Here is a 1150680-nt window from a genome sequence, read left to right as displayed (position 1 = left end):
TACATAAAATCTAATTTAAATATATTGATAAATACAGTGAAAAGTAAATTTCCCATCCTGTCCCCCAGCCACTCAATTTCCTTGAGTGGAGACACCTCCATGGTTACCAGTTTCTTTTGGATTTTTCCAGGAACTTTCCTCTGTCTAAAAAGGTGGAAGGGGAAAAAACTGTAACAGTTCCAGGTTAAGAAATACTCTTTATTACCAATACATAGGAGTTACTACAAAACTCCTTGAGTTCTGTAGGTGTAGGGCCGGCATTTGTATCCCTGGTTTACAGATGAATAATGAATACTTCTAGCTGTTGTCCTTGGGCAAATTACGTTACTGTTTGTGTTTCCTTACCTGTAACGTGGATGGTAATAGTAGCTATCTCATGGAGTTGCTGTGCAGATTACCTGAGCTAATGCATGTAAAGCATTTAGAACTGGCCTGGTGCTTGGTGATCGTTGTGCTGGGATTGTGGAGCTCCGAGGGCTTCTTGCTTCCCAGGCTCCTACTGCATTCTGCCTCCTCAAATCAATGCCTAACATTGAAACTACTCAATCGAAGGCAATTCCATGTCATTGTCAACAGGCATCAGCTATTTAGGACACAAATATGCCTCTGTCTGCTCTGCCAGGTTGGGGACCAGGGGAACCTTGCTGGAGTGAGCAGCCACCTGTCCTCTGTCATTCCCACTCAGCAAATACCGGCCCCACCTTCTGGATAGTACCCCAAGCAGCCTGGAAGCTGAGATTGTGGGTGAAATCATCAGTGGGTGGTCCAGATAGTCCCAGTGTAGCCTTACTGTGGTGGGTGGTGGGGGGGCTAAGTCAGAGATGAGGGAACACAGTGACAGCTCTGGGGAAGGATGGGTGAGATGCAAACTCAGAAGACAGGGTCTCACTTACCTGAGGTCAGACTTACTGGGGCAATCAAGTGAAAGTTCTGGAGGGCCCCTTCCCCCCATAACTCCCAAATCCTACACACACCACTCCATTTCTCAACGTATTTGTTTTTAAGGAGATTTTTCTCTAAGAGGGAGGGGCTGTGTCACCCCCCCCCCAGGACTCCCCCCCCCCACGCCAATGGCAGTGTCAAGGTGCCAACAGCATGCCTATGAGGAGGGACATGGGCACCCACTTCTTCAGACCCATAAAGACAATAACAGCTCATGCTGTTAGGGGTCAGTGGAGCACAGGGATAGAAAATGTGGATTTGGGGGGGGGTACCGGGGGGGCTCAATTAATTGGGCATCTGACTCTTGATTTTGGCTCAGGTCATGATCTCATGGTCTGTAGGATCAAGCCCCATGTCGGGCTCTGTGCTGACAATAGAGCCTGCTTGGGATTTGGGGCTTCTTTCTCTCCTGTGTGCTCTCAATCTCTCTCTCTCTCTTAAATAGATAAACTTTAAAAAAAAATGTGGATTTTGGAGTTGGATAAACCTATATTTACATCTCCATCATTTCTATTATTGGCATAGTGGAGACTGGTTTCTAGCAAATCTTTGTTTTGATCCATACTCTCAAGTCACCTCCTAAATTTCCTCACCTGGGAGACTAGAGTGATGATTTAGGGCAGTGCTTCTCATGCATCGGGATCACCTACAACATTCATAACACAGATTACTGGGCACCATCGTGAGAGTTTCTGATTCAGTAATGTAGGTGCTGCTTAAAAATATTAATTTTAAACAGTTTCTTAGGTGATGCTGATGCTGTTGATCTCGGAACTGTACATTGAGAACCAATGACCAAGGTGATGGTATTTATGAAGTCTTATCTTGGTATCTTTGGTAGCTGGCATAGTGACTAAAAAATAATAAGTGAAAAATTGCGTTTTTTTTAAATATTAAAAAAATCTATCTAATGTTCAGTAAATCTTAGCTTTTCTCTAGGTCTAGATTACAATTATAAATTCCATTCTTCATCCTAATTAAAAATTTACTGTTGTCTACATCCCCTGATTGCATATATACTAAAAAATAATGTAACATTAATTTTTAAAAAATCTGTCATTTCTGTGACTTTGGATAAGTGGATTATTCACTCCAAGCCTCTAATTTCTTGTAAAATGGGAATGATTTATTAAGTGAGAAAATAATACTCACCTGATGGGATTGGTACATGAATTAAATGAGATGGTGTTTTTAGTTAAATGGTAACTATTATGGGGAGGAGAGAGGCTATTTACATTGGTAGATGTGTTGGGCTAAACTTCTTAAAAGTGTTCAGTGAGAGATAGGATGAGGACAGATTTATAGGGCCAAGGGTCTGGTTTGTGTCACTTTATGTACTGAGACTCTCAATGGGCTAATCTGCAGCAGCAGGCATCCTGGAATTAGGGGGAGTTGACAAAGAACAAGAAAAAACTTGTTGGAAAAAGATGGAAGGCTTAAGAACATTTTAAGTCTATTTGTGCTGATTTTTTGGTAAAGAATGTACTCACTGTGTCTCTAGCTCTGGAGTTAATACACAATTCACTGTTCAGTACATAGTTATCTGTTTTCTGTTATTTCACTTAGGCTATAAATTCCTCTAAGGACAGGAATTAATATTCTCAATTTAAATATTACTAAAAAGAGCAAGAGAGGTTAACAGACTGTCTACATTTAAATCTCTTAGCTATGTGTCGTTTAGCAAAATGTGGTTTTAACTTGCAATTATTTCCCTGAAGATGTTTATGTCAGCATCTTTTCATAAGTTTATCAACCACTTGGATATCTGTTTTTGTGTGAAGTGCCTGTTAAGTGCTTTGCTTATTTTTACATTGGGTTACTATCTTTTCTTTATTCATTTGTAGGATGGTTTACATATAGATAGATATTTTGGGATCAAGTTCTTTGTTGCACTGTAAAGAGAAGAAAATATCTTCTCCCATTCTGGGGTCTGCCTTTTCATTCTTTTATTGTTGGTCTTTTTGTGAACAAAAATTACCAATTTTAATAAAGTTTAATTATCTGCTTTTGTGTCCTTTAAAAGAAACCTTTCCCTGCCCCTAGTCATGAAGATTCTCTCCTGTTATTTTTTCTTTCCTTGTTATTTTAGTTTTTACATTTAGGTCTGGAATTGATTTTTGTGTAGCTGTTAGGGAAAAGATTTTTAAAGGATGAGTCAAAGGGTGCCTGGGTGGCTCAGTCAGTTGAGCGTCCAACTCTTGGTTTCGGCTCAGAAACCACATTCTATCTCACATTTTGTGGGTTCGAGCCCTGCATCGGGCTCTACACTGACAGTACTGAGTCTGCTTGGGATTCTCCTCTCTCTCACTCTGCCCCCCCCCCCACTCTCTCTCTGTCTCTCTCAAAGTGAATAAACAAACTTAAAAAAAATTAAAGGATGAGTCAAAATCTGAAGCTATAAATGAAAGTATTGATTGATTCAAATACACAAAAATTTAAAAATTAATTGTAATGATGGCTTGTAACTGTACTTTTTGTTTTCTACATGATAAGAAATTAATACATTTAAAGAAAAAACAATTTCTATGTAAAAGCTAGTATTATCCTAACTTTGGTTTGTGACTGCAAATCTTGCTTTCTACATAATTTAAGAAACTAGTGCATTTAAAATATTTATTTATGTTTTTTGGCATACAATATATAAAGATGTACTTTTGTGGCAAAAACAACTGAAAAGAGATGGAGACAAAGCTGTAAAGGAGCAGATTTTTTGTAATATTATTGAAGTTAAGCTGGTATAAATTCAAATTAGAGTGTTATAACTTTAGGATGTTTAATGTAATCCTGATGGTAACCATAAAGAAAATAGTTATAGAGTATACATAAAAGGAAATGAGAAATGAATTTAAACAATTCACTACAAAAAAAAAAAATCAACCATACACAAAACAAGACAGTAATGCTGGAAATGAGGGACAAAATAGCTATTATAAGGCATATAGAAAATGAATAGCACAATGACAGACGTAAGGCTCTCCTTATTGGTAATTACTTTAAATGTAAATGGATTAAACTTCCCAACCAAAAAACAGAGATTATATCCCATCCAATGAGAAAAGAACTTCTTTGATTTTTCCCAAGGGTCGTCAGACATACTCCACTAAATATGTCCAACTGGACAAAAGCAGTGTTGTTGTTTTTTTTTTTTTTTTTTTTTTTAAGGGGGTGGGTACTGCATAGGGAGAAAAGCTCTACATGTGCATTTCTTCTTGTTTGAGATTCACAAATTCCCTTTATATAATGGTCTATCAATGTGCTGTACTTCGTGTATGAACATAAAAATATCAAAGGTGAACTTTGGAATTAATCTAGTTATGTCCTCCAGAGAGAACAGAAATAGGTTAAAGAGAGATAATTACATAGAAGTGGTTTAATAAACAGTTTAGTATCATACCTGATTCACTCTTCCTCAGGTCATGGAAGTGACTTTCTGAAGATGGGGCTGAATGAAATATGGCCAATCAATTTATTCCCAAAGATCAGACCTTGGCCTTGGTTTAGTTGAAGTCATATGCATATGTCCATCCATATTGTATACCAATGGAGTTGAATCTTAGTTTTAACATGACTTAAATGTAAGCCTTGAAACAGTGCAGCCTTGGAAAGGGCAGTATATCAACCAATAGTCAAGACACCTGGGTTCCAGTACCAGCTCTGCCAACAGGTTTTGTGACTTTGGGTAAGATCATAATAATTATTGAGCAGTTGTTAGGCTTTGAGAAACTGAACTAGGTATTTTATCATATTAAATCTTAATAGCCACTTTGTAAATCAAATAATACATTTACTTTGTACAGGTGAGGAAATTAAAACTCTGAGAAGCTGATTAACAATAGCCAAGATCACTCAGCTGGTAAATGACAAAACTAGGGTTTGACACAAGCTTTTCTCTACACTAAAGTATTTCCATCATTTAATCTTTTGAGTCTTAGTTTATTTCTTTGTAGATGTGAAGCTCTGTATCCTTTGTAAATTTGATGTTTTTTGATTTCAGTGTAGATATTTAAATGTAATATTCTGTTCTTGTTTTATTAGTAGTATCCATTTTATGACTGTTGGTAGATTTTTTTCTTAGTTTGTATTATCTCTATTGAAAATTTACTTCAGTCAGATTTATTAAATTATGAAATCTTTATTTGGGTTGGCTTAACATTCCGTAGCATCATGGTTTAATTTTACATTTGTTATATTTGTAAAAGAAAGTTAAATATTACAGAATTTGACTCCTGCAGTCAAAAACTACAAGTACCTTTTGTTGAAAATAGAGATGAAAGCAACTTCTATCCCCTCCAGCGGGAGATACCTAGTTATGTCCTCCAGAGAGGATGTTCCTCAGAAGGATGTTCCTCATATTTGTTCGCCCAAAGGGTAGGGGAATAGAAGCACCTACAATCATTTGCCAAACTCCTCCTCACTTTCGCTATCACTTTGGTCTGGTGCCTAAAGATAAAATTGTTATTGTGTATATGGGGACAAAAAAGGCATATTTATAGATAGATAAAAACAAATGATCCAAGTCTATTATATCAACACTATATCTCACTGGAGATCCAAAGACACAAGGAAATTGAAAGTGGGACAATAGAATAACATATTACATGCAAATAGTAACCAAAAAAGAGCAGGTGTGGATATACTAATATCAGGCAAAATAGATTATAAACCAAAAAAGGTTATAAGAGACAAATAAGGACATTATATATTACACAAAGTTCAACATAGCAAGAAGTTTAATGCAAATAGTTACATACTCTGTGACAGACCAAAATATATGAAGCAAAAACTGATAGAATTGAAGGGAGAAATGCACGGTTTTACAGTAAAAGCTGAAGGCTTCTATAACCTACTCACAATAACGTATAGAACAACCAGACAGAAGATAAGTAGGGAAATAGAAGACTTAACACAATAAAACTATTAAATCTAACAGACATATATAGACCACTCTACCTAACAACAGAAATCACATTTTTTCTCTCAAGTGCCCATGGAACATTTTCTAGGATAGACTATATATTAGGTCACAAATTAAGTCTCAATAGATTTTAAAATATAAATTTTAAAAGTATCTCCTCCAACAGCAATGAGATGAAGTTAGAAGTGAATAAAAAAAGGAAAGCTGGAAAATTCACAAAAAAAACTAAGCCACACACTTTTAAACAAACAATAAATAAAAACAAAAATCATGAGGGATATGAGAAAATCTTAGAGATGAACAAAAATGAAACATAACATACCAAAACTCATAGGATTCAATGAAAGTGCTACCAAGGGGGGAATTTATAATTATAAATGCTTACATTCAAAAGAGAGATCTCAGATCAACAACATAATTTTCAACTTAAGGAAATAGAAAAAGAATAATAAACTAAAACCAAAGATAACAGAAGGAAGGAAATAATAAAGATTAAAACAGAGATAAATGAAATAGAGGATAGAAAAGCAATAGAGAAGATTAGTGAAACCAAAAGTTGGTTCTTCAAAAGATCAACAAAATTGCCAAACCTTTAGCTGGATGGACTAAGAAGAAAAGTCAAGACTCAAATTACTAAATGAGAAATGAAGGTGGGACATTATTACCAATTTTATAGAAATAAAAGGATTATGAGACAATACTATGAACAATTGTATGCCAAAGTTGGATAACCTATATGAAATGGACAAGTTCCTAGAAACACACAACATACCAAGACTAAATCACAAAGTAATAGAAAATTGGAATAGACCTATAACTAGTAAGAAGATTGAATCAGTATTCAGAGATCTTCAAACAAAGAAAACCTCTGGACCTGATGGCTTTACAGGGGAATGCTACCAAGAAGTACTAATACAATCCTTCTCAAACTTTTCTAAAAAACTGAAGAGGAGGGAACACTTCCTCATTTTTGTGATGTCAGCATTACCTGATACAGGATAGCCAAACAAAGACACTACAAGAAAACTACAGTCTAATATTCCTGATGAACATAGGTGCAAAAACCTCAACAAAATATTAGCAAACAGAATTCTGTAGCATATTAAAAGGTTATACACCATGACTAAGTGGGATTTATTACTGGAATGCAAGGATGGTTCAACATATGGAAATTGATGAATATAATTCACCACATCAACATGCAGGGGGTAAAACACATTATCATCTCAATTGATGCAGAAAAAGTATTTGATAAAATTTAGCACATTTCACACTTTCATGATAAACACTCAACAAACTAGGGATAGAAGGAAACTATCTCAACATAGTAAGAATCATAGAATAAAATGCATAGTAAACATTATATTCAATGATGAAAGACTTTCCCTGTAAAATCAGGATCAAGGCTTTCACCACTTGTATTCAAAACACGACTAGAAGGGGCGCCTGGGTGGCTCTGTCAGTTAAGTGTTGGACTTGGGCTCAGGTTATGATCTCACGGTATATGGGTTCGAGCCCTGTGTCCAGCTCTGTGCTGACAACATGGAGGCCGCTTGGGATTCTCTCTCTCTGCTTCTCTCTCTCTGCCATTCCCCTATTCACGCTGTCTCTTTCTCTCTCAAAATAAATAAATAAACTTAAAAAATTGAAAAACAACAACAGAATACAACTGTTGGGGCACCTGGCTGGTTCAGTTGGAAGAACATGTAGCTCTTGATCTCAGGGTCATGAGTTTGAGCCCCCACTGGTGTAGAGATTACTAAAAAATTTCCAACAAGAAATAAGGGGTGCCTGGGTGGCTCAGTTGGTTAAGCATCCAACTCTTAGTTTTGGCTGGGGTCATGATCTCATGGTTCATGTGATCAAGCCCCACATCAGGCTGCTGCATGCTGACAGCACAGAACCTGCTTGGGATTCTCTCCCTCTCTCTTTGCCCTTCCCCTGCTTTTGTTATCTCTCTCTCTCAAAAATAAATAAACTTAAAAAAAAAGAAATAAAAGGCATCCAAAGTGAAAAAGAAGTAAAATATCTCTGTTTGCAGATAATATGACTTTATATGTAGAAAACTCTAAAGATTCCACACACAAAAAAACCTGTTAGAATAAATCATGAATTCAACAAAGTAGCAGAATCAAAGTCAACACATGAAAATAATTTGCATTTCTATACACAAACAATGAACAATCTGAAGACAAATTATAAAAACAATTCCATTTACAGTAGCATCAAAATGAATAAAATACTTAGGAATTAACTTAACCAAGGAGGTGAAAGACTTGTACAATGAAAACTAGAAAGCATTGCAGAAGACACAAATGGAAATAGATTCTATGTTCATGGATTGGAAGGCAATATTGTTAAAATGTCAATGCTACCCAAAATGATCTGTAGATTCAATGCCTATTAAAATCCCAATGATGTTTTTCACAGAAATAGGAAAACCCATCTTAAAATTTGTATGGAATTTCAAGTGACCCTGTATAGCCAAAACGATACTGAAGAAGAAGAAAAACACTGGAGGACTTCTACTTCCTGATTTCAAAACTTAGTTCAAAGATACAGTAATAAAAACAGAGTGGTATTGGCATAAAGCAGACATATAGACCCATAGAATAGAATAGAGAGCCCAGAATTAAACCCTTATGTATATGGCCAAATGATTCTTGACAAGGACTCCAAGACCATTAAATGGGTAAAAAACAGTCTTTTCAACAAATGGTACTGGGAAAACTGTATATCCACGTGCAAAATAATGAAGGTGGACCCTTACCCAACACCACATACAAAAATTAACTAAAAATTTCTCAAAGACCTAAATGTAAGACCAAAAACAATAAAACTCTTAGAAGAAAACATAAGACAAAAGCTTCACAACATTGTATTTGGCAGTGATTTCCTGACTATAACACAAAAGGAAAAATAGACAAATTGGACTCCGTGAAAATTTTTAGTAATTTGTGCATCAAAACACAACTATCAACATGCCCTTGTTGTGATGAGTACTGGGTGTTGGACGAAACTGTTGAATCACTATATTGTACACCTGAAACTAATATTACACTGTATGTTAACTGGAATTTAAATAAAAACTTAAAAAAAAGACACTATCAACACAGTAAAAAGACAACCCACAGAATGGGAGAAAATATTGGTAAATCATATATCTGATAAGACAATTATAGCTAAGATATATAAAGAACTATTACAATTCAATAATAAAAAAGCAACCCAATTAAAAAATAGGCAAAGGATCTGAGTAGATGTTTCACCAACGATGTGCAAATGGCCAATGACCATGTGAAAAGATGTTCAACATCGCTAAACATTAGGGAAATGCAAATCAAAACTGCAGTGAGATACCACCTCATACTCAGTAGGATGGCCACTACCCAAAAGACGGGAAACAATAAGTGCTGGTGAGGATGTAGAGACATTGGAAACCTCGTGCACTGTTGATGGGAATGTAAAAGGTAAAGCTGCTATGGAAAACAGTATGACAGTTCCTCAAAAAATTAAAAATAGAATTACCATATGGCCCAGCAATTCCACTTCTTGGTTTTTACCCAAAAGAATTGACAGCAGGGTCTGGAAGAGATATTTGTACACCCATGTTCACAGAAGCATTATTCACAATAGCTAAAACATGGAAGCAACCTGTGTCCATCAGTGGTTGAATGGATTAGCAAAATGTGGTATACACACACAATGGAATATTATTCAGCCTTAAAAAGGAAAGAAATTCTGCCATACACTATAACATGGATGACACTTGAGGACAATATACTCAGTAAAGTAAGCACAGAATGACAAATACTATATGATTCTGTTCATATGAAGTACATGTTCAAAATCATAAAGACAATGTATAATGGTGGTTTCCAGGAGAGGGTGAAGGGGAGTACAGGGAGTTACCATCTAATGGGTAAAGAGTTTCAGTTATACAAGATGAAGAGTCATGGGGATTGATAGGGATGATGGTTCTACAACCATGTGAATGAATTTAATACCTCTGGACTTCACACTTAAAGATGGTAATACAACAACAGAAAAAAGTGGGAAAAAAGACAATGGAGACGTCTCTTCAATGTATTGAGAGAGATTATCCACCTAGAAGTTTATATCCTATAATTTGGATAACTATAATTATATATCATAATACTAAATATAAACATAAAGTGACAATTTTATGTCATTTAACATATTAAACTATTATTCAAGAGAGAGGTAAAAATGGAAGCATTTTCAGACATACAAAGACCAAGAGAGTTTGCTACCCAAAGACCCTTCTTTATAAGAGACATGTTAAAGAGTAGATTAGCAAGAAAAAACAAAACTCAAAAGGCACACACAAAAAAGCATAGAGGTTTTTTAATCTGTCAATAAATTTTCATGAACTATTAATTATTAAGAAAAATGTTTTTAAATTACAAAATTAAAATTTCAACAGCAATAATAAAATTGGGCATATTAAACAATGGGCCTGTTAAAAGGTTATTGTCATGATCAGGAGAAGAATTAAAAATATTGACTAATTTTATTTGTTAGTAGCAAAAATAATAGTTAAGATTGTATATTAAAAATTCATGGACAAAGACTAAAAGAACAGAAATACAATACATGCTTTGAAACCAGCAAAGGGTTTATTTTATTTTTTAAAGATTAGAAATTGATTTTTATTTTTTTTAAAGTTCATTTATTTATTTTGAGAGAGAGAGAGAGAGAGAGAAGGGGAGGGGCAGAGAGAGAGGAAGAGAGAATCCCAAGCACTGTCAGTGCAGAGCCCCAAGCAGGACTCGAACTCACAAACTGTGAGATCATGACCTGAGCGGAGATCAAGAGTCAGACGTTTAACTGACTGAACCACCCAGGTGCCCCCAAAACAGCAAAGGGTCTTAAAAGGGGAGCAGTGTGGATGTGGAAATTTTTATCATTTTTCTAGAAGGTAATAAAGGAGACAAATTTTTTAAAAAAGAACCGTAAACAGAAAATACAAAGAGATTGGAGAAAAAAAGTCCAAATCAAATAGCGTTCACACAACATGAAAGAGAACCTTACCCTATGTTTAACTGAGATGAGTGTTTCTAAACCAGAAAGAGATGGTAGGTCAGGATAGCTTTCCTAACTCATGGTTCTTGAATTTGCTCTTTAAGATGTTTTAGTGAAGAGCTATATATATATGAAAATACTATTCTCACGATCTCTGCCTGAAGAATCTACTGGGGGGCGCCTGGGTGGCACAGTCGGTTAAGCGTCCGACTTCAGCCAGGTCACGATCTCGCGGTCCGTGAGTTCGAGCCCCGCGTCGGGCTCTGGGCTGATGGCTCAGAGCCTGGAGCCTGTTTCCGATTCTGTGTCTCCCTCTCTCTCTGCCCCTCCCCCGTTCATGCTCTGTCTCTCTCTGTCCCAAAAATAAATAAACGTTGAAAAAAAAAATTAAAAAAAAAAAAAAGAATCTACTGGAAAAAAAACTTCAGACAACCAAAAATGACAGGACAGAAAACAGCATAAAGGATAGTGGCAATGATCATCAGTGGTCCTTATTATCACAAACCTGAATCTGATCAAGTCTTTAGATCTAACTGCCAAGTCACAGGAAATACAGTGACCAGAGCAATATGTTTAAACACCACAGGGATGCAATCACAAAATCCAGAGTACAGAGAGAGAGAGGGAGAGGGAGGGGGCATAGAGAGAGAGAATCCCACACCTAACAGTGCAGAGCCTGACGTGTGGCTCGATCCCTCAAACCATGAGATCATGACCTGAGCTGACCCAAGAGTCAGATGCTTAACCGACTGAGCCACCTAGGCGCCCCACTATCTATCTTCATCAATAAATAAATCGTAAGAAAAAAAAAGATGAAGAGAGAACCTATAAGTTAACAGTCATAAGAGACATATTAACCATTGCAATTATTAGACCTTATTAGGAGTCAAAGAAACTGTATAAATATTTATGAGGTAATTGAGGAAATTTGAATACTGTAAATTGAATGACATGAAAGATTATTGTTTTATTTTTTTAGGGATGGTAATGGTATATTTAAATTTTTTTTTAATGTTTATTTAAAGAGACAGAAAGAGGGGCGCCTGGGTGGCGCAGTCGGTTAAGCGTCCGACTTCAGCCAGGTCACGATCTCACGGTCCGTGAGTTCGAGCCCCGCGTCGGGCTCTGGGCTGATGGCTCAGAGCCTGGAGCCTGTTTCCGATTCTGTGTCTCCCTCTCTCTCTGCCCCTCCCCCGTTCATGCTCTGTCTCTCTCTGTCCCAAAATAAATAAATGTTGAAAAAAAAATTAAAAAAAAAAAAAAAAAAGAGACAGAAAGAGACAAAGCATGAGCATGGGAGGGGCAGAGAGAGGGGGAGACACAGAATCTGAAGCAGCTCCAGGCTCTGAGCTGTCAGCACAGAGCTGGACGTGGGGCTGGAACTCATAAACCGCGAGATCATGACCGGAGCCAAAGTTGGACACTTAACCCACTGAGCCACCCAGGTGCCCCTGTAACGGCATATTTTTAAGGTATGTTAGTGATAATTCTTTAGGTTGTATATAATAAGTCCTTATGTTTTAGAAAAACCTGCTACACTATTTACACATGAAAATATATGGCATCAGAATTTGCTTCAAAGCAATCTGGGATGGGTGATTGGCCAACACATGGTTGGCAATGAGTTGAAAATTGTTGAAACTGGCTGATGAGTGTATGGAGTTTCATTATAGTAGTTTTCCTTCTTTTGTTTATATTTAAAAATTTCTGTAACAAAAAGCTACAATAAAAATAAAGACTAGCAATAAATGGATTGTGTTCAACATAAGTATGTAGGAAAAAAACAATAGGGGAAAAAGCTAAAGAAAATAGAGGGAAAATTCAGATAAGAACAAAAAGTAATGAAATAGAAAAAAAAGATGGGGCGCCTGGGTGGCGCAGTCGGTTAAGCGTCCGACTTCAGCCGGGTCACGATCTCGCGGTCCGTGAGTTCGAGCCCCGCATCGGGCTCTGGGCTGATGGCTCAGAGCCTGGAGCCTGTTTCTGATTCTGTGTCTCCCTCTCTCTCTGCCCCTCCCCCGTTCATGCTCTGTCTCTCTCTGTCCCAAAAATAAATAAACGTTGAAAAAAAAATTAAAAAATAATAAAAAATAAAAAATATAAAAAAAAAAGACAAGAAAAAAAAGATACAGTTAATAGAAAAAGATGGTACAGTTGAGAAGATCAACAAAATCCAAAATGGTTCTTTGGAAGAGATAATAAAATAAACAAACCACTATGAAGATTTATCAAGAGTAAAAAGAGAAAAGGTATAATAAAAATTATTTGGAATGATGACAGAGTAGGCTGGAAATAAAATAGAGATTATTCCATTCAAGACAAAAATCATAAACCAATTATCCTATGATGCTAAAGTGCTAAGATGTTAAGTCAAATCTTAGCAATTTGAATGTGGTCATTTATATAAAAATAATCATAATCAAGTAGGGTTTGTTCTGAAAAGGTAAGGAATTTCCACATCATAAAATCTCTTAAGGAATATACCATATTAACAGGCTTTCGGGTTGCGCTGCCAGGTGTCCAAGAGGTTCTCTGAGTTCCCACTCAAGTACATCTGCAATTCAAAATGCCGCACCCATCCCCCCAAACTCAGCCCTCCAACCCTAGTAACTCCCAAGTCTTTTCTGAGGTGGACGTTGGAGGGGAACAAGTTGGTTGAATTGTCTTAGAATTGCTTGCAGATATTGTACCCAAAACTGCAGAAAAATTTTGTGCATGTGTACAGGAGACAAAGGTATTGGACCCACCACTGGGAAACCTCTCCATTTTGAAGGATGCCCTTTCCATCAGATTATTAAGAAATTTATGATTCAGGGTGGAGACTTCTCAAATCAAAATGTGACAGGTTGAGAAAGTATTTACGGTGAAAAATTTGAGGATGAAAATTTTTATTATAAACATGATCAGGAAGATTTATCGAGCATGGCAAATGCAGGTTGCAAATACAAATGGTTCTCAGTTCTTTATCACAACAGTTTCCCTCTCCTCATTTGGATGGGAAACATGTGATACTTGGCCAAGTAATTAAAGGAATGGGTGTGGCAAGGATACTGGAAAATGTAGAAGTGAAAGGTGTAAAACCTGCCAAATTGTGTGTTATTGCAGAATGCAAAGAATTGAAGGAAGGGGATGATTGGAGCATATCTCCAAAAGATGGTTCTAATGACAGTCATCCAGGTTTCCCTGAGGATGCAGATATAGATTTAAAAGATATAGATAAAATGTTACTAATAACAGAAGACTTAAAAATATTGGAAATACTTTTCTTCAAATCCAAGAACTGGGAGATGGCCATTAAAAAAATATATGAAAGTTTTAAGATATGTGGAAGGTTCAAAGACTTATTGAGAAAGCAAATAGATTGAAGCTGCACCGACAGCTTTAAGCTGCGAGCTGAATATTGGTGCTTGTAAACTGAAGATGTCAAGTTGGCAGGGAGCAATTGGCAGTTGTTTGGAGGCTCTTGAAATAGACCCATCAAATACCAAATCATGGTACTATAGAGCTCAGGGATGGCAAGGATTAAAAGAATAGATCGAGCATTGGCTGATCTTTTTGTTTTTGTTTTTAATATTTATTTATTTATTTATTTATTTATTTAATTTTTTTTTCAACGTTTATTTATTTTTGGGACAGAGAGAGACAGAGCATGAACGGGGGAGGGGCAGAGAGAGAGGGAGACACAGAATCAGAAACAGGCTCCAGGCTCTGAGCCATCAGCCCAAAGCCCGACGCGGGGCTCGAACTCACGGACCGCGAGATCGTGACCTGGCTGAAGTCGGACGCTTAACCGACTGCGCCACCCAGGCGCCCCTTTATTTATTTATTTTTGAGAGAGGGAGAGAGACAGACCACAAGCAAGGTAGGGGCAGAGAGAGAGGGAGATACAGAACCCATGTGAAGTAGGCTCCAGGCTCTGAGCTATCAGCACAGTGCCTGATGTGGGGCTTGAACTCATGGACCATGAGATTTTACCTGAGCTGAAGTTGGATGCTTAATCGATTGAGCCACCCAGGTGCCCCAAGCATTGACTGATCTTAAGAAAGCTCAGGAAATAGCACTGGAAAATAAAGCTATCCAGGCAGAACTGTTGAAAGCCAAAGAAAAGATAAAGGCACAGAAAGATAGGGAGAAGGCAGCATATGCAAAAATGCCTAATAAAGAATTCAGCTTACTTAAATATTATGCATTGATTGTATAAAGACAATAAGAAATTTTAAGATTTTTCTCTGTTACAGATGATCCTTGATGTGTTTCCTTTGATACTTCAGTTTCCCAATGTTTACAGATTAGGAATACTGAAAAGGGTTCAATCTTATTAAAACAAAGTTTCACACACACATACACACAAAAGGAATACACCATATTAACAGATTAAAGAAAAATACATAACATTCTTCATAGATGCAGAAGGAGCATTTGATCAATTTTCTACAATCATTTAAAAATGTAAAGTTTTAGTAAACTTAAGGGTAAAAGGTTGTCATCAAAGTGGTATTGCATATAAACAGGTTGAAGAAAAAACTATAATGATCTTATAGGTCTAGAAAATTTTTTTAATAAAATTCAACATGAATTCATTTAAAAATTATACCTTTTACCAAACTAAAGGGTAAAAACCTACTGCAAAGATCATATTTAGAAATGAGACTGCAGAAGCAGTGCCAATTAAAGTCAGGAATAAGACATATATATCCACTACCATAGAGTCTATTTATCATTGTACTGGCAATCTTAGCCAATGCAATAAGACGCAAAAAGAAAGATATAAGAATTAGAAAGGGAGAGACCAAACTACTCTTATTTGTAGACAATATGATTATCTACAGAGAAAGTTGATGCAAATCCACAGAGAAAGTTGGAAACATGATCAGTATATAAGAATTGGTAAAGGTAAATATTATTAGTGAATATAGTTGAAAATATATCTCACTTGTAACTGCCTCATAAACTATAAGATACATAGGAATAAACTTAAGAGATGTGCAAAATGTTTAAAGAGAAAGTTAGTATTGAAGGACATGAAATAAGACTTGAATATATGGAGAGGAAGACTCAATGTCAAAAGATGACAATTCTTCTCCAAATTATCTTAAAGTGAAATGAGAATGTTTAAAATTTATGGAATTGTACAACTTGACAAATTGATTCAAAAAACTGTATAAGGAAGCACCAAGAATATCTAAGACAGTATGAATAAAATGAACAAGATGAAAGAACTCGCCTTACCCAATAGCAACACTTCTTATAAAGCTGGAGTGATAAACACGGTGTGATATCGGTATAGGGATAGATGAATGGGCCAGTGGAACAGAATGGAGAGCCCTGACCCTATAACAACCTTCCAAGTATAAACATGGCTGCTTCACTTCTACTTTTCACATCTCATGCAAATTTCTCCTATGGCCAACTCCAGCCCAGTACCATACAGGAAAGGGAATTCTAGGAAGTAGGATTCCAACTTAGCTAAGTTGGCACAGTACAAAGCCACCACAGCCCACCCTTTGTCAACTTGGCATCCATAAATACCCGTTTTCACTACACTTAACTTTGAAATGAAGTTTAAAAGCCAACGATAGCCAAATTGTGCCTCTACTTAACATGATGCATCTATCCCTTGCACAATGAAAGCCTATCAGATAATTGGTTAACCATATGGAGAAATAAAAAGTACATTCTTAATGCTCCCCGCCAAAAGAGGATATAAAGTCTCTTTATTCATAGTTCAGTGTTGTTCATTTCTCTTATAGCTGAGTCACATTTCTCCTGTGATATCCTGTAAATTAATTACTGACAAATAATGTTAAAAACTTATTCAGACAGTAGAGGAATGGGGAGGGGAAGGAAATTTTTTTATTAAAACACAAAAATATTTACATTGAAATAAGAAGAAAAGTTTCATCCTCATTTCTGCAGCTGATTGTGTTGTTTTAGCTGGTATTTATAAATCCTCTTCCACTTCCCATTACATATTCTCTTCTCGGTGAGGTGACCTCTGTTTCTGGTCTGGACTATTAACACTTCTTCCCGTATTGGGTTGTAGCAGTTTTTCCATTGACATTAATCACAGGAAATGGGAATGCCAAGAGGCTCCCCATTCTCCCCTTTGGAAGTCAAGACTAGTCATCCCAGACAATACAATAAACTTCTTTTTTGCCTGTTGATTCACTGGCAAGAGAAGTTCAAAGTAGCCGGGGCCAGACTCAACATCCAGTTTAGTGCAACCACTGCTGTGTTCTCTGTGGGAATATTTCTCTTTTGGGAACTAATACTTTTTTTTTTTTTTTAATTTTTTTTAATGTTTATTTTTGAGACAGAGAGAGACAGAGCATGAATGCGGGAGGGTCAGAGAGGGAGACACGGGATCTGAAGCAGGCTCCAGGCTCCCAGCTGTCAGCACAAAGCCCAACGCGGGGCTCGAACTCACAGACCGTGAGATCATGACCTGAGGCGGAGTCGGAAGCTCAACCCACTGAGCCACTCAGGGGCCCCCGGGAACGAATACTTTTAGATCAGCAGAACTCCATGTTTCAGAGACAGAAAGCAACATTTTTGCTAGAGAAGCACTGTGTGTTTTATTGAGGGAAGCTGTTCTCATTTCTAACCTCTGCTTCTTGATCCACGAACCACTGCTTTGGGAGAAACGGCAGTATACATCAGTTGCTGATTTAGAGAACATCTTGCATCCTGAAGGACATTACCTAAGCCCTGCAAGGTGTTGCCACACAGGTAGTTCCGTAACTGAGTCTTGAAAAGGCCATTCTATTGTTCTCTCAGGCCAGCTGCTTCAGGATACATGGTAAGACCAGTAGATTCCATAAGCTTGAGCCTGTTGCCACTCTTCTTGAATGTAAAAGAAATTCTTCCGTCAGCTGTAGAAAATTTCAGGTCCCTTACATTGACCTTGAGATGGGAATTTAGAGCCCCAACTCATCATATTCTTTCCCCAAGTTCTTCAGGGCATTTTAACAATCCACCAATCTTATCCTAATTATATTCAAGCAACTACTTGGTCAATCAAAGCACTGACTTCTATAGGCACCAAATTACAATTGTCTACAGGTGATCATTTTTCTCCCATTCTGTGACATGGAGTACTAGTGATCCCTATACCCCTGGTAGCCCTCGGTAATCCTTGGCAAGGGTCATTTATGCCTTTAAATCTAATTAGATCACAGAATCAATGGATAATCTGGCAGGCAGTGGGGAAGGAAAGATGGATGTGAAATGGGGGAGCAAGGACAAATTGGAACCCAGGAAGAAGAGCAAGAATGAGCTAGAAACTGCTTCAGTCTCACACCGCCTCTAAGCCTCTAACTTTGTTAATTCAGGTGACCTGCAGAAGAATCTGGTCCTTTGTTTTAGAACTAAATCCACAACTAGCCCAGGAGTTGGGGGAAACTGTAGAGGCTGTGATGGGAAATAAAGGAGCTTTGTGCCCATCTGCTTTCTCCCATTTCCCCCACCAGCAAGGTGAGCCAGCAAATCTGTCATAATGCATGAGCCACCACAGGGCCTGCCTTCCACAGTGTAAACATGACAGCTGCTACTTCACTTCTGTTGCCAATCTGTAGCATGCAGATTTCTCCTGTGGCCAGCCCTAGCCCAGAACCACGCAGGGAAGGAAATTCTGGGAAACGTAGTCCTAGCTTAGCCAAGTTGACACAATATAAAGCCACTACACTATGTATAAAAGGGTTTAAAACATATATAACTTAAGCCATAAATATGTGGTATGAGTATAAAGACATTCTTGAGCATGAAAAATATAACTAAGGGTGAGCTCTGGGGAGGAGGAAGGGAACAGGAGTAGGGAGGGCACACTGGCCATCAATTTTCTGTAATCTTTTGTCTCTTAAAACAAAACAACTGTAGTAAATATGTTTGATGCAGTACATGGTGGTGGACATAATGATATTCTTTTTTTAAATCTATACTTGCCTATAGGTGTGAAACGTAGAGAGGAGGAAAAGGAGGGGGAAAATGGTAATAATAGTTGCTGATAGTTACTGATCACTTAGGCTTTGCACTTGGGTTATGCCACTTAGGTAGAGAATGGGTTTCTTTCTCTGGATTGTGGGAAGAAGCACAGCTGTAGACACAAACATTTTGACCCCTTGTCAGGATCCCAGAGCTCCTGGGGACCTGGAAAGATGGAGATGTGTTATGGGGGAGCCCCTCTGCTGCCCTTACTCCCAACATCCTTGAGAATTCTTGTCCCTTTTCTCCTTTTGCCCTCTCTTGTGCAGGGTCTCTCCATCTCTCTTGCTCTCTCAACTTTCCAAAGTTTTTGCGTCCAGAAGAAAGGTGCTAAGTGGGGGCAAGTGCAGGTCTTGGGAGCTACAATGCAGGGCACACACACATCAGGCCTTAAGTCAAGCCCAGCCCACAGGATGAGAGGGCCTGAGGCTACTGTGGGGAAGCCACACACCTCCTCCCCCCTGCCCGGCTGTCTCAGCTCCAACCCACACCTGTTCCTCCCCTCATCTACTCCTCCCGCCTCCCCTTGCACCTGACAGGCCAAGAGCAAACAAGGTTGTTGTTTGTTCCTCTCTTCAGGCAATGCACAGTCACACAGGGAGGCACCATATATGCTGGCAACACACATTGCACTTTGCAGTTACCTACTGTTTCCTAACTTTTTTGTGTGTATGCTGCTTTTAAGACTTTCTCTGAAATCCTATGCTCTTCAATTAGACTGAAGTCAACAAACATCTGTTTGTTTGAGGCCTATTTTATGTGCGGGGTTAATGAGGGGTACAAAGGAATGAAGAACACAGTTTCTTCCCATCGGGAACTCACAATCTCATGACGGGGGAGATTCTATGGGAGTATGAAGTGCAGAGAGTATAACTTCAGAGAATCAGGAAGGCTCCTTAGAGGAAGCTCTCCTCTGCAGACAACCTTCAAAGAGAGGAAAGCCTATGAAGGGAAGGAGTGGGTGAGATTAGGCAGAAAGAAAATGCTGTGAGAGAAGAGAGAGGGGCTAGTTAGTATGGGCCCCTTGGGGGACTGTCAGCTGTAAGGATGGGCAAGGACAGAGGGAAGAAGGGGGAATGATCAGAGAAGAACAACCCTCGTGCAATGACGGTAGTTTGTGTTCTACCCACTTAGAGTACTTTAGAGCTGATTGGGCCGTTGGCAAACTAGCCAAAGCCCTTTCTTGTACTAGAAGGGAAGGACATTGAGGCCCAACTAAATGGGGAGTGATTTGCACAAAAGGCAAAACTGGGTCCAGGATTCAGCTTCCAGATCACAGCATCCAGATAAAATCAGCACTTTATTTGTCTTTTTATCCATCAGCCGTGCCTGACACAGTGTCTAGCACGTAGTAGGCACAAACCTATTTGCTGAAGTGAATTCTGTTTCTCCAGTTTCAGAATTCTGTTTCTCCAGAAACTTATTCCTCCAGTTTGTGAAGAAATGGACAAGAAAGAGGGATGGTCCTCTACCCAACCCTGTTATACCACAGGCACCATGCAGGGTGCATATTGATGCTATCTTCTTGATCCCCACAGTCTTGCTGTTATTCCCACTTCACAGACAAGGAAACTGCATCTGGAGAGCTAGGTGGTTTGTTTACAGCTAGTGAAGTGTCTGAATTCAAATCCAGGTCCATCTGACTCTAAATTCCATGACGAGGGTGTCAGAGGAAATGGTTGGAATTGAGTTTCATTGAATTGATTTCTACTCCATGCCCACAGCTCTTGGGGCAGGATTTTTTTCCTTTGGGGTAAATGGGGGAAGAGCATTGTAGTAGAAGAGTATGTGTGAGAGAGGGTGAACCCTTTTAGGGACTACCTTGCTTTAACTGCTCATAACTGACAACACCAAACAAAGGTGTCGGCTCTTTTTTTAAGGTCGCTGCCCTGCAGTCTTTAGTTCCTCTCTGCATCAGGGGCATTCAAACCCCATCTGAGGATCCAGAAACTCAGAGATATTGACAAAATGGAAAGACATAAAAAGAATTGGATTATGGCATATGTGACCTCTCCAAGTGTCTTATAATCAGATGGAGTTGGAGAGGGCAGAGGATGGGAGAACCATCTAGAAAGAGGTTTCTGTGTTTAGAAGAAAGGAAAATAGAGATAGTGGTGGTGATGGTGTGTGAGTGTGTGTTGCAGGTAAGTGTTGGGTGGTGTTGGGCAGGGGAGAACAGATCTGTCACAGGCTCTGGGTACCAGCCCAGACCTCTCCTCATCCCCCAGGCAGGTTTCTGGGGTTCTCACCAAGCCTTTGCCACTCCCTACTAAAGCTAGGGATGTTGAGTCAAGGGTTGGGGAAAGGTTGGAAGAGAACTGAGTGGGAAGGAGCACTGAAAGTCCCAGGGAAGCTCATTTTCCAGGCCAGGTGCAGAGGCTGGGCCTTGCTGCCAGCTGGAGGTCTAGGAGTGGGGCGGGGGCTCTGGCTGCCTGTTTGTTCAGCACTGAACTGAGATTCCTGTTAGGAAATGCCCTTGTTTGTGCCCAGACTGATTTGTTTGCTGTTCACACTTACATGGAGAGCTGCTCCTTGGAGTCCTGGCTTCAAACATAGAGGTAGGCGTGGGAAGGGGAACATGGTTGGAACCCAGAGCCTACAGGGTCCAGAGAATAACCTGGGAAAACGAATGTCTACAGAATGTGAGGAGAGGGAGGGCTGGACCTCACTGGAAGCTCAGCCCTGACTTCTTTCTTTCCAGAGAAGAGCCATGTGGGGCTTGCCCAAAGAGGAGTCCCGGCTCAGGGATCATTTGGAGTTTGGCTTCCTCACTCCCCGTGGGAACTGTCTGGTGGGGAGCAAAACATCTTAATGCAAGTTCCACCTTGGGATGCTGATTTAGTTGGTCTGGGGTGTGGCCAGGGCATCAGGACTTATAAAACCTTCCCAGGTGATTCCAACTGTGCAGCCAAGGTGAGAACCACTGTTCCAGAGTCTACAAGCTTCTCAAACCTTCACATGCATGTGAATCACTGTGGGATCTTGTTAAATTGTAGATCTGCATCAGTAGGCCTGGGTTGGCTCCTTAGCATCTGCGTTTCTAACAGACTCCAGGGTGATGCTAGTGCTGCTGGCCTAGGGACCATACTTTGAATGGCAAGGCTCTCTACCCGCTTTGGACTTCTCATTCCAATTGCCCCCATTGCTCAGAAGGAAGGAGGTAGAACCATGAACCCCAAAGCTTCCTGCACCTGTTCACCTGGCCCATCTTTTCCCACTACCTTACTTGGTAAGTAAGCAACAGACCTCACAGACACTGGCCAAGGCCAGTCATTCTCAGAGTCTCCATGGACCAAACAGATCCCTGACCCTACCTGAGACAAACCAATTCAACTAGCTCCAGTTGGGAGTATAGCAGAGGGCAGGAGGAAAAGCAACAGGCACAGCCTTCTCTGTCCTCTTGGGAAAGTAGGCCCGATGGGCATACAGGACACAAACATTCTATGGTAGGGTATGGTTCTAAGGATGGCTGTAATAATATTTTCCTCCCATATAATCTGTTACAAAGAGGCCTTGTCACTTCCCCAGCCACTCTTCTTGGATCTAGGCTAGACCCATGACTTGTTTTAGTCTGTAGAATGTAGAGAAAGTGGCACTGTGTAACTTCTAAGGCTGGGCCTAATGATCTGAAGTTTTCCCTTTGACATTCAGGATGCTCACTCTCAGGATCCAGTTTCCATTTAAGAAGCCCAAGCTAGTCACGTGGAGAGTTTGAGAGAGGTCCCAGACTTCCAGCCAACCCTTCACCAGAAGACGCTGACCTGGGGGAAGGCAGAGGAGGCAAGGATAGGACCCTGTTTGCTTTCCCTTTTCCCTGGGAAGGCAGTGTGGTGGAGCAAAAGAAGAATGGTCTCAGAAGTCAGACAGACCTAGGCTTACATTAGGCGTGTGCACAGTCACATAGTGAGAGTTTGGGGAGACTCACACCTCTTCATCTGTCCCCATCTTGCTCCCCTTGCAGCTTTTCCCATCCCAGAAAATGGCAACTTCATCCCTTTAGCTGTTCAGGCCAAAAAACTCAGGGTTCCTTGGATCCAGCCTTTCTCTCATCCTCATATCCAGTCCATCAGCATAATTCTTATAAAGCCCTACCTTCCAAATATAGCCAGAATCAGACTTCATCCAGCCACTTCCACTGCTACCACAGGGGGGCTGAGCCTCTTGTCTGTTGTTGGGATCACTACAAGAGCTACCTATCTGTGTCTTTGCTCCCATCCTTGCCCCTTTCCAGTCTCCAGCCCAGCAGCCAGGGTAGTTTTGGTAAATGGGCTTAGAGCAGGTCACTTCTTTGCTAAGTATCCTCCAATGACTTCCCAAGTCATCCCAGGTAGAGACTGACAAGGCCCTCGAGAGCTCTTCTCTCTCTAATCTCATCCACTACTATTCAGCACCCCTCATCCCATATGTACGCACACACTCTGCTCTAGCCACACTGGTCTTCTGGCTTTCCCTTGACCAAATCAATACTTCTTTACAAATAAGGAACACAAGACTCAGAAAGGAGGGTAAGCCACCTATCAAGGTGATACAGCTAGTACATGGCTGAAGAGAGGGACACTCCTTCCTGCCTCCAAGCTCCTCTGGCTCTGACCTTACATTGTCCACCCTTCCTGAGGGAACTCATAGCCTCAGCCTGGGGGGTGGGGATGCTTCTGGAGCTTTTCTGGGCTGGTGTTTCTCTGCTGGCTGGGATGACATTTGAACTTGGTGCTGGGGAGGATCCTGTGTGCTCACTGCCTGGGTAGGCTCTGCCCAGAAACAGAACAGGTGGGCTCATGATGCTGGCCACTGGCCTGTGTGTGCAGAACCCAGAATCAGGCCTGCACCTGCTCTGGGGCTCAAGGTTCCTGGGAGGAAGGACCCGGTTTTCTCAAGTCTCTGGAAAGCTCCTCGTACAATGCCCTGGAGAATTTAAGCCCTCTGTTCCAGCAGTGGTTTGTAGAGTTCTCGACTTGCTGTCAGGAAACCTGGGCTCTGGTCTGGCCCTGTACCTAACTTGCTGTGTGACAAGATGCAGGAAAGTCACTTAGGCCCCTTGCAAAGTGAGGTGATAGCCTCAAGGGGGTGCTGATTCCATTTATGGAGGCACCATTTTGCTTTTTAAATGCCTATCCCTTCTGAGCACGGTCCCAGCGAGGCCACGAGAATGCTCCTGGACGCGAGAGGTGGAGGGTGCCTAGAACGGGCAGATTGAAGGGCAGGGCCTACGGCAAGTGTCTCTCGCGGCAGGCAGCAGGGGGCGCGCGCAGACCGTGTGATGCGGAAGGCGGCAAGGCCCCTTACGTAGGAGCCTAAGAGGATCAGTTTGGCCTGTAGACCCCTCAGAAGCTCCAGGACATGAAGCCTGAGTCGAGGAGGAGGGGCGCAGCGCTGTGTCCGGAGGGCAGTAGAGCACAGGCGGGAGAAAGGATGCGGTGAGGGCGCCGACCACCGCTGCTCTCACTGCTCTGGGGCTGGTTGTGGTCAACACTTTCTCACTGCGGGGGGAGAAACAAGCACCCCCCACCTCCCAGGCGAGAGAATGTAACTGCAGGAAATACCCAAATGTCAAAACGAAAAATATCTCATTTTTCATCTGATTCCTCTCCCGACCCTGGGGGGGGGGGGCGGTGAGGGGCAAGGGAAACGACCCTCCCTCCTACGCAGTCCCAGCTGGGAGGTGGCAGCGTGTAGTACATAGGGGACCCATTTTCCTGCTCCCACACCACAATCCTGGCCAGCCTCAAATGTCCAAGGCCCTTCTGTCCTGGCAGTATAGGTTCTTTTCTGATTCCAAAACTAATATATTCATGTTGCATAAAAATAAAGCGATACTGAAATTACCATTAAAATGAAAGCCTTCCCATAATCCCCTAGCAAAATAACCACCGTGAGCGTCATTTTTCAGGTTTATTTCTATTCTGTACATACACTAACATAAATATTTATTACAATGATTTTTACAAAAATCATTGACTCAAACTGTAACTCAAACTGTTCTTTAACTTGCTTCATTTTTCACTTAGCGTTCACTTATGTCGGTATATATATAGTTGCACCTCACTTTTAATAAGTGGTTGTGCAGCATGCTTGATATGCCTGAGGCAGCCAGCCGCTGATAGGCCTTACTTTGGTTTTCCATGTCCCCTCAGGACAAGCATCCCTACTGGCACTGTGTTCCCTGCAAGTTACTATTTAGGAGAGATACTTTTTTTTTTTTTAATTAAAATTTTTTTTTAAGTTTATTTATCTTGAGAGAGACACAGAGCGAGCAGGGAAGGGGCAGAGAGAGAGAGGAAGAGAGAGAATCTCAAGTGGGTTCCACACTGTCAGTGCGGAGCCCGATGTGGGGCTTGAACTCACCAACCGTGAGATCATGACCTGAGCCGAAACCACAAGTTGGAGGCTTAACCGACTGAGCCACCCAGGCACCCCCTATTTAGGAGAAATTCTTAAAAGTTCACTTTCTGGGATAAGAGATCGGCTCATTTGAATATTGGCTGATGTTGCTATGCTGCACTCCACAAGCTGAATGCCTGGACAGTATGTTCACCCACAGTGAGGGCAAGTTCCTGGTGGGTTTAGCCACAACCTCTCTGTAGGTGAGGCTGGAATCCCTCCACTCGTGGAACTGGTAGTTGCCTGACCTGGTCACTTCTGGAGGTTCCAGCAGCTCACCAAGGAACTTAGGGGAGGGTGAAAAGGAAGGGGGCACACAGGTCAGGGAACTGGATTTGTTTGTTCAATTCAGAAATGTCAATGTATGGGAAAGGACTTCATTACCTACAAAAAGAGCAGTGATAAAGCACTGGTTTTATCTCCCAAGGTGGAGGCTGGGGGGGTGGGTGGGGGGGCGGGGCAGAGGAGCCAGTCCTCTGTGTGAGGCACCAGTGAGGGTCCCTGGGAGGGAAACTGTATCACTCTTGAGGGAAAGGCACAGGTGCCTTAGGGACCAGCCCACTACTTTTTCAAGCTCCAGCATCTGTCTGGAGGTGGAGGGAAAGTCTATCCCTGGCCAAACCTCCCAGCTCCAACAGAACATATAGCCTTTTTTTTTTTTTTTAAATTTTTTTTTCAACGTTTATTTATTTTTGGGACAGAGAGAGACAGAGCATGAACGGGGGAGGGGCAGAGAGAGAGGGAGACACAGAATCGGAAACATAGCCTGTCTTTAAAGAAGACAGATGGCTAAGGTCCCTCCCAGAGGGATCCCAAGACCAAATCAGGTGCTAAACTGGTTCAAAAAGCCTCTGAGCTGCAGAAATCCTGGAGGGCTTTCTGGAGGAAAAGGTTGGCAGCTATTTGTGCCTTCGTGAACGGGCAAGATTTGGAACCGCTGAGAATCCTGAGCAAAGGCGTTTGTAGAAGCGATCAGTCTGTTCAGGGAACAGGAAGGAGCAGGGATTGAGGGTGAGTTGGGTGGGCAGGGCAGAGGAGCTCTAGCTAGGGATGTGGGAGAAGCTGGAGTGGGGTTATCCCACAGAAGCAAGAAGAGGATTTGCTCAGGAGTTTTAGATTGTCCTTCCAACCTCTGGGGCCCTGGAAGATCTGGCTTAAGACTCTGGACATGTCCCCTGGGGCTGCTGGAAGCCTGTCAAAGGCTTGCTTCCCTGAGCAGCCCAGGACTCAGAGCTTGGGCGGCGGTCAACGCCAAGCAGCGCAGTCCCCTGGACACCAGGAGGCGCCATGCCCCGCTGGGCTGGCTCGGGGTGCTCCGCCCCGGGGACCGCTGGTGCGGCCGAAAATCTGCGGCCTACCACTCTCGTCTTCATATCTCCACTCTTGGCTCTTTTTCCTTCCCCAAACCCAACTAGGGGTTCCTCGCGCCAGCCGGCAGACGGTGAACTAGGGGTGCGGGGAGAGGGGAGGTTTAGAACCAGCCCTGGAAGGCGAGTCAACGAGGGTCCGAGGGACTAGAGGAGACCATGCCTGGGTTTCCCCCACTCGCCTTCCCTCTTCCCGTTCCTCCCCCCTTTCCCTGCCTCGTAACCCCTCTCCAGCCCTGCTCTCTCTCCCGCCCCCCTCTCTCTCTCCTTCTCGCACCTTGACCTTTTGTACCAAGCCAATTTTTATGGGAGTTCGTGCTCCACGTGTAAGCTTATTAAGGAAAGGGTGCAAAATTCTTAACATTGGAAGGGAGAAAAAATTGCTTTGCTCTTCCGCCTGGTGCCTGTCTCCTTGGAGCGGCCCCCACCTGCTGGCGGGCCCGGGCGGCCAAGCCTCCCCAGGGGCGCGCTCAGAGCCCCACCACCCCGGCGGGGGAGGGGGCCCCGGCCTCCCCCGCCACCCAGCCTCTCGCAGCAGAGTCGCGGCCTGGCCGGCACTGCCGCGGGCAGAATCGAGGACGGGGGATTGAGGCGGCCGCTGCGTGTTTGCCCAGTGTCCGCCCCCGCCGCCGCCGGCCCTAATCTCCGATACACTTGCGAGTTGGTTTCCTGCCCCGGGGCCCCGGCTTCCCGAGCAAACAGGCCGAGCGCGGCGCTGCATCCGAAATGTGGCATTTGAGCCGCACCGCGGGAGGAAAGCCGGAGCGCGGCCTGTGGGGGTAATTGCCCTTCTCCGCCCCTAATCCTCCCTCCCTGCCCCTCCCGCCGGCTGCGGCCCATTGATTAGCGCGGAAGGCTAGCGCTCAGCCCAGCCCCGGGAGGGGAGACCCGCTCCACACCCTGCGCCTAGAATGCAGTCACGACCCTCTCCCCGTCCTTCACTCCTCTGATCCCCCGGCCCCTCTCCAGCCGGACTTGGAGGCGGAGAATGTCCCTGGAAAGGGCATTGAGGTTGCCTGGGGAAAGATGGGTGGAGGGAGGAGGGGAACACTTGTCCAGGCACACCCCAGGCCGAGGGAAGTGAGACCCTCAGAACACGCTGTACTAAGCAAGGTCAGGGAGGGGTTGCAGAGGATCCACAGGGGCCCGGCTGGACTTGACATCCTGAGAGCCCCGGTATGGAGCTGGGGGTTGGGAGGTCCCTGTGTACTCAAACCACCAGTGCTTCGGCAGTGGCCAGGGCCTGCTTCCTATGGTCTGCCCAGAGGGCCCTAGGCCTCGTGGAGGCCTCATTCAGTCATTCATTCACTGAGGGAGGTGGAGTGCAGAGCCCCAAGTGCTTCCAGTGGGAAATAGACATGGCCCCTTCTACAAGTCCTTAATGAGAGAGGTCAGTGCCGGGGAAGAGAGAAATAGAGTAATATGAGAGCCTTTGTGGGCAGAGGAACTGAGCGATGGCCTCACAGGGACAAGACTTACCAGCTGGGGTGAGTTTTCTTCCCTCTCACTTCCAGACCTCCAGCATGCACCCTTTCCTCTCCCAGAACAGCCACCCTAGGCCAAGAAAAATGAGGCTTGACCTTCTGAGCGACCTCCCTGGGCCTAAGCTGACAGCTCAAAGCTTGGCTTCTCTGTGTAGGGGCAAGTCTTGTTGCTGCAGTCCTTAAGGGTGCCGGGAGCAGGACCTTGGAGCAGAGGCCTCCTCCAACACCCTGAGGCCCAGGGAAGGAAAGCTAGGGCTGGGGGCAGAGGCTGGGGTAGGGTAAGCATAGGGCTGCAGAAATAGAATGTACAAGCAGAGATGTAGGAGAGAAAACAGGCTAAAAGGACTGGACAGAGACCTAGAACCTCATGCCTAGGTGCCTCCCCTCCCCACACCCTTGCACAGGGCCAGGACTAGGGTGAGGTAAGAAGGGCACAAATTTAAGGAGGCACTCCCTCTCAAGGTCATGCCAATGCAGGCCAATGCAGGGTCAGCACCTGAGAGAGAGTGCCTCCTTGCCTCACCTTGGTCTCATGCCTGCCCTCATTGTCCTAAGTGAGCCCTCCCCTGGCCAAAGGGAGCTCCAGTTACTGCCCATGACCTGCTGATTTGCCTCATAGCCTGAGGCACATCAGGCACATCACCCTGACGTTATCTTCACTATTCACTTGGTTGGTACTGACTGTCTCCCAGCTGGGATGGTGCTGCCCAAGGCAGTGACCACATCCCTCGAAGTCCGTGCCTACGTAGACAGTGAGTGCTAAATGTAGCTGATGAATGAATAAATGCCCCCAGAATCTTCCACCCTCCTCACCCCAAGTGTGAATTTTTCCCTCTAGACATGGCCAGCTGCAGCGGCCACCCCGGGGTTGCTTGCTTTACCTTGAACTCCATTTAATCCTCAGGCCTTCTGCCTGAGCGTGAATTTGCACATCTGGTATGTGTTTGTTCTCACATCCTCTGATATTAAGCGCTGCTGCTCTCTCCAGTCAGACACTGACTCCCCAAGGACAGAGCCCAAGTCTGGCCTGGAATTCCTTATCTGGCCTGCAGCACTCAGCCCAGGGTGACCCTCAGTATGTGCTATATGCTGAACCCCGGGGCATCTGAAGCCTGGACAAGTCCTAACCCCTTATTTGTGGTTGAGGAGAGGGTGATCCGGGTCACATGTCTCTGCAGTGACAGAGCTGACCTAAAGCCAGAGTCCCGCGTCTCAGAAGCAGTGGAATCTCCTCCTCACGTTTAGTAATTGCATCAGGCAAATTATGAGGGCACAACACCGCCTTATGCATGTGGGCGTGGGCTGGTGGGGGCTTCTCAGCTTTCTCATATCATACCAGGTGCATGGCCACCAGCTCCAGTGAATGTGACAGAGCACGTGCGAATGGGTGGGCGTGTATGCGATGTCTGCTGGGGGTGTGTGTGTGTGTCTGGTGTCTGCTGTGAATGGATGTGTGTGTGCCTGGGGAGGTGTGTGTATGTGGTGTCAGTGGAGGGTGTGTGTGGATTCCGTTGGGCATGAGTGTAGGTTGGTAGTGGTGGTGGGGGGGGTGTTGGCTGTGTGTGTCTGCTGAGTGTGGGCGTGTAATGTAGTATCTCTTGGGTTCTGTCTGTGTGTTTGTAGTGTTTGCTGAGGGTGAGGGTGAGTGGTATCTGTGGGGTGTGTGTGCAGTGCTGGCTGGGATGTATGTGTGTAATGTCTGCTCTGTGTGCATGTAGGTGGCTGTCGTGCCTGCGGGCTGTATTATGATGCTGCCTTCCGGAAACTTCTGTGTAAAATGCCTAATGACATCCCCAGATCAGTTACCCTATGCCTGGGCTGGCTAGGGAGACATGCACAGAGGGTCTGGGAGTCCAGTGTCTCGGGAGGTCAGGAAGCTGAAAGACAGCAGTAACTATTGTGACCAGGGTGCATGGAAACCCAGACGGGGACAGGTGCTGGCTGCAGTAAGTGGACAGAGGCAGTGCCAGGAGGCCTGAAATCCTATTGAATACAGATGGCAAGGCCCCATGCACCACACAGATCCCAGGGCAGGGAAGGGGACTGGACACGTCAAGTCTGGATCTGAATCCAGGCAACACTTTCAGTCTCAGGATGATTTAGAAGGAGAGGAGTGCTGGGGAAGGCTGAGCTGAGATGGTTGGGGCAGGTGGGTTAGAAAAGTAAGCCAGCTCTTGGGGCGCCTGGGTGGCTCAGTCGGTTAAGCGGCTGACTTCGGCTCAGGTCATGATCTCACGGTTCATGAGTTTGAGCCCCGCGTTGGGCTCTGTGCTGACAGCTCAGAGCCTGGAGCCTGTTTCAGATTCTGTGTCTCCCTCTCTCTCTCTGATCCTCCCCCATTCATGCTCTGTCTCTCTCTGTCTCAAAAGTAAATAAACGTTAAAAAAAATTAAAAAAAAAAAAAAAAGAAAAGAAAAGTAAGCCAGCTCGCTCTGGATGGCTAGCCCCATTGGCATCTTTCTGGGCAGAGGCAGCTCCATATTCTACAGGGCACAGGACTCAGTGAAGAAAGAAAGAGTTGGATTTCAGCCCCACTGCCCACCTGGCCCTTGTGCAGTGTATGACCTGCCAGACTGTACACAGTGGCCCTGGGTCTTGGCCTGCGAACCTGCAAGTTCTGCTTCTTCTGAAGCAGAAAAGAGGATGTCCTCCTCAGGCTTTGGAGGAGAGGAAGGCCTGACTGACTGGGGTGGGGATAGCTTTGGAGCAGGATAGCTGGAGGCCTATTGGCTGGGCATCCTCTCTCCCGGGCTGGCCTTCACAGTGAAGGCAGGGCAGAAGGGACTAGCAGTCTAGAAGCTTATTGTTCCACAGAGTGCCAGAATAACCACTTATTGCCCACAGAAGAGCTATGACAGGGAAGAGACTACAAAAAAAATAGAAAGAGGGCGGACCGAAAAGAGCAAGGAGTCTGATAGAGGAGAGGAGAGAAGCCTCCAAACAGTAACCTGAGTCACCAAGATGACCCAGAACTAGATTTGTAACCTCCTTTCTGGTCTCAGTTTTGTCATCTGATTCTGGGAGTTGGAATAAAATGATTTTAAGGTTCTTTCTCCCATGGCTCTAACCACAGACAGAACTGGCCCGGCCTTGGGCTGCCCCAGATGAAGGTCACGCTAGTTCCTGTCCCCATTCACAGGGACATGGCGCGGGGGTGGGGTGGCGGTGGGAGTGGGGAGTAAGGATGGCTCAGTGCAGTCCATCCCCAGGCTGAAAACCCAGCCCAGAGTCCCATCTTGCTGTCTGAAACACCATGTTCATGTGTGAGCAAAGACTTGAAAGGACCGTTATAGACTTTTAGCTCCAAGGAAGGCCGTGTCTTTCTAACTCAATCCTAGAATTAAATTTGGAGGTCACATCTGTAGACTTTCAAGGCTGAGATTCTGGGAAATTCCAGCCAGACTCCAGAGCTGATGTGAGTGGCTTATGACCATTTTTTTGGTTCCTGGGGCCTAGAGGACAGAGAAGGACAAGAGGCAGAGAATTCGGGCCTTTGGAGGTCATGAGAAGGTGGAGGTGGAGGACCATCCGGCTGCTTCAGTGCTGAGGAGGGAGGAGGGGGTGATGAGCAAGATTTTTCACCCCTTCAGTAAAACAAACAAAAAAATTATTTCTCCTATTTCCTTCTCTGAGATTAATGATAAACTGTCCCCTAAAAGAAAATGATAAAGACTCTAATTTTACTTGGAGGCTTAGAAATGCCATTTCTACGCAAAACAGGGAGCCCATAATCAGACTCGAGCGGGGCAGAGCTTTGATAGAAAATGTTTTCCTCTCTCCCTCTATTTCTTCCCCTCCTTTCCCTCGCAAAGCAAGATGCCCGACAGCTAAGAACAATGCTCAATAAAGTGAAATAATATTTTAGTCAAAATAGGCCGAGACTGCTCCCAGCCAACTGTAAATTAGCATTTTGAGGGCAAATATGCAGACAATTTGAGATAATGAAGCCTGATTATTCAATCCAATGAATGTTAACTAGGGAGCAGAGGCTCCAGTGCCTTATCTCACTCCCTTCGATTTATTTTTTTTAATCGTTTCACATTTGAACTCTTTATTTGTTTCTGTTTTATGCGCCCCCTCCTTCACACACACACACACATGCGCGTGCACACACACACTCCCTCCCTTCTTCCTCTCCTGCGCTTCTGTCTAGGCTGCTGAAGAGGACCATGGGAAATGGTCAGTCTGTCCACCTAGGTTCCCCGCCTGGCCTTCTGATCAGCTCAGCAAGCCCCACGGAGCACCCATTATATGCATGACCATTTGTGGAGTCGGAGGGGGTGGAGGGAGAGTCAGAGGGGGTGGAGAGGAGTCAGAGGGAGTCAGATGTGCACTAAACAGATGGATGACACAGGCCCTGCTTCTCAGAGCTTACAGCAGGGCTGGGTACAGAATGTGGGGAAGTCACAGAGGTTTATAAAGGAATATTCCTGGTGTGTGTGAGGTGTGGGAATCGAGGAGGCAGGGGGTAGACATGAGATCGGAAACAACAGGAGGAATTCCTTTTAAGGCCTTCAACCCACCTTCCCTGAAAGGTCCCAAGGGAGCTTTGTACACTCCCCCCCCTCCCCCTTCCTCAGGAGTTATGTGTGGAAATCTTTCTTAAATTATTCTTCATTCCAGGCAAGACTAAATTCATAGTTTGCAGGGACCAGTGCAAAATGAAAATGCAGGGCCCCTGGTTAAAAAATTATTGAGGGGCACCTGGGTGGCTCAGTCAGTTAAGCATCTGACCAGCTCAGGTCATGGTCTCATGATTCATGAGATTGAGTCCTGCATCAGATCCTCTGATGTCTTTGGATCCTCTGTCTCCCTCTCTCTTTTCCCCTCCCCTGTGCGCGCTCTCTCTCTCTCTCAGAAATAAATCAACATTAAAAAAAAATTATTGAGAATTCCCAGACGGTGATGGCAGAGCACTAAACCAAGCATGGGGGGCTTCTTCTGACCATGGGGCCTGGGCAACCATGCAGGACATATACCCATGCTGCTGGCCCTGGCTCTAGGAGCAATGGGTGGATGTAATCTAAGAAGGCTTTCTGGAGGAGGAATAAGGCAGGACCCCCCGCCCCCTTCCCGCCAGCTGTCAGCACAGCTATGTTTCCACCTGGCAGTGGCTGTTCTCCAGCCCAGAAGTGATGTTTACTTGGTGGTGGAGAGAACAGCTTCCAACTGGGTGAGGGATCCCCCATGCTCTGGTGCTCACCTGAGCCTCAGCTTCCTCTTTTGGCCTTGGCCCTGCTCTTTGCCTCATCAGTGCCTGCCTCCCATTCCTGCCCCTTTTCCCATGGGCTCTTGCCCCCGTGCCAGGCCTGTAGTTCCCCTTCCCTCTGTGCCCAGTGAGTACATATGGTGTATGCAGCAGGAAAGCTCCTTCCAATCATGGCTTCACCCCTTCTCTGCCCTCCTTCTCAGCATGCCCACTCCCCACCACACCCCCAGCTCGCAGCAGGCCATGTTCACCATGCCCAAACCCCTCAGTGTGTCTGCTCGTGCCAGGATCCTCACCTGGAAGCTCTTCCTTCAGCCCCCTCCCACCCACGCCCATCTACTCTGTTCCCATGCCTCTCTTCACACCCAGCCAAAAGGGCTTTGGTGTCAAGCAGCCTGCTTCTGTGCCCTGCTCTGCCCTTTACCTGCATGTGCTCTTGGGCGCATTATTTCTGAGCCTTGGTTCCCTGTGAGTAAGTGGGGATGTACTAAATAAACCCTGTCTCCTGAGGTAGGTGGAACAATGGAATGAGCCGGTACAGGGGGCAGCCCTCTTAAACGTACATATGTTAGCTTACCACTCTGGGAAGCCAGAGGGGGAGCTGCCCTCTCAGAACTGCTGTGCCGTTTGGCGTCCCCAACATGTATTGAGTCCCACGGTCTTGCACCGTTTCTTCCACCTGGTGGAGCTTTCCCCAAATGGGGTGGTGGACACTGAGGGCGGGCTCCTTCAACCTCCCTGCCATCTCCTTTTTGCCTGGAGGTGTTGGAAAATGAAAAACTACATTTCCCAGAACCCCTTGCAGCTAGGGTTCTAGAAGTGAATAGGATTCCACCAGTCGGTTATACCTTGAAATCTGGAAGGTAGACGTGAGCCCGAGGCCGTTTCCGGCCTCTCGGCCTCTCGTTGTTTCTGGCCCTTTGTTTGTTTGTTTTCTGCAGATTCATTCTCTAGCTTCTCCGTGTCATGAGGCAATGACAGTGGTGACAATGTCAGTAGTCACTCAATTCTGATTTTGTGATCTCTGTATTGCAGATACAATGGTTTTAAACCCATAGTTCAAGGGATGGTTTCAGAGGTGGTGGTGCCGCTGAGGTCAGTTCAGAATTCTTCTGGAAATTATTCCTGGATGTTCAGGTTGGAAACCTCTATACTGGCCCCTCCAACAATTTTGAAAGTACTTGATTCTCTGTATTAAATATCTCCTTGGTTAACATGCCCAGAGGGGTTTTCTCTGCAGAGCCTTGCACAGGTGCCAGCAAACCAGGCCTTCTCTTTCATCTAGACACCTGCAGCACAGCACCTAACGTAGGTCTCCTTCTCCTAACGAAAGCTTCTTCATACCAGCAGACCTGGCACCGTGATCGGCCTCTGAGCTGCCCAGCTCATGTGCTGGTCACTGCCTGTTTGCACTGGCATTCATTTCCTGCCCTTCCCCTGCACTATTCTGCATGCAGGGAGCCACTCCTGCAAATTACATTTCTCGGGCCACTCTGTCCACTGGTTTCCTGTTGCATTCAACTAATGTAAGGCACTGGAAGGCAGAAAGAGGGAACAGGCCAGATTATTTCTTGTCTTCGCTCTCCCTTTGCTAACAGTGGCATCTATTCTGTGCTTCCAATCCCGACAAAGGCCTCCGGCTCCCAGCTGTTGGCCCCTCCAGAGTTGTAGCTCTGACCTGGCAGTCCCAGCTCTGGGCTCCGGGGGACGCCCTCTCCTCCACTGTCCAGCTCCAGGGGCAGTAGCAGCTTCTTGCAATTATTAATCTTGAAGTTGCCTCACCTTCCCATTTTCAGCTCTTCCAACACTCCTGTTACTGGGTTCTCAAATTAAATTCCCTCCGGAGTGAGCCACCTGGTGTGAGTGGGTTTCCTGATGCCGCATTCCTCAAACTGGCAGGTAGCAGGGCCCTGAGCCACATCTTCCATCTTCACGGACACAGTCTGTCTACGAGGTCTGCCCGGCCAGCCTGCCCTGCAGGGGAAACGTCTGGGCAGAGTCCTTCGGGGTCCGGTTCGCCCGCTGAGGAGTGGGGGGCTGGGGAGGAGCCAGGGTGAATGGCAGCTTTCGCCAACACCTCACTCTTCTCTTCTCGACATGTTTACTCACAGGCTGTCTGGAAAGTGAGAATCCTCCCTAATGGATGTTTCACCCAATTAAATAATTAACTCAGAGTGTTGCTAAGCATCCTCAGCAAATGTCTCCCCGTCCTGGAGGCTTCCTCATGCCAGGCCGTGGCTGCTGCCAGCCAGGGCCTGGCCTGTACTGACAAAGAAAAGGCTGGTGGGAGGAGCCAGGAAGCTGGGGGTGGGAGTGCGGTGCCCCCAAAGTTTCCAGGCAGAGATGAGGGAGATGAGTGCCCTGGGGAGAGAAGGCCAGGAGGGGCGCTTAGAATAGGGAGGCTGAGGCTCATAGGAGGGGCAGTAGACCACGGACTAAGGTGCCTACAGGGGAGAGGCTAAGGTTCGTTCATACTGTGGAATATCACTCAGTCCTTAAAAGAAATGAAATAAGTTTACATGGCATGGACATCAAAAGATCTCCAAGATATCATGAATTAAAAAAAAAATGCAGGCACCATGCATTAAATGCAGTTTAATTTAGTATAAGTAACAACTAATGTGCACTTGAATGCATGTACCTGCACATCTATGAAAGAGTGCCAGAAGGAGGCACGCCCAACTGCCCCCGGGGGAGACCCTCGTGCCTGCGAGTGGGGTGAGGAGAGGTGACTGTCCTCCTGTGGCTCTCTGCACGTCTGGAATGCTCGACTCTTACAACTGGAATGTGTTCTATCACTTCTATAATTAAACAAAAAAATATATAGTGAAGAATACTGTTAGAAATTAAAAAAAAAAATAGCTGTGTTAAAAAACTGGCACAGAGCAGGATGTAGGAGTTATGATAAATGAAGAAAATAGATTCTTAACCCCAGGGAATCTAGATTCTTGAATCAGTATTTTCCAATCATTTTGGCCTCATGTCATAGCAAGAAGTAGATTTTCGGCAGATCCCAGCACACGTATATATTTGAAACAGAAATTCCACAAAATGATGTTTCTATTTGGTACATATCCTGCACCCTAGTATTTTCTATTCTTTTCTAATTTTCCTTTGAAAATGCTAGTTGTGATCCTCCAAATAGGTTTCATGAGTATTAATGGGTCCCAAGCTACAGTTTGGAAGACACTGCCTAAACTGGGGGGTCTCTTAGGAAAGTCTTGGCCACCAGGCACCCCTTCCCCTCATGGAGAGATTTTCTTACTTGGCATGACCACAGGATGGCAGCTCTGGCTGCATCTGCTACCAGCGCACAGGTCTGTCTTTGAACCATTATGAACCAGAATCAATCCTTTATGAACCAGAACTGAACCATCGCCTACTAATCATGAAAGAAAGAAAGAAAGAAAGAAAGAAAGAAAGAAAGAAAGAAGGGAGGGAAGAAGAGAGAGAGAGAGAGAATCAAAAACATTCCACAAGAGTGAGACCTCCTCCCCTGAGGTAGGCTACTCTTTTTTTTTTTTTTATTATTTTTAAAGATTTAACATTTATTTATTTTTGAGAGACAGAGACAGAGCGTGAGCAGGGGAGGGGCAGAGACACAGGGAGACGCAGAATCTGAAGCAGGCTCCAGGCTCTGAGCTGTCAGCCCAGAGCCCTACGCAGGGCTCAAACCCATGAACCATGAGATCATGACCTGAGCTGAAGTCAGACTTAACAAACTGGTGCCCTCAGGTGCCCTGAGGTAGCCCAGTCCTAAAGGTGGAAACCAAATTCTACCCAAATTCAAAACCCAAGTCCTCACTGCTAGCTGTGTGGCGTTGGGCAAGTTTCTTAACCTCTCTACATCTCAGTGTTTCTTCATCTGTAAAACGGGCATAGATAAAAATACTTCCTTCCCTCAAGGAGTTGTAAAGATCACCACAGTGCCAATGGTCAGTAAGTGTAAGCTATTACTATTATACTGCTTTCCCTCCTGATTGCTCCTGCTGTGAAGGTGGGGCGGGTGGGCCAGGGGGAAGTGCTTTAGAGGTCAATTGACTGCAGAAATGAATGAAATCCGGGAGAGCCCATTTCCACCCTCTCCCCTCGGCCAGCTCTGCGGGCTGAAGCGGTGGGGGTGAGGGGAGATGGAGTGTGGCGGGCTCTGATGGGGCTGATAAGCCATGACTCCCATTCCCTTGTGACCGCGCCCTGGGGCTTGACCACTGCTCCTGACTCCCCGCTCCTACACCCGCCCAGAGCCAAGCCTATCTCGGCGCGATCACGGGCACCCAAGCCAGGACTCGCCCCTCCTCACCCCCCCCCCCCCCGCACCCGCCGCACTCTGACCCCGAGGGGGGGGGTGAGGGACAGACACCCAAGATCTACCTCTAAACGGCTCACTTCACCCTTTTCCTGGTGGTCCAAACACCCCAGCGAAGGTGGGGCGCCGCCTCTGGCCCCCCTGTGTACCTCGGTTCCTCCCCTCCACCAGGTGCGTGGCTCAGGTCAGCCTCCCTCCTCCCCTCTCCAGCCCAGCGAAAGGCTCCTTAATACCCGGCTCCTGAAAGCCCTTTCCCTGGCCTGGCTCCCGTGCACACCCCCAGCCAGGCCTAGCTCAACCATCACTGGACCCTGAAGCCTTCAACTGGGTGGTCTTCTGAATATTAGGGCACGGTGTTTTCAACTTAGAAACTTGAAAACAGCATCCGAAAGTCTTAAAAGTAACCTTCAGGATGGCTATGTTTCTTCTTTTGGAATTACCTCAGCTGAGACAAAGAACAAAAGGGTAGAACAAATCCAGTGTAAGGTAAATTGACACTTCTGGGTATGCGGTTTCGAGGTTTGACAAATGCAGAGAGCCTGTAACCACCACCGAAGCCAAGATGTAGAATATTCCCATCACCCTCCAAAATGTCCTCCTTCTGTCTCCTTTTACTCAGCCTCCCCTCCACCCAACCCAACAACCACTCCTTTGTACTTCTTCCCTGTAGTTTTCCCTTTTCCAGAAATGTCTGGAAATAGAATGCTAGAGCATGTAGCCTTTTAAGTCTGTCTTCTTTCACTCAGCACGATGCGTTGGAGGTTCACTCATGTTGTTGCATGTATTAATAGTTTGTTCCTTTTCACTGCTAAGCAGTATTCTCCTGTATGGGTGTACCACAGTTTGCATATCCCTTACAAGTTAACGGATATTTGGACAGTTTCTGGGTTGGGGCTATGATTTAAAAAGCTGCTATTTGTACATTGGTACAGGTTTTTGCAAGAGCATAAGTTTTCACATGTCCTGGGTAAATACCTAAGAGTGGGATTGCTAGGTCATATGCAAATTATTTAAAAGGAAAGAAAGAGAGCAAATCTCCTTCCCAGGCTTTTGGCTCTCCAGGCAACTGCCATTACCTTTTTCTTTGTATTTTTCCAAAGATGTGGGGGGCGGGGGGAGAGGGAAAGAGAGAGAGAACATATAATGTTAAAAAAAATGGGATGCCTGGGTGGCTCAGTTGGTTGAGCATCAACTTCAGATCAGGTCATGATCCATAGTTGTGAGTTCGAGTCCCACATTTGGCTCACTGCTGTTGACATGGAGCCTGCTCTCTCTGCACCTCCCAGCCCATGCTCTGTCTCTCAAAAATAAATAAACATTTAAAAACACACACGCACACAACAAAAAACCCCCCACAAATATCAGATAATGCACATATTTTGCTTTTGTTGCCTTTTTCATTCAATGGATCTTGAAGGTTATTCCCTCTTAATTCATATACTTCTGTCTCACTCTTTCCCATAGCTCCATGGTAGTCCATATATGGAGGTACCATGCCTTATTTATTGATTTCTAATTTTTTTGAACTTGTTGTAATGAACATCCCTGTATATGTTTCATGTGCCAGTGTTGAGCACAACTATGGGATAAGTCACAGGTGGAGTTCCTACGAGAATAATATACACCCTCATCACTGGTTGCTCCTCTCCTTCCCTCCTCCTCTGACCATAGCCCCCACCACACCAGTGAAACTGCCCTCACCAAGGCCACCACTGGCCCTACATCCCTCGTCCTCCTGGATGCTCTGAGGCAGGCAATGTTGCAGACCCTGCCCTTCTGTTTGAAATATTCCTTTCAGGGGCTTCTGGTCTCTCTTGGTTCCCCACATCTCTCATAGTCTCTTCTCCCTTTCCCCTTCCCCCCAGCCATTCTGCAGACCCTCAGCAGGATCCACTCAGCTCTCTCCTGTCCTCCACATCTTCAGTCACACTTGCTTTCAGGTAGCTCTCATTTTATGTCCATAGTTCTGACCTTTGTTCTCAGCTGTAGTCAACTTCCTGCCCACCCTGTGAGACTGACACCCTAAACCTAACACCGCATCTCTATACCCTCCAAAGCTTGTCCTCACCTGCTTGCTCTGGCTTTATTTATGGGTCTGCTATGCTGCCAGGAAACTGGGAGACTTTGTGTCCCCCTCTCATGCACAGACATGTACTGTATCTGCTCACTCTCCCATTAATCAGTCACCAAAAGTTGCCTTTCTCATGGTTCTTCCTCTTCTAATCCTAGGATCAATCACCCTGGGGCTCTGCTTCCCATAACAATGTGCCAGGCCCTGTGCAAGAATTACCAATCAAATGTACACCTCACACAGCCTTATAAGAAAGATTCTTGGGGCGCCTAGGTGGCTCAGTTGGTTAAGTATCCAACTCTTGATTTTGGCTCAGGTCATGATCTCAAGGTCGTGGGATCAAGCCCCACATCAGGCTTTCCTCTGAGCATGGAGCCTGCTTAAGATTCTCTCTCCCTCTCCCTCTGCCCCCTCCCCTGCTCACACACTGTCTCTTAAAATACATAAATAAACTTAAAAAAAAAAAAAGATTGTCATTTAAAGCTCAGATTCAGTAACACATCTAGGAAGTGGTGGACCCAGGGTCCCAAGCAGTCTGGTGCCTGTGCTTGTGACTACACTGTTGTGCCCCCTTACTCACTGAGATTGTCTTAGTCTAGACGGCTGGCCTCCAGACCTTACCAAGTCCAACTGACACTTAACTCATAGATCGATCTTCCCAAGATATTGCTCTAATTACACCACAGCTCTGATCAAATACCTTCCCTGCCTCCAAGTAGAGCCCTGATGTCAGGCTTGCCATTCAAGGCCCTCCATGCACTGGGCCCAACCTGTGCATCTCACCCACCCACCATGTGCACCTGAGTCTCCAGCTGTTCTGATGTGTCTTCTCATTCCCACATGTCCTTCTTGGCTCACACATTCCTTGCTGGGGGTGCCATCACCCTCATCTCAACAGGAGCAAATCTATCCCCTCCTTTATGGCTTAGCTAAATGCCACTTCCCCCAAAGTTCCCCACACCACAGAGAAAGTACTGCCTTAGAAAGGGAATACCTCAACTCTTGCCCCCAGACTTCTCTCCTCTTCACCATGAATCCAACCTCTGCTCCTGCTCCAACTGGTCCTGTCTTCCCAGAGATCTCATTTTAGAAATTAAGCTGGACTGAAACCAGTTTGGCCCAAATCAAGCTGAACAGCATAGCTATTTGGTGAAAATAATAATAATATTCTAGAGTCATTTAAAATTCAATTTATTTATTTTTGGATAAAGAATAGACTTACATTGTTAAAAATTTTAAAGATAAAAGGGGTACAAAGTAAAATCTTTCCCCTTTCCGTCTCCCAGCCACTAGTTCTTTTCCTCACAGGAAACAAGTATTATTAGTATCTTGTGTATTTTCTCAGACATATTGTATGGTGGGCTTTTAAAAATGTCCAAAAATTCTTTGATTATCCCTCCCTTGAGCATGGGCTGGGCTTAGTGAGTTGCTTGTGGTGTTGTAGACTTCTAAGACTAGGGCATCAGAGGCATTGCAGCCTCCCCCTTCCTGTGCTCTCCTACAGGACATTCAAGCAGCTCTCTGGGGAGATAAGGAACTGGGGCCCCCTGCCAACAGCCACGAGAGGAAGCCATCCTGGAAGCAGAGCCTCCAGCCTCAGACAAGCCTTCAGATAATCACAGTGCCCACTGACATTTGACCACAGCCTCGTAAGACACCATGAGCCAAAACCTCCCTGCTGAGCTGCTCCCAAATTTCTGGCCCACAGAAAGTGTGACATAACACAATTGAGTCTTGTTGTTCACAGCAGTTGGTTCTATAAAGTCACCAAGAACACTGACTTCTCGAATACTGAACCGTTGCTCTTAGGGTAAATACGCGGTTAGGTTCCTGTTAGCCTCTGGTCACATTTCCAACTGATCAATATGTAGCCTTGTTTCATGTGTATTTCTGTTTAAGAATACTGTATTTAATATATATTGTTGATTCATTAACATTGAACTCATGGCCAACTGCACCAGAACTCGTGTCTGAACAAAGGTTATATAATGCACGTTTTCTCCGTAAGCTTTCTTGTGCTAAAGAACACTAGACAGCATGGAAGCCCTGCACTGGGGGGCCATTTTAAGCTGTGAAATCACCAACAGAAAGTATAGAAAAACATGGCACTACACAGACATGAGAGCTGAAACAAGAAGGCGGAGCATCACCTTGTTCAGTCTCAGCTGGGAATGTGTGTATAGGGCAACCTAAAATTTTCCTTGCTCTGCACCTGTCTGCAAATGACCTTGAAAGCACTTCAAGTATTGATTTTGGGCTTACAAATTAATTTTAGCGAGTAAGTTCGCAAATACAGAATACATGAATAATGAGGATTCACTGTAAATATCTGTTGTTTTAGACCACTAAGAATTGGGGTAATTTGCTCTGCAGCAGGAGCTATAAAGAACACATATCCTAATATGCATGCTATGATCCCACTTCTTGCAGAATAATGATACATGCATAGGAAAGGATTGGGGACCAAGAGTACCAGTATAAGTGACTTCGGGTGCGTGGAATTATGGGTGTTTTCTAAAGTGCCTTTGTTTGATGGTGTATTCTGATTTTTCCTGAAATAACTGTGTATTGTTTTATGATAAGAAACCATAACAAAACATTTAAATATATATTGTTAGGGGCGCCTGGGTGGCGCAGTCGGTTGGGCGTCCGACTTCAGCCAGGTCACGATCTCGCGGTCCGTGAGTTCGAGCCCCGCGTCAGGCTCTGGGCTGATGGCTCAGAGCCTGGAGCCTGTTTCCGATTCTGTGTCTCCCTCTCTCTCTGCCCCTCCCCCATTCATGCTCTGTCTCTCTCTGTCCCAAAAATAAATAAACGTTGAAAAAAAAATTTAAATATATATTGTTAGAGGTTGTGTTTGTTCCAATTAGTTGCCTATCATTGGGCAATTATTTTTGCAGTAAATCCCATATTGGGAGACATTTATTTGACCTAACCAATCCCTTTTTGGATATTTAAGTACTATCATCCCTTCTCAAAACGGATTACCTCTGGTCACATTGTTTGGGGCCACATGTTATACTACCTCCTCTTTCACCCCTGTTGTCCTTTATCTTCAACCTCCACCCCTTGATCCCTTTCCAGACCTTGCTTTGGTCTTTTCCATGAAAACAAGCAACCCTCTTATTTCCCCAGTAATGTGTACATTCACAGCTTCTTCCCCTTCCTCATCCCCAAACCCTCAGTCCACTGTAGTACTCCTCTTCCTGGCACCATTCAGCAAAACTGTTCCCCCAGTCTCCTTGTAGCTAAGTCTAACAGACCCTTCTTGGGGCCTTTATTACCCTGGGACTTCCTGCTGCTGGCCCCTGCCTCCTTCTTTTGGGTTTCCACACACTTTCTCCCTTTTTCCCTGTCTGCCTGCTCCTCTGTGGCTCCTTCAGAGCCAATGCTCTTGGGCCTGCTCTCTCCTTGGCCCTCTTCCCTCCTCGTTCTACACCCCTCTCTGGGGAACACACTCACCCCTTGGCTTCGGTTATGTCTGTATGTGAGGGGCTCCCACCAGGTCCCATCAGCTGTCTGATGTTGGGCCTGAGCTCTGGCCTGTATGTCAGCTGTCCTCTGGGCCTCTCACTTGGAGGTCTCAGATTCACTACACTGGGCTTGTCCGCACAGGGCCCGTCATCTCCCTCCCCTAGTCTCTCCAGTCTCTTCTCCTCTGTCCCCATTTCAGTTTCTCATGTGAGGACTTAGGAGTCACTTCCCCCTCTTCCTCAACCTCCACACAGTGCCTGGCACTCAGGACACTCAATTAATATTAATGACTTTAATCAACCCCAAGCCTAGTTGATTCCACCTTCTGAATGACGGGAGAAGCTGTTGGCCTCCCTCCACCATCTTCTTTTGTCTGTTGTTTCTCTGTTTCTCCCTGACGCTATGGGACCTATCTCAGAGGCAGCAGAGCTGTGATCCCAGGGCACCTTACTTAACAAGATGCTATGGGAGAATGAAATCCAGCCTGCTCTCAGGGCACCAAGCTGTGGGACCTGGCAAGGGTTTACCCTCACACTTCCCGAGCCCCGCCCTCCTCCATCCAGGGGGAAGGGGTGCCTTTTAAGCTGCGTATCCTCAGGGCTGCATCAGAAGGGACACTTCTTTCTACACGCTGAAAAGCGAGATGAGATCCGTCCATGCCCAGCGTCTAGTCCAGCAGGCTGCATGCCCACCTTACCTTTGCTTGGCACCGGCACCGCTGGCTGAGCCCAGGAGAAAAGGGGCTTCTGCCTTCCGGGAGGTCCCATCGGGCTGCGAGCCAGGATAGGAGGGAGGAACTGCGAAGAAAAGGGGTGGAGGGGGGGTGTGCATGGTGGAAATGTGGGGGCAGTGGGATGGCCAGGGTCTAGAAGAGGAGGGGATGACTAATTTCCTCGCCGCTTGCTGACTTCCTGAAAGGGCAGCCTTGCTGATAGGGGCAAAACGACCTTATTCAGCGGAAACACTGGAGTCCAAGCCCTGTTCAGGCCAGCCACTGTGGGAGCGCGGCCACAGGAAGGAACTGTAGTTCTTCAAATCGCCAGCAGAGGGAGACCTGAGTTCGCCTCTGCTCCGTGCGGGGCGGGGTATGTGTGGTAGGCTCCGATGGGAAGGTTCGCCTATGGTACAGAATGTGGGGAGCAAGTATGAGGGAGAAATGAGCTGCCTTTCACGCTTCTCTCCTGTATGCCACCCCAAACTCAGGAATACAGGTGGGGAGAGGTGTGGTGGTACTCAGAGAAAGTGAGTGGGGTTTGAACCTGTGGAATGTGAGGTCCTGACGGATATCCGATGGGAGACGCGTACTGGGCAACTAGTATACAGTTCTGGAGCTATGGGGAAGACGGGAGGGGGGGCGGTTAAACATGCAGATTTGGGGTCATGTTGCAATAGTGCAATGTCTGAAGTAGCTGAGATTGCATAGGGAGCATGAGCACGAGGCAAGCCAAAGGCAGAGGACTGGGGAGCATCAGTATCTTTTTAAGGGGCTGGGAAGAGAGAGGGTGGGCATATCAGCGAAGTTGTAGAATAACCAAGAGAGAGTGTGGTGGATGACAAGGGATGAGAGAATTTTAAAGTAGATGAGTGTCCCCATTGCCAGCCCTCTAAAGAAGAGACTTTGGGGACCCCTGGGTGGCTCAGTCAGTTGAGCATCCAACTTCAGCTCAGGTCATGATCTCAGAGTTCATGAGTTCGAACCCTGCATTGGGCTCACTATGGTCAGTGCAGAGCCTGCTTTGGATGCTGTCTCCCCTCTCTCTGCCCTTTCCCCACTCATGAGTGCATGTGCACGCTCTCTCTCTCTCTCTCTCTGTCTCTCCCAAAAATAAGTAAAACATTAAAAAAGGGGGGGGCACCTGAGTGGCTCAGTCTGTTAAGCGTCTGACTCTGATTTTGGCTCAGGTCATGATCTCACAGTTTGTGGGTTTGAGCCCTGCATCAGGCTCTGTGCTGACAGTGCAGAGCCTGCTTGGGATTCTCTCTCTGCCTCTCTCTCTCACACACACACAAAATAGATACACTTAAAAAAATAAAATAAATAAAAAAGACTTTGCCAGCCTGGTCCCAGGATCTGTATAATGTATGGTCCAGAGGGTGGGAAAAGAGAGATAAAATCAAGAGGCTGGAGAGAAGATGGGGCCCTTAGCTAGAGAGGTAAGTACTTAATAGAAACAATACATTAAAAAACAAACACACAAACACAAAAAAACACGAAAAACCCTCCTTAACAAAAGGAAACTCCCAGGAATCAAGAACAAACTTCATGGTAAAATATTGAAGTCATTCCTATAACATGTAAGACCAAGACAAAAATGTGCTTTATTGCTGTCATTATTCAACATTGTAGTGTAGATCCTACTTTGACAAGAAGACACAAAGAAAGTACAATTTTTGGAAAGGAAGAAACCAGAATATCATTATTTGCAGATGTTGTTATGTACCCAGAAAAGAGGGATACCTGAAAAATTATTATAACTAACAAGAGAATTAAGTGGCCAATACAAGATCAACATACAAGAATCAACAGTTCTTTTACATACCGACAGTAAGTGATTAAAAAACATAAAGGTTGGGGTGCCTGGGTGGCTCAGTCAGTTAAGCATCTGACATGATTTCATGAGTTTGTGAGTTCAAGCCCTGCTTTGGGCTCTCTGCTGTCAGCACAGAGCCCACTTTGGATCCTCTGTCCCCTTCTGTCTCTGCCTCTCCCCTGCTTGCACACATTCTCTCTCTCTCTCTCTTTCTAAAAAATAAACAAACATTCAAAAACAAAACAAAACAAACCATGAAGATCAAAATATACCATTTCTAGTAGTGACTAGAAACTATAAAACACTGTACCTATACACTTAACAGTAGTTAAAATGGTAAATTTTATGTTATGTATATTTTGCACAATAAAAACAAAAAAAAAATACAATACCTAGGATTTCCTTTTTTTAAAAAGTGCACCACCCATATAAAGAAAACTCTAAAGCATTGCTTAAAAGAAAAGAAGAGGGGCGCCTGGGTGGCTCATCGGTTGAGCATCAGACTTTGGCTCAGGTCATGATCTCACAGTTGGTGGGTTTGAGTCCTGCATTGGGCTCTGTGCTAACGGCTCAGGGCCTGGAGCCTGCTTCAGATTCTGTGTCTTCCTCTCTCTGTCCCTCCCCCACTCACACTCTGTCTCTCGCTCTCAAAAATAAACATTAAAAAAAAGTTTAAAAAAATAAATAAAAAAAGAAAAGAAATGTGAAATAAATGGAGAGACATACCATGTTCCCAGATGCCATTATTGTTTGTTATTTTAATTCTGTTTTTACATGAATTAGACATTACTAGAATCATTTTATACAGGCAACAATACCTGCTTGTTTACCGATTTCTTTGCTCACCATTCCTTCTTGAATCTCTGATTTTCCTTCTAGGATTTTTCCCCTTCTTCCTGAAAGAACATTCTTTAGCAGTCCCTTAATACAGGTTTATTAGTGCTAAACGTCAGTTTTTGTTTATTTAGATACGTCCCTAATTCACATCATTCTTCAAAGACAGTTTTGCTGAATATATAATTCAATCCTGGCAGTTACTTCCTTTTAATCCTTTAGTACATTATTTTGCTATTTTCTGTATTCCACTCTTGCTGTTGAGAAATCTTTGTCAGCTTAATCGTTGTTTACTTGTAGGTGATATGACTTTCCTTTCTGATTGCCTTAAAAAATTTTTTTATGGAAAATTTCAAACATACCCCAAAGTAGAGAGAAGAGTTTAATGAACTTCCACATTCCCAACACCTGGCATCAACAGTTAAGGATATTTTGTCAATAGTGTTTCCTCTATTCTGCCTCCCCTTCCCTGAGGCATTTTGTTTTGTTTTTGTTGGAGTATTTAAAGCAAATTCCATGGGTGCCTGGCTGGCTCAGTCAGTAGAACATGTGACTCTTGATCTCAGGGCCTTGAGTTCAAGCACCTTGTTAGGTGTAGAGCTTACTTAAAAAAAAAAAGAAGTTAAAAAAGAGCAAATTCCAGATATACATAAGGATTAGATTGTGTTGTTGATAACTCAGGATTTTTTGCTTTATTTTATTTTTGCTAATCTCTTAATATCATCTAATTCCTCATGCATGTTCAAATTTCTCTGGTTGTCTCAAAAAGGTCTTTTTACAGTTGGTTTGTTTGACTCAGCATCCAGAGTCCACATCATGCATTTGGTTGATATGGCTATTAAGTCTCTTTTCATCTATCACAGCCCCACTCCACCTCCTTTTTTATGCCATTCATGTCTTGATTAAAAATAGGCCATTTGTCTTGTGGAATATCCACAATCAGGATTTGTCTGATTGCTTCCTCATGGTGTCATCTCACTTGTTCCTCTAGCTCCTGTATTTCCCATAAATTGGTAGTTCACTCTAGAGAGTTGATTAGATTTAGGTTATTTTGGCAAAATGCTGTCGTAGATGGCATTCCAGTTGCATTATGCTAAGAAGCATAATTGTGTTTGGTTATTGCACTTTGATGTTAAATGCATCCATTACTGAATTAGAGGGCACAAAATGGTTATTTCCTCCTAATTCTATCATTCCTTCTCCATTTATTAGTTGGAATTAATCTATTAGAAAATTTTCGTCAACTACTTGATTGAAATGCACTTGATGTCATATCAAGGTAACTAATGAAGGGTATGTGTGTGAGATTATCAAATTATGGAAGTTTGTGTATTTAATGTGCTCAATAAAATACAGTCATTATTATTTTAGATGCTGAGATTATCCCATCTTTAGTCCTTTCAGTTTGGCTCCTGTAACCTTTTGGCATTACTCTGGTAGTCATTGACAACTTTATTACTTTATGAGTCAATGAAATCTCCTAGGTCCATCTTGTATATTTCCTGCCTCAGATACGGAATCAGCCATTTTTCCAGGGAATGCTGGTTCCTTTTAGTGAGAATGATATTTAGAGAACAAACTTTGGTTGTTAAGGGTGCTTATTGCTACCAGGTTGTCATTTCTACAGAGGACAGAGCTGGAAAATACCTATTACTTAGAAAGAAAAGGAAATAGTGAGTTCATATCTATGTTTCCAATTCAATTTTAAGATTACAAAGGTTTTCAACTGAACTTTTTTTTTTTTTTAAACATTTATTTATTTTTGAGACAGAGACAGAGCATGAGTGGGGGAGGGTCAGAGAGAGGGAGACACAGAATCTGAAACAGGCTCCAGGCTCTGAGCTGTCAGCACAGAGCCCGACGCGGGGCTCGAACTCACAGACCGTGAGATCATGACCTGAGCCGAAGTCGGCCGCCCAACCGACTGAGCCACCCAGGCGCCCCTCAACTGAACTTTTAAAAACTTTAATCTCTGGCTGCTTTTACAACTCTGTCTTTAGTATTCTTCAGTTTCCTTATAAGCATCTGGGGTGGATTTCTTTTTATTTATTCTGCTTGCTATCATATGGTGCATCCTGTGTTTTGAGTTCATATATTTAATCAGTTCTGGAATACTCTTCCTTTTCCTCTTCACATATTGCTTCTCCTACATTCTTTCCATAATGTCTTCCTGTGATTTCTCTCTTTTTTTAATGCTCATTTATTTAATTTATTTTTGAGAGAGAGAGAGAGAGAGAGAGAGAGAGAGAGAGAGAGAGAGAAAACGTGCAAGCAGGGGAGGGGCAGAGAGAGAGAGAGAATCCAAAGCAGGTTCCAGGCTCCAAGCTGTCAGAGGAGAGCCCAATGACTTGGGGCTCTAACGCAAGAACTGTGTGAATGTGACCTGAGCTTAAGTCAGACACTTAACCGACTGAGCCACTCAGGTGACCCTGTCTTATGATTTCTTTCTTTTTTTTAATGTTTATTTTTGAGAGAGAGAGACAGAGCATGAGCAGGGGACGGGCAGAGAGAGAGGAAGACACAGAATCTGAACGGGCTCTGAGCTGTCAGCACAGAGCCCAACATGGGGCTCGAACTCATGAACCATCAGTTCATGACCTGAGCTGAAGTCTGATACTTAACCAACTGAGCTACCCAGGCACACCCTGTGATTTCAGTTAGACAAATGACAGGTCCTTTCATTCCGTACACCATAAGTCTTATATCCTCTGTCACAATATTCTTCACCTGTTTCTCTTTGCTGTGTTTTAAGTAATTCCTTCAACAATTTCTTCATGATTTCTCTTTTCAGCTGTGTCTAATCTGTGTTTTTTAATATTCAGTGTACTCAGTGAGGTGCTTTTATTGTGGTATTGTTTATCGAAAAACTGGGGTAAGATTACGTTTCATCATTAGCTGAACACCTAAGTAAATTATTCTATATACATAAAATGAATACTACGAAGTCACTTACATGATATTTATAAAATTTCAAAATGCATAAACAAAAAACAACAAAAGAGGGATTGCTCTAGACTAAGAGAAATTTAAGAAACACAATTACCAAATGCAGTATGTGAGTCCTAATGCAAATAGACCAACTATAAAAAAAAAAGACATTTTGAGACAACTGGGGAAATTTGAATATGACCTACTATTACAGAAATCCAAGGAATTATTGTTAAATGTGATAATGACATTACATCTTTGTAAGAAAACATTGACATATTTTAGAGATGCATTAAGTGTAGAATTCATTTAAAATACTTCAGTAGCAGCACACACACACACACACACACACACACAAGGAAAAGATGAAGTAAGTTTGACAAAGGTTTGATAATTGTTGAATGTGGGTAATACTCATATGGGAATTCATTAAACTGTTCTCCCCACTCTTTGGGTGTATTTGAAATTGTCCAAGAAACAGTCCTAGTCAATATATATGGAGGCAAATAAATAGAAACAGGCCTTGAAGAGCTCCAGGCAATCTGTTAATAATAGTTACCTATGGTGCAGGAGAAAGCTAGGTAGGGTGGGGGCTAAGGCGGAGTTTTACTCTTTATATACATCAGTATGGTTTGCTTTCTTCTTTTTTTCTGGTACGATGAGAATATACTTACATGTTACTTCCGTAAATTCCCTGTTAAGAAGGAAGTTGTCTGCATTGTCAATTGCCTCGGAGAGGCCAAGGCAGGACTGCAGAGTCCACTCAATTTGGCAACCAGAGGTTATTGATGACTTTAAGAAGAGCTGCTGGTGGGGTGGATGGCAGGCTGCAGGGATGAGGGGACGCCAGCATCGAGGTGGGAAGCTCACCTATGAAAAGCATCAGAAGGGCAAGGAAGACAGCGGATAGGAGCAGGTGAGTAAAGTTTCCAGTAAGACAGAGTTTGGGAGCAAAGACATCTGCCTGAGCCAGGTGTGAGGGATGAGATATGGTCCTGAACGGGAAAACAGGAAACTAGAAACAGAGTCTGAAGGATCAGGAACAGGTTGAGAAAGGTAGATGGGTCAGGGTGATTTGTTCAGGAAGCATCCTGTGAATATCATTCCAGGGCATTAGTGGCTCATTTCTCTGAGTGTGTGTGATGGCTGGGGTGGGGGCTGAAAGCATTGGGGCCTGACTATGGAGCAGGGTCATTGACATTGAATGGTGACCCTTGTTTAGGACGGGTGCAGGGGAGATTCAGGGGCCGGGTTGAGAGAGCTGTCAGAAATGGGTGAAGTGATGCCTCTTAGAATCCAGTTGAACAAGGAAGGGAATGAGGAAGGAAGTCACCTGATACCATACCTGGCACATAGTAGATGCTCAACCAATACTTGCTGACTGTTTTCAAGGGATTAGAAGCCTCAATAAGATTGAAGAGCAAGTGTTGTGAGACTAAGCGTGTAGGGGCTGGAGGAACAGGAGGTTGTGGTCACAAAGTGGTGTATTGAGAGGTTATGGTATCAACACTGGGATGGTTTTGGTCATGACCAAAGCTCGGCTATGGCTTGATGGAGTGGACAAGGTCTGTTTAGGAAATCACAGAACAGTGAGGATTTATGAGTGTTAGAAGATCTTAAGAACTGAAGTGCCCTCCCCTTCCTACCAGGTCTCAGCTTTTCTACACTTCTGTCTCTGGCTTTCCTATGTGTTGGTCTTTGATCGCATGTTCTCCTTTGTCTGTGCTTTCACTCACCCTTCAGTTAACTTCCTGGCTGAGTCGGAGCCCATCTGAGCTTCTGGGCACCCCTCAGGCGGTTACAACACATCAGTAGTGCTCTTCCATCCGCCTCAGGATCTGCTGTCGCCTGACTCCTAGATCTCGTGCCTGTGCACAGGCTATTCCTCACGTCCTGGAGTTTCCTGTGATCATGTGAACACCTGTTTGTCTGCTCATAGAGAAAGGGGCCATTTACAGTTAGAATGATTCGGTGTTTTATGGTTGTTCACACCCTGTGACTTGCCAAAACATTTTCATAAGCACCATTTTTTCTGCTGCTCACATTATCTCAGGAAGTTAAAATGATAAAGGAAATATTAACAGAGGGAGTCTGGTGGTGGGGCTTGGCACATAACTATGGAGACCCTGTAGGTCAGAGTCTGAGCTTTAGATTTGCTGGGCCAGACACTTGAATTTCGTGGGGTCCCCAAAGTGAGCAGTCTCACCAGGACCGATTCACACCGGCCAAACTGATAAGAGATTGATATACAAGCCAGATCTAAACTTTTATTTACAGTAAGGGATATATTTTTCTTTTTTAGGGGCGCCTGGGTGGCGCAGTCGGTTAAGCGTCCGACTTCAGCCAGGTCACGATCTCGCGGTCCGTGAGTTCCAGCCCCGCGTCGGGCTCTGGGCTGATGGCTCAGAGCCTGGAGCCTGTTTCCGATTCTGTGTCTCCCTCTCTCTCTGCCCCTCCCCCGTTCATGCTCTGTCCCTCTCTGTCCCAAAAATAAATAAACGTTGAAAAAAAAATTAAAAAATGTCTATTTATTTATTTTGAGAGAGAGAGAGAGAGAGCCTGTGCGAGAGAGAGAGTTGGGAGGGACACAGAGAGAGGGAGACAGAGAATCCCAAGTAGGCTTCATGCTGCAAGCGAAGAGCCCAATGCAGGGCTTGATCCCACAAATCGTGAGATCTTGACCTGTGCTGAAATCAAGAGCCAGATGCTTAACTGACTGAGCCACCCATGCACCACCAGAGTATATTCTTCAAAAGGTGCCTCCTATATCTATAATCCTTCCCCAAGAGATCTCATCCAGGTTCGTGGCTTGAAAAGCCACAGATGCCCTGATGACTCCCAAATATGTATCTCTAGGTCCAGTCTATTCTTTTCCTTACCTATCCAATGGTCTAGTTTACCTCTCCTTTGACTAATAGACATCTCTTGACTGTTCCAATTCTGCCAAGATGAGAATTCACTTGGGCTGCTGGCCTCCTCCCCAAACTAAACATAGGAGGAATTATAGAGAGCAGTATGAAATCCAGGAAATAGCAACAACAAAGAAGAAATGCCTGGGGAGCTAAAAGCCTCTTTAGAACAAAATTGCACGTGCATGCGTGCGTGCGTGCGTGTGTGCGTGTGTGTAGAGTAGTTGCAGCCTGAGGCAGAGGTGACAGTAATCATAAGGATAAAAGAAAAGTAATGGACTTTCTGTTCTTGCCTCTCCCACACCTTTGCATCAGACAGACATTGCCTCTCTCTGTAGAACTGCAGAGGCAGTGGCTCAGGCCACTGGTCAGTGTGTCCATGGGAGTGAACTCAGAACAGCATGAAAGCCCTGTCAGGGTCAAGAGTAGATAAATTAGGGGAACAACTGTCTTTGAGTGTATCCTCACTCCTTTACTCTTTGCCCTCCAAATCCCCAGGCTGGCCCTTCCAATTGGGAAAGGCAGCTTCCTTCCAGCCCGGGGGGGAGGGGAGGAATAAAACCAAGACCCCAAGGAGTTTGGGGCCAGGTGAAGACAAGCAGACGTGATGCCATGTGATTGTGTGGTGCCTGGGGTGCCCCGCTAGAGATCGGAGTCCCTGTTCTCTCCTTGAATTTAATAGGCTAACAGACACTGAGTGGCCTTCTGTCCCTCCCCAAAAGGCTGTATGGAGCAGAGTAGGGAATACCCTCAGGGAATATAGTCTCACAAGCCTAAGTAGTGGTACACTCAAGGCATAAAATTAAACCAAAAGAAAAGCAAAATGCATCACATGTAACATCAGAAGAAACAGGAGGACAGAAGCAGGAGAATTAGTACAGATGGACCAGGGATTTCAAATCAGCTCTACAAATATACAAAAGTAATATTAGCACTATAAAGCAAAAACCAGAAAAAGTTTAGAAGAGCCAAATGAAAATATTAGGTAAGAAAAAGATACTAGTTGAAATAAAGAGCACAATAAGTGAGATATATAACCGATGAAAAATAAATTAATTAGAGAATATCATTTTGAGAAACACTCCAAAAAGCACTCATTAAAGAATGAGGAGATAGGGGCACCTGGGTGGCTCAGTCGGTTAAGTGTCCGACTTCAGCTCAGGTCATGATCTCATGGTTCATGGGTTTGAGCCTCTCATTGGGCTCTGTGCTGACAACTCAGAGCCTGGAGCCTGCTTCAGATTCTGTGTCTCCCTCTCTCTGCCCCTCCCCTGCTTACACTCTGTCCCTTTCTAAAATAAATAAAAAATAAAAATAATAAAAAAAAGAATGAGGAGATAAAAAAAATAAAATTGGGAGATCAGGAAGGTAGAAGTTAATGCCCACATCTATAACAGGAATTCAGAAGGAAAAAATGAAAATGCATAGAAGAATATATTTGAAGAAATAATAGACACACATTTTCCAGGTTTGAAAAGAATGAATGGCTTCAGATTGGAAGGGCTACAGAGTGGAAAATAAAAGAGAGAAGGGAAAACCCACACAAGATACCAGATGGTAAAATCTAAAAATACCAAAGAGAAAACTTGAAAAGTATTAGACCGACATTAGATCTCTCCGTTGCAACACTGGGTGTAAGAAGATAGTGGAATAATATTTCTTAAGTACCAGAAGAAAATAATTTTGAACTTGGAGTTTTATATCCAGCCAGGTTGTCATTCAAACGTGAAAAAAATTCTCAGGCAACAAGGTCTCAGAATGCTTCTCATAAAAAGAGCCACATGAGAAAACATCTCTGGAGTGCCAGAAAACAAGGATGCGTGAAAAGGTAAATGGAATGATTCCAAATGGTTTATCCTAATATATAAAGCAAGTTGTTTACAAAATGTTAACAATTATTAAATATAGGTGGAGGGATATATTGATATTTATTGAATTTACTTTTCTAGAAGTTTGGAAATCTTCATAACAAAAAATGTTTAAAACATTTTGGAGGCAATACGCAAATATGAAGAGATACAAATCCAGGAGACTTTGCAAGAAATAGAGTAAGAGTGATTTGATACATTGGTGAAATATCTGTTGTCTGAACAACAACAACGAGAACAACAAACCTAAGACTGAAAAAAGGAAAAAGAGGAAGTATACCCATAATAGTCCCAAATTAATATTCTAGACAATACTAAATTGATAGTAGATTGGAAGTAGATAGAAATTTGGGAAATGCCTAAGTACTTGGAAATTAAACAATACATTCTTTAAAAAATTTTTATTTATTTGTTCATTCATTCATTCATTCATTCATTTATTTTACATCCAAGTTAGTTAGCATATAGTGCAACAATTTCAGTAGATTCCTTAATGCCCCTTATTCTTTTAGCCCATCCCCCTCCACAACCCTCTGTTTGTTCTGTATATTTAGGAGTGTCTTATAAACAACACATTTTGATATAATCCATGGTTCAAAGAAAAAATCACAAGGAAAATTATTTTTGAACTGAATAAAAAAGAAAACTTGGGGTGCCTAGATGGCTCTGTCGGCTAGGCATCCGACTCTTGATTTCAGCTCAGGTCATGATCTCAGGGTTCATGGGTTCAGGCTCTGTGTTGGGCTCCATGCTGACAGTGCAAAACCTGCTTGGAATTCTCTCTCCTCCTCTCTCTCTGACTCTCCCCTGCTTGCTCTCTCTCTATCTCAAAAATAATAAAAACATTAAAAAAAAGAAAATTCGACGTATCAAAATTTATGGGATGCAGCAAAAGCAGTGCTTTTAGGGAAAGGTATAGCTTTAAACACCTATATTAGAAAAGAAAAAATGGTCTCATATCAATAACTTAAGCTTCCACATTAATAACCTGGAGAAAAGGAGCCAACTGAGTCCAAAGCAAGCAGAAGGTAGAAAATAATATAGATTAAAGTGTAAACAAATGAAATAGAAAACAGAAAAACAACAGAGACAAAAATCAATAAAAAAAAAGTTAGGTTTTTTGGAAAAGATTAACAAAATTGACATATCTTTAGTTAGGCTGACCAAAATTTAAAAAAAAAAGGAAAAAGAAAAAGAAAAAATATGAATTGCAAAATCACGACTGATTCTACAGAAATAAAAAGAATATAAAGGAATACTACAAATTCAATAACCTGGTTGAAATGGACAAGTTCCTAGCAAGATATGGATTATGAAAATTGATTCAAGAATATAAAATCTGAATAGTAAAAAAGTAAAAAGTAAAAAGTAAAAAAAAAGATATCCACATTGGAAAGGAAGTAAAAGTGTATTCACAGATGACATGGTCCTGTATATACAAATTCCTAAGAAATTCCCAAAAACCTATTCTTAACATGGCAACACTGCCCAAATTGATGTACAAATTTAATGTAATCCCTATCCAAGTCCCAGCTGCCTTCTTTGTAGATATTGACAAACTAATTCTATCATCAAAGTGGAAATGCAAAGGATCCAGAATAGCCAAAAAATTTTTGAAAAAGAATAAAGTTGAAGGACTCAGACTTTCTGATTGCAAAACTTACTACAAAACTATAGTAATCAAAACAATGTGGTACCAATAGTAAGATGGACATATAGACCGATGGCCTTGAATTGAGAGTCAGAAATAAGACTTCACATGTAAGGTCAATTTACTTTTGGCGAAGGTGCCAAGGAAATTCAATGGGAAAAAGATATTCTATACAACTGTTGGCAAGGATGTGGAGAAACTGGATCCCTCATACATTCCCAACAGGAGTGTAAAATGGTACAGCCACTTTGGAGAGCAGTTTGGCAGTTTCTTAAAAAGTTAAAAATAAACCTACCCTTCAACCCAGAAATTCCATTCCTAACTATCTACTGAGAGAAATGAAAACATGTCCACACAAAGATTTGTACATGAATATTCGTAGCAGCATTATGCATAATAGCTAAAACCAGGAAACAATCCAAACGCCTATCAACAGGTTAATGGATAAACCGAATGTGGTGTATTCACACTGGAAGACTGCTCAGCAATTAAAAGGAATAATTACTGATAACTGATACACACATGACATAGATGAACCTCAAAAACATTGTAGACACAAAAGACTGTATCTTGTATGATCCCATTTATGTGAACTATACAGAAAAGGCAAATTTATACATGTAGAAGTAGGTCAGTGGTTGCCTGGGCTAGATCTGGGAATAGGGACTGACTGCAAATGAGCACTGCAAGGGAACTTTTTGGGGTGATGAAAATGTTCTAAATTTGGATCGTTGCGATAGTTGCACAGCTCTATACATTTACTAAAAATAATTGAATTGTACACTTACAATGGATGAATATGTTATTTTATGGTATTTACATTAAACTTCAATAAAGTTGTTAAAAAAAAGAATTATAGGTTCAGGGACCAAAGTATTGGGGTAATTGAGGGATATTTTATTCTAGCTGGAGAAAAATCTCTGATAGGCTCAATTCTGAGGGCTATATCCAACTACATACCTGTGATGGGATGAATAATGGCTCCAAAGATATTCAGGTCCTAATCCCTGGAACCTGTGAGTATAATCTCAAACGGCAAAAGGGACTTTGCACATGTGATTCACTTAAGGGTCTTGAAATGGGAAGGTTATTCTGGATTATCCAGTTAGTCGGGCCCTGCAGTTAATCACAGATGCCCTTGTAAGTAGGAGACAGCGGGAGATTTGACACAGTGATAAGAGATGAGAATGTGGACTCGAGGAGCGGAGGAAGGGGTCATGAGCCACAGAATGCAGACTGCCTCCAGAAGCTAGGAAATGAGAAGAAGCAGATTCTCCCCCAGAGCCTCCAAAAGGAATGCGGACCTGGTGACGCCCTGACTTCAGCCCAGTAAAATTGATGTCAGACTTCTGGCCTCCAGAACAGTAAGGGAATACACCTGTGCTGCTTCAGGTCACCAAGTTGGTGGCAATTTGTTACAGTGCCATAGGAAATGAATATAATATCCAACCTCAAACAGATTTGGTATGCATTTTATAAATTTTGAATTAGTTGCAAATACATAAAAACTTGTAAATTTCACATTATAATCTAGATTTATGTGGGCTTTTTAAATTTTTTTTTATTTTTTATTTATTTATTTTTTTTCAATGTTTATTTATTTTTGGGACAGAGAGAGACAGAGCATGAACGGGGGAGGGGCAGAGAGAGAGGGAGACACAGAATCGGAAACAGGCTCCAGGCTCCGAGCCATCAGCCCAGAGCCTGACACGGGGCTCGAACTCACGGACCGCGAGATCGTGACCTGGCTGAAGTCGGACGCTTAACTGACTGCGCCACCCAGGCGCCCCTATGTGGGCTTTTTTTAAATGGGAAAATTAGGCAGCATAGGTCTTCCCCATCAATATGATAATAATTGGCCAGAACTGAGTCATGCTCCATCAGCTTTGTGGTCTTCCTGTGGCCTGCTTATTCTCTATGTATGCCTGCCTCCTGTAGGCAGATGGGAGTTTGTGCCTCCTACTTTACTTTATTTACTTATTTATTTTAGAGAGAAAGGGGGTGTGTGAGCAGGGGAAAGGGGCACAGGGAGACAGAGTCTTAATCAGGCTCCATGCCCAGCGCGGAGGGTGACATAGGACTCGATCTCACAACTGTGAGATCATGACCTGAGCCCCAAATCAAGAGTCAGAGGCTTAACCCACTGAGCCACCCAGGCTCCCCTGTGTCTCCTACTTTAGAATGGTTACTGGGGCACCTGGGTGGCTTAGTCAGTTAAGTGTCCGACTTCTGCAGAGGTCATGATCTCGAGGTTCGTGAGTTTGAGCCCTGTCTGGGGCTCTGTGCTGACAGCTCAGAGCCTGGAGCCTGCTTCGGATTCTGTGTCTCCTCTTTCTGCCCCTGCCCTACTCGTACTGTCTCTCCTTCCCTCTCTCAAAAATAAAAATGAACATTAAAAAAATTAATATAGAATGGTTGCCATAGCTTTCTGCATCTGAAGACACGGCCCTGAATGTGGCATCTTCCTCACTAGCATGGATTATAACTATCTTCTTTTTGAGAGGGTCAAAGAGGAAAGAGGGGTCACTCATAAAGCTGCCTAATTAGTTCATCCTGTGTCATGTAAGGGTTCTGCTGACTAAAGAGCTCTTGCTTGCATTATCAGATTTGTCTGTCAAGCTTCTGGCCTTTGTAGAATATTTGGGGGCGGGGAGTCTCTCATGTTCACATTTTGCTTGTTTTTTCCATTTTACCGTGTTCTGATCCATTACCTCCTGGGGTTCCAGGACCACTACCTTCTCTTGAAAGGTGCTGTCAGCATCTTGGAGGCCTCAGAAGAGAGGCAGGAGGGGGCCATTGGGAAAGCCATCCTTGAGTCTGAGGTGTGAACACAGACCGTGCAATGATTTGCATCAGCACAGGTGAAAGGTCCGCAGACTTCGCCAAAATCTTGGGGTGAACTATGAGGCACAAAAGAGAAGTCTTAAAAAAGTAGGTATGAGAAAATGCTCCAGCATTCAAGATCAAGTGCCTCCACTTCAGTTCTTGTCTGGGCACTCTCTCTCTCCTATCCTTCAACTCCCTCCACCCGGAAGCCCTTTTTCAGGTCAGATGCCACCATGGTTGGTCTTTCCACACTCTGACCAATCCCCTTGTGGAAAGACTCACAGTTTTGTTTTTTTGCTTTTTATTGATTTTATGTTTTAATTTTACATCCAAATTAGTTAGCATATAGTGCAACAATGATTTCAGGAGTAGATTCCTTAGTGCCCCTTACCCATTTAGCTCATCCACCCTCCCACAACCCCTCCAGCAACCCTCTGTTTGTTCTCTATATTTAAGAGTCTCTTATGTTTTGTGTCCCTCCCCGTTTTTATACTCTTTTTGCTTCCCATCCCTTATGTTCATCTGTTCTGTGTCTTAAAGTCCTCGTATGAGTGAAGTCATATGATATTTGTCTTTCTCTGACTGACTAATTTCGTTTAGCATAATACCCTCTAGTTCCATCCACATAGTTGCAAATGGCAAGATTTCTTTCTGATTGTTGAGTAATAGTCCATTGTATATATATACCACATTTTCTTTATCCATTCATCCATTGATGGACATTTGGGCTCTTTCCACACTTTGGCTATTGTTGATAGTGCTGCTATAAACGTGGGGGTGCATGTGTCCCTTCGAAACAACATATCTGTATCCCTTGGATAAATACCTAGTAGTGCAATTGCTGGGTCGTAGGGTAGTTCTATTTTTAATTTTTTGAGGAACCGCCATACTGTTTTCCAGAGTGGCTGCACCAGTTTGCATTCCCACCAGCAGTGCAAAAGAGATCCTGTTTCTCCGCATCCTTGCCAACATCTGTTGTTGCCTGCATTGTTATGTTAGCCATTCTGACAGGTGTGAGGTGGTATCTCCTTGTGGTTTTGATTTGTATTTCCCTGATGATGAATGATGCTGAGCATTTTTTCATGTGATGGTTGGCCATCTGGATGTCTTTGGAGAAGTGTCTATTCATGTCTTTTGCCCATGTCTTCACTGGATTATTTGTTTTTTGGGTGTTGAGTTTGCTAAGTTCTTTATAGATTTTGGATACTGACCCTTTATCTGATATGTCATTTGCAAATATCTTCTCCTGTTTTGTCGGTTGCCTTTTAGTTTTGCTGATTGTTTCCTTTGCTGTGCAGAAGAAGACACACACACACACACACACACACACACACACACACACAAATATTCCATGCAACTGGATAGGAAGAGCAAATATTGTTAAAATGTCGATACTACCCAAAGCAACCTACATATTCAGTTCAGTCCCTATCAGAATAACACCAGCATTCTTCACAGAGCTAGAACAAACAATCCTAAAATTTGTATGGAAGCAGAAAAGACCCCGGATAGCCAAAGCAATCTTGAAAAAGAAAACCAAAGCAGGAGGCATCACAATCCCAGACATCAAGCTATTCTACAAAGCTGTGATCATCAAGACAGTATGGTACTGGCACAAGAACAGACACTTAGATCAATGGAACAGAATAAAGAACCCAGAAATGGACCCACAAACGTATGACCAACTAATCTTTGACAAAGCAGGAAAGAATATCCAGTGGAATAAAGACAGTCTCTTTAGCAAGTGGTGCTGGGAAAACTGGACGGCGACATGCAGAAGAGTGAACCTGGACCTCTTTCTTACACCATACACAGAAATAAACTCAGAACGATGAAAGACCAAAATGCGAGATAGGAAGCCATCAAAATCCTCAAGGAGAAAGCAGGCAAAAACCTCTTTGACCTTGGCTGCAGCAACTTCTTACTCAACACGTCTCCAGGGGCCAGGGAAACAAAAGCAAAAATGAACTATTGGTACCTCATCAAAATAGAAAGACTCACAGTTTTCCAGACACCCGCTCACTTGCTGCCCCCGCCCCCACTGGAGGACACCACCTCTCTGGCCAGTGCACCTCCCAGAGTCTGGATTCTTCAGTCTGGATTGGAGCCTATGCACAGCCTCATGAAACAGTTTCACGGAAGTGCTTCAGCAATGCCTGTGGAGGCCTCTCAGTGGTCTCCATTCTCAAGAGGAAATTCGTCTCAGGTTCTTTTGGCTACTTTTCTGGCCTTCCTCCCAATTTCCTGTGGGTAATGGCTTTGACCAGGGTATACTCACCCCCTTGCCCAAAATAAGACTGCAGGGACTGCCCGCTCTGAATATTATTCGTTAAAAAGAAACATTTTCCTCACCCATAAATAGGTTTGCAATGCCCTTAGTAGAAAATTACAGATCTTTAGAGTGGCCCACAGATCCTGAATCGGTAGCTTCTTTCCATCTTGCCATCCCACTCAGTGCTCAGGCCACACCAGCGTTAAAACTCATAACGGCATAAATCTCCCAGCTATCCCCTGTCTTGGACCTTTGTACAAACCCTTCCCTCTTTATGCAAACTGTTCTGGGCTCCTTTTCCATTCCTCATCTTTCTGTGGTCTCACCTAAAGTAATTTCCTCAGGGAAACCTTCCCTGACCTCCCAACTGGAAGGAAGTTCCTCTATATTTCCTGTAGAACCCCAAACACAGACACCCATAATCCTTCACTCTCCCCTGACAGCACTTACTGTCACTTGAAGTTTTATATTTTTGGGGTTTTGTATTTACTGTCTCCCTCAGGAGAGTTCCTCTCATGAGAGGAGCTTCTTGAGAGGCTGTGTCTGTCGGTCCCACATTTGTTGAATCCATAAATGAATGAAAGGGAACCATTTACAAAGACACTCTCAACCTCAGCCATCCCCAACGATTTAAAATATGCAGAGCTGGGGCGCCTGGGTGGCGCAGTCGGTTAAGCGTCCGACTTCAGCCAGGTCACGATCTCGCGGTCCGTGAGTTCCAGCCCCGCGTCGGGCTCTGGGCTGATGGCTCAGAGCCTGGAGCCTGTTTCCGATTCTGTGTCTCCCTCTCTCTCTGCCCCTCCCCCGTTCATGCTCTGTCTCTCTCTGTCCCAAAAATAAATAAACGTTGAAAAAAAAATTAAAAAAAAATATGCAGAGCTTCTCACTCTTTTGGACCTTTGTATTTAAAATAAGATACACCCAATGATGTATCTTGATAGTTTGCCTAACCAAAAGGCCCAAGACTTAAGTGTTTTTCTCAAAATAAATGTGAAATCAGCAAAGATGATGACTAAGAACATAAACTCTCATGCATGGAGACCAGCTCCTTCCGGTTGGGAAGGTCCGAATCCTCTGGGATGCTGAGACCATGGTCCCTGCAGAGGAAAGCTTTCCTCAGTACAAGGCCCAGTGTGGGGAGGCTGGCTCTGAGAGGGGAAAAGCCAAGCCCATAGCTCCCCTTTCCTCAGTGGCCCACACAGCTCCTGGCCTTCTCTGATGTGCTATGACCTCTTCATCTCTGTTAATGGAAATTTAGGCTCCACCCCAAGTGGTTTGCTGTTTTAAATCCCCTGGAACTGAACATCCTTCTACAAAGATCTTTGAACACTGTGTGAAGATTTCCACAGGGTAAACTCGTAGAAATGGGATTGCCAGATTAAAGGGATGACCCATTTAAAATTGTTGGTATATACTGCTGAATTGATCTTCAAAAAGGCTGTGCCAGTTCATATTCACACCAAGGGTGTCCCCTTTGCCCAGCCCCCCCACCCTGCATACCACTGTTGTGCTAATTTGCAATTTTAAACTAGTAGTAAGGTTAAGCATTTTTCATGTTTAATTGCCCTTTGTATTTGCCGTGAACTGTTTATTCAAATTCTTTGAGCAATTCAGGTAGAGCCCTAATATAAAAAATATACTCCTATATTTTATTCTGTTACTTGAGTGAGGTTTTTATGTCCATATCTTTAATCTATCGGGAATGATTTTTTTATGCGTTGGAACTCTAACTCTGTGTTTAATATTTATTGCTATTATTATTGTTATTAATTTTAGAGAGAGAGGGCATGTGCGTGTGTTGGGGAGAGGAGCAGAGGGAGAGAGAATCTTAAGCAGGCTCCACACTTAGTGTGGAGCTCCAGGGGGCTTGATCCAACGACCCTGGGATCGTGACCTAAGCTGAAATCAAGAGTTGGATGTTCTACCAACCGAGCCATCCAGGTGCCCCACTATTTTTTTTTTAAGTGTTTTGTTTGTTTGTTTATAAGTAACTTCTACACCCAACGTGGGGCTTGAACTCACAACCCTGAGATCAAGAGTTGCATGCTCTCCTGACTGCAACCTGCACTCCAGCCAGGTGCCCCTATTACTGTTCTTTTTTAAAGATGGAGGTTAAAGTTGCCTTTTCCCTACATATTTGAAATACCATCTTTATCATAGGTTAAATTCTTATGCAAGTGAAAGACTGTTTCCAGACTCCACTCTGTTTCTGCTGACTGTTTGCCGAATTCTGGCTTCACCCCACATTGTCTGAATCATTGCAGCTTTGTAACACATGCCTGGTACCCAGTAGGCACTCAACAAATATTTGTCACTCTATATTCTACTCTTTTGAATATACTTGAGAATCAATGATGTCAAGTTATTTTAAAACCCACTGAGATTTGCCTTTCCCAAACTCCTTGAGCAACTTTGTTTTAGGTGTATCTTTTATTGCTATCATATTTTTGCATTTTTAAACCATATCTGAAAGTATTTTCTTTGAGTTGGCAAGATTCCACCATTCAGTTATTGTTATACAGATTGATAGATTTACTCTTACCATCTTTTATAATTTCAGATTGTTTTTTAATACTCCCTTGCTGCTTTCCATCATTTGTTTCCTGGTCTGTTTTCTTCATTGTTTCTCCCCACTTCCAGCAATTTGAAAAATGTTTAACTTTTAAATATTAATCTTTATCTTTTTACTTTTAAATAAATATCCTACAGCCTGTATTACTGCAAAGTCACTCCTCTCAGAAACCAAGAGAGCAAGCAGACAAAAAACAGAGATAGTGAAGATCTAAAAACGCAACTAATATGTTTGCTGTATTAGATATAATGGAACTCCACACCCAAGAGAGAATTCATATTCTTTTTGAGCACAAGAAGAACATTTGCATTGGCTATAAAAGGAGCTATAATAAATTTCACAGAATCAATAACACACAGATCATGTCATCTGCCCACAATGCACTAAAATCATAAATTAATAACAAAGGTAAGGCTTAAAAGCACATGCCTCTTGTAATTTTGCTTGCTCCACTACCCCCTCAGAACTTTTGCACCCGCCCCTCCCTCCTGGATTACTAGATGACTCTGGGAAACGAAATCCTCACTCTACACAGTAATTCAGGTTCAGTTCTCCTTGAAAACTCAGCTCCCAGACCAACGTTCTTCATCTGGAACTCCTCAGGTATCCGACAGAAACAAAAGGGTCATCTTCCAATTTACCAGGCAGGATTTGCCCTCCTAACCGTCTGATTTGGGCTCAGGTCATGATCTCATGGTTCCTGGATTCAAGCCCCGTGTCAGGCTCTCTGCTCTCAGCACAGAGCCCTTTTCAGATCCTCTGTCCTCCTCTCTCTCTGCCCCTCCCCTCCCTCTCAAAAATAAATAAACAAACAAACAAAAAAAAAAAAAAAAAAAAAAAAAAGGGGCGCCTGGGTGGCGCAGTCGGTTAAGCGTCCGACTTCAACCAGGTCACGATCTCGCGGTCCGTGAGTTCCAGCCCCGCGTCGGGCTCTGGGCTGATGGCTCAGAGCCTGGAGCCTGTTTCCGATTCTGTGTCTCCCTCTCTCTCTGCCCCTCCCCCGTTCATGCTCTGTCTCTCTCTGTCCCAAAAATAAATAAAAAACGTTGAAAAATAAATAAATAAACATTTAAAAATAATTATGAAGTCATGGATTTAAATATATTTAATATATTTCAATCCATTGATTATTATCCTTGGCCATGCTCTATTTGTTGCACCTTTGGCCCGTGGAAGCCTCTCAAGTTGGCTTCTGAGTCCTTTCTGACAATCCTAGTAGGTCTTTGATGGCTTTCTTCCAATATGGCATCTGGGAAGCAGGCAAGAGGCAGATGCCCTCTGTAGCCTGCAGGTTTGGTGAGAGCACCTCTGCTTAGTCCCATCTTTGAAGAGGAAACACTGTACCCTCTAGGTTTCTGGTTAGAGCCTTGAGGGGTTCAGCAAGAGAGGGACTACAGAAGAGGGAGCCGCTGGAGGTGGGGAAAATGATGAGTACAACTTTTTGTTTTTAAGTTTATTCATTTATCTTGAGATAGAGAGAACCGGTGGGGGAGAGGCCGAGAGAGATGGGGACAGAGGATCCAAAACGGGCCCTATGCTGACAGCAAAAAGCCCGATGTGTGCAGGGCTTGACTCACGAACCGTGAGATCATGACCTGAGCCGAAGTTGAATGCTTAACTGACTGAGCCACCCAGGCACCTCGATGAGTGCAGCTTTTAACTTTGTTGTGGGCTGAATTGTGTTCCTCACAAATTCCTATGTTGAAAACCTTATTCCCAGTACCTCAGATTGTATTTGGAGATAGGGCCTTACATAGGTAAGTAAGGTAAAATGCAAGCATATGGATGGGTCCGTCCTCCATAACCCAAAGTGACTGATGTTCTTTATAAGAATAAAAGATTATGGACAACTGAGTGGCTCAGTCGGTTAAGTGTCCCATTTCAGCTCAGGTCATGATCTAATGGTTCTTGCGTTCGAGCCCCACATCAAGCCTATACTGTCAGTGCAGAGCTTGCTTGGGATTCTCTCTCTCTCTCTCTCTGCCCCTCTCCCACTTGTGCTCACTGTCTTTCTCTCTCTTTCTCTCAAAATAAATAAACTTGAAAAAAAAAAAAAAAGAACAGAAGATTAGGACACAGACAACACAGAGACCAAGGGACAGTCATGTGAGAATTCAGCAAGAAGACGGCCACCTGCAAGGCAAGAAGAGAGGCCTCAGAAGAAACCAACTTAACAGCACCTTGATCTTGGACTTCTAGCCTCCAGAACTGTGAAAAAATAAATTTGTGTGGTTTGAGCCACCCAGCCAGTGGTATTTTGTTATGGCAGCCTTAGCAAACTCCTAAGAACCTGTTGAGTTTGAAGCATCCACGGATGTTGCTTCGCAGTTGTAAGTGTGGATCTGGGGTTCAGGAAAGAAGACAGCTGGAAGCAGACCTGTGGGAATTGCGAACATATACAGGGTGGATCAAACCACGTATATAAGGGTGAATCTCCAGGGAGAATCTGACGAGTGAAATGAGGAGAGGGCTCAGAAATAAACCAATGTTAAGAAATGGGGGAAGAGAAGCCCTTGAAGGAGACCCAGAGACAGCGGGTCGAGGGATAGGCAGGAGCAAAAGTGTGGAAGAATGGAGTCTGAGGCAGAGAGTGGAGTTGAGGGAGTTTGGAGAAGGCAGTGGTTAACTACTCAATGCCAAAGAGAGGTCAAGTAAGATAAAGACTGAAGAAAGGCCGTGGGGTTTTACAATTATGAGTGGGTGGGGGCATGGAGAGCCCAGGCTGCAGTGGTTTGGGGTGTGACTGGAGAAGGGGATAAGGACTAGGAGGATAAACCATCTTCAGCAAATCTGATGGAAAGCAGGACATGGTGTAGGCTGACAGCGAGAAGCAGCTTGATATTTTCTCTGTTTTTCTTGGGAGGGACTTGAACACATTCATATTATGACAGGAAGGAGCCAGTGGATGAGAAATACCAAAATGAAGGAGGAGATGGAAACCTGGAGTGCCCCAAAGCAAAGAGAGGGAAATTAAGCACATAGGAATACCTCTTCCTCTGAGATGGGAGAAATGTAAGTGGTGATTAGTTTGTAGGTTTTAGGGTGGGAATCTGGGAATCAATATTCATGCACAACTTTTTATGTAGACACATGTTTTCATTTCTTTTGGATATATTTCTGTATATTTCTATTCCAATGAAATTGCTGGGTCATACGGTAACTGCCATATTTAACAATTTGAGGAACTGCCAAACTGTTTTGAAAAGCGGCTGCACCCTTTTACATTCCCACCAGCAATGTATGAATGAGGGCTTCAATGTTTCCACACCCAGTGGGTTTCAGGTGGTGTCTCATTGTGGTTTTGATTTACATTTCCTAATGACTAATGTTTTTTATTTCTTTTCATGTGCATATTGGCCATTTGTCTATCTTCTTTAGGGAATATCTATTCAAATCATTTGAAAAAATGTTTTTAAAATGATTTTTTTAATGTTTATTTTTGAGAGAGAGAGAGAGAGAGAGAGAGAGAGAGAGACAAAACTTGAGTGGGGGAGGGGCAGAGAGAGAGAGAGAGAGACAGAATCTGAAGCAGGCTCCAGGCAATCAGGCTCTATATGGGGCTCGAACCCACGGACTGCAAGATCATGACCTGAGCCAAAGTTGGACGCTCAATCGACTGAGCCACCCAGGCCCCTCTCATTTGCCCCTTTTAGAGTTGGATTATCTTTCTATTGCTGAGTTGTAAGAGTTCTTTATATATTCTGCATACCAGTCTCTTATCAGATGTATGATTTACAAATATTTTCTCCCATCCTGCAAGTTGTCTTTTCACTTTCTTAAGGGTCTTCTTTGAAGCACAAAAACTTTTAGCTTTGATGAAGTCTAGTTTATCTATTTTTTCTTTGGTTGCTTGTGCTTTTGGTGTTCTAAGAAAGCTTTGCCTAATCCAAGTCATGAAGATTTACTCCCTTTTCATCTGAGAGTTTTATTGTTTTAGCACTTCCATTTAGTCTATAATCTATTTTGAGTTAATTTTTGTGTATGGTGTAAGGAAGGGGTACAATTAATTCTTTTGCATGTGAATATCTAGCTGTTCCAACACATTTGTTGAAAAGGTTCACTGAATGCTCTTGGCACCTCTGTTGAAAAATCAATTGGCCATAAATATATGGGTTTCTTTCTGGATTCCCAATTCTTCCACTGATCTATATGTCTATCCTTATGCCAGTATCATACTGTCCTGATTTGTAGATAAGTTTTGAAGTTGGGAAGTAGGAGTCCCCTAAATTTGTCCTTTTTCAAGAATTATTTGGCTCTTCTGGGTCCCTCCCATTTCCATATGATTTTAAAGACCAGCTTGTCAATTTCTGCAAAAATAACGGGATTTTGTTGGAAAATGTGTTGTCTATAGATCAATTTGAGGAGTATTGTCGTCTTAACAATATTGTCTTCTATCCAAGAACATGGAACATCTTTCCATTTATTTAGGTCTTTGTTAATTTCTTTCAGTGATGTTTTGTAGCTTCCAGTGTACAACTTTTATACTTCATTAAGTTCATTTCTTGGTATTTTGTTTAATTTTTTGAAGGCTTTTCTAAATGACATTGACCATAACAACTTCTTAAAAAAATTTTTTTAGTGTTTATTCATTTTTGAGAGAAAGAAAAATAGAGTGGGAGCAGGGGAGGGACAGAGAGAGGGAGACACAGAATCCAAAGCAGGCTCCAGGGTCTGAGCTGTCAGCACAGAGCCCAATGCGGGGCTCAAACCCATGAACTGCGAGATCATGACCTGAGCCAAAGTTGGATGCTCAACCGACTAAGCCACCCAGGCAACCCTATATTTTATTTTTTGATGCTTTTACAAATGGAATTGTTCTTCATTTTTCTTTTCAATTGTTTATTACTAGTGTGCAGAAATACAATTGATTTTAGTATTTTGAACCTGTATCCTGTAGCCTTGCTGAACCCATTTGTTAGTTCTAATAGTCTCTTAGTGGATTCCTTTGGATTTTCTATTTATAAGATCACGTCATCTGCAAACAGATAATTTTACCCTTCCTTTCCAATCTGGATTACTTTTATTTATTTTTCTTGCCAAATTGCCCTCGCTTGAACCTCCAGCACAATGTTGAATAGTAGTGGAGAGAGGACATCCTTGTCTTACTCCAAATTTTAGGGAGTATACCATGATTTTAAATAGCTATTGCTTGTAATGATACTAATTTTTCTCATAACAATTTCTCTTACAATTCCAAAAAGAATTAGCACTTATGTGGATGAATACACAGGCGAGAATAGCAACAAAATCTTTGAAAAAAAGTAATGAGTGAAGATTTGCTCTTCTGTTGTAGTAAGGCTTTAAAAAGGCAACAATAATTAAAACAGAATGGCACTGGCAACAAGATAGAAACCTCAGCAGAATAGAAAACAAAGTTCAGGCTCTGTCTACAGTATATATAAGAATGTATACTAGAAAACCAATGGCAAGAGGATAGTGTTTTGCAATAAGTACTGGGAAGAGCGGGCGGCTGTTGGGGGAGAGAGAGTTAGATTTCCAAACCTTTCACTAAAATAGTATATAGAATTTAAAGATGATGAAAGAACAAAGAAAAAGCCAAACAACTTAAAAGCTAGAAAAAATATGAGTGGATATTATTGGACCTGTGAGTGTGGAAGAACTTAACCTTGAGACAATGGAAGAAATTCAAGGATTTGACAACATAACCTCTTTGGTCAAACTGATTTGCAAAATATATAAAAGACAAAGTGTTATTCTTAATAAAGTGCTAATGTAAATTAATAAGAAATTAAGGCTTCAAAGAAAAATGAGCATGGAAAATAGACAATTCAGAGAATAGACAACTCAGTAAAAGAGGAAATATAAATGACTAATAATGAAAAATAAAGTTCAATCTCATTGGCAATCGAAGAAATGCAAATGAAACAAGGAAATACAAACGTTTGCTTTCAGCAAAGATTTCTAAGATGATAATACTTATCCCTGCTTAGTGTGTGTTAAGACGGCTCTCGTATTAACCCTATGAGGTGACTTCTATTATTAGGCTCATTTAATAGATGTGGAAACTGAGACTCAGTGGGGTTTAGTAACTTTCTCAAGCTTATAATGCCACTGACTGGTGGCACTAGAATTTGAACCTGGGCTGTGTGACTCTACTATGGTGAGGGGCCTAGAAAACAGATGTGGGAAAGGGGAGGTGAAGAACAAGGGGAAATGTAGACTGAAGAGCCAGGCAAAGATATTTGAAGTACCTATGTGGAAGGGCGAATGGGCTTTTATGGTATTGCAGAACGAAGCAACAAGTTGAAATTACACAAAGGACCACTTTTTTTTTTTTTAATTTTTTTTTTCAATGTTTATTTATTTTTGGTACAGAGAGAGACAGAGCATGAACGGGGGAGGGGCAGAGAGAGAGGGAGACACAGAATCAGAAACAGGCTCCAGGCTCTGAGCCATCAGCCCAGAGCCCAACGCGGGGCTCGAACTCACGGACCGCGAGATCGTGACCTGGCTGAAGTCGGACGCTTAACCGACTGCGCCACCCAGGCGCCCCAGGACCACTTTTTTATAGCAAGAACTATCCCCTAACGGACTAGAGAGGCCCAGGAAGGCATGAGCACACCCAACCCCAGGGGAGGTAGGGGAAGCCAGAGGGTCCTTGGTCTAACCCTCATGGCAGGCTGCAGGGGATGGGGATGTTGGTGGCCTCATTTTGTAGAGGAGGACACATATCTCTAGGTAGTCAAGACCTCAGTGTCTTCAGAGTTTCTGCTCTTTTCTCATCCACAGATAACTAAAAGACCCGGCCCTTTCCTCCTAGGGCCAACTGACCTGCAGGGGAGCCCTGCCTGGCTTCACTGCCCTCCTATAGCTGCAGTCCCAGGCCAACAGGAAGCCTGAGCTTGCCAAACTGCGTGGGCCAGGGCAGGAGGAAGGAGAGAGGGAGTAGTCCATCTGAGTTCTGTTTTGTCCTTTCTTGCAGCCTTGCTACTCCATGGGGGGGGGGGCAGTCTAGTTGTGTTAGAGAACTAGGAAACAGGTTAAACAGAACCATTAAAGAAGGGTGACTAATGTATGTTAGTTGCAGTTTGGTAAAGATGTCTTCATTTGCAAAGCCCTTGGGGAATCCATTCTTAAAGTTGGGGCTTCGTCCTGAGTGCAACCTTGGTTAAGTCTCTTAACGTTTTTATAGCTCAATTTCTTCATCTGTAAAATGGGTATGACAACACTTCCTGCTTTATCAACTCCGAATTATGTAGTGCTTATATGACCAACAAGCTAGTGTGAGAGCAGAGTGCCACAGGCAGTAGTCCCTCAGACCTGAGTTCAAGCCCATTCTCTGCAATTTTCCAGTTAGATACGTGGAGAAAATTACCCAAGCTCTCTCTCCACTTTGGTTTCTTCATCAGTGAAAATGAAGGTGGCAACAGCACCTGCCTTAAACGGTTGTCTTCAGGGGTAAATGAGATAATACATGTAAAGTAAATGGTAGAACCAGGGCTCCAACGCCCACTCCAAAGCTACACTACAGCTGCCTCACAGGCATAATGCAAACACATCAACAACAGAGTGTAGAGAAAAGCTTGGATAGAAACACAACAAATGGTTAACAATGTTTATTTCTGGGTGGGGAGATTATGACCTATTTGTATTTCCTTTATTTTCTTTTGCATTTTCCAAGTTATGTTTATAACCAGAAGAAAAGCTGTATATGATTTTCAGATGCCTTGAGATCATCTGTGATGGTCTCCACTGCATTAAAATCTTTCACAATATTTTCTCACGCAATCTTCTCAGCAACTGCTTGAAGTAGGCATCATTATCCTCATTTTCTAGATGAGTAAATGAGGCTGATAGAGGTTAGAGAGCTGGTTTAATCTTCAGATCTTATTGCCGTGAAGTGGCAGAAAGCCAAGACCCACAGGCAGATCTGGCTGCTTCAAAGATAGGTGCTATCCACAGGGATGTTGGACCATGGGGCTCAGTGCCCAGGACTCCTCCACCCCAGTCTTCAGAATGCAGGGATAAGGTGGCAGGCTGTCAGGATCAGGCCTGTGGTGCGTGTGTTCCCATGGATCCCCAGTGCCTGGTGTACTGGTTCTCTATATCCATATTGTGGTGGAGAACGTGGCCGGCAGAGTTGGGATTTTGGCATCCTTCTCTCATAGCACAGGATGTCAAGGGGTACTGTGGAGAGTCTTCCCAAGAAGAAATACAGGTTTCCGCCATAAAAGTAGCCAGCCAGAGGAACTAAAAATAGGTTATCACATAAGATTGAGGGAGGGAAATGGTGGTGAGATACATTATCTGTCACAGCAGGAAGACAATAGATAATGGCCCTGATAAATCCATCTATGTAAGCATTTTATGTAGAGAGATGGAGGTACCCACCAGGCTTGAAAACACAAATGGCTGTAAGTGAGTTTTCTTTGGATCCAGCCGTGGAGAGGGAATCTTTCGCTTTTCATCATAAGCGCTTCTGTCCTATTTGATTTTCTTTAGGTGTATGTGTTACATTTTATTTAAAAATTAGGATTTTATTTTATTTTTTTATTTTTTTTTAAATTTTTTTTTTCAACGTTTTATTTATTTTTGGGACAGAGGGAGACAGAGCATGAACGGGGGAGGGGCAGAGAGAGAGGGAGACACAGAGTCGGAAACAGGCTCCAGGCTCTGAGCCATCAGCCCAGAGCCCGACGCGGGGCTGGAACTCACGGACCGCGAGATCGTGACCTGGCTGAAGTCGGACGCTTAACCGACTGCGCCACCCAGGCGCCCCTAAAAATTAGGATTTTAAAAAGTACAGGCTGTGGGGTCATCTGTGTGGATTCAAATTCCACCTTTGCCAGTTATGGATCGTGGGCAGTTTAGCCTCTCTAAGCTGAAATTTTACCTTCTGGAAAATAGGAATAAAACTCATACTCATCCAGAAGGTTGCTCTGAGGATAAAATGAGGTAATGCATATAAAGTACATGGACCGGCACTGGCCGAAATGCAGCATCTATAATTACTAACCATTGTTATCATTATTAATAATAAGCCAAGCATTCAAATCATACGCCTGGGCTTTACACACAGGCACGTAGTAGGCACTTAATGGGTGGAAGTAATTGTTTAAAACTCCCATCAGAGCCTATAATTTCCGTCAACCAGTGACGCAGGAGCTCCAGCTGAAATATTGATGTCGTTACTTATTTATTCATCACGCTGCTTCCCACCGCAGTGTCCGCTAAGGGCGAGCCCAGCTCTCCCGCCTGCCGCGGCGCGGTCTCGTTTCATCAGTAGGTCCCCGAAGCGCGCGGAGGTCCGAAGCCGGGGCAGCTCACCGGCTTCCAGCTCGCTGTCGCGGGCCAGTCACGTGCCAGAGCGGGACTCACTTCTGGTTTCACGCAGCATCTTCCCTGGCAGGGACCGGCTGGAGGAGGGTTGGAGCGCGGCTCGAGACGGAGCGGGCAGCGGGGTCCCGCCCCACCCCCACTTGCCCGCGCCAAGAGGATGGCCATTCCAGGAGGGGCGGGCCGGGGCAGTTGCAGGGCAGGGCTTTCGGAGCAGGAACATCTTGAAGAAAGATTTGGGATTGGCCGGGAGACGCGGAGCGGGCTTTTCATACCGGGCAGAGGGTGCCGCGCTCCCGCAAGCGAGGCGGGGTTCCGCGGGTGCCCTCAGGCCGGGGCGGGGCCAATGCCGGAGCCCCGCCCACCCTTCTGCAGTGGCCGCACGCCCCACCCCTTGGTGCCCATGGGCCCCTCCAGCTCCGGTCGGGTCTGCGGAGGCCAGCGCCCGGGCGCGACAGCCAGTGCCCCCGCTGCGCTGCCGCACCGCCGCGCGGGTCTGGGTCGCGGGGCGGGGCAGGGCGAGAGGCGGGGCGCTGACGTCGTGGCGCGGCCGGCGGCCGGGGAGGCGGGGAGGCGGGGAGGCGGCTGCCGGCTCGGCCCAGCCCAGCCCGCAGCTGCGGCGGCCCGGTGGTGGCGGCGGCGGCGCTCGGAGCCGGCTCCTGACCGCCCTCCGCCCGCTGCCTGGTTCCTCTCACGGTCTCCGTGTCTGCTCCCGCTTTTGCCGGCCCTCGTCCGCTGTCGCCTGCCCCGCCATGGCCCTGGTGCGGGACGCCGAGCCGGCGGCTGGGCCCTCCCGCTGGCTACCCACGCACGTCCAGGTGACTGTGCTGCGGGCCCGCGGGCTGCGGGGCAAGAGCTCGGGAGCGGGCAGTACTAGCGACGCGTACACGGTGATCCAGGTGGGCCGTGAGAAGTACAGCACGTCGGTGGTGGAGAAGACGCCGGGCTGCCCGGAGTGGCGCGAGGAGTGCTCCTTCGAGCTGCCGCCTGGTGCCCTGGACGGCCTGCTGCGGGCGCAGGAGGCCGACGCGGGCCCGGCGCCCTGGGCCGCGGGCTCCGCTGCAGCCTGTGAGCTGGTGCTCACCACCATGCACCGCTCCCTCATCGGCGTCGACAAGTTCCTGGGCCAGGCCACGGTGGCGCTGGACGAGGTCTTCGGCGCAGGCCGCGCCCAGCACACGCAGTGAGTGAGGGGCGCCGAGAGCGCGGAAACGGTTAAAGGCCTCGCTGGGCGGGGCTGGCGGGGGAGCGGGACCCCGAACCTCGGCCAGGGCTGTGCGCCCTTTGCCGCGCGCTCAAGGGCATAAACCGCTTCTTTGCGTTTTGGGTCCCCTTCCGATCGATCCCCTTCCTTGCGACGTTCAATGCTTGGCTGCTGGTGTGTCCTTGGGTAGCCTAGGGGGGAGGTATGATTGGTGGCCTAGCCTTAGGAGTAGATTGCCCGGTAAAGTTCGGAGTGGGATCCAGAGGCCCTTGCACCATGGGAACCTCAAGAAGGAAAATCTTGGGGCCATTCTTAGGGCCTCTGGGCCTGTCTCCCTTTCCTGGAAGGGGAGGGGCACTGCAGGCGCTTGCCCCAAGCCAGGCCCGCAGGGTAGTGGAGAGGCCCACGGCCTCGCCCTGTGGGGGAAGGAAAGGTGCAGTGTTCTGCTTGACGGCTAGATTGACCCGAGATGCCCCACCAAATCTGGAAAATGCAGAGGGCATCTGCTTCTTGCCTGGTATTTGGATGGCCTCTGGAACCCTGCCCCTCTGTGTCCCTGTTCTGAAAACAGGAGAACCTCTTAATTAAAGGAAGGAAACCCTTCAGGCAGCCTTCAAATGTCCTGCCTGTCCTGCTTGAGGTGAAGGCAGCGTCACAGTTAGTGCACAGCAGGAGATCATCTCCCAGCCACTTCCACCTAGAAGGGCCTGTGTGTTTTTTAATCATTTATTTTGGCAGTGTTTAACCTTCCCTGTGTTAAGATCAAGGCTTCAGACTTGGAGCCCCATTTCCTGTTTGGACTTGGGCAGGATCTGAAAGCCAGTCCCTAGGGCTGAGCACCTGCTGTGGATCATTCAAGGGGTTAACTGGGGTGACACCTCCCCTGGACCCCAGGGACCCTGGATGAGGAGGGTAAAGGGATAGGGGCAGGGGTGTGCCCTAGGTGGGGCCAGGTGCTGAAAAGGTTTGCCCACCTGGAATGGCATCTAACTGAGTAAATCTAGGAAACCTTGTTGGAGCAGGCGCAGACCCATATGAGAGCAGGATTTGGTTAGAAAGGATCTGACCTTGAATGTTTTTCAAAACGTGTGGAGGAAAGGGCCTTCATGGCTCTGTGGCCTGGAATGGGAAGCTGGGTAGCATAGGGCAGGTTCAGGGCAGGGCTGTGACCTGACTCCATCTCCCCCCTCCCCTGGCCTTCTCCTCTCCTTTTCTCTGAGTTGCTGCTGTTTGGTTGCTGGGTGTGGAATCATGTGGTATAGTTTGGCCCTTGTTTTGTTTTTTTCCTCCGCTTTTCTGTCCTCTCCTTCCTTTCTGGCTGAGGGAGGCTGTGGGGGTGGGGCAGAAAGCTCTCCTCTGGATCTCTTAGCCCTTTCTTTTCCTGAAGAGGCTTCTGTCCCCAAATTCATTCCACCCCTTTCTTTCCTGGTCCTTCAGCCTCCACCACTCAGCTAATCTGACCAGACTAGTACATGATACCCCTGGTATACAGGGGGAGACAGAAAGTCTCTAGGCTTGTGGGGAGAGGCCTCTGTGAAGTCCGTGACTTGGGGTGGGGGGAGCTTTGATCTTTTTCAATTTCTGCTCTTGATTTCTTCTTGGTCTTTGGTTCTTCCTGAGCTGTCTGTGCTTGTAGGCCCAGGTGGGCCTGCCTGTTTGCAGCCAAGGACAGTCTCTCTTGGTGAATTTGACTTGCCACCCCTTGATCTGAAGGGAGCCTTAATTTATTTTATAGAAGCCCTCTTTCTCACCAGGATCTTTCTGCACCTACCAGCTGCTTTTCCTCTGTTGCATTGACCTGGGTTATTTATAGAACCTGGAGGGGGCAGAAAGGAGAGGGGCCCTCCTGGTGGGACGAGGAAAAGTCTGTGAAATCTGCCTGATCTTCCAGTAAGCTGGACCTAACAGCATGCCTACTGACAGAGGGTGAGAGCTGCTGCTCCCAACTCTGGTCCCCACCTCCCACCTCTGCTTTAATGGCCACTCCTGGTTGCATATCCTGGGAGCACCCTGGCGTGAGCTGTTAAGACAGTGAGTCTGCACATTTCCCAGTGGAGAGAGGGCAAGATGGAGAGGACCAGGGTGTAGCCTCCTCAGCTTTGAATAAAGGTGGAGAACACCATCCACTCTAACTCCAGGAGCCAGTCAGTTGTAGTGGTCTCGTGGAAGGTAGATAGCAGCTCTGTGTCACCAAGACAGAACCTGACTGGGGAAGGGCAGCCTCATAGTTATGATGATGGGGCTGTGGAGTTGCAAGAAACAGATTCTAGTCTCAAACTTGCCACCTTGTGGCAAGTCAAATAAACTCTTGGTGCCTCAGTTTTCTCATCCGTCCAATGGGGCTATTACAAGATTGATGTGAGGCATGAAATGAGAGTGCAGGTAAAGCATCTAGATGTGGTTGCTGGTCAGTGAAGAGCAATGATAGTGGAGGGAGGTTGTTGGTAACAGTGTCTGGGTGATGTCCCTGCCCTGTAAAAAACTTTCTCATGTGATGGGGGGAAACAATACAGAACTTAGAAGAGCCTGAGCCTGGGAAAACCCTAGGACCGTGGGTGGCAGAGTGCATCCAGGAGTATGAGAGTGCCTGATGAAATAGGCTGACCCCTTGCAGTCCTTCATTCTCTTTGCTGCTCCAGGTTTGAGAACTAGGGCTGGGCTTGGGAGGCCTCTTGCAGTGCTGTAGCTCGGCTCGGATCAGCTTGTAGCATCCCCCAGCAGCCTGGGCTGGAGCTGCCCCTGCCCTGTCGGGGAGGCTGGACAGCCCAGTGTTTAAGAACCTGGAGACTGGGGTTTCACTCCTAGTTCTGTGACTTCCTAGCAGGCGAGTTTCTTAACCCGTCTCCTCATTTCTGCAAAGGTCAGAATAATAATTATGGAATCGCAACGTTAAATAAGACAGTGTCTGTAAAAGCTTTGGTGTAGTTGCTGACCTAGAGCAAGGCTTCAAAGTATGGGTGTTGTGGTTACGCTGAGGACCCTGCCTTGTGGGATGATGGTGATGATGGTGACTGGTGCGAGGTGCCTTTACGGCTCCTGAAGCTCCTTTGTCAAGGGGTGCTCTTTGAGGTGAGGGATTTCACTGGAGGCTTCCAAATAATTGAAGAGGAAGTCCTCAAAACATAATTTAACGTAATACAGGAGGAAACTGATTATAGCTGTCTCCCCCCAGTAAAGCCATATATGCATCATCACAAGTCTGAAAATCCTGAGATGTTTCTCCACTATTTCCTCTCTGGTTTTTATCTCTGTACCCTTCCTGGTACTACTCTCCAGTGGGTGCTGTGTGTGGAGTAAAAGAGTCCCTGCTGTAAAGAACCCCTCCCCACCCATCCTGGGCCTATTAGATTGATGGTTAGAGCCTGGCCCCTTGGGAAGGCTGAGTCTGGGTTTAATTTGGGTCGGGACCAGTTTGGTTTTTTTTATCCCAAAGAATAGAACTGTTGGGACCATGGACAGGCTGCTAACTGTGGCACCCTGATAGGTTCTGTTGCATCTGGTCAGACCCGTGCCACTGATTTTATGGAGGGCCTTGTGGAGGCCTGTGGCCCAGGACCGCTTAGGTTTGAGACTACAGTATTCTGCCTGGCTGGGCATGGAGACCTGAGATCCCCTTGAGAGTGGTGGGGTTGGGGGCACTGCGAGATGCACCTGAGGGAAAATGCAGCCTGCTGGCCTAGGTTGGGCTGGTGTTTGAGGGCTTCCATTCATCTCTTAGCCTCCAGACAGCCTGTGCATTCCTGTGCCCGTGACCCCGCAGCCTTCTCTCCACCAGTTTCCAGATGTGACTTCTCCTCAGGAAGTAGCTGAGGCCATGAGGGTCCTTGGTTTTGGCTCCTGCTCCAACCCCAGACCTGTGGAGCTGCTGGGGAAGTCTGCTTTGGCTGTGGGGGGTGGAGGGGTAGGGTCTGGCTCCCACTCCCTGAGTTACGGGTAGTTTTTATTTGGGGTTGCTTGAGCAGCAGTGCTGGGGCAGAGGGGAGGGGTAGGAAGTGACTCCTCCGTCCGACTGGGCGGCTCCTGGCTGGCACAGCAGCTTCCCCTTCCCTCTGCATCTGGCCCTGGGTGGGAACCCCGTCTCTGCCCTGTTCTCCTCTCCGAAGCCAGCCGGGGACAGGCATAACTCAGCAGCTCCTCCACTCCAGGCAACCGGAGGGCTCTCCCTTTCCACTGATGGGGGCCTTCGGCTGCACTTGTTATGGTTGCTCCCCTGGTGCCACGACGCTCTTGCCAAAGCTAAATGACTAGCCGCCTGGCCTTGTCCAGATTTTCCCTGCCCTTCCTATCCTGTGCCGGGACAGATCATTAACACAATGACAGGAGCTCTCCGGGCTCTCTGCGAGTCAGTTTGCTATGTTTTTCCTTGTACAGGGCCAGTCCTCTGCAAAATTGTGTAGTCATGAAGAAGCGTTGGCCCTTTTCACAGCCAAGTGATAAAAATCAGTCTACAATGTGGGTCCTTTATATAGCTGGCTGTGCTGCCAGTGAAGGGTCTAACGGCTTTGCTCTTGGTGAGCTGCCCGAGGACCCCTTAGGTTATTTCTTCCCTCAGGAAGGATGGCAGCCAGTGAGAAGAGCTGCACTTGGACAGCCCAGTGTTGGTCGGTTGGTCGGGCTGAGGCCTGGGTGTGGGGCTGGGCCCAGGCCTCTCCTTAGTGAAGGGCAAGCCAGCAGGGACTCCTCAGGTTCCATTCCCAGGAGGCAGCACTTCTAGGAGCTGCACGAGGGAAGGGCTTTGTCATGGGCCACCTCAACCTTCAGCTGACCCAGGGGTTGGGGTGTGGCGGGGAGGGGAAGCACAGCCCTTGATCATGGAGTTGCAATGTCAGAGCTCGAAGAGTGCTTCGATGAGGGGGCTGAGGCTGGGGAGGGGAGCAACTCCGACTCAGCTACTCAGCCGCCAGTGGGGGGTGGGGCTCTGCTGGTCTCTGTTAGGCCCTGGCAGCCCGCAGAGCCTTAGGATTTCGGGCCAACGAAGAGAAGGCATTTGGGGCCCTGTGTGCATCCCAGGGGGTTTTAGTGTGAGAGGGACATTGCTGCTAGGATAGGGTAGGGGGCCTTGGGGCTTATCTATGGGCCTGGAGGAGCAGTCTCATCCACAGGCTTTTCTGGAGTGTCTGGACACTGGGTGGGGTGGAGGGGCTCAGAGGAGGGGAGGGCACGGATATCCCAGCCTGAATGCCGGGAAGGTAATGGCTTTGTTAGGAGGATGAACCCCATATTTTTGGAGAAAGGACCATAGGCAAGTGCTGTGTTTTCAGGCCTTGCCAGGGAGCACTGGAGATGTTCGGAGCATACAGAGCTGCTGGGCTCGGCTGTGGTCAGGGACACCTCCTTGAGGAAGAGACGAACACTGAAGACCTGTGAGGTCCACCTTGGCAGCATGTAGCAGTCTGTTTCAGGGGGCTGTTATTGCCTTGTTAGGGAGGCATATCATTTACTAAGCCATTTCTTTGTGCTGCCACTGTCCTATGGGCTTGACTTACTGTAGCTCACAGGAGCCCCTTGAGGTATAGGTATTGTTACTCTGTTTAACAAATGGAGAAACTGAGGCACAGAGAGGTGAAGTAACTTCTTTTTTTTCGCTTAAAATTTTTTTTTTAATGTTTATTTTTATTTTTTATTTTCTTTAAAACATTTTTTTAACGTTTTTTATTTATTTTTGAGACAGAGAGAGACAGAGCATGAACAGGGGAGGGGCAGATAGAGAGGGAGACACAGAATCAGAAGCAGGCTCCAGGCTCTGAGCCATCAGCCCAGAGCCTGACGCGGGGCTCGAACTCACAGACCGTGAGATCATGACCTGAGCTGAAGTCGGATGCTTAACCGACTGAGCCACCCAGGCACCCCTTTAGTGTTTATTTTTGAGAGAGCTCATGAGCTTGCATGAGCGGGGGAGGGGCAGAGAGAGAGAGAGGGAGATAGAGGATTTGAAGACTCTTGTGCTGACAGCCCAATGCAGGGCTTGAACTGATGAACCGTGAGATCATGACCTGAGCCAAAGTTGGACGCTTAGCCAACTAAGCCACCCAGGCACCCTGAAATGACTTTTCTAAAGGCACACATACATGGCAGGGTCAGAATTTGCACCCAGGCACCCTAGCTTCAGATTCTGTGCTCTTCATCACCACTCTATACCGTCCCCCTCAGTTTTCCCCCATTTCTTTCATGATTTGGTTCTGCATAGGACGGGGGTTCTGCTGCTGCCCTCCTGAAGGTTTCTCTCTCCTCCGCAGGGCCAGTCTCTGGGGCTCTGTCAGCATGGCCTGCTTCTCTTGTGTGAGGCCTTGGCTGATTGGGGCGTGTGTGATCTGCAGCTCCAAATCCAGTCATGTCTGTCTCAGGGGCTGGAGGTGTTGTGTGGGACTTTGGGAGGGAGGATATCAGTGTCACCAGAGTGTCTCTCAGGAGCTTGGGGGAGCCTGGGAAGCTCTGCCTTGGCCCTGGACACCCCAGCCCTGGAGAGATTTGCTCCCATTGGCTTGTGCAGTAGTAGAGCAGAGCTTGGGAGCATCACCAGATATAAGACTTCCTGACCTTTCTCAAGAATCACGTGCTTGTTTTGCTGTGACAGAACACTCTGAGCCATCCAGTGCCTCACAGTGATGCAGTCGTTTGCTTTTTTTTTGTTTTTTTTTTCTTTTGTTCAATATTTAGGAAGCAATTACTAGGCAACCGCTGTGCCTAGGTCAGGGCTTTGGAGAAAACAAGAGAAAGAAATGTATAGCCCTTTCCCTAGAAGGGCAAAAATGTGTTTGAAACAAGACTTACCCAGGAAGGATAATTAACCTACAAAGCAGCATACACACATGTGAGAGAAGGAAGGGGTCAGGAGAAGGGTGAATTCAGCAGGGTTGGAGTGATCAGGGTGGCTTTCTGGGGGAGGCAGGTCCTTGAATGATAGCTGAGGCTGTGATGGAGGCTGGGTGAGTTTTTGGGAGGGAGACTTCCCTTCCTGAAGGGAAAGTGAGTGTTCTGGGGCTGGGCCAGGAGAGGGGAGCCAATCTTAGTTTCCTCCGTGCCTCTCTTAGCAAAACAGCTTGACTTTATATTTATTTATCTATTATTATTTTAATATAGTGGTATTATTTAACATTTTGTTTTATTTTGTGTTTTTTTTTTTAAAGTTTATTTATTTTGAGAGAGAGAGACCACACGTGCTCATGTGGGTGGGGGGCAGAGAGAGAGGGTGAGAGAGAATCCCAAGCGGGCTCCACGCTGTGCCTGCTGTGGGGCTTGTCTCACAAATCATGACCTGAACTGAAATCAATTGTCGATGCTTAACTGACTAAGGCACCCAGGTGCCCCATTATTATCATTTCTTTGAGTAGTTTACTTGGTTCAAATTCTGAAGGTACAGAAGGTGTGCCATGAAAAAATCTCCTTTGCCCTGACCTTAAATCATCCAGCTCCTGTCTTCAGAGGCATGTGTATTGCCAGTTCTTGGGTAACTTTTCAAAGTTATTCTATGCATTTAATGTTTGTCTGCACAAATACAGCGTTCTCCACACACAGGTTTTACCTATGCTCAGACTGACCATCCCACACAGGATGTTTATTTGTCATCTCCACCTATGGTGCGTCTGAACTGGGACCCTGACAGAGGGGACAGACACTGCTTAGCTTTGTCCCCTATGACCCAACACTCCTATGTTGGGTGAATATGGGGTTAGGATCAAACTGGAGAGGGGGTGTGGTTAAGTAGAATTTCTTCCTAGTCCCCAACCCCCATTTGACCAAGACCATCTGAGAGAGGTCATCTTGCTGGTTCTCTCCTTCCTCCTGGACAGAGGCATCACTGGGGGGTCCTGGGCCACCTTGCTCCTAGGGGCTGATGACGGCTTATAAAAGGCCCTTGATAGACAGTGAACCCAAATCTTTATGTGTGGTTTGGCCTACTTTTCAGAGTGCTTTCCTGGCATCATCTCATTTCATTCTTCCCTGTGGGCAGACAAGGTGACCCCCATTTTTACAGATGTGGAGACTGCCGTCTCAGGAGGTAAAATGACTTGTCCAAGGTCACATGACTTGTTAGTGGCAGCCAGATCTCTGACTTGCAAGCCCAGTGCTTTTTCCCCTACCTCGTGCTTTTGGCTGTACACACTTCCTGCTGCTGTTGGGGTGGTTAGACTCGTCTCTGGGCATTTTTATGGCTTTTCCTCTGCCAAGTGAGCATAGTCGCTGGCCAGTCTGAGGCAAGCTGACAGTGACAGGCCTCTGGAGCCTGCAGCAGTAGGGGGCACTAGCTGAGATGTTTGTGCCTAGGAGGGAAGCTGGACCTGGCTGGGCTCTGAGGTGAGTTGAGCAAGCCATGTCCACGGAGGCTGGGGCGTCTCTTGAAGTGACGGTTCTGGGCTCTGAGGACTATTGGTTCTAGAGTGGGTGATAAGAATCATCCTGTGGCCGAAAAGAGGCAATATCCTGCCCCAGGACTGCGTCTGGCTTACAGTCTTGCTGTAGATAGCAAATCAAAGGGTGGGTTTGATTGTGGGCGTGGGGAGCCAGAAGATGGGCCTGAGGGCCCTGCACACGTCATTGTATCTGATAGTATGTGAGGAAGAATGCTTGTGTGGGGTTTTGGAGAGGAGGAAGGGCATCCCATGCAGGAGACTGTGGGGAGGAGGTTTTCCAGCTTCCCTCCAGCTCCCTGAGTAATGACAGTCTTAGTTGGCACCCCTCCCGCCCCTAACTGGCTTTTCTTATTGCTCCCTTTTACAGAGGTGAAATGATTGGTTTAAAGCCACTTAGTAGATCCAGAACTAGAACCTGGATCTCCTTCCTGTCTTCCTGCTATGACCTTAAAATAATTTTTTTTCAACTTATTTTTGGGACTAGCTGAGTCCTTGCCAATTCCATCTCATTTATCCAGCAAGTATTGGAAAGTGTTCCAAATACCAGGCCCCATCCCTGGGTTTGGGGGTAAAAGGTAAGTAGCAGTCCCTGCTGTCATTAAGTACTGAGAGTGCAGGGTGGAGGCACCCTACTGCTAGGGGAGGAAAGGAGGCCCTAGAGGGAGGGCACTCCTAGCCCCTCCCATTGCTCCTGTCCTAGTTTAGGAAATTATTATTTTTTTTTTTTCCTTCTGTTCTGGACTGTTAGCATAGCTGCTGCTGCCTTTTTATAAACCAGAATGGCAGTTTATTAATTTACGATGAGAAGTAACCGCTGAGGCGTACGGAGTTGCTTGGGTCAGCCCAGCCATGGGACCTGCCCTGGGTTGTGTCAGCTTCCTGCCTGTCGCCCCTGCCTTGTCTCTGTGCTGTCCTTGTCCCTGCTGTCCCACGCTTTTCCTACAGCACAGCATCCATCAGGCTGGGTCCTTGTTTTGTACCCCATAGCGCTCTTCAGGGCCCGGAATAAAGTCACAGCCCTTAAGTGCAGTGTTGGAGGCGGTCTCCTACCTACCCCAAAGCCCCTTTCTGCTTGTCTTTAGCTGTCACCACCCTCCCGAAATCATCGTAGTACTCCCCTTTAACTTTCCTATGCAGCTTGTGCACTTTCGTGGTGTTGACCACGTTCCTGATTTATGTGGCTATCTTATTTCCCCACCAAGATGTGAGCTGCTTGAGGACTCTCCCTTCTTGTTCCTGGCACATACTTGGGAAATGTTGGGAGGTCTAGCTGAGGCCTCCTATGTCTGGGTGAGAGCCCTGTGCCTCTAAGAGGGATGGTGTTGGGGGCACCTGGGTGGCTCAGTTGGTTAAGTGTCCAGCTTCAGCTCAGGTCATGATCTTGCAGTTCATGAGTTCAAGCCCCATACCGGGCTCTGTGCTGACAGTGCAGAGCCTGGATCCTGCTTTGGATTCTGTGTCTCCCTCTTTCTCTCTGCCCTTCCCCCAGTCTCTCTCTCAAAAATAAATAAACATTAAAAAAAATTAAGAGGGACGGTGTTGGCATTGAGTGCCGGGATCCCACATGCCAGGCCCTGTGCTGAGGTTTGGCCATGAGTGGGCAGGGCTGAGCTCACAGGTCCGCACAAGGCTCAGAGACCAGGAGCAGGGCTCAGTCATAGCATAAGGAAAAAAGCCTGTGTCCTGGCCTCTGGGGTTTAATGGAAATGCACTGTTAGTCCCAAATGGGACCAGAAGGACAGTGTAAATGAATCCGTGCTCCCTAACATAACCATAATGCCCTTATCACACACAAAATCAACAGTTCCTTAATAATCATCCAGTATCAGAGTCCATATTCAAATTTCTCTGATATCAGAACTCTTTCTTCCTAGGTGGTTTGCTGAGTCAGGATCAGATAGGACTCCCATCCTATGCCTGGTTAGACCTCCCAGTGTGACTGTCCCTCCCCCTCTATCTCAGACCCTTGCCTGATAGAACTGGGTCTCTTGTTCTTGAGGCTGACACTGTGTCCGTGGCTGAGGAGCTCCTCATGTTGCCCTTCACCTCGGTTCTCCAGCCCCTGAGCACTAGTTGTTGAGTCTGGAAGGCCTGGTCCCCATGCCCCACCTGCTGAAAGGAGTCCTTCCACGTGGGGTGGCTGATGCGGGTGCCTGGCCTCGCTGTCAAGGTCTCTCTGTCAGTGAGGCCCAGCTTGAGCAGTGGGTCCTGTTAGTCCGACCCAGCCACCGTGGTTCCCCATCACAGTGTCATCCAGTGGGTTTAGCATTCGTGGATGAGCACCACCTCTGTCCCCAGCTCTGCCTTTTCTTCTGCACCTTTCAGGAATCTGGCATAAGGAAGAGCTTTCCCTCTCAACTCTGGGGTCACTCTCCATAGGAATAGCAGGAATGGCAATTCTTGGCCATTATTTTTCAAGTAGTGATGGCTTTCAAATTAAAAATCCACCCTGCCCCATGACAGTGTGCATGATCCTAGTTATTTACACATCAGGGGGTTCCTGCCAAAGCAGAGATGACAGGGCCTCATGAACCTGGGGATGGTGGAGACAAGGCGACTCGTGTCTGGGGCTGCAACTCTCTCCAGGGCAAATGATTTACTCTGTACGACATCGCTCGAAATGGCTGATGGCTGGCTTGGAGTAGGAATATGGGGGCAGATAATGTTAAGGATAGATATTTTTGTATTTTCTCCTGCAGTTTTCTCCAACATTTACTTTCTGGGTTGCAAATCCTCTCCACTCAGAGCCCTGTAGCCCCCATTTGTACTAACTCTCTACATGGGGAGAGTGAAGTCAGGAAAGGAGAGCTGGCTCAGTATATCTTTCTCTCCTTTGTGCTGGCTCCTCACTTTCCCTTCTGGAACATTCTCCAGCCAGTACATCAGGCCTTTTCGCTTCATTTGCCTCAGAGGGTGGGGTTCGATTCCTGCCACTGTCAGCTTTGCAAGACCCCTCATTCCCAGCCTGGTGGTAGCTGTTCGGTAGCCTGAAGTGAGGCCTGTCTCTGCTGAGGTGGCATCCATAGTCACAAGAGAGAAACTGCATACCTGGTGGGTTATAGCTGTAGCAAAGAAAGGTCAGGTGAGGAGCAACCCTCCAGGAAGTTAGAGATTGTGGTATTGGGGCATGATCAAAACAAGCTTGCCTGCTCCCTAGCTAGCAGGTGCATTTGGCTGTTTTTGTTTTTCTGGAGTCACCTTCACTGGCGTGCAGGGTATTGAGGGTTAGGCTGAGCACTGTAGCGTGACGCTGGAGAGACTCAAGGCCTTGAGCCAGCTTCTGGCCCCTGGCCAGGCCCTCCCATGCCCCTGGGTGGGAAATGGGGAGCAGTGCCTGTCCTCTGCTTTGAGATCTCAGCCTGGGTGTTGTGTAGTGGGGCAGGAGGGAAAGACCTGCTTTTTTGCTGCCTTTGCTCCCTCCCTACTCTAGAGCAGGTGTTCTGAGTCCTTTTGGTCCCATGGACCCCTTTGGTATCTGGTGAAGCCTGTAGACCCCTTTTCAGAACAACCCCTTCAACTGGATAGAATATAAAGTACACCAATGATATTGAAGTACATTTATCAATATGTGGAAACATTTGTTAAAGTAACATGTCTGTTATCACTATATTAAATGATGCAGTCCAGTGGTTGTCTAATAGCTTTAAAGTTCAGGGGGCACTTGGGTGGCTCAGTCGGTTAAGCGTCCGACTTTGGCTCAGGTCGTGATCTTGCAGTCCATGGGTTCGAGCCTCGCATCGGGCTCTGTGCTGACAGCTCGGAGCCTGGAGCCTGCTTTGGATTCTGTGTCTCCCTCTCTCTCTGCCCCTCTCCCACTTGCACTGTCTCTCGATCTCTCAAAAAATAAATAAACTTTAAAAAAGTTAAAGTTCAGAGTAGTGATGGATATCAACCATATTGTAACATCTGCCACAACTGTAATGGGATGTGAAAATGTCTGGTTTCTCTTGGTAACACACTTACGGGTACTGACTGCTACTATATACCATTACTGTTGGCAAAAACTCATCATTGGCAGAAATACTAAGTTTCAGTTAGAGGTTAGGGGAAAGAAAGATGTAACTTGTCTTCCATCTAACACATAACCCTGCCCTAGAGAAATAAGGGGTGACTTTGGATTCCTTGGTTGGGCAGGGACATGGGGACATGGGTCTCTGTGTGTTGGTTGTACTTGCAGACAGGGGCAGTCTAGTGCAGTGATCAAGGTCAGGGTCTCTGGAGTCAGGGAGCTTGAGTTCACGTCCTGGCTCTCCTACTTACTGAAAAGAACCGTGTGGGGAGGGAGCCTGGGTGGCTCAGTCGGTTAAGCGTCTGACTTCGGCTCAGGTCATGATCTCGCGGTCCGTGAGTTCAAGCCCCGCATCGGGCTCTGTGCTGATTTCTCAGAGCCTGGAGCCTGCTTCGGATTCTGTGTCTCCCTCTCTCTCTGCCCCTCCCCCGTTCATGCTCTGTCTCTCTCTGTCTCAAAAATAAATAAACGTTAAAAAAAAAATTAAAAAAAAAAAAAAAAGAACCGTGTGACTTAACTCATTGGACTTCTCTGTGCCTCCGTGTCTGCATCTGCAAAAACACGTGAGCTGACGCTCGTCTGGCATTTCTCCTGTGCCAGGCCCCATTCTCTGAGTGCTCCACAGATAGCCCACTTGACGTTCCTAGTTGTCTTGTGAGGAGAGCGGGTTGGATATCCGTTACCCCCACATTATAGGTAGGTATGGAAACTGAGGTGTAGAAAGATTAAGTGACCTGTCCCGGGTGGTGGGGCTGGGGCTTAAACCAGGTAGCCTGGCTCCACAGGCCGTGCTTGTAGCCACCCTCGAGGTCTGCCCCCCACACCCACCTCACAGGGCTGTTAAGAGGATTAGTAAGGTATCATGGGAGTGTTGAGTGCATAGTATGGTGCCCAGCACACAATAAGTGATAAAGGAGAGGTGTAGCTATCAATGGTGATAAGATTAGTGTCCTAATGATGGGCTAGAATGTGGTCAACACCCAACCTCCCTCACCTTCACCGACCTCCATTCACTGGGTTGGGCACTTCCCAGATCTAGCCCAGTGCTTTCTCTCCCAAGGAAGTGAATGAGATTCTTCACTCAGAAATGGGGGGTAAGGCTGTCAGGATTAAAGAAGGCCCCTTTTTGGAACTGTCCCCTTTAAGCCTGGCACCTGTGGCTCCTGCCCTTGGAGGGCTCCTATTGGGGATGGGAGGCAGGGAGCACTCCCTTGCTTTCCAGGAGCTCCTGGTCTCATGGGTAAGACCCATGGGTTTGTAATGAGAGAAACGTTACACAATTATTCAATTGTGAATGGGGACAGATAAGTTCCAAAGTCAAATCCTAGATTAATTTGTTCATTCACTGAACAAATATTTAGAAGTCTGCTGTTTTTAAGTGCGGGGGATGCAGAGATGAACGGAATACAGTTGCTGCCTATAGAGCAGGGGAGGACAGATGTCTCATCATTGTACTGTGTAGGACACACACATATGCACACACGCACACACATACACACACACACACACACACACCCGCACGTGGGATGTCCAGTAGTACTAAGTACACTGAAGAAACAGAATAAGGCATGTACCCTGGGGGTACTAGGGAAGACTGAGGAGGTGCCGATGAACGGACACCTGATGTGAGTGAGGGAACTGTGGCCTGACGATCTGGGAGGATCAAGGGCAGTGGCCTTGGGCTCAGGGACATCAAGAAGGTGAGTGTGGGATGAGTGGTGCAGAGCGTCAGAGGAGCCAGGACCCAAAGATGGGACCTTTCTACCATTCTGAGGAGCAGGGTGTTTTGTGCCTATTTGCCGGTGGAGCAGGGATGGTAGGGAGTTGTCCTGTCCAGCGGGGAGATCGTGGTGGACTGGACTGCAGGGTGACAGTGGTGACACGGGTAGAATTCTGGATATAGTTTGCACATAGAACCAGCAGAGTTCAAAGTTTAGAGGTGGGGTGCGAGGTGGGGGAGAAGAGACAAAGATGGTCCTGGGTTTGGGGACTGAACAAATGATATGTGGGGGCTAACTGGGGCACCATTATTTGAGTCATAAGCTGCATTTGGGGCTGATAAGAACTGACGATGAGTCAGGTGTGCCTGGGCCTGTGTGTCACAGCCCTTACTGCCCCCGGTCTCTGACAGGACCTGCCCTGACCTGGGCATGTGTGAGTTGGACATCAGCCCTAGGTTGGCTCACACCAGTTATGGTGTGTCGCAGCTGTTAGCCCAGCAGCATTCCCTGATAAATAGGTGGAGAGCTGGGTACCGCGGGCGGGGAAGCCCCACCGACAGGAGTAACTAAGGTCGTAATCTTGGGAACAGGTGAGGCAACTAGCCCCCTACCCCTTCCATCCCACCTTTGTCCTCTGTCCCTGGGGTGTGGGGGGAGGCAGGGCAAGAGGCTGAGTGCCAAGTCCTAAGTCCAAGCTGGCCCTGCTGAACTTTTGTCAGCCTGAGGGAGCTTGTGGGAGGTCTGGCTGATGAGCAAGGGGCCTTGAAGGCTTCTCCATGGTTCTGTCCTCCCAGGAATTCTGGACTCTGATGGCCATTGGGGGAGGCTGGGCTGCCCTCAGATAGGGTTTTAATGGCCTGCAGACAAGACAAAGCCCCAAGGTTCCCTCAGTGACCATTCCAGGGTGTCAGAATCCCGACATCCTCCTGGGATTGTGCCAGCATCTGTGGTAAACGTCCGGGAATTTTCCAGCCTCTGTCGCTGGACAAGGTGTCCAGAGGCCTGAGTGTTTGCATTCAGCTTTATGAGAAATGTTACATCTTAAAGGTCAAGGGCGTGGGCTGAGAGTTCAGCATCCTCATGTTCAGGTTCCAATCCATTGCTTACCCGCTGTGTGACTCAGGCAAGTGACAAACCTTCTCTGTGGGTTAGTTTCCTCAACTACAGAATGGAGAAAATGGACCCTGCTTCCTGGACTGTGTGGGTAGTAAAGGAGGTACAGAACCTTGGACATGAGCGTGCCGCACGTCTCCCCCTCTCACGTGTGGTCCACAGCAGCATGGGCATCCCCCGGAAGCTGGGTGGAAATGGAGCCTCTCAGACGTCCATGGCCTCAGATCTGCATTTTAACCAGACCCAGTGATCCTTTTGCACTTTGCAGTTCGGGAAGCGCTGATGTATGTTACTCCTGAAGCGCAGCATCGTAGCTGTGCATCTCTCTTCAGGGACAAGGAGTTTCCTCTTACTCTTCCTTCTCGTCGGTGCCCATCATGGGTTGGTCGCAGACACACCTGGGGACAAGTCCCAGATAATGATCGTCACTGTCAAACCCTCGTCTCCTGCGTGTGTGCTGCCTGGGCCTTGGAGACTTCAGATGCCCCACCCACCTTGACCCTCACACTGTCTGAGAGTAAATGGGAAGCATTGGCTCTGCACTGACCAGGGGTCCAAGAGGGTGGCTCCCACTGGATGTCTGAGGACACGGAGGTTTAGGGAAGTAACCTGGTAAGTGGTGGGGGCCAGGGTGTGCACTCAGGATGCAGAGCCCAGCTCTTAGCCACCATGCTTTGCTGCCATGGGCATCCAGATGAGAGCTCCAAGCAAGGGGTGGGTGGAGCAAGAGGGAAAAGAGAGGGAGTGGAGGCAGGGAATCACTGAGAGCTTGTAACATCTCAGAATTTACTGCCATGCGCTATTTATTTACTTTGTAGCTGTGTACCCTGGGGGTTACTCAGTAAGTATCTGCAGGGAACCCAGTCCTGCTAGGGAGACCTTGAGCACCCAGAATATGACAGGACTAGGTAGCTGTGGAGCAGACTGCAAACAGATCTGGTTGTGGAGTGAGTTTGGTTCAGAGTGCCTGTGCCTGGTCAGAAAGAGGAAGAATTGGGCTGGCCCAGGATGGTGGCAGCTGCGAGATCTTCCTAGAGGAGGTGGGACTGGAGCTGGGCCACAGGACCCTGTAGGCACATTCCCCGTGGGAACCCCGCTTTGTGGGGATGAGATGCCCAGTGGGATCTGCTGCGTGTGGGGCTCTGTAAAGAGAGTCTCCATCGTTTCACTGAGGGATCATCAGCCCGTGTCGGCAATGTCTGTGGCCTTCTAGCCTCCAGTGGACCGTGTGCCACAGGGTCTGGCAGGTCTGGGATTTTCTAGGGGCCATCTGGATAGGCAGGAGGAGGAAGCAGAAGCAAGGGGTCGAGGAGAGGGATGTGGGCTTTGTCTGGGAGCTGGTGGTTATGTGGCCTTGCCATCCCAGCTGGTGTGGGTCATACTCTTTGGAGAAGGCCTGCTCTGGTTGAGTCCCAGGACACCCAAGGTGCCTGGCAGGGTCCAGTTCAGTCCTGCCTTGGACTGGTAGGGAGGTAGATGGGTGACAGTGGCTGGGGTCCAGAGGCAGCCTCACTCTGCTCTGGATGGGGGAGTCTCAGAAAATGGTAAGGAAAGTTTTTCCTCTTCACTCCTGGCCTTCCTGAAAAGCAGGTCAGAGACAGACAAGCAGACAGACAGACACAGACCCAAATTCCCTGGGGAAGAGCAGGAGAAGCAGAGGTGACCTTATGTGGGGGTAGGGAAGGGCAGGGAACAAGGATCCTTTAGGCAGAGGACCTAAGCCTCCCTGTGGTCTAATGATGCAAGCTCCCTTCATCTGAGGGGTGGGAGGGGAGAGGCCAGCAGCCTGTTCTGTGGCTCAAGCAACTGAGGAGATAAGATAGGAACAAGTGTTTTCTTTGGTCTCTTTTTCCTATTGTGACAGTAATATATATATATATATATATATATATATATATATATATATATTCCTTATAAAAAATTCAAACCGGACAAAAATACTCAATGGAGGCGGTCATTGTTCCCTGCAGCCTCACCCCCCCACAGATAGCTACTGTTCATCCTGCGATGTGTGGAGTGTGACCAGCTGGGACTGAGGGCCCCTGACCTTTATGCCCCAGCAAAGGATGTCTGTACTTGCCGATTCCAGTTACTCAGAGCTAGTGGGTTTGGGGTGGAGTCCACACAGTTCTCTTTTTCTCCACCTCCCAGGATCTTCTGTGCTAGATAGGGCCTGGTCTAGGTTTGGAGAAAGTGACTAGGGCCCGGCCTTTAAAGAGTCGGAGTGTCAGGCTCAGGGTGGGCACTGGCTTGAGAAAGTAGGGGCGTGAGGATGTCGATGCAAGCTGGTTTGTTTTTCTAGTAACCCTCCCCTCTTGCCCCCAGACACATCCTCTCACACATGCCTTTGATCTCTCAGCTCTGTCTCTTCTCCCCACACTTCTCCCTCCTCCTCCTGCCCCTGCATACTGTGAGAGCATGCAGACGTGCATGCACACTTTGAGCAGGGTCCTCTGTCCTGCCTGCCTGTGCCACCGTCTGCCCTGACGCAGCCTGCCCGGTGGATGGTTTAGGAGGGAAAACCAGCGGCCCTGGCTCACTGCACTCAGGCCATTGCGTGGGTCACCTAGGACAGGACAGGCGCGTAGCTCATAATGGGCACACAAGGGTGCAGTCATGATGGACTCTCCCAAAGGGGTGCAACTGCACGTGGCCTGGGAAGATGTTTTTTCATACAGAAGATGCCCCACTCCCAACCCGTTTATGTCTGTGAGAAGCTGAGAAGCTCGGGGAGCTGGTGCCTTGGGGTAGGCAGATCTCAGGGTTAGGGGTGACCACCATTGCACTGACTGAGGCATGTGGGGGAGTTGTAGGGTGTGTGGTTGTGTATGTGTGTGGTGTGGGAGGGGTGTGTGGGGTGCAGTGTTGGGGGTGGTGGTGGTGGTGGGTGGGAGGGTGGGTAGTATGGGGTATATGTGGGCGTAGTATATGTATGTACTGCGGGACTTTGAGCCCTTCAGTGACCAATCTGACCATCTCTACCAGGTCTCATTGTACCTTCATGCTTGATTGGCTGGGTCTAGAATCCTAGGCTGGAAAACTTTTCCCTCAGAATTCTGAAGGCATGATTCCATATGTACCCAGTGTTGCTAGTGAAGATCCAATGTTACTCTAATTCCTGAACATATTAACCTGTCTTCCCTATTTGGAAGCTCCCAGGGTCTCCTTTATTTTAATTTAATTTTATTTTATTTTATTTTATTTTATTTTATTTTATTTTAATTTTATTTATTTTAGACAGAGAAAACGTGTGTGTGTGCACGAGTAGGGGAGAGGGGCAGAGGGAGAGAGACAGAGAATCTTCAGCAGGCTCCACCCTCAGCACAGAGCCTGATGCAGGGCTTGATCCCACGACCCTGGGATCATGACCTGAGCTGAAATCAAGAGTCAGACTCTCAACCTACTGAGCCACCCAGCCCCTGGGCTCTCCTTTTTATACCTGGTATTCTGAAACCTCACAGTGAGACCTGTTGGCTGGGTCTTTCTTTATTCATTGTGCTACGTGCTTATGGGCCCCTGTGTGCTGACGCTCATGTCCTTCAGGTCGGAAAAACTTTCTTGTGTTATTTCTCGCACTTTGTGCTCTCTGTTCCCTCCCTCTCCCCCCTCTCCTTTTTTAAATGTATACAGTTTTGTTTTTTTTTTAAAGAACAGTTTTTGATTTACAGAAAAACAAATGGACGGTACAGGCAGTTCACATACACTCCGTAACTCTGATCCCCATCCCGTTCCCCATTTCCTCTAACATCTCACATTAGTGTGGTACATTTGTTAAAACTGATGAACCAGTATCAATATAATATTATTAACTAGAGCCTGTAGTTTACGTTAGAGGTCACTCTCTGTATTTTAGATTCTGCGGGTACTGACAAATACATAATGACATGTGTTTACCATTACAGTATCACACAGAACAGTTTCACTGCCCTAAAAATTCCCTGTGAGTTGTTGACTTTCAGCTTGTTCAGCCTTTTTCCTGTCTTGTGGATTGGAGAGAGGCCTCCCAAGCCCTTCACACATGGAAGAAGACTCCCTCATCTTTCTTGACTCTCCAGTTACTTGGTGGTGAAACTCCTTGACTGACCTCCAATCATCGCCTCATCTTTGTTCTACTTTCTGGGAGATTTCCCCCAACTTATCTGGAGCACATCCTCTGAGGGTTGTGTTTAGCTCTTCTATGCTAGGGAGGTTAGACATTCTGGGTGTTGGTGTGAGAAAGGGGGCCAATTTTTAGTCACTCCTGTTTTCAGCCCTGCACCTGACACCATCTTGGCGTCCCTACGTCCAGAACCTTTCTGGTTCAGTTCCTCTGCAGAATCTCTCTGCTCACATCTGTAGGAGATGGGACGGGGTATGGCCCGCTGAGCAGAATGGGAGAGGGACCTGGGTGGACCTCCGGGCAGACTCCTCGGAGTGCGAGTGGTCGGGAGGAGGATTTGGGCAGCAGAGGAAGAGCTCCGTGCACAGCGCTCCCCTGTAGGGCGGGCTCCACCCACCCTGTGCAGTCCTCATGTGTGTGAGGGGTCTCTCTGGGAGTGTGTGGTGGGCAGAACATGGGCTTTGGAGAGGTGAAAACCTGGCTCTCGGTCTCCTCTGTCCTTCCTGGCTGCTTGTTCTTGGACGAGTTACTTTACTGCTGAGCCTTGACCTCCTGATGTGTAAAATCAGGGTGGCGGCCCCCACCCCCTAGGCGTGTTGTAAGGTGTGAGTGAGTGTCAGACGAAAACCCTTGTACTCCATTGTGGCACACACACGATGCTCAGCAGATGCGAGTGTTCCTTCCCTTCCCTGGGTCTCTTGAGGTCTCCTTGAGGCCACTTTATGCCATAGTGTGCCCCCCCCCCCCCCCCCCCCCCCCCGTCTTGCAGAGGTATTCCTGGTGGGGCTCGGATGAGTCAGTAAGTGACTGAGGTAGGGGTGCCTGTGTACATGTGTTCCTGGCCCTGGGCCTCTGGATGAGCTGTTTTTTCCTGGGCTCACTAGTGGCTCGGAGCAGAGCTTTGGCCGGGCCGGGACTAGCCAGAGGAGATGATGTAAACAGGGAAAAATGTGAGTAGGTCTGTCTATACCAGGGGCCTGGAGGGTTAAGAGACCTCTCCACACCCAGTCTCATCCCTCTGGGCCTCAGAGTTGCAGATGTAGGCAGGGAGGGGGAAGAGGGGGGATCTCCGAGCTTCAGGGAAGGGGGATGGGAGGGTGGCATGGAGTGGTAACCACTGCCCTGCCCAGTAGCACCCAGGAGATTCCCCTACACAGGATGTGGTTTCCTTCATCATGGAAAAGCTGTAGATAGTTTCTCAGCTCTGCCTGTGGCTGGGAAGGCTGGGCCTGTGCATCAGGGCAGGAGCCTGTTGGGGGGGGGGGGGGGCGGGCTCCTTGTGCTGTGACCACAGCTGCCTCCCACCCCCTTCCCGCAGGTGGTACAAGCTGCACTCCAAGGCGGGCAAGAAGGAGAAGGAACGTGGAGAGATCCAGGTCACCATCCAGTTCACTCGCAACAACTTGAGCGCCAGCATGTTTGACCTGTCTATGAAGGACAAGCCGCGGTCCCCTTTCAGCAAGATCAAGGACAAGATGAAGGGCAAGAAGAAGTATGAGCTGGAATCTGCCTCTGCCATCCTCCCAAGCAGCGCCCTGGAGGACCCTGAGCTGGGCAGCCTGGGCAAGATGGGCAAGGCCAAAGGCTTCTTCCTGCGCAACAAGCTACGCAAGTCCTCTCTGACGCAGTCTAACACCTCGCTGGGCTCGGACAGCACCCTGTCCTCGGCCAGCGGGAGCCTGGCCTACCAGGGCCCGGGCGCCGAGCTCCTCACACGCTCGCCCAGCCGTAGCAGCTGGCTGTCCACCGAAGGGGGTGAGTGAGGGCTGAGCGCCCCGGGGCGGGGGGTGGGGAACAGGGGGACAAGGAGGGTGGTGGGGGAAGGCCCCCCGCCAGGAACCAGGGCTTCTCTTCCTGCTGCCAACCCCATGGGGTGCTTCCTTTTCAGGCAGGGACGCTATCCAGTCTCCCAAGTTGCTCACTCACAAAAGGACCTACAGTGATGAGGCCAGCCAGATGCGAGCGGCTCCACCCCGATCCCTTCTGGACCTCCAGGGCCACCTGGAAGCTGCCTCCCGCTCCTCGCTCTGTGTCAATGGGAGCCACATTTACAACGAGGAGCCCCAGGCCCCCCTGCGGCACCGCAGCTCCATCTCGGGCCCATTCCCACCCTCCAGCTCCCTGCACAATGTGTCTTCCCGGCCTGCTGAGGAGGGGACTCGGCCCGCAGATGACTCCGGGGGCAGAGGCAGCCGCAGCACCAGCAGCTCAGAGGTGCTGCCCGGACAGGAGGAGCTGAGCTCTCAGGCCAAAGTGTTGGCCACTGGAGCCAACCGCTCTGGAGAGGAAGAGGGGGCCCGGCTCCCAGAGGGAAAGCCAGTACAGGTTGCCACACCCATGGTGGCCTCCTCCGAGGCTGTGGCCGAGAAGGAAGGAGCCCGGAAGGAGGAGCGGAAGCCCCGGATGGGCCTCTTCCACCACCACCACCAGGGGCTGAGTCGGAGCGAGTTGGGGCGCCGTGGCTCTCTGGGGGAGAAGGGGGGTCCCACGCTGGGGGCCTCCCCCCACCACTCATCCAGCGGGGAGGAAAAGGCCAAGAGTAGCTGGTTTGGCTTCAGAGAAGCCAAGGAACCGACTCAGAAACCCAGGTACGTCCTTGGCAAAACCAGCTTTACTCCTCGGGAAGGATGCTGGGGTATTTGCAGCCTGGACCCTGGGGCAGGGAGAATGGAGCAGATGGGGCCCTTGGGCAGGCTGCTGGGGCTCTGGCTTTGCATGGTTGAGTTGGGGGAGGGTGCTGTTTCCCTAAGCCAGGGCTCGGTGTTGGCACGTGGACACAGGTGAGTTGCAAGGGCACAGCGCTTTGGGGGCCCTGCGGATTGAGGAGTCCAGTCTCCTGCTCATGGGTCTTGCTTCTGAGTTGGCACGCCTACCCCCTGAGGGAGGGGGAGAAGGGAAGAAAAGCAGGAAAGGCTATTTGTGTGAATTCTTTGCTTTCCAACTTCTACCTCTTGCCCTTTGGCCTCAAGGCCAGGAAGCCTTGGCAGGTGGAGAGGCAGGACGGGGCCTGTACCTCATACCCTCCACCTCCATCCCAGCTGTTCCCTGTTGGCTCTGTGACCTCTTCCCCCTGAGCGATGGGAGCCAAGTCGTTGATGCCCCCCTCCTCTTTTCGTACACTCACCGCCCCCCCCCCCCCCCGCCCCAGTTATGCTCCTGGGCTGGCAAGGGGCTGTGGACAACTCCCTTAAAATCTGTGACCTACCTTCTGTCCTTGAAGACTGTTAGGGCTCTGGCCCTCACTGTCATCCTTGGTCTTGGGGTATGGCAAGTGCTGATGGCTGTTCTGTTGTGAATGTGCCAAGTCCCACCCATGAGAGCGATGCGGGAGTCCTTGAGCTCAGGCTCTGGCAGAGCTCTCAGAAGGGTTCTGGTACTAATTAGGATTCTGTACCTGGTTCCACTGTGGGGACTGGTTTCCCACACATCCAAGGAATTCTCTGACACCAGCTTGATGTCCTACAATTCAACTCAATTCTGACACTATTTACCCAGAGATAACATCAGACCCCGCATAGGCTCAGTCCTACAGGACTGACCTACAGAATTGACTCCCCCTCCCCCCCCCCCCCCCCCGCCCACTTCGGATGCCTGTCACAATTCCAGGTTGTCACCTGTGCTACTGACCAACCAGCTGTAGATCAGAGGTTCCAGTGACCATCTCCCTGCCCCCTTCCTTGGGTTTGGTTATTTTGCTAGAGTGGCTCACAGAACTCGGAAACACTTTGCTTACTAGATCGCTCTTTTATTATAAATGGCTATAACTCAGGAACAGCCTGATGGAAGAGATACATAGGACAAGGTAGGAAAGGGCGCAGGGCTTCCATGCCCTCTCCCAGCATGCCACACCCCCAGCATCTCCACATGTTCACTGGCCCCTGAAACTCTCAAACCCCATTCTTTGGAGTTTTTATGGAGACTTCATCACACAAGCGCTTATAATTAAATCATTGGCCGCTGGTGATCAACTCAACTTCCAGCTCCTTTCTCCTCTGCAGAAATGAGGGTGAGACTGAAAGTTCCACCCTTCTGTTCATGGTTGGTTCCGCTGGCAACCAGCCTCCATCCTTAGGGGCTTTTTAAGAGTCACCTCATCCACACAAACCCAGTTATGGTAGAAAGGGGCTTGTTATGAATAACATTTCATTTTATGGCTCTGAAGCATTTCAGGAACTGCAGACAAGAGACCAAATATTAAAAGATGCTCTTATCGCTTAGGAAATTTCAAGGGTTTTGGAAGCTATGAGCCAGAAACTGTGGATGAAGACCACATATATATGAGAAATATACGATTGGTCATTCAGATGACCAAATCGCCCACCCTGGCCCTTTGACTACTCCTTACCCTGACCATCGGAGGCTGCTGCATTGTCCAACAGGGTGTAGGGAGGGCCACCAGGCCTAGGTCCTGGGAGCAGATGTCCCCCCCTTCACAAGGGGGCAGGCCCTGGACAGGCAGTGTCTGTGGCAGCTCCAGACAGTGTGGTCAGGCCGCTGTTTCTGCCCTCAGTGAGCCTGCCCCTCCCCTGTCCACAGGTCTGTGGGCAGGAGGTGGGGTGTGAAGGCTGGGCACAGTGAGGAAGGGTTGAGAGTGGGCCCTACAGCCATTCCCCAGCAGAAGGGAGAGGACTCCTGCAGTCCTGGTTTTTCTCTTTCCCGGTGGAATTTGAGTCCACGGAGAAGGGCAGGGAGAGGGCTCAGGCCTGGCTGCCTGGCAGCCCCCGGGATGCCTCACACATGGACGGGCGGGTGTTGGAGCAGTCCCTGGGTGATGCTGCCCTCTGCGTCCCCTGCTATAGGTATATCAGCTTCTGTCCCCGCTGCCCAGCCCCTACTCACCAGAGCCCAGGGGAACTGCTGGCCACCTGCAGTGGAGGGAAGATAAGGAAAAAGGGTATGGGCCTGTCTCAGAAGCCCAGGCTGAGCCTATAGCCCTGTGACAACTTAGAGATATTTATGGGTGGTAGTCTGGAAGGTGGTGGCAGGAGACCTGGGCAGGGCGTTTGCTGGGAGGAGCGAGGGTGCCTGGGTCAGATGGAACACAGACCATGGGCTCAGTGCTATTGTCTGTGGGGTATCTCAGGGCCTTTTCCAGGGCAGACAATTGCTCATGAGGTCATTTCTGCTCATGTGCCCAGGCTTTGGGCTCAGACCCCTGCAGGCCATGACTTTGATGTTGTCATCACTCCTGCTTATAGCCTATTTTCCTAATCCTGGGTCTCTATGTCTCCCAGTGGCCCTTCAGAGTCCAGAGAAGTTGGCTCACTTATAGACATGAGGAAGCTGAGGTTTGTGCCCTTCTCCTTGAATTCTGAGCTTGTCCTCACCAGGATGGAGGCCATCTAGGCATTTCTGCCCTTTGGAGACTCATTTGAGGGCATAGGCCACCAGAGCTGGCCCTGTGGCCTTGCATCCAGGCTGGGTGGGGTGGGAGGGCTGTTTTTTGGGTCAAGTGGCCTAATCTGGACAGGTGTGAAACCTGGACAGTGAGTCCGTCGGCATCACCCTGGCCCTGGGCCTTGACAGAGCCGGGAAGGTGGTCTGGAAGAAATGAGTGTTGGCACTTGCCCAGAGGGCTTGCTCTGGGCTTTTGAGGAGAGAATGAGGTCAGATACCCAGAACTGGAGTGACCAAAGGTAGCTGCAGGCCCCCAGTGGGGCTCCAGAGTCTGTCTACAGGCTCAGAGGTTCGGGGCACCTGTGCCCCCCGGGGCTACCATTGCAGATTGCTGGGTGTTCCTCACTGGGAAGGGCAGCAGCGCCCTCTAGTGCTCCCACGCGGCACTGGTGCCCCAGGGAGAGGCCGGAAGCAGTACGAGTCGGATGTGCAGTCTCCAGAAAAAAAGCTGTTGCTGTTGGAGAAGCCAGTGGCTGGAAGAAAAGGAACAAGGGTATGAAGGGCTGAGAAGATGGTCCTCCTTTTCCTCCTGGCCTGGCTCTCGCCTGCTAGGCCCATGGCTGTCACACTAGGCCCCTACCAGTGTGTGTGCCTGGGGGCCGATGATAGTTGAGACTCAGCCCTGCTCACCAGCCCCGTGGTTGCCGTGCGTCTTGGGCTGCAGCAAGAGCTCCTTACTGTGTGTTTGAGGACTGTCAGGAGTGTTCAACACAAGCGTGTTCAACCCACCAGAGCCAAACAGGGTTGTCTTTGTATCTATCCCTCTCTGATCATTTAGAGTATAAGCTCCCTGTGGGCAGGCCACCCCGGAGCTCGCCCGCCAGGGCCCCTTCACACTAATCGTAGAACCCTGTGTACAATAGGGGATCAAGTGCTGGATGCAGATTTTTTATTTTTATTTTTTTTTCAATATATGAAATTTATTGTCACATTGGTTTCCATACAACACCCAGTGCTCATCCCAAAAGGTGCCCTCCTCAATACCCATCACCCACCCTCCCCTGGATGCAGAGTTTTTAAATTGGGGTCAGTGTGGTACAACATGGGAGCAAGTGTATTGTGGTGGCCTTTGGTGGTCTGTGCATCTGTCCCGGCCCCTCACCGGGAGTAGTGACACCGAGGTCCCGATGAGCTTAGAGTGTGCAGTGGCTGCCGAAAGCTGAGCGCCTCAGTGGCAGTCCCGGTGGGGTAAATGAAGGACATGATGTGTGTCCAGTGACCTAGAGTTAGTGTGGCCGTCCATCCTGTTTGTGGCTATTTTCCTGGTATGGTTAATATTGCCCTTTTACTGTATTAAAAACATTCTGGTTTGGAAGATAAATTATGTGGTCTCCCCACTTACAGCTTCCTAGGCCCCTCTTTGTCACCCCATTGTGCTCAGGTGATGGGAGAGGATACATACGCCCCATCTATTGGACACCTTTCCTGGGCATCAGGCATCAGTCTCAGGAGGGTGCCAGGAGATCGTGCCTTAGGAGGGATGGCTAAAGGGCTTGTTGGCTGGGCGTGTATGCCTCGAAGGCTGGCTTTGACCTTTTGGGGGACTGCCTGGTGGAGAGCCTTTGCAGATCCGCATGCCACCTCTGGGACCAGTGTGTGGAAATAGCAAGGACACACGGCTCATCTCAGCCTAAGGAAGGGCTGTCCACCAGTGAAACTGACCTCCAGCTACAGAGGTGGCCTGGTGATGCAGTAAGTTGCCCAGCAACGGCAACGTTTAAGTAGAGGGGCTGTTAGAGAGAAGGGGGGGATGTCAGCATTAAGGGGCGGGTTCCACCAGTTGTCCTAAGGTTCCTGCAGGCCCTAAAGCTTTATTCCCTCAGATTACTGGGGCAGAGACATTTGGACCTCTGATTTCTTTCCCCAACTTTGTTCCTAGAAGAGAAGACAAGTCAGCATATGTTGAAGTCCCCTCTGCGTGGTGCGGGCTGGCACCGTGGGTTCTGGCCTCAGAGCATAACCTGGGGAGATAACCACATGTGGGGGTGCGTCTGGTCTGTGCCAGACACAGTGGCAGGGAGAGGAAATTCTAAAGTGAGAACCCTCAGAGTGTGCATCTGGGGTGGAGCAAGGGTAAGGGAGAGGCGGGGGGGGGGAAGGGGAGGGGGTGTTACTGGGTGGGAGGGTTGGATGGGATGTTCTCACAGGTGCCGCCAACTCTTGGGAGCCTGCTGGGCCTGGCACTAGGAGTCCCATCCTCTAGGGAGAGCCCTTTGCTGGTTCCATACCAACGGGTTTGTGTGTACCTCTGGGGAGCCAGTGGGGGAGGGTGCTAGCCTAGCCTGGGGCTCTGGACCTCCTGCTCTGCCGTCTCCTGCCCTGCGGTTCTGACTGCCAGCCAGACTGCGATGAGACCACAGGGGTGAGTGGGGCCAGGCCAAAGCTGAGGGGACTGCAGAGCTAAGCTAGGTGCTACTTAATGTTGATGGAGCTCTCTTCCTTCAGACCCCTCTGGTCACTTGTCACAAAGGGGACTGGAGAGAGAGGTGGCTCAGAGTAGCTCTGTTCCTGAGTGCTGACTCCTGCTGGCACAGTTGGACTGTGTCTGGTATGGGTGCTCCAGCTGGGGGGCAGGCTGAGGGCAGAGCCTTGACCCACATGGTGGTACGTTGCTCTCTGTGGTCCCCTAGGTAGGCACCTGCCTGGGGCCTGCTTGGAATGGAGAAGGGACATTTGTGGGGCTTGGGACTCTGGGCCCAGGATTTGCCCTCTTTTGGTATCTTCACCATGTCAGGACCACAGAGGTAGAGCAGTGCTGGGAAGCCTGGTGGGTTGGGAGTCGATGGGACTCTCTTACCCTCTACCCCACACCCAGTCTCTAGGTGATAGTATGAGGCCAAGAAGCCACACTTGGATGGGAAGTTAGTATAGGGCAAAAGAATAAGGAGAGTCTCTGGAAGCCGGATTCTTAAGAGAAACCCAGAGTTTTGGACCTGGCCCTGACAGTGTGGCTGGGATCACAGACTCACAGACTGTCTTGCGAAGCCCACCTTTGCTGCTGGTTGAACTGGATTCTTTCCCGTTGCTTGCTCCCCGTGTTTGTGGACAAGCCGGCCCTGCCTCTGCCCAGCTCTGTCTGGGCCCTGGGTTCCCAGAAGAATCCTGGTGAACTCCAGACTAAACGGCTTCCTTCCATAGGTGCCCCTCCCACCCCAACCTGCATTCCATACGAGCTGGCCGGTGAAACCTGGCTTCTGCTCCCCAACCACACCACCCCCTGCCCCTGTGCCTGCCCCCAGTGTTTCCCTGGGGGAAACAGCAGCTTGAGTGGAGAAGATGGAGACATAGGAGTTCCCGGGATGATCACCTGGGCAGGGGCCAAGGAATGGGTGTCTTGGGGCTTAGACTGGGGGCTGGAAGATGGGACCCAGGCAGTAGGCGAAGCCAGCAAGGTCTGGGCCTGTTAGGTGGGCTCAGCTGCCAGGCAGCTGTAAACCACTGTCAGAGTCCTGAAAACTGGGGTGTGGGCCCCCCCTTTTTACCTGCACTGCCGTTCTGGTTTTCCGTCTCCTGGGCTGTCCTGGAGAAGCCAAGAACTCAAGTGTCAGAATCTGCCCCAGCCCACACCCCTACAGTCATCTGTGCACCATAGGTAAGGTGCAGGTGCAGGGGGTGCTCCCTCCTGGAGAGGACCCTGGAGCGGACACCCGGAGGCCAGCAAGTGTTCGCCGGTGTCCGTGGGAGTGGAGGTTCACTGCCACAGGATGGATTTCCCAGGGGAGCCGGTGATCTCTCTGTGTGGGGGACCCCAGAGGGCCCCTGGTGACACTCAAGAGTTGCTGCTACTGCCGCCTTCCAGTCTTTGTCTCCTGAGCAGGGCTGCTCTCAAGGCTGGCCTGTGAGTGCCCTTGGTGATGGGCACCCTCTGCAGGGTGCTGGGCCATGTGGATGCCTGACAGCAGACATCCTCAGTGATGTCTTGCTGTCCATCCGGGCAGGTTATGGACCTCCCTCCCCCCCCCCCCCCCCCCAAGAAACGAGAGGGGTGGGTTCTTTTTTATTGACATCTTATCATGCCTTGATGACTGCCCCATCATTACCTCCTATTTCTGCAAGAGGTCAGCAGAACACATCTGCTTCAGCGGTCTGAATTCCAGGCGTCCCGCTGGGTTCTATTAGCACAGGCTTTACTTTACCCAGCCTGATCGCTAAGCCTGGCCTTTCTCTGGTCTCCTCATCCCCTCCAAGCACCTGGTATTTCTTTCCTCTCTCAGTCCTTAAAGGGATATAGGGTGCTTTCTGATTGGTTCTGTAGGCATAAGTCTGGTGTTGAGTAGAAACTTCAGCATATGGACCAGTGAAGAACACTTGGTTTTGGCTGGAATCCTGTCTGTAAAACGGGATTATTATTGCTCTCTGGGGTTGGCATGAGGTTTAAATGAGCTCTGTCCAGCATCTTCCTCCTTGGGCAGCACCTAATAATGTACCTGTTAGAGTCTTCCCTTTGTCCCCTGGCTCACATACCTGAACCCAGGTACCAGGCATGTGGTACCTTGCCCAAGGCAGGTGGGGGGCAGGCGCGTGGTATTCAGCAGGGGCGTTTCCAGTCTTGGCATTAACCAGGAGGCTCACGGTTTTGTCTCCCTCCACAGCCTGGACGTGTCTCCTCAGGTAGAACCTGACCCAGCTGCTCTTCCTCACCACCTCCCCTGCTCCCCCTGTGCTACGGCCCCCCCCACTCCTGCTCCCACCGCTGCTCCCATGCTAAGCACTAACCTTTTTGCAGCCGCCTCCCCCGCTGCTGCCACTGCTGCTGCTGCCTCCGCCGCCCCTGAAGCCACCCCATCTGGATTCTTGGGTCTCACCAACCCGTTCCTCACCTCCATGCAGAGCAACCCTTTCTTCGAGGAACTCATAGCCGACATAGCACTAAACTCTCCTTCACCTGCTCCCTCTCTCCCCAGTGCCTCGAGGGCCAGCCCCACCCCCCTGGCCTCCCCTGGGAAAGCCCCGCCTGAGTGGGACGACACCTTCAACGTCTTTGCTGCCAGCAGGCTGCGTCCAGAGGCCAGGAGCAAGATCCTGGCCCCTGCAGGAGTGGGGCTGGAGGTGACTGGGCTGCAAGACCAAGGCCGTGGGGCCATGACAATGAAGGCAGCTGAGCCCCGGGGGGACCCTGGGGGAGGAGGAAGAGGTGGGAGCAGCGTGTGGCTGGAGCCCAGGGTTCCTCTGGACTTGGGACTGGACCGCCAGAGCAAGAGCACGGCTGACCTGGGGCCCCTTGGGTCGATAGGGGCCGGCCTGCCCTCTACGTCAGCCCAGCTGCACCCGAGAGCCTCAGACTCTGAAGCAGACAGGGAGCCACCAGCCCCAGGAGGGGAAGCAGGGCAGAGTCCAGCAGACAGTGCGACGTCTCTGTTTAGCTCCCCAGAAGTGATCAGTGTGTGGGAAAGACTGCCTGGCCCAGACGACGCCCCTGAGGGCCAGGACGAGGCCTCCCAAGGCGAAGGCCAGCTTTTGCATGAGCTCAATACAGTGGAAGATTCATGGCCTTGGGATGTGGTCACCATTTCTCCTGCAGCTGAAATGTCTTCACCGGTCCTGCGGGGAGAGTCTGATGAGCTGCCTCCTCCCCAGATGCAGCCAGAGTCACCAGAAGCTGTGAGCCCCAAGGGGAGTGAGGGGCCTCCCCCACTGGAGCTGGAGCCAGAGCCTGAGCCAGAGCCCAAACCTGAGCAGGTGTTGGACAAGGAACTGCAGCCCAGCAGGCCACCTCCCAAGCCACCACGCCTCTTCACACCCTCAGATTCTCAGGAGGAGGAGGAGGCGGCCACGGCAGCTGCTGCAGGGGGGCTGAGAAGCAGGGGGGCAGAGACTGGAGGTGAAGACGACCTCCCAAGCATGCTGGTTGCTGGGCCACAGGAGGCCAAGGAGGAGGGCGAGGCCCCTGGGTCGGAGTCTGACAGCCATTCTTCCAGAACCCTGCTGGGTGGGCCAGGCCTGGAAGACGTAGTGGAGGGTGCCAGCCCTCCTGTGTCTGGGCCCTACTTATCCCTGCCCACTAGCTGCCCTGAGGGTCCTGCCCCCATACCCCATTACTCAAAGAGCTTGGCTCCTCAGAGTCAGCAGATCCGGGAGGCTCCAGAGAAAGGAGGGAGCCCTGAGGGTCCTGAGGCCCAGAGCCAAGGACCAGTGGGAGAGGGGCTTGGGCCCTTGCCAGGCAGCTCCCAACACACTGACCTCTGGGCGTCAGAGGAGGATGCCTTGAACCCCTTTTTGTCTCAGGGGAACCAAGACCCCCCCAGTCTCCCGTCCACATCCCCTCCAGGGTCCAGGGAATCTTCCATCCTCTCTGGTCCAGAAGAGCTGCCCACGCCCCCAGAGCCTGCTTTTCCACCGCCCCCTCTCCCGTCCTGGGCCGGCCACCGCCACGGGGAGCCCAGCCCTCCATGCTCTCCTCTGCCTGGAGCTCGGCCCCTGACTTCTTCCTCCCCACCCCCTGGGGAGCCAGCCTCCTCCCCTGGGGGCTCCCCTGCCCCACTTGGGGAGGACCACGCTGCAACCACCCCAGCCTCCCCGCTTGTGCTTCTGCCCTTGGAGACACGACCAGCTGAGGAGCCACAGCCCAGTGCCAGGTGAGCGGTGAGCTGCCACCCTGAGAATACACTGCAGGAGGAGATGGGTGGAGGGAGGCAAAGCAGCCCAGGGGCTAGGATGTTCACATTCCAGCCTCAGTCCTTCCAGGGGCAGATGAAGGGCTCCTTTACCCTGAAGCAGGGGAGGCTTTGAAGAAAGGAGCCCTTCTGTGGTACCTGCTCTGAAGCTGTCTCCTCCTTGGATCCTCGGGCAAGCAGAGGTGCAGGGGGTGAAGAATGGAGTGGGGAGAGCCAGTGTGGGCTGGCAGGGGAAGGGGGATGAGAGTTCAGGCATTCAGCTGCAAGGGAAGCTGGGTACTTGTCAAATGGGGGCCACATCCTCTGCAGCAGGCCCAGGGGAACAGGCTGTGGGAGGCAGAGAACCAGAGGAGGGACCGATACAGAGGTCCGTCGGAGAGAAAGCCCAAGAGCTATTTAGAGGACAGAAGAAAAACAAAAATACTCCCTCACTCAGAAGAAAGGGTCTGTAGCCCCTTCAGGTGCCTCATTGGTTTGCATCTGTGCCTTTTCAGGGGGTGGTCCTGATGTGCTTAGGACTGTGCTGAGTGGACACTGGGTGCCTGTGTGACTGTGGTCACCGTGGCATTGGCCTGTTTGGGGAAGAATGATGAGGCTGTGACCTCACCAGGTTGACTGGTGCAGGGTGACCAGAGCTGAGGTCTGGAGACACAGATCACTTGGGGTCAATGGGGAGCAGTGAAGTCCATAAGGATGCTAGTGCTCTAGGAGCCCTGAGTGAAGAAGTGGAGGGAGTAGAGGAGGCTGCTTTTTCTGCTGAACACAGCAGGGTGAGAGTCTTGAGGAGCAGGACGGGCTCCTGGACTAGGCCCCCAGCCTGCTGGCTCATACATTTAGTCTTCCGAATTCACTGAGCATCCACTGTGTGTGAGACACTAAACAGAGATCAAAGATATGCCCGGAGAGTTCCCAATCCAGTGAGCAAGACAGAAATGCACCCAGGAAGAGCTGGCCTGTGGGGCCCATGCTGATGAAGGAGAAGTGGGAGGGAAGGAATCTGGGCTACCCTTGACTGCTGTTCCAGTGGTAGGTGGTGAGGGAGAGGGGGTGGTTACAGCTTCCTTGCTCTGATGACAGTGTCCTTACCTGGCCCTGCTGTATTCCAGCCTCACTTCTAATTATACTCACTACCTTTAGGAAGCTTCAGGGCTGGCTTCATGTCGAACTCAGCATGTTCCTTACATCATGAAGTAGATGGGCCAAGTAGAGCTATCCCCACTTCTCAGATGAGGAAATGGGAGTCCTTGAGAGCTATGGGGTCCAGGGTCCCTCTGATGTGTGGGGGCAACCAGATTGAGAGCCCAGGACCCATTCAGGGTTTCTTTATGCCACCCCTCCCCAGGCACAGCCCATAGGTAGCATTAGAGCAGCTTTTAAGTTCCCATCCCTAATGTAAACTCTTAGGTGGGAAGAGATAGGTTGTTTACTGCTATCTGCCCCCTGCCTGGCCTCTCTACCACTCTTCCCAGGTTGTGAGACTGAATCCATGGCCCTATCCTGAGTAGCAGAGTTGACTTCTCTGGGTCTGGGCACTCCTTCCTCCAATGCAGCTCAGGGCCTTGGGCTAAGCCATTTTGCTTCCTACTGCTGAACATCCAAATTCTGGGGGCAGGTTAGTTGATTTGAGGGCCTGCTGCTTGCAGTTTGCATACCTGTCACAGGTACAGGGTGCTGGGGGATCCCAGAGCAGGGTCACTTTAGTCAGCTTGGGGGAATCAGGAAAGTTGCCCAGAGGAAGTGGCCTTGCGTAGCTTTGAAACATGAATAGGAGTTAGTAGGCCAGCAGGTGAAGGGCCAGTGTTCCAGACAGAGGGACAGCTTTTATAAGAGCCTGCAGGTGAGAAAGAGCACATTTCCCGGGGTGTCGGCAGTGTGTGGGGAAGTAGAGACCCATCAGGAAAGGGCAGGGCCCATTCGTGTTAGAGATTGTGTTTTCTTATCTGATCTAGAACGGTAAAGGCTGTTTAAGCGTTGGAGAGGCTGAGCTAGCTCACAGTCCCATAGCAGTACAGGGCATGGTTGGAGGTGGGCAAGACTCCCTTGGAGGACATGAGTTAGCAGTTGTAGCCGGAGGAAGTTTAGCTAGCACTGGCTCGGAGAGGAGGGGATGGGGTGAGAGAAGATGAGAGGGAGCAGGGCTTGATTTTTGTTAGTCTTGGAGCTGAGTGGAGGTGGGATGGGGTGGGGGAGGAATCAGAGGGATTCCCAGGTGTCTGATTGGAGCCACCCACTGCTGGGAAGGACACAGAAAAGGACAGACAGGACAGACGTGGAAGGGAGTGTGATGCACCTGAACTGGCCCCGGTGTGGAGTGAGCCAGCCTCCAACTGTATGTGAGCCGGAGCTCAGGGGTGAGGTCTGGGCTGGAGCTGGACATTAGGGGTCGTGGGAGCCAAGGTGAGGAGGGGAGAGATCCAAGGGCAGACTAGCAGTTAAGACTGAGGAGGAGACCGTCAGAGGTCAGAAAACCAGATGGAGGTCTTGGAGGGAAATGAGGGAGAGCAAGCCAAAGGAAGGAGTGGTCCAAGTGTGAACTCCACAGAGAGGTCAGTGAGTTGAGAACTGAGGGGTTGGTGGACTCAGCAGGAGCACTTGTGATGGGCCGGCGGGGCCAACAGCCCATTCTGATGGGTTGAGGAGTCACGAAAGGTAAGAACTTGCAGAGACAAAATGCAGTGTGCATGCTCTGGTGGGGCTGGGGGAGGAGGAAGGGGAGGTGGGGCATGACTCCTGTGGAAACAGAGTCAAGGGAGGCCTGTGTAAATGCTGAAGGGAAGCAACCAGTAGAGAGAGGCGGGCAGCCAAGTGTTCTAGTTTGGCCAGGTCTTTCCTGGTTTGAGCACCCAAAGTCCCTCACCCTGGGAATCCTTAGTCCTGGGAAAATTGGGAAACTGGGAGAGTTGGTCAGATCCCTAGAGAAAGGTTACAGTATGGAAGAGGCGGGGAGGATGGGGCGGGGGGGCCCTGGCAAAGACTGGCTGTAGGTGCAGAGAATGCTGTGGGCTGGCCTCTGCCATCCCTGTGAAGGGGCAGGTCTTCTGAGGGAGTAAAATGGAGAGGGCACAGGCAGTGAGGGAGGAGGAGGGGAGAGTTGCTGAGGAGTGCAGGGTGCAGCCGCCCCAAGGCTCTGGCTGTGTAGGGGACAGCCACCACCACGTGGTGGTTTGTGTCCAGCAGACCCGCTGGCCCCCCAGAGAAGGTGGCCCCGTGTTTTCGCTGCACTGCCCATCCCTCCTCATAAGGCATCTCCTTTCTGTGTCTGCAGCCCCCACCCTGTGAAGCCCCTCAGTGCTGCCCCTGTGGAGGGCAGCCCCGACAGGAAGCAGCCTCGCTCCAGTCTGAGCACAGCTCTGAGCAGTGGGCTGGAGAAGCTCAAGACCGTCACATCGGGCAGCGTGCAGCCTGTGGCTCCAGCCCCCCACGTTGGCCAGACTGTGGACGCCAAGCGGCTGAAGGTGAGGCCCGGTAGGATGCCAGGGTGCGTCAGACCGGATGTGTGGTGCCATGGAGAGAGGTCAGGAGCAGGGTGCTGGGCAGGGTGGAGCAAAGAGTGGGCCTGGTCCCCCACGCCAGAGCCCTGAAGCCAGTCAGGCTGTCTCTCGCACTGGAGACAGAGGCCGCTCCAGGGGCCTGTAGGAGTGAAACCCGGGTGTTGGTGGGTGGACAGGCAGGTAGGCCTGAGGCTGCCCTGCTCATTCTCATTCCTGGCCTCAGGACTCGGGTGTGCTGGACCAGTCGGCCAAGTACTACCACCTGACCCACGACGAGCTCATCGGCCTGCTCTTGCAGCGGGAACGGGAGCTGAGCCAGCGGGACGAGCATGTGCAGGAGCTGGAGAGCTACATTGACCGGCTGCTGGTGCGGATCATGGAGACCTCACCCACACTGCTGCAGATCCCCCCTGGCCCCCCAAAGTAGCCTTCCTCCCCCTGCCCCTGGGAGGGTCAGCGTGGACCCACTGCCCAAACAGGGCTTGCGCTGCCCTCCTTCCCGCTGAACTCACTCTCACCTGGGCAGGCTGCTGTCTGTCCTCTGTTGTCACTCCTTGCTCCTCTTCCCTTCTGCCTCCGTGGGGCTGCTGGAAGGGGGACCCTTTGGACTCCCATTGGAGGCATCAGGTTCCATGTACAACTTGTGTGTTTTGGGGAGCCCTCAGTCGTTCCCACCTGCCTATTTCCATATCCCTTAGTTTTAGGGGCTCCAGGGAATTGGAACAAAGAATTTAGTACTCGAGGGGGAGCAGGGGTGAGCTGCAATTTGATGTGGCATCTGGGACATACTTTATTACCCCACAACAATGGTCTGTCATTTTGTCCAAGGCTAAACCCTTGTCCTCCTCATTTGTCTTCAGCCCCTGGAGGGCTCCTAGCATTACTGGGGCTGGGGCTGTGGCAGGAACCAAGTTGCCCATTTTGGAGTTATGGGCAACTGGAGTCTCATGTCTGTTCCCTTGAGAGCAAGGAGCCTGTATGGTCTGGTCTCACCTCTGCTGTGTTCTGATTTTCGTGTGTTTCCAGCTGTTTGCAGAACGAGTGCCATGTGGATGGATGGGGATGATGTGTGTTCTCCAGGCCCCGCGCCCTGCCCTCCTCTTCTGATCTGTCCATTGAGTGTCATGTGTGAATGTATGGAGAGCTGGGGCAAGTGTGGGGAGAGCACCTCCTCACCTGCCTCCAAGCTGTGGGCCCCTCCAGGCCTCAGGGCTTTGGGCTGCTTGTGTTTGGGGATCAAGCCTCCATCTTTGTTTTTGTTGCCTGTCCAGATGCCAAAACTCTGTGCTGCGGCAGGGTTTGCACTTTTGGAAACCAATTAAAATGTGCCTTTTGTGGGTGGGGTCAAGAGCCTCTGGATGCAGACCTCTCTCTCTCTGTTTGGTGTCCCCCTCCCTCCCTGTTGAGCACATGGGGCTGGATCTGTCAGAGCCCTGGACATGGGAGAGGAGGATGGTGAGACTCGCTGCACCCTGTGCCCCTCCCCCAGAGTTCAGTTAAGGGTCTGGCGAAGCTGCCACTGCTCCTTTAACTTTCCTGCCACCTTCTCTTCCTCCCTCAACCCCATTTGCGGAGGGTCCTGGGATAAAAACTACATTCTGGAAGTGGGAGGTCCCACTCTGCCCATACTTAGGAAAAAAGCCTTTGTTGCTCTCCTCTCCATCCACTGGCTGCTCTCCCAGCCTGTCCCTTCTGCCCCATGGCCTTGCCTGGCTTGGCTGCAGTGCACTTTGAAATGAAGTGTCTGTCTTTTGGCCCAGCCCTGGTTAGCTTGCAGAAAACATGGCCGGCTTCCCATGGCATCTACAGGGAACCTTTAGTGGCTCGCGTGCCCTGATTTAGCAAAAGTTTTGGGGTAAGAAGGTACTGAAGGAGGACACTTTTGGCCCAGGGAGGAGGTGAGAGCTCGTCTGGAATTACCTCTTCTTCCTGAGAGAGCCTATGGGATCTTTCCGACAGCCTTGGAAGGACGTGTGCTCTGTGGGTGATGTCTTCTGCCAGGATGAAGCAGAGGAGCCCCGACACATGGGGGAAAGCCCCTGTAATGTTATCTACCTTAAGGATCACTCATCAAAGCTGAGGAAGTGTCCCCAGGTGTCCAGATCTTGGGTCATGGTTTTTTTGGGGGTCAGTGGGGGTTGGGTAGGTATCTCTTCTGGGGGAAGGGGAGCACTCCTCTACTATGTATTCTTCCGGGCTCTATTCATTACCAGCCCTGACCCTGATCTTCCACTCATCCTTGATTGTGGGCCTCCAAAATGCCCAGGGCAAGGATGTCTTCAGAAGAGCTTTGAGTTGAAGCCCAAGGTTCTTGTTGGATGTTTCTGCTCCTGGCCACGACTTGGAGAGTTGCAGGTGGGGTGGGCAGAGAGCAGGCACAGTTCTGCTTTGCTGTTTGTCTTCCTAGTTGTAACTCCTGTTTATAAAGAGCTTGTTCTTCATGTTTTGAGCACTTTATGAAGAATAAAAAGTTCATATACTGCAGGTGGCTCTATTGTGTTCCTGTTTTGACAAACGTATGAAGGAGGCTTCCTGGGGGAAAAGGCGGGTAATGGGGTTTTGAATGCCACTGCCCCCATCTTAACATCAGGGGCAGCAGCACAGCATTGACAGGTGGCATGGACTCAGTCTTTTCTTTGCCGAGATACCCACATTTATTGAGCACTGTGGGGGAATACAGAGGGTAAAAGACTTGATTCTTAATGTGCAACCACGTAGTCTAGTAGCAAATGATACAAATCCAAGATACAAATGGTTCTTCATAGCTAGCTAGAATCTCTCTCTAGCTTTAGGAATCATCTGTTTCTTTGTGGGTTTTGTTGGTGGATGAGGAACTGGCTGCTACAAATCATGCATTGTCCAGAAAGACATGAGCAGGCATGAGCCAATACTGCACTTCACTTTGAGACTAGGGAGACCCAAAGTGGGATTCCCTAGGATCAAAACTATTTCTACTTCCCTCTTGGGTAGCTTCCTTCCCTTCCTGCCAGCCTGACACACTGACCAGATAATTCATCTGGGAATCTTCTACTCCGTTCTGCACAAGTGTGTTTATTATCCTTGCTTGCATCCTGTTCTACGATATGCAGCACTCCTTCTTACCTAACGTCCTTGTAGTGCTTAATAAACATTACTGAACCCCACTCCCCACTCCCACTTCTCTTCCTGCCTGGGAATTAGGCTGAGGAGGATCTTCCTTAGTTGGGCAAAGGAAGTGGAAGCCGCCAGGGCTCTGAAGCTCCAACTATTTAATTCACACAGTCAATACATATTTGAGTCCCTGTTGGTAGTCCTCCCAAGCCTGGCACTGAGGACTCAGCAGTGAATCAAAAGGTCATACTTCCTGTCTCATGGACCTAACTAACAGTGGGAACCACATAGGCAAAGCCGTAAATAATTAAAAGTGCGAGGGCTGCAAGGGAGAAGTGCTGGATACTAATAGGAGCATATAGCGGATTTTGTGGAAGTAGGGTGATGGATCGGGAAATGCGATGTTTAGGCTGAGGTCAGGAGAGCCAGAGTCAGGCAAAGACAAAAAAGTTAAGAGTTTTCTGGGTACAGAATGTTCAAGGGTCAGAGGTGGGAAGCACCCCAGCATGTTCCTGTACTCAGTGTCAGGATGGCTGGAGAGCACAAGGGGAGGGGCAGGGTGGCGGCAGAAGAAACTGCATGAAGTCTCCGCAGTGCAAGTCTTTGTAGGAAGCCTTTCGAGATTAACCCGGAGCCTTTGCGCATCTGGTCCCGGGTCGGACCCGCGAGTAGGGCTCTTTCGGACTAGAGCTCCGGGAGCGACGCCCTCCGCAGCAAGTGAAACTTCTAGGGGCAGGTAACCAGCGAGGGGGAGCCCTGTGGCCCCCTATCGGGACCTTCGAGTCGTACACGCACGCTTTTCCCATATTGCCTAGCCCTTCAGACCTGGCAGCAGGAACGGAGATCGGGTTTGAGTCAGTTCAACTCTCCGCAGTCTAGGGTTGGCAAGCGCCGTGACTAGAAAAACTACACTCCCCACAATCCCTTGCGCCCCCGGCTCGCTGCGGTTGCTTATGGCCAATCGGGAGAAGCAGCTGTGGCGGGGGCCGAGGAGGGACATTTTAAAAGGGCCGGAGATTGCAGGCGTCAGTGGTCATGGCGGATACAGCGACTACAGCATCGGCGGCGGCGGCTAGTGCCGCTAACACCTCGACCGATGCACCTCCTTTCCAGCTGGGCAAACCTCGCTTCCAGCAGGTGAGGACGGAGCTATGGTCTGAAGGTCGGCGGGTGGCACAGGGAGGGCGGCACACTCCTCTCCAAAATCCCCTTTAGTCCTGGGGTCTTCCGACCCGCGGCCACTGGGGAGCCTGCAGCTACTGCCTCGGGGACCTCGACCACAGCCATCCCTTTCCCATTGGCGAGCAGAGTGGGCGAGGACTCCCACTTTGGCTCCCTATTGGCCGCCGGTGCCGTCACTCCTCGGTTGCCCGCGCCCTCCAGCCTTTCCCGCCCGAGGCGCTCTGTGATTGGCCACTGACAGTCGCGGCCAGGAATCCGGGCGCCCCGGGTCCGAGCGGCTTCTGCAGGGTCGCTTTGAGCTGTGCAGCCAGCCACTCGCGGCGGAAAGTTCGAGCCCGGCTCTGGATGACAAGTTGGCGTGGCGGAGATGCCTTCTAACTTTCCCTGGGTGGGGATGACGTTCTTTCCGAGATGCTGGCGGAGCCCCTGGGCAGTGTCTGACCCTGCGGTCATGCTGCCAGCCCTTGACCCCAAGCCAGGTCCGCTGTGCTCGATGGTTTAGGGCCACGGGCCGAGGGGTCCCCGCGACCTGGCGACCCCTTTCCCCTCCAGTGGGGGATTCGCTGATGCGAGTCGGCCGGCTGGTGCCCTGCCGGGGATGGAAGGAGGACGTGCGGGGAGAGCCGGGTGCGGAGGAAACGCTGTGTCATCCCCTGGGGCCGCGGGCTGTTGGAAGAGTCCGCGTCCCTGGGAGCCCGCTTCAGCTCCTCCCCCGGAGCGACCTCCGAGGAAGGTCTCTGGGACCCGGGCCCTGGCGCCGCCGAGGGCTCGGCTCTTTGGACCCGGTCGGGCTCTTCGGAGCATGGTGACAGTGGCCTTTTTACCCGGGGACTCCCGACAGGGCGTGACTAACTCGTCCTCGGCCACGGAGATGGGGATCGAACCCATAGCCTGGACGTGCGACCAGTGCTGAAGGCTTGGAGGGGCCGTTGCCACGCTGCGGGCCGCCTCGTACCCTCCTTCCTCCACTGCCTCCAGCCAGCGCGGAGGAAGTGGACTTTATTAGGAAAAGGGCAAAGAGGCTCGGCTGAAGTGAACTGGGTTTGCCTTGGGTGGGGGGCAGCGGAGGCGGACAGAAAGAAGTTTGCAGGAAGAAAGGAAATTGTACAAGGTCGGTGAGGTGGTGGATTTTTTGTGTGTGTTTTGTGGGGTTTTTTTGTTTTGTTTTGTTTTGTTTTGTTTTTTTGGTGGTAGTGGTTGTGTGGGAGAGGGACTGGTTCCTGCAAAGTGGTGCACCGAGCTTCACTGATACTTAAGGAATTAAGCCCCTGAGCCTTCTGAAAACAATGCCCTCACTGTTTTAAAACAGGACTTTCATTCCTTAAAAAAAATTAAGCCATCTCAACATGTAGGTGTCAGAGCAAGACTGGCATCTTCCTGCCAGTGTAGGGTGCTGTCTAGGAGGAGACTGTCAGGGGTGCCTCTCCCAGAACTTGAATGACCCTTCTTTTGGCTGGCCCCCTTTCCCAGCCCTCCACACACGTACCACTCATCCTTTAAGGATCAGCTAGGCCTCCTACTCTGGAAACACTTCCTCTCTTCTTCCATATATTACCCCTGGTGGGACCAGGTCACTGACTCTTTCCTGACCCCCCTTTTTGGCCACCCCAAGTGGGATCCTCTTAGGTTAGCCTTTAGTGACAGTCTGTCTGTGTTGCTCTAATACTTGTTCTTCTCACCCCTTGTGTACATCTTTTGAGAGAAGGGGCTGGTCTTGCCCTCCTTTGTCTCTGTCTTACCCCGAGGTGGGGCTAGACACATGGTGATGTGCTGAATAAAGACTTGTGGGTTGTCTTTTTCGGGGACCTGTTCTGGGACATGCAGTCACACAACACACAGTTATTGAGAACTTCCCAGTGGCTTTAATGACTGAGCCCTTTGCTGTGATCACCACTGGAGCCATATATGCACATTTGAAATTACTCCAGTCATTGCTGGTATCTGTTTTTGGCACTGCTCTTGAGGGCAATAAAAGTGTTTGTTGTATTTGCTTTGGCAGCAGCCCTCCTCCAGCGTAGTGACTTGCATAAAGTATAGTACAAGTGATTGTCCATGTTAAGGAACTTCCCACCGTTGCCCATGCCCCCTCCTGCTCCTTCCACACCACTCCCTGCTGTGTAAGCAGCCCAACCTGCCACCCAGTTGACTCCCAAGAGACCTGCGAGTCCCCTGCATACTTCCCTTCCCCTCACCCTCTAAACACAACCAGAGGCCCAGTGTTCTCGTCTCTTGAAACAGCTCTCAAATTCACCGGATTCCCTGCTGGAATCCTGGATCAAGCTGCCATTATCTATCTCCTGAGCCACTGTGGAAGCCTAACAGGTCTCCCTGCTTGCACCCTGGCCCCCTTCCAATCCCATCCTTCTTTCACTTGGCAGCCTCAACAACGCAGGTCTGATCAGGTGACTCCCTCCCCTCCCCCCACCACACACTTAAACACTCTCCAGTGGCTTCCCCTCCTTCTGAAATAAAGACCTCCCTTTTGAAGAGGCCCCAAAAGCCCACATGGCCCACCCATGCTGACTTCTTCTTCCTGAAATCAGACTCCCTCCTTCCCCCTCTCTCCTATCACACTGGCTGCTTTCAGCCACTTGAACTCTGAGTGGTTCATAATCCGGTGCCCAATTCCCAGAGCCCACGCCACAGACACCACCCTCAGTCCCCAACTAGTCTCATCGCTTTCTTCAAGACTGGGTGCAGGGAGTTCTCTTCTTACTCCCTAGAGTCGCCTCAGGACCCTTCTTTCCATCCTTCAAAGTTCTCTGTGCAGGAGGGCTGGGGAATAAAGGACACTGACCAGTGTCAGAGGGTGAAGAGAGATGGCTTGCCCTGCTGGGCTTTGGTCTGTGACCATCTTTCTTCCCATAAGATGATAACAGCCAAGCATCGTTCCAGGCTTTTGGCATATTGGCTTATTTAATTTTCACAACAACTCCGTGAGACAGATAGGTGAGGAAGCTACCACACACACAGATTAACTCACTTCCCAGGCAGTCTGGTTCCAGAGTCCTTGTTTGTTGGCTTATTGTTAACATTTTTTTTTTAGTGTTTATTTATTTTTGAAAGAAAGAGAGAGTAAGGGAGGGGCAGAGAGAGAGAGGGAGACCGAGGATCTGAAGCAGGTTCTGGGCTCTGAGCTGTCAGCACAGAGCCCGATGTGAGGCTCAAACCCACTAACTGTGAGATCATGACCTGAACCGAAGTCAGATGCTGAAGCAACTGAGCCACCCAGGTACCTCTTATTGTCAACCTTTTTATTAAGGTTTTCAGACTTTCAAAAGTGGAGACAGTCGTCAAAGAGCCCACCCATCACTGAGCTTCAACAATTGCCACTGTGAGGCTAGCCTCATTTCATGTATATGCCCCCAATCCCAACCAATGAATTATTAAAAAAAAAATTTTTTTTTTACATTTATTTATTTTTGAGAAACAGAGTGAGACAAAGCATGAGCGGGGGAGGGGCAGAGAGAGAAGGAGACACAGAATCTGAAGCAGGCTCCAGGCTCTGAGCAAGCGGTCAGCACAGAGCCTGATTCGGGGCTCGAACCCACAAACTGTGAGATCGTGACCTGAGCTAAAGTCGGACGCTCAACTGACTGAGCCACCCAGGTTCCCCCAATGAATTATTTTAAAGCAATGCCCAGACAACCCATCATTGCATTGTACCAGCTAGTAGATAGCTATAAAAAATAAGGACTTAAAAAAATGTTTATTTATTTACTTTTGAGAGAGAGAAAGAGCAGTGAAGAGCCTGATGTGGGGTTTGATCTCATGACCATGAAATCAAGAGTCAAATGCTTAACTGACTGAGCCACCCAGCCATCCCAGGACTTTTTCTAAATAATTTTTTTTTTACTTCAGAATAATTTTTTTTCCCATTAAATAAAGCTTTGGGTATTTCATGATCCCAGTTTTATTTATTTATTTTTAATTAATAATTAATTTTTAAATTTATATCCAAGTTAGTTAGCATATAGTGCAACAATGATTTCAGGAGTAGATTCCTTAATGCCCTTTACCCATTTAGCCCTTACCCCAACCCCTCCAGCAGCCCTCTGTTCTCTATATTTAAGAGTCTCTTATGTTTTGTTCCCCTCCTTGTTTTTATATTATTTTTGATTCCCTTCCCTTATGTCCATCTGTTTTGTATCTTAAAGTCCTCATATGAATGAGGTCATATGATATTTGTCTTTCTCCAACTAATTTTGCTTAGCATAGTACCCTCTAGTTCCATCCACGTAATTGCAAATAACAAGATTTCATTCTTGATTGCTGAGTAATACTCCATTGTATGTATATACCACATCTTCTTTATCCATTCATCTGTCAATGGACCTTTGGGCTCTTTCCATACTTTGGCTATTGTTGGTTGTAGTGCTGCTATAAACATTGGGGTGCATGTGCCCCTTCGAAACAACACACCTGTATCCTTTGGATAAGTCCCTAGTAGTGCAATTCCTGGGTTGTAGGGTAGTTCTACTTTTAATTTTTTGAGGAACCTCCATACCGTTTTCCAGAGGGGCTGCACCAGTTTCTTCAGAATATTTGTAGATTTATGGAAGTCAAAAAGCACAGAATTCCGGTATAACTCTCACCTGGTTTCCCCTAATGTTATCATCTCATGGTACAGTTGACAACTGACCATGGTACAATTGTCAAAACTGAGTGTTGGAACGTTACTATTAACTATACTCCCAGACTTTATTGGATCTCACTATTTTTTACACTAATATTCCTTTTTCTGTTCCAGGATCCAATCCATGATCCCACATTACATTTAGTTTTCATGTCTCCTTAGCCTCCTCTGGTCTATGACAGCTTCTCAGACTTTCCTTGTTTTTGATGACCTTGGCAGCTTTGAGGAGTACTGGTCAGGTATTTTGTAGACTGTCTCTCAATTTGCTGTCTCTCATGGCTAGACTGAAGTTATGCATTTTGGGGGAAGAATATCACAGATGTGAAGTGCTTTCTTTCTCACATGGTATCTATCAGAGGGTTGTTTTTTTTTTTTTTTTTTTTTTAACATAACCACAATACCATTAACACACCTAAAATTATTGTTTCTTAACATCTTCAAACCAGTTACTATTTGTCTTAGTCTGTTTGGGCTGTTATAACAAAATACCATAGATTGGGTAGCATACAAACAATATAAATGTACTTTTCACTGTTCTGGAAGCTGGAAGTTCAAGATCAAGGTGCTGGCAAACTGATGAAAGCCAGTTTTCTGGTTCATAGATAGCAGCACTTTGTAGTTGCAGCACTGCATGACATAAGGGTAGAGAGATCTTCATGGGGTCTCTTTTATAAGGGCACTAATCTCATTCATGAGGGTTCTGCCCTCATTACCTCAGTATCTCTCAAAGGCCCACCACCTAATACCATCACTTAACCTCACACTGGAGGTTAAGCTTCAACATATGACTTTTGAGGGGACACAATATTGCACTATTCACATTTCTGTGATTATCACATCATGTTTTAAATAATTGATTTGTCTGAATCAGGAACATACATATATGTTCCATACATTATATTACATTATATTTGACTGATAAGCCTCTTCTAATCTATTGGTTCTCCTTCTCTCTTTTTTTTTTTTTTTTTTTCCCATTTGTTGAAGAAACTAGATTGTTTGCCTTGTAGAGTCCCTCATTCTGAATATGGCTGATGGCTGATCTGTGGTATTATTTAACATGTTCTTCTGTCCCCTGTTGTTCCTATAAACTTGAAGTCCGTGCTTTAACCACTGCGCCATATTGCTTGGTGAAGGGGAGAAAGATAATAGGATGGCTCCTGGGGAAGCTCTATGACCTGACTGTGCTCTCTTTCCTCCTCCTTTTCTGCTCATTTCCTCTTCTGAAGTTGTTTTTTCTTTTCTTCGGGCCCAGACACCATTTTGGCAAGTCAGGTCCTAGGACAGGGAGCTAACATATGTGCTTCTTCCCATTTGCGTTTCAGTCTATCCAGATCCAGAAATAAGTTGTGTTTTGTTTTTAAAGTTCCTTTTACTCTTTGCCTGAGTCATTTACCTAGCTGACTGGGGGTGTGAGTGTGCTGTGTTTGTGCATGGGAAATCCAGAAATCCACTGAGGCAGCAGAGCAGATGGGTTGCACGAGGCTCCCTCGGGGGAGGAGGAGCTGGCTGGACAGGAAAGTGCACTCTTCACTTCTAGGAAGAAAGCTGTGTGTGGGCTGAGAGTTGGAAGGCAGTAGGGAGATTTCTTATGGAGTTTGCCTGAACTCAAGTTCCAGGATGAAAATGCCTTGCAGGTAGATATGTTTTAATTGTTTACATCCTATAGGCTGGAGAGTGACTGTTTCCGAGGCTGGTCCTGGAGCTGGTTTGTGCTGTGGACAAGGTCAACACCTTCTAGTCCAGTGGCTCTCAATCCCTGCTGCACATTTGAACCACCTGGGCAGGGTTTTAAATGGACACCAATGCCTGGAGCCCACCCCAGCCAAGAGAATTTGAATCCCTGAGTGGAAGACCTTGTTTGGGGATACCCAGGTCGTGCAGCCTGGCTGAGGACTACTGAGCTGGCCCAGCCTTTTTGCCTTTGGGCTATAGGTTCAGTGCGTATTTTATTCCTGATCTGGAAGAGCCCTGACTTAGAGGTCTGGGTATAGAAGGACAGTCAGTTTCTTTCAGGCCTTGGCCCTCAGCTGCTGCTCCCTAGCCGCCTCTCCCCAGGGGGTGTAGAGGTGAGACTGTCTGTGCTGCAGGTCCTGCTGAGAATGAGATGACTCACCTCTCTTGGGAAGGGAAAGAGAAGGAATCACTGGGCTGACTCATTCTTCCGGTAAAGAAAAAGGAATTGAAAAGCATCCACGATTGATTGGGTAAAGATGGGGGCTGAATTTTGGAGGGGAGAGGAAGCCCATACATTTAAAACTTTTGAGAAAATAAAAATTAACTCAGACAGAGAAAGTAAAACCCTTTGTTGCCATTTTTCAGTCTGGAGAGGACAGACATATAAGCCCCCTCTCTACAAAGAATCAGTGTTTCTCACAAGGCTTTAAAGTTTCCCAATGACTTACTTCTTTGAACACTACTCTTCCATACTCGCTGAGAAATCGCATTCTCCAAGATCATAGATGGCCAGAAACTTTGCTGTTTAAAATAATGTCAGTAGGAATGAAACATCCACCTCTTGATAGGTGGGTCGAACTCACTTTGACTTAGAGAACTAACCCAAGTGCCATAGTTTCTGGACATAGCATTCCATATTTATCTTGATTTTATGGTTTCTAAGGAAACAAGATCCAGTGCCCATTTCTGGACCCTTTACCTCATAGCTGTGCTTTGCTTTGAGCCTATTAAAGCACCACGTCATTTAAATTTTACTCTACCTTTCTCCAGAATTCTGTACTAACCCTATTTTCCCCTTTGTTTGGTGACATGCCCCATGGTTCCTCTGCTGTGTGGCCTCTCCCTCGTTGCAGTGAGTCAGTAGATGTGACTTTGTCAGACTGTGTGTTTGTCCCTGGGGGTCTTAGGCTGATTGGATTAGTACATTGTCATCTGTGCTTGCTTTATAACTCAGAACTCCTTTCCTGAATCTCAGGCCTATCTTTCCAGTGTTTATTGAAATTACATCTGGAAGGCCCTTTAAGTATTTCAAACTCACATGACCAATACAGAACTTTTATCTTCCCCTCCACTAAGTCGGTATGCTTCTTGTTTTCCTTGTCCTGGTTAATAAGCATTAGTATCTAACTAGAAATCAAGGCATTATCCATATTCTGTTCTTCTTCATTCCCCAGGTCAGTCAGCCAGCCCCTTGTTCTACCCCAGGACCCAGCACAGTGCTGGACACATAGTAAGTCCTGAGTAGCTATTTGGTGAATGAATGAATAAAACCACAAGTCTGGTAGTTGCTTTTCTTTTAATTTTTTTCAACGTTTATTTATTTTTGGGACAGAGAGAGACAGAGCATGAGTGGGGGAGGGGCAGAGAGAGAGGGAGACACAGAATCAGAAACAGGCTCCAGGCTCTGAGCTATCAGCCCAGAGCCCAACACGGGGCTCGAACTCACGGACCGCGAGATCGTGACCTGGCTGAAGTCGGACGCTTAACCGACTGCGCCACCCAGGCGCCCCGCTTTTCTTTTAATTTTTAAAAAATTCTACTAGATGATACGTTTGCTTAGGTCTTGGGATGGATCTATATCTCTGTTTGCCTTGCACTTCTCAGCTTGGTTATTTGCACATAGTAGGTATTTAATGTATATAGATTGGATAAATACAATAATATAGCTAGTTCCCCAGGTAACTAAAGTGATTATTTTTTCAAATTTAATTTTATTTATTTTGAGAGAGAGAGAGAACAAGAGAGCGCACACAGGGGAAGGGGGGAGCAGAGAGATAGCAAGAGAGAGAATCCCACACAGTCTCTATATTGCCAGCCCAGTTTGGGGCTTGATCTCACAATCATGAGATCAGACCTGAGCTGAAATCAAGAGTTGGATGCTCAACTGCCTGAGCCACCCAGGTGCCCCTACAGTGATTATTTTATTTTTTTATTTTTATTTTTTTTTTTTTCAACATTTATTTACTTTTGGGACAGAGAGAGACAGAGCATGAACGGGGGAGGGGCAGAGAGAGAGGGAGACACAGAATCAGAAACAGGCTCCAGACTCTGAGCCATCAGCCCAGAGCCTGACGCGGGGCTCGAACTCATGGACCACGAGATCGTGACCTGGCTGAAGTCGGACGCTTAACCGACTGCGCCACCCAGGCGCCCCCTACACTGATTATTTTAAAAAAATTATCAGAACATTCCAGTCAAACCCTATCTGTTCTTGGCCTTGCCCTCTTTTTTCTGAAATGTCTTTTATCACACTTCAGTCCCTCCTTTGGGACCTTCAGTCCCGTGGTGCAGTTTCTGACTCTGGCCTTCATGCGTCAGGACCCTTGCTGATACCCTTCTCTGCTTGGTAAACTCGGCTGTCCACCCATTCCAGAGCCTCTGGGAAACCTCCTTGACTCATGAGGGAGAAATCATCTGTGTCCCCACTGTACTTATAATGCTTCATTTAAGCTCTGGTCACAGTATTTTGTATTTATTTGTTTACTTGTGTTTCTTGATGGACTCGGCTTCTTGAATGCTTATCCAAGAAGTGTTCCCTGAGCCCAACTCAGAAGAGGGTGTAGATATCCATGGAGCAAAATGTTTTTCCTGGGACTTTCTCTTAGTGGCTGTGTGGAGAGTGACACAGGGGACCAGCAGGGCTAGGACAGGGTGAAGACAGTGCCAGACCACAGGGCAGTCAGAAGCTAGACGTCTTCACCCACCATCTTCAAGAGGTTGCTTTACTCAGGCCCATCTTCCAGGCTCTCACCTCTGCCCCTGCTGCTCCTCTCCCTTCCTTGAGCCACCATCTGCCATACGTTTGTCCCTTTCAAGTCCTCTCCCTTCAGAGCCCTGCCTGGGCTCCATTCTCTCCAGGCAACCTCCAGGCCATAGACTGCTCACCTGCCCACTCATTCATTCTTGTGACAGGTGTGTTGCTGGAGCCCCTTCTAGGTATGAATCACGAGACCAGGAGCCAAGGAGGATGAGGAGACGGAAAGAACAGCCAACAGCCCACCTCCTTCAGGAGCTTATAATCAAGTAATATATTAGATAGTATTTTAAATTAAATATATGTTTTTATTTTATTATTTTTTAATTTTTAAAGGTTATTTATTTATTTTGAGAGAGACAGAGACAGCATGAATGGGGGAGAGGCACAGAGAGAGGGAGAGAGAGAGAATCTCAAGCAGGCTCTGCACTGCCAGCATGCGCCCAGTTCAGGGCTCAAACTCATGAAACCGTGAGATCACGGCCTGAGCCGAAACCGAGAGTCAGACGCTTAACCGACTGAATTAAATATATATTTTAAAAATAGAATATTACTTTTATGTATTATATATATAATGCTGATTTTTTTTTCATTTTAAAAAGAAATAAAAACCATCCATATTCCTATTACTCAGAGCCAATCTCTGTTAACGTTTTAATGTATTTTCATCTAACTTAAAATAATTCTCTACTTTTTATTTTGAAGTAGTTTGTATTACAGAAAAGTCGCAATAAGAATAAAGAACTTTCAGGGGTGCCTTGGTGGCTCAGTTGGTTGAGCTTCTGATTTCGGCTCAGGTCATGATCTCATGGTTCGTGGGTTCAAGCCCCGCATCGGGGTCTGTGCTGATAGCTCGGAGCCTGGAGGTTGCTTTCGATTCTGTGTGTGTCCCTCTCTCTGCCCCTCTGCCGCACATGCTCTGTCTCTCTCTCTCCCAAAAATAAACATTAAAAACATTTAAAAAAAAAGAATAAAGAACTTTCCTATACTCTTTGCCTAGATCCACCAGTTTTCAACAATTTGCCACACTTCCTTTTTTATTCTTTTTATCTGCGGATGATCATAAAGTCTGGAAACATAGCAAATATGCATGATATCACCAAAGACATTTTCAGTCTGTAAAGAAAATAAAAGTATCTACATTTCCAGATTGTATTGCCACCTTCTCTACTTACACATGCTATTGTTTCTCAGCCGTTCGAGAGTAGCTTATATTCATTTGTCTCCCTACTACTTAGTGTAACATAAGAATGAGGGCATTCTCTTACATTTCTGTCTTAGTTCATTCAGTCTGCTGTAACAAAAATACCATAGACTGGGTGGCTTGTAAACAACAGAAATTAATTTCTCACAGTTCTGGAGGCTAGAAGTCTAAGCTCAAGGCACTGGCAGATTCGTCGTCTGGTGACAGCTTGAGCCCTGGTTCATAGACAGCCATCGTCCGTGTTCTTGCATGGCAGAAGGGGCGAGGGGGCCCTCTGAGGTCTCTTCTATAAGAGCACTAATGTCATTCGTGTCAAAAGGCCCCACCTCAAAATTCCATCACATTAGGTGTTAGGTTAAGATAGGAATTAGGGGAGGGACACAAACATCCAGTGTTTAGCAATAACCTCAAGTGTAGTTATTACATTTACAAATTTAAGATGGATATAATACCTTTATTAACCTATGATCCCTGTGCCAATTTTGTCAGTTCTCTCAGTAACGTCCTTGAGGACATTTTTCTGTGATTCAGTCCAGAATCACATATTACATTTAGGTGTCTTGTCTCTTCAGTGTCCTTTCACGTGGACCAGGTCCTCAGTCTTTCTTTGTCTTTATGACATGGACATATTTGATGAACAAGCCTGGTTATTTTATGGCATGCTGCTCAGTTTGGGTTTGTCTGATGTCTCCTTATGATTAGGTTCAATCCCTCCAGAATACTATTTGAATGACACTGTGAACTTCTCAGGGTATCACATCTAGAGGCACACAATGTCCATCTGCCCCTCATTGGTCCCTTTAACACATCCCCATCATTTTGTGGGCTGGCACTTCATTACTTTCTGACACAACAAGATGTACAGGTTCATCTTATGCCTTTCCTTCCCCGGCCCTGGAATCAGTCACTTCTGTACGGAACCCTGGTTTGTTTTAGTAGATCAGGGTCTGGATGTCATTCTGTCTCTTTGTTATCCACTTACTGTCCATCTAGCTCTATTTATCTCCTTGGCTTTTTTCTTTTTAAAGTTTATTTATTTACTTAGAAAAAGCAGGTGAGTGGGAGAGGGGCAGAGAGCGAGGGAGAGAGAGAGAGAGAGAGAGAGAGAGAGAGAGAGGGAATCCCAAACAAGCTCCATGCTGTCAACACAGAACCCGCCGGAGGGCTCAATTGCACGAACCGTGAGATCATGACCTGAGCAGAAATCAACAGTCAGATGCTTATCCAATTGAGCCATTGAGATGCCCCGTATCTCCTTATTTTTTTGAGTTGGAATTATCCTGTTTGTATGCATTCCACAAAATCAGAAGCCTATTTTCATGTCATAAATGTCCAAGAACATTTCAAATGGCTGTAGAGTGTTCAATCATGTGATAGGACTGTTATTTGCTCACCATCCACCTTTGCAAATACTGCAGCGGTGAGCACCCTCAGCATTCACATCTTACCGCACCTCTGAACGTCTCTGTTTCCTGAGACTAGATACTTAGAGGGGAAATTTTGCCAGGACAACAGTGTGAGCATTATGTACAAGTGGGGAAAATGGTTGAGACCATTTGAGTTATAAGAGGTCCGAGAAGCAACCGTTTTAGTTAGGGACAGTGCTGAAGCTTGACCTGCTCTGTGAACTGCAGTGCCTCAGTGGGGGTGGATGTAGGAGGTGGAGAGGGTCCTCCATGCAGGGGGCGTCACAGCGAGCAGAGAGATGGAGGCAGCATGGGGCCTGGTGTGCGCAGGGGACTTTCAGGGGACTATTGCAGGACTTTATTAGGAAGGGTAAGGAGCAGGAGGTGGCTATAGGATCTGGTGTCCTAATGAGCAAGGGGAGGGAGGGAGGGAGTGTGGAGGTATCTGCTTCCTTCACCATGCAGAGGACGGTGCTGGGGGAGCGGTGAGGCTCCAGTGCAGATTTGGGGTAGAGCCTGGAGTGTAGTGAGGCACCAACCCCCGGTATTTGTGGCTTCCCCTTTGTCCTCCAGCTTGGCATCTTCTCACCTCCCATTGAGCTTGGCTTTTTCCCTAAGGCAGAGGGCCCAGGAGCAGTGGTGCCTGTTGCCTGGTTTCCTTTCATTGTGCGCTAATGCCTGTGGCCTGCTTTGCACAAAGCCCTGCTTTTCTGGGGCCCCTGCTCTGGGGTGAGGCCAGGGCAGGCAGGCCCTGTCCTGAGCCTCACAGCAGCTCCAGGGCTATGGGTATAGGAGGGCGTGAGGGGAGTGAGCTGGGCACTTTCATGCCTGAGCTTTGCCCGTGGAGAGATTTCCTCGGGGACAGAGCCTGAGCTGGACCTTGGAGAGGGACCCTCCTTCACTGGAGACGTCCAGAGCAAGGCAGGGAGGCTGTGGTGGACAGGGAAGGCCAGGAGAGGGCTCGGCCCAGGTCTCACCTTTAGCCTGTGTGCTCATGGGTGCTTGGGAGCAGTGGGAAGCTGGGAGTGGATCTCAGGGAATTCGGGGAAGTGAGAGGAAAATGCGAGGCATTTTTGAAGAGCAGCTGAGACAGTCATTGAGTGTCTTAATGGTCTTTATGGGTTGACTTTAGAAAGACTTCAGACCTGGGAGGCCCTCAGGTCACTCATTGGCACTCATCACATGGGGAGTCCTGGGGACTGTGGGACCCCAATAATAAGTATAGGCTGTGGGGTGTGGTCCATGGGGTTTAGAGGATGATCTCCAGTGGCTAACCTGCTCTCCTCTCCCACCTCCTTCCCCAGACATCCTTCTATGGCCGCTTCAGGCACTTCTTGGATATCATTGATCCTCGCACACTCTTTGTTACTGAGGTAAGTCCTGGATGTCACTCTCAGTAGAGGCCCCTGGCCCCTTTAGAAGATCCATGGGTCACTTGTGTGTATGCTTTATACACATTGTCTCATTCCGTTTGCATCTTACGACGTCCCTTCAAGGTAGATATATTGCATCGTTATTATTTCCAACTCTAATAAAGTTATTACCCAGCACATAAATGACATGCTCATTAGAAAAGTTCACATGGCACAGGTGTGTTTAAATGAGAACGTATCCTTTATGTACTCTTCCTACCCAGCTCCCTCCTGCCGTAGGTAATGTCAGGTTTGTTAAGGTATAGTTTACCTTTTGCATGTGTACCATTCTGCGTTTCAACAAACAGATTCAGTCATGTATCTACCACCACCATGAAGCTGTAGGACGCTCCCAATCACCCTAAAATGTTCGCTCATGCCCGTTTGTAAAGTTGATCTCCCTCGTTCCTGCCAGCCTCTGGCAACCACTCGTCTGTTTTCTGTCTGTATTGTTTTCCTGTTTAAAATGCCATATAAATGGAATACTACAGCACGTAGCCTTGTGTGTCTGGCTTTTCCGAAGCGTAATGTTTTCGAGATTCATCCATGTTGCCGTGTGTGTATCAGTGGTTCATGACTTCTTATTGCTGAGTAGTATTCCACTGAGAGGGTGTTCCAGAATGTGTGTATCCATCCACTTGTTGATGAACACCTGGGCTGTTTCCAGCTTGGAGCTATTGTAGATTATATACTATGAGCGTTCTTTGTGTGGACGTATGTTTTCATTTCTCTTGAGTAAGTAACTAGGAATGGAGCGCTAGTTCATATGGTAAGTGTGGTAAGTGTATGTTTCTCTTCATAGGAAGCTGCCAAACCATTGTTGAGAGTGGCTCTACATTTAACATCCCATCTGCAATGTCCCAGTGGTTCCACATCCTCACCAACATGTGGTATCATCACATTTAAATTTATCGCCAAGTCTATTTTAGCCATCATATGTCTTTATAGCCTTTGTATGTGTGTAGCAATGCATGCACATATAAAAAAGCAAATATTTGTTAAGCCCTTAACTGTGAGCAGGGCAGTGTGTTAAGCAGTTTACATGCGTTAGCTCATCAGATTAACTCAAAGCATCCCTACGAGGTAGATGTTATTCTAAGTTCCATTTTACAGATGAGGAAACAGACAGAAGTTAAATCTCATGCACATGGTGCTGGCCAGTGGTGGAGCCAGTGTTTGAACCCAGGTAAGCTTGTCTCCGGAACCCTTATTCTTAGCCAGTTTGTACCCTGTTCAGGTAATAATCCCAAGATTACTCAGCTGGCAGAAGGCTTGAGCTCCCTCACCAGGGCCCCACCTATCCCGAGGAAGGTCTTGAGCCTTGAGTTGTGCACTTCTCTGCACGTCTTCTCTGTGTTGAGCATTGGATTGCTTCCGCCCTGGAGTTGATCCCTCTGGGAGGTAAAAGCCATGATGGAAAGAAGCACAAGGCCTTCTGGGCACCTGGGCTTAGAACCATCTCCAGTGGGGGATGCAGTCCAGTATCACTAAATGTGAGAATTACCCTGTTGTGTGCTTTCCAACAACATGTCAGTGAGAACAAAGGGCTCCAGTATTTTACTGGCTGACTTTACCTGCCCCTCTGGGTCTACCGCCTCGAAAGCACAGGGCTGCTATACTCTGGGCTCTGTCTGGATTCTCCTGAGGAGTAATCAGTATGACTACACAAAAATTTGGGAAATCACCAAGCTAGAGAAACTACTTACCTAGCCTAGGTGATGTGACTTTCTAGAAAGCTCCAGAATAGCACAAAACCGGATATAATTGTAACATGAATCCCAACGAAAATGCCACCTGCTTGATGGAGAAGGCTGCAGAGGCCAGTGCTTAACTCAAAGGGTAGGAGTGCTAATGATGGGTTTGAGACACATTGAGAAATGGTGGAGGACGACAGAAGGTCAGGAGGTACTTTGTGCTCCCCAGATTACCATGAGGAGGCAGGGGCTTTGGGGATAGATGGGCAGCTACAGGGCAGCATGCCAACTGTGCCAGGGGACCCACACCCTCCTTCCTCTCCAGTCTACCCTCTTCTCATTCCCAGACCATTTCATTTCCCACTCTCCTCCTGGTGCCACATCTTTCTTGCATTTTGAAAGGCCCCAATATTCCCGTACATCACTAAACCATTTTTGACCTGTTTCCCCTGTCAGCAATTCACTTGTCAAAGCTACCTATTTACTGACTGGAAAATAACCAGTACAACAGTAATTTTGGAATAGTTTTCAAAATTCACCTGTCCTCCTCCCCTCATCAAAGATTCTGAAAGGCTTCCCAGAAAGACCCACACCTCCCTCCCTGCTACATCCCAGTTGGGGACTGTTTTCCAACACTACATGCTGGCCTTTTGGAAAGTTTTTGCCCACAGAAGATCATCTTCTAAGCCCTAAAACCTCTGGAAGGGCCATGAGTGGGGTATCCAGGCCTTCACTGGCTCTAGTCCATGCAGGTTGCTTCGCAAGGCCATCTGCATGGAAGCAATGAGAAATTAGAAGCTGAGAGGAGAGTCTCTTACCTGATGCTCTCCCCCAGGAACTGTGGCACTACCAGAAGGGCCACTCTCCCCTCTGCCAAGCTCAGTCCACAGACCATGGTTCATGCCTACAGAGCACTGTTTCTCTCCCAGGGCTTTTTGCTGGTGTTCTGGCAGGGATTGTGGGGTGGTCCCAGCTGGAAGAGACCTAGACAGGTCTCTTTGCCTGTGAGAATAATAGGTTTGTGGAGACATGAGGAGGTAGTTCTGGAAGCTGGAGGTTCTTGAGGTAGAAAGATCCTGGGCAGCGTGAGCCGTCTGGTGACTTGGTTCTGAGAGGCATTCGCCGAGTCGATGGATAGACTCCTCTTGAGAGAGTTTTGCAGCGATTTGTTTGACATTTATAACTGACCAACCTTTAAAAAGATCCCAATCCTTATATGTGTGATGAGGCAGAGGATATTTTATTCACCGCAGGAAGAAGGCTGTCTTTGTCATAAGAATGTCTTGAGCAAGGCTTCAGAGGAGGAAGACGTTTGTCTGCTTGATGCAGGGGGAAGAATTGTCCTTTTTTTTTTTTTTTTTTTTAAATTTTTTTTTCAATGTTTATTTTATTTTTGGGACAGAGAGAGACAGAGCATGAACAGGGGAGGGGCAGAGAGAGAGGGAGACACAGAATCGGAAACAGGTTCCAGGCTCCGAGCCATCAGCCCAGAGCCTGACGCGGGGCTCGAACTCACGGACCGCGAGATCGTGACCTGGCTGAAGTCGGACGCTTAACCGACTGCGCCACCCAGGCGCCCCAGAATTGTCCTTTTTGATCGTGCCAAGAGAGGGGAGAGAGAAGGAAGAAGAGGGAGAAACAGTGGAAAGGAGAGTAAGCATCCGGGATGAGCTGAGAGGCCAGTGGCTGGGGCCCTCTTGAGACTGCTCATGCCTCCTGGGTTGTGAAATGTGTTGACATGGTGTACTTTTGTCCCCTCTGCCTATTCCTGGAAAGTTGTCAGTAAAGTCTGCCTGGTTCATGAAATCTCTGCAGGAGTAGATTATTTGGGAAGATCTTGAGGGGCTAGGAGTCTCTTGTCAGGGTGCAGTGTGTCCAGGATCAGATCTGAGGAAGCAAACCACCAGGAGTTGGCAGAAGCCCCACTGTTGGCTTTCCACCTAGGTCATGGAATTAGATTTAGACCTCTAAATCTAATAGCTGGCAAGGTTGTACCAGCTGACATCAGACTTACTTTTATTTATTTATTTTTAAGTTTATTTATTTTAAGAGAGACACAGAGAGAGAGAGAGAGTGCAGGCAGAGCTGAGGGGGCAGGTAGTGGGGGACAGAGGATCCAAAATAAGTTCTGTGCTGACAGCAGAAAGCTGGATGCAGGGCTCGAGCCCACGAACCGTGAGATTATGACCTAAGCTGAAATCAGACTGACTGAGCCACCCAGGCGCCCCTGAAGTTACTTTTAATTTTGGACTGAAGATGAAAGGAATTTGCTATTATGAATTAAATAATTATTTAAGGGAATGAATGGTTGATAGATTATCATCCTGAAAGACAGAGAAAACTAACTGCAATAGTGTTAATAACACAGACTCAGGACTAGTTTTGGTGTAGTAATCTGAAATCGGGGTATATTGTGGGATAGAATAGATAAGTAATTATATTGATGTTGGGAACCAGGGTTCTCACTGTGGAAGTAGGAGGATACAAATCTGGAGCAGGGGAAAGGACAAAGAACTACGTGATGTTGCACTGAATTGGAGGTATGGATATGAACTCATGACCCCCCTCCCCCACCACACACACACACATTTGTGTTTATATTTTCCAGTTTCCTGGCTCTTTTCACTGAAAGGGCCTAGAAGCAATGACACCTGGTAACAGTGAACACATTTAGCACTCAGATCTTGGTTTCTAAATACCAGTACCCACTAATAGAAATCAGGGATTCTTGGAGAGGTGGCGAAATCCACATTTGGGGCAAGAGGAGCTGGTACAGAATGTGGGAGGGTGCTCAAAGAATGGAGACACAGGAACTGGCTTGAAAGGAAACCCACCAGTCACATTTGGGAGAATTTGAACGTTAAGAAGAATACAATGGGTTATTCACCCTTCAGTTATCCACCCTTCAGTTATAACACACTGAAGAATGATAATAATGGCAATAATAATAAATGCAGGAGTCAATAATAACAACAAGAAGGAGGAGGAGAAATCCATCAGTCCACAGTCCACTAGAAGTGTGGGAGGGGGAAGCTCATCTTCACAGAAGAATGTCAGCTGATAAATGTAGTAGGAAATAGTCATTGTGTAACCCTCAATGAAATAACTGCCTCTGACCAGGATCATTAATGGATGCTGCTCGCATAGAGTAATGAGTTGTAGGCAAACAGGATAGCCGGATGTTTTCAAGTAAGTGTCACCCTGAAGATAGTTAGCAAAGAGGAAAAGTTACCTTTACTGTGAAGAGCTTAGAGGACATTGCTTTAACCAGGTGGCCAAACTTAGCATCATTAGCCATGAAAAACTGACATTATATGCCTTCTGATGTGATATGATTCTGGTAGTAATCCCTAAATACTGGAATATATGAAAGCCTAAAGAAGAAAATAAAAACAGCCCATAATCCTACCTGCCAGAAATAATCACCATTGACATTTTGGTATATGCATATGTGCAAAATTAGGATGGTTTATGTAATATGTGTATATATATATATATCTCTTTATATAGAATATATATAGAGAGAGTCATATATGATATATATGTTTACATAACATATATGTATACATAATATATACTCTTTTTTCCATGCAGCATATCATGAACATTCTTCCTTGTCATTAAATGTCATTACAAAATATATTTAATAACCACATAGTAATCCATCCTGTGGTTATTCTATAATGCACTTGATAATTTTCTCTATTGTTGACCACTTGGGTGGTTTCAAGTCTTTTGCCATTATAAGTAGTATTGCAGTATATATCCATGTACATAAATCTCCCCATATTTCTCTTCATTTTCTTTGGATAAATTCCTACAAGTGGAATTTCTGAATGGAAGACTTTTTTTTTAATGTTTAAAAAAAATCTTTATTTTGAGAGAGAGAGAGAGGGAGAGCGCATGAGCGGGGGAGGGGCAGAGAGCGAGAGAGAGAGAGAGAGAGAGAGAGAGAGAAAGAGAGACAGAGACAGAGAGAGAGAGACAGAGAGAAAATCCTAAACAGGCCCCACACTGCCAGTGCAGAGCAGTGCAGAGCCTGACTCGGGGCTCAATCTCATGAATCGTGAGATCATGACCTGAGCCGAAATTAGGAGTTGGATGCTTAACTGACTGAGCCTCCCAGGCACCCCTCTGAATGAAAGACATTTTAAGGCTTTTCATATATATTGCCAGTTTACCCTGTAGATTATACCAAGCTGTGCCAAGATCATATCAGTTTATAGTCTCAATAATAGTGAGGATATCCATTTATATTTTATTTTTTATCAACTACTTTTTAATCATAATATTTCTCTACACTTAAAAAACTTTCAGTATAATTAACATACAGCATTATATTAGTTTCAGGTGTACAATATAGTAATTCAACAATTCTGTTACTCAGTGCTCATCATAATAAGTGTACCCTTAATCTCTTTGAGGATGCCTATTTATTTAAATGCCTTCTAGACAGCATCTGATATTCTAATTTTAAAGTCTTTAATTGAAGTTTTAATAGTAAATATCCAAATGTCGCTTTTTTTTATTCAATTTTTTATTGATTATTTATAAAAATGTAAGTGTAAACATAAAGCTCGTTTATCCCTCTTTGGGATTTTTACAGAAACTGAAAGAGTGCCAAAATTTATAACATTATCTTCTACCTAAAACAGCTTTGTAAACACAGTTTTCATCCTGTTTATAAGATCTTTTTTTTTTTATTATTTTTTTAACATTTATTTATTTTTGAGACAGAGAGAGACAGAGCATGAATGCGGGAGGGTCAGAGAGAGAGGGAGACACAGAATCCGAAACAGGCTCCAGGCTCTGAGCCGTCAGCACAGAGCCCAACGCGGGGCTCGAACTCAAGGACCGCGAGATCATGCCCTGAGCCGAAGTCGGACGCTTAACCGACTGAGCCACCCAGGTGCCCCTGTTTATAAGATCTTTGATAGCTTCCCAGTGACAAGTTACTGTTTTGTTTTGTTTAAATCCAAGTTAGTTAACATGTAGTGTAATAATGATTTCAGGAGTAGAATTTAGTGATTCCTCACTTACATATAACACCCAGTGCTCATCCCAACAGGTCTCCTCCTTAGTGCCCTTCACCGCTTTAGCCCTTCCCATCCAACACCCCCTCCAGCAACCTTCAGTTTGTTCTCTGTATTTAAGAGTCTCTTATGGTTTGCCTCCCTCTCTGGTTTTATATTATTTTTAGCCAGTCAGACAAAGACAAATATCATATGATTTCACTCATATGTGGAATTTAAGAAACAAAACAAATGAACATAAGGGAAGGGAACCAAACGTCAGTACCTTTATACACTTGAAGTTCTTGCCTATCTGCATGCATTTTTGGCATACTATTACACTGAACAGTTTTTATTTGCCTTTTTCATTCATTTCCAAGTCTCTATAATTATTTATTTGTATATTTTTAAATGTTTATTTTTGAGGGTGCAAGCAGAGGAAGGGCAGAGAGAGGGGGACGGAGGGTCCAAAGTGGGCTCTGAGATGTCAGTCTGACAGCAGCGAGCCTGATGTGGGCTCAAACACACGAACCGGTGACATCATGACCTGAGCTGAAGTCAGATGCTCAACCAACCAAGTCACCCAAGTGTCTCCACAATTTTTTAAAATCAAGTTTTAAAGTCTAAATAACCGTCCCTGTTAGACCCTTAGATCTAACAGCATAGGCGGTGCTTTTCCAAGAAAAATAGTCTCAAACCTATCACTTTTCACTTCAGCTACATTTATTTTCTAGAATAAATTCCCAAGAGTAGGCTATCTAGGCTGGAGGCCACGATTGTTTCTAAAGCTCTTTGGGGTAGCTGGACGGGTTTCTTTTCTGAAGGTTTATACTTCCTGTCATGCTGCTAGAATTATATGGGTTTACCTCTCAAGGGCCCCTTGAAGGTGATCAGAGGTCAGCCACAGGGAAAGCAGAGCCCCTCCCCATATGTCCCCGGTTTCCCCTTCCCTGGGGCCTCCCTGAGGGTGGCCTGGGTCGGGGGAGCCAAGGACCAATCTCAGCACAGATGTTTAACCCTGGGGGTCCCAGGACTACTGGGAAGGAAGAGGAGAGTATAGGAAGGCTGAAGGAAGAAAAGAGAAACGCTTGGGACCCTGTCTGCCTATAAATCATTATCTTCTGCAAGTCCCAGCATTTGGGACCACGGTAAGAATGATTCAAGCAGTCTTTTGGGTGAGGGGAGAATGCGTGGCTCTCTGCCCTGGGCAGGTGCAAGACTGACCCAGGTGAGAACAATCAGACACTGAGCAATCAAGGCATGATGCGACATAAGCTGCTGCCCCCACCTCCTCCTGCTTCCCCGCCAGCCATCCCTGCTCCGTTCTCTCATGCACACCCCCCTCTGCCAGTTCATTCTCCCCTGGCCTCGGATGCTGTTTTTTTAATTTTAATTTTAATTTTAATTTTGTTTATTTATTTATTTATTTATTTCAGTTCTGCAAACTTTGGGACTTCCAAACTCTCCACTTTGCCTGAAATGCCCATTTTTCAATGCTCCAGTTTCTCTGTGTCGAGCTGGGCATGGCTTTGAGTGAGAGTAAGGAAGGACCTTCCTACCCTTGCCTGGGGTGCCCTGCCCCAGTAGGCGTCAACTTTGGGGGATGCAGGCATTGCTGTGAACTCACTGGGAGATGACTCTTCTTTCAGTTATTGTTATGAGGACAGGAGGGTCTTCCATGCTGATGTCTTTTCTTTTTAATGTTTTCATTTATTTTTGAGAGAGAGAGAGAGCAAGGGAGGGGCAGAGAGAGAGGGTACAGAGGATTTGAAGCAGGCTCTGTGCTGACAGCAGAGAGCCTGTTGTAGGGCTCGAACTCACTAACTGTGAGATCATGACCTGAGCAGATGTCGGACGCTTAACGGACTGAGCCACCCAGGTGCCCCTTCCATGCTGATATCTTGTAGAAGTGGCCCAGAACTGGGATTGAGGGATTTGAGGCTCCTAGGTGCCTCCCACCCCTATGTAACCCTGGACATGGAAATACCCTTCCTTTTCTGGCCCCAGTTATTTCAGAGGAGGGAGGTGGCCTAGATGGTTCTATGATAGATATATGCAAAGGGGTATTCTTATCTACATCCTGTGTAAACAGTGCAGTCTCTTGTAATTCTGGGATTTTGTCAAACCAGCATCACCATCGAGGGACTTTGGTCTGTGGCTTTGGAACCTGGATTCCTAACCCTGACCGTATATACCTTTCACCTCTCCCCACCAGCAACCTCAGTCACTCATTTTTGGTTAAATCCCTCTGATGTGTGGCCCCGTGTTAAGATGGACAGGGGTGAGTGGGTCCTGTGGATCTGCAAAGTACCTAAAACCAGCCCCCTGGTCCCTGCTGTGCAATTTCTGACAGACAAGGACACATAGATGCTTAAGGGGTCAGGGACCTCAGAGAGATGCAGATCAAATAAATGCACTGACCATTGAGAGGAGAGGGAGAACATTTCTGGAAGATTCATGGAGAAGATGGCTCTGAGCCTGGAAGCATAGTTGGGGATGGTCATAGACTGTTGGGGAGCAAGACTGTTCTGATAAAGTAAACAGTATGGGCAAGGCCAGGAGGTGGGAACATGCAGGCACCACCCAGACAGTGATTGATGGTCCCTTTACCAGATGTGAGGGTGAAATATTTCTGAGTGCTACTCATATCCTGATCAGGTGCTATCACTGCCACCATGTGTTTAATATATTAAATATTCTTATGATAAATATTTATGTCATTTTTGGCATCCTCTCTGTTAGCCAAGCAGGGATTACCTGCAGTCTGCATTTAGTTTGAGGGTGGGCTATGGTGCCCCCCCCCAAAAAAAAGATTAGGGTTTTTTTCCCCAAGTTTTTAAAGTTTATTTATTTTGAGAGAAAGAAAGAGAGCATGAGTGGAGGAGGGGCAGAAAACAAGAGAGAGAGAGAGAGAGAGAGAGAGAGAGAGGGAGAATCCCACACAGTCTCCGTATTGTCAGCAAAACCCAATGTGGGGCCAAACTCATGAACAGTGAAATCATGACCCGAGCCAAAACCAAGAGTCAGATGCCCAACCGACTGAGCCATCCAGGTGCCCCATGTTTTTTTTTTTCTTTTTTTTAATGTTTATTTATTTTTGAGAGAGAGAGATGACAGAGTAGGAGGGGCAGAAAGAGGGGACAGAGGATCCGAAGTGGGATCTTCGCTGACAGCAGTGAGCCCGATGTGGGTGGGGCTTGAACTCACAAACTGGAAGATCATGACCTGAGTCGAAGTCGGATGCTCAACCGACTGAGCCACCTAGGCACCCCAAGATTAATTTTGTTTTTGATAACTTATTCCCCAGCTTTCCTTTTTGTGTCCTTTCCTTCCTGGGTCCCTCGGTCCCCATTACTGTAGTACGGTCTCCTGCCCTCTCTGGCCACCACTCCATGCTTGCCCTCTTGCTTCCTTCTCCTTCCGCTTAGGGCCTTGGGGTAGGACCCTTGGAGCCAGGATTCTCCTCTGTTTAAATTCTCTGCCCTGGAGCAGACCTCCCAGGGGCCAGCGTTTCCAGAAGGACCTTCTGGAGACCACGCCCCCATCAAATACAAGGAGACAACCTCAAGGTGACACCTTCTGGCAGGTTAGCAAGAGGCAGGAAGCCAATGAGGGAGGTTGGGAAGCAACCTGGCCGTCCCTCCCCCTGGCCCAGGGCTCTAGAGAAGGGCCTGCAGCCTTACATCGGCCACTCGATGCCTTTGCATTCAGGGCCTGGCTGCCTGTTTGTTCATGGTTGAAAAGGCTTCCTGCAAAGTTCACCATGCCTCGGACCTTCAGCTTTCCCCTTCCCTCAAGTTCCCAGGGCTCTCCCGTCAAGCCTCCTGATGCATAGGGGTGAGAGGAGGGTTTAAAGCAAGGAGATACTCCTCTCATCCCTCAAATCTCCCAGATAATGGCCTCCTCTATAGTGAAGAGCCCAGCCCCCAGAACAGGCAGGCCTCAGGGATCTTGTAAGGTCCTCTTTGGCTGTCCCGCAGCAGGGCCTGGAGCCCCAACCCCTCAGCCTCTGACCGAGGGGCCTGTCTGAGGGTTAGTAAGGTCCAGCGACAGAAAAGCATGTTCTAGCTTCCTCCAGTCCTCATTTCTCAGGCTTGTCTTCAGGAACTTGGGATTTAGTTCTCCCTCAACCCATGCCAAGATCAGGGCTCTTTGGAACTTATTCTTGTGGCAGGAGGCCTCCCTTTAATGATGGTGTCAAATGAGATGGAATGTGGCCAGGTTGTTATAGGAACTCAGGAGAATCCCTGGAGTGGGAAAATAATGAGAACACGGGGCCATTCACCATTCAGCGCTGGAAAGTAGAGCATTCATTGTCCTGTGGCAGAGGCCGTGGCGTGGGAGGAAGCCGGCTTGGTGGTGGGGGGGGGGGGGGGGAGGGGGAAGGGGGGAGAGGGGGGAGAGCTTGCTGCATCACTAGGAGGCTTTCGGGGTGTTGGGGGCACAGAGCAAGGGTCTGACTAAACTCTGGGTACAAAAACTAAACTTCCCACTTTCTAGCTGTGTGACCTTAGGCAAGTTGAAACAGTCAGCATGATCCCATTTTGTTGAAAAACAAATGCTTTAAATCTAGAAGGAAAATCATCCTCACTTTTTTTTTAAACCAGCCTCGTTTCTTCAGTAGTTACCTCAGTGCTATGTTTACAAGTGATTTAAAGTGATTTTTTGTGCTTATCCATTTTTTTCTGACATTTTCTCTAAACAGCATGGATTTATTGGGGTCCCCTCCAATAAAAACCCTCACAAAGCTATCTCCACTTTGGAAACAGATTCTGGGAAGGGACTCTGGAATTTTGGTATTGATACCCATACATTTGAAAGGGGAGGGGCTGTACTTTCCAGCGGTCAGGCTGCTCCTAAGAAGTTTCCCTGGCCCCTCAATGCCCTGGGTTAGACCAGTGTTGGCCACAGAAACTTCACACATGCCTGATGGGCCGGGTGGCCTGGCTGGCTTGTCCGGGCTCCCAGTTAGTCCTGCTGGTGGCTGTTCATTTCCCACGCTATGGGACTGCCTGTCAGCTGGCTCAGCAAACACCCCACCTGCCCACTGGGTGCTCTTCCTGATGCTACATCCTGCCTTTAGACCAGGGTGCTTCTGTGGAGGTCCCTCTGCATTCCTCTGCTCAGCCAGCCTTATTCTTTTATCAACAGGAGAACAGAGGCATCTGGGTGACTCAGGCCCTGAGCCACAGACTCTTCATTTCAGCTCAGGTCATGATCCCAGGGTCGTGAGATCTAGCCCTATGTCAGGCTCTGGGCTGAGCATGGAACCTGCTTAAGATTCTCCCTCCCTCTGCCCCCTCCCCTGCTCACACTCCCAATCAAGCAAGCAAGCAAGCAAGCAAGCAAGCAAGCAAGCAAGCAAAATTATAAAAAGGAGAACAGAATAGCTTCACTGGGTTTCTTTGCCCACGCTAGACAACCCTGATGTCTGGGTGCCTCACCTGACCTTGGCATAGGCTGCCTTCCATGAATGTTATCTACTTCTTGTTAATTTTTTGAGGTACGGTATACATATGATAGAATGCACAAATCCTAAATTTATGGCTTAAAGCATTTCGACCTATGTTTATACCCATATAACCACCACTTAGATGAAGACATTGAACATTTCCATTACCTCAAAGGGGTCCCTCGTGCCTTTTCCAAGTCAACACCCTGCCCCCCCCCCAAAAGTAACATGACCTCCACCAGGTTGGTTAGATTAGCATTGCCTGTTTTTGAACTTTATACATACTCTTTGGCATCTGACTTCTTTTGCTTTTCATTATGTATCTCAGCTTTCACAAATCACCCCAAAATGTAGTGACTTCAAACAACAACACTCAATTCTTTTGCTCACTGATCTTCCATTTGGGCAGGGCTTGCAGGGGATGGTTCATCACTATTCCATGCAGTATCTGCTAGGGCAGATTGATGGGGCTCTGGAAAGTCCATTTCAAGACGGCTCATTTGCGTGGTGGGTGAGTTGATGCTGACTGTCATCTGATAGCTCAGCTGCAGCCTTGGGCCAGAGCCTCAGTTCCCATCCAGATGAGTCACTCCAGAAGCTGCTTGGGCTTCCTTATAGTATGATGGCTGAGTTCCAAGAGAATGACCATCTCAAGAGAACAAGGTCAAAGTGCAAGGCATTTTCATGACATAGCCTCAGAGGTCACATAGCCTCACCTCAGCTGTACTCTATTTGTGGCGGCAGTCACGAAGTCCTGCCCAGGATCAGCAAGAGGAAACATGGACTCTACCTCTCGATGGGGATGTGGGAATGTTCTAAAAGAGGGTGGGGAGTGGTAGATATTGGAGTGTTCATCTTTGGAAAATACGTTTTGCACTTTATTTCTGTGAGATTCATCCATGTTGTAACATGTGTTTGTAGTTTGCTTTTTACATTGCTGAGTAATATTCCATTTACCTGTCCAGTCTACTATTGACATTTGGATTATTTGCAATTTGGAGCTATTTGAATAGTGCTGCTATGAATATTCTTATATAAATATTTTGGTGGGTAAATGCTGCCTTCAATCACTGTTGCTGTCCCTTTAGCTTTTAAGATCTTACAAATGATACAATTCTATCCTTTTCCCCCCCTCCCTCTCTCCATCAGTTACTGTAGCTGTATGTTCTTAGTATGTAAATCTCTGCTGGTGTTTTTAGAATGTTGAAAAGAAATTCTATGAGGATTATATAAATACGTTCTCTTTATAAAAACTTTCAATATTGCAATTAAGACTTCTGACACCCCTTGCCAAATCTGGACCCTTTCCTCTTACCCCACAGTAACCCCTGTCACTAGTTTGCTAAGTCTCCTTCTAGAGCTTTTTTGATGCATCTACACACATGAGTATTCTCATAGAAAAATATTGTTTTCTGTGTGTGTGTGGGCTTTGTTTGTTTGGTATGATGAATGGCATCATACGGCTCTGCAATTCACTTTCTCACTCAAAAAAATATGTTGGAGATGGAATCACATGCAGATCTACTTTGCTTTTTTAAACTGCCAAATATTGTTCCATAGTATTATTATACCCCTGTCATTTAGCCACATCCCTTTGGAAGGACATTTAAAGTGTATCCTTCTTTATTGTTTGCAAGTGAAAGAGTTGCAGGAACCTTGGATCTATGCCCCTCAATGTCTGTTTTCTTTCCCCTGCAGAGACGTCTCAGAGAGGCTGTGCAGCTGCTGGAGGACTACAAGCATGGGACCCTGCGCCCAGGGGTCACCAATGAGCAGGTAACTCTACTGGAGGTGGGAGGAGAAGGAAGGGGGCAAAGTCACAACCCTTTCTCTGCATCCGGAACCAACTCTCTTCCCTTCATTATCCACTTCCACTGTTACATAGCCATGTGGACTGCTGGTTTTTTGGAGGAGACACTCAGCTCTCTCTCATACCCTGGGTCTGGGGGGAAGCACAGAGGTGATAAGACAAGAGACGCCCAAAGGCAGTAGTTTCCTGGAGCTGATGTGTACATCTCTTCCCAATTCCATGTTCAGTGACATCACAGAAGTAACTTGAAATCAGCCATGTGGGAGCATTTACACCATGGAAATTGGCAAATGCTACAAATCAGGACTTTTTTCCCCAAAGAACTAATTTTTAAATATTTACTAGCATACCACTACCCAAAAGTTCAGGTTGAGGATGGGAAAGATGGGGCAGGATAAAGGGGATTAGGCTAGGATGCTATAATTTCATTTTTTATATATCATGTAGGAATTTGAACTAGAGCTAAGTGAAAAGTTATTGGTTGTGTTTGGTTTGAGGAAAGGTAGAGGGATGCAGTGCAGGGCTGCTTTAATGATTATAGAGACTGATGGTTAACATTGCCAAAGTTTTTCTTTTTGTTTATAAACTTTATTTCAAAAACTTAAAAAAATTAATTTCACGCTTTTTTTCCCCCAAAGTAACATGTGTGCATAGTTCAAAAAGTTAAATAGTACTAAAATACCTGGAGGAAAAGTACTATGTTGTCCCATCCCTCTTCTGTTCCCATTCTTTTTCTCCAGAAGCAAATACTTTTAACTATTTCTTCACATAGAAATCTGTATGTCAAACCAGTATGCTTATCTATAGTCTTATTTTTCAACTAGTTCTTTGTATTATCTATTTATAGTAGATGAGGATTCAGCTCTCTTGTTATTTACTTTCATAAAAAACACACTTCTCTCCGCCATCCTCATTACTCTCCCAAAATAGTTATTATGGCTTTGGGGGTTTATGGATATTCAGTATTCACACTATTACAATTATACAAATACCATTTACTGTTTTTTGTTTTCTCTCTTTTGAACTTTGTATTTTACCTGGAGTTAATAATTGCCTTAGTTTTTCACATTGGCATAGTTTTCTTTATACCATCTCTACCTCTTACTACATTCTTTAGCAGCCTTTGATATTTTCAGTGCCTCCTTTCAATCTGAAGACTCCTGTCCTTCAGTTCCATTTTTTTTCCCCTGAAGTCTTCCTTTCTGGTGTCCACCTCTTCCAGCTCCAGGCCTTTCTATTGGTGTATACTTTAGTTTTGGTGGAACACCTCTTTCAGTAGCTTCCTAATATAAGAGTAAATGGGAAGAAAATCTTGAGTCCTTTTATCTCTGAAAATTGTAATTCTTCACTCAGCCTTAATTGACAATTTTGCTGCGGAGAAAATTATAGGTTGACAGACATTTTGAAGTCATTACTCTATTGTCTTCTCACTTTCAGGACAGCTGTTGGAAATCTGATACATTTCATCTCTGATTCTTTTCAAGTAACCTGTTTTCCCTTTTTGGAAATGTTTAGGATCTTCTCTTTTAAAATTTGTTATTTTGGGTTCCTAGTGGCCCTTTTCAATCTGGAGACTCCTGTCTCTCAGTTCTGGCTAATTTTCTTATGCTGTTTCCTTGATAATTTCTTCTTATTTTGGAACTCCTGTTAGCCAAATACTCGACATCTTAAACTGACACTTAAATTTTCTTATATTTTTTTCTCTTCCATTTCATCACTTTGTCCTGTGTGGCTTTGCAAGAAATTTCCTTGAGTTTATTTTCAACATATCTATTGAAATTTTAACTTCAGCTAGTATAATTTTAATTTCCAAGAGCTCTTTGACTGTTTCTTTTTAAAAATCTTCTTTTTTTTAATGTTTTTATTTATTTTGAGAGAGAGTACACATGCACACAAGCAGGGGAGGTAAGGAGAGAGAGACAGAGAGAGACAGAGAGAGAGAGAGAGAGAGAGAGAGAGAATCCCAAGCAGGCTTCATATTATCAGTGCAGAGCCCAATGCAGGGTTTGATTTCAAGAACCGTGAGATTATGACCTGAACCAAAATAAAGAGTTGGAGGCTTAACCAACTGAACCACCTCAGTACCCCTTAAATTCTTCTTAATAGAATTCTTTTCCTGTGTTGTGAGTACAGTAGCCATCTCACGTCTCTGCATTCTGGAAGACAAGTGGGGGAAGGAGGCTGGAGTCCCAATACTCACTTTGCAGACTTTTATTAATTTCCTGGCTTTGAGTCTCACTTACTCCCACCCTCTACTGTGCTGGTGTTCTCAAGTCTGGGATCACTTGGATTTAGTTTCTCCAGAAGGCTGATAAACCTATAGCATCTGGGAAACATAGGTGAGGGTGGTAAGAGTCACCTTGCTGTATGGTGAAGGCCTTGGGATCTTATTGCTTTGAGGACAGACTTTAGACCAACTCCCTGTGTTTAGTCTTATGATTAGCCCTTTTTTCCTGTGGTACCTGGTACCTTCAAGACCTGAACTTTGCTGGTGTTTTGAGAGCAATGGACTGGCTCCCTAAGCATGCCTTCCTCAGGCATTTGGGGGATGGTTTTTTCTTGTCTACTGGATAAGTTACTAAACCTCTAATTATTTTCCATCCAAAAACATGTTGCTGTCCCTCCTCTGCTGTTGTCTCTCCTTCCATTCTTTTGGTGACCCTATGAGGCACTGGCCTTGCCTTCTAACACCTTTAGGTGTAAAGCCCGTGCTGAGGCTCTGGGCTGACCTCAGGACACACTAGTACCTGGCTGGATGTTCCTGGGGTGGGTGGCTCAGCCATCAGCTCTCCCCAACCTAATTCATGTAATATGTATTTATGGAGCATCTGCAGGCCAGTTTTGATGCTGGGGCCTAGGGGAGAGAGCAAGGAAGAAAGTAGATGAAGATCTTGCTTCATGGACCCCCCGAATCTAGGCAATGATTATGAAAAACCACCATACTGTGGGACAGCAGAAGAAGGAGTAACCTGCCCAGACTGTCTGGAAGAGATTCCCACCAGAGATTTGAGGGATGAGAAGGGAATGGCCAAGAGGAGTACTAGGTAAGAGCCATCTGGGTGAGGAAACACATCATGAGTGAAGATAGCAAGCCCCCCACAGCGGAAGTCTGGGAGAATGTGCTTGACTGAGGCCCGGCCACTTGAAAGGAGGGCAAATATGTGAGCTGATGCAGCACCTTGGCCAGATGTCCTTGTGCAGGGCCCCAGGGAGTGGTGGGAGATGGGGCAATGCCTGGCTAGACAGGGTCTATCTTCAGGCATCTGTGCTGCTATCAGCAGGAAGCACAGGCTGTGATCAGATCATCCCTGAGCACAGTGCTTCCCTCTGGCATGGGCACTGAGGAGCCTGGGTGGCCTCACCTGACATCTCCTCTCTAGGCCAAAGTAATCCTCAGACCCTTGCAGTTCCTCTTGGACCTGTCAGGGGTGAGTTCAGCCCCCCAACTCTTCACCCTGCATCTGCTCCCAACCCAAGCTCCCTCTGGCTGAGGTTTGCCTCTTGGGACTCCCTCCAGCATCCAGAGTTTGGGGAGTGAGACCACATTTCTCCTCTTTACTCCCTTAGTAGCGTAAAGTTGCCTGCCCTATTTGCTGGGCCTCTTTTATTTTCCGCCCTGAAAGCCCCAGTGTGCCCCCAGAGAGCTGGGAGGAGGGGAGGTGGGGCGGGGGATCCTGGCACTAGCCATGCTTCCCAATTCTGGCTCACGTTAGTGATGCCTGCAGTGTCCATCTGATGGCTGGGTAGCACAGTGCTCTAGGTGTGAGCCTGCTGCTCAGCCCCATTAATAATCATATCCTCCCTCTACTTCCCTTTCCAGTCCTCCTGGCTCTCACAATACTTCCCTCCCTGGGCCTCATCTACAAAGCCACACCTCCTCTGGCCTCCATGGACAAGAACAGAGTGGGTGGATGATGACATATTAGCCCAGGATTTGGGAAAGCCTCAGCATTCTGCAGTTAAGGATGGTCCCCTATTCCTGGTCTAGGCTGGTCCTGCTCACAAGCCATATCTAGGCCCAGGGTGGCTCTGGATCTCAGTCTGGACAGCTGCCTCATCTGCCCCTAGGCTCTGTGCTTGCTCTGACGTCCTTTTGCAGGCGTGTGGACCAGAAGCCTGTGGCTGCCTCCTGATGCCTGCGGGCCTATCCTGATGTCACAGGCAGCGCAGGGTAACCTACTTACCAGCTTGTAAGCCTGGCCTCTTGTTATGACATCTCACCGGTGGGTACATACAAGTGGATTGCTAGTTTGTTCACACCTGATGGCCTTTGTTTGGTCTTCTGTTGGTGGGTGGCTGATAATTCCTCCAGAGACTGTTGTTAAAAGGTTGCTATTCCAGTGAAAAATTAGTCTTTAGGATAAAATAAAAATAAGTATGTATAAATTACCCTCTGGGCTTGACAAGTAGAAACTTGATGTGCTAGGAGCCCTATTAAGGACTGTAGTTATCAGTTAAACAACAAAGCCATAGGGGTGCCGTGGTGGCTCAGTCAGTTAGGCATCTGACTTTGGCTCAGGTCATGATCTCATGGTTTGTGAGTTCGAGCCCTGCAATGGGCTGTGTGCTGACAGCTCGGAGCCTGGAGTCTGCTTTGGATTCTCTGTCTCCCCCTCTCTCTCTGCCCCTCCCTCACTTGCTCCTATCTCTCTCTCTTTCTCTAAAATGAATAAACATTAAAAAAATTATTAAAAAAAAAAGCCATAGATGAGAGCAAAGCTATAAGCATAGGCAGCTGGACTAGGTTTCTGGATGTTGACTCTGTTGTGGCGCTTTATACACTGGGGTGTCGCTGCAGTGGTTTGCTGTGGATGGAGATGGGTGAGGTTAAATATGAAAGATGCCCTCTTGGTAATGAGCCGCCACTCACTTTGGCTTACCAAGTGCCAGGCATTGTGCTAAGTATTAGCACTTTACGCACATTTCAGTTAATGTTCACAGGAACCCTATTTGGTAGGTACTTGTATTAATCCCATTTTACAGGTAAGAAAACTGAGTCTCAGAGAGGTTACATTACTTACCTAAGGTCACATAGCCAGTATGTGGTGGAACAGGGATCTGACGCTGGGCCTGCTAGATCCAGTGCCCATCTTTCACCCACTTCCTGAAGGTGGATTTGGCAGGGAAGGGGGTACTCTGTGGAGTGGACTGATGTGTGCAAACATGGCAGGCAGAAGAGCTTGGCATTTGTGAAGGTCTGCAGCCCAGTTACACCTGTGCGGTTCGCACACACAGTGCAGGCCCTGGGCATCTGCTGAGCATCCTGTTTGGAGCAGTTGCTCCGGGAGGTGGGCCCGAGGGGGAGATGAGCGCTCCCTAGTTCCTGCCCTCACGCAGCCGGCTCCCAGCACAGGTGAGGTGACCACACAGAAGCAGGCGCTAGAGGCCAGGCTGGTGGCAAGACTGTGGCTGAGGCAGGTAGGAGCTCAGCAAGGAGAGAGTCCTGAGAATGCAGGGAGTGAGGAAAGGCCTCACAGAGGGGACACAGTGGTTAGTGTAGAGTGTAGACAGAGACCCACCGTGTTCACAGACAAGAGGGAGAAGTGAAGTGGAGATTGAGAGAGAGAGAGAGAGAGAGAGAGAGAGAGAGATGGGGAGGGAGTGTGGAGGAGAGAAATGAGTGGGGAGAGAAGATGAGACCAGAGAGAGGAAGCTGGAGAGGCAGTTGGGAAGTTACTTATTGCAAAAGTTTTTGCAACCCAGGTAGAGATGTGAGATGCATTGTATGGGGCAAGGGGAAGCTACTGGAAGCTCTTGAGCAAGGGAGTAGCCTGAATGTGCACTGTGGTAGCATCAGTCCCAGTGCCAGGGGGAGGGTAAGTGCCCTTAGGGAAACCAGCCTGGAAGCTACTGGAGTGGGCAGGCGTAAGGAGAGCAGGTCTCTGGGAGCCCCTGTGGGCTGCTCTTGCCCATCATTCCACATCCCCCAGGGCCTGGGGACCAGCTCACCTTGTTAATTGCCTACTCTACACCCAGCGTAACGTACTGGTTGCCCAGAGGCCCCACGAAAGGGTGGATTCTGCCTGCAACCTGCCAAGGAGAAAGGGCAGCTGGTGTAAGAGATCCTGCAAGTCTCCTCCTCTGGCAGTGTGGAAATGGGGTCAGCTGTGTTTGGGCTTTGCTGAAAATAGCAGAGAAAATATGAGAGAGTTAAAAATACTTGCACCCAAAATCTTCTCTGGGTGTCAGCAGGTTTGCCAGAAGGTGGCTGAAGGGAAGGCTTGGCTGACACCTCCCCTTCCTTACCCTAGCCTTGAGGACCCCTAGCCTCTGACTCCTGGTCAGGAGCCCACCCCTCTAGGCTGGCCACGGTTTGTCCCTTACCATTAGCGCAGGGCAGGCAAGTGGCCATCCTAGCTGAAGCATTTGCAGGATGTGCTAGGTGTGGTGCTGGGCGCTGTAGGTGCATCTCTGGGCTGGGTCGCTGCGGTGGGCTCCTGGGGGGTCCCCCTATTCTACCTGGGCCCCTCTGTCCATTCCCATCACAGCTCGCAGAGTAATCTGTGAGCACCTACATTATTTCACTTGTTCCTTGGTTCCAGAGTTTCTCAGCCTCAGTGCTTTTGGCATCTGGGGCCACATAATTCTTTGTTGTAGGGGCTGTTCTGTGCACCGTAGGATTTTTAGCAGTATCCCTGGCTTCTACCAACTAGATGCCAGTAGCCCCCCTCCCAAGTCATGACAACCAAACATTGCCAAATGTACCCCGGATGCAAAATCACACCCCCCCCCCCACCCCCCGGTGAGAACCACTTCTCTACAAACTGGGTTGTGTCCCTGCTTTCCACTCAGAGTAAAAGCCATAGTATTTAGCACAGCCTGCAAAGCCCCCTTCCTTCTGTGATCTTGTCTCCCAGTAGTCTCCCCTTATTCAGTCCACTCCAGTCACGCTGGCCTCCTTTGCTGTCCCTCACACGTGCTGGGCAGGCCCACTTCTGCCTCAGGGCCTTCGCTCTGGCTGTTCTGGCTGCCAGAACAATCTCCCACTAGATATCTGCATGACTTACTCCCTCCTTCAAGTATTTCCTCCCATGTCACCTGAATGTAAATGACCCCAGGGCACCTAGGTGGCTCAGTGTGTTGAGCATCCGACTCTGGATCTCAGCTCAGGTCTTGATCTCAGGATCATGAGTTCAAGCTTCACACTGGGCTCCACGCTGGGCGTGGAACCCACTTAAAAAAAAAAAAAAAAAAGAAAGAAAATGACCCTGCCCACCTTGTACTGCTGTGCCCTCCATCCCCACTGCATATAAGCTTCATGAAAGCTGAGATTTTCAGTATTTTTTTCATTGATGTGTTCTTAATGCCAGAGCTGTCTGTGGCTGGCACATTGTAGGTGCTCAGTAAATATTTGCTGAATAAATGAATTTTCTTTAATTTTCACAATAACCTTGAAAGTAAGTATTCATAGCCCCATATTGCAAAAGAGGACGTGGAAGTGCAGAAAGATTAAGTAAATTGCCTCAAATCACATGGCCAGCAAGCGGGAGATCTGGAGTAGACCAGGGTTTGATTCCAAGGTGTGTCCTCTTCGAGAAGCTGCACGTATACAGAAGAAGTTACTGCTGCTAAACTACCAGGGGGATGTTTTTCTCCTTTTATGGATCTGTAGGATTGAGGGGGGGTACCTTTACCCCACATAGACTTGCATATGTACATATTACCTGGGAGTAACCATGGCAACAAAATTAATGGTAAGGAATAATGGGATTGGCCCAAGTGATAAATTAGGAAGTTTTTTTTGTTTGTTTTATGGAGGCATCCTTTGCTTTACAGAAGGATCCCCTTCGGGCTCTGTTTAATTACCTTCTGGAGGTTGTTTTAAATAGGCTCTGTCTTTGCTGCCTTTAGAGGTTTGGAGAAGCAGCTTGGAGGGAGGCAGAGGGGAAGGGGAGTGAGCCAGACTGGGGGTGGTTGCTCCCTTCATCTGGGTTTTGGGTGCTGGGGTATGCCCTGCTCCACACCCAAAAGGCAAGGCTTCTCCTTCTGAGGCCCACCCTCTGCCCCTTCCCTTGGCCTCTACGCGGGGTTCTAATAGGTTCGTATGGCAGCTCGGCTGAGACACTGGCCATTTCTGAAATCAGCAAACTTCTGCATTGTTCCAGCAACCTCTTGCCCAGACTGCTTCCCCCACCCCCGCTCTGTCCTCATTGCCCAAGCTGAGAAATCAAGCAAGGTCCAAAGTCTCACGTCCACATGAGTTCCAAGGGTGCGACTGGGGCCGCACCCTTTTATGTTCTGCCAGAAGCATGGAGTGAGATGGGCTGAGCCCAGAGAAGACAAGTCATGTTAAGGATTTTATAGGTTAAAGGTTGAGGAATTCGCAGGTTAAAGTGTAGCTACTTCACAGGCTGATGAGAAGATGCCAGAGGCTCCCCATTTAAAATAAACATTAAAAAATTTTTTTTCACATTTATTTTTTTTTTGAGAGACGGATCAAGACAGAGTATGAACAGGGAAGGGGCAGAGAGAGAGGGGGGACACAGAATCTGAAGCAGGTTCCAGGCTCTGAGCTGTTGGCACAGAGCCCGATGCGGGGCTCAAACTCACGGACCATGAGATCGTGACCTGAGCTGAAGTCGGACGCTTAACTGACTAAGCTATCCAGGTGCCCCTAAAGTAAACATTTTAAAAAAGGATCTACTGGGTACAGAGTTTCAATTGGGGAGGATGAAAAGGTTCTGGAGGTGGATGGTGGTGATTTCCACATAACAATGTGAATGTGCTTAATGCCACTGACCTGCCACTTAAAAGTGGTTAAAATGGTAAATTTTTAGGTTATGTATATTTTTCCACAATAAAAAAAGATGGAAAATAGCCTAGAAGTCCACTTATAGGGTACAGTTTACAATATATGCATCCAAGGTTTCTGTTAGGAAGAGTGGTGGTGATATGGAAAGATCTCCGAAATATATAGATGCCTAAAGGGAGAGAACAGTGAACGTCGGTGTGCTAACATTTAGAAACAGGTGCATGTGGTGGTTAAGACTGGAGACTTTGGAACCAGACTGCTTGGGTTCAAATCCCAGTGCTGCTGTAAGACTCTGGGCAAGTCCCATAACCTGTCTGTGCCTCCATTTGCACATCTATAAAGTGGGGAATGTACTAGTCCCTGCCCAAGGGGCTCTTGAGGAGATTACATTAGTTAATATGTACCAAGCCCTCAGAAGGGTGTCAGACTCCTAGCACTTGTTCACTAAATGTGAATGAATGAGTGAGGATGAATGGAGGGACAAATCTGAGTTAGAGGTCGTGCGCTCTGCCTCTGAGGCTTTGGAGGTGGCTCTGAGCTTTGGCTTCCTCACCCGGGCTGTGAGCAGGTTTCTGAGTATAAGAATCAAATAATTAAAGGGAGGGAAGGTGCTCAGCCCAGCGGGGAAGCATGGAATTATGTGTGAGGCTTTGTTATCGCCTCTTATCTGTGGCACTGGCCTGCGTGGTGTGGTGGTGTCATTGCAGGGTGGGGAATATGCCTGTGTGCGCTGGGTCCCTGGCCTTGCCGCTGACGCCCCCGCTCCTGGATGGGGCAGAGGAGGCAGTCCTTGCACCTGAGGGACATGGCTGTGGCCGTGGGTTACTAGCACTGGGCTGCGCAGCTGGACTTCTGTGGGAGGGGAGCAACAGGTGCTGGCGAGGGACATCAGCCACCGGGCTGCAAGGAGGAGGTTTGGAGACCCCAGGATGATGTCAGCTGACTCTCCTCCTCTTCTCGTGCCTCAGGCACGGCAGTCACCCTGGCCACACCAGGCAGCGATCTGCTCCAGAGGCTCCTGGAGAGCGGGAGAACATGAGTCGAGAGGCCGGGTAGGCCCGGGGGCCCATCTCCATCCTGCCACCAACCCGGAGGACCCTGGCTGAGTCACTTATTCTGAGACGAGTTGCTTTGTCTGAAAATAATCTACCTACCTCACAGGCATGTTGTAGGAATAAAGACAATCGAGATGAAGTTACTTTGAAAAATAATTAAGTCCCTTAAAAATAGATTGCTCATTTGAATGACTTCTCCTCTACTTTAGGCATTCATTGAGCACGTTCCAGGGGCTGAGTGAGTATTTTAGATATGTACACCTCATTGAGACCTCTGTTTAGTCAGGGTGAGCCAAGCACCAGAACAAACAACCCCAGATTTCAGGGACTTAGGCACAAAGGTCTATTTCTCTCTCATGTCAGAGTCCAGTGCTGCTGGGGAACAAGGCACATGCCAATGTCCAGGGCCTGGCCTCCTCTGCCTCGTGGCTTTGCTGCCACTGGCCTCCACTGGATCCTCTGCGGGAGGTTGCGGGGCCAGGCCTGGTGGAGGCGTGGTGAATGTCACTTCCACCCATAGTTCATTAGCCAGCACCCCATCACATGAGCCCACCTGCCCGTGAGGGAAGCTGGAAACAGGCTTCGCTGTGTGCCCAAAGGGAAATGCAAACTGCTGGGAGCATCCAGCATGGTTCTGCCCTACTCTTACAACAACCCATTTCACTGATGGAGAAACTGAGGCACATAGGCAGAGTAATCACACATCCAGCAAGTGATTTGAACACAGTTCTAATACCTGTTCTTTGTACTGTCATTTGATGTCTTAGACCAGTGTTTTCCACCCCAGCTGTTCATCAGAATCGTGGGGAATTTTTTCTTTTCTTTTCTTTTTATAAGAGTTATATAAAGAGATCTTGCACTTTTTTTTTTTAAATAAAATTTTGGAGCGCCTGGGTGGCTCAGTCAGTTAGGCATCCAACTTCGGCTTGGGTCATAATCTCCTGGTTCATGGGTTTGAGCCCCACGTAGGGTTCTGTGCTAGCGGTGAAGAGCCTGCTTCAGATCCTTTGTCTCCCTCTCTCAAGCTCATGCTCTCTCTCCAAGAAATAAACATTTAGAATAGGATAGAAAGGGGCGCCTGGGTGGCTCAGCTGGTTGAGCTTCCGACTTCGGCTCAGGTCATGATCTCATGGTCCGTGAGTTCAAGCCCTGCGTCGGGCTCCTTGCTGACAGCTTGGAGCCTGGAGCCTGCTTTGGATTCTGTGTCTTCCTCTCTCTCTGCCCCTCCCCCGTTCATGCTCTGCCTCTCTCTGTCTCAAAAATAAATAAACATTAAAAAAAATTTAAAAAAAATAAAAAAAAAAAGAATAGGATAGAATAGATTAGAATGGAATTTTAATTTAGAATAGCTTTAGGTTTGCTGTGTGCCCAGCACTGTGGGAGATACTGGAGGAGGGCAGCAGGCATGCCCCTGCCTCTAAGAAGCTGGACCTAGAAATGGAAGATTCTGATCCTGGGTGGGGAGTATGGGGTGTCAGGAATCTGAGCACAGGGCCTGGGGTTGCACCAGAGCTGGTGCTGGGATTGGAGGCGCACTGTATGAAGCCACTTTCTGAGCAATAGAGGATCTGCCTTTTATCACTTTTTTCTTTACCTCTTTGCTGTTATGCACTGACTCACCTTCTTTGGCCAACAGTGATTTTGCATTTAGTTTTTCTCTCTTCAGTCCCCTTTATCCCTAATTATTAAAAAAAAATCTACCACTTCTAATCTTTGAGGGTCTGGAATAGCAGACAATCAAATATGTTTGAAATGTATCTAAAATAAGGATAATTAGGCTGTGAATTAAGGCTTGAGGGACTCTGCTGTGAGTAAAATGCATAAACTTTAACATATCAATCTTATGCTTCTGTTTCTGCTACCCAGTAGCCTTCTGCAGCTTAATTTATATTCCAGATGACAATGCTGCTATATAAATGAAGCGTAACTGAAGCGTTCTCTTGTAAAACTCAAATCAACTGCTGGCCACCTCCTCCCTCTCACCCCATACCTTCTTGCTCCTTTAAAAATGCCCCGCCTTTGGTTTGCCCATAAATTTTGACTATGTTTGCTTGATTTCTTTTTGAAAGGTTTATCTTATCACATTTTAACATCTCTCAAATGGGATGAGTCTGTTAATTGATGGAGGTCTTGGCATTATGTTATACTTTTATTTCTTAGTGGGACATGCTAGTGTATCTTAGGATCAGTGATGTCTTAGATTCAATGAAATACAGTATTTGTGTCATTTGAAGGAACTGGCAATTGTTCTGTCCCTCCAGCCTGTCTCCTGTGCTGTGCTGGAGAGACCTCACTGCTCATCTGAAAGCAACTTCTCTTTATAACCTTGTTATAATAACAGCAACAATAGGAAAATAATGCCCACAGCAGTCGGCAGCAATAAAGCCCTTCCTGTGTGTCCAGCGCTGCGTCAGTCACTTTTCCTATTCCTCTTTAACAATGTTGGAGGCAGAGCTATTATCCGCATTCTACAGATGAGGAAATGGAGGTTCAGCGGAAGAAGTGGCAAAGCCAGGCATCCAGGCAGTCTGTCCAGCCTTGAAAAATCTGTGTTATGCTGCCTCTAGTGATTCTGGGAGACAGTTAAAGTAACTTCATTGAAATCAGGACTCCATACCTGGCCATACCTTAGAATCAACTAGAGAATTGCTGGAAGAATTTTTCGAGTAATTTTACAGCGCAGTCAGAGCAGAGGACCCTTGGTTGAAATGATCTGCATGAGAGACCTGAGCTCTGCTGTTCTGGGCTCCCTGATGCCACAGGCCCAGGGATGCTGCCAGTCCTGGGGGTGTCAGGACAGCCTGAGCTTCTCAGGCCCTCCGAACTGGATCTCTTGGTTAAAATATGGGGCTTTGAGACTTTAAATTGATATGTGCTTTGAATTTTTGTCCTTTATGTTCTTTTCCTTTTTCTCTCCCTTCCTTCCTTGCAGCTCTGGAGTGCACAGAAAATCAAGCAGGTAATTCAATTTTGGATTCATTTCCTTCCCTCCTCTCTGCTCTCCTGGACCTTGCCCTGCGCTGTCCTGGGGAATCATGGCTGTGCTGCTCAGCCTTGCCCCTCCCATTTGTCACGTGCTGCCCTGCCGTCCCTTCTTCCCCAACACCCAGGGCCTGAGTTTCTGAATGCCAGAGCTCAGGCCCCTTGCCTTCTCCTGGGCCCCTGAGCTCCTTCCCTGTGGGCTCCTCTACAAAATCCTTCTTACATGCCCACTAAATACTAGGCACAGGGGACAGAGGACCCAGTCCCACTCACCTGCATTCAGCTTTGAGCATTAATCAGGAAAAGTCCTGTTTGCTGCCCGTGTTTTGTTTCTCTTGCCTTGAATGGTGAGAAAGGACTGACCTTCCAGTCCTCCGGGGGGAGCTCTTCTTTCCCTCCCTCCTCCTCCTCCCCACAGTCACCCTGTGCTCTGTTCCCTGCTCTTGCCAGGCTATTCTACACCCAGATACCAATGAGAAGATCTTCATGCCCTTTAGAATGTCAGGTAAGCCCCTGGGACTCTCCTGAATCTGCCCGGCCTCAGTCGCTTACCACGGTCACAGCTGCAGAAGCATCCAGATGCACCAACCTGAGGAGGGGCAGAACCCGTTACACACACACGGCCAGTTTGCACCTCCGTATTCACCTTGGCTCGACCATACATGTCTCTGGCCAGGCCTTAGAATCACCTGTGGGGCTTTAAAAAAAAATGCGCCTGTCTGCCTTTTCTTCCTGAGCAGTTGGGGTGCAGTGGAGGCCTCCACAGGTGAATCTGGGGCTCCTTTTCCTGTTATACACCACCCACCTACAGCGGCAGCCTCAGGGATGATACCTGCTTCCGGCAAGCCCTATCTTCTCTCTCACCTACCTGTGCATACTGTGCTCTTTCCTTGCAAACCACGCTCCCTTAAAGGCACTTAATCCCCAGGCTAACTCCCTGGTGTCCGATCCTGCTGTTAACCTGTACTTCAGAAGGCATGAACTGCATTAGCACTACTGTGCACACAGGGAGGGTGGATTCCCATTCTGTGGAGACCAGTGGTAGAGGGGCTGGGGTGGGAAAGTGGACATAAGATCCCTGCCCCCAGGAAGTCCCTGCCCCCAGGAAGTCCCTGCCCAGTGGTCATTAGAGGGAAGCTCTGTGTGCATGAGCTTAGTAGCCCAGAAAACACTTGCACGCATGAGGCCTGGCCTAGCATGTTTGTCCTACCTGTAGTTCCGAGAGGCCACAGGCCCTGTCCAGAGTCACACAGCAGAGGTCAGACTCCCACCAGGGTGTTGATGCCTACTGCGTGGCATTTCTCAGTGCACTGGGGCACTCTTGCAGGGTGGGTGGGAGGGCTGTTGGCTGCTGCCTTGAGAAGTCCTCAGGTGGCTGGAGAAAGAGTCTCTATCAAAAGGTGTTCTCAGCTGAGTCAGTCAGGATCCCCACCCCCAGACAGCCTGACCTCGTGTGAGTGAGAGAACAAACAACCACGTGACCTCATCGTGCTGAGGCATTGCGTGCCCACGGACCCTCCTTGCTTGGCTGTGAGGAACTCCCAGGTAGCAAAGGCCTCTGGCCGAGCATCTTGCAGCTACGGCTGTAGGTGCACCGGGCCACAGCGCGCTCTCACCTGGGGCCTGGATCCTCTTGTAATTCTCCAGTCAAACCTGAGGCCCATCTCCAGAGGAATGCGGGCAGTAGAGTGACGGTTCATGTGCAAGCACAATTATGCACAGTCAGGATGCGAACCTTTGCTTTAGATAACCCAGATAAGTGTGGTTCTCTGCTGTCCAGCCCGCCAGCTGACTGCCTGCCATAAGCTAGAGGCCAGGGACACAGGGCCGCCCACTGACAGTGGGAGGTGGAGGGCAGCAGACGGGGCCTCCGATAGTCCAGGGAAGCGAGCGGTGAGGAGACAGTGCCTGGGGCCTGCTCTACTGAGGATGTTTAGGCAGGGTAGGAGAGATTTTAAAGAGTACCCCTGGCACTTAGAGGTACACATCTCAAGTGTGTGGAGAGTTCCCCTTTCAGAACTGAAGTAAGGCTGTGTGCTAGAAAGGTAAGCTGAGAGAAGAAGGAGGACATTCTGGGGCCTTTGAAGGCAGCATGGTGTGTGTAGTGGGCGTGGGCAAGGGACACGGTGCCTCCTGGAGGAAATCATGGAAGGAACACCAACTGTAGCACCAAGTGCATGGTGTTCCCAGCGGTGGGCAGCCCTGCCCTCAGCAGAGGGCTTCTGAGTTTTGGAGTGAGAAGTATCTGGCCAAAGGGGAACAGAGAGAGGGTGGCTGGGGGACCTGGGGGAGCCCTCTATCTCGGGGAGGGCTGAGCCGGGAAAAGGCCCGGGGGCTAGAGGTGCCTCCTGCCTCGCTGACCTGAGCTCCCTCATCAGGACCATTGCCAAGACCAAGTCTAGAGGTCTCTTCTGGTGCCTCTCTTGAGGGGTGGAGTGGGATGAGGTGGGACTGTAAGACCTGACCCTTTCCTCTCCCCTCTCAGGTTACATTCCTTTTGGGACGCCAATTGTAAGTACTGCCTTCAAAGGGTTTTCTTTTCTAAAAAAGTGTTAATGTATAACTCTATATCGTAATAGAGTTATGTGATAGAGTAATATCATAAATATTTGAGATGTTGATTTAAGATTCATTCCTGGAGGGGAATTAGCAGGTAAAGTAGTATGCATGTCTTTTTAAATCTCTTGGTGTGTATTGTTGAACTTCTTTCCACAAAAGTGTGCCAATGTGCAGCTAAGACAGAGCCTCCAAGTGCATTTGTCCCTGCACGTTCCCATGCTGAGTATTGCCACTAGGACATGCTCCTTACAAAAGACTTTTCCCAAAAAGCTTAGGAAGTCAGAGAATAAGCATGCCTGCTGAAACCCAAAGTTTGAAATTAACTCAGAGTGGTGCTTGGGTGGCTCAGTAGGTTAAGTATCTGACTTTGGCTCAGGTCATGATCTCACGGTTCGTGGGTCTGAGCCTCACATTGGGCTCTGTGCCGACACTCAGAGCCCGGAGCCTGCTTCGGATCCTGTGTCTCGCTCTCTCTCGGCCCCTGCCCTGCTCACGCTCTGTCTCTCAAAAATAAATAAATGTTAAAAAAAATTAAAATTAACTCATAAAGGATTCAGTATTCTTTGTTTAGTTTTGGAATCAAGGTTAAGTTTGCTCTTTAAAAAAAAAAATATATATATATATATACATATAACACATGTATAGAAGGGTGCATTCATCATAAATGTACAGTGTGGTACGTTTTCACAAAGCAAGTACATCCAAGTAACCTGCACTTAGATTCAGAGCCTAGCAGCATCTCAGGAACCTCTCGTGTACCCCTCAGTCACTACCCCCACAGGGAATCACTTTTCTGACTTCCTTTACTATATTCCAATTTTGCCTATTACTGAATTTTATATAAAGGATATCACCAGGATGTACTTTTTTTGGTCTGTCTTCTTTCCCTCAAAATTATCTGTGGGAGTCATCCATACTGTACGGACATCCATATTGACTCACCCATATTGGTGTATGTAGTATTAATTTGTTCTTTTTTCATTGCTTTCTGTGTCATATCGCATTGTTAGAACTATATCAAAATTTACTTATCCATCCTCCTTATTTTCTGACTTCCTAAGCTTTTTGGGAAAACTCCCCTGTAAGTAGCATGTCCTGGTGACAATACTGGGGTTTGGAGTGAACAACAAACAGTGCTGCTTTGTACAAGTCTTTTAGAGGGCATTTTCCCTCACTTCTCCTGGATTATACCTACAGTGTTAAAGAGATAGCAATGAAATGCAGCGTGTAATCCTAGAGCTGGGATCGGGACCAGGGCAGGGGTATGTGTGAGATGGTATTGTGGTCTCTTGGAAACTGAACATACATTACATATGATGTGAGTCAGTAACCGTACTTGTTGGCGTTTCCTCCAAGAGAAATGAAGACATATGTCCCCACAAATTTCTGTACACAAATGTTTATAGTGGCTTTCTTCGTATTAGCCTAAAACTGAAAAATGGTAAGAATGACCAACAGATAGTATATCTATGAGTGGAAACCTGACTGGGAACAGAGTCATGGCTTAGTCTGAAAGTTTCCTATATATCTCATAGATCTCATTCCTTCTCTGTGTATTTGCAGACCCCCCTTCTGTAAAAAAGCGTTTTCCCATCTGCCTTTCCCTTTTAATGTTTTTTAAATTATCAGTAAGTATGGTGGGTGTATTTTTTGTATTTGGTTAATAACAATTTACTTCTGTCATTATTCATTTTCATATGCAGATTGTCCCAAATGTGACCAGTAGGAAACCTTTAAAGCAGTTTCTCTGTCCATTTGACAAGTCCTCTTTATCCTTTGATACTTTAGTACTTTTTGGCACAATGTATAGATACTCCAGACTCATCTTGTGATCTCTGCCCCAGTCCTGGAATCATGCATTTCTACAAACAGCTCTGATTCTCTTCAGAGAAGAATGGTATTTAGAAACCAAGATCTGAATGCTTAGGTGTGCTCACTGTTGCCGGAGCCTCATTGTTTCTAGGCCCTCTTAGCATGCATAGCTAGGAAATACCACTTCTTAAAAATGATGAGTTTATGCCAATACCTTGAATCCCAATCCAACATCTCAGAGGTCTTCCTTCCTCCCATTTCATATTTATATCCCCCTCCTCCCTGAATGAGAAGCCAACAAACATATGTGTACTCGCTTACCAAATCTTGCACACAAATGAAAGAATTTCAGAATTGCTATATCAGTACTATTCCCCAAAAGTGTATTAAGTGAAGTTCAAGATTTCTTTGAAGTTCTTTTTGTCCTTGGACTCTATCCTCCTGAGGGTGTACAGTCACAGAATTGTGGTCAAAAGTTATTTGAAGTAATGTTTTTCTTCTGTGTGGTTATTTGTTTGATATACAGTTAGGTTTATGTGTTATTGTTGGCATTCAGTTTTAGTTGCTTCTCTGTTCTTATTGATTTTTTTTAATATCTAAAATATCAACATAAGTCAAAGCTATATAAAAAGGCATGATAAACGTTCCATTCCCTGGGGCATCTGGGTGGCTCAGTTGGTTGAGCATCTATTGATTTGGGCTTAGGTGATGATCACAGGGGCGTGGCATTGAGCCCTGCATTGGGCTCTGCACTGAGCATGGAGCCTGCTTGGGATCCTCTTTCTATCTCCCTCTGCCCCTCTCCCCTGTGTGTGCTCTCTCTCTCTCTAAAATAAAATTTTTAAAAAGTTCCACTTCCCTTTTCACCTATCCTGTGTAGGTAAACAATTTTATCCGTCCTATTTCTTTTTCTAAAAATAAGCAGATACAAATATAGGTCCCATTTTTTCTTATACAAAAGGTAGCATGCTATATATACTCTTTTGCACATTGTTTTTTCCACTTAATCACATATTCTAGAAATCACGACCCATCAGTTTATACAGGTCTTCCTTGTTCTGTTTTTTTTTCTTTTTAACATTTGTTTATTTTTGAGAGAGTGCAAGGAGGGGAGGGGCAGAGAGAGGGGGACAGAGGATCCAAAGGGGGCTCTGCTGACAGCAGCAACAGCAGTGATGTGGGGCTTGAACTCACAAACTGCATGATCATGACCTGAGCTGAAGTCGGACGCTCAACCAACTGAGCCACCCAGGTGCCCCAACATTCTTTTTTTTTAAATGGCTATCTAACTGTCTATTTTGTGGAAGTGGCATAATTTATTCAGCTAATTTCCTTCATATGGACATTGAGACTACGTCCACTATATTGCTATGATGAATTATGCCAGAATGGGTAATCTTGTGCATATCATTTTGATATAGTTAGAGATATATCTTGAGGGTAAATTTCTAACTTCTGTGTAAGGACTAATTCAATAGACATTTCTGGAAACCCTAAACAAGAAAAAAGATGCAAATAAAAATATTAGGAATAAAAAGTACAATAACTGTATATACAATGGAACTTTAAAAGATCAGAATGCATTAAACAATATGGGGTAATAAATCTGAAGACCTGGAAGAAAAGGGCACATTTCGAGGAAAGCACAGCTTCCCAAAGACCACCAAGCAAGAGGAAATACGGGATATGACTAGACTATGAATAACAAGAAATTAAATCAGGTGTTTAAAATATATGCACCGGGGGCGCCTGGGTGGCGCAGTCGGTTAAGCCTCCGACTTCAGCCAGGTCATGATCTCACGGTCCGTGAGTTCGAGCCCCGCGTCCGGCTCTGGGCTGATGGCTCAGAGCCTGGAGCCTGTTTCCGATTCTGTGTCTCCCTCTCTCTCTGCCCCTCCCCCGTTCATGCTCTGTCTCTCTCTGTCCCAAAAATAAATAAAATAAACGTTGAAAAAAAAATTAAAAATAAAATTAAAAATAAAATATATGCACCAAAGAACGAACAAAACATAACCACTAGACTCCCATGATCTTCCAGATGACTACTCTTTATTTTTATTTTTATTTTTATTTGTTTAATGTTTGTTTATTTTTGAGAGAGAGAGACAGAGCACAAACAGGGAAGGGGCAGAGAGAGAGGGAGACAGAGAATCTGAAGCAGGCTTCAGGCTCCGAGCTGTCAGCACAGAGCCCGACGCGGGACTTGAACTCACAAACTGTGAGATCATGACCTGAGCCAAAGTTGGACCCTTAACCGACTGAGCCACCCAAGTGCCCCTCTGGATGACTACTCTTAAAACAATAGCCAAACTCGATTTTCATTATACTCAAGGAAGAGGATAAAAAGAAGAAATGTTCCCAGTTCATTCATGAGGCACTTTGAGACCAATACCAAAGAAGTAAATGGAAGAAAGAAAAATTGTAGGCTAATATCACTTATGAAATTACAAATAGAAGTCCAAATGAAATAACAAATTGAATCCAGCAATGCATTAAGACATGTCATAACCAATTTTTACTAAGAATGATAACATTAGGAATATATTAATAGAGTTCATCACATTAACAAATTAAAGGCGAAATGTGATAATCTCAGTACATTTAGAAAAATGATTTGGTAAAATGAAACATAAGTCCATTTATGACTTTTTTTTTAAAAGAGCAGATTAGATTCAGAAGGGAACGTTGTTAATTTATAGAGGGTCTATCCAAAAAAAAAAAAAAAATCCCAACCCCAAAGCAAGCAACATTCTTAAAGATGAAACAGATGAAGGTAAATTCTTAATGTCTGGGACAGGGTAAGAGTATCTGATATCCAACATTTTCCTGGAAGACTAGCAAATACAGTAACACATGACAAAATAAATCAGTAGTAATAGGATTGGAAAGGAAGAAACAAGAACATTCATGAGCATAGGCAAACTATTAGAACTACTATTTTTGAAGATGTCTGGATGTAAGATCAGTATATAAAACATTATTATAGGCCTTTGGACCTATAAAAAACGTCTAGAATATAATGTTTAAAAAAAGATAGTATTTACAATAGCACTTAAAACTATAAGGTACCATAGCAACATTTTTTTTTTTTTTTTGGGTAGGAAACAGTAAAACTGCTTTTATTTGAAGACAACATGATTGTGTACATACAAAATCCTAAGGAATTTTCCAAAAAGTGGCTAGAATTAATAAATAAACTTAACAAGGTAGCAGGCTACAAGGTCAATATACAAAAATCAATTATATCTCTCTATACCAGCAGCAAAAAGCCTTATACATCATTTACAATGACATAAAAGATATAAAATCTTCAAGAATAAATGCTTCAGAGGTTATACAAGATTTCTCCGCTGAAAATTACATGCGTTGCTGAGAGAAATGAAGGAAGACCTCAGTAAAGTCAGATATATACCTTGTTTGTGGATTGAGAGTCAATATTGTTAAAATGTTAATTTTCTCCAAATTGAGCCATAGATTCAACACAATCCCATCAAAATCTCAAGATCTTTGCTGTAGAAATTTACTAGTTAGCCTAAAATTTATGTGAGAATTACAAAAGACCTAGAATAAGCAAAACAATTTTTTATTTTTTTAATTTTTTAAAAATATAGTTTATTGTCAAATTGGCTGACATACAGTGTGTAAAGTGTGCTCTTGGTTTTTGGGGTGATTCCCATGGTTTATCGCTTACATACAACACCCAGTGCTCATCCCAACAAGTGCCCTCCTCTCTGCCCATTACCCATTTTCCCCTCCCACACCCCCCTATCAACCCTCAGTTTGTTCTCTGTATTTAAGAGCCTCTTATGGTTTGCCTCTCTCCCTCTCTGTTTGTAACTATTTTTTCCCCTTCCCTTTCTCCATGGTCTTCTGCTAAGTTTCTCAAGATCCACATATGAGTGAAAACATATGATATCAGTCTTTCTCTGACTAACTTATTTCACTTAGCATAATACCTTCCAGTTCCAGCTACATTGCTGCAAATGGCATGATTTCATTCTTTCTCACTGCCAAGTAGTATTCCATTGTATATATAAACCACATCTTCTTTAATTTTTTAAAAATGTTTATTTATATTTGAGAGAGAGAGACAGAGTGTGAGCAGGGCAGGGGCAGAGAGAGAGGGAGACACAGAATCCAAAGCGGGCTCCAGGCTCTGAGCTGTCAGCACAGAGCCCGATGCAGAGTTCGAACTCATGAGCTGTGAGATCATAACCTGAGCCGAAGTTGGACGCTTAACCGACTGAGCCACCCAGGTGCCCCTGAATGGACATTTTTCTAAAGAAGACCTACAGGTAGCTCACAGACACCTGAAAAGATGCTCAACATCGTGCATCATCAGGAAAATGCAAATCAAAACCATGAGAGGGGCGTTTGGGTGGCTCAGTCAGTTAAGCATCCAACTTCGGCTCAGGTCATGATCTCACAGCTCATGGGTTCGAGCCCCGCATTGGGCTCTGTGCTGACAGCTCAGAGCCTGGAGCCTGCTTCAGATTCTGTGTCTCCCTCTCTCTCTCTGCCCCTCCCCCTCTCAAAAATAAATAAACATTAAAATTTTAAAAAACATAATGAGATATCACCTTACCCCTGTCAGAATGGCTGAAACCAAAAAGATGAAATAATAAATGTTGGTGAAGATGTGGAGAGAAAGGAACCCTCGTGCACTATTGTGGGAATGTAAATAGGTGCAGCCACTATAGAAAACAGCATGAAGGTTCTCAAAAAATTAAAAATAGAAATACCATATGATCCAATGATTCCATTACGTATTTACCCAAAGAAAATGAAAACACTAATTCAAAAAGGTACGTGCACACCTATGTTTATTACAGCATTATTTACAATAGCCAAGATATAGAAACAATTCAAGGGTCCATCCTGAATGGATAGGGAAGATGTGGTATATCTCTATGTGGGACATTACTCATCGATAAAAAGGATGAGATCTTGCCATTTGTGACAACAGGGATAGACCTAGAAAGTATCATGCTAAGTGAAATAAGTTAGACAAAGAAAGACAAATACCGTATGATTTCACTTATATGTGGAATCTAAAAAAAACAACAAACAAAACAAAAAAACAAATGAGTAACCAAAAAGCAGAAGCAGACCTATAATTACAGAGAACAAACTGTTGTTAAGCCAGAGGGAAGGGGGTGGGAAGGTGGGCAAAATGGGTAAAGGGGACTGGGAGATCAGGCTTCCAGTTATGGTATGAAAAAGTTAGGGGAATAAAAGATTTAGCATAGGGAATATAGTCGATGGTACTGTAATAGCGATGCATGGTGACAGCTCTCTATTTCTCTCTCTCACACGCACACACAAAGTATCCCTGTTTCAATGAATATTGTCTTGAATTCTACTTCATCTTATATCAGTGTTTCTATTCCTGTTTTGTTTATTTGCTCTGTAAATCATTGCCCACACCTTTATATGAGTGACATTTTGTTTCTGCATTTTTTGTATTATATGTCTCTTGACAAAATGTAGCTGAGTTTTACTTCTTCACTCAGTTTGAGAAACACTGTCTTTAATTTTAATAATAAATGGAACCCATTCATATTTGTTCTGCTACTGGTTATTGTGACTACTTATCCAAGCCATCAAATAGTTTGTTGTTGGTTTATTAAGCTTTGCTATTGTTTCCACTTCCTTTCCTGATTTGTACTAGAGTGACCTTTTCAATGGTCCTTTGGTTTCTTAAGTAGTTTGGAAGGGAAACATCCTACTTTTCTCTAATTACTATTCATCTGTAATATTTTATAGAGTGGTCCTATTATATTTACCCTATATTAATAATAAATTATTCAATTAATAATTGAATAATAAATACGACCTCCTTAACCCTCCCCACATAGGAAGAGACTTTTTTTTTTTAATGTTTATTTGTTTTTGAGAGAGAGAGAGAGTGCAAGCAGTGGAGGGGAAGGGAGAGAGGAAGACACAGAATCTGAAGCAGACTCTAGGCTCCAAGCTGTGAGCATAGAGCCTGTCGTGGGGCTCAAACCCACGAACTGTGAGATCTTGAGCTGAGCCAAAGTTGGATGCTTAACTCACTGAGCCACCGAGGTGCCCTGGAAGAGACTTTTAACATACCATTTTCCTCTATTCTCTGCTTTACCATTTTACCCATACACACCTGCCAAGATTTTGGAAATAATCTGGAATCTCATCAGATTTTTGAATCTTTGCTTAATTAATACCTGTATGAAACTTCACAATTATTTAGGCTTTGTGTGTGTGTGTGTGTGTGTGTGTGTGTGTGTGTGTGTGTGTGTGCGCATTCTATGTTTGGCTAGAGCACGTCTGTGAATAATATTCAGAGTGTGTGGGCAATATACTTTTTGAGTCCTTGCATATCTGGAAATGTATTTTTTTTCTCTCTCATACATGAACAATAGTTGGCCTGATTCTCTTTTCCTTTGTAGGTAAACCTCCCCCACTCCCCTTAGGATCCTTTGGTATTTTTTCTTTTTATCTTTGGAGTTCAGAAATATCCTCAGGATTAAAAAAAAATCTTCTCTGTATATTTTATAAAATTATACAAGTAATACATGAATATGTTCTTTGGAATTCAAAAATACCACCAAGACTTTTTAAAGAATATTTTTAAAGTTATACAAGTAATACATGAATATGTTCTCTCAGCTCAGAATTCAAACAACGCAAAAAAAGTAGAAATTCCTCTGACAAGTCTCAATCCCAAATCTGCTCCTAGAAGTAACCTCTGTTAGAACTTTGATGTGAATTTTCAGGGTTTTTTCTAGGCATTTGCATATATATGAATCATCATTTAAACGTTCTTTTTTGTTTTGTATTTTTTCCATTAAAAATACAACAGTATACTTATTTGTCTACAATTAGCTTATTACATTTAGTAATTTGGCTACATAAAGATCTGCTTCATCATTCATTCATTCGTTTTTTCCTGCTGAGTAATATTCTCTCCCCCAGTGATGGACTTAGGTTGTTTCTGATTATTTGCTATTAGAAATAACAGTGCTGTGAGGCTCCTGGGTAGTTCAGTCAGTTGAACGTCCAACTCTTGATTTCAGCTCAATTCATGATCCCAGGGTTGTGGGATTGAGCCCTGCATTGGGCTCCATGCTGAGCATGGAGCCTACTTGAGATTCTCTCTCTCTCTCTCTCTCTCTCTCTCTCTCCCTCTCCCTCTCCCTCTCCCTCTCCCTCCTCCCCTGCTTACCTGCTCTCTCTCTCTTTCTAAAACAAATAAACAAACAAAAAAGAAATAACAGCACTGTGAAAAATTCTTGTGAAATTCTTCTCACCCAAGTATGAAGATTTCTCAAAGGCCCATTCTAGAAAGTGAATTTGCTGTGTAAATAGGTATACACATTTACATTTTTGATAGCTATTGCCACATTTCCCTTCAGGAAGGCTACATTTCACTACACCTTAGTAACATTGGTATTTATATTTTTAGATTTTTTTTTATGACAACCTGATGGGAGAAAGGTAGCATCTCACTATGGTTTTAGTTTTTGTTTCCCTGAATACCAAAAAGCTTGTGCTTCTTTTCATCTATGTGCTTACCATTTATATTTCCTCTTCTGTGAATTACCTGTTCACATCCTTTGTCCATTCTTCCATGGGCTGTGTTTTCCAAATTAATTTTAAGAGTTCTTTATATACTGGGTGCTAATCCTTTGAATTATATACATTGCAGATCTCTTCTTCCAGCTATTTTTTCTTCATTCTTTGGTGTCTTTGTTGTGGAAAGTTTTAAATATTGACATTTTAAAATATAACAATCTTTCCTTGGATGGGTTTTGAGTTCTGTCCCCCTCCCCTTGTCACCTTCATCTCCTTTATTAAAATTACCAGATTTGTGAGGTTTGTGTCTAGGAGTCAACTCTTGGATGTATTGATCAATTCTTCTATTTTTATCTTCTAATTTATTCATTTCTGCTTTTGTTTTTATAATATCCTTTTTCCCTCTTTCCCTTGGTTTGTTTGTGGTGTTTTAGTTTGGTTTGTTTTTTTTTTTTTTTTTACTTTTTATCTCAAATACTTTATTTATGCTCATTCTTTCTTTCTAATAAAAATTCTTGGGGCTGTGAATTTGCTTCTGAGTATATCTAATACCTAGCTGTATCTAATGTGTTTGTATACAGTGATCCATGTTTTTATTTTCTAAATAAGTTTGAAATTTCTGTTTTGACTCTTCTTTCATCAGGTAGTCAGAAGAACACATTTTGAATTGCAAGTGGTTTGTTTTTTACAAATGTGTTCTTTTCTTATTATTTTCTACTGTGTTGTATTTTCAGAGAGAATGATTCTGCCATTGGAGATGTATTGTGGTTTTCTCTGTAGCATACTATACGATTATACCAGTTAGGAATAGGACCATCTGCATATTAAAAATTTCAAAATAACAGTGGCTTAAAGAAAATAATTTATTACTCCCTCATGTCAAAGAAGTTTGGAGGTAAGTGGATCCCCATAATGCTACCAGGAACCCAGACTTCCACATTTGTGCACCATTCTCAGTGCTGGCTTCTGTCATCAGAATCCCCTCGTAGCCCAATATGGTTGTCAGAGTTCTAGCCATCCATATTAAAGAGTCAGAGTTCACATCCATATTAAAGGGAAGAGTAAAAGAATGTACTTCCCAACAGAGTCAGTTCCCTTTATGGAGACTTCTTCAATCTCTCATACAACATTTCTGTTTATATTTCATGCAGAATCTCCCAACTATAGGAATTCTGTTAGTAAGCAAGAAGAGAAGAATGGTTGATATGTAGGCAAAGAAGAATCTGCCATAATAATTTTAATAAATATTCCATCAACACTTGAGAAAGAAAGATGCATCATTTAGCAATATTGTTTCTTTGCAAACCAGAGAAGTTGAATTTGGGGCTCATTTCCCCATAAGAGGCCAACTGGATCCTCACACAATTAATGGGTGCCATCAACTAGGATGAACTAGATAACCCATGGGATACCAGCACTGTCTCTAGTTGACAAGGTGTTATTGAGGACACCCCATCAATTTCCACTCTCTTCTTCCTGCCCAAGACAAGTCAGTTGTCTCAGGGTCCCTACAGCCTTGGAGGAGGCATCCTGGGAACTTGGGTGCCGTCCACTCTTGTGTTTTTCAGGGGTTTACTGCTAAAGCAGATGCTGTGAATGTCCTATGAGGACCAATCCTCTCCCAGCCTGGAACAAGCACCCCTGTGAATAAATGTGTAGCATATGGGAATACGGTGCCCTGGCTCTGAGATCTGTATGAACACTCGATTGAGGTGAATGGGCAGCGAGAGCTGGGACATCTCCCAGCAGGCCTCAGTGGCAGCCAGAGCCAAAATGGCAATGCTCACCCAGTCCCCACTTCCTAGTCCCAAATATTCATATTCCAGGATTCAGAATAGCTGGCCCAGAGACCAGGTCCTGAAAAGAGCCACTGGATGAGGCACACCTGTAGCCTTCCATCCTGGCACTTTAACGTGGCTAAGAATTCAGAGGGCTCACTTTCTCCTTCCCTACTGGGCCACTGCCTTGCCTTGTATGGAAGGGGCACCATGGCCGTTCCGGCCTTCTACCAGAGCCTGGCTCCCTCTAGCCACATCAGCTTCCCTAAGGCCCCCACCATCACCTGGTAGCACTGAACATCTCAGCAAATGCCTGGTCTGAAGGGGAGTGAAGGTTCCAGTCCACACCTTAGGGAAGCCCCTGGTGTGATAGAATGCGTAAGAAATATATACATGCAGAAGCCACTAAAATGCTTACCAAAATAGAAATGGGGTGCTGGCAAATGTGCTAGGAACCGGGTCCCTGAGTTATGAAGGGAAGGGGTGATTAAGGCTGGCAGATGCCTCAACTGAGATGCTTCTGGAAGCAGCATCCACGCTTCCTGCCTAGGTGAGCATCCCCAGCCCTGACCCCTGTGTTGTTCCCGCCTTGCCTGAGAGTAACCCCGCCCCCACCCTGCTCGCTCTCCAGAGCTCAGGAGAAGCGAGCTGGTTTTCTCCCAGAGGCTGGTGCCAGTTTAGTCAGCAGATTTCACAGATCCACTGGCACCCGTGTAGCGTCTTATTTTAAGCTTAACATTTGAAGATGGGAACTTTTCCCCCTTTGGTGTGTGGCAAAGAGATCCCAATTTATACATAAGCATGGTGGCTAAGCCAGGGCACCAAGGCTGTTCCCCAGGCTAGTGCAGTTCATGCTACCTCTTCCTTGGGTACCTTCCCAGAAGAACCCCGCCAACCATGGTTGCTTAGAAGTGGCACTTCTGTTCCCAGGTTTCCACTAAGAGGTGTGCAGCACTGTCCTTTCCATGCACGTGCGGCTGGGGAGAGGCAGGGCCAGTATTCCGAACCCTGTGCTATTCTCTCTGCGTTTTCCCACCTGCCAGCCTGCACCCTGCACCCTTGGCTACCAGAATGTCGCAGATGCCAGCTTTCTCTTGCGGGCCCGAGCTTCTCTCAGGGGCCATTTGTGTCTCCCTCCTCACCTCTGCACTCCCCGTGATGCTGCTGTCCTCCTCTCCCCTCCCCCCGTCATTCTCAAACTCTCAAAACTCAAGGCTCCAATCTCCCATATCCAGGTGGGAGACTGAGGAGGGCAGACCGGGAGCATCTGGTCAGTGAGTCCAGTGGCCTTGGGTTACATCCAAACCAGATCTCTGTCTTGGGACATTCAGAGCTTGGATTCTATGCTCTGAACCCTGCACTGCACGTGCGCACGCGGACTTAAAAGCCTCAGAAGGTGCAGGTGTGGGTCATTTCACCTCCAGGGGGAGGAGGGGTAGACCACAGAGGGTTCATTTCACGTGAGGATTTGGCTGTGTCCCAGAGCCTTCGCGGTGTCTCCCAACCCTCCTCATCCCAGACTCTGCTTTTTCACACATTTAAATGCCAATCACAATTTCTCCCTGGCCTACGTCCGTTGTAACCCGACAGCAGTCAGTTTGGCCTGGTTCGCACCAGAGGTGTTACTCAGTTAAGCTGGAACTGACCAGTCAGGGACAAACATTCATTGGATAAACGATATTCTCTTTAACTGGTTGGGATCCTTTAAATAGCACCCCTCATGCACTGAAGTGTTACTTTTCAGATCGTTAGCCACATAAATCAGAAGATGGAGACAAAGTAGAAGGAAAAAACAGGCAAATTGTTGAGTACTGGGGCCTGTGGTAGGTCTTTCAAAAATGAAGAGGGACATTTTGGAATTGAGTGAGTCAGTGTGGAGGACACAGGTACGATGCCAGAGGACTGTCGCTTTGCCAGTGAGGACTCCCAGGTATGTGAGCAGTGAATGTCGATGGTTTCACCCGTCGGAAGCCTCTGGAAGTTCTTGAGGAAGACAGACTTTAAGCAGACAGATTCTTACCACGGAGAACCAATACTGCCAAGAAGGCAGGCAGGGTGCTGAGGGAGCGAATGACAGGGGACCTAACTCCTCTTGAGGGTCAGGGAAGTCTTCCTGAAGGAAGTGACAACTAGGCTGAAACCTGGAGGATGAGGAGGGATTAGCCAAGTAGAGAAGGGGTGGAGATGACAGGGACAGTGCTGTACCCTGTACTCATCCCCTGACTTGAGTTTCACCACCTCATTGTTTTGACACACACTGTGCTTCCTCTCTGGATTTTCTGTGCTTTTTTCTTTTAAGTTTATTTATTTATTTTGAGAGAGAGAGAGAGAGGAGGGCGAGGAGGGACAGAGAGAGAGGGAGAGAGAGAGAATCCCAGGCAGGTTCTGAACTGTCAGCGCAGAGCCTGATACAGGGCTTGAACTCGCGAAGCATGAGATCATGACCTGAGCTGAAACCAAGAGTCGGATGCTTAACTTCCTGAGCCACCCAGGTGCCCCTGGATTTTCTGTACTTATAAAACATCTTTCTCCTACTGCTCGACTCTGTTTTGCATGGCAGCAGCCTGAGGGAGTGAGGGCTGCTCAGTTCTCTCTTTCTGAGCATCGTAGGACATTGTGACCGGCGGCCTTGCTCTCCTGTCTTCATCTTCAGCCATTCGCATCCCACCTCCAGCCAAGCAGATCAGGATATTTGGGGGTGCCCCTCTCCCACATTGAGACCTTATCTCTCTGCAGAGGTTAGAATACTCTGAATGAGGAAGCCTGGAGTAAAGGTGTGAGCCAGTTGCCATCTGGGTGCCATTGGCCCCATTCTGGATTCTGTCCTGAGATGAGCCTCAGGCACAAACCCCCCATCTTCTGGCTGGCCAGGCAGCCCCAGAGTTGAGCTATTGGTCACCAGGTGGAGTGATAAGCCGGGCTGCTCAGGAACCAATCTCACTAGTGAAGGCATAATTCAAGGGCATTAGTAATGGTACGGAATTCTGAATCAGAAAGGACATCATCTGCAGCCTTCCTATGTGGCAATCCCTGTATTTAAACAGCTATTGCTACCTCCGTGCTGTGTGGCAAACATCCGCAGAATTTCTGTGGCGACCATAAGAATTTTGTTCTTAGAGGTCCGTGGTTACCTGGGGTCTAGCTGCGTTCGACTGTGCTTGACTGAGGCGGTACTACGTGCCATTGCAGGTCTGGGGTCAACCGGGAGTCAGCCAACGCAGACTGTACTTTGCTTCAAACGTCTCTCCTCCTCCTTTGATGAGGCCTCTGAGGCCTGGGCTCCAAACTGGCACACTGCCACTTCCTCCCACATGCTTTTGGCCACAGCAAGACATATATGTCCAAGCCAAGCAACGCCAAGAGCATGGAAATATATTCTTCCCGTGTCAAGGGCATGGATGCAGGGAGGAGTGAAGAATCGGGACCTAAAACTCTGATCTGCCCCTCTCTCCAAGAGCGTGCCCTCATGCCATGCAGGGTTTTAATACAAGGAGTAAGGAGGAAATGGGTGATGGTGGTCATGGTCACAGTCCATCATAGATCTTTTGCCTGGCCAAGAATTCATGTTCTTAATAATGAATTAGTAATGTTCTTCCAGTGTGTAGTGTGGACCCAGCTTTGTGCTGAGCGCTTTGGGGGACATCAGAGAGAAAAACCCTGATTCTACCTTCAGGAGCTCACTATTGAGGGATGAGGCTTGTGTTCAAGGACAAGATGGGGGCAAGATGAAGCTCGATGGTGTCATGCAGCCTGTGGAGTTCAGAGAAAGGAGAGACCGGCAAAAACTAGAAAAGGATGAGGCAGGAGGAGAGGAATGATACGGACACCTTATACCTAGTGAGCACTTGCTGCCCACCAAACCCTGGGCCGAATTCTTTCCATGCCTTGCTTCTTCTCATGGCCGTCCAGAGAGGTGCCAGGATGGTGCTCATTTAACAGAAAAAAAAAAAAAAAAAAAATGGAGGCACAAGGGCTCAAGTAACTTGTGTGTGGTCACACAGCTGGTAAATACCAGAGCCAGGATGTGAGTCCAGCTCTTCGTATGACCAGAGCCTGCATGTTAGTCACCGGGGCCTATGGCCGGCCACTTGAGGCGAAGGGGAGCAGCGAAAGTAGACAGATGTGAGAAGAAGACAGCTGCCAGGGGGCGGGAACTGTGGAGGGGACCCCAGCCGTGTTATGAACTATAAATGGGAGCAAAGACTGGATGTGCGATTTGGCCAAGGTCCTGCAGCAAGATAGGGTGGAGGCTGGGCTGGAAATTCTGGCTGCTGGCTCTCCTTCCACTTTCCCTGGTACCAGCCGCTTTCTGGGCTCTCTCCACCCGTCTGCGCGGCCACGCCTGAAGCGCTTCCCTCTTGGAAGAGGTGCAATCCACTGGCATTGAAGCCGGGTGGACTGGCTCCCTCTCTCCATCCATCTCTTTCCTCCTTTCTCCTGCCATGTTCTGGAAAGGGCAGCGTGGGGGAATGTGGGCAGGTTGCACCAGAGATATACATCTGAGAACTGAAGGAACATTTATTTTTAATTTAGACTTAAAAAGAAAAAAGGAAGTTATAAAATATCTGCTCTTGCTCCTGGGACTGTGCAGATGGTGCTGCGTGTTGCCTAATAGGGAATGGGGCTGGCACCCATGTGCTCCCGGCCCCACCAGCCTGACTGTAGGACCTGGAAAGTGGGATCGCTATTCCCCTTGCCTCAGCCTCAGATGGTTCCCGTGGGTCCGTTTGGCCAATACAGCACGGGTTTCCACTGCCTTCTAACCTCACCCTCCCCAGGTCTGCTGATTTTTCTGCCTCTTCTAATGAGACCAGTCTCTCGGCTGTTCTGCTCCTGTGAGTGTGCACACGTGTCCCCTGCCCCACGCACGCACACGCACGCACGGCTCAGCCCCATCCTACCACCTACTTCGGCAGATAGCCACAGCATGCTGACCTCTCCCTTCTTTAGGTCCTGTTCGGATGTTAGAAGTTACCGGCTTGACATGACCAAGTACCTGATTAAACCGTCTGGTCATTTTCATGTCCAGATGTTATAAAGGATATTCTCATACATTTTCCTGTTTGGTCTTTGTGCTTACTGTGGTTAGGTGCCATATATTCCTCTCTTCCTGTTTGCTCCATTGGGAGCACCACGGAACATGGTGCATAGAAGGTATTTGAAAATGGGCATGGAGTGTGACTCTTCCTTTGTGCTCAGGCGAATGAGCTGGGAAAGGAACCCCTAAAATCAGAGAGTTGGAGCCCTCAAGCCAAGAGTGAGGAGACCTTTCTGACGTTCTCTCTAGTTTGCTGTGAAGCCTTGGGCAAATCACTGAATTTCTCTAAGCCTCAGTTTCCCCATTTGCAAAATATAGAAAGCAATCTCTATTTTGTCTGCGCCCCAGCGTACTAATAAGAATCATGGTAAGTGACATAGGGGAAATTCTTAGCAAAATCAATCAATCATTCAATTTCTTTAAGAAAGCATGAGGGGTCAGAGGTGCCCAGCATGAATATCGGGCCCATGTTCCAGCAGGAGGTTGGGACAGGAGGCTGGTCGGGTTTGGCTAATAAGGTTACAAGCTCACAGGTTACAAGCTGTGTGTGTGTGTGTGTGTGTGTGTGTGTGTGTGTGTGTGTGTGTGTGTGTGTTACATAGGCCTGGGTACTATTTCAGTTTCGTTTAGGACTGTGGTTTGTTCTGGAAAAGACTTGATGTCACACAAAGACAATGCCTGCCACCAGAAAAGACAAGTGAAGGCGAAAGTGAGACAAAAGTTTAGGAATGGGAAGAAGCCAGGAGTGAAGTTTGGGCACAAAATACATGCGGTGATGGTTTGTACAATTAACAAATATGAGCTGTGGAGAGCTGGCCTGAGGTTCTTGACAGTCAGTGCAGAGAGAGACACAGTTAAATGCTTAACGTCTACAAGACAGATGCAGACCAGATGCTCAGAAGTATAAATTTCTGACCCCAAGGCCAGAAAAATTTCCCCCAGGAGGATTCATAAAGGAGATTCTGTGATGTAATGAGCAGTGAGTGTCCTGGACAATAGGTGTTTGGTAAATACAGTGAGTCCCAAGGAGCTGTACCTTATGATGCTCCTGATGGCCCAAGCTCAGTTCAGGGAGTGTAAGGGAGACTGAGGAGGGGAAGGCAACGTGGCCCATAACACACACTTGTTATGTAAACCAGCAGATTAGGGGGGATGATATGCTGAGTTCTCAACAGTGAATAACAGCTTTTACTTCTTCTTCTGGCTTTGGGAGGCAGTCAGGCATGCACGTGTGTACACACACACACACACACACACACACACACACACTGGATCACATTGTTTGTTCCCAATTTCAGGCCTCTCTAGGCTCAGCTTCCTCTCTGTGGAAGCTCTCTGGCTCCTGGCTAGAGGCTGACTAGGGTCCCCAGGGATTTTTCTCAGCCAGGCTAGGGAGGGGTGATTCCCTTTACAGGCAATGGGACTATCCCACTTGACTTCATACCTACTACTTGGAACTCAAGAGTAGAACTTTAAACCAAGGTAGGACCTCCAAGCTCAACCCCTTCACTCTATAGGTAAGAAAGCCAGAGCCCCAAAGGAGCCTGTCTTCTGCTGGAGACACTGTCGGCTGGAGATCACAGAGGCACGGGGCTGAGGTTGAGCTCCAAGCTCTCCTGATTCTCACTCCAGTGCCCTAAGCTGTTACTGCAGAGAAAAATCAAACTGGGATCTCATTCTGGGGAGAAAAATCTCATAATTCCTTATTGGAGCTATGGAATGGCTTTACATTATATAATTTTATTCAAACTGATATGGGCCAATAAATATAAATGTGTGTGTGTGTGTGTTTGCTGTCTTAAAACATTTTAATGTTTAAAACATGATTTACAAATGCTGCTGAGGATGTCTAGAATTTGATTTACTGCATAGTATTGGATGTTTATACTTGCTCCTTACAGAAATTCTTGCCAAAGAGCCATTTTATCTACAGGAATAATAAATAAGTCAATATGTGGATGGTTGTGCACATTTTTCCCATATGCATTGGTACTTGGTAGATGTTATTTTGCTCACAGGCTCTCAAAAGGTAAACTTGAAAGAGACACATGGATCCCTGAAGTCCAAAGTTTGGCCACTTGTCAAGATGAGACCGTTAATGTTGACTTAAACCAAAAAAACAAAGTCAGCAAGGCTAGCTCTTAGGTGACATTTGGGCCTTGGGAATAATGAATCCAGACCCATATAGCGGTACTCAGCCATATGTGTGTATTTGTTCATTCATTGATTCATTCACTCATTTGACAAGTATTTATTAGACATCTATGTTTCCTTCAGTAGCTTAAACATGGTGTAGATTTTCTTCATGGAGGCTCAGAGATAAAAGATCTAAATTCCCCCCGTTTGTATTTATAAAGTGCTTAAGGCCCTTGAAACGATTTTTCTCATCATATTTTAATCTGCACAAAAATCCTATTGGATGATGAGGGTGTGAAAGAGAGCTGGGTTAGCTGAGTGGAAGTAAAGATGTTCCTTCTGTTTGCTTGTTTTTATTGTCCCCCTGCCGTCAGTTATGGAAATAATACATGCCCAATGCTTAAAAGAATATAGGAATATTCAAGAAGAATGTGAAAAAGTACTGTATAACGTGACCTCCAGAGACATCTACTTGTGGGGCTATAGATTTGTTCATGAAGATACATATATGCTTATGTTTGTGTATATGGTTCTATGTGCGATGTGATGTCTTTTCTTTAACAAGAGTGGGATTGTGCTGTAATATAATTCTGCAACCTGGTCCACTTCCTTCGTGTGCCACCTCACATGGGCAGCAGTTTGTATGTACACATCAGCCACCTCGGTTTGTACAGATCCAGCTTTACTTTTGCTCATGCCTGTGTCATTTTTCCTTGCAAAAGTGTAGGATGGTCCTTTGGCTTTATTCAGTCTTTCCTCTCTTTTTCTCTCATAGGTAGTTGGTCTTCTCTTGCCCAACCAGACACTGGCATCCACTGTCTTCTGGCAGGTAACAGTCCCTGGCAACAGAGGGCCTATGAAAGGGGGCCCCACAAATGCTGGTTATGATTCCCCACCCCAGTGTCTCCCATCCAGGCCCCTGGGGGAAAGCCACCCCATTTCCCCCTCCCTGACCCAGAAGCCACTGGGAGAACCCCGGGACTTCAGATGCTGCTGAGCAGGTCCCAGCGGCCCATGCCTAGGCCATTTTATGTGACTAATTTTTGCATGAGGGGAGGATGGCTTATTTGTGGCTGCCCGCTGCTCCTTGGCTGCTTGTCCAGAGGCCTGTGACCTCGAGGCCCTCAGCAGCATTTTGGTATAAACCTCACTGAGATCTGGGGGGAAGGTGAACCCACCGCCAACCCCAAGGTAGCAAGGTGGGTGGGGGAATATCATAGACCCTGGTGTCCACTCTTAGAGCCTGGGCTATGGCTCCCTAAAAATAGTTGAAGCTCTGTGTGTGTGTGTGTCTATGCATAGAGAGCTGGGCAGGAAGAAAACCTGTCTGTCTTCAGGAAAAAATGTCAGAGTCTTCCCTGAATAAAACTCCTAACGGTGCCCGCATCAGGGCACGGCAGGTGGCGCAAGACACCGGGCTGGGATACTTTTGAAAGAGGTTCATGGCTGTCCGTAATTCCAGGGGTTACACGTCCGCTTTCGGCTCAGTAAGGAATATAGTAAGGATTAATGTGTCAGAGGCAGTGAGGCCCGTTTGGGGCAGTGAACGCCACAGTTCCGGGAGAGGTGACAGTCTCTGGATGGGGATGAACTGCCGGCATGGGCAGGACCGGTGTCCTGGTTTGGCAGCAACTGAGGGGTGTCCCAGGTTTTCAGCGCTGATGCTGGCGCCATCCCAAGCAAACTGGAACAGTCGGTCATGGACAGAACCACCCGTGAGCTGGACACAGCATCCCATTGTCTTCTTGGAGGCTGTGCCCCCGCCGGGGTCCAGGCCTGGCTCCCACGCCTCCCCTGACTTCTCCTCTCCCCCCTTGCCTTCCAGTGGCTGAACCAGAGCCACAACGCTTGTGTCAACTATGCAAACCGGAACGCTACCAAGGTGAGCCGCGCAGAACAGGCTCGGGTGACCCTCAACCTCCCTCCAGGGTGGTGTGCCACCATCGGGGGCTGCTTCCTCTGAGTTGAGCATTGTGCTTCTCCAAGCACCTTATTGAAATGGCCAGCCCTTCAGGAAGGGCCCCACTGGGGAGGGGCTGTTCAACATGAAGTGAAGAAGGCCCATGAAATGGGAATGTGCCTGAAGCAGTGAGAGAGATGAGCTCTGTTGGCGGAATCCTCCTTGGGCAACTCTTATCCCCAGATCTTGGATTAGGATGGCAACAGCCACATGGGGACTGAATTCCCCTAAAGCTTCCTCCAAACTTGCCTGGAAGCTGCCTTGGTGCCCCCAGACTGTGGGCTGTAAAGCTGAAGGGCTGCTCCTGAGGGGTGAGGGGTCTGAGGGGCCTGTCACCTCCTCCCCAAAGTCCCCTGCGCTCCTGGGACAAGCTCAGGGTGGAGGCCTGTCACCCTTCTCTTGTCCAGGAAGGGGCTGGGCCCCAGCTTCACTGGTAACGCTGTATTTCCTGCACTTCTGTCCAAAGGCAGTAAGAGAGGAGGAGGAGTCTAGGTCCCCTTGGGGGGCCTGTCAGTTTGGGGAGGAGAGGCTATGGGCATCCTCTAACCTAGGGGGGAGATGGGGTAGGGTTAGTGGCTGGGCCTTGGTGGTAGGAACTTTGGGGCCTGAAACTCTGAGGACGCCCCCCTTCCCCGTCCAAACCTTCAGTCCACATCTTGCGTGTGTGATCCACACGTGTACATCCCTGCTTGGATGGCTCTCACGTGCCTTGAACCAAACATCTCTAAAATAACAGAGCATAGTTAAAGGCAAGTTCCTCAGCTCTTTCTTAATTTTATATGTTGCAACTTGGGTTACATTTTTCCTTAGAAACATTGAGCACCCCTCGCCTATTGGCATGGAAGCCCGGTGGCCTCATGGGTTAAGGCCGGGAGAGCCAGCCAGGCACAGCCAGCCGGGACACTGCCATTTTCACCTAGACAGCCCTCCAGCTGCCCTCAGCCCACTTCCAGCACGCATCCTCCCTCCACTGGATATGCCTGCCCCAGACGTACATGACCCACATTGGCCCTTGCTGTTGTCTACCTCCAGCCAGCAGTGTCTGCCCCTGAGCTCTCTAGAACAGGGCAAAAGTGCAGTGGCCCCTTTGGCATCTCCCTGGACGTTTCTGCCCTGTATTTCCTGTATGGAGCTGTGCTGAGGGAAGCCTGGCTCCCTTTGGCTTCCAGAGGGATCTTTTCCTTCTCACCTGTTGGTGGGCGGGACTGTCTCTTGCTGGCTGGGGCTGTTTGCAAGGGTGGAGTATGGCAGCTTTGGGCACCCAGTGGGCCTAGAAATCTGTCTCTGCCTTCCAGCCTTCTCCTGCGTCCAAGTTCATCCAGGGCTACCTGGGAGCTGTCATCAGCGCCGTCTCCATTGCTGTGAGTAACTCTCTCCCCACTTCTCTGTCCCACTGCTCTGCAGCTGCCCCTCTCCCCTGCAGCTCTGGCCAGACCTGTCTGAGGTCAGGGCCAGGCAAGGATGTGGGAGACAGAGGTTTGTGTGGGTGCGCCACCAGGGCAGGCTTCCTCGGCAGACAAGAGAGTAGATTCTGGTGACACTTTACTAGAGAGACACAAACTTTAACACAGAGTGCTTGAGATTTTGGAGAGCCGGCGGGGAGGTGAGGCAGTGCCCATGAGTGATGCAAAAGGCTGTACATTTCAGCTGAGGGCAGGATGTCTGTCCCTAGTAGGGCCCCTTGCCCCAGCACCCTTGTCAGAGGAGCTCACTCTCAGTAATGTGGCTGATGCAGGAAGCAAGGGGCTCAGGAACAGCTGTAAGGCTGGCCCAAATGCTGGCTCCCCTTTGCTCTCTGCCCGAGCTCCCAGGGCACTATTGTCCTTCTCTGTGGCCTTGGTCAGGTGGTTACATGTCCAGTGCATCCTGGAGGCCCTCCACAAGACAGGAATAGTTTCATTTTAATTCCTCAGGACTTTGAGAATAGAGCAGCTATTAAGTAGGGGAGGTTTGTAAACTGGCTGTGTGAGTGTAAGGCTGGATCCCAGATGAGGGCTGAAGGCAGGTGACACAGCAGGGGCCTGGGCCAGAGCCACAGTGGAAGCAAAAGTTCCCAGGACCTTGGCTACACTGGTCCCACCCTTGAGCCCACCCTTGTGCCCCCATCTTACTCTCTAGATCCTGGCTGGGTGCTGGGTGGTCTCCTATAGCTGACTCCAGAGGGTGAAAGTCACTTCACAACTTTTGTTATTTTATTCATCACACAATAAATACATGCAATTGGTGAGAAAAAACTTACAAAATGCAAATTCAAAAACTCACGTATAATGAAAGAATTCACACATAATAATCTCTTTGCAAAACCCACTTTCCTTATCTTTCCCATGTCGTTAACTGTAATAATTGTTCACAACTATGTACTAACCCACTGTACCCTACACCATCATTCATTCCACTGCTCTGGGAAAGTAGGGATTTGGGATTGTTCTGAGATGGCTTCTTTTACTCTGCTCCCGTGTGGACCACGTCCTCTCCAAATGACCTGTTGGGGAGTGATCCCCACTTCATACCAAGATTGAGCTCCCTCCCCGACTCGTTGCCTTACCCCAAGCCAGGAGCCAGACATTGCCTAATCTATTCAGATGGCTCGCCGAGAGACTGCAAACCCCACCCTGGTGGGGTCCCCAACCCAGCAGAGACTTCATTTGGGGTCATACAAACTGGCAGGCTCTGATTCTGGGGGGCTCCTGGCAAAGGTGACGGCTCTTGTGAGAGAAGGAAAGGGACTCTGTCACCTCCTCCTTGCTCTTCATGACAAGAGGAGCTGATGGCTCTGCCCAGTTTAGCAGCTTGAAAATCCCATCTTCCTTCTTTGAGATTTAAGGGTGGAGTGGGGTGGAGCTGAGGGGAGGAAACCACTGAGCAGCCCTGACTGGGAAGGGCTTGAGCCCTATCCTGGTGGGATGTCCTCCTCCTATAAGCTTGGGGCTCCAGGCTCTCAGCATCCCCAGGCCTCACTGTCCCACCCAAGGGCCCTTTGGGCATTCCATCCCTCCCATTTCCTAGGATCTGAGCTAGCCCAGATTGTGGGGTCGGGCCTCTGACGCCCAAGCTGCTGTTCCTGGGGACTGGGGGCCCTCCAGGCTCTCAGAGCCAGGATCTTACCCTCAGGGACCGGAGGCCTCACACTGGGCTGTCACAGCCCCCAGGGGTTGCGCCTGTGCTTGGGACATCCCAGCTCCCTTCCAGAGCCCTCAAAGAGGCTTTTCCTGACCATGCGAGCCCAAACTCTTCCCACAGCCCCAAGGCCGAGAAACTTCTGGCCTTCCCACACACTCACTCAGTTACACCCCGTGTCCTGTCCTGTCATTGTTCTACTGGCTTACAAGTTAACCAGGGACAGGCCCTGTGTCTTCTCCCCCATGGAGGGGGAGTGAGCACTGCTCCATAAATAATTGTTAATTAGGTTGCTGATTGATTGCCGGCCTCAGGAGGCCCCTCTCCGCCTAGATCCACGAGTCTTAGCCGTGGCGGCGTCCCTGTGCCTGACGTCTTCACACAGTGAGGGTCTAACTCCGGCAGATGGAGCGGAGTTTCTGACTTGGAAAATCTGCAGCTTGCTTGCTTTTCTTTTGTGTGTGTAAATCACAAAACCTCCAAAGAAAGAGGCTTTATTTTATTTTCCTTTCCCTTGTTCTCTGGAACCCTGGGCCCGCGGCCTCATTAACTGATCTCTGCTTCAATTAGTGACAAATCCCCTCCCAGGGAGAACCTGTTAGGAGGAGAAGACCTGCAAACAAGTGTCACGGCCCCAGTGGTTGGCCCAGCTCTGGCATTAATTAAAACGAGTCCCTACAAGCAGGCGGCATGGATGGGGGTGCTGACAGGCTGAGGGCAAATCCCAGGGACTAAGGACAAGCTGGAGTGGAGGCTAGGCCCTGAGAGTCCAGTCTCCTCCCTGGACCTTTCCTCTCCCTCAGAAGAGCCAGAGCCCTGACCTTGGCCAGCACCCCCCTGAATCAAGGACCCCCAGTTTGCACGGCCCCCCGAATGAAGTCTCATGCTGGTTACAGGACCACCAGTGCAGGGGTAGCAGCCTTTTGGTGAACTCTCTAAATAGATTTGGCAATGTCTGGCTTCTTGCTCGAGAATAAAAAAGAAATTTTGTCTTAAGTTATTTTTGAAATCTAACAGTTTGCTGTCTTTTAACAAAGGAAGCCTCTGTCAGTCCTCACTGTATTTGAATTTGGGGGTTCATGTTGAGTATTTCTGTGGTCAGCCCCCCTCGGGCCCTGGCTACACAAGAGTGAGACCTACTCACTCCCTTCAGGGGAGTGTATACGGCAGGCAGTTGGAAGGTGCGAGGGGGTCACTCCGATTGGTATGTTGTCCTTCAAGACGAGGAGAGGGAAAGCTGAGGATATGCTGTGGTAGAACCAGAATTCTGATGAAGGTGACCCTTGGGTGTGGTGGTAAGTAGGGAAGGGGCCCTCAAGTCACACGAGGCCGACTCTTCAGGACAGACCGGAGAGAGCCGAAGGCAGGGTTGAGGGTTCCCGGTAGAGGGCACAGCATGTGGAGAGGCATTCAGGAAAAGGAGACTGTGATGGACTCCGGAAGTGATGGGGATGAGGTGGCAATGAACTGAGGAGTAGCAGAGCCGCTTGTGAAACACTGGGAGCGCCTACTCAGGAGTTAGGGGGCCACGCCGGCAGCGCTGGCTGGACTCAGGGACCTGGGGCGTTGCGGGGAGGGCGGGCAGAGTGGGCTGGAAGAGAAGTCATGGCGGGGCGGTAGGCCCAGCAGATGACCCCCATCATGGACATCAGGCCCTCGTGAGAATGGACCCGTGGCTGGAGAGGAAGGCTCAGGGCTGAAGTCCTCCATGCTGGTCAGGAGCTGTTTGGTACATGAGAGACACTTCACGCCTGGCTCTCAAACCCCTCACCTTCAGCCACGTCTTAGGTGGCTGAGCTCTTTCCCTCTTGGGGAATTGCTGTTCTCCATTCCCGAAGGGTCTGGGCCCTGAGGGGTTCTTTCTGAACAGGATACAGTGGTTGTCTGTTTACCTTTACTAGATATTGGAGTGCAAGGAGGTGTCCCAGGAGGTTCCTGGGCTGAACCCCTACCCCTCCCAGTTCCCATTGCCTACTGGGAGCTCCATGTCCCGGTATCAGAGTGGCAAATAATCACAATGGTCATAATGCCTAACACTTCTGCCAGGTACTGCTTAGGTGCCCTTCTCAGTTGTTCAGATGAGGACACTGAAGCACAGAGGTGAAACCAGTGACAGAACCAGGATTCAAACACAGGCTTAATCGTACACTATTCTGCTAATACAAAGACACCATTTTCTTCCTGTTCCCAGTTGTGGCCTAAGGTGGAGGGAAGAGCCAAACAATGTTCTTGGCTTCCAGTTTAAAGGAACTGTAGCCATGCCTCCTGGCAGATAAGTCTGCCCCTAGGTACCCTGAGAACAGTGGGGAATGGAAGAAAATTTTTGAAAGGCTCCTTAGGTGTAATGGGGTTAGACCCACTATCCAACTTCATACTTGGTTCCTGCACCTGTGTTTTCTGGCCAAAGTCGAGCCAGCGGCGTATATTTGTCCCTGGTCCAGAGGCTCCTTGTTCCGCCTCCTGCAAGAACCAAGTCTGGCTGGTTCTGTGGTGGAAGGCATACTTCAGAGTGTTCTTTGTGGTTAAGGGTGTACCTCAGGGTGTTCCCTGTGGTCCGGGGTGTACCTCAGAGTGTTCTCTTTGATCCAGGGTGTACCTCAGGGTGTTCTCTTGGTCCAGGGTGTACCTCAGGGTGTTCCCTGTGGTCCGGGGTGTACCTCAGAGTGTTCTCTTGGCCCAGAGTGTACCTCAGAGTTCTGTGGTAAAGGGTATACCTCAGGGTGTTCTCTGTGATCCAAGGTGTACCTCAGAGTGTTCCCTGTGATTCAACCTATACCTCAGAGTGTTCTCTGTGGTCAAGAATGCACCTTGAATGTTCCCTATGATCCAGGGTGTACCTTAGAGTGTTCTCTGTAGTTGAGGGTATACTTAAGGATGTTGTCTGTGATCCAGGGTGTACTTATAGCCTTGCTGTCTTTCTCTGGGCCTAATGGAGGTAGGGACCATTAGCCTGAGAATCCAAGACCAGAATGTTAACTCACTGCTTTCCTGTGATTGGCTTTCGGGTTGGAGGGCCCATTACATGGACCCTGTAGCAGAATCTGAAGTTTTCCAGAAGCCTGCAGATGGTGATGTTGGCAGTGGTGAGTCCAACGTGAATATGGGTTCTGCATCTATTCTATTCTGGGGAGGACAAGTTGTGTCCCTTCCTACGTGTAAGGGGTCTGATGTAACTGGTTTTCTAGCAGGTGGCCAACAGGTCCCTACAGGACACGGTTCAGGGATCAGGATTGGTCTCTGTTGCTGGCAAACAACCCTCTCAGAAGCAGGTGAAGCTGATTGGTCTTTCAGCCTGTGTATGACTCTGTCTCAGCCACCTTGGCCCTTTGCTCCTGAGCCTGTCACCAAGCAAGAGGCTGTCTGGGGTTGCACGACAGTTGGCCTCCACAGAGGGTCATGGGGTCCTCTTGGTTGCCAAGAGTTTATCCTACAACGAGCGCCCTCTGCTGGGCATTTTTGGCACCTCAAAGATTCTTCGACCTGCCCCGGCCCTTGCTCCACCACCTCCTAACCATCTCGTTACATTATCATCCACCACCCAAGAGTAGATCTGATTTCGGAATCTCGTGCCATCTCTCCTTTCAGGCATGCCCTCTTCTCCATTGTTCTCCAGGACCCCTTGGGTCCCCTTACAGGCTCTATTAGAGTCCACAGCTGGCTACAGGCAACCCGGTATTTCATGCCCCTGACGCTCTACTGAGCCTCCTCGTTCCTTATCTGGTTGCTTCCTACTTACCCTTCAAGTCTCAGTCAGGCATCCCCTTTCCCAGAAACCTTCACGGCCTTGGGGCCACCCCTTCCAGGCCCCTCCTCCTGGCAGAGTGACGAGCCGTCCGCTCAGGTGGACTCGGCCCTGTGTGTGCAACGTTTAGCACTGCAGAGTTGTTTGCTAGCAGTGACTGCACAAGGCAGATCTCCCTTGCGGCTCTTTTTTTCCTGCCTCAGAAATCACTCACATGATGCATTCTAGAATATTTATTAAGCACCTACTCATTTCCCCAGGCAGCAGGAATTCAGTGAGGAGTAAGGGAGACACAGGCCCTGTACCCAGTACTTAGGGCCTACTGGGAGAGAGGGATATTTAGTAAAGAGGCCACAGGTAAAAATATTTCTGTGCTATTCAGTCTTAAATAATATACATGTATCACCTTGATTCCCAACCTTTTAAGGAGGAAAATCAATATACACTTTGAGACTGTGATAGGTGCAGGGAAGGAAGAGGTCCGGGTTCTGTGAGAAACTGTAAAAGGGGAGCCCTGAGTGAAGAGGAGGGCTGTCTGACATTTAAGCTGAAAAGGGAGGAGGCCAAGGGAGGGCCGTGCTTGAAGGCCCCGAGGAGAGAGGTGGTGGGGGGAGTGAGGGAGGGAGAGGAGAGAGAGAGTTGGCTCAGGGGAAGAGCAGGGCAAAGGCAGGTGGCTGGAGCCTTGCAAGCGGGGAGGGGGGGAAGGGTGGTGTCCTGTGGGTCTCTATCTGCAGTGAGAAGCCACTGAAAGGCTAAAGCGAATTGATACCCATTTTTAGAAGATCGTTCTGGCTGCTGTGTAGGGAGCTGATGGGAGGGAGCAAGAGCAGAAGCAGGGAGCCGAGTTAGGAGGCGGGCAGTTGTCCAAGGAGAAGAGATGGGTGCTTAAGGTAAGCTACAGGAGCAGAGAGAAGTGGTTGCATTCGGGATACCCGGGAGACAGGACAGGTAGCCCTGCATGCCGAGTTGCATGTGGGGAGGGAGAGGCTCCTATCCAGGAAGACTCCTGGGTTTGGGGCAGGAGGAGCTGCTAACAGTGAGACAGGACAGGGTGTGGGTGAGGAGGAGCAAGGGAACCTTCATCCTGGGAGTGTGAAAGGGGAGCACCTGAAGCCCCTCCAGATAAAGGCATCCTGCAGGGGGTTGCAGGTTTGTGGAGGACACAGCCTGCTTGCACTGCTCAAGCCCCATCCAGCGTCTCCTCGCTGGCCTCACAGAAAGGAAGCTGCTGGTGGCCTGGGGAGGACCTTGGTGCTTAAGGAGACAGCTATCAGCCGTACAGCTCATGACGTGGGAGATCTTGTGTCACAGAGCCCCTTATCCCACCTTGGGAGATTGTCAGGAAGCCAGTCTTCTCTCTTCTGTTCCTGTCAGCTGCCTGTGGCAAATCCACTGGCCTGGGAGCCAGAGCTTGGAGAGAAGTGGCCAGAGACGGTCCGCTGCTTCCTTAGGTCATTGCTGATGTCCCATGGGATCTCCTGGGCTCTTGCTCCTCCCAGGACCCCTGTCTGCTGACCACAAGGGGAATTTGTGTGCAAAATCCACACCCTGTTTGTTTTCCTCTCTGCCAAAATGGAGCCCCTGTTTGGTTAATTTCTATTTTGTGGCTTATTTTGAGGCTGTTAAAACAGACCCTGGGGGACCCTCAGCAGTGATTGTTCCATATCTCATTATCTTTCCCAAACCCGATTATTAGCTCAGATTTTTCTGATCGCTAGCTGCTGTTCGTGATGAGTTGTGTGCCATTAATGCCAGCTGGTTCCCTTAAACAGGACCCACCATGCCAGGGAAAATGAGCTGGCATTCAGAGCCACCAGCCACTTGGCTTTTTAATTTTAATGGGCTCCACCAAATGTTTCAGGCCAAAGGGCCCCCGAGGAATCAGAACAGACGGGCTCGCAACCCTGGTCTGCAGCCCACCCTGGTTCCTTCCCAGGCTGTGGCCATCCTAGCTGCTGGGACGGTAAGGCCTGAGTTGGGGGCTGTGGCAGGAGCGGGAATAAGTGCCTGCTTGACTCTCCTTTATTTGTACTTTCCTGCTTTCGAGCTCATCATCAGTGGGTGTGCAGGGTGACCTCACCAGCTCCTAGTCTCCCCACTTTGCTGGTCCCCGGCCCCTTCCTTGGCTCAGGCATGCTGGCCATGCTCAGGAATGAGCATGTCGGGAAAACCCCAGTGGGCTTCAGGGAAAGGGCAGGCCAGAAGAGATCTGGAACCCAGGCATTGTTGTTTCTCTTCTTTCCTCCTCCCTACCCCGGACTCCCACCCAGAGTTGGGGGGACAGGATGAAACACTCACTCTGGACTGTGCCAGTCCTAGCCAGAGGGAAAAACAGCCAGCCAGGGAGGCTTGAGGGCAAGTCTGAGTGTTTGTTACAACCAGTGACCACTATTCCTTGTCCTCCCACTACACTCCAGCCCTGCCTGCCCCCAAGAGGCTGCCAGGGGAATGTCCCAGCTGCCTGCTGGCCTCCTGGAAGACTCCTCCAACACGTCCCACATCTTTCCAAAAGGATGTCGGGGGTGGAGCTGGAGTTTGAACCTAGACCTTCTGTTTGATAGCTGGGATGGGGGCGCAGGCAGGGCTGGATCAAGGGCCCTATCTTTGCTGACGGGAGCTGCCTTCCATTTATCTGGGCCCTGGCCCCAACCGTGGTCTTTTCAGGACAGCTTTTGCTATGCAAACAGCAAGTTTTAAATGGCACACTAGACATTAAAGCATGCCTCATTGAGATGGAAGCTACAGGGAAAGTAAATAGCATAGTTAAGAGCAAAGCTTTGGAATTAGCAGACCCCTGGGTTCAAATCCTAGCTTTACCTGCCCCGTAATAGCTGTGTGTCCCTGGGTAAAGTTACTTAACTACTCGGAACTTGTCTGAACTTTTTTGAATCTATAAAAAGGAGCAACATACCTATGTAATTTGTTTTTTTTTTTTAATTTTTTTTTTCAACGTTTATTTATTTTTGGGACAGAGAGAGACAGAGCATGAACGGGGGAGGGGCAGAGAGAGAGGGAGACACAGAATCGGAAACAGGCTCCAGGCTCTGAGCCATCAGCCCAGAGCCTGACGCGGGGCTCGAACTCAAGGACCGCGAGATCGTGACCTGGCTGAAGTCGGACGCTTAACCAACTGCGCCACCCAGGCGCCCCTGTAATTTATTTTTTTAATGTTTATTTATTTTTGAGGGGGGAGGGGCAGAGAGAGAGGGGGACAGAACATCTGAAGCAGACTTTGTGCGGACAGCAGAGAGCCTGATGCAGGGCTCGAACTCATGAAGCACAAGATCATGACCTGAGCTGAGCTGAAGTCAGATGCTTAACTGACTGAGCCACCCAGGTGCCCCATACCTATTTAATTTAGGTATTTCATGCGATGTGCTCAGCACCCGGCCTGGCACTTCCCCGTGCCCCTTTCCTCCTCTTCTCCGTCACCAACACCTGTGTCATCCTGTCTCCCTCCAGACTTTCCCACTCTGCACTCTGTAGGAACGTGTTCCCTGGCATTTGGGGGGAGGGGGGGGCCACAGAAATAGACAGTCACTCACTGCTGAGAGCTGGGGAGACCTGGACTTGGTGAGTTCCATCTGCGTGGCAGGGCAGCCTGGAAGCAGGGGAGCAGGGCCCACTGTAGGCTAGCAGCTCCCTGACCTGCCCTGCCGTACCAGTGAAGTGTGTCCAAGCTGCCACACATCTCCCTGCCTCCCAGCCTTCCCTTGAGCAAGTGACAGGGAAAGGACAAGGATGAGACTCTGAAGATCAGCTTGAGGCTTCAAATACAGACCAGATGCCCAAGAGCCCAAGCTGGGTTTGCCCGGGAGCATCCTGGCTCCGTGAGATCCTGGGCTACCCAGGGGCTGACAGGTTGGCACTTCCTGTCTTCCCAGGTCACCGTGCCATTCTTGCTTTGACTGCTGCAGTCACCCTGCAGCCCTGGAGGCCTTCCCAAGGCTCTGCATCTTCTCCAACAACTCAGAAGGCTGAGGCCAGAGCCAGGGCTGTGGGGGCAGGGTGGCCTGCTAGTGACCAGGTGTGCCAGAGCTGAGAGCAGGCTCCCCAGGCCCCCTTTGGCCAGGTGTCCTGCGGCAGCCACCACTGCCCCTCCTCCCAGGAAAGACCTCCAGGGCAGAGTCTGGTTCTGGCCTCAGTTTGGGGCAGCAGTGGCCTCTATACATCTGCTTCTGGTCTGGCCACATGTGTCTAGCCTTTTCTCTCTCCACGCCTGTGCTTGTGCTGTTTTCCCCACCAAAATTCTCTTTCCTCTGCCCTGCCTAACCCACCTTTCCTCCCTCCAAGAAACCCCGCTTCCAGCCTTTGCTGATCTCCATCCATTCATTTGTTGGTTCATGCATTTATTCCTCAGTCACCAGTTGATTGAACAAGAACTACATGCCATCCACTGTCCTGAATGCTGGGTACACAAACATGAAAAAGGCATGGTCCACCTCCCCTGTCCAGCTGGGACATCACATCCATGAGCCGTGAACGGAGTGGCAGGAAGGAGGGATCGGAGACATGTGAGGGAGCACCTTCCTGCCTGGGAGAGGCAACATTCCTACATGGCTTACATTTTTACATAGCTTCATTTATTTAGATCCCTTTATGCTCTAAGCTCATGCGAAACACTTTGCATACATTCTTTTTTTTTAAGTTTATTTATTTATTTTGAGAGAGAGAGAGACAGTGCGCATGCGTGTATACACGTGTAGAGGAAGGGGCAGAGAGAGGAGAGAGAGAATCCCAAACAGGCTCCATGGTCATCACAGAGCCTGATGACACAGGGCTTGATCCCACAACCGTGAGATCATGACCTGAGCTGAAATCAAGAGTCGGATGCTCAACCCCCTGAGCCACCCAGGAGGTCCTACATAAATTCTTGTAACAGCCCTGGGATGTTGTAGATATTACGGTCCCTTTTTACAGACAAGGAAACCGAGGCAGAAAAAGGTTCAGTGACTCCCACTGTTAGTGAGTCATTGGAGGTGGAGCTCAGAGGCGGGCCTTAAAGAGCAGGTGTGGACTGAGTAGAGAAGGAAGGCATTCAGGTCTCAGGGACCAGCATGGGCAAAGGCCCCAAGACCAGAAAGCTCCCATAGCATCTGGGGAGCAGTAAACTGGATTCCCGGAAGGCGAATGTGGGGTGTTGAGGGAGTGGGGAAGCTGCGTGAAGGAAATGGCACCTTTTCACACAGGTCACGGGAGGAGCGGGCCATGGTAGACATGGTGGGACCACGTGTTCTAGAAGAACAGAGGATAGCATGGGGGATGGAATAGAATGGGGAGTGCCCAAGGGGAAGGCGAGGCGGGGGCCCAGTGTCCCAGGCTGGGTGAGGGGGCTGGGGTCTACATGAAGAGGGCAGTGAGCCCAGGATGTCACCCACTGCACCCCCATCCTGCTCTCAGCTGCTCTACTTAGTTCCACAGTCACCTGTGGGCAGGTGTGTGGATCTCCTTCTCCTGAGCTCTCGAGGTTAGGCTTGTGCCTGAGCCCATAGCAGGGCCTCAGAAAAGGGGTTCCTAGAGGCTGAGGTGGGAATGAGGGTTCCCACACTTCATTTACTTGCGGATTATGTGTTCTTCTAACAGCAATCTTTCCTTTTTCCCTCCTAAAAGAGGTTGTGTGTGTGTGGGGGGGGGGGGGTACATGCATGCGTGCACGCGTGTGTGTGTGTAGCTGAGACTTTCCCCTCACCCTCTTCTTCGCGGGCTGGTTAACTGGAATGACTGGGCAGTGATGCTTTGACTAGTGACCCTGGAGCCCGGCAGCCCCAGATGACATTGAGGATTTGGGGTCTGGGGCACAACTTCAGGGGAAGACAGTGCCGTTCACTCTCTGCTCCTGCCCCAGCCTGCGCCCCCTGCCCTAGTCGGCCAGGCCGCTGCAGCATCATGAACTTTCTGTTTTCTCTTTCTCAGGTGGGCCTTAATGTCCTGGTTCAGAAAGCCAACAAGTTCACCCCAGCCACCCGTCTTCTTGTCCAGAGATTTGTGCCATTCCCTGCTGTAGGTAAGACTTGAACCTTGCAGAGGTGTGCAGGGGTGTGTGCAGGCGTGTGTGTGTCACACCTGGGTGTGTGGGGCTGCAGGGCTCTTGGGGAACTGGATGCCTTTCCAGACTTCTTCTGATATTGGGGGTCTCCTGGTGAGGGCAGCTAGAGCAAAACATGTGTAGACAGAAGTGAGGGTGACAGGGGCGCTGCTGACAAGCTCTGTGACAAGGATTCTGCTTTTAGCTCAGGGATTCTTAACCTGGGGCTCCAGTCCCCCACAGGACCAGTAGATAGAATGCAGGGGATCCTATGAACTTGGCTGGGGAAAATACCTACACTAGCCTCTAGCTGAAATTTAACATTTCCTTCCACTGGGAGTGTAGGCAGCAAACCACAGTAACAAGCAAGAGCTGTGACTTTGTCACCAATAGAAATCACGGATACTTTCACATCCCATTACAGTTGTTACAGAGGTTTTAAAATACCGTTTACGTGCCACACTGACTCAAAATTATGATATTGATTCAATCCACTGGTAGGTCTTGTTTTTTAATTCGTTAGTTAAAAAGCACACCTATGATTGTATCACAATTGAAAAAATATTTGGCAATGTATTCCAATATAATCCCTTTATTTTTTTTTTAATGTTTATTTCTTTTTTGAGAGAGAGAGAAAGAGCATGAGTAGGGGAGGGACAGAGAGAGATGGGGGACAGGGGATCTGAAGTGGGCTCTGCGCCGACAGCAGTGAGTCCCACGTACTCGTATTATTCATATTCAGGTAATTGCGGTGCGTGCGTGTGTGTAGAGGGGATTTCGCTGCCTCCAGCTAAGTCTTTGCTGGTCTTGGAGCCGCTGAGCTCACAATAGATGCCCCCGGCCAGCTCATCAAGCCCAGCCTGGCTCTTAAGAAGCCCATGCTTTGTTTGGGGAGAGGGCCCTATAGCAGAACGTTTTTAAAAACTAAAAAGAAACAACACTGAAAGAAGCACGAAGCAGTGTGTGATTAGTTGTCTAAAGAGAAGTATACGCTTGAACCATGATACCGAGTTCCCCATTTGATGCCAGAGGACAAAGATAGGGGCCGGCCCAGGAGTGGTGTCAGGTCCCGTCACCTCCCAGGTGCCAAGGCTCAGTCTGAAGAGCCCGAGTCAGACCCAGGCTCATGGTCCCAATCTCATTATTGACCTCCAGGGTTCAGCTTCCCCATCTGTAAAATGGGGGCACTGATACCTACCTTCCTGCAGCCCAGAGCTGTGGGAGGGCCAAACGAGATTACAGACCAGATTCCATTCGCAGGAAAGTGCTTTGGAGCACCTAAAGAGCCCCGTAAGAAGGTGGAAGATCATTACCTGGCAGCCCCCGCCTCCTCGTTGGCCAGAGGCTAATGAACTCCCAGGACCAACTGCCCGTCTGAGCCTCAGCTGACCCAGATAATTGCTTAGCAACTCCACACTTTTAATGAACTCCCAGCTATTTCTGGCATGGGCCACTAATGGAATAACTCTTTAGATCTGACTTTGTTAAGGGGCCTAATTGAGTGAACAAGGCTGCCGATCTTGCGTTCCTCGCTATTCTGGGCTGGAGGGTCAGATGTAGCCTCAGAAGGTGGCAGCTCTTAGCTGCACTGGACTGGATCTGGGACTCGGCCGAGATGCAATCTGTCCTTGAGCCAAGCTTCAGACAAGGACTTTGCCAGGGGCCTGTTCCAGCCTTGCTCTGCCACTCATCTTGCTGGATGACCTTGGGGGTGGTCTTAACCTCTGGGGCTCCTTCAGGAGGAGGGTCCCTGCTTTCAGGTTTGACCCTATCTGTCATGCCCACCTGAGACTTTAGGACCTGTCCCTCTTTGGGCTCCAGCCTGATTCTCCTCCTGTCTTAATCCAAGAGGAGCCTGTGGGTCCAGCCACTGTCAAATTGTCTTGAGATCCCACATATCCCTAGTCAGTTGCACAGGTTGCACACAATGCCGTTTGTAGTCCTGATAGTCCTAGTTTGCCAGGATCCAGAGAGCAGCAGATCCTTTCTGGCTGCTTCCTCAGACCTGCTGCCTGAGTCCTAGCTGAGTGCCTGCCTCCCTTCCACCCCTGGCCCCTGTCTCTCCTTGTCCGCATTGCAGGCTTCCACTTCCCTGGCCCCAATGCCCTCCCAGGCCCATCTGCAAACGGATACCTGCTAACCCCCCGGGTAGATGTTGACACGGTGGTGTGCAAGATGAACAGGCATGCCCCTCACCTGCTTTTGAACCCCTGGTCCTCTCGGGCCATCATACAGACCCTGCACTTGGCCACCCTTCACCTTGTTCTCAGGCTTAGACATCTTCTGTAAGGCTCACTGCATGCAGGCAGGGCCTGGGTCCCTCCAGGCATTCACCCTGCTTTCCATGGCGGGCTAGACCAGACTAGGCCAAGCCATCGTTAAGGCCACCAAGAAGCTTGCTCAGGATTTGCTTTACCTTGTAGAGGGTTCTTTGCCCCTTCCAACCCCTGGCCTGATGGGAGACAGGACTCACAGAGCCATAAGTGCTCACAGGAAGGAGGTTGAGGCAAGTGGAAGTGATCAGATTAAGCCCTGGCTGTTGGGATGTGTGTGGGGGCTTGGGGGTGGTGTGTAGAGCAGAAGGGGGTCTTCATGGTGAGGGAGGGTCCTGAAAGGGCCTGTGTGCCCTGTGCTCAGAGGCCATATCCCTACTCCCTCCCTCAGGGAAGGAGGCTCCCAGGAGCCGGTTGCTTCTTCCCGCTGCGCTGCCCAGTGAGTTCTGCCCTGTTCCAGCCTGCAATCTGGAAGGTTGAGAGGATACCTCTCTTCACTGGGCCCTCCATGCTGCCCAAGAGAGAGGCCTGAGACTCTGGGCACAGGACACCTCATTCCCCCACCTGACTCCACTGATTTTACCCCTCTCTGGCTTTGGACCAGACCTCACTTCAGCCCCTTCCCACTGGAACATGTGTGACAGACATTGCAGGCCTTCCCTGGGTTTGTAGAGGCTCCACAGCTCTCCACATTTCCCCCAGCATACCTCTGTGGCCTCTCACTCCCCACATTGTCTCTCTGGGAGGACCCAAGGCAGGGCGAGCCATCCCCATTTCCCAGAAGAAAAAAAATTCAGACTCTCTGAGCTGGCCACCGCCCAGGCCTTGAAGGCCCAGCCCAGGCTACTTCAAGCCCACTTGGATAACCCCTCACCCAAGCAGCCGCGAAACTGAGGCATGTGGTCCAGAGGCGCCCCCCAGGAGCACCCCACCTCCAGGTTCACCCTGGTTTTTTTTTTTTTTTTAATTTTTTTTTTTTCAACGTTTATTTATTTTTGGGACAGAGAGAGACAGAGCATGAACGGGGGAGGGGCAGAGAGAGAGGGAGACACAGAATCGGAAACAGGCTCCAGGCTCTGAGCCATCAGCCCAGAGCCTGACGCGGGGCTCGAACTCACGGACCGCGAGATCGTGACCTGGCTGAAGTCGGACGCTTAACCGACTGCGCCACCCGGGCGCCCCTCACCCTGGTTTTTTAGCTAGGGTTGTGCGTGTGTATGTGCATGCATGTGTGCTGAGCACGTGGGAAGCCCTGAGGACACTCACTGAGCCCTTCTCTCCCTCACGGTGGTTTCAGAGCCTTGCTGTGCCCCGGTCCACAGCAGCAATCATGTGGGAAATCTCGGTTTCTATTTATACATGGAGATGTTAGGAAAGACGGTGAGCCCAGGAGCATGTGTGCTGGCATCAGAATCGATTGGGGACTGGTAATTAATTTGTTTAGACCTTAATTAATTCTCCAGTTCTTTCTTATTTGTGGACTGTCACGCTTAATTGTGTTCAGGAGCTCGAGCTCGGAGCAGGCCCTCCATTAATTGATGGGTGCTGTGAGGTGGGAGTTAATGGTTTGGGGAGCTGGGCAAACAGTGTAATTAAAGGTCAGTAGAGGAGGCATTGGAAAAACAACCCCCCTCCCCCAGGTCCACCCACCAGTCTCCATGAGCAGAGTCCATTCCAGGGCAGGCAGACCCCACAAACAGCCTTCTCTTGAGGCCTTAGGCTGGGAGCTGGCAGGAGTGGCCAGTGGGAGGCATGCAAGGTCGCGGATGCCGCGAGGGGGCACTGGTGAGAGGAATGGGCACATTTCATCAGGAATGCGTGGGGCAGGGCCTTTAGCCAGGGGCCGAGAGGTGAGGATCCCCAGATGCCACCTGGCAAGCAAATCTCCGTACCGGGCTCTGCATATATGTGTGCAGGAGTCAGGGAAGGAAGCCCTGAAGGTCACCCCACCCCCACCTGCTTGACTGAATCCATACCCAGCAGGGGACAAGACCCCCATGTGGGCTTTGAGCTCCCTCAGGGGAGGCCGGAGCCTCAGCACCTGCCAGCTGACTCCTTGCACGGGGGGGGGGGGGGGGGGGGGGGGGGGGGGGGGGGGGGGGGGGGCGGGGAATAACCTTCACGTATGGGCCAAAATGCCAGCCTCATCATCCCTTTGCCGGGAAACGCCTTCTTCCTGCACTGTCTACAGCAGTCCCCTGCATTAAATGTCACAGCTGATTTCATCACCAGGAAAAAATCTCTGTGTTCACCAGGGAGTCCGTTCCTCAGGATGTCTGGGCAGTGTCTGGGAGGTCTTCTGTTCACATGTCTGCCCTCACCCCACCTCCTTGCTCCCCTTCACCCCCAGGCCACGTGGGTCTTGGTGTCCTTGATTCCTTCTTTACTATTCTTCCCTTGGTGTTCAAGCCTCCCTGCTTGCCTCGTCCGGGAGGTGGCCACGGCAATGTGCCCGAGCCCAGAGGGTTGGTCCTGACCTCCTCAGTTCCTCATCCCCTGAGGTGCACCTGTGTCAGCTGTGGCTGGGCCTCATGACGTTTGTCCCTTCCATCCAGGTCAGTGATAATGTGGTGTCCGCAGCCCTTCAGCTCCTCTGTCCTTTCCTTGACCTAGTCCCTGCCCATACTCCTTTGGAGCTGTGGCGAATCTTCAACCTCTCGTCTGCCTCGCTCACTGGTCCCAGGCCTTTGAACATGGCCCTGTTTGCCTGGAATCTCCACTTCCCATTACCTCAGCCCCCATCCTCTGCCTTCTCTTGCCTTCATTTCTCTGCTCAGACACCACCTCCACCAAGAAGCCCTCCCTGGTAGGCCCAATCAGGGCTAGACCACAGCACCCTGTGTGTGCCTGTGTGTGCCTGTGTGTGACCTGGAATTGCATGTTTTTTGTTGCTGTTGTTTTTTTTCTGAGTCTGCCTCCTTTATCAGACTGTGAGCTCCCCAAGACTCATTCATCCCCAACCCCCAGGCCCGCGCTATGCCTGGCACACAGTGTTCAGTGTGGGTTTGTTCAGTGATCAAATGAGTGCTTTGATAAAAAGTCTTTGAAATTGGGCACCCATAGTGGAGGCCCACCATAATGACATCGGTGACCACATTCTGTGGCTGCTTGGACATTTATTCTGTTTTTTTTTTTTTTCATTTTTAAAATTGTTTCTTGAATGTTCTTTTTTGTTATATAATGTTTTCACTATCCTCCACACGTTTAGTTGTCAGGCCTAGGGTGGATGACCAATGGGCCACGTTTCCAGGTCATCCGGGGCACGTTCTCCAACCTTTCTGGGTTGGATCTGGAAGGATGAGTGGGCTGGGCTGGGTGCCATAAGCACGAGCCGCCCTAGAAATGACATGGGCCCCCAGTGTGTATCAGGTTTCAAGAGGACGTGAGTAGTTAGCCTGAGGGAAGTCTCCAGTGGTGTGTCCTGGGGCTCTGTCTTCAGTCTTGTCCCCTTCAGTTATAACTGCCTTGGTCATACGTAACTGTGGGTTGCATTTAAGGAACAGGCACAGCAACTTGGCAGTGACTGTGAATTCATGGGCAAGAGGTGCAGGATCTAAGATTGCTCAAGGTGTGGCCCAGAACAAAGGAGTCTGTTTAGTTCTGGACTCCACACATCAAGAGATGCTCCACACATGATAAGCAGGAGCGCAGGATCTTCTGAAAAACTGACAGTCTGTTGTTGCAATGAGCTGCCTGACCCCTCAGTTAGAGAAGTGTCCAAGTAGCAGCCGGGCCCAAAAAGCTGTGAGGGGCTCTCACGTGTGATCAAGTCACCTGTTTCTGGGCAGTTTGCCCAGGACCTGGCATATAGTAGGCACTCAGTGAATGCTTATTGAATGAATGGCTTTCCAGTTCAGAGATTTCATAATTACTGAAATCCAGATAGCAGAGGAATCCAGAGGCAGAGAAGGTGGGAAGCACAAGGCAGGAGAGGGGGGTTATGAATGTGGGAGGAGTAAGGACTGACTGGGGTGGGCCTGGCCTGTTGAGGAAAGGGAAGGGCAGAGGGCCTTTGGGACCTTGGATGTTAGCTTAGAGTTGGACTTCATCTTATGGTTAACAGGGAACCAACCGCTGAAGAATTTCAAGCTAGGAAGCAGCTGTGATAAAAGGGAGTTTTCCAGACGAATGTGTTAGCAGGAATCTTTTATTAAGAGATCCTGAACTTGAGAGTCAGCCTACACCTATTTACAGGCCGATTTTTCAATCCCCAAATTCCCAGTCCTGAGTTTGTGACACTTTAGTGTGGGTTGTGAACCTCTTCCCAAATTCTCAAGCTATTTAAAAGAAAACTGTGTCATATAGCAATGCTTTTCAGGTGGAATATTGAGGAATATTGTGAAATCAAGCAAATATTAAGGTATCCATCCCTATTTGATAATCATCCCTCCTCTAAAGGCAGGGATGGGGCTGTCTTCTGGTGTGATTCACATGAGTGTGTGTGTATGTGTGTTTCAGGTTGTGATGTACATACGTGTCCACTAGTAAATACATAGACCATATCTGGCAGAGACATGAGAACCTGGCTAGAGTGTTGTCTCTGGGGAGGGTCAAGGGGAAGCTAAGAGTCAAGGGTTGGAAGGAGACTGGTTTTGTTATTTACCCTTCTATGAGATTTGAATTGTTCACCGTGTGCACATAATAACCCACAAAAGAGGAAAGAGACAGAGGAAGGAGAGTGGGGAAAGCTTTGTCCAATGTCAGTCTGGACCCAAATGGGAGCTCAAGTCTCCTGGCTACCACAGTCATGCTTTTTTTTTTTTTTTTTTTTTTTTTTAATAAAAATGGTTCTATTATTTTCCTGATAATACATGATTGCTTTATAAAGTTAAACAACCCTACTTCTCTCTCCAAAGTAAGTTGGTGTATATCCCTCCAAATTCGAGTAAGCCTCTAAAAATGCGGGAATCTCTACTTATTCTATCCATAATATAAATATGCATATATAAATATATATTTAATACAAATGAGATCATACCATGTATACTGTTCTGTAAACTGCATTTTAACCTCAGTAAGTTTTAGACACCTTTACAGGGCAGTCATAAAATCTCAACTTATCCTTTTTAACAACCATGATAGTACTGCACTGAACAACCTTATACTCACATGTGTCTCTGTGCCCGTGACTGGGAGCTTCTCCAGGGCAGAGGTTTTCAAACAGCCACCTGGTGGGGGGACAGGGGGCAGGAGCTTTTAAAAATGCACAGATCTGGACCCTACTTCAGATTTGGTTTCAGTGGTGCAACCAGTGTTGACAGTCACCAATCTAGAAATAGAATGGCCACGTCAGAGGGCGTGCACATACCTAGCTTTGCTAGATATTGCCAAATGAGCATACCGGCTCTTTTCTCCTACCTGCAAGGCTTAAATTTTTGTTTCCCTACATCCTCTTCAACATTTGGTGTTATCAATCTTGAAAATTTTTTGTTCATCTGAAATGGTTCTTTTCTCACTTTAATTTGCATTTTTCCAATTCCCAGGGTGATTGAGAATATTTTCTTGACTGTATTGGGCATTTGGGTTTTCAAATAGAACGGAGAGAAAAAAAGGAGATCCCTATTGCATACCATACACAAAAATAAATTCTGGATAGATTAAAGACCTAAATGTGAAAAATAAAATGTTAAGTCTTCTAGAAAAAAATATAAATGAACACTGGGGAAGGATAGGGTTTCTCAATGACACAAAAAGTATATACCAGAGGGGAAAGGATTGCTTATTTGAGTACATGTTACAGTATATGCCAGAAGACTCCATCTACAAAGTAAGAAAACAAGCCACACACTATTTGTAAGCCGTTTAACCAATGAAGATTAGTCTCCAAAACATCTAAAGATCTCCTGCCAGATTGATTTTTCTTTAGATAAAAAAAAATCTATCTTTGACTATTAATAAGATTGAGTTCATGTTCATTGAATTTTTACTATTTCTTTTATGAACTCCTACTCGAATATTTTTGGGGTGATTTCAATGACTATCTTTCTCTTAATAACTGTTAAAGCTCTTTATACATTTTATGAATGGTTTTGCCCCAAAGTACCAGACTCAAACTGGCTGAATTAATAAATGAATGTATTACTGGGGCATGTGGGTGGCTCAGTTAAGCGTCTGCCTCTTGATTTCGGCTCAGGTCATGATCTTACAGGTTTCGTGAGTCGAGCCCCACATCGGGCTCTGCACTGACAGTGTGGAGCCTGCTTGGCTCTGTCTCCCTCTCTCCCTGCCCCTCCCCTACTCGTGCTGTCTCTGTGTCTCTCAAAATAAATAAGTAGACTTAAAAAAATTTTTTTAAATTTTAATGTTTATTTTTGAGAGAGAGACAGAGTGAAAGCAGGGGAGGGGCAGAGAGAGAGGGAGACACAGAATCCGAAGCAGGCTCCAGGCTCTGAGCTGTCAGCACAGAGCCCGACGCGGGGCTCGAACTCGTGAACTGTGAGATCAGGACCTGAGCCGAAGTCGGACGCTCAACCAACTGAGCCACCCAGGTGCCCCCCCAAAATTTTTTTAAATAAAAAAAATGAATGTATTACTTCACAAAGGGCGAGTGCCGAGTGAGGCACCCATGGTCCTTGCTTCCACCTCTGTGCTCTGCCAGGGGCTTCATCTGCGGGCTAGCCCCTTTCATGTCCTAAAATGGTAACAGCAACTCCAAGCACCACATTCAGACCCACCACTGCCCAGAGGACAGGAGGCTCTCCCTGCCCCCGCTTCTTGGATGAGAGGAGACCTTTCCCAGAAGTCCCCTGCAGACATCTGTCATTGGCTAGGGTTGGCCACATGTCCCTTCCTCAATCAATCACTGGCAAGGGAAGGATTATCACAACTAGTTAAGACTAATCCTCTGGGAGTAGAATAGTTATTGGGCGTCAGTCAGCATTACCTTCTATTGATGAGTAGTAGCGGCTCTTTGTCACATAGAATACATTTTCTCAGTTTCCCGTTTCTTATAATATGATTCATAGATATTGACTGCCGTATTTCTCAATGCTCAGATGCCTCAGTTATAGGGGCATTAATGTAATAGCCTTTCCGAAGAGGAGAGGACTGTATTTTCTGTTCGTGTGGAGGAATAAACAAGCCTTCACTACACATTCAATCCAAGTCACTTTCTTCGATGTCACAGAGTTTGAGTCTGAGCCTTCCTTATTTTTTCCACTTCTCTTTTGGACATTGGTTGTTAAACACAGGGTCACGGCCACCACTGCTTTTTGTAACCCTGCTTGCAATCTTGACCCTTTTGGCCACTTTAAAACCAACAGTATGCTTTGAAAGCATGTAAAAGAATTTGCGAATTTTTTGTCTGCATTTCCTAGTTGGTTTTATACTTGTGGTTTCATTTTTTTCCTTTACTTTAAGGAGAAACTATTCCTGAAGTTAATCAGCTTCTTTAGGAAGTTCCTCACATACAGATACCGAAGTGTGGGAACGGTGAGTAGGTCGCACCGATCCCTGCTGGCTGTCAAATTTTTATGATCCACTTTAGGAAGTTTGGCAATTTCTTTCACTTTTTAGACAAGTAAAGCATGATTCTATTCTCATTGTAAAAATTCAAATGGTATTTAGAAAAACAGGGTAAAAAAAAAAAGTGGAAGTCTTTCAACAACCCCTAATTCCTAAATTTAGGTCCCTTCCCAAGGAAATCACTGTGTGAGGTGTGAACCTTCTAAAACATTACCTGTGGGTTTATGGGCACACAGTACGTGTGTACCAATTATGGGGTTTTACATATAGTAAATCATCCTGTACACAACTCGGTAGCATTTTTTCATAGAAGTTTGTTTTGGAGATCTTCCCATGTGAGTTCCCTAATGGTGGACATTTAGGTTGTTTCTAATTATTTGCTCTTACAAACAGTGCTATAATTAACATCCTTGTAAATGTCTCTTTGTGCATATGGGCAAGCATTTCTTTAGGGTAGCTATCTATGGTTTGGCAATTTCTGCTGCCTTTAATTGCATTGCCTGGTATCTGGCAGACGATCTTCTGCATGTACAATAACTTTTCATGTCCGTGCTCCATTATAGTGTAAGTTCTAAAAAGATGTTTTAGGCAACAATTAGGAATCTAAGTTTAAGTTCAAATTCTGTGCAGACTGCTCTGGGTAGCTGAGGTGACACTTGAACGAACCTCCCCACGTGGCAAAGTTCACACACGCATAGGCAGTTGTGGTGGGGAGCAGGTAAGGGTTCCTCTCCCCCACCCCGACGTCCGTTGTAAGGCCCACTGGGATTTTTAAAACATTAAAACATGGGGGAATCCATCTTAGAACCAAGGAGTTAAGATATGTTGTTTTCCCCAAATGAATAGCCCAATAGCCCATTGCTTCACCTTCGTGTTTGAATGGTCCTTTCCTGTGAGTTGATAGAACTGCTTTCCTGCAAACTCATTTCCCCTACAGGTGGGTGTGTTTCTGGACTATTAACCCCATTGATCTATGTGTCTGTTCCTGTGCTAGATCAGAGGCACACTCCCCCGTAGTCATCTTTTAGAGAACTTTTTTTGCACATTTGCCTTTCTGTCTACTGCTCTTCTTCCCCATGCTGTCCCTTTTACACAGGGTGCTTCATTAGCTGTTCACAATCTGCATGATTTTGCATCACGATGGGTCTGATGTGAGAACATCTGCAGCAGTCAAGCGCATATTTTCCTCGGGACTTGACACTGAGCTTGCCATCAGCGTGAAGCGATCTCTCCCCCTCTCTCTCCCTCTCTCCTCTCTCTTTCTCTCTCTCTCTCTCTAATCCCATGACATCTCTTAGCATAGCTTCTCCAACGTCAGTTATGCCTGAGTCTTGAATGGTGCCAATCTGAGTTGAAAATGTGCCAGCTTTCTTAACATTATCACTAACAGACTGCTTAATTAACCTGCTGATACTGTCAATAATAGATCTTGCTGGTGTGCTAGAAAGAAGACCCATGGCCTACGGTTTGGTCTCTCTTTCTCTCTCTCTCTTTTTCATTTGCTTAGGCTCTCAGTGCTCATGACTTGGGAGCTGGACTTGCCAAGAGTGGGATGGGAGGGACCAGGGAGGCTTGAAAGGAATGCGGCAGAAATGGAAGTTCTAGACGAGATCATGGAAATGAAATCACTGAAACGGTCTGGTGTTCTCATTGCTCAAAGATGAGGATGGCTAGTAACCTGTGTATACAGCGGGTGCTCAATAAATGGACCAACTGAAGATATTACAGGGCGTGTGCCAGTTGGGTAGGTAGTGAGAAGTGTGGGCGTTCTGAGGGAGGAGCCTGGGGATGCCACCATTTTAGGGTGGCTTTCAGGGTTTTCCCTTTTTTCCCATCCAGGCAGCTTAGATAAGGAGAGAGCTTTATCGTGCCCAAACTGTCCTGGCAGGGCTGTCTGAGGGGAGGGACACTGGGTTTTCACTTCTTTTCCTGCTTTATGTTTCATGCCAAGTGGTTTTGTGTTTGAACCAAAGTCCTGCTCTATCTGCCGTGGCTTCATTTTACATTTGGAAAGTGCAGCGAGCAAGCAGATGCCACCATGAGCCTGGAGCTGGTTGACCACCGCCTCCAAATACTCTTGTCTTTGTCTCCTCTGCCTGGGCACACACATGGCACGGGGCTAGAGATGTCTCAGCAGTCCCTGGCTTCCCCTAACCTGGTGGGGGAGTGGGTGCAGAAGCTGACATCTATGTGAGCTCAGCCGGTGCCCAGAGATCCCATAGAGAGGCTGAGCGCAGCACCTTTTCTAATATCTGGGGAAGGCTGGTTAGGGCGGCCGCTTCCGGTTGCAGAGTGAGCCGGTGGCTCCTGACTTCAGGCAGATGCTCCTTGCCTGGACCACATTCCTTTGGCCTTGCCTTTACCGCCGTGGTGGTGGTGGTGTAGTGGTGCCGTGACAGTGGTGTAAGGGGTTCTCAGAGGGCAGAGATAGATTCCTTTCAGGGCAGAAAACCCCAAGATCCTCTCCAGTGGTTTTGTGGGTCTCCTGGGAACTGAGGAGCCTGGTAGCCCCAGAAGTGTGAGGGGTGCAGAGTATTCCTGCCGCCACTAGAGGGCACATCACTAACACACAGGCCAGGTGTCCGCTTCCCGAGGCCACTCTGGGGACCCTTCCGGGACCTGAACCCTGAGAGGGTCCAAGGCTGGCAGGAGCTCACCTCTGGAGGTCAGGAGGGGGAGATTCAGAGCCAGGACTATAACTCAAGCCCAGCTTGCCCCAGAGCCAAGCTCCCAACTTCTCCTTTACCTCAGATTCGCCTTCCTACTACTGTCAATCTCTGGACGTGTTTAAGACAAGGGTTTCCTAATGTCAACACTACTGACATTTTTGCCCGGATACTTCTGTGCTGTGGAGGCTGTGCATTGTAGGATGTTTAGCGTACCTCTGGTCAATACCCACTAGATGACAGTAGCACCCCCCAGCCCCAGGTTGCGATAATCAGAAATGTCTCCAAAGCTCGCCAAAGGTCCACAAGATTGCCCCTGGCTGTGTAAGTCAGGTGAGCGTGCCTGCTGTGACGACAGGAGGGACCCAGTGCAGAAGAGGTCTGCCCGTGGTTACCACTGTGCCTGAGAGTCGTGTGGAAACACGAGAGCTCCTCAGAGATGGCATATGTGCTGTAAATACATGTTAAAACTGTATTTGGTCTCCTGCTTTTCTTCTCCAAAGACTGCAGAGCCTCTCGGTCTTTCCCTCTGTTTATTCCACCTCCCCACTTTATTGAAACAAGAGACTGAGGCTCAGAGACCCCCAGGGTCTCAAGCCGCCCCTCACCTGCAGAACCCCGTCCCCCAGCTGCAAGCGCCCTCACCGCCGGCTCCCCAGCCTTGGCTCGGGCACCAGGAGCATCTGTGGTCCTCCTCCCACTGCACCTGCCCACTAGGCCCTGCAGCCCTGCGGCTCCCCAAACCCTAGTGCCCCCCCACTGGAGGGAGTGGGGAAGCAGCAGGTGTTGATGCTAATCAGCGTTCACAGCCCAGAACTGCAGTCGCTCCCAGGCTCACACACTCCCCAAAATTAAACACTCATTATACAAAATTAATTGACATTAATTAGCAAAAATTAAAACTTTAAACACAGCAAGGCGCTTTTGGGGGAGGAGTGAAGCAGGCGGCCTCCACATTTGTCACCCCCCACTCCCCACCCGCCCACCACCCTCAAGTCCCCCCAGTTTTATCCCGGAACAGGGTTGGAGGAGGTCAGGCAAGGTCAGCACCACACCAGCCCTGCCCCAGGCCCAGGTCCAGCTCCACGAGTTCCAGGCGAGAGGAGCAGAGGGACACTCCTGGGGCTAGTCACCAGCTGATGGGTGGCCCCCAAATGCTGGTATCCGGTGTCTAACGGAGGAGCCAGGAACCCTCCCCTCAGCCTAGGTCTGCCATGATCTCCTAGCCAAGGGAGGGAACCCAACCATGTGAAGTGAGAAGGTTGGCCTTTAGCTCCCCCTGACCCACCCCTGCCCCCTATCCCCGAACCCGCCCATCTCCAGGGCACCCAAAGGATTAGCTCTGTCCCACTTTGCTGTGTGACCTCAGATAAGTCACCCCCCTCCCCTGAGCCTCACTGTTCCATCCATATGATGAGGGGGCGGCGCTGGGTGAGTGCTGAGGTTCCCGCCTGCTCTGGCACCTGCAGTCAGAGAAGCGGATCTCTGGGAACCCGATTCACTCTGAGGAGCAAAGGGCTGAAGGTGGGGGGCTGCCATTTCGAGAACATGCCCGGAAAGGCAGCCCGAGGGGTTGAGTTGCTGGTGGTGGAACATCAGGCACTGGTAAGGTGTCTTCAAGCCAGGGAGCCCTCCCAGAGGGGCACTCACTTCGCCTGCTTGCCAGGCCCACCCCTGAGGAAAGGAAAGTAGCTATCCCTTGATAGCTCTGCTCTCTAGCTCCTGAGCACTGCCCCCTTCCTCCTCTCATGTAGGTTATTTTCCACCTTTGCTCACCAGGCCATCAAGGGCTCCCAAATCCCTCAGCAGGCTGATGGGCAGATGGGCAGCAGAACCACACCTTCACTCACCACATTTGAATGCAGACTTGGCCCTTAACTCAGGACTGTTGCTGCTTGGGATGGGGAGGTTTGGGTGCATCCCGGTGGCTTTGCCCCACCAGCTAGAATGGCATCCTCCCCTCTTACTCCTGCCCCCCTGCTCCCCTCTCTCTCTCTCCAGCCAGTGCCAACATCTGCAACGTGGTCCTGATGCGGTACGGGGAGCTGGAGGAAGGGATCGATGTCCTGGATGGTGATGGCAACCTCGTGGGCTCCTCCAAGATTGCAGCCAGACATGTGGGTCATCCGGAGGCTCAGGGGGCCAGTGGAGAGGCCAGCGACAGGGAGAGGGTTTTGTTCCTCAGGGGCTTCTGTGCACAGTGCCTTTGCTTTGTCTTCTTGGTCTGCCTTCCTTGTCCCACCCTGCCTCCCTTCTGCATGAGCCCAGGGCTTCCAGGTCTGGCCCCAGCCATGCCTGTCCCTGAACAGTCCTTCTCTCCATCCCCCCTCTCGTCACCACTGTAAGACATCCCATCTCTTGTCCCAACCCCTCAGGACCTGGCTTCTCTGATCTGTTAATTGGAAAGGGCAGAGGAGACACCCCCCCCCCCAGAGCTTTCTTTCCCCCACCCTGGGACCTAGAGCCCTGCTCTCTGGGCTTTCAGAGCCTCCTGGGCAAGAAGAGGAAGTATGGGAGCGGGTAGTTCGTGGTTCTGTGCTAATGGGCACTTCTGCAGGTGGCACCTCCCTGGGGACCGAGTGTGGCTGAGGTGGGGCTTTGGGGAAAGAATATCTTGCTGCAAGAAGGCCATCTTTCACCTCTCATTTCATCAGCCTCACCTACTTCAGCAACTGGAATTTTTTAGAAAATTCCAGTCGGCTTGTGTATCTCCCCATGCTTTCCCAGCCTTCATCCTAGTGGTGATTAGTGGCCGGTGTTGCTCTAGCCTGAGTGATGGCATGGCAGGTCTGCTGTGAGTACCTGAGCATTCTCCTCCTCTCCAGCCACTGTCCCTTATCAGCTTTCCCGATGGGCCTCAAGCCTCACCTCCGTCAGTGAGGCCTTCTCTATAATCCTCTGAGGTGGGAAGAACCCTTTCCTTGTCCCAGCCCTCCCCTCCCCACTGGTCTCAGAGAACATGAGTGCCCATCCAAGGCTTGTGAGAGGCAGAAGGCCTGGGGGTGCCGGTGCCAGCACTGTACCCTCGGGTTTTTGTGCAGGCGCTGGGTCCCCCATCATTCCCACACCTGTTCAGAAGACTGGAGGAACCTTCTCCCAGGCCTTCCAGAGGCTGATCATGACAGACCTAGTTTCCTGGAAGACATTTTCAGCCCTGAACCTATCCATCATCTAAGGGGATTTGGCCTCAGTTTCCTACCCAACCCCATCCTCCCATGCAACCCTAGTGTTTCCCCTGATGTGCCAAGAGGGAGGCCGACTACGGTAACTCTCCTAATGATGCAAACAGCAAGGAACCCCTCGCCCTTGCTGTCTAGGGGAAGGCTCCCAGGGCTTATGAGCTGTGAGCATTCTTCAGCACTTCTCTGAGGGCCAGGAGCCCAAGCCTTGAAGGAACTCCCCACAGTGACCATCAGAGTGCAGAACTGCCTCTGAGCTGTTGCCTTCACCATGCCCTGCCTCCCCAGGAATCCCAGGGGAGCCCTCAGAGCAAGGACCCAGTTAACCCCATATGGAGACACAGCAGACACTCAGCAGAAGCATTTCCCGCTCGCAAAGCTGACCTCTCGTCACTAAGAAAGGCTCTCATCCAGAGCCAGGAAAGGCAGAATCTTTGAAATTTTTGTCTTTAGGGGGTGTCAAAAAGAAAAAAGAAGTAAATCCCAGAATTTCTGTCCTCCTTCAGCACCAAGAGCCTCACGCGGCTCAGCAGGCCCCAGCTGTTTGCTCTGGTCCTTCCAGCTCCTGCTTTGTTTTTAGAGCATCTCGAGTCCTCCATATGCTTCCTCCCCACCCCTGCTCCTGCCACCGAGGCACCTCCCCGGGCACAGGCCCCTTCCTGGGGCCGCTTCTGTGTTGCCACCCCTCCCCCACATGTGGCAGGTGACAGGTGACAGGGATCTGCTCTTTTCAAATGTGTGTGGTGGGAAGATGGGGGTGGCTTTTTTCTGTTGTTTGGAATAAGGCTTTGTGAGCAATTCCATGAATTATTCCAGCCAGCCAGATGTGCTTAGCAGCAGTACACACACCTAGAGGCTCCAGGGGAGGGGTTCACCGCCAGGTGGCTCTCCCCCACCCCCTGGGAGCTCTGCTCACCACAGCCTCTGCTTGCCCCTCAGGCCCTGCTCGAGACGGCGCTGACGCGAGTGGTCCTCCCCATGCCCATCCTGGTGCTCCCCCCGATCGTCATGTCCATGCTGGAGAAGTGAGTTGGGGCAGCCAGGAGAGAGGGGCCACCACTGGGGAGGAGGGTGCGAGAGAGGAGGAACCAGCTGGCCCAGGGCAGGGGACAGAAGTGGCTGGCAGCCCACCCTGACCGTTTGTTCAGGCACTCCTGGGCAGTGTTACTGGAATCGTGCCGTGAACATTCGGGGACTTCTATTCTGCAGGACCCTGCGCTAGGTGCTAGGAAGGATGTCCAGATGGACAACACTGGCCCTGTCCTGAGGAGCTGACAGTTCTGGGGTGTGCGTGTGTGTGTGTGCACACGTGTGTGCGTACATGTGCTCTGTTGGTGCACAGTGCAGGACTGGTTGTGAAAAGAGTCTGAGGATTGTGGTAGGAAGACTAGATTTGGGGGCAGGGCCACCCTATTCAGGCATCCACCCTGAAGCAACTCAATACCTCACTGAGCCTCAGTTTCTCGTTTATAAAATACAGATAGTACTAACCTCCCTGCCTTCTGCAGAAGCGTGTTCTGTGAACACATATTTGCCATGACAAATCTTATAAAGACATAAGGGAACACAGCAATATGAGCAACGATAGAGTGATCCTATAATTAATGAGCAGGACGTTGAATTGTGAAGACAGACATGCCGCCAGAAGGGCAGGCTGAGAGGACAAAGGGAGGAGCCAGAGCTGACCTTCACGCAGGCTTGGGCAGGCTCTGAGGATGAGTGTGAGTCTGGGAGGATGGCAAGGAGCAGGGAAGGGCTCTAAGTGGGGGCAGCAAGGTGAATACGAGTCCGGAGGTGCAGACCCCGAGCTCGCGCAAGTACGAGGGAGGCAGTGACCACTCCCACTCTCCTGGTGGCCTAGCCTAGGAGGGGGTGCCTCAGGGCATAAAGACAGGCTTGGGGACACCTGGGGCTGTAGATCAGTTTAAGGACCTTCCTATTCCCACCATTTGAATTGTAATAACAGCTAACATTTATTAAGCGTGTCCTGCGTGCCAGTCCTCTCCCAGCCAGGTCTCTGCCCCGACGCCATCTTCTCAAAGAGTCCCTCCCTGACCACCCCATCGAGGTAACAGCACCAGTACTCCCTTTTCTGTCCATTGCCTTATTTTTATTCATAGCACCTAGAGACATCGCAGACTTTATCTCACTGTCTATCATCTGTTTGGCCCACTAGAATGCAATCTCCTTGGAGGCGAGTAAACGCGTGTCATTTATTGCCCTGCACAGCATCCAGCACGGTTGCTGGCACATAGTAGATGCTTAGTGTTTGTTGAATGAATGATCTCATTTAACCGTCACAACAGTATGGTGAGGTAAGTGTAACATTTCCTTTTCACAGATGAAGAAAGCAAGGCGAAAAGAGGTTATACCATCTGCCTATAGTTCTCCAATAGGAAACGACAGAGGCAGGAGTGGCCCAGGAGCGCAGCCGCAATGCTGGCTCTTCCTCCCACTCAGGCTGCCTTGGGTCTTCAGATCACATCGCATAATCCGCATGTCTTTGGGCCTTGCCCTGCATGGAGACAGGAGAGAAGCAGATGTGGGGTCCTGGTCTCAGGAAGCCTGTATTTTGATAAAAGAGATGGCCATGACCCGTACACAAGTCAGCTGCAGGTGGGACTGGGCAGTATGTAAACGAGCCCAAGGTGACCTTGAAGGGGGCTGGGGGAGCACTATGGGTCCATCAGCAGAGAAGGCTGGTCCATAGGAGAAGGGCTGCAGCTGCGTCTGAGAGCAGGGTAGGACTTCTGTGGAAGGCAGGCTTTCTGGACAAGGTGTGGGTCTTTTGTGCGGGAAATTGAGGAGTCTAACCAGACAGAAGCAAAGTGTGCTTGTTGGGGCCAGCTGATCAGGGGCCCTGTGTCCAGCCAAGATGATCCCTTCCTCACCATGGAAGAGGGGGAGTCATGGGAGGCAACTGAGCAGGGGTGTGGCGTGTTGAGCACTAGGATTCAAGAAAATCAATCTTGTATGGGAGTTGCAAAAAGAAACAGATCCTGGGAGAGCAATGGCTTTGGTGCCCCTGGCCCTTGTGTATGTAGCTGCCTCGGGAATGGTGACCGCAAGTACACACAAGGAGACCACCAGGCAAATGAGGAAGGTAGGGCTTCAGTCTTCAAAGCTACTGAACCCCAGGCCTGGAATTTTCTGGGGAAACATCTGTGATGCCTTTCTAGTTGGTATGTGAGCTGGGTTTGCAGAAAGTGGAGTGGAGTGGAGTGATGGTTAGTGTCCCATTGGTTTGGGGATTTAAATAGCTTTGGGAAGTTGGGTGGGATTGTTCCAGTTCTGAACCTCCCGGCCTAGGATCTGCGCAGAGGCCGTGTGCCTGGCTCAGCTCAGAGTCCAAAGAAGTCTGTCAGGGAGGCGGAGACAGGGAGGCCATTTGGTTCTGGCAGCCTTGTGTTTGGTGGGTCCTTTTCTGAAGTTCCTGAGAGGGTCCCTGGGGAGGAGAAAGAGTCCAGCCCAGGATCCCTCAGCAATATCCAGACCCAGTTTGTGCCGTCAAGGACTTACTAACCTCAGATCTGTCGGGTAACCCCAGGACTGTGTGGTAGGAGGGGCCGAGCCACACAGCAGTGGCAGCCGAGGCTCCTGGGAGGTAAACGGAATCTGGGTTCCTGCTCCAGCCTGGCTAGTGGAGGAGAGAGTCCCTCGGCCGCAGTCTCCCACCCGGGGAATGCTGGCACTGCCCGCTTCACCACCTTGTGGGCTAGGAGCCTTTGTAGGGGCTCCAGCGTGCACCCTGCAGCCTTCCACACGCAGGGGTGCTAGCAGCGGGGCCTCTGCCCAGAAGGCTGGTGGGGGAGCCCAGTTGGGTGAGAGAGTCAGGACAGCCAGGGGAAGAAGACAAAAGAACACTTACAAAGCAGCCTACTTGCAAATTAATGGAGTGCAAACTAAGACTGCTCCAAGTGCTGAGGGAGTGTGCGGCGGTGGCAGGGAGGCTGCGGGGAGACAAGCTGTCGTGGGGCGGGTGTGGTGGTGCCATGGCTGGGGCCTGCTGGCTCTGCCTCTGGCCTCAGCCCCGCCTGCTTGGGAGGAGCACTCGGGGACAAGGTCCCCAGGTTTCCTGCTGGCATAAGAGAGGTGGGAGCCCAGCTTGTCCGGGTGTCCCTGTCTCTGAGACCAAAAGGGAGAGAGTCTCAAGTCTGAAGCAGAGGAGCCACCACCCCCGACACACACACCCCTCCCACACACACACCCCTTCCCCTCACTCTCCACTGCCCCTTCCCTTGGGCTGAGGGCTCACACTCCAGCTCTACCCTCCTGAGGAGGAAGATGGTCTTAGTCCCTGGGCTGGGAGATCCATCCTCCCCATAATCCCACCAACTCAGAGGCAGGTGCAATGGCTCTCTTCCCTCAGCCCTGCATCCCTAGCCCTGGAGTCCGCCTTCCAGCCAGGTGGGGTCCCAGCCGGGTAGGGGTTCAGACTACATCCTCCCCAGTGGTTCCTGAGGCCGCTCCCCAGGCTCCCTCCTTCCCGAGGCTGAGGCTCCGGGTCTTTCCTTTCTCCAGGCATTCACACACACGCACATCTCTCCATCTGCATATTTCAACTCCCCCAGCTGCCTTTCCGATCCCTCCCTGCCATTTCCCTCTCCTCCACCCCTCCCCAGTCCTGCTGTGTTCACTCTCCCTGCTCAGGGCTGGGACTTCAGGGGTTCCTGTTGGCTGAAGTCTTGGGGCTGCCTGCTTCCTGAGTCAGGAGCACAGGCTTGGGGCCTTCCGGACCCCTTTTCCAGTGCAGATTTCAGCCAGTCACCCCTGAGAGAGGAGCTGAGGTCACAGCCCCATGTGGAAGGAGGCTGTCCAGTGTCCCCGCCAGGAGTGCCCAGGGATTCAGCCCAGGGCCTGCCCCTCACCTGCCAGGGAGGGAGCTTCACTCTTTCTCCCTGTCACCCTCCAGGCCCTTGGTGACCCTCCAGTCTATGCCTCCAGGGACTGAGGTCCCAGTCACTGCCACAGGACAGGAAGGCAGCCCCGCCCTCCACAGCCTCTTCAAGGCAAGAGGCCTCCTGTGTAAGTCTGGAGAGTGAGCCCGGGTACCCCACTTCCTTGTCCTGCTGGAGAAGTTGATCTCAGTTAAAAAGATCTCAGAGCCCATTTCAGCCTTACTCCTGGCCCTTCTGTGACTCCCATGGAAGCCAGGAGGCCTTGGGCTGAGTCCATGGAGGATATGAGGCTCACCTGTCCTGCTCTTACTCCTATGAAACTGCCCTCTCTCAATTCAGTCTTAATTCAACAGCTGGACAAGTCTTGGGGTCTGGGCCAGCGGGAAGGGCTAGAGGGTAGCCCTAGGGTCCTCCCTCCTTCCTGCACTCAACAAGAACAGTAACAGCAATAATAACACAAAATCACTGAGCACTTACTGTGTCCAGGCCTTTTATTTGCATAGAATTAACAAATAAGTGGAGCTTTATTTGTGCCTTAGCAGGAACATCCTAGCCCAGGGTTTCTGTTTTAGACTCATGGAAGGTTGTTTGAAATACAGATTCCCAGGTATGATACCAACTGAATGGAGATCTTATGGGGGTAAGGGGCCCTTGGGGGTCTGCATTGTTCAGCAGTTACCGAGACACCAGAGTTTGAAAACTGTGGCTCCCAATTCTGCTGTCTGCTCAGAGCCAGGAGCTCTTGTCCCAGGAGGGGAAGGTTGGAGGCGGGGCGGGGGGGAGGCAGTTGCCTGCCCCCACAATGAAGCCTGCCTCCAGAAGGGCCTCTCACCTGCCAGTGGTCATAGCCAGCCCTGTTCCAGTAGGAGAGGGGCAAGACCCTGATTTTATCCTTTTCACACCAGGAGCCAGTCAGTCATGAGGACGCTGACACAGTTACTGAAATCAGATTTAGTGCCCACCCAACATAGTCCAATCACCCATCCTGCTGGCGCAGGGCCCCAAGCCTCCCCAAGTAGAATGCCTGGTGGTCTCCACTAAAGGGTCTGCTGGATTATACAAAATGTGAGGTTCTGATGGGCAGCAAGGAAAGGTATATTGGCCAGTGGGCATGGCCCCCTCTCCGTCTGGAGACCTTGTTTCTATCATGGAGCTGGGGCCCCAGAGCCTGGAGGGAGGGTTTTCGTACACTTCTCCTGCCCCAGAATCCCACCTCCAAAGCTTGTCATGGCAGGGGGTGGGGGGGAGGGTGCCAGCTGTGACATGCTGCAATGAGGCTGGCAAAGTGTTCTGCGGGCAGGACTTGGGGGCAGCACGGGAGCGATAGCACTCGCAGGAAGTCAAGAGTCCAGGCAGCAGCCCCGTCTGCCTCCTGCAGACTTAGCCATGGCCTTGGACAAGTCATTGCCCTTCTCTGTGGCTCTTGGATGGACGTGGACCAGGTGGTCACTGGGGTGTGTTCTGTTCCCATACGCGGAAGAGGATAATCCCCTCCCGGCTATGTGTATGTGTGTGTGTATGTGCCTGTATCCACATGTGTGTATGTGTATGTGTGCATGTGTGTGTGCGGTTTGTCTCTTTCCCTGGACCTGGCACCTACTCTGGTTTGTTCAGTGCTTCGTTATGTGCCACCTTTGAGGACCATCTTTCTCTGCTGTGTGTCTCCCCAGGGGCAGGGGCTGACAGCCTCCTCTATTGTCTCCCCCACATGTGGCCTTCTTTGCACAGAGCTGGACACATGGTGGGATGGGTGCCCCACAAGTACTCATTTACGATGGATGATTGAGAGTTCCCCCAGCAATGTCCTTCAGAGCAGAGCCTGGGGAAAAAAGTGCCGTTGGGGAAGGCTCCAAAGATAGAATTCCACCACGACTATTTAGCTATGGGTTGGCACTGGCCCAGGACCATGCTGCCTGGCCCTGGGACGCTGAGTGGGACCCCGCGTGGTGGGTAGCAGCAGCTCACCCTGTCTTCCGGTCTCATGGAGCTCCCTCCTCTCTCCCCCACAGGACGGCTCTCCTGCAGGCGCGCCCCCGGCTGCTCCTCCCTGTACAAAGCCTTGTGTGCCTGGCAGCCTTCGGCCTGGCCCTGCCGCTGGCCATCAGCCTCTTCCCGCAGATGTCAGAGGTCAGTGTGGGGAAGGTCTCGAGGGCAGGACGGGTGGGTACAGTTTTGCCATTTATTAACAAATACTTACTCAGCGCTGACTCCTTAGCCCTGAGCTAGGCACTGGGGTTAGAGCCATAAAGGAGACACATTCAGGCCCTGACCTCTCCCGAGCTGAAGGCGAAGCAGTGAGCATGACAATTAAAAAGGGACTAGCAAATGAAGGGGGAGGACTTTTAGGAGGGAAAAGTCCAGCCGGACATGGGAGGAGACAGTGCGGGGCCCCAAACCCAGCCTAAGAGGGAAGTGGCATTTCATGGGGCCTTGAGGATGAGCTGGAGTTGGCCAGGTGCAAGGGGGAAAAGGGGACATATAGGCTGCGGTCACCTGGGGTGAAGGTTCTGAGAGGAGGCAACACACAGCGCATTACAGGGGCCGAGGAAAGTCTGCATCACGAGCAGAGGGTGGGCCAGGCAAGGGGGCCCAGGGCAGGTGGAGGTGGGGACTTGGGAGCCAAAGCAGAGAAGGTAGGTGTCATCAGAAGGGCCGTGCAATGCAGGACTGCAGATTCCCAGAGCCTGGGCTGGACCTCTGGAGGAGAAGGAGCCATCAGGAGGCAGTGGGCATCCAGCAAGAGATGGTGTCGGCTTGGACCCGGCTGTTGAAAGTGGGCATCGAGAAGTGGGTCCTTTAAGAGGAAGTGAGGTCTATGAAGAACCGCATGTGGTGGGAGGGAAGGGAGCCGACGGGGTGTGCGTCCGGCTTGCTGCTTTTGAACGACCAGGCAGACGTGAGCACTATTTAACAAGATAGAGACACGAAGGGAGATGGTTTGAGGGAAGAGGGCATGTTGAGTTGGATGGACACGTGAGGTTCCAGGATCCTGTGGAATGTGCTAATGGGGGTGCCCGGTGGGAAGTCGGCTCTGGGCCTGGAATCCAGGAGAGAGGCCTGGGCTAGAGGGACGGACGTAAGGCCACCAGCATAAAAACAATGATGGAAGCCAGGGAGTGTGTGGGGAAAAGAGGCCCTGGGGAGGAGTGGCATCCACAGACCAGCAGCCAGTTTGGTAAGTTCAGAGCTAAGTGCGGTCGGGCGGGGGGGTGGGCCGCCTGCAGGGGCAGGCATTCCTGAGAAGTTGAAGTGTCCCTTGGTGTCCCAGACGATGAAGGCAAACCCTCTCCCCAGGAGTGGGCCCAGCTGAGGGGTGAGGAAATAGGGTGGCAGGGCTGACGGCTCTGTCCAGGGGCTTGGCATTAAGGGAAAACAGAAATAGACCTGCAGCTGGAATGAGATGTGGGATCGAGGGAGGCTTTGATTTGCTTATTTTTCCCTTTTTTAAATGAAAGAGATGGGAGCTTGTGTAAATACAAAAGGGAAGGTACCAGGAGAGAAGCAGAGGACCGAGGGAGGAGGAAGATGGGGAGAGCAAAGTCCATGGAGTGGGGGCGGGGCAGAGCACAGACCGGGATTCAAGGGATTTGCCTTGGCTGCGGAGAGCCTGCTCCCCACTTTAGGAGTGGGGATGGAGAGAGATGCAGTTGGGGATTGTGTTGGGGGGTAGGGAGGTTAAGGAAGTTGTTCTGATAGCTTCTGTGTCCTCCTGACCGAGCAGAGAGGATGGCGAAGGGTGGAGGAAGGGGAGGCCAGAGGTTTGAGGACTATGGAGACATTCGGAGGGAGAATGGGAAAGACAGCTGACCAAGGAAGTTAGAGAATCTGGGTGGGCAGTGCACCAGGTCTGCTGTGAGGATGCAGGTCTGTGGGCGTGGCCAGGGCCTGTCTATCTAAAGGAGCCGGGGCTGAGAGGGCCACAGGGTTCACTCCTCAGGTTTCATCTGGCTGGCTGATTCGGGGAGTCGGTAAGCCATCAGGAGGAATGGCAGGCCCCGGAATCTTAGCTGGGTGGGTGAAGATGGGCGAGTAAGCTGACCGGGGAAGGCAAGGTTTGACAGAAAGGCAGACCCAAGGGGGTCATAGAATGAATGTGGTATTTGGAGTCACTGAACTCTTGGGCAGATGGAGGCTGTGGCCACAGACTGGCACCTATGAGTTTGCAATTACAGGCCTGATCCTGCTCAGTCCTGAGAGAGGTGGGCGTTGGGGGCAGGTTCCTGGAGGGAAGCCAGAAAGGTAAAACTGAGGGGCCTGGACTGTGGGCCCTGAAGACCCAAGGTCCTAAGTAGGAGGTAGTGAGCCAGCCCCGAGCCCTGAGGTCCCAGGAGGGTGAGGACTAGAGTCACTTCCCCACACTGAGCCCCAGAGATTTAGAAGGAAACCAGAATGGGGTGGGGCTCCTGTCTTGGAGGGCCCAAGGCACACTGGGGTGGGAAGCCTGGTGTGTGATATGTGCCAGGAACACCCTCATGCCCGCAGGGCCCAGCCTTGCTGTGAAGCCGGGGATACCCCTTCCCCCATGAAAGCTGAAAAGCCATTACCTGACGTTTGGAGATTCTAAATGGAGCCAAGGGCTCCAGAAGTTCTGAAGGTGGGAGAGAGGGCACTTCTTGGTGGTCTTGGCATCCCCGTCCTGGAAGGGCTGTGCCCAGCACTCGCCAAAGTGACTGCATCTCTCTGTACAGTCAGGCTAAGTCTGCAGTTCTAGGTGAGGGTCAGAGACACTCGCAGGCACCACTGTGTTCAGAAGCTTCGGGTAGGCCTCCTATCTCTACCTGTCGCATGGGGAGCGACCTAGGGCAGAGAAGCCTCACAGGACAGAATCGGGGACTGGCCTGTTGGAAGGATTGCTCAGTTTACCATCCTTCTGGCTCTGCTGGGGAAATGGAGGCCCAGAGCAGCCCAGGGACCAGACCAACGTCACAGAAGCGAGGCGGTGATATGAGAGGAACCCCCAGAGGCCCATTCCCAGGCCATGCTGCATCTACTTGTTCTGTAGGATTTTCTCTCCTCCCTCAGCCACTTTGACTGCACTGAGGTAGTGGAGAGATGGGGGGGACCGGGGGCCACCCTACTCTGGGGGGAAGAGCCTAGGAGTGGGCCTTTGGCAGGTGTTCCTCTGGGGCAGATGATGGAGAGATGGCTGCAGTCCACCCACCCAAGCCTCTGGCTCTAGCTGCAGAAGGTGGTCTCAGTGAGCAGGTCTGCCTCACAGAGGCTCCCTGTCAAGCTTCAGGCTCCTCTCTTCCCTCATGTCTGCCTCAAACAGGCATGGAAATGGACCAAAGTCCCTCTCATTGAAACCCAAGCCTTTTTTTTTCTAGACTGGGAAGAATGTAATCATGGCATGAGAAGTCTGTTCTCTCGAGAAAGGAGGGTAGGGATGTGGTTTTCAGTGCCCCTTCCTCACCTGCATCAAGTCCACTAGGATGTAGGCAAGCCTGGGGGCTTTATGAGCTGTTTTGAGGCCAATCTGCGACCTGTGGCAGCAAGGCCATCAGCCAACTGGCTGAGAGGACCTCATTCCCTCCATCCATCCTTCCAATTAATTCTAATGAGGTACAGCTTCTGCCGTATGGGGATCATGTCTCACATCCCAGAAGCCAGTGGGATTTGCCATAATAAGTCTGGACTTGCTTGGGCTGACCCATCCTTGCCAAGAGTCACCAAGGTTGTCAACAGGAGTAATAGCTGGAACACCAATTAATTAATTAGGGGACTTGGAAATAGAGTTTAGGAACTTGTTTCTAGAATGGTTGGCCTGCAGTGATTGGTGTGGAGTTTCCAACCCACTAACCCCAGAGGTTGAGGAAAGAACTTCAATCCTCCCTTCAATCCCTGGGAGAGAGTTTTGCTGCTCATTTCAAATTAGTATTTCTGCCTATTAAAATGGTGCTAATTTTAAAATTAAAATTGCAAACAATAATAATAGCCACCATTTGCTAAGCATCTACTAGGCCTGTCAGCATGTTGGTAACTGTGCATCCCTTGTTGTATCAAGTCCTCCCAATGCCCTTCAAGTCTGAGGTATTATTGACTCTTAAGGGATGTTACCTAGAGCGTTAGCGTTAGGTGTGCACATCTCTGACTCTGGGAAGAGATTTTCGCTGGAGATGGAACCTTTGGTGCCTGGGGGGAACTGAAGCCAAGGAAGGGGTGAGGTCATTGTGGGAGGAAGGAAAGGCATCAGGAAAAGGCAGGGGCAGCCAGGAGCAGAGGGAGGACCCTGATGGAGCGCCACCATGGACCCTGAGGACAAGGTCATTTCAAGGAGGAGGGGCTCTCAGCAGAGTGAGCTACAGCAAGGGGACCTGTCAGCTGGGTGTGTAGGCAAAGCAATCTAGGAAGTGAATGATAGTCAAGTTTCTCTGTGTTCAGAGAAGCAAGCTCATGAACGGGAAACCATTCAAGAACAGTAAAGAAAGTGGCACTCCCTGGGTGTTCCATTGATAGGGGTGGGAGCCTGGAGAGGGCCAGTAGGGGGAAGGAATGCACAGGAGGGGATGCACGTAGCCCAAGGCAGAAAGGCATGGCCCTGGGTCCAGTAACTAGAGCGGCCTGCTTGGTGGGGGAGGGGAGATGGGAGACTAGGACATGACAGTCCTATGAAATAGGAGTCAATATTATTCTGTGTTTACAAAGGAGGAGACTGAGGCATGCCTTGCCCAAGGTCCAAAGGTGGTAATGGTGGCTCCATACTCACGGAAGGATTTTATGTCCCTCCTCAGCCCACATTTATATCTCTATAAAATAAGAAGGCCCAAGTCTGAGTCCCAGATGGCTCCCTGATAATGTATTATTATGAACATTCCAGCACCCTCAGCCAACCCTCCTACCCTTCATGGGGAGTCCCTGTCCATGTTCACAGGGACCCTCTGGAGTAGGTGTTTGTGCCTTTAAACTTTTTTTTTTTTTTTTTTTTTGAGAGAGAGAGAGAGAGAGAGCCTAAGAAAGCCTGTGCTCAAGAGCAGGGGACAGGCAGAGAGAGAAGAGGGAGAGAATCTTAAGTAGGCCCCACACCCAGTGCAGAGCCCTACACGGGGCTGGATCTCAGGACCATGAGATCATGACCTGAGCTGAAATCCAGAGTTGGATGCTTAAGGCTTAACCAACTGAGCCACTCAGGTGCCACCTCTTGTGCCTTTAATCTCTACCCCAGAACTGGGGGCAGGGGGAGGGTTGTTAGTAGGCCAGCAGGTAGGGCAGGGAACCTCCTTAGGAAATTGAGTGTGAGAACAGGGGGGTAAAGTCTGGCCTTCCTTCCAGACCCCAGGCCGGTCACCGTGCAGGGATTGAGTGACCCTGTGACCTGTAGATTAGGGCTGTGAGGCACTGGACAAGACTGTCTCAGTCAGGCTGTGCCCAGGCATGGACCCATCCACACCTAGATTCTGTTTCCCACCCCATAGATGCTGGGTTGCTTTTCCCTTCCTCTTGTAATTATGAGAATCATGTCATAGCCCCCTGGTATCAGACAGCCTCCATTCTGATGGGATGGGCAGAAACCCAGTGAACAACAAATGTCAGGTGGTGGTGTAGTAACATGAAAATAAAGCAGAGGACTGTGCTGGGGCTTTCCCAGAGGCAACTCAAGGTCACATGGATTGTGGAGGCCACCATGGCATGTGGGGCCTGATTTGTGATGGCCTGTCTGGCCACCCTACAGTCCTCTCTGTAGATTGGGGCTCTGGGTTCCAGCAAATGTGGTCATCTGTGTCCTCCCCCAGACACACACGTGCATAAACACACACACACACACACACACACACACACACACACACTCTGTGCCTGCGGCCCGGGTCCCTAGAGGGAGATGTCCAGGGTCCAGTCTTCATGCCCACAGCCTTTGCTGCCACAAGAGGCTGGACCAGGGGATGGTGAATGTCCCTCCAACTCTGACAGCCAGCATTCCCCACCTGGGAGAGTTTCCAATCCCATTTAATGAACCTCATGTCTCCTTGGAGCAAGAAGCAGTACCTTGGCCAAGTCCTCTCCCCGTGTCCCTGCCTGTTTCTGTCTCTCTGTCTTTGTGCCTCTCTCCCTTCCTCAATTCCTCTCCGGCTTCCGGCCACCCCCCCCCCCCCCCCCCCCGCCAACCCCATTCCCCTCGCTTTTCCCCACTATTCCCTTGGGAGCTCGGGGGCTGGGGAACAGGGCTGCACATACAAGCCGGAGCCATTGTTTGACAATCTGTTTTTGTCTTCATCTTGTTGGCAGGCGGCAGGAGAGGAGCAAAAGGTTAATGAGGCACTGTGCAGCGGGATTACTGCGTGAACGGGCGGGCGGCGGGCGGGCGAGCCAGCCGTGGTAACAGGGAACTAATTAGGAGCAGTTTAACAGGAGGAAAAAGTGAAATCTCCTCTTCACCAACTGTCAATAATTAGCTGATTTGGTGAGGTTGAAATGTGTCCACAGGAAAAGGTGGGGCTTTTCTGTGGATGAGTGAGGCATTGGGGAATAGAGGCCACTAAGAGCTCTGCCCTGTCCATAGGTGGGATTGGGGCTGGCGGTCACCCCACATCCCCCAGGCCCACCCTCCTCCAGAGGCAGAGGCTGGCATCCCTCAGCCTCAACTATCCATATGACCTTGGTCTTAACCTCAAAGACCTCAGTTTCCCCAGCCATAGGGTGGTGGAACTATGTTTCTTCATGGCTCTGCCCATTAGGATTCTGGAAGCGAAACCATTAGACCAGGCCCTTGTTCTGGAGTTTGAAGAGCTGACAGCAGGCCATGCAATCTTGAGTCAGATGCTGACCCCATCTGACCCTCAGGTGTCTTGTCTGCAGCACGAGTGTGCCCTCTGAGAGCCACCTCCGAGGGCCTGGCGTGGCTCAAGAATGCTGCCAAATGGCTAATGGGCAGAGCCTGGCCTTCCTGGGAACTTGCCTTGTGGCCCCTGGACCCTCACTTGACTCTTTTGGCCTCCCAGCAGCAATAGGGACTGGAGTGGGGGCACAGAAAAGATGGGCTATGTGCCTCTGGCTGGCTGCAGGTGAAGGAGAGAACCCTGGGCTCTTCCATAGGGCTAGGGGGGCTCTCTAAGTGTGTGTGCATCTCTTTTCCCCGCACCACATGCCAGGTGGGAGGCAAGGAGTCAGGTTCACCAGTAGCGAGCACCTGTTTGCTCTGTTGGCATGCCCTGCAGTTGCTGGTTGGTTGGCCTTTGCTCGTTGGCCTTGCCTGACAGCTCAGCAGAGGACTTCCCACCTTCCCCGGCCCCTCCAGCTTCTGCCAAACACCTTGACTGGAAGAAAAGACATCATCAGAGGCCCTCAAGGCTTTCTGCTCAGAGCCTCCCATGTCAGCCCTGCCAACCCCACCCCCACTCAGCCTACCCTCTCCTTACCTCAGCCTTAGAGGGTCCGGGGCACTAGAAGAAGGCATGTTCTGAAGAAGACTAAGGCCCTCGTCACATTCTCATACCACTCACAAACCACAAGTCACCCTGGCCCCAGAGAGTGGCTCTTAGAGGCCACATGCATGCTGTAGATGAGGTACCTGAGCATCAAGTTCAGCCACCCCCTTCTCATTCCCTACCCCCTCCCTGTCTGGGAAGAGAATATGGGTGACCCCACTGGCAGCAGAACCTCTACCACCTCTCTCCCCATCAGCAGCTCTGAGGAAAATGGTAGTTTTCACGAACCAGCTTGGCTGGAAGCTGTGACTTACCAGAAGCAAATATCTACCCCAGCTTGCCTATCTTTCCCCTCTCTTTCTCTTTTTCTTGGGAAAGCATTTGAATGCCCAACCAAGAATGGGGAAGAATTGGGAATGAGCTCAGGTCTACATTGAGGCTGTTCTAGAAATGACCGCTCCTCCAGGAAGTCCTCTCTGATGAGCCACACTAGGATCTGTCCCACCTCACATAGGTAGACTTCGGTGACATTTGTTTCCTGTGTCCCATCTACTACCTCGAGACAATAGTCCTTTCTCCCTCTTTCAACACATAAGGATGTTCCTAGGGCTGAGAAATAGAGCTCTTTATCAACACCTAATACAGAGTGTGGCTCATCTGAGCTTACCCCGGTTCCTGCTTCTCCTGCTTTTGCAGTGCTGTTATGAGGCCAGAGGCAACGTCTAGAGGGCATTGTGTCCCTCCTGAGTCCACAGACATTCACCTTCTCCCAGAGCAGGGGCCTCTTCCCTCTAATCTCAAATCCATCTCCCACTTTCCTTGGAGTTGTTTGTTTGGGGTTTTTCTCATTTACTGGTTTAATCAGTCTCTACTGAACTCCAAAGCGGGCTATTTTTGCCGTCAGAAATCTGCCGCCTCCCCGCCCGCTGCTTTCTTGGAGTTTGCCCACAGGACCCCCCAGGAGGGACGGATGGGAATGGCAAAGCCACTCAGAGCCCAGGAACGCCAACGCCACCTGTCACGTTGCCTGTTCCCCACACCCCCAGCCCAAACCTGCATGTGCACACAGGCCCACACACAAGCACACACATGAACATGCACACACATGCCCCAGTGACATCCTCCAGCAGGGCCACCTCTCAGCCTGTCCCTCCTGGTTCTTTCTAGGACCTTCTAGAAAGCCTAGCTGAATTCAGGACAGGGAGGGAGGAGGCTTGGTTGTGCAAAGCTTCCGCTGAGAGGATTAAAAGCATCAATATGTGCGAAGCATAGAACATGCCTGACCTGTGCACAAGCAAGGGCTCAGCCTTGTGAGCCATGAGGAGACACCCGTGAACAAGACTGGGCCTGGGCTCTAGGATAGCCATGGAGTCCTTCCTTCCTTATGCAGCATCACATGGATTTTCCAAGTTTTCAAAGAACTCTCTCGCCTGTTTCTTGATATTATCCTCATGTCAGTCCCAGGAAGTAGAAAATCTTCCCACCACACATATGGGGAAACTGAGGCCTTGAAGCTGAGAAGATGGAGGACAGAGAAGGATTCTGAGATTGATCCACCAGGGGGCACCCAGGAACAGTACAAAGCTCCAAAATGGGGAGGGGGTCTGAGCCTCCACTGGGTGCACATTGCACAGGGGAGATGGAAGAGTATAGACGGGATCCCTACACTTGGGGACCTTCAGTTCAGTTTGATTCAACTTCTGCCAAGGACCTACCGGCTTGAACTGGGGTGAGGTAGGGGACTGCTGTGTTCATAGATGATTAGTGAACAAATCGCCTGCAACTGGGGATGTGATGGAGATGGAAATAAATGCAAGGGGCAATGGATTTGGTTTGAGAAGATCAGGGGAGGCTTCCTGGAGGAGGCAGCCTTAGAGGATTAAGATATAGCTAGACTTGGGCCTCAAAGGCTAAACATACAGTGTACTAGAAATGGAGAGCAGCCAGTAGGTGAGAAACCTGGAGAAGGTCCCAGAAGGCTTTTAGCATCCAGCCAAGGAATCTGACATTCACTGGGAAAGCAGCGGGAGCCAAAAGCCAGCAACCATAGGCCTGACCCACAGGGTCTAGGCTCAAGCCTCAGCTGCTCTCCAGCGCTGTCCTAACACCTCTGCCCTCTAGGACACTCGGGACAGCTTCACGAAAGATGGGGCCCGGACTTGTGTGCCTAAGCAGGACCTGAGGCCTGCTCAGCCCTGAAGAGAGAGCGTGGGGTGTGCTGCCCCTTATGTGCTAGACCTGAAAGAGGCGTCAGACACACAGGGTCAGTCAGGTGCTGGCCTGGGCATTGGACCCCATGTCAATGTCAGCACCACCTGCAGATGCTCAGAAGCCCAGAACCCTGGCCAGGAGCAGGAGGCAGCTTTGAGCCATGTCACAGGGTCACACTGAACACCCCGCCCCCCCAGCCCCATGCCTTTGAAAAGGAGGCAGAAAAGCCACCAGAAGAAAGGCAAGGAGGAGGAAGTTCTTTGTAGTAGGTAAAAGCCCCTGAGAATGGGGCACAGGCCAGGGATCCAGTTTCCTGTTTGTGTCTGGGCACCTTAGCTCCAGGTTCAAATATGTAAACTATCCGCCGGCCTGGCTGCAGGTGTGTGTGCTCCCAGGCTGCAGAGGCAGCGGTGGCCCCAAATGCATTCCTGACTCGGGCCCCCCACCCATAATGAGCCGGGAGACAGAGGCAGATAGCTCAGGGTTAACCCTTCCTGCACCACCAAGGAAGACCCAGTCAGGCTGCTCTAGGGGACTGTGGGGCCAGCTGGGCCTTGGGGTGCTCAGGGGGGCTGGGGGTTTCTGGACATGATGATTCATGTTTTCTGCCTCCGACTTTCAATGCAACTAAAAGTTAGGGACTATCTGCTGTGAGGGGCAGCAGGGTCTGGCTGGGTGGGGCACCTGGATGAGGCTCTCTGGGAGCCAGGGTGCAGGTTGTACCTCAGGGTCAGGGAACAGTGGCTGGGCAGCACTCCCTTGGGCAGGGCGGGTGTGAGTCCAGCAGGCCCACGGCCTCCTGGCACCGCCAGTTCTGGGGCTTGTGGGGGACTATCAGACAGCTGATAACTTCAGCTCTCTCACTGGTCCCTGCAGCCCCCACCCTCCAGGGCTCTGGCTCCCCATCCCCTGCTAACTGGCTGTCAGGTACCTGGAGAGGTGTCTACCAGATGAAGAGAGGGAGCCAGGGGCTCTTGCCTGCCCCGTGAGGCCAGCCTGGAACTAGGTCACCCCTACTCCCTATGGCCACTTCTTGCCCAGCCCCCTTTCTCCTCATCCCATTCTCCTTGTAGGAGGCCCCTCAGAGCTTGTTGAGGTCAGAACCAAGCCCTGCCCTCGGCCCACTACCCTGGGCCATCAAGCCTTTACTGGATTGGTACTGGTGACCCCTCTTGCTGCACCCATTCCCTTCACCAGGCCTTGGCAACTCCCTCACTCCACAACCCACCCATGAACCTCTGTGGCCAACACACCATTTGATCTGCTGCCCACATGGCACATAAAGCCAGCTTCTGCTTCTTATCCATCAGCCCCCCCACCCTGAGCAGCAGGGGTGTCCCCAAAACAACAGCACAGCCCTTTGTCTCTGTCTCTGGTTGGGGCAGCAGCGGGGCACTCTGTATCTGAATCACATCCATTTACCAGCAGAGCCCTGGATGTGATAGCTGTGGACGAGACCCAGGACCCCCACACCTCAGAGAGGTGGTCTTCAAACGGCACAGGGGTCTTCCCTGCGGGGGCCTCCCGCTGAGCCCCCCAGCGGTAAAGATCCCCAATGGTCCCGACGCCCGTGAGATCCGCCATTGCCCCAGCCCCAGCCAAGGCTAGAGGAGTCTTAATGGACAGCCAGTTGAAGTGGCCCAGAATGGAAGTGAGAGTCTGTGCCCGGGGTCAGCGCTGAGTTGGGGGTAGGAAATCTGGACTCCAGAGGTCACCAAATCCCGTTGTGAAGACTGAAGCCTTTCAGCCCTCATTGGGACCACTCAGAAAGCTGTGCCTGGTATCCATGCTGCCTGGTGCCTTGGCACCCCCTGTCACTGCTTCTGCTCCTTGGGCTGGTCCCTCAAGGCTACCATCAGGGGCTTGTTCCCTTCAGCCGCCCCTCAAATTTGCCTGTTCTCCAGGCCTGGCGCCCTCCCCTTCCATCTGTCCTCCTGGGCAAGTTCCCCCACCCTGGGGCCTCCAGCTGTGTTTGCACATCCCAGGTTTGCTCTCCCACCCGGACCCCCGCCCAGAGCTCCCGACCCATGCGCTGTCTGCCTCCCTGGCCTCTCTGCCTAGGGAACTCAACATGACCAAGCCTGAGCCTGTCACCCTCCCACCCCGACCCGTCCCCCTCCCGCATTCCCTGCCTCTGAGAACGGCGTCACCAGCCACCCCGGCTCCCGAGCTAGAATTAGGAGTCATCCAACGCACAGTCATCCTCGACACCTCCCTCTCACCCCCACATGGGATTGGTCATCAACTCCTATGGGTTTCTCTTCAGAAAGGATTCAGTGCCACCCTCCTCACAGCCCCGCCGGCAGCATCATAGGGCAGGACCTGGCACCTCTCTCTTATTCCCACAGCTGCCCCCTCACTTACCCTCCGATCCATCCTCCACATCCACCGCCACCAGAGAAACATTTCTAAAATGGAGTCTGGATCATGGCCCACCCCCACTCAGAATCCTCCCGTGGCTCCCCATGGCCCACACTGACACGTTCGTGTGGCCCATAAGGGCCTGCCCATCCCAGCCCCACCTCCACGTCCTGCCGCATTCCCTACATGCCCGACGTTGCCCGCACCAAACGGGCCGTGCTGGCCCGCCAATGCTTTTCCTGCCCTCTCTTATCAAAATCCTCCATTTTATTCCCAGCCTACCTCCTCTGAGAAGTCTTTCTTCCTTATTCCTTTCATCAATACGTGGTAACCCCCACCCCCTCCCCAGTTACCATGGCACCTTGTCTCTCTGGGATCCATGTGCTTTCATAGATGACTCCTCCCCTAGACTGTGAGCTACCCAAGGGCATGGATGAGATAGACTGTGCATCTCACCTGTCCATCTCTGTGTGCCCAGCCCTGGTGTATGGAGTTGACAGCCATAAACGTCTGACGTGAGGGCTGGTTAATGTGAAATGAGAGAAAAAGCCCCGAAGGCCACTCTGTCCCCGAGCCTCTGCTCCTGAGTACCTCAACCAGCTACCCCTCCCCAGAGCCTTTCCACTGCCCGCATCTCCCCCCTGCCTCCCTTCTACCTGCTGCCCTCGGCACAGCGAGGAGCCTGGGGGACCTGAGTCAGGGACAGCCCCCGCGGGGAGGATGAGGCCTTGGTCTGCACCCAGGCCGGCACCCTCCAGGGAGCGGGTCGAGTGGGCCGTGGCCCCGGCCGTGGTCCTCCACCGTGGTGGTGAGCAGCCTCTCCGATTTTAATGCGGGCCTCGGTGCTTCAGTGAAAGCCGGCATGGGAAGTTGCTAATAATGGCACTAAAATAAAATATGCTACATCTGTTATGGGTAGCAGAACAAAATTAGCTGCTCACACCTCTGACATCCAAGATGTCTTAACTTAAAATACTCCTTGGCTTACTTTACATCATTTACTGATTATATTTAAAAGAAATACAATTTTGCAATTACTGTTCTTTCCAGTGTGATATCTGTGCATCATTTTCCTTTTATGTTTATATATTTCTCCTTCATTAGTGCAGTCTGAAGGGTGATTAGGATTCTTCAAACATTTTACAGAGGTTAAACGTTGATTAAGATTTAATTATTACTGTAAATAGCTTGGAATGACATATGGTGCAAAAGCCTGACATATGTGCATTTGAATAAATGAAGTGCTATTTCCCAGGATGCCTCAGTAGCTGTTTAACAGCTTTCCCGAAGGGTTATGTTACACCTCATGGTAAGATTGCTGGGATGTTATATTTTGTTGGTTTTTGCAGCTGAAAGCTAAGAACAGTTTTCCAGTTTTTTAAAAACATTGAATATTTTAAATACCTAAATTGTTTTGCACAAATTTTTGCTAATTTGTCTAACTAGGTTAAACATTTTCAAAAGCATTTAGATTTTTAAGCGTGGGCGCTGTGCATTGTGTCAGTGGCAGCATGGGGACGAGGGGAGCTGGTGAGGTGGAGGGGACACGGAGGCCGGCAGGGGTGGGGAGGGAAGAGGTGGCTTGAGGAGAGGGGGTGGGGAAGAGGCCTGGGCCCTGAGCCTAGCTCTTGTCTCTTTGGCCCTCTTCAGTGGCCAGAGCCTGGGTATGGGGGTACCGTGGACCACAGGGGAAGGGTTCCCCTTCCCCAGAAACTCCACTATGCCCACTGGCTCTAGTCCACACTGAACTCCCTCCTTCTTGGCCTCTGACATGCCCGGTCTGGCCATGACCGAGTTCTTTGAAGGCAGGGCTGGTCTATGGCACCTTCTGCATACTTCTCAGGGTTGCCCTGTCTTGACATACAGCAGGTACCTGGGACCAGGTTCGGCTGAATTAAGCCACAAAGGCCCGGCACTTCCTTGACTCTGCCTAGGGTGGAGATCATGCCGAGGCCCCCCTCACTGAAGTAGCACCTCCCTTTCAGGTTCCCTCAGGCATCCTTACTGGCTAAGTCCCTGGAGCTGCAGACCAACATCTGGGCTGCTGTAGAGCCTCCAGGGGGACCTTATTTCCCAGTGCCTTCTGCCTCCCTTCTTTCCATTCATTTATTCAACACTTACTGAATACCTCCTGTGCACTGGCATTGGGCCTTGAGGGTGCAGGGATGAACACGATCGCACATCACGTTTGCTGCCTTGTGGAGCCTGCAGTCTAAAGTGGAGAGGGGGAAGACGAGTGGACGACGGTCAACCTCAGAAACAAGTGATACAACTGAGATGCAAAAAGTGCCAGAAGCTGTGGGGGGGGTCCCAGGAAGTGGCCACACCCAGGCTGGAGGAGGAAAGATGTCTAAAACTGAGATGTGGAAGATAAGCCCAAGGAGGAGCCCGGCAAGGGGGGTGGAGAGAGGTGGTGACAGAGGGGCAGTTCAGGCAAAGAACCAGGGTGGGGAAAGCCCGGTATCTGAGGCATGGCAATAAGTAGGCGTGTGCGGTGCCTCCAGCCCCAGGCGCAGGGCGAGGCTAGGCAGGGGCTGAATAGCGCAGGAGTCGAGACTGTTCCCTGAGGACAGTGGGGTCATTGAGCCATTTTATGAGGACGAGAGGGGTGCCCAAACTTGTGGGTGGGAAGGCTCGCACTGTCTGAGGTGGGGGTAGACGGAGACTTGAGGGGAAGGAAGGAAAGAGGAGGTGAGGTGGTGCCAGAGCATCACTGGATGACGGTGTGGGGAGCCGGGTTGGGACAGAGGCAGATGGTGACTTCAATCCCGATTTCGATTTTAGGGTTGAGTTCAAGTGCCTGTGAGACATCCATGAAAAGGTCTAGTAGACAGCCCCTGCGTGCCCAGGACTCAGGGCAGAAACATGGCTGGAGAACCCGCAGATCTGGGGAGTCCCCGGGAGGGTGGAATCACCCCAGGGCTTGTGCAGGGAAGAGGGCCCAGCCAGACGAAGCCCCCGGTGACCCTGAGAAGTGTCCAGTGGATGTCACAAAGTGCAGGGTGGCAGTGACTTGGGAGAGAAGGATTTTTGTGGATTGTGGTGGGAACAGAAACCAGATTTGCTGTGGGTTGAAAAGTCAGTGGGAGGTGAAGAGGTGGAGAAGGCCACCTGAGACAGTGCCTTAAAGAAATTTGGTTGGGGGGGAGGAGAGAGACCAGACGGTAGCTGGAGCGTGACGTGGGGTTAACGGGACAGTTTATCAGATGAGAAGTTCTTGTCAGTGTTGAAATGCTGATGGTCGAGAGTCAGTGGACTGTGAAGGTGGGAGACAGCAGGAGAGTCTGGGAGTGGGCTCCCGGAGTAGGCATGGGGGAGATGGACCCCAGGAGGTTCTGCCTTCTGAGGGGAGGGGTGGCAGGAGGACAGGTGCGGAGCAGCGTGGACAGGTAGTTCATGGGTTTGATGGGGGGATGCCGAGGGGCTTCTTCTGTTGTCTTCTGCTTTTTCTCTGAAGTAGGAAGAAGGCTCTTCTGCTCAGGAAGAGTTGGGGGGCTGAGGGCGGAGTGACTAAGGAGGGCGGAGAAGGTTTAAGGTGGCCCCTGTGGAGAATGAGGGAAGGAGCTGACTGGGCAAAGTGTCTGGGAGGAGGCGGTTTGCTGGTCACTGTGGGGGCCCAGCAAAGTCAGGTTCAAGAGCATGGTTGAGTTCCTGTAAATCTGGGCCTCTGCCAGTCAGAACTGGAAGGACCTTTGGGCTAGAGAGTGGCTGGAGCAACAGCCCCTGGTGTCCGGGTTGGAGTGGGTGGGTGTGAAGACTGAGCTGTAGGGAGTCTGGGGCTTGAGGTCTTCGATGTCTAAAAACAGATAGGGATAGTGAGTGGGGTGCTGGAAGGATGGGGACTGTGGAGTCCAAGAAGGTTGAGTTTGGATTTCAGGAGTGTGGGTGGAGCAGCCCTGGGTGGGGACCAGGTCCAGGGTGGGTGTGGGAGTGGGTGTGGGAGTGGGTGTGTGCCACGAAGCAGACTGGGCCCCGGGAGATGAGGAAGACACAACTCGGAGGTCAGAGTGTGGGACGTTCACCTGCACGGACACACCGTCAGAGGAAGACACAAGACCTAGCCAGGAAGGGATACTGTGGCAGGAGGGCGGTAAAGGAGGATGTGTCAGTAGGCGGCAGGGGGGGAGAACTTTGGGCACCAGGGTAGTCTTAATGCTACTCCCAGCCTCCACACTCACCCATCCCCCCTCACCTTTCTTCTCTGTTCTCACTCTCTCCTCAGATCGAGACGTCCCAGTTAGAGCCTGAAATTGCCCGGGCCACGAGTAGTCGGACGGTGGTATACAACAAGGGGCTGTGAGTGGTGGCCGGCCGGCCTGGGGATGGAGTGCTATCCAGGCCGGGGAGCCGGGGGCGGGAAGGAGTCTCCCGGCTGCACCTGCAGGGAGGGGCAAGCTGATCCCACTGGTCCTGGGCCACCTGGGGGAGCACTGGACCCACAGTGGTAGGGAGACTAATCTATTCACATGTTAACATAAGGGTGAGGAATTCTGACACATTTCCTATAAGAAATAATCAAGTGCATTTCTGGGCCTTACGTGGGGTTGTCAAAACTCTACTCAGCACAATTATCTGTGAAGCTGAAAAATTGTAGAGTGCCCACGGGATAGACTTAGGATCCTTTTATACTTTGGGTTTTTTTTTTTCTTTTGTTTTTTATCTGAATCAAGTCTGAGCCTTGGCTGCAGTGGCCCTGATGGCGGCAGCGGACCAGTGGTGGCAGTAGGAATAGGCCAGGACGCTGGTAGATTCAAGACATTATGGTGGCCGGGCCCAATGGCTCCCTGAGCTGGGCTGGGGGTAGGGGAGGCAGTCTACACCTCACAGGAGGAAGCAGCTATGACTGAGGTCCTCAGGAGGTGGCCCAGGGAGTCAGAAGCACTGGAAGCCTCTGGAAGATTCTGTGGGCAGTTGACTCTGAGTGTGGCTGGCCTTCATCCATGCTACAACCTGCAGAACCAATCCCTCTGCACGAAGCCCAGTGCCTGGGGCTGGGGTCACCCTTCATGGAATCCCGATCCATTCGAGGCCCCAGCTTCAGGCAAGAAGCCCCAAGAAGGAATGATGTTTGGCTGGAATTGTGGGCCTGCACTTTGACCTCTGCAGGGTGACCCTCCTTCTAGTCACCAGGCTGGAAGCTGGGCTGTGGGGCTGAGGATGGGGCTGGAGCTGGAGCTGGACCGACCTCCATCTGGGGGGCTCTCAGGCCCCAACGCTTCCTGCTCCATCCCACTGCTTCCTGAGTGGGAGGGTCTTATGCCTGAGTGCAGAGGCAGGTTTCTAGGTACCAATCTGAGAGTCAGCATCAAGCCAGGAACTGCAGGCCCTGGCTGTGGCACCAATGGGCTGTGTGACCTTGGACAAGTCTGCTCCCCTCTCTGAGCCTCTACTCCCCATCCGGAACCAGAGGACTGGATCAGGGCGTTCCCACCGACTCTTCCAGCTAACCTCGTCTTTGCCTGTCCTGCTCAGATGCTGGTCATCCCAGGCACATCCCCAGTGTGGACACTGAACTGGGAAAGGGGCAGGCCCCTTTGGGAATGGCCTCAGGAGCTAGACCTTGACTTTCTGTATGTGAACCCACATCCTGGGAACACTTGATCTTTGCCCCTTTTCAGTTCTGAAGGAGGAGATAGTGTGGGTGGCTGGGCCTAAGTGTGGCTCCACACCCACGTGCCACCTCTCACCCTGCACCGGCCTCCGAGGCCACTTGCTGCTGGCTCCTGTCTCTTCCCATTGGCAAGCCAGGAAAAGGAGAGGCCTGCAGGGGCTCTGCAGAAGACAGCAGGACCCGAGGTGAGGGTGAACAGGGCAAACAAAGAGGAAGCATGGGCCCCATTGTACCCTTCACCTGCCCCCAGCTGGAATGGAGCCCTCAACATGCAGCCACATGGCCTCCTCACCTCCCTGGTGACTCCACCTGGGGAGAGACCTGGCTGGAGGTGAACACAGGCATGTGCAGGAAAAGACTAGTGCAGGGCAGCAAGGCTGTGGCCATGGGCAGCTCTCACCATCCTCTGTGCAGGGGTGGTTGTGGGAAGGTGGGTCTTCCACAGGCACTGGCACCATGTACCCCCTCAGAACCCCGTGCTGTCTGTGAGAACCTCCCAGCCTGGCCCTGCTATTTCTGCAGAATGCTGCCCTGAGGGCCCCCCACTCTCCTGAGGAGCAGCACCCCCCTACCAGTCAGGAAGGGGTGAACACAGAGCAGGTAGGGAGAACAGAACAGCAGAGAAAAAGGGGCAAGTATTTTTGAGCCAATCCTGCCATAATGTGACCGTGCCAATGACAGGCTGGGTGTTTCTGGGTCCCCTTTTGAAAAGCTCTCTTCAAACTCACCCTACCCCACCTCTCATTGGACCTCGTTTGTGTGCACTTTACCTTGAGACCAAAACTGCCCACCCCAGCCCCACTCCCACCCTTTCTGGAGATGTGGTAGAGATGGGGTCTCTCCGGCTCCCTCTCTGGACTGGCTGCCCTGGCCCAGCCCCACCCTAGCCCCAGCCCTGTGGCCTTGTCATCTCATAACCTACTTACTTTGTCTCCTGGATGATTTCTGGTCATGCTCCCAAATGCAACTTCAGGTGAGCTAACGGGACTCCTCCTTGGGAAAGGGGTTGGCAAAAGATCTGTATAATACAGCTCAGGGTGATGGTGACAGAGGGTCAGTGGCCGTGCTGATAAGATAAGCCCTGGCTTGGCTGTAGAAAATACCATAAGGGAAACCTTTTGGCCAATATCCATCACCCACTCTGCTGAGGCCAGAGGAAGGGAGGCCTCGTGGGCAGACTGGCTCATGACTGGGGAGGAGGCTGAGCTAGGTCCCACAGCTAGGGCGTGGCTGGTCCGGCTGTGCCAGAATCCAGGCCATACCTACAACTGGTTCTCTAGCCCTGGTGTACTGCCCCACCCCCCACCCCCGCCTTCTTCTAGTCACTTCAAACATTCTCTGAGGCTCGGGGATGTCCTTCTCCCATTCCAGAGAATAATCTGATGGTGCAGGGGCCAAAAGCCCAAGATGTCTAGACGGCTGCTGGGTCAAGGTGGCTGATAGCCCCCTTTCTACTTCCTGATTGTGAGCTGGCTTGTTTTCTGTCCTGAGCCCCTGGCCTGGGAGAAGAGTGGGGTCCTGAGAGCAGAAGGGCCAGAGGACAGGGGCAAGTGCTCTTCCAGCCCTGGGCCGGGTGTGAATGAGGCACGAGCACATATGCCTTGGCCACACCAAGGGGACTTTGCAGTGTCTTTTTAACCTTCTCAGAAAATTTCTCAATCTCTGTGATTTATGTAATACTAATGAGCTGTGGGCAATAAATGATGGATTTAAAGCATCAGGGCTTGGCTTTGTGGGTTGTGGGTGGGAGCAATAGGGGTACAGAAACACAGTGGGGACAGGCCAGGACTGCCTGAGGATTTTGTGGGAAGCCCCCCAAGGAAGGTGCAGACCCCAGGCTCCAGGAGGGGTCAGGCCATCTGGGAGGCCCAGAGGGAAGGGGAAAGGAAAGGACGGAAGAGCATGTGAGGGCAGGAAGTTGGACAGAGGGCATGGGTTGACCTTTACAGAAGGAACCCCCCCACCTTTACAGAAAAGTTGCTGAGCACTCACTAAGACCCCACTGCAAGGCACTTGAGTAGATAGGGATGTTGGTAGATCTCATACTGTTGCTATCCGGGGGACACAGAGGGGAGTGCAGGTGGGAGGGTCATTCTGGACTGCCTGGGAGCCCAGAGAGTCTTCATAGGGAGGAAAGATGTGAGCCAAGTACAAAGGTACCAATATCCACAGTGTGTGTGGCACTAGCCCCAGGAATTCTGCCCCTTCCTAACTTCCCCACAGTCCCTCGGGGCCAGGCCTCAGCCACCTCCTAATAGTTCTGGCCCCTCTTCTTCTAGGAAGCCCCAGAATCCCTGGGGAAGTGAGGCCTGAACTCTTTTCCTGGACCTCTAAGCATCTTCCACCCCTGCAGGGAGAAGCTGATGGCCTCCCATGGCAGGGGGACCATGTTGTAGAGGTGAGGTCCACGGCTGGGGTCACGTCAACCCAGGTGCCAGCCCCAGCTTGGCCCCAGCATGAGTGTTTGACTTCTAGCCAGTCACTTCCTTTATTCACCCATTAATTTGGTCAGGTGTTTATGGAGCATCTTCTCCAACAGAGCCTTGGTGTCTTTAGCTATAAAATGTCAAGAACAAGCATCACTCGCTGGGCTGGTGTAAGGACTGGAGAGACCAGGTGAGGAATGCACCCCGACTCTTCACTTTTGCCTGCCAGGTGTCAAGAGAACGGCTGCCTCCCCTTACCTGTGCACTGGGCCCCTCTAGGAGGCTTGGGGAGGGGGGGCAGGAAAGGGATGGGGGCGGGGTCTGTTCTCAAAGTGATACTTCTAGGTCATGGGGCTTCTGGTCTCTGGGGAATTTCTTTGCTAACAGCCCCACTGGCCACAGCCCCCATCCGGGCGGAAATCCTTGACTCTCAGGACAGACACAAATCCCTCCTGGGAGCTGTTTGTTGTTTTTAGCTGGTTTGGGGGCTCAGCTCCTGCCCAGCCCGGAGATCATTAACACTCCAGGAATGTGGCCTCCCTGGCCCCATCCCCACCCGCTGGCCCCTAGGGCCTCCCTCCTCCCACTCAGGCCATGATTAGAAGGAAAGTCAGAATGCTAGGGGATGAGGACAGTGATGAGTGACTCTTTCTCAAGGCCCTGGGGTACCTGGGATAATTTGAAGAATGGAGCTCCCTCAGTCTTCCAGAGCTGCTGCTGCTCCTGCCATCTCACCATACCCCTGCCGCTGATTAGCTCCTCAAACAGAAAAGTGTCAGCCACTCCCGAAAGGCCTAACCCCCATGTGCCCTTGCTTCCCTGCAGTACCAGGAGTCTCCTGGGCAGTGGCTGAAAAATGTTCATTCACTTCTCACGTCCCACTCTGAGGTAGCCGCTGGCAACCTGATCTAAGCTCAGAGCCTGACTCCTTCCTGACAAGGACATCTTCTCAACCAGAGCAAGAATCTGGGGCCCCACCTCACCCCAGTTCCCTGGGCCTTGTGGAAGGGTAAAGGGAAGGAAGGAGAAAGAGAAGGAAGACAAATGAGTGACAGAGGCACCAGGTGCCCCATGCAAATTCAGCGAGGAAATGAGGGAAGGAGGCTGCCCCTCAGCCCCCTGGCCCCCTGAGCCAGTTCTCCTCTCCACACGGAAGCATGGCAGAGCGAAGGGCAGTACAACAGGGCCCTCACTCAGTCCAGGGGTGAACCGCACGAAGCTCAGCGTTAGGGAATGGGGTGGGGCAAGACAAGATGCTGGAAATAGAAGTGGGCCAGCTGCTGCAGAGCAAGGGGCAGCTGGGAGCCACTGGAGGCTTTAAGTAGGGAAGTGGATTCATCTGGCAACAGAACGGAGTGTATGGTAGACACAGGCAAGACTGCTGGCGAGACCAGGGGAGAGTCAAGGTGAGGGAAGACGGAGCCTAGACCAGGGGGTGGGAAGGTGATGGAGAGAATGAAGAGATTCAGGATTGCTCAGCTGTAGGTGATTGGTGGTGGAGAGGGTGGCCGAGAGAAGTCAGAGATGGCCCCAGTTTCCTGGCTTAGGCAGCCGAGGACATGGATGGTGGTGCCGTTTCTCAGTTAAGGAACAGAAGGAAGAACAAATCTGCAGGCCTTCTGCTTTACAAGTTACTAGAGGTCCCTGTGAGGTACTCAAGTCGAGGTGTCGGGACAACTGGATGTGCTTGTCGGGAGCTCGGGAAGCAGGTGGAGACTAGATATGTAGCTTGGCGTGTTAGCCACTTACTGAGCACCTGAAGCTAAAGGGACCGTGGCAACCACCCAGGGGGAGTATGTGGGGTGAGAACAGGAAGACCTGGGAGAGAACCTCCAGGAACCCCCACCTCTGAGGCCTGGCCCAAGACAGGAGACTGCTAAAAAGCTCAGCCATAAGAAGGGTGTTATGGACTGAACTGTGTCCCCCCAAATTCACATGTTGAAGCCCCGATCCCCCATACCTCAGAATGCGACTGTATTCAGAGGTAGGGTCTTTAAGGAGGTTATTAAAGTAAAACGAGCTCAGGTGGGTGGGTCCTAATGCAATACGACTGGTGGCCCTATAAGAAGAGGAAGTTTGGACACAGACGAACACAAAGCCAGCCATCTTCAAGCCAAGAACAGAGGCTTCAGAAGAAACCAACCCACTTTGAGCTGGTACTCTGAGCTTAGACATCCAGCCTCCAGAACTGTGAGAAAATGTACTTCTGTTGTGTAAACTGCCCGAGCACACTAATGCCAGGGGTAAGAGGAAGATGAGGAGAGCGTGGCACCCCAGAGGACAAGAGATGAGAATGCTTCCAGTAGGAGAGGCTGTGCACATACTGAATAGGTGCTGGGAGGTGAAGGAAGACGAAGACCAAGCACGTCCTTTGGAAGGACCTGGAGAGAATAGTCTCAGTGGAGTGTGGTCAGGTCAAAAGCCAGATCTCCATGGGCTGAGAAGTGAGTATGTCTCCGACTGGCTGCCAGTATACAATTAACTTGTAAAACAAAGGATTTCCAAGAGACCAGGTTGTGAGCTGGGCATTGAGACACGACAGTGGCTGCAGCATAATGTGGGGGCGAAGGGAAGGCTTCAGAAGGCACACTGGGGCTTGCGGACATTAATGGGTGAGAGGGGAGGAGCCTAGGGAGACAGGCAAGAGGAGTGAGGTCTCCGGAGGGGGGCGGGCCGGGAGGAGAGAAGGGTCTCAGGGGTAACAGGAAGCAGGTGGAGAGGATGGGTTGGATGCAGGTAGTGTGGATCTGAGGGAGGGAGGTTGAAGGGTGAGAGACTAGCTTGCCTGGCCCCTCCAGGTATACTTTGCACCATTCTCTATCTGCTCTCTGTCTGGGAGGCCTACTCGTATGGACTTGCCATTGGGCAAGTTTGGGAGTCTCCAGCGGGAAACTGAGGATTCGAGGAGGGTGACACTGGGGGGTCGATTCCGCGGGCCTCCCCTGCATCATTGGGCCTCCCACTCACGAAGGCTGCGGCTCCTATCTGGGGCTATCTCCGTCCATCTGTCCTCTTGAGTTCTGGTAACTGCTCCTGCCCCTGCCTCTTCGGGCCCCAGGGCTGTGGGCCATCGTCATTAGCCTTGTGGCGCTACAACATCTCTTGTCAGGTGTCTAAAATTCGTGAATTGTTCCTTTATCCAACTCTCCTCAGACTGCCCCATTTGAAGGGACTACCTCTTTCTTCCTGGCCCCTGTTTGATGTGAAGGTGTTCCCTTGCAGTGTTTCTCATTTTTTTCTGGAGATGGAAATAAGGTCCTCTGTTGAGGGTAAGCAGAAGAGGTTTGGGCAGAAGGGAGACTGTTTGAGACATCCCCTGTGGAGAACGGGAGTGGATTTATCAACAGGAGTGAGGCCTCAGCTGAGGCTGGGACCTTGGACTTCAAGGGGTGCCATCCAGCACACTCGTGGGATGTCCTCACAGACGCGGCTGCAAGGGCAGGTGGGGAAACAGGTTCAGGCAAGTTTGCAGGTGCCAGGCAGGTGCAACAAGGAGCAGTGGGACCAGGGGATGTCAGAGAGACAACAGAGGGGCCCGTGGCCAGGAGCGCGTTATGAGGCCAAAGCATGGACATAGGCGACGACTGAACGAGTGAGCGGCAAGAACGTGTGGTTTGATAGGGAAGGACATCTGAAGGTGCGGTTTGAAAGAAGGGGTCACATGACTGTGGCCTCTCATAAGCCCTGAGAGTGAGTGGTGATGAGGGGAGTAGGAAATGAGGGCCTGGGGTGCCGGGTGGGTTGTTCATGGAGACCCCCAGGTCTCGGGGAGACAGGAAGACCATGAGCTGGTAACCACAGTCTGACAACTGAGGGGGTACGACTGGGACAGGCAGCAACCCCGCCCACGTGCACAGCCGCACGCCCACACACACCCACACAGTCACACTCGCGCACACACGCCCACAGCCCTCCCAGACACTCCCAGACACCCTCACATGCACTCACCCTCACACACACCCCAGACAGCAGATGGGGCGCTCGGGTAATTGGTTAAACCTGTTCCCGATGTCTGGCTCCGCATTGGCAGCGCCTGTCTGACAGGAAAGCTGGCTGGGCCTGCACCACTCAGCCTGCTGGCCTCCCCGCCCCTCCCCCTACGGGGCTGCCCGAGAGCAGGGGCTCCAGGAGAGGCCTGTGGGGGGTGGGGTGGGGGTGCCGCCTGGCTCCCTCCTGGGCAGAACCCAGTTGACGAGGTGAGGGTTCCACGTAGTCCCACGGGAAGCAGTCACAGCACCCATGAGGAGGAGCTGGTGACAACCAAGTGCAGAGATGCTGAGAGCACCAGCCATGCCGCTGCGGAGCCGTGGGGACTAATCTTGGAAAGTTCCGCGGACCGGCGGAGTGTAAAGATCATTCCCCGAAGCTGAGGCGCGTGGCTTGGGCCACAAGAGCGAAGAACCTGCGTTCCCGCTACTTAAGTCACATACAACATGGGGTTCTTACGGGCGTCATCAGTACCTCAGCCCATCTGACTCTGCAGGGCCTGGGAGACCAGCCCAGCTGAGGCGATGTGACATAGCCAGGCTCTCTCGCGGAAAGCCTGGCCAAGCAGCCCCTGTCCACCTGTCCTCACCCCTGCAGGGCCCTGATCTCCAAGAGGAAGGAGCAGTCGAGGGAGGGCCGGGAGCATCATTCCTCGGCTTCTTCTCCCCTTCCCGGCTGCATCTGTGTCTCTTCGAGAGAAACTTTGGTTTGTTCCCTGGAGAGGGCCCAAAAACTCCCAAATTAGCAAACCTGGCAAGCCGGCAGCTCAGAAAATAGTTCATCCTGATTCCATGTTTTTCAGGCTCACAGAAGCCTTTATTAATGAAGTCACAACACCAATATTTACCGTCTGCAGGGAGAGGCACAACACGGGGGGGTGGGTGGGAGTGCAGTGGGGACTCCCGGCCCGCCCCTTGCAGGCCTGGCCTAGGAAGATTGGCAGGTTTCCTTGGGTCCTTTCCAGCCCTTTATCTGGATGACAGGGGCTGCTCTGCTGTGATCCTCGTGTACCTCCTCCCCCACCAAGTGACAGAATCTTAAGAGGAACAGCTCGCCCATTCCCCTGCCCCCACCGGTGCCAAAAGGATGCCTCCCCTTCTCACCCTCACCCCACCTGTGTGGACATGCTCCCCAGAGGTTATCCACCTGCTTGGCAGTGAGAGTGTCCACCCCAAGGTGAGGACTTTCAAGATGCCAGGAATGTGTTTCCTGGCTGATGGGGTGCAGAGGGGCACTGAGATGGGAGAAAGCCCTTTGGTTTCTAGCATTGACTGGACCCAAGTGAGATGCTGACAGGCTCAGCAAAAGGACCTTCTGTGCTTGGATCCCTGCATGGGCCCCAGGCAGCAAGTCTTCAACATTGACTTCAACATTAATCAAACCCCCAACACATTCCAGGAGCCTAGAGAAGCATAAGTAAAGGCACAGCACAGGCAAAACCCATGGCTCACTGGGGGACAGGGGTGACATGGATGAGACTGAAGCCAAGGGCACCAGGAGCGAGGTAGGAGAGGTCAAGCCGGGGAAGGAAGTGGGGCAGGGGAGGGGGCTTAGGAAGGATGTGACACAGTCCTGTCTGGGCTCAAGGAAGAGAACCCTAGCCACAGCATGGAGGTCCTCCTATGAAGCGGCCTCCTCCTTGGCAATCCACATAAACCTCTTTATGTCTACCATCCCTTCCCTCTCCTCCCAACCCCCCCAGGAGCCATGTACACTGCTTCCCAAGGTAGAAGAAACCTTGGCCGTTTGTCAAGGTGGGCAAGCCTGGAAGAGAACAGGTGGGGAGATGAGTCAGCTGTGAATGTGTTGGGTTCAAGGTGCCAAGGGGGCTGGAGTGCAGCAGACGCGAGCAGCCGGCTAGGTGGCTCTGCAGCTTGGCAGAGGTTGGCTGGAGAGAGTCCAGGGAGCCAGGAGAAGTCCCAGACATGGATGCGAAGCCCCAGGCAGAGGGCACAACCAAGAGGCAGGTGGAGCAAGGAATGACCCTGCAGAGGACAGGGGTGATGAGGCACGGATGAGACTGGGGAGGGCTTGGAGAGGCGGGAGGTAAAAGTGTCAGAGGTACTGGAATAAGGCAGGGAGGGGTACGGGAATCAAGGAGGGAATGGGCAGAAGATCAGGGCGTGGATGAGGCCAGACGGGAGGCAGATGAGTTTGGCCCCAAGGGGTGGCAGTGATTGGTGACTGGTGATGGCATCAGCATCAGCATCTGGTTAGAGAGCTCACGGGAGGTGAAGAAGTGGAGACAGGTTTGGACGTTGTAAGAGAAAGGTGTTAGGAATACAGGTCTTGCTTTTAAGGATGAAGGACACGTTGATGTGTGACAGTAGGAAAGGCAAGTCGATGAGCGGAAGAGCAGGTGAACTACAGAGCTCTATTGGGTCCTTCCTTGCTGTTTCCTGGCTGGAGGCCCTGTGTCCGTGGGGACGGGTTACAGGCTCAGCCTTATGCCCCATCTCGGAAGTTTTCATCTACACAGAGGAGTTCTCCGGGGACGGGTGCGCATCCTGGTGAAGCTAGGACCCGGGGCTAGCATGGTCAACTTCTGTGAATGGTGCGCCGCCCCTCAGCTCCCAAGTCTCCCTTTTTCCTCGAGTGTCTCCTCAACTGGAGGAGCCACCAGTCTCTCAGCATGCAGAAGTATACATGTTCTCTCTCTCCAACAACCCACATGGTTGGTTTCACATGAGCGGTTTCCCACTGCTCAACAAACTTGGAAACTCCCAAGCATAGCCTCCCTTAAGACACAGAGTGGTCCTTCCCTATGTCTGGCCTCCATTTCTCTTGCTGTACAGTTGGAAGCTAGAGACCAGGGTAGAGACCACCAAGGCACTGCACAAGCTTGCTCTGCTGGTCCCCACTGGTCCCCAGAGCCGGAATCTGCCACCCAGGCTCGAAGGCTCTGGGGTTGGAGCTGGATGCCCATGTCATTAAGAGAGAGACTTTTATTATTCCCATAGGGAAGGGAGATACAAGGGGATCACTAAGAACTACAGCGGGTGCCTGGAAAATAAATTAAAACAGAAACGCATCAAAACAAACAGGAGATAAGAGAAATGGAGAATGGCTGGGAGGCTGCAGTGGCTGGCGGCCCGCCCAGGCAGGCAGGCTCTCCGAGGAGAAGGATGAGCAGTCCCAGGCCTCAGCCAGCCCATTTCTTGTCCCTCTGGCAGTGGTAGCCCCAGGCTCCAAGCCCTGTGAGGCCGTGACTCGAGGCCTCCCCGAAGCCTGGTGGGGGAGCGGCCAGAGTCCAGCTGGGCCCACCCAGGGGCCTGGCCAGCAGCGAGCAGACGCTCTGCCCTCATGGATCCGTGGCTGCCCCCCCTAGTCATTGGAGGTGACATCGATGTCCTCCCCGTTGGCCTGCTTCGTGGCGATGCGCCACCGGTTGATGTGGTGGGAGCCCTTCTTCTTCTGCTCAGACTCAGGCCCCTCTTCCTCCAGCTTCTGCCGCTTGTACTTTGTCCTCCGGTTCTGGAACCACACCTTCACCTGGGCCAGGGAGGGAGGGGCAGAGGTAAGAAACACCCAGGAGGCCCCCAGAACAGGTACTGGGGCCTCAGCACCCAGGCTGAGCTGGGAGCCAGTTGGGGAAACCAAGACCAGGGTCCTCTCCTCTGGCCAGGTGCCACCTGCTGGGTCCAGAAGACTACTCTTCCAGATGCGAATGAGGTGGGGCAGGGAGAGGACACAGTGGGCCACGAGGAGCCATTTTCCCATCCCTCTATCACAGAGGGAAGGGAGCAATCATGGAGCTGCCGAGCATCCTGTAGCCACAGCATGGCAGAAGGGAGGAACCCAGGCTCTGGAGCCCAGCAGACCTGGGTCCCTACCCATTTCTAGAGAAGAGAGAATAACTGATCCTTCACGAGGCAGAGATGAACAGTAAGTGGGAGAATATATGAAAAGCCATTGCATGAGTCCTGATGAGCTCCCTGTGGGCCTGATATGGGCCCCACCTCCCAGGGCCACCCTATGCTCTTTGCAGCACAAAGAGGCAGAGCGGACATGGCTACGTGACCAGGAGATGATGTCCACACCAAGAGCAGTGCTCACAACAGCCAGAGCATGCCTGGGGTCACGGACCCCGCCACTCAAAAGGCTCTGACTCACACACCATCTAGGTCAGTCTCTCCAGGGGACCCTGTGAGCAACGTCAGGTGGAGTTACCCCCATCCCACATCAGAAGTAGAGCTGGACAGGTGGGAAGTCTGGTCCCTCATGTGGCAACTCCTCAGGGTAGTCTGAAATCCACCAATGAGGCCTCATCCTCCTTAGACATAGCAGTGTCTGCAGCCCCACCTGGGGCAGGGCTCTAAACTTCCTGCCCCCAAAGCCTTGGCCTCTGTAGCCTATCCAAATATGGGAACAGGTCACACGGGAGAAATCACACGGGACAGAGGCGAGCTCCTCTTTAAACATAGAGGGTTCCCCACTTCTGTGTCAGGCATTGAGAGTCCTGACAAGGGGAGGGTTCAAACAGTGGACAACTATCTTCTGTGATGGGTTGCGGGGTGCTTAGAGGGAGGAGCAGGTCTGCAATGCAAAGCCTCTGCGAAGAGGCTTAGTCCCATCTCTAATCACCCCTCACTTCTCCCACCTCCCCCAGCATGTGATCAGTGTCCAGGATACAGCCTTTAACATCTTCGTGGGCGTGATCTAGGAGGGTTGTCCCAGCTTCCTGACTAGTGTTAGTGCTTGGGGACTGTGGAGAAAGTCTCACTCAGTCTGTCAGCTCCTCCTGACCATACAGTTCTTTACTTGGCCTTACAGAGCCAGGCCAGCACCCCCATCCTCAGAGCTGGTAAAGGTGAATCTGGGTGCTGATCCTTTGCTAAGTTCCTTCCCTTCTCTGGACTTAAGTCCCTCATCCATAGGAAAGAGGTTTTCAGGGGCCCCTGCAGCTCCAGGGCACCTCCTGGGCTTTTGCTCCAGAGGGTCCCTGGGGAGGTGATGCAGAGATGGCAGGGTTACAAGGCATGGATGGTTTCCTGAAAATGACAGCTCATTTAAAAAGCAAGCAGGTGCTGTCAACTGCAGCTGGGTGATCTGTGGTGTCCATGACAGTGGTGACTGGTAAGTCATGTGTGTGGAATGATGGTGAGCACCTTGGTTTTGGCAGCAGCAGTTACTGCTGAGGGGAGATCCTGGAACCCTGGGTGGGGCCAGGAGCAGTCCTCAGAAGACTACCCAGTCCAACCCCTAGTCCCTGAGAATGGCTGAGAAGCACAGGTCTTAGCCATAAAGCCAGGCAGTGGCAGCCAAAAGCAAGCAGGCCTGGCATCTGGGCGTAGGGAGCAGTTTCCTGCCCAGGACATTCTACCTTCATGCTTCCCAGACACTACCCCCTATCCCCTTCGTGGAACTCACCCAGTCCAAGGCTTCCCCTAAGAGCACACCCTTCCCAGGGTCTGCCCTACCCCTTGATTTTAGAGCACTGGTTGGGGGTGGGGGCAGCCAGCCAGAGACAGGAAGAGATGAGGTGCCTGGCCTGGTGGATGGTGTAAGAGGAGGATCTTCTTCCCTCATTTCTAGGGTAAGGTGCAAACCTGTCGCCTGCATATCTCACCCCAGGTAGACAAGGGAGAATGGTAGATGCTCTGGGTACAAGACTTCTAGATTCCATAACCACCTTTCCTTGGGTACCAGGCTGGCTAGGCCCTGGGTGGTTCTGCGTGGCAGAACTGCGTGGCAGCCAGCCTGGTCCCCACCCCCTATCGTGGAGCCCACTGACACTACACCAGCCAGTAGGTGGGTGAGCTCCTGTGCCAGGCATTTGTGTGTGACTCGGGCCTGGATGCGGGGTTGGGGCAGCATTCCTGAGAGCCCAAGGGGCTGGCCAAGGGTTAAGTGTGGGCACTGTAGCGATGGGGCAATCCGGGGAAGTCCTGGGCAACACCAGGACCTAGGGCCCTTCCTGCACCTTCTCCCTCCCACACAACTCCCAAGTCTCCTTCCAGGAAGGATGGATGGACCCAGCCTGCTACCCTCGCCTCACAACACTGGCCCAAAGAAGGAAAGTTTCCAGTGGTGGAACCCCAGGTGCAGGATATGTTTTCAGGCAAGGGCCAGCTTCCTGGCACACCCAAATGAAAGGTGATTCGGAATATTTTCTCCATGAAAATGACTGAGGTCAAGGAGGCAGATTTTTAGAAACAGGGATGCAAACTCTCTCCCTAGGCAGACTGGCTATCTTCTGAACAGCCTTAGGCTGAGTGACCAGATGCTGTTTACAAAGACTGTAATAACAGGGGGATGCTTCTGACTTCATAATATCAGTGAAAACGGCAGGATGCAGTTTGGGCACAGTGTGATCACAACCATGGAAAATAAAATCTATGCATGGGGAAAAAAAGACTAGAAGGAAATGTACCTAAAGTGAGGGTGACATTTCTTTCTTCTTTCCACTTTTCTGACTTTTCTTTAATGCATTACTGATAACAGTTAATAGTTATTTTTTACTTAGAAAAAGAAGAAGAACTGGGCTCTGAGTGTAGTATGAGACAAGAGTGACATCCCATCAACCTCTCTAACCCAGCCTCTGGGTTCACCCCAGAGCCCTTTCCTTAGAGGACAGAGGCCCTAGAAAGGCTACCAGCTCTGGGGGAGCTGTGCCTATTCTGCACCTGCCTCCCCGGAACATCTGCACATGAGCCCTCAAAGACACAGTTGGGATGTTGGCTAAAGGAATCCCTCCCCCATTTCTTTTTTTTTTTTTATTTATTATTTTTTTTTCAACGTTTTTATTTTTGGGACAGAGAAAGACAGAGCATGAATGGGGGAGGGGCAGAGAGAGAGGGAGACACAGAATCGGAAACAGGCTCCAGGCTCTGAGCCATCAGCCCAGAGCCTGACGCGGGGCTCGAACTCATGGACCACGAGATCGTGACCTGGCTGAAGTCGGACGCTTAACCGACTGCGCCACCCAGGCGCCCCATCCCTCCCCCATTTCTGAGTCTCCTGGGTTTGCAGAGAGGTTCCCTGTGGTCTCCAAAGTCCCCATCCCATTGAATGTCTCTTTTTCAGGTAAGCCGGATCCTTCCAAGATTCTCCACTTTTGCCTGAGTTACCCACCTGGGGTACTCTTCCTTAGCCTTCAAATTCCTGCTCAGATGTTCCTAGGCTGGGCCTGCCCTATTGCCCATCTGTACTTCCTTAGTACTTTTCCCTGTCGCAGCAACAGTGACCCCAGCAGTGGGTTAATTTATTTGCTTGAACCTCTGTCTCCTCATCAGGCTGTGAGAACCAGGAGAATCAAAGCAGTGTATAAGTCTACTCTAGAGTCCCAGTGGGCATGTTCCAGTCTGTTCAGCAAGCTGGGCAGAGGTGAAGCGACCTGCACTCTGCTCTTGGCAAGAGGTGCCTAGGTCAGAACTGGAAAGCTGAAGAAAATCAATGGTGGAGGGAATTGAGATCTAATCAGAAAATGGGTTTGGGAAGTGCAATTGCTGGAAAGATGGGTTTAGTTCAGTGGACACTTCTACAAGAGGGTCAACTTTTTTATTTTAATTTTTTTTAAGATTTTTAAAAGTTTTATTTATTTAAGTAATCTCTACACTGAACCCCAAGATCTAGAATTGCATGCTCTACCGACTGAGCCAGCCAGGCTCCCCCAAGAGGGTCAATTCTTAATTCTCCATGTTGTGAATTGGATTAACCACTTCTAGGGAGAATCTGGGGGAGGGAGAAAGACCTATTGTTGGGGGGCACAAGGGTCAGCACGAGTCAAACAGGACGAAGAAAGTGCTGTGGATAAATGAAGGAATGCATGCATGCATTAATGTATTAAAGGACTGATTGATGTATGTATGCATTGATGAATGAAGGTGTGTATGTATTAACGAACAAATGAGTGGACAAAGGAACTAACGCACAAGCCAACTACAGCTCCAGCCAATTGTTTCAGACTTTACTTTCGAATAACCTATTTGAATGAACCAGATTTGGACCCTTCTTTTCTACTAGTCCCCAACTTTAGTCCCTCCCAAATGGAAGTCTGTGGCTCCTGCCTGCATACTTTCAGACAAATACTTGTCCTCAAGGAGTTTGAACACCCTATCGAGATAATAGCCTTTTCCACTGGGGATCCATTTCCTACTATTTGATCATACTACTCTCACTCACAGGGTCAAGCCCAATGTCATGAAGCTCAGCCCTCACCCCACCAAACTGAGGCCAGCTCTGACTTCCCATCAACCATAGCCCTAACTCTTTCTAAACTTTCTTGTCTCCTCTTCTGTCCGACCATCCTGGATGCTTGCCCTCACTCTCAGAGAGACATCAAGATTCATCCGCCTCCGCAGGACCAGGCCCTGGAGAACCACTCCAGTCTGCCTTACCTCCCCTGCCCTGTCCTGCCTCCCACTGGACTCCTGGAACATGAATGATGCAGAAATTCTTGGAGAAGAGCCAAGACTTGAAGAAGGGATGAGTCCATCTCAGAACCAACAATACGCTAGCAACAAAGGCTTCTTGACCTTTCCCTAAAATTCAAGTCATTTGGATATTTCTTTCTCATCTGTCCCCCCCAAAACAGAGCTTTTCAGAGCAGGAAGGGGCCCCAGGAAGTCTCCTTACCATGCTCCTGGGGGAAAAACCCATAGGCGGGTAATTATACACTCCTTCCTTCTAAGACCTCCCTACCTGTTTTTGGGCCCCAAGATGGTGGCCAGACTTGTCAGCTCCCACTCCATCTTAACTCACCCACTTCAAACCCTCCCCTTCCTTCCCACCAACCTAGAATCCTATGCATCCCACTGAGCCTTCTGGGCCTGAGGTCTCCTGGGAGCCTTCCACCCATACAGGTCTCCCCTTATCTTCCTCAGTCATGGTGTGACTTCAAGGGGACTCTGGTCACTCACCCTGTGCATATCCCATAAGTGTGCATACTTTACATTTTGCTCCCACCACCAAATGAGGAATCTCCAAGGCTAAAGACTCCATTTCTACACTCCTTTCCCTCATAGCTCAAGTGAACTCAAAGCTGGAAAAGGTGAAGAAACACCTGCTGAACTGGTCAAAGCAGACACGGACCAATTGATCAGCCTGGAGCAAACAAATGCTTTCTCTCATTCCCCATAAAACTAACGTGTCACCCCACACATGCACATAAGCACCCGAGCTGCTGTCCGTGCCATGTGTATATATGATATCACCTGACCTTTGGGCATCATCTCACTGCTCATCTGTGCTCCACACTGTGGCACATACATGTTACACACACACACACACACACACACACACTCACTCACTTGCCCTCACAGCTCTGATCTGACCCAAATCCGGGTCTGTGCCACCAGACTGAAGCTTAAATGGGCCTCATTCAGTCATCGAGGTCAGACGCTGAGGCTGCACCACAGCAGTGAGGAGCAAGTAATTAGAGCCAGAGGGGAGAACTAGCCCTTTTCCCAGGACCACTCCCTCCACTTCCTGGATTGATCCACCGCCATCCCAGTACAAACACCCTCTCTCAACCAAACACACAAACCTGCCCCCAACAAAGAAGCCCAGGTTTCCCACCTGCCAACACTCCATACTAAAGCTTTGAGCATGCATACACCCCTGAGCTCTGGCTGGGTTAAGACCCACACGTTGATTTCCTTAACTCTCCCAGAAGTTTTATCCGTGAACTGGTGGAGAAAATGAGATCATGTAGATTAAAATGCAAGGGAAAGATAGAAAACAGAGGGACAGGAAGGGGTCAGTGACTGCAGAAAGCAAGGGAAATGACTGATAAAGTGAACACATGGATATGAGTACAATCAAGAGAAATTCGCCTATTCATTCGATACATGTTTATGAAGCCTCTATGCCTTGCTGGTCATTGAGCTGGACCCTACAGTATAGAGAGAAACAAGAAGGCTTGACCTCTGGCTCCCAGAGCTGGCCTGTTATTCATCAGAATCACCCAGAGAGCTGTTTTAAAAACATTTCCTGGATCCCATCCTGGAACTCCTAAGAGAATCTCCTGAATGGGGCCTGGGAATCTGTATTTTAAGATTTCTTGGTGCAATAGATCTAGCCAGTCCACAGAGTGACATTTGGACATGATAGATAATTAAACCACAGCAAAGTCCTATGTGTATTATGATATATGGGAGATGTACTGTGAGCTCTGAGAACTTGCAGGAAGCATTATATAGAAACACAGAGAAGTAGAATATAGATGAGCCAGAAACTCAGGGCTGGAAAGAACCACGGAGTTGATTTCATTAAATCTTACAGATACAGCAGACTGAGGCCCAGAATGAAGACAAAGGCAGAGCTGATGACATGACAGGTAAGCACTAGCAGATATTTGAACATGCATCTGTCAGTAGCTAACTAGATCTGCAGAGATGGAAGCTTGAGATGGATGGTAGATACACAGAAGATAGAACAGATGATAAGGAAATAATCAACAGTTGGGTAAATGAGAGCTATTATTAGGAAGATTATAATTAATAGAATATATAAATTAACTAGCTATGGAGAGGCAGTTTAATGAGAGCAGACAGAAGTGCGTGGCTAGATATAAAACAGCTATCTGTGATGGATTGGAGAGCCCTGAGAGACAAATGTAGGTACTGACAGTAGAAATAGATGGCAGGGAACTGATGAGACTGTTGCTTGACGAACAGCTGATAGCTGGAAATGACAGGTAAGTTTGCCTGATAAATACTGAAAGATGGACAATTAATCAAATATATGGCATAAGTCCAAATAATAAGTACCAGAGGGACAGAAAGCTCTGATGATGAAGGAGACTGGGTGGGGCAGAAGAAACACTGGACTAAGTCAGGAAACCCAGGTTTGGGGCTTACTGTAACACTAACCTGATACACTACTTTAAACAAAGGGAAGGAAAGGACGGGGGATGAGAATTAATATTATTTGAGTTCATATTAGGTGACTTTAATCTTTAAACAATCTATCTTCTGGATGAGAACATCACAGCTCAGAGAAGTTGAGTAACTCACCCAGGGTCACACAGATAATGAAATCCAAACTGCCTGCCTAGGGAGCTCTGCCCAGTTGGTGTCTCTTTCCCAGAATCCTCACCTGAATAGATGAGCCTCTCTAAGGAGGTTTCTCAGGCTCAAACCTCCCATAGTTCTATTGTGGTTTCTTGTTCAATATGCTAAAACCAGCTCACTTATAGATAGAATATGAGTAGACATAAGAGTTTTGATAGTGATGCTGGATATATTAGTCTCTCTGGGTTTTGTTTTAAATGTGTTTGGAACATAATGAAAATGAAAGAAACAATCATTACATTTACTAACTGACATTGTTAGGAGCAAATAGGCAGCTAGATTTGGTGTGAAAGAAAGTTAATTAAAAATCCTCTCACTGAGCTAAAAAATTGAAAGTTTAAAAGCAATGACATTATTTCAACAAGTGTTAATCTGTAGGTGGGAGGATTATAAACCATTTTGTTTTCTTACACTTATGCAATTAAAATTTAATAACTAATACTTTTTAAATGATGTTAACTATAAACACCATTCTTAAATTGACACCTTGTTTTAGACAATAATTTTAAAACACTCCCAGGAGGGAACGGGGGTATTATTTTTTTAACTTGTTTTTTTAACATCTTTCTTTAAAACATTTTAAAAACTAACTCTATCATAAGCTTTATCTCTGCTGTTAGAACAGCCCAGCTAGCAAATCTGAAAAAGCGTGGGTCCTGCAGTGGAGTCCAGAGTAATGCATTGATTAAATGGGGGCATCAGACAGATGAGACAATAGATGCCAAAATGGGACACGAGGACCGGCGGGTGATGTCCGCCAGGGGAACTGAGGAGGCAGTTAGGGTCTGAGCCCCCTTCCTATCTTCACTGCTCCAAGGAGACCCCAGGCTGCCCCCTCAAGATCCGGGACCAGGGTGGTGTATCCAGGATGCTGGCGGTGGTGTAGTAGGGGCCAGACCAGCAGGAAAGGGGAGAGGAGGATAAAAAGCGGGCAAGCATACCTCTCTCATTTGCAGATCTGGGAGCTGTCAGGGACATAAGGGAGTAAGGTCTCCCGAGGCCCATTCAGACCCTGAAATCCGCCTCCAGGGCACCAGCCAGCCCCTCCAGCAAGTCTTACTCCCAGGGACCAAGAGCTTAGGCGGTGCTTCCAGGCAGCATTTATTTATGGCGAAGTCTTTACACATAACAAACCCAAGTCTGCCTCCCTATAACTCCAATCTAGTTCTTAAAATTTTTCTTAATTATCCATTACAAAAACACTCCTGTAATGTCACCCAGTTCAAAACCCCTCCAACACCATGGAGTTTGTTCCTTTCCCCAGCTCAACGGCCCTTCCAGTGTTTGAACACAGTCCCTGACTCCCAGACTCTACTTTCGCACCATCCCCTGTCTGCGCGCCCAAACGTTTACCAGTTTTGAGAGCCCTGTCTGCGCAGAGATCAGTGCCACCCTGGGACCCCAAGCAGGGTCGGGCCCCTTCCTGGCTAATCTCCTCTGCTTCTGATGTTTACAGCCTGAGGACACGTGGGCTTTCTCCACACACCCCATCCGCCTTCGCCAGCTCTGCCCATGAAAAGCCCAAGCAGCAAAGCCAGTGTGGGAAAGGTCTGGCCATCCCACAAAACTGCGAGCACCCCCGGAAGAGTGGCGGGAGAAGGGCTGCAGTAACCACAGGACTGAGACGGCTCCAGTGGACTCAGGGGCAGCTCAGGAGTGACTGGGGCGTGGGGCTCCACGCCCTGCCTCCTCCTGATAAACTGGCACCTCCTATGGGCTTGCAGAGCAGACTGGGGAAGTGGTTTGATTCCAACCTCCTGGTGGTACTTAGTGCTTGACAGAAGTCCTGCGGCCTCCGAGAGGCTAAGCGCAGCGGGAGGGAAGGGGCTCTAAAGACTGGTTTAGCTGGAGGGCCGCGGGGTAGAGGCGGTGGTGGCTTTTGGAACTGGGTGGGACAGAGCTCCGGAGAAGGCGGGGATGAGAGTCGGGCTCCTCCTGCACCTGCCCGTCCTCCCCCCACCTCCACCTGGGCTGACCGGCCGAGCGCGGAGGCCCGCGGGGTGGTTATTACCTGCGTCTCGGAGAGGCTGAGGCTGCCGGCCAGCTGCTTCCGCTCGGCGCCCACCACGTAGTGGTTCTTCTCGAAGGCGCGCTCCAGCCGCAGGAGCTGCGAGGGCGAGAAGGCCGTGCGGATCCGCTTGGGCTTGCGAGCGAAGGGGCCGTGCAGAAGCAGCCCGTCCTGGGGCACGTCGCTCGCTGCGGCCGCGCCGCCGACGGCAACACAGCAGGTACAGACAGAGAGAAGGGGCGCCGTGAGCCGCAGCCGGGCCGCCGCCGGGCCGCCCGCGGGAGCCGGCCAACCCCGGCCCTCTGGCCCGGCTAGCAAACGCCCTCGGCGCTTCTCTACCCTCTCCAATCCTTGACTCCCCGCCCCCACTTCTCCCTTTCCCTCTCGCCGCCCCTTCCTAAAGTCCAATCCCCTGTCCTCCCCCGACACCTAGGGGGGAGAGTTAGGGTCAGAGTGCTACCCTGTCAGTCGCGGGAGGGGTGGAATAGCAGAGCTGCGGATCACTCCGTTGGGCCAGGAGGAGGGCCCAGGCCTAGTGAGGCGCCAGCCGGCCCAAATCCACAGCGCCTGGAGCAGCGGAAGAGGCCATGGGGTGGGAAAAGTCCCTTAGCTCTCTTTGTCCACTTTGCCCTGTCCTATTTCCCTCAGAAAGGCCAAGAGTAGAGACAGGGCTGGATGTCAGGAACGTGACACCCTCATGCCAAACACATTTTCAAGAACTAGAAGGTAGGTACCCAAGGCACTCTCTTTTCACACCTGTTTAAACCAGCCTTGCAGCTAAATGATTAGGCTGCTAGCCCTTTGAAAATTCTTGCCAACAGGCTCAGGCTCTACCTTGCAAGTGGTAAAAATAGGCCAGCAGCTAGGTCAACGTCCAAGCAACTCCTGAAGGTCTAAGGTCAGGCTTCTTCCTCCCCCTTCCCCACCTCTTTCCCCCAGGCCTTCTGGTAAAGCCCACTCCCCACAGGAGACTCCTACTGCTCTCCGTGGGAAAAGGCCTTGCTTCATCCCTGAATAGTCCCGTGCTGAAGAAACACGTGTATAAATATCTAGATGTCATCTTTCTCTCTAATATATATAGATATAGATATATTGGTTTCTGCATGGGCGTGTGTAAATATATGCTCCAGCCTCCCTACTGTCTTTTTCTCCCATCTACCATACAGGATTTTCAAAGAGTGTGATTGTCCCTTGGCAAATGTTGGCCATCATGGGAACTCACCTCCTACCTTCAGGAGGAGGGGCTGACACTGGGTTCAATGAGGCCGGGTGGTTAGGTCAGGAACTACAGAAGCCAAAATAAGCTTCCACCCACAGCTTCAGTCTCAATAAACCCCCCACTAGGCCTTCACACAATCTCTGGCTTGGTTGCACATGCTAACAGGCTTGAAACAGGCCCTTACATCACCCATGGATCTCATGCAGTGGCACATAACAGTCCCCCGACCCACTGACAATGCAGAGCCCTAGATGGAATGTTTTCACACAGTTAGCTGTTGAGATTTGACTGATCCAATTAATTTCTTCAGAAATGGCCACTGGTTTTACCCAATTTGACCTGTTGTTTTGTTTAAGATAGTTGTTTGGATCTCCGTTGAGATCTCCCATCTCTGGAAACACTTCTGTAAGTGAAGTAAGGTCATATAATTGAGATGTTGTTGCTAAAACTCTCCAGGTAACTGTTCATGTCCCTCTGCTGGCAGATACTGATTGGCATTACTTTCTTTGGAGGACTTGGGTCCTTGGGGTTTGGACACCTACACAGGTAAACTTTATTGCTGAGGTTTTCTGTGGAACAAGTTTGCTAGAGGGGAGATAAAGTCCCCTGACAATCACTTATCCATTTCAAGTGGCTGGATCTGTGCAGCTACAAAAGGGAGTGGGATCACATCATAGGGGGGATGGAGGGGGACAGCCTGCCCAATGGGCCCTTCAAGGTGGCAGCAGGCCGAGGGCTGTTAGGCCTGACTGAAGGCAGTTTAACTGGTAGTGGTGGAGGGGACAGATGATCAGGGGAGATGGTCTGGAAGAGAGGAATAATGAGGAGTGAAAGGAGGAGACTGATCCAAGTAGAAATAAGAATTAAAGTCTTAAGTGGGTACCAGTGTGATTAGGCCAGGGAAAGGTGGGAGAGGTGAGTGGGAAGCAAATACTTCTTGTTGATATTAAGTTGCTTCAAAACACAGCATTGTTCTGACCCTGGGTGAAGTCCCAACAGTGGTTTTTCCTCTGGACAAGTGAGCTGGAGAGGGAAAAGGCCTTGATCATCCCAGAGTTCACAGGGTTTGGCCTCAGCAGCTCAACTGACCCAGGCTAGTGAAAAGTGAGGCGGCAGCCTGGAGAGACCCTGTAGGTGGGAGTGAATGGGGTGCAGGGGTGCCTAGGGCAGTCTCTGGCTGAGAAAGCAGAACTACAGTCTGCCTCAGTGTGTGTGACTTGATGGCTGTTTTGTAATTCTGGGAGTGTGTGTGGGTCACTTGTGCGGTGAAGTTCTCTGTCTTTGTCTTTATAAACCCAAAGTGGAAGATGGAAGCAACAAGCTTCTCTCTCCTGACATACGCATGTCCCTTTGCCTCAAGTCTGGCTATTTTAGGAAAAGCTGGGTTGCTTGGTTTATTGTAACGTTCTGTTGGGGGCAGATAGCATATATATAGTATTCTGTATGTGCAGAAGCACAGGGGTCCTTCTGACCCAACCTCGAAGAAGCAAGGGGCAGGAAAATTACTCAAGATGCTGAAAAGTGATGACAGATTGGATTTCAAAAGAAGCCAGGCCTTTCCCTATAAGAAAGAGGTGGTTTAGTGCAAAACTAACCATCCTGAGAAACTGATCAATAGCTCTATGTTTCTGTAAGGACAGTGATGCCTTAGGTGCCTATGTGCCTGGTACCCTCTCATTATGGGTAGGGGGGCCTCAACAGTCCCTACCACAGCTTCAGTTCCCCCTAACTGGACCACAAGAACAGAACAAGCTTGGGGCTGGGGTGCAGTGTGGCCTGTTTCCATGCAGTAGTTCCGGCCTGTGGGAGTGGGCTGTCAGTTTCAGACAAGGATAGGTGGAAAAGTGGAGAGGGGCTGTTAGCCTTCCCTGGAGCCAGGAGGAACTGAACCCCAGCCCATTTTGCTCCGGCCTCTCACTTCAGGCCCCTCCAAGGCAATGACTGGCAATAGAGACTCCCAGGAGTGAGGTGGCTGAAGGTGGGAGCTAGGGATCCGAAGTGCCCAGGCAGACGCTGCACTCTCTTCTGGAGAGGCCCGGGCCAGCCCGGGGTTCTGGGTGGCTGGCTGGGCGGAGGAGCCCGGGGCAACAAGAAGGAGAGGCCGGCCAAACTGCGGAGATAACCTCATTCCCCCTCCTCCTGCCGGAACAAAGGCGCCCTTTGATGCACCGGCCCATTGCAAACGCCGGTCCCAGTGGGTTGGGGCTTCCCAGGCCCCCTCCTGACGCTGTTCTTGGTCTGGAAACTTCCTGAGTCCGGGTAATAACACCGAAGTGCGGCCAACTCCGCGTCTCCGCCGGCTCCTCCCCTTTAGGCCTCGAAGGCCACGGGCTTCAGGATCCTGACGCCTGATCCAGACATCCCGAGTGGGCTCTGCCTCTTCCACCTCCTGGCTCTGCCGGAAAAGCTGCTTGCCTGCGCGCGGGCCCGTGCTGCCCGAGAGCGCTGCGCACCGAGCGCAGACATGTTCCTTTTCGTTCGTGTAGGGTTTCGTTTCTTGCATTAAAACGGGGCTGAAATGAGCATCGCAGAGACCCGGTTCTCTAGAAAACGCGGCGCCGGAGGGCCTGGGACGGCTCTGCCCGCTGCCCCAAGGCCCCGTTGGGACCGCAAGGCTCACAGCCGCCGGGGCGCGCACCGGGCTGCAGCGATGAAGACCGGACCCAAAGCCGAAACGTGTCAGCGTCCGAAAAGTCCTTCAGTGTCCAACGGATTTCCGAGTTCAAAAATTCGGCCACGCATGGCTCCATCTCCGCGTCCAGACACGGTTCTTGAGAGAAAAATCCAACCGTTTTTGCAACTCGACAACGTGCCCGCCGGGACTGATGGCTCAGGGAGCGGCGGCAATTTCTGAGAAGGTTTTTCGGAGAATTCATCTGGCCTCGCTTGGCTGGGAATGCTCAGAGCTGGATCTGTCGCGAGGTGCCCCCGGCCCTCAGCGCCCCGCGCCCGCGGGGACGAGGCTAGAGGCGGGAAAGGCAGAGCGGAGGGCGTGGGGCCCCGGGTCCGAAGCCAAGGGCACAGCTGCAGAGACCATCGGATGAACAGAGACCACAGGGCTTAGGATCGGTTCTGCCCTCTCCTCTGAGTCCCTGTCTCTGCACCATCCTTCTAACCACGGGCCCCTTGTGCCCCGTTCCGACGGTTCAAAAGCAGCCGCGTCTCTCAGATCGGCCCATGGGTGCCAGGTTTTGAGACCCAGGCCAGGCCCCATGGAGTACCGAAGTGGTTTACTCAGTTTTGAATAAAACTTCATTTATAGCAGTAAACAATGATTGTAATTGACAAGTTTCATGCCCAAAGCGGCTGACACCATAGGCTTTTTTTTTTTTTTTTCTTTTTTTTGCCCCCAAGATGATTTGGGCAAATCTTTGAAATCCCAGGGGGACAAGTCTGCCCACAAAAATTCTTGTTCAAGTAATTACATTCTTTTATTTTGTGGGATCTGCTGGGTCAATATCTATTGGTCAGATGGGACTAAGCAAATTGACAAAGCAGGACCGGGAAAGCGGCTGTCGGTGAAACAGTGAAGCACCTATAGTCAAAGCTTCAAAAGATCATTTTTCTTCTGTTACCTAAATAATGGTACCAAGCATCTGGTTTACTTTGTGTAGACCGCGGTTTATCGTCAGATTAGGTTGGTAGCCGAAGCTCTCTCTAGCCATATCCTTTTCATTTGTTTCACTAAAAGCCGGGTTACCTAGCTCTGAGTCACAGAACCTCACAAGGCTGAGGTCCGGTCCCGTCCACACTAACAAAATAAAACTGGAAACTAAAGCAATTACTTCACAAATTAAGGCCATTCTTTAAAAAAAAAAAAAAGACAAGAAAAGAGAAACAAACTTTAACAAATTCAAGGAAGAAAACGAACTCCAACAAATGCAACTCTATTTCCTTCGGAAAAGTCAGATAATTGAAACGTGTGTGTGCGTGTGTAAGGCCAGTGGGGTATCTTCATTAGCAAACCCACTGCCCAGTGCAGAGATGGGAGAACAGCCTGCCTATGACCTTAAAAGTCCTCTGCCCCCGCCCCCTGCCTGGGAGGACTGCTGTCGGTCCCCCAGCAGCCGGGCGGGCTCCCAGAGTCCGCGCAGGGCGGACGAAGCCGGTTGCTGTTGCAAACCTTCCCGACCCTGCGTCTGAGAGGCACTTGTAACTTGGAGAAGTCGGGTCGAGGTTGCTGAGAAACACCCCAAGACAGTGGAACACTCCACACTGAACATTAACTCTCCAGTTTGCCCTCCCTGCTGCCCCTTCTTTCCACAGACCCGGGACACGCGGGTAGACTTTGCCCTGCTCCGACGCGCCAGCGAGGGAGGATATCTGGGAGTTGGTGGTGGATGTGTAAGCGAAGTATGGTCCCAGGTCCAGCTGGGGCGGAGGGAGAACCGTGAGCGCTGCGCTCACTGGACTGCGACTGGCTCGGCCGGGAGGGATTCTGGCAGGCCGCGGGGAGGATCAGGAGAGGCTCCAAGGATGCGCCCGGGCTTGGCGTCCGGATCTGCATCGTTTCTGGGAAAGCCTGGAGGTCCCAACCTGGCTCTCTGGAAGGGAACCCAACACCGCGGTAGCGCGAATGGATCCGCCGCGGCTCTTCCACATTCGGGGATCGGCCTCTGCCGACCCACAGCCTTCTTTCAACAACTTCTGAACAGCCCCGCGCGCCCCCGAGCCTCCCCCGCGCAACCGCAGCGTGGGCGCTGGCCGGCCGCCTAAGCGGGCACAGCATGGGCACTCACCCTGGAAGCGGTGGCCGAAGAAGCGGTTCCGCAGGACCCAGGGGTAGAAGTGCAGAGGGTCCCGGTGCTGGGCGCCGAAGAAGGAGTGCGGGGGCTGCAGCGGGGAGGCGCCCAGCTGGTGCGCCGGGTGCACGGTCAGCGCGGGGTGGTTCATTGCCTCGGGGAACACAAGCTCGGGCCCACCATAGAGCGAGCGGCCGGCGCCCGCGGCGGCGGCGGCGGCGGCGGCAGCGGGGAAGCCGCTCACGAAGGCCGCCTCGGCCGCGCCGGGGTGAGGGTAATTGAGCGCCGTGGGCCGGAGTGGCTCCTCCGAGGCGGCCGCCGCCAGGGGATGGGAGCCGGCGCCCCCGCCGCCAGTGCCCCCGCCGGTGCCGCCGTCCTTGGCTACCAAGGACTCGATGGTAAAGCCGCGTTTGGCTGTGGGCTGGAACATGGTCGCGGTCGCCAGAGCCGAGCGAGGCAGCTGGGCTCTGGGGAGCGCTCCGCGTCCTGGCGCCGCCGCCGTGCGGGGTGTGCACCCAGCCAGGCACATGCACACACACCAGCACCCCTCACCTCCCCCGCCCGCCCGCCCGCGCTCAGACCCGGCCGGCGAGCCAGGCGCGGTGAGGCGAGGGGCGTGCGAGCGAGCGAACGCGGAGTCGGGCCACGGCGCGCAGCTAGGCGCGCCGGCCTCTGGGGCCGAGCGGGCAGCTCCCGGCGCAGGCACTGGCGCGGGTTCTGTGCGAGGCTAAGAGCTGCCTCTACGGCCTGGGGGCTGAGCCCGGCCCCCTCCCTCCCGAGTCCAGCCAGGACCGACCCCCGCCCCTGGTCCTCCCAGCACTGCCCAGCTCAACCTCGGCCGCTGCTCTGCGAGGCGCGAGTTAGCCGGCACCTGCCCCGCGCTCGCCCATTGGCCGCCGCTCACCTGCCCCAAGGTGGGGGGCGGGGCGGGGCGGGGCGAGGGACGGCGGGTGGGGAAGGAGCCAGCAGTCGGAGGCAAAAAGCGGACTGGAGCCTTTGCTGGGCGATCTAGGCCTCCCCCCCCACCCCTCATCCGCCCCTTGCCACAAGCTTCTCCTCGCGTCTCTGCCCTTTAGCTGAGTCTGGCGACCGCTCCAACCACCTCAGCCCACGCGAGAGCCGAAGAAGGCGTCCGAGGGGCCTTGGGGCTTGGGAAAATCTCCAGCCCCACTTCCCGATGTGTAACTCAGTTGAACCCCCTCCAATTCATCCTGGGATGTCGTTTCAGTTCTCAGGCAACTTGGATCCGAGTGGAGGGTGGGTAGTTTTTGCCCAACAAATAGGTTCTCCGAGAACAAGCTCCCTGGCCTCCGGGACCCTCCTGCTCACCCACCATCTGTCTCTTGGGACGCGGGTCTGAAAGCCGCGCCCTCGTTCCTGAGGTTTCGCGTTTTCTGAGTGTTATGGGAGACGGCTCCAGAAAGGGGACGCCCAGTTCTTTTCACCCAGGGGCCAGGCCGGGAACAGCGCGAGAAGAGCCACCGGAGTGGTCACTTTGCAGACCTCAAGCAGCAAATCCGTGTTCGGAAGGACCTCCTTGGCCCAGCCACAGCCACCGCGGTCTGCTCGCACCGGGACGGCGGGCCTTAGCAGAGGACGATCTGCTTTTCTCGCCTTCTCTGGTCGTGGGGCTCAGGTGCAGGCGGGCCAAGCCAGGGCCTCGAGCCTTAACTTGAAGCTCGCCGAGCAGTCGACCCTGTCTCCAAGAATGCATCCCAGCCATCCCGGGAACGCAGCGGCCGCCTGGCCTCCCCTGACCCTCACCTTCCACCTGCGACCGCGGAGCAGCGGACGACTCTGCTCCGTCAGGTTTCCATTTCTTGTAATAATTCCCTGGGGGTGAGAGGGTGAAGAGAACCAGTACTCAGCAAACTTTTTCACCCGGGCCTTCCAGGCCGCAGGAAACACCGCACGGAGGCCTAGGAGGGCGCTGGGCGGTGGTGGGGAGGCTGGGACCCGGACCCTGCCAGAGCACTGCAAGGAGGGGACCGCAGCGCGTTTCGCTTCCTCGCCGTCGCCGGGGTCTGTCGGGGCGGCCCGACTGTGGCCGGGTGCGCAGATCCGGCCTAGGCCTTGCCGGCGCCCCGAGGCCAGGGGTTCCGCGTGCCGCGTGACTCTGCAGGGACTCCAGGCCGGGTCTTGGGAGTGGCCCGCCTGAGCGCCGGGAGCCCAGGTCCGGGAGAGCGCTTCGGGCGCCCCTGTCGCCACAAAGCGGGTTAAAGTCTATTTTCCACTCGACTGCGCCGAAAAGCCCCCGCGCGCCGACGCCGTTCCGGCCCCCTTGGGCGAGGTGGGGAGGGGGCGGCGAGAGGGGGGAGGTGAGGCGAGGCGACCGCACCCTGCAGCCCTTCGCGTCCCGGGCAGCCCCGGGCTGAGCGCGGCGGAGCCTCATCAGAAATGCCTGCGGCAGGAATCCTTAACGAATCCGTGGCGAGCGCCAGTGCCTCTTTTGCGACCTCTCCGGATCTTTTTGGCTCTGTACAGGTCTCTCTGTCTCTCTCCCGTTTATGTCTCAGGCTGTCTATCCCCCTCCCTGTCTCGCTGCTCCACCCTCCACCCCGACTTTTCATTTATTTCTTCCCCCTCCTCCTTTGCCCCAGCTTCAGTCCTGGAAAAGGGGAAGCTCAGCCGGGCCGAGCGGCGACCTGAGCAGGCCACACCACTAAGGGGGCAAGTGTGCGGAGCTGGGCAAGGGCACGGAACGAAGGGATTTTCGCTTTAGATAGAAGGAGATGACTGGGTATTTTGTTGGAGCAAGATCCCCGCGGGGACGCGGGTTCAGTTGGATAAGCATTGCCTGGGCCTGTGCTCTGCGGCGACAGGGGGCTGCCACGGAGAAGACAGGAGCCGGAGCAAGTTTAACCCTGCTGCGGGCCTTGCGCCCCTGGCCAGAGACGAACCCCATCTGTCTAACCGCAGGCCCTCGCCTCCTACCCCACCGTGAGGCTGGATATTGGCCGCGAACTCGCTACACTGGGCAGGTAGAGGAGCTTGGAATCTACCGGGCCATTTCTAGACTTGGCATCTACACTGGCCACATCTATTTTCATCTGCATGGTTCTGAGGATACCTGTTGTTATTAACTTGCTAGGCCTTATAATAACACCTTCCCTTGTGGACCTGGTGCTTGCGAAGTCCTTTGACATCTAGCTGTCTGTCATGAACCCCTTATTTCGGATGAAGAAACAGACTGCACAGGACCAGTGACTTGAGTCTGGTCGCAGTCTCCATTGAGCTGGGACAGGTCAGTGATCTGGCTCGGGTTTCACTCCCATTCCATCCCCACCCTGCTGCTGCAGCTAACTCCCAAGACAGGCGTTCTCTGGGTTAGGGATGGGTTGCTGGTGTGCTGGGTGTGCTGGATGATGGCAGTTCTACCTTCACCCTCCCTCCCGTTTCCCTGTTCCAAGCCTCCTTTCTCTGGCTTTCCTCTCTGGTAACTCTCTAATTTCCCTCCATCCTTCCCCTCCCTGTGTGGATATTTATCCCTAACCTGGTTTCCTCTATTTCTGCTCTTCTTAGGGCCTCTTCCTCTACTGTCGCTTTTTCTGCAGTAGGTGAAGAGAAGAACTTGTCACCCTCAGGGGGTCTCTAAGCTTGCCTCTGTGTTCTGGATCTAGTAACAACGCTCTCCACCTGGCCCCTGTCTCTTGCTGTGCCTTCTCACCTGCCCAGTCTCTGCCACGTTCTCCCACCCGCAGCTGATCATGTACATAAATGCCTCCTCTCTCCACCAGTGGACAGCAGTCCACCTTAAACCAAACCTCCTGCCCCCTCTCCCACCTCTGTTCCCCAGCCCCTCCCTTCCACCTGCCTGTCGTCCCTCCCCAGTTGCTGAGTTCTGTCCAAAGACTGATCGGTGCCTTCCTCAGGCCAGAGGGCCCTACCATCCCATATGTCTGCTTACCTTTCATTCCACACCTGCCTGCCCAGCCCCTTGGACCACCCATCCTACCTCTGGGCCCTCATCAATTTGTCTCCTCCTTCCTTCCATCTCTGGAACGACCTGGGCTCAGATTCTGACTTTTCCACTTACTGATGGTGAGAACTGGGGCCAATAATCTTGCTTCGGTTTGCACATCTGCAGAATGGGAAGCACTATATGGGACCTCTGTGAGGATGAATGAGATTAGTATGTGGTGCACAGGACCAATGTGTGACTCCAGACAGCCACTCAGTAGATGTTACTATCTCTGCCCTTGGCCATGCAGGAAGCTTGGGAACTCAGATCCTCACTCTCTCATCTTTCTCGTCCAGTCACCTGGTCTTATAGTCAAGTATTTTTCAAGTCTATATCCCGTCCATTTTTTGCTGCTTTGCCGGGTAACTTTCATTCTTCACCACTCAGTTCAACTCCCCCCAGGGAAGCACCGCCTCCACTCTGTCCTGGCATTCACCTGCAGGAGGGAGTTACCAGGGTCTGCCCCCCCACCTCCCAGGCTACACTCCCACCTCCACCCTCAGCTGGGAAGCGATGGTGTCCATCACAGCCCCCCCCCCCCCCCCCCCCCGCCCCCAGCACAGGCCAGGCAGTGTTTATCCAACAGAGCCCTCACTCTTGTGGAGTACTTGGTCTAACAACATCCCCAGCCATTTCTCTTTTACCTTTCATCCTCCTCCCTCCTCTTTAGCTTAGTTTGCCTTTGGGTCTCCCTGTCCCACAAAAAGCCTTCCGTCCTCTAGTTTCTGCTAACTTTTCTTCACCACCAAACTTTTTGAGTAAGTTTTAGTCTCTCTGCATCTGCCTCAGTTCCCTTCGACTCAATAAGCCTTTGCAACCTGGCTTCCACCCCCATCCCATTAGGGAAATGGCTTGCAAAGCTCCCAAACTTTTACCACGGTGTTATGACAATAGCAACATATGCTTACGGAGGCAATAACAATCCTAACAACCTTAAGGAGTTTTTGTGATGTTGAACGAGTTATAATCCCCACCCAATGGGCTTACATCAGTGTTCCTAGCACATAGTAAGCACTTGATAAACGTTAGCTGTTAATTTTATACAGCTTTGCTGTCTAATACGGAAGCCATGTGGCCATCGGGTGCTTAAAATGTGGATGGTCCAAATTGAAATATTCTGTAAATGTAAAATACATACCAGGTTTGGAAGGGTGAGTGTTTTGAAAAATCGAAGATATCATTAATATTTTCTGTGTTGGTTTCATGTTATAATGATAACACTGACACATTGGGGTTAAAGAAAATATATTATTATTATTTTATCTGTTTCTTTTTACTTTTTAAATGTAGTTACTAGGATGTTTAAAATTACATTTGTGGCTCCCATTATATTTCTATTGGACAGAGTTGTTATAGTAGATATAGGTAATCCAAAGGAGGGAGGGAGGGTAAATGGGTGTGCAGAAAGGGAAAACAGAGATCTTATAATTATCATAACCTACCACCTAGAAAAAAACCATCATGAAATTCTTGCAGTATATTCTTCCATATTTCTCTATATATTGCCTTCCTTTAAAAGGTGGGGAATGGGGGTGGGAGAAACATACGCAGTGTTGTAACCTGCTTCTTTATAACCAATTACAATCCTCTCTGTACCCATTAAATATTCCCCATTGTTTGTGCTGTTGACAAATTTTCAGGATTTTAAACAAAATAGTGACCTACAGCTTCATAGCTCTATCTTATTGCATCTGTATGAGTATTCCTTTTCTATATAAATTTCTAGAAGTATAATTTCCAGATATGCAGTATTAACTCTTCTGATCCATATTGCCAATTTGGCCTCTGGTAATGTACCCATTTGTTCCCCCATGTGCAGAGTTTAAGGGTTTCTTAAACTCTGATCATTCTCTGAAATGATCATCAGGATTCCTTATTTCCAAATTCCTATCTTTTTTAGTTATAATTGGCTGTGGGCTTTTTAGCATTTGACTTTTGGAAACTCTCTCATCTCTTCATTTTCCTAACAAGGTACCTGTCTGGATCTGCCGCCTCTGATCTGTTCCTCCATGGGCTCCCCTTTCTTCTCCTAACTGTGGGTGTTCACTAGGCACCATTGTCTATTCCTTCCTTCCTTCCTTCCTTCCTTTATCTCTCTCTCTCTCTCTCTCTCTCTCTCTCTCTCTCTCTCTCTCTCTAATCATCCATCATCTATCTTTATTCTACCTTTACTCCCACTGTTGCGACCAATACCTTGGTGCAATCCCTTTACGGATTTGTAACACCAACTCTTTATTTTTTCCCAGATCAAATTGCTAATTTTCAGTGCTTGTGAGGTAACCTTCCTGGGGGTCCTTAGACATTCACTGTTCCCCAGAACTGAGCTCAACATCCTCCACACCAAATCTGTCTCTCCCTGGCTCAGCCTCTTCTAATAACAGACCTCCAGGACATCTAATCTCAGTAGCTAGGAGGCATCTGTGAAACCTCCTTCTCTGCCACCGCCCTGCACATCCACTCAGTATTTGCATCCATTCCTTTCTTCCCATTCCCCCTGCTACCATTCTACTTCAGGCTTTTGGTACCTTTCCCTGGTGATTCTCTTACAATAACTATTTGTGGTCTCTCCTCTCTGCAATTCATCTGACTCAAGGCTGCCAGATTTCTAGGACACAACTCCATGTAAAAATGTTTTCACACAACTGTGGGACCCACGGAAGTGTCTTTACCTCTGTGACTCAGTTTTTCATCTGTAATCTGGAGATAATAGTACCTGGAGAGTTGTTGAGAGAACTAAAATGAGGCAGTTCGTGTATACCGCTTAGCGCATAGGCTAAGAACCCAATAAGCACTAACTGTTAGTGTCACCATTTCTAATAAAGTTCAAGCTTTTATCTTGGCATTCAAGGCCCTCCACGAGCACGTGCCTACCATTCTAACCTCCTGTCCTCTGCTCACCCATGGGTAGCCCCAACTATAGCAATATTGCCACCGCTGTGCATCCAGGAACTCCTCGCCCTCTGTGCCTCTTGTGCATGCCCTACACATTTTCCCCTCCAAACCTTGCTCAAAAACATTACAGCATGTGTCAGTCCAACTTCTGAGAGTTAGGAAATTGGCAAAAGTGCCTGAAGTAAGGGGCGCCTGGGTGGCTCAGTCGCTTAAGCGCCTGACTCTCGATTTCGGCTCGGGTCATGACCTCACAGTTCGTGGGTTTGAGGCCCATGTTGGGCTCTGCACTGACAGTAAGGAGTCTGCTTGGGAGTCTCTCTCTCCCTCTCTGTCTGCCTGTCCCCCACTCATGTTCTCTCTCTCTCTCTCAAATAAATAAACATTTAAAAAGTACATGAAGTCAACTATATAGGGTGCTAACTTTGTGAGAATTTCCTTTATTTTCTTTGCTGCTGTGTTCCCAACACCAGCACATTTGCCTGGCAATAGGTGCTCATCAAAGATTTGTTGACTGACATATGAATTCGAAAAACATAATTTAAGATTATATTTATTCTTAAACAGTACAATGATGTAAAATTTCATCACAACAGAGCACAAAAAAGAACCAGTTCATGCCCTGTGAGGTTTTGCCATGAAAGGGGAGTTAGATCTAGGCCTCACCTTGGAAGATTTCTCCTGCAGAGCCTCTGATTAATGGGAAAGGAAACCCAGACACTTTGAAGTTGAAAGCTGTCCAGTAATTGGCTAACGTCTTGAGTGGGGAGAACTATAAATGAAAACCTTCCACTGTCTCTCTATATGGTAAGATGTGTGAACTGGAGCAAATATCTCTTTCCTCTGGATCAATGGATGCCTTGTTCTTGCAAAGATGAACCAAAGACTTAATTCTTAAATGGAGCAATTAAGGAGCCCATGGCTCAGTGTCTCGGTGTTTTGCATAACAATATAAATATCTTCTCTATAATGAGATGTTATCTTTGCAGATTACTATTAATTCAAGGAAATGTTTCTTTTCAACATATGGGTCTAGGCTGCTCTGTCCCTGAAAATTCAGGCTCTTTCTTGACAGTGTGGATGTGTTCTTATTCAAATAGTTCTCCATAGAAGTGGAAAACGAAGGGAGGGGGGGCCTCTATCCTCACTTCCCACTGGTCAAAGGGTCTTGACCAGAATTGCCAAAGCCACCCTGAGCTATTTATTCTGCTGAATGCCCACTTACTCCTGTCAGATGGTTATGTAGTAGTGGATTGTCCTAGTGGGGCTCCCGGCAAGGCCTGGACGTTCTGGAATGGACATGATGACTCACAGGCATCTTGCAAGGCAGCAAAAGGGGCTAGACTGGAGGCACCTAGAGAGCAGGTGAGAGTTGGGCTGGAGCTGGGAGACAGTCCCCCTTCCCCCAAACCAGGGAGGCTGGACTCTGAGAGGAGGAAGCTAGATCCTGCTATTACACGGATGGGGCTACCAACCAGCAAATAACTGAGTCATGCAATGAAAACTAAGCTCAATGACAGGACACTTTGGCAGGTCCCTCCCGACTTGACTTGGTGTTCTGCCAGTATGCTCACCTTCCCACTTCCCTAATTGTCCATTCACACAAGTTTGTTCATGTCTGGATCTGCACAGCTTTGCAATGTTGTACATACATTTCTTCCTTTTCTTTGGTTGTTCAACAATTTGGCCGGGTCATTGGTGGATTCTTTCTTTGTAAGTTCAATCATTCAATATGATGTCATATTTGTTTCTAATAATATGGTAGACTAGATGTCCAGAGACCCAGTACAGAATGCCTAAGAATCCTTTTATCATACTTTGATTTTGTATTATAAAAATTTCCAAGCATACTTAAAAGCACACAAAATAGTATGATGAACACCCATATGCCCTGTCACCCAGATTTTATAATTATTAACATTTTTCCATTTTGCTTTATCTCTTTCCTTCAGAAGTTGTTTTTTTGTTTTTGTTTTGTGGTTTGTTTTTTGTTTTTTATTTTATTTTATTTTTTTAAGAGAGAGTGTGAGGGAGTGGGGCAGAGGGGGGAAGAGAGAGAGAATCCCAAGCAGGCTCCAAGCTCAGTGTAGAGCCCGATGCAGGACTTAGTCCTACAACCCTGGGATCATAACCTGAGCTGAAATCAAGAGTCAGACACTCAACTGACTGAGCCACCCAGACACCCTGTCCTTCTAAAGTATTTTAAAGTAAACTACAGCCATCCTAATATTTTACCTCTAAATATCTCACTATGACTCTCTATGGAGAATTCCTTTTTAAAAAAGGACTTTTTATTATGTGAAATTTCAAACATGCTTTGTAGAGAATAGTATAATGAATCTCCACATGTTTATCACTCAACTTCAATTATCAATCTTTTGCCAGTCTGAAAAACATCTGTTTGAATGATGGCAGAGCTGGCACAAAAATAAGGAAAAATCCTCAAATGCCCAGAAATTATAGAAAGCTTGAATTGAGCCAAGGAAGTGGATTCTGAAGCTGGAGTCTGTGTTGGAACAAACCCCGATTCAGTGGTGGCACAGGGCTTGGGTTTTAAAGGGCCACAAGTGAGAGGGACAGGGCACAAAGTTTGAGACAGGAAGTCAGATCAGAGACCCCTGAAAAGTGACATCTTTACTGAGTGAATGAGAAAAAACTCCACCCCCACAAAGGGAGGTGGTGGACACACGTGCCTGGCTTAGCTTTGGCTCTGTGTGGAAAGGAAAAAAAAGAAAACATATTTTCTTGAGAGTTCCTAACCATAGCCTCACTTTACTTGGATTTAGGGCCAGAAATTTTAGGAGGCCCTAAAAGATTCCAAGCTGAGAATTTAGTATCCACTGGCAGAGGCAAATAAGTATATTTATCCTCCTTTTTTAGAGGAATGTACTTGAAAGCCAAACTTCAAATACTCCCCCAGACGAAGTTCCAAGGAAGATGAACTCACAATCAAAAATCACAAAATACACGGGGATATAAACTACCGTGAGAATTAGAAGAAACTACAAACTGCAGAATCAGACCTGCAGAGACAGCATATATTAGGATTATCAGGCGTAGACTATGAAATACTTATGTTTAGTGTATTTTAAAACTAAAAAAACAGTATTAAAAAGAAACTAAAAACTACCTAGCATGGGTGTGGAAAATGGTACAACTTTGGAAAATTATTTGGCACTTTTAAATAAAGTTAAAATATACCCATTCAACCATTCTACTCCTGGGTATACACCTAAGAGAAATGAGTGTGTATGTTCACACAAAGACTGTATTCGTAATCACCAAACCTTGAAAGCCACCCAGGTGCCCCTAAAAAAGAATGGAATTTTGCAATATGTTACAAAATGGATGGACCTTGAGGACACTGTGCTAAACAAACCAATCCCCAAAAGACAAATGCTGTGTGATTCCACTTATATGATGTCCTTAGAATAGTCAAAATCCTAAAGACAGAAAAGAGAATGGTGGTTGCCAGGGGCTGTGGGGAAGGAGGGAATGGGGACTTACTGGTTAGTGGATATAGAGTTTTAGCTTTGCAAAAAGAAAAGAATCCTAGAGACGGATGGATAATGGTGATGGTTGCTTGACAATACAAATGTACTTAATCCCACTGAAATGTACATTTAAAACCCATTAAAAGGCATCTGGGTGGCTCAGTCAGTTAAGCCTCTAACTCTTGATTTTGGCTTTAGGTCATGATTTCACAGTTGGTGAGATCAAGCCCAGTGACTGGCTCTGCACTGATAGTGCACGGCCTGCTTGGGATTCTCTTTCTCCCTCTGTCTCTCTCTCTGTCCCTCCAACCCACCCCATCTTTCTCTCTCTCAGAAAAAAGTAAAGGGGCACCTGGGTGGCTCAGTCGGTTAAGCATGCGACTTCGGCTCAGGTCATGATCTCACGGCTTGTGGATTCGAGCCCTGCATTGGGCTCTGTGCTGACAGCTCAGAGCCTGGTGGCTGCTTCGGATTCTGTGTCTCCCTCTCTCTCTGCCCCTCCCCGCCCATGCTCTCGAGCGCGCCCGCGCATGCACACGCTCGCATTCTCTCTCTCTCTCTCTCTCTCTCTCTCTTAAAAATAAATAATCATTAAAAGGAGCTTATATTAAAACCTAAAAAAAAAAAAGTACGTAAATACTTAAAAAATCATTAAGATGGTAAATTTTCTGTTACATGTATTTTACCACAATAAAAAATAAGTTGAAAAGCAAGGACATATACACATAAATAAATAAACAAAACACTGACGAAAGCAAGTAGTGTGTGTCTCTTAAAATCTATTTGGCAAAATAAAAACAGCAACACCTCCTCTCCCAAATATAAATGTTGACTGTTTATAAAAACACTAAATAAAACACCAAATAAAACACTAAGCTTCCTGTATAATTTGTAGGACTAAATATTGAACAATAGTAGCACATAGATAGGGCAGACTGGTGACCAAGTTAAAGCACATTTGGATTACATAATTTTCTGAAGGAAGGCAAAGATAGTGATTCACTTTAGAGTTTGGAAATTAAGTAGGCCTGGTAAGATGTCTAGGGTCACCACCAAAGGAATAGAAACAGAGTATCACTTCAGAATTAGTAAAAGAGGAAAAAATAGAATTTTTAAAAATCTAGGATGAAGGGTGATTGAGTAACTATAAAACAGTTTCTTAATAAAAACTGTGGTCAGTGGACAGGTCTTCAACCCGTGGTATGTAGGCTCTAACGGCAGTGCATCACTAGGCAGAAAGAGCCCTGCTTTGGGACATTAATCTGGTTAGAAAGTAGCTGAGAAAACATGGAAAGTGTCATAACAAGAAGTGTTAGAGAATCTGTCATTGGCATTCTCCTCCTGGAGATGGAACACAATCACTGAGCAATTCTAAATAAATACTTAAGCCACAGGAATTTAAAAACTGATGTCAAAACAAAAGTTTGAGTTTCTGTTTTTCACAAAATTTTCTGAGAGTGTCCATCAATTATGATGCGAATAGTATTGTGAGGAGTAATCAAGTATTTTCACCATCAAGAGTTAATCAGGGTTGATAGGTTGATACAGAGAGTAACACATTTCAAAGCCGAGATTTGGTACGAGGTTTGAAATTTATGAAGGAAAGCAATAGGCCTTGTTGATCCAAAACTATCCTCAAAGTACGAAAACTTCAAGGGAATTAAAATATTCTTTTAAAACCTTTACAATCGGATTGTTGATGGATGGAACAGAGCATGATAAAAGATATTCTGTTGCCCATTCCGCTTGTTCCACTAACAAAAAATTCAGGAATGAAAGATCAATTAAAATGTGAAAAAAAAATTACTGGAAAATTTCAGAAAACCAGAAAAAGTGGGAAATGCATTTGTATTGGTGTAGTTTTGTCATAAATATCTACTTTTCAGTGTCATTGTCTTTTGTAAACTATTGCCTGATTACCTGAATCCTGATGAGGAAAGTAGAATTATCCAAAGTTGAAAACGTTTTATTTCTGGAAAAACTGTGTCTACCAAGGGAATCTCATTTGTGAGTGAGGGTAAATATTTTGAGTTGGAAATCAAAGAGAAATATAAAGAGAACTTACACCTAACTTAAATTGGTTTCTACAAATAATGCAAACTTTCTGTGAACGTTGGCCAAGTTCCTCAACTTTCAGTGCCAGTTTCCTTTTCTGAAAAATGGGAATAAATCACAGAACCTGCCGTCTAGTCAGTTGAGAGGACTCAATGAGTATATGAACGTAAAGCGCTTTGAATTGTGCCTGGAACATAGTAATCATTTAGAATTATTAATAAAATAATAAAGATGGACATTGTTCTCATAAACTACTCATGAGATACAATAAGGCAACTTATGGTGTGAGGATGCCAACTTCTTAGTCTGTACGAGGTTCCTGCAGAAAATGTCCCAAACCGTCTTCGTCAAGCAGACATTCATGGGCACCATGGGTATGGTTAAGATCACTGGGAGGCTCCTACACTGAATTATTATGAAAGCTGTTTTGAATAAAATTGCATTGCTATGTCTACACAGGAGCTTGACATAAGTGAAAGATGTAATGTTGTTGCTACAACGTTTACAGAGGATGAGCCAAGAGCTTTATACACACATTGTCATGCACGTCTTGGGGATTTAATGGTGTTGGGATTGTTGGGATATGAAAGAGTTCTGCAGTGATCTCAGTCTGTCAATTCTTTGTATGACACTATTCATGCATCTCTGGAAAGCTGGCAAATTTTCAAAACATTTGTAAACGGAGTGAAGTCATAACCTACAGGAAGCTCCAAGGTTGTTGGAAACACGTTGGCTTGTTTGTTGTGATCGAGAGACTTCTGCAGATTGTTCAAACGTGAGGAGTTGTTTCAAGCTATTCTTGAAATGTGCCGGTGGCTGGTCCAGTGAGGTCTTGGCTGACTTTGGTTTCCAAATTTGAATTCACCTTTTGCTTACAGATTTTAATAAATTTTAATTTTTTTAGTGTTTATTTTTGAGAGAGAGAGAGACAGACAGAGAGTGGCCGGGTGGGGGAGGGGGACAGAGAGAGAGGGAGACGCAGAATCTGGAGCAGGCTCAGGCTCTGAGCCGTCAGCACAGAGCCCAACACGGGGCTCGAACTCAAACCTGCGATATTGTGACCTGAGCTGAAGTCAGACGCTTAACCTACTAAGCCACCCAGTCGCCCCAAGTTTACAAATTTTGGCTAATTTTAAACAATGGGCCAAGCATTTTTTTTCCCCTAAAGAGCTTCTAATTGAAGCTACAGTGTTTTTCTCTTTGCCATCAAAGTTAGAAGCAAAATTTCATGGCTTATCATCTGAGAGAAGCGATAAATATTTCAAAGCCATTTGGGACAGAACAGAGAAATGATGCCAAAAAGTAAACCCCAAAGGTTTCAAAGTAGAAAAAAAATTGTTTGGAGGGGGAACAAAAGTTCACGGTAACTCAGGTAGTATATTTCCCCTACTTCGTCAGATAAGCAATTTATAATGTTTATCTCCAATAAATTGCAGCCATATTACTAAATTTGTGATTTCAAAAGCCAATAATAGCAGAATGAAACAAGTTTCAGAAACACTGTTTTGCGGAACAGTACATTCAATGAAGAAACAGCTAAACATGTAGAGGAACTTTCGGTGCACTTGCCTGCTGGGCCTGCGTGGCCATCCTACTGACCATCCCTGAGAGCAGTCATTATGTTCCTTGTTTCACGTTTCCCAACAGGGCATGGTCACCGAGTTCCTTGCGAAATGGGTTAATTAGGATAAAAGGACAGTTAGGAAATCCGGCCAGATGAAGGATGTAATGAGTGTGGAAGGTAGTGCAAGAGAAGACTGTCAGCCTCTTACCGGACCGTTGGAAGGTGGCCAGAGTGTAGGTGGTATCAGCTGCTGGGGAGAGGCCTGGAGGAAGACCATGAGAAAGCCCTGAGAAGTCTCGGGAGCTTGATGTTGAGGACAGGGCCTGATAATGTAGACAGACACTCATCCCCAGGAGGGCAGCTCATGTGAGCCCCAAATCCACAGCCAGAGTGCCTCAAAGACATCTGTCATCTGGCCTCATTCAGTCCTCTCTAATATACCCAGTTAGTTTGTGTCCCCGTCCCACACACCATGCCCATTCTCCCCCTGGTGTTCTTGCTTACGAGACTTCCGCCACTTAGCATGACTTCTTCCTCCCCACCAATGCCAACCCTGCACAACCTTCAAGGCTTGTTCCGGTCTCACTTCTTCCAGGCAGTCCTCCCCATCTTCCTTCCCCTAAAGATGGCCCTTTGGAGTCTTTGGACCACCACTTGCATTCATGCATTGCATTCTCGCATTCATGCACCACTTGCAGAACGCTTGCATTCATGTAACTTGGGAAAGGCATAGAGCAGGAGCCTAGGACTCTCTGGGACTACGGCACGAAAAGAACAAGGCAGCCGCTGCCCTGGGTTCCCGCACCAGAAATTCAGGCCCCCCTCACTTCCTTTTTGCCTCATTCCATGGCCCCAAAGAGAAAGGAGAGTCAGAAGGGGTTCCCTTCACCCACTCCTTGTCTGGTTTCCCAGTACTCCTCTGACGCTCAGGGAGCCTCTGGTTTCAGCTGTCCTCTCTCCCGCCTCCGCAAAGGCACAGAGACGCTTCTCCCACACAGCAGCGCACCCACTCACCCCCACCTCATCGAGGGAGACCCTCGTCTCTGCCCCACACTGCAGCAGCATCCTGGCCCACCAGCCCAGCACCTGGGAGCCAACTCTCCTTTAATGAGCACATTAGTGCTCAGGTGTAGTGAGCCCAGAATTCTCAGTAAGCTGGGGCAAGCCCCTCGTTATCCTAACGAGCCGCCTGGCAGCGCTTCTGGAGATCCTCTTCTTTCTCCAGAGATCAGACTTTGTCCCCTCCGTCGCACCAGTGGATTTGCTTTGCCCTTCCCACCCTGATGTCACCTGCAGCTCAGGCCTCAGTCTTGCTGCTCCCATTCCCTGTTTCCTGGGACCCTGGCTCCAGGCCCTGACCTGATGTCCTCAGTGCCGACACTGCGATTGGCAGTTCAGACGTGAATAACAAAAAAGGCCGGAGCCTCATGCTAAGCCAGGCTTTCTCTTGCTGCGCTGGAAGCCCCATCTCACTTCCTTCAGTGCAATTTGCTTTACTTCCAGAAGGCTTCCCTGACTACTCTAAATCTAAATCACCTGGCTCTGCCAATTCTCTCCAGAGAAGTCTGAAGCTCACAAATGATTCTATAACATGTGTTCACCTTTTGAATCTCTAGAAGACCTTTATAAATATACAGAATGGCGTGATTATACGGCGTACTTTTCCAATATTCAACAGATATTTACCGAGCACTTAATAGGCGTCAAGCATCGTACTTGGTGCTGAGGACAAAGCAGTGAGCGAGACAAACATGGTTGCCCCTGCCATGGAGCTTAGCATGGGGCATGTTGGGTGGAGCAGGACAAGCAAGCAGACATCGATGGTATAGTGTGAACGGTATTGTGTGGGTGGCAGGAGGTGTTTTGGGAGCCCATGGCAGGAGCACAGTATCAAAGATGCCAACCTTCTCTTGTTCTACGCAAACCCCCATCTTAGGAAACTCTGGCCCAAACAGACATATTTTGTACTGTGTGAACCTTCTGCCCAGTGCCCCACCACTCTACGGTTTATCAGATCAAGGATGGAAATGCAATGCACGGGGGCCAGTCCACGTCCTGGCCGGTGACCTAGAAAGGGGCTCACCCTCAGAAATGTAAATAAGAGAGGCAGAGGGAAGTTGCAATTAAATGTGGGCCTAGGCCCTGGGCACAGGGTGCGTGCACGCTGAAGTCACAAGGGTGCAAAGAAGAAGTGTGCCGGGAGACAGAGAGAGGAAGGGAGCTGACCAGCAGAGACATGTGGTGGGCCCTTGAGGGGAAGGCTGGGGGCTCCCTTTCCCACTCACCAGGTACCTCGACAGTGACCCACACAACCCCCAAACAAAGGAGACCCAATGAGGCCCTGGAGCCAGGCTTGAGCAAGGAATGGGACAGGCCGAGAGAGGCTGCCAGGGATGTGAGGATAAGGAAGATTTAGCTACCCAGAAAAGGAGAAGGAGGGTGTTTCCTGCAGGTAAGGACATTTGTCATGGTGTGAGATCTCCAGGGGACATAGGCCATATAACTGCACTCACTACAGCATGAGTAAGACAGTAGAAATTTAATAGGAATTTTAAATTTAATTTTATTTTTAACTTTTTTTCATTTTATTTATTTTAGAGAGAGAGAGAAAGTGCACAAGCAGGGGAGAGGGGCAGAGGGAGAGACAATCCCAAGCAGGCTCCGCTCTCAGCGAGGAGCCCCATGCAGAGCTTGATTCCATGACTCTGGGATCATGACCTGAGCCGAACGAAATCAAGAGTGGGACACTCAACCGACTGACTACCCAGGTACCCCCAAATTTAATAGAAATTTAAAAGAGTAGAACTACATTTGCTTGGAGCATACTAAATACATCTATCCTTCCTTCCTTGCTTCCTTCCTTCCTTCCTTCCTTCTCTGTCTTTCTTATTACTTTCTTATTACCAAGGTAATGTGCATTCACTATGGAACAATTTCAAAATACAGAAAAGGAAAAAGAGCAAAAAAAAAAACCCTTCTCAAAATCATACTACTCAGATATCATTGTTTACAAATCATACTGTTATTAATAATAGCTAATATTTGTTGAGCTCTTTCTAGTCACAACACACTGTTCTAAGACTTTCCGTGCATTATTTTATTTAATCCTCTCGACCCTGTGAGATGGGTACTCTTTTTTACTTGACCTAGCAGATGAGGAAACTGAGACACAGTTTAAGCAGGTGGCAGAATTGCAACTCGAATCCAGGCAGGTGATAACTCAAGCAATAACCAGTGTCAAAATTTATGTGTATAATATTTATGGTCTTTTTAAGAAGATCATAAAGTAACATGGACTCCTTTTTTCTTCTTTCTACAAATAGATTTTGGGAAAATTTCAAGTAACACATAGTCATAGTTTATACACTTAAAATTGTTCAAGTAATACATTTGTGCTAGAGAAAGTAAAAAGTACAAATGATTTTAAAGAGAAACACAAAAATCATTTGTAATCCTACCACCCAAAAGACCAGTGTTTACATTTAGGAGTCTATCCTCCATTCCTGGAGTGAATTTAGGATTAGGAACATAGCTACAGCTCTTAAATCGGGCAACATCATCCAGGGAGTGTTTTAATGAGCTGGGAAACCATACGAGCATTCGGCAGTTGGGTGCACACTGGAGGATGTGAGTTACGTTTGAAACCTTGAAGAACGCTTCTGTCTGATGCGAGCAAGTATGTTCCAGATGGTTGTGTTTAACGTTGCACAGAGTCTTTATAAACACCCTGGTTGCAGCGGAATGAGAATGGGGCCAGGGGTCAACAGAGCTGGCCTGTCCTCCTGAGTTGCATGGGTTGGGGGTCATTTCCTGTCTAGCCTCAGTTTCCTCATCTGTACAATGAGCTGCTACAATTCTAGGAAAGAGTGATTGCCAGCCGAGCCTCTCTTCTGGGTCATGTGCTGCATTTTAGACGATTCCTGACATAGTTCCCACCCAGCTCTGGCACGAAAGACGGGAGGACTGGTATTATGAAAGGGGCTGGGGTCAGGGAACACCAAAGGCTTAGGGACGCCCGACAAGGGTGTGAGCTCTATTTTCCTGGAGGGCTGGGCCAGCCAAGCCGATTAGGGGCCCGGAGCAGCTGTGGGCCGAGGGAGGCCGGGAGGCCGCTGGGAGTGAGGGGATTCAAACAGCTCTTTCCCACCCTCTCCCCCAGCAGCCTGCTCTGTGTAAAACTCCCAGACTCCAATCAAACCCCTTCTCTTTTCTCCTTTCATTCACCTGCCCATCTTCTCTCCTCTTCTCTCCTTTTCTATCCAAACTCATAATTAATCGCTCAAGGCAAAAGTAATGAATGTTAATTGGCCATCTGTAGGAAGACTAATTAAAATCTACCACGCTGGGGTTTCAAACATACCTATAGCAACGGAGTGAATCGGGAATGAGGCGAGGAGGGACTGAGGTAACAGCTGAAAGACTGCAAAACACCACTGGGCTTAGGTGTGAGGGAGCGAAGCCAGCGCAGGGGAGGGGCGCGAAGCCAGCGAGGGAGGGAGAGGGAGAGAGACTTGCAGATTCACCCCTACCACTTGGGGACCTGGCCTCTTGTGGCTCTTCTGTTTTGTATTTAACAAGCACATTTACACATTTTCTTCTCACTGGACGTGGCTTAAGGGGTGGCTGGAGTTTGTCAACACACAGTTATTGTCCCTCAGCCACAGGCCCGAACACACCCTTTTATCCATGACCGCCTGCACCATGTCAGAATCACCCCCAGATACGTGCACGCATCCCTGTGCCAGTGAAATCTCGCTCTCGAGAGGTAAGGTAACGCCCTGTCGCGTGTGTACCCGTGCGCACCCACGGATAAACTGAGAGCAACCCAGGGACACAATGTGTGGTTACCCACAACCACACATAATCACATGTATGCGCATCATTGTGCGCATACATGCTTTCGACATACAAACCCACCGTTTATTCAGCTATAAATGGGGACGTGCGCTCACGGTAGTTTACAGGTACACTCACATTCATCCCATTCATCACATTCGTCATAGGTATGTGCATTCAGTCACACACACAAACCCACATTGGCGTGTACACACTGTTATCTGGCAATTTTTACATCAAAACACTTACATTAAAGGTACACACACAATTATGCAAACCCCCTCCATGCATAAGCAAAGCCAAATGCTCCAGCACCTGTATGACTAATATTAACACCAAGGTGGCAAACAGTCACACACACACATGGCTGGGGCCCAGAGCAGGCCCATGTGTGGTTCATATACATCCATATATGTGCACACAGACTCTGGCCCCAGGAGAGAACACACTCCCCATAATGGCCTCTTGCCTTCCTGAAAAAACAGGGTTGGAGCCACACATACAAGGGTTTAGACCTCATCTCTTCTCTCAGAAACCCCTGCTTGAGCGACATGAACACCCACAGCTTACCTAGAACTTCTGTCCAAACTTTGGGCAGAAATGATGGTGGATCTGAGGAAAGAGGGGAATATGGGCCCGGGGGTCAGGGTGGGCTTAGATGGGGCAGGTCAACCATATGTCTGCTAGTCTGTGGGATGAGTGGCAGGGCTGTGTACTCTCTATATATTCAAAGTGTCAGTTCTGTGTGGCTGAGAAGGCCCCCCTGACTGGGCATGGCACTGTGGTAGGCCCAGGGGCTACGCCCTCCAGCCATGGGCCCTGTTTTCTCAGACTCAGAGTAAAAAGGCTGCCCTCCCTTCTGGATCGTTTCTGGGGCCTCTTCCTCAGTGCCGTAAAATGCCTTTGTGATAAGCTTGGATTAAAGCAGGGCAGAGTGCAAATACAAAAAAGAACTTCCTAGCTCATAAGGAGTGGGGGACAAAAACCTGGAAAGTGTCCCCAGGGAGAAAGAGCACATGGTTCTACCCAAGGATTGTCACAAGAAACGGTTAAGTATCCCTGCGTCCCTGGGCTTTGTGCCAACACTCTCTGCTCCTGGAGGCTCCTGGTCAGAGGTTCTCAGGCCGGAGTCAGTGCTCAAGGTGCATCCTTGGGTCTGGCCGGGAAAGCAGCTGGGAAAAGAGCAGGCCAGAGGAGGGCAATGTCCTCGGTGTCCCCAGAGGAACCTATGTGCTGGGTATATCCCTGGAAGTCAGGAATCAGCCAACAGAAGGAATTCCTGGTTAAAACAAGCAGGCTGAAAAGAATCCCTGAAGTCCCAGGAGTGACTGGTGCACATGAAGCCAGGCGCTCATCTCTGCCCCTCTAGGATCCAGAGGCCTCTGCTACTTGACATGCCCACTTGACAAATGAGGAGACCCAGCTTCTTCGATGGCCCAGGACCTCATGGCTGGGAGTGGCCAAGGCCGGCCACAGAAGCCAAGTCCAGTGGGCTATCTCCTAAAGCTGGGCATCCCTGGACCTCTGCCTGTGCAGGATGGGAAGGAAGCACAGCCTGCTTCCTAGGGTATGGACCTTCTGGAGAGCCTCTTGGGGATCTCCCTCTGCCAGGCTAAGGGCTTAGAATTCTGTGGGAGAAACAGGCATGCACATGCTCTCTCTCTCTCTCTCTCTCTCTCTCTCTCTCTCACACACACACACACACACATGCACACACACCCCTGTGACAGCTTCTACATTTGGAGCTGACAGATGTGCAAGGTAACAGCTCGGCACTGCCTGTGCAGCTGAGGCCCCAGCGTTGAATGTGGGATTATTTCCAGTAAGGCTCAGGGTGGCTCCGTGAGCACACGCCCGAGTGTGTGTGAGTGCGTGTATGCGTGTGTGTGAGTGTGTGACTTCTCTCAAACTCTCTCCCTCCATCTGAATCTGCCTTTACTATATTTTCAAATCTTTCTGTCTGTGTTCCTCCCTGTGTTGTTCCCTCTTGCTCTCGCTGTCCTGCTCACCCTACCTCAGCCTCGCTGTGCCTTGTGTCTGTTTTTGTGTCTTGGCCTGGATGCTCCAGTGAGGAGAGGAGACTTGCCTCCTCTCAACGTCTTCACTTTGCTTCCTGTCCTACCCAGGCTGGCCACAAGGATGGACTCTTAAAGGCCATTTTGTCCCAGATGATGTCCCTGCATTGTGCACAGGGCTCCTGCCCAGGGGAACGGGGTGGGCAGATCTGGGGCTATCCTGGGCCCAAGAAAACGGCCTCTCAACCTTGGTCTTCAGGCACGGCGTTCTTTTCCTCATGAGCCAGCTCATCCTGACACTCATCATTTATATGCAAATTAATATTTTAACCACTAATAGTGCAGACCCCTTTTGCCTCCCAAAATACTGCAAAAATTTCTCCCTTTCTGTATTCCCACCCCCCATCACAGACTGAACCTAGCCATGCTCTGTGCTAACCCTAAATCTGGACTCACAGTGACCCTGACCCTGGCCATATCCTTAATTCTGACTTCAGACTAGCCCCCACCCTAATCCTGACTCTGTCCCCTAAACTTCCCTTTTCTGAGCAGCTGCCTTCTTTGATCTCTGCCAAATGCCACCTGGGTTTGCAAGGTTTACAGCTCGCTTTTTAAATTAATGAATCAATTATTTTTCACAGCTCACTCTTCAATGTTTTAGTGCATGTGGGGACGCACCTAGATCCAGTGAATTGGAATCTGGGGTGAAGGAAGAGTAATGGGAAAGTGATTTTTTTAATATATCTTTTTAAGTTTATTTATCTTGAGAGAGAGCGTGCACATGCCAACGGGAGGGGGCAGAAAGACAGGGAGAGAGAGAATCCCAAGCAGGGTCTGTGCTGTCAGACTCAAACTCATGAACTGTGAGATCATGACCTGAGAGCTAAAATCAAGAGTCAGATGCTTAACTGACTGAGCCACCCAGGCACCCAGAAAGTGATTTTTTTTTTTTTAACTGCCCGGGTGATTCTGACACAGGCCAGTCCCACCCACTTCCATAATACACACTTTGGGCTTTCCTTTAGGGGTTCCAGGGAGGAATTCGAGGTGGGTTTGAACCCCCATGTAGGGATACCTGGGCTGACGGGAGTTTGTCTGCAGAGACCTAACTCCCAGGCACCATCATCACACCTGAGCTACTTCAAATGCTTCACTATACACCTGGCAGCGAGCCACTCCAGCATTCACTGGCTCGCTTGCTCGCTCTCTTTACTCATTCGTTCATTCATTCATTTCTCTCTCAACAGGGCTTCAGTGGGTTAGGTCTGAGTAAGGTCTGTGGAATATATACAGCCTTTTGAGCCTTGGGCCTTGGATCCCAGGGGTCAAGCTGGGGTTTAGAAGGGCAGGGTGGGGACAGGAAAAGCCTCTGAAGAAATGGGACCAAGACCTGAACCAGAGTATGGGCCAGATAGACTCCTGCAGTTCCAAGAGGAGGCACCAGGTCTGGGAATGGGAGCCAGGGTCCTCTCTTCCCTTGCCCCTGGGTGGGGGATGGGGGACATGGGCTAGTGGGCTAAGAGACCACTAGGCAGCTTCCAGGTTAATTAGCTGAGGAATTGCGCTGAGCCTCTGGGGTCACCTGGGGGGTGGGCCTGAGAAGTGAATCCCCTCAAAGAAAAAAAGGAACTTCTTTCTCCCGCCCTTTCTCCCCCCTCCTTTCCCCCAACCTCTGCCTGAAAATAAAAGTCCAGGACTCTCCCAGTTCACAGTAAGGGCCATTAGGGCTGAGGGAGAGTACATGATGGATGAAATGGGAGACGAAAGGCAAAGCAAGGGAGTCTTGCTGGGAAGTAACAATAATTCCAGGGTGAGAGTGAGGAGGTGGGCTATACGTTAGAAGTCTGAGGGAACATCCAGTCCTCAACCCTGCCTCTCAGCCTGTAGGCAGAAAAGCTCAGGGCTAGGGTAGAGGAGCAAGGATGGCTCCTGGGCCACCCTTGAACCCTCCCCCAGGCGGCCCCAGAGGCTCAGAGTGCACCCTCAGCTACCTTCCTGCACACTGCCTAGTGGCCGCTCCTTTAAACACCAGAGGAGAGACGCTGTGGGAGCTGGAGAGGTGTCACCCCATGACGTGTCCACTCCAGGGGCTGGAAGTGCTCTTCACCCACCTCTCTGTCACCACACGGGACCTCAATGGTGACGGAGCAAGCTGGGCACCCCGGGACACAGGGCTGTGTACATGAGTGAGAATTACTGCAAACACATGTTGGCATAGGAGGCCACGTTCGTGGGGAGATACTGTGGGTGAAGGAGGCCATACGCAGTATCCCAGGGTCATCTCCCTGAAGTGAGATGTGGGCAGATGTTAGGATGGAGCATGTCCCCAGGGAGTGGTTCTGAGTGGGGAGGGAGGGAGCAGCCAGGTCCTTCCAGGCTTGGCTGACAATGGACTCAGGCACCAGTTTGCACTGTATTCAGGGGATGAAGAACATGAATTGGGGGCTGGGGAGGATGCTCCTGAACAGCCTAGTCCCAGCTGGTCACATTCATGGACAGAGGTGCTGGATGTCCTTGGGGTGGGCCTGGAATATTCCCCTCCCCTGCCCCTCACAGGCCAGCTGCTGGCCTCCAGCTCAGGGTATTAAACACAAAACCAAAATCTGCCCAGCTCGTTCACACCAGAGACAAAGAGAAATCTTGTTTGGTTTTTGGCTAATCTGAGGCCCTGCTCAACCCTGCAGCTGGACTCTGGGCATGTGCAGACATGTATTGTGTGTGTGCTTGCATGTGCTCGTGCGTGTGGTGGCCAACGCCAGGCCATGCACTCTGGGAACACAGATGGCTGCCCCCCCTTCGGGGCTGGCAAGACAGTCTCCCTCCCCCAGCAGTGGGAGAACTGGGGAGGCTGAGTCCGGGTCAAGGAGCAAGGTCTGGGAAATCCCTGTAGTCGGAGCCCGTGAGGACTCAAGGAGGACTTAGGCCTGCCAGGGAGAGTGACCCCAGCTCCCTGGGGAGCCCTGAGAGTTCTCCATCCTAGAGTGCAGGGAGAAAGAGAGATGGGGGTTGTTTCCAAGGCTCTTAAATCCCTGGGCTCAAAGAGGACAAGTATCAGGCATGGGAGAGCCTCGCCACCTCGTGGGGACATGTGGTACTCCTCACTAAGTCCTGGCCAACCAGCCTGGTGGGAAGAGAGGGAAACAATCCTGATGGGGCAACTACACTAGGGTTGTGCTGGCGCTGACGGGTCTCACAGCCCCACAGGGGCAAGGGGCCAGGTGAGGAGATCGCCCAACCCTCACCAGACAGAAGGGGCAGCCCAGGCTGGCCTGGCCCCACCCGCAGGAAGGAATCTTAGAGCTCATCTGTTCTAAGGAAAGAGAAGCTCAGAGGGAGGAGGGCCCTGTGCAGGACCCCACATCTCTGTTACAGTGGGAAGTGAGACCAAGGGTTCCTGACTTCAAGTGTCATGCATTTTCCCATAGGTCTGGTGAGTCCAGAACAAGTGGTCCAGACTGAAGTCCAGCCCCACTGAGGTCCAAAACAGTGAGTTCTTGCTGTAGGTCAGCAAGGGGGATGGCATGTGGGCTGCAAGTGGGGCTCCAGATTGATCCGGACCTTGAGATTAAAAGGCAATACATACTATCCAAATCTATGGGTACCTACTGTGATGCTAGCACTGTGATGACCATTTACAAACATTAGGTCATTCAGTGCTCACAATGACCCTTTGAGGGAGGTACCATTTTTCAGATTAGGAAACCAAAACACAAGAGAAAACAATTTGTCCTGGATTACCAGCTGGTAAATGGCAAAACAGGGATATGAATGCAGTGCTTTTGACTCCAGTGAAGGCAAATGTTCTGCTGGGCAGAGAAAGAGCATGAGTCACTAGATCCCTCCTAGGGAAACTAGCAGGGCATTGCCAGCTCCAGCCCAGAGCCTGGGCTCCAGAGATGAGCTACTCAGGGTTCTCCTGGAGGAACTGCCTCAGTGCGCCCTCTGCTGTGCATGAAAAGGAACAAAGAGAGCTCCCTCCTACACCATCAAGTCGCAGGGCTGAGTCCTGGAGTTGGCTGGCAGGGACCATGGGCTCTCCTCCTAAATATGCGCCAGGGCGAGGGGCTGGTTGACTGGCTGTAGACTGCCACCACTGTGGAGCTCCCAGCTGCACATCCTATATCCACCGACTGGCAGAAGGATGGGTTTGGTCACACACCTAATTTCTTAGGGCTTCCCTCTCTTCAAATATTGCCTACCTCCTCCAAAGGCATGTTGGTCCCAAGCCCACCCCACTGAAGATTGGGACCATGGGCCAGATGGACTCTACCAGGAGGGGCCATGACAGCACCCTGAGGAGATGGGATCCATTCAGAAAACTGTCATGTAGGCAAAGGGTAGAATTGGGAATCCAAGAGGGCCAGGGAAGCTGGGAGTCAGGCCCTGAACCCTAAATACTCTTTGAATAGGTCCAAGATGAGGAAAGGGTAGTAAAGACTGGGTCGATATAGGTAAAAGCATGATAGAGGAACAGGCATCTGGGCATGTCTGTCTCTGAACCGAGCTTGCCACTGGGTAGTGCTCAGTGACAAGAGGCAGATACTCCCAAGACAATGCCCCTGGATATAAGGGCAACTCCCCAAGTTTGGGTTAATTGCTTTAGGGAACACCCCTGAGCCCAGCAAACCAGGAGTCAGTCATGGGCCCTGTGTCAGAGAAGGCAGGCATTAATAAAGGACAATCCACATTTTATCTGTATCTGCCTTTTACACGTACATAAACTCTCAGAAACCTCTTCCCTCCATCTGGGGGACAGATGGCAGGTTCTGGGGGGAGGAGGCATGAGAATGAAGACATGAAGTTCAACACAAGGTCCTGCTACCATGAGCACAGAGCATCCTTGTGTGTCAAACTTGCACTGTCCTCCCTCCCCTGCAGGCTGGGAATCTAACATGGACCCTCCTACTTGACATTAGCTCAGCCATGGACTGGCCATGAGACCCAACTCTTTCTCTTCAAGGCTTCGGCTTCTTGTGCTGCTTTTCCCACCCCTAAAAATCTATTCCTGGGGAGAGAGAACACCAGTAACCCTAACTTCTCTCCCCCAAGCTTCCCCTAACTCAGGGCAGTCAACACACTCCTAAGAACTAGGACTCTGGCCACCGAAGGCCCTCATGCTGGCTGGCTCTGGGGGCAGGACAGTAGACATGAGTGCTTATCTGGGTAAGGCAGGATTGGCAGTACCACTGTGGCAGGATGTGGGGGAGGCATAGGGCTCCTGGGTGTGCCTGAAAGAGGGGGAAGAAAGCCCCAGGGAGCCAAGGGCATTGGCTTATTTATCGTAGAAGTCAATGTGGGCTCCAGACTTGAATGTGTCCTTTTGCAGCAAGCTTAGCAGTTTCTGGGCTGACACCGTACAATCCACAAGCTCCCCTTTTGTCTTCAGCTCCTGCAGCCTTTTTCGCAAGTCTGGGTCCATCGAGGTCTCCCGGGCCGACTGCTGCATGTCTGTGTCCAGCGGACCTAGGGCATGAAGTGCAGGAGCTGAGGTGACATGGCTGAGGCAGGGGCCCCTGCTGTTGTGTATGGAGAGTGGTGGAGTCAGGTCTGGCCACAGGCAATACCTCATCCTGGCTGACAAGGGTGGTTAGTGTCACCAAAGGGGGTCACCAAAAAGGTCAGGGTCATTCTGTCACTATTGAGTTCCAGACTCACAAATTCCAATGCCCAGCGAACATGGTATCTCCAGACCACTATGTCTACCAGCAAGCTTATCACCTCCTGTCCAACCAGCACCTCCTCCTGCCTTTTTCATTTCTATTAATGAAGTACTCTTCTCTCAAGCTCAAAACCTCCATCCCTGTCTCCTCCCTCCCCACTCTGTTCCCACAGCCAACAAGTCAGCAAACAGGACCGTTCTGCCCCTATATATGCTGATAATCAGGCCCTTTATACTCCCCTGGTTCTCTCCCTGTTCCAACTCCTCTGTAGCCCTCTGCTAAATGCCCTGTGAGACAGGTAGCATCTTCCCTGTTTCACGTAAGGAAATGTGGTACAGGCCTGAAATTCAAACCCTAATTGTTCTCAAACTCTAGTCTCTCAGACTTTCTGCCTGCCCCCCGCCCCACTGCCCAGTCCAGGCAACTCCCAACTCCCAACTCTACTCCCTGTTCTGGCTAGCTCTCACCTCTCACTTGCTGGGAGTCTGTATTTCCCTTAAGGAGTGATGGTTAATGATTCAGGGACAATTACTCTGTGGATTCTTTCTTGGAGGGGATGGACTAGGCCCTTTGCCCACCCCTGAGGGGAACCACCCAGCCAGTTCTGGGTGACAGGGATGGTGGTAATGCCCCACCTACCTGGGGCATAGCTCAGCACCCTCACACTAGGCTCCTCTGTGGCTAGGACCCGGAACATCATGTCTCTGGCTGCCTTCCCAGCACAGTATAGTCCCCAGCCCTTGAAGGGCTGCAGAGCACAGACGGACGAGATGTTAACCACAGTCCTGATGAGGCCAGGACTGTCTGGAAAGGCCTTCAAGATGCTGGAAGTCAGGCAGAGCATGGAGGTCAAGTTCAGAGCCCAGTAGTTGTTCACTTCAGCTGGGTCAGCCAGGTCCACAAGGCCTTTGGACACGTCCCCGAGAGTGCCTGAAAACCAGACCATAGGAATCACTCTGTGCAGATGGGTCTTTCTCTTCCCCCAGCCTTCTCCAAGTTCCTCCAGACACCCCCCTCCCATCCAAACCTAGAGGAATCTCCCTAGTGCTTCTGAAGACTTCTCCCTCTTTCCGGCTCTGCAGACACACCTGGGTTGTTCACTCATCCCAAGCTGGAAACTGAAAGGGTGCATGCCCCGCTCTGGGCCTGGGGGTAGAACTCAGGCGGCCATTTGGAAAAACTGGTAATTTACTTCTGCTGGAAGACCTCATGCCCTGACTCAGGCCTCCGCCAGAGGGCGCGGAACAAGGAAAAGATCAGGAATGTTCTACAGGCATTTTGGAAAATTTGCCCTGAAACGGGAAGGGGTGGGGAGGGTAAGCCTGAACCGCACCGATGGTACCGAGTCTTCCTCCATACCTTGCTGAAACAACCAGGATTTTTAGACATCTTATCTGATTCCTAACAGTCACCTTTAAAGTTCCCTGCGGTTCGGGAAAGTGAGAAGGAGCGAGAAGAGGCAGGGGCATTAAGCACTATTGCTAGGGCTCCCCTGGGGAGTCCGCCCCTGCCGGCGGGCGTCTTACCCGCATTGTTGATGAGCAGCACCCGTTGCAACCCCTCGGGCCTGGGAAGCTCGCGCACGGCGCCGAGCAGCTGCTGCAAACTGTCTTTGACGCCCAGGTCGGCGGACACCCGCACCACGCGCAGGCCCGGCCGCTCGGCAGCCAGCTCGGCCTCCAGCTGCCGCAAGGCCTCGTCGTTGCGGGCGCTCAGGACCATCAGAGAGCCGGGCGACAACAGCCGGGCCAGGAGCGGGGCCAAGGCGCGGCCGAAGCCACGGGAGGCCCCGGTCACCACGCACACGGCGCGTCCCAGGCCGCCCTCCTGGCTTCCGACCCCCTCCATGCCTCCAAACTGCGCCAGCTCTCGCCAGACCCGAGACTGGCGGGGGGCGGGGCGGGACGGGGCGGGGCGGCCGCGGTAGGAGTAGGCGGAGGTCCGGCCGCAGAGGGGCGGGTATCGAAGGCTTCGGCTGCGATTGCTGGGCAACACTTTCCTTGGCCGCCTGCGCGGTCCCAGGGTGTGGGAAGAGGTCAAAACGAAAGGGCCGGGAAGCACGGCCCCCGCGGGGAATCCTAGTCCAGTTCTGGGCGTGGCATCATTCTCCCACCACCACCTAGTTCCCACCCCCTCGCTGCCTCGCGTTCACTTCCCCTCAGGGACGCATCCGCCTTCCAAGTTCACATCGCACCTTTTTGCGCAAGGGACTTCCTCCAGGCCAGGCCATCCTGCTCTGTGCTGGGTGTCCCTGTGAGCGGCCAGCAGAAGCCGAGTGAAGCTCATGCCAGTTTGGACTCTGGGAACTCACCGCTCTCGGGGTAACGGGACCTACCTCTGGGGGCACCACAGTGCTTCTCGGAGTATGGTAAAAACCTCTTCTCCCTTCCTAGACTCAACAACTCTGTGCACCAGCCAGTTTCCCGTCCTCTGAGATGTCTGACTCCTCCTGGTCTTACAGGTCTGTGTTACACCGATTTCTGCACCCACTCACGTTACACTTTTCCTAATAGTCAATTGCACCTACTCCCAGCTTCGGAGAGAGGACAGCACTTACCTCCATTTTGACTTCAAACTTTCTAACTGATTAAATTTTTTCTAGCTTATCTTTTAACTCAGGCAAAAGACCTAAAACCTATCCCCCTCAGGCAATAGGGACTGCCCAGCTGCCAGCCACACCCCATGTGATTGACCTCAAAGACAATGGTTGGTTTGAAGGTCACAGCCTATCTGCATGCACCCACAGACCTTTGTCCCACGTTTTCCTTATATAAGTCTTGAAATATTTTTGGTACTTTGGAGACAGTCCTCGAGGGCTTAGTCTGCTGTCTTCCCAAGTGTTGGCCTCACTGAAATAAATTTATTTCTGGTTTGACCACCACCCGTTTCTCTGCCTTTGGATTTTGTCAGCAGCAAATGGCCAAACCTGGTTTGGGACCCCTGCAGCCAGGTGTCTTGCACCCCTGCACCTCAGCTACACTTCAAGTTCACACAATCACCTAAATGTGTACTTCGAGACCCATACTTCAGAATACCCGCTTTCTGATTTTTTTTCAAGGAGAGAGGGAAGATGAGAAGGTTGGGAGACAGGTACAAATCTCCTTAACAAGACTTGAGAGTTTGGCAAGAGTGGTAAGCAACCTCTGATAATTCAGCCCAAGCCTTCACAGGGCTGTTATCTCTCTGATGATAGACAGCAAGGCTCGTGGAAAAACAAATTTTGCTTCCTTGTGTTGTGTGGGCTATATCATGCCAACACTAAAACAATTTGGGGGGAAGGTTTCTACTGGTCACCATGGGTGCCTTTACTACAACCTTTTTGTAAAACATGCAGTTCAGGGGCGCCTGGGTGACTCAGTCCATTAAGTGTCTGACTCTTGATTTCAGCTCCTGATCTCATGGCTCCTGAGATCCAGCCCTTAGTTAGGCTCTGTGCTGGCAGCTCGGGGATTCTCTCTCTCTCTCTCCCTCACTCTCTGTCCCAACCCCCTCCCTCAAAATGAGTAAATAAACCTGAAAAATTTTTTTTTTAAAATGTGCAGTTCAGGGGCTCCTGGATGGCTCAATCGGTTGAGTGTCTGACTTCAGCTCAAGTCATGATCTCATGGTTTGTGGGTTCAAGCTCCAGGTCAGGCTCTATGCTGACAGCTCAGAGCATGGAGCCTGCTTTGGATTCTGTGTCTCCCTCTCTCTCTGCCCTTCCCCACACTCGTGCTGTCTCTCAAAAATAAATAAAACATTTAAAAAAGTGCAGTTCAGACTGTATGTCACTATGGAACATACTCTAACAACAAATGAAACTTCAAAGAAACCTTAAACATCATTTAGTATATTTCTTGTTAAAATGCACAGTATTATTTTGAAACTGATGTAAATTAGGACCAAAAAAAGTAACTATGCTAATGTTGTTAGGAGCCAAGATTTCCAGTGTTAAAGAGACCAGGTATAAATTGAAGGAAGTTAAGGGAAAATCTGTAAACTTCAATTTGAATTAGAATCCAGAAAATTGTAGAATCTATTGCAATTACTTTTACTCTTATACAATAACACTAAAACCATGTTTTTCTCTTCTGGGTATGTTGGTTCTCCAGTACCTATGATTAACCTTTTTTTTTTTTTTTTTTTTTTTAACATTTATTTATTTTTGAGACAGAGAAAGACAGAGCATGAACGGGGGAGGGGCAGAGAGAGAGGGAGACACAGAATCGGAAGCAGGCTCCAGGCTCTGGGCCATCAGCCCAGAGCCCGACGCAGGGCTCGAACTCACGGACCGCAAGATCGTGACCTGAGCCGAAGTCGGACGCTCAACCGACTGAGCCACCCAGGCGCCCCTCTATGATTAACCTTTTTAAGAGGTCTTCCTGCAATAATGGCAGAGATTAGAGTATGCTCTGTGAAAAGTAATAAAAGGAAATCTCCTTTAGAATGCAGTTGGGAAGCCCTCAAGGTGAGCTCTCATGCCCTATGACTTGTCAATTACAGACCCAGGGGAAGAGGAGGACCTTGCACATGGCCACGCCTATCCCAGCAAGAGGGAAGGCCTTTTTCCTCCCCTGGCAACAGCCCAGCCAATGAGAGACTGCAACAATGCAGCCAATGAAAAGCCACTATACTTTGAACTCCCAGTTTTCACCAATGGACTTTCTGTTTATAACAGCCGAGCTTCCCCTTTCCTCTATAAAGGAACATTCCTCTCGTTGAAGGGAATTACCTGTAGTTTCTTGGGAGAGTGTGTGCTGTGGCTTGCGATTCTCTGCTATCCCCCAATAAATCCATTTTTTTGCTGTTAAAATAGCTGGCAGTTTTGTTTTGTAAGGTTAACTTACTTGGTTTGAAAGTGCTCCTTTGGCCTTTGGTCGGACTTCTTTTGGGGACTGGATTGTTCCTATTGGAACTGTGACGGTCTTTACTCTGATTCCTTCTGGAACCAAGCTGCTACTGATGAAACTGTGCTGTTTAGGAGTTTTTCCCTTTGCACCAGAGAAAAACCTAGTAATGGGATTGCAGTCATCAAAATGCTCTGAGAGTGCTGCTCCCTTCTTTGCCCTTAGTGGGACTCTGACTGGTTTTGTGTTTAAAAACTATGGTCCTTCTGCATGCACATTTATAAACTAAGTGGATTGACTTAACCAAAAGTAATTTAGAGCACCGGTGCCTGGGTGGCTCAGTCGGTTAATCGCTGAGCCTGCTTGGGATTCTCTGTCCCTCTCTCTATGCCCCTCCCCTGCTCTCTCTCAAAGATAAATAAACTAAAAAAGAAAAAAAAAAACAAAACAAAAAAAAAAAACACCACCAATGGCCATTATGGGGAACTTTTGATCTCTCCGAACTTACTCAAAGTTTTAGAAAGCTATGGGTACTTAATAGAAAAAAACAAAAACAAAACAAAACTGGGATGCCTGTTTTAAATGGTACTGATAGAGTAGACAGTTAGTTAGACATGTATTGGAGGCAAGGATGGTGATAAATAGGGTACACATTAGGAGCCTGGGGGCACAACATCCTGACTTTGTGGCTCCCAAGACCCTTCAACATCCTGGCCTTGTGGCCACCAAGACACCAAGTAACAGATCAAGAGCCACAAGTGCAGAAAGAACATGCCCTCTCCTCTTCAGCCTCTGCCCCAGAGTAACCTATAGTGTCATTGTCATGTATTTACATTGTGATTTTAACCCTGCCCCTGTGGGAGGAGATGGACAGGACAGTTCCAGCAAGAACCTTGTAGGGCCCAAAACTCGTCCTCCTAATTGGCAGGAGGAGTCCCTTAGATGGTTGGAAATGACCTCAGTTAGAGACTGACCTAGCTATGACCCATAACCTATGCAAACATAAAAAGAAAAGACGCCCCTAATCCTGGTGCAGTTGCTACCTCTGGGTCTGCTCACTGTCCCTTCTTGACAGTGTTCTGTCCTTAGTAAACTGCTTTGTGCTTGCTACCTTCCTTCAGGCTGTCGCTGAGTATGGATCCTCAAATAAATCTTTCGTGGGGAATACAAGCATTTAGGCCTCCATTCACACAATGCAGACTCTCCCACGGGTAATAATACCTTGAGACTTCCAGATATTTTCAGACCTAGCCTCTTCTAAACCTAGCTGCTTCCAGAAGGACCTGTTTGGTAACAGTCCACAGGGACAGAGTGGTTTACCTGGACTGGGAGAGAGCCTGGAAAATTCTTTTCTGAGGAAGATGATTATCTGCCTCCTCCCACTCCCCACCCCCCCCCCCCCCCGCTCCGCCAATCTTATTTCAAGCAATATTTCAGCAGTTTGTGAATAATATTTAAATGGGCAATACCACCCATAGAATTCCCTTAGTAATAGCACAGTGGTCCTGGGTGGCTCAGTCAGTTAAGTCTCTGACTTCGTCTCAGGTCGTGATCTCACAGTTTGTGAGTTCAAGCCCCATAATGGGCTCGGTGCTGACCGCTTAGAGCCTGGAACCTGCTTCAGAATCCGTGTATCCCTCTCTCTCTACCCCTCCTGCACTAGTATTCTGTCTCTGTCTCTGTCTCTCTCTCTCTCAAAAATAAAAACATTAACAATTTTTTTTTTTTTTTAAATAGTGCAACGGTTCCCAAATTTGTCTGCACATTGGTCACCAGGGAACTACAAAAACACTGATGCCTGTGTCTCATAGGCCTGGACTTAGGAATTTTTTAATAAAATTTTTGTTCAGTTTACTTAAACTAAAAAAAAACAAAAAAACAAAAAAACAATTCACCCATTTCTCCCACCCTCCATCTCTTATAATCACCATCTGTTCTCTGTATCTACACGTTTGTTTTTGTTTCTAGTTTTTGTTTTTGTTTTTTTAGATTTCACATGTAAGAGAGATCATACTGTGTTTATTTTCTGTCTGACTTATTTCACTTAGCATAATGTCCTTGAGGTCCATCAATGTTGTTTCACATGGCAAGATTTCATTCTTTTTTAATGGTTGAATATTTATCCATTCATTCATCTATGGATGTTTAGGTTGTTACCATATCTTGGCTATTGTAAATAATGTTGCAGTGAACAGGGGGGTACATGTATCTTTTCAAGTTAGTGTTTTTGTTTTCTTTAGATAAATACCCAGAAGTCGAATTGTTGGACCATATGTGGTTCTATTTTTAATTTTTTTAGGAACCCCTGTACTGTTTTCCATAGTGCCTACACCAGTTTACATTCCCATTAACAGTGCACAGGGTTTTCTTTTTTCCACATCCTCTTCTTATTAACACTTGTTATTTCTTGTCTTTTGAGTTTAGCAATTCTAACGGGTGTGAGATGATAACTCATTGTGGTTTTGATTTGCATTTCCCTGATGATTAATGATACAGAGCATCTTTTCTTGTACCTGTTGGCCATCTATATGTCTTCTTTAGAAAAATGTCTATTCAGATTCCCTGCCCATTTTTTAATCAGATTGTTTTTTTGTTGTTTTGTTTTTTGGGTGTTTTTGCTGTTGGGTTATGAGTGCTTCAGATATTTTGGATATTCACCCCTTATCAGATACATGATTTGCAACTATTTTCTCTCATTCAGTAGGTTGAGTTTTCATTTTGTCGATGATTTCCTTTGCTGTGTAGAAACTTTCAGTTTGATGCACTCCTATGTATTTTATTTTTTGTTTTTCATTTGGTTTTTAAAGTTTTTATTTTAATTCCAGTTAGTTAACATACTGTGTCATATTAGTTTCGGTGTACAATATAGTGATTCAACACTTTCATACATGACCAGGTGCTCGTCACAAGTGCACTCCATGATCCCCATCACCTATTTCAGCCAGCCCCCCACTCCCCTCCTCTCTGGTAATCATCAGTTTGTCTTCTATAATTTACAGTCTGTTTCTTGATTTGTCTCTCTCTCTCTCTCTCTCTTTTCTTCTCTTTGCTCATTTGTTTTGTTTCTTAAATTTCACACATGAGTGAAATCATATGTTATTTGTCTTTCTCTGACTTATTTGGCTTAGCATTATACTCTCTAGCTCCATCCATGTTCTTGCAAATGGCAAGATTCATTCCATTGTGTATATATACCACATCTTCTTTATCCATTCATCAATCAATGGACATTTGGGCTGCTTTCATATGTTGGCTATTGTGATAATGCTGTTATAAACGTAGGGGTGCATATATCCCTTTGAATTAGTGTTTTTGTATCCTTTGGGTAAATACCCAGTAGTGAGATTCCTGGATCACCGGGTAATTCTATTTTTTACTTTTTGAGGAACTTCTGTGCCATTTTCCACAGTGGCTGCACGAGTTTGCATCCCTATGAACAGTGAACGACATCCTTTTTCTTCACATCCTCAACAACACCTGTTGTTTCTTGTGTTGTTGAATTTAGTCATTCTTATTGGTGTGAGCTGATAGCTCATTGTGTGTTTTTTTGTTTTTTTTTTTTAACGTTTATTTATTTTTGAGACAGAGAGAGACAGAGCATGAACGGGGGAGGGTCAGAGAGAGGCAGACACCGAATCCGAAACAGGCTCCAGGCTCTGAGTGGTCAGCACAGAGCCCGACGCGGGGCTCAAATTCACGGACCGCGAGATCACAACCTGAGCCGAAGTCGGACGCTTAACCAACTGAGCCACCCAGGTGCCCCTAGCTCATTGTGGTTTTGATTTGCATCTCCCTGATGATGAATGATGTTGAGCATCTTTTCATGTGTCTGTTGGCCATCTATATGTCCTCTTTAGAGAAATGTCTGTTCACATCTTCTGTCCAGTTTTTAATTGGATTATTTGTTTTTTGGGTGTTGAGTTTTAGAAGTTCTTTGTAGGTTTTGACACTAATTCTTTATCAGATATGTCATTTGCAAGTATCTTCTCCCATTCTGTAGGCTGCCTTTTAGTTTTGTTGATTGCTTCCTTTGCTGTGTAGAAGCTTTTTAGTTTGATGTAATCCTAGTAGTTTATTTTTGCTTTTGTTTTCCCCTTGCCTCAGGAGACATCTAGAAAAAAGTTGCTATGGCCTTTGTCAAAGAGGTTACTACCTGTGTTCTCTTCTAGGATTTTTATGGTTCCAAGTCTCATATTAGGTCTTTCATCCATTTTGAATTTTTTCTCTGTATGGTGTAAGAAAGTGGTCCACTTTTATTCTTTTGCACATTGCTGTCCAGTTTTCCTAACACCATTTGTTGAAGAGACTGTCTTTTTCACATTGGATATTCTTTCCTGCTTTGTCGAAGATTAATTGACCATATAGTTGTGGGTGTAATCCTACTTGGACTGGTTTGTTTGTTTGTTTGTTTGTTTGTTTTTGCTTTTGAAAGAGGGACCTGGTTAAATACACTGTGGTACATCTACATCAATGTATAATATGCAGCCATAAAAGTGAATGAAAATTTCTGTACACACTGATGTGAAAAATTGAATGAAAAAGGCAAGGTGAAGAACAGGAAAAGAGTATATACTATGTTACTTTTTTCACAGTAAAAAGGGGGAATAAAATATATGTACTTAGGTTGTACATATTAAGTACTGTAATCCCTGATTAATTATAAAACTAGTTAACTACAGAGGATGGTGAGGGGAAGATAATCTCACATAGTGTACCTTTTGGTACACTATTCAAAATAAATAAATAAAATAGGCTATTCAAAAATAAATAAAATAGGCTCTTAAAGGAATACGTAAATGTACCAGGACAAATAGAGAAAGATTATATCAGAATTTTAATCTTTGTCGACTTGCTTGGCATTTTAACCTTCATAACATTAAACGAACTAATATTTAAGAATTTAAATATTTAAGAATTTAAATTTAAATATTAAATATTTAAGAATTTGGGGCGCCTGGGTGGCGCAGTCGGTTAAGCGTCTGACTTCAGCCAGGTCACGATCTCGCGGTCTGTGGGTTCGAGCCCCGCATCAGGCTATGGGCTGATGGCTCAGAGCCTGGAGCCTGTTTCCGATTCTGTGTCTCCCTCTCTCTCTGCCCCTCCCCCGTTCATGCTTTGTCTCTCTCTGTCCCAAAAATAAATAAACGTTGAAAAAAACCCTAAATATTAAATATTTAAGAATTTAAATTTAATTTAATTTTTGCTATTTAATTTTATTTAGATTTGAGTCTTTCAGCAAAAAGTCCCCTTTGGGAATTCTTCACATCTTGCAAGGATGACATGCAAGGAGAACATCAAGTTCGCCACCCTAAAATTTCACAAAGGAAATCTCTAAACTTACGTAAAGAACATCCATGCTGAAACAACTTTGACCCAAATGTAACAAAGAGTATAGACTATGAATAAAACAAGAAAGTTTCGGAGAAATATGAGACCTCCTAAACTCATTCTGTTGTTACTAATCAAATTGCAAAACAATAGTCTTTATAAAAATATTTCAAGAATATAGTTAGTTCCTTCTACTTTTGAGACAAAAGATTTAAACAGAAAGCTTGACAAAATTACTGCTATAGACTGCCAACTATTTTTAGTGGTAGAAGATGAGGGATTTTTGACATTTGATGAAGATATAAATTTCCTTCTATAAAATATGTTACTAGAAACAGTTTTTATAATTAAAGTCTGCTGTGTATATAAAGGTTAATGATATTATTAAATGTGCTACTTCTGTATGCTGTACCTCAGACACTTGAATATGTACAAGCAAGCATACTTTTTTTAAAAATAAGAGCATCGTACATTAAAAAAAGGGGGAGTGTTGCCTGGGTGGCTCAATTGATTAAGCGTCTGACTTCGGCTCAGGTCATTATCATTTCACAATCTGTGAGTTCGAGCCCTGCATCAGGCTCGGTGCTAACAGCTCAGAGGCTGGAGCCTACTTTAGATTCTGTGTCTCCCTCTCTCTGCTCCTCCACCACTCATTCTCTCTTTCTTTGTCTCTCTCTCTCTTTCTCTCTCTCTCTTTCAATCTCAAAAATAAATAAACATTAAAAAAATAAGCAATCTCTATCAAAATAACACAAGCATTCTTCACAGAGCTAGAACAAACAATCCTAAAATTTGTATGGAACCAGAAAAGACCCTGAATAGCCAAAGCTATCTTGAAAAAGAAAACCAAAGCTGGAGGCATTACAATCCCAGACTTCAAGCAGTATTATGAAGCTGTAATCATCAAGACAGTATGGTACTGGCACAAAAACAGACACTCAGATCAATGGAACAGAATAGAGAACCCAGAAATGGACCCACAAACGTATGGCCAACTAATCTTTGACAAAGCAGGAAAGAATATCCAATGGAATAAAGACAGTCTCTTCAGCAAATGGTGCTGGGAAAACTGGACAGCGACATGCAGCAAAATGAACCTGGACCACTGTCTTACACCATACACGAAAATAAACTCAAAATGCATGAAAGTCCTAAATGTAAATGCCATCAAAATCCTTGAGGAGAAAGCAGGCAGAAACCTCTTTGACCTTGGCCACAGCAACTTCTTACTCAACGTGTCTCTGGAGGCAAGGGAAAACAAAGCAAAAATGAACTATTGGGTGCCTGGGTGGCTTAGTAGGTTAAGCGTCCGATTTCGGATCAGGTCAAGATCTCACGGTTTGTGGGTTTGAGCCCCATGTCGGGCTCTGTGCTGACACTTAGAGCCTCAAACCTGCTTCAGATTCTGTGTCTCCCTTTCTCTCTCTACCCCTGCCCTGCTTGCACTCTGTCTCTCTCTCAAAAATAAATAAACATTAAAAAAAAAGAACTATTGGGACCTCATCAAAATAAAAAGCTGCATGACAAAGGAAACAATCAGCAAAGCTAAAAGGCAACTGACGAAATGGGAGAAATATTTGCAAATGACATATCAGATAAAGGGTTAGTATCCAAAACCCATAAAGAACTTATCAAATTCAACACCCAAAACACAAATAATCCAGTGAAGACATGGGCAAAATACATGAATAGACACTTCTCCAAAGAAGACATCCAGATGGCCAACCGACACATGAAAAAATGCTCAACATCACTCATCATCAGGGAAATACAAATCAAAACCACGATGAGACAACCACCTCAGCTCTGTCAGAATGGCTAACATTAACAACTCGGGCAACTACAGATGTTGGTGAGGATGCAGAGAGAGGATCTCTTTTGCACTGCTGGTGGGAATGCAAACTGGTGCAGCCACTCTGGAAAGCAGTACAGAGGTTCCTCAAAAAATTAAAAATAGAACTACCCTTCAACTCAGCAACTACACTACTAGGTATCTCTCCAAGGGATACAGGTGTACTGTTTCAAAGGGACACATGCACCCCAATGTTTATAGCAGCACTACTGACAATAGTCAAAGTATGGAAGGAACTCAAATGTCCATCGACAGATGAATGGATGAAGATGTGGTATATATATATACAATGGAGTATTACTCGACAATCAAAAAGAATGAAATCTTGCCATTTGCAATTAAGTGGATGGAACTAGAGGGTATTATGCTAAGCAAAATTAGAGAAAGACAAATATCATATGACTTCACTCGTATGAGGAATTTAAGATACAAAACAGATGAATATAAGGAAAGGGAAGCAAAAATAATATAAAAACAGGGAGGGGGACAAAACGTAAGAAACATATACAGAACAGAGGGTTGCTGGAGGGGTTGTGGGAGGGGAGGATGGGCTATAAATGGGTAAGGGGCATTAAGGAGTCTAATCCTGAAATCATTGTCGCACTATAGGCTAACTAACTTGAATGTAAATTAAAAAATAATTAAAAACAATTAAAATATGAAAAAATAAATATTGAAAAAATTAAAAAAAAAAGCATCGAGGATTGTTGGCAATAAACAGAGTAGACCTTTTGCATATTCCAACCAAAGTAAACTATGTGATATACAAGATACTTTGGAATTGCTTTATCCTGTACTTCCACAAGATGTTCAAACAAGGTAAAATAGCAGATTTTAACATTAAGGAAGCTGCTTGACCAAAAGAAAGCCTTGACATTTTACTTTGCAGATAACAATAGCAGCAAAGCAGGACTCTAACAACTCATAGTAGTTTGAAGATAAAGGAGTTTATTTGCTGGAAACTTCTCAAGAGGAGTGCCTGGCTGGCTCAGTTGGTAGAGCATACAACTCTTGATCTTGGGGTTGTGAGTTCAAGCCCCATGTTGCTTAAAAATAAAATCTTAAAAAAAAAATAAAAGGGACTGCTGAATTAGTAATCAACTGAGTCGTCATGTCCATAGGTGATACTTGCTGTTGGAGTGCAAATTTATAGATGAAAAAGTGCAGGGAGGAGGCTAGAATAATAAACCATGTGATGATGGATTAACATTGCCGACATCAGTATGAACTCATTTAGCTAAATATAGATCCAATGGGATAAAGAGACAAATAATTATATATATATATATATATATATATATATATATATATATATTTTTTTTTTTTTTTTTTTTTTTTTTTTTTTTTTTAAAGAGTGAGCCTGTGGGGGAGGGGGGCAGAGGGAGAGAGAGAATCTTTTTTTTTTTTTAATTCAAGTTAGTTAACCCAGTGATTCATTATTGCATAGTGCTCATCCCAACAAGTACCTTCCTTATTGTCCATCACATTAGCGCATCTCCCACCCACCTCCCCTCCAGCAACCCTCTGTCTGTTCTCTGTATTTAAGAGTCTCTTATGGTTTGCCTCTCTTTCTGTTTTTGTCTTATTTTTCCTTCCCTTACCCTATGTTCATCTGTTTTGTTTCTTAAATTCCACATATGAGTGAAATCATATGATATTTGTCTTTCTCTGGCTCACTTATTTTGCTCAGCATAATACACTCTAGTTACATCCATGTTGTTGCACATGGCAAGATTTCATTCTTTTTGACCACTGAGTAATATTCATTCCATTGTGTATACATACGACGTCATCTTTATCCATTCATCAGTTGGTGGACATTTGGGCTCCTTCCATAATTTGGCTATTGTTGATAGTGCTGCTATAAGTATTGGGGTGCATGTGCCCCTTTGAATCAGCATTTTTGTATCCTTTGGATAAAAACCTAGTAGTGCAATTGCTGAGTTGAAGGGTAGTTCTATTTTTACTTTTTTGAGGAACCTCCATACTGTTTTCCAGAATAGCTGTACCAGTTTGCGTTCCCACCGACAATGTGAAAGTGTTCCCTTTTTTCTGCATCCTTGCCAACATCTGTTGTTTCCTGAGTTGTTCATTTTAGCCATTCTGACAGGTGTGAGGTGGTATCTTGTGGTTTTTATTTGTATTTCTCTGATTGATGAGTGATGTTGTGCATCATTTCATGTCTGTTAGCCATCTGGATGTCTTCGGAAAAGTGTCTATTCATGTTTTCTGCTCATTTCTTCACTGGATTATTTTTTGGGTGTTGAGTTTGATAAGTTCTTTATAGATTTTGAATACTAACCCTTTATCCAGCTGTCATTTGCAAATATCTTCGGCCATCCCATCGGTTGCCTTTTAGTTTTGTTGATTGTTTCTTTTGCTATATAGAAGCTTTTTTATCTTGATGAGGTCCCAACAGTTCATTTTTGCTTTTGTTTCCCTTGCCTCCAGAAACATGTCTAGTAAGAAGTTGCTGCAGCTGAGGTCAAAGAGGTTGCTTCCTGTGTTCTCCTCTAGGAATTTGATGGTTTCCTGCCTCACATTTAGGTCTTTCATCCATTTTGAATTTACTTTTGTGTGTGGTGTAAGAAAGTGGTCCAGTTTCATTCTTCTGCACGTCGCTGTCCAGTTTTCCCAGCACCATTTGCTGAAGTGATGGTCTTTTTTCCATGGATCTTCTTTACTGTTTTGTCGAAGATAGGTGGCCATACATTTGTGCATCCATCTCTGGGTTCTCTATTCTGTTCCATCAATTTATGTGTCTGTCTGTTTTTGTGCCATTATCCTATTGTCTTGATGATTACAGCTATGTACTACAGCTTGAAGTCTGGGATTGTGATGCCTCCAGCTTTGGTTTTCTTTTTCAACATTACTTTGGCTATTTGGGGTCTTTTGTGGTTCCATACATTTTTTAGAATTGTTTGTTCTAGGTCTGTAAAGAATGCTGGTGTTATTTTGATAGGATTGCATTGAATGTGTAGATTTCTTTGGATATTATAGACATTTTAACAATATTTGTTCTTCCAATCTGTGCTTTTCCATTTCTTTGTGTCTTTAATTTCTTTCATAAGCTTTCTATAGTTTTCACCAAACAATCCTTTGCCTCTTTGATTAGGTTTATTCCTAGGTATCTTATGGTTTTTGGTGCAATTGTAAATGGGATCAATTCCTTGATTTCTCTTTCTGCTGCTTATTATTGGTGTATAGAAATGCAGCTGATTTCTGGATGTTGATTTTATATCCTCTGACTTTGCTAAATTCATGTATCAGTTCTAGAAGTTTTTGGTGGAGTCATTCATGTTTTCCAGCAGAGCATCATGTTGTCTGTTAAGAGTGAAAATTTGACTTCTTCCTTGCCAATTTGGATGTCTTTTATTTCTTTGTTGTTTGATCGTGGAGGCTAGGACTTCTAGTACTATGTTGAACAGCAATGGTAAGAGTGGACATCCCTGTTTTATATGTGACCTTAGGGGGAAAGCTCTCAGTTTTTCCCTATTGAGGATGATATTAGCTGTGGGTCTTTCATATATGGCCTTTATGATGTTGAGGTGTGTTGCAGACTTTGAGTCTGGAGTTCTCTCTTGTCCAGCAAGAGAGTGGATGTGGAATTGAATACAAGAGAGGCTAATGTCCAGGAGGAGACAAGACCCCTGAACAGCTTATTGAGCTCTCAAGGTTTAAAAAAAATTTTTTTTGCTTATTTATTTTCAAGAGAGAGAGAGAGAGAGAGAATGAGCAGAGGAGGGGCAGAGAAAGAGAGAGACACAGAATCTGACGCAGGTTCCAGGCTCTGAGCTGTCAGCACAGAGCCCGATGTGGGGCTCGAACTCACGGACTGCAAGATCACGACCTGAACCGAAGTCGGATACTTAACTGCCTGAGCCACCCAGGTGCCCCTCTCAAGGTTTTACATATGTGGTGAACGTGCAGAAGAAAACAATAAGATAGTGACCATTAATTTGTGTGTGTAAGAAGCAAAGGGTTTGGTGGGCAAGTGGCATTAGAAGTTGAGATTAAAGAAAAATGATATATTGGAGCCAGATGTTGGAAGGACAGTGTTTCTCTGTGGGTGATACAGCCAAGTAGCTGTTATCTCCAAAGTTTAAGATTGCTGGAGCATGCTGCCTTAAGGTTAACAAGGCACTTTTCATTAACTAACCTTGGGAACTTTTGCCCCATAGTGGCTTTCCACCTCCAACTGTCCTGGGACACTTTCATCCTGTGGAGGCATCTTCCCACCGTAAACCTTGTTTTACTTAGTGACTAACTAACCTTGGGTGCTTTCACCTGATGGTGGCTTTCCGCCTCTATGTTTTGTCTTACTTAATGACTGGCCTTGAGAGCTTTCACCCTGTGGCAGCTTTCCGCCCTAAGCCTTGTTAACCCATTGGTGTAAGCATACAGAATTCTTAAACTTATTTCCCACAGAGGTGTGTTCCTTCTATGCCTACTTTCTTGAGGGTTTTTATCAAGAAATGTTGCTGCATTTTGTCACATGCTTTTTCTGTATCTATTGAGGGGATCATGTGGTTCTTATCCTTTTACTGATGTGGTGTATCACATTGATTGATTTGCAAATATTGAACCAGCCCTGCAGCCCAGGAATATATCCCAGTTGATCATAGTGAATAATTATTTTAATATATTGTGAATTCAATTTGCTAGTATCTTGTTGAGAATTTTTGTATCCAGCTTCATCAGGGATATTGGCCTGTAATTCTCCTCCTTAGTGGGGTTTTTGGTTTTGGAATGAAGGTAATGCCGGCTTCATAGAATGAGTTTGGAAGCTTTCCTCCCATTTCTATTTTTTGGAACAGTTTGAGAAGAATAAGTATTAACTCTTCCTTAAATGTTTGGTAGAATTCCCCTGGGAAGCTCTCTGGCCCAGGACTCTTGTTTTTGGGGAGATTTTGATAACTGATTCAATTTCTTTGCTGGTTTTGGGTCTGTTCAGATTTTCTATTTCTTCCTGTTTCAATTTTGGTTGTGCATGAGTTTCTAGGAATTTGTCAGCTTCTTCCAGATTGCCCAGTTTGTTGGCATATAATTTTTCATGGTATCCTCTTTTAGTTGTATTTCTATGGTGTTGGTTGTGATCACTCACTCCTCCTTCATTCGTGATTTTACCTATTTGGGTCTTCTCTCTTTTCTTTTTGAGAAGTCTGGCTAGGGGGTTATCAATTTTGTTTATTCTTCCAAAGAGCCAGCATTTTTATTTTAATCTGTTCTACTGTGGGTTTTTTGTTTGTTTGTATATTGCTTTCTTCTGCTCTAATCTTTATTATTTCCCTTCTTCTGCTGGCTTGAGGCTTTATTTGCTGGTTCTATTCTAGCTCCTTTAGGTGTAGGGTTAGGTTGTGTATTTGGGACCTTTCTTGATTCTTGAGGTAGGCCTGCATTACAGTGTATTTTCCTCTTAGGACTGTCTTTGCTGCATCCCAAAGGGTTTGGACTGTTGCGTTTTCATTTTGATTTGCTTCCATGTGCTTTTTTTATTTCTTCTTTAATTTCATGGTTAACCCATTCATTCCTTAGTAGAATGTTCTTTAGCCTCCATGTATTTGAGGGCTTTCCAAAGTTTTTCTTGTGGTTGATTTCAAGTTTCATAGTGTTGTAATCTGAAAATATGCATGGTATGATCTTGATCTTTTTGTATCTGTTGAAGGCTGATTTGTGACCCAATAAGTGATCTATTCCGGAGAATGGTCCATGTGTACTTGAGAAGAATGTGTATTCTGCTGCTTTAGGACATAATGTTCTGAATATATCTGTTAAGTCCTTCTGGTCCAGTGTGTCATTCAAAGCCATTGTTTCTATGGGGTGTCTGGGTGGCTCAGTCAGTTAGGCATCAGACTGCAGCTCAGGTCATGATCTCATGGCTCGTGGGTTCGAGCCCCATATTGGGCTCTATGCTGACAGCTTAGAGCTTGGAGCCTGCTTCCGATTCTGTGTCTCCCTCTCTCTCTGTCCCTCCCCTGCTCACACTCTGTCTCTCTAAAAAATAAATAAACATTAAAAAATTAACAACAACAACAACAAAAACCCAAAGCCATCGTTTCCTTGTTGATTTTCTGCTTAGATATCTGTCCATTGTTGTAAGTAGGGTGTTAAAGTCCCCTACTATTATGGTATTATTATCAATTAATTTATTTATGTTTATTATTAATTGGTTTATATATTTGGGTGCTTCTAAATTGGGGGCATAAATATTTATAATTGTTAGATCTTGATGGATAGACCCCTTAATTGTGAGATAATGCTTTTCTTCATCCCATGTTAGTCTTTATTTATTTATTTTTTTAATGTTTATTTATTTAGAGAGAGAGAGAGCATGTGTGTGAGTGGGGGTGGGGCAGAGAAAGCGAGAATCCGAAGCAGGCTCCATGCCATCAGCACAGAGCCTGACGCAGGGCTCGAACTCACCAACTGTGAGATCATGACCTGAGCCAAAACTAAGAATTGTATGCTTAACTGACTGAGCCACCTAGGAGTCCTAGGCTTTGTTTTCAAATCCAGTTTGTCTGATATAAGCGTGGCTATTCTGGCTTTATTTTGCCATCCATTGGCATGATAGATGGTTCTCCATCCCCTCACTTTCAATCTGCAGGTGTCTTTAGGTCTAAAATGAATCTCTTGTAGGCAGCATATAGATGGATCTTATTTTTTTATCCATTCTGATGCCTTGTGTCTTTTTCAGAGTGATTTTTGAAAGATATGAATTTAGTGCCATTGTGTTACCTGTAGAGTTGGTGTTTCTGGTGATGTTCTCTGGTCCTTTCTAGTCTGTTGCTTTGGTCTTCTTTTTTTTTTTTTTTTTTCCTCCACTCAGTGTCCCCCTTAAAATTTCTTTCAGGGCGAGTTTAGTGATCACCAACTCCTTTCGTTCTTGTTTGTCTGGGAAACTCTTTATCTCTCCTATTCTGAATGACAGCCCTGCTGGATAAAGAATGCTTGGCTGCATATTTTGCCCATTCAGCACAGTGAATATTTCCTGCCACTCCTTTCTGGCCTGCTAGGTTTCAGTGGACAGGTCTGCTGCTAACCTTATGTGTCTACCCTTGTAGGTTATGGATCTTTTGTCCCTAGCTCCTTTCAGAATTCTCTCTTTATCTTTGTATTTTCCAAGCTTCGCTACGATATGTCATGGTGTTGACCTGTTTTTTTCATTTCTCAGGAGTTCTCTGTGCCTCTTGGGCTTGAATGCCTGTTTCCTTCCCCAGATTAAGGAAGTTCTCAGCTATAATTTGTTCAAATAAATCTTCTCCCCCTTTTTCCACTCTTCTTCTGGGACTCCTATGATATGGATATTGTTTTGCTTTATGGAATCACTAAGTTCTCTAATTCTCCCCCTTGTGATCTAATAATTTCCTTTTTCTCTTTTTTTCAGCTTCATTATTTTCCATAATTTTATCTTCTGTATCACCTAGTCTCTCCTCTGCTTCTTCAATCCTTATTGTGACTGTGTCCACTCAGTTTTGCCTCTCAGTTACAGTATTTTTTATTTCAGTCTGATTAGTTTTTAGGTCTTTGATCTCTGCAGCAAGGGTTTCTCTGGTGTCCTCTATGCTTTTTTCAAGCCCGGGTAGTAGTCTTATGACTGTTATTCTAAATTCTTGTTCAGATATGTTGCTTATGTCTGTTTTGAGCAAGTCCCTGGCTGTGATTTCCTCTTGACCTTTCTTTTAGGGACAGTTCCTCCATCTTGTCATTTTGGCTAAGTTTCTGTCTTTTGTGTGTTTAAAAAAAATTTTTTTTATGTTTATTAATTTTTGAGAGGCAGAAAGAAACAGAGTGTGAGTGGGATAGGGGCAGAGAGAGAGGGAGACGCAGAACCTAAAGCAGGCTCCAGGCTCTGAGCTGTGAGCACAGAGCCCCGTGCAGGTCTTGAACTCCCGAGCCATGAGATCGTGACCTGAGCCGAAGTCAGATGCTTAACTGACTGAGCCACCCAGGCATCCTTCTTTTGTGTGTTTTAAATGCTTGTTATGTTTCCTGAACCTGAGATTAGTGCTGTATTTAAAAGGGGTCATACACTGTCCAGGGCCTGGCACTTCAGAAAGTGTTTCTGGCATATGCTATGTGCACTCTGCTGTTGCATCTTGGCCACTCTTTGTTGCTAGTTAGTCCTCTGCAGAGCTCCTCCTTGCTTCCAGTGGGGAGTGTTTGGACCTTTAACTAGGTGTGCTTTGATTTGTTTGTTGAAGTAAGCCTGGAAAAAATAGGCAGTGGGGGGAAAGCCTGATCCCCCAAAAAAGAGAAAAGGAAAAGGAACAACAACAAAAAACAGAGAATCAAAAAATTGTAAGTCTGATTCCAAAGAAAAGAAAGGAAAAAAAAAAGAAAAAAGAAAGGAAAAGAAAAGGATAAAAAAATCTGATCCAAAAAAAAAAAAGAGAGAAAAGGAAATTAAAAAAAAAAAAAAAAAAAAAGAAACTATGAGCCTGATTCCAAAAGAAAAAAAAAGAAGAAAGAAAAAAAAGGAAAAAAAAGCAGGTCTGGTCCTATTTTCACCAGAACTGCAGGTGATGTTTTGAAGCACTTGATTTTCAGTATGCTTGGTGCATGTGGGGTGCTGTCTGTCCTGGAGGAGAGGCTCCCTGTGTTGGCTCAGAGTCAGTCTTACCCCAGTAAATAAGCATTTTCCAGGTACACAGGGGTGGGGTTTGGTGTAAGCGGGTCCTGCCTCCATTGGGGCCGCTGCGTTGCTCTCTGAAGTCCCCCTGTGTTGGTGTCAGGTGGGGAAATGGCACCCCCCCCCCCAATCTCCCAACTCTGGACTGGTGATCTCACACCCTTTGCTGTTCAGGAAGCCCTCACAGAATATCGAGGGTAGTCAGTCCACACTGTACCACAACTCTCTCGCGTTTTTTTCTTTGGCACGTGGCTGGTATTCAAAACCCAAAGTCTTAAAAGGACCAGGCAGGGAAAGAGAGAGAATCTCAAGCAGGCTCCACATTCAGCACAAAGCCCAATGCGGGGCTTGATCCTATGACCCGGGGATCATGACCTGAGCTGAAATCAAGAGTCAGACACTCAACCAGCTGAGCCACACAGGAGCCCCAAGAGGCAAATAATCATACACAGTGTGTATATACAGATATATTTCCAAGCTCTGCCCTCTGAGAGGGTCAAGAAGCAAGCACCCCAGTAGCAATGAGTGTACGCAGTGCCCAGATCTTGGTTTCTCATACCATTCTCTAATAAAAGAGCCAGGGCTTCTTGGAAAAATGGCTGATTCTAAAATCAGGTGTGAGAAATAGCCTGGAGCGTCCTGTAGTGCCTGAAAGTTAAAAAAAAAAAAAAAAAAAAAGTACTTAAAAAATGAAAATACCTAAAATGATAGGAATATGTCAGAAAGACATGGGAGGCAACTGAAGGTGATCCCAGCAGCCAAAGCAGGACAAATTGAGCAATGAAACCAAATAGTATTGGATTATAACCTATAGTATAAAGTAATTATCCATGAGTCCACATGCTATAAATAAATAAAAGAATAAATGGAGAATAGACAAATCTCCCACACAGATTCCAAATAACTTATGTAGATACCTGAAAGGAGTGTTTATGCTCCATTGTATGCTTTACCTCAAGTTGGGGGAGCATAACTCCCCACTGCTTATGTGTGGACTGTGCATAGCGAATTCTTCCAAATTGTATCGTATGTAAAGGCATAAGAAAGTGGAGAAACATGACAAAAACTACCTCAGCCTGGAAATCAAGATCAACATCAACAGTGATGAATCATGTTGATACCATGTACCCTTGATGTGATGTGATAGGAATGTCAGTTTACTCTGTGGTCTTCCTCTCCAAAACCCATAATCCCATTATAATCATGAGAAATCACAATGGAATATTCCTCAGCAATGAAAATCAGGAACAAAGTGCTAATACATGCTACAGCATAGGTGAACTTCATGAAAGTAGCCAGACACAAATAACTATGTTTTGTATGATTTTGTTTGTATAAAATTTCTAGAAAGACCAAAATAATAGAGCAAATCAATTAGGCATAGGCACGAGGGAACTATTTAGGGGTGATAGAAGTGTTCTAAAATGATCATCGTGTTTATGCTCTTCAATTTAAGTTTTTGATCTATTTTAAATTAATTTGTGTATGGTATGAGGTAACAGTCCAACTTGTTTTGTTTTGTTTTGGCCTGTGGATATCCTATTTTCTTAAAAATACTTTGCTGAGCAAATTGGCCTTTTCCTTATTGTCAAAAATTTATTGACCAGAGATGTGAAGATTTATTTCTGGGCTTTTGATTTTATTTCATTGGTCTATATGTCTATCCTAATGCCAGTACTACACTGTTTTAGTGACTGTAGCTTTGTAGTAAGTTTTTGAAATTGGGAATTGTGAGTCCTTTAACTTTGTTCTTTTTTTCTCCAAGATTGTTTTGACTTTTCAGGGCCCTTTGAAATTTAATGTGAATCTTAGGATGAGCTTTAACATTTCTGGAAAAAAAAAAGACCAAAAAATTGCCATTGGGATTTTGATAGGGATTGCATTGAATTTGCATATTTCCAATCCATGAACATGGGATATTTTTACATTTACTTAGGTCTTCTTGAATTTCTTTTAGCAATGTTTTATAGTTTTTAGTATATAAGTCTTGTGTCTCCTTAGATGACTTTATTCCTGAACATTTTTCCTTTTTGATGATATTTTATTTTATTATTTTAAAGTTTATTTATTTTTGAGAGAGAGAGACAGAGACAACATGTGTGGGAGAGGGGCAGAGAGAGAGGGAGACACAGAATCCCAAGCAGGCTCTGCACTGCCATCACAGAGCCCAATGTGGGGCCCAAACTCATGAATCGTGAGATCATGACCTGAGCAGAAACCAAAAGCCCCAGGCACCCCATTTTTGATGATATTTCAAATGGAACTGTTTTCTTAATTTTCTTTTTGGACTGTTCATTGCTAGTAAATTGAAATGCAACTGGTTTTTATGTGTTGATTTTGTATCCTGCAACTTTGCTGCTCAGTTATTAGTTATAACATTTGTGGGTGACTGTGTATGTGTGTGTGTGTGTGTGTAGAGAGAGAGAGAGAAAGGATGTTTTGTATCCACAAATAGACAATACCTATTTTTTTTAATTTATTTTTTTTTTATTATATGAAATTTATTGTCAAATTGGTTTCCATGCAACACCCAGTGCTCATCCCAAAAGGTGCCCTCCTCAATACCCATCACCCACCCTCTCCTCCCTCCCACCCCCCATCAACCCTCAGTTTGTTCTCAGTTTTTAACAGTCTCTTATGCTTTGGCTCTCTCCCACTCTAACCTCTTTTTTTTTTTTTTTTTTCTTTTTTCCTCCCCCTCCCCCATGGGTTCCTGTTAAGTTTCTCAGGATCCACATAAGAGTGAAACCATATGGTATCTGTCTTTCTCTGTACAGCTTATTTCACTTAGCATCACACTCTCCAGTTCCATCCATGTTGCTACAAAAGGCCATATTTCATTTTTTCTCATTGCCACGTAGTATTCCATTGTGTATATAAACCACAATTTCTTTATCCATTCATCAATTGATGGACATTTAGGCTCTTTCCATAATTTGGCTATTGTTGAGAGTGCTGCTATAAACATTGGGGTACAAGTGCCCCTATGCATCAGTACTCCTGTATCCCTTGGATAAATTCCTAGCAGTGCTATTGCTGGGTCATAGGGTAGGTCTATTTTTAATTTTCTGAGGAACCTCCACACTGCTTTCCAGAGCGGCTGCACCACTTTGCATTCCCACCAACAGTGCAAGAGGGTTCCCGTTTCTCCACATCCTCTCCAGCATCTATAGTCTCCTGATTTGTTCATTTTGGCCACTCTGACTGGCGTGAGGTGATACCTGAGTGTGGTTTTGATTTGTATTTCCCTGATAAGGAGCGACGTTGAACATCTTTTCATGTGCCTGTTGGCCATCCGGATGTCTTCTTTAGAGAAGTGTCTATTCATGTTTTCTGCCCATTTCTTCACTGGGTTATTTGTTTTTCGGGTGTGGAGTTTGGTGAGCTCTTTATAGATTTTGGATACCAGCCCTTTGTCCGATATGTCATTTGCAAATATCTTTTCCCATTCCGTTGGTTGCCTTTTAGTTTTGTTGGTTGTTTCCTTTGCTGTGCAGAAGCTTTTTATCTTCATAAGGTCCCAGTAATTCACTTTTGCTTTTAATTCCCTTGCCTTTGGGGATGTGTCGAGTAAGAGATTGCTACGGCTGAGGTCAGAGAGGTCTTTTCCTGCTTTCTCCTCTAAGGTTTTGATGGTTTCCTGTCTCACATTCAGGTCCTTTATCCATTTTGAGTTTATTTTTGTGAATGGTGTGAGAAAGTGGTCTAGTTTCAACCTTCTGCATGTTGCTGTCCAGTTCTCCCAGCACCATTTGTTAAAGAGACTGTCTTTTTTCCATTGGATGTTCTTTCCTGCTTTGTCAAAGATGAGTTGGCCATACGTTTGTGGGTCTAGTTCTGGGGTTTCTATTCTATTCCATTGGTCTATGTGTCTGTTTTTGTGCCAGACAATACCTATTTTTTAATGACCCAAAGAACATTTATAAAAATTCATCATGCACATAATGATCTGTATAAATCTCCAAAATTCTCTTAACATAATGTAACAAAATGAAACATAAAGCAATAAAATAATTTTCTAAAAAACCACAGGAAATTCTTAAACCACATTTTTAAATAGCTCAGTTCAAAGAAGAAATATAAATCCATGGATGAAATAATACCAGTGAGAACATGACTTTAGACACCAATTGAACTCTGCTCAGGAGAAAATTTATATTACTAAATGTTTTTTATAGAAAGCAAAAAAGACAAAAATGAACCAAGTGTTCACCTTATATATGGTAGGGATCTTTGCAAAAACCAGAAATTAATTCAGACAAAATAAAACAAAAAAAATTTTTTTTTATTCGATTCACAGCCCTGATAGAGAAATCCGAAAAACTGGTCCAAAGAGGATAGAAGCCCCAGGTGGCTCTCGGGTTGCTTTCCGAACCAGGTAACAGAAAGAAATGAATCAGCTACAGGATGAATCAGCTACAGCTGTTTTGAGTCTTATCATTTTGCTTAAGATTTAGTTGCCATGGAGAGAGTATAAAATTAGCCTAGGTCAGGTTTCGTGTCTATTTTTTAATCTAGAAAAGTGTAGAACCACCGTATTCACTGATGGCTTCACCAAACCCATAACCCATAAGGAAGGGTTAGTTCCACAGGAAAAACTGGGGTAGTTTATCAGAAGGGACGATAGATACAGAGTGGTGAAAACAAGCTGTCCATTACATACCTTTAGAAGCTAGATTTTTGCGAGGCTGTTGACTATAGCATTTATCTATAGTACCAAAAATTATGAGTGCTCAATATTAACTGAATGGTTAAATAAAACATAGCACATTTAAGATGGCCTATGATGCAGCCATTACAAATGTGTTTTGGATCAATATTTAAAGATTGAGAAATTTGCTACAGAAATATTGAATATAAACTGTGTAGAGCCTGTGAATTAAATTTATTTTATTTATTTAAAAAAAATTTTTTTTAACGTTTATTTATTTTTGAGACAGGGAGAGACAGAGCATGAACAGGAGAGGGTCAGAGAGAGGGAGACACAGAATCTGAAGCAGGCTCCAGGCTTTGAGCTGTCAGCACAGAGCCCGGCGCGGGGCTCGAACTCACAGATGGCGAGATCATGACCTGAGCTGAAGTCGGCCGCTTAACCGACTGAGTCACCCAGGTGCCCCTAAATTTAGTTTAAAAAGTTTTATTTATGCATATAACCAACACCTGAAAAGAATGCATAAAGATGTGATGTGTATGTATGTATGTATATCTACATCCTAATATCTGAATTTGTAATATGACCTTATTTGGAAAGGAGATTTTTGTGGATGTAAAAGTAATTAAATTAATGATCTTGTGATGAGATCATCCTGGATTATCCTCATAGGTCCTAAATCCAACAACCGGTGTCCTTATAAGAGGCAGAAGAGGAGAAGACGCAAACTATAGAGAAGGCCATGGCCATGTGAAAACAGAGATAAAAGAAGCCACGAGCCAAGGAATGTCTAAAGCCATCAGAAGCTGGAAGGGGTAAGAAATGAATCTCTCCTAGAGCCTTTGAAGGGAATATAGTCCTCCTGACACGTTAATTTCAGACTTTTTGCTCACCATAACTACGAGGGAATAAATCTCTGTTGTTTTAAGCCATCCAGTTTGTGGTAATTTGTTATAGCGGCCCTAGGAAACTAGTAATCTCTGTATGCTTAGATAGATGGAAAGATAGAAAAAATATATAAAATTTATTTTCCCCAAATGTCTATATTTTTCCACAACAAAGAGTATTGTTTTAAAAAGTGACTGTAGGGGCACCTGGGTGGCTCAGTCGGTTAAGCTTCCGACTCTGACTCAGGTCACGATGTCATAGTCAGTGGGTTCCAGCCCCATATCAGGCTCTGTGCTGACATAAAAAAAGAAAGAAGAAAGAAAAAGAAAGAAAGAAAGAAAGAAAGAAAGAAAGAAAGAAAGAAAGAAAGAAAGAAAGAAAGAAAGAAAGAAAGAAAGAAAAGAGCATTAGAATGTGAATATAAAGAAGGCTAGTACATTTAATGTCAGACAAAACAAAATTTAAGCAAAAAAGTTAAATGTGCCTATATTCTCACCGGCAATTCTGCAGGAGAATGCTGGTCACCGTGATTCAGGGAACGCCCTCCAGCTGTGTCTCCTGTTGGCTATTCTGAATGCCTGGCTCACATGGGGTCTTTCCACTTCCTTCAGGCACAGGTGTCCCCTTCTCCTCCAATCTGAAAGTTTGCTTTATTTCACTTTTACAAAAGACCCACATCAGCACCGACTTTTGCTAGTGGAAGGAAATCTGAAGCGGATTTTTGCCTTTAGGAACTGGTCATTGTTGTTTTGCTTTATGCCATTTCCGTTTAGGAAAGGGATTATAGGAACATTCTACTTTCAGAAAACAGGGAATCTATTCCCGTCTCCCACCTCCTTCCCTTTGCTTTGGTGTCCTGGTTCAGAAGCTGTCAGGAGGGTGGTTTGGGATTGGGTCTCTCTCCCTCCTCTGCTGCCGCCTAGGTTCCTGCCCTGTCTGACCACAGCATTCAGCGTGCTGGGTCCCCCACGTGTCAGGGAAGGGGGCATGAGACATTTACAGAGAGGGGTTATTACCGCCTTTCAAGGGCTCATAACCCATGTGGAGGGATAATGAGTAAAACCTGACAGAAACCCACTTGCACCATCCTGTGAATTTCGCTGTCTTCCTGGTGACTATTTTCCATTCTCTAAGGGCTGAGGTGGGAATTAAAGTTATTTCTTGTTGGTAGGGTGGGGATAGAGGGACGGCCTGGCAGTGAAAACACAGCCTAACTTATTTTTGGAAACCGCAGAGCAGAAGCTGTTGTCTTGGTATTCTAGTTGCCCAGTATCCCCAAGATTAGCCAACAAAGCAGGCGCCATCTAACCAGGCGGATTCTGGAAAGAGTAGCTCATTGGGGAGTCACCGCAGCGTGGAGGATCACCAGCAACAGCACCAGGACCCTAGGCAGGGGTAACGCCCGGGCTGTCCAACCACCACCAGGTGGCACCAAAGCGCAGCCGAGACCTGGAGATTCGCGTCCTACCGCCTCAGATGGGAGAAGTTGGGGATGCCGGAGAATCAGATGCTACGTGGGTGTCTTGAGAAGGGCCACGGTCCTCTGCCCCCTCCCTTGCCCCCAGGGTCAGAGCTCCCCTGAAAGGATATCCCTCCTCTAGTTAGGGATGTGAGGTCCCAACGTGGAGATTCTCTGGGAGGACAGGCAGGCACCTGGAGAGGTGTCAAGATGATCAGGACCAGAGGACCTGAGGACCTGAGTATGGGAGGTTTCACAAACGTGGCTGGGAGGGGGCCGGCGGAGTAGAAGTGGCCATGAGGTCTGGGCCAGTAGCGCGTGTGCTCAAACCGGGAAGTGAGGGAGACAGGCCACAAATCTATGTTCTGCATAGCCGTGGCAGGTGACAGGCCTGGAAGGAGAAGACCATCTATCTCAAGGGATGTCACAGCGGGCAGGAAATGGCCTCAAAACATTCGGATGACCTTCCTGGAAGGCAACAAGGGTTCCCCTTACTTAGATGTGGGAAGGAGAAATCCCTAATTGACGGAAAATCCTGAAAAAACAGGAATGCCAGAGTTTGCCTGGAAGTGGCTAATATTTGTGGGTGGTTGGTGGGTTTTATTTTTTTAATGGCCATTAGGAATAATAGGCCTCAAAAAAGAGGACAAATTTTGTAACAGAAAAATAAAGTTACATTTTGTTTTACCAAAGCTAGATCATGGCTTGTGAAATGCACATCAACTACAAATATTCATACAAATTGCACATAAGAAACCTTAATAAACTCCAAAAAGCAGAAATTATACTTAACTATATTCTGTAGCCACATTGTAACCAATAAATATTTAACACACACACACAAGAAAACCCAGCCACTTGGAAATCATAAGAGGGGAAAAAATGATTCTAAACAGCACTAAGAGTCATACAGAAATCAAAATTACAATACCAGAATCTTTAGAAAAAGAATAAGCAAGAAAACACAACATATCAACACTAAGGTATATGGACAAAGCTATGTTTTTAGATATAAACTCATAGCTTTAAATGCTTCTGTTAGCCAAGACAAAGAGAATTTAATCAACTGAATACGTCACTTAGAATTTTAGAAAAGCAACAAATCCTTAAGAAAGGAGTAAAGAAATAACTGTGGAGGTAAATTAATTAGAAAAAAGAGAAGAGAAAAAAAGTTCTTTTTTAAGAACTAATAGACAAATGCAAAATGTACATCTTTTACTTACTTGTTCTTCGGAAAGTACTTAGCCATTTGTCGGAGCAGAGGGCCCTTCCTTCCTTCCAGTTTGCCCACTGTGCCCCTCTAAGGAGAGTCACAATACACCCTCCCTCATAGGTCAGAGCCCACTCCCATAAGATCTGACACAACCTTCAAAATCTTGAAGCTCCTACACCTGCATAACTGGGACAAGATTGGGATGTTCTTGAGGATGACAGCAGGTTGGTATGAGTCATTGACCAGTTGGAAAGGGCTTACACTTATGTGTGTGTGTGTGTGTGTGCGCGCGCAAGTGTAAGGGCGTACATGGTGTGTGGATGTGTACAAGTATGATGTACAAGTGTGGGTGTGTGCGCACAAGTGTGGTATGTACATATGTGGGTATGGGTATACAGGTGCAGGAGTATGTTTTCTTTAAGAAAAAATTAAAAAAAAATTTTTTTAACGTTTTTATTTATTTTTGAGACAGGGAGAGACAGAGCATGAACAGGGGAGGGTCAGAGAGAGGGAGACACAGAATCTGAAGCAGGCTCGAGGCTCTGAGCTGTCAGCACAGAGCCCGACGCGGGGCTCGAACTCACGGACCGTGAGATCATGACCTGAGCTGGAGTCGGACGTTTAACCGACTGAGCCACCCAGGTGCCCCGAGAAAATTTTTTTAAATGTTTACTTAATTTTGAGAGAGACAGAGTGTGAGCGGGGGGGGGGGGGGGGGGGGGGGCAGAAAGAGAGGGAGAATCGGAAGCAGGCTCGAGGCTCTGAGCTGTCAGCACAGAGCCCGATGTGGGGCCTGAGGTCACGAACGGCGAGATCAAGACCTGGGCGAAAGTTGGATGTTTAACTGACTGAGCGACCCAGGTACCCCGGTTGCTTTCTTTCAATCCTAGAATTATTCTGAATTGTTGAAACCAGATGGTCTCCAAGCATCCAATCCCAACACAGAAGTCCATTTTTTATGTGTTCTACAACCACTGGTAGGCATGTATTATGAAACAAGGATTTCAATGGGTTCAAATTATGTACCCAAAACCAAAAAAGGAGCTACCGGAAAGGAACTATTTTGATTTTCTTGTCCACCTATATCAATCATCTCTAATAACAGCACCATATACCAGGGACTCAGTGCCAAACAATCATTATCTCAGTTAACATTTCATTGTGTAGGAAGTGCTATTATTTATTCCCAACAGATAGGGCTCACAGAAGGGTTAAAGTGATTTGCCCTGCATCACACAGCTATCCTAATGCTGACCCTCAGTGAGGTTTGGATGGCTCCCAAGATGCCACTTTTATCATTATTCTATAAAAAGTATTATAAGTATTTTTATCAGTATTTTGAAAGTATTTTAAGGATTTTTTTTCTCCGATGCTTTGAAAATTATTTTTTCTCCATTCTTGTTGTATGCATTTAAAAAATAATATGTATGTCTGCCTTGGTCTTTTTCAGCCCTAGATATGACCCCAACCAGGATTCCCAGTGTAACCAGAGCATGGGACACCATGTTGTGGTATGACCTCTGTGAGATGGCCACAGAATCTGAAGGTTTTTCACTTGCATAAAGTCCAGACCCCTTCTTGCCCTGTAAGAATCTGCCCAGGTGGGAAGACCTCCTTGTTCTCATAACCCTTTGGTCTCTAGTCTGGCTTCAGAATCTACTCTCCATCATTCTGCTGTCCTGCTTCTCACAAATGAGCAAATATGGCACCGACTTGCATTAAAACACCACTGTTGCTGGTACATAGTGAATTTTCTGTACTTGAGTCCTATTCAAGATACAACACATAAAACAACTACCTATGGCGTTAAAGAAATTCAGTTATTTTGAGGGGGCACCTGGATGACTCAGTTGGTTAAGCATCCAACTCTTGAGTTAGGCTGAGGTCATGATCTCCTGGTTGTGAGATCAAGCCCCATATTGGGCTTCTCACAGGGCATGGAACCTGCTTAAGCTTCTCTCTCTCTCTCTCTCTCTCTCTCTCTCTCTGTGTATGTTTCTCTCTCCCTCTCCTGTTGTTCCTCCCCTGCTCGCTCGCTCTCTCTCTCTCTCTCTCTCTCAAGAAAGAAGGAAAGAAAGAAAGAATGAAAGAAATTTGGTTATTTTTTCACAAAGTGGTTTTTTTGGAGTAGGGCACAAGAGAGCAACAGGCAGAGAGAGGAGAGGGGGAGAGAGAGAAGTGGGGCTCACCCAAAGCAGGACTTGAACTCAGGAACTATGAGATCATGACCTGAGCCAAAGCCAGATGCTTAACCAACGGAGTCATCCAGGCACCCAGTGTTTGTTTTAATTTGTGAATACTGTAAGGTGTTCCTGATTTGCCACTTTATCAGTTTTCCTCCCAAATTTTGTCATCTAATTGTGTTTTTTTAAGGTAGTCTTCTTCTTTTTTAATGTTTGTTTATTTTTGAGAGAGAGAGAGCACAAGCAGGGGAGGGGCGGGGAGGGGGTAGGATTTGAAGCGGGCTCTATGCTGACAGCAGCGAGCCAGATGTGGGGCTTGAACTCATGAACCATGAGATCATGACCTGAGTGGAAGTTAGACGCTTAACTGACTGAGCCACCCAGGTGCCCCTTGGCATCTAATCTTAAGTAAAATCCGTGGCCTCCCTAGACCTTACAAAATCTGAGCATTGGGAAAGCATCCCAAACGGGCAAAGACTAAAATTCCTAAAACTGCCTTGGCGTCACTAAGGTTTGGTAGACCTGGCTTTATCTGCCTGCAATTATCATTAGTTTCTCTGAGCTCTGGCATAAGTTTGCAGTGGTTTTTGCCTTTCCTCTTTGTTCTGTGTTTTATGGGTGCTTTCTTGGGAAGTTGGGAGAAGCTGTGTTGAGGACGGTTAGCCAGAACAGCCTTTGAAAACACCGTTGGGCTGAATCTCTGACAGTCCCGTGGAACAGCCAGATGCTGAATTTGAAGGTTCCTGGAGTGGCGCTGGGGCCAGTGGAAACCTCCCTTCTCCTTCCGTCCCTCACCTCCAGGCTCCCTTCTCCCTTCTTCGGGAAGGCAAGTGAAGCCTGGCTAGATACAAGTGTCTGTGGCCCTGGAAAAGACTCTCCTGATGGCCCCAGGAGGATAAAAGCCAGAAGGATTATCTAGACTCATTCAAAAAAAATTCTGCCCTCTTCTCTGAGTTCAGTCATGGCTGAGGGTGAGTCTCCTTGTGGCTCTTCCTCCTCCATGACGCTCTTATTGACCAGGGCTCCTCGGGGTCTGTGCTCCTGACCATGGTGTGTCACCACAGCTGGGTGAAGCCCCCACCTCACAAATGTCTTTGTTGTCACTGCAGCTACTCTCTCATGAGGTCTCAGACAGACATTTGGGAGCATTGGCCCTTGCAGTGTGAGTGAGGCAGAGAGGGTGTGACCTGCCTCAGCACCCGGAGACCCCACTCTGAAGGCTGGGGACCACCACTATGGCGGTTTCTCCCACCACCATCATCTCCCCATCGCCAGGTGTCCCAGCCCCTGACAAGCCTTTAGGGTTTTCTTCCTCTGTATTTCGCAGTTGAGGGAAATGACACCAAAGAGTTGCATTCATTTAACAGACCCCTTATGTCTGAAGGAGGAAGAGGAATGGGAATGAAGAGATGGAGATTTGGAGGGAGGAGGACGCAGGCCAAGGAGCTAGGGTGAAGGGCAGCATAGGTGGCTGCAGTTTGGGTAGTGAGGGGGGAGTGGCACAAGGTAAGGGAAGGAGTTGAGGGTCTTTATCATGATGGCAATGTAGAGCCATTCAAGGGTTTGAAACAGATTAGTGACATAATGTGATTTGTATTCTAAAAAAAATCTGTACAATGACTTGGAACAGGACAAGCACATCAGGAGGATATGGCTCTGATCTGAGTAAGGCAATGGTAGCATAGGTGTGGAGAGAAGACCTATTGAGAATCTGGGAGCGAGGAATGAAAGATGAGTTTACGACTCAAGGGTAAGGTCACACTCACCCTTCCATGCCCATGCATGCCTACATTCACACTTGTACTTCACCTTCCCCTGTCACTTGGTGCTTTGCAGAATGCATGGGTACCAGCAGATGCTCACATCCCTGCGGTTCTTTCTCTGTCAGTATCCTTGGAGGGAAAGTTTTCTCTGTCAGTCATCTTAGAAGGAGAACTTGGACACGGTGGCTTTGGATTAGGAGGTAAACATCGGACAGGAGAGCTGAGAAGAGTGAAATCCCAAGGCGCAGGTCACAGGAGCTCAACAAATCTGTGACTTCATCTCACCAGGCCCTCCCTGAGAAACTCTGGAGAAAGGGTAGCCAGCCACTCCTCTGTAGACCTAACTCCCTGGGTCCTGGTCCCTGGAGAAGCTGCACCAGAGTGCCATGGTGACAGCGGTCACGTGAGAGATGTAGGCCCCCACCTCTGCACCCCGAGGACTCCCTGTACCACAGGTAGAAGGAGGTTTGGGAACAGGACCCCTGGGCTTTCATGCAGGGCCTCTTAATTGTCTTGGGGACAGACACAGCTGAGGGATGGTGTTTCTGATTTCAGCCCTCCACAAAGGGCTAGTCTAGCCCAGCCTGGGGGGGAAGCTTAGGGGGAGCGGCTACAAGACCAAAGGGGAGGAAACACCAGAAGCCACAGAGGAAGGAACAGGTGCTGAGAGGGAGAAATGCTGCTGGCCTCCAGGCAACAATCAAAATTAAGGAAATGCTCAAATAAATGACAGGATGGGGGCATCTGGAAAGAACACAGGAACCAACCTGGGGGAGCCCTCAGTGGCCAAAGCTGGAACAATCTGACCAATACAATAAATAATGTAGTGTTGGGTTGTTACCCAAAACATAAAAATTGATGTTTGAATAAGTAAGTAAATGGGGGGAGGGGATCCTCCTTTCCCAAAAATTTCATTTATCTTATGTAGATATTCCTCCTGGGGGGTGGAGCTTCTTTGTTCCCTTTCCACACATGAGAATGAACTTAACTTAGTGACTGAACTCCAAAGAACAGAGTTTGGAAAGGCAAAAATAGTAATACTAGGGATGCCTGGGTGGCTCAGTCGGCTAAGTGTCTGACTTGGGCTCAGGTCATGATCTCACAGCTCTCTGCTCTCAGTGTGGAACCTGCTTCAGTTCCGTTTGTCTCCCTCTCTTTCTGTCCTTCCCCAGCTCATGCTTTCTCTCTGTCTCAAAAACAAAAAATACAAAAAATAGTAATATTACCATGGAGAAACTGTGTAACTTAGCCATGTGATCAAGGTAAACATCACCAGTGATGTGTAGATTTACATGCCACCTGCTATGACGCAAAGAGAAGCCACTTCACCCCTGTGGTATTCTTTCCAGAGGCTCAGAGCTCTAGTCTAGTCATGAGAAAAATGTCAGTCAAATTGAAATTGAGTGGTATCCTATGAAATACCTGACCAGTATTGCTTAAGGTATTCACACAAGGAAAGCCTGAAAAACTGTCACAGACTGGGGAAGACTCAGGGACAGGATAACTAAATGCAGTGGGATTCCCTGGATTGGATCCTGGAGGAGAAAGAGGACATTAACAGAAAAATCCAGTGAAATCCAGAGTTTATTTAGCAGAAATGTCCCAATATTTGTCTCTCAGTTTTGACAATGTATCATATATTGACCTACATAAAAAGGTAAACTGAGGTGAGCTCAAATTACCAGAAACTGGGTTTATTTGGAACAAGTGGAGGAATTGCCTTTCAGGAAATGCATGCTATAGCAAGCTACAGGCGTGTCTTCTGAGAGTTTGGGCAGACCGACTTATGGGTGAGGGGTGCAAAGAGAAGGCAGTCCAGCCAGAGTCCAAGCAGTAAGTTCGTTGGCTTGAGGATGGGGAGATGATCTTTGTGGATGTTCATTGGTCAGGACATAGTCTCAGTCTTCTGTAAATTGGGCATTTATGGGAAAACAGTCTTTCAGTTCCTAAGTTCCGTTCTTCTTTTTTTTTTTTTTTTTTTAATTTTTAAGGTTTATTCATTTTTCAGAGACAGAGAGACAGAGCGTGAGTGGGGGAGGGGCAGAGAGAGAAGGAGACACAGAATCTGAAACAGGCTCCTGGCTCTGTCAGCACAGAGCCTGATGGAGGGCCCGAACTCACAGAAGGCTTGATCATGACCTGAGCGGAAGTTGGACGCTCAACTGACTGAGCCACCCACGCGCCCCCCTAAGTTCCATTCTTCTGAGGGTGCACACATGAGATTCGCCAATGCATATCCTCCAGTTCCATTTTAGATTGGAACCCTTTCACACATGTAATGTAACATGATAACATCAGGGGAGACCGAAACTGGGTGAGGGGTGTACAGGAGCTCTCTATACTATTTTCACAATTTTTCTCGAAATCTAAAATTATTCCAAATAACAAGCTCATTAAAAATATGTATCTGGGAGATTATTGATTCAATACCAGGCGAGCTTTCTCATTTGTTCTTATGGCAACATCGTGTTTCACTGTATGGATTTATTACTTAGATCTATCTCATTTTACTGCACTTCCCTTTCTTGTGCTTCACAGATACTGTTTTTCTACAAATTAAATGTTTGTGGCAACCCTCTGTTGAGCAAGTATATCGACACCATTTTTCCCACAGTGATTGTCCACTTCATGTCTCTATGTCACATTTTGGTAATTCTCATGATAGTTCAAACTTTTTCATTGTTATATTTGTTATATGGTATGCGGTCAGAGATTACAACTCACTGGAAGCTCAGATGATGGTTTGCATTTTTTAGCCAATAAAGTATTTTTAAAATTTTTATTTATTTTTTGAGAGAGAGAGAGAGACAAAGTGTGAGTGGGGGAGGAGCAGAGAGAGAGGGTGACACAGACTCTGAAGTAGACTCCAAGCTCCCAGCTGTCAGCACAGAGCCCAATGCAGGGCTCAAACTCACAAACCACGAGACCATGACCTGAGCTGAAGTCAGACGTTCAACCGACTGAGCCACTGAGGCACCCCAGCAATAAAGTATTTTTATTTATTTATTTATTTATTTATTTATTTATTTATTTATTTATTATGAAATTTATTGTCAAATTGGTTTCCATACAACACCCACTGCTCATTCCAACAGGTGCCCTCCTCAATACCCATCACCCACCCTCCCCTCCCTCCCACCCCCCATCAACCCTCAGATTGTTCTCAGTTTTTAACAGTCTCTTATGCTTTGGCTCCCTCCCTCTCTAACCCCTTTTTTTTTTCTTCCCCTCCCCCATGGTCTTCTGTTAAGTTTCTCAGGATCCACATAAGAGTGAAAACATATGGTATCTGTTTCTCTCTGTGTGACTTATTTCACTTACATAACACTCTCCAATTCCATCCATGTTGCTACAAAAGGCCATATTTCATTCTTTCTCATTGCCACATAGTATTCCATTGTGTATATAAACCACAATTTCTTTATCCATTCATCAGTTGATGGACATTTAGGCTCTTTCCATAATTTGTCTGTTGTTGAAAGCGCTGCTATAAACATTGGGTACAAGTGCCCCTATGCATCAGCACTCCTGTATCCCTTGGATAAATTCCTAGCAGTGCTATTGCTGGGTCATAGGGTAGGTCTATTTTTAATTTTCTAAGGAACCTCCACACTGCTTTCCAGAGTGGCTGCACCACTTTGCATTCCCACCAACAGTGCAAGAGGGTTCCCGTTTCTCCACATCCTCTCCAGCATCTATAGTCTCCTGATTTGTTCATTTTGGCCACTCTGACTGGCGTGAGGTGATATCTGAGTGTGGTTTTAATTTGTATTTCCCTGATGAGGAGCAATGTTGAGCATCTTTTCATGTACCTGTTGGCCATCTGGATGTCTTCTTTTTTTTTTTTTTTCAACGTTTATTTATTTTTGGGACAGAGAGAGACAGAGCACGAACGGGGGAGGGGCAGAGAGAGAGGGAGACACAGAATCGGAAACAGGCTCCAGGCTCTGAGCCATCAGCCCAGAGCCTGACGCGGGGCTCGAACTCACGGACCGTGAGATCGTGACCTGGCTGAAGTCGGACGCTTTAACCGACTGCGCCACCCAGGCGCCCCTGGATGTCTTCTTTAGAGAAGTGTCTATTCATGTTTTCTGCCCATTTCTTCACTGGATTATTTGTTTTTTTGGTGTGGAGTTTGAGGAGTTCTTTATAGATTTTGGATACTAGCCCTTTGTCCGATATGCCATTTGCAAATATCTTTTCCCATTCCGTTGGTTGCCTTTTGGTTTTGTTGATTGTTTCCTTTGCAGTGCAGAAGCTTTTTATCTTGATGAGGTCCCAATAGTTCATTTTTGCTTTTAATTCCCTTGCCTTTGGAGATGTGTCAAGTAAGAAATTGCTGTGGCTGAGGTCAGAGAGGTTTTTTCCTGCTTTCCCCTCTAGGGTTTTGATGGTTTCCTGTCTCACATTCAGGTCCTTTATCCATTTTGAGTTTATTTTTGTGAATGGTATAAGACAGTGGTCACAATAAAGTATTTTTAAATTAAGATATAAACCTTGTTCTTTTTGACATAATTCTGTTGCACACTAATAGACTACAGTGTAGGTTAAACAACTTTTATGTGTACTGGGAAACAAAAAAATTCATTTGACTTGCTTTATTGCAATATTTGCTTTATTGCGGTGGTCTGGAACTGAACCTACAATATCTCCAAGGTATGCCTTTAATTTATTAACCATTTCTCTACTGATGGACATTTCCAGTCTTTTTGCTATTACAAACAGTGGTACATGGATGGTACCATTTACACATATGTGGGAATATCTGTAGAATAAACTTCTACTAGTGCATCTGTTGGATTACAAAATACTGGCACTTATTTTGATCAATAGTGCCAAATTGCCTTCCCTAGAGGTTGAACTAATTTATACTTATACCAGCGATGTAGGAAATGACTCTTTCCCCATTACCCTTCCAACTTTGGTTCTAATCAAACCAGTTATAGAGCCAATGCTCCCCTCCTTGGGTGTGATTAAATTATTAGAGAGCTCGCAGAACTAAGGAAACCAGTTTGCTTCTTAGGTTACCAGTTTATACAAAGGGTATCAAAGGTGCAAACGAACAGCCAGATAAAGAGGTATATCAGGGTTTGTCCAGGAGGGATCTGAACCCAGGAGCTTACATCCCTGTGTGTTTCAGGGTGCACCACCCTCCTGGCACAGGTTGCATTCTGGTTCACTACCCTGGAAGCTCTCCAAACCCCAAAGTTCAGGGATTTTTTTGGAGCCTCATTATGTAGGTGTGGCTGATTAAATCATTGACCGCTGGTAATTGAACTCAATCTGTAGCCCCTCTTCTCTCCCTAAAGGTTGAGGGTGGAGTTTAAATTTGCAATGTAGTTTGGTTTCCCTGGCAACCAGCTTCCTTCCTTAGGTTGCCTAAGGGCTTTTCAATAGTAACCTTATTAACATAAACTCCTGTGTGGTTGAAAGAGCTTGTTATGAATAACAAGACATCCATTTCACCTTTCCCACTCAGGTACTGAGGACAAAAGACCAAATATTATAACAAAAGATGATCCCATTGCTCTAATCCCTTAGGAAATTCCAAGGGTTTTGGGAGCTCTGAGCCAGGAACCATGGGTGAAGACAAAAATATATACTTATTATAGATTACAATATCATAGGTTTATAATAGTATGTGGTAGGCAGAATAGTGGCCCCCAAGGAATTCTGTGTTCTGATTCCTAGAATCTATGAACGTGTTACCTTACATGACAAAAGGGACTTTACAGATGTTAAGGATCTTGCATTGGCAGTTTGTCCAGAATGTTCTAGGTGGGCCCAATGTGAGATGACAGAAGTTGTCTCAGGAGCATGTGGACGAGGTCGCAGTTCCTTACTAAGCCCTATGGAAACATGGGTGATGTCAGTATGATTGTGACCTCAAGGGTCTGGCAGAGCAGGAGGGTGACATCACTGCCCAGGGGACCCAGTGAGCTCAGACTCTAGGGAGGCCTCCTCACAGCCCCTAAAGAGGTGGGAGCAGCAAACATGATGATGAAGAGAGCCCTAGGGGCTGAGCTGCTTTCATCAGCTGTTCAATTATTGTTCTTTTCCTTCACCCTCCTGCTGGCATAGAATTGTACCTCAGGACTGTGCAGAGAGACAGAAAGAAGGAGCACTGAGGCTCTGTACCCAAGACATGGTAGGTCGTGTGGGGTGAGCTATCAGTTGGGGCAAGCCCCTGTCCCCAAGGAGCTCATGGTACAGGTGGACAGACAGACTTGAAAACCAGTAAAACAGGGGCGCCTGGGTGGCTCAGTCGGTTGGGCGTCCAACTTCGGCTCAGGTCATGATCTCGCGGTCCGTGAGTTCGAGCCCCACGTTGGGCTCTGTGCTGACAGCTCAGAGCCTGGAGCCTGTTTCAGATTCTGTGTCTCCCTCTCTCTCTGACCTTCCCCCGTTCATGCTCTGTCTCTCTCTGTCTCAAAAATGAATAAACGTTAAAAAAAAAAATTAAAAAAAAAACCCAGTAAAAACAGTAGAAGAAAGTGTATGAGCTTTGAGGTTAGGCCTGACTCCTAACCCCAGTCTGTCACTTAGTTATTTACCATCTGACCTGGGTACATTATTTAACCACACTGGGCCTCCGTTTGTCATCATTAAAATGGAGATGGCAGGGGCGCCTGGGTGGCTCAGTCGGTTGAGTGTCTGGCTTCGGCTCAGGTCATGATCTCACAGTTCATGAGTTCGAGCCCCATGTCGGGCTCTGTGCTGACAGCATAGAGCCTGGGCTACTTTGAATTCTGTGTCTCCCTCTGTCTCTGCTCCTGCCCCGCTCATGCTCTGTCTCTCTCTCCTTCAAAAAGAAATAAAAAAACATTAAAATGGAGATGGCAATTTTTGTCTCACAGCAGGATGACTGTGAGGAGTGAATGAGAGAAATCATATCATGTTCCTAGAACCTAGCAAGTGTTTTTTTTTTTTTTTTTAAAGTTTATTTAGTTATTTTGAGAGAGAGAGAGAGAGAGACAGAGAGAGGGAGACAGAATTCCAAGCAGGCTCCGTGCTGTCAGCTCAGAGCCCAGTGTGGGGCTTGAACCCACAACCTGTGAGATCATGACCTGAGCCAAGATCAAGAGCCAGATGCTTAACCAACTGAGCCACCCAGGCCCCCCCCCCCCCCCCCCCCCCCCGGAATCCGGCAGGTATTTAATGAATGGTAGCTGTTAGTATTGCCACTGCTTCAGATCACACAGTATGACAGAAACAATGTGGGGTCATGTATTCATACAGTTGTCTCGGGAACAACATGAGTTTGAACTGTGCAGGTCCACTTATATGCGGATGTTTTTCAGTACATTTATTAGAAATGGTTTGCTGATTTGTGACAATCTGAAAAAAACTCTCAGACAAACCGTGTAATGGTTGATTTGCATTTCCCTGAAGGTAGCTCTGTGAAGAGGTCTTCAAGGTGATTTGGAAGGGGGCTGAGAAATTATACGATTCATTATACTGATGTGGATGCAGATGCAGAGAGACTTTGAATGATTTGAGTAAGGTCACTCATAAACTCGTGGCAGTGGAGGGTATGGGTGAGATGGCATGGCCAAATGGTCAGGAAATGGGCCTTGGAATCAGGTGCAATTAAGTATGAATACCAGTTTCAGCATTTACTAGCTGTGAGACTTGAGGTATTACCTAATCTCTCAGCTTTCTCATCTGTAAAATGGGATACATGATATCTACTGCAGAGGATTACTGTAAGAATTTAATGATGTATGTGAAGTGATTACTTTGTGTATTGAGACTGGTGCACAGAAAGTGCTGAATACATTTTTAACTACCAGTGCTGGAACTGAATTAAAGGCCCCCCGAGTCTTAGTTGAGTGCTTTTTTGGTCATTCCATGCTGACCTGACATTCTCTCTATTTAGCAGGCATTCAGATTAGGCAGGCTGTCTTCACTGGAGCTTTTGTACACTCCTCACTCCAGACACCCTTGTTGGTAACATATGAGATCTCTGGATTCAGTGGGGCCTCAAAAAAGCTGCTGACAGTAGCAGAAGCTAGTTTAATCACTACTATACATATCCGGTCTGCATACCAGTCTTCTTCCTGTGATGGACAAAAAGTTTTTTGCTGAGCGAGATGCTAAAATGCTGAAGGGACCGTCTGTCATGTATTTTAAGGGATCTTTAGAAATATGAAAGGCTCCATACTTTCCCTGCCCCTCCTACATCTGTCTGGGGTTGTTTAAGCATGAGTAATTAAATAAAATGAGGACAGCCAGAGATTATCTAGAAACAGACAGGTTTGGCAACTTGCTCATTTCTTGGCAAACACCAGGACTTGTAACTCATTCTCTTCAGTATTTGTTTATTTTTAAAATGTGTTTTCAGTTAATAACTACCATTTTTACTGAAAAAAAGCAATATATGCACAAAGGAAAGAATTCCAAGAGTGCATACATAATTAAAAATGATCTTTCTCTTACTTCAGCCCCCTTCCTTCCTATCCCTCTCCTGGCTACCACTACTGTTAACAGTTTCTTGGGTATCTTTTCAGGGATATTCTATGTTATATTTCATGTATATATGTAAGCATATATATAAATATTTATTCTTCTCAAAAAATAGAAAACATATTCTATATACTGTTTTCATGCTTTGCTTTTTCCCGACATGCTTTGCTCAACCCGACAATTTGGAGATAGTTTCATATCTATACAGAATACAGAGTGTTTTCTTTTTCTCTCTAATGATTGCATAATAAATAATTCATGGCATATGGCTGGAGCAGAAATGATTTATTTTTATTTATTTTTTATTTTTATTTTTTATGTCATATAATAGTTAAGTTTTCTTTATGTTTTAATAAGTTATTTAAATTCAACTTAGTTAACATGCAGTGTAGTATTGGTTTCAGTAGAAACCAGTGATTCATCACCTGCATATAACACCCAGTGCTCAAGTGGGTGTTATATGTGGCTATAACCCATATATGTGGGCCATATATGTGGTTATATATGTAACAAGTGGCTTCCATAATGCCCATCACCAATTTAACCCATCCCCTCAACCACCTCCCCTCCAGCAACCCTCAGTTTGTTCTCTGTATTTAAGAGGCTCTTATGGTTTACTTCCCTCTCTGTTTTATCTTATTTTACCTTCCCTTCCCCTATGTTCATGTGTTTTGTTTCTTAAATTCCACATATGAGTGAAATCATATGATACTTGTCTTTCTCTGACTAATACACTTAGCTTAGCATAATACACTCTAGCTCCATCCACATCATTGCAAATGGCAAGACTTCAGTCTTTTTGATTGCCAAGTAATATTCCATTGTGTGTATGTGTGTGTATCTTCTTTATCCTTCATCAGTCAATGGACATTTGAGCTCTTTCCATAATTTGGCTATTGTTGAAAGCACTGCTATAAACATTGGGTGCATGTGTGGAGCAGAAATGATTTGGCCTCAACTTCCAGTTTGGTTCTTGCATGCCTTTTTTTTGTTGTTGATGGCAAACAATTCTCCCAGCCACTTTGCTCCGAACTGTGGAGTGATACCCAAGGTCCTCCATCCCCATATTTAGTAAGTCATGCCAGTTCTACTTTTTTCCATTTATTCTCTTTCATTCTCATTGCCACCTCCCTGGATTAGGCCTTAAAATTCTTATAGCATTCAGCTATCTCCAAATTTTCTTTTCTTTTCTTTTTTAATTTTATTTTTTATTTTTTAAAATTTACATCCAAATTTGTTAGCATATAGTGCAACAATGATTTCAGGAGTAGATTCCTTAGTGGCCCTTACCCATTTAGCCCTTCCCCCCTCCCACAACCCTTCCAGCAACCCTGTGTTTGTTCTCCACATTTAAGAGTCTTTTCTATTTTGTTTCCCTCCCTGTTTTTATATTATTTTTGTTTCCCTTCCCTTGTGTTCATCTGTTTTGTTTCTTAAAGTCCTCATATGAGTGAAGTCATATGATTTTTGTCTTTCTCTGACCAATTTCACTTAGCATAATACCCTCCAGTTCTATCTACGTAGTTGCACATGGCAAGATTGCATTTTTTTTATTGCAGAGTAATACTCCATTGTATATATGTGCCACATCTTCTTTATCCATTCATCCATCAATGGACATTTGGGCTCTTTCCATATTTTGGCTGTTGTTAATAGTGCTGCTATAAACATTGGGGTGCAAGTGTCCCTTCGAAACAGCACACCTGTATCCCTTGGATAAATGCCTAGTAGTGTAATTGCTGGGTCGTAGGGTAGTTCTATTTTTATTTTTTTGAGGAACCTCCATACTGTTTTCCAGAGGGGCTGCACCAGCTTGCATTCCCATTTTTTTTAATTTTATTTTTTATTTTTTAAAATTTATCTTTTTTAAAGTTTATTTGATTTGAGAGAGAGAGAAAGAGAGAGAAAGAAGGAGAAGGGGAGGGGGAGAGAATCCCAAGCAGGCTCTGTGCTGTCAGCTCAGAGCCTAACACCGGGCTGGATCCCACCAGCCATGAGATCATGACCTGAGCCCAAATCAGGAGTCCGGCGCTTAACTGACTGAGTCGCCCAGGTACCCCTCCAAGTTTTGTCTCTGCTCATGTTGCACAATTGCTCTTGATCACATTTCCTAACATCAAGGTTCTGATTGTGTCACTCTTCTTTAAAACCTCCGGTTGGGGCGCCTGGGTGGCGCAGTCGGTTAAGCGTCCGACTTCAGCCAGGTCACGATCTCGCGGTCCGTGAGTTCGAGCCCCGCATCGGGCTCTGGGCTGATGGCTCGGACCCTGGAGCCTGTTTCCGATTCTGTGTCTCCCTCTCTCTCTGCCCCTCCCCCGTTCATGCTCTGTCTCTCTCTGTCCCAAAAATAAATAAACGTTGAAAAAAAAAAAAATAAAAAATAAAACCTCCGGTGGATTCTCATTCATTGTCTTACGTAAAAACTGAAGCAGTGATCAATAAATATGATTTTAAAATTCTAACCTGGGTAATTTATGGAATGCAAATCCCTGGATTAGGATGTTCAGAGGGTTTACACCTTTAGTCTGTATTAAAAAAAAAAAAAAGTTTACAAGTGTTCCAGATGCAGTTGGTTGTTTGACCAAGTGTAACCATCAGAGTAAGGTACACAATATCTCAGCCCAGTATTTCTCTTCAGGGTGCATTTGCAACCCCATCTTTTACTACTGCTTCTCTACACGCCAGTGTATATGAAGTTTTTGTTGGCTTTCTGGGCACTCCTAACACCTTCTAGTCACAACTTTTAAACTACCAGACCAACCTTTCTATGAACCCTTCACAGCCAGAAGTAGCCCTGAACTCGATTTACACGAGTAAGCTTAATTGGCTTACAGCCACATTCTATTTTATCTTAGTTTGGGGATTCTCCAACCCCCCCCCCCCCCCCCCCCCCCCTTTTAAAGCTTGTAAGATCGCTGCCTGCGGAAACCCATTTTGTCTTTTATTATTTGAGTGTCCAGAGCCTTGTGCACTTTTTAAAAAAAAAAATTTTTTTTTAACGTTTATTTATTTTTGAGACAGAGAGAGACAGAGCATGAACGGGGGAGGGTCAGAGAGAGAGGGAGACACAGAATCTGAAACAGGCTCCAGGCTCTGAGCGGTCAGCACAGAGCCCGGCGCGGGGCTCGAACTCATGGACCATGAGATCATGACCTGAGCCGAAGTCGGACGCTTAACCGACCAAGCCACCCAGGCGCCCCCAGAGCCTTGTGCACTTTGTAGCAAGGGCCTTAAAGAAGAAGCTGTAGAATCAGTGTCATTTCCTAACTTGATCACCATTGCACATGCGGTATCTTTAACTGTTCCTGGCTTATAGTGGGGCTTTCAACACGTATTTGTGGATTCAAAGAATAAATGAGCGGGGCTCAGGCCATCGTTGCCTAGTGAACTACAAGTCCCAGCGGGCATTGCGTGGGACGTCGGCGGACGCGGTGATGCAAGGGGGCGTGCCGAGCCCGAGGGAGGGGTCGTCCTGCGGGTAGCCGGAGGCCGGGGAGGTTCTAGAGCCTAGGGTGAGAGAGGGAACGAAAGGTGAGCGGGGCTGAAGGAGGGGACGCACTACCTGGCGCCCCCAATCTATGGAGAGGGGTAAGATGGCGGAGGCGGAGAGCCTGGAGACAGCGGCGGAGCACGAGCGGATCCTGCGAGAGATCGAGAGCACCGACACGGCCTGCATCGGGCCCACCCTCAGGTACCCCCCGGGGACCGGGGCCACCGACGGGCGGGTACGGGCTGGACGGGGGCCAGGCTCCTTCGGGGCTGTGTGTTTGGCCGGCCGCCCGCAGGGCCAGCGCCAGCCCCCCGTTTCGGGGATCCCGGCGAGCGACCTCCACCCTGGGCAAGGCGGGTCTCCACAGCCCGGACATGGGGTCCCTACTCGACCGCCGACGCCCACAGCCCAGTTACTCCGGAGGCCCCTCTTGCCTTCCTCCAGGCTGGGGCAGCCTTGGTTCTGCCTCCGAGGCCGGCCCCGAGCTGGGCGACTAGAGCGCGCCCGGCAGATGGTGGCTTTTAGCAGATCTTCCCCCTGGGGACATCACCCTTCCTCTCCGACTCAGACCCCATCCTGTCCTAGACATAAGTCCTGCTCTACGGACAAAACAGAAATTCACTCACAGTCTGATGATGGGAAATTACACTCTTGCCTCCATAAAATCACAACCACTTCTCAGAAATGAGTTTCTGAAAATCTCAGGCCTGGAAGGAAGTTTCCCTCAACCCGCGCCCCTCTCTGGGTAGCGGGTACTTGTTGAACCCTGTTAGTAAGACGACCTCTTCCAAAGGTGCAGCCTCAAGGTAGTCTCATCGCTGAGAAAAAGTTGTCACCCCTTCTGCCCAACCCCCCATACCATTACTTTGCCCTCTCACCCCCATTCTATTTGTAAATGTCAAAACAAACTCCACCTACCTCAGCTTAGTGTATTTAACAAAACTTAGGTACCACTTACTATGTACAGTGCAAGAAATTGTATTCAGCAATTTATAAGTGAAACTTATTCAAACTGCAGAACAATCCTATTAGGTACTGTTATTATCCTCATTTTACAGATGAGGCACAGAGAGGTTAAGTGACTTGCTCATGGTCACAGAGAAAATAAAGTAGAGGAGTAGTGATTCCTACTCAGGCTCTCTGGATCCAGGGTCTGCATTCTTAACCTTTTTTGTTATGTCTCAATTGGTGATTACCGTATATCTATACTTCCTGTTAATTATTCACCAGATCCAATTTCCAACCACCTTTCCCTTTCCCCTCAGTTTACTAGTGCCCTGGACCTTACTCATCTTCATCCTTCCTGTTGTACCTCCTGATCTTCATGCAGTCAGTAGACAGATAATTCTACCCACCTTGCACAGTCTTGGGGCACTACTTCAACCTTCAAAGCAGTTATTACTGACTGCTTGTTGTTTTTTTGTTTTGTTTTGTTTTGTTTTGTTTTGTTTTTTTCATAGGGAGAGTTGTCTCATGAAAGAGTGTTTGAAGGAGGGGCAGGCTGGAGACTCTACTCCTCATCTCCACCTGCACATCTTTCTTCTCCAGGGCACAATGGTAGCCTACTTCTCTCTGTGCCATCTCTGGTCATGACCATCTTTAGTAGTTTGCCTTTGTCCTTTATTGCATTGGGATCATGACCATCATACTGCTTTCTTTTCCCATTTTCTTGAGCTCTTAAGGGTGAATGATCCTTATTTCATTATCTTTACTTTTATAAAAACTGCAGACTGCTTATCAGTATTCTAAGTGTGTTATTAACGATTATTAATATTTGGTTTTTATAACACAAAATGTTACTGGAGTTACTGAGGATGCTGTTTCAGTATTTAACTAAGATATTTGGCTACTGAGCCAAGCAAAGTTCCCACTGGAGCATCTGGGATTGCTAGAGTTTTAAAGAAGGGTTCTTTATCAGAACACCATTAATATTGTCTTGAGTCGGTTGTGGTTTTCAATTGCTGTCCTTGGTTTATATGATAAGTGACTTTAATTTAGTGTTGTCAGTATAGTTTGTTGTGATTTATTATGTTAATTCTCCACTGAATCATAATGCATATTTGTTCAGCCAAATTTTGGTCTGTAACTTTCTAGTGTATTGATTCAGGATATATGCATTGGGATTAAAATACATTACCTTTTCTTCCTAAAATTCGCTTTATTATTATTACTGAATTATTTTTCCACTGGAAAGTGGCGTTTTGTGGAGGTAGGTGGATGAAGGGATCTTTTGCCCAAAGGGGACATGGTTAAAAAAAAAAAAAAGGGTTTGAGGGGCTCCTGGATGGCTCAGTTGGTTGGGCATCTGACTCCGGCTTAAGTCATGATCTCGTGGTTGGTGGGTTTGAGCCCCGCATCAGGCTCTGTACTGATGGCTCAGAGCCTAGAGACTGCTTCAGAGTCTGTGTCTCCTTCTTTCTCTGCTCCTCCCCTGATCACGCTCTTTCTCTCTTTCTCTCAAAAATAAATAAGACATTAAAAAAAAAAAGGGGGGGGGTTTGAGAGTTAAGGCACTAGCCTACCAGTTTTAGTTGCTTTTCCGGACTCCCTGGATCATTAGTAGGGGCTCTTCATTTTTGGCCTCATCCTGTCTTTGGCAGATAACCCTAAATCTTACTATCATCTGCAAACATTCAATCACTTGACATTCTGTAAATCAAGTACTAATACCCACTGTCTTTGTCTTTAGTCTACATTGTTCCTGTCCATATTCATAGAGGATGATCTCATTTTTTCCCCTTATCCCATTTACAGGCAGCAGCATGTGCAGACTTGATGTTTCAGAGCCCATGCCTTACCCTGGATGCACCTCCATCATTATTACCTCCTCTCCTTTTCCATCGCAGTCATTAAATATATTTAAGGCAGTAGGCTGTCTTCCTGAACTCTACCCTCAACTGTTAATCTCATATGCCTCTTCCCCTCATCGTAGTCCTTTCTATTTCTTACATCTTTTGAAGTAGTATTTCTAAAGCACCAGATTCTTAGCTGTTCCTGAATTAGGTTTTGTAACTGAAGAGGAACTAAGGAACAGACAATAACAGTGAATTGGTAGCAGATATAAGATAATAAGGTATAAGATTATAGCCATCCCTACAGTTCCTGCTCTTCACAAAAATCCATTTAGCTACATTGCTTAACCAGACTCTTTCCTTTGCCAACTATTACTTGTGAATCATGACTTACTTTCTTTCCCTTCTGTGATACCAAATTATTCTTCCAATCTTACTCCTTTTGGTTTGCGAAGCCAGAGTAGCTTGACTTTTTCATTTTATATTTATCCTTATTTTAATCTTGAACAGTGAATGCAATGGTAGTCAGTTTCCATATACCATAAGGGAGAGTGCCTCTCCTTTTTCATTGTATTCTGAAAGGCCCAAGCATATCTGCACATATAGAGGCTGTTGCCCAGCAAATTCTTTTGGGAAAGCAGCCATCTCTTTCTTCTCTGTCTTTATCTTAAAAATTATTTCATTAGCTGCAAGTCCTAATTTGCAGATGAGGAAAGAGGCCCATAAGATATTAGGGCCTGTCTTGCTTTTAAAATGATATTGATTCCTGCTCTGTACTGCTAATACTAAAATATTGATCAGAAATCACTCATGAACAGTAGCTCCACATTTTCATATTTCAAATCCCATCTCTATATTTCTAGTCTTCTTTCATATCACTTCATATAATATCACTTTCATATAACATTCAGGAGAAGTCATTTTCTAATTTTGCTCTTTGGATACCAGCAATTAACATTCAGTCTTTTTTTTTTTTTTTTAAAGTAGGCTTCATGGCCAGCGACCCTGAGATCAAGACTAGAGCTCAGATCAAGTTGATGCTTAACTGACTGAGCCACTCAGGGCCCCAACATTCAGTCTTAACTGCTATTTAAGATTTTGTTTTTAAGCTTTTAAATTTAACAGTGAAATATACTGCCTGTAAAAATACAGCTCTATGGAGATATAATTAATATTCCAAATAGTTCACCCATTTAAAATATACATTTCACTGGTTTTAGTATATTCACAGAACTGTATAAACATTACCACAATTTAGTTTTAGAACATTTTCATCACTTTTTTTCTTTCTTTTTCTTTTTTTTTTTTTGGTGACATAGCAAGTTTTCAGGGCACATCCATGTGGTAGCTTGTATTGGTGCTTCATTTCTGTTTATTGCTGAGTAGTATTCAGCAATACTGAATTGTATTATATGGATATACCACATTTTATTTATTCAGTTGATTGTCATTTAGGTTTCCTTTGGGGGCTGTTAGAACAATGCTTCTATGAACATAAGCGTACTAATTTTTGTGTGGACATATGTTTTTATTTCTCTTGGGCATATATCTAGGAGTAGAATTTCTGGGTCATATGATGCTCCACGTTTAACATTTTGAGGAACTGCCAAGCTCTTTTCCAAAATGTCAGCACCATTTTACATTCCCACCAGCAATTCATGAGGGTTCCAGTTTCTCCACATTCTTGTAGGCACTTGTTATGATTTTTTTTTTTTTTTTTTTTTTTTTTTTATGTTAGGATCCTAGTGGGTTTGAAGCTGCAATTCACTGTAGTTTTGATTTGCATTTCCCTAATGGCTAATCTTTTCATGTGCTTATTAGTCATTTGTTTGTATCTTCTTTGGAGAAAAGTCTATTCAGATCCTTTACTCATACTCAGTTTTTAATTGGTTTGTCTTTCTATTGTTGGATTGTAGGAGTTCTTTTATATTCTAGATATAAATCTCTTACCAGATATATGATTTGCAAATATTTTCTTACATTCTGTGAGTTGTCTTTTCATTTTCTTGATGGTATCATTTGCTGCACAGAAGTTAAATTTTTATGTAGTCCAGGGGCGCATGGGTAGCTTAGTTGGTTAAGCATCTGACTCTTGATTTTGGCCCAGGTCATGATCTCACGGTTTGGGGTTTGAGCCCTGCGTCAGACTCCATGCTGATAGTGTGGTGCCTGCTTGGGATTCTTTCTCTTTCCCTCTTTTTCTGCCCCTCTCTCCCTCATGCTCTCTCTCTGAAAATAAATAAATAAGCTTAAAAAATTACTTTGTAGTCCAGTGTATCTATTTTTTATTTTTTTCTTGTGCTTTCCTTCTAGACTGTTGCTTTATATACTTTGTTAGAAATCTATACTATTGGTCTAGGAACAATTTTTTTTTTTTAATCTTGCTTATTTAACTAAGTTGTAAATTCGGTTCTTACAGGAAACAAATTGAGTGATGTTTTCAAAAACTGTTTTGCTTAAAGTCATTTGATAATTAAATATGGGGACCTGTTTTCCTCATTTGCTACTTCTGTGCCTTTGGCCACATGGCTTTGTTTTCCATTGTCTCCCCTCCCCCATTTTCTAAGTTGTACAAAAACCAGCTAATCATAATCTTTGGTTCATGACGTGTTATCATTATTGGCACATGCGTGGACCTCTGTAAGCAGTTAATTATTTTTATGAGCAACTTACCACCCAAGTGGGCACATTTTTCTCTTCTGTTAAAATGGAGATGATACCATGTACATTGCAGGGACAGTATTTAAAAAAAAATGAGATAACGCATTTTTCACGGTACCTGCCATGTAGTAGTCACTCACATAATATGAGTCATCTTCTGCCTGTTACCTTTGAGTTTGCTATGTGGCCTTAAGTCTATTTTGGGAGTTATGTTAGTTTAGTGGCTCCTGGTCTTTTTTTTTTTTTTTTTTTTGCTTGCACTCACCTATTTGAGGGATATAATATTCATCAATAATCAATCAGACCTATCAAAATAATTATTTTGGGATGGAGTGGAGAATGGAGGAAAAGACAGGAAACAAAGTTATAAAAGCCCCTCAGGTGATTCTGATATACTCCCTCCTTGACAGTCAATGAGGAGAAAGAAATTACCTCTCATTGCTGATTGCTTATTTTTTAATAGTAGCTCCCTTTTTTTTTTTTCAACGTTTATTTATTTTTGGGACAGAGAGAGACAGAGCATGAACGGGGGAGGGGCAGAGAGAGAGGGAGACACAGAATCGGAAACAGGCTCCTGGCTCCGAGCCATCAGCCCAGAGCCCGACGCGGGGCTCGAACTCACGGACCGCGAGATCGTGACCTGGCTGAAGTCGGACGCTTTAACCGACTGCGCCACCCAGGCGCCCCAATAGTAGCTCCCTTTTAAAAGTAATATTTTTATATTTCAATTATAAATGTAATGTGATTTTTATTTCTTACTTTTTAAAAATGTAATATGATTTTTTTTTTTCCAAAGTTTATTTTTGACAGGGAGAGAGAGACAGAGCATGAGTGGGGGAGGGCAGAGAGAGGGAGACAGAATCCAAGGCAGGCTCCAGGCTCTGAGCTATCAGCACAGAGCCCCATGCGGGTCTTGAACCCACAGACCGCGAGATCATGGCCTGAGCCGAAGTCGGACGCTCAACCGACTGAGCCACCCAGGCGCCCCAAAATGTAATATGATTTTAAAAAATAAGAAACAGACAGTAAAAACTTAATCCTACCACCCTGTCTAAACTCTTAGATTTGCATATTTCTTTTTGGCTTTTTCCATATATATTTTATTACATTAGGTATTAGAAGAGTACCATCATGTTTTATCTTGGTTTTCCAGTTAATAGGTTATATACAGTTTCGTGCATTGTTATACATTATATAGCTATATTGTTTTAGTGGCTTTATTCATGAATTTACTCATTCAACAAATATTAATTGAGCAACATTTATGCACTGGATATTCTTACCACCTCTGGGGTACAGCAGAGAACAAATCCAATGAGTTCCTGCCCTTATGGACCTTACATTCTAGTGGAGCACTCACAAGAATAAACAAACAAACAGATGCATAAAGTAATGCTATTTAGTGATTAGTGTTTCACATGATGGGGTATTGTTTTCAATTAGGTGTTTAGAAAAAGTTACTGTGGCAAAGCTTTGAATAGAGTGAAGGAGCAAGCCATGTGGCTCTCCAGGAGAAGTCTTTTCCAGATGGAGGGCACAGTTGTGTGAAAGCTCTCAGGAGAAGTGTAATGGGGGGAGGCGATGGTAGGAGGTTAGTCAGGGTCCAGATCATGTAGACTAAGAGGTATAGGAGAGTTTTGAGCGGCAGAGTGACATGCTCTGAATTAGGTTAAACAAGGAACATTCTGGATGCTGTGTGGAGATGGAGTAAGAGAGGAAACAGAAATCAGTCAAGGGGTATTTGCAGTAATAACAGGCAGGAGGTGGCTGTGGCATGCAATAAGGTGTTGGAGAGAAGGTGATGAGAAGTAGGTGGATTTAAAATATATCTTGAAAGTAGAGCCAAAATGTTGGATTAGTTTTGGGTGTTAAAGAAGAGAAGAATTAAGGATGATTCCAAGGCTCTTGCTTAAGTAACTGGGTGAATGGTGGTTGCCATTTATTGATACAGGGACTAGAAGGAGAGGAACTTTATTTTTCTTCATAGCACTTAAACTACTGCCTGACACATAGGCTTCTCCACTAGAATTTATTTTCCAGGAGGGGAGAGATTTTCTTTTGTTTGCTGCTGTATCCTGGGAATCTAAAAGGGTGCCTGGCATATAGTTGGTGCTCGATAAATATTTATTGAAAGAATATGATACAAGAATTGTACCACAAACTGTTAATTATCCGGGGCTGATGAACTGATCTGTGGATTAACTGTCTTAAAAAACGTGTCTAGCCTTTTGAGAGAAAACAAAACTGCTGAAAATCTGGAAAACTTCAATTTATGAGATGTATTTATTTTTTGGAAGTACATATAATTAAAATTTTTAAAAATGTTACTTATATTTGAGAGAGAGAGATTAGGATTAGAATTATACATATGGGAGAAAGGGGATGGGTGGCATTAAGTAAATTTCATTACCATACGGAATAGGAGAATGAGTTTTTGTGGTTTCATAAAGAGAAGTTAGATTTTATTTTAATAATGTCATTGAATTGTTAAGCAAATTAGAAAAATGAAAAACTAAAAAAGCCCTCTTGTTGTCTTGATTGTCCTCTTGATAAGACAATAGTGATTTGGTTCAGTTAGCAATGGACTCTGTGTCTGATTTTATTTGGGCTAAATAAACAAAAATTTTCATTGAAGTTCTTCCAGGGGAAGGTTATTCTGATGTGTTATCTGATTAATTAGATTCAAACTACACAACATTAGTAATCAGAGAGAGAATATAAATGGGAGGATAGTCTTTGTCAGCCATTCCTTTGTTGAATATCAAGAGTTTATTGGTTGTCAGATCTCATATATAATGCTGATGAAACTGATCTCCTGGAGATACAACTTTGGAGATAAAATACAAATAGATGAGTTATCCTTATTTGTCTGGGTTTGAAATATTTTATTCAAAAGATGGAAAGAAAAGGATAAGAATCATGGACCTAATAAATATATCTTTTCTCCCATTCCCTCTGTTTCCTTATTTTACTAGTTTGTTGTTTATCCTTTTCATGTTTGTTTATTTTTGAGAGAGAGAGAGAGAGAGAGAGAGAGAGAGAGACAGTGAGACAGTGAGACAGTATCTGAAGCAGGCTCCATCCAGGCTCTGAGCCTAAGTCAAACGCTCAACCGACTGAGCCACCTAGGCGCCCCACTTTCATTGTGTTTTTAATGCAAAACTAAGCATTTATAATTTTATTTTTCCCCCTTTTATGCAATAAGTAGTGTGCTATATATACAGTTTTGCAGCTTGTTGTTTTACTCATCAGACGGTGTATCCATACCCATATGCAGAGATTTTCCTAATTTTTTTTGTTACAGCTGCATAGTATTCCATCATGTGAGTATACTGTGGTTTATTCAGCCAGTCTCCTATTTCTGTTTAGTTGGGTTATTTCTAGTCTTTTGCTAGACAAAATAATGCAGCAATCATTAACCTTGAATATTGGTCATTTCTTATTGTACTTTTCATACTTTATCTGTAGGGTAAATTCCCAGAAGAATGATCGTTGGGTAGACTGATGAGTATGTATGTAATTTGGTAGGTATTATACCTTTTAGAGGTTGGATCATTTTGTTCTCCCTCTAGCATTCTATGATATTACTCATTTCTCCATAGTTTTTTCAACAAAGTGTGCATTCGACTTGATTTTTCGCCAATTTAATAAATGATAAATGGTATTTCTGTGTAGTTATCATTTGTAGTTTATTGTGAGTGAGGCTGAACATCTCTTCATATGTTTAAAAGGCTTTTTGTATATCTTTGTGTGTGTGTGTGTGTGTGTGTGTGTGTGTATTGTCTGTCTCCTTTGCTTATTTTTCTATAAAATTGGCATTTTTCTTTGACTTAAGAGCATCAGTAAAGAACCTTTCATTGTTATGCTTTGCTTAAATACAGCAGGAGTATACAAAATGCAATGAGTTTTGGTTACTAAAACAAAGAAACCATTGTTTTTTAAGGAGTGAAAGCTTCAAACTTGCCTTTTCATTATTTTAAGTCATAAAGGTATATGAGTAAGTAGACATTTTGAAAGAGTAAAAAAAATCTATCAGGAGACTGATAATTTGAAATCAGAAGATTTTGGGGGAAATGCAGTAACATTATTAGATAAGGCTGCTTTATATACAAATAAAATTCTTAGCAAATCAGAAGTTGTCAATGTTTTAATAAGTTATTTACCTTAAACTGTGATGCATCTCTTCACATGTTTACATAATTTCCAGCATCAACACAACTAGTGTATGAATTTATTGCAAAAAGTAATTGATAAGGGCAGTTATTTAGTATGGTTTTGGAAGCAGTTTAGAAATTTAGATGACATCTATGACATAGTTTTAATTTGGAATATAATATATATGAATATTAATTAGGTCATTGAAGGAAGCAAAGATTTTCTGATTCTTTATGTCATTGAAGTTGGTAATTTGTAGCATTTGCCAATGATACAACAATTGTTTTAATCATGTGCCTTAGTGAAGCTTTCTGATGAAGGCAACTTGAATAAATAAAATCAGTGACTGGCTGATCTATGAAATGTGTGAATCGGGATTGAGATGCTGAGCAATGATGACAATGTAAATTTGCTTGGAGGAAATAGCAGAAAAGGCAGGGGTGGGACGGAAAGACTTAGTAAAAATGAGCTTAAACACTTGAGACCTGAGGTGATTAATAGGTTATTTCTTAGAGATTCGTGCTATGGCTGTGGGAAAGAAGAGTAAAGCCATTTTTGTGATGCAGTAGTATTTGCTGAAGTATTTGGAAAACAAAGATGACAGTTTGCTTGAAGTCTGACCATATTGCATGGACTTTGTTCCAGTCTTCAAGTGAAGGAGAATTCAGTGACAACATTAATGAAATATTTTAATACTTTGGCTATTTAAAAAAAAAAGATTTGTGGTGTGTATCTATAAATTTATATTACATTTTACATTTCTAGATGTCTGCAGAATGGTAAATGCTTTCCCTTAAATTGTAGGTAACTTAATACTATTTCTGTCACATCTGACTAGTCATCTTTTATTCTGGTTAATTGACAATCGACTGTTCTTTATCTCTCTTTTTTTCTGATTCTCTCCTTGACTTGTTCTAGAAAGGAATTAGCCAGTTTCTAAAAATGTACGTGATTTACAAAGTACATATAATAGATGTGGTGAGGAAATTGGGGTAAGACAAAAACAAAGGTAGGAAGAAGACTATGAAGTCAAGAGTGAGAGCAATTAAAAGATTCCTATTTGGGGGCACCTGGGTGGCTCAGCCAGTTAAGCATCCAACTTCGGCTCAGGACATGATCTCATAGTCCATGAGTTTGAGCCCCGCATCAGGCTCTGTGCTGACAGCTCAGAGCCTGGAGCCTACTTCAGATTCTGTGTCTCCCTCTGTCTCTGTCCCTCCCCTGCTCATGCCGTCTCTTTCTGTCTCTGAAAAATAAACATTAAAAAAAAAAAAAGATGCCTATTTGAAGGCCTATACATTTTGTAAAGGAGGTAGGCCATCAGTTTGGCTCTGGGCTTTCCAGCAACTAGTGCAAAAAAGAGACATGCACTGTTATTTGAGTTATGGTGTTGTAAAATTAAAAAGTAGTTACTTAAGGAGAAGCACAGCTATTCTTGGTTCTGAGTAAGACCAGAGAACTGTTTCTCCCATATGTCTTCACAAAGAAGGCCCTGTATAATGTAACTTTAATATCCATATAGTAAATGTAGCAATATGTGACAGGCTGTTTCTTATATTGTCCTTTAGTGAAAGCATATGGCATAACCAAAATACAATTTAGTAAAGGCAGATCTGCAGAGAGCCAAAAGAATTCAGTTCTCTGCTGGTCTTGGCTTAATAAAGGCACAGAGTTTTAATACCTATAGTGGAAGTTGAAAGTGCATTATCCAGCCCCCCACTTTTTTTTTTTTTGATCATTGATCACTTTCAGAAAGTTATGAGCTCTATCTCCCGTTCCTTAGTAAGATGCATATGTATCCAGTCTCCATGATTTCTGATATGGAAGAGTATATGCATTGCATGTATGTTGGTTAATTCTTCATAAATACTATTTTTAATAGTCAAGTTTTTTGATAATTAAAGAGTGTCAGTAAGTAGAAAGTTATGTATTTTTTTTTGCCCATTTTTCTGAATAATCACTTGCCTATATTAAGTACAGAGCTATATATGCTTTAGAAGTAAATAAACAAGGGGTGCCTGGGTGGCTCAGTCAGTTAAGGATCTGACTCTTGATCTCAGCTCAGGTCTTGAACTCAGGGTCGTGAGTTCAAGCCCTGCATTGGGCTCCGTGTTGGGCATGAAGCCTACTTCAAACAAACAAACAAACAAACAAACAAACAAATAAATGTAAATAAAGCAGCTGGAGGTTGGATCAGTACCTTTTTATAAAAGTTGAAGAGGCTGACGTAAGCCCCTTTATTCCTCCAGAAGAAGTACAGTGAGAGTATCCTATGATAGGGCTAAGATTCTTCCTTAGAAATAATTTAGGATGTTTTCTAGCACTGAAATAAATGCTGTTAAATCCACAATGATTTTTTACATGCTACTTTTAAAAAAATTAATGATTTTAATTAAAAAAAATTTTTTTAATGTTTATTTATTTTTGAGAGACAGAGTGTGAGTGGGTGAGGGGCATAGAGAGAGGAGGACACAGAATTTGAAGCAGGCTCCAGGCTCTGAGCTGTCAGCACATAGCCCGACACAGGGCTTGAATTCACGAGCCCTGAGTTCATGACCTGAGCTGAAGTCAGACACTTAACTGACTGAGCCACCCAGATGCCCCTTAAGTTTATTTATTTTGAGAGAGAGAGAGAGAGAGAGAGAGAGAGCATGCACGCACAGATGAGAGCAGAGGAAGGGCAGAGAGAGAGGGAGAGAGAGACAATCCCAAGCAGCCTCTGCATTGTCAGTGTGGAGCCTGATGCAGGGCGCAATCCCACGACTCTGGGATCATGACTGAGCTGAAATCAAGAGTCGGACACTTAACTGACTGAGCCACCCAGGCGCCCTAAGTCCATGATGATTTTATTTAGAACAATCTTAAATTTGATGCTAAAAATAACCAACCTGCCTTGGCTATTTAAAAAATTACCAATGAATAAAGTAACCATAGATGTTTGCCTTAAGCTATATAATTTGGAATATACTGTCTGGAAAATGTATGCATTATTAAGGAGGCTATTTACCTAGAATGTATGGAACCTACCGTTCTAGATTTATAAATTAAAAAAAATTGAGATATGTAACTCCAAGAGCACAATGATTGATAAAAAAGACATTTAAGCATGTAGTATGTATTTGTATAACTGTAATTTAGAACTTTAAAACATGCATTACCCAGTGAAATATCCAAGTTAATAAGAATTCTCACAGTGCAACCAACTAGATTACCTTAATGTGATTTTTGATGATACATGTGGCTTGGAACTCTGTTAAAATACCTGCCTGCTGTTCACAGTCTTGAAGATAATCACGTTAACATATACCTTGCACTGTAGTGAAATTACCTTCAGTCACTACTGTGGTTTGATAATCAGATTGATCAATAGATAAAAACAAAAGTAAAGTAAAAACAGTGACAATAATGAAAATTATTTTTAGAGCAGTTCTATCATTTTTTTGAGTATTTAGATGCTTCCAGTGTTTAGTATGCTAGATAAATGTTCTGTTGTATGTTAGATAAATGATAAAGACCATTTGCCAAAAATGATGATTTGGATTAAAATACAGGCTCTTTTGCTATATTTGTTTTTGATTAAAAAGCTGCGGAGTAGCACAGGCTTTTAATTTGATTGTGCTTTTGTATACTGGAACATGACAAACTCTGTGATGAAAGCACATCTTTTGGCACCATGATGTTGTCTAGTGGGGCACTGACATCTTGTGTGCGCAAGCCAGGTGTCTTTGCTTCTATTGTTCTCAATCTCTGTTTTCGAAACTTGCTTCCTTATTTTTTTCTCTTTGCTAATTGTACTTTTGTTTCTTTCCTCATATTTGTGCTTGCTTTTTTGTTTTTGTACCGCCCTTCTATTTCCTGTAATTTAGAACTTTGAAAACACACACTATTCAACGCAACATCTAAGCAGGCAAGAATCGTCACAGTGCAACTAACTTTCATTTACTGGAATAGCTCTAGTGCCAATAAACAATAGAACTCTAAAGGGATTGATATGAAATGTGATCTTATCAAGCAAAATGAATAAATAAAAACAGCAGATACTGAGCTTGACTGAATCTATGTTATGAAACACTTTTGGTTTGGAGTTTGATTTTGGGAAGGACATAACATATTAAAACAAAAAAAAAGGAAAGAAAGAAATAGGGAGCTAGCTAAGCAATTTGTTTTTGATGAGGTAAAAGAATTTCTTGACATGTGAAAGGAAGAAGGGTACAATGAAGGTCTTTTGGCATTAGACTAGCAAAAGTAAGAGGAAAATGAAATGAGAAGAACTCTTGAAATCTAAAGAAAAATAGGTTATTAGAAGCATTTTATTTTATTTATTTTTAGTGTTTATTTATATTTGAGAGAGAGAGAGAGAGACAGAGCCAGAGCGTGAGTGGGGGTGGGTCAGAGAGAGACAGGGAGACACAGAATCCCAAGCAGGCTCCAGGCTGTGAGTGCAGAGCCCAACGTGGGGCTCGAACTGAAGAACTGCATGATAATGACCTGAGCCAAAGTCGGATGCTTAACTGACTGAACCACCCAGGTGCCCCTATTAGAAACATTTTAAATGGTAGATGTGGATGTGACTATATACATTATTAGCTTTTTTAAAAATTAAACTTTTAATTTTGAGATAATGTAGATTCACATGTAGTCATTAAGAAATAATACACAGATCCCTTGTACCTTTACTCAGTTTCCTCCAGTGGTAACATCTGGCAAAACTGTAGTACACTAACTATATCATGACCAAGGTGTTGATATTATGTCTTCAAGGTTAAGTTTTAGAATACTTCCATCACTATAGAGCCCTCACATTTCCTTTTTTACTGACACAACCACTTTCTGTCTCCATCCCCTCTTTAGCCCTGGACAATCACTAATCTGTCCTCCATTTTTATAATCTTGTCATTTCAAGAATGCTATATAAATGAAATCATATAGTATATAACTTTTTGTAACTGGTGCTTCTCACTCAGTGTTAATTCCCTGGAGATTCATCCAAGCTGATGTATCTGTAGTGTGTTCTTTTTTATTGCTGAGGGGTATTCCATAGTATAGCTGTCCCACAGTTTGTTTAGTCATTCACCCAGTAAAGAAGATCTGGGTGGTTTCTAGTTTTTGACTATTAAAAGTAAAGCTGTTACAAACAATTGTGTAAAGGTTTTTGTGTGCACATAGGTTTTCATTTCTCTTGGGTATATACCTAGCTCTGGAATTGCTGGAGCATATGGTCACTCTATGTTTAACTTTTTGAAGAACTGTGAAACTTATTTTCCAAAGTGCCTGCACCATTTTACATTCCCACTAGCAGTGTGTGAGGATTTGAGTGTCTTTAGATCCTTGTTTGCATTTGGTATTGTCACTGCTTTATTTTAGCTATTCTGATAATGTGTATAGTAATATCTCATTGTGCTTTTAATTTGCATTTCCCTAATTGCTAATTATGTTGAACATCTTTTCATATGCCTGTTTGCCATGTGTATATCCACTTTGTTGAACTGCCTCTTCATTTCTTTCGCCCATCTTCGAATTAGGTATTTTTTTAATTTTTAATTTTTTTATTATTTGCAAAACTTTTAAGCGTTTATTCATTGTTGAGAGACAGAGGGAGACAGAGCGTGAGTGGGGGAGGGGCAGAGAGACAGGGAGACACAGAATCTGAAGCAGGCTCCAGGCTCTGAGCTGTCAGCACAGAGCCTGACGGGGGGCCCGAACTCAGAAGGCTTGATCATGACCTGAACTGAAAGTTGGACGTTTAACCGCCTGCGCCACCCAGGCGCTCCTAGGTATTTTTTTTAATGTTGAGTTTTGAGAATTCTTGAGATGCTAGTCTTTTGTTGGATATGTGGTTTGCAGGCAGTTTATTCCACTCTGTAGCTTGTCTTATCACCCTCTTAATAGGGTCTATTGCAGATCAGAAGTTTTTAATTTTGATGAAGTCTAATTTATCAGTTTTTCCTTGTATGGATCATGCTTTTGATGTCAATTATAACCACTCTTTGCATAGCCCTAGATCTGTTTTTTTTTCCCCCTAAAAGTTTAATAGTTTTACTAAAATGTACAGTCTATGATCCATTTTGAGTTAATTTTTGTAATTTTGTAATTTTTTGTATAAGGAGTGAGATTTACCTCAAAGATTTTTGTTTTTATTTTTGCCTATGGATGTTCAGTTGCTCTAGTATCATTTATTGAAAGGTTAGAACTATTTGTTGAAAAGGCTGTTTTTCCCCTACCAGGCTGCTTTTGCACCTTTGTCAAAAATTTCTCAGGTATATTGGTATGGGTCTTTTTCCAGGTTCTCTTTTTTTGTGTTGATCTTTGTGTCCGTCCCTCTGCCAATATCACAGTCTTGATTACTGTCTTGATATTGGATAAACTGATTCCTTCGACCTTAATCTTCTTGATTTTCAAAAGTTTTAGCTAATTTAGTTCCTTTGTTTTTCCCTGTGAAATTTAGAGTAATCTTGTCTATATCTACAAAAATATCTTGCTGAGATTTTGATAGGAATTGCATTAAACTTGTATGTCCCTTTATAGAGAATTGACATCTTTACATCACGAGTCTTCCACAAGCGTGGAAATGTCTCTCAATGTATTTAGCTTTCTTTTGACTTCTTCACATCAGCTTTATGTAGTGATTAACATTCAAAATGAGTATATGTTTTGTTAGATTTACACCTAAGTATTTTTTTTAAGTGATTGTAAATGGTATTATCTTTAAAATTTTGGTCGGTGTGTTCATTGCTAGTATATAGACATCGAATTATTTTTTATATGTTTATCTTGTATCTTTGTGACTTTGCTAAACTCACTTACTAGTGTAGGAGTTTTTTTGTAGATTCCTGGAGTTTTCTATGTAGATAGTAGTGTCATCTGCAAATAGGGACAGTTTTAGTTGTTCTTTTTTCAATCTGTATATACCTTCTCTTTCATTTTCTTTCACTGGCTAGAACTTCTAGAACTGTGCTGAATAAGATTGGCGAAAGTGGACATCTTTGCCTTTTTCCTGATGTTAGAGAGAAAGCATTCAGGTTTTCCCTCACTAAATATAACATTTTAAGGTTTTTGCCGATGCTTTTTTATCAAGCTGAGAAAGTTCCCTTCTATTCCTATTTTCTGAGAATTTTATCATGAGTGTTGAATTTTGTCCAGTGCTTTCACTGCATTGATTATATGTTCATGTGATTTTTATTCTTTACCTTAGTGGATTATATTGACTAATTTTTGGGTATTGAATGAGCCTGCCTCCCTGAAATAAACTTAGTCATTGTGTATATTTCTTTTTATATGCTGCTGAATTCTGTTTGTTGGTACAGATCTTCCTTTACTTATGATGGGGTTAAATCCTGATAAACCCGTCATAATTTGAAAATATCTTAAGTTGAAAATGCATTTAATACACCTGACCTACCTAACATCGTAGCTTAGGCTAGCCTACCTTAAACATGCTCAGAAAACTTTAGCCTACGGTTGGGCAATATCAGTTAACACACAATTTGTTTTATAATAAAGTGTTGAATATCTCATGTAGCTTTTTGAATATTGTACTGAATATGAGAAACAATGGTTGTGTGGGTGCAGAGTGGTTGTAAGTGTATTGGTTTTTTATCAGTGTGATTGGATGGCTGACCGAGAGCTGTAGCTCACTGCTTCTGCCCGGCATCCGTGGATGAGTACCGTACTGCACATCACTGGCCTGGGAAAAGATCAAAATACAAAATCTAAAGTATGGTTTCTACTGAATGCGTATTGTTTTGCACCATTGTAAAGTTGAAAAATTGTAATTCAAACCATAGTAAATTGGGAACTGTCTGTATTTCTTCGGGATTTTTGTGTTTTTGAAGGATATCGGTTTGTCGGTCTATCTATCTATCTATCTATCTATCTATCTGTCTCTTCTGGTTTTGATGATAGGGTAATACTAGCTTCATAAAATTAATTGGGAAGTGTTTCTCCCTCCTCTTCTATTTTCTGGAAGAGATTTTAGAATTGGTGTTAATTCTGCCTTAAACATTTTGTAGAATTCTCCAGTGAAACCATCGAGGCCTGGAGACTTTTATTTCGGGATATTTAAAAAAAATTTTTTTTTTTTTTAACGTTTATTTATTTTTGAGACAGAGAGAGACAGCATGAATGGGGGAGGGTCAGAGAGAGGGAGACACAGAATCCGAAACAGGCTCCAGGCTCCGAGCTGTCAGCATAGAGCCTGATGCGGGGCTCGAACTCACGGACTGCGAGACTGTGACCTGAGCTGAAGTCGGCCGCTCAACCAACTGAGCCACCCAGGCGCCCCTATTTCAGGATATTTTTAATTACAAATTCATTTTTCTTCATAGTTCTAGGGCTGTATAAATTACTATTTTGTATTGAGTGAATTGTGATAGTGTGTCATTTTCTAGGAATTGTTTATTTTGTCTGAGTTGTTAAATTTATGTTAAAAGAGTTCTATTATTTATTTTTAACGTTTTAATTTTATTTTTTGAGACACAGAGACAGAACGCTATTTGGGGAGGGGCAGAGAGGGAGGGATGCACAGAATCTGAAGCAGGCTCATGACTCTGAGCTGTCAGCACGGAACCTGATGCGGGGCTTGAACCCATGAACTGTGGATCATTACCTGAGCTGAAGTCAGATGCTTAACTGACTGGGCCACCCAGGCACTCCAAAAGGGTTCTCTTTTATTATCCTTTTGATGCTTTAAGGCCTGTAGCAATGTCTCTGGTTTCTTTCCTCATATTGGTAATTTGTATCTCTTTTTTCTTCTTTGTTACATATTTGTCAATTTTATTTATCTTTTCAAAGAACCAGATTTTTTTCATTGATTTTTTTTTTCCATTTTTCTGTTTTTAATTTTATTGATATCTACCTTTGTTTTTATTATTTCTTTCCTGGTGCTTGTCTTTTTTTTTTTTTTTTTTTTTTTTAAATGTTTATGTGTTTATTTTTGAAAGGGAGAGAACACAAATGGGAGAGGGACACAGAATCCAAAGCAGGCTCCATGCTGTCAGCACAGAGCCCGATGCGGGGCTTGAACTTACCAACCCTGATGTCATGATTCTAGCTGAAATCAAGAGTCAGATGCTTAATTGACTGAGCCATGCAGGCACCCATCCTTCCTGCTGCTTGTCTTATATTTATTTTTGCTCTTTAGGTTCTTGAGGCATAGGAGCTGTGAATTTCCCTCTCAGCATTACCTGTGTCCTGTAAATTTTGATATATTGTATTTTCATTTTCATTCAGGTTAGCATATTTTTCTTTTTTTTTTTAAGTTTATTTTTTTTATTTTTATTTTTATTTTTTTTTCAACGTTTATTTATTTTTGGGACAGAGAGAGACAGAGCATGAACGGGGGAGGGGCAGAGAGAGAGGGAGACACAGAATCCAAAGCAGGCTCCAGGCTCTGAGCCATCAGCCCAGAGCCTGACGCGGGGCTTGAACTCACGGACCGCGAGATCGTGACCTGGCTGAAGTCGGACGCTTAACCGACTGCGCCACCCAGGCGCCCCTTAAGTTTATTTTTTGAGAGAGTGGGCGAGAGGCAGAGAAAGAGGGAGAGAGTGAATCCCAGGCAGGCTCTACACTATCAGCATGTAGCCCGATGTGGGTCTCGAACCCATGAACCCTGAGATCATGACCTGAGATGAAGTTGGACACTAAACCAACTGAGCTACCCAGGTGCCCCAGTTTAGTGTGTTTTTCAATTACTCTTTAGACTTCCTGTTTGACCTATGAATTATTTAGAAGCGTGTTATTTTCTTTCTAAGGGTTTGAACATTTCTTGTTATCTCATTATTGATTTCTAGGTTGATTCCATTTTGGTTGGAGAACATACTATGTTTGATTTCAGTTCTTTTGAATTTGTTGAGTTTGTTTTATGGCCCACAGTATGGTTTTTCTTGGTATATATTCTGTGTATACTTTAAGAGAATGTGCATTCTGCTGCTGTTAGAGTGTTTTACAAATGTTGATTAGATCCCATTGGTTGGTGGTATTGTTATGTTGTATATCTTTGGTGATCATCTGTTTCTGTCAGTTGTTGAGAGTGATGTTGAAGTCTCTAAGTATAATTGTGGAATTGTCTATTTCTCCTTTGAAATATGTCATTTTTTCCCTCACATATTTAGCAGTTCTGTTGTATGGTACATACACATTTAGGATTGCTATATCTTCTTAGTGGATTGAGCATTTCATTATATAATGGTCTTCCCTTCCCTGATAATTTTCTTTGCTATGAAGTCTACTTTATCTAATGATAATTTAGTTAAAATTAATGTTTGTTTTTATTTAAATCAGAGTCTTTTTAAAGAAAAATTTTTTAAGTTTTTATTTATTTTCGAGAGAGAGAGAGAGAGAGAGAGCGTGTGCGCGCATGCTCATGCGTGGCAAGGGGGGGCAGGGGGGGAGAGAGAGAGAGAGAGAGGGAGAGAGAGACACACACACACACACACACAGAAACTGAAGCAGGCTCTAGGCTCTGAGCTGTCAGCACAGAGCCTGACGTGGTGCTTGAATCCACGAACCGTGAGATCATGACCTGAGCTGAAAGCAGATGCTTAACTTGACTGAGCCACCCAGGTGCTCCAATATTTGGACGATATATTATTTTTCGTCCTTTAACTTTTAACCTGCTTCTATCATTATATTTGAAGTGAATTTCTTATTGATAGTGTATAGTTGTGTTATGTTTTTTAATTCACTCTATCAGTCTCTGTCTGGCATATTTGGAACATTTACATTTTATGTATTACTGATATGGTAAGGCTTTAATGTTTTGTTGTTTTCTGTTTATTCTCTCCTTTTTTGTTTCTGTTTTTCATGTCTTCCTTTGAGTTACTTGAATATTTTTATAGAATTCCATTTTGATTTATCAGTAGTGTTTTTGAGTGTACCTTTTTGTAGTTTTGTAGTTTTTTTTTGGTGGCTTCTCTAGGTGATGACATTATTGATTCGTAACTTATCACAATTTACTAGTGACATTGTGTTACTAGTTTAAGTGAAGTATAGAAATCTTACCTCCCTTTTATGTCCCTTTGTCTTTCTTTATTTATACTTCTCTTAAACATTTCCTCTGTAAACATTTAGACCCATCAGTTTTTAAATTTGCTTCAAGCAGGAAACCTAATTTAGAAAACTTAACAGAAGTAAAGCCTATTGTTTTTACTCATATTTTTGTTTACTGTTTTATATTTTCTTTACTGATGTTCCAAGATTTTTTTTTTTTTTTAAATCATTTCCTTTCTGTTTAGAGCATTTCCTATAGACATTATTTTGCAGTAGGCCTGCTGGCAACAAATTCTCTTTACATGAGAATGGCTTAGCTTTCCTTCACAAGAGAATGTCTTGATTCCCCCTTTAGAATATCCTGAAGGATATATCTGCTGGGTGTAGGATACTAGTTTGACAGTTCTTTTATTTCAGCAAGTGTTGTGTGTTTTTTCTGGCCTCCATGGTTTCTGATGAGAATGTGCTATCATTTAAGTTGTGTTTCCTCTATAGGAAAGGTATCATTTTTCTATGGCTAATTATAATATTTTATCTTGGTCTTCAGTTTTCAGGAGTTTAATTATGATGTGTTTAAACTGGCATGGGTTTCTTTGGGTTTATTCTGTTTGGGATTCACTGACCTTCTTGAGTCTGTTGGTTTATGTCCCTTGCCAATTTGGACTGTTCAGTCATTATTTCTTCAAGTACTTTATTGCCCCACTTTCTTTCTATTCTCCTTCTGGGACTCTGGTGACACAGATGTTAGATCTTTTGTTACAGTCCAACAGCCCCTGAGGTTCTGTTCATTTCTTTCAGTTTTTTTTCCCCCCCACATGTTGTTCAGATAATATAATTTCTACTGTTCTGTGTTTTGGTTCACTGATTCTTTCCTCTGTTCCATCCACTCTGCTCTTGAGCCCATCCACTGAGTTGGTTTTTTCTTTTTTATTTATGTTGTTGTATTTTTCAGTTCCAAACTCTCCATTTGGTATTATTATTATTATTATTATTATTATTATTTATTTTTTTTTTTTTTGCTGAGGCTCTCAATCTTTGTGTTTCAAGTGTGTTCCTAATTGTTGTTTGAAACATTTTTATCATGACTGCTTTAAAATTTTTGTCAGATAATTATAACATCACTGTCAGCTCGGTTGGCATCTAATGACTGCCCTTTTTCATTAGTTTGACAACTTCCTGGTTCTTGGTATAAAGAATGATTTTTCATTGAAACCTGTACATTTTCATATTATGTTATGAGATTCAGGCTCTCATTTAAAAAAATTTTTTTTTAATGTTTATTTTTGAGACAGAGAGAGATAGGGCATGAACGGGGGAGGGTCAGAGACAGAGGGAGACACAGAATCTGAAGCAGACTCCAGGCTCTGAGCTGTCAGCACAGAGCCCGGCGCGGGGCTTGAACTCACAGATCGTGAGATCATGACCTGAGCCGAAGTCGGACACTTAACTGACTGAGCCACCCAGGCGCCCCCCAATTTTTTTTTTTTAACATTTATTTATTTTTGAGACAGAGAGAGACAGAGCATGAACGGGGGAGGGGCAGAGAGAGAGGGAGACACAGAATCGGAAGCAGGCTCCAGGCTCTGTGCCATCAGCCCAGAGCCTGACGCGGGGCTCGAACTCACGGACCGTGAGATCGTGACCTGAGCTGAAGTTGGACGCCTAACCGACTGAGCTCCCCTTCAGGCTCTCATTTAAACCTACTCTTTCATCTGGCTTTCTTTGACACTGCCCTGGCATGAGGATGTGTGGGTTACTGCTTCACTACTGCTAGGTGGGGGTGGATGTCCATGTTTCCCACTTGGCCTCTGTTGACACCTGAGAGGTGCTGCTAATAACTTGCAGATGGGAGTTCTGGCTCCATACATGGTCTGTGCTGACACCATGGTGTGGGAGAGAGGGTTGTAAACATTTGGTGGTGAAGAAAGCCCCAGCTCCTTTCTTGGCCTTCTCTGACACCCTGACTGGAGTGTTGAGTGCTTTCTTAATCATCTTGCAAAGGTGCAAGCCTAGACTGCCTCTCTGCCTGTGTTGGTGTGAGTGTGGCCATAGTTCTTTTCTGTGGTGTTTGTCTGGAATAGAACAGTGACTGTGAACATTTTCTGTCTTTGTAGGCTACCTCTTTTGGCTAGAGAGAGCAGGCTTTTGTTGAGACTTTTTTGCTTGTTTGTTTGCACTTGTTTGTGTTTCTGGATTGCTGCTGTCTTTAGTTTGAAGTCTGGGTTATGAGGCCAAAAAGAAAACGTAGGAAATTTACCCTTGTGTTGTTCCTTTGGTCCTGAAGTTCCAAGCCAATCTGCCTTTTTCTTTCCATCTCTCAGATTTTTTTAAAAATGCATTATTGTTTTCTTTTCTTTTCTTTTCTTTTCTTCTCTTTTATTTCATTTTATTTTAGAGAGAGAGTGTGAGCAGGGGAGAGGGGCAGAGGGAGAGAGAATCTTAAGTAGACTCCACGTTTAGTGTGGATCGATGTGGAGCTTGATCCCATGACCCTGGGATCATGACCTGAGTCCAAATCAAGAGTTGGAGGCTCAACTGAGTAAACCACTCTGGCACCCCCATCTTTCAAATTAAAAAAAATTTTTTTAATGTTTGTTTATTTTATTTATTTTTAAAAAAAAAAAATTTTTTTTTTTCAACATTTATTTATTTTTGGGACAGAGAGAGACAGAGCATGAACGGGGGAGGGGCAGAGAGAGAGGGAGACACAGAATCGGAAACAGGCTCCAGGCTCTGAGCCATCAGCCCAGAGCCTGACGCGGGGCTCGAACTCACGGACCGCGAGATCGTGACCTGGCTGAAGTCGGACGCTTAACCGACTGTGCCACCCAGGCGCCCCTAATGTTTGTTTATTTTTGAGAGAGAGAGAGAGAGAGAGAGAGAGAAAGAGCAAGCTGGGGAGGGGCAGAGAGAGAGGGAGACAGAGAATCTGAAGCAGGCTCCAGGCTCTGAGCTGTCAGCACAGAGCCTGATGCGGGGCTCTAACTCACGAACTGTGAGATCACCACCTGAGCCGAAGTTGGATGCTTAACCGACTGAGCCACCCAGGCGCCCCTTAAATGTTTGTTTTATATATAATGTTTGGAGTTTTTACTTATGCTTAGTAGGAGGAGTAGGAAAAACTACATTTGCTCCGTCTTCTAGGAAGTGGAAGTTCCATTATATGTTTATAAATTTTAATTTATTTTTTAATTTTTAAAGTTTATTTATTTATTTTGAGAGAGAAAGAAAATGCCTGAGAATGTGCAGGAGGGGTGGGGGGGGGGACAGAGAATCCCAAGTAGGCCTTGCAGTGCCAACACAGAGCCCGATGAGGGGCTCGAACTACAACCTCGAGATCATGACCTGAGCTGAAATCAAGAGTAGGACACTTAACCAACGGAGCCACCCATGTGCCCCTTGTCTTTAAATTTTCAAATTACTTTTCTTTTTATAAGTATCATGTATATTTATTAGTAAAAATAAAGTCAAGCAGTGTAGAAGAGTGAAGATGTAAAGATGACATAAATACACCAGGAAAAAAATCTGTTTCTGGGAAATAACCATCATTAACTTTAGGTGATCATCATTCCAGATCAACATCATTTCACACAAACATACAAACAGGAGGGGGAGTATAAGAAAATAATTTTCATAAAAAGTGGTTATATTATAATGTTATTTCTAATAAAAAGTATTAAATGTAATCTTAATTGAAGAAGAAATTTATGCAGTTACTGAATTTCAGGTAAATGCTTTTTTTTTTCATCACAAATGATGTTCATTTTTAAACATCTTTTCAATGTAAGGTAAAAAGGCAGTTTCTGTATTTGTAATGTAAAAACTCACATTCTAGGGGCACATTTCGGCTCAGGTCGTGATCTCGCAGTTTGTGGGATTGAGCCCCGTGTGGGGCTCTGTGCTGACAGTGTGGAGCCTGCTTGGGATTCTCTCTCCCCTTCTCTCTCTGCCCCTCCCCTGCTCGTGCATGCTCTTTCTCTCTCTCTCTCAAATAAATAAATAGACATTTCATAAAAACCCTCACCTTTGGGGCACCTGGGTGGCTCACCTGGTTAAGCATCTTGATTTTGGCTCAGGTCACGATCCCAGGGTGGTGGGATTGAGGCTCATGTCCAGCTCCACGATGAGCATGAAGCCTTCTTGAGATTCTTTCTCTCCTTCTGCCCCTCTCTCCTGCTTGTGTGTTCTCTCTCTAAAATTAAACAAAACAAAACAAAATAACACAACGCATGTTCAATTTTAGGCAATATTAATTGATTTCCCACTGTGGAAGCAAAGGAAAATTAGATATAATTCACATACCATATAATCCACCCACTTAAAGTGTACAATTCTATGGCTTTTAGTATATTCTCAGGCTACATCATTTCTCCAGAGCAAGTTCCTCTGTTACCTTGCCTAGGGTTAAGTATTTGGCTGCTGGAATGAATATCCATTCGTGGGTGCATGTGTAAGGGTTTGACTATTATGTATTTAATCTTCAACTAATCTGTTTGTTTTCAGCACTTCCGTTATTCTTGGCATTCTGAATCCTAACCTTCTCTGTGGTTATAGCTGGTCCTTGGACTCCCTTTTGGATTTCATTCCTTTGGCAAATACTCTAGGCACTTTTCTGTACTACTCGATTTCATCCTTACTGCTGTTATCAGCTTTCATCTTCCAGAAATTTGTTCCTATTTCTTGTTAGCTGTAGGCTCTTTTATGTTCTTCTTGGAGTAATGCAGTTTATTATGCCTTTTCCTTTTATGGAGTCTCAGGAGGGAGGAAGATAAATGTACATGGTTGTCTCATTACATTGTAATGGAAGTCTGGAAGCCAGACTGCCTTGTTTACACTGTAGGGTGAAGCCAGTATACCTGAAATAGTTGATATTCAATAGATTTTTTTTTAAGTTAAGGAAAAGTAAAAATTTTTCCGTAGCTACTAACTGCACTGTCCCATCTCCCACGCCCCATTTTTTCAATACTATTCATACAGTGTGAAGTCTTATGTGACTCTAACTTTCTCCTCATTTTCTTCTCACATATTTTTTTCTTGGTCTCTCTCCCCTCTGCTTTTTTTTTTTACCCGGCCAGTTATTTCTCACCTGGACTGCCGCAGTTTTCTCTATCCATGACCCTTCTTAGCAGCAGTCTTGTAGACTTATTCATATGTGTGTCCCAGTTAGCATTTTTTTCTTTCATATTTTGTAAAAAGTATGTTGATTTACATGATTTGCCTTTAAACTTCATTATTTTCTATTTTATGTGAAATTATTTTATGTCATACTTGTTAATCTGTGACAATCCCTAGCAGATTCATTTAGCATTTCCTTTTGTTAATTAAGTAATCTTTATGTACCAGGTACTTTATTTTTAAACTGTAATGGCTTTTAAATATTTCACAGTTTTTTTGGTTTATTGAAAAAAAAAAAACAATTTCAAAGTATATGAGTAAAATTCCCTCTCTTCCCTGTTTCAAATTCACCTCTTCAAAGCATTATTAGTAGTTTGAGTGTAATTTTCTAGGCTTTTTTCCTGTGCTTATATAAGCATGTTTATATATGTACTCACATACAGTTTTATGGTTTTCTTTTTAAATGGGTATTACCGTATACATATATATACACATAAATATATATAAACAGTCTTATATATATAATACATATACACAGTCTTATAGTTTTCTTCTTAAATATATTACATGGATATTACAATATATATTTTGATACACATTTGTTTTTTCCTACTTAACAATATATAAGTAGTCATATCTTTATAAGTGGAAACTTCTAGCTCTATTTCATTCTTTGTAATGACTGCAGAATATTCTGTTATATGGAATTACATGCTCCTCTGTTGACAGACATTTAGATGGTCTCCTTTTCCCTACCAACACCGTTCTTACAAACAATTCTGTATTCTGATAAATATTTTTTACATAATGATCGATACTGGTATTTCTGTAGGGTAGATACTTAAATGTGGGATTCCTGAGAATCTTTGTAAATTTAACATTTCGATAAGTAGAGGGCCGCCAGGGTGGTTCAGTCGGTTGAATGTCCGACTCCTTGTTTAGACTCAGGTCATGATCTCACGGTTTGTGAGTTCGAGCCCAGCGTTGGGCTCTGTGCTGACAGTGTGGAGCTTGCTTGGGATTCTCTGTCTCCCTCTCTCTCTGCCCATCCCCTACTCATCCTCTCTTTCTCACAATAAATAAACATTAAAAAACCAAACAAACTTGGGGGGGGGAACCAATTAATTCCCATCCCATTCTTTTTTCTCTCCAAGTTAGTTTCCTGTGGAAAATTTAAAGCATGAAAGTTGAGAAAATAGCATAATAAACCCCTATGTTCCCATCTTACAGTCTCTTTTTTTTTTTTTTTTTTTTTTGAGAGAGAGAGCACAAAAGGGGGAGGAGCAGAGAGAGGTGGGGAGAGAGAGAATCCCAAGCAGGCTCCCCACTGTCAGTGCAGAGCGCAACGTGGGGCTTGAACTCACGAAATGTGAAATCATGACCTGAGCTGAAATCAAGAGTTGGATGCTTAACCAACTGAGCCACCTGGGCGCCCCCCTTCTTACAGTCTTAGCGGTTATCAACACATAACAAATCTTATTTCATCTAATTCTCTTACTGCCTACCCATTTCTCCCCTTGCCTGCCTTGGCTAATTTTGAAGTAAGTACTAAATATCATATCATTTCATCCATAAACACTTCAGTATTACCCATATTACTTCTGGAAAATTTTGCTTTGACTTATGGAGTTTTGCTTCATACATAGGCTCCCAGGAACTTAGTGAGTGAATCAAGGACTATCTGTAGTTGGTTTGGAATTATTCATTTTGGCAATAATTAGGTAGCAAGAACAGTTTTCTAAGGTCACACCTAAAACCGTGTAATCAGCACATAGGTTATATAGCTTCTCTTTCCATTCTGTGTGGGGATGGTGGGAGGGAGGGAAAGAGGAGGGGAAGAAGGGCATATATTCACTCAACCAAAATAGTTACCAAATCCTCAGAGTGTAAGGCTGAAAGAACAACAACAAAAATTCTTGTTTGTCTCACTGAAAATGATCATCTGATTTTTCGGAAGACTGCCTACAGTTCCCAACTGCTATGCCAAATTTAAAGAATAAGCTGTAAGTATCAGGAAAGGGCTTTTTTTTTTCTTTCTTTTTTTTAGGTTACAAAATGTTTACCCGGAGTCTTAAGCTGAATAATGGTCAATAAAAGCCTCATGCAATTGATACTTTTTCTAATGAGTTATTTTTTTTTAATGTTTATTTTTGAGAGAGAGAGAGAGAGAGAGAGAGAGAGTGAGGGAGGGAGGGAGTTAGGAGAGGGAGACACAGAACCTGAAGCAGGCTTCAGACTCCGAGCTGTCAGCACAGAACCTGATGTGGGGTTTGAACTCAGGAACTGTGAGATCATGACCTGAGCTGAAGTCGGATCCTTAACCTACTGAGTCGCCCAGGCGTCCCTCTAATGATTTCTTATGAACAATGTTAGAATAGCTATGCCTTAAGTTTGCCAGGTCCTTATATAATGCTGACTGGAGAAGCCCAAGACAGCATTTATTGAGGATGCTGACCTATAATTGTAATGGATTATTTAATAAGGTACTATGTTTTTTATTGAGGACGAGCAAAATGTTGTCCTTTAAGATAATGACTCAGGCTCTTCTCCAATCAGAAAACACCATTCATGTGGAGTATGTAAATTGGCAAAGTGGTTTTTGAATAGCTCTGGAGGAAAAAATCTTTCTAAGGGCTTTATTAACTTGAACTTTTAAGTCAGTTGTATAGTATGGAAACCTGTGACCAGAACTTAGAAAGTGACCTCTTTTCAATATACAAAGTTCTGGGAGTATATAAAGCTGGGAAAACAGTCTCCCAAAGGTATACCAGCTTTAAACTGTCATTGTCTCAATTATCAACTTTGGACAGCATGGCCCAGAATTTGCCCTTGTTAACCAGACTTACTAAAAAAAAGTCAGAAGCTTATAATAAATTAATTCTAAACACACACACACACACACACACACACACACACAAACTCAGGTGTCCTTTTTGGGTTTTATTTCCCATGTCACTAAACAAAGTTGGTCATGAGTTTTATTTTTGGATCCCGGCAGTCTTTGACAAACTAGGAGGACAAACAAGTCCCACGTAACTTAGAATCAGTTCTAAATTACAATAGTTCATTGATAGAAGCAGAGAGAAATTTCTCAAGTTACTTGAAGCAGAGTTGTAAAGGTTTCATTTCACAACAAGAAGTTACTAGAAAGACTTTGAAATTCCTCGATCCTCCTACTTGTTTCCCTGTTTACTAGTGTACTAGAGCCAATCATACGTGGAGATTGCCTCTAGAATAGCTCTTTTCTTATTCGTCATCATCGTCATCGTCTTCATCTTCGCCTTCATTTTCTTCTTTTTAGAACAGCTCTTTTACGAGGTAAATGAAGGAGAAATGATTATCTGTTCCAGAAGCGAAGAGGGGCTGCAAATCTAGGTTGCTGTATACCTGAGCAGATTTATTTCTGGTGCTCCCATTTTGCACCATTAGGTTCTGTTCATCAAATACAAATTAAAAAAAATTTCTTTTTTTAAACATTTATTCATTTTTGAAAGGCAGAGGGACACAGAGCATGAACGGGGGAGGGGCAGAGAGAGAGGGAGACACAGAAATAGAAGCAGGCTCCAGGCTCTGAGCTATCAGCACAGAACCCAACACGGGGCTCGAACTCACGGACCGCCAGATCATGACCTGAGCCGAAGTTGGCCACTTAACTGACTGAGCCACCCAGGTGCCCCTCAAATACAAATTTTAAAGAATCCTTCATTCAGATCAGTATGTTGTCAGTAAAATGATTATTTGCTAGTAATCAGACCACTCATTTCTCCATGGCTCTAGGATGGGCTGCACCAGACCCCTGTGTAGTGTTCTTGTCCACAGAGTTACAACACACAAAATAGACAGCCAAACCTTTTGAAAACAAGTAAATAAAGATTAAACTGACTTGGAAGCAAATGAAGAGAATGAGTCCAGTAAAATTCTCAAACTAGTTTTGGAAGCAAATGAAGAGAATGAGTCCAGCAAAATTCTCAAACTAGTTTTGTTTTCCTATATACTAGAATTGGTAGTCAAAGCAGCTTCATCCTGTTGATGGAAAGCCAGGGGTCAGAGAACAACCTGCTATTCTTTATCTACTTGAAGTTGGAACCCCAGAGCTAGATAGAGCTTTATCATTAACTACTCGGAAAGAGTAGGTTATAAGTTATGTACGTAGCTGGGAGGTTCCGGTCAGCCTAACCTCTATGAATTTGTATAGTCTGATGTCTTTTTAAAGACTTCTAATTCACTATGGAGGTTCAGGTATGGTCTAAATTAGGTTTTAATTCTTAAGAATGGTTGCTTTGTACAGTTGTGCCAGTTGTATAGTGCATAGCTGGGCTACATTTAAGGTGGTGCCAGTTACAGCCTAGATAGGGTAGATTTACATATTTATTAGGGACAGTTTTCCAGTAGATGGCAGGTAGGTATCTTATAGAAGGGACAGATGCAATATGGGCAAGTGTAGACCCTACAAGACTGTAAATAAGAACTCTTTTTAAAGTTGTATGTATAGATGCAATGATTTTAAGTCCACTATCCATATATTTACCCCATTTCCTCTATGTATTATTTCTCTCACATTTTCCTTACTTTAATAGTGACAGGTCTTTTTCTTTTTATCGAGAAATGAGCTCTTGAGTGGATTTGCTTTGAAAGTGTTTTAGATTTTTATTTTTGGTGTGTTCACAAGTTAGCAACTCTGAGGCCTTAGTATGGATGTTCCTACCAAGTTGAGATGACCTAATACTTGGACCCAGTTAATAGCTCCATTGTATGTTGAATAAACCTCACATCTTTGCCAGAGTTTTGGGTATTACTCAGTTGTGATTCTATCAGTATGTGGTCAGCTGGGATTCCAAGTTCATTTGTTATTTCTCAGAGTTTCCAGAAGGTTGCCCTGAGTAGCACCGGGCTTTTGATAGTATTCACCATGTGGTGCTTTTGTTTCTAAAGTTGGGTTTGGGAGTCTTGTTATTTGTTCTTTTTGCATCAAGATTAGTCACAGTTGCTGTTTTACTTCTGACATTTCAAATAGTTTTTGAGGTCTGTGTCCTCAAAGATTATCAGCAAGCAAACTCTCCTGGTAGGGACATCACCTACATTTGTTTGGATTTATGTGGCACACAATACCAAAAGGAGTTGAAATTAGCCTGTGAGATCACTAGGTTTTAAGTTCATCTAAAACAGTGGTTCTCAAACTGGAACATAGATCAGAATCACCTGGATGACTTAATACAGACTCGGGTAGGTCTAAGTTTCTGATTCAGTAGGTCTGGAGTGGGGCCTGATAATTTGCATTTCTAACCAATTTCAGTTGACATTGATACTGCTGGTTTGGGTACCACACTTTGAGAACCACTGCCCTAAGATAAACTTGCCTTACTCTTCTCTAAATTTATAGGTTCAGGTCTTTGAGAAAACTGTCAGAGTCTTAGAATTCTTTTTTTCCTAAGATGAGAAGGTATTATTTTTCCTGACTTTAAAAATAATATACGTATAGGGTAAAAAATTCAAAACATAAAGCAAAGCTTAAAGATAAGAGTAAACGTTACTTAAAAATCCCATTGTCAATACGGTAAGCCAGTTTTGGTGAACTTCATTCCAGATGTTTTTATATGCATTTATATAAATTTATCATCTCATCCCAAACGATTTCGTTTATACTTGATATTTTGTATTATACTTGTAATTTTGTAATAATTTGTACTTCTAAAATTCAACAATATACAATAGAGATATATATCAAACTAGTATTCTGTTATATTGCACAATTTATTCAGCCAATGATAATGGTAAATATTTAGATGGTTTCCAATTTTCTAGCAGTCACAAGCTCTTATACTATATCTTTTGTACATATGTCTAATCATTTTATTGTGAGTTCCAAGAAATGGTATTGCTAGGTCAAAGGAGACGTACATTTAAAATTTTGATAAATAGGGGCGCCTGGGTGGCTCAGTCGGTTAAGCGTCCGACTTTGGCTCAGGTCATGATCTCGCGGTTCATGAGTTCAAGCCCTGCGTCAGGCTCTGTGCTGATGGCTCAGAGCCTGGAGCCTGTTTCAGATTCTGTGTCTCCCTCTCTCTCTGACCCTCCCCCGTTCATACTCTGTCTCTCTCTGTCTCAAAAATAAATAAACGTTAAAAAAAATTAAAAAAAATAAATAAAATTTTGATAAATATTGCCAGATTGCCTCCAGAAAGAGAATGTTAAGTAACACTTCCACTAACAGATTCAAAACTTTGTCTGTAAACTGAAGTGATTTTTAAGATAGCAAATTTCTTTTATCTTCTTATGTTAGAAATGTTAGAAAATGTTTTATCTAAGATGGACACATCAAAATTCTATTAGTTCTGGGATAGAAACTCGTTGGCTCTATCTCCTCAAATTTCATCATGGTTCTGATAAGATTGTTTAGATTGGTAAGCCTCAAAACACTTTCTCAGCCACATCTTTATATTCATGATGTCGAAAGGACTTCAAAAGACAACTCTGTCATTTGTCCTTCATTTAAGCTTTGTGGAAAGTGTCTGAAAAGGGCCTATCACAGGATAGAAACAGTCAACATGGTGCTTTAGGATTTAGGAATCATCTGGTGACCAGTGAAACAACTACAAATATCCTGAAACTTTAGGGTGTAAAAGGAAACCTTTAAAGTAATCGTCAATCTTTTCAGTCATGTAAATTTTTTGTTTGTTTTTTGCTAGTTGTCTGGTTTTTTTTGACAGTGTATTTATATGAGTAAACAGAACACTCATCGTCTTAAAGTGTATTTATTCATAAATTATAAATGCAAGTACTAAAATATTATATTATCAAACACACACAGGAAAATAGAAATTTAAAAGGGTAAGAGTAGGATATTGATAGTAAAGATGCTAATTTTCTTTCTGTACCTCACAAACTGCCATTCTTGCAAGGTTTCTTTCTTTCTTTTTTTAATATTTTTTTAACGTTTATTTATTATTGAGAGACAGAGAGACAGAGCATGAGCAGGGGAGGGGCAGAGAGAGGAGACACAGAATCTGAACAGGCTTCAGGCTCCGAGCTGTTAGTACAGAGCCCGACGCAGGGCTCGAACTCAGAAACCACGAGATCATGACTGAGCCGAAGTCAGATGCTCTACTGACTGAGCCACCCAGGCACCCCTTAGGGTTTATTTCTTAAGCATTATCTTCTATAGAGGCATATACCTGAATTGAACTTTTATACTGTGTGTAGTGTAGACACAGTATATCCCAAACACCATTTTGATAGTTTGTTCCTGAGCCTTATAATGTACGTTATGTGTATCAGCTTCGGAAAAACTAAAGTTGGTTGTAATCACCACAGTGGAGAATAAGAAGGAAGAAGGTATTATTCGTTCCTTTAGGTGGTTGGTAAAATTGTACGTAATGTCATTGATAGAGCATGTGTTACTTTGACTTTAGATTCAGTTCTGTTTGGAACCATACTGCCGGGGCACCTGCAAAGCTTAAAGATAAAAGTAAACAGTACTTAAAATCCCATTGTGAATACAGTAAACCAGTTTTGGTGAACTTCATTCCAGATGTTTTTATATGCATTTGTATAAATTTATAATCTCATCCAAAATGGTTTCATTTATACCTGATATTTTGTAACCTACTTCTAAAATTCAACAATACACAATAGACACAGATATATATCAAATTAGTATTCCGTTATATAGATTGCGGTTAAGTGTCTGACTTTGGCTTGGGTCATGATCTCATGGTTCATGAGTTTGAGCCCCGTATTGGGCTTTCTGTTGTCAGTACACAGCCTGCTTCAGATCCTCCTCTCTCTCTGCCCCTCTCTCTCAAAAATAAATAAACATTAAAAAAAAAAAAGGTATAGTGGAAATCATTTTGTCTCATTTGTCTTTATTACCTAAATTTTAGTAGTGGTTAACAGCCCAATCCCAGACTCTGGGGTTAGACTACTTGGATTCAGTTTCTGGCTCTGTTACCTATTCACTGTGTGATCTTTGGTGAGTTACTTTCCCTTTCTGTGCCTTACTTGCCTCATCTGCAGAATGGGGCTCATAAAAGCATCCGTCTTATGGGTCTCTTGTGAGAAATGATCTATGTTGTAGTCAATGCTTTTACTAAATGTTTGCTATTATTAGTACTGTTCATTATTATGAAGTTAATGTCAAAGTAATATAAAAAGGAAAATTTAAGTTAAATTAGAACTTAACAAGTGTAAAATTCTCTTATACATCTACCAACAGATACTTTGATATTTTATGACAAACAGAATGGCATATCTTTCTGGAGTCCTACTGCTTGGGTTTGAATACTGGCTTTATAGTCACCTCGGTCAAGTCAACTTAGATTTGCCTTGGGTTACTCAGCATTTAAATGAGTGATAATAACAGTACATATCCCATTAAATTGTTATGAAAATTAAATGGATTATTACATGTATAGTGCTTAGAAAAATGCCTGGGTGTTATGAGTGATCAATAAAAACTGTTTATTCTTTACAGATACTCAAAAATAAAATTCTAAATTTTACTTTTCAAATACATTTCATAAATTTTTTTCATGTTATTTGGCTATATTAATAATTTTTTAAATTTAAGTTTATTTATTTATTTATTTATTTATTTATTTAAAATCTTTATTTATTTTTGAGAGAGAGACACACACAGAGTGTGACTGGGGGAGGAACAGAGAGAGGGAGACACAGAATGCAAAGCAGGCTTCAGGCTCTGAGCCGTCAACACAGAGCCCAATGCGGTGCTCGAACTCACAAACCATGAGATCATGACCTAAGCCAAAGTCGGACGCTTAACCGACTGAGCCACCCAGGTGCCCCTAAGTTTATTTATTTTTGACACAGAGTGCGAGCATGAGCTGGGGAGGTGCAGAGAGAGGGAGACACAGAATCTGAAGCAGGCTCCAGGCTCCAAGCTGTCAGCACAGAGCCTGATGCGGGGCTCGAACTCACGAACCGTGAGATCATGACGTTGTCCGAAGTCGGACGCTTAACCTACTGAGCCACCCAGGTGTCCCAATATATTAATAATTTTTTAACGTCTATGTAATGTTCTATTGTGTTGAGATACTGTAAACCCTAAATTATAATTATCTCACTTCTTTGTTAGAAATAAGATGTTTTAGGGGCACCTGGGTGGCTCAGTGGGTTAAGCGTCCGACTTCAGCCCAGGTCATGATCTCATGGTTCGTGAGTTCAAGCCCCGCATCAGGCTCTGTGCTGACAGCTCGGAGCCTGGAGCCTGCTTCGGATTCTGTGTCTCCCTTTCTCTCTGCTCCTCCTCGCTCATGCTCTGTCTCTCTCTCTCTCTCCTTCAAAAATAAATAAAAAACATTAAAAAAAAAAGAAGGTGTTTTGCTTGTCCTTTTTTTTTTTTTTCTTGGTCCCATTTCTTCAAAAAGAAAAGTTTATTCTTTTTGTAAACATTTCAAAAATGCAATTTCTTTTGCATACATTTGAAATTAAAATACAATTTTAAACTTTAATTTAGAACCCATTTTAAACAATATTTAACTTTAGGGCAAATGACCACATAAATTATACCTGGCCATAAATCTATCACTATTATTATCTCATACAGCTGTCAGCTTTTTCTTTTTCTTGTTTACCCAGTTGCTTTTGTGTTACTGTGCTGTTCGTGAACTTTGTAAGTACATGTACATGCTATAGACTCGTCATCTACATGTTTTCATGAGGATCATCATGAATCCTTATGATCATGTTGCTTTGGCCTGTGTTCTCTATTTTTTGTGGCCCAGCATTTGAAACTTAAAAATATATGTGATGGGAACTATTTTATTTGGTTACTATTTGCTGAAATACTGGGATTTGTTGTCGTTTATGGGAACCCTTGAGACCAAATATGTTAAAATGGCAAAGTGAGAAAATCTAAACTCTGCGATCATTGTATATATACTTCTTTACATGTTAGAACCTGTTTTGGTAGATCATAAATGTGTGGTATTTAGCAGATTGGGGCTCCAGGTAGTGCATTTTGATTAGTGGTTATAAATATCTAGTATGTCACTATTTTAAGTCAACATGTTACAGGTCTTTAAAAAAAAATGTATTCAGTTTTTTATAGTTTTTCAATTTGAATTTGGGTAAGGTTAATATAAGTTTGTGATAAAGCTGAAGAATTGTAAAAATCAGATGTAATTATTTTTCTTTCCTCCATAGAGTTACAAAAAATAGATTTTCACCTTTTGTGTTTATCTCATAACAAGTAAATGTTTGGGATAGAAAATGGCTAAATTTACTTTTAATGTCTCTAGAGATGTTCTTTTTCATTTAATTGTTTGGTTTATAAACATTTCTTAAATATCTACTCTGTGAATTACTGTATTAGTCCCAAGGGAATATAAAGATAAAATTAGGAGAATATAGTTCATTGAGAATTTCTTTGGCAATATACTCAGATGCTTAAATTGAAAAACCATGCCTGTTTGACTAATTTCTCCATAATATCAGATGTTTTATGTGAAGTGAAATTAGTTGTATCATTCTTTTTTGTGAGTAGTTTTTTTCTCTTAGGGGTGGGGGTAGGGATGAAACAAAATTCTCCATATACTGATATAATTAAAAAAATTTTTTTTTAATGTTTATTTTTGAGAGAGAGAGAGGAGGGGCAGAGAGAGAGAGAGGTGCGGAATCTGAGGCAGTCTCCAAGCTCTGAGCTGTCCACATAGAGCCTGATGCAGGGCTTTAACTCATGAACGGTGAGATCATGACCTGAGCCAAAGTCGGACGCTCAACCGACTGAGCCACCCAGGCGCCCTTCCATATACTGATATAATTATTGAAGCTGTATGATAGGTACACAGTAGGAGATTCAGTTTCTCTAGAACTTAAATGAAATACTATTTTGGCAGATATTTTGATCCAGTTTAGTATTTCTAGAAAACATACAGGTCTAATTTGTGGTAATTTCTTTCTTTTTGATTTAGCATTTGATTCAGTTTGTGTTTTGGTAAAATTAATATTTAGTCTAGATTCACTGCATACCAAAGTGGGAAAATCAATTACTAATAACCAATGTAGAAATAATGTATTACTTATAATTAAGCATGTTTTCCTTAAAAAATTTTTTTTTCAATGTTTATTTATTTTTGAGAGAAAGAGACACAGTGTAAGTGGCAAAGGGGCAGAGAGAGAGGGAGACACAGAATCCAAAGTAGGCTCCAGGCTCCGAGCTGGCAGCACAGAGCCTGACATGGGGCTCGAACTCACGAGCCATGAGATCATGACCTGAGCTGAAGTCAGGAATTTAACTGACTGAGCCACCAAGGTGCCCCACATGTTTTCTTTTTAAGACACAGAATATATTAAGAATTTTCTGCTGTTTTCTAGGTAACCAGTTTTCCATTGTGGAAAATTTTAAACATGCCCAAAAGTATAGAGACTAGTATAATAAATCCCCACCAAGTCTTTACCATCTATTTAGCTAATGAAAGAAGGGTGAAGAGGGTCTGGCTTAATTTTGCTAGACTGCAAATATTCAGGGAGGATTTAATGCAGGCCATCAACTTGATGACCTTATTGATTCATACATAAGTGGTAAGAGGACTGTCTAGAGACATTTTAAAACTTAATAAAGGCAAAGGTGGACTGTAGTATCCTTGAAGCTCATTTCAAACTCTGCATTTCATATAAGAGTGTAAATGGAGGCCCAGAGAGGTGAAGTGAATTGCGTGAGATTATAAAATTTAATGGGAGAGTTTGGATTTAAGCTAGATTCTCTAACCCAAATGTGGTGACTTTTCTCCTTTGTTGGTAAAGTATATTGTTTTGGCTGTACTTTGTATGGCTTTGAGTTTATGATAATTTTTCCTATGATGCTGTATTGGACTGATGCCCTGAGAGAGTCCTTAAATTGTTGTTTTTTTTACTTAGTCTCTTCCCTCTGATCCACCTTCAGCTTAGTTGCTCCTCCTCTTAGAAAAGATCCAGATACTAGGGGCACCTGGGGGTGGCTCATTTAGTTGAGTGTCCGACTCTTGATTTTGGCTCAGGTCATGATCCCAGGGTCCTGGGATTGAGCCCTGCATTGGGCTCCGTGCTGAGCATGGAACCTACTTACCAATCTCTCTCTCCCTCTGCCCCTCTCCCCCACTTGCATTCTCTGTCTCTCTCTTAAAAAAAAAAAAAAAAAAAAAAAGAAAAAAGAAAGAAACAAAGAAAGAGAAAAAAAATCCAAATTCTAGGCCATTTCATCCTTATCCTGCTTTTGTATTCTTCTATATAGAGGCTTCTTAGCTTTTTGTTAGCTTCCCCCCCCCCCCCCCCCCCCCCCATATTGGACTAAAAAGTAGAAATTCTTCTTTGTGTCTAGCTAGAGTATCTTCCATTTCTGAGGAGTCACTGAAAAAAAGGAACATTTTTGTCAGGACCAGGCAGAGGTATAACAAGAAACAGAGACATAATTTATAAATAGCTCTTCCCTTGTCCCTTCAGAACACCACCCTTGCTGAGTAAGAGTACCGGACTAATTCTCCTTGGGTAGTGTCAGAAAGGATGGTCCAAAAAAAAAGATGGAGAGATCAGTGGTGCCATTGGCCTCAGGCATCATGATCCCAGTTTTGGGATTTCTGGGGGGAGCTATTCCTTTGACTCTCACTTCACTTCTCCTGTTCCTTCTATCTAAAGTCTCCTCCCTCCATTAGAAGTCTTCCCAGAAATTTAATTTATCTACTCTGTACCTCCCCTCTTGAGAAGTATGGTAGCCTGAGGTGTATTTGCATAGAATTAATTATACTCTTTGGTAAGTTTACTTTGCAAAATAACCTTATTCCCTCTTGGCAAATTATTTCCTCTTTTATGGGTGCTCTCCTCTTGTGGTCTAAATGAAATTGCTTCTGGTTGCAAATTGAGTTAGTTATCTCCTGTGTCAGTAGAGACCAGTGAGGATGCTTGGGAGATCTCTTCCTTCAAATCTTTTTTTTTTTTTTTTTTTTTAATTTATTTATTTGGAACACCTGGGTGGCTCAGTTGGTTGAGTGTCTGACTTTGGCTCAAGTCATGATCTCACAGTTCAGGAGTTCGAGCCCCACAAGGGCTCGCTGCTGTTAGTGCAGAACCTGCTTTGGATCCTCTGTCCCCCTCTCTCTGTTCCTCCCCTGCTCATGCTCTCTCTCTCTCTCAAAAATAAACAAAAAACATAAAAAAAAAAAAAGACTTAAAGTTTATTTATTTTCAGAGAGAGAGAGAGAGAGAGACAGACAACCTGTGCAAGTGAGGGCAGAGAGAGAGGGGGAGACAGAGAATCCCAAACAGGCTCCGCACTGTCAGCACAGAGCCTGATGTGGAGCTCAAGCTCATGAACTCTGAGATCATGACCTGAGCCGAAATCAAGAGTCTGATGTTTAACCGACTGAGGGATGCATGAACCTCTGTCCTTTCCCACTTTTAAAACTCTTGTGATTGCATTGGGTCCATCTAGATAATCCAGATTAATCACCCTATCTCACAGCTGAGTAGCAACTTTAATTCCACCTTTAATTAAAGTACAGCTTTAATTGCACTTTGCCATATAACCTAATATATTAATAAATTCTGGGGATTAGCACATCGGCATCTTTGGTGGGGTCATTGTTCTGCCTACCACAGGAAAGGGTAGTTTTTATGCCATTCCACTGTTTAAAAACTTGGTTAGCTTATTGCTTACAAAAAGGGATTCTTATTTTTGGGGGTCGGGGAGTGGGACCAGAATCCAAATGCAATGATATGTATGATTTCTTTCACCACAATAAAGGTCACACAGAAATTCTGTAATAGTTTTGGGAGGGCCTCTTCTTCTTCTTCTCTTTTTTCTTTTCCTCCTCCTTCTTCTTCCTCCTTTTTTTTTTTTTTTTTTAAATTTTATTTAAGTAATCTCTATACCCAGTATGGGGCTCGAACTCACAACCCTGAGATCAAGAATCTTCTGCTCCTCCAACTGAGCCAGCCAGGTGCCCCTTGGCAGGGCTTCTTAAGGCCTATCTTTTAAGGCCTTTCAGTCTAGCCCGAGCTTAGCCTCTAGCTCTCCTCTTTCCCTGGCCCCGTCTCCTCTTTCCCAACCCCAGTAATCTGGTTTTCTAGCTGAATGTTTCTCCAACCTGGCTTTACCTCAGAAACATCTATGAGATGGTATAAAATTATGTAATTAAGACTGCCCCTTTCCAACCAGGATTGAGAACCTCTGATGTAGCCACACTGGACTGTTACTCCTAGAGATTTTCATCTCTCTTCTCCTCCCCTCACCTCCACTGTGTAAATTTCTTCAGGGTCCTTGTGAGATGGCATCTCTCCTGTGATGTTTTCCTGACTCAATTCCTATTAGAACTTCTCTGTTACTTCTTTTCTACTTACATCTCACACTTTTCATGTTTCTTTTATAGCAATTGGTTTATAATATTTAGTTGTCCACATTTGTTTCCTGAACAGGTTATGAATTCCTTATTTCTAGCACCTACTGCTGTAAATGAGTCATGGTAGGTACTCAGTGTTCATTTTGGTCATTTATCAAATAGCAGTTACTGAAGTTATTCATATACTTATGATTAGACCATAAACTGTCAGCACTTTCTCTAGGGAGTAAACAAAGGAAGTAGAAATTTATAAAGTGGTAGGAATGCATTAAAGTGTTTTTGATTATTAGTGGAGTTTATATGAATAAACTTTCTTTTCTGGTTTGTTGCTCCACATCTCCCTAAAATGTCTGGGTGATAGTCCTCAAATTTCAAGATTATCTTTATGATTATATTTAGGACGTTGACTTTGGAGAGCTCTGGAGGGAGGGTCACTTCAAAACTAGTTATCTAACATTCCAGAGCAGTTGATACTGAGTTAGGTTAGGTGGTCCGTGTGACTACAAGTTTGGAGAGTCATGTCACATATAAGATGCCATAGACAGAGAAACAGTGGTTTCAAATATGGGCTCCAAATCAAAAGTCAAATGGCAGGTTATCTGTGTTTGATCAAGATTGAGCTGCTTCTAACAAGGACAGCTTTCTGTAGCATGTGATTTGATATGATGGTTACTGAGTTTACTGAGGAACATGGCAGTGGTTCGTGGGAGGGCAGTTAGCTGCTCATGATTTGAGTTCACCTCTCATCCCTAATGCCGAGGAAGTTTTTACCAGTGGACACCTCCCTTTTGGAATGGGGTTTCAGGCAGCTCTTGCTGACTCCAGTGGAGGGATCGAACCCGAGTTTTAGTTTCCCCAGCACCTTCTTCACTTCTATTTTATCAGTATGTCTTATGTACTGTCTATATAAGTAGACAGTATGCCCATGTGATGTTTGTAATTATAGGTACAGATTATTCTGGCATCTTCTTATATACCTTATTCTTTCTAGTTCAAAGTTTAGCTTCTCAGGGCTAAAAGAGGCTCATCTTCCAGTTGAATTATCTTCTTTTAATAGTTTTTTTTCTTAAGCTCTACCTAGCAGCTTCTTCTTATATCTCATTTTCCTGTTTGCAAAGATTGTCTTTTCAACCATTTTCCACCTGACAGCCATACCCCACCCTCCAAGGCTTATGTCATTTGTCATCTCTTTTTTCTTGACTCCTACAGGTGGCTAAGTAATTCATTTTCTTCACTTCTGAAGAACATTGTTCATACCTCTATTATAGAACTTATCACATTGTTCTTACTTGTCAATTTTCCTTCCCCTCAAGACTAAACATTTTGCCTTCCTGTGGGTTTTGTATTTAGAACCAGTGCTTTGTAGTAATAATTTGGGATGGGCGAAGGTAGGTCTTTATTTGCAAAAAATTACTGTATTATAAATGCAACCTGTTTTTAGGCAGATTGGTTTTAGGAAAGAGTCTATATCGAGGTCATGGGACTGAATTCTTTAGATACTATATGCCTCTTTACCATTTGGAAAGTTTTTGTGTACCTTTTGTGTAGGTCTGTGTCTGTCTGACCTAGATCACTGCCCTAAAGAAATTCTTGTGCATTTACATTAGGTTACATATAAAGGAAATGGTCACCGTAACTGATATTCATAATAGCTAAAACATGGACACAGTCCAGATGTCCAAAAATAATAGAATTGATAAATAAATCATTGTATGTTCATATGGTAGAATATTATACAATAATGAAAATGGATGTTAACTATACTGGAATTAAAAAACTGAATAAAAAAATGTATTAACCATAGGTAAGATAGAACAACTTGGATTCATCTTTTGTTCATATACTATTGAAAGAAACAGGGCATGTAAGAATACAGTTCTATATTTCCTTTGTATAATATTCAAGAATAGTGAAAACTAAGCAGTATTGTTTATAGATGCATACATATATTGTAAAATATAAAGAAGAGCAAGGAAATGTTATCATAAACTCAGGTTCATGGTGACCTCTGGGGGAAGGAATGAGGTAGTGATTGGGGAGGGATACTATGTAGGGCAAAAGTAATAATGATTGTGGTAACCAAGTGATTTGGGGCCAATTATCTAACCTCTTAGCTTCACTGTCTTTGGCTATCAACCCAAATAATATAATCACCTTATGAAAGTGGTAAGGATTAAATGAAATAAACTATATAAAGCAGTTAGCTCAGTGTAGCTCAGTGTTTGGCTAATAGACAGTAAAAACTAAATGATAATGTTTTCTTATTATATTGTGTCTCTCACTGATTTGAAGTAGATGCTGTTGGCTTTTGGCAGGGAGGATAAAATTCAGAAGAATTAGATAAAATTCAAATAAGAAAATATAGAAATAATGAAAGACAAGGAAGCTGTATTTGGATGCTATCACTACTTTGTGTATATACCTTGCTAGTTGGGCATACTAGTTTGTTTAATCTTCAAAATGACCCTGAGACCAGATTCAATTATAAAAGAGTTAACCCATGTGTCATTATTACCATCTTACAATAGGTCAGTTAATTTTTTTCAGTGTTCTATAGCTCATAAATGGTAGAGCTGAGATTTGAATCAAGATTTTTTTTCATTGTGCTGTTACTAATGACTAAATATGACTTGAAAGTTACCATAAAATAGCATTGCACATGTAAATACTCTTAGAATTATTTAGTCAAGTTACACCGTGGGAAAGTTCTACTGAAGACCATTAGCTTATATTCATTTCCAGGGAGGGACTCCTATTTTCCATGGCTATGCAATGGAAGCTAATTGCTTAAACTAATTTAGTTTATTCCAGGCCTCCAGGATTTAAAAAAAAATATTTTTTTAACATTTTATTTATTTTTGAGGGGGGGGGAAGGGGCAGAGAGAGAGAGAGCAGGGGAGGGGCAGAGAGAGAGGGAGACACAGAATCTGAAGCAGGCTCCAGGCTCTGAGCTGTCAGCACAGAGCCTGACGTGGGGCTTGAACCCACAAACAATGAGATCATGACCTGAGCCAAAGTCAGGCGCTTAACTGACTGAGCCACCCAGGCACCCCTAGGCCTCCCAGATTAATTCTAATTTTACAGGGTCTAATCTGAAAGGCTGAAGCTGGGATTTGGGAAATCATTTGGAATCTAAATTTCAGTGAATTTAAGATTGCAAGCAAAAATTTACAGGGTTGTTTGTTGTAATACATTGCATGTTGATTTATTGTATGCTTACTGCCTTTGACGTTTACTGTGAAGCTTGGTTAGATTTACGGTATACTCCATACTCCAAGGCTTAAAAAGGTGACTTCATGAAGGATTGCTTATCCACTAGGTGTTGAAGATATATATATATCCTTTGGGTATTGGCTCCTTCCCAGCTGTATTTGTTCTCTCATCATTATTATTTAATAAACATTTATGTAGCCCTTGGTTTTAAGTTTATTTTTAATAGGCCTATTTTCGGTTCAGAAAGTACGGTTAGTGCTGCTTTCAGTTTAAGCATAAGATAAAATTAAATGGCTTTTAAATATCACCCAGAGAGGTTGTAGTGGTATCGAGATGTATATTCTCAGCTCCAGATTGCTTGTTAGTGCTAATAGTAATCCTCTAGTCTAATTTGCTAGACGCTTATTTTTTCTACTGAGCAATTTTGGATTAAAATGGACTGCTTTTGTCTTGCCTCCTACATTGCTTAAGAAAGGAGCTATGAACAGTTTGTTCACTATATTTAGCTTTAAAATTTTAGGAAGCCAGAGTAAGCTGAAAGCGTAGCTTTTTGAGGGACTGCTTTAGGTCCCAGAAACTATGTGAGTGACCTTTTAATAAGCTAATTACTGAGCCTTTGAAAAGGCCCCGTTTTTACATTATTATTATTTTTAAAATTTACTTTATATTATATATATTTTAAATGTTCACTTATTTATTTTGAGAGAGAGTGAGCACACATGAACAGGGGAAGGGCAGAGAGAGAGGGAGAGAGAATCCCAAGTATGCTCTGTGCTGTCATCACAGAGCCTGACAAGGAGCTCAGTCCCACAAACTGTGAGATCATGACCTAAGCCAGAATCAAGAGTTGGACGTTTAACTGATTGAACCAGTTAGATACCCCATATTATTTTATTTTATTTTATTTTATTTTATTTTATTTTATTTGTTCTCAGTATTTAATTTTGAGAGAGAGAGAGAGAGAGAGAGAGAGAGAGAGAGAGAGAGAGAGACTGAGCGTGAATGGGGGAGGGGCAGAGACAGAGGGAGACACAGATTCAGAGGCAGGCTCCAGGGTCTGAGTTGTCAGCACAGAGCCTGGCACGGGGCTCGAACTCACGAACCATGAGATAATGACGTGAGCTGAAGTTGGACGTTTAACCAAGTGAGCCACCCAGGCACCCCTATTTTATATCCTATATAATTATTTTCATTTTTTATTTTATTATTTTATACTATTATGTTTATTATTATATATTATGCTTATAAATTATAAGTATTTATTTCATATTACATTTTTACATTATTGTTACATTATTACATATTAAAGAGCATATTGTAGGTTAGGCCCCCCTACAGTTGAAGTACTGATGGGATACTAAATATACAGTTCTTTTCTTATTTCTATTTCGGTGGGGAAAAAAACCCCTTTTTTGCTACTTAGATTGTAGGAACTTGTTGCCTAAACTCCTTTAACTCCATTTTGTTTTTCTTAGATTTATTTGATTGTGCTCAATATTTGCCTTCTTGGGTTTAAAATTAAAAAAAACTGTCTCAGTAAAGGTTTCTAATGCTCCCTTGGAATGGAGCTGTTATTCATTGAGAATACACTCATCGGGAATACACTCAACAGACAAATCCGTTTCAGTTGACCATGTTAGAGAGCAAGGAGTTTATGGCTATAATTTATGGCTAATGCCTTTTCCAAATTAGCCCGGTGCCATTCCTCTGAGTGTGGCAGCCCTAAGGGAGTCTGTGAACATCTAGGTAGTTTGGTGTAAGACCTGGTAAAATTTATAAAGAGAGGACAAAATCAGACTTTGCTTTCTATTAATTAGGTGGTGTAAACAGTAATTATTTTTACTGGCCTCTAGGAATGTTAGTATATGAGTGTGTCAAGTTCTGTCACCCAATCCTTTGCTGCCCCAACTTTTTATTAAGCAAAATTCCAGATTTACAGAAAAAGGGAAAGAAGAACCACCTAGGGTCAATAATTAATTATATACATTTGCCATATTTACTTTATATACATTTTCCCATTTAAGTATCAAATTGGCTTTTTAATATTTTTTTAAAATTTATTTTTGAGACAGAGAGAGACAGAGCATGAGCAGGGGAAGGGCAGAGAGAGAGGGAGACACAGAATCCGAAGCAGCCTCCAGGCTCTGAGCTGTCAGCACAGCTCAGAACTCACAGACTGTGAGGTCATGACCTGAGCTGAAGTCGGATGGTTAACCGACTGAGCCACCCAGGCACCCCACAAATTGGCTTTTTATTATATAGTTGAAAGAAAATTAGGCTTGGTGTCATCAGTGCTGATTTTCACATTTTGACTTCTGAGTCATAAAATGAAGCTGTTTTCTTTCTGATATTAATGTTAGTTAATCATACAAACATTAAGCATGCAGTCACACCCACCTTTTAGGAACTTGGGAGGCATAGCTCAAATGAAGAATTAGGACACTGATATTAATTCCTATTTAGCTCAGAAGGTGCTGAGTTGTTGTCAAGAACCGCAGTGGCTCCAAGTTGTTCCCCAACAAGCTAATCACACACCCATCCTAGTCTCTCTTCTAAACTTTTCCATCCTATATTATCTGGCAGTGGGGATGATGTAGGAAGAAAAAGGTTGGAAAGAAACTAGCATTTATTAAATTTTCTTTTAACATTTATTTTTGAGAGAGACACAGCGCAAGCAGGGGAGGGGAAGAGAGAGAGTCAGCCCAGAGCCTGATGCTGGGCTTGAACTCACAAAGTGTGATATCATGACCTGAGCTGAAATTGGACACTTAACTGACTGAGCCACCCAGTGCCCCAAGAAACTAGCATTTATTGATGGGAACTAGATGAATTACATGTTATCTCATATAGTACTACTACTAATAATGTTATAGGGGCGCCAGAGTGGCTCAGTTGGTTAAGCATACGACTCTTGATTTCAACTCAGGTCATGATCTCATGGTGCATGGGATCGAGCCCCTCATCAGGTTCTGTGCTGACAGGTGAAGCCTGCTTTGGATCTTCTGTCCACCTTTCTGCCCCTTCCCCCCCACCCCTCTTTTTCTCTCTCAAAAATAAATAAACGTTAAAAAAAATTCTAAAAAACCCAAGTCTGTTATTTTCAGGTCACTGTGAGGACAGTACATTGGGTGCATTTGAATTAGAGATCTCAGGTGAAAAATGGTTCTTTTAACAATTTATGGTTGGGTAAACTAAGTCTCACATGCTTGGCAATCTGGGTGCGACTTGTCAATACTGCTTCTTAGAGGAGAGTTGATAAAGCACTTAGTTCCTTTGGAATTTCAGGGGGTTTGATAGTGCTAAGTGATAGTTAGGTTTTGTGCTTTTGCTCATCCTGGTAAAGAAACAGTGGAAAATTACAAGGTAAACCAGCCTAAACACAGCTGAATTTCACCACATCAGCATTCTCAGGAGGGATTGGTGCCAAACATGGCACCACACCCAGAATCAGTCAGGCACAGGCCATAAAAGAGCCTAAATAAGGAATTCAGTGGAGAGGTTGTGACTCATCTCAGGATCCTGGAGAAAAAGCTGATATGAAGATCTAAGGAGGAAACTAAGCAAAGAATGGGGTCATCATTTCCTCAGGATTCTGCCAGTAGTAACACTGGGAATATGGGGGATTTTTTTATATTCTTGAAGGATACATGCTGTTAAGAATCTTCAGTTCTAGAACATTCCTAGTTGAAATGTTGATGCATGGTAGTTTGTTAGGCACATGAACTGGCTAAATGACTAGAATTCACTTTCAACCCAGTACCTATATTTGTATCAGGTATTATTTTTGATAATATGAGCAGTTAAGATTTACTGAATACCTACTTTGTGCCAGGCCCTATTCTAAGGAGTTTTATGCATATTAACTCATTTTATATTCACAACAACCTTATAAGGTAGATGAGGAAACAAGCACAGAGAGGTTGGATAATGCTGAGGTCATGGTTAGGCAAAGGAACTAGAACTTGAAACTAGGGAGTCTGTCTGAATCTAGTGTCTCCACTCTTGACTGCTATGTTGTATCAAAACCATTATGCTATATTAGAAAAATACTGTAAGGTAGGTATTATCTCATCCCTTTTATAATTTTTTTTTTTTTTAAGTAGGCTTCACACCCAGTGTAGAGCCCGTTGTGGGGCTTGAATTTACGACCCTGAGATTGAGACCTGAGCTGAGATTAAAGAGTTGGATGCTTGGGATGCCTTTGTGGCTCAGTCAGTTAAGTGTCCAGCTTTTGATCTCAGCTCAGGTCTTGATCTCAGGTGGTGAGTTTAAGCCCCACGTGTGCTTCACGCTAGGCATGAAACCTACTTAAAAAAAAAGAAAAATAGAGTCTGACACTTAACTGATTGAGCCACCCAGGCACCCCTATAAACTATTTTTTTTAACATTGTGCTTCAACATGAAACAGGTGAATATCAAGTATCAGAAAACTCTTTTAGTTACGTCTCTTTTCTCTAGCTCAGATGACTTGATGGGTCTTCTTTTTAGTCTTTTGAATTTGTAGTGCCATGTTACAGAAATTAGACCGGTACTGTCTTTCTGGGTCTTAACTAGAACCTTTTTGAAGTTTGTGTTAGAATTAAAAGTAAATTATAATCTCTAACTTTCCTTAAAACTATCTCTTACAGGGGCGCCTGGGTGGCGCAGTCGGTTAAGTGTCCGACTTCAGCCAGGTCACGATCTCGCGGTCCGTGAGTTCGAGCCCCGCGTCAGGCTCTGGGCTGATGGCTCAGAGCCTGGAGCCTGTTTCCGATTCTGTGTCTCCCTCTCTCTCTGCCCCTCCCCCGTTCATGCTCTGTCTCTCTCTGTCCCAAAAATAAATAAACGTTGAAAAAAAAAAATTAAAAAAAAAAAAAAAAGAAAAAAAAACTATCTCTTACAGAGAATATGAAAAAAGAGAAACCTGAAGATTGAGGCATATAGGCTTTTTAAAGATCTTCTGAGATGAATTCACACTGGTTGAAAGTCTCACTTTATAATAATATGCAATATATTTTAGGTTGTCAGATAGTTCTGATTTAGAGGTCTTTGTGAGGTTTCTTTCTGGACCAAATTCCTTCTCTAGTCTCTATAGCTGTTTTCTCTAGCATTTTAATAAAGACTTAACTCAGTGTTGGTGTTGTCCCTACTTCTACCTGTCATTGGCCTAATTCAGGCCCTTATGTTTTGCTTGGACGATAGTTTCTTTAATGGTGTCTCCATTTCATTCTTTTCGATTTTTTCAACAACTCTATACTCAACAAGGTCTACTGTGTGTGAGATGCTGTGCTCTGCACTAAGGGTGTCAACAGTAAACAAGACAGACATGGTGTTGCCCTAGCAAAGTGTATAGTCAGCATGTCTGTCCATTTCCCACACCACTGCCATAAACTTTTTATGAAATCCACATCACATCTTTGCCTGCTGTAGACTCTTCATAGTCAAGTTATAGCATACCTTACCCATTCAAGGGAAGCCATCTTCGATTTCCAATGAAGCCATCTTCGATTTCTTCTTAGCAGCAGAAGCAATTTTTTTAATACTGGTTTCCCTAATACTTTATAAAATCTTCATCAGAGTATTCATTATATTGTATTATAGTTGATTGTATTAGTCTCCTCTGATTGTGAGTTTCTTGAAATTAGGGATAATATTTTACTCATGATTATTTTATCTTCAGTCTAATACAGGGTCTGGGATGTAAGTGCTCCATAAATGATTGAATTATGGCATAATCTTAGTACTTGCTGTCATATCATGTATGTATATTTTGTTTCCCCAACTACCAGGTCTTATAATTTCTTTGTATTCCTTCTGACATGCAGGCTGGTGCAAAGGACATAATATATCTTTATTTTATTTTTTAGTTTATTGTATTTAATGTTTATTTATTTTTGAAAGAGAGAGATAGAGCAAGAGCAGGGGAGGGGCAGAGAGAGAGGGAGACACAGAATCCGAAGCAGGCTCCAGGCTCTGAGCTGTCAGCACAGAGCCCGACACGGGGCTCAAACTCACGAACTGTAAGATCATGACCTGAGCTGAAGTCAGATGCTCAACTGACTGAGCCATCCAGGCACCCCCCATAATATATCTTTAGATAAATATTTACTGATTATTATTGTTCTTTCAGTATCTTCTGCATGCTAGCTCTTTTGTTTAGAAAAGCATTTCTTGGTCTCTTGTTTTGCAAAATGTCTTTCTTTATTTAAAAAAAAACAGTATTTTGTTTAAAGGGCCTTATTTAATTTCATGCCTATCCTAAGCAATTATTTATCTTATTGATACGGTGATTGATAAGATGGATCTTGCTTCTGTTTGGCTGCTAGAATACTTAGAGCCAAATTTGTGGCTTACCTTCAAAAAAGATGATTTCTTGATATGCAGCTTATGTAGCCTCTTCACTTTGTAGTGATTGCTCTTCTATACTTATTTAATGTTTCATCATTTGTATCTTTATATGCCGCTCTATTAAAAATTTTTTTTTTTTTTTATAACAATTTTTTTTTTTTTATTATTTTTTAATTTTTTTTTTTTTTCAACGTTTATTTATTTTTGGGACAGAGAGAGACAGAGCATGAACGGGGGAGGGGCAGAGAGAGAGGGAGACACAGAATCGGAAACAGGCTCCAGGCTCTGAGCCATCAGCCCAGAGCCCGACGCGGGGCTCGAACTCACGGACCGTGAGATCGTGACCTGGCTGAAGTCGGACGCTTAACCGACTGCGCCACCCAGGCGCCCCACTATTAAAAATTTTTTAATGTTTTTATTTATTTTTGAGAGAGGGTGGGTGGGGGGAGGGACAGAGAGAGAGGGAAACACAGAATCTGAAACAGTCTCCAGGCTCTGAGCTGTCAGCACAGAGCCCAGTGCAGGGCTTGAACTTGGGAACCACCAGATCATGATCTGAGCTGAAGTCGGACCTTAACCAACTGAACCACCCAGGCTCCCCTTTATATGCTACTTTAAATCCTTAAACTAACCAATGACAGAGAAACCAGCAGTACTTTCACTGAACCCCTTCTTAAGGCACAGTACTAAGTTCTATGGGATACACAGAGATAAATAATATAAAATATCTGTCCCAAGACGATTGAATTTGTAGTGTAGAAAACACTAACTTAGACAAGAGGGTTTTGGGAGCTGATGAGAGACATGGGCTTTGGAGACTCAGAGAACACTTCTGTAGAAGGTGACTTTATCTATACCTACCTACCTAACTACCTACCTACCTACCTACCTACCTACCTACCTACCTACCTGTCTAGAGAACATGGGAGAGGGGTAGAGAAAGAGGGAGAGAGAGAGAATCCTTAATAGGCTCTGCATTGTCAGCCCAGAGCCCGATGCGGAGCTCTAACTCATGGATCATGAGATCATGATCTGAGCTGAAATGAAGAGTATCTCAGGCGCCCCTGAGGAAGGTGACATTTGAACTAAATCTTGAGAGACAGTTAGGATGTGGATTTGTAGAGAAAGGAAGGATTGGGCATTCTAGTAGTTGGAAACAGTAAATGACCAACAAAATATACTTTGTGATATTCATTAGGATTATCCATTCAATATTTCTCTCTCTCCTCCCAGGCACTTGTTATGATTACTTGTGCTTGCCCCTTTGAAGTTAGGTATATCCATGTGAATTGCTTTGACCAATGATATGTGAGCTAAAGTGGCATGAGTCATTTCAAAGTAGAAGTTTTATTTTTTATTTTTTTCAACGTTTATTTATTTTTGGGACAGAGAGAGACAGAGCATGAACGGGGGAGGGGCAGAGAGAGAGGGAGACACAGAATCGGAAACAGGCTCCAGGCTCTGAGCCGTCAGCCCAGAGCCTGACGCGGGGCTCGAACTCACGGACCGCGAGATCGTGACCTGGCTGAAGTCGGACGCTTAACTGACTGCGCCACCCAGGCGCCCCTCAAAGTAGAAGTTTTAAAGAGTCCATGCATTCACTATACTTTTTTTCCTCTGCCACAGTGACCTGCGGTGATCTGATTGGCCTGTGGGCCAAAGATGATCTGTTGCCTGTATTTGTAAATAAAGTTTTATTGGAACATAGCCTAGTCATTTCTTTCTTTTTTGGAAAGATTTTATTTTATTTTTATTAAAGACATTTTTTTTCTAATATTTATTTATTATTGAGAGACAGAGAGACAGAGCATGAGCATGGGAGGGGCAGAGACAGGAGGAGATACAGAATCCGAAGCAGGCTCCAGGCTCTGAGCTGTCAGCACAGAGCCTGATGCAGGGCTCGAACTCACAGACTGCGAGATCATAACCTGAGCCGAAGTCAGACGCCCAACCGACTGAGCCACCCAGGCGCTCCTGAAAGATTTTATTTTTTAAAGTAATCTCTTTACCCAGCGTGGGGCTTGAACTCACAACCCCAAGTTCAAGAGTCACATGCTCTTCCAACTGAGCCAGCCAAGTGCCCCTGCCATAGTCATTTCTTTATGTATTGTTTGTTGCTGCTCTCGCACTATAACGGTTAAGTTGAATAGTTGTGACAGAAACCGTATGTCCCACAAAGCTGAGAATATTTTCTATCTGGCCATTTACAAAAAACTCTTGCCGACAAGTGCTCCAGATGTTGGCTGCTTCTTAGCATCAGGACATTGTAGAGTACAGCCTCCTTTTGACCCACAGTAGATATACACTGTCAGCAAGAAATAAAATTTTGTTGTTGTAAGCCACTATAGTTTGGGGTTGTTTGTTACGGTAGCATAATCCCGTCCATCCTGACAGTCAGGCTGTTTATAGGAAAAGAAGTTTTTTCTTGGAGAGGAAGAAACCTGTTGAAGAGGAGTGGTTTGAAGAAAATATGGATAGGAATGGTCATGTAATATTGTGAAAGTAGTAGACTGTTAGGCTCAGGTGTTTAGATTTTATTTAGAATTCTCAGTATAGAATCAGGATTTGGGATTTTTTTCCAAGGGACAGAAGAAGAGTATGGCAGGAACTTAATGATAAAAAGATTAACCTGCTGAATAGTTATAGAGGGGTCGGGAGCAGTAGTTGAGTCAGAAATTTGATCTCTGTAAAATAAAGCAAAAGTCCCTGAAAATCTGACAGGAATTTCACTTGAGGTTTTGTGTGTTCTTTTTAAAGTTTTTAAATGTTTTTATTTATTTTTGAGACAGAGAGAGACAGAGTATGAGCAGGGGAGGGGCAGAGAGACAGGGAGACACAGAATCCAAAGCAGGCTCCAGGCTCTGAGCTGTCAGCACAGAGCCTGATGCGGGGCTCGAACTCAGGGAGTGTGAAATCATGACCTGAGCTGAAGTCGGTCGCTCAACCAACTGAGCCACCCAGGCGCCCCGGGTTTTTTTTTTTTTTAATTGAAAAAGTTGCAGTGACTTAGATTCTTATCCTGTTTAAAGCTTAGTAGCAACCTCAGATTTTTGGCAATTTGAGCAGTTACACAGGTGAGGAAAATCATTGTCAAGGGAGTTGTGATAGCTGAGGGCCAGTTTCTTCCTTCTTTCCTTCTTTCTTTGATTTCCTCTTTAAAAAAAGTTTTTTTTTATTTTAAAGTTTATATATTTATTTTAAGAGAGACAGAGACAGCACAAGTTTGGGAGGGGCAGAGAGAGAGGGAGACACAAAAATCCGAAGCAGGCTCCAGGCTCCCAGCTGTTAGCAAAGAGCCTGATGCGGGGCTCGAACCCATGAACCATGAGATTGTGACCTCAGCTGAAACCAAGAGTTGGACGCTTAAAGACTGAGCCGCCTAGGCACTCCTCATTTCCTCTTTTTTAAATGAAGCAAATAACGTCAATTTTTCAGTGAAATTTGGTGTCAGATGGCTTAAGGTAGTTTAAAGCAAAAAACAGTCAGAATTAGGCTTAACTCCATCCCATTGCTTAATCTGGTATATATATGTGGAAGGAAAATTTTGTCAGTTTGCCAACTAAGAGTATACAGCTGCTCCTTAAGGTTAAAATATAGTATTTTAGCATACGGAATCCTTCAGGTTTCCTAAAGCAGCTTCATCATACATATGCTGTACTGAAGATATACAGAAGGAAAAAACATAGAATAACAACAACAAAAAATGCTATAGAAAATCCCTGTATAATCAGGTTATTTTGTAATGTGGTGGAAGAACTATGTTCTTTCAATCTTGCTTTGCTCTAGTGAAATAAATGATTTTTTTACTTGTTTTGATTATACTGGAGTAGGGGCATTTGGGAATTTAGGAAATTCAGTATATTGCCGGCATGTTTTTGTTGTTTATTAAGCTATTATTCTTTTTCTCTTAGAGTTTATATTCTAATAATACAACATGTTACATACAGACCACTTAAAAATAAATAGTTTAAAAACGTTTTCTCCTTTTCTTCTGATTATGAAAATAATACGTGTTTACATTGATTGGGACTCTGGTTGTAAGTGACAGAAACTCAGTGTGAATTAACTTCGGCAAAACCATGAGCAAGCATTTGAAGACAGGGTGAAGCTGGGGTTAGGTTTAAGACTGTGACACGGGGCTCTTGTGCTGACCTGTTGGCAACGTGTTTTACATTATTAACAGCTTTTTTTCTAGGTAGTTGAAATACACACACATATATGTAAATATGCAATAAGATTTTTTGTGTATATGTAACATGTATATTTATAACGTTATATAATGTTACGTATATTTTATGTAGGGACAGCAAACTATAATATGTACATTATATATTTGTGTATATACACACATACATGCACACATTTTTTATGGGCAGATAAAGAAATAGATGAGTGTGGGATTCTGTGTCAGTGTACTTACTTACACCTTTAATTACAGCTCTGTGACTTGGCAAACATCTGTGGCTTAGTTTCTTTGTATGTAAAATGAAGGTAATACTGTTACACTGTATCATGGGATGGTTTCAGCTTAATTAAGGTAATACATAAAAAGTGTTTAGAATAATGTAATAAACATTATTATTTTTATTTTAAAGATCTTATTTTTTTTTAAGTAATCTCTACACCCAACATGGGGCTCCAATTTACAATCCTGAGATCAAGAGTTACGTGCTGTACTGGCTGAGCCAGCCAGGCACCCCTGAATATTTTTATTATAAATACTGTTATGTTTGTATTATACTATCTATGGACACACATACTGTATGTATTTATATTTCATTAATATCCGTACAGGTGTCATGGATTTTGTATCCTGCTTTTTTCACTAATGTGTTTTTTGTAATATTTTGAACTTCCAACACTTTCTAGAAACCTCACAAACTTAAACTTTGGAGTTTTTTGGTGATCTTAACTTTCTTCTGAAACATGGCATTTTGGGAAAGACATTGAGTATGATAGCCGTTAACTCAAAGGTGTGATGTGTTCTGAAGGAACATGAGATGACTAAAGGCAAATCTTAGTCATGGTTTACAGTTCTTGGCCTGGATGTTTTGGTTAGTACACTTAGTATATCCCTTTCCTGAACTGAAAAGATGACTGGCATAAACAGGCTAAAGATTAACCAGAGACTCACTATCAATATAAAAAAATGATCGTTTTTTCATTTTTAGTATGTTAATTCCTATTAAGGCACTAAAAGGTTGATTCTGTTTCTACTGTAGACAGCACATTATTGTAGAAAGAACGTCTGCAGACTAGTGTTTGGATACTAGTTTTCTGAACCTGTAAAATAGAGACGACAATGCTACCACTATTACGCTGTTTATCTAAAAATTATCACATCGTCTTGATGGATTGGCCATTTTACCATTATGTAATGTCTTCTTTCTTTTGCAACTGTTTTTATTTTCAGGTTTATTTTGTCTAAATTTAACTCTTTTGGTTTGTCCTGTGAATCTTTTGGTTACTCTTTGCGTGGAATATCTTTTTCTATCCGTTAGTTTTCAACCTATTTGTGTCTTTGGATCTAAGATGAGTCTCTTTCTTTTTAAAAAATATTTACTTATTTATTTTAAGAAAGAGAGAGTATGTGTGCAAGTGGGGGAGGGCAGAGAGAGAGAGAGAAAGAGAGAGAGAGAGAGAGAGAGAGAGAGAGAGAGAGAATCCCAAGCAGGCTCTGTGCTATTAGCACAGAACCTGATGCAGGGCTCGATCCCACCAACTGAGACACCCTGGTGTCCCTAAAATGAGTCTCTTAAAGACAGTATATACTTGGATCATGTTTATTCTGTTTTGTTTGTTTTTGTTTCGTTTTAAATCTATTTCATCAATCTCTGCCATTTAATTTAAAAGACAAATCTGTTTTCACTTATTGTAATTATTGATATGGAAGGGTTTACTTTTGCCATTTTCCTGTTTGTTCTATATATCTTATATTCTGTTCCTAAATTTCTCCATTATGTATTTTTTATATTTATATCTATTATATATAAATAAATATATATTAATATTATATTATCATATTTATATTTTTATATATTTATATTATTATATTGTATTTATACAAATATATTTCTGTAACATAAATATTTATTATATTAGGTATTTTCTAGTTTTAATACTTTGGTTTCATTCTCTTTTCTTTTACTATATATTTTACGCTTATTTTCTTAGTGGTTGTCCTTGGGGATTACAATTAACATCTTAATTTATGGCATTCTACCAATTTGAATTCAACAGTATACAAAAACTTTGCTCCTACAGAATTCCCTCTTGTCTTTCTGTTGTCATAAATTATACCTTTATACATTGTGTGCCCACCAGAACAGATTAGAGTTATTGTTTTGTACAGTTGTTTAAAAAAATGTTTATTTATTCTGAGGGGGTGAAGGGCAGAAAGAGAAGGAGAGAGAAAATCCCAAGCAGGCTGTGTGCTGTCAGCGTAAAGCCCGAACCGTGAGATTATGACCTCAGCCAAAATCAAGAGTTGGACACTCAACTGACTGGGCCATCCTGGTGGCCCTGTACAGTTGTTTTTAAATCAGATAGGAAAAACGAGGAGTTATAGGCCAAGAGTATATTAATACTATTATATTTACCTGTGTAGTTAACCTTTATTGATGTTATTTCCTCATGTGGATTTGAGTTACTGTGTTTTCATTTCAGCCTGAAGAATTCTCTTTAGTTTTTCTTATAAGGCAATTTATTAATGATGGACTCTTTCCAGTTTTTATTTAGCCAAGAATGTCTTAATTTCTCCTCAATTTTGAAGGATAGTTTTGCCAGATAATTAATTCTTGGTTATCAGTTTTGTCTCTTAGCACTTGAATATGTCATCTCATTACCTTCTGGACTCCACGGTTTCTGATGAAAAATCAGCTGCTAATCTTACTGAGACTTCTCGGTACATGACCAATCATTTTTCTTGCTACTTTCAAGATTCTGTCTTTTAAAGTTTTATTATAATGTGAGTTAGTATGGATCTCTTTTAAGTTTTCCATACTTGGAGTTTGTTGATCTTCTTAGATGCATATATCCATGTCTTTCATCAAGTTTTGGAAATTTTTGTCCATTATTTCTTTCAAATATTTTTTCCGTTCCTTTTTCTCTCTCCTTTCTGCCTAGGACTTTCATAATGTGTATGTTGGTACACATTTTTCATTTTTCTTTTTTCTTTCTGCTCCTCAGAATGTTTTTGCTCTCTGTTCCTCAGACTGGATAATTTCAATTGATCTGTCATCAAGTTAGTTGATTATTTCTTTGTTTACTTAAGTCTCCTAGTAAACCCATCTCATAAATTTTTTATTTCAGTTATTGCATCTTTCAACTCCAGAATTCCCATTTTTTTTTTGTAATTTTTATCTCTTTATTGACATTCTTTATTTGGTGAGACATTATTCTCATAGTTTCCTTTAAGTCTTGTCTTTCCTTTAAGTCTTTTTCCTGTTTCCTTTTTTTTCCCTGTGTATGGTCCATACTTTATTATTTCCTTGCATGCCTCATAATTTTTTTGTTGAAAACCAGACATTTTGAATATCATAACCCTTTCCAGGGTGTGTTGTTGCTGCTTGTTGTAGTTGGTTGTTTGTTTAGTGAATTTTCTGAACTAATTTTGTTGTCTGTATTATTGTTGGGTGTGGCCATGGAAGCATATGTTCCTTTAACTTAGTGGTAAGCTAATCATTTGATGGAGATTTTTTCAAACACTGAGATTCAGCTGTTTTTTTCTTGATTAATCATTCCCTTGGTTTCAGCAAGCTTTTGATTAGTATCAAGAGTTCTGAGAGACTTGATTTTGACCATTCTTGCCAATTTATTCATTATTTTTATGGACATTTGGATGGACTTTTGGTTTCCCACCCTGACATTTTTGCCTCTGACTTTTGAGGAATCACATTAATTTCTTCACTCAGTGAATATTTATTGAGTCCCTGCTATGTTCCAGACACTGCTGGACATACTTACATGCAGCATTCAGAATACTGAGCTTCCTGGGAAGGCCTGAAGGCAAGAGGGGTTGGAAGCTAACATTCACTGGTGCTGGTGAACACTATTGTATCGTATTTGATTTTTGTTTTTATTCACAATTCCTAATGATCAGAGGAGTTGAGCATCTTTTATGTATATTGACCAGTTTTATTTCTTCTGCTATCAGTTGGAAACTCATAAACTTTGTCCATTTTATTTTCTATTGGGTTGTTTGCTTTTATTTACTGATATTGTAGGACTCTTTATATATCATGTATATTAAGCTTTTGTTACATGTTTTATAAATACATTTTCTCATTTTGTTTTTTGACCTAATTTATGTTGCAAGTGTTTTTTAAATTTTTTGTTTTTAATTTATTTTTTTATTAAAAAATGTTTTTAAACGTTTATTTATTTTTGAGAGACAGAGAGAAACAGAGTGTGAGTGGGAGAGGAGCAGAGAGGGAGACCCAGAATCTGAAGCAGGCTCCAGGCTCGGAGCTGTCAGCGTAGAACCTGACGTGGGTCTTGAACTCACAGACTGCAAGATCATGACCTGAGCTGAAGTCGGAGACGTGACTTTTTTTTTTTTTTTTTAAAGTAATCTCACACCCAATGTGGGGCTTAAACTCACAACCCTGAGATAAAGAGTTGTATGCTCCTCTGATTGAGCCAGCTAGGTGCCCCTATATTGCAAGTTTTTATAGAGAACTTTAACATATTATTGTAGTAAAATCTACCAGTCTTTTCCTTTGTGGCTTCTGAGTTTTATGTTAAATTATAAAAACAATATTCAGATTTTCTTTAGGTATACTGATTTTTTAATTGATATTTCCGTTGAGATCATTGTAGGTTCACATACAGTTGTAAGACATAACAGACAAATCCCAGGTACTCTTTATCCAATTTCCTGCCAGTAGTAACATTCTGTAAAATAGTAGTACAACATTAAAATTAAGATACTGACATGATACAGCCTGCCAGTGTTAGTCATATTTCTATGTCTAACTTGTAGTCATCTATGTATGTGTATTTAGTTTTGTACAATTTTATTTCATGTAAGTTGGTGTATTTACCAACACAATCAATATACTGAACAGTTTCATCACCATAAGGATCCCTTGCATTACCCTTTTATTATCATTTTCACCTCCTTGCTGCCCCACCTCATAACTACTAACTACTGATCTCTCTCCATTTTTGAAATTTTGTAATTTCAAAATTGTTATATAAATGGGATCATAAAGTATGTGTTAGTTACCTTTTTGGATTAGACTTTCTTTTCACTCAGTGTAATTCTCTGGAGATTCATCCAAGTAGTTCTGTGTATTAATAACTTAATCTTTTGTGTTGCTGAATAGTATGCCATGATATGAATGTAGCACAATTTAACCACTTGTTGGAAGTCATCTAGCCTGTTTCCAGTTTCTTAGCTGTGGTATAATATGAAATCTATATTAGGTCTTTTTCTCTGGTTCCTGGCTCACAGCTCCTAAAACTCTTGGCATTACTTGAGTGATAGGAGCATCTTTTGTTATTCCTAACATACCCCTTTCAACCATACCTCAGTTTATGCTAACGAAGTGACTCTTGGGGGACGCTTAGGTGGCTTTAGAATGGGGGCTAGTCAGCAGAAAGACCTCTTTGATTAGAGGGTTAGAACTTTTAGCCCCATACCCCAGCCTCTGGGGAGGAGAAAGAGGCTGGAGATGGAATCCAGTCACCGATGACCAGTGATTTAATCAATCATAAAGTTCCCTAAAGAATGGGATTTGGAAAGATTCTAAGGTGATGAACACATCAAAGAGCTTGGGAAGATGATGTGCCTGGAGAGAGCATGGAAGCTACCCATACCCCTTTTTCCCATGTCAGCTTTATAGATCTCTTCCATTGGCTCTTCCTGATTTGTATCCTTTATAATAAACCAGTAGTGGTAAGTGCTTTCCTGAGTTCTGTGAGTTGTTCTTGTGACTTATTGAACCTGACCTGGAAGAGGGGCATAGGAACCCCTGAATTTGTAGTTGATCAAGCATAAATCTGAGTGGCTTGGGTACCCTGTTTGTGGCTGGTGTCTGAAGTGGGGGCATTCTTATGGAACTAAGCCCTTAACTTGTGGGGTCTGACATTAACTCCAGTAGTAAGTGTCAGAATTGGTGTCAGAGAATCAGACAATTGGTGTTGGTAAAGACGGCACATGTTTGATACCAAGAAGAGAAAGAACCTTTCACTTATTATTATGGATAAAGCTGCTATGAATGTTTGCATACAAATTTTTGTATTTTTTGGTCAACATAGGTGGTCATTTTTCTGGAATAAATACCCAGGAGTGCGGTTGTTGAATTTTATGATAAGCGTATATTTAGTTTTTTAAGAAACTGCCAAACTATTTTTCTGAATGGCTGTACTGTTCTATGCATTCCCACCAATAATGCATGAGAGATCCAGTTTATCTGCATCCTCACTAGCATTTTGGTGTTGTCACCACTTTTTATTTCAGCAGTTCGATGTACAGTGATACTGTAATATTGTTTACTGTGATTAAAGTCCATTTTTTAGTTTACTTATTTTTAAGTTTATTTATTTTTGAGAGAGAGAGAGAGAATACGTGTGAATGGGGGAAAGGCAGATAGAGAGGAAGAGAGCGAGAATCAGAGAGCCCAATGCAGGACTTGATCTCACAAACCCAATCTCATGAACCCATGAGATCATAACCTGAGGCAAAATCAAGAATCGGGTGCTAAACTGACTGAGCCTCCCAGGTGCCCCAAGTCCATCTTTATTGCTGTGTTGTACAGAATGACCGATTTATTATTTGCACTATTTGTGTGGGATTTACTATTGTTCCAAGTTTATGTTTTCATAGATGTGGCCTGTTGCCCTTCTAAAGGTTGACAGTACTTAGAAACTTAGAAACTTATGAGACTGGATGGTGATACTGATTAATGTGAGTTTTTGAGGGTGTATAATGAAATATGTCAACATTTGAAAGACTTAACAAAACCAAGTGGACCAGTATTTTTCAGATGACCAATGCCCTATGATACAAAATCATATGGGTAAAAGATTCATTCAAAGTGTAAGAGAAATGGATTTTATTCTGAAACTCATAAAGTTTTGAGGTTGTAACATAAATTTGTGTATATGTATATATATAAAAATACATGGAAAAGCTTTAAAAATACATTGTCGTTTTTCCAACTGCATGTGTATGAGGGTTTTCCTCCTACCCTTCAGCCAAAACTCTGCACTGCAGTAGATTGAATGTAGGAGTGGTTATGGAATCCAGATGTATTCTGTTAAGCCAGCCATTAAAGAGATTTCCATGACTGTAAAACAAGCTGTTCTATTTTTTGTCTTAGAATGTATAACTTTTTCATAAAATATATTCTTTAACATTTTAAAAAAAATTTATTTCTGAGAGACAGAGACAAAGCATGAGCAGTGGATGGGCAGATAGAGGGAGACACAGAATCTGAAGCAGGCTTCAGGCTCTGAGCTGTCAGACACAGAACCCGATGCGGGGCTTGAACCCACGAACCATGAGATCTGATGTTTAACCGACCGAGCCACCCAGGCGCCCCAACATAAAACATATTCTTTAACATGGTTAATGGGTTGTTAATTTTAAATGAATTAATTTTTTACTTTCTCAGTTTTAATTTCTAATGATAATATGTATGTATATTCATATGTTCATATGAATTCATATGAAAAGTTCTTTAGAGTCCTCAATTGTTAATAATGTAAAGGGCTTCTGTATCTAAAAAGTCTGAGAACTGCTAGTTTAGATGAAAGGAGATTGAAGAGGCACGACAACTGAAGGGAATAGATGATCCTGGATGGGACACCCTCCAGAAAGAAATGAAAATGCTCTAACGAATATTATTGGGACGGTTGACAAAATTGGGATGTGGACTATGACTTAGCTTATAATTGTATCAATGTAAATTTCTTGAATTTGATAACTGTGCTGTCGTTAGGTAAGAGAAGAAATACACACTGCGGCTTTAAGGGCGCAGTGTATGCAACATATGCTCAAATGGTTTAGGAAAATAAAAATGTATATATACATACAAGGAATGATAAAACAAATGTGGCAAACTTACACGTTGGTGAATTCTGCGTAAAGGCTATTACAGGAGTTCTCAGTATTACTCATGCAGTGTGAAATTATTTAAAAATAAAAACTAAAAAATAATGAAGGAATATAATGAAGTTTTAGAAGCAGATTTTACAGGTTAATCGGTAAGTCCTTTATTGTGTTAGTGAATGAAATGTTTCCAGCAGTTGGTACTCTAGCTATGTAAGTACCTTGCCAGTTTCACCACTTTTCCGGGGACACTCCTTGTGCTCTGCTGCCCCCTAGTGACTTTTATGTTCATCAGCAATTTATTCTGCAAATACCACCACTTGGAAATTTAGAGCACCGTAGTCCTTTAACAGTAACTTAGTAGTAAGTAAAAGAGGTGTTTTTTGGGGGGGGGGGGGGGGGCATGGAGGAAGTTACTACTGTAAGCCATATCTCATAGTGTCTTTTTTCTTTGAATTAAAAAAAAATTGTATTTTTGATCTTGTGGTTCCTTTGTATTGAATTTGTAGTTCAAAAATCCAGAGGCCCTGAAAACATTTGTTGTCCAAGCTTGTCTAAATTCATCCGGCAACAAAACCTGACAAGCATTGACCTGAGGTAGTGATAGCTTTTTTTTTTTTGAAAAAAATTTTTTAACGTTTATTTATTATTGAAAGACAGAGAGTCAGAGCGTGAGCAGGGGAGGGGCAGAGGGAGAGGGAGACACAGAACCTGAAGCAGGCTCCAGGCTCTGGGCTGTCAGCACAGAGCCTGACGCGGGCTCGAACTCGCAAACCGTGAGATCATGACCTGAGCTGAAGTTGGATGCTTAATTAACTGACTGAGCCACCCAGGTGCCCTAGTGATAGTCTTTATATTTACTGTTGTATAAATATTCCTACATTTTGCTGCAGAAATACTAATGTGATAGATGAGGAGAATGCTTCTTAAGACCTCACTGGGGATGTTATGAAATGTATGAAATATGCACCCTACTTGCTTTTTAAAATCTGGAAAATTCTGAATTCTGAAACATTTCTGTTTCAGGGATTTTTAGGTTAGGGATTGGAGATGTGTACCTGATTTGCTTAGCTTTGACTCCCAGTTATTAGGTATGAAGCAGTCTACTAGCTTATGCTGCTTTCTATTTTTTATTTTCTCTTTTTAGTTGTGTAATTTTTACATACTATATTTATATACTATGTTTTGTGACTTTTAACCTGATCTTGTTTTTTGTCTTAGAGTTGCAGTTAAATATGCTCTGCCCTGTTATGGAAAGACTAGAGCCCTGCGAGTCTTTCTGGTTGAAGTTTCTCCTGTCATTTAGTTTGGTTGGAGTTCTTTCTCTAGTAGTTGCCTTAAGAAGGACTTAGGTGAACACATTTTTCAGTTAACTGTATATTCAGAATGGCTGCTCTGTAGACTTTATACCGAAAAGAGAGCTTCGTTGAACTCAAAAATCTTGGATTTTCTTTTCATGATAGTTGATTTTTTCTTTTCCTGTTCATTGGCTCTTCTTTTAATCTTTAGGAATTACTCTAAGGATTACAATATGCATCTTTGACTCAGAGATTGTAGTATAAATTATTACTTGTGTCACTTCCATGACAGTGCTAGGATCATTGAACACTTGATTTTCATTTATCCTCTCCTACCTCTTAAGCTATTGCTGTCATGAATTTTAATTTTGCATGTCATTTAGTGCCCATAAGACATTATCCTTATTAGTTTTTAGAGTCAGCATTCATTACTGTTTACCCTTTTGAGTTAATTTTCGTTTCCTCCACCATTCTGTGCTTCTTTCTGAGATTGCTTTGTTTTTGCATGACAAACTCTCTGCAGCATTTGTTTGTTTGTTTATTATTTATTCATTTATTTAAATGTTTATTCATTAAATTTTTTTTAATGTTTATTTTTTTTTGAGAGAGAGAGAGCGCGCGTGCGCGCGTGCGCGCACAAGTGGGGGAGGGGCAGAGAAAGAGGGAGTCAAGATTCGAAGCAGGCTCCAGGCTCTGAGCTGTCAGTGCAGAGCCCGATGCGGGGCTCAAATTCATGAAACACAAAATCATGACCTGAGCCAAAGTTGGATGCCTAACCAACTGAGCCATTCCTGTTTATTCATTTTTGAGAGAGAGAGAGAGCGAGCATGAGCACGGGAGGGCAGAGAGAGAGGGGACAGAGGATGACAGCAGCGAACCTGCTGCGGGGAACTGTGAGATTATGACCTGAGCTGAAGTTGGACGCCCAGCCAGCTGAGTCACCCAGGCGCCCCTGCAGCATTTCTTTTAATGCAAGTCTACTGCTGACCCGTTCTCTTAACCATTTGCAACTATACAGATTATTGGCATTAAGTATATTTACATTGTTGTACAGCCATGGCCATCATCCATCTCCAGAACCTTCTTAATGTTCCCAAACTGTACCTATTAAACAATGACTCCCCATTCTGCCCTTTCCCCTGCCCCTGGCAACCACCATTCTACTTTCTGTGTCTCTGAATCTGACTATTCTAGGTCCTTTCATGTAAGTGGAATCATACAGTATTTGTTCTTTTATGACTGGTGTCTTTCACTTAGCGTAATGTCTTCAGGGTTCATTCATGTTGTAATATGTGCCAGAATTTCCTTCCTTTTTAAGGCTGAATAAATAATATTTTATCTTAGGTGTACCTCCTTTTGTTTATCCATTCATCTGTCAGTGAACACTTGGGTTGCTTCTTCCTTTTGGCTTTTGTGAATAATGCTGCTATGAACATAGATGGAGAAATATTTCTTTGAGTCCCTGCTTTCAGTTGTTTTGGGTGTATACCTCCAGGTGGAATTGCTGGATCACATGGTAACTTTATTTTTAATTTTTTGAGGAACTGCCAAGGTATCATTCAGTTGTTGTTTGACATATCTTTTCTGTTTAATGTTATTGTTGTTCCTTTAATATTTTCTCTTTTCTTTTCGGTTTTCTGTAGTTTTACTCTGATGTATTTAGGTATAGTTTTCTTTGTATTCATCCTGCTCGGGGTTTGCTGGGCTTGAAACTGTGGATGGATCTCTTTTATTAGTTTTGGGTAAGAAATAGTTGACCATGGTGTCTTTAGATGTTGTTTCTGCCCTGTTACGGAAAGACTAAACCCCTTTCGTGGGAGTCACAAATTCAAAACGATTTTCGTAATACCACTAACTTCTACTCACATTTCTGCAGGAGAATATATAGTATAGTATCCTAGAGACTACATGATCTATGAAAACATCACTGTTTCAAAGGCTAATGTGATACATGCTTATGTTTTCTTATGCTTAAATTCTTTTGTTAGTTTAATTTTTAATGCGACAAATGTTGATAAATATAACCATATATACAGAAGCACTTGGGGACCTTAGTATTTTTTAAAAGCATGAAGATATCTTAAGGTGAAAAAGTTTGAGAACTGCTAGGGTGGGCCTTTGGACTGTGTGCCGTATGCTTCATATTTCGAATAGTCTTCTATATTTTACATCTTTTTGTTTTCCTTTTCATGCTTCAATCTAGATATTTTTTTTTTTAACGTTTTATTTATTTTTGAGACAGAGAGAGACAGAGCATGAACAGGGGAGGGGCAGAGAGAGAGGGAGACAAAGAATCGGAAGCAGGCTCCAGGCTCTGAGCCATCAGCCCAGAGCCCGACGTGGGGCTCGAACTCACGGACCGCGAGATCGTGACCTGAGCTGAAGTCGGACGCTTAACCGACTGCGCCACCCAGGCGCCCCCAATCTAGACATTTTCTATTGATTTATCATCACTAATCCTCTCTTGCTGATAAACCATCTATGCAGTTCTTAACTTTAAAAATCATATTTTTTGCTTCTGATTTTTTTCCCCTCCATTTTAAAATAATATAGATTAAAAAAAATTTTTTTTTAAATATTTATTTATTTTTGAGACAGAGAAAGACAGAGCATGAACGGGGGAGGGTCAGAGAGAGGGAGACACAGAATCTGAAACAGGCTCCAGGCTCCGAGCTGTCAGCACAGAGCCCGACGCGGGGCTCAAACTCACGGACTGTGAGATCATGACCTGAGCTGAAGTCGGATGCTTAACCAACTGAGCCACCCAGGCTCGGCTCAGCCACCCAGCCCCTAAAATAATATAGATTTTAAGGCTCTGGTGAAATTTTCTGTCTTTTCATCAATATTGTTAATCTTTCCTCCCTTTTTTTCTTGTCTTATTAATCATAACTGTTTTAAAGTCCTTTCATGATAATGTCAACATCTGGATCATCTATGGATCTTGACCTTCAGTCATGTGATCCTCTCCTTTAGCCTGCCTGGTAATTTTGGCCTGAATGGGGATAAAATTGTGGAGGTTCTGGATGACCTTATCTTCTCTAAGAAGAGGTTAACCCCTCCACCCTCTTTTTTGTAAGGCAAATAGAGTGGCAGTGATCTTTGTCCCGTCAGAGCTTGCTAGATTCAGGGTTCAGCGCTGGCAAGGCTGTGGCTGTCTGTGGTGCACTACTGCCTTATGGTATCCTATCACAAAGATGTATAGCCTTGGAGTGATGATTAGGGCCCCTTCTTTCAGGTGGACACTGAATTCTAATCTTTATTTCCTCTATATCTCAAAACTTCTTAACACCCTGTTCTGCATCTTAGAGGCGTTTTGCTTGTCTTCTTAGCCTCTTGTCCATTGTAGCTTAAGAATTCAGCAAGTTGTGTTGAGGGAAGGAGGGAGCAGTATTCTGTTTCCTTCCCATTTTTCCTCTCCAGGATCTTTACTTCTTAAGTCTCTAATTTATGTCACTTCAGCTCCACAAAACTGTCAAAAACTGATTTCTCTTCCTCTTAGTCATGGCCTTCTGCTCAGTTTCTTTACTGGAGACTTAGCTTTACTTGTGCACAGATTTAGCAAATGCCTCGAGGGGAAAAAGTGACTAAAGAATGTTGGCTCAGCTCTTCTCATTTTTCCCCTGGCCTCCAGCATCTTGTTCCTTTAATTTCTGATTGCCTTAGTGGTACAAGTATATGGAGAAGAGAGGGAGAGAAGTGATATGGAATGAGGTAAGTCTGATCTAATTATAGCAGGACATAGATGATATATGAAACTGATAAAAAGAAAGCAGCAATATTATCATATTTCTTACAGATATGGGCTTACCTCCAGAAATTAAAACCAGAAACATTTAAAAACAGTTTAAAGTGATTTTTTTTTTCTGGAAAATTAGAATAGAAATCCAAGAAGCTTAAAGATCTTCAAGCAGGATAAACGTAAGCAACAAAATTACACCAAGGCACTTCACAAAGGAATGACAACAATAGCTCAAAAGATGGGAAGGAGGAAAATGGAGGTATACTCAATTAGTTAAAAAGAAAGCAGGGAAAGGAAACCATTCACGTTAATATCATTACATATTTGATTAAATTTGAACCTGTTATCTTGCTATTTAGTTTTCATTTGCCCCATTTTTTGGGTCCCTTTTTTCTTACTTTCTTTAAGTGAGATTAACTTAATATTTAGCATTCTGGTGTATTCCATTGTAGGCTTTTTAGATATACCTTTTTTTTTTAAAGTTATTGCTGTAAGGATTGTAATATGCATCTTTAAATTATCACAGTTGCTGTGGCCTCAATGTTTTGTGTCCCTTCAAAACTTGTATGTTAATATCGTGACCCCCAAAGTGAGCCTTTGGAAGGTAGTTAGGACAGGAAGGTGGAGCCCTCATGAATGGGATTTGTACCCTTATAAGAAGAAACATGAGAGCTTGTTCTTTCTCTCTGCTGTTTACAGTGTGAGGATACAATGAGAAGATGGCTGTCTGGTAAACCAGGAAGCGGGCCCTTACTCAACACTGGATTTGCCAGTGTTTTGATCTTGGGCTTCTTAGTTTGCTAAACTGTGAGAAACAAATGTTTGTTGTTTAAGCCATCCAGTCTATGATAATTTGTTATAGTAGCCTAAACTGATTAAGACAACAGTCTATCTTCAAATGATATCATCCCTATTCTTGTGTAACATAAGAGCCTGGGTGGTTCAGTCGGTTAAGTGTCTGACTCTTGATTTCACCTCAGGTCATGATCTTGCAGTTTGTGAGTTCGAGCCCCACATTGGGGTTCTGTGCTGATGGCATGGAGCCTGCTTGGGATTCTCTCTTTCCTTTATCTCTCTGCACCTACCATGCTCACACTCTCTCTCAAAACAAAACTAAAAAAAAAAAAAAAAGATCCTTTCAACAGTATATTTTCATTTCCCCCAATGACCTTAAGTTATTGCTAACATATTTTTATGTCTATATATGTTACAAATCCTACAATTTGTAGCTAATTATTTTTGGTTTAACATTGTTATAGTTTAAGGAAGTTTAAATAATAAAAACTTTTATGTTTACTATTTCCTGTGCTCTTTGTTCCTTTGTGTAGATCCCTATTTTGACCTGATTTCACTTTCTTTCTGCCTAAATAACTTCCTCTAATGTTTCTTGTAGTGCAGGTCTGATGGTTACAAATTCTCTAAGATTTTGTTTGGAAAAAAAAAAAATCTTTATTTGTCCTTAGGTTTTGAAGAATGTGTTTGCTGCATAGAGAATTCAAGGTCTACAATTTGTCCTTTGGCACTTTAAGGGTATCTTTCCATTGTCTTCTTGCTTATATAATTTGGATGACGAGTCTGTAGTCATTTTATTTTATTTCTTTGCATCTATTGTGTCCTGTTTTCCTCCTCTGCTTTTAAAGCTCCCCTAGCCCCCTTATTCCTGGTTTTCTGCAAATTCAAGAAACTTTTTCTGACTAATCCAATTCCACACCAAACAGTATTTTACATTACTATAATGCAAAGTATACAGAGTTAAGTATACAGATTTAAGTGTATAGATTTAAACATTATATTAGTTTCTGTACAGGTTTATAATTGCCTTTCATTGTCTTTCATTCTGTCTTTCCTTACTAATTACAGTATTAGCTCCCTCAAAGGTAAACATTCTTGTCTTTTTCCTTTTAGTAAATGCTCAGTAAATATTTGCTAAATGAGCCCATGCTGGAAAAATGTCTAACCCACCTAGAATGGCAAGTTTTCTTAAATTTCTGAGAAAACAGTTTCTATTTAGCCTGCTGTGGTCATTTTATTTTATTATTTAATTTCATTTAATAGTCAGATTTCTCCTGCCTTTTAAAACTTTATTTTTTGTAGTTTAGTGTATTGCGAACATTTTAAATAATTGCCCCCATTTTTCCTTGTGAAGTAAATAATCAAGTTACTCTGTAGATTGGAGAACTGGGATGTGATATGAATAGTGATATTCATAGCTTTGGGAGAGTGACCTAAACACAACTCTTTGTTAGTAAGTAGTCTTTGTTTATTTAGTGATGTTTGGGCCTTATTAGATCATTATTTTGTTGACTTCAGAGTTAACTTGTGTAGGGTAGCAGATTTTTAAAGAAATTACAGGACCCAGACTAGATTGATTGACAATAGATGATACATAACCGATAATAGATGCATGGTGAAAATATGCACTAGACCTCAGGGAGATGTCTAACAAATTTTAATTATAGGGTCATTTCTGATAGGAAGGCAATTTACTTTCCCCACAGTTCCTCATTATAATTCCTAATTCCTTGTATTGAACGAATCATGTAGTTTTAATATTCTCTCTTTTCAGAAACATGTCTCTTAACATGTTAAGCTAGTCTTTATTTTATCATTTGAGTTGTGGTATCATTTGTTCTGTTAAATTTTATTTTTAGGGCCATTTTTCCAAATAAATCTGTACAGATCAAGGTTGTTTTAGATTTTGTTTTTTTTTTTTCTTTTGGAGTATTAAAAACAAAATCATTTAAGTATCATTTATGATAGTTGAACATATATTTGATTTCATGGTCTAGGTGTAAAGTAAAATCATTAACCAGAGCTGACAGGACACTAAGATGACTCAGTGTAGAGTTAATGACAGGTGAGATCTTAATCAAAGACCATGACCATCACTCAACTAACACTGTTTTGGAAAACAAAGGGCCATATGGCAAGGCTACTTGTGATATGCCAGGGCATTGTTTTGGGAGTATGCACCAGATCATTGATTCTGGATGCTAACATTTGAAAATGATTTCTTGGTGGAGAATATGTGACTTTGGAATTAAGAATTCTCTTAGAATTTCTTTGCAAGGGAAGACACATATGAGAGAAAGGGTAAACAAAATATTTTGTTTATAATTTGCTGTAAAGATGATTTATTACAGTTTAATATTAAACAGCTCAGAAGGCCTAAAATTTATCTCACTTGGTGTTCTAGTTGGTGTTTCTCTCTGACACATGGTGTGAATCAACTGTCCTTCCAACTTGAAAGAGCAGAGAGCTCTCTGACGCAACTCCTTTGTTCTGGGGAATTGTTTCCACTGTGCCTTCAAAAGGGAGGGACGTTAAAAGCTTTGGCTCATGACAGTTCTCTCCAAGTTGGACGCAGTTGGGGGGCTGAATGTTAGTTAAAGGAAGTGGGGTTGGAGACTTCTTCTATAACCTGGACTTACTTTTTTTTTTTTAAAGACTGAACATTAACTTTTTCAAGCTTTCTATTTGACTTTATGAGATTGATGGTCTCTTCTTTCCCCTTAAAATGGAACCAGAAAATCACACAGTTTTATATGTTGGTGTTTTCCAGGGTTCTCTTGTCTTAGATTGTAGCGTTGCTTAGGTTTTTGCCTTCTCCATAGTAGAGTTTTCCTTTGTGAAAATACTCATGTGCCTACATGACAAAAGGAAACATGGGAATGGAAAGTTGAATGACAAAATTATTGTCTCAAAAGATCTCAGTAGACTGGAAAAATAGATTGTAATTGTGATAGGTAGTAAGTTAGAGATTAGGATATCAACTGAGTGAGTATAGCAGTATATAAAATCAAATTAAAAGATTTTATGTGAGTTTAAGCTCAATATATGGCATGATATGACGGCCCAAACTGTTAAAGCATTATTGTAAGACTGTTTTAATAGAAGCTGAGTAAAAAAGTTAAAGGAGATGTGTCTTTTTTCCCCCCTAGCTTGACCATGCTTGATTTTAAAACTGCTAATATTTATAGCATGCGTTCTGTGTGTCAGTCATTGTTTTGATGGTTTACGGATATTATGCCGTTTAATCTTCACACAATAACTGTATGAATTGGTTGCTATTATTATCTGCATATTACAGATGTGGAAACTTAAGTATAGAGAAGTTTAATAATTTGCCCAAGGTCACATAGTTAATAAGTAGCAGAACCAAACTTGAATCCAGGAAGCCTGGCTTTGAAGTCTGTGCTCTTGACCACTGTCCTATACTGCCTGTTTTATTATACTTTAAGAAGAATGTTGACTACTGGAACGTGTCCAGAGGGTAAAAACCTGAATTGAAAGGCTGTTTATATGTGGAATAGTTGAATAATTTGAGATTGTTTAGTCTGGAGAAAGGAAGCAGGGGAGCAAGGACTTGTTCTCAGTGGTCCTTTGAGGGCAAAAATAAGATAGATGGTGAAAATTATAGGAAGGCATATTTTATTTTTGTATAAGAACTTTGCAACAGCCATTGAAATGGGATCAGTTGCTTCATAATGAGCTTTCTTTTACTACAGATGTTTCCACAAAAGCTGGACAAGTATGTGATAGAGATACCTAGAAAAAATTGAACTAGTGTCTGTGAGTTTGGGTTGGATCATGTCTGAAGTTCCTTTTTTCTGTACATTTTTTATATTAAAGAAAAATCTTTAAAATGAGTTAGGCTGTAATACTCTTAAACAAATGCTTCTTTGAAACACACACACACACACACACACACACACACACACACGCAGTATTGATTCCTAATGGAAGCATGGCACTTGTGGTGGAGAGGAAGGGTGTGTCCTGATGTATTTTTGTCTAAACCATGAAGGTTTTTTTGTAAATAGCCTGATGATATTAGTAGGGAGTTCTTTGTATGTCCTGTTAGTGGAATAGGAAACAACAGAAAATGGCCTACTTTTCCAATTTACAAACCAAATTACTTAGTAGTAGAACAAGGTTCCATAATAACCATTGAGGCTCCTCTGTTCCCCTCCCATTTGAAAGCCCATGAAAGAACATTAATTGGTGCACTTCATAGTTGCAATTAAAGGGCCCTAGGAAACTGTTAACATCAGTTTTCAAATTGAGAATTTCAGGATATCATATATATTTATGTTTTAAATACATTTTGAGATTATGATCAATAAGAAGAGAAGGTTCGAATGTAGAAAAGATAGTGAATTAAAAAAATTCTTACCAGTGGGTGATTCCTTCTTGGGTTTGTAGGAGATAGATTGTGAGAAGAAATTCTCATTCTATTTTTTACATTTATTCGATTTTTAGATAATTATTAAACATTAGACTCCAAGTAACCTTGATGTGGTTGTTTTTGTGTGGTTTTTATTTCAGTTAACATTTTATTGAGCATTTATCTATTGTGAACCAGGTACTATTTTAGACTTTTAAAAATGCATTTCCTTTTTTTAATGATAGAAACAATACATGTTTATTTAAAGAAAATGTAAAGTTACAGAAAAGTAGAAAGAAAAAAGTCACAATTGCATTATCCAAACATTTGTATTATTTTGGTGTATTTTTTCACTACCTCCCTCTTGCCCTCATCCTATGTCTCATCTCCTCTTTGTACCCCTTCATCCTTTTCCTTTCATCTTACCCTTTATGTCATTGTAGCAACCTGGGAAAGGTAAATGTTTCTGTGTACTGACAATGTCAGAAAGGTCGCTTCATGTGTGAAATGATAGTGATTACTCCAGTAGGATTATTTTTGAGCAATAAGTAAGATAGTGTATATAAAATGTTCAACAGAGACCTTGGTATATATATATTTTTATTTATTTCTTTTTAGTTCGTTTTTTAAGGTCATTTATTTTCAGAGAGAGAGAGGGAGAGAGAGAATCCCAAGCAGGCTCCATGCTGTCAGCGTAGAGCCTGACGCAGGTCTCGATCCCACAAATCATGAGATCATGACCCGAGCCAAAATCAAGAGTTGGACGCTTAACTGATGAGCCACCCAGGCACCCTGGTATATATATATTTTTAAAAAGCTTACTTTTACTCTTATAATTTTGAGCTGGATTTACCCTTTAATGTTGTGGGTGATATTGGCATAGTAACATTTTCTAGATTCAATTGCTGGGTGGTCAAATGACTGGCCTGTAACTTACTGTGCTTTTCTTAGGAGTTGGTACTGTAGGTAACTTCCCCCTTCTGTTCTTGAGCCATCATTACAAACTCAGATGTGTACCTCAGACATTTTTCAGAACCATGATCAGGTGTAAATCGACTTAGCTGTCTCCCATGATGCGTGGTAGGATTTCTCTGCATACTCGTATGATAATTGTTTAATAGAACACTTAATCCAGGTTGAAATGATGAAAAATTGCTAAATAACAGGACATTTAACATCGCTCTTTGTTCAGCTCTTCATGACTGTACATTACAGTGTCTAGTCTTGGTATGAGACTGATGGTTATCATTATGATACAGAGTTCTTGACTACTTTTATGTTCTCCCAAATACAAATCTTTAACAGACTGTACCCCTCTCTCCCCCTTATAAAAAAGGACTTTGCCAACAAATTTTTTTCTCTCCTTTGAGAGTTAACTTGGTAATTTCGAGCATATAACCATGATGTTTGGGAGTTATCTAACTGTTTCCATTGTTGTAGCCTGATTGTCCATGGTTTAATCATCAGTAGTTAAGAAGGAAAGCAAAAAATGGCTCCAGGCTGCACAGTACCATAAAAAATTTCCACCTGGAAGCAATTTTTTCTAAAAGCCCTTAGGGACTGCTGTCACCCTCCCCCCCTTCTGTTGGCAAAAAAAGGGCCAGAAACACCAGTTCCCTTCAGAGTCAGGTCTTGTTGCTGTTTAATCATCTTTCTCCTAGCTTCCAGAGAAGGTTAGAGGAGAGCTGGGGAAATAACAAATTATTCCCAGACACTTCTCTTCTTCTACAATAGATTTCCTTGAACTTTCTAAGTTCCTTTTTTCTTCCTCCGATTCCTTCTTTTTCTATTTTGCATTTTAGCTGAAGTACAAACTATTTGTGCTGCTAGAACTTGAACTTACTTTTTTTAAGTAAGAATGTTTATTATTAACTCTAGGCTTGTCTTTGGAGAAAGTTTAAATGTTGAAACATATTTCAGGCACTGCTTTAGACCCTTTGTCACTCTATAATGCCTTCTCTGTGGGATACAGGCGTTGTTCCAGGAGTAAACCCTCAAGGAACGCAAGGTCCTATAGGGAAGATAGACAGATAAATAAACCATCATGATGTAGAGTGCTCAGTGTAGTACTCTCTCAAAAATATGAACAAATAAACATTTCAGAACAGAAGAGTATTGATTCAGCTTTCCATCAGTAAATGTTATTAGTGGTGGGGCCCATTCATTTCTAGAATAATACGAGGCATTTGTTGAAGAACTTTAAGGCAAAGCAAGATGATAGTACTTCTCAAACCACACATGGTTTCATAGGTTCAAGGCCAGTTTAAATTTACAGTGTCAAAATAAGGGCGTAAATGGGGTGTTAAATGAGGATGCTGTGGCTATTAAGGAGTACTTCTTACCCTGTATCAATTGATTATCAATGATAGGGCTAGGTGCTTCAACAGATTTTGTTTCTTCATAAAAAAAAAACCAAACATTTTTTAATGTTTGTTTATTTTTGGGAGGGGGAGGGGCAGAGAGAGAGAGGTCGACACAGAGGCTCCAGGCTCTGAGCTGTCAGCACAGAGCCCGAAACGGGGCTCGAACTCACGGGCTGTGAGATCATGATCTGAGTCAAAGTCAGATGATTAACCGACTGAGCCACCCAGGTGCCCCATTTCTTCATTTTTATAAATATTTATTTATCTATTTATCTATCTATCTATCTATCTATCTATATTTATTTATTTATTTATTTATTATTTGATTTATTTTTACAATTTATATCCAAGTTAGTGAGCATATAGTACAATAATGATTTCAGGAGTAGATTCCTCAATGCCCCTTACCCATTTAGCCCATCCCCCCTCCCACAACCCCTCCAGCAACCCTCTGTTTGTTCTCCATATTTAAGAATCTCTTATGTTTTGTCCTCCTCCCTGTTTTTATATTATTTTTTGCTTTCCTTCCCTTCTGGTCATCTGTTTTGTATCTTAAAGTCCTCATATGATGAAGACAATATAAATAGATTTTTAAATGTATTCCTTAATAAACTGGATTATTACATACTGCAGTGGATTTTTATTATGGAAGAAATTGACTTCTTGTGGGAAAAGATGCCTAATGTCAGCATATCAGTAAGTAGGAGAAAAGTAAAACCTTCAGTATGAATCTTCAAAGAATGAACTCACAATTCTGTTTGGTGTAAATGCCTCCTGACAGTGCAGGCTTAAATTTTCTCTGGTTTTATGAAAAGTTAGTTAGGTTCTACCTCGTTGGGAAGGAGGGAATCTTCTATGCCAGGTTATGGTAGTTGTAGTAAGGAAGGAGGTTTTATAGAAGTGAGTTTTGAGCTGAAGCTTGAAGGATGAGTAGGAGTTTGCCAGGTAAAGTGATGATAAGATTCTGGGCAGAGCGACTGCCGAGTACACTCAAGGAACTTCGAGTGGAGATGTAGAGAGAATGTGGAGAGTGTTCAGAGATAAGTCTACACCTGGAGAGGGCTTATATATTATGTTACGGACTTGGACTTGATTTTGAGGCAGGCCTTAATTCTAAAAGGGAGTGAGTGTGTTTCATGATCACATTTCATTTAAAGAAGATTACTGCGAAAGAAGTATCAAACAAAGATTGTTAGGGAAATAAGGAGGGAGGTCAAACGGTTGTTGAGAGATAATGAGGACATGAGCCAGGGCAGTAGCAGGGGGGGATAGGGAGGAAGAAAAGCATGGAAGTGATATTATGGAATCAGAATTAGTCTTGGTGATTGAGTAGTTGGAAGGAGGCGTGAGGTAGGGTGAGGAGTCCAGGTTAACTTACGTATCTCTAGTTTGGGTGGGTGGTGGTATCTTCAATTAGAGATGGTGACTGTAGGAGGGAATTGGAGGTTTGGGTGGCAAGCTAATGATTTCAACTTTTCACACGTGCAGTTTGAGATGTTTTTGAGGATGAATGGTGGTTGGATATTCGGGTTTACAGGATTTGACAGAGGTATGCCCTGGTGTTATTGCTTTGGGAGTCAAAGGTGTTTAATATTGAAAACTGAAGTATTTATGATATCTCTGAGTGAGTTTGTGCGAGAGTGAGAGGAGATGAAGCCCAAGCAGGTGTTGAGGTCCAGAAGGAAGAAGAATTAGTGGAGACTGAAAAGGGAAATGTCATGGAAGCCCTGAGAGTAGATCTTTAAGAGAGAGGGAGGGGCATGTGGCTGGCCCAGTCAGTAGAGCATGTGACTGTTGATCTCAGGATTGTAGGTTTGAGCCCTTTGTTGGGTGTAGAGATTACTTAAAAATAAAATCTTCAAAAAAAAAGAAAAAATAAGGGAGAGGGAATGGTTAGTGGTGGCACATACAAAAGAGGAGTCAAGTAAATGATGAACTGAAGAATGAATATTTTATTTGACAGGCTTTTTTTTTTTTTTTTTTGATTTTAGCAAGAATCGGTTCATTAGGGTGATGTGGGTAAGAAAGAAGTTACACTGGGTCGAAGACCAAGTCCAGTTTGAGGAAATGGAGGCAGTGGGTATAGATTGCTCCTTTAAGAATCTTAGCTATGAGAGGAGAAAGAGTAAGAGAAAGGATGCCAGAAGGCAAATTATCAGGACAGAAATTTTAATTTAACAGTATTTGTTTAAAAAAGAGTAAAAAGGGGGCTATGTTGTTGTTTTTAAGTAGGCTCCATGCCCAGCGCAGAGCCCAGTGTGGGGCTTGAACTCATGGCCTTGAAATCTAGATCTGAACTGAGACTGAAAGTCCAATGCCTGACCAGCTGAGCCACCCAGGTGCCATGGGGCTATGTTGGTTTAAGAGGGGGGAATGTTTTAGAGAAAGAAGTCCATAGGGATGAAACATTTGAAAGTACAGAAATAAAAAGAAGTATTGATGCAGCATTCCTGGAGTGGAGGAGAAATGAGAGTTTTTAGAACAGAATTAGTCTTAGATTGAGGTGTGATATCTATTCCATTGAGATAGGAAGGTACATGTTTAAGGGTAGATAGAGATATAGATTGTCCTTAACAGCGTGGCTGTCACGGTAGCAGTTACGGCGGTCTCTGTTTCCTTGCTTTCATTTATTTTCCAATAGGCTGTTGTTGATTTGACAGATGTTTTGTGACAATTTCCCCTTCTCCACTTTGCCGTGCTATTTAGCCAATACCAGGTTTTTAGTAAGCTCCTTAGCTAGGTGCTAGTTAACATTTCTCCACCCTGTTTTTATCTCTCTGAAAATACCATCAAAAGAGCCATCATGTGTGGGGTCCCCTTTCTGCTTTGAAGGAGATCTCCATCACAACATTCTTTTGGTTGCATGGACTATTTTGGTGAAGCCAGTTGTATACCTTGGTATCTGTAGGGTGGAAGAAGGATTTAAATGTGTTTGATCTCCTGTGGCAGTGCAAGGACATTTGGGTATAGTCTTCAGTTTAGACTTCCTTAACTAGTATGTGCTTCCCCTGTCCTTGATGATAATATACAGTGATCTGCTTTCACCTTTATATACTCTGAGCATCCACATTACCATAGTAAAGGTCTGAATTAAAGTGATAGATGAACTGAAGAAGAGGAAGGAACTTTAAACTCCACTTGACCTTCTGCAGTTTCTCTTTCAACATCATGCTCAAATCTGTTTTTCCACTTTATTTTTAACTTTTGGAATAAACAAAAATACTAATGATGCTTTTATGGAGCTTAATGAGAAGAAAATGTTTCAAGACTAAAAACCATGACACAAGTTAAAAAAAAATATATGAAAAAGAAAAGACCAGAATAAATTCTGGATTTTTTTCTTGGATTAATCAAAACAAAAAGAAAAATGTTCAGTCTTTGTGTCTTAAAGTTCCCCTTGGTTCTGAAAACATTTCAACAGCTAAACTTTGTTTGATGTGATATTATTCAACTGTCTTTGAGATAATCAGAAACCCACATCTTATAGTCAACTAATCTTTGACAAAGCAGGAAATGATATCCAATGGAAAAAAGATGGTCTCTTCAACAAATGGTATTGGGAAGACTGGACAGCAATATGCAGAAGAATGAAACTGGGCCACTTTCTTACACCATACACAAAAATAAGTTCAAAGTGGATGAAAGACCTAAATGTGAGACAGGAAACAATCAAAATCCTGGGAGAACACAGGCAGCAACTTCTTTGACCTCGGCCATAGCAACTTCTTACTAGACACATCTCCAGAAGCAAGGGGAACAAAAGCAAAAATGAACTATTGAGACTTCATCAGGATAAAAACCTTCTGCACAGTGAAGGAAATAACAAAGCTAAAAGACAACCTTCGAAATGGGAGAAGATATTTGCAAATGGCATATCTGATAAAGGGTTAGTTAGTATCCAAAATCTATGAAGAACTTATCAAACTCAACACCCCAAAATAAACAATTCAGTTTAGAAATGGGCAGAAGACATGAACAGACATTTCTTCAAAGAAGATATCCAGATGGCTAATAGACACATGAAAAGATGCTCAACATTGCTCATCATCAGGGAAATACAAATCAAAACCATGATGAGACACCACCTTACTCACCTGTCAAAATGGCTAAAATTAAAAACGTAGGAAAAAAACACGTGTTGATGAGGATGTGGAGAAAGGGGAACCCTCCTACATTTTTGATGGGAGTGCAAATTGGTGTAGCCACTGTGGGAGACAGTATGGAGGTTCCTCAAGAAGTTAAAAATAGAACTAGCCTATGACCCAGCAATTGCACTTCTAGGTATTTATCCAAAGGATACAAAAATACTGATTCAGAGGGGCACATGCACCTAATGTGTATTGTAGGATTCTCAACAATAGCCAAATTATGGGAAGAGCCCAAATGTCCATTGACTGATAAATGGATAAAGAAGATGTGGTGTGTGTACACACACACACACACACACACACACACACTCTGAAATATTACTCAGCCATCAAAAAGAATGAAATCTTAACATTTGCAATAACATGGATGGAGCTAGAGTGTATTATGCCAAGCAAAGTAAGTTAATGAGGGAAAGACAAATACCATATGATTTCATTCATATGTGGAATTTAAGAAACATCAGATGAACATAGGGGAACGGGGAAAAAAAGAGAGGGAAACAAACCATAGGAAACTTTATTTTTATTATATTTTTCAAGGTTTATTTATTTAGTTTTGATGGGGGCAGAGAGAGAGATTGAAAGAGAAAGAGCGAGAGAGAGAGAGAGAGACAGAATCCCAAGCAGGCTCTCCACTGTCAGTGCGAAGCCTGGGGGGGCCCTGAACCCACAAACTGCGAGATCATGCCCTGAGCCGAAATCAAGAGTCGGATGCTTAAGTGATCCACCCAGGTGCCCCAAAACTTTTTTTTTAGAGAGAACATGAGCAGGGGAGGGGGAGAGAGAGAAAGAGAAAGAGAGAATCTTAAGCAGACTCCATGCTCAGTGTGGAGCCCAACACAGGTCTCAATTCCATGACCCTGGGATCGTGACCTGAGCTGAAATCAAGAGTCAGATGCTCAATCGACTGAGCCACCAAGGCACCCCAAGAGACTCTTAAATATATAGACCAAACTGAGGGGTGATGGAGGGAGGTGGGCTGGGGAATGGCTAAATGGGTGGTGGGTACTAAGGAGGGCACCATTTTCTAATGAGTACTGGATGTTATGTGTAGGTGATGAATCATTCTGCACGTGAAACCAATTTTACCATTTATGTTAACTAACTAGAATTTAAATAAAAACTTGAAATAATAATAAAAAAAAAGAAACCTACATCTTAGTCTCCTACCATTCCTTCCATTTCTCCATCTTTAGCATACATGGAGGCTCTCCTCCGGGCCAGGTTCAGTGCTAGAAGCTGGAGATAAAATGGGCAAGACACAATCTCTGGCCACAGGAAATTAATGTTCTAGTAAGAACTAGTAAGAGAAATTGACAAGTGAATGGGCAATCAGAATATAGTTTAATAAATTCTGTGATGGCATTCATAACAAAGGAGGAACACAGAGTCTCTGGAACTAGAGAAAGTTTCCTAGAAAAATTAAGGTGCGAGCTGAGATTTGAGGAGTGAATGGGAGTTAACTCTTAACTGGAAGAAAATGGGGAAAGCAGTCTAGCAGTCCTGGGAACAGGATTCCTTAGCATTGTGTAGACTTTGATTCACTGTTGGCTTTTTCTTTGATTTACCTACTACCTTTGAAGACTGAACAATGTTGTGCATTTAGGATACTTTCCTTTGCAAGTAATAGAATATTGAGGGAAAGTGGAAATAAGCAATTTCCTAAAAATTGGAAATTGCCCTTAAAATAGGAAATTTATTAACTCATGTACTCTGAAGTTGGGAAATAGGACTGTTTCAGCATTGGTTCATCATCAAGGACCCAGGTGTTTTTCATGCTTTCCCCCTTGCCATCCTCAGATTGTTGGGGCTGTCTCCTCTCACCTTGGGATGTTTGCTGCGTCCCCACACATTGTATTGGACAGTGTCTGAAGTAGGAAAAGCAGTTTCTTTTCCTGCATCCTTCAGGAAAGAAAACGTCTTCTTGGATCTTCACTTTGAGACTTTTCTTTATTTCTCATTGGTGCGAGTTGTGTCACCTATTAACTGGTCACTGACATGGGGAATGGAATAACCATGATTGGTTTACGGATTAGTTTGTACTTACCTCTTGGAGTAGGATGGGAAGGTGAAACACCAGAACAAATTGGGGCTCTTCCAACAGGAAGAAGAATGGAATAGCTTTTGTGTAGGCACAACTAATAGGCAACGGACTCATCCTGAAGTAGAAGTGTAAGAGAGAGAGAGAGAGAGAGAGAGAGCGCGTGCGCATGCATGTGTTTTTTTTTTTTTTTTTCTTAATGTTGATCCATTTTTGAGAGGGAGAGACAGTGCAAGTGGAGGAGGGGCAGCAGAAGGGGGAGACACAGAATCCGAAGCAGGCTCTGGGCTCTGAGCTGTCAGCACAGAGCCTGTCGCTGGGTTTGAACCCACTAACCGCTAGATCATGACCTGAGCTGAAGTCGGTCGCTTAACTGGCCAAACCACCCATGCGCCCTGTGTCTTTGTTTTTAAACCCCTGAAGCATTGTGTCCAGCATGAGCTTTTCCTAATTGTGTTTTCTTTGGGAGTCAGTTCCAGATGTATCAGTAACAAGCAATGCAATTTTCATTATGGCATTTTTACTTTCCTTAGCCTCAGTTTCCTCCATTGTACAATAATAGCTTTGTATTCCGTCTCTAAGACCTCTTTCAACTCTGAAATTTTAGGGGTTCATGGAACCATTTTACTTTTTTTGCTGGACAGACCAATGTACTACAGAGGACACTTCCCAGCTGTGTGAATTTGGCAAGTTGCGGGGCGCCTGGGTGGCGCAGTCGGTTAAGCGTCCGACTTCAGCCAGGTCACGATCTCGCGGTCCGTGAGTTCGAGCCCCGTGTCAGGCTCTGGGCTGATGGCTCAGAGCCTGGAGCCTGTTTCCGATTCTGTGTCTCCCTCTCTCTCTGCCCCTCCCCCGTTCATGCTCTGTCTCTCTCTGTCCCAAAAATAAAATAAACGTTGAATTTGGCAAGTTGCTTCATCTTGGGTTCAAGTTCTTCATTTATAAGATGGGAATTATGTCTAATTTATAAGGAGCAAAGGATTTAAATGAGATAACATATGCTCATAACATTATTTTCCTCTTTGGACAAACAGATTAGAGCTGATACAGGCTGTAGCAAATGATATAATCCTGTAATGATTTGTTACAGAGGAATGATAAGTATTTGTTGAATAGAGTTCCTGAAGTGCCATTTTAGCAGTTAAAATCTGTCTCTTAAAATGCCCATGAAATCTAGGTGGGATGTTTGAAAGTATGCATCAGATATAGCCACTAGGATAAAACATGTTACTTTTTGCAAAAACCTGTGTGTGTGTGCACGTGTGTTTGTGTGTATGTGTTTATGTGGTTGTTTTTTGTGTATTGGGTACTTTTTTTGGTGAAATTAGACTCTACAAGGCAGCATTTATGTGGTTGACTCAAAATTTAGGCTATAAAACCTTTTTAATTCCTAAGCATTTCTTGTTTCTCTTTTACTAGGTACTAGAATATTCTTTAGCTTATGACAAATAATGCAGTGGTGCAGTTTGTTTATTTCATAGTCTTATTTAACTGTGGCACACCTGTGGCACTGATACGTTAAAAGCATATAGCTTTTCTGTAAATCCTGCTTTATATTAGAAATGGAAATTTAAATATTAGAGTGCTTTATATAAAGTATCATTTAATAACTAGTTATAAGTCATTGGCCAGGAGGTATTATAGAATACAGGTTTTAGATTTTTAAGCAGTCTCTTCTTACTTGGACACAACAAGTCAAAAGTTTCAAGGAATATTAGAAATGGGTCATCACTAGATGGCAGTCTTTCTCTAGTTTAAGTCATTTATTTGGGGTTGGGGGGGTGGGGAAGCTACTCTTTGTTCAAGTGCACTGTTGACTGCAAATATTAGGTTAACTTTCGTAGGTCTATAATCTTTCCAGAATATAAGACTTGTTTATTTTTGCTTTTAACATTTTATATCTGATAGATAATGTTGGTTAGTACTGAGTAAGGCTCAGATACACTTGAAATGCTGGTAGAAATTGAACTGTTAAGTAGTGATCTATAATTGCCTTTTCCTGTGCTGGGCAATTTGAAGCAAAACCTTTAAATCAGTGATTTTTAACCTCTTTGTTAACCAGATGGAAGCTATGGATCAGTTTCCCCCAAAATTACATATATGTGCTTCTCCCTATACACACATAAAATCTGGAAAATGTGGATTTCTTGAAACATACCCATTGAACACAAGTTTATTAAATATAGTTCAACACCCCTGTTTTAAATATGTGAGTTTTATGTTTATTCTAACTTTTTAAACTCTCAAGATACTCAAGGGATCCACTGTAAACCTTTGATGTTATTCAACATTATTATAATTAAAGAGAATAGTAGAATCATAAAGGCTGTAAAATAGGAGAAATAGGTAGGGGCTAAGTGATAAGGATGTAGAAAATTCATTAAATTGTTTTGAACCTGTTAACACTATTCTGGAAAATGTATGATCTTTACATTTTATTGACTTAACTTGAAAGTGGAAGTTAATTGTAGAAAGTAGGCTGATACTTAAGAGAATTTGTAATTGGTTGCCTTCTATTTCCTAAATGAGAAAGCTGAGGATCAGAGAAATTAACTGAGTTGGCTGCTTAGTTGCATTGCTAAAACCAAGGTTTCACAGTCAGGCAACGAAAATCTACGTTTCTTTCTTTGATTTATATTATTTTATAGGAAGTTCAGGGAACTAGGGAGGCATTATTGACATGTTATGAATTTCTTAATTTGGGGATTTTCTTCTCCTTGAGTTGTCTTTTGTGATATTAATATAGATACTGGAAAGGAAAAAAAGAAGAGATTGTACATAGTAGAAGGAAGTAGATGTGCTACTTAACAGTATTGCTAGGTCAAGCTATAACTGAATTTGAAACCAAAGAGTTATCTAATATTGAATACTTTCTGCTCATGTCATTTAGACTGTTACATTTTTACTGGTTATTGCTTTTCTATGAGGGGCAAGGAATATTAGTATCTTCACATGGTAACCTTTCTTTTCTTTCCCTTTGGAAGGAGAAATTTATGTTTATTTGAAGTTAGTTGAAATGTCAATGGTAGATTATGTCTTGTGTTCATATTTCAAATAGCTCCTTCAGGCAAGTGGTCATTCTATATTGTGTCTTTTTTTTTTAATGTTTATTTATTTTTGAAGGAGAGAGAGACTGAGTGTGAGTGGGGGAGGGGCAGAGAGAGAGGGAGACACAGAATCCAAAACAGGCTGTCAGCACCGAGCCTGATGCGGGGCTCGAACTCACAGACTGCGAGATCATGAACTGAGCCAAAGTTGGACGCTCAGCCAACTGAGCCACCCAGGTGCCCCTCTATATTGTGTCTTAATTGTCAGCATGGGGATTGTTTATAATTTATTTGAAGATCTCTCCTCTTTACTTCAAAAGAAGGAGAATGAATATAGATTGCTCTGGGTTTTCTGCAGTAAGTGTTTAGAATTTTTAGTGGAAGCCAAACTTGTATATATATTATCTGTAGTTACTGCTGAGTTTTGGGCAATGGAACTGATCTGCTGAGGAGAGTATGCAAGATGAGGGTCATGATCTGGCACCCACAAATGATTCTAGAATGTGAAAATGTTGGTAATGAACACATGTGTATTTGTTAAACAAATGTCAGATGTCGAAGAGGTTTTAGAGATAGTATTACTCATTCATTTAGTCAACAATGAATGAATGTTTACTCATTGCCTACCACCTATTTGGCACTGTTTGTAGAGGTACAGTGGTGAATGTGGCAGACAAAGTTCTTGCCCTGGAGCTTATAATCTAATTGGGATGGGTTTGGGGGGAGAGATAGACAACAAACCATGGATGATGAGAATGAGAGAGTTGTTTGAAGATTCAGAGAATGAGCATTACTAACATGAGAACAGCAAAAACAGAATTCTTCAGGGAAGAAAAGCCTTAAAACCAACAAAAAAGGCCATTGTAGCTAGAACATAGGGGATGGAGGGAAGCTAGGGGTGGGAACTAGAGAGGAATGAGGTTGGAGAGATAATCAGAGTCTAGATTGTGTAGGATCTTATAGGTTGTGGTAAGGATTTAAGATTTTTATTCCTTTGGTAAAGAGAAGCCATTTTCTTTTTCTTTCTACAATTAACTTCCACTTTCAAGTTAAATCAATAAAATGTACAGATCATACATTTTCCAGACTAGTGTTAACAGGTTCAAAACAATTTAATGAATTTTCCAAATTTTTATTTCTTTGGTAAAGCAGAAGGATAACATATAAATTACTGCTTTGTAAAGATCATTTTAACTGCTGTGTGGAGGGTGTCTGAATACAGGCAGGCAGATGGGGAGAAGGGGAGATGGAGACTTTTGGAAGGCTATTAGTAGTGTGCCAATGATATAGATTTGGACTAGAGTTTTAGTGGAAATAATGGGATGCAGTCCACTATTAAGATATGTTTTGGAGGTTGGATTGTTAGGACTTCTTGATCAATTGGATAGGGTGCGTGATAGAAAGAGGTGGATTGGGAGTAATTCCTGCGTTTGGATTTTGGACTTGGGTAACTGGAGAGTGCTATTAGTTGTGGTGAGGTGGTTGAATGGTGGGAAGATTTGGGGGAGGAACAGGTTGGAGAGTGGAGATAGTTTGGTGATAGATGATTTTTAAATTTGAGATGGTTTTTAAAAGTCCAGTTGTGATTGTTAAATGGTAGCCGGGTATTTGAGTCTAGTGCTCAGTGCAGTGGTCTGAATTACAGGTGTGGATTAGGAAGTCGTTATTATGTACAGGGTATTTTAAAGCCATGGCATGGGATGACATTGCTTGGTAAAAGAGCGTAGGTAGAAAAGATAAGTTGTTTTAGAATATTTAGAAAAAGAATAGAGAGGAGGAGTCCAGAAAGGAGATTGAGAAGGCATGTTAGTGAAAGGATAAAAAAACCACACTATTGTGGTATCACGGAATTCTAGAGAAAAGATTGTTTCAAGAAGGGTGAGTGTATCACGTTACAGCAAATGCTGCTATTAAGTGGAGCATGATGAATGCTGACTATTGGGAGGTGAGGAAGGGGAAAGGAGTTTTACTGGAAGGGGAGCAGAGAAATAAGATGGAGAGAAGGGTATAGGTAAGGACAGTTTCTTAAGGTCCTGTTTATATACCCATGAGAATGGTTTAGTAGAGTGGGGAAATGTATGGTGTAAGGGATGGATAAAAGGAAATAATTAAAGGTATAAAGTTCTTGATCAACAAAGATTGACAGATAAGAGCGGGAAACAGTTTTTCCTTTGTTACGGGAAAGTGGACAGAATAAGAGGTAAGAAGGTTCGTTCATTTTAGTGGGAAAAAGAGAAATATTTCTCTCTTTTTCCTGTGAAGTGTGTGGTCAAGTCAGCAGCTGAGAGTGAGGGGGTGGACATTTGAAGAGAGGGGAAAGTAAGTTTCTTACACATAGTTATTTTGGAGAATACAAAGTGATGTTGTGGTGGTGATGGTGGTAGGGGGGAATAGTTTTAGGAGTATTATCTAGCAGCATGTATTGAGTGCCCAGTTTAGATTTGGGATTATATTGTTAACCTGAGTACCCAGCTCAGCTGTGTTTTTCTCCGGCGGCATCAGCTTCTTGGGTATAGTCGTGGAGTAATTGAATATTTGGCTTTACTCAAAATTGAGTTTTTCTAGGTAAGTTTCAGAAAGAAAGGTGCAAAGGAATTGCAATTCAGTTCTTTCACTTTATGACGATAATTCTGTGATGAATACTGTCACATTTACATATTTTTCAATGAATAGGAAGAAGAATTTCTATTTTCCTTAAAAAACCGCTCATCTAGAATTGGGTCAATATTAATATAATTGGATTACTCTGTGGTTAATGTACCTTCAGTATGAAATTTCCACATAAATTTGCTTCTGGGTTTATAATTCTGTTTCTGTTTCTTAGAAGTAAATCTGGTGTAATCTTCATACAATTTTTTTTTTAAAGGTCTGTCTATGATGGTGAAGAACATGGACGATTCATGGAGAAGCTTGAAACTCGCATCCGTAATCATGACCGAGAAATTGAGAAAATGTGCAACTTTCATTACCAGGGCTTTGTGGACTCTATAACTGAACTGTTGAAAGTGAGAGGAGAAGCCCAGAAACTCAAAGTAAGGAGACTCTAAGAGAGACTAATTTTCTGTCCTGTGCTGGGGTTTTGATTAGCGCTAAAGGAGTAGGGAGTACATTACAGGGTCCATGTTTGTAGTCAAGATACCAAGAAAAGGAATTTGTACTGAAATGTAGATAATTGGGACTATTTTAGCTAATAAGAATACAGTTAATACAGAATAATAATACAGAATAAAGTTAAACTTTATTTTGGATAACTATATGTGGGTGAGAACCAGCAACAGAATCAGTAACTGTTTCTTTCAAATAGAAACCCAGTTGACTCTTCGTGTCATCCATCTACTTCCTTGCTAGGTAAAAGCATCACTGTAGGATGAGAGGCTTGTAGAGCGTGGCTGCAGAAGTCTCTGCAGCATGGCAACCAAGGTCACAGGGAAAAAAAAGTCAGTGGTAGCTGTGGTGTATCTTTTACCAAAGTGTGGGAGTTCATTCTTGATATGACAGATTCAAATATAGGAAGGAGATCAGCCATATTGGTCAGGTCCCTTATCTTGGGTAACTGATTTTGCTTATTGATCTTAAATCTAACCACTTCACTAAACTCTTCCATTATTTCTAATAATCTGTGTGTGGATTTCTTTTGAATTTTCTGTGTAACACTCATATGCTCTGTAAGTAATAACAGCTTTATTTCATTCTTTCCAGTCCTTATGTTTCTAATTTCCCTTCCTCCTTCCTTCCTTCCTTCCTTCCTTCCTTCCTTCCTTCCTTCCTCTCTTTTCTTTCTCTTTTTCTTTTCTTTTCTCTTCTTTTCTTTTCTTTTCTTTTCTTTTCTCCTTTCTTTTCTTTTCTTTTTTCTCTTCTCTTCTTTTCTTTTCTTTTCTTTTCTTTTCTTTTCTTTTCTTTTCCTTCCTCCTTTTCTTTCTTTCTTTCTTTCTTTCTTTCTTTCTTTCTTTCTTTCTTTCTTTCTTTCCTCCCCTCCCCTCCCCTCTCAACTCCTCCCTTCTCTTTCCTTCCTTCTTTCCTCTTGCCTTCTTCCTTTCCTTCCTTCCCTTCCCCTTCCCTTTCCCTCTCCTTTTCTTCCCCTCCCCTCTCCTTTTTCTCTTCTCCCCTGTTCTTCCTCTCCCCTCCCCTTCCTTCCCTCATTCCCTTCTTCTTTTTCTTCTTCTTCTTCTCCTCTTCCTCCTCCTCTTTCTCTTATTGGAATTTGGATTAAGATCCCAAAAAGATGAACTTGATAGTGAGTGTGAAATTCCTATAAAACAATACATTGGTAAGAAAAGCAAAGAAGCAACTTTATTGAGGGGAAAAGTGGGCTATTTAAAGCTACAGTGATTTATCAGCTAATTTGACTGTAAAACCTAACCTGCAAGAAGCTGTCAAACTTTTAAATGTTTCATTTAATGTAAAATTTTGTATTTTGCTGCAGAATTATTAATGCATTTGATGGTGGGATCTTGTCCTACTACCCATTGGGTAGAGGTTTTATGTAATGTACAATATGTGCCATATTATCTTTATAAAATCTCCAAATTTCTGGAGTCCAAAGCACAGTGGGTCCCAGGGTTTCAAGTAAGAGCTTATGGAGCTGTACAACAGCTATCCAACCTTCTTAAGAAGTGTATTATTTCCAACACAATTAAATCTCTTTTGTATCCTTCTCAGTTGCTCTCTTTACTCTCCCCTCCAAAAGTAACAGCTCTTCTGTTTTGTTTTTTGTTGTTGTTGTTACTGTGCTTAATGCGTAACTATTTTAGTTCAAATTAAGTTTGATCTGGTTTTCATTCAATATATCAACATTAATTTCAGATGAACAAAACAGTTAAATAGAAAAGACAAAACCATAAAGAAACTAGTAGAAAGTACAGATGAATATTTATGTGATTTGGGGACTGAGGAGTACATTTCTAAACAAAATTCGTAGAGCCAGAAAGAAAATATTTGATAGAAATGACAACATTAAAGTGAAAGAATCTTTTCTACATATAAGTTAAAAATATAAATAATAAATAAAAGCTATTTAAAAATACATTTGCCAAAAAAAGAAAAAAATACATTTGCTAAGTGATTAATATCCTTAACATAGAAAAAGTCTTTATAAGTTAAAAGGAAAAATATGAACAGTCTAATAAACTGAGAAATAGACATTAATATATGGTTCATATAAGAAGAAATATAAAGGAACTCTACAATTTAGAAAATTAAAGGAATGCTGACTTAAACAATAAAATGTCACCTAATTAAATGAAAAGATGAAAAAAAATGCTATTTAAGAGTAGAGATATGATACCAAACAGGGAATGCCTGGTTGGAGTATAGATTGTTATGCTCTTCAAGGAGAGCAATTTTATTTATGAATACTTAAAACTCCACATAGTTTTTTTTTTTGTTTTTGTTTTTGTTTTTGTTTTTAAGATAGAGAGTGTGAGTGGGAGAGGGGCAGAGAGGGAGAGAGAAAGAGAGAGAGAGAGAGAGAGAGAGAGAGAGAGAATATCCCAAGCAGGCTTGTACCATCAGCACAGAGCCTGATGCAGGGCTCGAACTCAGTAACTGTGAGATCATGACCTGAGCTGAAATCAAGAGTCAGACATTTAACTGACTGAGCTACCCAGGAACCCCAGACTCCACATAGTTTTAAAGACTTATTCTAAGGCTATAGGTGTATGTATAAGGATGTTCATATGATTTCTTTTTCATGTGTAAAACTTAATTTAATTTAATGTTTTTAATGTTTATTTTTGAGAGAGGGAGACAGAGTGTGAAAGGGGAGGGCTGGGGAGCAGAGAAAGAGGGAGACAGAGCATCCAAAGGAGGCTCCAGGCTCTGAGCTGTCAGCACAGAGCCTGTCGCGGTGTTTGAATCCATGAATCACAAGATCATGACCTGAGCTGGAGTTGGACTCTTAACTGACTGAGCCACCTACACCCCCTAAATTTAATTTAACTTAATTATTTTTCCCCTGCCCTGCCCTCTAATGTGTAAAACTTAAAGTCATTAAATGTCCTTAAAGTCATTTAGTAGAAGATTAGTAAAATAAATCTTGGTACATTCATTTAAAAGAATAATAAACTACAGTGTATTTTAGAAAAATATCTTACATGAGAAGGTATTACAAATGTTTACTTAATGTAGTAAGCAATTAAAAAGTATGAACAATTTGACTATATTTGTCTTTTTTAAAGAATTTTTTTAAGTTTATTTATTTATTTTGAGAGAAAGAGAACGAAAATGCACTGGGGAGGGGCAGAGACAAAGGGAGACAGAGAATTCCAAAGTAGGCCCCATGCTGTCAGCTCAGAGCCTGATGTGGGACTCAAACTCACAAACCACGAGATCATGACCTTAGGAAGTTGGACATTTAACCAACTGAGCCACCTTGGCGCCCCAATTTGATTACATTTAAAATAAAAAGTTACAATGAAGTTTTGAAGGCTGAAATGGACAAATTTTTTTTTTTTTTCAACGTTTATTTATTTTTGGGACAGAGAGAGACAGAGCATGAACGGGGGAGGGGCAGAGAGAGAGGGAGACACAGAATCGGAAACAGGCTCCAGGCTCTGAGCCATCAGCCCAGAGCCCGACGCGGGGCTCGAACTCAAGGACCGCGAGATGGTGACCTGGCTGAAGTCGGACGCTTAACCGACTGCGCCACCCAGGCGCCCCTGAAATGGACAATTGAGGCTTCAGATGAACAGAAGTATCTGCAATGTCTAAAAACAAAGATAGGGGCTCTTGCCAGGAGCGTGTGTGCTGTTTGTCCTCACTCAGCCATCCCAACTTTCCATTCTCACCTCAGGCTGTTCTTTTCTGTGTTTCTTGTATGTGTATATTCCAAACTTCTCCCTCTGCTCTCCGGGCCCCTTGTCTGTGAGGGACAGCATAAAGCTCTGCCTCTGGTCACTGAAGTAGCTATGGGGCAGAATACTTTCCTTGGCAGGACCACTGAATATTGCCCATAATGTTCACCAGTTGCTGGTATCACTGGCCGCTTGGTACTCATCTTCCCTTCCTCTTTCTTCCTCCAAATTGTTCCAGGTTGCAAATTCCTTCAGATTACTCAAGATGCCCCTGAGAGAAAGCATGAGTGCCAGTTCAGGGTGTTTGACTGCTTCAGGCTCCACTCATTTCCTCTGAAACCTGAGGCTATTAAAGTCTAGCGGCACACCGGGGAGGTTTTGCTCTCAGAGGGATCCATTCAACCTGGCTTAAGAACCTATGAAAATTTGAGATTCTTGAACTCTAGAAAAAATGTTTAGAAAATGGACAAGGTTAAATGTTAACTATTGTCAGTATTATTTTAACATAACAATGAAGAGAAACTACACTTTCTAGAATACCCACTATTTCTTTTGATTCATAGTATATATATTATCTCTGTCTATGTTTATGTTTTCTACATGGAGTAGCATCCTGGATCAGCAGGATACTTTCTTCTCTCTCTCTCTCTTTTTTTTAAATAGACTCCATGCCCAGCATGGAGCCCAATGCAGGGCTCAAACTCAAGACCCTGAGATCAAGAGTTGGACGCCTAACTGACTGAGCCACCCAGGCACCCCGTTTCCTTTCATTTTTATGTTATAGTAGTATTGAAATAGTAATTATCTTTATTAGAAGCATTGGTTAGGCTCCTCTGAATGTGTTTAAAATTTTTTTTTTAATGATTTTATTTTTGAGAGAGAGACAGAGTGCGAGTTGGGGGAGAGGCAGAGAGAGAAGGAGATGCAGAATCTGAAGCAGGCTCCAGGCTCTGAGCTGTCAGCAGAGAGCCTGATGTGGGGGCTCAAACTCATGGAGTATGAGATCATGCCCTGAGCTGAAGTTGGACACCCAACTGACTGAGCCACCCAGGCACCCCACCTCTGAATGTGTTTTAGAACTATCATTTGCATGAGATCAGTTTAGGGGGCCATAATCAGTATTGTTAATAAAAATTGAAATGAAATAGAACAGAACAGAATAGAAAATAATAGCATGTATTACATGGAATTTTGCTTCAGTCGTGCATGTGTGCGTGTGTGCGTGTGTGTGTGTGTGTGTGTGTGTGTGTGTGTTTGCGTGTTTGCGTGTATTCCTTAAACTTGTGTATGGGTTGCAATGTAAAATGTTCTTGCAAAGACTTTGAGGTTAAAAAAAGTTTTAGAAATGGTGTCTTTATAAGGTAAATAGAGACCATGATTTTGAATTTAGGAGATTCATGGAAGGTGGAATTTCATGAGATATCTAGGATTAAAAAACAAATTACTCTTGAATAACTACTGTGAAGGGGGGGGGGATAGCAGTACAATTCAAGGCATCCCACCCCATTTTTATTCACATAGCTTGAAAGCTTTTTCTTATATTAAGCTGATATTTTTCCTATGTTCTAGTAATATCCATTTATTAGTTTGAGTAAAAAGCACTATTTTTAGGGCAGCATCTTTCTTCTGATCGCCCTTCAGATACTTTAGCACCTTTATTGTGATAGCTTTTCAGATATTTGATGGATAGCTGTTATTTAGGTATAGTGTATAGTGTCCAGGTATAGTATATAGTATCTCTAAATGAATATTTTACCCATCTTTGGGCTAAAATACCCTTTATTTTTCATGTGTGTAGCTTTGAGTTCTTTTCCAAACATACTCCCATCTAACCGTGTTTCAGTTGTCAGTGGCCTTGCTAAAACATGGCATCTTAATGTAATTCTTATCATGTGGTCTTAGAGTCTTACCATCTTACTGATTCCAGACGAAGGATCAGCAAACTGTGTCTTGCAGGCCAAATCCAGCTTGTCTCCTATTTTTGTAAATAAAGTTTTATTGGAATGTAGCAATGCCCATTCATCTACATTTTGTTTATGGCTGCATTCTTGCTATAGTGGCTGAGAGGAATAGTTACAACAGAGATTATCTACCTAGCCCTTTGCAAAAATAGTTTCTTGACCCCCGTAATTTAGACAATTTAGAAGCATTTAGAAGCATTTTAGAAGCATTTAGACAATGCTTCTATTAGTGTTGTCTTAGCTCTGCATTTGGGACAGCTACATCACATTCTTAATTCATGTTGAGCTAATAGTCCAGTAAAACCAAGTGTTTCACATGTGGTACTATTAAATAGTAAAGAGGGAGTTTGAGGGTTTCTTCTTTTTCTGTTACTTCATAAAGACTTTCTGGAGAAGGTTGGGTTTTATTTTGTCTGTGAAAAAAGGAGGTGCTTGTGGTAATCTGCTCTGAAAATGATACTCCAGGTGTAGTATATAGTGTAGGGAAAAGTTTTCAGATGTGTGTTCCTGAAAAACTAGTTTCTTAAGATGATCCTCAGTAAAAGGGTGTTATGTTAAATAAATGTGGAAAACATTCTATATGATATCCCCCTTATTGGGCGTTCATGGTGCATGCAGAATATTAAAGGCTTCAAGAAGTCCTGAATAAAGTAACCTGTTTAGTGGAATTTCCCACTGAATTGTAGTGGGATAGTTGGTGTGTGTGTATGTATATGTGTGTGTGTATCTATCTGTGCACTGTGTGCACCTCTGGGTGCATGTGAAGAGTGCCTATTAACATTTCTTGGTGTTCTAAGGGACATAATAGGAAACACTCAGCTAAGGGAATGTCTTAAAAGTGTAAGGAGTGACAGTTATTGGTGGAAGGGGAGTAGAAAGCCTCCATTAAAGAAAGCTTTAGAAGTTAATATTGCTCATGTTTGTTGTTGTTGCTTAGAGAGAGAGAGAGAGAGAGAGAAGGGCAGAGGGAGAGGGAGAGAGAATCTCAAGCAGGCTCCATGCTGGGCATGGAGCTTGATCTCATGAGCACGAGATCATGACCTGAGCCAAAATCAAGAATTGGATGCTCAACTGACTGAGCCACCCAGGTGCCCCTGCTCATGTTTTGATAATATCGACATGGTGAGGAAATTACTATTCTGTATACTTAATTTTTTTGATATCAGTCGAATCTCCGAAAATGGATGTCAAAAAACTTGGTGCCGGTGCCTTTAAATTATGAACTCTAGATAAATTTTAAGGCCTGTTTACATAGTTTTGACTATCTGATGGAGAGATTGATTAATTTCGAAAAAAAAAATGGGAATACGGAAGTGTTAGGAACTATTTTGAATTAATGATCCAAAAGAGGCCTCTGGGTGGCTCAGTCGGTTAAGTGTTCAACTTCAGATCTGCCCATGGTCTTGCAGTTCACGAGTTCAAGCCCCACGTCAGGCTTTGTGCTGACAGCACAGAGCCTGGAGCCTGCTTCAGATTCTGTGTCTCCCTCTCTCTCTGCCTCTCCCCCAGTCGTGTTCTGTCTCTCTCTCTCTCTGTCAAAAATAACAACACAGTTAAAAAATTTTCAAAAAGAATTAAGATAAAATGTTTTCTAAAATTAGGATAATAGGGGCATCTGGGTGGCTCAGTTGGTTAAGCGTTCAATTCGTGATTTCGGCTCAGGTCATGAGCTTATGGTTTGTGAGACTGAGCCCCGTGTTGGGCTCTGCACTGACAGCACAGAGCCTGCTTGAGATTTTCTCTCTCCCTCTCTCTCTCTCTGCCCCTCCCTTGCTTGTGCTCTCTCTCTTTCTCAAAATAAATGAACTTAAAAGAAAAAAAGAATAAAAAAAATAAAATTAGGATAATAAACGGAAAATTTGACCTGAGTTAAAAGTTCAGTTTACATCCAAGTTTTCCAGGAATACATTGGTGAAGTGAGGAATATCTATGGTAAAATTTGTTCTTTGTACATATAGTAGAGATGCGAAGGTTCTCTGGGTAATTTTTTCTATTTTCTGTTTTCTCTCTTTTCTTTCCAAAACTCAGGTGTGATCTTTAGTTGTTATAGTGTCTTAGTTTGGAATATTCTAAGCTGAACATGTCAGTAAATTTGTTTTCTTTGATTTTTAAAAATACCATGCAGTAGAAAACATTGAGTAGAAAAGTTGATAGAATTTAGACCCAAGAGAATGCCATTAAACCAAAACGTGTTGGGATCCTGAAAGTATCTGAATAAGTGTTTTTAGTCTTTTCATTTAAAATGTTGATCTTGGGGTGCTTGGGTGGCTCAGTCAGTTGAGCGTCCGACTTCGGCTCAAGTCATGACCTCACGGTCCGTGAGTTCGAGCCCCATGTCGGGCTCTGTGCTGTCAGCTCAGAGCCTGGAGCCTGTTCCGGATTCTGTGTCTCCCTCTCTCTCTGCCTCTCCCCCACTCACACTCTGTCTATCAAAAAATGAATAAACGTTAAAAAATTAAAAAAAAATAAAATGTTGATCTTACCCAACAATTGTCTAAATGTTTGTTTTTTTATGAGTTTAAATTGTCTTCTCTCCACAGAATCAAGTGACGGATACTAATAGAAAACTGCAACATGAGGGAAAGGAAGTAAGGCCGGTTTACCTTTTGAACAAATCTTCTCTGTTTCCTGTCATTCTCTTGTGATGACTGCATTCTTGATGGCTTAGAAGACCAAGAGCAGTGTGTTGGAGGAACTTGGACATTATCATTGCTTCTCCTAATGTTTTTCTGAATTCAATGAATATAACCGCTAGAAAGTGTAATGAGAAAGGAGGTAGCTTTTCTAGTGTATGCGCTGCCAAAGTGAGCACAAGGATGTAGCTTTTCGTAGCTGTGGTTTTAAATCACTTGAGTGGCCACTGCTGTTCTCTCTGTCTGGAATGCTTTTTCCCCAATATTCTACTTCAGACTTTGCTCAGATGTTCCCTTCTTAATGATGCCTTTTATTTGAAATTGCAGACTCGCTCTCAGTCCTGCATTCTTTTTAGTTTTACTTTTTGTGCTTTATTTTTCTCCACTGCACCTATCGTGCTCTACTATTACATATTTTTAGCGGTATGTTTGTTTTCTGTCTGTCTCCTTCCATTAGAAATTAAGCTCCGTGAAGTCGGGAATTTTTGTTTGTTTTATTCATTGCCATATTCCCTCTGCCTGCCTAAACAGTGACTGGCACAAGGTGGGTGCTCCATAAATATTTGTTAAAAAGTGAATCAGTGATTCTGTTAATTGATACAATTGCCATTTAAGCCATCAGAGTTTACAAGATTATTTTACATCCTTTTTCTCACTTGATTCCCATGACAGGCCTATGATAAATCAGGACAGGTATTATCACCATTTTATTGGTGAGGAAACTAAAACAGATGATTTGCTAAAATTTACATAGCAATTATTTTCTGACTTGCAGACCATCACTGTTCTTTGTGTCATGTACTTTTATTACCGACTAGTACTTACTTAGTTTTAATAATATTTAAGACTAGCTTTTGATTGTTTTATCAATGACTTAATCAGGGCTATTCTCTCTCTCTCTCTCTCTCTCTCTCTCTCTCTCTCTCTCTTTTGTATGGTATTACCTAAGCAGATAACGTTTTTTAGGTATAGGTTCGGGATGAGTACCACAAAAAGCTATGTAGATTACTATTTTTTGAAAGTTTGTCTCACATATTTAAAATTACACAGAGAATGCAGTTTCTTCTAGTTGTAGTGTGGTATGACTTCAAATGGGAAGGAAAAGTGAGTTACTCTTCCCTAAACTGGAACTCTTGGAAAAGCCATAACTTCTAAGCATGTGGTTTATTTGTTAAAATAGAGATTTAGTTGAAGATTATGTTTAAAACCCAACTGAAGCAATATAGGGAGCACTGTTTCCCTCAAGGAGCCTCGCACTGATGAGAGAAACATAGGATCTTCTCAGAAGATTTGATGAAACCAAGCATAATGAAGGGTCTGAGTAAGGCTTGGAGAAAATCTGCAAGTTTTTTCTTTTCTTCTGGATAGCCCCTGGATTTTAGGATTCCACTTTAGCTGGCCTTTTCCAGTATAGTATGTATCTTGGGGAGAAAATGGGAAACCACGCAGGAATGTTTTACTAGTTGAGAAAGGCAGTTTCTTAGTTCACTTGGCAGGTCTTTCTATGAAACTGTCTGGGATTTTCTGATGAATTGAACACAGGGTGGAAAAATGGGACTGAAAGCTTTTTATTTACAGCTACTGGCATAATTCAGTTTTTTTTCCTCTTGCCAAGCTGGTAATAGCAATGGAAGAGCTGAAGCAGTGTCGACTACAACAGAGAAATATTTCAGCCACTGTTGATAAATTAATGCTGTGTCTTCCAGGTGAGGAGCTGGAAATGGACTAGGATTCTTGATGTAATTCCTTTAGCTTTAATAAGTTTTTCACTTGCTCGGAATAATACTTATATGCTCTTTTCCCTCTTTTCTTTCAAGTCCTAGAGATGTATAGCAAACTGAGGGACCAGATGAAAACTAAAAGGTAAGATTGTTTTATTGAATATTTTTATTATCTAAAATTTCTGTTAATTAGGATAGTTTTAAGGTCCATATTTAGCCTAACCTTTCAAGAAATAATTAAGTCCGTATAACATCCTCTCTAGCCTTTTGTTTATCTGTTGATTCATCCTGAGACTTACTTATATATACACTGCTGGTATGCTGATGTATTTTGCCATATATCATGTTTAATAAGAAAAACACTACTCATAGTTTGGTTTTTAGAGGACCTGGTCTTTCAGGGATAAAACACGTAACTTTTAGTGGTAGTTTATTGGAGAAACATGCTTTGGTTTAGTATTGTAGTAGAAAAATGATTACTGGTTCTGGTGCAGGGGTGACTTAGGGTTCTTCCCTGAAACAGAATCAGTAGAGAGAGGGAGAGAGAGAGAGAGGGAGGAAGTCTATGTGTACAGTGAGGGAGGGAAGGAGGTATTGACTGATTGATTTTACGGAGCTGGTTCACATGATTATGGAGGCTGTTTTCTGGTTTTATTCCAAAGGAATGTCTATAGTGACTCTTCCGCTCTTCTTCCCAAGCTAGAGTAAGCATCCCCACCCTCCCTACCCTGGAGTGTGCTGCAGTATGAGGGGGTATGTGAGGCTGTCTGATAAACAGGACACATCTTTCTGGAATGTTGATTTTTACCTAGGTTTCAAGGGAAAAAGTATAGAATTAAAATGTGATATTGAAATAACAATAGAAATATTATTAATAAAACCATTAAATCCTCAAGAATTTTAAAGCCTAAAAAGCATTAAGCATCAAAGTTTTTTGAATTTCTTAGACACCCATCCTTTTCCCAGGAGGATGTGTTCACATATGAGAATGTAGGTAAGATAATAGGAGAAGTTCTGTTCAGTGAGATATGAAAGTAGTGTTATTTTTCTGATAACCTCTTAGTAACGTTCTAAAATTACAGAAGATTACAGAGAATTAAAAAAACACTGCGTACCAGCTTCTCTGAATTAACAGATATTAATAATTTTCCAGTTTTGATTTATATATATATAAATACACATAGACGTATATAGACATATCTGGACAGAGAGAGGTAAAGATAGACATTTTTTACAATTACAGATAAGATTTATGTCCCTCTCCTCAACCCTATTCCTTTCACTACTCCCCTGAGGAAACCAGTATCATAAATTTGGTGTCTTTTCTAGTCCATGTTTTTAACGTCTGCAAATCATATATTGTATTATTTTGTGTTTTTAAAAACATGTACATGAATGGTTCTCAGTCGGGTTTTTTTGAGATTCATTCATTCATTCATTCATTCATTCATTCCACAAAAATGAATGGAGTACTTACTATATGCTAGGCATTGTTCTTGGGGATACAGCTCTGAAGAAAACACAAAAATATCTGCTGTTATGGGGCTTCCACACTAATGGAGAATTTATTTATGTATATAGATCTAGTTCACTTACTTTAATCCTTCATAATAGTCCATTATGTAAATAATTCACATTTCCCCTCTCATTTCCAGTAGTTGTTATAAGTGCTGTGCACCAATACTTCCAGCTCAGTCTTCTTCTGGCGCCATAGTGGGATTATGTTTCCTGGGCTCCATTGGGCTGTGTGACTGATAAGATGTGAGCAGAAGTGGTGAATGTTACTTTTGGGCTTAGCAGTTACTTTCTAGGACAAGGTCCTTCCAGAGGTCTGTTTTCCTTTGGGTGTGACCAATGGTAACTTTCAAGATGTTGGTTGAATCCCTTAGTAACTGCAATGAACAGAACTTCTCTGCCAACCTGGTATGGGTGTATAGTATGAGTAAGTTATAAATCTTTGCTTTAAGACACTGAGATTTTTGGGATTGTTGTTGCTACAAGATAGCTGTCCTCACATACTGTGAAGGACATTTGATGTGTCTCCAGTTGTTTGCTATGCAGACGGTGGTTCAGTAAATATTCTTGTTTGTGTCTCTTTGTTCACACATTCAGGGTTTCTTGAGAACTATGTTCTTCAAATGTTGCTGTATATACAAATCACATGGGGATTTGTTAAATGTAGATTCTTAATGCAGTAGGTCTGAGGCCATTCTGGAGATTAGGCATCTTCTACCAAGCTCCCAGGTAGTACCAGTTCTGCTGGTATATGGTTTATACCTAGAAAGAGATCAGCTGGATCAAAAAAAGGATTTTCATGTATTTGTTCTTACTAGATATTATTCTTCAAAGTGATTTATCAATTTAGACTCCCACTGTCATTTTTGGGGGAGGTCTGTTACTCCACCTTTAAGTAACATCTGTATTGTGAGACTTTGTGGTTTTTGCCAATCTGATGATTATGAAATGATAGATCATTATTCTGCATTTTCATTTTTTTGATTACTAGTGAGATTGGTTTTTGGGCATTTGGATTTTCTTTCATTATTTTGCCCATTTTTCTCTCAGGTTTGTTCTTGTTGTTTTTTCATTTATTAGAATTCATTAATATGCTTTGGATACCTTTTCCTCTTATTAGGAATATCCTGCAAATATTTTCTTTCAATGCATGGCTTATCTAATAACTTAGTAAAGTTAGTGCTTTTTGTTGTTATAGTAGTTGTAAATTTTGTTATTATCATTTATTTTGTGGTCTTTAAAAAATTTTATTTTTAAACATTCTCAAGTACAGTATAAATTAACTGTGTTTTTTCTTGAATCAGTTTTAAGTTGCTAATGTGACACCCTCCCCAAATACTTTAGTGTGATTTCCGAGCAATAAAGACACTCTTCTGTGCAGCCACAATGCAACAGAGAATAGAAATTAACATTGATATTTTAGTAGCATCTAATCCTCATACCCAATTCAGATTTTGGTAATTATCTCAATCATGTTCTTTACAGCAAAAGAATCCAGTTTAAAACGTGTGTTGCATTTAATGGTCATGTCTCTTTATTCTTCAGCCTGGAACTGTCCTCAGTCTTTCCTTAACTTCCATGACTTTGCCACTTTTGAATATTACAGGCCAATTTTTATGTAGAATGCTCCTCAGTTTGGAGTTGTCTGATACTTTCTCATGGTTAGATTCATGTTTTATGTCTTTGGCTGGAATATCACAAAGGGGGTGCTGTGTTCTCATTGCATCTTGCAGGTGGCACATAAATTTTATTTGTCCTATCAATGATGTTGTCCACTTTGATTACTTGATTAAGATGGTGTCTTTCAGGCATTTGCATTGTAAAGTTGCTCTTTTTTACATTTGCAATTAAAAATTTTGTGGGGAGGTATTTTATAGTTATGTAAGTTAATCATTTTTCATCAGATTTTCACTTTAATTTTTTTTATGTCAGTATGGACTCACAGTTTCTTATTTTATTTGATGAGTCATGATTTATTAGTATGATTTATCTTGTTCAAATTATCCTGAATGGCACCAGTGGTGCTTCTATGTCTGGCTTCTATGTCCTTTTAATATGTCCTCTTAATTTTTGGAGGACTTTGTTACGAAGAAGGTATTTTTCAGGTTCATCTTATACTCTACCTGTTGCAGCCCTGGAATCAGGCAACTCTCTGAGTAACTATGGTTCTTTTGGTAGATAATGTTATGTAGAAGCCAGGCTATATGTGCCTGGTGTACTCATTAGTGAGTAACCTGGTTTTCATTGCTCTTAATACATTTACTTACTGAATCATTTCCTTGTATGAAACTAATCACGTATCATCGCTGTCACTGCAACTCTTTACCTTCTCAACACTGCACACTGAGTTGCCCTCCTCTATGGTATCCTCCTTACTCCACTTGGGCTGTAATACTGTAAGTCCTGGCTGAATGCCCTTGTCATCTCTCCTGGGCTCTGACACTCCATGTCAGGCTGCCTTCGTATATGGACGTCCTCCACACTCCACTAGGTCCCTTGCACACCATGCTGGTCCATCTCAAAATTGTTCAGGATATCCCCTTATAATTTTAACATGTGTGGGCTCTGTAGTAATGCTTTCTCTTTCATTACTTAGTTGATAATTTGTGTCTTTTCTCTCTCGGTCTCTTTGATTCTTCTAGCTAGAAATTTATCAGTTGCACTAATTTTTTTTCTGAAAAGCATCTTTAGGTTTTACTGTTATTTACTGATTTCTGCTATTATTTTTAGTATTTTCTTTCTCCTACTTACTTGAGGTTTAATTCCCTCTTTTCTAGCTTTATAAGGTAGATTTTGGTTCTTTATTTTCTAATGTAGCCATTTAAAGCTGTACATTTTTCTCTTAGCAGTGCATTAACTGCTCTTACCTGTTTTATGATGATATGTTTTTTCCCCCTTTTATCTCAAGTGTTTTAATTCCTTTGTGATTTTAGAAATTTAATCTCATTATTTAGAAATGAATTGGTTAATTTCCAAGTAGTAGATTTTTCAGGTTTAAAAAAATTGATTTGTAATTTTAGTTCACTGTGTTCATGAATGTAAGATGTATGATTTCAACTTTTTAAATGTTTCGTGAAACTTGTTTTAATGGCCAAGCATATGGTCCGTTTTGGTGAAAATTTCATGTATACCTCAAAATTATGTATATTCTGTTGTTGAATAGGGCATTCTTTAACTGTTATTTAGATACCCTTGATTAATAGTGTTGTTCAGGTTTTCTACATCCTAGTGATTTTGTATTTGTCAATTGCTGACAGTAATGTTGAGATTTTCTGTTATGATTGTGGATTTGCAAATTTCTTTTTTCTGTTCTTTCAGTTATTGCTGTTGTATTTTGAAGCTTTCTTGTTGGGTGAATATACATTTAGCATTGTTATATCTTCGTTACATCTTCTTGATGAGATGACCAGTTTATTATTATGAAAGTTCCTCTTTATCCCTGGTAATATTCTTTTTTTTTTTTTTTTTTTAAATATATGTTGGGGTGCCTGGGTGGCTCTGTCAGGTGAGCAGCCAACTCTTGATTTTGGCTCAGGTCATGATCGCAGAGTTGTGGGATTGAGCTGTGCAGCAGGGCCCGTGCTGAGTGTGGAGCCTGCTTGAGATTCTTTCTCTCTCCGACTCATGCTCGCTCTCTCTCCCTCTCTCTCTCTCTCTCTTTCTCTCAAATAAATAAAACGAAAAAAAAAAAAAGAAAAAATGTTGTTTCGTGTTAACATAGCCACTACTGCTTTTTGTTTAGTCTTTACATGGTCTGTTTTTAAATATCCTTTTTGTTTAAAATATTTTAACAGCTTTTTTTGAGATATAGTTTCTACATTATTAATTCATCCATTTAAAATGTATAATTCAGTGGTTTTTATTGTATTCACAGAGTTGTGCAGCTATCACTACAATCAATTTTAGAATGCTTTTATTCTTTTCAAAAGAAACTCTGAGTCCCTTAGTTGTTACTACCCTCCCCCCAACCCCGAACACACACACAAAACTTGCCAGCTACTGGGAACTACTAATTTACTTTCTGTTTCTATAGATTTGCCTATTCTGGACATTTACTATAAATGGAATTCTACAATATGTGGTTCTTTGTGATTGGCTTCTTTTGTTTAACATAATATTGTCAAAACTTATCCATGTTATGCCATATTTCAGTATTTCGTTTCTTCTTATTGCTGAATAATATTCCATTGTATAGATATACCACATTTTTAAAAAAAAATTTTTTTTTTTCAACGTTTATTTATTTTTGGGACAGAGAGAGACAGAGCATGAATGGGGGAGGGACAGAGAGAGAGGGAGACACAGAATCAGAAACAGGTTCCAGGCTCTGAGCCATCAGCCCAGAGCCCGACGCGGGGCTCGAACTCACGGACCACAAGATCATGACCTGGCTGAAGTTGGACGCTTAACCGACTGCGCCACCCAGGCGCCCCTAGACATACCACATTTTATTTATTCATTCATCAGTTGATGAACATTTGGATTGTTTCTACTTTTTGGCTTTTATGAATAATACTGCTATGAATTTTTGTTTCAAGTTTTTGTGTGGGCATATGTTTTCATTTCTCTTGGCTGTATACCTAGGAATGGCATTGCTGGATCCTGTGGTAACTCTATGTTTAACCATTTGAGGAACTGTCAGACTGTTTTCCAAATCAGTTATGCCATTTTGCCTTCCACTAGCAGCATATGAAGATTTCAATTTCTGCAAATTTAGTATGTTGGTATTTATTATTGTCTGTCTTTTTGATTATGGCCATCTTGGTGAGTGACATAATATCTCATTGTTACCCTTTGTTTTTGAAAAATTTTTTTGAAGGGCATAGAATTCTAGGTGTAAAGACTCATTAGTTAAGATGGCATTTCTTTGTCTTCTTGTTTATGTGGTTTCTGAAGGAAAGGTATGTGAGCAGTCTTATCTTTGTCACTCTGTACTTAATGTGTCTTTCCTTAAGCTGTTTTAAAACTTTTACCTGTGTCATTTTTTCTTAGCAATTTGATTTTGATTCACTTTGGTGTCCATATGTGTCTATGCATGCATTTATGTGAATTTATCCTCCTTGTGGTTTGTCTAGCTTTTTGGATTGTAGGTTTATAATTTTCTTAAAATCTGGAAAATGTTCAGATACTGTTTTTCCAAACATTTTTTTCTGTCCTTTTCCCATCCTCATTCTAGGACTTCAGTTACATCTATGTTAGACAACTTTGAATAATCCCGTAGATGACTTGAAGATCTATCTTTTCCCCAGTCTTTTTTCTCTCTTTGCCTCATATGCAACAGATTTTATCGCTGTGTTCAAGTGCACTGATCTCTCTCTTTTGTATTGTCTAATCTTCTTTTAATCCTATCCAGTGATATTTTCATTTCAGATAATATGTGTTTCATCTTTAGGAGTTCCATTGTTTTTTTTTTTTTTTTATGTTTAATTTCTCATTTTTGTGTCTTTCATTAATTACATGTATATGGCTCTGATATCTCTTTTCATGTACTTCTTTGCTAGTTCTGTCACTTCTGGCATTTTGGATCTCTTTCTGCAGACTGATTTTGTTTTTCCTAGTTGTAGATCAATTTGTTGGTTCTTACCATATCTAATAATTTTTGATTGGATGACGAACATTATATTATGTTGCTGAGTGTCTGGAGTTTTGAGAGCTTTTTTTTCCCTTAGAGAGTGTTGCTCTTTGTTTTGGCAAACAGTTGAGTTGTTTGCAGATCTATTCGATCTCCTCAAACCCATTTTTAAAGTTTATTTTTTTATTTTTGAGAGAGAAAGAGAAAGAGTGCGTGAGCGTGCACATGGACAGGAGAGGAGCAGGGAGAGAGGGAGGGAGAGAATCCCAAGCAGACTCTGCGCCAGGAGTGTGGAACCTGATGCGGGGCTTGAACCCATGAACTGTGAGATCATGACCTGAGAGGAGACCAAGAGTCTGATGCATAAGCCACTGAGCCACCCAGGCATGCCCCCTCTGCCCCCTCTTTTTAATCTTTGGAGCTGCGCCTTCGTTTCAGGGGTAGTTCAGAGTAGTATTCATGTACTCTGAATAACTCAGGAATTTCTAGGGATTCTACACCAAGGTTCCTCTGCATTGTCTGAGCTCCTTGAAGTGTTTATCATACATCTTCCTGGTGTCTTTCTGTCTCTCCCTCCCTCCTCTCTTTCCCTTCCCTGCCTACCTTTCCTTCCTTCCCTTGTTTTTGCCTGTCTGTGTGGAATCCCACTTTTTCTATGACTGACTTAGTACTCGGCAAAGACTTAAGGGAACCCCTGTGTTGATTCTGCAGATTCTGCAGTCTTTTTTTCTGCATTGCTCCCTCTCCCTCTTTTTGTTTGGATTTCTGCTGTACAACCTCAAGTTGTGTCAGCTTTTCTGAACTTCTGTCTCTGACTCTAACTCTGCTAAGCTGCTGGGCTCTGTTTAGGTTTTCTTTGTGTCCATGATGTAGAAATCACATTCAGGTAGATAATCTGCATAATTATTAAACGTACCTTTTTTGTCTCTCTTTTATCAGATGCCACTGAATGTCCACTATCTGAAAACAGATTTTATATGTTAGCCAGTATTCTGCTTTTTAAGATTGGGAGTTCGTGACCGTTCCTTGTTACTCCTTCATGGCTGGAAGCCTAGTTGTTGTTTTTGTTTTTGTTTTTGTTTTTGTTTTAAGCTGTAAATACTGATAATACTTCTAGGTTTTATGCTTCCTAAGGAAAGATATCTGACCATCTTTCTACTTGTTAATACGTTGAAAGGATTAAATATTTGTTAATGGTGCTTTTTGATTAGGAAAGGCACTAATATTTCCTGTGGTGAGAGCTTTCATTTCATATTCTTATCATACTCTGAATTTATAAAAATTTCTCATGGATAGTTGTGATCTGCTTTAAAAGATCACTTATTAGAATTTTAAAAATCATTATTGTGAAAGAGTTCTGTACCATGGCAAGAAAGGACCAAAATTTAATTTGCCTAGAATTAACATTCCTCTTCTCACAATAGCATTCAACTATGTCTAAATTATTCTGACCTTAGTTATCCAATTTACCGGATTATTTAAATGTCTTTCCCTTCCTTCTTCTTTTATATTCCCTGCTTCTGTTTCATTTACTTTCTTTCTGCTCACATTTCTATTAGGGAGCCTAATGAGGGGGAGACAGGGAAAACTAGCACACATGCAAGTGAAACTTAGGAATTTGACTTTTGATTCCTTTTTAATAATGTTTAGAGGTTGTCAGAAGTAATGTCAAAATCTGGTTTTAGATTTCCATGGCAGCTGGAAATAGAAATTTTTTCTTTTGGTGTCTGCTATACAGGTGTTTAATTGGCTATCATTCTTTAACCTGTCACAGATATTGAAATGCACTAGAAATTTGAATAATCTTATTGGACTGTTATATTTGGAGCATGAATATGCTAGGGAAAGGACGATGGGGAAATAAGGTGACATTCTTTGTTGCCAGGAATCACTGGGTTTTGTACTAATTAGCCTTGAAAAACGTGGAGTTATTTGACAGACCAGATGTTTTCAGCACGCAGCCATGTGTCTCATCAGTGAATGTGCCTGTGTCCGCAGGCAACACTGTTAGGTTTTTCTCATTCTATAAACAATGTTCCAAAATATAACTAAACCCAAAAGTGTGTTTATCTTTTTGGCTTAATTTCTGGCTTTCTATCCTTTCTAAGGTTTCTCTCTAGAGGAATTGCATTTTATTGCACATAGCTCTTCATACCTAATTGTAGTATAAACACCATTCTGTTTACGCTAAACCATGTGAATTTTACTGTTTTTGAGTCTGTAAAATTGTAATAAATAAAAGCAACCATTTCACATTAACTCTATTTGTACTTTTATTTCTAAATGTAGGGGAAATAAATCTTTCTACCCTCTATTTATTTGTACTAAGATTTTGATTTTTGGAACATATGAGGGAAAAACAATAAAAAAATCAGTAAAACCAGTCTCTAGTCCTTAGTGTTTATGGTACTAAGTACATTGGAGTGAGATGAACTTAAGTATCTACCATGAAATTCATTCTTAAAATCTGAAACAGAGCTATCAGTTCTTTTATTTATAAGATCAGAACTGAGTTCTTCCTATACTAAATATATCATGGGAAGTATGGAAATTAAGAAATGAAAAACATGAGGAAAATTGTCACCCATAATGTTGCTATCCAAAGGAAAAAAAATCACGGCTTAACGTTTTCGTGTATATCTTTATAGACATTTTCTGTGTACTTATGTATGTGTGTATGCATGTAGTTAGTGATACATAGCTCATACATGCACATATATTCATAATTATACATGTATACATATTTATAATTTTGTAAGCATTATGATTATACCTGTAAGTTTTATTTTTGACATAACTTTTACTCAACAATACTGTAAACATTTTGCTTTTAGTCTTTGACTACATTGATATATCATGATGTGTTTAACCAACTCATTGTTATTAGACACCTAGATTAGCTTTTTATTGGCTAATATAAATGGCTACAATTCAAGAGGCTTATATATTTTTGTAAACCTAATATTTCTTTTTGGAAATACAACTGGTTAGAATGCTTGTCATGGTAAAATTCTTCCCTGAAAACTTGTATCATTAATACAAATTTGTTTACCAGCAGGTAGTAAATTCTCATTTATTGAAACCTCTGATAATAATACCCATATCTTTTGAGAAATCTTTGGGAGTTTGAATGACAAAACTGTTTTTGATTTGTATTTTTTTACGTATCTGTTCAATTCTACACCCCCCGCCAACATATTGGCCTTTTCAATGTTTGTGAGTTTTCTTTGCTCATTGCTTTTTGTTCATTGCTTTTAAAAAAAACCTTAAGTTTTTCTGTTGTCAATAATCTTTACCAAGTTTTTGTTTCTTCGTTATTCTTATTTTTTTTAATGTATGACTTATTTTGATTTTACTTTGTCAACCTTATTAATTTTAGTTTTATTTTTTCTCTTATGCTTATGGAAGCTTTCCTACCTATCAGATAAATATTACTTTCTTTACTATTGCATTACCAGCAATATTTACTTCTACCTAACCAGCAATATTTCTTTTCTTAAAATCTATTGTATCTGATATAAATATAGCCACTTCAGCACTTTTCTGATTACTTTTCCCATGGTATATTTTATTCCATCTTTTACTTTAATAACCTACTTTTATCTCTAAATCTAAACTGTGTTTCTTGTAGAGGACATATAGTTGGATCATTCTTTTTAAATCCTGTCTGACAATTTGCCTTTTTTTTTTTTAAGTTTATTTATTTATTACTTAAGAGAGACAGAGATAGCATGAGTTGGGAAGGGGCAGAGAGAGAGAGGGAGAGAGAGGGAATCCCAAGCAAGCTCCACTCTGCCAGCACGGAGAGCTCCGACACGGAGCTCAAATCCATGAAATCCCAAGATCATGACCTGAGCTGAAACTGAGTTGGATGCTCAGCTGACTGAGCCACGCAGGCGCCTCCTGTCTGACAATGTACCTTTTGACTGAAGTGTTTATTAGTCCATTTAGATTTATTTTTTTTTAATTTTTTTTTAAGTTTATTTATTTTTGAGACAGAGAGAGACAGAGCATGAATGGGGGAGGGGCAGAGAGAGAGGGAGACACAGAATCGGAAACAGGCTCCAGGCTCTGAGCCATCAGCCCAGAGCCTGACGCGGGGCTTGAACTCACAGACCGCGAGATGGTGACCTGAGCTGAAGTCGGACGCTTAACCGACTGCACCACCCAGGCGCCCCTAGTCCATTTAGATTTAATGTAGTTATTGATGCCGTTGAGTTTTACTTTTTGTTTTCAGTTTTTCATGTCTTTTTGTGCTTACCCTTTTCTCTCTTTTTCTTGTATGAAATATTTTATAGTATATTATTTTAATTCCTCTGTTGATTTTTTAATGATACATTTTTTGCGTTATTTTCTTAGAGGTTGCTCTGTGGATTATAATCTGTATCTTAATGTATCATAGCCTACTTTGACTTTAGGTCAATGCTGATGTAGTTTTGGTAGAATATATAGTAGTGGTTTTGCTTCAACTTAGCTCCATTTCTTTCCTCCTTTTTTGTGCTATTATTGTCATATATATATTATGTCTCTATATTTTATAAACCCAATGATACAGTATTATAATCATTGCTTTTAAATTTTTTCTCTTAATGAAATTAAAATGAGAAAAGAAAAAATATATTATTTAGTCTTTTGTATTTCACATATATTTACTATTTCCTATGCTCTTCATTTATTTCTGTGAATTAAAGTTAATTTCTGTTGTCATTTCTTTTCTGGCTTCCGTTAGTATTTTTTGTAAGGCAGATCAAGGAATTCTCTGTCTTTATTTTGGAATGTATTTCATTTTTATTGTTAAAAGATAGTCATCAACTAAGGATTAGTCCAAGGTTTTCACTCAAACAAACTTGAGCCAATAAGGTTTTCACCCTTTGTCAGTGGATTTGTGTGTAAGCAACAGAATACATCAAAACTTCAGGCAGTTTTCAAATCAGCCTGAGCTTTTAGTTTCTGCCAGGCTTTCTACATGTGTGCCTGCTGCCTCCTTGTCAGCCAGGGTTGTGTGGAGTGCTTAGGCTCTTTTGGGTGTCTTTCTGCATGTGTGCACAGCCTCAATCAGCTAGGATATACTAAGAGCTATCAGGCCCTTTCATGGGTCTCTTATTTACATACTTCCGTTAAATTTCTGGTTAGTCCTCCAATCTGCCCTTTATCCCAACCCAGACCAACTTCAGGCCAGGAGAGCTGGACCCATCCATCCTTCCTTCCTCCCTGCCTCCCTCCCTCCCTCCCTCCCTCCCTCCCTCCCTCCCTCCATCCTGTCCTTCCTTCCTTCCTTCCTTCCTTCCTTCCTTCCTTCCTTCTTTCCTTCCTTACATTTATCCATCCATCCATCTGGAGTTTGCTACTTTTCCTAATAATGCCACTCCTTATAAAGGCAGGGAAGCTGCTGGTTTTCATGACAAGCCAATATAACCAATGGGAGGGAGGGGGAATGGGGAGTGGGTAGAGTTGGAGGGTTGATGGAGGAAGCCCCAGGAGAGAGCACCACAAAGTTCCATTTTTCAACAGTTTTCATGAAAAAACACTTTTCAATTTGTTCTCCTTTGGTCAATTTCCAGAGCCCTGAAAAGGTTTGATGATACTTGTTTTTTTGGGTAGAAGATTTTCTGAGTTCTTCCCTGTACCATAGTTGGAAGTTTAAACTTAGGTACTTTATTTTATAGGATGATTGTTTTGGCATTGATATGATCATCTTGTATTTTCATTTATTTTTTGTATAATTTCATTGGTAGATTTTCTAAGGTTTCTATTTTCTTGGGGTACAATCTTTTTTGATTGGAATTTATTGAGTCCTTTAGTGCATATATTAATTTTTAATAATTTGACACTTTCCCATTGATGTTTTTATTGAAACTTAATACTGTATTTGTCTTAATGTACAATCAAAACTAATTCAGGCCAGAAATTTTACCTGAGGAATATATCTGTGGCCCTAAAGAAGACTGAGTTGAGCTAAAGGTGATACAATTCCTTTTATAGGCATTATCCTGCACTGAAAACTCTGGAACATCTAGAGCATACCTATCTGCCTCAAGTAAGCCACTATCGATTCTGCAAGGTGATGGTGGACAACATCCCCAAGCTTCGAGAAGAAATTAAGGATGTTTCTATGTCTGATCTCAAAGACTTTTTGGAGAGTATCCGCAAACATTCAGACAAAATCGGAGAGACTGCCATGAAGCAAGTAGGTCTTGCGTTTATGATAGGTTGGCCAATGACTTTGCTAGTGTTCAGTTAAATACAGGTTTCTCTTTGTAAGTGTCTTAACTATTTCTTGTCATTTTAGGGAAGTCCTTCCTCTTTATGGGGACACATGATTAAAAATGTGTTTTATTTTTTTAACAGAGCAGTGAATTATTTGCTAGTTTATTGTTTCGCTCTGTGGATGTTCAGTAAATATGGATTGATTGTGATGGTTTATATTGGGACTTTGAAGAGGTCTTTCTATTTTTTGAATATTTTCCTTCACTTTGGATATGATTTGAAGCCCAAGATTTTTAAAGGGTCTCTTTCTCGGTAATGAGCTAAATTGTGCTGCAGGTATCTTTGGTTGATTACTTACTATGTAAACAAGGTATTGTGTTGTTTATAAATATTTCTGTAATTGTTATTTCTGATATCAGTGGGTATCAATGAAACAAGGCCTTTTGGGAAATGCTGTGAATTATGATCACAGAAAGAGATTTCTTTATAGCTTATAAATTAACAAACATATTAGAATTTTCAGGTTTTTTCTTTCTTTTTTTATTTTTTTATTGCAGTATCTTCATCTCCAAGTCATGAAAGCCACCAAGAAACATCTTTTCTTTTGTCATTTCTTTTTTCTTTTCTTTTCTTTCTTTTCTTTTGTCATTGTGAATAAAAGAGCAGTAATGATTTTCAGTGTTACTTGCTCTTCTGAAATTTAAATCACATGGATTTTATTGAAATATCTCAGTATACCTTATGATGTACCCTACAACGATAAACAGAAGATTCGATTGTTTATGGCAAGTGTTTGGTTCTACAAACAACTATGTTCTTGAATAAGTCATATATAGTTCTTATCATTCTGGGAGGAAAGAGGGAGCAGGTTGTATTTTTGATCTCAACAAGTCTTGGTAATTTTTCAGATGTCTGATTTTGCAAAAGAGGTTTGCCTGTCGGAAATTCCTTTCCTAAGGCAACGCTGATATTCTTTACCCCTTCTTTAAAATTTTTCAGTGCTACACTTTCTAATGTGGAAAGTTTAAAACTAGCTGATGATGATAAGACTGATGGGAATAATACATCATGTCATTTTTTTAGTGGTGAAGAAACAAAATTAATCATTGAAAATATATCTGTGTTGCTGGGTGTATTTTTTGAGTACGGGAATGAAGGTATTCTGCAAGACAAGTCTCTGTTGTGTTTGACAGATTTTTCTCTAAACTTTCAAAATATAGGAGAGTATAGTACAAAGTCTCTGTGGAAGCGTGCTTTAAAAAAATATTTTTTAATGTTTATTTATTTATTTATTTATTTTATTTATTTATTTTTCAATGTTTATTTATTTTGGGGGCAGAGAGAGACAGAGCATGAACGGGGGAGGGGCAGAGAGAGAGGGAGACACAGAATCGGAAACAGGCTCCAGGCTCTGAGCCATCAGCCCAGAGCCTGACGCGGGGCTCGAACTCCCGGACCGCGAGATCGTGACCTGGCTGAAGTCGGACGCTTAACCGACTGCGCCACCCAGGCGCCCCATTGTTTATTTATTTTTGAGACAGAGACACACAGAGTGCGAGCAGCGGAGGGGCAGAGAGAGAGGGAGACACAGAATCTGAAGCAGGCTCCGGGCTCTGAGCTGTCAGCATAGAGCCCGATGCAGGGCTCAAACTCATGAACTGTGAGATCATGACCTGAGCTGAAGTCAGACACTTAACTGACTGAGCCACCCAGGCACCCCAGAAGCATTCTTTTTTAAACTTGCCTTTTCTTTTAGCCCTCTGCTTGAGAAATTAACTTCAATTCCTTTTTGGTGAAAGACACAATGTTATTATTTCATTTAATATAGATTATCTTGTCTCACCTCTTAATTATCTAAAGAAATTAAGGCCCAGGGCAGGGAAGTGTCTTGCTAAAGTTCAGACAGCTTGTAAAGGTCAGATCCTGTAGTAGAATTTAGGTTACACTGGGGCAAAATTTGTCTACTGTGGCACACAATAGTCTGTGTAAACTATTAGCTATTTGGTATATCTGTGCCATATAAAGAAATGGTGAAGAAAACTGTTGTAGATTCAGGACTTTTAATTAATTGATGACCCTTCATACTTCCTATAAAATTTATATCAAATATAGCTCTTACTGCATGCATGGCTATCCTATGCTATGTTAGTTAAGATCTTTGAATAAAAATATCTTAACACATTTTAAAATCTGTAGTACCTAAAAAGTAAGGAAAGTAGGAAAGAGAGAAATTACCACATACTTTGTATATAGTAGTTGTTCAATAAATATTTATTTGAATTTGTGGATGTTGGAAAAGAGGGATAGGGTGTGGTTTATTTTTCATTTCTGTCAAGCCCAAAATGGTGTTTCTGACTTGTGATGGTTTTCTTCGTGTTGGTTATTTGGGGCATCTTTTCATCATGTGGCTCTGCTATTTTTAATGTGGGTTTGAAGATTGGTACAGAAGGGCCAGGGAATTTTGCACGTAGGATAATTTTTAAGGGCTAGTCATGGATCCAACATATTATTACTTCTACTCACGTTTCATTGGCCAGAACCTAATTACTTGGCTTTACCGACCTGCAAAGGAGGCTGAGAAAATATAATCTCACTCTATCATTAAGAGGAGAAAGATACGTGTTTGGTGAATAGTAGCTAGTTTCTGACACAGTCTACCCTTTGGTCATCAAATAACTCTTCAGTCTTTCTCTTGTCCATAGAATACACTTAACCCTTCCCAAGGAGGGTGTTCTAGTATCCCATCTAGTTAGTACATCCATTTCAAAGTCTAGTATATTTCAGGGATGCTCACAACTCTTCATCAGATCCGGATATGTCTCCAGATCCAGATGGGCTGCTGACCAGGAAATCAGATGACAAACTATCTACACCTGTGTTCTCTCCCACCTCCAATGAAGAGGCTAGAATAGAATAACTACAACAAAAACTTACATATAGAAAAGGGAATAATGGGAGACACGCAGTATTCCCTGCCTCTTACACAAATCATGTAATCTTTTTGGGCCATCATTGGGAAATCTTTCTCGCTTGGTAATAGTGGATCTTTTTTGCTAAGACACTCTGAGAGGAATTCCTTTGCCTGTTCTTCCTGGCTCCTAGTTGCACTCTGTTTTTTCTTTGTTTTTTTCTTTTTCAAAAATAAGCAAGTGCTGTGGAATATACCTTTCTTAGACTATCTCTCTGTCTCATTCTCTCTTCTCTCTCTATTTCTAGATATATCCACATTAATATCTGTAAGTGTGTATATATTTATGCATATACCACCTATATAGTTATAGGTATAAGTGTGTGTGTGTGTGTGTGTGTGTGTGTGTGTGTGTGTGTGTGTGTGTGTTTGTTTATCTTTGACTGCCTGCTTTCTGCGTCTTCAGGTGTAGGGGCCCAAAGGGTTGTTTTAAGGCTCTAAACAGTCAAAAGTTTATTTAGTCCAGATTTGTGGGCATTATAGTTACCTCAGAACTTAGTAAGCCTCTGATCTGTTTCTTTCCTATAGGTTCTCTGTGGACACCAGACCCGGTGCTCTTTTCTAACTATAATTTTGAGGAATGATTTTTTTCTTCGCCCCTATTGGGAAGGTAGTGGAGTTGGGGGAGCATAGGCTTTGCCTTATGCCTTTCTTGCTTTAATGTCCCTACTTTGAGGCTATATGAAATAATGAGTAAGAGAACCATACCTGAATCTGATTTTGCTTTGGAATTGGGTCACTTTGTTCAACTAGAAGTATTCTTTGGATGTTATTACTCAGCCCTTTACCATTCTTTTTCTGTTGGGACTCTATATGTGTTCAGCTTTCTAACTCTCTGAGGCCCAAGTGTCTGGACTTCTTCTGTTTCCTATAATTTTATTTGCAAACCAGCAGACTCTTTTTGTGCTCATCTCTTTTATGTAATACCTTGCTAAAAGCAAAAAGTAAATGCCGATGTATGTTATAACTCTGACTCTCCGTTGACTTATCAGGCTGCAGGCCTAACAGGCATGTGGTGTGCCTTCTCATTTATTTTAGGTTCCAGTTTTACTGGTTGTTTTGCCACAGTATTACAGGCTTCTCCAGGCTTTCAACTTGTTAAAGAGATATTTTTGCTGCCTGTTGCCTGACCTCTAAATCAATGCCATTTATTTTAGTTTTGTTGTTGTTGTCGTTGTTAAGGCAAAACCATTCTTTCAATACTAGTTTCTGTTTTCCTTAAAAAATTCTGCTTGTTGTAATAGCTAAGCTCTAAAATCTCACCGTAGAAGTTTCATTTTTTGCTCACTGGAATCTGAAGTGGATCCTCCTTGTAGCATAGCTCTTCTTCAGGTGACCATCAAGGGATCCAGGACTTTTCTTAACTGTGGCTCTCTCACTTCAACACATGTCTTCTAACATTGTTTCAGAAGGGAAAAGAGTAAATAAGGCCTGGGGGATTTTTATGGACCAGGCTTATAAGTGATACAAATCACGTTGCCAATATTACATTGGCTATAGCTTGCACGCTGCATGTGAGGCTTGGAAATCTAGTCTATCTGTCTGACCAGGCGGAACAAGAAATAGGTTTGGTGAATAGCTAGCTAGCCTCTGATACAATCTGCTACCATATAGGTTTGAAAAAAAAAACGTATCTTCCATTCTCTTGCCTTTTTTCTTTGCTATTTCATCTCTTTGACATTCCCCCCTGCCCTGCATATGTTTGCCTTCTGATTTACTAATTCAGTTTTTAGTAAATTCATTTTCATCATTGTCAATGATGCTATTTAGAACTTTGTCGTCATTATTATTTTCAGTTTAGCAACCACAGGTTTGGCTGTAGAAATTTGTTCTTTTCCTTTAAAATTTTTTTTTCTAAGTAGGTTTCTTTGGAACCATATGACAAAATAGGTTTGAAAGTCTTACTTAATACTGGTTACTGGTTTGAGCTCTTCTAGAAATTAGGTAGATGATTGTGCTTTTTCATGGTCGACATCTCCCTTTGCCTTCTACCCACCATATCCTGAGTTGCTGCATTGATCTATGGGTGGACTCTGTCCTTGGTACTGTGAAATGATGGAGGCAGCTGGTAGATTGGTTTCTTTTCGGGATATACCAGCAAAAGCAAAGTACCTGAAGGCTCCACCCTGATTAAACTTTAATGACCAAATTAGGCTCGAAACTTTTATCTGTTATTATAATAATCTCAAACTGTTGTCTAATTTTATCAAAAGATACGTTGCAAAAAATACTTTTTGAGGCTGATCTGAAGGGTATGTGGTTTATCCATTCCTCTGTATTCAAAGTATTATATTGCCTCTAGATAAAGCTTTATCATTAGGAAGCTTTTTGCTTTGATTGCATGTGGTAGGCAGAATTCCAAGATGGCCCCTAGATTCCTGCTCCCTTGGTACATGCGTCCTGTAAAATCCTCCTCCTTGATTATGTGGCCTGATCTAACCAGGCAAACTCCTTTAAAAGAGGGAGTGGAGATCAGATATAGAAGTTAGAGAGATTTAAAGCTGCAGCAGATGTGCTACTGTTGGTCTTGAAGAAGTAAATTGCTGTGTTTTGGAGGGGCCAGGTGGCATGGAACTGTAGGCAGCTTGAGGTGCTGAGAGCTGTTGCCAACAGCTGGCAAGGAAATGGGGTCCAGAATCCTACAGCCACACGGAACTGAATTCTGCCTATAATATAAATGAGTTTAGAAGAGGACCCTGAGTTCCAGATGAGACCATAGCTCTGACTGATGCCATGATTTCGGCCTGGTGAGATCCTGAGCAGAAGACCCAGCAAATGCTGAACTTCTAACCCATGGAGACTGAGATAACTGTGTGGTTTTAAGCTGCTAAGTTTATAGGAATTTATTACAGGAGTCGAAAATTAATGTACTCCATTATTTTGGTCTTGAGTAGAATTACTTTTTTACTAACCTGTACATTTTAATTTTGCTTTGGAGCTAGGAAAGAGTGGTATAATCTAGTTTAAAATGGTGTCTAGCTAAAAGTTTCTGAGTTTTTCATCTGTCTTCCCACGTACCTAAAAAGCTGCAGAAAAGTAAGAAAATGTGAAAGTATGAAAATTAGAAGTTCAACCATTTAGTAGAATCTGAGGAGGAATTTAAAAATTGTCCATTCTGCTATTTATTACCTTGTTGAATTTTAAGTTAAGTAATCATGTTTTTATTTTCAAAAAATCTTCAATATTCATTCATTTCCTATATATATACATATATGTATATATATATTTAACATAGTATTGGATTGATAACATTTAGTGGACCCACCTGTGGCTTCTGCCATGGGAAATAGAGCCATCTGTAAAGTATGTAGAAAAACCCTACCTTTTATCCTGTCTTATTTTTTAAGTTGATTTTCTTCCTGTATGCTTCCAAAATACTATACATATCTTATTTTAGAACTTCATTTTGGCTTGAAGTGATTTTATAAAAAATGTCTAAAGACTTCTTTTTTGTTAATTGTCTGCTGTCTTCTAGTTTGCCTCTTGAAATTGATTTCTGTAATTCACTCGTTATGGAACTGATTTGTACAGGAGGGAAGTTCTGTATTTCTTATTTTGATTAGTTTGCCTTAGGCCTTGTGAGGCGAAGTAACATTTGTAATATAAACATTCTTGGCTAGGTTGATTTGTATGTGAAGCTGTTTAACAAAGGGAGGGATTTATTTACTTTTAAAATTCTAACTTGGCTTTGCCAAATTATATGGGTTGTATAACTGCTGCTTAGAAGAGGAACTGGTTGCCCATAAAAGAAATTGAAGGCTTCTAAGCAGTCTTCCTTTAGTAACTGGTTTTAAAGAAACTGCTCCTTGGGTGAGGTTAGTTGTCTCCATGGTTCTTTCAACCCTTGACTTTCTTTGGTTAAGTCTCGACTAGAGCAAAATGTGCTCTTTTATTTATTGTGTAGAACATCCTTTGACTTAGATCTGGCTCCATACTATGAACTGAGCTAACACAGGCCATGTGATGACTGCCAAGGAAAAGCAGTAGTGCCCTTGAAACCTCTTTTGTGCTGGATTCTATGCAAAACTCCAACAGCATGTGACTTTTAGAGTCAGAGAATCTGGTGCTCAGTTGGTCTGGTATTCTTGGATTCACTTTATATTCTCTTTTCTTCTTGATTTCAGTATTTATATATTTGTACTGGTTTTTACTCCTTGGTCTTTAATGGTGTGGATGGCCTGGGTGTGGGGTAGGGGAATATGAGAGCTGTTTTATAGGGATTATTGAAATAAGCAGCATCAGAATGGCTTAGAGTATGGTAGATAGTATGATAGCAGGGATTGAGTTTACTATTAGGTAATATGATAGTTAACGGAATAGACTTTGGAGTTTGGGTTAGACTCCTAGATTTGCCATTTGGTAGCTATATTACAATGAGTGGGTTGCTAAGCATCCTTGTCAGTCTGCACAATTCTATAAAGTTGGAATTTTTAATTCTCTTTTAAAGATGTGAAAAATTTTGGGAAATCAGGTATCGTAGCTCAGTCCCAGGGATATAATAAATGCTAAATTAAAAAAAAAAAAGAGAACTATTCTAGGTGAATAGTGACTACGAATAGACTCTTAACAGTGTGGAGGTGAAGATAATTAGAGGTTAAACTTGTGTTGAAATACTTTTTTTTCCTTCCTAAAATTAAATTTCCAGTGGCAGTTTTCGGCCTTGAATTAGATCTCGTTTTTAGACAGCTTTTTTCTCCTTGCCTTAAAAAAAATTATTTGTTATATATACTTCTGAAACATTTTGAACCTGATTTCAGTTAAAAATCATGTATATATTAGACGACTATGAAGTATAGAAGATCAATATCCTTGTACTGGTGTTGAGTTGGGATGAGAGAGGAAAGATTATTTTTTAAATCTGATTTGAAGACAGTATCACAGTTTGGTTTTGGACTTTCTGTTTTAACAGAAAAAGGAAAACTATGGCATATATATATGTGTGCATCTATAATAAACATAATATTTATTTGCTTTGACCAAGCAAAGCATATCAGCTTATTAGGAGAAATTTTTCTTTTATTAAACTTAAGAGAAAATTACCATATGGATTCTCAGTACAGCTTATGGTTTGTGGTGTGCTCATCCTAAAATAAAACAGTGCTTAGAGAATCTAGAGGAGGAGCAGTTATTATGATACTTATATCATTGCTCACAAATATATATACCTATAGATTGTGTATGTATGTGTGTGTGTATGCACACACACACATATTTCATTAATTTTAAGATTAATTTTTTTTGAGAATATTTCTTTTACTGAACCTTGGCTTTTGAGCAATAATAAAACATAGTATCATAAAAATAAACTAACAAGTAGAACGGAATACAAGTATAGAAATTGACCCAAATATATATAAGAATTTCATAAGTGACAAAGGTGGTCTCATGCAAGAAGCATAAACACACACCAATGAGCATCACACTATACAGGTGTAAAGTAAGTATTCCCTCAGTAAACCTCATAGGCAGAAAAGTCAGCACAGTGCGTGGGAACATCATTCTACTGTCATTTTCTGGAGGGGGCTGATGGGTTCAGCTTTGCTGTACAAACAGCAGGATGTGCCTCAGGAGAGGGACCCTGCCCTAGATCAGTTATAGGGAAGCTGGGAGGAAGCAGAAGACAGTCAATACATATTAGGTGGATCCTTGCTGGTCAGAGGAATGTCTTGGTAAGGGGAATTGTCATATCAATGCCACTTATATCAGCTAAAGAGACCTAGTATTCTTCAGAAGAGCTAAGTCAGTTTTACTGAACTAGCTTGTTGCTAAGCTAGGAGAATGGTGAAGGTGGAGAGCCACAAGGGCCCTCCAAGGTGACATCTCATAGCAGTGGGGAACTCCATTAATGTGATTGCTGCTTTACTTATCTGTCTTCCCAACCAGTCTGTGGTCTGTATAAGGACAGAGGTACGGTTTTATTTTTATAGCTCCAGTACCTTACTAGCATAGTACTTAGGGATTGTAGATAGTTAATAAATAGTTAATCAATTAATGTCTATTGTGTTATTTAATTAAATTTAATATACCTACACCTTAACATTTTTCAGGAAAAGACATATTTAAAAACAGTATTCTAAGGTATATGCTCTTAGTCTCCAATTACATTCTTAAGTACGTGAAAATATCTGTAATTGCTTTTTGAATGGATTTTGACCTTTTCTGTAAGTACTATGGAGGTACTAAGAGGTTATCAAATTGACTTCTTGTTAAAAATGGTGAATTCAACATAAACACTTATATTTTCTACCTCTTCAAACTTGTAAAAACAATAGCCAAGGTTTTTTTGTTTTTGTTTTGTTTTGTTTTTACAGCATGAGCTCTCAAACGTAAAGAATATAGGAGGGTTAGATGATAGCAACATAATTTGGAAGCTGGAATGTAGGAAGGTGTGTTGTGTGTGATAATTGTCCTAGCATATCCAAGAAAATTCAGTCCTAAGCCAGTAGTAGAAAAAGCTTGGGACAATCCAATTTTTAGTGTTTTGCAGAACCCCCATGTCTAAGAAATTGCTAGCATTAGCTTCCTTTGGGAAAAGAGGGGTAAACTGATGTTCAGACAGAGGGATTGGTTGACTGTTTATTCCAAAAGCAGTTAGACAACCTGATTCCTTCCCCAGCTTTTTCCACCAGGTGACTGCCCTATCCCAGCTCTAGCAGAAGACCAGAGGACAATAGACACAAGCTGGGGGTATAAAAATAGTGAAAGTTTGTATACTGAGTATTGAGATTCAACTTGCATTTTATAGCCCTCTTCTCTGATTTGGTCTCTAGAGCTCTAACAGCCAGGTTTATACCCTTCAGGTATGAGATTGGAAAGTACTGTGAATAATATGATTAGTGCAAAAGAACTGTCCTAAAGGTATGTCCACTTGGTAGTCCCCAACCAAATGGACCAGTTGGATCATTTTGAAATCCATAGTTGACTAGACTCATGCACATGCATAGACGTTAGCTTTTAGTTTCCCAACTTGAAATATGAGCAGATCACTAAGGATCAGCAGACATTTGAGAAAATCCTCTAACATAACAGTTAGAGGTCAGAACAAGCACATATAAAGAAGCAACTTGGAGAAGATATTATGCAAGAACAGGAAAACGTAAAAGGCAAAACAATCAATAGAGCTAGAAGGATAAGAGAAAAAATTTTATATGTAAAAGCAAGATCAGAAAGCTACACAAAAGGAGAAATTCAGAGAACAAAAAGAATGTTCAGCAATTAAAAATATGATAGCAAAAAACAAAACAAAACAAAAAAAAAAACTGAAAGGAGGGTTGTGAAAATAAAGTGGAAAAAATCCCCCAAAGAGAAGAGTAAAGGGAAAAAGAGATGGAACATGGGAAATAGAAAAGATCTAAGAATATTAGGGGGTCAGTCTAGGATATCTGGCATTTGAGTACTAGGTGTTCTAGAAAAAGAAAGCAGAGAAAATAAAGGGAAGGAATTCATGGAAATAATAATGGGAAAATTTCCCAAAATTCTAAGACATGAACTTCCAGATTAAAAGACCAATCAAATGCCTAACAAAAGGGATCAAAACAGGCATGTTGTGTGATATCAGAGGTCAGAGGTCAAATAGAAAATCCTAAATGTTTCTGGAGATAAAAAACAAGATTCAGTGTCAAAATGATTTTGGTTTATAGAAATACTGGAACGTAGACTGAAACAGAGCAATATCTTTAAAGTTCTAAGGGAAAATGATTACCCATCCATATTTCCCTATCTAGCTACAATATCAAGCAAGTGTAAGGATAGGATAAAGATGTTTGCAGTAATGAAAGTCCTCAAAAATTTGCTTCCTATGACCACTCCTCCTCCCCACCCCCAAAAAGGAAAGATATGGGATGTTGAGGGCATAGATAACCCAAGAGAGGAGAGGGACAAATGGAGTTTCTAAGATGATGATTAAAAGGGAGGGAGTTGGTTGACAGTGGGGAAGCAGGCAGAAAGTACAACCAGCACAGTCTGGAGTGTTTTAGAAAGTTTAAAAGAGGTATTCTGAGAAGGTGAAAGTGGCAGAATATTGGATGTATTTGTACACACTGAGAGGAAATTCAGATAGTTGGGGAGATTTTGGGAATAAAGTAATGCTAAGTACTTAAAGAACTTAAGCAAACTTAAAAATAAGAACACTTAACTCCAGAAAACCAAAATTGTGTAAGAAAGGAAAAGGGATCATAGTATCTGACATGGCTTGGCTGTGGATTGCATTTATATAATTTATCTAATGAATCTAATAGATTCATTAGATAAATTAACTTTTAGCACTTATAACTATATAAATATAGTTATCTATATCTATAAATTATATAAATTAGAGGATTTGTCCTCTGTTTTGGAGGAGTAGGTGAATGGACACTGCAGGCAGATATGTGGTGCTGGTGTGTTATGTATGTGAAAGAGACCTAAATCCTCATCTTCCATGATGGAATGTCAATAGATAATGCTTAAAACTAACTAACACATAGCGAAAGGTAGAATCAGCTGAAGGGTTCATTGACAGATGAATGGATAAACAAAATGTGGGACATACATATAATGGAATATTATTCAGCCTTAAAAAACAAGAGAATTTTGACACATGCTACAACATGGATGAACCTTGAAGACATTATGCCAGGCTCAAAAGGACAAATAACGTGTGGTTCCACTTTTTTTTTTTTAAAGTAGGCTTCCCGTGCAGTGTGGAGCCCAATGTAGGGCTTGCACTCATGACCCTGAGATCAAGACCTGAGCTGAGATCAAGAGTTGGACGCTTAATGGACTGAACCACTCAGGGGCCCCTGTATGATTCCACTTTTATGAGGTTCCTGAAGTAGTCAAATTTATAAAGACAAATAATAGAATGATGGTTTCCAGGGGCTGAGGTAGAGGAGATGATGGATTAGTGTTGAATGGCTACACAGTTTCAGTTGGGGAAGATGAAGAAGTTCTGAAGATGGATGGTGGTGATGGTTGTACACTAGGAAGGTACCTAATGTCACAGGACTTTACACTTAAAAATGGTTAACATATGAACTGCAAGCTGTATTACAAAGCTGTGATCATCAAGACAATATGGTACTGGCACCAAAACAGACACTCAGATCAATGGAACAGAATAGAGAACCCAGAAATGAACCCACAAACATATGGCCAACTAATCTTTGACAAAGCAGGAAATATCCAATGGAATAAAGACAGTCTCTTCAGCAAATGGTGCTGGGAAAACTGGACAGCGATATGCAGTAAAATGAACCTGGACCATTTTCTGACACCTTACACAAAAATAAACTCAAAACGGATGAAAGACAGGAAGCCATCAAAATCCTCGAGGAGAAAGCAGGCAAAAACCTCTTTGACCTTGGCCACAGCAACTTCTTACTCAACACGTCTCCAGAGACAAGGGGAAATAAAAGCAAAAATGAACTATTGGGACCTCATCAAAATAAAAAGCTTCTACACAGTGAAGGAAACAATCAGCAAAACTAAAAAGCAACTGACTGAATGGGAGAAGGTATTTGCAAATGACATATCAGATAAAGGGTTAGTATCCAAAATCTATAAAGAACTTCTCAAACTCAACACCCAAAAAACAAATAATCCAGTGAAGAAATGGGCAAAAGACATGAATAGACACTTCTCCAAAGAAGACATCCAGATGGCCAACTGACACATGAAAAAATGCTCAACATCAGTCATCATCAGGGAAATACAAATCAAAACCACGATGAGACAACCACCTCACCCCTGTCAGAATGGCTAACATTAACAACTCAGGCAATGACAGATGTTGGTGAAGATGCAGAGAAAGAGGATCTCTTTTGCACTTCTGGTAGGAATGCAAACTGGTGCGGCCAGTTTGGAAAACTGGAAAACTGTATGGGGGTTCCTCAAAAAATTAAAAATAGAACTACCCTACGACCTAGAAATTGCACTACTAGGTATTTATCCAAGGGATACAGGTATGTTGTTTCGAAGGGACACATGCACCCCAATGTTTATAGCAGCACTATCAACAATAGCCAAAGTATGGAAAGAGCCCAAATGTCCATCGATGGACGAATGGATAAAAGAAGATGTGGTGTATATATACAATGGAGAATTACTCGACGATCAGAAAGAACGAAATCTTGCCATTTGCAACTATGTGGATAGAACTAGAGGGCATTATGCTAAGCAAAATTAGTCAGAGAAAGACAAATATCATATGATTTCACTCATATGAGGACTTTAAGGTACAAAACAGATGAACATAAGGGAAGGGAAACAAAAATAATATAAAAACAGGGAGGGTGACAAAACATAAGAGACTATTAAATATGAGGAACAAACAGAGGGTTGCTGGAGGGGTTATGGGAGGGGGGAATGGGCCAAATGGGTAAGGGGCACTAAGGAATCTACTGAAATAATTGTGTCACTATATGCTAACTAACTTGGATGTAAATTAAAAAACTAAACTAAAAAAAAAAAAGTGACAAGTGGGAGATCAAATAAAAATAAAAATGGTTAATATGAAAAATTGTATTTTATGTAAATTTTACCACAATTTAAACAATCAGAAAAAAAACAGGCTGTAGCACACATAAGCATGCTATATAAAGGTAAAGAGGGTAAAGTAAATAAACATCAAAAGAGTGGTTGAGTCTGGGGAGCAGATTTAGGGGGAAAGAGGAAAGGAGGAAACTTGCTTTTCATAACAAACCCTATAGAATGATTTGACTGTGTACAACTTAATTATGTATAGCCTTGTCTTGTGTGTATAACTTAGATAAAATATATTGAACAAAAAAAAAGAAATATAAGTCATCAGATTTGGAATACATGTAGACAGGATTTGTTGGTGGACTGGATATGAGGTGGGAAAGTTTCAACTTTCAGGGTAGAGAGAAAGAGTTCCCCTTATTTAAGGGATTACTTACCTTTATGATTATTGATTTTCTTTTCTGCTTTATGTGGGGTAATTGAGGAGTCTTTGTTTTTCAGATTTCTTGTTAGCTGTGGCAAGATGGGATTGTAATTATGTGTTAGGTGTAAGTTAAATTAAGGTCCATTTGGTTCTCTGTTATATTGTGTGCCTTACTAAAGAAGAGAGCAGATTAAATAATATAATGGGCAACAAAGCAAATGTTTTTTATAAATATAAAAATCTTGAAGGTGATGATAAAGGTTGAAAATTTGTGATAATCAGAATAATCTCTTTCCCTTGCCTTGAATTCTTTTTTTAAAAAAAAAAATTTTTTTTTAACGTTTATTTTTGAGACAGAGAGAGACAGAGCATGAACGGGGGAGGGTTAGAGAGAGGGAGACACAGAATCTGAAACAGGCTCCAGGCTCTGAGCTGTCAGCACAGAGCCCGACGCGGGGCTCGAACTCACGGACTGCGAGATCATGACCTGAGCCGAAGTCGGCCGCTTAACCGACTGAGCCACCCCTGCCTTGAATTCTTAAGATAAATATTTATCCCTGTTGAGAAGAGAATGTGTGTTCTTCAACACTTTCTTTTGGTTGAAAAATATCACATTCCCCACCCCTGCCACTACTGCAGGCCCATAAACTCATTTCGTTTGTCCTTGGGCATGTGTTCTGATGAGTGAGTGGTGCCTGTGTAGCCTCAGGAGAAGATGAGGAAGAGTGAATTAGAAGAACAGTGAAGGAAAATAGTGCTGATAGGCTGGCCTTCATATAATTAATTGGCTTGGCCTCAGAATCTTGTGGGAGAGAGCCAGTGGCCTCATTATTACTTCATTGGGAAACTAAACTTTCTGTTGAATTTAAAATAAAGGAACATGACCCACACTGTGAAGTTTTTCTTGGGTGGTTTGTACAATAACTGAACTTCATTCTATTGTAACACTCCTGGGATTTCCTACTCCCCCAAGTGTCATGAATAAATGTACCACACTAATGTGGAAGTGCAGTTCAGTTCATTAAACTAACTTTTGACTTGAACTTGAGATCAGTACTGTAGATCTGTGTTAGGGGGTAGAAATGAATTGAAATTATTAACAAGTAAGATGCTATCTGGTTATGTCTTTATAATGTAATTTACCTTCTGACATATGCGGGAATATGAAAGAGGTTATTTAAAATGTAAATACAATATATAAATATACAGCCTAATTGCTATTCAACATTACTACAGAGGAGCCTGAGAACAACCACCTTATTAACAGATAAAGTTTAGACCTCGTCAGGGACAGCCTCTGTTTGCCTTTCTAAGAGATGACTGGAAGCAAGACATATTTCTCTTCTCATCATTGGAATGGACTGTTAAAGCTTATGTTTAAAGGTAGTGGTCTCACATTACAGGTCTGAATGAGCTAGTATTCTTGTGCTATATCTGTTTATGAAGTTACTATCTTACTTTGCTTGTGTATGAATGGTGTTTTTTCAAGTCAGATATAAAAACACCATGATTGAAATCTAGAATAATGGGGTGCCTGCGTGGCTCAGTCGGTTAAGTGTCTCTTAGTGTCAACTCAGATTGTGATCTCATGGTTTGTGATATGGTTCTTGGGTTTGAGCTCCATGTCGGGCTCTTCTCTGACAGCGTGGATGGAGCCTGCTTTGGATTCTCTCTCCCTGTCTCTGTGCCCCTCCCTTGCTCTCTCTCTTGCGTGCACTCTCTCTCTCTCAAAATAAATAAACTTAAAAAAAAAAAAAGAAATACAGAATAAATACTTAAAATATAGAATAAATATTTAACCTTACCTGGTTAGGTGCCCTGTCTCCTTTTTTTCCTGTTCTTTTCTCCCTTCTCCTTCCTCACTTCCCTTTCTTTTTCCTCTCTAGTTCTAAAAATCCTGCTTGCAGGACCTGACTATTTAGGTTCTTCCTGTGCAGGCCTACATGCTGACAACCCCAACAGAGAATCTTTTATGTTTTAAAAATCAACCATAATATAAGATTTAAAACCATATATATATATATATTTAGGGGTGTAGATAATGTTTCTTGGTCTAAAGAAGAATTCCAAGTATAATGTTTTTAGGGTGTTTAAATCAAGGATAAGGACTAATTAGTTCTGGTTATTCCCAGATCCCAGATTTTCCTGACATTCTGATATATCTTCACTACTAATTCTGATTAGATTAGATACATTCTAATATCTGATGCCAATACAGTGAAAAGTATACAAAGCAAACAAGGACAGCAAAGATATGTTTTAAAATGGTTGTAAATCTTGGGGCGCCTGGGTGGCTCAGTTGGTTGAGCATCTGACTTCGATTCAGGTCATGATTTCACGGCTCGTGGGTGAAAGCCCCTGTTGTTGGGCTCTGCACTGACAGCTCAGAGCCTGGAGCCTGCTTCGGATTCTACGTCTCCCTCTCTCTCTGCACCTCCCCCACTCGCCCTCTGTGTGTCTCTCTCTCTCAAAAATAAATAAACGTTAAAAAAATTTTTCAAAAAATGGTTGTAAATCTTGGCCATTTTTTACTTAAATGTGATTAAATTCTTGGACCCTGCTGGCAGATAGTAATTTATTCTATCTTAATTCCATGTTAAACTTGGTGAGTACTTTCTCACATTTAGGTTTTCTCCACCCTATGTTTAGATCTGTTTAATATAGTTCTATAAAATAGATTTCATAGAGCATGATAGATATATTTTGTCATTTCATTTATCTTTCCTTAATACTTTCATTGGACTAGCAGGGATCATTATACCTAAGAAAATAGGTTTCTTATGTAAGTGACTATAGAAATCACTGTAACATTATATAAATAGAAGAATTATGCATTATAAAATATAATGAAGGGAATTAACACCAACCAAAGCTACTCTTACTTTAAATAGATTGCATTTGAGGGGCGCCTGGGTGACTCAGTTGGTTAAGCAGCCGACTTCAGCTCAGGTCATGATCTCATCTTTGTGGGTTCAAGCCCTGCATCAGGCTCTGTGCTGACAGCTCAGAGCCTGGAGTCTGCTTGGGTTTCTGTGTCTCCCCCTCTCTCTCTGCCATTCCCCTGCTCATGCTCTCTCTCTCTCTCAAAAATAAATGAAACATTAAAAAAATGTAAAAAAATATTGTGTTTGGTTACAGTGGTTATAAAAACACTTTGAGGGGCGCCTGGGTGGCTCAGTCGGTTGAGCATCCGACTTCAGCTCAGGTCACGATCTTGCGGTCTGTGAGTTTGAGCCCCACGTCAGGCTCTGGGCTGATGGCTTGGAGCCTGGAGCCTGCTTCCGATTCTGTGTCTCCCTCTCTCTCTGTCCCTCCCCCATTCATGCTCTGTCTCTCTCTGTCTCAAAAATAAATAAACGTTAAAAAAAAAAATTAAAAAAAAAAACACTTTGAGATAGTGGTCTGAGAATGTAGACCCTTTAGTAGATTTAGGTTTAGGAGAAAGGAGACGGGTTCCATTGCTGACACTCTCAAGGACAATAGGCATTTACTTTTATGAATTTGACTAGCACTATTGAAGACCAGGAGAGGTGACGCCCTTATCTTCTTCATGCAGTTTTACCGATAATACAGCCTACAAAATATCAATCAACCGTCTTTATAATAGTTTTTAGAGAAAGTAAGCTCATATCTATTCCTGATCAAGTCTTTCTTGTAGAAAAACTTTTGTAGTATCTTCAGTATTAAAGGCATAGGTTTGGAGTCGGAAAAGCTGGGTTAAAACTTGGATCTATCACTTGGAACATGACTGAGCAAAAAGTCTTAGATTCTTCTTTTATTAATAAGGGTCAAGTAAGATGATGTGTATAAAGTACTTAGCACTGTTTCCAACACCCAGCACTTTCTTTTTTTTTTTTTTTTTTAAATTTTTTTTTCAACGTTTATTTATTTTTGGGACAGAGAGAGACAGAGCATGAACGGGGGAGGGGCAGAGAGAGAGGGAGACACAGAATCGGAAACAGGCTCCAGGCTCTGAGCCATCAGCCCAGAGCCCGACGCGGGGCTCGAACTCACGGACCGCGAGATCGTGACCTGGCTGAAGTCGGACACTTAACCGACTGCGCCACCCAGGTGCCCCACCCAGCACTTTCTTAATAAACATGGCATTTTGGGATGTTTGTGTTTTGAGAGCTATGTGATTTTATCAGATAATTGAAGTCTTCACTTGGGTGTAGCTTGGGTATTGATAGCCTGATACCAACTGGGTCTCCACCTCTCCATCTTCTCATTCAATGATTGCAACACCTTTTTTTCTATGTGTGTTTTTACTTTTTTATTTTATTCTTATTTTTAAAAAATGTTTATTTATTTTGAGAGAGAGAAAGAAAGAAAGAGAAAGAGAGAATCCCAAGCAGGCTCCATGCTATCAGCGCAGAGCCCAAAGCAGGGGGGCTGGTTTCCATGAACCGTGAGATCATGTTGTGAGCTGAAATCAAGAGTTGGACGCTTTACTGATTGAGCCACCCACTCATTGCACTTCCATGAGTGTCTTTAAACAAACTGATCTGGGAAAGCATGAGCCACTACTTTTGGAGGGGAAATTTTCTTTTAACCTTAAGAGGTTTTCCTTATTATTTTCAGGCTTCAGTATTAATAAATGCAGGGTTTTATTTGCTTTTGTTTTTTACTATATTTGTAATGATCGTTTTAATTTCATTGAGAAACCAAATGCTACTCTGTTTAAATAAGCAATTCAGGCCACTAAAGTTAGTGCGGCTTAAATGGATCTTTATTTTGTTGGCAGTTGTCTTAGATTTTCTACAGTCTCCTCAAATAACTTCACTATGCATCTGGTGATTATATTTCTTAGTTACTAGATTGACCTGTACACTGAGCTCAAAATATTTTATCTCCTTCTGTGTTGATATTCTTGGTATGAATAGGTCAGTTTACTGGTGCGCTATACTTTCTTTTCAGTATCCCTAGATACTGTGCAGAGCACTGTGCAGAGTGCAGTGGAGCCAAGCCTGAGGTTTGGATCTAGAGCCTTTCCTAAATCCCCATGGTGTGCCCTTTGACCTGACCCTGGAGAAACCCAGTTGAGAATTCCTGGGATTGTTGTGTTCTCAGCAAATGCTTTATTCTTGTCCTCTGCCAGATGTTTTCTTTACTGAGCACAAAAACTCCATCAAAATAATGCTAAGGGAACTGATATGTGAGGGGAAAAAAAAGAAAGGAAGAAAAAGAAATATTCAAACAGCCGGTCCAGATGAATAGACATAAGGATGTTCTAGAACAAGAGGAATCTAGCTTAGTTATATAATCTTATATCCTTCTAGATCTCCCTAAAACTCCAAAAAGTTTTAGCAGGTATGCTAAAGTAGTTTAAAAAGTTTTAAAATTTATATACAGTAATTTTTTGTGTGTACATGCGTTTTTAAAACATGCATAGATTCATGTAACTCCATCACAGACAGGGTACAGAACATTTCTTTCACCTCCAGATTCTCCTGGGCTGCGCCTTTGTAGTTAAACCTTCTCTACCTGTAACCTCTGGCCATTGATCATGAAATGTATCAAAAGTGTAAGATAGGAAGCACATTGAACAAGTAATGAGGATTATCAGAAACTATAATTAATTATTGCTGTGCTCCTCACTGACCGGAAATGTGGCATTTCACTTATTGCCTTTTGTTTCAGATCTCAGTAGCGTAATACACCTCAAACCAAAACAGAGAAAAGTTAACTTTCTCAATTAAAGAGTGACAGATGATCACCTAAGTTATTGCTTTTTCTAGGCATGTGCAATTGTAAACATTAGAGGCTCTGTGACCTTCGAACCTGATTTTATAGGGATGGATTCTTTCTGTCTTCATTGGAAGGTGAATAGATAAACAACAGCACCAAGATGGCCAGGGAAAGTAACACCTGGACTAGGAAGTATGAGAAGTGGTCAGATCATTAGAGTTGAATTTTTCACTCCTAGACTCTTTGTTCTTTGTGAGACACTAGTGAACAACACAATGAGCAAGAGTTTAACCCTGTGAGTTGAAAGTTTTCCATTGGCTACCTTTTGTTTTGAAAGCTTGCAAAAAAAAAAAAAAAAAAAAAAAGTTGTTGACAAATCCAGGCTACTTTACCTTCCTGACATACTTTTCTAATTGCACATCTATAGCAAATTTAGAACAGCTTTCAATTATTAGTTGCGTGTGTGCATGTGGAGGAGAAAATTCTCTGCAGATTAGGACATTTGTCTGGCAGGGTGGCGGGGGAAAGAAAAGACTTTGCCAGGTTGTGGTGCCTCCTTGCACGTGTGTGTGTTTGCTTAAAACTCAGAAGTCAGCCAACATTTGAGGCCTCTGAGTGTGGTTAGCCATTAAAAGCGAACAGTGATAATGGATGTTTATATAAATTTGTAAGTATTTAGAAATTTCTAAAAATTGAAAAAATATTGTTTTAGAAATCAGAGTAGCCTTCCAGAGGAGATGATTTGCACTGTTTACCAATGAGATGTTAATGAGATTGGGAGAGAAGCAGGGAATTTAAGAGCCTTTATTTCTACAGCCTTGCACTGCCAGTGCCGAAGGCGTGTTCTGTCCTGAGCACACCACCTTGGGGAGAGTGGGCTGTAAACCACAGGGGGCCCACCTGCAGAATACTAGGCAATAAAAGGGATCTGAGGCCGGTGTTTGGAGGAGGGGGGACCTGGACCTATGACAGAGTTCCGGAAGTGGAACTAAGAGGAGAGTCATTTACTGGCATTTTTCGAGGGCGTATGTCTGATCTGGTTTCATCTTTTTGTCCCCAAAGAACCTAGCACACTGCTTTGTACGTACCAGGCATTCGGCAAATCCTTCTTATATCATACCCTGCATATACTTTTCTTTCCCCTTGGCAGAGCACTTTTGCAGTTAAGGACAGGGAATTTACATGGATATTATAATAAAAGTTTTAATATTTTCCTGTCTTCTTAGGCTATTAATTTCCTGACAACACCTATGAGTATTCTATTCAGCATTGATATCTCAAGGTACAATTTCTCTTTGAAATCCTAAGTGAAGTGTTTTCGCTTAGATACCATTTTATCTGGACTCTCCTCCAGTGAGTCTTTTTCCCTTCTATATACCAGTGAATTTTTTTTTATTGTAGTAAAATATGCTTAACATAAAATTTACCTTTTTCATCATTTTAAAATGTACAGTTTAAATACTAAATACATCACACTGTCGTGCAATTGTCACCACCATCCATCTCCAGAACTTTTTCATCTTTCAAAAATGAAACCCTGTAACCAGTGAATTTTAAGCTTGTAATTTGTGCTCCAGTACTGACTGAGCAAATACAGTCTTTAAAAAAAATTTGTTTGAAATGTTTATTTATTTATTTTGAGAGAAAGAGATCGGGGAAGGGGCAGAGAGAGGGAGGGAGAGAGAGAATCCCAGGCAGGCTCCACACTCAGTGTGGAGCCTGATGCAAGGCTCGATCTCATGACCATGAATGAGATCATGACCTGAGCCGAAATCAAGAGTCTGATGCTTAAACCTACTGAGCCATCCAGGCGCCCTGCAAATACTCTTTCGTATATATGTTGAGGAACTCATGATTGCTTTATAGAGACGAAAAAGAGGCAAAGAACAAAACTGGAAATCACACAACAGCCTTTTAAAAAGGTTGTAATTCTCAAATTTTATAGATAGGTTTTTCTGTTCTTCAGTTTCCTTAAAGAATTTGTTCAGAAGCAACAATTGGGAGTAGCCCTTTCTCTCTTTAAGTCTTTCCAGTCTGCGTGTGTGTATATTTCCATGGTCTTTGAATCTCACAAGATAAATAAAAATATATCTACCTTAGGTTTTATGCTTAGTGTCGTTACTGGATAGCTTGAACCATGGTGGTCTTAATCTACTTTTGAGGGCTATACTGTCCTTGAATATGGTAATTTTATCCTGGTGTCAGACAATTTAAGGATAAGGAAAGGAGCTGCTGCTGCTTCTTTTTTTTTTTTTTTTTTTTTTTTTTCAGTACTATCATCTTATTTTTTTATTTAGGTTGAAGTCTGTTATTAATTTGTACCTTTCTTTTATTTCTAAACAAACCATTTAAGAAAACAAGCAAATGCCAAAAAATAGTATAGCCTACTTCTCAACAGAATTACTTTAGCTCATCTTAGTCAGCTAAACATATGGTCTTCCTGCTGCCCTGATGAAGAGGCCATGGCCTAACTGGGCGTGTGTTCTATTTGCCTTTTTTGGGAGGTCTTTAAGCAGAGTTGGTCTTTTAACATTGGAGAAGAGAGATATCAATAGTGATAGTTCATACATATTTTAGGGACATAGACTGTTTGAGAAACTAATGAAAGTCATGAATGCTGTTTTTAGAAAAATTGTCATGCAAATACGAATTTTTAAATAAAATTTCAAGGGATTTAGGCACTCTCTGACATGTATTCAATTATATATCCCTTGTGGGAGCCATCTGTATTATTAAGGTACAGTATCCGTGTCAGATTCAGTAATACATTCAACAATGCTTCTTTTCTAGTTTAATTATGATTTGTGAAGATTACATAGTGTAAAGTTGACTAGAGTTTTGGCTGTCCCAGAATTTAATTTTATATCATTAGTAAAAATGGATGCCATATTCACTAACACATTGACAAGTAGGTTCAAAGTATTGGTAAACTTTTCTGAGTAGCCCAGTTTACATAAGATAGCTGTCAGAGAATAAGTTGACCTATATTGTATCTTGCTGCGTAAGATGGATAAGATTTTATTTCCAGATTGTGGTTTGGCTATGACTTCTCATGTGCTTTTGTCTCTCTCTCTGTACTCTCTCTTTCTTTCCCCCATCCTTATTTCTCTTGTGCAGGTAGTACAGAAGAAATAGAGAAGGGCAAAATAACAATGAAAAAATGTTCTAGTTTTGACTTGAAATAGCTAGAGATAGCATAAGATAGTAAACTTAAAATTGGTATTCATTTATTTTTTATTATTTATTTTTTTTATTTGAGAGAGAGAGAGCGTGCCTGTGTGCGCCGGAGGGTCAGAGGGAGAGAGAGAATCTTAAGTAGACTCCACACTGAATGCTCAGTCCAGTGTGGGACTCGATCCCATGACACTGGGATCATGACCTGAGCCGAAATTAAGAGTCAGACACTCACATGACTGAGCCACCCAGGTGCCCCGAAATTGGTATTCATTTAAATATCTGGTATGACACAAAAAGGTGAAGACTTCATCTTTTTCTTCACAGAGTCGATAACTTTTCTTTGTGGGTGACCTTGCCTTTTAACCAACATCACAGAGAAACTGAAGACTGTCAGGCAAAAACTCCCTTGGCTTTCAGCATCTTTTTCCTGAACTATCTGTGTGTCCATGTTCTTTATTGCTTCAGCTCCAGCCTCAGAAAACGGGCTGTGCCTCTTGTTTAAGGCCATTTCTTCCATTTCTACTCAGTCTCCTTTCTTTGTTTTGTCTTTGTTCTGTCTTTTGTTCTGTTACTCCCTCTTCTCCTCTTGTTTTCAGGCTTTCGTTTTCAGTGACTGTTTCCACTTTGCACTTGACATGCTCAAGGCTCCCTTTTATTGGCCATATCACCATAGATCCTCTTCCCATCACCAAACTATCCAGTGCTTTTCATCCACATTTCCTCTGTCATTGAATGATGTCACTGTGCATCCAAGATAGAAATCTGCCATGCTAGGAAACTTGGAACTTGTGTTGTGATCTCAATGTAGTGAATAGTATAACAAATAAAATATTGTGGGATGGGGAGGAGTGTAGGTACTGTAAGGTATGGGCATTGTATTAGTAAAAACAATATTAGAACTATGGAGATCCTTACTTCCTGGGATATTTGGGATATTTGGAATTTGTAATGTCTGGAAATAGAGGTGGACTAGGTCTGATGAGGCTGTTATATCAACTTTACTAAATGAACTAGTGTACTGCAGCTCACTAGAGATTGTCAAAAAATTTTGGCACCTTTGCTTCAAAAGAAACTGAACTTGGGGCGCCTGGGTGGCTCAGTGGGTTAAGCATCCAACTTCAGCTCAGGTCATGATCTCGTGGCTGGTGGGTTCATGTCCTGTGTGTCTGGCTCTGTGCTGACAACTCAGAGCCTGGAGCCTGCTTCGGATTCTGTGTCTTCCTCTCTCTCGACCCCTCCCCTGCTTGCGCTCTGTCTCTCTCTCTCTTTGTCTCTAAGATAAATAAACATTTAAAAAATTAAAATAAAAACGAAAATGAACTTTTATACCTATATCTGTCTATTTGTATTTATAAATTATGTATGTGTACTTCTTTCGTTAACTCAGTGGTTCTAAACTTTTGGGATTATGGACTGCCTTTAGAAAGCCATTTTTGTGTATAAATCTTCCAATATGTTTATATTATTTATTTAAAATGATAGACATATGTACTACTCTCACTAGCTACTATCTTAGAGCAGGAGATATATTTGGGGAAAGGTCCGTTGTTAATAATGCATTTATATCTTATTTTTGAACAGTCTTCTAGATAATTTCAATTTGGGGGGGCTTTTTTTCTTTCAGATATACTTTGATCATCCTTATATTTACCACACGATGTATTTGACACAGGGCTTTTAACAGGCATATCAATTATCTATTGCAGTTTAACAAACCACCCAAAACTTAATGGCTTAGAATAATGCTGTCATGATTTCTTATGTTTCCATGGGTCAGCATTTGAGGCTAGGCATAGCTAGAGAGTTTGTCTGCTGGCCTCACCTGGCATCACTCATGTGGCTGGCAGTTGGTGCCAGCTGTTGTCTCGGTTCTCTGCATGGACTCTTATCCTCTAGTAGGCTGAACTGTGCTTCCTTATAGCATGGTGGTCTTAGGGTTTACACAGAGAGAGAGCTGAAGCTGCTAGGCCTCTTAGGACCCAGACTCCAGAGTTTGACAATGTTTGTCGCATTCTTTTAGCCAGAGAAAGTCACAGAGCCAGTCCAGATTCAAGAAGGTGGAGAAATCGTCTCCATCTCTTGATAGGAGAAGCAACAGGGCCACATTGCTAAGGGGCATGCCCACAAGGAGGCATGATTCACTGGAGACCGATATTGTAATGGTCTTACCACAGTAGGATGAAGACACGTATTAATTAACCCTGCTATTTTCTTGTCATTTGCATGTACGGCATTATTTTTTTTTTTAAGTTTATTTATTTATTTTGAGAGAGAAAGAGCACGCATACAGGAAGGGCAGGGAGAGAGAGAGAAACTCTCCTTAACTGCCAGCGTGGAGACCCATGCTGGGCTCGAACTCATAAACCATGGGATTGTGACCTGGGCTGAAATCAAGAGTTGGACACTTAACTGTCTCAGCCATCTAGGCACCACTGTACTAGCATTATTATTGTTGTTATTATTATTATGATTATTTTAAAACTACAGTTTCTTTCCAGGAATATGTTAAGACCATTTGTCCATTTTCTACAAGTTTAACGAAAACTAGAGATAGAATCTAATTTTAATTAAGCACATGTAATCCACAACATATCACAAAAAACTGAAAGAGAATCAACAAATGAGAGCATTACTATCAACCACTCTGCATTGTCTTTCTTCACTACAGTGTGTTCTGAATTCCATATATGATATGTGACCGTCTGACGTATAGAGAGTGAGGATGTCGGTGTCATCTCTTAAATCAAATGCTAGTGAAGCTTAGTTATTTTCCTGTTTTGTTTTTTTTTTTTAAGATGAAAAGAAGTGTAAGTACTGTTGGATTGTGATGCATAGCCTTGGGGTAGACCTCCTCTACTTTGGAGACCATCGTGTGGAACAGTTATATGCCACACCTCTGTGGCACTGGTATGCCCATTAGTGTCAACGCTGACAGAAGTCAGGGATTCAGCGTGGCGCTCTTATCCCTATACTAGCTAAGCCTTAGAGTCCTTCTCAAGTGACCTAGGCCAGCCTTCACAAATAGATCATAGATGGCACAGGAGATAAAATGTGTTTGTTATTCTGGTTTTAAGACATTAAGTGTACCTGTGGAAGAGGTAGAATGTTCATATGTTTCACAGTTGGCATTTTTGGAAAGATCTCATCAGCGGTGTGTGTGTGTGGGTATTTAGGGTTTGTATGAGGGAGCTGTAGGGAGTTGGGGAGATCATGGCCTTCCATCTCGGCTTTAGTAGTTTTTTTAAATCATCAATGACAACTTTCTTTTGGTTTACATATTCAAAGGAAAACTTAACAATATTTTCATATAGTTTTAACTTATGTTTAGGTGGGAGATGAAAACAAGTGGTTTTTTTTTATTTTAATTTTTTTAGAGAGAGAGGGCACAAGTGAGCGAGGGGCAGAGAGAGGGAGAGAGAGAGACAGACAGACAGAAGTGGGGCTCACCTGAAGTGGGGCACAAGCTCACCCGATGTGGGACTCGAACTTACAAACCATGAAATCATGACCTGAGCTGAAGTCACATGCTTAATGACTGAGCCACTCAGGTGCCTGGAAAACAGGTGTTTCTTTGCAGTGTATAAGGTTTGTTGTAATCTGCTTATCTACAAAAGTCAGTTCATGATTGCAGTTTCCTGATGTATATGTGTTTACTTATATGAGTCCTTTCTTTAGTTTTTGATATATGCTTGTCCTGTTGTACTGTTGGAACATTGGGCTTTTACTAAGGGGTTTACTACTTGAAAAGCCTTGGTAAAATTCTAGTGTGCTCACTACTACTACTTCTCTGATAGCTGTGTTCTTCTGTGCCCTGAAGAATGCTTCTTCCATGCAGCCAGCAGGATTAGCACATAGCCGAGCCGAACCCCAAAGCATTCAGCCTTTTTTCCTGCTCTGACCCTATAACCTCTCCTTTGGTTGGCAGTGTGCTGGTGTTGACAGTTCTCCTGGTTCAGCCAAAGGTGAAAGATAATTGCTTGTGGAGTAGCGGCTGGGATTGTATGTGTTTTTGTAGCGAGCACCCCCACCCCCATCCTCAGGCAAAGCTTTGGATCTGGTGCACATTTCAAAGCATGTGTTAAACTTTATGTGATGCTGATTAAAATGGAGGGCTCCGGGGTGAATTGGCAGAGCCCCACAACTGCATCTGCCAAATGACATACAGAGAAATGTCTTGCTACAAATGGAAGGGCTGAATTCTATCTCAGCAATATGCAAGCCTGCAAAAGGAAAGGTGACTCTGGGCATCTGTACGTACACAGCCTGTGGAGCATCCAGGATTCTTTAGCAACTCCTTTGTTCCTCTGGCATTTTAACGGGAAAGAAAGCCTGTTCATTTTCCTTCTCCTTTAAACAACAACAACAGCAAAACCCATATGGAAATAATAGTTTGCATCCCACTGTCCTTCAGTGTGCCATTCCCGCTGAACATTTATTAAAAACCTAACTTGGACCGAAGACACAGAGATGGAAGACTTATCTACCTTCTGAAGCTAGATTTATGGGTCATTGGGATGAGATCTGTGAAGCTCATTCTTGAAGGAAATGTGCTTTTACAAAGCGGATACGTTTGTATCCTGAGCTTTTTAGGTTCAAGGTTTCTTGATTTCTAGATTTCTCTCTAAAAAGATGTATTTTTATCATAAGCATAGATCACCTCTTCCTCAAAGACAGCATAGACCACATTAGTATCTCAGGTCACATTTCCTTAGACATCTTGCCGTGCTTTTACGATAGGGTTAGGATAGATCATCCATCAGTTCTCTAAAGGAATTTAGACGTTTTTAAAGGCAATGTAAGGACTGTAGAGAAGTAGGGAGTATAAGCGGTTCGCATGTTATGGCAGGGGGAAGCAGGAGAAAAGTTGAAGAAGTTGGTGGAAAGAGGAGGGTGAGTAGAGAAAGATGAGCTAGCTTTTTAATCATGGGTAAACCAGAGGGAACAGATAAAAGTAATTACAAAATGTACAGTGGATATGAAATATTAATAAAAAGCGGCCACTATTATATTGATTTATGGATTTAAATAACATCACCATACATTGATGTATTTCATCACACTCATTCCCTGTTGAAGAGAATGAAGAATTGTTTGATCTTTTACAGTATTCTTTTGTTTTTCAAAATGGCCCAAAGGGCGGCTTTGGGGACTCACTACAGGACTTTGTTATTACCTACATTATACTTCCCCACTTGAGGTGGGGAAGGCATAGAAACTTCACAGTCAAAGAAAAGCACTATGTATAGCAGATCCTGGATTGGGAAAAACAAATACATTTTACTGTTCAGAACTTGCTTTTATTAACTCTATGTTTAAAAAAAAAAAAAGCAAACTTTAGACATATGGATATATTCAGTTTTCCAGGTGAGACCATCAGATCTGTTCTGCTTTCAAGTGTTCTCTATGATTTTATCATATTTCTTTGTTAAGTCAGATTTCTTCCTCTCCTCCCCCTACTTCTCCATCTTTACCCTTTTGAAATGAGGGTGGAGAATGTGCAGGGAACAGAAAGAGAAAATGCTGCCTGTTTGCCTACCATTTTGGAGTTTTTATTAAATTTCACAGAGTTCCTTCCTTGCCCTCTGGTATTAAAGCTCCAGTGTTCCAGTCATGAAGATTCTTATTTCTAAAGAGTATTTTTGACTATAAATTTCTGTTAAGAGTGGTTTGGGATGAGAGGTTGATCATCTGTTTTTCTTTCTTCTAGAGTCCTGGTTGGGTCAAAATAGGATTTGCCCTGAGGATATTAGTATTGACTTCATGCAAAAGAAGTTTGAAACCTAAGATTCCACTTAGTTTCCTCTCCTGGGCTTTTGTAGAATAGTTTGCACAGAGAGGAAAATGCAACTGGAAGGTTGTCAGCCCCTGAATCTTAGTGAATGCCACTTACTTCCCAGGACCATCTTAGAGTTTCAAATGGGTCATTTACTGAATGGAAGCCTCACCTTATGCAAAGCAATCTTAATTGGTAAAGAATACTCTGACAAAAGAAGAGGATGATTCTCCCCCCTTCTTTGTGTAGTGAAAGTTGTAAAAGAGAGGGAAGAATAATAGAAAAGGACTTTGGAAGTGGGCAGTGATCATGTAGCATTCTCCCTATATAGCACTTCACCTTACTAATTTATTTAGTGTGTGAAAGATTATCCTTGTTGAGTAATATCTCAAAATTTGAATACAGGTTTTTAAAAATGTCAAGATTAATGTCTTGATGTTTTATACTTCATTTATTATTTCAGTCAGCAAATGCCTGTTGAGTGTATTAAACATAAGTCAGTATAGTATATGTCAGTGCTATTTGCTATGGAGAGAAATCGAGCAGGGGGTGGGGAGTTTTAGCTGTTTATTTGAGGTTGGGTAAGGTGTCTAATCCTTGGGTATTCTATGGCTAGATACTTACAAATTAATTATATTTCAAGGTTTGTTGTCTTCTCACATCAGCTGAGTCTCATCATTTTGTTAGACCTTAGGGTATCTTTGGGTGGCAGCACTTCATGCTTCTGCCTCCTCAGTAGCCCAGATTCTGACTATAAACAACTATTTATTAGGTAAATGGGCGTAGAATTTTGTATTTGTCCCTGTTTTTTTTTTTTAAAGGTTTTGTTTATTTTTGAGAGAGAGAGAGAGAGCGAGCGAGCAAGCAAGTACAAGCCGGAGAGGGGCAGAGAGAGAGAAGGGGACAGAGGATCCGAAGCAGGCTCTGCGCTGACAGCCTGACATGGGGTGCGAACTCACAAACTGTGAGATCATGACCTGAGCCGAAGTCAGATGCTTAAACCTCTGAGCCACCCAGGCGCCCCTTGTCCCCACTTTTTATAGTACTAGTGCAGAGCCAAGTACAATAGCAGATCCCCAGATAATAGTGTCTGATTTTTTCTTTTAAAGAAGCATTTGAAACTTCAAGATTAAAGAAGGTTTTATGCATTATAAATTTATATATTAAATCAAAAACAGATTTGGATGCTTTTCCTGTTTTTGTTGCAGTCGACAGCTTTGATGAGCTAACTTTAGCCAACCTGTCAGCCAGGTTGGTAGCACATTTGTGTTCTACTATTTCAGGGCTGGAAGGGTTCAGATTCTTCAGTCTTTTAGTTGACACTTGTAATTTTACTTATTTTACTCTATAATAGGGTTTTTGAGATGGATTTGTTGAACCCCTTGAAGTGTTTTCACATTTTGTCCCTGTGTATATGTGTGTGCACTTTGTCTTGGCTCGCGGCTTTCATGGCCTCTCATGGTAGTTTCTGTGTCAGTCTGGGTTCGGTCAGGGGAGCAGAACCCCTAGCAGAGTGCTTACCCACTTCCCATAGTAGCGTTTGGCCACTCTCTTAAGCAGGGCTGTCGTCTTGGTGTCTGATGCTGGAGTTTGAAGTTGAATCGGAAGGTGGTCAGGAAGGGAAAGTGGATCTAGAATAAGGGAGAGCAAAGATGAGCCAGAACCCAGGAGGATGGACTGAAGCTTTTGGTACTTCTTACTGCCTCTGATGGTAATGATGTGAGTAAGCTGCAGGAGAAACTGGCGCCCTGCATCTTGGAGCTGAATACACTCCTGGTCCAGGAGCAGCTGAAGGAGGTTCCAGGGGAAACTGGAATAACTGCAGGGCCGGCCACCGCCCCATGCCAACAAGCTTCACTAGAAGATACGTGCCACAAGTGTGAGCTGCAAAACAGCTGATGCTTCCTTGCCACTCTCTAAATCTTGCACGGGAATGTCTTTTCTGCCTCCCCTAACTGTGTGGGGATGGTGGGATGGTGGGAAATGTAGTTTGACCTAGGCAAGCTGACACATTACAACTATGTGTCTGTGATTCCAGGATGATTAAGAACCATTACTCCATAGCAGGGGTTGGAACTATAACCTGTGGGTAGACCACCTGTTTTTGTAAGTAATGTTTAATTGGAACACAGCCATACTAGTTTGTTTTCCTGTTGTCTACTTCTGTGCTGCGAAGGCAAAGTTCACTAGTTGTAATAGGCACTATATGGCCTACAAAGCCTGAACGATTTACTGTTTGGCTCTTTTAGAACAAGTTTACTGACCCTTAATCTGCAGGAGCTAAGAGAGTCTTTGGATCCCCAAAGATTCCTATCTAGAAACACTTTTCAGAAGCTCTAGAGCATTGTGTTTATCCTTAGGAAGCCTTGCTAGTTTATGTTTTCTTCAAGCATTCCTGTTAAATTTTTGTTTTTCTTTTCCTATGTATTTTATTAAAAAGTTTTTTGTAATGTTTATTTTTGAGAGAGAAAGAGAGAGTGCGTGCACGCGCACGAGTTGGGAAGGGCAGAGTGAGAGAGAGACACAGAATCCGAAGCAGGCTCCAGGCTCTGAGCTGTTAGCATATAGCCCGACACGGGGCTCGAACCCATGAACTGTGAGATTGTGAGCCATCCAGGCTTTTCCTATATATTTGAAAGTTTTCTGAAATATTAACCTAAAATAGAGTAAAAGTTATTTATAATATATTATAGATTGACCTTTTTAGAACTCCATAAATTTCATTGCCCATTTAGCTTGGCTTTTCCTATAAGCTTTATAGCTAAGTATGTTGTGGGTTAATTTTTTTCTTTTAAATTTGGTTCCTCAGTTTATTGTTTTTTTTTTTTTTTTTTTTTTTTTAAGTTTATTTATTTATTTTGAGAGAAGGAGGGACAGAGCAAGAGAAGGAAAGAATCCCAAGCAGGTTCCGCACTGTCAGTACAGAGCCCGATGCTGGGCTCTAACCCACGAACTGTGAGATTATGACCTGAGCCGAAATCAAGGGTCAGATGCTCAAACGACTGAGCCACCCAGGCGCTCCCCCCCTCAGTTTATTGTTAAACTTAAAGTGGATGTATTAGTTTTCTAGGGCTGCTGTACATAGTACCACAACTAAGGTAGCTTAAAAAAACAACATTCATTCTTTCGTGGTTCTGGAGGCTAGAAGTCTGAAATCAAGGTGTAGGCAGGATTGATAGCTTCTGGGGGCCCAGAGAGAGAATCTATTTCACGCCTTTCTCCTAGCTTCTAGTAGTTGCCAACAGTCCTTGGTGTTCCTGGCCTGTGGCAGCATAACTCCAATTTCTGCCTCCTTCATCACATGATATTCTCCCTGTGTATCTGTGTCCCCTCTCCTTTTCTTATAAGGACACCAGTCATATTGGATTAAAGCTCACGCTGGTGATCTCATCCTAAGTTGATAATGTCTGCAAAGACACAATTTCCAAATAAGATTACGTTTACAGGTTGTGGAAGTCAGAACTTTCAGGTATCTTTTTCTGATTATGGGGGGACACAGTTTAACTCACTACAGTAGAATTTAAATGTAAGTTGACTGAGTGCCTGGCATGCCCTTCTTATCAACTTTCTCTATATTGTCATACCACAAGGAAAATGAGAAATGAGCTCTAAATGCCCCAGAAATCTTTAGCATAAAAAAATCTGTACTTTATAAAAAATGAATTAAAACTAAGTAGGTAAAATAGTCTCTAAATTCAGAAACTCAGACTAATACTGTATGCACAGAGTTGCCAGCCTGATTAGGAAGACTGATCTGTGGTTGGTTATTAGTGTTTGTCAACAGGTTGTGCCTAACTGCAGTCAACAAGTCAATAGTAGTGACATTTTTTTTTTTAATGTGACCATTAAGTACAAGGAATTATGTTAGATACTGCTAAAGGATTCAGAAGAAAAAATTCCTTCTCAGGAAAGGTGAATTGACATGTTGTCATCTGATACTATAACTATTGAAGCAACTTGGGGATAAAGGAATAATTAGGTTAGTTTAATTTAGAAAATAAGACTGTCCTCTTTATTTCTTGTTCCATGGAAATGAGATAATTGGAATATGCCTACCCATGGGGATATGAAGAAAACCATCAGTCACTTGTTAATTATAATGTTGCTCTCCTTGGTTATCCTGTACTCAGGTGGTGCTTAAATGATGAAATGATGATTGATTACATGAAGCATCTGTTTAGAGGTTTTGGAGTTATTGTTGACATTTTTTTGTGAAGTAGGTCAGTGTTTTTTCCTCTCTACCTTCTAGGCTAGAAAAGTAAGTGCTGTGAGAAACAACAACTTCTTTGGGCAGGCTGCGCATGGAAACTTGATGATAAACTTGTTGAAACTGAAGGTTTAATTCCTGGACTTACTACCTCTGCTCTTCTGCTGTGAAGAGTTCAAACTCATGTAGCAGAATGTCTTGGTAGAGTCAAGGCTGGAATGAGAAGTTCAGTGATACTCCAGTGGATGTGTCTTACAGATGTTTTGGGCAGTCTCCTTAATTGTCCCAGGAATCTCTGGGACACTTAAGCAGCACCTAGCCGTGTCCTTCATTTGTCTGCTACATCATGGACACAGGGGAAAGAAGGTAAACACTGTGCACATTTATAAATACCTAAAAGCTGAGGTGAGGTGATCTGATTGCAAGGGCAGGCAGTGGAACCTCTAGGGGAAATTAACATGCAAGTAAGGATCCTTTGCTACAGGACCAGACTACTAGGAAGGAACATTGATCCATCCATTCTCACCTGGTCTTTTCCTCTAACCTCACTCGAGTGCCAAGCAATTGAATGCTTTAGGATAGGAAACTTTAAGATGGTATTAAGATCATTAGGAATTCTAATCCTTCTACTGTGGAGTACCCACCTTTAAACAGAGTAGGTATTAAAAAAGCAGGCATTTCTCTAAAGAAGAGAAAAACTCATACAAAATGGACTGTAAGTGAGACTACGATGAATGGGAAATGAAGTCCAGTCATTTTGATAAATGAAGTTTTTGAGCCAATGTGTTTGGAGACATAGACTAGCCTAACTGGGTATTCAGATTGATGGGCCTAGGGGACATTCAGGATGCATTTACCTTTCAGAGATTGAATGTCGCAGCCAGGTATAACTTTTAGTTTTGGTAACTTAATCATGAAATAAAGCAATGTACCTTTCTGGCCAGCTGCTCTGGACTAAAATTCTTAGAGCTGGGAATTGGCATAATTAATATGAATGTGAATGTGAGCAGGCAGTGTATTTTGAAAGTTGAAAATGGGAACCATGAGTTTAGCTTTTTTTTTTTTTTTTTACCTCAATTTACGTTTGGACCTAATGCATTACTTCAATGCTTTGGAGTCATTTATTAACCAAAATGATGTACAGCTTTGGCTAGTAAAAGATAGGAAAGCAAAGGATTAAAGAGTGAACCTATGAAACTGTTTTCTTACATTGGATAAGATAGTGATAAATGAGCTCAGTTATCATGATGGACATTAGTAGATGCTGTTGGTACTCTGTTTATATCCCTTCAGCTCTTATCATTTCAGTGTATGCTGACCAAACCTCCAGTTACCAGCATCTGCATTTTTTTGCCTAAGGGCTTTCTTTGGATGCCAGAAATGGGGAATTAATGCCGCTTTTCTGCCCATCCTCCTGTCCTAGTGTCTCTCAATCAATAACTGATGGAAGCTGGTTCGTAAATATCAGCTCCTTTGCCCATCAGGTGGGTGGGTGGTGGAGAATACTTCTGAGGTAAGCGTTCTATACTATTTCCGAGATCCCCCATGGAATTTTTAGTTGGCCTAACTTACTTGATAACTTGCTTGATGCTCCTTACTCACTTCATTCTTTTTATTGTTTCACTTCCTCATGTCCGTACAAGTCCTTCTTGGGGTCCTCTCCCACATAAATTCCTCAGACTCACATCCTTTTCTCAGGTTCTCCTTCTAGGGGAACCGAAAATAAGAAAGTAGTCAATAGCAATGAAAAGTCTGGGTGGCTCAGTTGGTTGAACATCTCTGACTCTTGATTTCGTCTCAGGTCATGATCCCAGTGTCATGGGATTGAGCTCCACGTGGGCATGGAGGCTGTTTAAGATTCTTCCTCCTTCTCTCTCTCTCTCTTGCTCTCTCTCTCTCTCTCTCTCCCTCCCCCTCCCTCACTCCCTCTGCCCCTGTCCTCTGCTTATGCTGTCTCTAAGATGAAAGAAAGAAAGAAAAAAAGAAAGAGAAAGAAAAGTCTGGACTCTATTTCTATACATACTCAGCAGTAAATGTGAGTTTTTAGTGGATCCAAGATGAAGCACACATACATAGCCACTTAACTCCAGCTTCTGTTAAACTTATTCCCCATCCCCTTCTCTCACCTGTAGGATGATTTGGATGGATGATTTCCTTGGGGAGAAATGTCCTTTGTCAGTATCTTTTGGTGATTTTTTTTTTTTTTTTTCTGGGATGATCAAATTACTTACTCCAAGTAGGAACTTCGGGAATCCTTCTTGCCTGTCCTCATTTTAAGGAGTCTAAGTGGGAAAAAGAGATTGGTGATCTCATTGGTACACTCTCATTACTTAATTCCTCATTTTCAGGATGATTCTTATCTTCTCACTAGTGACACTTCTCAAGTTGAGACCTTCTGTTTTATGTTTTCTGTAAAATAAATTCGTAGCCTTTTGCTGTCGTGAGGGAAGGATAGTGCTTATTAGAAAGGAGAATCTGAGGTCTGATTGCTTTGTAAGCAGACTCTCAGCTAAGCCCCTTCAGTCTGCGTTTTCTACCTTCCCTTCCAGTTGCCTCGTTCTGCCAGTGTGATGCAGGTGAGGCTGCCACTTGGCTTTTCCTACTCCTTGCTTTGTCTGGTTACCAACTGGGCCCTCTGCTTTCCCGTTTCCTTCATTTTGTTGCTATTGGTTCTTCTGTAGTCTTTAATTTTGTGGGTTTATGCCTTTTTTAAAAAGGCCGTTTGGTTTTATTTAAGTGGAGCTTTAAGGAGGGAGTTCAGCTCAGTGCACATGCTCAGTCTGCCATCTTTAACTTGAAATCATGTGAGTTAGTTTTCACCAAAGAAAACATAATAATAAAAGAAGCTTGACTATTGTGTTCTGACTTCCCATCTCTCTTCCCTGGTCTAACTGGCATTTTACCTAATTTTCCCGCCTTCCCGTTTCCACCTGGCATTTGTCTGCTCACATTGTTCCGTGGCACAGCATTATCATCAGAACAAAATCTAAATGTCCCAGGTGGTCATTTGAATCTTGCTAGTTGGGCTCAAACCTACTTTTCCAGTGTCATCTCCAAAGCAGTCTTCTCCAAGACCCTTGTCAGATTAGTCTACCCAGTCATCCAGACACACCCTGTATGGTCTTTCTTTTCACATTAAAAAAAAAAAAAATGGCGGCTGTACAGCCAGAGGTATTGAATAAAATGGTAGGTTGTGCATAGTGTCCTAATAAGTTAACAATTTATGTATTTTTGAGCATCTGAGAAAAAACATTTCAAACAATTATTTCTTTCCAGAGTATTCATAAAATACTGTTGAGTAAGAGAAACATAAAAGTGAAAGTTGAACTTAACGGTCAAAGAAGATCTTAATGATTTTAGTGTGCATGGGTATGTATTCTCAATTTGTGTCAGATATTTGTGCTGAATGTCATCATGTGGGAGTATAAGTACTATTTATGTGTCTTGTGCAGGACCTCTTCTTTTATAGTGGGAAGAAATAAGAACATAGCTTATTTATTATTGCTTATTTGAGAAGTTCGAAGTCTTTGAACATAAATAATTAAGGAAGTTTGGTTAATTTTACTGATGGGTAAATGAAGAATTCACATTCTTGCCTATGGTGACACCAAAGTTTCAAAGCAGAACACTAATCCTTCATTTCTGAAGCCTGGACTTTTCCAGATACTACTCCTTGACAAAAAAATCTGTGTCTTCTATATAACTTGTTTTGCTTTAAGGAAATATGTATTGAAAATAGTAATTTTTCCCTAAGAGATTATCTTTCACCTACCACCCACAGCATTGACTGGTTTATTCTGTCTTAAACTGTATTAACTCAGTGAATTTTGTGTACGGCATCTTTGTTAAATTACAGAATTCTGTGGGTGGTTTTCTATCATGACTCTTTTGCCTCTTAAACTTAGAAGGACTGCACCTACCTAAGGAAATGCACTTTCCAAAACCCCAGACTTCATGTGTGATGGAACTTAAAAGAAAAACCCTTGGCTGAGCTTGAATGCTGAGAACCAACTAAGTGGTTTTCTCTGTCTGGAGAAAATTGGAAAAAGGGAATTATTAAGCCCTGCGAATGTAGTTGTTGATGGAAATGCTGACAGACTGGTTCTGCTTGGTGCCACTGTTGTGAAAAGTCAATCAATATTAAATATATTATAAGAGCTGCTGCTTATGTACAAGTTGTGTCTGGTAGACCTTGTCACAGATAAATAAACCCCTTCAAAAAATGTTAAGTGATTTCCATAAAAAACATTTATTTTGTTCTCCTTCTTAAGCCAAATTCTTGTTGTTTATGGCTTCCTGTGCCCAACAGTTCCTGATTTTCTGAAAAAGCAAAACATGTCCTGTGTGGATTAAGCTGCTGAAATGCCTTTCAGGCATTGTTTATGAGTCTGCGCTCTTTATTTTCAGAGAGAAAGCGAATACTTTAATGTCTTCCATATTCCATAAATCTGTCCCATGCTACGATTCAAAGCTGTGTGTGTTTTTGTTAGAAGGTACTTCTGGTTGTACTTAGGGAAGAAAAGCTGCCTAAGAATGTTAGTGAGTATTTGGGTGGTGGTGGCAGACTCCCCTAAAGGGGATTTGTCCTGGTTGAAAATGCTGTTGGTGTTTTAGCTCAAGAAAGTAGTCACCAAAGGTGCTGTTTGTTATAGTTAGGAGTAGTCTAGTTGCTCTTCGATCGCTTTGTACCAGTGAGTTTCCTGTTTGGCTCATCCTTTGGGACCAGTTTTCCCTCCAGGCAAGCTTGTTGATTTACCACTTCTGACTCCCCTGCTAAGTAGCACACCGAGTGTGCCTGCCTAGTGGTCTCAGTAGAGGGAAATTGGACTTTGCTTGACACAAAATGAGGTTGTCTAGCTCTGGAGACTGAGCAAAAAATAACTTCAGTTGGAGATCAGAGATTACTTTTTTTCTGTTTGATGTTTTATTTTGAAAAGTTGCACACGTTACAGAAAAGTTAACACCAATGTTTACCCGCCACCGAGATTCTACAGTTAACATTCTATGATACCTGCCTTATTGTATTTCTCTCCATCTGTCATCCATCAACCCATCACATCTTTTTTTGCTTTTCAAAGTAAGTTTGAAACATCAGTACACTTCATCTCTAAATACTTTAGCATGCATGACATTAGTTAGAGTTGAATATTGGATTATTTTTTCTTTTGAGGTAAAGTTCAAATATGATGATATGTACAAATCCAAGTGAGTTTTTATCAAATGTATACACCTGTTTGACTTAAATACATGTCAAGAGGTAGAACACTACCGTCACCGCAGAAATTCTGTCTTGCTCCTTTCCACTCAGTCTGGTGCCTTCCCTCCCCAGAGGCAACCATTTTTTTCTACTGTAAATTAGTTTTGCCTGTTATAGAACTTCATATAAATTGAATCATATGGTAAGGCTTCTTTTACTCAGCACAGTGATTTTGGGATTCATCTATATTGTTACATGTTTCAGTAGCTCATTCCTTTTCATTGCTGAATTTTGTTCTCTTACATGAATTTACAGAGTTTGTTTATTCATTCTTCTATTGATGGACACTTGAGACATTTCACTTTTCATCTACTATGAATAAAACCACTGTAAACATCCTTGTATAAGTCTTTTTATGGACGTCTCTTTCATTTCTCTTAGGTAAATATACCTGGGTAGAATTCAGGGTCAGAATTTTATGAAATACTGCCCAACCTTTTTGTAAAGTGGTCATACCATTTGATATTCCTGCTATTAATATATGAAAGTTGCAATTGCTCTACCACCTTGCCAACATTAGTTGTTCTCAGTCTTTTTAATTTTAGTCATTTTCGTGGGTATGTAACGGTGTCTCATTATGGTCAACGTTAATTTTTGGCTTAGTGTGGGAAATGAAGAGTAAGAGATGGAAGGGACATCAAAACAAATAGTAGTAGCCCAGATAGTGAATTTTCTGTCTTGTTGGATGTAGATGAAGTGAGTGAAGAAAACACAAAGAAAAATAAGACAGAGAAGTGGAGTGAGAAGACAAGTGATGAGGGGGCTATGCCCTGAGGGATTCCGGGGCTGAAGTCACATCAGATATTTGGCAAGGAGAAGAATAGTAGTTGGCATAGAGAGTTAAATTTAGTTGACTTTTTTCCAGCATGAAAACATTTTTATTATTTTGGTATCTATGGGGGCATTAATAGTCATTATTTAAACATTTCATGTACTATATAAAGGTGTATATAAATAGGCATGTGAGTATTATTTAAAGATCCCAAAGCTCACAGATAATCTTTTGATGAAAAGATTTTAGATTTTTATCTGTGGATAAATGAAAGTCATTTATGTATATATGCATGTGAGCAATACATATTTGCAAAAATGGTCTTGAGCCATACATATAAACCATAGCCTTTTCGTTCATATCTAAGACATAGTTAATGTCCCAGAGTATAAATATACCAAATCATTTTTAGTAGTGTATTATATAAATAACATATTTTAGCCATTCCTCTATCTCTGGATATTAGGTTGTTTGTAATATTTTTTGAGTCCTTTTTGTGTGTAAAGCTCTATGCTAGGCACTGGGGTCATTCAAAGATGAAAAAGATGGAGTTCTGCCTTGTAGGCACTCATAATCCAGTGAAACTGAATCAGATGCTGAAAGCTTTCAAAGTTAAGTATTTTTCTTTGCAGAATGTGCAGAGTGTGTGGTGGTTTGTGCAAAAACTCTGTCAGACTACTAGGACTCTTTTGCTGGTCCCTCCTTTGGCAGTATACCCGGGCAGCGAGATTTGCCAAATTTTGATAGAGTTTGGTATTCTAAGAAGTATGGTAAACTAATTGCACTTGGGAATAGAGACCTGTTCCTGTGGTTTTCAGTTGCCGTTCCACAGAACCCTAGAACTGCATGAGAACTTTATGGGGGGTTCATTGGAAGAATCATTTTCATAGGGCTGTGTCTCTTCCAGTGTTTACAATGGGATTTGAAGATCTACTTTATAAAACAATGCCATGGAATAGATTCATGGTCTTTCTATTTCATATGGAATCAAGATAGATTTCTTCCTTATAGTTTCCCCCTTAGTTACATTTGGAAAATCAGAGGCAAATCATTTCATGTATTAATAGATGGTTACTTTTTCACCAATGACTTGAATCTTTTTAGATTATCAAATGAGTGAATGGTTGGTGTTCTCCTGTGCTTTCTCCTCATCTCTTATGGTTACCCAGTAGTTTGTTTGCATTCTAGCTCCTCGTCTCTCCGTTTCAGAGTTACTCTAGAACATACTCTAGAATTACTTCCAAGAAGCTTCTTACTGAGTTTTCTTACTTACCGACAGGATAGTAAATGAGGTGGAGAATATAATATAAAGAGGAACACAATAAAATATGTCTGGGAGTTTGTACACTTTTTATCTTACTACTGTCTGAATTTTGTCTGACTTAAATTGTGATCTTCAACCCTGGGGATCTTGTTTCTTGGATGGAATAAATAATAAGTCAGTCTATCCATTTGTGGAAAGAGCTGAAGGTTGGAGCCATTGTGTTTCTTACCCAGCTGGGAAGGATACTGTTTTCAAGTGTTATTTCCATTGTGTTTAATACGGCTCAGGGGCCTGTTTCCAGCACCTTTTTTATTTGGCCATGTGTTTTGCCCAGCTCATGGTGTGAAAGGGAACTCTGGTCAGGACTTTAGCTACAGGAATTAACCAGGCACTGTGACTAGCAAGATTAAAAGCCTTCTCAGACAGATTGCATTAGTTCTTTTTTTCAGCTGCTCTGGTTAGAAATAACTTTATGAACTGAAATTAGGCCGTTCTATTTCATGGGTAGGGGAGAAAAGGACTAGAAGAGTTTTTATTTTATATGGAATGTATGGCTGCTCTGGCAGCGAAAATATTTTCAGTTATTAATATTGTGTTTAACAACTTAATGCCACAATATTGTCGTGACTGGTGTCTGTTAGGAAATCCATGAACATGTGTTCAGGGGAATCCCCTTTCTTACCAAACTGTACTGCCATCTATTTTTTCTAAACTCTGGAGGCATGGAGCTAGTTTTTCATGATTGGAACTTGCGTGGCAGACATCTTACACACTTAGTTAAATCTATAGATTTGACTTATGCATAACTCCTCTGCCTTTGACAAATGCTTTTATTTGCTACTGAATAGATTATTCTCTGTGTACACATGTATTGGAACTTCTTGTCAAGAGATTCTTGTTGAGATTCATTCACTCAACAGTAGTTGAAAGCCTATGTTATGTCAGGTTTTGTCCTTGGAATTCAAAGAATGATAAGGTCTAGTACTTGCCTTGAAGAGGCTCAGAACCTAATAAGCACTATAGCCTAATCAGTAATTACAGTATGATCCTGTGGTAGAAGGGTGCATATAGGGTTTTATGTGCTCAAAGAGGCATCTACATCATACTAAAATAAGTTTTGAGGGTGAACATGAGTTGGCTAGATGAATGAGGGTGAAACCCTGTTCTAGGCAGAGAGAATATTCTGTTTTGGGGGTTGAAGGTTTGTATTCAGAGAACTACTGTAGTTCATTGAGGCCTGAGTGAAGGAATATTTCTAGAAATGCATTGACAGATGAGAACAAAGAGGAATGCTAAAAGCAAATCATGATGGATTTTATATAGTAAATTAAAGGAATTGGAATTTTAATTCTTATAGCTAATATTAAGGTGTTAAGGAAGGCATTGACTTTTCAGAGTTGTATATGTAAAAAAACCCCTTGATCGGGGCACCTAGTTGGTTCAGTAGGTAGAGCATGTGACTCTTGATCTAGGGATTGTGAGTTCAAGTCCCACGTTGGGCATGGAGACTACTAAAAAAATGAAATAAAAAATAACCCCCCACTGACAGCAAACAGAATGTGTTAAAGGATGACCAGCCTGGACACAGGGTGCTGACACAGAAAATCGATAAACTCAAAGCTAAAGATGAAAAACCATGGCTTTTTTCATTGTTCATTTCTCTCCTTTTTTCTCTGTAATGGCTTGGTCTAAGACTGTTGGGATGAAAGGGAGAGGGAATAAAGATAGTATTTGGAAAGGATCAACAGTAATGACTAAGATTTGAGTGCTTATTTGTCAGCTGCTGGTCTAATAAACCCTTTACATGAATTATCATTTTTTTTTCTTTATAATATCTTGGGGCTGTACTGTATTATTCCTATTTCACAAATGAGGAGACAGAGGCAGAGAGACATCACAGAACTTACTTGCCCAAGGCCAAATGGCTAATTAGTGCCAGAGCCAGGGTTTGAACCTAGGCAGCCATGCTGCAGAGCACATGATCAAAAAATTTTTTTGAAGTCATTTCAGATTTAAGAAAAAGTTGCAGAAGTGGTACAAACCAGTCCACATACATACACTTTATCCAGATTGCCCAAGTGTTAACATTGTACCATATTGGCTTCATCCTTCTCTCTGTACATCTAATTGCTTATACCTATTATTAATTTTTTCAATTGATTTTAGGGTTAGCTGCAGATATAATGCCCCCTTTAAAAAATGCATTCTCTTATATAATCACATTATCAAACTCAGGAAATTAATGTTCATATTATCCAATTTATAAACCTTATTCATATTTTCTAAAAAAAAAAAAAAAAAAAAAAAAAATTGTTCTGGTCCAGGATCCAATCCCAGATCACTGTTTGGATTTTGTGCTTTTTTTTTTTTTTTTTTTTTTATTATTTTTTTTAACGTTTATTTATTTTTGAGACAGAGAGAGACAGAGCATGAACGGGGGAGGGTCAGAGAGAGAGAGAGACACAGAATCTGAAACAGGCTCCAGGCTCTGAGCTGTCAGCACAGAGCCCGACGCGGGGCTCGAACTCACGGACCGTGAGATCATGACCTGAGCCGAAGTCGGACGCTTAACCGACCAAGCCACCCAGGCGCCCCATGGATTTTGTCCTCTTAATTTCCATTCTGTGCAGGCTTCCTGTGGGCTGGTCCTATGGCAGGCTACCAGAATCATTGTCTTCAGCTAAACATTGGTTATATTTTATTTTATTTTTTTGAAATCTGTTGCTATGTCTGTCAGTTTCAATGATTTAATAATTTCAAAGTTTCTTTTTTCTCTCTTTTTCAGGAATTTTTATCCAATTATAATTGTACACTTTTTTCTGTTACTTCCTCTCAATTCATTTTATAGTACTATCAGTGGAGTCCCAGAAAATCACCAGTTTTTAATATTAGAAAAGTGTTACCCTTTCTCCCAAACTTCTTTCTTCTCTCATTGAAAATACACTTCCAAAAACATAATCTGGTCAGATTGCAACTAAGAGACCCACATTTCCTTTGTTTACCTTAAAGGAATTTTTTAAAATGTTTATTTATTTTTGAGAGAGAAAGAGAGAGGCAGAGAGAAAGGGAGACACAGAATCTGAAGCAGGCTCCAGGCTCTGAGCTGTCAGCATAGAGCCCGATGGGCAAGGGGCTTGAACCCAGGAACCTGGAGATCATGACCTGCGGTGAAGTTGGACGCTTAACTGACTGAGCAACCCAGGGGCCCCAAGGAATTTTTTTTTTAAACTGGAGTTCTTAATTGTGGCCCATGTTCTCTATATAGGTCCAAGAGGTCCATTAACCCTCTGAAATTAAATGCAATATGATGTGTATTTACATATATTTCTGGAGGGAGAGTCCATACCTTTCGTTAGGGTTTCAAGATTGATAGCACAGAATAATTTTAGGAATTACTCTGTTAGTTTGTTAACTTCTAGAGGAGAGAGAATGTATCTTGAAACATTTTTTTGTGTGCCTTCGGAAATCCTGGTAGGCAATAAAACAGTAAGTCCAAGCAAATTTTAATCAAATGCACTTATTGAAAATTTCCATTGCACACCAATCTGTTTTAGGCACATGTTAAGTATACCCATGTTCCTAATTTAAATAGACTCCTATCGTGTATGTTTTAGCTATTAGTCTGCTTCAGTTTTTCCTTAATAAGCACCCCTTTCTCCTCCCCACTGCCATCTCCTTCAGGGAACCAGTGCCAGTCCAACCACGCTGTTTCACTACTGGGCAGTGAAATCAGATCATACACCAGTGGTAGCAGCACATATAGCCATTGAAACAGAAATTGGTAGTCATGTTACAAATGTTCAGCAAGCCACACATTTCATGACCAGCTTTGCAAAAAAAGTTGAAAGTGTGAACAGCTGTTGGTGCATTGCATTTGCATTTCTGAAATTTCAAGTGAAGATAAAACATTAGCAGCTGTGATAGATTCCTGCATTTGACCTAGTGCCTTAGGGTATGCAATACATCGATGTTGTCAGGCTGTCAGGGTCCTGGTGAGAACTGTTGGGAGTGGAAGAATCTGAGATGAAAATAAGTTTGTTATTCTTGTAGGTTTTGTTCTTTTTTTTTAAGTCTAGATAGTTTCTACTGGAATCCATTAATTCCTGTAGTCACTAAAAGAGCTTTTGATATAGGAATTCCAGTGGTTGATTGTGCTCAGACTATGCATGCTTTAAAAAATATTAAAGTGGTTATCTCTGTCATGGATTGCCCATCTTTTTATTTTGTCTATTCTGAATTGTATGCCTTTATGAGATTTTAATTCTGCCTTTGAATGTGTTTGGGTTTCCTCCTCTGTCTTCACTTAAGGCACTGTTGAACTCTTTTATGAAATCCAAATGCTTGAGGGCAGAATTAAACTTTGTTGATGAAATTATTTTAAGCCCACTTCTCATAATGTTTATTAATAAATTATATTTTCTCTCTCCTCTAGGAGTTAAGAAGTAAACTGTCAAGGAATATCTCTGTTTGACTTTTGGGCCCACTGAAGCTCAGCTATAATGCTTTGGAGAGGGTCCAGATAAAAGTATTAAATAGGATTAAAAGTGTGAAGAGTAGACTTGGAGGTGTTGAGTGCCTGAAGCTGTAGAAGAAAGCACTGGGGAGGGGCTGGAAAGGATCAGACTGTGGCATTTTGAGCAACTATTTCTTTTAAGTTTGAAGGTACTTAGTTATTCTTTATTACTGTGCACTCACTCCCCCCACACTATCCAACCGCAGGAAGAAAGGTGTAGGATTTACGTCTGACAGCTGAGAATCAGGATAGAGATTAGGGTTTGAATAGATTCTGAAACACTGAAAAATATTCCAAGAGTTAGCTGATAGATTTTTGGTCTGCTGATCTTAATAAGAAAGGTAAATTAATGTTTTGTCTGGAATGCTTTTATTTTGGAAGACCCTTGAAGACCTTTTAGTCCAAGGTTCTATATATTTCAACATTCTGGTATTAAGCCTTAGTGGAGCTTATTATAAGAGTAATAAGTCATTTGAGCTTTTTTGTTCACGGCTTAGTGAGGTGCGGAGTATCACTGTGCTGTGTCATAAGGTCGGTTAACCCAGAACTTCTTGTTTTTGGGGTTGTTTTTGTTTTTTGTATCACTTCCTTCCTTGTTTGAGAACCAAAACAGTTATGAGTCAGTTGTGGTATCTTCTTTAATTGCCTAGGGGGCAAGAAGATATTGTGGTCTGAGTCATTTCTCAAGAATACAATTGACATCTGATTAGATAGGCACTAATTTTTCTTGCCTTCTTTTAGTTACGGGTATTGCCTCAATTTTGGAAATAGTGTTTGGTGGTTCCCCCTCCACTCTCAACTGCTAGACCCGTTAATCTTATTGAAGACTTTGGATTTTATATGCAGTCTGTGCAGGTAGCCAGATGCCATATGCTGTTAATTTCTGATTCCATGAAGGCCAGATCATACAGCTGGAAATGATTGAAAGGAAAAGCATGTTCTTTTGTTTAACAAGACAAAGCCTATTGTGTACTCTGCTTCTGATGCTTAAAAGATGTATTTTTTTTTCTTACTGCATAGTATGTAGGGCTAAAAGTTTTGAACTCTTCACTTCAGAAATTACTTTTCCAGACAAAAGAGCAAAACAATGTTTGTTTAAATTGTTCTCTGGAACATGACTGATAGTGTTTACAACATTTCTATGACATTTTGATCCAGTGGGGAGTACTTGGAGAGGTATTTAAAGTGCTTTTCACTAAATCAGATGCTCTGTAGTGTTTGAACCTTTTAAAAAAATCATTTGAAAGGTTGAGTTGAGAGACAGAAAATGGCCAGGGCATTCTCTAAAGACTAAGAATGACTTATCGTAAGCGAACCTGACTTTTTTCTCCCTCAAAAATTGAAAAACTACTTTCTAACCAAAATAAGATGCATACACATTGGTTCAGAGCTTTGTCTATTCATGTCAGCTCTTTCATAAGGGCTGTTCTCCAGAGTCTACCTTCTATTCAATGAAAGTAGTCATTGAGGGGCTGTGTATGTGTATTTTATTTGTGCATGTTCTTTTTTTTTTTAAATCTGTGGAGGAAGGTATGGCTTGATTTGGGTACAGTGGACACATTAATAGAACATACAGGAAAACACCATATAATAGTGTAATCATCGAAGAATTTGTGTTTTGTGCATTGTTTTTCTAATCCTGATGTTAGGCATGTGAATTTAAGGCATTTAGCTGCATGAAACTGCCTGAGGGAATCTTATGAGCCATAAAGATTCCTCAATATAAGTATTTAAGTAATTGGTCCAGTTTGCAGGGTCAGTTACTTGCAGAGAATCCCATCTTTTAATGGTAGATTTTTAAAGGAGATTCTGTTTAATGACATCAGACGAATAGAATATTTTAAATGTTATGTTTAAACTGAGAGATCTTGTTCACCTTTTATGTCTGTTTTGAAAATAAGCTATGGAAAAGTTGCATTATAGAATTCCAGATATGAAAGTCAGTACAAAGTTAAAAGAACCAGTTAGTGATATGCCCTGATCACGTAGCATGTATCAATGCCTCTCCTCTCCTCTAGATTGTACTCTGTTGGGTGCAGACCTTCATAACGGTGGAGCAAGATAATTTTAGTTGTGCTTGTGTTGAGTGGTATGTAAAATACATGTCATCCTGATTTTGTAGAAGGGATATGCAACTGAGGTTGATGTTAACCTAAAGATAGGAAAACAGTATATTTAAGAAGCATTCAAGCATCATTATTAAACAAATTTATGTTGTGCACTGAGCAACTTAACACTGTTAATTGATACCATCTCTTCTCTAGGCCTTTGTAAGCTAAAATAGCTAAACATTGTTTATTGTTTTCCAGTCAGTTGCTCCACCTTTTAAAAGTATATGAATTGGGGCACCTGATTGGCTCAATCAGTTGAACATATGACTCTTGATTTTGGCTCAGATCATGCTCCCAGGGTCATGGGATTGAGCTTCAGGCTCTGCACTGAGTATGGAGCCTGGTTAAGATTCTCTCCCTCTGTCCCTTTGCCCCTCTCCCCACCTTGCGTGATCTCTTTTTCTCTAAAGTAAAAAAAAAAAAAAAAAAAAAAAAGTAAAATAAAAAAATAAAGGGTATATGAATCATTATATTGGATAGATATAAGTAGTTGAAATAGATGTATCTTGTATTATGTGTACAAAAGTGTGAAATTAAGTGAAGAACATTGAAAGTTGAGATAGCACTGGTTCCAAGACCATTAATTAGAAAAATACTTGGTATGAGAGATGGAACTCTGGATTTGAAAGAATACTGAAAAGTAGGGAGCTTGGTCATCTGTAAAAGATGGGACTTTCTTTAAAATTTTTTTTAAATGTTGATTTATTTTTGAGAGAGAGAGAGAGAGAGAGAGAGAGAGAGAGCATGAGTGGGGGAGGGGCAGGGAGAAAGGGAGACACAGAATCCAATGCAGGCTCCAGGCTCTGAGCTGCCAGCACAGAACCCAGCGCGGAGCTCGAACTCACAGACTGTGAGATCATGACCTGAGCTGGAGTTGGATGCTCAACCAACTGAGCCACCCAGGCACCCCGAGATGGGACTTTCTTAATCATACAGTGAGACCTGAGAGAAATCTCAGAAGGGTGGTGTCATTGAAGGGAGGTTGAGAGTATGCTTGATTGGCAGGGGCAAAAAGGATCAAACTGAGGACATAGGGAAGTGGGATATCTAGGACTTCCTAGTATATGTCACCAAAATAAAGAAATCACAGATTCATACAATGAAAATGTTAAAGGAAATATTTAAAGTCATATAATCTAACCTTTCTGCCAATGCAAAATCCTTCTTCAGTAGTACCTATAATTGAAGGGAGGTTTTAAATGTTAAAAAAACCCTTTTGGTCTCAGTCAGTAAATATTTATTGAGTTCCTACTATGCATCAGACAGTGTACTATTAACGCTGTGGATACAGGTATGAAGGAAATAGTCTTTCCGCTCATGGGTTTTACTGTCTAGTTGGGGGTTGATGGTAGAGAAAGAATAATCTTAAGAGATTTAAAAACTAAATACATACTTACAATTGTGGTAAGAATTCTTTTCTTTTCAGTGACAGAAACCCAAGTCTAATTACCTTCTCCAAAAAAGGAGGGAATTTACTGGTGCTCATAAATGAAAGTTCCAAGAATGGATTCACAGATGCATCTAATGTGCTAATTATTCTGCTTTTCTTTGTGATGATTTCAGTCTTTTTTAAAAATGTTTATTTATTTTTGAGAGAGAGGGAGAGAGAGAGAGAGGCAGAGAGAGAGGGAGACACCGAATCCGAAGCAGGCTCCAGGCTCCAAGCTGTCAGACCTGATGCGGGGCTCAAACCCATGAACTGTGAGATCATGACCTGAATCAAAGCCGGATGCTTAACTGACTGAGCCACCCAGGCGCCCCTGTGATGATTTCATTCTAAAGGAGACTTTTTCTACAGGGTGGCAAAAATGGCCACTAGCGACTCTAGGCTTACATAATATTAAACATTAGCCATATATTTCTCCAGGTAACATCAACAAAAGCTCAGGAAATGATTCAATTTGGGTCATATGCTCAACCCTGAACTAAAACCAGAAGAATGGGATACTTTGGCTAACCCGGCTTGTATGGTCATTCCCAAGGCAGAGCATGTTATTGACAGTCACTGTCATTCGTTCCGTAGATACCAATACCCTGCACTCCAGACCAGTTGAATGTGAATCACTGAGGATGAGGCTCGAGTATTGGTATATTTTAAAAGCTTCCCAAATGATTCCAGCATATATCCAGACTTGATGAATATTGATGTAGGCCTTGAGAGTTAGTATAGAGACTTATTTTTGAGTGAAAGGGAAGCCATTGGAGCATTTTGAATAGATCAAAAGAATAGATCACTTTTTTGACCCTATGGATACATTACTCTTATTGTTGTGTGAAATACGGACCAGAAGGGTGAAAGTGGAGTAAGAAGATCAGGTAGGAGGCAATTTTTAGTGATAGAGGTATGAGAGGACTGAGTATAGCTTAGACCAGACTGTAGTGGTGGTGATGTTGACAAGGATTATACACTGAAGTTAATAAATGTTGAGTATAGAACCAATAGGTGGATTAGTGGGTTGTAGGATAGGAGAGATCAAGAATGTCTCTGAAGGCTTTTGGTTCAAATAGCTCAAAGAATCGAATTGCTTTTCACCAAGATGGAGAAGAATGTGGGTGGAGTAGGTTTTGGTGAGGGAGAAGGGGCTATGAGAGGGAATCAAGCCAAGAAGCAAACTTTTAACTATAGAGAACAAACTGATGGTTGCCAGAGGGGAGGTGGGTGGGGATGGGTTAAATAAGTGATGGAGATTAAGGAGGTCACTTGTGATGAGCACAGGCTGTTGTATGTAAGTGAAGAATCCCCAAGTTTTACACCTGAAACTAGTATTACACCGTATGTTAGCTAATTGAAATTTAAATACAAACTTGAAAAAAATAAACATATATGTAGAAGCATAAAAAAAAACACATAATTATTTTATATATGGAATTTTTGTGTTTATTCACGGAGAGATCTATAAACAACATGTTATACAAATCTTGAGCAATTCTTTTACAAACATGCCCAAGATTCATAATATTTTACAAAAACAAAATACAACAGAAATAAACATATTAAAAATAGCATTCAGTAACCAAGTAGGGGAAACAGAAGAGAGAGGTGTTCTCAGTTCTTCCATAGAGAGGAAAGTTTTCAGTATGACCAGAAAATGAAGATTGTTGGGCAAGTAGTAGGATCTTATTACAGAGGGCCTTGAGTGCCATTTTCCCGTCAACCCTAATAAATGCTTATGGACAGCAGAAGGGCAAGGCCAGGTTTGTATTTTAGAAAGGCTTACCGGTAAGCAGTGTGATGACCAGATTAAACAAAAAGAGATCTGACTGAGAGACTATTGCAGAATTTCATGGGAATGATGAAATACTTTAATGTAGTGGTGCAACCCAGTCTGACCCAACACTGCCATTTTATAAGGAATGTTTTGTAATGCCCCCCTTATAGTCCTGAAATAAAATTCATGGATAATATAATCTATGTATATGTAAAATTCAGAAGCTAATATAATACCCTAATTGTAGTAACAAGAAGTAAAATAAATTTATAATAAAATATTATCATGATATAAAACTTATAAGATGTTGACTTCTATAGTATTGTTATTACAACCCATTCAGGTGTGCATGAGTGAATCAGAAGCAGACACTGTTTAAGACCAGTGCTGTATAACATAATGCCTGTAAATATGGGCCCAGAAAATAGAACTGAGCCTATATCTTTTTAAAAAGTTTGTTAAGCAGCTTTCCCCAGTGGGGCTTCTACCAGACATCTCCTGATTTGGTCTCTTCTGACACTCCAACCTTGAGGAAACAATGAGTAATTGGGAACTGAGTATACAGTGGGGGGTAGAAGGTATTATTGTGGTAGATACTGGCCATTCCTCTGTGAGGAAGTCTTTGCTTCAGGGTTAGGAGTCTTATTTTATCCCTGCAATCTGAAGCTGCTTCTTTTTCTTAGGTCTGTAGATGCACATATGCCCCCCCACCGCCCACCTCCCCTTCAGCAACCCTTAGTTTGTTCTCTTTTAAGAGTCTGTTTCTTGGTTTGCCTCTCCCCCCCCCCAACCCCCACCATGTTCATTTGTTTTGTTTGTTAAATTCCACATACGAGTGAAATCATATGATATTTGTCCTTCTCTGACTGACTTATTTCACTTAGCATAATACCCTCCAGTTCTATTCAGGTCATTGCAATGGCAAGATTTCCTTCTTTTTTTTTTATGGCTGAATAATATTCCATTGTGTGATATATATACATATATCACATCTTTATCCATTCATCAGTTGATGGGCAAAATAGAAATCACAACTACAATGAGATATCACCTCACACCAGTAAGAATGGCTAAAATTAACAACATGGGAACAACAGGAGTTGGGGAGAGACAGGAACCCTCTTACACTGTTGGTGGGAATGCAAACTGGTACAGCCACTCTGGAAAACAGTATAGAGGTTCCTCAAAAAGTTAAAAATAGCAGTACCCTACCATTCAGCAATCGCACTACTAGGTATTTACCCAAAGGATACAAAAATGCTGATTTGAAGGGATACATTCACCATGATGTTTATAGCAAAATTATCAACAATAGCCAAATAGTTATGTATTCTATTTAAAAATACTTGAAGACATAATGGAATATATCAAAGGCATAATGAAAGAGTCAGGAATTTGTTAACTTTCTGTATTAGAGATGTAATACAGACTCATACCAGCATGTTGTATTTGCAATTTAAATACCATAAGCAGCATTACCATTGGTGCTTGATTTTCTGAGTTAGAGAACAGCTCTTTGTAAAGTTCTGAACAAACCGCAGAATGCAATTTCCCCTCAATTAACATAGTCATTGCATTTCTGAAAGTTCAGTGTATATTAACGCTGTGCAGACAGAAGCTTTAAGTTATGGGTTCAGAGGTTTTTGGATTACGTGAATGTGCACTGGCGTATCAGATGGTTGAGAGTGATGTGGGACATTTCTTCCTTTTGTAGGACTATCCCACACATGGCAGGATTTCTAATATCCCTAGCATTGCCCACTAACTGCCCGTAGTGCCTCACTACCTACCAGTTAATGTGATAACCAGACCTCCACAATTTCTTAATTATCTCCTTTCTGACACAGAGTACAGATCCCTAGTTTAAGGCATAATAGCACATTGATCTCTTTGTTTTTGGTGCTTCTTCTTTTAAAGAATTTTGAGGAGAAACCTATGGTGGATTATAGTGTCATGTTGGAACTTTTTATGAATCATCAGGAAATGATACTGTTTGGTGTCTCTGTAATTGGATAGGTGTATATTCAAACAGTTTGTGGTCCTAGCCATAGTATCTTTATCTTTGTGTTAATTTCTCATATATATATATATTTTTTTTTTTTCCTCTGAAGCATATAAATGCAATTTGATGAAAATAGTACCCACTTCCTTATAAATCAGACTCACTTCTTTGACTTTGTTTTTCCCTTCTATTTTATAAAAAGTTTATAAAAAGTTTATAAAAAGGCTACTGGTCTTTATTAGCTTAGATTACAGTTATGTTTTGGGTGAGGGAAGCTTGTAGTGAACCTCTCACTTGTTTCTTGGGAATTGTGAAAATTTCTTGGTCGCTTGTAGTGGCTGCTGCATTGTTCCTGGTGACTAATGTTCCCAAGATTTATAGCTACTTTTCCAGATTTGAATAATGAGTGTTTTTTTTTTTTTTTGTCTTTTTAAAAAAATTAACAGATTTAAAAAAAAAAATTTTTTTTTTTCAACGTTTATTTATTTTTGGGACAGAGAGAGACAGAGCATGAACGGGGGAGGGGCAGAGAGAGAGAGGGAGACACAGAATCGGAAACAGGCTCCAGGCTCTGAGCCATCAGCCCAGAGCCCGACGCGGGGCTCGAACTCACCGACCGCGAGATCGTGACCTGGCTGAAGTCAGACGCTTAACCGACTGCGCCACCCAGGCGCCCCAAAAAATTAACAGATTTTTTAAAGAGCAGTTTCAAGTTTACTAAATTGAGAGGAAACTACAGAGAATTTCCATATACCACTTCATTGTATCTTTACATTAGTGTGGTTCATTTTTTATAATTGATGAGCCAAAATTGATATCTTATTATTAATATTACTAATAGTTTACATTACATAGGCTCACTCTTTGTGTTGTGTATTCTATGGATTTTATAAGAATATAAATAGCAAATATATATGATAATAAATATGTAGTGACATGTGTCTATTATTCAGTATCATACAGAATAGTTCACTGCTCTAACAATCTCTTGTGCTCCACATGTCCATTCCTCCTCCACTCCCTTGTCTGCTCCCTGACAACCACTGATCTTTTTACTATCTCCATAATTTTGCTTTTTCCATAATGTCAGATACTTGGAATCATGTTGCTTTAAATTTCCCTGTACACACTGCTTTTTCTTCATCACACAAATTTTGATAAGTTGTACTTTCATTTAGTACCAAATATCCTTAGGGCTCCAGGGTGGCTCAGTGGTATGAGCATTGCACTCTTGATCTCGGCTCAGGTCATGATCTCTCGGTGGTGGGGTTGACCTCCGCATAGGAATTCTCTCTCTTCCTCTCTCTCTCTAGCCCCCCCCCCCCCCCCCCCCGCTCATGCACATGCCTGCATGCTCATCTGTACACTTTCTCTCTCTCTCTCAAAATAAGTAAATAAGCATTAAACCCCCTCCCAACCAGAATATCTTTACGTTTCTCTTGAGTCTTCTTTGATCCGTGTGTTACTTAGGTGTGTGTGTGTGTGTGTGTGTGTGTTTTATTCTCAAAGCATTTTGGGATTAGTAGCTATATTTATGCTATTCATTTCTAAAATTCCCTTGTGCTCTTCCCTTATAGTCCTGTCCTTATCCCTAACCCCTGACAACCACTGATATATTCTCCATCACTATAGTTTTGTCTCTTTGAGAATGTCACATAGATGGTATAAAGGGTGTACATATGTACACTTTTGAGACTGGTGTATTTCATTCAGCGTAATGTCTTTGATATTCATCCAAATCATTGTATTAGTAATTCATTCCTATTTTTTGTTGAGTATTAGTCTGTTGTACGGATGTGTCACAAGTTGTTTATCCAACCAACTGTCAAAGGGACTTGGGTTGTTTCAGTTTTTAATAGAGCTACTATAAACAGTTGTACAGGATTTTGTGTGAACCTAAGTTTTCTTTTATGTAGGATAAATATAATGGAGTGAGATTGCTGGATTATAGGGTAGGTATATGTTTAACATTTAAGGAAGTGACTAGACTGTTCTCAGCATGCTCCACTAGCCGTGTTTGCGAGTTCCAGTTGCTCTATATCCTTACCAGCACTTGGTAGTTTTTTCCCTCTGAGTCTTAGATGTGTAGTGATGTTATCATGGTTTGAATTGATCTGTCTACACTGACTAATGATCTTGAGCATCTTTTTGTGCCATCCAGGTGTTCTTATTGGTGAAGTGTCTGCTCGAATATTTTGCCCATTTTTAAATTGGGCTTTTTGTTTTCTTATTTTGAATTTTGGGAGTTTTTTATATAGTCTGGTTGCAAGTTGTCTATCAGATATGTGATTTGTAGATATCTTTTCCTAGTCTGTAGCTTGTTAAAATTTTTTTATACAGTATCTTTTACACAGCAAAAGCATTTAATATGGGTGAAGCGCAGTATATCAGATTATTAAAAAATGGATCATGGTTTTGGTGTCATGTCTGAGGACTTCATTGTCATGTCTAAGAATTCTTTGTTTCTCGGACATGTGGATGTCTAGTTGTTTGAACACCATATGATGAAAAGACTGTCTTTTCTCATTGAATAATTTTTGTACCTTTGTCAAAGATCAAATGGCCATGTTTGTGTTGAGTCTGTTTCTGTCATTTCTGTTCTTTTGGTGTATGTGTCTATCCTTTCACCGATCGTATACTGTTTTGGTTACTGTAGCATTAAAGTAAGTCTTAAAAGTATGTAGTATGTTTCTTCCCACTTTATTCTTCTTTTTCCAAATTAAAAAAAATATTCTTGTTCCATTGCTTTTCCATATAAATTTTAGAACCAGCTTGTCAATATCTACAAAAAAATGGTGCTGGGATTTTACTTATAATTTCATTGAATCTATGATTCAATTTGGGGAGAATTGACATCTTTATTAGGCTTAGTCTTCTAATCTACAGATACGGTATGTCTCTCCATTCATTTAGGTCTCCTTTGATATCTTTCATTAGCATTTTGTAATTTTCATCCTATATGTCCTGTGTATGTATGTTAGATTTCTACCAGTTATTTCATATTTCGTTTGCTATTGTAAATGATACTAAATTTTTTTAGTTTTCAATTGTTATTGATAGTTTATAGAAGTACAGTTGATATTTGTATGTTGACTTTATATCTCGCAAGCTTGCCAAACTCAACTTTTGTACCGTAGGAGGATTTTTTTATAAAAAAGATTCTTTGGTATTTTTTTAGGTAGATAATCACATTGTGGGTGAATAGTGACAATTTTATTATTTTTTCTTTCTAATCTGTATGCCTTTACTTTTTCATTCTTGTCTTATTGCATTGACCAGGTACTTTTCAGTTCCCTAGCTTTTTTTTTTTTTTTTTTAAATCTTCTGTCTAGAAAACTGGGGCATTTGTTACTTTGCTTTGCTTTAGACTTCTCTACCTGCCCCCTCGTCCTGAGCCACAGAGTGAGTGAGAAGATAAAAAGAAAAAAGCATGCTGTTTGGCCCCACCCTGTTAGGACCACAGCTCTACTATATGGAGGGAAAGGTTCCTGCTTTCTCTTAGAGTTTTAGCTCCTGTGGACTCCCATTAGTGACCAGTGCCACTATTGCTTAGAGATTGCTTATAGGTTGTGGTGGGATGGAGAAGAAAAAGAGAAGAAACGTGGGATATTCCTGTTCTCACTGAGCATTAGGTAGTACCTTTTCTGTTCCTTGGGCTAAAACTGAGGGATGGTCCTGAAGCTTCAAGGCCCACTTCCGGGTTTCTGGTACATTGAGTCCAAGCTTGGAAATAACAGAAGTTAAAAAAAAAAAAAAAAAGATAATTGGTTAATTTACTGTTAGCTTGGTGGTACTTCAAACCCTGGTCTTCTTCCCTAGTCAGCCTGCTACTATTTACTTTTCAAAGTCCTTAAAATAGCTGCTCTCTGCCTTCTGCCCAGATTTTATAGCTATATTCAGTGGGAGTCATAGGTTTGAGTATGCTTACTCAGTTTTACTTGAAACTGGACTCCATCAATGGAATTTTATGGAGATTGAGCTGAGCCATCTCTCTTATGCATAGTCTAAGTAATCAAGAGTGAATGAGCTCATGATGTTGCCATATTTATAATTGAAAATATTTTGTGATACAGCACTTAACAGGCAAGTGTACTAATGAAGACAAAGTTCTTGTTAGGGGGCACTGAATCAAGATAGTGTTTGTGCACTACTCCTGAAGGAAATTCCAAGGTACCATAGGTTAGTTCTTTGTGCCATTAGAAAGAGCTTCATGTCTATAATATAAGGTCATTACAGTTGACCTTGAAAACAGGGGTTTGGACTCATGAGTCCACTTATAAATGGATTTTTTGATAGATACAGTGCAGTAAATGTTTTTTTTTTTTTTTTTTTTTGTATTTTCTCTTATGATTTTCTTAATAACATTTTCTTTTCTCTAGTTTCCTTTCTTGGAAGAATACAGTGTATAATACGTATAACATACAAAATGTGTTAATCAACTGTTTAGGTTATTGGTAAGGCTTCTGGCCAACAGTAGGCTATTGTAGTTAAGTTTTTGGGGATTCAAGTTATATGTGGAGTTTTGACTATAGGGGATCGGCTCCCCCTCATCCTTGCATATTTAAAGGCTCAACTGTAACTTATTATAGGCTTTATTTCTTTCAACTTTTTGGTTAGGTGAATCATAGTTTTAAGACTTAGGGTAGAGCTGCCTATCTGCAAATGGAGTTTTAATAGCCAACTCTTCACTCCTCACTAATAAAAGTTTACTAAAGCAGAGAGTGAGATAGAGTCGTAAAGGAGAATATTGTATCACTTTATGATTTGATTCCTTATTTTGGGTTTTGTCCAGATTGATCTATATGGGATAGATCTTTTGCTGTTTTCAGATTGCTTGACTCTTTTGTTAGCTAAGGCCTTTAAGAGCTTAGCATTACAAATACCTTAGGTTCATTGGCATATGCAGAACAAATGTGAATCAAACACAAAATGATTCTTTCAAGAGTTTTATTTATTGATGTGGTAGCGAAATACTACACTGTTTACAATAGAGACCTAAGTGGGATTTGGGGTATGCTGAGAAGTTGACAGTTTGTGGGTCCTGAAGAAAATGCTGTCTTTTGTGGGATAAAAGAAGAAAAGATGTGTTCTTGAAATGATTATTTATAAATTATTTTAAATCTTGTTCTGCTTCCAGCTCAGGAGGCATTTGCCAGCATTGTGGTCACTGCAATAGTGAAATTTTGGATGCAAACAAAACAAAACAAAACAAAACAAAACAAAACAAAAACCTCACAGGAGTCTGTTAGCATTTGACTAACAAGATAAAGAACACTTAAGTAGGCTTGAGGAAATAAAATATGGATGTGCAGACAATTCTTTCACTTTCTTTCTCAGGACTAAATAAGAAGAATTGTAGGAATTCAGTGTAACATGAAGCACGGGTAGGTGGGAAGGATTTTGCTTGTTAATACAGTTGGTAAAAGATCAACAGTCACTTGAAGGATAGAGATCCTGTGGAGAGATTTGCTTTTGTGTGATTTTTATCTTCTTCAGTTGAGAGGATAATATCTCATTTTAGATCGTTTTTAGGAATTTGGGCTGTGGCCAAAAGATTGCATTATTTTCATATCGTATATATTCCAATTTGTGTATTAATTTATTATATGCTTCTACCTACTTCCTAAGATAATTTGAGGTACTGCTGGGAAAAGACAGAGACCTACAAATAGTGGGGTTAAATGAGCAGTAATATCATAATGAAAATGATAGTGGATAGGACGCATAACTAAAAGGAAGAGGAAATAATTATACCAGGAAATTGATCTACTGAAAGTTACTACATTTCTGTTTGTAACCTTACCCTGAATTTTCTATCACCCAAGGTTAAAAAAAGACAACATGGGTAATTTTCATCTTTGTGTGATTAAAAGAAGTGTGATTTATCCCCCCTGGCAGTTTCTAAGAGAATGTAGAGTTTTGTTTTGTTTGTTAAATTAAAGATATCTCCTGATTTTTGGGGTGGGGTGGTACAACAGTAACCACGGCTAAAAACAAAGTATATTTGCAAAAGAAGAAAAAAAAGAAAAGAAAATTACTATCTCTATAAAGATATATACACTTATTAGAAAATGTTTTTGTATTTCTCAGTCTGTTTTTCTCTCTTTCTTGTCAGTCAGACTTGTAACAATCAAATGGCCAGTCACTTAGGAAAAGCAAGCAAAAGCCCTTTGTTGGCTCTAGTACCACAATGTCAGGAATATGAAAGTGGCAGAATTCCATGATGGGGAAAAGGCAGTGGAGGGAGGGAGCATTGCTGTTGAAACTTCATGCTCTTCCCCAGGTCCATTATAATATTTGAAAAAAAAAAATGGGGTTCAGCCATGAAACTAACAATAATTACAAATTATTTTAACAGACAGATATCTGTGGTTCACTTGTTGCCATTAAGTGGTATTTGGCCTAAATTATTGAACTTTTATTGGTTTTAGATTTTTAAGTTAATTTTGTATTTTTTAAAAAAATATTTATTTTGAGAAAGAACGAAAGAGCTTGAGAGAGCGCATGTGTGCTAGCAGGGCAGGGGCAAAGAGAGAGAGAGTGAGAGACAGAGAGGGAGAGAGGAAGAGAGAGCATTCCAAGCAGACTTCACTCTCAGCATTGAGCCTGATGCAGGTCTTGATCTCAGGAACTGTGAGGTCATGGCCTGAGCCGAAATTGAGTCAGATGTTTAATCGACTGAGCCACTCAGGTGCCCTGATTTTGTCTTTTTTTTAAACTAGTTTTTTCCCCCACTATTTTATAAATTACTTTTGATTTCTTCCATCTCTGTTGTTTCTCTTTGACTGTCTCAGAATACATTGATCCTTTAAAGGACCAATGTCTATATTGGTTCCTTGAGGGTGTTTTTGTGTGACCTTCAGTATAGTTACAGAGAAAGTTAGAACTAAAGAGCAGGACTGGATAGTTAACCTATTCTTTGGACTTTATTTTCCAATGTCTATTGCCTTATTTCAATTACCCATATAATTTTTCAAATTTCAAAAGTAGTGCTTGCTTAGTGCAGGACATCTGGGAAATAAATAACATGAAAATTGTGTTTTATAATTAGTGCTTAGAGGTGACCACTGATAATATTTTGGTGAATGTTCTTATGATTCTAGTTTTTAAAATCTAGTACTGTAGTGAATTGTGAACAATTTTTATGTGGGAATATATTCTTCAATAATGATTATAGCTAATATTAAATGGGTACTCTATTTTTCTTTTATGTAAAAACGTAAGGTAGCCTCTCCAAGACTGATTCACTGACTATTCCACAAAATCATGAGAGACCCAGACTTTTTCTAACTTGTTGCTTTGCCATCTGTCAGTACTACCCAGGTCCAAGATGACTGAGTTCTATTTGTCCTATCCATATTTCAGCCAGGAGAATTTGGAGACAGAAAAAAAAGAAGACCTAATATTGAAGAGCCATGGTTAAATAGTTAATAAAATAGATATTGATGATGTATTGTTAATTAAAAAAAACCAAGTAACAGGTTATAAGATAATATGTATATATGTTTGTATATGTATATATGCAAATATGTTTGTACATGTATACATATACCCACATACACATTAAAAATGTCCGGAAGGACATATAACAAAATGGTAGTAGTGATCTCTGGACAGTTTTACGGGTTTTTTTAAATTGTTTGAAAATAGTTCTGTGATAAACATCCTGAAACAAAGATTTTTAGTTTCACCAGTACTGAATGAGTTTGGCTTTTTATTTATAGCTGGCAGATTGATTGATTGATTGATCGATTATTTTGATAGAGATATAGAGAGCAAGCAGGAGGGGCAGAAAGAGAGGGATATCAAATACCAAGTAGGCTCTGCACTGTCAACACAGAGCTTGATGTGGGTCTTGAACTTAAGAACTGTGAGATTATGACCTGATCCGAAATCAAGAGTTGATCACTTAACTGACTGAGCCATGCAGGCACCCCCTTGTTTTTTTTAAAAATAAACATTTTCTAGTATAAAAAGCAAAAATTGATATCTTGCTGTTTTGATTTGCAATTAAAAAATTTTATTTCTTCTTTGGTGAATTGCCCTTTTTTTGGTCCTTTGCATTTATGTGTAGGAATTTTAGTTTTATGTATTCATATCTAATGAGGTTTTCCTTTGTTTTCTGTTATGAAGTGTTTGTCCATTTCAAGAATAAGTAGTTTTTAAAAAAACTTTTTAAATGTTTATTTATTTTTGAGTGAGAGAGAGAGAGAGAGAGAGAATGAGTAAGGGAGGGATAGAGAGGGAGACACAGAATCTGAAGCAGGCTCCAGGCTCTGAGCTGTCAGCACAGTGCCCGGTGCAGGGCTCGAACCCATGAACTGTGAGATCCTGACCTGAGCTGAAGTCGGACGCTTAACCGACAGCTACCCAGGCGCCCCTCCTTTATTTTCTTATAGTATAGTTGTTTAGTATGAGATAGAAACCTGGCGTTTCATATTTTCACCAAAGGTTATTTATTTATTCCATTTATTAAATAATTAATCTTTTCCTCACCAATTTGAAATGCTACCTTTACAAACTTAAGCGGTTTTTGGATTTTTCCATTCTATTCATTTTCTTCTATTGCATACTACTATTTCAGCTATCATCACTTTATACTATACTCTGATCTTTAGCTTCCCTTTCACTATTCTTTAGCTGAAAATGATTTGAGATGTTTTCATTTATTCCATCATTTCTAACATTTCCTTTGAAAATATAGTTATATTTCATAAGAATTTGCTAAATTTTGGAAAAAAAATTACATTATATTTCTAACTTTTGGATGAATACACATATTTATAATAGAGGCATCACGGCTATGAGCATGGTGTGTATATTCATTTATTCTGGTCTTCCTTATGTCTATTAAGTTTCATAGACCAAGATATGCTCAGAAAATATGTACGTTTAAACTGGGAGCCTTTCCAAAATATCTCATCTCAGGGAAGATTAACTAGTTTAATATTGCCAAATTAGAAAGGCACTTTCTACACATAAATGGAATTTTAAATTTTGGTCATCTTGCTTTCAACAATTATTTAAATCTGTTGTTTTGTTAAATATTTCAGTGCTCATTTCTAGGCACTGGACACTGGAGTTTCTCCATGTTTTGGTTTTTCTTTGATTCATTTTGTGTTTGACGTGCATCTTTGAATACTTTTTTCGCTAAGTTTACATGCATTGGAATTTACATGGATGAAAATCTTGTGGGACTATCGTATAACTAAATAATTTTCTCCCCTCATTTTTTCTCCCACAGTTAACCATTTTTTGGAATATAGAATTTTTGTGTCATGTGCTTTCCCCCTCAGAATTATTTTCCTCCATTGTCTTCTGACATTTATGGTAGAAGTCTGATGTCTGCTTGATTTTTCTGTTTAGTTTATCTTTAAAAAAATCTACAAGTTTGGGGAATTAAAAAATATTGATCATTTTGAATAAGTTAGTATACAGTTATTTATAATGCATGCTTGTAGTTTTTTTAATTGACCTTCATATTCCCCAGCTATTGAGGTGAGTGATCATAGTTACAATTGTTTCTACATAAACTTCGCTGCTCCTAACAGACATTTGTGTGGAGTGGTTACTCAGATCTTTTACTTAATTGTTTGAATCATTCAGCAATTCTGGATACTGAGTATGTGGCCCATGTTAGTAAGAAAATCATATTTGTTCTCCTAAGGAAAATTGTTGGCAGAAGTATGGTTAACAATTGTAGAGTAGGATTTAGATTTAGACTTGGTTCTACATGGGCTAACAATTTTGAAAAGACAAGTATATGTGAATGAAAAGAATGAATTAATTCTATATTACTATTTATATATGGTATTATTTGTTTTCACTCAGTATCCTTGTGTCTTTCTTGGAACGTATTTAAGACAGTTCGTGTAGAGTAAAACCCAAGAAAACATGTTCAGCCTCTTTTCTGCTTAATTAACCTATAAAATCATACAGCCTGCTAACTTGCTGAGATATTTTTGTAGCTGGAGCATTTGTGGCAGTCTTGATGTGTGGGTGATAACAGCTGTTGAGCATTATATTTGGGGGCTTTGAATTTAAGATAACTCGGCTAGAAAGTAGTGTGGTCAAGAAATGCAAAAAAAAAAAAAAAAAAAAAAAAAAAGAAGAAGAAGAGAGAACGAGAGAAAAAGAAATTACTTACCTGCAGTGTCCAGTATGTAAGCAATTCATATATTCAGAAAATATGAAAAGGCACTTTGTTTAATTTACATCTCTAGAGAAGCCAAAAATAACAAGACAAAACCAGAGTTAAACTCTATATGCCAGTTTTAAAATCTAGTGTCCCCCTCAACCCAAGTGACTGTTACTAATTTCCTTTGAGTTTTTCTTAGTTAACCCAGGTAATCATAAATGTGAAAGAAATAGGAGACTTACCTCAGGATTCAATATATACACCTTTTGGGGATAAGATAAGACTTCCTAGAAGACAGTTGTTAAAGACTTCTATGTAGGTTGAAAGCTGGAAGAAAATCTAATGTCTAAAAGTATGTTTTTAAAAAATTAAATGCAGGATGTTATGCAATGGTATGTTATCAAAGGTTTATTGTAAACTAGTGTACTTTCACTAGCCCTATAGCCCTTTGATATTATTAATACTTACTATCTTTAGATACTATAGATTTAGATTCTTTTCTAGCTATGCTACAATCATTACTTGTGGAAGCTTGGTATATCCCATTGAGGCATATATATGGAAATATTTATATTCGATAAAGCCTCTGCTAAATGTTACTCGTAAATGTTAGGTATTAAGTCTATAACTTTGTCCAGTCAGTTGATATTATTCCTTCTTTAGAGTATATTTCTGTATTCAGGGTTAGTGGTAAAACTAGATGATTTTTTGTTTGTTTTTTATCTTTTTGGTGCACTAATTTTTTTTTTAAGTTTTAATTTTAACTACAGTTAGCATACAGTGTTATATTACTTTCGGGTATACAGTGTAGTGGTTCAGTACTTCTGTACTTCAGCTGGTCCTTATCACGATAAAAAAACTAGATGATTTTTCAAAGTCTCTTTCAACTCAGTTATCAATTGAAAGATATTGCTGTAATATATTGCTTTCTAGAAAAAGGCATAATGATTATAAAAGTATTTTTTCTTTTTTCTGTGGAATTATATATATAAAATATTTTATAATTATATATGAGGTATGCATAATATATGTGCATGTATATACATATGTATATATATAAAATTTATATCTATTATATAGATAAGGTGTGTGTGTGCGTGTGTGTGTGTGTGTGTGTGTGTGTGTGTGTGTGTGTATGGGGGGGGTGTGTTTGGCTTATTTTCATGGAATTTTTTTTTGCTCCAACAGGTAAGCAATAGAGACTGTAATTAGATCATTTTTAGCAACAAAGAAGAAAATCTCTGTCATTTGGTCATTGCTGATAGTTGCAAAGTTTCACTTGATTAATCACAAAAAATGATGGGAAGAATATTTTTTCTTTAGAGACGTTTACTCTGTTATTGGCTGAAAAAAGCAACATTATTTTGGTGAGTGATACGAATTATTTTTGAAGTCACTATGACATATTTTTAAGTTTATTTATATTTTGAAAGAGAGAGAAAGAGAAAGAGGGAGTGTGTAGGGGAGGGGCAGAGAGAGAGTGAGAGAGAGAGAGAGAGAATTCCAAGGAAGCTCTGAACTTTTAGCGCAGAGGCCAACATGGGCTCATTCCCATGAACCATAAGATCATGAACTGAGTCAAAATTAAGAGTTGGATGCTTAACTGACTGAGCCACCCAGGAGCCCCACTATGACAGATTTTTGATGTGGTTTGTACTGTGGCAGTAAAATCTGTTGAAAAGTAGTATTTCTGTGTCTTCTCAGCTCAAAAGTTAATCAGCTTTTCCTATTCATAAAGTGGTTATCACATTTAATTTCCCTTCATTTTCTGACTTTAATATTTTGCAGAACAGGCTTTACCAAAGAGTTGGTAATGGTTCTGTGGTTGTTGGGTAGTTTTGTTACTGACCTGAATAAATGTAAAGAAGATGTCACATTGAAGAAGTTGGGAGATCATCACAGGATGATAGGATTTGGATTTACTATAAAGTCAGAGGAAACTAGAAAGACATGTAGATGCAAACTTAGTAAGAGTAGAGAGAAAAGAATGTGTATAAGCTAGGTATAAGCTATAAGGGAGATGAAGATTCAGTGGTTTATTAAAATATGATTTCATTATAACTAGGGCTTATTATGGAATACAAATTTTTAATATTATGAAATAAGACAGTGTACTCTTTACCATTATCACTGTTCAACATTTTGTTGTTAAAGTTTATTTTTGAGAGACATGTGCATATGTACACATGTGAGTGGGGGAGGGAGGGAGAGAGAGAGAGAGAGCGTGAATCCCAAGCAGGCTCCCACTTTCATGGTGGAACCCAACTCAGGGCTTCATCCCATGAACTGTCAGATCATGCCTGAGCTGAAATTAAGAGTTGGCCATTTGACTGACTGAGCCACTCAGGTGCCCCACTGTTCAATACTTGATAGAACTTCAATCATTGCAATGAAAGAACAATATGAAATGAATTGTGCAAAAAATAAAGAGGAGAAGAATGATTTATTTTAACTTGCAATACAATGCCATTTATTGGATAAGCCCAAGAAAATCACTTGGAAACTGATTTGAACTAATGAGAGATTAGTGACTAGTCAATATATATAAAAGTCAATGCTTTACCATATGTAAGAAATTACAAGTAGAAAAAATGGGAAAAAAAATACTACATACAAAAGCATTGACAACAACTACACATACTCAAATATATGTATACTTCCTAGGAAAAAATAAGACAATTAAAGAACTTAATGAAACTAACAAGGAAGATGTAGGATCTGTGTGAAAAAACGAGCAATCAACATTATTAAGGGACATGAAGTAAGACTCTAATAAATGAAGAGACTATGTTGATGAGTGGGAAATCATAAATTTAACATAGTTCTAATGAAGGTCACAATGAAATGAAATTCTTTTGGGTAAAACGAAAAAGTGATTCCAGAATTCACTTGGTGGAGTAGCTATAATCATAGTACCATGAATAATGGTGTGTGGCTTTTGTGGTATGTATTATTGATTTGCTGCTAACATATGAAAATATATAAAGTTACAGCATACAGTAATGATAGAACAGTAGACTGGAATAGAAAGTACATAAACAAACCCTAGTACATTTAAGAAACTGATATATGATAGAGGCAGCATTTTAAATTACTAGTAAGAAGACTAAAGGGTTCACTGTGGCACATAAACAGTACAGGTGGATTAAAGAATTAATGTGAGAAATCATCAAAGTACTGGACAATATGATTGACTGTTATTCTTGAAGTCAAGGAGGATTTCTAAACGTGATTATTGGAAGAAGTATAATGGTGTCTGGAAAAAATTTGGCAGATTTCATTTCAAATTTAAAAACCTATGTCTTATTATCAAAAGTGAAAGGTCAGTTGCAGACTGGGAGAGAATATTTCATCTGATAAAGGACCTGTATCCAAAATATACCAAGAATTTTTATAATTCAACAATAAGTTAAACAGCTCAATTATTAAAAATAGATCTACCCTATGACCCAGCAATAGCACTGCTAGGAATTTACCCAAGGGATACAGGAGTGCTGATGCATAGGGGCACTTGTACCCCAATGTTTATAGCAACACTTTCAACAATAGGCAAATTATGGAAAGAGCCTAAATGTCCACCAACTGATGAATGGATAAAGAAATTGTGGTTTATATACACAACGGAATACTATGTGGCAATGAGAAAGAATGAAATATGGCCTTTTGTAGCAACTTGTATGGAACTGGAGAGTGTATGCTAAGTGAAATAAGTCAGGCAGAGAAAGACAGATACCATATGTTTTCACTCTTATGTGGATCCTGAGAAACTTACCAGAAGACCATGGGGGAGGGGAAGGAAAAAAAAAGGTTAGAGAGGGAGGGAGCCAAAACATAAGAGACTCTTAAAAACTGAGAACAAACTGAGGGTTGATGGGGGGTGGGAGGGAGGGGGGGGGAGGGAGGGGAGGGGGGGGAGGGAGGGGGGGAGGGAGGGGAGGGTGGGTGATGGGTATTGAGGAGGGCACCTGTTGGGATGACACTGGGTGTTGTATGGCAACCAATTTGACAATAAATTTCATATTTAAAAAATAAAAAGTTGGCAAAAGCGCTGAACACTTTGTCAGAGAAGATACTAACATTTGAAAATTAGCATATGAAAAGATGGCTGTGTGTCATATGTCAGTTGGGAATTGCAAAAGACGATGAGATACCACACTACACACCTGGTAGAATGGCTAAAAAAATTTTTTTTAATTTTTTTTTTTTAACGTTTATTTATTTCTGAGACAGAGAGAGACAGAGCATGAATGCGGGAGGGTCAGAGAAAGAGAAGGAGACACAGAATCTGAAACAGGCTCCAGGCTCTGCACTGTCAGCACAGAGCCCGCCGCGGGGCTCGAACTCATGGATGTGAGATCATGACCTGAGCCGAAGTCGGACGCTTAACCGACTGAGCCACCCAGGTGCCCCAGAATGGCTAAAATTTAAAACACTGACAGTACCAAATGCCATTGATGATATGAAGCAACAGGAACTTTCATTCATTGCTGGTGGGAATACAGAATGGTCCAGCCACTTTGGAAGCCAGTTTGGCAGTTTCTTAAAAAGCTAAATACACTCTTACCATATGGTCCAGCAGTCATGCTTCGAGGTTTTTACCCAAAATATGCGTTTGCACACAAAAACCCGCGCCTGAATGTTTATAGCAACTTTATTCATCATTGACAAAATTTGGAAACAACCAAGGTGTCCTTCAGTAGGTGAATGTATAAACTGTGTTTTTCCCCCCAGACAATGGGCTACTGTTCAGCACCAAAAAAAAAAAAAAAAAAAATTGGTAAGCCATGAAAAGACATGGAAGAACCTTAAATACATATTGCTAAGGGAATGAAGCCAGTCTGAAAAGACTACATACATGTGGTATGATTCCAACTATATGACATTCTGGAAAAGGCAAAACTATGGGAGAACAGTAAAAAGATCAGTGCTGGTGTGGGGGGTGATAAGTAGGTAGAGCATAGGGGATTTTTAGAAGAATGAACTATTCTGTATGATACTATGATGGTAGATATATGACATTATACATTTGTCAAAACCCACAGAACTGTAGTATTAACTGTATTAGTTAAAAATAATTTGTCGGGGCGCCTGGGTGGTGCAGTCGGTTAAGCGTCCGACTTCAGCCAGGTCACGATCTCGCGGTCCGTGAGTTCCAGCCCCGCGTCAGGCTCTGGGCTGATGGCTCAGAGCCTGGAGCCTGTTTCCGATTCTGTGTCTCCCTCTCTTTCTCTCTCTGCCCCTCCCCCGTTCATGCTCTGTCTCTCTCTGTCCCAAAAATAAATAAACGCTGGAAAAAAAAAAAAATTAAAAAAAAAATAATTTGTCATTATTGGTTCATCAGTTGTAACACATGTACCACACCAATGCAAAATGTTAGTTTAAAAAAATCATGTCTGAAAATATCCAGACAGGCAAAACAACTGGAAAGCATTTGTATTCTGGAACATAAATAAATAGTTAACATGTTTAGTTTTAGAGAACTCTAAAGACAAGAGCCCCATAAAAAATGGGCAAAAAGTATGAACAGATTGCTTACAAAAGAAGGCAACTTCCATAAAATATACTTTAAAACTCTAATATGATGTCATTTGTCACCTATGAAACTGGCAGGGATTTTCAAAAAGTGGTAATATACTGTGACCAAGAATGTAGAGAGACAGCGATTCTCACATACTTCTGATTGGAGGAAATATTAGTCAGTGAGAGAAAATTTGAGAACACACATTAAAAGCTTTTACCTAGAATTTCAAGGTTGAGGAATTAGCCCACTTAAAATCAAGGATGTGTCCAATGATCTATATATAAGGATATATACTGCACTATGTCAGTAAAAATTGGAAACTACCTAAATGTCCACCATTAAATAAATTATTTCATGTTTAAACAGTGGGAGAATGTGCTGAATGGTGTTCTAGAACTGAGGCACATTCAGGTTTGAATGTTACTAGGTTGAAGGTTACTTGGTTACTAGGACCCTATTTTCAGAAATTCTGATTTGCCAGGTCTGAGGTGCCATGAAGTTGCTCTTGATCAGCACCTGGTGATGTTGACGTTGCTCGTCTGGGGACTGACCATATTTTGAGAACCACTTTTTTAGATAAATATTTAGGGAAAGAATGAAGATTATAAAACTGTTTATAATATGATTCTACTTTATAAGTGAGATGAATAAAATGGATTTGAAAAAAAAAAGTTGAAATAGTATTACACCAACATGTTTACTGTGGTTATTTTGTATAATGGAGATGTGGGTGATTTAAATACTTTTTGTTAATCTGTGTTTTTGAAAACTTTCCATAATGAAAAGAGTTTTAAATGAAGGAACAAATTGAAACAATTTAAAAAACCAAATGATAAGGTAGAAGAAGTCTTAATTCTTTTCAGATTTGGTGTGAGAACTAAAAATCTCAAGTATACATGATTCCTTTCTCCCCTATTACCTTTCACATGCAATCAGTTATAAAGATCAATTTTACTTTCTAAATATTTCTTTATCTTTCCTCAGCTTGCCATTCCTTCTGCCATTCCTTCAACCTAGTCTGTTATAATTTCATTGTTGAGTTCCTGGAATAGACTCTTTGTCTTGTTCCCTTACCTCCAGTCTTGTTCCTTTCCAATCCATTCTTTACACAGCAGCCAGAGTAATCTTTGTAAAAATCAAATTTGAAGCATTAAGCACTTAATGTGTCTTTAGCTGTCAGGATAAAATCCAGACTCTTTCCTCTCTTGCTTGTCTTTTATAATTCGCCCCTTCTACTTTACAGACATTCTAAGCTCCTTTTGTCTTAGTTCTTGTAAAATACATTTTAGTTTCCCCATTCAGGTCTGAACACTCCCCCCCCCCCCAATGTTTGTGGGACTTACCCTGCTATTTCACCCCTGGCCTGGCTAACTCCTGGTGACTTCAACATAATATTGTTTCCTCTGGGGAAGTTTTTCCAAGATTCTTCTTCCCTGTACTACTTTCTAATTCTGTGTTAAGTACCCTTCCTGTGTATTTCCATGGCATTCTTTACTTTCCTTAACATCGGACCTTCCACATTGCTTTTTATTTGCCTCTTTCCTTGTCTATATTAACCCATTTGACTACATCCTCATAGGGATCAGTACCTAGTATAGAGAGGGAGCTTCAGAAATAATTGTTGATGACTGAGTGAATGAATGGATGAAAAATAAAACATGAAGATGAGATGTAGAGATGTACTGATGGATGGGTCCTAAGTATAATTCATGTAATGTGTTCTGATTAGACTGGAATTCTCTTTACTCTCTGTTCTACCAGAAGACAAACTTAGAAAAGATTTGGAAGAGAATTACCCTGATGATTAAAGAGCTAGAAAGTAGAACCAGTGAGGCAAAATTAAAGGAATTGAGAGGATTATAAGTAGCCTGAAAATTAGGATGATCTAATAACTATCTTTAAGTATATGCATGCACAGTTAATTTTCTAAGAATATCGGTGAGCTGTCCACCATTTAAAGAGGAAAAATAATTTGGTTGATTCTATAGCAGAATTTAAATTCAATATCTGGGGGGAAATTTTAACAACTGCCAAGAAATTCTGGAATTACTTATTGTATGAGACCATGGGAAGGGCCAATTTTTTTTGGTTTTAATTTGCAAAAAAATCTTATAAGTAAGAAATATTGTAAAGAAATGGTGTTAATTTTGTTAGTGGATAAAATACAGATAATTGTAGTGCCTCAGATACTAAGGGGATTTGAAACTAAATTTTCTCTTCTGAAAGTGCTGTTTAGAATTGAATATTGTTGATAAGTGAATAGTTTTCTGACTAATCTCTAGGTAGCCTCACCAGTTTCCTCTCAAGATTTAAGAAACTGTAGCCTTAATTTATGGAGAAAATACTGTCAAAATCTGAGATGTTAATAATCAATATACAGAGAGCTATTTTGGGGGTAACATGAGCCTAGTAATGTTGACTTGAATGAATGATGTGTATCCTATATAATCAGCAGAATGTAAGGTTTAGCTTTCTCTGCAGCTGCAGGAGACATATTTAATTAATACTGAAGCAATTATCTTGACAAGTAAATCAAACTCAATTAGATCTCAATTAGAACACTAACATTTTCTCAAATATTGTATGGTTGCCAGATGGTTACACTTTTTTTTTTACCCCACTGTCTTGCACACCCCCGTACCCCCTCCCCCCGTTTGTTTTTTTAAAGATTGACTTTCCAACTGCTGTGTTTATTAGGTATAATCACCCAGTTTTGTTTTCTTATTTTGGGGAGGAAATTTGAAATTTAATATGATGTATATCAGAATTCTGTTACCTGGCAATGTATGGTTTTGTTTTATAGAAATTTGGAAAAGTAACATATGGTGACTCATTTATAAAATGCATAAATTACAAAGTAGAAATTGTGGATCATTTAGAAGAGACTTTTAGAAGTTATTTAATTCATATCCTTGCCAGAGGCAGACCATATTATACCTGGATCTATATATTATTGTGTCATACTTATATTTTGTTTTCAAATAGAATGAAAGCATTGATTTTTTTTTTTTAGGCTTAATAAGTGTAGGTATTCCAATTATAAACTTTAATGCTCACTAAATAAATTGTTGTAACATCTTCTAATCAATTAGTTATACTTAGAATAATTGTGTCTTCAGAGGTTTTCCTTTCAAGTGCCTTTTCAAAGGTCAATTAAATTTATATCCGTTTAGGTCCAACTACTTCATTTTGGTATTAAATTTAATTTCCTACATCTTATTTGGTTGTTCACTCACAGATGAAGGTAGAGGATAGTGTAATAATGACAGTGTTGCATCATGGATGGATTAGGATTGAAGGTGGGGTGCCTGGGTGGCTCAGTGGGTTATGTATTTGGCTTTTAATTTCAGCTCAGTTCATGATCCCAGGGTTGTGAGATTGAGCCCTGTATGGTGGGGCTCAGCGTAGAACCTGCTTAGGATTCTCTCTCTTTCTCTCTCTCTCTCTCTCTCTCTCCCTCTCCCTCAGCCCCTCTCCTCTTCCTCCTCTCTCTCTCAAATTAAAAAGACAAAGAACTGAAGGCTTTGTGGGTCAGACTACTTGAATTTTGAATTCCTGTTCTACACTTTCTAATAGGCTTTGGGTGAGGAATTTAACTTTTGTAATTTACAGTTTAAGGTAATTAACCTAACTCAAATGGTAGTTGAAGGTTTAAAGCAGATTAAGTATTAGATAGTCCTTAGTGTAATTCCTCGTACACAGTAGCATTCAGTAAAAATTGGCAGTTGTTTTTGTCGTTATTCATTTGCTTAGTCATGCACCGATTTTATTCAGTTCACTTTTTCAGTGAATACTTGGATAATACTTATCTTTAGATGACCATTATTCTTAAAGTTAAGGATTCAGAATTTTATTGCTTAGCATATGTATAGCATTTTCAGGAAAGATGAAATAGTCTCCTAGATTATTTTCTTGTTCCCATTTTTTTGTCAGTTTTCTCTCCAGTCCCAAATACTCTGCATCCGGTGCTAGCAAACATTTTGTATAAAGGTCAAGAGAGTAAATAGAGATAGTAGATATTTTAGGCATTGGGGCTACATACAGTGTCTGTCATATGTTCTTTTTACAAAATGTTTTATTTTGAAATAATTAGAGATTCACATTAAGTTGCAAAGATAATAGAGAGGTCTGATATACCCTTTATACACTTTCCCGAGTGGTTACGGCTTACATAATTATAGTACAATATTAAGACCAGGAAGTTGAAGTGTGTGTGTTTGTGTGTTTCTATGTTATTTTATCACATATGTAGATTTCTGTAACTACCACCTCAATCTGCAGTCAAGGTACGCAACTATTCCATTAAGTACAAAGAATTCCTTCATGCTACCCATTCATAGTCACACCCACCTCCTCCTCTCACCCATCTTACCCATCCCCAGCCCCTGGAAACCATTAATCTGTTTCTGTTTATTTATTTATTTTGAGAATGTTATGTGAATAGAATCATCCAGTGTATGACTTTTGGGGATTAGTTTTTTTTCAGTCCTTGAGATACATTGCTTCATGTTATGAATGTGCTACAGTTTGATTTTTGTGTGTAGTTTTCAAGGAGTCGATCCATTTCATCTATGTTGTCAAATTTATATGAAATTTATATGTGTGGAGTTATTTGTAATGTTCCCTTATTAGTCTTTTCATGTTAGCACAGTTTGTGGTGATATCCCCTGGTTCATTCCTGACTTAATGTCTTTTTTTTTTTTTTTCATTTTATTCTTAGAAGTCTGTGGATTGATATTTTCATCAAAGAAGCACCTTTTTGTTTCATTGGTTTTTTTTTCTCTGTTATTTTCCTGTTCTCAAGTTAATTGATTTTCGCTTTTGTCCTTATTATTTCCTTTCTTCTGCTTTTTTGGGTTTATTTTGTTCTTTTTGTTTCTTGAGGTGGGATTTTAGATTATTGATCTGAGATTTTTTTCTTCTTTCCTGATGTGTACAGTTAGTGCTATGAATTTCTCTACTGCTTTAGCTGTGTCCCACACATTTTGATGTACTTTATTTACATTTTCATTCAGGTCAGTGTATTTTTAAATTCCTTTGATACTTTCTCTTGATTCATGTGTTGTTTTGAAGTGTTTTGCTTAGTTTCTAAGTATGTGGGAGATACATTGTTTTCAGAGCTCACACTATATAATTTCAGTTCTTTTAAATTTGTTGACATGTGTTTTATGGCTCAGAATATGGTCTGTCTTAGTTCTGTGGATACTTGAAAGGAATGGATATTTTGCTGTTAATGAGGAATGTTCTGTAAATGTGCTCTTGCCGGTTGATGGCATGGTTGAGCTCTTCTATATCCTTGCTGATTTCCTGTTCACTTGTTCTACCAGTTGTTGAGATAAGGGTGTGGAATCTCCAGCTGAATTTGTCTGTCTCTTTTCCATTCTATCACATGGACATCATGCAGAGGTTCCCCGTTACTGCCTGATAGGCATTAAAGGTCTGGCTCCCTACTCTCCCTTTCCTGACAGCATCTGTTAAAGGGGGGAGGAATTAGAGCACATCATTGTAATCTGGAGGGGGTATAAATATCGACCCCTCATTAGGCCTTTGATGAGGTGGTGGTGGATGTGGCTGCAGTCTTTTTCTGTGGTGTGTGGCTGGAGCAGAGTCAAAGTTTTCTGACTTGGTAGACTGCCCCTTTCCTGGTCCTTTGGCTAGAACAGGGAAATTTTTGGTCCTTTTTTGGTCTGTTTTCATTGACTTTTCCATGTTGCTGGCTTCCCTAGTATCCAGTGTGGTATATATGAGTCAAATAAAACTCAGGGAACTCACTTCATGTTGTTTGTTGGGTCCAAGGTCCCTAGATGGTTTGCTGCCTTTTCTCCTACTCTCAGAATGTTTATGTAATGTCTAGGGTTCTTAGCTGTATTTAGGAAGAGTAGGAAAAAAATACATCTATTTTTCTGGACATTGAAGTTTGCTTTTTGTTTTGTTTTTTATTGGTTTATTTTTCTAAAACTTTTTTTTAGAGCTGTTTTAGTTTACAGCAAAATTGAGAGCAAAGTACATCCCCCACACATACATAGCCACCCCTATTATCAGCATTCCCCATGAGAGTGGTACCTTTGGTACAACTGATGAACGTATGTTAACACATCATAATCACCTAACGTCCATAGTTTACAGTGTGGTTCATTCTTGGTGGTGTATAGTTTGTGGGTTTGGGCAAATGTATAATGACATGTATCTACCGTTCCAACGTATCCTACGGAGTATTTTCATTGTCCTAGAAATCCTCTGTTCTCTGTTTATTTACCCCCACCCCACCCAACCCTTGGCAACCACTGATCTTTTTATTATCTCCATAGTTTACCTTTTCCAGAATGTCCTGAGGCTGTAGTCGTAGTAAAGTATGTAGTCTTTTCAGATTAGCTGCTTTAACTTAGTAATGTGCATTTAAGGTTCCTTCATGTTTTTTCATGGCTCAATAGCTCATTTCTTTTTAGTGCTGAATAATATTCCATTATCTAGAAGTACCACAGTTTGTTTACCTACTGAAGGACATCCTGGTTGCTTTCAAATCTTGGCAATGACGAATAAAGCTGCTGTAAACACTTATATGCAGGTTTTTGTGCGGACATAAATTTTCAGCTCCATTGAGTAGATACCAAGGAGCACAGTTCTGGATTGTATGGTAAAATTATGTTTCGTTTATAAGAAAAGGCCAAACTGTCTTGCAAAGTGGCTGTGCCATCTTGTATTCCCATTGGCAATGAATGAAAGTTCCTGTTGCTTTACATCCTTGTAAGTATTTGGTATTGTCAGTGTTTGGGATTTTGGCCGTCCTGATAGGTGCGTAGTGGTATCTTGTTTTGTAGCGGGGTTTTTTTTGTTTGTTTGTTTTGTTTTTGTTTTTGTACAGTCCTTACAAATGTTAAAAACCATTCTTAGCTCAAGGACTGTGCCAAAACAGGCTGTGGAGTAGATATGGGTATATCTATAGTAGATATATCCTGTATATTTATAGTAGATATATACTATCTATAGTATGGTCTGCTATAGTAGACTGTAGTTTTCCAATGTGATAGCTGCCTTCATCTTTTTAATCTCATCTTGAGTCCCTTGGTTGCTCAGTGTGCTACAGCCACTGGCTTTTTTTTTTTTTTTTTTTTTTTTTAAACCATCCCACTCTTTTCTGTCTTTGAACTTCACACATGCACTTTCTTTCATCTGTATCATTCTTCTCTCTATTGTCTCCCTAGATATGCTGTTCATCCTTCAGGTTTCAGCTTATGTATTATATCTTTTCAAAGGGAACCTCCTTGACCCTTAGCAGTCTAAGTGAGATTCTCAATGCTGCTTCATAGCACTGTCAACTTTCCTTTTATCATACTTTTAACAATGTTATTCTAAATTTATAAGTGTGATATTGGTTTAAAGTTTATTTTTATTCTCACAAAAACGACAAGTTCTTTAATGGAACAAATTCTGTTTTATTTACTAGTTTCCAAAGCCCTAGAACAACATTTCAGTGTTTAACACAGTAGTTGACATTTCGGCAGTTTTATTAAGGGGAAATTGAAACTTTAATTTGAATGAGTTCCAAGAGATTGTCTTAGGAGTTTTAACTATGTTTGCTAATTAAATATGAACATAAATCTTTAAGATGGATATCGTTCCTCCTTTTTATAGGTGAGGATGCTGAAGGTCTAAGGGCTAAAGTAATTTGTTTAAGGTTGGAGGGATAGAAAGGACCAGATTTAGGTGACAGTCTGAATCTAAACTCATTTTGTTTTAATTATACCAGTGGTTCTCACTGAGGCCCCAGAATCTTGTTGACAGTAGGGGATTGGGAAGTGATATTAAGGTAACAACAACAACCACAACATCAACACAAACACAAACACTATATGATCCTGCCTAGTTCCTTCCCCAGTTCAGGGGCGTGAAGATGAAGACAGGCAGATAGGAATATGCTCCTATGTTTAGAATCCCTGCACCTCCACCTGCTGGCAGATAGAGTACTTTTTGCTAAGGGCCTTAATATTTGGTGTAAGAGGCAAATTTTGTGTTTGGCCATTTGCTATTGAGCTAATAAACTAATAAGGCAAACTAAATACATGGTGTAATATAAAATACAAAGAAGATATATCAATGGATATACTCAGGAGGGTACAGTTTATTCCAGCTGGACAGTTTAAAGAAGTTAGCTCATATCTCATTTTCATCATTGTGAAACCAATGTGTAAATTAAGAAGTTGGTATATGGGACTTAATTCTTGGGGGACAGTTATTGTAGTTTCTTATCAGATGTAATATTGGGTACTTAGAAGTTGAGGGTAAACTAAGTAGAATGTATGAGATTACCATTATTTAATTTTTGCTTATTTTTCTATAGAATTTTTCTATATTTTTTAAATATCCAAACAAAAAACAACATAGATATTCTAAAAAATTATCAATGGTGATACCTTGAAAAACATTCTTAATTGTTCTGTCTGTGCAATTGTGTATCTTATTTTATACATTTACTTATAAATATTTTCATGTTATATATTCTGTGTAAATTTCTCTTTTTAATTAATCTGTTCTTCTAGAGAGTCGTTATTCTATATGTTAATCAATTATTTTTACTAAATAATGGATATTTAGATTATTTCCAGGTTTAAAAAAATATTAAAACACCAACTATGTACTCATAGTCTTGTCCATGTTAAGACAATTTAAGATAGAGTCTCTGAGAAAAGGAATTATTGAGTTAAAGGGTATAAATATGTTTAAGGCTCTTGCTACATATTAAAAAATTGTTTTCCAAATTAATTTTTCACATTTTCCTGATACTTTCGGAGAATTTCTGTTTCATTGTACTCTTGCCAGTAGATCCTATTATTATTTTCTTCAGTCTCTTAAAATTTAATAGGCACTGTTTTACTTTACATTTCTCTAATCACTGGTGATACTAAAAACTTTTAACATGTGTTTATCCACTCTTTACATTTTTCTTCTGTGAATTGTGTGCTCATTTCCCTTGTTCATTCTTGTATTCTTTTGGGAGGTCATGCCTAGCTTTTTTCTTTCTTGCTTTCTTGCTGTCTTGCTTTCTTGCTTTCTTGTTATCAATTTGTATCCACTCCCATAAAGTATATCTTCTGATCTTTTTTGTTTGTGATTTATTGTTGTTTTTTGTTTGGATATTTATATTTGATCTTGGTGTTTTGTTTGTTTTTATTCTTATTTTTGTTTTTAATGGCTTGAGTGTTTTTTTCCCCATAATTTAACTCTTTAATCAATCTGGAATTCATTTTGGCATATGGTGTGTTATAAAAATCTATATTGCTTTCCAAGTTGGCATCAACATGTATTGGCTAATCTGTGTATTCTGTTATGAATTTGACTCCTGTACATACTCTTGTGCTTGTACGTTATCTTTTACAGATTTGATGTCGTACTTAAACATTATGATTGGATGTAGTGATGGAATAGAATAGTCGGGGTCCTATATAGTAGTGATGTGGGATTATGGATAATTTATCTTTGACTCATTTAAGTTACATTGTTTTACACACACACACACACACACACACACACACACACACACGTGTATATACATTTATAAATACACACAAGTACAATTCTTTGCTCTAGAACTATGAAGAAGTATTAACTATGCCATGTTGCCTGTTCACACTATGATGTGTTTTCCTTTGTAAGTAAAAGTTAATTTTTGCAGGATGTTCTGATTAGTGATGGTAATGCAAAGTCATGATGAATGTACTATTATGTAGTTTGCTATGTTAGAACATCACTTTGGGATTATTTAGTTTGGTGATTTGATACAGTGCCAGTGATTCTCCATTAGGGTTGACTACTGTAATGTTATTATTCATATTGCTACTTCCTCCTGAGATTTGCACTGGAGCATTAGAATTTTTTTTTCCAGGGCAAAATACAGTTAATATTCTTCAGGATTGCTATTTCTCCTATTGTAATTATTTAATTAGCTAGCTTGGGAGTTCTTTTCTCTTATTTAACTTGAAAAATAATCCTATGTTTCCTAACTTCTGGTAGCATTCTTGCTTTCAAAAATATTGAAAGTTTTTTTTTTTTTCTGTTTGGAAAAATCTATACACATTTATTGTACAATATAGAAAGGTATGTAGAAGTTTGATCTCAGAATCAGATTCCAGAGGTCACCGTGGAAGGATTGGTGGAAGAGGTCATGAATATGGATAGGACTAGGTTACATTTGGACAGATGTTGCCTATTCAGTTAACTCCAGGAATTAAGGTGGTATGTAAATGAGCATAGTAAAGACTATGCAGGTCTAAGGGGATTAGCTACTATTCAACTTTAGCTGATTATTTTTATATTTTTCATTATTTCCATTATTATCAGACCTTAATTTTTTCCCTTAAGAGGTGTTGGCAACCTGGATTTTGGTATGAATTCTCCTAATTTCTTAATATTGGCAGGTCACACATTTGTGATTGCTTACTTAGGAGATCTAAAGAGTATGTGGGGATGAGTCTGGAAGGTGATGGATGATTAAAGAACGTTAGGCCCCAATCACTGATGGGAGGTATGATAGAATTAGTCCCTGAAGCTTATGAAAGGATGGTGAGTAAACAGATCTCTTGCTCTGGTTCTTGATATTTCTTTTCTGCATTTACTGTCTATTTGAGGCTTGGCGTGATGTAATGATGACCATGACTAATGATGTCTCCAAAGGCTTGCAATCTTTTGAGTATTAAAGAGAAGTAAAGAAGAAAGTATAATAAAGTACAGTGAATGCTATAATAGAGGAAGTACAGGGTTATTTTGAATCCTAGGAGAAGGTTATCTAACTCAGATTTGGGTGATTAAGGGAGGCGTCCTGTAAAAGTGGTATATCAGCTGAGTTTGAAGATGGGGTGGTAGTTGGGTTGTGTTGTGGGTAGAGAACAAAGTTTGCAAAGATCTGAAGGCTAGAGAGGATGGTACATTTAGGAAATGGAAAATAATTTACTTCTTGTAACTGTTTCTTATTTTTAACACTGTTTTATATCATTGACATCTTAGTCACTGTTTATATGTGGTGAAGGATGATGAATTGAGTAAAAAAGATGAATAAATAGATAACTGATCGAACATAAAGTGCAGTGATAAATGAATCTGTGAGAAGAGATGATTGCTGCCCTTGTGGTCTTGTGTAGTAGGGTCCTTTGTGTTGAGTCTTGGCTTTTTTATCAGAATAAAGATGTTAAGGGCATATGCCTATTATAATTCTGATTACTAGCTGGTGAATAGAATGAATGAATCAAGATTCCGAAGGGTCTCTACAGGGTAATGAATTGGCTTTATCCAATACAATTTTATCTTGAGTATATTGCACTACTCTTAAATCTAAAATAATTGTTAAGTACAAGATGGGAAAAGTTTATAAATAGTGGTGTGTGGTGTGTGTGTGTGTGTGTGTGTGTGTGTGTGTGTGTGTGTGTGTAGAAAGGTACTGCAATGTGGTCACTCTGAAAAACCAAGGATGTATGAATTTAGTTTAGTACTGGATGAAGGAGTTGATCATTCCATTCCTGTTTGGAACATACCTGGAATGCTATTTTCAGCTTTTGGAGCCACGGTTTAATAGGCTATAAGTGAAGCCGACCATCTTCAGTGGAAAGGAAATAGAGTAGCTGTCCAACAAAACATGACTGCTATGACGAGAGTTGAAGGACTAAAATATGTTTTTAATCTGGAAAACAGAGAACTTCTGGGGCTGTTGATATGGCTTTATGTTTTAAGAGGGTTAACGTGGAAAATTGGTTAGAATTGTAATGTTTTAGCCCGATAGTAGCATTATATCAGGTGGGTAGAAGAAGCTTTGGGATTGGGTAAAGATTAGGGTGCAGGAAGAAGAAAACAAAGGGATGGGGAGCAACATTCCATATTCTACATGTGACTTCATATGTATTACATCATATAATCTTATAGCATCCAATACAGTAAATATTATTTTAATAATAATTTAATTTTCTATAAAAACATGGTTTTAAAAGTAGTAATATCTAAAAAAATTTGCTAATTCCATGTTTGCTTGAAACCACATTTAAAAGCTAATCCAAGGGGCGCCTGGGTGGCTCAGTTGGCTAAGTGTCTGACTTTGGCTTAGGTCATGATCACATGGTTTGTGAGTTTGAGTCCTGCTTTGGGCTCTGTGCTGACAGCTAGGAGTCTGGAGCCTGCTTTGGATTCTGTGTCTCCCTCTTTCTCTGCCACTCCCCCGCTCATGCTCTGTCTCTCTCAAAAATAAATAAGCATCAAAAAAAAATTAAAAAAAAATTTTTTAACGTTTATTTATTTTTGAGACAGAGAGAGACAGAGCATGAACGGGGGACGGGCAGAGAGAGAGGGAGACACAGAATCGGAAGCAGGCTCCAGGCTCCGAGCCATCAGCCCAGAGCCCGACGCGGGGCTCGAACTCACCGACCGCGAGATCGTGACCTGAGTCGAAGTCGGACGCTTAACTGACTGAGCCACCCAGGCGCCCCCCAAAAAAATTTTTTTAAGCTAATCTGATTATCTACTTTAAATGGCTCTGCATCCTGCATGTACAAAACTAGCAAAGACTAACAAATGCATCTACAAGAATTCATATATCTGGGGGCGCCTGGGTGGCGCAGTCGGTTAAGCATCCGACTTCAGCCAGGTCACGATTTCGCGGTCCGTGAGTTCGAGCCCCGCGTCAGGCTCTGGGCTGATGGCTCAGAGCCTGGAGCCTGTTTCCGATTCTGTGTCTCCCTCTCTCTCTGCCCCTCCCCCGTTCATGCTCTGTCTCTCTCTGTCCCAAAAATAAATAAAAACGTTGAAAAAAAATTAAAAAAAAAATTCATATATCATAAAAATATCACAACAAAAAATGAGAAAAAAGGAACCTCAACCTTCTATATACTACTTTGTGTTTCTTGTGAGTGGATTTTCCAACCACGTTGGTTTCTGAATACAGGACCTAAAACATCAAGGATACACTATATCATCTTCTCTCCAGAGAGAGAGTGAGAGGGAAAGAGAAAGAGAGATTGCATGAGAAAGACAGGCTTATGCCAGGTCTCTGCAGAGTACTTGCTTCTAAGGTAGCCAAATTATGGATGACAATTGGTTAACATAAGCACAACCAATACTTCATTAATTCATGTAAGAGCTTTTATTAGTAATTTTGATTATTTTCCTTGAATATAAAAATATGTTATTTTCTACTTGAAGCTAACTCCGAAAAACTTTTCTGCTCAGGAACGATTTCTGTGGATGGAACACTGGTTGCATAAGAAAGAGTGTACAGCATAGTTTGTTGAATTACAAAGGTTCTGCTCTGTGAGCAGCAAGTTATTATACAATTGGGCAGGGATCTCTGATGTGGCACCAGTAAAGGGAGCACTGCTGAAATGGAGAGTGTTTTTAATATGTACATTTGCAGGGTCTTAGACTCAATTAGAGAAGGAATTTGGTTTGCAGTTTGCCCTGACTTTCAGTAACCTGAGAAGCAGAGATGAAGAAAGGAACAATTTGCATGTAGAACAGCATTCAGACAGTAAAGAAAAACAGTAAGACACTGATTTTCCATTTTGCTTACTAAAAGCCTGTGCATGCATTCTGCTTTCATTCCCTGTCTTCATGATAGCTCAGAGGGCAGTCTTTCCTGACTTAACTTACTCAGATATTCATTTGAACCTGCTCTCCTTAAATCTTCAACTAGTCTGCCCTCTGCAAAGGAATTCTCAGTCAGTCTTAGGAAATAGAAATTAAAGTTGCTTCTGAATACTAATATCTATTCAATATGACATAGATCAGATTAATCTTTTTTTTTTTTTTTTTTAATTTTAGAGAGAGGGCGCACACATGCACATAGCGGGAGGGAGAGGAGCAGAGAGAGAGAGAGAGAGAGAGAGAGAGAAAGAGAAGAGAGTAAATTCCAGGCAGTCTCCACGCCTCAGCATGGAGCCCAATGCTGGGCAAGATCCCATGACCCTGGGATCATGACCCAAGCCGAATTCAAGAGTCGGACACTCAACCGACTGAGCCATCCACGTGCCCTGATCAGAGTAATCTTAATTAAGATCATGCCCAGTAGGGATCAAACTTTAGCCCACAGCATAAGATTAGTACACTTTAGATTACTAATAAGCATATTTAAAAATAATATAAAAACCAAAAGGGATTTTCTCTCCCTTATGTAGATTATGGGATACTGGGGAGGGAAAATTCTTCCCTCTCTCATACTCAACAATATTTAGTAGTATATACAAAGTATTGTGCCAGTTAGATGCCAAAAATTTATCTAAAAAGTCATGATGTTGTCTTTAATATTGTTATAATCTACATGGGAAGGCAAAACTATTATACATAGAAACTACAGTGGTTATATAAACAGCAAATATTATAGGCATTGTATAGTAAAGGTTATCAGAACAGGGAGAGGTCATTGTTGGTAGGATGGTCAAGGCCAGCTAAATACGAGAATTCACAGAGTCTCGCAGTTTGAAAGGATCTCGAAATCATCTTGTCATAACCCATTTAGGGATTGACTAGTAGGCAGTTACCTCTAAAAATTGCACATATAGCATTTTTGGATGAGACTAAATCATAAAATATTTATTAATTTAGACTTGGGAGCTTTTTTGCTAGCTATTTATTGCCTAAGAGGAACTCTAAATACTATTAGGAATCCTTGGTATTCTTCTTTTGATAACCATTTAGTGTGTATTCTCTTCTTGATAGCTCCAGCTGGATGAATGCTGAAGGAACCATTCATTTTTATTGTTAAATGTGAGTTGTCTACAAGAATAAATATAGGATAGTTTTTTATTTCATCATTTCTTATTCAAGTAAAAAAATGTGTGTTTTGGAATTTTTAAATTATTTTTTCTGGATTCAATGAGGTATTCTGGGAGATGGGAAAGTGTAACTTTAAATTCCTTTGATTTATGCAGTAGTCCTGAAAAAGGAAAGGAACAGCTACTGTTAAATTCTGATGGAGGGTGAATTCAGAAGGGAGGGACAGATGAGTAGAAATTTTGAAGGATAGCCAGAACATATAAGTTTAGTCTCTTTGAAACCACGGAAAAGTTATAGTTTTGTAAAAGCCACAGTAAATTCAGTTGAAAACCATTGTTTAGTGTAAATGATGACCAAATGTGAATTGGAGGTGAAGTTCCTGAAGTTAGATTTGTAACGGACCTACTGTGGTGGCCTTGTAGCAGTGGAAGGAGAATAGAAATATCCTCAGATATTTATACAATTCTGTAAAAGACCAACAATCCTCAGAGAATGCATGACATTTGGGATCTTGAAGAATAGTGCAGGAATCCTGGAGCCTTTCTTGGCGTATGCTAGCAAATTTTGGAAACAAAGTTCTCTTTCCAGATGTGTTACACGGGAGAATTTCTCATGAGTTGCTGGAATGAGGACAATAAGGAAAACTAGAAACTGATGTATCCTTACCATCATTATGGACAGGCAAGAGGGCCAGTTCTTCAGAGACTGGCAGTAAATTGTGTGAGAGAGAACTGAAAGCAGGGATCCTAGCAGAGCTGTCTTGAGGGCTCTAGATGTGTGTTTGACTATATAATTACAGACAAATATGAAAAGACTGTTTCAGTCGCACTTGGAATTTTATAATTGAACAAATATTACGCAGTATCAAAAGTCTTTTTTATGTCTCTTAAAAAAAATTTTTTTTAACGTTGATTTACTTTTGAGAGAGAGAGAGAGAGAGAGAGAGAGAGAGACAGAGTGTGAGCGGGCAAGGGGCAGAGAGAGAGGGAGACACAGAATCGGAAGCAGGCTCCAGGCTCTGAGCTGTCAACGGGGCTCAAACTCGTGAACCATGAGATCACGACCTGAGCCAAAATCAAACGCCAAACCAACTGAGCCACCCAGGTGTCCCTATGTCTCTTTTTATATAAAATAAAAAATGTATGTTCTTGAGCATGGAAAAAGGTATGGAAAGACAGACCACCAGGCTGTTACCGTTGATTAGTAGAGGAAGAGTATAGACTGGCTCATTCCATGTGGACTCTGCAGCCAGACAGTCTGTTTCACTTATAATATGTGTGACTTTGGGGAGCTACCTAACCTCTTTGTGTCCATTTTTTCTTTCATAGAGTTGATAGGAACATTAAATGAGGTAGTATGTGTAAAGTACATAGAATGGTGCCTGGCAAATGGCAGGTACTATATAAATGCCTTTTAGAATAAAATACAGTAAAATAAGATCCTCTAATCTTGAACTAGTGGAGAAAATATAGAAAGTTACTCTTTAAATCTTCCTTCTTCATTTCTACTGAGGACTAAAAACAGCATAGAGATTAACTTCTCTATTAGCATTATATTTGGTTTTTGACTATAGAAGTGTAACTGGAAAGTAGTTCCTTATATATTCAGAAATAGAACAATAAAATATGAGCAATATTCCAATCAAAAATTACAATCATTCACAGTTCATTTAGTCCTGTGTAGTTAATTCTTGTTCTTCTTCATCTTGGGTTATTAGTCTCATGAACTCATCTGCTTTCAACTGGTATTCTAGAAATCCTCACTTTACTAGTTTTGCCTCAAAGTGATGTATCAGAATCCTATGCCCAAAAGGACCTGCCAAAGTCCTTATCCAAAGTTGGGTTCCAAGATTTCTTTTTGTAGATGAAGCATTCTAGCCTGTAGCTGATTGCACGTACTTTCAGGGAAACATCAGAAAAATATATGTAAATGACAAAAGATTTAAATTTGCTGTGTTTGATTTACTTTAAAAGTGGAAGATCTGGGGCGCCTGGTTGGCTCAGTCGGTTAAGCGTCCAACTTTGGCTCAGGTCATGATCTCACGGTTCATGGGTTCGAGCCCCACATCAGGCTCTCCGTGCTGTCAGCTGGAGCTTGGAGCCTGCTTCAGATTCTGTGTCTCCCTCTCTCTTTGTCCCTCTCCTGCTTGTGCTCTGTCTCTCTCCCTCTCCAAAATAAACATTAAAAACAATTTTTAAAGTGGAAGATCTAAGGAGAGTTTATTATGATAATAATATAAGTGAAATTTGGTTGTTTCTGTGGCATGGAAAGTATAAAATTCAATTAAAAATTTTTAAATAAATATTTAGTCTAAAAACAGAGATTAACCTTATTTCCAAAGAAGAGTATATATTACTTCTAATTCATAAAAATGGACACCATCTTTACCGATAAAAATATCTTCAGCTATAACACAATAATCCTGACATATCACAAAATAATCAAGTATATCAAGTAAAGAGATTCTGTATGTCTGGAGTAGGTTCTAAACATCTGTATATGGGGGCGCCTGGGTGGCTCAGTCGGTTAAGCGTCCGACTTCGGCTCAGGTCATGATCTCGCGGTTCGTGAGTTCAAGCCCCGCGCCGGGCTCTGTGCTGGTGGCTCAGAGCCTGGAGCCTGTTTCAGATTCTGTGTCTCCCTCTCTCTCTGACCCTCCCCTGTTCGTGCTCTGTCTCTCTCTGTCTCAAAAGTAAATAAAGGTTAAAAAAAAAATTTTTAAACATCTGTATATGAATAAAACTTAGTGGATAAGTGATGTGGATCCCTAGTTGAAAACCACTGTTCTGGAAGATTTAACTTAAGAGAAGTAAAGTTGTGGTTAACACTTTAAACACTAACAAATTATGATGACACTCTACTATTATCTAATATCAGGCAAAGCAGCACCAAGACTCTGGTGTCCATATCATTGACAGTGAGGATATTACAGTTTTCTAGGATCTACTCATGCAGCAAACGATTTCTGAAACACCACATTTTATAAATTTAATCTAGGGAAGGCTAAGCATCTCTTCCGATTTGCTAACTCAGTAATAGTAACCTATCAACTAAACTTAAATATTTCTAGCACTTCTCTTTTTACACGGTGAAAGAACAAGTCCTTTGTGATTGTCCAGGGTCTCTCTCAGAAATCTCAAGGACAGTTTGATGTGCAAAAGATATCATTTAGGATTCAATTTTAGGAAGGCAAAATATTGAAGATTGTTAAGAGATTTGAATATGTGGTTGAGATGGGTTCATGGTTATAGGGAAATAATACTTGGTTATCTATTTTTTTTAATGTTTATTTTGTTTATTTTTGATATGTAGAGAGAAGGTAGGAGAGGCAGAGAGAGGGAGACAGAGAGTCTGAAGCAGGCTCCCACCCTATCAGCACAGAGCCCAGTGCGAGGCTTGAACTCCTGAACCATGAGGTCATGACCCGAGCTGAAGTCGGATGCTTAACCGACTGAGCCACCCAGGCACCCAATACTTGGTTATCTATTTAACCAAAGCAACAATAAACATGATTCTAAAGAAACCTCTTTCCTAGTGAGAGATTTTTTTTTTTTAATAATCAAGGAGATAATAAAGTCAACATAAATCATAGAAGGTTTTTTGATTAAGACACAGAATCCTTATTATCTGGGCAGATAAGAGGGTACAAGAGGGTAAAGAATAATATTTTACAACCTCTTATTAAAAGCAGGCCAATATCCCCCCAAAATTTGCCATTAAAAAAAAATTTAATGCTTATTTATTTTTGAGACATAGAGTGTGAGCAGGGGAGGGGCAGAGAGAGAGGGAGACACAGAATCTGAAGCAGGCTCCAGGCTCTGAGCTGTCAGCACAAAGCCTGGTGCGGGGCTTGAACCCACGAACCATGAGATCATGACCTGAGCTGAAGTCGGACGCTGAACCGACTAAGCCACCTAGGTGACCCGAAAAATTTGCAATTTTTTTTTAAAATTTTTTTTTTTTCAACGTTTATTTATTTTTGGGACAGAGAGAGACAGAGCATGAATGGGGGAGGGGCAGAGAAAGAGGGAGACACAGAATCGGAAACAGGCTCCAGGCTCTGAGCCATCAGCCCAGAGCCTGATGTGGGGCTCGAACTCACGGACCGCAAGATCGTGACCTGGCTGAAGTTGGACGCTTAACCGACTGCGCCACCCAGGCGCCCCAAAATTTGCAATTTTTAACAGAGAATATAAATTATACTTTTGTATCAATATAATATCTGTTACTAAAGTTCTTTATGAAAATCTTATAAATAAGCCCGTCAAACCTTAGTTAGCTTTGACCACGACAAACACAATTTTTTTTCAAAACTTTGCCTAACATTTTTTATCCATACATATTTCAAAGTGGCAAAACTGAATTCATTCATTAACAGATTTAAGTGTATGTGGCTTCTCTGTAGCATATTAAAATAAGCAAAAAGTGTACAAATTTAAGTTATGTTTAGTAATTAGTTGTTTCCGTATACCATCTTACTTAGAAATGGTCCAGGTACCTAATGACTGCCCACTAACTAAATTTAGTATTGGTGCAAGATTTTAAGTTACCTAAAGATGTTGGAAACTGTCTTTAAACATTTTTTTTTTAATGTTTATGTAATTTTGAGAGACAGAGCATGCATGAGACGGGAAATGGCAGAGAGAGAGATAGAGAGAGAGAGAGAGAGAGAGAGAGACAGACAGACAGGGGATTCAAAATGGGCTTCATTCTGGCAGCAGAAAGCCCGATGTAGGGCTCAAACTCCCGGAATTGAGAGATCATGACCTGAGTGGAAATCGGACGCTTAACTGACTGAGCCACCCAAGCACCCCTGGAAGTTGTCTTGAAGCTGACATAATTACTGTTGAAATAAAATGTGTCAGAATAAGTTTTCAATTTGGATAAATACAGATTTACATTTTTCACAATTTTAAACATTAAGTAGATATAGCACTAGTTTATTTGATCAGTAAGGTAAAAGTTTAGGAAGAACATAGTAGAATTAAAAAATCTCTGCATATGTTATACTTAATAATGGTATTAGAGAATAAATAGCTGTTTTTAATGAACCAAAATAAATAGTCTTATTTGCCAAAGATTTACCAATATTGTGTGAACTTGAATTCATGGAATATTTTGGAGTTCCCATAAGAATACCTTTTTTTTTCCTCACACTGAAAGCATTAGATATTTAATTTCCTTAATTGCTAGGAGTTCAAGGACTGTTCTCTTTGTAGAAGTGCTTGTTTATCTCTGAGCCAATCAGAATAGAGCTACTTTAAGAGATTTATAATCTAATTTGGTTTTACCATCTGGAGATAGGCAAATATACAGTCACACAATGAGAAGTACATTTCTAAATTACAGACATGTAAACATAGACACTTAAAGAGAGGAGGCTGGTTTAATGATGTACCTGAACGACTTATATTCAGAAGTTTTGAAGAGTTGGATGGCAAGCCTAGAATTTTATGATAACAGCATTTGAACTGGAGTTGGTGTCCTGTGATGCTTTGTTACCATTCTTTCTACCCTACCCTACCTGGAAGGAATTCTGTTCAGTGAGTTCTGGAACAGGACTTAAGTCAGTGGTTTCCAAATCTTTTGATAGTACATCCCTGATAGTAAAAAATATATAAATTTTTTGATTTAGGTATTAACTTATATATAATATAGTAATATGTTAATATATAATTATATATTTACTATACTATAATGTAAATATTATAATATAATAAATATTTATTTAGAAATGAGTGCTACTATACTAATATACTATGACATTATAAAACATGCACACAAAGTAGAAGTTAAAAAATTATCATACAATGAAATGAATTTTTAAAATAATTTTCATTTACTAACTGGAAAGAATTTCTTATAATTCTCATTAAGTCACTTTTTATTAGTATTTTTAAGGGAAAGCAATGGTAGAGAAAGGTGAACATTCTTTACTTTGGAAAATCTTGGTTTAACATTTTGTAATATAGCAAAGACCATATAATAGGTTTTCCTTCTGATACTTGGTTTTTATGATTTTCATAGCTGAAAAAGATAACCTCACAAATATATGCAGATGCAAATGGGAAAAGTGTGTGACTGGTTGTGCTTTTAAAATAATGACTTCCATTTTTCCACCTACCAGTTATGCAGATTGTTGTTGTTTTATTCATCCTGTATCTTTTGTGCCTAGGTAAGTGCCCTGGCACACAGAATAATATTTGTTGAATGATTGTTGTTTTTTCAAACCTAGTAAAATCTTAATTCTTAGGTTGGCTCTGTCTTCCTGCCTTCTCCCCCCCTTCCCTATTTGGGAAGAGCTTCCTATGGATTCATTTTTCGCATAATCAGGTATGCTTTTAAGTACTAATATGGATTGCTTACATTTTTTTATCGTAAGGAGAATACATGCTCATTTTAGAAAATATAGAAAATAACATGTAATTTCATCACATGGAATTTTGCAACCCACAGATAGCTTTGGCAATGTATATATTTTCAATATTTATTTATCTTGAGAGAGCGAGAGTGAGAGTGTGTGTGCAGAGGAGAGACAGAGAGAGGGAGAGAGAATCCCAGGCAGGCTCCTTGCTGTCAGTGCAGAGCCTGATTGTGGGGCTTGAACTCATGAATTGTGAGATCATGACCCAAACAAAATCAGGAGTCGGATGCTTAACTGATCGAGCCACCCAGGTGCTCCCAATATTGTTTTTTTTTAAACAATAATTTTTAAATAAATATGGGTCGTACAATGTGTATACTGTTTTGTATGTAGGTTTTTATCTTTAAAATATGTTAGAAGTATTTCTTCACTTGACTAAATATTTTTTGAAACCATTTTTAAGTGACTGTGTCATCATTATCTATGTGCCACAGTTTATTGAGCCATTTCTCTACTACTGGATATTTAAATTATCACCAATCCAAATATTAGGGCCAAATGGCAGCTCTTTCAAAGATCTTGTATATGTTGCCTTGTTGTAAAAAACAGAATCTTAATCTCACTCTAAAGCTATGATTTTGATTTAAAATATCTCTGATGGCTCTAATTAAGATGGACTAAATAAAATCACTTTTTAAACCTTGAGACTATCTGCTTTTACTTTATTTTTATTAAAGTTTTTAAAGTTTATTTTTGAGAGAGAGAGAGAGAGAGAGCGCGCGCGCGAGCATTGAGTTGGGGAGGGGCAGAGAGAGGGGGACAGAAGATCCTAAGCGGGCTCTGTGCTGACAGCAACGAGAATGATGTGGGACTCGAACTCACAAACTGTGAGATCATGACCTGAGCCAAAGTCTGACCCTTAACCAACTGAACCACCCATGGGTCCTTGATTTTACTTTATTATATTCTGTTGAATTTATTCATAACCCAGAAATAAATCATGGGTTTTGAGAGAGCCAGTGAATTACAAACTTTGAAAAAATGGCAGTTACCTCCTGTTGAAATTTTATTTACCTTTTTCTGATTCGAACACTAATAAAGAAGATATATATGAAAACGTAGTGTTGTGCCTCCTTTCTGGACTGTATCCAAATATTTAAGCAGGTCATACTTAAATAGCAAATTATCGGGCACCTGAGTGGCTCAGCTAAGGTAAGCGTCTGACTCTTGATTTCAGCTCAGTTCAAGATCCCAGGGTTTCAGTTCGTGGGATTAAAGCCCTGCAGAGGGCTCTGTGCTGACACAGTCTGCTCAAGATTCTCTCTTTCCTTCTCTTTCTCCCCCACTTGTGCTCTCTCTCTCTTTCTTAAAATAAATAAACATTTAAATAGCAAATTATTATCACTATTTACATTCCTATAATATGAGATAATAAGGTTAGAGCTTTTTCTAAAATTTTTGTTTTTCATTTATGAGCTAGAGGCAAATGAAAGGTAATTTAGCACATTAAACTCAACTCAAAGAACCTTGGTTACCCTGAATAATGCTTGCTTTTTTATATTAATAAACATTTATTAAATATTGGCAGATAATGTAGTCTTTAATGATCTCTAACTCAGACCTCCTTGGACTTTTGGCTTTTTAGAAAATTTTAAAATCACTCTAATTTTCTTTGGTTAACAAAGAGCTTTCACACTTGCTTTATTTCTTTTATCCCTTAAAAAATTTATGTGATATGTGATCTAATATTTATTAGTTTTTTAAACAACTAAGATATAATATATGCAGATGAAAAATATTACAAGCCACTATTTCGTTCCTTTAACTGCTCTATACACAATCTCATTTAACTTTTACAGTAACCTTGTGAGGTTGGTATCAACTCATTTTTGTAAAGGTAAAAACTGATGCAGTGAAAGTTAAATTACTTAATCTAAGTCACATACCTAGTAAGTGGTACAGCTAGAATTCAGACCCATGTTTAACTGATTTCCTGTACTTCTTTTACTATGTACTAAGTTCTCCAAATATCTAGTATTTATTACTATTTAAAAACCTATATTGTTTGCTGATATTTCTTCTCTGTGATTCTTGTTATTTGGACACTTACGGAGACATAAGGAGAAGACACATAGGGAAAAGATTGAGGCTACCTGCTTTCCAGGGATATTACTGCTTTAATAGTTAAACAGGCACTGCTCTATCCGATTATGAGTGTTTCTTATGTTTTCTCAGTGTGGAGTCTATGCTTCTGTCAATTTTTAGTGCTTTTGGAGCGTGCCTAAAATATGTGGTTTTGTTTTCTAGCCACATTAGTTATATTTCTTAAATTTAGGGTTATTTTGCTTTACTAAATCTAAGTCTTTATACTGTTAATGAAACTTTACTCATTCAAGTTTGGACTTATTTCTGAGATTTCCATTGACTGCAGAATAGTTACAAGTTACAGAGACCTGCCATCAAGGCTTTCCCCAGCCTATTCCAGCCTATCATCTCATTTTGATAAAGGTAAAATGAGCCTATCACTCTAATCTCGCCCTCTGCTCCTTTACTCAAATATTCTCTTCCTACCAAGGTTGTCCTGTGAGCATATCAGGACCTTAGTTTACCTATATTTTTTCCTTGTACTTACAACCCAGCACTACATTTAAATCCCAGATCAACTGCCACCTTCTTTGTATAGGTTTTTGGTATTTTCAGTTAGCTTTCTTTACAAGCTTTATTTTGAGGGGTGCCTCGGTGGCTCAGTTGGTTAAGCATCCGACTTTGGCTCAGGTCATGATCTCACAGTTTGCGGGTTTGAGCCCCACATTGGTTTCTGTGCTGACAGTTCTGAAGCCTGGAGCCAGCTTCGGATTCTGTGTCTCCCTCCCTCCACCCCTCCCCTGCTCATGTTCTGTCTCTCTCAAAAATAAATATTAAAAAAAATTTTTTAAGCTTTATTTTGAAATAATTATAGAATTAACAGAAAATTGCAAAGATAGTTTAAAGAGTCCTGTGCACCCTTCATCCCAGTTTTCCCCAGCGGCCATATCTTACACAATTATGGTAAAATATCAAAACAAGGAAATTGACATTGATACAGTGTATTTGTGTGTGTATGTGTTATTTTAGCATTTGTGTAGTGGATTTCTATTAAGTATTGTCACAGTCAATATATAGAATTATTCCATCACTGCAAAGATCTATTGGTATCACAGTTTACCAATTAAGGTGTAGAAATCTTACCTCTGTTGTCTCTTTACCCTCTTCTGTTGATAATATAATTGTCTTAATTTTTCCTATGTATATTGAAATCTATGCCACACAGTATTATACTTTTGCTTTAATCATATAATTTAGAAACCTCAGGAGGAGTAAGAAAGCCTATTGTATTGGCTCATACTTTTTTTCCTCTTTTTATTATTTCTTATTCCTTGCTGATGTTCTAAGATTCATTCATTTGTCATTTCCTTTCTATTTGGAGAACATCTTTTAGCCGTTCTTTAGGGTAGGTCTGTGGGTGACAAATTCTTTTAGTTTTCCTTCATCTTGGATGTCTTGAGACATTCTAATGAAGATATCTAAGATATGTTTTATTTCTCCTTTAGTCCTGAAGGATAATTTTGTTGGGTATAAAATTTGGGGTTGACAGTTCTTTTCTTCTAGCACTTGAAAGATATTGTATCATTTCCTTTGGTTTTCCATTGTCTCTGATGAAATAGCTACTATCACTTGAATTTATTCCCCCCTATAAGTAAGATACCATTTTCCTCTGAGTGCTTTGAACACTGTTTTCATTGTCTTTAGTTTTCAGAAGTTTAATTATGATGTGTTTTGGTGTAGATTTCTTTGGGTTTATCTTGTTTGGAGTTGACTCAGCTTCTTGAATCTGACTTCCTACTGGGCCTTCTCTGACACTACCGTGGTCTTACTGCTACTTTATGGGGATTGGAAGCCAGGATCCCCACATGATCTCCACTGACACCCTATTGAGGGGTCTTGTTAGCTGCCTGATGAGGGTGGAAATCTGGGCTTCCCACCCAGCCTTTTCTGATGGGGTAGGGGTGGGGTTTACATTTTTTCCATATGATGTTTGGCTGGAGTGGGATGGTTACTATCTAAAAGTTTGCTGCACTGCTAGGTTGCCCCTTTCCAGTCTTTTGGCTAGAGAGAAGGTGCTTTTCTTTGACCTTGTCTGCTTTTGTTGGCTGTACCTGGGGGTTAGTCTTATACCTACTCTGGGATATAAAAAACCAAAAAGGAAAAACAAAACAAAACAAAACAACAACAACCCATCAGGCAACTCATCACCTGATGTTCCTTGGTTTCTGAGGTCCCTCTCCTCCCTTAGTGGGCTAGTGTGGTGCCCTGTCCATATCTCCATCACTGCACTTAGTCTGCAGTGCAGTGATTTGTTTTTGTTGGTCTTGCCCACCCAGTTGGGATCTTTGAGGGTAGAAACCATGTGACATTGATATTTATATAGAGCATTAATAAAGTGCCTGACACAGTGGATGTTTGTAGGATTGAGCTAATTGTTATATATTCATCTTTTTATTTCTAATATTAATCAATGTATGTGTAATATACTTGTTGCTGTCTAAATACATGTTAAATGAATTCATTTGTTAGTATGAAGCTGTGCAGTGTTTTTCATTGCATAATGAACAGAAGGACGTGGGAAAGTTCATTGCTAAACAGCCTATCTTTGAAATATTTTATTTATTCATCTAAATACCTGGAATCAGTAATTAGAAGGTAAGTAAAATGCTTTTTATAAAGTATTTCACTGGAAGCATGGTATGTTGGATGTGATGGTTCACATCTTGCTTCTGCTTTGCTGAGTGATACTGGACCAGTAATACATATATATATATATGTATATATATGTATACATACATACACACACACACACACACATACATATATATGTATGTGTATGTGTGTGTATATATATGTGTGTATATATATGTGTGTGTGTGTTTATATATACATACATATATATACACACACACACACACACACACACACACACATATATATACACACACATACAGATAACTTTGAATTTTGGTTTTCTCACCTGAAAATACTGGCAGTTAATGCTGATAATCTCTGTGGGCCATTGTGAATACATTGGAAATCACTCGGCTATCATCAGTACTTTTATAAATGTTTACCTTTTGTCCTGATCCATTCTTGATATATTTTCCCAAACTCTGCTTTTTCTTATTTTTATTAAAATTTTTTTTTGTAATCTTTATTCATTTTTGAGAGACAGAGAGAGACAGAGCACAAGCAGGGGTGGGGCAGAGAGAGAGGGAGACACAGAATCCAAAGCAGGCTCCAGGCTCTGACCTGTCAGCACAGAGCCTGACACGGAGCTTGAACTCATGAACTGTGAGATCATGACCTGAACTGAAGTTGAACGCCCAACTGACTGAGCCACCCAAGTACCCCTAAACTGCCTTTTTTCTTTTTTTTTTTAATATGAAATTTATTGTCCAGTTGGTTTCCATACAACACCCAGTGCTCATCCCAATAGGTGCCCTCCTCAATACCCCTCACCCACCCTCCCCTCCCTCCCACCCCCCATCAGCCCTCAGTTTGTTCTCAATTTTTAAGAGTCTCATGTTTTGTCTCCCTCCCTCTCTAACCTTTTTTTTCCCCTTCCCCTCCCCCATGGTCTTCTGTTAAGTTTCTCAGGATCCACATAGGAGCTGCTTTTTCTTATGGTGACTGGTTCATGTTACTGGGTTTATTTACGGTCTCTTGGGAATCACTTAGCCTAGGTTTTTTGGTGATTCTTTCTGTTTAGTAAGTAGGCTCATTCTTGCCTCTGACCTTGTATTGGTTTTTGGTTTTTGGATTTGAGGGGTGTGTGTGTGTGTGTGTGTGTGTGTGTGTGTGTGACTTTTCTCCCTCTGGCTTTGATGATGTCAGGACTTCTTATTCTTGTAGTCTTAATAGCACCCTTGCCATCATAATAGTCCTGCCAGATTGTGCTTTCTCACTCTTTAAATCTGGTAAAAAATGTGTACTTCGTTGTTGCACCCCCTGTATTTTTGAATACTTGGCGTGTAAAACCCTGAAAAACAAATCCTTACACATTTGTTACACAGCTGTAATCTACTAGTGTTATAAGTGCTTTGCACTGACTGTTTAATCTCTGTCACATCTTTATGATTTCCATCGGGTAGGATGAAAAAATGAGAGGATTAGCTTTGCACTCTCCAAATTTCTCAGTAAGAAGGAAGAAAATGTGCTTAACTTTCCATTCTGTGCTTACTTTGTATTCTTTGCAAGTGACATTATCTAAGAGTGAATTTTTTACCATAGTAGTTCTGTTTTTGTTGACTGTCATTTCCATTTTTATTTATACTAAAATACATATGAATCAGTTTATAATAGAGATTATGGGTAGATTCAAGCAGCTTGTTCTAGCTCTAGCACATGAAGAAGAATGTTGTGGCTGTATTTGGTTCTAGTTTTGCTCCCGATTGGTCTATGACTTTAGTGAAGTCATTTAAACTTCGTGAATGTATTTTTCCAACCATCATCTGAGATGGTTACCTCCTAGAATAAATTGAAATTAGGAGAATGACTAGCAGGATCCACAATTCTGTGAATACTTGCTAAATACTTGGTAAGAAGTTAACTGACTTTTTAGATCTTTGATGGTAGATTCTAGTTATAAACCTTTAGGCTCAGTCTTCTCCTACAGTTGACTTTGTATTCTATTTACATTTTAACCTTATTCTTTACACTTACCTGCTTTTCCTTTAGCTTTATCTCAGCCCCACTCTTCTTCTCATGACACCAAAATGATTGCTTCTGTGATTTTATCCCCTTCCACAATTGTGAGAGTATAAAAATCCAAGGGATAGAGAGAAAGAAGACAGGATAGCAACCTCTGCCTCACCTTTTATCTTTTGAAAATACTTTAGCTGACTTAAGTTGCCTACCTGTTTGTTGACCTTTGTGGGTCTTTCATGGACATGATCAGTCTGTAGGCAGCTAATTATCAATTCACACAATATGTTTTTTGGGATCATATGTTTTTTTGTTTATCATAAGCAGAAGTAAAAGTTGAGAACATAGTTTTCTAAGTCCAATTTCAGTTGTCGGTATTTGGAATAGTTTGTTACCCACATCTTTGCTTTTGATGGTGCTCTTGGCCTGCGAACACTGTGACCATTTCAGTATTCCACTGTTTTTTAAAGTTTCCCAAGGGCTACATTATTTGGGACTTTCCTTATGTGAAACATAAAAGTGTTGTTGTTGTTGTTTAAATTGCGACCATATTTTTTTATTAAAATCTGTTGCAATTCCACTGAACACTAAGGCAGAGATTTTTCCAAACATTTGCCTTGAGCTGTTGTTTCTATTTTTAATTTTATGGAAACTAACTTTTTTTTTCTGATTATAAAAATAATATATGTTCATTCTAGAGAACTTAGAAAATGCTAAGAGGTACAATGAAGAAATATATATCATTAGCGATGTATCATCTAGGAAGAAGTTGTTAACACTTTAATACATATTATTTTTTTAGGGATATACAAGCACATATATTTATTAACAACATTGGCATCATATTTATAAATGGATTATTGGACATAGTTTAGTATTTATATTTTTCATTTGTTATTAAATACTTAATGCAGTCAAATATATAATGTATGTAAATTATAAAGCATGAAAATAAGATAAACATCTTTGTACCGCTTTCCAGGTTAAGGTAGATGTCATCAACAACTTTGAAACCCTTTGAGTTGCTCTGCTTCATTATATTCCTATTTCCTCCTTCATCAGAGATAACCAGTAATGCTACATTTTGTATATATCATTTACTTCTGTTTTTTGTAGTTCTGTGTGTAACCACAGCTAATATATTATTTAGTTTTCCTTGTTATTTGGTCTTGATAAAAAAGGTAACAGATCTTGGGTTTGCATTTTACACTGAACACTATGTTAGTACAAATCATCCATTTCTTGGTGGCTCTTTTATTTTCATTGCTCTAGAAAAGTAGTAGGATGTACTTCACCATTCAACTAAAGGTGGATACTGGAAGATGGCAAGTTTGGTGACCTTGAAAGTAGTATAGTATGGTTTGGTATGTAAGATTATATATATAATGGTTATGCATGTGCATATTATATTGTACATATTATCACTGTTTGTTTTACTTAAATTGAAGCTGTGTTATATTAGGTGTTTGATTCTAATTACAAGATTGTTTTTATCTCTAGTAATGCTTTTGCTTGATATTTTGTGTAATATTTAAAAAAATTATACTAGCTTTTCTTGTTGTCAGTAGTATTTTCATGGTGCAATATTTATTTTTACTTTTTTTGAAAATAAGTTTTTAGATTTGTCTCTTTAAATAACATATCCTTTATCAGCGTTTACTAATGGGCATTCAATCCACATTTCATCTGCTACTGATGGTATTTGAAATTTCATCTATCTTCTGAACTTGAGTTTTTAAAAATTATTCCACCCCCTATCTCTCAAACCCCCTTTCCTCTTTTGAGAGTTAAATACACTTTCTGTTCTTTGTGTAGTTAGCCTAGAAACACCCTTAACTTAGATAAGTCAGAAGTTAATCAAAAACCTTTTCTCTCCACCTGGATAGGGACCTTACATTATCTAAATTCCATTCATCTCCCACCTGATCTGTGATATCATTATTTTATACTTCATTAAAAAAAATTTTTTTTAATGTTTATTCAGTTGAGAGAGACAGAGCGCTAGCGGGGGAGGGGCAGAGAGAGGGTGACACAGAATCCAAAGCAGGCTACAGGCTCTGAGCTGCCAGCACAGACCCGACTTGGGGCTTGAACCCACCAACCATGAGATCATGACCTGAGCCACAGTCAGCCTCTCAACTGACTGAGCTACCCAGACACCCCAATACTTCATTCTCTTTTTAGTTGTACCAGACATTATTATTACATACAATCAATGCTAGTTTATATTTGCCACATTTTAGCTCTTTATTCCTTCTTTCCCTTGATCTCAGACCTTCCATTTGAGATTACTTCCCTTCTGCCTGAAGTATGTCCTTTATAATTTCCATTGATAGAAGTCTGTCTTTAACATTTTCAGTTTTTCCCCTTATTTAGTTTGAAAATTTTTTTTATTTCACCCTTATTCTTAAAAGTAGGTATGTAATTCTGGGCTTGCAGTTCTTTTCTTCAGTACATTACATATTATTTCACTGTCTTCTATCTTCTATTTTATTTTATTTTATTTTATTTTATTTTTTTAATTTTTTTTTTTCAACGTTTATTTATTTTTGGGACAGAGAGAGACAGAGCATGAACGGGGGAGGGGCAGAGAGAGAGGGAGGCACAGAATCGGAAACAGGCTCCAGGCTCTGAGCCATCAGCCCAGAGCCCGACGCGGGGCTCGAACTCACGGACCGCGAGATCGTGACCTGGCTGAAGTCGGACGCTCAACCGACTGCGCCACCCAGGCGCCCCATAGCTTCTATTTTTGATACTTTTAAGTTAGCTGTCAGTCTGGGTGCCATTTTGAATTTAATTTATCCCTTCTCCCACCATGTGATTTTAAAATTTTCTCCAAGTCTTTGGTTTTCAGCAGCTTCATTGCGATTATATTTGTAAGTAGATTTTTTTTTTTACAAATTTATACTATTGGTTTGTTGTATATCTTAAATCTATGGATTGGTGTCTTTAATCAATTCCAGAAAATTCTCAGTTATTCGTTCTTTAAATATTGCCTTTGCCTCAATCTCTCTGCATTCTCTTTATGGGACTTTAAACGTATATTAGATTCATTTCATACTAAACTGCTCGTTATTTTCTGCTCTATATTTTTCACCCATTTTTCTCTGGCTTCATTCTGTATAATTTCTGATCTATTTTCCACTTAACATTCTTATTTCTACTGTGTTCCATCTATCAATGGTATTCATAAAATTTTGAATTTCAGTTTTTTTCTTTTCTAGTTTCCATTGTTTCCCTAAATCTGGAATCTCTCCTCTCTCTCTCTCTCTCTCTCTCTCTCTCTCTTTCTCTCTCCCTCTCTGTCCATCTCTGGCTCTCTCTGTCACTTGTTTCTTATTTCTGGGAGGTATTTTCAATAATTTTATTTTTTCAAACAGTGTAAGAAGAGTTGTAATATCTGTGCTTGTTCATTATAAGACCTGAAGTCTTTATGGGTGTTTTTCTTTTTGTCCATATTCATGGATCTTGAGTTTCTTTTGTGCCTGCCTTTCTTTCACTCTGACTTGGCTAGTGTCCCTTGAGGCCTGGGATGAAAGTTCCTTTCTCCCAAGATATTTTGTTTATTTCTGTCAGGTACCTTAGAGCACTGCTAATAAGGGACTGTCTTAAACCAAACTCATGTGGTCCATCCAGGCCTGGGTTCCAAAGCCTTGTGAGCCTGAGACTTAACTTCTGCCCTCGTCACTCTTTCAGGTTTCCAAAATGAACCCAAGTTGGAAGTTTCTGGAATTGTAACTGGCAAATGCCCTCAGTTCACCTTTAGCTTTGGTGCTGTAAGTGTTCTTACTTCTTTGGGTGTAAGTTTTCTCCAGGAACTTGTCTCCATGGTTTCACAGTAGCTTATTAGCATTTCAGTGCTTTTGACTTGACTTGATGTTTTTAATATTTTATCTAACATTTTTGTTTGTTTTAAGCAGAAATGTTGGTTTGAGTAACCTAGCTCTCCATTATTAGAATTTCTGTTGTGATTTGATGTTGTTAGTGCTGACTCAATTTCTTTGGAACTTTATTTATGGGTTCTGTAGTCTTTCTGAGAAAAGTTGTAGTGGCTTCAGTCAGGTGCTTGTAGGGTGGGGGACACTGATCACATGAGTCCAGTTTTAACTAAATTTTCAACTTGGTATTTTTTGAGTCCCAGACCCATATGCAGGCTGTTCAGTGGCCACAAATGCTCAGGGTAACTCGCCTTCTTACCCCTGTCCCCTGCCCTGCTCCCCTCTTTATGAAGAGTCATTGTGGAAGCAGGCTTGTGTCTATGCCATGTGATTTTGTGGGATATGTATTTCTCTAGTTCAGTTTTTATTATGTGTCTAGCCCTTTGTTGTTACTGCTTTTTTACTGCGTCTCTACTTTGATTCCTTGCCCTGCATGAGCCAGAGGCTTTATTTCTTGTCCCCCTTGTGTATTCATTAAAAATGAAGTTGTAGGCCAAGTATTGGCAAACTTTTTCTGTAAAGGGCCAGATAGAAAATGTTTTAGATTTTGCAGGTCATACAGTGTTCTTTGCAACTACTCAGCTCTGCTGTTGTGATATGAAAGCAGTTGTAGATAGTTCTTAAATGACGAGCATGGCTGTTCAAAAAACTTTATTGACGCTACAATTTGAATTTCACATAATTCCATTTGTTAAGGTTTTTCTTTTTTCTTTTCAACCACTAAAATTTTAAAAAATGTTCTTGCTTATGACTATAAGCTGGATTTGGCTTGTGGACCAAGTTTTTCCGACTCATGTTTTAGGTTATTAAGATATCTTTCCTCCTTGCTGCTGTCATTCTTGGCCCTTTTAGAATTTTTCTCACTTCCAGGCAAGCTTAAGCTTAATATTCATTTTAATACAAGATTGAAAGAATATTTTTTGTTTTATCTAGGATTTTTAGGTGTTTTGCAATGTTAGGATTTCAGGATATAATATATATATCTCTCCAGACTCATATTTACTTCATCATTTCATATTAAGTAATATATAGTAAAATATAAAAGAAATGACAGAACATTTCCTTTTTCAGATTTTATGATCCTTCCTGATCCATATTATATTCTTTGTTTTTACATAACTGTAAGAGTTTATGCATGCTGTTTTGTTCTATATTCTCATTTAACGTTCTTTGGATTTTTATGCATCCCTGCAATCTCCCTATTTATTACTTAATAAATATGTAATATTCTTTGTTTTACTATTATAATTCTAGGTTACTTTAGTTTTTTCTTCAGCACTTAAACATGTCATTCCATTGTTTTCTGCTTCCATTGTTTCTGATAAGAGAGATCCATTGTATTCTAATTGTTCTTTGTCTGAATGTCATGCATATCATTTTTCTAGCTGTTCTCAATATTTTTCTTTACTGTTGAGTTGTACAGTTTACAGGTGAGGGTTTGTGGGGGTACTTGTATATCAGTTTTTAGCCTTCTTGGAGTTTACTGAGCTTCTTGGTCTGTGGTTTGAAATCTTTCATTAGTTTGGGGGGAATTCTTATTCATATCTCTTAAATTTTTCCCCCCTATATTGTGTCTCTTTTCCTTCTAAGAATCCAGTTATACATCTGTCGTACTGTGAGAAATGGACTCATTAATCTCTGATCCTTTTTCTGTACTTTCATAGTTTGATTTCATTAATGCTTTCCTCTGGTTTATTCAGTCTGCTTCTAAGAACATCCAATAAATCCTCATTTCAGGTACTGTATTTTTCAGTACTAGAATTTCTGTTTGATTATTTTTTGAATTTTTATTTCTCTGCTGAAATTGTCTACATGTTCTCTCTCATTTCTTCCAGTTTTATAAATTCTTTACATATTTATAGTAAGTATTTTAAAATTTTTGTCTGCTAATTTGGACAACTAGGTCGTCTATGGGTCTACTTCTATTGCTGTTAAGTTCTCCTGATTCTGAGTTACATTGTTCTGCTTCTTTCCATGTCTCAATTTTTGATTCCTTTGCTCTTCCAACAGAGTTTTGAGAACTAAGCACTTAGGGCTGTAGATTTCCCTTTGTTTTCCAATACCCTTTCTGTCTTCCCATATGTTGCTTACTTGGTTATGGACCTGTGAACAGAGGTGGACTATGAGGGAGTGATCGGAAAGTAGGAATAACTAGGTTTGTGTTTGGACATCTCTAGATTTCAGTCTCCCATACCAGCCCAAGGGTTGGTATTAAATATTTGACTGGTTTCTCCTTGTTCCAACATTTCTTTTTTTTTTAAATCTATGGTAGGATTATTCCTTTCTCACCTGTGACCCAGACTTGACAGCTGTCTCCAGTGAAGATAATGGATGTCATTTTCTGTTAACGTCGAGAAGGGCTTGTTTCCTTCTGGTACTTTGTTCATTTAGATTTTTGTTCCATTCATACCTCATGTATAATAAGAAATATATTTACTTTTTGATATGTATTTTCATTGTTGTTATTGGTGTGGTGAGAGCAATGGTCTACTGTGATTTTCTACAGCATAATTAGAACCAAATATCCTTTTTCTTTGAATTTAGGGTTTTTAAAATTTAAAGTTTAGTTTTAAAAATTTCTTTCAGCTTTTACATTCATTGCTGAAATATTAGCGTGGAGGGAAAGTAGGTTGAAATCTCATGGCTACTGTGTGTGTACGGGTAGGCAATAAAAGAAATGATAAAGAATCTTTGTTTCAGGAATGCTTGTGTGCATATATGACTATTTTGGGGCGGAGGGATGGGGTTGGATATAGGAAGAATAATTAGGCTACTGATGACCATTAACATTAAGACATACATAGGTCTTTTAGTTAGTTTAATAAACTACTCACTGGTTTCTAAGATCAGGGATTTTTCACCCCTCACAAGAAAGACTTTCTGGAATTTAATTATCTTTAGTGTTTGGAAGTCTTGCTAAACTTTATTGTTTGTCCCTTAATCTCTCCTTTTTACACCTACATCCTTTTAATATCTTCTTTGTGATGGTACTGAGTACCTTATTAAGTTCTCAAGGGGTTTTAAAGTTCGTTAAAGCTTTGAATCTTTATGTACTGAATGTTAATACTCCATTCTCAGACCGGTAAAGCTAAGAGTTCAGGGTAGAATTGTTAGAATCTTGTGTATTGTTTTCTGTTTTCATTTATTTAGCACTGTGCATTCTGGTCTAAACAGCATTGTTTAGTTCATTTAAACTTATTTTTGAAGATGACCTTTCATATTTGCTGAATTTATATGGAATGACCATTCCTTCAAACATTCCATTCATTGTGACTCATTTCCTTAATGTCTTTTTTTTTTTTCCACTTTAAATTGGGATCATGTGCTGGCTTTTTGTTTTTTTAACATATGTATCCCTCTTTTCTTTACAATGGGCACTTTTTCAGCCTTACTGAGGTATGATTGATAAATAAAACTATAAACCATTTAAGCGTACAGTGTGATTTGATATACGTATACTTTGCGAAGTGATTTCCCCCATCGAGTTAATGAACACATCTGTCACCTCACAGATTTACCCTTTTTTTGTTGTTGGGAACATTTAAATTCTGTTTGTTGCTTAAAAGCAAATTTCAATTATACAATACACTGTATATAATCACCCTGTTATACATTATATCCTCAAACTTTATCTTATAAATGAAGGTTTGTACCTTTTTAACAACCTCTCCCTATTTCCCTCATCCCCTACCCGCCATCCTCTGGCAGCTACTTTTCTACTCTGTTTCTTGAGTTTGACTTTCTTTGTTTTTAGATTATGCATATAAGTAATACTAACATGTGGGCATTTAATTGACTTAATGTGTTTCCCAACATCTTAGAAAAGTTATTTATATAAAAAGTTTTCTGAACTTAGAAGAAGATTTATCATGTTATTAATTGTCCAGTTACCATGTAAACCTCATTAAAAAGGGGGACTGATTTTTCCTATTTATAGATCAGGAAGTGTCTAACCGTCTGGATGCTAGAGTGTAACATATTTTTCCAAACATTGACCCAAAGATTTGGGTTGAGCATTATACAGTATTTGTAAAAATGTTACTTCTTGAGAAGGAGAGAGTTTGTGAAACTTAGCTGTTTTTTAAAAATTGGGTACATACAGTTATATCTTCAATAAGTTACGAGAGGCAAGATTGTCCTAATTATTTGGGGAAAGAGCTTGAGATTTAGAGTTAGGTTTGGTTCAAATCTAACCATATCTGGGAAATAGCTTTTTAAAAAAATATTACAGTCTCTGTTCACTGTCTTTCCTTAATGCTGTTTTAAGAATGGCAATATTTTTTAAATGCCCATGAAAAAATGATTTCACTGAAATAAATTTCTTGTGTGTTGTGTTATATGCATTAGCCATGAAGGTGTTTTTGTTAAGTTTGATACTTAGAATATGTGTTAGATTAAATCTTGGTAACATTAGGTTAGAAATATTGTGAATGGACTGTATTTTATATTTCTGGGAAGTACTTATCTTCTAAAACTTATATTATAGAATCCTCATTAATATATGGTTTCTTATGGAAAGGGGATGGATAGAAAGTTTTGCTAATATGGAATAGTTTTTTAATGTTTACTTCATAGGCCTGTCCAGTAGTGTGTGTGTTTATTTATTTATGGCATATGTATATAGTAGTAGATAAATAGATCCTTTTATCTTTATAGGAAATTGAATTTAAATAAGCTTGATAAATGATCTCATTGGACCTGAGAAAGATTTTGCTTAAAGAGTTGGAAGCATGTAGAATATTTTGTCCAAAGTTTATTTGGTTGAAAATGAAAGCAATTTCTATTGACCTATCTAGAAAATAAAATTTTATTAGTGCATAATAACTGAATCTTTTGGAGAACTCTTTCTTTAGTTCTCTTTCTGATTCATTCCACTGATGGCCTGCAGAGGGCATTACATGTATGGTAAATACAGATAGCTTTGTGTTTTCAGTTTTCATCTAAAGTCCTTGTACGTGGTGAATAGTTTCTGAGTTATTATTCACATATTCTATGATATATCAGAAATATGAGGATTATTATCTTTAGTGATATTGGGTTGAGGGAAAAGATAGTTACAAAACTATAAAATTAATTCAATTATAGTGAATTTTTTGTTACAACAATATTTTATTTTACTGTGGTTTCATTTTTTCTGAGGACTAAATGAAGGAACTAGGCTTAAAGGGATTTTAATAAATATAAATATAAATAAAGCTTCCTAAGAATTATTTGCCTGGGATGCATTAGTTTATGAATCAGGCTTTAATGTATGTGTGCTAGTCTGATCTTACATGAAATGCCATGGAAGTGATCCTTGCCATTGAACAACAACAACAAAAAGAATAAAGGTTTCTTCTTAATTGCAGGCATTTTGGGACCTTAAAATGCAAAGAAAGCAGCTTAGTTCTTTTTATCTTTGAGACAAGTTAACATGATATAGTGAGAACTGTAGTAAAAACTTACAAAAGGCTTTTCCTTTGGGCTAAGAGGACGGTTATATAATCAAGACAAGAATGGGAAAAGCTGGACTGGGCCTTGCGAAACCCTTAGTGATGTCTCTTCACAGTATAAACTGATGGACATGCCTTCTCATGCGGGGTTTTAGTGTTTCTGTCCCTAAGTTAGAGATTCTTAATCGTGACCTTTATAGGTACTGTTTTGCCTTCAGATTTTATGAGCTGCTTAAGTGAATGAGAGGTGCTTGTATTTTTGTGCACACACCATTGAATTCAAGTACATCGGGCTTTCACTGTTCTTTGGGGGGTTGTTTAGTTGTGAGTAGTCAGGAAATTGAGTAAATGAATGAGAAATAACTCTGAAGAATTAATTTGTATAAAATTTGAAAACTTTATTGATGAGAAAGCCTTTTTTTGTTTTGTTTTTTTGGCCAGGAATGTTTTATTTTAGTTTAGTTTAGTTTTTTTAAAGTTTATCTATTTATTTATTTAGAGAGAGAGAGAGAGAGAGCCAGAGCACCAGCAGGTGAGGGGCAGAGAGGAGAGACAGAATCCCAAGCAGGTTCCATCCCATCAGCTCAGAGCCTGATGCAGGGCTTGAACTCATGAACTGTGAGATCATTACCCGAGCCAAGATCAAGAGTTGGACGCTTAACCCATTGAGCCACCCAGGCACCCCTGGCCAGGAATGTTTTAATGCTGTCTCTCACTTTTTGGTATCACATAGACCAGACTTGGAAGTAAATAATTCAAATATAATCGGTGGTATGATATGATCAGTAAGAGAGTGTAATTATCATGCACATGAGAATACACTTGCAGTGATGGAGGGTATCGCCACTGTTGTTATTTTGGCCTTCACATCTTGGTTCTACCGCTCTCTGAGGTTTGTGACCTGTGGTCACTTAAAGCCACCCCTCTAAACTTTAGGTTCCTCTTGCCTAGAGTGGGAATAACAAAAGTAACTACTTTATAGTTGTTTGTGATTTAAATTAAAAAATTCAGATTATGTGCTTAGGATGGTACTTGGTGCATAAAGAGCACACAAAAACATTTTTATTGTTATTACAGGATTCCTTTTTGTAATTGTTTTTTAGACTCAAAAAATTATATGGTTTTCCTCATTTGAAGGGCAAAGGAAAAATTTTAAAAATATTTTTGAAGGACCTGAAACCAGATTTTGTTCACACATTTTTTTTCTATTTGGTTTAAGACTGTGAATAACACTAACTCTCAGGAGGAAATCTCCATGCATCTGTGAGATTTATTTCAATAACACTTACTTTGGGTTTGTATTCTTCTTCCTTAGGTGGTTAGAGCCACTAAATCATTTGGGGACTCCAGAAGATCAGTGTGACAGAAACTTCCATCAGCATCAAGTGACCAGGGACTAATAAATCTAAGATTTTTTGTTCCCCCTGGCATAGTTCATGATTATTCAGAAACTACTTTGCTGGAACATATAAATGAAAAAACATCCTAACAGTTCGAGATCTAGTCTTGATATTAAGAAAACAACAACAACAACAACAACAACAACAAAAACAAACTCCAGGACCATAAAGGAAGAATGTGGTGGGTGGGGGAAGTCCTTGAAAAGTTGTTAACTTGGGTAAGGGAAATACCAGTATCTCTGTGGTCTTTCAGGAACAAAAAACATTTTTTTTTGCAGAGGGCTAGTGTTTGAGCCAAGATACAAAGTGACCTTCATGGCTGGCTGGCTCAACCTCAAGTTTTCCTAGGGAGAGTCCGTCCGCATTGCTCCAGGGCTTGACAGTGGGGAGCAAGGAAATGATGGTTGAAGCAAGGAATGACTTGATTTCTCACCAGCAGATAGGTACACATTACTTGCTGAAATGATTCAGCAGTTTAAAGTAGAGAGCTGTGAGACTCAGCGAGTTACACATAGGGAACAGAAGACCCAGGAGGCGCAGCTAGCTCCCTTGGAATACTTCTGGGATTGCTCTGTTCCCTTCTGCTTTGAATCACAGGCTGAGGTGTGCTTGCGCTTGTAGGCTTTTTCTTCTTTTTCTCCTCACTGCTAACCCTGCCCCCAAGGTTCCTTGATTGTTTATAATAGAGTGTTCTAGACAGCAGCAGGGAAAAATTTTCAGGGGGTGGGGGTGGTGGGCCAGGGAAGGATAGGAGGGGAAGGAAGGTGTTTCATCTATCTCATCAGTGTTTAAGGTACTACCATTTTTTTTAAAAAATGACATTATTCTGTTCCACCCTCACTCCCTGGAAAAAAACAGGCCTCTTGTCTGGATCTTTTCGTTTTAATGATTTCCATGAAAAGGCTTTTACCCAGGCTCTGACATGACTGTCAGAACACACATTTAAATGCGAGACTGCTTAAAAGGCTATTGATATTCCCTGGTGGAAAAGAAAGTGCTTTAAAAAAATCCATCTGTCTGTACACAAGTTAACCCTGACTATTTTCTTTCTTTCTTCCTCCTCCTCTTCCTCCTCCTCCTCTTTTTTTTTTTTTTTTTTTTTTTTCCCCTGGTGGAAGACTCAGGTTAAAGCCAGATCTTTGGTCTCACAAAAATTTGTGTGTCACCATCTTCCAGAAGCTGTCATTTTCATACAGTGATGGCTCTGATTAATTTAATCCAGATCCAAGGATATTGAGTGAGGAGGAAGAATGCTTAATTTTGATGTGAGGCTGCTGTTCAGTCTCAGACTGCTTCTTTTGAATCTGGGGCTCATTTCTGTTTGTATGTCTTGGATATGTTAGCAGAAGTCAATGGTCTGTGTAGGAATTACGTATGGTATTTATAATCGAAGACACATTTGGCATGAAGTTACTAAGTGTTAGGAATTAAAGTTTGTATCAGTTGCTGTACTATAGAAGCAGTCTGTTACGGCAAATGGGTTCTGAAGTAACAACCAGGTATTTGATAAGATTTTCATTAATTGTAGGACATGTGAGTTGTCAGCATGGTTGGTCTGCTCTCATGTTGCTGAGAGAATATTCTGTTAACTGTTAGCCACTATATTTTGTTGTTCTCTTTCTCACATGAAGTGTGATGGTTTTACTGAACAAGCAAGAGATAGAGGCAGTAAAATCCATTAACAGGAAAAAAAAATTGCTTCTATTGAGAATTCATTCCTGGAAAAAGTAATATGATTATCCACACTTTATCCATTGTAATCATGCTACCTGAACTCACCTAAGCATTCAGGGCTACCTAATTATCTCATAAGTCCTGGTTTCTAATCTCAACTCTTCTCATGTTGCTCAATCCCACAACTTTACTTCTATTCTACATTTGAGCAGATGATTTTTTACCTAGAAAAGAAGGTCATTAGGTAGAAATCTAGGCCATTAGGATAATTTTCTCAAATTTCTTTTTTTCTATTTCAAATTTCCCCTAGGTCATCATCCTCCTTTGCCTATTTCAGAGAGAAAAAAAGGACCTGGCGCCCTTAATATAAGCTTTTTTTTGATGCTGTTTCTTCCTAATTTCTTTAAAATGTTTCAAGTAATCTCTTCTTTTACTTACATGCTCAGTCCCTTGTTTGGTTTTCTTCTGCCCACAAACTTGGTCTTGTACTTTATAATAATAAATAATACTAATACTAATACTAATAGACTAAAAAAGAAAAAAGTATTCTTTTAGTCATACTCCCCTCTCGAATGGAACTTTAGCTTTATAGTTCTTTTTAATGCTGTAGCAGTCATACTTTTGAAGTTTTTCAGTTCAGTTCAGTATTTACTGAGGCCTTCTATGTGCCCAGCACAAAAATCAACCAGTTTACAGCCTCTGTCTTCTAAGAGTTTATGTGTATTTCAGTCTAGTAAAGAAGATTAGATCTAGTTATAATATTAAATGATAAATGCTCTTTTTTTTAGAGTTTATTTATTTTGAGAGAGAGAGGGAGAGAGAACAAATAGGGGAGGGTCAGAGAGAGAAGGGGAGAGAGGATATGAAGTGGGCTCTGTGCTGACAGCAGAGAGCTTGATGCAGGGCTTGAACCCATGAACCGTGAGATCATGACCTGAGCCAAAGTTGGATGCTTAACCGACTGAGCCACCCAGGCACCTCATGATAGATGCTCCAATAGAGATATGTACTCAGTGCTGTGGGAGTTTACCCTGGCATTCACAGTGTGCCTTCAATTTGTCTTTTGATTCTTCATCTCTTTTTGAATGTCTGATGAGTCTCCTAATGGAGGATAAAGAAATTAATGCTTTTATATTCCTTTTCTTTTCATCTCTTTTATTCTTATCTTTTGTTGGGAGGGGTGAGATCTGGTTATAATTATAAATGAGTTGTTCTTTTTATATAAAATGAAGTTTTTTATATGTCATAATTTTTATGTAATATCAAGCTTCTGCTAATTAAAAAGGTTCATGTTGTCTTATCAATATGTGGTAAGTTATTTAGCGCTAATTAAACTTTAAAATAATTGGTGTTCTTCCATTCATTGCCAACTTTCCCAGTCATGAATAATTTATTTTGAATCAAGCTTAGCTGCATTTCTAACTCCCGAGTTTTCAAAAAGGTTCGTAAGATGCAGTTTTACTTAGGGATTTTTTAAATATATGAATATGTCTCCCTAATATTTGTTATTTTATTTATTTATTTATTTATTTATTTACTTACTTATTTTAACGTTTATTTATTTTTGAGACAAGGAGAGACAGAGCATGAACTGGGGAGGGTCAGAGAGAGGGAGACACAGAATCTGAAACAGGCTCCGGGCTCTGAGCTGTCAGCACAGAGCCCGACGCGGGGCTCGAACTCACGGACCGCGAGATCATGACCTGAGCTGAAGTCGGCTGCCCAACCGACTGAGCCACCCAGGCGCCCTGTAATATTTGTTATTTTAGAAGTTCTTCTTGGCTTTTTCCTAAATTAATAGGCTGTTTTTTTTTTTTTTTTAAGGAAAGTTTTAGGTTAAAGAAAAATTGAGCAGACAGTTCCCATATGCCTTTTTTCTTCCTAGCAATTTTCCTTATATTATCTTGCATTAGTGGATTATATTTGTTAGAACTGATGAACCAATACTGGTATTAGTTTTAAAAATTGAGATATAATAGGGGCTCCTGGGTGGCTCAGTCGGTTGAGCGTCTGACTTTGCCTCAGGTCACGATCTCACAGTTGACGAGTTCAAGCCCCGCGTCGGGCTCTGTGCTGACTGCCCAGAGCCTGGAACTTGCTTCCGATTCTGTGTCTCCCTCTCTCTCTGCCTCTCCCCCGCTCATGCTCTGTCTCTCTCTCAAAAGTAAAGATAAACATTATAAACATTTTAAAAAATTGAGATATAATTGACATATAACATCGTATAAATTTGTGCTGTACATTTAAGCTGTTGATTGATATATTTACATGTAGCAGTATGATTACCACCATAACATCTCTATCATGTCACATAATTATCATTTCTTTTTTATGGTGAGAACATTTAAGATGTAGTCTCCCAGCAGCTGTGAAGTTTATAATACAGTATTTTGGGTCCTAATCACTATGCTGTGCTCGAGCACTTCTTTCTTGACTGGTGGCAAATTTGTGCTCTTAAACAACATCTCCACAATTATTCTACTGCCCAGCCCCTGCTAACCACCATTCTACCGTCTGTTTTTATGAATTTGGTTTTTTTTTTAGATTCCACATATGGCATATCATACTGTATTTGTCTTTCTCTGCCCAACTTAACTCGCTTAGCATAATGCCCTCAAAGTCCATCTATGTTGTCACAAGTGGGAGGATTTATGAAAGGAAATGAAAACAGGATATCAAAAAGATATTTGCACTGTTATGGTTATTGCAGCATTATTTACAGTAGCCAAGATAGGAAAACAACCTAAGTGTCTGTCAGTGAATGACTACATAAAGAAGATCTGGGAGGTGTGTGTGTGTGTATTAGTAGCTTTATATCTGTATGTGTAGAATGAAATATTATTCAGCTATGAGAAAGAAGGAAATCCTGCTATTTGTGACAATATATTATTATTATTCTTGTAATTTTGTGACAACATAATATATCATTAACCAAAGTTAATCATTTACACTAGGGTTTATTCTTTATGTTGTAAAGTTCTGTAAGTTTTGAGAAATGCATGATGTCATGTATTCATCATTGAAGTATCATACAGAATAATTTCACCAGGCTGAAAATCCCCTGTTCTTCACAACTGTTTACGCCTTCCCCCACCCTCAAATCTCTGACAGCCAGTGATCTTTTTATTTCCTCATTAGTCTTGCTTTTTTCAAAATGTCATGTGGTTAGAATCATACAGTGTGTAGCCTTTCAGATTGGGGTTTTTTCACTTAGCAGTATGTATTTAAGGTTCCTCTCTTTTTTATGGCATGGTAGCTCATTTTTCTTAATTTTAGAACAATATTCCATTGTATGTATGTATGTACCACAGTTTGTTCTCCATTCTGCTATCTCGGTTGCTTCCAGCTTTTGGGAATTCGGAATATAACTGCTATAATACATTTGTGTGCACATAGATTTTAAACTCATTTGGGTAAATACCTAGGAATGCACATGATGGTTCATGTGGTAAGGCTATATTTAGTTTTGTAGGAAACCACCAAACTGTCTTCCCAAGTAGCTGTGTCATTTTGCATTCCCACCGTCAATAAATGAGAGTTCCTGTTGCTCCACATCCTCACCAGCATTTGGTATCGGCAGTTGTTTTATTTGTTTTTAATTTTAGCCATAATAGATCTATACTGGTATCTAGTTGTTGTTTTAATTAGCAGCTCTCTAATAAGAGATGGTGTTGAGCATCTTTTCATATGCTCATTTGCCACCTGTACATCTCCTTTGGGGAGGTGTCTATTCAGAATTTTTGCTAATTTTTAAATTGGATTTTGTTTTTTGTTATGTTTGTTATTTTCCCAAGTATATTTTGGATACCATTTCTTTTATCAGATAGGCGTTCTGCAAAGATTTTACCACAGTCTGTGGGCTGTCTTTTTATCTTCCTAATAGTGTCTTTCACAGAACAGATGTTTTTTAATTTCAGTGAATGAACTTCAACTTAACAATTTTTCTTTCATGCATCATACATTCGGTATGGTTGCCTAAGATGTCTTCACCAAACCCAGAGTCACCTAGGTGTTCTCTAATGTTCTCCTCTGGTAGTTTACATTTTTGCATTCTACATTTAGGTCTATGATCCATTTTTAATTACCTTTTTTTTTTGGTGAGTGGTATTAACATCTATGTCTAGCTTTATTTTATTGTATGTGATGTCCAGTTCCAGCACCATTCGTTGAAATGACTATCTTTTTTCCACTGAACTGCATTTGTTTTATTGTCAAAGATCAGCTGACTATATTGGTGTGAGTCTGTTTATGTACTCTGTGTTCTGTTCCCATTGATCTATTTGTTCTTTTGCCAATACCACACTGTCTTAATGACTGTAGCTTTATACTAAGTCATGAAGTTGGATGCTGTTAGTTCTCTGATACTTTTTGCCATCAGTATTATGTTGACTATTCTGTGTCTTTTGTTTTTCCATATAAACTTTAGAATTAGCTTATCAATATCTACAAAGTAACTTGCTGGGATTTTATGGGTATTGTGTTGAATCCATAGATCAAATTGGGAAGAACTGATATCTTAATATTGAGTCTTGTTATCAATCAACATGAGATTTTTCTCCATTTATTTAGATTTTCTTTGATTTTCATTGTAAGTTTGCAGTTATCTTCCTATAGATTTTGTACATATTTTGATAGATTTATACCTATGTATTTTATTTTACTTTTTAATTTTAATTTATTATTTATTTAGAGAGCCCACAAGTGGGGGAGGGGCACTTGGGGGGGAGCAGGAGGAGAGAGAGAGCGAGTGATAATCTTAAGCAGGCTCCATGCTGAGCTTCATGGAGCATGGAGCCTGACTTGCGGCTCAATCTCATGACCATGAGATCTTGACCTGAGCTGAAGTCAAGAGTGGGATGCTTAACTGACTGAGCCACCTGGGCGTCCCCCTAAGTATTTCTTTTGGGTGCTAATGCAATTAGTGTTATGTTATACGTTTCCAATTCTGATTGTTCATTGCAGGAATTTAGTGAAATATTTGACTTTTGTGTATTCACCTCCATCCTGTAATCTTTTCTGTAATCACTTACTAGTTCTAGGAGCTTTTTTTGTTGATTCTTTGGAAATTTCTATATAGATAATCATGTCATCTTTAAACAAAGACAGTTTTATTTCTTCATTCCCAATGTATACATGTAATTTCCTCTTTTTTGCCATATTACTTTAGCTAGGGCTTCTGATGTGATGTTGAATTGCAGTGGTGGAGCGCACATGTTACACTCTTCCTGATCTTAGGAGGAAAGCATGTAGTTTTGCACCATTAAGGATGATTTGCTTAAGATTTTTTTATAGGTGTTCTTCATCAAGTTTAGGAAATACATAATTAAGTAACACCCTTTTTTATTCCTGATAATTTTCTTTGTTCTGAAGTCTGCTTTGTGTGAAAAGGATGTATAGTTAAGTTCGTCTTTCTTTGGATTAGAGTTAGCATGGGGTAGCTTTCTTCATACCTTTACTTTTTCAAATCTATCTGTGACTTTATATTTGAAATAGGTTTCTTGTGGGGAACAGATTATTGGGTCTTGTTGTTTTTTTTTTTTATCAACTTTCAGTTGCTTCTAATTGTTGTATTTAGACCATTCACATTTAAAGTGATTATTGGATTATTGCTATAGATGGATTAATATATATCATATTTGTAATTTTCTTATTCATTGCATTTATTTGTGTTTTATCTTCTCTTTTTCTGCCTTGTCTGGTTTTAATTGAGTGTTTTATGATTTCATTTTCTTTCCTGTCAACAACTGATTATGCTTTATTGAAGTTTTCTTATACTGGTTGCTTTAGCATTTGCAACATACTTTTATAATTAATCTAAGTCCACTTTTAAATAATGCTGCACCACCTCACAGGTAGAATAGACATAACAGAGAATTCCCAGTTCCTCCTTTTGGTCCCTTATATCATTACTGTTATATATTTCCCTTATCCATGAACTGTTACAACTGAATGCATTTAGCTTATTATTATTAAAATTTGTAAATTTTTTTATTGAACTGAAATTCAGATAACATAAAATTGACTATTTTAAAGTGAACATTTTAGTGGCATTTAGTACATTTTTGTTGTTGATTTAAAAAAAATGTTTGAAGATAATTTGGTAATTACATAAGAGTTGTAAAAATAATGTAGAGATTTCCCATATACCTTTACCAGTCTTCCTCTTAGTATCTTTCATAACTGTAGAACACTAACATTTACTAAAATTAAGAACTTAACTTGATACAGATCTATTAACTACTGTAATGAACTTATTTGAATTTCACCAGTTTTGCCGCTAATATCCTTTCTTTGTTCCAGGATCCAATCTAGGATCCCTTGTTGCATTAAGTTTCTCTGTCTCATTATTATTATTTAATCTGTGACTGTTCCTCAGTCTTTTCTTTCTTTTATGACCTTCACATTGATCAGTTATGTTGTAGACTACCCCTCAGTTTGGGTTTGTCTGATTTTTTTTTTTTTTAATTTTTTTTTTTTTCAACGTTTATTTATTTTTGGGACAGAGAGAGACAGAGCATGAACGGGGGAGGGGCAGAGAGAGAGGGAGACACAGAATCGGAAACAGGCTCCAGGCTCTGAGCCATCAGCCCAGAGCCCGACGCGGGGCTCGAACTCACGGACCGCGAGATCGTGACCTGGCTGAAGTCGGACGCTCAACCGACTGCGCCACCCAGGCGCCCCGATTTTTTTTTTTTTTTTTTTTTTTAAGATTAGATTGATGTTGTGCATTATTAGGATGAATACCAAAGAGGTAATATGTCTTCAGTGCATCATTTTGGGAGTTACATGATACTGATATTTATTACTAACTTTGATGGGTTTGTTAATAGGATGTTTGCCAAGGGTCTCCACTGTAAAGTTACTTATTTTCCCTTTGTAATTACTAAGTGTGAGTTGGCCATAAATGTCTATTCTGTTGTATTTATCTACATGTCTATCTTTATACCAATATATACCATTCTGTCTTACCATTGTAGTTTTATAAGACATTCTGAAATCAGGTTGTGTAGACTATGTACACTTATTTTTCTTCTGCAAAATTATTTTGTCTATTTTATATCCTTTGCATCTCTATAAATTTTCAAATCAGCCTGTCAGTGATTGGGAGTTTATTGCATTTATAGATCAACTTGGGGAGAAGTAACATCTTAACGATAATAAGTCTTATCCAGGGGAATGATGTACCTCTCCATTTATTGTAGTCTTTGTTGGTTTCTCTCAGCACTACTTGCCATTTTTTACTGTACAGGTATTATACACTATTGGTTGTTCAGTTGTTTACCATTAAGTCTGATGTTATACACTTAATCCAAGTAGAAATCCTTTAATTTGAGGAGGTTTCCTTCTATTTGTAGGTTGCTGAAAGTTTTCGCTTGAAAGGGTATTACAAGTTTTCACTTTTTTTTTTAATGTTTATTTTTGAGAGAGCGAGAGACACACAGACTGTGAGTAGGGGAGGGGCAGAGAGAGAGAGAGAGAAGGAAGAGAGGGGCAGAGAGAGGGGAACACACTGAATCTGAAATGGTCTCTAGGCTCTGAGCTGTCAGCACAGAACCTGACATGGGCTCGAACTCTGGAACGGTGAGATCATGACCTAGGCCGAAGTTGGACACTTAACCGACTAAGCCACTCAGGCGCCCCAGGTATTACAAGTTTTCAGTTGTTCTTTTGTGCATCTCTTGAGGTGATCATTGGTTTTTCATTTTATATATTTTATTTATGTATAGTGAATTACATGGTTAATTTTTTATTTTTTAAGTTTATTTATTTTTGAGAGAGAGAGAGGGAGACAGAGGATCTGAAGCCAGCTCTGCTCTGACAGCAGAGAGCCCGATGCAGGGCTTGAACCCATGAACTCTGAGATCATGACCTGAGCCAAAGTTGGATGTTTAACTGACTGAGCTACTCAGGTACCCACTTGTGGTTGATTTTTTAATGTGAAACTGTGTTGTACTGCAGTATAATAAAATGTACATATTTGATCTTCATCCTTGGTTCCTGGCAAAGAGCTGCTAAGATCCTTGGAATTTTTTGAGTTATAGGAGTGAGAGGAGCATCTTTTGTTATTCCTAACTAACTTCTTTCAATCATAACTGAGTTTATGCTAATGAGATTACTCTATGTGGGTCCTTGTTTAGCTCCTAGATGGATGCTGGTCACCAGGGAAGCCAACCTTGTGATTAAAGGGCTGCAACTTTTTTTCTTTACATTTTTTTTAAAACATTTATTCATTTTTGAGAGACAGAGACAAGAGTGTGGGTGGAGGAGGGTCAGAGAGAGAGTGAGACACAGAATCCAAAGCAAGCTCCAGGTTCCATGCTGTCAGCACAGAGCCCAATGCAGGGCTCAAACTCGCGAACCATGAGATCCTGACCTGAGCCAAAGTTAAATGCTTAACCGATTGAGCACCCAGGCCCCCCAGGAGCCCCAAGAGTTGCAACTTTCAACCCTATTCCTTTACTTTTGGGAAGGGGAAAGGAGGGAGGGACTAGAGATCACGTAAATCATCAGTGTCCAATGATTTAACCAACTGCGCCTATAAAAGTGTGAGCCATGGGGTTTGGAAAGCTTCCAAGTTGGTGAACACATCAAGGTGCTGGGAAGGTGCTGTACTAGGACAAGGCATGGAATCTCTGGACACCATTTCTCCTTCTGACTCCACTCCCTTATTTTACCTTATACATCTCTTTCATTTGGCTGTTCTGAGTTTTATCCTTTATTATAAACTGGTATTAGTAAGTAAAGCACCTTCTTGAGTTCTATGAGCCACTCTAGCAAAATTTTGAACTTTTGAAAAGGGCATGGGAACTTTTCTAATTTATAGCCAAATTGGACAGAGGGGTGGGTACCTTGGCACCCAATATTTGTGGCTGGTGTCTGAAGTGATGGCAAAATTTTGGGGCTGAGACCATACACCTGTGGAGTCTAACGCTAACTCTGGGTAATGTCAGAATTGAATTGAATGGTAGGACACCCAGTTGATTTGGGTGGAAAAAACCTGCACATTTGTGCATACAACAGATGTGTTGTATGTAAAAAAGATCTTAGCCCCAGATTGCATTCCTAACATGAGCTCCATCTTGTCATGAAGTATTAGCAACACACATACCCACACATACATTTCTACAGTTTGATTAGTTTAGTTTTTAGTTTGCTAAAAGTATTACATATGTTTATGTGTCTATTTTTACAAGGGATACAGGTAGTTTCCTTGTATAGTGTTTTTTTTTTTTTAATATCAGAGTGATCCTGGCCTCCTTTTTAAAAATTAATTATTTTAAAATTTACATCCAAGTCAGTTAGCATATAGTGCATCAATGATTTCAGGAGTAGATTCCTTAATGCCCCTTACCCATTTAGCCCACACCCCCCCCCCACAACCCCTCCAGCAACCCTCTGTTTGTTCTCTATATTTAAGAGTATCTTGTGTTTTGTCCCACTCCCTGTTTTTATATTATTTTTGCCTCCCTTCCCTTATGTTCCTCTGTTTTATATCTTAAAGTCCTCATATGAGTGAAGTCATATGATATTTGTCTTTCTCTGGTTAATGTCACTTAGCATAATACCTCTAGCTCCATCCACGTAGTTGAAAATGGCAAGATTTCATTCTTTTTGATTGCCGAGCAATACTCCATTGTGTATTTATATACCACATCTTCTTTATCTACTCATCTGTTGATGGACATTTGGGCTCTTTCCATACTTTGGCTATTGTTGATAGCATTGCTATAAACATTGGGGTGCACATACCCCTTTGAAACAGCACACCTGTATCCCTTGGATAGATACCTAGTAGTACAATTGCTGGGTCATAGGGTAGTTCTATTTTTAACTTTTTGAGGAATCTCCATACTGTTTTCCACAGTGGATGCACCATTTTGGATACTGACCTCTTAAAATGAGTTTGGATATGTTCTTTTCTCTTCTATTTTCTGGAAGCATTGTGTGGAATAATTTTTATATATTTTAAAAATATGTATTTATTCCTTAAGTGTTTGATTGAATTTACTAGTGAATCATCTGTGCTATTCAGATTATCTATTTATTCTTGACCTTTAGTAGTTTATGTACTTCAAGGAATTTGTCTCTTTCACCTAAATTGTTGAATATGCAGATATACAGTTGTTAACAATGTTCCCTAATCTTTTGAATGTATGTTGGGTCTGTAGTGATGTCCTAATTTTGAATCTTTAAAGTCCATATCTAATAATTAAGAATTTTAGATCTCTGATGTATTTCCTTCACCTCCTCTTTCCCCCACTGGTTTCTGTGCATGTTGTCTTATCTCCTTTTGTGTTTGGTTACTTTTGGTTGTTGCTGGGTACTGTGGTTTCAAAATTGTAGAAACAGTTTAAGTCTAGAATGTTGGTATTCTTCCTTGGAAAAGAATTGTGCTTGCTATTATGAGATACTAGTAGACAGGATTATTCTAGGGGACTTTGGGATCACTTTGATCCAATTTAATGCATACTATGAATCTCTATAAGGGCCTGTATGATTCCTGGTTTACATGTGTCACAGGGTGCAACTATTCAGCGTTCCAACCCACAACGAATGGTTCACCAAAGTCTTTCCTTCCTGATGGAACTCAACTCTTATTCTGTTTTCTAATCCTTTGGCATTGAAAAAGGTGCTATTTAGTCAGTCTGTTACCCTTTTAGTATTGGCAAATGCCCTCAAAGGAAGAATAGCTTCAAATGTTGCTATTTCTTACCCATGTCACTTCCCTTTCCTGCATTCTGGCCTAATAAGTTTCTACAATCTTGTTAGCTGTCTTGAAGCCTTTGAGCAGATGGCTTTTATATTTTATTCTGCTTTTCTTGTCTAAATTATTTAGTTCAATGTTGCCTGAAGAGAATATTCCTTTATAGTTATTTATATCCACATCTGTTTTATAAAATTTTGATCAAATTGTATATGTAAATTATATCTTAACTTTTTAAACTTAACATAATATTAATAGCTACTTCTTAGTGTAAATAAATATTCTTGAAAGTCATCGTTATTAATAAATTGAATAATATTTCTTCACATTATGTTGTATAATTTTCTATTCTTTTTTCTGGTTTAATTCCATATTACTAGACATTTACATTTCTTCTTTGTATTTCCTACATAATGATATTTCTAGATTCAAAATTATTTGCAGACCCTCTACTTTACACATTTTATAAATGTAAACTTGATCATTTTTACTGAACTAGATGCCTGCTGTGATAACAAAATTGAATTTTATTATGAGGATGCATAGAAACCTTTAATATCTTGAGAAACACCTGGCTTTTAAGTTAAAACTGGAAACAGAAGCTTGTGTTAGTGTATAGTTTTACACCTAGCAATAAGAGAACACATGTCCATCTGATCTTAGGAAGATTTTATAAGTTTCAAATGGGTCTTTGGCCCTGAGCCATTTTTGCTGTCATTTTTTATTAACTTTGTTCTCTTTTTCTTCTTATAGAAAGCCTGCTTTTTATAATATTGTTTAAAAAAAAATATGATTCCATCCAAAAGGATATTGTAAAATGGTGTCTTAAAATCGTGTGTCTCAGTCCATTAAATAGACTCATAAAACATCATAACACAAAATATGCAGTAACTAGTCTGAACCACAGAGTTAGCCTTAACTCACTTCTAGTTCTGTGTCATAGTAAATCAGCTTGTAATGATCATCACAAGACAACAAATTAATTTTTCTTTTTGAAACGATCATCCCTAGCTTCTTTTGTGGATAAGAGTGAGGCATTTAAAATCACATTTGTAAATAGATATTCCTGATTGGAACTGAGATTAAATCTTATAGCTTAGTACTCAGTTATTGTGTAACATTTATTATAGCCTTTTTATTTGTTTTTGTACACTAGTTCATATTTGTAATGATGGTCTTTCATAGATTGGTTAAATTGTAATTATTGTTTTTTTTTTTCCTGTGGCATTTTTGAAGGAAGTAAAGACATGCTCTTTCTATTCTATAACACTCTTCTGTCTACTATGGTTCATCAAAAGTCAGTTTTGTGGGAATTTGGTTCAGTTTTTTATTATGAACTGGATAGTGGTTGTTATGTTGTCTTTTATAGGTTAATTAAACTGCAATTATGTTGTTCCTATGGCACTTCTTTTTTCTTTTTCTTTTCTTTCTTTTTTTTTTTTTTTAAAGTTTATTTATTTTTTGAGAGAGAGAGAGGAGGAGCAGAGGGAGAGAGAGAATCCCAAGCAGGCTCTGTACTGCCAGTGCAGAGCCCGAAGTAGGGCTTAAACTCACAAACCCTGAGATCATGACCTGAGCTGAAACCGAGTCAGATGCTTAACCAGTTGAGCCACCCAGGCACCCTCCTATGGCACTTCTCATAGGAGTGGGTAGTTAGAGATATGCTTTCCCTGTTCTGATACTCTTCTTATCCCTCTGGTGTGGTTCATGAAAAACATATCTTCTGTGTTGATAGGAAGCTAATGATAAAGCAAGAAAACATTAGATTATGGAAGGAAAAAAGAAACTGTCATTTTTCAAAAATTTATCCTGGGCCAATTATAGTGGTAGGCACTCTCACATAAAAGAGGAGAATGATTTGCTTAGAACTTTAATGCTTCTCAAGGTGAAAATTTCTCAAGGTGGTTGAAGTTAAGCTTTGGAAATCTTAAATATTTTAATTTTTTCTTTGTTATTTTTGCTATTTCCAGAGGATGTGAATCAAGCACAACATAGTAACACATGCTTTTTATGTAAATACTCGTATTTTTAATAGATTGGGTGTTCTGATAGCTTTTCTTCAGGCACTCTGTGTTAGAATGTGGACATAAGCTTAGTGTTTTCATAACTTTTCCATTTATATTTATAAACAACAATGTTATCCATATTATCTTTCCAGATATGCTTTGTTGTCAATAGTTTATACATTGTATGAATTTTACTAGGACCATAACCAAGTTTTTCCTTGTATGGAGATTTTCTTTGTGGGAAATTGTCTTCTATACATTTGGATTCCCCATTCTTGGTCTCATTAGCACTCTCCATAGTCAATGACTTACATCCAGTAGCTTTACTGCAGTCCTAAGATCATGCCCCAAAGTCAAGGTAATTTACAGGATAGGAAAAGCATACCCTGGCTTTCCTAGTTAAACCACACTAAAGGTACTGGTTTCTCCTGCTAAAAATTGGCTTCCTTCATCAGTCTCCCCTCTTTAGAGGGCAGTTTGGAGTATTGCCCTTCACTTTGATGTGGTCTTTAAATTTCTTCTCTCTTCATTGGACTTCTTACAGAAGCCTTTATTTGAAACAGAATGTTTAAATTCAGCTGTGGCTTTCTAACACATCATTTTTTTTTTTTCATTCACTACCATGTCAAGTAAGTTATGTTGGATCTGTTATATTATTTTTTCGGTACAAAAACATAAGGAAAAGATAGTAAGATAGACATGGGGGAGTAATTGTAGTGACTCAGTGTACATATAGTAACTTGTTTTTAGATTTCTCTTAATTCTGCGAGGGGAAAATCAAATTTTAGGCAGTTAATATGTCTCAGTGATCACTTGGGTACAAAGAAATTACAAATATACATTTGATATCCTGCTCCTTTGCAAAATTTAAAACTTATTCTATTGACAAAAAATTACTTTTCTTTTTCTGGACCATATGCTTAGTGTTTTTTCAACATTCAATATACTACTGAATATTTTCCATCTTGATAACATTTAAGAAACTCAGAGCACTTTGTAACACTTTATTGAAGAAGATGGAAGAAGGAAAAGCAATTTGTTGTTTACATAGCGCTAAAGTTATTATTTCCAGTCAAATTGTATGGATTTTAATTATTATAGGAATTGTAACTTTGTATCATCTGTCTAGTCAGAGTTATGGTACTTAAAAAATCAATTTTTTAAAAAATTTTCAACATCTGATGAAAATTTATTCTATATTTTAAAACTGAGTTTATGTTGTTTCATGTGTTTAAATAATACATGTATAAATTTTAATGCTCGAATTGTCTTTAGCAATTCAAAATATTTGTTTTCAGCAAACAAACTAAAATTATACAAGGTTGTACAACTTACTAGTAGCAATTAGGACTACAAGTTTCATCTCATGATTCAGTGTCCAGTGTTTTTTCTTCTTAGCTCACACTGCTTTGTTGTTTTGTCACAGCCATTGCTTTAATATTAACTTCCTTGGGAAGAAGTCTGTCAGGAAAAAAGTCTCTCTGACAGACAGTTCCAAACTGAGCCCAATTGGATTCTTTTTCTTATGGTAGGTATTACAGAGAGAAAGCCTAACAGTACATTTGAGAAGAATTATACTAGATTGAAATCTTCAATACAATGTTGTTATTTTCGGAAGCATTTGCCCTTTGGGATCTATTAGTAGTGATACCTGGTTGTCATCTTCCTTGTCATCATCTTCTCCTCCCCTTTCCTCCCCGCCTCCTCTGTCCCCTTGTCCTCTTCTTTTCCTCCTTCTCCTTCTCCCCCCTCCTCCTCCTCCTCTGCATCCTCTCAAACCAATATAATCATCAGAGTTTGGAAGGAATGAGGAAATACATTAATAATGTAATAATATTTGCCTTGGGTAAAGTAACTTGTTTCTGAGACTTTGGAAAGACGGGAATCTCCTCTGCATCTGAGATTCTTGAGACCCTGGCTTTTATTAGGAATGCACTACAGAATTTAAAGGTCTGGGCAAAAGGCAAGCCTTACCTGGTTTCCTAGAAGGAAGATAATGGATAAATAAAGATCGATATATTAGAATTTTTATTTTGCTGAAAGGGTGAAATCAATAACTTACGTGATTATGGAATAATTCTTGTTGTTCAGGAATAGACCCCAAGATGCTATTGATTTTACTTTCTATTACTCCAGTTCTTTGTTGTGTCTTTCTGGTTTTGTTGTTGTTGTTGCTGTTATTTGTTTTTTTTTTTTTTTTTCTCAACTGCTTTTGATTGTAAGTAAATGGAATAGAAAAAAGAAGTTATTTCTCTTTGAGTTTGTTTTGTAAAGCAGAAATGGAAGGGACCCAAAGAATAATAGCTCATTATCTAGTTTGGTGATTGATACACTATGACTGTGCTGTCCAGTAATACTTTTATTATAGATTTACTTTTGAGGTGCCATTTGGGTTCTGTTGACTGAGGGAAATGACTTAAAACCTTTGTGAATTGTTCAGCTGACCACAGAGTGTGTGTAGTTGGTGGATATATGCCTACTCTCTTTCTTCCCCCTAATTTTATCAGTTGTCTTCTGAAAAAGAATACGGCTTGGATAGTAGTTTAGTAAGATGTTCTGATGTTCTTTATGTAATTTTATTGTTCATTACAATGAAAACTTAGCTAAATTAGGATATTAAATTGGGATCTTTGTTGATACTGTAGTTATAGTTGAGACTATTGGTTTGAGTGAAATATTGACTGAACTGTTTTAATTATAACTTTTTCTGGTTCTTTTTGGGTGGGATTGGGTGGTGCTTGAGTGAAGCCTTGCTTATATAGGCCTTATCTTTTCTGGGAGAGTAGGTTAAAACATAAAATATTAAGCACTTAGGGGAATACTACTCTGAGAGTAGTAATCAATAACCCTTGGTTATTTTTCCTCCCAGTTTTACCTTTCCTTTGGGTATTTTGGGGTCATTTTCACCACCACCTAAAGATGACAATGATAAAAGATGTAAAACTCAAACTAATCTGTGGTAAAAAATTGTAGACAAGAGTTGATGCTATTGTCAGAAATAATAAAGATTATATTGAAATTTAGTTCATTCATGAACCAGCCTATCTTAGAACCATGCATAAATGATTCTATGCATGAATGATCTATTAATGTGTTAGACATTAAGCATAAGCTACCATAATGCTCCTGTCTTTAGTAGTTGGCATTCATTTTGTATCTTAAAATGACTAAGAAGTTCTTGAAATGTGATCAACATGGCTGACATTGTCCTTCTAGATATTAGAATGTAATGTTTATAATAGTTTAAATTCTGTGAGAGCTCAGGATTAAAGGGTTGACCCTATGTAGTTGTCTGTCTTTTCTTAGCCTGTACCAACACTAAATAAATAAGCTGTAAGGTCTGAAACACAAATGATACTTATAAAGGAGACTCTTCTTGATTACTCTGTATTTAAAAAGCAACCTTTCTTCCCTTCTTTTATATTTGCTCTTTTATATTTGCCATTTCTGATGCCATTCATTCATTAATTAATTCATTCCTGAGGATTTGAGTTTCCATCTGGAATCATTTCCCTTCAGCTAAAGAACTTCCTTTAGCATTTTTTATAGTGCAGATGTGCTGGTCTTAAATTCCCTTAGTTTTATCTGAAATGTTTTTCTTTTACTTTCATTCCTGTATTAGTTTCCTAGCACTGCCATAACAAAGTACCACAAATTGAGTGGCTTAAAATGAATTTACCATGTCACAGTTCTGGAGGCTAGAAGTTCACAATCCAAGTGTCATCTAGGCCATGCTTCCTCTGATACCACTAGGGGAGAATCCTCCTTTGCCTTTTCCTGCTGATTTGTCAGCACTCTTGGCTTTCCTTAACACTTGCAGTTGTAGCACTTCAATCTCTGGCTTCCTCATCACCTGATATTGTTTTCTATGTCTTCTGTCTCTGTCTTGTCCTCTTCTTAGGAGGACACTAGTCATATTGCCTTAAAGGCCCACCTTGATGCAGTATGACTTCATCTTCAATACATCTGCATTGACCCTATTTCAAATAAGGTCACATTATGAGATGCCAGGGTTTCGGACTTCAATATATCTGTCTAGAAGGTGCAATTCATCACGTAATTCCTGAAGGATATTTGTTACATGTAGAATTTGGGATGATTACATTTTTTCATTTCATTTTCTTTTCTTTGACTTGCTGGCCCCTGTAGTTCTCATGAGAGATAATAGTCATTTATCATGTATTTCTCCACCATATATAATGTAGAGTTTTTTCTTAAGGCTTTCAGATTTTTCTCTTGATCTCTGATTTTCAGTGTTTTGACTCTGATGTGCATAGGCTTGATTTCTTTGCATTTATCTATGTTAGGATTCACTGAATTTCTTAACTCTGTTACTTTATGTTGTTTATCAAATGTAGGACATTTTCATCTATTATTTTTTCCAATTTTTTTTTACGAAATATTTTATTTCTCCTCTTTTTCAGGACTCTAGTTCTACTTACATTAGACCTTTTGCAGTATTATTCCCCATGTTCCTCTGGCTCTGGTTTGGTGTTTAATTTTTCATTTCTTTCCTTTATTTTCTGCTTGGATAATTTTTTTTCATCTGTCTTCAAGTTCACTGACTTTTTCTTTTGTTATCTCTATTTGGTTTATAAGCCCATTAAATGATAAATTATTTCAGACATTGTATTTTTTAGTTCTAGAATTTCCCTTTGGCTCTTTTACATAGTTTCTATTTCTTGGCTGAGATTTACTATATTTTCTTTTTTTTTTTAAATATTTGTTTTGATAGAGAGAGAGGAGTGTGAGTGTGCATGTGTGAGCAAGTGGGAGAGGGAAAGAGAGAGAGAAGGAGAGAGAATCCCAAGCAGGCTCGGTGCTGTCAGCACAGAGTCTGACAGGGGGCTCGATCCCACCGACTGTGAGATCATGACCTGAGCCAAAATCAAGAGTTGGTGGCTTAACCAACTGAGCCACCCAGGTGCCCCAAGATTCACTGTATTTTATTCATTGTGAGCATATTTTTCTTTATCTCCTTAAGTGTAGTTATAATAACTGTTTAAAAATTCATCCAGTGAATGAATTGAATGAAAATGATAAAAAGGGCATAATACATCTTTGGAAGAATGAAAGTAAGGAGGTATACCCAACATTGGAGTACCTAAATATATTAAGCAAATACTAACAGATCTGAAGGGAGAAATAGACAACAGTACAATAATAGTAGGGGGACTTCTGTAACTCATTTTCAACAACAGATAGGGCAGTGGGACAGAAAATCAATAAGGAAGCATTGCACTTACACTATATCTTAGACCAAATAAATTTAACAAACATATACAAATTATTCCAACCAACAGCAGCAGAATACACATTCTTCTCAAGCATACATGGAACATTCTCCAGGATAGATTATATATTAGCTCACAAAACAAGCCTTAGCAAATGTAAGAAGATCGAAGTCATACCAAGTATGTTTTCCAACCACAAAGGTAAAAAACTAGAAGTCAATAATAGGATGAAAACTAGAATATTAATAAATGTGTGGAAATTAACCAACAGACTCCTGAACAACCAGTGGGTCAAAGAAGAAATCAAAAGGGAAATCAAAAAATATCTTTAAAGAGACAAAAATGGGAATACAACATACCAAAACTCGTGGGATGTACCAAAAGCAGTTCTTTGAGGTAAGTTTATGGCAGTTAATATAAAGATGACAAACAAACAGCCTGACTTTACACCTTAAGGAACTAGGGGGAAAAAAGGCCAAACTAAACCTAAAGTTAAGAGAAGGAAAGAAATAACAAATATCAAAGCAGAAATAAATGAAAGACCAGAAAATCAATATAAAATATCAATGAAACTAAGACAGCTTTTTTTTTTTTTTTTTTTTTTTTTTTTAAGATGAACAAAATTGATACACCTTAAGCTAGACTCTAAGAAAACAATACAGGAGTCAACATCAGAAATGAAGGAGGGGACATTACAACTGACACCACAGAAATACTAAGGATCATAAGAAATCAGCAATTGCAAACAAATTGGATAACCTAGAAGAAACAGATAAATTTATAGGAACATACAACTTACCATGGCTGAATTGGGAAGAAATAAAAAATTTGAATAGACCAGTAATAAATGAGATTGAAGTAGTAATCAAAAACCTCCCAACAAAGAAAAGTCTAAGACCAGATGGTTTCACTGGTGAATTCCACCAAACATCTAAAGAAGAATTAATGCTAATCCTTCTTAAAGTCTTTCAAAAATTTGAAGAGGAGGGAACACTCCCAAACTCATTTTATGGGGCCAGCATTACCCAGGTAAGGGCACTAGAAGAAAAGGGAACTACAGATGAATATACATATAGATGCAAAAACTGTCAAGAAAATACTAGCAAACAAATTCATCAGCACATTAAAGGGATCATACCATGATCAAGTATGATTTGTCCCTAGGATGCATGGATGGTTCAACATATTCACATCAATAAGGGTGATACATCACATTAATAGAATGAAAGGTAAAAATCATATGATCATCTAAATAGATGCAGAAAAAAAGCACTTGACAAAATGAAACATCATTTCATCATAAAACTCTCCACAAATCGGATATAGAAGAAATGTACCTCAGTATAATAAAGGCCACATATGACAAACCCATAGCTAACAGCATACTCAACAGTGAAGGTTGAAAACTTTCTTGCTAAGATCAAGAAGACGACAAGGGTGCTCACTCTCAATACTTCTTCTGTTCAATATAGTACTGGAAATCCTAGCCAGAGAAGTTAGTCAAGAAAAATAAATAACAGTCGTCCAAATTAAAAAGCAGTAAAATTGTCTCTGTTTACAGGTGATATGATCTTATATGTAGAAAATCTTTACATGTTCCACCAAAAAACCGTCAAAACTAATGAATTCAGTACAGTTTTAGGATACAATATCAATACTCCAAAATCAGTTTCATTTCTGTACACTAACCATAAACTATGTTTGAAAGAAATAAAGCAATTTTATTTATGGCAGCATCAAGCATCATAAAATACTTAGGAATAAATGTAACCATGGAGATGAAAGAGGTGAAATATCTATACTGGAAATTACAAGACATTGATGAAAGAAATTGAAGAAGACACAAATAAAGACACATCGCATGTTTACTGATTGGAGGAATTAATATTGTTAAAAAGACTTTAGTACCCAAAGTGATCTACAGATTCAGTGCGGTTCCTATCAAAAGTCCAATGACATTTTCCAAAGAAATAGTTTAAAAAAATAATAAAAAAAAAACAGTCCTAAAATTTGTATGGAACTACAAAAGACCTTGAATAGCCAAAGCTATCCTGAGAAATAACAAAGCTGGAGACATTATTCATAATAGCCCAAACATGGAAACAACCTAAGTGTCTATCAGTGGATGAACGGATAAAGAAAATGTGGTGTATATATACTAGAGAGTATTGTTCAGCCATAAAAAGAAGGAAATCCTGCCTCTTGTGACAACATGGAATGAACTTGAGGACATTATTCTACTTTAGAAGTCAGATAGGGAAAGACCAGAACTGTGTGGTGTCACTTATATGTGAAATGTAAAAAGCCAAATTTATAAAAACAGAGGATAAAATGGTGGTTTTCAGGGCCTGGGAGGTGAGTGGAATGAGGAGCTGTTGGTCAAAGGGCACAAATTTCCAACTGTAAGATGAGTATGTTCTGAGGATCTAATGTACAGCATGATCACTATAATTAACAATATTACATACTTGAAAGTTGTTAGGAGAGCAGGTCATATATGTTATTGCCATGCACAAAAACGATAATTATGTGAGTGGATGGAGATGTTAGGTAACCTGTTGTAATCATTTTGCAATATATATGCATATCAAAACAGCACATTGTCCACCTCAAACTTATGTAAATTATATATCAATAATATCTCAGGAAAGCTGGAAGAAAAAAAAAGAAAGCACTAGGAAGAGTGATAACTAATATAGCAGGGTGTATGAATCCACAAGTGAAAGTATAAACAGAGGTACGCGTGGAATGGAGAAGACAGTTCAGGACATATTGGTGCCTCCAGTGAAGCTGAGACTTTGGAGGTATGAGTTAATAATAGATGATGGGGTAAGATGAGGGACTTAAAAATAGTGTGATTTGTTGAATGTTAGTGTGCAAAACAGTGAATTCCTTTTCTTTCTTCTGTCTCATGCATGGAATATTTGCACTTAGATTCTTAGATGGAAGACTAGAAGATTCTTTTCTAGAGAAATTCATAAAAGACTGCCATGAAGTGCCATTTGGATTTCACCAGTAAAGAGGTTATCTCCCTCCTAGTACTCCCTAAAGTGAAGCCTGCTGGTTGACAAGTCTTTTCATCCTTACAGATCTTTCTGTCAACTCTTGAGTGGCTTATTGTTAAATATAAATGGCCCCCAAGGATTAACAGACATTTCAGGGAAAAAATATCCAACTGGGAAGAGAGAGACCCAAATTTACCAATATGAGAAAGCAAGTAATAACAATAAAAATTATCAGGAGGGAGCAGATAATGCAGAAACAGTAAGATGTTAAAAAATTAATTTGTATTCTCAACAATTAAAACAATTTTTTCAATATAAAAGTAGTACAAAGATCATCAGGAGGTTTTATAGGAGAATTCACTGTCCATTAGGAATTCCAGACAAAGGAAGAAAATGATCAGGGCAGTAATATGAGAAAATCCCCTTTATTCTGTGGGACTCAAATACCCAGGTTCATGGATAAATTACTTACCTAGCATAATGAACAAATGACACAATGACTAACACCAAGGTATGCCATTGTGAAATTTACAACAAGGTAAAGAGGTTTGAAAAGCTTCTAGAGAGGAAATGTAATGTCTTATACAAAAGAATGAAGATCAAAATGACATTGTCTTTCTGGTTAGCAATAACGGGTACTAGAAGACAATGGAACAATGCATTCCATAATCTGAGGAACCTTGAATTCTATACTCAGTTAAATGTTTTATCAGTTTATGTGAAGATGAGTCATTTTTTGATTGCAAGGACTCAGGAAATTTAACTCTCATATTTCATTTCTTAGGAATTACTTGAAGGTGTGCTCCAACAAAATGTGGGACTAAATTAATTGCAAAGTAGATATAGAGTTTATGAAACTATGTCTCTAACCCCAGTGAGATGTGAAAGTAAGTCCCCTCTAGAATGATATTTATGAAGCAGGGCCTACAGAACAATCAGCTCAGGTTACTTAAACCTGTAGGAAAAATAGGGTCTGGATAGGGTGCCTATTATGATAAGCTTTTTGAAGAAATAAAGATTATTACAGTTAGAATATTAGAGAATTTTAAAAAATTAGAGAATTTGAAACTCAAGGAACAACAAAAGCTATAATCAAAACAAAAACGTATAATCAAATATATATAGTCATCGTATAGATACATCCTGTAAGACAGGATGCTTACATGACATAATTATTAACACTGATTATTGCTTTAACTTAAAATACTATGCTGGGAAGATAATTGATGAAGCGGAAAGGTAAAAAGGTAAGGAGTCTAGATTTTTTAAAAATTAATTCATTTTGAGAGAGAGAGAGAGTCAGAGAGCAAGCTTGCGAGCAGGGGAAGGGCAGAGAGAGAGAGAGAGAGAGATTGAGAGAGAGAGAGAGAGAGAGAGAGAGAGAGAGAGAGGAGAGAATCCCAAGCAGGCTCTCAGCCCAGAGCCCGAGGTGGGGCATGAACTCACTAACTGTGAGATCACAACCTGAGCTGAAACCAAGAGCTGGATGCTTAACCAACTGTCACCCAGGCACCCCTAAGTGAGCTAAGTTTTTACTCTAAAGTATAAGGGTATTATTTAGAAATGTGGGTATAAAATGTTAACTCTACAGAACAGAATTGGGGTGTAGGAAAAAGCATAAGGAGGTTCTACTTATTATCATAAAATAATATTAGTATTATTGGATTTTTAAAAAAACCATGAACTTATATTCATTTGGCAGACATTTAAAGTGAAATAAATTGGGAAAAGATGAAGTTTTAAAAAAAATGGAGTTGGTGCAAAATAACCATTTGAATGAGTGGTTTTCTGTCTCTATGTAACATTCAAGGTAAGTTGTAGGAGGATTAAGCATATTAATGTAAAATAAATGATAAAAGTACTAGAGGAAAATAAATACTGATAAAATTGTAGAGTGGACATTAAATCTTTTTACATAGCCAAATCTAATTTATTTATTTTCAACATTTATCTTTTCATCTAGATTTTCTACTTCTAGAAATTCCCCTAATAAAATAATTAACTATACACACAAACTTTTAGCTCTGGAGATAGTCTGTGCAGCATTATTAAATAGCAAAATATTGGAAGCAATATAAATCTCTTATAGTAGGTTATGTTTAAATAAATGTGTTCTTTTAGTCATTCATTCATTCATTCATTTATTGAAATTTATTTATTTTGAGAGAGAGAGAGAGAGCAGAAGAGCGAGGGTGGAGCAGAGAGAGACAAGGAGAGAGAATCCCAAGCAGGCTCTGCGCTGTCAGTGCAAAGCCTGACATGGGGCTTGAACTCATTAGTGACCTGAGCCCAAGTCAAATTGGACGCTTAACCAACTGAGCCACCCAGGCACCCCTAAATAAATGTGTTCTTTTAAATGCAATACAATGCAAATATTGTAATAGATGGTTTTATTCGTAGAGAAGTAGATTTGTGATATATTTTTGAGCAAAAAGAAAATTAAAAGAACTTTATTTAGTATGGTTCTTTTTTTGGCCTACCAGTATACATGGTAATTGCTCATAAATAGAAAATGCAGATAAGCAAGAAGAACAGTCTTTTACATGCACAGAAATCTTTATATGTGGGGTTGTCATTCATCAAAATAACTGATATTACTGAGTGGAGATTTTGATAGATTTTTTTCCCTTTACTTTTTTGTAATTTATTTTATAATTAATTGTAATTAACATATGTTTGTGTGTTGACAAAGGAAAATGGTAGTGTTTAAAAGAGCAGAGAATTCTAATTTACAAGAGAATTCTGTAATTTTACTATTGTGCCATACAAAACGTAACACCCTACATGTAGTACATCTTATTGCAGTGAATTTTGTTAATGCAAAAACATCCCCCTTGCCATTGAAATATAAAATATAGGTTTAAAAATTGTTTTTTAATGTTTATTTATTATTGAGAGTCAGAGAGAGACAGAGAGTGAGCAGGGGAGGAGCTGAGAGAGAGCGAGACACAGAATCTGAAGCAGGTTCCAGGCTCTGAGCTGTCAGTGTAGAGCCCAATGCAAGGCTTGAATTCATGAACCGTGAGATCATGACCTGAGCTGAAGTTGGAGGCTTAACTGACTGAGCCACCCAGGCGCCCCATATAAAATACAGATTTAAATATGAACTGGAGACTTTCAAAGGGCTAAGGATCCCAGTTATAATTTAATTAATTAGAGAGAGTAAGAGACAGAGGAAGGGAAGAGAGAGAGAGCGGGAGCAAGACAGAGAGAGAGAGAGACAGAGAGAGAGAGAGAGAGAGAGAGAGAGAGAGAGAAAATCTTAAGCAAGCTCCATTCCCAGCATGGAGCTTGATGCAGGGCTTGATCTCACAACTGTGAGATCATGACCTAAACTGAAATCAAGAGTAGGGTGTTTAACCGACTAAGCCACCCAGGCACCCCAGGATCCCGGTTATAATTTCAAAGGGAATGTAGTGAACACCTTCCTCAATTAAAAAACAAAAAGTTCCAATGGTATCATAATCCTAGATTTCTCATCTTACTGATGGAAATTTTTGGGGATCTGATTAAGTTACATGCAAAACTGTTTATCCCTCATTTATTTATGTATTTATTTATAAAAATTTTTGGAGGGTTCCTGGGTGGCTCAGTCGGTTAAGCGTCTGACCTCTGCTGGGGTCATGATCTTGTGGTACGTGGGTTCGAGCCCCACGTGGGGCTCTGTGCTGACAGTTCAGAGCATGGATCCCACTTCGGATTCTGTGTCTCCCTCTCTGTCTATACCTCCCCCACTTGCTCTCTGTCTCTTTGTCTCTCTCTCAACAATAAATAAAGAATAAAAAAATTAAAAAAAAAAGAGTAAAAAAAATTTTTTTTAATGTTTATTTATTGTTGAGAGAGAGAGAGAGAGAGAGAAAAAGAACATGAGCAGGGGAGGGGCAGACAGCAAAGGAGACACAGAATCTGAAGCAGGCTCCTGGCTCTGAGCTGTCAGCACAGAGCTGGATGCGGGGACTCGAACCGCCAGATCACAACCTGAGCCGAACTCGGACCCTTAACACACTGAGGCACCCAGGTGCTCGTTTATCCCTCGTTAAAAGTATTATACAAAGTACACATACATGTATACGTATATACACTCCTATGGACACTGATATACAACAATAACTTTTTAAATATGATCTTTCATATGTTGCTTTTCCTTAATTTTGAATCACTATCTTGTTTTGTTTTCTGTTTGTTTCTTTGAATTGGATATTGGAGCTGGTTGCCAGAGCTAGTGCTGGTAAATGTGCAGAAACTCTGTTCTGATATTGCAATTTTTTTGTACTTCTCTTGTTTGGTGAGATTCAAAGAGGCAACTTTAGATTTTTTATATCTTGATCTTGACAGTTATTTTCGTGGTTATTATTTGGGCCTCAGACTTAAAACAGAGGTCATAGTCCTACTTCACTTTATTATCGTATGGGATATTATTTTAGCTTTGGTTTCCTTGAGGGAACCTGGGAGGTTGTATTTGAGTGGTTTATTCAAGCACATGATCTATCAGAGTAGGGGTCAGGAGGAGTGAGAAGAGAAGTTGGTGGAGTCCGTACAATGTTACATTTGTAGGGCAGTCTGGTTCTTTAATCCATGGGGCCTTCTGAGAAGCCATATGGAACTGATGGCAGTGGGAGAGACAGAATGGGGAAGCATTTATCTGTCAGCTCTTTGGTCAAGGCTGTCTCTCTTCTGGGTTAAGACTCATGAATGCTAAGTAGTTCTGATGGTGCTCAAAGCCCCAGGGCAGGAAGGAAGCTAGAGGTATGGTATAAGTGTGAGAGCTGGTTTCAGGTTCTACTGTGAGACATTGTCCAAGGTTGCCCACAACAGGTTGCTGATGCTCTACCTGGAATAAGCTGAGGCTGAGAGGATCTGAAGTGGAGCACAAGAGGTGTTTGGTACAGATATCTAGGCCTTAAAATGTAGTACGAATGCAAAATTGAGTGGCAGTGTGTAGCAATATTAGATGCCATTAATGATAATGCATCTAAATATTGCTAGCTCAGGTGCTTCCATAGCAGATGGTAAAACAAGGCTCCTATCTTATTTTCAGAAGGATGACAGGTGGAACTTAAAATTCTCAGTGTTGTTTTTGTTTTTGTTTTTGTTCTTTGTAGATAGGGATGTTACACAGAGAAGGAAAGAACTTACCCAAAGTTATAGAATTACTGAGTTTAAGAGCTTAGATTTAAAGATGTGGCTTGCTCCAAGAAGCCTATACATATACAGATACACACACACACACACACACACACACACACACACACCCTATAATTGAAGTTTATATAATTATGTCAGGTCTCCAAGCCTATAAGCCTAGACCTCTCTTGTGATTCTAAAGGTCATTTGTATGTGTTTCTTTAGTCCACTAGAGGTCAGTATTGGGTTGATAAAGACTGGAGACTGCTTTATTCACAGAATTTTAACTGAGTCTTACTGCTAGGTACCATTGGAAGTGGTATTTCACAATAACTTAACTTCTTAGGATAGGTAGGGTACCTCACAGACACGTTTTGACAGTTTTAAAAGTGTCAAAAGATACATTTTTAGGTTAATAGTCCAGATTAAGTAATTTGTATAGGCGTTCCTTCCCTCCACCCTTCTCTTTTTTGTTCCCTCTTTCATAGGTAGGAAAACATCCAAATCATCTCTTTTATTGAACTAGATTTCATTCTTACATATATTTCTTTTGTTGTCTATTGCCTTTATATAGTAAACATTTATATAAATTTACTCCGTATATATCACTGTGTCTGGGTTTGGAGGATTCTAAGAATGGTAAGATGTGTTTCCTATCCTCAAAGAGAGAAGAGTTACATGCTGAAGGGCTGTACTGGCCTGGTTGTTTTTTTTAACCCGTCTACCTGGCACGTTTACCAAGCTCATCTTCTCTGTCTTCTTTCAACTTATTATTTTCGTGGTTTTTATGATTTGTCACCATCTAGTCATCAAGACCAGGATCCTGGAGTTATTCTTATTTCCTTCACCTCTTCCATGTACTTCCATGTATAACAGAAATCAGTAAGTTCTGTTACTTCTACTAGTTATCTGTCTGCTGCCTACCTTTAATTCAAGTCCTCATCATTGTTGTTTGGACTGTTACGGTGATCTATATTAGTTTTTCTGTTTCTAGTCTTTACCTTCTCCCAGTTGACCACTCTTCTGCTCCTGGAGAATTTGCCTGAATTAGAAAGCTGATGTTGTTCTTTCCTGCTTATGTTCTTTCATTGTTTCTCCATACCTACTAGTGAACCTTGAAACTGCTTTGTATGGTTTCTTTATCTCTTGGTAGTTCATTATCACTTATGCTTTTATACAAAATTACTTATTCCTTGGGTGAATAATGTTATTTCACATGCGGTGATCTTTTCTCATGCTGTTTCCTTCCTTCTGGAATGCTTATCCTTTTTACCTATCTCCCTTTGTAAAAATCATATTTATCTTTTAAAACCACAGTTTGCTACCCCTTCCTCTGTGGAGTCCATTTTTAATCCCCTCCACACATATATGACTACTTTCTCCTATGTCCAATTATTGTACCTGTGTATCTGTTTTTCTGCTTATTACACTGAATTTCGGTTACTTATTTGCCTATCTATGCTTCCTGTAACAGTATGACATGAGGTTTGTGAGTCAGGGACTCCATCTTATTCTTTGTAGACCCAGTATGTAGCACAATGCCTGGTACCAATAGATATTCAGGACCTGTTTGACTGAAAGTAGGGATGCGGAGAGGATGCTCTGGGAATTAGCACAGTGAGAGGAGGCTTCCTAAAGGAAGAAGAATTCTAGTTGGGATTCAGAGTACAGGTTGGATTCAGGTGGGGAGAGGTCATCCGCTAGAGAAATGGCATAATATTCGTAGTATATTAAGTGGTAGAGTTTGATCCAAGTGGAAGACTCATGTTGGAGAGTACTGGGTAAGTACATTGGAAAATTAGGTTCAGCTTCCATTATGGTGGAGTCAAAGGGAAGTTGGGATCGAATTGGGATTTGTACTTTTTGAAATTTTTCCTCCCACTTCCCCTCACACTCAATTTGTGTGATGAATAATGTGGTTTAAGAAGAGCCTGGCTATAGTATGCAGGGGAATTCTAATGAGAAGGTGATGAGTTCCATTTTAGGCATGTTGGAAGTGAGGTGGAGAAACTCACAAGCAATATAGGCAATGTGCTACTGGAGATGTGCTGCTGGGTCATGGGAGACTGGTAAGAGAAGAGGGCTTGAGGGAGAAATCTTGCTTAATTTCTATATATTAGGAAATCAGAGAAGAATATACATGAGGAAATCTTGAGGAAGAGGTAATTAATGTGTAAAAATTGGTCATGAAGAGAATGAACAATTAAGAAAAAGAAAATACCTCAATACTTTCTAATGTCTGCTTGTCTGCTTGGCACCTTCTCCCCCAACTCTAACATAGGAGGCAGAAATTGGTCAGCTGCTTCTTTGGCTCATGGTTATAAGGGTTGTCTTTGGAGGGACAGAATAAATGGTCCTGGTGAGATAGTTTAGCATGGTAGAAAAGAGCTTGAAGGGCTTTTGTTGTTGTTTTTTTTTTTTTTCATGGACTTAGGATCCCATTTTAATTTTAGCATATATTACATGTATTTATATACTTACATCTGTATTTACTCTTTCCCACTTCATTCCAACCCCATAACGTATGGTTTGGATAGATGGTAATTTTCATTTGCATTCATAGTGAGTAATATCCTAGTATTTCATTGTTCTACCTGTGATTCTTTGTTTCTGACTTGGCCACTTCTGCTTAGCAGATCTGCTCTGACTGCTCTTTTATGGACTGAAGCCTTGATAATTTTGACAGGACCCCAAGTTCTGTTAAAGCCTTAGAATACAACTTGCAGTGCTTTGATTTCTAGCAGAGGGTTTGCTGTCTTAATTTGCCTATTTGGCTGAAACTGCATTCCTTCAAATTGATGGGAACACCAGACGCCACCTGAAAAGAACAAATCATAGAAGACCTAAAATTACTTCGATAGGATACTTTCAGATTTGTATCATTTCAAGTTTAAATGACAGTACTGAAGTGTGGCTTCTCTTGATTGCTTTTGATATGCTGATAGTATTTTATTGATTATGAAGAAAAATAAATGACTTGGGATTGAATGGAATAAGACCACCTTATGAAAGCTTTTGGTTTTGTTATACTGAAGAAGATAGGCTTAAAGGACAAGCAATCACTGTAGTCCTGGGCTTGCTTTTTTAAATATGAAAACTCTAGGAAGTTCTTCCTTCCTTTGTGCCTTCCCAGAGACCTGGATCCCTTTTTGTGTGGTTTGCTTGAAAGTAGAAAAGAACTTATTACTTTTGAGAGAGATAGAAAGACTATGCTATCTAATTTAGGGGTCAAATGCTTGGAGGACAGGTATGTTTTATGTACATATGTAAATTAAATGTTTTTGGATACCCTCTCTATCTCAGTTTGTTACTGAAGCCATGTATATTTTATGTAAGTCAAATCAAAATATCAGTGAGTATTATGCATAGAAACAAGTTTGTCCATTGATTCAAATCTCTGGAATGTAGATTCTTTTCATTTTCTTGGCAGAAACTAGCTCACATAGTTCAAGTTTTTCTCTGTCCTATTATAATTGCCTCATTTAACCAGTGCCTGGACTAACATCTTATACTTAATATTTATCTTGAATTTTTAAAAAGTATTTATTTACTTAGAGAGAAAACAAACAGGGGAGTGGCAGAGAGAGAGAGAGAGAGAGAGAGAGAGAGGGGAGGACAGAGGATCTGAAGTGGGCTCCGCACTGATAGCAGAGAGCCCGATGTGGGGCTTGAACCCATGAAATATGAGTTCATGACCTGAGCTGAAGTCGGGCACTTAACTGACTGAGACACCCCAATGCCCCTTATCTTGAATTTCTTAATGTCATTCAGAATATTTGGAGACTTTTATTTTCTCCAGAACTAATTTCTGCCTGTCACTGTGGAAAAATGTCATATATTGATTCAGAAATGTATATTTTGAGAGGCCATTCTTCTTCTTCTTCTTCTTCTTCTTCTTCTTTTTGGCATTGGAATGTGAAATTTCTTTATTTTTAAAAAATTTTTAATGTTTATTTATTTATTTTTATTTTTCCACTTTTATTGAGGTATAAGTGACCTATAAGTTCTTAAGCTTTGTATCTTGGGATATACCAAGTATTATGAAAAAAAAACTGGAAGTTCCATTATGAACTTTTGGAACATGCTCAGTTAAACCAAATTAAAGAAGTTTCCTTAAAAAGGATTTCTCTTACTTTTTATTCTGTTAATGTGCATTGTGGCTCCAAGACAGCAGTGTTTCCCATTTACTTGACAACAGAACCTTTTGTGGGGGAAATATTTTGTCATGCTTTGAGGGACTGTGGGTAGAGTAGGAAGATCTCTGACCCGGAATTTGGGAAATCACACATTGAACTTCTGATTTACCACCAACTAGCCTTGTGATCTCAAACAGATCCTTTGCCTTCTAGGCTCAGTTTCCTAAGTAGTGACTAAGGTCATACAGCTCTAATACTGTGTGGATTACTACTTATGTTGTTGACTGCATCGTGACACTTTCCACCTCTTTGTATGTATTAAAACCACACCATCTGAATCTATTTTGTAAAGTTGAGGGGATTACGTTTCCTTTTTATGAAAGTTCAGAAGAAGAAACCCTTTAAAACTTTGTTTTCCACAGATAAAGGCCATGCAATCCTGAAGGATTAGTTAGTTCAAATTATTAAGATGTTTCATTCCCCTGATTACATTCTATTGGTCTCTTAATACCACAGAGATTATAACCACTGTTCTTAAGAGTCTGCTAAGCTAAAAAGTTCTTGTCTTTCTTCCCTCAACCACAATGATTCCACTATGGCATTTATCTCATAAGAGATACATATTTAGTCATTTGCACTAATCTCTTGGCTACTTATGTGAAAAAGGGTAGATTGTATTTTTGTGATTATTTACTGGGTATATTTGGAAAGTCTAATGATAATATTGATTATCTTTTTTCTTTCTGGGGAAAATGAATCAAGATGGGTAACATCAGGGTTAAAAATGTATACATTGAGGGACACCTGAGTGGCTCAGTTGGTTAAGTGTCTCTTTGTTTCGACTCAGGTCATGATCTCACGGTTCATCAGTTCAAGCCCTTCCTTGGGCTTTGCACTGCCAGCATGGGGTCTGCTTGGGATTCTCTCTCTCTCTGTCTGTCTCTGTTCCTACCCCATTTGCACTCCCTCTCTTTCTCTCTCAAAATAAATAAACTTAAAAAAAAATTTTTTTTTGATGTTTTTATTTATTTTTGAGACACAGAGAGACAGAGCATGAGCAGGGGAGGGGCAGAGAGAGAGGGAGACAGAGAATCTGAAGCAGGCTCCAGGCTCTGAATTGTTGGCACAGAGCCCGACGCGGGGCTTGAACTCACGAGCTGTGAGATCGTGACCCAAGCTGAAGTCGGATGCCCAACCGACTGAGCCGCCCAGGTGCCCCAATAAATAAACTTTTAAAAAACATTTTAAAAAATATATGTTAATATGTTTGATTTTATTTCTGGGACTAAAACTATGAATTAAGACATTTTGTTGTATTTTTCTTTAAGATACCAGTTTGTTCAATATTAGAAGTTCTTTGAATGCTTAATCAAATTTTGTTTCTTTTCTCTCTTTCTTTCTTTTTGTAATGTGTGCATATGTGTTTCTATCCTAGGCTCAGCAACAGAGAAACCTGGATAACATCGTCTTGCAACAACCCAGAATAGGTAGCAAGAGAAAATCTAAGAAAGATGCATACACAATTTTTGATACAGAGATAGAAAGCACTAGCCCCAAGTCTGAACAGGACTCAGGAATTCTGGATGTTGAAGATGAGGAAGATGATGAAGAGGTAACCAACATTTCAACTGGGGAAAGGGGACTAATTACTAGGTTTAAATGTAGTATATTTGAGATGTGATGAAGAATTTATCTATGTAATATAGTTTGTGTGATCTTCTGCATCACAATTATCCACAATTAAATTTAACCCACAATCAAATTATCATTTTAAATTCAGATGAGCCTCAACTTAAGGAAACTGAAGATGCACCATGATATCTTAGAATCTAATTTTTTAGATTTTGAATACAATCATCCACCTTTTTTTTTTTTTTTTAAGTTTCAAGGTTTTTGATTGTATACTGACTGGGCACTACATTAAGGAAAGAGTAGAGTTTATCTGACCTAGAGAAAGATCTAGATGACCTCCACTGAAACTGGAACATAGCTACTTGAGATAAAAGATATTATTTTATTTACTTTTTTAATAGTTTATTTAATTTTGAGAGAGAAAGCATAAGCACGGGAGGGGAAGGGAGAGAGGGGGACAGATGATCTGAAGCAGACTGACAGCAGAGACCCTGATGTGGAAGCTTGAACCCACGAACCATGAGATCATGACCTGAGCCAAAGTCGGATGCTCAACTGAGTCACCCAGGTGCCCCAAAAGATAGTATTTTAAACAGTGTGTGCAAATAAAGGGATCTTAGACTGAAAATATAAAGAGGCTTGAGAAAGTTGACAATACATTTCTGGAGGAAATAAATAGGAGTGCTTATAGAGAATTTGGGAATTTTGTGACATATCTGTAACCTCTTAAATTAGTTCTGTGTCACTTTCAGGTAAAGAATAAGATTGAGTGGCTTCAGTAGTACATATATTTATGTCCTGATTTGTTGTTAGAAGTACATTCAGTGGGTTTTTAAAAATAAAACTACTGTGACGTTTGAGAAATCTTGTTAACCTGTTTTTCTAAATACCATTTGCATAAACTGGATCAGTTTCTTTGTGAATGTAGTGGTTAGGAGCATGAACTTTGGAGTCATACAGATTTTATTCAGATTCGGGCTTTGCCTTTTAATTCAATTTTATTTTTTAAAATTCTCATTAAAACTCATATCATTTACTTTTTAAATGTCCACTGACATGTGTGAGGAACCATTTATGCCTGCACTCTGTAACCTGTTTGCCTTCAAGTGCTTGTCTGCTTTTCATTGTTTCATGTCTCCTGATGAAATTGGGTTCACTGTCTTCCCCACCCGTGTTCTTTGTTCTGTCCTCCTGCCCTTCTTATTCTTTATTTTCCTCTCCTCCCCAAAACTATACCCCCAAACTTGTCACTGTCTAATTTTGTAATCTTAGATAATTGTTTAACCTGTTGGAACTTTAGTCTTCATCCATCAAGTAAAGACAGTAGTCTCTGCCCCGTAGAATTGCACAAGTGTCTGCTCCATAAAAGGTAGTCAGCAAATGTTAGTTCCTGTCCTGTTGTTACTCTTCTTTGCCGACTTCTTTTATGTTTCACTACCTCCATATTCGTCGTCGGGATATGTTTATTACGTAAATGAGGGACATTAGTAGGTAATAATGCGTGAAAGTTCCATCAAAATCCCTATTGTACGTGGATAAGAAATAGAGCGAAGAAAAGAATCAGGCGTTTGCCTATACCTGTAGAAATAAAACGGGGCAGAGAAACTTGATCCCCCTGAGTGTTCGGCATTGTCTCTTCTTGCCTGGAATGACTGATATGGTAGGATATGGGTCCATCCTGGAGAGCAGATTGTCAGGTATTAGGCCCATCACTGATGACAAGTTATAGTAGTACTACAATCAAGCATCAGAAGCAAGAAAGACCAGCTAATGCCTTTTATTTACATTTTGGGTGCCTGTTAAGGAAATTATATTCTATCAGGCACTATGACCTAAGGAAATAGAAGTTAGACATAGTCTGTGCCTCTGCATAATACACGCCTCAAAGAGATGACTAGATGATAATATGAAAGAATAAAATATATGCATAGTGCTGACATATAGTGAGAACCTTATGGATGTAAGCCATTCTTTATTATAAACTCACTGAAGATCCTGGGCAAATCCTTTTTAATTTTTGTGCTCTATTTCTTTGTTTTGTCTTCTGAGGTCCAGAGAAGATAAAGAAAGTGGGACTAGTGAAATGTGTTGAGGGTTCCTCATAAATGAAATATTATAAGAATGTACTTGGAAGTTAACATTTTAAAATGGTCATGTATCCCAAATCAAACAGAATCCTGTTAGACTTGCTGATTGAGCTCTTACAACAAGAATTCAGCACTTCGCTGTCATCTAATGGCATCCTATCTTAAAAAAAATCCTACCTTCTATTTATTTACTTCTCAGTTTGAATCTTCTTCAAGTGCACATTCTTAATCTCAAACCTCATGTAGAGAATTATTTATTTAGATGTCTCCAAACTGGTTTCTTGGCATAGTTCTTGCATGGTGTGAATAAATTCTTCAGATAAGGTCTTTCGTGACCCACTGTGACGTTCTGACCTTCATTCTTGTCATTCTTCAACAGACCTCATTGAGAGCAGCGTAAATAGTTTTTGAAATATTTTGACTTCTAAACTGTGGCATACAATCCTGTAGGGCAGTGATTCTTAATCTATTTGGGGTCATATATTCCTTTGAGAGATTGATAAAAAAAATATGGAGTATTTTCCCAGTGAAATATGCATATATTCACTCATGAAAGGTTCTGCATGAAATTTCAGGGGATTCGTGAAACTCATGTTGCTCTTCAGGACCCCTGTTAGAACCCGTGTTATAGGTTAAGTGCTTCTTAAATTTTAATGTGCGTAGGAATCACTTTGGAGTCATATTAAAATGCAGATTTAGATTCTGCAGGTTGGGGGGGAAATCTGAGAATCTGCATTTTTCACAAGCTCCCAGGTAAGGATGATGCTTCTCTCTGCAGAGCACATTTTGAGTTGCAAGGCTATAGAGGACCTTGAGGAAGCATTTTTAGTGCCTAAAGAAAACAAAACCCCTGAATGTTTAGATGTCTTACTGAGTTTTCATTAAAATGTCTTAAATTTTTTCTAACAATGAATGCAGTACTTAAGAGAAAGTTATATTTTGCTTTCTAAAATCTGTTGCTTACAGATTACCAGCATTATTTTTCGTGAAATTTTATGATTCTGATTTAATGTATTTAAGTCTAGGTATTATTCTCTGAAAGTCTAGGTATTTTTCTCCTTCTTGTACTTTGAACAAAAGTGTATTTAGTGCACTTTTAGTATTCTTTGAGTCAAGTGACATTTGTAGGCTATTAACTATGTCTTTAGTGTGGTGATACTTAATGGGAGACTACAGAATGAGATGGGTAGAAAAACCCGAACACCTAGAAAGTGCTTTGAACTTAGGAAACAGATATTTAATTTATTGTTGAACTGAAGTAAAGTTTGTGCCAGAGGTAGAAAAACTGAATAGCCTGGGAAATGAAGATGAAGTCACAGCAGTAAATTGTCATATTGGATGAAAGACCAGCTCATATGGAGAACCAACTGACAGAGTCAGTCTCTCTCTCTTTTTTTTTAATCAATTTTTTTAAACATTTATTTTATTTATTTTTGATAGAGCTTGAGCTGGGAGGGGCAGAGAGAGGGAGACAGAGAATCAGGCTCCATGCTGTCAGCACAGAGCCTGATGTGGGGCTCAAACCCACGAAGCGTGAGATCATGACGTGAGCTGAAATCCAGTTGGATGCTTAACTGACTGAGCCACCAGCGCGCCCTGACAGAGTCAGTCTCTTGATTGCTGAGAAGATGTTGTAGGGAAAGTATTCCTCTGTAAAATTCTCTATTTGTATCTTAGTAGCTAATGAAAGAGTCACCTTAATTAATGTAAGTTTTTTTAAACTTGTCGTATATTAAAGTTGAACTATGTACACTACTGACACTTGATCATTTTTGACCTACAACTTAATTAAATTGATTTTCAGTGGAAATATGTATGATTTGGCACATACATACATATATATCATATGATACATAATGTATCTCATCACAGTGCTTGGCACATACAATGCTACCATTATATATTAGTTAAGATGATGGCATTATGACTGTGTCTTTTTTGGGAAATAAAGGTGAAACACAAGTTGATACAGTTCTTGATAATGTATATTTGCATGGACTGATGGAACACTATCTATTGTAAACAAAACAATCTGCTTGAAATAAAGCAGTATTGAGTAAGAAATAATTTGGAGAAGCAGGACCTATGATTCTTTTTTTGTTTCTGGGTTACTTCAGAACTTCTGCATTTTTTTTTTTTTTTTTTTTGGTTTATTTATTTTGAGAGAGAGAGAGAGAGAGTGCAAGTTAGGGAGGGGCAAAGAGAGAAGGAGAGAGAGAATCCCAAGCAGGCTCTACACTCAATGTGAAGCCCAACATGGGGCTAAATCCCATGAACGGTGAGATCATGACCTGAGCTGAAACCAAGAGCTAGATGGACGGTCAACTGACTGAGCCACCCAGGCTCCCCAAAGACCTTTTGCATTTTTCCTTCTTTTTTCTTTTCTTTTCTTTTTTTTTTTTCTTTTTTTTTTTTGAGAGAGAGAGAACAAGCCAGAGCATGAGCAGGGGAGGGGAAGAGAGAGAGGGAGACACAGAATCTGAAACAGGCTCCAGGCTCTGAGCTGTCAGCAAAGAGCCTGATGTGGGGCTCAAACCCACGAACTGCGAGATCATGACCTGAAGTCAGACGCTTAACCGACTGAGCCACCCAGGCGCCCCAGAGCTTCCGCATTCTTAAAGCATTTCCTGGTACCATACATCTGGCACATCTCATATTCTAGTTTGTATCTCTCTTAGTTATTTTTGTTGTTAGAGAACAGTAGTCATTACTTTATCCATATAACTGTTCATAGAGTATGGGTCAGATAAAAATGTTTGTTGACCAAATCCATGTCAGGTTTTCTCTCTCAAGATTTTGGTGTCTGTTTTGAAATATGAAGTTAACAGAATGGGATTGCTAATTTAAATACAAGTATCATGTAAAATATAAATAATGTCTGCTGAGATGTCTTTATGATTGTGGTACTGTACTAATTTTGAGGTAACAAGATTATTTGTTTGCTAGGGATGCCATAACAAAATACCATAGATTGCCTGGCTTAAACAACAGAGATTTATTTTCTCACAGTTCTGGAGGCTGGAAGTCCTAAGGTCAAGGTACCATCAGGGTTGATTTCTCCTTAGGATTCTTTCCTTTGCTTGCAGACAATTACCTTCTTGCTGTGTCTTTACATGGCTTTTTCTCTGTGATTGTATGCCCCTGATGTGTCTTCCTCTTCTTATAAGGACATCAGTCCTGTTAGAGTCCCTACTTTATGACTTTACTTCACCTTAATTACCTCCTTAAGAGCTCTATTTCCAAGTACAGTCACATTGGGGTTCAGGGGTTCAACATATGAACTTTGGGGTAGACACAATTCACAGAGTGATTGGAAAGAATGCAAGATTTGTATTTAAAAAATGCAAGTTTTGTCAGCCTTGTGTTATTGGAGCAAATCGTGTAATTTCTCGAGCATCTCTTTGTCACCTATAAAATAGTGACAGTGGTTACTTAATGCTGAATTGCTTGTGAAAAATGTGGTTATTATGATATTTTCCCAAATTTCAAAGTGCTTATCGCAATACTTTCTATTGATAGGAAGGTAACAAAATGAGTTGTTACTTATTTCTCAGTAAGTTAAATAAAGGATGCCATTAGAACTTTGGAGTTAAAATCAGAGGTTGCATATTGGCAGCCCATGGGCCAGAAATAGATTGCAAAATGGCTATTGGCTTGCATGGCACTTAAAAGTTTTTAAGTTATTTGCCAACTTTTAATTTTTTTTTTTTTCAACGTTTATTTATTTTTGGGACAGAGAGAGACAGAGCATGAACGGGGGAGGGGCAGAGAGAGAGGGAGACACAGAATCGGAAACAGGCTCCAGGCTCTGAGCCATCAGCCCAGAGCCCGACGCGGGGCTCGGACTCACGGACCGCGAGATCGTGACCTGGCTGAAGTCGGACGCTTAACCGACTGCGCCACCCAGGCGCCCCTTGCCAACTTTTAAGTAGCGAATTCATGTAGTAGGCCCTTTCCAAGTATGGTAGTAGTAGAATTACCGTGAGCAGCAAGATTGCCACCAGGGATATATTTTTTTCACTAATCTACAATCCCTGTTGTGTCTGCACATTGGATATTGCCATTTATTATCACATTTGTGCTGTTATTGAGGGAAATACATTATTACTTATGCCATGTCTGTATTTACAAATGGCAAACTGGAAGGTACACTGACGGGGCCACATGTTTGGGGAAAAAAAATGATGAGAACAGAGTTCTTTGTAAAAATGAGTGATAGTTTTAGATATTTCACATACAAAGTATGCCTGTTAAAAGAATACGATATGAAAAGCTGGCCTGATTCACTTGTTCCCAGTAGCTACCCACCACTGTAGACTTTGTTTTTCACTTCTGTTCTTAATGACAACTGTTCTATTAAGAATATAAGCAGTCAGATGAAGAATAAATACCCATACTTAAAATCAAATAGCAATAAAAGCAATTTAGAAAGTTGAATGAAAACTAAACGTGCATCAAATATTCTGTTTTGGTTTTCTTATTTGTTTGTCTTTTAGGTCTATCTGTTTATAAAGATATATTATGGTTCACATTGATTTAAGATCTTTAAAATCTTTTCATTGTACTGATAGTATAAAGGTCTTGTCATTTGGGAATTATTTACCTCAATTATAAACATCTACCTGCCTTTTCAGGGCTTTTAGAATTTTTCCTTTATATGCTCATTGCTTATTCAGTCACTCCCTTCACTCTGTACTAAATTGCTCATAACCCTAATTAGGGAATATACTCCTTTTCCCTTCATCCTTGTCTAAAATACTAACTTCTACTTTTCCCTGAGGACTGGCTCAATGTGACCTCTTCTGAACACCCATCATCCACCTGTCCATCTGTCTATCTATCCATCTGTCTATCTATCTATCTATCTATCTATCTATCAATCATCTATTTATCTACCTATCTATTCATACATCTATACTTTATTTCATTTATTTTTTATTTCTAATTTTTAAAATGTTTATTTATTTTTGAGAGAGAGAGAGAAAGAGTGAGCAAGAGCCTGTGCACGCAAGTGAGGAGGGGCAGACAGAAAGGGAGACAGAGGATCTGAAACAGGCTCTGCCCTGAGAGTGGAGAGCCCCAATGTGGGGCTCGAATTGATGAGCTGAGAGATCATGACCTGAGCCGAAGTCAATACTTAACCAACTGAGCCACCCAGGTGTCCCATCATTCTTTATTTTAAATTGAGGTATAATTGATATATAACATTATATTAATATCAGGAGTACAGCATAATGATTCAATATTTGTATGTATTGCAAAATGGTCACCACAATAGTCTAGTTAACATCCATCAGAAAACATAGTTATAGGATTTTGTTTTCTTGTGATGAGAACTTTTAGATCTCTTAGAAACTTCCAAATATAGAATGCAGTATTACTAACTGTAGTTACCATGCTGTACATTACATCTCCATGACGTATTTATTTTATTACTGGAGATTTGTACCTTTTGACCCCTTTCACCTATCTCACCAACCCCCAAACTCCACCTTTGGAGTAGCGCCTTCTTTATAAAAATTTATTAGTTTTTTGAAAAATTTTAAATCTTCAGAAAAGTTACAAGAGTAGCAAAATGAACATCCATGTACCTTCACTTAAGTACTCTGCTTATTAAAATTTGGCACTTTCTTTCTTAAAAATTTGACTTTGAAAGAATCTGTTTCATCAATCCTCCCCTTCCCCTGCCAAAGCTGAGCCATTTAAAAGAAAGTGGTGTATTTCATGCATTGTATTTGAAATCCCAATACCACAATCTGTGGTTTCCCAGGAATGACGTTCTTCTACATAACTACAATGCAATGATCACACTCAGGAATTTTAACACTGATACAACACTACCACTTAACATACAACCAATGTGTGAATTTCCCCAGTTGTCTTAGTAATGTCCTTTATAGCAAATTCTTTTATCATTTTTCCTGCAGCCACATCTAGTCAAGTATCACACGTTGCATTTAATTTTTGTGTCTCTTTATTGTCTTTTAATATCTATTTAGGTATATCTGATAATCCTCATGATTAAGTTCAAATTAATCATTTTTGACAGGAAAATCACAAAAGTAATACTAGGTCCTTTTTAGTGCATCATATCAGGAGGTACACCAGTAGTGAAGGTGGAGTCTACCAGATTTCTGTGCTGTAAAGGTACCCTTCTTCTTTTGTAATTAATAAGTGATCTGTGGAATGATACTTTAGATCCTGGGACTATCCTGTTCCCTGACAGTTTTTCTGATTTAGTGATTTAGAATTCATTGATGTTTTGTTCCTGAATCATGCAATTTATGGTGATTATAAAAGAGTGATTTTTCTATTTTTATCATTTCTTTCACATTGATTAGCTGGCATTCTTCTATAAAGAAGAACTTCCTTTTTGTCCCATTCCCTTTTTTTTTAGTGTCAGTATTGGCACATGAATTCTTACTTCATATACAATGGGTTATATTCTGTTCCTGTCTTTCATTTGGATTCTCTAATTGTTCCAAATTTGGCCAGTGGGAGTCTTACTCATTATCTTTTGACATGTTTCCATCAATTTTTGAGCACTTCCTTTTTTTCTGGCACAGGATGTTCTTGGTTCACTCCAAGTTCTGCCCTATTCCCAGAATCAGCTAGTTTGTCAAAGAGCTTTCCCTTTTACTGGAGAATGATATATAGAACTGAGATATGGGCATTAGGTATGCTCCTTCTATGGAGAGAGCTAAGAAATACACACACTACACAAACACATAGACAGTTTTATAAATCCTGAGTTAAAGGTGATGCTTCTAATTTCACCTGAATATCATAGGTCTTCCTCTTCTCCTATTCTATATTTGTATCTCTAAGAATTCTGGTTCCCAGAGTATGAATATATTTACTCATCTGTCTACTCATATAACACAAAAAAGTTTCAGAGTTGCTATGCACATGTCACTAAAAGGAGTAAACTTAACTAGGTTCAAGATTCTTTTTGCAATTCTTTTTATCCTACAATATATCCCACTGGGGCTATAGTTCAGACTATTTTGTTCTTTTTTTTTTTTTTTTTTTTGCTTTTTCTTCTATGTGGTTGTTACCAAGTTGATATATAATTAGGTTCATTTGTTTCTTTTTGTATATTTTTTAGGGTTCCTCATCCTTATTAATTTAATTTTTTTGAATATGTAAAATGTAAACATGTTTCAAAAAGCAAAATTAGGGGCGCTTGGGTAGCTCAGTCGGTTAAGCAACCAACTTCAGCTCAGGTCATGATCTCGCAGTTTGTGAGTTCGAGCCCCACATCAGGCTCTGCGCTGACAGCTCAGAGCCTGGGGCCCGTTTTGGATTCTGTGTCTCCTTCTCTCTCTGCCCCTCCCCTGCTCATGTTCTCTCTTTCCTTCAAATATAAATAAATGTTAAAAAAAAAAAATTAAAAAAAGAAAGCAAAATTATATAAGAAGATTTTTTTCAGTGATATCCCATTCTCCTCTTTATCCCTTCCACCCTGGTCCTATGCACTCTTCCTAAGTAATCAGTATCATGAGTATGTGTGTATGTGTGTGTTTTCACATATCCTTCCCCATACCTTATACGACGTGGCTGTTAATAACGTAATACATATATATTTTTGTACCTTATTCTTCCACATGAAAATATGTCCTATAAATTATTCCATATAAATTCATAGACATGTTTCTCATTCTATTTTTACTGCTAACTAGTACTCCATTATTTCAATGTATCAGTTTATTCAGCCAATCTCCTATATGTAGGCATTTAATGATTTCCAAAATTTTCTTATTAAAATATAGTGTTTCAGCTACACAGCTATTATAATTAGTGTTAAAAAAACCTGACCATACCAAGTACTGGCAGGGTGCCTAGCCTGTATATATAGCCTGTATATATTGCTCTTAGATATTGCTGCAAAAATGCAAAATAGTTTAGTCACCTTGGAAAACACTTTGGTGTAGTAGTGTATTATACAGTTGAACACACACCATCTGACTCAGCAATTTCACTTATAGGTATTTCCCCATCTGTTCACACAGAGACTTGCACCCGAATGTTTATAGCAATTTTATTCAGACATTGCCAGAAAGTAGAAACAACCCAACTGTCCTTCAGGGGAAGGGATAAATGACTGTGGTATATCCATAATTGGAGTTTCATTCTGAAATAAAAAGAAATGAACTACAGATACATGAAACAATACAGATGAACCGCAATTGTAGTATGCTAAATGAAAGAAGTCAGACTCAAAGGCTGCATACCATTGGGGCTGAATAAATAATACTCCTGAAAAGGCAAAATTAGGGGCATAAACTGGGTCAGTGTTTGCCAAAGGCTGGGTGTCAGGGAATAATGGACTCCAGGGAGGCATGAGGGAATTTTGGGGGTGGTAAAGCTGTTGTGTATCTAGATTGTGATAATGATTACAGGCTTATATGGTTTTGTCCAAACTTAATGGATTGTTCACTAGAAGGGTGAATTTTACCTTATATAAAAAATCTTAAAATTTAAAAAACAGTTTAAAAATCAACCCCGAAACCTGAGAGTTATTCTTCTTATAGTCAGATATATATCTTCAGGGTAAGTTCCTAGAAGGATTGTTGATTCAAGGAGTAAATTAATGCATGTGTAGTTTTGCTAGATAATATCAAATTCTGCTTCATTGAAGTCGTACCATTTTCTATACATCCCCCCTCTAGGTGTGTGTGATGTGTCTCTTTCCTTACAGTTTCTTTAAGAGAGTGTTTTGTTAAGCTTTTGAATATTTACAAGTTGCATAGATGAGAAATGGTCTCTCTGTATAGTTTAATTTGTATTCCTATGGCTATGGGTGAAATGTAGTATCTTATAAGTTTGAGAGCTGTTTGCATTTTTTTTTTAAAGTAAACTGCTCGTGTCCCTATTTTTCTAACGATTTTGGTTTTTCCCCCCCTTCAGTCTTAGTGAGTTGTTTCTGTATTAGGAAAATTAATTCTTCATCTATAACATTTTTTTCTACCTACTTTGATCAGCTTAATTTTTCTTCCTCTCAAAACCTTTATATTTAATACCATATTTACGGCTAAAGGTCCTTTTTTGTGTAACAGTTTAGCATTTCTTAGCCTATAGTAGACCATTGTTAAATAAAGACCAGTTGAATTTTTACTGCCTTAGTGTTCAGCTTTAAGGAGAGAATTCTTGAGAGAGTAGCTTTTGATTCTGGCCACAAAGTTTTTTTTTTGCAGCGTCTCAGTATAGGGAGAATGGTGATTTTTCTTGATTTTCTTCTGCTTAGTGAAAACACTTGAGTAAATTATGTAGTAATTTGTTTAGGGATTTTTCAGGAAGAATCCTAGTCATTCGCGAGAAGCTCTTAGTAATATTATGCAGTTTTTAGGCTAGGGCTCTGTTCAGGGTATTCTTACAGGTTCAAAGGTTTAGAAAATTCTTTTATCCTTTTGCTAATTCGAGTCACTTAGAGTCCTAGGCCTTTGAGTTTGTTGGTGCCTCCATGGTGTTCAGTGCAGCTCTGTGGAAGATTATGTCCAAATGAATTCTACCTTTCTTTTCTCTGAAGCTTTGGAAGCAGAGTAGTATAGAAAAGCACATTGGTGAAGAATGTTTGCCAGGTATTTCCTGGCTTCCAGACATAATATGGGCCATCGAAATTGATCCTTTGAGTGCAAAGGTAGTGCTCTTTTCAGCTAATCATTTCTTGTTTTCTCCCTTCAGAAAGATGCCTGGTACATTTTAATGACTTGAGATCCAACTAATGCTCAGAAATGGGCACCAAGTCCCTGCATTCATTTACTAATCCCAAGAAACTGTTTTGTGAAAAGTGGTAATCAAAAGTATTTTCAAGAAGGAGAATGACTCAGATGTTAGTGAGAAGAAACATCTCTAAATTCTTTGCAAATTTTTATCATACCCTTTTTGGATGTTTTACCGACTTTGAAAGGTTTCATAAGAGAAAAATAAGTGGCCTGTGTGGTATAGTGTATGTGCGTGTGTGTATCTCCTGGGACAGCTGTGAACAACACTAATGCATTTCTTTTTTTCAGGTACTATCTTTATCAGCAGCATAGGTAAATATTCTTGAGTGGAAGGAGGCAAGCAGTTGTGTACTCTATTCCCTTTTCTTAATGATATGCTTACCCGTTAGTAAAGCAGGTAGATCTATGATATTGTTACCTGCAGATTTTTTTCTTTCCTGCTTCCCTTCACTAGAAGTAGCTACTAACTTCCAACTCCCTTGTTGGGGGGAAAAGGTGGTATAAAAATGTTAAATAAATGTATCTGTTAAAGCTTGATGTCACTTATTTTAAAATAAAAATCTCCTTTTTCTTTAAGAAATACAATCATTTTTCCTTATTCTTTATGGAAAGAACTTAACCAGTAACCTTTCAATGTTCAATTGTCAGATCAAAGATGTATTAGAGAAGAAAAACATCATAAAAGTCAGATCCTGCTGTTTTGCAAGAACTTTTATAATCAGAAATGTTTATTCTTCTTTTCTTTATGACCATCCAATATGTCCATTTCTACTCTGAATCTTTACATCATCTTCTCCAACACATGGTCTGCAGAGTCTCATAAGACTTTTTTTCAGGGTGCCTTTCATTGATCCTATTCATGAATCTACTTTTATTTTACAGCATCCTCTGCCTCCAGACTCTTTTTTGTCACTTATATAGTGGCACTGTGTGATAGCTAATGTATCGATAGGATATGATGCTATTTAACAAAATCTACAGACAATAAGTAACAAAAACTACAGCTTTGATGGAAGCTATTAATATGTATCCTACAAATGTAAGAAGCATACTGAAACAGACTAGCCATGTATATTGGTATCTGGTGATACATGACCTCTAATGGGTGTGTGAATGCATAATTGTAGCGTATAACAGTTGTCTTCATGATATCTACCCCTGAATGTTCTAGTCCAGTCACTCCTAAATTCTCTTGATAGCTTATTTATTTATGTTATTTTAATATCTTAACTTATATAATATTATAACACGTCCTGAGGCACAAATTTCTTAGTTACAGAATCTAAAATCTAACCTAGTATTTGCTTCTCTGATAATGAAGAGGTTTGAGTTGACAGAAGGCACTAATGCCCTCCATTCAGGAACTATATAGGGAATGAGGCAGCTGCTGTCCTTGGTGATGAAATTATTTCATGTGAATTCATAAGGAAAACAACTAGTTAAAAAGGCAGGATAATCTTGAGTATACTGTTTGTGGCTGCTGTTGGTATCTTCATAGATCTATTTGAACTAGAAAAATACAGACTCCAGTATCTTAATGTCTTGAGTTCCTGACTGCCAGGCAGAGGAAATGTTTAACTATTTTAATCATGTTTCTGTATCTCAGAAAGAAAGCCCTTATGAGAGGAAATGACAACGTCCTACCACAAAGTTATCTCTTATCAGTTATAGTCCCAGTCGATAATGATTTGTCAAACTTGGACATGTGTAAAATGCAAGGGCTGTGTTATTTACTTTGGAAAGGAAAAATTAGATGAAGCTGATAAAGACGGAGTCATGGCTTTTGTTAGGAGACAGAAACCATTAGGGACAGTCATTGTTAGCTTAGGAAAGTGTCCTTGGACTCCTCCCTCTGCCCCAGCTGAAATCTAAACCTGCTTGAATCATTCTTTGCACTTGAGGGGAGAGAAGGGCAAATAGGAGGGGAAGAAGAATGAAGACAACCTTGACAGAGATTTTGCATTTTAAATGGGGAGCAAAATGTGGACTTTAAAACAGACCCGTTTATGTGAGTCAGGAGAAACTGCCTTTTGTTCTCTTTCCCACTCCCATTTATTTAGTTTTGAAAGTTCATTTCTTATCCTTCCAAACGTATGGCATTCCTTCACGTACAGCGTATGTTGCCCTCTTCCTTTTGCCTTTCAGTAGATGTGATTCTTTTTCATTAGTGGAAGCAGAGAAAACACATCTAGCTCAAAGCAACATGAGTCAGTGCATGCTTTACATACCTTTCTCCTCACAGCACTCTTCTTGGTTCCTTGCAGTGTTCCTAGTGTTCTTCACAGAAGGGAGCATGGAGGAAAAATGATTTCTAAATAGTAGGCTATTTTGGGGGTGGAGGTAAAGTTTGTGAACCGAAGCCCCATTTTGCTCCTTTTCTTGTCTAGATTTGTGTACCGCTTTCAAAGCAGGCAGTCCTTGGCTGGGGAGGACTTAACTGGATTATGGTTGCAGAGGCTAAGAAATAGCAAAGCCAATACTTCCGGGTCAGGTCACTTCAAACTGTTTGAAGCTGAGGATGATGATGTCAAGACAGCCTCACAGAAGATAGGTTTGGTTGTAAATATTTGCTGGAGCTGACAGGAAAATCTTTCTGTCCTCTCTAAATATATGTATTTTTTGGTTGGCCCAGATAAACCATTCTTTTTAGCCCATTAGAAAGGGGCACCATTAGCTTACTCATCACAGATTTTTAGGGGAAACTGTCCCCTAATGTGGATGTTCATTCTATAAGGATGGGCCTGACATGTGAAGGGGCCAGGCCTCTGTCTGAGGAATGGCTTGGGAGCAGTTTCCTTTTGAATGAAACTAATGGTCCTGAGTCAAAGCAAAACAAAATAAATAAACTATGTAAAGATGAACATATGAACAAAGTTGTGATTGAAATTTATTTAAATTTTCTTAAGCTTTTTGTAAGTATATAATTTATTGTAAATAATTTTATAATCATTCATTCTAAATAAAAGTTTCATTTCTTATACAGATCAAAATTATTTTACATGTGTTCTTATCTCTTTTCATATGTATGTGTAATTTTTATGTAGTTTAAATATTAATAGAATTTTATTTTTCATCTTTTGAGCTTGTGTTTTGCTTAGTTGTAGTTTTCATTAGTAGGCTCTGTTTTTCTGGCAAGATAAATTTCCTTCACATCTTTACTTTGCAATTCAAGAGAGGAGACTATAAAGATATTTTGATGTTGTGGCCATTTAAAATAAGACTGCCTAAAATGATCATCTGTTGCCTCTTTTTGTTTTATTAAGATGAAAACGAGTGTCCTTAATTTTTACATGCTTTTTAATCTTTTTGTTTTTAAATACATGGTGCTTATCTGTCTATAAAATGTTTTTCTCAGTGATTTTTTAATGCTGACATTTCTAATTACTTTTTTTTTTTTTTTTTGATAAATCTATGCTTGGACCATGACGTAGATCTTATGATCAAACTTAGGATTCACAGGAGATTGTTTTGAGTGATTTCAGAGTATATAGCCCTGAGAGATTCTTAAACATAGAGATTTAGTGTGCTATCATGGGTGCAAAGCAAATGAACAAAATAGTCAATACATTTGAACCAATAAACGTAGAGAGATGATGATTTTGGAGAGACAAGAAAGTATTGGGCTGCTGAGTTGTAGAATGAGTAGATTTCTTTGGAAAAGCGTCTTGGTGAAGAAAGCTATGCCACCAAAGAAGAAATGATCCTGCTTGATGAAATGAGGAAACAGACTGTATTCACAAGTCCGCTCAACCCAATTTAAGTGCCTGCTGCTTATATTCTGATGAATCCTACAATTAGCAGTGTTACAGTAAAACCTGCAGCTAGGTCTTTATTTTGATTATTTTTAATGCACTTTTGTCTGTTTTGTTTTTGCCTTATTTTGTTTTGTTCAGTATTTACTTTGTGTCCTTTTATTCTTATTTAATTCCTATAGGTCAACAATATAGGCAATAGTTTCCATTTTCAGTTGAGAAATTGAGGCCAAAGTAAATTGTGAGTTACTCATTGTCAGGTCACATAACCAAACAGTTTTAGCACTGTGACTATCTCCAGTTCTTACCTAATGTTGTTTGTTTTACTTTGCCTTTTGATGTCTAGATTTAATCTGTCTACATTGTTCGTACTATAATTTTCTGGTATTTTGATTGCATGCTGACGTAAATATTCACTAATTCTTATGTCCTTCAGAAGTTGGCTGGCAGGCCGTTTAGTTCATCCTGTGCAGCAAGTTTTGGTTTTGACCACTGAAACTTAGTCTTTTTCTTTATTTTTCTTTTTCTTTTCTTAATGTTTGTTTATTTTTGGGAGAGAGAGAAAGAGAGAGAGAGATTGAGAGAGAGCATGTGTGCGTGGGTAAGGGTATGGGCGGGAAAGGGGCAGAGAGAGATGGAGAGAGAGAATCCCAAGCAGAATCTGTGCCGTCAGCACAAAGCCTGACGCGGGTCTCTAACTCACCAACCATGAGATCATGACCTGAGCCAAAATCGAGAGTCAGACGTGTAACTGAGCCACTCAGGCACTCCTGAAACTTAGTCTTTTATGTAGCCTACCATGTGTCCAAGAAAATACAGTCAAGTTGTCAAAGTCATGTTACCATCTTCTCATCCCTTTTGGAGGCCCATGGTCTGAAATATATCTCTAAAAGCAGATGCAGGGCCAGCGACATCTTCTGTTACTCTTCTCTGTTTTCATCCTTCTCTTCTGTGTCCCAGCCTTGCTGCTATCTTCGGTTATTAATCTCATGGTTAAAAGACCCAAACTGGGTTTATGAGAGCATGGTTTGTTTGTTTGTTTTGTGTTTTTCTCCTAGAAACTAGAGCTGACTTTTATTTTTTTTTACACTTGAGTAATAAAAAAATAAATGCAGTTTAATGTTCCTAATAGCTTTGTTTGAATATTTTGTGACAATCTTGTTTGTTTTGCAGGTACCTGGAGCCCAAGATTTGGTGGATTTCTCTCCTGTTTATCGATGTCTACACATATATTCTGTCCTGGTGAGTCTTTATCTAGCTCTGCCTGATAAAGAGGTATATTGAGTTCAAAACTCTTCTTTCTCATTTTTTATAGTTTTTCTGTTTATTATTAAGAGTAAGAAAAAAGAAACTATTATTTAAGGAGTATTAATTACAAAAAAGAATCCTTTCTTTTCTTCTTGAATCTTTTGTTTGCCATGTAATTGAGCTAAGCAAATAACATTAATTTCTATCAGTCATCAACAAATAATATTATACCTAGAAATAGTCACACACTCAGATTTCTATTCTTAATTTAATGATGTAGTTATTTAAATAACAATAACCTATCTTTATATATTAAAATAATATTTGTAAAAACTGTTTATCTTTTTATTCCTGATGACACTTACTCCTATGCAAAGAGAAACCTCTCGGGGTGGGGGGGAATTATTATGGGTGTTAATGGTATTATAAGAAGTAGCCCTTTCTCTATCTTGGTAGTCACCTACGTGCAGACACACAGATATAAAGGTAATCAAAAAATTAAACTAGGAAGCCAAAGTATCATTAAAGGCCAATTGATGAGAGAAGTCCATTATTGGTATTTTTTAATAACAAAGTTCTATAAAGATTCTATCAGGTTGTTTTATAATATGATGGAGTAAGTCTTACTTAAGTCTGTTACACATATTCTTTCTTCATATATCTAATATAGTGTCACTTAGTTGTTACTCCAGACAGTTTGGGACACTGGTCTATGGACTTCATGGCTGGAGTATTTTGGGGTGATTTCCATTAGTTTGGGAAGACTTGGTAATTTTTTCTCCTCTCCTTCATCCTCCCACTTCTTGCTAATTTCCTTTTCCCCTCCTCCCTTCTTTTCCCTCTCCACCCCTTGTCTCCATCTGTCATTCCTTGTTCTATAAAGATGGAGGAGGTCATAGATTGAGTTGTCTCAAGGCACCTAAAATAAGTAATTTTTTTTTTCAATCTCATGTACCAATAATTAAATAAATCATATTCATCTTAGTTTGTGACACAACACGCTATTATCGTTATTTCCTATCAGTCCCCCTCTTGTATTTTTTTTATCTTGTTTGTTTCCATTCATCCCCTATCCACAAGCCCACAACTCTTATCTCCAAATATACAAACTCTAATATGTTTAATGTCTGGTAATGGTTGTGTTTGTATCCTTGAAAAATATAGAGTAATTTTGTATATGTAGGTGTTTTTAATTTACTCAAATGGTGTTATCTTATGGATGTAGTTTTTTCTTGTATTTTTTTATTCAGCCTATTTTTAATATCTAACCTTGTTATAGTCTATATATCTTACTCATTGCCTCCCACTTCTACATGATTATTAACAAATGGTTTGCATTTGCTGTGTTTTGTCTATTACTTCAGTGATCAACTCTTAAATTGCTTCTAACATTCTGCTGTAATAAGTAGGACCCCTGTATGGACTTGGGTGTAAGTTTCCAAGATTTCCATACCTAGGTTGGAATTGCTGGGTCAGAAGGTACATATATAATTTTAATTTTAATTTTTGATAACCTGATGGATATCAAATGATGTCTCTTTGTTTTAATTTGCATCTCTTTGATTACTGATAACATTGTGCTTTTTATAGACTCCCCAATTATTTAAGATCTTTTTTCTCTGAAATGCCTATTTTTGACCTTGTTCAGTTTTGTTTTGCCTTCCTTGTTTTGTTTTTTTCTTTCTGGAAAGAGAAATTTCAGAAATTCCTTTTATGTTGTACATATTGACAATGGAGGATGTTGCAAATGTCTTTTTTCCAGTTTGCCCATAGACTTTAGACTATGGCCATATTATCTTTCATTAACAGGAGTCCTTGATTTTGATATAATCAAGTCCATCAATTTAAACCTTGTAGTTTGTACTTTTTAAGTCTTGTTTAAAAAAGAAAAGCCCCTCTCTATTCCAATGTCATAGGGCATTCCCTTTATGTTAACTTTAACTTTTACCCATTACATTTTGATATTGATTCATCTTGGGTTCACTGTAGTTATAGTATGAGGTGTAGGAATCCAACTTAATTTTTTTTATTTGATGAACTCAGTTTTACCAGTCCTATCTACTACATAATCTGTATATGGCCCACTGATTCTTGGAATACCTTGGGCATATACTAAGTATCTCTATATATATTTTGGGAAGAATTGACAACTTTCTACTGCTAATTCTTGGTATTCATGGAAGAAAAAAGTCTACTTTTAAATTATTTAGTTAAGCTTTGTTTCTATGTTAATGGTCTTGGGCATTTTTTAAGTAGTAGCAAAATATAGTGGTTTTTTTTTTTTTTTTACAATATTCTACCTTACTTTTTATTTATTTTTTTTTAATTTTTTTTTTCAACGTTTATTTATTTTTGGGACAGAGAAAGACAGAGCATGAACGGGGGAGGGGCAGAGAGAGAGGGAGACACAGAATCGGAAACAGGCTCCAGGCTCTGAGCCATCAGCCCAGAGCCTGACGTGGGGCTCGAACTCACAGACCGAGAGATCGTGACCTGGCTGAAGTCGGACGCTTAACCGACTGCGCCACCCAGGCACCCCCTACCTTACTTTTTAATTAGTAATTGCTGATATTGAGGAATGCTCTCGATTTTTGTAAGTTAACTTATATCTGGCAATCTTGCTCAACTCTTTTATTAGTTATTATGGTTTGTTTTTTGGTTTTCGGTAGATTTTCTGTGTGGTTGTTCATAATGTCTACAGATACTGACTTGCTTCTTTTCTTCCTATCCATATATCACATTGTTTTTTTATTGTCGTTGTATTGACCAGGATCATCATTACTTACTCTGTTGTTCAGGAAGGTGATAATAGGCATCCTTGTCTCATTTTTGATCTCTAACAGCATGTATTTAATGTTTCTCAATTAACTGATGTTTGCAATAAGTTTTTGGTAAATATTCTTTATCTAGTTATTCCTAGGCTCCTGTAAATTTTTTATAAGAATATAAATAAATGTTGAATATTATTGGATATTTTTCAAATATATTGATACAGTTCTGTGGTTTTTATACTTTAGCTCATGAATGTACTAATTAAGTTTCATTGATAGATTTTTGTGATCTTAAATGATTCCTGTATTCTTTAGATAAATCCACCTTAATGAGGACATATTACTGCTTTTTTAAAAAATACTCTGTGAAATTGAACTCCTTTTATTTTTTTATTTTTAATCTGTTTTGTATTTATATATGGTTTTTGTTAAGTCTCAGAACTGCAACGTCAAGTGTACTTTTCCTCTCAAATAGTGTAAAAGTATGAATATCAATTTGTTTAGTTTAATGTTATATCTTCAGTACCAACAACAGTACTTGGCATATAGTAGGCACTCAATAAATATTAGTGGAATGAATAAGTAAGTGGTAGCTAAAAGAAAATGCAGTACATTTGTTTGAGCATATGCTAGCTCAAACATTATTACTCATTTATTCACTAAACACTTACTGAATTTTTGTCCTGCATGAAATGGATATGGAGAGCAATGATGTATAAATAAATCAAGGACTTATGCTTTTAAAAAAATTATGATCTACCTACCAGGAGAGAAGTTACAATCTTTGAATGACTAGAATATAACAGCACTGTATCTCATCACTGTGTATCTTAGTTTTTTTTTAATTTTTTTTTAAATTTATTTATTTTTGAGACAGAGAGAGACAGAGCATGAACGGGAGAGGGTCAGAGAGAGAGGGAGACACAGAATCTGAAACAGGCTCCAGGCTCTGAGCAGTCAGCACAGAGCCCAACGCGGGGCTGGAACTCACATACCGCGAGATCGTGACCTGAGCCGAAGTCGGATGCTTAACCTACTGAGCCACCCAGGCGCCCCTGTGTATCTTAGTTTTTTAAACTTTGTTAAGATTTTATGGTATAGAAAATGTGACAAGTTTTCTTCAAATGAGAACTCTAATAGTGGTTAATAAGAGTACTGAAGTGGGGCGCCTCGGTGGCGCAGTCGGTTAAGCGTCTGACTTCAGCCAGGTCACGATCTCGCGGTCTGTGAGTTCGAGCCCCACGTCAGGCTCTGGGCTGATGGCTCAGAGCCTGGAGCCTGTTTCCAATTCTGTGTCTCCCTCTTTCTGCCCCTCCCCCGTTCATGCTCTCTCTCTGTCCCAAAAATAAATAAACGTTGAAAAAAAAAAAAATTAAAAAAAAAAAAAAAAGAGTACTGAAGTAATTTATTTGCACACTCACTAGCTGTGTGGTGTTAGGCAAGTTACCTAAACCGTAGCTTTCTCATATATGAGCTGTGGTAATAATGATCTGCTTAGTGTACTTAAAGGTATGTTCCAATGGTGCTTCGCTCCGTCTTTGGTACATGATTGAAATTTAGTACATGGCTGTTAATCTGGCAGGAGTTATGTGTCTCTGATGCTGATTATTAGGCACATTATTGGTATTTTTTAAAGTATATAATGTAAAGTATAGACATGTAGATAGAGGTTCTAGTCTCTGCCATCAACAGAGTTTATCAATTATTCTAAATGTACACGTTCTTAAATATACAAAGTCGATGTCATCCTAAACTAGAAGTTTAAAAATTTTTAAATAAATTCCACATGCTAATATTCTGTAGTGTTGCAATATTTGGTATTCATAAAGGTTTTATAATAATTTGATAAGACATTGTTTATATGGCAGAAACAGGCTTCTTCCCTCTTTCATAGTGTTTCCTAATTTTGAAAAAGTACAACCAGTGGTAAGAGCTCAGCTCTGTTTCTGGAATACATGTTTATTTTTTGGACATTGCTGTTCCAGAGCTAGATGGACTTTAAGCACTAAAATGTCTCTTTCATTAAAGGAAGGGCCAGACACATATGACTTCTAGAGTTGACCCTTTTCATAGCTTTTGGGGGACCGTAATTTGTTACTTCTCTATATTTGTTTCTCATTCTCACATCACTAATATGTGTTACTATATAGTGAAGGACATCTCTTCATAATAATAATGACAAAGATATTTAAAAATGAATTGCTTAATATAAAGATTTGTAACATAAATATTTTTTTCAAATTTCCGGATGTAGTTAATATTAACATTTTGGCATATTCCACAGGCAGCACAAACTCTGTATGTTTCAAAATGAACTCATTATCTCACCCCTTCCCTAAACTCTACTGTTTTGGATTTACCCTGATCTCAGGCAATAACAGCATTCTCTCAGTTCCCCAGGCAGAAACCCAAACCTTTTCGTTTTTCTCAGTACCATATCTAAATCGCCATGCCTTGCAAATGTTACCTCCTAAATACAGTTTTACTCTCTTTCTCATCCTCCCCTATCCTAAAATGATTGTCCTAGACATCGGGATTATTGAAAACATTCTCCTAGCTGCTCTCCCTTCCTTATAGTATAAATCCCTGACTCCCTTCTCACTGTGATGATAGTGATCTGTGCATCATGCAAATCTGGGATATATGTTATCTGCTTAAGATTCTCTAATTGGTCATCTATTGAGTAAAATATAGAAGTATAGAAGAAAATATGGCATATCAAAAGACAGAAGGTTTTCCATGTCCTGTCTGCCATATTGTCTGCTGCTTACCACTTTGCTTTAATGAAACTGAAATGCTTCTAGTTCTTTGAATGTACCATGCTATTTCCTGCTTCTCATTCTTTCCTCATTCTGGTCCTTCTGCCTGAATGAGTATTCATTCCCACTTCTTTTTATTTTACGGACTCCTACTTATTTCATACTTGTGTCCTCCAGCAAATTTTCCTAATGTTTCATGTTGAGCTCAGTGGACCCCCTTCCCCTTTGCATTGTTATAGAACCCAGTACCTGTTTCTGTTAGTGCTGACTGTATTCTATAATCTTAATCTTAATATGTGTTCTTTTTCCTCAATAGACTGTAAGCTCTTTTAGGGCAGGTACCATGTTTTATTCATCTTTTTTAGCCTTGGCACTTAGCACTTAGTATTAACAGTATATAATACTCAATAAATGTTTGTTTTTGATTTTGAGAGATAACTGCCCTCCTTTTGACCTGCAAATGAATCCAGTTTTCTAGCCTCAGGCAGTGTTATACAATATCAGGGCTGGGACTTATACGAGGGAAAACAGTTCTATTGGTGTCCAACGGAAGGATCATAACAGAAGTAACAAAAAGTTCTAATATTTTGTCATTTACAATAGTGTTTATCTGAACTTTTGGCCTGGAGGATAACAAGGCACACTTTGAATAAACATGGCAATATTTATTATTTTTAGTGAAACCGACCTTCCATTCACCCCCCTTTTATGGCTGTGCTGCTTATAAATTCCCAAAGGATTATTTGAAAAATCCTACTTATATCTGCCAGCCTTATCAGTAGGGCAGGAGTTCACGTATTGTAACAGGAGGTCAGATTTCGGTCATGGTCTTATAGATGGGGCCAAGCACCTGTAAATTCTTCCTTTGGTGACTAAAGTGAAGTACAATATCAAACAGGCAGTGAGACTTTTCTAGGAAGTGCTGAACTTTGGCAGGAAGGGCAAACTTTGGCAGGAGGAGGGGAGGGAAGAAAGTGAACAAGGGTCAGATAGTGGTTAATTGAGACTTGGTTCTTGGTATAGTAATGCAGTGGAAGTGTGCAGGGCAAATGTAGGTGTATTTTATAGAATTGCTTTAAACAATTTATATTGTTTAAATCTTCATACACAGTTTAGAGATGGGCAGGCAAGGGGCAGGTATAAAACATCATTTTATAGTCATCAAGGCTGATGTTTTTGGAAGGGAGAAAGTAACAAACTAAAAATTTTACCGGAAGAGAAATGAATAATAATAATTTGAGATTTTTGTACATAGTGTAGTAGTAGTTAAAAAGATGCATGGACTGTCTGTCTAATGAGGACAGAAGCCAGGCTGTCTTACAGAGTTTTTGAAAACTCTACCAACCCAGCGATGTCTGCCATGTTTATGGACCCCAAGCCTTGAACCCAACTCAGTTTCGACAAAGATTTATATATACTGTTAGCTCCTCTGTGCCCTGGAACGTCTTTCTGACTCTTCTCCAAATTTTCTGCTCGCTCATCCTTCTATCACTGAAGGACTGTATATATGTCCCATATCAAGGAACTTGGATGTCATTAAGAGACTGGGGGGAGCAAACCTGTAAATACAACCATACTCCTGGTGTGTGGGTCTCGTTTATGATCTTATCTTCCTGTGGCGTCTTGTTTTCCAGTGATCTGCATTATCTGCTCATTAACAATTTAAAAAAATCCTAGGTGAAAGAATGTTGCCCAGTGTATACCTTTAATTTATGTACTTTTTCGCATTTGTGTTATACTATAGTAAAAGTGCCCTTTCTAAAGATTTCTGACATCTTGGATCCAGGGATAGCGTATATAGCAATATGTGGATTTTTTAAGTAAGCAGCAACCTCTCAGTATTACATGAATCATAAGAACCTCATTTTTATTTCATTCTCTTTCAATTACTAAAGGAGACTATAAAACAGCCTGAGGTATAAGGGAATGCAGAATGTCGTTGGGCGGTGAATTCATATTACAAAGGCTCTAGCAAGTGCAGTATTTCTTTTAAACTTCCTTGGGCAAGGGGCCTCTGAGAATTTGATGAAAGCTGTGAGCCCTTTCCCCAGACAAAATGCACATATGTACAGGCGTGTGGTATTTTGCTTAGAATTTCAGAGGCTTCTTCAACTCCTGAATCTTATTAGACCTAGAAAGAATCCTTCATGTCAAGGGAACTAGAGGCTGAGTTAGGCTTCAGACATCTACTGATTACAGACCTATGCCCCAGCATGGCTTACCCCAATTCCACTTGAGTATCCCCTTTTATAAGCCTCCTAAGGACTCTCTACCACTTGTCTTTCTCTTAGAGTTGGAAGCCTTGCCAAAATCTCAATTTAAAAGCATATTTCAAAGTGGACTTACTTCTGTGCCGTAAATCTTCATTCCCTGGGCAGTCATTAGGCATGGCAAGCTGGTGACCTGTTTTTCTATTAAGAAGTTAGCCTCAGCACCTAAACTAATAGCTTTGTCCCTTGAATTCTTTTACTAAGAAGATTCAAACAGAAGTTTAAAAGTAATTATGAGGACTATAGGTGATAATTTATCTCCCTGAACATAAGTAATTTTGTTAAGTTTCAGGATATTTTACCTCTTGCTTGCTTTAATAATATTCCTTTTTGGCTATAATTCGGAGATAGTCAGTAGCAGGGCGAGAATTTACCCACAATCTCTTTACAGTTCTTTGTGATCATTGCTAGTGCCAGGAATGGCATGGGGTGGGATGGGGTAAGCAGGAATCTTACTGGAATGTATCTCTCCCTTTCTAATCTGAGGATATCTACTTGTATGGTCTGCACCGGCACCGGAGGAAACTCCAAAATCCACGGTCCTGTGACTACTGATAACAGCAAGGAAAGTATTTGGAGACTGGAAAAAGGAATGGATATGAGCAGTTTTAAGGGACATATTTTTTGAGATGTTAAAGGAATTACTTAATGAAATTACTTAACGAACTGTGGTAGCAACTGGCTGTTACGTTAAAGCACTTGGGAAATACATAACATGAAGAGCCTAAGACATTACTGAGATTTTCAACTAAAAAAAAAAAATGATTCGTTTTGGAATTCTAAGGTTAGACTTCAAGATACTTTCAAATAGTGGTAGTGGAAGGGTTGTTGTTTATATGTGTATTTATGATAGTATTGTCTTGGTTTTTATATAACACTTTGTGCAACAGTCTCATAGTACTTCACAAATTTGACTACATTAAATAAGTGACTTAATCACATGGCGAATATGAGAACACCTCACTTGGTAGAGACTGGCTTCACTCTGAATCATGCCATTAAATAGTTCTTTTGTTGGCACCTGAGGTAAGATATTACAGTTCTTACTCCTGTACCTTTATCAGAAGGCACTATTGCTATTTAATAATCAAGTAAATTTAACAGCAAGAATTGGAACACAGACTTAAGGCAGATCTGTCTGCAGGATTGGGTGTATTTTTGATGGCCAGATTCTTTTAATTGTTATTGACTTAAAAAAATAAGACTGCCTTAAAAAAATAGAAAAACTTTTCTGTTCCGTTTAGGTATCAGGACAGTTGATTGGCGGATATTCAGACATCAACCTCATGTAGTTTTCCTAGTGTTTCTCGTAGACCATTGACCTAACAGCAAATGCTGACTGGTTCTTTAATTTTCATTAAAATTGATTGTACTTTGCTATAGGCTATTTTTTGAAGACCTATCCTGATTCTACTTTAAACATTGAAACTATTGACTTGTATTTATTTTATGTAAGTGTGATAAAAATCCATTATTTAAACTCTTTCATCAATTTTTTACAGAGACACTTGAATGAACATTTAAATTTTTGGTTTGGGTGGAAGCAGAAGCAAGGTCATTTACAACTCCTGTGGTAGAAATGAAGACAAGTAAGAAAGGCCTATATGTAAAATTCTAGGGACTTAGAGTTTGTAAGTTTTTATTCTCATTTGACATTTCCAAAGATGGTGTTACAGAGAGAGGGAAATATCACATTATTTCACTAGTCACATGAAACTGGAAATTGTGGATGTAGAATTCCAGCATTGCCAGAGACACATAGCTTAATGATCTAGATTCTCCTAAAGTTGTTTCTGGAGCTATATTTCTAGGGAACACCAGGCTCATCAGATGATCTGTTAAAAGGAGGAGGAGGTGGAGGAGGGCTCCTGTTTCAGATGTCATCAGAACTTTGTATACTGTATTTCTCTGTCTTGGGTTTTTTACAGATCACAGTAGTATATTCAAATATGTTCTAAGAAGACCTACCAAAAAAATAAATAAATAAACATGTTAAATTTTATTTAAGCCAGTATTTCTTAATAGAGTGAAAGAGGTAAGGAGGACCAGGATGCTTTTTCTGCTCTTGAAAGTTCATAATTTAATGGGTCTAGGGAAAAGCCACTTTGTAGGAGACTCTGAAGATACCTATTTTTGTTTGTTTGTTTTTTAATCCATCATATTTATTTGGAATATATACATTGTCTTTGGGAAATAAGAAAAGAATATTGAACTTTTAAGAGAAAAGCCTTCCTGAGAAGAGTAATATGAAATGAGTGGGCACCATTTTCAAATCTTTGGGATAGCAATGATATTAGCAAGGAATTCCGATGTTTCTGTACTTGACATTTATTTTTTAAGAACTTGAAGTGGCCAGCATTTCAGGCTCTGGTTTTTAGACATTACTCCTCGTGACCCTTTTGGTAAGTGTTGTTTTATTTTCACTTTAAATGGACTCTCTTTCCCATCTCAGAACTATTCATTTGCTTCCCCCCTCCTCTCTAAGACAAATGCAAGTTGTACTGTTTGAGGGGCCAACTTAACACTGTTAGAACAGAGCTGGGAGCTTTCTGGTTTGCTTCCATGGTGATCTTGAGTACTTCCAAGCAATAAGAGCACAGTTGGAGTATTTTCTTTAGAGATATTTTTTTAATGTGGAAAGTTTTGCCCTGAAATATGTGGTGACTCCTAGTCCATCTCTGACACTTCGCAGATGGTCTCGTCACTCTCCTGCCATATCTCCCCGCCCCGTAGTTGCACTGACCCACCAGTGCCTGGGGAGGTTAGATAGGCATAAACACTGCATAGATCATAGAGAAAAGCTGAGGGTGAGATTCTTTGTGTGCTGCATTGATAAGGACACAGGAAAAGCCATTTATAGCGATAACTTTCCTGTAGTATGGGCTAATGGGCCCTGGTTTGTAGTCGCTGTAATCTAACTGTTTATAATTGTCATATTGCTCTTTTAACCTGGTGACCTTATTACCCCCGAGCATATCATTTGGCTTTGAATAAAAACAAGAGGCAAAAAAAGTGATTAAAAAAATTTTTTTTCTACATATGCTCACATTTATATTTTATAATGTTTGTGTTGGGAAAGATTAAATTCAAGGTGCTTTTTTTTTTTTTTTTTTAACACTAATGTCTCACTTACACAGCTTTTGATACCACAATAACATAATTATTTTTTAAGCTTTGACAAAATGAACAAGAAATAAATCATTCTCCGTATCACACCCAGTAACACCCCTTCAAAACAGTTTAAATCATATAAAAACTGTGTTTCAAACACTTTAGTTTCTCATTGTTCTCAGAATGAAGTAAACTTCTTAACTTGGTCTAAATAGTCTTCCATGTTCTATCCTGGGCTTGACTGTCTTACCTCCTTTCTGGTCACTCTCTTTCTCCTGCTCACAATCTATGCTCCAGATGTACTGACCCCATGTTCTCTCATAATGATGCCTTCGGACAGGCAGTTCTCTTTCCTGAAATAGAGTCCATATTTCCTGTCTTCCTTTTGATATTTTTTTCTATTCCATTATGCCAAATTTCTCCCATTTCTGAGATCTCTGGATTTGGCATTTATAATCTTCTCTCCCTCGTCTCATATATCCAGCCAGATCTCTTACATCTTTTTCTTCCTTTTCCTGTTTTGGTTGTGACTGCCAGATTTTTGTTTGTTTATTTTCAGTTTTTAAATTTAAAAATTTTGGGTTCTTTTGCTTCCCTGGAATGCCTTCTTTACTGGATGCTTAGTTTAATACATTGTCCCAATAGTTTTGGATATTATGAGGTGTGGGGGGGGCATGAATAATTGTGGCCAGAACCTCATGATTTGAACAAGAGGACATGGAGGGGAAGGGTTTCCTTTTGTTTTATAGAGGAAATTTGGTCATTCAGACAGTTATGTAAGTTGCATATACCAAAATGATCTAACCAGAAGCAAATGCCATAATTGGAGCTATGTTTTAAATATGGCTGGTTGTAGCAGGTGTAATGAAGAGTTTGTTTCTAACCTATGAATAGAACTGATTTATTTTAAATTGTGAGAGATTTGGAAAAGCCGAGGTTGGGGCTATAGTGGATTCTCTACTTTTTCAGATTTTTATAACTCAAACCACAATCTACAGGGGAAGTAACTTAGGACCTCAACACTGGAGTAGAAACTCAGACTCTTTGCCTGTAGCACTCGAGATTTCCTCAGGGAATGTTGGCAGAATTCTTCTTATTTCCTTAACTGAATGTCTTTAACTAGAGCTTCTGGAAATCTCAGACTACTGTGTTTCTCTCATGACACAGAAGGAACTTAACAAACAATTGTGAAACAAATGAATGAATGAATGTTCAGAATCCCTCCAGAAAGTACAATGTGAAAAATCGATGGAGACCTATAAAAGGGCTATTATGCCATAGTCAAAGAAGATTTTGTTGTTTTAGCTGAGGTCAGTAAAGTTCATCGATCTATTATATGGGATATTGGTTTAGGTTTGGGATTTCCTTTTGCCCTGAAACAAAGCCTAAGATTTTTTAACATATTTTTTACATATGAAAATGAGGTCATTTATTATATTTAATGATGATATCTGTAGCAGTGTAGGTTGTGTTTGAGTACATGTAACTCAGACCCAACTTTGACAGTTTAAACAAATACAGGGTTTTGGGGCACCTGGGTGGCTCAGTTGGTTAAGTGTCTGACTGTTGATTTCGGCTCAGGTCATGGTCTCACGGGTCATGAGATAGAGCCCCACGTCGGGCTGGAGCCTGCTTGGAATTTCTCTCTCTATTTCTCTTTCTCTCTCTCTGTCCCTCCCCCACTTGTGCGCCCTCTCTCTCTCTCTCAAAATAAATAAACATTAAAAAATAAAACAAAAACAAATACATAGTGTATTTTTTTTTTTTTTTTTTATAATATGACAAGTAGTCCAGGTGTCGGCACTTCAGTGTGGTATGGTGGCGCTACACTGTCCCCAGACACCTATGTTCTTTTAGCGATTCCAGTTGTCCATCTTTAGTATGTAGTTTTTGCCTTTGTACTTGCAACGTGGATGCCAGAACTTTAGGCATCTTTCTTGTATCTCAGAAAGAAAGCAGGTGGGAAGGCCACAGTGCAAGGGCTGCATTCCATCTGAGTCTGTTTCTGTTCATCAGGAAAGCAGTAGCTTCAAAGAATACAATATTTTGTAAAAATGCTGAATCCTGTTGTAATTTTTTTTTTAATTTTTTTTTCAGCGTTTATTTATTTTTGGGACAGAGAGAGACAGAGCATGAACGGGGGAGGGGCAGAGAGAGAGGGAGACACAGAATCAGAAACAGGCTCCAGGCTCTGAGCCATCAGCCCAGAGCCTGACGCGGGGCTCGAACTCCCGGACCGCGAGATCGTGACCTGGCTGAAGTCGGACGCTTAACCCACTGCGCCACCCAGGCGCCCCTCCTGTTGTAATTTTAAAAACAATTAAGATTAGAAACCAAGTGATTTCTAGTCAACATGGTGTTTACAAAAAAAATTACGGACAAACCAGATAAGCTTGAATCTATTCTAAATCTTAGGACATGTTACTTAATGTCTCACAGCCTCAATTTTTTCCATTTAAAAAAATTCTCACAGTGTTTCTGTGAGAATGGAATGAAAGAATGGATGTAAAAGTACCTGGCATGTTACCTTTAAATCTTAAAGAAATATTTCGCTTTCTAGCTTTTACATAATCCTGCTCACTCCTACCCCATCCTTAAATGTTTATATTGTAAAAAGGACTCTTTAAGAATGCAGCGAGGAAGGAATAAGGGACTAGACTAATGCATGTGTAGATATAATTGCGCAGATACAGAAATAGTACAAGAACACCTGTGCTCTTCCTCCTACAACCCTCCCCCACTTAAGGTTACTTTTTTTTTTTTTTTAATTTTTTTTTTCCGTTTATTATTTTATTTTTGGGGACAGAGAGAGACACAGCATGAACGGGGGAGGGGCTGAGAGAGAGGGAGACACAGAATCGGAAACAGGCTCCAGGCTCTGAGCCATCAGCCCAGAGCCTGACGCGGGGCTCGAACTCCCGGACCGCGAGATCGTGACCTGGCTGAAGTCGGACGCTCAACCGACTGCGCCACCCAGGCGCCCCAAGGTTACTTTTATGAAATAACGAATCTAGAAATTAAGAACTGTGAAATATCTGAGCAAGAAGGACTTTTGCCTACCCTTTCTTTTATTTATCTCTTTTCACAGAAGGGGAAACCTTGGCCTCAAGCAGTTAAATTACTCACTTAAAGTCATATAATCTGTAGGTAACCAAATTAGAACTAAAAGCTAGATATAGGGGCACCTGGGTGGCTCAGTCAGTTAAACGTCCATCTCTTGGTTTCAGCTCAGGTCATGATCCCCTGCATCCGACTCTGTGCTGTCAGTGCAGAGCCTGCTGGAGGAGCAGAAGAGAGAGACAGAATCCCAAGTCCCCAACCCCCCCGGCCACTTGCTCTTGGTCTCTCTCTCTCTCTCTCTCTCTCAAAATAAATAAATAAACGTACAAGAAAAAAGCTACATATAAATTCTCTGCCTTGTGTTCTTTCCTCTGTCAGTTGTCAACATCATTAAAGTGGCTTAGTGTGGAGAGCTATTCTAAGCACGTTTATAAGCATTAAATTATTCATTATATTGTATTGCACCCTCATATGATACATAATCGGTACATTAACTTTGTACACCTTATCAGCACATGGTTTTCTTTGTTCTACTATCAGTAAGAGACTGGACCTGGTTTCTTGTCCATAATGGTTGGAAGTAGGGATGGAGGTGGGAAGGCCGTCTACATCTTTTTGGTCTACCTTTTCAAAACATCTTTTCTCCTTCAGCTTTGCCTTTGGTACATACTTTAACAATTCTGTGACCACGTGAGTGTAACAATTTTATGTGACTGTGTTTATCAAAAAAGTTTTGGTCTGGTTTTCTAGAACTGCCTTATAGGGAGGCCTGATTTATCATAGTCATACTTGGGAAAAGAATAGGATTTTCCTTTCTTAAACAGTAAGGTCAGTTACTTTCTATGAAAATGGTCTGTCTGCCTATTTTTTTTTCTTGTAACATAAAAAGATGCCATTGAAACTAGTATCATTGAGATAGTGAATAGTCCAGTCCAGACCACACTTGGCTTACAACTAGTTGTGGGCTTAAATGGTCAACAGTGACTATTTGTTAAGTTTGTTTAAGCAGTTATTCAATTTTTCGGGAGGGCCTTTAGGACACTTTCTCTAGGCTTTATTTGCAATTGACTTGTTGTCTTTCTAAATTTTCCCACATTATTCAGAAATTCAGAAGAATAATTTCTTCCTCTAGATTTTTCTCCATTATTCAGAAATTCAGATGTGTAATTCCTTCTACCAAATAATGTAATAAAAAGCGGCTAGGCTTTAAAATCTTAATGAAAAATACAAAAGTGGGAAAATTTCTGAGTAAGGGTATTTTCATTGGGGGAAAAATAGGAAACCGTAAGTTGATATTAACAATAAACAGATAGGGGTTCTTGGGTGGCTCAGTTGGTTAAGCGTCCAACTTCAGTTCAGGTCATCCGATCTCACAGTTCGTGGGTTTGAGCCCCATGTCGGGCTCTGTGCTGACAGCTCAGAGCCTGGAGCCTGTTTTGGATTCAGTGTCTCCCTCTCTCTCTGCCTCTCCCCTGCTCATGCTGTCTCTCTCTCTCTCTCTCTCAAAAATAAATAATAAACATTAAAAAAATTTTAAAAAGAAAAAACAATACACAGATATATGAATGAATGAATGAATGAATGAATGAAGATGTAAAAATCTAAATACATGCCTATGTTAATAGGGAAGAAGGCTGTGGTCTTATTTCTTATAGTAGAATGTTGAGTGTTGACACTTATGGGTCTCTTGCATCCCTGTACGTCTTGTGAACAGAGGCATTGTCTTTGTTTGTTCCAGATTATCTTTTCAGGGATGTTTGTGCAGCCAACAGCTTTGTAAGGTAGGGATAATGTCTCCTGCCAGAGAAAGAAGCAGGCATGTTTCCAGCTTTGGAAGATCAAGATCGTGTTTTTCTATGGAAAAAGATACTTGGGTCCCTATGCTCAGGGTTCCTTTCCTTTAAAGCAAACCGCTATATGTGCAAGTGTCTCCTGGACTTCTTCACATTGTCCTGTAGACATTGGGATTCTGGGAACTGATGCAAGCATAAATGCTGATACCCAAGCTGCTGCTATTGATACTAGTAATAAAGTCCTTGGTCTCTGATCCAGTTTCATACCTGCCGCTAGCATTCATGAAAATGTGGCACACGCTGATTTGTTGGTGTGCAAGGTAATAAAATCTCAGACTCTTCGTGGTTTTTCAATTTGTAGTCATTAAAATAGAGATTTATTCGGGCACAAATCATTCATACTTACTAACTCTAGTGAGGAAATTTTGGTAAGTGGTAGTATATTTGTGTGGTCTTAAAGTGTCTCCCTAGGATTACTTATTAATAGTGAGGCAAAAATATAATTGGGCACCCTCATCATTAGGTGATCAAAATTTACATCAAAACTTACATAAACAGGGGCGCCTGGGTGGCTCGCTTGGTTCAGTGTCTGACTTCGGCTCAGGTCATGATCTCACGGTCTGTGAGTTCGAGCCCCGCGTCGGGCTCTGTGCTGACAGCTCAGAGCCTGGAGCCTGTTTCAGATTCTGTGTCTCCCTCTCTCTCTGCCCCTCCCCTGTTCACGCTGTGTCTCTCTCTGTCTCAAAAATAAATAAACGTTAAAAAAAAAAATTAAAAAAAAAAACAAAACTTACATAAACATTGTGTGCCTCTGAGTGAGATTCCCTGAGAGTGATACCACATTACTTTATGTAGTATTCTGACCTGGAGTATATAACTTGAATCTAATTCATGAGGAAAAATTACAGACTCCAGATGAGAAGCATTCTGTTTGAAAGGAAGGAAGGAAACAAATATACACAAATATACATATTTACAAATACATATTTTATACAAATATAAAAATGTCAATCATAAGAAATAAAGAAAAGCTGAGGAACTGTTTCGAATTAAAGGAAGCTAACGAAGCATGACGGCTAAGTGCAATGCATTGTCCTAGGCCAGGATTGGGAAACATTTTCTCTGAAGGGCCTGACAGTTGTATTTTAGGCTTTGTGGACCAAAGGGTCTCTGTTACAACCACTCAAGTTTACGGTTGGTTATACCTCAGAAGCATCCAGACACCATACGTACATGAATGAATGTGCTTGTATTCCAATAAAACTTTATTTACATAATAAGTAACAGGTTGGATTTGACCCAGGGGCTGTGGTTTGCTGATCCCTGTCCTAGATTGAATCTTGAGCTTGCAAGAAAATATGCTCTAAAGCACATTTTTTGGATTCATTGACAAAACTGGAATATGGATGGTAGATTAGGAAAATGTTAAATTTTCTGAAATTGGAAACTATTCTCTTGTTAAAGAAATTATTCTTATTTTCAGAATATGCACATTGAGCTATTTAGGAGTATAGAGATCTGATGTATGTAACAAAGTTTCAAATGGTTAAGGAAAAAATAAATATTTACGAAGAGAGCAAATGATAAAGGATGTGGGGCAAAGTATGGATAGTAGGTGAATCTAAGTAAATAATACATGGGTGTTTCCTCATACTATTCGTATAGTTTCTCTGTAAATTAGAATTCTCTTGAGATAAAAGCTTAAAAGCATATGTATGTTGATATATGTGAATTTATACGTATGTACCTAGCCCATAGGGAAAAATATAAAAAATTTTGTAGATCTTCTCTCTGCACTCTCTTGATAGATACCTACAAAAAAAGAGAGATTAACCAAAACGTGAATTGGAAATGAAAATCTGTGATTGATGTAACAAGGGAAGCCAGCAGACATCATCCTTGGCCTAATCTGAATGCACTTAGTTACCACGCGGCTGTAGTCCAGGGGCCAGAGGTTTTAGCGCGGTCTGAAAATGACGGTGGGAGCCACATTTTCCAGACTGCGAAACACAGGGTACCTTGTTTAGTCAGCAGAGTTTAGGTCAAATGTGGTTATGAAAAACAGATGAATTCTGGTGATCAAGTTGTACTTTGACAAATATTCCATTGTTTGAACATGCAGTAATTTCTGAAAAATGTGAAGCAGCCTGGACTGCAGAGATTGAGTTCTCTCTTCTCAACTCCCTTGCCTACTCACAAAGGTCTCGTCGTCGTGGGGAGTAGAAATAACAGGGCAGAAGAAGTATGTTAGGTCCTCCCCTCCCCCTTCTTCATCCTCTTTTTTCCCCCCCTTTGCTCTACTGACAAATCAAGCCGTTCTGGGCAGGCTGTTTTGTCAGCTGGAGGTCTTGCACTACTCTGGGCTTTAGGGAGAGTTTTTGTGTTTCAGTGTTGTGGATAGTGGTGTGTTCCAGTGAATTAGATTCTTTGAGTTTATCCTGGTAATAGAAAAATGGTACTTGAGGTTTGGTGAGACATTGTTATATTCCACTGACTCCTCTGGCTGTGACCTGGGAGTCACAGTGTCTACTCCCACCGCAAGAGGCTCATCCATAGAACTCTCTTCCTAGAATTTTAGAACTCTAGTAATGGCACAGCAGGCCAGAGATGCTTGATACCAGGACGCCATAAAGAGTCAGATCCTCTCTAATGACTTATTTTTCCACTTATATACTTGTGTTGTCCTTTGTGGTTGTTGCTTTAGGGTTTTGTCTCACTTTGTTCATTCATCCTTTCAATAAGTATTTATTGCATGCTTGTTGTATGCAGAGGACACGGTCCATCCTTCTGGCTTTGGGTAGAATTTCTGTTCTGGATGATATAGGCGTGTGCCATTCAGTGTGATCAACACTAGCTACATGTGGCTTTTGAGCACTGGAAACATGGAGAGTCCTAAATGAGATACGCTGTAGGTATAAAATACACACCAGATTTCAAAGGCTTCGTACAAAAAAAGGAATGTAAGATATTTTACATCACCTCTTTCTTTACTTTTCTACTGTGGTTTCTGGAAAATGTTTAAATTGGGTATGTGACTCACATTTGTGGCTTGCATTGTATTTCTGTAGAACATTGCTTCTTATCAAAATATGAAATAATACTTACAAACCCTGAGTATTTTCTGTCTGTCTCTTGTCATGAAGCAATGGTGGTAATTTCTAGTATTACTATGTTTAATATTTTTCTGTGAATATCAGCCGTGATTATTACACTTTTTTTTTTTCCAGTTTTGATGGCGGTCAGTACATCTCAAAAATACCAATTCTTGTCCAGTTGTTAAATTCTTGGTATACCATTGCTGAATAAATTTGGAACCTTGGTGAATGTCTCTGGGCAACCAGATTCATTTACAAGCTGACATTTGTAAAAGTGATTAGTGTGACCCATCTTGATGGTAGTATTTTCATGGTTTTGGTACAACTTTTATATAAGCTGCCAAAATGTTAAGGACAGGCTCTCTTGCTGCTTCTGCTTCTCCTTCTTCTTCCTCCTCCTCCTCCTCCTCCTCTTCTTCTTCTTCTTCTTCTTCTTCTTCTTCTTCTTCTTCTTCCTCTTCCTCTTCTTCCTCTTCCTCTTCTTCCTCTTCCTCTTCCTCTTCTTCCTCTTCTTAACTATTATAGCTACAAGGAGGCAAGGTCATGGTAATTGCATGCTACAATGGGTTATTAAATATGAAGGAAAAAATTCACCTCTAATCTTAAACATTTAGTCATTTATAAAATTATAGATCAGTGATGATAATATCGGTGATGACAAAATGATATAAAAACTGTTTAATACTTATTTGTGAAGGTTCCCCTTTGTTGCTGCAGTCTACAGTGCACTCTGCTCTGAGGAGATTGGACTGTGAAAAAAGTTTTGATGGCTGCCTGGCTGTGTCTTTTGGAAATGTTGGTTCTTTCATGCCCCGGGAAGGCTGCCAAGACATAAGTATTGCAGTGCCCCTACAGATGGCTTTATTTTTTAGAAGCTTGAAGCTAAATTTTCATTGTATACATTACAATGTGTATACACTCTGCAAATGATTGTGGCAATCTTAACATCTTTTGTATCATAGTTGCATGGTTTTGGTTTAGTTTGTCTTTCATTAGGTAGGTCATATTTGGTATTAGTGGCATGTATGAATTTGGGACAGTTTTTATTCTAAGTCTCAATCATGATATAGATAATTTTCAGGGCTATAGGAGCTTCTGTGACTTGAGGCCCCAGCAGGGAGCAGTGCTGATGAGGAACAAAGCTGTAGGCAACTTTCAGGGAGGGGAACAACAGACTTCCTGCTGTAGGGCTGCTTAAGCAGGAGGTAGAAGCCTGGTTTTTAGCCAAGAAGAATCTTAGGCATGTAGACAAGCCCAGCTCCATAATGGGAAATATCATCCTGTTGTTTTCCTCTTTCTTCTTTACCTCCTCCTCCTCCCCCTCCTCCCCTACTCCTCCTCCTCCTTTTGTTACATAGTGTTGACTCCTTCTTCTTCTGTCGTTACTTAATGTTGACATATTTTTGCGTTGGGCTTGTTAGAGTAAAGACCAGTCAGTCTGAGAGTATTGTTTCTACTGTGTCTTATATATTGAGGAGAGACAAAGAAGTATGAGACATACTATTATATTCAAGAAAAATTGATATACCTATGAGATAACTACCACTATATATGGAAGTTTCATAATTTGGCAAAGGGCATCTATGAAAAGTCCCTAGCAAAGCTCATACATCATGAGTAAACTTTAGAAAGATTCCTAACAAATTAGGAAGAACTCAAAGACAAATACTCAAAGATGTCTACCACCACCCATTGTGTTCATTATTCCTAAGGTCCTAGGCCAAGGGAAAAACAATGAAAAGGAGGGAAGATAGAATTTCAGAATTGTACAATAAAGCCTCTATTGTAAAAATTTCGAAATTCTATTAAAAAACATCTAGGAAGTAGTAGATAAATGAAGAGAGAGACACTCTTTGAATAGGATGTCTACACATTGTAAAACTGTCACTTTCTCCCTGACTTAATTTGTAAAATGAATGAAATTAAAATAAATCCAATAGGAAGTTTGTGGTAACCCTTTTCCGAATTTGTTCAAAAGTGCTGTAATGTAGAGGCTTGGGGCTTGCTCTGAAGACTTGAAGCCATGTTGTGATGGTGCATGCCCCACAAGAAGCTCCACTGTATTTCCACAAGAATACATGTATGAGGGTGTTAATTTTGACATTGTTTCTTGTCGAAAATAGCGGAAGCAATCTAGGTATTCATCACTGGGGGACTGATAAGTAACATTGGTGTTTACGTATGATTGATTGTAATATATGCAACATGTGCCAAGCTATTTAAATTTATTTTTTAACATTTATTTATTTTTGAGAGAGAGAGAGGGAGAGAGAGAGAATGAGCAGGTGGGGCAGAGAGAGAGGGAGACAGAATCTGAAGCAGGCTCCAGGCTCTGAGCTGTCAGCACAGAGTCCGACGCCAGGCTCAAACTCACAAACTCCAAGACTGTGACCTGAGCTGAAGTCGGATGCTCAACCTACTGAGCCACCCAGGCACCCCTATGCCAACCTATTTTAAATGATGAACAACCGTTATATGTAACAATATATAAAGGTTTCAGAAATATAGTGCTGGGGGATCAAAGTAAGGAACAATACAATTGATAGCTCAATATCATTTATATAAATTAACCCATAAAATAATACTATACATACTTATTTCAAAGGCACACTTATACATATATATGTATATGTGTATATATATGTGCATATGTATATATATGTATGTATATAAAGAAAGAAAAAGAAAGAAAGAAAGAAATTTCATTTGAATGACATGTCTTTTTCTATATACTAGAGTGGGTGCCAGTGTTGATAAGGGGAATGGGACTGGGAATGGGGCATAAAAGAAAAAAATAAAAAAATGCATAATATTGCATACTTCAACAGTGTTTCTTGAACTAGGGTAGTATTATAAAATCAAGTCTTTGCAAGTGATGCCTTAATAAAATGCTCTGAACTGTTGCTACTTGAATGTCATGGTATCAGAGAAATCCCATTAGCATTTGTCAAAGAGGCTTCTGGGAATTTTCTTTAGTACCACCTCTACCCTTAAAATGTAGGTAGAATAGTCACAAAACACAGGTGGAAGGTTTTATGTATTTCTTCTTTTTCTTCTGTGCTACTTGAAAACCTGTATTTCTTTTTAAGATCATTGATATACATGGTCGGGCCACCAACTAGTTTTCTTTATCTATTTTGGGGAACCAAAATAGAAAAGAATTTGATGTTTATGGCAAGGAGTATGTACACATCTAATATTCATAAAGTGAATTTTAGTCACCATACATTCTTTAAAATTCACTCTTTGAAAGAAAAACAGCTGTATCAAGCAACTAAATAATATTCTATTCACTTAACAAGTATTTATTGCAGATATGTTTTATCCTATATGGGTAGGTGTCAAACCAATTAGCATTCTAGACTCTGAAGAGGTGCATCAGGGATTCCTTGCTTGAAAAAAAAAAAAAAAGAGTTCCTTACTGCAAGTCTCAGCACCTTTGTAAACATGAAAGAAAGACACTGAGATGGTTCTTGGTGTTAAAGAGGGAAAGAAATGTAAATGATATGATTAGCAAGTGTTCTGTTTTCATTTTAAGCTTTTCATTTGTGGTCAATGAGTGAAACACATTTCCTCATTAAAGCAATTTGGATGTAAGTTTCCTGAAACCACATTAGGCTGTCCATCTCCCCTGAAGTTTAGTATGACTTAGTCTTGATTTGAGGGAGGGGAGAGATTCAGAAGGAAACCTTTACCCATTCTTGGAGAGGGGAGGGGGGGAAAGCTACTTTTGTCAGGTTGCTGGAAGGAGGCTCTTTGGAACTAGGCAGAAAAACCTGCCTAGGAAAAGGAGCGTGTAATAAAAATAACATGAGCTGGTATCAGACACATTTTTCTTGCTTTCAGTAAACTTGGTAACTTTGGTTTTCAGTTTGCTTACAGGGATAGGAAAATGTATTTTAAAAAGTTGTTGAGAAGAATACGTGAGATAATCAGAGTGTTTTTATGAAGCAGATAATTAAAATATATTATTTTATAAAGCAGATAATTAAAAATATTTGTTTCCTTGTGGCTTCTGTGAAATATCCTCTATGAAAATGGCAAGCACAGAGGATCTTGTTTAATGTCTGGTGCTATATTTATCTCCTCTTCAACAGGTCTTCAAAGTATGAAAATAGAAAAGGATCAAACTATAATCCTCATTAGAAGGAAGGAGAGTTTTGTCTTTTTTCTCCACTCAGTAGTAGGTGTAGCCTGAAGCTGTGCTGTAGTCAGCATACCACATTGCTGAGTCCTTTCAAGTTTAGGGGTTTTGTGTTTCTTCCATGGCATTTTCACACACACTTCATCTTACTTGAGCCTCGAGATACCAGTCTGACATAGGCAGGTTTTGTAGTGAACATCTTATACGGACCTGGTGGTTGAGGGAATTTGAGGTTCAGTGAGATTAATTGATCTGCCTGACGGATCATAGAGCTAGTGATTGGCCAGACTGGGAGCCAAGTCTGATTTTATGAGTTGTATTTGAAAACCTCTTTTTACTTTCCTGTATTAATGTTTCTGTTGCGGAGGCAAGTGCTATAAAGTAAGTAAAGGGACTTTTTCCATGACGATACATTCTGAAAGTATCACTAAAAAGTAAACACGTTGGCATTGTTTTGCCTTAATATCTGGTCTTTGAAGTTTGAGAAGGAAGAACTGTTTATAAAATTTTTAATTAAGAAAGCAATGCTCTTGGTGGTTTCTGGAAAAAAAAGAAAGTATTTAAAAATAAGAGTCATGCCCTACCTTCTAATACTGGCAAAGACTTGGAAATCAGATATAAGGACCTGGAGAAAGACAGTCGCATAAACCACATTGGTTTTGGCTTAGAAAAATGACTGCAGTGGAGAGAGAAGATGGGCAAACTGTATTTCATAGTTTGCTCCTTAGATTGGGAATGTTGCCTTCTGGGGAACTCTAATAATGTGTTAGTGTCGTCACACCAGGTCTCTTTGGTCCTGTCAGCGTTCTGTGACTGCTATGTAAAATTTCGGCCTTGCTGAGATAGCTCTCTATAGTTCATGCTAAAGATTTATTTTTAATTAAAACTTAGCCTGCGCTCCCTCCCTGCTCTTCATTCTAGACCTGGCTTGGGAAAATCAGGAGGGGCGGGGTAGGTGCTAATAGTGCTGTTTTAAAAGGATCGCTGCCAGTGCTAAGTTAGGCAGAGCCAAACTTATTCTGGACTCGTCTTCGGGTAGATCATCCTTCCTTGGCTTGCCAAATAGCCCTTCGTAATGCCAGGTTATTGTGCAGTTTGTTCCAGCATCAGGCTTCATTTGGGCCCTCCCATTCAGAAAAGAGCAAAACTTTCCCCTCTTTCCAGGCATAGCATTATTACTCTCTTAAGGGAGATTTTCAGATACTGGTCTGTTCCAAAGACCTTCTGTTAAAACTTTTCTGCTGTGCAGGGTGTCTTCTGTTGCCTGAAATCATCTCATACAATTATTGTAGAGTTGCATACTTGGCATTCATAGTGAGGAGTCCTCAGACAGCCAGCTAGCTACCTTGTCTGTAGTCAGAAGTGGTAGATGACAGGGTCACCAAAGTAGTAGTTTTATGGTCATCTTACTGCTACCAGGATGGTGAGTCCCCTTCTAGGGGCCAGCACTGTTACTTCTAGCCACTTCTATTCTCCCCTGTCCACTTCAGAGAGAGCACTTTTTTTTCCCCCCCTTTCCTTGTGTCCTTTATTTTGGCATCTGGTAGTTTCTATACTAATTCCACCATTGTCTGCTCTAGGCTCTTTCTGCAACTGAGCTGGTAAGATCAGTTAATGGACACTGTAATGCCTTTGATAAAAGGGAACCAAGGAAATATCTTAATTTTTTTTTTCTAAATGTCATTATTCCCTATTTTAAAAAAATAGAAAAATATGAAGAAACCAAATTACAGTTCTACCATAGTTTTGGTCTGCTTCTTTGTAAAATATTTGATACACTTTAATAAAAATTTAATTGTACTATGTGCATTTCTTTATGATTTAGATTTGCTCCTCTCCCTATTACATATACCATATCACAAATATCTGTTCATGTCAAATGTAGACCCAACATTATTGTTTTTATTTCCCTTGTATACATTTACTTAATCCAGTATAGTTGGAATTAATCATGTAATGATGATGATGATGATGGCAACTATTTATTGAGTACTTACTACATACATGCTAGGCATCATATTGTATGATTTACGTATGTTGTTTTATTTAAGTCTCATAGCAACCCTGACAAGTATATATATTAATATCCTTATTTTGCAGGCAAGGCAATTGAGACTTAGAGTGTGTAAGTTGCTTAAGATCACAAAGTTAGAGGTAAGCCAGGGTTCTAAACCATACTATTCAAATCTGAATACAAGTTGTTTCATCGGTGCATATTTTAGACATTTTTTTCATCACTTATCTGATTATCACTTTAGGTAAAATTGTTAAAGTGAATTAAAGGGCATATGCATTTTAAGCTTCCTGATACCTAAACTTTGAGAAAAGTCATGCCAATTTGCATTTCTTAACATAACAGTATAGAAGTGCAATTTTACCATATTTTCAGCAATATTGGGTGCTGTCTTTTTTCTTTTGCTAATTTTGTAGGTGAAAAAACGGTACATTGTGAATTACATTTGCATTTTAAAAATCACTCTTGATTGTGGACATTTTTCTAATGTTTAGAAGCCACTCATTCCTTTTTGTGTGTGCACGGAATGTTTATATTTTATTTATTCAAATAAGTAGTTTTTTTTTTCTGATGTGTATTTCTGATATTTTCTTAGTATGCTATTTGCTTTTTAATTGTTTCTTTTATTTTGATTTGTAGAAAAAAATTTTTTTAATGTTTATTTAAGTTTAGGAGAGAGAGAACAGGGGAGAAGCAGAGGGAGAGGGAGACCAAGGATCTGAAGTGAGCTCTCTGCTGACAGAAGAGAGCACAATGTGGGGGTCAAACTCACAAACTGTGAGATCATGCCTTGAGCTAAAGTTGGTCGCTTAACCGACTGAGCCACCCAGGAGCCCTTGATTTGTAGAAATTTTAAAATTTGTGAATCAATCTGTCACTTTTCCCTACGTGTGTATGTGTTTTTATAAGTTTATTTCTTTTGAGAGAGAGAGAGAGAGAGAGAGAACATGAGAGAGGGGTAGGGGCAGAGAAACAGAAGGTAAGAAAGTCCCAAGCAGGCTCCACACTATCAGTGCAGAGCCTGATGCAGGGCTCTAACTCATGAACTGCAAGATCATGACTTGAGCTGAAACCAAGAGTTGGATGCTCAACAGACTGAGCCACCCAGACGCCCCATTCCCTTTGTGTTTTTTTTAAAGTATAAGTTGCATACATTAAAATGTGTGCAAATTTCGAGTGTGTAACTTAATGGATTTTAACACATGTATACACTTTTGTGTCACCCAGATCTGGAAATAGAACATTTCCACCTCTCAAGGAAGTTTCCTCTTACCTCTTTTTAGTTTTGGCTGCTCTTGAATTTCATACATAGGTAATCATATAACATATGCTCTTTTGTGTCTAGCTTCTTTTTCTCAACATAATGTTATTGAGATTCATGCATGTTGTTGAATGTATTGGTAGTTTATTCATTTTTATTGTGAGGTAGTTTTTCACTTTATGGATAGTGATGGACACTTGGGTTGTTTCTAGTTTGGGGCTTATAATGAATCAAGCTACTGTGACATTCTTATACAAGTATTTTTTTAATGGACCTAGATGCTCTTTTCTCTTGAGAAATACCAAGAACTGGAATATTATAGTTATCTTTTTGTTATCAACTTCTACTTTTCCATTGGTGTTAGGTAATACATGCTGTAGGCTTCAGCACTTTGAAATTTATGGAGATTTTCCTTATGGCCCAGTATATAGTGTAATTTGGTAAATGTTCAAAGTGCACTTGAAAAGGATGTATATTCTGCACTTGTTAGAGTATCTTTAAACAATAATTTGATTTGCCAATACTTGCTGACTTTGTTCTAACAGTATATAGAGAAAATATTCAAAATATTACAGTGGTGCCTGGGTTGCTCAGTCGGTTAAGTGTCCGACTTCGGCTTGCTCAGGTCATGATCTCACAGTTCGTGAGTTCGAGTCCCACATCAGGTTCTGTGCTGACAGCTCAGAGCCTGGAGCCTGCTTTGGATTCTGTATCTCCCTCTCTCTCTGCCCCTCCCTCACTCATGCTCTGTCTCTCTATCTCTCAAAAATATATAAACTTGAAAAAAGTTAAAAAAAAAATAACTATATTATAAATGGAGAAGGGTAAAGACATAAAGGGAAATATGGTTTCTGTAGTTCCCTGGGACTGGTAAAATGACAATGTCAGTAGCCAATGATAAGTTATGAATATATAATGTAATTCTTGGAGTAACCATTAAAAATGTCATACAAAGGGGGTGGCACCTAGATGGCTCAGTCGGTTGGGCATCCTGACTTCGGCTTGGTCATGATGTCATATGTGTACGTCTGTGTGTGTGTATATATATATGTATGTATAGACATATGTGTATGTCTGTGTGTGTGTATATATATGTATGTATATATATGTATATATATGTATATACATACATATATATATACACACACAGACATACACATATATGTGTGTGTATATATATATATGTGTGTGTGTCATATATATATATATGACACAAAAATGAGAGACATAGGCCCTAACATATAAATAATTACATTGAATGTAAATTATCCAAATATACCAACAAAAGGCAGATATTGGCATAGTAGATTAAGAAACATGACCCAACTATCTGCTGTCTATAAGAAAGTCACTTCAAATATAATGATATAGGCAAGATGAAAGTAAAAAGGATGAGCAAAAAAGGACATCATGGAAGCATTGATCAAAGAACGGTGGAATTGGCAATATTAATATTAACGAAGTAGGGGCTCCTGGGTAGCTCAGTCAGTTAAGCATCCGACTTTAGCTCAGGTCATGATCTCGCAGTTCATGAGTTTGAGCCCCATGTTGGGCTCTGTGCTAAAAGCTCGGAGCCTGGAGCCTGCTTCGGATTCTGTGTTTCCCTCTCTCTGCCCCTCCCCAGCTAGCACTCCGCACTCTGTCTGTCTGTCCGTCTCTCTCTCTCTCAAAAAATAAAATAAACATTAAAAAAAAAAATCAATGAAGTAGACATTAGAACAAAAGAAATTACCAGAGACAAAGGTACTTTATATGATAAAAGGATCGATCCATCAAGAAGACCTTTAATTCTAGATGAGTATATCCTAAACAACAGAGCCATTAAATTGTGAAGCATAAACTACTAGAACTGAGAGGAGAAACTGACTGATTCACCATGGAAGTTGGGGACTTCTAACCCCTTTCACAACTATTGAGAGAACAACTAGACTGAGAATCATCAAAGATAATAGAACTCAGCAACACCATCAACCAATAAAATGATAAATGGACATTCATAGAACACAACAGTGGCAGAATACACATTCTTTTCAAGTGTCCACAAAACATGTATTAAGTTAGACTGTATCCTGGGCATAAAATAAACCTCAACAAAATTTGGAATCATATACAGACTTCAGTGATATCAGACTAGAAGTCACTAACAAAAATATAACAGGAAAATCTCCAAACACTTTGAAACTAAACAATATACTTCTATATAATGCTGGGTCAAAGAAGAAGTCTCAAAGTAAATAAAAATGTATATTGAGCTGAATGAAAATGAAAATTTGTGGATGCAGCTATAGCAGTGTTGAGAGGGAAATTTATAGCACTAATTTGCATACATTACAAAAGAGGAAAAGTCTCAAACTGATAGTATAAGCTTTCTACCTCAAAAACCTAGAAAAAAACAAAGACAAAATAAACCCAAAGCAAGCAGAATAAAGGAAATAATAATAATAATAATAATAGTAATGAAACCTTGAAAAGAAAAAAAAAACAATTGAGAAAATCAATGAAAGTGCTGGCTTTTTTTTAAAGGACTGATAAAATGGAAAATCTCTAATAAGACTGATAAAGAAAAAAAGAAAGAAACAGATTACCAATATCAGGAATAAAACAGGGGATATCAAGAATATATTGTTATTGATACTACAGATATTGAAAGGATAATTGAGCAGCTCTACACACATAAATTTGAGAACTTATAAAACTGACCAGTTTTTTTAAAAATGCGAACTGCCACAGTTCACATAAAATGAAATCTATAATTGGAATAGCCCTGTGACTATGAAGGAAACTGAATTTGTAATTTTAAAACTCCTGTGTTAAATCTCTAGGCTCAGGCGATTTCATTGGAGAATTCATACAAATAGTTATAGAAGGATTAATACCAAGTCAACAGTGTCTTCATTAATATGGAAATAGAAGGAGCACTTTACAGTTCATTTTATGAAGCTAGTAGTACTCTGATGCCAAAACAAGACAAAGATAACACAAAAACTGGGCTGCCTGTGTGGCTCAGTCAGTTGAGCATCTGACTTTGGCTCAGGTCATGATCTATCAGCTCATGGGTTTGAGTTCCACGCCAATGCAGAGCCTGCTTCTGATTCTCTGCCTCCTTCTTTCTCTGCCCCTCCCCAGCTTATGCACGCTCTCTCTCTCAAAAATATTTAAAAAATGGTATTAAAAAGATAATACAAAAACTAAAAATATAGACTGATATCCCTCATAAATATAGGCATAAAATTTATTAGCAAAGTATTATTAAGCAGAATTTACTAATATATGGGGAGAATATGTGGCCAAGTAAGATTTATTTCAAGGTATGTAAGGCTGATTTAATATTTAAAAATCAGTCAATGTAATTTACCACATTAACAGTCCAAAGAAGATCACATAATCATATCAATTGATGCAGAAGGAACATTTGACACAATTCAAGCCCATTCATGCTTTATTTAAAAAAAAAACAAAAAATCAAAAAAACAAAAAAACAAAACCTTTCTCAAATGGATACAAAACATATGCAAAAGCCTATAGCTAAGGCTTGGGATGCCTGGGCGGCTCAGTCAGTTGAGCATCCAATTTCGGCTCAGGTCTGATCTCACCGTTCATGAGTTTGAGCCCCGCATTGGGCTCTGTGCTGATAGCTTAGAGCCTGGAGCCTGCTTCAGATTCTATGTCTCCCTCTCTCTCTACCCCTCTGCCATTCACACTCTGTGTCTCTCTCAAAAATAAACATTAAAGAAAAATTTTTTTAAAAAAGGCTAAACTAAAGCTTATAGCTAAATACTTAAGGGTGAAAGACTGTTTTCCCCTTAAGATCAGGAACAAAGCAAGGATGTCTGCTCTCACCATTTATATTTAACATAGAGTTAAATGTTGAGTAGACATTCTAGTCAGTGCAGTAAGACTGGGAAAGGCAATGAAGGGCATACAGATTGGAAAAGAAGAAATGTAGCTGACCCTTTTTGTAAGTAACATGATTGTTTCTAATGAAAACCCCAGAAAATCAAGGTAAAACCACGTAGTACCAATAACTGAATATAGCAAGGTGGCAGGATAGAAGATCTACAAAAAACAATTGCATTCCTATACATTAGAAATGAATATATAGATACCAAAATTAAAAATACAGTACTATTTATGATCATTTAAGAAAAGATACACTTACATGTAAATTTTTTTAAAGTGTGCAGGACTTGTGTGCTGAAAACTACAAAATGCTGATGGATGAAATCAACAAAGATGTAACAAATGGAAAGACATAGTATGTATATGGATTAGAAGACAACACCATAAAAATATCAATTTTTTCCCCAAGTTGATACATAGATTTAGTGAAATTCCTTTCAAAATCCCAATAAGATTTTTGTTGCTATGGACAAGATTATTCTAAAATTTAGATGGATTGGGGCGCCTGGGTGGCGCAGTCGGTTAAGCGTCCGACTTCAGCCAGGTCACGATCTCGCGGTCCGTGGGTTCGAGCCCCGCGTCGGGCTCTGGGCTGATGGCTCAGAGCCTGGAGCCTGTTTCCGATTCTGTGTCTCCCTCTCTCTCTCTCTGCCCCTCCCCCGTTCATGCTCTGTCTCTCTCTGTCCCAAAAATAAATAAACGCTGAAAAAAAAAAATTAAAAAAAAAAATAAAATTTAGATGGAAAGACAAAGGAACTAGAACAACTAAAACAATTTTGAAAAAAATAATAAAGCGGGAGGAACCAATATACTCCATTTTAAGACTTATTATATGGTTACAGTAATCAAGCCTGTGCGGTATTGGCAGAAGCATAGACAGATTAGATCAGTGGGATAGAGTAGAGAATCCAGAGATAGACCCACAAAAGTATTTGAAAAAATTGCAAAAGCAATTCAACAAATGGTTCTGGAACAATTGGACATCCATAGGAAAAAAAAAAAAAGTGAGCCTTGAGCTATTTCTTACATTTTATACAAAAACTAACTCAAAACGGATCATGAGTTAAAGGTGAAGTGCAAAACTAAAACTTTTAGGAAAAAAAACAGGAGAAAAATCCTTAGAATCTAGGAGTGGGCAGAGAGTTCTTAAACTATACTCCAAAAGTGCTCACCATAGAAGAAAAAAGGTTGATAAAATTGGGCCATGTGTAAATAGAACACTTTTGCCCTGCAAAATACCCTGTTTGGAGGATGAAAAGACAAGGGACAGAGTGGGAGAAAATATCTGTAAACCACATATCCAACAAAGGAGTAGTATCTAGAAGATACAAAGGCTTTTTAAAAACTCAACAGTTTAAAACCAAACAAGCCAGTTAGAATATGGGCAAAAGACATGAAGACACAATTCACCGAGGCAGATATACAGATGGCAAATAAACACGCGAAAAGTTGTTCAACATCGGTAGTCACTAGAGGAATTCAGATTAAAGCCACAGTGAGCGATTGCTGTATTCCTATCAGAATAGTGGTGATACCAAATGGCAGTGAGGATGCTGGTGGGAATGTAAAATAGTGCAGTCCCTCTGGAAAACAAGTTGGCAGTTTCTTAAAAAATTAAACCTGTAATTATCATGGGACCCAGCAATTGCACTCCTGGGCATTTATCTCAGAGAAATGCAAATTTAGTTCAGGTATTTGCTGTACATGAATGTCAGTAGCTTTATTCGTAGCAGCCCCAAACTGGAAGCAACCCTGATGTCCTTCAGTAGGTGAATGGTTAAGCAAATGTGGTACATTTGTACCTTCCCATGGAATATTACTCAGTAATATAAAGGAAAGAATTACTGATAGAGGCAACAAGCTGCAGGAATCTCTATATAGAGATTTATACTGAATGCAATAAGCTGATCTCAAAAGGTTACATACTATAAAATTCCATTTATGTAACATTCTTAAAGTGACAAAATTAAAGAAATGGAGAATAGATTAGTGTTTATGAAAAGTTAAGTAGAGGGTAGGGATGGAGGCAAGTGGAGAAAGGAAGCTTTGAGGTATCTTTGTAGTTTTGGAAATGTGTACCTTGACTGTGTCAATGTCACTATCCTGGTCGTGATAGAGTACTATACTTTCCTAAGATGTTTACCATTGGAGAAATTGGGTAAAAGCACAAGGGATCTGTCTCTATTATTTCTTGTAACTGTGTATGAATCTATAATTCTCTAATAATAAAAAGTGTAATTTGAAAAAATGGTATTGAAGCATATTTTATTCAACTCTTAGGTTCCTTTTTTCCTCTTAACCTGTTTTCTTCTTGTTTTTCTTTCTTTCTTTCTTTCTTTCTTTCTTTCTTTCTTTCTTTCTTTCTTTCTTTCTTTCTTTCTTTCTTTCTTTCTTTCTTTCTTTCTTTCTTTCTCTTTTTACCAGGTATCAGCTTAATATTTGTCCACTTTGTTTATAGATATTCTGCCTGTTTTTTTGAACATCTGAAGTTCAATATGATAGATTTCTGTATTCTTAGATTTTAAATTTGTCTGTTTCTTTACAGCATCTGTTAATGGGGAGGAAAGCATAGATTTATTTATACAAAATTTCCCCAGTCTTCACTTAACTATATAAAGGGCTGTTTTTTTCTGGGTGTGTGGCAAATTTGATTTTGAAATGCAGAGAGCAGCCATGTGTCTTTAATAAAACAGCCATTACATACATTTATATATCATAAAAATAATGTGTATAGCTCTTTCAATTTATAAAGTACTTCAACTGAACCTCAGAATTTTTTGCTTTTCCTGGTGTTGGCTTCCTTTATGTACATGAGAAGTCGTTTCAAAGCTGTACGCCTAGTTCTTTTTATGTAAAATCTTACTTACACTATACCTTCTTTTAGGCCAGTACTTCCATCATGAGGACAATTAACAGTGTCTCATGCGTAACCGCTGTGACACGATGGTACTATTTTCATTTACGGTTTTAGACACCACACTTTCTTATTAGCACTTTAGTAATCGTTCATGTGGCAGCATGACACAGATTAAGAGATTTGTCTGGAAGTTTTAAACTTCCAAATTTTGGAGCACCTTAGCAGTTTAAAAGATTGACAGGTGTGAGTTAGAAAAGACTTTCGTTAAAAATTGGCAAGTGTGAAATTGGGTAGTTGAACAGTATGTTTGGAACACTACCAACTCTGGGGATTGTTCTTGGGAGAAAATGCAGACAACCTCATTACTTCACTCTAATTAAAGGAATGGCTCTCCTTGCTAGTCGTCTGTAGGTAACCAATTCTCTAAGAATTTTTGGAGTCTCATTGTTGAGTAGTTAATTTGGTTTATGTCTTTGCTCACATATTCTTAATGGTTCCTGGTATGAAGGTACTACTCAATAAAATGATGGAACTTGGGGGTGGATATAGTTTAAATTACAGTGTTTTGTTACAAAAAATGGTAAAATAAGTTGCATTTCAATTATTTTATATTAGAAGCTATGTCATGTATTAAAATTTACTTGCTAATTGCCTACAATTGATTAAATCATATTATAATCTACAATAAGCACATTATGGTACAGAGTGATAGCAGGTAATTTTAGTTTGGGTTTCCTTAACAAAAAGGACACTTATCTTAAAAGTGAAATCCAAATCTTTTCCTGATCAATTACCTTAATCATGGAGGAAGTCTGGGTTTTTGTTCTAACCAGGTAGGTAGGTTGTAATTTTAAGCAGTTTGGTTTGCGAAGCATGATTAAGACACCGTTCCCTTTGAGGTTTACCCTTTCGCTTCTGAGGTACAACTGTTTATCATCTTGGGTCAAAGGTTATAAAAAGTAGTCATCAATTAAAGCTTTATTGGTTGTAATTGGTAATGCTATGAAAGGAGCCAGCCAAACTGAATCTGATAATAAAAGACTCTTTGTTAAAATATTTAATAAATTAACACTCTCTCTTGGAAGGGGGAAGCTAATTACAAAGCCCAAGATTGTTAATCATAATGTTTACTTTCTTCAAAAGCACAGACTCAACTACTCCATAATCATTAGACATCAGATTTCTTTCTTTTTCTTTTTTTAAATCCAGCAGACTCTGTCATTCCCGGAGGGGATGTTCTTTTCTATGGCTCAGGCTTGGGATATGGCAGAAGGAGGAAATGCCAAGACAAACATAAGTTATAAGGGCCATCTTAAAAATAAACAGGACTCTGTTAGAACGTCAGACTGCCTTTGCTCTCTTCAAAAAGGGTCAAAAGTTTATGTAGATTTATTTTGTAGGCTAATGAATGATATCAAGAATTGGGGCATTTGGAAAGTAATGTTTTTGTTTTGTTTTGTGTAATAATAAATTATCTACCAGAGCTATTATTCTATCTCTGTACATGTGTTGTTGGTGTTTTTTTTTTTTTGAAGTGTTTTGACAGTTTTGTGGCTTTTGAATTTTAGACATTTCCAAAGCCCTAACGTAGGTAAATGGAACTGTGACACATACCACCTCTCCGACTCTTGAATGACCTTGCCGTGGGAACTCTCTGAATGGGCCTTTACATCTGGGAATCGAATGTTTCTAGATTTAAGCAATAGGGGGCATCTTGGGTTTGTTCTTTACACATGTTGCTGTAGTCTGATCTTTAGGGCAGTTCTAATGAAAGAAAATCCTGCTTTGGGCCTGCTGTGCAAATTAGCCATATGGCGAAGTGTAATATCCCGCTGAACGTCATTATGGGGCCCTATGAAAAGTGCTCCCCTTTTCACATGGAAGCAAATTAAAATGGCCCTTTCAGGTTTTTGGTTTTTTTTAAACTCTGAATAAACCTGTCTTCACTTGGATGCCGGGACAGTTGAAAGGGAGTTCTCCAGCTGCAGTCAGGGTGGTGAAATTACAGGCTTTGCCCAAGACCAAATGGAAATATTGCTTCCTGTAGGCAAAGCCGGAAGAACAATGGTGTGTGCTTCCATCCTTCCATTTCCCTCCCTTGTTCTTTGTGTACTTGCCCTTAGCTGCTTCTCAATCCAAGAGTGAGTTTTCTGTTACTGTGATGGATGAGAAGGGCTCAGTCCACTCTCCAGTAGACCCTGTATCAGTCTCTACGAGGAAAGGCCCACAGATGAAGAGCTGTTTACCCAAATAATGGCACAGTAAATATTTAATGAAGAAGATGGGCCTGTCCCATGTTGTCTGTTGTTTGGACATACTGCCATATGAAATAATATCGTCCCAGCATAAGTTTTTATTTTTTTTTTCTGCAACACTAGACATGTAGGTCCCACTAATGTTTGGAGGCATGGGGTTCAGTAACTATATGAAATGTTCAGGGTGTTTGTGTGCATGGTATACATTGGCACCTTTTACGAAGAAAAAGAAATCCACGGAAAGGTCTTTCATCCCGTCTTCCCTTTCCCCCCTGCTCGAGGGAAAGGATCACACAGTCGTGACTTAGTTGATTACTAGTGTACATTTGTAAACTGACAGCAGCTAAAGTTTGACTTTGAGCTTTGTTAGCAATAAATTTCACCACTCTTACAGACAAAAACAAAAAAACCTCCCTCATTTGCCCACACAGAGTGGTAGTGCTGTGTGTCTCCTATGTTTATATCCAGGCAAGTGCCTAGACACATGGGGAATTCAAAGTTATCATTTGTGTATCTATTTTTGTTTTTAAGCATTTATTGAAAGCTCATGTTAGTTCCAGCATTTGTGTGATGACAATTTACAGCATGTGTTTGAAGAAAGAAAGTTGGCACAGTGTTGTGCAGTAAGAGTAGATCATACTAAATTACAATGTTTGAGAAAAGATTTTTGCATGCAAAATGAAAGGAATGAAAAGGGTATGTACCATATTGTCCTGTTTGTGTGTGTATGTGTACATATGTGAGTATGTGAAATACCTGTTAAGAATAGAGGAATGTTGGTAAGGGAGTACACCAAAAAGTAAACAGTAGTTATCTCCAGGTGATGGGATTATGAATGACTTTTATTTTCTCTCTTTGCCTTATCTGTATTGTCTGATTTTTCTTTTTTTCTTTTTTTTTAATTTTTTTAATGTTTATTTATTTTTGAGACAGAGAGAGACAGAGCATGAACGGGGGAGGGGCAGAGAGAGGGAGACACAGAATTGGAAGCAGGCTCCAGGCTCTGAGCCATTAGCCCAGAGCCCGACGCAGGGCTCGAACTCACGGACCGCGAGATCGTGACCTGAGCCGAAGTCGGACGCTCAACCGACTGAGCCACCCAGGCGCCCCATGTATTGTCTGATTTTTCTAAAAGTCACAAATTTTACTTTTGTAGTTAGTAATTGCAAAGAGACAATATTAAGAACACAGCTAAAAGCAAAAGATTGAAACAAAAGAAAATGAAACCAACCAAACAACCTTTTTCAGCATAGCCTGAAGAGAAGTGGGTTATTTCCTGGTTAATTCTGGTGCTAGGATTAATGATTAGACTTGAGAAATTGACAATGGCTTTGGGGACATTTGACCATTAGCACCCTTCTCCACTTTTATCATAGGATGTGATGTAATATTTAAATTAAATATGAATTTAGAAGATAAAGCACCTAGTGAATTGAAGAGGTTAATAGAACCTGGAGGATATTTCTTTGTTTTAGCATTAAGTAAAAATAGAGTATGTTCTGTGATCCTTTAGCTCTTATGTAGTTGCCCTATAAGTGAATGATGAGAAATTTATTGTGAGGAATACTTTATAATAGTATAAGCTCCTGTCTTTAGGTTAAATTTCAGATGGAATATATATACTTAACAGAAAATATTAAGCAAAGTCTTGTTTGGCTTCTAAGCCTTTCTTAACTTCCACTAAAATTCTTTAAATGCATAAGCGTCTGAAAATTTGTAACACCATTGTTAAAGAAGACTTATAATTAACATTACATTGCCTGAATTTGAATAACATTTTCTCCAACTTTAAGGCTGATTGAATGGATTGAGAAATCTAGTTGTTGAGTGATGTGTGTTTTATTGCCATAAACAGAGCAAACCTTAGAAGTCAGAAGGTACTTTATGCCTTTTCTACTCTGTGCCATCTGGCTTGAGAATACAGTACTGAATTGATGAATATATTGGTTTTCTATCCCCATTCTGTTTAGATTCTCCTTTATAAGGCTGTCAGCATGTGGGGTGGGTGGGGGGGGGGCAGTGGGACTCCTGGTGGCAGCACAGTTTATCTTGTGCTGGAGAGTACTTAATAGTGCTGTACAAGAACACAAATAGGAAGACCCTGTATTGTGGTTTTCATTCACTTAAGAAGTTCAGGGAGTTAAACACTGGGAACTGTATGGTAGGAGAATGTTTGACTGTATTTATGTGAACTTGGTAGGCCAGTTGTTTGCTAGACACTGGAATCAGTTTGTGGATTTACTTTGAAACAACTTTGGACCTGGGCACATCAACCTGCTGTGAATTGCAGCTTCCCTAAAGATATTAGATCTATAGCCAGATGATGGTGAGTGGGCCAAGGCAAACCACAAAACAAGCCTAGAAGCAAGCACTTGTCCAGAAAGAGCTCCTATTGTTCAAAACAGAGCAATTGGGAAAATGAAACAATACAAAACAAAATATGAGATCTGCAAAAACAGCCTGAATAAAATGGGACAAGGAACACCATCGTAAAAATTCAGAGGAAACATGATTCTAAGAATGATTTTCTGCAGGAACCAAAGGAAATTTTAGAAAATTGTTTGGCATGAAGAAGGCATAACTTCTATGAAACAGAAACAAAAATCTTCAAAAGAATAAATGGAGATAGAAAAACAGCAGGATGAGATAAGTAGGAATAATTACAAAGAAATGATTACTGCAATAGCAGATAAAGCGTAACTAGAAAAATGGAGCCTTGAAAGAAAATATTGATTAATATTCTATTTATACTTTTAATCATTTATTCAAGCCAATGTATATTGAGTGCCATTTATACCAGGCATTGTTCTAGGGTCTGGGAACATGACAGTTAATAAGACAAACAAGAACTTGTTCTTGTGGAGCTTACATTTTGAATGAGAAGAGCCAGACAATAAACAAACAGCGTAATATCAGATGGAGATATGTGCTATGCAAAGAATTAAAAGCAGGTTATGTATTTGGCAAAACTTTCCATTTTAAATTGAGTAATAGAAAAGTCTTTTCTTAGTAGGCGACATTTAAATTTATATTTTAATTATTAGAAAGAGCCAGATATAGGTCCTTTTGTACTTTCGTTCTACAGATATTCCTTACATTATCTTATTTTCTCCTAGGTTTAGATTACCATCTCTCTGCTAGTGATTCTTGATTCCTAAAACTATTGTCTTTAGCTCAGCCCTTTCTCCTGAGCTGCAGGCCCAAATACACCTGCTCCTGAACACTTAGCACTTGGAAGTCACTAATTAAACATGTTTGGTACAGAGGTCATTATCATCAGTTTCCTCAAATACAAACAATTCTAGTTACTCGTGTTAGTTATATTTTATAAAGTCACCGTAAATACTGAGTTCATGAATACTGAACCATTGCTCCTAGAGGAAATACAGGGTTAGGTTCCTGTGAGCTTCTGGTCACAACATTTCATCAGTCAGTTCACAGCCATGTTTTATGTGTGTTTCTCTTTAAAGATGTTTTATTTAATGTATTTTGTTGGCTTATTAACATTGAATTCATGGGCAACAGCATGCCCAAACAAAGCTTATCTAAATGTGTTTTCTCTCAAAGGCACATTTTGTCTTCTTGAGCTTAGGTATACTAGACAGCACTTTGGCACTGTGTTTGGGGGTCTTTTTAAATAGCAAAATCACCAGGGGCACCTGGGTGGCTCAGTCAGTTAAACATCTGACTGTTGATTTCAGCTCGGGTCATGATCTCATGGTTTGTGAGATTGAGACTCTTCACTGACAGTGTGGAACCTGCCTGGGATCCTCTCACTCTCTCACTCTGCCCCTCTCCCACTTGTGTGCTCTCTCTCTCTCTCTCTCTCTCTCAAAATAAATAAATAGTAAGCTTTAAATGGCAAAAATCACCAACAGGAAGCACAAAAATGCAAGACATACAGATGGCCAACAGGTACATGAAAAAGGTGCTCAACATCAATGATCATCAAGGAACTGCAAATCAAAACCACAGTGAGGTATCACCTACATCTGTCAGAATGACTATTATCAAAAAGACAAGGAATAACAAGGGTTGGTGAGGATGTTGAGAAAGTAGAACCCTTGTTACTTGTTGGTGGGAATGTAAATTGATGTAGCCACTATGGAAAACAGTGTGGAGGTTTCTCAAAGAATTAAAAAAAGAACTGCTGTATGTTCCAGCAATTTCATTTCTGGGTTTTTATCTGAAGGAAATGAAAACACTAACTGAAAAAGATATGTGCACCCCTATGTTCATTGCAGCATAATTTACAATAGCCAAGACATGGAAACAACCTCAGTGTTCATTGGTGGATGAAGAATAAAGAAGATGTAGAATCTATATATACAAAGGAGTATTATTCAGCTATAAAAAAGAATGAAATCTTGCCATTTGCGACGACATTGTTGGACCTTGAGGGAACTGCTAAGTGAAATAGATAACAGAAAGACAAATAATGTATGATCTCACTTATATGTGGCATTTAAACAGACAAAAAACCCAACTGAATGCATTGATTTGTGGTTGCCAAAAGTGGGGGATGGGGAAATTGGGTGAAGGTGGTGAAAAGGAATAAACTTTCAGTTATAAAGTAAGTAAGTCCTGGGGCGCTTGGGTGGCTCAGTCAGTTAAGCATTTGACTTCGGCTCAGTGAACTTGTGGTTTGTGAGTTTGAGTCCCATGTTGGGCTCTGTGCTGACAGATCAGAGCATGGAGCCTCTTTCAGATTCTGTGTCTCCCTTTCTCTGTCTTCCTCCCTTGCTCGGACTGTCTGTCTCTCTCTCTCTCAAAGATAAATAAAGATGAAAAAGAATTTAAAATAAGTAATTCCTGGGGATGTAATATACAGCGTGGTGACTATAACAAATAATACTTTATTGGATAATTGAAATTTTCTGAGAGAGTAGATCTTAAAAGTTCTCCTCACAAAGAAAAAACAATGCATGTGGTGATAGGTGTTACTGGACTTGTGGTGGTGGTCATTTTGCAATATATATCAATATTGAGCCATTATGTTGTACGCCTGAACATAATATGTTTTATGTCAATTATATCTCAATTTAAAAAAATCACAAAAATGCAAAAAATGGGGCACTGGTTGACTGTGAAGAGCATAATTGTTTGTAGTATGAGAACTGAAATAAGGAAGTAGAGTTTTGCCTTGTTTGACCTCAGCCGGGAACATGTGCGTTGGGCGCAGCTCAAATTTTTCAACACTCTGTGCTCATCTGTGAATGACTATGAAAGCAGCATGAGTATTGATTTTGAGGCTACAAGTAAATTTTGGCAAGTAGGCACATTTGCAAATACGGAATTCATGAATAAGAATCGAGTATATATCCCTGCTCTTATGTTTCCTCTCTCATTAAATGACACCACCATCAGACCAGTTACCCAGGTTAGAAACCTCATGTTAGCTTTCTTTCTTTTCTATCCTTTACCACCAACATCCAATCAACCATCGGCTTTTACCTCCTAAATATAAGTCAGGTTCAGACTGATCTTTTTGTATCTGACTTTCTCTGTTTTCATTCTGCTTAGTACATGACAATGTACAAATATCTGAAGTTCTTACTGTCTCTGGAGTTCAAGTCCTAATATCTTAACATAATTTACAAAGCCCTCTAACCTTATTTCTTGTCATCCCTCTCTCTTACACTGTGAAGGTACTGCCATGAAGAACTTTTTTCAATTCATGGGATGTGTAATGCCATTTTTTTCCCTTGAACCTCTGTGTCTCTATGAGGAATATTTTTTCCTTTATATTTACCTGTCTTATTCTCACTCATTTGTCAATTATGAATATAAATGGCATTTTTTTTTTTTCTGGGAAGCTTTCTCTGACATTCCTCCCATCCACACCACACACACACACACACACACACACACACACACACACACACACACATCAATCTAACCCAGAGGATTCTATAGTGTTTTTTTGTTTTTTTAATTGCTAGTTTTCCACCATAGACTATAAATTCAGTGGTGATGGGGGACCATTCTTTATTGCATGTCAAGCACTTTATATACATTAAGTGACTTGATTTTCTGTGATGTTATATGTATTAATTAATTAATTATTACAAAGCCTTTGGGCCACTATAATACTAATGACATAAAATGAAAACAAACTAAAGCAACTTTTCATTTGGATACTATTTTATATCTATTTGCTCTATACCTTCACTAGCTTTTCAGTTTTTTTTTTTTAAATAAATATTAATGATTAGATGAGTTTGAAGCTGAAGTGGCTAACTTGATCTATTTGTGGAAAGACAGGCAGTCAGCTGGACTGGTCAGACATCTACTTCTGAAATTCCACCTGTAAGCACTGAGTTGACAAAATTGGCAGAGGAAATAGAATAATCAGAGGTGAATTTATTTAGCTGCCACCAGGGAAAATCTAATTTTTGTAAAGGGAGAAGCCAGAATTATTAGATAAATTCGTCTTTCCTTATGTTTTTATTTTATTGAATGAATATTTGAAAGGCAAAACTGTATCTAGTTAAGAATTGAGTATAGGTCTATGATAGGTTTTCATCTTGCTTATTTTCTACCATTTACAACAAATAATTAAATTATTATACAATGGTCTAATTTGAGAGAAGACTTTCCCTAAATTCTCAGCTAAGTGTACCTTGGCTCCAAAGCATGTTGAATGTGTAACGTCACGCAAGAATAATAAAGGGCCTTTAGGGCTGTTAACTTTAAAATGAAAAGCCCTTCAGTGTGTGCAGAATGTAATTGACATTTAATAATACCACTATGCTGTGAAATGGTGGCAAGTGGGGAATAACTTTAACAAACCAATGCGCAGTTTCCACTTCTTATTTCTTAAATAGAATAATTTGCTACCTCATTAACTTATGGATTTAGAAATAAGAAAGCCTTGAAATAGCTGCCTTAGTGTTTGATTTCATTTTATGGTAGGAAAAACGCAGGTGTGTATGGTTATAATCACTTTAGCATTTAAAAACTTTTGTTTTTAAGCTACACCAGGGTCAACAAACTGTGGGCCAGATCCACCCTGCTACTTGTTTCTGTGTGACCTGTGACCGAAAAACAGCTTTTACACTTTTAGATGGTTGGTTAAAAGTAAAAAGAATATTTCATGGCAGATGAAAATTTTATGAAATTCTTATTTCTGTTTCCACAAATAACGTTTTATTGGAATTTGGCCACACGCATTTATGTACCGTCTATGGCTGCTTTTGCATTTCAAACAGCATTTCAACTAGTCTCTTGACTAGTCGCAAGAGAGACTGTATGTCTCATCAAGCCTAAAATGTTTACTATCCTGCCCTTTAGAGGACATGTTTGCCAGCCCCTGAGCTTACACTATTGAATTAGTATGATTTAACACCTTAAACCAACTTCTCCTATTTAGGGACCTAGCAAAGAAGTCACGTCCAATAAAATTCTTCAGACTTTTGGGAAGGTGAAGGAAACCGAACTTAGGGATTGCATAGAGTTTATACTTTCTCCCATGGGCAATCTTCATCATTGATTTCATTGTTCTTTTTCAAAACATAAGCACTTGCATAGTGCTGATTATTTATCAGATGCTGTTCTAAAAGCTTTCTGATTCATCTGGATCCTCATGACTATGATGAGGGTGACCTCTCTACAAGTGAGAACACCATAGCACATCTATGAGTGAAAGTTAAATAGCTAAATGGTGGAAGTTAAATTAGTGAAAGTTTTGCAGCTGGTTGTACAGCTAGAAAGGGGCAGACTCATGATTTGAAAGAAGTCCTCTGGTTCTCAAATCAGTGCTCTTAACCACTGTGCATGCCGTCTCTCCATTTCTACTCTTATTTATTTAGAAGAGTCTTGGATTAAGAGTAGAATTTAGTAATGGGGGGGCATGATGCTTTAAAAGCTTTGAGTTATATTGGTTTCCTAGGCTGCTGCAACAAAGTACCACACATTGGGTAGCCTACACAATAGAAATTTATTCCGACCCAGTTTTGGAGACTAGAAGTCCAAAATCAAGTGTCAGAAGGCCGTCCTCCCTCTGAGACAGTGAGTGGGAGACTTGTCTCTCCTTAGCTTCTGCTGGTGGCCATCCATCCATCCATCTATCCATCCTTGGCTTGCAGCTGCATTGCTCCAATCTCTACCTGTGTCACCACATGATGTTCTCCCTGTGTGTCTGTGTCTTTTCTGCCCACCCCCCCTTTTTTTCCGTTTATTTATTTTGAGAGAGAGAGAGCACACATGAACCAGGGAGGGGCAGAGAGAGAGAGAGACAATCCCAAGCAGGTTCTGTGCTGTAAACACTGTGACATGGGGTTTGATCTACTGTGATACCATGACCTGAGCCAAAACTAACAGTTGGATGCTTAACCCATTGAGCTCCCCAGGAGCCCTTTTCTTTTAAGGACACCAGTTATATCAGATTAAGGGTCACCCTACTCTAGTACAACTGCATCTCAATTAAAACAATTTTTTTTGATGTTTATTCATTTTTGAGAGAGAGAGAGAGACTGAATATGAGTGGAGGAGGGGCAGAGAGAGAGGGAGACACAGAATCTGAAGCAGGCTCCAGGCTCTGAGCTGTCAGCACAGAGCCCGACGTGGGGCTTGAACCCATAAGCTGTGAGATCATGAACTGAGCCGAAGTCGGACACTCACCGACTCAACCGACTGAGCCACCCAGGCTTCCCTAAATGCATCTTAATTTAAATACATCTGCAGTGACCCTATTTCTAAATAAAGTCCTATTGTGACATCCCAGGAAGGACATAAATTTTGAAAGGATGCTGTTCAACCCAGTTATGGAGCTCATGAACCAGCTTTTGCTCTCGAGAGCACCTTTCATTTTAAGAAACTGTGTATCAAGAATTTCTAGGGGTTTGTTTCTTCTTTTTTGCTGTTAATCCTGTACTTGATTCTATTCTAGCTGGGAAGACTGATTTACTATTCTTTGCTCCTGCCTTTTTCCTGCCTTGCTCTGGCCCTTTGCTCATGATTCATTTGAGACTGGTTTTCATTCTGAACATTTTTCTTCTGGAATGTTCTGTGAGGTTTTTAAGGCCCATTTTCTCAACTGCTTTTAGGAGAATGTTGGTTTGTCTTCATGCTTGTGAATTTATGGTAGTTGATTCAGCAACCAGCTTTGGTGTGTTGGTGGTTGAGTTCTGGTAGTGTCCTCTTAAGAATCTTTTGTATCCATTCTTATGGGATTTGTAAGTAAGGTTCAATAAATGGTAATCGTTCTTTTTATTTTTTCTATGATTATTATCACTGTTAAAATAGCAGATTTTGAGAAATGTGGGGTTGCCTCAATTCCAAACCTGAGAGTTTCTCTTTTCCCACAAAATACTAGAATAATTGGTCAAATCGTGTCAACCCATTTCCTTTTGTTTATTTTACAGGGTGCCCGTGAAACATTTGAGAACTACTATCGAAAACAGAGGCGAAAACAGGCCCGTTTGGTGCTCCAGCCTCCATCTAACATGGTAGGATCTCCAACTTAACTTTTCTCTCTTTTTCACTTTTCTTCTCTGGCATCTTGTCATTATTTTGCATATGTGCTGGGGTTTTTTTGTTTTTTGTTTTTGTTTTTGTTTTAAACTGTCACTCTGAGACCATTTTTGGTGGATGTGACTTTCAGGAAGAAAATAGCAACTAACATCTATTGATTGCTATGTGTCAGGCATCGTTTTAAGTACTGGATATAAATTATCTAATTTCATCCTCCTTGTAACTCTATAATGTAGGGAGGGTACTATTGTTATATTTACCTTAGAGTCTTGGGAACTGAGCCCTAAGAAAAGAAGTAACTGATTTTAACTTTGTCTTAAGGTATCAAAAGAGAAACAATAACTTTTTTCTTCTTTGCTTTGTTGCAGCATGAAACTTTAGATGGCTACAGGAAGTATTTTAATCAAATTGTAGGGTAGGTATATGTATGTGTGTGTATTTAAATGTATACACTTTCAATACCTAGACTTGTGAGACTTGGAAAGATAATTTTTCCTTGGGAAATTATTTTCCTTTTTTTCTTTTAAATTTTTGAGATTTATTTTTGACTTTCTGATAATTTCAAAGGAATGTCTAATTGGTTTCAGCATTATATTGTTGAAGAGTAGTTTTTAAGGATGAAAGAAGAAAACTTTTGAATTGTAATTTTATTATATTTGATGTTTTGTTTCTCCATTCTCCGTACGGGGGAACCAAATAATCAGCAAAAGTTGGCAGACTTTTTCTAAAAGGGCCAGATAGTAAAGTATTTTAGGCTTCGCAGGCCATACGGTTTCCGTCACAACTATTCAGCTCTGTTGTTGCAGTGGGAAAGCAGCTATAGACAGTATATAAATGAGTGAGCGTGGCTGTGTTCCAATAAAACAATATTTATAAAAATAGGCAGTGGGCCAGATTCGTCCCACGGGCTATATAGTTTGCCACCATCATCTAGAGTATACATACTAGGATGGAATTGCATTTCCCAAATAAACACCATATAGACAGCTTATTCTAATTATGAAAGAATGACTTTGCAGTTAAAAGAAAGGGAAATGACTTGAATTGTTGTATGAAATTTCTTTTTATTTCAAATTGAGATTTCTTTAAATTAATTGATAGTTTTGATTAAAATATATCATAAAAATTCCTTATTTAAAGAATTATTTTATTTAGTAGGAACATTTAGCCAAGGTAACTGAACATACATTTTAAATGTATAACAATAAAGCTACAGCAGAGTGTCAAAAAATAAGTTTGCATTTTTTTTTTTTTTTTTTACCTTAAGGAGGAAGTCCACATAAAGGGAATTATTTTGGTATTTTGTATGTTGAGCTCTTAAAAAATGTGTATTGCAGCTTTCACTGTCTGTTTAAAATTGGTTAGCTTTTTAAAAATGTCTTAATGGCCTGGTATTTTTAATATAGTGAAATTAGCTTCCCTTACCTGTAAACATTTTCTTCCCTTTTACATGGCTGACTAATATGGTTAACATTTAATAGAAATGTACCTCCGATTTCTATAAGGTGGCTGGACAAAATTCCATGTCCAAGAAATATGATTTTGTTCATGACACCAGGTAGCTTTCTTTAAGAAAAAAATGACTATTAACTTCAGATTTGATGGCAGCTCTTGTTTGCCAGACCTTGGAGATAGTCAAACTGTAATTTCTGACAGTTGTACTCTCTTTTTTCCTCAATCTTAGCTTTTTTGTGGTTGAAGATCACATTTTACATACAACCCAGGGCTTAGTAAACCGAGCCTACATTGATGAACTCTGGGAAATGGCACTTTCAAAAACCATCGCGGCACTCCGCACCCACTCGGTATGTAAGAAGCCCGTGAGAAGTTCTCACTTATTGCTGATTATCTGTATACTAGTCAATGTTGTACTGCTTTAAAATCATTTACGTATTGCGTGAATCACCTACCCGGAGCTATCTCTTTCAAAGACATGTGGAAGTAGCCACTTCAAATTGCCACATTCTCTAACACGGAGCCCACTTTTGTGGATGCTCTGTGCAGGAAGAAAAAACAAAAAACAGCTGACATGTATTGGAATCCTCTCTCTGTGTCAGGCATTGTTATGTGTACTTTATATGTAGTTCATAAGGTAGTTATCATTATTATGTTTACCTTATAGTCTGGGAACTGACCCTCAGAGAGGTTAAGTAACCAGCTTAGTGTTATGCAGTAAGTGGTAGAGCTTGGATTCAAATCCAGACAAGTGACTATATTCTCAGCCACTACTCAGTGTTGCCTGCTATAAGGCCATTAATATTGATGTGGCGTTCACAGTTTTATTCTTATTTTTTGAAAAAAATCTTTACAACATATCAATGTTAGTAAGTACGAGTTCCCACGATTTTGATATATTTTATCAAAGCATGAATTTTTAAATATTTTTTTTAAGTGTATTTATTTATTTTGAGAAAGAGAGAACATGAGCAGGGGAAGAGCAGAGAGAGAGGGAGACAGAGGATCTGAAGTGGGCTTTGTACTGACAGCAGAGAGCCTGATGCAGGGCTCAAACCCACGAACTGTGAGATCATAACCTGAGCTGAAGTCAGATGCTTAACCAACAGAGCCACCCAGGTGCCTCTCAGAAAGTTATATTTTAATTGGGAGGGGGTCCCAATAAATAAATAAGAATATCAGATCGTCATAATACAGTTAAATTACAGTTAAGTACAGTTGAGTACAATTGAAACAGTGATAGATTAGGACAACATGGTGTCTGCTTTTGGTTAGTTGATCAGAAGTGGCATTCTTTATGCAAAGGAGTCACTATGTATGCAAAGATCAATTAAAGAGAATTCTAGGTATAAGGAATGGTAGTACAAGGGCTTTGGGTGTACTTTTCTATCTGAACTGTTCGAGGAATGATAGTGAGGACTTAATAATAGAAGATAATTTAGCATTTAGAATATTTCAGTAAGTGGCTTTGATATCCATGTAGTGCCAGCTAGAAACAAGATATCCACGACCCGCCAGCTTTCTTATCTCTTCATCAGCAAGTGTTCCAGAGTAAATACCATGTGTAAAATCTGTCACCGAAGGGATTGTAGCTGTTTTTGGGAACTGAAAAATGTTCAGAGTGGGTAGAACATAGAATGTAGAAAGTTAGCCAAGTGTGGTATGAAGTATAAAGAAAGAAGTAGATAGGTGTCATATTATCTAAGACCTATTTGATGCTTAAAGCACTGGGTTGAATGGAGTGTATGTGTTCATTGTGGGGGTAGGATAAATTGGAATGAGAAGGTCAATTTGGCTAAATTATGGACGAGGGATGAGAATAACGTGGGTAGAACAATTAGTAGGCTAGTCTAGTATTCAGGCAAGAGGTGATGATAGCTGAAACAAGGGGTAAGAGTATATGGAGAGATGTGGATTAATTGGAGAGATTTTTAGGAGGTAAGATTAACTGTATTTTTTGGTGGATTAGATATAAAAGGTAAGTTAAAAGCATATCAAGGTAATGCTTAGGTTTATGGTTTCTTTCCCTATGATGGTTTGAACATTTGGATATGATTACTTTGCCTTTGTGGCATCCAAGTAATAAGGTATAGGGGTTTGTTTAGTATATGCTTAGTATAGGAGTTTAGAATTTGAGGAGCATCTGGGTGGCTCAGTTGGTTAAGCGCCCAACTCTTTGATTTCAGCTCAGGTCATCATCTCATGGTTTGTGAGCCTGAGCCCCGCGTTAGGCTCTGTGCTGGCAGCCTGGAGCCTCCTTGGGATTCTCTCTCTCACTCTGTCTCTGACACCCCCTGCTTGCTCTCTCTCTCTCTCTCAAAATAAATAAATAAATATGAATTTGAAATCAAAGAAGGTATGTCACTGAATGCATTGTAAAGATTTTCTCCTTTTATTTTTATTTACGGTTTCTTTTTTGGTATTTAGAAATGTTAAATGTTTGCCTGTTTATATATCTATCTTATTTTAAAATTTCCCTCATTGTTCGTAAGTGGCATAGGACTTTATCTGACATTTTTACCATTTTATCTTTTTGTCATAATAAAGTTTGGCAAATTAAAAAATACTTTTTAAAAGTTTCTGCCTATTCTGAGACTAAAAAAAGTCTCATAACTATGTTATGGCTTGAGTTTTACACATTTTTGTATATACTACCACTTGTTATTTATTTTTATTTAAATAATGGTTATGGATTTCATTTTATTGTTTTGCAACAGTGTATCTGTTGTCCTAAGATCATTTTTTTAATGTCTTATCTTCTCCCTTAGCATGGTGTGTCGTTATATGTAAATGTTAACTTACAAAGTAATGTTTATTCTAAGAAAATATGATTATCGGTAGTAACAAATTTTGGTCATGATCCTTGGCATGATTATTATTAGCTTTCTAATATGTAAATTTAAAGATTCTTTTTCTGGGTGCTTGAGTGGCTTAGTCAGTTAAGCATCTGCTCAGGTCATGATCTCATGGTTTGTGGATTCGAGCCCTACATTGGACTCTGCACTGATAATGTGGAGCCTGCTTGGGATTCTCTGTCTCCCTCTCTCTGCCCTCTCCTCTCTCTCCCTCTCTCTCTAAAAAATAAATAAATAAACAAACATTAAAAAATGAATATCTTAAAAAAATAAAGATTCTTGTGTATGAAAATATAATATACAATATATATTTTAAACAAAAACAAGCTGTATTTTTCACTTAATGTCTCATCAATCTATATTGATTTTAACATATACTTGCATAATATTCCATTGTAGATATGTATCTTTTTTAGCTCTTATAAACATTACAGTGAATATTTTATAAAAATATTGATTTTTTTAATGTTTATTTATGTATTTTGAGAGACAGAGAGATAGAGAGCGAGCAGGGGAGGGGCAGAGAGAGAGGGAGACACAGAATCCCAAGCAGGCTCTGTACTGTCAGTGCAAAGCCCAATGCGGGGCTGAGACCCACAAACCATGAGATCATGACCTGAGCTGAAACTGAGTTGGACATTTAACCAACTTCTATAAAAATATTTTTTATATTTCTTATATTTTTATATTTCTTATATTATATAATATATAAAATATATTATAATATATTAAAAATATATTATGAAATATAAAAATATAAAATATATTTCTTATATTTTTTATATTTTAATAAATTCTTAGATGTGAAATTAGTGAGTTAAAGGATCTGTACATTTCTTAGCCTTTGGATACATACTGCTAATTTGCTTTGCTAAAATATTGTACCATTTAGCACCACTCTGAGTATCATCTTTTACAATGCCAACTTTCCTATTCTAATAGTTTACTTCACAGAAAGTTATATTTAAAAACAAAAAATCATTCCTAATCTAATATGTCAGAAATTATATCTTAATTTAACATGTTTTTCTTTGATTAATACCGGTATTGAAAATTTTTTCAGATATTTTCTCTCTCAAAAATAATAAACATTAAAAAAAAAAGGGGGGGGGGCGCCTGGGTGGCTCAGTAGGTTGAATCAGTTGAGTGTCCAACTTCGGCTCAGGTCATGATCTCATAGCTCTTGGGTTTGAGCCTTGCATTAGGCTCTGTGCTGGCAACTCTGAGCCTGAAGCCTGCTTTGGATTCTGTGTCTTCCTCTCACTCTGACCCTCCCCTGCTTGCTCTCTGTCTCTCTGTCAAAAATAATAAACATTAAAAAAAATTTTTTAAACTCTCTTCAGATGTTTTTAGTTATTTATATATCTTCTTAAAAATTTCCTGTTCATATGCATTGCATTTATATTTTAATAGTTTTATAATACTTTATTATGTATTATTTCTTTAAAATATGGATGCTAACCTTTAATCTGAATGTTAATCTCTAGTCTGATATATAGGTCGCAAATTTTTTTTTTATTAGTTTTATGTGTCTCTAACTTTGCTTTTCTTTTCCAAGGCATTATAGAAATTTAAATTTTTGTGTAAATATATTGATTTTTAACTTTATAATTTGTCTTCCTTATTCGAAAGAATATTTAATTATTTGTTTATATTTGATCTTGGTATTTCTGTAGTTACTTTTTAAATATACGTATCACAAACAAATAAAAGTTTATTTTAATATAGAGTGTGAAGTTGGATTTTATCTTTAATTATTTTTTAAAACTACACGTCACTTCCAGTAACATTACAATAACATTATCATGTTAATCTTTTACTTTATTCAGCACAGATTGCCATAATCAAATGCCATAGACTGGTACCTTACACAACAGACATGTATTTTTTCACAGTTCTGGAGGCTGAAAGTCTGAGATCAGGATGCCAGCATGCTTCTGGTTGGGTTCTGGTGAGAACTCTTGCTGATTTGCAGATGGCTGTGTTCTCATCACGTCCTCACATGACCTTTCCTCACATGGCATCCTACTGTCGCCTACTTCTTTTCTAAGGACACTGATCCCATCAGATCAGGACCTTTCCTCATTTAACCTCAATTATCTAAGTTTTATTTCCAGATATAGCTACACTGGGCGTTACGGCCTTAACATATGAATTTTGTGGGGACATAATTGTTTCTTAATATCCTTCTTTTCCCCACATATTTCGGAGGCTACTTTTATCATATGATAATATATTTTATAGGGGTGCCTGGGTGGCTCAGTCAGTTAAGCATTCAACTCTTGATTTCAGCTCAGGTCATGATCTCATGGTTCAGGAGATGGAATCCTGAGTCAGGCTCTGTGCTGACAGCAGGGAGCCTGCTTGGGATTGTCTTCCTCCCTCTCTCTCTCTGCCCCTCCCCTGCTCCTGTTCTCTCCCTGCCCCCCCAACCCATGTCAAAATAAATAAATAAACTTAAAAAATAATAGATTTTATAAATACTAAGATCTTTTGCTAGGCTCTATGATTCCCCACCCCCCTTTCCTCTCTGTCTTGAACCAATGTAACATTTTTTTGATTATTATATTTGACATAGTATGGTTTAATTTCATATAGGACATGTACATTCTCTAAAATCCTCTTTTTAGGACATGCTAACTATTTATGTTCTCATGCTTCCAGATTAATTTGATAATCAGTTTGTCACATCCCTTTTACCACTTACAATATCCTCCCTCCCCCAAATTGAACTATAGTGTTGTTATGCAGTGAATCTGTAAATTAAAATGGAATTATTTTTTTTCAGTATTTGGTGTTTTTCACCAGGAATATATATATTTTTCTTAATTATTTGCCTTCATGTATTTTGGAAAGGTATTTTATATGCTTTCCATAAGTCCTATTTTTGGTGTTTTATGTTTTTTTTCAAGGTAATGTTTTTAGGAAAGTTTTTTGCCCCCAATCATATTTATTAACTAATATTACTGTATTCTAGGGAGAAGAGTCCTTGATTTTGTTTGTTTATTTTATATTTGTCCATGTCAATGATTTTACCAATTCGGTTATTTTCCTGGGAAAAGCTTTTTCTTTTAGAAAACTTAGATTCCTTGCAAGCAATTTCTTTTTTGTAAAGCAGGGGTTCTTAACTTTTTCTCTGTGACTGATACATTTGAGATGTGACGGATCTACACCACTCAGCAGGGAACTGCCCTCTCTTCTTCATGCAGTCGTATTTGGTATCATTAAGAGGAGGACACTTTCCAAGCATACTGTTTGAAATGTGTATCTCTGGAGAACATTAATCTTAATGGAGTCTTTCTTTGTAGATATGCTGTATATTCTTTTGAATGGAAGAACAAATAACAAAAAACCTTTTTTCTTTCCAGTAGATCAGCATCAATCTGTAGAGGCAGAAAGTAGATTAGTGGTTGCTTTGGGCTGGGAGTAGCTAGGAGGATAATTTAAATGACATAGGTTTTCTTTTTGAGATGAAAAAATGTTTTAAAATTGACTGTGATTATGTTTGCACATGTCTGTGAATTTACAAAAACTAAAAACCATTAAATTATATACTTCAAATAGGTGAGTTGTATGGTATAGGGATTAGATCTCAACAAGGCTATTAAAACATATAAAACATTGATTAAAACATAGCACCTCTGCATCACATACATTTACAATCATTTTATTTATTATGAGACAGAGTAGTTGACGCCACAGATGTTAATTCTATTTATAGTATTATATTACCCAGCAAAGCAAACTAGAATAAGAACAACTGAAACATCAAAACAAATCTCAAAAAGAAACACTGTATCTAACTGATTATGCTACTTGTTTATCAAAAATCTATATATCTTTCTGACTTTCTGTGTCATATTTCAAACTACTCTTCTTCTGATTCAATTATTAGTCAATACATAAGTTGGAAACGTTTTGAAAGATACGATATTTCAGGTATTAATATGTGTAGTATTCTCAATGCTGATTTCAAAACATGATAGAGATCTGACCCGATCCATCTCACTTGGAATTCAAATTTAGCAATATATTAGAAAATTATATGCTAATACAACGGAGAGTTTGTATCAGGAATGGTTCCACATCAGATGATCTGATAATATAGTTGTTAATAATATAAACAGATCATCTGATAATACCAAAAAGGTATTTTTTAAGATTCAAAATTATGGAACAGTGTAATTAATTCCATGTGGCAAAAACCTCATGTTTCATAGATATTATATATAGTGAACATTTCAGTTTGTTATGGTAGGTGGACAAGGGTTGTACTGGGATAGTGTTTTTTTGTTTTTTGTTTTTTAGTTTATTCATTTTGAGAGAGAGGGAGTGAGAGACAGAGAAGAATCCCAACCAGTCTCCATGCTGTCAGCCCAGGGCCTGATTTTTAAAAAGTGTAGTAAGGAGGAAAAGGAAGCACACAAGCCAGAGATAAACGTTGCTTTCTTAGGAATCTCTGATTATCTGAATACAGAAATTTAATTCATAGATTAAACAGGTAAAACTATCATTTTGTGATTAAGAAGACAAAGTCAAATGCATATCCCCAAATATGGAGCAAATAAAGAGATGGAAGATACGAAAGGAAAGTTAAGAAACATGATGGATAGCTGATGCTCATTTTTTATTGTATCTAACTGAGATTTAGAAAGGAAGGATAGACACAAAGGAGAGGACTCTAGTAATTAAATAATTAAAAGAAGGAAATTTCCAGATTCCCATAGTTGAAAGGCTGTATTGAGTATCAAGCAGGGTAAATGAAGGCAGACACTTCTTTCACATCAGAAATGCTGTATTTTAGTTTGAGGCCAAACGAAAGCCATTTTCAAACATGAGGATTCAGAGTTTATGCTTTACCTCTCCTGTTTTATTGGTATTGTACAGAAAATGAAAAATCCAAAATACAAGATGGGATCGGATTAAAATAAAATGTGTGCAAAAAAATGAGGAAAACTCATAGATAAATCTAAATAGCTATTTGATTATTTGTAAAGTTTAATGCTATTAAGAATCCATATGGAAGGAGAGAGACTTAATGTTTAAAAAGTTTTTTAATGAAAACTCTAGATTATTTCATATAAACAGCGGGAAGAAAGTATATAACTTATTAATAACCACTGTAAGAAAATTAAAAAGAACTAGGATCCAATGAAAAACATGGAATAAAAAAGAAGCAATCATTGTAAATGGGAAACTTAAGATGGAATAGGTTTATGGGGAACCTGGGTGGCTCAGTCAGTTAAGCGTCCGGCTTAGGCTTAGGTCGTGATCTTGCGGTTCGTGAGTTCGAGCCCCGTGTCAGGCTTTGTGCTGACAGGTGAGCCTGGAGCCTGCTTCGGATTTTGTGTCTCCCTCTGTCTCTACTCCTTGTCCGCTCCACTCTGTTTGTCTCTCTCAAAAATAAATAAACATTAAATTTTTTTTTATTTTTTATTTTTTTTTAAAAATTTTTTTTTTTTCAACGTTTATTTATTTTTGGGACAGAGAGAGACAGAGCATGAACGGGGGAGGGGCAGAGAGAGAGGGAGACGCAGAATCGGAAACAGGCTCCAGGCTCTGAGCCATCAGCCCAGAGCCCGACGCGGGGCTCGAACTCATGGACCGCGAGATCGTGACCTGGCTGAAGTCGGATGCTTAACCGACTGCGCCACCCAGGCGCCCCTAAATTTTTTTTTAAAAAAAGATGGAGTAGGTTCAGATACGTCAGCAATCACAGGAAATGTCAAAGAATTGGGAAGTTTTATAGTCTGGTTACTGAGACATACTCATACATTATGGTGAGTATGAAAAAAGTGAAAATAAGGTAAGAGGAGCAGAAATGGCAATATTCTCGAAGGCAAATAGAATTGAATTTGAAGACCATTAAATGGGAAAGGAAAGGAATATTGTGTACTATTCTAGTTTTAACCCACCAAAAAGAGAATAACCTTTTTATAGAGGACAAGCAAGCATCAATATGTATAGAACAAAAACTGTTAGTAATAAGAGAAATTGATGAACTGTACCGTTATGGGTGAATTCAGTATGCCTCTTTCAGGAATTGAGAGTTCAGACAGGAAGTAACCAAATTGTAATTAAGAGAATTTGAATATCAAAATTACTGAACTTTCACGTAGTGACATATATACATCTTTGAATCGTGCCCACATAACCTACCTTCCATGTCATTTCAGTTTTCAGTTTTACTGATAAGAGATTATGTATGGACTTTATTTGTAACTTTTATTTTCCTCTTTATTTAGGTTTGTTTTCTCTTTGTATTCCTTGTGTTGTTGCTTAATTTCATTTTTTTTCCTGTTTAATCAGACTTAACTAAGATTTGTCTGTTTTATTGATATTTTTAACGAGCTTTTGTTTTCATGGATCAAATTTTTCATGTCTCTGTTATTTCTGCTTTTAATTTGATCAATTTTTATCTCTCTTGTACTTATGATTTATTTTGGCTTTTTGAGTTGGCTTTGTGGATTGAGTGCTTAGTTTATTTTCAGTCTTGTGTGTTTTCTGCTTGCATTTAAAAATATAAATTTTATTTTGAAATTGCTTTAGCCACATTGCATAGGCTTTGATATCAAGTATTACATTTTGTTCATTTAAAAATAATATGCAGTATCAATTTTGATTTCTGTTTTGACTGAAGAATTATTTAGAAGTATGTTTTCAAATTTCCAACTGTTAAAAATATAGATCATGGCTTACTGGAGTCTCTACTCAGCTCTTTCCTGGCTAAATCTGGTGTTACCTTGAGCCAGGAAAGGGTTAGACCCTTTCTGGAGAGCCTTTACCAGGCGAATCATCAAACAATTAAATAAATTAAAAATTTAGTTTTATTTTTAATAATTACAGTGTTTTTCCTCATTGTCTTTTGTTTCCTTTAGTCTTACTGCTCTGATCCAAACCTTGTGTTAGATTTGAAGAACCTCATTGTGCTTTTTGCTGACACACTTCAGGTTTGTGATTTCTGTTTACATAAACTTTTCTAGATTAGTATTCATCAGGTGTAAATCTTTTCATTGTCTACTTAAGCTTAATAAATGCCTTTTAGTTTTTAGTTGTGTTTCTTCTTTTCCTAGAGCTAGATCTTTTCATCTTTTTATAGCATTTCATTGTTATCACTTTGACCAATTTATATTCTCATAAATAGTTTCAATCCCCCCTTTTTTTTGCTCAGAGCAAATCAATTAATTGAACCACTCACTACCTTAGTTTTTTTTTAAATGTCCTTAATTCAGATACAGTGCCTGAGTGATTTTGGAATTTTTTTGGTGTTTTTTTTTTTTTTTTAAGTTTATTTATTTATTTTTGTGTGAGAGAGAGGCAGTGTGAGCAGGGGATGGGCAGAGAGAGAGGGAGACACAGAATCCCAAGCAGGCTCTGCGCTGTCAGCACAGAGCCAGATGTGGGGCGATCTATCACATTTCCCTCCCTACTCCTGAAATTTGCTAAGGGTACAGGATGAGTTGCAGGGAGGACTTAGCTGACATTGTACCAGTATATATTGATTTTAATTATCATCTGTTTATTTTTTTCTGACTAGCTTAAATATTTTGGTATGTATCTTTTGATTCTTGAGATAAACACTAGACATGAAGTGGGAATGAAACATGCTGCTGTCATGCTTTCATTTAAATCTTTGACCAGAATATGATAATATCTTTCAGTGCCTGATATCTTTCATGTTGAAAAAAAAAAATCACCTTATAAAATGAAGCTGTTTTCTTATTTTGTTTCAGGTGTATGGTTTTCCTGTGAATCAGCTTTTTGACATGCTGTTAGAAATCAGAGATCAGTATAGTGAAACTCTGCTAAAGAAGTGGGCAGGTATTTTCAGGTGAGAAATTATCTTTGTCGTGTGTGTGCACGTGAGTGTGCTGGTGTATGTACACACATGTTTATACATAAGGCTTCTCAATATTATAAGCAACAAGTATGTGTGGCTTATTTTATTATAGCTGTGATCCAGGTTATGATTCAGAATTCAAGCAAATTGAAGAGATGTCCCAAATAAAGTTCCCAAGATAACTGATCTCAGTGTATCATGTCTATTATGTGGAGACTCCCCAGATCCCATTTTGGCTTTTTTTTTCCCCCTTGAATACCATCCAGATCATCTTGAGTCTTCTTAATATATTTGTTGGTTTCCTCTTTGAGGATCATGCCTACTATATAGCTCACTTGTAGGGTGGTAGCTATTGAACCCCTTTGAGTAATGTAGGCTTTTTTGGAACCTTTTTTGAAGACTTACTTATGTGGTTCCTCAAATTCTTCCTTCTCTACGTATAGAGATGAGGTGTATTACAATCCAGTATTTGAAACATGTTATTTAAATCGTTATTATATCATGTATACACTAATAAGACAGTTATTGTCCTGTTACACCTTGCATTCACAAATATCTCCTTAGACTATTTTCTTGGCACAGAACTCATGTCATATCACTTGAGTTTCTTCTTTTGAACTTTTATTCCCTTATTTAATGTGATCTTCCAGCTTATTGCAATAGCCTGTCCCCAGATAAGCTTACCCTGTTTTTAAATTTTTCTAGCTATAAGATACTACATTTTTCCTTTAATATTACTAATGGTACAATTGTATTTAGGGGAGGATTATGTCTCTACGAACCTTGAAAATTCATAACATGATATATCCATGGTCTTAAAAGTGTCTGATCTGATCCCTTCAGTAAATTTGGTTTTGATTTTCATAGTTTGGTCTATGCTTTTAGAGAAACTCCAGTCTAGTTAAGGAGTCAGTTCCTCTGGATGAAGTTCAAGTTCATCCTTAATACAGAATAAGAGATGAAGTAAATGAACATAATTTGGGTTTATCATAGAAGTTACTTTTCTTCATCTGCCAGTTTTGAAAGTTAGAACAGAACTAATACAGGATTAAATAACATAATCAAATGTATTTTCTTTAAAAAAAAAACAAAACAAATGAAACCTCTTTGCTTTTTTCTGGAGCACACATATCCTTTTGTTTTTACTACCCATTTGCCTTACAGCTTCTACATGTTGCTGTAAAATTTTGTCTCCTCTGTAAATCTCAAATACTGTGAGATCATGTTCATAATTGTGTTCCCTCTGTTTCAGAGTAGTTTTCTTTCTGTCTTCTGTCAAAGGTATTTTTACCTGCAATGAATAGTTTCATTGTAGAGGAATAGAATAGGAACTAGAAAACATTCGTTTTGGTGGTTTGTATACACAACTGTTTGAGTTTACCTGAAAATTACTTGTAATCACTACAGTGATTAACCAGCCCACCCTTCCTTCATTTTATTTCTAGAAACATACTTGATTCTGACAACTACAGCCCTATACCAGTAACAAGTGAAGAGATGTATAAAAAGGTGGTAGGACAATTCCCATTCCAAGACATAGAGCTGGAAAAGGTGAGGAATACTGTAAAATAAAATTCTCTGATTTGGCATACTCTCAAAGCTTTCATTTTATCAGTTTCATTGAAGGCATTACCTCCAACTCAGTGCATTAGAGCTCTAGAACACCCCCAGAGAACGATTTTGGGGCTTAAAAGAACAGAAGTTCCTGTTTGAAAATCAGTATATGATTTCGGGGTCGAAGTGTTAAGGGTATTGCTGGGCATGTTCCAATTTGGTTTATACTTTGAAATACTTACTGTTATCATACTCTTAGGACATTTTCTCCCCCACACATACAGTAAAAATTACCCTGTGCTATATAATATATAATTCTATTGGTATATAATTCAACAGTGCATTGAGTCATGTATGTACTGCCATAATAATGATACCAAAATAGTTCCATCATCCCCCCAAATTCCCTCATGCTGCTCTTTTTTATTTTTTTATTAGATGTTTTTTTCTTAATGTTTATTTTTTGAGAGAGAGAGAGAGAGAGAGAGAGAGAAAGAGAAAGAGAAAGAGAAAGAGAGACTGAACGCCAGCTGGGTAGGAGCAGAAAGAGGGGAGACACAGAATCTGAAGCAGGCTCTGGGCTCTGAGTTGTCAGCACAGAGGCCCATGCAGGGCTCAAACCCATGGATCGTGAGATCATGACCTGAGCCAAAGTCAGACGCTTAACCCACTGAGCTACCCAGGTGTCTCGTGCTGCTCCTTTTTAAATCAGTTTCTCCCAACCCTAACCCCCAGACTTTGGCAACCAGTCTGGTTGCTGTCCATCTACTTTTGCCTTTTCCAGATTGTCATATAAATGGAATCGTACAGTAGGTAACCTTTTGAGGCTGGCTTCTTTCACTCAGCGTGATGCTTTTGAGATGTGTCTAAGTTGGTATATGTAGCAATAATTCATTCCTTTTTATTGTTGGGTATTTACCACAGTTTTTTTTATCCCTTCATGTGTGGAAAGACACTTGAATTATTATTTAGTTAAATTTATAGCTTATTTTTTTCGTGTCAGGAAACTTTTGGAAACACTTTCTTAAATTTGAGGTTGTTAAGTAGACACTTTGCAATGTGGGAGAAAATTCCTTTTGCATTTTAATTAATTTCTAAGTATCTTCAGCATATGTTAGTTTGTGACTTACTTTCACTAATTCTTTGCATTTACAGCAGCCATTTCCAAAAAAGTTTCCTTTCTCTGAATTTGTGCCAAAAGTTTACAACCAAATTAAGGAATTTATCTATGCCTGCCTGAAGTTTTCAGAAGATCTTCACCTAAGGTATGTCTGAAACAGTGGAAATGCTGCAGATACTGAGACTGGGAGTCTTATGTGCAGAAATATTCTGAAAACCTTTGGATACTCTTTTCAGCTGATTATGAAAGTCGTAATATTAGCCCTTCACAGCACAGTACTGCTGTATTGATAAAATCATGGTAAAAGTGAAAGTTGGAAACTTGTGAATAATGTTTTGCTTATATTACTTAGCTTATTTTCTATTTTCATTATAAATTTGCATTTCAACATTTTTTATTAGTAAGAATTCACTGGAAAATAGTATATTAATTTTTACATTCTACTTGATGAAATTTTAAGGCCACTAGGGGAGTAGCAAATAAAATCCTTTGGAAATATCCTTCTTTCCAAATATCCTCTGGACTTGTTAAAGGTATCCATATCTCCTTTAAATTATTTGACTAACATGTTCTGAGCCTATTTATGTAGCAGATACATCCTGTTTACTGAGACTGCAGAAGTAAAAGACACAGTTCTTTGCCCCCAGATATTGTCAGTATCTACTGAGGATATTAGGCATGAAAATATACGATGGCGAGTGTTGAAATATGTTTAATTTACTTGCAGAACACCTAGAAGACTACTTAATTCATCTTAAAGAATTTGAGGGAGAATAATCATCATGATTGGCTTTCAAAGGAGTACTCTCCCCTCAGTGAATGATACCACCATTCACCCAAGCCAGAAATCTAAGAATCATTCCAACTCCTTATTTTCTATGAATAACTTTTTATTAAAAACAAAGTTTTAAGCATTGGTCTAATTTTTGTAAACACTTTACAAATGTATTAAAAATGTCTGTAAAATTCAAAATAGTACTAATCTATGAGGTCCTAGAAAGTGTAATCCATTTTTCAGAGGAAGAAAGTGAGGCCGAGAGAGGTTAAATAACTTTATCAAGGTCACACAAGATTAAGTGTTTAAGCCACGATTCAAATCTGATCAGCATCAACCTCAACAAAACAATTTATTGCAGTGTTTACAATTCTTACACTTTGGCCTCACTGTGTTAGTATTTTACATGCATAATCTCAGATAATTGTCATAATGTTTCTTGCAGGTAAGTGTTAATTATTCCCATTTAACAAATGGCTCATTTGTAAATGAGCCTCTGGAAATCCAGTTGGTGACAAAATTATATTGATTGGTGTTTGTTTGTTTTCAGTTCTTTTTTCTTTAAAGTTCTCTCTTCCCAGTGTGGCTGCTTTCATTCACATTGTAGTTACAATTGACTTGGGCCATTTTAATAGTTTCCTAATGGTTCTTATTTGTCTGACTTTGCTTTCCCAACCATCTACCCTTTCTCCTCATTCTATTCTGTATGTTCCCTAGAGTAATTTTTCTACAATCAAATCTTATCATTTAACTTTACATGCTCACCTTTCCAAGGATTCCTCATGGCCTACAGCATAAAGTTCAAACTCTAACCTGATGTACTTCTCTATCTGCCTGCTCCCTCACCCCTTGACCTAGTCTCCCTTGTAGCCTTCTTGGTTCATATCCCATGCTAATTTCCGTGTCAGTCCGTGCTTCAGTCCTAACAACCTATTTGGTATTTTCTGATCATAAGACGCTATTTTAGACTTGACTTTTCTCCTGACTCTATCTCTACTTAAAATCACTTTTTCCGTGTTTTTGCTCCTGTCTTCTACCATCCTTCAAGGCTCATTATAAGCCTTTAATGAATGGAGGCTTTCTGACCACCTCCATCCCTAATGCAGTTGATCTACTGACTCCTTTGTGCTCTTTCTGTACCTTATGAATACTGTTGATCAAAGCTGCTCATAGATTTGATTGCTCTCCTTGTATCTGTGGTGTTTCTGTAGGCTCCTTTTATCTATGTGTTAGCCTGTAGGCTCCTTTGTTTATTTGCTGGTTTATTCACCTCACGTTATAGGTAATCTGTCATTTGTCAGATTGTACTTGGTAGTGAGGACATTAAGATGCTGAAAATACAGTCCCTGTCTTCAAGGAGTGTGTAATCTGGGGAACTGAACAATTGGTGATCAGCGCTATCACGGAGAGACAGAGCATCAACATAGGAACCAAATGTTGAGACAAATTAAGGATGTTAGAAAAGGCCTCTTGAAGGGTAGAAACATTTAATGTTTTGTTCAGCACAACATCTCCTGCACCAGCTCAGTCAATTAAGAAACAACAACAACAACAAAAAAGAATGAGTGGATGGAATGTATGGCATGCCAGGGAATTCTGAAAGTAAATATAATTGGAAAATAGTTTGAGTAACTTGTTTGATAATCATTCTTTCTAATTAAAAAATGAAGCATGGTTTGTAGAGTTCATTTGTTCTTTTCTCTGAAAACGAGGTTGATTTCATGGAAATGAGATTATCTTTGGAAGTTATAAACCAAAAGTTGTTTACCCCTTAGGGCCCACCCTCTCTACCACTACCACCGAATGACTTCATAACTGAGAGTGATCTCTAGGGTACTGATACGTATGTTACCATATAAAAAATATTACAAGTTCATTGCATCATGACTCTTTCTATCCTGTTTTGGAGGAAAGGCAATATGATAAAGGGATAATGTTGAGTAAATTGTTCAAAAGTCTTTTTTCTTGCTTGAATATATCAAGTTTTTGCCTGAAAACTCCCTTTGTTATGTTTAACATTGACAATTAAAAATAAATATTCAGGGGTGCCTGGGTGGTGCGGTCAGTTGAGCATTCCACTCTTGATTTTGGCTCAGGTCATGATCCCTGGGTCATGGGATTGAACCCCATGTCAGGCTCAGTGCTGAGCATGGAGCCTGTTTGGGATTCTCTCTTTCTCTCCCTCTGCCCCTCTACCCCACTTGCATTCTCTCTACCTCTAAAATAATTTAAAAAAAATTTGATTTGGGAAGATTTTACAGGTGCCTTTATTCTTTGGTTTACATTTACCTTATTTTCTAGGCTATATTTACCTTCTAACTTGGAGTGACAGAGACCACTTTGACAATCATAGCTGTCTAATATGGGATATAAGATAACATATAGGGGCACCTGGGTGGCACAGTTGGTTAAGCATCTGACTCTTGATTTCGGCTCAGGTCATGATCTCACGGTTCATGGGATTGAGCGCTGTGTTAGGCTCTGTGCTAACAGTGCAGAGCTACTTGGGATTCTCTCTCTCTTTCTCTGGCCCTCCCCCACTCATGCATGTGCATGCATGCTCTCTCTTTCTTTCTCTCTAAAAATAAATAAATAAACAATAAAAAAATAATCTGTATAAAAACAATTAGTTCTCTTAAACACAAGACTCTTAAAATAAGAAAAACTGCTGTACTGACATTTTTATGAAGGCTTAAGGATAATTATTCTCTTAAGTCAAACTCTTTTTCTTATAAGACTTTTCCCTTTTACGTTGGACAGAGGATGCTGAATAACATGAGAAATATTGAATTATATGAATTCTAAGGACACAAAACTCTGTTTGAAAGAAAATTCTTTTAAAAGTAAGCAAATAAATGGCATTTCTTTGGTAAAATAATGTTCTAGCACTTGCGCTGGACTTAAAAAGTAGAATACACACACACACACACACGCACACACACACACGCACACACGCACACATACACACACACACAGATTCTTTTAAATTATAAAATTAGATCTATGTAAAGAATTTAGGAGATAGAGAATAGTCCAAAGAAGAAAAAATTTGAAAGACTCAAAATTTTAACACATAGTGATAACCACTCTTTATATATGGGAAATCTTTTTCTTTTAGTCGTTCTTGCATGTGAATACATGCACATGCATAGGACTTTTTTTTTTTTTTTTAAAGCAAATTACTGTGAGATACTTCTTCTGTTTACAATACAGAAAGCTGGAAAGAGTATTGCTTCCTCCTTAACAATGAACAAAACAAACAAAACAATTAAACTACAAAATGAAAACTTTTTTTGGAACCCATCAGACAGCTGAAGTTACAGGGTGACCAACTGCCCTGAAATCTAAGATGAGGCTGGCCCCTCTAAGGAGAGTAACATGATGCACAGATTCCCGTACCTGTGGCAGATCAAGAAAGAAAGGTATAGATACTAGACAAGTGAGAAGGAGGAAATCAATCAAAGCCTTAGGATTGCTAAAACCTTAGTTGGAACTGGCATGTTAGTAAGGAACCTCTAGTTGTGAGTCCGAGATCCAGAACATTCCCTCATATGTTCTTTTCCATGGACCTCTACTGGGTGCCCTTGAGAAAGATTGGGGGTTGAATAAGAGAGCAGAAAGAACCCTCCATGATATTGCAGGTGTGTAGAAAGGGGATCAGCCACTGCTGTGAGAAAGGCATGAAACCCCACCCCCATGGTTTGGACCCTTCACTTACACAGATCAAGAACTGCATCCTTGGAGTAAGGACAGCAAACTCTGTCTCTCTGCAGGGTACAGGAAAAGACCCATTCTTTGTACAGGAAGCACTGAAGGAAAAACATCCTTTTACCCCTGGAACAAAGGCAGAAAACAGTCCTGTGCCTAGGATCATACCGATACTATTAAAGGTCTCCTAACACTGGGGAAGGGCAGAAAACTGTGGTAGACCCACTGGAGATATAAAGCGGAGTTGGCTGCCAGTAAAAGGATGGCAGGGATGTTGAGCAAGCTCTGCTTCTGAGAACTGGGCACACAGGGCCTACCCAAGACTGAAGCTGGCCAGGACAACAGAGAAAGTCCATTGGTCTCCATTAATAGTTTCACAGCAACTAAATAACGAGTGGCTGCAATCTAGCACTGATTGATGGGCAAGAATGTAGAGAAAGATCCATTCTATATCATAGGCACACAGGTATAACTGAGAGCTGTGGGTGGTACAGAAACTTTATGAAAAACCCTCTGGGATTCCAGCACCCACACAAGTCCCATGCAATTATTAGGAGAATTTGAAATCTGTGACGCACTGAAGATAACCATGTGAACGACAAAACCCAAACCCAGCTCAACTCCTGCTTATGCAAATGGCCCAACAGGAGGAGAACATGGTCATTTCCAAGTATAAATACTGTTACCTCAGATTCTAATGTCTTACATATGAAATCCAATCTTCAATAAAAAATGTGAGACATGCAAACAAGCAATTAAAAACAACTCTATGTCAAGGGACAATGAAGTCAACAAACCAGACTCTGATGACCCAGATGATAGAACTTTTAAAGTTAGAGACTTTAAAATACCACATACATGAATAGATAGGGACTTTTGGTAGAGAAACAGACATTTTTAGAAAGAGTCAAATGAAAATGCTTGAAATAAGAAACTGTTTTTAAGAGATGAAGACTTCCTTTGAGAGGCTCATCAGTAGACTTGCCACAGCTGAAGTAAGAAGTCAGGGGACTTGAAGATAGGTCAATGAAAGTTTCCCAAACTGACACACAAAGAGAAAAAAAGGTGAAAGGAATAAAGTGCCCAAGATCTGTGGGGCAGTTACAAACAGTATAATTGAGGGGCCAAGAAGAAGATAAAGAGAACAGGGGGAAAATATTTTAAGAGATAATAGCTGAGAGTATTCCAAAAATAATAAAAGACATCAAACCAGAGACTCCAGATTTTGAGAACCTCATTAAAATAAACAGCAAAGCAATAGCAACAAAGCAAGCAAAGAAAAATACACATCATTTTCAAATAAGTGAACATAAAAATTAACATAATGCCTTAAAGACATTTAGAAAAAAAAAAAAGATGCTATATGTAGGTGTAATGAAAAGCATTACAGGAGACTTGTCCAAAACTATGCAAGCCAGAAACAGTGGAGCCACATGCTTGAAGTAATCAGACAAACAAATGAAGCAAGATTTCTATAGACAACAGAATAACTTTCAGAAATAAAGTGAATTTTTTTTAGCCAAACAAAAGCTGAGATAATTAATTGCCAACAGACGTGTGTAGTCTTTCTGCAGACATAAAATAAAAGGAAATTCTTTACATAGAAGGAGTATACGGGGTAGAAACTTATACACATGAAGAGATAAATGATGAAATAAAGGGCTTTGGGAATGGTTAAAACTAATCTTTTTCCTTTGTTTTTAATTGCTCGGGTTTTTTTTTAGGTTGTACAACATGATTTTTTTAAGGCAAAGAAGTGTGGTGATTTAATATACACATACATTAAGAAACAATACAATTACTTTTAATTAACATATTTACCACTTTACGTAAAAAAGTTACCATTTTTTGTGTGTTTGCTTTGTTACTCCTTCTCTCCCCCATCTGTCTCTCTCTTTCTCCCTCCTTCCCTCCTTAGTTGTTTCTCTCTATATATGTATCTGTGTGTGTGTGTGTGTGTGTGTGTGTGTGTGTGTGTGTATAATATTGTAAGTCCTATGGTTTATATTAATTTTGATTACTTGGTTAACATATTGTGTGTTCTCCCTCTATAATTATCATTATCATTTTCTTTTTATAATAAGTTATGTTTGTATTTTTGTTGAAATACTTTGAGACTATGTATTCTGTTAGTTGTCAGATGTTCTTCACCTTTCTCCCTCTTACAGTATCCATTCTTGCCTGGAGGCATGCCTGGGTGGCTCAGTCAGCTGGGCACCTGACTTCAGTTTAGGTCACGATCTCACTGCTCCTGAGTGCAAGCCCCGCATCTGGCTCTGTGCTGACGGCTCAGAGTCTGGAGCCTGCTTCCAATTCTGTGTCTCCCTCTCTCTCTGCCCCTCTGCTACTCCCACTCTGTCTCTTTCTCTCAGAAATCAATGCTAAAAAAATTTGTTTTAATAAAAAAAATAATTCTTGTCTGAATCAGTTTTTACTCTGATAATTACTGGTTTATGATTTTTAATTAATTTTGATTTTTTAATTCCTTGTATAAATATTACTTGGCATTCTATTTTAAGGGGTTCTTCCTTGCTATCGATCTTCTATCTGTCTGTTTGTCTGTCTGTCTACCTGTTTATCATCTATCATCAGCTAAAACACACGGATTCTTAATTCAATTGGTTCATTCCTTTACTACCTTCATTCCTTTTGATGCCAGACTGTCCCAGATGTAGGGAGTGTTAACCTTTCAGACTAGCTCCTATGCCTTGTTGGTGCATTCCTGTCACATTTTGGGACATTTCCTTACTTAACCATGGTATTATTGATTTCTCCAAGGGGCCCGCTTCCCTTTAGTGTTGAGTGGTATCTTGAAAATGAGATCTGGGCATGTGTCTTTATTTTAAAATGTGTCATTTTGAATCAACAAATAGTTGCTTCTTGGCTCTTGATACAATCTGTGTAATTGGAGTGTACCTTAATGAATTTAGTGATGTGGTTGAATTTAAGCCTGCATGCTGGCTATTGTTTTTTCTGTTTGTCTCCTTCATTTTTTGCTCATCTTTTCATGTTTTCCTTCCTTCTTCTTGACCAAATTTTTTTAGTATTGTGATTTATTTCCCTACTGGCTTTACTTGAGTATAGCTTTTTCCCCCCAATTGTTTGTTTGTGTGGTTGCTGTGGGGACTACAGTGTACATTGTTGATGTATCACAGTTTACCCTGAATAATATATCATTTTGTATGTAATTTAAGAATCTTACCACAGCGTAAAATAGTTTATCTTTTCTTTTTTTTTTTGATGTTGTTGCCACATAGTTCACTTATACACCTGTTTTAACCCTAAAATAGTTTATTGTGTGTTTGAACATTTAATAATATTTTAAAGTTCAAGAAAAAAAATTGTATTATTTTTACCCACTACATAGTTACCATTTTCAGGCCTTCTCATTCTTTTCTACATATCGAGGTTACCCTTTGGCATCATCTTCCTTCAGCATGAAAATTTTTCTTTCAGCATTTCCTTAGGGTATATCTGTGGTGTGGCATTTTCTTGGCTTTTAAAAATATCTCTAAAATACTTTAAAATAATTTTAAAATTATTCTAAAAGTATTTTTATCACCTGTGTTTTCAAAATATATTTTCTAAGACATGGACTTCTAGGTTGATAGTCTAAAGATGTCATACCACTGTCTGCCTCCATTGTTTTCTGAAGAGAAATAAGCCATTATTATTCTTGTTCCTCTGAATGTATTGTCTTCTTTCCATGGTTGTTTTTAAGATTTTCTTTTTATCTTTGGACTTTACAATTTGATCTAATATTCTTTTCTTTAAACCTTATTCATTATTATTTCTGAGAGAGAGAGACAGAGTCTAAGCAGGGGAGGGACAGAGAGAGAGGGAGACACAGAATCTGAAGCAGACTTTAGGCTCTGAGCTGTCAGCACAGAGCCCGACGCGGGGGCCGAACTCACCAACTGTGAGAGCATGACATGAGCCAAAGTTGGACGCTTAACTGACTCAATCACCCAGGCACCCCATGACTCTGATGTTGTTAAATGTGTGTGTTAATTTTGTGTGGGAGGTACTAAAGCTCTTGGATATGGGGGTTGAAATATTTTGTCATGTTTGGAGATGATTTTGCCAGTATGTCTTTAAATATGCCTCCTTTCTCATTCTTTTTCTTCTTCTGCAACTCCTAGTTGCTTGATAGATCATTCAGATTTCTTGAGTGAGCTGAATGTGAGTCTCAGTTTTAATTAGTTTCAAATTACTTCTGATTTCAAATGATACTGCAGAATCTCTTTGTCCGGAAGACCAACTCTAAAATTCCAGAACTTTTATCCAGGAGCTTATCTCGGATCTTAACAGGATTTGAGCTGGGCTGGTTTCATCATTAGTTTCTTCTCCTTTTTGGATTGAGTTTCTGTAGCCCTGAAAACAAAACCCCTTGCAGAATTTGCAAGATCTGTCTCTGTTTTCTAGCAGTGTCTTCACCGTTTGTTTTTCTTTCTTTCTTTCTTCCTCTTTCTTTCTTTCTTTCTTTCTTTCTTTCTTCCTCTTTCTTTCTTTCTTTCTTTCTTTCTTTCTTTCTTTCTTCTTCTTCTTCTTTCTTTCTTTCTTTCTTTCTTTCTTTCTTTCTTTCTTTCTATAACTGCTTATTTATTTTTGGGGAGAGGGGTGGAGATTGAGTGCAGGAGGGGAGGAGACAGAGAAGGAGAGAGAGAATCCCAAGCAGGATCCATGCTCAGTGTGAAGCTGATAGGGGCCTGGATCTCACAATTATGAGATAATGACCTGAGCCCAAATCAAGAGTGGGATGCTTAACTGACTAAACTGCCCAGTTGCCCTGCCCTCACCTTTGTGTGTGTGTGTGTGTGTGTGTGTGTGTGTGTGTGTGTGTGTGTTTTAATTTATTTTGAGAGAGAGAGAGCACACATGTGCACAAGCAGGGGAGGGGCAGAGAGAAGTGGGGGAGAGAGAGAATCCCAAGCAGGCCCCTCACCATCAGTGCGGAGCTTTACATGGGGACCAGATCCATGAACTGTGAGACCATTAACAGAGCTGAAATCAAGAGTCAGAAGCGCAACTGACCAAGCCACTCAGGCACCCCCCTCACCATTTCTTATGGAGCAGAATTCTTGTAGGGGAGAATTATTGCATCAGTTCATTTATTTTTGTTTCGGGGCTCTCCAGGGTTCCAAACTGTCATAGCAGCCCATACTGTTAATGATTTGGCTAATTTCTCTCCATCTCACCAAAGCCTTTCAGCCTCTGACTGTTTCAGTCTTGTATCCATCTGTACCCAGAGTAGCAAATGGCCTCAGGTATGAAAGTGATTGCTACCCTTTGGTCACCTCTCAAAGGCTTGTCATGGTGCGCAATCCAGGTATACATTTATGTATGTGTGCTAATTATACTTTGTGGACATTGAAGGAAAATATAGCTTTTAGATTAGACCTGACTTTTTTGTTGTGATGAAGATAGCGGTGGTCTTTCTTAATCTTCTATATCACATCCGAATGTGGAACTTCTGCTAGATCTTCTTTTTTTTGTAATGTTTATTTATCAGAGAGAATGACAGAGAGAGAGAGAGAGAGAGAGAGAGAGAGAGAGGGAACACAAGTGGGGGAGGGGCAGAGAGAGAGAGGGAGATACAAAATCTGAAGCATGCTTCAGGCTCTAAGCTGTCAGTGCAGAGCCCAATGCAAGGCTTGAACTCACTATGAGATCATGACCTGAGCCGAAGTCAGGTGCTGATCTGACTGAGCCACCCAGGCGCCCCAGTCTTCTTAAACCATAATAGAGATACGTAATAAGTACATAAGAGTGATTAATATCAGGGGCACCAGATTCTTTAGATACCTGTGTTAATAATTTTTATAGCAACCTATACTTATTTGTAGCTCATATTACAATTGACCTGGTATAATTATTAGTTTAATATATGAAAGCAGGAACCATGACTATTTTGTTCATTCACCATTTTGATCTCATTATTCTACCCACATAATGCCCAGCACCTCATATATTTGTGGAATGAAGTATTTCAGTTCAGTAATAATTTTGGAAAGGTTAGCAGTGGGCCAGAGGGTGTTGGTCAATTAAATGTATCCTTACATGGACGTTGTGAAAATATTTTGATGTATCATTTCTTCCTGATTATGTCCTTGCATTCTGTAGTCATATTTAGTTTTGATATTTTTCTGTTTTCCACATAGCCTGATAATATACCTTGCCTATATATTTAGAATTGTAAGATTTTTAATCTGACTATACTAAGCCTCTGATTTTCTTCTCTAGAAAGAGAAATGGATGAGATTAAATTTGTGACCATTATCCACAAGCAATAAATTTACAAAGAACTCACAAATCTCTATTTACAGTTATTTCTTGATGTTTATAAACTAGAATTTCTATAACATTAACCTTATCATTGATGAAATATTTGTCTTAAAAGCATGTCTTTTATAGAAAGCCATCTTGGGTTATATTTTCAGGGGCTCATGGAGGATGCATAGGTCTAGAATTTAGTTTATTGGTTACAGGGCTGTTTTTCTTTTTCAAACTTTGCATATAAATATAGATAGCTATTGAATCATTTTCTTTATGTTTAGTTTCCTTTACTGTATAGAAAATGCCATTATTGGGGTGCCTTGTGGCTCAATTGTTAGAGCATGCAACTCTTGATTTCGGGGTGGTGAGTTTACCTGAAAAAAAAAAAAAACCATTACACAATAAGGGTTTAATAATGTTCACTGGATTAAAAATGAGGGAATAAATTCAAAAAAGGAAAATGTCTTTATTCGTCATTTTTGGGATAGTAAGGATTACAAGACATTTATGCATTATTAAACTACCAGCCTAAAACACTTATTTTGGAATCAGAGCTAAACAGACATTCTATGAAAGAAGACAATACAGAGGTAACTTTTCTTAGGGGTCGTTATCAGCAGTTAGCTGTACACAATTAGCGGTAGAAGCCAACAGAGAGACCAGGTTGGAAAATTATTAATATTAACAATCTGTGAAGGAACTTGGAAGTATGGGAGAAATAATGGTTTCAAGATGAGGAATCATGCTGGGTAACTGTTTATGTGCTCTGAGAGACAGTTTATCATAGTGTTTAAATGCTATGGGCTTTAGCACTGGATGGCCTTGTTCAAAGCCTTTTTTTGCTGTTTACTTACTGTATGACCTTGAAGAAGTTACTTAACTTCTCTGCCCCTTCATTTCCTCATCTGTAAAGTAGAAATAATAATAAAAGTACTTTGCATCATTGGTGTGAAGTTTAAATGAATTTTATTTATTTTAAATGTTTATTTATTTATTTTTGAGAGAGAGAGGGAGAGAACATGAATGGGGGAGGGGCATAGAGAGAGAATCTCAAGCAGACTCCATGCTGTCAACACAAAGCCCGACGAGGAGCTCAGTCTCATGAACTGTGAGATCATGACCCGAGCTGAAATCAAGGGTCGGATGCTTAACCGACTGTGCCACCCAGGACCACTAAATGAATTTTAGTATATTAAAGTACTTAGAATAATTTCTGGCATAAAATAAATGTTATTCGCTGCTGCCATTATCATTAACATCATCAGAAGTACCACTGGTGGTGCCTTGTTTGTTTCAAGAGTAATCCTGCTCCCTGGTATGACTCACTCTTGATAATTCTTTTTCAGCTCAACCGAAGTCGATGACATGATTCGTAAATCTACAAACCTGTTGCTAACCAGGACTCTGAGCAACTCTCTGCAGAATGTCATTAAAAGGAAGAATATTGGACTTACTGAGGTAAAGCTGCTCTTAATGGAGGCAGCCAAGGCAATATGTGAACAGATGCCCTAAGCTCTGGGGCCTGTTTGTAAGTTAATTATAACTTTCTATATGGTCCGTCATGTTCTTACTGATGGATTCCTAATGGTGAAAGTGCAAAACAAATCATTTGTTTTTTTCTTTTGTCCTCTTGGAGACATTTATTACATTTTGAAAAGTCACTTTCTTTCTCTCTCTCTCTCTCTCTCTCATTATTTTCAGTACCTAACTGGTTTTCCTTTCTGAGGTTGTTGGGATACATTTGTATTATATGCCATCAATTATATAAAAACAAAATTGTTGATTGGAGAATATAGTCAACATCAGGTTCCTATCCAAACGAATGACAGTTCAAATACAACATACAATATGAAACCACATGTGTGTGTGTAAATCATGGATGCCAAGGATATTGGCACTTGTAGTCCTTGGTTTGTGTTAGACTCAGCTTTTGGTTTTGAGATACCTCTTGTATGTGAATGGTGAATTACTCTTTATCAGCATGTGAGTCTGGGGATCTGGGATTGAGGAAATGTGGGAGAAAGGCGATCGTCACATTTCTGTGGAAGCTTACAGGATCTCACAAAGCAAGAAGGGATATTACACACGTGTTGCGAACAGTATCTTGGCAAACTGAAGATTTGGCATGTTGGCATGGAGTCCTAAAATTTAGAAAGATGTGAAGTTTCCTTTCTCTTGGAAACCCAGGATTGCATGGGAGAGTCAACCTGCCATTTTATGGAAATTATATTGCCAAAAGTGAGAGCTTGGAGGAATTTTTTTTCACAGGGAAAGGGAAAGGCTGTTGGCCATATGTTTTACTTGTAGAGGTGGTGTAGTTTGGAAGTCCGTTGCTCTAGGAAAAATTGACGTTTTCAGATATACACTGTCAGAGATCATGGTGAAATTCAGCAAATGGTTAATGAATCTGACTCATAGGTAAAGACAGCTGGAAGCCAGGTGAACATCTCCTTCTGATTTTGGAGTGCTAGCTTCTTTCCCTGGGTGAAGATTTTAAACTATTATAATGTGGAACTTTGGCAGTGTTTGAGTTCCGTGTATAACAAACTTTTTTTATGATTGAAAGTTACATTTGACATTATTTAGGACAGTTCCCTCATTTTGCAGAGCTTCCTTTCTGTTGCTGGGTATAGAGATATTAGGTATTATCTTTATGTCTGAGAATAGGTTAAGTTCTTTTCATCGTCAGGAGGGCTGAGCAAAAGAAAAGTGGAATGAAGTGGAGTGAAAAGTAGGAAGTCCTCCTCCTTCTGTTACAGTGCACTGTTCTCCTTATGTGGATCCCAGGTAGGACAGGAAGTCTGTTATTTAGTTTTTGAACTATCTCTGTATTATAACTTTTGATACAGGTTTTCTTATGCCATTTAACAGTCTCTTAAAACATTTTAAAGAGGTAGCTTAGAAGGAACATGGTGTGATAGAAACAGCTTTGGCCTCAGAAGTCTCTTGAGTTTAGTTGTGACTGTGCATGTCATTGATTTACTGTGACATCTTAAGAGAAAGACCTAACTTCTCAGTTCTTCAGTTTTCCTGACACCATTGTCCTTTGCAAGAGCCCTGCACATATCAGGTCAGGACAGAAGAAGCGGTAGAAGCTTATCAAAAGAACTATATTTTAGTTCTTGGCACTATTTCAGTGAATGCTAAATATTATTCCTAAGTCATTGGATCTTTCTAGGTAATTATGTACTTTCAGTATCAATATCCTTGCATATGAATGAAAGAACATCTACACACATTTATTTATTTTGGCTTTTATGGTGGTTTGTACACATACAGACAAATACATACCCAGTGATTTTTATCGCCAACCAGTAAATCTTAGAATAATTATATTGCTCACCTTTGGAAAGACATTATATCCTCCTTTACAGGTAACTAGCGTCAGTTCACATCTGCACGCATCATCATACTAGGTAACATTTGTCGAACAGTTTGTATTCTTCATAGTCTATTCACAAATACCATCTCATTTAGTACAATGACATTTGAAGCTGGCTACGCATGTGTTATTATTCCTATTTTATAGAAAGCGTAATTAAAGTTCAGCGAGATTGCCTGAGGTCATATAGTTAACAAAATGATAGAAACGAGACCTAAGTCTGGGTTGTTTTTTTCCCAAACTTAATTCACTTTTACTATAATGTACTGATTTCCATATTGACTTAATTATTTCATCATAACAAAGGGGCTTTTACAAGAAGTCCATAGTACTGTGGCAATTGTTCTAGGTAGAGATGATTTTGTGTCAGCGAGCACATATCCATTCAAGTAGTAGAAGTATTATAAAACCACAAAACTAATTGAACCCTATTTCAGGTTGTCAGTTCCTTCACGTCTTAAGAGTTCCTGTAAGCTAATGTCTGTCTGCCTGTCTTGTTCGAATTTATGTTACCGCATTTCTTCTTTTTTCTGTCTATATGCTCTATCCTTTTATCTTTTCCTCTCCGTACACTGGTTTTCTTGCATTTGTCCTTGCTTCTTGGCTTCCCCACGTTGACTCTGCTCGACATTACCTTTCAGTTCTCGCTTACTGTAACTTGAATGCTTCGCACTCTCAGACCTTACATGACTGTCCCTGTTCAGTCAGCAGGTCTAGCTGGTTTCCTCAGGTTGCTTCTTCCAGGTCTGTGGGAAGAAAGTCAGCAGAGCAGTGGTTAAGAGTGTGTGTCCTTAAGCAGACTGCCTGGGTTCCAATTCTGCCTAGGTTCTCTTCCCTTAATAAATGTGTTCTTGGGAGCGTGTAGTTCATAGGGTTGTTGTGGGGATTGAATGAACATAGGAAGTACTTAGAACAGTACCCAGTATGTAGTAAATACTCCATGTATGTTACCTGGTGTTGTTGAAAAAGAGGTCTGGGTAGGTAAACAGTGACTGCCAAATTTAGTACGGGGTGAAGTTTTTTCAATCAAGAAAAGTTAGAAGATTACAACAAATGTCCTGTTAAGATAAATAGCTTGCTTGTTGACTTTATAATATTTATTGCATACCTACTGTGTTTAACAGGCACTGATCTAAGCTGTTTGGATAAATAAGTGAACAACAACAAGACTAACAACAGAGATCCTTGCCTACATTCTAGTGGCAGAAAATGTGATAAATAACAGCAAAATAAATAGTAAATCCTCTAGTATGATAGAAGGAAGTGAATTTGATGAAGACAAAGGAAGGAACACATGTTAAGGAAATCAGGAGTCTGGTGGAGGTTCAAAGTTGGTCTTATTAAAAAGAGTAGCATCTTCTCAACATCGCTCCTCATCAGGGAAATACAAATCAAAACCACACTCAGATATCACCTCACGCCAGTCAGAGTGGCCAAAATGAACAAATCAGGAGACTATAGATGCTAGTGAGGATGTGGAGAAACAGGAACCCTCTTGCACTGTTGGTGGGAATGCAAACTGGTGCAGCCGCTCTGGAAAAGTGTGGAGGTTCCTCAAAAAATTAAAAATAGACCTACCCTATGACCCAGCTAGGAATTTACCCAAGGGATACAGGAGTACTGATGCATAGGGGCACTTGTACCCCAATGTTTATAGCAGCACTCTCAACAATAGCCAAATGATGGAAAGAGCCTAAATGTCCATCAACTGATGAATGGATAAAGAAATTGTGGTTTATATACACAATGGAATACTACGTGGCAATGAGAAAAAATGAAATATGGCCTTTTGTAGCAACGTGGATGGAACTGGAGAGTGTGATGCTAAGTGAAATTAAGCCATACAGAGAAAGACAGATACCATATGGTTTCACTCTTATGTGGATCCTGAGAAACTTAACAGAAACCCATGGGGGAGGGGAAGGAAAAAAAAAAAAAAAGAGGTTAGAGTGGGAGAGAGCCAAAGCCTAAGAGACTGTTAAAAACTGAGAACAAACTGAGGGTTGATGGGGGGTGGGAGGGAGGGGAGGGTGGGTGATGGGTATTGAGGAGGGCACCTTTTGGGATGAGCACTGGGTGTTGTATGGAAACCAATTTGACAATAAATTTCATATATTAAAAAAAAAAAAGAAATTGTGGTTTATATACACAATGGAGTACTACGTGGCAATGAGAAAGAATGAAATATGGCCCTTTGTAGCAACGTGGATGGAACTGGAGAGTGTGATGCTAAGTGAAATAAGCCATACAGAGAAAGACAGGTACCATATGTTTTCACTCTTATGTGGATCCTGAGAAACTTAACAGAAACCCATGGGGGAGGGGAAGGAAAAAAAAAAAAAAGAGGTTAGAGTGGGAGAGAGCCAAAGCATAAGAGACTGTTAAAAACTGAGAACAAACTGAGGGTTGATGGGGGGTGGGAGGGAGGGGAGGGTAGGTGAGGGCATTGAAGAGGGCATCTTTTGGGATGAGCAGTGGGTGTTGTATGGAAACCAATTTGACAATAAATTTCATATATTAAAAAAAAAGTGGCATCTTGATGTTGAGTTATTGTTTTAAGGGCAAAGAGCATTTCTTGGCAGAGGTTAGAGCAAAGGTCTAAAGATATTTAAGTTCCTGGTTAGTTCAGGGAACAATAAGGAAGCTAGGAAGGCTAGAGTGGAGTGAGAAAGGGGAAGAGAAGCAGGAGATTAGATTACAAAAGTGCCAGGGGGTTGTGGTAGGGCCACTGTAAAGTGTTTGGTTTTTATTTTGAGTGAAGAGGGAAGTCATCATTGCAGGAATTTGATTAGTGGTACTATGTGCCATATTTCAAAGGAATCACATTGTTGTATTGGGTATCCCCAATACTGCAGGGTGTAAACAGGGAGACTGGTTAGGAAGCTAGGACAGTAATGCAGTGAGATTTGATGGCCACATGGGTGGTAGCCATGGAGGTAGTAACAGGTGACCAGATTTGGAATTTAGAGTCAGCATGCTTTCCTGATGATTGGATCTGAAGGGAGAGAGAAAGCGAGGAAGGAGTTGAAGATAAGTCCATGATGTTTTGATTTGAGCAGATAGAAGGTTGTATATACCATGCACTATAATGGCAAAAACTTTAGGTAGAGCTGGTGTTGGGGTAGAGGATATTGGGAATTTGGTTTTGGAGAAATTTAATATGTAGTGTTTATTACATATACAGTTTGTGATATTGAATAAGCGGTTGTATATATGAGTTTGGCATTTGAAAAAGAGGTTTCACCTGGAGATGAAAAATTGGGAGAATATAGATAATGTTTGTAACCACTTGATTGGATAATATTACTAAAGGAATTTGTAAAGATGCAGAAGAGAAGATGAAGGACTGAACCCTTGGGCACTCCATTATTAAGGAGTCAGGAGAAAGAGAAACTCACAGAGGAGAGTGAGAAGGAGTCACTAGAGAATTAGAGGGAAAACAAAACAAAACAAGAACAGTAACAGGAGTATGGTGTCTTGGAAGCCAAATGAAAAAAGTGTATCAAGAAGGAGGGAGTGGTCAGTTATGACAAATACTGATAATAGATCAGGGTAGATGAAAATTAAGAATTACTATGGGACTTAGCAACTTGGAGTATGTCGGTGACCTCAATAAGGTCATTTTTAATAGAATGATGATAGAAGGCTCCTGATGGAGCAGGTTGAAAAGAGAATGGGTCCTGTGCAGAAGAGTTTCAAATAATGTATATAGATATTTCCCCTTTGAGAAGGTGAGACTTAGCTCCCACCCCTTGCATGTAGGTTGTACTTATGACTTCATGTAAAAAGTAGGGTATGGAAGGAGGGAAAACGTTACTTTACAGTGAAGGAACCTGGCAGATACTACCTCAGTCAGGTGATCAAGGTTAAAATCATCATTGATAAGTGATATTGATAGCATGTACCTTTGATAGGATGTGATGAGAAGGCACCTGTGATCTTTCTTCCAAAACCCATGACCCCAGTCTAACTGTGAAAAAAAGATTAAACAAACTCAAACTGAAGGACATTCTACAAAATACCTGACCAGTACTTCTCAAAACTTGTAGGGTCGTCAAAAACAAGTAAAGTCTTAAGAAACTGTCACAGACCAGAAGAGGCTAAGGAGATATGACAGCTAAATGTAATGTGGTATCTCAGACGAGATCCCGAAAAAGATAAAACATTAGGGAGAAACTAGTGAAATCTGAATAAAGCGTGTTGCTCAGTTAACAGTAATATACCAATGTTGGTTGCTTAGTTGTGGCACATATACCATAGTAATGGAAGATGTTAACAATAGGAAGAACTGGGTGTGGCACACTTGGGAACTTTTTGAAACTATTTTGTAAATATAAAACCATTTTAAAATAAGGTGTTGACTTGAATTACACAATTTAATGTATGAGAAGAGTGAGAATGACAAGAGTGACTTTGGAGACAGCAAGGAGAAGACAACTCTTTCAGGGAATTTTATTAGAAAGGTAAGCCAATGAGGGGGTAATTGGCAGGGGAAGTGAATTAAGCAAAAGGTTTTTTTTTTTAATGTTTATTTATTTTTGAGACAGAAAGAGAGAGCACGAGTGGGCGAAGGGCAGAGAGAGAGGGAGACACAGAATCGAAAGCAGGCTCCAGCCTCCAAGCTCTCAGCACAGACCCCGATGCGGGGCTTGAACCCACAAACTGTGAGATCATGACCTGAGCTGGAGTCGGACGCTTAACTGACTGAGCCACCCAGGCGCCCCTTGTTTTGTTTTTTAACAGGAGGTGTAATAGCCTGTTATTTCTGATGAGAATGTTGCAATGGAAAGCAGAAAGTTGACGATGTAGGAGAAAGGGAGAATCTTTGGAGTAATGCCCTCGAGTAGGAGAGAGGATGTAGACTGCAATGCACAAACAGAGGGATTGGCTTTAGATGGTGTAAAGTTCATCTCTGGTAACAGATGAGACTCAGTGTATGTGGACGCAGATGGTGGTGGCTGGGCATATTTTGTGGTGGAATACTCCAAATGCTCTGTTTTCTCAGTGAAAGATAGATCTTCAGCTGAAAGTAGAGATGCAGAGCAAATGTTGGGGTTGAAGCAGAGAGAAAGTACATCTGGGGGTATGGAAAAGAGATTGGTTGGTGCTGGATAATGTGGTTATTTTGTAGCATTAAGTGCCCACTCTGGCTAATGGGTAGGAATTAAAGTGAGACTAGTCAGAATGGTTGTAGATTTTCTTAAGCCACATTTAACGGGAGATATGTTAAGTAAGTCCATATCAATAATAGCTTTCACGAATTTGGTATATATTACATTCAGTACTTTATCATTTATATAATATTTATATGTGATAATTTGTAATATATTGATTATTTCTTTGGTATGACATTGATGCTATTATCTCAATTTTAAGATGATGAGAGATCTTAACTTTGCCTAAGGCCACACAACCAGTAAGTAGTTTGGAAATAAGATGTAAGACAAGTTTTGAAATACAAAATTTTCTTTTAAAAATAAGATTTGAAATAACGTTTAAAATAAGATTTCCTTTGTTCTGAACCTTTACTCTTGCGCTACATTAATTTAAAAACATCAGTACCATGGCGAGGAAGGAAATAAACCACCAGTTAATATTAATCTCAGAATATCAGAGAATTAGTTACATTTGAAAGAAAATTTTAAGATGAATCAAAACACATCTTACTTCTTTATGCAGAATGAGTTGGTAGAAAGGTTTAATGTATAAATTGGATTAAATTGTATTTAGTATAGATAATAGAAATAATATAACTTCACTTTATTTAAGTCTCCACTCAAATGTCATTTCCTTAAGGAGCCCTTCCTCGACCACCTATCTGAGCCCTACCATCAGCGTGCTTATTACTACTTGATATTATGCTGTATGTTTATATGAGTTTGTGGTTACTCTCATCTCCACAAGGCCAGGGGCCTTGTCTGTCGTGTGTGTAATTATGTACAGCTGTATTCTCATTCCTTGGCACAGAGGAGTTCTTAACTGATGAAGAGAAGAAAGAAAAAAGAAAGATAGGTAGGTGGGTTCCTATGGTTAAGTTAAAGAAATTAAGATTTCCTATTGGTGATACCACATTGAATATTTATATATATATTTAAATTATATTTATAATAGTGCCCCAGGAGACCCAAATAAATGACCAATGCTTTGCATTCCACCTTTTATTTATTTATTTATTTACTTTTTTAACATTTATTTATTATTGAGAGACAGAGAGAGACAGAGCATGAGCATGGGAGGGGCAGAGAGGTGGAGACACAGAACTGGAAGCAGGATCCAAGCTCTGAGCTGTCAGCAGAGAGCCCGACATGTGGCTCGAACTCCCAAACCGTGAGATTATGACCTGAGCCGATGTCTGACGCTTAACCGACTGAGCCACCCAGGCACCCCTCCACCTTTCTTTTTAATATCATTTAAATTGATGACCATGTGGCTCTATCCTGTTGTATATCTCCCATATATCACTGTTTGCCATCCCCTGTTGTTAACAGCACTGATGTCGCTAATATCACTTATTTTGTAAGTAAGTCTTGTCAAATATAAGCTTTGTACTAGATTTTGAATTTGGAACCACTAGCTCCAAGTACTTCAGTATTTTAGGTATTTGCTTTGGAGATGGTAAAAAAATTGGTAGTCGAACCAGCTTTTTTTTTATCTTTGCTGGGTGAAATGGAGAAAAAAATCCTTGAAATCTTAGGTCGAGTTTATTTTTGCGAATGAGAACCAAGGCCGCTATTTAGTTCTTCATCTTCTTGCCAATCCAACAGTTGAGAAGCACTGGCAGTGTGGAGGGTGGGGTGACTTCTCACTTTCTTGCTTTGGGTCAGTCCTTGTGGAGCTTCAGTGTCCTGAATTCTCTGCTTTGGGAAACGGAGGATGTGAGAAGGTAACAGGTGACTTCCACAGTCTGCTCTGTGCTTTCCTCATCATTGTCTCTGCTACGGGAATGAGAGACAGAAATATTTTCTGCTTCTTAATGGTTTTTAACCTAAGTGACTCATGTCATTCATGTGTGAGAGGTGGTTGTTTGCTTTATAGTGTTTTCTTTCTTGTTTTTCCGGGCAATCCTCAGAGAACTCTGCTTTATATAAGCTATAACCAATACTTAATCTATTGCTAATGCCATGTCCTTGAAACAATATTAAGGACAGTTTGGATTGCTACAGTGATATATTTATGGAAGAGAGTGGGAAGTGGAGGTTAAAAATATCAAAGGAGCTTAAACTCTGATGGAAGTTGATATCTGAAATTGCTTCATTTCATCCTTAAGTTCAGAATTACCCCTAAAGTATCTGGCTTCACATTTGTAAATGCCCTTGTAAAGATTTTGGTTAGCTGTCATTCAGAAGTAGAGATCATTTAGGCCTCATGAACAGACAATATTCCTTTTGAAAATGACATGGTATCTAATGTAATCGTAGAGTGTTTTAATAGTCTATTCTGTGCTAGGCAATGAAACATTTCAAAAGTGACTGACAGCCAGTTGATGTAATTCATGGTGATCTTTTGTGTTGACAGATCTTTAAAAAGTCAAGGGAAATTACTACTGTACCCAGTGAAGCCGCCTCCTTTTTTTTTTTTTAACTGCCAATATCCTGCAAAACAGGACAATTTTCTCTTTGACTGCCACTATTTTTTATTTCGATAACATGACATGATTCCTCCTTATTATTAGGATTTCTTTTGATAGATGGAATATGTTCCCTCTAGGTAATGCCGACTTTAAAATAGAAATTCTTCAGTTCTCCAAATTAGCTCTCTGACTTTCTAACTTATACATCAAGACAACCTTGCCGGTAGCCACCCTCCCACTCAGGAAGAAGAGTGATTTAATTTAGACAATTAAAAATTTTTAAACGATTTTAGCCTTTCTTTGAGGGAGGAACGTGTTGAAAGGAAGAGGGTGATGAACTGCTTATTTTGGTAGGTTTTCTTTCCTAGAGCACTCTACGCTTAAAAGTCTAATGTTTTGGGTAATTTTGTAGGAGATCATATCTGTGTCCAAGGCTCAGAGTCTCCAAATTCAAACTGTAGAATGAAGGGAAGGGTGATGAATATGAACTTGTCTGATAGGCTATGGGGAATAATACAGAGATCAAGTCCCAATGTTGCCCTAGCATTTCATTTGTTTGGAATTGCATCTCTGGGTCTCTGCCCTTTGTCTTCATGTTTCAAAAGTAGATATTTCCCTCACATTTTCCAGCTGATCCTTGGGGAATAGATCCTTGAGTACCTTTTTCCTTAGTCCAATCCATTACGAAAGCATTGTCATTATGATTTGACATGGACTCTTTGAGAATGAACTGTGCTTTAGCCCTGTGCTGGTTGCTGTTGGGGAGATAAGAGTGTACTTTCTGATTATAATCCTATTAATATTTTTGTGTCATATTCCACAGTATAATACAATGGCTTCTACTGAGGTGTAATTCAACTTTTAAACATTGTTTTGAAGTACCATTTGATTGTAAGATGTATGTTACCCCCCCACCTTCATCTTCAGTTCTAATTTCCCTTTGTGTCATCTACCCACTCTGCCCTGGCTCACTCTCTCACTGGACTAAAAGGTACACCTAAGTTCATCCGTAACCTTATACACCCAAACTTCCCCTACCTTCCACAGCCCTGCCGCCACACACAGTCTTGTGGAAACAAAAAGTTAAACATGTAGAAAAGAGAGACAAAAAAAGATTCTATTCCATTTTCTTTTCAAATTTCTTTTAGACTGCGGAATGTCAATACTTTTCATAGTTAGAATAAGTAATAGGTACCTCTCCTTTTTTCAGTTTAAACTTATTTTTTACAAGAGTGGAATCAAAGCATTTCGAGGTCTAGTTGGTGACAGACCCAGAAACTATTATTTTAGCCTAATGTATGGTAAATGTGCACCTCCCCCCGCCCAGGGCTGCCATCTTATGCTTATGCTAAAAGGCAACATCAGAAGTCATTTCGATGAGTCCATAATTTGAAGGTAGAGGACTTGGATTTGAGTCCTAATTCCATTTAGGTTATGTGAGCTGGAGAAAATCATTTCATTCTGTTTCTGTTTAGTAAAATAGAAGCAATAATTATGCCCACTTAACTTACTTTTCCAGGTCGCTGGGAATACAGTGTAAGAAAATGAATTGTGAAGTAACTTTACAAACTTTAATTCTATACAGACAGTAAGAGCCATTCTTTCTCATCCTCCTCTCAAAGTTATTTATAAATGACTTTTTTTCTTGCCAATACTGTCGTTTTTAAGGATCTCACCTGTTAGAAAAGGAAAATAGTATTAACAAAAGGATACTTAATCCTCAAAGTAACTATGTGAGTTAGAAATTCTTTTTGGCAGTTTACAGATAAAAAAGCAGCCATTAGAGAAGTTAAAAAACTTTCTCCAGATTATTAATTTGAAAGAAGTTAATCCACTTGTTTCTCTGACTGTAATGTCCATGTTATTTCTTCTAGAAACTAATGTAGTTTGTTAATATACTGCAGTCTATTCCAACATCTCTGTGTTCATTATGATTCATTTTGAAACTTCTTGCCATTTCAGTTATTCTTGTTCTTTCAGTGGGAGTTCATTTATTTAATTCATTTAGCAGTCATTTATTGCCAGACACTGTGCTAAACACTAGCAGTTTTTGTTCTTAGTCTAATCTCTTAAACAGAAGATATACATTTAAAATAGAATGACAAGTGCTTTTATAGTAGGGGAAATACAAGATGCTTTGGGAAGTCAAGGAAGGCTTCATAGAGGAAGTACAACCTAAGACCATGCTCTTACAAGCCCTTTGTAGAATATAGATGGCCGCTGCCATTATGACTTTTGTTTTTCTTCTATCAGTAGATTCCTATTGAGTATTCATTGTGGGGTGAATAGTCAAATGACTCTTACATGTGCTTGTTATTTTCTAGCTTGTCCAGATTATTATCAATACGACACACTTGGAGAAGTCCTGTAAGTACTTGGAAGAATTCATTACCAACATCACTAATGTGCTTCCAGAGACAGTCCACACCACCAAGCTCTATGGCACCACAACTTTTAAGGTGAGAAGGCTCTATAGTACGGTAAAACTGCCTGCGAGATACAGAGTCTGGGCCATTCTACCCAAGATGGCTTTGTTTCTCCCAGGATGCCTAGTAACATGATTCATAATATGGTTTTGAGAATAAGTACTTATAATTTCCTTAGAAAAACAAATACCAATGCTAATTTCTGGATTTTTCGACTTAAAAATGTCTACATCTCTGTCCACTAAATCTTCCTTGTATTTTGTACTTGAAAATGACTGTTTCCTCAGTTGGCCCTCGTTTTAGTCAAGAATTCTTAAGGATGGTCTAGCTAATAGTCGTTGTAACTAAAATGAACATCAATTAATTTTATTTTAATAAGCTGTCCTTGCTTCTTTGTGTTCTGTGTCCAGATTTTTTTCACTTTTTTAGTGAGGAATTTCTGCCCCTTACTATTGTAGTTAACAATTTTATAATCATTTCACAAGGCCACAGTACTAGCTTTGATCCTGAGTTTGATCAAATGAGAAGAATGACACTCTTGTAGAGCAGAAAATAGATTGATGGAGAATTTCTGGAGAGTGAATGACTTAATTTAAAAAGGCCTTAAGAAATTCCTTTATATTGCCTTGTGACCTTTAAATAAATACTAAGCAGAAAAAGTAGTCTAACATCTTAAACACTACAATGGTAGACTCTGACATAAAAGCCAACCTGTTGTTTTGGGTTTTTGTTATTATTGTTATTATTTGATATTTTAGTTTGGAATCAAATCTGTCTCATCCTTTTGAGGTTGGTATTAATTAGATACAAAGTTGTAGATTGAAATCATGATATATGTCCACTGGTGTCAACTTTTTCCTATCCTTTTATCCTCTTTCCCTATTTATTGGCACCTTCCCTTGAGAATAGATTTAAAACAAAAAAATCAAATTTGATTCATAACTGCTTATTATATTTTATGAGATGAAATTGTTAGTAAGATCTCTTTTTGTGTTATAAGAAAAGGAACGAGAAAGAACCTGAATAGCCAAAGCAATCTTGAGAAAGAAGAACAAAACTGGAAGCATCACATGTCCTGATTTTAAATAATATTACAAAGTTTTAGTAATCAAAACAGTATGGTATTAGCATAAACACATATGCATAGATCAATGGAACAGAACAGACAGGCCAGAAATAAACTCATGTGTATATATGGTCAGATAATTTACAACAAAGGTGTAAACACAGGAACACACAGTGAGGAAAGAATAGTCTCTTCAATAAATGGACAGCCACATGCAAAAGAGTGAAACTGGACCCCCATGTTTACACTGTATACAAAAATCAACTCAAACTAAGGATTTGAATGTAAGATCTGAAATTACAAAACTTCTAGAAGAAAACAATGGGTTAGCTTCTTGACACTGGTCTTAGCACTGGTTTTTTAAATTTAATACCAAAGCAAAGGCGACAAAAGCAAAAATAAATAAGTGGGACTACATTAATCTAAAAGGCTTCTGAGCAGCAAAGGACAGAACACAAAGGCAAAACACAAAAACACCTGATGGATTGAGAGAAAATACTTCCACATCATATAGCTGATAAAGCATTAAATATCCAAAATATGTAAATTACTCATACACCCCAATAGCAAAACCCCAAATAATCCAATTAAAAGGGGGCAGAGGAACTGAATAGACATTTTTCTAAAGAAGATATACAAATGGCTAATATGTACATGAAAAGATTACTGTTGGTGAGATACTACCTCATGCCTGTTAATATAGCTAGCATCAAAAAGACAAGAGAGAACAAATGCCTGCAAGGAGGTAGAGAAAAGGGAACACTTGTGTGCTGTAGTCAGGCATGTAAACCAGTATATCCGCAAGGGATAAAAGTAAGGAGATTACTCAAGAAATTAAAAATGGAACTACCATGTGATTTGGCAGTCCCACCTCTGAGTATATATCCAAAGAAATAAAAATGATTATCTTGAAGAGATATCTATACCTCCTTGTTTATTGCAGCATTATTCACAATAGTCAAACTATGCAAACAACCTAAGTGTTTATCATTGGATGAATGAATAGGTAAAGGAAATGTGGTACATATATATGATAGAACTTTATTCAACCAAGAAAAATGAGGAAATTCTGCCATCCATCCAACATCGATGGACCTTACGGGCATTATGTTAAATGGAATAAACCAGACAGAGAAGGACAAATGCTGCATGCTATCACTTTTATGTGGAATCTTAAAAACAAACAAACAAACAAGTCAAACTCACAGAAACAGAGAGGAGAAAAGTGGTTGCCAGGGCATGGGGAGGCGGGTAGAGGAAATAGAAATTGGTAAAGGGGTATAAATTTTTAGCTGTAAGATGAAAAAGATTTGAGGATCTAATGTAAAACATGGTAACTATAGTTGATAATACTGTATTGTATAATTGAAATTTTCTAAGAGAATATAGCTTAAGTGTTCTCACCAAAAATAAATAAATAAATATTTAAGATAATGAGTGTGTTAATAACTAAATGATGGGAATCCTTTCACAGTATATACACATATTAAATCATCATAATGAACATGTTAAATATAATTTTATTTTCTGAGGCACCTGGGTGGCTCAGTTGGTTAAGCATCTACCTTTGGTCATGATCTCATGGTTCACGAATTCAAGCCCTGTGTCAGGCTGTGTGCTGACAGCCAGAGCATAGAGCCTTCTTCAGATTCTGTGTCTCCCTCTGTCTCTGCCCCTCCCCCGTTCATACTCTTGTCTCTGTCTCTCTCAAAAAACATTTTTTTTTTAAATTTTCAATTATACTCCAGTAAATCTGAAAAAAAAAATGAGATGTTCACAAAATATTCTTTATGTATGTATGTGACCATGGGTCATTCATTTCAAATTACCTAAAAAAAAATTCTGTTATACATTGTCTTATATTGGTATCATTACTTGCAAACTTTCAATAAGGTTTCATTATATTAATGTTGAAACTCTTATAGCGAAGAAAAGATTTATCTGATAAAGAGGACCCAAAAATGAGTATGGTAAGAACTTTAAGAACTTTAGAATCACCTTAGACAGTGTAATAAAAATTATGATTACTGTTAAATATTAGCATTATTAAGGAGGATGGGCAATACTTTCATCAAAAATATTTCCACTTAATTTACTGTGGAAGCCAAGACTTCTTGGGAAAGCAAATGTGGGAGGGACTGTAGTTAAATGTTCACCAGAGAAGAGGGAGTTAGGGAGTTAGAGTGTGAGGTTCATTTATACTCGTCTCTCATATGGGGAATATGTAGAATGTACTGCTATTCTTCCCTTAATCCACCTCAATTTTCTTATTTCAAGGGCTTTTCAAATTATGGTCAGAAATCCTCCCAAAGGATGGCTTGTGTAGTTTGTTGTTGTTCCAGCATTAAAATTGCTGAGGGAAAATTAAGGGCAGACAGGAAGCCATAGGAGTTGAGTAGCCAGTTAAATACTTAGTAAAGGAGAAGTTCTGGAGACCACTAAAGGTCATGTTGACAAGTGCTTATTGGAAACACTGATTGCTTAAAACACATTGAAAGTTTATTTTTACCAGGACTGTTTCAGACCAACTAACCCAGAACTCAGTATAAACACAGCAATTATAGCAGCTACATGTTGTGTATTTTCCTAAGCTACTGTTTCCAGAAAACTTTCCCTTGCAGATGGAAACCTTTATGCTGAAAAAGGGGCAAAAATAATCAGAAGGTCTTCAAGGTATTTTCCTGCAGAATTGCCCCTTGTTCCTGCCATGTGTGACATAATTAAGCTGGCATTCTTAGCTTTCCTTGTTCATAAGAATTTCCTTACTCTCTTACAAAATAGAATGAGGCTATTTATTAATTTACCCCACCACAAATATTGTTCGTGTACCTACTATGTGACAATCTGGTATGTTCTTGGGTAGAAAGAGAAATAATACTTAATCCTTGGATTTAGAGTTTGTAATCTATAGGGAGCACAGACACTGTAACTTCTGTAAAGAACTGTGTGAGAACTACCAGAATAATACAATAAATACATTGTCTCTTGTCAATTCTACAAGTTTTTTGAAGCATCTACTACATACCAGGCAATTTACGGGTATAAACATAATCAACAGGTCTCCTGACTTTAGAGAGTTTATATTGTGGTGGGGATGATAATGATAAACAAACAAAAATCTCATTTGATCTCAGTTGATGACAAGAACTAAGAAGAAAAATAAATGACTTGATTGAATTGAGAAATAGAATCCTTTAGATTTCTGATAGATAAATATTGCACTCAGAGGGAACAGTACAATAGTAGATATTCAAGTAGGTGTGTTCAAGGAATAACAAGGAATTCAGTCTGGCAGTGATATATCTATCATTAGAGGTAGAGGTGGTAAGAAATGAGATGGTCGGGAGTTAGATGTTTTCTGGCCTTGTAGTAAATACCTTGGGTTTTATTCTGAAATGAAACGTGAGGCCATTAGAAAGTGGGAGTGGTGGTGATAATCTGATTTATATATTAATGGGTAACACTGGTTGCCATGTGGAAAATAAATGTGTTGTAGGTTAGGAAGAGTGGAAGAAGAAAATTCAATTTGGAAGTCCTTGCAGTGGTCTAAGTAAGAGATAATGGTGTTTTTTTGGACAATAGTGGTAATGAAATGAAAGTGGTAAGAAATATTTTTAAAGGTTGAGATGGCAAGTTTTACTGCTAGACTAGGTATGGGGTTATAAGAGAGAGTGGAGTCCGGATAATTCCAAGATTTTTGAATGAAGCAAACTGTATGAATAGTGGTCGTATTCACTGAGATGGGGGACAGTGAAGAATAACAGGCCAGGGGAGAGGCAGTAGAATCAAGACTTCCATTTTTGACACATTAAGCTTCAGATATCTAGTAGTCATCTGCCTAGAGATATTAAATTGACAGGGCAAAGTCAGAGCTGGGCATAAAAATTCAGAATCCTAATGTATAAAGATGGTATTTAATGCTGTGGGGCTGGCTTTCTTCTGGGAATTGAATATAGATAGAGAAAAGGTGAGAGGATTGGGCTTCAAGGGAAATTAATAGTTACAGGTCTAGAAGAATAGGATGAGGATACTTATCTTAGGTTTGGACCTTCAAGGAAGACTTCCCAGAAAGGGCACAAGATGGAATGGGTCTTGGGACCAGTAGGAGGTATCCAGATGGACAAAAGATGAGGAGGGAATAAGGGACATTTTTAGGAGAGGGAACTTCATGTACAAAGATGAAGGAATAAATAAAATCAGACATGTTCAGTGTAGAGTAAGGGCAGCACTGAGACAGAGAAGTAGTTAAATGCCAACTTGTGAAGCACTTTGTTTTGTATTGATACATCATTTGGATTTTATCTTACTGAGGTCTTTGAGACACTTCAAGCAAGGATATGTTGCACTTTGAAAATAATCATTTTTACCTTGCCTAATTAAAAAGAAGGATGGATGGATTGAAAGGAGGGTGGGAGGAAGGAAGGGAAGGAGAAAAGAAAGAAGGAAGGAAGGAATAAATAAATCACAATTACTTGAAATTCACAATCAGAGGAAATTAAATACCTAGAATATTTTGTGTAACTGCTAATAAATTTGGGGATCTATAGGAAAACATAGAATAAAAAGTGATTCAAGTGATTCAACTGTGAAAGAAGTGAAAAAGTTATTAAAGACTTCTTAAATTTGAGCAAGATCCATATGATTTTGTCTGTGAATTCATTTGGGTCTTCATGAAACAGATAATTTCTGTATAATTTAAACTATTCCAGATTGGTAGAGAAAAAAAGGGAAACTATCTCAATTCATTTTCACAAAGTCACCATAATAATGATTCAAAAACCAGAGAGGGGCACCTGGGTGGCTCAGTCAGTTAAGTGTCTGACTTCAACTCAGGTCATGATCTCACAGTCCGTGAGTTTGAGCCCTACGTCCGGCTCTGTGCTGACAGCTCAGAGCCTGGAGCCCGCTTCCGATTCTGTGTCTCCCTCGCTCTCTGCCCCTCCCCTGTTCATGCTCTGTCTCTCTCTGTCTCAAAAATAAATAAAAACATTTAAAAAAAATAAAATCTTAAAAAAACAAAAACAAAACCCAGAGAAACCGCAAAAATAATCTGAACAATTGAATTTCAATTTTGATGTAAAAATCATAAATAATAGACTATCAAATATCATCTAGGACATAGAAAGTAGAAATAAAAGTAACATTAAGAATCCAAGAATGCTTAGTATTAGAAAATTGTTTAAAATTATCCACTTCTTTAATAGATCAAATGAGAAAAAAATACATAAGTATTTAAAAGATACTGAAAAGGTATTTTATATAAGTCATTATCTCTTCCTGCTTACATGTCCTAGTAAACCCATCTATCAGCAATTGACAAATCCAGGGGCCAGAAATTGATAGCTTGAGGAGGAGAATATCCAAATATAGTCTAACAGAATGGTACTGCCAATCAACTGGATTAAATTGACAATTGTAGAATAGTTCATCCAACAGCAGTAGAATACACATACTTCTCAAACTCATAAGAGTATTCACCAAAACAGACCATATTCTGGCTGGTAAACACATCTTAGCAAATTTTAAAAAACAGAGATCATACAAAACTTGCTCTCAGGCCACATAGAATTCATCTATGGAAATAAGTTAATAGAAAGATAGCTTAAAAATCCCCAAATATTTGCAGATTAACCAGCAAACTTCAAAATAATACATGGGTCAAAGAAAGAGTCTCATGAGAAATTAAAAAGTTGTTCAAACGAAATGAAAATAAAATACACCTTTTCAAAATTTGTGCCATCTAAGCAGAACTTAGAAGGAAATTTATAGTATTAATTGTATGTGTTAGAAAATAAGAAATTTCTTAAAATAAATAATCTAAGCTTCTATCTTAAGCTAGAAAAAGAACAGCAAATTAAATCCAAAGTAATCAGAAGAAGAGAATAAAAATTAGAGCAGAAATGAATGGTTTTGATATAGAAAATCAAAAGAGAAAAATCAATGAAACCAAAGGCTGGTTCTTAGAAAGATCAATAAAATTATAAACTTTGAGCCAGGCTGACCAAGACCAAAAGAGGGAACACTCAAATTGTTAATATCATAAATGAAAAAGGGTTAATTGCTGGAGGGATGGCAGTGGGGGGATGGGCTCAATGGGTGATGGGCCTTAAGGAGCGCATTTGTTGGAATGAGCACTGGGTGTTATATGTAAGTGATGAATCAGTAAATTCTACTCCTGAAACCAATACTACACTATATGTTAACTAACTTGAATTTAAGTTTAAAAAAAAAATGAAAGAGAGATTATCACTACTGATTCCATGGACATTAAAAAAATAATAGAGGAATATTATGAACAACTCTGTACCCAGAGTTTGATAACCTACTTGAAATGGATCAATTCTTTGAAAGACATAGTTTACCAAAACTCAAACAAGGAGAAATAGATCATCTGAATAACCTTATATCTATTGAAGAAATTGAATCAGTAATTAATAGCCTTCTAAAACAGGGACAGATTTGGTGTGAGCTCTAGGAATTGATGAAATCACCCAGTGAAATTGAGAGGATTAGAGACCAGAAAAGTAAAAATAAAACCAGGAGAACACCATGTCATGAAAGCCAAAGGAGAACAGAGTTCTAGAAGAGAATGTTTGACAGAGCAAGTAAGATCAGACTGAAAAATGAATATTGCATGTTGTGAGATGGAGGTCTTGGGTTACCGTGGACCAATCCTTGTTGATGGATTGTTAGCATTGGAATCCTGATTGCCCTAATGCAAGTACATCCTTTTGTCCTGAAAATATTTTTCTTGGAACATTAGTCCCATATACTTCTTAGAGCCTTTAATATGCTAGTGTACATCACGAGTCTCTTAAACATGGTTTCTCAAACTTATTTGATCTAGGAGCTCTTCTGCTGTTGTGTTAGCATTTTTCAGATCTGTCGTTCCTTAGGACACATTTCAAGAAACATTGGCGTATACCAATCTTTGAAGGAGCCTGATGACAAAGACACCAGAGAGGTAGGGTAGTAGCTACTGGGAATTTTTATAGCATGAAGCTGAAACTTATAATAAGCAACGTGAGGAGACTAGGAGATCTAGAGAGGTTGGTATTACAAGAAAGGAGGTTCTTGGAGTCCTAGAAGAGATGAATGGGAATAAGACCTGAGAGTGAGTATAGTTTTGAAGAAATGTAAGAAAGTAAAAAAAGGACGCAGATAGTTGAGGGAAGTAAAGACAGATTCTCTATCTATCTGGTGACGCAAAACAATAGCTTGTCTTGCAGACACAGAATGAAGAGACTCTACTATACTTTTGAAAAGGAAAAATTAATGGAGACTGTGATAGTCTTGATATTCCCAATTCCGTTACTTAGTGGATATAAGTATGAGATGTCTCCAAGTAGAAATTTCTGATTATACTGGAAGTCTGAATGAGTTTTAAAATTCCATATTTCACAGGATGCCAGACATGCAGCTGAAGAAGAAATTTATACCAATTTAAACCAGAAGATTGACCAGTTTCTACAGCTGGCTGACTATGACTGGATGACTGGAGATTTGGGCAACAAAGCTAGTGATTACCTAGTAGACCTCATTGCCTTTCTACGAAGCACTTTTGCTGTATTCACACACCTTCCTGTAAGTGACAATTGCTCTTACTTTGCTCATCATATAGAAGAAAATTTTCTTAAAATCTATCTTGGTGAAAGATGTCTGTTTCTGTTTTAACTAGCCAGGAGGCTCTTCAGGATATAAAAACTCACACTATAATTATTGCCCCTTGATGAGATTTAGAGATCTCTTCCATCATTTTCTCACTGAGTTTTGCAGTTTTTTTTATTTTGTTGAAAATGGTCTCTAATATCATGTGTATTTCTGTTCCTCCTAACTTCACCTGAAGTAATTAGTGCAAACACATAGTGCATGCTATGGTAGAAATAGAAGAAAAACTTAGGAGTTAGAATTTCAGGCATGTATCTTTAATCCTAGAATATCCACTTAATTTTTTTTTTAATAACCTTAAATATCTGGTGAAATTCTCCATCTTTTAATCTAATTTATCTATCCTTTCTCTATTTTCTTTAGCATATTAATTAGTAATTTTAAAGTTATTTTTTTATGTTTATTAATGGTAATATGTAGTTTATCTACATTGGGTAGAATTATTTTTGATCCTTTTCTCGGTCATATGGTCCTGTCTCTTTCTGTTAATTTTTGGTTGATGTTAGACATTGCATTTATTTAAAACATGTAGAGGTTCCAGGTGAGGACATTTCCAACTAAAATCGGTTTATCCCTTTTTTTACTAAGTAGGTAGTATGGGCAGGTGGGTTATGGTTTGAGCCTCATCACCTACTCCCTTCATGGGCAGATCTGGGTCAAGCTTGGATTGTAGATGCAGCATACCTTTCGTTTGCCCCTGTTATTAGTATGTGGTTCTTTAGAGCTTTTAATGAGAGCCTGACACATCACTGTCTCTTCAGGACCAAGAGGACTATGGATATTTCCATTTTTCAGAGGACCCTTATCTCTTTCAGCCTCTTGCCTTTTTTAATTTTAGAATTTGGCAAATGTCTTAAGAAGGAGGATTACCCAGATCAACAGTTGCCAACAGGAAAAAAGTGGTTGGAGATTGTCAGTGTCAATTTACCACTCCCTCAAGATTTTTCAGCTCCCAACTGAAATTCTCATGAATCCTCCCACTAGTGAATCTTTTTCTGTGAAACATTGTAAGACTGGGGGAAGATCTTACTTTGCTTTTCAAAAGTTTTGCCTTAGACCCTTATTTTCCTCTGCTGTGTAGCTTTAGGATTCAGAAAATGTCTTGAGGAGAAAGCTGGCCCTCAAATCTCCAATTTTGGCACTTCAGCCCCGTGGAAACAACAAAAATTCAGTGATTTTTTTTTTCCACCCCAGTAGTTACTCCCTGCCTGCACCTAACCCAAATTCTTGGTCTGTTCCTATGCCTACGTTTGGCAGATGCCTCCAGGGATGGCTGCAGAGCCTCAGCTCACCTTTAAAAGGTCTGCCCTCTTTGCAGCGTTATTCCCTTTAGTCCTCATTGCTTCATAGTCTTCTCGTGTGTCCGTGTTTTACTGCCTTTTATACTGCTCGGTGGGAGCACTGGCCTGCAGAAAACTAGGTCATTTCATCTAGCTTCATCTTGATACTGAAGCCAGGCATAAGTAGCACAAAGGAGAACACGATGAACCAATCTCACAATTATGAATCAGAAAATAGACTGAATCAAATTTTAGCAAAGCAGTTCCACGGTGTTTGAAGAAAGTAATTTCCCACTGCTATGTAGGACTTATTCTGGAAATGCAAGGATGGTTTGATATTTAAAAATCTGTGAATATAATTTATCACATTACTAGGTAAAAGAGACAAAGATCATAATTGTGTATTCTAAAAAGGCATTGTACAACATCCAGCCTGCACTCCTGATTACAAAAAATACTTACTAAAATTCAACCAATATAATATTTCAGTAACATGATAGGGAGCACCTATGTGAAATTCAGCAACCACCATGGATTTAACAGTGGAACACTAAAAACATTTATTTGCATTTATATCAGAAGTATGGTGGGGCTTCTGGGTAGCTCAGTTGGTTAAGCAACTGACTTCAGCTCAGGTCATGATCTCACAGTTCATGAGTTCCAGCCCCTCATTGGGCTTATTACTGCTTTTATTCTATCAAATAAGGTTAAAAAAAATAAATAAAAATAAATAAATAAATAAATAAATAAATAAATAAATAAATAATACATATTCTCATTGTTCATAGATTATTGCTGCGTGGTTGGATAACCCCCTCTCCCCGCAAATAAATTAAAAAAATAATTAGGACCAGTAAGACTTTAGTTGGTTAGATGGTCCACTTAGAAAACAAATAAAAAAAAAATGCTGTATTCATTATTGGATTACAAGATTCCTGTGAATATACTTAACAAGTTATATGTAGGACCAATGTGAAGAACATTTCACAGAGTAATTTAAGAGAGACTTTATTATGTACAAATATATGCAGTATTTTAGATGGGGATATTTCATATTGCAGAGAATTTTTCCAAAGTTAATCTAATTGCAGTGATATGAATTTGGTGGTGGGGGGTCATCTTAACAAAATGATTCTAGAATTTATTTGGAGACAAAAATGGACAGTATTTGCCAGAAGATATGAACAAGTAAATTGAGTGTGGTCTTTTCCTAGAAATGTTCATTATGCACTGAAAATTCAATTAAATACCCTTCTCCCATTGTAATAAACTGATAGATTAAAGAAAGAGAACATAAAATCTGGAAGTAGTTCAAAGTACATGTAAGAATTTAGTATACGGGGAAGGTGGCGTTCAGCAATGGCTGTTGCCACTACTGTCTGCTAATGTGGATAAAAAGATGTTAAGTCCAAACTTCACTTATCAAAATAAGTTCTAGATCCAATGCCTGTTTACATTTTTAAAAAGAAAGAAATTAGGGGAGAATCAATAAAAATATTAGCAAGTATTTATTTGTCTAAAATATTAGCAAATATTTCTGTAATCTGTGAGTCACCATCCTAAGGGTGACACCAGGGACACCTGGGCCTGTTACGGGCTTAGTCTGTTATGCTTCCAACTCTTGATTTCGGCTCAGGTCATGATCTTCCAGTTTGTGAGATGGAGCCTCATGTCTGGCTCTGTGCTGAGCATGGAGCCTGCTTAGGATTCTCTCCCCCCGCCCCATCTCTCTCTTTCTGTCTCTCTCTCTCTCTGACCCTCCCCCTCCACTTGCATGTACATACTCTCTCTCTCTCAATAAATAAATAAAATAAAATAAGGATGACACCAAAGAGTGAAATCATTAAGGAAAAGGTTAATAATTTGGCTGCATAGAATGTTTTGTAAGAAAACAGATGAACATAAGGGAAGGGAAACAAAAATAATACAAAACAGGGAGGGAGATGAAACATAAGAGACTCTTAAATATAGAGAAAAACTGAGGGTTCCTGGAGGGGTTCTGGGTGGAGCAGATGAGCTAAATGGGCAAGGGGCATTAAGGAGGACACTTGTTGGGATGAGCACTGGTTGTTACATGTAGGGGATGAATCACTGGATTCTACTCCTAAAATCGTTAGTGGTCTATATGATAACTAACTTGGATGTAAATGAAAGATAAAAATAAAAATAACTGTTTTGTAGGATACCTAAAAAGAATTAATAAAGAAAATAGAATGTAAACATATCAAAAAAAGTACTTACCAAGTATTCCAAAAGGTTAAAATCTGTACTATATAACAATATAACAACATCGTTTCAAATTTAGTAAGAAAATAACACACAACTTGGGAAAGTTTGTAAATGTTGTATTTTAGGCAGTCAGAAAAGAAGAAAAATATAAGATAACATGAACAAAATATGCAACTCTGGTAATAAGACAAACGTATTCATGTTGTAGGATATTTTTGCCTATAAACTTGCCAAAAGTAAATAAGAAAATGATGATGTTCAATATTTATGAGAAACATTTCCAAAAATCGGTATTCTGATACATTGCTGCAAGGTGTGTAAATTGGTATATCCTTCTTGGTGGTCAGTTTTTCAATATGCCTCAAAAAACTCATAAAATTTGCTTACCTTTGACCCTGCAACCCAATCCCACTTTTAGCATTCTAACTTAATGAAATAATCATGGGTATATTATACAATTCAGATGTGAGTATGTTCAACATAGTATTTATTGTCTTTTGCATAGTGGAGTAGAGAATAAGTTAAAAGCCAGTAATAGATGTGTTAGCTCAATAAATTATTATACATTCACATAATGTGATGTCAGTCAGTCATTAAATTAATGGAGATAGATATTTATTGGTTTAAGATATGTTAATTATTTCTTGATTAGAAAAGTGGATTGCAAAATCATTTTATATAATATGATCTCACTTTTATTAATATAGATATAGACACATTAATCATTTATACTATATACAATAAAAAATCTAGAATTATGCACTCCCTGGTTTAACTATACTAATCTCTATATAGCTTTTAATTTTTTTCTTTTTGTTTATCTGTGTTTAAAAATATTTTTTCTGTCATGAAACATTTGCTGCTTTTATAATTGTGGAGTGGGGGGAGGCGATTTTAGAATTATTATTCTCTGTTTCAAGATTATTCTGTCTTTGATAATTAATTTATATTAAAAAACACTTTTATTGAAGAAAGATGTTTACAAATGTGTTTCATTTTTTGAAAGGAAAATGGCTAATAGTATTTTGGCCGTAATGTCTCCTCCAGCATTGTACAGGTGCTTGAATGAGAAAGATTTTGGAATGTGATGAAAAATAAAATGTAGTAGTTCACAGTCAAAGCCATTCTAAACAGGTGTTCCCTATATTCGTCTTCCTTGCTTTTTTTCTGTTCTTAAAAAAATAAAATGACACCCTCATGAGCATGACTGTTTTACATGTCATAAAATACAGAGTTCCTATGTATTCAGTAGTTATCATAGGTCAGCTCCATACTTACTTGAATGTCCAGGCCATTTAGAAATAGCACTGTTAATCAGACTCATGTTTGTCTAACACAAAGTACATGCTTTTTCTATCAGTAGAGTTGTGACCTTTCTTGCAGGTCTATACTGTAAATAATTTGTTGAGGAGTTTTCCTTTTATTTTGTTTATTCTGAGCTGTCTTTGCTATCTAAATACTATAACCTCTCAGTGTGGATCAGGATGATCGTGCTGTTCAGAATCAAAGTGGGTGGTGACTCAGCCCTAAATCCTCAATATTCTGCAAATACCATGTTTCTGTGTAGTCTAGTATAGAGATCTTCTTTCTGAAGCCACTGTTAAAAAAAAGTATTTGCATTCACCAACCATTGTATTCTCTAGAATCAAATTAGTATGGGTTCTAAAACGATCCCTTCTTCTGGGTTTACACAGAGCAGAATAGACCACCCAGCACTTGTGTTTATGTTCGCCAGTGTGCTGGATAACTTGTGCATGGAACCTTGTATTTATAAACTGTATTAGCCAAACAGAACTGTGTCTGAGATTTGCTCTTGTGCACTAATAGTGGAAGATGAGAGAGGAAAGAGCTATTTCTGAGGAAAAAACAAAAACAAAATCATTTGTCTTTTAATTAATATGAATATTTCTTTTCATGTTTTCAACTCCCTAGCAAGAGTGGCTCTCTTCTCAAAGAGTGACTGAATAATAGGAAATATGTATATGGAAAGAACTGTAAAGAAAAAGCCAAAGACTGTATTGTTCTATTACATTTTGAAATCTCCAGGTTTTCTTAGTTCTCAGGGATGTTTTGTCACTACATAAGCAACGTAACCCAGAGTGTAGGGCGGTGTGCAGGTTTGTGTGTGTGAGAGAAAGACAGGGAGGGAGGCAGAATGGAGAGGGAAAGAGAGTGTTTGGGTGGAAGTGGATGTCTTAGAATTTACTTCATCGAACACTGAATGGTTGGGGGCGGGTAATTGTTGAGATTTGCAACTATTTCCCTCTTGAAGTTTTGATGCCCAAGGTGGCCTACCTATTTTCATGAGGCACCCAGAAATGATTGTAATAATAACGTTTTCCACAGTTAGAATTCAAAATTGTTGCCATGTCCTTAAAGAGATGAGGTAAGTACACAAGCATGTTGGCAGACTCCAGTTGTGTGATTTAGAATTTCAGGCACAGCTACCCAGTTTGCATGCTCAGCATAAGAGCATACTTTTGAGAATTTATCCTGGTTATCCTAATAATTATCTCTCAGAAATGCATGAGAGAAAGGAAATGCTGTCTCAAGTAACGGACCCAGAGGAGGGAATCCTGACTTTGTTTTCTCTGTCTGCTCTTAATGTTCATTTATATGACCCGGGTCAAGATCTCTCTTAACCCATTTTGGTTTGCCTTAGTTTCTTGGTTTCTTAGTTTTCACAGTGTTACCTCTTCTTGGCCTTTCTTCCTGGGCAGTTATTTGATGGGCCATCTTTAAGGGAAGGTCATTTTCTATATAAAGGTTCCTGACATTTTTCCTGCCTAAAGCCCTTTTAAAATGACATTTCTCTTAGTACTGCATTTAATTCTGTGAACTGCTGCCATCTCAGGACCAACCAAATGATACTGCGAGTTAGGAAACTGTCACTGCCTCCCATTAAGTATAAAATCTCTGTGACCATCAAGACTGTCCATAATATGACCTCCAAACTACCGTTTTGTCCTTGTCTCTCTCCATTTTCTATTTTCCCAAGATACTCCTTCCAAACTGAAGTAATGCTCTTTGTCAAACACATCAAACTATTTTCTACCCTTGTTGTTGTTCATACCTTTTTGTGTACTTTAACCGTGTGTATTGAAATTGAAATCTTTCCCATCCTTCAAGGCTCCTTTCAAATCCCACAGCTTCCATGAAGCCTTCTCCTGTTCTCCCAACCAGGTATGACATCTTTCTTTTTCGTTTGGCACTTATTATATGGCACTAACCTAATTCTGTCCTGGGTGGGATGTGTGCCATTGAACTATGTGCTTATTTCAGGAAAGGGGAGCGTGGTAAGTTAGAAGTACCTACTATCTTCCAGATGCTTTACATGTGTTACATGTCATCCCAATTAACGAAGATGCATAATGCCTTAGGCAGATGACTATGATCCCAGTTTCAATGATGACAGTGTGAACTCAGGAAAGTTACATCCTTTGTAAGAGATACCAGAAATAGGCGGCAGTGTCAGGATTTAAACAGATGTATTTGACTTTATAACTTTTCCTCTGTACCATTGTGCCTATTAAATTGATTGCCAGCCATAGGACTGTAAACTGTGGCCACACAGAGACCTTGTTTGATTCATGTCTGTCTGTGTGTACTGTGCAGTTCCTTGCATGAAGTGGTGCATAATAAGTTTTTGTGGAGTTTTCTTATGTCGTGTAATAAATTAAGTGAATTCCTAGCTAAGGATCGAAAACCATTTTGGGATCATGTGTATCATTAAAAGTACTCATTTAATTATTAAAAAGAAAAGTCACAAAGTGTTATTCTGAGACAAGGGCCAAAAGTATGGGTTAGAATTCTTTGCTTTTAAATTTTATTTTATAGAGGGAGAGAGAGCGTGTGCTGCAGTGGGCAGAGAGGCAGAGGTGGAGGAGGGGGGAAGAGGGAGAGAGAATGATAATCTCAAGCAGGCTCTATGCTCAGTCCCGAGCCTGACGAAGGCCTCCATCCCATGACCCTGGGATCATGACCAGAGCTGAAATCAAGAGTTGGATGCTGAAGGGACTGAGCCACCCAGGCACCCCTCTTTGGCTTAAAATTCTAAACTGGACTTTCTCCTTCCATATCTCCTTAAATGTACCCAAATTAAAAAAGATCATTGTGTTTCAAGTGACAGAGTCATAGTTTAAACATAACTTGCATTTATGTTTCACTTTATGATATTCAAACTTCTTTTATATATTCTCATTATTTCATTTGGATTTTTAAACAAACTTTATGATATATAAACAGTTATTATTTTCCCCTTTTGACAAATGTGAAAACTGAGGCCTAAAGTGGTCTTGCTCAGGGTCAGAAAATGAATCAATAGTGAGGCAGATCCTAGGTTTTTTGTTTTTTTTTTTTTACTCTGGGTCATGCTTTCTCCACTGTATAAAACCATCTCTTCATATTTAATAATAGCTACTATTTTTCGAGTACATACTGTGTATCACAGTCACTGTGTTTGGCTCTTTTTCTTTCTCTGTCTGTCTCTGTCTCTGTGTGTGTGTGTGTGTGTGTGTGTGTGTGTGTGAGTGTGTGTGTGTGTGTGTGTGAGTGAATTTTGTTGCAAGGAATAAATAAGAATATATATGTTAAAATTATATTCTCATATATATGTTCTCATTTATTCCTTGCAAGAAATTGGCAAAAAGGTGTTATTATCTCATTTTACAGATAAGAAAAGTAAATCATGGAGAGGCTTATGTATCAAAAATTAATGATCTAATAGCAGTGGAGCTGGGCTGTGAACTGCCTCCAAAGCCCATGTTCTCTTCTCTCTTGGCTCTGCTATTTCTAAACTCTGCAGGGGGTACACGAGGCTTCGTTTCATGGAGCCATCATTTAAATGTCTATCCTCTGTGAGATTCTTATTCAGTATTTTTGTTAGTGTGTAAAATTGTATTCATTATGAACAGAACAGTTCCCAGCAGGAGAGGTAAATTGTGATAATATGTACAGAAAGTGGAAACTCTGGTAATGGGAAGGATACTAGTTAAGTGGGTTGCCTGTTTCTAACCTAACCTAGTTCCCTTAGCTGACATCTCATGTGGAAATTCTCCTGTCTAATGGTAATAATGATTCTCTAAATCAGCTCAGTCTCTGTGGTTTTCACTTGAACAAAACGTAGGCGTGGCTTGGAGATGTTGTGGGTTTGGTTCCAGACCACAGCAATAAATTGAATTTTGCAATAAAGCAAGTCAAGTGAATGTTTTTGGTTTTTCCGTTCATGTAAATTATGTTTACACTATACTGTAGTCTATTAAGTATTCAGTAGCATTATGTTTAACAATCCAATATATATACCTTAGTTGAAAAATGCTTTATTGCTAAAAAATGCTAACCATCATCTCTGAGCTTTTAATGTGTTGTAGTTTTTTTTGTGTGTGATGGAGGGTCTTTCCTTGATGTTGATGGCTGCTGACTGATCAGGGTGATGGTTACTGAAGGTTGGGGTGGCCGTGGCAATTTTCTTGAAAATAAGACAGTGAAGGGGCACCTGGGTGGCTCAGTTGGTTAAGTATCTGACTGTGGCTCAGGTCATGATCTTACAGCTCATGAGTTCGAGCCCTGCGTTGGGCTCTGTGCTGACAGCTCAGAGCCTGGAGTCTGCTTCAGATTCTGTGTCTCCCTCTCTCTTTGCCCCTCCCCCACTTGCACTCTGTCTCTGTCTTTCTGTGTCTTTCTTTCAAATATAAATAAACTTTTAAAACATTACAAAAAAAAAAAAAGACAGCAAAGTTTGTTCTATCGATCGACTTTTCTTTCCAGGAATGATTTCTCCGTAGCATGTGATGCCATTCGATCACATTTTACTGGCAACAAAGCTTCTTTCAAGACTGGAATCAATCCTCTCCAGCCTTGCCACTGTTTGTCAACTGAGTTTATGTGGTGTTCTACTAAGTCACTTGGTACCATTCCAACCATCCTCACAGCATCTTCACCAAGAGTAGATGCCATCTCAAGAAACCCCTTTCTTCATGCATCCATAAGAAACGATTCCTCATTGGTTCAAGTTGTATCCTGAAATTGCAGCAATTCAGTCTTATCTTCAGGCTCTGCTTCTACTTCTGGTTCTCTTGCTCTTTCCACTGCATCTGCAGTCATTCCCTCCACTGCCCAGCACCTTCTATTTATAAAAAAACAAAATATCTACGAAGCGAAATAGAGTGAAGTGCAATAAAATGAGGTATGCCTGTAAGGAAGTTCCAGGTGTTCTTAAGGAACCAGAGGAATCAAAGCCTTCAGGATATCTATCAAATTCTTGTTCAGATTAATTATATAGGTAGAGACAGTGTCCAAGGAATTTTTTTTCTTTTTTTGTGTTTTTCCCCCCTGTGATACAACAAATTACAGATTTGCTGATAATTTCTCTGTCTACTGAGACGTCAGTATTCCCTGATGATATGCTGTTAAGATTTTGATTATTTGAGTTACATAGAGTACATAGAAATCAACCGGTTAGCTCCTTATTAGTGTGGTACTGAGGTTGTGAGTTTAGTTTGGGACTTACATCCTCCAGGAGTTTTGTATTTCTTTAGAGACATCTTTGTGTGTTGAGCTATTACTTGGCGGTTTTCCTCCAGAAAACTGTTACCAACGGCCATGGCCATTCTTTGGTAGTTATCAGCTGGTAGTCCTTTGCCTCTTTAATGATATCGGTCTTTACATTGTCTCCTGCTCTTATAATTGTTAAATAAAAGATTAAGAAAGTTTAAATGCTAAGAAACATTTACTTCTAATCTTGTTTTTGGTGCTGAGATAAGGTAGAAAGTAAGGAGAATCTAGTGCTTAAAGGAGCACAAAATCTACAACTCTCCATATCTAATACACTGTTTAGAGTCAGAGATACCAGTGAGAACATCTTGGACACTGCTCTGTCTGGTCACTTTAATATCTCACATACCTTTATAAAATGGGAAGGAGGCAGCTCTGAGTCTTTCTCATTGTTGCTGAGGTAGTGAGAAACTTGAAATTCTCTGAGGACAAAACAATTATTTCAACATTGCTTATGAGGAGATCAAAGAATTAAAAACATCCCTAACTCTGTAATAATAGGTAAATGGCTATATAAACGATGATACTATTGATCAAGAAACTATTATGCGTTTGTTAACACTAATATTATGAATATCAAATAATAACATTGCACTGCAAAGAAAAATGTTCAGTGAGGAAATATGTGAATTATAAGTAATTGTGTTTGTGGTGTGGCTTCGTAATCTTATTCAAAATTGCCACTTTATAATGTGTTATTGGCATTTTTAAAATATAATTTATTGTCAAATTGGTTTCCATACAACACCCAGTGCTCATCCCAACAGGTGCCCTCCTCAGTGCCCATCACCCACTTTCCCCTCTCCCCACCCCCATCAACTCGCAGTTTTGTTCTCAGTATTTAAGAGTCTCTTGTGGTTTGCCTCCTCCATCTCTGTAACTTTTTCTTCCCCCCTTTCCCTCCCCCATGGTCTTCTGTTAAGTTTCTCAAGATCCACATAAGAGTGAAAACATATGGTATCTGTCTTTCTCTGCCTGACTTATTTCACTTAGCATAATACTCTTCAGTTCCATCCACGTTGCTACAAATGGCCAGATTTCATTCTTTCTCATTGCCAAGTAGTATTCCATTGTATATATAAACCACAACTTCTTTATCCATTCGTCAGTTAATGGACATTTAGGCTCTTTCCATAATTTGGCTATTATTGAAAGTGCTGCTATAAACACTGGGCTACAGCACTCCTGTATCCCTTGGGTATTGGCATTTTAAAACTATTTAAGCAGGGGTGCCTGGTGGCTCAGTTGGTTAAGCATCCAACTTCTGTTCAGGTCATGATCTCATGGTTTGTGAGTTCAAGCCCCCCTTGGGCTCTCTGCTATCAGCACAGAGCCTGTTTTGGATCCTCTGTCCCCCTCTCTCTGCCCCACCCCTGCTCTTTCTCTCTCTCTCAAAAATAATAAGTGAACATTAAAAAAAACCTAAAAGTATTTAAGCATTTGCTTTATTAAAACATTTTTAGATCTTTGTGGCTTTTTCCAGGTCAGACTTGCCTTTGCTCATAAATTACAATAGTGAAAGATTTCAGTCTTCTTCATTTAGCTCATTCCATTCTTCAGAGTAACACGTTTTACAGATTAAATTTAGGCAAAGGTAGGTAAATTATTGTCCAAGATCATACAAGTCAGTATATGGTAGAATAGAGATTTAGATTGAGGCCTCCCATGCTGAAGCCCAAGATCTTTTTGCTATAGTAAACAAGTTGCTTTTTTCCCTAAAATTTTGAAGACTAAAGGAATAAGTTTGGTTTGGAATTTGTGGAGGTTCTGTCGAATTGAGGTGTCCTAGCAAAGTTCTAGGGAAGGGGACTGAGAAACATCATCAGGATTAGATCAGGAATAATAGGTCACCATTGAGGGCAACTAATAAGGGTGTGTGGTCATTACAGGAAGACCATAATGCACTTTATGTTTATGCCACTTTATTTTCAGATGTGTATTTCAAAAACACCTGTGTGTCTGTCATGCCCTCTGCTTAGAAATTTTTAATGATTTGTACTTTTTCTACTATAACTCTTAGTCACATTACCTATATTCCCTGTAATTCCTCTACATAAACCCTTGACTTCAGCCAAGTAGATCTGTTCACTGTTATCAAACATACTATGCTTATTTCTGGTTGTAAACTTTTGTTCATGGTTTTCTTTCTCCTTGGAAGGACTTGTCATCTCACTTTCAAATCTTTCCTTCCTTTAAAATACAACTCAAAGCCTGTTTTCCCAGGGAAGTCTTTCTGGACTGTGCGCCCCGCCCCCCGCCCCCCAGCTGAAGTCATATCCCAAGGGCTTGACTTTCTTATAAACTTATGTAGATCTTAATGGTTTCATTCTCTATTTAAAACGTAAGGTATGTTATCTTAAATTACTGCTTTTTTAAAAAAAATATAGTCCCTTTATCATCTCTCAGGTTACAAGTTCTTTGAAGGAAAATGTCTTACACTTTTTAATATATCCTCCAACGCTAAGTAGGTATCCAGTGAATGTCATGATGAGATTGGATGTGTCTGATAGCAACATTATGCATGGAGCAGTGACTTCCGACTCACATGACTGTTTGCTATCACATGACATCTTTTCTATTACAACTCTCTAATATAAACTTATTTTGCTTTACAATTCCATCTCTTCGAGAATGAAGTTGGGAAAACACTGCAAAGGTAATTTATCCAAGTTCCCTAGAAAGAAAATAATTGCTGCTTGGGAATATTGCAGTTAGGTCATTCTGAAGTACGTTTTTACTTCTTTGACACGATGGCAAATTTGAGCCTGCCATTGGTGCCAAGATACTGTAGCACGTTTAGTGCACATGTTGTGGGGTGAGGAGTTCACAGTTAAATGAACAGGAATCTGGTACATGCCACTGTTCTGCAATACTTTCATGGTGGTTTATAGCCACAGTTTTAATATGGTTTAGTAAGTGCTTGAACTTCTCTAAACAAATAACACACATTACTGGGAATCAGACACAGTGCATACTTGCCCCTGGGGACTCCTCCTACTTTGAATTAGCAACTACAGGCTTGTTGCTCTTTAGCTCCCTGGCTGTAGATGAGGTCCAGACCCTGATTAAGGAAAAACTACTTTCTTAAAAAGTGATTAGAGTCTCTCTCTCTCACAGACACACACACGCAGCCAAAAAATGAATTTTCTACCTTGAAATGCTTCCCTGATATTTTTAAAAAGAGTTTGTGTTTACAACATACACTTGTTATTTTCATTTCATTTAGGGTAATTTGCCTTTACAGTGTTCCTGCAAATGAATGATTTACTCTCTTTAACTGTTCCAGGATGGAGACTTTCGTCAGTACTTACAGTGATTGTCACACTAAAGAAGCAAAGCAGCTTTAAGTTCTGTGTTTGTATATGTGTGTTTTGTTCTGTTTGGGTAGATTGCTATTTTTTGTTTTTCTTGGAAGTTTCCTTTAATCATTGTGTATCTTGGTAATTCCTTTGGGAGATAGTGTTAGGATCAAGAAAGAGGTGACAAGGACCTGAAAATGGGAGGCCGTCTTTCAGTAGACAAATGGGTCCTAACTCTGCAGTTTCAAGAAGTCTGACATGAACCCCTTGAGTTTTCTTTAGAACTCTATTTTTGGTGCCATGTTGACCGTATCTGTATTTCTGCTGTTGTAAAACAGATATGGTGACCCCTATGGCTCCTTGTTTTAGTTAAGAGTCCCCTGGAAAAATGTGTTTTTTAAAAAATAGTCCATCTTTTAGAGAAGGGAATAACTTCATTTGCTATTTGTTTTTTAAACTGAAGAATAACGAACATAGAAAAGTGAACAAATCATCTAGTTTGAAGAATGTTCACAAAGTAGGTCGTCCTGTGTTTTCAGCATGAAGATCAGGAAACAGAACATTATCAACTTCCCCATCAAGTCTCTACCTTTCTTCCTGAGGGTAATCACTATCCATACTTTTAGTACCGGTAGCTTGGTTTTGCTTGGTTGGTAGAATGATGCAGCATGTACTCTTTTGTGTCATTTCTTAGGCTCAGCATTACAATCATGAGGTATATCCATTGCATGTAGAAGTAATATAGGTTACTCAGTGTCATCTCAAGGGTCCTTATAAAAGGGAGGTAGGAGTGTCACAGAAAAGGAGATATAATGATGGAAATAAAGGTCAGATTGATGTAGACAGGAGCCAAGGAAGGTGGGAAGCCTCTAGAAGCTGAAAAAAAGCAAGGAACAGATTTTCGCCTTAAGCTTTTATAAGGAATGTTGCCTTAGTTTTATAAGACCTATTTTGGACTCCTAACCACCAGAACTGTAAGATAATAAATCTGCATTGTTTTAAGTCACTAAATTTAGGGTAATTTGTTACAGGAGCAATAGGAAGCTCATATAACTGTACTATAACATGTTGGTCTTCAGACTCTTTACACTATTAAAAGTTATTAAGGAATTCAAAGATCTTTTGTTTATGCTATTTATAGCTGTTAATATTTAACATATTTGAAGTTGAGACTGAGAAATTTAAAAATATTTATTATTTTTTAATTTTTTAATGTTTAGTTTTGAGAGAGAGACAGCGTGAGTGGGGTAGGGCAGAGACAGAGGGAAACACAGAATCTGAAGCAGACTCCAGGCTCTGAGCTGTCTGCACAGAGCCTGACGTAGGGCTCAAACCCACGAACTGTGAGATCATGACCTGAGCCAAAGTTGGACACTTAACCGACTCAGCCACCCAGGCGCCCCATAAAAATATTTACTTATTTTAAATAATAACAATAATATACTTCTTATTTGTTAACCTGAATAATATATTTTTCAAGAAAAATAACCATATTTTCCAAAACAAAAGAAATGTAGTGAAAAGAATGGCATTATTTTATGGTTTATACAGCTTTAATGTCTGGCTTAATAAAAGAAAGTCAGATATCTCAAATCTGCTTTTGTAACAGTCTGTTGTAATCAATTGTTTTGTTTAAAGTACATGATAAAATCTGGTCTCACAGGTATGTTGCATAAAGGAGGAGTACTTTAATAGTCTGTTCAGATTATTGTTAATATTCTTTGACATTACAGCAAAACTTGACGTGATAGTTTCGTAAAGGTTAGTTGTAATGTGGAATCTGAAATCTTATCAATGAATGTTTCATATTCTGTTACCTTAATGTTCATTGGTCTGTTTTGTGTTTTGAACAGATCTTTTACCCATGTGTGATTTTGTAGCATTATGCATATATCATTTAGAAAATGTTGGTTTACTCAGTTATGCAGATCTTCACAATGTTGGCATATTTTATTATATAATACCAGAAAAACACAATCCACATTCAGTAATATCACCAACAGTCCCATTCAAAAAGTCTTTTAAGAGGGGGCCTGGGTGGTTCAGTTGGGTAAATGTCCAACTCTTGATTTCAGCTCAGGTCATGATCTCACAGTTGTGGGATTGAGCCCCACATCTGGCTCCTCACTGAGCATGAGCCTGCTTGGGATTCTCTCTCCCTCTCTCACTGCCCCTCTCCCCCTCAAGCATTCTTTCTCTCTCTATCAAAATAAATAAATAGACATTAAAAAAAAATAAAGTCTTTTAGGTATTGGGAAACTATATCATGGTGGCAGATACTAGTTTTCCAAAATTCATATTTTTGCTTCTAGGCTTGACTTGTGTCATTGGCAACTAATACTGTCAGATGTTTTCTTTAAAGTGGCAGGATCATTTCAATCATTTTTAAGAAAATGCCTACCAAAACCCCAAGTCTGAATAACCATAATTTGTCTGTCAGCTGTTCTTTCAGGTGAAAAGGGTGTTCCATGAAAAAGAGGCTAGTTCAGCTTGCACCCAAACAATTACACAAATGTTTTCCTTGAGACGGTTATCATACTTTGCTATGCAACATAAATGTTTTATGCCTATGTCCCGATTTGTCACACAGAGCCAACCCAGGGCTTGAATCCATGGACTGCGAGATCATGACCTGAGCTGAAGTTGGACACTTAACCAACTGAGCCACCCAGGCGCCCCTGCAACATAAATGTTTTATGCATACTTCCCAATTTGTGACACAGAATATAAAAAAGTCAAACTGAAGAGTTGGGATTTAATAAAATGAATAATTTTTACTGCTTCAACAAAGACATTCTTAAATGAAACTGGCATTTTGTTTTATTGTGAGTACATGGTGTTGAAGAATACAAAGGTTACTAGCACAATTGGGTACCATAGGGTTAATTCATGCTAAGGTACCAGTGGTTTTGCCAGTCATTGCTTTTGCAAATATCAGCACAAGTGAAATGTCATCAGTGTGAATGTCAACACAGTGAAAAAAGACAACATCTTAGTGTTCTTATGAAAGTTGTTTTGACTTTGTGGACACCTTGAGGGGTGTCCAGAATACTCTTTGGCATCTGCAGACTACACTTTGAGAACTAATCTGCTGATTATGAGTTCATTATAGGATATACGTATCACGAACAATTGTTCCCTAGAAAATGGCTTGCCTTTTCACTCTCTTAATGGTGTCTTTGGTGCGTATTGCCCTTTGAGAAGTATAAATTTATTTTGTGGTACAATTTTTCAAAATTAAACCTTTTTCCCCCCCTAAGGAATTGACATATTGGTCATGACAAGTTGGTCACATTACCATTTTTCTTTTTTTTTTTAAATTTTTTTTTTCAACGTTTATTTATTTTTGGGACAGAGAGAGACAGAGCATGAACGGGGGAGGGGCAGAGAGAGAGGGAGACACAGAATCGGAAACAGGCTCCAGGCTCTGAGCCATCAGCCCAGAGCCTGACGCGGGGCTCGAACTCCCGGATCGCGAGATCGTGACCTGGCTGAAGTCGGACGCTTAACCGACTGCGCCACCCAGGCGCCCCACATTACCATTTTTCTATTCTACTTCTCTGTGCCGCACTTCTGATTTCCAGTCCTTCTATTTTCTTCCTTAGTAGGTTGGAATTGTCCATTCTCTAGTGTTGGTGTATGTGATCTCTGCTCCTTACAAGCCTGCATTCTTTAATTACATAGCTTCAATATATTTTGTTTTATGGTTCAAACATTGCAGGTAACTTGAAGCATTCATGATATTAACTGGTAGGTTGGAGAGGAAAAGGGAAAGATTATAAAAGAGAATCTCAATTACACGAAGGTAGAATTTTCTAGATCACAGATATTTTTTCATGAACAGTTTTAAGTCTAGAAGATTTTTATTTCAGGAAGTGAGTTATTCAATATTATCTTAAAATCATGAACCTTTAAATGTAGTAAATAACAATATAGTCTACCATGTAGTAAGCATTTAATAAATAGCAGCTACAAAATTTATAGCAGATAATATTAAATCTTACATTATAGGTATTGTTATTATTAAAACTTGAAAATCTTTCTGTAATATATACAAGAGACATCGGTTATTTCATTATTAAAGGAAAAGTATTGATTTGCTGCCTTGTAGGTGGCAAAGGAAATATGAGATGTCAGTTCCCGAGGGGACATTTAATTGTTCTCTTTCTTTAGGGTTTCCCTTTCCTTTAACAGTGGCCCATAGGGATCCTTCCAGTGTTTTTTGTTTATCTCTTTACCTTCCTGGTGGAACCTGGCTCCCAAGTGTAGGGCAGGGACTGAGTCTAATGAGCATGAGCTTTATAGCATGTTGAGTTTCAATAATAATGCTTAAAACTTCAGTCCTAGTTCAGCTCTGAAGTTAGTGCAAGGCACCAGACTACTGCAAATAATATGGCTATGATTAGACCTGATGATACCTATTTTATGGTATTGAGAGAAGCTTGCTTGCTAGACCTGGCACAATTGTATTACTGATGCTAACTGTAGAAAATCATGAGGACTGCCTGGGGACAGTTGTCTGATTCAGTGAATTCCTCTAATTATGTTATATGGCATTTGATCTGCTTTTGATGAACAGCTACTACTACCCAAGACTACCAAACTGTAATGTCTTTATGGATAACTTGTCTGTGACTCACCTTGATTCTGTTTTGCCATGAGTTAACAAGTAACCTCTTCCATTGTTTAAATCTTCTGCTACTTTTAATCATGTGGAAATCATGTGATTAATTTTTAATGGACCTATAACCTCTGCAATATATGGCCTTTGCCTTTCAGGGCCCTCTGGTAAATTTGCCAGTCTGTCTCTGATGTCTCTTTGGAGATTGAGCAGATATTTGGCTTATTAAGTGCTTCTAGTCCAAAAACCTGGAAGACACTCTGAGAATGTGATCTTATCCAAATACCAGAGTTTAGCTTTTTTTTCCTCTTTCCTTCTTATCTTGTCTACATTAACAGGAATGCTGAGGACCCTGGCACAGTTTTCTGGAGACCTCATTTTTGTCTATTTATTTATTATTTTTCTAAAGGATAGACATCCCATCATGGAAAGGAAGCAATTTATAGCTGGCTGCTGTGAGCATTGTTACTGGCTCTTACCATTAATTTGCTACCTTTTATTTAGAGTAAAATCTGGATACCCAATAGCCCTCTGTCTCTTCTTCTAGAAATGGGAAAGCCAAGTGCTGGAAAACTTGGTTGCATAGAATATGGATTTGATCTGTTTTGAATGGATGTAACAAGTAGAAATTAGAGAGAGGAAAATTAAATAGAGCATGAACTAGTTAATTTATGGCCAACATTAGAACAGAGAATAGATGATTTTTAATGGAATGTTATAAAGGTAATAATACACACATAGGTTAGACTGTTACAAAGGTAATACATACATAATGTTAGACCAGCACTGTGTCTCCAACCCTGAGATTCCTGTGCTTCTTCCTCTGTGTGCTGGAATCACATATGAAGAATAACTTGGTGTCTAATTTGATATGATTTGATACAGTATGTGTGTAATGTTTATAGGTCATCCAGCACAGTAACTATGAAAACATATTAAAAATTATACTAATAGTTAAGATAATTTTAAACCAAGGCCTTAATTTGAGGTAATTTTCACCTTATATTTCTTAATTTGCTCTTATGTAGTTATTAAATACTTGTGTTTGACCCAATATAGTTAGTTGTAGAACTTAATTGGGAGGGATCTGTTCTAAAAGTTTATCACTCTGTCTCCAGTAACTGCAGTTGGGGGAAAAAAAGATAATGCTGTAAGACAGCTTAGAAAGTGGAATTAGGAACATAAATAGCAAAGGTAAAGGATTTATTTCATTTTATTTTTTATTTTAATTCCAATATAGTTAAATCCAGTATTATATTGGTTTCAGGTGTACAATACAGTGCTGTAATGATTCTATACATTACTCAGTGCTTATGGTGATAAGTGTCCTCTTTAATCCCTTTCACCTATTTCACCCATCCCCCACCCACCTTTCCTCTGGCATCTGTCAGTTTGTTCCCTATAGTTAAGAATCTGTGTTTTGGTTTGTCTCCTTTTTTCTTTGTTCGTTTGTTTTGTTTCTTAAATCCCACATATGAGTGAAATCTTATGGTATTTGCCTTTCTCTGACTGACTGACTTCATTTAGCATTAAACTCTCTAGATCCATCCATATTGTTGCAGATAGCAAGATTTCATTCTTTTTTATGGCTGAGTAATATTACAGTGTGTGTGTGTGTGTGTGTGTGTGTGTGTGTGTATGTGTGTGTGTGTGTATACACACGCCACATTTATCCATTCATCTGTGGATGGACACTTGGGTTGCTTCCATAATTTGGCTGTTGTAAATAATACTGCAGTAAACAAAGGGGTGCATATATCTTTTTGAATTAGTGCTTTTTGTATTCTTTGGGTAGTACTGCAATACCCAGTAGCACAATTACTGGATTATATGGTAATTCTATTTTGAATTTTTTGAGGAACCTCCATTCTGTTTTCTGCAGTAGCTGCACCAGTTTGCATCTCTACCAATAGTGCAGGAGGGTTCCTTTTTCTCCACATCCTCGCCAACCTTCATTGTTTCTTGTATTTTTTATTTTAGCCATTCTGACAGGTGTGAGGTAGTGTCTCATTGTGGTTTTGATTTGCGTTTCCCTGATGATGAGTGATGTTGAATACCTTTTTGTGTATCTGTTGGCCATCTCTATGTCTTCTTTGGAGAAATGTCTGTTCATGTCTTCCGCCCATTTTTTAATTGGATTATTTGGTTTTTGGGGTGTTGAATTTATCCGTTCTTTACAGAGTTTGGAAACTAGCCCTTTATCAAATATGTCATTTAGAAATATCTTCTTCCATTCAGTAGGTGCCTTTTAGTTTTCTTGGTTTCCTTTGCTGTACAGAAGCTTTTTATTTTGATATAGTCTCAATAGTTTATTTTTGCTGTTGTTTCCCTTGCCTCAGGAGACATACCTAGGAAAATGTTGCTGTGGCCGATGTCAGAGAAATTACTGCCTGTGCTCTCTTCTAGGATTTTTATAGTTTCAGGTTTCACATTTAGGTCTTTAATCCGTTTTGAGTTTATTTTTGTGTATGGCCTGAGAAAGTGGTCCAGTTTAATTCTTTTGCATGTAGCTGTCCAGTTTGCTCAACAATCACTTGTTGAAGAGACTATCTTTTTCCTATTGCATATTCTTTCCTGCTGTGTCAAAGATTAATTGATCATATAAGCATGGGTTTATTTCTGGGCTCTCTATTCTGTTCCATTCATCTTTGGTCTGTTTTTGTGCCAGTACCATACTGTTTTGGTTACTACAGCTTTGTAGTATGTCTTAAAATCAGGGATTGTGATACCTCCAATTTTGTTCTTTTTTTTTTTTTTTTTTTTAAGTTTGCTTTGGGTATTCTGGATCTTTTGTGGTTCCATACAAATTTTAGGATTATTTGTTCTAGTTCTATGAAATATGCTATTGGTATTTTGAGAAGGATTGCATTAAATCTGTGGGTTCCTTTGGTAGTATGGACATTTAGTAATATTTGTTCTTCCAATCCATGAAATGGAATATCTTTCTATATGTTTGTGTTGTCTTCAATTTCTTTCATCATTGTTTTATAGTTTTCAGAGTACAGGTCTGTCACCTTGCAAAGGTAAAGGATTAGAACATAATTTCTAGCTTAGTGCTCTGGCGTAAGACTTCCAAAGTCTACATAATATGAGCTGTGGATTATTTTCCTTATAGGCTTAAATATAAGTGAAACAACAGATTGGCAATTATGTACTTTTATTTTGCTTTCTGGCACTATGGAATCTCATATGACTTTTTTTAATTTGTGAATATATAAAAGAATGCTAGTGACACTGTATCTCTCCTCAGAGTCCGTAGCCATCTTCCCAGATGGAAACTGTGACAATTATAGTGTCCTCTCCATGACTGGACAGAGTTTCTATTGAAGTGACCTGATCCATGGCGAATCTCCTGTCCAGATGTTCTAAGACAACATTGTACTCCCTATTTATAAAGAACTCTGGCTTGAAAGTTGAATATATTATTGATTTAAGCAGATGCTCCAAACCAAGGGAGTTTTTTTTTAATAGCACAACATATGGTCATTTTTGCTAATTTTTATACTTTACTTTCATGTTCTATATAGCCACTATTTTAGTTGTCTAGGTGGTATGTTTGGTTTATCATTTAGTTCATCTATTCAATGTTCCCATGATAAAATCGTTTTGTTAATTGAGAGACAATGATAATGGATATCTGGACTTTCCTCCCACCTTAGATTATTATTTCAGGTACACCTTAGGTGAGAATGCATGAAGAAAAATATCAAAAAAAACCTTATTTTCCTCTATGTAAGCTGTTTACTTAGATTATCGTTAAGTTGATTTTGTAAACAGTTGCCTAATCACGTATATCAGTCACTTAAATTAATAGAGGATGGAGTGTATTCTTTTGAGATAGACTCCTATCTAGAGTTAGATAACATAACTATGTTTTTCAAAAAGATGAGAATTCAAAAAATTATATAACAGTTTGGTATACTACATAATCTGGTAGAAGAGAAAAGAAAAGACAACTTTAGTTTTATGCTGAGCATGGAGAATGCAGCAAACCAGTAATGTTTTCTGCTAATATGGCAGCCTGTGTCTTTTCATATTACCATATAGTGTCTACCCTGATGCCTAATATACTTCAGCCCACACAGGTTAGGGAAATGAATTTCAAAGGCCTTTAGTGACTTATCTAAGCTTATTACAACTACTTAATAGAAAAACAAAATAAAATAAAATAAAACCCAGATCCCTCGATTCCTTGTCCAACACTCTTTTCAGATACCTTAATACTTTCCAGATTCTTTTCTGCTGTATTATGTGTATGTATGTGTGTGTGTGTGTGTGTGTGTGTGTGTATACATACAGATAATATATATGTAGTATATGTATAAATGTATATGTATGTATATATGCATATATACACATGCATGATAGGTAGATTGATTGACAGGTAGATAGTCTAGGTGAAAGAAAAATACGGTATGGTATATGGTAATTCCCCCTGCCAGGAAACTCAGTGTGATCTTGGAGTGGTAGCTTCAAAACCTTTTATCTCCATTTCCTCATACAAAAATAGTTTTTATGTTCAGCAGTCATTCAAATGAGTTCATTGAACCCATACTATGTGAAAAGCACTAGACAGGTATTTGAATGATGACCGGTCAGTGTAAAATATGGTCAGTGCTCTGAGAGTGATACAGATAAAGCACAGTGGATGTTCAAGCAGGAGTTCTGAGAGAGAGGAAGTTTGGAATGATTTTATGAAGAAAGTAAGAAAGAAAGGAATGATTTTATGAAGAAAGTAAGAAAGTTACTTTGAAGAATTTTTAGGAAAGATCTTTTAAGACAGAAGTAACCCTATTTAAAAAAAAAAAAAAAGGCAGTAAAGCTCGAAAGCTTGGTGGGGCAGGGGTGCGGTGTGGGAAATAATGAGTAGTGTGATATTTCCTGAGCTTAAGATATTTAAAGAAAAATAGCAGGGCAAAGTAAATCGGAAAAAGCAAAAGTTGGGGCCAGACTGTGGGAATCCCAACTAGCAAGTTAAGGGAAAATGGAGAATCACTGATAGATTTTGAACAAGGAAGTGTGAATGAAAATCATAGCTTTCTTTCTGGAAAATTAATTTGATTGCAGGAAATTGGATCGGGGATGGAACAAATTATAGATAGGAAAACAAATTAGCAACTGCAAAATTTCTTCTAGTACATCTAGTTCAGATTAAAAAATGTTTGAATTGACAGAATAGAGATAAAGAGAGAATTACTAAGAGAGATATTATGGAGGTAGAATCAATATAAGTGGATAATGAGTGGATGTTTGGAGCAAGGGGAGAGTTACAGATGACTGAGAGCTTTGAGCCAGGAGTTGAGAGGGTGAAAATATCAAGAAGATAGACAGCCTGTAAAGAAGAGATGTTTTAGGAAGGTGTGACGAATTTAAATTTGAACATGACTTTGAGGTCATTTAATGTGTACTTATTCTTAGGATTGGAGTGTTATGCGTATGACATTGTATAAAATACTTGGTATAAATGGACCTCAATGGTTCCTTTTATTGATGTGATTCTGTCTTTTGACTTTGTCCTTTTATAGAAATTTTAATGGAGAAGTTATTGTCCTGCATTTAATGAAAGCATATTTCTGATATTGAAATTTCTTAAATGTGTTAACTCAGTGCATGTAGCTTCTATATTGTATGTATTGTTAGTGGTAAGTTATATAGCAAGAAATACTTAACTCTGTTATTATGATTCTGAGGATTTATTCTTTTTCACTACAAGAGATAGAAAAGGATGTTAGCTCAGGATAACACTCAAGGCTTCATTTTTACTTTAGAAAAAAAGAAATGTCTTAAAAAATTTTTTATGTTTATTTAATTTTGAGAGAGAGAGAGAGAGAGAGAGAGAGGGAGGGAGGGAGAACAGCAGGAGAGGGGCAGAGAGAGAGGGAGATAGAATCTGAAGCAGGCGCCAGGCTCCGAGTTGTCAGCACAGAGCCTGACACAGGGCTTGAACCCATGAACTGTGAGATCGTGACCTGAGCTGAAGTCGGACGCTTAACCTACTGAGCCAACCCAGGCACCCTGAAAAAAGAAATGTCTTAAATATGGCCAAATGTAAAAACATAAAGAATTATGTTTAAATGTTTTAATTTATGGCTTTTACAATAATCTTTATATTTCTGTATCTGCAAAATAAGCCTGCTGAAGTTGTTTCTACCAAAATAGATCTTATTTGTTTAACAAAAACTATACACTATTAGTATACACAAACTGTTCTAAGTTACTTTACAAATATTAATTATTTAAGAATCCTGTGAGATTGGTAGTATTTTGCTCATTTAACAGGTGAGGAAACTCAAGGACCGAGAACTTAATTAAGTTGCCCAGGATCGCACAGCTCATAAGTGGCAGAGGTAGTGATTTTATTGTCTCTAGATCCTGAGTAAAAGCAACATCAGCCTTGTACAGAATCAGTGTGGTGGTTTTTTGACACCTGATGTTTCTCTGGACAACGTGCCGGAAAGTAAATTAAATTAGGCTTTAGGAAAAGTTTCAAAAGGAAATTCTGGTCCAGTGCCTCAGCACATGAGTATCTTGCTTTAGACATCCATGTAGCAAGACTCTAAACTGGGTTCTGAAGTGTTAATGAAAAGAGAATGCATTAAATGTGAGTTGAAGATGATTTCTGAAAGGGTTGGGGAAAACTGTATGCACTGGGCTGTAAGAGTGCTTTATAAGATTGAGAATTATAGGCCCAAGTTTCATCATCACCGGATTTTCTCTGTGATGTGTTCCTGATCAAGTGTCAACGTAACTTCATAGTCTAATGCCTTAGATAAATTGGTGGTGATGCACTTGTAATTCAATGACATTTCCTTCTCATTGTTCAATTTATTTTATTTTTATTTCCGTAACTTTAGAATAACTTGAGCTCCTAGGATTTGAGGTTCACTGCTTTCAATTTAATTAAGACTTATTTATTGAGTACCTACTATGTGCTCAGTGATGCATTGTGCTGCTTGGTAAGGTTATAAGGATGAAGTATCCTCTCCATGAAAGAATATAGTTTAATGATTTAGAGTATTGCTGATTTAACAGCGTGGGATGTGTTTGGAATCCAGCTGTCCTGAAGATGCCTTTTAAGAATAATTCATCACTGAAATAATACATAGAGATTTACTCCAGATTTAATTCTTCATTCTCACTAAAGATCTGGATAAGAGCACAACCTGACCCTTCTGTTCTTAATTCAGGGTCCAGTATTGGTGGAGGTAATGTGCGGTAAAATTTAAATAAATAAGTTCATCAAAATAATTGTTTAAAATTCATTATGAAGTTGTTGGTGAATTTTATTTGAAGCTATGATACCAATTCTGAAAAAGTATGTGTAGAGTGAGGTTTTCTATACTACGTAAGTATTTTCTATACTAGATATTCTATACTGCAGTACTTAAAAATGATTCTGTGGTCTTTTTAATGCTTTTAAGAAGTTAAATCAGGTAGGCTGAATTATCTGATCTTTTTTGGTCTCTATAAATAAATTATAATAATTTATGATAGTAATAGCATACCTTTGAGAAGATAAATTTTAGTATCCACATTTTACAATGGAGGAACTCAGGATCCTTATGGTTAAGCATCTTGTCTGTGTTCCCATAGCCATGAATTTTTTGGCCCCCAAATCTATGTCAAAGGTCCAGCTCCAAAGTTTGTTCTTTTTAATGTACAGAGTGTTACAGTTCTCACTGGCAGGATTGACAGTTCGGTTTCTTTGAATAGTTTCACCGAAATAGAGAAATTCAGGATTTTTTTTTCTGCCTTTTTATTTCCCTTTAATTTTATCTGCTACTTTCAATGGAACTTGGTTGTGAAATGATATATTGAGTTATAAAGTTAAAATTTCCGTCTGGTATAACTCTTCAAGCTACTAGAGTTTTTATAGGTTCTGTTTTCCTTTATATCTTTTTTTCCTCAGACTATCATGATGAGTTTTTAAGACTTATAGGGAGAAACATGTATTCCATCCATATTCTTGGAAGCAAAGACCAATTTTAGAAATGAGCAGAAGATGCTGGCTACATCAGTAGTTTGTTTTTGCTTTCTTATGAAACTCTGCGGGTAATAAGATGAGGAAATGTAACTTTCTCAGTTATGTTAGGTCTTTAGTTGTATGAGTGTGTGTGTGGTTTTTAAAACAGTCCTAACACATTTCTAGATAAATTTGTCCTTTGATATAGTCTTGTTGGAAAGCAATACAGTTTTCCCCAAAGCAATGTATTTTGAGCCATTTTATGGATCTTAATTGTTTTATAATTATTATTTATTATCCCAAAGAGTGTCATTCAACTTAATTATTTCTTCATCCAAGAAATATTTGTTAAATGCTTATAGAATGCAAGAAACCATACTTAAGCAATCTACCCTTTTATTCCTTAGTCTTGGCTATTAAGCAAGGATTCGCGGTCATGGCACTATCGACATTTGGGGCTGGATCATTCTTTGTTGTGGGGGCTGTGTACTGTAGGATGTTTAGCAACATCCCTGGCCTGTACCCGTTAAATGTCAGGGAACCACTGCCTTCTCCCTGAATTGTGAAAACCAAAATGTTTCCAGACATTGTCAAATGTCCCCTGGAAAGCAAAATCATCACTGCTCCAATGTCTGAATTAAAAATCTAAAAAAATGTTACTCAGGTGATGAGTAATTGCTTCCACTGAAAACAATATAGTAATGGTCATGAAAGCTGTTCTAAAAGAGAAGTTTCAAAAATATTCAGAGCGTGATTAGCACTACTGTATAGCCTCCCGTGGTTATCTAAGTTAGGAAATGTCTGTTTAAAAAATTAAACCACTCTATGCTTATATCTTATATCATTACTTGCCCTTGGTACTTTATTCATTTCTCCTAATATGGTCTGTTTGCTTTTAATTAGACTTTTTTAATCATATCAAATAATCTTCAATTTAAAAAATGTTTCCATTAGGGGCACCTGGGTGGCTCAGTCGGTTAAACCTCCATCTTCAGCTCGGGTCATGATCTCATGGTTCGTGAGTTGAAGCCCTGCATCTGGTCTCTGCTGTCAGCACAGAGCCTGCTTGAGATACTCTGTCCCCCCTTTTTCTGCCCCTCCCCCACTCATGCACGCCCTCTCTCTGAAAAATAAATTTAAAAAATTGCTTCCATTATCTTCTAACATCTTCATCTTTTTATCTGCCTTTTCCATTTTGGGAAAGTGCAAGAATAGTCTTTTGGAAACAGTTGGGTGCTCATTTGACAGAAAGTGCCAGAATATTCGTAGAGGTCAAATGCAAATATCAAGATATATGACTCCCACAGTGATTTTCAGAAAAGTTATTGGAATAGTGACCCTGTCATTGGAACCAGACAAAAGCTAACAGTAACTTTTTATTTTGTCCACTTATCTCTTAAAGGGACTAAATTAGTGAAAGTATCTTAGAATACTAAGTTCAAGGTAAAAATCAAATATAATTATTGTTAATTACAAAGGCCTATTATTTGATATCCCTAAATTTAATTTCATCAACTCTTATGTGAAATTATCTGAAATTTATGTGAAATGTTCTGGGAAAGACGGCTAATTGAGCAGATTGCCTACCTGAAATACTATCCAAAAATGGACAAAATGAAGCAAAAATAGAGTTGTAAGCTTCAGCCCTAAGTAAAACCATAGGAGTGACCCTAGTCCCATTCCAATTATCAAAGACCATTTTCTTGATATTAATAACATTTGAACCAAATCAAAGTTGAGTGTCAAAGGCTGATACATAGGTCCCCAATTTCAAGCAGGTTCTAGGTTCTGCAAAGTAAGTGAGAAAGTTCGGAAATATCTTATTGATAACGCTTAACTTAGAAGCACGGGGGATACAAATGGCAAATACCAAATTGGGGCTAATTTTCAGACTACAGAATAGAGGATGACAGAGGAGGTAGGGTTGAGAGAGGGGTGGCTTATACTCTTTATTTTTCTCAACCTGACTTCCTATTGTGGAAAAATCTTTCCAGTTGTGTTGTTGGTTCTGAAGTGGATAATTGCTAAAATCTAAAAGAATTACCCTCATGAATCTTAACATTAACTCAGGACAAGAGAATCCTCCGGTTTGATAGGAGTGTTTGCAGACAATGTATTTGAGTTTAGGTCATCTCTGCTACATTCACTATTCTCTATCATCCTCTCCCCACTTCCCAAAGCATCTGAAATAATGAACAGATGTTATATCCAGCCAATTTCTACACTTCCAGCTTAGATTATAAAGTGTATTTTTAAAGCATACTTTGGTTAGAGGTAACCAAATTGTTCTTCTTAGCTAAATGATGGAGAAAGAACCTGTATATGAGGGCTACTAAAAAATAAGTGAAATAAATAGGAACATAAAAGGCAATGGACGAATATATTTTGAAGGAAGAATTACTTCAGGAAACTGAAGAACACTTTAAGAAAAAATAATTCTCAACACTCTCATGGAGATAAAAGTGACCACAGACTGTATGATAAGAGATCAAAGAAGAGTTTAAGAGATTAAGATATAGAGAAAAGAACTATAGTACTTTTATAGAACTAAAGTACAATTAAAAAAGAGTTGACAGGGGTGGGGGGGGGGCGCATGAGTAAAACTATTAAAATAATTAAAACCACATTAGATACAGGGAGATGTGGAGTGAATGATGCTGCAGATGGGACTTATGACTTAGGCGCAATTCTTGAGAAAAATCACATAAAATGCAGTTAAGAGAGATGAAAAACTGTTAGTGAAAATTTGTTGCTACAGAAGGAAAAAACTCATCCCTGGAATAAAAGACTTTAATCTACAGATTGAAAAGAGTTTACTAAATACTAGGAAAAAGTAATGAAGACTTAGAATTCTGGTAACTTTTAAGATTAAAAAATTTCCATAAGTATTACTAGAGTAAGAAAAAAGTCACCTACAAAGTTAAACAAAATTAAGTTGGCCCCATATTTTTTTCTCAGACCCCAGATGACACTGTAATAATGTCTATAGAATGTTGAAGGAAAACAAAACAGGTTACTTAGGTTAAAAAGTATAAAATTATTTTAAAAACAAAAATTAAAAAATATTTTTTAAAAGTAAGAAATTATAGCCTCTATGAACCCTGTGTAAAAAAAAAAAAAAAAGAAATCCATAAATGGTAAAATTACCATGTGGAAAGATTGGTGATGAGCAGATTAAACACAGAATAAAGCAGACTAGGGAAAAAGTATGTAATCAAATTTTCAAATAGAAAATATATCATTTAGAAATAGTAATTTGATGCTAGTTAGCTAGGATAAAAAGTTAAAGAGCCAGCAAAATGTAGTGTTCTGGTGGGGGTGAGGGGGTGCGTGGGAGGGACTATCATATTAACATGCTAATTGCTTCATCCTCCTTAAAGGAGTTTATTTTTGAAGTATATAAATGGAAAAATATGGCTTCAGCATACTAGTGTATTTCATCAGTTGCAAACGTTTCTTTTCACATTTTAACATCACTGGACTTGGAATTTGTCTTGTAATCAACTGTGGCTTACTGATATAATTGGCACCATGTTTTCTTTCCTGATCATTTAAAAATAACAACGCATCTTATAATTATTGGCATTTTAAAGTGCATTAAATATAGATTTTAAACATATAAGGTCATAAAATACAAGCCATAAAGCAAAAGATTGAAAACAAAAGAAATGCTGAGAGAGGAGGCAATAGGAAATAGCAGTTGAGAGCTCAGACTGTGGCGTCGGACTGACTTGGGTTCACATGGCAATGCCAGCAAATGTGGAGGCACAGTCAACTTATTTGTGTAACAGTAACACTGACAATTAGAAAATTTTCTATTGAACAATTCTGTGATCATAGAAGTAAAAACTCTAACTTCCGGAAAATTTTAGAATAATGGTAATAAAAGCAAAACATGTCATAACCTATAAGGTACAATTAAGAAGGATACCTAAGGAAAATTCATAACTTGGATGTTTCTAGTTTAAATCTATCAAGAATGAGAAAACAATTATATGCATTTTTAAAAAAATCAGCAACTAAAGGATAGCAACAGGAACTAAATAATAATGGCAAAGCCATTAATCAATGAATTCAGTATCAGTTGAACTGATAGATTTAAGAGCTTTTTCTTTGATAATGTAAAAGTCATTAGTCTTAAGTTGGGGAAAGGAAGAAAGCCAGAAATATCTAAAATTAAAGATTTTGGAATATTAAAGGGCAAAGAATTGGGAGATGATTTAAGATACAGACAAAATTGAATGCTACAGCTTTGCACAAATCTATACTATACATTTGAAATTTTAGATGAAATATATAGTTTTCTAGGAAATTTTAAGTAGATTTTAAAGGGGTTAGAAAAATCAAAAGTTAGAATAATAGAAGAATAAAACTGTTACAAAGAGCTTATCTGTCCTTACCTCTTAATTAAAATGCCTTCTGGATGGCTTCATGGATGAATTCTGCTTAACTGTTAAGGAACAAGTAATATTAATGCCATTAAAAAGGTTCTTGACATTGGAGATAGAAGGCATAATTAACAATTACATTCATGAGACAACAAAATATTGGTATGAAACCTGACATCAAAAAGTAAAAGGGGCACCTAGGTGGCTCAGTTGGTTTAGTGTCCGACTCTTGATTTCAGCTCATGTCATGATCCCAGGATCGAGCCCCCAAGTCGGGTTCTGCACTGAACATGGAACCTGCTTAAGATTCTCTCTCTCTCTCTCTCTCTCTCTCTCTCTCTCTCTCTCTCTCTCTCTTCCTCCTCTCTTCCTCCCCCCTCCTTCTGCCCCTCTCCCTCACTTGTGCACTCTCTTTCCCTCTCTCAAAATGAAAAAACTCTTTAAAAAAAAGTTGAAAAAAATCAACAAGTCAATCTTGCACAATATTGATGAAAATCATCTTTAAAAATTCAGCAAACACAATAGACCAATGTATTAAAAGAACATAAGCCATGATCAAATGAAATTCATCTAGGAACGCAGGGTTAGTTCAATGTAATTCTGAGATTATACTGAAATACAAAAGATTAAATTTTGAATACCTAAAAACATTTGGTGTATATTTGAACATCCCTATAGAAAATCTTTATAAACATTAATGTATAAACATTTTCTTAAAACAAACCTGTGTGTGTGTGTGTGTGTGTGTGTGTGTGTCTGTGTGTCTGTGTGTCTGTGTGTATGTGTTTAAAAGGTTTTCTAGCATCATTACTTAATGATTTTTCTCTGGAGGTGCTTGCTAAGGCAATTATGGAAGAGCAACAAATAATAAATGCAAACAAATAAAAGGGCAACAAATAAAGACATAAATAAGGTAAAATTATTACTACTTGTCAATTATGTGGTCTAACATCTGGAATACCATCAAACCTAACTAAGGAACAATTGATTAGAAACAAAAAATATGTAATTTAATAATTACGTTAATTTGTAGTTTTCCCATGTATAAACCAAAACCTGAAAAATGTAATGGATATAAAAATCCCACTCATAATAGCTAAAAAAACATTAGAACATTTAGGAATAAACATGAAATATGTGAATACTGTATTGGGAAATTTATAAAACTCTACCAAGTATCATAAAATGACCTGTTCATATGGTAAAATGTTTGTAAGATAACCTGTTCATATGGTAAAATGTTTGTAGATTATCCATTAATACAAAACAACACAATAAAAATCCCAGTGGGATTTGCATTGGATTTATTACAATTATGTACAGTTTATCTAGAAGAAAGAATGTGAGAAAAGGAATGATCAGTAAAATTCTAAAGAAAATTAGGGAGAACTTTTTTTTTTTTTAACCTAGTTTGGAAGGTTACACTCCATGGAGTAGCCAAGACTATTTGGGAATTTAATATATAATAAGTATATATCAGATCACTGGGAACCAGGATGGATTATGGGATAAATGTAACAACAGAGTTAAGATAGGGAAAAAATAGATTCCTTTCACTGTCCTTACACAAAGATTTAAATATATGTGTTTAAAAAGTCACAAAGGTATTAGAAGAAAATGTAGCAGAGGTTTTCTTATCATGGTACAAAACACAGGGGCCATAAAGGAGTAGTCTTAAATTTGTGAAAACTCTTTATTTTTTTTTATTATTAAAACTCTTAATACTTCCCTGTCAAAATCACTGTAAATGTTCCAAAGTCTAGTAAGAACAGACAGGGCTAATTCCATAATAAATATTAAAAGCATATAGCATGCTCTTAGATATTGAGTTAAAATACTACCAATTAAAAATGTACATGGTCAAGGTAGACGAGGTACACATGTTCAAATATTCTTTAACTCTCCAATCCCATAAAATAATAGTGCAGATATATCTTTTAAGTGGAAATAACTTAATAGCAGTGAAAGGAAAGAGAGTGTAACTGGTGCCCTCTCTGTCTTCTCTGCACGGGGAGCCACTCTAAGCCACAGCCCCTCATCCTTTGAAGCTTTATGCCTGTGCAAAGTTCCTTCCATCCCCTGCTTGATGAGGAGCACCTGTCAGCTGTTGAGCCAATCATTGTCTGCAGTGGTGCCAAAACAGTAGCTGCCCCATGTACCCTGACCTCACTTATTCCTAGCTGCAGCTGCCAAACTGGTGCCATTTAAAGTGACATCCACACAGCAGCCAAGTTCTTAGGTCTGGGGCAGCCGTTATAGGGGTAGCCAGCTCTGGGGCTGGAATTGGGACTGTGTTTGGGAATTTCATTATTGGTTATGCCAGGAACCCTTCTGTGAAGCAACAGCTCTTCTCCTATGCCATTTTGGGCTATGTATTTTTGGAGACCATGGGTCTCTTTCGCCTGATGATGGCCCTTCTTCTTCACCATGGGAAGGAGCCATCTTCACCTCCTTTGTCTTGTCTGCCCTGTATGGCCCTTTTCTTATACCTCCCCAGACAGGCTGGGGAAAATGGTTGGCTCAGGGGGTTGACAAAGAGAAGACAAATAAATACTGTATTAATAAGGAAAAGAAAAAGAATGCCATTGGCATACAAGATAAGGGAATTTTGAAATATAAACACGTGTGTGCGTGTGTGTGTGTGTGTGATTATTTGGGGAAAAGTACCAGAGTAAACCATTCTCTAAAGGTCAAGTATGAAATCGCTCTTGTTCAAGTGTACCAAGCTGAGAGCCAGCATATTGGCTCCTCATTCTTTTATTTCCCTGCTGACTCGCTTAATTCTAAGATGATTAGGATAAGAGTACTGAGCAAAATGTAAGCAGAAGGGCTCTTGGATTTCTCCAGACTCTAGCCTACTTATATTGTACCCCAGGAGAGAAAGTCCATGATTCCTTCTCTGCAGTGAGGTCAGTGAATAGAATTGGCAAGATAACACGGTATGTAACTCCATGGTAGCACTTCCCAGAAGCTATCTTGAGTTATCAGCATAAGCTTAACTCTTTTACAGATAAGTTATATTCTTCATGCCTTATTTTTTTTCAGTGGCATAACTCCCTCTCAAACTCTTCACCAATACCCAAGGTGTAGTTAACAAGAGTATATTTGGCCCAGTTTTTACTTATTATTCATTTCAGGTTTTTTTCTTATGGTCATGGTATGGGGTCCTATTACCAAGGCAACCGAGAGTGGATTATGTGCTATGCATCTTTTACTAACACTTTTAACTCCTTTTTGTATGATTATTTCTGTTTCTTTAGCTACCCTCATGCATAATAAAAAGGTTTCAAATCATTCTAAGGTTCTGACTGTCTTTACTAGTAGCTATATTCTTGTCTTTTTCCAGGTCTGACTTTTTTCCTACAATGTTTGTCTTACCTCTATAGAGTTCTTCCAAATTTAGCAATGTTTTCTTAATGTCTTTCCCTTTTCTTATAATAAATATCTGTTCTGGTAATTCTTATTCAACACTATTGACACTAATAGAGAATTGACTCTGGGACAATTGTCAGTGTGATTTTTTTTGGAAAAAAGTTGACCCATTGGCTCTCTAACCCTCTCCTACTTCTTTCCAGTGGACAACTGAGAAGTGGCTCATGTGTCTAACAAAGTGTTTGGATATCACAGCTGACTTGATAAGGCAATCTCTATGTAGATAATGCCCTTTTAAGGAGAGATGGGAGTCACTCACAGCCTGAATATAAACTGTCAGTCCACTCTCCCCAGAAACATGTCCCATCCTGTACCACAGTCACTGGGGACATACTACTGTAGATATAACCAGCATTAATAGAAAGATAAATGGATTCCTAAATACAAAGATGAATAGACAAATCAAGCCAGTAATTGAGGAAACCAACAACATGAAGGGTAGGCACTCAATGACAAAGAGAAGAACTAACATCTGACTTAAAAGAACTTTCAAAAGTAAGTTTAATTAATAACCTCGGAGAAATTCAAAAGAATGGAAATGTAAAAATTAAAAATATGCTAAATGAATTTTTTAAAACTCAATATATTAGCTAAATAGAATAGAAATAGCTGAAGGATGCTCTAGTAAGCTTGGATAAATGAGTATTAGCAACATTGGATACTAGAAGAAAATGAGTATTGTTAAGTTTCTGAAGGGAAATCATTTTGGAATTAGACTTCTATTATGCCCGAACTGGTATTTAAAGCGGCATAGCAAAAGAAAGACATGGTAGGATGTAGAACTCAAAAACTTTCCATCATTCTGTGAAATCACTAAGGAATGTATGTTGGCAAAGTTTAACATAAATCCAGGCAAGAACAATGAGCATAGAAACTAGTAAATTCATAGTTAAAACTAAATGATACTCATGTATATTGTAAATGACAAATCTCAGATAATGTCAGCATGCAGTAGATACTAGTTTGGAGAAAAGTAAGAGAAAACATCCAAGATTTTTGTCTTATCCCACTGGAGACTCTCAGTGTTGATTATCTTTAGATAATAACTGAAATACACCTTTTAAATGTTTTAAAATTTCAGGGTAGCGACTAAAAATATTAAAACAGGGGCGCGTGGGTGGCTCAGTCATTTGAGTGACTGACCTTGACTCAGGTCAGGATTGTGTGGTTCCTGGGTTCGAGCCCCGCGTCAGGCTCTGTGCTGACAGCTCAGAGCCTGGAGCCTGCTTCGGATTCTGTGTCTCCCTGTCTTTCTGCCCCTCCCCTGCTTGCACTCTGTCTCTCTCAAAAATGAGTAAACATTAAACAAAATTAAAATATTAAAGCAAAAACGTATAGCAGCAGAGGGAGAAACATAAACAGGAAAATTTAACTGATCCAGATTAGGAGAAGTTAAAAACAAAGTGTGATTAGAGAGAAAATATGAAATAAGATGATGGTAGTAAGTCCAAATGTGTCAAAAATGACATTAATGTAAAAATAGTAAAATTGTCTTTTAAACATAGAGACTATGAGATTTGCCTTAAATAAAAATTTGACTTTGTGTTGTTGACAAGAAATACCACTCAAATAAAACAGGATAGAAGGATATAAAAGAAATGTGTGAGCAAATATTCCAGCCAGATTTAAGAAAAAGAAAGCAATATTAACATTATATAAAATAGAACTTAAGGCAAACAACCTCAAAATTAGATAAGAAAGGTATATATCACATTGTTAAAAAAAAAAAAAACACAATACACAGGAAGATTAAAAGGGAAAAACTGTATGATCATCTCTCAAATATTGAAAACAATTTAATACTTTAACATGAAATCAACAGTTTAACATTTGATATACTTTAACAGACATTCCTAATAGAAACTGAACAAGCTAATAATGAACAGAAACTTCATTAATTTGATAGATGCTGTTTACCAGGGATATGGAACAAACATCATGTTTAATGGTGAAACATTAGAAACATCCTATTATGCCAGAGGGAGAACAAACAAGCCCATTGTCACCACGGTCATTCAGTATTTTTCAGGAGGTCTGAGCCAGTGCAGTAAGACAGGAAAAATAATAAGCAGTGGGACTGTTGGAAAGGATGTGAGAAAGTTGTTTGTAGACCACGTGATTGTCCATTTGAAACAAGCCAAGACAACCAATTGCAAACATATTAGAATTAGTGAGAGTTTAGTAATAGTCCCCAATACTATGTTACATATCATGTTCTTCAGCTTTGTCTCTACCTTATACTATGTAACAAAATGTGATGAAAATGGATTGCATTCACAACTGTAAGAAAAATGATAAAATACGTAGAAATAAATATGACAAGAAGTATGTACAACATGTAAGAGGAAACACTGAAATTTTATGAGGGACCTAGAAGAAAACCAAATTATTAGCAGGCAGAAAAAACAATAACCCTGGATAGAAAGATTCAGGGTATGAAATAATCAGTTTAAAACAATAACATCTAAAATAGTGAAGTGTGGCAATAGAAAAAGATAACAATGAGGTAAAATAGACCAAAATTACATTTTTAAAGTGCTTGACCACATAAAAGTTGAAATTCATATATGGTGCAAGATACTACAATTGAGAATTAAAGATAACTCTAGATAATTAAAGACAAACCAAGAGAATATTTATACATAACAAAGATTAAGATCTAGATCTTGTAAATTATTAAGAAGAAGCTCAATAGAAAAATGGGGAAAGAATATACGTGAATGTTTTACAAAAGAAGAACTAGAAATGACTGGTGAGTAAATGAAAAGATTTTCAGCCCTCATTAGTAATCAGAGAAATGAAGTTTAAAATCACAATAATATTTTTCTATCCTATGAGCATAAATGATAAAGACTGATAAAAGACAGGAAAATCAGTTCTCTCCTACATTTTCATGATAAAAAGCCCTTTTGGAACACACCCTACCAGGATCTAGTAAAACTTAAAAGTGCACGTTCATATAGTCCACAGTTTCATCTTGTACCCATTGAAAATCAATATACATAAATATTAATTGCAACATTGTTACATAAAAAATTGAAAACAATTCAGATGCCCATGAATAGGGGGCTTATAAGGTAAATTATAGTATATAGCATAGTAAGTACTTGGAATAATATTTAACCTTTTAAAAGAACACAGTGATGTGGTAAGTTCCTATTTGATAAGATTGAGTTATACAACAGGAGATTTATTATGATTTCATGTTTTAAGAAGAAATATATGCACTTGTGCATGTATGAAGATGCACACAAGCCAGACTGGAAGAATGTATTCCGTGCTGATAGGTAACCTCTGGAAGGGAGTTTGTCTGGTGAGTAAATGTGAAGAATTTTCACACTTTGCTCTATTAAATTCTTCATTATTTTGAATCTTTTATAATGACAGTGTAATTAAAAATTAGAAGAAAAATGTGCATATTGCAAAAAGAAATACAAAGGCCAATAAGTAAGTATCCTTGTGCTCATGATTATAGAAATGCAAATGAAAGTATCAGTGAGATTTTTCATATGTCATATGAGTAATGATAGAAAATACCCAGTCTTTGCAACGTTGTGACCAAAGAAAGCACTGTTTGTTAGAATATGAATTTTTGTTAGGGAGTTGACTTCATTTATTAAAATTCTGTATCTCCACCCTTTTACTTAAAATTTCATTCTCATATATTATTTTCAAGGCATCATCACAAATAGGCAACAATATATCTGTAAGGATGTTAAGATAGCATTTTTTAAAGCGGTGATATTGAAGCAGTCAGCACTTAAATAAATATTGATACATCCAAGTAATGAAATATATAGATCAGTACAAATGCACATTAAAATTTATTTAAGATACACATTAAATTTTTTTAAAGTATGTTACAAGTAAGTTTATCTAGTGTGATCTCATTTTTCCAGAATCTTTGTGTGTATGTGTGTTTGTGTATCTGCAGGGTATATTGGTTAGAAAAAAAATTCCAGAGGTAAATGCAAGGTTTGAAATCCATTATCTCTTCAATGTAGGATTATAAAGGACTTTGTTTTTCTTTGTTCAGTATTTCTATAATGTTTGAGGAGTTGTTTTTTTTTTTTTTTTACCACAGTGATGCATTGCTTTTGTCATCAGTGAGCCACTAATATAACAGTTGATTTATACATTCCTTAGGAATTTTCCTTTTGTTAAAATAAAAAAATTGTTCTTTTGTGATTTAAGAGTTGAATATTGTATTTATGAAAGAATCTTCTCTTATTTTCATTGACTTTTCATCCCTTTAGTTCTTATCATTAGTAACAATAATATTTAATATTTAGTAAATGTGTACTCTGTGCCAGGCCCTGTGATTTTCAAACTGCATCTATTAAAAATTTTTTTTTAGTGTTTATTTATATTTGAGAGAGAGAGAGAGAGAGCGCACAAGCAGGGAGGGGCAGAGAGACAGGGAGACACAGAATCTGAAGCAGGCTCCAGGCTCTGAGCTGTCATCACAGAGCCCAACGCAGGTCTCCAACTCATGAGTTGTGAGACCATGACCTGAGCTGAAGTTGGACGCTTAACTGACTGAGCCACCCAGGTGCCCCATCAAACTGCATCTATTTTAATCCAACCAGTCCTTGGATTATTACTGTTGTTTGTCCTACAGAGCAGCAGTTCTTAAACTTTCTGGTTTGGGGAACTATTCATACTCCTCCATGTTACTGAGGACACCAAAGGACTTTTGTTTATTTGCATTACATCTATCGATATGTGCTATATTAGGAATTGTCTTAGAAGTCTTTTAAGTATTTATTATTTTATTTGAAAGAGCAATAATAAATCCAATATGATAATGCGAAAAACATTTTAATGAAAAATGACTATTTTCTAAACAAGGTACTTTTTCAGAGCAGCATTGTTTTACATTTTTGCCAATCTCTTTCTTGTCTGGTTTAATAGAAGACAGCTGAATTCTTAAACGTGCTTCCTCATTCAATCTGTTATGATAAATTATTTTAGTAGATTGTATCATTCACAGTTATTCAGTTCCCTGCCCTGTGTTAGGTTCGGCCATATGACTTGCTCTGGCTAGTGAAATGGAAGTTTTTCATATGCTACGTCTAAGAGGAAGCTTTAAGAGCCATTCTGTGCTTCTTCCAGCCTTCCCCTCTGCCATGTGCACTGAATGTCCCCAACGGTAGCTGCCCCATTTCCAACTTGGTTCTAGAATAAAAATGACAGTAAGCAGAGCAGCTGATCCCTAGCCAACAATAATTTGGGTGAGGAATAAGCCTTGCTTGTAAATCACTGAGATTTAGGGGTTGTTAATGTATCGTAACAGAGTGTAAGCTGACTGACACAGAAGTCGGTAAGTAAATGGGATACTGCTGTAATAAACAGACGTAGAAAAACACCTAAAATATATGACACTGACTGTGGAGCTAGGCAGAAGGTGGCTTCCATGATAGAACTTTGGGTGAAAGTGTCACCTGAGGTAACTGGAAATCAGATAATATACCAGATTTAATATGTGGTATTAGGCGTTAGGAGACTTTGGGAGAAAAAATGGACCAATGTTCTTTGGTTGCCACTGGCTTCATTTGTTTACAAATGGAGATAAACTCAGGAAAGAATTGGCCTGTTTATAAGCAGGGTATAAAGGGAATAGGGAGAATCTAGAAATTCCAGGAATTGAAGAGTCAACATATTTAACTCTTCCTCATTTTCAACTGATAAAATATATAACTGAAAATTATTTGGATCCACAGAAGCCCATTATATTTCAGGTGTCTCCTAAAGACCACATCAGAACTAACACTCGCACAGTTTTGTTAAAACTTCAGATTCAATGAAAGTGAGTAGGCAGTGAGGATCAAGAAAAACGAATGACTTCCCAGAGGGCAGAGCCAGCAGCCTCAGAGTACAGTGAGTGAGGAAGCAGCTACAGGAAAGCAGATTAAGAAATGATTAAGGAATGTTCTCCACCCTGGGGGCAAGCGGCTCTTACATCTTCGGCCCAGCAGAGTTTCAGAATTCACACGGATAAGAGATGGCTGTATGTTTCCTGTCTTCCCCTTTCTGAATTGAAGGTTTATTCCAGTTGTAGTATTCCCATTCTACAATTATATGCTGGATGTTTGAGGGGCAGCTAACTTGTCATTTTAGTTTGTTGGTCTCCAGAGTAAAAGGTGCCAGATCTGGACTTTAAATAGAGTCTGTTACAGGATTATGGACTTTTTTGTGACTCTTTTGGCATGATTGGATAGGATTTTCAGGTTATCACCTCTGGGGAGTAGGGTGTGAGAAATCTAATTCTCCACCCAGTGATCTCAAGCTTGGCCGTGTGACTTGCTGTGTCCAATGAAATGTGAACAGAGGGATGGCTATCACCTCCAAGCAGAATCCCTAACAAACATTACATTGTTCTGCCGTGGCTGTCTTCCCTCTGCCAGGAAGCACGTGCTGCTTCCTCAGCCTGCCCTGGCTGACATGTAACGTGAAATAAATCTTTGTAGTTGTAAGCCACGAAGATTTGGGAATTATTTGTTACTGCAGCATAACCTAGTGTAAGTTGTCTGATAAATCAATATTGCTCAGAGTTTTTGATTTCACCTCTAGAATCCTGAAAACGCTAAGACTCCAAAATCTCCTGGAAAAAAAAAATCACTTTTTCTCTGCACTTTGCTAATGAAAGATACAGAGTAAAAATGATTGTTGCTGTTTGGCAGTATTGCGTATGCGTATATAGTGTTACTGTTTATCACATTCCGGGATCCTAATTGCTTTGTTGTAAGGTCAGCGCCAGTAGTCAGAATTTCACTTTGTGCTACCTAGTCCTCCTCATTAGTGTAGTGAAGCAGTGTTCTGCGACAGTTTTATTCAATTGGTTTTTACCTTGGCATGGTTAATTCTAGAAGCTGGGATCTAAACTTGTTGGTCACACTTTGGACAGTGAGCTGTACCATCTGTCTGTGATTGAATACAGTCAAAAAACACATGGAAAGTCTTCCAGACATTTCAAACTATAGTGTCAGTACATTTTCAAGAGTTTTCAAGACACTTCAGACATAGTTTTTTGTTTTAACCTGAGAAAACTTTGCTTCTTTCCCCTACTGCCTTTGTTGTTGTTGTTGTTGTTGGTTTTGTTTTGTTTTTTTTTTTTTTTTTTTTTTTTTTTTTTTGGTAACAAGCGCAGTGATTTGGGCTTTGATCACTGTATTCTTTGCAGGACCCCAGGCTCAGCATCTTTTCCTTTGTTTGTTCTTTGATTTGTAAACTTTCAGAACTCCATAGCTAAATTTAGAAGATTGGGCAAAAGCGATAGTCTGAAGACTTGCCTTCTTTAATTGAATAGAGAGCCTTAGGGCCCATTATCTTTCCTGACTTGATAATATGAGCAAGTACCGGAAACTTAAGGAGCCCTCAGGGTTGCTATAGCAGTTGATTATGTTTCATAAAAGAAAGATACATAAAAACACAGCATGTTCATATCAATTCCAAAAAGATTTTCACCAGTTCAATGACAGGAGAGTACTTATTACCAGGTTAATTCAGTCAAGGCAGTGGACATAGAGTCTTACATTAGGGAAAAAAAGAACTATCCTAAAAGTTATATTGTAATCTAGTAATTGTCTTGACTGTTGATCCTCTGCGAAGCAAAGCATCTTGAATTGTGGTAAATGTGAGCAGAGCTGGGCAATTTCAGCAAACTGGTATATTTTTATAGACTTGGAGATTGTATTCTTAGGATTTGTCTTAGGTCTGTCTGTCTGACTTGAATTGAACTGTGGTACTGAAGAAGTTGGCACAAAAAATAACTAAGCAAAGCTAGTGAAGGTCATTAATTTCTAAAGTTTAACCGATTGACACTGAGCGCATCTGTTCTCTGATAGGCTGTTGTCTCAGCATATTAATATATCCCTGCACAGAGGGCCTCTGTCCATGTCATGTGGAAATGGCAGGATTCTTTGTCTTCTTGTCTCATTAGCTAACTGGAGTCAAGCACTCAAACTTGAAAGTGATTTTTTTTTTCAGTTTCAGATGAGTATTTATAAAACTTTTTTTGGACAACTAGTAATTGGACAGTTAGATAAACTATTCATATAGTTGAGGAGCCAACAGTTATTTTTCAAAAGTTTTTGGAAAGCATTATGTAGTTGATTCATTGTGTTTTTGTTTTTTGTTTTTTGTTTTTTTTTTACATTCTTTGCAATTCTGTTGTTATGGGATTAAAAAAAAATAATTTGAAGAATACTCTGTGCGGACAGAGTCTTTGAGTTCTCTTAATGTCAGAGAAAGGACACCAAGAGATCTCAGAAACTGGCTCACTTATAAATTAGAGAAGACCACGGTCTGGAACTCTCTTTAGCTTGATGAGCTGAAGCTAAAATACGAAGAATAATATGCTGTCTTTCATAGATGAATATGTTATTAACGATCTACCATGTAGAACATGCTTTTTGTTGATGTTTTCAATACAGATAGAAAACAAGGAATGGAAGTGTTTAGTAAGTTATTCAAATCAATAGTGCCTATAAAGACTTGAGAATTTGAGTGGACTGTGAGTTCAGGTTAAATAAGTAAGACGATAGGTCTACCAAAAAGTTCAATTGGTCTAAGGCATTGTAGAAGAATATTTCTTAACAGTTTTCAAAATGTGGTCCCTGGAAGACTGGTGTCAACATCATCATAGAACTTGTTGAAAAAATCCAAAATCTTGGGCCCCATCCCAGACATTACTGAATCAGAAACTCAAGCTTTTGCCCTAGCAATCTGTTTTAATAAGTCCTCCAGGGAATTCTGATGTATGCTGAAATTTAAGAATGTTACTGATCTAGAACTATATCTGCTTCTACTCAACTCTGGTCGGAGCAATCCTAGATCAATTATTTTGCTTTTGTGTACTTTAAATTTTTTAAAATAATTTTATTTTAAAAATACTTATTAATAATAAAAAATAATTTATTATTTTGCTTCTGGTTGTTACCTTGATCACTGTTCTCAGACTTAAGTGATGGATGAGCCCCTCTCATCTGAAAGTGTTCTTATTCTACCTCAGTTCATCTCTAGCTAGGGTTAGAACTCTGATTTAAACCTTATTTTCCTTCTGCTTTTTTTTTTTTAATGTCTATTTATTTTGAAAGAGAGAGAGAAAGTGGGGGAAGAGCAGAGAGAGGGAAAGAGAGAGAATCCCAGACAGGTTGCACGCTGTCAGCACAAAGTCTGATGTGGGGCTCAAACTCACAAACCATAAGATCATGGACTGAGCCGAAATCAAGAATCGGATGCTTAGCTGACAGCCACCCAGATGAGCCTTCCTTCTGCCTTTTGAAGATATTATTCCGTTATCTTCTAGCTTCTTCTTGTTGCTGTCAGCCTTATTTATTGTTCCTTTATAGGAAACTTGTCTTTTCTTTCTTACAACTTTGAAGATTTTTGTCTTTTTATATGTCTGTCTTATATTTTAGGTAATTCATCAGATCTGTCTTGTAGTCGAATCTGTTGTTTATATAATACATTGAATTTTAAATTTCAGTGTGTATTTTTCTAGAGGTCCTATTTGGTTTTTTTTCCATATCTGTCTGTTCATAGTGTTCTATTATTTTGTGATTATTTAAATTCCTTTTCTCCTGTCATCTTAAATATATCTTTTATTTTAACTTTCAAAAAGTTCTTTTATCTCAGGTCTCTGCCTATGCTTTTTCCTCATTTTGTTGATCTTTAGACTCTACCTCATGAAAAATCATTTTTTTATGTAGTTTTAAATTTTTGATTATGAGTTTATTTTTGACAAGAATTGTTTTTCCATGGGAATGTATATTTCCTATATTAATAAAAATGCCCCTGTAGAGCTCTTTTACATTTGTTTTTCCTGATGGTCTCAGGAGTTTCACTGATCCAGGATCAGTTTTTGTTCATATTTCAGCTTAGGGATTCTTTGTAGTATGTGAGGATTATAAATTCTGACAGCACACCAATATTTGGATTTTAACTTCTTGTGGAAGAATATTTTTTCCCCAACACCAAGTGGATAACTTTATATGCACTTAAAACAAAGCTTCCATGTCACTTTAATATAATCTCTTCTCCCTGAAAGGGTAGCCTTTCGAGGTCTCAGAAGTAGGCAGGTGTTACGGACTTAATATTTGTGTCCCCCTAAAATTCATATATTGAAATCTAAATCTTAGTGCCTTTATAAGAAGAGGCTAGAGAGCTAGCTTGTTTTCTTCCCACCATGGGAAGATACGGTGTGAGGTTGTCAGTCTGGAACTCAGAAGAGTTTGCAACTCAGCAAAACCCAGTCGTGCTGGCATCCTGATCTTGGGTTTCTAGTCTCCAGAAGTATGAGAAATAAATTTCTAATATTTATAAGCCATCCAGCCTATTGTACTTCGTTGTAACAGCCTGAGCTAAGACAGTGGGACACTGTCTAGTTTATATCTTCATTCTTCTGTGGAAGCGGAGGTATATCCCCATATTGATATTTAAAGCCCAATATGTAGCTGTTAGGTAATTCTGGCCTCGTGTCCTCCTGAGATCTGAGCAAAATTTAGTTAGGTTTTGGGTTTGTTGTTGTTGTTGTTGTTGTTTTTCCTAGTACATGGATATTTCCTTTTCTTTCAGACTCAGTTTTTTAACTAAAACATGCTATGATATGGAATCCATAATTTCTATGTTTCATGTCAGCTCAGTCTGCCATATTGCCAGAGTTAAAATTTCTTGGTCTCTTAAATTCTTCCCATTTTTTGGATAGTGCTACCTATATGTATGTAAACAGAAAGTAGATATAAATACCTTATCCATACAATCCTTATATAATTATCACCTAAAACAGATTTACAACTTAAATATAAAAATTTATGATGAATAAAATTAAAATTAACAATATTACCTTAATAACGTCAATTTTATGGTTTTGCTAAAGCTAAGTCGCTACATACACCATGAATAGTACTAAGTGTCAATGCAGGATTTTCAGAGTCACGTGCAATGTATGACTTTTCAGTTTTCTGCCAATTTTGTCTGGGTAATCTATTGTGAAACTTTTTTATACTGTGTGATAACCTAGTTTGACTTGATACAGTTGCATAAAGGTCCATGTCTGCCCTTTTGCTCATGGCAAAAATGACCTGTTACTTGATACCAAGGTAATTGTAAATACAAATGCAAGGCCAAACACTGAAATCATATAATGGTTTTCAGTTATAAAAACAAGCATTCAGATAAAACAAACCACAATTAACTTATGTTTTTAGACAGTCACAAAAGTGTGGAAAATGTCCCATCAAGAACCATGGAACCTGTCTCTGTAAACCAGTCTGGGGAACTCTCATCTGTGACATACAGTTGTGACATGGCTGCTTGAATTAAGAAGAGTCACCTCTGGGAGGGATATCAGGAAAATGGTGGAGTAGGCAGCTCCAAACTCTCATCCCACCACAAAAACATTGACCACATGAATGCTGAGTTAAGAAAAAGGCAGTCTGATAACAGGAAATCTGTGTGGTGTTTTTACTTGCCCTTTCCCCGCTTTCCCACCAAGCAAGTTGGTTGTCTTGAAGCAGCTGCAGCCCATTTCCCGAACGTGGGTCCCTGTTTACTGACTGCAGAGGGGTCAAAGCACATCTCCTACACAAAGTATTGTGTATGTTTCTTCTAACCTGTCTAAGGGCTACCTCATGCTCAAATTATCCCAGTTTTCTCAGCGGAAACTTTGGAGAACAGAAGGCAGTAGGTTTATATATTCAAAGAGCTGAAAGAAAAAAAAGAAAAGAAAGAAAACCTTATTAACCAAGAATTCTGTATTTGACAAACTGTCCTTCAAAAATGAAGTTGAAAACATATCTAGATAAACTGACATATCTAGATAAAAGCTGAAGGAGTTCATCCCCTTTAAGAACAAGAAATGCTAAAGGGGTTCCTTTAGGTTTAAATGAAAGGGCACTAGCCAGTAACTTGAAGCTGTATAAAGAAGTGAATATTTCCAGTAAAGGTAAATACATATAAGAGTCAGTATTATTGTATTTTTGATTTGTACCTCTACTTTGTATTACTACTTGATTTAAAACACAAATGCATAACAAGAATTACAAATCTATCTTACTGGGTGCATAGTATGTAAAAAAATGTAATTTATGACAACATAAAGGTGACCTAGATGAAAAGAGCAAAATTATAGAAACACACTTTACCTAAACTGGTTCCAGAAGAAAGGAAATTATAATAGACCTATAATAAGTAAAGAGATTGAATTAGTAATCAAAAACCTCCCAAAAAAGTCCAGGACCAGGTGGTTTCACTGGTGAATTCTACCAAACATTTAAAACGAATTAATACCAATTCTTCTGAAACTCTTCCAAAAAATATAAGAGCAGGGAACGCTTCCTCACTCATTCTAGGACAGCAGCATTACCCTGATACCAAAGCCAAATAAAGACATCACTAGAAAAGAAAATTACAGGCCAGTATTCTACATCAATATATAACCACAAACCCTCAACAAATTACTAGTGAAGTGAATCCAACAATATTGAAAGTATTATGCACCCTGACCAACTGGGATCTTACCTAGGAATATAATACTCGCCCACTATCACAGAAGCAGTCAGGTAATACACTACATTAATGAGTGAAGGAAGAATACCACGTTATTGTTACAATTTTGCAGATAAATGATTAAAAAAAATCCAACACTCTTGTGGCAAAAACACTCAGACAACTAGGAATAGAAAGGAATGTTTTCTTTTTTCCTTTAATTTTCTTTATTTGTGTTAAAATGTTTCTAGATGTGGGACTCTTCTTGTTTATTTTATTTGATGTTCATAGAGCTTCTTGGATTTGGGGCTTCATGTCCTTCATTTGTTTTGAAAAATTCCCAGCCAGTATCTCATCAACTATTTCTTCTGTCCAGTTCTCTCTTCTTTTACTTTCTTCCTAGGACTTCAGTTACACTTTATTAGCTCTTTTACTTTGTTTCATATGTTTCTTAAAACACTTTGTTTTATACATCTAGTTTTCTTTCTTTGCCGGAGTCTGAATATTTTGTTGGACCTATCTTCTAGTATATAAATCCTTTCTTCTGCCATGTCTTATATGTCATTAAAAACATGTTTTGGGTTCTCAGCTTCAGAAATTGTGTTTTTCAGTTTAGAATTCTTATCAATTTTCTATTGATCTCAGATCTCTAGTAAAATTCTCTTATTACCAATTTTATAAACATTATTTCATATGATAATTACAGTATCTGAATTATCCAAGGGTTTGTTTTTGTTTTCTATTTTTTATCTTGTTTTGCCCCACCCCCTCTCATGATATATTTCTGTCTTTTGATACTTCTGATAATTTTTTTTTTTTTAAGTTCTGGACCATGTATTCTCACTGCAAACTAGGCTATCCTTAAGGCTTTGTAAAGATTAGTCTGTTTCTGGTTTGCATGTGATCATAAGGTATGGTCCTGTTGGAATTTCAACCTGGATCTTGGCCTGTTTGCCAGTGCCCTTATTCCTTGGTGGATCTTGATCTCCAAACCTCTGCTTAGCCCCACGAGACTGCTTAAATTCTACTTAGCTTTCTCACCTCTTAGCTGATTCTTCCTGATTGTTGTTTGTGTTTCATGCCCCCTTACAGTTTAGGATCAAGTAAAAGGAAACAATAGAAGGAATGTCAATCTCTGCAGTACGCTTTCCTCCAACATCATCTTATTCCCTAATTTTGACTGTCTTTGTGTCTGAGGACCTGAAGTAAGAGTGCTAAATCCATTATTATTTGACTCCACATCATTGAGCCACTCCACTTTCCTTCTCAGCCCCCGAATTCTGTGTTGGGAATAAGCAAATGCCCCAAAGGGAAGAAACATGAGAGAAATTCCACCGTTTAACTTTTCTCTTTTGTTTCCTTAAATCTTTGCGTCCTTCATTGGTCTTTGATACCTTCAAACAGCTGTTTTTATTTTGTTTTGTTTGTGTTATTTTATCAAGTTTTACAGTGGGTCTTGGTGGGAAGATTTGTTTTACATCAGCTGCGTTGTAATTGGAAGGCTCCTAAGTCACTTTTTATCTGTACACACTCTACATTTTTTTAATTCTTTGTCCATTATTTGTTAAAGAAAACCACCTACTGATTTTGCAGGATGTCCCATGGTACATCGCTATGATGTCACTTAACATGGTCCTCTGAGCTCCGTATTTTCTTTAAACCGGTGGTTAAATATAGATGTAACTTTGTCAAAAATACTTTATAAATACATACGTATATTTCTAATTGTGTTAAGTTGGGAAGCTCATAGTGTCTAATTCTGTCTATTTTTTTGATGTTAAGAATGAATCCGTGTGTTCAGTTTTATTTTAATTTGTATTGGTGTCAAATGGTAAATAAATGTATGGTTTTAACGTTGTTAAGAAACTGCCTAGTGGTCTTTGATGGTAACCAGATCATTTTACGTCTCTAAAACCATAGTATGAGAGTTATGGTTATTCTAAATTCTTGCCAACATTTGGTATTGTCACTGGCATTTTTTGGTCTTTTATTTATCATTTCCCCATTACCTACCACTAGTGAGCCCCTTGAATTTGAATTTATCTGTTATTAATATATGACTGCCTCTTCATTTACATTTGCTTTTTCCTTATGTATATTTACCCATTATTTTTTTCAAACTGTTATTTAAATTCTAGTTAGTTAACATATAGTGTAATACCAGTTTCAAGAGTAGATTTAGTGATTCATCACTTACATATAATGCCCAGTGCTCATTATAGCAAGTGCGCTCCTTAATACCCATCACCCATTTAACCCACTTTCCTCCATCAACCCTCAGTTTGTTCTCTATCATTAAGAGTCTTATGGTTTGCTGGGGCGCCTGGGTGGCTCAGTCGGTTAAGTGTCCAACTTTGGCTCAGGTCATGATCTTGCAGTTCGTGGGTTTGAGCCCCATGTCAGGCTCTGCTGACATCTCAGAGCCTAGAGCCTGCTTCAGATTCTGTTTCTCCCCCTCTCTCTGCCCCTTCCCTGCTAGCACTCTGTCTCTCTTTCTCTCAAAAATAAATAAACATAAAAAAAGATTTTAAAAAAAGAGTCTCTTATGAGACTCATGCTTCCCTCTCTCTCTTTACCCATTATTTTATCTTTCAGTTTCATCAATTTTTTGGTCTTGCCTTTGTCTTTTAATAAGATAATTTAAACAATATACAATTATTGTGCTATTTATTTGGTTATGAGTGTGTTGTTTTGTTCTTTCTTTCTCTTTTTAAATTTTCTTTTGTTTGTTTTGGTACCTATGCCATATTTTATAGCTTTTGCACATCCCCAGAGCTTTGAAAAACATAAGTCCTTTCATTTTTTCCAAAATACTCTTAAATTTGTAATTCTCCAAGTGTTAGAATTAGTGTGAAAATTTTCATATGTGACATAATATAAGCGGTTTATCACACATTTGCATTATCTCCCTCTTCCTCTGCTATAGTTTTAATATGTTGCAGTGTTTTAGATCAAGATTAGTATTATTATTCCGGCATTTAAAAATGTTTATTTATTTATTTTGACAGAGAGAGGGGGAGAGAGAACACACGTGCATGAATGCACAAATGGGGGAGGGGCAGAGAGAGAGGGAGAGAGAAAATCCCAGCCAGGCTCCACACTGTCAACATGGAGCCAGACACAGGGCTCACTCCTACAAACTGCGAGATTGTGACCTGAGCCAAAATCAAGAGTCTGGTGCTTAACTGACTGAGCCACCCTGGTGCCCCTTGATTATTCTTGATGTTTCATCTTTTTTTTTTTCTTGGCTCCCCGTTACAAACATCAGTTGACCTGAAGTGAACTTTATCGTCTGTGTTCACACTGATCATCTTCTCTCGTATAATTTTTAGCTTTATACCAGTTGTCCAAGTTCTGGGAGAGAAGGTCTCATGTTTGTTTTCCATATAACTTGGTTAATTTTCCTTAGTGCAAATCCTACACTTATTCCCTCTCGTATGGAATTTAATTTAGTTACTGTGCTTTTGGTGTCCTTTTATCTTATCCATCTCTCTTTGTAATTCCTGCTGACTCTTGGATTTGTCATGTTATTTCACCTCACACCATTTTCTCCTTATTGCTTTATGCTCCTCTTTTATTGAAAATGATTTATTCCACCTTTTAGATGATGATATCAAAGAGTTTCTTGAAAGTTTTCTTTGTATCCTCTAATACATACTTTTCTGAGGTTTGAGAATTCTAGAAGTTTTTTGGATCCTGTATTGGTCAGGATTCTCCAGAGAAACTGAACCAATAGTGTGTGTGTGTGTGTGTGTGTGTGTGTGTGTGTGTGTGTATGAAAGGTTTATTGTAGGAATTGGCCCACATGATTATGGAGTCTGAGGAGTCCTGAGATCTGCAGTTGTTAAGCTGGAGACTCAGGAAGTTTGTGTAAATTCTGGATTGAAAGCCTGCAGGCTCAAGACCCAGTAAGAGCTGTTTTTTAGTTCAAGTCTGAAGTCTGGAAAAGACTGATGTCCCAGTTCAAGGCAGTTAGGCAGGAGTTCCTTCTTCCTCACAGGAGGATATGCCTTTTTGTTCTATTCAGGCCTTCTACTGATTGGATGAGGCCCATCCACATTAGGGAGGGGATTTGCTTTACTCAGTCTATTGACTTAAATGTTAATCTCATCTGAAAATACTGTCACAAATGCACCCAGTGTAATGTTTGACCATATATCTGAGCACCCCGTGGCCCAGTCAAGTTGACACATGAAATATAATGGACACGTAAAATAACCACAGATGCTATGCCCTTTTTTTTTTTTCTCTCTTCATTTTGTGGCATTCTTACTTGGGCCATGTGCTGGTATTTTATTCTCCTACTTGACCCCAGATGTAGTTCTTTACACATTGAATCCTTGTCAGAAAACAAGGGTAGTAGACAGCCTTTCATCCTTTTCTCTTCCCCATTTAATGGCAGTCTCATCCCTTCCCTAAACTATTTATGTATGTAATGATATGCATATCTCTCCTCTGATTTCCTGGTTCTCCTGGCTTTTAAGTTACCAGTTATTACAGCTAATCAACTTCAATGGCTTTCATACCTAAGATTGTATTTCCTTACATAATAACAGTTCCAGAAATTATAATCACACAGAGGCTCAGGAATGTCAGGGCTAAGGTATTTGTCGTTTCTTAACCTTTTTCTCAAAGTTCTAAGGCAGAATTTTAGCCATCACATATTTAGATAGCAGAAAAAAGGAAGGATCGGGCAAAAGGGCTTCTGAAGACATTTCTGCTTTCAAATCATTTGCCTCCCATATCTGACAAGAGGCTGAGAAACGTCATATTCTATTTATGTTGCCAAGGATTATTTTGTTAATGAGGAAGGGAGCAGGGATGATGAACAGGCAACTGACATAGTCTGCACATATATTCTGTTTTGAGTGGAGGCGGTGTCTTACTGTCACCATTGTCTGCATCTCTAAAAAGTTTCTAAACTTGTGGGATACAGTGCAAATGGTCAGTTTCTAGCATGTCCTGTCACAGAGATTCTTCCGTTCTTGTTCTTCCTTCACTCAAGGACTACACCTCTGAGATTACATTATATTTCAACAGTTTGCCTTCAACTATAAGTTTAGGTCATCTCTTCAAGATGCACAGCTTCTACTTCGATTTAAGAAAGAAGCTAGGTGGCAGGAAGTAGTTGAGGGATGTACTAGGAATAGGGGAAGCCACATTCTAACTTAATGGCTCAGAGTAACAAGTATAGAGAGGAACAGCTGTCTAGTTCTGTATTATGTAATTCTCGGTGTCTCTGAGATCAAGGGATAGATTGTAGAAGACTTTTACAGAGTGTTTGATGTATTCTGAATGTAGAAAATGTAGGAACATGTTTCTTAATTCAGCTTCTGCCTTCTACTTTAGGATAACTTCATCTCTGTTCTTGCAGTCTTGGTTGTAGCATTATTGTGGCTTTTCATCTTTTTCTGGCTCTTTACTATTGAGAGTGTTTGTGAAAAACTATACTGAAGGGCTGTTAGCCAGGCAATCTTTATTCAGTGGGTATTTATTTTAATAGCCATTTGGTTTCATTACCTTTTAATGAGTTCTTTGATAGCGAGTTCCTTAATTAACAAGGCAGTCTTTCAGGTTTCCTCTTTTCTAATTGTTAACATATTTTGTTGCTTTCACACAGATACGCTGTGATGAAAAGTTTCCTCTTTACGGCTCCTGTAGGACCATTCAGAAGGGGAAAGATGGGGATGGGGAGAATATGCAGCATGTTTCCTTAGACATAAATGGTTTAAGAGTATTTGCTCTCCCAAACTGAGACTGAGTGAAATATTCCTATTTCATGCTCAATTTCCTACAACATGATGAACTCAGAGTGGATTTCTACGTGTATGAAAGTTGATTGAATCCAGCTCACGTTAGAATTTGCATGTTACAGAATTTTTGTATAACCACTTTTCAGGAAATGTGGAATATTTAATTCGGCCTGGGACCCAAACAAGTTTTCATTTAAAAGTTTCCTCGATCCATATGCAGTACTCCTCGCAAAGATAAGAATATTTTATAATACACTGCCTGCCACTCATTGAGGCCCTAATATGTGCCAGATACTGTATAGGTCTCTACAGTCTGCTATCCCATTTATTGCATAAATTTCTGCAAGGTCGGTGTCATTATCTTCATTATACTGATGAACAAGCTAAGTCTAACTAAGATTAGACAACTTTCCTTAAAGGGCACAGAAGTGACAGGGCCAGGATTTGAACCTAATTTAGTATGAACCAAAGTCCTGGCTCTTTCTCTGTGTATCACATCCCCTCTAGTCCTGTCTTGCTTTCACTACGACTTGCCATAAAATGGACATGGTGGCTCATGCACTGTTCTCCCATAGTAAGATTAAGTACAGAGCTAATTAAATTGTTGTAAAGAAGATCTTAAATGATTTCCCTCAGAGAAAACCTAAGGGTTTAAATATTCTGAAATGAAGTATTTGTATTGGCAGAAAATAATGAACCAAAGCACCTACAGGATACGTTAGCTCAAAAAAGCAAAAAAGAAACTCAGGCTAATGAGGTGTTTGGGAGGAGAAATGCTCTTATTTAGGGTATTGACCAGTTAGGAACTGAGTAATAAGTTGTATGTGGAAGTTAAAAGCGACTGGCTGGCAGACAGTCAGGCGTCTGTACCATTGTGTTTTGTAAACTTTCTCCTATGGCTGTGGTGTGTTTTTTCCAAGCCCACTTAATTTTTTATGAGGTTTGTAAAGGTCTTGAATAAACAATTGAGATTATAGAGGTTTTCCTGGAAGCTTTGGTTAATATTTTAATACACTCTGCTTTGTCACATTATTAAATAGCTTATTGGAAAGTTTGAAAGAGAGTGTTTCTTTTTTCTTCTTCCTAGTTTTCTTCCTTTTTTTTTTTTTTTTTTTTTGGTTCTGGTAGTTAAATATCAAAATTGAGTACAGTTTTTAGTTGATTCTCTCTCTTCTTTTTATTTTAACTCGATACCTCTATAGATCACCCTTGGATTAGAAATCAGCATCTGGGAGGCCTCCACTTAAAATGCACTTCAAGTGAAATTACAGTTTAGAGGGTATATCTTGAAATGAAGCCAGTGATTGTAAATGTATGTAGTAAGCGAGGACTGGAGAAGGAGAGGGGGATCGGACAGGGTCAGAAAACAGGAACTAATAGAACTTTGGAGATTACCTCATCGTGACCTTTTCCTCATTAATATTTGAATCTGATTCTTTGGCATCTTGGTTGCAGTCTGGTGAAATGTCAAGCATGGCAAGGACTGAATCCCTTCAAAGACATTTCTGTGTTAATGAGATGACTTGATGAAGTTGACCTTTAACCTGAACAGGAATTGAGGAAAGAGAAAGGAAGAGTTTTTATTTCTCATTTGAGGACTTCTTATTCTATGGAGGTTTGTGTAGTAATAATTGTTATTTGTAGAGTCCTTTATATGACCTCATTTCAAATTGGAAGCCACTTGAAAACATTTCCATGTTGTTGTTATTGGGATGTAACGAAGGTCACCCCGTAAGCCTTACCACTTTTGTGAAGCTTTCTCTGACTATTTTGGCCTCATAACCGTTTCTTCTAAAATCATATAGCACTTAGAGTTTATTCTGCTCAATTTAGCACTTAATTGCATGTTCTCCTTGATTTGCTTCAGAACGGGAAGTACACTTTCCACTTTTTGCGTGAACAGAATTTTTTGGTTAAAAAGAGGAAAATCATCTGACTCTATAAAAGGCGTAAATGGTTAGTAAAATATTATGAGCTCAAAAAATACTTACATTTTAAGCAGATATACCCAGTGTCTTTTCAGCTGTCTTCCATGCTCGGGATCAGAGGAATAAATATTATAATAATCAGAAGACATTTACTGAGTACTTACCAGTACCAGGTAGTGTGGTAAATACTCATAGGAATTGTTTCTATTTAACCATCATAACAATCCTACTTTACAGATGACAAAATTGAGGCAAAGGTTAAATTCAGTGTTCCATGGCACTGTATTTAATGTTTGTTTTCATTAAATCACATGTTTAATATTTAATATTTACACTGGCAATTTAATATTTAACCCTGTTGTCGTCTATGTCAGTAGAACATACACGTCAAGGTGTATTTGCTGGTATTTTTGTTGTTTTGTAATGGGAATGTACTGACTAACTGGCTATATATACTCTTAATCCTTTATTGTGAATTTGAGTTTATATGAATATATGAATGCCATATATGAATGCATTTTCATTATAAAGCAAAAACGTTTGCCAAACTGATAATGGAAATCAAGACAAGTGCACATAAAATTATTGGCCAGGGAAAATTCTTTAAATGGCTATTATAGTTTTTTTTCCGGTTGGTATATATTGGTAAATTAAAAAGGTTCTTTGGGTCCTGGGTATGATCTCATAGATCAAATGAGGGAGTGAGACTTATTCTTTAGTCATAAATATTTTTATATTTATATTTTTATATCTGTATACTTATATACAAAATATAGAAACAGAATTGTCCAAAAAAGGAAGGGATCAATTCTTGGGATGTAAATTACAACAGGTTTTAGAGGAACAGGGTGCCAAAGAAACACAGAGAAAGAGCCCCCCCCCCCAATGTCTTTATAAAATTCTCCTTCAGTCCCTGGCTAATTTCTAAGTTTCATAAATTAGGGCCTACTCTGGAGCTGTAGAAGACATCAGCTGCTGAAATATTGATAGGTGAGCAAATATTCTAAAAGTGCACAGCAGAGACATTGAGGATTGGACCCACAGAGAGACCTGATGAACACATGGCCTTTGTGTTTAAACATTTGCATTTCTGTTTAAACATTCAGTAAGGCCATTTGCAGGGATTAGGGAGAAGGTCCTAAGATAAAGAATGAAATTAAAATAGACCCACTGTAACTTTAAAAACAAGCATGACAGAATGAGAGAGGATCCACTACCTGCCTGAACAAAACTCAAAACTCTGCTGAGGAAGATAACATAATTTAACCCCTCTGTAGCATCTTATCTGCAATGTGTGGTATGTGAAACAAAGTTTCTTAACATGATAATAAGCAGAAAAACTGACCTGCAATCAAAAGTTAAAACAGTCAATAGAAGCAGATCGTTAGATAATCCAGATATGCTAGTAGAGATTTCAAAATAACTGATACATATGTTAAAGAAAACAGGAAGTAATGAACAAAACACAAAAAAAGATTATTTGAACAGATATTAGGAATCAAATGTGGTTTTTAAAAATTTTTTTTTACATTTATTTATTTTTGAGAGACAGAGAGAGACAGAGCATGAGCAGCGGAGGGGCAGAGAGAGAGGAAGACACAGAATCCGAAGCAGGCTCCAGGCTCTGAGCTGTCAGCACAGAGCCTGATGTGGGGCTCGAACCCACGAACCGTGAGATCATGACCTGAGCCGAAGTCGGACGCTTAATCGACTGAACCACCCAGGTGCCCCTCAAATGTGTGTTTAAGAATAGCAAAATACAGGATTTGTAATGAAGAGCTCATTATGTGAGCTCTTAAAAATGGATTAAATGTGTTTAATAAGAGATTCAATGAAGCAGAAGTCAAGATAATTTAACTCAATGGTCTATAAACACCACCAAAATGTAAATGCATAGAAAAAAGAAAAAAAAATGTACTTTTAATTTAAAAAAATGAAATAGGGCATAAAAGAGAGATAGAACACAGTTGAAAGGCATAACACTTGGGGTGCCTGGGTGGCTCAGTCAGTTGAGTGTCCAACTCTGATTTCAGCTCAGGTCATGATCTCGCAGTTTTATGAGTTCCAACCCCACATCTGGCTCTGGTGGGCAGCGCAGAGACTAGTTGAGATTCTCTCTCTTCTCTCTGTGCCCCTTCCCCACTCATGCTGTCTCTGTCTCTCTCAAAATAAATACATACATACACACATACATACATAAATGTATAACACTTATGTTCTTGGAGACCCAGAAGAAAAGGAGAGAATGAGCATGCTACAGAACCTTTAAGGTGTCTGCACTCAGTAACAGATCTTCAAACTGCATGAATAAAAACTGACAGAACTGGAAGGATAAATAGATTCACAGGTACAGCTGATTATTTTAACACTCCTTCCATAACCAATAAAACAAGTAGACACAATGTCATTAAGGGTATAGAAGACTTGAACCACAGTAAAACAACTTGACTTAATTGGCATTCTACCACGACCAGCTGTTTTTTAGTGTACATGGAACATTCACTAAGCTAGAACATATTCTGGACCGTAAAATGTGTCTCAATAAATTTAAAAGGAGTAAAATCTAACCAACTATGTTTGCCATCTGCAACAGAAATAAATTAGAAATCATAAGACATGTTTATGTAATTACCCACTTAGACATAATATATCATTGATTTGCTAACGTGTTGAAATTGTGTATGTGTGTTTATGCAGGATGTTGGTATGTAGTTTTCTGTTCTTGTATTGTCTTTGCCTTTGATTTTGCCACCAGGGTAGTGTTGGTCTCATAAAATGAGTTTAGAAATGTTTTCTCCCCATCTCTCTTTTGCAATAGATTTTGTCTAGAATTGGTTTGATTTCTTCGATTAATACTTGATAGAATTCACTGGCAAAATAATCTGAGTTTGGAGTCTCTTCATTGGAAGTTTGTAAAATATAAATTTAATGTCTTTATTAGAAATAAGCTTATTTGGGGCACCTGGGTGGCTCAGTCAGTTAAACGTCTGACTCTTAATTTCAACTGAGGTCATGATCTCGTGGTTCATGAGCTTGAGCTCTGTGCTGGGCTCTGCACGCTGACAGCATGGAGCCTACTTCGAATTCTCTCACCTTGTGTCTCTGCCCCTCCCCTGCTCATGCTCACTCTCTCTCTTAAAAAAAAAAAAAAAGAAACTTATTTAGTGTGTGTGTGTGTGTGTGTGTGTGTGTGTGTGTGTGTGAGTGAGAGAGAGAGAAAGAGAGAATCTCAGGAGATGTAGAGAAGGCATTTAGCAAAAATGGACACCCTGTCAAAAAAAAAAAAAAAACTTCTTAGCAGACGAATCTAGTCTTATTTAATCTAATAAAAGGGTATCTATGAAAACCTACAGCTAACATTTTACTTAATGGTAAAAGACTGAATGTTTGACCTCTAAGATCAGGAACAAGACAGGTATGTCTGCTCTCACCATTCCAATTCAACACACTATTGGAGCTAGTTAATGCAAAGTGACAAGTAAAAGAAATAAAAAGAGTGCTAATTGAAAGGGGGAGTGAATGAAACGTTTTTCTTTTTAAAAAGATAACACAATTGCTGATATAGAAAATCCTAAAGGATTTTTTATTTATTTATTTTTTTTACTTTCTTCAGCACTGTATTTTCTTTTTTAATTTAAATTCAAGTTAGTTAACATATGGTTTAGTATTGATTTCAGTAGTAGAATTTAGTGATTCGTCACTTACATACAACACCCAGTGCTAATGCCAATAAGTGTCCTCCTTAATGCCCTTAATTCCCATTTAGCCCATACCCACCAACATCCCCTCCAGCAACCCTGTTTGTTCTCTGTATTTAAGAATCTCTTATAGTTTGCCTCCCTCTCTGTTTTGATCTTATTTTATTTTTCCTTCCTTTCCCTATGTTCATCTGTTTTGTTTCTTAAGTTATACATATGAGTGAAATCAAATGATACTTGACTTTCTCTGACTGACTTATTTGTCTTAGTGTAATACACACTTAGTTCCATCCACATTGTTGCAAATGGCAAGATTTGATTCTTTTTGGTCACCGAGTAATATTCCATTGTATGTATGTACCACATCTTCTTTATCCCTTCATCAGTCGATGGACATTTGGGCTCTTTCCATACTTTGGCTATTGTTGATAGTGCTGCTATAAACATTGGGGTGCATGTGCCCCTTCAAATCAGCATTTTTGTATCCTTTGGAGAAATACCTAGTAGTGCAATTTCTGGGTGGTAGGGTAGTTCTATTTTTAACTTTTTGAGGAACTTCTGTACTGTTTTCCAGAGTGGCTGCACCAGCTTTTTATCTTGATGAGGCTCCAATAGTTCATTTTTGCTTTTGTTTCCCTTGCCTCCTATGAGGATCTTTAAAAAATGGTAGTGGAACTAAGTTTGCCATATCACAAGATACAAGGTCACTATGCAAAAAATAGGTCTGTTTCTTTGTGCTAATAAAGAGGGATTAGAATCTGAAATGAAAAATCAGTGTAGTATACAACATCAAAAAGCAGGAAATACTCTGTAACAAACAAAATATGTGCTAAAGTTGTGCACTCAAAACATTACCAAATAAAATTAAAGAAGATCTAGTTAAATAGAAAAGTTTACTGTATTTATGGACTCAGTATTATTAAAATGTCAATTCTCCCAAAGTTACGCTTTAGCAGCTCTTCTCTACCAGACTTCTGGGTGAGAATTAAACCTCAGTGCCCTAAGGCATCCATGATATATAATGAATTAACATTTCTTCTATGTATGTGGAATTGTAGTAGTCATACCAATCTTGAAGGAAATGAGTATCGATGTTAATAAGCTATTTTTAAAATTTATATAAAAATTCAAAAACCTAAAATAAAACTATTTTGAGAAAGAAGAATGTTAGAGAACTTTATGCTGCCTAATTTCTATATTTACTATAAAGCTTTATTTAGTAAGGAAGAGAGTGAAGTATTGGCATAAAGTTTGACTGAAAGATCAATGGAACAGAATAGAGAGTCCCAAAATAGACTCCCACACATGTGGTCACTTGGCTTTCAACAAAGGTGCCTATCCTGAATCACTATATTGTATACGTGTAACTAATATTACACCGTATGTTAGCTAACTGGAATTTAAATAAAAACTTTAAAAAAAAAAATAAAAATCTATTAGCTCTTCCCCACCTCCATCCACTACCAACATGGACAATAAACTTGAACAGGTACTTTTTAGAAGAGGATATTCATTTGACCAGTACGCATATGAAAATATGTTTTAATAGAATTACTCATGAAAGAATACAAATTGAAACTACAATGGTTACCTCTATAGACTGGCACAATAGTATGAATTAAAAAGACTTACAGTACCAAGTATTGGAGAGGCTGTGGAACAACTCCCATACTTTGCTCCTGAGAGTGTGAAATGGCACAATCATTCTGAAAAACTGGCAGGTTTTTTGGGGGGGGGGTATTTGTTTTGTTTTTTGAGAGAGAGAGAGAGAGAGAGAGAGAGAGAGAGTGCAAACAAGTAGGGGAGAGGGGCAGAGGGAAAAAGCGAATCTTAAGCAGACTCCACGCTCAGTTCAGAGCCCCTGAGGAGGCTTGATACCATGACCCCGGGATCATGACCTGAGCTGAAATCAAGAGTCAGACGATCAACCGACTGAGCCACCCAGGCGCCCCAAAAGTTTGGCAGTTTCTAATAAAATTAAACATACAGCTACTCTGTAATCTAACAATCTCACTCCTGAATATCTTTCCAAGGAAAATGAATTTCCACTGAAAGACTTCATTCAGAATAGCTCCCAAATAGAAACAACCCCAAATATATACTAGTAGAAAAAATTAATAAACAACTTGTGATTTATTCATGCTCCTCAGCAATAAAAAAGAACAAACTATAGTTACATGCAGTCACATGGATGAATCTCAAAAACATGCTGAATTTAAAAAGCTAGGCACAAAAGAAGGCTATAGGGTTCTTTTTATATGAAGTTCAAGAACAGGCAAAACTATCTATGTGGCTATAATCTATGTGGGTTTACTGATTTGAAAGGGCCATGAGGAACTTGCCAGTGTATGGAAGGGTTCTCTTATCTTGATCTTGATGGCAGCTTTATAGGTTTTTATATACGTAAAGATCATCAAGCTATGTTCTTAAGATTTGCACATGTACTGTTTGTAATTATACCTCAATAAAAGCACGCATAGCAAACAGTGTTGTTGTTCTTTTTAAAGGGTTCTTATGTTTCTTGAAAGGTGACTGAGGATAAGAAAGTGAAGCAAGTGGCTAGGTCTCAGAACCAGTAAATCCCTCCTCTCCTTCCATCCACATCCTGAGTAGTATATACTCCAAGTTCTGTTTGGACTATGCTTTTTTCTTTGGACTTCTTAATTGTTTCATGACAAGTAAGGTAGAGATTGTTTACCCTTATTATTTTTTTTTTTTTATGTTTTTCTTATTTTTGATTACTAGGGGCTCACCATCTCATTGTAGGCTCTACTGATGGCTCAAATGACACTATATATGTTGTCCAGGATACTTTGACTACCATCCTTGGGCTTCACTTCTTTTCTTTGTTTGTTTGTTTGTTTTAGCTGTTAGGAAACTTTTGTTTGTCTAGAATGGGGATTTGTGCATGATTTTAGTGAGTGGATATTTATACAGATTTTCTGACTTGAAGAATGTTCTTTGGGCAGGATTGTAAAGACATGAATTCAGTTGTGGGAAAATCTACTTGGAGAGGATGTGTGATTTTTTTTTTAAGTCTGTTTATTTATTTTGAGAGAGAGAGAGAGAGAGAGAAAGCATGAGTTGGGGGATCAGCAGAGAGAGAGAGAGAGAGAGAGAGAAAGAGAGAGAGAATCCCAAACAGGCTCCATGCTGTCAGTGCAGAGCCTGACGGGGAGCTTGATTTCAGGAACCGTGAGATCATGACCTGAGCCAAAATCAAGAGTCAGTTGCTTGACCAACTGGGCCACCCAGGCACCCAGATGTGTGATTTTTTTTTAGATGGTTTAAGTATAATGGTGAAGTAAAAATTTGTTCATGGAATTTCTGCAGCACATGGGAAACCAAGTTCTAGGCATGGGTCCCAGATGGCAAAAACTTATGCGAAGACCCAGAGTTCTATTCCTCCAAATATAACTTAATGAATGTCCACCCTAAATAAATAGGAGACCCAGTGCTCTGGAATGAATTGGTCTTATCCATAGCTATGGGCTATTGAGGAAAAAGGAACAAGGTAGCTTTCTTATTCAATAAAGGAAAGCAAGTTAGCAATCAAAAATCAAGTTCCCTGGGGCAGGCAGAAATAAGACAAGGGTCCATATTAAAGGGAATGCCTACAGTAAAGGTCAGAATAGAAGGTTAAGGGAGCAGAGGCACCAGGTAAACAGAAAGGGAGCGCTTTATAGCGTGGCTTTACATTCTCTCTGCAGAGCTCTTACTTGCCTTGCTAGATCAGTTTCTGCATCTGAACTTTTCTCTGTTTCACAGTGAAATAACTCATTACATGACTTGAGAAAGAAAAATTTGACAAAACCAAAATGTAAGCAAGGGAGTGTTATTCAGGAAGCAAAAGCAAAAGAGAAAGTTGGTGTGAAAAAGACAGCTCTCTTTCACAGAACAGTTCCTGGCACTTTGCATTTGTCTTACTTTGAAACTTGCTAAGATTATCCAGAGAAAGAGAAATTTGGCTTTGGCCATTTGCAGTGACTAAGCCAAGATCCTTGGTGATCTTGGAGTCAGGGTCTGATCCCAGTAAGCTGACAGAGAGCTGTGGTTGGAGTCCATTCTCGTACCTACTGTGAACTGAGCTTTCTTTTGATGCTTCCTTAATGGAGAAGGGAGAAAAAACCTCTCGCTCAGTATCCTGGCCTTTTAGACTTGTGTGATTTTTCTTGTCCTCTCCATTCCCTTATCCCAAGTCATGGAGCAACAGAAACACATGGCAATTACCAAAGTCCCTTTACTCGGAAGCAGAATCAAATGATTATTAAGTCTTTGGTGTCTGACAGGGCTGGGTTCACATCCCAGCTTTACCACTTGCAAGATACACTCTATAGTTTAACTCCTCTGTACTCACATGTATAAATCAAGGGTTAAATACTTCATGGGGTTCTTGCAAGAATTATGTGAGAACATGTTCAAAACATTTGGACATAGTCAATGCTTAATAAATGAAGGCAGCCAGTCTGGCGATGGTAGAGATAGTGGTGGGATTGATGATGGCGATGCTTTCTCTAAGCTCCTCACCTCTATTCATTTGTGTTCTCTGACATAGAACTTAGTATCGTGTAATTGAAGTACATTGTAATTGAAAGTAATGAATACTGGGGTGCCTGGGTGGCTCAGTTGGTTAAGCGTCTGACTTCGGCTCACGTCATGATCTCACCCTTCGTGGGTTCGAGCCCCACAATGGGCCCTATGCTGACAGCTCAGAGCCTGGAACCTGCTTCAAATTCTGTGTCTCCCTCTCTCTCTGCCCCTCCTCCACTCACACTCTGTCTCTCTCTGAAAAATAAATAAACATTAAAATTTAAAAAAGAGAAAGTAATGAATATTAAGCTTTTTGTATGTCTTTTAAGGAGTCTGTGAGATTTCTAAACATTTGTCTTAATTGTGTTTGTGTCTTTGTGTAAGAAACAATGGATATCTCCCTTTTTATAAAGAGAATTAGATACCTCCAAGACATACAGTTACGTATCAGTGTGTACCTGCTTTGCAGTTTTGATGCCATAGTTTCTTTCCTTTCAGACCATATGCTTTTCGAGAAAATGTACATGCATTATATGACAGTGCAGTATATCACTCTGTGTAAAGTATTGTGATACAAGGAAGACAGATAGTAAGTAGAGGCGGAGGTAAAGAGAATAATTTGAATTACAGAATATGAATCTGAGTATATATTTTTTTAATTTTTTTTTAACGTTTATGTATTTTTGAGACAGAGAGAGACAGAGCATGAACGGGGGAGGGGCAGAGAGAGAGGGAGACACAGAATCGGAAACAGGCTCCAGGCTCTGAGCGATCAGCACAGAGCCCGACGCGGGGCTCAAACTCACGGACCGCGAGAGCATGACCTGAGCCGAAGTCGGACGCTTAACCGACTGAGCCACCCAGGCGCCCCAAGTCTGAGTATATTTTTGCAGTAAGTGAGTGAGTTGATTTGGTTATCAAAGAGCTACATGGTGAAAACCAAAAAAGTATTTTCGTGGGTCTTGACTCACACCCAGTGGTGGTGGTTCTCTCTACGGCCATAAGCCTGATTTTGAATTAACATTATGAACTTGTCACCAGTTTACTCCTCTCCCCGTCTTAAAACTTAAAAAAAAAAAAAGTTGTAACTAGATTGAAAAATACTATGAACTAAAATGCTTTGGTAGTGGGTGGTAGTGGACTTTTAATTCATTTAGGTGATGTTTGTTGACTGTCTTGGAGTATGTAAATATTGTAGATGCATCGAGAGGCAGCATGATGTTGCCTATTGAACTAGTTCTAAGACCCTATGACTCAAACCGCCCTGCACCCCAGGTTTCTTGTGTGTTCAAAATATGGCAATTCTGAGCTCATTTTTCATCTTGTCTGGCATTCTACGTTTATTCTTGCAGGTTCTCCATACACGGACACTATTACAGCTTCATGAGATACAGCCTAGGTGTCATGAGGCTGATTTGAAAGTCTTCCTAGAGGTATCCAAAAGGCATTTTTATGGGCCATTTCATCAGTTTAGGTTTTCCTAAGTCCCAAATTCTTACCCTGTCCTAGAGACGTTGGCTGTATGTTCTTGGAAAGAATCTGCTTCGTAATAAGATTACTTAATGAAGAGGGTGAAAAAATTGGTGAAACCACCAATTTTTATTGCATAGCGCGTTGCTTGTCATTGCCTGAGTCTGTGTTTATCCTTTCTTTGAACACCTATGGACAGTGTAATGGAAACTAGAAGCGAAAGAGAGAATGGATAGTGGGCTGTGAATTAGAAAAGTCCCAAAGTGCTTTCTAGAGTTGGAAAAATATTTGACAATGAAAACATGATTTTCTGCAATTATCATTTTGTTTGGAAATAATTAGCTTGAGGGGAAGTCGGGTGAAAAGTGATTGGAGGGCAGTTAAATACCTTTGTGTGTTAGAGTAGAATAAGGCATGATCATGTATAAGTGCATTTAGCGTTATTGATTGATATATGTTGATATGGACATGAAAGCCAAATTGTGTTTCTTGTGACTATGTTAAGATTAATAGGCTATTTACTATTTTGAGTTGAATAAGGAATCAGAAGTATCAACTAATTTACCCCAAATTACACAGCTAGGGGACTTTCTGACTCAGAGCTATCTTATTTTCATGTTACCAGTCTAGTTGTGCTTCTCCCAATCTGTTTTGGCCACTGAAAGAAGCCTTTCCAATACTATCTTCTTCAGCCTCTGGCTTAATGGGGCTTGTAGCTGTTTGATTTTCACAACATCTCCATGTTCACCTTGTCGGGTCCTTTAAATATCTTGGCCTTGATAATCACGTTGGGCTACAAGTTACAAAGTATGTCCCTGCTGCTACTCAGTATTTGAAGAGTTGGCTCCTGAGCTACCACTATCTTACCTGTTTGGGCCTAGTCTATGCCTTGGATAACCCATTAACCTTGTTAACATCTGGACCAGTTTTTGCTCAGTATTTCGGTGTAAGACAGTGTAAGATTTACTACTGCTTTTTAGGTGATGGTTTAGTGGAAAGATACAGATTTAGGACAGGGTGGAAATACCCATAACTCTATGAATTTGTCTACATTTCTGAACTTCACAGAGAGCCTTAGTTTATTTATCTAAAAGAAAAAAATAATCCCAACTTCTTGCGGTAATTCTGAGAATTAAGTGAAATAGCACAAGATGCCAACTGTTTAGGCTGTAGCAAATCTTGGGCATAGAGTAATGGGCATAGAGTAATGCCCATGAGATGACAGTTTCTTACCCTTTTTTCTGGCTTCTGATCTGCACTGCTATCTCTGGGCATCTGCTGTAGTCTCATCTTCCTTCCTTCACTCCATTCCCGCTCTCATTGTTGAAAACCCACAGGGCTCCTCACAGCATTGATCCGCCCCCTCTGATTGTTCACCCAGGGCCTGTAAGTGTGTTGAACTCCATGGCTCTCCTTGGTGTGGTGTCTGTTTCAGGTCTCCAGTGGGTTTAACTGAAAGCAAGCCTCTTATTGGGGATTTCATTCACAATATAACTCTTCTCTTTAGGATTCTGTGTACTTCCATTGCCTCTTTCTCACTCGGTCTGTGCAGTACTCCCTAACTTAGGTATTTCCATTTGTTGTCTTAAGTCATCCAGAGTGTGGATCTTCAGAACATACAAGCAGAAGCACATACATGAGGAACACTTCTAGTATGTATACAAAATAGGGCATTGCTTATCACCCTGTTATTTTTATGCCATAAAATAATATTGCAGTCAAATAAATAAAAATTTGGGAAACATTCAATCTCACAGAGTAATCAAAAGACATAGAATCATAAAATATCTCCTATTTAATTAGGAGAGAAAAATTTATATAGTACTCAGTGCTAGTGACTATGCAATTAGTGATACTCTCATAAATATGTGGGGACATTATAAATCAGCACATACCTTAAGCAAAGCAGTTTATAGTGAGATATTTAGGGATCTAGTTTCCACCTATGTTATTCTTCTCATATATGCATATGCATTATGAATCACAGTACTGATACCCTAATATGGTCCAAGGAAATAATCTTAAAGGAATTATCCAAAGTATATAAAAAGGTACACAAATTTCAAAATTCATTGTGGTATTGTTTATTATATTTTTTTCATTTAAAGCCTGCTACTTTTGAGGAAGGCCCTGGCCCAGTGAAACATATGAGAAAAATGTTAAAGACATTGTAGTCAGAATCTGGCATTTTCATGACTTCTTACTAGACTTACATTACTCCATGACCTACTGCATTTATAATAGAATATACATATATATGTATATATAGGTATACATATATATCTATATATATACACATATGTATCATGTTAGCAGATAGGCATATCTATATATCTATCTATATCTATATCTATATCTATATCTATATCTATATCTATATCTATATATGTAAACATCCTAGATCTCCAACAACAGAAGTGTAGACATAGGCAAGTAAATTGTGGTATACTCCTAAAATGAAATACCGTGGGATAATTAAAAGAATAAACTGCAGCCACATGTATTACATTTAAAAAATTTCACATTTATAATATTGAACCAAAAAAGCAAGTTGCAGAGAGACATATTGTATGATATGATAGAAAGTTTCAAAATACATAAAATTTTTTTTATTATATACTTATATGTAACTTTATAATAGTATTTTAAAAATTTAGCTGGTGTACCTAGCAGCAATAATGGTTGCCTCTAGGGAGAGAAAAGAAAGTGATTAAGGAGGTCATACAAGGGCTGAAACTATATTTATAATGTTTAATAGATACATAAGTATTCATCATATAATTCTGTATACCTTTCTATATGATTGAAATATTTCATAATTTCAAAATAGAAGGATCCATTGACTAACTTGAGATCTCAGACTTTTTGAAACATTATCATCCTGTTTTTCAGAATAGATGATAAATAACAAATAAAATGGATAAGTATCTGGAAAAAAGTGGATTTCTCTTCTCTGGTTTATAGCTTAGATCTGGGACTAAGATGCAAAGTGTTTGAATCTTTTAAAGAAGATAGTAAATATTAATTTTAATATCAATATTTTTAAAATTAGCTTAGGGACTCCTGGATGGCTCAGTGGGTTAAGCATCCGACTTCAGCTCAGGTCATGATCTCATGGCTCATGGGTTCGAGCCCCGCATTGGCCTCTGTGCTGACAGTTCAGAGCCTAGAGCCTGCTTCAGATTCTGTGTCTCCCTCTCTCTCTGCCTTTTCCTTGCTTGCTCTGTTTCTGTCTGTCCCTCTCTCTCTCTCAAAAATAAACATTAAAAAATTAAAATAAAATTAGCTTACAGTTTATGTTTATAAACCTCAGTGTTCATTTTTTTTTTAAAGATTTTATTTTATTTTTTTGAGTAATCTCAAAACCCAACATGGGCCTTGAACTTACAACCCCTAGATCAAGAGTCACATGCTCCACCCAACTGAGCCAGCCAGGCACCCTTTCGTGTTCATTTTTTAAGAAAACAAAATTCATCCTTTTCATTTTTTTTTTTTTTTCAGGAAACCTTAATTGTTCTTTTCCTTTTTGTGTGTGTTAAATCATATAGCAGTAAACCCTTTGGTTTCTAGATAAATTAGGGCATGTTGTTTACATTTGTCTTTTAAGAATTATAGTAATTTTGAATTTTTTTTTTAACGTTTATTTACTTTTGAGACAAAGAGAGACAGAGCATGAACGGGGGAGGGTCAGAGAGAGAGGGAGACACAGAATCTGAAACAGGCTCCAGGCTCTGAGCTGTCAGCACAGAGCCCGACGCGGGGCTCGTACTCACGGACTGTGAGCTTGTGACCTGAGCCGAAGTCAGACGCTTAGCCGACTGAGCCACCCAGGCGCCCCAAGAATTATAGTAATTTTGGAAGGGACTTTTTAAAATTTATTTCTGTGGAAAAAATCCTTCTCTGTTTAATTAAAATTTTGAATATCGTTTATCTGTTGTTGATTTAGGTAAAAGCACTTGGATGTTAAACATCTGGGCTTTGTGAATTTTAGTTTAATGTTACAGCTGTCTAACTCAGGGTGACGAAGCTAATATTTAAGATGTTGCCACCAGGTGCTATTAATCCAAGATTATTGAATGCCGAGGCTATCACGATGGAGAAAACCTTAAAGAAATCTCTAACTGAAAAATGAGTTGTCATTTTTGTTGGAATTTCATTGTAATCCATTAACATGATTTACGCTCTTGTATTTCAGGGAAAAGTGGCCCAGACAGCATGTATGTCAGCTTGCAAGCATTTGGCCACATCCTTGATGCAGCTGTTGCTGGAAGCCGAAGTAAGACAGCTCACCTTGGGAGCATTGCAGCAGTTCAACTTGGATGTCAGAGAATGTGAACGTAAGATAGTGAACCACCCTTCACTTGTTTGTTTCACCTGTGTACTCACGTCTGTGAAAACCAAGAAGTTTAAGTCTGTGGGGTGTTTGTTCCCGATGGGGTCGACAAATACGGGAGACAACTTGAAGGATGTGTAGAAATGGCCTATCATCAAGCTGATTTGAGCACCCAGAGTGCCTAGGCCCACATGTAGAACAGAGATCTCTGGCCACAAACGAATTTGCAATCTAGAGTGGGAGGTAAGGCAGACGTGCGTTTTATAGGCACCAAAGAAAACCTGATTAGTCTGAAGACTTCGGAAGAATGCAGTTCCCAGTCACTTTTTTTTATGTTATATTTTAAGGCTATTTTTACATCTAATCTGCAAACTCTTCTTAGTCTAAAGAACAAATGCGTGTGCATTTGTGAATCAGAAATGCTTTCTATTGCAGGTAAAAATAGAAAATGTTAGAGTGGTTTAAAAACATAGGTTTTATTTTTCTCGAGGCAGTGAGTTGCTGTGTTGATTTCGTTGCTCAGTGATGTCATCAAGGACTCAAGTTTTATTTATTTATTTGTTTGTTTGGTTTGTTTGTTTATTTATTTACTTATTTATTTTTTAGTATAGTTGACACACAATGTTATATTCACTTTAGGTGTATAACATAGTGATTCAGCTTCTATATACCTTGGGCTGTTTTCACCACAAGTGCAGCTGCCATCTGTCTCCATTCAAGGCTATTACAATATTATTGACTGTGTTCCCTATGCTGTGCCTTTTATTCCCATGACTTATTCATTCCTTAACTGGAAGCCTGCATTTCTCACTCTCCTTTACCCATTTTGCCCATCCCTCCACCCCTCCTCCCTCTGACAACCAGCCGTTTGTTCTCTGTGTTTATAGGTCTGATTCTACTGTTTGTGTGTTTATTCATTTGTTTTGGTTTTTAGATTCCACATGTGAGTGAAATCATGTGGTATTTAGGGGACCCAGGCTCTTTTGTTCCCTCTCCTCTGCCACACTTAGAGTGTGGAATTTTCCTCCTCATGCATATTATTCCTTCTCATATATGTATTGTATTATAGTCAGGAGAGATTCACATTCCTTCAAAAAACCCCCAAAATGCCATATGACCCAGTGAGTCCACTTCTGAGTATTTACCCAAAGAAAACAAAAACACTAATTTGAAAAGATACACACAGCCCTATGTTTATTGCAGCATTACTTAATATAGTCAAAATATGGAAGCACCCTAAGTATCCATAGATAGATGAATGGATAAAGAAGATGTGGTATATATCTACAATGGAATTGTACTGAATTCAGCCATAAAAAAGAATGAAATCTTTCCATTCATGACAACACAGATAGACATAGAGAGTATTATGCTAAGAGAAAAAGACAGATACCGTATGTTCACTTAAATGTGGAATCTAAACAATAAAACAAATTAAAAAAAAAAGAAATAGACTCATAAATACAGAAAACAAACTGGTGGTTGCCAGAGGGAGAGTGGGGGATGAATAAATAGGTGATAGGGATTAAGAGGTACAAAATTCTAGTTATGAAATAGGGAAAGTCACAGAGGTGAAAATTAAAGCTTAGGGAGGGTAGTCAATAATATTGTAATACCTTTGTATGGTGGCATGGTAACTACACTTGTGGTGAGCATTTTGCATTGCATGTAACTGTCAAACCACTATGTCGTGCCATCGAGACTAATATAATACTGTATGTCAGCTATAGTTCAATAAAAAAAAGAAGAGGAGATTCACATTCAAGACAGGAAAAAGAGCCCAGTGTCACTTATTCCTTTTATTAAGATAATTGAAACCTTTTCAGGAGACTCCTAACAGACTACTTTGTTGTGTCTCATTGGTCATCATACAGTTGTACGGTCACCTCCGGCTCTAAGGGAGGCCAGAGACTGAGTATCTGGAAAAGTGATAGAGGACCTTGTAATTGGGACAGTTGGTTCATCATGAATCATGCCCTTGGAGTTGAACACAAAATTAGTTCTGGTTAGGAAGAAGAAGGAAGAAATAAAGAGCATTCTGGTGTTCATTGTGCTGTCAGCAAGAAATGAAAATGAACAAAAATGATATGATGACTTGAAATTTTTTTTTGATTCTAAGAAAATTAAAATAGTGGAAAATACTAAAATCTGCTAATACTTCTTCCCCACCTTTTTATTTTTACTGCCTCTTGGTTTCCCTCACTTGGCTCTTGGTGGCTAGAAATTAAGGTTTTATTGGCTTTGCTGTTTTTAATTGATTACTTATTAGAGACTTCCAGTTCAGTCACCACAGAGTAACAGGTTTCAAAGCTACCTTTCTGCTGTCAATAACTGTAAAACTGGATAAACTGTATAAAGCAGTTTATTTCACGCATTGGATAGCAGACAGCACAAAGCTGTGATCTTTCAGAAAGGGGAAATGCACAAGGTAAACTTGACATTCACTCTTGTTTTCTATCAGAGGGTACTATCCAAACAGCAGCACAGGAAAGTAGAGCCAAAATAAAAAGCAGTGTATTACATAGAAAAAACCAAAACAAAACAAAATAAAAAAGAGATAGGCATATAGGGCTGGTGAGGCAGCTGGGATTTGTGGGGTAAGATACAAGAGAGCAAGGAGTTGTTTAGAGAAGTAACTCTAGAAGTCTGCATCGGAGAGCCCTTGAGCCCTTGGTCAAAAACTAAATTGCCATGTGCAGGTTAAAATTCTGATTGGCAGAGAACAGCCTCTGAGGATCTGTGGGCTTAATAGGAATGCTAGAGGTCCCACAGTGCTATGAGACATTGGAATTCTGATCAGTCAGAGTTGAGAGACCAGCTAATTATCTTGTACATTCAGTAAGACCCCCAAAAGTTAGACCGTAAGAGTGCTCAAGTTCTAGAGTAAGAGCCAATCTTGATCCACCCTAACAAAGCCTAATTAAAAGAGGCCTGCCAAGATAAAGGTAATCTACAAATAAAATAATTGCCTGCTAAAACACAACCCATCTGTCTTTGAAGGAAGAGGAACACACAAAAAAATTCAGACTCTTAACCATATAGCATTGACAATTGCACAGCAAAAAGCTAAGATTGGACATGTAAAGAAACAGGAAAAAATGTGACCCATAAGAAGAAAAGACAGGCAATAGAAATAGACCCACTGATAACAGAAATGTTGAAAATAGCAGACAGAGCCTTTAAAAAACTGAATATAAACATATTCAATACTTTAATTTACAAAATTTTATATTTTGCAGAAAGAAAAACTTCTTTTTGCGGAATTTTTTTGGGGAAAAAGAAAAGTAGAAAAAGAAAATAAAAGTTACCATGATCTCATCATTCAGATATAAGTACAATTCCAGGGATTATATTCAGAAATGATAATATCCAGCAGCCACAGAACTTTTTCTAGAAATCGTCCGTCAGATTCCATGCATCTACTTAGCCAAAATTGTTTTACATGCCTCTGTTTTAACCAATTAGTTACTTGGAGGATGAAAACATAATGATTGGCTAGACGAATCAAGATTGGTTTTTGCTATTTAGTATGAAGTCATCCATTTCTGAGTTTTGAGAAAAGAGTAGAACTTCACTCTCTATATATAGAGTAGGAGTAGGCAACCAGCCAATGTCATTGGTTCAGCAACTAAGTCTGATGAATGACTGGGAAGGACTACATGACTGCATTTTGTCAGAACTAAAAGATAAAGAGGAATGGAGGTGATAAAGCTAAAATATAGGAGCCTTGAGGAAGAGGAGTGATGGTCTAGGAGAAGCACAGGGGAGGAAGGAAGATGCCTATGTTATGGCCTGATTCTGAAGTACGTTGTATGTCAAAGAAGGAGCATCTTCTACCTGAGGGAAGTATAGGCAAATTGGTTTCCTTAGCAGAGAGCTAGCTTTCCATTAAGACTAAGAGGTGGAGAGATCACTTTATATACAGTATAATATTGTATTTATGAATGAAAGGGTGGAAACAGAGTTTGTTATCCATGCAAAAGCGGTTCCAGAGAGCCAGTACGGTATCTGAATAGCCATTTGATATATTGGTAATAGCCTTTCAGACTCAGGAGTCAGCTTGAAGCCAGCATTTGTAGGGCACGACAGTACCTCCAATAACCATATTACCACTGAAATTTTTTTTGTCCATATATTGTGGAACCACTAAGTTTCATTGATTTAAGAAGTTTTAATGTTTCATTTCTGATTGTCAGTAATTTGTCTGTCAAGAAACTTTCCACGGACATTTATTTTACTTTAAAGGAAAGAATTCTATTCTATGTCTTTTGCTATACCATCCCCCTAATTCTTTTTTTCTTTAGATGCTCAGTGGTCTATAAAAAATCTTAAAGAAATGATACATAAAATTCAAGTAACTATACAGAGGCGTATAAAAGCAGCCCCAAATGACAAGATAATTAACACTTACATCTTTCTACCCAGTGGTGTGTGCATGTGGTATTTTCTCTATTGTCTGTGAGTCCTTGGAAGAACTGTATAGGTCCTGAAAGAAATCAAACTCTGGACAAGGCAGAAAGTGAATGTACCTTGAGTGTTTGACTCTGAGGCCTGGGCTGCCATTTTCTTAGGTCCCAAGTAAAAAGAGGAATTGTATGCATTGCATGAGCCTGAGATATTCAGCTAGTGCCGTGTAGTCATTAAGAACATAGATTTCAGAGTCAGCTCAACCAAATGGATTCAAGACACCACTTATATTTAGTGTGACCGTGTGTAAATTATTTAACCTCTCACAGCCCCATTTATGAAATAGGAGTAATAATAGTAACTAATATTACAGGAATGGGATCAGATTTAAATAAGAGAATGCATGAAAGGGTTTATTTCATGGCTGGCAAAACACTATGCATTAAGTAGTGGCTTCTCCTGTTATCATTAGCAGTAGCAGCAGCCGCAGCCGCAGCAGTTAATAAATATCCAGAACTCTCAGAAGGACTTTTGCAGGTCACTCAAACCTTTGTCTATAGTGTATGAATTAGGTAGGTTTGAAGATGCCCTTTTATTTAGGTTAAGAAATTCATTTTTGTTTTTGGTAGTTGTCTGTGAAACTTCTGTGGTTGTCCTGAAATGTCTGATCCAGAACCGATCATTTTCTGATTCTCAGGTTGATGCTCTTGTAAGATATCAGTCAGTCAGCTCGGCTGTTTACTAGAAATAGTAACTATGCTTAGGGCACCATTATCTAATAGGAATGTTGTTACATAATTCTTCCTGACAGGACACTAAACCAAATACGTTTATTTTAATTAATTTATTTTTTAATGTTTTATTTATTCTTGAGAGGGAGAGAGAGACAGAGCATGAGCAAGGGAGGGGCAGAGAGAGAGTGGGACAGAGAATCTGAAGCAGGCTCCAGGCTGTGAGCTGTCAGCACAGAGCCTGACGCGGGGCTCGAACTCCCAAGCGGTGAGATCATGACCTGAGCTGAAGTCGGATGCCCAACCGACTGAGCCACCCAGGCGCCCCTAAACCAAATACGTTTAAAGTGGAGGCTATTAGGAATTCAGGAGGTATGAAGAAAATATTCCTTTCCCTTTCAAAACTGGCAATGGATATTTCTACTTTGTCTGGATTTCATCTTATACCTCCATATGTTTGTATGTCTTCTATTTGGTTTTAGATGTTGGAGCACTGGATCCTGGCGGAGAAACTGGATTTGAAATACTAGCAAGTCTTAAGAGCCTACTACTTTACCTCCTTAACCAAACTTGGGCTCTATATCATACATGCACTTCTTAGTCAGTCTGGGTCTGGATTTGGAATTTCCTAAGCTTTCTCTTTGTGCCTTCTAAATAAAGAGGTCTAGGTTCATGGCCAAGCTCGACTACTTATTTACAGCATTAATTTAGTAATATGTTCACTTATTCAACAAATACATATGGAGCCCTTCTTTGTGCAGAGTACATGCTGGAGGCTGGAGATAAAATGGGAAACAGTGGATTTTAAATAGGAAAGTGACTGATTAGATTTGTATTTGTATTATTTTTTATTTTACTTTACTTTATTTCATTTTATTTTATTCTATTTTATTTTACTTCTATTCTATTCTATTCTATTCTATTCTATTCTATTCTATTCTATTCTACTCTATTCTGTTCTTTTGGTTAGATTTATGTTTTTAAAAGGGACTCTGCAGTTTATCAGGAGCCTTCAAGACCAGTAATAGGTCTACGTCAGGATAGAGATGAGTCGAGAGCCTCAGCCTATTTCTGCACAATAATTCAAGCTATGGAAATGAATGGATCAACTCATTTAACCTCCCTGAGTCCATCAATAAACTAGAAATACTAATCCCTGCCCTATTTGTCTCACAGTATTGTTAGGAAGTGAAATGAGATAATATATATAAAATCATTTACAAACATCCATGGAAATTTTACTTACGTAATCATTTCTTTACCCCTATACTTTTATGTGTGTTTTTTCCTTTTCTTTCTCACTTCCACTGTTATATGGTTTATGGTGTTAAATATTTTCAGTTTTTAGTTATCTACTCAGGTCCCTAAATTATTCAAAAGACTGGTATATTAAAAGTATGATATAATTAACCTAAATCTGGGGCACATTTGTTTGCAAAGAGATACAGCAGGAATTGAATCTTGTAAAATTTAGAAGAGTCCATTTCCCAGGATCCATCAGTCTTTTGCACAGAATAAACTGGGCCTTAGAATAAGAAGGTAAGAGAGGATGCACCTTGTCGTACTCTCAGTTCTTTGGTGGTTGAGTAAATCTGTCCTTGGTTTACTGTTTGGGGAAGGGCTCCAGAGTCTTCCACTTTGCCATTCTTACCATAATAACCCTCACCACTTTACAAGTCAGGAATCCAATGTGGATCTGCCTAAACTTGGGATTTTGGAAAACAACTTCAGAGTAAATTCATGACCTCACTGAGCCTACTGTGATAGAACATAATGGCAGAACACCATTTGTCACTTACCCTCCATAAGTCCCTACTCTAACTGAAAGATCAGATAGCTTTCTGCATCCTTTAAAGAATTAGCTTTAGCTCAGAGGCGCCTGGGTGACTCAGCTTCAACTCAGGTCATGATCTCACAGTGTGTGAGTTTGAGCCCCGCATCAGGCTCTGTACTGACAGCTCAGAGCCTGGAGCCTGCTTCAGATTCTGTGTCTTCATCTCTCTTTGTCCGCCCTGCCACCCCCTCTCTCAGAAATAAATAAACATTAAAAAGAATTAATTTTAGTAGTTCCTAAAAAGTTTTAACATTTTAGTATCTTTGTATATATTCACTAAAATAAATGGCTTCGAGTCCCCTTGTGGTATAGACTCAGGTGTGTTTTAGCTAAAGGTAATCAGGCAAACCTTTATAGGCTTGCTTAGGATTTTGCCACTGGGGCTTCAGAACTAAAGAATCTTCATAAAGTGGTCTCTGTGAACCTTAAATGCAAGGCCCAAACAACTGCCAGTTGGGATAAATGTACTCACTTGTTTTGATTCTCTGTACTAAGTGAGTCCACCTATCCTTGACTTCCAATTCCATATAGTTCATTATCTACCTTCGGTCACTCACATATGAGTCTCTCTTAGGGCATTAGGCATTCCTTTACCTATCCCTTCTCGATGTGAGGGAGAGAGAACAGAGTCCTCAGGACCCTGGTGAGAAACATAAGGAAAGCATATGTGACAGATCCACACTGTATCATTCTTCCTTTGCGGCCTTTGAAGTTTATATTATGCGAACGCAGTCCTGGCCCTTAAATAACATCTAAGCCAGTGTTAAACCCAAATCTGCATCAGCCGACCAACCAAACTGTTAAAATAACTGCTAGCCAGTACATTCAAGCAAGCCTCTCCAGCGAGATGCCCTATAGTAATTAATTTGTCAGTCAAGATTATGTTTAGTTGTCCTTGAATAAGTAATGCAAAATGCATATCCATACAGTTTTCCCTGTTTTTGCAGAGATTCCCTAGAACACTCTTACATTTCCGTCTGGATATAATTTTTTTCTTCTTTACCTTTATTTTGCATATCACCCTTTGAGCCTGTGTTTATTTAGATCTGAGTCACAGGACAAGATTCAATAAGGAGCGGGACATAGAGCAGGCTGCTATCTTCTCTGGCAAAGAGGATGCAATGGAAAGCCTTCTGGAGAAGGGGAGGGATCAAGGTTCCCCAATTTCTTGCAGTACTCTTGCATTTACCAAAGAAATATGGTGAGATTATGAAGACAGCTGGAATATCAGTACATAACTTGAAAGATCAATTTATGTACTTCATTTTCAACTCACTCAGCTATTCAGCTGCAGATAGAAGGGTACTGCAATAGAGCCTCACGATGGCTGTTTTCTTGGATGTTTGAGCTCCATGTTCTACCAGGGATCAGAGTTTGCCCCATTTTCTTGTTTGCCCAGTGCCGTTAAAAGATTTCACATGACTCATATTTTTCAGTTTCTTTAACTTGATCGGTGACAGCACAGCTTTGTCCTCCAAAGCTTCACCCGCAGTGAGAACTTGTTCCCTGATGACTTAAGATAATACCTTAATTATGAGCTTGGCTGCCACATTCCTCAGACTGTTGACTTCCTGGGAAACCATGGGAGGTCTCAGTGCCCTTTTCCCTGCCATAACCTGCTAACCAATTTCAAACAGTCTACTTTTTCTCCAAAGTCTTTGTTTGCCAGCTCGATCCCTAATAATCTGTCTTAATTAAGAGTATGTTTATTTGCAAGGAACAGAAATCTCTTCAAACCAGTTCAAGAATAAAGGAAAGCTTATTTTAAAGATATGCATTTCATAGAATCCAAGAAAAAGGTAAACAGTAAATCAGTTAAGTTAGGGATCTTATTTACCCTGATTGTTCCTGTCTCCTTAGCACCTAGCACAGTGCCTGACATATGGTGCTTGCTTAATATTTATTGAATGAATAAAAATGATTCAGTTAGCAACTGCTTCCATTTCTGGAGCTCTTCGTCATCTCTGAGGATGGGAGGGAGTATAAGTAGGAAGTCGCTCGGATGGATGGCATAGCAAGACAGCCTGGGATATAGTTGGAATCCTAAGGAATATTCTTTTAGGAGGATGTACAACTGGCAAGGCAATGATTAGCAACTTTAGTACACATATCCTACCACCAATTTCTATGGATTATAAAGCCATCTTGCCATCAACAATCAATTATCAATATATAAGCTGCGTAATACATAGTGATTAAAATTGTAGGTGATAGATTGGTCTTTGAAACCTGGATCTTCATTTTAGTGGTCTGGGTATGCTTAACTCCCTTAGTTTCTTCATTTGTAAAATGAAATTACAATTGGTGTAAATCATAGACTTGTTATGATAAGTTATTACTCATAGTAAATGCTCAATAACTGTCCTCATTGTCACTGTTATCATTATCATTAGAAAGACTAGTAGGCTGGAAGTCAGGAAACTTGTATTATAACCTCACTGCTGCCACCAACTAGTTGTACTGTCTTGAAAATTCTTTAAACCTGTTTGGGCTTGAGGCTTCTCATTTATAAAATGAGAACGTTGGGCTGCATGATTTCTAAATTTCTGTTTAGTTTAAAGATAACATTATTTATTGTGGGAGGAAAGATCGTGTGGATATTTTTATGTCTGTAGAGAGTTGTTGTAAGGATTAAATGAAATAATGCACATGAAATGATTTACAGATCCTATATACATGAATGTTTGTAAGCATTAGTAAGTATTACATGTTTATTAGAGCTTTCATTATTAGTTATGTACAATGCCATAGTCCCCAGGGGACTTATCCTCAGAGTATATGGAAGCAGAAAGCAGGCTTTGAGTGATTTCTGTCAGGGGCTCTTATAAATTCATTGACCCTTGGAATAGATCAATAATTGTTTCCTCAAAGACACTTTCTATATAATTCTTTAAGGCAGGATTGCTTCAGAGTCTGTTTTATACTATTTACCTTTGGATAACATGGGCTTAGGAAGAAGTCAAGCTGTATAGACCAGACCTGAAGCACTACAGTCACCTGTGAAGATGTTAGTGTGGTCTTGGGTCAAATCGCAATTGCAACAATGAAACATATTAGTTAAGCAGTCCTGAATTTCAGAAGACGCTAAAGAGTATGAACACATCTCTTGGAGACTCGGTTATCGGGACATGAATACTGGTAGAAATAGATTTAAAGAAGAGAAGTTGGCTCTCTACAACATTAAATGAATCTTGGAAATGTTAAATCATTGTAACAAATGGCACCATTTCATAAGGGATTCTTGTGAAAAGTTTAGAATTTTCTTCCTTTCCAATTCAAATATATTTTTTATACTTTATCGAAAGGACACTTTTCAGATTGTATCTTAAGCATTTGGTACCTCTTCAAATCTTAAAAAGAGAGCCATCCTAAGAATATAAGGTTTGAGGAGTGACAAAAGGAGGAAATTTGAGCTTAGTTAAGTTTTAAATCTGATCTCTCTGGGTTATATTAAAATAACAGATGCTTCTTTTCATATGGCCTGTATAGTGCTTGAAGATGCAAATGTCCTATGGGTAGGCTATTGAAGGACATTTTGTGTGTTTCAGTATCATTAATTTCAGATCCCTTAGCTTCTATCTTGAGCCTCATCTTTATGAATTATAATTTTAAAACAAGCTTTTGCTTTCTGCTCTCTTTCATCTGAGAAACATTAAGGTAAGAAGATTAATGATAGACTTTGGGTTCATATGCAGAAAAATAAACTTGTTTTTTTATAATTTGCAGTGCTGTGCACATGTGAAAATCTAAGGGTAATTAGTCATTAATGCTTTTAATATGATGGAGACAATAACTCATTCCATGAAGCAAACTCCGTGGCTAATGAATTTTGTCTTTTGGTTGATTGACTGGTTAATGGAATCAGAAAAATATTTTCTATCTCTTCTTTACAGTAATGCTTTCATTCTCTACTGGAAATATATAGGAATTTGTGTAGCCAGTCTTAACAGAGTGTATTTTTGTTTATTCATTTTATCGTTTGTTTTCCCCTTTTCTCAGTTTCATTTTCTATTCCTATTTCTAATTCTCATTTTGATTCAGTATCTTCAGTGAAACTTACAGATTTGCAGGGGAAGATTCATTAAGTTGGCAATTGTGTATATATACATATACATACACACACATGCACACACACACACACACACACACACACACACACACACACAGTAATCAAGAGTTCATTCTCTACATTCTTTGTTTTCTCTGCAAGACCTGGAACACTGTAGATATTTTATACAAGGAGTCAGATTTAAAACTCAAGTATTTGGGCTGAAAATAGAGGCCATAGTGTGGAATCATTTTCTCAGGTACACAGCTCCCAATCAACGTATTGTGCAAAAGTTTCTTTGGGAACTTACGGATTATATGGCTTTGTCCCTCCCCCACTCCCAGATCCCTACCAGTTCTTCTTAATGCAGGATTGAGCTTGGATTTTCAGATCTAAAATAATGTGGGAAGAGCACACACTGCAAATATCTTCCTTCTATCCAAAATAGGCAGTACAAAAGCCATGCTTTGTTTGCTGTTGTTTTCCCATGACTATAATGCTTGTCATGCTAGGTGCTATGCTATTATGATGCGCCTTTCTGCTATGGAGTACCCAAACAGAAGTCTTCCCTGCCATTAAAATGGCAATATCACTTCTCTTTGACTGTGGATGATGGGCCCTATACCTTCTGAGAGGACTCTTGTCAGACATGGGTCAGTGAGTAGTGCCCACTCAGCAGTTATTCTGGCTTATGGGCTGAAGTTCCTTGAATTCCAGAAGAGAAGGAAGTCATTGTCTCTCTGAGCCCATTGCCAGACACCTGGTCATTTGATAGTAGGTGCTGCCAACCTGAGCAGCGAGGGCAGGCGACCTGCTCTTCCTCACCATGGCCTCAGATACCATCCTTGTCAAGCAAATGGAGATGGATCCTTCTGCTCTAACCTTGTTATACATCACTGTCAAGCTCTGCTATTGGCTTCCAGAGATTGGCCAACACAGACAAAGTACTTTTTCTGGTAGCAAATGTTACCTTGGGTTGTTTGTGGGGCATAACAGTGATGAGGGAATACAAAAGACCTGCCACATGAGGGATCATAATTTTGAATTAAGGTTCTCTTTCTGTGGCAAACTCTCCCATACCCTAGGTTCTGTCTGACTGTTTGGAAAATGTGGTACTAATCCCATCTCTAAATAAGGATGGTGACTGATTCCTCTTTGAAATTGGTTTGAGTTTTCTTCCTGATTTTATTTCAAGGGATATTTTGGGGAGTGTGGGGATGGTGGCCAAGAGATTTACCTTGAACAGCTGGTAGTTTCCAAAAGGCTCTTTTCCTGCTGCATGGCTTTGGAAAGGAGAATACCAGATTTTTTTGTTGAAGTGATATTCCAAACTTAGTGCTCCTCCCCTCTTTCTCTACATTTTCCGTTTTAGCTGTTTCAGATTTTAGTCCTTATTTTTTTCTCAACTTTAAGACCTTATACACTTTGGAAGTTTCAGGGACCAGAAAGATTAAGAAATGCCATTTCAAAGAAGGAAAATAATAAAATTATATTGTGGTTATTACTCTTTTCCTGTCACTTGACCCTGGTTCTGGACTTGGTAAAACAGGTTTTCTTACAGTAAAACGAGTATATCATAGCAATTTCTTACTCTCCAAAGCCTTTTTACTGTTTCTTCATTAGAAAGTTAGACAATTATTTAAAATGTTCATGAATCCCCGTGATTTGCTTCAAAACACCCAGAAGCATTTCTAGGCAGAAATGAGCCAGTAGAAATAGTAGCTCATCTTAATTATTGCAAACCCAAGACCTCACCATTAGCCCCAGGCCAGCGTATGGCCATCTCTTTCTGTTATATCAGCTAGCTCCAAAGAGCACCTCAGCTAAAAGTTATTTTATTTCTTTAGCATTGCTGCCTCCTTCCCTTAAGCCGTTTGTGCATCCCTTTTACTCACATGGGCCCAAATCTTAATGCTTGCAGTAACCCGGAATCTGTCGAGAATATCTGATGCATTCACTGCTCCTGCTTGTCACCAAGTGTTTACACTGGGGCATTTTATACATTACGTATTTTCCTTGGCCCTCACTTCATGTCTTTGGGCTGAGGCCAGTAAACTGTTGGTTTTAATTGGGCCGTTTTATAGGGTGTAAACCAGGAAGGCATATTAAATGCCATGTTTATTTAAAAATTATTTTAATTGTTGAAAGTTGACAGACTTCTACTCAGGTGTACAAGGAGTTCCCATAACATTCTAACCCATGTACTGTCTTTAGGTGGAACACACCTTATACATCTCAAAAAATTGATGAAAGTTCTAGATTTTATAAGACATTTTAAAAGAAAAAATTCCATGTCTTTTCAATCATTACATACTCTATCTAGCATTTCAGCATTTAACAAATTCTGGTTTGAGTTAATCTATCTAGTCTACTTTTAGCATTACAAATTGTAAAAAATTACCTTCTTTCTCTCTTCCTTTAGTTTATCTATTTGTTGGGGGGATGTTTGTGTGTGTGTGTGTGTGTGTGTGTGTGTGTGTGTGTGTGAATGAGAGAGAAAGGGGGAAAGAGAGAAGTTGAGGAGACCTACTACAATTTCTCCAAAAGATCACCTTAGCATTTCCAATTTTTATATTTCTAAGATTGGAATTTAGAAAATAGGAGGAAAATATCACTGCCAACACTTTCATTTAGAAAAGCAAAAAGTTTCCGGTGACTCAATGTATGGAATTCGTAAGTTTTGCCTATAAATTTCTGTTGATCTATATTTTACTTCTATTTTCCACCCCTTTCCTGGGAAGAGAAGCTTGTATGGTAGGGTCACTGGTGGGATAACACACACCTGAATGGGTGAATCGAGACCTGTGTCTTTGTGCTTGATCACTAAGTATCTGTGAATAATACACTAATGTCTTTTAAAATCTTTTTACTCATTTGTTATATGGGAATTGTTTGGACTAGGATATCCAATTGAACTACATGGGTAGGAGTTAGCCACTCAAGTGGGATGAGGTAGGTTTGGAAGGATATTCTAACTAGTAAGGCAGGTGTTCGTATAAATTCTGGGAGGAAATTTAAAAAGTGTGGCATATTAGAGAACTAAAACTAGTTCATTATGACTGGAGGATAAGGTGAAATGAAGTGGGGTAACCAAGAGGCAATGGTGAAAATATAATCCTTGTTAGGTGCTGGAAGACTTACTGAGAAGTATATACTTGATTATAGGTACGTAGGGAGCTGGTCATATGTTTTATGTATGAGAATGACATGGTCATTTTCTGCTTTAGGAAAATCACTGTGGCAAAATTGTGGAAAATGCAAGCCTAAATACAGAACCTTCAGTTAGGAGTAGGGTTGCCAGATAAAAAACAGGACGCTCAGTTAAATGCGAATTTCAGATAAACAATGCATAATTTTATGTAATACTGCATGGTGCATGCAAATGTCAGGTAAGAGAAGGCCTGAATAAGTGTTGCTTTAATAAGAAGGAATCCAAAGTAAATTTTAGAGAAAGTACTTTTAGGGGAAGTAGGGGTGGTAGAAACCAGATTGCAGAGAATTCAGGAATGAGTGGAAGATAAAGAAGTTGAATCCGTGCTTGTAAATAGCTCTTTCAGAAATGGAGTTTGAAAGAGAAGAAAGCAGAAGTTGTTTATTTTATTGCGTCTGAGAACTTCAGTGGAGTGGTTATTTTTATGTTGCCACTGTTCAGCCTAATGATTTGGGACGGTTTAATAGCAAATGACACCAAACATTTTCTATAATGTAACCAACAATAAAAGAAAAATAATTCTTCCTTTATTTCCTTTGTAAGTATCAGTAAAATTTGCCTCGTCATCTTTCTCTTCTTTTTGTCATTCTGAATGATGTACCTTTCTTCTGAATGATATGCCTTGCTGGAGAAATACCAAGTCTCCATTTTTCACCAAGTCCCAGCAGTCAGCCTGTTTAAGGCCTGCCCTTCCCCTCTGAGTCACTGGAATCTTTTTGTCAGCTGTCTGCCTGTCAGTGGATGGAAACAAGGTGTAGCCTAAGCCCCTGCCCAGACAGTTAACCAGGGAAAAGAGTGAGGTTCTCTCTTCTTCCCTAGAAAAGCATTTCTGAGGGCTTTTCAACAAGGATCATTTTAAAGACAGGAGTGCTTTTAATACTTGAAATGTTCATTTATCTCCTATACCTTCTAGCACTTAAGATATTCCTTTAAAAGCACCAGTTTATCATGGAAAGAAGTGGCTCATGTGCCTTAAGAAACAACGATTTTCATTTCCTTTTCTTCCAGCCAACCTAAATTCTTTTTAAATACTAATCTCCCTCTCAGCAGTACCTAGGAGTTAAAATCCTTAATGCTTCCTCTAGAGCTCCTGAGTTGTGTCCGAAGTCCTTTCCTTGACCCTTTACCCAGTAAGTATCAGCCAAAGGGCTAGCGTTGCACTAACAAAGATTCTCTTCTCCTTTTGTCTTTGTTTGTTTGTTTGCTTTAGGGGAAAAGGAGAAAAGGGAAAACACATCCTAAACTGAGTTCTCAGTGGCACAGTTTATATTCTCTAAGTAAGATAGATCCTAAGTTTAGGTCTTGACTTCTTAGGTCTAGCCTATGTAACCAGAATGGGAGAATGGTATTTATGTTGATATTCATCTAATGCAAACATTTAACATGGCTGTTGGATCATTGTTTTAATATTTTACAATAAATTTCCATTTTAGGGGAAAAAGTTCCCAGCTGATAACTAGAACAATTTCATGAAGCAAAGAATCAAAGCTAGTAAATATAGAAAATGTTCATTTTCTCTGGGCAAGATATACAGAACTTTTACTTTGTCATGTCAAAAATGATCTCTAATATCAAAGACTTATTTTAATTCAATATCTTTAATTTTTTGATTCATTGAAGAAGTGGCCATGTCAAAGGGAAAAGCATATTATTTTATATCCAAATCCAGTAATGTTCCCATTAATTATGCTGGGACATGTATGGCTCTAGCCTAGATATTAAAATGGACCCAATATCCCGTTTTATTGCACTTGATCTGTATTGGACTTTGTGTTCCAACAACAATTCTCTGACACCAGTTGGGCGTCCTACAGTTCAATCCAATTCTACAACTAAGTTATTAGTCATAGACTAATTGCAGACTCCACAAGTTAAGGGGTCGGTCCTATAAGACTTCCCCTCTTCAGACATCAGCTGCAAGTCTGAGGTGTCCAAGCCACTCACTCCTCTTGCTAGCTGACTACGGATTCAGAACTCCCCAAACTCCCTTGCATTAAAGAATTCACTAGGAAACTCATAGAAATCACTGAAAGTTCTATACTTCTGATTACAGTTTTATTATAAAGGCTGTAACAGGAAGAGCCAAATGGAAGATATGTATAGGTTAAGGTCCTGGGGAAGAGGGGGACAGCACAGTTTTCATCTTGTCTCTTGGTTGGAGTCTAAGCATGTCACCATCCCAGCACATCAGAGTGTTCACTAATCTGATACTGAGTTTCAGTATCCAGAGGTTTTATATGGGCTTTCATTACATGGGCATGATTGAGTAAATAATTGGCCACATGAGTGAAATCAGCCTCCAGCCCCTTTACCCTCCCTGTAGACTGGGGGTGTGGCTGAAAATCATGAGCTTGGTCTTTCTGGCTTATCCAGCCCCTCCCTTAAAACTCTCTAAGGTCCCACTTGAGCAACCTTGTTAGCATAAACCTAGGTATGGTCAAAAGAAGCTCATTGTGAATAGCAATTCCTATTGCTCAGGAACTTTCAAGGGTATTTGAAACTCTATTCTAGGAGCGGGGGCAAAGACCAGACATGTTCTTTATTGTATCATAGACATCAAGAATATATTTGATTTATTCCTGTAGCTTTAATTAAGTGAAATATTATTACCTTCATTTCACAGCAGAGACATTTAGTACTAAGAACTTATCTGATTGGCCAAAGGTCACATAAGTAAATTCTAGAAAGAACTAGAATCTCAGTTACCTTATCTAATGAGATATCTATCTTTTGTGGACATCAGCTTACATTATGAGACTTAGTTTTCCTAGAAAATTGTAAGAACATCATGAAATATATATGCCAAAGAAATATTAACTACTCTCAGTTTGAAAAGAATGATATTGGTGCACTTTGCTGGCTCAGTTGGTAGAGCATTTGACTCTTGATCTCGGGGTCATGAGCTTAAGCCCCACATTGGGCATGAAGCCTACTTTTAAAAAGTTGTAAAAAAAAAAAAAAAAAAAAAGAAAGAAAGAAAAAAATTATACTGATTTTTCTTAAAAAGTCTGTCTCCTTTAACTTAGGAAACTTCCCATGTGGAACATACCTTAGTCATTTCTCTGACTTTCAGCATTTTTCATAGTGTGGTACGATATACCTCCACCCTGTTCCAGAGTCTTGATACTTTTCCCTTTAATGTGTCAGTATTTATTTTATGTTGCACCTTAAAAAACATTTTGCAGTTATAGATCAAGATGGTTATTGTCATCACTGGCCAGGGAAACTGAGGCATAGCTCACTATGTCCCCAAATTTATATACTTATCAGCTATCATCATTTAAAAACAATTATACCCTACTGCTTTTTCCAAAAATGACTTGAGGCCACTTTCAACAGGATAAATTGAAAAAATAAATAAGTTAGGTACCAAAGCCTCCAATTTTCTGCAGTTTCACTTTCTGTGGTTCCAGTTACCCAAGATCAACTGTGATCGGGAAGCAGGTGATGCTCCTTCTGATGTATCGTCAGTAGAAGACTAACACTTCATCACAATGCCTATGTAACAGGTCTCCTTTATCTTAGCATGCAGGTGTTTTATCTTCTCTCATCATCACAAGAAGGATGAGTACAGTCCAATAAATTATTTGAGAGAGAGAGACCACATTGACATTAACTTTCATTACAGTATATTGTTATAATTGTTCTATTTTATTCTTAGTTGTTGATTTCTTAGTGTGTCTAATTTATAAATTAACATAGATATGCATGTATAGGAAAAACCATGGTATGTTTGGGGTTCAGTACCCTCTGTGGCTTTAGGCATCCACTGGTGTCTTGGTACATATCTCCTTGCAGATAGATAACAGGGGACACCTGCATAAGAAAGAGAAAATGGGTTGAAGAGAAGAAAGGTAAGCATACAAATATAAGGATTAATTGAGAGGTAGTATAAAAATGTATTGACGGGCATGATGAAAAATATACAAAGTATATATATATAGCTCTCTGAAGGCAACATACAATTCTAATACAAGCTGAATCAAAGCCATTGTGTAGTATCATGGACATTTGCTTCAATCCTAATTTCATAGCCAATGTAAAAATAGAATTCATAATGCTGTGAATTTTAGGAATGCTCTTTCTTGGTCATTTCAAAATCTAAGATCATTCTTGGCACGTTTAATTTTAACTTAAGTTCATTACAGTCAACATCATCTAAAGCTGTGCTGTCCAGTGCTATAGCTATTAGCCTCAAGTGGCCATTTGAGCATTTGAGATATAGCTAGTCAGAAATGAGAAGTGCTGTAAATGTAAAATATATACTAAATTTTGGGGAAAAAAGGCATGAATCATTTTTTTTAAAGTAGACTCCATGCCCAATGTGGGGCTTGAACTCACGACCCTGAGGTCAAGAGTCACATGCTCCTGACCTGGGTGGCTCAGTCAGTTGAGTGTCTGACTCTTGATGTTGGCTCAGGTCATGATCCCAGGGTTGTGGGATTGAGCCCCATGTTGGGCTCCATGCTGGGCATGGAACCTGCTTAAAATATTCTGTCTCTCTCTCTCTCCCCCTCTGTAGACCCTCCTTTCCCACCCTCTACTCCTCCACTCCTCTCCCCACTCACGCTTGCTCTCTCTCTCAAAAAAAAAAAAAAAAAATACACACACACACACACACACACACACACACACACACACACATATACATATATATATTTTAAAAAAAGAGCCGCACGTTTTACTGATGAGTCACCCATGTGCCCCCCAAATGAATAATTTTTAAAATATTAGTTTCATGTTGAAATTGAAATATTTTATGTATATTGAGTCAAACAAGATATGTTATTAATTTCAATATTAATTATTTTGTCTGTTTTTAGTGTGTCTACTAGAAATTCTAAAATTACACATGGGGCTCGCATTTCTATTTGGACAGTGCTTTTCTAGAAAATTGATTTTCACTGTTATGTTAAATGACCTACAGAATCCTTCTCAAAATCCTTCTGTAAAATGTCAGATAGCCGCAACTTTGTGTATATGTTCATACAGCAGGATAATCAGTGCTGAACAAACACATGGACAAAATTAAGTCCTTAAAAGCACAGTGAAAATTTCAAGGATATAAAGTCACTGCTTCTGAGCACTAGTTTTTCTCATCTCTCCTAGCCCACCCCTCTCATGGTGGACCCTCAGCTTTCCTAGAGATTGTACACAGAAGTACTGATTGGGAATACTGATTGAGAGAAGCTTCTTTTCACCATGATTTTAAAAGATATATTATGAAACTGGCACTTACTTTGCAAAATTGTGAAGCATTTGGGAACTTCCGAGGAAAATTATGACTTTGCACAGATCTGTGTATTTTTAGGATTTTATGATTCCTAACTAAATGTAAAGGAATACTTAATATGCCTATAAAGGAACATGCAAAGTGAATATTTGTTTTTAGACATTTGAGGTGGGGGGGTGCCTGTCGAAATATTAGAAGGACAGACTTAGAGGGATCAGATTCTAACTAGGTCACTGACTTCACCTTTTGGGCCTTAATTTGCTCATCGGTAGAAGTCCTCAGTAGTTCCAAATGCTCCTTTCAGCTTTAGCAGCGTAAGTTATAGACTCAAGTCCGAGGTCATCTTTTGCTCTGTTTTTGCCTGTTATTTTTCTGTGGAATATTAAGGTAAAGTCCGCTGCCGTGCGGCATGACGTTGTTCTGCCACTCGTTATTGTCTTGACTTCCTCAGCCCTTCTTCCTCTGCAAAGAATCACACAATGCAAAAGTCACTCTCTTTAATTTAGTGAATACGGCTAAGTATTCTTATCCATCATTTAAAATATTATTTCTTCAGACAAAGATGAGCACTTTATTTCTATAAAGGCACCCAGTGCCCCTTGGACTCCATGAAATGGTGGGAACTTATATTATCTGTCTTCTAAACTTAAACAGAATTGTTTCTCTAGTTTGCTTTGCTAGATTCTGCTGACTAATTTCATTAAGCTGTTTACTGATTCTACTTATATGTTAAATAAGATGTAGAAATCGACCTCTCTGATCTGCTAGGTTTATTCCTCATAAAACAGCTTTTCTGTCCGGGAGAATGTGTGCTGTCACTGACACCAGCCACTGAATGTGCCAGGACCCTCCTTTCCTCCCAGTGGTACAGTTAGAGGGGCAGCCAGGTGGAGATTGATTGTCTTGTTTACTGAGCAGCAGCATGGAACTTCCTTCATGCTGGTGTCCATTTTCTCACTTATGAGAGATTAATTCCTTATTAATTAAAATGCCATGTCTGTCTGTCCTAGCTCTCAATGGTCTTTCAGAGCAAAAGGAGCTTGGAGAATTGAACTTAGAAAATCAAACTTTAAAAGTACTTTGCAAATCTGTGTGCAGTCCTGGCTTGGCATTTGCAATCAGATTTCAGTGTCGTCAGTTTCCATCAGATTTCAGTGTCGTCAGTTTCCATCAGATTTCTCTCACAGAACTTTGAGAATGTGTTTGAGTTAGCCTGTGCTTCCCTCTGCCCTTTTTGGGATGGGAAATGTAGTGAGTTACATATTTAAGGTAAGTAAAAACATAGCGTGATGTGCCACACGGAGTCATACCCTGGCTAAATAAAGGTGCCTGTTTTTTATGATCACATGTCCATGCAAGCACACTTACACAAGTATGGTCAGTTTCATCTCCAAGGTGGTTTTTTTCTCCCCCCCCCCCCCCCCCCACGCCCCACCGTTTTCCTGTCTCCTTGGTATCTGTCTCCTTTGCTTGCTTCTTTATGTTCTGGCCAACCTTTCTCTGACCAGCAGAGCCCCAAGTGGATTCCCTGTGGAGTCCATCAACTCCTGTCTGTAATGAGCTTAGTGGAGCCACTGTGAAGTGATGCAAGAAGAGGCTAGCTTCCCCAGAGCCACACTTCTAGTCTGGCACACTCCTTGTCTGTTGCTCCAGGGAGCTAGATACCAGGAAACCATTATGTTAATACAGCAACAGCAGCTCTTATTTTTTCAATCCCACAAGCACCACATGTGACCTGACATGATCTTAAGATGTAAACAAGAAGCCAACATACTTTGGGCCCCCCCGGGTACTGCGTTTTCTTTCTCACCTGGCACTTTCGCCCTAGCCAAACCTCTGGTCCCTTCAGTGAGGGCTGGTGATGCTATCTTGTCCATTTTCTGACCTGGAAGTTCAGTGAGAGCAGTAGTGAATGACGGTATCTAGGGACCTCTGGTCAAAATTTTATCCACTGTCTTTTCAACTTCCTCTTATTTAACCAAATTATGGTTTTCTCTGACAATTGCTATTTTACCTATTTTCCAGAGAGGGTACTAGTTTTGCTTTTCTGAAATAAATTTTATCTTGTTGCTCATCTGCTCTTGAAAATTATTCTTGTTCCATGAACAATTTGCATAAAATAGATCTGTAATTTTGTGACTCAGTATACCCTTACAAACATGATTGTTTTCCTAGAGTCATTTCAGAAGAACTAGTTTTATTTTCTGTTTCTCACAACTTGCTTTTGATAAACTCTCAGATGTCCTATCCAGATACACAGATTATAGACTAAGACAGTCATTTTGATTTCTCAAAGCCCTTTCTAATCTGACTCTACCGTTTTATTCTAATTAGCATTCTATGGTGTTTAAAAAATGGTTTTTTTCTTCAGCCAAATGTGAATGTACCTGATAATTTTAAAGTTTATTTAAATTTTTTTTCCTTCCCCCTCTAAGTGATAGTGTTAGTTAATTATAAGATCAGTCTTCAAGTGTAGAAAGCATTTTGAAATTAGTGGAATCCCTTCTTTTTCTCTTTTGGTAATTTTATATCATTATAAATACACCTACAGGATATTTTTGAGAAATTAATATTGTTTTTAGAAATGTTTGCCCAACCACATAGATTTAAGTGTGTAGGAGAATATGAAAGAACGTTGAATATTTGGTAAGTAAAATACTTTTTTTGTGTGATTTTATTTCCCCGTTTATGCCTTCACTTAATAATATGCCTTGTTTTCTGTAACTTTTATACCTCCTTTTTATTTTCTTAAATGAAAATATGTCCTTCGTAAACTTTGATGAGTTGGCAGTTTCCTCATTAAAAGATTTTTCACATTTGCAAATTGGGTCTTGGAGTGAAGCCCTGATACCAGCTTCAACTCTGAAGTCCCTACCATGATGGTACAAGGGCAGGAAAGAGCTGCTGGGGAGAGCCAGAGCTCTCTGGAAAATGCATCACTGGTAGGCTCTACTAATCTGAACACATTTTTGAAGAGGAAGCTTTCTTGCCAGCCTCACTGGAACCTTGACTCAGTCCCTAAGTAACACATGCTGGTCAAATGTTGGGTTTGGGTCTTTGTGAAATAGAGCAAGCACCTTATATAGTCTTGCGATGCCGTCTACACTACAGAACCCAGGCTTTGGAAACACTTGGTGTTGGAAACACTTAGAGACTGAAAACCTACTACAGATCTGGGACTCAGAGACAAGTCCAGAAAGGGTCTTGTCCATTGTGCCCCATATGTACATTGGTTCCATTCAGTCATAATTGCATACTTTTACCTCTTTTGATGATTTCCAAAGAAGGAAGGTTTCCATTTGTGATGTTAAAGAGAGACTTCTTGTGTGTGCATCTAATGAATTTGTGTATGCATCGGCCTGTTACACAGACTGGAGCTTTTTGTAGTTTTCTTCTTCTCTTTCTGTCAAGCAACATCTGGGAATTGGGGTGTGCAGATCAATCCCGGCTGCCTGTAATGCTAAATCTTGAATAAGTGCTATCCCTTGTCACTAGAGAAAGTACTACTAAATCAGCACCACTAGGTAATTTTGGTGCACATGTGCACATGTGTTCTATTTCCTAGTTTTGATTATGAAAGTGGTCTCTACTCATTTTAAAAGTTTATAAAATATAAAAAAGAAAATCCTTTTGTAATCTTTCCGTCTGCAACAGCCTCAGTTAACATTATGAAATGAGTGTTTACTATGCATATTATATCTTATAGAGTTGAAATCAGACTGCTTACAAATGTTCATTTATTTAAAATATTCACACTTTCTTATGCTGTTAACATTTTTTGTATATCTGAACAATTGACTCTAAGAGAACAACCATGTTTTTTTTTTTTCAATGTTTTTTTTTTTTTTATTTTTTATTTTTTATTTTTTTATTTTTGGGACAGAGAGAGACAGAGCATGAATGGGGGAGGGGCAGAGAGAGCGGGAGACACAGAATGGGAAACAGGCTCCAGGCTCCGAGCCATCAGCCCAGAGCCCGACGCGGGGCTCGAACCCACGGACCGCGAGATCGTGACCTGGCTGAAGTCGGACGCTTAACCGACTGCGCCACCCAGGCGCCCCGAGAACAACCATGTTTTTAAGCGTATATTGAATCCAAACATTGCAAGAGATCTGTTTTATGCATTTTTTGAAATTTATAAATAACACCAATAAAAATTGCTGTGGCTAACATTCTGTTAATTAGTCATCTCAGTTTCACTTAAGTGAAAGACTTAAATATTTGCCTGTAAACAAATTTGCAGTGCCAGCTCACTAACTCATCACTGAATGGTAGCTGAATAAATTCTCCTGTTTTGTCCTGGGTATGTAACAGTGTTTCTTAACTTTTGTTTGGTCACCAGCCCTCTGAGAGTTCAGTGAAAGCTAGGAAGCTTCTTCCCAGAGAACTGTATATTCACACAGAAAACTAATTGTAATGATAATCAATTATGATATGCCAGGCCCTCTGCCAACTGCTCTATGTGTGTTATTTCATTTAATCCTCATGGTAGCACTATAAAGAATGCACTGTTTTCTTCATTTTTGAGAAAAAGACATTGAAGCTTTAAGGAGATTAAGTAATTTGCCTATGCCCGTAGACCTAGTATCCGAGCTCAAATTCTGATATTTATGACCTCAAAACCCATCTCTTCAATCATTGTGCACCAAATTTTAGGGAGCTCATACATTCCTAAAACCTGCTTATTGGTACTCATATTAATAAGGCCACGTTACCTATTGCAATCTAAAGATTTTCATTGGCAGTGAAGAGGATGTATGATTAATGAATCTTGCTGTTTTTGTAACTTATTTAATTAATATATGAGTATTTGTTGAATATCTAGTATTTTAAATACTTGTTAGGTTCAGTGATATGGTCCTTATCCCTAAGGAGTTTACTATCTACATGAGAAGACAAGGATTATATATATAAAACAATGAGGAAAAAATACAAACATGAAGTTGAATATACAGTAATGAGACATTTCCATAAACTATATGTGAAAACGAATCTCTTTACTCTGTCATACTTTGAAGCAATTATCACTCTTTGATTCCCTGATTTATAAAAGGAAAAGCAAATCTAAAAGGCCACCATGTCCTCTGGGAACTTGGAAGATTCAGTGTGTCATAAAAATGAGGTCTATAAAGTGAGACTCTCGGTTTCCTGAGTGGTTTTGTCTGTGTCATCTGTCAGCCCCAGGGAGCATGCTCAACAAGGAGAGGTGAGAATGTGTAGGCAGCTCTCAAGCATTTCAACCTTGTGTCACGGGGTAATTCTATTGAGTTGGACTTGTGTAGGTAAGCAGAACACCTTGACAGTTGCTATATTTTGACTCAAGAAAGGTTCCTACTGACAGAGAGGACTTTAGTACGTCAAGTGATAAAACATAGCCTTGAGTCATGCAGGAGCAGTGGGGGGAAACTAGCAACTTTGGATGAAACCATCAGGCATGGGAAGCCTTTGAAGCCGACCACTGACAATCAAGGCAGTCAAAAAGAGTGGCTGTGGCTATAATTCAAAGAACTGCTTTCTGTAGGAGCACAGTATGGGCAAGTTGTACATCTGACTTGAGCAGCTGCTGTGTATACAAGGTTAGCACAGATAATGGCTGTTGTAAGATATGAAGGATGGAGTATGTCAGGCTTTCCATTAACATGGCCCTCTTCAAGTATTTGTACAGTTGTAGGATTCTACTCTTTTGAAACTTGAATCATTTGGGCTATAATATGATGGAATTAATTTGCAAATAGCATTTGAGTTTTCTTTTCCTCGCAAATAGAAACCCAGTGCTGCTAATCATCCTATCTATAGTTTATCTCCTTTCACTTACAGTAGTTATTTTTTTTGAAATATCTAAAATAATATTTTGTGTACAGTTGTAGAATATACGTGTGCTATATTTTGTTTAACAAATTTTGTTAAATTTCATTTCATGTGATGTTTCCATAATCCCTTTCAATTTTGTTTAGCATTATTTTTTTAAGTGGGGCAAGGATGTTATGAAAACCTATTCTGTCTAAGAAGCCCCAGATGGAAAATATTTTTTAAAAACAGGGAATCCCATAGTTGTTCACAAATCATCATTTAAATCTGTCCAGCTACTGGATGTTGGAAGTAATTTTCCAGGCATTTATGCAGGTATCTTGATGGATTTTATTTAATTTCAAAAAAAAGTATGATACTAAGTCTGTATAATTTCTTAAATTCGTTCCTGGAATAAAACGTAATTGAAAACATTCCTTTTCATATTTGCTTTGAGCCAATACTGGAGTTGTTTTTGAGGTAAAAGGTAGATTGATGTTAAATGTCCATCACACTTTGGCTTTATAGAGAGAATTCAAGACACAGTAACTGTCCAACTCTTGAATTTTCTCATTCTCTGTGTGTGGTGTGTGTGGTGTGGGTGTGTGTGTGTAGGGAGCTTAAACAAGACCTTTTGATTTCATAATAAGCAGGGCTTAGGGACGATAAAACTTGACATTCTTAACTGTTACTAGTGTCTGTCCCTATAGCCCGTGCAGTTATCTTCTTGTTAACGATGTAGAAGCCAGAGTCATAAACTGAGCGTGGACCCAAGGCGCTACTGTAAATTGCAAATAGCATTCATGTGGTGTCTTTGACCTAAGACTAAATTGGGGTAGAGGGAAGAGAAAAAAAAAGAGTTTTCGAGAGTGGAATAGAAGTAGAAGTCAAGGACAAAGAGTACACTAGTAGGATGGATATGTGCAAATGTTCCGTAAGCTTTTGCCATGAGATTTGTTTAGGTAGGCTTTTCATATCTGCAAGTACTCCTTTGCTCAGGAGCCAAGCAGTGGGTTGGGACAGCTTCTGCTTGTGTGTGTGTGTGTGTGTGTGTGTGTGTGTGTGTGTGTGTGTTGGCAATAATGCAGTCATGAGATAATACAAATAATCAGTGAGGGAATAATTAATGATGTGGCAGGGAATATTTTTTGATAAATGCTTGGGGAATGAGGTGACAGGCGTGAAATTAGAAAATTCCTTCAGCGATCTAAAATATAAATAGCTTTCGGAACTGAAAAGAGTTTCACAGCTGAAGATTTTATTGTGTTGAGAGGAAAAACTTTTTTCTCTCCCCCACTCCCTCCTCCTTTGCAAGTTGTTTGTCCATTCACAAAACAAATACTCTGAAGCCCAGCGCGGCTCATGGGAATAAATTTCAGGTCGAATTAGTACAGTTTCCTTGCTGTCAGGATGCTGGAATTAATGGTGTTTTGATGACACGAATTTTGAAGGGCAAACAAAGAAGCTGAAGGGAGAGAGACATGACTCCTTAGAAGCTTGGTCCTCCTCTCCCCCAGCCTCTCTTGTCTTCCCTGTCATCCGTCTGCCAATCTCCCTGTCCATGGTTAGTTAAAGGCGCTTTTTATCCTCTTTTCTTTCCCACAGAGTTTGCCAGATCCGGCCCGGTGCCTGGGTTCCAGGAGGACACGCTGCAGTTGGCCTTCATCGACTTGAGACAAGTAAGTCTTTGTGTTTTTGTTTTTTGTTTTTCTTTTAAGATGTGTGACTGAAGACCATCAGGTCTTAAGGAAAAGGGGAGGGGAGGGGGATTGGCGTTGGCGATTCACACTGGAGACCTAAGGGTTTTTCCCTGTGTTTGAGGCCACCTCTTTTATTTAGCTATCTGGGATCCTTAGCTATGGTGGAGTTAAAGGTTTTGTGGGTAGAAGGGAAGGCAGGAGGTGGGAGGAGGGACCCAGAGCGTAGAGGGACTCAAGTGACCCTCAAGTGATGTGACCCATTGTGCTATAGTTGGCTTCTGCAGACACAGCAGAAAGATAACTCCGCAGACCAATGCTAAGCAGGTGCACTGATGCAGAGACAGCCTGCCTGGGGACTTTTGTTTGTAGATAATGAGGGCAGCAGCATTTAAGAAAAATGAAATATTTTACATTCTGGATGGTTGGTTTGGCTTGTTGACTTTTTTCCTGCTGCCTTCAGTCTTCCCATCCCCTCCTTTGTAGAATGTGGTCAGCCAAGAGTGACTAAGTGGTGGTTTTAGAAGATGATTAGCAAAGGCCCTGACCAGTCATGCTAACCTGACAGACAACCCTGTTAAAGTAGTGTTGATGAAAGCCAGTCGTCAGGCATACCTGAGCTTTGCGAGCCCATCAGTTAGAAAGAGTCATTCTCTGGGGCTGTTGCTTGCAGATCAAAATGGGCAGGTTGGTAGGCCTCGGTGGTTTGGGTAGAGAGGAACAGGATGGGCGGGGGCCGAAAGAGGGAGAGAGTTAACCGGGCTCTGTCATCTCTTCACTCTGAAGATGGATGGCGTTGGATAGAAAGTGTGAATGAAGTAAGAATCAATGACTGATGCTTCTCTCCTATTAAAACAATCTTTTTTTTTTTTGTCTGTTTTAAAAAGGGGGCTGGCTTTGTTTCTCCTGCCATAATGATGCAGTGCCTCTTGTTTTCAGAGCTGACATAGTTTGCATTCTGAAAACTTTTAGATGCCCAGAGTATTTCTTAAAGCTATAGGACCCCTTGTATTGGTAGTCTCCTTACCACTGTGACTTGATTCATGCTGGAACAGCTTTTAACCCATAATGGATGGCCTGAGCTACCCCTGAATCCTTGTGGATGGGTGGTGTAATCTGTCATCTGATGACAATTCTGGAAAGCCCTGTTAAGCAGAAAACAGAAAATTGTGTCTCTATAGACCCGCCAAAGTTTGAGGATTCAAGCCGCGTCCCAGAAACGTGTGTCAACTTAATATTTGGGGGCCGAGGTGGGGGTTCTCGTACACATAAAGGCTTTCCCAGCATGGTCACAAATGGAGCTGAGTATCTCTTTCCACACTTATGACCTTCCACCTGTGGATTCAGCAACTCAACTGAGACATTCAGGTTTTAACCCCTTGGCTGATGTGAGACTGGGAGATTGGGATTTTGCCTTAGGGTTTTGTGGAGTGCTATCTGTTGGAATTTTCTCCCTTGTTTCTTCTCAGAAACTTCTGAGCCAATTGGCTTTTCTTGGAAAGCAGAAACTGAATTTCATTGGAGAGCCACATCCAAGGAAAAAATTTTTCCTTTCTCACTATTCATGAAAAGGAAGTGTGGTCATTCTCTCTAGTTTGTGGTTTTTGGTCCCTATGGAAAGCAACTGGTGTTCACAGAAAATGTTAACTAAGGGAGTAAGTTAGAAAACACAGCCAAAATAAGGTGGATCTGAGCCGGGGATGAATGCTCAAGTATTTGTGGGCTCTCAGTGAGCACTGGTGTTTATGCTTAAGTTCCTACTTGCTGTTACATTTCTGTTCTCAGACTTCCTTTTATGATATTTTAGCAGGAGAAACCAAAACTCCTAAATTTTACGAAGAAGAAGAGTATGTCTCTTCCTATTGAATCAATCACCTAATTTCTAGTTGTGTCTGTCTCTGTTAAAACAATAACTTTCCTCACCTAGACCATTTGAAAAACTTCCCCAGCTCTCAGGCTGTAGCTCTTTATTAGCAGCCCCCAGGTAGGTGGAATCATTGTGAGAAAAATTATCCCTCCCTGTTCCCTTCTGAAAATATTGATCTCTTTGCAGTCCATCTTCATTGTTCTCAAAACTTGTTTAAAATGAGCATCTTTTTAAAAGGGGACTTCTTCTGAACTATGGAGACGTTCAAACTATCAGGAGAAAACCTGGGAGTATGTTTCCAAAGGAGATATCTGGACCTCAAATGAAGCATGATTAAGTGCCTTTGAGTGTGTTGTCCTTCTGCATGTTTCCTTCGGAATCCCATAATAGAATTATGGAATTTGGGGGTTGGGACTCATTTGAAAAATCATGCAGGATAACCTTTGACTTGATACTTGAAACCATGTGTAGCACCCAGACTGTGCCTGTGTATCCTCCTTGAAGAAAACTCGCCACCCCAAGACAGCAAGGGCCTCCTTATGACAACCTGATTATTAGAAAGATAATTTCTTTTTTTTTTAATTTTTTTTTAACGTTCTATTTATTTTTGAGACAGTGAGAGACAGAGCATGAACAGGGGAGGGTCAGAGAGAGGGAGACACAGAATCTGAAACAGGCTCCAGGCTCTGAGCTGTCAGCACAGAGCCCGATGCGGGGCTCGGACTCATGGACCGAGAGATCATGACCTGAGCTGAAGTCGGCCACTCAACCGACTGAGCCACCCAGGCACCCCTAGAAAGATATTTCTTAAGTTGGCTAAAATCTGTCTCGCTGAACTCTGACCCTCTGGTTCTTTATGTTTTTATTAATGCATCACAATTTCGGGGACAGGCTTCCTCTCCTGATTTATTGAGCATCCTCTCTGCTAGCAATTGAGTCTTTATCACATGTATAGCATTGAGACCCACTCCTCAAGGAGTCCTCACACATTCGATTTTACGGAACAGATTGGAGACTCTACTCTCTTCGGTCTATGTGTTTCTTTCACATTGTTAACAACACAGATTTTTATCATTCTAACCAGTCTAAACCTCATTAGATCCTGATTCAGTTTTCTAGCTTAGTGACTGACTTAATCATCATGTTCTTTCTGAGTCTGACGTAACAATATTAAGCAGGCATGGCAGAAGTTAAAGGAAGAAGTTAAAGTTAGGGCAAGTTCTGGGGTGTGCACCCATGCAAAGCACCACGGTTACAGTGCAGCAAGGGTGTTCTTTTACTGTCATTGACTGTATCTGCCTCGCTGCTTTATGAGCGTGTTCATTCTGATCGTACTTTTGTGTTGCCTTGCTTTAGAGTGTTTCAGACACTGTCAAGTGAATAATTTTAAAATAATCAAAACACAGAATATTTGATGAGATCATCTCTGCATAGAGTGTAATAGCACAGTGTCATTTAAAAGCTATAGAAATTCAATTAGGACTCAATTTAGATACGGATAGCAAAACGATTCATCCTTTCCCACCTGTCCTGTCTTTTCTCAGTCTCCTACTTCTTAAGGAAAAGAGTGAAATGACATCTTGACTACACAAGCTTTCATGATATTTTATATGCGTACAGCACTTCAGAGTTAATGTACATTTATGTGCAAATCTCATTTGTCAGATTGCTAGGCTTAGAAAACCTGCTGTTAATGATAATGTGAATTAGACAGTGCAAATCAAAATCTCCTTTGCCACTAAATGTCCCAAGTCCATAAAAGGAGGATTGCAGTATGACTTCACATTCATGTGTTCAAATATGTGTGTGAATCGCTATCAAAATCCAACTTCGGGTTAATGTTAGATCTTGACAAGGACAACTTAAAGGGCCCACTTATTAGCTATCCTGAAGTGGCATATGCACTCCAAGTACTAGTAGCTGCCAGCCCTTAATGTTTCATCATTGGGAATTACCATACAAGGTCCATAGCAGATTCTCAGTAGTGACTGGATTCTCTACCAGTACTCTGGTTTGTGTTTTTCTTCTTTTGGTAAGCATTCAGTAGATAATACTAATGTATATTAGAATTTGAACTTCCGTTGATTTTCATTTCAGCTTATTTTGTCAAACTCTGAGTGCCTACCGTGAACAGAGCACAACCCCGGTGCTATGGGAATACGGAAGTGAATATCATACAGTCTCTGACCTCCAGGAGCAAAGAAGTGATCAGCAAATACTTAATTTTAATATAAGTCAGTCTGTAGTGAGCATTACATTGGAAGGATGAAGCTATTACATATGTTTCAATTATTTCGTTGTGTTTTGCTGCATAACAAAGCACCCAAAATGCCTTGTCTTAAAAGAAGAATCATTTATTTAACTCAGGTTTCTACAGATTAGCAATTAGGATAGGTTCTGTGGGCTCACTCACACCTTGAGGTCAGGTACTAGATTCACTAGGAACTGCCTGGTCTAGGGCGTCTTAGCTAGACTGACTCTTCTCTGCTCTATGTGGTCTCTCATCCACCAGCAGCCTAACCCAGGCGTAATCACGTGGCGTATTGGTAGGTTTCAAGAAAGCAAGGGGAAATATGCAAACCCCTTAAGGTCTACACTTGGAACTGGCAAGCCATCATTCCCACCACATCTTATGGGCTAGAGCTGGTCACAGGGCCAGCCCAAAATCAAAGAGCGGGGAAATCAACTTCAGTTTATCCTCCGGTTGGGATATAAGACCTTTATACAAACTATGCATCTATAATTGCAGAAAGAGGCCATGGAGTGGAGAGGTCTTCAGGAGCCTAAGTAGTTATAAAATACTGCATTAAAATAGTGGAAAGTTCAACTGATAGAAACCAGGCGTTGGTGAGGGAGGAAAGTGTTTTAAGCATAGAGAATAGCCAGTTTTAAGTTTTGTTTAAAAACATATATGGAGTTGTTTTAACTAGGATCTAGACTATCTTTCCTTTTTTTTAAGTCTTAGACTAATCTTTTTAAAACCCCATTTCTTACTTTCTCTTCTTCGTTTCTTACTTTTACTATTCAGCTTCCTCATGGACCTGTTTTTTTGTTTGTTTGTTTGGTTTTGTTTATGTCTTCTTCTCAGCAAACACTGCTTATTGTAGGCTACCCTGAAACATTTCACATTTCTGTTACATTCACTGTGAGGGAATCGTAACTTCCCTAGATAATTAATTATTTATATTATTCATTTAATTTCTGGCTGTTCACCGTACATATTTGACCAACAGGAAAAGGTTTGAGTGGATTCTTTTCTTTAGTAGCATCACATTATTTTCTGTTCCTTGGCCCCAACTGTTACTTACTTCCGATATACTAAGTTTTTATAGAGCTGAATGAACTAGGTTGTGACATTGCATCAGATCTCCTGAATGGAGCTTGTTGGCAACGACTCTCAAACAGCAAAGCCATCCCAAGATATCTGCGGCTTTTTTTAGATGGAACTGGTGACATTCCCTCTAGGCCAGTTATTCCCCAATTTCTAAACCTTCTGACTAAAGTAAACACGGTGCATTTCCATTGCAGGCACTTAACTTGCCTTAACAACAACTCTAGGACCTAAGAGAAATAGTTGTATATTTCTTTGGAGACGTTGAAAGAATTCTGATGTTTGTGTTAGAGGCGTAAAAGTGAAATCAGGACCGTCCGCTCCGTCAGGTATGAAACCTGGGAACAGCTCAGAAACTATGCAGAACTGTCCTTCCTGTTTCCCAGCCTGTCTTCATTCTGTTCAGTAAAGTTTTGGTTTTTGAATCAAATTGCCTACTTTTCTTCTTTTTTCTGCCCGCAAGTCTAATGAACAACCACTCCCACTAAGAGGAACATCCCCCCTTTGCTCCACTGATCTAGGCTCATGTGGAAAAATCTTAACTTTGCTTAAAAACCACTTACGTGTTAGCCTCAGTAGAATACCAATTGATAGAAAAACTGAATTTGTCTGATACCGCACATAACAAGATGATATATAGTCAATAGAATTTCTTTTTTTAATGTTTCTCCCTAGCCAGTCTAAACAACCCCTAACTTTTAGGAAACTACAGAGGAGGCCTGCATCAGGGTAAGGCGGGCCCACATCTTAAAAAGGCCTCAGGTGGCAATCTTCTACATTTCGTCACAACGGTTAAGCCCTATTTAACAGGAAGAAAGTCATTTCCCACATGTACTTCTTAATACTGGTTTTTAACTTGCTGGGATGTAACCTGGAGGTTTTGGTGGGGGGCGGGGGATGGCCTATAGTTTTCCTAAATGTTTACTGAGCAGTTGCCAAGGAGTCATGGTGGAGAAAATGAGAGGTGTGGGGAGAGTTGGTAGGGGGATGTTTTTGTGAAAGGATGTTCTAGGTGGAGGAAAAAGAGTGGTATGTAAATCCTCAAATCCTCTGGTAGTGAAGTATATGGGCCAGTAACGCTGGAGGTAGAACTACTTTCCCAAGTGCTCACCTGAAATATTCTGTTGACCTTCAGATTGTGTATGATCTTGAATAAATAGTGGCCTGTAAAACTGGGAGTCATCTGCACCAGGGTTCAGAAATCAAATAGCTTGATAACTCATGGAATTGGAAGATGCCATTACTATGACTAATGTGGATGGAGGGGTCAGAAGGAATGGTTTAAGCCCTTAAGCACATTATCTTAGAAAAGATCATCTGCACTACTGGTGTGGTAGCATGTATATGTGGTTAAATGTCATTTCAGAAATGAAATCCAGAGTCATCCTATCCCAAAGGCATTGGTGGTTGGAAGAAGATAAAGTAATAATATCAGACTATCTGCACAAATCTCTTTGCTGAGACAGAGGTACTAAAAGTTCCTACAGACCCTAGTCCATGTTTTAACATAGATAAAGCAAGCAAACTTTATAGACCTCCCTAAATCAGAAGTATTCATTCATTCATTGGACACTGTCCCTAGCACTATTATAGTGACTCTAGTGGTGTAGTTGGGAATAAAACAACTGCATCCAAGGGGATGCCAGTTGGTCTCGATTTTGATGTTTTTTTATATTGATGCTGTATCGGTCAGTTTTAGGGACAGCCGCAGAGCTTTCTGCAAATCCCCAGGGCCAGCCCAAGTCTGTTGTACACCGATACACAGGCTTTCAGAAAAGAACCTGTAGCTGTGATTTGGCAGCCCAGCATACATAACATGGCCATCTTGAAATGCTTCAGAAGGTGGTCCTTTGGTTTTTGAAAGTAGGGTTTTCTGGTTGTTTTGACAAAATTGTTGTGCCCATGTTATTTTGACAGGCACCAGGGTGATACCTTTAACCTCAAAGGAATCTCTGACCGCAAATGATTCCCGTTCCCGAGCTGGGGAAAGCTTATGCCTTTGGTCTGGTTCTGTAAAAAACAGAGATAGGAACGTTTCTGAGAATAGACTCCACCGAGCTAGACTTATGACCTCATGTAAGCCAAGGCTAGATCAGCACACACAGGATGGGGCACAGGTAGATAAGGTCTTCAGCCACTGAGATAGATGCTGCTGCTGCCACTGAAAATCAGGTATCTTTCCTTATGTAACTGGGCTGCCATGGAAAATTTATAGAAGGAATTGCCAGTAATATGTAACACATTCTGGGATTTACTCAATGCCCTTAGTCGATTGGAGGAAAGTCTATTCTAAAACTGCTGAAACTTTGTCTCACTTCATACTAACCTCTCAACTAGGGAAGGAGATGCACTCAGAAATTCTGTCTCAGGTTTTTTTGTTTGTATGTTTGTTTGTTTGTTTTGATTTAACGTAGAATCCATTTTTTTTCCCAGACCAGAATCTCATGAAATAATATCTGAGCAGGTGCGACTCTTTGGTATAGAAAATCATGTAAGATGTTATTTAAATGCTAGGGAAAAAAAAAACAGACATTTTAACGGTCCAAATGACATCATAGCATGTGGGGATGGCCATTTTCTATTCGTTGTCCTCTCACTATGGAAATCATTTTAGCAATTCAGAAGTCTAATTTCTTAAAGTCTCATGGAGTTGTTTCAAGAGGTTGGGAATCAGAGAAAAGGGAGCATGTATTAGTAGTGGATGCCAGCCACATTGAGATCATGATAGTTTATAAGAGGTAGATTCCTCATTGATTTTTCACAGTGGAGAATAGTTGGGGTCCATGAAAGGAAGGTGAAAGGTCTGATGAACACCACTTTGTATTTTCCAGGGGCTTTGCTTTTCCTCAGAGAGGAAGCTTAGCCATTTAGCACGAATGTAGGTGGGAGACACTCGGTTCTTTGCCCATTTGTACTTGGTAAAGTGGTAGCTTCTGAGCCTCTTTGAAGGCCCTCCCTCTTATAGACAGTTTGTGTGTCTGGAAATGCTGACTCGTGAATGACAGGCACTGTGGGCCCTGTCAGGGTCCTTAAGCTGTATTAATAGCAGTTATGTGGAAAGAAGTTATGTGGAAGGAACTTTAGCTAGCTAGGAGCAGTTGTGGATAATCTTTTGGGTAGTAGGAGACAAAACACCAGACGTTGCATGTGTTTTCCCATGAACAATACATTGGGTTTGGCCTTTGACTCATGGATCGCCCCAACCCCAGGTTAACATTATCCATTGTTGCTGTCAACCCAGATTGGCACAGTCTTGGGTTAGATAGGAAGTCTAATCTAAAGCTCGCTCAACAGAGTTGTCTAGCACTTCCTACTTGGCAAAGCTGGGCCACTTAGGGGTTCCACCAGAGCATACAACAGCCTTTCCAGTGTATGCTAGACATACTTTTTCCAGAAGTGTGCATCTAGTCTGCAACTATCTTCTACCCCTTTGCTCCAATAGCATGATGGCCGCTTTTAAAGTGGGCACAGTGCCAGTGTCACTCTGGATAGCCTTATAGCCAAGTCTGTCAGTTCAGAGGCTAGAGTTTTGTTCCATTTCAAGCTCTTGTGGGAGGAGCTAATAAGCATAGCGTAGTGAAAGCCACCTGGTCGTTTCTCCCTTTGCTCACGGACAGCGTTGGTGATCCGCTGACCAAGGTAACCTGTGAGGCATGCTGCCTGGGCTAGCGTGAAGTTCTGCACCGCTGTCTGCATCTCCCAACACGCCAAGCCTCAGGAACTTGGGAGGCTTCTCCCGTATCTCAACACACAGCCTGAATATGCAAACCCACACACGTGGAATTTGTGGATTTTCTGAGATAATCACATCTTCGGGAGAAAGGTCAAGTGAGTCATTACCAATGAATTTCCCTGGAAGTAGCAATGGTATCAAAGTCTGTCGCAGGAGTACTGGCAGCATTAAATAAAACCTGATGGATTCTGAACACACATCTCATCTTCATTAACTGCACTGCCTTAGTGTCCTACTAGAGAACACTTACAAGCCTGGAAAGGGCAAAGAGCCAGGCCTCAATCTAACTAACTACTGCATCTATTGACAGCCGCTGGAGGGCAGCAGAGAGTGACAACAAAGGTCCAGATTTAGGGAATTGAGGCATATTTCAATTTGCCAAGGAAGAAGCCCCCTTAACTGTAAGAGAACTCACTACCTAGGAGCTACAGTTGCAAGCCTGGGCTCCTGGAGAACAAGGACCAAAAAGAGCATCTACAACCCTGATCTGAAAATTAAAACCCTCCTTCTAGGCAGGTTCCTAGGAATGCATAAAGAAATGAGATAAGACTGACTGGGAAAGGGCAACCAGACAACATCAGTAAAGTAGGAAACCAAAAGGATAGTCTAAAATGTTAAGTCTCAAGGGGGAAGCAAAGATGGAATAGGAACCAAATGAAAGAAAGCTACAGTGGAAGGCAATCCAGACTGAGCAAGTCGCAGAGGCAAAGATAGAGTCAGGAAAGACTGACTCCCTGAGACAGGTATACCTAGGAAGGAGCCTTGTGTAGGGCACATATCATGAGGCAGGGAGCTGCAAAGGGACCAATTTCAGACACAACTAAACAGTCAGATCTGTGAGATTCTCATTTTTAAACTAGCTCCTTCTTGATTAACCAGGATCATTTCTTTCTTAGTCTTTCTTGATTTCAAGAGCAAAATGACTCATTGAGAATATGGCCAGAGAGAAGGATGAGATGACTAAGGGATTCTTATGCGTGAAATGAAGTTGAACTTGGTCATGAAGCCCTTCTGGTAGCACTGGTGTGAAAGGACAGTTCACTTTCCTTGATTAGCTTCTGATGTTCCCTTCTCACATTTTATTCTGTAACATTTGCTAAGAATATCCAGTGGAAAAGAAAAACTGGCTCTGGCAAACTAGTTACATAGGCAAGATCCTAGTCAATCCGGGGACTTAAGATCTGTTCCCAGTAGGTTAGCAGAGAGCTGGTTAGTCTCTTCTAAATGCTGAACACTTAGCAATTTTCCAAATCCTGTAAGTGTGGAGAAACAAAACTCTCGGTTGGCCTCTTAAACGTCTAGTGTCTCCCTTCTATGTCTCAACCCCTTAAACATTGGGAAAAGTAGGACTCTCCCATATCCACAAATTCCAGGAACCCTGTACTGGGCGTTAGGACAGCGTGAAGTTTGGAATTGGACAGACCTGGGATACTAGCTGTGACATTTGGCAAATTATTTGACCTAAGATGTAGTTTCCCGCTATCTTTGATTATACGCTTACTAAATAGTAAGTAACATGATTATGTTATCTTATTTAATGCTTACTCCAGCATTTTAAGCCTTATAAATTATTATAAAGTCTTCTTTTTTTATACCCCAGGGTCTGTTTTCAGTACTTAGTTCATAAATATAATGAATGACTAAATAAATTATGATATACCTAAGTATCACTCATCAATAAAAAGGAACTATTTGATAATCCAATTCTAAAATTTATATAACGTTCTAGAAAATGCAAACTAATCTATAGGGACAGAGAGTAGATCAGTGCTTGGGAACAAGGGGACAGGACTGATGAGAAAGAAAGACAAGGGAGCTTCTTGGGATGATAGAAATGTTCTTGGTGGTGGTGGTAGTTACATAGATGTATATATTTATCAGAACCCATGGAACTGTATGCTTAAAATAGGTTTATTTTTATTGTATATAAATTATATCTTAATAAAATTGATTTTAAAAAGTAAGTCTAAAAAAATGTAAAATAACATCGTATCTATAAAATTCTAGAATTTATATTCTTATTTTCATTCAGTGTAGTATTTTGAGCTTCCTCCATGGTATTGAATGTATCAGTAGCTCATATTTTAATTGATGAGTGAGATTTCTCTATATGGATATATAATAATTTAGTTAGTCATTCACCTGTTGTATTTATTAATATTTTGTTGTTTCTAGTCTTGGAATACTATGAACACGGCTGCTATGAGCATTCATGTACAAGTGCTTATGTGGATAAATGTTTTTATTTCTCTTGGGTAGTACATGCCGTGGAATTGCTGAGTCCATGGTAAGTGTATGTTTAACTTTATTTTTAAAAATGTCAAACTCTTCCAAAGTGGCTGTGCCATATTCCACACCCACCAGCAGTGACCGAGAGCTCAGGTGTTTACATATTCTTCAACGCTTGGTGTGACGGTCTTTTGTCTGTTGGTTTATTGAAGCATAATTTACGTATAGTAAAATTAATCCTTCTTAGATATACAGCTCTGTAAATTTTTACAAACTTATGCAATTATATAACCACCACAAAAACCAAGAATATTTCCATCCTCAGAAAATTCTTTACGCCTCTGCAATGAGTCTCCTCTTCCAATTCCCAGCTCCTGGCAATGACTGCCCTGATCTCTGACACTATAGTTTTGTCATATAAATGGAATCATACTTTTAATTTTGGCCTCTCACACTTAGCATAATGCTTTTGAGATTCATCCATATTGTTGCATTTATTAATAGTCCATTCATTTTTATGGCAGAATGGTATTCCATTTTAGGGATTGTTTACTCATTCATCAGTTGATGAATATTTGAATTGTTCCCGGTTGGAACTTTCATGAATAAAGCCATTTGTGTAAAGGTTTTTGTGTGGACATGAGTTTTTATTTTTCTAGAGTAAATACTTAGGAGCGAGATAATTGGGTCATAGAGAAAGTATATGTTTAACTTGCAAGAAGCTATCAAGCTCTTTTCCAAAGTGCCTTTACCATTTTCCGTTTCCATCAGGAATATATGAGAGTTGCAGTTGCTCTTTACCCTGACTAGTATTTGATATTGTCGATTTTTTTTATTTGCACCATCCTATTAGGTATGTAGTAGGATCTTGGGATGGTTTTAATGCGTATTCCCATAGTGACTATTGATGCTGAATTTCATTTTGTATACTTATTTGGCATCCATCTCTCTCCTTTTGTGAAGTGTTTGTTTGAGTCTTTTGTCCAGTTTTTAAAATAATTCTTATTTTTGGGGTGCCTGGATGGCTCAGTCGGTTGAGTGTCCAACTTCGGCTCAGGTCATGATCTCACGGTTCGTGAATTCGGGCCCCGCATCGGGCTCTTTGCTGACAGCTCAGAGCCTGGAGCCTGCTTCCGATTCTGTGTCTCCCCTGTCTCTGCTCCTCCCCCACATGCACTCTGTCTCTCTCTGCCTCTCAAAAATAAAGAAAACTAATAAAAAAATTTTTTTTTAATTCTTATTATTGAGCTGTAAAAGAATTTTCTATATTCTGGTTAATGGTCCATTATCAGTTATGTGTTTGGCAGCTTTTTTCTCCCAGTCTGGCTTTTTGTTTTCTTAACAGTATCTTCTGAAAAGTTTGCATTTTTTATTTTAATAATACATAGTTAATAATGATATCATTTTTTTTCATTGCTTAGGACACATAGACTTATGTGTCCTATCTTAAGAAATGTTTACTTAACCCAAAGTTACAAAGATATCTCCTATGTTTTCTCCAAAGATTATAGTGTTAAGTTTTACATTTAGGTCTCTGATGATAATATTTTGAATTAATTTTTCAGTATAATATAAGATATGGTTATGTTTTGAATTTTTATATAGAACCTATGGTTCTTCCAGCCCTGCTCATTCCAAAAGACTATGCTTTCACTGGTGATTTGCCCTGACACATTTAATAAAAAGTCAATTGACCATGTATGTATTGTGCTATTTCTGGACTTTATGTTCTGTGCCATTGATCTGTGTCTGTCCTTTTACTGTGTCTTGATCTTACTTTTCTATTAATCTTGAAATCAGATAGTATGTTACGAACTCCATCTTTTTTTTTTTTAATTCTTCTGTTTATCCTAAGTCCTTTACACAGATATTTTAGAATCGACTTGTCGATTCCTACAAAAAAGCTTGCTGGAATTTTGACTAGGATTTTGCTGGATTCTTAGATCAGTTTGAGAATGGACATTCTGGCACTATTGAATCTTCTAATCCACATATATAGTCTATCTCTCCATTTACTTATGTCTTTGGTTTCTCTCATCGGTGCTTTGTATTTTTCAGCAAACTTTGCGTGTGTTTTGTAAGATTTATCTCAAAGTGTTTCATGTTCGTTGTAAATGGTGTTGTTCTTTTAATGCCAGTTTTTAATTGTTCATTGCTAGTGTATTGAAACTATTGGGATTGGGATTTGTATGTTGACCTTGAATTTCAAACTTGTTAAACTCACTTATTAGATCTAGTGGTATTTTATACATTTGGGGGCATTCTCTAGGTAGACATTTATGACATCTTTGAATACAGTTTTACTTCTCCCTGTCCAAACTAGATGCCTTTTATTTCTTGCCTGATTGCACTGGGACCCCCACCACAATGTCAAATAGAAGTACTGAGAACAGGTATCCTTGCCTTGTTCCTGATCTTACTGGGGAAGTATTCAGTTTTCACCATTAAATATAATGATAAGCGTAAGTTTTTAATGTCCTTCATCAGTTGAGCAAGTGTCTTTGAATTCTTAATTTGCTTAGAGTCTTTCTTATGAAGGGGTCATCAGTTTTATATTCTATCATTAGCCATTATTATTTTTGAACTTAGAAGTTATGTCTAATGTTTTGTTTTTACACTGAAGTCGTAAGATATATACTCATACTTTGAGGATTTTTTTATCTGAATTACTTCTAAAAGTAATTTATTTATACAAGAGTTATAAAAACATTTGTATGGCTTTTCAATGTATTGCTGGTTCCTACAACAAAGGGTTATACCAACTTACAGAACCCTAGCAGTGTGTTCGTGCACAAGTTTTACATTAGCCTCACCAACATTGAGTCTATAATATGTAAATTTTAAGTGTTTTGGTTAACTTAATAGGTACTAGGGGGCACCTTATTCTTTTCTTCCACACTGTTTTCTTTTTTTGTACACATGAAAAATACTGAGTGGCTCATGAACATCAATGAGGGTATGACTTTACCAGCGTCCAATTTTCAGTTCTCACTGCCATGTCCTGTGGTATGTTTTTTGCCATCCAATTTGATGTATCCATCATTTAAATTTAGCTTATTACAATCTAATAAGAAAGGTGAGACTGATACTTCTAAAAAGTTAACTATCCGGAAGAAGCAGCATATGATTTAAGTGCCAAATTCAATAGCATGTAAGCATGCTATTGCATGACTTCGGAGGAGGGAGGTATGGCTGTGCCATTAGAAGTGATGATTTTTGCCTTTTTGGTTATTGTTGTTATAATAAGTCAGTAGGAGCTGATTTTCTTTCTTTTATTTGGGGTATTTATTTTCTCTAAAAGCATTCTATGACAAAACATTTGAGATTTGCTATTCATGGTGTCTGTGAAAATTGTGGTCATCTGGAGAAATTTAATCCCATGCTAAGAATAAAAAGTATTCAAACTATTATTTCATCTCAGTGTTACTACAGAAAAAAAGATCAAATTAGCCTTCTATTGGCTGGCAAAGTAAAGGTGTAACTTCTCTATTTTCTGGACAGTGCTAAAAAATACACTCTAGAGACTTAATCTGTAGACTGAGATGTTCGTCTAAGCCAAACATCAATCATAGAGAGGCCTCCCAAATTCTCCCCAGAGCTCTATGCTTTGGGCCTGGTCGAGGTGAGCAGCAGGTTTTCTATGCAATGCTATGACCTCTTTGTGAGCTACTACTTGTATAGTCTGTAGTATTCAGTGATGTCAGATCACAGGAGACTTGGAGAGACTGTGAGGACAAAGTGGTTCTCGGAAGCTACTGGTACACCAAGACTATATTAAAAAGAGCTACCTCAGACCATAGTAAGTTGATGATGTCATTAAAAGTGAATACGTGTTATGAGGTAAGGGGATATGTAATTATTCACTTCAGGGCATATACTGCTTATCATTTGTCACCACAGCATTTGTGCATGTGGTGCAGTGTGGTGGTGGTCATGCTGGTGTGTGTGTGTGTGTGTGTGTATTTGTCCATGCGTGCTTGTCTGCTCTAAATCCAAGTATGGTTAGAGTTCCATATGATGCTGTTAATTTTACCTTCCCTTCTCACGTCTGATAGAAATCATTAAAAGAGAGAAGGTGGTTTTTCTTGTGATTTCTCTGGGATACCAACGTCCCATATCTATCTTTCTATCTTTGTGGAGAAGCACTGCCCCCTTGATGAAGTGATAGTGAAAGGAGACAGTTAATTTCATTGGTGGAAGGTAGTGATAGGTTTGAGGGAAGCAGCACAGGAGTGGATATGTTCATGGTTCTTTCTGTTAAGTATGAAACTCTTATTTTATTCTTCCTCCTTCTCTTGCTCTGTTTTATGTCTCTGCCATGGAGGATCTTTTATTTCTTTTCTTCGTTCTGCCACCTGCTATTTCTTTAAAACACAATTATGATCCTGTCATTTGCCTGCTTACAAAGCCTGAAAGCTCCCTGTTGCCTGAAGAACAAAGGACAGACCCCTAGCAAAGCAATTCTGATGCCTGCTTGTCTTTCTGGTCTCCTTTTCCTGTCACTCTTCCTCATGTGGAAACTCTTCCCCAGTTTCCACACCTCCCCGGTTCCAAAACTGGGTAAGCTTTAGGCCCCTTCTGCCTATCATACAGTGTGCTCTCTTGGTAGAGTGACAAACTCCTTCCCTTCCCTCACAGCTTGGCTCAAATGTCATCTCCTTTATAAATTCTTCCCAACCTCCTCAGACAGATTTAATTGTTCCCCCTTTGGGTCTCTGACATTTTGTATGTCCCTTCATTACTGATTCTCTTATAATTACTTGTTTAATCATCTCCCTTCTCCATTAGATTCTGTGTTCACCAAGGGCAGGAACCCTGTTTTATTTATCCTTGATTTCCCCCTCCCCCAGGGGGTAACATAGTCCTATTACATATAATGCTTTCGTAACTGCTTGCTGAATGCGTTGACCTAATATTGTTTGTGGCATTTCAGAAGTAAATGGAATTAGATGGAGTTTCTGAATAATATTTATCCTCAAACTCCCTTAAATAAATAGTACTCATCATTTTTCTCCCACCATGTGCTCTTAATTTTCACTTTAATCTCATTAAATGAAGTGCAGGAGTCACAGCCCTGGGGAAGGCAGGACTCAATACAGGGAAAGGATAGGCTCACTGGTAGTCTCCCGTACCTAGTGTGTGAGGTCTTCTCTAGTGAGAACTGTGAGGAAAGGCTACCTAGGAAGAGCATTGTGCAGCTAGATGCTTCGTGCCGGGAAGGAAAATACCTCCTCACCTGATAAATTATTCTTACTGCTTCAACAGGAGATGACTTCTCAGATGAAACACTTGATCATATTCTTCCAACGCTGGTGAGCACCCGTGTCAGGTGTCAGGTGTTGCCTTTCTATTTCTATTCCCAAATGGGGGCCATTTTCTCAATGAAAATCCATCCTTGGAGTTCATCCAGAATTTCAGCCTTGTTGTATCCCTCTGAGACATATGTGGCCTACTAGTGGAGCTCCAAAATTAGGCCAGAATGTCAATTCAAACTCTGAAACCATTTCAAGATATTGAAATCTTTCTAGGATTGACATCCAGAGCAGTTTACAAGTAACTCCTGGTGAGAAAGTGAGGAAGGTTGAATGAAAGTGATTAAAGTGTTCAACATGTAACATGGCCTCATTCTTCATGCCAGAAATATGCTTATCTTCATCATGGATGATAATAAAAAACTCTTAATGTGTTGTATTTTATTATAGCTTAAAATGTTCTAATTTCAAATTTATTACAATACTGTGCTAATAAAAACAGGATTGCACTGGTATAAAAACAGGCACGTAGATCAATGGAACAGAATAGAGAGCCCAGAAATAAGCCCCTGCATATATGGCCAATTAATTTACAACAAAGGAGCCAAGAATATACGATGGGGAAAGTATCTTTAATTAATAGTGTTGGGAAAGCTGGACAGCTACATGCACAATAGTAAAACTGGACCACTGTCTTACACCATACACAAAAATTAACTCAAGGTGGATTAAAGACTTGAACATAAGACCTGAAACCGTAAAACACATAGAAGAAAACATAGTTGAGTGAACTTTGACATCAGTTTTTGCAATGATTTTTTTAATTCATCGCCAAAAGCAAAGGCAATTAAAACAAAAATAAACAAGTAGGAATACCTCAAGCTACAAAGCTTCTGCACAGCAGAGGAAACCATCGACAAAGTGATAAGGCAACCTACTGAATGGGAGAAAATATTTGCAAATGATATACCCAGTAAGAGGTTAATATCCAAAATTTATAAAGAATTTATACAACTCTATAGCAATAAAATCCCCCAAACCAATTTAAAAATGGGCAGAGGAAGAGTGCCTACGTGGCTCAGTTGGTTGAGTGTCCAACTCTTGATTTTGGCTTAGGTCATGATCCCAGGGTCATGGGATCAAAGACTGCATCGGGCTCTGCACTGAATTAAGATTAAGATTCTATCTCTCTCTCTCCTTCTGCCACTCTTGCTCTCTCTCTCTCTCTCTCTCTTTCTCTAAAATAGAAAAAAAATAAATAAAAGAAATACTTTTTAAAAAATGGGCAAAGGATCTGGATGGACATTTTTCCAAAGAAGACATACAGATGGCCAACGGATACACAAAAAGATACTCAACATCACTAATCAGGGAAATGGAAATCAAAACCACAGTGAGATATCACCTCATACCTTTTAGAATGGCTGTTATCAAAAACACAAGAAATACCAAGTGTTGTCAAGGATGTAGAAAAAAGGGGACCCTCATTTCCTGCTGGAATATAAATTGGTGCAGCCACTATGGAAAGCAGTATGGAAGTTCCTCAAAAAAAAAATTTAAAACATAACTACCATAGGATTCAGCAATTCTACTTCTCGGTGTTTGTCCAAAGAAAACAAAAGCACTAACTCAAAAAGATATCTGCACCCCCGTGTTCACTGCAGCATTATTTACAATAACCAAGATATGGAAACAATCTAAATATCTACTGACGGATGGAATGAGTAAAGAAGAACATTTTTCAGCCATTAGAAAGAATGAAATCTTACTATTTGTAACAACATGGATGGACCTTGAAAGCATTATGCTATGTAACATAAGTCAGACAAAGACAAACACTGTATGATCTCCCTTATATGTGGAATCTAAAACAAGCAAATAACAATAAACCACAGGCTCATAGAAAGAGAGAACAGATTGGTGATTGCCAGAGGCTGAGGGTGGAGGGAGTGGGTGAAATGCATGAAGAGGAGTCAAAAGGTACAAAATTCCAGTTATAAAATAAATAAATCATAGGGATGTAGTGTATGTACGTAATAAGAAAAAAATTCTGTAACTATGTATGGTGATGATGTTACCTAGACTTATTGTGGTGATCATTTTGTAATATATACAAATATTTTATCATTATGTTGTACACCTGAAACTAATATAATGTACATCAATGATACCTTAATTTAAGCCTCCTAAAACTAAGTCCCTGATGTCCTCATCCCCCTCCCCTCCATGAACATCTGTTCTTTCTTCAGTCCTCCATATCTCAATGAAGAGCAATTCTGATCTTCTAGAAATAGAAACCTGGGAGTCATCCTTTACTCCTTTCTTTCTCTCATATCCCACACCCAGTCTCAGCGAGCTGTGTTTTCTCTCCCTTCAAAATATATCCAGAAACCAACCATTTATAACTATCATTTCACCCTTCCGGACTCAAGTAACAGCTATTTCTCACTGTCTTCTTGCAATAGTTTCTTCATTGTTCTCCACGATTGTGCCTTTGCTCCTCTACAGTCCATTCTCAATATGGCAGCAGCATGAAACAGTTAAAGCAAAAGTCAGATCATGTCACTTCTCTGTCTAAAACCTCACAGTGGTTTCCCATTTCATTCTAAGTAAAAGCCAAAGTGCTTTCAGTGACCTACAAGGTCCTATAGAATCTTTGCTCACACACGTCCCTTAACTCTCTAAACTCCTCTCGTACTGCTTTTCTTCTCACTCTGCTAGCATCTATATTCTTTCTCAAACGTGGTACACTCCCATATCAAGGCCTGTGTACCTGATGCTGTCTCTTCCTAGAAGGCTGTTTTGCAGATATTTATATTGCTTACTCCTTTATCTTCCTCAGGTCTTTATTCAAGTCATCTCAAGTTCACCTTCTCATGGAGACCTTTGCTATTTAAGATTGTTGCTTTTCTCTCCCACTGCCTCTGCAACCCCACCACCCAGTCAAAAACCAGAGTAAAACTCTCTATTCCCTGCCTTATTTTTCTCTAACAAATTTATCATCTGGTATATTTTATACCTTACATATCTTGTTTAATTTGTTTTCTGTCCACTAGAAAATGATTCACACAATCGTGGATTTTGCCTGTTTTGTGAGTGGTTTTTTGTTTAATTTTTTAAAACGTATTTATTTATTTATTTATTTATTTATTTATTTATTTAGAGAGTGAGCAGGGGGAGGGGCAGAGAGAGGGAGAGAGAATCCCAAGAAGCCTCCACACTGTCAGTGAAGAGCCTGATGTGTGGCTCGAACTCACGAACCACGAGATCATGACACAAGCCAAAACCAAGAGTCGGACCTTAACCGACTGAGTCACCCAGGCACCCCTGTTTTGTGAATGGTTTTATTTTTAGTGTTAGAACAATTCCTAGCACATGGTAGCCTTTTATTAAAGGGAAAAAGTTTAATCTCTATATGTTTGCCTTAGTTTTAAGTACCCAGAGGTTAATAGCCTTTTAGATATGAATTGTTCTGCAGAGTAACTGATGTACCATTAAAAGTAGAGATTTCAGAGAGTTTTTGATCTGTGGCTTAAAAATTGTGTTGTACATATTGGATATAAAGTGTATACCTTTTAACAAGATAGAGAAAGGATATTTCCTAAAAATATTCTTGGGTGTAGGTATCTTTATAACATAGATTGATGGAGACTTGCTGATAAATGTCCCTTCCTAAAAACATGTCATCCAGGATGATGATGTTGATGGTAGTGATGTTGATGGGATTAAGTATGGAGACGAAAACTGTGAGCCAGTTGGGAAAGTCTGATCACAAGTTGCAGTAAAACTTAAGGCAACCCAACTTACCAAGAAATGCAGAAGTCACTTGAAAATGGTCAAAGTAACCCAACAGAGCAGTTGGGGGGGAATGTTTTGGTAAACTGAAAATTGACTCCTGATTGGAAAAGTGTGTTGTGACTTTTACAGAAGATTTTTAATGTTATATATGAATGGACTCACCTCTTTTCTTCCAGGAGAGTTAGTAGGGTATGATGATATACAGAAAGTTGGGGAAATCAAGGGATACCAGGTGATATGATAATGTGATAACCTGGGATGCTGAGTTCAGTAAACAAGAAGAGAGAGGCAGGAGAAATCTTCCCTGCAACTGTGAGAGTTTAAGTACGGTATCTTGGATTAAAAAAACAAAGATACTAAAACTGTATAACCTAAAATTAGAGTCTACAAATTCAGTAGCCCATCCTGAGAAGTGGCAGAGAAATCTGAACTAAGATATCCAGGGCTAATTAGGCACCTTTTGTTGCTTTCCTTATGCCCTTCTCCTTCATCCCCTTTCTTGGTGTGGGCATCAGGCCCACAGAAACCCAGAGAACGGAGAATGATCTGTGGAGTACACAGCCTGCTGAAATCTCCCTCTGCTTTTACAGAGGGCAGCTGGCAACTGTGCACTATCCTTAAGTAGCAAATTGTCTGGAGAGGGATCATAGGACTTAATCTCTAAATCTGCAACTGGCTAATTGCATAGATGCTAGGGTTGGAAGGCTTAGATGGGCCAAACTGACTCCTTGAAATGTGGATTTTTTTTTTCTTTTTTAACTTCCCAGTCTGGAACAGCATAAACTAGTTGTGGTTTTACGTTAGTCGTATCCTGTAATGTGCTGAGCGGCATAGGCTTCAGAGATTTCTTTATTGTGGCTCCTGCTTTTTATGAGTTTATGGTAATAGAACTAAAAACGTCTTGGCAAAAAGTCAGATGTGGCAGAGGTGAAGCCATTAACCTTTTTTTCCTACTTCATCTTTCCCATTTTTCCCCCCAGAATCCAGTAGTAATTATAAATATGCACATACTTCTAAAATCTCTTACGCACATACTGCATCTTGAGTTGTGTGCTGTCTTAACCATCTTTTAGGTGCACGGACCTTTGGGAGAGAAGCAGAGCTCATTGCTTTTCAGGAGCCAACCCCTAGTACTATTGAAGAGATCTTCTTAGGGCTCAGAGATGATAGAACAGAGTTTCCGGTAGAGCTGAGCCTAAAATTGCTTACAGTGGCAAAGATTGGCATTGTTTCACCCACATTTTTGTCCTCCTCTTGAGGCCCCAGAATAGAGTGCCTGACAGATTAGAATCCAATTTGGGGACTAATAGTAGAGCCACCTCCTGTTCACTACCCCAAGATGGAGAACGTTGAGGGGAAGTCAGAATATATGTGATGATGCCAGAAACTAGGTTATCCTGGGAAAGTCTCTTCCTTACATTTTAATTTCTCCAGTGTAAAAGGAAAAAATTAGGTTAGATAATATTCATGTTCCCTTTGATGTCTTATGTTCTGTGATTGTGGATCATCTTTACTGGCTTTAGACTGGCCCTTTTTCAAGATGGTTTCTTCCTTCATTTCTTATAGATACTTGCTTAGAATCCCTTTATTTCAGTTTTAGAAGATAACATTTATTTAATAGGAAGAGTTTTAGCTCTCCTATCACTGATGATCCTCAGTTTATAACACAGGATCTACCCAATTCCTTTAGTTAAATTAATATTTATCTATCCACATGTCTATGTCTCATAGAATTTATTTGACTCTGTTGGAAAAAAAAACAATATTGATGTCAGGAGTCTCCCTGCTTGCTTTCTTTTCTTGAAAACCTGAGGTAAGGATCTTGCTTATCCCCGTGGAACTGCCATCTAGCTATTACAGCTTTCCACAGCTACCTTGCTTTAGGGAGTTCTAGCAATGATCTATTATTCTATTGCCTAGAGCAAGATGTTCCTGGAAAAGAAGTCTCTGAATGTTCAGCCAATTTAGCAATTCATTGGCTGAGTGTTCTGAGGTATTTCAGGATATTATGTGCAAAATTGACATTTGTGTGGTCACTGCCCAAGTAGAAGCACCATGAAAGATGACTGGATTAGGAGGATGTAAAAGACTAGGCAAAAGAGTTTTGAGAAAATTATTTCCAGGTTAAAAAGAGGAAATCAGTAAGTCATGAACAGGCAAAACTTCACATAAGCATCTTCAAGATCAGCATCCCTTTGGATCTACCTCTTTGATTGCTTCTTCTCAGGCTCTTTTTTTCCAGGGGAAGATGGGGAGGTGAGGAGAGGTTCTTTTTTTCTATCCATTTCTTAATATCGTACTCCAAGGTTCCCTCAGTTCTGTGAGTCCTCTGTTCTTCCTACCCTCCATATTCTGCCCAGCTCAGGAAAGAAAAATGTGTGTGTGTGAGAGAGAGAGAGAATAATGCCCTGCTCTCCCAGAGATGGCCACGTCTTAATCCCTGGCACCTGTGACTAATACTACCTGTAGGACAAAAGAGACTTCACAAATAGGATGTTGAAGACTTTGAGAGGAGGAGATAATCCTGGATTATCTGGTAAATGCAGTCTAATCTCATGAATCCTTAAAAGCAGAAGAGGGAGGCAGAAGAGTGGATCAGAGAGATGAGATGGAAGAAAAAGTGTGAGATGAGAGATGAGATTCAAAGTGTGAGAGGGGTTTGACCTACCTCGCTGGTTTTGAAGCTAGAAGGAGGCCATGAGCCAAAGAGTATGGGTGGCCTCTAGAGGCTAGGAATGACCCTCAGCTGACAGCCAGCAAACAAATGGGGATCTCAGTCCTGTGCCCGCAAGAAACTGAATTGTCAACAACCTACATGAACACAGAAACGAATCCTCCCCTAGAGCCTCCAGAAAGGAATGCAACCCTCCCAACACCTTGATTTTAGCCGGGTGGGGGGAGACCATGGTGTACTTCTGCTTTACAGAACTGTGAGACGATAAATGTGTGTTGCTTAAGTCACTAAATTTGTGGTGATTTGTAATGGACGCAATAGAAAACTAACACAATGTACATTACGTGTTTTGTTGCCAAAGTCAAAAACTTTGCATATGCTATTCAATAATACATTGCAGCAGAGGGAAAAAAAAAAGAGTGTGATCTGTATGTTTAGACAAAGCTGAGTTTGAATCTTGCCTCTATCATATCCTACTGAATGACTTTGAGAAAATAATCTTCTTGAACTTTTTTTTCTTCTGGAAAATAGCTATGATACCGGCTAGCTTGGAGTAGGGGGCAGAATGAGATAGCACATGTAAAGTGCCTGGCTTACTATACAATTCAACATATGATAGTGATTACTATTGTAAAAATTAAAGCCAACACTGATATATTTTAGCTGTCAAAAGAAGCACCATACTTAGCTACAACATCAAAGAAACAAGCAACAACAGAAAAAAATAGATAAATTGGACTTCCATCACAATTAAGACTTTTTTGTTTCTAAAGACACTATCACGAAAGTGAAAGACAGCGGATACAATAGGAGGTATTACCTTGGACATAATACAAGGGACTAGTATTCAGAAGAATACTATAAATTTATGTCTCAAAAATAAAAAGACAAATTACCCAGTTTAAAAGTGGGCAACGGATTTAAATAGACATTTCCCCCAAAAGTGTATACAACATCTTCAGAAATGTAAATTAAAACCATAGTGCACTACCACTCTACATCCACTAGGATGGCTGTAATCAATAAAATGAAAAGAGAACAAACGTTGGTGCAGATGTAGAAAAATTAAAACCTTGCACCTTGCTGGCGGAAATGTAAAGTGGTGCTGCCTCTGTGGAAAACAGTTTGGTGATTCTTCAAAAAGTCAAACAGACTATCATATGACCCAGCAATCCCGTTTCTGGTACGTACTCAAACGAATTGAAAATAGGGATTCAAACAAAAACCTGTACTTGAATAGTCAAAGAATAACACTAGGGGCGCCTGGGTGGCGCAGTCGGTTAAGCGTCCGACTTCAGCCAGGTCACGATCTCGCGGTCCGTGAGTTCGAGCCCCGCGTCAGGCTCTGGGCTGATGGCTCAGAGCCTGGAGCCTGCTTCCGATTCTGTGTCTCCCTCTCTCTCTGACCCTTCCCCGTTCATGCTCTGTCTCTCTCTGTCCCAAAAATAAATAAACGTTGAAAAAAAAAAAAATTAAAAAAAAAAAAAAAAAAAAAGAATAACACTATTTACCATAGTCAAAAGGGGAAACAACCCAGATTCCATCAACTAATGAATGGATACACAAAAGGTGGTGTATATGTACAATGGAATATTGTTTGGCCCTAAAAAGGAATGGAGTAATAATACCGGGTACAACATGGATGAACTTTGACACAAAAGTAATCAGATGCAGTAGGCCACAGAGTCTGTAATTCCATTTATCTGAAATATCCAAAGTAAGTGAATTTATAGAGACAGAAAGCAGATTAGTGGATGTCAGGGACAGGGGAATGAGGAGGGACTGCTTAATGGATGTGGGTTTTCCTTTGAGGTGATGAAAAAGTTGTATTACTAGATAATAGTAGTTATTGTACAACATTGTGGAGGTACTTGGTACCATTAAATTGTACGCTTTAAAATAGTTGAAATGGTAAATTAAGTTTCGCTTTTGATGATCCAGAAATGCTAAGGAGTAGTCTGTGCGTGTGTGTGTGTGTGGAGGAGGCGGGGTGCACACACACCTACATGTGCACATGCGGGTGCAGAACTAGGATCAAGGAGTGGAAGAATTTTGGAAGTCTTAGAATAAGTGATATTGTTAAAGATATTGGAATATACGTGGGTGCAGATTTTATAGCATGTAGGGAAATACTCCAAGAATGGGATTTAACTTGGGTATTATCATGACATAGCATCTAGCTGCTTTTATTTAGAAGGTCGGATTAGGGAGAAAACTAGGCAGGAACCAAAAATATTTGTTAGGATGTGTGTTTGGACTAATTTTCCGTAAGTCCGTTTTAGTGAGGAGTATGTAAACAGAGATTAACTGGAAGACAAAGTGTCAGAAGAAATGAGAAGCATGTATCGTTAACTTGGCACCAAATGGTGGGAACCGAATGAATCCCCTGTAGTAGCCGTATCATTCTCTCCTCCATCCAAGTTCCCTTTCCTATCTGTTTCTTCTGTGTCTCTTTCCTCCTATAGAAAATTTTGTTGTGTGGCCGTTTGCATCAGTCACAGAAATAGAGAAAAATGAAAGCAGGAAAGCTTCAGGGCAGTTTTGTGTTGCTGTAGAATGTAAACATCACCCCTTGGTCAGAGGGAGTCTTAGTCTGTTAGGGCTGCTATCACAAAAATACCACAGACTGGATGGCTTAACCAACAAACATTTATTTCTCACAGTTCTGAAGGCTGAGAAGTTCAAGATCAAGGCACTGGAAGATTTGGTGTCTAGTGAGGGCCCACTTCCTGGCTCATTGATGGTCATCTTGCTGTGTCCTTGTCCTCACTTAGCGAAAGGGGTGAGAGAGCTCTCCCGAGTCTGCTTTATAAGGGCATTAATCCCATTCATTAGAGCTCCACCCTCATGACCCAATCACTCCCAAAGGCTCCGCTTCCTAATGCTATCACACTGAGGATCAGGATTTCAACATGTGAATCTGGGAGGGACGCAATTATTCAGTTCAGAGCATAAGGCTTTCCTTTAATTTTTCATAATTCTGCTTGAGAGGACTTATTTCCTAAGGTTTTTAATTACTCTCTTTTCCATCAGATTTACCATCTTTTAATGTTAGTAGAAATTATTTTTTGCTTATGATAATAAAAAATTGTTTTCAGTAATTTCCTAATGCATTTATAGTCATCATCTTCATTTATAGAAAACACCTTTCTTTTCCCGCTAATAAAAAGAAGAACTAGATATAAAAATCTATCTGAAGTAGTTTAGATATTGTGAAGAACTGCCTGCCTATCACAATAGAGGAAAGTAATAATGTTGGGATATTAGGAACCTCCCTAGAAATGTACATATATGGAAACTGTCATCAGCTGTGAATAAACTCGGTCTCCTCTTGGCCCAGAATACCGACCGATTGGTTTCATTTACTTAAACCCTTAAGTTCCAGCAGCCTAATGAGAGATAGGAAAAAGAAAGCAATAATAGTTACATGCCCTAAGAGCTTTATGTGAATTAACTCACTTAATCCTTCCAACACCTCTGTGAGGTAGACACTACTTTTATTCTCTTTTATAGATGTCCTCTTAGAAGCAGACTCCGTTAGCAAGGTCATTGTACTTTAACATGTTCCTTCTTACCGCTTCTGCCGCCACTCCATCACTTATTTATTGCATAGTTGTCCCTCTTCCACCTTTCTTAGGACTCTTGGCTTAAGCTCTCAGTATATCTACAGTAAACGAGTGTTGATTTTGAAAATTACTGATGCCATAAAACATGAGAAGCTAAGCCTGAGATGGCTCCAGAAGTGATCCACTATTGTAGAAAGGAGGTAGCGTTTGGGGTTGCTAGTTCCGGTTGGGCATATACAGGAGACACATGCGCATTTCCTTGAGGAAGTAAAAGGTAAAAGCAGAAGATATTTAGGTGTTGTGGTGTTTGTTGAATTTCCCTTCTTTGAGGGCTCTGCACAGGAGACTTTTTCACTTCAGAGTATTTTAAGGACTTTATGCATTCCGGTATATAAAGCTCTCAAATGAGTCGACTGTTTTAACTCAGCAGTTTTGATGAATTTCAACAATGGACTCTGGGAGTCAGGATGACTATGTCTTTATGGCGGAAGATTTTCTCCTGTAGTTTATATTCTATTTTGTAAGCATACATGTTATGTTTTATATAATGTTTTATGTTAAAACATTAAGGAGTATTTGCCAGACACAAACTTTATTAAGTGTTATTAACTTTGTGTTACTCCTCTAGAGTACATGTTGATATAAATACATTGAACTTAAAAAACAAATTTTTTTTAATGTTTGTTTATTTTTGAGAGAGAGAGACAGAGAGAGAGAGAGAGAGAGAGAGACAAAGCATGAGCAGGGTGGGGGATTTCAGAGAGAGAGGAAGACACAGTACCTGAAGAAGACTCCAGGCTCTGAGCTGTCAGCACAGAGCCCGACGCGGGGCTTGAACTCATGAACTGTGAGATCATGTCCTGAGCTGAAGTTGGACACTTAACTGAGCCAGCCAGGCACCCCTACATCCACTGAACTTTTAATTAAGCCCAAGGCACTGTGCCAAACTTTGGGTGGAAACATATAAAAGAACTGGTCCTTATCCTTGGCATGTATTCTAATAGGAGAACAGTATATACAGCCTCAGGCTCTTGAATTCCTAAGGTAAAGAATGCCTACTTACTTCTGGCCTGAAGAAAAAAACGGGGGCTGGGGGTTGCTCTTGCAGAGTTTTCTACACTTTGCCAGAGAGATCAGACATTGAATGAGTAATTTTGAATAAAGTGAGCCGGATAACGAGGGAGCTTTAACCTAGATGTCAGTGACATTTAAGAGTAGCTCAGTAAAATTTAGCTGGGGGAGGGAGTGGAAGTCCCATGGTGAATGCATGATGACTCCAAAGCAGAAGAGGGTGAGGCATGCATGGCCAGATGTTCCAGAACCATATAGACCAAGTTAGGGTTTTAGACTATATCGTAAAAGTAATGGAAGCCATTAAAGATTTTAAGAAAAGGATATGATGAGACTTGAGTTTTTAAAAGGTTATTCTAATTGTAATGTGGAGGGATTGAAGGAGGGCTATCACAGACTTGGGAACATAAACTAAGAGGCTCCTTTGTTTATTATGAAAGATAACTTCAATATGGTCCTGATCCTAAAATGTGCACTAAAGTGAGCACCTAAAACATGAAGTGATAATAATCTCATTTATAAACACAGATGCAAATATCTTAAATAGAATTCAACTTTAATAGAATTATATTGAGATTCCTAGCTAGTAATTAGGAAATGTTAACATGTTTTCCCAGAATTGTAGAGATTGAGAGCAAATGGCAACTCACTACCAATTATAAGAGACAGAATTTTTGAACATGCAGGCTTAGATGTAACTGAACAAATTGCCAGTCTTTCTGGAGAAGAGTTTAGCAGTATACAACAAAGATCATAAAGCTAACCACTAAGTTTTTACCTAAAAATACCTTTTTATCTTTATAAAATTACCCAAAGAGGCTAAAGGGGAGAAGAGGGGTTAAAACTTAAAGTATTTGTAGCTACTACTTTTGATTAAAAACAAAAACAAAACAAAAAACAGTACAAATATCTAACAGTTGAGAAGAGTTAAACTGTTTGTTGGATGTTAATCATAATGTTCTAATTAAAATCACGTATTTGTGGACCACGTTCATGCATGTAAGGAGCACAATACATACGAAAAGGACAACAAAGTAATGGTAAAAAATAGAAGATCAGAGGAACTCCTGGTGGGCTCCGTCAGTAGAGCACATGACTCTTGATCTCAGGGTCATTAGTTCAAGCCCCACGTTGGTCATGGAGCCTACTTAAAAAAAATAAAATAAATAGAAGAGCAGAAAAATGGCTTATCCATAATGATATCATTATATACAAATGTATTCTTGAGGGTTTTTTTTTAATCTTTATTTATTTTTGAGAGAGAAACAGAGTGTGAACAGCGGAGGGGAAAGGAGAGAGGGAGACACAGAATCTGAAGCAGGCTCCAGGCTCTGAGCTATCAGCACAGAGCCTGATGCGGGACTCGAACTCACGAACCACGAGAACGTGACCTGAGCCGAAGTCAGACACCCAACCGGCTGAGCCACCCAGACACCCCTATAAATGTATTTTTGTAATGGTGAAGATAATAATGCAGATGCTAGGAAGCACGTGTAGAGTTTGGGGAGTTATTTCAGGTGAAGTCACGTATGACTCAGTTTTATCAACTGTGTAATGAGGATATTGGATTATAAAGGTATATATTTTCATGATACATGAATTAGTTTAAATGGGTAATATATATGAATATATCTTGGGAGCTACCTTAATCTGGATCAGCCTATTAAGGGTGAAAAGGGTTCCTCCTTTCTTTCATCTCTCCCCAGGGAGAAAAATGTGTTCAGGAGTTTTAGGACTCTGGGACCATGCTGCTTGCTCCCCCTTTTGGAACAGGAGAACAAGACAGGACGGAGGCCCTAGTCATGTGCTATCTAAACTAGAACAGAAGTTCCGAGCCCTGGAATTCTGATCCTTTTATTTCACTGGCTTCTTGGGATCGTTTGAATCAGCTAGTGTTCAGCTATTGAAAAGGCACCTATTTAATTTGGTCTATGGAAATAGTGGCACAGCTGTCCAAGGGCGTATGTACCATGGACTTTGTTACAGTGTTGTTTATAATGACCAGACTTTGGAGCAATTCGCTTAAATTTTTAATTAAATCAAATCTGAATTTGATATGTTTAATCTGATTAAGTAAATCATGATACACGCATGCCATATGGTATGCTGTGGTACGCACCCCAGATGTAATGAGGATTAAGTGAACTGGTATTTATAAAGCACCTAGAATAGTGCCTAGTACATAGTAATCACTGTGCTTTTAAAAAATGATGTATTCAAACCACAGACTATGATGAACTTGTTAAAAAATGACGGTACACATCTGCGTTTATTTACAGTTCAGTTGGTCACAATGTATTGTTGACCGAAAGTAGGTCATAACACATCATCTGTGATATTACTAAAAGAAAGGTCAGGAAGGATATATTAAAAATTGTTTTTTAATTAAATTTTCTTAAGAACACAGAGCCAGAAATACAGCCTAATTTTTCTAACATCTGACTTCCCTGACAGTAAGTCAGAATTGGGTTGTGTATGACCTTGAGAGATTTCTTTAATGCTAAGGATTTTCAAGGATTTGCTCAGAGCAACTCTTGGTCCACGTGGCTGTGAAAGTCAAAGTAAATTCTTATGGGCCTTGTTTTTATTTTGATTAAGAGTGAGGTTTTCGGGCTCAAACTGATTGGTCCCGCTTACTTGGAAATGAAGGAGCTTTGAGGTTAAAGGACAAGTGACACCCTGCTGAACTTGCCGTGGGTGGGGGTGTTTAGATATAACTAACAGATCACAAAGTTCCTTTGAGGGAAAACTGTCAGAATCTCTTTCCAACCAGAGTCCTATCTGGGGAGATTAATTCCTGTTATCCCTTATGAAGTTGTGAGGATTAAATAAGTCAACATATGTGTGTATATATATGATATATATATATATATATATATATATATATATATATATATAATATATATATATAATATATATATGTTTGTTTTATATATATATAATATATATGTTTTATATATATATAATATATATATGTATATATAATTTATTGTCAAATTGGTTTCCATACAAAACCCAGTGCTCATCCCAACAGGTGCCCTCCTCAATGCCCATCACCCACTTTCCCCTCTCCCCCACCTCCCCATCAACCCTCAGTCTGTTCTCAGTATTTAAGAGTCTCTTATGGTTTGCCTCCCTCCCTCTCTGTAACTTTTTTTTCCCCCTTCCCCTCCCCCATGGTCTTCTGTTAAGTTTCTCAGGATCCACATATGAGTGAAAACATATGAATAAGTCAATATATTTAAAGCACTTAGAAGAGTACGTAGCTGAGGTGCCTGGGTGGCTCAATCTAGGTTAAGTGTCTGACTCTTGGTTTCAGCTCAGCTCATGATCTCCACAGTGTGGAGCCTGCTTGGAATTCTCTTCCATCCCTCTCTCTCTCTGCCCCTCCCCAACACACATTCTCTCTCTCCCTTTCTCTCTCTCTCTCTCTCTCTCTCTCTCTCCCCCCTTCTCTAAACAAACAAACAAACATAAAAAAAAGAACACCTAGCATATAGTAAGCACTATGTATGTTTCTTATTGTTGTTTTTGTGTTTTTGTCTGAGCCATGAAGTATTAAATGGAGCAGAATTCTAGTGAAGTATCCATCACCCTGTGACTATTGCCACTCAACCAAAAGACAGGGAGAAATGACATTTTTTCCTCAGCGTTTTTGACTAATACCAAAAAATATTGGAAAGGAAGAAACACAGCTGTCTTTATTAACAGATTGTATCATCCTCAGCCTAAAAACTTCAAGTAAATTGTCAGAAAAACAATATAGGCATACATTGGAGATACTGCAGGGTCAGTTCCGGACCTCCATATAAAAGTAAATTTCTCAATAAAGCAAGTCAAATGAATTTTTTTGTTTCCCAGCACATATAAAGGTTATGTTCAGACTGTATCATAGTCTATTAAGTATGCAATAGCCTTGTCTAAAAAAAAAGTATGTTAAAAGTATTTGTTAACCTTATTTAAAAAATACTTAATTGCTAAAAAAATGCTAACCATCATCTGAGCATTCAACCAGTCATAACCACTGATCACAGATCACCATAACAAATATAATAATGATAAAAAGAAGTTTGAAATAGTGCGAGAACTACCAAGATGAGACCTAGAGACATACAGTGAGTAAATGCTTTGGAAAATGGTGCCTGTAGACTTGCTTGACATCAGGGTTGCCAAAAACGTTCAATTTGTAGGAAACACAATGTCTCTGAAGTGCAAGAAAGTGAAGCACAATAAAACAAGATATGCCTATGTACTGATAAACCATGGTCAGCAAGATGGCCAGACATAAAATTAATGTACTGAAACACATAGCTTTCCTACATAACAGCAAATATCAATAGAGGAAAAAATCTCATTTATAATAAGAACAAAATCAGTAGAATTCCTGGGAATAAACCTAACTAGAAATGTACAGCATCTATAGGAAAAAATTATGAAACTTTGTGGAAGGGTATAAAAGAAGTATAAATGGAGAGCTACACCATGTTCCTGGATTGGAAGATCAAGGACTTTTGGCAATATTTTCTCCTCGAAACTAATCCATGCAGTCAGTGGGATACCAAAGACCCTGTGGAACTGTTTTTATGAAAATTAATAGGCTGATCCTCAAACTTCTGTGGAAGATATAATATGTGAGAATAAAGAAGAAGATTTTTAAGAATAGCTATCATATTAGAATCCTTACTATGTGTCGGGTAGTGGTTGAAGTACCTTATGTGTGTTTACTCATCTAATACTCCAAATAGTAAAATGTAGGAACGGGTAGTATCATCATTTTTCAGATCATGTCTACTAGAACAATACAGAGCGATTAAGTAACCTGCCCAAGGTTAGTAAATAACAAGGTTAGTAACACCCAACTAGTAAATAACGCAGCTGGGATCTTACCATAGTCTGATTCCAGCCCCTGTTCTTAACCACTGCAGTCCTGCCTGTATACCAAGAGGATATTTTCACCACTCAATATCAAACATCATATAAAGCTATAAATTAAAAATTATGATTTGGGTGCAAGAATAAAGTAGCACACTAGGAAAAAATAGACCCATGGGAATTTTGCTTATTTATGATAAAGGGGCAATTTCAAATCAGTCAGGAAAATGTTAGTAAGTTGTGCAGAGACAATTTACTATCTCTTTGGGGAAAAACTTAAATTAGATCCCTGCTTTATACCATGCCCATAAATAAATTTCAAATGTATTAAAAACCTAAACATTAAAACTATTAAAAGAAAAATAGGAGAATATTTTTATGCTCTCAGAGTAGGAAAAGACTTACTAACTAAAATACAAAATCTAAGGCCATAAAATAAGATTGACAAGATTTAAGACTTTAATATGACAGAAGACAGCATAAACAAAGTTAAATCACAGTCCGAGAGAATAATGGCAGTATCTGTAATGGAATAATGATTAATATCCAGAATATATAAAAAACTCTAAGGACTCAATAAGAAAAAAAACTAACAACCAGCAGAAAAATGATCAAAGCGTATCATATCAACAGATAGTTGGGAAAATAAAAACTAAAATTGCCCTTCCCCGAATAAAAAGATACTTACCTTCACTATGAAGGGAAATTAAAATAATAATGAGGCATCATTTTTCAACTATCAAATTAATAAAAAATTTTTGAATGTATAATATCTAGTGTTGAAAAAAGAAGAGAAGAAACTGATACTATTTGAAACTATCAAATGGGGTACAAATTGGTGCAGCGTGTTTGAGGACAGTTTGGCAATAACTATCAATATTTTAAATTACACCTTCCATTTTATCTCTAATAATTTTACCTCTCACATGTGTACAAGAATACAAATATAAAATATTCATTATAGGGGTGCCTGGGTGGCTCAGTTGGTTAAGCGACCGACTTCAGCTCAGGTCATGATCTCACGGTTTGTGGGTTTGAGCCCTGCAATGGGCTCTGTGCTGACAGCTCAGAGCCTGGAGCCTGCCTCAGATTCTGTGTCTCCCTCTCTCTGCCCTTCCCCTACTTGTGCACTCACTCTCTCCCTCCCTCTCTATCTCTCAAAAACAAATAAACATTGGGGTGGCTGGGTGGCTCAGTCAGTTAAGCGTTCAACTTTGGCTCACATCATGATCTCACGGTTTGTGAGTTAGAGCCCCATGTCAGGCTCTGTGCTGACAGCTCAGAACCTGGAGCCTGCTTTGAATACTGTGTCTCCCTCTCTCTCTGCCCCTCCCCAACCTGTGCTCTCTCTCTCTCTCTCTCTCTCTCTCTCTCTCACTCACACAAATAGACATCAAAACAAATTTTAAAAAATTCATTATACTACTATGTGTAACAGGGAGAAAGTAGAACAAACCTAAATATCCATTGGTAGGAGAATGACTAAATTATGGGCCATTCACACTTGGTATATTACACATCCCTTAAAAAGGGGGAGGGAGGGGTGCCTGGGTGGCTCAGTCAGTTAAGTGTCTGACTCTTGATTTTTGGCTCAGGTCTTGATCTTGCAGTTTGTGGGTTCGAGCCCCATGTTGGGCTCTGCACTCACAGGGTGGAGCCTGCTTGGGATCCTTTCTCTCTGTCCTCTCTCACTTGTGCTGTCTCTCTCTCAAAATAAATAAATAAACTTAAAAAAAGAAAAAAGGTGGAGACAGTATATATACCAGCATGTAAAGATCTCCAAGACATAGGAAGTTTAAAAAGATAAGTCACCAAACAATACTTAAAGTAAAACTTCCTATCTATTGCAGATATCTATCGATATTGTGCATGTTAACAATGAGATCACCCCTCCATCTTGAAGAAGAAAGAGTTTGCAGAAGGGAGAAACTTTTATTTGATTGCCTTCTTTCACTGAGAATGTGTTTTCGTATTACTTGCATACTTCTTCAAACTACAGTTAATTTTAGAGGATAAATTTAGAGGTAAAAAATCCCTCTTAGATAATTTTGTTCATCTCTTGTCTTTCTTTCTGCAGGTTTATCCTCTGTAGAATAGCACAAAAAGAACAGTCTCTTCACCTGACTGCAAACATTCTTCCTGGGGGAATTTAGTTCACAAGTAGAAACTTAGGAAAAATCAGAAAAACATTCTGTTTATAGTGAATTTTCCTTTGCCTAATTTCATCCCTTTACGCCTAGTTAGTTTAAGTCTCTTGAGATGTTTACCTTTCTCTACTCCTGGAAGTCACGTTCTTTAAATATCTAGAGAATAGTCGTACGATTGTATTGTGTCTTTTCCATTTCCATATAGAAAACATTATACACATATCCTCTATCATGAAACCCCCAAAACACTTTTCGGGAGCAGGCAAAATAGAGAGGAAATGAATCTAATGAATGATGATATATCTATCTGCTTCTCTTATCTATACTATTGAAATGTATGTTATACCTATAAGAGGCCCTTAATAGATACTGCATGAATTATCTTCATCTAAATATTTAGGGGCTTCTTTAGAATTCCCTTTTTCCCCCCTCTGTGTGTGCTGTGAAAAGAACAGTGGCATTGTCATTAGAAAAGCCAGGGAAATTTGACCCTCTGGATTTTGGCAACTCAGAAAACTTTTCCACTTGAAGAATCTGAAAGACTGGTGTTTTCTTCTCTCCCAAGCATGTCAGGGTATCATTTCAGCTGGCTCAAACTGTATTACGTTGGAAACTTCCTGTTTTATATTAGAAACTGCCAGGGTGGATATAATCTTATATTCAGCACTTCAGGATTCCATACTAATTTCTTCAGAAGCCAATCTATTGTTTTTAATATATTATTATTTAATATCATGTAAAATTGAGACATACATGTTCAGGATTCTGTTCAAATTCTCTGTGCACCCTTAGACAAATCCATAACCACTCTTAACCTTCAGTTCTTCATCTTTAAGGGGATGTCTTCATATTTATTTTACAGACAATTACAAAGTATGATTATTATTTGAAAGCCTCCTTCTAAATATTTATCTTTCACCTCTTTTGTACAGTCTCTTTCACTATATTCTGAAAAAAACAAATATAAAAGTTTTCTTTCTCTCTTCTTAACTTATTCTATGTGCAATCATCTAATCTGTTTAAAATAAATACATTAGAAGAGACTTCAAAATGTCATCTGGTCCAATAATCAGCCTCAGGGGAGCGGAAGCTTCAAGAACTTAGGAGAGAATCAGCTTTTCTCTTCTTGAACAATCTAGGAAAATACAAACTTCACATCTTCCTTTTTTAGTCATTCAGCATGAGACCCCTGATATTCAGGCAGTAGCGTTCCAGCTCTTACTGTGTTATTAAACACCAACTGTGGTGATCCTTGAGCACAGAGAACAGTATCTACTCGTATGAACACTCCTTAGACTTAATGAAGAATTTTCACTCACCCATTAATCATTTGTGTTAGTTATCTGCTATTGCATAACAAAGTACTTCAAAACTTGGTATAAAATGACACATATTTATGATCTTACAGTCTCTGTGGGTCAAGAATGGGTGTGACTTAGCTGTGTTCTCTGGCTCTGGGTCTCCCACAAAGCTGCTGTCACTTCAAGAAGGATTCATTTCCTTACTTACTCAGTGACTGTTGGAGGACCCAGTTGCTTACAGGTTGTACCCCAAGGCCTCCCTCAATTGTTCAAGAGCTACTGGCCACAGACAGACCTGTAGTTCCTTGCCTTCTATGCCCCTCCATAGAGCGTCGCACAGCATGGTAACTTGTTTCATCAGAGCAAGTGAGTGGGAAACAGTATGATAGTAAGATGGAAGTTACAGTCTTCTGGAACTTCATCACAGAAGTGACATACCATCACTTTTGTCATGTTCTATTCTTTCCTTCTAGTCTGGGCTTAAGGAAGTGCTAATACTTTCCCTGCTGACATGTTCAGACACATGCTAGCAAATATCTAATTGTTTTTTATCAAAATAAATTTCTCCTACAGGTAGCTGTAGAGAGTGAGGATCTACACCAATTTGTGGTCAGCAGAATTTACACCAGGACCAGGATTCAAACTAGGGATTGATTCAGCAAATCACTGAATCAGAATCTTGAAACCAAATATTCTCCATGTGATGAACTTCTCTCTGAATGCCTCTAAGGTTGGAATAAAAGATAACTTGAGGCATATGTGTCTGAGAAGTTCTGGCTTATATGGATGATGAAACATCTTCACTGTAAACTACATGTATACATATTTGAAGCTAGACTGACTTCTCTCCTGCAGAAGTTACAGCCTATAATGATGAATAAGGCAGTGACCATTGGAACACTACTTCCACTGGAAGATGTGCATATGAAACAAGGCAGTGATCAGTTCTGGTAAGGAAGGGGCTTTGTGAAGTAATGAAGCAAGGGAATCTCTTTCTCTCTAGGTCATACTGAAGCTTACCCAGCTTAGGAAATTAGGGTGGCAGTTTGTTAGGTGGGCGAATGGTCGTCACCGTCTTTGAGGAAAGAGGCTCTATAGTCTCCTGATAACCTCCTTCCAAAGTTTTCAACCCTTTAAACCCGTTGTTTGAAGTTATCCTGGCCTTGGTTAAACCCACAAACCATTCAAAACCATTACTGCATTAATTTTCGATCACAATAGGAAATGGACACATACCACACTGGATGTAGGCAAATAGGTATGTACAGTAAGAAAATTTCCTTCTCATCCTTTCTTCTCAAAGTTCAAATCTCCCCAGTTTTGTTAACCTCTTCCAGAGCCTGTATTCCATCTCTTAAACCTTGTGGCTTATGGCATTCTTTGAAATTTCAGTAGATTTCTTTCTATCTCCATAGTTCTAATAACGTTACTTTCAAATGGTTTTTTTTTTATTTTTTTATTTCATTTTATTTAATTTTTTAATTTTTATGAAATTTATTGTATTGGTTTCCATACAACACCCAGTGCTCATCCCAACAGGTGCCCTCCTCAGTGCCCATCACCCACTTTCCCTTCCCTCCCACCCCCCATCAACCCTCAGTTTATTCTCAGTTTTTAAGAGTCTCTTATGGTTTGCCTCCTTCCCTCTCTGTAACTTTTTTTCCCCCTTCTCCTCCCCCATGGTCTTCTGTTAAGTTTCTCAGGATCCACATGAGAGTGAAAACATATGGTATCTGTCTTTCTCTGTATGACTTATTTCACTTAGCATAACACTCTCCAGTTCCATCCACGTTGCTGCAAATGGCATGATTTCATTCTTTCTCATTGCCAAGTAGTATTCCATTGTATATATAAACCACATCTTCTTTATCCATTTGTCAGTTGATGGACATTTAGGCTCTTTCCATCATTTGGCTATTGTTGAAAGTGCTGCTATAAACATTGGGGTACAAGTGCCCCTATGCATCAGCACTCCTGTATCCCTTGGGTAAATTCCTAGCAGTGCTATTGCTGGGTCATAGGGTAGATCTATTTTTAATTTTTTGAGGAACCTCCATGCTGGTTTCCAGAGCGGCTGCACCAGTTTGCATTCCCACCAACAGTGCAAGAGGTTTCTCATTTCTCCACATCCTCTCCAGCATCTATAGTCTCCTGATTTGTTCATTTTAGCCACTCTGACCGGCATGAGGTGATATCTGAGTGTGGTTTTGATTTGTATTTCCCTGATGAGGAGCGACGTTGAGTATCTTTTGATGTGTCTGTTGGCCATCTGGATGTCTTCTTTAGAGAAGTGTCTATTCATGTCTTCTGCCCATTTCTTCACTGGATTATTTGTTTTTCAGGCATGGAGTTTGGTTAGTTCTTTATAGATTTTGGATACTAGCCCTTTGTCCGATATGTCATTTGCACATATCTTTTCCCATTCCGTTGGTTGCCTTTTTTAAATGATAAATTGAAGCTCAGAGGTTTGTGAATTTGTTTTGGCTGTGCCTATAGTCGCAGTGAACACTGGTCCCACTAGATTACACTGCATCTTTGTCTGGATTTATTAGAAGTCCCCTAGCCTTACTTTGCTGGTAACTGACTCTCTCTCCGCCTTTCTGCTTCTACCACCTGGAAAACACACATCTGCCAGTACATCTCTTACAATTGGTAACAATGAGAGCCCTGCCCATTAGAATCATTGAAGGCTCCATCCAAATCATTATACCATGAGATGCTCACACATCTTTCAATAGTCTTCCCTAGCCAAGTTCAGGAAGTAGACAAGATTGAAGTTATTACTCTTCAATCTGTATACCAGTCTGGATTTGTCGTACTTACAAAGAGTCACAGAACCTTTAGGGTTAACGCTAAAGTGAGGTTCTATTGATGCATTTATCAAAGCTCCATGGGACATGGAGCTTGCTTTTATATTACAGAAAAATCAGCTTTTTACTTGATAGAATGAGCGTGTCAAAAGAAATTAAGTGGATTCTCAGATTATGCTTCTTTTTTTTTTTTTTTAATTTTTTTTTTTCAACGTTTATTTATTTTTGGGACAGAGAGAGACAGAGCATGAACGGGGGAGGGGCAGAGAGAGAGGGAGACACAGAATCGGAAACAGGCTCCAGGCTCTGAGCCATCAGCCCAGAGCCCGACGCGGGGCTCGAACTCACGGACCGCGAGATCATGACCTGGCTGAAGTCGGACGCTTAACCGACTGCGCCACCCAGGCGCCCCTCAGATTATGCTTCTTAACGAGTGTATATTTGGGTCATTCTGGTTTTCAAGTACTCATCAAAGCTCTAGTTTTACTTTTTAAAAAAACAATTTTTTTTAATGTTTATTTATTTTTGAGAGAGTCAGAGACAGAATGTGAGTGGATTGGGGGCGGAGAGAGAGGGAGACACAGAGTCCCATACAGGCTCCAGGCTCTGAGCTGTCAGCACAGAGCCCAACGCGGTGCTCAAACTCACGAGCTGTGAGATCATGACCTGAGCCTAAGTCGGACGCTCAACCGACTGAGCCACCCATGCACCCCTCTAGTTTTACTTTTAAAAAATCATAGTAAATAATGATTGACTATCTATTAGATTTATGCCCCAATCTCTTGTAAGAGGAATATAGATAAGAGAATAGAGGGCTGTGCTTCTCATTTCATATAGTATCATCTAATATTAGAGAAGGATTTAACTCAGTTAGGCTAGCCCCAGACCTTTTCTTCACAGCAAAAGTCTGCAAACTAAGGCCTACTGCGTATGTTTATACATAAAGTTTTACGGGAACATAACCATGCCTACTCATTTGCCTGTTGTCTATGGCTGTGTTTGCACCAAAATGTCCAACCTTAGTATTTGATACGGAGAATAAATACATGGCCTACAAAGCCTAAACAATCACTACCTGCCCCTTTAGAGAAAAGGTTTGCCACCCCCTTCTCTATAGTATTAAATGCAAGAAAGTGAAAGCACTTACATACTTAGAAGAATAAAAAGTCTCTAATGTAATCCAAGTGTCCATATTTTTAATCAATAGAAATGTGGGGATTTTTTTCATAAAAGGATGTGGTTGTACAAAAGGACTGGCAGATAACATTAACATTTTAAAAAACATTTTGAAGTCTGTATAGGTTTTGAGAGACATGTTTAAATACTTAAAATATTTTATTAAGATAATATTAAGATATATAAATACTTAAAAATGAAGAACTAGGGACACCTGGGTAGCTCAGTTAGTTGAGCTTCTGACTCTTGATCTGGGCTCAGGTCATGATCTTATGGTCTGTCAGTTTAGGTCCTGTGCATGGGACTCTGGGCCGACAACATGGAGCCTGCTTGGGATTCTCTCTCTCCCTCTCTGTCTCTCTCCGCTCCTCCCCCACTCATGTGCAAGCATGCACATGTTCTCTGTCTCTCTCTCGCTCTCTCTCTCAAAATAATTAAACATTTTGTTTAAAAATGAAGAATGAAACTAGACCACGTTCTTATACCATACACAAAAATAAACTCAAAATGGATGAAAGACTTAAATGTGAGACCGGAAACCATCAAAACCCTAGAAGAGAAAGCAGGCAATAACCTCTTTGACCTCAGCCGCAGCAATTTCTTGCTTGACACGTCTCCAAAGGCAAGGGAATTAAAAACAAAAATGAACTATTGGGACCTCATCAAGATAAAAAGCCTCTGCCCTTCAAAGGAAATAATCAACAATGGCGGAATGGGAAAAGATATGTGCAAATGACATATCAGATAAAGGGTTAGTATCCAAAATCTATACAGAACTTACCAAACTCAACACCCAAAAAACAAATAATCCAGTGAAGAAATGGGCAGAAGACATGAATAGACACTTCTCTAAAGAAGACATCCAGATGGCCAACAGACACATCAAAAGATGCTCAACGTCGCTCCTCATCAGGGAAATACAAATCAAAACCACACTGAGATACCACCTTACACCAGTCAGAGTAGCTAAAATTAACAACTCAGGAGACTATAGATGCTGGCGAGGATGTGGAGAAACGGGAACCCTCTTGCACTGTTGGTGGGAATGCAAACTGGTGCAGCCACTCTGGAAACCAGTGTGGAGGTTCCTCAAAAAATTAAAAATAGAACTACCCTATGACCCAGCAATAGCACTACTAGGAATTTATCCAAAGGATATAGGAGTGCTGATTCATACAGGCATATATACCCCAATGTTTATAGCAGCACTTTCAACAATAGTCAAATTGTGGAAAGAGCCTAAATGTCCATCAATTGATGAATGGATAAAGAAGATGTAGTTTATATATAAAATGGAATACTACTTGGCAATGAGAAAGAATGATATCATGCCATTTGCAGCAACGTGGATGGAACTGGAAGGTATTATGTTACGTGAAATAAGTCAGTCAGAGAAAGAAAGATATCATATGTTTTCACTCATAGTTGGAATTTGAGAAACTTAACAGAAGACCATGGGAGAAGGGAAGGGGGAAAAATAGTTACAAACAGAGAGGGAGGGAGGCAAACCATAAGAGATTGTTAAATACAGAGAACAAACTGAGGGTTGGTGGGGGAAGGGGGGGAGGGGAAAATGGGTGCTGGGCATTGAGGAGGGCACTTGTTGGGATGAGCACTGGGTGTTGTATGTAAGTAATGAATCACGGGAATCTACCCCAAAAACCAAGAGCATATCTTACACACTGTATGTTAGCCAATTTGACAATAAATTATATTTAAAAAAAATGAAAAATTGGGTATGAAATCCCTAATGTCAATCACATCAGGGGATTAAAAAATGTATAGAATACATTGATGTTCTTTTATTCTTGCCACTGGTAATTATAGAAGTCCGTATTTTAAAAATTGAATCAAGACTGTATACATTGTAAATCATTAGCAAAAACAAAACCGAAGAAAATTCCTGCATAGTTGGGGAAACAACAAAGAAAACAAAGCAGAATTACAATAATAAATGTAAATAGATTGCGTTCCTACCAAAAAGCTCAGATTGGCTTTAAAAAAAAAAAAAAATCCAGACATCAAAAAGTGACTCTAGAGTGTTAAAAGATACATAAAAGACAAATGTGCAAGCAAACACAATTTAAGGGAAAGTAGAGGATATAGTATTAAAATCGGTGAGCATGGTAGGAGTTAATATACCAAATTTTAGTTGAAAAAAATTGAAGTACAACTGCATTTAATTTCACTGAACATTACTGGTAGTTGGTTAATGAGAAGCAAGATCACTCAGGCCTGTCGTTACAGAAAACATGTAAATACGTGTTCTAGCCTTAGCCTGGAGGTCCTAGCCTTTAGATGCATGCATACATGTGTGAAAGAAGAAAATCTGGTGAAGAGCAACTGAAGAAGCCCAAGTGTCTGAGGAAAGAAAGACAGACAGAAGTGATGGTTGCCTGTCTTCAACACATGCCTTCCTGATTCTGGATGCCTTGAATTAGAACCATGTTGGTCAGAATTCTAGAGCTTGAGTGATTGTATCAGCTCGTCAATGCTTTGTTTCTGTTGTAAAGAGTCAAACTGAGGAAAGGAGAGTAGAATGACTGTAATAAACGTTAACTTTGGAGAGTGAATAATAATTGTTGATTCAATTCCTAGGTTTTGTCTTCCCATACAAATCATCTTCTTTCTCTATTTGTTTTTTGTTTTAGATGTTTTTAATGTTTTATTTTGTTTTTTTGGGGGGGGGGAGCGGCAGAGAGAGAGGGAGACACAGAATCTGAAGCAGGCTTCACACTCTGAGCTGTCAGCACAGAGACCGATGCTGGGCGGGAACCCACGAACCTGAGTCAAAGTTGGACGTTTAACCGACTGAGCCACCTGGGCGCCCCTCTATTTATCTGTTTGTTTTTCACCTCCGCACTCTTATCAAAGTCTGGCTCGTCCTTTATATCTATTATTTAATTTCCTGGCATCATGATCATTACTACCTTTAACACATTTGTTGGAATTCTGTTGTGCTATAGCGTTTCTTTTTGCACTGTTTATGCTGTCTCCCTTATCATGACTATTCTGCTTTCTTGTATCATACTGGAAAGGCAAATCAGTTTTTAGTTTTTAATTTCCTTCTGGTTTCTCTATTAAATCTTTTCCAAAAGTATGTTTTCCTCTTGAACCTTAAGGATGATGGTCCCTTGCAATGATCTTAGAATATTTTACCAGAGCTTTTTTCCCTCCAATTACATATCCTAGAAGGAATATTTAGATGCATTAGGTATCTAAATATTAGACAGGAACTGTGGTGCACTTTGGTCCCGTTTGCCTGGGTCTGCTGTATAGTGTCCCCAGAAACATGAAAACAGAAAGCTCATACTCTTGCATCCGTGTTAGGAGTCGGCACAGCAGCATGTGTTATATACCTAGAGCAAGAATGTTGGCTCATAGGCTACATCACAGTATATATTTATTTCTAGGCCACAAGTTTAAATACCAGACTTTCAGTTTTAAAAACCAGACACCTGTTAACCCTGTTCTTGAGTGTGGTTAGCCCCATCCCAGATCAATAGCCGGGGAGCACATTGATATGCACAATTCCTGACTGAGTATCCCACCCAACAATTATTCACCCAGTGCAACATTAATGGTTTCCTGTTTATCACAAGCCTGTCCCCACTGTCTCTCTCTCTGACATTAACCGGTAGAATGAATGGATATTCTATTGCCCTGACATGTTCTCCTCCTGGGATCTTCTAATCTGTGCCCGCATTGTGACTCCATAATGCTTTGCATCACTCAAGCCCTCTTACCTTCGGCCATATCATAAAAGTGTAAGTACTAGGTAGAGGCTGAGAAAAAAGGATATCCAGCTTTGTGCACCTCAGAAAGCAGCAACTGATAAACCACCTGCTGGTAAGAATGAATTTCTTATGTATATGTTGGTGGGATTATAAAATGATACTATCACTGGAAAACAGCTTAACAGTTTCTTATAAAATTAAATATATACCTACCATGTAAACTAACAGTTACACTCCTGGGCATGTATCCTAGAGAAATGAAAACTTAGGTTTACACAAAAACCTCTACATGAACATTCATGGCAGCTTTATTTGTAGTAACCGAAATTGGAAATGCACTTCCGGTGTGCAGTCCAAAGGTACTGCAAAGAATGAATGGGTATGTGCTTTGAAGATACATGCAATCTGTGATAGATCTATACGGTAGAATACTAACTACTTGATAATAAAAAGGATTGAGCTATTGATAATATACAAAAATGTGAATGGGGCGCCTGGGTGGCTCAATCAGTTAAGTGTCCGACTTGGGCTCAGGTCATGATCTTGCGGTTTGTGAGTTTGAGCCCGCTTCGGGTTCTATGCTGACAGCTCGGAGCCTGGAGCCTGCTTCGGATTCTGTGTCTCTCCATCTCTCGGCCCCTCCCCTGCTCATGCTTTGGGTCTCTCTGTCTCTCAATAATAAACGTTAAAAAAAAAGATGTGAATGGCTCTCAAGGGCATTCTGCTGAGTGAAAAATAAAAGCCAATCTCAGATGGTTACATATTGTATGATTCCATTTATATAACATTCTCTAAGTGACAAATTATAGTGATAAAGAACAAATCAGTGGTTCCCAGAGGTTAGGGTTGGGGCTGGGGAAGGTGTGATTAGTATAAAGTAAAACAAAGGAGTTCCTTTATGGTGGTGGAACAGTTCTGCATTCTGATTGCAGAGATGATTACACAGATCTACATGTGATAAAATTTTGTACATTTTATACAACACACACAAGTACGTATAAAACACATATAAACAAGAATGCATGTAAAAACTGGTAAAAATCCAAATAAGGTCTACACCTGAATTGGTAGTATTGTTACCAATGTCAGTTTCCTGGTTTTGACTGTGTACTCTGGTTACAAAAAGTATTATTGTGGGAATCTGGCTGAATGGTTTATGGAAACTCTTTGTACAATTTTTGCAACTTCTTAGGAGTCCGTTTCAAACTACTAGGTTTCAAAAAAAAAAAAAAAAAAAAAAAGCAGCAACTATGCAACTGAGGAACGGCCACCCAGTTTTTCTGACTGATAGAGGCCAGTAGTTTTCAAACCTGGGAGATCATCAGAGTAACTTTATGAGCTTTATAAAAAAACAAAAACAAAAAACATAATCACTTCTCGACAGCACCTCCCACCTCCACCTCGGCCCATTGAACCAGGATCTCTGGAAATGAATCCAAGGAGTCTGTATTTGCAGAAAACTGTCCAATGTTGGGAAACATTGTCATAGAGCCTGGATTTTGAGCCGGGGGTAGGAGTAGGAAAGACTGTTGTGTGCATTCTGCATGAGCCCTGGATCGTGATTTGCAATCCTTCTGAGTTCTGACAGAAGCTTAAGTGTCCGTTTTAGATTTTAGCATTGTTCAGAGTTTTTACTTTTTTTAGAGACTGTATAGTTGTTTCCACGGGGAGTTTCTTGAGGCTGTGTCATTAGCTACTAATCAGCTGGCCACTTAAACCAGAAGCAGAGCAGTAGTACTTTTATAGACGGACCGTGTCTTTGCCTTATCCTCATGTGAATGGTGACTTGCCTCCAGCTTTCCCCAGCGAGGCTTCCGAGTTCTACTTTAGTTGATCCGATTTTCACATTGATGTGGCGTCAACATAAATCACGTTTCCCCCAAGATTGGCTAGTGAGTGGAAGACAGCCAAGGCACGCCACAGTGAAGACATCAGTTAGGAAAATTACATTCAAAACCTGAAAGCAGCTGTCACTGAAGTTTTTGTTTATGAAAATTGGAAAAGTTCTCCCCTCTCAGCCCACTGACATCCCTGATTTATTGTTTCTCTGCTGAAAATTATCCAAAGATGTTTTCAGGCATCAGTTGGTGAAAGCCAAATTTATTGAAGGTGGACGAGAATGTAAAGAGCCATTATATTTGCGAATTTCTCAGTACGACATGGCCGCCTTTTCATAGCTAGAGTTGACCAGATTCTTTCTGTGTTTGTAAAAAAATCAGTTGAGGAGCTAGTATGTGCCATCGTGCTAGAAGGGGCAGATGGTTTGTTATGCTGTGCTACAGAAAACTCTAGGCAATAATCAGGACACTTGAGTGTTTCCCCTCGCTCTGCTAACTGAAAATGTGTCGTTGGTCAAATTGTGTAACTGCTCAGAGTCTTATTTTCCTTCTCTATAAAAGCTGGAGGTAGACCTTAGAGTAAATGAGCATTTTCAAACATTCATGAGTCGTAGAATCTAAATTCTACATCCAGATCGCCTCCCTTTTGGAACTTAAAAGAAAAATAATATTGTCATTTGTTTCATGGCATGTGATAAAGAAGCAAATTAAAAATTCATATTTTGCATATTATTATAGACTCTGAGGTTATTTTAATTGTAATATCTGGAAATATTAATTAAACACTTGTCACCATTTCCCTTATAAAAATTGTGCATAGTATTTAATTAAGCCAATTATGTAAGAGAAAGCAGAATTTATTGAGTAATCCAATTATAATATTTTATTGAATTGTTTAGAGATAAAATGTAAGAAGCTCCAGTTATTAAAATACAGATCCAAAGAGCCAAATCTATTTGTAAGACTTATTGTTTGATATTTTTAATTTTGAACAGTAAAGACTAATTTGTATATATAATTTTCAAGTTGTGTTTCTAAATAAAATAAGAAAAGGTATTTTATGCTAGAAAGTGCAACTATTTATCAAAAAATAAGTGTAATCCTAAATCCTAATGAATACAGAGTCAAATTGAATACAAATATATTTCCTCTTTATATTTATTTTTTTTAAATGTTTATTTTTTTTATTTTTGAGAGAGAGAGAGAAAGAGACAAATAGAGTGAGCGGGCAAGGGACTGAGAGAGAGGGAGACAGAATCCCCAGTAAGCTCCATGGCGTCAGCACAGAGTCCAATGTGGGGCTCAAACTCACGAACTGTGAGATCGTGACCTGAGCCAAAATCAAGAGTCAGATGCTTAACTGAGTGAGTCACCACCCAGATGCCCCTCCTCTTTTTAAATATAAGTTTTTATAGAGCCTGATCAATGAATGTAATTACCAGTTTAAGGTCATCTTTGAACATATTTGCAAAATTATAATCATTTTTATGGTCTTCATCTCTCTTATTTTCATTACATTCAACATTATTTTCCATTTTTGGATTTTCTAGCTATCTTTTGCTATTGATATCTAGTTTGATTTTACTGTGATCAGAGAATATATAATAAAATTATTTCTAGTCCTTTGAAATTTGTTGAGACCTGTCATCTGTCTCAGCATGTGGTCAATTTTGGTAAATATTCTAATGCCTGTAAAAAAGTTTTTTCTGCAGTTACTGTCTGCAGTGTTCTGTAGACACCAGTCAGATCAAGTTTGTTCGTCACAATGGGTAAATCTATATCTCTACTACCTGTTTGGGTGTTATCCTAATTGTTATATCAGTAATTAGGAGACATGTAACTGTCCAGTTATGATTGTAGATTTGCTACTTCTCTTTTTATTCCTGTATATTTTTTTCTCTACTTATATCGAAGCATAAATTACTAGGTGTATTTAAATTTAGGAATGTTGCATCTTCTTGGTAGATTGACTCTTTGAACATTATAATAGATCCCCTTGTATCTCTAATGATGCTTCTTCCCTTAAAGTCTACTTCGTCCAGTATTATTAGTATAGCCACATCAGCTTTCTTTTTGACCAGTATTTGCATGGTACATATTTTTTCATTTTATTTTCAAGTTTTTAAGATTGTTATATTTAAGGTATTTTATCAGGACATGTAGGGTGTTTGTTAGTCTTTGTTCTAACAAATTCTGCTTTTTAATGGGGGGGGGGTATTTAGTTAATTGGAACTTAAATTAATTACTGATATGTTGGGATTTATATATATATATATCATTATACTTCTTCTTTTGTATTTTTGCCCTGTCTTTGGTTTTGGGTTTTTTTTTTGTTTTGTTTTGTTTTTTTTTTTGGATTTTTTTTTCCTTTTTTCTTCCCTCTTAAAAATTAATTGTTTTAATTTTAACTTTTTAATGTTTAACTTTTTAATCTATTAGTTTGTTTTTTAGACTTTGTAACAAACATATCTTTTATTGGCTAGTATATCTTTTAGTGGTTGCCCTAAACACTGCAATAAGTTAAGCATCCTTAACTTATTAGAGTGTAGTATAACTTAACAAGTTCCATAAAAATTCTAGAACCTTATTATTATTGCCATTGTGCATTTTAACTTCACAAATATTCTAAATCCAAAGGAACGCTACGATGATGATGATGATGATGATGATGATGATGATATTTATTTATATGTATCTACATATTTACCCTTTTGTTTCTTTCCACATTCTTTTTAATATTTCTTTTGGTGTAGGTCTGCTGATAACAAATTACTGAGCTTTTGTTTGTTTTAAACTGTCTTTTTATTTTTTGCCTTCATTCCGGAAGGATATTTTCACTGAGTATTGAATTCTAAGTTTCAGTTACTTTTGTTTAGCATGTCAGTGTTTCAGTTCTATTGTTTTCTGATTTCCATCATTTTTCTTGGTGAAGTCAGGCGTCAGTCTTATTGCTGGTCCTTTGAAGGTTTGTCTTTGGTTTTGGCAGTTTTCCTCTACTGTGCCTTGTTGTGGGTTTTTCCTCCATGGAATTTAAAATTCCTTTTGAATCTGTGACTTGATATCATTCATTGGTTTTTAAAAATTGCAGCTATTATAGCTTTCCTTTTCATTTCCTTCATTCTCTAGCTCTTCCTTTTTGGGACATGAACCCTAAATATTTGGCTCTTTTCACTATATCCCATATGTTTTATCTTTTTGTTCAGTCTAGGTTATTTGCCTCAGTCTAGATATTTTGTCCTTACCAGTGTTCCAATTTACTAATGCTCTCTTCAGCAGTGAGCCCACCCACTGTATTCCTTTTTTTTTTTTTTTTTAGGTTATTTTTGAGAGGTGGCGGTGGGGCGTGCATGAGCAGGAAGGGGGCAGAGAGAGAAACAGAGAGGGAGAGAATCCCAAGCAGTCTCCTCATTAGGGCACAGGGCCCAACACGGGGCTCAAACTCACAAACCAAGAGACTGTGACCTGAGCCAAAACCAAGAGTTGGACACTTAATCAACTGGGCCACCCAGGTGCCCTTATGTTCTTAAGTTTAGCTATTGTATTTTACATTGCTGGAATTTGCTGGGTTTTTCCTTTTTTTCCATTTTTCAGTTGTGTGGTGAAATTCTTCATTGTGTCCTCTGTTCTATTATACACATGAGTCACAGTTATTTTAAAGTTTATTTCTGATTCTGTTCAACTGTTGGACTGTTTTCTGTTGTCTGTTTTTTTACTCCTATTCTAAGCAAGTTTGTATTTTTATTGAATCCCAGCCATTGTGCATGAAAATTTTAGCGGCCCTAGGTAATGTTCTCCCCCAAACATTCATCTTGTCTTTTAGGCGGTATTTAGAGGGAGGAAGGATACCAGTCCCATCCTTTGAGGAATTGTGCAGACTTGTGCATGAGCTGCAGTTTGTATAAGTTTCCGTGTATGCTTTGTTTGTATCCACTGTTACCAGTATTCCTCAGTGTGTCCCAAGTAGGGGCCCAGGGTTTGTTAGTAAGCCCCCATGCTGGGAGTTGAACTCTTAATTTTTGTTTTCTCAGCACCAAGAGTCTATAGGAAACTCTGCTCTACTTCTTAGGCCCCTGCCTGTTCTGGTTTAGCATCAGCACGTGCCAGTAAGCTTGCATTTCTGTCCCTTCTTTCTCTATGCAACCTTGATTATTTAAATTCTTTGTCCCTTGGTAACACCAAACCCCGATATTTTCTCTCCAGCCCCATGAGTTTGCCAGAAGTTCTCCTGGCTTCCTTGCCTCTCTCCTAACACCAAGAATCCGGTATGCAGAATTTTGGGTTTATCCCAAAGAACTTCTCTTTTCTCCAAGATCTTGTCTTCTCCAATCCTAGATGTCTCAGCAGCTCTCTGATGCCTTCAGGCAGCTTTTTTTTTTTTTTTTTTTTTTTTTTAATTTTGTTTCTGGCTTTTCTAATTGTTCTTGGCAGAAGTGTTGGTCTGCTTCAAGTTACTCATCCTACCCAAAACCTGTTTATTGATTTAAAATAGAAATTCTCACTGAGGCCATCACCACCTTTAACACTTGGAAGCCTCATAGGCTCCCAACCATGTCTGGATGAATGATCTCTAAAGATATGTTTAATTTTTAATTTCCAATGATTCTTTCAGGTTAATATCATGGGCTTTTATACTCATATCGGTGCATGGGAAATGGTCATTTGTTTTTGCTTAATTCTAACATCTGTTTTATCTCAGGACACTTCACTAGAAACAGGGTTATGAACACGAGGAATGTGAAAAGGAGAAAAGAGTAGTGAGTTACCATAGTTGAAACATATCTGAATTAATTTGTGAAGTAGTCAGAGGTGATACAGGCAAAGGAGAGAATCCCCAAAAAGATTATGAGGATGAAACAGGGAAAGAAAAGTACAGAAAGGAATGACAGAATATATTATTTGAATCTATCTCATAAATAAAATGCTTTGTTATAGTGCCATTTATTTAAAGTACAAAAAGGAAAAAATGGCAAAATAGAACCAGAATGATAGGAAGAGATTAATAAAGGCCAGAGGTGGTAATGACTAAGACCCTACATAGATTAAGTACTAGTACATGCTTGCTGTAAGACAGATGAAAGATGTATTTTTAGGAAGCATTACTTGATTCCATTAAGCAAGTTATTGTTGATGATAATGTTAGTCAGTCATCTGTTTCTAAATGACTCAATAGCTTTAGGAAAATTATCTGTACTTATTTTGCTAGTTCACCAATGTAGATCCAAAAGGGAGGAGCAAATTTAGCAGAAGTTCCTCTGTCATCATGATTTACCACATACAAAAAGCAATTCTTTAACATTTGGACCCTTGATACAATTTTTATGTGGACTAAGGTCCAAATTTTCTAAGCCACCTGATCCCTTACCGGACGTATTTTGATTCTAATCATAAAGATTGGTCAGATTATCCCTGAGGGGAATCTAAAATGTAACTATGTAACTCCAGAAAGTTTCGCAGAGGAATAATTACCTAAAGGAACAGATCTTAACACCGGTAAATAGGTTTGTGACCGTAGGATTCTACACTTCTGAGAATATCCAGTCTCTGTTCTAGTTCCAGTTCAACCCTGATTCAGGTATAAAAGAGGGAAAGAGAAAGAAAGTGATGGTAAAGATGTGGTGATTGAAATGAAAATCCTTTTCATGTCACAGAGCAACCATTAGTATGATTGTTCTACAAACGGAATGTGGCTCTGGTTCTGCCTTTAATCTTAGTAGGGTTCTGAATCTAGGTCAATTTGATGTATCCTGAGGCTTACTTAGGAACAAACCCAGAGCCCTGAGTTCCTCCCTTACCATCCCACAACTTCAATCCCACATAGCTAAGCTGGTACCCCAGAGCCCTATGAACATTAAAATACAAACTACCTGGGTATTCACCTTATGGCAATTGATTTACAAAGTCACAGTACATTTCTTTTGTATCTCACCTTTAACCCTCTGTGTTCTCGGGATCTCACACAGGATCCTGAATCAAATATCCACCAGAAATACTAGATAGTTTCATAATTATCTTTTTTATCTTAGAAATAATCCTGTAAGATAAAGATTATTCCACTTACAGTAATGAAGAAACAGGTACTCAGGGTGCTCTTGAGCAATATCTTACTGCCGTGCAGTAGCAATTGCACATTTGGGCTCCCGTGTTCTGACTTCAAGTTCATTGCTCTCTTTGGACCCCAGAGGATGTCAATGAATACTTGGTTGCTTGTTGACTGAGAAGGAACAATCCCCCTAAAATGAAAAACAGACTTCAAATGACTTCTTTGCCTCGGTTTAACACTCACCACCTCCTTTGGAATGCCAGACAAGGGAAATGATCAGTTCAATTGTTGCCGTTTATAAGTGGGGAAGTTGGGACCAAAGATGCTTTATTCAAGGCCTCAACTTCCAATTGCCATTCAACATTTCTCACTAAGGAAGTTGAGATGCATATATGTTGTCATCTTGTTTGAAGGTCAGGTGGAATGTTTCTATGATGACTCTATTCATCACGGAGTCTGACGTGATGACTGGTCTCTCACAATCCCTGTGATGACGAGGGATTTCTGGATGAATGCAGGGTAAGGGAGCAGGGCGATATCTTCCCTGCCCCCTGTAACATGACGTGTTTTGCACAGAAAGTAATTTTTTCTTTCAATCTGAGGCAAGTGTAATATAACACGTACTGAACATTTAGGATGAGCTGGGTATTGTGGAGAGTGTATAATATGAACAAACCAAAGCTCCGGCCTCCAAGAGATGATAATTTAATGGGGGAAAAAAAGGTGTTCTAACATGTTCATAGAGTTCTGAGTTAATTAAGTTTGGGGAAATGATTTGCCACTTACAAATACCTACTTTCTAATTACTACCAACACCCATGTTTTAGTAGCTTTTAAGCTGTGTTGCATGGCCGCCAGTGATTCCATTGAGCTCCCGTGGGTGTGATTCTATGCTGTGGTGGTAGAAGCTGGTCGAATGGGGGAGGCAGAAGGGCTGAGCTGATAGGTCCCTGAGTGATTTATCCCAAATCTGCCTGAACAGCTTTGATTTTCTATGTTTTATAAATTCGACTTCTTCATAAGATTATGTGGGGGGAGAAAGCAGGCTCTGCAACTAAGAAATTTAAATCACTGGATGATGCAACAATAATGAAACATTCAGTCTTTATGGTGGGCACTCGACTAAATGCTCTGTGGTCCTGCAGTAACCAGAAATTACCTCCCTCATTTGAAAATCAATATTGCAATGGACCGTGGTCACATTTTGAGAGGGAAATGGTTGTTATGCCACCCGGTTGTTTGCCAAGACAAGGAACCTCTCTCTGTACAGGGAATGAGTGAACATTATAGAAATTGTCATTTCATTTTATCATTCCAAGAGTCTCAACAAGGCAGGTCAGGCTGTAAGAAAGTAGACGCAGCCCAAGCCAGGTGGTGATCCAAGTTTTAGGGAAGAGTTCTCTTAAGCAACTTGAGGCAAAGTCCCATGCAACTCATAATTGTATCAAGGGGAATAAATAAATTGCCAAGAATGAAATACGTTAGTGAGACTTCTTTTTGGTCCCTTCAAGTTGCTTGCAACATGAACAATATAATGAGCAGTTGAGTCATGTGCATAGTTTGGAAAGAATAAAAGAATTAAAACAAACAAACAAAAAACAGCTAAGCTCTGTGATGGAAAATGAGATTTTCATACAGGATGAGTGACAAGTTATGCAGAAAGCCTTCCTGAGCAAAAACTTTGGGGCCACTTGTTTGGGTTTGGTTTTTAAGTGGGAAAATGGGTCAGTTGGTCCTACAGAACATTCCCACAAAACTTGTCATTCTGGCATGTGATACAACATGGGCAACAGGGGATTAAAAAAAAAAAAATCACATCTGAATTGACTCCTCTCTTTGATATTACCTGGGCTCTTCCAGCCTAACTGATAACAGAAAGAACCCTTTGCAGAAAGCATTTACCCCTCAGAGAACTTCTTTTCTGTTCCCACTCACTGAGAAAGCAGAAGGAGATCAGCATTTTCCCCGTTGCCTTCAATGCAGCCTCAAGCTTCACCTATTATGATCACTTCAGAATGGAACACAAGACTGCTCTTGAACTAGTTCTGCTTCTGACAGTGATGCAGTCATTAAGTAAGTATCTAGAAACTCCTGTAAGGCTCCACCCCGGAAGTGCAAGGCCTTCCCCCAGGAGCCAGAGTCAGCTCACTGAGATCGCCATTGGCACTAATCCTCTCAAAACTCCAGAAGTCAGGAGCCAGGGCTCTCCTTCCCTTTCCTGTCCTCTCTCATCCCCATCCCCCATGGCCCATTTTCTTCACAGCCACTAAGTGCTCTCTCTGGAATGTTTGAAGGTGAGGATTTAGGTCTGGGCAACCTGTTAAAAATATGAATTGTTACCATGAACTCTGAGTGGCCCTTCAGCTTTGCTGACAGAAATTTACTCCATGTAGACCTCCCCCCCCCAAAAAAAAATTAAGCAGGTAAGGTCATTTGGAGTTGAAACAAGCATGCAGTCGGTGTGTTTGAAAATGAAATTATAATTAACCTGCTGATGGCTGTGAGGTGTTACCTTGAACTCTGTGTGGCCTCTTGGCACAGCGGCTGAACTTGCTTTATTGAATACCCAGAGACCTGAACAGGTGAAATCAGGATGTGTCCGGGGCCAAGTGTACTTGTAGAAAGAAGATTATGTCTCTTTTAGTGCCAATTGTAAGAGAGTTGAGGATTAATTGAGCAGCACTAATCAGAAAATAAAAATGAGTTTTGACCATCCATGTCTACGTGAAGCATAAAATTTGTTAAAACTGCTGAGGAAAGTGACTTGCCCACTTTGTGAATCGATTCCTGAAGTGCTGAGAGGTCACCAGGCCTAATAGTGACCCAGGAAGATTATTGTAATTTGGAAATCATATATCATCTACATATTTAGGAAAACATTGTAATTACCAGCTGAGAGCTATGGAGTGTTGCTTGAACTCCAAGTGGTCTGTTGACACATGGGCTGGACAACTTTCTGGAACTATTCAGAATGAGGTAGGTAAAATCATACAGCAGTAACTTAGCATTGTTAATGACAAGGAGGGGTGATGGGGTCATTTATGGTGTAGAGTGAATGGGTCTGAGATAAAATTTAACTCTTTGTTGTCCGGGAAATGTCATCTTAAAGGTAGTGTGTGGCTTACTGCCTTAGATCATCAACTGAATCAAATAATGGTGCTGCAGTTATTAAGTGTGTGCTATGTTAAGGGAATACCATAGACAATTGATTTATTGCCAGAATCAGTCATGAGCTACACCTCGTCACACTCGGTGCTTTAAATTGGCAAGAAATCCATTTCATCTCTTGTCACACTGAATAAAAAGAAGTGCATCGTTCTGTTGCCGCCATCTTTTTGTCCCCTCCCTGTAATTATGTAATATCATTCCACGGTAAAGTCACATTTTATTTTGGGATCCTCCTTATTTGGCAGAGAGCATCTGTCGTTAGACTAAACAAACCATTTAGTTCACTTTGTGCCTTTGACAGGCTGGCCAGAATGAGTGCTCTTGTTGGTTTAATAAACAAAGAATAATAATCCAAAATGGGTTTATTACTGGGTGGAAATATTCCATTCATGGGATTGGAATGATCTAATTGTTCACATCTCTGTTTACTGTAAGTGTTAAATGTGTAAGTAACACTGAGGTCTTCCTATTTCAAAAGAGGTTTCAGCTAAGACCCAAATACACTCTTGGCCTTCTCAACTCCTCTTGTAGTGGCAGCCTGCATTATACACTCTTGCAATTCTTGTACCACACTTAAATGAAGAGGGAACTTCACAAGGCGTGTTTATCTTAATTTAATGTCATTTCACTTGGCTGGTGATTTAAGTCCAACATCGCTAATAGACTAGAGGAATCCGTGTCTTTTTGAAAGAGAATGCCTTGTATTTGTCCAGTGTGCTCATCTCAGTCAAATGCACAAACTTAGAAATTAACTAAACCCTACTACAATGCATGATCATGGCGGCTCATTGTACACAGAAATTGCCTCCTGTCACTTTGGGACACCATTTAGATTTTGGTGGACTTTTATGTAACTTGGTCTATCTGCCTTAATGTGTAGGGCCTCAGATAATTTTATGTCTTTTGTTTCCCCGTCAGTCTGGTAGGTGTTGTCCATTTCTTGGATACATCATGTTTCTAGCCTGCGGCCAGAAGCATCACACTTCATTTGTGCTGTATCTGCAATCTGGGATGCTCCCTCTATCTTAGCCTTGGTTTCTTAGTTCCTTCCTGCTTTCTCCATGATGCCTCCCTCACCATCACATCCCAGTCTCTGAACTCTTACAGATTTTCTACAGCGCTCATAACGGTGGTGGCAGCTATATGACAAAACTTATACAAGTACCCACATTAATGTCAGCACTTATGATAAACTTTGTCATAGTTATTTTGCACATTGTCTCAATATCTCTTCTGTTTCTGCATGGTAAGCCCCTTTCCCCCTGCAATTGCTGCCAAACTTTTTAAACTAAAAATCTGATCATTCTTCTGCAAAAACAAAACAAAACAAAAACAAACAAACAAACAAACAAAAAAAAAACACAACTCTTCAGGATCTGTCCATCACCTCCAGAGAAGGAAGAAAAAAAAAACAAAAGCCCTTGTGTATAAAGTGCCTTCTCAGGCTAGCCCATACCTGCCTTGCCAGCTGCCTCTTAGACCATCCCCTCGGTATGCCCATACAAACTTTGTTGCTATTCAACAAAGATGGCATAGCAAAGTTTCCTCCTTTTAGCTAGGCACTCACTCCCCTGGCAAACATTTACTCAACTTTTAAGACTCAGGTCAGACGTTTCCTCATCTGGGAAACTTTCTCTGACTTTCTCAGGCAGGAACTGGCCAGCCCTGTGTCCTTAACACCTTACACAAAACTCTATTATAGTATATCATACCGTACTATATTTATTTTCCTATATGTCTCCTCTAGTAGCTGTGAACTGTTTAAGATAGAGACTGTTGTCTCACTTATTTTTATATCCTTATCTCAGTTCCTGGCACACAGCCCCTGTTCAAAAATGTTTGTTGAATGAATGAGTGAACAAATAAGCTTTTTTTAAAATGGAATTAAAAGAAAGCCAAAGGATTTCCACTGAGAAGTTAGTTCATGTCTGTAGATGTCCTGCTTTCATGTTGATAAATGAGCTACTTGGCTAAGGGGGCTTGAGTGCATACCTTCTTTTTATGTCAGCAGAGAATCCAGTCCCTTGAAATATGTCTTGACCACAGGTACCTTGATTTGGGAATGTCTTCTAGTTTGAGTGGAAGTGATTTTGCTATTGTTGTTGATCACACCTGGATTCCAAAGTAGGTCAGATGGGTGTAAGTACAATTCGTAACTAGAAAAGTAGAGTCTTTGGTCTCATCTTTTACCTTCTTTTTAAAGCAATATCAGTTTCAGAAAATGAACACCTTTTCTTGGCATTTTGCAGTATTTTCAGCCAGGATTTTAATCAGAGGGAGTTAGTATTCCCACCTGCTTTGTAATTACTCTTTAGTAGGACCCACGCAATGGCCAGTTCTATCCAAAATTAGCATAAAAGAACAGTGCCACTAACATTCTATTAAGGACCAGCCATAGGGCCCTCCTGTCAGCCCCAAAGTCCTGGAGCACAAACTCTTGAAATTTGATCCTGTGTTTCTTTTTCTGTCACTGAGACTTAGTTGTTCTACTCTCTGGGGCTCTCTAAACAGGTCATAGAAGTAGCTTAGACATAAATAGTAAGGACCGCCATTTTATTGGAGAGTAAAACAAGGCACACCAAGGTTACGTGGTTTGTGAAATGACATGGGGTAGGTTCAGGTACAGGTCAATGCAGTGGTGAGGAAAGCACCCAGGGATCCTTGACAGTCCCCTGGCTAAACACCCAACTCCTCCACCCTGGGCAGTTTAACTTGTACCAGTGATCCCGAGAATTTTCTGAATGAATTACCATAATTGGACTTAATTCAGGAAAGGGATGTTTCCTGTACACGCCAAACAAGCTGCATACTGGATTCTTTTGCCTAGATGACAAGGAGGAAGAAACCAAACAGGAAATACATCTTTGCAAATTAGAAAAGTTGATGAGCTAAGTTCTGCAAACATTGGGCGCCGATCCAAAGTGAACTCCTAGTGACCCCCTGGCACCTTGGCTCACCTCCCTGCACTTCACAGCCAGAAGCATACCAGGTGGATTCACTTTCTTACCTCCCTGATAAGGCAACAGGACCTTGCCACACCCAGACTCACATCCAATCTCCTTTCCTGCTTCCCCTGACCCCAGGTCTGATAAAAATCCAGGGTGATAATGCTATTGAGGTACAGGCTATAAACCGTATCAGTATGTACGTAAGTAGAGGGAGGGGAAAGGGGGAGGAAAAGACCAAAAAAAAAAGGCCGAATGGAGAGTTCAGCCTCACCTCTAGGTGACCTTGGCAGCATGTGGAGTGGAAGGGAAATTGCCAGGAACTTGCAGCCTTTTTTTGAGCATTGTTTTGACTTGGCTTTGCTACAGAGCAACTTTGGGGGACTGGGGCAAAAAATAGGTCATTGTGAACTGCAGGTGCAGTTTTGATCTTGAACTATAATCAGTTGTGGTATATGTGCAAACCCAGAAGTATTTATCAAGATGAAAATTGAAACTTTTCCTCATAGGTACACACCCCTTTACATCGTATTAGCACCATCACAAGGGTTTTTTCCCCCCCCAAAATGGAAGGATAGAGTGGAGTTCTTAACCACTCTCCCCTGCAATCCCCTTCCTCCTTCTATTTCTCCCTTCCTTCTTATCTTCCCACCTCCCTTCCTCCCTTAATCCCTCCTCTCCCGTTCTCCCATCTCTCTCTCTCTCTCCTCCCACACCTCCCACACACTCTCTCCTTCCTTCACCCCCTCCTTCAGTAGGCCTCTCTGTTGTGAAAAACCTCATTTGACTAACCCTGACTCTCCAGGCACCCCCTCAAGAGATACCGATTAAGGAAGGCAGACTCACTTGAGGATTCAATGACAGAGAAGATATCCAAGAGGCTGGGATTTTAACTCTTACTCCCAAGCAGACGGAGCATTCACCATGATCTTCACCTACCTAATTTAAACTTGGAGAGAATGCAGACCAGAATGCAGAAAGAATATCTCCCACCAAATGAAGTGGGAGGGCTTTTAAACCCTTATTCTTGGCCTCAATCATGTCACTTAATGCCTCCCACCATCTGTTTCCTCATTTTCTGAACGTAATAAGAAACACATCAAAGCACCTGGCTGCTAAAATGATAGGCACTGTCTCTGGACCGAGAGGAAAATCAGGAGCAGTTTTGTACTTGGGGCCTGCTAGAGAACCTTGTTCAAGTTGCTGATTCCTTCCTTCCAAACTATTCCATGCACATAGAGAAGATTAAGACAGCAGAGGTTTAAATTTCAGCAAGAAACATTTAAATGAGGCTAGAACTGCCCTGCCGCCCATTTTTCTAGGGAAGGAACCATTTAGGTGAGGCTTAATACAAAGGCAAGTTAGTTTTATTCATTTTCTGATTATTGTGATTTTTGAAGATTAATAACTATAGGAAAATAGGTATCTGCGACTGATACTTTTTTGGCTGAAGTTGGCTTAGTTGACTGAAACTGTTGTTGGGAAACATAAATAGTTAAGAGAAGCATTTGTATGTTTCAGCAGCAACTTAGGATGTGTTCAGGATAGTGTGGGAAAGAAGGTGGGGAAGGGAGGGTGGGAGGGCAGGAGGCCTCCACTTGAGGGTTCTTTAGAATTTGTGATTTAATATGTCTGAAGAGTTCTTTCTTTCTTTTTTTTTTTTTTTTTTTAGTCTTTTATTTTGTACCTTACTGTGTTTTGGAACAAAGATACGTATAGCATTGTCTCTCTTTTGGAGGGAAGTGAGACTTGGGGCAGACAGATATCTTAGGACAACCTGTTGGCCTTCATTTGGGATTCCTGGAGCCTCTTATTCAGGGTGGGGTCCCTGAGACCACTTGGAGGCTGCTTAGACAAAGCAGCAGCCCTCCACGGCTTCTGGTGCCCCAGAATTTTGTCTAACCAGGGGTTTCAGCTGCCACCAGCAGGAAGCCTCACATCTCTGTGATCTCTGTATCCCAGGTTCCCAGAGGGAGCAGTGATCCAGAGTTGATACCAGCCACACCTCTGCAATTCTAGGAGCCTAAAATACCCAGGCCTCTGTTGGTTCTGCTAAGCTAGAACAGCCATTCTCAGTGATGATGGAGGTGGTTTGGGGTACATCTAGAAGGCTTCTTGTTCCCCGTCATCACCTCACATCCTGTACTTGTTCACCTCTTCATGTCCGCCCCATCTCCTATAATGAGGAGAACGTCCCATCCTCATCACATATATAGAATTAACAAAAGAATGGTTAACTTTTAAAAGCCTCAATAAATGCTTCCTCATCCCTTTCATTTTCCTTGCCCATTTGAGTATCTCCTATGTGCTAGGCAAAAACTAAGCAGCATACTCCTACATTTTCTCAAGTAATTTTCCAAAGACCATGGGAGATAAGAATTATTTCTGTTTTATAGATGAGGAAACTGGTACTCAAAGAGGGTAAGCACTTAGCCAAAGAAAGTCTCACTAAAAGGCTGAATCAGGAATTGAACTCAGGTCTGTCTGATGCCAAAGCGAGTCAACGGTGATGCTCTTCCCCCTCCTCTCTCCGTTGACCTCGTCTAGAACCAGCATAGTGGAGCAACAAACGTTCACCCAGATAGCCATGAATTCCCCACCTTAAGTTTTAGAGCAAACACTAAACAATGCTAAGTCTTTACTTATTTTAGAATTCCGAATTTCCAATAGATATATCTTTCCATACCTCAAAGTAAATATAGTCAAGAGATTGGCCCCTTTGAGACCTAATGTTTTTCGAGAAATTTAAACATAACAAACATTATATTTCTGCTATCCAGACTTGAAAATTCAACATTTTTGTCTGTTTCATCTTTTATTTTAAAATCTATAAATTGGCAAGAAGAAATATGAGAAGAAAGGAAAAAGAATTAAATGGGAATAAAAAAGGCAAAACATTTGAGTATATTTTATCCCCAGGCCTAGGCAGTCCCATTCTTTTCCTTAAAAAGAAAAAAAAAAAAACTTTTATTGTTTTTTATTTTAATTCCAGGACAGTTAACATACAGTGTTATATTAGTTTCAGGTGTACAATATAATGATTCGGCACTTCCATACCTCACCCGGTGCTTGATCCCCTTCACCTGTTTAACCCGCCCCCCTTCCACCTCCCCTCTGGTATCTATCAGTTTGTTCTCAATAGTTATGAGTCTGTTTCTTGGTTTGCCTCTCTTCGTCTCTTTTTTTCCTTTGCTCATTGTTCCTTAAATTCCACATTTGAGTAAAATCATATGGTATTTGTCTTTCTCTGGCTTATTTCACTTAGCATTATACTGTCTAGCTTCATCCATGTTGCTGCAAGTGGCAAGATGTCATTCTTTTCTATGGCTGAATAATATTTCATTATATATATATAAATACACACTGCTTCTTCTTTATCCATTCGTCTATCAATGGGCACTTGGGCTGCTTTCCATAATTTGTCTATTGTAAATAGTGCTTCAATAAACATAGGGCTGCATCTATCCCTTTGAATTAGTGTTTTTGTATTTTGGGGGTAAATACCCAGTAGTGTGATTATTGGATTTAGGGTAGTTTTATTTTTAACTTTTTGAGTAATCTCCATACTGTTTTCCACAGTGGCTCTAGACAGGCCTATTTTTTTTTTTTTTTTAATTTTTAATTTACATCCAAGTTAGTTAGCATATAGTGCAGCAATGATTTCAGGAGTAGATTCCTCAATGCCCCTTACCCATGTAGCCGATCCCCCCTCCCACAACCCCTCCAGCAACCCTCTGTTTGTTCTCCATATTTAAGAGTCTCTTATGTTTTTGTCCCCCTCTAGGCAGGCCTATTCTTGACATGAATTTGGTTACGTATCCTTTCAAGTTTATTTTTTTTATGCTTTTAAGCCATATATGAGTACCTGTGAACAATATGGAATGTTACCTTGTGTGTCTTCTAACTTTATGTATGTAGATCATGCTATTCATTGTTCATTTTTCTCATCCAATAGTGTTTTTAAGAATTCTCTGTGCCAATAACGAAGTCTAATCTGTTCCCTTTATCTGTTGTATAGTATTCTATTAATAGGTCACATTTTATAATCCTTTATCCTACTGAAGAACATTTAAATTGTTTCCATTTTTTGTTGGTATTGTTACAAGTAGCATTTCATGGAACATTCTTATGCTTCTTTCATTGTGCATGCATATGACTTTCTTGAGAGTTTTTACCTAAAAGTATACGTAAATGTAAAATGACTGGCTCATTGAGTCTTGTCTTGATGCACATGAGATTTAAAAAAAATTTTTTTTTTTTTTATTTATGTGTGAGAGAGAGAGAGAAACAGAGTGCAGGTGGGAGAGGGACAGAGAGAGAGGGAGACAGAATCCGAAGCAGGCTCCAGGCTCTGAGTTGTCAGCACAGAGCCCCACGCAGGGCTCAAACTCACGGACCGTGAGATCATGACCTGAGCCGAAGTCGGATGCTTAACTGACTGAGCCACCCAGGCGCCCCTAATGAGATTTTTATTTGTTGAGCTGATCCCAAGTGAACCCATAGGTGTATGTTTACAGTGAGAGAAGAAAAGTGTCAGTATAGAATATAGAAATGAGAGACTCTGGGTCCCCTGACTGTCTGTCTATAACATTGTTCCCATTCAACAGACAGAATGGCAGTCTTCAGCTCTATACTTGGGAGAGATTAACATGGTTTAGTTGATTACATACAGCATCTCCTCTTTATTGGTACATTATCCTTTTTTTTTTTTTATACTGAGAGATAGGCCCATTAATTTAGTAAAAGGAAATAAAAGATCCTATGCCCAGAATTCAAACATCAGCCAGCTCTGTGGTGTTCTAAGCAAACTGCTTTCATGATCTTCCTAACATTCTGACTGTCTGTCAGAATGCTTTCTTATGATTCCTGCAGCAGAGCCTAAAAGGGAGAAATTTTGCTTTGCAGGAGTGGCTGAGAACAGCGAGACTATGCATTGTTTGGGCATTCTGCTGTATGTATAAAGTATTTATTTACTTTATTTAGTGGCTATGGCTGTGACTTTATCTTCTTCTAGCTCATTTTCCAGCGTAACAGGATAAGACCACTCCTGCCATTATGATTTACCATGCAGTAAACAATGAGGGCTTTTGGATTGCATTTTATAGAACTGCTTTATTCAGCCTTTCCTTCCAACTCCTTTGGGAAGGAATTGACAATTGATATTTCTCTTTTGGATTTCTCAGTGAATTCAGCATTCCTAGATTTGGTTTCTGTTTGTTATTTGGCTTGTAAAATCCATTGCTTTGGGGATAAGAATGGCTTGTGTCCAGCATAATAGTTTTTTGCTTACTAGTATACCCAGTGACAGGAGGGGAAGGACAACATGGCTTACCAGGGCCTTATCTCAGTTCTTTTCATATTCCACTCTGAACATAGCAGTGCTCCCCCACTCCCAAACAAATGATTGAGTATCATTTCTGACCATGGAGCAGTCTCTTCCCAGCAGCCCATCGTCAGTCATGGAAAGTTCAGATATATCGGAATCAAAGTAGTGCACAGAGATGTGCAGGCCAAGTGTGGCGCCGGCGGCCATCCTGCCGTTAACCTGTTCTGGCAGTTACACAGACCTGCCAGTTAATTTCATAGGGCAAGTTTTATTCCATCAGCAGAAGGAGAGTTTCTGGGTCTTTTATATGGGACTTTCATTCTGGAATTTCTGTGAGGATTTCACGGAATTTTCAATCTGATGTCAAAAGTAAATTAGTCCCAATTCTAAAATTTCCCCCAACTTTGGAATTCACTTTCAGAGGAAAAGCTTCAGTCTAGGTATGTTTATATTGTGTGCATCCATTTTCTCTCATATCGGCATCTCTTGTCTGCATGCTTGTCTTTTTAACGTTAGTTGCTGAGCAACTTTAAGGCAAGCCTTGTTCTTTTTGTGTGCGAATTTCACTTTTCAGTGCCTTTTTGTCTTGTTGATTTGCAGTAAGTATATATTGAATTAATTCCATATGTATTTTGAGGGCTGAATTCAGAACTTGAGGGAGGTGGGAAAGCTACAAAGAAAGCACGTAAGCCAAATCACCAGCCACTATGCACCAGGATGCTTTTTTACCCAATGCTCTGAAACAATTTTAACCACTGCTCCAGAGGTAATATACACCACTTCATTTTACACCTTTGCTACATGTATTGTGATTTCAAAAATTCTGATTAACGGGGGTGCCTCCGTGGCTCAGTCAGTTGAGAGTCCAACTTTTGATTTCAGCTCAGATCATGATCTCGTGGTTTGTGAGATCGAGCCCCGCATCAGGCTCTGCCCTGACAGTGCTGAGTCTGCTTGGGATTCTTTCTCTCCCTCTCTCTCCTCCCCTTCCCCTGTTCTCTCTCTCTCTCTCTGTCTCAAAGTAAGTGAATAAACATTTTTTTAAAGTTTTTTTAAAAAAGGCGAGGATAGCTTCTATGTCCCTACCTTCCCCACCCCACTGCCACCACCCAGGCCAATATTTAATAGTTTCGACTTTCTTTTTGATTTAATTGTAATCTGCCTTTAATATCAGGGAAGACTTATTGCCTAAACAAGTAAGTGTTGGGATTTGAGTTGGAAAGGGCACCTGTCTGGACCTCTTAAACAGAGACCAGAGGTTACCCGTATGCTTTGATCCTCTGATACTAGATACATTTACCCAAAAGGCTGCCTAAGAGTACATCTCATTTTTCTTTGCGGACGGTAGTGGAGATCCCAGTAAGGGAATTAACCTGGCCAAGGAGAAGGAAGTTCTTAATCCTAAGACTCGCTGTTTTCCATTCATTCCCTTTATTAGCACAAAAACTCTGTTATCTACGTTGAAGGAGCATATTTTTCCTATCCAACAGGTTATTTTCAGTGTGATACAGGGAAAGAACACTGACCTGAGAATCAGGAGATTTATTTTCTATTTTCTGTCTCTACTACTACCTGCTTGAGTAAATGTGAGCAAATAATCTAACCTTTCCTATCAACTGTAATTGGAGGTGGTGTGCAATAAAGATAAGCCCATACCTGAAGCATAGCATTTGATCTAGAGCACAGTTTAAGCAAGACACTGATAAAGTGCATTTAGAAGACAAAGTTAAGCAGGTTATCAAGAGATCACTGTTTAAAGAACTGTGAATATTTCAGCCTGGAAAAGAGAAGACTTAGGAGATTCACAATATCCAGCTTCACATTTATGAAGACCTAACTTATAGAGAACCATGAATAGATTTACTTCTCTTTTGCTAACTAGGACCCATTATTAGAAGTTAAAGGGAAGCAGATTGCCTCAGTATAAGAGAAAAACTTGTCAACAACTGGAGTTCCCCCAAGTTGGAGCTGACTACATTTCCTATAACTAGGGGAATGCAAGCAGAAAACAGATTCCCATTTATATGGGATGTTTCTTATTGGGTAGCAAATTATACTAAATGATTCCCAAGGTCCCTTCCAAAGCTACAGGTCTATGGTTTTGTGCATAGACAAACCCAAACTCCTCCCAGCCTTCAGTTCTATGACCCTACAAGATCTTTAAGTTTTAATAAGCTTTTCTTAAAATCACAAGTATGAGAATAGATAAGGCATGTTGTTTTATTGCTTTCCAATCTGGCAGAGCTTCTCGGGCTCTGATATGATCACCAGTTCCCTGGAGGGGGTGCTCCAAGCATGTTCTTCCTCTGCTTGTTTTCCCTCCCTCCAAGCACATTTGCCACTTTTTTTCTCCTTCTTCTTAGTGATTTTTGTATTTCTTTGAATCTTTACAGGTGGTAGCAATTTTGGTTCATCTGACTTGATGGTATGAAATTCTAAATAGTTGGGGGTCATTTGGAGTGATTACTTTTTTCTTTGTGTTCTGGGAGCCTGGGGGAGTGTGTTTGGAGCTGCTTAGTTCATAGTCCTTGTCAACATAAACTCTTTATTCATCTTCCCATCGCTCTGAAGAACAGACAGAGGAGGTTCGGGATATCACAGATGTCACGCAGACACATACAGACTCAAACAGAATTATAGGAGTCTCTAAACTGGATAAATTTAGTAACTTTTATATTTCCAAGTCTGGTTTAGGGAAAAGAAATTCCGTTAGATTATCACCAGATAGAAAATAAGACCAATTTTGGTGGACAGTGTCTCTAATTGGAAATCTGTTGAAATATGCTCTTGCATGTGGGAATATCTTCACCTTACCATCCCCCCAAGGATTAAGTTACCAAGAATTGCAGCTATTACGAGGAAATTGCCGAGATCTTCTCTGTTCTCTTATCAAATTATCTAGATGGCTGGGGGTTTTTGGTTTTGTTTTTGGGTCTTCTGTTTTTTGTTTTTTTACTTCCCCTGCTCCCCTTTCTGAAATCTGCTGGAGCCCATATTTTATATGAGATTCTTTTCTATTACACTTTCAAGGTATTTGAAATCCTGTCTAGATCACTGGCCATGGGGCAGGGAAAGGGAATCTTTGAAATTGATCTGTGTGGTGACATATTTTAAAACCATGTCTTCCAACTTCACAGAAGTTGTGCTAGTGACCCCCTGTTCATAATTGTTGCCTCGCATAATCAAAACTGGATATGACTTCTGTTATCCTATAAGCTAGTTCCTAAGCTTGAATTTTCAGAAGTAAATTGCCATTCTTTCTTAATGTTCCAATCAGCCTCATCTCAATCAGGCTCACCTTACCCGATGATATTGGTGAAAGCCCAACAGTCTCCATGGGCCACAGCATTCCCCTTAGATAGGCACACAGAGTTCAGTTTCCCTTCATATATTTATATTTCTATAATGTGTAATCTAAAATACTATTTTATCATTATATATAAACTTTATTATACATAAACTTGAAGAGAGAGTTCAGCTACTGATACTCTTTCAAGGCAAAGGAACCCAGAATGACATGCTAGGGGTGACACTAGCCAGAACTAAATTAGTCAAAAATGGGCTTCTTAGAGCAACCAGAACTCTCATACATTGTTGATGGGAGTGTAAAATGGTACAGCCACTTTGGAAAATGGCTTGGTGGTTTCTTTTTCTTTTAATTTTTTTAAATGTTTTTAATTTATTTTTGAGACAGAGAGAAACAGAGCATGAGCAGGGGAGGGGCAGAGAGAGAGGGAGACACAGAATCCGAAGCAGGCTCCAGGTTCTGAGCTGCCAGCACAGAGCCTGACACAGGGCTCGAACTCACGAGCTGTGAGATCATGACCTGAGCTGAAGTCAGGCGCTTAACCGACTGAGCCACCCAGGCACACCATGGTGGTTTCTTGTGAAAGTAAACAAGTTACTTACCTTATAACCCAGCACTTTCACTCCTAGGTATTTATCCCAGATGAAAATATGTCCACAAAAAGACTTTTAAAAGAATGTTCATGGCAACTGTATTCATAATTGTAAAAAAACTGAAATTTCCAAGTGCCCATCAGTGAGAGAATGGATAAACTGTTGTATACCTATAGAATGGAATATTATTCTTTAATGCAAAGGAAACCTGCTAACACATAGAACAGCATGGACGCATCTCCAAGACATCATACTGACTGAAAGAAATCTTATGCAAAAGAGAACAGATTTTATGCTGTTGTTTATGTAAAATTTAAGAACAGGTGACTATCTACTGTACAAGATTCATGGACCAAGCAAAACTAATATAAGGTAGAAAAAAATTAAAACAGTGGTTGCCTCCGAGGGTTAGGGACTGAATGATGGAAGTAATTTCTCTAATTGGGTTTAGGTTACATGAGTTTATACATTTGTCAAAACTCATCTAAAATGTATACTTCAGATTTGTGCATTTCGTTATATGTAGATATTACCTCAAAAGAAAAAGTTGATCTGTAAACATATCAAATGCTAATTAATGACACACGTGATGAAATGGTTTACTACTTACTTTGAAATGCATCAAAGAAAGAGTAATTGATGAATATATGTGTGATAAACAAATATAGTAAAATGTAAATTGTGAAATAAAATTTAAGAGGTGGTTATATGGGTGTTTACTGTTAAATTTTTTTAGCTTTCCTGTGTGTCTGAAATTTTTCATAAAATGTTGATGGGGAGTAGTTGGGAGGCAGTAACAGCTGCAGTGACAAGAAAGCCAAGCTTAAAATTTTCAGTGGGATAATTATTGTCTCAGTCTATATATATTAGGGCCTTCTAGTACTATTTATTCTTATTCTTATTCTTATTCTTATTCTTATTCTTATTCTTTTCTTATTCTTATTCAACTCATTCATTTATTCAACGAGCATTTCTAGAGTACCTATTCTGCACCAAGCCCTAGTCTAATTGCTGGGTTGCCAGGATGAAAGAAACAAACCCTGCCCTGGGGGAGCTCACAGTCTAATGGGGTAGATAAGAGATGCTTCCATGCTGTTCACACTTGACATTCCATAAAGAAAGACAGCGCTGTTTCCTTGTTGTCTGTGTCTTACTAGTGTGAGCATTTGAAAAGAAACAATTAAGAGAATGCTAGGCCATTTCGGTTTAAAGAACATTAAGAATCTAACCACATGGGCTTTTCGCTTTAAACTACTTAAAGACTCCAAATGTGAAATTTAGTGAGTGAGCCAACCACCTCCTGAAAATCTCAGGAAGGAAGTTCCCAGAGGGTGTCCCTTTTACAGGACCTAACACAGAACCGTGGGAAGAGACTCAGCTGTGTGATTGAGATATTTCTGTGCCCATTTAACTTCAACTCTTCAAAGAGTCTTCAGAGGAACTGGAGTTATAGGAATCAGAATACTGTCTGGGACCATGTGATCCCTCCCTATCAGCCTCATATCATCCTGTGACTGCATAGGTCGTGGTGACTAGCCCAGCCCTGAGAAATGGGGTGGTTTGGAGGGAACAGCAGAAATAACTCCTGCTTTGATCTTCCTCAAGATAAAGAGGCATCAGTGTTTCACTGATCTTTTTAGGTCTTCCTAATTCTGCAGAATTCACAAATCCCGTCTTCATAAGGATCTCTGGCAACTGACAGACATGTAATTCAGGCTCCGTGTGTTAACAGGCCTTGTTAACACTCTGTATTCTACTAATGGTAAACATCAGAATAATACATTTCCTTCAGTATTGACTTCATGACCAAAGATTGATCGTGATTTTTCATTCTGCTAACATTTGGTTTACTCAGGATCAACTAATTTTAATGATCAAATTTAGACTATAATACAAACGTGATTTTTCCAACCCTGATACTACAATTAGAGATTAAATTCAGGAGGAAAGAAAAAAACAAAACAAAACTAGAAAGCCAAGAAGATAACCCCAGTTGGCTTTAAAAACAAACAAACAAAAACCACATTTAGTCAAACTGGGCCTTGTCTAAGAAGGAAGATATGTTTTATTTTATTTCTTTAAAGCTCTGTGACTTCTGAAAGATGGAAAAGATTTTGTGAATATTATTCTCAGATGTGATGGATCCATGTTGGCAAGACTGGCTCATATGCAGACACTTTGAACAATACCTGTTTAAGTTGGCCTGTGTCGTGTCACATATGTGCTTTCCCTTTGTGGGGAAAAAACACTTACACAGTCATTTCTGTTCCCAGAACATGATGAGATGGGACAGGAGGGAGTCAGCCTAGGGACAGTGACTGGTTATACAGAACAAAGAATATTAAGGGTGACTTTAGGCCCAAATTCCATGCCCCTGGAACCTGGAATAAATAGGTTCCAGATACTTGATTTTACATTCAGCCTCTCCATGTTCACAAATACACAGTCAAGGCTATAACAAATACTTAAGTGCTGAAACTATGGGAATAGGCCTCTAATACAATATAAATTTTGGCACTAGAAGGGATTTATTTAAGAATCATCTAACCCTTTGATTCCCAAAGGTTGGTTGATCCTAAATTAGCTGGGAACTCAGTGATTCTAAGTTAGCATATGGGACTGGGGTGGTGTGAGGGCTGGAAGTCTATAGTTTTAAGTAAGCTTTTCATGTGATTCAACTGGTCAGCTAGTTTTGCACTATCCTCACCAGTACTTATCATCCCCACTCTCAGTCTTACAAGTGAGGCAACTCAATGCCCAGAGAAGTTGTGACTTGCCCAGAGTCACACAGCTAAAGCCAGAGCTAGAACTCCAGTCTCCCAATTTTCATTCCAGTGCCTTTTCATTTTACCTTGAAACAACAGTTGCAAAGACCATCTGTTTCATACTTTTCCTCTGAACAGAAATCACATAAATTCTTTAAACTTTAGTTACCTTAACTGCAGAAGCGTTTGGTAATATCTCAGTCACTGTATTTATTATTTTCCTATGGCTGCCGTAACAAATTGCCACTAACTTGGTGGCTTAAAAAAACAATTATTTCCTAACATTTTTGGAGCCCAGAATTCCAAAATCAAAATGTCAGAAGGGCTGTGCTCCCTCCAAAGCCTAAAGGAGAGAATGCTTCCTTGCATCTTCTAGCTTCTGGAAGCTCCAGGGATTCCTTAGTTTGTGGCTGCATAGCTCCAATCTTTGCCTGTATATTAACATGGACTTCTCCTCTCTTCATGCTTTTGGATTTAAGGCTCACCTGTTTTATCTCAGAATGGTCTCTTCGTAAGATCCTTAACTAAGTTACCGCTGCAAAGATTTGTTTTGTTTTGTTTTGTTTTGTTTTGTTTTGTTTTAAATACAGTTACATTAACAGATACTAGAGGTTAAGACCTGGACATATCTTTTTGGTGATCATCATTCAACCCACTATATTTCACCTTTTGGCCCTCAAAAATTCACATCTTTTACCCGTGCAAAACACACAGACCTTGTCCCAACATTTTCAGATATTCAGTCCATTACAGCATTTACTCTAAGTTGAAAGTCTTCTCTAAGTACCATGAGCCCATAAGTCCCAAATTTAATCATCTAAATCATTTATATCAAATATGGGTAAGACTCTGGGTATGATGCATCCTAGGATAGAATTGCTCTCTTATCTATGAATCTATGAACCAAGAAAACAAGTTTTCTGTTTCTAAAATACTATGGTGAGACAGGCATGGGATAGACAGTCCAAAAAGGATAAATTGAGGGAATAAAGATGTTACCAATCCTAAGCAACTCTGAAATCCAGCAAGACAAATTCCATTAGGTTTCAAGGCCTCGGCCCAATCTATGGCTCTCCAGGCCCATGGGTCTGCTCTCCAGGGCTGTGGCATCTCTAACAGCCTCTGCTTTCTGCACCAGAGTCTATGTCTTAGAAGTCATTCTTTCTTCCCCTTCAATGGTAGCACATTTGCACCTGGGTAGCTCTGTCTGCACATTTCCTGCTTGTAGAATTATGGAGGTCCAACGGCCTTCCTTCACTCCATCCTGTCTCCATCCCCTTCAGTTTGGCTGGCAGTGTCTCTCCTGATACAACATTCCTAAAAGAGTACACAGCGGCCCCTGTGTATATCACAGGGATCCATACCATTAAATAGGAGAGCCCTCCATAGAGCTTTCCTGGATAACCTCTGTTTCTGGCTTCTGCTGAGATGGTTCAGTAGATCAGTGAGTCTCACACTGAATCTCTTTCGCAAAACGTTGTCCAGGCACACCCTTGGCTTTCTCTCCAAAGCACACTTTCCGAACAGTAAATTTCCTAATTTTTATATCCTTTGCAATCTGATTTGGACAAGAACCTTCCAAATCATCAGGTACTGGTTCCTTTATATTTAACAGTTCTTTCTTCCTTTTAATTTTTAATAATTTTTTTTTATTCATTGTATTTATTTATTTTTCATCATGGTAAGTGGACTCTTGAATCCCCATCACCTATTTCCCCCATTCCCACCTCCTTCTGGTAACCATCTACAGTTAAGAATCTGTTTCTTGGTTTATCTGTACATTTTAATAATTTTTCTTTATCTCTTTTCTCTTACCTTTTACCATAAACAGCAAGGAGAAATCAGGCTACACCTTCAACACTTTGTAAATCTCCTCAGCCAGATACTCAAATTCATGACTTGTAAATGAGTTCTACTTTCCACCCAACTGTAGAAGACAATTCAAACAAGTTTTCTCCCACTGTATATAACAAGGATCATTTTTGCTCCAGTTTTCAAAAACGTGTTCCTTATTTTCTTCTGAAACCCCACCAAAAGCACCTGTAATGTTTGTCTTTCTACCACACACTCTTTTCATGACAATATATACATCCTCTGACACAGTAGCTTTCTATGCCATGTTCCTCCCTTCTTTCTGAGCCCTCTCCAGAATCCTCTTTAATATTAATATTTCTTTTTTTTTTTTTAATTTTTTTTTTCAACGTTTATTTATTTTTGGGACAGAGAGAGACAGAGCATGAACGGGGGAGGGGCAGAGAGAGAGGGAGACACAGAATTGGAAACAGGCTCCAGGCTCTGAGCCATCAGCCCAGAGCCTGACGCGGGGCTCGAACTCACGGACCGCGAGATCCTGACCTGGCTGAAGTCGGACGCTTAACCGACTGCGCCACCCAGGCGCCCCAATATTAATATTTCTACCACTAGTTTCTTCAAGGCAATCTTAGCTTTTTCTATTGTTTCCCTCAAAATCTTTCCAGCCCCTGCCCATTACCCGGTTCCAGAGTCACTTCTACATTTTTAGATATTTTTTACAATGACACTTCTCTCCTAGGTACAAAAATCTGTACGAGTTTCCTAGGACTATTGTAACAAAATAACCATAAATTTGGTGGCTTAAATTCTCTCACTACTCTGGAGTCCAGAAATCTGAGAACAAGGTGTTAGCATTGCTGTGCTCCCACTGAAGGTTCTATGGAAGAATTCTTCTTGCCTCTTCCAACTTCTAGCGGATCCAGACATTCTTGGCTTGTGGCTTGTATAACTCTAGTCTCTGCTTCTGTCTTTTCCTCTTCCATCTTATAGGGATATTTATCATAGGTTTTAGGGTTTAGCCAGTTAATTTTGGATGACCTCATCTTGAGGTCCTTAACTTAACATCTACAAAGACTCTTTTTCCAAATAAGGTCATATTCATAGGTACTGGAGGATAGGACCCTCTTTTTAAGGGTCACCATTCAACCCACTACAGTTGCCAAATGTTAGGGGAACATATTGTTTCTAAAGCTCCCTTCTAGAACTATGATCTGTGATTTTTAAGTATTTTCATTAATGAGACTATTAATAGTATTTTTAATTGTGTCAGTATGCTTTATGTGTATTATTTAATTCTCACAATAACTTATAAAGCAAGTAATATTATTGCCATTGTACAGTTAGGAAACTTAGGCTCAGAGATGTGAACTGATGGGGCACCTGGGTGGCTCAGTTGGTTAAGCGTCACACTCCTGGTTTTTGACTCAGGTCATGATCTCATGGTTTGTGGGTTCAAGCCCCACATCAGGCTCTGTGCTGACACTGCAGAGCCTACTTGGGATTCTCTCTCCATCTTTCTCTCTGCCCCTCCCCCACTCATGCACGTGCATGTGCTCTCTCTCAAAATGAATAAATACACTTAAAAAATGTGATTTTGCTTACAAAAACTTAAAAAAAAAAAGAAGTGTGAGCTGACTTGGGCAGGGTTCCAAAGTATATCACAGAACCTAGATTTGAATCTAAATCTGTCAGATGACAAAGCTGAAGTTTTTACTCTTTATATTGCCTCCCAGTATTTTTTTCAGAATATAGCTAAGGAGCAGTATATCACTCATATGATGATTGAAGGCAGTATATATATATATATATATATATATATATATATATATATATATTCCATCAGCCCTCCAACCAGCCAACACACATACACACACACACAAAGCAAGAAGAAAGAATGTCTACATAGAGGAATAATGGCAGGTTTTCGCCCTTATTTATATAAATTGGATTAAAACTGTATACTTTCCAAAAATAGCTATAACCCTTTCTGTAGCTCCAATGCCCTTCTTCCTTTTCCTATTCCCTAATATCAGTCAGAAGTTATCAGATTGGGAAATAATACAACATGTTTATGGGTAATGGGATCAATAAAGAGAGAAAAGTTGATTCTAGAGAAAAGAGGGTTAATTACAGGAACAGAGCCCTAGAGTAGAAAAAAAGGAGTAGGATTAGAGTCTAAGTGAAGGATAGTTCATTCACTGTAACAGAAGAAGTAGAAGTTATGGGTACAGATGCAAGGGTGCAGATAGATTTCATGGTGATAAAGTAGTGTAAACAAGAATAGTTATCTGATGTTGGTGTTGATCAGGTATGAAGTTATTTAAACTTTACATTTGCTAAATGTTAAATGAAAAGTCTCTTAAATTTTATTTCAGCTACGTCTATGCTATACATGAGTATGCTTAGTGGATTAAGTTGCAAAAGAGTAGAACTGAGGAAATGCTAAATCAAATGTTGTGACACCCCGTGACCAATGTATTTGTGCATTTCTCTGTAGGAAGTATCACAATATGAGTAAATGCATATTTGCATGAGACATAGTTGTCTCGAGTACTATTGAAATTAGGGTTTCAAACCTCATCCATGTCATTTTTCCTATTTAAAAAAATGAAAATTAAAATGTTATCCTCAAACTTACACATGTATTTCATTAACTAACTTCCTTTTAACCATCTTGCAAATGCATACCTTTAGTTTCCTTTTTTTTTTTTAAAATATAATGTATTGTCAAATTGGCTACATACAATGTATAAAGTGTGCTGTTGGTTTGGGGGTAGATTCCTGTGATTCATCACTTACATACAACACCCAGTGCTCATCCCAACAAGTCCCCTCCTCATTGCCCAGCACCCATTTTCCCCCTCTCACCCACTCTCTTATCAATTCTCAGTTTGTTCTCTGTATTTAAGAGTCTCTTATGATTTGCCTCCCTCCTTCTCTGTTCGTAACTATTTTTTCCCCTTCCCTTCCCCCATGGCCTTCTGTTAAGTTTCTCAAGTTCCACATATGAGTGAAAATGTATGATATCTATCTTTCTCTGACTGACTTATTTCACTCAGCATAATACCCTCCAGTTCCATCCATGTTGCTGCAAATGGCATGATTTCATTCTTTCCCATTGCCAAGTAGTATTCCATTGTTATGTATAAACCACATCTTCTTTGTCCATTTGTCAGTTGATGGACATTTAGGCTCTTTCCATAATTTGGCTATTGTTGAAAGCTCTACTATAAACATTGGGGTACATGTGCCCCTATGAATCAGCACCTCTGTATCCTTTGGATAAATTCCTAGTAGTGCTATTGCTGGGTTGTAGGGTAGTTCTATTTTTAATTTTTTGAGGAACCTCCATGCTGTTTTCCAGAGCAGCTGCACCAGTTTGCATTCCACCAACAGTGCAAGAGGGTTCCCATTTCTCCACATCCTCGCCAGCATCTATAGTCTCTTGATTTATTCATTGTAGCTACTCTGACGGGCATGAGGTGGTTATCTCAGTGTGGTTTTGATTTGTATTTCCCTGATGATGAGTGACATTGAGCATCTTTTGATGTGTCTGTTGGCCATCTGGATATCTTCTCTGGAAAAGTGTCTATTCATGTCTTCTGCCCATTTCTTCACTGGATTATTTGTTTTTTGGGTGTTGAGTTTGGTAAGTTCTTTATAGATTTTGGATACTAACCCTTCATTTGATATTTGCAAATATCTTCTCCCATTCCATTGGTTGCCTTTTAGTTTTGTTGAGTATTTCGTTTGCATTGCAAAAGCTCTTTATCTTGATGAGGTCCCAACAGTTCATTTTTGCTTTTAATTTCCTTGCCTTTGGAGACGTGTCAAACAAGAAATTGCTGCAGCTGAGGTCAAAGGGGTTGCTGCTGGTTTTCTCCTCTAAGGTTTTGATGGTTTCCTGTCTCACATTTAGGTCTTTCATCCATTTTGAGTTTATTTTTGTGTATGGTGTAAAAAAGTGGTCTAGTTTCATTCTTCTGCATGTTGCTGTCCAGTTCTCCCAGCACCATTTGCTAAAGAGACTGTTGTTCCCCACCCCCCCACCCTTCCCCCCCCCCCCCCACCCCACTGGATACTCTTTCTTGTTTTGTCAAAGATGAGTTGGCCATACATTTGTGGATCCAATTCTGGGTTCTCTATTCTATTTCATTGGTCTATGTGTCTGTTTTTGTGCCAATACCATACTGTCTTGATGATTACAGCTTTGTAGTAGAGGCTAAAGTCTGCAATTGTGATGCCTCCTGCTTTGGTTTTCTTTTTCAACATTACTTTGGCTATTTGGGGTCTTTTGTGGTTCTATACAAATTTTAGGATTGTATGTTCTTGAGAAGAATGGCAGTACAATTTTGATTGGGATTGCATTTGAATATGTAGATTGCTTTGGGTAGTATTGACATTTTTAACAATATTCTTCCAATCCATGAGCATGGAATGTTTTTCCATTTCTTTGTGCCTTCTTAAATTTCCTTTATAAGTTTTCTATAGTTTTCAGCCTACAGATCTTTTATATTTTTGCATACTTTTAGTTTCAAATGAATAACAATAGGACTGGATTTGGTTCATATCTATTCTATTCCTACACGGGAGAAATAATCCAGTTGACATTTGACAGCAGGTGTGTTGTTATTATACCCATTTTCTCCATATAAGCCATTTAAATTAATTAGTTCTTTAGATTAGTAGACTCTGATAAAAAATGAATTGTTACATAAATGTAAATTCCTGTGTACAATTTGAGCCATTTTATGTGCCTAGAGCACCTATTCTAAGAGATTAGTTTATAATCTTGGAATCCAAATAGGAAAAGTTCACCAAAGAATAAGATCAAGAACAAGCATGCTAAGGAATAAAGTAGATGGCAGGGGAAAAGCAACTATGGAGACACTGCCAATATCAAATAGAAAGTAAGCAAATGAAGTAATGAAGACCCATGCCTCTTTTATTAGCCTATAAAAATCTGACTTTTGCAGAGTATGCTAGTATCGACACAGTGTTATCAGGATCAGAAAGATACTGATCAGTTTGGTTCAACAGAATAGAGACCATATAGGAAGAACACATTGTGACTTTGATTGCCATGCTTATATAAGAATTTGAATATTGTTTTTATCCCCAACATTATATAAAATGATTGACACCTGATCATGGATCTGCCTGCTATGTCACTCAGGCTTCATGTTACTTTCTGGATGAAGGAGTTTCTTGAAATAGCTCAAGAAGTAAAACATCCATTAATTCAACAAAGCATTATTGAACACCCATGTGCCAGACATTAAAGATTCAGCAGTAAATAAGCAAGGCCAAATCACTATTTTCAGGAAGTTTACATTTTAATGGACAGTTCTAAACAATATCAATCAAAATTGATCTTACCTACCCTTAATATTAAACCTAAATAACTTGATAAACCTATCATATTAGGTTGAACCATATAAAACTACCAATACTCAATAAAAACAGCAATTTCATGCCATTCAACCAGCTGTTAATTGGATGAATGCCTACCTACCATACCAAAGAAGAGATACATTTTTTTCTATGTCATTGACATAGCTTTATTTATTTAAACTTATTTAACTTTATTAATTTTTTAAAAATAGTTTTATTTCTATAAATCAGAAATAGTTATTAGAAACAAGCCTGTTGAAATTGTACAGGCTAGGTCCCCAGTCTAGTTACAAGCTGATGGAGACAGACAATAAACAAATGACCACACAAATAAATAATAATGATAAATTTTAAGGTGAAAATAAACCATATATATTTGACTATGTGGCTGTTCATGTAAGAAATATTCATTTGGAAGAAATTGTATAAATCTTTTATAAAATTAAAAATAAAAGCCCTCTCAGAGCACCTGGGTGGCTCAGTCAGTTAAGTGTCTGACTTCAGCTCAGGTCATGATCTCACAGTTCATGGGTTCCAGCCCCACATTGGGCTCTGTGCTGACAGCTTCAGAGCCTGGAGCCTGCTTCAGATTCTGTGCCTCCCTCTCTCTCTGGTCCTCCTCCATTCACACTCTCTCTCTCTCCCTCTCTCTCTCTCAGAAATAAATAAACATTAAAAAATTATAAAATAAAATAAAAGCCCTCTATGTATTTTTGTTCACCATCCATTGTATAAGGATTCATGCAAAAAAAAAAAAAAAAAAAATCTCTCCTAGAATTCAGTGCCAAGAAAATGTTTGCCTTTTCAAATGAACTCTATTGAAACTAGAAATTTAGTGTGTTTCTCTTTTCGTTTGGTGGCCAGGAAGCCAAGAACTGTTTAGTGCTCTATTACAGTGATAAATTTGTCCAGATTCTGAGTTCATCTTTCTTTCTTTCTTTCTCTCCTACTTGGCGGGGGGGGGGGGGGGGGGGGGGGGGGGGGGGGGCGGGGAGGGGGGGTGTTAATCTAATATTTTTCTATTTACCTTATATCTATTTTAAATTTTATTATGTATTTCTATTTATATATTTTCTATATGTTTCTATTATTCTATACTAATACATTTATTACATTAATATATATTTATAATATCTTTATCATTTCTATTTTTCTTACATATTGTTTTCTTCTATTTTTTCTAATCTTCTATTTTTTCACCTAACTTTCTTTCTAATTACCTTATTTTGTCTATGTTTTAATATTACAGGCAATTTTATGTCCTTTTTGGTAGTAGATAGGGTATAAGTAATAATTAAGTTAATAATTTAATAACACTGTTTCATTTGTTCTGCAAATATTTGTTGAAGATTTACTATGCTGGGCATAGAGAGATAGCAGTGAATGAGATAGACAGGGTCCGTAGAAGGAAATTACACGTGAAAATGGACTTTTGATGTACCCAAAGAAATGAACAGTTAGAGCTGGATGTTTTGATGGAAGGCTATGGACATTTGGGAAACTGAGTCACCATTAACTTTGAATGAACCTACACTGCATATAGCACATGGTGAAATGGTGAAAATTGAGCCAAATTTAAGCTAAAATGCCTCTCCGTACAAAGAGTTTAGAGCTGAACAAATCTAGATATAATTATTATTTCTTAAGTGTCTCTAAGTGCTATTTATGATAATATGATGATTTATCAAACCTAGTTCCTGCCTCCAAAGACTATCAGTCTGGTTGCTAAAGAAGAATAGAAATCTGGGAGTGCCTGGATGGCTCAATGGTTAAGAGTACAACTCTTGATTTTGGCTCAAGTAAATGATCTCAGAGTCATGAGATGGAGCCCTGCACTGGGCTCCACACTGAGCATGGAGCCTGCTTAAAATTATCTCTCTTCCTTCCTCTCTGCCCCTCCCCCCTTTTAAAAAAACAATTAAGAGCAAAAGAACAGAAATCCAAGATTAAAGGAAAGAAAATATAGTACCCATACCTGGCATGGGACATGGAATTATAATAATGAAAGACTTCTAACCCATTTTTAGTTGTTATCATTGTTTGTGTTATCTGAGTAGTTCAGATTCTGGGAGAGGGAGTTCGGTAATGTGGAGAATTGCTTCCAAGAGGACTCGAGAATAGTCGAATAGTCCAGGACCCCTGGCAAGCGTAGTCATCAACAGAATCAGATGATTAGAGAATCTTTGGTGAGAGGCTTTTCAGGGACAGCTAGTTTATCTCCCATTCTCCAGACATCTCCAGACATCTTCTACCTACACCATAAAAAGATAGATGACAGCCTTTCTCACTCCCCAAGATTCTCAAGGAAGAGATCCAGGTTCAGATTCAGAGCATCTTAATATGCCTCCCAAACTTACTCATAAGATGAATCAAAAGAAATCATTAAATGACCAAAAGTATCAACTTCGAAAAAAACTACCAACTGTCCTTCCTCTCTCCCCCCAAAAAGAATCTCATCTATGAGCCAATCATCATGTTCTGATAAATTTGCAAATTTCCCATGTTTGCCTTCCAAGGCAGCTGTGGAGAAGTTGCTGGGAGTTTACATGAGTAGTTACAGTCACAAACTTCAGCCTGCCAAAAAGTGTCTTAATTCCATAGCAGATCTAAGAGGGAGGACTTCTGACATCTGGTTGGAGCTGGAAAGTCCAGAGGTACACCATCAGGTCAGCATAGTAGATTATCCTTGGGAAACCCTGGAAGATGAGCTAGAGGAAGATTAGAAGCTTTTAAAAGGCACTAAAGCAAACAACAGCATCTGTGTGATAATGACAGCATCCCCAAGTGTCCTTTTTCTCTCAGGCAGTAGAGTCTGCTGGATTTTTTCCCCTTCCATTTTCGGCATCCTATTGCTGTACCTTCAAAGACTTCTGGCTTCTCCTAGGAGGGGTCGTAATTCCTTGTCTTGTACACCAAGCAGCATCAGCAGTCTAATTCTTGATTCTGTCTGTGTCTTGCCTTTCCATGTCTTCTTTTCTGAGGCAGGCATAAGATTTGACCAAATAACCACCCCACACAACAGAACCTGCATGTCATTAAATAAAAAAACATTTATCAGAACAATTCTCTTCACCTTCTTGATGATATCTTCTTGTTGTTTGCCTTACAGCAGAGTCCTACCTTCTGCATTTCTAAGTAGCAGATTTTATTACCCTCTTCGAGAAATGTGTGTTTGGTGCCACATGGGCCACTTTCCTCTGTAGGCAAATAACTGTTGTTAAATTTGGATCACACCACAGGGGACTTTACTGTGGAAACTCAAAAACCTCAACAAAACAGGTTCTTAGAAAGGTCATCTCTTTCAGCGTCCTGCCTTTATAGATTTACAACAGAAAATGATCTCAGAGAAACGTCATCAAACCTCTTAATCAGTATTCTGGATCTGTTTAGCTCTGTTTCCAGGAATAGGGTAACAACTGCTTCCTAAGTTAACCTATTCCAGAATGTCAATCAGTCAGCCAGTCAGTCAACTAATTCTGAGTGCCTTCCATATGCCAGGTGCTGCAGATACAACAATGAAAGCTATAGGCGCTCCCTTCACAGAGCTTACATTCTAGAAAACAAAGCAGGCAGTATGTGATAAAGATGACACACACTGTGAAAAGCTAGTATAAAATATGGAAGCCTGATTTAGAGGGACTGAGCCAAACCTGGAGGAGTTAGGGATGGCCTTTGTGAAAAAGTGACATCTAAACTGATACTTGATGATGAAGGGTGGCAAAGACTGGTGCATTTGAGACATGAAAGAGTGTAATATCTTTAGAGCTTAGTGAGGTGGATAGATGATGGGGTTGTAGACAGGCTAGGCCATAGTTCTGTAGACCATATTACATTTTTAATATTGAAAATATTTTATTCAAAAAATAAGCCATTCATCAGTCTTAGGCAAGGCATTAATATAACCAGGTTTTGGGTTTGTTTGTTTTTTTAATCACTCTGACTACAGATTGGGGAAGTCGAGAATCAATGGAAGAGACCAATCTGGAGGTTTTTGCAATAGTTGAGGTGTTTAAAAAAAAAAAAAAAGGAGGAAGGAGGATACCTTGAACTGCTTATCATAGCAAAAGAGGAAGAAAAGTGGGTGGATTAGAAAGAAGTAGAATTGCCAATACTTGACCAAAGATTGAGATGCAAGGAAGAAAGAATCAACGACATATAGTGTGTAAACCATGAGTTCTGAGAAGGCTCTGTTTTGTTAAGATGAGTTTAGTTTTTGTTGTATCCTTAGTATATAGCATATATGAGCTATTAAAATAAGTTTTTAATGAATCAATGAATACGTGATCATACATCCACATTTCTAGCTTGAGCAATTGGATTAAGAGTGGTGCTGTTTACTTAGATATGGAACAGAAAAGGAGGAAAATATTTAAGAGGAATTGGAGTTCGGTTCTTTGATTATTCATGTCTAATTATTAAAAGAGCTATGGTAGATCTAAAGCATACATACTTCACCTTTTAAAAAATTAAGATTAGTTTTTAAGAGAAGTTTTAGGTTTATAGAAAAATCTATCAGAAAATGTGGAGAGTTCCCACATGCCTCCTTCTCTCCCCTCCCTGCCATCACTTCCCCTATTACTTACATCTTGTGTTAGTATGGTACATTTGTGAAGTTAAACAAATAATGATACATCATTATTAATTAAAGTTCATATTTAGAGTAGTGTTCTCTCTGTATTGTACATTTTATGGGTTTTGACAATATATAATGACATGTATGCATCATTATGTATCATACAGAATAGTTTCACTTCTTTAAAAATCCCACATGCTCCGCCTATTTTTCCTTTCCTCCCTCCACCCAAACCCCTGGCAATCACTGTCTCCATAGTTTCGCTTTTTCTAGAATGTCAACTAGTTGGATTCATACAGCATGTGGACTTTTCAGATTGGCTTTCTTCACTAAGCAATATGCTTTCAAGGGTGCTTCATGCCTTTTTGTAGGTTGATGGTTCACTTATGTTTATCACTGAATAGTATTCCACTGTATTGATATACCACCTTCTGTTTTCCATTCACCTACCTACTGAGGGACCTCTAGGTTGCATCCAAGTTTTGGCAATTATGAATAAAGCTGTTACACTCATGTGCAGGTTTTTGTGTGACTATAAGTTTTCATGTTATTTGAGTAAAGCCTAAGTAGCATAATTTTGGAATCATATGTTGAGAACATGTTTAGTTTTATAAGAAAGTGACAGTCTTCTTTTCTTAAATTTTTATTTAAATCCTAGTTAGTTAGCATACAGTGCAATATTGGTTTCAGGAGTAGAATTCAGTGATTCATCACTTACATACAATACCCAGTGCTCATCATAACAAGTGCCCTCCTTAGTACCCATCACCCATCTAGCCCATCCCCCACCCACTTCCCTCCATCAACCCTGTTTGTTCTTTATCATTTAGAGTTTCTTATAGTTTGTTTCCCTCTCTCTTTTCACCCCCCTTCCCCATGTGTTCATCTGTTTTGTTTTTTAAATTCCACATATGAATGAAGTCATATGGTATTTGTCTTTCTCTGACTGACTTATTCTCAGCATAATACACTCTAGCTCCATCTACGTCATTGTAAATGGCCAAATCTTATTCTTTTTGATGGCCGAGTAAGATTCCATTGTATATATGTACCACATCTTCTTTATCCATTCACCAGTTGATAGACATTTGGGCTCTTTCCATAGTTTGGCTATTGTTGATAATGCTTCTGTAAACATTGAGGTGCATATGCCCTTTGAATCTGTATTTGTATCCTTTGGGTGAATACCTAGTAGTGTGATTGCTGGATCATAGGGTAGTTCTATATTTAACTTTTTGAGAAACCTCCACACTATTTTCCAGAGTTGCTGCACCAATTTACATTCCCACTAACAGTGCAAGAGGGTTCCCCTTTCTCTGCATCCTCATGAACACCTGTTGTTTGTTGTGTCATTAATTTTAGCCATTCTGACAGGTGTGACATGGTATCTCATTGTGGTTTTGATTTGTATTTCCCTGATGAGGAGTAATGTTGCACATCTTTTCATATGTCTGTTAGCCATCTGCATGTCTTCTTTGGAAAAGTGTCTATTCATGTCTTCTGCCCATTCTTCACTGGGTTATTTGCTTTTTGGATGTTGAATTTGATAAGAAGATATTTGCAAATATCTTCTCTCATTCCACAGGCTGCCTTTTAGTTTTGTTGATTATTTCCTTTGCTGTGCAGAAGCTTTTTATCTTGATGAAGTCTCAGTAGTTCATTTTTGCCTTTGTTTCCCTTGCCTCCAGTGACATGTCTAGTAAAGAAGTTGCTACAGCTGAGGTCAAAGAGGTTGCTGCCTGTGTTCTCCTCAAGGATTTTGATGGTTTCCTGTCTCACATTTAGGTCTTTCATCCATTTTGAGTTTATTTTTGTGGATGATGTAAGAAAGTGGTGCAGCTTTATTCTTCTGCATGTTGCTATTGAGTTTTCCCAACACCATTTGTTGAAAAGACTGTCTTTTTTCCATTGGATATTCTTTCTTGCTTTGTCAAAGATTAGTTGACCATGTAATTGTGGGTCCATTTCTGGGCTTTTCTATTCTTCTCCATTGATCTATGTGTCTTTTTGTTCCAGTACAATACTGTCTTGATAACTACAGCTTTGTAATATACCTTGAAGTCCTAAATTGTGATGCCTCCACTTTGTTTTCTTTTTCAAGATTGCTTTGGCTATTCAGGGTCTTCTGTGGTCCCATACAAATTTTAGGATTGTTTGGTCTAGCTCTGTGAAAAATGCTGGTGGCATTTTGATAGGGATTACATTAAATGTGTAGATTGCTTTGGGTAGATAGACATTTTAACAATGTTCTTCCAGTCCATGAGCATGGAATGTTTTTCCATTTCTTTGTATCCTCTTCACTTTTTTTCATAAGTGTTCTATAGTTTTCAGAGTACAGTTTTTTTAGATTTTTGGTTAGGTTTATTCCTAGGTATCTAATGGGTTTTGGTGTAATTGTAAATGGGATCGATTCCTTGATTTATTTTCCTGCTGCTTCATTATTGATGTATAGAGATGCACCAGATTTTTGCATGTTGATTTTTTATCCTACAACTTTACTGAACTCATCTATTAATTCTAGCAATTTTTTGTTGGAGTCTTTTGGGTTTTCTACATAGAGTGTCATCTGCAAATAGTGAAAGTTTGACTTCTCCTTGCTGATTTGGATGCCTTTTATTTCTTTTTGTTGCCTGATTATTGAGGCTTCCAGTACTGTTAAATAGTAATGGTGAGAGTGGACATCCTTGTCTTATTCCTGACCGTAGAGGAAACGCTCTGTTTCTCCCCCCAACTGATGATGGTATTAGCTGTGGGTCTTTCTTATATGACCTTTATGATGTTGCGGTATATTCCATCTATACCTACTTTGTTGAGTGTTTTTTTGTCAAGAATGGATGCTGTATTTGAAACTGACAGTCTTCTAAAGTGTCTGTATGGTTACATTCCCACTAACCAGGAATGAGAGTTTTTGTTGCTGCATATCCTTGCCAGCATTTGATGTTGTCAGTTTTGGATTTAGTAATTGCAATAGGTGTATATTGATATCTCATTCTAGTTTTAATTTACAATTCTCTGATAATAGCACCTTTGTAAGCAAATGTGATACACAGCATTTTTTTATATGTTAATTTGCTATTTATCTTCTTTGGTCAGGTGTCTGTTCATATCTTTTGCCCATTTTTAAATTAGGTTGGTTATTTTCTTATTGATGAGTTTTAATTCTTCATATATTTTCAATACAAGTCCTTTATCAGATAAGTGTTTTGTAAATATTTTCTCACAGTCTGTGGTTTATCTTTTTGTTCTCTTCACAGTGTCTTTTGCGGAGCTGAAACTTTTAATTTTAATGAGGTGCAACTTACCAATCATGTTTTTGGTATTGTATCTAAAAACCCATTACAAAATCCAAGGTCACTTAGATTGTCTCCTATGTTATCTTCTAGGAGTTTTATAATTTTTTGTTTTCCACTTAGGTCAATGATCTATTCAAATTAATTTTTATACAGGGTATATAATTTTATAGAGGGTCTGGATTAATTTCTTTGCATGTGGATATTCACTTGTTCTGGAAACATTTGTTAAAAAGGCTATCCTTTCAGAGCACCCAGATGGCTCAGTCAGGTAAGCATCTGACTCTTGATTTCACCTCAGGTCATGATCTCACAGTTTGTGACTTTGAGCCTCACGATGGGTTCCAGGCTGACAGTGCTGAGCCTGCTTGGGATTCTCTCTCTCTCTCTCTCTCTCTCTCTCTCTCTCTCCCTTTCTCTCTTCCCCTACTCTGCTCTTGCTGTCTCTCTCAAAATAAATAAAGAAACTTAAAAAAAAAAGATCTACTCTTTAAGCATAAAATACAATATTAGGCACTGAGCCATACAGTAGATCCCAGAAGACATTCACATTATAACTGGAAACTTGTATCCATGACCAACTCTTCCCATTTCCCTCACTCCCCAGCATCTGGAAACCACAAATTTATTCTGTTTCTATGCATTAGGCTTTTTAAGATTCTACATATGAGTAAGATCATACATTACTTGTCTTTCTTTGTCTTTCTCATTTCACTTAGCATAATGCCCTCGGAGTTCACCCATATTGTCACAAATGGTAAGATTTTCTTCTTTTTTATGGCTGAGTAATAATCTATTATATGTATGATAGATTAAAAAATTTTTTCTTTTTGGGGCGCATGGGGCATTGGCTGAGCGTCTAACTTTGGCTCAGGTCATGATCTCGCGGTTCGTGAATTCAAGTCCCGCGTCAGGCTCTGTGCTTACAGCTCAGAGCCTGGAGCCTACTTCGGATTGTGTCTCCCTTTCTCTCTGCCCCTCCCCTGCTCATGCTCTGTCTCTCCCTCTCTCTCAAAAATAAATAAAAATTAAAAAATTAAAAAAATATATTTTTCTTCTTTGTCCTTTCATCCACCAACAGACACTTGTTATTTCTGTGTCTTGGCTATAGCAAATAATGCTGCAGTGAACAGTGGAGTGCGCCTATCTCTTCAAGACAGTGATTTCATTTCCTTCAGATATATACCCAAAATGAAATTACTAGATTGTATGGTAGTTATGTTTTTAATTTTCTAAGAAACCTCCGTACTGTTTTCCCTAAAGGCTGTACCAATTTCCATGTCTATGAGCAGTATCCACCCATTTCTCCACATCTTTGCCAGCACTTCTTAGCTCTTTTTGATAATAGCCATTGTAACAGGAGTGAGATGATACCTTATTGTGGTCTTGATTTACATTTCTTTGATGATTAATGATGTTGAGCATCTTTTTATATACCTGTTGGCCATTTGTACGTCTTCTTCTTTTTTTTTAATATGAAATTTATTGTCAAATTGGTTTCCATACAACACCCAGTGCTCATCACGAAAGGTGCCCTCCTCAATACCCATCACCCACCTTTCCCTCCCTCCCACCCCCCCATCAACCCTCAGTTTGTTCTCAGTTTTTAAGAGTCTCTTATGCTTTGGCTCCCTCCCGCTCTAACCTCTTTTTTTTTCCTTCCCCTCACCCATGGACTTCTGTTAAGTTTCTCAGGATCCACAGAAGAGTGAAAACATATGGTATCTGTCTTTCTCTGTATGGCTTATTTCACTTAGCATCACACTCTCCAGTTCCATCCACATTGCTACAAAAGGCCATATTTCATTCTTTCTCATTGCCACGTAGTATTCCATTGTGTAGAAAGAAGATCTATTCAGGTCTCTTGCCCATTTTTTAATGATATTGTTTGTTTTTTAGCTATTGAGTTGTATAAGTGTGTTGTATATTTTGAATATTAACCCCCGTCAGATAGATGGTATGCAGATATTTTCTCCTGTTCCTTAGATTGCCTTTTCATTTTATTGATTGTTTCTTGTGCTACAGTTAGATGTTGTCTCACTTGTTTATTTAGCTTTTATTGCTTGTTGGGTTTGGTCATATCCAAAACATCATTGCCAAGATCCATTTCAAGGAGCTTTTTCCCTAGGTCCTTACTAGGAGTTTTAATGTTTCAGGTCTTACATTTAGTTCTAATCAATCACAAGTTATTTTTTGTACGAAATATAAAATAGGAGTCCAATTTCATTCTTCTGCATGTGAGTATCTAGTTTACCTAGTACCATTTATTGAAGAGATTTTCCTTCCCTCACCGAGTATTCTTGGCTCACTTTGTCAAATATTAATTGACCATATGAGTATGGGATTATTTCTAAGCTCTTAATTTTGTTCCATTAGGCTATGTATCTGTTTTAATGTCAATACCTTCCTGTTTTGATTACCATAACTTTGCAGTATAGTCTGAAATCAGGAAGTAAGAAATGCCTCCAGCTTTATTCTTCTTTCTCAAGATTGCTTTGGCCATTCAGGCCTTTTATGGTTTCCAACAAATTTTAGGATTTTTCCTTTTTCTGTGAATTGGAATTGGAATTTTGATAGGAATTTCATTGAATCTATAGATGGCTTTGGGTAGTATGGATGTTTTTGCAGTTCTTTCAATCCAGAAATACAGGGTATCTTTCCATTTATTTATATCTTCTTCGGTTTCTGTCATCAGTGCTTCATAGTTTTTAGTGTATAGGTCTTTCACTTCATTGGTTATATTTATATCTAACTATGTTATTCTTTTGGATGCTATTGTAAATAGGGTTGTTTTCTTTCTTTCTTTTTTGGATACTTTGTTGCTGGTGTATGGAAACACTATTGATTTTTTATGTTGATTTTGTATCCTGCAATTTTACTGAAGTTATTTAATTGTTCTCACAATTTTTTGGTGGACTGTAGGATTTTCTTTTTTTTTTTTTAACCATTTTTCTTAATGTTTATTTATCTTTGAGAGAGAGAGAAAGAGAAAGAGAAAGAGAAAGAGAAAGAGAAAGAGAAAGAGAAAGAGAAAGAGAAAAAGAGAAAGAGAATGAACAGGGGAGGGGCAGAGAGACAGGGAGACACAGAATCTGAAGCAGGCTCCAGACTCTGAGCTGTCAGTAGAGAGTCCAACGCGGGGCTCAAACTCATGAACCTCAAGATCAACTGACTGAGCTACCCAGGCACCCCATGGACTGTAGGATTTTCTATATTTAATATCACATCAACTGAAAACTGATAATTTTACTTCTTCCTTTCCAATTTGGATTGCTTTTATTTCTTTTTCCTTCCTAACTGGTCTGGCCAAGACTTCCAGTTTTATGTTGAGTAGGAGTGATGTGAGTGGGCACCTTTGACTTGTTCCTGATCTAAGCAGGAAAATTTCATCCTTTCACTGTTGATACAATGTGAGCCATAGGTTTCTCACATACGGCCTTTATTCTGTTGAGCTATTTTCTTTCTAGGCCAAATTTATTGAGAGTTTTTATCATGAAAAGGTGTTAAATTTTGTCATGTTTTTCTGAATCTAATGAGATGATCATAAGATTTTTATCTTTCAGTCTATTAACATGGTTTCTCACTCATATTGATTTACCTATGTTGAACTATCCTTGCAATCCAGGGATAAATCCCACTTGATCTTGATGTATGATGCTTTTACTATATTGCTGAATTCAATTTGCTAGTATTTTGTTTAGATATTTTATATTTATAATCATCAAAGATGTTGGCCTGGAGTTTTCTTTCTTTCTTTCTTTTTTTTTTTTTTTGTAGTGTCCTTATTTGGTTTTGTTACCAGGGTAATGCTGGCCTCATCAAATGAATTTAGGAGTATACCCTCTTCTTTAATTTTTTTGCAAGCATATGAGAAATATTAGCATTAATTCTTCTTTAAATGTTTGGTAGAATTCACCAGTGAAACCATCTGATCTTAGGCTTTCCCTTTCCAGGAGCTTTTTTTTTTTAATTTTTTTTTAATGTTTATGTTCTTTTTTAACAGAGAGAGAGACAGGATGAGAGAAGAGGAGGGGCAGAGAGAGAAAGAGGGAGACACAGAATCCAAAGCTGGCTCCAGGCTCTGAGCTGTTAGCACAGAGCCCGACATGGGGCTCGAACTCACGAACTGTGAGGTTATGGCCTGAGCCGAAGTCAGATGCTTAACTGACTGAGCTACCCAGGTGCCCCTCTAGGAGCTTTTGATTACTAATTCAGTCTTTTTGGTTGTCACTGGTCTGTTCAGATTTTTATTTCTTCATGACTCAGTCTTTTTAAAGTTTGTTTATTTATTTATTTTGAAAGAGAGAGAGCAAGCAAGCACACATGTGCTAGCGGGGGAGGGCCAGAGAAAGAGGTAGAGAGAATCCCAAGCAGGCTCCTCTCAGCATGGGAACCCAGCACAGGGCTCAATCTCACAACCACAAGATCATGACCTGAGCCAGTGTTAAGAGTCGGATCCTTAACTGACTGGAGCACCCCCTTGTATGTGACAAGTCACTCTTCTCTTGCTACTTTCAGAACTCTTTGTCCTGTAGCACATGTTATGCTTCGAGTGTAGCATAACATATGAAGTTGTTGAATCACTATCAGGTATACTTGAAATTAACGTAACATTGTGTGTTAACTGTATTTCAACTGAAAAAACCAAACTCTTTGTTTTGAGTTTTGACAGTTTAATTATGTCTTATTGAAACCTTTTTCTGGTTTAACCTATTTGAGGACCTTTGGGCCTCATACATCTAGGTGTCCATTTCTTTCCCTAAGTTTGGGGGAGTTATAGCCATTGTTTCTTTAAATAGACTCTCTCTTTTTTTCTCCCCATGCTCCCCTCCTGGGATTCCCATAATGCACATATTGTTTCTGTCAATGGTATTGTACATATCTGGTATAGCTTCGTCACTCTTTCTTATTCTTCTTTTTTTTTTCCCCTGACTATACAATTTCAAGTGATCTGGCTTCAAATTCACTGATTCTTTCTTTTGCTTGTTCTAGTAGTCTAATGATTGAATTCTTCAGTTATTGTATTCTTCAGTTCTAAGATTTCCATTTTGTTTCTTTTTATGGTTTTGATTTCTTTGTTGAACTTCTTATTTTGTTCTTGCATTATTTTTCTAATTTTGTTTGTCTATCTGCATGTTCCTACGGTTAACTGAATTTCTTTAAGATTATCCTGGATTTTTTACTAGACAGGTCATAAATTTATTTAGGGTCTATTATTGGAGCTTTATTTAGTTTTTCTTTGGTGGTGTCACATGTACCTTATTCTTGGTGGTCCTTGTATCCTTGTGTTGATATCTGCACATTTGAGAAAGCAGTCTCCTCTTCTAGACTTTACTGGTTTGCTTTTGCATGGAAAGACATTTTAACCAGTCAACTCAGCATAGTATTCTGGACAGATCAATGTATAGCACCCACAAGCAGACTAGTTGTTGGCGTCTCTAACTGGGTGAGGCTGCTGCCCAGACTCTCTGGTTTCAGGGAAGGGGAGCCACTGGCTGGACTCTACGATTCAGTGGACCTGCTAGCTGTGTTCCATGTTCAGTTAGAGCCCCTATTTATGCTCGCTGTCATGTGAAGCTGTGCTCTCTGGTCAGATAGGACCAGTAGCCAGAGTCTGCAGTTACCTGTGTTTGGACAGTGAAGCATGCTGTGCTTCCTGGCAGGGCAGCACTACTAGCTGGACTCTGTGATTGGGCAGGGCTGCAGGCTGTGCTCTTCAGTCACTCCTGGTCAGGGGTCTCAGGCTGTGCCCCATATCCAAATAGTGCCACTGGCTAGATTCTATTCAGGCAGGGCCACAGGCCGGGCTTCACATTAAAGTGCTTCAAGCTATGCTCCATGTTCAGATGGGGCTGCAGGCTGGATTCCACCATTGGATAGGCCATTGGCTGTGCTCTACTGCTGGATGAGGTTGCAGGCCTCTGTCAGGCAGGGCCTCCAGCTGTACTATGGCAGCTGGGGGTGGGGGGCGGATGGACAATGTTCTCTACAATTAGGTGGTGTCACTGTCCAGACTCTATGGTCAGGTAGGACCTGTCGCAGGTTATTCACAGTTGGGTAGGGTCACTGGCTAGTCTCCCTGCCTGGGTATGGCTGCACGCTGTGGTCATCAATTAGGTGTGTCTGTAAACTAGTCTCTAAGACTTCCCAGGGTCAGTGTTCTGGCTACCTGGTCAAGCAGGTCTGGAAGGTTTACTCAGCAGTTGGGCAGAGCTGCTGGCTTGGCTCTTTCCTCAAGAGGGGCTATAGGATTTGCTCTGTGACTTCCTGGGGTCTCTGGCCACGCTTCCTGGTCATGCAAGGCTAAGACTATGCTCAGAAGTTGATCAGGCTATTGACTTGCTTCCCCGTCTGGGTAGTGCTGTCAAAAGTGCTCCATAGCTGGTATGATCTATTTACTGGGGAACCAAACCAGGCAGAACTGTTGATAGAGATCCCTGACCAGACAGGCCCACCAGAGCAGCTAGGCAAATGTGCAGTGCTATTAGGTAGAATCTGTTAAGTGCTGCCACTGCCAGCAGGAACAGTTTTCCAAGATCCATCCACTAGTTGCTTAAACTCTGCCCCTTGCTTTGTCTCTAATCCCCCATGGTCCACACCCCACTTATCCTCCAAGTGATTCCTATGAGGCAAGACCCAGGTGGGCCTCCTGGGAATCATCCATCAATGTTCGGGAAAGTAGATGCCCAACTTGGACTCTCTTTTTTCCACTGAAGAAGTTGAAACCAAATGCCCAGGTGGGCCTTCTCAGTGTGGCGCTGTGCCGGCCTGGGGGAGGGGCAGTACAATCAAAGTGAAACTGCTCCTCTTTCTCTTCTAACACAATCCTTCCTGGTCTCTATGTCCAAGGAGGTGCTTCAGCCTTACCTCAGATTCCATAATTTCCACAAAGGTATCTTGTCTATGGACGGTTGCCACTTGGTCTTTATGTGATGGTGGGTGAAGTCAGGAACCACCTATTCCGCCATTTTCCTGATCTTTTATTATTCTTTTAATTTCAATGGTATCAATGATGATAGTCCTGCTTTCCTTTCTAATGTCTCCAGTCTTTTCTCCTAGCTTGGCTAGAGGTTTATCAATTTTACTGATCTTCGTAAAGAACCAAATTTTCATTGATTTCCTCTGTTGACTTCCTGTCTTCAATATTATTGGGTTTTTTTCTAATTTTTATTATATATCTTTCTGCTTGTTTAAATTTAATCCACTTATATTTTTCAAGATTTCTTTGCTGGAAGTTTTGGTTATTGATCTTGGATCTTTTTTTCCCCCTAATATATTCATTCAGTGCTATAAATTTCCCTCTGAGAACTGCTTTTACTGTATCCCATAAATTTTTAGAAGTTGTATTTTACTTTAGTTCAAAATACTTTTTCTCTCTTGAGACTTGCTTGACTTGTGTGTTATTTACAAGTGTTTTGTTTAATCTTCAGGTATTTGAGGAGTTTTTAAGCCATCTTTCTGTTTTTAGTATCTAGTTTTTCATATCTAATGTGGTCTTAGAGCACTCCTTGTATGATTTCTATTCTTTTAAATTTGTTAAGATATGTTTTATGGCTCAGAATATGGTCAATATTAGGGAGTATTCTGTATATACAATCTCAAGAAGATGTGTATTCTGCTCTTCTTGGATGAATTTTTCTATAAATGTCAATTAGATCCACTTAATGGTGCTATCCAGTTCAACTGTTTCCTTAGTGATTTTCTGGCTACTGGATCTGTCAATTGCTGATAGTGTTGTGTTGAAGTCTCTGACTATAATAGTGAGTTTGTCTATTTCTCCTTGTGGTTTTAACAGTTTTTGCCAAACGTATTTTTATGCTATGTTGTTAGATGCAAGGTGGTAAAGAATTGTTATGTCTTTTTGAGAATTGACCCTTTTGTCATTGTATAATTACCTTCTTTATTCCTGTTAATTTTCCTTGCTCTGAAATCGGCTTTGTCTGAAATTAATGTATTTACTCTAGCTTTCTTTTGGCTAGTGTTAGCATATTATATCTTTCTCCATCCCTTTACTTTTAATTTATCTTTCTTTATATTTGAAGTGACTTTCTTGTAGACAACATATAATTGAGTCTTTTTAATTGATCCACATTGATAGTCTCTGTTATTTTTATTGGTATTTAGACCATTTATGTTTGAAGTAATTATTGATATAGTTGGATTAATATCTAGCATATTTATTGGTGTTTTCTGGTCATTATTTGTTTTGTAGAGTTTTCTTTTTGTCTTCCACTCTCTTCTGTTTATAGTTTTAATTGAACTTCTTAAAGATTCTATTTTTAGCATATCAATTATATCAATTATAGTACTTTTTCTTAGTAGTTGCCCTAGAGTTTGGAATGTAAGCTTACAAGAAATCTAAGTCCATTTTCAAATAACATTGTACTATTTCATGGGTAGTGCAAGTACATCATAACATCTCAATTCTTTCCTCCTGTCCTTTATAACATTCTTGTCATTCAATTCACTTACCCATAAGCTATATATACTTACCAAATACATTGTTGCTTTGAACAAACTGATCTATTAGTTCAATTAAGAATAAGAAAATACAGGGGTGCCTGGGTGGCTCAGTCAGTTGAGCATCCGACTTCGGCTCAGGTCATGACCTCACAGCTCGTGAGTTCGAGGCCTGTGTCGGGCTCTGTGCTGACAGCTCAGAGCCTGGAGCCTGCTTTGGATTCTGTGTCTGCCTCTCTCTGTGCCCCTAACCCACTCGCATTCTGTCTCTGTCTCTCTCAAAAATAAATAAACATTAAAAAAAATTAAAAAAAATTTATTCCTTTTCTAACACTTATTCTTTATTTAGAACTGATTTTTTAATGTATACATTTTCTTCCTTTCTGAAGAACTTCTTTTAAAATTTCTTGCAAAGCAGGTTTATTGGCAACAAACATCCTCACTTTTTATCTTTCTGGAAAAGTATTTTGTCTTCACTTTGGGAGGTTAATTGAACTGGGTGTAAGATTCTATGTTGGTGGGTTTTTTTTTTTCTTTCAACACTAAATATTTCATTCCACTCTCTTCTTGCTTGCATGATTTTTAAAGAGAAGTCTGAAATAGTTCTTCTCCATATTTATAGGTAAGTTGTTTTTTCTCCTCTGTCTTCTTTCAAGATTTTCTCTTATCTTTGATTTCATAAAATTTGAATATGATATGTGTAGGTATAACTTTTTTGGTAATTACCCTGCTGGTGTTGTCTGTGCTTCCTGAATCCATGGTTTGATGTCTGTATTTAATTTTGGAAAATTCTCAGCCACTATTACTTCAAATATTTTCCTTTATTTCTCCTCCTTCTGATATTCCCAGTTACAGATATATTATACCTTTTGTAATTGTCCCACAGTTCTTGGATATTCAGTTCTGCCTTTTTCAATTTTTTCTCATTGAATTTCAGTTTTGGAAGTTTCTATTGACATTTCTTCAAGCTTACTGATTCTTTCTTTAGCCATCTCCAGTCTAATGATGAGCCCATCCAAGGCATTTATGATTTCTGGTACAGTGTGTTTTTTATTTCTACCATTTCCTTTTGATTCTTTCTTAGAGTTTTTGTATCTCTGCTTACTTTACCCATCTAGTCTTACATGTTGTCCACTTTTTCCATTAGAGCCCTTAAGGATACTAACCATAGTACTTTTATTACTATTCTGATCATTCCAACATCCCTGTCATACATGAGTCTGGTTCTGATGCTTGTTTTGTCACTTAAAACTTTGTGTTTTGCCTGTCAGTATGCCTTGTAATTTTTTCTTGAAAGCCAGATGTAATGTATTGGGTAAAAGATACTGAGATAAATATATCTTTACTGCGAGGTTTTATGATTATCTTGATAGGAGTTAGGTTGTGTTTACCATTTGCCTTAGGTGTGTCAGAGGCTAAAATTTCCTCTGGTATCTTTGTTTTTGTGTCCCTTATTATCTTTGGATTTCCCTAAACGGTTAAGAAAAAAAAGGCCTGAGATATGCTGTTCTTTCAGTTGTATTCCCCTTGTATCATGCAGGGGCTCTGTTGATTGTCATAAGGTACGGGGAGAGGGCAAGTGTTGTATAGTTTTATTCTTTTGTCCTTTAGTGAGCTTTTGTCCCTGGGATATTACCTTCACAAGTACATCTCAGTCCCCACCCACTTTGTTGAGATAGGAAGGCTGGAGAGGGCTGGAGTCCAGTATTTTCCTTCCCCCACATGGAAGTCTGGAGCTGAGTATTTCCCTTTCCCTAGTTTGTTAGGTTCTGTTAAAACCCCAGGTAGGCTCCTGTAAAATAGTTTTTGTTGAGAGCAAGTCTTGCTAAGAATAGAATGTTTTGGGGGGCGCCTGCGTGACTCGGTCGGTTGGGTGTCTGACTTCGGTTCAGGTCATGATCACTCAGTTTGTGGGTTTGAGCCCCGCGTTGGGCTCTGTGCTGACAGCTCAGAGCCTGGAGCCTGCTTCAGATTCTGTGTCTCCCTCTCTTTCTGCCCCTCCCCTGCTCTCTGTCTCTCTCTCCCAAAAATAAATAACTTTTAAAAAATTAAAAAACAAATAAAAGAACAGAATGCTCTGGGAGTATTTCAAGATGACTGCCAAAAATGGGTACAGGATTTCTTTATAAAGTGATGAAAATGTTGTAAAAGTGATTATGGTGCTGGTTGCACAATTCTGTGAACATCCTAAAGACCATTAAGTTGTACACTTTACGTGGGTGAATTATATGGTATGTGAATTGTATCTTAGCTAAAACGTTAAGAGAAAAAAATACCAAGTTCTTCCCCAAGTCCAAAAGTGAGAGAAATTTTTGTTTCCTTCCTTCTTTGGCCTTGGCTCTCCCCTGCCTCCTCTCCACCCACACTTCAAGTCAGTAGCCTCCAAGGAGCACTCAGTTTACAGCCCCTGCTGCCACAATGTCAAATTCTGTAGAAATATGTTATACAGAGCAGAAATCAAAAAGTCATAGTATGTGAAGTTCCACACAAACTGGCAATTACACAGAGATTGAGAGGTCAGGCAGAGGGCGAGGGTAAGAAGAAGGACAAAGTTGACTCTGGAACATGTTTAAATTCTCTTTGCCATGTAGCTTGCTTTATATTGTCAGCTAGAAGCTTTACTTCATTTATAGTCAGTTTTCCAGTTTTCTGTGTGTTTTGTTCAGAATCTTTGTGCTGAGTTTTTTTCATGTTTTTATTAGGCACATCTCTTGATTCTTTGTTCTCTAGTAGTTCTTGCCCTTTTTTTCTACAAAAATATAGCTGATTTGAAATTTGCATGTGCACATTTTCAACTTCCTGATTATATTCTAAGAGAGAATAGCCTTTTTGGCTAGTGATAAAAATCATTGATCAGAAGTAAAGGAGATACTATCCCGATTACCAGGTAACCTGTCATACAGCACACATAACTTTCCTAGCTTAATCACATACCCACTTAGTGATATATTAAACTTGAAGAGTTTAACTGTTTACATTCCTACTGCCTAACATACTGTCTGACCCCTCATCTGTGCTCCATAAGTATTTATGAATGAATGAATCAACGAATGGACTACCTCAATAACGTCTGCCTAGCACTGGCAGGTGCTCTTCAGTTCTCCGTGGACCACTATGCCTTTTTCTTTTCCAAGTCTACCTTCCTGTCTTGAAGTCTCAGGTAGTATTGACTCTGAGTTTACAGCCATGTCATCTTTCTCTCCAGCAAGTAGAAGAAAAGAAAAGCATTACTACTACCCTTCTATGCTTAAATACAGGACTAGTAATGTGTTGATAGTGACCAGAGGCAGCATTAATGTTGCCAAAGAGCAGTGGAATCCCTGGAAATCGTGTAGGAGAAATTGATACTGCCCATAGTCCCCCTGAATTCTGAAGTTCCTCTTTGTTGGCAATTCCACTAATTATCTGTTTGCACTAGATCTAGCTAAATGACAATTAAGTCAAAAGTTGCCAAGAAAATAACCACATCTTTCAAGACTCTTCTGCTGAGTCACAGAAATCCCAGCCACTTTGCCTGTGGAATAGCATTGCTAATTGATTGAGTCATTATGGGCCAAACATGTCAAAACAATTCAGACACCAGGACAATGCTGGCATGAAGTTTCCAGGGAATTCTGCCGAACTTATGAATATTTTAATTTATTGGTACCTATCTTGCAGGAAGACATGTTGAAAGTTACGTTATATTTGATAACCAAATATTGAGTGATTTTGAAAGTCTGAATTCAAGGCAGTACTAACAAGTCAGTGCCAAGATGTGATTAACTTCCTTTTGCCCTTAGAATAGTGTACCCGGAAGGTTATTTTCCGAGCTCAAAGTAAACCAAGATTCTAAATATTTCAAACCATTTAATCTCTTGTGTATGCAGTGGCCTAATATTACAGCCCTATTCTCCAACTGCCATGGGCCTATAAGCACAAATCAATGCCAACTATGCTGGTAAGCCAGCCGTGTTACTGAGGGGATTATGTACTTTGATTTGCCAAGAAGCTGTCTGGTCTGGTCAGGAGAAGAACATTCTCAGTCCATTTTGGTTCAACTCAAGAATCTAAGGGAAGTAAATTAACTCTTCCAGATGTCAGTTTCCATAAGATGGGGGTAGGAATCCTTTTTTCTCAGGGATGGTCAGAATGATTAACACAGCATTTATTAGATGCTTTAAGCTCTTTTATCAACTGACATCCCTTAAACACTTTAGTACAGCTGGGTTAGCCTTGAAGAGGAGGCAAAATATACCTACAAAAAGATAAGCCACAATACAAGATGTTGTATGATAAATGCCAAATAAATGGTACCGTAGTGGGAAGAAAAGGTGATGGCAGACGTATGGAAAGGCAGCTGAAGAGACCAAGAGCCTTCACCATGCAGCAAGGAGGAGGGCAGGACTGTACCCCAGAAGGAGCACAGCATATCCAAAGAGCATGCTGGGAAAGAAGGCTAGAGTAAAGGCAGTTATAAACTGAAAGCCCTGTACACCTGCTAAGTGGGATTATTCTTGTATTTCACTCAATTTCTAGCCAGCACCATTTAGAAGCTATATTTATCAATTCTGCCTGAATGTCCTCATTCATGTTGCTTTAATAAAGAAAATATGGGGTTCCACAGTCATGTGGTCTTTTGAAATTCTTTGTCCCGTTGTCACTTTCTAAAGGATATCATATGTAGTAGAGTTTCTTTCCCTGATTATAAAAGTAACATATGTACATTAGAGAAAACTTTAAAAATATAGAAAATTATAAATTTTAAATAATATTGATATTTACATAGATTTGTGTCTTACAGTTTTCACTTAATAGTATCTTATAAGCATCTTCTCATGTTGTTAAAAACTTCACGAACATCATTTTTCATATTCCACCATAGAGAATAGAATTTTTAACTTTTTTCCCTGTGGTTAGACATTTAGATTGTTTATGGTTTTAGCCTAGTATAGATAACACTATGATGAACATCCTGTACATATATCTTTGTTTTTTTTATTTAGTTCCTTAGGATCAATTCCCAGAAGTAGAATTACGAGCTTAAACGCTGTGAATGTTATGGCTCCTGATTTATATTAACAAATTGCCTTCTAGAGTAGTTTTACCAGTTTACTCCCATGTATATTACATAAGGGAGCCATTTTTAATCTCACTATGACCTGTCAGTTTTTAAAAACCTTTGCTTATTTGATAAGCAAAAGGTGTCTCATTGTTTTCATTTGTATTTCTTTGATTGCTCTTAAGGCTAAATATTCTTTACTGTTTAATACCCATTTATGGTTCTTTAGAACATTGCATGTTTTGTAAGAGCATTACATTCTTTTTTTTTTTTTAAGAGCATTACATTCTTATCAATTATAGGTCTTCATAGTAGAGTTATTACTTCTTTATCATGTTTACTGAACATATTTTTCCTGGTTTATTTGCCTTTTATTATTGTCATGTTTATTAGCTACTGAAGCTTTAAATTTGTATGTAGTCAAATCTGTAACTTTCCTTTGTAATTTCTCTGTTATTATTCTTCAGAAGTCCTTCCACAATCAGAAAGAAGGTTAATACCTTCATTTCTTCTTTATTATTGCATTTTTAAAATTAGATTAAAATGCATCTAGGATTTATTTTGGATAAAGATCTGAAATGAGGATTTAGTTTATTTTTGTTTCATGCAGATCATTTTCCCAGCAGTGTTGTCCATTCATTTCCCCAGATTTGGCAACCAGATCTTACAAATTTACAGTGCCTTTAGTATTTAAAGAATGTGTGTGTGTGTGTGTGTGTGTGTGTGTGTGTGCGCGCGCGCGCACGCGTGGTGTGTGTGGTATGTTTTCATGGGAAATAGGAAGTTGGGAAAATCCTCCACCATGTTAAACCTGAACTAGATTCTATTTTCAGTGGGAACTTTTAAATCAAACATTCTCAGTGAGTTTGATTTTATCAAATCAATGTTAGCTACTTTATCTTTATCTCCAGCTATACTCAAGGATGGGAAAAGCACTTTAACCGTTTCTTTATTGACTCTTTTTTTTTTTTTTTTTAACTGCTATTTTCTGACACATGCCTCTAAGGCCTGTTTCTTCACTCTTAGGAATATGTCACTTTTATTCTTGCTTTCATCTACACTGTGGACGAAATAAATGCCCTTTTTCTAGCCATCTTTCGGCAGTACTTCAAGACCCAGATCAAATCTTAATTCTTCCAGCCAGCCTTGTTTAGTCCTCTACATTCCAGTAGGACTGATAATCTATACATAACAATTGAACACTTAAATTCATTTTATCCCATGTGTAAATCCTATTTCACCAGATACTGTAAGCTTCTTGCAGAGACTGGTTCTTCTCTTCCTTGGTACCTAGCACTAAGAATTTTTAAAATCTCATGTAAGTATGCAGGTCAGATCATTAGCTAAAATGTTAGAATGCTAAGATCCAGTGTTAGATATTTACCACCCTCTGTGCCAGCATCTCAAGCAACTAGTATCAGGGTCTCTGTAAGACAAAGGTGAAATAAATTATTCCCATTTGACACAAGAAGGAATTGTAATACAAAAAGATAAAATGATGTGCCTTCAGTTACTGAAAGACATCAATCAGAAGTTGGATCTCCCAAACTCAGTCTTTTTGTCTTTCTACTAGTTCTTCCCTTTTTATTTATTAATTTATATTTCTCAAAGTGTGTTCAACAGAACCGTAGTGCCATACTGTATTAATAAGTGTCTTGCAGTGAAAAGAGTTCCATAGTTAAAAAAAAAAAAAAATGGGGACATGCTGAGTTAAATGAATTCCAATGGGTTTCTTTACAGTAGAACTTCTCAGAACCCTGACTACAGTACTTACCGTTAGTGAATCAAACTTACTGCCTGGAGAACTCCTTTCCCCCCACGGATAATCTGTATATATACTTTGTTTATTTCTTAATGTTTATTTATTTATGAGAGAGAGCGCAAGTGGGAAAGGGGCAGAGAGAGAGGAAGGGAGACAGAGAATCCAAAGCAGGCTCTGTCAGCGCAAAGCCCGGACGTGGGGCTCAAACCCACGAACTGTGAGATCATGACTTGAGCCAAAGTCGGCTGCTCAACCAACTGAGCCACCCAGGAGCCCCCTGTGCATATACTTTAGGAAATAGTGCTGTTCTATTCCTTTCCTTCTGCACTCATCCCTTTCTTTCCTGCTTTTATATTCTGCTTTTGGTTTTCTGTCTAGGGTACATTGTACAGGAAGGTGATCCTGCCTTTGTAAGATGCTCTGTCCTCCTCTCCTACCTGCTTTTCTTTCTTTTCCATTCCTATTCCCCATTAATAGCATCGCTACCCAATCAGGCACTGCAACTAAGAAATCTTCGACTTATTCTTGATTCCTCTCACTTGCTCATTCTCCTGGATTTCAGGTAACTTATCAAGTGATGTCAGCTCTGTGCCCTTCCCAAATCTCAAACCACTTTGTCACTCTGTATCTCCATTGCTTCCACCCTAGTTGAAGCTCCTCCAGTTGATAACTTTGTGCATTGTTTCTTCAGTGCAGCATGTCCTCTGCATTTATCAACTTTGCACTTAGACACCTTTGATCATTTCCCTTTGCCTAAATGATAAATTCCAAATGTTCTTCTCCTGAATGAAATGTAGATTTGCTGACTCCAGTCTACCAAAACAGCCTTTATTTTCTTTTCTTTATTAAGCTTTTCATTTTACCTCCAGTATAGTCAATATACACTGTTACGTTAGTTTCACGTGTGCAATGTAGCGATTCAGCAGTTCCATACATCACCCTGTGCCCATCACAAGCGCCCCCCTTAGTACTCACCACCTGTTTCACCCATCGCCCCCACCCACCGCCCCTCTGGTAACCATCAGTTTGTTCTCTGTAGTTAAAGAGTCTTTTCTTGGTTTGTCTCTCTCCCTCACTTTTTTCCTTTGCCCTTGTTTTGTTTCTTAAATTCCACATGTGAGTGAAATCATATGGGATTTGTCTTTCTCTGACTGATTTATTTCACTTAGCATTATACTGTCTAGCTCCATCCATGTTGTTGCAAATGGCAAGATTCCATTCTTTTTTCTGGCTGAATAATATTCCTCTGTGTGCGTGTGTGTGTGTGTGTGTGTGTGTGTGTGTGTGTGTGCACGCACATGTGTGTGTATCACATCCTTATCCATTCATCTATCTGGGGTGCTTCCATAATTTGGCTGTTGTAAATAATGCTACAATAAACACAGGGGTACATGCATCCCTTTGAAGTAGATTTTATATGTTGAGGTGTAAACACTCAGTAATACAATTACTGGATCTTAGGGTAGTTCTATTTTTAACTTTTTGAGGAACCTCCATAGCGTTTTCTACATGGCTGCACCACTTTGCATTTCTGCCAACAGTGCACAAGCGTTCCTTTTTCTCCACATTCTCTCCAACACTTGTTGTTTCTTGTGTTTATTTTAGCCATTCTGACAGGTGTGAAGTGATATTGTGGTTTTGATTTGCATTTCCCTGGTGATGAGTGATTTGAGCATCTTTTCATTTGTCTACTGACCATCCGTATGTCTTCGTCAGATAAATATTTGTTCATCTCTTTTGCCCATTTTGATTGGATTATTTGTTTGGGGGTGGTAAGTTGTATCAGTTCTTCATATATTTTGGAAAGTAACCCTTATTGGATATGTCATTGCAAGTATCTTCTCTAATTCAGTAGCTTGTCTTTTAGTTTTGTTGATTGTTTCCTTTGCTGTGCAGAACCTTTTTATTTTGATGTAGTCCCAATATTTTGCTTTTGCTTTTGTCTCCCTTGCCTCAGGAGACATATATAGAAAAATGTTGCTACAGCCAATGTCAGAAAAATTAACTGCCTGTGCTCTCTTCTAGGGTTTTTATGGTTTCAGGCCTCACATATAGGTTTTTAATCCATTTTGAGTTTATTTTTGTGCATTGTATAAGAAAATGGTCCAGTTTCATTCTTTTGTATGTAACTGTCCAGTTTTCCCAACAGTTTATTGAAGAAACTGTCATTTTCCCATTGGATATTCTTTCCTCCTTTGTTGAAGATTAATTGACCATACATTTGTGGGTTTCTTTCTGGTATTTCTATTCTGTTCCATTGATCTGTGTGTCTATTTTGATGCCAGTACCATACTGTTTTGATTACTACAGCTTTGTAATATGACTTGAAGTCTGGAATTGTGATACCCCAGTTCTGTCTTCTTTTTCAAGATTGCTTTGGCTATTCAAGGTCTTTTGTGGTGCCATATAAATTTTAAGATTGTTTGTGCTAGTTCTGTGAAAAGCACCATTGGTATTTTGATAGGGATCACATTAAATGTGTAGATTGCTTTGGGTAGTATAGACATTTTAACAATATCTGTTCTCCCAATCCATTAGCATGAAATGTCTTAACATTTGTTGTGTTGTCTTCAATTTCTTTCATCAGTGTTTTATAGTTTTCAGAATATAGGTCTTTTACTTCATTAGTTAAGTTTATTCCTAGATATTTTATCATTCTTGGTGCAGTTGTAAATGGGATTATTTTCTTAATTTCACTTTCTGCCGCTTCATTATTAGCGTATAGGAATGCAACAGATTTCTGTACATTGATTTTGTATCCTGTGACTTTACTGAATTAATTTATCAGTTCAGGGACTTTTTTGGAGGAATCTTTAGGGTTTTCTATATATAGTACCATGTTATCTGTGAATAGTGAGAGTTTGACTTCTTCCTTACCTGTTTAGATGCCTTTTATTTCTTTTTGTTGTGTAATCATTGTGGCAGGACTTCCAGGACTATGTTGAGTAAAAGTGGTGAGAGTGGACGTCCTTGTCTTGTTCCTGACCTTAGGGGGAAAGATCTCAATTTTCCCCCATTGACAATGTCTTTTCTGCGTTTCCTTTTCGTCCAACACTTCAACTGTACTTTCCTCCTGAAGGTCTTACTCTTTTCACACCTTTTTACCCTTACAAATGCTATTCCTCTACCAGCAATCCTCCTCTTGTCCTGATGAATAATAGGAGTGAGCAACAGTAGTTATGTAAGGCTGAAATGAAGGTATCTCCTCCTTAGCTTTTTGCCCCACCAGGTTGCTTTTTCTAAGTTGAGTAAAATTGTAAGCTTCCTGGTGAAAGACTGTCTAGTTAGAAGAAGAAGAAGAAGAAGAAGAAGAAGAAGAAGAAGAAGAAGAAGAAAACACACAGATTAACTTATTTATAACTTTATTGCATTGATTCAAAGAATATGGTATTTTTCAGGTTTGCTATATAGCATATTTTTTATCAGTTTTGTGTATTTTCTAGTAAATGAATGCAATATGACATATCCAGTGAATCAAACTTAATATTGGTGCTATTTTTTTATTTATTTATTTTTGTTTGTTTTTTTAATATTGGTGCTATTTAAATCTTCTGCATTTCCTAAGGTTTTATTTTAATCTGCTTTATTAATCACTGAAAGAAGAGTGATAAAATCTCCCTCTACTTTTGTGGTATATTAATTTATCCTTATAACAGTGTCAGTTTTTGCTTTGTATAGTTTTGTGTCTTGAGACTATGCTATTGGGTATATAGCATTTCTATATATAGAAATTTTATGTCTTGGTGAATTATCCTTTTACCAGTATAGAGTGCCCTTCTATTCCTAATGTTGTTTTGTCTTGGAGTCTATACTGCATCTACTTTCTTTATCCTTTTGTGTGTGTGTGTGTGTATGTGTGTGTGTGTATGTTTGCTCAGTTTGTCTTTTTCCATTGCTTCACTTTAAACTTTCTGTGTTCTCAAAGTTATATTTTCAATTTATCAGTCATATCTCTCTTACAGTTGGATTTGCTTATTAATAAAATTCCAGAACCTTAGTCTTTTAACTAATTAGTTTAGACCATTGCTATCATATTTTTATTTCTAACATCTTATTTGTGCTATTTACCTGCCTTTGTTTCTTTTTGTTTCTAACTTTCCCCACCTTTTATTTTTTTATTTTGGCTTTAAAATATTAGTGTTACAGATATGAAAGTAAAGAATGCAGATATTTTCTAAAAGTATTTAATACGTTAAATTACTTTTTAAAACTTTTTTTTAACGTTTATTTATCATCGAGAGACAGAGACAGAGCATGAGCAAAGGAGGGACAGAGAGAGGGGGAAACACAGAATCCAAAGCAGGCTCCAGGCTCTGAGTTGTCAGCACAGAACCCAACACAGGGCTCGAACTCACAAACCGCGAGATCATGACCTGAGCCGAAGCCAGACGCCCAACCAACTAAGCCACCCAGGTGCCCCTACCTTAAATTACTTTTAGTCTTAGACACACATACCAAGGATTATATCTTTTTTGGGTTTTGGTTTTGGTTTTATAGTGGTTGTCAATTCCCCTCCTTCCTATTTACCTGACCAATATATAGACAATTTGCTGTTAAAAGGACGCGTGGGAGAGGAAAATTGGGAACAGTGTATTTCATTTGTTATGACAAATCGATTGCCTTATTCCTGCTATACCGGAAGATAGATTTGTTTTTGGTTTGTCCTTTCCCTGAAGTTCAGCCCACAAAGACTCTTGCCTTTATGCAGCAACTTCCAATTCTAACCCTGCTCCATAGACAAGTCCAAGTCATTGTCTCCAGTCCCCACGTGGGCTTGAAAATCCAAGCTTCAAACACCTCCCTGCCCTTTGGGACAACTAAGGAATGTTTCCTTTACTACCTGGTTCTGATAATGATTTTGTACCTGCCACTCTACCACCTAGGGATATGAAAATTAAAGAAAGAATAATGCAAGAACTTACCTCAATAGCTGACACATAAAGTACTCAATAAATATTAACTATTGTTGTTGTTAGGTTGCTTTTCCTAATTTTCTGCTTGTTAGACTTGCTATTGAAATTTATCAGACTTTCTTTACTTATACCTCTTTTTAATGAACATAAACACAGCATATCCTGTTTAATATTTAAAATTATAAGATAAAGCAACTTTGTGTCTAAAAGAAAATAAAAACAATGGTAATTCTCAGTATGCTTTTATTTTATTTTTTTAAATAAATGTTTATTTGCTTTTGAGAGAGATAACGTGAGCAGGGAAGGACAGAGAGAAAGGGGGACGGAGGACCCAAAGCAGGCTCTGCACTGACAGCAGTGATCCGATGTGGGGCTCAAACTCACGAACTGTGAGATCATGAAGTCAGATGCTCAACCAACTGAGCCACCCAGACGCCCCCTTGGTATGCTTTTAAAACTACACATACATTCGTTTCTTTCCTCTTTTCCTCTGGGGAGATTCTGCAATACCTCCCTCCCCTACAAAACAGTGTTTGCATCCTAGTTGATGAGAGCCATTCATTTAGCTGGTTTATGATTTTATGTATGTTGTCTTTCCCCCTACCCCCCTGAAAACTCTGTAATATACATCTTCATATATATAACATTTTTAGTTTAGCAAGTTATTCCCTTCAGGTCAATTTCTAGGAGTGGAATCATTGTGCCAGAGGGTAGGAATAGTTTTGTGATTCTCAAAACATAAGGTAATATATCTTTCTAAACAACTCGTTGTGTTATGGTGCTATTTGCAGCTCATGATTATACTGATTTTACCAAAACCTGGCAAACATCAGGAGTTCTTATTTTTAATATATGTGCTACTTCTTAGGTATAAAATGGCAACTTCTTATTGCTTTCATGTCCCTGTCCTTGATCACTAGTGAATGTAAACTAGATGTTTATGCAGCATCCATTTCAGGAGCTTTTATTATTTTAATGCATATCGCCAGGTATTAATCTCAAAAATCCTTATTTAAGCTTTTGCACTCTGAAAAGGTTTTGGAGCTTCAGCAAACTGAAAAAGGAGAGAAATTAAACCAGAAAGTGGCTGTGTTTATAAACAAGCAGTCTTGAAACATAAGACCATTGTGGTAATTGGAATGGTCTGTATCCCAGAATGTCCTGCTTAATAGATGCCAAGCTCACCAACTAGCTGGGAAAAGGCAGAGCAGTGTGTTTACCCCCAAGGTGATCAGAGGAGGCAAATCTGAATTCCTAAGCTCCACAGTCACTCTCTGCCCCAAATCCTATCATGACCCACACCATCTGAGCGCTTATGCTAAGGATTGTATTTTCCTGAAGTGTTATAAGATTGTTTAAAAAAAAAAAAAACAGGCATCTACTAGGTTTGAGAACATTTTCTCTCTTTATAAATGTATTTAATAATAAAACAGAAACACATGTTCTTTTTCCAAATACCATGTTAATTCAAAAAAGGCCTTTTCATTAGATGATATATACACAAGGGGCTAAAGATTACAAAGGCAAAAAATTAAATTGTAAAGTATACAAGGATGCTTAGGACAAAACCTTAACGGGGGTCGTAATCAGAGATGCTTCCCTTCTGTTTGCCCTGTTTGCAACCTAGCATTCACGGGGAACACTGCCTAGGGAGAGCCCGAAGTGGTTTCATAACCTGTAACCACAAAGGGATGACTCAGATCTTTATCTTTTGTAAACTGCACTCATAACTTGGTGCCTTATTCACTTTCCCAAAGTCTAAATGTGTTTGTTCCAATGATTTAAAACACGTTGAAGGAGTGTGTGTGTGTGTGTGTGTGTGTGTGTGTGTGTTTCCCCACTCCATTTTCTGAATAGTAGTCTATCAATGGCTATTAGCTAATGAAATCAGTTAACCCTTATAACTTTATCTGCATTTGGGGATCCTTCTACCTTCTTGCCAAATAGAGGGGGCTTGGTGACCAAGGAAAAGACAGCAATATTCTTTGGGTGGGATTGAGGGTAGGTTCAGGGCAGAGCAGATGGACCTCAGACATACTATACACAGGTGCTGTCACTGCCACACGTTTTCAGTGCTGGTGACTCACATATAAAGTTTAGTCTCTGAAGAGAAAATGAGTGCACTGTAAACCCTCACATGAAAGCAAGTGTCTCCTCTCTTTCTCTTGGTGTCTTAGCCATCAGCCTCCCCTGACTGGTTCAGTTACTGAGGAATGTTAAATACATGAGGGGACCCCTAGTGTGAACATTTCCTCTGTCCAGTTAGAGTTCAGCATATCTGTGATGAGTTACTTGGAGGGTTGGGGATATGTTAAGTGAGAAACATAGCTCATTGTGCAATAATAATATTTTCCGGGAGAATTACTCATGTAGGCCAGCCAGCCGCGTTACCTGTCTTCAGTAGAAGCCAGGATGAATATTAGATATTTCTTGAGAAAGATAACAGTGTCCACATAAGGACCCAACTCTGAAACACTGTCTCATGAGGAGAAAGATTATGCGCTCTCCCCGCTGATAAACAGCTTAGTCTCTAGTCCGGGGCTGTTTGTTTGTTTGTTTGTTTGTTTTCGAGATTCCATAACTAGGCTCAGTGACATTCAAATATACAGTAAAATTTTCTTATAAAAAATGATGCTGGAAATAATAAAAGTTAAAGTGAATTGGGGCGCCTGGGTGGCTCAGTTAGTAAAGAGTCTGACTCTTGATTTCAGCTCAAGTCCTGATCTCACGGTTCGTGAGATTGAGCCCTACGTCGGGCTCTGCACTGACAACATGGAGCCTGCTGGGGATTCTCTCTCTCCCTCTCTCTCTGCCCCTCCTGTGCACACATGCACACACACTCTCTCTCAAAGTAAATAAACCTAAAAAAAAAATAATAAGTTAAACTGAATTATGGTAAAACAAAATTATGTTTCTTGTTGCGAAAAAATGATTAAGAAGCTTCTTGAATGAATTGTCCAATGCCTTCAGCTCTACCTATAAAAATATAACTATTACATACTTGTTCTTATGACTACATAAAAATATTTCCTTTCATGCTTTAAGGTCTACTTTTCCTATAGAAAGTTTTCTGTGATAAATTCTGGACACATAGGTGGCCTTGTGAACCTTCCTCATACACAACATTTCCCTGCTACAGTGAGTCGGTGTTCATCATGTGGTGTGTCACCGGCTTCTTTTTTTTAGATCTGATTTGGTTTTTCAGTGGCAATCATAGTATTTGCTATATTTTACAGGGTTCATTATTCCAGGGCCTAGAATAGGCCAAGTAGTGGGGTCTAGCCAACAGAAGGATGGAGGTTGTAAATGTTTTTAAAAGTCCCCGTCTTCTCTGGCTGTTCAATTAGTGAATCTCCCAGGTTCTGTGAAGCTCTTAATGACTGATCACTATGAGTATTCTGGATCTCTGCTCAGTCTTTCCTTCGTATCCCTTGATTTTATCCAGCTTCACCTCCCTTGCTTGACCCTCTTACCTGGCTGGTTAATCATTAGGGTTTCCCCAAACCAAGGAGAAAACAGATAAAAGAAGGCAGTGACAAAGTATTGACGGTTTTCAGGTACATCCAGTCAACTGGAATGTGTTTTTAAATATCTGTTGCGCCCAGGCCCTCAGTTGTGTATAGTAACTGTTCAAAAAAAACTTCACCTCTTACCTTCAGTTATTTAAAAGTAAATTATTCTTAGAGCGTCATTCATTCATTTAATAAATATTTGCCGAGCCTCTGCTATGTACCAAGCACTTGATACACGTTATTTAGGGTGGAGGAGTGAGAAAATAGATAAATAATGAGAATAATCAATAAGCTATACGGTTGCAGGTAGGTACCAAGTACTGTGGAAAGAATAAGGGAGTAAAGCAAGGAAAGAGGGATGAGAGTGTGGGCACGGGCGGGGGGACAGGTTACAGTATTAAATGAGTCAGGGAAGGCCTCACTAAGGTGAGATTGGAACAATGCCTTGAGGGAAATGACATGGTTATTCAAGCAGACATCTGAGAGAAGAGCAGCCTTCAGGTGATGGAGGGCCACGATTTATCATTTAAAATTTGTGGGGTAGATTGTTGTATCCTTCCTTTTCAAATGAAGAAACTGGATATACCAGCTGGATATCTGTTCTGGCTTAAAGAGACTTTCAGTTGAGGCAGCTTTTAGGCAGAGGCCATTGTCTTTGTTTTAACAGATTGGGACAAGTAAGACCCAGAGAGGGAAGGGGAGCTAACTTCAGTAGAGCCATGAAACTAAGCAACGTGGGGCAGGCAGGCCACAGTTTTTCAGCCGAGCTCTGTGATAGCACATCATCACACAGCCCATCTTCCTTGGGCCTTGGAGGTTTCTTGTAAGTTGACTTCAGATATTTTCTTTGATATGATGTTAAGTTGTCACTAGTTTGCCCATGCAACATAACAAAGTTGTTATAATGCATGTTAAACAAGTTTCAGTGAAGAGAGGGAGACCATAGCATGAAGACCCTAGATATGTCCGTGTCATTTCTTAGTGGCCATGGCTACACTATACATGCTTTGAATGCCCTGGAAATTGTTTGGGATGTTTTCCCGGAGGTCAGAGTGCCCATCTGGAAGGACTGTAGGGAGTCTGCTTGTGATTATCTCGCCTGCCCCAGGGGGCATGGGGAGGGAGCCCTCCTCCAATGTTTTCTCATTGCCTTGGCCAGATAGAGAGCAACCATCTGCTTGGGTTCAAGTAGAGGAGGGCAGGCAGAGACAGGACTTGCAAGTAGCAGGGCCAGCACCTAGGAGCAGTTTAGAAAGAGCTGGGCGCATTCTCTAAACCAGCTTAATCTAGTTTATATACTTTGCAGACCCTGGAAAATAGAATAAATTCACCTAATTTCCACCCATGGGTACCTAATGCAGCCTTCACATTAAAAGCTTATTAAAACATTTATGTAACATTTGGAATCTCCAAATCCCTTGACAGTTGTTTAATTGGCTAATTAATCTCTGCAGTTTCCCTGGGAAGCAAGTTGGTACTTTCATCCCCATATTAGAGATTAGACACAAATGGGGTAAGTGCCTCACCTGAGGCTGTGACATGAGTCAGGTCCCGAGTAACTTCACAGTACGTGAACCAGTATTCAACCGTGGCTCCACCTGTAGAAATCCCTTAACTTTGCTGAGCCTTAGTTTTTTTGTGTATGTGTGAAACACTAGTGATCTTTGTCCTACCGATCCCAAAGAATGATTGTGACAATAAAGTGAGACGAACTGGATGTGCAATAATACTAGTTGTAACTAGGCAGTAGATCGAGGCAGAAGGAATCAGCAACCTATTGAATATTTAGGGAGTGCTACTTGTTTTGGGGCCCGAGCGGAAAACGTGAGGAGAAACACCTTTGGCTGACCCTCTAGCAAAAACTAAGTCCTCTCCCTCGTTTGACTCAACTTAGAGTAGGGAAGAGAAGGAACACAAAAGCAGTAAACTAACAATTAAAAGACTGAGTAATGCTAGGAGGAGAAAAATGAAAGAGGTAAAATTGTATATAACAACGCTATAAACTGCTGATCTTGGCATGAGAATCATTGTCTGAACTCCAGCAATATGGCGGCAGACACAGAGAAACTGAAGATGCGAGGGCAGAGGATGCTTCCATAGCTGGATTCTGCCATCCAAACCATTGGTGTGTGTTTCAGCTCTGGTAATGACCTTTGAAGATCATGTCCTATACTCTTCCCTCCACGCCACCACCCACTCCCTCCTGCCACTGCTACACCATGCTTTGGAAAATGAGACCAGTGAATTGGTTGTCAGGATAATGGTCACCATTATCACTGGTGAATGCCGGTGTCTCTTGTTGCCTACAGAAAGCAAGCCCCCCCACATACAAGCAACTGTAGGTGCAATTAAAATTGCTGTTAAAACATTGGTTCCTTTATTTTCATTCTCTTCAGTGTTTTTCTTCATTCTTTTTTTTTTTTTAATTGGATATGTAAGAGTAGAATGGAAATCTAAAAACTGGAGTAAGGAGTGAGGGATAAATGCAAAAGAAGAGGTCCTGAGAACAAATAAAAACTCAGGAAGGTGAGGAACAGTGTTGGAAGACAGTGGACAAATAAATCATTACTAATCAGGTTAATTTGATTAATTAACCTGATTAGTAATTATTCTAGGTATGAACACATATGAGCACATACATGTAGATACACACATGGGCACACATTTATACACACATACCGTGTTCTAAGACCTTTTCTGGGTGGCCTCCTTATTGGTTGAGTCCCTAGAAATTAAGGCAGGATGAAAGAATTCATGCATATACATAAATGCTAAACTGTAAAATGCCTTTATGCTTAGGATTAAAGCTCTGTAGCTATTAGAGCAGGAAGCAACCTGAAAAATTCACATTGCTGATGTGCTGAACAGTAGGTAGCCATCACAGGCCTTGCTGTACACATTTATGAGGTATTCTCTTGGTCGACAGAAGGCAAGGGATATTTGTCCTCTGACACACTGACTTGTAAACTGGCAAAATTTCCTTTTTTTCATTGTTCCTAATACCAAACATTTTCTTTTCCCAAAGAGTCCATCAGTGATTTAGAACAAGTTGCTTAACCTCTCTAGCCTCATTCTCTTCATCTGTAAAGTGGGCTTATTATATAGTAAACCCTGCCTCACAGGGTTATTTTGAGGTAATTAAAATGATATAAAAAAGTTCTTAGCACCACATCTGGCACACAGTACCCATATTAGCACTTACTGAATGCCTATTGTGTGCTAAGTCCTATTCAAGCCAGTTGAGGCACAAAGAAAATAAAGCATAATCAAGAAGTCTTCAAGATACTCATCTCTTCAATTCCTGGAAATTTCCAACTAAAAATGCCAGATATCAGTCCCTTAAAGCAGACCCATGTGTGCCTAGGCATTCAGGCAGCCTTATTCTCACTGTCACTGTTTTATATCTTTTTTCCTGACCTGCACTCTTCTGCGCGACCCCTCGAAGGCAAGGTCGCTCTCTCCTACTTTGAACAAGGACTGCCCCCATAGTAAAAGACTATGTCTTGCCCACTAGACCTGAAGCTTCCCCGATGGGAGACTTTTACTTCCTCTGCTGGCAGGTATTTGGTGCATAATGAGTTTTATGCACAGTGAGTACTCTGAATGCACCAGCTCCTTTTTGTAGCTAAGGGACCATATGTAGCAGAGGTGGTCAGTGCCCTCATTCTGTACCACTGAGTCTAAGTCCAACTTGAGTGTCCATGCTGTGTCAACTTAGGAAATCCTACTGCTTGACCCTCCTCTGTGTTTGCTGTGTGTTCTTTCCTTACCTTAATTTGAGTAAAAGGGAAAGAAGTTAAGAGGGAAGGATAGCAAGGTTCAAGTGCCAGAAATGCATAATATGGTTTTTAATCCTCAACTTCTTCTGACCTGCAAATATTGTTATTATCCAGGGCGGGTCTCGAATGGGAAAATAAGGCATAATAGTGGGAGTCCATGGCAAGCACACAGTGTAAACCTTTAATCCACAAAACTGGCCTCTGCTGAGAGACACCTTAGCTCAGGCCACCTGTTTATCTTACCTTGATTACTACAGCTTTTCATAATTGGTCTCCCTGCTGCCAGTCTCATTGTCTGCTGAATTATTCTCCATGTTGCTGTGAGATGGAAGTCATCTCTCCCCTCTCGAAGAATCCCTAACCGTTGCTGTCCTTTATGGCAGGTACTGCTTTCTACCTTATATCTGGAATCACGCAAGCATGTTCTCTCTTGCCAGATTGGAAGAATACAAGGTTGCTGTCCTGCAATACCTTCACCCTTCTGATTAGTAGACTTCATTCTTTTAGTCCAGTCAGTACTAGTCTATTAAATCAGCTGCCTATATTCAAATCCTGGCTCTGCTGCTTGCTGACTGACTCTTATGGTTGTACTGTGCTCGTACGAGGGCATCGGACTGGCAATTTACTCTCAAAGGGCTTAAGAAAAAAATGTCTAAGTTCTTTGTACCGCACTTTCAGCTGTTCTGTAAGTTTGTGATTATTTCAAAATCGAAAATTGGTAATTAAATCAAAAAGGGAAACAGTAAAGCAGAACCAGTAATCTCATGAAAACAAATAAATTAACCTAATTATATATTAAATTGATGACATCACCGTGAAGAACAAATAATAATATCAAGTTATTTTTGAAAACAGTTATGTCTTCTTTCCACAAAATAATTGCAAAAAATTTTTAAATTTTACTTGTAGGTTTATTATAGGTTAGTAATATTGATGCTACACTTTTAATCAATCTTATGTATATTATAGGTAAGCAACTGTATATACTAATATCATTAGGAATAAAGATTTTTACTAAAAGAGAGAAACTAAAATAAAAAAGGATTGAGGGCTGAACAGTGCTCTGGGGAGTGTTTTTTCCCCCACATATTTAGTGAATAATTCTATTTAATTTGTTTCTGTACTCCTATTCACATTCTATCAGAACTTAAGGAAAGATAGAATATTTTCCTAGTTCACTTTATAAAATTAGCCTAATTCTGAAAGTTGCATTTCCAAAAACACAAAAAAGCAAACGATACATCGTTTTGAATTAGGACATAGAGTTTTAAATCTCAAACAAAATACTAGTTGAATGAATTCAACAGCATATTAAAAAAACAATCTCTTTTGACCAAACAGGACTCATCTGAGAAACGCCAGGCTATCTTACATTATCAGCAGATGAAAATAGAAAAAAATCACTAAAGTAAGAAAATTAAATAAGAATACCACTGTCATCAGTATTATGATCCTATATATTCTGGTTAATGAGTAAGACAAGCAGAAATAAGAAGTAAGGAAAAGAAGAAAAGTTGTTACTGATTACAAATAATTGTCTGCTAAGAAAACATATAAGAATAAATTGAACACTTACTGATATTTGATGAGAATTTATTAAACACAGGTAATTTATTAAGCACAGTTGAAATAGAAGTGACAGACTGGAAGAAAATATGTTCAATATCTATAACTGACAGAAGATTAATATCTGGAATATATATAACCTCACACTAATCAATAATCAATAGGAAAAAGCCCATAGAAAAGTGAATGACAGATGTGAACAGGAAATTCACAAAATAAACACAAAAAGACAATAAATATATGGATTCCTTCATAGCCGAGAAAATGAAAATAATATTTCTATCAAATTAACAAAATTTTTTAAAGACAAATAATATGCAGTACTGGAACAAGTACAGAGATTGGCTTTCACATACCCTGCTACTTGGAACTTTTGTTGTTGATGTTGGTTTGTTGTTGCTAGTGGTTTATTACTGAGATATAATTTAAGTATTTACATACATCAAAATTTACTCTTTCTATTGTACAGTTCTAACAAGTACGTGCAGTCATATAGCCATCATCATAACCAAGATATAGAACAGTTCCATCATGCTGAGGAATTCCTTCATCCCTTTGTAGTCAAACCTTTCTTCACCCCCAGCCTCTGAAAGTCACTGTTCCCATAGTGCACCGTTTCCAGAATGTTATTTATATAAATGGAATCATACAATATGGAGCTTTTTCAGTTTGGCTTCTTCCACTTTGCATTTGAGATTCATCCATGTTGTAAGCATGATTTTGCTTTTGATTACCGTGTAGTATTCCCCCTGTATGGATGACGCACTCTTTGTTTACTCAGCAGTTAAAAGACATCTGGGTTGTTTACAGTTTTTTGCAATTATGAATAAAGCCATTGTAAGCATTTATGTGCATAGGTTTTGCTGTGAACATGAGTTTTCATTTAGTGTTTGTAAATACCTAAGAGTGGAGTTGCTGAGTTCTATGTAAGCCTTAATGAGAAACAGCCAAACTGTTTTCCGAAATGGATGTGCAATTCTGTTTTTAAATTTGAGCAATTCTTTGACCGCTCAGAGCCTGGAGCCTACTTCGGATTCTGTGTCTCCCTCTCTCTCTGCCCCTCCCCACTCATGCTCTGTCTCTCTCTGTCTCAGAAATGAATAAACATTAAAAAAATTTAAATTTGAGCAATTCTGATAGGTGTGTAGTGATCATAAGATCCCTGGCTTTGATTTGTATTTCCCAAATGACTGATGATCCTGAGCTTCTTTTTATGTGCCTGTTTATCATCTATGTATCTTCTTAGGTGAAGTGTCTATCTAAATCTCTTTGCCATTTTTTTTTATTTTTTTTTTTTAACGTTTATTTATTTTTGAGACAGAGAGAGACAGAGCATGAACGGGGGAGGGGCAGAGGGAGAGGGAGAAACAGAATCGGAAGCCGGCTCCAGGCTCTGGGCCATCAGCCCAGAGCCCGACGCGGGGCTTGAACTCACGGACCGTGAGATCGTGACCTGAGCTGAAGTCGGCCGCTTAACCGACTGAGCCACCCAGGCGCCCCTCTTTGCCATTTTTAAAGTGTGGTTCTTTTTCATATTCCTGAGTTATAAAAGCTCTTTTTATATTCTGGGTTCAAGTTCGTTATCATATACGTGGTTTGAAAATACTTCCTCACAGTCAGTGACGGTTTTTCATTCTCTTTTAAAGAGCAGAAGTTCTTAATTTCAATGAGGTCTAATTTTATCAATTTTTTTAATTTTATGGATTGTGCACTTTGTGATATAGCTAAAAAATATTTGCCTAAGCCAAGATCACAAAAATTTTCTTCCATGCTTTCCTCTAGAAATTTTATAGTTTCAGGTTTCACATTTAGGTATATGATCTACTTTGAGTTAATTTTTATATATGGTGTAATGTGTAGTTTGGAATTCTTTTTTTTTTTTTTTTTTTTTGTATGTGGCTGTAGTGGGCCGAGTGGTGCCCCCCAACAAAGATATGTCCATGCCCTAATCTGCAGAACCTATACATATTACTTTATGAGGCAAAAAATGTGATTAAGAATCTTGAGAGGAAGCATGTATCCTGTATTATTCAGTTGGGCCCTAAATGCAATCCCATGTTTCCTTATAAGAAAGAGGTGGAGGAATTTTTTAAACACACAGAAGAAGGGACAATGTGACCACAGCAGCAGAGACTGGAGTGATGTGCCCACAAGCCAGTGAATACCTGGTGCCATGAGAAGCTTGAAGAGGCAAGGAATAGTTTCTCCCCTAGAGCCTTCAGAGGGAATACAGCCCTGCCATCACCTTTATTTTTATCTTCTGGTCTATAGAACCGACCATTGTTTTAAGCCAGCCAGTTTATTTATTATTATTCATTATTTATTATTATTATTATTATTATTATATTTTTATAATTATTTTATTTATTATTTATTATTATTTATACCGTTACTTTGTTACGGTAGTCACAAGACACTAATATAATGGCTATCCAATTATTCTAGCACCCATTTGTTGAGAAAGCTGTCTTTTCTCTATTGAATTTCTATCTCACCTTTGTCAAAAAACCATGATCATACATGTGTGTTATGTCTATTTCTGGACTCTCTTTCTGATCCATTGATCTATATGACTGATTTCACTAACACTACTTTGTCATGATTATTGTAGCTTTTGACATAAGTTTTGAAAATAAGTAGTGTGAATTCTTCAACTTTGCTCCTCTTTTTTAAAATTTTTTAGTTTTTCTGGTTTCCTTGATTTTCCATATAAACTTTAGAATCAGATCTTCAATTTATACTGAAAATATTCTGCTAGTGCTTTAATTGGGATTGTGTTTAATCTATAAATCAGTTTGGGAAACTTTGACATCTTATCAACTTAGAGTTCTCCAATCCATGAACATAGTATATCTTTCCATTTGTTCAGGTTGTTTTTGATTTCTTTCATCATTTTGTAGTTTTCATCATACAAATCTGGCACCTATGTATTTCACGAGTTTTGGTGGTGCTGTAGATGGTGTATTTTTTTTTTTTATCTACTTCAATTTCCAATTGTTTATTGCTAGTATATTGCATTAGGATAGATTGTTTTTCATATACTGGCCCTGTATCCTATAATCTTTCTAAAATCACTTATTAGTACTAGTGGCTTTTTTGGACATTTGAGGTAGACCTTCTATATAGACAATTTTACCATATGTGAATAGTGCTGTTTCTCTCTTTCCAATCTGTGAGCCTTTTTTTTTCCTGGCCTTATTGCACTGCCTGAAATCTTCACTACAATATTGAAGAGCATAAGAGTAATAATCTTCCTTGTTTTAGGTATTCATTTGGTGCTTCATGTCAGAGTGTCCCTCCTCCAGAAGTTTACTGTTGACACTGGTTATTTGTTGTTTGCTAGCTTGGTGATGAGAAGTGGAGATATTCACATTTTCTACTCTCAGTGATCCTGTCCCTCCTTCAGCAGTAAGGGATCTTTAATGATATGGACCCAATCATTTTTCTGTTTCTCCCTCATAGATACACTGTTGGGGTTTTTTTTTTTTTTTTTTCTGTACCCTTTCCCCAGCTTCAGTAGATTTTCCCGTGTGCCCTGAGTGCTGCGCTTTTTTTTTTTTTTTTTTTTTTTTTGTAATGGAGAAAGGGTAGAAACATCTGGGGCAGGGCTTTGTTCGTTTTCTAAAGTAGCAACTATACATCTCCTCAGTCCTCCACCACGAAGGAAGCCTTTTCTCATCTCTTGTTCTTCTCCCAGTCTCTCTTGAACAGTGAGGTCTGTGAGAAAGAGTCTCCTAATGGGTACAAATTCTTCTTTTTGTGTATTGCTTCCAAAAGTTCAATATTCTCATGCTGGTCCACACTCAGCCTTTAGCAATTTGTTAACATTTTAACTGACTGCTTGCCTGGTACCCAGCATCTGCCCCAGGTAAGCAAGCACTCATGTCTCATGTCTGCTTGAAAATATTTGTCTGTCTTTGAGTTTTAGGCTAGTTGGTTTTGCAACCTCAGCTGTCTGATAAGTTCATGAGCTGTTCCTTCCTGCAAAGCTTTTAGGCTGCTTTGATTTCCTTGGTCTGTGTGTGTGTGTGTGTGTGTGTGTAGGATAATGGTTTCTTTCCTGGAAGTTAAGTTTAGGTAATAAGCATTGTATTAGGTAGGAGAGTGAGACATGTTGGAGAGGTCATGTGAGGCAGATGCTTCTGCTTTGGCCTTCCTTCTTGGTTACCAGGTGACAGTAGGGTGGTAAATCAAAGAGACATGCTGGAACTTGTGCCTAGCCCAGGGCAGTCCTGGAATGAAGTCAGATTTTTTTTCTCCCTAACATCTTACCTCCGAGGACACACATAAAACAAGAAGACTTATTAATTTAAATGTCCATCCCTTTTTTCTGTGGCTAGCCTGCTCAGAGAGGTGTTCTTTAGTAACAAGTAGGAAGAAGATGAGATTACTTGGCTCTCTCTCACTATTCAGCAAGAAGAGCCATATGATGGCCTTATGAGTAGCTCTTGCTCCCCATGGGCAGTGTAAGCCAGAGTCTTATGATTAATGAGATGGGGCATTCACTAGTGCTTTTGAAAGATGGATCATCGTGAAAAGGCCCAACCCTGTTTGCTGCATTTCCTCCCTAAAAGCAGTCTTGACAGAAGCTATGCGAGTCACCCTGTCTCCCATTAACAATGACCTCAACTGTTTGCTTTAAAGAGTTCACAACCCCAAAGCAAAAGTTTCACATACAAAAGCATAGCATCAACTAAACCTTTTGAGGGAGCTTCTCCTGAGCCCTCAGCCTGTACTTCTGTTTGTTAAATCAAACTACCTACCTTTATGGCATCCCACCAATGGCATTGGTATGGTCTTAAAGGAAGAAGCCTGCAAGTGGCCACCTCTCCACAAACCTGATGCGTTCTAACTGCAGATCATCAAAGAGGGGAAAGTACGACTAGCAGGAAGGAAATAGAAGACATGATTCCATGGAAGTGGGGTTGAATGGCTAGGGAACCATAGCCAGAATCAGACGCTGAAAAGGGGCTTGAGTTACCACAGCAGTGTGTGGTAACAGTCAGCAGGAAGGATACTTTTCAGCACATCCTGTGCCCCAGACACCAGTGATAATTCTTAGCAATACCAAATGATGATTTGAACAGAAATGACTTTCGTTGTCCACAGAAGTAAGGGACTCTAGGGAGGTAGTGGGCAAAAAAGCATCACTGAAGCCCCTTCTTGAGCGCAAATGAAGACTGTCTTGTTACCAGCCTACAGAGAAACACCAGTTTCCTCTTGAAGGCTTCCTATTGCCAAGTCCCATCCAGAAGTGCTAACAAGACTCACTATAGAGACTCTAAGAGAATTCATTCCTCCTCTTTCCCCGTGTTCAGTGGATTGTTAAAACCAGAAAGGTGGGTTTAAGGCCTCAAACTGTCTTTGCCTGAGTTCTCAAAACAAGTGACTGTCTAACCTGTTCCCAGAATGGAGATTTCCACCTGTTTTGATGATCTTTTGCTATATTAACAAGCTACCCCCAAGTTCAGTGCCTTTCATCAAGACCCATTTTATTTGTTCACAATTCTGTAGGTCAGGAATTTGACCAGAGCTCAGCTGGGCAGTTCTTCTGCTTTACATGCTATCAGCTGGCATCTTTCATGAGGTTGAGATTGGACGGCAGCTGGAGGGGTGGGGGCGGAGTACCAGCATGGCTTCACTCACACATGTGGTACCTTGGCAGGGTTGGCTAAGAGGCTTGGACCTGTCTGCTTCTCCATTTGGCTTCTTTACATGGCAGCTGGATTCCAGGAATGAGTATTCCAAATGGTGAAGCAGAAGCTGTGATCTCTTAAGGTCCAGCCTCGGAAGGTACACACCGCCACTTGTCATACTGTTTTGATGAAAACTAGTCCTGGAGCTAACGCAGATTTGAAGGGAGGGGGAAGAGACCCCACCTCTTGATGAGACAGTAGAAAGGTTCTTCACAAATGAGCACAAAGGATGGGAGATACTGTTGCAGCCATCTTTTGAAACACAGTCTCCTCCACCACCTAGGGCTCCCCTTCCAGGGCCTCACATCCTGCTCCGCTATGAGCCGTGTTATATTTAGCCCAAGCATTATGCACTGCAGTTAGCACTCGTGCTTTTTTTTGTTGTTCATTTTATTGTGGAGATGGAGAATATGGGAATTCTGACCCCCAATACATCCCTGAAAGGCTGATTGTCCAATAGGCTTGAACTTTGCTTCTCTTAAGTAAGACAGAATTTGTGAGGAAAAACCTGGAAGGAGACAAGATGCAAATTCTTGGTTCATCTCCCCCATTATTATCTAAGTCAAATGTGTTTTTATTATTATTAAGTTGAAGATGCTTTATTATCCTCACGGGGATTTTCATTTCCACTAATATGCTTGATACTTGACATTTAATTTTTTTTTATTACTCTGCTTTTTTATCCCATCTCAGTTTCAGCAACTCCAAGTCTTCTTTTATAGGGCTATTATTTTCTAGGGCTGTTCTATTCCTGTGTGTGTTGGAAACTTGGGTTTATCTCTATGATATGTTAGTAATTAAAGCAAATCTCTACAGCAAGCCATAAAACAGCTTGCCCTGCCCCAAGAAACTGGGACTGTCTAGAGGACTGAGAGCTGAACCAGGCAGATGCAAAAAGCTGTGTTGGTGGCTGAAAGCCACTATTACACCCTTGGAAGCACTGTTTTTGCTCCCCACCTCTAGATATGCTTCAGGTCCCCTGAGGACAAAGATGTCACCCTTCTACAAAGAGAGGCACCATCCTAAGCCAGACAGCCACCTTTGGGGCAGCATCCTTTTGACACATCATTCTTGAGCCAAAGGGAGAAGTGCCCTCAGCCTATTCCATATTCCAAAGCAGTGGAGCCTCTTTTTTTTTTTTTTTTTTTTTTTCCACCTCAACACACCTAAGGGATTCCACACACTCCTATCAGTGTAGAGGCTCATTAGGGCAGTGAAGGCTCTGTGGTTTGGGAAAAGTCCACCACTGAGAATCACTCGGATAAAACTTTAAACAGCTTAAGGTGACACAGGGTGGCAGAGAAAGCCAAATCAAAGGAACAAGTAAACCAGACCGATATATAACCTCCTGAATCCCTTACACAGCCTCTGGGGTTAACAAAACAAAACATACTTTTATCCAAAATCACACTGGCTTCATAATAAGCCCAGACAATGCTACCTGACCACATACTAAATTTACAGTGAGCAGTAGGGAGTTGTGTGATTAAAAATCATTCATAAGTCTGCCCATCACCTTCTAGTAACCTCACCATTCATGGTGCCTCATTAAAGTCTCCAATAAACCTAGCCTGTGGTGGGTGTGGTGTAATGTTCCATCTTAAGCAGGGACAAAGCTTTTGTTTCTGTTATGGCTTTGCACTCTTTGGGGCACGTGGTAGGCATTCATTGTAGGCTTTCATTAATGAGCAGGTGAGAATGCATGTGGGAAAATAACTGTGCCAGCCTCAGTCCTAACCTTGCACCAGACTTCTCTGAAAGCTGGCCTTTCCTTGATAGTACAGCTCCAGCAGAAGAGGAGGGCTCCTTTGTCCACCCCAGCTTCTCACGGGAGAACAAGACCCATTTAAAAATTAAATTTTGAGCTAGAAAAGAGCCCTGAGAAATTAATTAGCCCCCAAACTTCATTTTATAGATGGGAAAATTGAGTCCAGAAGTATGACTTTTTCTAGCATCACCTGTCAGTGCATCTGTAACTGAATCTCTGCCAGTGGGGCAAGTAAACTGGTCCACTGAGGTATGAGTCTTAGAGGTTGCAGGTGCCCAGGTATTGGGAGGACTAAAGGCATTGCAGGTGGAGGGAGGAGCATAAAACTGCTAACCCTTTCCTGCATGGCCCTAGCAGGAGAAAGCTTTGCCGCCCTCAGAGGGTGAGAGGGGGCGGGGGAGGGGGGGGTGCGGGTTGCCTTCTACCACTTGGCTCAGCTTATGGTTCTCTGTCCTAATCGGCACCCTCAAATCAGTGCTAAGTGGATGCTTTGAGGAGACGCATTTGTAAACAAGTGTTGCTCTCTTGGATCCCGCCCGTAATATTTCAAGGCCAAATGCCCTTTCCCAGCCACAGGGGATGTGTGCACGTTATGCTGAGGAAACAGGCCTCACTGCTGCAGACCTGTAGCAGCACCTTGCTGCTCCCCACCACCCACCAAAACCCCCCAGTCTCATTAGAAGTACAAACCAAGCTCCCATGGGCACTGTCCCCAGGGAAGGAGCACACACCGATTTGTTAGATGAGGCATGACCCCCTCTGGGATGGCTGCCAGAAAACTGCACAACTTTATGGAAATTGTAACGACTCAGGGGCCCTTTGGGGGAGGTACACGTCCTGGAAAACACCTAGTCCCTTAGCTTTAAAATAGATGGCAGGTCAGGAGAGGAGAGAATTCATTCTATAAATATTTATTGGGTGTCGTGTCCATGTCAGGCACTATTCTAGGAAATGGGTCTACAGTGTGAACAAAATATTATCCAGTGCTCACTCTTGTAAACCTCCTGTAGCAATCCATACCTTACTGCATATCGATATGCTCATTTTATTTAGCATTGATGGAAAGATAATATGTCATCAGTAAAAATGGCAGCAGATTTATTGACTTAAATACGTTAGCCTGGATCCCCAACTAACTTGTAGACTCCTTGAAGGTCGAGGTAGTATCTGTTCCTTTCTTTGTAGTCCTGATAGTGTTTCACATGGTGGCAGATGCAGGGAAAATACTCAATAAAGGGTGTTTAATTAGATGCCTAAAAAATAAAATCTGGAGACAAAGTAGAGAGAATTAAGGAAGAGACAGATAGCAAGCAAAGATTTAGGACCTAAAACAACAGCACACCCTAGAGATGGCAGCTACAGATACTCATCAAAAGAAAGCCTTACAATTTACAGTAGGTTTTTTTTTCAATTTATGCCTGCGTAATCTGTGCACAGCAGCATCGTTAGTTGTATCGTAACTGAATACAAAGAGCAACAATATAAAAATGTCATCACTGAAGACCAAAATTAAACTCCATGTATTTTAAGGAAGAGGGACTGCCTTGATTATAGGCATTGGTAATTAGGTAAGAGCATTATTCTAATGCCCACAATTGTATTTTCAGTGCATCCTTCTTGATTTTAACATTCAAGGCAAAGGTTATAGAAACACTCTCTAATGGAGACGCAGCCCTTACTTCAGCAAATGCTGCAATGATCAGAAATGGAACTAGAGCCTAGTTTTTTAAACAAGCCATTAGTTCTTTTCTGCTATGAACATGTGTCTGCATAGGGTCTTTGGCTGAAACACATTTAACTTCCAGTAGAGTGCAATAGTCACACTTTCTATTAGGAGGGGAGGGTGCTAAAATGGAGAATTTGGGGAAGGTTCTGAACACACCAGGCCCAGCTTTGATTTCTTTAAGAAAGAAGGTTTTTTAGGGGATTGGGGAACAGCAGGAGAGAAACAGCCAAGGAACTTGTACTTGTAAATTTCTAGTCGGTGCTCACCATTGATGAAGTGAGAAACAAGGAGTCAACTAAAATAGTTCAAGCTACTTCAGGTAAGGAGATTGTATCTTTAACTCCTTGCCTATGGTTCATTTGACACAAAAGTTACCAGAGAGTAAAGAGAAACAGCTGTGGTTGCAAGGTTAAAATCCAGAGAGAAGAAGCTTGTGAATGAATGGTTGGATAGTGACAATGGAAGAGAAGAGAAGAGTATGAACTTTCCATCTAGGGGTGGTGAAGTGAAGGGTGCAGGCTCCCTGGACTTACTTCATTCTGAGGTGCAGGGTCTTAGGATCTAGAAAGGGGTTAAGGTGGGAACTGGCATCCCTTTGGTTATTTTGTAACCGAATCATTAGTCAATTGTTCCAGTTGGAAAATACAAGATTTCATAGCCAGTAAATTAGGTGGTATTTGTACCACAAAATGAGAATATACTTGAAAACATTTTGTAAATTGTAAAGCGCCATCTAAATACAAGTTATCACTCTCCTTCCAAAGGGTTCCAGGTATTTTCAACATGTTCCCCTGATTTTTATTACATTTATATGATTTAAGAAGAGAGCAAGAAGCATGGGATTTTATGGTGGAAAGGGATCATCGAGATCATAAACGTAAAGATTTTTGCTCAGTGAGATAACCCCACTAGTATTTCTGGAAAATGTTCATCTCTGCTCTGTTCAGGTATTTCCATTAAAAAACAGTCTGATACCTGCTAATGGGAGAACAAATTGATACTCATTTCTGGAGAGCAGTTTACCAATGAATGGTAAAAGCTGTGACCTGGAATTCTGCCTCCAGGAATTTCCCTTCAGCCATCATCAGCATCATCATGGCTAACATTTGTCATGCATTTACTGTGTGAAAGGCACTGTTCTAAGGGCTCTGAATGAATCAACTCATTCAATCCACACAGCAACCCTATGTACTATTATTATCCCCATTATATAGATAATGAAACAAAATAATAGAGAAGTTAGAAAACTTGCCCTAGGTCACAAAGTTAGTAAGTGGAAGAGCTAGGAATGTAACTTCATCTGTCTAGATCCAGAGTCAACACTTTGAGCCACTGTACTATATTGTATTGTTTCCCAAGGAAACAAGTGAAGAAATGCCCAAAGAGCATTTCGTCAAAGCATCTGGTAATATTGGGAAGTATTGGGAGTGACAGGAACCAAAATATCTACCCGTAAGGGATTCGTCCATCTTAGTATGATGGCATATAGCCACTAAAAGTAGACACTGTTGAGTCTTTTAAAATGATTGGGTTTATCTATAGGTGTTTACGTGTAAAAGATGTCTGGGCTGTATTAGTGGAGAAGAACCAGTTTTTGCAAAGATGTCCAATATGCTCTATTTTTGGTGAAAAAAAAAAGTCTCGAAGGCTAGATACCAAACCATTGACAATTACTATCTCTAGGAGATGAGATTATAGATGATAGTTTGCCCATTATGCTTTTTTGAGTTAAGGAAGTTTTTCCTGATTTTTTTCCCAAAAACATATATAGTTTTTATGAAGAAATTACACAATAACGCTGCATCATTTTGAAAAAACAGTATACACAAAAGAAGTAGAGGTCATTCTACTCTCACACACATATTCCTTACACCCTTTACTCCAGCACATTCCTCAGCTCTCTTCTTTAGAAAATGTTTCCTCGTTTTGTACACTGAGAGCTTGTGTCGGCTTCTGGGGGCTTAGTCACAAGGGTGTTGCAATCCTACTGTGTGTGCCTCTCAATGGATTAAGCATTGTGAATTTCATACCTCAAAGAATTGAACTTTCCATTCGGGGATATATAAACATAAAACACTTAGGTTGCTCTCTATGTCAACATCTGGCTTACTGACATAGTCAGCTATTCAGTTGTGAGGGACAAACAGTTGCAAGAATAGAAAAACATGTGCTACAGTGCTTCCTGTGCCCCATAAACAGTGAGTACAAATGGAATTCGGAGAAAGGGTAAATCTCAGAAGCCCATAGTGGTATTCAGGGTCTCCTAGAGAGGATGAGGGCTAATGCAAGACCTTGAAGGATGGTAGGAAAAGGAGGAGGATGTTCCATTCAATCTGACCCACATGAGCTTTTTATAGATTTCCTTAATTCTGTGGTTCTAATATTCTACTCTCATATTTGAAGATCACTGAATCAGGTAGGCCTAGATTCAAATTCTGACTTCCTGCTTATTAGAAGTGTGCTTCTGAACAGTTGGCTTGGCTGCCCTGTGCCTCAGTTTCCTTACCTGTAAAGTGGGCACAATAGTATGTTCCTCTTAGAAGAACATTAAATGAGACGATGCCAATAAACCATTTACTATGGTGTCTGGCTGACTTTCAGCTCTCAACAGATGTAACTTATTATGCTCCTCCCCACCACCTCTGCCCTAAATTTCCACCCCATAGTCTAATCTCATATTTTCTAGCTTTTGGCACAGATTTGCCTTTCTTCCTCTTGTGTATGCCTTCCTGGTTCCTAGCTGCCCTGTTAAGTCTGTCTCACTGCTCGTGGCTGCTACCTATGTGTTAGGTGGTTATTTGCCTGCCTTCGGACTGTCAGCTTCAGTACGGCCCCTGTTTGCTCTCAGCTTTCCCCCTGAATGTCACATCCCAGCCCCATATGTTCAGCCTCCTGGACTCACTACCAAACACAGAATGTGCTCTGGGGGGCAGGAGCCCATTCTCTCTCTTCTCTAAGTCCTGATCAGAGTTTTGAACACAGGTTCAAAACTGGGACCAGAGGCGGACTTCAGAACTCCCTTGTCAGACTTAAATATCCCCAATACTGTCCTGGCTCTCTGGCCTTTTCACTTCCCGGCTCAGTTCTGTGTGTCAGAGGCAATGCCTGAGTAGTCCCAAAGGCTGTTTTCTGATTCCTGGCTGATTCTTACAAGCAGCGAGAGATCTTGCCGAGAGCAGAAGCGGAGCTAAGCCATCAGCTGCTTTCCTCGTTTGATGGACCCTGCCTGCACTTGGCTGCTTTTATGGACAAGGCCTTGCCAACTGTAGAAACAATGAGCCTCTTTAGGACCCCTGTCACTGCCATAGGGTAACCAGAGACAGAACGAGTCCTTTCCAAAGGTGACTTTGCTGGCCAGGGCCTATCACCTCAGTCTGGGCTTCCTGACCACTGTTTACAAATCTTTTGGATCAAACAGAGCACTCCGTGGCCTTTTCTGGTCATAGAGGTCTCATTGTTTAAGGGTCAGCACAGGGCTTTTGCAGGAGTATCTTGGCTTTGGGATCCTAGAGGGTTTAGCAAACATTACTTCAGCGGAACATCCATTTTTTCTCATACTTTTGGCATAAAACAGTGAATCATAGAAAGAAATATTCTTAGGTCATCTGGTCAGTCTCCTGGGTACAGCTACAGGGTGTTTCCTTAGAATATGGGCTAGTCTCTGTCCAGTCTCCATTTCAATATCCCAGATGTTAGGGTGTCCTCATCTCTCAGAGCAGCTCAGAGAACAAAACGAACTATGTTTTCCTGCAACCTTCCCCTGCCTGCCGCCCTATCAGCCTGCCGCACACCGTGGAGCCACCCCAGGGGAGGGCACCTCTCTCGCACGGGCAGAAGTATCACTTCAAGGATACCCTTCAAGACAAGCCAGGAACGAGGGCAGAACAGGTTCGTGCTTCGCTTGCAAACTTCGAAATTGCCTGGAGATGGGCCCAGGAGCATCTCAGCCACTCTGTTGAGTTTGGGGCTTTCGAGGTCTTCTGGAGCCTTAATTTCTCCCCCATGGCCAAATGTCTTTGCCCTTCTTTCTGGGACACCTATGCAATGTTTTCTCTTTTGTTCAGAGCTGTGAAAAGGAACTGTTTGTTTGACTACGAGTTTCCCCTTTTTGAGCTCCCCCCACCCTAAACTCATTGCTCTCTTCCTCTCCCAAAGAAGAAAGAGGAAAGCAAGCCACAATAATACTTCTGTAAATTTATGGCCACTCTGTAATGTTTAATCACAGCTACGTGACTGGGGGCTTCAGAGCAGGCGTACAAGTTCAACGCAAGGTGAATCTTGTCTGAGATAATCTGAAAGTTCATTCAGAGGTGAGGGCAGCAGCCTCTTGCAGACGAGTGAGGTTAACAGGAGGTCACCTGCTTTTTTTTTTTTTTTTTCCCCTTCTGGTCTTCTCCCCTTTAATGTGTAAACAAAGGGAAAATGTAACTTCCAATGAACTTGGCATATGTTGTGCTCACGCTAATCTTGGCCTGGCCAACTGTAAACAGTCCAATATCCTGTGGCTGAGCCTTTCCACCCATTCTCTGCCTTTTGGAGAGCATGAAGAAACACCAACAGAAAGCAGAGACCAGTACCTTGTGGAGGCAGCCCTGGCACCCAGGGAGCTGCAGGGAACCCAGGGGAGGCCCGAAGGAAGACCTCAGGCAAAGGCACTTGCTCCGATGTACTCGGGGCCCCAGGACACGGCCTCCTGTGACACTTTCTCACGAGCGTCAGTCAGCACACATTTACTGATGAACTTCTGTTGTGCTCCACTCACAGTGCTAAACACTAAGGGAGGAAACATGGACGAGCCCTTAAGGTGCTCACGGGCTGAAAGGTGGGAATACCTTTGATCTGGCCATGGAGGTAAGAGGACGAAGGAGAGGGACTCTGTTGGCATCCAGAGAAAGCTGAAGACCGCTTTGGGACGGAACTCTGTCACAAGTTCCCCTCAGTTGTAAGGCTGTGCTTTGGTGCACACCCCATTTACAGAGATGCTTCCAGGCCACAGAATCCCAGAAACTTACAGAGGCAGCGTGTATGGGCAGTACTGGGAACCATAGCCTGAAGATCAACAGGTTATAGATGAGCAGTGGCCACCTGATGATTTTGGCCAACTCTGACTTGCCATAAACCCACTTCCTTGGCAGTCTATAGCCTCTGGGCCAGTACAGATTCTGCCTCTAGTTCCTCTGGGAACATAACCTGTGCTGCACCTCAGCATCCCTCTTGGGAATGTGGGGTACACTTAGCATTCCAGTATCCAGAGCAAGAATGATTGCTTAGTGAATTTTCTGTGGCAAGTGTTGAATCTCAAACCAGCTGCTAGCACCCCTTACTCATTTGAGGAGTATTTAGAGAATGTGGGCTTTACCCCCATCAACCCAACGCAGGGCCATTTTAGTAGTGTGGGGTGGGAAAGAAAGTCCGGGGGTATTGGCAGCCAGGAAGACACAGCCTTCAGCTGTGAAATTGCCTTTATGCTGTGCTTGGTACCACTCTGGGACCAGGAAATGGAAGCCTCTGTGACTGTACTCAATACTAAGCATCTCATAGTTAACATTGGACCAGACCTGTGCTAGGTAGAAGCAGAGAAAACGATAGATCCTGCCCTGAAGGAGCTTACAACCTCCCTGGGGAGGCAAGACAAAAGGAACGATTAGGGGCTTAAGATAAGCTATGATGCCACCAAATGAGAGACTGTGCCTGGCATGATCGGAGAAGGCTTCTTCTTAAGGGTCTCTTTAGAAAGGGAAGGGTCTGGATGGGACAAAGAGAAAAGGGGAGGTATTCCAAATCAGAGAACAGCACGAGTGGAGTTGTGAAGGCAGAAATAAGTGAGTTGGTTTGTCACTTCCTCTTCCTCCTCCTCCTCCTCCTCTTCCTCATCGCTGTCATCATCATCATCATCATCATCATCGTCATCGTCATCACCACCGCTAATGGTTCCTGAGCATTTACTTCATGCCAGGCACTATGCTGAGCACTTTCCCAGGGTAGGTATTATTATTTCCACTTTGAAGAGAGGTTGGTATCCTGCCCAGTGGTACAGAAGACAATAGAAATCCTGAACTCACTACAGCTCCCGGGCAGAACAGCTTGGAGCTGCCTCAATACCACTTATTTCTGTAACTGAAGATTTCCTAACTCACCTTCTACCCCAAGCCCAGTGTTGTTCAATGTTTGCCTTTGAGATCCACAGAGGGGACAGGGGAATGTGTTGGGAATATTTAGCTGCCAAAGATAAAGCCTTCAAGTCAGGAATGGGGCTGGTCACCAGATGGAGAGGACTAGTCAAAGGGTGAGAAGACGATGGTGATTTGCCAGTACACCATGATATCTACTTTGGGGTGATTTTCTTAGACATGGGAGAGACCTCAGGTAAAAGAATAAATTGTTTTTCCCACAGCTCGGCCATGGTATTTAAACTGTGGGTGGTCCACCGCAAAAAAAACACCACAGCTGATAATCTGGCCCTTGTTAAGGTCCTTGAAGGAACTCTGCTCCGGGGAACAAGCCACATGGACAAATGCTAAGCTGGAGAATGTCCATGTGTCCCGGCTCACAGAGAATATGGACATGATAGCTCTGGGGTCAGGACACGGGAGCTGTAGCTTGGAGGAGAGCCAGAGGCTCCAGTCGACAACATTGAAGCAAAAGGCAGACAAGTTTTATTGCTTTAAAGTTCATGAAGGGTAATGTTTAGTTGCTTTTTAAAAATCTCTTTGAATAATAATGATACCCTGTGGTAATAGTGTTATTAACTATAATAACAATGTGAAATTTTCAAGTACTTTCACTTACTATATCTTTTTTCGTACCCTTACATAATAAATTGGAGCAGATTTTTAGCAAATTCACCTAACTGAGAAACTGAGTCAGAAAACTACACCGATTTGAGATCTCATGACAAGCCTTACTCTAACCCAGAGATAATGAAAACAAGGGCCTAGTGTGGGTTAAAGGCTCCCATGCCACCGCAGACGAAAGACCTTATTGCTGTGGCCAGACGAGAAATCAGAAGACTCAGCTTGTCTGTGCAGAATAAGAAAAAAAATCTTTCCATCCCAGGACCCCTGAGAAATGATACCAAGCTCCCAAAAGGAGGCTCCTTTCTTCTCATTTCTCCTTCCCACCCAACTCAAACACTAGCTAACGGGCACTTAGATGCTTCCTGTAAAATTTCAGAGGCCGTCTCTTCAAGTTCAAGGAAATAGGGGACATAGCTATGGAAGCGGAGCTGGCACTTCTCTGCCACCCCAGGTCAGCCCCAAATACCCTGGGAAATCCTGCAGAGACTCCCTGACCCATTCCCAAAGGCTCGGAAATGGGGATAGAACTTTCTGACCTTCCTATTCAGACAAGAAATATTTTGTGTTTATCTTAATTCTGGTCCGAGTGGGCTTAATGACCTCAGCTTTACTGTGCTTCTTTCTTTATTCCTGTACGTGTTCTTTCCCAAGAAGGGATAGATTTCCTTTGCTTATCTTGTTGAGAATCTTGGCCTGGACTGGTCATCTGAGTTCTCTCTGTACCGCTTGCTGTGGTATCAAATTCAGGGGTAATTTAAGTGGGCCCAGGAAGTGGCCTGACATTTTTACATCATTTCAGCTACGTACGGTGGTCAAGATTGAGCGATACCCTTCCCCACTTTGCTTGCCCAGTGCGCTGCAAGCAAACTGCTCCAAAGACTCCCTTGTCTTTGGACAAGGACATACAACCGTACAAATTCCCATCAGCGACTGAGTTGACAAAATACATGGTAGTATATCTAAGAATGCTGTTTGGCGGTTAAAGCCAACGAACTAGGCTTCCATGCATCAACACCGACAGATCTTGAAAACGTAATACTGAATGAAAAAAAAGCAACTTGCAAACATTGTGTACAATATTGTATATGTAAACTAAAAGACAAAACCTTTCCATATGTTGTTTCTCCACCAACAGCATAGGGGAACCTGGGTGGCTCAGTCAGTTGAGCATCTGTCTCTTGATTTCAGCTCAGGTCATGATCTCACGGTTCGTGGGTTCAAGCCCCACATTGGGCTCTGCACTGACCGTGCAGAGCCTGCTTGGGATTCTCTCTTTTCCTCTCTCTCTCTGCCCCTCCCTTGCTGGTACATGCTCTCTCTCTCTCTCTCTCTCTCTCTCTCTCTCAAAATAAATAAATAAACATTAAAAAAAAAACACGTAGGGGATACATAACAAAATCAGGCAGGCAAAAGGAAGGGAGGAAGGGAAGGGGGCTTTCACCTCATTTTATTCCTTTAAAACAAAAGGAGGATTGAAAGTAAATTAGACAAATCAGTAACGTCTGTTCACCAGAGGTAAAATAACTTCTATATGCTTTTTTACTTTTTTTTTTTTTTTAATAAAAAAAAAATCTCTTTTTCCTTCTCCTTCGTCTCTTTTTGCATCTGACCTGTATTCTGGTCTCGGGAACTTTGGTTCGCCCCCAGCTAATTAAATCGCTGCCTGTAGTAGAAAGAGAAGTGAACCACAAGTCACATGCTTCTGTTCTAACCCCAGCCCCATTCATGGTAGCCTCACACATTACCATGAATCTTTCTGGACCTCAGTTTCCTCCTCTGTAAGATGAAGGAATGGTGGTGCTATTTACTTCCTAATAAAGAATTCTCTAGGTTGAGAATCTTAGAACCGGAAGGGATATTAATGTCACAGGTCGTCGGCAAAAGTTATTCTGAGAGGAGCCCTACTCACTAAGACTGGCTGCTGGTGACAGACCCAGGGCTACAATGCTGTCTTCTGTCTTCTGTTCTGGAAATCTGAAAACCCCTCAGAAGCCAAAGGAGTACATTTAAAGCTAGCAAAGGAAAGCAGAATGAAGAAAGGTATGTTTACCAACCAAAAGACACATATATAAATATATGGGGTCCAGAGTGTTTTTAAAGATGCCAGGCAGAATTCAAGCAAAACTGTTCCTCCCTCAAACAAGAATTCTGAGAAGGAATTCATGACAGTTTCTGACATGAGGACAATTTTAGAAGGAGATTCTGATAAAGGCAGGGTATTTGTGGTGATGGAGGTGAGGGGAATGGAGGTGGAGGAGAGAGGCCCCAAGGAGTTAGATAATGTTAAGGTTTCACTCTTTCTGTGAGCCTTAACTGACATTGAACCTGCCACGGGCCCCTGGCCAGCCTTCCTCTCTGTCTACAAAATTCACAGTGAGCAAAGACAAAGGAAAAAGCAGGACACATCTCTTCGCCTCCTCCATAGCTTAAGCAAAAGGCGTGTGTGAGAACCCAGAGACATACTGATCTGTGCTTTTTTGGGGAATGAAAACGGTCTTGGGGAGCACCTGCCCAATTCATTCATTTGTATTGCTTGCCTGGTCCCTGGAGGAAATGGATTTTGAAAACTCTGCCCTGCAATCATTGCTCAGTCTTCCCTGTCCCCCTGCAATACTCAGTCAGCCTCCTGTCCTTCAGTTGGACCCGATACAGATACCTGGACCTTAGTCCAGGTCCTCATTACCTCAGATCTTCCTACCTGAAAATTTTCTCCTCTAGTCTGTTGATCTAATAAATTGTGACCGAAATGTTACCACTCTCCGTGGTATATAATTTTTTTTTTTTAACCCTTAGACTGGCAGTCAGTACTCTCCGTAGTCCAGTTCCATTACTACCTCTTCAGTCTTCCCACTGCTGCTCCTTTATACGGCACCTCTGCTCGTCCACGTTGTATACCAATGGGCCATTGAGAGGGGCCCAGACGGGAGTAAAGGGAAGAGCCCAGTCTTAGGAATCACACTAAGATTCCTGGGTCCAAGTCCTGACTCTATCACGTTCTGAATACGTTCCTTTCCATCCATTCTTTTAACCTTTGGCGGGGGTGGGGGGGAGGAGCCTTCATTTCTTCATCTGTGAAACGAGATACTACCTCATAGGCTGTTGATTTGCCTGAGGATTCAATGAAATAGGTGAGTAAGATGCCTAGCCCAGTGTATGTCACATAGTAAGTGTTCAAGAAATATCCAATTTCTTCTTCCTTTAAACATGTCTTAGCTACTCCTATTTGTGCACCTTGGCGTCCACTGGTGTCTTTGTTCGAAATTCCCTTTTCTCTTTTCTCTGTTTAAATCGTGCCCATCTTTCCTTGCTGTGAACATGTAACGTTTACTTAATACAGTCTTCTGGAGGCAGAAGAACCCTTTTGAAATTTGGAGTTTCTAGAGAGGAAACAGACAGAAAGGATCCCTTGGTGGCTGAGAGTCACTTATCTAATACTTCTTTAATTGATCTATTGATTAGTTGTGTAATTTGGCAATGGAACCTGAGTAGTAATTTTATTCAGTCTCCTGTCCCTCAAACCCAGAGCAAAATAGATTTTAAAGGCATATGTGACTGAGCTAAGGTCTTCAGCAGTTAGCTCTCTGGGCTGAGCCTTATGTCCAAACCCAAGCACCTTTCCCAGGCCATTGAGATTCTTGCTTATTCTGAATTTATCCAGGGTCTAAAGACATTCCCTGTTAGATGTATTTTTTATGCCCACCATAAAGTTCCTAAGTGGTCATTTGTAATGATTCCTATAAGGCAGAAAGTAATTTTTTACAACTAGTGTTTCTTAATTTATCCATTTATAAACGAGAACCCAGACCATTTTCATTATGAATTTTGGATAGTCGATAATCTTTCCTGCAGGTGATCTAACCAGCATTTGCAAACTTTTTTGATTGGCCACCACTGTTGTCACTCCTTATATTTTTTGTATATAACAGTTTATTAACAAATTGTGATTGGATGCTGAATAGCTACAAAAGGATAGTCCCGCACATATTCCGCCCCCCCCCCCCCCGCCGGCAACCGCACTACAGTTTAAGAGATAGCACATTATCATTACCTTTAAAAGTTGGCTTGTGTCTTTGCCCATGTGAGTCTACACACACATTGCTGTCATTAATATTTCAAGGCACAATATGTGCTTAGGCTGAGTAAAGTTCATTGTTCACAACAGTGGATACAAATCATATTCTAGATAGCCTTTTTAATCATTTCAAATTTGGACAGCTGCTTTATGAAACCTGACTAGCTCATCATTGTGTTTACTTTATCACATGGATGAGAAAGGGCTTGCACATGATACAGAGACTTGTGAGCTTTGTCATTTCCTGGATGTTTGCTTATACTTACATTGTTAATACTATCTTCAATCCATAGTATCCTTGCAAGGGGCGGGGGTTTAAACCACTTATTTTGGCCAGAGGGGAAGCATATTTACTTAAAAACCCAATAGTATGGTCCCTAATCCACTTACCTAAGAACCTTGAACGAATCACGGTGTGCTGAAGGAGAATGAACACTGGCCCATGGCTCCTACCTCCTTCTCTCACATCTGCGGCACTAACCTCCATCCAAAACCCACACCTGCCTGCCTTCCCCACCCCAACAAGGGGTCACCCTTGGGTGACACCCACGGATGTCAGCCCACGGAATAGGCTTTCCATCCTCCCCTTGAACATGTACGTACAGTATGGCTATTCTCACCCAGCATGAAAATAGGTTTTCCCTCTGCCCCTGCAGCAGGATAGATGCTGTCATCAAAGAGAAATAGCCTCACAGTCTCTGACAAAGGAATACTTGGCGTTGGCATTTTTGTTTGGGAGTCTCCCTGCCCCAGGCACCAGCTGATGACAATGGGAAAGCCTGAAGCCTCCCTGTCTTTTTCTCTTTACCAAGGTAGTCTCAGAGGTGAAAAGTTTAGATAGCAAACCTATAAACCCACATTTATGAGGCAAATAAATATTTCTCAGAGTGACGTTCCGTTTCAGGGGAAGCTGCTGACGTGCAGTTGGTCTCTGATAAAGAGCTTAATGAAGCCTCCATCCGCCTGGCGGCTGGGCCGGAGGCAGGGCAGGGAGCTGCACGGCCACCACTTGCCCCTTCTCCTGCCCTCACTCAACCAGGGAAAAAAGAGCAGGAGGTCAGCCCTTCCTTTCTGGAAAACCCAGGAGCCAGCCTATTGAGTGGCCGTTGCTGCAAAAGTCAAGTATAAGCCAGGTTCCTGTAACCTCTAGAGATCCAGAGAAACTTGCCACCTCTGTCCACCCCAGTTCCACAGCCTGTGGAAAATCCCATGGCCTTCCTCAGATTTCTGTGAATCCCTAGATAGATACCGCCAGTCTTCTTTCCCAGGCTCCCATTTCCACAGTGCCGATGTACAGCTTTCTAGGTGCGAAATTCAGCCTCTTTGAGTTCACCAAGAAATAAATAACTCATTCACCCAAGCAACTGAGAGCAGAGTAGATTTGTCTAAAGATTAGAATTGAGCCGCATGGATTGTTAGGGGAGATTTATACCCCACAGTACACAGCAAACAGCTTTAGAATAGTCACTTATCAGACATCCCAGCTCATCAGAGACCTTTGGGGCCATTATACCAATAGGGATTTCCTCCTTAACCCTTGACACACATACTAGTTAAGTGTCCTCTCTTTAGATTAGCTCACTGCCTCTCAAGAACCAAAGTAACAAATTTCTTCCCTCTTCTCTACCACATGTCTTGGCACCTTGGAGATCTTACAAAGCAAGATACAGACATGTTTCTCTGCCCTAAAAGAATTCTGATGCCAGATGTTAAGACAATGAAGTTTTTGCCACCTTTTTACAATCAGAAGGATCTCCATGATCCTTCTGTTTTTAATTTAGTAGATATTAGACATCTCACATCTGAGAGAATTTCAGAGCACACTGCCCTGCCTGGCCTGGATGGATCTAAAGGCCACTTTTTCTGTAAAAGACCGGATAGAGAATATTTTAAGTTTTTCAGGCCATGTGGTCTGTCACAACTATTTAACTCAGCTATTAAAGCACTAAGCAGTCATAGATAATGTTAGCTAGTGCACAAGGCTGTGTTCCAATAAAACTTTATTTACATAAACAAATGGTGACTGTAGTTTTCCATCCCTTGATCTAGAAGAAAGCATATAGCAGCTTTGATGAAAACGAGGAGAGAAGCCTCTAGGCTAAACTTCAATCTCCTTAGTTTAGCATATGAGGTCATTTATCACTTGCTCATTTGTCCTACTTGTCCTAAGGTGATCCTCACCTACCTGGCTCAGGCATAGATGCTCTTCTTCTGAACTTTCTTTGCACTCTGTTAGAGTAGCTGTGAGCGTGCTCACATCATTCTGTATCTGTTACTTACTGGCGTGAGTTCCTTGAGACTCGAGATATTTTCTTCACCCTTTCAGAAGAATGCCTAATACATTGTTGATACTCAGTTTATGTTTGTTAAAATAATTCCTGCTTTTCCTCAGATTTTAGTGTCATGAAGTTCTCCTGAGGATACATGGAAGGCAGGCAGACAATCTCTGAATGAGTGTGGCCCAGCCCCAGGAATAGGGAGTTGTGGGAGATCTTGGGCAGTGAACACAAATGGGTCAGTAGTCAATTCCAAGCTCTTTAGTGGACGTTTCACAGTCGTTCTCTTGATCTGCCCTCAGCTGTTGACAGCAGGTGTCATGATTCCGTATTGGAAGGAGAAAACAGATTTATTGGTTTAACTGGGGTCACATCGTCAGTCAGGGAACCCTTCCCCACCCCGCCTGAGGCTCTTTTGTGCTGTGCTAACCTTCCTCCTAAAAGGCACCTGTGCATCAGTGATTATGAAAAATACTTTATAATGATGCAACTGGTTTCATCCTGTCCAAGGCAGGGAGTAGACAAAAGAAACTTGGCCTGGTTTAGTGTCCTGTATGTTACAATTCTCTTGACTAAATGTACTGTACTTTATGTAGCAGCCATGTTCTGAAGAGGTAGCATATTTAGAATTTTGTCAGTTAGGTTATATGTTAAATTTCCCAGAGGAGCATGTTATTTAGAGTCATTTGGTAGTCTCTCCTCTCATGAAGAATTCTTCCAGAATATATGTAAAGTGTAAATTTGGGGTTTTGTACATCGAGTTTACTTCAAGGACACACCTGCTTTGGGAGCACAGCTCTCTAGAAGACTCAGTGTGCCTGTTTGAGAGAAAACATGTAGAGTAAAGCACCCCCAGGGGAAAGAGGTGTGGCTCTTGTCCGTGTGTCTTTGTGTCTGTGTGTACCTTAGCTCCTATGATCCTTTACTCCCATGGAATCTTTGCAGATATTCTAGGAAGAGGAGGCTCTCTCTAACGTTAGATAGAGCCCATGCTGCCCACTAGGAGGGACCTAGATGTCACCTTGGAGCCAAACATCTGCTGAGTTCCCATTCAGTACTCACAGGTATCTTCCTCTGGAACCTTAGAACCACATACCCACAGCTGGGTTCCCACTCACCTGTCATAGGCATCATCTCTCCTGTTTGGTATTTCCTTCTTCCTCACTCAACTGCCCTTCCAAGTGCTGGTCAAGAGAACCTTAGGGTTGGTCCATTTGGAATGTTGGTTGTGAAAAACACACATCATAAGTCTGTTCCACCATCTAGCCAATATCGTTCCCATAACATGTTAATTCACCTATTTTAATTCCATGTAACATGTCTTTGCTGACCATCTGCTGTTGATCTAACCATATGCTCGTCCACACTGTGGAGTACTGAGAAGAAGAAGACATGATCACCATCCTTAGCAAGCTCCCCATCTACATGGGAGATGAGGCTCAGATCACAGAATTAGCAACAAAGGCAAAAGTATATAAAACACTTCTCTTCTTCAAGAGTAGGCATGATATGAATTGGTTTGGTTGACAAGCACCAGTCCAGTAGTGAGAACAATTAGGGCATTCTTCACCAGCCTCTTCTTTCTTTACATTCTGAGTTCTTTAGGTAATCCTTTCTGCCTATGAGAACACAAAGGCACCATCAGAATTGTTTGCTTAAATATTAATCTATAATTCTTACTTGAAGATTTCCTTCTACCCCTTTACCACGTACAACTCATCCATTCGAATTACTTGTACATTTTCTGCTGGAGAAGCATGTATGCTCGTATGCGCTAACCAAGAAAGTGCTACTTTCTCTTAATCTCATTCCAAAAGTCTTTTGTGGAAGTTAGCATTTGTTCTGCTATTATAATGCTATCTGTTCTCTGTTGAGTTAACTTACTCTGTGGCCTTAGACTAGTTTTCACTTTGACTCATTTGGATTGTTCTAGACTTTCTCAGCTACCACTGCAAAAAAGAAAGTGTTCAGAAGTTTGACGTAGCCTTGGGCAAGTACCCAACCCAGAGCCTGGATCAAAGAGGATTTTAAAAAATAAACAGCTGTGGCATCTTGGGGAGTATAAGCCATCAAGGCATCTCTACCACTTGTCTACTTCATGATTTTCAGCAACTTGCCTCTCCTTTCTGGGTCTTGGTCCTCCCTGAGTCCTATTAAACATGAGAGTGTTCTGAAATAACTAAGAAATACAGTAGAGACAGCTTTAGAACTGCTAAAGCCTTAGTTAAAAGTCACATTGAGGGACACCTGGATGGCTCAGTCGGTTAAGCGTCCGACTTTGGCTCAGGTCATGATCTCACAGTTCGTGGGTTCAAGCCCCACATCGGGCTCTGTGCTGACAGCTCAGAGCCTGGAGCCTGCTTCGGATCCTGTGTTTCCCTCTCTCTCTGCCCCTCCCTGGCTCGCACTCTCTCTCTCTCTCAAAAATAAATAAACATTAAAAAAAAAAATTTTTTTTTAAGTCACATTGAAAAAAAATAATAAAAGCCATACAGGAAGCAAAAAAAAAGAGTATACCATGATTCAAATATCTTTCCTTGTCCTGTCCTTTCCCACTTATGTATAATTTTTGTATAATAACCAGTAATGATATAATTTACAATTTTTGTTCATCTATGTAGCTTATAAAATGTCACATCAACTACTACACTACTTTAGTTGTTCTCTTCTGATAAATACCATGAACAAATAACTGTGTTTGCAGTCAAAGCATCATTAACGATTGGTCGAGTTTGCTTTTGATCTAAGTAGCCCTAACATTTATTGGTATGTCCTACTCTGTAAATATCACACGCTCTCCTGTGCCAGCAATTTAATGATAAAGTAGCCCCAAAACATAATGTCTGGCCTTTCCCTTGAAAAATGACTTACCTGGTTTACAAAAACAACATTTGTGTGACTAAATCAAGAATATGATCATTAATGAGGAATTATCATCTAGGGAAGGACTTCTAGGACATAACATTAAGTGAAAAAAGGAGAGCACAAAAGAGTATCCATGGTATGTTACCCTTCAAGTGAGAAAGAAAAGGCTATTAGAAAATGCTTATGTATATTCTCATTTGTACAAAAGTAATACAAGAAGGATAAACCAGAAACGAAATTGGATGCATGCAATGCATAGATAGGAAAGTTGCAGAAAGAAGTGGAGAGACTAGAACAGGTTAGTTGGGATGAGGAGGGAGCAATACTTCTGAGTATAATTTTTATATAGCTCTGACTCTTTCCCCCAAATAAATAAATAATAAAAATCAACCAGAATGTGGGAGGAATCCAAAGTGGAACACAATGGTGAAAAATAAGTCTAACTGAGTTATGAAAGAGTAATATAACCACACTGAATTATGAAAGAGCAATATAACCACACTGAAGTTGGGGGTGGGGAGAAAAGAACTAAGCCAAGTAATTTAAAAGCCAGTATTGTGAATGGAAATTATAAGCCTGAAGACAAAAAGAACTATATACAAATACTACACTCTAGTTAGTAAATTTGTTTCTCACAGCAATTCTGAAATACTTTATAATAGAATTGAACAAATAAATAAAATGTAGATAACTAGAACCAGGCTTCTCACTGTCAGAGAAAGAAGTGATAAGGAAAAAGGGAAGGCTAGCACAAACCCCATGGTGTTGAACTGCAACCAGAGACATCAGATAGGAACTCGTGATTTTAGTATATATACATAAATAGATAAAGAAATATAGATATGTTTGTATGTGCAAGTTAGTAAACACATATATTTCTTAGCTCTGTCCATTGTGGATGACCAAGAAGCCGTAACACCTCATAGAAATGAGCAGGCTAATTGCCCAGATTGTGGCTTCTAAACACCATTCTCCAGTAAAAGGAACCGTAGCTTCTTGGAAAAGTGACATTTCAGAGCAGGGGCAGGGAAGGTACAAGATGAGCTTGGAACAAACATCTTAGTGCCAGAAAGTAAGCAAGTGTTCAAAAAAGAGTAGGGCTGGTTGAAAATACACTGGAGAGCCATTCTGAAGGAGTTCCTAATGACCAAAGCTGGAATAATTTGAACAACAGAGTAAATAATGATCATATTTGATTATAACCCGTGAAATAAAATAAATATTCATGAAGTAGTACTAATATAAATAATTGGACAAATAAATAAATGGAGGAGAAGGGACAGTACTTTTCCTCACAGAAGAATTCCAATTAATAACTTACATAAGGAGTGAGAGAAATAGCCAACCACCACAGTAAATATTGTTGCAGGCAAGATCCATCAATGGATATTAAAGTTGGTGGACAAAAGTTTGAGGGAAAACAGGATATTGCATAGTCTTTGTATTAATTACAAAGGTAAAAATAGTAACCTTACGGTGGAGAAAGTCATCAGCCATCGCCTTAACTAAGTGATCGAGCAAGGTTAATATTGCAAATAATGAGATGTGGCCATCATGTACACCTGATATTGATGCACTGAAAAGGGTACATTATCACTTCTGTTGTATTTATGCAAAACAAAAAAAATGCATAATCTTGACCCAGAGTTTCTTAACCTCAACATTAATGACATTTTGCGTTGTGTAATTCTTTATTGTGGGGGCTGTCCTGAGCATAGTAGGTTTTTTAACAGCATCCCTGGCTTCTATCCTCTAGAAGCAGCATCACCGCCACCCCCACCCCACCACCACCACCCCCAGATTACACCCCTCTTTACAACCAAAAATGTCTCCAAACATTACCAGATGTCCCCTGGGAGGTAAGATTCCCCTCTGGCTGAGAACTATTGCCTTAGTCTCACCATAAGAAAATGTTGGGCAGACCCAAATTGAGGGATGTTCTGTAAAACAAATGACCAAAGAAACTATTCGTAAGTATCAAGATCTTTAAAGATAAGAATGAGGAACTGTAACAGATTGGAAGAGAGAAAGGAGACATGGAAAGTAAATTCAGTATGGGATTCTGGAGTGGATCATAAAGAGGACATTAGTGGAAAATCTGCTGAAAGTAGAATAAAGTCATAGTTTAGTTAATAGTATTGTACGAATGCTAATTTCTTGGTTCTGATCATTATATTATGGCAATGTAATTAATATGTGAACATTGGAGAAGCTGGGTGAATAGTACAGAGGATCTGTCTATACTGTTTTTGCAACTTTTACATAAGCCTAACATTATTTAAAAATAATGTTTTTAATATGCCACTGATGTTAGTAAAATGCAGACAGATTTCCATATTGAACTCTATGACATGGATATAAGCGTAACTGGTATTTAGTATTGCTGAGATGATTCCCAACACCTCTAAGGTATTGTGTGTGTGTGTGTGTGTGTGTGTGTGTGTGTGTGTGTGTGCGTGGTTTGCACCACAATTTATATTTGCTATTTAAATTTTGTTATAAGTGAAAATTTTGTAAAATGTTCAGTTGTTAGTTCAAAAAGGAGGAATAGTCAGTATGTCATTTTATAGCATTTCACTCATTTGGCTTGGATTACAGTTATTCATGCTTTTCTTTTATTCTCCTACATGAGGGTAAACCATTTATTTTAATGACACTTGAAAGGCCCAGCCCTGTTCTTTGCACATAGAGGATGCTTTAAAAACATTTGCTGAATCCAAGGGTAATTTACCTCTGCATTAAGAAAATCTGAGATAAGCTCATATGTTCTATTATTATTGTTTCAAATCTTATGAGTAACTATTAGAACAGGTTACTTCATTTGAACTTTTTAAACTTTAGAAGGTTAATAAGTTTTATACAACGCTTAAGAAACATAGAGGCTCCTGGCTAGTTCGGTCGGTAGAGCATGCAATTCTTGATCCCGGGTTTGTACATTTAAGCCCAATGCTGGATGTAGAGATTACTTAAAAATAAAATCTTTAAAACATAAGGGTGCCTGGGTGGCTCAGTTGGTTAAGCATCCAACTTTGGCTCAGGTCATGATCTCACAATTCATGAGTTCAAACCCTGCGTCAGGCCCTATGCTGACAGCTCAGAGCCTGAGCCTTCTTCGGATTCTGGTTCTCCCTCTCTCTCTGCCCCTCCCCCACTCACATTCTCTCTCTCTTTCTCTCAAAAGTAAATAAAACTTAAAAAAATTCCTTCTAAAAAATCTTTAAAAAATAGAAATTAAGAAAAAAGAAAAAAAAAAAAAAAAGCAAGTCTTAAGAAACATAAATAGAATGAACACAGTGCAGGCCCAAATTGTGGTTCTATAAATTCTATCAGAAGTCATCCATCCCATACAGAATCAGGAATTTTAACAATGTTCTGATGCAGAAGAACTCATCAAAAGCCAACTACAGGAAAACCCACTAACTAAGGAAGATACCTGGTTATGAGAAAAATGAACTATCCTTGTGGTTGTGTTAGCAAGTTTTCCAGCCCATCCAGGTTTGCTAGGCCTCCCCAGCCAAAGCAGACCCTTATCTATGGACCCTCTTGACCAGCCCCAGACACAGAAGCCATGCATAAAAAAACACTGGTCTTGGGGTGCCTGAGTGACTCAGTCGGTTGAGCACCAACTTTAGCTCAAGTCATGATCTCACTGTTTGTGAGTTCGAGCCCTGCGTCGGGCTCTGTGCTGACAGCTCGGAGCCTAGAGCCTGCTTCGGATTCTGTGTCTCCCTCTCTCTCTGCTCCTTCCCCACTCGTGCTCTGTCTCTCTCTGTCTCTCAAAAATAAACAAACATTTAAAAAAAATTTTTTTAAAGAAAACACTGATCTTCCTTCATAATAAGACTGTTACTTGACTGAAACTTTTGTTATAAGTGCTTCCTTGTACACACAGACCACCTCATTCTGTTCCAGGCACACAGGCATCACTGAACTCTTCGCTGAAGTCACAAACTAAACCCTAGTATGGATAGAATGCTGGAGGTACAGAAGACATCACAGTACTCAAGATACAGGTTTAGGTAGTACCCAGATGCACCATTAAACACTAAATCATGTTGTAAGGAAACACTAAATCATGTCCCCTTTTAGTTTTGTGATGACAAACAGAACATCTCATTGTGACACTAATATTTGAGTCATCTTCTATTTATGGCAAGAATGATTTCCCATTTATGATAGTGATGTAAAATATTCTTTTACATTTTTCTTATGATAAAACAGGAGTCAATACAAAGAAAAAATGTTAAGTAAATAATAACATATGTAGCATGCGGCTATGATAAGAATTGCAAGGTAATGTTCAAACTATAAAGACTGTGGAACACTGATCTTCAGTTCAGTCTTCCACCTCTGACCCTCCTCTTTCTTCTTCTCCATCCACCATCTACTTACAAATATCAAGAAATAAGAGTTCTTAGAATGCATTTTTAATATGCTACTTCCTGTGAAAGAAAGAAAAATTAGAAAGCGTCCGTGCCTCTGCCTATCTTTACAAATAGAGGCGTAGGGAGGACAGGCCCAAAAACAATGGAGTTGGTTACCAGTGAGGCATGGGGAAAATTGGGGTAAAAGAAATACAGCAAGGGAAGGAACAATACTTCTCTGAATTAGCTTTTTTGTAGTTTTGACTTTTGGAAGCATGTTAATGTCCTACATGTTTAAAAATTAAATTATCAAGGATGGGAGAAAGGAGCCTAGAACTGAAAGCAAGTAGAAACAAAAGAACCCGGTTGCATTTAGATGAATACCATAACTAGACCCAAGGGAAAATTAAGAACTAACCCAAGTGACTTAGGAACACAGTGTTTGTTTGATTGTACACCCAGTCTTGAGTTGGGATGGCAAATTGCAATTTTTTTTGCTGGTGGTATGTACAAATAATTCTGAACCTATTTTAGATATACGATAGGATTGAGCAAGTTCACAAAAGAGATGATGTTCTTGAGAGCCAAGATTCTTATTGTGGAAGAAAGCGCTCACAAGTACGGAATAGAGGAAGGTGAGAAAGAACTCTGCAAGAATGATTAGAATTGGAGGTATTAGTGTAAACTCGTGATTTCTACAGTATATATGTGCACATGCTTATAGAAGCACACATATGTATGTATATGTATATTTACGTGCAAGTATTTCCCGTAATAATATGTATATTACGTGCAAGTTAAACCCTCTGCTGAAAGGGTTTAACTGCCCACAGATTGCCCCCCAGCAGCAATGAACAAAGCTGCTACAGTAGCAGTAGGCATACTTAGCACCCAAATCTTGGTCTCTATAACATTCCCACTAAAAGAAACCAGGGCCTCTCAGAGAAATGGCTGATGGCTGGGGCACGGTAGATATAAGACAAGCCTGCAACAAACACCTTATTATGCCAGAAGGTAAGGAAGTATCACAGGGACACAGGCTCTAGCTCAAAGCGCTCCCACTTGCCAAATCTGGGACAGTTTGAGCACTGAAATAATGAATTAGGTATAGTGATGAATATAAGCCATTGAAAAAATGGGAACTCATGAATCCATGCCATAAATAAATGCGTAAGTTAGTGAGGGAGAAATGCTGAGTGACAACTGATAAATGTGGAGGGAAGCGTGGAGTTGGAATGCCATCATTTTGCAACCATCATAGTAAAGCTGAATCAGACAAGAATCTTCAATGGATGCTAAATCTGAGGGGGAATTTTAATCAGGAGCTGTATATCTGCATGATCTTAGATTGTCTCCTCCATTGCTGACGAGTTGGCAAAGGAAAACATAATACCTAGGCAGGGAGAAATCAGACAGCATCTTGATAGGGTGATCAAAATTGATATCACCAATGAGAGACAGATGAACAGTGTATACCTCAAGGTGTGATCCCCTGAGGAGTAGTACACAGCATCACTTCGGTTGTATTCTGGCCAAAAATTCATGTCTTAAATCTTATTATAAGAAAGCACCAGAAAAAACCAAGTAGGGATTTGTTTTTGAGAGAGAGAGACAGAGAGAGAGAGACAGAGAGAGCGCACATGCACGTGCCAGTGGGGGAGGGGTAGACACAGAATCCGAAGCAGGCTCCAGGCTCTGAGGTGTCAGCACAGAGCCCAACGCTGAGCTCAAACCCATGAACCGCAGGATCGTGACCTGAGCCAAAGTCAGACGCTTAACCGACTGAGCCACCCAGGTGCCCCTCTTGATCTCTTATTCTAACACTTCCATGGGATCCAGCCAAACTGTGCCCCATGCAGCTAACTTGGTTAAGTACTCCCCAGACTCCCCAGTCTCCAGCTCTCCCAGAGGAGGCCATAAGACTGGGCACCAGCCCCCTGAAGGACTGTGGAAAGCAACACAGACCCAGAGTGTGATCAACAGCTCATACTGGTTGAGCTTAATAGAGTTGTGTAGCTTTCATGCCCAGAGTGGGATAAATTAAGTAGCTTGTCATCCCAGAGCTTTTAGGCTCAGTACTGGCATTGAGAGACTTTGGCAGGAGGATACAAATAGAAAACTGTAGAGCTAAATCATGAACCACCCTCCCCACCCCATTGGTGATTTGCCCAGGCATCATCAGCCAGAAAGACATGGCATTCTGTGCCATAAATCAGAAAAGACTGATAGCGTTAATTCCATCACAGAAATTAGGAATTCATTAATAGAGAAGGTAGTTTTGTTAAATGCACATATGTATACACATCTGAAAATACCAAAAATACTTTTAAGAAATCAGGTTTTCAAATGTTTCCAGTTCAACTTGTTATTCATTCACTTTTTTTATTAGTTTATTGTATTAGTTCCCCAGGGTGCAAACAATAACAGGCTCCCCAAGGTCTTTTACATTTTTCCCAGAACAAATTTTAATTAAGAGAATGCTGTCTTTTTTCATAATTTTTTTTCCTGGTATTTAGGGGAAAAACACAATTATATTTGTAAAACACAGTACTGGGAGGACTAGAACGAGTGTCTATTGCACTCCTAGGAGCAGGTAAAGAGGAACTATCTTGCATGGTGTTTGGGTACTATAGGACAGAAATACCACAGTTAGAGTAGGAAGTCAGGGAAAATTCTCTTCTAAAGCAGAGCTCTGTGAGGCCTTGGGGCAGTGAAAGGAAGTGGTAGAAGCCCTTTTACTTGCCAACTAAAATAGGCCTGACCTGAAAGAGGCCTGAGAGGGCCCTTTGGGGCCAGGCCAGCTTAGACTGACTGACTTGTCTGCTCATCTCTGTCCCCGTCTCCTCTCCTCTTTAGTATCCCTTTCTTGGCTAAGGGTGTAGGGGCTTTCCTCAGTTTTAGGCTTGGGACTTCAGCCAATTCCTGTTCTGCCTAAGGAAGTTTATAACAACTATTTTAAAAGAATGGATGGGAGAGGAGGCCTGGCCAAGCAGGGCAAGACCCACAAGTGCCTGTTTGCCCAGTTGCACGGTGAAGACAGACAGGGGAGGAAGGTGTGCCTAGAGCCCAGGCCCTGGCATTGGATTTGACTCTAGGCCTCTCTTGGCTTTGTTCTGCTCAGAGAGACAGCCATCCACTTGTCTCCATGGTCAGTTACCTCTCAGAAAGGGAGACCCAGGAACATGTCTTGAGTTCAAAGGCCTTTACATGAATCCCATTGCTAGAGACTGCTTAGAAGGCCCTCCTGCTGTGCAGCAGTGTGAGAACAGGACTTTGCCCCCTCTAGAAGCTTAGAGAGGGGAGGCAACAGTTTCCCTTTCGTCACTCCTACCTTTGAAATGCAATGATTTCTTTTTTGGCTTTACCTAGTTACAGCTTTTAAATATTTGTTAGGGTGATAACCTGAGGCTAAATCTGGCTGGGAAGGAAAGCCTTTGACAAAATTCATTTAAGTTTCTCTAAGTCAGAATCTCTCCCAGACTCAGAACTCCATTTACACTCAGAGTGCTTTCATTATCTTCTTCTAGGCATCCTGTTCTTGGCACTCATGACTCTTGGTGCTCCGCTTGAACCCTCCTGACCCCAGTGCCAGATTCTGTGCCCTCAATCTTGGACTAAGCCCACTTTTCAGTCCTGACCTATCATGGCTCTGGGTTCCATCTGTTCGGCCAGTATCCACGTAGGTGCGACATGGATTGCTCCCATAATGCTACAGGATCCATTTATACCTTGGTCCAGTGTTTCCGTGTTGTCTCTGTGCCCTGTTTACACACTATAGGTATGTGTATATGTCTGTGTGTGTAAAGGAAAAACTCAGTGTTTTGCTCTCTATGTAGGGAAAAAGTCAGTTTTTTCCTACTGTGTTTCTCCTCTGAGTCTCCTTTACCACTTACACAAAACGCTTCATTTCTGACACTTCTGGTCACCAAATGCTTGGACGTTTTTCTCCACGTCAAGCAATTCCCTGCAACACCAACTGGGTGCCCTACAATTTTACTCAATTCTGACACTGTCTACCCACAGACAGCATCAGATCCCACAAGTTAAAGGCTCAGTTCCCCCAAGACCCTCCCCGCAATTCAGACAGCAACCACCTGGTCGTCAACCTGGGCTTCTGACTGACTGTTGTAGACGGCAGCTTCCCTTGACCCCCTCCTTAGGTTGAATTTGCTGGAGTGGCTCCCAGAACTTACTAGATCACAGGTATCTTAGAAAAGGCTATAACTTAGAAACATTCAGGTGGAAGAGGTGTGCTATGCTATGGTGTAGGTATAGGGAAAAGGGCGTGAAGGAACTTCCATGGTCTCTCCAGGCGTACCACTCTCTCCAAATCTCCACACGTTCACCACCTGGAAGCTCTCCAAACCCTGTACTTTTGGGATTTTATGGAAACCTCATCACATAGACATGATAGCTCATTAACTCTGTTTTCAGCCTTTCTCCCTTCTCAAGAGAATGAGTGGTGGGGCTGAAAATTCCAGGCTTCTAATCATTGTTTGATCTTTCCAGTAGTGACCAGCCCTTATCCAGGAAGCCCCCCAGGGTCGCCTCATTAGAACAAAAGACACTCCTATCACCTAGGACATTACATGGGTTTCAAGAGATCTGTGTTAAGAACAGAGGTCAAAGGCCAATATCAGGACAAGAGATGCCCGTAGTGTTCTTATCATTTAGGAAATTACAAGGGTTTTAGGAGCTCTATACCAGTAACCAGGGCCAGAGACCAATATGTATTTTCTGTTATCTCACAGTATCAGCTGAGTAACTTGGGCAAAGTCAGTTCAGGAAGTCATGCAACTGGTTCTTGAACTCATACCTTTTTAACCTCAAAGCTTTATGTTACATATGTGGCCCTCTAAGCAGTCTCTCTAGCAATAAGGTTCATGTGGAATGCCACTCGATATATGGAAAGCATTCGTTAAGTATTTATTAAATTAATGAATGGTTATTATGATAGTCTTGTGGTGTTTTTTTTGTTTTGTTTTGTTTTTTTTTTGCTAAGTTTATTTATTTTGAAAGAGAGAGAGGAGAGGGAGTACACGAGTGGGTGAGGGGCACAGAGAGAGGGAGAGAGAGAATCCCAAGCAGATTCCACACTGTCAGCAGAAATCCTGTTGCAGGGCTCAGTTTCACAAACCATGAGATCATGACCTGAGCTGAAATCGAGAGCCAGATGCTTAACCGACTGAGCCACCCAGGCGCCCCTACAGTCGTGTGTTTTGATTCAGTCTCAGCCTACCTCTGAGAGCTAAGTGCTGGCATGTAGTCTTAGCAACATTATAGCACTTATAGTAGAGGTGACTCTGCCTTCCAATGATTACTCATTTATTTTCCTAGTTGCATTGCAGTCTTTAGCCATGCTTTCTCTTATTACATTTTTATTTTTATTTTCCAGATCTACTGTTAGCTGGTAGTGAAGGATGGTAGGGGTTTCTGAGATCCTGGTTGGTCTTTTCTGATTAATCCCTGGGGTGGGGTTTGAATATTTTACAGCTTTTGGATCTCTTCATCCAGTGGGATTGGTCAACCTACCTTGCTGACTATGGTCAGCCCAACTGCAAGTACCTCCGGGTAAACCCAGTGACAGCACTGACCCTGCTTGAGAAGTGAGTACCTAGTCCAGCGGTCTCTGCTGGGAAGCAGGGGTTGGTATCGGGGATAATTTTCTCTTCGCCAGTACCTTCAAAAGACAGCAGAGAGGTCCTGTTCTTGAAGTTGCCATAAGTGCTACCAGCAGTCTCCATCATTGGATTTGGCAGGCTGGCCTTCTTGTAGCCTCTTAATTCCTGAACCCCCAATAAGCTAGGCCAAGTATGGGTCACGTGGACTCTGGCAGTACTTTGGAGCTTAAAGGGGCAACATCTCTTTAACTAGAGATGGAAAGAGAAGAAAGAACCATGCCTTAAGCTTGGTCAGAGGCCACCTGGTGAATAGAATGAGACTGGCCCCAGTCGTCTGGGGATGATGGGCAGAACAGCCCCATCGAAGAAACCCCATCCGGTTTCTAGCAGAGAAGTTCTTGGAATTACTGAAACCTTCACCAGCAACCCCTCCCACTCCCTGCCAGAGTCGAGCCTTACTGTGCTGACTGTCCCAAGAAAGCTGTGTTGGAGAAGGTGTCTCCTTCTTGCTCTGGGCAGTCACTGGCCAACAGAGGCGCTACCACTGGGATTGGGTCAGCCATCTCCAGAACATCCCATGGCTAACCAGTGTATCAACCAGATGCTGGGATCTGCTGTGCAGCCTAGTTCTGGCTTTTGCTAACCTAGTTGAGAGGTGGCAGGCCAGAGACCAAGATCCAAGGAAAGGGGAAGCTTTTTCCTGTCATCACAGTTGTTAACTCCCAGCTTCCTCGAAGCTTCTTAGAAGAGTACCCTGCATCTAAGTAGTACAGCAAGTACCTATGTGGCCGTATGTGAACTTGGATACATGGACCAGCATCTAGGAGGTCAGAATGGAGCCTTAAGCAGAAGAAAAGGTTAAGGTGTATTCTCCCTACTACGCTGTATGGTGAGAGAGAAGGGGAGGAGTTGGAAAGTAAGCAAGAGCAGGATGTAGAGGGATGTGTTTGCAGCCAAGAAACTAAGAGCCCAGAGTGCAGCTTTCTCCAGGCCAAGACAGACTGATGTTTCCATTTTAACTTTGTTTCCCATGATTCTCTCTCCCAATGACCTTCCTCCCTAGGATATCTAGAGAGTAAGTATATTATTCACTTGGGCCTTTTCCATCACTTTGAGGCAAGTCCTTCTGGTTTCCTCATTGACACTAATGACTACACTAAAATCCCTACCCTGTGAGTTGTCCCCACCCTGACACACTAATCTACTAAACTAGCCTGGTGCCAATTGGCTGGCTGCCTCCTCGATCCTTGGTCCTCAGAGTGACCCTTGGCATACCAATTCCTATGGGGCTGGAGGTCACAGCAGGGATTTTCCCCCACTGGCGCCAGGTAAAGGGCTGTTCCCACTCAGCTTCCTGGCCCACTCAATACTCTTGCTAGTGCAGGGCTTGAAACTCAGCCCTGACAGAAACAAGCTCCTCGGCAGTCTTCCCCGCCTCCTGGTGGTTGAAGCCCATGGCGTTAAGATCTGGAGCCTATGCCTCCCGCGGAAAATTTTTTATTAGAGGCAAGGCCTAATCCCAGCTGAATTGGGGACATGTTGGCTTTTCAGTTGGCGTTTAGATGTCGTATTCACTATGTGTCCAAATGGGCTGTGGGATTCCCTTCCAGTTCCTTCTCTCAGTAGTCCTTTACTTGTCTGCTCCTGAGAATTCCTAGATCTAAGAGGTATTGCCTCATCCACTTTCTGTGGATCAATTATAGGCTAAAATCATCAGCCTGTCTGTAGCATTCTGGAGGCCTAACAGGAACAAAGCCTCGTGCTTAGCCCTAGGAGTCAGCAGGGTTTAAAAGCTTCCTTCCAAACCCAGTAGGGCCATAGGTCACGCCGATCACTAAAATCCCTATTTCCCAGCCTCATAGGAAGCAGTCCCTTTCCCTGACCCTTTCCTGCTTTCTGCACAGCCAGATGTACCACCAGAGCTTGACAGTCTCCGCTTTTTAACCTGGCGCTTCTTGGCAGGGTGAGATATGAAAAGAACCAAAGACCTGCTGAGGACATTCAGGAAAGAGAAGAGGCTCCTGTGTCATTGACAGGTGGCCATAGCCAAAGTAGATCAGGATCCCGAGGAGGGTTCCCCTTTGGCTTTGGAGCATTCCAGGGCACAAACCAGCATGCCACCGTCAGCCTTCAGGGCACCTGAGTTTATCTTTTGAGTAATCCCAACTCCAGGCCTTAACGGCCAAGAACTCCGAGACTCTGAGGCTCAGGGGTCTTCTTCCTCCCTTCCTCCTACCTTATTGCAAGAGCTTCCTGTGGGAGCTGAAAGCCAACTCTGGTTCCCCATCTCTGGGCGGCTTGGAGGAGTCCTGAAATTAATGATCACATAGGATGTTAAATTAAATATCCCATACATATAGGGAGCGTTTTTTTCTTCCTCCTTTTTTTCTTTTTTGTTTTGTGTTGTTTTTACTTAGATTTATAGCATATTCCCTGGGATATATAATCTAAAGCCAGGTCAGTTCCATAAATGTAATGGTGTAATTAATGTGTAAGGGACCAAATACAGTAATCATCATAGCCTTGAGACCCGCGTGCTTTCTTTTCAACCAACCTCCATCACCTCTGCTTCTTCCTCACCTCCAAGCACAGACCTGCCCATGTGGGTGGGTGTATCTTATACTCAGTGTTCTGAGTTCGCTTGAGTAGTTCCAGCCTTAAGGCCCTTAAGCTTAGATCTGTGAGAGAAGTCTCCATTCGTTTGTGGCCGTCAGTGTCAGCCAGAACCACACAGCTTTGGTGCTTGTCACAACCTCCTGACCTCATTTATATGCCCTTGTGGGATCTCTGGCCTTTTAACTCACTGGCCCCAAAGCTGCCCTTCTGCACAAGAGCCACCCCACAGGAAAAGATGGGCCAGGATTGGCGATGGGCCAAAGGCCCTTGGACGTATACCTGGGGGTTGATTACTAGGGTTGCCAAGGTTCCTTCCCCCCACTTCTTCTGACCTGTGTCCCTGCAGCCCAGGGAGCTGTGAAGTCAGAGAGCTGCTGTAGCTTCTGGGGGATGGTCATGAAGACCCAGGAGAAATTGGTCTGGGCAGTGTTCTTAATTCTCTAACACCAGAACTAGGGGTGGGCTGGAGGCCCAGTGTGCAGAGACTGAGGCCAGAGTTAACAGTCAGATGTCAGAGGTTGTGGACTCTCTGCAGGGAATAGCAGATTCCCACATTCTATCACAATGGCTTATTCAGACCTGGGCATTTCTGTGAAACCACAGCTTGGCCTTGACTTTATCCATGCTTCCCTGTTAGGTCTCTCTCTCTGACCACAACTGTTGCTCAGAGCTGCCCATGGTTTGTACTCTAAGACTATGCCACCTCTGGAGCTTTAACAGGACCCAGGAATAGAAAGCCCTGCAAAGACCAAAGGTCTGAGGATATAGACAGACATCGAGTCCTCAGGGGCTTGTCTTCTCAGGGCCTAAAGTTCCGGTTCATCAAGTGAAAGGATGGCCCACCTGCTCTCCTCAGCAGCACACACTCAGCCACCTCACTGCCTCTGGGTCCTTAGTCTGAGACAAAAGAAAAAAGATCATTCAAGCCCTTAGTGTTGTTAAGGATGGGATAGAGTAAACAGCCTGTGAAGTTTAGAAATACATGGTGCCTTTTCGTTATTCATATCCTCTTGGAATTACTAGTTGAGAGTATGTTTTTGCCCTATCTTTCAAATACCAGCTTTAAGGTCCCAGCAAGATTTCATAAGCTCATGAGATGGTAAGTGGATCCTAGATATCCTGTAAGAGCCTGTTGAGCACCAGGGCTTTAGCATGCCCCAGAGACCTGTAACAGGTGCGCAGCTGGAGATAGAAGGGAAGGAAATAGGTAGGGCGGGTATGGATGATCAGGGGGTTGGCTCTCCCATAGCTGGCTTTTGACTTTTGATTCCAAAGGTGACCGAAGTCGGGAGGGCTATGGACAGCTTCCTGAATAAGTAGGTAAGTATGGGCCTGACAGTGAAAACATTCTGCACTCTCTCAACTCTGGGTGGAGGGTAAGATACACTGTGCGATCCTGCCTCCTGCCAGTTCTTTCTACCATTGTCTCCTCAAACACTTTGCTCTCTTTCTTTCCTTCTGTGTTTAGGATGAAGGACACTAGCCGCAAGAACAACATGTTTGCACAGTTTCGGAAAAATGAGCGAGACAAGCAGAAATTGATTGACACTGTGGCCAAGCAGCTCCGGGGACTCATCAGCAGCCACCATTCGTGAAGGCTGGCCTCAGGCCCACAGAGGCTGCTCACTATAGCCCCATAGCCTGGGACCCAGCCCTGGCTGGCCCTGCATTTGTGCATTCTTCTTCAAAGAGAGCAAATGTATTTTTTTAATAACCTATGTACAGTATTCGCATAACCTTTCCCTATAGTAAAAGAGGCACAAGATAAAGCAAGTACGTGAGATGTTGCTAGGCTGGGGCTCAGGAGAAGTTACACTATACTGTCTGTATCATCCTAGAGATGGTGATATCACCAATCCCAGTATGATGAACCACCTTTCATCCATGGCTCTCGAGCCTAGGTCTGGGGCTCAGAAACGACACTAACAAAATGGGTACTTGGCACTGGGAGGTAAGGTGAGTAGGCAAAAAGGTAATAAAGTATATCCTGTTTACTCCCGGGTGCCCCATTCACCACATAGGTGAGGTTGACTCTTCATGATGCAAGGAGAGGACCAGGAAAACGTTACTGTTTAGTGTATGGAAACCAGCACACTGTGTTGGAGGTTCCTATCTCCTCCGTCCACCAACTTTCACTGGCTGGGAAACAAGCATGGCATGTGGCCAGATGACAGCTTCACTCCAGTTCCCCAAGGATGGCAGTGTCTTTAGCCCATATCTGACCCAGTCTTTTATTGCTGATTTCTCTAGGGCAAGACAGAGTTGAGTATACAGTGGTACTAATTGGACCCCATGACTAACTGCAGGTTGCTCCACACCAAAAGGAGTTTTATTGGCTCTTGAAAACCAGTGTGAATGGAATCAGAGCCTCGGTCCTTTCCCCATTCTTCTCATTTTCTTCTTGCAGGGTCAGGGAACTTGGTTCAGAACATAGATCAACAGTTATTTCCATATATCTTCACAGAGACTTGGCCTCCTTCAGTAGTGTCATTGAGATAAGTCAGATTCCAGAAGCCTGAAAATGGCCCTTACTCTACCCTTAGGTAAAACCTGAAGATTACCTGGGAGTGTTCCTTGTGTTGTAAAACCAGCTTCCTGGCCACCATCTTTCAAAGAAATATTATCAGCTCTGCACACTGGGGGCAGCCGTAGCTGGACAGGATGCCTCTAGGGATGGAGACGTCACCATGAAGTAGACAGGGCCAAGTATGGCTAGTAGTTTGTTACCTCTGGCCCAGCTGTCCCTTACCAAGTCATATCCTAGATCTGAAGCTCTTCTTACTCAAGCCTAAGCCTTCCATCCTCTCCTGAGATCCCCCGAACCATCTTTTGGCCTCATCTGAGAAAGATTGTCTGTAATCCTACCCCACGAATTCTGGAGTTTGCAAAGTGAGCCTGGACTAGCTAGCTTGGAAGCTGTGTCCGCTGTCCCAGACGGGCTTCTGACACAAGGGCTTTGCTGTGAGGTCAGTCAGAGGAACCTGGACTTGAAGACTCTTCAGGAAGATGCTACTGTGGCTACTGGCAAGAGTATAATTATGCATCACCAAACAATGACAAATAAGCCACACAGGCCTTTCCAGCTTGGATTAGTGGGTGGAGAGACGCATCGAGCAAAATTCTTCACTACCTTTGTCAGCTACTGAGTTGCTTCTGGGGAGGGCAGTGCTTCCTTTTTTATTCCCCACCCCAGCCCCCCAACCCCCTGTATCCCATCACAACTTGAAAACCAAGGGGAAGAGATTATGCCCACAGACATGCAGGCTTCCTCAAAGCTGGAGAGACGAGTCTGCGTGTAAGCTCTGGAGAATCTTTCTGAAGCTCACCTTGAGACCTAGATGGTTAGCCTAGGGTCTTAGGATGAGGGTCCGGGTGAATGCTGCCACCCAGAACTTCAAAAGGCAAGGGATGGCAGGGGGCCATGGGAATGAGACCCAAGATGCCATCTCCCAAGCCCTGGACTTGACTGAAAAGGAGCAAGAAATGATTACACGAATCTAAAGTGCTATTGCTTAAGAAGGGCCCCAAATATATGCCTTTTATTAGTCCCCAGTTTGCAGCAAGATTCCTTCAGCTTTGTGTACTGAGACTTGGATGTGGAATGGACAGAACCTTAAGCACGTCATACTTTTTGTCTTTTTTGAGTCATCATTGCTGGTCCGGTCTCAAACATGTACCCTGGAAAGACTGCTGTAGAGGAAAGGCGAACAAGATGGAGGAATGGGGGTTCCTCTGCACCTTGTACACAGAAGTCCCTTTAAAGAAAACACTTACTCAAGCTCAAGACTTATTAGGGAGGACCCTTTGGTAGATCTCCTCTTCCCTATCAGTCTGCCTTTAGTCTTCTCTAACGAAACCAACATGCCGCTACTGAGTTGTCTGTAGAGACACTCTCTTGGGGGGCAAGAGAAGGTCAAAAAACAGGGACCTGCAGCGTCCAAGTTGTTTGAATTGGTGAAGTAGGAATTTTCAGTTTTGCCTTTTCAGTCTAGCTGGACCAGCCCTTGAGAGGACTCACGCACACGTGCCCATGCCCATCAGATTCCTAAGATCTGGCCTCAAGTGCCCAGAGATAGATAGGTAGGTGCCCCAGTGGGCCTCAATAAGGGGGGCAAGAACACAGGTGGCTAGAAGCCTCCTGGCCTTCTAGTTAATATGACTCTTGACCAAGTTCTTGGAAAAACCTGGTCCATGCTTCTAGAGGGAGGTTCTTGTTTGGGACCCTAGTGGGTTTCAGAAGTAGTACAGGTGGCTTGTATAGTTTCAACATTCATAGGAAATCTCTTTGCGTGAACTGTAAATGAAGCTGTTGGCGGGGGGAGGGGGAGAACAGGACCCAGAGATTGGAACCAGCAGAGTCCCTGTTGACAGAAGAAATGTTCAACGGCCAGGGAGTGCTCCCCAGTGTTTCCATTGCATACCAGGCCTAACAGCCTCTCAGGCCTCAAAGCCAGCCTAGCTTCACTGCACACTTGTCAAGCGCTTGCTCAGCAAGCCCCAGACCCAGAGCCCTTTATCCCCAAGGTTGGCAGTGGCCATGACCTTCCTCATAAAGCCTCTCGACACTCCCTGGGGCCTGCTAACAGAAATCCCCCCCTACCTTGGCCTCCTTTCTCCCAGGACTCTCCTCCTGGCTGCTTCAACTGCCTCTTTTTTTCTCTTCGCCTGCATCCGCAATTACTTTTCACCAATGTGTTGGAAATGGCCTTTTTATTTTGCACAAATAGTTGTACATTTATGGAGGAAATTTAGGAGAGTCCACTTTTAACTCTAAAGGGAATTTTTTTCTTTAAAACTCACTAGTAAAGCTACTGATGCAGATGGGCCTCGTGGTTAGTGGGAACCTCCCGTGTGGAAAGAGCATGTTTATTCCTCCTGTACATTTTCCTCTCTTAACTGCTATTAAACAAGAGAGCCTATGTACCTGTTTCAAAAGCCACGGTGTTGTCTCATGGTTTTTTTTGTTCTTCCGCCCCTTTCGCACAGTGCAGCTATGGTTGGTGATCTGGATGACAGCCAATGCACCCCCTCAACTGGACTGAGGACCAGAGCAGGCATTAGCCTGCTGGGGGGAGAAAGCCTGCCTGCCAGACGAGGGCAAGGAGCCTTTGAAACGTCCCGAACTACTGAGTTAGATCTTCCTGTCTGTGTAGTTAACGTTGGCATCATCGCCATCAAGACGAGTAACTTTTGAAATGCCTGATTTACGTGGAGCACCAGGCTAGGCAACTTGAGGCCTGATGTGTTGAACACCAGCCCGGCAACAGAAAGGCTCCCAGTCAGAACGGGAAGAGGGCGGATTATCCAGAACAAAGCCAGGCTGGGAGAAGGGACGAAATGAGCCGATTTTAGAGCTCAGTGTGGGAGAGGGGCAGGCACCACGGCCTGCTATAGGAATGGGTCTGGTCAGGGAAGAGAGCAGAGAGAAAGCAGGACGTTAAGTAGCTGGGCCTTGAAGGACTCAAATTCAAATTGTATTAAGCTGTAGGAGTATCTTAGGCGCAGACCACATTAGAGTAAAAAGTTGGCCTGAGCCTGGCATATGCTGGGAGGTTCCCCACGGAAGCATGGGGAATAAGGCCAGAAATGGTGTAACAGCACCAGTCTGCCTGCCCCCTCAGAAGCCATGAGAATAGGATGGGAAAAATTCCTTCAGTAAAAAGTCTGACTACTGTAGCCAGGTTTCAGTCCCTGCTGTGCCACTTACTAGCCAGCTGGCCTTGACCAGTTACCTCCCTCAGTCTCATAATCCTCATCAGTGAAACAGAAAAGTAATCCTAATTTATAGTGTGGTTGTCAAGTGTGAAGGAGTCATGGATGGTCAGGATGCTTCGCCAGTTCCTAGCCATAGCACGGGCACTGTTTAAGGCCTTCCCCTCCTTCCTCTCCAATTCCACAACATTCCTCATGGCTGAGCGCTGGACAGAAGTGTCCAGAGCTTCTCTGCCTCCTGGCTTCTCCTCTCCAAGCCCAGCGCAGGGTGGATGGTAATGAGGCCTTCGGAGCTCCTGTACACAAAATGGGTGCAAGCCCTTCCAATCAGCCAACTGTGACTCAGGGTACAGCCAGTTCTTCAGCTAGAATCTTCCCCCTCACCACCACTGAGAACATTCTCCGCTCTCTCTTTGGTGCCAAAGTTCACACTTGGTACTAGAATTCAGGAGTTCTTAACCAGGGGTTCATGAACCCGTGGAATATGTGTATGTGTGTGAGTATACACGTATGTGCACGTGTGTGGGTACCAGCTTGCGTTCACCCATTTTTTTCTGGATAGAAAGTGCGTGGCTCTCATCGCTGTCAAAGAAAGATTCGGGACTAAAATACTGAATGATAACCAAATCTCCTGAGGAAAAGCCAGACGCCCTGAGCCTCCTCTCCCTGCCTCATAGAATTCTGGAAGATTTTTCAAGACCTTCAGTTCTGCCTCCTACCTTTTCCAGGAGCCCCCATGTGAACCTCAGGTCATACCTAAAAACCGGTACAGCCACTCCTGGCTTTTTCTACTCAGCCAGGTTATGGTAACTGAGGTCGGCATGAGGACCTTGCACTTCTGAGAATACGGAGCCTCCCAGCTGGTTGGGGAGAGTCCAGTATAGATACATGGACCCTCAAAGCCAAACTGAACCTGACTCACCTCAGAACATTTCCTATAGCTTCCGAGCACTGACTGATGCATGGTTCCACCGCCCCAGGCCTTATCCAGAGAGGGAGCAGCCCTGGTGGGGTGTCCAGGGTGGGGTGCGAGGTGGGGACCTTGGGACAGATGTGAAGCAGGCACCAGCATGCCCCTTTTCTCACAGCTAGGCTTATCTGCGGACCAGGCAGGTGAGGATGGGGAACAGCTAGCGGGAGATAAGGGGAGGGAGAGAAAGTGCCAGGCCCTTTCCCCAGAGGCCTCAGTTTTGAATTTAATGGGCAGTGTGTGCCGGGAATGAGAGAGCCTCACAGCCCAGGGGACCAGAAGACAAAAGCTCTTGAGGAAGTGCAAGGAGGAGGAGGAGAGGAGTGGGGGCCTGGGCATTGTGCGGGAGAGCCACCCCTCTATCTGTTTCAATCACTGCTGGGGTTAGGGTTACCCTGCACTTGGGGCCCCAGCTGCTTTGTGGGGTCTGTGACATCAGCCGTTGTGATGGTAATGGAGGGGCCTCTCTCACGGGGGGCTCCCCTTCACCAGCCAGCCCACATCAACTCCCAGAGAGGATTGAAGCTCCTGTTCCCTCAGGGTGGGGGCAGGATGTGGGCCCAGAACTAGACCCGAGAGAACAGGCCCCCTCCCAGTCTGAACCCACTGCTTAGTGTTATCTTCCAGGCCCAAGCTATGACCTTCCTCTCTCCAAAGCTCCAGAAAAGGAATGGAATCTGAACATTGAGATGCTTTTCTGGCCCTAAACAATCCTTCCATTCTCTAGGCTCAATGATGGGTCTATTTCCTCCTGTAAATGGGTCTCGTAATCTTCAACTTTTACCTTTGCTTCTAAGGGTAATTAATTAGATCTCCCTCTTGTTCTCCCTACACACTCCCCTCTCTGTTACAAGGCTCAGGTTAAGCCGGGTGGATGGCTTTTCTTTCTTTCTATTCCATGGAGTGCTCATTTTTAAAGCTGATGGAGTAAGTCCTTGCCCTCTCCAGTGAACCTCTTCTCCAGAGAAGCCTGCTAGGGAAACACCACTTCCTCGGGCCCAGGAAAGCGGCCTCTGCCCAGCTCAAGGCTTTTCAGGTAGCCAGTTCTGAGCAACCATTTCACTCTTTCTTCCCAGATATGTCTCCAAGGTTTTAGGGAAGGGGCTTTCGGGCTGTCAATCTCAGGAGCAAAGTGAAGGATTAAGTGATGATCTGGACCTTGGAGGTGAAGGGAGGCAAAGATGGGCACGGGAGAAGGAAGATCAAAAACTCAGATTCCTTTTTTTCCGAAGTCTCAGGAGAAACAGGCGTCAGGTGCAGGGCAGCATGAAGGCATCAGGTGGGGAAGAGTGAGGATAGACCCCCATTTGAGCAGCAGGAGGAGAGGCTGCTATGGGGAGGCAGGTCATGGGGGCAGGAAGTTGAGCCCTAGGGACACCGATGATTTCTAGGAACCGTGAGCTTGTCTGATGCTCCGACTCGACAATGAGCTCTTCGGAGGCAGAAATGACTTGGCATGCCTGTCTGAATCCTCTGCGGCACCTTGCCCAGCAAATGGCACCTGGGCACTCCTGACCAAATGAGTCACACCCGCAGTGGGGACAGTTACTACCGAGGGGGGTGCGGCTGGGAAAGCAGCACTCCCTTCTGGGAGGAATATCTTGTGGCCCACACTGGTTTGGAAGGGGATTGAGAATAAAAAGCAAACTAGCTTTTGGTCAGTTTTGTTATGGTTTTAAAATTCTCTACAGCCATGTACTACCCCACTCTTGGTATGCTGTGGAGTAAGGACCAGGTTGAAAACAGACCGCGTCAGGTGAGAAACCAAAACGGCAGTTTAATTCCTGACAGGCAGGGTGTGCTCCTGGTGGTGGTGGTGGTGGTGGTGAAGGAGTGTGTCCGTGCATGTGTGGATGTGGATGTGGGTGTCTAAATACTGAGCCCTAATCCCATTTCCCACATAGGATCACTGTTAACAGTATGGCGATGTTCTTTCAGATCATCTGAATATGTAGATACTTTTTTCACCAAAAAAATTGAATCCTGGTATTTTATATTGCGGGTTTCTTTCCCACTTAACGTATCTTAAACATCTTTCATGGCAATATAATGGGATTTCTTCCTTTCTGAAGCCCATGAATACTCCATTGCATGGATGTACCTGGGGTTTATTTAATTCTGAGTTGGTGAATATCTGGGATGTTTCCAGTGTTTCACTATTGTGAGTAATATCGCAAGACTCTTGTATACATCCTTGCCTTCTTGCATAGTATGAAATTTCAGGAGTGGAATTGATTGGTTAAAGGTCGTTAGTATTACAAATCTTAATAGAAATTGTGTATTACTCTTGAAAATCCCCAATTTACACTCCCTCCAATAGGAGAATGTGGCAGTGACCCAGCTTTCTTCCCCCCACCCCCCCAACCCCCACACCAAATGGCTGACTGGCTGACCAGTTGTCCCACAGAATCACTGATTAATTTGTCAATATCATCTTTATCATATATTAAATTCCCATTTATTCTTGGGCCTATTTCTGGGCTTTATTTACTGTTCCATGATCATTTCTATTTCTGAGCCATTACCATATTGTTTTAATTACCATATCTTTTTAGTCTGTTTTAATACCTACTAATCCCTTCCTACGTCATGCTTTTCTCTTTCAGATTGTTCCAGAATATTTGGATAATTATTCTTCCAGGGTAATTTTATAATTCTCTTTTTCAAGTTTTAAAAGTTCTATTGTGATTTTGATTGGAATTGCATTGAATTTATAGAATAATTTGCAGATAAATAGCATCTGTATAACATTGTCGATGCATTTGTGAAAAATATCTGTCCATTTACTCATCACATCTAGATTCCTCTAACAGTTTTAACATTTTCTGCATTTGGAATCTTCACATTTCTTATTTAGTACAACCACGGATGTTTAGTGTTTTCATTACTGTTGTAAGTGAGATCTCTCCTTCCATATTCTACATTTTCTGGTTTGTTTTGCTTAAAGAAGTAAGGTGTAAACATCTATCAGATTGGCAAAGTCCTGCAGTCTGATATTAACCAATGTTGATGAGGAGAGGGAGAAACGGTGGTGGAAAGATATATTCTTAATACAACTACTTTCTAAAGCAGTTTTGTGCTGCAGATTCAAATCCCTTATCTGCAATTCAGAAATCAAAAAACAAAACAAAACAAAACAAAAAACCCCTGAAAACTGGAAGTTCTTTCTTAACATATTTGATGGCAAAACCTAACTTGATGGGAGGCTATTTATGGTCTTTATCACACTTAATGTGGATATTTTTACCTTTCAGCACAGAAAAAGTAATATATTTGCTTATGGAATACTTCTCCCAAGCCCTGCTAGGGTCTGATACACGGCACATGTACCATACTGCCCTTCTAAGATCCAAACAGTTCTTATTATGAACCACATTTGGCTCCAACAGTTTTGAACAAGGTATTGTGGGTGTGTGTCTGGTAAAGTTAAAGATGTGCATATCCTAAGACTCAGAAACTCTGCTTCTGAGAACATTCCCTAGAGAAACCTAGCCACCAGAAGACATGTTTAAGACTGTACCGTCTAGTATTGTTTATAATGATGAAAGATTAGAAATAACCGAAATGTGGGATGCCTGGGTGGCTCAGTTGATTGAGCATCTGACTTCAGCTCAGGTCATGATCTTGCGGTTTGTGAGTTTGAGCCCTACTTCCGGTTCTGCTGTCAGCACAGAGCCTGCTTAGGATCCTTTGTCCCCCTTCTCTCTGCCCCTCTCCGCTTGCTTCCTGTCTCTCAAAATACATAAACATAAAAAAAGAAATAAATAAATAAAAGAAATAACCTAGATGTCCACCAATGGGAGAATAGATTCATTGTGATATATTCATCTAATAGAGACCATATAGCAGTTAAAATGAACTACAACTACATGTGCCAACACGAACAAACTTTTTTAATTTTCTTGAATAAAAATGCAAGTGGCAGAATGGTAACAGCATGATAGAACTTCAAGTTTGAAAACATGCATGAGAATGACAGACACCAAATCAGTGTGGTAGCCATCTCTGCAGAGTGAGGGGCGGGGGGGGGGATGAGGTTCCCCCAGGATACACAGTAGCCTTTTGATTCATCTATAAAGTCTAATCTCTCTTTTTTTTTTAATGTTTATTTATCTGTGAGAGAACACAAGCGGGGGTGGGGCAGTGAGAGGGGGACAGAAGATCCTAAGCGGGCTCTGCTCTGACAGCAGCAAGCCAGATGTGGGTCTCGAACTCACTAACTGCGAGATCACGACCTGAGCTAAAGTCAGACACTCAACGGAGCCACCCAGGTGCGCCAAAGTCTAATCTCTTTTTCTCAATCTGAAATGAATATCTCAAAATGTTGAGATGTTTTTACAAATACATAGATTTGTACTCTACATAATATTCCCAATCCTAAGAATTCTGGATGGTGAAGCATAAGCATACAGGACTAGAGCAGCCGAACAGCAGAGACCCAGGCATTTTTTGTCTTTCTATTCTATCGTGCTTAGCATGCTGAGCATTTCACAGGCACAGGACAGCTGCGTCACCTGCAGGCATTACATCCACCTTCAGGCGGGAGGAAAGGAACAGGAGGAAGAAGGAAAGGCAAAGAGATAAAGGCCTGTGTGGGCCAAATCTGCTCTGTTCCTTCCTTAGGAGACCATGATTTCTTTCCACCTTTCTGTAGATTTAGAGTTGCTTCCCTAAAATTATGTAAAATGTTCTCAAAATTATTTGAACTTGAATTACTATTCTAAATGATCTCCTTACATTACAACCTCTTATATCTTATTGGGCAGAACTGAACCACATGACCACCTCCCAAAACAATCTCAGCCAAAGGGAGGAAAATGATCACATTTGGTTTAGATCAGCTATGGTTTTTTCCCTGTAAGCTCCATGAAAACAGTGTTTTGTTCACAGTTTTATCCTGAGTGCCTAAAAGAGTTTCTCTTGCATAAAATATGCTTATTAAATTGTATGGAAAGAACCAATGGTACGTATGAATGAGAAGATAAATGGAGCTGGGTTAGGGGCAGGAGACAAGGGATCTGAGCCAATCCGAGTCCTGTCAGCTGTGAATCAGAGGGAAATGAATGTTGTCAGGGTAGTGGGTCTGTCACAATATCCTTGACCCACTGAGCCACGCGATGCAAATTATGTATTTGTTTGTTACAGATGAACAAATATTTTCTCCTAGTCTTTCACTTAATTTTTTAAATAAGCTTTTTATTTTGAAATAATGTTAGGTTTATGGAGAAGTTGCAAATTGATCCAGAGTTCTACAGCCCTCACCCAGTTTCCTCTGCTGTTAACATCTTATATCACCACATACATTTGTGAAAATGTTAAAAACCAACATTGGTACATGAGTATGAACTAAACTCAGATTTCAGTGGGATATCACCAGCTTTTCTGTTCTGGGATTCAATCTAGGATACCATGATGCACTTAGTTGCTATAGCTCCTTAGTTTCCTTTGGTCTTTGACAGTTTTTCTGTCTTTCTTTACTTTTCATGACCTTAACAGTTTTGAGAAGTCTTGGTTAGGCATTTTACGGAATGTTCTCCAATTTGCATTTATCTGATATTTTTCTCTTGAATAGACAGGGATTCTAGGTTTTTTGAAAGAATGCCACAGAGGTGAAACATCCTCATTGTATATCAGAAGTTACATGACATCACTAGTGACGTGAACTTTGAATACTTGGGTGTAACAGCATCTGCCAGGTTTCTCCACTGTAAAGTGACTCTTTATCCTTTCCCTACTCTAGCTAGTAGAAGCAAGTCGCTGGGGCGCCTGGGTGGCTCTGTCAGTTAAGCGTCAGTCTCTGGATTAGGTCATGATCTCATGGTTCGAGTTCGAGCCCCGCGTCAGGCTCTGTGCTGACAGCTCAGAGCCTGGAGCCTGCTTCGGATTCTGTGTCTCCCTCTCTCTCTGCCCTTCCACTGCTTGCGCTCTGTCTGCCTCTCAAAAATGAATAAAACCATTTAAAAAAAAAGGAAGAAGCAAGTCACTAATTGCAGCCCACTGAGATGTGACAGGGAGGGGCGGGAGTTAAGATTTACTTCCTAGAAAATGTATCTACATAAATTATTTGGAATTCTTGTATAGGAAAGCTTTGGCTCCTCAATTTACTTAAATCACTTATTTATCTTGGTATGGACTCATGCACATGTTTTTGCACCTATTTTAGGCTATTTTCTTATTTTTTAAATGCTTTTCTTTCTTTCTTTCTTTCTTTCTTTCTTTCTTTCTTTCTTTCTTTCTTTCCTTCTTTCTTTATTTCTTTCTTCTTTCTTTCTTCTATCTCTCTTTCTTTCTTTCTTTTTGAGAGAGAGAGAGAGAGCATGCAAGCAGAGGAGGTAGACAGAGAGGGAGACAGAGGATCTGGAGTGGGCTCTGTGCTGGCTCAGCACAGACAGAACTCAGGAACATGAGGTCATGACCTGAGCTGAAGTCTGACGCTTAACCGACTGAGCCACCCAGGCGCCTCTGAACTCTTAGTTTTTTATCCCACTCTCAAATCTGTATGCCTATCCTTGGGACTTCTGTATTTATTTTATACTTTGGGTTATAATTCAACACCATGTTATCTATTTCTTTGCTCAGTTTTGGCCATTGTAATGCTCTTTCAGGTTGGTTCCTGGCTACCTTTGAAAAACCTCCATCGTCTCATTTATTTGAACATTTCCTTGATTTATGGAACTACAAGATGCTCCAGGCTTATCTTGTACTTTTCCTGTTCCAGTTCTAGAATTAACTAATTCTTCATGGAGCTCTAGCTCCTTTTATGGTAAAATGATATTTAGAAACCAAGATCTGGGTGCTTAGTGTGCTCATTGCTACTAGGGTGTTGTTTATGGGCTCTCAGCAGACAGAGCTAGATACTTTATTATATAATAACCCGTGTGCACACACATATCTATATTTGTTTCTGTATCTATACATCTCTCTGTGTGTGTATGGTGTGTGTGTTTGTGTGTATAATATATGATGTATGTACATTATATATATATATATATATATATATATATATATATATGTGAGTTTATACAGATGTTTCGAACTCTAATCCAGTACCACAGGGACAATTCTAACCTTTCCTTCTCTCCAGTGATAAGAACCTGGCTCCCACCATCTACCAGCCATTTACATATTCATTCAGGCCCACTGTACAGTTTCAGAATTGCTAACCCATAACTTCCCATTCACCTATTGTTAATTGGTTGTACTAGCTTTGATCATACAGAATTTTGAAATGTAATGCAGTTGAATTGTCAGTCCTTTCCTTTAAGCATCTGAGTTTTGTTTCTTGGTTAGAAAGGCTTTCCCAGCCATCATCAACCCCCAGATTATAAAAATATTTTAGTTTTGTTTTACATTTAGGTATTTAATCTATCTGGATTTTATTTGGGGATTATATGAGATGCAGCTTGAAACTTTTTTTCTCTCAAATGGCCATGTGAAGGTCCTAAACACCTATTATTAGTAGTCAGTCCTTTCCTCACTGATTTGCAATGCATGAGTCTCTTTCTAGACTCCATATCCTACTTGTGTATTTGTTTCTGTGCTAATAGGAGACTGTTTTAATTTTTGATATCTTAAAATATGTTCTGATATCTAGTATGGAAAGTCTCCCATCATTGATCATTTTCAAAAATGTCTTGGCTATTCTTGTATGTTTATTATCACAGATGAGCTTTAGAATTAATTTGTGAAATTTCATTTATAAAATCCCATGGGATTTTGATTGTGATTACATTGAGTTTATCCAATTTTGGAGAAACTGACATCCCAACATGGTAGGTCTCTATTTAGGTCTTCTTTTATGTCTTTCATAAAGTTTTATGCTTTCTTCCCAGATATCTTACATTATTCATGAATTCACAGTATTCGCATTATTCATGTAAATTCACATGAATATTCACATTATTCATTATATATTTTAAATTATATTTTCAAATTTATTAATGCTAACATATAAGAAAGCTGTTGATTATATGTTTGTCATGTATCTGAGCAAGTTATTACATGCTTTTTATAGATCTAATAGGTTTTTAGTTGATTCCCTGAGATATTGTATTGTAGGCAGTCCTAATAGCTGTAATAATGAAAATGTCCTATTCCTTTCTAAATCAAAAAGCTATTTATTGGCGGGGGGATGAAATAGGTAAATCACTAAGCAAACCTAATCAAGGAAAAAGAATGTAAGAAATTATAAATACTTTCCTGATTCCTGGACAAAATTAAGAATCAGAAAATGGAAATAACCACAGACTTGAGGAAATTTTAAAAGATCAGTTTTAAAAAATAACTGAAATATAAGTAAATTTTATGGAAATAAATCCATAAACCTAAGGATGGCTGATGGTTCCAGAAAAGTATATATTGCTAAAGTTGACCCAGAAAGGAAGAGAAAGCCCCAAAACTTTAATAATTGTGAAAGAGATCAAGGAAGTTGTTCAAGAGCTATCTCATATTTATATTTATATTTATATTTATACCATTACTGGTTTATTTTTTGATTCAAGTAACACACAGTGTTACATTAGTTTCAGGTGTACAGTATAATGATTCAACACTTCTATACATGTCTCCATGCTCTTCACAATAAGGGTACTCTTAATCTCCTTTATCTATTTTACCCATCCTTCCCATATCCCTTCTGTCAGCCACCAGTTTGTTCTCTGTATTTGTCTTTTTGTCTCTTTTTTCTTTGTTTGTTCACTTGTTTTGCTTAGATCCATACTTTTGATTTTTCCCTTGCATTTCTGACTTTTTAAAAAAATTTAATTAGCTAAGACAGTCACACAGTGTGGAATAACAGAGGTCATGGTTAGGATTGGTCCCTTTCCTTGCTTGAATTGAAGTGCTTCTAATGTTTAGTTGTGAACCATGAGGTTAAAGTTTCTTCTATTCTTAGCTTATTGCAAGCTTTTATAAGAAATCAGTGTTGATGGGGCGCCTGGGTGGCGCAGTCAGTTGAGCGTCCGACTTCAGCCAGGTCACGATCTCGCGGTCCGTGAGTTCGAGCCCCGCGTCGGGCTCTGGGCTGATGGCTCAGAGCCTGGAGCCTGTTTCCGATTCTGTGTCTCCCTCTCTCTCTGCCCCTCCCCCGTTCATGCTCTGTCTCTCTCTGTCCCAAAAATAAATAAACGTTGAAAAAAAAATTAAAAAAAAAAAAAAAAAGAAATCAGTGTTGAATTTTATTAAATGCTTTTGTTCCAGCATAGACTAAAGTGATCAGTCTTTCCTTTATCTATTAATATAGCAAGTTCTAATGTTGAAATATCTTTTGATTCATTGAGTCCAACCCCACCTGGTTATGATGTCTTATTATTTTGATGAACTTCTGAATGTTATTTAGTAGCATTTGATCAGGATTTTTGTATAAATATAAGTAAGACTTGTCTGTGCCAACACTGCTTTTGTATTGCCTTCAAAAGGTTCTGTGTCGGCACACAGAAAGAATTTTTTTGAGAAATCTTACCTTTATTCTCTGCTCTGGTGTATCAAGGGTTATCTGTTCTTTGACATAACTTATAAAATTATCTTCATCTGGGGCAGGGGTAGGTACCTAGAGTGCTCGTCATTGATAGTTTGCGGTTCCTATAAGTCATCAGGTGATTGTAGGTGAGAGAGAAACAGTAAGGGTGGGAAGTAACTTGAGAAAATAAGTTATAACCACAGATCATCTCTAAACAAACTCTTCCCATCCTGAAGATTCCCCTACTCTGAGGAAGATGGCAGCGGGGATGGAGATGAGGGGTGGATTCAAGAATCAACACGGAAGGTAAATCAATTGACTTTTGGTTAACTAACATCCAGGGACATGCGAGATGTCAAGCTAATGACATCTAGTTTACTAGAAAAACTGACAGAGTTGCCAGAAATAGAGTTGCTAGTTTCCAGGGGAGGGTAGGTTTGAAAGAAGGTGAGGAATTCTGTTTTAGACACTTGAAGAAGGTATCTTTTAGAAGCTTGATGAAGGAAAGAGATTAGGCACAGTGTGCCGCCAAATGGTAAATGTAACCTCACAACTGGCCCATCTCCAATCTACAGATCAGTGACTAGAGGCCCAGAAAGTCTGAGTTCTTCAGTCTTTTGATTCTAACAGTCATGTTTATTTATTTATGTATTTATGTATTTAGAGCACAGGAGGGGCAGAGGAAGAGGAAGAGAGAGAATCCCAAGCAAGCTTCATGCCCAGTGTGGAGTCCGACCGTGGGCTTGACATGGGGCTTGATCTTACAACTGTGAGATCATGACCTGAGCCGTAATCAAAAGTCAGGCACTTAACTGACTGAGCCACCCAGGCGCCCCAGTCATGCTCTTTAATTGCATCCTTTATGAGGTGTCAGCCTAGAGTTCAGTGGCATTAAGGGAAAGCCTTTTCAAGCTAAGAGAGATATTGGTTTGGTTCTGGGCGGAAGGGAAGAAACATTTAGAAATGGCCAGAATAAAGTTGCTTGCGATGGAAGGGAGTGAGGTCTTGGAATACATGAGGGGATTCATTCAGAAAAACACTTACTACGAATGTAGACACGGGGGCTATGAAGAGGAAGAATGCCCAGTTTCTGTACCTGATGTCCTTTTAATCCATCAATAAAATTCCTGATGTCCCAGTTCACACCAATACAACCCACCTCACTCTTTGTCTCTCCTCCTACCTCCTCCTCCCCCACAGTTCCAAGAGGCAGGGACCATATCTGCCTTAATAAGAAAGAGAGGAAGGATTACAAGGATACAATCAGTGCTCAGATGGGATGTACAGAATGTTCTGGAGCACCAGGGAAAGGGTGACAAACTAGAAAACTCCACAAAGAATATGATATTTGAATTGGGTTTTAAAAGATAAGTGGGAGTTTACCAGCCAATGAAAGGAAAATATGTGAAGCAGAAGCACATTGAAGGGAATATAGGAAAGGAAGGATATTCAAAGTAGTGGTAACTGGCATATGTAAAGACTTAGATCACTTCGCATCTATTAGACTGGCAGAATTAGGAAGTGGAGTAAGGCCAGGGCTGTTGACGATGAGGGCAACCAGGCGTCTTTGCGAACTGCCAACGAGTGTGGACTAGTGCAGTCTCTCTCGAGTCCCACAGTGCAACTTAGCGCGAGCACGCACACCCTCCAGGACCTCGCAAGCTCATTCTTGGTCAAACACCCAGACGAAATGGCATCCAGTGAACAACGTTTGTGGTAATAAAGCGTTGGAGGAAGTCTAGGTGTCTGTTACTAGAGTAAAATGCAGTAAATATGGTAAATACGTATTTTACACATGCATTGCCACAGTCAGAAGTCACAAGATAGAAATAACGCAACATAAATCGACCTCAAAAGTCGCATTCACTTTTTTAAAAATCCCAAACCAGACTTATAGTGCAAGATCGTTTATGTAAGTTAAAATTACATACTTACACAAGATAGCATTATTTTCAAAGATAATGGATAGTTCACCAAGGGTGTATACCAACACGGGAGTGTGAGTCTGGGGTTGAAATGGGGGATCCAAAGTAGGGCTGGGGGGAGGAAATAGGAGTGAACCCTGTACTGACGGAAAAACCCAAGAACTGAAGCGTACGACTTGTTTCCCGCCCGTGAGGTCCAAATAAAGGACCTGGAAGCATGAATGCCTATGGAATGGCAGGGGCTGGCTGAGTGGAGGGAGCCCAGGGCTGAGGCTGGGAGGGAGGCTGGAGTCAGAGAGGCAGCCTGGGCCCCAACATGAGGGCAACAGGGAGCTGCTGACAGCAAGGAGAAACATTCTGTTTCAAAGGTTCCCTTCTGGTGACCTAGAAGGTAAGGAAGGACTGGAGATGGTGTAGTGTTCAGGAGACTACTTTAAAATGACAGGAGAAAGACCCAGATCACAGGTGTGTAGGTGGTGGTCTGGAGTAAGGGCTGTATCTAGGGCCAGTGGAGGATGCCACAATAGACCACCTCTTGTTTTCACGGGGGCAGTCATGGGCTTTGCTCATTTCAGTACCTCTCTGGAAGTGTGTGAAGGTTGCCAGCCGCATAGACGCCGGTGACGGGTCTCTCCTCTCCCAGTCGCGTTCCCGTGTCCATCCCTGCCTCCCTGGGCACAGAGAATAGGAGACTCAAGTGCCAATACCAGCTCTTCCCTCAGGTTCCAGAAGTGACCTTGGACAGGTCACACTTCCTCTCTGGGCCTCACTTCCTCTCTCTTCCCTTTCCAGCTTACACTTTCTTTGGCTTCATCTCGTTTCTCTAGCAATAGCCCTCAACAGGGAAATCTTGCCCCCGCCCAAAATCCCCCCCCCCCCGCCCCCCGCCATGTCTCTAAAGTCCTGACATCCTCCTTAATCTTCCAGCTCCACTGCCCCACCCTGGTGAGGAGGAGCAACAAATTGGTATCGTAATGGCCCTGCTGATTGCATTATGGGTGTCTAATGCAATATGCCCTCATGAGGACCATCCATCAGAGCGGGGCCCCTCCCCAAGTCCCTGCCACCCCAGTCACATTAGTCAGGCAGCCCATTCATCACTACCACACACCTCCATGGACACTGGCCTAGACGGATGAGGGGCCAAATCAGATTTATGGGGAGGAATCGTGGAAAAAATCAGCCCCATCCATCTCCCAGACACTGAGGAGGGAGCCCTGTGTCCCCATTCCCTCCAAGGCTCCTTAGGGAAACGGGTGCTAATGGAGAAGCCAGCCAAGTTGCTTTTGTTTTCCTGAAGGTCCATTCCTGAGCCCCCGTGTTGCCTAGCACAGCCCTACAACTAGCTTCTCTAGGGGTTCATAATTTTTGGAGCAAAGCCCCTGCCAGACTGGGACACAGTGCCCAGAGTCGGCTACAACTTCTGAGAGCGCAGGGAATTCATTTGACCAGATCCCTGGGTCGGGCCCGCTGCTGTGAGTGGAGCATGGGAAGGAGCAGGCACCAAGCCCAGTTCAGCAGTGGGACCTAGGGCAGCCTGCTTGGGAAAGCTGATTTCACCCCGGCCTTCCATCTGGATGACACTTGGCCCAGGGCTCATTTTAGCTCTGTTGGCCAGACGGGGCAAGTCTCCTCCTGTGCATGGAATATACTTGGAGAGGACTGAGAATGAGATGGAATGAGAAGGGGAAAAGCTACCTTTCAGGTCCTTTCAGGATGTATGAGAACTGAAGCCTGTATGATCTGGGGGACCCTGTTTAAGAAAATAATACAAAAGTATGAATTGCTGGGGCTACTGTCAGGTTTTCAGAAGGAGCCTGTACAAGTGAGAGACCCCAAAGCTCCAGCTTCCCCAGCCTTACCTCGAATCTTCCCCTGCTATGAGTCCACCACTGTGTCAAATATTTACACGGATTGCCTTTTTTTATAAGCCTCACAACTGCCAACTTCCCAGGAAGGCAAGAACTTATTCTCCCCATTTGTATTAAAAAAAAAAAAAAAAATTGAGTCTCAGTGAAGCGACTTGGCCAAGACTCTACAGCTATGGATGGTAGAACCGAGCCCCTGGCTTGCTCTCGGCCCACCGCCTCTTGGCCTGAGTTGCGTCGGCTGGTCGTGTGGTGGGCAGAGGGGGGCCTCTGACTCAAACGTCTGCTTTCCAGACAACTCTCTGTGGATGCAGTGTCCTCTCCTCCAGCTGTTGCTCTGTACCCAAGTGCTGCGGCTGCTTTAGGGGCTCTGGGAGGGACCAGTCAGCCACAGGATGAGGAGGGTGGAAGCTCTGGATCGATGATGGATCCGCTGTCTTACAGTGGTTAATCTTGCTTCCCCCAAACTGACCATGGCCCCATCTGAGCTGGGTCCTGCGGGGGAGGGAGCTCAGCAGCTGAGCAGAGCTGGGGGCCCATATCTGCTTAGGCAGAGCGCCATGCAAGATCCTTTTTTGTTTTTTCCTCAACTGTTTATTTTTGAGAGAAGGGGAGAGAGCACGTAGGGGAGGGGCAGAGAGAGAGTGGGACAGAGGATCTGAAGCAGGCTCTGTGCTGACAGCAGAGAGCCTGATGCCGGGCTTGAACTCACGGACCGTGAGATCGTGACCTGAGCCAAAGCCAGACGCTCTACCGGCTGAGCCCCCCAGGCGCCCCCACGCAAGATCCGTTTAATGTGACTGCAGCCGCCTGTGAGAAGCCTGCCCACCCCTACTCCCACCCTCATCCCCAGCAGGCCTTCCTCACTCTGCCCAGGCTCTTGTGAGGTGTCTCTCACACTGCAGGCCAAGCCAGTCACTGCTCATCTGGGCACAAAGCTGCAGGGAATAGCGGGCGGTTGTCCTCCTGCCAGGCCTGAGGCTGCGAGGCCATACAGTCCAGCCCCCCTCCCGGCGTGCGGAGAATGGGAAGCAGGTGGAGCACGTGTGGTGTGAAGGAAAGACACACGAATGTCCTTGAGCGTGTGTGAGTGCAATAAGAGCATCTTATTGAGAATCAGAATGTGAGCATCCCACCCGGTAGAGGAAGCATTAGACACCCTTCCCTGTTCACTTGCTTCTCCATGTGATGGTTGGGTCTGGTCTCTTCCCCACCGTTGCCTCTTGCCCCTGATGGCAGTGCCCCCTCCCCACGGAGGGCATGCCCCCTCCCCCACCCCTTCCCTCACCTGTCTTCCACCCTTCTCTTCTGCCTTCCTCCAGGCCCTGGCCCCTCTGGGCCAAGTCGCCACCCCTGCTTGCTCCTCTGGCACCTGAGCTCTCCTGCAGTGGAGAAGAGAGTGTGCGGAGCGATCGCACCCCTCTCTGTTATTGGTCTGCTGCTCTTCCCATGCTTTCCCCACCCCCCACTCCCACACGGGGTTTGTGTAGAAGCACTACCTATTGGGTGTGGTCCTTCTTCTGAGCTCACTGGGTGCTGTCATCCCCACTCCTCCAGAGGTCCCCTTCCTGTCTCAACCCCGAGCACACGGCAGATGGCTAGGAAGTCTGGTTGTGTTCTCCAGGAAGCCACAGCCTGGGGAGAGCATAGTGCAACGGGGGGTCTCTACCTGATGAAAGACAGGCAGCTTGCATGGAGTCTTAGCCTGGGGACAGACAAGACCATACTCACTTAGGAGGTGCCCCTAAAATGGTTATGTCACTATGTAATGTGGCAAAATACCTCAGTGAAATAGATGGTTCTATATACAATTATAAGTTACAAAAATTAACTCCTAAAAAGGCAGCTGGATAAAAAGTCCTACTAATGGGTGTCCCTAGGTCCGGAAGCTGTGTGTGCATGTGCGTGCGTCTGTGCAGGTGTGCGCGGATGTGGATGTGTGTCCCTAGGTTGAGTAGGGCTGAAATTGCTAAGGGGCGTTTCTCGATAACCCTGAGATTTCAGGTGCTGAAGAGAAACAAATAAGGTTATCAGTCTCAAGTGAAGTTAACGAGGACGTGTGCCATGAGCACGGAAAAGATGTCCCTCGTTCCCAGATTCCTTTTCCTCCACTTGTACCTGGTGTTCCCTGGGACTCTCTCCTAGGCCTGCTCCTCGTTCTTTGTAGCCTTCTCTATCCCCACGTCTTCCATTAGCATCTAAATACAGATGATGTTCAAATCTCTCTCCAGTCCAGATCTCTCCTCTGTGCCCCAGAATTCCATATCCAACAGCCCACCAGACAGCTCCATTTGAATAATGCTTCATCACCTGGAAACTTCCAGGGCAAAACCAAACTCATCTTGTGCCCCAAGCTTCACCCTTCTTCGGAGATCCTTAGCTTAGTAGATAAGATCACCATCACCTGAAATCCTAAGCCCCTCTCCCTCATCCCTCCACCCCTGGTCACTTGCCAAATCTGTCCACTTTTTGATTGAAACTCTAAATATTTCTAAAGTCTGCCCATGTTTCTCTATCCTCGCTACTAGTGAGGTTTAGTCCTCAGTGTGCTGGCTAACAGCTCAGACTAATCCAAATTCCCAGGGTTTGAATTCCAGGAGTGATTAAGTCTAACTCCCCAAAATACAGCAACGTTCACTTGGGCAAGTTTTTGAACTGCTTGGTACCTCAGATTCCTCCTCTGTAAAGTGGGAGATAATAGTATCCACTTCCTGGGGTCACTGTGAGGATTCAATGAAATAATATATCCGAAACACTTAAAAAAGTGCCAGGCACATAGGAAATGTTTAACCAAGTGTTACCTATTACTACCGTGCTATTGTTATCACAATCGTTAGAACTATTACTATGCCCTGAGTTATCCCCAGCCTCCTGATAGGTCTCCCTGGCCCTGCTCTCATTCCCTTCTAACCCAGTCGCCCCCCTGGGGCGAGCAGAGTGCTCTGTGAATAAGCGGCAGAGCAGATTTGGTGCCTGTAGGTTTAATGGACTCCAGAACCCTTGTTCTTAGCTACTAAGCCCCTCTGCCTATTCGCCAGCACAAAGAACGAATGGATCTGGAAAGCAGGATTGCGAGGAAAGAATGAAACCAGTGTGGGGGGGGGGGGGGACTAAGAAAGGCAGAGATTTTCCATATGGGCGGCCATCTAGTTGCAGGAGGTGGGACGCCAGGGCCTGGTGCTGAGGCTTGACTGGAAGAGGAAGCAGAGAGTTTTGGGGGGGACGCTTATGGACAGAGTGTGTTAGAGGGCCAAAGTCCTCCCAGGAACTTCCCGGTACCTCCCGAGTGGTCAGGCCCGGGCACGGGGACGAAGTGAGAGCCTGGAGGGACCGCAGGCATGGGCTAGAACAGCCTTGGCCATCAGAACAGTTAGACCAGGGCCATCTCTTCTCTTCGGCCACCCTATCAGCGTCTGGGGAGGAAACTAAGGAAAGCTGCAGCACCCGAGACCCCAGTCAGCACGGAGCTGGGGTGGGATGGCGCCGGTGTAAGTGTGAGGAGAGAGTGGGGGGTGCTTAGTGGGACAAACCACACAGCCTCCCCACTCTGCCTCTCTGTCTCCTTCTGGCAGAGAGTCAGCAGGAGCCATGGCTCGTGCGAGTGGACGTGCTTTGGGGTGGAGGGCTCTGCCAGCGAGATTCTCAGATTAGCTCTCTCTCTGTCTGAGCTCTCTGGACAAGGTGGCTGGTCAGTCAGCCTCCCCGCCTGCTGTCTGACTCCTGAACAAAAGCCAGCCGGGAATGGGAAGGCAGGGTAGGGGGTGGGCTCGTTTCGGGCACTGTCTCCAAGCTCTGGATGAGGGCGTATTTTCTGTCAGGCGTGCTGCTCTGCGTCCAAGGCTGGTGCCTTGGGTTGCTGCCCTTTGCCCCCAAAGAATGGAAACAAGTGTTCCAGTGCCCCCGTGTGCCCTGCTTCGGGCCTGAGGCTGCCTCCACAGTCCATCCTCCATCGAGCCATCCTCAGTGTTCAGGTGCAGGACAGCACTTTGGCGAGGAAAAGCGCGCCCGTCCCTCTCCTAACCAGACCCCTAAAGAGAAGCTGGCTGCACAGGCTGAGCCGGGGGTGGGGTGGGGTGGGGTGGGCTACAAAGGGCACTGCGCCTCTCTGAGCAGCGAAGGTTTCCCTGGCAGGGGGGCTGGGAGGAGAGTCCTGGAGGGAGGAAGCTGCGCTCCAGCTTGTCTGACTCAGCCCATGTGAAAATGAACAGTGTTCCTTTTAAAAATCAACAATCTTGCAATTTCTGGGATCCGTGGGATTTGTGCAATTTAGGTTGAGGGTGGGGGGGAGCAGTTTTTAACACCAAACCACATGAAGGCAAATTCACTGAGAGCCACCCAACCACATCCCCTGCCTTTCATATCGGTGTTCTACCTTCCACAAAAGCTCTGGGTTCTCTGTCATGCTTTCTTTTCTCTTCCTGGATCCCAATTGTCAAGCCTTCAAGAAAATGCACTTCAGTCCTTTGTCACTGAGTGTAATTTGATAAACTGAGCAGAAACACACTGCTCTCCCCATCCTTTCAAAAACTGTTACTGCCAGAGAAAGAGGCTGAGGGAAAGAGATCTGAGGTCTTTGAATGGACGTTTAAGCACGAGCGCACGCACACACACACACACACACACACACACAGTCTCATGCACATACCAGGACATAGAGTTGCCTGGGATGGGAGGGGAGGTTGAATCCCAGAGACTGTGAGTGGGGGCCTGGCCCTGGGGTCCTGGGGCGGATGCCCTCCCAGCTCCCAGCGACTCCCCTAGTTGCAGGCCTGGTTGCAACCGCCCAGTGGGCGGTGCCAGGGCAGGTCCCAGGCTATAAAGGGCTCTTGGCTCCCAGGGCCAGAGGGAACGCCATCGCTGCGGCAGTGTCCCTGCCAGCCACAGCCAGCTTGGGGCACTGCCGGTGTCCCATCGCCACCAGGCAGGCTACACTTTTCCAGGCAGTGCCGATTTGGACACAGCTATCAGCTGCGTTCCTCGTACCTACCCCGTTCTCTCCATCGGCAAGTCCCTTTTTGGGTTGCTTTCTTCTGGGTTGGGTGTGGGGCGGAAGGAAAAGGACTGGGTATGGGGGCTCTAACAGGGGAGGATGGGGGTATTTCCATTTCTTTTTAAAATTCCTTCTGGGGCACGTCTCTGAAGCTGAGATTTCTGGGATGAGGCTCGTTCCTTATTCAGGGAAAGGAGAAAGCAGCAAACTTCTTTCCCAAGGGCTTCCCCTTCCCAGGGCGGCAAGAGGGTGGGTGAGGGGCGCTCTCCTAGCCGGTGGTCTCTGGGAGGTTGGGAGTAAGGAGCCAGGCTGTGCCTGCATCGGACACTGGCAGGTAGAGACCCTTGGACGGGGGTCGTTATCTGTAAAACAAATCTGAAATTAAAAAATAAAATAAAAAATCTAGACAGCCAATGACGACGGGATACCTGGGGGTGGGATGGGAGCAATCACACTAAAGGACAAAGAAGAAGAGAGAAACCCTTAAGAAATAAATAACTGGAGTCCAGAATCAGCTCGGCTCCCACAGCATCACGAGTAGCAGGATGGCGCCTCCAAAGAGGTGGCTGGGCCGGGTGGGACTCCGGCAGGTGGTGGTGGTTTGGAAGGGGTCTGTTAGTGTTCTAAACAACAGCCTCAGAGCCTCTGAAACTGAGAGGAAGGGGGACGGACGAGGATTCTCTTCCCCGGGGTCTCTAGAAAGGCAGCATTCATGGCACCGAGGTGATTTTCAAGCAGAGCTGGGTTGACTCCCCACCCCTAACCAGCCTGGACAGGAGGGTTCTCCACGCCCGCCCCCCTTCCAAATAGCTGGGCCACAGTCTGGGAGCGTCCTCTAAACTGTCCTTGAGGACTGGGCACTGGAGGGGCACTGCCGGCCTTGCCGGAAGGAGGGCATAGAGTGGGAGAAGGTGGACAAACAGGCCTCGGGGATGAGTATCTGGGGCCACAAGTTGGGATCCAGGGCCAAAAGGGCACCGCTGGAGTAGCTGTTTCTGCTGCAATTCTGGAGAGGCAGTGGAGGAACATATCTGAGCTGGAGCCGGTGTCCCGGGGTGGGACCTCTCCTACGCAGGAAACAGAAGGTTGCTGCCCCGCTGGACTTGAGGTTTCTCAGGAAAGGGGCCTTGCCACAGGCAGCCATGTACTAAGAGGTCTTAGGATGAAATGAGGACCAGCCTGAGGCCTGGAGAGGGGGATGGGAGTGGAAAGCTGATTTCCCAGGACTCCTGGTTGCCAGTAAGACAGGATGGGGCAAAGAGCAGACAGAACCCCCTGAGGTGAAATTCTGAGCTTTATCCCTCCGGCTAGACTACTGTGGTCTGAGTGGGAGACCTACAAGACTTTGCATAAACTCTGTAGACCCCTGAATACCAGCTCTGCTTCCTGTCCACCGCCCCCTGGTCTCTGCTTTCTGGTCACTGTTAGCTTTTGGCTCTGGTTGGAGGAAGCAGAGGTAGTTTTAGGGAAAAGAAAGTAATTAAGTGTAAGTTTCTAAAAATTCAGGCCCAAACTATGCAAAATTGAATGTAAAATTGACAACTCCCTCTTTTGTCAGCTTGAACGGTCAGAATGGACATTAAAACAAAGGGGCAGCTGCCCTGAGGACAGGATCTCAAGTCTCACAGGGCTGTGTGCTTCCTTGGGGGAGGACTGAGTAGGACAGCACAATGGGGATTGCGGGGGGGGGGGGGGGGAGCACTCTGGGCCTCAGTTTTCTTATCAGTACGAAAAGTAATATATATATATATATATATATATATATCTAATATCTAAAATCAGCTTTATTTCATGGGGCTACATGGAGGTGAAATAAAAGAGCAGAAGAGATTTGTGGACTCTTATGGACTGCACACATATAAAAGGGATTTGAAAGGTACAATGCCTCCATTCCTTTGGGCATAGAAAGTCCTGGACACTCCTGGGGAGCTCTGTGCTCTGATGAGGAGCAGGCCTTGGGGCAGACTTTCCCCTGTGAATGGGTGGTTTCTGAGCCCAGGAAGAAGGTGTAGAGGTTGCCTCTTGCCCATTGTCTGCATATTCCAAGAGTGCCTGCAGCCTGCCCTCCATATTCTCCCCGCCCCTTCTGCCAAGCATTGCAAAGTTCATCCATGCAGAACTCCATCTGAACCAGCATCGCCATGACTGATCCCCAGTCTTTTCTGACTGATTTCCAGGTGCCTGAAAGCCTACGGGGATATGAGACACAAGCTGTGAGCCAAGGCTTCAGAGCACTGCAGGCAATAGCTGGAGCCCTGGATGTGCCCTGGGGAAAGGATTGTAGATGGGGGTCAGGGAGAGAGAGAGTCTGCAGGAGTTCCTGTGAACTCCTCCAGCCAGCCTGGAGGGAGAGGGATGCTTTTGGGGAAAGGGCAGATCATATGCAGGCCAGAATGAGAAAAATATTCTGTCTGATAGCCCACTCTTGCTCCCTGAGCCTCATGGGTTGAGCTGTGACCCACCTTTGGGGCAGTCCACAAGGGGCCAGCCGCATTCCTTCGGCCAAAGGAGGGGTTGGGTGATGTTTGAGAGGACAGGGGTTCAGTCTGGGGCCAGGGGCAGGGTGAATCTGTGACCAGGATTAAAGGTCAATTTGGAATTAGGCTCAGGGGCTTGTTTTAGGTCAGGATGATGGGTCAGACTGAGGTCTGGGGCCAGGGTCAGAAGTCCATCCGAGGTGGATGAAGGAATGTCCTCTGATGGAATCTGACTGGCGAAGATGGTTGCTGACCCTTCTCTGTCCTGGCCACTCCCAGCAAGCCTACTGCACAGACCTAGCATTCCTACTTCCCCAGCATCTCTGGCACATCTTAGAAAATCACACCACCGTGGCTTTTCTTCTCTTTTGTCCTAAGTGCTTGTTGGGATTTCAGCAAGGATGGTTCCAATTAGGAAATCCAGCAACTATTGTTGTGGGGCCGTGCTGTCCCTGTGGACATTCCCCACGACCCCACTTGGTGCCTGAGCAGAAAGGAGTCGGAATGACTTCCCCAGGCCCCCTCCTGACTCCCGCTCTGCTGCTGAATGGGAGGAGAGGATGAAAATGCACAAAAGCCATCTCCAGGAGTATGGGCAGGGAAGGGGAAGACAATGGCTTCTGGGACTGTGATCCCAGCAAAGTCCTTTGTGGACTTTTGAAGTTGGTGGCTGGGAGGTGGGTGTTGTGTGAATTTGTTGACGATGATTCTCTGAGTGTGTGTGCCTTCCTACATATGTGTGTGCGCTCACATTTGCCTGTGCATCTCTTTGTATCTCGGTAAGACTATGTGTCCACCGTTTCACAGATGTGTATGTGTGTGTGTGTGTGTGTGTGTGTGTCCATCTTTCAGAGACAGATGCCTCTAGGGTGGGTTCCCCAAGGTCATCTTGCCCATTTTACCACCTTGAGGCCAGTGCTGTGTCTGGGGGTCAGGCTACATTGTTAGGGGTCTCCAAAATAGTGGGGTCTCAACAATTCCCCAAGCCCCAGTATCGCCGAACTTCAGCCCCACATGGGGAGCGAGGTGGGGCTGGCCTCACCACTCCTGGGTGCCCACTCCAGTTGACTGTCCTGTGAAATCTTCCTATTGTGAGGGCATGCCCCAGCTCTATATTTCTGGGGCTACAGTGGTCCCGACAGGAGCTTTGTGAATATCTGGGCCCCAAGCCGTCTGAGGTAGAAGCCTGAGGGCACTAGGGTGGGAGAGGAGCCCTCTGGGAGCCTACACGCAGGCTCTTCAAGGCTGATCTTCCACTAGGAAGGGAGATTGAGGGCCAGAGGAACAGGAATTGCTTCCCCCTGAATCTGTAGTACCATAACTGTCCACCAGGTGGAGTTCCAAGGCAGAGAGTGAGAATCGAGATGCCAGAGCTCTAGAAGCCAGAGATTAGCTTTCAAATCTCCGCCGCCACTTCAACCTCCGAAGCGCTCTTACAGGGAGGGACAGCACATATGCTCGCACCTTAGACGCTCACACACATTTTCTTCAAGTGAACTCTAAAATAGAACACGTATTGGGTGCAGGGGAGGTGTTAAGAGGGGAGTCTAGTTTCGTTTACACACACACCACCCTAAACTGAAGGTGGGATATCAAGACTTCTGCTCTGGGAGTGCGAGAGTGAACGGCAGAGACGAGGGGGCTGTGGGGGGAAAGGACCTACGGGAGAGGGCGAGCCAGGCACTAGCTAGATGATGCCGGGCTTGGCACGCGTAGCTCCATGTATCACAGACACGCAGGAGGAGAGGCCAGATGACAGACGGATGCACAGACACACATATAGCTCCACAGAGAACACACGAACCCGCAGACACACCACCCAGCTCCACAGATGTCGAGCCGACCCAAGGACACACAGGCGCACACACAGGTGCGGCCCCGGGCCACACGCACACCTCGCGCAGGCACGCGCGCCGGGCCCTCTGCGGCCGGCTCTGAGAAGGTGGCCGCGCTCACCCAGCTTGTTTATTTACTCATTTGTATCAATGAACGTTTGTACCCGACTCCTCCCGCCTCCGGGTGCCGGGTGCCGGGTGCCGGGGCTGCCGCATTTGTCCTCGGCGCGGGACACTCACCCGGATCGGCACCCGGGGGGTTCCTCCGACGCTGCGGGGGGCGGAGGGCACTATAAAGTTAGGGGGTCCGAGAGGAAGGGCTGCGTAGTGAGCAGCCCAGGACGCGGTCGGGGAAAGGGGGAACATTGGCGTCTTGTGGGATGAGAGATATATGCGGGTGGTGGTGCGGGCGGGGGGGGGGGGAGAGACCTCTGCATCGGAGGTTTGGGATGCCCGGATGGGAGATGGGGGACCCCGGCTAAGGAGAATTGGGAGGAGAAATGTTGGCGGGGACGTTGAAGGGTCCCGGGAGATAGGAGCCGGCGGGATTCCGCGGGATTGGAGCTTGGGACCCCGATCACAGGTTCAGGGGCTTTCAGCGGCCCTCCATCGAGGGGCAGTCCGGCAGAGACCTCAGCCACTGGGGCGACAGCACACACGGGACTGCCCGGGGCGGGAGGAGGGGGCCAGGGACCGGGAGGGAGGAAAAGAGGGAGGGAAGTAGCTTAGCAGCCAAGCGGGCACGAAGCGAGCGCGCACCGTGTGTGTGTGTGTGTGTGTGTGTGTGTGTGTGTGTGTGTGTGTCTCCTCTCGTCCGTCTGTAGGTGCCGGGCTCAGCGAGACGCCGGCGAGAAGGAAGAGGAGGCGAGAGGTGAACTGAGTTTGATCCTGCGGCGGCTACAAGTGGGTCCCGGGCGGGCGGCGGGCGGCGGGCGGCCGGGGCGGGGCGGGAGGCCGGCGGGCGCTCACACGCTCCGGCCGCCGGCCTTTCACCACGCCTCCGGCTTTGTGAGCGCAGGGGTGGGGGGGAGTGTGGGGGGTGGAGTGGGGTGGGGGTAGGGTGGGGGTGGGGTGGGGGGGGCGGGCTGGCGGAGCGCCCACGGCGCAGCCTCCCGCCTCTATATAAACACACGCATCGCCTCGCTTTGGACTCAAATTCACATTGAGAGAAGCTTTTAAAACCACCAGCCCTGAAATCCTGCCTCCTGCTTTTCCCCCTCTTTCATTCCTTTTGCCTTCCTTTCTTTTTTCCCCCTTTCTTCCCCCAGCAGCAACTCCAGAGCCGAGAGACTGCGTCCCGGGACGGATTGCCTTTTCTTAATTGATACAATAGCCCAGCTCGGGTTTTCACCTCCTCCCCCAACCCCACCCCGCCTCACCCCGCCCGCCGCCGCCGCCGCCGCCGCCGCCGCCCCAGCGCCCGCCCGGGGCTCTGTCGTCGGCCGCGTCCCGTCCCGGTCGCGGCCCGCCGGCTCCGCACCCGCGCTCCGGCTGCCGCGCCCGCCGCGCCGCCTCGCCAGCCGCGCCCGCCTCGGGGGTGCGCGGCGGCGGCTCTGCGGCTCGGGCGCGCCGCCGGGGGCAGCCCGCGGACGCTGGGCTCGGGCCTCTCGACTCGCCTCAGCCGGGGAGCCTTCCCCTTCGCCCCCAAAGTTTCTGGGTTCGTTGGAATTTTTGGATTCAGAGTTTTTTCCCTTTTTTTTTCCACCTAGGAATTTGAGGGGAAAACTTTTGACAAATCGATCGCACTTTCTCTCCGCTAGCTCTTACGAGAGAGGCTCCCGCTGGACAAAGTTTTCCAAAGTTTTCCGAGTGTGATGGTTGCGGGGAGAGCTAACCCACCAGCTTGATTCACGGCTTCATCTCACCACCCTCGAGCAGTCCCCAAGCCCGCTATAAGGGAACAAACAAACAAACAAACAAACAAAGTTACACTCCGAGTCTCCTCGAGTCTCCTCTCTCTCTTCTTGTAGGCAATTTTTTTCCTCCCTCTCTCCGCTCCCCTCGCAGCCTCCACTCCCCTTCCCGCGGCCCCTTCCTCCTTCTCTGTTTCGGCTGGAGGTACCAGGACCCCCGGCCGCAGCCTCCCCTCCCCCGCCGTTCGTGTCCCTTCTCATCCGGCCTTCCCCTCCCCCGCCGCGGCCGGCACAGCCAATCCCCCGAGCGGCCGCCAACATGCTCTTTGAGGGCTTGGAGCTGGTGTCGGCGCTGGCCACCCTCGCCGCGTGCCTGGTGTCGGTGACGCTGCTGCTGGCCGTGTCGCAGCAGCTGTGGCAGCTGCGCTGGGCTGCCACCCGCGACAAGAGCTGCAAGCTGCCCATCCCCAAGGGCTCCATGGGCTTCCCGCTCATCGGAGAGACCGGCCACTGGCTGCTACAGGTAAGGGCGCACTCGCTCGGATGCTCTCCGGGGTCCGCTAGCGGCGAGCGCCGGGAGGAGGGAGCCGAGGGCTGGCCAGGGGGCGCCCGGAGCTTGAAGGCACGGGTCCCCGCCCCGCCCCTTCCCTCCTCTTTGCGGGTGCCGTCCGGGCTTCTCCTGCCCGCCTGCGGCGTGGTTTGGAGCCCACTGGCGCCCGGTGCGCAAATTCTGGGAGTTGATACGAGAGGTCCCAGGACCCCAGAGGGCTCCCAAGATTGACTTTCCCCCGTCGCTGGCGACCCAGCAGGGGTCTAAGTGGGCTCCCCGCGCGGTGCGGGCCAGAGGGGGCGTCAGGTCGTGAGCCGCTTTCGTCTCCCCTTCGCGTTCCAGGCCCCGGTCGCCGTCGGCTTCCGGGGCTTTGGCGGTGTCCTTGGGACCCGAAAACTGAGTCGGGGAGACGAAGGAGCCAATGGCACCCAGAAGTGCCCCTTTAAGACCCTCGGCTGTGTTCCCGCCGCGTGGTCGGCTGCGCTAGGTACAACTGCCTTGGTCCAAGGTCGGAGAGAGCGTGTGTATTTTGTGGTGGGGAGGGAAGGAGGTACCCCAAAGAAGATGAAAAGCCTGAGACTCGAGGGTTCTTGGCTTTTAAGGAAAAGGGTCTATTTGCTTATTGGGTGGGGACACTGTAGCAAGGGAGAGAAACCTGGGATTGGTGTGTGAGATCCATAGAGTGTGTGCATGTTTGTTGCCAGACGCCTCACGACCGCACGCTGCTGGTGATAATGGGGGTGGGCGCGTCGGGGACCAGACTCAGGTAAGGTAATGGGGAGATTAACCTGGAATTAACCTCGTCAAGTGCTAGACAAACGCGTTTGCAAGTGGATACACACAGAATTTTTTCTTTTGGGGGTGGGGGACGCCTCTGGTTAACCGCGGGAAGTGTGTCGTGTTCGCGTGTGCACCGGTGTTTGTCCGGAGGATGCTGATGGCGGTTAAGAGAAGGATGAATGTCCTGAAGACAACCCGGGCAAGGGAGAGGTGGGGCGGGAGGCGAACGCAGAGACCTGTGGGTTTAGAAGTGCGAAAGCAAGGCTTGAAACTAACAGACGCGTGCAAACCGCGCGCGCACCACACTTACACCCTGCCGGCCCCGCCCCGCGCCAAGTGACAGCGGAGCGGGGGCGAGGAGGGTGACGCGCGTTTCCTCCGCGGTGTGGTCTTCCCAAGTCCCAGAATCGGCCCATCTCTTTTGGGGTTGTTCAGGCAGTGGGGAGGGGTTCGCTTTCACCAATAGGGCTACCCTCCGTAGAGAAATCCCCAGAGCCTCTCCCTTGCCGCCACACTTAAAGAGTTAACTGCGGCGGTGGTCTAGGCTTTTGGCCGAGAATTTAGGAAATAAAATACCTCTTACGGGCATCAGCTCCTGTCTTGTTAGAGCCAATCTGCGGAATGCATGGTCTGTCCCCACCTCCTTTTCCTGACCTTTCTCTGCCATCCAATGTCCCCCTGACCTTTTCTCTGAATCCCACAAGGGCCCCTTGGGGCTCCGTGTCCAACCCGCACAGAAGATGGGAAAAGGGAAGCAGGCCTACACCTCCCCTTCCATCAGCCCGCAGGGCCCTAGACTCCGCCGTGGGAGGGACATGGGGGATGCCTGTAGGAGACCGCTGAAGGGGTTAATGGGAGCCCTCTGAATCCCAGCTTTATTTTTTTGGAGTCATTTATCAGATTTTACGGGGAGACCTCCAAGGGCTCTCCGTTTCCACCGTGCGCCATCTAAACAGAGCCTAGGGCTAAAAATACAACATTTTTGTATAAATTGGACTCGCGGCCCGAGCGGCCGCCCCTATGAAAGTCCTCTTTGTGAAGACCGTGGAAACGGCGGACAAATAACTCTTTATTAATGCCACAAAAAACGCACTTTAATTATAGTTAGGCAGATCAGAGGCGGGAGGGGGGCGGCGGGAGAGAGGCGGCGGCGACCTCGGAAAATTCACAACCCAACTTTTGTGTCGAAAGAAAAGAAAAACAGAGGAAAAGAAGGAGCGGAGAGACGGAGAGTCAGACGGAGCAAGCGAGACGGGTATAGCAGACGGAGGGAGGGAATCCCGCTCCTCAACCCCCCTTGGTCGCACCTCCATCCTCGCCTAGAATTCTCTTAAAGGGATAGACGCCGTCTACAACCGCGGCAGGGTCGGAGAGCTCTCTCCTCCCCCACAACCTGGGAGTGGGGTGGCGTCCCCCCGCGACCCAGCCCCCCTCCTGGAGGCGCGGGCGCTCTGGGCTCTCTCCCTGTCGCGCGCCCGGGCCGGGGCCGGAGGCGCATGTGGAAAAGTGATTAGGGATCCGGGTTCTGCAGAGTCACTTTTCGGCTGTGCTGGGGTGTGTACACATCTAGTTGGAGAATACTTTTCCGTAGAAGAAAGGAAAGTGAGGAGAGAGACCAACCTAGGAAAAGGGGACCGCCGAGGTGTCCCTTCGGGGGTGCGTGACTCGGTAGGTCTGGAGTCCGCATCCGCACTTCGTTGGCGGCCGAGAGCTACGGCCGGACAGGTGGCGCCCCTCCCCTTCCCACCCGGTGCCGCCCCGGCGGGATAAGGGTTAACGTGGGGTGGGGTGGCGAGTGCCTACGTCAAAGGTGAGCGGGACGCCCCTGCCCCCGCCCCTCGGAGGTCCCCTCGGTTTCCGGTACCCGCGCGGGGGCCCGCTCAGCCAGCTCCTCTGAGAGCCGGGCCGGGGCCGGGGCTGGGGCCTAGGCGTCCTGGGCTCGCGCCGCCGCAGCCGCCGCCGGGGATCCGGTTACCTGCGACAGCCGCCCCGCCCTGCCCCGCCCCGCGGGAAGCGCCTTCCTCGGAGCTCCCGTTCCAAACTCCTGGGCGGCGACGAAAATCCTTCTCAGTTATTCCCAGGGCACATTGCATTAGGAAAATCGCGGCTCTCGGCCCGTGACCCTACCTTGCAGATCCCTCAGAGGGCCGCCGGGTCCCTTCGCGGCCCACCCCTGAGAACGGAGGAAACCCCAACCCCCTTCTGTAGTGACTGCCTCCGGGCACCGACCGCTCACCGCTATAAATAATCTTTGGCCTGCGGCCACCCCGCGGGGTCTCGCCAGCCCGTGGCCGGGAGCCTGGAAATATTTATTCCGAGAGGCTCCGGAGCGTGGGGCGGGGGAGCGAGGGGGAGGGGGGCGAAGGCTCTAGCTTTGGGTCCCGCGGTCCGGGATACCTTTTTCCTCCCGCAAGTCATTACTAAACACCCTCCCGAGGGGTGCCCCGGGCCCCCCGCCTCCTCGCATTATTTATTATCCTCTAGGCCCTACTTCCCAGTTCTTGTGCATGCTATGAAAAATAAAACCTTCGTGCGTGTTTGTGTGTGTGTGGGGGGGGTGGGGGAGCAGGGGACTGGTGGCCTGAGCGGGGTCCTCCGCCCCTCCCCCGCGAGCCCTTCAGGCTGGGCCTCCCGGACATCTCATCTGGAGATATACGCTCTGAGAGAGGTTTTTTTTTTTTCCGTGGCTCCCGCAGGGTTCCGGCTTCCAGTCCTCAAGGAGGGAGAAGTATGGCAACGTGTTCAAGACGCACTTGCTGGGGCGGCCGCTGATCCGTGTGACCGGCGCAGAAAACGTGCGCAAGATCCTCATGGGCGAGCACCACCTCGTGAGCACTGAGTGGCCACGCAGCACGCGCATGCTGCTGGGCCCAAACACAGTGGCCAACTCCATCGGCGACATCCACCGCAACAAGCGCAAGGTAAGCTCTCTGGGTTAAGAACCCGCAACCCTGCTCCGACCCTCTTCTTCTCTGTACCAGCCTCGGGTGTAAGGAGTTCGCAGAGCCCGGGAGACGCCCCCACTCGAATCTGAGACCCCATCTGTACACCATGCCAGAGGACCCCGCAGTTCCGTGCCTCGAAGTCTGCGGTCTAGGTTCCAGAGCTTGCAGGCCTCCTCTGGGTCTGCCCGTTTGTTGGCTAGCTGTGCCTTTCCCACTACCAGGCCCAGCGGGGGGCTGGCTGTTCGGGGTGAGGGAAGTGGTTTAGAGGGAGCTTGAACGTGCAGGGACTAGGGCGTCCAACGCCTGTCCTCGCGGTGCTCCACAAAATTAAAAAGAGAAAAGGGCAGATGGTGGTCCATGCTCCCAAGGCCTGGAAACGGATCTTTGTAAAACCAAACCTAGCCTTTCTGCCACCGGTTGCTTATTCAGGTAGACGCGGCAAGCGCTGGGAGCCGAGCACCCTGTGCGAGACGGTCGCGGAGCCTCGCCCGGGAGGGGTGAGATGAAATCTGGGCCACTGCTGCGAGAACCAGTCTGGATGGCGGAGGAAGGGCGAGGGGTGGGAGAGCAGCGGCGGCGCTGCAGGGGATCAAAGTGCACCTACCCCCTCCCATAAAGAGGAAGAGAAAGTGGGTGTTTATCCTGTGGATTTCCCGAGCGCCTGCAAGAGGCGCGGAGGAGGCGAGCCAGCGCGCACGGAGCGAGCCTCCCCGCCCCCTCACAGGGCTGCGCCGCCGCCGCCGCGGCTCAGAGCGCGGGCGGCACGTGCTGTTTGAACTGCAGTAACCCGAAAGCTGAGCTGCCGGCGGGCGGGGCGGCGGCCCGCGGGCTTAAAGCCGCCAGTGAGGGGGCGCTGCACGACCTCCCCTCCCTCGGTGTTTTCCATTAGGTCAGAGGACTCATCCAGGTTTGAAACCTGAAGGGAAGAGAGGCAGCCTCTGATCTTCCCGGAGGAGTGGCAGAGTCTGGGAGGGGGGCGGGTAACGGTGAGCAGCCCTCTCGGCCAGAAGGCCATGTGAAGTGGTCTTTGTGAACGTAGGAATTAATCTTGTAGTATTTGGTGTCTTCTGCACTGCTTGCGACGAGTAGTTCTCCATTGCAGACAAGCAGACAAAAGGCGGCAAAATCTGATGGAAGAGACAACTCCCCCCACCCCCCACCCCACCCCCGCCCCACGATAAAGCACGTACTGGAAGGGGCTCCTGAAGTAGTCTTCCCCATCTGCCTCACTAGAGCAGAAAGCAGCTAACAATTCCAGGGGGCAGATGAGGAGTGGCTGGGAGGGGGCTATAGGCTCAGGAATGGGGGGCTTATAAAATGTGCTGGCCATTATTTTTTTCCTAGTCTTTATGACTCCACCCAAAGCCTGTTCCAAAGAGTGAGGAGACAGCCTGAGATTCAGAAACCCAGCTCCGGGGAATACGTCTGCTTCCTCATTTTATTTTTATAGAGGCTTTGACAAGGAAAGTTATCATCCCCTTCTCACAGAAGGGGACATAGAGGCTTGGAGAGTTTGAGGGACTTGAACCAGGTCAGGAAGCAAAGAAAGGGCAGGACAGGGCATGCAACACAGGCATCGGTGAGATGAGTTGTTTCTGGGCCACCAAGCAGAGCCCTACTTAGTCCTGCCCACCTGGGCTTGCCAGAAACTGGTGGTTGGGGGTGGGGAGGAAGGAGAAGGCTGGATCAGGACCAGAGTGTGAGACCCTGGGGGTGCAGAGGGCTTGCTATTGCCTTGTGGTTCCACCCACCCGGTGCCCAACTTGGCTGTCGGCCTCCAGGTGGGGAGGGCTCCCTGGAAAGCCCCCAGGTTTGGCCCACATTGTCCATTTGGGAGGAGGGAAGGAGAAGGCATAATGAATGCTGCCAGAGGAATGCACGGGGAAGGAAGGGGGAGGGAAGGATAGGGATAGAGCAGGGGTGGGGCCTGACACTGAGAGCCACATTGATGGTCTCCCTCTTTGGGGTACCCTATTCTCTAGTTCCTTGGGGATAGGAGGTGGCCAGAAAGCAGTTCATCCTGACAGAGGCTTGAGAACCCAGGGCAGGGTGCTCCCAGTGTGTGTACTACTTGATGCTTGCTATGTGACATTTATATGGGTCCTATGGTAAATGGGTGGGCGAAAGGGTCTCTCCCCCTGACCCCAATCTCTCTAATTCAATTTTCCATAGACTTAGGTTTGCTGAACCAAATTGAAGGCTTTGGACGAGGTAGACACAGAAGTGGGAATCTCGGTCTTTGCCTCAAGAAGTAGGATCTAGCTGGAGGGACGAGAAGAGAATGAATATTCAGGGGCATATTGTTGGTCCTGGAGAAAATGGCTAGTCTGCAGGACCCCAGTGCCCAGTGGACCCAGCCTGGGCAAGGTCGGGGGTGTGCCACGCACGATGCCTTATCCAGTCCACTCTGTAGTCAGGGACCTGGCTGGTGAGCAGGCCGCTGGGCCGGGCCCAGGCCTGGTTAGGATGTCCTCACAGGAAGTACAGCCCAGGTGTGCTGGGGCCCGGCTGGCTGGCGGGGAACTAGGAGCGTCACTGTTTCCATTGGGGCTGGTGGCCCACCCCTGCTCTGGGAGGTCCGACCAGATGTGCTGGGAAGGGGCTCCTTATAGCCATCGCTGCACTCCAGGTGTTTGCCCTGCTGTCCTGGTGGTCTAGGGCCAAGATGGGCGGGGTTGTTAGGGAGAAAGTCCGGAAAGTCTTGCCCAGTCTAACAAAATCCTCTCTTGGAGAGCCAGGCCTGTGTCCCTATAGCCACTACCTCAGACTCTGTCCCTTCTCTTTTGTAACTTCCCTTCCCCCAGGGGTCTGGGGTGTCTCTGATGATGGGGGAGGGATGTCATCCTTCTTTGTGTGCAGAGGCTGGGGTAATTACCCTGGAAGGGTGGATGGAGTGTGGTAGGGGAGATTGGGGAGAGAGTTGTCAGACACACAGAGGAGGAGTTGGGGGTAATTACAGAAGCTCCAGCGCACAGCCCCACACACCAGAATCAGGCATTTCCTCTTTTCCTTTGGAGATAGGGCCGAGCCTTTTGGCACCAGAGGGTCAGCAGTTTCAGGGCGCCTCAGACAGCAGTAGCCCTCCCCAAACTTGGAGAGCATCCCAGGGAATGCACTTAATCCTGGATTTCTGGTGTCCTGGAGATGGCAGGCATGGCTTTCCCTTCATCTCAGACTCCTGGCTACGGGGACTTCTGTACCCAAGGCTGAGGTGGGGGAGCAGCTCCCCAGGCTTTGGAGGTAAGGATTAAGAAGCTCTGCCTCCCCGCACACCATCCCTCAATGACCTGGCCTTTGGGCCCTGTCTTGGGTAGGAGTGGAGGTCAGGCTCAGGATCACTGCACCCCTCTCAGAGACTCTGTGCACCCTGCAGTCTGTGTTGGGGTAGAGAGTCCAGGAAGTGCTTCAGCAGGAGGGCAGAGCCAGGAGGGTTTGGGGGTCTTTAGGGAAGCCAGCCCAGACCTGCTCTAGATGGCCTTTGGACCAGTGCACAACCTCTGGCTGCAAAGTCTCCTCAGGCTCAGCTCGGGGCAGAAGTTCCCACCTGTACTGGATAGGAGGGTGGGTGGCGCGGCCAGGCAGCCCCGCTACTGAGAGCTCTGCGCCAGCCCCTTGGCAGAGGCACACAGCCTTTGTTCTGCCAGCCCCAGAAGTCCTTCACTCAAAAGTTACTGTAGCAGTAGCTGGTGGGTGCAGGGCCGCCGAGGGCGCGGGTGGCAGGAGCGGATCTCTCTGAAGGTCAACAGGGGAGGGAGCCCATGGCCAGCCAGCCGCCAGGGCGCCTGGGAGTGGGTGCCTCCCTCCAATTGCCCTGTGCCAGGCAGTGGGCGGGTGGGCTGGCTGGGTGTAGGGTTCACCCTCTCCCGTTTCCCTCCTTTCTCTGTCCTCCCAGGGCAGGGAGGGGTCCAAGGCTATGATGCTGGGGTGTCTGCTCACTTTCCAGCCTTGGGAGACAATTCTGGCCTTGACAGGGAGGGGAGGCTTGGCTGGGGTCTGCTCTGGCCCTGAGCCCCCTGTGCCAGCCATTGTCTCTGTTCAGGATGGCCCAGGCTGAAAGACCGGGGTTAAGAGCATGCCTCTAGGGGAAGAGAAATGCTGAGAGCAGGAATATAGTAACCAGAACAGCTGGCCTTTTCCTTAGAATAAACTTGGCCATAAAGAAGCGGCCCCTTAGGGCTCCTTAGATAGATAAATTCAGAGCTCCCGGGATTGGTAAGAGGGTGGCTCGTGGGGTTTGGAGTGGTGGGAGATGGGGTTCCCTGCCGTTGGTGAGTGTGGCCAGTCATGGTCTGGACTGTGACATTGGGAGAACCCTTCCCCCCTCGGGCCTCAGCTTTCTGAGGGGGTTTTGCTATGGCTGGAAGAAGGATGAGTGTCTCGGCAAACCTAAACCTTCAGGTTCTGTGGCTTAGATATCTGCCAAGGGCTGCTCTCCCTCCCCCACCATGTGCTTTTGTCCTGGGGACAGAATTAGAGCTAGAGTCAACTGGGGGACAGACCCTCTGTTCCCATAGGTGCTGCCCAGAAGCATGCCCAGGCTGGGGGGTCTGGGCTGGCCCCTCCCAACCAGAGGGGCTGAGACGGGATTGGCTCAGGAGGCCGCCAAGGTGAAGTCCAGGCCCAGTGGAAATGCCAGGCATCTGGGAAGATGACGTCCTCTCTTGTCCTCCCCCTTACTTGAGTTTAAAGTACACACCTTGGCGTCACCCCTGTGCTGTGCGGACAGCTGCCTCGGAGGCTGCCTGCCCTCTGTTATTCTTTCCACTCCGCAGGCTGTGGCTCCGGTGGCTTGGCTTGGCGGGGTGGCCTGCCCAGGCCCCCACCCTCCTGGGCAGCCGCTTCCATTCCTCCCAGTCTGAGTCACTGGCCCAAGGAGTAGGTTCGCTCTCTGACTCTTCCCGCTCCCGAGGCTGCCTGTCCAGAGGCTGTCTGTCTGTCTGTGCATTCATGGCCACCAGCTGAGAAGGGGGAGGCTATCTGGCTGAGCAGGTCAGCAAGCAGGGCTCTGGGGCTCCAGTGTGCCACTCCTCTCCCAGGGGCTCTATGTGAGAGGCAGGAGGGGGAAGCATGTATAGAAACAATTATGGAGGATTTGAACCTTGACAAGCCCCCTGGTGTCCCACCCCTACCCCCTCCCATTCAGGGGAGAGAGCGAGAACAAGGATGTAGACCCTTGAGCCAGTTGCTTTGCTGGAGAAACTGATGGGGGTGATGGAGGGTTTCCAGGCACGCCCTCCAAGGCGAGAGCCCATCCTGCGCCGCGCCGCGTCTGTGCCTGGGAGTGCTCGGGTCTCCCGTGACACTCTGCTTTCTCTGTCCCGGCACCAACCCTGGTGGGAAGTCCATACCTGCTGTTCCCTCTGCAGGGCTTTGCCTGGGCCACAGCTGGTTCCCGATGACCTTTGTCCAACATTCTTGGCTCACTTTTGGGAATTCCTAGGGAAGCCCCAGAGGGAAACAAAGCAGCTGTGGCTCCTGTTACAACTGTGGTCAGGGCAGTCGGCTCTGGGGGCTGGGAACCCTTCCTCTCTTCACACCGCGCAGCTCCGCTGGGCGCCTTCCCGTGTGCCCGAGTCCTGACCCCGCCCGCCCGACGTGGCCCAGGCCTCCCTGTGCCCTGGCCAGCACCTCCGCCTCCTCCTGGCCTTTGTGGTGGGTGGTGGTTTCTGGGCTGCCTCGGCTGTGGGAAGTGCCCTCGTTGTTAATCCTGGGCACCAACCCAGAGATGAGGCCCAGGAGTTTTCCTGGTGCCTGGGAGGCCCTGATGTCTGTGGAGCCGCTGGGCTGGAAGCAGGGGCATGGACTGGATGACCTCTGAGCAAAGTCCTCTGGGCTCAGAGCGCCTGCAATCTCCCTTTGCTTCACTTCTCGGTTGGCCGTTTTCTCCGCCTCGGGGGGTTCTGAGAGGAATCATGGGTGAGATGGCTAGGTGGAAAGGGACCCAAGAACATCCAGTTAAACTTCTCATGAAACCAGTGGGGAAACTAATCCCTAGAGAGGACAGTGATCTGCTGGCTGCCACTGATGAGTCAGGGTCAAGAAAAGAACCCTGGACCTGGCTGTAATTCCCTTTTCAGAAGCCCCAGCCCAGAGGCTTGCAGGTTCAGGGTGGCAGAGGGTTTCCTGGGGATCGTTCCCAGCTCCCCATAAGGACCCCTGTCTTCCTAGAGGTGACGTGTGGACCTCTTACCCTCGGAGTCCATCTGCTTAGTCCCAAATCCCCCTTGGTCCTCCTGCCCTCTTTGGACCCCAAGGTTTGAGAAGGAGCAGTTCATCTGGCCATCACTAGAGGGCGCAGGGAATGTAACCTTTGGGGCAGGGCAGGGCAGGGCAGGGCAGGGCAGGGTTCCTCAATGGGTCACATCTGGCCAGTCCTTAAAGTGCAGTGGGGGTCCTCAGAGCGCCTCCTTTGGTAACCCTGGGATGGCCCCTCCTGGGCCACTGTAGCCTGCTTGGAGTGCGTGCATGGGGGCCTGGTAGGCCCTTACCAGGTGACTCATGCAGTGCCAGATTCTGGACTCTTTCAAGGGGACGGCATCTACTTTGGGACACATAGATACTGGCATTTATGTGCTCTGTACATTGAAAGGAACCACAGAGCTCACGTCTTTCAACCTCACCATTTTATAGATGAGGAAACTGAGGCTGGGGGGCGTGATTAGGTCATGGTCACACAGTAAGTTGGTAAGTTAAAACTCAGGTCTCTGGATGCCCAGTCTGCCTTTGCAGAGTCACCACCCCACTGCATATTAGAGCGTAGCTGGCTTTGACACTGACCAGTCTAGGTCTGCATGGCCTCTGTCCTGTTATCCACCGCCACATGCCCACCTTTGGGCTCAGGTCTCCTGGTGCTGGGAGCCTGGCCAGCCCTTGCCCCCATCCCCTCCATGACAGTACTCAGTTGGCCCTGGACTGGCTGGTCCTAGGCCAGGTGTAGCCTCCCTCTCCCTGCCTGCCCCCACCTCCAGTCTCCTCACTGAGGCCTGGTAACCACAGAGTATCTTTCTGCCTCCCTGATGAGCATTTTGCTGTTTTGTAAGGGCCCTTAGTTGGCCAGCACTGGGCTTTGGGGACTGGGCCCCATTCCTACCCCATAAGAGCCAAACTTCGAATCCTAAGGACACGGGGTGTGTGTGGGGGGGGGGGGGGTGGGTACTGAGGCAGAGAGCACACTGCCTTTATCCATAGCCCTCTGAAGAGAGTAGCAGCTGAAGTCTCCCTTGTATATTCCTGGGACCCCCACAACTGAGCAAGGTGTGAGTGACCCATTCAGGCCCGGGCTGCCCTTGGCCACTTCCCATCATCCTTTTACATTTCAGCTGTCCCTTAATAGCAAGAGCAGCCCCGAACAGTGCTGGCTTCTCTGCCCCTCACTGGCCTCCTTCCCTCCCTCCGTCTGCCCACCGGGAATTTCGGAATGAAAGTGCTATTGTGAATGCCTGGCTGGGCCACTGAAGGGCCAGCACTGTTATTTCTGCAAACCAGCCCTCCCATTAGCCATGCAGGGCTGAGGCCAGGAAAATGTTACCTTTTCCTCCTCAAGCTGACTGCAGGGGAAATTCTCACATTTACAGTTTGTGCGGTGGTTGTGTTTGGGGGACAGGAGGGGAGGGTGAGCGCGTGTGTGTGGTTTGCGTGGGTCAGGGTAGGGGGGCTAGAGGAATATTTGTCTCCTTCTCCTGTGCTGTCCCTCCCCTCTCTGCCTTCCCCAGTGACCTTTCCCTCGCTGTTGGTGGGGGTACCCCCTTCTGCTCTGGACTCTTGGAAGGGGTAGAAGATGTTGGTTATGAGTGGGACACACAGGCGATCAGTAAATAAACTAACGTTGTCCCCTCTCCGGTACACTGTGGTCACCAGTGTGAAAACTGTGCTGGGGCATTTGGGTAAGGAGGGGGCAGAGGGTGTTACTGAGGAAGCAGGAGGATGGAAAGCAGAGAAGGTGGAAATAGGGACTCACTGGCTACTTAAAATGGACCAGGAAGATGCAGGGCACTAAAAGAGCTTCTGTTTGGCTTAGTGATCTTTTGGGGTGGAAAATCTTGTCCCCATTCCCCTGCCTCTAGGCCTGGCCACATTGAAGACATTTTTTGTGGCACAGCTATTAACAGATGGCCTGGGATCTGCACCCAGTAGGTGTTTCCCAGGGAATAAGAGCAATTTGGTCTCAGGAAGTCCTGCCTGTGGTCTAACCTCAGACTCTCTTGTCCTCCCATCAGTGGAGAAGAAGAGCCACCTAGTGCTTTCCATCTCTTCCTCGACCAGTCCTCGCACCTGTGTTCCACTCCTCCTGGGCGCTTCTGCCCCTGTGGCGGGGGAGTTTGGGAATGGGTTCCTGTCGCGGAGGGGCCAGCTCCTCCGCAGCCCTGCCCAACACCCCGTTGCGTGCTCCCCAAAGCTGATACAGCCACATGGCCTGCAGACCTGCTGGCGGCTAGACTGCCCAGTCCGCAGGGCTTTGCCACTGTTCGGAGCTCATGCTTTTCTGGGCGTCAGGAAAGGAGACGACAGCTCACATCTCCGTGTGATGACATGGAAGGTCCTGACTTTGAATAAAAGTGCCCACGAATGGTGTTTTAAGCCTGTCCTTCCCCTGGTTCTGTCTCAAGGCACAGGCAGCAGGAGGGGCTTTGGAGGTAGGCAAGCCAGCAGGTGTTTGTGTCTAGAGCTGGAAAGCAGAGCTCGATTGGAGTAGGGACCCAGAGTCTCTGTGGCCACCGTCCTGGCTGCATGCTTCAGTGGGGCCCCCTGGGAGCTGAGAGGGCCGGCACGAGCACCTCTTGCCACTGTCCCCTGCCCTCCAGGTCTTCTCCAAGATCTTCAGTCATGAGGCCCTGCAGAACTACCTGCCTAAGATCCGGCTGGTGATCCAGGACACGCTTCGCGCCTGGAGCAGCTGCCCTGAGGCCATCAACGTGTACCAGGAGGCGCAGAAGCTCACCTTCCGCATGGCCATCCGTGTGCTGCTGGGCTTCAGCATCCCCGAAGAGGACCTTGGCCACCTCTTTGAAGTCTACCAGCAGTTTGTTGAGAACGTCTTCTCCCTGCCTGTTGACTTGCCTTTTAGCGGCTACCGACGGGTGAGCACCCAGGGCCTGGGAGGAGAGGAGATGGGGCATCCATGAACCCACTTGGAATGAGATGGTGGCTGACCACTAAGACGCTCACTGGTCACACAGAGAGAGGGGAGGTGTCAGCAGAAGGGTGGGGGTGGAGCCTTCACCTGCTGGTCTCTGCAGTTTAGGTGGGAAGTTCTCAGAGGAGTCCTTTCCCCGTGGCCCTCCCGGCCGTGGGAGGGGGCCCTTCCTCTTTGGTGACCAGGTGGCCTCCTTCTCCCCTCAGGGCATTCAGGCACGGCAGATCCTGCAGAAGGGCCTAGAAAAGGCGATCCGGGAGAAGCTGCAGTGCACCCAGGGCAAGGACTACTCAGACGCACTGGACATCCTCATTGAAAGCAGCAAGGAGCATGGGAAGGAGATGACCATGCAGGAACTGAAGGTGGGGGCGGCCTCCCCAGTGGTCAGCGCGAGCGCCCCATGCTCTGTTTCTACCTCTTCTGCTCCCGGCCCACAGGGACTGTCCCTGACCAGCTGTGGTGGCCATCACTGCTTGGGGCTGGGGCACTTGACCAGAAAAGAGACCGTGTCCCCGTCGGCTTAGTGTGCAGACTGATGGGGATAGACGAGAAGCATCCGCAGTGGGTGGTACCGCCCCCCCACCACAGCTTCTGTGCACCCACACTCTCCATCCCACCCACAATCCCATCCACCATTTAGGAAAAGGTACTGAAAATTGGCCCCTAGAAACCCCGCACACATTTGGTGTCGGTGGCTTCATTGACCCCCTCGACCCCTCGACCCCCTCTACCTCCCGGTATTCACCATTTCAGTGCATCATGGTCCGCAGAAGGGAAGCCACTTGCGTGAGGGCAGCCTCAGTCCTTGGGGAGGAGCAGGGAGATTTGGACCTGACTCGGGTCTCCTCCCATCCTACCAGCCTTTTCAAACTGGTGGCACTCAATACCGTCTCCCAGCCCGTCTGGTACTCGCTAAGCCCAGTCAGGCTGCCAACACCAAGACTGTCCACACTGGCCTCCAAGAAGGGCTTCCTGCCCGCCCCTTTTTAGGGTGGGTGTACCACCTGAGGAGGGATTCATCAACTCATCCTGGTCTCGACTCTGCCACCCGCATGCCTGCCAGGTGCCCACGGAGACTTCCTGAAGACTCCGCCATCCCCACTGTCTGTGCTCACCCTTAGTCTGGCTCCTGCTTTCCCCCTGGCGAGCCATTAGGAGCTCCAGTGACCTTCCCGTTTGACAAGAAGTGTTGTGCCTCGTAGGTGGTGCCACGGCGAGTCAGAAACCCAGGTCCCTTCCCTCTCCTCTCTAGGCCTTCACGTGTAAAATACAGGGTTCGGGATGAGGTGACCCGCTGAGACCTTTCCCTAGGGTACCCAGTGCCCAGGTGTCTTGCTCCCCTGAGAACCCTGGTGGGGTCTGAGGCTTCTGGGGGCCACCTCCGCTCAGCCCAGCACACGTCCCCGTGGGTGTGGTCCCAGGTCACCTCCCCAACCCCGTCAGTACTCCTGACCGCCTACTAGATGTCCTGGGGATGGAGGAAGGGGCTGCGGCTGCCAGCTGGAAAGCCCCAGTGTAGACCCACCTTGCTCGCCACGCCGGGCCTGGCTCCTTGAGATTTGTCCTTTTTCTTCTGTGAGCTCACTGCGCTGATTAGGCCTGCTGGGGCTGGCTCTGGAATCCAGCAGTGAGGGAGAAGCAGCCCTGCCCCAAAGGACTTCCAGGCTCGTGCCTCTGCCCTGGACTGTAGCAGCTAATTCTCCTGCCCAGCCGGGGGACTGGCCCTGTGACCTGTGTCTGTTGTGGCCCGGATGCCGCAGCAACGTGAGGCTCAGAGGCAGGCCCAGCTAGACGAGCCTGGGGCACGGGGGATGCCGGTGGAGCGGGGCTGCCGCCGCGCTGGATCATCGACGATGCCTCTCTCCTTGCCGCTGCAGGACGGGACCCTGGAGCTGATCTTTGCAGCCTACGCCACCACTGCCAGTGCCAGCACCTCGCTCATCATGCAGCTGCTGAAGCACCCAGCCGTGCTGGAGAAGCTGCGAGAGGAGCTGCGGGCCCAGGGCATCCTGCACAGTGGCGGCTGCCCTTGTGAGGGCACACTGCGCCTCGACACCCTCAGCGGGCTACACTATCTGGACTGTGTCATCAAGGAGGTTATGCGCCTTTTCACACCCATTTCTGGTGGCTACCGTACCGTGCTGCAGACCTTCGAGCTTGATGTGAGGCTGGGCCCTGCGGGGCTGGGGCTTTGGGGATCTTTGGGAACATTGCTTTGGGGGTGGGGGCTGGCTGCTGGGAAAGAACAGCCTTTTTGTCAGGGTACTTCAGTACCCAGATGCTGGGTCAGATGAAGCTAACCCGGGTATCATAATGGAAGTTGCATGTGGACATCTGTAAACAAGAGACAGGACTAACATGCTGAGGGGGGAGCTGTGGGGGGAGGGGGTGCCACAGTGGGGGGCCTCTAGAAACATCTGGACCTGTGGGGCTGGCAGGCCGAAAGTCCACCTGCCCTCTCTCAGACCTCCTCCGGCTTTCACCACCATACCTCACCCCTGCCCCTGTCTTGCCTCCAGGGTTTTCAGATTCCCAAAGGCTGGAGTGTCATGTACAGCATCCGGGATACCCACGACACGGCACCTGTGTTCAAAGACGTGAACGTATTCGATCCAGACCGCTTTGGTCAGGCACGGAGTGAAGACAAGGATGGCCGCTTCCATTACCTCCCGTTCGGCGGCGGCGTCCGCACCTGCCTGGGCAAGCATCTGGCCAAGCTGTTCCTGAAGGTGCTGGCGGTGGAGCTGGCTAGCACGAGCCGCTTTGAGCTGGCCACCCGGACCTTCCCCCGCATCACCTTGGTCCCTGTCCTGCACCCCGTGGATGGCCTCAGTGTCAAGTTTTTTGGCCTGGACTCTAACCAGAACAAGATCTTGCCAGAGACGGAGGCCATGCTGAGCGCCACAGTCTAAACGCGCCTGGCCCATACCCCCACCTCCGCCCAGCCAGGCGGGGTGGGGTGGGGTGGTGGTGGTGGGAGGCACCAGAAGGGTCGAAACCTGTGTGTGGGAGGGGGCGGGAGCGTGGGGAAGGGGGAGCGGCCCCCCATACCTTACCCTCCCCTGTTTCCTCTCCCTGGCAAACCCTACCCAAAGCCACAAGGGCCCCGTCCTTCCAGGGGAAAGGCTCTTCTCCTGGCTCCTACTTCTCTCCAGTCCCTCCAGTTCCCACCAGCTTAGCTTCTGGGAAGGGGCATGGCGGGGCACTCTGTATGCCCATTACAGTGTTAAAAGTCAGTGGCTTGGCTGTCGCATTTGCTTGTCATGTTCTGAACTGGTCCCACCTCTCCCATTTCTTTTGGGCCCCTTTAGTCTGAGGACGGGTGGTTGAGGGGGAGGGAGGAAAAGAGGTGCCCCGTTTGGGGCTCTCTTCAGCACCCCCTCCCTTCCTGCTTTGACTCAGACTGGTAGCGTGCCCCTCCTGGTGTGGCTGCCCCGGAATAGCATACTGGGTAAGAGAACACGAGTCACCCTTGGTAGAGTGGGGGGCTGCAAGCAGCCTGCAGGGGCCCCACCCTGTTGCCAGTTTGGACATTTGAAATTACCTATTGCTGCTACTTTTTCTCTCTCTGACCTTGGGGCAAAGGAGCCCCAGGCCCTGTCCTCCCAGCACCCTCCCTGGTGGCCCTGGGCATGCGCACTGACATCCTCACCTTCCTGCCAGGCAGCCTTGAGCCCATCCTACTTCCCTGTTACACACATGCCCAAGGCCTTTGGCTCATGGGCTGCCCACTGCCCCTCACCCAGGACCCTCCTCACTCCCCCCATATTTATTCACTTATACAACCGAATCTTGGCGTTCCCGGGGACTGGAACAAGCATCTCTTCTGTCCCCAGCCTCCTTCCCAGCTGTCCAGGGCAGGGCTTCTGCGAATGATGCGGTCCTCCCACCCACGGGCTCCAGACCTTCTGTGGGTTCAACCTCAGAGCCTCACTCTCCGGGTGAAGTCCAGTGCCTCCACCTTTGCCCCCTGGCGGTGGTGGGGAAATGGCCCCCTGCCTCCCTCCCCGCTCTGTCAAAAACCCTGTTCACATGGGGATTTGGAGGCTGCCACAAGCTCTTGGCCACTGTTCACCCCGGTGCCCCCCACTCCTCCTAGTGAGCATGGGGAAGTATACGGGTTCTTTCTTCTGACAGGGAGCGAGGGCCCCTGTTGTCCGTCCCTTGACCTTCACCCTTGGCCCTTTGCCCTTGGAAAGATGTCCTTGAAGTCCCACCCACCTCTATGCCACTGTCTACTTAGCCCAGCTCAGAGGTGTGGGGACAAGACGAAAGCAAGGGGAGGTGAGCGAAGGAGGCGGCCCGTTCGCTGCGCTGACTCAGGTCCTCTGCCGTGGTCTGGAGGCAGCTGCAGTGGGGGGTGCTGCAGAGCTGAGGAGGAGGGTACGTGCGATTTGTCAGAAGTGATTTGGCTGAAAACTGGCCAGTCAGGGGATGACTGGGGGACAGAGGAGTGGTTCCTGCCACTGGCATTTTGAGTGTTGGAAATTTGGGATGCCTCCCGGGATGGTTTTGGGGGTCTCTGGTGAGTCTCTAAGTGATTTTGTCTGTTTTCAGATTTTTCTTGGCTTTCTGTGTTTCTCTATTGGATTTTGATGTTATATAAAATCGACGAATCATCTTTACAAGAAAATCAAAAGCACACAGAAGAGACAGAAGAGTGCAGGATTCCATTCCCTCCAGTTCCCTCTCTGTAGCAGTGGCTACTGTGGCCGCCGAGTGGCCCCCTCATGGTGCTTGCAGACCCCCACCCGCCCCCACTCACATCCCTGTGTGGTAGGCTTTAGGGCAATGGGTTCATGCCTGGTGGACCGCGCTATAACCCCTGTTCTCAAGTGTTTCATTTGGCTCCTACATTTTCGCTACTAAAAAACAGTGCAGAACAGGGGCATCATTGGCAAAGAGACATTTTAAAAATATTAGCAAAATCTCTCAATCCACCCCCCCCCCACACACACATTCTGAAAAACAGGCAAAAATGTGTCAAGACTCATCAACGCTTGCAAAATATCTGCATGGTGCACCAGAATTTCATACCCATAAAAAAGCCCAGTGTCTGCAATGTTCCTGGTCCATTAAGCTGACCCAGCTTGTCCTGAACCAGTCGCTTTTGACTGAACATCTAGGAAGGCAGTAAGTGCTACTTCAGACAGGAAGCCCACCAGGCCTGGCCCTTGTAAGGGGGTGGGGGGCCTGGAGGGCTCTGGGAGACATCAGTGGCCTTCTCTTGGGGTGGCCAGCCTGGGAGGGGCAGAGGGGAAGTCGGAGGGGGCCCCCGTGAGGAGGAAGGAAGGCTTATTTACCCCGCTGGGTCTCAAAGGCAACAAGAAGGGAACCGAAAGAAGCTCTTGACTGGCTGACAGGAGGGTCCCAGTGTCCAAATTCAGCCGTCTCTCCTCTCTGTGTCCATCCGTGTCCGTGTGTTTCTTGTATAGGCTCTATAGAGGTAGCGCTAGATGGGTGATGTTTCCTCACTTACCATTCCTAACTATTGTAACTTGACATTAAAAAGACAAAACCCCACAACCCTCTTCCTGCCACGGGCTTGCAGATTGAAGCACTTTCGATGTTGGGCGCTGGCGTTTGTGTTCTGGGTACCATCCTGACCCTGCCCGGATCACTATAATATTATTTTATACACAAAACTTTTTTTTTCATAAATGTTATAATTTTGTGTCTGTCTTTATAAACTATTATAAGTACTATTTTTGTTATAATTCAAAATAGATATTTAGTATAAAGTTTTTGCTGTTAAATATTTGTTATTTAGTAAAATATGAATTTTTTTCTCTATTGTAAACATGGTTCAAAATATTAATATGTTTTTATCACAGTTGTTTTAATATTGAAAAAGCACTTGTGTGTTTTGTTTTGATATGAAACTGGTGCCGTGTGAGTGTTTTTGCTGTCATGTGGTTTTAATCTGTATATAATATTCCATGTTGCATATTAAAAAAAAATGAATGTTGTGCATTTTGTGATTTTGGAAATACTCAACCTGGCTCTTTTATAGGCTTCCATAATAAACCGTGGGGACTCACCCTTGTTTGCCTGTCTGGTCTCTGCATTCTCAGCATTGCTGTAAGGGTCCTCCCGGCCACCCACATGCCCTTCCCCTATGCCCACCTGCCAGGCAGGAATTTCTTCCCCACAACCAAGCTCACCATTCCTTGTGCATAGGCGAAGAGAGGTCCGTGCCAGTGCCCTGGGAGTAGTGGGATCCCCTGGGTGGGGAGACATGTAAATGTACGGCCACTGGTCCCCATACATTGGGGGATGGGGCAGCTGGGAGTTGTCTCTGCTGGCCGACTGTGGCCATGACCAGCTCGGCCGGGAGTCTCATTGCTGGACGAGGCAACCCACAGCCGAGGCCCCGTCCTCAGCATCCGTCTTGAACAAGGACACTGATGTCCATGGCCACACGGCAAATTGGGGAGCAGAGTTCAGTTCTCCTGACTTCCAACCTCGTGCCCTAGAGCACTTCTCAAAGCCTATTTCATGGGTGTTGTAGGAGCAAACGGGTTCCCTGATTAAATACGTTTGGGGAAAGGGTCAAAAAGGGTTGGGCAGATTCCTCCCTGCAGGACCTCCCGGGCCCTTGAACCTGAGGGCGGGCGTGCTAAGCGACTGCGTGGGTCACAGGGCTCCCCAAGCCCGTTTGACCACGGAAACCGTGTCCTCTTTCACGTTCCTCACACTCAGATAAAAGGCGCTCTGCAACCTGACTCCCAGAGGGCAAAGGTGAGGCCAGCAAAGGGCGAGACGTCCAGTGCTGGGACAAGGAACTCTGAGGGTGGTTTTCAGGACTGAGGGGCTGGGGTGGGGAGAGAGGGCCTGGTACTGTCACAGGCAGGGCCTCATAGTACCCAGGCTGGTCCCATCCTCTACCTTGCCCAGTCCCCTCCCCACAGCCTGGGGAGGGTATTCTCGCCCCCCCACACCCCCAAAAAGCTAGCCTGAAAAAGGCGCTTTTTTTTGTGGCTGCAGCGTTCTTTGTTTGTTTTGACACCGTTAGGTCCAACCTCAGTTCAGAGTCCCCAGATCCAGAGAGGGATGCAGGGCCTCTCCCCACCTGGCCACCTGGACCCAGAGCCTGGCCACCCAGAAGAGAACCACCAACATCTTGTGAACAATGCCACCAGGGCAGGACACTCAGCCAGCCTTGTCCACCGCATCCTCGGCCCTGTGCCATCTTTCTGCTTCACCGGCCCCTCCCCACCGCCCTTAGGTCTGCTCTCCCTGAGCCCTAACCTCCACCTGGGGAGGGGGACAGCAAGGGGGACTCCCTCGCTTTCCATAAGATAAACCAGAGTCTTAGAGTGGCGGGGACTTTCTTATGGCTACACAGAAGCAAAGGATGGTCCTTGAACCAGAACTGGGCTACCTGCCCCACCCAGCACGTGCCCCTGTGGGACTCCCTCACCCGGAGGCCTCCAGGGTCAGTGAGAAGCAGCAGTGAACACCCCTCAACTTCCACCAGGAACCACGCCAGCAGAAGGTAGTAGTTTTTCAAAGTGTGAATTCCAGTCTCCTGGCGGAATGTCCTGTGTGGCAGCAGAGGTGAAGGCAGCATGGTCCCTGGGCTGCCCTCAGTCTGACCGCCCTGCCACGGAGTGGGAGGGCCCAGCCAGGCGGCTGCCTGGCCTGTCATCACCCAGTCTGTCTGTGCCTCTCCCCCGTGGGCCCTGCGGGTCACCAATGTCCCCCACACGGCTGCCTGCCCCGGGAATCTCCTGGCCTGGAAGGAGAACACAGGCTGTTGTGGACAGGCAAACATGGCCACTGTTTGTTCAGGGATTGGGGCGCCAGTTTGGAGGGAACTCACAGACCGCACATTCTGCCACCTCCCAGCATTTTTCCAAAACAGCCTGGTCTTGGCTGGGCCCGGCTGACCAGGGTGGCCGGGGACTGGGAGCCAGGAACAGGGCAGCGAGAGCAGAGCCTTGGGGCCAGCCGGGTGAGGTAAGCAGGTGAGGGCAGAGACCGCACTCCGTCAGAGCCAGCCTGTGCAGCTTTGACGTGCCTTGGAGGAGAAGAGAGAGAGAGGGAGAATGACTCTGTGTGTCCGTGGTGGGGCCTAAAGGAGAAACAAAGCAGACTTGTCTGAGTCTTTGGGCTGAGCCAGCCAGGCTCTGCTCCTCGTAGAGACTCTGGAGCACTGAGCATGGCATAGCGGCTCTGATGACGAAACAGCAGGCTGGAACTTGGGTTCAGCTTCTCATCTCTTACCTGACGTCCCTTTCTCCAGAAGCAATTGGTCTGCCCCCTGTTGCCCCCTAGGGACCCTGGCCTCCCTGAAGATACTTACTCTAGCCTTTTTGGCCTTTGCCCCCTCTGGGTAATGAGAATGCCTCCCCTCTACCCAGCAAGCTCTGGTGCTCTGACTCCAGCTCCCTTCAACTGAGCCTCCTTCTGCACAGCAGACCAATGATGGGTGAGCCCACAAAGACTTGCATGGGACTGTGGTGCTGCGACACCCCTGCAGGGAGCTGGGTCCATCTTGGAGATCGTCTGAGGCACAGAGAGGGTTTCTTGGCTGACAGTAGCCTCGTGGCCGGGCTCCTGGCTCACCCAAGGGGATCAGGCTCCCTGGGAGAGTATATAGGTAGTTTGGGAGACAGATGCGCCTGGGCGGTGCCCATCTGCTTGGCTATAGGCCGCTTTCTTCCTGCCTCATCTGCACCACAGAGGCCCTTCTTGCCTTGCCTGGTGTAGACTTGACATTTTGGTAAGGGCTTCTTTTCCACGGCTTCTTCTTCTTCTGGGACTCAGGCTTCGATCCTCTCTGAGCGAAACGTTATGTCGAGCATATTGTGATCAGTGCCCACTGACGGTGTGCAGCAAGAAAACCTCACCCTGAGCCTGTAACTGCAGTGGTCAGTCACATAGCAGCCCTCAGCAAGGACTCTGGCCCAATTTGTGACTTGTGCTCATTCCTTGGGAAGGAGGGTGGTCACTTCTGACGGGTTGCCCTGGGATGGGGGTGGGGAAGATGGCGCCCAACCCAATCCATCACCACCGCCAATCCCAACTACACTTCAAGACCACCAGGTCCTACCCAAAGGCACATACATCCCAAGCAAAACTCCATGAGGCCAAATTCTAGTTCCATAATAAAAATTGGGATATCCTCTGGAGTTGGTAGCAAACAAGAAAATCATCCTCAAGTTTTAACCTGCTTACGCTGTTTCCCCCCTGTGTGGAGGTGGGAAGACCCATCAACCCTCTCTGTGAGGGGCGTCACCCGGTGACACCTCCCAAGGTGTTCATACCGACAGATGCTGAACTTGCAGTGTAGACCCAAGACATGACCTATACACTTTCGCCTGTCGTGAGCCAGATGCCTCTTCTTTATTAAGTTCATAATGCAAGTCTTGATTAAGTTCCACAACTCATGAATAACTCCATATGCCAGTTAGGGTAGAGGTTAGTTTTAAAATCCACATGGGGGTGCCTGGGTGGCTCAGTCGGTTAAGCGTCCGGCTTCGGCTCAGGTCATGATCTCACGGTCCGTGAGTTCGAGCCCCGTGTCGGGCTCTGTGCTGACAGCTCAGAGCCTGGAGCCTGCTTCGGATTCTGTGTCTCCCTCTCTCTCTGACCCTCCCTTGTTCATGCTCTGTCTCTCTCTGTCTCAAAAAAAAAAAATAAATAAATAAAAATTTTTTTTAAATGCACTGAAAATTTCTAAGGACAAATACAGACTCCATGCTGCACTTGACTATCACCCACCTCTTCCTCTGATCTCCCCCGCACCATGTCCCTTTCATTTCCCTAACGCATTTCCCACTGCGAGCTATCTCCTCTGGGGGAGGCAGGTGTCGGGAGGCCTGCTGTGATTCTCAGAGTTGACACTGTGCACATTAGCCTGTGCATGGGGAGTGTGGGACTGAGGTCTGGTCCATTCTCTATCCTCTGCCTGTGACAGATGCGGGTCCATCAACTTCCCCTCTTTGGGCTTCTGTTCTTCCACCAGTAGATGAAGAACTGGATGTTGGGATTCCTTCCAGCTCTCATGTTAGATGAGTTCAGATTCTTTCTATTGCAAGTAGCTTCGGCACAAAGAGGGATTTATTGAGAAAACACCGGATTGGGTCATGGACTCCAAGGAAGAACTGAACCCCCAGTCATCGGAAGAGCAAAGCATGACCGTCTAGGAGATGCCAGAAATGGGGAGTTGTGGAACTGCCCTCTTGTTTCAGTTTCTTAGAAGACAGAGTCTAATTGGTCCAGCTTGTATCCCCCTTCTGGGCCAACGATCTATGTTCAGGGAGCCAGGGTCACCCAGCACAGGCGAGGCAGCTGAGAAGTGGGGTGGGCCAGAGAGGCAGATAATGCCTCAAGAGTTCACTCCAGATATCATTGTATTTCTAAAACTCAATCTAAATGGTTTTGTAATGAACAGAGTGCTAAGGGAAGGTTTAACCAGAGAAGGCAAAGCAGAAAAATTGATGCAGGATGGAGTAAATCAGGGAAGGCTTCCTAGAGGAAGGGGTTCCATTTTTCCATGCGGTAGATGGACTGTCTGGAAGGGCACCAGCCCTGGTACTCAAGTACTCAAGTACCAGGTCAGGGCCTGATATCTAACCAGGAGGCCCCTCATTGTCTTGTTGCAGACATGGCCTTGGTGTCTGATGGGACCTCAAGCCCAGTTCTCCTACTGAGCAAAGAACTGAGGGTGTCTCAGCCTTAGTTTTTTAATCCACAAAGCAGCAGGATCGTATTAGTATTGCACGTGACTGATTAGTATTGCACATGGGCTTAGGTGACACGCCAAGCACACCCTCATCGGAGAGGCGCTAACTCCAGATGGAGGTCTCAAGGAGCTGGCAGAGTGTTGGCCCTTCCCTCCTGGGGTCCACCTGGTCACTGTGCCTGGGTCTACAGTCTGCCCCTGGCCCTCGGTGAGAAGAGCGTGGGAACACACCAGAGCTGGTGAGACAGTGAAGCAACAGGAATTCTCACACACGGTGAGGGGAGCGTAAGTTGGTGAACTGCTCTGGAAAATGGGTTGGCAGGAGCTCCTCGAGCTGACTGGCTACTTCATCCTGGGATTACTCTCGAGCTTCTCTGAACGTGGGCCTTGAAGACGGATGTCAGAGTCTGACAGTTTCCATGGGTCAGGAGCCTAGGCATCACTTAGCTGAGTTCTGTACCCAGGCTCTCAGGAGGCTGCATTTTCATCTGGAGCTTGGGTCTCTCTCCCCAGCTCACTGTTGGCAGAATTCAGATCCTCAAAGCTGTAGAACTGAGGCCCTCAGCTCCCAAAAGTCACCTGCTATTCTTGCCATATGGCCCTCTGACCACATGGCGGCTTGCTTGTTCAAGGCCAACAGGACGGCATCTCTTTGGCTTCTTCTGTCTCTGACTTCTATACCTCTGATTAGGTCAGGCCCACCCAGGATCATCTTTTGATTAATTTAAGGTCAGTGGATCCGGAGAACCTTAATTACATTTACAAAAATCCTTTCACCTTTGCATGTAACATAGCCTAACCGCCAGGGTGAAACAGCATTGCGTTCACTCAGGGAAGGGACCACGCGCAGTGGATATAGCAGGGGCAGGAAGCTTGGAGTCATTTTGGAGCTCCACCTGTACAATCACGAAGCAACACAGATCAACAAACTGCAGCGCACAAATGGGATGGACCCGTCTCCCAAATAAAAAGTTGATCGAGCGAAGTCAGACATCAAACTAGAGGTACATCTATATCTGTATGTTTCAAAATGGCAAAATCAAGGCCATTGCTAGGGATGCATCTGTACATGCAGAACTATAATGACGAGCAAGGCGGTGATTACAAGGACCAGTCGGTCCCCTCCAGGCCAGAGTATTCTCTTTCGACCTCTATGACACAGGTAGTAGTTATGCTAGTATCTGGTTTACAAAACATTTTCTGTACTACACATCGATGTATTTGTATGCACTGCTTCCGTAGACCCCTTGTATTTCATGCGTGCAAAACTTAAACACAAAAGTGAACGTGAGATTTGTCTTAGGGAATAGATGCAAGGGGGTGAGGAGCCTTGCATGGGACCACGTCCTTCTGAGGACATCTACACCGCCAAGAGGTGCCAGATGCTGCGGGGGAGTGGGGGGGAGGGAGGCAGCGTGTGGGAAACCCCAGCTGTAGGGGGGCGTGTGGGGGAGCTGTGCACCCCACAGGCCTCCCTTGACTCTGCCAGGAGAGCTGTCTCCCTCTCCAGGCCCTGGCGAGGCTAGAGACTGAAGCCACATGAGAACTCCTTCTGCCTTGCACAAACTGACGGCACTGCTCCCAAATGGACAGTGACGCTTGAGCCCCGAGGCCCGAGCCTGACACCAGACTGCATTTGTGGAACAGGTTTCCAACCTGAGATCCGTGGAAGGCTGTGGGGGTCTTGACACCCCCTAGTGTTGTATTTACAATGTTTGTGTGCTATGCCTTCTTGGAGGTGAGGGTTCACAGCTTCCAGAGCTTTCCAAAGGGGTCCAGGGATGTACAGAGAGATTGGGAATCGGTGCTGTGCATTTGGGTCAGCAATAGTAGAACAAGAAGGACTAGTCTTTATGCATCTTTGTCTGGGTCCCAGGCCCCACTTACCCCTTTTTACAGATGAGGAAACTGAAGCCCAGAGTGCTAAGTAACGTATCCCGGTTCTCACAGCTAGAAGTTGGAATCCTCAAACAGATGCTGTTTCTTGGGGTTTTCTCCTGGCAAGAGGAGGGGCGGGGAGGGCCTCTGTGTGCAGCTTGCAGGATTCCTGTGTCTCTCCGGGCTCAGCACACAGACAGCGGAGAGACGCCTGCCCGGTGAGCCTGGGGCACTGGTGCCCAGTCTGTCAGGCGTGGCCTCCTCCATTCCCTGCTGTCAGGTGGCAGAGAAGGAGCTGAACAAAAGGACAAGCAGTCCCTTCCTGGGGCTCTGACATAGCCGGAGGAGGAACAACTCCATGCAGCCCCTTCTCTGGCTTTTGGGTGGCCCTGAGGCTGGGGGTGACCCTGGGGGGCTCCCTGGCAGTGGCAGGCTGGCATCTGCACCTGGGAGGCTGGGTGGAGGGACGTGAACCTAAGAAGAGTCAGGGCATGTGTGGGCTCAAACTAGAGAAGTGAGCATAAGGTGTGTCCTGAGGGGCCAAACCAGCAGCATTAATACAGGGTGGGGGAAGCCGATGAGGCACGCATGCTTAAGAAAACGACCTGGGGGTCAGGGCAGGCCCCACATTGGTGGTGAGCAGCACCTAGGGAACTGGTGGTGGGGTGGGGCCCATGACAGGGTGTGGAAGGGTTGAGGGCCAGGAAGTGATCTTTGCTCAGCCCTCAGCATCAACCCTCCCCTCCCCGGAGTGGCCTGTCCTTTGAAGGCCAGACTGATGTCTTCCCTGGAGATGGGGGACCACTGGGAAGGGGGTCCCTTTCTCTGTCCATCAGCCTTCACCCATATGTTTGGCCTCTCAGGCTGAGGAGGGAGGTGAGGGGTAGGAGCAAGATGAAGCTGGATGGGGAGCACCCCACAGGGCTGGGCCTAGCGGGGCGCCTAACACAGGCTTTCTGGGGAAGCTGGGAGCATAGTCTGCCCTCGGTGCCGCCCTTTCCCGGCACTTTCACTGTCTCCTGTCTGTCAGTCCCCTGTCTGTCAGTCAGCAGGCTGAGTCAGAGATGCCCCGGGGTTGGGGGCCGCCTGCCAAAGGCCTGACTCACTAAGAATGGCTGACTGGTTTCCCCAGTCTCCGTCCCTCCCTGTCACAACACGCTGAGGTGCTGAGGCGGTGGGGGCTGGGGAAGCACACGGGCATCTCTCTCCTGAGCGGCCCCTCCCATAGCAAGGGGCACAGGGGCTTCTGTCCGGGACAGGCTGATTCCTGGGACTGGGGCCCCAAACTGCCTGGAAGGTTCTCTGATGTGGGCCTCTTTCTGCTCCCGAGCCTCACACGAATCAGGACACACGCGGTGGCCGGATGAGTGAATTCCATCCTCACTGCTGGCTGAAAATGACACTCTAGCTCCCCCCAGCCCACACAGGACCATGTAGACCCCTGGCTTCCTCAGTTCCGCAAGACTGGAAATGCGCTACTTTATGGGCCATGGTTCAAAAACATTTAGTCCCATCGTTAGTTCCGATTTCACATTTTCTTTTATTCTATATTTTGTATTTTATTTTTAAAGTTTATTTCTGTTGAGAGAGTGCATGAGCAGGGGAAGGGAAGAGAGAGGAGGAGAGAGAGAAAATCCCAAGCAGGCCCTGCTCGGTCAGCGCTGTCAGCAGGAGCCCAATGCAGGGCTTGATCCCACCAACCATGAGATCACCGCCTGAGCTGAAGAGTCAGATGCTTAACCGACTGAGCCACCCAGGCACCCCATTTCACATTTTATTTGAATGAGAACTAATTCACACACTTTCAAGCTAAGGAGTGAGCTTTTGAGTCAACGTGCTGTGGAGGAACTGTTCAGAGAAATCTGCGTTCCCAAGATGGTCTCGGGGCCCGCCGAGTCCCTGGAGCCGAGCTCGAGCGCCATCCAGCCCAGGGCGTGGGAGACACCGCAGCCTGGGTCTGTGCCTCTGCTTCTGGGCTACAGAGTGGCTGGTCTAGGGCCTCAGGCCTCAGGATGTTGGAGCCATAGGTGAGGCATGGTGGACTGCCGTGGGGGAGGCACGGAGGTCCGGTTGGCACATAGTATCACGGTAAGATGTTTGCTTACAGGCAACAGAAAGCACGACCCACTGGCTCTTGGAGCTGCCCAAATCAGAAGGGGCCCTGGCTTTAGGTCCCTTGGTTCCCGGGTTTCCCCCAGGTGCTCTCTCCAACTTTATCTCTTGGTCCCTCGTTGTCTGTGTCTGGGTCCATTCTGAGTGAGTCAGAGGCAGGTTGGCCAAGGGCCGGCCCAGTCCCTGCAATCCTAGGGGAAAGAGAACTCTCCCTCGCGGTTCAGACGACAATCCCAAGGAAGGCTCTGGCTGTGGGCAGGGACCTGAGTGCATCATGGCCAGTGAGGTCATATGCCTGCCCCCACGGGGTGACGGTGGGTTGTGTGACAGTTGACTCTACTGTGAGCACCTGGAGTGAGACAGGAGCTTCCCCAAATGACCAGGAAGTGGGTGAGAATGTGTACCTCCTCCAGCCCCCACCTGGAATGCGTAGCCTGCTGTGTTTGTGGGTATTTGCAGCTCTGACCCTTTCCGGCTGTTGTAAGGCTAATGGCTCAGGGAGATAACAGACCTGTGGGAACTTAGGTGGGAAGCTGTCTCAATAACAGAGAGGATTTCAATCCAATCTGGGGCAGCGAGCTCCCACGGGGAAGCGTCTTTTCCCCTTGTGTCCAGCAAACAAAGACACTGACCAGGTCACCCACACTTGCCGGGCCTTCTGGGGCAGTTGAATATGGGGAACTTCCAGACATGGGGCCAGCAGGGGTGTCTGGGTCCTTGAAGCCCACCTCATCTGGGGGCTGTACTCAAGGATCCGTCAGGGCCAGGCATGGCATCTGGGAGAAGGACCAAAGTCTGTGGGGCTCCTTGGTTAGGTCAGGATAGCCCCTGTCCATCCCCACTGGATGGTGTAGCTCTTCACCCCCTCCCCTCCTACCGGAACTGGTAACCCTGAGCACTGGGCTGAGGCTAGTTTTAGGGGGCTGTGCAGGAGGCCAGCTCCCTCTCTGGGAGGCCAGGCAGCAGGGAATCTGTTTTGAACAAGTTAACTGCCATTTTTTTTTTTTTAATTTATTTTTGAGAGACACACAGAGAAAGAGAAAGCGCACAAGCAGGGGAGGGGCAGAGAGAGAGAGGGAGACACAGAATCTGAAGGAAGCTCCAGGCCCTGAGTTGTCAGCACAGAGCCCGATGCGGGGCTCAAACTCATGAACTGTGAGACAATGACCTGAGCCGAAGTCAGAGGCTTAAACTGAGCCACCCAGGCCCCCCTGAACAAGTTAACTCTTACCTCCCTTGGCTCAGCCACAAACCACCAGCTCCTGTATCTTCTAAATACCCGTTGGAATGGGTCCGGGGGCACAGAGCTGCGGGTGTGGACCCCAGCTGGGTCCAACCCAGCACAGCCGCTGGAGGCCTGTTGTGAGGACATCCCTAAGCTTCTCTCCAGACTGAACATTTGGCACTGGAGAGGGTCTGATGGTGACCCTTACTCCTGCATCCAGCAAGAGAGCTTCACGCCTGAGGAGTGGGCACAGCACACGTTACAGACAGCTGACCTGCTTCACAAACTCCTCTCTCCTGCAGCTCCACACATTGCCCCATCCCCTGCTGGAGACGGCACGCAGCCTGCCCGTGTTCTTCCCCATCTGAACTCCCGAGTCTTGCCTCTCCCCAGCTCGTCCTTGGTTCTAGGTGAGACTTCCAGGCCTGTGCCCGAAACAGACCGGGAGAACCTTCTCTGAATCCACAAGACATTTGGCTCCAGGGGACATTCTCTTCTCCTACCCCCTCGGTGGGTGACTTCTCTCAGTGCCTGTGTATAGCGACCTCTGTGCAGAGGAACTTGGCCTCCCCTAGTACTGCCTTCTGTGTGCCATGTGGCCCTGTTTTCTCAAGGAGAGTACAGTCTCTTTAGTGACCCTTGTCACTAAAGTTACCTTGTCACTCATCAGTGACCCTCACACTCTGTACATGTTTCACAAGTAGGAATCTAGGGACCATGACATTAAAATGGATGTGAGCTGCATTTGATCCAAACTTTCCATTTAACAGGTGAAGGAAGCATCTGAGGTCCAGGAAGGAAAACCAACTGGGCTGTAACCGGCCGGCTTGGTAAGGCTCGAAGCATTTGGAGACCTGGCTGTTTGACTCTCGGGCCGGCTTCTGCCCAGCTGCCCATGCTGTCCTAAATACCGAGTGAGTGAATGAGTCCCCTACTCAGAAACCAGCCCCTCGAAGGATCTAGAAAAAATTCTCAGACCTTCTTATACATGTCAGAATAGATCCTGTACCTTTTAAGAAATGATCAGTTAACAAGCTCGCTGTATCATTCAGGATTCTTTCAGTTGCAAGTGACAGAATTCCCACTCAAACTAGCTCGTGCCCAAGAAGGAATTTATTGCCCTGTGTTTAAGGCAGTCCAGGTTGGAGCTGAGCATGGGCCCACGAGTTGTCGGTCTGGGGCCGGTCTGGCCAACAGAGGGGTTTCTTGATACTGAGGATCCTGGGGAAGAGGTGAGTCTCCAGGTAGGGGTTGGGGCCACTGCCTTTGAGGCTCTAAGGGAGTGGAGGAGGGGAGCGGATATCTAGGCTAGAAGGACCCTCCATTGGAAAGACCTGAGTCATGAAGTAGAACTAGAATCTTTTCTTCCTGATTTGTCACATTGTAAAGTATTTCTTACATGTCGAAGAGCATGTAAGTATGTGTACAGGTTTAAAGGATAATAATAAAGCAAATACCCTGGAACCACCCCTGAGGATGAGAAAACAAAGTCAGCCAGATCTGGCACCAACCCAGTGACACTCGCCTCCATTGCACCTTCCTTTCTTCCCATCCTCCTCCATTTTGACTATTCTGGTTCCCGCCTTGAAATGTAGCCCTTAGAAAAATAATATTTCACGTTGCCTGCCATTTTGTAAATGGAATCATCCTTCTTTCGCCTGCTACACATTATGAATTTTGAGATTCCACAAAATTATGTTGATGTGTGGAGTTGTGGTTCATTCTCTCACTACTATATAATATCTCATTATATGTAATAAACATACCTTGATTTGTCTATCCCTCCTGCAGTGAACGAACGTGTGATTGTTTCCAGGTTTTTTTCTACCATAAGCGGGGCTGCTATGAATGTTCTTTCGTCGTGATGAATCCATTTCAGAGCTCTTTAGAAGTTAGTCATAGGATACATGAGTGTGAAGGTTCAGCTTTATCACACGATGCCAGACTGTTTCCCAAAGGTTGCTCTTCCTGTGTGGCTATTCATTCCTTATCTTGCCCTAATGTTTCAGTTGAGAATGCAGCCCAACTCTGTGGTCTGGAGAGCTAATGTGATGGAAATGGTTGGTTTTCATGGCAGAAAAGGGGGCGTTTGGTTCTTGAATGCCCTGTAGTGTGAAGTCACCAAGTCAGCAGTTACTGGGAGACTCGATGTAAAAGCTGGGGAGACTTTTCTACAAGAAGATCAACACTGTGGCCTCATGGCTGGCAGAGATGGAGAAAAGGAAGACTGGTGAGCTTGCTGGTTGTAATCATTGGGAGCGGAGAGAAGTCCCTGCTACCACTAGCCTTCAGATATGCCCATACAGAAAACCCTTGCACACGGGGAGGAAACACTTGGAATCAGACGTACCAAGCTGTAGCAAACTCTGTGCTCATCATGAACGAATAGACCTCTGCACAGGGAGAGTAAAGTTATAGCACAGGTCAGCCTTTCTCTCGTTCCGCCCCTAGGGATGAAAGAGTTGAACAGAGACCCACACGCTCTCTGGAAGAACCTGTCTTAAATCTCAATACAGTAAAACCTTGGTTTGTGAGCATAATTCATCTCGGAAACATGCTTGTGACCCAAAGCACTTGTGTATCAAAGCAAATTTCCCATAAGAAATAATAGAAACTCAGATGATTTGTTCCACAACCCCAAGATACTCATATAAAATGATTACAAAGCTGTAATACAATACAAAATAGTAACATACAAAATATAAAGAAAAATAAACAAATTAACCTGCACTTAATCTTTGAAAACCTTCGTGGCTGGTGTGAGGGAGACAAAAGAGAGGAGGGTTATTGTGTAGGACGACTTTCACTATCACTAACGGAATCACTGATGTCTATGGGCTGAATGGAATCTTTTTCTGCCTGGGGGCCAATGTATATGCTCACACGGATGTTGACTACAGTACAGTATTAATAAATTCTTGTCATATACTGTATTTAATGTAACTGGCAATAAAGCAGCCGAGGAAAGGTCTATATCTGCAGGCAGCCTGACCTAGAATGAAGCAAAGCATTCCTAAGCTTACTCTTGTATGGAAAAGCAAAGGACTGTCCCCAGGTGCTTTGAAGCGACAAAAAATACACTAGTGCCAGCTGTGGGCCCCTCCCAACGTTCTGAAAAATCACTGATTTCTGCCAAACACCACGGCCTGAGACTGAGCATCTGAGCATGGGAGACGATCACTCACAATCCCGCAGTGAGAGAGAGAGAGAGAGAGAGAGAGAGAGAGAGAGAGAACTACTGGCTCAGTTGTGATCATGTGACGTCTGGCGTCATGTACTACTCCTATTGCAAGACATCGCTCGTTTATCAAGTTAAAATTTATTAGAAATGTTTGTTCGCCTTGTGGAACACTCACAGAACAACTTATCCACCATCCCAGGTTTTACTGTACTAGGTATACAGAGGGAAAAGTAACATTTATTGGAATGGGCAAATAGTTCAAAAGAAAGGGACTGTACCAGTTTTCTCTTGCCGCCTAACAAGTTGCCCCAAAACTTAGTGGCCTAAGACAATAATAAGCACTTACAATCTCTCACAGTTTGTGTGGCTCAGGAATTTAGTAGGAGATGAATGGTAGGGTGAGACTCTCACGAGGCTGCTGTCATCTGAAAGCTTGACAGGTTGGGACCATCTGTTTCCAAGGTGGTTCACTCACGCAGCTGGAAAGTTGGCACTGGCTGTTGGCAGGACCCCTTATTTCTTCCCCAGGTGGACCCTTCCACACAGCTGCTTGAACATCCTTGGGACATAACGCTGGGCTTCCCCCAGAGTGAGAGATCCCAGAGCACAAGGAGAAAGCCATGGTGCCTTTTATACTCTAGCCTCAAAAGTCATATGCCATCACGTCTGCACAGTTGTGCAGTTGTAAGGCTGCATTGGTCTCACAGGTTGTCTCTGGCTCACTGTGGGAGGACCCAGAAGGGCAGGGGTAGGAAGAGGTGGGGTTTTTGGGGAGACATTTTGGAGGCTAGCTACCCAAGGACAGCTACCCCAAGGAAACTGAACAGATGTTCCACTGTGGAACAGAGTTACTGTGAGAAACAGCCCAATGTGGGGTTTGAACTCACGACCCTGAGATCAAGAGTCATATAATCTACCAACTGAGACAGCCAGGTGCCCTCAGAGTTACTGCAAGAAACAAGAGAAACTAAAACAAAACAAAATGAAATACTGTATCTTTCTTTGTAGTTTCTACAAGTTTAATTGCATCTACAAGAAAAGAATCATCTCAGTTACAAAAATTCCTTTAAATGAAAAATCACGATTACAAAATTTAAAAAGTATAAACCATGAATAGCATGAAACCAAACAGTATTAGAAAACCAGCTTGAAAATTTTTACTAGATATGTACTAGGAAAACACTAAAGAGAAGAGAGCAAATGTAAGAGACATAGAGAATCCAGGTGACACAACCTTTGTTTACGAGGAGGATGAAGACAACCACAATGGAGAAAAAAAGATGCATTTATATGGGGCGCCTGGATGGCTCAGTCGGTTAAGCGTCCAACTTTGGCTCAGGTCACGATCTCTTGGTTTGTGACTTTGAGCCCTGTGTCAGGCTCTGAGCTGTCAGCACAGGAGCTGGAGCCTCCTTCAGATTCTGTGTCTCCCCCTCTCTCTGCTCCTCCCCTGCTAATGTTCTGTCTCTCTCTGTCTCTCAATAATAAGTAGACGTTAGAATTTTTTTTTAAAAAATGCATTTATTCATTCATTTGTTATTCATTCAATATATATTTATTGAGCCTATTACGAGCCAACCACTAGCGGAGATTTTATATACTCATTTAAAGTTTCTAGTTAAGACAGAGAAATGCTGCATGATCTCACTTATAGGTAGAATCTTAACAACAAACTCATAGAAAAAGAGGTCAGATTTATGGTTACCAGAGGTGGGGGTGGGAGAGGGGGGATTGGATGAAGGCAGTAAAAAAGTACAAACATCCAGTTATAAATAAGTGCTGGGGACGTAACGTGCAACATGGTGATTATAGTTAGCACTGCTGTATATTATACTGAAAAGTTGCAAAGAGAGTAGATCTTAAAAGTTCTCATCACAAGGAAAACAATCTTTTTTCTCTCTTTCTGTCTTTTCTTGTAACGATAGGAGGTGACGGGTTTTAACTAAACTTACTGTGGTAACCATTTCACACAATATCCAGATCAAGTCATTACGCTGCACACTTTAAACTTAAACAGTGCTGCATGTCAATTACATTTCAATCGAACGAAACAAAAAAATTCAAAAGGAAAGTTTCTAGTTAAAGATTTTGTTAGTTATTTTCTGTAATCTACTACTTCTATAATCAAAGAAACAATAGAAGTAAAATTTCTCTAATGCCAAGAAAGATGTGAGCCTTCAGATTTAAGGGGCAAAATTAAAATAAAGGGGCCTATGCATACCTTTATCTTTATAAAATCTCAAGTTCCAAGGATAAAATAAAAATACTTTCAGTATATAGGTAGGGTAGAAACACAAAGAGAAAAAAACGGACTTGTCCCAAACTCTGCTCATGTTTATGTAACTCTAAATTCTAGAAGAGAGCAAAACAATTTCTGTAGAATTTTCAGCAGCGGTGTTTGCAAAGAATTCTGTACTTAGCTAAGATGTCATTCACATATGGGTCAAAAGAAAGGTATTCTTAGACATGTAAGGACTCACGTAATCTGCCTGAAAAACAATCCCCAAAAGGTCCAGCGATCAACTGAGAAATGAGTCAAAATAAAGAACCCCAAAATGGAAGGAGTGGCATAAAAGAAACAACCATGAGTAATTAAGCCAGTAAAGAATAATGTCTACATCATTGTTTGGAACATGGTTATGTTCCATGGTTATGTTTTGGAACATGGTTAATTCTTTAAGGAGAAAAGAAATGTAAGTTCTGAATATGTAACTATTCCTAACAAAAATTTAAGATGAGGGGAAGGCCAAGAAGGAAATAAAAGTGCCCTAAATTTCTCATGTAACTAGAGTGAAGTATATACCAATTCTGGAAATTGGTAGTTTTTTTTGCTTTAAATATTTTGTTTTATTCTATAGGTACATAACTTTCAAATTATCACAGAAAAGGAAGTCAAGAAAAATTGATCAACTAAACACAATTCAGAAAGAGAAAACAGCAAGGAAACATGAAACAAAGCAGAAAATATTACAAGAACAATGCCAAACATACAAGTTTCATTCAAATATGAGCATATGAAATTCTACTGTTAATAGATGAAAACTTTTACATTGTATAAGCATAATCAAAGTATATTTTGTTTATCAGAAACATACTGTATTAGAGAAGAGTGAGAAATAAATGAATGGGAAATTCTTTTTTTAAAATGTCTGTTTATCTTAGGAGAGAGAGCACGTACGCACGTGCACGTGTGAGTTGGGGCGGGGGGGGGGTGGGTGGTGGAGAAGAGAGTGAGGCAGAGAGAATCCCAAGCACAGAGCCTGATGCAGAGCTCAGTCTCATAAACCATGCAATCATAACCTGAGCTGAAATCAAGAGTCAGACGCTTAACCAACTGAGCCACCCAGGGGCCCTGTGAATGGGAAATCATAATCCTCAGGAAATGCAAACAGAGAGGAAGCAGAAGGAGCAGTATCAGAAGTATACAAAGTGGAATTTAAGGGAAAATGCAAGTAAGAGTGTTATTTTATATTGATCAAGATGCCGATCCACAATAAAGATACATCATAAACTTTTATGAACCAAATAACATCTCATTAAAAAACAGAAAACAACAACTATTCTAGACAAAAGAAGAAATTCACGAATCCATGGTATTAGTGAGGATTTCAAACATATGAATCTCTCTCTTGGACAAATCAAGGATTCTTAAAAAAGTTATAGAGAAGTGGAGACTCCTGAGGTTTCACCTGAACAGGGCAGAACCACCTGCTGAGACCCTGTTCCCTTCGAAGTCTGCTGGGGAAGAAAGGAGCACGAACACTTCATCCTCAGCCCAGCCTAAGATTTGGTTTTGGGATTAAATCACACTCTCACCTCCAGGCCTTTGCACCAACTTTTTCCTTAGCCTGGAACAACCTGGCTTCTGCCCTCACCCGTGTTTACTTGGCCCATCCTCACTGCATTTACTGGAAAGCTCAAAAGTCACCTCCTCAAGGAGGCCTTCCTTGCCTCTTCCTGAGGGGATTTTCCCTGCTAGCTGGTCTCCCTCCCCCTGCCTCATCTGGGCCATCAGTATTCCCTCATCCTGCTTTATCCATTTTTTAAATTTATTTGTTTGCACATCATTCTCACTACTTGATATTACTATATAAGCATTCAGTTTGTTCATCTTTGTATCCTCACTACTAACACTCTGCTTGGCACACAATAGTATTGGCTCAAGAGTATGTATAATGGGAGGGGCCTGCGTGGCTCAGTCGGTTAAGTGTCCAGCTTCGGCTCAGATCATGATCTCTTGGTCCATGGGTTTGAGTCCCGCGTTGGGCTCCATGCCGACAGCACGGAGCCTGGAGCCTGCTTCAGATTCTGTGTCTCCCTCTTTCTCTCTGTCCCTCCCCTGCTCGTGCTCTGTCTCTCTCTGTCTCTTCAAAACAAACATTAATAAAAAAAAGATGAAAAAAAAGTATAATGCATACATGAATGAAATTTTAAATATAAGCGTTTTTAAACTTCAGCAAGTTCTTTGCGTTGCTGTAAATCTGTGGTTCTGGATTGGGAGTGGTTTGGGCCCCGTGGGAAAGTCTGATAATGTCTAGACACATTTTTGGTTGTCACAACCTGGTGGAGGGTTCACTGCTGGCAGCTGGCGGGTAGAAGAAGCTGGTGTGGTGTTAAATATCCTGCAGCGTGCAAGACGATCCCCACAGCAGAGACGACCTGTCCCCAAGTAATAGTGCTGAGGAAACTGCCGAAGAGCCATTGCTGCCTTCTTTGTTTAGGAAGATGCTTTCTTAGGGTTTTAAAACAAGAAATATACAAGAAGATGTTAGAAGTCAGTTTTCAGTGGTTGTGAGGTGACCCTCGGGTAGGGAGGGAGGGGTCGGTGGAGCATAGAGGAGTGACAGAGCAGTGAAGTTACTCTGTGGGCTGGTCGGTGGAGCATAGAGGAGTGACAGAGCAGTGAAATTACTCTGTGGGCTTGTGTAGCAGTGGATACGTGTGGTTATATGTTTGTCAGTGCCCGTAGAGCAAACACCACCCAGAGGGAACCTTAAGGTAAACTTGAACAGATGGTGGGGAACACTGATAACAGGGGAGGCTGTGCATGTGTGGGGGCAGGGGACAGAGGAGGAATCTTTGTACCTTCCACTCAACTTTACGGTGAACCCCAAATTCTCTGCAAAATAATGTCTAGTAAAAAAACCCAAAAAGCAGAGTTTCACCAAGTCACGTAGATGTTCTAGCTCTTTGACGCTCAAAATGGTCCTTGGTTCAGATGCATCGAAACGTGGACTCTCAGGGTGCCTGGGCGGCTCAGTCGGTTAAGCGTCCAACTCTTGATTTCCGCTCAGGTCATGATCTCACAGCTGGAGAGATAAAGCCCTCACGTCAGCACAGAGCCTGCTTGAGATTCTCTCTCTCCCTCTCTCTTTCTGCCCCTTCCCGCACTCTCTCTTTCTCTCTCAAAATAAATAAACGTCAAAAAAAAAAGAGAGAGAGAGAGAGAGAAATATAGACTCTTGACCCCGTGCCAGGCCTGGTGAGTGGGAAAATGCAGCTTTATGATACCCCAGGCAGTTCATAACCACATTTAAGTTTGAGAAGTCCTGGGCTAAGACACGAGTTCTCAGCGTTGGTTGCTCACTGGAATCATCTCGGAAATGTTTAAAAATCCCAATGCCCATGCCACACCCCAGGCCAACGAATGAGAACCTGGGGACTGGGGCCCTCTTATTACCCTTTTTAAAACACCTCAAATGACTTCTGTGTGTGCCCAGGTTGTGAACCACTGTTTGAGGCCATGTGTGGAAGTCGCAAAAGGCTTAGTAAAAAACTAGTTCTGTGACTCTTGGGCCCTTTATCCAGATCAAGGGCATAAACCACTGTGAGAGGGCCAGGCTGTGGGCATAGAGAGGACTTGAGAGGGAGGGTCCCTTTGGAGAATGTAGGCGTGAGCCTTGGACTCCCTCTTACCTCATGGCCACTGAGCAGGCCCCTGAGCAAACTTGGTCTGCGTGGCCCGCAATGAGGGATGCGGTGGACCGGGGTCCGATGCCTGCCTGAGAAGAGGCTGTGGTTGCCAGGTGAGGTAGCAGGGCAGAGGGAGACTGGATGCTTTTTTCTACCAAAAAGGCCTGGCCTGGGGGCAACTGTTTCTCATCGGCCAGAGAATGAGAATTCATCAACTGGCCCAGAGCTGTGAAAAAATTTTGCTCAACCTATTGGGATGAGCACTGGTGTTGTATGGAAACCAATTTGACAATAAATTATATTTAATATAAAAAAATAAAATAAAACCCAGATACCCAGGTCTGTCAATTTTTTTTTTTTTTTTTCTCAAGAGGATCCTGCCAGAGACCAGGAAATTGGGAAAGGGCCATGGCAGAAAATGCGTCACTCCATTTACAGCAAGGACAGCCACATGTTCCCTGTGTGGCCTCTGAAGTTTCCATGAAAATGCACCCTAAGACAGTCATCTTTAAATCACGGAGCATAAAGCCATCTTATCGCAGTACCTGTCAGCTGAGAACCCACCTTGTACTTACTTTTTTCTCTCTCCCTGGAGGGGCAGATGCCACAGCTAATGACTGGTGGAGGTAGAGAAGTGCCAGGCAATGACAGAAAAAGACTCATGCCGGGTGCCCCCCACCTACTCCTCCCTATGGACCCCCCCTCCTCAGGGTAGGTGGCTGCCCATGCCGAGGTAGGAGAGAAAATCAAAATCAGGTTTGAGGATTTTATTACCACACAGGCTTGAACGCTTTCTTTCTTTTTTTTTTTTTTTTATACCATTTTTTTTTTTTAACGTTTATTTATTTTTGAGACAGAGACAGAACATGAACGGGGAAGGGGCAGAGAGAGAGGGAGACACAGAATCGGAAACAGGCTCCAGGCTCCGAGCTGTCAGCCCAGAGCCCGACGCGGGGCTCGAACTCACAGACCGTGAGATCGTTACCTGAGCTGAAGTCGGACGCTTAACCAACTGAGCCACCCAGGCGCCCCTCTTTCTTTTTTTTTAAGTTTATTTATTTTGAGAGAGAGATAGAGAGTGCATGGGAGGGGCAGAGAGAGAGAAAGAGAGAGAGAATCCCAAGCAAGTTCTGTGCTGTCAGCAAGGAGCCTGACTCAGGGCTCAATCCCATGAACTGTGAGATCATGATCTGAAAATGAGAGAGAGAAAAAACACTGTTCCAATTTTCAGCCTAAGGGTTGGGGACTGAACAATGTCTCTCGTTGAACAAAGTTTGAAGGGACAACAAGGGAGACAGAGGTAAAGAGCCTCTGAGGCCATCCTGTGAGCCAGCGCCAGCATGCGGCTGCAGAAGGAAGGCCCAGAGCTCAGTCTGGAAAGGGATCTTCACCAAAGGGACTAGACCTTTCTGTGTAACCTAGTCCTGGAGAAGACAGAGGAGGGGCCGTGGAGGAGGGACAGAAAGAGAGAGAGGTGGGGAGGGGACTTGGAGTGCTGGGAAAGGGCAAGTGGCTGGCCCCAGAGAGGCGTGGATGAGGGGACGACCGGGGGCGCGTGGGGCACAGTTTGGAACAGGCTGGGATGTGCGGCTCTGAGACTGATGAGAGAATTCCTCCATACTGGCCACACACGCGCACGTTTTGATTTCTGGAACTGTGTTCCTGCACTTTGTCTTTTTCAAAGCAAACGGAGCCAACAATAACTAGGTTTTCTTCTCTCTGAGTTTGTGTCAGGACCGAATGACTCCCCCCTCCTCTCCCAGCTCTAATGCCACACCTGGGAGAGGAGGGCCAGTGAAGAGCAGAACAGCAGTTCTGGCTGGTTCAGATGCCACCGTGAGGTGCTACTTGGCCCCTTTGCCTTTTCCTGTTTAATAAGCAGGGAAACAACGCTCCTGAGGGGTCCCCGTGCCCCCTTCCACTGTCTGCCACAGGTGTCCCAAGGGAGAACTTCCATGCCACCCTCGGGTCCTGCCTCAGGATGGACAGGAGGATGGGGTGGGGTGGTCTTTCCACTCCCTTCTCTGCCTTTGCCATCTGTGGGCCCCAACCTCAGTCTCTTTTCCTCCCTCTGGTGTTGAGAAAGCTGGATTTGACTGGCCACGGGGACAGTTTAAAGTCAGGCTGCTTTCCATCTTTCCAGCTTGCAAGGGTCACCTCAGAGAATTCTAGAGAGGATAGAAATGCGTTTCAATCACTGCTGAGAATCGTTTTAAAAATTATTCTTATGCCAGGTCACAAAGACATTATCAATAGCCTCTAAATGTACAAACTGTGCAGGTCACATTCTCTGACCAGAATTCAAGAAAACTAGAAATTAAAAACCAAAGGATAAGCAAAGAATAACAACACAGAGCCACTGGGGAAATTAAAAATCACTTTTCGAAGTCATTCTTGGGTCTGAGAAGGAGTGCAAACTTCAATAACAGGCTGCACGGAACAGAATGCTAATGATAACAACACAGAAAAATAAATGAGCCAGGCATTTATTTTCAGATGCCAGAAACAAACCACCATCATCACCACCAACATAACCCAAGGAAACAAGGAGAAGCTAATAATGAAAAACCCCAGAAATTAATGGATTAGAAAATAGGAAATGTAAATTGATAAATACAGCCAGAGTCTGGCTCTTTAAACAGACCAATGACTTCAAGAAACCATTGGCAAGCTTAATCAAAAAAAAAAAAAAAAAAAAAAAAGGAAATATGAGGGTACAGAAATGAGAAATGATAGGGAGTTAACGAAAAATATAAAGAAATAGGCTTTATAACTTTATGCTAAGAAACTTGAATATCTCAATGAAGCGGATAGTTTTCTGGGAAAATACACACGACCAAATTTGACTCAAGAAGCAGTAGAAAACCTGAATTCGATTAATAATCCCAGATGAAGCTGAAAAAAACTGTCGAAAAAGTATGAAGCCTAGACCGTTTCAGAGGCGAATTCTTCCAGGCCTTCAGGGAACGAATCATCTCTGTGCTGTGTAAATAGAGTCAGTGCATGGAGATAGATGGGCTGCTTCCCAAGTCATTGTACTGAGCCAGCGCTGCCCCAGTGACACGGAAGCCGATGAGACAGCCGTGCAGAAGAGGAACTGAAACCCAATTCACCAATACATACACAAAATATTAGAAAATTGAATGCAGCCATATGTGTGAAATAACAATAGGCGATACATAAGCAGGGCTGATGCCAGCAATGCAAATGTTGTTCAATATCAAGAAATCGCTTAGTGTGATTAATGACATTAATAGATCAAGGTGAAAAACCGCATTATCACTGTTTTAAGAGCTTAGGTTTGGAAGGCAGAAAGCCCGAGTACAAATCCTACCCTTTTCACATCTTCACTGTGGACTTTTAGGCATTTTCTCTACCTCCACATTGGGAAAATAATGTCTCAAGTCAAGGTCATGTGTGGACACACAGAACTCTTGGTACAGAGCTTGGCACATTGTCAAAACTCAATAGGTGAGAATTTTGGAAAAATTCCAAGATATTAGCATTCATTCCAGGTAATGTTTTTGTAAATAAAGCAAGAATTGAAGAACACTCCTTTAATATTACAAAGGTTATCTCTCTCAAACCAAAACAACATCATAATTAACTGTGAAAACATTAGTGACATCCCAATTAAGTTAAGGAACAAGATAAGGATGCCTCTATCTATCCACTATTACTTACAATGTTCCAGAAGTTCTAGCAATGAAATTAAACAAAACAGATAAAATAAGGGTCATAAATATTCCCAAGGAGAAAATATTATCATCATCGTTTTCAAGGGATATGGTTTGGGTTTTTTTTGTTGGTTTTGTTTTTTGTTTTTGTAATTTGAACATGGCAAAAAATCAACTGAAAACTTCATGGAGCTAACAAATGAGTTTAGTAGGGTAACAGTCACAAACTATAGAGATATAGATATAAAAACCAATATGTTTCCTACAATAATGAGCAGGTCATTAGAACACATCATGGAAATATATTACATTCACAACAGCAACAAAATTCATGGGAATTAACAAGAAATGGGAAAGGTTTACGTATAGAAAACCTAAAATCTTTACAGAGGAAATCAAGATGGGACAAACAAAAGGAGAGACAAACACTCTTCTAAGAAGAATCAAAATACAAGTTTTCAGTTGTTCCAATTAATCCATACATGAACAAATTCCAATCAAAATTTCAATGAGATTTGTTTTCTTTAGGAAACCTTGACAAAATTATCGCAAATTTCTCTGGAAGACGAGAAGTGTGTAAAGGAAAATTATGAAGAAAAGCAGGTGGATGAACTTGCCCTGCTAGATATTAAACATAATTAAAGACTCCAACAATTAAAACAGATTCGCTGGTACATAAAAACAGATGGATTCACAAGACAGACTAGGAAGGCAGGAAGGGATCCAAGTGTATGTGGGAATTTATTCTTGATTATGGAGGTATTTCGTAGAGCAGTCAATAAGTAATGGCTAAGTTAGATTCCTTCCTCAAAATGCACAGAAAAGCAAATCTCAGTTTCTAATTACATACATATTTTTATTTTTAACTTTTTGTTATGGAAAGATTTCAAATTTTCAGAAAAGTTGTATGAATAATACAATAAATTTCATCATATCCTTTGTAATGATTCACCAATAACTAACATTGTACAATGGCTTATTATAGATATGTGTGTATCATCTATCTTTTTATCTATCTACCTACCTACCTGTCTATTGTATATGCATTCAAATCTGGCTTTTTCTGCTTTCCTAACTGTAGAAACTATAGTTTTGTTTTGTTTTGTTTCTCCTGTAACAATCGAGAGTGAGTTTCAAGCAACATGTACCCTTTTATCCTTAAATACTTCAGTGAGATTCTCTAAAGAACAAGGCCATTAATACAATGTTCCAATTAAAATATTTAACGTTGATATAATACTCTTTTTTTTTTTTTTTTTTTTAATTTTTTTTTTTTTCAACGTTTATTTATTTTTGGGACAGAGAGAGACAGAGCATGAACGGGGGAGGGGCAGAGAGAGAGGGAGACACAGAATCGGAAACAGGCTCCAGGCTCTGAGCCATCAGCCCAGAGCCCGACGCGGGGCTCGAACTCACGGACCGCGAGATCGTGACCTGGCTGAAGTCGGACGCCCAACCGACTGCGCCACCCAGGGGCCCCTGATATAATACTCTTAATCTAATGCTTAGCCCCTCTTCAAATTTTGCCAGGTTTCTCACTAAATAACCTTTATAGGCATTCCCCTTGGATTCAATCCATCTAGGATTCAATGTAGGTTCATTCACCGCATTTAATTGTTATGTCTTTAGTTCCCTTTAATCTGGCATAATCCCTTAGTGTCCCTTTGTTTTTCATGTTACTGGTATTTTTTTTAAATATACAGGCCAGCAGTTTCGAAGACTCTCCCTGCATTTGTGTATATCTGGTACTTCATAATTAGTTAGAATCAGGTTACGCATTTTGTAGGACACGTTGTGTCCTCAGTGCATCACTTTGGGAGGTACAGGGTGTAGGTTTTTTCCATCTTGGATGATGTCAACTTTGAGCCACCACTTGGTTAAGTAGTGTTTAACAGATTTCTCCACTGTGAAGTTACTCTGTGTGTGTGTATGATTAATACAAAATTTGTAGGGGGTTGGATACTTCAAGGCTGTGTAAATATCTGTCACTTATTTTTACCTAAATTAATTATTGCTAGGGTTGCTGCAGGATGGTAATTTTCTAACTCTACCATTCTTTCTGTGTTTATTATCTGGCAAGAGCTTTCTCTCCCTCTCTTTCTCCTTCCCCTCTTCTCTCTGCCTTCTTCCCTCTTTCTCCTTCTTTCCTGTCAGTGTGGACTCATGGATTTTATGTTATTCACTGGGCCATCATCCATTACTGTCATTATTCATTTTGATGCTCAGATTGTTCCCATTTGGCCAGTGGGTCCTGTGCCCTTTGACCTGTTCCTATCAGTTTTTGAGTACTTCTTTACTTTCTGGCACAATAAGATGTCCCAGGATCATTTTGTACTTTCTCTGTTGCAGACTTGGAATCAGCCATTTCTCTAAGGAATTCTGGTTTCTTTGATTGGGAGATGTGGAGGAAGAAAGATTTGGGCATAATTAAATATAAAAAAATTAAATCATGAAAGAACCATAGATGAATAGCTATATAATCTTTGGGTGAGAAAGAACTTTTAAATATAACATCAAAGACAAACCCCATAGATTTTAACTGTACACAAATTTAGGACCTTCTCTAGGAAATCATCATAAATAAAATGTTGAGAGGTCTCAAGGCTCATTCCTTGGATTTCTTCTCTCTATCCACAGTTCTTTTCTTTGTTATCTCATTCACTATTATGGCGTTAAGGACCATCTGTGTTCTGATGATTAGCAAAATTATGTACCCAGCCTGAACTTCTCTTCTGGATCCCAGACTAGTGTGCTCAACTGCCCGTTCAACATCTTCACTTAGATACCCACTATGAATCCCAAACGTCTCTCTCCCTCCACAGCTTAGTCAGATCACACCATTTCTCCATCAGGATCACCCCTACCCCATCCCATTCTTTCATATATCTTGGAAAAGAAGCCCATGTCCTTATAACAGCTTCCATAGCTCAACATCATTGGTTCTTCACTCTGGTTTCACATTAGAATCATCTGGAAACTTTAAAAGAAGTAGAGATGCCTGGAACTGGGCCAATTAGATGGCAATCTCTGGGAGTGGAGGAAGGCTCCCGGGGGTCCTAAGTCATGGACAGAGTGGAGAACTCCTGCCCTACACGATCCACCCCATTACCTCTCTGTCCTCATCTACAATCTTCTCCTTCCTTCCTTGTTTACTCCATTCCAAGTGAGCTGGCCTTTTCGCTATTCTCGAACACATCAGGCATGCTTTTGCCTCAGGGCCTTTGCACATGCTGCTTCCTCCTGACCAGAACCTCTTTCCTAAGACATCTGAATGGCTTGGCTCCCTCACTTCCTTCAAGTCTTGCTATGATGGCCCTTTCTCAGTAAGGTTTTTCTTGTTTAGAGTTACAATTCTTATCTAGCTACCAGCATTTTTTGTCTCTGTTTCTTGTTTTATATATATATATATATTTTTTCCTGTAGCACCTCAATAATCTGACATTTTATATATGTATGTATGTATGCATGCATGCATGTGTGTATGCATGCATGCCTGTATGTATGTATTGTATGTGTTACTCTTCTAGAGCAGGGGTAGGCGAACTGCAGCACGTGGGTCAAATCCAGCCCACAGCCTGTGTGTGTACTAGTTAGTGCAATAAACTACAGAGGTCTGGCTGGAACACCCTCCTGCACCTCTGTTTTCTCCTCAGCTCTCAGTGTCTGCTTCCTCTGTCCCACCTCCCAGCCTCCCAGGACCCACTGGCTGTCACCTACATGCTTTTGGCAACCGCTCAGCACCCAGCGGTGGAATCTCCATCTGGGAGACAGTGACTAGGCAGGTGGCCACCCCACTAACCAGCTGCTCTAGCCTAGATGGCCAGGACGTCCTAGAAGAGCAAAGTCAGTTTTCATCAGGTGTGGCTGTCACTGGGGCAGAGAGTGAAGCTGACCATTGCCACTGCTCCCCCTCCTGCCTGCCACCCCCCACCCCTTCCTGGGGATGATTGCTCCTGTTCCCAAGAATGTCTACAGTGGACAACCACCAGCACAAATTGTGCTCAGTGCTCAGAAACTGGAGTAGGGTGGAGAGGAACAAGTTTTGTCTCTTTTACATAAGTATCTACATTGAATTGGTCTGTGGTGGAAAGTAGTATCCGGTCCTTTTATAGGAAAAGCTCATGGACTCCTACTTAGGAGTATAAGCTCCATGAGGGCATGTTTTTTTTCTAATGCTTATTTATTTATTTTGAGAGAGAAGATGAGAGAGAGGAAGAGCAAGCAAGCAGGGGAGGGGCAGAGAGAGAGGGAGAGAGAGAATCCCAAACAGGTTCTCTACTATCAACATAGAACCCGATGTGAGACTCCATCTCACGAAGCATGAGATCATAACTTGAGCCAAAATAAAAATTTGGACGCTTAACTGACTAAGCCACTGAGGGCATGGTTTTTAAATCTTATTTTGTTCACTGATGGTTCTTTTGTATCTCACAAGGTGTCTGGTACTCACATAATTATAAAGCAAACGATAAACTAGGTAAATATTTGTATCACATATAACAAAATCCTTACAATACAAAGAGCCTGCAAAGATTACTAAGAAAAACATGGACATTTTAAGAGAAAATCAGAGAAAGACAAGAAGATAAAGATTCACAAAGTAGCAATACAATGACTGATAAACATATGAATTTTTAATACCAATCAAATAAACCCCAAATAGAAAAAGATAAGGTTCACTTATCAGACTGGCAAAGACTAACACAATAAGAATTGTTTTTGAGGGGGACTATCTGAAATGGAGCCTTGTAAACCCCTGGTTTGTGTATTAAATTCTGGATAGTGAGATCATGGGTGATTTTTTTTTCTTTTTGTCCTGTATGAACTTTTGAATTTTCTACACTGAGAACATGTTACTTAAGTACAAATCATTTTGAAAATTATTTCTAGAAAATGGAAAAACAGTAGGAAGGACATTCAAAGAAGAGCGAACCGCCAAAAGATTTCTTGCGCATCTTAAAGTGGGATGAGGAAACCTCAGGGTCACGGGAAATAGGGATATTGTGACCCTAGACAGAGAATATGGTGCTTTTGGTGAGGATCTGGTCTTAGAGTCATGCCTAAATTCTAGCCGTCAGCTGTCCTGGAGCAGTCTTCCATATCTTCACAACACAATTCTCAAGAAAAATCCTGGCTGAAGAAAAACTTTCCCCACAGATGAGTAATAAACAGAAAGGAATCATTAAGAACCCTGTTACAATAGAGAAAGGAGAAAAGAAATATAACAACTAAGGAGCTGATGAAGAACTCATACCAGAAAAGCAATTACTTCAGGAAACAGAGGAACATTTTGGAAAAATACTCTGTCCATGATCACAAAGAGATTAATGAGAATATGAACTCTCCAAGGGACAATGGAAGAGCTCAGAGGAGGGAGAAAAGGTTGAAGAAGAAACATTAAGACAATGTAGAGAGATAAAAAGTGAACTGATAAAGATAAAAAAATAGAAATATAGGGTAATCATACATGTGTTGGGAAGACAGAAACCTTATTGGTAATCAGAAAAATAGAGCAGGTTTTTTTAAGCACAGTAAGATGCATAATAGATAAGTATGAGAAAAATCTTATAAAATGTATTGGAGAGCAGATAGAAAAAAGAGGTGGTGTTCAAGACAGATTAAAGCACTCCAGCATCTATGTAATTGTTGTTTCAATAGAAGGAGACCAAATAGATGGAGTAGAAAAAAAAAAATAAAAAAGAAAAGAAAACTGCCCAATAAAGGGAGACCTGAATGTAAAGTTCCAAAGGACACATTATGTTCTGGAAAGAACACATCCCAGTCAAGTAATTATGAGAGCTAAAGAAAGAATCATATGGGCATCCATGCAGAAAAAGCATCACTCACAAGGGAGAAAACAGTATCAACTGGCCTGAGGCTCATCCCTAGTAATATTCAGTAGCCAAAGTTAGTGGAGTATTGTCTACCGAGTTCTGAGAGACGTGGAACATAGCAAGCTCTCACTCAGGCAAAGTGTCACTCAAGTCTAAAGGCAATAGTCATTCCCAAAGATAAAAATATGCCAAGACTTGACACCCCTAAGTGTTTCTTGAGAAACTATCCAGTCATGGAATCCAATTGATCAAGAGATGAATCTAAATAAAGAACTGTGGAATGGAGAAACCATCATATTAAAGGGTGGGTTATGAATCTTGAATAAATTTACATATGGAACCATCATGTTTATTTTACAGATATAATGTTGAAAATATGAAAATTCTTGTTGTTGCAAGCCACTGAGATTTGCAAAGTCCTGCAGCCTAAACTAGTACAAGCTAATTGATATACCAATATTGGCCTAATAAACCAAAGTGTATTTCAGTGAGAGACTCAGAGACCTTCTGGGAAGGAATGTGCTCTAAGATTAGAAAGCTTCTGGTTGGCCTTGGAGAGCCTAAGGGAGCCTAATATAGGGTGTTATCTATTACTTAAATATGCCCTTGGCCATGTCCCATGAACTCATCTCTTGTCCTTGGGAGAGAGCTGCAATACAAATAAAAGCAAAATATCTATTTTATTAAAACTGAGCAATTTTGTGGATAGAGCAATGAGCTTTGAGATCCTCTCCCAGAACGTAACACAAAGGGGAGAGAGAGATTCTATCTCTGTCTGCTCTGGACTTGCTGATGGCTTTGCATCTTGGGGGTTCAGTGCCCACAGGAGTACTGCATACAGAAGCCACGCTCAGGGTGACATCAGAGCCCAGTGGGAAATGGCAAGTGGTTGTGCAGAGCCTTGTGTTAGACCGTGGATCTGGCCTGAGCAAGCAATGTAGCAATGATGGTTTCAGTTGCAAGTATGGAATTACGAAATATCTAGCAATGCAGTGAGCTTCAGGTAGCTTAATCTAGGGGCCCAAGGATGTCACTCAGGACTTGATTTCTCTTCATCTCTTTTTTATTTCCACGAGATTAGCTTCATCCTACAGCTGGCTCCCTTCGGGTTTGTAAGATGGCTGCCTTCAATCCTAAACTACATCAAGCAGGTGAACAAACAAAAGCACTGAGCACAGAACACAGTTCCTCAACTTCATTCTAATTGGGCCAGTTTGGGTCATATATCCAAACCCGTAACTGTGGAAGTGAATGACATTATGTAATTCGCTTAGACCAGCCGTTCGCAACCGGGGACAGTTTTGCCTCACGGGGGACGTCTGGCAATGCCTGAAGACATTTTATCACGGTAGGTGAGTGTGTGTGACAGGCAGGTAGTGAATAAAGGCTAGAGATGCTGCTAAATATTCCACAATACACAGGAGAGCCCCATTCCCCACTCCCAACAAAGAATTATCCAGCCCCAAAAGTCCATAGTGCTGAGGCTGAGAAACCCTGGCTTGAACCAATCAGGAGCCCCCCCTTACAATTGAGATGAGTCGGGACAATTCAAACTGTTTGACTAGTACACATGCAGAAAGGGTGAAGTGGATGCTAAGAAGGCAACATGATCCTCTCCACAAGTGCCCAGCAGACCACTAGGTGGCAACTGGACTTGTGTGTGAGCATAGGTGAGACACTCCTGGGGACTACCAGAAGTTCTTGCAGTGGAGACGTAAGATGCCAAATTCTTGCATGACACAGACCGCAGAAGTCAGGGGTATTATCAAGAGGGCTGTCTCCTTTGTTCCTAGAGGTCAGTGAGGCTTTGGCCAGCCCAGGGTACACAGTTGTAGGATTTTGGAATAAGACCTGGAGGCTTGGGTATCATTACCTGCCTGAGTTGGGGAGGATGGTCTAGGCTGGGCAGGAGCTGGAGAGGGGGGCAGCTATCATCAAAACATGAGGGCTGCAGGCTGGGCCAGGGATGGCTATCTGCTCCCAAAGGTGATATGGATCCTTTGATCCAGCAGGGGACTGATATCATCAGATTTGCATTTCATAAAAATCACTCCTGTGTGGAGGATGGGTTGGAGCGGGGCTGGGGACGGGGTGGGGGGGAGGCAGCGGTGGGACGGCCGGTAGGAAGACCAGGTAGGAGACTACAATGGGGCCCTGGTTGAGGACTAAGAAGGGAGTGGAGAAGAGGGCGTGGGTTAGAGAGCTCCTAAGGAGGAGGCACTCAGATGATTCAGAGATGGGTTGAATGAGGAAGGTAAAGGAAAGGAAGGAGTGTGAATACTTCCCACATTTCTAACCCTAACTGCTGATTGGTGGAACCACCCAAAGAGATGAACCTCAAAGGGAGGGGGTGCTGGGGCAGTGGCCTGGGGAGGAAACAATAAGGTGGGGTTTCAATCTGGACCTTAGGAGGGTCATCATCTGATTAATGGAATTGAATCAGTGAAAGGTCTACATGGAAAGGGAAAAGAAAGTTGAGGAATGCCAACATCTGGGGACATCTGGGTGTGGCGGCAGAGGGGCGGGCAGTGGCCAAGAGGAGAATCCAAGAGACAGCAACTCAGGGGAAGTAGGGCTTTCTGTATATGGGATAGTATGAAGAAATCGAATAAGACGACGGGGCGGGGGAGGGGAGGGAAGCAGCTATTGAATTCAGCACTGGGAGGTCATGGTGACCTTGGGGAACACTTCTTGCACTGACGTCCCAGAGGTCAGATTGCCAAGCACAGGGACACAGTGGGAGATGGGGAGAGGGAAGAAGCCAGTCCAGACCCTCTGGGGAGAAGCTCGGAAGGGAAGGGAGCAAAACAAGACAGTGGCAGGCTGGAGGGAAAATTGGACAGACAGGATTCAGGCGTATCTGAAAGCTACTTCTATTACATTTTAAAACCAATTAATCAGGAGTTAGATGGTTACATTAACACAGGGCTTCCCCCGAGGGAAAAGAAAGTGAGTGTTAACGGAGACTTGTAAAAACTTAGTGCTTTTGGGGTGCCTGGGTGGCTCAGTTGGTTGAGCGTCTGACTGTTGATTTTGGCTCAGACGTGACATCGATCCCCACGTTGGGCTCTGAGCTGGGCCTGGAGTCTTCTTGGGATTCTCTCTCTCTCTCTCTCTCTCTCTCTCTCTCTGCCCCTTCCCTGCTCTCACGCTGTCTCTCTCAAAATGAATAAACTTAAAAAAAAAAAAAGAAGAAAGTTATACGAAAAAATTCAGTGCTTTTAAACCAATGTTTTTAGCTTTTGTATAGTAATCTGGCATTTTTTATGTAAAAGCAGTACATGTTACTTAAAACTCAAGCCTTAATTTTGACAGCAGGACAAAATGATGATGTTTTATGTTAAATATAGTTTATAAATGTATTTTTAATTTTTTTTAATGTGTATTTATTTTTGAGAGAGAGAGAGAGAGACAGAGCATGAGTGGGGGAGGGGCAGAGAGAGAGGGAGACACAGAATCCGACGCAGGCTCCATGCTCCAGGCTGTCAGTACAGAGCCCGACTCGGGGCTCGAACCCACCAACCGCGAGGACCTGAGCGGAAGTCGGACGCTTAACCAACCGAGCCACCCAGGCGCCCTATAATTTATAGATGTATTAAATGCACATAAGTTTAGTATATATTAAATTATTTTAAAATTTATTCCACTATTTCTCTGTTGGTGAAATTATTTTATTGTGTTTATTAAGATGGTCAGAACTTTCGGGGCGCCTGGGTGGCGCAGTCGGTTAAGCGTCCGACTTCAGCCAGGTCACGATCTCGCGGTCTGTGAGTTCCAGCCCCGCGTCGGGCTCTGGGCTGATGGCTCAGAGCCTGGAGCCTGTTTCCGATTCTGTGTCTCCCTCTCTCTCTGCCCCTCCCCCGTTCATGCTCTGTCTCTCTCTGTCTCAAAAATAAATAAACGTTAAAAAAAAAAATTAAAAAAAAAAAAAAGATGGTCAGAACTTTCATGCCAAGGGAAAGAGTGCCGGGGAGAAGAGGAGGGTCCAGGAGAGAATGAGATGCTCTGCTCCAAGTTCACGGTCCTCCCGGGACCGTGGAGCCCCCTCTTCAAGCCCAGGGAACCTTCTAAATTTCCCGCACATTTGGAGGAAGAGGTGCCTAAGGCCAAAAGATGAGCAAGTCCTTCCAGCTGAAGCCAGTCATCTCCAAGCCCAGGGCCTCCCTCTCACCCTTCACGTGAGATCATTTTTAGGAATCTTATCACTAACTGTTTCATATTCATGTTTCAAAATGTGCAGTGGCAATACATTAAGAATTCTTGGCCTATAGTAGAGTCGTTTCCTCATATGAGGCTGAGGAGTTTGGACTTGATCTTACAAAATGAGTGAGAAATTGGCTGCCGTGCTAACAGTGCAAGCAGGCCTCCTCCTGCTGTTCTTGGGCCGAATCTTCCCTTCCCTCGGGTGAATGATCCAGAACCAGTGCAGATGTTCAATTCCACCATTGACCTTTTGAACTTGATTACTCAGACAATACCCAACAACTGCCCCAGGGTAATCAATGATGTGCTGATATCCTGTTGGGAAGTTGCCGTCGTGAACGGCAGGCCTGGAGACAACTGTGCATTGCACAATGCCGGGTCATCATGGAAGCTGGGAGAGGATCAGGAAACTGGGGCAAATGTCACTCTGAACTTCAAAACTGGAGAGAAGATGGATTATGGCAGAAGGTATCATGCCCAAGGAGGCTCCTTGATTGGATGGGTAAAAACGCAGTTTGCAAATCTGTAGAAAGAAGAGTGGCCACTCCTGGGAAGACTTGTGAGATTCCCTCATGTTCATTTTTGATGGTTTGTGAAGTAGGAGGTGTGGGAGGGGATGTGTCCATTGCACTCAAAGTCTTTCAAGTCACCCCGGTGGTGCCAGGTGGAGACCTGGGGGCTGAGATGACCTGGCCCTTCTCTGACCCTGTTTCTTTCCACTGCTTACAATTGAGACCAGGTGGATGTCTAGCTACCTGGAAGGTTGATTCAGGAGTCAATCCCAACCAGGGTTTTGGAAAATGTAAGGAGTCTGGTTGGTTTGTAATTGGATAAGGCAGCACGGTTATCTCTCGTTTTTTGGCTTACCTAAAGCCCCAGATCTAGAGATTAGGGCTTGCCTTGAACCCAGTCTAACATAAGGTCCCTCTTGTCTCTGAGCCCTTTCAGGAACTCCATTCCATCCAAGTGTTGGGCCTGTGTCTTGTCTTTACCAGTAAGCTGCATCCCTTTTCCCAGTGAGCCCCATGCTGTGCAGTCTGGCCTGCCAGGATTGTCACAGACATCTGTGGCTTAGTCCTCTTTGGCCGCTCCCCTGGGCCTCTCCAAGGCTGGCCTGCCTGGGCAGTCTCTGCCGCCTGTCTTGCCCTCTTTACTGGCCCAACTGTACTTCCTGCCTCTGATGACCACTGGTTTCTCCCTAGCAAATGGCTGCCCCAGAGTCATCTCTAGTTCCAGATCCCAGACCTCCCATAGCCTATAAGCCTCTAGCCCCTGTTGTCACAGGTTGGGGCCAGAGGGCTAGTCTGTGGAACTCTAGGTGCCTGCCATCCCCGTCCCCTCTTCTGAGGAAAGCAGCCTGGGGCAGTTCCTTGCAAGTGAATGCTGGGCATTATGGTCTGGGACCCAGCTCCTCTCTGGCCACAAAGGGTTGGCCCAGGAATCAGTACTTGCATCCATAGAGGCCATCTATTGGCTGGATGCAGGGGAGATGAGCTGCCCATGAACTACCCTGGTGGTAAGATTTTGCCCACAAGGGTGTTGCATATTGGATAGTGACAACCTGGTCCAATCAGATCTTCTCTATTGGGAATTTCAAAAGTGAGGTAACTCATAAAAGTCAGGCAGTGAAAAGGAGAAACAAAGGCAGAGGAAGGGGCAGGTGGGATGCCTGGCTCCAGAGATGGGGAGACACAACTCTGCAGCCATGTTGAGTCTTCTGGGGATCAGTCTGGTGCCCCCTCCCCCATCCCCCCACCCCCACCCCAGGCTTGGCCGAGGCAGGTTTTTCTCACTTCCACATCTCCCAAGGTTACCTCGAGCCAGGCTTTGTTCCTACTCAGCCTCTCCAGGAGTGAATGGCCACACCCAAAGGGTGCTGATTTAGGAAAAATTGAGGTCAGATGGAGGGAGGTTTCAACAGAATGTCTCGGCCTGTTTAATGATTTAGTAGCTAAGGAGATGAAGACATAGATGGCAGGCTTATCACACGAGGGTGTGACCAGGATTGAGAGGGATAAAAAAAAAATGGGTATCAAGGTCAAAGGTCAAAGAGACCTAATGTCAGGCTGGAGAAATGGGCCAAATCCAGTGTGATGACTCTCAAAAGACAGATGGGAAATGCTCCCTCCAACCATACCGCAGCACTACTGCTCTTAAAAAATATTTGGCGTGTCTCATTGAGCACAGGAAAATAGTCCACAGGGTGAGGAAGTTGCCCCAAAGGGAAAAAGCCAAAACGTTTGAATCTTACAAGAATAAGAATATGGCCTCTAGTTCAACCTCCACCAATGGCCTGGGACAAAATGGCATGGCCCAGGAGGCTTCACGGAGCTGCTCTAGTAGTGGGTACTTATGGGACAGCTAAGGGGCCAATGGTGCCCAGGGTGTCATCCTAATTCTTCCCTCTCTCCTAATCCTTCCTTCCTTTCTAATCCATCTACCCATCCTTCCTCCCTTCCTTCCTAATCCTTCCTTCTTCCCTCCCTTTCTCCTTAACTCTCTTCCTTCTTTCCTTCCTTCCTTCCTAATCCATCCTTTCTCCCTCCCTCTTTCCCTTCCTCCCTTCCTTCCTTCCTCCTTTCCTCCCTCCATTCCTTCCCTAACTCCCTTCCTTCCTTCCTTCCCTCCTTCCTCCCTCACTCCCTCCCTCCTTCCCTTCCTCCCTTCCTTCCTCCCTGACTCTTTTCTTTTCTTTCCTCCCTTTCTTCCTAATCCTTCCTTTCTCCCTCCCTCTTTCCCTTCTTCCCTTCTTTCCTTCCTTCCTCCTTTCCTCCCTCCATTCCTTCCCTAACTCTCTTCCTTCCTTCCTTCTTTCGTTCCTAATCCTCCCTCCCACCCTTCCTTCCTTCCTTCCTTCCTCCCCTTATCAAACACTGATTGAGAGCACCTCCAGTCTGGCACCATGGTAGGTAAGTGGCCTCACAAGGGAACAAGGAGGCCAAAGAAGTTTCACAGAGAAGTTTGTGTCCAGAGGAATGAGTAGGAGTTTAGTTTTTGAGGCAGATTTAGGAGAGTGGGAGGTGTGGGAAGGGCATCTTTGTTTGAGAGAAGTTTGAACCGGCTGGAAGCAAGAAGAAAAGCCGTGATCACACAGTGGGAGACAGACCAAGGACTGTGGCCTTTATCCTGAGGTCAATTACTAAAACTTTTTAAGCAGGGGCAACACAACCACGTCTGAGATTAGAGAGATGACTCTGGGGGCAGGATGGCAAGTGGACTGGAGAGGAAAAAGATTAAGGGCAGGTAACCAGAATGGCAGCCTTCCTTCTTGCTGGCAGAAGCCATCCTCTGGGTAAAGGGCTGGAAATATTGGACACCTGCTTTCCCAGCCTCCTTTGCAACTAGATATGGGCATGTGACCTTAACTGGACAATGGAACTCAAGAGAATCCCCCTGGGGAAGGGGTTTCCAGGAAAATAATCCTTCCTGATAAAAAGAAAATTGAGGTAAATGTCTTATTTGCCTTTAGACTTTGCCTTGTAGAATGTGTCATTGGGGTCCATGGCAGTTGTCTGTTACACTTCAGGGGAGAGCCGCAAGAATGGAGGCAAGGCTGACCCTGAGCCCTAACATCACTGCTTAGCTAGTACTGGGTTTGCACGTCTCCTGGCTGCCCATCATGGAGTAGTGGCGGCTACCATTTACTGAGAGCTATGCCAAGAACTTTGCGTGTATTAAGTCTTCTATTAACTTCATAAGGAAATCAAAGCCCTAACATACGTGTTATTACTCTACATGCAACACATGTAGGTATTTCCTCATCTGTATGATGCACAGAGAATCAAAGTGACTTTGGCACAGAGAATGCCCAAGTCCACACACAGGTAAAGAACCAATATTCCACATCTCACTTGGTTAAGCTTCTGTTGGCTGGGCATCCTGTATCTGACAGCCGGAGGCATCCTGACTGGTGGAGGCAGCTACTGCTGTGGTCTAGGAAAGAGAGGGTCGGGCCATGAGCTGGGGCGTTGGCCCTGGAATGGGGAGAGGAGAAGGGTTAGAGACACATGGGGGGCACTTGGTGCCCTGCTGGCTGGGAGTGCTGAGGGAGAAGGGGTACAGGAAGAATTCCTGAGCATGGTGAAGCTGTGGGAGTGAGATGGAAGGAGGCTGTGGCTGCTGCCCACCCAGGGAGGCAGGAAGCAGATGTGGGTGCGTGCGTGTGTGTGTGCACGTGTGTGTGTGTGTGTGTGTGTGTGTGTGGCCCTATGTTCTGCTTCTCTATGCATTCAGCAAGGTCAGCTTCTGGGTAAGGAGCTGAGGGGGAGTGAGGTCATGGTCAGGGAGGGGACTGCAGAATTGAAGGTTTGGAGGTGGTGCTGTTCCTCGGGGTACTCTGTCTTCTCACCTCCTCCCTAGCTAAGCACCTTCTCTCTCTCTTCTCTCTGCCCCCTCAGTGTGGACTGCGGGGGCTTGAGGGAGCCAGCCAGCCCATGGCGCTGTTGGGAGCTAGAGGCCTCTGAGAGTGCAGCTCCTGGGGATACGCAGACACTCAAAAGTCGGTTTTCTCCAGGCAGCCCTCCCAGACTGGTGGGGAGCTGGTGGGTTCCCATGGAGCTTATAGCTAACCCAGGAGCCTCGCTTCCTGGTACTTGACCCGGCTGCTACATGTTATCACTTTTCTGATCCTTGCTCTGACCTCGGCATTTCTGGAACAGGTGCATATCTGGACGTGAAGATGGCTTCCTCCCCTAAGACTATGCCCTCCTTTCAGAGGCATGCTCTAGGTAGGCTTGGGGGACAGCGGCTGGGGAGCCCCCCAGAGGTTTGCCAGAGCCTCAGGGCAGAGACCACATGAGGACCACGTGAAGAGGGGACAGCAGGCAGGTGAGGAGTCCTTCCAGGGCTGTGGGGGCCCTGCGTCCCACCTTCTGCTTTCACAGCCTGAGTCTTGGCTGAGCCCCTTGTGCCTGCAGCTGGCCTGGCTTAGGGGATGCAAGATGAGGCCTCCCCTGAGTCCTTGCGGCTCTAGCCTCAGGTACCTCACGAGCCTCAGGCAGCCGGGGTAAGCCGCCTCCTGGGAGGGGCGTGACAGGTCACACTCCTGCCTCGCAGTCCATATCATCTCTCAAGGGGGGACACGGCCATTGGGACCACATCCCTGGTGAGCAGCAGGACCGTGGGCAGAATGAATACTACTGATGATCCAAGGTAGGTCCTGGAGCCAGACTGCTTGGGTTTCTGGGTTCAAATCCTAGGTCTGCGTGTGCCAGCAGAACAACTTAATGGGTGTTTTTTTAACCTCTCGGAACTTCCATTTCCATCGGTAAAATGGGGCTAATAATTGGAGCTACTGTAGGACATTGCTGTACGTAGTTAAATGAGGTGATCCATGAACCCGGTGCATTGAAGTCTCCTTAATGGTCGATGGTATTTTATCCCTGGATGTTCCTGGCGGGGGCAGCCTCTGTCTCCCGCCTGCTTGGGGCACCCTCCATCCCAGGGTGCCGGCAGCAGACAGGAGACAGCGCGATCCGAGGGCGGGATGTGCGTGTGTTCTCAGGGAGCTGATCCGTGAAGCAGACCCTGGAATTCACTACACTCATCTGCCGAATCCCAAATGGAAACAAATACAAATGCTCTTTATAAACAAAGACAGCGTCTTAAAAAGAGAACAAACCAATGAGCCGGTCTGAACTGGAACCGGAGCTCTGGGTTTTGTGACTATTTTCTATCTAAACAGAAACTCCCCAGGCCCCGGACCTGACTTCCCTCCAGGCCTGGATGCCGGTGGCTGCCTGCACCTCCCTCTCCCGCAGCCCAGCCACGTGCCGGGGCCTCTCCAGCTGTGGGAAATTCTTCCAGCTTCCAGTGGCTTCTCTCACAGCGCCAACGGCCATAAGGGGAGACGATGTGGCCCGTGCCCCTGGGGGAACTGAGGTTAGGAGCCACGTTCCCTCCAGACCTGGGACACGTGTGCAGCTTAACAGTGAGGCTGAGGGTTCCCACGCTCCAGCCCCGCTTGACCACACCATCTCGGGGCAGAGGTCATCGTGGAAGAGTAATGTTACCATGTTCTTCAGCCTCAGCTCGGGATCCTGATCTCCCTGTCTGATCTCCGCCCCATCTCCCCACCCCCCAGCTCCCACCTGCTGACAGCACAGGGTCTCCTGGGCCCACCCCCAGCCCCTCCCCCCACTGGCAGGCCTCAAGGCCAGCCTCACACCTCGGAGGCCTGGACCACACCACGTCCCACCCTTCCTTCCTCACTGGCTGCCTCCTCGCATCAGGAGGCTGCAGGAGCCTTCTCAGCAGTGATTTACTGGCCCCACAAACATTTATTGGCTGCTACTAAGGCCTAGGCACCAAGAATCGCCTGGGAAAGCCAGGGTCCCCTCTCCCGGCCTCCCCACCAGGCCGTCTCCACCCTCTGACAATGACAACCCCCTCCCGAACAGCTCTGACTTTGTGCCTGTCTCCACACTGTCCCCATTACCAAGAGGTGGAGATCAGGTTCCTTGGCAGGCCTTCAAGGCTCCTCGCAGTCTTTCTAATTTTAACTTCTCTTTCCGGCTTGCATACATTCCGCCACCTTCCAAGTTCAGCAGGCATCCTCCTCTGACCATCGGATTTCCCTAGCACCCTCAGGGGGTAGTGGGCCTGTGCATTCACTGCTCTGGAATCGGGCCGTGGGTACTCGGGCCTCAGCTCACACTTCTCAAAGTGTGGTCTTCTCCCCCCCACCCCCCCCCCCCCGGCATCGGACTCTCCTGGGACACTGGCTAGGAAGGCAGACTGATGGCTCCCCCGGCCCCTTCAGCAGACCCCCTGGCAATGGGGAGCTGGTTCTTCAGCCAGCTGCCCTGGGGGTGGCTTTGGCTTTGGCTGACTTTTGAGGAGTCCTGTGGGACTTCAGGGGTGACTGAAAGGTGGTAGGGTTATTGTCTCTCTTGTCTTCATCCCTCCTGCAAAGCCCAGTGCAAATGGAGCTCTAAGAAAACCGTGTTCCATGTGAGGCCTGACCTGCCACGGGATGGGCCTGCCTGCAGATGGCCACACTCACTTCGGCAGTGACCGTGTGGGGTCACACACAGGAGGGAACCTCAGAACACCAGTTTCCTTACTTAAAGGGAGGCAAGAAGATGGATGAGAGGTTTCTGGGGCAAGGCTCCATGCTGGGGGTCCCCATTCTTATGACGTCCCTGGCCAGATGGGTAAAGGATCTTTACCCAACCTTCATCCTGGGAGTGAAAGTTGCAGACACACCTAGGAATCTTTTTTTTTTTTTTTTTTTTCTGAGAAGATGACAAATGTGTGGCCTTAGCAGGGAGAGGCCAGCTGCACGGCGATTCTTGGGGTATCATGGTCACGGCCGACACATCCTCCAAGCCGACCGTTAATCTGTGTGAACAGGTAAAATTGCACACCCACATCACACGCTGCACGGAGGTGCTGAAGGGGGGCTAGGCCGACAGGTGCGAGCCCAGGCAGGCGGAAGGTGGGCTGGCGTATGCCTCCCTGTCCTGCGTCCGTGCGGGCTGACACAAGAGCAACGCTGGCCTTCTGTCCTCCGGCCGGCTTCGGACGTCCAGTAGCCACAGCTCCACGGGGCCACCCCCACCGCCCGCAGCCCCTCTTCCCCAAGGCCTGGCTTGCTCTAATCCTGTTGTCAGCACTCTGTCGGGGCCAGAAAGCCGTGGTTACCAGCAGCACTCAGAGCGGCAGAAAAAGAACAATGCGTGACTCAGTTCCACGCTTCTGTTGTGGGTTCTAATTTTAGGCCATTGTTCCATTCCTCTCTTTGCCTTTCCCAGAATTCTAATGGGTGGGGGCAGGCCAGCTTGCCAAGATGGAGACCAAGAAGGGGTGGGGTGCAGGCAGGGCCAGAGGTGGGACTGAGGCGCTTGCTCGGAGGACCAGGCTGGCAGTGGTGGCTTGGTCAGGCCTGGGGCTCTAAAGAAAGAGGACCCTTCTGGCAGGGGTCTCCACCGCCCTCCAGAATGGCCTGAGGGTCGGAAACCCGTGGCTCTGACCCTCGCAACCCCTCTGATTACTCAGCTATGCCATCTGAGCTTCAGGGAGGGGGATCTGGAAACCCCAGAGCTCTGAGTCACTAGGGTTCGCAGGCGAGTAAGAAGCCCCACAGACCTCAGAGAGACACAAAGCTCACGGGCTGGTGTGTGAGCACTCGTGTGCTTGCGGTTCACGGGCCCAGTGGCTGCAGTGCAGGGTGGAGAAGGGTTCCGCGGCCCCTGGCTTATCGTCACCCCATCCTGGAGGGATTTGCAACTGCCTTACTCCACAAGTGGTCCCGGCACGAGGGTGGACACCGGGGTTGGAGCATCACTGCCAGGAATCCCTCCAGGCACTGCTTCCTTCCTGGGCTCCCGGGCACAAGCGCTGCTTACGAAGGATGGGCGCAGAGCTGTGTTTGGAGTCCAGCTGCCTACGTCTTGGTGCTCCCATTCTTTAGAGCCTGCGTTACCCCGGAGCAGAACGTGGCGTGTGACTCATAGCTCCTTGCAGTCTGATATGTGTGCGCGTGTGTACTGTGTGTGCGAACGCATGTGCATACTAGAGCAGTAAATCCCTCTCCAAATTGTGAATAACCATGGTCCTTTCTGGAAACCAGCTTTGGGCTGGGAGGTGAACCGCCTCACCCCAACTCACCCTTTCTCCCCCTCGCTTCCTCTGAGGTGCAATCTGGTGGAAAGAGCGGTGGAAACCCGAGGGCCCAGGCATCCAGCCCCACCCTTGGACTAGATCTGTGGCCCTGGGCAGTTTCTTGTTCTCTCTGGGCCTTGGTTTTCCTGGAAGCAGGAGGCTTGTCTGTCCTTTGTTCTCTTCCTCCCTCCCTCCCTTCCTGCCTTCCTTCCTTCCTTCCCACCTTGTTTCCTTTCATCCCTCCCTCCTTCCCTCCTTTCTTCCCTCTCTTCTTCCCTCCTTCCTTCCTTGCCTCCTTCCCTCCCTCCCTCCCTCCTTCCCTCCTTCCCTGCTTCCTTCCTTCCTTCCCTGCTTCCTTCCTTCCTTCCCTGCTTCCTTCCTTCCCTCCTTCTTTCCTTCCTTCCCTCCCTCCCTCCTTCCCTCCTACATTCCTTCCTTTCTTCTTTCCTTCCCTACCTCCCTCCCTCCTTCCCTCCTTCCTTGCTTCCCTCCTCCCTTCCTTTCTTCCTTCTTCCCTTCCTTCCTTCCTTCTTTCCTTCCTTCCTTCTTCTTTCCTTCCTTCCCTCCCTCCCTCATTCCCTCCTTCCCTTCTTCCTTCCTTCCTCCCTTCCTTCCCTCCTCCCTTCCTTCCTTCCTTCCTTCCTTCCTTTCTCAGAGACCTTGGTAGGACACTAGAGCTCTGTATGTGGCTGTCGGCCCTGGGGAGATTTCTTTGGCAAATGGAGGTGGCATCTCTCCTCCCTGGCTGACTCAGGCAAAGGGGCACAGCAGGTTGGGTGCCCAGAGCCCCATGAGGGCTTGTGAGGGCTGGTGCCCCTTCCCACCTCCCTCCTGCTCTCCTTCCCAGGGGGCTCTCTTCCTCCAAGCCTCCGGCCCCTTCACCCCTCATTCAGTGATGCTCTCTTGGCTCCCATGCTCTCCAGACTCCACCAACGGTGTGTCCTCATCCCTTTTCACTAACTTTAGTGTTCATTTTCACCCAATTCAGTGCCTCTTTTCCCTTACCTCATTCTTTCTCAAGATCAGAAACACTTACTCTGTCTCCTCCCACGCAAATTCCGTGTCCCCCTAATGTCAACACAAGCCATGTCTCCATTTGCTCCAACGCATGAAGTCTTTTTGCACTTCTCCTGGCCCTAAGTGGACTGTCCCATTTATTCATTGCTGTGTACAACCTGACCCCAACTTCAGAGGTTTAAAACAGCCGCCATGTTATTACATCTCACAATTTTGTGGGCATTCTGGGTGGCAGCCCGGCTTAGCCAGCCTGCATTCAGGAGGTGGGAATTAGATTCCGCTCCCAATGGGGGCACTCACAGAGACTTTCGAGCCTTCTTTCATCTACCACACCATCTCTCAAGGTCTTGAGTAGAGGCCTCTCGGATTTTGCCCTTGTAGATGTGCTGATACTTTGTAACTCTCCCAGGTCCCTGATGGTCTTGGCTTTCTAAGCTAGGCTGTGCACTCTCCCCTGGGAGGGAGGGGAGGGAAGTCTTGGCCAGATGCTGCAGGCAGAGGCTATACTCAGCAGATGTTGTCCAAAAAGAGCAGGAGAGGTCCCCACTAGCTGGAACGGGGTTGCACAGAAGTCAACAATCATGCTGATGACACATATCATCCGAACACCAGGTACAAGCACGGGACCATGAAATTGCAGCTCAGAGGCCTTGTTCTAGAGAGCGGTGAAGTGGGGCCCCAAGCAGGTGAGATAACAACCACGTGTTCAGAATGGGCAGGGCACTTGCTGTCTCCAAGATGGCAGCTCTCACCCATGGACCCCTGGCTGCTGCTGGTTTAGAGTGGCACGCTGGAGTGGGACTGAAGCTTCTGATGGCATGGAGTATCAGTGCACAGGCCCTGGGGTCACCGTGCCTACATTCAGAACCCTGATCTGCCACTTGCTATTATGCAACCTGGACAAAGTTGCTGCATCGCCCTGAACTTCAGGTCCCTTCTCTTTAAGACACAACAGGAAGTGGGCACCTATCTGAGCATGCTGTTGCAAGGATTTAATAAGATAATGAAGGTTAGCAGCTGTCATTATTGCCAATATTGGCCTTAATCATTAGGTTCCGACTAGGAGGAGAGGGAAAGAAGAGGAAAAAGAAAAACTGCAGGAAAACTAATAATTGCAGAGATAAACTCCATTAATTAAGACACGAAGAGAAAATAATTTACGAGCTATAGCACAAGTCAATTTACAATTGTCTTTGCAAATTTCAGCACCCCACTTACACATGTATTTTATTTTGACAAAGTTATATATGTACATGACTAAAAAAGTCTAGAAGTTCTACTCCTCCCCAGTTCTGAGTCCCGCTTCCTAGAGATAGCCACTTTTAGCTCGTTCAGTGACATTAGTCTACATATTTTAAGATTTTATGCTTATGTAGCTTTTTCTGGTAGATTTAGGTATTGTGTATTGGTTTCCTGCTACAAAATGTGAGATTTGGGCTACCACCCCTCCCTCAAAACACAGACATACTTGCTCTCCTTCCAGGCTTGCACTAGAATTCTATCTTATTTTCTAATATCTTTTTAAAAAGGTGTTTATTCATTTTTGAGAGAGAAAGTGTGAGCAGGGGCGGGGCAGAGAGAGGGACAGAGGATGTGAAGCAGACTCCGCACTGACAGCAGTGAGCCCGATGTGGGGCTTGAACTCATGAACCATGACATCATGACCTGAGTTGACGTCAGACGCTCCACTGACTGAGCCACCCAGGCACTCCTCTGATATCTTTTTGATTGGACTAATACTGAATCTTGACATTATGGCCATAAAATCCACTCTTCATGGCTGAACCATGTAGTGTACTATGATCACATTTTCTTGTGTAACTTTTTGTTTTCCCTGAGGTTAATAACTGTCCATTTTTGGTTGCTTAGTTTTCATACCTACCAATCATTAATCCCCTAACTCTCCAAAGGAAGTGAAAAATCCTCTCGACATGTCTAGACATATTGTAATTAACACTGATAGGCAATCAACTCCATTTTATTCTTGTCAACATCCTTCATCACGTGTTGACAATCCTTGGCTGTTTGCTCATATTTAAGAATGGGGCACTATAAAATCTCCTCGGAAACTGGGTGGATGAAGCTTTTTGACTGTATGTGACAGTCTAGCACAATCTGTGTGGGCTGATTTGTTGGGGGTACCACTGACTGTCAATGTGTGTATGCTTTTCCTCCTGGGCTAATTGGTTTAATCAGTGAGGGATCCACAGTCTTCTGCCCAGGTGGGAGTGTTACGTAAATCCTGTTGCAGAAATGTGGGAGCTAAGCTGGGGGAATGGACTGCACGCCCCCCTCCCCCTAGTTCCCTATTTATAGCTATCTGTGTGCTCCCAGTGCTTCTGAATTCAGAACTTCTCTGTTTCAATCTCCTTAGAGAGGGAGAACTCTCGTCTTGGGCCAGGGTGGCAAAGGGCACTGGAGGTCTAATTACCCCTCAAAAGGCTGTCAACCAAACCTCTTATTTTCAGCCTCACCCACACCCTCTTTTTCGGGATAACCGGTACTTCAAATTGTCAGATTTTCAGGGGCTGAGGCCCATATAACCTCCCTTTGGTGGTCCCCAACACTTTCTTTGGGTTTCAGCTTTCCCCAGTGTATGGCCAGTTACTGTTTTGTTACCCGCTTTCTGCCTTCCAATATTTGGTGACTGTTTATTCCTCTTCTACTCTGTCTCTGTGGGTTTGTACATTAATAATTTATTTCACTTTTGTTTTCGTGGGACTTCTGAGAGAGTGGTTCAGTCTTCCATGTTTGATTGGAAGTCCTGGGGGTATCATTTAGTCACTTCATAGTGAGGAAACCTGAAGTCACAAAGGATGTGAGCCGTTCAAGGACACATAAGCAGTGAAGGGACCTGAACCCAGATCTGGCTCTAAACCTTGTGCTGTTTCTACTCTGCCACACTTGCCTGGCCCACCTTTTTGTTATCCTTCCAATGATCATTTATCAGAAGACAGTTTTGTTCAGTAGGATTTACTGAAGCTTCCAAGAGAGTAATGGAGGGAGGGCTGCATCACGGAGTATAACTCAATCCTGAGTACTAGGTATTTTCATACTCAGTTATTTCCACCACTGAGAATTTATCACTGACTATGCCTTCTCCTTTGGCCCCCATGCTACCCCCCAGTCTGGTCTTCTCTCCACTCTCTTGTCCTCTCCACGTTTTGGGTTACCTCATTCTCCTTTTCTCAAGTGACCTATGAAAACTCAAAATTTCTCTCCCAGTTTTCTGTGGAACTATAGAGATATTTCTTCTATATTCTTTTCATACTATGGAAATGACAGGAGGATAGAGGTGGGAAGGACTTGATTTTGCCTCAAAGAATCCCACTGTGTTAGGGTAAGGTGGTACATTTCTGGAAAAAAGACTCCTCAAGTATATGACTCCTCCTCTTTCTCTCATTTAAGGGGAGTGTGTGGAAGTCTATGCTCCATCTAATCGTTTGGGGAACGAGGCTAACCGCAGCTCTGTCAACTTGAGCACCGGCCTCCCAGTGCGTTCTAGTCCTTGGCGTCTTCGTCAGCTGGAGGAATGTGGAGACGTGAGTGAGCAGGGACTGTGGGTCAGGCCTGGCAATGCTACATATCCTGGCTGCTCACTTCTCTTGTGAGACTGGACATGTGGCCTTGCCTTGGGAGGCAGAGGGCACCAGGGAGTGTGACATCAGCCTGGGCAGCTGCTTCCCAGAAAGAACTAAGACTGTAGAGGAACAGGAGAAGCCATTTTGGTGGTAGCTAATCGTTTTCGTTACAACTGTCCAGGTATTATAGCTTCATATAACAATGCAAATTATGGGAGAAATGGAAATTAGCTTCCTAAATGGAATGCCGCCCTCTGACAGGCAAAGGATCTCAAACCATAGTTGAATTTTTGAAATGCCATTTGTTTTCTTTGTGGGATTTCTATCCATTTATCCACCTATCCACCCGCCCTCCTTTATATATCTGGCATTCGGTCTTAAAACAAAGGAAAGAAGCCAACAGTCAGCCAGGAACTTACTGGAAAAGTCGGATGCTCTGTTTCTCAACGTCTCTACCCCTACACAGTTTCTCACCCTAGCCTCTGTGTATCTCCAGTTCAGAAGATTTTCTTAAGTTTTGCTTTCAGTTTGATATGAGTTTAAGAATACTGACTGTTCTTTTTCCCACTGCATATGCCCCTCAGCCCCGCACTCTTCTCCCCACCTGTATTTTGTTGGGCTCCTATAGGAGGTGTGCCTCTGGGGTTTGAGAACCACTGGGATTGAGGAAGGCGTAGCAAGCTTGTGTCTTGCATGGGAAGCAAGGGTACAGGTTACCTAGGAGACCTACAGAAAGCACAAGCTTAGAGCAGATAAGTACAAAACCAAGGACTAGCTATGAAACAGCTGGGGTGACTGTGGAGTAGGATGGCAGGAGATGGAGAGGAGGCAAGAATTTCAATCCCATGAATGGTTTTGGAGGATGTGGTAGGTACCAGTGTGGAGAGAGATTGGCCAAGGCCTGAGGCTACAGCTTGCATTTGGTGGGGACATCTTTGATGCCATCGTTTCAGGTGGACAAGAGAGACAGTGACCTAGCCAACTCTGAGGTGCCACAAAAATGGAAATGGAATAGGAATGGGAATAGGGGTAGGAATAGAATAGGAACAGAAGTCTCTGTATGGGTCACTTAGTCTTCACCTACTCCATCCATCCTCTTGGGCAACTGAAAGCCACCTTCAATGTAAATCTAGTAGAATAAAAGCACAGGAAAGATCAATTTTATCCAGGACTAAATAATTTTAATAGGAGCCAATATATAAACTATTGTTGACAGACCATATTATAAATCCTAATCCTGGAAAAATATATACACACTCTGTATAGGCGAACAAAATCATCAGACACACAAATAAATTAAGCAGCTCTAAACAAGGGATCCACTCAGAGAAATAGGAAAATATATATGAAAACATAAAACAAATCTATTCCATTAAACTCAGATTAAAAAAAAATGCTCTACTTTCATATTAGCAATGAGATGAAGGAAGAATCTGAAATCAGGACCCAGCAGTAATTGAATCTATCTCCGGGGTGTTTTGTTGTTAATCGATAATTTTTTTTCTCTTCTGACAAGATCCAGGTGCTTAAGATTCTGTCTCCTGTCATCCCTCACCTCTGCAATTACTTTTGGTCGGCTTCTTCCTTAGGTAGGGTGTCTATGTGGTTGTCCAATTGACAATTTACAGCCTTGGGACTTTGCGTTTGTGAAAGTTCCAGCAAAAGTCACTCTCATTGGCCTGACCTCAGTCATTGCTGTCTCAGGCATATGGCCAGAGGATTGCCATGTTTTCATTGTCCTATGTCTGTTCACCCCTGGGATCTGGGATAGAGTCGTCTCCACCCAGCCCACATGAATGGAGGATGAAGGAGAGGTGGTTCCTAAAAAAGGAAGAGATGGGTATTGGGCCAGCAAAAACAATCGTTCACTTACCCAACCTAATTATTATTTATGTGGAAGGCAACACAGAGGCATTCTTAGATCTGCCAGGATTCAGAAAGTAAGTTGCTCATTACTCCTTCTGAGAAATTGCTTGAAGAAATGTAACTGAGAAATGAATCAAAATAAGAACTCCAATATGGAAGCTGCACTATAAAAGAGACGGTGGCAAGCCATAAAACTGTAAAACTTAAGTTAATGTATAAGTTATTGCTAGTAACATGGTTAGAAACGAATGAAATGAGGAAAACATTCTTTAGAGAGTTAACCAAAGTGAAAGGAGGTTTGTAGCAATAACCTACACCAGAAACCTCTGGTTATTCCAATGAAAATCCTTGGATCAGGTTAAGGCAGAAGGGAAATGCGTGTGAAGTAAGAACAGTAAGAGCAAACTGGAGTCCACCGGGACAAACAAGGACCGCGTGTGTCTCTCACCGCTCTGAATAGCTCGCACCAATGGGACATGCGGGAGGACCAAACTTCTGAGAAGGAGGAGGTGATCCAGCTGAGCCGAGGGCCACTGTCCACACCAAGATCATCCGGAAGACACGCAGCGCTGGTGAACTGCAATAGTATTTGGCCCAGCACTGCGTTCCAAATCCCACACGGACCTCTCCTGGGGCCGGCTCACCTCCCAGCTACCTAAGGAAGGGGATCCTGTGAAATGCAGCGCTTCCAGCCTAGCTAAGTGATTTCAGTAAAAACCCGTCACAAGAATTAAATAAGAGAGAGAGAGAGAAAGCAAATGCATGCAGTAGTTAATGAGGTCATTAAGAGGAGAGTACTAATACAAACCTAATGAAAGGAAAAGGAAGAAGTTAATGCAAAAGCAAAACTTAATAAATTAGGAAAAGATTCAATAGACTTATTAAACAAACCAAAGTGTTCATTTGTGTAAAGACTCGTAAAATAAGACAATCTTTAACACTGCCAATGAAACAAAAAAGAACACATAAAATGTGATGAATGAGAAACAGCAAAAACCTTAGAAAAAGTGATTTCGAAAAAGAAGATAGCAATAAACAATTGGAGATTCAAATTAAAAAGGCTAGTTGTAAGAGCATCAAAGCATTAAAATAATCAAGGATAAATATAACAAATTATGTGAGACACATGTACACCGAAAATTATAAAGCTTTGCTGAGAAATTGAATAGAGCTGCAATTAAAAGACAGATATGTCATGTTTGTGAACTGGAGGGCTCAATATTATTAAAATTTCAGTTGTTTCCCAGATTATCTATAAATGTAAAACAATCCAAACTAAAACCCCAGGAGGCTTTGTGGGGGGCGGTGAGGAGGGGTAGAAATGGACAAACTAATTCTAAAATTTGTATGGAAACGCAAAAGATCTGGAAGAACCAAAACAATTTTGTTAAAAAGGACACAGTTAGAGGACTTAATTAAACTTTGATTTTATGACCGTAAAACTCCAGTAGTCAAGACAGTGTGGTATAGTTGTGAAGATACATGTACAGATCAATGGGACATACATGGTCAGGTGATTTTCTACAAAGGTGCCAAGGCAATTAAATGGGGATTTATTTATTTTGAGAGGCATATGGGCAAGTGGGGGAGGGGCAGACAGAAAGAAGGAGAGAGACAATCCCAAGTGGGCTCTGCCTCAAAGCCCCACACAGAGCTTGATCTCACGTTAGCCACAGCAAGATCCCGACCTGAGCCTATCATGTCAGGGGTCGAATGCTTAAACCAGCTGAGCCAGCCAGGTGCCCCAAATGGGAATTTTTAAAAAATAAAACACAGAAGTAGAACAATTACATATCCCTATGTAAAAAAGTGAGCCTTAATTCTTACCTCCATGCCACATAAAGAAATGAACATGAAATAGATCATAGACCTAAGTGTAAGAGCTTAAACTATAAAGCTTCTAAAAGAAAATGTGGAAGAAAATCCTTGTGATGTTTGGTGAGGCATATTTCTTAGGACACAAAAAACCCACAAAGTATTAAAGAAAAAAATATTAAATTGGATGTCATCAAAATAAAATCTTACTATTTGAAAGACACTTAAGAAATTGAAAATACATGCTACAGATTGGGATAAAGTATCTGCAACTATATTTGTCACATAAAGAACTCTTAGGGGTGCCTGGGTGGCTCAGTCGGTTAAGCGTCCGACTTTGGCTCAGGTCACGATCTCACTGTCCGTGGGTTTGAGCCCCGCCTCGGGCTTTGTGCTGACTGCTCAGAGCCTGGAGCCTGTTTCAGATTCTGTGTCTCCCTCTCTCTGACCCTCCCCCGTTCATGCTCTGTCTCTCTCTGTCTCAAAAATAAATGTTAAAAAAAAAATTAAAAAAAAAAGAACTCTTATATGTTAATAATGAGAAGGCAGTTGCGTAAAATGTGGACAAAACATTTGAATAAATACTTCACCAAAGAAGATATGTGAATAAACAAAAAGGCACATGAACAAATACTCAACATCCCGAGTCAACAGGGATATATAAATTAAAATCACAATAAGATAGCACCATGCACATGTTAAAATTAAAAAGACTGATCAGATTCTGTGTCTCCCTCTCTCTCTGCCCTTCCCATGCTCATGCTCGTGCTCATGCTCTGTCTCTCAATAATAAATAAATGTTAAAAAAAATTAAAAAAAAAAAAAAAAAGAAGGGACCCCTGGGTTGCTCAGTCAGTTAAGTGTCTGACTTTAGCTCAGGTCATAATTTTGCGGTTTGTAAGTTCAAGCCCTGTGTCAGGCTCTGTGCTGACAGCTCAGAGCCTGGAGCCTGCTTCAGATTCTGTGACTCCCTCTCTCTCTGCCCCTCCCCTGCTCATGTTCTGTCTCTGTCTCTCAATAATAAATAAACATTAAACATTTTTTTAAAAATAAAATTAAGCAAAAATAAAATTAAAAAGACTGACCACATCAAGTGTTGGCAAAGATATGGAACAGTGGCACTCTCATACATTTCTGATGGGAATGCAGAATGGTACAGCCACCTCGGACACAGTCAATTTCTTACAAATTTAAACATATATTCCAGCAATCTTATTCCTGTTTATCCAAGAGAAATGAATGATGTGTCCACACATAGACTTGTACACAGAGGTTTGTGTGGCAACTTTATTTGTAATAGCCCCTGAGTTAGCTCTCTGAAGCAGCTGTAAGAAGTTACCAGAAACACGGTGGCTTACAACAGCACAACTTTGCTCTCTCACAGTTCTGGAGTCCAGATGTCCAGTTTCGCTGGGATGAAATCAAAGTGTGGGCGTGGCCCTGCTTCTTCTGGAGGCTCTAGGGGAGAACCCATTTCTTGCCTCCCCCAGCTTCCTGTGGCTGCTAGCTTCCTCTGCTGGTGGCTGCATCAGTGTGGCACCTTGAAATTTCTGCCTGCTCAGCCTTCACACCTCCTCTGCTGTGTGTATCAAATCTTTCTCTGCCTCCTTTTTTTTTTTAAGTTTATTTATTTTTTTGAGAGAGACAGAGACAGCATGAGTGGGGGAGGGGCAGAGAGAGAGGGAAAGAGAGAATCCCAAACAGATTCTGCACTGTCAGCATAGAGCCCGATGTGGGGCTCGAACCCACAAAACCATGAGCCCATGACCTGAGCCAAAACCAAAAGTAGGACACTTAACCAACGGAGCCACCCAAGTGCCCCTCCTCTGCCTCCTCCTTATGAGAATACATGTGATTGCATTCAGGGCCCACCCGATAATCCAGGATAATGATTCCATTTTACAATCCTTAATTCAATCATATCTGCAAAGATGCTTCTCCCATGTGAAGTAGCATTTATAGATTCCAGGGGATTAGTCTGTGAATATCTTTTGAGGGGCCATTTTCTCAGCCTACCATAGCCTCAAACTGGAAATAATCTAAATTTGCATCAACTGATGAATGGATAAATAAATTTTAGTATATCCATATAATAGAATACTAATCAGTAACAAAAAGGGATGAGTTCCTGATACATGCATGCATGAGTCTCAGAAATATGACGCTGTGCAAAAGAAGTCAGATGGAAAACACAAATTCTTTCTGATTCTATTCCTACAAAATTCTAGGAAAGGCACAGCTACAGTGAGAAAAAGCAGAGCAGTGGTTGCCTGGGGCAGAGGTGGGGAGAGAGTGGTATTGACTATAAGGGGGCATGAGGGAACCTTCTGGCACCATGGAAATGCTCTATATTTTGGGTAGAGGTTACAAGAATGCATTAATTTGTTAAAACCCATCGAGCTCAACACTTACAATGGGAGAATTTTTTAACGTAAATTACACTTCGGTAAAGCTTATGCTCAAAAGGAAAAGAAATTTGAAAATCTAAAGGAATTCGTTGAGTTTTAGGAAAAACACAGCTAAAGTAGAGTCAAGAAGAAAAAGAAAGTCTGACTAGAGCAATAAACATGGAATGAATTGAGCAGTGTGTCAGGAACTTTGTTCCCTATCCCCGTCTCCTACAAACTGTACCACAGGGACAGAAGGGACTTGCAGGCGATTTATTTCAAACCTAAGAGAATTTCTACACAACTCAAACTGCTCCAGCAAATAGATAAAGAAGGAAAAGTTTTCAATGTACTCAATGAGATTCACTTAATCCTAGTACAAAAGCTTTAGGAAACAACACAAAACAGAAAGTTATTGAATAGTGAGCTCATGAATAAAACATCAATAACACATCAGCAAATGGGGGCACCTGGCTGGGTGGCTCAGTCCGTCAAGTGTCAGGCTTCAGCTCAGGTCATGAACTTGCGGTTCACGAGTTTGAACCCCGAGTGGAGCTCTGTGCTGACATCTCAGAGCCTAGAACCTGCTTCGGATTCTCTCTGCCCCTCTCTCCGCCCCTCCTCTTCTCACACTCTGTCTTTCTCTCCAAAAATAAACATTAAAAAAAAAAAAAAAAGCAAATGAGTGCATCCTTATGTAAAAAAGGACACCCTCTGCTAGAAGTCCAGGAAGGGTAAAAATGCTACAGGAAAGGAAATGGAATCATATGTATACTACATGGCTCAGATTTGGGGACATTATAATTTAACAGAACACGGAGACTGGGGGGAAGTATGTTTGTGGCAGAAGAGTGATCCCTTTTCCACAGTAGAAACTGAATATTTATTTATTTATTTATTTATTATTTATTTATTTATTTAGAGACCGAGAGGGAGAGAGGGAGAGAGAGCACTCACAAGCAGAGAGGAGCAGAGAGAGAGAGAGAGAGAATGGGAGAGAGAGAGAATCCCCAGGAGGCTCCACGCTGTCAGCTCAGAGCCTGACATGGGCCTCGATCTCACGAACAGGGAGATCATGACCTGAACTGAAATCAAGAGTTGAACGCTTGAGTGACTGAGCCCCACAGTTGCCCCAAAAGTGAATAGAGTTTTAATCTATTAATAGTTTAAACTTGGTTAATTAAGAATGCTGAATAGAAACAAACGATTTAGGTGTATGCAGTTAAAAGTCCAGAAAAACCACCAAAGGAACAGCAAATGTCTCAGGAGGGAGGGGGGGAGTGAGGCGGGGCATTGCTAGTTTTCATCATGAGCTTTTTTGACTTTTAAAACTGTGTTCAGGGCATTCCTCTGGTGGAAGAGATGTTTTTCAGGTATACAAGTTCGTAAAAGATGTATAGTAAGGGTGTCCATCTCAGCATTGATTACGATAGTGAAATATCACTGTCTACTTGGGTAGATAATTTGAGGGTATGTCTTAGAGGGCCTTCTGGCTGGGATTGGTTTGGGGAAGGAAATGGAAAGCTTTGCCCGGTAAACTGGGCCACAGGGAGCCCAGGGGCAGGGGCTTAGCAAGGGCCCTAAGCAGGGCAGGAGGCCAGGGTCCAGGAGGAGCAGGTACACTGGCCTGGCAGGCTGGAGCGGGGGGCAGTGTGGGATGGGGGAGGAAGAGAGATCCAGCTGAAAGAGGAAGGCGATGCTGGAGAGCAAGGGCTTTGAAGGACGATGTGCTGGTTTCTGAGGTGCAGCCAAATGTCATTCCCTCCTAGCCCTACAGCTGTGTGTTTTGTGGGGTTTCTCCAGAAACATCTATGCTCTTTTCCTGTACCTTTGAGATCGAAACACAGTTCTGAGGTGGCCAGAAGCCAAGATTAGGCTCAGTGAAGCTGGGGGAGTTGGATTAAAGTAAGTCTGGGGACAGGTTTAGCGGTGAGTCTGCGGCCAGGAGTAAAGTTCAGTCTGAGGCCAGGTTTAGGGTTCAGTGTGTGATCAGGGTTAGGGTTTGTCTGCCGATGCGGGCTTGTGATTGGATCCCATTTTTTCCGTGTCAGTAAATGTGGCTTAAGTGCGCGGATGAACTGAAAATTTTGGCTGGCTATGCTCAAAGCCCTTCAGCTTTTGCGTTTCTTGGTTCCTTCTCTTGGCTTCCTGTCTCCCTCTCACCACACACACATATAGGCATCTCTCCCCGTCCTCCCTAGGCCCAGCCTCCATAAGTCCCAATCCATTGCTAGGCCCTGTGCTCACTAGCTGGGGTTGGAGCCTTAGGCAGTTGGCATGTCTGGCCTGCGTTGTGAGGAGAGGGCTGCATGATGGGAGGCGGAGGGCTCTCCATCCCCTTGCCCACCTCTCTCCAACCGGCAGCAGGTGCTGAGATGGCTGCCTTACTCAGTGGCCAGGAATCCTGGCCCACGCGATGCCTGGATGCTTTCGAGGCAGGTTACTGAAACTTTAATCCTGGCTTTCCTTTCATTCCTGACCCCCACAACCGCCATGGTCTCTGTTCAGCCACTCCCTTTCCCTGTCCCCAGAAGCCACCTGAGTCAGGCCTGGGAGAAGGATTCCCCATCCAGCCTGCAGCCTGCTGGGTGTGGGAGCTGTCCCTCGGCTAGGTCAGGGTGGGGTGGAGGTGTGACGATGGGGGCCACGGGTCAGGGCACTGTCTCCCTGTCCCACTGCCGCCCTCCTGGGTGCACGCCTCCCCGGCAGCTGGTCCTCGGCTGCCTTCCAGTTTGGCCGCCTTCCTCCTGGCCTTTCATGCTCCAACATGCAGGAGTTTCAGGAGAGGCTCTGGGGGTGCAGAGCCCAGCCTGGCACCGAGGCAGCCAGGGAGGGAGGGGCTGAGCTCCCGCTGCCCTTCTGCCTCTCTCAGCTCTTGGGGCCTCCCTCTCCCTCTCTGTCTTCTTTGCTCTCTCTGGGTCCCAGCCTCACCAGCCCCTGGCTTCTTCCTGTCTCCACCCGAGCCTCTCCTCCTCTTGCCCTGACCCTTGTTTCTGTGCATCCCTGTGGCTGTCTTGCTCCCGAGCCTTATCTCCACCTCCATCCCTGCCCTGTCTCCATGTCGTCCTGTTTCTTCTCCCTTTCTCTGTCTGCATCTGCTGCTTGCAGACTTCCGTCCCCATCATCACAGATTGGAGGAGCAGGTCGCGTCGCCTGGCAATAGAGCCACGCAACAAATACCTGTGGCTGATGATGATGATAATTTGAGCGAGGGACCCTTCCCTCAACCTCCCCCCACCCAATCACTCCTGTTTAGGAAACCTCATCACTGAGTCACTTCTTGGAGCAGAGGCAATTCAAAGCCACGTTCTCTGAGCTCCCAGCAGGCAGGTGCCAACCCTGTGCTGGGGGCCGGAATGTGTGAATAAGACCGGTGTCCATCCTCCAAGAGTTTACGATAGAGTGTGTCGGGGGTGAGGTGGGGGAGGACGTGTGTGGTGAGAACACAAATGCTGAAAAGAGGAACAACCATGTAATATGAAAGCGATCATTCAAGGCAATAACTGGAGGCCGTAGCAGAACGTGCAGCCAAATTTCCCCCGCTGTTCTGAGGACTAAGGGGTAGTGGCAGGCTGAGAGAGCTTGCAAATCCCCCTGGAGTCTGTAAGGGGAGAAGCAGCTGCTGAGAGCTGGGTGGGATTTGTGGGTGAGGTGAGTGCACGCGGGCAGAGGGGCGGCCGGTCCGGCTGGGTCAAGGTGAGCAGTGGTGCACAGGTGGGGGCACGCTCCGAGCCAGGGTCTGGGGAGGGTAGCCGGCTTGGATCTGGGTGTTGGTGTTTGTGCACAAATAGGAAAAGGCTGAGAGGCTGCTTGAGCCCAGATAGTGGCCTTGGACTTGACCCGCTGGGCAGTAGGGAGTGAAGGTAGCTACTTGAGCAGGGACATGATGGGCCTCAAACTATGTGTCCAGAAGCAACCCCAGTCTGCCGTGCATACTGCTTCTTCCCATAATACCAAGCACTAGAGGGCTTTCGCCAGGGACATTGTCCATGTCCATGAAGGCAACTGTGTCCCCATTGAGGACCGAACTCCAGGCCACAGCACCTGTCTGCAGTGGGAAGCCTGTAGTTGTGCAGGCCATCGGGCATATGCTCTGGCAGGTCAGGGAAAGGACTCGCGATGGCTGCATCACCCTCTGCTTAAACCCTCCGAGCTTCCCCTGTACCTGGGATAAGCTTAAAGCTACATGAGGTCTGCAGGCTCTGCGTGGCCCAGAGCCTGCCCCCTGCCCCCGGTGTCTCTCCACAGCGGGGTCTTTGCGTCATGCTTCAGCCATCTCCCCATGCACTTTCTCTAAGCCTACTCTTCCCCATTTGGGGCTTCCCCAGGGAGGCCTGTGCTGCCCACTGCAGATTAGGTCTGGTGCTGCTCTGGGTCACATGCAGGGAGCCCCGGCTCCTCAAGAGGCACCTTGGGGTGGGGCGCTTTGCTGCTAATTGTCTCCTGTAAAACACTTGGACGCATAAAAGATGACACCAGTGAGGAATGCAGCTGCTAATCCCAGTGTCTCTTGAGTCAGAGAAGGAACTGGGGAGGGATCAGCCCCGAGAAGCTCCCGGACGGCCCCCTTCCCATCTCTGGGAGATCTGCCCCTTCAGGGTCTGCGCCCACTGGGAGGGCCCCGGGAGACTCCCTTTCCAGGAAGCAACCCCTGAGCTGTGCCCCAGTCCCGGTTCCTCCTGTTCCTCGGGACAAGATAAAGAGAGGAGCCAGTGGAGGGTTCAGGAGATCAGGCGTCCAATTTCCAGAATGGCTGTGAGGTCTGGAAAAAGTCACTTGTATCTGAGCCAGCAGCAAGTAACTGAAGACCCACCGCAAAGCGGCTTAAACAAGAGGGTTGGTTTGCCTTCACACATAGCAAGGAGTCCCAACGTAGGGTGATCCAGGGCCGGTTGACCTGGCAGGCCAACAATCCCCTCAACCCTCAAGGGGCCTGGAGACCTCCCATCTCTCCTCTGCCTGACATAGCACTTGACATTGTCTTCCTTCGGGTGCTTAATGTTTCAGGTCAGGAAGGTGAGACCCTGTCATCAGCTTGCACGGCTGGCTCTCAGCAGACAGCCATGGGCATGCTGTGGTTGTCCTGGTCCTGTGACGTTTGGAGGTGGGCAACTGCACATGTCCAGCACTACGTGGGGTGGTTTGCATCTTCCACGACCTTTGAATGTCACACCAGCCTTTCATGGGGGTGAAAAACCTGCTTTTTATTATCCAAGCCTGGGACCTAATTGCATTTTATTGAAGCGTTCTTGCCTGAGACTTACCCGGAAATTGAGGGACAATTCTCTGTGGTTTAGAGCCACCCACCACTCCTGGGCAGTGTTGCTTCCTTCACAGGATCTGAGCGACCGGATCACTCTGCATTGTCACGGTGCATTTTCTGGGATGGTCCTTCTTGACCGTGTAACATACCGAAACACAATTACCTTATTAGAAATTGCTTTTCTTGTATTCCTCCTTTATGTTAGGCATGGTATTGTGTCGATGGCTTTTTCTTTGGAACTGTTATCTATGGATTTCACTTCAGGATAGAAAAGAGGGTAGGTTAAAAGATTTGCAATAAAAAAGAGGATATTGGGTATGAAAGGGTCGTGAGCCACCTGCTTAGGCTAATAGAGTTCATCTTTGGGGTTGAAAGGGAGCATCCTCCTTGAGCAGCTGGGATGATGAACTTCAGGACAGAATTGGAGGTTCCCAGCAACAGAGAAGGAGGTAGAGTGGAGTGTCAGCTGGGAAGCCACCAATACAGCTGCTACCACATCCCATGGGGGACCTCTATTTGCTCATCTGTGAAATAGGGTTGGTTGTCTCAGCCTTGTCCCATGTGAGACAAACTCAGGGAGCTGTGAAAGCCCCCCACACCCAAAAGGTGGAGGGCGCTGCTGTGCCCTGGGGTCCTGCATGCCTTAGTTATCTTTATTGATCCCTGTTCCAGCTCTCACAAGTCCCTGTCCTCACAATTTTTTAAACCCAGATTCACTAAGACCATTAATATCAAGTAGAAATGTAGTTACCAATGCATCCGCAAGTCCACTGAAGTGTGGTGTTTCTTAACATGCTATCGGGCTGCCCCTTCCGGATACGTTGCCTGCTGACCGATCAGTGTTCAATAGAAAGAAATAGAGGAACATTCCAGGTATCCAGAAAGTGGAGATGGTGCAAATGCTCCCTGAGGTCCACCCTGCTCCAAGGACCTGTCTCCTTCCCCCAGAATTCTGCTCCTAGAACTTCAGATGCTAGCTTTAACCTTCTTCCAGGAAGGTGTGGGTGCAGGGACATTCCGGAGGGCTTTGGCAATGCCCTTGAGTCGGGCGGGAGTGGGGCTAGTCTTGGTCTTGCGCTTCGATCATACAGTGGTTAAGAGTGAGGCTGACTGCCTGGGTTTAAAACAGTCCCTGAGTTTAAATGCCAGAGCCACATGTTTAACCACTCTGCCTCAGTTTCTTCATTTATCAACCGGGTAATAACACAGCATTGGATTAAAACAAAGTCTACAAAACCTTAGAATTGTGGCTGGCACAGTACGATTTAGCCATTAGCTGACTCTTAGTCACTGATGCATGAGGTTTTGGGGCCAGGAGCAGCATGCTGATGGGGTACCCCCATCCTTTGCTGGGCCCAGAAGCTGTAGTCCTAGGAATCGTGACTCACAGTATTGTGGGGGAGCCGCCTCGGAACCTCTGCTTCCCTCCCAGGCCTGGGGTGGCTGGGCCCATGAAATGACCTCAGCCAGGAGGAATGAGGGGCGCGGAGTCTATAGGGCTGGGTTTCGGCCCCTGCCTACCCCTGGGGCCCTCCCAGCCCTGCTTCGTACCTGCTCGCCAGCAAGTGACCAGCAGGCAGCAGGACTCCAGGGGTCACCTCAGTTACTCACTGTGACCTCTTGATCCAGACCCAGCACACGGGACCCCTCAGCAACTCACCTCTGCTGATCACCGCTTACAGGCTGATCTCCAGCCTCGGATGCGCCATTGACCCTGACCTTAGCTAAGACCTCAGGCTGGCTTCTGACTGATATGTGGCTCTGAACTTTGACTAAATCCTGGGCTCAGACAGTCCCAGTTCTGGTATCTGGCTAAGCTCTGACCCTGACTGCAGACAAACTCATCTTCTAGACATGGAAAGCACTCAAGGGCTTCTGGGATGAAGTCCCTTTCTTTGTACCACTTCTCCTCCCTTCTGGTCCCTGGGCTCCTAAAGGGGGTCCCTTGCCTGGCTCCCCTTGCTGGGAGTAGTCACATGGAGAAGGAGGCCTCAGCTTGGGAGGAGAAGATGCTGGCTTTGTCTCTTTAGTCAACTTCTTAATGATGGCCACTAACGAGCATCTTTCCTCCTGCCCCCTCTGACTGCAGCTCCCAGGTGGAAGGACCAATCCCCCCATTAACCCAGAGCCTCCCTAAGAGCAGTGACAGAGCTCCCCAGTTGGACCAGGTATTTAAAGGACAGAACTGTGTTCCTTCCATCAGATTAGGGGATCCCCAAGAGCCAGAGTTGTGTCCTAGTCATCTGAGAGGGCCTCCAAGGAGGGGATAAGAGTAGCTGGGATACTGGAGTTGTACAGACTCGCATTCAAATCTGGGCTCCGTCATTCTTCAGCTGTGTGTCCTTGGGCTCAGCTTCCTCAGCTGTGAAGTGGGGCAGTGGTGTCACTTACCTGGTAGGGCTGTGAGGATTACATGAGATGCACGACAAGAAGCACTGGGTGTAGTACCTGGAGCCCATGACTGCTCTGTAGAGGTCAGAGGTCATGGATATTGTAACACCACCATGTCAGGGTTCTGCTAAGGCAGGGAGATGTGGTGAGGCTGAGACCCCCACCCCCCCACATATCAGGTCTTTCTCATTGGGTAAGGATCAAGTGGCAGTATCTAAGCTGGCCTCCCTGCCACCCTCACTTCTTATGGCTTCTCAGGGGCTCTGGGCCTTTAGGGCCTGGTCCAGCCTCTCCACAGAGCTCCTTTCTGCTCTTCCCCCAAGAAACAACCTCATTTCTGGCCTCGTTTCCCTACATCTACCATCCTTCCTGGGTTGCCTGACCCAGCCCACCCCCTCCAGGAAGCCTCCTGGGTTGACGTCTGCCAGGGCCTGGCTCTCTAAGGCTAAGTCACAAAAGCCAGGGCTGGTCCTCCATGCTGATGGTCTTGCCATGATCCCTGGCTGCCTGGTTCTCTGGACACAGTGAGGATTCAGGGCACAGCTGCCCCCTCCCACCACGGATCCTAAGGCAGAGCTGGGGTAGGGATAGGGTGAGTCCCCTGAATCAGAGCCACTGTGCTGAGGACATCTCCATAGCACTTGTGACCCAAACAAGCACCCAAACTGCCCTCAGGAGGGTTTGGCTTCTTTTTATCTCTTTTCAACTAAGTCAATTAAGTCATTTTGAATGACTCCAGTAGGCCACTTGAGGCTTTCTCTTTAGTGAGGCCTGATTCATTAAGACAACAGGACAGGTGCCAAGGTCAGCTATGACTTCATGAGCCAGGGACACACTTCCTGTAGGCGGGCTGGGGGTCCTGCCCACAGACCATTTCTCAGGGGAGAGAGAAGAGTAAGGCAGGCATCCTCATGTATGCCCAAGACTAACCTATGGGGGAGAGACCAAGAAAACAAGGATATGATGCCTCATTCAGCCAAAGCAAGGTGTGAACCCAGGCTGCCCCAGAGATTGGAGCATTTACTATTTTTTTTTTTGTTTTTTATTTTTTAATGTTTGTTTATTTTTGAGAGAGAGAGAGACAGAGTGTGAATTGGGGAGGGGCAGAGAGAGAGGGAGACACAAAATCCGAAGCAGGCTCCAAGCTCTGAGCTGTCAGCGCAGAGCCCGACGCAGGGTTTGAACTCAAGAACCGCGAGATCATGACCTGAGTGGAAGTCGGACACTTAACCAACTGAGCCACCCAGGTGCCCCTGGGGCATTTACTTTTTAATCAGCCATAAGCATTCTTCAAGGGTCTCCTAGATCCTTTGGGGAAGGATGAAAAAGATGGCTCTATGACTCCCGGAGACTCCTTCTACCTTGGCTGTTGGGGATATGAATGTGTCAACCTCTACGTTTGACCTATTTGTGTCTTTCTCCTCTTGAACTTTTATTTGTTACTATTGTTCTTTCATTAGGAGCAGCATTATATGCCTGTGTTTTATTGTAAGCTACCTCTTGTCCTCTCTGGAAGTAAGTAGAGTATACATAAAAAAGCAAGTAGTTGGGTCCGCAGATGCTCACAGACCATTAAGGGGGACTCCTGGGAACATCCTGTATCTTGCCCCTTGGTTGGGGGAAATCTCAAGCTACAGGATGTGGAAAAAGTGAATTTTCTGGGGTTCGAAGACCTGGAAACAATTTACAGCTATAGCTTCTGGTTGGGGTAAGGAGCTGCAGGACTTTGGCCCAAACTGTGGCTCTTTGTGGAAGGAAAGGGGTCTGGGTTTAGGGCTGCAAGCCTGACTTTGGCCCTAACTCCATTTTCTCTGATAGTGGGACCTGGGACAGATCCTTTTGCCCCATTGGGCCTCTGGGCATGGTGAGGGATATGATGAATATGATGTGGGGTTCAACCTTGGCTTTCACTGGGTTCCCCCCAGGCTCCCCTGAGCCAGACTTTAATGATTTCTCAGATCAAGGCTGGTTTGCACATCTGCTCCTGCTGCTCAAAGGAAACTAGGAGGGTTTGCCTAGACTCCAGGCCCAGAGAGGCGCCCTCCTCCCAGCTCCTAGAGGAGGAATCCATGTGTTCGAGGAATAGCTCCTTTCTGGCCCCAGGGAGACCCACTCAACACCTGAGGCCTGGTTCCCTCACATCCTTGCTCCTGTGTCCTCCACTGGCCCTGGTCCCTCCATGTCACAGACCCAGTATCTCAGGGTGACCCAGTGCTTACATCAGAGATGCCTGACTCCCTTGGAGCAGGTGTCTGCTTCTCAGCACAGGGAGCCTTCCTTAGGCTCTGAGCAAGAGCATCTTGCTGAGTGAGCTGAGAGGAACTTCTAGGAGCATCTCTTGACCTGGAAACAGGCTCAGTGGGCCCTGAGTCACCTGTCTCTCAATGATGCTGTGCAGATGGCATCATGGGCACAATTAACACTTACTGAGCACATGTCATGTACCTCCACCTCACTGAGGTGAACACTTATTTAATCCACACAACAGCCCCCAGAGTCAGGTACCATTATTAGCTTTAGTTTTATAAATAGGGAAACTGAGGCACAAAGAGTTTGTGTCACGCACTTAGGAAATGGTGGGTTAACCAAAGTTCTCTTAACTATTATAATCTACAGACTCACTCATTATTCCATCGTCCTTCCATCCATTCATTCATTCTGGAAGTTTTTATTGGGTATGTACCGTGTGTCAGATGTTAAGGATCCATGAGTGAATGAAACAAACGAGAAGTCCTGCCCATCTGGAACCACCATTCCAGAAGGAAGAGAAAGACAATAAACAGGACACACAGTAGACACGTGAAGTATATAGCACGTTAAGAGGTAATAAGTCTTACAGGGGAAGATAAGAGTAAAGTGGACTGTGGTGCTGGGGGGGTGGTGCTGCGTTGAAGTGAGATGGCCAGGGAAACCCTCATTTCAGCCAAAACCTGAAGGGGGCGAGGAGAGGGGCAGTGAGAAACTGTGTGATTCTGGATCTATTTTAAAGGTGGAGTCAAAGGTTTTGCTGCTGGGTCAGACGTGGGGTGGCAGAAAACTGGAGGAGTCCAAATTTGTGGCCTGAACAACTGGAAGGATGAGTTCCCATTTACTGAACTACAGGGTGGAGAAGGTTCTTTTCTGGTTTTGGGGGATGATCAGAGTACAGTCTTGGGCGTGTTCAGTGCATCCCAGGCAGAGCTGTTGAGCCAGCAGGGTCTAGCGTGCAGGGAGAGGTCCAGGCTGAGGACTCGGCTCTGGGCTCCGATCGTCCCACCGTCAGGGCAGAACAGGGGCATGGGGATTGCCGAGGAAACAGGTCCCACCACACGGCGGGTGAGTGGCAGGCCTGGGACTCATGCTTGTGCTATTCCCCAGGACAGGGGCTCCTGCGCCCTGCATCCACAGCCTCCCAGCAACAGCCAGGGCAGGAAAAGGCTGGGGCTGGCTGGCTCCACCTTGCCCTCTAACAGAGAGGGAGCTGAGGCCCACGTGACTTGCCTGGGCTGGCAAGGACAAGAGGCAGAGCTAGAACCCAGGCCTTCCTGATGTGAGGTTCAGAGATTTGTGCATGACAAGATAGTACTGGTGGAAGCGCCCTGACAGGTCTGGAATGTGGGAGTGAGTGCAGTGGTGATTATTACTATGCCCCATTGGCTGGCCAGGGGTGCATTTCGGCACGATTGGCAGGATCGCCCTCTCACCCAGTCAGTTCTGAGGACCGGCTCATGCTCTTCCTGCTGGGAGAGGCCCGGGCCCTGGGTGGGGGCCCCACACTCAGTCCCTGCCTCCCTGATTCATTCCAGCTCTCCTGGCGGCCTGAGTCACCTTCTTTCCAGGCGAGAGCTGCCTGTTTGGCAAATCCCTGGATCCAGGGGGGAGGAATGGGAACTCGAGCCCAGGGTTGGTCCTGGGCATAGGTGAGGCAGGCAGCCACCCACTCCTGCCCCAGATCCCTGCCCCAGCCTGGAATTTGCTCACTTGTCTACCTGTTCAGCCAGCAATTTCTGAGTAACCATCGCCATTTAGGTGCTCAGTATTGTGCAGGATACAAACCGCTTTCAAATAGTCCTGTTTTGCAGATGAGAAGACTGAGGCTCAGAGAAAGGAAAAGATTCCAGAGTGCCGAGCTAGTTCGTTAGCAGGAGAGCCGGGATACAGATGCAGCCTGTCCGACCCCAGGAGCTCTTCCATTTATTGTCACTACTGGCCCTAAGTGTGGCTGCCATTGTCCAACTCTTGGCCCCGACTTTCTGCTCTAGGGAAGCAAGATGTGACCTTGGAGGATCGATTCAATTCATCTTATACTTTAGGCATTGGGAGAAGGAGGAGGCAGTGGCCATGAAGGAACAACCTCATGGATGACCTTGCAGCAGGGGCAGGGCAATAGCTGTGGGAGAGGTCTCGGTGGTTGGGTGCTTAGCAGCAGCTCCATGCAAGTAATCAGAAGAAGCTTATCAGAGAAGAAGCAAGCTTGGTAGAAGGCATTCTGGGCAAGGACATAGCCAGAGGAATGGAATGAATTTGTATTCAAGGGCCAGATCATAGGGTGTGTGTATGGGGTAGGGGAGGGTCAGATTGCAGAAGTTTCTGAATGCCTGCGGAATGTTCTGGGCAGTACTGGTGAGGGGCTGAGGTGCCTCTTCCCCCAGGAAGCCTTCCTGTGCTAATTCCTCTCATTCCTCAGCCCCAGCCGGCCCTCCTTCCTTCCCGGGCATAGCCTGTACTTCAGAAGAAAAGCATGAGACTTCCTGGGTCGTGCCCTCTCTCCCAGGGAGCAAGGGCATGGGGAAGCTCACAGGATGTCTACACTACATCCAATAGAGACTGGAGATGGCAGAAAGCCAGAGACTTTCCCAAGAAGGCTCCAGCTCAGAAGGAGGTTTGACCCCCAGACAGGTAGACTGTGTTTTACTGGAGGTGTATCCAGAAGTCTTCTCTCCAAATAGCTCCAGCCAAAGGTTATGCTGCCCGGAATTTGAGCAGTGGAAACTCACACTTTTGGACTAAGGCACATCCCCTAATCATAGGCAGATTTCCTCGGGAGGCATATCACAGTTCCCATCACCATGAACGCCATGAGCCAACACTTTCTTCCTTGGGTGGGTGAAGGGGGTGGGATAGGGGAACAGAGAAGAGGAGGGCAGCCTGAGAACCCCATGAGAAGGTCAGGTACCAGAGGCACCTCAGGCCACTTCACACCTGTGCTGAGGGAGGATGAGATCCATTTGGAGGCTCCACAATAACTCCACATTTCACCAACGCCCCAACGGTTAGGTCCACACTTGTCCTCTATCAATGAAACTCTTGGTGGGTCTCGGGCTTCTTTGAATAGGGGGTGTAGGAGCTGATTTAGGAGGACTGTGAAGGGAGTGTCTGGAGGCCAGTTCCCCTCAGCAGGCAGAGCCTAATTCAGGGGAAACAAACCTGGGTACCAGTCAGGTAGCCAGTCTGTAGAGGGCCTAAAGGATTCAAGCTGGAAAATGGTGCCATCTAACTTAGGTTTCTACCTGTGACTCCATCTATAACTGACCAAATGTCAATTAGCTCCATTACCACTGAAATAGGCAGTGCCCTTGAGTAAAATTAAGAAAATTTTATGCCAACCTATGTTGTCTGTGTATTTCTGAAATAAGCATGTAGACGTTGTATGATGCAGTTACATGATATGCCTCTCACCTGGGACCCATTCAAAGCTGCAATGAGCTGAAATCCTGCAACCAAATAATGCACGGTGCATAAAGCACTTTTATTGGGAAGGAGGGATTTCTTTTATTACATAAGGTTTAAAGGCTTTGACATGACCCCCAAAACAGGTCCAGTTTTGAAAAAGGAGGACTGAGACCTTGAGGAATGTGGCCAGCGGATGACCAGGAACCACAATAAAAATAATGTTTAAATGTGAATTTAGGCTTAGCAACGATATGTATATAAGTTCGAGGGTGTGGCTAATAGTGGCCACTTATAAATAAGGGGAAGATTCTGAAATAAACAATTCCAAGTAAATTAAAATATATGACATTGACTGCAAGTAATTGATTTCTTATTCTGAACACAAAGAAAGAAGTATGTAATTTATATTAACTGAAAATCTGTTTCTCCATTTCCACTAAATAAAAGCTGAACACAAAACAATTTTAATGGGTTATGGGGACACTAATTATTAGCTTTCTTGGGTCGACTGGGTGCTTTTATCTTTGTTGATGAGGTTGGCTGGAGGCATATAGGCTGCTTGTGGGAAAGCCAGCAGCTGGGAACGACACAGGTCCAAATGCGTGATATAATAATACATGTGCTTCTTATTAGTGCTTTAAACAACAAGACGTAGCAGAAGGTCTAATAATTATTGCAATTCCAATGTAGTGGTGAGCACCGATGATACTTCAAGGTGTCTTCCCTAACTGTAACGTGATACGAGAATATCCGATTCCTATTGGTGACAAAGTCACAGGTACTTTGGTATTCCTCTGTGGTTTGTGGTCTACATGCATGATTGAAAGAGAATTCAGTGGGGGATTAGGGAAAATAAAGGTGTATTTGTTTTTCTTCACCCAGTTCTCAAACCTTTGCATCCTATCCACAGACTCCCACGGGGTCCAGGGACCCCAGGATAAGGATCTTGGCCTCTGAGGCTGCACCTCAACCCAAGCACATGGGGCAAATGCCTGGAGAGTGACACTCTGGGGCTGACTTCCCCTCTACCTCCTCCTTAGGGCTGGCATCTTGTCTACAGCTGTGTCCTGTCTCCCTCCAGGCTCCCCGGGTGACCATTCCTCATGGCTCCCTGCTCTGCCCCCATCTGCCTGCCCCCCATGCCCGCTCTGAGTTGGGGCCTCTGGCTGGCCTGCTGCCAGAGCCTCCTGACTGGCCCCCTGCTCCTCTCTGCTGGCCTCATGTTGGTTTTCCACATGGCAGCCAAGGGGACAGCAAGATGCAATGTTCCTCATGTCACCATCTGCTTAAAATCCTTCGGTTGCTTCCAAGCATGCTTAGGATAAGAATAAGAGGCAGATCTCGGCCCCGGGGCCCAGCTCGTGGCCCACCAAACTCATCTCCCACTGGCCCTCTGTACACACCCTTGCCGCCTTTCACTTCTGGCCCATCCATGCCCTCCACCGGCCTCACCACTAGCTGTTCCTTCCTCTGGGGTGCCCCCGCTCAGCTATGCACCTTGAGAAGCCCTCAGCTCTTTCTCCGATGTGACTTTCTCCAGGAACCTTTCCTGCTCTCCCTGGCGCCGCCCCCCCACACCGGCTGCCCCTCTCAGTGCTGGTTTATCATAGTGTACATTTCACCTCTCACACGGGGGATGGATGGACGTCTTTTGATGCTACCGAGGGGGCACTGTGAACATCCTGCAACCTGGGAGGACCACGCAGCCCTGAGACTGCTCTGGCTTGTGCTCACTTTAGGAGACCACAGAGTGCTGGGAATGCAGGGGCCATTGGCCTGGGGTGCAGGGCAGAGGCCGGCCACCCTCCCTGTGAGCCGCACACCATGCTCTTTTGGGCTCTCCCAGCACCAGGGTCTAAAGCCCCTGATGCAGTTTCAGTTTTACTCTTCTTTGATCTTGCCATCTAGACTATAAGGTCTGAGAAGGCAATGATGTCACCAGTGCCCAGCACCTCCCGTGCACCGGGGACTCAGTGGGAATGACAGAATGCGCAAGCTCTGCCCGGAAGAGCCCTGTGTCCCCCATCCTTGTCCCTCCCGGCCTCTCCAGAGTCTACGCACTCTCACCTGGGCTTTAGTGGAGATTTCCCCACTCGCTGGCTAAGTCATCGCTTCCTCGTTTTGCAGGAGCGTTGCCAGTGACTCAGACTCGGTGTGGCTGGCCCTGCCTCGGAGGGAGCTCCCCAGAGACCGAGTAGGTGCTGGCAGACGTGTGCCGAGTTGAGTGTCAGCCAGGCTCGGAGGCGGAGGGGTGGACAAGATGACCTGATTGGAGGAGGGTGGGCCCTCAGAGGCCAGGTACCTGAGGTCAGGGTTCAGTTCAGGGTTAGGGGGCAGGGCAGAGGCTCAAGGGAAGGTGCTGGGGAGACGGAGGAGTTCCACACCCTGTGATCTGGGCTGGGTGCTCCAGATAGGATCCTGTCACACCCCCGGCCGTCTGCTCTGCCTGCTCCTGGGGCCGGGGCAGCAGGTGGGGCTCACTTATCGCCAATGAGGCCAATGGGTGGAGCTGGCCTGGCTCTGTGGAGATGACAATCACACAGGAACTTCTCAGTGGAAAATCACCTCATCGCATAGCCCCTTCCTGGGAATGGGAGCAGAAAGGACCTGAGAGGTATTGGGCCAAAGGATTCACCAAATATTGGGGTCTTTGGAAGGCACTTGGGTTCTTCTCAACATGGAGGTGGTGGAGCTCCTCTCTGCAGGACCCTCACATGGACAGTATTCAGACTGGGTCAGGGCGACTTGAAGGTTAGTCCGGAGCTGTGTAGATCTTGGCCTTTCGGACCCTTAGGAAGTAACTGAAGCCTCCTTCTAGGCCTTTGGGGTCTTCAAAATCACCTCTCATCAGACCATCTCTGTCCTGGACCAACTCTAGACATGGTCCCCTGAGGTCTTGTACCTCCAGCTTGGCTGTGAAGGTACCTTAGGCTAGGGTCAACTTGGGGGCTGAGTGCTCTGGACACCTTTTTTTTAACTTTTTTTTTTTTTTTTTTTTTTTTTTGAGACAGAGAGAGACAGAGCATGAACGGGGGAGGGGCAGAGAGAGAGGGAGACACAGAATCGGAAGCAGGCTCCAGGCTCTGAGCCATCAGCCCAGAGCCCGACGCGGGGCTCGAACTCACGGACCGCGAGATCGTGACCTGAGCTGAAGTCGGACGCTTAACAGATTGAGCCACCCAGGTGCCCCCCTGGACACCTTTTTTAATGGGGACAGTGGCTACTGGCCCTTCTGGTCAGGGCGTACAGGCTGAGGAATGTCCGTATCACTTGCCAATTAATTTGTTTAACATGAAGCGCTAAGACATATGTGCACAAACCCAGAATATACCCTGGCATGAGCTTTCCCACCCATGTCCACAAATGAAGACCTTCTCTCACATGACCACAGACGTAATTAGGCTCCCATCCGTCAGTGCACAGGACCTCCATAGAGGGTAGGTGGATGTACCTCAGACATGGAACAGGCCCCACCTGCAGGCTCAGTTCCCCAGTCTTGTCTGGGAAGGCGGGCAGTCATGCAGATTTCCTTCCAACCTCTTCTAGGTGCTAAAAACCATACTTGCAGTTGAACTGTTTGTACAACTTTGTATCTCATGTCATGAAGAGTTTTTTGTAAACTCTTGAGCACTCTTTGGAGTGCTCAAGGTTGCGCTGGGCTGGGAGAGGCTTTATTTATTTATCAAACATGTCCATGGCCTCATTTTAAATCATTTTAAATCATTACATAGTCATTTTAAATCATTACATAATCTACTGTCATATGGGCAGATCCTAATTTCTTAAACCAACCCCCTATTATTGAACATGTAAGTTATTTTCAGTTTTTCACACGACTGTATGTAAATCTTTACCCACCCAGCAGATGACTTCCTTGGGCTGAATTCCCTGGAGTCACAATACTGTCAAAGGGTAAAACTCCCCTCCCTTTCCTCCCCCATTTTTTGTTGAGATAAATTAACATATAAAAAGGTAAGTCTTTTTTAAAGGCCTTTGATTCATAATGCCAAATTTACTGAGATGATTGATTTATCAGCAGTTCCTTCACCAAGCCTAGAGACTCTTATTTTAAAAATTATTTATGAATGTAATGTGCAAAATTATTTTTTGTCATTCTTTTGATTTGCATTTGCTGATAATTAATAACTACAAACATTTTAAATGTCTGTTAGCAATTTATATTTTCACCTTTTTTTTTTTAAGGCAGGAGAGTATTCTGTATCCCAGTGCTCCCCCCCCCCTTTTTTTTTTTTATTATTATTTATTATTTTTGGGACAGAGAGAGACAGAGCATGAACGGGGGACGGGCAGAGAGAGAGGGAGACACAGAATCGGAAACAGGCTCCAGGCTCCGAGCCATCAGCCCAGAGCCTGACGCGGGGCTCGAACTCACGGACCGTGAGATCGTGACCTGGCTGAAGTCGGACGCTTAACCAACTGCGCCACCCAGGCGCCCCTCACCTTTTTTTTTCTATTTGAGTTCTCTTACCAGTGATCTATTTTGTCCTCAGCTTTTTTTTTTTTTTTTCCATATTGATTTCTAAGAACTCTTTCTATAGTCAGGACATTAACTCTCTCTTTACTGGCCATATTTGTTTCAAATATTGTTTCTATGTTTCCTACTTGACTTTACATTCTGCTTTATTTGTTTTTTGTCATACGGAAAACTTACATTCTAAGCAATCAAATTTGAAATTCTTTCCTTCAGAACTGCCCCATACGCTTTTAAGCGAAGAATGCTCCTACCTGCTCTAGATGTTGAATATCACTGCTGTGTGTGTGTGCGTGTGTGTGGCTTCATTTTACAATTCAGCTCTGTAATCATCTGGGAAATAAGGAAGAGAAGACATTATCCCTGCCCTCAAGGAGCTTGCAGGAAGCAGAGCAGAAGGAGTGTGGTGCCTATGTTATCACTGCTCTTATGTGTGCCAGAGATAAAATATGCAGATAGGGATTCAGTGAAAGGAAAAGGGAGCTGCATGGAGGAGATGGAAATTTAATGGAGTGCTCAAGGTTGCGCTGGGCTGGGAGAGGCTTTATTTATTTATCAAACATGTACACAGCCTCATTATGTGCCAGGCATTGTTTTAGAGCTTCATAAATATTAACTGATTCAATCCTCATAATAACTTACTGAATTATTAGCATACTATTATTACCCCATTTTATAGTTGAGGAAACCGAGGCCCAGAGAGTACAAGCAACTTACCCAAGATGGTACAAGGAAGGGCCGGGATTTGAACTCAAGAAGCCTGGTTGGGTTGGGAGGAAGCAGGGGAGCTTATGGCTAAGGGACTTGAATGTACAGGGAAAGGATTTAGTTAGACCAGCAGTTGGCAAACTGTTCCCGCAAAGGTCTAATAGTAAATATTTTAGACTTTGCTGGCCAAGAGGACAAACTGAGGAAATCATAGACACTTAAATGACAAAAGAAAAAACAACATTTTTTATTAATGAAATTTAAAATGTAATAATGAGTACAATTAAAAAATAATACAGGTCTATAATGTAAAAAATGGAAACTTTTTGAGGGATATAATATTTTGCTCACTTGGGGTTTAAAGTTAGTGGTCCCTATCATCTAATAGCAAATGTTCACCTGTGAAAACCACTCTCGGGCACCTGGGTGGCTCAGTCGGGTAAGTGTCTGACTTTGGCTCAGGTCACGATCTCACCATTCATGAGTTCGAGCCTCACGTTGGGCTCTGCGCTGACAGCTCAGAGCCTGGAGCCTGCTTCGGATTCTGTGTCTCCCTCTCTCTCTGCCCTTTCCTCACTCATGCTCTCTCTCTCTCAAAAATAAATAAATTAATTAGTTTTAAAAAACACTATCAGTTTGTGGAGCCTTAGGGGACACAAATGATGGGTTGGATTTGGCCTGTGGTTGAATGTAGTCTGCCAGCCCCAGTTTCGACCCGGGGTCGCTGGCAGAGCTGTGCTGAGGAGTGTCCACTGGCCGGAGAAGAAAGAGGTAGAAAGCTACTGCCGAGGTCCAGGGAGAGATGAGGCAGTCCACCTCAGGGCCAGGGCAGTGTGGGTTGAGAGGCAGGGCTGATTTGCTAGCCTTTTCCGAGGTGGGCTCCCGGGGCTGGTGATTAAGTGTGCGGAGAGGGAGAGGGTCCTGCAGACAGTGTGGGCGGCCGGCGTGAGCCGGCACACGGAGGCCCGGTGCCGCCCACCCGGTCGGCAGTGTCCTCAGCCCCGGCCTTGCCCCGCCAGCTCAGGGGGAGTGCACCGGGAAGACTTGAGTAGAGGCCATGACACTGAAGAAGGAAAGGACGCTGCTCCTGCCACAGTTTGGTGGGGCCTTACTGCTGCAGGGCACCAGGAAGTCTCTGTGGCCGGAGAGAGTCCCCACGTTTCTGGTCACAGGGGCAGCAATCCCACCAGCAGACGGTTGGTTCTCTTTTGGGCTTACGCACTGCCCCTTTCACAAGGTGGCCGGGCACCCGGGCCTTCCCTTTCAGGGGGAATTAAGGGACAGGCTGTATGGTGGCTGGGGAGAACATGGCTGCACTGGGGAAGGACCACACACAGGGAACGAGAGGCAGTCTGAGAAAAGGTCACCAACATGGCCAAGTCTGTACCCAGGCTGATCAGGCTATTGGGAAAGGCCCTTTGATTTCTCTCCCTGATACCTCCTAGTGGAGCACGAACCTGCCCCCTCCCCTGTCCCATGTGGGGGCGGAAGGTGGCCACTTACTGTGGCCGGGCTCTGTAATTAAGTCTGTAGCAATGGGCGGGGGATCGGACAGATCTTGTCCCAAAGCTGTTCTTGCTGTCAATGGGCTTAAACGGAGGCAGGTGGCTTACGAAATGCTCCTGAGAAATCGTCCTGGGTGAGTCCAAGGTGCGACATATGCAAATGGGCCTGAGGGACTAACGCGGGGCACCTCTACCGTGGGTGTGGTAGCCCTCCTGTCCACAGGTCCAGAGGGGCTGGGGAGAGCAGGGTTAGAAGGCTGAGGGCCAGGCCAGGCAGGGGTGATCTCCACTCACAGCGGTCAGCATGGGGCTGAGGGGTGTCACTCCCGACTCACAGACCTGTCCCTTAACCTGACGACAGGGTGACCCTGTTCTAGCCTCAGACTAACCTCAATCCTGACCTCAGACACAGCTTTAACCCTGTCCCCCCAGGCTCACCTTTGAACCCTATCCATCTTACAAAGCAAGCATTCTTCATTCCAAGAGAGATCGGGCATAGCAGTGTGGGTAGTTTCACGTGGGTTCTGAGGAATCCAGCACACTGCCTGAGTCTTAAATCCTGGAGGGTGGGCAGGGGACGGTCCTTGGAAGGCCAGACTTTCACCTTGGCTCCCACTCAGCGGAATGGCTCCGGGAAACTCTCTTGACCAAAGTAAGGTTTGAGTCCTCAGAGAGATTTACTCATCTGTCTGATGGACATGTCTCCCCATACCTGCCCTGGCCATCTCTGGAGGTAAATGTGAGCGTTCGTTGTGGGGGAGTGGAAGTGATTTGGAAACCAAATTGCATTGTGCTACAAACCTATAGAATTAAAATGAGAAGCGTTGCTTGCATGAACTGCCCGCCATCAATCAGTCTGTGCCCTGTGCTAACTTGTTTCTACTTCCTATTCCCTAGCATTTCCTGCTCCCTCCATTCTTTTGTCTTGTCCTATTCATTGAGAAAAGTTTCAAACATATTCACAAGTAGGGAGAATAGTTTAATGAGCCATTAATGTGGTAGCCAGGAGAACATGCTTGGAGGACCTCCTAACTGACCTGGGGACCCCGCTGCAGGGCTTTGAACCCTCGCTCTGTTGGAGGAGAGGCTGTAACGCCTTCGGGTTGGACCCCACCGGTGCTGTAGGGATACTCCCGTCTTGGGAGATGTGGGTCCTCTGCCAGTGACTTCTGCTCAAGGACTCCCCACAGCTTTGTGCAAGTGTCCTCAGACCCCATGATGACACTGAAGTCTCAGATGCCCTTACCCAACCTTCTCCTCCTTCCCCTTTCACCCAGGGTCAGACTTGCATCTGGCTCTTTCTCTATTTCCTTTCTCACAGGCATTTCCTCTAATAAAATGAAACCTTTCATCTCATTTTGGTGCCTGCCTCTTAGAGGACCTGGAGCCCCAGACCCATCTTCCACAGCTGGTCAGTTATCAATATTTCACCACATTCACGTCATCTATCTTTTCTTCACCCTTTTTTTTGCCCCCCTGCTGGAGTAATTTAAAGCAAATCCCGGACACCATGCAATTTCACTCTTAGGACCGTTGTTCCTCATTATTCACGGATTCTGTATTTGCAAATTCGTCGACTGCAGAAATTTACTTATAATGCCCCAATCGACCTTGGCGGTACTTTCAGGATCATTCACGGACACGCAGAGTGGTGAGAAATTTCAGCCACCAGCTCTTCTCAGCTGAGGTCAAACAGGCCAGTGTCCCGCCTTTTTGTTTTTGTTTTGTTTTGTTTTGTTTTGCTTTGTTTTCATTTTGTTGTTGTTGTCGTTCTTTCCCCCAGCTTTACTGAGATATAATAGACATATAACATTGTGTAAGTTTAAGGTGTACGAGGTGTTGATTTGATACATTTATATATTGCAAAATGATTACCGCTGTGGCGTTAGCTAACACCTCTATCACGTCACGTAATTACTACTCTTTTTTGTGGGGAGAACATTTGAGATCTACTGTCTTAACGAGTCTGTTCTGCCTCTTTGTTTCAGCTCTCATACCAGAGCGAGCGTCCTTTACATGGCCTGTCTCGTGCCACTTTTGCTGCATTCCTGTGCTTTTTGTTGGTGGTTTTTCTGTTTAAAACGGGCCCCAAGTGTAGTGCTAGAGTGCTGTGCAGTGCTCTTGGATTCCAGAAGGCTGTGATGTGCCTTCTGGAGGAAATACGTATGTTAGATAAGCTTCATTCAGACCTGTATGAGTTTTTCAGTTTCATGAATCACAGCGCTATTGGCCAAACTCAATTTAATGAATAAACGATATGTATGAAATAAGGTGTCTTTAAACAGAAACAAACATGAAACAAGGCTACGTATTGATTGGTTGATGAAAATATGACCAGTAGTTCGTAGGGACCTCTCCTGTATTTCCCCTGGGAGTGATGGTTCAGTATCCAATAATTCAGTGTTATGGTGACTTTATACAAAATAACTTCCAAAAACAATGATAATCAACTGTACTTCAGTGTAGTGACTGTTCCCTTACAGGACCACAGTGTCATAATCACACCTGACAAGATTAACACTGATTTCCTTGGTATCATCTAACACAACACATTATCAAACTATTTTGACGAACTCAAAAATGTCTCTTTGTGGTTGATTTATCCAACTGGGCAGGATGCGAGCAAGAGTCAGCGTTTCATGTTTGGTTGTTATGATTCATAAGTTTCTGAGTCTAGAGCCTTTCTCCCCTGCCCTCTTAATTTTTTTCATGCCATTAGCGTGTTGCAGATGCCAGGTCAGTTGCTCTGTAAAATGTCCCACATTCTGTATTTTGTCTCTCTGCCTCCTCCTGGTATCATTTACTTTGTTCCTTTATACCCTATATTTTGCGGCAATGGAATTATCTCTAGAAGATTCTATAACTGGTGAGGTCAGGATATAAAGGGTGAACAGGGAGGTGAGCATGAGGCGTGGTGTTAGCGTAACACTGGGAAGGCTGATGTTAAGGTTGAGTTGGGTCCAGGTCTGAACTCAGAGCTGCAAGGTGGTCTAGTGGTTAAGAGCAAAGACTTGGGATCCAGGATTTTTGGGTTCAGACTGTGGCTCTACCATTTATTAGCTATTGACCTTAAACAGGTTGCATAACCTCATTTGTAAAATGAGGATAACAAGAACCCTTGCCTCACAGGGTTCTTACGGGGTTTAAATGAGTTAATGTATGTAAAACACTTGGACTGGTGCCTGGCACATGGTGGCAATTTTATTATTATTGGGGTTAGAGTTGGGGTTGGATCTGGGTTAGTTTTGGGGTAAGGGTGACCCTAGATCATGATGACTGGACATTCTACCTCATGGTCAGAGGGGAACTGGGGGTGGGGAGCACCAGAATTGCCCCTCCTTTGGGATGCCCTTCCCTTGCTGCACCTCCGGAGACCAGATTGGGACTGAATGGGGTCGGGTGGGGCTGTCTTACTTTCTCTTGGAAGCCTTTCCATTCCTCAACAGTTCTGGCTCTAACCCTTCTTCCCTGCCCATATGCCAACAGGGCTGTGGAAGTTCTTTGATACAACCACAGTCCTGAGTGGGTTTTAGAAGCGTGTGAAGAAATAGTCCTTGGCTTCTAAATGAGAAGGAAATTTTGCAAGGTGCAGACACCTGCCTATGTGGACGTTTGGATCAGTTGCGTGGAGCTAGAATGGAAAAGGGTTGATATGACTCCAACCCGAGAGCAAGGTAAAGCATACTGTGACCACTAGGGATGCTGGTGGACGTGGGTTTAGTATTCACGTATTCATCCATATGCCAACCATCCATCCATCCATTCATGTGTCTAAATACTATCCATCCATCCACCCATCCAACCGTCTGCCATCCATCCAACTGCTTAATTCGTCTATTCACCCATCCATCACTGCAACAAATACTGGGAACCCACTCTGAGTCAGGCACACCATCTCTCCCCTTAAGCAGCTTGCTGTGTAGTGAAAGAGGTGCGTATTTAATTACCACACGCTGTGGTAGTACAGGAATGTACAGTATGTGAAGAGAGTTCTGGAGAGGGTGGAACCATTTATGGCTGGGGCCAGGGGCTTTCCCTCCTTGGGCTGACTCTTCTGCTCCAATGGCAACCCCTGTCTTCAGGCTGGGCCCAGTGGCAGGCTCATTTTTCAGTTTCCCGATGCTAAATCACTGGGTTCAACTTGAGAAGGGACTTGTTCGTTCCGGGAAGGAATTCTGAAGTTACTTAAATCAGTCCACCACACCTGTGCAGGCACCCTGAGGTCATAGCCATGTTCTCTGGAGATAGTCTGTCTTCTTCATAAGGACTCTCTTGGGGAAATATGGACACACGTCCATCCACTGGAGGGGCAAGACCATGGGTCCTGTACTGCTGTACTCAGTTTGGAGTTATCTCCACTCCCTCTTACTTATGGCAGTGCACATTGACCCAGAAGCCCCTCTTGTACCCCTCTACTCTGCTGCCTTCCAGCCCTACCTATCCCTTGGCCCTTAGTTTAGGTCTCTTGGTCATGAATCTTAATCTCAGGGGTCCTAATGGGGAACACTTTGCCTCTAACTAATTGCAGAGTCCAAGGGTCAGAGTGCAGGAAATGTGATTCCCCAACTAAGACAAGATTCTCCAAAGTTGCTGCATGGTGGCAGCTGTCTTTGCCACCGGCCTAGGGCTCAGATAGCGCAGGCTGTGTCTGCTCCATCAGCCTAGGGCAGGGGCTGGGGCCTTGCCCTTCCCCTCTCCCCAGCTCCTGAGCAGGAACAAGCCCATGGAGCCTTGCGGGCTGGCCCATTCGTGGGGAGAACCTAGCCAGGGCCTCAGGTGGTTTCAGCGCACTCTCCCTCCCTCTGTCTGTCTGACTAATGTTCCCATCTGCAAGCCCCAGGTGAGAGGCAGCAGCAGCGGCGTCTCCCGCTGCTGCTCCAACGAGCTGTTTGCGGTGTAACTGCCTGATGGTATCTCGGAGGGTGGTTTGGGTGAGCTGTCTCTTGGGAGTGTCTGCCTGTTGTTTGCCTCAGCCCCCACCCGGCCCTCACCCCAGCCCCTGCCTGAGCTCATTACATTATTCATAGAACGACAGGACTAGCACCCCTGCCCCCAGCACTGTAAGAGACACCTGCCTGGCTGATACTGATGGTGTGTGTGTGTGTGTGTGTGTGTGTGTTGCAGGAGAGAGGATCCTCTTTGTACCTCCTCTTGAACTAGAACCTAGGATTTCTCCTCTGGTAAGTTCTAAAGTAGTAGCCATGGGAATATCACTGCTGGCAGGGTGTCTCTAGAGATGGGAAGCCCCATTTCTATTTCCTGGCTCTCAAAGAATCCCAGCATCAAGCCTGGGCATCCAGCTCCCATTCCTGAGTGGCCTCTAAATATCCTCCTCTGCACCAATGGGTTCCCATCTCCTTCTTCTGGGAGATTTCCTCTCTGCTCCCTCCCCTTCCTGGCCCCAAGTCTCTCCTGAGGTGGAAGAAGACTAAGAACAATGCCATCCCCAGAGCTCATTGCCCAGCCTGGCTGGACCTCCACCACCAGCTGTGTGAACCACTGTCACCAGCCTACCCCTCCCACGGCACCGTCGTTTCCTAAGCTGTAAAATGGGAATAAGAGTAAGAAGAGTCCCTTTGGGGTTAAACGAGATCATGTATGCAAAAGCTCTGGGATGCAGGTGCCCCATGTCTTAAAATTTTTCATCTTTCTGACTCTGTCCCCTCAATCCTGGACTCCCCGGGAACTGTCTCCTGGGCAGCAACCATGTACAGAGTGCACCACGGGAAAAACAAAAACACAAGAAATAAGGGAGGGAGAAGAGCCCTGCCCTTTGTGATCCTCTGAGCTGATGGGAGAGATAGAGTCTCTGCCTGGGGAGCTCCCTGTGTGTATGCGTGTGCGTGTGCATGTGTGCGTGTGTGCGTGTGTGTGTGTGTGTGTGTGTGTGTAGGGGAGAAGGAGTTGCCCCCACAGAGGAGGGGACCCCAGGTATGTGTGTGCAAGCTAGACTGAAGACTACTGTAATGTCTTTTTAGCAGGCAAGAGCAATCAACAAATTCATTAAGTTCCTGTTTACGCATCTATTGTCAAAGCTAATAATTTGATTTAACTAAGCTGATTACCTTCATTAAAAACCATTAGTTCCCATAAGCAAATGTTCCTGTGTTTGCATTTTCATAATTATGTTGACGTTTCACAACTTGCATTTCAAGGGAGGCCTGTGCTCAGACTCAGCTCCGTCTACCCCAGCCCACAGGGCTTCCTCTCCCCAGCCTGGGCACGGTGCTAGGTGTTGGGGGGGGTAGTGTGGTGCTAGGTGTTGGGGGGCCGCGGGGAAGAAGACAGGCCTGGTCCTCCTCTGTCTGCAGCCTAGGCTTTGCTGTCTCCAGTGTCCCAGATGCCTCACCAAGTGTCTTATGCACAGAACAGCCCTCGGCACAGCCTCTCCAGGATTGACACACCCACCATTATCTGGGCAAAGGGAGGCTCCAAGGGACCCCTTTCAGGGAAGGGGAAGGAACTAGTATTTGTTGAGTGCCCACAGCTGCAAGGTGCCGGCCCTGTGGTTCCCTCTTTAACCCATTCAGGAGCGTATGGGGATCTCCACGTTAGAGATGGTGGGACTGCTACTCAGGGAAGTTAAGTCACTCCCCCAAGTTCGCCTGGTCAGGGAGAAGGTCAGTACCGGGTTTGCATCCCAAACCTGTGCTATTTCCAACATACCATCCCTTCTTTCCCAAAAGAAGGGTAAACAGGGCCCTGAGCCAGTTGGTCCACGTGCTGGCTCTGCCTGTGTCCATCAGGGGGGAGCAGGACTGGAGTGCATCGCATGCTGACAAGGGTGGGTCTTGAGGTCACTGGCCTTCCTCAAACGGCCTGTAATTTTCCCTTGTGCTGCGGGTCCTGGCCTGGCCCTGGGAGACACCTGGGTCCTTAAGAGGCCTGTGACGTGTGCATTTGGAGGCCTGGGCAGAAAAGCATACCATCCTCCCTCTCCTCTGTGGCCTGTGTTTCCAGAACCCCTTGAGACCCCACAGGCAGGCTATGCTTAGGGTAGCAAGAGCCCTCCTGCCTCTCTGGCTGGTGCCCCGGAGGGTTTCCCTGGACACCCATTCCCCTGAAGTAAGAGCCAGGGCTTAGACTGGGGAAGCAAGGAGACAGCAGACTCTGGGATGGCTCCAAACAAGACAGAGGAGTCTGGGCTTTGTGATAGCAAGAACCATACTTGACATTGATTGAGCACTGGCTGTATGCCTGGGCCCTGTCCTTAGCACTTTGTCACTGACAAGCAGAAAGATGTACCTCTTGGAGCCTCAGTCTCCCCATGAATAGAATGGATAAAGGAATGCTCAAATGGGGAATTGTGCCCTGTGGTGCCACAGGGAGGTGCCTCTCCGAAGGCGTTGTGCTCAGATTTCTTGACACCATGGATGCACCCTCTCTTCCTCCTGGACTGTGATGGAAAGAAGGGATGTGTCTGCCAGGGCCTTCTGGGCTGGCCACGGGGGTTGGGGGAAGGTGAGCCTGGAAGAAGGAAGGGCCCATCACGAAGATGGCACAAGTGGCCCATAAGAGCCATGGAAGCCAACTGAGACATGGCCCATTACGGCCCACTTGCCCCTTCTTCCCTTCCCTCCCTACCCCTGCCTCCTTCTCTTCCCGGGTCTGGCTTCCTGTGGGGGCTCTCTCCCTAGCTCTGTCTCTCCTCACCCATGTGGGACTTGCTTTTCTCAGGCCTCACTCCGGGACAGCCCAGCTGTGGGTACTGCTCCCGAGGGCAACCCTGACAGCCCCAGGGTACAGGAAACCAGCCCCAGGGTACAGGAAACCCCTGCCAGCTTTGCACAGCAGCGTCCCTTCCTGGGACCCCGTGGCCCTCCTCATCCACGTTCTTTCCCTTGCCTCCCTGCGTTTTGCTGTGTCTCCTCCCCCTCCCGCATACCTACCCCCATAGACTGCCTTCCTGATTGTGAATACCTCCCACCCCTGTTCTGTACCCCCCTCTGACCCTTCACTGTCCTGAACCCCCACTGCACCTCTCTCCCTGAGGTGGGAGCAGCCTCTACACTTGTAGGAGACAGAAGCTTCTAGATTGCACATGGGAGGAAGCTGAGGGCCTGGACTGAGTAGTCAGCAGCTGCTGGTCTTGGCCATTCAGAGGAGCCAGGTGAGCCCAGCAGAGGGCACAAATGTTGCTTAGAAGCCCAAGAGACCTGTGGTACTTTCTTTGGCATGTGTTTCAAAGGTAAATCTCCCACTCCTCTTTAAGGACAGAAGTGATCTTTAAAAAAAAAAAAAAAGTTCAAAGCTATTGTGACCCAGAAGGTGAGTTAGATGAGTTAGGACAATTTGGGGTAGGAAACTTGTAATGGAGATAAACGAAGACGATGTCTTCGTGTCCCTTGTCACTTTGTGAGCATCACGATGCACAAAAGGCCTTGACAGGGGGCATCTGGGTGGTTCAGTCAGTTAAGTGTCTGATTCTTGGTTTCAGCTCAGGTCATGATCTCATGGTTTGAAAGTTTGAGCCCTACAGGGTCTCTGTGCTGAAGGCATGGAGCTTGCTTGGGATTTTTCTCTTCCTCCCTCTCTTCCCTCCCCAGCTTGTTCTCTCTCTCTCTCTCTCTCTCTCTCTCAAAATGAATAAATAAACATAAAAACAAAACAAAAGGCCTTGACAGGCTCTGGGAGGGTAAAGGACCACAACCTGCCCTGCTCATCCTCTAGAGCTCTGTCCAGTGGACCAGATGCCTGAGGGCTATGAAGAGTGCTCCTGGATAGGTAGGAGAAAAAATAATTCGGTTCCTCCTAGGGGAAAGAGGGATTGAGATGTGAGGAATCTTCTTGAAAGATTTGCCTCTGGAGCATAAATTGGGAGCCATAGGGCCAAGATGCAAGGGAGCAGGACTGGGGACCCCTGGGTGTGAGTTCCAGTTCCATCACTTCCCAACTGTGTAGCCCCGAACCTGTGACTCCGCAGAGCTTGGTTTTCTCATCTTTAAAATGGGAATAATTTTCATACCAATCTCATGGTGTTTGTGAGGCTTAAGGACTAAATCTCAAAGGGCCCAAGACATTTTGGCTTTAAAGAAAGCACATTTCTAAACAGTGTCCCATTTCAAAAAAACTTTTTTTCAATGTTTTATTTATGTTTTGAGACAGAGAGAGCAAGCAGGAGAGGGGCAGAGAGAGAGGGAGACACAGAATCCGAAGCAGGCTCTGGCTCTGAGCTGTCAGCACAGAACCCGACGCGGGGTGCAAACCCACAAACCGCGAGATCGTGACCTGAGCCGAAGTCAGATGCTTAACTGACTGGGCCACCCAGGTGCCCCCCAAAAATATTTCTGAGTGAAGTGTGAACTGCATCCTAAGCAATTACCCAAGACTCCAACTGCCCTTTGGCGTCAGAATGTAAATGTTGGAATTCCACTTTGTCTCTGTCACTTGCCTGCTGCGTGCCCGTCTGTACGATGAGGAGGCTGTAATAGATGTTTCTAAAGTTCCTGTGGGTTTGGCATCATTGCCTCACAAATCCAGTGTCATTGCCCTTTGTCACTGGCCCGTGACAATGGGGACAGTTAAATGAGGGTTAAGGGAATGGGGAGAAGCCTCCTCCTCCCAAGAGCCTGAATCCAAGAAAAAGACCCAGATAGGAGAATTCTAGTCCTGAACCAGCTTCTAGAAGGAAATAGGGTCTGTGCGTGCCCTGAAGCCCCAAACCCAAGTATCCAGAGGCTTCTGCAGCTCAGGTGCCATAGGGGTGAGTCACCCAGCTGGGAGTGGGGTAGGGAGGTGGGACTTGAGAAAACGTTCCCTTTGTCCTCCTTCCTTCCCCCACCTCGTGCTCCTGAGAGCAGGGCAGGGAGGCTGAGCAGGATCAAAGCTATGCACACCTCCCGAGACACGACGTTGGCATGTTTAGTCACCTGGGCCGAGCTCGGGGAGGCCGTCATGAGTGTAACAAGGACAGCATGCACACTCTCCCTCCCCTCCACCTTGCGGTGGCTTTAACGAGCCCTTGCGAAGCGATGGCCCTTGAAACAGATCACGTCCGTCCACGTCGAAAAGAGAGCATTATTAATAAGTTGCCCTGGGCACCCGGTAATGATTGTGAGCGGCTGTGAGCCAGGGTACACGAGGGCACTGCAACTTGAAAGGGAACATTTCCCAAAGGGAGGCGATAGGTCTTGATAATTGTTATAATAACAGCTCAGCGGGCCTGGGTTGGTTCCTTTCATCCTGTGAGGTCATAAATGGCTTTCTCCACCGGAGAAAGGACGGGGCCTCCACCCACCACAAACACCCTCTCGCCCGCACTCACCCAGCTGGGGATTTGCCCAGCTGTTATTTCTGAGCTGGGGAAACTTCACGATTGTTAAAACAAGGTGAGCTAATTGTGCCTGTGTGCGCCATTCTCCCAGGATGGGAGTGGAAATTCCACTTGTCAAGTAGGCTCTCGAGTCCTCTGCCAGGAAGCCTGTTCCATTATATTGGCCCAGTTTCCCCCGGTCTCTCACACAGACTCGCAGTGTGCAGTGTAGTTAACATTTGGTTTGCTGCGGGAGAGGCCCCAGATGCGTGGCTGATTCCCTTTCCTCTTCTGTTCACACTGGAAAAGGTGACAGTTGGGTCATGAGGAGGGAAGAGATAACACAACTCTGACCTTCCTCCTTGTGGGGCTCAGGGGCCTCTCCTCAGGACTCTAACAGGGCCAGCAGCCAAAGGGTGGGCTGGCACCCAGAGTGCCGGCGACAGGCCTTGTGCATGTGGTCCGGAGGATGCGTTGATGAAGGCTCTTTATCTTCTACCTGTCTGCTTTCTTTTACGTTGGTCTGAGATGGCGAGATCACGAGAGCGTGGACCAGCGTGTGCAGGTCTGGGACGGCAGTACCGTGGCACTCCCCCTCCCCCGTGTATTCTCCCACAGTGGAGGAAGCCACCTCCGGGGTCACCTGGTTTGGAAGACAGCAGGGTTCATCTCTACTTGGCTCCTGCCTCTACTGGGGTTCAAAGCTGCCTGCCCTACATCTAGCATTTTCCCAACCCTTGGGTCTGGTCAGGCCCCCTCCTCAGCCCTCACTGGCCTTGCTGAGCAGCCACGGCCTCCCCTATAAGCCTAGTGGAAAACACACACCCCTGGCTTCCCTGTACATTTCAGTCTCTCCAGAAGCCAAGAAGCAGACCTGTGTTCCTGCCCTTGGGGAACTCAGGGCTCTCCCCTGCAACAAGGCTGTGATGGAACCCCGGCCACACCTGCTGCTGGAGGGAAAGGAAGAGCCATTTGGACCCTGCTCATGAGATGCTTATAGGACTGAGTTAAAGGCTGGGACAGAAGAGGACAGACTGGCCTCTCTCAGTGTTGGATTTGGAAGTCAAGTGCCAAGAGAGAGCTATTTGGGAAAGCCAGTGTTTCAGTAACGACTACTCTTCAGCTAACGTGCCCCACCCTGCCTCCCTGATTCTCTTCGGATCTTTCTTTGTCCCTGCTTCTTTCTCTTGGTCTCTGTACCACTGTCTCTTTGCTTTCTGCTCAAGGCAGGCTCACAAATGTGCCTGGATTGGCAATTCTCCCACAACAACTGGATGAGTGCTTAGACTCAGCCTTGGCACAAAGAACATTCTTCTACCCTCTGTGGCCAGACCCCCATCTAAGACCGTATCAGCACAACGCCAGCGCAAAAGAATGGTCAGCTGACTCCCGGAGATCCATTTTCCAGACTGACACCAGCAAACCCCTATCAGCGTCGGCCGTGACCTGACCTGGAAATGCCAACTTGCCGCCATTCCCCCACATTCTGGACTATGCTGAAATGAAGCACCCTTGGCCCAGAGGTTATTATTATTATTATTCATCTGGGATTATCTACAATCACAAAAAAAGACGGAAAATACTTGCCTCCCAGAAGAGGGAAATCAGGGACTCCAAGACAGGAAACAACTGTGACCCAGAGTCAGTCTCAGAGGTGGCTGAGCCCAGCCAGGGGTGTCCTCTGACCTCTGCCTCTCCCACCAGGACTCTGTCTTGGCAAGTCACGCAGGGAACAAAGGAACCAGCTTAGGTGATGGGGTAAGGTGGTGGGATGACAGGCAGAAAGGGGCATCCCAACCACTTATTCTTCTCCTAGGAACCCCCCGGGGTCTCAGCCCCAAGTAACCCAAAGGTCAAAGGTCAGGAGAGGCTCGGCCAGGATGAGACCCCGCAGCAGAGGGAGGACTCTTTTCCCAGATGCAAGCATCCTGTCTCTGCTTCCTGGCTGGACACACCTTGCCTCTTCTCTTGCTGGGGATTGTCCTTCTGCCTGAGGAGTTTTCGCACACAATGGTTGGCAGACTTTGGCATTTATTTTCATCACCATTTTAAGGCGAATGGCATTTGTCGCATTCCTTCCTGGCTGGCTTTGATGTGGGGCGATTTCCCACTCCCTAATGACAGGTGAGGAGCCGGCCAGCTAACACCCAGCACCTCTGGGCTGCCCGGCTATCCCTGCCAGATCTGGTTCCCACAGCTGCTGCTTGTTTTCAGTATCTATTTCGGGGACCTTAATTAAGATCCTCTTTAATGATGGAGAGGAACCTCTCTGGTGATTACCTCCTCACTTTTACAGCTCTCTCAGGCTCTTTCCCTTCCCTCCTCCTCTCGGCTCCCACAGTCTCCATGCCTCACCCAGCAGACATAGACGAGGACACGCTTTTCCGCAGGGCTTTGGGGGTTCGGGCCGCCCCCTCCCCAGACATTCCAGCGACGCTCAGGTGCCATAACAATAACATGCAAGATCGTTTTAAAGCCTGTGCCCTAAACAAGCTGCAAAACTACAGTGTAGCGTGGCACCTGGCACTCAGAAGGAATGTAGTAAATGTTGGTTTTGATGAGCGAAATGAGTAAAAAGATCGGTGTTGAGGGTGAGTTTAGTACTGAACACAAAATATTGGTATTTGGGGTGGGAGACTTCTGATGTCCTGACTGGAAGCAGTGCTAGATTCTGGGCTTCTCTTCCAGAGCTAAGCATCTTCATCAGTCCAGAGATACGGAGATCTGGTCACAAGCTGGGCTGTGTTGAGGACAAGGGTCACATGGCAGGGAGAGTACTGGTCCAGGCTGTGGAATCCCTGCTTTGTCTGCCAAAGTTCTGTCTCAGGTCTTCCCTGGCTTCACTTTTTTGTCTGCAGATTGAGGCCATCAATCCCAACCGCACAGGTAGACCATAAAGTTGTGGCAAGATTCTGCGTGTAAAAATGTCTGGCAAGAGCCCTTCCGGGTTGATCCAAGTTAGAGGTGAGACGTGGCTTTTCCTTCTGGAGGAAGAGGGGACTGGAAATCCCAGGAGTCCAGGGGCTTGGGCTGCAGCATCATGGAGCCCCAGATGGGCCTCCACCTGCTCTCGGTCCTCTCCCTGGCCCGAGGTCCTGCTTGTCTTCCTCCTCGGGTCTTGCCTCATCCCGCCTCCTTCCAGGCAGCCCTCCTGCCCCCACGTTCCACTGCAACCCAACACTTAGCCCTGTCCATTCTGACCTTCTGTGGTGTCCACCTCACGTGGCCACATCATATCCCTCCAAGGAGGTTACTGCTTTCTTTTTTTCTTTTTTTTAACGTTTATTTATTTTTGAGAGAGAGAGAGACAGAGCCTGAACGGGGGAGGGTCAGAGAAAGAGAGGGAGCCACAGAATCCGAAGCAGGCTCCAGGCTCTGAGCTGTCAGCACAGAGCCCGACGCGGGGCTCGAACTCTTGGACCGCGAGATCATAACCTGACCCGAAGTCAGAGGCTTAACCGACTGAGCCACCCAGGCTCCCCAGAGGTTGCTACTTTCTTAAAAAGAATCCTGGAATCTCAGAATGAACATTGAGGCCAGAGAGACCCAGGACTCATTCAGATCAACTCCTTTGTGGGAAATGCTGAGAACAGGCTCCCAAATGTTGAAGGACAGGTTCAAGGCCACTCAGAGTTTCAGGGGCCAACTGGAGCTGCTGATGCCCAACTTTGTATTCTTTCCAGAAGACTTTGTGGCCAAGACTTGTACAGGGCAGCTTCGATGTATGGGAGGTGACGGGGAGATGTTTGCACGGGCATGTGGGGGTGAGTGAGAGTCTAACACCCCAGCCCTTAGCAAGGGGTGCTTAATCATCCCCCACTCCTGACTGAGTCCTCCAGTTTGACCCGCTCTGATCACAGAGTGGGCACTCTGCACAGAAGCTGTGAGCTTGGATCCCCATCCCTCTGAGCCTCAGTTTCCCCATCTGTGAACGGAAGGGTTGTAGTGGGGAAACTCTTGGGTTCCCTCCAGCTGGGTCATTCCCTGGTACTATGAAGTGAAGCAAGAGATGTGGAGATCTCCACCCCCTTGCTTCATGCCATCCTCACGAGTACCTGTCCACCGTATGCACCGGCTGTCCTCCGGCAAGGCTGACCTGTCCTGACAAGATGGCTGGCTTTGGAGATGGGGTGGGCGTGGTGACTTATGGGCTAAGAGCCTGGAGATTTGAGTTCTGTTCCCTTGGTAGATATTCGCTTGTGACCTGGTTGTGGGAAAACCGTGGAATGATTCTGAGCTTGTTTCTTTTTTGTGTGTGAAATTGAGATAACAATTAGCCTCCAAACCACCCACCTCCGTGCGGTTGGGGTCAAGTGGACATTGGTTGTTCAATGTGCTCCACATTTGTGGATTTGCAAGGGTGTTTTAATCTGTGTCAAGAAAAATTTAGGGAAGATACCCAGGAGGACCACCAATGCACTTCTTGGACCTGGTTACGGTGCCGAGAACCTAGTTCTCAGGAGCTGGGGCTCTTAGGGGCGTGGAGGGGCTGGCAGGTCTGGAGCCTGTCTTGCAATTCAGGTCTTCCTGGTGCTCTATGCCCAGGCCTTGGTTTTTATTTGCCTAGCACCTTTCTTCCCAGGAACTAAGAGGAGGAACACTTCGTTATCTCAGAGCCTTTCAACACCCAGGGGAGTCAGGGAGGTAACTGGGATCCTTATCAGGGGTGGGGCACAGGGCTGGGAAGGGGCCCCTGCATCTCTGCTCTGCCTCCCATCAGTGGTCTAGAGTTTCTGGGGCAGCTGGATTTTAGCATTTGGGCCCAGGAGACAGCAGGCCTGCTATCTAATTATTGCCAGAAAGAAAGACTTCAGATCAAATACTCTATCAACAGAGTCATTATTTTAGGTAGCTGTCATTATTTTTGGTGCCAGTGAATCATCCCACACAGGTCTTCTCACAGCTACCTTGGGTCACATTTCACAAACGGTTTATCTTGGAAGGTATAGCAGGAAGGAAACTGCTCAAAGCCAGGCACCTATGGAGACTTTATTGACACTTTAAAAAAAAGTGGGGTGATGTTTGGCTGGCTCTGCTTTAAAATGTTCCCAGGCTCAAGTCACAGGCCATATATTTCATTGGGCCCACCATTATCTGGGAAGAATCTTGGTCCTGGTTAGGCCTCTTTGATTTTCATGAGAGGATGTCCAGCTTTTCACCAGCTGGACATTTGGTAGGTCATCGGGTCTCGTGTAAAACTTCATCACTTAGAAGGGGCTTTGAGCAAGGCGCCAGTCATGAGAACCTAGAGTTTCCCAGAATTTGTCTGAACCTGGCCTAGAGACACTCTCCTTTGACAGCATGACTTCAGAGATCTGCAGACGACACTCTCCACCATGCGCTCTAACATCTACTGATGGACCACATTAGGCCGTCAGGACTCACAGAGCTGCACTGAACGTCACGTGCCTGGCCCTCAGTTAACTGCCCTTCACATCAGGCAGACTCCCTTATACCTCTCTGGCAAAAGTAAGAGACAGCTCGTGGTCTGCTACAAAGGCATCTCTGAGCGGGGGGCTCACGGTCTTATCTTCTGTCCTCTTTGGGAGGGGCTAAGGAGACATTTCTTTGCTTTCTCTGGGACATCAGGAATGCTGGTGCTTCTCATAGGCAAGTGGTTCGCTTTAATCTTGAGGGTCCTGGGAGCTGTGCAGCTGATCAGGTTTCGTTTTGGCACTGACTGTTAGAAGTTTCTGAGCCAAATTTGTGGCCCACCCCCAGCAAATGGATCAAAGTTTATGGTATGTTTATTTTGTATTAGTCCCATCCTTGGCTCCATTTTATGGCTTTACCCATGCTTTTACATTTTTTCTTTCTCACCTGCTTCTAATTTATGTCATCTTGCTGAATTTGATACATCTTTATATGCGGCCTTAAATCCTTTTGTGAAACAAAGAGGTATACAAACAGACAAACAAATGCATATTCTGTCTCGTCACTGGACAACATATGACAATTTTTGGCATGGGAAATAGGGTCTGTACAGCTCCTGCTTGTCCCCAGGGCCATCATTCTTCTACAAGACCAGCCAGATAAACTGAGCAAAGCCAAGTTTCTACTCTCCAAGGGGTGGGGAGGCAAAAGCAAATAAATAACTACACAGAAAGTCAGGAGATTGCAAGAGCTGTGAGGAAGATAAAGCAGGGTAGGGGGAAGAGGGCACAGAGAGCCCAGCCAGGGACCATCTTACCGAGAGGGGATATTTGAGCAGAGCCCAGGGAAGAGGGAGAAGTATCGGGGCATCCACGGTGAAAGAGAATTCCAAGCAGAGCGACTGGTCAGTGCAAAGATGAGAATGTTGGAGGGGTTCGTGGAGGCCAGCATGGTAGGGGAGGACTGCATGTGGAGGAGAGCGGGAGCAGACAGGGAGCAGGGACTCCATCCCCCAGGACCTCCCCAGCCACAGTAAATACTTGATGTTCTGCTGAGATGAGAAGACTCTGTGGGTCTGGGCATGGTCACCGTGGCCATAAGGGGCAAGAACGAAGCAGGCAGATGTAGAGGGAAGCTATTGCAGTGATCCGGATGAGAACTGATGGGGGTTTGCATTACAATAATGGCAGCAGAAGGAGTAAGAAGTGGTCAGACGCTGAATCTTTCTCCATACCCTCTCACCAAACTAGAGGTCTGTTTTGTTTGTTCTTCTTGTCTAGGTTCCGACCTTTTCTACATCGAACAGTGCAACCTGGCTGCTGTCCCCATCCTTCGCAGCTCATCAGCTCTCCTCTGCGTGACATGGTGCTCCTGCAACCCTCATGCCTTTCGCTTCCACAACCCATCTCTTCTCCGTGTCCTCTCACCTGGCACAGAGCGCTGTCACAATCGGACCAGGCTTCTCTCGCACCACCCACCCTTTTCAGCTTAGTGCTTCAGAGCACTTTGTTTTTGTCCTTCTTATTCTCAAACATTGCTACACAATTTGCAGGGCCCAGTGCAAATAAAAATGGGGGTGCCAGTTTAAAAGTTACTAAGAGATTCAAGATGGCGACAGGAGAGCATTAAACCAAAACCACAGGGCCCTCCTGAGCATAGGGCCCTGTGTGGTCACACACCCACGAAGCTGGCCTTGCCCGTTTTACATGCTCCCAGGACAATCTCATGCACGCTGGCACCAACCACCACACACGCTAATGACTCTCACATGCATCTTCTTTCTTGAGCCCCAGAGCCAATTGTTGGGCCAACCTATTGACATCAACACTTTGTCACTTTGCAGGCAACTTAGAAGCAGTACGTTCAAGACCGAACTCATTATCTTTCCCCCCGAAACCTGCTTCTCCTCCTGTATTCTCTATCTTGATAAATAGCAACATAATCCTCTGAGGTGCCCAAACCAGAAAGCTCTGAGTCATCTCTGACTCTACCGCTGCCTTACCCCCATATCCAATAGGTCTCTAGGTTTGAGTGATTATAGTTGCCTATTATCTCTGCTATCCATCGGCTCCTCAGCGCTCCAGGCCCCTGCCCTAGTTCCGGTGCTCACAGCTCCTGCTCCCTCTGCTTCAGGTGTCTCCTTATGCCTGCCCCCTTGTTTCCTAGCACCATCCATCTTTCTCTACTGTGTCACCACGGTGAGGTTTCTAAAACACAAAAATTAATTGCTTCACTCCCATTTCTACAACTTCCAGAGTCTGCAGCACAAAGTTTAAACTCTGGCATTGCATGCTGGCTCTTCGTAATGTATTCTCTGCCTACTCCCTGCATCTCCCAGCCCTGACCCTGGCCAATACCCTCCACACTGCAAACGGTGCCAGGGATCCAGCTATCCTTGTCCACCCCCCAACAGGCCAAGCACCTTCACACTACTTACCTGTGCACATCCTGTTCTCCCCGCCGGGTGTCAACCCTGTGGCTCCCTCTGACCACCCTGCTCCTTCTGGACCTTTATGATGCAGCTCTAGGATGTCAGGTTGAGTCTTCCACCTCCCAAAGATGCACTAAAAAGACCCAATAAGGCTAAGAGTTAGAAAAAGTCCAGAGCAGAACCGACCGAGGAGGCTGTCGTGAAAATGGAAGGCATTGATAGGAATTTCTGGAAGAAATGAAGTGATAAGATCACATTAAAGGGACAGCTGATTAGTACACAGGTGAGCAGACAATACAGGTGAAGAGGATACTCCCTTGAAGTTAAAGGTGAGGGTATTCCCGACAGCACTTCAAAGGACTTGATGCTCACAGCAACGAGGATAGCTAATGGATACGTGGTGGGATAGTCTCACTTGGCAAATTGAAAAGACATGAACTGCAAACTGGATCACTTCCCCCCAGTGAGAGTGGCAAGCTCATGTTGTGTGTGTTCCTTACCAAGTCTCAGTGTGAACTGAAGAATGAAAAGGTGTGGCAGGGCCCCAGCGAACTCCGAGCCGTACCACAAATATGGAGAACTGAAAGGAGTCTGAAGGATGGTGAAATTCCCTAAGGCCCTCAGCACCCACAGAGACAACTCCTTTCCATCGTCCTGTTGACACTGTCAACAGGCTTTGCTAGCAGACAGGAAGCCAGCAGCAGGGAGCGACATGATGGTCTTCAGGGCTTACCCGAGCTCCTCACCCCAGCTGTTGGCCAATGCTCTCCAGACCATGAAGTTACTACTAGGAGCAGAATGCACAGCACCTGAGCATGAGGATGGGCGCCCTCATAGCCCTGAACCTTTTAACTGAGAACTCTGGCCTGCTGCTCTGGTCCCAGCCCACCTCTCCTGAAAGGAAGCCATCATCAGTGTGGTGGCTCAGTTCCCACCCCAGGCAAACGCCACCCCTGGAGCCTAGCAGCTATCACAAACCTACCTTTTCTAGGGGAGATGAGGGTGATCTGGAAATCTATACCTGCCCAACTGATGTTCTTATGTGAGAGACAGAGAAAGGCATTATTTGGACCTAGAAGTCAAAATATCTGTATGCCCCTTCTGGAAGGGTAGGGTGGAGGGGCTGGAGAGAAACAAGATGAAAATGAATCAGAGAAAAATCAATCCAGGCAAAGGGAAGATTCAGGATATAAGAAATAGTTTAATCCAAATAAATGTGTTAGTAATGGGATTTAGAAATTTAATGCAAGTATCATGGCAGGATTATAAAAAGAAAAACGTACCTGTAAAAATCTAGGGAGTAGGAAGACATGGGAAGAAGACAATCAAAAAAAGCATATTAAAATTTTCATTTTGTTTTTTGAGATAGTGGTTATTTATTGATGTGGATATTTTATTCAGATTTATTTGTTAAAATTTAAAGATAACCAATGGTAGGATAGATATAGGATGTAGGACTTTGAAACTACTGGAGAATAAAAGGTACCAAAAACTTGTCCAGTAAAACGTAGAAAAGGGAAACCAGGAAATATCAATAAACAGAAACCAGAAGACAAAATGTAAAGGCAGGAGATCAAACATAAAAGTAACAACAGTCAGCATAACTAAGTTAAACTCTCTATTAAAAAAGCATCTCAGGGGCTCCTGGGTGCCCCAGTTGGTTAAGTGTCTGACTCTTGATTTTGGCTCAGGTCATGATCTCACAGTTCATGGGATCGAGCCCCCTATCAGGCTCTGCGCTAACAGCGAATTGCCTGCCTGGGATTCTCTCTCTCCCTTTCTCTGCCCCTCTGTTGCTTGCACTCATGTGTGCACTCTCTCTGTCTCTCTCAAAATAAATAAATAAACTTAAAAAAAAATCTCGGATTGACTCTAAAAGCCAAATCCAGTATTGTGCTGTCTATAAGAGAAACACATAAACCAAATGGATACAGAATGTGAAAAATAATGATATGAACAAAGATATATTGGGAATTGCACGTGTGTGTGAGAGAGATGGGGATGCAGGGATGAAGGAGGATTAGGAAAACAGAAGCAGGATGGCAATATTGATATGAGACTAAGTAGAATTCAAGGAAAAATTAGATTGGAAAAATGAAATAATTTATATTCATAAAGTTATAGCCAATGAATATATACAATATTAATGAAACTTTATGCATTGAAACCTAATTATAAAAAGTATAAAATGCTAGAAATGCACAAACTTAAAGGAGCCCCAATCATATTGGGAGGTTCTAGCACATTTTTGTCAGAATTGGACAGACACTCAAAAGGATTCAGGTAACACAATTATAAAGTTTGATTTAATGACAGCAATATAAGTTTATACCCGATATATAGAAAAACATTTTCTTTTCAAATACCTGTGAGTCACTTACAAAAATTGACCACGTATAAATACCTAAACAAATTCTCAATAAATTTCCAAAATTGGCCGTGGTGCAATAAAAACTAGGAATAGTAAATAAAACCAAAAAGTTTCCTAAAAATGGAATCACTAGAAATACTTTTTAAAAATTATTTTCGGGGCGCCTGGGTGGCTCAGTCGGTTAAGCGTCCAACTTCAGCCAGGTCACGATCTCACGGTCCGTGAGTTCGAGCCCCGCGTCGGGCTCTGGGCTGATGGCTCGGAGCCTGGAGCCTGTTTCCGATTCTGTGTCTCCCTCTCTCTCTGCCCCTCCCCCGTTCATGCTCTGTCTCTCTCTGTCCCAAAAAAATAAATAAACGTTGAAAAAAAAATTTTTTTTAATTATTTTCTACCAAAAAATTAATGGCAAAGGAAACAGAATACATCAAAATGTATGAGGTGAAGCCAAAGCTACACTCAGAGTAGAATTCATTGTTTTAATTATTTTGTTAAAAATAAATGATTGAAAGGGACCCACCGATTTTGAATTTTTAAGACGTTCCCTCCATATACATATTATATCCACTTTCATATTTACAAAACTATACATCTATGTTCTTTTTCACTCTTCTTTTTTTCTTGCCAGTCTTGAAAGAGGTTTGTCTCTTTTAAGAAATCTTTTCAAAGAAACTCCCCAAGAACAGTGATCATGTCTACTCTGCTCATCTTAGGATTCCTCACCTGTTATGTGCAGTACCTGGCACATGCTTGGCACACACTAAGTATTTACTGACTGGGCAGCCAACAAAGCCTTGTTTTGACTTTCTGTATCAACGCTTCTTTTTCTTTCTTATGCATCAATTTCTTCCCCCTACTTTCTTTTGATCTGATTGTTTCTTTTCCAATTTCTGCAATACATGTCAGTCTCTGTGCTGACAGCCTGGAGCCTGCTTCAGATTCTGTGTTGCCCTCTCTCTGCCCTCCCTCCCTTGCTTGCACTCTCTCTCTGTCAAAAATAAATAAACATTAAAACAATTTTAAAATTTATTTCAGAAATTCAAACCTAGTTCAATATCAGACAACTCATTAACTGATAGATTAAAGGAAAAAATTATGATCATATCAATAGAGGCCAGACTGTCATTTGACAAAATTTAACTTCTGTCCTTGATAAAAACTCCAAGTAAGCCAGGAAAATTAGGCAAGTTTATTGACTTGATAAAAATTAGTCACTATAAAACTACTGCAACCATTATCCTTAATGGTGAAACACTAGCAACACCATTATCGTCAAGAACAAGACCAACATGCTAACCATCACTGCTATTATTTATCATTGTGTTGAAGGTTCTAGCTAAAACAGTGAGATCAGAAAACCAAATAAAGAATTACATATAGTAAATAGAAAGGGAAGACTTGTCATTGTTATGGCTGATGTGAGTAATTGAAATAGTGTCAGCCATCAAGTATTTGACAAGAAACAAGTTCTGTGAGGCAGCCAGATTAAATCTATATAAAAACCCAAATATCTATAGGCTCCCTAAATACCAGGAACAATCTGTTAATAAATAAAATGCAAAAACAAAGATCATTCAAAGAGTATGCTTAACTACAAAATAGCTAGTAGCAAATTTAAGAAGTAATGTATAAGATGTATGTGAAAACATTTTATTAAAAAAAAGTTTTTTTAACATTTATTTATTTTTGAAAGCTAGAGAGAGACAGAGCAGCAGCAGGGGAGGGGCAGAGAAAGAGGGAGACACAGAATCCAAAGCAGGCTCCAGGCTCTGAGCTGTCAGCACAGAGCCTGACACGGGGCTTGAACCCACAAACTATGAGATCATGACCTGAGCTGAAGTCAGATGCTCAACCGACTGAGCCACCCAGTTGCCCCCCAAATTTTTTTAAATATAGAGCAATGTTTGAATTAATGAATGGAGAGACACAACAAGTTCTTGGATAGGTAGATTTAATTGTATAAAAATATCAATTCTTCCCAAATTACTCTGTTAATTGAATGTAATTCCAATAAAAAGCCCAATGGGATTTTAACATTTGAACACTGCAAGTCAATTATAATTTTGCAAAATAAGAATAATAAAAAGGAATTTGTTTTATGAACTATAAAAAAGGACTATATCATGAAGATAAAAGTATGGCATAGAGAATATAGTCAATAATACTGTAGTAACATTGCCTGGTGACGGATAGTAACTACACTTATGGTAGGCATTGCATAATGTATAGAATTGCCAAATTACTCTATCGTGCACCTGAAATTAATATAACATTGCGTGTCAGTTACACAAAAAAGTACTACAAAGTTACAGTAATGAAAATTATACGACAGAGGTACAAAAAGAAAAAAGAAAACTTGATTAATGGAAGAGAATAGAGAGTGTAAAAATAGATGAATATACATACATAAAAATAACTAACCTGTAGAGTACACAAAAAGGTTACGATCGTATTAACATGGGAAGGATTTTTTTTTTTAATTTTTTTTTTCAACGTTTATTTAATTTTGGGACAGAGAGAGACAGAGCATGAACGGGGGAGGGGCAGAGAGAGAGGGAGACACAGAATCGGAAACAGGCTCCAGGCTCTGAGCCATCAGCCCAGAGCCTGACGCGGGGCTTGAACTCACGGACCGCGAGATCGTGACCTCGCTGAAGTCGGACACTTAACCGACTGCGCCACCCAGGCGCCCCGGGAAGGATTTTTTTTAATAACTGGAATCAGAATATGTAGATACCCATTTGCAAAAATATGGTGCCTCTAGCTCCTTAACAACACATGCAGAAATAAATTTCAGACTAAGTAATTAATTTGGAGAATACCTGCATAATCTTTCCATATGAAAACACCTTTCTAATTATAACTTAAAACCTAAAAGTTATAAAGCATGGATTATTTATAGTTTATAAAAGCTGTATTGTATTTATATTTATAAAGTTATAAAAGTTAGATTGTATCAAATCTGATTTTATCAATGATTTCTGTCGAGTGGAAGACCTAAAAAGCCTTAAAAAGATCAATGTAAAACTGGAAATAATATCCACAATACACAAAAAATTCTATATAATGTTGATAACTCAGAAAAATAGGCAAAGATTATGAAAAATAACTCATAGAATTCAATAAGCATAAGAAAAGATGCCCAACCTTACTAATAGTCAAAGAAATTAAGATTAAAATTTAAGTTTATCAGTTTGATGGATAGGATTTAATATAATTGTCCAGTATTTGTATGGCTGCAAGTATAAATTGAAGCAAATCATTAAGGAGGACCAATTTTGCAGTGTCTGTCCCTTTTACTCAGTGATTTCATTCCTGGGAACTTAACCTATAAAAAATATTTACATAAGTGCCCAAAAGTTATATATAAAGATGTTTATTGCAGTAAAGTTTGCAATCATGAAAAATTGGAAGCAACCTGAAGGTTTATCAGTTAGGGACTGATTAAATTAATTACAGTAAATTCACACACCAAATTGTGCCAATGTGTACAAAGAGAGTGAGGAACTGGGAGGAAAAACCTGGCAGCCACATAGTTAATCCTATGTTTGCACATCACACTCCTAATTTTGTAGCCCCAAGGCCATGCTCCACTGGGATACCAGGAAAGAGTTTGGAGATCTAGTTTGAACGTTTTCATTTTATAGCTGAGAAACCTGATTGCTGGCAAATGCTGGCCCACCTTCTATTGGAAGCCCTAGAGTGGAAACCCTGGTTGTAAAACCTTCCTTATGTAAAGCAGGTCTGACTCTCTGAAACTATTTGTCATCAGAGAGCAGCTGAGGAGACCAGGGTACTAGATAAGAATCGAAGGAGACAGAATTCAATGTAATGAAAAAACCTTTGGGATTGACTGAAGGTGCTCTGACTGCTGGGAAGCACTGTAGAAGGAATGCCATTGCTTATGGGGTTGATTAACTGACCATCAAGGTCACTTTCAGCCTTGAGATCTCATTATTCTCTGTTTCCACTCATTGGACTCAGTTTTACCTGATGGAGAAACACAGCTTTGGACTGATCTCCTTTCCCTTAACACCCTTCAGATAATTGTAGAGGACTCTCCAGTTCACTACTAGTGTTTTCTTCCTCAAACTCAACATCTCCATCTCCATTTCCTTTTTTTTTTTTTTTCAAATCACTTCTCATTTATTATGCCTTCTTGATTCTTCCTCCTCTGGTCCAACTTCATTTGGTCACTTTTGTTATCTTGAACTATGGAACCAAAAATTTAACTATGATTTCTAGCTGTGATCTGACTAATATAGAATATTTTTTACTTTCTTTATGTGGGACATACAGTTCTGTCTATAAAGTCCTAAGCTACTTCTTTGACTGGCATTGCACATAGCTGGATCATATTAGACTCACAGAAGAGATGCTTTAAATTATTGTGATTTATGAACTGCACAACTCTAGGGGGCTCTATTTACAACATATTATAGATTTATATGTTTCTTATGATAATTTTCCAGCAGAGGGCAGTAGAGTGTCTGAGGAAGGGGGTGCCTTTTCTAATTTATACAAAGACCTTCTATGAGCTAGCAATGACCCTGGCTCATAGTCATCAAAAACAATAGATATTTTTAATATGGGTGCATTGTCTTTATGGTGGACTCTCCGATATTCACTTCTTCCCTCCTTCCTTCTTAAACTCCAGTTTTGTTCAGTTCTCCACCCCTTCTCCATGTGACTCTGAGGAAGGCAATCCATTGACACCTCTACCCCTAGGGGTAAATTTGAATTACTCTAAATCAGGGTTTCTTAGCACTACTGACATAATTCTTTGTTGTGGAGGTTTGCTATACATTGTAGGATGCTTAGCAGCATTCCTGGCCTCTCCCTAATCACTAGGTACCAGTAGCATACCCTGTCTCCTCAGCTGCGATAACTAAAAACATCTTTAGACATTGCCAAACATTCCTTGGGAGCAAATCTGTCCCCTACCTTTCCACCACGGGTGGAACCACTAGCCTAGAATGTCTCAGAGAAGTAAAGCTTTCACACCTGAAGCTACTTTCCCTTGGTTTCTTTGTTATAGGAGATGATAAATTGCCTTAGCCATCTGGAATCAGGGATTTTTGTTACTTGCAGCCAAAAGCATTCCCCTCTAATACAGGAATTACTGCTAATTTATGTCAACACTTCCTATATTTGTATTACTGGGGTTTTTTTTTTTGGTATTTTTTGTTTTTTTGTTTTTTGGTGGTTTTTTTTTTTTTTTTTTTTTTTTTGTATCTAAATGAAAACCTTTACACTACCTCCATTCACTTTGTTATTGCTAGCTTTAGCCCAAGTCCTGGTCTCTCAAGAGCCTTTGGAATCCAAATTTTGTCATTCAAACTATTAGTTACCCTCTCTCAGTTTCGCATTGTTTGCAAATCTGATAAGCTTGTCATAAATACTCTTGCCTGAGTTGCTGATTTAAAATATTTTATCAACATCCTTTAGGTACAGTTGTTCAACTAGTTACAAATTCATCTTATTTGTCATCAGCCAAGTCACATTTCTTCATCTTATTTATTAAGATTTCCATAGAGGCTTTGAGAAATGGTTCACAATGGCTGACCCATAGTGGTCCCTGATCCACATTAGTCAAAGAACCAATTAGAAATAGAGTAGGTTATTTGGTGTAAGCTATTTATTGAGAACCCATGTTAGCACATAGTGATTTAGTGTGCAGAAAGTGAATGCTTTTCAGTCCATGCTGGTGTTTTGCTGGTAAAAAGTGTCACGTTCATCAGTCTGCAATACCCACCCACCTTCCATCTTGTCAACATTGAAAAATACTCAACACTTATCAGTCTCTTTGGTGACTTGTCTCTAGTTCTCTATAAACTCTCAAACATAAGCAACAATGGTTCAGCAATCACATTTGCAATGGTATTTGGTGCTCTGAGACTTCATTCATCCAAGACATGAAATACACTTAAAGTCACCCCTTGTGTAAAGGAATTTAAATAAAGTAGCCTATGCACTTACTCAACCAAATACCACAGATGCAAAGGAGTGTCTATTAAACTCTGATTAAGAAACACCATAAAGAGCTGTCAGGCTCCACCTCTGCATCCAAAACAAATAGCTGGGATGTTTGGCAAACTTAGGGGGAAAAGAACCCTTGGAGAACACAAAGGGCATGAGAAGGACTCTGCCAAGAAAGAAAAATAGAGGAGTGACTTACACTGGTGACTTCCCCTAAGTCAGATTGAGTTCCAGTCTCCTCTTACCCCCCACCTCCCTACCCCCTTCCCCCAACTGACCCCTAGAGCCTCCCATCAGAGAGACCTTGTTGATGAGGAACCACGGTGACTGCAGGGGCCAGTGAGCTGTGGGAGGGAGCATCTGCAGTAAGTACCAGCCCAGGAGAATGACCTAGCACTAGAGGAAATAACAATTTCGAGAAGAGAACCAAAGGGACCACACTCAGTGTTAAGAGAATGTCATGGTATCCATGTTCTGCTGTGAAAGGGGAAGTGTCTTCCGTGGCTCTCCTCCCTAGGTGGGGCTCTCATTCCCCTCCTGTAAGTCACAGCTCAGAGAGCTGGAGCCAGACTGATTGGGTTCAAATGGTGGCTCTCCCAGTTTTTAGTTATGGGACCTTGGGCAAACCATTTAACCTTTCTGAGTTCACTCTCCTTGTTTAAAAATGAGAAAGGGTGCTCAGTGCAGTGGTGCATGGCCAAACAGCACATAGGGTTATTAGCTACTATCACTCTTAGACCATCTGCTTTGGAAACTTCCTCCCTGCAGAGGCTGTTGAGAGAAGAGAAAGCCAAGACATTATGAGTATGAGCCTCAAACCAAAACTTCGTCCTGGGGTTTATAGATAGTCCAGATAAGGAGGGTCAAAGCTGGAACAGAACTGTGATTTCAAAGGTTCAAGTGATTTTCTTTGTTTCTAGAGGGGGGTTCTTGGGTTCATTCTTGGGCAACAGCCCTTCTGATTAAGCAAAGCAAATGCAGTGGATTTCCAAAGAGCTAAGTTTCTCTGCATAATAATGTTAACAGTTTTCCTTGAATGATAGTGATGGAGGTAGGGAGGGGTGGACAGATTGTACCTCCTCAGAAACATACTTCCTTTAAAGAAATACCTCTTTCACAATTACTGGATTAGGCAGTCTTTCATGATATAATATTGCTTGTTCTTGGGAGATGTTTCTGTGACTCTTCAAACACTGGGTCACAGATTTTGGAGGAGACCCTGAGGGTGACAGAAAGCCTACGCAGGTCTGATCAACACTGTTGCTGGAGGAAAGAGGAAAAAGGAATTGTTTTGGCATGGCTGGGACTGTTGATAGCTCACAGATGGTATTTTTCATGACTAAGTAAGCTAGAGGTTGGGAAATGTCTTGATTGTAACTTTGGGTTTGGATGTATTTTAAGGGTGAAAGGGCAAGATTGTATGCCTGTGGGTAGGGTTGGGGTTTTCTTGAAGGAAGCTGATTTCTCATTGTCACTCATGTTTGTAAGAGGTTAGCCATAGGACTGGAAAATAAGAATTTGGAAGGTGGGCCTTAGAATTAAGAGAAAACTGGCTCCTGTCTGTGGGCCTTAGGATACGATTCAGTTGGATTTTAGATTGGGCTGTTATGCTTAAGGACACTTCTTTTGGAGTAGACCTAGGAACAGGTAGATTGGGGAAGGCAAGGAGGCCAGCCTGTACCCCAGTGAGATGGGCAAGAATCAAGGGGCAAAGGAGGGCAGTACGGAGTCCCTGTGAAGGGGCCTGGGCCTTGGACTCAGGGAAGCCATCGCTAATGTGCAGTATAACCTTTTGTGCAGTAATCCCGTCTGCATAGCCTACCTTTGGCCAGCTTGTGTTAAGTTCCAATCAGCAGAGGAATGGCAGAAGGGTGCTATTCCCACACTTGGGGAAGAGTTGCTTCAAGGAGAGCAGGAACATGTCTGGGGAAACTGATCCTGAGCCTACAAAGGCAACATTCAGAAGAGCAAGCAGTGTTTCAGAGCCAGAGGATGTCCCGAGGTGGGAAGAACATAGGAGGCATTTGGTGAACACACCAATATTCCCCAGGAAATCCAGACACAGCTGGAAAGGGATAGGGGCTCAGACTTGTGGGAATCAGGGATCAGGGGGAAGCACGGCTTCCTAAATTGGCAAAGGCTGGGATGTCAAGGTGTGTACCTGTGTCACCTTGTGGCTGCATGGCTTTGTGCAAGTTACTCACCCTTCCAGGTCTGTTTCTCCATCTGGGAAATGGGGATAATAATAGTGACTACCTCACAGGATCCTTGTGAAAATTAAATGGGCCATGGTAATAATCCAATTCATAGTAACTGTTGATGTTATCATTACTAACCCTAAGGGTGCTGGGAAAGGGGAATTAGTACACCAAGCAAAAAACATTACAACTAATTGCCAGGGGAATTCACATCAGGTGCATAGATAGAATTGCTGCTTCGAGAAGAGGAATTCCTAGCTCATCACCGACTCGGGGAGGAGAAAATAATCCTGATGTGGCAATCTGGTGAACCAATGGGCTCCCTGGAAACTCTCAGGCTGCTTCTTGCTCAGCAAACCATGCAGAACTGGAGAATAGGGTCCTACAGCAGCATCTTAAAGTCTCGAATCTCACCTTCCCTAAGCAGAGTCACGGTATCAGACATCCACTTGCAGAGGCCCAGAGAGGATCCTAAGGAGAATGTTAACCCCAAAATTCTGCCAGAAAAGGGCAGAATTGAGAATTTAGTCCCAAGTTGCCTCGACCCGTTCCCCTCAAGCCCAACTCTGGCAGAGGCGACAGGACAAAATTTATACTGTGATTCTATTTGGGTCCCTCAGTTGACAGTCATGACTATATCAAGAGGACTTGACACTGAGTTTCATACCAACCAGAAGCCTTTCCAGCCGTTGCCTGCCCCATCTCGCCGCTCTCAGCCAGGCTTCCTGTGGGATTCCCCTGGGCACTCTGGCTTCTGCCATATGGCCTTGCTTACTGCCCTAGAGCTTTGGTGCCTTCCCTCATGGGATTACTGCTTTCTGGAAGCTTCCCTACACTTGCACTCCCGAATGGGCTGAATTAGGAGTGAAGCTCTCGGCACTCCATTAGTACATCATGCTTACCTCTGTCATAGCATTCATAGCACGTATAGTCACCGCCTTCCTGGCCTTTTCTCCCACCGGAACGCATGTTGTTTGGGAGGAATGGGTCATGTTGTCTTCCATTGTTTGCTCCTATTTTGAGCACTGCAAGTGTGCCTTAAACATGCGCTAAATGCATTCATGGGTAGGTGAAGCGCACTCAAGTAGAGGGAAGTCAAAACAGAAAAGATATTCATTCAGAAATCCAATCAAGCATTAATTAGGCACCTACTGTCTGCCAGACACCCCTCCAGGCACTGGTGACATAGTGGCAGACGCTAGAGCCAGGCCCTGCCTCGGCGCATGCGCGTTCCAGTGTGGAGGACGGGAGGCAAATGAACAGATGGTATGCTGTCAGTTGGCACTGTGTGTTACACAAAAAAAAAAATAAATAAAGCAAGGAAAGGTAGGGCGAGCCATAACTATTCCGCTGAGCATTTTTAAGACAAAGATTTTAAGTAAAAATATTGTAAATGTTAAATAAAATTACAAAAGGAAGAAAGACAGCTCAATTATATTTTAGAAGCAAATAATGGGGTTCATAACCACGGGTTAAATTTTTCGCATGTCTGAAATGACTTGAAAGATGGAAGATGCAAAAGAACTAATTGATTTACTCTGTTCTAAAATGACTACAACGTAATTATTTGGTCTTTTTTAAAAACATTTTTTAATGTTTATTTTTGAAAGAGAGAGAGAATGAGCACGAGTGAGGGAAGGGCAGAGAGCGAGGCAGACAGAATCTGAAGCAGGCTCCAGGCTCTGAGCTGGAGCAGAGCCCAACGCAGGGCTCGAACCCACGAACTCATGAACTGGGAGATCATGACCTGGGCTGAAGTTGGACGCTTATCCAACTGAGCCACCCAGGCACCTCTTGGTCTTTGTCTTTTAAAGTTATTTAGTTTATGCACATACACAGGTAATTTCACATAAAGGCATGGATGTGTTGCTTTGGTTCCCCCTTTTTCTTTTCAGAATCTTACCCCCCCTCTCATCTCCCATCCCTCTATAAAACAGCATTCCAACCCATGTTAGTGAACCGGTATGGAACATTCTATATTTTTCTCTATGCTAACGTGATAATTTCATATGTGTGCACACACACTCATATACATAAGAGTTTTTATTTCTCTGTCATTTTTTATCAAAATATAAAGAGGAGATATTATTTACCCTTTCTACATCTTGCTTCATAAAACGTCATCTAAATGCCTCTCGGGCAAAAAGTTATATTTCCCATTTTTGTAAAACAGCTGCATAATATTCCATGGTATGGCCAGGCCAGTTTTCCTCAGCCATTGCACTATTTATAGGCATTAATTTTACTTCAGCTTTTTTTGCCACGAAAACAATGCAGCAATAAATGTCCTTGAATATATGTCCTCATATATCCTAGTTCTATGAATATATATGTATACATATGTATATATATATATATATGTATGCATATATATATATATATATATACATGTAGGTGTATGGGTATATAGAGAGAGTTTAATTTTATAGGTGTTTGCAGGTTGCTTTTCAAAACAGCTATAACATTTCATATTGCCATCAACAATACGTTGGAGTTTCTTTTCCTCCGCACGTCCTCTAGGAATAGATGTTGTTGAATGAAGCGACATCTCATTATTATTTTAATCTGTATTTCTCTATCTACTAGTGATTTAGCTTTTGTATTTGGGTTTTAATAATTCAATGAATCTCATTTTAAAGTAAATTTTTTATCGAAGCATGGCATGCACACAGCAAAGTGCACGAACTGTTAAGTGTACAGCTCAATGAACAAATTCCTATAACCGACATCCAGATGGGGAAATGGAACATTACCACTTCCCCAGAAATCTTTACCAGTCACTGGCCCCTCTGCCCCCCGGGGGAAATCTTTATTCTACCACCACGGGTTAGTTTTTCCTGCTTTTGAAATTTATACGCGAGAATCACACCTTCTGTCCTCTGGCCCAGTATTATTTTGTGAGAGTCATCAATGTTGCTGCATGAAGCAGTGTCTTTTCCTCTCTTCACTATCTAGTGAAGATTTACATTAGGTGGATATACCACCATTTATTTATTCGGTCGTTCGTGGGCATTTGGGTCATTTCGAGTTTTGACTAGTAATGAACGGTGCCACTAAGAGGATCTAGGTACATGTCACTCCTGCTGAGTGTACATGCAGCAGTGGAGTTGCTGGACCACAGGGTACCCGTGTGTTCACTTTCAGTAAATACAGGCAAAGACCTACTACCGTCAAAGACCAGTGCCAAAAATGATTTTTACCAATTTGCACTACCCGCAGCAGTGATTGAGAGTTCTAGCTGTTCTATATCCTTGCAGGTATTTTTGTCTTTAGCATTTTCGCCTCTTGGGTGTGTTTTTAATTTGCATTTCCCAGATGTTTACCGATAGAGCGCACCTTTTCATCTGTTTACTAGCATTTGGATAGTCTCTCTTGTGACATACCTATTCAAGTCTTTTGCCCATTTCTCTAGTGGTTTATCAGTCTCTCACAATTTATGAGAGTTCTAGGTACATGTTTTTTCCATCTTTGTAAGATATGTGTATTTTATTTTATTCTTTTAAAGTTAATTTATTTAGGGGCGCCTGGGTGGCGCAGTCGGTTAAGCGTCCGACTTCAGCCAGGTCACGATCTCGCGGTCCGTGAGTTCGAGCCCCGCGTCGGACTCTGTGCTGGCAGCTCAGAGCCTGAAGCCTGCTTCCGATTCTGTGTCTCCCTCTCTCTCTGCCCCTCCCCCGTTCATGCTTTGTCTCTCTCTGTCCCAAAAATAAATAAACGTTGAAAAAAAAAATTTAAAGTTAATTTATTTATTTTGAGAGAGAGAGAGAGCAAGCAGGAGGAGGGGCGGAGAGACACAGAGAGAGGGAATTCCAAGCAGGCTCCATGCTGTCAGTGCAGAGCCCAGCTCCAGGCTCGAACTCATGAACCCCATGAGATCATGACCTGAGCGGAAACCAAGAGTCAGAAGTTTAACCCATTGAGCCACCCAGGCGCCCCAGATATGTGTATTTCAAATGTCTTCTCCCTGGGGCTCCTGGGTGGCTCAGTCGGTTGAGCGACTAACTTTGGCTCAGATCATGATCTCACAGGCTCATGAGTTTCAACCCAGCATTCAGCTCTCAACTGCTGTCGGTGCGGAGCCTGCCTCAGATCCTCTGTCTCCCTCTCTTTCTGCCCCTCCCTGCCCCACTCATGCTCTCTCAAAAATAACTAAGTATTAAAAAAAATAAATAAACGTCTCCTCCTACTTTGTGGCTGGTCTTTTCTTTCTCCTAATGGTGTTTTTTGATGAATCGAAGCTATTTGTGTTAGTGTAGTCTACTTAAGTTTTGTCTGATTATGCTTAGTACTTTTTGTGTACTGCTTAGGAAGTCTGCCCACCTTAAGGTTATGAAGACATTCTCCTGTGCTATCAACTAGAACAAGGCTTCTCAACCTTTTGCATTATCACCTGTGATGGACAGATGGGTCCCATCATCGCCTGCTCCTGGTCCTGCTCCTGCTCCTTGTGTAATCCCCTCCCCTTCAGTGCAGAAGGGACCTGCGACTTGCTTCTCATTAATAGAACACAGCAGAGGTGATGAGCTGTCACTTCTGCCATTATGTTACCTAAGATTATAACAGCTGTCTTGCTAGGGGACACTCTCCTTTGCTGGTTTTGAAGAAACAAGGTTCCGTATCGTGAGCTTCTCAAAGAGGACAGCCATGTAGCAAGGAACTGAGGGTAATTCTGGATGACAGCCAGGAAGAAACTGTAGTCCCCAGCCCCAAAGCCTGCAAGAAACGGAGTGTTACCAATAACCACGTGAGCCTGGAAGTGGATCCTTCCTCAGGCAAATTTTCAGATGACCCAGCCCTAGTTGATGCTTTGATCGTAGTCTTCTTAGGGACCCAGCTAAGTTGTGCCCAGACTCCTGGACCACAAAAACTGTGATGTGATCGATGTGTTACTTTATACCACTCAGTTTGTAGTAATATTGTTTTGCAGCAATTGATAACTAAAAATCATACCCCCAAAGGATATTTCCTTAATATTTTTTCCTAATCACTACCACCTCCACTATAAAACTGTATACACTGTTTATGTCATGTGTGTATGTCTCTGTTTTACATATAAAAATAATAAGATGTTTTCACCCCTCCCCCAAAAATGCATTTTCACTCCCCGGGGGCAATATTGCCTCCTTTGAGCATGCACAAAATAGCATTGGCAAATTAAAGCCTACCACCTATATTTGCAAATAAAAATTTTATTGGGACACAACCATGCTTGTTTATTAATAACTGTTTATGGTTGCTTTTGTGCTACACAGCAGAGTTGAGTAGTTGCAACAGAGACCATACAGCACACAAAGCATTAAATATTTACTACCTGCCCCTTTACACAAAAGTTTGCCAACCACTTCTTTAAAAGTCTTATAGTTTTACTTTTCACATTTAGATCCACAATCCACCTAGGATTTAATTTTTGCCTGTGATGTTAGGTAAAGGTCAAGACTCTTTTTACTTCCATGTGGATTTTCAACTTACCCAGCATTATTTACTGAAAAGGTTAGCCTTTCCCCATTGCACTGTGGCATCATCTTCGTCTAGATCAATGACTGTGTATATGTGGGTCTCTCTGTGTGCGACATAGTTTGGAGACAGCAGATGTCTTTAGAATACTGAGCTTTCTAATTCTTGATGTGATATATACTTCCATTTATTTAAATATTTCAAAATTCTCTCAATGATACTTGTATTTTTCTTGTAGAGCTCTTATACATGTTTTATTAGATTAAGCCCTAGATATTTGATTTTTTGATAGCCCATAAGTAGTATCATATAATCATTTCTATTCTTTAATTGTATGCTGCTAGTATATAGAGGTACAACTGATTTGCCTAAATTAATTTTATTCCCAGTGACTTTGTTAAATCCATTATTAATTATAATAATTTACCTGAATGTTGTTCTGGATTTTCTCCGAGCACAATTATGTCATCTGTGAATAATAACATTTTTATTTCTTTATTTATAGTTTTTGTACCTTTTTAGTAATTTTTATTTTCTTGCCTTAACACATTGACTAAAATCTTTGATAAATATTGCATAGAAGGATAGTAGATACCTTTGTCTCATTCCTGAACTCGGAGGGAGAGGTTTCAATATTTCGTCATTAAGTACAATGTTCACTGTAAGGATTTTGTGGATAGAATTGATCAGATTAAGCAAGTTCTCTTTTACTCCTAGTTGCTAAAAGCTTTTATTTATTTATTTATTTATTTATTTATTTATTTAATCTATCTATCTATTGAGAAAAAAATTTATAAATTTTTTCTACATCTACGGAGATAATTATTTGATTTTTCTTCTCAATAATAATTAATACAGTGAATTATATTGTTTGGGTTTTTGAATATTAAACTAACTTTTCACCATGCATTCTTGGAATAAACCCAACTTGGTTTTTTAAACACATTACTGGATTTACCTTGCTCACAATTCGTTTATTTTATTTTATTTTTTTTTGCATCTATCTTCATAAAGTAAATTGGGAAGGCTTACTCTTTTTTCATTCTTTGGAACAGTTATATAACGCAGGCATTATTTCTTCCTTACGTGTTTGGTAAAAACGTCTGGGCTAGAACTTTCTTTGTGGGAAGCTTTCAAATTACAGATTCAACATTCAAAATATATGTAGTAGTATAGGATGGTGATATAAGAAGATCCTGAACTCACCTCTTTCACAGACAAACCAAATCTCCAGCTACATGTGGGTTAGTTCACTATGAAAAACTAGTGGAACATCTCCTCCAAAACAAAGGATAAAAGGGCCACATCAAGACCAGTAAGAGAGGCAGGGCTACTGAAACTCAATAGCAAAAAAAAAAAAAAATCTGATTTTTAAAAAACGGGCAGGGGATCTAAACAGACATTTTCCCAAAGAAGACATACAGGTGACCAGCAAGGACATGAAAAGATGCTCAACATCACTAATGATCAGGGATATGCAAATCAAAACCACAATGAGATATCACTTCACAACTGTTAGAATGATTGTTATCAAAAGGACAAGAAACAAGTGTTAGAGAGGATGTGGGGAGAGGGAACCCTCGTGCGCTGTTGGTGGGAACGTAAATTGGTGCAGCCACTGTGGGAAACGGTATGGAGGTTCCTTAAAAAATTAAAAATAAAACTACCCTATGATCCAGCTATCCCACTTATGGACATTTATCTGAAGAAAATAAAAACACTAATTCAAAAAGATATATGCACCCCTATGTTCACTGCAGTATTATTTACGATAGGCGAGATATGGAAGCAACTCAAATATCCATCGATGGATGAATGGAAGATAGGGTGTGTGTGTGGGGGGGGTATATATATATACACACACACACACACACACACACACACATATATATATACATATATATACACACACACATATATATACACGCACAACAGAATATTACTCAGCAAAAAAAGAAAAAAAAGAAATCTGGTCTTGAAGGTATTATGTTAAGTGAAATGAGTCAGGGAGAGAAAGACAAATACCATATTATTTCACTTATACGTGGAATCTAAATACAAACAAACAAAAGAAAATAAAGCTCACCCCAAAAGGAAACAGTGCCGCCTCTAAGCAATCACACCCCATTCCTCTCTATCCGCAGCCCCTGGCAAGCACTAATCTGGTTTCTGTCTCAAAATGTTTCTCTATTCTGGGTATTTTATATAAAAGGCATCATGCAATAAATAAATGGCTTTTTGTGTCTGGTTTTATTTACTTAGCGTAATGTTTTCTAGGTTTATCCATGTTATAGCATGTATCGATACTTCATTCCTTTTATGCCTAAATAATATAGCATTGTATGGATATACCCCATTTTGTTTATCTTTTCATCAGCTGATGGATATTTGGGTTGTTTCTACCTTTCAGCTATTGTGAGTAGTGTGGCTATGACTCTTTGGGTAGAAGTTCTGTCTGAACACCTGTTTTCAATTCTTTTGGGTATTCACCTAGAAATGGAATCACTGGGTCATAGGATAATTCTATGTTTAACTTATCAAGGAACTGCCCAACTGTTGCGCCATTTCACTTTCCCACCAGCAACGTATGAGGATTTCAGTTTCTTCACATCCTCACCAACACTTGCCATTTTCCTTGTTTTGTTTTATTATGGCCATCCTAGTGAGTATGAAGTGGTATTCCATTGTGGTTTGATTTGCCTTTCCCTAATGATTGGTGATGTTGAGCACCTTTTCTTGTGCTTATTGGTAATTTGTGTATCTTCTTTGGAGAAATGTGTATTCATGTCTTTTGCTTTTTAATTAAGTTGCTGTCTTTTTGTTGTTAAGTTGTAAACGTTTTTATATATTTATATATATTCTGGATACCAGACTCTTACCAGATAGATGATTTGCAAATATTTTCTCCCATTCTGTGGATTGTCTTTTCACTTTTTTGATAGTGGACTTCGATGTACAAAAGTTTTAAATTTTGTTGCAGTCCAGTTTATCTATTTTTTTTTGTTCCATTGTTCATGTTTTTGTTGTATCTACAAAGCACAGATCATGGATGTTCATACCCATCTTCTTCTAAGAATTCTATAGTTTTAGTTCTTGCATATTTATATTTATATTTGTCCATTGCATTAATTTTTTATATGGTATGAGGTTGATAAGTTGATTTTTTACAAAGGTGCAAAAGCACTTCAATAAAGAAAGGATAGTTTTTTTCAAAAATGGTCTCGTAACAACTGGACATTCATATGCAAAAAGGAACCTCAATCTATAGCTAAGAAGAGAGAAATCCGCAAGTTAGTTTATTTTTTTTTTTTATGTTTTTAAATTTTATTTTTGAGAGAGATAGAGACAGAGTGTGAGTGGAGGAGGGGCGGAGAGAGAGGGAGACACAGAATCCTAAACAGGCTCCAGGCTCTGAGCTGTCAGCACAGAGCCCGATGTGGTGCTCGAACCCACGAACCATGAGATCATGAACTGAGCCGAAGTCAGATGCTTAACCGACTGAGCCACCCAGACGTTCCCCACAAGTTAGTTTAAAGAGAAACTTGGAGAGAGCACCAGCATCCAGAGTGTTTGGGGTCAAATGATACAGATATGGAGAAGGGGTCATTCCCTTCATTTGTACATAGAACCCACGCAAGTTTTGTTACCCCAAGGCCTGGAAGATTAGGATACACGTCTTGGTATGGATAAGGGGAGCTGATGCTATATTACAGCAGTAACAACTTGGCTAACTTTAGGGATGAACTAACTTCACAGTACACCCCACAAAGTTCTGGTCCAAAGCAGCTCTCTGAAAGAGAGCCCAGGAAAGTACAAATGTGGAGTCTTCGTTAAGTTATGATAACAACTCAGTAATGCCTGAGGAGTGGACACATTTCCTATTCATTTTCTTTAAAAAAATTTTTTTTTTCAATGTTTATTTATTTTGGGGACAGAGAGAGACAGAGCATGAACGGGGGAGGGGCAGAGAGAGAGGGAGACACAGAATCGGAAACAGGCTCCAGGCTCTGGGCCATTAGCCCAGAGCCTGACGCGGGGCTCGAACTCCCGGACCGCGAGATCGTGACCTGGCTGAAGTCGGACGCTTAACCGACTGCGCCACCCAGGCGCCCCCCTATTCATTTTCTTACTATCCTTGAGAAGTATAAAAATGATCCAAAGCTTCCATCATCCTATTCTTCTGTTGCCCACCATTGGTATGTAAATAAGATAAATGGGACTCTCACTGGGGAAAGTTATTTTTTCTGAACCAAGAGAGTTCTTAGGATGATGTTGGCAATGGCGTGTGAGTCACGAATGCTGGACTTTGTGCAGTATGTACCTCAGTCTTCCAGGGCCTCTCTCTTTGACAGCAGAAGGCTGGCGTTCTTGCATTTCCTGTTACTCATACATCCCCGGAGCTGAGGGCTCCTGGCCATTCTTCAGAGCTGAAGAATGAATTCCAGTTGTAAACAACAGTTGCTATGATGACAAGGTGTTATGGTTTATCTATAAAGTACACAAGAGGATATGAGGCAATTAAAGCCTATACATGAGCTCGCTCTTGGCCCAGTTGGGAATCCCTTTTTTGTTCACCCGTCTGCAGGAGATTGACATGAAAGGAGCCAGGGCTTTGGAGTCAGATAGACACGCCTTGGTTGGAACTCATACCTAGTCAGGGTATTAGCTGTGTGACTATGGGCAAGTTTCTTAAGCAAACTGAATTTCAGTCTCCTCAGGAGTGAAAATGGTGATAATGGCAGGATTATTGAGAGGATTAAGTCTGGTAACATAGGTGAAAGCACACAGTGGGTGCTTAGAAAATGTCAATCTCCATTCTCTTTCCCCATTTAAATGGGTGGCTGAAATTCTGCTCCTCAGTATCTGTAGAAGTTAGGAATCAGGCTCGGCTTAGTGTAATACACAAAACAACAGCAACTTAGATGAGAGGTTTGTGTCTTTCTCATCCAGTTTCTGGAGATAAGCAATCCAGGTGGTTCGAGGATCCTATGTTCCAATATTCCTATGGTCCTGGTGCCTCTCCACCACATCTATGCTCCAAGCAGCAGGGCAGAGGAAGGAGGAAAAGGCTCACACGCCATCCTTCAGGGAAATGACCAGGATTGCCTGCGTCAATTTTCTGCAACTCCTACTGGTTGGCTCTTAGTCCCATGGTCACCCTAGGTATAAGAAAGCCTGGGAAATGTAGTCTTTATTGTGAGCAGCCATGTGCCCAGATGATAACTGAGAATTTTAGTACTATTGAGGAGAGGGAAATGGATATTAGAGGACAACCTGCGGCCTCTGCCCAGGGTCTGTATACTTTTCCTTTTCTCTTAGCTCAGTTGCAAATTTCAAATCTAGGGGCAGACTATATAGATAACAAATCAAATCAAATTAATCTTACACCACTATAAAACGCATAAGTTAAATTATATTAGAAAAACATGTAAACAAGACATCAGAAAAAGCAGAATTAAGACAAAAAGTATCACAAAAGGTCAGTTTTTATTGACAAGAGTTATAAGTCATAAGGATTGTTTAACAGTGAGAAGTCTTTGTGCTGGACACCTTCCATACTCCCTTCCAGATCCACTGTTCCTTCATGTCCTCGGTGCTGTGGGCCCCAGGAGGGAACTGCAGGGGCCACATTGCTCCCTTGGTTTCTGCTTCCACTTGGGTTTGGCCAATGGAGAACACCAGCATAAGATGGAGGGGAGGTGGAATGGTGGGGGGGGGGGGTGCTTAGTTCCCTAGCAGCCTTCCTGCAAGAGTGTCACAGATTGGCTCCATTCCTCCCCTGAGGTCATAGTTCTCAGAGGAGCCCTTTCCACATGACCCTCCCTGTTTTCAGGTTCCCATACCTGCTGTCACCCTTGCTCCTTCCATCCTAAGGAAAGCCGATGGTTCCCTGCTATTCTAGCCCTAGGGTACTGTACTACCACTGTGGTTTCACTGCATCAGAACCACACCTTTTCACTTAGTCTCTTTATTAAACCCTCCTCAAATTACCCACTTATACTGGGCCATCTGTTTCCTTTCAGAACCCTATGGATGCTTAATGCTCCAACACTATAGCATCAAAAGGCACAAAGCAAAACCTATTAGTATTGTAGAAAGAGATTTATAAAAGCAAAATTTCTTGAGACATTTTTAACCAACCACTACCCATCTAAACACTTTAAGCAATAATGTAAAATTTGCATCCTGGCTAAAAAGAATTTGTAGTATTTTGAAACGACCATCAACAACTTAGCACATTGAATAGTACTTCAAATATCTCCAACAAATATGGCAGAAAGATAATGGGCTTAAAATGTAAAGAGCTCAGAAACAAAATTATGACAGTTTAATAAACCCATATAAAAATTTTTAACATGGCTGGTAATCAAAATATGCAAATTAAAGCAAAAAGATGTCTATTTTTAGCCTATCAAATTAACAAACATTGAAAAAATAGTGCTTGCAAGAGTGTGATATAATACTGTTATTCACAGCTGGTGGGAGTGTGAACTGATAAAAATTTTCTAGAAAGAAATTTGTCCTCTATGTATTAAGAGCCTTAAAAGATTTATACTCTTTCAGCCAATAATTCTACTTCTAGGAATTTATTATAAAGAAATAATAAATAATGCAGATGTGTTTAAGGATGCATGGCACATATTATTTATAAGAGCAAAATGGGAATAGTCTAGATAACCAACAATAGTTGGTGGTTACATTATGATATATCTGTGGAAAAATACACAGACATTAAAATAGGGCTTCCAAAAGAATTAAACATGGCAATAATCCTCAAATAATATTAACTTATCATAGCAGGATATACAACTGTAGAAATAGTTAGATTCTTAATTAGGTTAAAAATATGCATAGAAAGATATTAACAGTGTTCACATAAGTGGTGAATTACAGATGATTTTTATCTTTCTCTGCTTTTCTGTATGTTCCAGATGTTCTACATTGAGTATGTATTACTTTTATAACACTGTGTATTTTTAAAAGAACAACAAACTTGTGAAAGTCTTAATCTGGCTAATAAGGAAGCCATTTTCACAAAGCTGTATAGGGCTTCAGGAGACCAAGAGACCTGATTAGGACCTCACTCAGCCACCTACCCAGTACACCATCTGAGGAAGGAGAATTCTTCTCACCCTGGAAGCCATTTTGAACTATCTTGGCATAGTTTGGATTGAGCACATTAGATGCCAGGGTTAATCCTCAGGGAAGAGTCCTCGGGTAAAGGGAAGACGGGAAAGAAGAGAGGAGAACCCTCAGGAACTACCGGTGTCACTGGTGGTGTGGCTCAAAGCAGTAAGGGCAGCTTAAGCAGTGTGGCCTGGTGGGGGCCATCGGGGGGCAGTGCAAGGTGATGGAGGCAATCAGCAGTGTCTTTTAGAGCAACCAAGCCCAGCAGTGACCAGCAGCTGAACAGATTCATGGGAACATATTCAATACCACTAGTGGTGGGGAGGGGGTGTCTCTTAGGAACGCCTGAGAGGTGGGGCTGGGGCTTTTATACTAAAGGTGTTGTTCTTTTACTACTTTTATTTAAGCAGTCACTTTCTAAATTCTTTTTTATATTTGAATATCTTTTTTGTGTGCGTGTGCCATTAACACAAATTTTAATTATTTCAGCTTTAAAATACACAAGTTTTAATTATTTTAGCTTTAAAATACATTTTATTATTTTTTAATGTTTATTTAGTTAATTTGAGAGAGAGACAGAGAGCATGAGCAGGGGAGGGGCAGAGAGAGAGAGAGAGAGAGAGAGAGAGAGAGAGAGAATCCCAAGCAGGCTTCACACCAGGAACACAGAACCCGGTGCGGGGCTTGATCTCACCCACAGTGAGATCATGATCTGAGCTGAAATTAAGAGTTAGACACTTAACCAACTGAGCCACCCAGGCGCCCCTTAAAATACACATTCATGCATGGTAACACAAATTCATTCCATATAGCAAAGTTATTCAGAGGCAAATTTGTACTCCTGAATGTTTTCATTGTTAAATAAGTAAAATTAAAAATTAAAATTTTTGAAAGCTATTCATTCAGGAAGTTAAAAAATTAACCGTGATATCAAGTTTTCCTATGAAGTAACAGTAAGTAAGCCAGTGCCATAGTAGCACAATGGTAGACATATAGATCCATGGAACACAATACGGAGATCAGCCAATAGACCCAAACATATATGACCAATTGATTTCCAACAAATAGGACAAGGTAATTCAATGAGTCAATGGATTCTGTTTTCAACAAATGATGCTAGATCAAATGGAGAACTATGCGGAAAACCAGAACCCCAGCCCTTACCTCACCTCATACTAAACGTTTCTCAAAATGGATCAGGTACCTAAATGTAAAAGCTAGAACTATAAACACTCTAGGAGAAATCATAGGAGATAATCTTTACTGGCTGGGTGAGTATCTCTGTGTTCGGACACAAAAAACATGAAACATAGAAAACACTGAGATATTAAATGTGATTAAATGAAAAGCTTCTGCTATTTAAAAAAATCCATTAAAAAAATAATAAATAAATAAATAAACCCATTAAGAAAATAAGAAGATAAGCCACAGACTGGAAAAAAACATTTGTAAGACACATATCTGACAAAGTACTTTTATGTCAAGAATATATAAAGAACTCTTAGAATCTGCTGATCAGAAGAAAACCCAATAAAACCTACAAAATATCGTCTTTTTCCTTAATCTCTCATCTAGCTTCCAAATATTTGAACAGAGACCCTTATAATATATTCTCAATACAGAAAAATGTATTATTCTTACCAGTAATAGCTGGAAAGGAATACTACTAGCAAAAGAAGAAAATTAAAGTAGTGTTTACCATCAACGAGATTGAGAGAAAGTGGTGCGATCTTTCTAATGGGCAGTTTTGGTTTTTATAGTATGCATACACTTTTTTGAAGAAATTATGTTTCCAGGATTTTTTTCCAAATTCCAAGTGAAAGGTCATGTACATAAAGGTTTAGCCATAGAAAATTATAAAAAATTGGTTGTGGCCGGGGTGCCTGGTTGGCTCAGTCAGAGGAGAAGGTGACTCTTGATCTCAGGGCTGTGAATTCGGGCCCCATGTAGGGTGTAGAGGTGATGTAAATAAATAAAACTTAAAAAAAAAAAAAGAAACTGGATATTGCCTAAGTAGCCCTACTAGGGAATGAGTTAAATAAATGATGATATATGTGTACATTAGGATTATGTGAGGTCAATAAAAACATTGTAGAAACATATATGTTAATACTAAAAGATGTTTGCATCATGTTAAGTGAAAAGAGAAGTTACAAAAGAGTATGTGCAGTAGGATTTAATTTTTATAAAAAAGAAAAGCACTTATATACAGCAATGTATGAAATTAAAAAAATAATGTATGAAACGCAATAGTGTTACCTCTAGGAATTGTGGTTCTGGCTTATTTTTTTTTTCTTTATGTTTTCTTCATGCTTCTAATCTACTGGCCTGGTGACCCTATCAAAGAGTGGTCCATGTTTTTGTAGATCAAAATCGCTAATCCTTATTTCCCGGAGAACATAATCTAGGGGACCAGTCTTCTGGCTCCTCTCCCGGGCTCATCTAGCCTTCCTGACTGCGTTTCCCTCTGTGTGTCCTCCTGTCCTTGAGGAAAGAGCCTTTTTTGACTCTTCTCTAGAAACAGATCTCCTGGATTTAGTGTGACCTCAATTCCAAGTGGTGCTTGACACACTAATTGTCTGTTTTCCCTACTTCTCCATCCTGCTTTGCTCACCTAATCTTTTCCTATTTTCCCTCCTTTGTACCTCATCCCTTGAACACAGGTACCTCCTTTGGTTCCCAGACCCTCAGCTTACAAATTACCAGATTTGGGCCCTGAGCCTTCCCTCTTTCATCTCTCTCATGTGGCTTATCCCTTGATGCTCAGGCTTTCTGGTCTGTGTCTGAAACTTTTACTGAGTACATTAGAGGGGCTGCTGATTCCCTCTTCTCAGCATTCCTCCCCACTTCCTCTCTTCCAGTTAGAAACAATTTTCTATTCATAGTCATGTGATGTCTTGTGGATCATAGCGTTTTGGTCAGATATTGGCATGTGATGTAAAAGCTGGGTAGTGAAAGCTCCTCCCTGGGAAAGCCCTCTTCCCTCCCTGGCCAAATGCTGTAAGAAAAGTCTGGAGTAAGCCGGTGGCCATGCCCCCCATTGTGAGTGAAAGCCAGTCCAAGAGAATCAAGCTCATACACAAAGGAGAGAGATGCATGAAAGAAACAGTACAGATGGTATTTGGTCCCTTGATCCAGCTATCCTTGAAGGCATTCTTATCCTCATTATGAGTCGGGACAATGAGTTTCTGTCATTTCCAACCACGCATGTGTTCTAACGTAACCATTTCAGACATTTCTGAGTCACTGTGACTTAACACTGCAATAGCCCTTTGCAGTTCTCTCTCAGAAAGCTGTCTTATCCATCTTCACATTCTCGAAAGTTCTGGGCTGGGAATGAAGAGACTAGGGTTCTACTTCTGGCTCTGCTAGCAAAAGCTGTGTGAGCCTTTAATTTGCCTCCGTTTCCTCATCTATAAAAGGAAGCATCAGATTAGACGGAGTCTAAAATTCCTTCTGGCACTAACATCTTATGATTTTATGATTTCAAATTCCGCACCTCCAGGCTGACCCCACCCGAGCTCTGGTCCTAAATCTGCCTGGTTAACATTTCCACTTGCGTGTCCCACCATTATCTCAAACTCAGCAGCTCGGATGCCAGTCATCAGTTCCTCCCATAGCCTTGTCCTTTTTGTTTCTGTGCGTGGGAACACTGTTCTTCTAGACACCAGGACTCAAATGTTTGGGACAATTTTTCACTGCTTACATGCTTTTATCACACATACTCAAGTGGTCACCAATTACCATTATTTCTTTCTTGAAAAATTCTTGGAGTCATCCTGGTTTGGACTCTTATTGCCATGTGTTAAGATGTATCTACATCTACCTCAAGCTCTGTCTGTGTCTCCCACGTATATCTACCTTATATCTGTTTCTGTACTTGTATCTACATCTACAACTGTTGTCTATACCATATTCATACCCTCAATCCCAATCACAAGCTCCAGGCTCATATCTTCAAATACATATTGAAAATATCTGCCTGGATATCTCTCAGGCATCTCAAACTTATTATCCTCTCCTCAAAAGGCTTGCTTCTCCATCAGTGTTACACGCCTGGAGTACAACATTCACCATATAACCTTGGACATAACCTTCACTCCATCTCTAATCCCATCAGCTCCTGGAATGGCTCTCAGACCTTCCCCTCCTCCCTCGGACCCACCTCCTCAAACTGCCATAGCTCTGGCCTTTATTAGCTCTTCCTGAACCAATGCAACCTTCCCATTCTTTACACTGATTGATGTTAGAGAGTTCTTTTCAGGCCACTAAACCCACCAAGCCCATCTACTGCTTGGCAACTTTCAAGGCCCGTCCTCTTCCTACCACATCAACTCCAAACATTTTAACGTGGCCTGAAATGATGAAATTGACAAAAAGGTGTCCCAAGGAGGAATTATTCCAGAGGGTTGCATATAAAGCTCCCAAGAGACTTCTCCATGAACACAGATGCAAGACATGAGAGCAAAGATGGAGAGTGGTGGATCTAAAGAAAACCAGATTTCAGAACGCAAGTGGCAACTTAAGTATTGGTCTCAAGTTGGACCAGGTTCCTATGTGATTTTCTCCTCCCTTGTCCCTCCTGTAATGAGGATGCTTAGAGTCGAAGATTGGTCCACAGTGCTACGGTGTGATCTGCTTTCTCTCCTGGACTTAATAGTTACTTACACTAGGCTGGTGGTGTTCCCACCACTAGGTGGGCCTCCCAGATCACTGCTGCTCTGGGTTCAAGGGCCAGCATACTCTCCATTGTGCACCCTTCTACTCCGCTGAGCAGGAGTGCTCAGGATTGCCCTTCCTTACATGACGACGGCTCTGGGATCTGAGGCTGGGCTTGCCTGGAGAAGAGAAGGTCACCCAGCAAAGTCAAGGGAGACCTGCCGTAGGGGCATGGGGCAAAGCCTCCATGGGGAACAAAGGGCTCCTTGACCTTACTTTGTCTTCTGTGCTCATATTTCCTTTGGGGAATCTGGGGAAAAGCTTGTTCTTGCGAGTCAGATCTGGGCCCCCACACCTGGGCCATTTACGTCTCTATAAATATCCACCAGCATGCCGCTCTGGTACAACTCAAAACCCTCATAATTACTTTTTGTCACACAAAGCAAGAAGAATAAGGAAGAGATGGGAACACGTTTTCTGGCAGATGGTATCTGGGAACAGATGACAGAGACAAGACAGGTCAGTCAACTCCTACTGAAAGGAAAAATTTGGCTTTCTCTGCCCAAGACAGCAATCTTCATTCTTGGAAGTATAGAACAAATGTGGTTAGGAAGGAATGTGAATATAAAAATAGAAGTAAGTGGTAAGAGAGCAATTTATTGCTTTTGAAAAATATTTAATGGTAATTTTTTTTTTTTTTACTTTACAGAACCGTTTGAAACTGAAATGTGAAAAGTCATCCATAGTCTCACCAGCCTCTATCAATAACTGTATCTTATTCCTTCCACTCCCCCCTTTATTTACCTGCACATACATTTTTCTTCTATTTATTTTATAAATCATAATCTTAATATACACAAAAGTTTGTGTTCTGCTTTTTATAAGAACATTACAGAATAAATTACATTTATGTCTTATTGCACAGCTTTTGTAAACCTTTGTTCATTCAGCAAATACTTATCGAACACCTTCGGTGCCCAGGCAGGGGCTGGTCATGGCAAGGAGCCTTTCCTCCCAGTGTTCACGGCGGGCTGAACATGAGAACAAGCAAGCCTGCAGGTACCTGAGCAGGAGACAAGGGCAAAGAGAGGGAAATATAGGATCTGGAGGAGCCCGTGGGAAGGGCCCAGATGTCTGTGGGGTGGGTATCATGGAAGCTTCCTGGAGGAGGAGGTGTGTAAGCTAAGTCCTGCGGGGTAAGAGTTGGCAAGAAAAGAATGTGAGGGAAGAAAGAATGTTCTCAAGTCTGGAAGAGAGTTAGGGCACAAGGACGTGCAGAAAGTTTTATCTGGTGAGGATTTGGAGAGCTGGGCTGAGCCTGGAGTGGGGCAGGCTCCAAAAGTGGGAAGCACGTGAGGGAAGGCCTGTGTGGTGGGCAGGGTCAGCCTGCCAAAGAATCTGAATGGGATCTGGAAGGTAATGGGGAGCAGGAGATGTTTTAAGAAAGGCAGTGACAGGTTAGGACTGTATTTTGAATTTTTTTTTTAATGTTTATTTATTTTTGAGAGAGAGAAAGACAGAGCGCAAGCAGGGGAGGGCCGGAGAGAGCTGGAGACACAGAATCTGGCCCAGAATCCGAAGCAGGCTCCAGGCTCCGAGCTGTCGGCACAGAGCCTGACGCGGGGCTCCCGCACACAAGCCGTGAGATCATGACCTGAGCTGAAGTCGGGCACTTAACTGACTGAGCCCCCCAGGTGTCCCGGGACCACATTTTTAGAAAAGCTGCTTAGGCCGCGCTGTGAAGGACACGTTGAAAGGAATCAAGAGCAGCATCGGGGAGTCCCATTAGGAAACAGGGCAGTAATCCAGGTGACAGCGGATGGCTCCCTGAACAAGTCTTCCCTATTTCCAGCCCTGCTCACCTCTAGGTGTAGAGGAAACAGCCTTCCCCTGACTTGCCTCAGGGCCCACTCTGGTTGGGCTTACCTGGCCCGGGGCACTGGTTTCTCACTCTTTTCTGATCTTCCAACTCCCCCTTTAGGCCCCTGTTCTCCTTCCCTACTTTCTTCCATGACTTTGTAAAGTCTTATTCCTGTAATATGTCCTGCATACTGCGTCTCTGCTTCCTGACGTAACCTTGATGGATGCAGTCCCCATGGACCCCGTCACACTGGCCTGTTGCCCTGTGAGCACTTATCCTGCCTGGAGTGACCTTGTTCCCTTGCATAGTGTTTGTACTGCATTGTTAAGCCCCCAAGAGTAGGGGCTTGTGCTGTTTTGTTACTGAGAACAGTGGCTGGCATGTGACAGTTGCTCGATCTGTTGAGTGAGTGAGGGCATGAATGAATGAATGAACATTTGGTCCAAAGCTCAGAAGCGAGTTCTGGGCTGAAGATAAAGATTCTAGCGTCACCGAAGCCATGGAAGTAGACAAGATCACCCGGCAAGCGTGGAGAGAAGAAAAAACAAGGAACGTCAGAAACAGAATTCTGAAGAGTGCCCATCACGTGCAGCTGGAGGACAGGAGCCAAGGCAGGTGCGCTGTACTGAGAAGGGCAAAGAAAAGGAATATTTCAAGATGGAGAGACACACGCTGCTTAACAAGAGAGCGGCCTTCGGGGTACTTGGACAGAGCAGTTTTAGGAAAGTGGTGAGGACTGAAGCCACGCTACTATGGATTGAAGAGAAAGTATGGGTGAGGGGGCAAAGACACCAAGTGCGGGCACCTCCAAGATAGTTGGCTGTGAATGGCAGAAGGAGCCGGGGCAGTGGCCGGACCTGCGCAGTTTTAACATGGCAGACTCTTGAGCACCCTAAATGCTGGTGGGAGGGGCGGACAGAGAAGGAGAGATTAAATCATAGGGGGACGGGCATGCTTACTGCATGGGGGCGTCCCCGAGAAGGCAGGAGGAGATGCTTGTGACTCTCACTGGGGTTGGAGCTCAGAGCAGGTGGAGGCTTGGAGCAGAGAGCCTCCCCATGTTCACGGAGGGGAGGGACCAAGATCAGCCTGGTCTGGGTGCAGGGAGCCCTTTACAACTGGAGACAGGAGATCCAAAGACCTCCATCACTGGGAGGTGGGGAATGAAGCCACTTGCTCAGAGGGTTGGGGAGTGGAGGGATAATGTTTTTGGCTTGGCCGATCTCAGTTGGCCGATCTCAGTACGCGGGATTCCTACAAAGGAGAGCTCCGCCTGAGGCCAGGTCGCTGCTGGTCCCTCAACTAGGCCCTGAAAGCGTTAATTCCCTTCTGGAGTCTTTGGCCAGGAGGAGTTTCCCTCTTTGCAGGAAAAGACCATTTCTTAAGCTCTTCTGAACCTCCTCCCCGCTCTTCCTCTGGGAACAGCTGAGGGGCCTGGAGCCTGCCCTTCCCTGCGCGGCTCAATCCCTGAAGAGGGCAGTATTTTCACAGGTGGGCCTTGCTCTAAGGAGCCCTATTATAAGAAGATGCTGGCTTTTTAAACTGGGGCCAATAGAGGAATTTGCCAAGAGGGTCTTTGAAGTAATGACCTCCCCAGTTAGTGCCCTGAAACATATTTTTATATCTTGGAGGAGAGATTATGATCTGGTTGGGGGTGGGGGTGGTGCTAAGAGCTGTGGGAGGCAAGAGACCTAGAGGGTGGCAGGATCCTGGCTTGTATCCAGAAGCCCGCCAGGGGAGCAGGGGCTGCTGCTCTGGGAGGGGCCTGGGGTCTGGGGAAATCAGATTCACAGGGTTCTACGTGTCTAAGCCCAGTTCCTGGGCAAAGTAAGGCCCTTCTGGATTAGAACTGTTTATTCTCCACAAGCCCAGGCCCAGCCAGACTGTGTGAGGTCTGAGCCAACAGAAGCCATGCAGAGTGGCCCCTTCCCCTGTCTGGTAAGGATGAGCAGGGCGAAGGCAGGAGTGTAGAGGTGATTGGGGGGAGATGGGCCCAGAGGGTGGCACCCATGTGGTTCTGAGGACCTTCTGCATGATTCTCACTCTCTCACTCATTCACTCATTCATTGCTCAAATCTTTATTGAGCACCTACCACATGTCAGGCTTCTTGCTGAGATTCCATGGTGGGTTAGACAGGCCTGGTCCTGGCCCTAAGGAGCTTACATTCTGGCAGGGCACCAGACATTAAAAATAATCAGTGTACTTACGAACTGTGAAAGAGCTAGGGAGAGAGAAAGGCAACGCGGTGGTTAGGGTCCTGGGGAAGCCACCTTAGAGCTGGGACCTGAAGCCTGAGGCGACACTAAGCAGGGTGGTGTAGGATTCGAGGTTGAGGGGGACAGCATTGGCAGAGCCCTCAGGGGCAAGTGGAAGACCTCGGGGGTGTGTGTGGGGGGAGGTGGGGGGTGGAAGAGAGAGGGAGAGGGTGTGGGCGAGTATGAGGCTAGGAAGGCTGGCAGGGGCCAGATCACACATGGCCTTGCTAATGGCATCGAAGGGTTCAGATTTTATTTGGGGTGTAATAGGAAGCTCTTGGCTACTGTGGCGGAGGTTTGGGTGCAGGGGCCCCAAGGTGACACTTCTAGTCAGAAAGTGGGAACAGAAGTCCATGCCTCTTGCCCTCAGATCCCCTTTCCATTTGACCTCCCTCTACACATGCTTTGCACGGAATAGCTGGAGACAGGGGAAGCCTTGTTAGGGCTTGAGAGGTCTCACAGAATAAGGGGCAGAGGCAGCAGTGAGGGGATCTGTTTGGTACAGTGGGATTTGTGCAAAGGGAACATTCAAAATCATGCTGAATGTGCATGGGGGTCAGCAAGTGGAAGGCCTTGAATGCCAGGCTGAGGAGGTTTCGATTTCTTTGATCCTTGAAGGCTTTCGAGCAGAGGCACGACCCAGGTAAATACTGGAAATCTTGTTTGGTGCTGGAATGCACAATGAGTTGGAGGGAGCGGAGATATAGGAGGTAGGGCCAGCAGTCCTGCAGCTGCCGTGGTCTAGGAGAACAGTCCCAGATGGGATTATGGGGGAGGCAGGGATGTTGGGGCAGGAGTCAAGGCTGGGGTACGGCTGGCAGAGGCCCCAGCAGAACCTGTTGAGAGACGTGCTATGCGCGTATGCCCACGTGTGCATGAGCGTGCGTGTGCATGTGAGTGCGCGTGGGTGGCGGTGGTGGTGGTGGTGACGTGATTCCAAAACCATGGCCATGAGCTTGGATCACCGTGGCCATTTGGTGCCGGGTTGGGTGTGTGGTGCAGGTAGGCCACTGTGGCCAGGCTGAGGTGGAGGTGCTGAGTGGACCCTCAGCTGGGGAAGCCAAGCGGAGTGTTGGAAAGGCAAGCCTGGAACTCAGCAGGGAGGAGGAGCTCTGGAGTTAGCTAACTTCTGGTGCGAATTAATCACCAATTAACTGATTATTCCATAAACAAAATGCCGCCTCTGTGAATTCCCAGACTTTCCAGTCAAACCCTGCAACCTCAGCTATGGAATTCTAGCCTGTCATTCCTGAGGTCAACCCCACCCTTGACTATCAGTAATGACAACATCAGTTCATCCTTCATTCTCCACACACTCTCCCCTCTACGCTTGGCCATGGCTGGGTTGAAACCCTCAAAGAGACTCACCTCCCAATTCCCACTTGACTTGTCTCCTGAGCTCCTCAAAGGCTTCCTTGCAACCCCAAGGAAAATTGCATGGCCCAAGGCTTTGGTGTCCTTACCAACGTTTTCACTCCTGCGGCTGGCCATCCTGGTGCTCTTGCTGGAACGCCTGCCCGTCTTTGCTTATCTCCGCTTTCCCGTGTGGGCAGCCAAAAGTTCTTGTAGATGGATGACTACAAGCCTCTGCAAATCCTGCCCGTTCTCTAAGGCCCATCCCTGGTCTCATCTCCCAGAAGTTGTCCCATGATGACACCTCAGCCAGCTCCTCCTGCAAGGCTGGCAAAGTGTAGACTGTACTACAGACGCTCTGGACTGCATGTGGCCTTTGCCCGGCAAGCTGGAACTTGGTCCTCTTCCGCCTGTTTTTGCCGCTCCCTGTTCATTTCATGTGGGTAGGTTGTTCTGGTTGGGGGAGGCCGGGCTCTGCGGGAGAAATAGCTCCACCCTGAGACCTCGGTGGCTTCGCATGGTGCAAGTTGATTTTCTGATGGTGTTGCATGCCCGTCGAGGGTTGGTGGGAGGCCCTGCTCTTTTCTTGCTTGAGGACCTAGGCCGATGGCGACCTGGCATCTCGAAGCTTCACCATCTGGAATGGTGCTGTCTGTCCGATACAATTTTTGGCAACGACGGACCGTCTTGTATGTGCTGTGCGATGCAACTTCTGCTAGCCACATGTGGCTATCAAGGGTCTGAAATATGCTAGTGTGACTAAGGAACAGAATTTTGAATTTTATTTGGTTCTGACAAACTCAAATTGCCATATGCGGCTATTGCTGCCACGTTCGGCAGGGCAGATCCGCAACAGGAGGTCTCCATATTCACCCCCCAGGTATCAGCAGAAGAGAGTGTGTGGAGGAACTTGCCTGCCTTTCTGTGCTCAGCCAAGAAGTAATCACTGCTCAGAGCTGGTCACCAGGCCCCACCTAACTGCGAGGCAGTTGGAAAGTGTGGGACAGCCACGAATACTCAGAGAGCAAGAAATCGCTTTGCCGCAGAGCTCTTCTCAAACCTTCCTGGGGCTAAGGTGCATGGGGTTTGGGGGCACAGATTCAGATGGTCTGCTTGGAGAGGGAGGGCAGGGATGGGCTGAGAGATGGTAGCTTCGAGATGCAGAGACAGGCCCAGGGAGGGCAAAGAATGTATTTACCACCTCACAGACTGGCTGGGCCTAGGGTCCTGAGGTGCTGGCTCAGAGAAGACAGAATGGGGAAGGCAGGATGGTCTAGCTCCCCTCAGAGGAACAACAGCCCTGGCTGGGACACATCTAGCCTTTCATTCTGGGTCCCTGGGAAGAGAAGAGCTGAAGAGCTGCCAGAGGCCTGTTCTCGGAGCCCTTGGAAGGGAAGGGCCCCACAGGGCTTTCAGTTTTCAAATGGCTTTGGCTCATCCCACCCCCCCCCACCCCTCCCCTTGCTGAGGTGAGTCACTGAGCTGCCTGCTGAAGGATGAACTGCAGGGCAAGAACCCAGCATGAGGTCATCTGGGCCACACTTCCCGCCTGACCCCAGCCCTGAGGCCAAGTTCAGGGAGTTTCCCAAGGCCAGTGAGGAAGGGGGTCATGCCCGGACCGCTGCAGCGCTGTAGCCACTGAGAAGGGGTGGAGGCAGATGGGGTGCGGTGCCTATAGGGTCAGGGCCCAGGAGCTGCAGAACGGACCTCCGAAGTGACTCAGCCGAGGAAGGAAACTGAGGCACAGAGAGAGGCCCCAAGCCCACTCAGGGAGTTAGCAGCTGAACCGTGAGCAGGGCCCGGGCTCCTGCGCAGGGCCCTTTACGCTCCTACACGAAGGGGTCCCGGAGGCCAGCGCCGTCTGGACGTCATCCTCACAGTCTCCAGGTTGGTGCACGCTCCAGCTGTTTTTATTTTTCCTAGAGACCCACATAACTCAGGCTCCGTCCACTTCTGATTTAAATCCTTGCTGCTGTTGGAACCCGTTTCTTTTCCTCTCACCCCCCAGGACAGATGACAAAGCTCCAGATGGCAAAGCGAGACCAGTGTGAACAAAGGAAAGGTTTTATTTGAGTCTGGAGCCTGGGAAGGGAGCCTCTGCTTCCTCCAACCAGGTCACCACAAATCTGTATCTTAAAAAGAAAAACCTAGAGGGGGAGAAATTCTTAACTTTACAAACTTGTCTTCATTTTAGAGAAAATTTTACCATAGGATTCCATTAAGGCAAGGCGTTCCCTGGTGTATTTCCTATGGAATTTGATTCACAAAACTTCTAATTTCAACAAAATGTTATTAACAGTTACCATCTGTAAGGCACCAAAGGTTTTTAAAATATGGCATACCATCAAAGTTAGGCTCGCCTGTAGGTTCCTCAAACGCCAGGGAACCCAAAATCGGTTTGGACCATGCCAGCCTCCAGTCTGCCCAGGCCAGGAGAAGTGAACCCCAGTTTATAAAGGAAAAATTGATGTAACAGTAAGGAATGAGAGCCGAGACTTGGAAACTGTCTGCCCTCTCTACCACACAGGGGAGGGTGTGTTTGGAACCTGGTCTGTTGGGGAGCTCCTTCAACCTCGAAGCCTCCCACCTCCCTCCACGGTGTCCAGCAGGCTTGGGGCTGTCCAGCTAGGTGATTAGCTCCCACTGGGTCAGAGGCCAGTGTATATTCCAGAAGCACACTCTCTTCCCCTCTTTCTAATGCTGTTTAGAGATGGACTTCTTACCACAGCTCAAGTTGACCTGCCCTCTGCTGGTATCTGTGGCAGATGGTATTTTCCAGAGACTTCCAAATATCTGCGATCCACGTGTTCTAGCAAGTCACTCCTCCGTGGAGGAGGGGAGGGAAGCCTAATTTCCCTTCCCTTGTTTCTTGGTGGGCACAGGTGGCTTGAACAATAGAGCACAGTAGAAGGGATGCCTTGTGACTTCTGAGGCCGGGTCATAGAAGATGATGCGGTTTTTGCCTTTTTCCCATAACAGGTGTGCTTATGTAAGAAATCCAGATACCTTGAGGCCGCCATGAGGAAGCCAACTGCATGGACAGGCCACATGTAGGTGTTCTGGCCATCAGTCTTGGCCCAGGTGCCAGATGTGTGGGTAAGGAGCCTTCAGATGGTTCCAGTTTCCAGCTATCAACCCATGCCCAGCCTTCAGGTCTCCCCAGCTGAAGGGGAGCTCAGACAGCACAGAGCAGAGATAAGCCATCCCTTCCATGCCCTTTCCAGTTCCTGACCCACAAATTCTGTGAACATGGCAAATGGCTGTTTCCTGTTGTGACTTAGTGGGATCATTTGCTACGTGGCTGTAGTAACCAGAATGATGCCCTGAGGTCTTGGGCACCCGGCATTCTCCTCCATAGAGCTCATTGCAATGGTAATTAATGAACTAACTATTCAGGAAGTGCTTTCATTAATGACTGTTTTTCCCATTCAACTCTAAGTTCCAGGAAGGCAAAGGATGCAGTCGGGCCGTCACTATATTCCTGGGGAGTCAACCAGGGAGATGTTCAGTGAATATTTAATGAATGACTGATCCTAACACTGTCCTCAGATTGACCCCTAAACTTGACCTCAGAATGATCCTGGCCTTGGATTCAGACTGACTCTAGCCCTGGCCACAGACCAACCCCTAATTCTGGCATCAAAGGCCTAACCCTGGCCACAGACCGAGCACAGCTTCTAGTGCTTGTGCCTGAGCACTAAGCCCTGTTTCATACTGACCCCTAAACTTGACCTCAGAATGACCTCTGACCCTGACCTCAGGCTGAATCCTGGCCTCATCATGGCCTAGATGACCTGGACCCTGTCTACCTCTCCTGGATCATCTTTTGCGCCCCATAACCCCCCCCCCAAAACGTTCCCACCACGTTGCCCGTCTTTCAGTTGCTTGAAGGAGTAAAGATCTTTTGGGCATTAGCACATCCACCTCCTGGCTCCAGGTCAGGCATGCACTTGCCCCTGGCCAGGAATGCTCTTTGTCTACTAACTCCTACTATTTCTTTCAATCTGGCTTAAATGTCACTTCTTTAAGGAGCCGTTCCTTTCAATGAGACCTCTTTATAATTGCTGTCAGCATTTTTCCACTTTATAACTATATATATGCATATACATATATATATGTGCTTGCTATTATCTGATATCTTGCTCTTTCTAGAGACCAGAAGCTCCTTCTGGGAGTAGTGACACCACGTTTGCTGTATTCACCACTCTCTACACAGTATATACAGCGCGGAGCCTGGAACCTACAAGGGGGCTAATAAATAATTGCAGAATGATTGAATGAACCAATGACCAGGTTTCGTGTCTTCCAGGAAGCCTTCTCTGTACCCCTCAACTGCCAGGTGGAGCTCAGGGTCTCTGGCTGGGCCCTGTGAACAGCCGGGTGGGCAGGCTCAGCCACGAACCAGGTTATTTGCGTGCCTCCGTGCTTCTGCCATCCATCAGTGTGTGGCTTCCTCCAGCCCTGAGCCCGGCCTCTCCCCTCTGCAGCTCCAGCACGCACAGGCCCGGGCAGCTCAGTAAATGCGGTTGAACTGTTGAACTGAACCAGTTCCTTCTCTCTAGCCTCCTCTCTGGCCTCAGCTCGCGGCTGATTCATGTGAGGGGCCATCAGGAGCAGTGCTTCAAACAGAGAAGAAACAAATGAAGAAGTCGAGAAGTCGGCAGTAGGAGACAGGCGGAGACATCCATCTCCTCATGCCCTCTGTCCTCATCACCATCCCCCTGAGGGTTGCAGGCAGTCAAAAGTTCAGGCTCCACGTTTTCTGGAAGAGGGAGGGAAATCTGTGTGTGGGGGATAAAAAAGTCCCCAAACTCAAATCACGCACACAGAACAACAAGCCATAAAACTGAACACCATTGGGAGAAGATGGGGTCACATGGTGGGAATCTGGATTGCAGAGGGGGGGGCAGCACTTGAGAAAACGCAGCCTCCTCAATGGGAACCAGATGGGCTACGTGCTCTTAAATAGAATCCCAGACTTGCAGCGCTGGGCGGGAGCCGGCCTGGAGTGCTCTCCCCCTGGCCCCTTCACGGGCAAGGGGACACGGAGGCAGAGGGAGGTGGTGGCAGGCCCTGGGGCTGCGACAGAGCGGCTTCTAGACCCCAGTCTCCTGGCTCCGGGTCAGTGCTCCGCTCAGCCTGCCACGCTGTCTCCCAGCCCTTTGCCAGAATCTCCAAATTAGAAGCATATCGAGAAGCAGTCCTGTCATTCCCCCTTTTTCCATTCTTTCTTCTGATTCTTTCTTTTTTGCAGTATAATTTTATAGGTGCCAGCAAGTACTCCTTGTTTCAAACCTCTCTCCCCATCCCCATCGACATCCCCGCCCCCTGCCCCATGGAGAGAACACACGGCCCACTTGTGACAGGCACAGCGAGAGGGGCTTTGTGTCTACTTGCTCACATAATTGTCGCAAAGCCCTGGGGGGTAGGTGTTGGTCTATCAGCTTGGTATCCCATAGGATGGGATGTAGGACTGGAGGTGAGGCTGGGGAGATGGGGATATGATATTGTCATTTTGCTTCTATTGACCATGCAGGATTTACTATCTTAGCCAGAGACCCTCATAGCCACAAAAGCATGAAATAAAGGGGATCAGGGGGATCTCTTGAGATACTGAAATCCAAGCAGCCTCCACTCCTCCCAGCAGTGCCCATCACCCACCCTGCAGAAACCACTGTGTGAAAACATGCAGGGGGCCATGCATTCCCTTTTCTCACTGACCTCTCCTCCCAGAAAAAAAAAAAGGCATCACTCACTGGTCTCTTTCCCAGCTCCCTTGGGAAACAGATTCTAGTGATTACTTCCCAGGGGTGCTACATGTGGCCTTGCAGACTGAGCACTGAACAGCTCTGGGAGCACCACTCACAGGAACAATGATGTGAATGACAGCCCTGGCCTTCCCCCTGAGCTTTCCGGATGGTGGGGCCTCTGGCCTTCTCGGGGCACAGTGAGGAGTTCCTGCTTGTCTGGGCCTCAGAGGTGTCTGTCTCCTACCAGGAGTTGGGAGGAAATTGGGCATGCACTCACTTTGAAACCTCTCTTCTCCTGGGGGTGGTGTTTTCTAGCTGGGGTGGCATTGTCTCCAATAGCCAGTCACGTACTCATCCCACCAAGTGTGGCCAGCACCTTGCAGCAGGCGTCTGAATTGTAGGTGGACAAGTTCTAAGTGAGAGTCCTGGGGAGGGTGTCCCCACAGGAAAAGCCAGTGCAGAAAGGTCAGAGGCAGAAGTGCCTGGAGTGCACGGGGGCTGATGTGGCCACAGTGAGGAGTGAGGAGTGAAGGCAGCAGGAGATTCAAGAGGAGTGAGGGTGGGAACGGGGATCAGCTTGGGAATAGTCTGGAAGGCCATGTGCAGGAGTCAGGATTTCATTCAAAGAGTGGTAGTGATGCTAAAAGGGTCTAAGCAGAGAAGCCATGAGACTAAGTGACATTTTTGCACTATCACTGGCTGGGGTGGATTTGAGGAAACAGAAGTGGAGCAGAGTATCACAAGATGAGTCTACTTCAGGGTTCAGGTGAGTGAAGAAAGACATGGGCCGGGCGACAGCAGTTAGATGGAGAGAAGTGGATGAATTGGAGCACATGTTGGAGAGGGACTTGCCCCGAGTGCCTGCGTGATTGGATGTGGGGGTGAGGGGCCGGGAGTGTCCTAGATTTGGGGTCTGGAGGAGCAGGGTAGCTGGAAGGGCCACTCACTGGGACAGGAAGGTCGGCCTCCTTCCCTAACCTCCATCCCTGACTGCCTCAACCCGTGACTTCAGCAAGTGAGTAACATGTGCTGTGGCCTCTCCCTGCTCCCTTCCTTGCAAAGCAGATGGTGAGACAAGGAAGAAGGCCAAGCCTCCGCGGCTGTGATTGTACTTTCCACTTTTAGCTCAGCAGTTGGGAGCCCATGGCCTTGCCATTCCTTGCCTCCCACTCCTGGTTGTCTTCGCTCTGCTCCAAATCAAATCCAGCCCCGTACTCTTCACTGAGCACCTGCTGTGACCCAGCCACGTGAAGGCCACCATGGGAGAAACAGGAGGAGCACACGTGGTCCCACCTTTGAGACCTGAGGAGAGCTGGGGCACCAGGAAGGGTCGAAGCGGCCAGGAGCAAGGCAGAGAAACAGTCCTAGAAGGCTGTGGGCACTTTTATGAGGTCAAACCATGGCAGTTGGAGGCAGAGTCGGTGGCTCTGATGAACTCCTGAGGCAGGGAAAAGCCAGCTCTACCTCCCACCCCACCCCCCTCACACACATGTGCGCACAAGTATGTACCCTTCCTGGAGGCCCCACCTCACGCTGCTCGAGATCTCCAACTTCAGCCTTCGATGCTCCCTCTTCCCTGATGGGGTGGAAAGGAGAAGACCGAGTGGTCACTTGTCCACTGCCCTGCTTCACCATCCCAGACTGCCCGCAGATAAGAGGCTTTCGAAGACAGCCATTGCTGACCCTCTGTTCTGAACTTCCCCACAGAGCAGGTCAACGCTTCCCTGTCTCTAGAAAGCTCCAGTGGTTCTCTAGGTGTGGACCCCAAAACAGCAGCATCACCTGAGAACTTGATGGAAATGCACACGTTTAGGCCCCACCCCAGACCTGCTGCCTCAGAAGCTCTGAGGGTGGGGCCTCAGAATCCGTGTTTTCGTGAGCAACTTCCCACCCCCACCCCCACCCCTGCCCTGGGGGATTCAGATGCACACTCAAGAGCCTTGGCTATCCTCGGACAAAACCTCCCCAGAAAGGGGAGATGTTTCTCTTCCGCTGCTCTCCCTAAGAGGAAACCCCAGTGGCCCCTCTACGACCAGACCCTGCCTCCCCCAAGAAGCCTCTCCCATCCATATGGACTCTAGCTCTTCAAGTTTATTGCCGCTCCCATCACCCCTGGGGCTGTGGGAGTGAAGGCCAGGTGGCCGCATCTGCTGCCACGTCACCCACCCTCCCCACTCCCAGCTTGGCTTGCCACATCCACATGGTGTCCTCGGAGGAGCCAAAGTTATCCATGGAGGACATTCTGGGCAGCAGAATAAATGGGTTGGCTTGTGACAAGGGATGAGGGATACCCCAATTCAGTTCACTGGGTTCCCATTTCTGCCCCAAACCCTGTCCCTAGCAGTAGGGAGAAGCAACACCAAGCCATTGACATTGCAGTTGGCTCCTTTAGGTGAGAGATGAGAGGCTGGTGTGCACAGACAAAATCCGTTGTCTGCTGGCTGCCTCCTGGGAGGGCACAGCTTTGCTGCCCCTGGGGAGCTCATACGACAATGGTCTGTTTAATCAGGGGCCCCTGTTTTCTCTAAAACTCCAGGCAATAACCATCCATTGAACAGTTCCTCCTTCAAGGAGTTCCTGCTTCACAGGGCCCTTGGCAGAGCCTGTGGGAGGAACCGAGTGGGGTGCAGAGTTACTTCCTGCCAGTTAGGCCCCCCCTCACTTGTGAGCAATTGACCAAATATCAAATTTTTTCATGTCAGTGTTTTCGTTGCCTTTTATCATTTTCTGATTTTAGTCTCCAATGAGTTGTAGAGCTACGTGTGCTTCAACGGTACACACTGGGTGGGGGTGGGGGATTTGGTGCTAGACTGGGCAGGGCCAGAAGAAGAGGGGCACGGTCCAGCCCCCTCAGATGAGCAGACAGGGGAGGCTGCGGATGTGAGCGTGCACAGGTCTAGCTGCCCACTGTCGGCAAGACCAGAGAACTGGGAGCTCCAGCCCAAGCTCCATCACCAATAGACTGTGTGGCTCTGAGGGTGTGAGTTAGCCTCTGTGGGCCTCAGTTCACTTGTCTGACGAATGGGAACAATACTAGCTCTGCCCCTCCCACCCCCTCAGGAGCATTGCAGATATCCAAGTGAGCTAGTATCTGAAAAATATGGGTGGCTTCACAAAGCAAGGCAACGTAGTCACAACAGGGTCATCTCCTCTGCCTTGAAGGTGGGGACTGTGCTTTCCCATGTTTTGTATTCCCCAAAGCACCCGGTACAAACCATGACAGGTGGTCAATCAGTACTCGTTGAATGAAGGAAATAGAAGACACGGTCCCTGTCTCCACGGAATTGCAGATCTAGCTGGGGGCTGGTAGTGGCAGTGAGGAACACACAATGGAAGAAACGTAAGAAGAGTAGAGAGAGGCCCTTGTTAGCTCAGACACCTCTAATTTAGAATTTGTGATGCTTTCACAAGACCGGGGAGGAATTAGACCCTGCTGATGGAAACACGTGCCAAACAAACTCCTCATGGGAACAAGATAATAATTGTAGGAGCTCCCAGCCTCCAAGTGCAGGTTGTGTTCCAGATGGCAGAGGGAGTACTGGACCCTTTGGCCATACCCACTTGCATGGGAGTAGTTAGCGTGCCAATCACAAGTGAACTCTGACCTCATCTCTGAAGTAGCCAGTACCTTTCCTTGACCATGCTTTGTTAATGGCCGTTCAGGGTGACTTCATGTATTTAAGGAACATAAAATTTTATTTTGGTAAGTCTAGGCCATTACTGGTCTCCCTCTACCTCCTCCCAAACAGCCCATTTCTATTCAATTTTCAAATAGATGTAGTGACAAAGAGCATGTAACCAACCCCATGTTATGAGCTCCCTTGACAGGAGTCAGGGGGTCCTTGGACCTGGCAGAGAACCACTGGCTGTTGAGGACCCGGGTCAGCCACTGGCCTTCCCTGGGCCACCGCTGCTTCAACAAAATGAGCAGGTGGGCCCAAATGAAGCTCAAGGTAGGTGTCTCCTGCATTGGACTCTCCTGGTCCTTGACTGAAAAATGCCTCAGCCTAGAGCAATGTAAGAACAAGATGGGCCCAGCCTCTTCCTGCCTGATGCTCTGGTCAGGCGGACATGTGGCTCCACAGGTTAGAGACAGAAGTGGTCCAGGTTGTTTTGTCCATCCTTCCTGGCCTCAGATACTTGGGCTAGGCTCCTAGTGGGGACCGTCCTCAGATGGAAGAGGTATCTAGGTAAGCCCTGCCAGCTGAGGTGGGAGAGAGCACTGCAGGCATAGGAAACACATGAGCATTCGTGTGGCAGTGGGTGAGAACCCTGGTCCCTGCTGGAGAGAATGGGCAGTGGGAAGTGTGGAGATGTGGTGGAGGAACAGGGTATGAAAGTTTTTGGTCCAGGAAGAGGAGCCCAACCTTAATTGGTAAGAATGATTGCAGGCTGTGAGTAAGGGGGGCCGTGATGGAGGCCCCGTGCACTGACCTGCGGCCACTCAAGTGAGACGGGCTGGAGCTGGCAAGGTCTTTGGGGAGGCCTGAGATAGCCTGGGAGAGAGTGGTTCTGCCCCAGGGCCACAGGGAAGTGGATAGGTAGAAGGCCAGAGCCGAAATCCCTCTAAAGTCCAGAATGCCGACTAGGGGCAGCAAGAGGGGCCCTGGGGAGACCCCTCTGCCCAGAAATACCCTAGATAGTTGAGATTCAGCAATTCCCCTCCCTGGCTTCCTACAAAGCCCAGGGGACGATGTGAAACATGCCATCTAGTTTGAATCCTCATAGCCCTGCAACACTGGTGGTATCATCCTTATCTCTCGAGCGAGGAGACCAGGAGCAGAACTAGCAATGTCGCTGGAGGCCACATGCTGGGAAGGCTCCGAGGCGCCTGTCTGACTCCAGAGGCCCTGCTCTTGCTATTGCCACCCCTGCCCCATGCCTGAAATGGCCCTCATCTCCAGGCTCAGGGCCGGCGTGGGGATTGGGCTCCGGGGGGTGCCAAGGGTTTTGGTACAGACCCCAGCCCTAGAGGGCAGCTGGGCCTTGTCGGGGGAGGGGGCGGGTTTGGTTTCTGAGCTTCAGGGTCTGGGAGGCTGGAGAGGACCCAGTGGCTCTCTGCCCTAAACACAGCCACGCTTTGGTCCTCTTCACGTCCTTCCTCAGACTCGTGCCAGTGCTGCCACTCTCTGGCTGAGCTACTGGGGAACCTCCTTCACACCTCAGTCTCCGCATCTGTGAAGTGGAACTGATAACAACGTGGCGTGGTTGGAGCCATTCAGTGAGATCACATATGCTAAGTGCCTTCATAAGTGGAGGCCTTAGTTCCAGGAGCACCATTATCAGCAGAGTTCCCGCCATGTCCCCTTGTCCACCGTTACACGTTGCATTCATCTTTTAAAGCCTGGTGTAAATGCCTTCTCATCCCTCTTGGCAGAATTTTCCCTGATTTCTATCCTGCTAAGAAGCTTGATAACAGCTTTATTGTGTGATTTATCATGGTCTGGCTGTAATCAGTAGAGGATATGTCTGTCCTTCCAGATAGTGAGTCCCCGAGGACAGAAGCTGGATCATCTCATTTGTGTGCTCTTTCTTGGCTCAGGAAGGGACAGCTGGGAAAATTCTCAGGCGGTCCCCAGACCTGTGCTCCCTGGCTCTGCCCATCCTGGCTCCCTCCTCTTGACGGAGAGGCCTGTGGTCTCAACACTCCACTTCAAGGCCTCCTCACCCCCGTCCCCAAGACCTGCTTCCTCACCTCTGAGATGGGCCACCAGTGACCCCAATTATTAATCCTTTATTTTGCTGGCTCTGTCTCTTTGTCTGCCTGATCATGCAAGCCACTCCTTTTTTTCTAGAAATGAATTTTACCTTTTGTGTGTGTGTGTCGGTATTTTCTCAAGTTTTATCCCTGCTCTGGCCACTCTCTTTCTCTATTCTTCATAGCAAAGTTGGGGATCTCTAATACTTCAAGGTGATTCCAATTCACCAAAGTTCTGAGAAAGGTCCCCCCAACATGGATCTGAGCTCCTTCTCCCCAGCGTTCTACACGGCCATCCTTATACCTTGTCTGCATGTACTTATGCTTTGCCGCCACCAAATAAACCGATCTAGATGGCCCGAAAGCAAGCACAATCTTATGAGCCATCAACACAAACTGAAAGACAAAGTCAACACATGTTTATATCTATAGAATGGCAGAGATGATGGTGTGTTCTCCAAAATCTTTCTCTGCATCCTGGGCCTGGCATTTCCCACTAAGTTCTGGCCAATCAGATATGAGCAGAAGTGATGGAGGGCACTCCACGCCTAGCCCTGAGAACAACCCCCCCCCACCCCGCCCCCAACACACACACACAATCTCCTATTCTGGCTGGATGTGGAGAGTCCAGCAGAGAGTTCTGGAACCATGGAGTTTACAGATTTCAGGTCCCTGAATCACACTAGGAGGAGAGTCACTCCATCAGCAATGCTTGCATTGGATTGCTATAATATAGAAAAATAAACTTTTATTCTGTTAAGCTATTTCAATTTGGGGATTGTTTATTATCGTAGTTACTCGACCCTGACTACTATAACCCCCAGAGTATGTAATGTGCCTAGCTTACAGATGATAGACAGACAGATAGATAGATAGATATAGATATAGATAGATATAGATATAGGTATAGGTATAAGAATATAGATATAGATAGCTAAGTAAATCAAGATGGTGGCAAATAGATTAGGGACATAGGATGAAGTCAGGGGTAAAAAGAAATCTACACGTCTTGCAAATATTACAGAAGTCAGTAAGAGGAAGAATAATATTTCAATAGAGAAAAAGAAATAAAGGCTCTCAACAGGCAGCTTAAAATGAATTAACCTCAAGACTAATAAATATATGAAAAGATGCTCTGAGGAACTAGGAGAATGCAATTTAAAAGACAACCATGTCAAACTCCTTGGCTTGGCAAAAATTAAACATCACGATTATTATATCCAGTGTTGATCTGGAGAGGGAGAGAAAGGAACTCTGGGTTACTTGATGATAATCTCCTTGGACAATAATTTGATAATATCTAGTAAAGTTGAAGATAACCATTCCTTCACCCAGCTATGCTATAGAAAGTCTCACACGTATGCACAAATGATATAGATGAGATGTTAATTTGGCTCTGAGCTTCCTAGCTGCCAAAGCAAAGAGGGGCAGATGATTAATGCCCATATAATTTGATTCTCAATGCCCATATAATAAAAAAGGAGACCTGTGGCTCTGGCTTTCTGGCCATGAGGTCAAAGAAAATGTTTTCCTGTGGATTCCTCCTGGTAACAATGTGTATTTTAATAGGCAAGGTCTTAGGCAACATCCCCATAATAAAGAGTAAATTGTGTACAACTTAGGAAGTTTCAAAGCACTTATCCCTTTACATGAAACTTACTCTTGATTCTAGGGATGAAATGCACACTGAGGACCAAAAGGATATTTAGTAACAGTAATTACAGGAGTGTTCAAAGTTGTGTAGCCCAAGAATGACCTCTCTGGTGACAGAATAGCCTGGCTTGATTCAGGAATGAGATTTTTATTATCACAAGAACCCTCCCCACCCCCACCACGATGACAATTTCTCCAAACCAAGCTTTTGAATAGAGTTGAGTAGCAGAGAGTTCAGGTTACAATTTCAGGCAAGCAACCAGCCTGAAATTATCCTCTGCTGTTCACTTAAGACATGATCAAGAGCTTTGCTGATGGCAAAGAAAATTGCTATCCTTTCATGAAAGTTAAGGAGTCTTTACCAGAAACAGTGTCTAGGCTAATAGTTCCCCTATACTTTCTATAAAGGAAGCACAGGTACATAAAGGAAATTTATATTAAAAAATACACATAAACGCAAGCTATGGCTCGTTCCTAATCACAAAATTTTGAGAGCTTTCTCATAGCCAAAAGGAAAATGGACATGACCACCTCCAATATTGGAGTTCTTTGTGGAGCTTGCTGATTTTAGCTCCAAAATGTCCAGATCATGATCCAAGTATACAGCTTTGGTGGTTCATGAATAAAGCTTCCAGCCCCAGAGGAGTGAATCTTGCCTTGTCCCTTAACCCATTCTTTCTGGTAGTCCTGACAAAAGCTGCATGCCTGAACCAAATGCTTCCTGTCCCAGAGAGTAAGGACCAGTCTTGAAACCAGTCCTTCGGGGCGCCTGGGTGGCGCAGTCGGTTAAGCGTCCGACTTCAGCCAGGTCACGATCTCGCGGTCCGTGAGTTCGAGCCCCGCGTCAGGCTATGGGCTGATGGCTCAGAGCCTGGAGCCTGTTTCCGATTCTGTGTCTCCCTCTCTCTCTGCCCCTCCCCCGTTCATGCTTTGTCTCTCTCTGTCCCAAAAATAAATAAACGTTGAAACTAGTCCTTCATCCCATTTCAGAAAAGGACTCTGTCAGGTAGTTACTCCAATGATTCCCAGAGTGGTATGGTGGCCATCAGAGTTCTCAGGACACATCTGAGCCATACTAAAACCACACAATTGACCCCCAAATCATTCCTGCTGGGAGTCAGAGGCCAGGACAGTGGGACCCATACTGGGAAGAGGGTGGATAGTTTTCAGTTGCTGCCTCTGTTAGGTGGAATGGTGTGACACAGATCAATGCAGGGAATCACTGTCATCTCAAAGTTGAAGCTTACCAAAGAGGAAGGATGCTTTTGGGCTCTACCTGGGTGGCCTTTACCAGTTCTGTGCGCCCATCCCCCGGCTTTTGTGAGTTTTGCTTTTAAGAGTTTGCACCTTTAAAGGCTACTCTTGGGGGTCACTGTAGGCACTTCACCCAGACTCCTGGAGATCTGGAAATGCTGAGTTTCTCTCCCCTTGGGGCAGACTGAGCCATTGCCTGGTTGGTGGAGGAATGTGGCCGTTTCCTTGCCTCCAGGGGGATAAGATCTGTGGTGTGATTTATTCTCCAGAGCTCTCTGCAGGATCAGGCAGACTGTCACACTGTGACTTAGCTTCTCCCTGTCCCTATGCTACTTCTCCCACTTCCCCCACTGGGTTCTCCTGGGAGCACTTCTTTGGTGAATCACTCGCACATGAATCCCCTTCTCAGGGTCTGCTTCTGGAAGACAGTGGGTCCACTGAGGGGGCTTTCCAGGGCCTCATGAACAATGGGGGAGGAGTCTTGGGCTTGCACTGATACCTCCCCCACTCCCTGTTCCTCTCACCGTGCTTGGGTCCAGGACAGCAGGACCCTGGGATCGTTGTTCATAGTCAGTCCTTCCTGATAGAGCCAGAGACCTCCTCCGAGATCTGTGACAAGCGGCTGGATATTTGGACTTTTGAGAAATAAGTCGCTCCTAGAGCAACTGAGATGCAATGCATCCTGGCAATAGGGCTTCCTTTGCTGCATTCCTCCGGGGCGGCCTGGTAGGCTTGCCAGGGGAGTTTTGGCTTCCCAGAGAACCTCATAAAACAAGAATTTTATAGGCAGAGTCTTTGCTGCCCAGGTCAGGGAAGTCGCACAGAAATCAAGCGGCCCCCATTGGAGGTGTGTGGCTACAAGGCAAGCACCCCTGGAGGTGACAATCCGTCACCCCGCAGGCCATAGGCTGGTCCAGACCCCTTCTGGTGTCTTCACAGCCACCTGACCAGAGTTTCCCAGCTTGCCCAGAGTTGACCTGAGGCTGCCTATGGGCAGAGGGAGGTTGAGGGTGGAAGGGCTCCCTTTCTGAACCTTCTAGAATGCCCATTTCACAGATACAGCAGTTGTTGCATCATCGAAGACACCAGCCCTTTGGCTGAACTGCAAGCCCATTTCCCGTCAACGTATGCCATGGGCTGCTGTTGAGCAATAATGTGTCAGTTGGATCGGATGGCCCCCTTCAGTCACGATGACTTTCCCAGAGGTGTGGCCCATGGGGAAGCAGTCTTTGAAGGCAGCTTGCCCATGGAGGGGGCCCAGCCTGGGCCTTTTTGAGAAAGGCATCAACATTCCCAGCATCTAGGTCACTTCCATTTAGTACAGCCATCAGGGATGTGCTGGAGAGGGAAGCCCAAAAGGCTCTCTCGCTGGGACCCTGCACCCCAGGAGCATCTCCTTAGCAGAAACAAAGGACGGTAGACTCTGACACAGGTCTAATGGGCTTCCATCAGGTACCTGACGTTCTCCAGGGGCAGGGCGGCCAGCCTCCCGCAGGCCATCCGGTCAGCCAGTGGCCAGCAAAAGCTGAAAATACGGGGCACTTAGAAAGAGCGATGGCTTGGTAGGGATTGGACCTGGGGCTCCACACGTGGGGCCCACCCTACATTCTAACTGGGCCCTTCCCTGCCCATCCCGAGCTGGGCCTGGTCTTCCATCTCATGTCCAGGGCCACCTTCCCTCCCACCCTGGAGAGAAAGATGCCCGGCCTGCTCTCCAAGGGTGCAGTGCACCCAGGCTCTAAGAAGCAACCCCCAGTGCCTTCCCTGAGACCCTCCCTCGGCACTTGTTTTGTGATGTCATGTCAGTCACTCTTCAGCCTGTAAGGCTACTCCTATCCACAGAGCAACACACACAGGCAGGGGCTCCCTGCCTCCGCCTGCTGAGGTCTGGCCTCTGCTCTGTCCCCTGTCACTGAGGTCCTCAGTGTTCTCTGCTACCAGTGGTGGGGGCATCCCGGCCTTTAGGGCATAGTCCTTTCTCAGCCTTGGACACTGTGGGGGGTGTCCTTGGCCTCAGCCCGCTCTAACTCCTCACGCTCTCCCTGGACAAGTGCGGCTTCCTGGTGGGGGACCATCTGTGTGCCAGAGGCTCCCATGCTCACTCCTGAACACCTGACCATCTCCACCAGACATCTCTCTGGTGAAGGCAAAGTCCCGGCCAACTCACTTGCCTTAAAGGGAACCCATCTTATCCCTGCTTTCCTCCCAAATCTGCTCTTCTCTAGCTAAACTCATCACCTTTTGTCCCCACCTGGTTCCTTCTTCCCCAGCCCTCGTCGTCATAGCAAATGACCTCCTTGGCTGGTCACACAGGAGCTCCTGCCAGAAACCTGGGAACTGCCCCTACTCCTTTGCCCTGCACGAAGCCCTGCTGATTTTTCCTACCCATTACTTGTCGGGTCTGTCTTCTCTCTCTGTGGCCAGTGCCTGGGCTCTGCTCAGACCTCAATCTCACCTTCCAGCACCCTCCCAAGTGCTTTTGCCTGATCGCCCGGAGCAGGATGGCCTGTTTCTTGAGAGAAAAAGGCAGGGCTGGGGCTGGGGCTGGGCCATGATGGGCCTAGCTCCTCACTGGGGGGGCACCTTAAGTAAGTCTAGACCTAGGTTAAGTTCCCATAGTCTCTCTGGAACAACATGAACCTTCTTCACTTGTTGGCTGTGTGTGCCCAGAAGGCTTTCAGCCACGAAGCATTAGTCCTAGGGGCATCTCGACTCTTGTGGCTGCACAAAGCTACATTCTTAGGGACCTGTCTGGTGGGTGGGGGAGGGGAATGGAGGTTTCCCAACTGTGAACCTCATATGGATATGCCCTCCACACACAGAGCTCCAAGCAGCCCCTGTGCTTCCCCATGGGGCAGGAAGCTCTGCTCTGCATCCCAACTCGTGGACTTCCCCCTCAGGAAGACACCCCCCCACCAGATCATTGTCCTCCACCCAGCCACTTTGGATTGTCCAAACTGATGGCTTAAAAATTCTGAACTGCTCTGGGGCCCCTGGGTGGCTCAGTCAGTTAAGCGTCTGACTCTCAGTTTCAGCTCAAGTCATGATCTCACGATTCATGACTTCAAGCCCCTCATCAGGCCCTGTGCTGACAGTGGAGAGCCAGCTTGGGATTCTCTCTCCCTCTCCCTCTCTGCCCCTCCCCCCTCTCACTCTCTCTGTTCTCACTCTCAAACAAATAAACTTTAAAAAAATAAATAAAAATCCTGAGCCACCCTGGCCCAAATACCAAATGTCCCATCTCCTGGGGCAAGGGTACCCCATCTCCTATACCTCCCTCCTGAAAGAAGGAAGCTGGGGCCCTGGGAGTGAAGAGAGACTCTCCCTGGGCCTGGAGAGGGGCTTTCTGTGGGCTTTCCTTCAGGGAAACTGCCTTACTCCAGGAAGAGCCTCTGACTTGGTGTGGAGGCACGGGCCCTCCCTGTAAGCCTTCATTTCTCTGGGGCAAATGCCCCTACAGGCTAAGAAGTCCCTTAGTCCTATAACTGTCCTGACTGTGGAGTGAAGGAACAGTGGCCCGAGGGGTGTGTATGTGTCAAGGGGAGGGACGGACAGGCAGGGTGAGCATCCCTGGGGACCCACAGGCAGAGGGGAGCTCCCTGTAGACACGTTGGTCCCCGTGGGAAGTGGGGGTGCTAGAGAGAGCCCCTGTGGCCTGGCGGGCTTCAGGAACCAGGAACCGAGCACGGTGGCCTGGGGGAGGGGCGGGAGGCCGGTGGGAGAGAGGCTTTCAGACTTTCAGGGAACGTAAATTTTACCCCCGGCTACTTTCTCTGGGATTTATTTCTCGGTGAACTTGAGACTTTGCCTAATTACGTTTGGGTCTCTTTCAAAGCACATAAATTGCATCCAGTTCTTCTGCCTTCTTCCTAGGAATAAATTGTCCCTGTGCAAGGAGGGATCTGGGGGAGAGAGTGAGACTTTATTAATTCGACACAGAACTCTGTTCCCCTGCCCTCCCCTATGCCCCTCGTTGAATAATAAAATAATGAAGATTTGACTTGGACCAGGATGTGTGGATAAATATATTGGTGACATGAATGGAAATGGATTTATTACATAAACAGGAGACTTCATCAATTTAAACCTGGCCTCCTTTCAATAGGCATAAATTACATTTTCTTTTCCTACCAGTTGCTGTGTGTGTGTGTGTTTTTTTTTTTTTTTTAAGAAACTGGATTTATCGGAATTGAGATTTCACTAATTTATTTCATGGAGCCTCGTGCTTCCTCTTTCTGCCCAACTCATTAAAGACTGGTCCTTCTTGAGTCTCCCCCACCTCAGTCCCACTCAGAGCTCTGTGGCCTGCCAGGAGGGAGGTTGGGGTGAGTGGTGGCTGGAGTGTGGCTTGTCTTGGGCCAGAGAGACAGATGCTCATTGCCGCTACTCCCTCTAGAACTATCTACTTCACCTTAACAACGGCGCCTCAACAGGGTGTCCAGCCCCAGAAGCACAAGAAGATCCCTTTCCAGGCCCCCAGGAGGGCCAAGGGATGGCCCAGAGCAGGGTCCGACCTCAGCGGGTCCCGGGATTTGTCAGCAGACCAATGGCAGAGAGAATCTGTGAGCTGGACTGCAGGAAGGGATACAGGGGTGCTTGGCCACAAGTCCCAGCGGGGTGGCAGTGGGAGGGGTCCAGTGAGTGCTGGAATGTCCCATCACAGACCAATTATCATGGTACAAGAATTGCTATCCTACGAGTTCGGGGCCCAATTTATATACTCCTCTTCCTCCTCCTCCCTCCCTGTCTGCGGCTTTCTCTTAGCCAAATGGGGATTTGGGTCAGCACCTTCCGAAGTGTTTGGTTGGAGCAGGGAGGTGGCTGGAAGCTGCCTTAGCAGTGGAAGACGTGGCCTTTGGACTCTGACTTTGCTTTTTCTGTATTTTTACTGGCATGTCAAGGTTACTTCCAGCCTGGGAATTCCTCTTAGGGAAACTTCGATCTGCCTCTCTTCTATCTCCGCTTAAACTTGGACAGTACTGAAAGTCTTGAATATTCTCATTCATTTAAAGTGATGTTAACACTCAGTGTGTTAACACCTCTGGGGGTGTATGTATGACAGAAATGTGGCTGCCATCTTATTTGGAGAAGCTGGAGAGGGCAACGACTCACTCCAAGATCTGAGAGGTGACTCATGGGGGGCAATCTGGGGCACCACAAGAACCAGCCGATGAGAGATTCCTGTTCCCAGAGCCTTCCTGACACCCCTTCATGCCGCAGTGGCAAGGACACTGTCTCAGCATAACCAGCCCTCTGGGGGATTAGGGAGGAGGGGAAAGGGAGGGAAGAAATCCCCCCCCCAAACCCTCACTCCCATCTCCCATCCCACTCGGTTCACCAGCCCCAGGATTGGCAAGGGGGCTGGTGGCGGTTCTGCAAGCTGTCATTCACCAAGCCCGTTGTCTGGCGCAGGTGTTTCCAATAAGGGATCCTTCAGGCTTGCTTCATCCAGGAGGATGTTTACAAGAAGGTCTGATGAGAAATTGTCTCCAAATGCTGTCTTGTAAGCAAGACGTTAAGAAGGGGGGTGGGGGTTAGTGCCTTAGGCTGTAAGCAAGCAAGGCTTCTGGAATGGGGCCTGGCCAGTGCTCCCTCCACCCCCAGTCCTCTTGGCCAGGACTGGCAGGCTGGGGCCTGGGCAGGTCTGGGCCCACTGCCAAGGGTGGTGAGTGCCATGGGGGTTGGCTTCAATAAACAAAAGCAATAATGTTGGAAGAAACTCCACAATAAACAGAGATACTGGGACATCCCAATTTTGCTACCCAAACCCTAAGGCCTTTTCTCTGACCCTGTGATCTTTCTTTGGCCCCTCTTCCACCGGTTGGGGGGCACAGAACTCTGTGGTTTTATTATCATCATGGTGAGCAATCCACACATCATTAAGGAGCATCTTCCTGGAGAAGCCCAGAGAAGGAAGGGAGGTATCTTGTATCCAAGCCTTCACACACAGAATTTTCCAGTGTGATTAAACCCTCTAGGAGGAAGGTAGGGGATGCACAGCAGAGCTGGCAAACTTTTTCCATAAGGGTCAAATAGTAAATCTTTTCAACTTTGAGCTCCATACAATTTCTGCCACAGCTATTCATGTCTGCCATCATTTTGTGAAGGCAACCACAGATGATAGGAAAATGAGAGGGCATGGCCAGATTCAATCTGCTCACAGTAGTTGGCTGACCCCTGACATATGCGATCAAATGAGTCCCAGAGAGGTGAGGCGACCAGCTGAGATCACATAGCCTGTGGGCAAGTGAGCAGGACAATCATCCAGTCTCCTGACCCCGTTGCCCAGTAGGCTGCACAGATTTGTGTGACCCAACTTAGTGTAGCTGACCAAGATCCTGGATGGTTCCCTGGAGACCTGAACTTGGCATAAGGGAATTGTACCTTGGTACAAGGAAGAGGTCATGGAAGAGGTCAGTATGCTCAAAGCTGGAGAGGAATTTGAGACTAGATGTCTAAATAATGGGAGGAATGTAGCTGGCTGTCCCAGTGTCGCTAGGCAAGAGCTTCTGGTGCCTTCCCTGAGTCATGGAGATAGGACACAAAGGACAGTGTCAAGTACCCAAGTCCAAGGGCCACTGCCTATAGGAGTCTGGAGATGATCCCTCTTTGAATACCATCCCTATGGGTCCTAGCATGTGTGGGTTACAAGGTCTGTGGGAGTGAGGTTGTGTTAGAGAATAAGGGTGCAGTTCAGCCTGGGTGATCTCTGTGAGGTGTGGCTCAGGTGTGGGGGAGGTGGAAGGGGACAGAGTGAGGCTGGGTTGGGACTGTTTTGTGGTGGGTTGGTATGTACACAGGATTTGAAGGCCTAGAGTAGCCACAGGTTCGATGTGGCTGGGGGGAATCAATGAACAGTGGGTTGGGACTTCCAACAGAGTGCCCTCTCTCTCTGTGGAGGAGCACTGAAGTTCAGCAGAGGGTACACAGCTTGCAGTCAGGTTGGGATGTTTGGCTTTGGGGTCAGTATGACTTTGGATTAAAGGTAAGTGCACGGATGGGGCTTAAATGTCAGTGTATGCTCAAGACAGGATCACTCTGAGGTTAAGTCTGGTGAATCACTCTTTGTTGGGACTGATTGTAAGGTGAAGTCCTGGGATTAAGAGTGTGGCCCTATTTGGAGATCAGAGTGCCTGGTTGTGGGGTAGCTGAGATTAAGACCATTATTTAGTTGAGGTACTGAGGTCACCATTTGGCTAAACTTCATGAGGTCAGTGAGTGGTCAGCTTGGGGTGTCTATGGTAGAGGCTCTAACTGGGTAGTGAGCATTCATGTGGGGCTTGAGATAGGAGTGACAGCCAGTGCTTGGGGGTCAGCCTGTGGTTGGAAAGAATGGTAGCCAGCATTCTTTATGCTTTGTTGGATTGGTGTCTTATTGCATTTAGAAGGTTAGCATGTGTACTGTTTGGAACTGGGGAGCCGGTATGTATTAGGGGTTGGACATCACCATGTGTGACTGACTTTAGGGATAAATATGTGCCTGGACTACATATTCCAGTGCAGTTGTGGGTCATTGTGGATCAGTGTAGATCCATCAGTGTAGATCAGCTAGAGATGGAACTGAGGCATCACTGTGTAGTTGGCATTGGGGGATCAGTATGATTTGGGGTCACCTGGTGTTGAAGATTGAAGATATAGTTCAGTGTGTGGGTCTTTGTAAGTTGTGTCATTAGATTGGAGGGTCAAGGTGCAGCCAGGTTTGAGGGTCAGTGTGTGTTTAGGGATCAGTTAGTCATATTGACCTTCAGTTGGAGAGGGTAGGGCATGGATGAGGTTGGGGATGGGGGTGAACAAGTGGTTTCCCGGGAAAGCCTCCCAGAGGAAGGGAGCCTCATAAGCACAGACTCCAAGGCTGAATTGGGGTCAGCTGGGGACTCGAGCCTAGAGTGGTGGGGTTTAGCGGTCAGCAGGCCGGTATGCAACTCTGGGGGTGAGAAAGGGTCAGGGGAGTTGGTGGGAAGGGTGGGTATGGGGAGTTGGTGCCTTGTTTAGGGTGGAGAGTTCTGGATGTGGACTTCTCCAACTTGGCTCTTAGAGAATGCAGGGACCAGGGGAGACTTAGGAGTCAAATTTACTTGAATATTTGAGCAAAACATTGTAGCAAATGCAAAGGTTGCTCTGCCCACACCCCCTGGGTAGTAGGCTCTGTTCCTTAAATGCCCATACGTTTTGGCTACTGCACCTGCAACTCTGCGAGAGGATGCACCCCTGACTGTGGGCGCAGGTTGCATCTTCACCAGGAAACCCAGAAAGGCCTGGAGTCACTGCGCTCCCTCAGTGATAGTCCAACACTAAGGACAGGCAGGAAATGGTGGATAAATACCCCTGCTGCAGCTTCTCAGCAGGACCGAATCCCTTTCCTACAGTAGTCCCTTGTTCATTAATATACCCTATGTGGGCTTCCTTTCCTTCCCCACCTCACATTCCTGCTCCCCTGTGGCGTTTCCTGGGATCATGGCCCAAACAAATGACTCGCCCTCATATCCCGGTCTCGGGTTTGCTTCTGGGGAAACTGACCTAAGAGAAACATTTTTATAATAAAGCTAACAAAGATATATTATGGGAACATGAATTCCACATGACTTCTCAAGATAAAGCAAAACCACGATGAAGAGTGCATGGCTCTGGCCACAGGGGTCTCCCCCTTACTTCACTAATAGGGGCTCCACATTTGGGAACTGGGCTAGAAACCAGAGGACAAATCCCTAGAGGTGAGCCTCCCAGGCACAGACAGGGTGGAGCATGAATCTGGGATGGGGTCGGGGAACAATTAGAAGGTACTGGGCACTGTGCACTTGAGTTTGGCAGCTCAGCATGTGGTTGGGGTGCAGTAAGTGTGCATTGGGGTTTGGGGTCCTCAGGGCTGTTCTTCCAATGGAAGAATAGCGTCCATGAGGGATTGAGGTGGCTTGCTTAGGGTTAAGTTGCACTGGGGTGGGCCCTGTCCTGGTGACTCCAGAGTGGCCCAGTTTTCATCATTACATGGTGAGTGAGACACCTGAAGCATGCTAAGGCTTGGGAGGGGTTGGCATGTAACTGAAGTCGGGAGTCAACAACTGATAGTCTACGCCTCCCAGGATTTCTCTGGTAGGAGGGCTATGTAATTGCTTTGGGGGTACAGTGAGTCATTGGATTTGGGGATCAATATTTGAAATAATCAGGACGGGGATCGGGGGCTATGAGCACTGCTGCCATTCCAGTGGCCTTTTTTAAATGCTCTGCTCTGATGGACACATTCCTGCCCCAGGGGAAGGCACGGTGAATGGAGTGCAGGCTGGATTTCAGCCCTCGCCTGTCCCTTGTCCGGGTGCCTTTGGGCAGTGACCAACCTGCACAACTCCACGTAGCAGCCCTGGAGGTGGTTGGGGTTCTCTGAGCAGGGAGTTCCCGCCGACCCAGCCTCAGGAGTAGCTGCCGCATCCTCCAGCCTCCTTCCCAGCCATCTCCTCCAGCTGTCCTTTTCTTCTGAGAGGAGGTGAGGCAGGTTTCTGTAGTGTGAGCCCCCGCACCCTGTGAGGCTTGGGAGCTGGCTTCCTGGAGTGAGGGTCAGGGTCAGGGTTCGAGTCCTGGCCACGTCGTATATGTGTCAGAATGAGCAATGCCTTTTTAGGTCACATATACTTTGGACTTCAACACTGCTTTATGTAGGCCGTAAAATTAATAGGTGGGAACGAGATTTATGGGCCCCACTGGGCTGTTCTTTGCTTGTTAGGTTAAACACACTGATTTCCTGGTACAAAAGTGCTTGTTAAAATAATCTCCCCCAGCATGTTCAGAGGGGACATATCTGTCTTGTTTGGGGGGTGGGGAGAAGGCTGTGGCGCCCCATCCCCACCTCTGGGGCTGGCCCACCTGTCATGACCTCCCCCAGCCCCAGCTGTGTGTATGATGGAATGAATGATGAGGTTTCTGGGTGGGGGGCGTTCCAGGGAAGGAATGTGCCTCTGTGCAGATAAGGCCAGAGCCAGACCTGCACTCCCATCATCCCCACGAAGAGCCCGGAAGACCCGCTAGCCTTTGTTCCCGCAATATCTTGAGAAGGGAGGCTAGAAGCATGGCGGGGGGTGTGTCGGGGGAGGCATGGTGTTGTTGGGGCAGAGCAAGAGGTTGGGGATGCCTGAGCATTCTCAGGTGGCACTGTGCTTGCGGGTCACTGGGGCCTGACTCTGCGTGCCTGCCCCCAATCCTTCATCTACCACACTGTCCTGGGACATGTGCCCTCCCTGAATGACTCAACCACTCCTGGAATGGAGGTTGTCATGCCGTCTCCTACCCTGCCGGGGTTCTCCTCTTCCCCTGAGGGTGTGTCTGGAAGGGTCACAGGTGGAGTGGGTTATGCAGAGCACATAGGGAACTTCTGGAACCAGGGTGCTCACAAATCTGCTGGGCAGAACTGGGCAGTGGGTTTGGGTGGGGCTTGATTCAGTCAACGGCAGGACACATGTACAGCACAGGAGGAAAGGCCCAGGCTAAGCCAATTCAGGACTGGTGCTCGGCCCTTAGCAGGCCCATGCGACGCCTGCTGAATGACAGCGTGCAGACCGGGGCGCTCCGAATCCTCTACTTCCCTGTTTAAATCGAGCTCACTTTGAGACCCTCTGAAGATCGGATTTCTCAGTCTTCTAACATTCCCCAGGGGCTGGTTCCAAGGATGGGGAGATGCTCACGGAGCTTCCCCAGCCCAAGTCCTCCTGCTTCCTCAGGCTCACCCTCCTGTCAGCCTGCTGCTCAGTCTCAGAAGCCCACTTTGATAGCCCTCTCCTGGGCTCCTGGTGCCTTTTGTGTTTGATATTTGTGGTCATTTCAGTAAAGCATACTACCCACACCATGCCTGATTCTTGTCCCATTCAACCCTCATGAGGTCGATGTTATACCCGCTTACCGACAGATAAGCAAAACCGAGGCCCAGAAGGCCACCCAGCAGTGAGCGGAGTAGCTGGACCTGAGTTAGGTCTGAGGACCTCGTCAGTGGGGGCTCCTTTCCCTGCTGTCTGCGAGGACCTCCCTCCATCATTCCAGGACATTAGAGCCATCAGTGGAGCAGCCGGAGCAGAGGTGCTGTCTAGACCACTTCTAGGTCTGTAGTGCCCAGCTCACTGGGGCACCCGTGGTGGAAATTCAGCCTAGCTTGCAGACTGAGGTGTGACAGCTGTGCTGTGTGGGTCTGAATCTGGAGTTAGGCTCCTGGGTAAGAATCTTGGTTTCAGTACCTCCTGGCTCTGTAGCCTCGAACGAGCCTTCTCGTGTGTCAAACAAGGCTAATAATAATACTTACCTCATTGAGTTGTTGCGAAGGTTCAATGAGATGCTCTGTATAAAATATTTATGACAATAACTGGCACATAGTAAGAGCTCAGTAACTGGTAACGCAAGGTCCTAACCTCCTTCCATCACCTTCTTGTTCTGAAATACTGCCACCTGCTGGTAGGTTCCAGGTGCAGCCACCATGTGCCATTAGTGCCCGGTGCAGCTGAGCGCCCCAACTGGCACCCACCTTGATTCCTCCATTTGGACCATCCTCCTCCCCTCTACAATAAACCACGCACCTCCTCTCTTTCCAGACTCTGCACAACAGCACCTCCTTCTGGGAGTTTCCTTGATTGTCAGCCCTGCACATCAAGGAGCACAGAGCCACATCTAGTAGCTTTTCCCCTCTGTCCTCTTATCCCCTATGTCTTTGGTTTTGTGGATTTTAGAGCCAGGCAGATGTAGATGTGAACCCTGATGCCAACATTTAGTGGCTGTGTGACATGGGGCAAATTACTGAACCTCTCTGAGCTTCATGATTGAAGAATCCCCCCAGTAAACAGTCACTACTGTCATTATTCATCTTCTGCCCTCTTGTCTCAGTCAGCTCCTGCTGTCTCCCCCCACGTTGGCTCTCAAGAGGGCACTGCTTGCCTTCTGGTCCCCAACTGCACATATCTTCATGGCAGTTTCTGAAGAATTTTCCCTGCTAGTAATCACAGGGAAAAGAGAACAACACGCCCGCGGAGAAGGGGGTTATCTAAAGGTTAAAACGCATTGTGATGGTGACACAAGAGGACCCAGGTCCCCACTGTCTTGGTTCTGTTCTTGCTTCCCATGTGTTTCATTGTAAGCCTTGCTTGGAGGGGGCCCAGCCTTCCTTGTCTCTTCTGACCACACCCCATGTTATCCCAAAGCAGCAAGCTGGAGGAGCTTGGCTTACTCCAAAGCCTCCTGGAGAGGATCTCGTGAGGATTGATCTGTAAATGTGGGGGTTGGACCATAAAGTTCTCTAAGGTCTTTTCTAGCTCAGGCGTGCTTTGCGTCTGAGTCAACCATTTTTTGATTTAATGACTTCCAAATGTCTGCTTAGGAGGGCTTGCTTTTGCACCAGTGGTTGGCACTGAGCACCACCCCACGCTGACCCAAGGACACCTGCTGGACCCCGACGACGGGACTCAGTGCCCTGCTTTTGCTGGAAGGCCGGCTCTTCATTCAAATCCAATCCAAGAAGGTCCGAGGCTGAGAGACAATGCAGGTTCAGACTCTGGTGGGAGAGGCAGGCCTGGGCAACAAGGTGCACTGCGTGATCTTCTCCTCACTCCCCTTGGAGGTGAGCACTGCACCCACTGCAACGGAGGGCCCCGCGCAGCCCCTTTGACCTGAAATACACTCTCCCACCCTGAGATCTATTCATTTCCTCCCTTTGTGTTCTCCTCTACAAGTTCATCTCAAACCCAGCCTTGCCCAGGAAGGGCAGCACGCTTCGTGCCTCTGCCCCGGGGGCTGGGTGAGTTTGCCAGGCCCTCAAAGGCAGCCTGAGAACTCGCAAATAGGCAGAAAGCATTGGGGAAGGGCTCCAAGGGAGCCTAGGCTGGGGAGCAGACATTCAGACAGCCCGTACCGTGGTGCACAGCCTGCCCACAAGCCCGGTGGATTAGAAGGGGTATTTGGTGAGTCCACAACCAGCCCGCAGAGGCGGGGAGCTTTGCTCAGACTTTGTAGACCATCCAATGGCCTCTTTCAAAACAGGATTTTGATGAGTTAAGTGTAAATGAATCAGAAACACATGGGTTGAATTTCCCTCCAAATGCAATGGGGTTTGAATACAGCTCAGGGAGGGAAGGGGGGTTCTGGGGAGGAGAGACGTGGCTTAATCAAACAGGTCTTTTCTTCTTTTAATGTTTGCCACCACTGCCTCCAGGCTCCCTGCCTTCTACCATCTCATCCATCCCACCCCCAGTGGGGGAGACCTGGGGCTTTGCTGCCCGGGCTCAACTGAGGACCTTGGGCCAGCCCTGCCGGCGTCAGACTCAGGGGGAGCTGGACGCACCCCGCCTCCCTCCGGCTGCCGTCCAGGATGCCTGGCAGAAGCGGCTGGAAGGCTTTTCTCTGGAGACAGTGACTCCCTGCTCATCCTAGACTCCTGAAGTAGTCGGTGATGTGGAGGAAGGGGGAGCCAGAGAGAGTGCAGGATGGCACCCTTGAATTTACAGGGACTAGACCCCAGTCTTAGAATGTAGTGTCTCACGAGGAGGCAACTTTTTATTTATTTTATTTTATTTATTTATTTTTTACATCTTTTTTTTAATGTTTATTTATTTATTTATTTATTTATTTTTATTATATGAAATTTATTGTCAAATTGGTTTCCATACAACACCCAGTGCTCATCCCAAAAGGTGCCCTCCTCAATACCCATCACCTACCCTCTGAGGAGGCAACTTTTTAGACAAGATGAAGTCTTCGTCTATTTAAATCACATGTATTATTTTCTTTTATTATAAACATCATACTCTTTTTCAGGAGAGCAAATTTTAAAAGCACAAAGAAGCAAAATAACAATATAAAAGCTACCTACAACTCCCACCCAGGGGTGACTTGTTAACATTTTGGTTCAGCTGCTTCCAGGCCCCTGTGTGCTTTTTAAACATTACAGATTTACAGTCATGCAGGATAGAGGCACTAAAGTGGACTAGTTGGAATTCTGAGTCTTGAATAGACTGCCTGGGCTCCAATCCCAGTCCCATCACTTGCTGCATGTTACAACACGTTTGCCAAACTTTAGAACCCACAATTGACAACAGCAAAACACAACAACAATAATAACATGGTATCTGCCAGGATTGAATGGAATAATATTCATAAAGCACTTAGAGGAGTGCCCAGTGCATAAGAGCCACTCAACAGTTGTTAGCTAGTAGTGTTTCTATTTTGTGTCCTGTCTTTCTTCATATATATATATGCCATCGACTTCCTAGGTCCTTGGTATTCTCTATCAGGATTGAAAGGCTGCATTCTTGTCATAGGTTATTCACCCAACCTTTCCTTTAAATGTATGTTACAGATAACACTGTGATAGACATTTTTCTGCATTTTAAGGGGGTTCAAGTTTGAGTTTGAGCTTTTTGGCTTAAGTTTCCTTTTGCATAAGTTGTTTTGCATGGGAGAAAATTAAACTGGAGAATATTTATGTCTATGAACTTGTGGAGATATAGATTTCTGTTCCTATAGTTTTGCCTTTTAAAGAATATAAGATGAATGGGATCATATAGTATGTAGTGTTTTGTGTCTGGCTTCTTTCACTTTGCATAATGCATTTGAGATTCATTCGTATCATTGCATGTATCAATACTGCATTCTTTTTTATTGTTGTGCGGTATTCCATTTGTGGATATAAAAATTTTCTTATCCATTTGTTAGTTGACAAACCTTTGGATTATTTCCAGTTTGGGCCTATGATGATTAAAGTCCTTAAAGTTTACACACCAGTCATTGGTGGACATATGTTTTCATTTTTCTTGGGTAAATTCCTAGGAATAGAATTACTGAGTCGTGGATAGATAGTAACTGTATGTTTAACTTTATAAGAAACTGTCACACTGTTTTCCTAAGGGACTGGACTAGTTTGCATCTCTCCACAAGCAATGTTTGAGAGTTCTGATCAATAACATTCCTCGGCGGCACTTGGTAATGTCAGTTTTTAAAATTTTAACCATTCCATGGGGATGTAGTGGTATCACATTGTGGTCTTAATTTACTTTTTCCTAATGATTAATGATTTTGAGCCTCTTCTCATGCGCTTATTTGCCACCAATATATTTTCTTGGGCTAAGTGTTTAAGTCATTTGTATATTTTTTAATTGAGTTAATTGTCCTCCAATTATTAAGTTGTAAGATTTCTTTACATATTTTGGATAAAAATTATTTATTCTATATATGTTTTGTAAATATTTTCTTCCAACCTGTGTCTTGTCTTTTAATTTTCTTAAATGTCTTTTGAAAAGCAGAATTTTTTATTTGATGAAATCCAGAATTTATCATTTTTTTCTTTTATGGATTGTGTTTTTAAACTCATAGTTTAACAGTTTAGTGCAACCTAAAGTCACAAAGATTTTCCCCAGAGTTTTTTTCCTAGAATTTTTATAATTCTAGAATTTACATTTAGATCTATGACAGGGTTTTGAGTAAATTGTTATATGGAATGAGATATGGATTGAAGTTAGTTTTTGTTGTTTTTTTTTTTTTTTGTGGTGGTTTTTGTTTGTTTGTTTAGGTTTTGTTTTGTTTTGTTTTGCATGTGGATGTCCAACTGTTTCAGTACCATTTGTTAAAAGACTATCTTTTTTTCTAATGAATTATCTTGGATCCTTTGTCCAAATCAGCCAACCATATTTGTGAGGTCTATTCTGTTCCATTAATCTAAATGTCTATCTTTTTTACCAATACCACCATCTTGGTTAATGTAGCTTTATATTAAGTCTTGAAATCAGATTGTATGAGTCTTTCAACTCTTTTTTCCAAAGTTCTATTCTAGTTCCTTTGCTTTTTCATATAGTTTAGGGGTGGCTTGTCAATTTCTACCAAAAATCCCACTGGGATTTTTACTGGAATCTCATTGAAACCATAAACCAATATAGGGGGTATTTTTGGGTTTTGGCAGTTTGACTAAAATACGTTTAGATTTTGTTTCTTTTTAATATTTTTGTTCCCTGAGTTTCTTGGATCTGTGGTTTGTGGTCCTTTGGTAATTTTGGAAAAGTTCACAGCCACTATCTCTTCAAATATTTTTTCCTCCACATTTTTTCTCTATTCTTTTAGAATGCCAATTTTGGGTCTTCTTGATTTTTAATGTTATTTTTCTCTTTGTGTTTCAGTTTGGAAAATGTCTATTAGTTACCTTTAAGCTCAATGATTCTTTTCTTTTCTGGACCTGCCAAAGAGATTCTTCTCTATCTCTGATATCACATCCCCCACCTGTAGTATTTCTATTTGGCTTTTTTATAGTTTTAATCTCAGTGTTGAAGCTCCCCACCTGTTTAAGAATTTGTCCACTTTTCCCAATAGATCCTTTAAAATATTAATCACAATTATTTTAAGGTTCTTATTTGATCATTCCAATATCTGGGTCATCTCTGGGTCTAGTTCTATTGACTGCCTTATCTCTTGACAATTTTTTTGTGGCTTTTTTTTGTGTGTGTTTCTTGTAATTTTTTGCTGAATGTTGCACATGGTGTGTAGAAAAATAGCAGATATTGAGATAAATGGTACTTTTTCCCTGAGATGGGCATCATACCTTTCCTGTGAGAACAATAATTTGTGTGGGTGTGTGGGTATGTGGTTGTTGAGTTGCTCTAGTCAATGTTTAAACTGGGTTTGATATTGTTGTTGCTATAGGTACCTTCACACTATGGTATCTTGAAAATTCCTCGAGTAGGTGGGCTACTACTACCTATTACAACCCTTTCTTTTGTGTTCTGCCAAAGTAAAATAGTTTGTGCGTTCCACCTCTCCTCAAATGAGCCATTCACTCTTTGAAATCTAGTTCATCTGGTAGTTTTGTGACAACAGCTTTCTGATGGGTTCAGGAAAGCTAATAATTTTGTAGATCATCTGACTTTAAAAAAAAAACAAACATGGTTATGTGGGGGGAAGCAATGTTCCCTTGTGATTTTCTACATCCTAAGAGAAAGTAGATTTTTCTTGTCCCTTCACACCTGTCTAGATGATCATAGGGTTTTCTTCTTAGATCTAAAGATGTAGTGAATTATTTTAATGGCTTTTCTATTAAACCGTGTTTACATTATTTTTTAATTTTTTTCAATGTTTATTTGTTTTTGAGAGAGAGAGAAAAAGACAGAGTGCAAGCAGAGGAGGGACAGAGAGAGGGAGACACAGAATCTGTAGCAGGCTCCAGGCTCCAAGCTGTCAGCACAGAGCCCAACATGGGGCTCACACCCATGAACCATGAGATCGTGATCTGAGCCAAAGTTGGACCCTCAACTGACTGAGCCACCCAGGCACCCCTGCTTACATTATTTTAATAATGCCATTGCCTCATGTTGTATTATTCTCTTATTGAGGGGCTAGATTTGATTTTCTAGCTCGATAGGCAGTTTTGTTTCATTACTATATTTCTCATATTTTTGTATCATGATTAATATAGGTTTATAAAATCACCTGGATCTTTCATGTCTTTCTAGTCTCCGTAAAAGTTTACACATCATGGAAATCCTCAATTCCACGAACATTTAAGTGACAAAACAGATCCTTGCACCATTTGTTTGCAGTAGTTCTGTATCAACCTTTTGAATTTGTTCCTTAATTATTGGTTTTTTAAGGCGTCATGTGTCATGAATTCCTTGTGGCGATTTGCATTTTCCCAGGACATTATTTATTTTATTGAGTTCTTTAAAGTTTGGACTTGACTGGATTTATAATCCTTGGTGTAACACGAAAAAGAAGAGGAAACTTAGGTAGAGCCTTTGGGAGCACCAATATTCAAGAGGAGGAAGAAGTGGTACCAAAGAGTGTGAGAAAGAGAGTCCCGAGAAATGGGGAGAACTAGGAGGCTGTGAGAGTCTGGAACTAAAGGAAGAGAGACTTTTCAAGCTTGAAAGTAATCAAGCTGGACTCATTTCTTTGCCACATTAGGTAACTGAAGAAACTATGAATTTACCAAGAATTTTGAAGGAAAAAATTGAGATTCAGGCAATAGGAAACATTTTTTACTTATATACATATTCAGAAAAAAATACCACACACCCAACTTCTATGGAATAAAAAGCTTACTTAATAATCTAATCCAGTTGACGAGGAGGTAAAACAAAAAAGTTAACAGGGGAGTTGTGGTTTAAAAGAAACTGGTAAATATCGAGGTAATGTGGACACAGAACTAAGTAATTGTTGTCATTATTGTTTTGAAGCTGAATGCTTTCTTAGTTACATTTAAAATTATAAAAATAATAATGATTTGACCATCATAAACCTGAGGTAAAAATATCAAGTCATTTTGGCAAAAAATTGAGAGGAAGAATTTGGGAGAAGAATGATGTAAACGTATACCAGTTCTTTATAGTTCATAAGGATATCTGAATAATACTCTTTTTAAAGATACATTTTATTGGGGTATAATTTACAATAAAATACACACATTTTAAGTGTATGGGCCAATGAGTTTTGACAAATGTATACAACCTCATGACCACCACTACAGTTAATATAGAGAACCTTTTAGTTACCCTAGAGGAGTCACTTGTGGCCCTGTCCAGTTAATTTCTGACCTCCACCCCAGCCCCTGATCTCAGAAAGCCATTAATTTTTTTTTCTGTCTAATTAGTTTTCCTACAGTTTCATATAAACAGAATCATGTAATATATACTCTTTCATACCTGGCTTCTTTTCTTTAGGATAATATAATAGGCCTTGAAATCAAGTATTGTAAGTCCTTCAACTTTGTTCTTCTGTCAAAATCATTTTGCTATCCTAGTTCCTTTGCTTTTCCATGTAAATTTTAGAATTAACTTGTCAACTACTAAAAAGTTTACTGGAATTTTGATTGATCTTGCAGCTGTATCTATAGATTGATTTGGGCAGAATTTATATCTTAATGATCCCAAGTCTCCCAATACACGAATATGATCTTTCCCTTCATTTACTTAATTTTTTTCTCAGCAGTGTTTATATAGTTTAATTCTTATCTCTAAATGAACCATATATTTTTCAATTTTTTAATTTTTCAATTTTTTAAATGCTTATTTTTTTTAAAATTTTTTTAACATTTATTTATTTTTGAGACAGAGAAAGACAGAGCATGAATGGGGGAGGATCAGAGAGAGGGAGACACGAATCCGAAACAGGCTCCAGGCTCTGAGCTGTCAGCACAGAGCCCGACGCGGGGCTTGAACTCAGGAACGCGAGATCATGACCTGAGCCGAAGTCGGATGCTTAACCGACTGAGCCACCCAGGTGCCCCTAAATGCTTATTTATTTTTGAGAGAGAGAGACAGAGAGTGAGTGGGGGAGGGGCAGAGAGGGGGACACAGAATCTGAAGCAGGCTCCAGGCTGTGAGCTGTCAGCACAGAGCCCAACATGGGGCTTGAAATCACAAACCGTGCGATCATGACCTGAGCTAGTCAGATGTTTAACAAACTGAGACACCCAAACACGTCTACTGAGAGCATTTATCATGAATGGGTATTGGGTTTTGTCAAATGATTTTACTGCATCTAGTGATATGATCATGTGATTTTTCTTTTTCAGCCTGTTGATAAGATGGATTATGTTAATTGTTTTTGAATGTTGAACCAATCCTGCATACTTGGGTAAATTCCACTTGGTCATGGTGTATAATTCTTTTTATACATCGTTGGATTTGAGTTGCTAACATTTTGTTGAAGATTTTGCATCTATGTTCATGATATTGGTTTGTATTTTTCTTTCTTTTTTTAAATGTCTTTGTTCAGTTTGAGTATTAGCGTAATGCAGGCCTCATAGAATTATTTCTGAATTATTTCTCCTGCTTCTATCCTCTGAAAGAGATTGTAGAGAATTGATATCTTTGGATGTTTGATGGAATTGACCAGTGAACCCATGTGGGCCTGGGTACTTTCTGTTTTGAAAGATTATTCATTATCAATTCAATTTTATTAGTAGATACAGGTCTATTCAGATTGTCTATTTCTTCTCATGCAAATTTTGGCAAACTGTGTCTGTCAAGGAATTGGTCCATTTCATCTAGGTTATCAAATTTGGGGGCATAGGGTTGTTTGCAGTATTTCTTTTCTTTCTTTCTTTCTTTCTTTTTTTTTTTTAGTGTTTATTTTTTCAACGTTTATTTATTTTTGGGACAGAGAGAGACAGAGTATGAACGGGGGAGGGGCAGAGAGAGAGGGAGACACAGAATCGGAAACAGGCTCCAGGCTCTGAATCATCAGCCCAGAGCCTGACGCGGGGCTCGAACTCACGGACTGCGAGATCGTGACCTGGCTGAAGTCGGACGCTTAACCGACTGCGCCACCCAGGCGCCCCTAGTGTTTATTTATTTTTGAGACAGAGAGAGACAGAGCATGAGTGGGGAATGGCAGAGAGAGAGGGAGACACAGAATCTGAAGCAGGATCCAGGCTCTGAGCTGTCTGCACAGAACCCAACATGGGGCTGGAACTCACGAACCGCAAGATTATGACCTGAGCTGAAGTGGAATGCTTAACTGAGCCACCCAAGCACCCCTCTAGAGATTTCTAATTAAACAATATTCTTTTTAAAGAACCAATTCTTGTTTTCATTGATTTTCTCTTGTTTGTTTGTTTCCTATATCATTCATTACTGCATTTGCCTTTACTATTTTCTCTACTGACTTTAGGCTTATTTTTATCTTCTTTTATAACTTCTTAGGTTGGTTAATTGTATTATTAATTTTGGGTCTTTCTTCTTTTCTAACATAAACAGTGATGTGAATTTACTTCTAAGTACTACTGTAGCTATATTACACAACTTCGATAAACTGTTTTCATTTTCATTTACTTCAACATACTTTCTAATTTTATGTGTTATTTCTTCTTTAATCTTTGATCTATTTATTTGATCTATTTCTTCTTTGATATTTGATTGAATATCTAATTGTTATTTAGAAATGTCTTCTTTAATTTCAGAACACTTGGCAGCTACCCAAATATCCTTCTTTTATTGATTTTTAGTTTAACTCTTTCCAGATAACATACTCTGTAAGATTTCAATATTTTTCCAATTCATTGAGATTTGAAAAAAAAATGGCTCAACATACGATCTGCCTGGTAACTCCCCTATACACTCTTGAAAAGAATATATATTCTGCTGTTGATGTGTGTATGTTCTCATTATAAATTTCAATTAAGTCATGTTGCTTGATAGTGTCATTTGACTTTTCTATATACTTACTGATTTTCTGTCTACCTGTTCTTTCTTTTAATTAAAGAATAATTGGGTATAATTGGCAAGTATAATTGTATGCATTTAAAGTGTATAATGTGATGATTTGATATACATATACATTGTGAAATGATTACCAAGATTGAGATACTTTACACATCAATCAGCTCAAAGAGGTAACTATTTGTATATGTGGTAAGAATGCTTAAGATCTACTCTCAGCAACTTTCAAGTATACAATACCACATTATTAAATATAGTCATCACACTGTACATTAAATCCTCAGAACTTATCTTCTTATAACTGGAAATTCATACCCTTTGACCCATATCACTCCATTTCCCCCTTCCCCAGCCCTCAGAAACTACCATTCTATTCTATTCCTAGAAAATTCACTTTTTTTTTTTATATTCCAATTTAAGTGATACTATACACTATTTGTCTTTCTCTGTCTGACATACTTTACTTCATATACTGGCCTTCAAGTTCATATATGTTGTCAAAAATAGTAGGATGTCTCTTCTTTTTTAATGGCTGACTAATACTCCATCATGTAAGATATATATGTCTATATACATACATACATATATATATACATATCTCTCTCTATATAAAGGTTATATATAGATATAGATATATGTAACATTTCATTATCCATTCATTCATTAAAGCACATTTAGATTGTTTCAATATCTTGGCTATTGTGAATAATGCTGCAGTGAACATGAGTGTGCAAATATCTCTTTGAGATGCTGATATCAATTTCTCAGATAAATGCCCAGAAATGGGGTTGCTGGATCAAAATGGCAGTTCTGTTTTTAATTTTTTGAGGAATCATCATACCATTTTCCATAATGGCTGTGCAGATTTATATTTCTACCAACAGTGTGTAAGGATTCCCTTTTCTCCACATACTCACTAATATTTGTTATCTCCTGTCTTTTTTGTAATAGCCATGCTAATTTGTATGAGGTGACATCTTATTTTGGTTTTGATTTGCATTTCCCTGATGATTAGTGACCTTGAGCACCTTTTCACCTACCTGTTGGCCATTTGTATGTCTACCATCTTCCTATTTATTTTCTATTTGTTCCATTTATTCATTTTTTTCCTCCCTTGATTTATTTTTTTGGTTGTTTTGCCTCCACTATTGATTTATTAGCTTCTTTGTTTTATTTTTAGAGATTGCTCTAGGGTTTAATCTGTCTAATCTCAGTCTACCTTCAAATGGCATTATACTGTTTTATGGATTATGTAAGTTTTCTTTAAATTGTTGAACATATTCGTAACAGCTATTTAATAAATAAGTAATTAAGTATTATGGTGATAATTCTTTCACCTATATCATCTGGGTCTCTTTCTATTGAGTGATTTTTTTTCTTTATTGTGAGTCACATTTTTCTGCGTCTAGTCATCTCTAGAAATTTTAGATTGGATGTTGGAAAGTGTAAGTAATATATTCTTGAAAATCAGGATTTTGTTGTCTTTTTTAAAAAGCACTGCGCTTTGTTGTGGTAGGCAGCAAAGTTACTAGTGATTTAGTTTGATCCATTCAAGGCCTTTTTTAAAGCACTTTCCTGGTGGGCTTTTAATCTATGATTTAGTTTTTCTATTAATGTATGGTTCTTCTTAGGATCTCAGTACACTGAATGTACTACATGTTCAATAAGAACTCTTCCAGCCCTGTTTGAGATCTTAGAATTCTTCACCTTCTGACTCACTGACACCTTCTTCTTTTCCATACTCATGGAAATTTACACACCGTCATTTTATTATTCATCAGAGAACCGAAAGGATTTCTATGAAGATTTCTCAAGTTCTTTTTCTGGATAGCTTACTCCACCTGGGGATTCTTTCCCTAAACATTTTAGCTGCCTCAGAACTCCTGAACTCTGATCTGTTTCCTCAACTCGTTGAGACTACACAGCTTGTGATTCCCTCATTGTTCTGTGGTCCAGAAGGTGCCTCTGTGCAAAAAGCCAATTCAATCATGGGGGTTTCCTTATTTGTTTGTTTGCCTTTCCTGAGCTATGTATTGTCCAATATCTGGAAGCAGTTATTTCATGTTTTTATCTAATTTCTAGCTGTTTAAGGTAGAAAAGTAAGCCCCATCACTGTTAATCCATCATCACTGGAAGTAGAAGGGTAAGTACTCTTTTACTTCTTGACTTGGATTATTCTAGAAATATAGACTTAAATAAGTGGCAGAAATTTGCTTGGTTGATTTTCCTGATGTTTACTGCAAATATTACCAAAATACAGAAGTTATGACAAAGAAAATAATCACTGTTAATATTTTGTCATTTGTCTTTGCAACTTTGGTCTATACTTGGTGACACTAATAGATATGGGTTCATAACTCTACCTTTGTAGTGGGTGGTGAAGCCTTGGTAATTAGACAAACAAACAAAAATAAGTAGTATAAATCTCAGAATGGAATTATAGTAATAGAGTTATTACTAACTCTCCTGAGAGTTATTAATGTTATCATTATTTACAGATAATATGATTACCTACATAGAAGGCCTAAGAAGATAAACTAAAATGACAAGAAATAGAATATTTTTCAAACAGAAAATTTTTATTTGACAATATTAACTACAGTTGATTCTTGAATAACATAGGGTTTAGGGGCATCAACCCACCATGCAGTAGAAAATCCACATATAACTTTTGGCTTCCCCAAAACTTAACTACTAATAGTCTACTATTGACCAGAAGCCTTTAATGATAACATAATCAGTCAATTAACACATATTTTGTATTTATATGTATTATATATTCTATAATTCTATATTATATATATTCTTACAATAAAGTAAGCTAGAGAAAAGAAAATGTTGTTAAGAATATCGAAAGGAAGAGAAAATATATTTATAGTGCTGCATCCAAAAAATCCACATATAAGTGGACTAGTGCAGTTCAAACCTGTGTTATTCAAGGATCAACTGTAATTAGAAAGCATACTGGGAAAGAGATCTTTATTACAATATCAACAAACATATGCAATGTCACATACATATGTAATTAGGTTTATGAAAGATGTATGAAAAATTGCATGAAGAAAATTACAAAGCTCACTTGAAATCTTTAAATAACTAGTAAGAATACTGTGTTCTTATTTGGGAATATTTAATATTGGAAAGTTGTCCATTTCCCACATATTTAACTATAAATTACTTGTAATCTTCATCAAAATCCATATGGGATTTTTTAGAGCTAGACGGAATGATTCTAAAAATCGTTGAAAGAATAAAGTTTGATAAGATCCAGGGAATTTTTGAAAAACTCTAGTAATGAAATGGGAGTTTCCCTACCAGATATTAAAATTTATAATAAAGTTAGAGTAATCACAATCGTATGGAACTAGTGCAGGAATAGACAAAACAGATCAGTGAAGCAAAAAGACAAAGCCCAGAACAAGTCCAAAAGTATTCAAGAATGTATTGCAAAATAAGAGTGGCATTTTAAGTCAGTGAGGAATGGATGGATTTCTTCAATAAATTTGCATTTACTATCTAATATATTTGGGAGGCAGGGGATATATCAGGAGTTAAAGCATAATTTGTGTCAGAAAGGCTTAAATGTAAAATATGAAGCTTATTAAAAGGGTGGGAAACAGACACTCTCATATATTTTTGGTGCACAATTTGTCAGTATCTATTAAAATAAAGAGACTTCCATATACTTGGGCCACACAATGCCTTTTCTATTAATTCACCTGATAATTTGTGTAGATATACTGGTCCATGTATACAAATAAATGTCCTTGGACAAGAATAGTAATGCCAGCATTATTTATGATATTAGAACAGAACTCTTCTTGGCTCAGGGTATCAAAGAGAATTGACACCTTCCTTTCTGTAGATTGACAAAGGAATTTGGTCAAAAATCTGTTCAATGATTCTTGAACTGCTCAGCCACATCAAGGATGAAAGTAAGGTCTGAGACTACAAGAGTGAGGTTTTGGGGAGAAGATTCTTTAGAGAGAGCTGTTGCCTTTCTGGGTCTTCACCTCGACTTTGGGGGACCAGTGGAGAAGACTACTGTCAAGACTAGGAAGGGGAATTTCAAAAGGCTTTTCCAGAAGTGGGAGAAAGAGAAGACCGGTGTCTGCCCCAGGTGTGGGGTTGCTAAAGTGGCCTGCAGTCAGGGGCTAACTCTCCTGAGAAATCCAGAAGTCAGAAAAGGCCTGCCTTACAGCTTTGGTGTCAGAACCCTGCAGTTGAACCTATGTTGGGATCAGGGATTGTTAGGACAAGGGATATATGAGTGTTTCCAAAGTCAGATATGGGCCATGTGCCAAAGACCAGCATAAGGTGTCCCTGGGTCTGGTTCAGTAGAGCTGCCCTAAGGGCCAAAGAGAAGTTGGTAGAACAAGGCTGATCATGCCAAGAAAGGAATCATAAACAATCAGGAACAAGTCAGGAGAACTGCCTGGAAAAACAGCTTTCTAGGGAACCTCCAACAACCACACAAAGATCCCTAAGAGAAAGAGGCAGCATGAGCCATCAGCCAGGGGAAGAGAACTCAAAATCACCCAACCAGTGATAACCACCACCTCATCCCTTTACCTTTCCTCATGAATATACCCCTTCCCCCTGCCATCTTCACTCTCATGGGAAGTGAAATCACAAGTAGCAGGGGAATGATGTAAGGAAAGAGGCAGACAGAGGTTCCTTCCCCACTCTAGTCTTCCTACAAGTAGCCGGCCAGAGTTGGGGGAAAGGAGAAGAGAGGGAGAAGAACTATGTCAAGTTCAAGGATTTGGTCTATTACATGGAAATAAAGATGATAATTTTTAATTGAGGCTGAGTTTTTGACTGAAAACAAAAGCCTATGAGAATAGTTAGTGGTGTCAAACAAAGGTAAGAAGTGTTATTCTAAAGAAAGACTTATAAATGGATAATGGATGAAAAAAATTTTTTGATGATATCATTAGTCATCTTGTTCAATATACCAATTACAGAAGAACAACACTGGAAAAACATAAAGGCCCACCAAAAAAAAAAAAAAAACTAGACAAATACACTGATGCATTCGTATAGTACAATATTATACTGGCATTAAAGTAACCAGGAAGATTTTTATGCATGGATAAGGAATGATCTCCAAATAATATGCTCAGTAGGGATAGAAGCAAGGAATAGCCCACTTTATGTAGTATGCTACTCTATATGGGGATAAAAGAGCGGAGGGGTGTGTAAAGTACACACGTGGTTTATGCTTGAGTATCTCCAGATTCCTAAGAAACTGGACACACAATTTACCTCTGAAAAAGACAAGTTGGAGACTGGGGAAAGGTATGGAGGGGACATCTACTTTCTACGTGCATTTGTTACTAAAATAAATAGTAAACTTATGAAAGTACTAGGCAAAAACCAGGCTATTATTAACTTATTGAAAAAAAATGTAGGGGGGGCGCCTGGTGGCTCAGTCAGTTAAGCGTCCGACTTTGGCTCAGGTCATGATCTCATGGTTGGTGAGTTCCAGCCCCGCACCGGGCTCTGTGCTGACAGCAGCCTGGAGCCTGCTCAGATTCTGTGTCCCTCTCTCTCTCTCTGTCCTTACCACTCATCATGCTCTCTGTCTTTCTCTTTCTCTCTCTCTCTCTCAAAAATAAATAAACATTGAAAAAATTTAAAAAAATAAAATGTAGGTAGTTTTAGTTCACTCTTCCCATGGAATTACCGATAAACAGAACTTACACAGAAAAATAGAATTTAAAGGGATTTAAATCTTTATTCTTTTGAGTAAACACCAATGGGCTATAGTGACGTGTGTGTGTGTGACAGAAATACATTTTGATGAACCATAAAACATTAAAAAAATTCTCTCACTTCTCCGCCATTCCCTATGTCCTCTACATGTACCACAGCTGATAGCTACAAAAAAACTCTTAAGTTCCCAATCAAAATTCATTCAGAAACTGAGAATGCATGGTTCAACTTCCACACTCCGTCTCTTCTGTGGCTATATGTTTTGTATATGTAATATACATATGTCCCCCTTTTCTTAAACCTTCTGATTTTGCAGCTTTTTGTACCAAGTTTTTAAAAATATAACAAAAAATCATGGATCTAAGCAAATAGACACAGAATATTCTTTGGAATGGAGGAGGGTGGGGAAGCTATCAAACATTTATACGTTATCACTCTGACATTTATATAATCTTGGGTGGGGCACACCTCTCTAACATAAAACTAAATATGAAGGGAAAATGACATATTTAACTGCATTAAAAAACAACTTTTGGAAAAAAGCCTGGCACAGGAAAGTTTTGGTCATGTATCAAAACATTTCAAAGGTATAATTATTATAATGTGTTGTTGGTGGAGGGACTAACAAGGAGACCAGTGGAACAGAACAGAGGACATAGAAACAGACTCACTCATACACAGAAAGTTGATGACAGAAAAGGCAATAATGAACTAGAGGCAAAAGGTTGAACTATTCAATAAATGAGCTGGGATAGCAGGTTATCCATATGGAAAAGAATTTAGATCTTTACCTCACACCATATACAAAATAAACTCCATGTAGATTAAAGAAGTAAATATAAAAAGCAAAAGTTTTTAACTTTTAGAAGAAAATGTGGGAGACTATCTTTATGGTCTTTGTATAGGGAAAGACAGATTTAAAACTCTCTCTCTCTCTCTCTCTCTCTCTCTCTCTCTGTCTCTCTCTCTCTCTCTCTCACACACACACACACACACAGTCCAAACCTGAAAACAAACAAAAAAAAAGATTGATAAGTGAGACTACATTAAAGTTTAAGGTATTTCTCAACTAAAACAGCACACAAATTACTAAACCAACCATAGACTGTGAAACAGCCTATGTTTCATATGCATGGCAACATGTATAATGCTAAAGGACTGCTACAGGTAGTTTAGAAAAATAAACAAAAGAATAGGAAAAATATATAAAGATTTATGGCATTTATGGAAGAGGGAACCCCAGAGGCCAATAAATGTGTGAAAAGAGAAGCTGACTTGGACTAGGAAACTATAAAACTATAAAAGAGTGAGATTTTTTTTTTACCCATAATATTGACAAAAATGAAAAGTTTGGTAACACCATGAGTTGGAGCAGAGAAACAACACCCAGGAGAGAGTATAATGGTACCACTGCTTGAGAGAGCTATTTGGCACCATCTAGAGAATCTGAAATTGTGCACACCAGTGATGCAGACAATCCTCATCTTGCCACGTGCCTGGAGAGACTCTGGGACATGTACAGAGTCATGTACAATAGTATTAAATGTTCTTTATAATGAAGATTTAGAAGAATAAAAACTCTAAGTGCCCAGCAACAGGAAAATGGATAAATTTCAGGGTATTTATAAATAGAATACTATGCCTTCATTAAAATGAATGAATTATAGCTGTATATTTCAATATGAATATATTTCCAAACATGATATTGAGCTAAAGCCAACACCTGTGATGTGATTCAATTCATGTAAATTTACAAAACATAATGTACAAAACAATATCATACATACACATACACATAGTATTGTGGACATACACATAGTATTGTTATTAAAGCATGCATGGAATTAATGATATCCCCCCAAAACTGGGATAGTGATTAGATTTGGTGAGAGAGGAAGTAGAATGCAATTATGGAGAGAAACACAAAGTACACGAGCTGTAATGAAAATGTTTTGTTGCTTTAAAAAATCTGAGGCAAATTGACAAGTTGATATTTCATAAGGTCATGTGAACAAATTATATGGATATTATATTTCCCCATGCGATAATGTAAACTGTAAAGAATATTTGCAAAAAAATATATGATAAAAGGGGGTTAATATTGTTTTTATCTATGGAATACTTGTAATTCAATAACAAAATTACACAATCACCCCTCTCAAAATTCAAATCTAGGTAAACTATGTAGGTAGGCAGCCTCAAAAGAAGGATCTAACTTCCTTACTAATCAAAGAAACTCATATTGAAATGTGATGCCTCGGGGCGCCTGGGTGGCGCAGTCGGTTAAGCGTCCGACTTCAGCCAGGTCACGATCTCGCGGTCCGTGAGTTCGAGCCCCGCGTCGGGCTCTGGGCTGATGGCTCAGAGCCTGGAGCCTGTTTCCGATTCTGTGTCTCCCTCTCTCTCTGCCCCTCCCCCGTTCATGCTCTGTCTCTCTCTGTCCCAAAAATAAATAAAAACGTTGAAAAAAAAAAAAAAACTACTTTATAAAAAAAAAAAAAAAAAAAGAAATGTGATGCCTCTTTTTTCTTTTTCTTTTCAGATTGGTAAGGATGAAACAGGTGATAAAATCAGCATTGGAGACAGGGAAGACAAGGCATGCTCCAATGAAGTGAAAAGAATTAAAATCCCTCTGTAACCATTGTTAGAACAATCCTGCATAAATCAAAGATATTTTAAGAACATGTGTCATTCGACTCACCAATATTCCATTTCCAGGAGTTTATTCTTGGTGCAGCAGGGACAGGAATCAGACTATTCTAAACAGGATTTATTGCAAATAATTTAGAATATCAAAAACTGGAGACAACTTAAATGTCCTAAATTAGAAGCTTGAGTGAATATGGGGTGCCAGCTCTTGATTTCTGCTCAGATCATGATCTCATGGTTCGTGAGATCAAGCAGCATGTCGGGCTCTGCACTGACAGCGTGGAGCCTGCTTGGGAGTCTCTTCTCTCTCTCTGCCCCTCCCCTGCTCTCTCTCTCTCTCAAAATAAATAAATAAGCTTTTTTAAAAAAGAAGCTTGAGTGAATAGATTCTGATATGAAGACATAAAGCAATATAAAATTATGACATATATTTACTTTCCTGAAAATGCTTTCATTTTATAGAATGGTTAAGTTCACATTACAAATAGTGTTTATTTTTATAATATTTATAAATTCATATATGTTTTTATATGTACACACATATGTGCACACATGCATATATGTTTCCACCAAAAACAGTCTAAAAAGAGAATGCATGGCACAGACAGTTAAGTCTGTCTGTTAAGTCACAGACAGTTGTATTATTTCAGAGGTGTGATTTAAAAAAAAATTTTTTTTTCTAACATTTGGACTATGCTTATATATTACTTGTGTGTGAAAAGGAAACAAAACTAGCACAATGCAGGAAATGTGCTCTTCCTCTGAATCTTGAGGATCAAGATTGGAGAGGAAAAGAAAATTATCATTATTTGAAGATATTACTGTTTGCCTAAGAAAACCAAAGCAAATCAATTATAAAAGCATTAGAAATCATAAGAGTGAACAGTGGCTTATTAAAAGATAGTTACCCAGGTGCACCTGGGTGGCTCAGTCGGTTAAGCATCTGACTTTGGTTCAGGTCACGATCTCACGGTTTATGAGTTTGAGTCCCGCAGAAGCCTGCTCCAGATTCTGTGTCTCCCTCTCTCACTGCCCCTCCCCCACTTGTGCTCTGTCTCTCAAAAATAAATAAATGTAAAAAAAAATTTTTTTTAAAAGATAGCTACCCAGATTTCATTGGCTTTCATAAATAACCAACTAGGAAACATAATAAAAGATACCACCAATAGCAACAAAAACCATAACATATGTAGGAATAAGCTTACCAAACACAGTGGTGTGTGTGAAAGCACACACACACATGCACGCACACACACACACACACACACCCCATACTCATACGTATACATACACGTACTTCTCCACATATGTTCTCTACACATATAGCCATACCCTACACATATAGGAAGAACTTTAAATGGGATGTTAATAGATAGATAGACATATTATGTTCTTTAATGGGAAGTTTTAATATTGTAAAGATGTTTTGGAAGAACTGACATCAAAACACCTAGCACATCCCAATCAAAATCTCAGTGTGATTTTGGAAAGTGGGAAAATGATCAAATTTACCATAAAAGTATCATTAAAGAATAAGCTCATGACTATATCAAAAAGGAAGAAAAAAGAAAAGTGACCTATAGCCTCAGATGTTAGAATATACTTCAGAAATATAATAATCAAAAGAGTGTGGCTAGCGTTCAGAACAGAATAGAAAGGTCAGAAACCAACCCAGTTAAATATCAGAATTCAGCATATATGTAACAGTTTCATTTCAACTCAGTAGGAAAATGATTCTTTTTTTTTAATTCGTTAGGGCAATTGATGAAGTACCAGAGAAAAGTCCCTATCTCACAATGTATATTAAAATAAATCTCAATTATGGGGTGCTTGGGTGGCTCAACCGGTTGAGCATTCGATTTCTGCTCAGGTTATGATCTTGTGGTTTGTGGGTTTGAGCCCCGTGTCGGGCTCTCTCTGTGCTGACAGCTCAGAGCCTGGAGCCTGATTCACAGTCTGTGTCTCCCTCTCTCTCTGTCCCTTCCCTGCTCACCCTCTGTCTCTCTTTCTTGCTCAAAAATAAATAAAAACATTTAAAAATTTTAAAATAAACCCCAACTATATTACTTAATTAAGAGTAAAGTTTGAAATCACTGATAACCTGGAACAAGATCTAGGTAATATCTCGTCTCAGGATTAGAAGGCCTTTGTAAAAACACTCGCAAGAGCCGAATCCACAAAAAAAGAAATAGATAGGTATAACACTCAGGAAACCTTTAGCACAGTAACAGAACACACTATTTTCACAAGCTAGTTCCCTGGGAAGACAGCTCTGAGGTGGAGAGT

General features: G+C 42.4%; 6 protein-coding genes, 4 long non-coding RNA genes and 2 pseudogenes across 23 annotated transcripts; 10 read left to right on the top strand and 2 right to left on the bottom strand.

Annotated features, from left to right (window-relative positions):
* The first annotated feature begins 13469 nt into the window (after positions 1–13469).
* Positions 13470–14438, top strand: LOC123579716 (annotated as a pseudogene).
* A 58986-nt stretch (positions 14439–73424) lies between these two features.
* RAB11FIP5 (RAB11 family interacting protein 5) lies at positions 73425–111343 on the top strand. 2 transcript variants are annotated; one of them, XM_045446472.1, is made up of 6 exons: positions 73465–74043; positions 94676–95112; positions 95246–95945; positions 103347–105329; positions 108634–108823; positions 109083–111343. In XM_045446472.1, the coding sequence occupies exons 1-6, from the start codon at positions 73613–73615 to the stop codon at positions 109284–109286; spliced, it is 3945 nt and encodes a 1314-aa protein (XP_045302428.1). In that variant the 5' UTR covers positions 73465–73612; the 3' UTR covers positions 109287–111343. The 2 variants fall into 2 exon arrangements, with proteins under 2 accessions (XP_045302429.1, XP_045302428.1); XM_045446473.1 differs by lacking the exon at positions 103347–105329 and having other exon boundaries at positions 73425–74043.
* A 1599-nt stretch (positions 111344–112942) lies between these two features.
* Positions 112943–230717, top strand: SFXN5 (sideroflexin 5). 4 transcript variants are annotated; one of them, XM_045446467.1, is made up of 14 exons: positions 112948–113086; positions 126393–126461; positions 140357–140434; positions 153208–153234; positions 153708–153762; positions 155743–155768; positions 174910–174963; positions 175960–176016; positions 177390–177455; positions 188867–188957; positions 203383–203498; positions 205500–205585; positions 211468–211585; positions 227612–230717. In XM_045446467.1, the coding sequence occupies exons 1-14, from the start codon at positions 112985–112987 to the stop codon at positions 227687–227689; spliced, it is 1023 nt and encodes a 340-aa protein (XP_045302423.1). In that variant the 5' UTR covers positions 112948–112984; the 3' UTR covers positions 227690–230717. The 4 variants fall into 4 exon arrangements, with proteins under 4 accessions (XP_045302427.1, XP_045302426.1, XP_045302425.1 ...); XM_045446469.1 differs by lacking the exon at positions 126393–126461 and having other exon boundaries at positions 112947–113086; XM_045446471.1 differs by lacking the exons at positions 203383–203498; positions 211468–211585 and having other exon boundaries at positions 112943–113086.
* Positions 230718–238340: 7623 nt separating this feature from the next.
* On the bottom strand, positions 238341–261484 carry EMX1 (empty spiracles homeobox 1). Its single transcript, XM_045446466.1, has 3 exons — positions 254395–261484; positions 248440–248624; positions 238341–238905 (listed from the first exon to the last, which is right to left on the bottom strand). Exons 1-3 carry the CDS (start codon positions 254924–254926, stop codon positions 238738–238740), a joined length of 885 nt encoding a protein of 294 aa, XP_045302422.1. The 5' UTR covers positions 254927–261484; the 3' UTR covers positions 238341–238737.
* An 18398-nt stretch (positions 261485–279882) lies between these two features.
* SPR (sepiapterin reductase) lies at positions 279883–283118 on the bottom strand. Its single transcript, XM_045446465.1, has 4 exons — positions 283066–283118; positions 282398–282879; positions 281511–281801; positions 279883–280674 (listed from the first exon to the last, which is right to left on the bottom strand). Exons 2-4 carry the CDS (start codon positions 282717–282719, stop codon positions 280484–280486), a joined length of 804 nt encoding a protein of 267 aa, XP_045302421.1. The 5' UTR covers positions 282720–282879; positions 283066–283118; the 3' UTR covers positions 279883–280483.
* LOC123580953 lies at positions 282870–285702 on the top strand. Of its 2 annotated transcripts, XR_006703547.1 has the most exons (4): positions 282870–283192; positions 283265–283332; positions 283930–284003; positions 285688–285702. It is a non-coding gene; the product is annotated as an uncharacterized LOC123580953 (long non-coding RNA). The 2 variants fall into 2 exon arrangements; XR_006703546.1 differs by lacking the exons at positions 283930–284003; positions 285688–285702 and having other exon boundaries at positions 283265–283752.
* A 20106-nt stretch (positions 285703–305808) lies between these two features.
* LOC123580950 lies at positions 305809–311461 on the top strand. Its single transcript, XR_006703545.1, has 4 exons — positions 305809–305887; positions 306833–306975; positions 309841–309944; positions 311171–311461. It is a non-coding gene; the product is annotated as an uncharacterized LOC123580950 (long non-coding RNA).
* Positions 311462–313051: 1590 nt separating this feature from the next.
* On the top strand, positions 313052–314540 carry LOC123579715. 2 transcript variants are annotated; one of them, XR_006702914.1, is made up of 4 exons: positions 313052–313178; positions 313534–313653; positions 313740–313866; positions 314222–314540. It is a non-coding gene; the product is annotated as an uncharacterized LOC123579715 (long non-coding RNA). The 2 variants fall into 2 exon arrangements; XR_006702913.1 differs by having other exon boundaries at positions 313740–314540.
* A 5088-nt stretch (positions 314541–319628) lies between these two features.
* EXOC6B (exocyst complex component 6B) lies at positions 319629–935649 on the top strand. Of its 7 annotated transcripts, XM_045446459.1 has the most exons (24): positions 325715–325823; positions 334544–334599; positions 411929–412094; positions 420355–420402; positions 422063–422153; positions 422265–422310; positions 435238–435442; positions 574881–575057; positions 591815–591883; positions 636545–636628; positions 637022–637068; positions 638338–638458; positions 647842–647913; positions 648697–648794; positions 650249–650354; positions 651513–651622; positions 663583–663694; positions 675513–675647; positions 684085–684264; positions 752176–752317; positions 779170–779243; positions 927967–928079; positions 929158–929169; positions 932179–935649. In XM_045446459.1, the coding sequence occupies exons 2-24, from the start codon at positions 334580–334582 to the stop codon at positions 932303–932305; spliced, it is 2355 nt and encodes a 784-aa protein (XP_045302415.1). In that variant the 5' UTR covers positions 325715–325823; positions 334544–334579; the 3' UTR covers positions 932306–935649. The 7 variants fall into 7 exon arrangements, with proteins under 7 accessions (XP_045302416.1, XP_045302413.1, XP_045302414.1 ...); XM_045446460.1 differs by lacking the exons at positions 325715–325823; positions 334544–334599 and adding an exon at positions 319629–319814; XM_045446457.1 differs by lacking the exon at positions 334544–334599 and having other exon boundaries at positions 325580–325823.
* On the top strand, positions 716492–718580 carry LOC123579753 (annotated as a pseudogene).
* A 25037-nt stretch (positions 935650–960686) lies between the features above and the next one.
* LOC123580948 (cytochrome P450 26B1) lies at positions 960687–981245 on the top strand. Of its 2 annotated transcripts, none has more exons than XM_045446456.1 (7): positions 960687–960847; positions 961654–962320; positions 965824–966048; positions 974874–975149; positions 975412–975567; positions 977083–977367; positions 977725–981245. In XM_045446456.1, the coding sequence occupies exons 2-7, from the start codon at positions 962117–962119 to the stop codon at positions 978115–978117; spliced, it is 1539 nt and encodes a 512-aa protein (XP_045302412.1). In that variant the 5' UTR covers positions 960687–960847; positions 961654–962116; the 3' UTR covers positions 978118–981245. The 2 variants fall into 2 exon arrangements, with proteins under 2 accessions (XP_045302412.1, XP_045302411.1); XM_045446455.1 differs by lacking the exon at positions 960687–960847 and adding an exon at positions 961466–961601 and having other exon boundaries at positions 961705–962320.
* Positions 981246–1141425: 160180 nt separating this feature from the next.
* On the top strand, positions 1141426–1148427 carry LOC123579714. The gene is made up of 2 exons (XR_006702912.1): positions 1141426–1142170; positions 1148288–1148427. It is a non-coding gene; the product is annotated as an uncharacterized LOC123579714 (long non-coding RNA).
* The last annotated feature ends 2253 nt before the right edge of the window (positions 1148428–1150680 follow it).

The sequence above is a fragment of the Leopardus geoffroyi genome, chromosome A3 (assembly GCF_018350155.1).
Source record: "Leopardus geoffroyi isolate Oge1 chromosome A3, O.geoffroyi_Oge1_pat1.0, whole genome shotgun sequence".
Classification (NCBI taxonomy): Eukaryota; Metazoa; Chordata; class Mammalia; order Carnivora; family Felidae; genus Leopardus; species Leopardus geoffroyi.
The sequence above is the reverse complement of the archived record's forward strand: the minus strand, read 5'-3'. Positions and strand labels throughout refer to the sequence as shown.

Bases quoted from the DNA above. Each gene is read 5' to 3' on its own strand.
- RAB11FIP5 (XM_045446472.1), top strand. From the start codon at position 73,613: ATGGCCCTGGTGCGGGACGCCGAGCCGGCGGCTGGGCCCTCCCGCTGG. The intron at 95,113-95,245 runs GTGAGTGAGGGC...CTTCCTTTTCAG, and splicing joins CTGGCTGTCCACCGAAGGGG to GCAGGGACGCTATCCAGTCT. The intron at 95,946-103,346 runs GTACGTCCTTGG...CTCCCTCCACAG, and splicing joins GAACCGACTCAGAAACCCAG to CCTGGACGTGTCTCCTCAGG.
- SFXN5 (XM_045446467.1), top strand. From the start codon at position 112,985: ATGGCGGATACAGCGACTACAGCATCGGCGGCGGCGGCTAGTGCCGCT. The intron at 126,462-140,356 runs GTAAGTCCTGGA...TTTCCCCTGCAG, and splicing joins GCACACTCTTTGTTACTGAG to AGACGTCTCAGAGAGGCTGT. The intron at 153,763-155,742 runs GTAAGCCCCTGG...CTCCCCTCTCAG, and splicing joins CATGCCCTTTAGAATGTCAG to GTTACATTCCTTTTGGGACG.
- EMX1 (XM_045446466.1), bottom strand. From the start codon at position 254,926: ATGTGCCTGGCTGGGTGCACACCCCGCACGGCGGCGGCGCCAGGACGC. The intron at 248,625-254,394 runs GTGAGTGCCCAT...GCGCGGCCGCAG, and splicing joins CTTCGGCCACCGCTTCCAGG to CGAGCGACGTGCCCCAGGAC. The intron at 238,906-248,439 runs GTAATAACCACC...TCCCTGGCCCAG, and splicing joins TCAGCCTCTCCGAGACGCAG to GTGAAGGTGTGGTTCCAGAA.
- SPR (XM_045446465.1), bottom strand. From the start codon at position 282,719: ATGGAGGGGGTCGGAAGCCAGGAGGGCGGCCTGGGACGCGCCGTGTGC. The intron at 281,802-282,397 runs GTAAGACGCCCG...TCTGGTTTTCAG, and splicing joins GCTGCTCATCAACAATGCGG to GCACTCTCGGGGACGTGTCC. The intron at 280,675-281,510 runs GTAGGTGGGGCA...TTCATGCCCTAG, and splicing joins GGTGCTGAGCTATGCCCCAG to GTCCGCTGGACACAGACATG.
- EXOC6B (XM_045446457.1), top strand. From the start codon at position 325,711: ATGGAGAGGGGTAAGATGGCGGAGGCGGAGAGCCTGGAGACAGCGGCG. The intron at 575,058-591,814 runs GTAACCAACATT...TTTGTTTTGCAG, and splicing joins ATGAGGAAGATGATGAAGAG to GTACCTGGAGCCCAAGATTT. The intron at 663,695-675,512 runs GTAAAGCTGCTC...GTTATTTTCTAG, and splicing joins AGAATATTGGACTTACTGAG to CTTGTCCAGATTATTATCAA.
- LOC123580948 (XM_045446456.1), top strand. From the start codon at position 962,117: ATGCTCTTTGAGGGCTTGGAGCTGGTGTCGGCGCTGGCCACCCTCGCC. The intron at 966,049-974,873 runs GTAAGCTCTCTG...CCTGCCCTCCAG, and splicing joins TCCACCGCAACAAGCGCAAG to GTCTTCTCCAAGATCTTCAG. The intron at 975,568-977,082 runs GTGGGGGCGGCC...TTGCCGCTGCAG, and splicing joins TGACCATGCAGGAACTGAAG to GACGGGACCCTGGAGCTGAT.